Source organism: Triturus cristatus, chromosome 7, assembly GCF_964204655.1.
Source record: "Triturus cristatus chromosome 7, aTriCri1.1, whole genome shotgun sequence".
Taxonomy (NCBI): Eukaryota; Metazoa; Chordata; class Amphibia; order Caudata; family Salamandridae; genus Triturus; species Triturus cristatus.
In genome coordinates, this window is record NC_140590.1 from 356,760,220 (window position 1) to 357,748,880 (window position 988,661).

General features: G+C 44.8%; 2 protein-coding genes across 4 annotated transcripts; both read right to left on the reverse strand.

Moving 5' to 3' along the window:
* Positions 1-332,723: 332,723 nt before the first annotated feature.
* On the reverse strand, positions 332,724-974,539 carry LOC146809665 (sulfotransferase 2B1-like). Of its 3 annotated transcripts, none has more exons than XM_085616518.1 (7): positions 974,315-974,539; positions 734,657-734,799; positions 590,594-590,802; positions 546,190-546,316; positions 463,178-463,272; positions 422,442-422,622; positions 332,724-333,117 (listed from the first exon to the last, which is right to left on the reverse strand). In XM_085616518.1, the coding sequence occupies exons 2-7, from the start codon at positions 734,790-734,792 to the stop codon at positions 333,002-333,004; spliced, it is 864 nt and encodes a 287-aa protein (XP_085472644.1). In that variant the 5' UTR covers positions 734,793-734,799; positions 974,315-974,539; the 3' UTR covers positions 332,724-333,001. The 3 variants fall into 3 exon arrangements, with proteins under 3 accessions (XP_085472644.1, XP_085472642.1, XP_085472643.1); XM_085616516.1 differs by lacking the exon at positions 974,315-974,539 and adding an exon at positions 754,848-754,970; XM_085616517.1 differs by lacking the exon at positions 974,315-974,539 and adding an exon at positions 754,197-754,720.
* LOC146809666 (uncharacterized) lies at positions 875,267-881,082 on the reverse strand. The gene is made up of 2 exons (XM_085614367.1): positions 879,975-881,082; positions 875,267-879,542 (listed from the first exon to the last, which is right to left on the reverse strand). Exon 2 carries the CDS (start codon positions 878,297-878,299, stop codon positions 876,143-876,145), a length of 2,157 nt encoding a protein of 718 aa, XP_085470493.1. The 5' UTR covers positions 878,300-879,542; positions 879,975-881,082; the 3' UTR covers positions 875,267-876,142.
* Positions 974,540-988,661: the final 14,122 nt, after the last annotated feature.

The window sequence follows — 988,661 nt, forward strand, 5'->3', positions numbered from 1 at the left end:
ACAGAATCACAAACAAAGTAGGTCGCACACTGCTCGTCATACCAGCAAATAGCCCCCACACATTTTCCTACTCCCTGCTGACGAGAGGCAACTACCTCGAAACACGTGTCCAGGGATGGCACACGCCACGCATACTTGCATTCACACTCGAGCATAGGTGTATCCGCCGACGCTGACCTTCAGGGACCATTTTCATTGGGGGAACACGCCTGGTAGGTATAGCAGTGTGCGACCAATCTGGTTTAACTTTATATTCAGGCTCCCTTGAGCCGGTGGAGTCGACGGACTCATGGTTACGCACCTGCGCGCTACGAGAGGTACTAGACCTGATAACGATTTTAGCAGCTTACACAGCAACCCCACACATTTTCCTACTCCCTGCTGACGAGAGGCAACTACCTCGAAACACGTATCCAGGGATGGCACACGCCACGCATACTTGCATTCACACTCGAGCATAGGTGTATCCGCCGACGCTGACCTTCAGGGACCATTTTCATTGGGGGAACACGCCTGGTAGGTATAGCAGTGTGCGACCAATCTGGTTTAACTTTATATTCAGGCTCCCTTGAGCCGGTGGAGTCGACGGACTCATGGTTACGCACCTGCGCGCTACGAGAGGTACTAGACCTGATAACGATTTTAGCAGCTTACACAGCAACCCCACACATTTTCCTACTCCCTGCTGACGAGAGGCAACTACCTCGAAACATGTGTCCAGGGATGGCACACGCCACGCATACTTGCATTCACACTCGAGCATAGGTGTATCCGCCGACGCTGACCTTCAGGGACCATTTTCATTGGGGGAACACGCCTGGTAGGTATAGCAGTGTGCGACCAATCTGGTTTAACTTTATATTCAGGCTCCCTTGAGCCGGTGGAGTCGACGGACTCATGGTTACGCACCTGCGCGCTACGAGAGGTACTAGACCTGATAACGATTTTAGCAGCTTACACAGCAACCCCACACATTTTCCTACTCCCTGCTGACGAGAGGCAACTACCTCGAAACACGTGTCCAGGGATGGCACACGCCACGCATACTTGCATTCACACTCGAGCATAGGTGTATCCGCCGACGCTGACCTTCAGGGACCATTTTCATTGGGGGAACACGCCTGGTAGGTATAGCAGTGTGCGACCAATCTGGTTTAACTTTATATTCAGGCTCCCTTGAGCCGGTGGAGTCGACGGACTCATGGTTACGCACATGCGCGCTACGAGAGGTACTAGACCTGATAACGATTTTAGCAGCTTACACAGCAACCCCACACATTTTCCTACTCCCTGCTGACGAGAGGCAACTACCTCGAAACACGTGTCCAGGGATGGCACACGCCACGCATACTTGCATTCACACTCGAGCATAGGTGTATCCGCCGACGCTGACCTTCAGGGACCATTTTCATTGGGGGAACACGCCTGGTAGGTATAGCAGTGTGCGACCAATCTGGTTTAACTTTATATTCAGGCTCCCTTGAGCCGGTGGAGTCGACGGACTCATGGTTACGCACCTGCGCGCTACGAGAGGTACTAGACCTGATAACGATTTTAGCAGCTTACACAGCAACCCCACACATTTTCCTACTCCCTGCTGACGAGAGGCAACTACCTCGAAACACGTGTCCAGGGATGGCACACGCCACGCATACTTGCATTCACACTCGAGCATAGGTGTATCCGCCGACGCTGACCTTCAGGGACCATTTTCATTGGGGGAACACGCCTGGTAGGTATAGCAGTGTGCGACCAATCTGGTTTAACTTTATATTCAGGCTCCCTTGAGCCGGTGGAGTCGACGGACTCATGGTTATGCACCTGCGCGCTACGAGAGGTACTAGACCTGATAACGATTTTAGCAGCTTACACAGCAACCCCACACATTTTCCTACTCCCTGCTGACGAGAGGCAACTACCTCGAAACACGTGTCCAGGGATGGCACACGCCACGCATACTTGCATTCACACTCGAGCATAGGTGTATCCGCCGACGCTGACCTTCAGGGACCATTTTCATTGGGGGAACACGCCTGGTAGGTATAGCAGTGTGCGACCAATCTGGTTTAACTTTATATTCAGGCTCCCTTGAGCCGGTGGAGTCGACGGACTCATGGTTACGCACCTGCGCGCTACGAGAGGTACTAGACCTGATAACGATTTTAGCAGCTTACACAGCAACCCCACACATTTTCCTACTCCCTGCTGACGAGAGGCAACTACCTCGAAACACGTGTCCAGGGATGGCACACGCCACGCATACTTGCATTCACACTCGAGCATAGGTGTATCCGCCGACGCTGACCTTCAGGGACCATTTTCATTGGGGGAACACGCCTGGTAGGTATAGCAGTGTGCGACCAATCTGGTTTAACTTTATATTCAGGCTCCCTTGAGCCGGTGGAGTCGACGGACTCATGGTTACGCACCTGCGCGCTACGAGAGGTACTAGACCTGATAACGATTTTAGCAGCTTACACAGCAACCCCACACATTTTCCTACTCCCTGCTGACGAGAGGCAACTACCTCGAAACACGTGTCCAGGGATGGCACACGCCACGCATACTTGCATTCACACTCGAGCATAGGTGTATCCGCCGACGCTGACCTTCAGGGACCATTTTCATTGGGGGAACACGCCTGGTAGGTATAGCAGTGTGCGACCAATCTGGTTTAACTTTATATTCAGGCTCCCTTGAGCCGGTGGAGTCGACGGACTCATGGTTACGCACCTGCGCGCTACGAGAGGTACTAGACCTGATAACGATTTTAGCAGCTTACACAGCAACCCCACACATTTTCCTACTCCCTGCTGACGAGAGGCAACTACCTCGAAACACGTGTCCAGGGATGGCACACGCCACGCATACTTGCATTCACACTCGAGCATAGGTGTATCCGCCGACGCTGACCTTCAGGGACCATTTTCATTGGGGGAACACGCCTGGTAGGTATAGCAGTGTGCGACCAATCTGGTTTAACTTTATATTCAGGCTCCCTTGAGCCGGTGGAGTCGACGGACTCATGGTTACGCACCTGCACGCTACGAGAGGTACTAGACCTGATAACGATTTTAGCAGCTTACACAGCAACCCCACACATTTTCCTACTCCCTGCTGACGAGAGGCAACTACCTCGAAACACGTGTCCAGGGATGGCACACGCCACGCATACTTGCATTCACACTCGAGCATAGGTGTATCCGCCGACGCTGACCTTCAGGGACCATTTTCATTGGGGGAACACGCCTGGTAGGTATAGCAGTGTGCGACCAATCTGGTTGCACACAGAATCACAGTGTGATTCTAGACAAGCAACACTATCCCTAGCAGCTTACGAAAACTCATGCACTACTGTGCAAGGGGTAAGGAGACTACACACAATCTACATATTTCAGGACTGCACTTTTGTGTCAAACCCGGACTCATTTAATCAAAGCATAAGCAAAAACTGCCTTCTAATGCTACTAAAACTTGACAACAAGACAGGTTTTAAACAGTTATCGGTCAGCAAATACACGATGTTACCAAATACTTCTCTCACAGTGGTTCCCAAATGCACACAGACTCACAGTGTGATTCTAGACAACAACCACTATCCCTAGCAGTTTACCAAAACTCATTCACTAATGTGGAAGTGGTAAGGGAACTGCACACAATGTACATATTTCAGGACTGCACTTTTGTGTCAAAGCCTGACTCATTTCATCAACACATAAGCTAAGACTGGCTTATAATGCTACTAAAGCTTGACAACATGACAGATTTTATAAGAGTTATCTGTCAGCAAATACACGATGTTACCAAATGCTTCTCTCACAGTGGTTCCCAAATGCACACACACTCACAGTGTGATTCTAGACAAGCACCACTATCCCTAAGAGTTTACCAAAACGCATTCACTACAGTGGAAGTGGTAAGGAAACTGCACACAATCTACACATTTCAGGACTGCACTTTTGTGTCAAAGCGTGACTCATTTAATCAAGGCATAAGCAAAAACTGCCTTCTAATGCTACTAAAAGTTAACAACAAGACAGGTTTTAAAACAGTTATCTGTCAGCAAATACACAATGTTACCAAATACTTCTCTCACAGTGGTTCCAAAATGCACACAGACTCACAGTGTGATGCTAGACAAGCAACACTATCCCTAGCAGCTTACCAAAACTCATGCACTACTGTGCAAGGGGTAAGGAGACTACACACAATCTACATATTTCAGGACTGCACTTTTGTGTCAAACCCTGACTCATTTAATCAAAGCATAAGCAAAAACTGCCTTCTAATGCTACTAAAACTTGACAACAAGACAGGTTTTAAAACAGTTATCTGTCAGCAAATACACAATGTTACCAAATACTTCTCTCACAGTGGTTCCCAAATGCACACAGACTCACTGTGTGATTCTAGACAAACAACACTATCCCTTGCACTATACCAAAACACATTTCTTCATCTAGAAGAAGTACTACATTTTAGTGTAGAAACATAACTCATTTCACAAATTCATAAACAATGACTGGTTTCTAATTCTACCAAAATATAAAAACAGCACAGTTATCTGTCTACAAACACATGAAAAACACAAATGCTTATCACAGAATGGTTTCTACATGCACAGCAGGATAAATACATTAGTCTGATTAAAATGAAAATAGTCTACATACATCCCCTCACAATTAAATAACTCACCTTTTAAGTTGTTTTGTAGATTAAAAAGTATATCAGTCACACACCAGATATCATTCACACACCAAATTTTCTTATACAGAATCTCTGCACTGTGCACCTGTCAGCAGAACCAAAGAATGTCAAAGTTTCCATCTCATTTTCCACACATATACATGTAAACATCAAATCACATTTCAGCCCACATACATTCAAAAGCAAACACACATTTCTATTGGTTAAACAATTCAACCCTTTCCAAATGACATAAATTTGAACCCTTCCCCCAATCTGCCTTCTGCACACAATGTTGCTAATCAAGACAGCAAGTGTGCTTGACTTTTCAACATATCAGCTTATCATATATAATGTTCCTTACAATCAGTTTTTGTTAACCAATAAGAATCGTGCGTTTAAAAAACAGAAATATACACCCTACCTTTCAGTGTAGAAGATTGTCAAACAACCAATGATTTCTTGTCTTTTTTCAAAATTGCATCTTAGCCACCATTTTAGAAACATCTTACTTTCCAAACTGCCATTTCATTTACAGAGACCATCTGAGTGCATCCAGACCTCCTTTCAAAATGCTTAGAGTGTGGATTGTGGGACACAGCTATATTTTCTGGAGCCAAAGGTATGCAAAAAACAAAGGCATTCACAAAGACCTAGGTTTGCCAAATGTAGACATTAAATGCATTGGACAGAGAGGGTTAAAGTGGCACCAATTGATGCCATTGGTGAAATCCTACATGCATATCCAATACCCTGACCTCATAATAGTGCACTGTGGTGGCAATGACCTAGGCACTTTGACTGGGGTAGGTCTGGAAATGCTTATGAAGGACACCTTTGCAGAACTGACTTCACTTTTTCCCAAAACTGCCTTTGTGTATTCTAACATATGCCAAAGGCAGAAATGGAACTGGTCCGATCATTTCTGTCCACAAATTGAGAAAGCTAGGAAACATGTGAATAAATCTGTTTCTCCTTTTCTCCGAGAGTATAGAATGAGGTCCATTTACAATAACAATCTGCGCTTTCATATGCAAGAGATGTATAGGAGAGATGGAGTACACTTTACTGATGAAGGAAACAGAGTCTTCCTCAACAACTTTAGACTCTGTATAGGTACTTACTTATAAGTACCAAAAACTCTCAATGAACACAGCGGCTCTTTTTAGAGCCACTCAAGAACAAAACACTTAAGCTTGATCTTCATCTCCCAACAATTTCAAAAAAAAATTCCTTAGATCCGCGCACCCAAAGCGAGAGAATGCGTCAACCCAACGCGATAGGATGCGTGCACCGTGCGCGCATTCCGCTGTTTTTTTTTTTTAAGGGAGCCCAAGGGGGTCCTACTGGGACCCCCTAAGCACCTCTAGAGGGTCAGATTATTTCCACTCTGCCCCCTTTATATGTTTTACACACTTATTCCCCTTGCTTCTTCAGCCTCGCTTCTACCGAGGCAGAAAATGGCCGCCAACAGTTCCTGGTTTCGAATGTAGACAGACACTCGACAGCCAATTGGCATTCAGCGCGCGATCGGGAGGATGCGTGCTCGGTTCGGGGAGGGTGCACTTACGGTGCGGGTAGGGTCCACGGATCCTCCCCGGCCATAGATATATATATACTTTTAACTCAAATTTTCTCAGGAACTACTGAACGGATTCACACCATTTATGCAAAAGGCATGTGTCTGAACTGAGGACTACCTCTTTGCCAAATTTGGTGTAATTCCGTTCAGCGGTTCGGGCTGTAGCTGCGACAACAGATCCTATGGGAAATTGCATGGGGAAAACGCGTTTTGGGACCCCCTTTTTTCTCGGCACCCGCTTGACGAATCACCACGAAACTTTCAGGGTAAGAGCGGAGCGGAGCCGGCCAAAAGTTTAGAAAATTGCGTTAAGATTCGTCAACTGGCGCCAGACTTATTGGGAATAGAATGTTGCGGATTTCCTATGGAAAATAGGTCCTAACTATAACTATCTACTGGCGACTGCCAGTAGATAATATATATATATATATATATATATATATATATATATATATATATATATATATATATATATATATATATATATATATATATATATATATATATAGTGGGAGACAAAATCTCTTGAGAAATACAAAGAGGTGGGTGGAGTACCACGCGGGTTGAGGGTTTTAATTGCTCCTTCGTTTGAAAACTCCAACCCGTTAATGCTTAAAGAGTGGGCTATTAATAACCTTGAAGCATCGATGAATATGGTTTTGATACTCATAAAATACGCTGAGATTAATAGAGACAAAGTTCTTAAGTAGATTGACTCACTCAACCAGTTGTTGGCGGCACATGAACAACAGAATTTAATTCAAAAGAGCAGGAATGAAATTGATTCACGCCTCAAAAAACATGAAGAAACCATTAAAGCCCGGAAAATATTCAAGTTTGCTAGGGACAAAAAAGACTATGAATCTGGCAGAATTTTTACATCCGCAAGCAAGTTTGATACTGCGAAGAGGCAGGCAATGGGACCCAAAACACCGATAGTTCCAACAGGCAACTTGTGGGATCCTGAACTTTTTGACACAGAATTTAGTTTGGCAGCTAGTAGTACAGGATCGGAGGAAAGCGACCCTAGTAATGCATCTTCCACGATCCCAACAACCTTCACACCATCAGAGGAGCTTGGTTTTTTAGTGGAGGACCGCTGCCAAACATTGCGGCAAAGTACCCAGGTGAAGAGAGGCATCGAAGGAGGAATGAATGCAGAAAGCAAATACGAAAAATAATAACTAACTGCAAATCATCTAAATGCACCTGATAATACTATGATTAATCTTACTGACATCGCTCATACTGCTGCAGAAACATAGCTATTAGCGCTAGGATTATCTTTCTGTCCTCTTAATCAATTCAAATATGTCCAAACTAGAATTGATGTCTTCAAGTTTATCCGGAAATTGAAACTGCTTAAACATTTTAAATTGAGCAAAGCAACTATTATCGCTTCCAAGGTTACGGCATCTGAGAATCCGAGTATGGTATTACAAGTATCGGACATTTCCACTCTGAAAACCATGCATGCTCTGGCCGATAATTTAGAGGAAAAGGATTAAACTACACAAGAGGAGCTGTCTAATCTGGGTACCACTGGTAACCCACACCCTGCAAGTCCATTTCGCCCTGCCTCGACTTTTATCCCACTTATGCCAAAAGATTCCATTGACATCTTCAGCGACTGTGTTATCAATGATCTAAAAGCTCTTAATCGCAAAGTGTTGAAAACAATGGAACATCGCTCATATAGAGATAAACAATATTCAGCAATAATGCAGAAATTAAAGGAGGATGCTGATATAATCGTAAGAAAGGCAGATAAAAGGGGCAACGTAGTACTACGGCCTAAAAACCAATACCTAGAAGAGGCATATCGCCACCTTAAAGATGCCTCATGTTATAGAAGAGCTACTGCCAATGACATGAGGCAAGTGAAGGAATTGGTCCACAAAAAACCCGGTCAATGGAAAAGGGATGGCTTACTCAATAAAAATGAACACAGCTTCTTGAAAGTTGATTTTCCTATTACACCGGTTCTCTACTTTATTCCCAAAGTGCATAAACTAGTGGTACCTTCTCCTTGTAGACCCTTCATATGAGCCCAAAAAAGTTTGTTTGAAGCCATATCGAAGTATGTTGACTATTTTTTACACAAATTTTTTGAAGAACTACCATCCTTCATCCAAGGTACTGGGCATTTCTTATCCATCGTGCAATCCATTGTGTGGCAGGAGGACTATTTATTTATAGTCATGGATATAAGCTCACTCTGTACTAGCATAAGACACAATGATGGACGTAATGCAGTTACATTTTATCTGGAAAAAAGGAGCATTAATTTTTACCAACATAATGTAATGTTATTACGCATGATTTGAGCAATAATTATTTTATGCTCAATAATGAGTTCTTCCAGCAACTGCGTGGTATAGCTATGGGGGCTTGCTTCTCCCCCAGCTATGCGTGTTTGCACGTAGGCTGGTGGGAGGAGCATGTCCTCAGGCGCATCCACAGGAAGCTGTATGAAACGCATGTAATTCGGTGGTGGCAGTTCATAGATGATGTGTGCATCATCTGGAATGGGTCAGTTGAATCAGCTAATGAATTTGTGAAAAGTGTCAATGATAATACGCTCAATTTAGAGTTTATGGCCCAAATCAGTAACAGAGTTGTCCAATTTCTTGATGTTGAGCTGTATATAGATAACAACATAATACAAACCAAGCTCCACAGGAAGAGTACTGCGGACAACTCTATACTTCATGCTCAAAGTTCCCACCCTAAACATCTCATAAAAAGCATACCTTATGGAGAGTTTCTCCGCATAAGGCAAATTTGTAGTTCTGATGCAGACCTTGCTGTTTGCCAAACTGACTCCCTCCAAAGATTTTTAGCCGGCGGGTATAGAATCAATGACTTGAAAACAGCATTAGTTAAAGCTAACAACTTGAGCCGTGAGGAATATTTGGGAACTGTGACCAATAAAGCCATGTACAAATCCAGTCTCAGTACCACTAACATTTCCCACGATCAAGACCCTGTACGTTTAATAACCACCTTTAGCAGCCAAGACAGGGAGTTAAGAAAAGTAATCTATAAGAACTGGCCTATTGTTAAAATGGATCTAACTATGTCCCAATTAGTGCCTGACCTTCCTCAGATTACTTTTAGATGAGCGCCCTCCATCAGGGATGCGTTGGTTAGAACCAGCCCAGAGGTAACAATATCTAGTACCTGGCTGTCTAAACGTACTGGGTTCTTCAAGTGCAGCTCGTGTAGAGCATGTAAGTTTGGTACCAACACGTCCTAGTTAAACAATGCCTTTGAAACCACTCCTACTAAAATAAAAGGCATTTTTACTTGCAAGACAGATCACGCAGTATATATACTGGAATGTTCTTGCAAGTTAAAATATGTTGGTAGCACTAAGTTACAGGTATTGTCACGTATTTTACAACATCTACATGCTATCGTTAACTCAGACCCCAGCTATCCTGTAGCTCGCCATTTCAAATTAGTTCATCATAACAACTTGAAAGACTTGAGCTATTTTGTTATTGATGCGGTACCAAAATCCCAAAGAGGAGGCAATAGGGAAAAGAAACTAAGGCAATTGGAATCCCATTATATATTGCTACTCGATACTGAAATGCCCAACGGGCTCAATACAGGGGAGAATTTGCACAACTTTTTATGAGACTTTGGCTTTTTTCTCTGCTGTTTATGTACTTATGATTTTATGGGTGAATTTTAGTGTTGGCATTCTTTTAACCATTCTTTTAGCCAGCCCTTGCCTTGGTTTTAACCTGTTGGTTTTTACTTCATTTTTACGGGGTATATGTGCATGATTTTTAGACGGTTTTTAGTTGCTACATTTTTATCCATTCATTTGCACCATCTGACCCTTTCCTCTATATGAGGGTGGAACCATCTGAGAGAAGTCTTCTGTTTCTGAATTAATGCGGTTGGTTTAATATTCTTTACCTGCATATGCACTTGCACTTTATGTAATGGATATTCTGCCATTCGTAGTTTTTTGCTATGCTCATTTGCACCAGTACACTTCCACTTTATATGATGTTATGTGTCTTTAATCCCATTTCCGATTATCCCCTCCTTCTTTATGCAACATTTAATTTTGTGTAACTTATTTGTCATATATTTATTGCACGTGCATTTTATTACTATATGTTATTATTAGTACTGTTCATCGTATGCAATTTCTTTTATGATAAGTCTATATGCACAAGAAGCAGAAGGAGAAATTATATTGTCACCAATATTGATTCTTTGATGACAGGATATATTGAAATCGTGATTTAGACTGCATTCTATTAATTTGATGCATTAATAGCAATTGACATGAGGCGGCAGAGATCATCCATTCGCGGTGCTTGTTTATCGTTGAGAGGCAACAGCAGCATGTCCCCATGCCTTTGAACATATGCATCATCCAACAGGTGTAATTTTACGTAGTGATACAGGGGTTATACCGCTACGGTCTCCCTCTATCATTTTATTGTTTGTATTTTATTACCCAGGCCTGACTATGACTTTAATAGCGGCCTTGTGAAAGGCGTAAAAATCACTTTTGGGTTTTTCTTTTTAACATTTTTGCACTAGCACTTTATGGTATAGTTCACTACATCAGCCTATTGTTTATCGTAATTTGCATTACAGAATAGTATGGTTTTAGATCTGGGAGAAATCTTCAAATTATGTAATTTAACTGCATTTCACTTGTTTAGGTTCTATAAAAGAAATGAATATACAGCAATTTATATTGTATATCTTTTAGGAATTCTTACCCTGTTGCAAAAAGTATTCCTCCCGAACGTTGTAGTATGTTGTTCATTTCCATGGTATGCTGTAATAGGCTGATAGGGTACTGGGTTAATTGACGTCACTATATAGGCTGTAAATGCTCTTAGCGTGTCATTTGATCAAGGCCGTGGAAACACGTCCGAAATGCGTCATGCTGTTTTTCACACAATAAAAAGCACTTCATGAACTTACAAGCACGGTGTGGTCTGTAAGTGTTGCCTCTCATATTTGTGTATATTTGCTTTATTTATGGTCGTTTAAGCAGCTGGCCATTTGAGGTGGGCAACTCTCACTACTACTAAGTGACAGGTCCAGGCTGTGCATTCATGTATAACCTTGCTGCTTTATCTTATAAGTGCTGGTCTGGCTATCCGAGGAGTTGGAGTGGCGGGATTGTGGTGTTCCATATATATATATATATATATATATATATATATAAATATATATATATACATAGTTGGTCCCGTACGGTATTTTACCTTCATTTACATTGAAAGTGTCAATGCAATAGACATATTGTTGCAAGTAAACATGAGGCATGAGTCATGACAGCAGCATCTTTAAACAAAAATATTTAGGATACGAGCCATGACTTTATATTTTGACAGGGATTGTTTATTGTTTGTTGTTTATTATTGTTTTTATAATTAATGTAAAATGCACAAAAATGCCAAGCATTAATGTACCCAGTATGTCTTTCATGTTTTTTACGGCTAAAACCATGTGGTATGAGGACAATGAGGCACTGTCACTTTAAATAAGGCACTTCCCTTACTTGCCACTGTCATGTGATCAAGGCTCAAGCGAGCTGAAATGCGTAATGGCGATGTGTGATTTTAACCTCAGTGAGGACGGAGGCCTTTGCAGTCAACTGAGGGACCTCTTGTACACCTGCTCCAACTTGAACCTCCATCAATTGGTGGCTAGCCCCACCCATCAGAAGGAACACATTCTAGATCTGATCTTTGCCAATCCAGCTACAACAGAAGTATTTAATATAATGCCCCTGAATTGGACTGATCATTTTTTAATCCACCTGAGTATGGCGTTGCCTTATCAGAAGAATCTGCCTAGTCAGCAGAGCCTTTACAGGTTGGATAGAGAATGGGCCAAACTGGCAAAAGCTGACCCTCCAACTATATCTTTTGTTACCAGCTCTTTCTCTCCTAATAAGTCCGTGGAGGAAAATTATAGGTCTCTCACGGAACATATAACTAAGCAACTGGACCGCACTATTCCCATAAAGCCACTAAAGAAGACCAGCAAAAGATCAGCGCCATGGTATAACGAGAAGTTGCATCAACTTAGACTCTCTCGCAGACAAGCGGAGAGGAAATGGAGGAGAAACTACTCTGAGGAAGATAAAGAAGAACTAAGACAAATATAACTGGAATACAAAACCCTCATTCTGAGATCCAAGGCAGATTTCTATGCCAACTCTATCACTCAGGCTCCCAATGGGTCCAAAGCTCTTTTTAAGATCGTCCGTGACCTTTCTAACCCAGAGTGCATGAGCAATAGAGTAGCCCCTTCACAAACTCTATGTAATGAAATCGCCTCCTTTTTCCAGGAGAAAATTTCTAACATTGTAAATAATCTGCAGGTTAGTATCCAGGAGGGTCTTGAGGAAATAATTAGCCCGAATGACGGAGATCTACAAGCGACCGCTGTTTTGGATAGCTTTCAGCCACTTTCCCAGGAAGCTTTTGATAATCTGACGGAAAGTGTGTCGTCTGGCTCTCCCCTAGACCCTCTCCCCCACAGAATATGGAAGCGCTATGGCCGTGACACCTTTCCTTTGTTAAGGATGATCTGCAACCAGTCCCTGACGGCGGGATCTGTCCCAGACTGCTAGAAATTAGCAGTTGTTACCCCTCTGATAAAAAAACCGAATCTGGACCCTTCGGTGCCAGCTAACTTCAAGCCCATCTCTCTTTTGCCTTACCCTGTGAAAATACTTGAAAAAACTGTTAGCAAGACGCTGTCCCAGTTTCTGGAGGAGAATTTCTTGCTTGTTAGGGACCAGTTCGGATTCCGTCCTGGCCACGGAACCGAAACAGCTCTTACTACCATGCTGGACCACCTTCGTCTGCGAGCCGACAGCAGGAATGCCTTGATTTTAGTGCTTCTCGATATGTCGGCAGCTTTTGACACGGTGAGCCACCCGATCCTGTTGGAAAGGCTGAGGCAAATAGGAGTAAAAGGTAAAGTGCTGCAGTGGTTTCAATCCTACCTAGAAGGTAGGCAACAGGTAGTCACTATGGCACCCTTCTCCTCTTGCAGGTCCCAAGTTGCGCACGGGGTGCCGCAGGGATCTGCAATAAGCCCTATTCTCTTCAACATCTACCTGCGACCCCTGTTCCCGTTAATTAAATCTTTCGGCATCAGCTTGGTGAACTACGCTGACGACACGCAGTTGGCCTTCTCTTTAGAAGGGGATGAAGCACTCTCCATGGACCGTTTCCATCAATGCATGCGCCAGACTTCGGAGTGGCTAAGAAGGAACTCCCTTCAGTTTAACAGCGGTAAAACTGAGGTGGTCTTCTGCTCACCATTTAGGATTCTCAAACATCTGCCCTCCGAATTCGGCCTTGCACCGGAGGAAGTACCGATTACACCGGTCAGGAAGGTTCGCAATCTTGGGGTGATTATCGACGATGACCTCCAGATGGTATCTCAGGCCAGCAAGACCGCCAATGTCTGCTTTGCCCTGTTGCGGCTGCATCGTGGCATTCTACGTCTGCTCCCTAGGGAGTCACGAGCTACAGTGGTACGCAACACGGTATTAAGCAGGCTTGACTACTGCAATTCCCTATATCTGGGGGCCCCGCAGTATATCCTCCAAGGACTGCAGAGGATTCAGTCAGCGGCAGCCAAATTAGTGCTTGATAGGCGGCGCTGTGCCTCGGCTACCAAAGCACTGCGGGATCTGCACTGGCTTCCGATGAGGGAAAGGGTCTTCTTCAAGTCCCTCTGCATGACTTTCAGAGCAGTACACGGACTGGGACCTGTCCCCTTGCAGGATAAGTTTGTACGCCACTTACCAAGCAGGCAACTTCGCTCTTCAACAGCTGGTCTACTAGTGGTTACGAGATTCAAGCGCGCCAGGGTAGGAGGAAGAGCCTTCAGCATAGTAGCATCTGGCATGTGGAACAAGCTCCCTGCAAACTTGAGACATTGTAAATCCCTACTGGAATTTCGCAAGGGACTTAAGACCTGGCTATATCCTAATCCAAACCACAATGCTAGCGGCAGCCCTCTAGGGTGGCACTGGATTTAAAATAACTCAATGTAACCGTTTGTGGATATAATCTATTCACCATAAGTGTGCAATTTAGGTTGGCACCCGCTAGCACAATGCCGTTCCAGTAACTGGAGTATACATGTACATAAACAACACCAAATGCACCACTTAAACAATATAATTTAAGTAAGTTCAAATCCTTGAGATATTTTTCTTTCAAAAAAGTCTTCTTTATTATGCAGTGAGTATTTCAATTGTAAAAGATTTTTTTTTAAAACACAGCCAAAGCAGCCGACGCGTTTCGTCCACCTCTGGACTTCTTCAGGGCTGCAACAAATTTATACAAAAGCGCAATGTCAGTGTTCAACATAAAGACTAGGCACAAACACTTATAACATAACACAAAGGACATAATGAACATTAATAGACGCATATTTGGTGCCAAAAATACAATACAAACTTAAATACAATAGTATAATGTCCAGTTAACAATTTAAAAAAACAACATGTGATATTGCAAGGAGAAGTCATTAGTTCCTAGATTCACAGTTGCTAGTTGTAACAATCTTTTTGTGACAAATTGAATAGTAACTAGGCCGATTGGTGTATGAGCAAATTATATGAACACTCCTCTCAAAATGCCACATGAACTTGTCATAGAATACTCATTGAGCCGTAAGGAAAAGTAGAAAAAAGGGGGGGGCCAGGTAATGGGTGGTAAAACATCAGATTCAAAGAAGTAACAAAGCGAGAATGAACTCGAGAGAGCAAAAGTAGATAGGAAATATCACCTAGAGTGGACGTAATTAACGAGTCCAGGTCTAGGTCAAACTATTTTAGGGAGAAAAAGAATACATAGAGACACAATGACCGAAGGAAAAAAAAGGAAAAGATATACACACCAAGAAAACTTGTAGAGGAATAACTTCGTCTTAGGATTCCAACTTTCTCATTACAGCTCCCCCACTGTTTAGGTTGGCAGTATTACTGGGGGTAAAGGTCAGTATTTCGTCTTTTTCTTTTAGAAATACTGACCTTTACTCCCAGTAATACTGCCAACCTAAACAGTGGGGGAGCTGTAATAAGAAAGTTGGAATCCTAAGACGAAGTTATTCCTCTACAAGTTTTCTTGGTGTGTATATCTTTTCCTTTTTTTTCCTTCGGTCATTGTGTCTCTATGTATTCTTTTTCTCCCTAAAATAGTTTGACCTAGACCTGGACTTGTTAATTACGTCCACTCTAGGTGATATTTCCTATCTACTTTTGCTCTCTCGAGTTAATTCTCGCTTTGTTACTTCTTTGAATCTGGTGTTTTACCACCCATTACCTGGCCCCCCCCTTTTTTCTACTTTTCCTTACGTGTTCATATAATTTGCTCATACACCAATCGGCCTAGTTACTATTCAATTTGTCACAAAAAGATTGTTACAACTAGCAACTGTGAATCTAGGAACTAATGACTTCTCCTTGCAATATCACATGTTGTTTTTTTAAATTGTTAACTGGACATGATACTATTGTATTTAAGTTTGTATTGTATTTTTGGCACCAAATATGCGTCTATTAATGTTCATTATGTCCTTTGTGTTATGTTATAAGTGTTTGTGCCTAGTCTTTATGTTGAACACTGACATTGCGCTTTTGTATAAATTTGTTGCAGCCCTGAAGAAGTCCAGAGGTGGACGAAACGCGTCGGCTGCTTTGGCTGCGTTTTTAAAAAAAATCTTTTACAATTGAAATACTCACTGCATAATAAAGAAGACTTTTTTGAAAGAAAAATATCTCAAGGATTTGAACTTACTTGAATTATATTGTTTAAGTGGTGCATTTGATGTTGTTTTTGTACCTGGCTATATCCTACAGTTTAATCCAGGCTGGCCCCATGATCCTCCTCTGTCACCTTTTATCGCCGATCTTTAGTCATAAGCGCCAGGATGCCCGTAGGGCGACAGCCGCGCTATACAAGTTTCACATCAATCAATCAATCATAAACAATTTGCATTGATTTTGGGTCCGTGTCCGTCTTTGGGAAACCCCTGCTACGCAACGGAAGAAACCTGTGATGTAATTGACCGTTTTTCATCTCGCACAGTCATCCACGGACCCCCTCCTTGATTAGGTCAACGGCAACAGTGAGACTTCACTTCCGGGGTGACCAGGAAGCATTCTTGAGACGACGAGGATATCGACCGTCTGACCCCCTGTAACCCCAGAGAAGCCGAGAGATACCTGTGGGATTCTGTGGACATCGGGTAAGAGGACTCGGGGGGGAAAACGGAACCAGGCAGGTAGGCACAAACGGGGTAGCGCAGGGTGAGGAGGTGTGCTATATATAAGACAGCGTTGCAGTATTCAGGACCACAGAACGCTATCAGATATATTGCGACATTTTGAATAACTCTCCTCATGTTGGCCGACGTGGTAAGAGCACGGGAGGAGGCAGCTACGGAGATGTTCTCCGGCACCCTCTCCACAACAAGTCGAGCCAAGCAATCGAGTAAAGAGAACCCAAACGCTAACAATACTGTCAGAGATTTATTTTAAAAATTGGAAAAGAAAATGAGATCGAAACGCGTAATGGCGACGTGTGAGGAATAAACAATTTGCACTGACTTTGGGTCCGTGTCCGTCTTTGGGAAACCTCTGCTACGCAACGGAAGAAGCCTGTGAGATATATAGGCTGAACAAGCGGACCCGATCGTCGTCCTAGGTACCTCGGCCCTTACTTTCCCTGACAAATGGTCAAGAGGGAATTTTAACGTCGATCGGTTACCAGAGGCATAACTACCTCTTTACCCAAGTACTCTCAAACGGAGATACTGTGAGTACATTACCACTACACTCACAGCACACTTTAGGGTGTGTGCTGATATTTACACGTGGCCTACACCTTGTTTTTATGGCCATTCACCTTTTTCTGGTCCTGACGAAAGCCTCTAGAACCATCCAGAAGGCTGAAACTAGTTGACCTTATTTACAAGGGATATCAGGAAAATAATATTCCTAACTATATATCCCGCTTAACCTTTTAACATTAGTCCTGGGACCCTTCTAATAAAAGTTTTTTTCAATGGGCATTTCTCAGAGACTTTTTTAACCTATAGTCACATCTCACATAGCACGTCACTCTTTGCTCAATATCCTGCTCCGCTGTAATCCAGGCGTCGTAGCACAGCTGGATTGTACTAGGCAATCCAGTTGGGCCCCAATGATGAAGCATGCCACCTACAAGGTAGGTGGGTGAGGGGTTTTTTCCACAGCAGTTGTGCTCTCTCTTTTCAAGTTTTCCATAAGGTGATAGCAAAAAACGTTTGCTTTGAATCGTTAAAAACTTGTCCATTTTATTTTGCTAAAGTCATTGGGGAAGAGGACAAGCTTTTCTTTTTCCTCGCTCTCTTTTTGTTCCTATTTATTTATTTATATATATATATATTCACAGAAAAAACCATAGGTTTCAGGCACGTTATAGTTAGGAATTAGCATTTAAAAAACCTCCGAAATTCACTGAAAAAAACATAGGTTTCAGGGGTGTTATAGTTAACTGGACTTTTCACTTGTACAAAACCATTGAAATTCCCCTGTTATAGTTAGTTCAGCTAACTATAACTCGCGCGCCCGCAATGCACTGCTGATGACGTCACATATTACATCACTCATGACATGGTCAGTGACATCACTCATGACATCACTGATGACATCTCAAATGACATCACTGATGACATCACTGATGACATCATCCAGTGAATGTGTGTTTTTCTGAAAATTAAATATGTTTTATATATGTATATCTCAAGGTCGATGGAAGAATAAATGGGTATATAAGTGTCTAAATGGATGATTTGTTTTTGAAAAATTGATTGTGTAACTGACTGATTAAGTGTATCATAGTGAATATATGGCTTAGTGAGTAATGTTTAAATATGTAAATATCTGTATCAGTCTCTCACTTTGTGTATAAGTGGCTGCATGGGTTGGTGAGTAGCTACATGGGTGTCTATATAGGTTATTAGTTGGTTTTTTGAGTATCAGTCTGAGTGTCTGCATGGTTCGGTGGGGGGTATTACGTAGTGCATAGTTGCATGAATGAGTGACTCACTGTTTGTATGTGTTGAAGACAGCATGTGTGCAGGACTGTATGGGTGGATGAGTGTGTGTATGGGTGTGTTAGTGAGTGAATGACTGTCTCAATAGTGTCTTTATGAGTAACTACATATGTTTTAAACTAGTATATGTGACTATTGGTGTATATAAGTGAGTATATGTGAGAGTGAGAGATTGAAAGAGTTCCTGTATGAATAAGTACGTGTTTCTATAAGTGATTGTTTAAAAGACTAAGTATGTGTAAGTTTCTGTAGAAGTAAGTGTGGTGGTGTGTGTATAACTGTATATGCAAGTAAATGTATGTTTGATTCTTTATTAGCATGAGTGACTATGTGTGTGAGTAACTCTATGGATGAGTGTCATTGTGTAACAGGATGTATAGGTGTATGAGTACATATGATGAGTGAGTACATGTATGAGTGACTGTATAGGACTGTTGGTGAATGAGTGGATGTGTATGTGGATCTTAGAATTACTGAAGAGGTTGTTGTAACTGGTATTGGTATGTCCATTGTTTTGAAAATTGTAGTCTCTATTTTTGAATGTGTGTATCAAAGGTTATATTAGGGTGAGAGGAGGTCTGCCACTCTATCACAAGGATGATGTCATCAGTGATGTCATCAGTGATGTCATTTGAGATGTCATCAGTGATGTCATGAGTGATGTCATTGACCATGTCATGAGTGATGTAATATGTGACGTCATCGGCAGTGCATTGCGGGCGCACGAGTTATAGTTAGCTGAACTAACTATAACGGGGGAATTTCAATGGTTTTGTAGAAGTGAAAAGTCCAGCTAACTATAACACCCCTGAAACCTATGGTTTTTTCAGTGAATTTCTGAGGTTTTTTAAATGCTAATTCCTAACTATAACGTGCCTGAAACCTATGGTTTTTTCTGTGAATTTCAAAGGTTTTTTAAATGCTAATTTCTAACTATGCCTACAGAGATAGGACATGTGAAGAAAAAAGAAAAAATGCACAGAAAGAAACAAAAGAAGTGCAGAAAGAAGCAACAGAAGTCCTCAAAGACGAAGAAAAGTGCAGGAAGAAGGATAACGTGCAGAAAGAACAAAAAGAAGAGCAGAAAGAAGCCTTGTTGCAAAATCATCCTGTACCCTCAACTTTTTCAGACGGATACTGGTGGTAACTGAGTCTGACTAACCAGTCCTAGAGCCAGTGCTATGTTAAAAGACACTTAGAATACAGTGAAAACACCTACATACACTAGGGAACATTATGCGTTGGGGTCCCCCTGTGATTAGCATGACCTCCTCTGTAAGCCCCTAGTATATAATAGGGCAGGGGGATTAAAACTACCTCTTAAAACAGGCCACAGGGCGCTTTTGCACACGTTCACTCAGGCCCCGTCCCCTCCCTTCACCACTGTGTAAACACGCCCTGTGTCCGTTTTTAGTTGGGAGATTAAGTTCATTTGAATCCTGAGGGTCCCTAGGGTCCAACTAGCCCACTAGGTACCTCCAGTAAGTGCCACAGAGCTGCGTTGCAGAGAGGTGTAAAAAGTAGCACGGCCTCGACCACCTCTCTGCAATGCAGCTCAGTGACGCTTACTGGAAGCACTTGGTGGGCTAGTTAGCCCCCAGGGGCCCACAGTATTGAAGGGAAATTATATCCCCAATTTAAAACATGCCATAGTGCGTGTTTGCACACGTCCCCTCAGGCCCCGTCCCCTCCCTTCACCACTGTGTAAACGCACCCTGTGGCTGTTCTAAGTTAAGAGATTAAGTCCCCTTGAATCCTAAGGGTCCCTAGGCTCAAACTAGACCACTAGGTACCTCCAGTAAGCGCCACAGAGCTGCGTTGCAGAGAGGTGTAAAAAGGGGCTTGGCCTCAGAACACCTGTCTGCAGCGCAGCTCCCTGGCGCATACTGGAGATGCCTGTTGGGCTAGTTGGCCCTCAGGGACCCTCAGTATTGAAGAGGAATTAATTCCCCAACTTACAACTCGCCTGGGGGCGCGTTTGCAGAGTGCTGCAAGGAGGGGGCGTCACCTCCGGCACGATGCCAGTCTTTTAATTATTTTAATTTTTTAAGAAGGGGGGCTGTGTGGTTCCCCTTCTTATTCTAATTTATTGGCCCTGATGACCCCATCCCCCAGGGCCTGTCTCCTAATTATATTTTTTTGACCCCAATCCCCAGGTCCGGCCACTGTTTTTTATTATTAAAAAAATATATATATTTATAGACACACCTAGGACATGCTGGACAAACCGTACGTACCTATCACCATGACGATTTGCGTGATATTCATTAAAAGGCGACTATGCATACAATGAATCCACGTGGAATGTATTTACACCACTAGTGAAGCTCTGACATGTCTGATGCCCTACCGTGCCTAATCCCGGTAGACACCCTTGTCGTTTATTTATACAAACATGGGTAGCTATTGACGGGCACATTTAATACACATGCATACCAAGCCATTCAAAGGGGATTCGACAAAAATTCGACCAAAACTATGCAAGAAACCCCCCTCACGATTTATAAAACACACATCCACTGCCGGATGTGTAATACTTTTTATTTTACTCTCTGGAAAGGGGACGAACATCACTTGAGAGTCACAGCGCGCTCCTGGCAGAGCCCAGTGCTGTGTTACACCCACCATTGCCTGCTGAGTGCCACACACCTCTGTGTTGTATTCCACTAGCTAGTGCATATGCTATGACACTCTCTAGCCCATGTTCACTGTAACACCACCCCGTGAATATGTCATGCCACACTTGTCTTCGCACGAGTTATATTGCCCCATCTAACGTGCCTTCCTTGATGCCTATGTTATAACGCACAGTGCTATGCCATACATATTACAATCTGGGATCCATATCTTTGTCACAGTGCATATGCAACGTTACACTCCCCAGCACATATTTTATATTACAACTTTAGAGACTAGTTAGGTTACACAACACTGCCCTGTGCATATTACACTCCAAGGTGCATATCGCATAGCACGCGCTAGTGCCTGTGCTATCTCGCACTCTCCAATGAATCTGTCATTGCGCACAATGTATTGCATATTATATTTCACGCCCGGTTCATCTTATATCACACTTTTTGGTGCATAGTTTATACCATACACTATATCTAGTTTTCATTTTCAATCGTGCTCTCCGGACTATGTTCTATATAACACTGTGTTCACCTACCCTTTTCACGGGCATTACATTTTGCAAAAGGGGCTGGAGGGTCAGGGGGTGTTTCTGCCAAGTGAGCCCGGAGTCACAGTCACAAACGTCCTCTTCTTCCTGAATAAAAGTGAGATTATGCTGCATACTTGTTCATATTTTAAGTAGTTCACACAGACACAAGTTTTAAAAACAATAAAGTTCCTAATACCCGCCTTCTCTGAACAGTTAGCTTGCTGCCCCATCCCCCTCCTCCCTATCCTCTGTTGTGTGAATCCATGGCCTAGCCTCCTCCCTCCTGCCATGCATGGTCTGATGTGCTGCCACTGCCCTCAATTTAGTATGCTGTACCAGTCCACTCCTCCTGCCCTCCATTGCCCAATTCTATGTCCCATCATTGACCTCCTGCTTAAACTCTGTGCTTAGCTTGCTGCCCCTATTCTCCTTCCCCCTGCCCTCCAATGTCTTTGTGCATGCCCCTGCTCCATCCTTTTTGCCCACCATGTTCCATGGACCTGCCACTCCTATCTACTCTGAGTGTTCTGTTGAGCTGCCACTCCCCTCCCACCTGCCTAGCATTGTCAGATGACTGTAACCTGTCCCTGCCACCTCCACCCTGCCTGTCCACATGCCATGCCCCTATCCTCTTCCTCCTGTCCACATGCTCCATTGTACTGCCACACCCTTCTGCCCTCCCTGGTCTGTTGTGCTGCAACTGCTCCTCCTGCCTGCCCCGTGCGGTCTGTTGTGAGGCCCCTTCCCCTGAACTCTCTTGTCTGTGCCCAAGTCCTGACCCTCCCTTCTATCCTCCATGGTCCTTTGTGCATGCCCCTGCACCCTCCTTCTTGCCCATTATAGCCATTGTGCTGCCACTAACCCTCCCACTTGCCATGCATGGTCTTCTGTGCTGCCATGGCCCCTCCCACCTTCCCTGTGTGGTCAGTTAGCTGCCCCTGACCCCCTCCCACCTTCCGTCCATGGTCTGTGTGTATGCCATCACAGTCTCACTGTTGCTCTTCATGGTGTGTCTTGCTTCTAGTGCCCATCCTGCCTGACCTCCATGGCTATCTTGCTGCTCCTGCCCTGCCCCCTTGCCCCCAGCCCTCTGTTTACATGTGCAGACCCCTACTCCCTCCCTCCTGGCTTGTCTGTTCCATTGTAATGCCCCTGATCCGTCCCTCCTGCCCTTTATGGTCTGTTATGCTGCAGCTTTCTCTCCTGTCTGTCCATTATGGTCAGCTAGCTACCAATGCCTCTTGCCCCTCTGTTCTCTGTTGTCCATGTGCATGGTCCTGTCCCCCCCCTCTTGCTTTCTATGGATTGTTGTGCTGCACTCCCGTCCCGCATGCCCTGTGTGGTGTATTGTGCTGCTGCAAACCCTGATGCCTGCCCTGCAGGGTCAGTTTGGTGCACCTCTCCATGTCCCTCCTGTCCTCTGTTATCCAAGTCCATGTACCTACCCCATTTCCGCCCATGATCCAATGTACCATACTTGCGAACATTTTGAACTTGGTAAGAGGGAGATTTTGAAAAAAAACTGGGGTATTGATTTTCCCCTTTGAGTTACATTGAAAAAGAGGAGATTGTAGACAGGAGACAGATCAAATAAAGCCCATTTGAGCTTAAAAACATTGGAAGTTTCCTGGCTGAATCGGGTCTGTTGGCATGTATGGTTGTACTACCATTGCCTCTTCCTTCTGCCCACAATGGTCTATTACATTGCCACAGCCTCTCTTGCAAGTCCTGTATTGTTGGTTTGTTGCCCCTGCCCCCCTTTTCACTGCCCTCCATAGTCTGTTGTGCTGCCACGGCCCTTCCTGCCTGCTCAGTGTGGTTAAATTGTTGCCTTTGCACCCTCCTACCTGCCTTCAATTTTCAGAGTCCGTGCCCCTGGCCTCTGCCTCTCAACAGTATCCTAATGAACAACTAGATTGCTAACATTCTATATTTATTACAAAAGTGTGGAACGCCTGACGTCATCTTGATGTAATCAAAACTGTAATACCTAGAGCATTTCCTTTAGAAATTACATATATGAGAGGGTCTTATTGGCATCAAAATTATGGTTAGTGCTCTAAAAGACTAAAATAAGGACATATTTTCTGAGTTTTTAAATAGCGACAAAGCACTTTTAAATTATTTGTTATCTTTATGTTTTTTTATCCAGTTGACCACTTGATTAAATGTTGCACTTAGGGGAGAGGATGTGGTGTTACTTCCAGAACTGCAGACTTTGCAACTGGGGACCAGGTTGGAGTTTCTGCTTCAGCTCGACATTCTGTGATTCTGGTCAAATCACTTAGTCTCCCCATGTCTACAACCAAAATGAATTTGTTCTTGTGTGATGTAACCAATGCTCATGTAAAGCACTCCAATACCTGACAAGTCTGCACCATATAACACTGCAAAAACACAAAATAATAAGTGTTTTGCACACTTCTGTCATTGGGCTATATTTGGGCTACATCTGGGTGATTTTAGGCTACATTTGGGCTCTTTTGTCTCCGGTGGCCATTTTGGGAGATTTATTTGTTATGAAGTTTCCTAATTTCCTCATGTACTGCAGTCTCCTCAGTAGGAAATGCTTTCAGTTTTTTACTTTGATTCCATCATGAAGGTATTCAGATATGTCACACATTTGCCATAAATTCTGAATGTTAGCACTCTAGTTGCTCATTAGATCATTGTAGTAAAACTACTGTTCACCATGGAAGTCTGCTCCTGGTATTAAAAGTGCATGTTTCAGTCTGCATGTCAGAATTTTTTAATGAAATAGAAGAGGATTTGAGAAGTCACTCAAAATGTGCCCTCATTTGCTTTCTTCAGCATTAATCATCATTTCTATGGCAAAATTAACCCCCTCATTGTGTTCCTTTTTACAGTAAATGTTTTAAGTGTTACCAGTTTATTCCAATCAAGATGGCTTCAGGTGTGCCATACTTTTGTCATAATGAAGACAGTAAGCGCTCTAGTTGTTTTTAAGAACACTGTGGGACATTCTGTCATTGGGCTATACTTGGGCTACATCTGGGTGATATTTGGGCTACATTTAGGCTCTTTTGTCTCTGGTGGCCATCTTGGGAGAATTATTTGTTATGAAGTTTCCTAATTTCCTCATTTACTGCAGTCTCCTCAGTAGGAAATACTTTCAGTTTTTTACTTTGATTCCATCAAGAAGGCATTCAGATGTGTCACACATTTGCCATAAATTCAGAATGTTAGCACTCTTTTTGCTCAGGAGATCACTGTAGTAAAGCTACTGCTCACCAGGGAAAACTGCTGCTGGTATTGAAAGTGCATGTTTCAGTCTGCATGTCAGAATTGTTTAATGAAATAGAAGAGGGTTTGAGAAGTCACTCAAAATGTGCCCTAATTTTTCTTTCTGCAGCACTAATCATACTTTTTATGGAAAAATGAACCCCCACATTTTGTTCCTTTTTAAATTAAATGTTTTAAGAGTTACCACTTTAATCCAAGCAAGATGGCTTCAGGTGTGCCATACGTTTATCATAAGTAGGACTGTTAGCGCTCTAGTTGTTCTTTGGAACACTCTGGGAAGCTGCAGTAGAACACAAAGGAATCAACTGCCAGTCTCTGCCCTTGTTGGATGTACATGTTTTACTGAGAATGTCAGACTTCATTCTCACATGACTGAGAAAGATAATGTGAATTTACAGAAAATATGCTCTCAGTTTAGCTTATAGATCACCTTCCAAACCTCTGTGGGAAAAGCATGAGAAAATATTTTTCTCTGAATCATGATATCCCAGCAGAAGGCTTTTTCACATGGTGAAATCACCTTAGAACATACCACAATTCCTAAAATGAGTATGGTACCATCAACAAATGATTTATAATGTAACTAAAATCTTAACACCTTCTATTAACTGCTATGCTTTTTAATGAGGTGCTATCATGTATATTGGTCCCAAGATGGCTGCCAACACTTCTTGGATGAAGTGCTGACAGCCAATCAGATCTCAGGATGAGATGTGTGGTTAGGCTCTGCCCACATATATATATGATTTTACTTTTGATTTTATCGGGAACTACTGAACAGATTGACACCAGACCTGCAAAAGGCACTTCCCGGACCTGAGGACTACCTCTCTGCCAAATTTCAAGTAATTCTGTTCAGCCGTTCGGGCTGTACCTTGGACTAAAGTTCCCTAAAAATGCATGGGGAAAAGGTGTTTTGGGACCCCCCTTTTTTCTCGGCCCCCGCTTGACGAATCACCCCGAGACTTTCAGGGTAGGAGCGGAGCGGAGCGCCCCACCTATTTTGAAAATTTTGCGAGGATTCATCAACCGGCGCCAAAGTTATTCCAAATAGAATGTTGCGGATTTCCTATGGAAACACGGTCCTAACTATAACTATCTACTGGCGACCGCCAGTAGATAATATATATATATATATGTATTCACTGAAGAAACCATAGGTTTCAGGGACGTTATACTTAGAAATTAGTAGGCCTGGGCGGTAAATTCCGTTCCGCTCGCGGAATTTGCGGAATTTCGGTAATTTCGCGTTCCGCGGAGAGCGCAAAATTGCCCAAAATTCTGCTTTTCGCGAAATTTTTTCTTGTTCGCGTTCTCAAAATGCGTGTTCGCGAGATATTTCTCCCCGAGCACGCAAACAGCAACTGTGAACAGGAAAAAAGCATCGCGAACAAGCAATTCCGCGTGTTCGCGGAATTTCTGCATGTTCGCGGAGATTTTTTACCGTTTCGCGGAGATTTGCGTAACGCGATTACGCAAATTCCGCCCACCCCTAGAAATTAGCATTATAAAACCTTAGAAATTCACTGAAAAAACCATAGGCTTCAGGGACGTTATAGTTAGTTGGACATTTCCCTCGTACAAAACCAGAGAAATTCGGCCGTTATAGTTAGTAGAGCTAGCTATAACTCACACACCCACAATGCACTGCTGATGACGTCACATAATACATAACTCATGACATGGTCAGTGACATCACTGATGACATCTCAAATGACATCACTGATGACATCATCCAGTGACTGTGTAATTCTATAAAGGTTAAATATGTATTATATATATGCCAAGGAGTATTGAAGAATGAGTGGGTGTATAAGTGTCTGGGTGGAGGAATTAATAGGTGTGTGACTGACTGTATAAGTGAGTGATTAATTGTGTCTCACTGAATGCATGGGTTAGTGACTAAACTGTGTGAATGTCTGAATCAGTCTGTCTGTTGTTGTGTAAGCCGCTGCATGGGTTGGTGAGTAGCTACATGAGTGTCTATATGGGTTAATGATTGGTTGCATGAGTATCTGTATGGGTGCCTGAGTGTTTGTGTCAGTGGGTGGGGGGTGTGTGAGTTTGTGCATAGATGTGAGAGTCAGTAATTCACTGGGTGTATGGGTTCAATAGTCCATGTGGAAATAGCTATAATGGTGGGTGAGTGTGCGTATGGGTGTGTTGGTGAGTGAATGAATGTCTCAGTGGTATATGTGTGAGTAACTACATATTTATATGTGAGTGTTGGAGTATATAAATGACTATATGTGAGAGTGAGTGATTGTGAGAGTGGCTGTATGAATGAGTGTGTGCGTGTGTCAGTGATTGTATAAGAGAGTAAGTATATGTTAGTATTTGTATGAATAGGTGAGGTAGTAAATGTATAACTGTATAGTTGAGTAAATGGCAGTGTTATTGATTCTTTACATGACTGGCTAGGTGTGTGAATAACTCTATGGATGAGAGGCAGTGTGTAAGTGTCTGTATATGTGTATGAGTGCATATGATAGTACTGTAATGATGAGTGAGTGCATGTATGAGTGACTGTATGGGTGAATGAATGGATGTGTGTGTATACCTTGGAATCAGTCAGTGGGTATGTAGTAACTACTATTGGTTTTTCTATTGTTTCGTTATTGGTAGTCGGTATTTTACAGTGGGTGTATCAAAGCTTACATTAGGGTGTGAGGAGGTGCATAAAATTATCACGTGGATGATGTCATCAGTGATTTCATTTGAGATGTCATCAGTGATGTCATCAGTGATATCACTGAACATGTCATGAGTGATGTAATATTTGACGTCATCAGCAGTGCATTGCGGGGGCGCGAGTTATAGTTAGATCTACTAACTATAAAGGCTGAATTTCTCTGGTTTTGTACTAGTGAAATGTTCAACTAATTATAATGTCCCTTGTGAGAAGCTGGCATGGTATATGCTGTCCACTAATTAAAGTGGGCACCCTGTACTAGTCCAAACAACCCCTTATGGTGATAGGTTAAAGACAACCTTTATTGAAAGCTATCCTAGTGGTAGCTATGGAGAGCAGCCTTCAGGCTAAGTCTTGAAGGAATGTAAAGAAGCTTGTTTTACAAGTCTATAATCTCTTGAATGACCAAATGAAAGGACAACCACACCAGGTATATATTCAAGATATATGTATTTAAGATAAAACACATTCCTCTAGTCTCTTTATGAGGCTGGAGTTCGAAGTACTTAAGTTACAAGTCAGTATTCAACAGTAAAACACAAATACATGATTGGGCCCTAGGGGAGTACCAAACCATATACCAATAAAGTGGCATACGAACCACGACTGAACTAGACACAAGGCCTAGAGCCTTTAGAAGTGCTTGGGCCCCAAGGAACCACCCAAGGTAGTGACGTAGGGGACCCACGGGGATGCGTGCAGTGTTAGAACACAGGCGCGAATCGCCGTTAACGTCTATGGGGAAAGTAGCGGTTGGAAAATTATAAGTTAAGGACACTTAGAGGATGACTACAAGCAAACCCTTTTGGACTTAGAGGTGTCTAGGGCCAACACCCACGGGAGCACTGGAGTACTTGTGTTACCTCACCCGGGGAAGCCGGGTGCATAGGTGTCTTTTGGTGTTGGGCCGCAGCGTCGTTTTCAATGGAAGCTGGCAAAGAAGTGCTGCTACCGTGAAGAGGAGAAGTGTCCAAAGAGATACAAGCCTGGATCGAGGATGGAAGGAACCTGAAAGCAAAGGGGACACAGTCTGGGTCACTTACCAGTGACCAGGGGCACGATAGTCCAATGCCCACAGATGTCGGGTGTTTCAGGTGAGTTGATGGGTGTCTTGACTCTTCAGCCACGAGGTCCAGGAGGTGTCGACGACAACCAGGATCTGGATTTGAGCTGTCCCATGAAGTCTGTCGAGTGCTGCAGTGTCGGCGACCAGATTGGACCCAACAAGCCTTGGCAACGGCAAGTCAAGTGGAAATAGAAAAAAGACGTTGGTGCAGACCAGCATGGTCTGGGGGACTCACCCAGTGAGGGTAAGTCAGGGCACGTCTGTAGCAATCAGGAAAGCCCAAGCAGAAAAGGAGTTGTCTTTGTGGGGACCCACTAGCCAACGGGCTAGCGATCGCAAAGGAGCTTTGAGCAGTCGCACTGGAAACTGGCCCACGGGTCACTCGTGGAGAGGAGGCCAGAGTTCTTCGGTGCAGTCGGTACACAATGCTGGGGCTACTTGGAGCCCAAAGTATAACTTCGAGGAAGACCAGGAAGATGATGTACTGGCTAAAGATCATGGTGTCCAGGGGTCACGGTTCCACTTCACCCACGATAGCCACGGCCTCAGCGTTGCTGTGGACTCAGGGTGACCTCGGGGAAGTCTGGAAATCCACCTCTGGTGATGCAAAGACTTTGGCGTCTGGCGGGAGCTTCAGAGTTGCAGACAGGACAGTTGCTTCTTTGGTGCTTGCCAAGCAGGGGAGTCATTCCTTGACCCCAAGGGAGATTTCTTCAGTCTTCTAGTCGAAATAGAAAGTCGAAGGTCCAGGATATATGTTGCAGAGTTTTGTCCAGGGTAATCTAAAGTCTCAAGGACTGGGTTCCTATACTTATACTAAGATAAGGGGTTGGAAATACTCTGGGGACCCACCTATGGGAGGGTTTAGAAAGAGGGGTGGTTACACCCATTTCCTTTGTCCAGTTTCATGCCAGAAAGGGGCAGGTAGCCCCTGAAACCGGTTTGAACTGGACTATGCACAGGGACACCAAGTGTGCCCCCAGTGCAGGACTTCAAAGCACCAGAGAGTGCTCCCGCCCAGCCCCAATACACATCTGGCTGTCTGAGGAGGTGGTTACACCTCCCTGTGACAGGTAACCTATTGTCCAGGCCTCCCCTGCTGGAGTTTCGGTCAGCAGCAGGAGGCCAGACTCGGGTCTGTGGCAGTGGCATCCATTTTGTGTTAACAGGGCTCTAAAACGTCTTTACCGGTAAGACCAGTGTGTACATGTCTCTCCCTCTAGAAGGGTGGAATGTTACCCCCGTTGCCAGAACTGGCGGGGCATAGTATTCCAAAGTGTTTGACACCAAACACGACATGTTTCCGTGCAGCCAGTCCAAAGTTAGCATTTACCTTAAGGTTATAATGCACTTAAGAGTATATGGTCAGGCTGCACCACAAACAGCATCAGAGGAGGTACTCCGAATGCTGCAGAGGGGCTCCGCTCATGCAGGGGCACCCTCTCACATAAAAACCAGGCACTCTGCCTTCAGGATTATTAAGGCCTGCTATAGGAGTGACTTATTGGTTTTATATGTGTGTGCAATGGAAGTGATATAGGTAGCCTATACCACAGTAAGGGGTGCATGCACCACCTTACCCAGACTGCAGTAGCAGACCTGTGGTGTCATATTTTGGAGTGCTTCCCAGGGGTGGCATAATATATGCTGCAGCCCCTGGTAGGCCTATGAGGTACCTATGCCCTGGGTACATAGTATACCATATACTAGGGACTTATACGGCACTCCGGAATCCAATTAGAGATGTACTTAATGTACATGGAAACCATTTTAGAGAGGAAGCAGCTAGGCTGGGGTCCTGATTAGCAGGGCCACAGCCTGACTAAGTTCGAAAAACTGTGAAACACCAGCAAAAAGTGGGGGTATCCATGTGAATAAGAGCCTACTCTCCTACACAAACCCCCCCCCCAAACGCAGGGACATTAAACTAACCTTGACCAGTTGAGTCTTCATGTTCTAAGTGGAAATACCTAGAGAATCCATCTGCATTGGCATGGTTACTCTCAGGTCTATGTTCCACTGTAAAGTCCATCCCTTGTAGGGAAATGGACCACCTAACCAGTTTTGGGTTTTCACCCCTCATTTGGTTTAGCCATAAGAGGGGCTTATGGTCTGTATGAACAAGGAAGTGAGTACCAAACAAGTATGGCCTCAACTTCTTCAGAGCCCAAACCACAGCAAAGGCCTCCCTCTCAATGGCTGACCAACGTTTCTCTCTAGAGGTCAGCCTTCTGCTTATGAAAGCTACTGGCTGATCCTGACCTTCATCGTTCAATTGTGACAGTGCAGCCCCTACCCCCAATTCAGATGCATCTGTTTGGACAATGAACTTCTTGGAGTAATCAGGACTCTGTAGAATGGGAGCAGTGCACATGGCCTGCTTCAGGTCATCAAATGCCTTTTGACAGCAAGCTGTCCACTGAACCTTTTTGGACATTTTCTTAGAAGTTAAGTAATTCAGGGGTGTCACTATTGATTCATACCCCTTGACAAATCTCCTATAGCACCCAGTCAGGCCTAAGAAGACTCTAACCTGAGTCTGGGTGGTTGGAGCAACTCAGTCCATGATGGTCTGGATTTTGCTCTGCAGTGGTTGAACCTGGCCTCCACCTACAAGTGGCCCAGATACACAACCTGACTCTGCCCTATCTGGCACTTGGTGGCCTTGATAGTGAGGCCTGCCTTTTGCAGAGCCTCCAGAACATTCCTTAGGTGGACCAGGTGATCCTCCCAGGTGGAGCCAAAGACAGCAATATCATCTAGATAAGCTGCATTGTAGACTTCCAGACTTGTGAGAACTGTATTCACCAACATTTGGAAAGTGGCAGGTGTATTCTTCAAACCAAAGGGCATCACCACAAATTGGTAATGCCCACTTGCGGTTGAAAATGCTGTTTATGGCTTTGCATCATCAGCTAGTCTGATCTGCCAGTAGCCAGCTGTCAAGTGAAATGTGCTAAGGTACTTGGCTGAGGCCAAAGTATCTACAAGCTCATCTGCCCTTGGAATTGGATGGGCACCAGTCCTAGTGACTGCATTGAGACCCCTGTAGTCCACACAAAACCTCACCTCTCTTTTCCTACCACTGGTGTGAGGTTTTGGCACAAGGACCACTGGACTAGCCCATGGGCTATCTGAGGGTTCAATAACTCCCAAATCCAACATTTTCTGGACTTCTGTCCTGATACAGTCCCTGACATGGTCAGGTTGCCTATAAATCTTTTTTTAAATAGGCAGGCTGTCCCCAGTGCCCACTTAATGAGTGCACCAGGTAGTCTGACTTGGAGTCAGAGAAAACATGTTTATAAATTATTGAGCACCTGTCTGCAATCAGTTTGCTGCTGGGCAGTGAGGCTGCATGCCAAGGCCACACCATCAACTGACCCATCATCAGGGTTCTGTGAGAGGAGGTCAGGAGTGGGTCACTCTCATCCTCCTGTCCCTCATCAGTAGCCATGAGCAAGCCCAAGTCAGCCCTGTCTACATATGGCTTTAGCCTGTTGACATGGAAAACCCTGTGGGGACTCGTGGGAGTTCCTAGGTCTACTAAGTAGGTAACCTCTCCCTTCTGTTCAACAATAGTGTGGTGTCCACTCCACTTGTCTTGGAGAGCTGCTGGGGCCACAGGCTCCAACACCCACACTTTCTGTCAGTACAGCCTTTTGGTCATTCCAGGCTTTTTGCAGTTCCTGGCTAGCCTCAAGGTTTTTAGTTGCCTTTTTCATGTACTCAGCCATCCTGGAGTGGAGACAAGTACGTAGTCCACTGTGTCTTGCTTTGGGGGCTTGAGAGGTAACTCCCATCCTGCCTTCACCAAACACAATGGACCCTTGACAGGGTGACCAAACAAAAGAAAAGAGGCTGTAGCCAACCCCTTTTTGTGGCACCTTCCTGTATGCAAACAAAAGGCAGGGCAAGAGAATGTCCCATCTTCGCCTGAACTTTTCTGGGAGCTCTTTAATCATGCCCTTTAAGGTTTTGTTGAACCTTTCAACCAAACCATTGCATTGTGGTTGATAGGGAGTGGTGAATTTGTAAGTCACTCCACACTCCTTCCACGTTGCCCCTAAATAACCAGACATAACGTTTGTATCTCTGTCTGATACTACCTCCTTAGGAAAACCCACTCTTGAGAAAATTCCCAACAGGGCTCTTACCACCACAGGTGCTGTAGTGGTCCTAAGGGGAATAGCTTCTGGGTACCTGGTAGCATGATCCACTATCACCAGGATATATCTGTGCCCAGCTGCTGTTTGGGGATCCATGGGACCAACAATGTCAATCCCCACCCTTTCAAAGGGCACCCTCACCACAGGTAGTGGTGTCAGGGGGGACTTTGTAGTGCCACCTGCTTTGCCACTGGCTTGGCAGATTACACAGGAGTGACAAAACTCCTTTGTGTCTTCAGACATGTGGGGCCTGTGAAAGTGAGGGACATGTCTGTCCCAAGTCTTGTTCTGGCCCAGGTGTCCTGCTTAAGGAATATCATGGGCTAAGGTCAATAGGAAGCCCCTGAACTTCAGAGGTATAACCAACCTCCTGGTGGCACTAGGCTTGGGGTCTCTACACTCTGAATACAGGAGTCCATCATCCCAATACACCTTATGGGGACAACTAGCACTCCCAGCAGCCTCAGAAGCAGCTTGCTGTCTGAGGGGTTTAAGAGAGGGGCAGCTATGCTGCTCCTGGCTCAGATCTGCCCTGGAAGGGCCCCTGTCCCCAAGAACTCAACCTGATCAGGCTCAAGCTCCTTTGGGACAGTTCCTTCTTCAGGACTGTGGTCATCTCCCTCAAGAGACAGATCCTCCTTCTGAGTCGGGGGGAAGGCTCTGCCTTAACCCTTCTGCTCCTCCTCTTGGATGGCACTTGGTCCATTGTTCCAGAATCCAAGGCCTGTTCAGTTTTAGACATTTTGGCCTGTGACCTGATCACAGCAAACACATCTGCAGGGATGCCCATCATTTCTGCCTGAGTCCTGAGCTCTACTTCTGCCCAAGCTGAAGTCTCTAGATCATTGTCAAGCAAGCATTCGACTGGTAGGTTTGCACTCACCACAACCTTCTTAAGGCCAGTTACCCCTCCCCTGGAGAAGTTACCAACTGCCAGAGAATGGTCTGTTCTGACATTGCTAGCATTGGCCACTTGGTACATTTCACCAAGTATAATCTGCCCAGGATCCACAAGATCTTTTGTCACCATAGTAACACTTGCTCCTGTGTTCCTGAATGCCAAAGCCTGTACTCCATTGATTAATGGCTGTTGCCTGTACTTGCCCAAGTTACTGGGACTCACAGAGGGGGTCATATCCATGCCCCCATCACAGACAAGAACAGCCTGAGTGGTTTCTCTGACTAGGCCAGAGCCCAACTCAGTACCCAGGGTCAACCCTACTAAACCCTTGGCTTGTGTACTCCCACCACCAATTGTAACTGCACTAGAGGGAGCAGGTGCCTTAGGGGCATTGGTGGGGACTGGAGTATACTCTTTGGACTTGGTGCAATCACTGGTCCAGTGTGTCTTTTGCTTACAGACTTTGTACCATGGTTTCTTATGGCCTTTCCCTTTGTTAGACTGTGAATCCCCACCTGAAGAAGATTTTTGGGGCCCTTGTGAAGACTTCTGGTCTTTACCCTTCTCCCCACCCTTGTCAGAGTTCTTAGAATCTTGCTTCTTAGGGTCACCACCTTGGTTCTGTACCTTCTGCCTCACCCTGGTTCTGACCCATTTGTCTGCCTTCTTTCCCAATTCTAGGGGAGAGGTCAGATCAGAGTCTACCAGGTACTGGTGCAACAGCTGATTTTGACAGTTATTAAGAATCTGCTCCCTCGTTTTCAGATTGTACAATCCTGTGAAGTCACACACCTTACTGCCCAAGAACCAACCTTCCAGAGCCTTAGCAGAACAGTCAAGAAAGTCCTTTTGGGTATCCGTGAACTGTAACCTGTATTGTTCAGTGGTTAGGCCAAACCCATCTATCATTGCACTTTTCAAGACCTGGTAATCATCAGCATCCTCTTCTCTTACAGTGAGGAGCTTATCTCTACCTTTGTCTGTAAAGGAGAGCCATAAGATTGCTGCCCAATGCCCTTGGGGGACCCACTGTACTTTACAGGCCCTCTCCAAGGCAGTTATCCATTTGTGGATGTCATCCCCACTCTGGTAGGGAGGGACAATCTCACTTAGGTTTCTATGGTCATAAGACCTCTCCCTATCTCTAGGGAAGTTGCTGCCACCAAGGGACTCTAGTCCCTCCTTTTTTTCTAGCTCTGTAGAGCTCTAGGGCTTCCTTATCTAGGGCTATCTGCTGTTTTCTGAGGTGAAGCTGAGCTTGCTCATACTTCAGCAGTCTCTCTCTTCTCTCCTGAGAGGTTTCCCTCCCTCTGTGAGAAGAAATAGAGGTCCCTACAGATGAGGTAGATTGGACAGACTCCCTTGAGAGAGATCTATCCCAAGTTCTAACCCTACTTTCAACTCTTCCTGGACGGACAAAGAGGGGAGCATTGTGCTCCTCCTCATCCAGTGGAGCTGGGTTGTCCAGATCCTGATCATGTCATCAGTCTGGTCAGCAGCAGAGGTTGGGCCAGGGGGAGGTCCACCCCTAGGTCCAACCTCAACTGCTGCCCCACCCACTCTGCCTACCCCTTCAGGCCCACTAGGCCCTGAGAGATCATCCAGCCCGAGTATCTCCAAGAGATGCTGAGTGGTTGGGCTTTTGCCTGTCTTCAGCTTCCTAATAGAACATAAGGCACTAAGATGAGCAAAGGTGAGATCCTCATACTTATAGGGGAGAAGCCCACTGGCTTCTGGCAGGGACCCACTGGTTCCTGGCTGATTAGACATTACTAGTGTGGTGTGGTGTATTGCACTACCTACACTAGTGTGGCCTACTAAACTCTCTTGAGTTGTAGAAAGGGTGTGCTAAGCGCTTGACACACAACTCTAAGGGGCATATTTACAAGCTGGCGATAAAAAATTATCGCCGCTTTTGCGGCCGTTTTCGTTATCATCAAGCCCCACGCTATGAAGCATAGCATCAGGAAAAGTAGCGATAACCCCTGTTACGCAGAGAATTCCAATAGAAGTCCATGTTGACACCATAACATGGGCTTCTATGGGAATTCTCAAGGGCATATTATCAAGCCGCGATCCCCGGGGGACCACCACCTCCCCGGGGCTTTAATACTGATGGGATTGGGGCCACATGGCCCCCCTCCTGGAGCCCTCTATTGCAATAGGGACTGCCACCCCCCAGGAATGGCAGTTTGCAATGGCAGGGCTGGAGCACGGCTCCTTCCTTATCATTGCAAACTTCTGCTTTGCTTCATGGAAGCGAGAGCAGAAAACCTGCTCACGCTTCTTTGAAGCAAAGCAGTATTGCTTTTGGACAAGGGGAGCTGTATGTTAGCCTGCATGTTAGCAGCTCCCCTTGTCCAAAAGCAGTGCCGGCTCCCGCAGGAGGCGGGGAGCCATCTGGGAACACAGGGGCATTAATGCTCCCCCGCGGTCCTCAATGTTGAGGGCCTGGCCCGGGGGATGGGGTCACCAGGGCCAGAATTGGCCCAAGGGAGGGAGGGCCATGCAGTCCCCCTCCCGGGAGTTTTTTTTAAACAATACCAGGTCCCAGGGGATGCGGCCCCCTTCCTGTTCTGTTTGTATAAAAAAAGAAAAAAAATGCTCAGATCCTGGGGGATGGGGTCCCCAGGGCCCAAAAATAATTGAGGGAAGGGGGGGGGGGCACACAGACCCCCTTCCAAAAAAGCAAATTAAAAGAAAGTCGGCATCTCGCCAGAGGCCCCACCCCCTCCCTACACCACTGTGCAAACGTGCCCCCTGGTGCATTTTGAATTGGGGGTTTAAGTCCCATTCAATCATAAGGGTCCTTAGGGGCTAACTAGACCACCAGTTACCTCCTGTAATCCCCACACAGTGGGATTGCTGAGAGATTGTCTGAGGCCACTCCCCTTTAGACACCACTATGCAAACGCACCTCTTGGCGCACTGCTGGTGGGTGATGAGGTCTTCTTCTGTCCTGATGACCTCAGGACTGAAGTGGACTTCATCCCCCGAGCAGCAGTGCCCCAGGAGGCGCGTTTGCAGAATGGTGTAAAAAGGGGAATGGCCTCGGACCACTTTCAGCAATCCAGCTGTGTGGGGATTACTGGAGGTACCTGGTGGGCTAGTTGGCCCCCAGGGACCCTCAGGAGGCAAGAGGACTTCATCCCCCAACAAAGAGCGCGTTTGCAGAGTGGTGGACCTCCTATCAGCAATCCCACTATCTGGGGCATACTGGAGGTATCAGTTAGGCTAATTGGCCCCTATGGACCCCCAGCAGTGAAGTGGACTTTAATCACCATCCAAGAGCATGCCAGGGAGCGCGTTTGCAGTGTGGTAGGGAAAGGGGGCATGGCCTGATCTGAGAAATTAGCAATGCTGCTGTGTGGGACTTACTGGAGGCAATAGGAGGGCTACTTGGCCCTCAAGGTTGTCCTTGGGGGCCAACTACCCCTCCTGTTACCTCCACTAAGTCCCACACAGTCGGATTGCTAAGAGGTCTTTGGAGGCCACCCCCCCCCATTTCTTCACCACTCTGTAAACGCGCCTCCTGGCACAGTATTGGTTGGGGGATGAAGTCCACTTTACTCCTGAGGGACTTTGGGAACAAGAAGCCCTCCTGGTAAGTCAAGTCTTACAGAGTGGAATTCCTGAGCGCAGGTTGGAGGCCCAGCCCCCTTTCTCCACCACTCTGCAAATGTGACTGCCAGTTAAAGAAGCATTTGTAATTTAATCGGTCTCGCATTTGCAACAGTTAGAGCTATTGACGTTGTAAATGTAAAAGTTTTTTACTAATGTTTTTTGGAGTGGAGTGGATGTACGTTGTGTGTAGTGGAATTATGTGGTATGGTGTTCAGTGAAATTATGTGGATAGAAAGTATGTGGTATTTACTGTATAGGAATTATGTAGAGTGGGATTATGTATTATGGAGAGTAATTATGTGGTATGGTAGCCTGTGTTGTGTAGTGGTAATCTCAGGTTTAGTTTTCCTTGTTTCCATAGAAGCAAAACTATGAAATCAATGAGACAAAAAAAGAAGGAATCACTGAGGAGCAATTCTGGACCTAGTCAGAGGTATGTGCAGTGTTACAATACGGCGGATGGATTGACAGATGCGTCAGAAATTCTGACGTCTCAGTTGGGGCAAAAGCACGATGCAACTCCAGCAATGCATTTTGTGGCCTATTCCCACTACACTGCGTTACTCCTTACGCCTGCTTCAAGCAGGCATAATGTTTTGACGCAGCGGCGTCCTAAAAGTGACGCAGTGAAATCTTGTAGATTACTTATTGCTAAATGTGGGTGTTAAATTGGTACTAATGGTGTGCAAGCCACTCTTGCTTCTTTCTGCCCCTCTCTTGCCTCTTTCTGCATTTCTGTTGCTTCTTTCTGCACCTTCCTTTCTTTTTCTGCACCTCTCTTGCCTCTTTCTGCATATCTCTTCAATTTTATGCACCTCTTTTGCCTCTTTCTGCACCTCACTTGCTTCTTTGTGCACTCATCTTGCCTCTTTCTGCACCTCTCTTCCCTCTTTCTGCACCCCTCTTCCTCTTTCTGCACCCCTCCTGCTTCTTTCTGCACCTTTGTTCCTTATTTCTGCACTTCTTTTGTTTCTTTCTGCACCTCTCTTGCTTCTTTCTGCAACCCTCTTGCCTCTTTCTCCACCCCCTTTCCCCCTTTCTGCATGTCTGTTGCTTATTTCTGCACTTCTCTTGCCTCTTTCTCCACCCCACGTCCCTCTTTTAGCATCTCTGTTGCTTCTTTCTGCACTTATCTTGCGTCTTTCTCTACCTCTCTTGCTTCTTTTTGCACTCCTTGTGCCTCTTTATGCACTCCTCTTCTCTTTCTGCACTCCTCTTGCCTCTTTCTGCACCTCTGTTCCTTCTTTCTGCACTTCTTTTGTTACTTTCTGCACCTCTCTTGCTTTTTCTGCACCCCTCTTGTCTCTTTCTCCACCCTCTTCCCTCTTACTGCACCTCTGCTGCTTCTTTCTGCACCTCTCTTGCTTCTTTATGCACCTCTCGTGCCTCTTTCACATCCTCTTCCTGCACCCCTCTTGTCTCTTTCTATTCCTGTGTTCCTTCTTTTTGCATTTCTTTTGTTTCTTTCTGCACCTCCCACTTCTTTCTGCACCCCTTTTGCCTCTTGTGGCACCCATCTTCCCTCTTTCTGCACCCCTCTTGCCTCTTTATGCTTCTCTGTTCCTTCTTTCTGGATTTCTTTTGTTTCTTTCCGCAGCTCTCTTGCTTCTTTCTGCACCCCCTGGCCTCTTTCTCAACCCCTCATTCTTCACCCCTGTTGCCTCTTTCTGTACCTCTATTCCTTCATTCTGCACTTCTTTTGTTTGTTTTTCAACATCTCTTGCTTCTTTCTGCACCGCTCGTGCCTCTTTCTGCACCCCTTCTTTCTTTTGCACCCCTCTTGCCTCTTTATGAACTTCTGTTGCATCTTTCTGCACTGCTCTTGCTTCTTTCTGCTCCTCTCTTGCTTCTTTCTGCACCACTTGTGCTTCTTTCTGCAGCCCTATTCCCTCTTTCTGCACCCCTCTTGCCTCTTTCTGCACCCCTGTTCCTCCTTTCTGCTCTTCTTTTATTTATGTCTGCACCTCTCTTGCTTCTTTCTGCATCCCTCTCACCACTTTCTCCACCCCTGTTCCCCCTTTTAGCATCTCTGTTGCTTCTTTCTGCACTTCTCCTGCCTCTTTTTCCACTCATCATCCCTCTTTATGCACCCCTGTTGCTTCTTTCTGCACCTCTCTTGCTTCTTTCTGCACCTCTGTCCCTTCTTTCTGCAACCCTTGTGCTTCTTTCTGCACCCCTTTTCCCTATTTCTACACCTCTGTTCCTTCTTTATACACTTCTTTTGTTTCTTTCTGCAATGCTTGTGCTTCTCTCTGTATCCCTCCTGCCTCTTTCTACACCCCACTTCTCCCTTTTGGCACCTCTGTTGCTTCTTTCTGCACTTCTCTTGCTTCTTTCTGTACTTCTGTTGCTTCTTTCTGCACTCCTCTTGCCTCTTTCTGTACTCATCTTCCCTCTTTCTGTACCTCTCTTACCTGTTTCTACAACTCTCTGGCCTCTTTTTGCCGTTCTCTCGTCTGCCTTTGCACCTCTCTTGGTTCTTTCTGTACCGCTCTTGCCTCTTTCTGCATTTCTCTTGCCTCTTTCTGTACTTCTCTTGCCTCTTTCTGTTCCTCTCCTGCCTCTCTCTGCACTTGTATTGCCTCTTTCTGCACTTCTTTTTTGCGCCTTTCTTGTTTATTTCTGCAACTCTCTTGTCTGTTGTATCACTTATCTTGCCTGTTTCTGCTCTTCATTTGCCTGTTTCTGTAACTCTCTTGTCTCTTTTTGCACCTCTCTTGCCTCTTGTTGCACCTCTGTTGCTTCTTTCTGCACTTCTCTTGCCTCTTTCTGCACCCATCTTGCCTCTTTCTGCACCTCTGTGCTTATTTCTGCACTTCTCTTGATTCTTTCTGCACTTCTGTGGCTTCTTTCTGCACTCCTCATGCCTCTTTCTGCACCCTTCTTTCCTCTTTCTGCACCTCTTTTGCCTCTTTCTACACCACCGTTCCCTTTTTCTGTAACTCTCCTGCCTCTTTCTTCAGTTCTCTTGTTTCCTTCTGTACCTCTCTTGTCTCTTTCTGTACCCCTTCCCTCTTTCTGCACATCTCTTCCCTCTTTCTGTACTTCTCTTCCCTCTTTCTGCACTTCTCTTCTCTTTTTCTGCACTTTTCTTGTTTTTTCTGCAACTCTCTTGTCTGTTTTATCACTTCTCTTGCTTCTTTCTGCACCTCTGTTGCATCTTTCAGCACATCTCTTGCCTCTTTCTGCACTTCTTTTGACTGTTTCTTCAACTCTCTTGTCTCTTTCATCACCTCTCTTGCTTCTTTCTGCACCTCTGTTGCTTCTTTCTCCCCCCCTCTTGCCTCTTTCTGCACCCCTCTTCCCTCTTTCTGCACCTCTGTTCCCTTTTTCTGCACCTCTCTTTTCTGTAACTCTCTTGCCTCGTTCTGCAGTTCTCTTATCTCTTTCTGCCCCTCTGTTGCTTCTTTATGTACTTCTCTTTCCTCTATCTGCATTTCTCATGCCTCTTTCTGCACCTCTCTTGCCTCTTTCTGCAGTTCTCTCATCTTCTTCTGCACCTCTCTTGCCTATTTTTTGCACGTCTGTTACTTCTTTCTACAACCGTCTTGCCTCTTTCTGTACCCCTTTCCTCTTTCTGCACATCTCTTCCCTCTTTCTGTACTACTCTTCTCTCTTTCTGCATCCCTCTTGCCTCTGTCTACATCTCACTTGCCTCTTTTTGTACCTCTCCTGCCTCTTTCTGCACCCGTCTTGCCCCTTTCTGTACTTCTCTTCCTTTTTTCTGTGCCTTTCTTGTTTCTTTCTGCAACTCTCTTGTCTATTTTATCACTTCTCTTGCTTCTTTCTGCACCACTGTTGCTTCTTTCAGCAGTTGTCTTGCCTCTTTCTGCCCTTCTTTTGCCTGTTTCTGCAACTCTCTTGTCTCTTACATCACTTCTCTTGCTTCTTTCTACAGCTCTGTTGCTTCTTTCTGCACACCTCTTGAATCTTTATGTACCCCTCTTGCTTCTTTTTGTACCCCTCTTGCCCCTTTCTGCACCCCTCTTCCCTCTTTCTGCACCTCTCTTGCCTATTTTTGCACCTCTGTTGCTTCTTTCTACACTTCTCTTGCCTCTTTCTGCCTCCCTCTTGCCTCTTTCTGTATCTCTGTTGCTTCTCTCTGCTCTTCTCTTGATTCTTTCTGCACTTTTGTTGCTTCTTTCTGCACTCCTCTTGCCTCTTTGTGCATCCTTCTTCCCTCTTTCTGCACCTCTCTTGCCTCTTTCTGCACCCCATTCCCTTTTTCTGTACCTCTTTTTCTTGTTTCTGCAACTCTTTTGCCTATTTCTGCAGTATTCTTGTCTCCTTCTGCACCTCTGTTGCTTCTATCTGTACCTCTCTTGCCTCTTTCTGCACTTCTCTTGCCTCTTTTTACACTTCTCTTGCCTCTTTTTACACTTCTGCCTTTTTCTGTACCTCACTTACCTCTTTCTGCTCCTCTCTTGCCTCTTTCTGCACTTCTCTTGCCTCTTTCTACACTTCTCTTGCCTCTTGCTACACTTCTCTTGCCTCTTTCTGCACATTTATTACTCTTTCTGCACCCCTCTTATTTTTTTCTGCAATTCCCTTGCTTTTTTCTGTACTTCTCTCACCTGTTTATATATTCAAATGGGAAGTGCAAGCTGTCAAGGTTAAAGGTCTGCGTGCTCTCGTGACTGAGGTATATGTCTACTTGTACATGTATTGTCACATGTGTTATGCATCTCAAGATAGTAGCTTAAAAAGTGGGTAGCTTCTCTTATAGGTGGTCAAATCTTCTTAGTTCTGCTCTGTAATTCGGTTGCACAGGGAGACATGTCTTATGTATATATATGTGTAATAGAGCCCCTAAAATATACTATTGAATACCCATTTGCCCTGTATTTTGAGCAGAAAGAAATGCATACACCTTTTTCACACATATTTACAGAGTGTGCTGTTTGAAACAGAGGTATTCAAGTGTTAGTATGTTTATTTTCATTTAACATGTCACTAGGTAAAAGCACAGACATGCATGCATACCTTAACAAACTTGGTCAGACTTACAGCAATGATATGCTTAGGATTGCCGTTTTATATTTGGTAGGCCTAACATTCTGTGGAGTCGATTAATAATGAACCTTCAAAAGAAAAGTGAGGTTTAAAACATCTTCAGAGAAGGATTAGTGATTTGGGTACTTTGTATGAGTCTGTTGTATGGTACAGTCAAAGTAGGCCTCTTTCTGTACCTGTGTTGGTTCATCCTGCACATCTTGTACTTCTTCCTTCACCTTTCTTCCTCTTTCTTGACTTCTGTTGCCTCTTTCTGCATTTCTCGGGCTTCTTTATGTGCCTTTCTTCATTTTCTGCACATGTCCTACCTATGTAGGTAAATTTAGAAATTATCATTTAAAAAACCATAGAAATTCACTGAAAAAAACATGTTTCAGAGACGTTATAGTTAGAAATTAGCATTTAAAAACCATAGAAATCCACTGAAAAAACCACAGGTTTCAGGGACGTTATAGTCAGTTGGGCATTTCACTTGTACAAAACCAGAGAAATTTGGCTGTTATAGTTAGTTGAGCTAACTATAACTCGCGCCCCCGCAATGCACTGCTGATGACATCACATATTACATCACTGATGTCAGTGACATCACTCATGACATCTCAAATGACATCACTGATGACATCATCCACTTGATAATCTGATGCACCACCTCACAGCCTAATATAACCTTTGACACACCCTCTCTAATATACAGACTACCATTCTCAAAAACATAGACGCATCAATTCCAGTTACTACATACCCACTCACTGATTACTAGGTCTACACACACATCCACTTCCTCATCCATACAGTCACTCATACATACAGTCACTCATCAATACAGCCATTATCATAATATACACTCATACACCCATACAGACACTCACACACCACCACTCATAGTGTTACTCGCACAGCTAGTCAGTCATGCAAAGAATCAATCACACTCCCATTTACTCACTTACACAGTTATACACACATCACCTCACTTATTTATACAGATACTAACACATACCTACTCTCTTATACAATCACTGACACAAGCACACACTCATCCATACAGCCACGCTCACAATCACTCACTCTCACAAATAATAAATTAATACTCCAACACTAACATATACTGCCTTTCACATATGTATTTACTCACACATGTACCACTGAGACAACCATTCACTCACTAACACAGCCATACACACACTCACCCACCCATACAGCCCCTCACAGACACACTTCACTAGGAGGTATGTTTGAGTGCACTTCTCACTTTGCATGATTTTGCATTCACAAAGTGTATTCTGCATGCCCATGTGTGAAGTTTTTTTAGGGGATTTATAATTTCGAGTGGATGACTACACTGCAATTTGCATAGCACCATTTTGATTACCCTGAGGACGTGAATATGCTTTCACTCCCCCCTGTTTTAATCTATATATATTATTCGTCCCCTCATGCTGTGCTTTGTCTTTTCAGATACTATTTTTCGTCCGTGGGAACTGTAAGTATGGTAAAATCACTGCACCACAGCACACCATAGCATGTGTCCTGCAATGCACTCACTTAGTCACTTTCTTTGGTCCTGAAGAAAGCTCCAGCACCTCTTGTTGAGGCTGAAACATGTCAACCAGGTAAGGGGGATAAAGAAGATCAATCATATCTTTGCAATTATCCCCTCTCCCTTTTTAACTGTGCCCTAGAACTCAAGAATGAATGTCCCCATTGAGCATCTCGGAGGTACTTTTATAACCACACCCTGAGCACTCCCTCCTCACTTAAACAAAGCCAAAAAACCCGCTCTGTTGAAATTCAGGTGTCACAGCATAGCTGGGTTGCACTTGGCAGCCGGGCTGGGAATCCAATGATGAAGCATGCAACCAACTAGGTTGGTGGGTGAGGGTTCTTCATAAAAACCCTAAGGTTTTTCCCATTCCAGTGTATGACATAGCGTTATCCTAACATTTGGATCCCCTACAGGGTCCATCCACTTTGTTGTTTACTAGCCCCTAGGGGGACAGGTCCTGGGTGCATGCGACCATCAATATTCTAAAGTAATGGGGGTATTCGAGGAACCCCTCTTGTCCCAGGGACTGCCACCTCCCTCGCCTTATTTATAAGTAATGGGGGGTCCTATAGACTCCCACGGAGACCGCTGCATTCCTGGGGATATTTATCAAATTACTGGAGGAAGGCCCGTACAGCCTCCGTCGCAGCCCAGGAGGCTGCTACTTCCCTGGGGCTCATAAAAAAAGAATGCATGTAGCTTCGTGTACCCCCCATTCCCCGTGGACCTCCACCTCGCAGGGCTGTTTAATTTTATAATCGGGGACCACATGGATCCCCACTACCCAGGGTCAAATTACATTTTTAAAATGGGAACGGGGTTCTCAATCCCAACCCCCAGGCCGTTCCTGACCCTGAGGACCGCCACCTCCCTGGGGCAGGCCCTAATAAAAAAGAGAGGGAGGCCGCATGGTTCCCCTCCTGGATGGCCCTGAGGACCACCACCCCCCAGGGACAGCTCCTGCTATGTCCCAGGGTGTTCGGAGAAGAATTGGTGTGTGAACGGTTGTATTGGAGAGTGAGTGTCTATGTGAATGACTGAATGCATGAGTGAGCAGATATGAGAGTGCTTGTATGGATGTGTGAATGGGTATGTAAGTGGTTGTGTGGGGGTGTGAATGAATATGTGAGTGCTTGTCTTTGTGAGTAAGTGGCTGTGTTGAGAAGCTGTATGGGTTTGGGAGTGGGTGTGTGAGTGGCTGCATAGGTAAATAAGTCTGTGTGTGAGTAGCTGTATGGGTGAGTGTATGGCATGTGAGTGGCTGTTTGGGTGAGTGACTGGTTGCCTGAGTGGCTATAAGGGGGAGAGGAGTTGGCCTAATGACTAGGGCGGTCGACCTTGAATCTAGGGAACTGGGTTTGATTCTCGGCAATGGCGCTGAACATCCTGTGATTCTCGGCAAATCACTTAATCTCCCCATGCCTAACAAAAATTAATATGTCCTCACGTAACACAACGGGTGCTATGTAAAGCGCTCTGACCGATAACTTTGGGTCAAGCTTGCGCTATATAAAACTCTGTGAAAAAAGGCGAGTGAATGGTCGTGTGAGTGGCTGTATGAGTGGGTGAGTGGATGTGTAAGTAGCTCTATGGAGTGAGTGGGTGTGTGAGTACTGGTATGGGTCTGTGAATGGATATGTGAGTAGTTTGTTTATCAGTATGTGAGTGAGAATATGAGAGGATGTAAGGGGGTTTGAATGGGTGTGTGAATGGTTCTGTAGATGATGGGATAAGTGATGTCATTTGAGGTGTCATCAGTGATGTCATCTGTGATGTCACTGACCATGTCATAAGTGATGTAATATGTGAGGTCATAAACAGTGCATTGTAAGGGCATGAGTTGTAGTTAGCTCAGGTGACTATAACTGCTGAATTTCTCTGGTGTTGTACAAGTGAAATGTCAACCTAACTATAACGTCCCTGTGACCTTTGTTATTTTCGGTGCGCTTCTAAGATTTTTTTCTGTTTATTTCCTAACTATAATGTCTCTTTAACCTTTGTTTTTTCATTGAATTCCTGAGATTTTTTTAATGTTAATTCCTAACTATAATGTCATATCCAACTCTTTAACCCCTTCAGTGCCACGCCCTTTCCCCCTCCTGTGCCGGGCGTTGCACTAGTGGGTGGGGTTCATGACGAGATAGTCTCGTCATGGGCACAGCGCAACCGTGCTCCATGACGAGACTATCTCGTCATGGGCACTGAAGAGGTTAATACATTCTTTTCTATTTACCAGAGCCGATGCAACCTCTATTTACTATTCATTTCCAAAAACTACCTACTTTTTTCACCTGCATGTTCCCTGCACCCAATTTAATGTGTAGTTTTTTCCAAACCACCAGCACACATGTATTTTCAATAACTTTCATAGTACCCACTGTGATATTCAGCTACAGACCTGTCCTGTGTGTTACTCCCCCTTCCTACAAAATGCTTAGGCTGTGACTTGTGGGCCACAGCTATGTCTATTGGGCTGCTGAGGGTGCAAGAAAGAGAAGTATTAACTCAGGAGTAGCGGTGTTTGGCCCCCACTGCCCACTATTAGCTGATTTCCACAAGCCGCTGATGAGCCTCGGTCCGCCAAGGAATGGATGTCACATTTTCATCATCAGTGATAGCATCGTGTTCCAGAGATATGGGGAGAGTAACAGCTTCACGGGATTCAATAACAGTCACACGTAAGCTCCAAATCAATGGCAGCATGTCTTGGGCCACCTCAGATTCCGTACAGGCTGTAAATCATCTGAGATGGATCCTGTACTGTCTCTCAAATGGCAAAAACTGCCCTGGCCAGCCTAAGCAACAACATGCTGAACCAAGCGAGGTACGGTTGACAGCACCCCAGCCTTCACGGCACAGACAGGCACAGTACATGTTGGACACTGTCCGCAGGAGCCTTCAGCGACTTGGGCATGGCAGGTTTCTTAGCTTCAACGCATTGTGCGATTCAAGCCTCGTTATCAGTCCGTCAGTGCCAAGAGAAAGTGCAGCTCAGCAGTCAGCATGTGAGATGGGTGTAAAACCAATAATGGATACTGGGGAAAATTATTCATTTCTGAAAAATGCATAAAATTATGTATTCAGCAAGGAGTCATTTGTGTAGATCCTTCAAGGTTTTCCTTTTGAAACTAACAGTTAAAATGAAAAAAGTTTGAAGTTGAGTTGAAAAGAAATAGCCATTTGTGCCTACATTTTCACCTGTAGCTTCTTCTAACTATTGCAGATTTTTTAAAGCAATATACTGTTGCATCCGTGTGACCCTTCTGGTTGCAGGGATATATCAGGCTTGTATGCTTACTAAGAACCCGAGATACCCAAAGCCAATAACTGAGCTGCACCTTGGAATGATTTTTCATTGTATACCGGGTATACAGCATTTATTTTGATATAATATAAAGAGTGAAAAATAGGTATCAAGGAAATCTATATATTTCCAAAATGGGAACAAGACAGTGGGTTTAGAAGCAGTGGTTATTGACACATCTCTGAATTTGGAGGTAGACATACTAGCATGTGAATTAGGGAGCGTTTTTCAAAATGCCTTCTTTTTTACACACTGTCTAACATTTGGAAGGCAGAAATGCATAGAAAGCAACAGGTAATAACAATTGTTCTACTATTCTGTGTTTCCCTAAGTCACCTTTCTTGTGTGGGTAGGCCTCATACTTATGACAAGAAATGGGTCAAAATGCAACATGCACACATCACATTTTTTGACTGAAAACTGACCCTTTTTTTGCGATGTGCCTAGTTGTGGATTTTGAGCTCTAGTTCAGCCAGAACCTAGAGAAACCTAGAACTCCTGTACATTTTTTAAAACTATAAACAATGGGGAATCCAGGATGAAGTGTCTTTTGTGGCTCTCACCAGGTTCTGTACCCAGAATCACTTGCAAACTATTTTTTTTAAACATTTTCCTCACATTTCTGTGATGGAAAGCTCTCGATTCTGTGGGAAGCCCCAAACTTCCACCCACCCATAATTTCCAAAAGTCTCCCAATAAAAATGGTACCACACTTGTGTGGGTAGACCTAGTGCCCACGACCTGAAATGGCCCAAACCGCAATTTGAATGCATCACATATTTCCACAGAAAACTGACCCTTTTTCCAAGTGCCTAGCTGTGGCATTTGGGCCCTAGCTCAGCCAGCACCTAGGGAAATCTAGCAAACCTGTACATTGTTTAAAACTAGATACTCAGGGGAATCCAGGATGGGGTGACTTTTGGGACTCCCACAAGGTTCTCTTACCGATAATGCCTTGAAAATCTCAAACTTTGTAAAAAAAAACCTTTCCTTATGCTCTGTGATGGTAAATTCAGGTATCTGTGGGGAGCCACAAACTTTCAATCACCCAGCATTCCCTCAAGTCTCCAGATAAAAAAGGTACCTCACTTGCATGGATAGGTCTAGTCCCTGTGACAGGAAATGGCCCAAACCGCAACATGGACACATAATTTTTCCAGTGAAAATTGACTCTTTTTTAACGATGTGCATACCTGTGGATTTTTTACCCTAGCTCAGCCAGCACATAGGGAAACCTAGAAAACCTGTGAATTTGTTAAAACTAGAAACTTAAGGGAATCTAGGATGTGGTGACTTGCGTGGCTCTCACCAGGTCCTGTTACCCAGTATCCCTTGCAAACCTCAAACTTTGTAAAGCAAAACACATTTCTGTGATGGAAAATTCTGGAATCTGTGGGAAACCGCAAAATTCCACTCACCCAGCATTCTGTCAAGTCTCCCAATAAAAATGGTATCTCACTTGTGTGGGTAGGTCTAGTGCCCACAACAAGGAAGGCCCCACAACTACTGTGGAGACTTCAAAATTAAGCATCACAAGTATCCATGCTTTTGCACGGGAGTCACCTGCGCTTTAGATCCTGGCTTTGACGGCCATCTGGAAACGTAACAACCCAGACATTTCTGAAAACTAGATACCCGGAGTAGTTCAGGGAGGTGTGGCTTGCATGGATACCCCAACATTCTCTTAAACAGAATCCCCTGTAAACCTCAAATGTTGCTAAAACAAAACATTTTCCTCATATTTCTGTGTGAGAAAGTTTGGGATCACTGGGCCAACACAAATTTCCTACCACCCACCATTTTCCCAGGTCTCCTGATAAAAATGGTACCTCACTTGTATGGGTGGGCCAAGTGCCTGTGACAGGGAGGGCCCAAATATTGTGAAGTCATAAATACTTTCTATCAGAAAACAACCTAGTTTTGAAAGGGGGGGGCGCCTGCAATTTTGTGCCCGGGCTCAGCGGCCATCTACAGGAACTCACCAAACCCAGGCATTTCTGAAAACCAGTTCTCCACGGGGAGTCCAGGGAGGTGTGACCCAAGAATCCCCTGCAAATCTCAAATTTTGCTAAAAATAGCTTTTTCATTGGGAGACCTAGGGGAATGCTGGGTGGTAGGAAATTTGTATGGGCTTGGTGATCCCACAACTTTCCCACACAGAAATGTGAGGAAAATGTGATTTTTTTAAAGCAATATTTGGGGTTTGCAGGGGATTGTGGGTAAGAAAACCTTGGGGGATCTACGCAAGTAACAGCTCCCTGGACTCCCCTGGCTGTCTAGTTTTTAGAACTGTCTGGGTTTGGTAGGTTTTCCTAGATGGCCGCTGAATCCAGGACCCAAAAATCCGACGAACCCCTTGCAAAACCAGGTCATTTTCTGATTGATCATTTTTGATGCCTCTACAATGCAATTTGGGTGTTTCCCTGTAGCGGGCCTGTGGCCCACCCACACAAGTGAGGTAGCATTTTTATCGGGAGACCTGGGGGAATGCTGGATGGTAGGAAATTTGTGTGGGCCCATTGATTTCACAACTTTCCCAGTTGAGGGATCCACATAAGCTACACATTCCTAGACTTCCCTGGCTGTTTCGTTTTTAGAAATGTCTGGGTTTGGTAGGTTTCCCTAGATGGCTGCCAAGCCTGGAACCAAAAACGCCTGTGCCCCTTCACAATAACAGGTTGTTTTGTGACAGATTGGGGCACCTGCGTTTTTGGTCCTGGCAGCCATCAAAAGAAACCTATTAAACTCAGAAATTTCAGAAAACTAGACACCTCGGGGAGTCCAGAGATGTGTGGCTTTCATGGATCTCCCAAAGTTTTCTTATTCAGAATCCCCTACAAACCTCAAATTTAGCTAAAAAGTCAAATTTTCCTCACATTTCTGTGTGCCAAGGGTGTGAGATCAACACACCGGCACAAATTTCCACCGCTCCCTCAGTTTCCCAACAAAAATGATGCCTCACTTGTGTGAGTGTCCAAAGCAGTCAGCCTAATAACTTATAAAAACTGACCTTTTGGAACCACTTTGGTTCCCCCTCAGTTTTTTATTTTATATGTTTTTAGGTTCTCTGCTTCAGACACCAACACAGGCGACGTATCATTCTTATCAGGAGACCAAGAAAGGGTGGTGGAAAATTTGTGACGGTGCGGTGATCCCACAACCTTTTCCCACAGAAATGTAAGGAAAATGTGACATTTTAGTTAAATTTAAGGTTTGCAGAGAATTCTGGTTAATAAAATGCTGGAGGATTCACACAAGCCACACTGCCAAACAAGCGCCATCAATGCACACCACCAGCCACATGCCATCCATGTTCACTGCCATACATGCACATCCTCAGCCAATCAACAGTCTATGCACACCGATAGCCAAGCAATGGTTCACTCACACCTCCAGACATGTGCCATCCAAGCAGACAGCTAGCTAAGCGACAATCCATGCACACTGCCAGCCAAGCGCTAGTCCACACACACTGCCAGCAAAGCGCAAGTCCACGCCCACACCACCAGCAAAATGCAGGTTCACACACAGCAAGCCAAACGCCAGTACACACAGACCATCAGCCGAACTGCAGTTCACACACACACAGAAACCTTTCCTAGTGTTTAGTGTGTTTCTAAATATAGCTGATATTCCCCCAAGGTGGGGGTGAATTTCACTCATCTGCCCGAAACGGGGGGCAGAAGCAGCCAAAATGTTGCAGCACAATGAAATGGAGAGCATCCCTTGCCTAAGGGGCTGCTCCCTGGCATGCCCATAAGCATATCTCTGGTGCCTACTGGGTTTCTGCCCCCAGAGTGGGGGTTGCCCCCATCTGTCCCCAGAGGGGGTAGAAAGACTGGGGCAAATTCTATGGGGAGGGGGCATTGGCATGTCCCATTATGGGCAGCACACACACTTTTTTATTTAAAAAAATCCCTGATGTCTATTGGGCTTTCTGTCCCCCCCCCCCCAGGCAGATCAGGGGTAATGCCCTCCATGTGTTCCCTCAAGCTGGGCAAATAGACTGTCCTTTTTTTGTTTGGGGCTTGGGGCATTGGCATGCCCATTGTGGGAAGCCCCCACCCCTACATACTCAAACAAAACATCCCTGGTGCCTAGTGGGCTTTCTGCCCCCCTATCTTCCCCCCTGGGGAGAGAAAGACTTCTGTTTTTATAATTGTAGGTAGGGGCATGGCCCTGCCATTGTGGGCAGCCACATACCTCATTTATAATAAGAATGAATTCCCTGGTGCCTAGTGGGCTTTCTGCCCCTCCTGGGGCAGATCGGTGGTAATAACCCTCATCTACCTTCAGGAGGGCCAGACAGGCTGTACCTTTTGTTTTGGGGGTGGGGGCATTGGCATCCCTATTGTGGGCGGCCCCCACCACTCAACTATTTAAAAAAACAAGAATGCCTAGTGGTCTTTCTGCCCCCCCGGGTGCAGATCGGAGGCTATTTCTCCCATCTGCACCTGGGGGCAGAATTACTGTACCAATTTTAGGGCACCAAAATGCCCATTTAGGGCAGCTTCCACCCCTAAGGGTTCTTTAACAAAAATGAATCCCTGTGTCTAGTGTGCTTGCTGCCCACCCCCCCCCCCCCCGGGCTACTGCCCCCATCTGCCTGCCAGGAGGGGCAGAAAGACTGAATATTGCCAAATTATTATGTGGGGAACAAAGGCCCTTGTCCAAGGGGCTGTTCTCCCCTCCCCGGTGTCTAGTGCTGGATACCTGCCATGGGGTTGCCCTCCTGTGGTGATTGATCCCCAAGCAAGGATCCACTAAGGAAGATTCTCCCCTTTCCAATGATACCTCTCCCATGTGTTTCGGTGTCTGGGGGCCTAGATAGCCCCATGAGCACTGAAACAGTGAAACTGAAACTAAGTTTCAGTTTCAATTTAATTACGTCAGCACGCCATGCTCGAAATCATATTTAAATTAAAAAAGAAATAAATACTTACGGAGGTTGGGGAAGCTCTTCCCCACCTCTCGATGTAAAAAAAAAAAATAAAGGAATTCCCTCTGCTGTTTACAGCAGAGGGATTAGGTGGTGTGACTAGAATGTAACGGTCACTTCCTTGGTAATCCTGGGAGAAGTTTGCGTAGCCGTGCTACGCAGAACCCCGCAAAGCAGTAAAAAAACTCTACCGCACTACACCGAGTTCCGCAAGCGGGCGGAGTTGCTTGTCCCACCCGTTCGCATGACGTTTCTGCCAATGAGGATTGTGTGTTTGGGGGGAAATACTGCACCATGTGGTCACGCATGGGCATGGCCATATTGTTTTCTTCTCTGCTATGGTGCTGAGGCATACTTTTCAATCCTGCCTAAATCGTTTCACTCCTTTCTTCCCAAAACCTTTTTTCTGATCTTTTTTATTTCTTATCTTCCCCTCGGTCTTCTTAAGTGTATATTTTGCATTATTTTTTTACTTTTTTGGGTGATTTTTAGTGAGTTTTGTACTTTTCTCCATGAATTGCTTTTTTTTTTACTTCCTTTCTTCTTCTCCCTTAATATTTAAAACATTTCTGCATTTTTGTCCCGCCCCCCAAGCATCATGGCAGAAAGCTGTGCCAAAAATGCAGCAAAGAAGAGCTGCCTTCCTTGTTGAAGGCGGTGCCCGGAAGGGTTGTAGCCCCGGGCCTTCTTTTCAGAGGTGGAGGTGGCAATGCTTCTTTTGTGCTGGAGATAAACAACAGGAGGATACCCATAAACCCACTTGAGACCTGGGTAGATAATATGTACTATTATATGGAACCACCAAAAGTAATTTGTATATATTGACAATTGTTTTTTCCTGTGCCTTTTTAGCGCTGAATATATGTTTTTTCACTTGTCACTTGGGCGGCTCACTTAACTTTTCACGAGCACTAAGGTGCACAAGTCTGTATGTGTTACATGTACATTCAATGTAACTAATTGTTGTCATATTGTCCTTTCTTATTCTTGTCATCTCCGCTAAATACAGACTAGTTTTTGCATTGAATACCTATAACTATTAAAGCCTCCTTGTTTCCTCCTTTGTGCAACTCTTATGTGCATGCGTTCTTGAAAATTGTTCTCTATTAATACCTGTTGAGGTATTGTTGTTTGCTAAACAGGTTTTTTTTCTGCCGCACCACCTCCCCTCCACCCTGGCAGCAGGTGGCAGGCCCGAGTCTGGGTACGGGCTCTCGGTGCACCAGCAGTGGGCGAGGGTGCTCCAGGCATCCTGGATGGAGTGCAGGACCTGCTAGGGGGTTGAGATTGTGGGGCTTGGTGAGTAACTAGTTATTATTATTATTATTATTATAATTATTATTATTATTACTGTTGTGTGTTTTACGTTATTGGTAATATTTTTTCCCAAATAGCAAGCCTGCTGCTCACATGCAGGTAAGTTACATTTACAAATCTTATGTTATGTGATCGTTATTCTAGACAGGTGCTTGGTGCTACCCGATTGTACTTATTTGCAACTTTTAAGCTCACTTCGGGTGAATATGTAAGAAGTTAAGTTAAGTAATGCAGACTAGAGCGAGACTCCTTTCCTTTGTCCTGTCACTACTAAGATAGTGGTAGTTAGTAATTTAGCAGTGCGCATCCTCTCGCTTCAGTTTGTAGAAACTTTTTAGGTCGAGCCTAGAGTCAGCGCGCAAGCGCTGCCCTAGGGAAGATCTGGGGTAGTTCAGTATGGGAGAGCAGCCCCGCCCACCTCTCCGCCCATATTTTTAATTTGCTTGTGCCTTTGTCCTTCTTTAATGCTGGCTTCTGATTCCTTCATAGGCTTTTAGTCCCTCCTTAGTGACGTCAATATGGTCATTTGATTCCTCCCATGGCTATCGGCCCCTTTACTTTGTTCTCATGCGGTAAGCACTATATTCCTTTTTTGGGTTTGTCCTACTTGAGGCAGGACGATGTGCTTTGTTTGCTTTCATTGCGCTTTCACTTTCGGGACAATCTCGACCACTGTAGAAGCATAGTGTTTTGTAAGGCTGGGCGGAAATTGCGTAATCGCGTTACGCAAATATTCGCGAAAACGTTAAATATCTCAGCAAACACGCGGAAATATCGCGAAGACGCAGAAGTTTTTGTCCCGCCTGTTCGTGATGTTTTTTGCGTGATCGCGTTGGAAATGTGTCGCCAACTTGCCCATGCGGTCGCTAATGGGCGCAGCCATCTTGTTTTCACTTGTCCCGCCCGCTTGTGATGCTATTTCCTGTTCCGGGTCGCGCAATGCATGCTCGTGCCCATTCGCGATAGGTATTTCCTGTTCAGGAACGCGTATTACGTTTTTGCGACAATATTTGCGTGCTCGGGGGAAAATATCTCATGAACTTGCCCATGCAGTCGCAGTGAGCGCGGCCATCTTGTTTTTCACTTTATGCTATGGTTCTGGGGCCTGCTTTTCAATCCTCCCTCTATCTTTTCAATCCTTTCTTTCTGAAAACTTTTTTTTGATCTTTTTTATTTATTATTTCTCTCTCTATTTTCCTGATTCTATATTTTTTGTTTTTGTCTACTTTTTGTGTGTTTTTAACTACTTTTTCACTCTTTTTCTATTACCTGCTTTTTTCATTTCTTTTACTTACCTTATTAATTTTTACATTTTCTTTTCCGCCCCCCCCCGCCTAACCCAGAACCATGGCAAAGGGCCACAGGGCGCATCGCGGAAGGCGGCTCCCACAAGGAGTGCAGGCATGGACCTTATTTGGGGAGGTCGACTTGGCCGCACTGGTTTTCTTTTTGCAGCGCCACCTCCCCTTAACCCTGGCAGCAGTCGGCAGGCCTGTGTCCGGGTACGGGCTCCGGGAGCGTCAGCAGCGGTGGGGAAAGGTGCGCCGGGCAGTGTTTCACTGCTCTGGTGTTCGGCGCAGCCAGAACCAGCTGACGCACCGGTGGTCCAATATCTTGGACCAGGAGCAGGACCTGCTGGACCTGCTAGGATTGGAGGTCCCGGGTCTTGGTGAGTAGCTATTTAATTATTACTACTTTGTGTCTGTTCTTCTGCTCTGTGTTATATATTGCGAATATATTTTTTTTCCGACCAGCTAGAATGCTGCTGCTTACATTACAGGTAATTTACGTTTAAAAGTCATGACCCTGGTGCTCTGCGCTACTAATCTTGTTATTTGCAACTTTGCGTTTGCGCTAGTTTTGTGAGATTATGTAAGAGTTTATTTTAGAAAACTTAAGTTAGGTAATGCTAGAGTGACTCTACTCCTTCCTTTGCCCTGTCACTAAGAGATAGGGGTGGATTGATACTTAGGTTTAGTTACTTATTATAAGTTTGTAATTTTTTTGTGGTATGCGACGCGTGACGCCCCCTCTGTTATGTCATGTGCTGCTGAGTGCTGCTAGTGCTTACCCCAGTCCTTAGTAGAACCTTTTGTAGTTTGTTCAGTGAGTGGTAATAGGCTTAGCACTAGCAGAACAGCAGCATCAACCAACCAACAATTTGGTGTATGCAAAAATGCAGGCATATCTCCTCTATTTATGCATTTTTGAGGACTAAAAGAAGTGGAAATGCTTACTTAATGTACAATTGGCACGCCTGGAATAGGTGGGCTAGGTCAGGTGGTACGTACTACTTAGGCTTAGTTAGTATTCTGGAATCATAATGGAACACTTGATTAGTGTAGATAAATAATAACTAGTCGGTCCGCAAATCCCCAGATACTACTTGTCGACCAGATTAGATAGGTCAATTTTATTGCAATTGTTGTTTACACAAATGTTTTTTTGACAGTCTTATAAAAATATTATATTTGTTTCGCACCAATCATCAATGTTTGTCTCTTTCTTTCTTATATCTTTCATGATCAGCACCCAGGGGCAAGAAGACGGGGACAGAGTCGGCGGGAGCAGTTCCAGTCGGACAGGAGGACGAGAACGAGGGATCTTCTGCTGGCCCCAGTAAGTCTTCCTGTTTTTAATATTCATAATTCTTATTCACCAACTTTTACTGCACCGTATTTTTTTCTTGAACTATTGTTTCAGTGTCCTAATGCTATTTTTTACCAACAATTATCCTTTGATCTAGACTATCTGTTTCTAAATTCTTGTTATCCCTGCCTCTAACTGCCTCTGCTATGACTCTCTGTACTTCTACTATTAGTCTGTCTGTAGCTAAGCATGCCCAGTTGGCCACTCTTTATTTAAAAGGTTTTAAATAAAACTCAGATTCACTAGTAGCTCTAGCCATTGAGTCCAGTCCTTTGGGTTGTCCTTTTGTACTCCTTCTATTCTTCTTAATCTTTGAGGCTTTATTAATCTTGATGTTTTTCGACAATTCCCACCAACATAATGCCCAACCAGATTTTACTATTTTGATAGGATAGGACATACTACTACTGTTGTAGGGATTTTCCACATACAGAACTTTGCACAAGAAAATAGGATGTTGGTAATGGGAGGTTGGACCTTCCTCACACCTCAATCAGAACAGAACCCACCACAATCCCCTGCCCGACTAGTTATAATAGTGTTTCATTACTATTAGCTCTCCGACCCCCCCAAGATGCTCAATGAGTAGACAACCCAGAACATAACACTCCCGACCTCTCAGTCTGCACACCCTTCCTTTCGCTCGCTCACTTGAGTAAGTCCATCCACACCAAATACCACCGAGTCTATGTAAGTTCAAACTTTTTATTTGCTACTGACAAGCTCTATATGTTGTTCTATAATGCAGCACCAACAGCAAAATGCATAAGATTAAAACTATAAACATTGTTACACTTAGTTACACTTACAACAACTACAAGTCCATAGAACGAAGAAAAGAAAATGCGAAATCATGATAACTGAACAGTGGTGGAAGCACCACCATCCCCTTTGTAGGAATATAGTTTATACAAAATTATAAATGAAGATCTCTGAGCGAATTCTGTGGACCCCTCACCTTAGAAGAAGCTAGTACTGGTTACATCATAAGCTCTGCAAAGCTCTGGTTCGTAGAAGGGAATCTTCCGTCTGAAAAATGGTGCACGTTAGTATATTGCAAGCATTTCTCAGTCATGCCGAAAAGTGTAGCATTTTGGATAAGGAATATGGACTAACACCAGAACTCCATAACAAAGTGCCTTGTTTTGTTTGACCTTGTATGCAGCGCTTAGACAGTAGCAGCATGAGCTCATGTGGGCTCAAAGGTGTCACTCCTTATACAACAAGCTGCGAGGTAACGACACATGTGCAAAAATAAAAGACACAAAGGTAAAATGGTAGCATGGCTCAGGCTAACTAAGCAAAGACTAGAATGACTCTAGGGACCCTAGGGACCATATAACTACTAGTGTCTACTCTACTACTACCTGATTTGTACTAGTGATGTATGTTGTATATGTATGTATTACTAATAACTCATTTTTCAATCTTGCTAGTGAAAAATAGGGGGAGGTGGATATGACACCTAAATAAAAGAGTAATGTTTTTTCAAGGCGCACTACCAACCACCAGTGCCGGGGCCAGCAGCGAAGGCGACGTGGCTGCTGATGGAGGAGAGGATGCGACAGTTGCAGGAGGAGCTGCAGGGGGTGAGCAAGCAACAGTGGCGGGCGGTGTTAAGTTAGATTCCTAATCCTTACTTATTGACATTACACTCACTGCAAGGATGTACTGTATAGTACTGTACAGTTGAGACTTACTAAGTAAGAAGTTGTTGTGAACGGTTGAAGACACCCTTTACTTAGCATTAGTAAAAGCATTATTGGCGGGAGTGTTGAGTAACCAATGGTCTCTTCTATCTGATTTCAACTCAGCTGTGAAAGTTTTGTGGAGAAGACTAAAAGTCAGATCAGATGACCTTGATGGATGGGTTGAACAAAAAGGGAAAGAAGCGTGGAAGGAAGAAGGATGGGCGAGATTTAATATTTATGACTGGCAGAGAAGGATTTGCGCGATGCATGCAGCATGCATAGGTGGCTGATAGCAATGAGATGCATGGTTGGTTGAATGCCTGAAACTCCCACAAATGTTAATGTCCAAGAAAGTGGGAGGATAGATACATACCACAAATGTTATGTACTGTGCTTTCTATAGCTACCGTGACACTATGTGTAGGAATAATTTGTCTTACTGCTTTGCTAAGAGTATATATTACAATAGTCTTGTTTTTTCTTCTTCATATATAGCTACTCCTTCCAAGGGGAAACCTGACCGGAAGGAGTTGGCAGTCAAGGCCCGGCGCTGAAAGCTGGAGGCCATACAGACTGAATATCATTGGCTGGTGGTTCTGGAAGAGGAGGAGGAGGAGGCTGCAGCAGCTGCAGCCTCCTCCAATGCCCCGGGCCCCAGCCACGGCCCTCCAGTGGTACGGCGCCACCGTCTGACAGCCGCCCACCACCGCCCCTCCATCAATGCTGCCCCCCCTGTGGATGCAACTGCCGTGCATTGACGGGCTGTGTTGCCTGCCTGGAGGAGCAAGTTTGTGTCCTCCTGAGTCAAGCCCCCCGAACCTAGACCCTGTTTATTGCCCCTTTTTTAATTATTCTTTGGGTGGGTGGGAATCGGGTGTTGAGTTTTCTCTTTTGGACAATTGGACATTTTCTTTACGGACATTGGTTGGGGTTGGGAGAGGGGTGGGTCAGGTGTTGTGGGATTTTTTTACATAGTTTATTTTTGTTAGGGTATTAAATAATATATTTCTACTTTACATACGATGTTGTTAATGTTTTCTGGGTGGGGTTACTGTTTTACATCACACTGTATCCTTCCTTCCTTGCTGGTGCAGGGCCGCCCACAGCCAGTGTTTGATTTTAATAATTGAATGACTTTGTAAGACAGAAACAGATAGATGCGGCACCCCTCACTGAGTGACTTGCCCTACGAGTACTGTCAGTCTCTTCTACTCTAGGCACTCTGCAACTGGACTTAAAGGGGTGTGTGAAATTGAATTACTGAAAACATGTCCATTATTAATTATGCCTCCCCCAAACTTCTCTTACCTTTGCTTGATGTTTAACTTAGGCACAGCGATGGCTGCATGGTGATGATGTTTTTTTTTCCTAACATGCCATGGTTGTGGTGGTGGTAGTAGTAGTAGTAGACACTGGCAGCAGAATTTGCAAAAAAGAAAATGAGACAGTCAGTAGCCTGAGAGAGGCTCTTTGAGGTGTATTAGAATGAAGTACAGTACAGAACTTACTGCCCAACAATAATATGCAAAAATACAACAAAACATAATGGTGGTGGGGATAGCCTAGTTGTACACAGGGTTATAAACTCTAGTTGTGTCAAGTCACTTGACTAGGCCTACAGTACACTGGACACAAGCATAACTGTTAGTGCTCTGTAGGAGGATGACAACAAATGAAATCCATTAATCCAATCAATGCCGGCAATTAATGCCGATGTATTAGGTTCCATTGGTAAAAAGATTACCTCACAAATATACTGCTCATGGGTGGGCAAGCAGAAGAAGATCCCCGCCCTGCCTTGAAATTGAAGTACTGTTGCTCTTGCCACATCTGCCCCAGCAAGCGTGTGATAAATTATTGGTGTACATTTAATGTAGTCATACCTCAATAAGTCACACAGCCCGGGGGAAGAGGGTTAGGGTTTGTTGAATGGTTGGGAAGGGGGGTTTGGGAAAAGGTTTGAGAAAGAAAAACAGAACGCATGGACAAACTTCAAATGACGGAATCTTTGTAGACTACCATATCCATATCAATATGTTAAGGGAGAAAAAGGAAATGCATGCATGATGATGATAAGGAGACCCGGATTACATACAGTTTGTGTTCAGTGTTACCAGGCTTACTTTTAGCAAAGGAAATTTTAAAATATCTGTAGGGATGAATTATAGACAGAGAGCAAACCTAATGATAATAATAGTAATAACAACAAGAACACACTGTTGTAAAGATTGTAGACAAAAAAATGAATCAAATTATTTAAAAGATGATGAAAGTTGATACTGTTACTGTGTTATCCTGGTCAAATGGGGAGTTGAATCTCGGCATTCCTCTTGGTCCTCCCTTCCATGGATGCTCCGTCCATCAATCTTGGGTGACGCCACTATCTGCCTGGCAGATGTAGATTCATTGGTAAGGTAGGTGTGCATTGTGTTCCCAAGTATAGCACAGGGCAAGGCCCGGCCTGTAATTGTAGATGCAAAAACAAAAGGGATATTGAGAAACCAAGTTGAAAATAATGCACAAGTTATGGTGTAGTGCAACAAGAACACTTTCCGAGGCGGCATGGATGCATCATCTCTACTCTAGTCTGTTTCCAGCATTAACCTACAACACTAACAGGACAGAGCAGGCCCACGGTGACGGCACCCTTTGCACATCCGCAATTTAGCGTACATTTTTTGAAAGAGTTGGACAAAGCACATATCCAGCAACATAGCATTTTACAATTTAGGTGACTAAATCAATGCACCGCAGTCATACCACCGCTACACTTGACTCCACCGCTACACAGCCATTTAGGTCTGCTGTGGTTGTTGTTTACTTGTTTACCTTTTATGCCACTCATGAAATGCCCTGACTTATTCCATCAATCTTCTCCGATCCGTGTACTGAGTGACTGTGAAGATACTATGTCACTGTGGTTATCATGATGGTGTTGTTCAACTCAGTCTGCAGTGTACCGAGTGAGTCCCCTTCCTATATTCAAAATGCAATGTATCGGCCTGCAGTAGAAGTACTACTCCCTCCCTTGATTCATGTATTGTGTGATTCGGTGGTATAAAGTGCTGATTCATTTTGATCATTGTTAACCCCTCCACGTTTTTGAGCGAGAGACTGGTCCTTCTTACTGTTACAATGGAACCAGCAGCACTGAAAACACGTTCCGAAGAGACACTTGCGACAGGGCAAGCCAGATAGTTTATCACCAGCCTGCTGAGCAGTGGCCATTGGCCCATTTTCCCATACCAATACCGCAATGGGTTTTGATCAATGTACACCTCTGTTGGGTCGTCCAGATAGGCCTGGACCATCCGCTCAAAGTTCAGGGGTGCTAAAAAAAATCGGGCCCTTTTCTCGTTTCATCAGCACTGGATTTACCAATGCCTTGCTGTAAATACCAATCCTGTAACGATTTTACTGGGCCTGAAGATCCAGTTCTTGCTGTTGTCGATAGTGTTGGTGAGCATTCTGAGCCAAACGCACTGCCCGCAGGCTCCGAAGTTGAACTTGACGCCGGATGCCCTGCTGCAGTACTTGTTGTGGGTTTATCTAGCGGGCTTTTAATTAGCAGCCGTTCATTTTTCAACTTACTCGCTGACTCAGCTATCCAAGTTTTGTACCGGGCAACATCCATTTCAGAAAAAGGAATTAATGTATTCAGTGCCCATTTTGTCCGTGGATCCAGAATTGTGGTACAATTGTAATGTTTTTGTGACAAAATCTTATTTTGCACCCTTCTATTGTGAGCTAAGCAACGGGCTAAGCTCTCCAACAACTCATATGCTTCTTTTTTTCTCTACATTTTGTATGCTTCAGACACCTCCTTCAGTTGATGCTCTAGCATTTGCAACAATGGGATAGCTTGGCCCATAGTACAGTCCTCCTTGTTGACTTCACGTGTGAAGACCTCAAAAGGAAGAAGCATCTCAGTCAGGCATTTAACTAGGCACCAGGTTTCTTAGGAATCAGTGAGTGGGTATGTAGTAACTGGTATTGGTGTGTCAATGGTTTCAAATATGGTACTCTGTATTTTACAGTGAGTGATGAAAGGTTATCCTAGTGTATGATGAGGTGTATCAGATTGTCATGTGGATGATGTCATCAGTTATGTCATTTGAGATGTCATCAGTGATGTCAACAGAGATGTCACAGACCATGTCATGAATGACGCAATATGTGACATCATCAGCAGTGCATTGCGGGCGCGCGGGTTATAGTTAGCAGAACTAACTATAACAGAGGAATTTCTATGGTTTTGTACAAGTGAAATGGCCAGCTAACTATAACACCCCTGAAACCTATGGTTTTTTCTGTGAATTTCTAAGGTTTTTTAAATGATAATTTCTACCAATAACGTCTCTGAAACCAATGGTTTTTTCAGTGAATATATATATATATACACATTTGAATGTTGTTCATTTGACATCTGGGAAAGCCTTTCTGTTCGAGAGCATTACATAAATAAAACCACAAGCCTTATTCGGAAAACAGTCTTTGATGTGCTTCATTTTATCCAGGTGGTGATGTGTTGTGTTTATTGCTTAGTCTTGTTTGAGCCTCCGTGTGGTATTCTCTATTATCCGGGAGTGCAAATAAATACACTCATACAGTGACAAAAAAACCAACCAATTTGGTGTATGCCTGTGTCCATCTATGCATTTATGGTTCAAGTCTTTTTATTGCTGTTTCCAATCTAAAACAAAAACTAATGCCAACAAGCGACCATGCACAATTCTGGGCTACGCAGAACCTGGCAATGAAATGAATCAACCAGACTAGAGTGGGCCAGGTTGAAGTTTGCACCAGGTGATGGGTTTCATTTTTGATTGTTGCCATTGTGATGTGTGACTGTCTGTGTGCACATTCAGTTTCCGATGGCTATAACAGGCATTGTGATGTGTGAGTGTCTGTGCACACATTCAGTTTCCCGTGGCTATGATCATATGAGGGGATTTCTTTGACTATTTACTTTGTGATGTGTGAGTGTCTGTGTGCACATCCAAGTTATTGATCTGATGTATTTAGTGTATATATCTTTCTGATTTATTTCAGGATGTCCAGCATAATTAGCTTGTATTTCATTCCAGTAATATCTGTTTGTGTTTAATTTAATTATAATCTGCTTGTGTTTCATTTCATATTATTATCGATGCATTTAACAGATGCATTTGCCAAGTGTGTTATTATTGCTTGCATATATATATATATATATGTATATATATATATATATATACATATATATATATATATATATATATCTCGCTCCAAGGGTTTCCTCTCTCCCGTCCGGGAAGAAGATAGCAGCACTCACGGGTTAGGTTGGTTTACCAGCTTTTATTTAGCGCTATTTGTAAATATTGTAAATATTGTATATAACTTTATTAACAAATAAGTGTGAATACGATATATGTATATTGAAAGATGGCGCCCACAGTAACTCTGTGGCAAATAGTCCTTCCTTGCTTTCTACTGCCCGTAATGGACCATGTGATGCATTTTTTGTATATAAAATGGCGCCGCGCTGTATCTGTCATACAACACACTGACGAAGGGAAGACCCGAAACGCGTTTGTGAAGTGCTAAATAAAAGCTGGTAAACCAACCTTACCCGTGAGTGCTGCTATCTTCTTCCCGGACGGGAGAGAGGAAAACCTTGGAGCGAGATATTATACACGGGGCACCACCGTGTGAGCAGCACCCGCCAGCGAGTGATCCGTTTTCGAAAGGTGCATGGGAGCAAGCATATATATATATATATATAAATATATATATATATATATATATATCAACACAACACCTCCGAGTTAGGAGCCACCGACCCTGCAGGGCGGCCTCTGAAGGCAGGCACGGAGACGCCCGTCAATTAACATGAAGCACAGAGAGAGAGGCCCGTTTCTGGAGATAAGTGCCTTTATTTCAGGAAATGCAGCACCATGCTTTCTCAGTCCAACATGTTTCGGGGTTAGCCTTGATCACGGAGAGAAAGCTCAAACAACAGTGAAATCTGCGAGCATTATTATAGGTAATTAATTAATTAACATTTCACTTGCCTTTCCCGATGCATGTTGGATGATGTAGGACTATGAGTCACGTGACACCGATTCACCTATAATAATGCTCGCAGATTTCACTGTTGTTTGAGCTTTCTCTCCGTGATCAAGGCTAACCCCGAAACATGTTGGACTGAGAAAGCATGTTGCTGCATTTCCTGAAATAAAGGCACTTATCTCCAGAAACGGGCCTCTCTCTCTGTGCTTCATATATATATATATATATATATATATATATATATATATATATATATATATCTACTGGCGGTCGCCAGTAGATAGTTATAGTTACCACCTAGTTTCCATAGGAAATCTCAAAATTCTATTTTGAATAACTTTGGCGCAGGTTGACGAATCCTCACGAAATTTTTAAAACTAATTGGGCGCTCCATTCAGCTCCTACCCTGAAAGTCTCGGGGTGATTCGTCAAGCGGGCGCCGAGAAAAAGGGGGGTCCCAAAATGCGTATTCCCCATGCATTTTTCCATAGGACCTTTAGACGCAGCTACAGCCCGAACGGCTGAACAGAATTACGTGGAATTTGGCAGAGAGGTAGCCATAAGGTCAAGGAAGTGCCTTTTGCAGGTCAGGTGTAAATCTGTTCAGTATTTCCTGAGAAAATAGCATTTAAAAGCATATCAATATCTATACGCGCGCACCGTGCGCGTACTGTGCGCGCAACCTGCCGTGCGTGAGCGCAATTCTGATTGGTTGTTAGATGTCGGTAAACATTCGAATCGGTCGAAACCAGGAAGTGTCGGCCGCCATTTTGTCTCTCGCAGTCTGAGGGGGTGAAAAACAAAGGTGGAGAACGTGAAAAGGGGGCAGAGTGGACAGTTCCTGACCCCCTAGCCTTGGTCAGGGGGTCACAGAAGGACCCCCAAGGAAAAAAAAAACAAATATTTTTTTTTTCTCAAAATCGCGAGGTGCGCGCACTTTGCGCACACTGCGAACTGTGGGCACCCGGTGCGCGAAGGTGTAAAACCTGAAAAAAAACAAAAAACCATAACTTAGCATTTAAAAAAACGTACAAATTCACTGAAAAAACCATAGGTTTCACACACGTTATAGTTACGAATTAGCATTTAAAAAACCTTGCAAATTCACTTAAAAAACCATAGGTTTCACACATGTTATAGTTAGCTGGACATTTCACTCATAAAAAACCAATGAAATTCCTCCGTTATAGTCACTGCAGGCAACTATAACTCACGCGACCGCAATCCTCTGCTGATGACGTCAGATATTACATCACTGATTAAATATGTGTCTTTCTGAAAAATAAATATTTGTAATATATGTATAGCTAAAGATTAATGGAAGAAAACATGGGTAAATAGGTGTCTAAATACAGTGATGTAATACCTGACGTCATCAGCAGAGGATTGCGGTCGCGTGAGTTATAGTTGCCTGCAGTAACTATAACGGGGGAATTTCATTGTTTTTTTACGAGTGACATGTCCAGCTAACTATAACATGTGTGAAACCTATGGTTTTTTAAGTGAATATATATATATACATTCACTGAAAAAACCATGGGTTTCACACACGTTCTAGTTAGGAATTAGCATTTAAAAAACCTTAGAAATTCAATGAAAAAACCAAAGGTTTCACACATGTTATAGTTAGCTGGACATTTCACTCGTAAAAAACCAATGAAATTCCCCCGTTATAGTTAGTTCAGCTAACTATAACTCGCGCGCCCGCAATGCACTACTGATGACGTCACATATTACATCACTCATGACATGGTCAGTGACATCACTCATGACATCACTGATGACATCTCAAATGACATCACTGATGACATCATCCAGTGAATGTGTGTTTTTCTGAAAATTAAATATGTTTTATATATGTATATCTCAAGGTTCATGGAAGAATAAATGAGTATATAAGTGTCTAAATTGATGATTTGTTTCTGAAAAATTGATTGTATAACTGACTGATTAAGTGTATCTTTTTGAATACATGGCTTAGTGAGTAATGTTTAAATGTGTAAATACCTGTATCAGTCTCTCACTTTGTATATAAGTGGCTGCATGGGTTGGTGAGTAGCTACATGAGTGTCTATATAGGTTAATAGTTGGTTTTTTGAGTATCAGTATGAGTGTCTGAGTGTCTTCATGGTGCGGTGGGGGGTATTACGTAGTGCATAGATGCATAAATGAGTGACTCACTGTTTGTATGTGTTGAAGACAGCATGTGTGCAGGACTGTATGGGTGGATGAGTGTGTGCATGGGTGTGTTAGTGAGTGAATGACTGTCTCAATAGTGTCTTCATAAGTAACTACATATGTTTTAAACTAGTATATGTGACTATTGTTGTTTATAAGTGAGTATATGTGAGAGTGAGAGATTGGAAGAGTTCCTGTATGAATAAGTATGTGTTTCTATAAGTGATTGTTAAAAAGACTAAGTATGTGTAAGTTTCTGTTAAAGTAAGTGTGCTGGTGTGTGTATAACTGTATATGCAAGTAAATGGATGTTTGTTTCTTTATTAGCATGAGTGACTATGTGTGTGAGTAACTCTATGGATGAGTGGGATTGTGTTACAGGATGTTTAGGTGTATGAGTACATATGATGTGTGAGTACATGTATGAGTGACTGTATAGGATTGTTGGTGGATGAGTGGATGTGTATGTGGATCTTAGAATTACTGAATAGGTTGTTGTAACTGTTATTGGTATGTCCATTGTTTTGAAAATTTTAGTGTCTATTTTTGAATGTTTGTATCAAAGGTTATATTAGGGTGAGAGGAGGTCTACCACTCTGTCACAAGGATAATGTCATCAGTGATGTCATTTGAGATGTCATCAGTGATGTCATGAGTGATGTCACTGACCATGTCATGAGTGATGTAATATGTGACGTCATCAGTAGTGCATTGCGGGCGCGCGAGTTATAGTTAGCTGAACTAACTATAACGGGGGAATTTCATTGGTTTTTTACGAGTGAAATGTCCAGCTAACTATAACATGTGTGAAACCTTTGGTTTTTTCATTGAATTTCTAAGGTTTTTTAAATGCTAATTCCTAACTATAACGTGTGTGAAACCCATGGTTTTTTCAGTGAATTTGCAAGGTTATTTAAATGCTAATTCCTAACTATAACGTGTGTGAAACCCATGGTTTTTTCAGTGAATTTGCAAGGTTTTTTAAATGCTAATTTTTTTTTTTTTCTTCTATTTTTTTTTACATATTTTTATTTTAATTTTCTATCCTTTTTTAAAGACTATGGTTAAATTTTTAAAATTCTATAATATGTTTTTTTTAATATATTTTATAAAATAAACATGTAAAATTTATTAGCAATACATTTTTCCCTTTTTTTTTTATTTTTTTTTTAGTACGCGTACCGTAAGCTTACGGTAAGCGTACGGTTTACGCAACGTCCGTAATTTATCTACGCTGTTTGCGTATAGTTACGCAATTTGCGTAGCCGTGCGTCCTCCGCGTGGGACGCGTACGCGTGTACGCTACACGCGCACGTTACGCGGAAGTGTCGGGGAGTGACTGTTAAGCGCATGCGCGCAAGCGCGTGTCTTTTTTACGCGCATGCGTACTTTTGCCGTAAGCGCACCGTAAGCGTACCGTAAGCGTACGGTAGGTCATGTGATCATGAAACACAACTTTTGATTGGTTGAAACTACTTTCAGTTCTAGAACTCTCCTACACCACACCCAATCCCCTCATTTCTGCTTGTGATCCCTTAGGAGAAGGAGCTGGGTTGTCTTTGTGATACGATGGCAGAACAGCAGAGCTCTTCTGAGAGTGAGGGTAGCAGCACTACCTTGAGGCAGAGAGCGAGGAAACAAAAGACCTCTTACGTATGGGATTATTTTACTTTTCCAGAAGGCCAGCAAAAGGTAAATGCACCCTTAGTGACTTGCAAGCTGTGTAAGCGTGTACTTTCAAGAGGTAATCCTGACAGGAAGTATTCCTTTGGGAATCACACCATGATGAGACACCTTAAGGATGTACACAGAAGGACACATGCTCGACTTACTGAAGGTAACCCTTCAGTAAATCAACCAACCACATCCACAGCAGCTCAGCCTGGACCATCATCTGCAGAGCCGAGTCCTTCTTCTGCAGGTCAGGTGAGCCCTTCATCTGTGGGGGGAGCATCTCCTTTTTCTGGTCCTCTGGAAATTAACCCTCGGTTTGCGAGGGTTGAAGTACGGTGCGCCCATTGTCACGATCTAATTACTTATAGGGAGACCAGTGTTTCCCTAGTGAACAGTAAAATAGATCAGCACACTTGTCGTACCGTCTAATATTCCCAATCTTTCTTTCCTCTGTCCCTGCATGAACACAACGGCTCTTTTAAGAGCCAACCTTACCTTTCATCTATTTTTTATATATTTTTTAAAAAACTTTTTTTATTTTTTTTTACCGTACGCGTAATATATATTTTTTTTTTTTAAAAACACTAAAAATCAATTATCACATTACAAGGTCCTTGAGAGACTACAATTAAAAACTGCAAATGTGATTGTAGAGAAGTGGAAAAAAGGGACCATGACATTTTTGACTTACGATAGCCACTCAAAAAAAGATTTATTCATTTAATTTATTTTTAATTGCTTTTAAAATGGTTATAGTTTTCGAAAATTTTCTATCTCAATCTGAAAAAAAAGAAAAAAGTATTAACATTTAATAAAACATTTAATAATACAGTACACATATTTACGTATTTTTCAAAAAATATTTTTGCCTTTTTTTTGCTGTTTTCAGAAAATATTGCATTTCACTATAAATTGTGAAAGCAATTGCATTCATCATTTAACAGCAGGCAAAAAAAAATTAACAATCTCAAAGATTGTTTTTAAAAAAGCCCAGAATCTCTTTTTTCATAAACATAACTTTAAAGAAATGCATAATATTCTAAAAAAATATCATCTAATATCTATACTTATTTCTTTAAAATACCGTCTGATATTTTTGTTTCAGAAGTATAATCACAATAATATATGTCAAATAACTCCACAATACATCTGGTTCCATTTCCTTTAGGCCAAATAGTAATTTTAAAATTCTTTTTTTGTTTAATTTCCAATGGTAATCCAATAAAAAACAAAAGTTTAAATTGTACAGATGTCACCGTTTCTCTGTAACATTTTGGTTTCCGAAAGATTAATTAATAATTAAATAAGTCCACAATAGAATTGTTTACTTTTCCGCATGGCCAAATAGTAATTTTAAAAATCTTTTTTGAAAAAATTTCCAATGGCAATCCAATAACATTCCAAAATTTAAATTGTGCAGATGTTACCGATTTTTTCTAAATTTTTGGTTTTCCAAAATTTCCTTAAAAAATGGAAAAATTCCACATTACAATTGGTTACCTTTCCATTAGGCCAAATGATAATTTGTTAAATCTTTTTATTTGTAAATTCCAAATGGTAATCCAATAAAATGGTAAAATTGTTTTCTCCAGATGTTGTCAAATCTCTCTAAAATTTAGGTTTCAGGAAGATTAGATAGGAATTTGCTAAATCAAAAGGCAAACGTTGCTTAAAAATCAATTGGGAATCATTACACAGTGTCCAGCCTTTTTCACATTTAAGATAAACTGTGTAATGACCAGAAGTTACAGTAGGTCCATCATGGAAAATTATTGCAACTGTTACAAAAGTTTTTCCTGAAATTGATAATTGCTGTCCTGTAAACTTCTTTATTAAAGTATCCAATTTTGAACCATCAGCTCTACATCGTTGCATCATTAAAGTTACATACTGTCTGTATTCCTTTAAAATTAATGTTGAAAACATGTCAGATTTACACTCACTGCATTGCATGCTATGATTAGCATCTTTAACTAATTTAGCAAAAGTGACTGTTTTACTCTCTGGCAATGTTAAATAAATAAACCTTTCAGAATCAACATTAGAGCCACATATATTATAACAGTTTTCACAACTATGTTCCCATTTATAAGAGAGACCAAACATATTTTGTATTTGTACCCCTTCCTCTTCCAGTACCTGAAGAAAATACATCAAGAATTCCTGTGCATTTTGCTGTACATTTTGAGAAAACTGTGTTCGTCCTGAACATACATCTAAAAGTTTTCTAATTTCAGTAGCACTTTCTATTTGAGTTTTATCATTACTCAGCTTTTCAAAAAGGAGACTCAGCACAGTACAGAATCTTTTTCCCTGATTTACTATTATCTGCTCTTGCAAACTTTCCAGATAAAATGCAACATTCAGCACTACATTAGCGTAGCAGTTGACACCAGAGCTATTTTCAAAATGACATCCTACAACCTGTTCTTCATTTTCCTTATTCTTTTTGCTTGCAATTACATCACTCCTCTTTTTTTTCCTCCTCTCTACATCTTCATTACAGATATTCTCATTTCTCCTTTTACGAGAAACTACACGTTTCTCCAACACAGGATACTGACCTAAATGAGGAGCATAGCTTCTTCTTAATCTATTATACTCCTTTACACAGTTTGTATCAGCACTAACTTTTGAATCATCAAAGTCTATCATGAATAAACCTGATAATGTTTTCACTCGTGACAAAGCAACATATGCCATACCTTCTTTGAACACAGTTGAACCAATGTTCACAAATGCACAATCTACAGTCAATCCTTGAGACTTGTGAATAGTTACAGCATATGCTAGAGAAAACGGAAACTGCTTCCTACGTACATATAAGTCTTTCACAAGCATGAAACGAACTGTACAACGACAAATATCTTTAACTTCTTTTATCTGATCAAATTTTATTTTTAAACATTCAATTCCATCTTTTTTCTGATAATTAATAAAACCCACAACTCTTCCCATAGCTCCATTAACTAAACCTTTTTCAACATCCAAATTTCTCCTTAAAAATACTCTACAGTTCATGCAAACATATAGATTTTTTCTAATCCAGCTGTTTTGGAAATCTTCTTCTCTAGTGAATCCAATTTATTTTTCAGTGTGCCTGTTAATGTGACAGTAATTCTTCCATCCTCAATTTTGTCCACTGCTTCCAATTTCCTGATATCTTCCTTTTCCAATTTCAAAAGCTCCTCATTGAATATTGAGCACTCACATAGAGTTGGCATTAAGCAGATGACACTTTTGTTTTCTGCAATGTTCTTGTATATCTTCTCTGCAACTATTTCTTCCTTTGGAAATAAATTATGTAGCAGCCGAGTCTGTAATGCTTTTTTGCCAGCTTCTGTGAGTAGTCCAATCCTGATATCTTTCAGAATACTTCCATATTCTTCATCGTTTGCTTGCCTCATATTAGTTGTAAGTTCCTTGTACTCAAAGAAGGACCAAATATTTGCATTACCGATGCTTCCCAATGACTTCTTCGTGTCTTCATGTGTCACAGTATTAAACACTGGTTGTCCTTTAACTGGAGTAAGTTGCAAAAGATCTCCAAAAACTATGACGTGTTTTCCTCCAAATAACACGTCATAGTCTGACTTCAGAATTTGCTGCATTCTTAAATGCACAAAGGCAAGCATTAAGTTCGATACCATGCTCACCTCATCAATAATGAGAACTTGCATCTTCTTCAATACTCTTGAAACTTCCAAGCATGCTTCTCCAGTTAGCTTGTTGTATTGTATTTTGTTCTCATGCTCCACTGGTAACATTAGCAAACGATGTAAAGTGATTCCTTTTATGTTATATGCTGCTAACCCAGTTGGAGCAGTAACCACACAAGACAAAGTAGAATCCGTTTTTTGCTGTAGGTAGCTTCTGATGACTTTTATAAGGAAACTTTTTCCAGTTCCAGCTTGTCCGCTTACATACATCCTGATTGGATGAAATGATGTGCATGAGCACTCTTTTTTTTCATGTAGAAATCCGTGATCAATTTTGTTTCTGATCTCTTCATAAATTTGTTGCTGCTCTTGATTCAGTTGTCTTTCCAAATTTTGTAAGTCTATAAATTCTTCTTGAGCTTGATTCATAGCTGTTTCCACTTCATTCATGGCTATTGATGCTTCATTTTCAACAAATGGTTGTCCTAGGGGATCTTGACTGAGTGTTCCTGAACTTTGGCTGTCCTGAGAACTGTCTCTAGCTATTTCTGCTGCAATTGTAGTTTCCTGTTCAATTTCTTCATTTAACATTTGCAGATAAGTTGTGAATGTTCTGCATTGTATGCTGTCTTTGCAAGCATTAAATGAATCTTCATAGCTTTGAAATTCTCCCAGTAGTTCATCCTCTGTACGCCATGGTTTAAACAGCTGTAAAAGAGCCAAGTAGTAAAATTCCTTTTTGTCAGTAGTGTCGCAACTCAGCTTCCGGTGATTTATCAAACTTCCTTTTGTTTGCTTCACCAAACATCCTTCCTCACCAATAACTTTATATTTTCCATTGTTGATGTCTTCTGCGGCTTTCCGTGAATAAATGTAGTTCTGCAGCACTTCATAGAGACACATGTTCTCCAGATGATGACTTCTCTTTGGGTAATATGTATCCAACATGTTTGATTTCAAAATATCTGTACTTTCTGGGTCATTCTCGGCCAAATATTCAATTTCTCCAACAGATTTCAGTACCCGATTTCTCATTGCTGCAAGGCCTAAACTTGCCCAAATTATTCTTCTTGATTTCGAGTAGAGATTTGCAGAAGATAACCTATCTGAACATTCGTAGATCCAATTTCTCGATGCGATAACATCTTCAAACTGAAACTGTACAGCTTCTTACTGACAGTTTTCTCGTGAGAAATCTCTTCCCACATTTCCTTCAATACTGTTTTTTCTGATTTCGTAATGTAAGACGTTACATATCGAGCAACAGCAATGGAATTGTCAGCTACATACTGTATATCCATGTTAGCGTTCCACATGGATAAAATCACTGGGTTGTAGTCATTTATATTTTTTGATTCTTCTTTTCTTTTAAGGTTGTAGGTATTCTTAGGTGATTTTCTTGTGATAGTATGTCTCACAGCTGACATAAAACTGTTAACTCTTCCTTTTGAAAGAACAGGTCTAGGAAATCCAAATCGACATTTAGTGTAGTATTTATCTTTGCTCTTGTATTTCCGTCAACAGTATTTTCCACACCGATGACTTTGGAAACGTAAAACTTGCTCCTTTAACTTTTTCTCTTCTGTGCTTTTTGGTATAGCGCATGTTGCATATTCTTCAATGTAAGATAACACTGCTTCATCAGTATCTGTTCCAAACTTTGGGGCATCCTTGATCCACAACAGCATATGAATATGAGGAGCACCTCTTGCCTGGTACTCTTTTCTCCAAAAGAAATCCACTACTTCTCCTAGAGGTGGATTTTTTTTATTGCAGATGAAGGACATCATAGCCTCAAATCTATGATTGAAATATCTGCAAACATTAACCGGATCCAATGAGCACAGTTCTCCTGCTGTTTTGTATTCGATGTTTTTAATGTTTGAATTTGCCTCTCGTAGAAAATCCAGTAAATCATCCCAAGCGTACTCAGCACAGCTTAGGGTAAGGAACCATGTTGGTGTTCCTAAATTCCGTAACATGCATTTTAATTCACCATGGCGTCGGTACCAATATTCATTTGTCCCACGCTGACAAGCCATCAGATTGATCAGTTGTGTTTCCAAATGATCATCTCGGTGCTGCACTTTCTCCATAAAATCCTTAGCAGACACATTTTGTAAATGTACTCCACTTTTTAAAATGTGATTTACTGCATAAGACAGTGCAGACAAGTCGCTTTCAAATAAAAGATGGAACAAATAAGGAATACTTTGTCGAAATCTGGGATCTTCAGCATATAGTCTTGTAGTCCGATACTCAGAAGCTGGAATCTGTTCCGGACGTTCATCGTATCGTCCTCCTTTTCCTTTAGGAAACAGCTGGGGAAAACATCGAGCTTCCAAGCTCTCCTCCCATACACTCACGGGAGTTCCTTTTGCTTTCTTCATCTGAAATAGATCAATATTGTCTCCCATAACTTCTTTTGAATGAAGAGGATGTATGCTAAAATGTTCATAAATTTCTTCTTCCTTTGACTTGTCCACTTTTTCAATTTGTCCAGTTGGTGTTTCTGTGTCTTCTTGTAAATCTTCTTCTTCTTCTTCTTCTATATAAATTGATTCATACCATTTGTTATTCCTTTTCAAATACAAATTTGCTCTTTGTACTTTCCGTACATCTACCAGCTCCTGCCAAATCTTCTTATTCTTTGTAGGTACACCATTAACCAGAATAATTAATGGTTCAGTTTCCAAAGTATCCGCATCAATAGTTTCCATATTTTTTTTCAAATCCAAGGGCAAATACACCACTCTACCTTTTAAACCTCTCAGTAAATCTGAAGGAGGTAATTTACCAGTTTTGGGCTCCATACGTACTATGGTCTGGAACGGATGAACACATTGAATGAGTATAGACTCATATGTATTTAATTCAGAAAGTTCAGCAGGAATAGCATCCAATTCTAAATTATTATGTACAGCTCTGGTCGGCATTCTATTTTCCTCTAACTTGTTGTAACAGTATTTACAAATACGCTGAACTTCACCCAATTCAAAACAATTTTCAAGAAATATATAGGTGGCAAAATCCTTCCACTTATAATTATCTTCATTTTCACTCTTTCTGTAGAGATCAACATACCTGGTTTGTTTTCTATAATGAGTTCTGCGGCAACAAATACAAGTTATATTTGGTCTTTCATTAGAGATTATTGCAAATTTTGTTATGTGATCATTAAATGTCTTACTTACAGAGGGTTCTACATTTTCTTCCACTTCTTCCTCATTTACTGTGTCCTTCTCTGCACTGTTTTGTTCAGGACCAAAGTAACAAAACTGAATTTCATCAACAACCTTCTCTACATCTGATACCGTTCCACGGAACAGAGCCCTATTCAATTCATCTAACTTTATTGCTGGACTTTTAGCAAAATACAACCGTCTCACAAACTTTCTCATTTCAGTATGATGAACAGCCAGCATCCTAAAATGATGGAAAACACTATTACACACTTTTCTAGATAGACAAGCCAGAGAATGACCCTGCAAACCAGTATTCTCTCTCACTCTGCATGGATCTAGACTTTGAAGCACCTTAATCTTCTGTTTCACACTTTTTTTGCTATATTCTCTTAGAAACTCACGAAATTTATCAATAGATTCCTGACGCACAGTGCAAATACTACTACAATTCCAAGTGTACACTGGGGCTTTAGGACGTCTCCCCATAGCCTCATCCGCCATCACTTGTACCTCATCTCTTGGAACCATTATCTCCTTCTCCATTATGCAACCATTTTTCACTTCATAAGCACGACCTCTGGTGTCAACTGCATGCAGCAAACTATTACTTTGAAAATAGCTCTCTTTATTAAAAAAAGGTTCACTACTTGAACTATGCATCCATTTTCCTAAAACCACTTTACAAAAGTTTGTTCTGTTCACTACTCTTTTCCTTTTGCTATGTGATTTCAGTACATTAACCATTTTGTCTAATGTACGCATCCTATTCAAAATTAAAATAAATAGTTTCCTTTTTAATGCTAATGCCTTTGCTGCAATGGCTTCAATTTCTTTTTTTCTCTTATAAAACTTTGCCTTTTGCTTATATTTCTTCACATCCTTTATCAAATTGGACATAACTCTCCTCTGAAACATTTTTCTACGTATCTCTTTAAACGCTGTTTTTCTGTTTAAGTTTATCTTTTGAGTTGCAGAAGGTATATTTGCATTAACTAAATTCTCAATTTTTTCCTGTCCTTTTCGATTCAAATCATTCTTTCCAGTACAGACATTTTGTACATTTTTCCTTTTTTTGAATATGTTCCTTAGAAAATCTTTTTTTTGCTTACCAGAAGATTTTTTCTTCTTCCCAACATGAGCATCTTCAACTAACTTAGGTCCTCCAGTTGTCTTCAAATATAGGTTTTTTTTCTGCTCTTTTTTTGCTCTGGATTTTGTAGGCATCTTAAATTTTGTTCACTGCTCTTCAGCAATACCTGAAAAAAACTAAAAAAAAAATCCTTTATTTTATTTAAATATATTACTACATTTGTTTTCACATTAGTCACAAAACGAAATTTCTTTGCCAATTTGAAAGCACACTTACTACTCTTTTTTTTGGCAAGTGATAAACACTTTTACAGACTGACACATTATGAATCCTCTTTTCAGATTTTTTACAAAGCACATGTCCAAACTGCTTTTTCAGACCAGCATCATTTCTAACCTGGGTGTCTGCCTACACTCCAGCAAGGGCAACCAGCCTTAGTGATGCTGAATGTATTTGCATTACTGACTGAAACCTCAAACCCCACTCGCTTGTGAATACTGTGCATGATTCCACATGGTAAGCAGCTACCTGTGTGCTAAGAGTCTGCTTCTGCACCAAAAAATGGCTCCCCCTTTCCATCTAATGCAACTGTGAAATCTCCAGAGCAATACGCAATAAATCTCTGCCTGTAATTCCTATTTGCACACAGAGTCATGTTTTCACATTAGTCACAAAACGAAATTTCTTTGCCAATTTGAAAGCACACTTACTGCTCTTTTTTTTGGCAAATGATAAACACTTTTACAGACTGACACATTATGAATCCACTTTTCAGATTTTTTACAAAGCACATGTCCAAACTGCTTTTTCAGACCAGCATCATTTGTAACCTGGGTGTCTGCCTACACTCCAGCAAGGGCAACCAGCCTTAGTGATGCTGAATGTATTTGCATTACTGACTGAAACCTCAAACCCCACTCGCTTGTGAATACTGTGCATGATTCCACATGGTAAGCAGCTACCTGTGTGCTAAGAGTCTGCATCTGCACCAAAAAATGTCTCCCCCTTTCCATCTAATGCAACTGTGAAATCACCAGAGCAATACGCAATAAATCTCTGCCTGTAATTCCTATTTGCACACAGAGTCATGTTTTCACATTAGTCACAAAACGAAATTTCTTTGCCAATTTGAAAGCACACTTACTGCTCTTTTTTTTGGTAAGTGATAAACACTTTTACAGACTGACACATTATGAATCCACTTTTCAGATTTTTTACAAAGCACATGTCCAAACTGCTTTTTCAGACCAGCATCATTTGTAACCTGGGTGTCTGCCTACACTCCAGCAAGGGCAACCAGCCTTAGTGATGCTGAATGTATTTGCATTACTGACTGAAACCTCAAACCCCACTCACTTGTGAATACTGTGCATGATTCCACATGGTAAGCAGCTATCTGTGTGCTAAGAGTCTGCATCTGCACCAAAAAATGTCTCCCCCTTTCCATCTAATGCAACTGTGAAATCACCAGAGCAATACGCAATAAATCTATGCCTGTAATTCCTATTTGCACACAGAGTCATGTTTTCACATTAGTCACAAAACGAAATTTCTTTGCCAATTTGAAAGCACACTTACTGCTCTTTTTTTTGGCAAGTGATAAACACTTTTACAGACTGACACATTATGAATCCACTTTTCAGATTTTTTACAAAGCACATGTCCAAACTGCTTTTTCAGACCAGCATCATTTGTAACCTGGGTGTCTGCCTACACTCCAGCAAGGGCAACCAGCCTTAGTGATGCTGAATGTATTTGCATTACTGACTGAAACCTCAAACCCCACTCGCTTGTGAATACTGTGCATGATTCCACATGGTAAGCAGCTACCTGTGTGCTAAGAGTCTGCTTCTGCACCAAAAAATGTCTCCCGCTTTCCATCTAATGCAACTGTGAAATCACCAGAGCAATACGCAATAAATCTCTGCCTGTAATTCCTATTTGCACACAGAGTCATGTTTTCACATTAGTCACAAAACGAAATTTCTTTGCCAATTTGAAAGCACACTTACTGCTCTTTTTTTTGGCAAGTGATAAACACTTTTACAGACTGACACATTATGAATCCACTTTTCAGATTTTTTACAAAGCACATGTCCAAACTGCTTTTTCAGACCAGCATCATTTGTAACCTGGGTGTCTGCCTACACTCCAGCAAGGGCAACCAGCCTTAGTGATGCTGAATGTATTTGCATTACTGACTGAAACCTCAAACCCCACTCGCTTGTGAATACTGTGCATGATTCCACATGGTAAGCAGCTACCTGTGTGCTAAGAGTCTGCATCTGCACCAAAAAATGTCTCCCCCTTTCCATCTAATGCAACTGTGAAATCACCAGAGCAATACGCAATAAATCTCTGCCTGTAATTCCTATTTGCACACAGAGTCATGTTTTCACATTAGTCACAAAACGAAATTTCTTTGCCAATTTGAAAGCACACTTACTGCTCTTTTTTTTGGTAAGTGATAAACACTTTTACAGACTGACACATTATGAATCCACTTTTCAGATTTTTTACAAAGCACATGTCCAAACTGCTTTTTCAGACCAGCATCATTTGTAACCTGGGTGTCTGCCTACACTCCAGCAAGGGCAACAAGCCTTAGTGATGCTGAATGTATTTGCATTACTGACTGAAACCTCAAACCCCACTCACTTGTGAATACTGTGCATGATTCCACATGGTAAGCAGCTATCTGTGTGCTAAGAGTCTGCATCTGCACCAAAAAATGTCTCCCCCTTTCCATCTAATGCAACTGTGAAATCACCAGAGCAATACGCAATAAATCTATGCCTGTAATTCCTATTTGCACACAGAGTCATGTTTTCACATTAGTCACAAAACGAAATTTCTTTGCCAATTTGAAAGCACACTTACTGCTCTTTTTTTTGGCAAGTGATAAACACTTTTACAGACTGACACATTATGAATCCACTTTTCAGATTTTTTACAAAGCACATGTCCAAACTGCTTTTTCAGACCAGTATCATTTGTAACCTGGGTGTCTGCCTACACTCCAGCAAGGGCAACCAGCCTTAGTGATGCTGAATGTATTTGCATTACTGACTGAAACCTCAAACACCACTCGCTTGTGAATACTGTGCATGATTCCACATGGTAAGCAGCTACCTGTGTGCTAAGAGTCTGCTTCTGCACCAAAAAATGTCTCCCCCTTTCCATCTAATGCAACTGTGAAAGCACCAGAGCAATACGCAATAAATCTCTGCCTGTAATTCCTTTTTGCACACAGAGTCATGTTTTCACATTAGTCACAAAACGAAATTTCTTTGCCAATTTGAAAGCACACTTACTGCTCTTTTTTTTGGCAAGTGATAAACACTTTTACAGACTGACACATTATGAATCCACTTTTCAGATTTTTTACAAAGCACATGTCCAAACTGCTTTTTCAGACCAGCATCATTTGTAACCTGGGTGTCTGCCTACACTCCAGCAAGGGCAACCAGCCTTAGTGATGCTGAATGTATTTGCATTACTGACTGAAACCTCAAACCCTACTCGCTTGTGAATACTGTGCATTATTCCACATGGTAAGCAGCTACCTGTGTGCTAAGAGTCTGCATCTGCACCAAAAAATGTCTCCCCCTTTCCATCTAATGCAACTGTGAAATCACCAGAGAAATACGCAATAAATCTCTGCCTGTAATTCCTATTTGCACACAGAGTCATGTTTTCACATTAGTCACAAAACGAAATTTCTTTGCCAATTTGAAAGCATACTTACTGCTCTTTTTTTTGGCAAGTGATAAACACTTTTACAGACTGACACATTATGAATCCACTTTTCAGATTTTTTACAAAGCACATGTCCAAACTGCTTTTTCAGACCAGCATCATTTGTAACCTGGGTGTCTGCCTACACTCCAGCAAGGGCAACCAGCCTTAGTGATGCTGAATGTATTTGCATTACTGACTGAAACCTCAAACCCCACTCGCTTGTGAATACTGTGCATGATTCCACATGGTAAGCAGCTACCTGTGTGCTAAGAGTCTGCATCTGCACCAAAAAATGTCTCCCCCTTTCCATCTAATGCAACTGTGAAATCACCAGAGCAATACGCAATAAATCTCTGCCTGTAATTCCTATTTGCACACAGAGTCATGTTTTCACATTAGTCACAAAACGAAATTTCTTTGCCAATTTGAAAGCACACTTACTGGGTTTTTTTTTGGCAAGTGATAAACACTTTTACAGACTGACACATTATGAATCCACTTTTCAGATTTTTTACAAAGCACATGTCCAAACTGCTTTTTCAGACCAGCATCATTTGTAACCTGGGTGTCTGCCTACACTCCAGCAAGGGCAACCAGCCTTAGTGATGCTGAATGTATTTGCATTACTGACTGAAACCTCAAACCCCACTCGCTTGTGAATACTGTGCATGATTCCACATGGTAAGCAGCTACCTGTGTGCTAAGAGTCTGCATCTGCACCAAAAAATGTCTCCCCCTTTCCATCTAATGCAACTGTGAAATCACCAGAGCAATACGCAATAAATCTCTGCCTGTAATTCCTATTTGCACACAGAGTCATGTTTTCACATTAGTCACAAAACGAAATTTCTTTGCCAATTTGAAAGCACACTTACTGGTTTTTTTTTGGGTAAGTGATAAACACTTTTACAGACTGACACATTATGAATCCACTTTTCAGATTTTTTACAAAGCACATGTCCAAACTGCTTTTTCAGACCAGCATCATTTGTAACCTGGGTGTCTGCCTACACTCCAGCAAGGGCAACCAGCCTTAGTGATGCTGAATGTATTTGCATTACTGACTGAAACCTCAAACCCCACTCGCTTGTGAATACTGTGCATGATTCCACATGGTAAGCAGCTATCTGTGTGCTAAGAGTCTGCATCTGCACCAAAAAATGTCTCCCCCTTTCCATCTAATGCAACTGTGAAATCACCAGAGCAATACGCAATAAATCTATGCCTGTAATTCCTATTTGCACACAGAGTCATGTTTTCACATTAGTCACAAAACGAAATTTCTTTGCCAATTTGAAAGCACACTTACTGCTCTTTTTTTGGCAAGTGATAAACACTTTTACAGACTGACACATTATGAATCCACTTTTCAGATTTTTTACAAAGCACATGTCCAAACTGCTTTTTCAGACCAGCATCATTTGTAACCTGGGTGTCTGCCTACACTCCAGCAAGGGCAACCAGCCTTAGTGATGCTGAATGTATTTGCATTACTGACTGAAACCTCAAACCCCACTCGCTTGTGAATACTGTGCATGATTCCACATGGTAAGCAGCTACCTGTGGGCTAAGAGTCTGCTTCTGCACCAAAAAATGTCTCCCCCTTTCCATCTAATGCAACTGTGAAATCACCAGAGCAATACGCAATAAATCTCTGCCTGTAATTCCTTTTTGCACACAGAGTCATGTTTTCACATTAGTCACAAAACGAAATTTCTTTGCCAATTTGAAAGCACACTTACTGCTCCTTTTTTTTGGCAAGTGATAAACACTTTTACAGACTGACACATTATGAATCCACTTTTCAGATTTTTTACAAAGCACATGTCCAAACTGCTTTTTCAGACCAGCATCATTTGTAACCTGGGTGTCTGCCTACACTCCAGCAAGGGCAACCAGCCTTAGTGATGCTGAATGTATTTGCATTACTGACTGAAACCTCAAACCCCACTCGCTTGTGAATACTGTGCATGATTCCACATGGTAAGCAGCTACCTGTGTGCTAAGAGTCTGCTTCTGCACCAAAAAATGTCTCCCCCTTTCCATCTAATGCAACTGTGAAATCACCAGAGAAATACGCAATAAATCTCTGCCTGTAATTCCTATTTGCACACAGAGTCATGTTTTCACATTAGTCACAAAACGAAATTTCTTTGCCAATTTGAAAGCACACTTACTGCTCTTTTTTTTGGCAAGTGATAAACACTTTTACAGACTGACACATTATGAATCCACTTTTCAGATTTTTTACAAAGCACATGTCCAAACTGCTTTTTCAGACCAGCATCATTTGTAACCTGGGTGTCTGCCTACACTCCAGCAAGGGCAACCAGCCTTAGTGATGCTGAATGTATTTGCATTACTGAGTCCAACCTCAAACCCTTAAACTATTCTTTTATTATACCAGTACACCTTAATTTATTGTGAAAACATAGTCCATATTATTTTACATGTTCCTCACATTTAAATTTCTCCCAAAACAGAAAATAATAAACACAACTTTAACAAAAAGAATTGCATTTCTATTATTCATTTCTTAATTTACCATATACATCCCCTCTCAGACTCTAAACTCACCTTTAAAATTAGTTAGTTGTGAAAGAAATGTGGCACTCAAACAGCAGATTATCAGAGCCAGGATCTCTGTTCTCTACACCTCTCTCCTCTCAGCAGAACCAGATAATGGCAAACTTTCCCTCTCTTTTTCCACACATATACATGTTAGTTTCAAATCTCAGTGCTTGCCCCTTTTTTTCAAATGTAATCACACATTTCTATTGGTTGAAAACCCAACCCTTTTCCAAAAGTACCCTTCCCCCAACTTGACTTCTGCCTAGTACCCTTCCCCCAACTTGACTTCTGCCTGCTACCAAAGCAACAGCTCATGGAACACTGCTGTGTGGAGTCAGGTCAGAAGTTCGCCAAACAATGTTTCAATTCCAAAGAGCAAGAGTGCTTGACTTTTCAAACCTAACAGCAAATCCATAGTACTGTTCTTTGGTAACACATTTTTCTGTACCAATACAAAACATGCTTCTATTAATTTACACATACAGCCTAGTTTTTATTCTAGAATGGCATGAAACAGCCAATCAGTTCTTTTTTTTTTTTGAAAAAAATATGTATGCCTCCATTTCCAAACTGTCTTTCTTTTCATATTGCCATTCTACTGAAAGACACCTCCTGAGTGCATCCAGTTCTCCTTTGAAGATGTTCACAGTGTGGATTGTAGGGCACAGCTATGTCTTCTGGAGTGAAAAGTATGCAGAGAAAACAGATATGGTGAGAGACCTTGCTTTGCCAAATGTAGACATTAAATGGATTGGTCAGAGAGGGTTAAAGTGGCACCAATTGATGCCATTGGTGAAATCCTTCATGCACATCCACACCCTGACCTCATAATAGTGCACTGTGGTGGCAATGACCTAGGCACTTTGACTGGGGTAGGTCTGGAAATGCTTATGAAGGAGACCTTTGCACAACTGTTTTCACTTTTCCCTAAAACTGCCTTTGTGTTTTCTAACATATGCCAAAGGCAAAAATGGAACTGGTCCAATCATTTCTGTCCGCAGATTGACAAAGCAAGAAAGCACGTCAACAAATCTGTTTCTGCTTTCCTCCGTGACTATGGTATGGGTTCCATTTACCACAACAACTTGCGTTATGACATGCAAGACATTTATAGAGGAGATGGTGTACACTTCAATGATGAAGGGAACAGAGTCTTCCTCTTGAACCTTAGACTCAGCATCGGTACTTACTTGTAGGTACCACTAAAAAATCACTTAATAAACACAACGGCTCTTTTTAGAGCCTCCTAATATCTAAACACTTAAATCTGATTTTCATTTCTTTTTGTATTTTTTTTTTCTAACGTACACTTACCGTACACGTACCCCGTGATTTTTTTTAAAATCAATAAATGTTTTCTTTGTACTTTTCTGTCCTTCTTTGACCCCCTTACAAATGTTAGGGGGTCTGTAACTCTCCTCCTTGCCCCCTTTTCTTGTTATCACTCTTTTTTTTCTGAGTGAAACACACGAAATGGCGGCCGCCGCTTCCTGGTTTCGACCGATTCGAATGTTTACTAAGATCTAAGAGCCAATCAGAATCACGCTCGCGCACGCCACCGTACGCGTACGGTAAGCGTACCGTAAGCGCACCGTAAGCTGGCTCAGATATATATATTGATTTAAAGGCTATTTTCTCAGAATCTACTGAACAGATTTACACCAAACCTACAAAAGGCACTTCCTTGACCTGAGGACTACCTCTCTGCCAAATTTCTAGTAATTCTGTTCAGCCGTTCGGGCTGTAGCTGTGTCTAAAGGTCCTACGGAAAAATGCATGGGAAAACGTGTTTTGGGACCCCCCTTTTATCTCAGCCCCCGCTTGACGAATCCCCCCGAGACTTTCAGGGAAGGAGCGGAGCGTAGCGCCCCACCTATTTTGAAAAATTCGCGAGGATTCGTCGACCGGCGCCAAAGTTATTCAAAATAGAATTTTGCGGATTTCCTATGGAAACGTGGTCCTAACTATAACTACCTACTGGCGACCGCCAGTAGGTAATATATATATGTATATAACCGCCAGTAGGTAATATATATATGTATATATATATATTCACTGAAAAAAACATAGGTTTCACACACGTTATAGTTAGGAATTAGCATTTAAAAAACCTTGCAAATTCACTGAAAAAACCATAGGTTTCACACACGTTATAGTTAGCTGGATATTTCACTCATACAAAACCAATGAAATTCCCCCGTTATAGTTAGTTCAGCTAACTATAACTTGAGCGCCCGCAATCCACTGCTGTTGACGTCACATATTACATCACTCATGACATGGTCAGTGACATCACTCATGACATCACTCATGACATCTCAAATGACATCACTCAGGACATCACTGATGACATCATCCATTGAGTATGTGTTTGTGAACAATTTTAATATGTTTAATATATAAAGGGAAAGGCCTGTTGAAGAATAAGTGGGTGTACAAGTGTGTAAATGGATGTTTTTCTGTGGTGCGTAACTAACTCTATAAGTGAGTCATTAAATGTATCCTACTGCAGTCTACTGACTAAACTGTGTAAATGTCTGTTTGTGTCTGTATGTTGGTGTATAAGTGGCTGCATGGTTTTGTAAATAGCTATATGAGTGTCTATATGGGTTATTGATTAGTTGTCTGAGTATCTGTATGGGTTCATGAGTGTTTGTGTGGGTAGGGTGTGTGTGACTCTATGCATAGATGTGTGAGTGGGTGATTCTATGGGTGCATGGTTTTAAGAGTGCATCTGTGATGGACTGTATGTTTGAGTGAGTGTATGTATGGGTGTGTTAGGGATTGAATGAATATCTCAGTGGTACATTTGTGAGTAACTACATATGTGAAAGGCAGTATATATGCGTGTAAGAGTATATAAGTGGGTAGATGTGAGAGTGTGTGATTGTGACAGTGACTGTATGGATGATTGTGTGCTTGTATCAATGATTCTATAAGAGTGTAAGAATGTGTTACTATTTTTATGAGAAAGTGAACTTGAGTGTGTTTAACTGTATAGGTGAGTAAATTGGACTGTGTTTAATTACTTGTACGACTGACTAGGTGTGTCAGTACCTCAATGGATGATTGGCGGTTGGTGAGTGTCTATATACGTGTATAAATGCATATGATAGTCTTGTATGGAGTGACTGTAAATATGAGTGACTGTACAGGTGAATGAGTGGAGGTGTATGTAGACCTAACAGTTAATAAGTGGGTATGTAGTTATTGGTATTGGAGTATGTATGGTTTTGAGAATAGAACTCTGTAATTTTGAGTCGGTGTATCAAAGGTTATATTAGGGTGTGAGAAGATGCACTAATTTATCACATGGATGATGTCATGAGTGATGTAATTTGAGATGTCATCAGTGATGTCATGAGTGATGTCACTGACCATGTCATGAGTGATGTAATATGTGACGTCATCAGCAGTGGATTGTGGGCGCGCAAATCATAGTTAGCTCTACTAACTATAACAGGGGAATTTCATTGGTTTTGTACGAGTGAAATGTCCAGCTAACTATAACGTGTGTGAAACCTATGGTTTTTTCAGTGAATTTGCAAGGTTTTTTAAATGCTAATTCCTAACTATACCGTGTGTGAAACCTATGGTTTTTTCAGTGAATTTGCAAGGTTTTTTAAATGCTAATTCCTAACTATAATGTGTGTGAAACCTATGGTTTTTTCAGTGAATTTCAAAGGTTTTTTAAATGCTAATTTATGAATGTATTATTATATTATTTATTTATTTATTTTACAATATGCTACCTATGTATATAATTATAGATTTACTGTATCCTGCAATATGGAATGGCTCACCTTTTAAAAAAAAAATGTTTAGATATAGTTGAACAGCATAGTTAATATCTTCTACAAACCTCTAAACATTGTTTTTTTTTTTTAAGGATTTTTGACCGCGCGCGCACCGTACGCTTACAGTGCGCACACGGTATGGTACGCGTACGTGGCTTGCATGCGTACGTGCTCTGTGTGCGCATGCGTACGTGATTTACGTACGCATGCGTACTTCGTGCGTGATGCGTACACGCGTGCTCCTTACGCGCATGCGCACGTGCTCTGTACACGCATGCTCCTTACACGCATGCGCGCGTGCTCCGTACGCGCATGCGCCTTTCTTACGTACGCGCATGGGTGCTTGTACGGTGCGCGCACCATAAGCACACGGTGCGCGCACGGTAAGTCATGTGATCAAGAATCAACACTTTCCAACACCACACCCATTCCCCTCATTATCACTTCTGATTCCCTGGGAGAAGGAGCTGAGCAGATTTTCTAGTACTTCAGTACTTCAGAATGGCAGAGCAGCAGTCATCTTCTGGGAGTGAGCAGGAGAGCCTTGTGAGACAGAGACAGAGGAAACAGAAAGATTATTTTATCTGGCAATATTTTACATTTCCACAGGGGCAGAAGAAAGTGAATGCTCCCAAAGTCACCTGCACTCTTTGTAATCGTGTCTTATCTAGAGGAGATCCTAATAAGAAGTACTCTTTTAGTATCTTCACTATGATCATGCACGTTAGAGATGTACATCCTGTGGCTTATGCTCGAGCTGCTAGAGAAAACCCTCCAGCGGTACAAAAGGGGGTGGTGATGGATGGAGCATCAGAACCAATCAAACACTCACACCCAGTCAACAGATCCGGGTTTGATCCATCACCGTTCTTTAGCCCACTCTGCCACCCCAGTTCAGACATGGCCATATGGAAATCAGTCTGACCCTGTGCCTCATGGGAACAGTCCAGCCCGAACTGCCAAGCCATGCCTTCCCTGGACCGGAAACAAGCTTCCTAGGACCGGTTTCTGGCATTTCAGCCGTCTTCAGCCAGGCTTGCTTGAATCCAGTGGCAAAGTGAGCAAGGGACTCACGTCTGAGCATACCCTGCCAACTTATGGCAAACAAAGCGGTACAAAAGGGGGTGGTGATGGATGGAGCATCAGAACCAATCAAACACTCACACCCAGTCAACAGATCCGGGTTTGATCCATCACCATTCTTTAGCCCACTCTGCCACCCCAGTTCAGTCATGGCCATATGCAAATCAGTCTGACCCTGTGCCTCAAGGGAACAGTCCAGCCCGAACTGCCAAGCCATGCCTTCCCTGGACCGGAAACAAGCTTCCTAGGACCGGTTTCTGGCATTTCAGCCGTCTTCAGCCAGGCTTGCTTGAATCCAGTGGCAAAGTGAGCAAGGGACTCACGTCTGAGCATACCCTGCCAACTTGGAAAACCCTCCAGCAGCTCAGCCGAGCATATCCGCAGCAGCTCAACTGAGCACATCATCGGCAGCTCAGCAGAGCACTTCATCTGCGGTGGCAGCTTCACCTTCTTTGGTACCTCTGGATATACACCCTCTGTTTGAGAGGGTGCATATGCGGTGTAACTTGTGTCATGCTCTTATCTGTTAGGCGGACACCAGCATTCCGCTAATTGAGAGGAAGATACAGCAACACACGTGTGACACCCTATAAATTTTGCCATGTCTCTTTTTTCCTCTGTCCCTCTATTAACACAACAGCTCTTTTTAGAGCCACCTAACCTCTAAACACTTTTTTTTTTTAAATTCTATTTTTATTGTTTTTTTTCCCTCCGTGCGTACACCGAGTTACGATTTCTCTTAAACCTGGAGATGTGTCTAGTTCTTTGAGTGTTGCGTGGGAACACCCACAACAACACCCATGGAACGCCCCTTCAACGCACAGTGCTGCGTGTGAAGTGGCTGTATTTATGTGGAAAGGAAAAGTCACGCAGGGTGGGTTTTCCTCTCCTTGGAAATATGGAGGAGCTCCCTGCGCCAGCAGTACGTTATGAAAAGTGACATAGTGGTGGCGCAGGGGCCTTGTTAATTTTCCCCAGAGATGTTAAGCAAATTAAGGGTAAGACAGACAAAGGGAGAGAGACAGGAACAGAGACAGAGAGCAAGGAACTGAGAAGGAGTAAGGCAGTTAGAATGACTGAGACACATGGAGACAGGGAGAGATACATGGTTGAAAAAGTAGTGATGGAGGCAGTAAACCTAGGGGAGTAGTATAGAAGGAGTGAGGGAGTTACGAAAGAGCAGTAAAGGAAGAAGAGAGAGAGAAGGGGAATGAGAAAAGCAGAGTGAGGAGAAGTGAAGAAAAGGAAGCATGAAAGTGAAGGGGTGAGAAATACAGATATTTCAAACTTACCTGACCAACAAAATAACTTAATTAGAAATAAATGTTTTTTTTTAATTGCTAGAAAAAAGGATTACATTTTCTAAATTTTCTTTCTCGATCTGAAAAAAAAGAAAAAAAGTAGTAATATTTAACAATACATTTTAGAATACAGTACATATATTTTAATATTTAACAAAGTAATTTTTTGCCCTTTCTTTGCTGTTTTCAGAATATATTGAATTTCACTGCAAATTGTGAAATCAATTGCATTCATCACTTAACAGCGGGCAAAAAAACTTAACAATCTGAAAGATTGTTTAAAAAAACCCTGAATGTCTACTCATTAAAACATACCTTGATAGAAATGTAACATATATATTAAAAATATCATTTAAGAACAATAACTATTTGCAATAAATAACGTCTGTAAATTTGGTTGCTTAAGCTCATACACCAAAATAATATCTGTCAAAGAAGTCCACAATAGAAACAGTTACCTTTCCATGAGGCCAAATGGTAATTTTAAAATTCTTTTTTGGTGAAATATCCAATGGTAATCCTATAAAATCGAGAAAAATTAAGTAGGAATTTGTTAATTCTGCAGGCAAACGTTGCTTGAAAATCAATTGTGAATCATTACACAGTGTCCAGCCTTTTTCACATTTTAGATAAACTGTGTAATGACCAGAAGTTATAGAAGGTCCATCATGGAAAATTATTGCAACTGCAACAAAAGTTTTTCCAGATATTGATAATTGATGTCCTGTAAACTTCTTTATTAAAGTGTCCAATTTTGTTCCATCAGCTCTACAACGTTGCTTCATTAAAATTACATACTGTCCATATTTATTTGAAAATAACGTTGATAAAATTTCTGATTTACATTGAGAACATTCCATGTTGTGATTTGCATCTTTAACTAATTTACTAAAAGTAACTGATTTACTCTCTGGTAATGTTAAATATATGAACCTTTCAGAATCAACATTAGAGCTGCGTGTGTTCAAACAGTTTTCACAACTATGTTCCCATTTATAAGAGAGACCAAACATATTTCTATTTCTACCCCTTCATCTTCCAGTACCATAAGCATATACATTAAGAATTCCTGTGCATCTTGCTGGACATTTTGAGTAAACTGTGTACATCCTGAACATACATCTAAAAGATTTCTAACATCAGAAGCACTTTCTATTTTAGTTTTATCATTACTCAGCTTCTCATAAAGAAAACTCAGCAGAGAACAGAATCTTTTTTCATGATTTAGTATTATCTGCTCTTGCAAACTTTCAAGATAAAATACAACATTCAGCACTACATTAGCGTAGCAGTTGACACCAGAGCTATTTTCAAAATGACAACCAACAACCTCTTCAACATTGTTCTTTTTCTTTTTGCTTGCAATCACATCACTCTCCTTTTGATTTCTCTTCTGTACATCCTCACTACAGATATTCTCAATTCTCCTTTTCCGACAAACAACACATTTTTCAAACACAGGATACTGACCTAAATGAGGAGCATAGCTTCTTCTTAATCTATTATATTCCTTTACACAGTTTGCATCAGCACTAACTTTTGACCCATCAAAGTCTATCATGAATAAACCAGATATTTTTTTCACGCGTGACAAAGCAACATATGCCATACCTTCTTTAAACACACTACATCCAATGTTTACAAAAGCACTATCTACAGTTAATCCTTGAGATTTGTGAATAGTTGCAGCATATGCTAGAGAAAACGGAAACTGCTTCCTACGTACATATAAGTCTTTCACAAGCAAGAAACTAACTGAACAACGACGAATGTCTTTACCTCTTCAATCTGATCAAATTTTATTTTTAAAAATTCAATTCCATCTTTTTTCTGGTAATTACCAAACCCACAACTTTACCCATATCTCCATTCACTAAACCTTTTTCTACATCCAAATTACGTCTTAGAATTACTCGACAGTTCATACATACATAAAGATTCTTTTCTAAACCAGCTGTTTTCGATATGTTTTTCTCTAGAGAATCCAATTTAGTTGTCAATTTGCTTGTCAATATAATAGTTGTTCCTTCATGTTGTATTTTATCCACAGCTTCCAGTTTTATAATCTCTTCATTTTCCAATTTCAAAAGTTCTTGATTGAATATAGAGCATTCATGTAGTGTTGGCATTAAGCAGATTACAGTATTTTTTCCAGCAATTTTCTTGTATATTTTCTCTGGAACTATTTGTTCTGTTGGAAACAAATTACATAGCAATTAACTCTATAAAGCTTTTCTTCCATGTTCTGTGAGTAGTCCAATTCTGATATCTTTGAGAATACTTGCATAATCATCATCATTTGCTTGCCGCATATTGGTAATGAGTTCATTGTACTGAAAGTATGTCCAAATATTCACATTACCTATACTTCCTAACAACTTTTTTGTGTCTTCATGTGTAAGAGTATGAAATACTGGTTGTCCTTTAACTGGTGTGAGCTGCAGTAGATCCCCAAAAACTATAACATGTTTTCCTCCAAATAGTACGTCATAGTTTGTCTTTAGAATTTGCTGCATTCTTAAATGCACAAAGGCAAGCATTAAGTTTGATACCATGCTTACCTCATCAATAATTAGAACTTTCATTTTTTTCAATACTCTTGAAACTTCAAAACATGCTTCCCCTGTTAGCTTGTGGTATTGTATTTTGTTCTCATGCTCTACTGGTAACAGTTGGAGCAGTAACCACACAAGACAAAGTTGAATCAGTTTTTTTCTGTAGGTAGCTTCTAATTACTTTAATCAAGAAACTTTTTCCAGTTCCAGCTTGTCCACTCACATACATTCTGATTGGTTCAAATGATGTGCATGAGCACTCTTTATTTTCATGTAGTAATCCATGATCAATTTGTTTTGTGACTTCCTCATAAATTTGTTGTTGTTCATCATTCAGTTGCTGTTCCAAATTTGGTAAGTTTATTAAATCTTCCTGAGCTTGATTCATTGCTGTTTCCACTTCAGTCATGGCTAATGCAGCTTCATTTTCTATGATTGGTTGTCCTAGGGGATCTTGACTGAGTGTCTCAAAACTTTGACTGTCTTGAGAACTGTCTCTAGCTACTTCAGCTGCAATTGTTGCTTCTTGTTCAATTTCTTCATTTAACATTTGTACATAAGTTGTGAAAGTACTGCATTCTATGGTATCTTTGCATGCATTAAAGGAATCTTCATAGCTTTGAAAATGTCCAAGTAATTCATCCTCTGAGCGCCATGGTTTAAACAACTGTAAAAGTGCTAAGTGGTTAAATTCCTTCTTGTCAGTAGTGTCGCAACTCAGCTTAATCAAACTTCCTTTTGTTTGTTTTACCAAACATCCTTCCTCACCAATGACTATATATTTTCCATTGTTGATGTCTTCTGTAGCATTCTGTTTATAAATGTAGTTCTGCAGCACTTCATAGAGACACATGTTCTCAAGATGATGACTTCTCTTTGGGTAATATGTGTCCAACATGTTTGTTCTTAAAATGTCTGTACTTTCAGGTTCGTACTCTGCTAAAAATTCAATTTCTCGAATAGATTTCAGTACCCGATTTCGCATTCCTGCAAGGCCTAAACTTACCCAAATTATTCTTCTGGATTTGCAGTACAGACTTGCAGATGATAACCTATCTGAGCATTCATAGGATCAAATTTCTCGATGCGATAACATCTTTAAACTGAAACTGTATAGCTTTTTACTGCCAGTCTTCTTGTGAGAAATCTCTTCCCACATTTCTTTCAATTCCGTTTTCACAGATTTAGTGATGTAAGATGTGACATACCGAGCAACAGCAATAGAATTGTCAGCTACATACTGAATATCCATGTTAGCATTCCACATGGATAAAATGACTGGGTTGTAGTCATTTATATATTTTGACTCTTCTTTTCTTCTTAGGTTGTAGGTATTCTTAGGCGATTTTCCTGTAATAGTATGTCGCACAGCTGACATAAAACTGTTTACTCTTCCTTTTGAAAGAACAGGTCGTGGAAATCCAAATCGACATTTTGTGTAGAATTTATCTTTACTCTTGTACTTTCGTCGACAGTATTTTCCGCACCGATGACTTTGGAAACGTAAAACTTGCTCTTTTAAGTTTATTTCTTCTGTGCTTTTAGGGATAGCACATGTTGCATATCCTTCAATTAAATATAAAACTGCATCATCAGAATCTGTTCCAAATTTTGGGGCATCCTTGATCCACAACAGCATATGAATATGAGGAGCACCTCTTGCTTAGTACTCTTTTCTCCAAAAGAAATCCACAACTTCTCCAAGAGGTGAATTTTTTTTATTGCAGATGAAGGACATCATAGCCTCAAATCTATGATTGAAATATCTGCAAACATTAACCGGATCCAATGAGCACAATTCTCCTGCTGTCTTGTATTGGATGTTTTCAATATTTGAATTTGCCTCTCGAAGAAAATCCAGTAAATCATCCCAAGCGTACTCTGCACAGCTTAGGGTAAGGAACCATGTAGGAGTTCCTAAATTCCGTAACATACATTTCAATTCTCCATGGCGTCGGTACCAATATTCATTAGTCCCACGCTGACAAGCCATTAGATTAATCAATTGAGATTCCAAATGATCATCTCGCTGTTGCACTTTGTTCAGAAAATCCTTTGCAGACACATTATGTAGATGTACTCCAGTTTTCAAAATGTGATTTACTGCATAAGATAGTGCTGATAAGTCACTTTCAAATAAAAGATGGAACAAATAAGGAATACTTTGACGAAATCTTGGATCTTCTGCATATAATCTTGTAGTCCGATACTCAGAAGCAGGAATCTGTACTGGACGTTCATCATATCGTCCACCTTTTCCTGTAGGAAACAGCTGGGAAAAACAACGAGCTTCCAAGCTCTCCTCCCATACACTCACAGGAGTTCCTTTTGCTTTTTTCATCTGGAAGAGATCAATAGTGTTTCCCATAACTTCTTTAGAATGAAGAGGATGTATGCTGAAATGTTCATAAATTTCTTCTTCTTTTGACTTATCCACATTTTCAATTTGCCCAGTTGGTATTCCTGTGTCTGCTAGTAAATCTTCTTCATCTTCATCTATATAAATTGATTCATACCATTTATTATTTATTTTCAAATATAAATTTGCTCTTTGTACTTTTCGTACATCCACCAGCTCCTGCCAAATTTTCTTATTCTTTGTAGGTACACCATTAACCAGAATAACTAATGGTTCAGTTTCCAAACTATCTGCATCTATTGTTTCAATATTTTTTTCAAATCTAATGGCAAATAGACAACTCTTCCTTTTAAACCTCTTTGTAAATCTGAAGGAGGTAATTTGCCTGTTTTGGGCTCCATACGAACTATAGTCTGAAACGGATGGACACATTGAATGAGTATAGACTCATACGTATTTAAATCACTAAGTTCTGCAGGAATATCAACCAATTCTAAATTATTATGTACAGCTCTAGCAGGCATTTTATTTTCTTCTATCTTGTTATAACAGTATTTACAAATACGCTGATCTTCACCCAAATCAAAACAATTTTCCAGAAATAAATATGTAGCAATATCCTTCCACTTAGAATTATTTTCTTTTTCACTTTTTTTATAGACATCAACATTCCTTGTTTGATTTTTATAATGGCTTCTCCGGCAACAAATACAAGTAATATTTGGTCTTTCATTAGAGATGATAGTGAATTTTGTCATTTGATCTTCAAATGTTTTACTAACAGTGGGTTCTACATTCTCTTCCACATTTTCTTCAATAACTGTGTCATTTCCTGCACTTTCTTGCTCTGGACCAAAGTAACAAAACTCAATATCCTCACAAACCTTCTTCACATCTGTTACAGATCCACGGAACAGAGCACTATTCAACTCATGTAACTTTAGTGCTGGACTTTTAGCAAAACACAATCTTCTCACAAACTTTCTCATTTCAGTATGATGAACTGCCAGCATCCTAAAATGGTGAAAAACACTTTGACACACTTTCCTAGAAAGACAAGCCAGAGAATGTCCTTGCAAACCAGTATTCTCTCTCACTCTGCATGGATCTAGTCTTTGAAGCACCTTAATCTTCTGTTTAACACTTTTTTTTACTATATTCTCTTAGAAAGTCACGAAATTTATCAATAGATTCCTGTCGTACAGTACAAATACTACTACAATTCCAAGTGTACACTGGGGCTTTAGGATGTCTCCCCATAACCCCATCAGCTAACACTTCTTCCTCATTTCTTGGAACCATTTTCTCCTTTTCCATTACACAACCATCCTTAACTTCATATGCTCGACCACTGGTGTCAACTGCATGCAGCAAACTATTACTTTGAAGATAACTCTCTTCATTAAAAAATGGTTCAATACTTGAACTATGCTTCCATTCTCCTAAGAATACTTTACAAAAGTTTTTTTTTTCACTTCTCTTTTTCTTTTGCTTTTTGACTTCATTACATTCAGTAATTTATCTCATGTACGGATCCTGTTCAAAATTAAAATGAATAGTTTCCTTTTTAATTCCAAAGCCTTTGCAACAATTGATTCAATATGTTTCTTTTTCTTATAAAATTTGGCTTTCTTCTTATATTTTTTCACATCCTTTAGCAAATTGAACATCACTCTTCTCTGAAACATTTTTCTACTAATGTTTTTTAAATGTATTTTTCTTTTTAAGTCATTCTTTCTTACTTCTGATTGTACATTAGCATTTCGTATATTCTAACGATTGTCTTGTTGCTTTCTACTTGAAACACTATTTCCAGTGGATATATTTTTTACATTTTTTCTTTGCTTGAGGATATTTAAAAAAAAATCCTTAGTCTGCTTACCAGAAGGCTTTTTCTTTTTTCCAACATGAGGTTCTTCAACTAATTTTTGTTGTCCAGTTGTCTTCAAATATAGATGTTGTTGCTGTTCTTTTCTCTTTCTTGATTTTATAGGCATCTTTAATTTATTTCAGTCTTGTTCAGCAATACCTGAAAGAAACTAAAAAAAAAAATACCTTTATGTATTTTATATATATTAATATATTTTTATGAGCTTTTCAAAACCTATCATATGAGCTATCCCTTTCCTACGAATGCAAGTCTTACACAATAAAAGCTACACAAATTAAATCTCTGACAACAATTCCTTTGTGCACACAGACTCATGGTGTGATTCTAGGCAAAAAATGATTTTTGATTGGCAATTTCAAAGCACATTTACCACTGTGGTTTTGCAAGTGATAATTACTATAACAGCCTGACACATTTTCCTTATAGTTTAGAGAGGCAGAAAAGAGCACATTTCCTAACAGCTACTTGAGACCATGAGCATGTGGAACCTGGGTGAGGGATTAGACTAGAGCAAAGGAAATGAGCCTTGGTGATGTTGAATGTGTTAGCGTTACACACTGCTATCTGAAATACCACACAGTGCTGAATAGTAAGCATGGGAGTGCAGGAGAAGCTGCTGCCTGTGTGTTAAGAGTGTGTTTCTGGAGACTGTGTATTGTCAGGTGCAAGAGAGATCTGCATGGACGCTTGCACAACTGCATGAAGACTGCAGAGATGTATGTAACAGTACATGTGGGGTAAGGGTTAATTGGAGTTTTGAACATGTAGGATCTACCTCACCCATTACAGGAGTGTAAGGAAAATCTACCCTGTTGTTTGCAAATGTGTTAGCCTTTGCCTCTCATTTGTGAGATATTGATTTGTGCTGAATGCTAGCCATCACAGTTCAAGAAAACAAGCTGCCCCTTTCCTACGAATGCAAGTCTTACAGAACCAGAGCAACACGAATTAAAACTCTGACAACAATTCCTGTGAGCACACAGACTCATTGTGTAATTCTAGGCAGAAAACAATATTTGATTGGCAATTTCAAAGCACATTTACTACTGTGGTAGAGCAAGTGATAATTATTGTAACAGCCTGACACATTGTCCTTATAGTTTAGAGAGGCAGAAAAGAGCACATGTCCTAACAGCTACTTGAGAGCATGAGCATGTGGAACCTGGGTGAGTGATTAGACTAGAGCAAAGGAAATGAGCCTTGGTGATGTTGAATGTGGTAGCGTTACACAGTACTATCTAAAATACCACACAGTGCTGAATAGTAAGCATGGGAGTGCAGGAGAAGCAGCTGCCTGTGTGTTAAGAGCGTCCTTCTGGAGAATGTGTATTGTCAGGTGCAAGAGAGATCTGCATCGACGCTTGCACAACTGCATGAAGACTGCACAGATGTATGTAAGAGTACGTGTGGTAAGGGTTTATTGGAGTTTTGAACATATAGGATCTACCTCACCCATGGCAGGAGTGGAAGGAAAATCTACCCTGTTGTTTTCAAATGTGTTAGCATTTGCCTCTCATTTATGAGATATTGATTTGTGCTGAATGCTAGCCATCACAGTTCAAGAAAACAAGCTGCCCCTTTCCTACGAATGCAAGTCTTACAGAACCCGAGCAACACAAATTAAATCTCTGACAACAATTCCTGTGTGCCCACAGACTCATGGTGTGATTCTAGGCAGAAAACGATTTTTGATTGGCAATTTCAAAGCACATTTACTACTGTGGTAGAGCAAGTGATAATTACTGTAACAGCCTGACACATTTTCCTTATTGTTTAGAGAGGCAGAAAACAGCATATGTCGTAACAGCTACTTGAGAGCATGAGCATGTGGAACCTGGGTGAGTGATTAGACTAGAGCAAAGGAAATGAGCCTTGGTGATGTTGAATGTGGTAGCGTTACACACTACTATCTAAAATACCACACAGTGCTGGATAGTAAGCATGGGAGTGCAGGAGAAGCAGCTGCCTGTGTGTTAAGAGCATCCTTCTGGAGACTGTGTATTGTCAGGTGCAAGAGAGATCTGCATAGACGCTTGAACAACTGCATTAAGACTGCACAGATGTATGTAAGAGTTCATGTGTGGTAAGGGTTAATTGGAGTTTTGAACATATAGGATCTACCTCACCCATGGCAGGAGTGGAAGGAAAATCTACCCTGTTGTTTTCAAATGTTTTAGCATTTTCCTCTCATTTCTGAGATATTGATTTGTGCTGAATGCTAGCCATCACAGTTCAAGAAAACAAGCTGCCCCTTTCCTGCGAATGCAAGTCTTACAGAACCAGACCAACACAAATTAAATCTCTGACAACAATTCCAGTGTGCACACAGACTCATGGTGTGATTCTAGGCAGAAAACGATTTTTGATTGGCAATTTCAAAGCACATTTACCACTGTGGTTTTGCAAGTGATAATTACTGTAACAGCCTGACACATTTTCCTTATAGTTTAGAGAGGCAGAAAAGAGCACATGTCCTAACAGCTACTTGAGAGCATGAGCATGTGGAACCTGGGTGAGTGATTAGACTAGAGCAAAGGAAATGAGCCTTGGTGATGTTGAATGTGGTAGCGTTACACACTACTATCTGAAATACCACACAGTGCTGAATACTTAGCATGGGGGTGCAGGAGAAGCAACTGCCTGTGTGCTAAGAGCGTGCTTCTGGAGACTGTGTATTGCCAGGTGCAAGAGAGATCTGCATGGACGCTTGCACAACTGCATGAAGACTGCACAGATGTATGTAAGAGTACATGTGTGGTAGGGGTTAATTGGAGTTTTGAACATATAGGATCTACCTTACCCATGGCAGGAGTGGAAGGAAAATCTACCCTGTTGTTTTCAAATGTGTTAGCATTTGCCTTTCATTTGTGAGATATTGATTTGTGCTGAATGCTAGCCATCACAGTTCAAGAAAACAAGCTGCCCCTTTCCTGTGAATACAAGTCTTACAGAACCAGACCAACACGAATTAAATCTCTGACAACAATTCCTGTGTGCACAGAGACTCATGGTGTGATTCTAGGCAGAAAACGATTTTTGATTGGCAATTTCAAAGCACATTTACCACTGTGGTTTTACAAGTGATAATTACAGTAACAGCCTGACACATTTTCCTTATAGTTTAGAGAGGCAGAAAAGAGCACATGTCCTAACAGCTGCTTGAGAGCATGAGCATGTGGAACCTGGGTGAGTGATTAGACTAGAGCAAAGGAAATGAGCCTTGTTGATGTTGAATGTGGTAGCGTTACACACTACTATCTGAAATACCACACAGTGCTGAATACTTAGCATGGGAGTGCATGAGAAGCTACTGCCTGCGTGATAAGAGCGTGCTTCTGGAGAGTGTGTATTGTCAGGTGCAAGAGAGATCTGCATGGACGCTTGCACAACTGCATGAAGACTGCAGAGATGTATGTAAGAGTGCATGTGTGATACGTTTTAATTGCAGTTTGTAACACATAGGAATTACCTCACCCATTGCAGGAGTGGAAGGAAAATCTACCCTGTTGTTTGCAAATGTGTAAGCATTTCCCTCTCATTTGTGAAATATTGATTTGTGCTGAATGCTAGCCATCACACTTCAACAAAACAAGCTGCCCCTTTCCTACGAATGCAAGTCTTACAGAACCAGACCACCACGAATTAAATCTCTGACAAAAATTCCTTTGTGCACACAGACTCATGGTGTGATTCTAGGCAGAAAACAATATTCCTGGGTGATACCAGTACACCTATACTTATGGTGAAGACATACTCCATAATATCTGACAAGTTCAAGGCAGTTAAATATCTTCCAAAACATAAAATGTAATACACAACTTTAAAACAAGAATCTCATTTCTATTTTTTATATCATAATGCACCTCAGACATCCCCTCTCAAATTCATAACTCACCTTTAAAAGTAGTTAGTTGAGGAAGAAATGTGGCACTCACACAGCAGATTATCAGAGCCAGAATCTCTGAACTGTACACCTCTCAGCAGAACCAGTAAATGGCAATGTTTTCCTCTCTTTTTTCACACATATACATGTTAACTTCAAATCACAGTGCTTCCCACATTTTGTCAAATGGAAACACACATTGCTATTGGTTGCAAATTCCAACCCTTTCCAAATGGTCCCTACCCCCCACATGACTTCTGCCTCCTACAATAGCAACAGGTCATGGAACACTGGTGTAAGCAGAGAGGTCAGAAGTTCAGCACACAATCTTTCTAATCCAAAGAGCAAGAGTGCTTGACTTTTCAAACCTAACAGCATATCCAAAGTAATCTTCTGTGGGAACACATTTTTCTGAACCAATACAAAACATGCTTTTAAAAATTTAAACATACAGCCTAGTTTTTAGTGTAGAATGGTCTGAAACAGCCATTGAGCTCTTTTTATTTAAAAAAAGTATGTAAGCCTCCATTTTACAACTATCTTTCTTTTCATATTGCCATTCTACTGAAAGACACCTTCTGAGTGCATCCAGATCTCCTTGAAAGATGTTCACAGTGTGGATTGTAGGTCATAGCTATGTCTTCTGCAGTGAAAAGTATGCAGAAAAAATAGGTATTTTGAAAGACCTTGCTTTGCCAAATGTAGACATTAAATGGATTGGTCAGAGAGGGTTAAAGTGGCACCAATTAATGCCTTTGGTGAAATCCTTTCTATATCTCCCACAGCCTGACCTTATAATTGTGCACTGTGGTGGAAATGACCTAGGCACTTTAACTGGGGTAGGTCTGGAAATGCTTGTTAAGGACACCTTTGTGCAATTGATGTCACTTTTTCCACAAACTACCTTTGTATATTCTAATATATGCCAAAGGCAAAAGTGGAACTGGTCCAACCAATGTTGTACGCAGATTGACAAAGCAAGAAAGCACGTCAATAAGTCTGTTTCTGCTTTCCTCAGAGACTATGGTATGGGTTCTATATACCACAACAACTTGCGTTACAACATGCAAGGCATTTATAGAGGAGACGGTGTTCATTTCACAGATGAAGGCAACAGAGTCTTCCTCTTGAACTTTAGACTCTGCATCGGTACTTACTTGTAGGTACAAAAAAACACTCAATCAATCACGGAAATTTATAGAGCGCACTACCTACCCGTAGGGTCTCGAGGCGCTTGGGGGGGGGGGGTGCCGCTACTGCTTGAACAGCCAGGTCTTGAGCTTCTTCCTGAAGGAGAGGTGGTCTTGGGTCAGGCGCAGGTCGGCCGGGAGGGAGTTCCAGGTCTTGGCGGCCAGGTAGGAGAAGGACCTTCCTCCAGCAGTGGTTCTGCGGATGCGTGGGACGGTGGCGAGGGCGTGGCTGGCGGAACGGAGGTGGCGTTTGGGAGCGTAGAAGTTGATTCGGTTGTTGAGGTAGCTCGGGCCTTGGTCGTGGAGAGCTTTGTGTGCGTGGGTAAGGAGGCGGAAGGTGATTCTCTTGTTGATCGGGAGCCAGTGCAGGTCTCTTAGGTGTCCGGAGATGTGGCTGTGACGTGGGATGTCGAGGATGAGTCTGGCTGAGGCGTTCTGGATGCGCTGAAGTCTCTTCTGGATCTTGCCGGTGGTTCCGGCGTAGAGTGCGTTGCCGTAGTCCAGTCGGCTGGTGACGAGGGCCTGGGTGATGGTCTTCCTGGTCTCCGTGGGGATCCACCAGAAGATCTTCCGAAGCAGGCGCAGGATGTTGAAGCACGATGAGGAGACGGCGTTGACTTGCCTGGTCATGGAGAGGGAGGAGTCCAGGATGAAACCCAGGTTGCGTGCGTGGTCTGTCGGTTTGGGTGCGGTGCCCAGGGCGGGGGGCCACCAGGAGTCGTCCCAGGCGGAGGGCGAGGAGCCCAGGATGAGGACCTCCGTCTTATCTGAGTTCAGCTTCAGGCGGCTCGTCGTCATCCACTCGGCTACCTCTCTCATCCCTTCGTGCAGGTTGGCTCTGGCGGCGGCGGGGTCGTCGTTGGTCAGGGAGAGGATCAGCTGGGTGTCGTCGGCGTAGGAGATTATGTTGAGGTTGTGTTGGCGTGCGATGGCCACGAGAGGGCTCATGTAGACGTTGAAGAGAGTCGGGCTCAGTGAGGATCCCTGAGGGACACCGCAGATGACTTCGGTGGCCTCTGACTTGTACGGTGGTAGGCGGACTCTTTGTGTTCTTCCGTCGAGAAAGGAGACGATCCATTCCAGCGCCTTCTCCTGGATTCCGACGTTGCTGAGGCGCTGAACTAGGGTGCGGTGGCAGACCGTGTCGAAAGCCGCGGAGAGGTCTAGGAGGATGAGGGCCGCTGTTTCCCCGTTGTCCATCAGGGCTCGGATGTCGTCAGTGGCGGCGATGAGGGCGGTCTCGGTGCTGTGGTTGGCACGGAATCCGGACTGCGATGGGTCGAGGGATCCATTCGTCTCGAGGAAGGCGGCCAGCTGTTTGTTGGCGGTTTTCTCGATGACTTTGGCTGGAAACGGTAGTAGAGAGATGGGGCGGTAGTTCTTGAGTTCGGTGGGGTCTGCTGTAGGTTTCTTGAGTAGAGCGCTGAGTTCGGCGTGCTTCCAGCTCTCGGGGAAGGTGGCGGTGTCGAATGAGGTGTTGATGATGTCCCGCAGGTGGGGAGCGATGACAGCGTCGGCTTTGTTGAAGACGTGGTGAGGGCAGGGGTCGGTCGGAGATCCGGAGTGGACTGAGTTCATCGTGTGGACGGTGTCTTCGGTGTTGACCGGGGTCCAGGCGCGGAGGGTGGTGGTGGGTGGCGTTGCTGCGGTCGTGGCGTGGGTCGGATGGGTGCTGAAGCTGTTGTGTATGTCCGCGATCTTGTTGTGGAAGTAGGAGGCGAGGGAGTCGCAGAGGTCTTGTGAAGGGGTGATGTCGTTGCTTCCGGCGTTGGGGTTGGAGAGCTCTTTCACGATGTTGAAGAGTTCCTTGCAGTTGTGCGCGTTGTTGTCCAGTCGGTTCTTGAAAGCCGTCTTCTTGGCGATGCGGATCAGTTGGTGGTGTTTCCGGGTGGCAAGCCTGAGGGTGGTCCTGTTGTCCGGCGTGGGTTCCCTTCTCCAGGCTTTCTCGAGGGCGCGGCAGTTCTTCTTGGAGCTCTTGAGTTCGTCGGTGAACCAAGGGGCTCTCTTGCTGCCGGGTCTGCTGGGCGGGGTTCTCAGTGGGGCGAGTTCGTCCGCGCAGTCGCTGATCCACTTCGTGAGGTTGTCGGCGGCCTGGCTGGGGTTCGCTGAGCTGGCCGGAGGGTGCTGGCTCAGGGAGGCGGCGAGCTGGTCGGCTGTGATCTTGTTCCAGCTTCTTCGGGCAGCCTGTTGCTGGTGGTGGTGGATCGTCGTTCTTCTGAAGGTGAAGTGGATGCATCTGTGATCCGTCCAGTGGAGTTCTGTGGCGTGGCTGAAGGCGATGTCTTTGCTGGATGAGAAGATGGCGTCGAGTGTGTGTCCGGCGAGGTGGGTGGGGGTGGACACCAGCTGCTTGAGTCCAAGGTTGGCGAGGTTGTCGAGCAGGGTGCTGGTGTTGCAGTCGTTGTTGTTCTCCAGGTGGAAGTTGAAGTCCCCCAGGAGGATGTAGTCGGCGGAGGGGAGGGCGTGCGGGCTGACGAAGTCGGCGATGTCCTCGCTGAATTGAGTGCGTGGTCCCGGAGGTCGGTAGATCAGGGTGCCTCTGAGGGTGGTCTTCGGGTCGGTGTGGATCTGGAAGTGCAGGTGTTCGGCGGAGGGTGGGGAGTTGTCGGTGCTGGTCGTGATGCGGATGGTGTTCTTGTGGATGATGGCGATGCCTCCTCCCCCCTGGTTGGCGTTGCGATCCTTCCGGGTGATCTTGTATCCTTCTGGGATGGCGATGTCGGGCGTTGAGGAGGCGTTCATCCAGGTCTCCGTGATGAAGGCGACGTCGGGGGCTGTGGTGTCGATGAGGTTCCAGAGTTCGATGGCGTGTCTGTGGACGGAGCGGGTGTTGAGCAGGATGCACTTGAGGTGGTTGCTGCTGGTGTTCGGCATGGCAGGTGCTGGTGTCGGGCAGGTCCGGATGCAGGTGAACTTGCAGGCGTGGCAGCTGAAGGGCCCGTGGGTGTGCTTCGGAGTAGCTCGGTAGCATCCCTGGGTTCCGCCGTTGTTGAGTGCGATGAGGGTGGCGGCGTTGTACGTCAGGTGGGTCGGTCGGGGTCCTCGAGGGCCAGGGGTCCTGGCACTGGGCGCGGTCCAGGCGTGGACGGGCGTAGACGGGCTTGCCTTTGGCGCGCCTTCGGCGCACAATCGGCGCGCCCTCTGCACGTGACCGCTGCGCGTTCGCACGGTCGCCATATATGGCGAAGTGCGCGGGTGGGCGGGGCAGCTGGGAGGCGGGAGCGGGGAGGGATACAGAAGGCAAAAAGGGGCGGGGCTTAGCGGCGGTGGCGGGAAGTGGGGAGCGGGGAGGGAACAGAGGGACGGAATATGACAATGCTGGCAATTAAGGAAAAAAGAAGAAGAAATCACACAAAATAATGCAAACAGAACTGAATAGGGTAGACAGACGACAGCAGGGCACAGGAGCAACCACGGACCTCGAGGCTCGAGGGAGGGGGCGTGGTCAAGCGGCAGCAGCCGGGCAGCGAGGCACAAGCGGAAGGGGCACACGCAGCAGCTGGTGGCCGTGCGGCGCGGGGGTGTCCCACAAGTAGGTCACACTCACCTGCGTCGCACGGTCGCCATATATGGCCAAGTGCGCGGGTGGGCGGGGCAGCTGGGAGGCGGGAGCGGGGAGGGATACAGAAGGCAAAAAGGGGCGGGGCTTAGCGGCGGTGGCGGGAAGCGGGGAGCGGGGAGGGAACAGAGGGACGGAATATGACAATGCTGGCAATTAAGGAAAAAAGAAGAAATCACACAGAATAATGCAAACAGAACTGAATAGGGTAGACAGACGACAGCAGGGCACAGGAGCAACCACGGACCTCGAGGCTCGAGGGAGGGGGCGTGGTCAAGCGGCAGCAGCCGGGCAGCGAGGCACAAGCGGAAGGGGCACACGCAGCAGCTGGTGGCCGTGCGGCGCGGGGGTGTCCCACAAGTAGGTCACACTCACCTGCGTCGCACGGTCGCCATATATGGCCAAGTGCGCGGGTGGGCGGGGCAGCTGGGAGGCGGGAGCGGGGAGGGATACAGAAGGCAAAAAGGGGCGGGGCTTAGCGGCGGTGGCGGGAAGCGGGGAGCGGGGAGGGAACAGAGGGACGGAATATGACAATGCTGGCAATTAAGGAAAAAAGAAGAAATCACACAGAATAATGCAAACAGAACTGAATAGGGTAGACAGACGACAGCAGGGCACAGGAGCAACCACGGACCTCGAGGCTCGAGGGAGGGGGCGTGGTCAAGCGGCAGCAGCCGGGCAGCGAGGCACAAGCGGAAGGGGCACACGCAGCAGCTGGTGGCCGTGCGGCGCGGGGGTGTCCCACAAGTAGGTCACAACGGCTCTTTTTAGAGCCAACCAACATCTAAACACTTAAACTTGATTTTTAATTCTATTTTTTGATGTTTTTTTTGCCGCAATGCGCGCACCGTACGCGCACCGAGCGCGCACCCCGCGATATTATACATTTTTTTTAGACCTAAGGGGTCTTTCATGGTCCCCCTGAGAAGGCCTAGGGGGTCAGGGACTCTCTACCCTGCCCCCTTTTCACGTTCTCCACTTGTGTTTTTAGCTCTCTTCTACCTCTAAAGCTCAAAATGGCGGCTGAGGGTGCACGCACCGTGCGCGCACCCCGCGATTTTTCGAAATTTTTTTTAAAAAAATTTCACCATTCGGGGTCCTTCAGGGACCCCCTGACAAAGGCTAGGGGGTCAGGAACTCTCTACCCTGACCCCTTTTCACGTTCGCCACCTCTCTTTTTCACTCTCGCACCCAAAACAAACAAAGTGGCGGCCGACACTTCTTGATTTCGACCGATTAGAACGTTGACTGACATGTAACCACCAATCAGAATTACGCTCGCGCACGTTAGGGTGCGCGCACGGTGCGCGGCTATAGATATTTATGTTCTTTAACTGCAATTTTCTCAGGAACTACTGAACAGATTGACTCCATATATGCAAAAGGCCCTTCCCTGACCTGAGGACTAACTCTCTGCCAAATTTCAAGTAATTATGTTCAGCCGTTCGGGCTGTACCTTCGACTAAAGGTCCTATGGAAAAATGCATGGGGAAAATGCGTTTTGGGACCCCCCTTTTTTCTCGGCCCCCGCTTGACGAATCACCCCAAGACTTTCAGGGTAGGAGCTGAGCAGAGCGCCCCATTAGTTTTGAAAATTTCTCAAGGATTCGTCAACCAGCGCCAAAGTTATTCAAAATAGAATTTTCAGATTTCCTATGGAAACACGGTGCTAACTATAACTATCTACTGGCGACCGCCAGTAGATAATATATATATATATACATTCAGTGAAAAAACCATAGGTTTCACACACGTTATAGTTAGGAATTAGCATTTAAAAAACCTTAGAAATTCAGTGAAAAAACCATAGGTTTCACACATGTTATAGTTAGCTGGACATTTTACTCATAAAAAACCAATGAAATTCCCCCGTTATAGTTAGTTCAGCTAACTATAACTCGCGCGCCCGCAATGCACTGCTGATGACGTCACATATTACATCACTCATGACATGGTCAGTGACATCACTCATGACATCACTGATGACATCTCAAATGACATCACTGATGACCTCACTGATGACATCATCCAGTGAATGTGTGTTTTTCTGAAAATTAAATATGTTTTATATATGTATATCTCAAGGTCGATGGAAGAATAAATGGGTATATTACTGTCTAAATGGATGATTTCTTTTTGAAAAATTGATTGTGTAACTGACTGATTAAGTGTATCATAGTGAATACATGGCTTAGTGAGTAATGTTTAAATATATAAATATCTGTATCAGTCTCTCACTTTGTGTATAAGTGGCTGCATGGGTTGGAGAGTAGCTACATGGGTGTCTATATAGGTTATTAGTTGGTTTTTTGAGTATCAGTATGAGTGTCTGCATGGTTCGGTGGGGGGTATGACGTAGTGCATAGGTGCATGAATGAGTGACTCACTGTTTGTATGTGTTGAACAGAGCATGTGTGCAGGACTGCATGGGTGGATGAGTGTGTGTATGGGTGTGTTAGTGAGTGAATGGCTGTCTCAATAGTGTCTTTATGAGTAACTACATATGTTTAAAACTAGTATATGTGACTATTGGTTTATATATGTGAGTATATGTGAGAGTGAGAGATTGAAAGAGTTCCTGTATGAATAAGTATGTATTTCTATAAGTAATTGTTTAAAAGACTAAGTATGTGTAAGTTTCCGTAGAAGTAAGTGTGGTGGTGTGTGTATAACTGTATATGCAAGTAAATGTATGTTTGATTCTTTATTAGCATGAGTGACTATGTGTGTGAGTAGCTCTATGGATGAGTGGCATTGTGTAACAGGATGTATAGGTGTATGAGTACATATGATAAGTGAGTACATGTATGAGTGACTGTATTGGACTGTTGGTGAATGAGTGGATGTGTATGTGGATCTTAGAATTACTGAAGAGGTTGTTGTAACTGTTATTGGTATGTCCATTGTTTTGTAAATTTTAGTCTCTATTTTTGAATGTGTGTATCAAAGGTTTTATTAGGGGAAGAGGAGGTCTGCCACTCTATCACAAGGATGATGTCATCAGTGAGGTCATCAGTGATGTCATTTGAGATGTCATCAGTGATGTCATGAGTGATGTCACTGACCATGTCATGAGTGATGTAATATGTGACGTCATCAGCAGTGCATTGCGGGCGCGCGAGTTATAGTTAGCTAAACTAACTATAACGGGGGAATTTCATTGGTTTTTTACGAGTAAAATGTCCAGCTAACTATAACATGTGTGAAACCTATGGTTTTTTCACTGAATTTCTAAGGTTTTTTAAATGCTAATTCCTAACTATAACGTGTGTGAAACCTATGGTTTTTTCACTGAATTTCTAAGGTTTTTTAAATGCTAATTCCTAACTATAACGTGTGTGAAACCCATGGTTTTTTCAGTGAATTTGCAAGGTTTTTTAAATGCTAATTCCTAACTATAACGTGTGTGAAACCCATGGTTTTTTCAGTGAATTTGCAAGGTTTTTTAAATGCTAATTTTTTTTTTTCTTCTATTTTTTCTAACATATTTTTACTTTAATTTTCTTACCTTTTATAAAGACTATGATTACATTTTTAAAATTCTTTAATATGTTTTTTTTTTATATATTTTTTAAAATAAACATGTAAAATTTATTTGCAGTACTTTTTTTCTATTTTTTTTTTATTTTTTTTAGTACGCGTACCGTAAGCTCATGGTAAGCGTACGGTTTACGCAACGTCCGTAATTTTTCTACGCTGTTTGCGTATAGTTACGCAATTTGCGTAGCCGCGCGTACTCCGCGTGGGACGCGTACGCGTGTACGCTACACGCGCACGTTACGCGGAAGTGCCGGGAGTGACTGTTATGCGCATGCGCGCAAGCGCGTGTCTTTTTTACGCGCATGCGCACTTTTGCCGTAAGCGTACCGTAAGCGTACCGTAAGCGTACGGTAGGTCATGTGATCATGAAACACAACTTTTGATTGGTTGAAACTACTTTCAGTTCTAGAACTCTCCTACACCACACCCATTCCCCTCATTTCTGCTTGTGATCCCTTGGGAGAAGGAGCTGGTTTGTCTTTGGGATACGATGGCAGAACAGCAGAGCTCTTCTGAGAGTGAGGCTAGCACTAGCAGCACTGTCTTGAGGCAGAGATCGAGGAAACAAAAGCCCTCTTATGTATGGGATTATTTTACTTTTCCTGAAGGCCAGCAAAAGGTAAATGCACCCTTAGTGACTTGTAAGCTGTGTAAGCGTGTACTTTCTAGAGGTAATCCTAACAGGAAGTATTCCTTTGGGAATCACACCATGAAGAGACACCTCCAGGATGTACACAGAAGGACACATGGTCATCTTTTTGGAGGTAACTCTTCAGAAAGACAAGCCAGTACATCCACAGCAGCTCAGCCTGAACCATCATCTGCAGGGCTGACTCCTTCTTCTGCAGGTCAGGTGAGCCCTTCATCTGTGGGGGGAGAATCTCCTTTTGCTGGCCCTCTGGAAATCAACCCTCGATTTCGGAAGGTTGATATTCGATGCACATTTTGTCAAGATCTAATTTGCTATAGGGAGACCAGTGTTTCCCTAGTGAACAACAAAATAGATCAGCACATTTGTCGCTTTGAATAATTTTCCCATGCTTCCTTTCCTCTGTCCCTGCATGAACACAACGGTTCTTTTAAGAGCCAACCTTATCTTTCATCTTTTTTTTACATATGTTTTTAAAAACTTTTTTTTTTTTTTTTTACCGTACGCGTACGGTGCGCGTACTTTTTTTTTTTTTTTTTTTAAAAACACTAAAAATCAATAAACACATTACAAGGTCCTTGAGAGACTACAATTATTATTATTGACTTACCATACTCACTCAAAAAAATATTTATTCATTTGTTTTTTTTAAAAATAGCTTTAAAAATGGTTCTAGTTTTCGAAAATTTTCTATATGAATCTGAAAAAAAAGAAAAAAGTATTAATATTTTTAAAACATTTTATAATACAGTACACATATTTACATTTTTTTCCCAAAAATATTTTTGCCTTATTTTTGCTGTTTTCAGAATATATTGCATTTCACTATAAATTGTGAAAGCAATTGCATTCATCATTTTACAGCGGGCAAAAAAAAAGAACAATCACAAAGATTGTAATAAAAAAGCCCAGAATCTCTTTTTACTTAAACTTAACATTATAGAAATGCATAATATTCTAAAAAAATATCATCTAATACCAATGCTTATTTCTTTAAAATACCGTCTGATATGTTTGTTTCAGAAGTATAATCACAATATTATATCTCAAATAACTCCAAAATACATCTGATTTCATTTCCTTTAGACCAAATAGTAATTTTAAATTTTTTTTGGGAATAAATTTCCAACGGTAATCCAATAAAATTCTAAAGTTTAATTTGTCCAGATCTCACCACAGCAAGGGCAACCAGCCTTAGTGATGCTGAATGTATTTGCATTACAGACTGTAACCTGAAAACCCCACTCGCTTGTAAATACTGTGCATGATTATACATGGCAAGCACATGGGTGTGTGCTAAGAGTCTGCTTCTTCCCCCAAAAATTCGCTCCCCCTTTCCATCTAATGCAACTGTGAAATCACCAGAGCAATACGCAATAAATCTCTGCCTATAATTCCTCTCTGCACACAGAGTCATGTTTTCACATTAGTCCCAAAACGAAATTTCTTTGCCAATTTGAAAGCACACTTACTGCTCTTTTTTTTTTCGGGGCAAGTGAAAATCACTTTTACAGACTGACACATTATGAAACCACTTTTTTTGATTTATTTAAATGCACATGTCCAAACTGTTTTTTCAGACCACCACCATGTGTATTCTCGGTGACTGCCTACACTCCAGCAAGGGCAACCAGCCTTAGTGATGCTGAATGTATTTGCATTACAGACTGAAACCTGAAAACCCCACTCGCTTGTAAATACTGTGCATGATTATACATGGCAAGCACATGGGTGTGTGCTAAGAGTCTGCCTCTTCCCCCAAAAATTCGCTCCCCCTTTCCATCTAATGCAACTGTGAAATCACCAGAGCAATACGCAATAAATCTCTGCGCACATGGGTGTGTGCTAAGAGTCTGCTTCTTCCCCCAAAAATTCGCTCCCCCTTTCCATCTAATGCAACTGTGAAATCACCAGAGCAATACGCAATAAATCTCTGTTTTTTCAGACCACCACCATGTGTATTCTCGGTGACTGCCTACACTCCAGCAAGGGCAACCAGCCTTAGTGATGCTGAATGTATTTGCATTACAGACTGAAACCTGAAAACCCCACTCGCTTGTAAATACTGTGCATGATTATACATGGCAAGCACATGGGTGTGTGCTAAGAGTCTGCCTCTTCCCCCAAAAATTTGCTCCCCCTTTCCATCTAATGCAACTGTGAAATCACCAGAGCAATACGCAATAAATCTCTGCGCACATGGGTGTGTGCTAAGAGTCTGCTTCTTCCCCCAAAAATTCGCTCCCCCTTTCCATCTAATGCAACTGTGAAATCACCAGAGCAATACGCAATAAATCTCTGTTTTTTCAGACCACCACCATGTGTATTCTCGGTGACTGCCTACACTCCAGCAAGGGCAACCAGCCTTAGTGATGCTGAATGTATTTGCATTACAGACTGAAACCTGAAAACCCCACTCGCTTGTAAATACTGTGCATGATTATACATGGCAAGCACATGGGTGTGTGCTAAGAGTCTGCTTCTTCCCCCAAAAATTCGCTCCCCCTTTCCATCTAATGCAACTGTGAAATCACCAGAGCAATACGCAATAAATCTCTGCCTATAATTCCTCTCTGCACACAGAGTCATGTTTTCACATTAGTCCCAAAACGAAATTTCTTTGCCAATTTGAAAGCACATTTACTGCTCTTTTTTTTTTCGGGGCAAGTGAAAATCACTTTTACAGACTGACACATTATGAAACCACTTTTTTTGATTTATTTAAATGCACATGTCCAAACTATTTTTTCAGACCACCACCATGTGTATTCTCGGTGACTGCCTACACTCCAGCAAGGGCAACCAGCCTTAGTGATGCTGAATGTATTTGCATTACAGACTGAAACCTGAAAACCCCACTCGCTTGTAAATACTGTGCATGATTATACATGGCAAGCACATGGGTGTGTGCTAAGAGTCTGCTTCTTCCCCCAAAAATTCGCTCCCCCTTTCCATCTAATGCAACTGTGAAATCACCAGAGCAATACGCAATTAATCTCTGCCTATAATTCCTCTCTGCACACAGAGTCATGTTTTCACATTAGTCCCAAAACGAAATTTCTTTGCCAATTTGAAAGCACACTCACTGCTCTTTTTTTTTCGGGGCAAGTGAAAATCACTTTTACAGACTGACACATTATGAAACCACTTTTTTTGATTTATTTAAATGCACATGTCCAAACTGTTTTTTCAGACCACCACCATGTGTATTCTCGGTGACTGCCTACACTCCAGCAAGGGCAACCAGCCTTAGTGATGCTGAATGTATTTGCATTACAGACTGTAACCTGAAAACCCCACTCGCTTGTAAATACTGTGCATGATTATACATGGCAAGCACATGGGTGTGTGCTAAGAGTCTGCTTCTTCCCCCAAAAATTCGCTCCCCCTTTCCATCTAATGCAACTGTGAAATCACCAGAGCAATACGCAATAAATCTCTGCCTATAATTCCTCTCTGCACACAGAGTCATGTTTTCACATTAGTCCCAAAACGAAATTTCTTTGCCAATTTGAAAGCACACTTACTGCTCTTTTTTTTTTGGGCAAGTGAAAATCACTTTTACAGACTGACACATTATGAAACCACTTTTTTCGATTTTCTTAAATGCACATGTCCAAACTTCTTTTTCAGACCACCTCCATGTGTAACCTGGGTGGCTGCCTACACTCCAGCAAGGGCAACCAGCCTTAGTGATGCTGAATGTATTTGCATTACTGAGTCCAACCTCAAACCCTTAAACTATTCTTTTTTTTTCCAGTACACCTTAATTTATTGTGAAAACATACTCCATATTATTTTACATGTTCCTCACATTTAAATTTCTCCCAAAACAGAAAATGATAAACGCAACTACAACAAAAACAATTTCCATTTCTATTATTCATTTCTTAAGTTACCACATACATCCCCTCTCAAACTGTAAACTCACCTTTAAAATTAGTTAGTTGTGAAAGAAATGTGACACTCAAACAGCAGATTATCAGAGCCAGGATCTCTGTTGTGTTCACCTCTCTCCTCTCAGCAGAACCAGATAATGGCAAACTTTCCCTCTATTTTTCCACACATATACATGTAAGTTTCAAATCTCAGTGCTTCCCCCTTTTTTTCAAATGTAATCACACATTTCTATTGGTTGAAAACCAACCCTTTTCCAAAAGTACCCTTCCCCCAACTTGACTTCTGCCTAGTACCCTTCCCCCAACTTGACTTCTGCCTGCTACCATAGCAACAGCTCATGGAACACTGCTGTGTTGAGTTAGGTCAGAAGTTCGCCAAACAATGTTTCAATTCCACAGAGCAAGAGTGCTTGACTTTTCAAACCTAACAGCAAATCCATAGTACTGTTCTTTGGTTACACATTTTTTTGTACCAATACAAAACATGCTTCTATTAATTTACACATACAGCCTAGTTTTTATTCTAGAATGGTATGAAACAGCCAATCAGTTCTTTTTGTTTTGAAAAAAATATGTATGCCTCCATTTCCAAACTGTCTTTCTTTTCATATTGCCATTCTACTGAAAGACACCTCCTGAGTGCATCCAGATCTCCTTTGAAGATGTTCACAGTGTGGATTGTAGGGCACAGCTATGTCTTCTGGAGTGAAAAGTTTGCAGAGAAAACAGATATGGTGAGAGACCTTGCTTTGCCAAATGTAGACATTAAATGGATTGGTCAGAGAGGGTTAAAGTGGCACCAATTGATGCCATTGGTGAAATCCTTCATGCAAATCCAACACCCTGACCTCATAATAGTGCACTGTGGTGGCAATGACCTAGGCACTTTGACTGGGGTAGGTCTGGAAATGCTTATGAAGGACACCTTTGCACAACTGTTTTCACTTTTCCCTAAAACTGCCTTTGTGTTTTCCAACATATGCCAAAGGCAAAAATGGAACTGGTCCAATCATTTCTGTCCACAGATTGACAAAGCAAGAAAGCACGTCAACAAATCTGTTTCTGCTTTCCTCCGTGACTATGGTATGGGTGCCATTTACCACAACAACTTGCGTTATGACATGCAAGACATTTATAGAGGAGATGGTGTGCACTTCAATGATGAAGGGAACAGAGTCTTCCTCTTGAACCTTAGACTCTGCATCGGTACTTACTTGTAGGTACCACTAAAAAAAATGACTTCATAAACACAACAGCTCTTTTTAGAGCTCCCTAATATCTAAACTCTTAATTCTGCATTTCATTTTTTTTTTTTTTTTTTTTTTTACCGTACGCTTACCGTAAGCTTACCGTACGCGTACCCCGTGATTTTTTTAAAAATCAATAAATGTTTTTTTTGTACTTTTCTGTCCTTCTTTTACCCCCTTACAAATGTTAGGGGGTCTGTAACTCTCCTCATTGCCCCCTTTTCTTGTTTTCACTCTTTTTTTTCAGAGTGAAATACACAAAATGGCGGCCGCCGCTTCCTGGTTTCGGCCGATTCGAATGTTTACTAAGATCTAAGAGCCAATCAGAATCGCGCTCGCGCACGCCACCGTACGCTTACGGTAAGCGTACGGTAAGCGTACCGTAAGCGGGCTCAGATATATATATTGATTTAAAGGCTATTTTCTCAGAATCTACTGAACAGATTTACACCAAACCTACAAAAGGCACTTCCTTGACCTAGGGACTACCTCTCTGCCAAATTTCAAGTAATTCTGTTCAGCCGTTCGGGCTGTAGCTCGTTCTAAAGGTCCTATGGAAAAATGCATGGGAAAAACGCGTTTTGGGACCCCCCTTTTATCTCAGCCCCCGCTTGACGGATCCCCCCGAGACTTTCAGGGTAGGAGCGGAGCGTAGCGCCCCACCTATTTTGAGAAATTCGCGAGGATTCATCGACCGGCGCCAAAGTTATTCAAAATAGAATGTTGCGGATTTCCTATGGAAAAGGGGTCCTAACTATAACTACCTACTGGCGACCGCCAGTAGGTAATACATGTATATATATATGTGTGTATATATATATATATATAACCTACTGGCGGTTGCCAGTAGGTAGTTATGGTTAGGACCTAGTATCTATAGGAAGTCTGCAACATTCTATTTGGAATAACTTTGGCGCCGGTTGACGAATCTTCGTGAAATTTTCAAAAACTGGTGGGGCGCTCCGGTCCGCTCCTATCCTGAAAGTCTCGGGGTGATTTGACAAGCGGGGGCCGAGAAAAAAGGGGGACCCAAAACGTGTTTTCCCCATGCAATTTCCATAGGAACCTTTAATCGCAGCTACAGCCCGAACTGCTGAACGGAATTACACCAAATTTGGCAAAGAGGTAGCCCTTGGTTCACACTCGTGCCTTTTGGTGAAATGGTGTAAATCCGTTCAGTAGTTCCTGAGAAAATGAAAAGTACAATCACATATATATCTATGGCCTCGGAGGGTCCGCGTACCCTCCCGATCATGAGCTGTATGCTAATTGGCTGTCAACACTCTAAACCAGGAAGAGTTGGCAGCCATCTTGTGCCTCTGTAGAACCGAGGCACGAGAAACCTAAGAAAAATACGTGAACAACGCAAAAAGGGGGCAGGGTAGAAACACCCTGACCCCCTAGGCCTGCTCAGGGGGTCCGACGAGGACCCCCAAGGCCCAAAAAATATATGTTTTTTTTTTTTTTAATCGCGGGATGCTCTTAGGATCTGCGCATCCCGCTGTCAAAAAAAAAAAAAAAACATGCACGGTCTCCCGCGCTTTGTTGCAAATTAGCCCCGGGGGGGCCAAATCCTGGGGGCAATACTGTTAGCTGTTTCATAGAGTGTGACAAAACACTCTCATTTTTCGCAGACCGTCTTTGGGCACTTCCATGTGCCTGTTACACGGTTGTGTGGCGCTGTGTGAAGCTGGCGGGACTCCGGGTGCGAGAGAAGTATGGGTCGTTGCATCATCACTGTTAGAACCGGCGGTCTCTAGTTGGCAGAGGTATACACTTCTGACAAATAGGGACCCACCTTCTCTAGTCAGGGCAAGGGGATTACACACTCAGATAACCCCTGCTCACCCCCTTGGTAGCTTGGCAAAGCAGACAGGCTTATCTCAGAGGCAGTGTGTTAAGCATTTATGACCACATACAGTAATAAAGTGAATACACTACAAATGGACACAACACAGGAGTTATTATAAAAATAGTATTTTTATATAAGGCTTAGCACAAGACCAAATAACGACAAAAATATACCACAATCTTAATAAATACTCTTTGGAAGGAAAAATAGTAGTTCAGGTAAAGTTTCTTCTTAGGAAATAGTTATTTAGCAACAAAAGTAAGCATTCTTCTGAAAACACAGTTCTTGGCAACAATGTGACCCCCACAGGAGTCACACGACGTCGAGTTTACGATATATAGGTTCGGCGTCGACCGCGAGGAGCGCTACGTCGAGCCTGGAGTTGCAACAGACCCCACAAACACAGTACCTTTTGGAATGAAGAAAACGATGATCCACGGTGTCGAGGGGTCGGCGTCGAAGGGTCGGCGTCGATCGTGCCTCGGATTCGGGCGATCCGCAGCGGCGTCGAGAGGTGTCGGGCCGGAGCAGCGCTCACGGCGTCGAGAAGGGCGTCGCGTCGATGCGATCAGCAGCGGCGTCGAGACGGGGTCGCTTGGAGCTGGAGCCGAACTCACTACTCACTGGCGTCGATACCGGCGTCAAGACGGGGTCACTTGGAGCTGGAGCCGAACTCACTACTAACTGGCGTCGCTACTGGCGTCGATCGGGCCCAGCGGCCGGCGGCGAAGGCTCGGAACACTGGAGCCGTTACTCACGATGTCGAGCTGGATTCGGCGGCGGCGGCGACGTCGAGACTGCAGATTTCCCCTGTGCACTGGAAATAACACTTTCCAGCAACCAGCAATTCAGTAGATGGTGAAGTCCTTTGGCCCTGTGACTTCAACAGGAGGCTGGCACTCTTCCAGCCCTTGGAGATTTTCTTGCAAGCTTGAGAGTACACACCAAGTTCCTCTCTCCTTGTCCCTTGGCAAAAATAAAGAAGCAGCTTCAGGTTCCCCCCAGCAACACCACACTGGCAGAAGGGGGAGGCAAGTCCTTGGATCAGCAGGCTTCTTGTCCTTGGTAGAGGTTTCCTTGTCAGAAGTGATCTGAGTTCTTGGTTCAGGGGTCCTTCTTTTATACCCGTTTTCTGCTTTGTTCCCTTTGTCCAAGCAGGGAAATTCCCCCATCCCAGGTTTGTTGTGGGTGTTGCCAGGCAGAGGCACCTGGCTTATTCACTGAGCAGGGCAGGGTCATCAGCCGCCCAGCAGGAGGCGGAGCCAGTATTGTCACTGGCAGGAGCAGGGCTATCAGTCGCCCGGCAGGAGGTAGAGCCAGCATTGTGTCAGGCAGGGCAGGCTATCAGGGACTACTCTTCCCCCACTCTAAGTGTAAATGCCTCATTCACCCCACACTGACTCATTCAGACCCCTGGAGCCACCCAGCCCCTGACATGCACACCAAACCAGCAGAGACCGGTGGATAGTTGGACAAGAAAATAGCCACTTTCTAAAAGGGCTATTTTCAAACACAGAATTTAAAAACCATCCATCCTAAAGGATGTGTTATTAAATACTTGAGTTCAGGGATACTAAACTCGACCTGCTACCATGCTCCCTGAGTCAGATAGATCATAATGGAGTTAATAATCAGTCTGCCCATTCTGGCCTATGGGAGGCAGGTAGCCCTTCAATAGTGAAAAACGAAAATGGCTGTAATTCACTATTAGGTCATGCCACACACATCAGGGCATGACCTACCTTTTACCAACAATGCACCCAGCCCTAGGGCCTACCATAGAGGTGTCTGAAATGTGGCAAACTGAAGGTTTAGGGACTGGCAAGTAGGTTTCCTTGCCAAGTCGACATGGCAGTCATTGACTGCACACAGGCTCTGCGATGGCAGGCCTGGGACACATTTTACAAGCTGCTTCTGTGGGTGGCACAACCAGTGCTGCAAGCCCACCAGCAGCAGTTAACTTACAAGCCCTTGGCACCCGCAGTGCACTAGACTAGGGTCTGAACAGTAAGTCAACCAAGCCAATCATGGTGACACCAATCAATGTAACAATTTAACGTAGGGAGCATTTGCACTGTGGCACTGATCAGCAGTGGCACAGTGCCCAAAGCAATATTCCAGCAAAAACATCGTAAACAGAGGAGGCCAACAGAAAAAAATGGAGGAGAGACTCACGCCAATGATGCCAGGTCTAACACGTGTCCCCTCCAGCTGAAATGTGGGGAGAACAACCCTTCACCCAGGGAGTCCTCATGACTAAGGCGGAAACATCTGGACAGACCATCAGCATTGGCGTGATCTGTACCAGGGCGGTGTTCCACCGTAAAGTCCATCCCCTGTAGGGAAATGGACCACCTCAACAGCTTTGGGTTTTCACCCCTCATCTGCATTAACCATCTGAGGGGTCTGTGATCGGTCTGAACCCGGAAGTGAGTCCCAAACAGGTAGGGTTTTAGCTTGTTCAGCGCCCAGACCACAGCAAATGCCTCACACTCTATTGCACTCCACCTCTGTTCCCTGGGAAGTAACCTCCGGCTGATGAAGGCTACAGGTAAGTCTCGGCCCTCCTCATTTATCTGTGCTAGAACAGCCCCCACACCATGCTCAGAAGCGTCCGTCTGGACAATGAACTCTTTGGAAAAGTTGGGCGCCTGGAGGACCGGTGCTGTACACATTGCAGTTTTCAGGGTGTCAAAGGCTTTCTGACAGGCGTCAGTCCAGATCACAAGTCTTGACTGCTTCCTGGAAGTCAGCGAGGTCAAGGGGTGCACAATGTTGCCATACCCCTTGACAAACCTCCTGTAGTAACCCGTGAGACCCAAGAAGGCTCTCACCTGAGTCTGGGTTTTGGGCGGTTCCCAAGCCAGGATGGTATCTATCTTGGGTTGCAGGGGGGCCACCTTGCCGCTCCCTACTTGGTGCCCCAAGTACACCACTGAACCCTGCCCAATCTGGCACTTACTGGCCTTGATTGTGAGGCCTGCTCTGCGCAGGGCCAACAACACTTCCTGGAGGTGGCGCAAGTGTTCCTCCCAGCTGGCGCTGAACACTGCTATGTCGTCCAGGTAGGCGGCGCTGAAATCCTCCAGTCCAGCCAATACCTGGTTGACCAACCTCTGGAATGTGGCAGGGGCATTCTTCATCCCAAAGGCAATAACCCGGAACTGGTAGTGCCCATCTGGTGTGGAGAATGCAGACCTCTCTTTCGCCCCATCGGTCAAGGCGATCTGCCAGTACCCAGACGTTAGATCAAATGTACTAAGGTACCGGGCAGCCCCCAACCGATCTATGAGCTCATCAGCTCTGGGGATGGGGTGCGCGTCAGTCTTGGTGACCGAATTGAGTCCTCGGTAATCCACACAGAACCGAAGTTCTGGTGAAGCACCAGGCGCTGCAGCCTTTGGGACCAAGACCACTGGGCTGGCCCAAGGACTGCTAGAGGACTCAACCACCCCTAGGGCAAACATCTTGGAGACCTCCTCCTTGATGTATGCTCTGACCTTGTCAGTCACCCTGTAGGCCTTGTGCCTCACAGGAGTGCTGTCCCCGGTGTCCACATCGTGGACACACCACTGAGTGACACCAGGTATTAAGGAGAACAGATCAGGGAATTGTCCCAGCAGATGGCGACAATCTTGCTGCTGCTCAGGGGTCAGTGTGTCAGAGAGGACAACACCATCCACTGACCCATCTTGCTCTTTTGCACACAGGAGGTCAGGAAGACGCTCAGTCTCCTCCTCCAATCCAGCATCTGTGGCTAGGAGCATGCCCACTTCGGACCTTTCTAAGTGGGGCTTTAACCGGTTGACATGCAGGACCCTCAAGGGGTTCCTGGGAGACTTCAAGTCCACCAAGTAGGTGACATCGCTCTTTTTCTCCACAACCTCAAATGGTCCAGTCCACCTGTCCTTGAGCGCACAAGGTTCTACAGGGGCCATGACCCAAACTTTCTGACCAGGTTGAAGCTCAACCAGAGTGGCATTCTGGTCGTACCACCGCTTCATCTCTTCCTGGCTGGCCTCCAGATTTGCCTGAGCAAGATCTCTGAAGCGCCGAGTCTGGTTCCTAAAGGCCAGCATGTAACTGTATACATCCTGGGGAGGTTTCCTGGGAGATTGCTCCCAGCCTTCTTTGACCAGACTCAAAGGCCCTCTTACCGGGTGTCCATACAAAAGCTCAAAGGGACTGAACCCAAGAGACTTTTGTGGCACCTCACGGTAAGCAAACAGCAGGCATGGTAAGAAGGACGTCCCATTTACGCCACATTGGTTCTTCAAGACCCATAATCATGCCTTTTAGGGTTCAGTTGAATCTCTCAACCAGCCCATTACCTTGAGGGTGGTAAGGAGTGGTAAACTTGTAGGTTACCCCACACTCCTTCCACAGAGACTTCATATAATTAGAAATTAAGTTGGTGCCCCGGTCTGACACCACCTCTCTGGGGAACCCCATGCGGGAGAAAACACCCATCAGTGCCCGTCCCACCACGGTGGACGTCACTTTGCGGAAAGGAATGGCTTCCGGATATCGGGTGGCATGGTCCACCAAGACCAGGATAAACCTGTTGCCCATGGCTGTCTTGGGGTCCAGTGGCCCCACAATGTCAATCCCCACTCGCTCAAAGGGGGTACTGACTACGGGAAAAGGTTGGAGGGGAGCCTTCTGCTTCCGCCCACTTTTCCCACTTGCCTGGCAAGTTTGGCAGGTCCTACAATGGATGTCTGAATCCCTTCTCATCTGGTGCCAATAAAAATGGGTGACAAGCCTGTCATAGGTCTTGTCCTGCCCCAGATGTCCAGCTAATGGAACGTCATGAGCCAACCCCAGTAGGAAGGCTCTGAAGCGCTGGGGTACCACCAGCACACGGGCTGACCCAGGCTCAGCAGCCTTAGGCTCGCTATACAGGAGGTCGTTCTCCCAGTAAATCCAATGTGATCCTGACTGATCACTTGTCATTTGGGCTGAGGCCTGCTGCCTCATACCCACAAGAGAAGGGCACACTTTCTGTTCAGCACAAAATTCCTCCCTGGAGGGACCACCATCCTGCTGCCAATGGGTCAGCTCGGGCAGGTCTCCCAGTTCAGCCACTTGTTCCCCTGTAGGGTCCAGGGCATTCCCCTCAGGGTCTGCTCCCTCCTGGACCGTGGGAACGATGGGAGATGGTTTCCCGCACCCCCTGCCTCTTCTCTTCGTGGTTGGGTCCTGGGCCATTCTTTCAGGCTCCAGGACCCCATCAACACCCTTACTAGCTGACATGGACCGGGTGGTCGGACACACCCACTCCGGCAGACCCAACATTTCCAGATGCGCTTTTCGCTCCACCTTAGCCCAAGGGGAGCCCTCCAAATCATTGCCCAGGAGACAATCAACAGGCATGGCGGGCCTCACAGCAACCTGAAGAGTACCTGAGACCCCCCCCACTCAAAAGGAATTGAGCTACCTCACACTTACTCTGTGAGTTGTCAGCAGCTACAACGGGGTAGAATGCATGAGGGACCGCCTGCTCTCTGGACACCAAGTGACACTTGACAGCTGTCACACTTGCTCCGGTGTCTCTGAGAGCTTCCACCCTATGGCCAATAATGGTCACCCACTGCCTATATTTCTTAGTGTTATTAGGCAAAGGGGTTGGAGGGACCATTTCCACGTCTCCTAAAGAGACCAGGGACATTTCTGCGGGACCCCACCCACCGGGGGCACCCATTTCGCTCCCTCACAAGGCTACATTCGCCACCTGACGGGGGTGCACGCGGTGGTGTATTCGAATCCTTCATGGGACACTGGGGATCATAATAACGGTGTCCCACCTGCTTACAAACGTAGCAGGTCATCGGGCCCCTGGGAACAGGTTTACCTTCTGGGACCTCTGGCTTCTTTACAGGGGGAGGCTGGGAACCCTTCCCTTGGTTCCCTTGGGGATTACTTTGGGGCCCTTTCAGAAACTCCCTCTGTTTACCCCTGTCCCCCCCACTCTTCTGCTGGGGCCCCTGCCCACCTTTGGCTGAGTCTCCCTCTGTACCCTTGTGGACCCTGGTACTGACCCAGCGGTCCGCCTCCTCAGCAAGTTTTCTAGGGTTAGATATCTTGCTATCAATAAGGTGCTGGCGTAGCTCTGGAAAACAGTTATTAGACAAATGCTCCCATGCAAACAAATCATAAAGAGCATTTATAACTATCCACCTTGCTACCCTTTACCCAACCATCCATGGCTCTGCAAAAAAAGGACACATATTCAACCCACGTAGTACCAGGCAACTTCTTACATTCTCTAAAGGCTTGTCAGTACTTTTCTGGAGTTAAGCCATACCTTAACAGTAAAGCATATTTCATATGAGTATAAGACATCCTTTCCTCAGCAGGCATGTCCAACAAGGTATCCCTCCCTTCATTGACAAAGCGACCCCACAACCCCGCTCCCCAATCTTTTTCAGGGACCCGGTGGGCCAACAATGCTAACTCATATGCTTTGAACCATTGACCAATATCCTCATTTCTAATGTAATCTATTATCACATCTTTGGGAAAATAAAACCTACTTTCTGCAGGCACAGATGGAGTGCTGCCACCAGAGGGATTCAACTCTAAACTCTTAGTTTTAAGCTCCATCTCCCTCAACATCTTCTCACGTTCAAACGCAAATTTCTCTCTTTCAAAATCTAATCTTTTGCTCTCCATTTCAGCTTCTCTCTTGCTTCTTGCATTGTCTAACCCCAACTGCCCTCCTAATTTAAGTTTTGCCATCTCTAACTTGTACTCCCTCTCCTTCTCCCTGTCTTCCAACTCTTCAGGAGAAAGGCTTTTAGAGGAAACACTGCTGCCGAGAGATGCCACGTGCCCATCCATGGCCTCTTCCTCTTCCTCTTCTGGTACCAGAGGGATTTCTGGCCTCTAACCAGGCCTTCAGCGCTTTACGGAAGTCCTCTCTCACTCTGAGACCTGTGGTAGGAACTTTAAACTGCTTGCAAAATTGCTCTAGCTCCTTTTTCTTGTAATTATTTATCAATTTTTTATCAAATTCCTCCACAACAATAACAGCAGGGGTAGCAGCTCCGGCATCCTCCATGGTCAAAACTGCCAGTGTTTAAAAAATAAGCTCCAGGAAAGCGGAGAACAAAAATAGAAGATCCTACCAAAACAGATTGTGGCTGTGCTATGGTCTGCTTTCACTATGTAGCGTACACTAATCACTGCACATGAGTCATAAATGCAAAGTTCAATCCTCACCGCTGACCACCAATGTTAGAACCGGCGGTCTCTAGTTGGCAGAGGTATACACTTCTGACAAATAGGGACCCACCTTCTCTAGTCAGGGCAAGGGGATTACACACTCAGATAAACCCTGCTCACCCCCTTGGTAGCTTGGCAAAGCAGACAGGCTTATCTCAGAGGCAGTGTGTTAAGCATTTATGACCACATACAGTAATAAAGTGAATACACTACAAATGGACACAACACAGGAGTTATTATAAAAATAGTATTTTTATATAAGGCTTACCACAAGACCAAATAACTACAAAAATATACCACAATCTTACTAAATACTCTTTGGAAGGAAAAATAATAGTTCAGGTAAAGTTTCTTCTTAGGAAATAGTTCTTTAGCAACAAAAGTAAGTATTCTTCTGAAAACACAGTTCTTGGCAACAATGTGACCCCCACAGGAGTCACACAACGTCGAGTTTACGATATTCCCAAGGTTCGGCGTTGCAACAGACCCCACAAACACAGTACCTTTGGAATGAAGAAAGCGATGATCCACGGCGTCGAGGGGTCGGCGTCGAAGGGTCGGCGTCGATCGTGCCTCGGATTCGGGGCGATCCGCAGCGGCGTTGAGAGGTGTCGGGCCGGAGCAGCGCTCACGGCGTCGAGAAGGGCATCGCGTCGATGCGATCAGCAGCGGCGTCGAGACGGGGTCGCTTGGAGCTGGAGCCAAACTCACTACTCACTGGCGTCGATACCGGCGTCAAGACGGGGTCACTTGGGGCTTGAGCCGAACTCACTACTCACTGGCGTCGCTACTGGCGTCGATCGGGCCCGGCAGCCGGCGTCGAAGGCTCGGAACACTGGAGCCGTTACTCACGATGTCGAGCTGGATTCGGCGGCGTCGGCGACGTCGAGACTGCAGATTTCCCCTGTGCACTGGAAATAACACTTTCCAGCAACCAGCAATTCAGTAGAGGGTGAAGTCCTTTGGCCCTGTGACTTCAACAGGAGGCTGGCACTCTTCCAGCCCTTGAAGATTTTATTGCAAGCTTGAGAGTACACACCAAGTTCCTCTCTCCTTGTCCCTTGGCAAAAATAAAGAAGCAGCTTCAGGTTCCCCCCAGCAACAGCACACTGGCAGAAGGGGGAGGCAATTCCTTGGATCAGCAGGCTTCTTGTCCTTGTTAGAGGTTTCCTTGTCAGAAGTGATCTGAGTTCTTGGTTCAGGGGTCCTTCTTTTATACCCCTTTTCTGCTTTGTTCCCTTTGTCCAAGCAGGGAAATTCCCCCCATCCCAGGTTTGTTGTGGGTGTTGCCAGGCAGAGGCACCTGGCCTATTCACTGAGCAGGGCATGGTCATCAGCCGCCCACCAGGAGGCGGAGCTAGTATTGTCACTGACAGGAGCAGGGCTATCAGTCGCCCGGCAGGAGGTGGAGCCAGCATTGTGTCAGGCAGGGCAGGCTATCAGGGACTACTCTTCCCCCACTCTAAGTGTAAATGCCTCATTCACCCCACACTGACTCATTCAGACCTCTGGAGCCACCCAGCCCCTGACACACACACCAAACCAGCAGAGACCGGTGGATAGTTGGACAAGAAAATAGCCACTTTCTAAAAGGGCTATTTTCAAACACAGAATTTAAAAACCATCCATCCTAAAGGATGTGTTATTAAATTCTGAGTTCAGGGATACTAAACTCGACCTGCTACCATGCTCCCTGAGTCAGATAGATCATAATGGAGTTAATAATCAGTCTGCCCATTCTGGCCTATGGGAGGCAGTTAGCCCTTCAATAGTGAAAAACGAAAATGGCTGTAATTCACTATTAGGTCATGCCACACACATCAGGGCATGACCTACCTTTTACCAACAATGCACCCAGCCCTAGGGCCTACCATAGAGGTGTCTGAAATGTGGCAAAGTGAAGGTTTAGGGACTGGCAAGTAGGTTTCCTTGCCAAGTCGACATGGCAGTCAGGGACTGCACACAGGCTCTGCGATGGCAGGCCTGGGACACATTTTACAAGCTGCTTCTGTGGGTGGCACAACCAGTGCTGCAAGCCCACCAGCAGCAGTTAACTTACATGCCCTTGGCACCCGCAGTGCACTAGACTAGGGTCTGAACAGTAAGTCAACCAATCCAATCATGGTGACACCAATCAATGTAACAATTTAACGTAGGGAGGACTTGCACTGTGGCACTGATCAGCAGTGGCACAGTGCCCAAAGCAATATTCCAGCAAAAACATCATAAACAGAGGCGGCCAACAGAAACAAGCATTTGCAATGCAAACGGTCTCGCCTTTGGGACCTTATATGTATTTAGCTATGCAGCACATTAGCCTACTGCTCACTTCTCATAAGTGGAGGAGTTACGGCATGATGTCATGCCAGGTGAGTGTTGTGGGGGAAGGGAAATCCTTGCTTCTTACATCTCCCATGTGTCTGCTTTTTAAAACACAAAACTCCGAGCGCTGATGCGAGTGACGGCGCCCTATTGAATAGCGCATACTTCAAATTGCCACTTCACTTTTTGAAACTCAGAAGCAGCAACATTGTTGTGGTGTCACCGGGGCTTTACTAGCCATAGTTGCTGCTTGATTATCTTGTGCAGCTAACAACCATTGACAAAGCCAATAGTCCTGACTTGTTGTAGGTATGATGTTACTTGTTGTATCATATGTCTGGATGCAATGACAGAAACAGCAAAATACAAGTCAGGTGGCACACTATGCTAAGCACATATTTTTAGCTTATGTGTTTTAAGCCATGCCCTTAATTACATTGTCCACGCCCCTTTGATAGTCGGTGCACCCTGCACCCTGCTCAGCAGCGTGTGACAGCTCACCAACTCCCCTCCCCCAGATCACAGATCAAAGCGCCTCGATGCCAGAAGGCCTTGGTGCCACGGGAGCCAGGATGTCAAAGGACCAAGCCATGGACCACCGGGGGGGCGGGGGGGGGGGTAGGGGCAAGCAGCAAGCAACAGTCAAAGTGCTCAGGAGAAAAATCAGAGTTCAGCATTCATCACTCACTCGGCCCTCGTGTCGCACCCGCATTACCGTCAACATGTCATGCATGCAAACATCACCCATCGTGTATTGAAGTCGAACAATTCCGATTGTATTTCATTTTCTAGACAATAATGTTGCAAAGTTAACCAGGTGTGTCTGTTGAAGGCAGGTTATGTGTAGGTCATGTCTGCCCAGGAATGACTTAATTCGAGAAAGGTGGTGGAATGCACACCGCATTCCATGATTATTAATGTTTTGTGAAAGTTCAATATTTCTGATTTTTGCGGCGTGCTACCCTTAAATGCGTTCCGTCCGTGCGCACAGGTTTGTAACATGAGTAGTAGAGCCTCACCCAGGACTGACAGCACCCTGTGTCTCTTTACGTATGTTCCCAGGTCACGGACATTCCAATCGACGACGTTACACCTATCCATGTTCCTGTAGTGTTTGTACTACCCTTCTAAGCATGTGTGACTTACAAACAGCAAGCCATGTCACAGTCTAACAAACTTTTATACCTTTAAAAAAACACAACTTTATAAGCTTCGAGAGTAAAACAAGAGCATTACATGTAATAGGCAACAACTAATCATTGGCAGCATTGACACACATGGCAGGTCCGTGGGTGATAAGGTGCGGCATGAGGGACAGTCTCTTGTCTGAAAGTCATAGTCCTTAGCTTTTCCCTCTCTCTCTGCGTGGAATTGCCTGTGCAGCACTCCACAAAATGCCCTGGGCATAGCAAACCATAATTTGTAGAGCAAGTGCCTTTACCCATGCACCAGTCAGAACTAACTTCCTGAGCACATAGTAGGCTCAGCTCTGAATTCCGACAGTGCGAACTGATTGGATTTGTTCTACTAGGGTTCGGAAGGACAGCTGTTCGAGGTTCTTGTAGACGGATTGGGATTGACAAAGATAGGTGTTGCAGAACTTACCTGCCGGGACAAAAAGTTGATCACTGTAGGAGTAGTGTTCGTTTCAGTACATGGAGAGACAGGGGAATGGTAGGCAGCCTTGATGAACACTGAGAGTTGCCAGTGATCCTTTGAAAATGAGTGTAACGAGAGCTAATGGTGAAGTTCCTGACAAGTGTAACTCTCCGTCAATATACCGAGGGTGTTTTGCGCTATAAATGTTAAACTATACTGGATAAAACCACTAGATGGCAGGCATGTGCTAAGCAAATCAATATACAGTGAGTTAAAGCTGCAAAAGAATATTTACGTAACATGTTTCAGAATTAGAAGTCAAAAACAGATTCACCAAAACAACGGACACGAGGCATAATAGAAACAAAAATAAGTCAAAGAATTTCTATCCGTTCTCTATGCTGCAAATCAAGTGAAATATGGTAGTTTCAAAACCCCGTCCAGGCGGCGAGCACTCCCTCCCCACTCCCCCATGTTTGTTGCCATCGCTGCGCGCTTTTCCCTTAATTAGCACTTGACCACTTTTTGGTGCCTAAAAAGGTCGCAGTTTTATTTTCACAACAAACATTTTGTTTAACAGGAAATCTTCATGTTTCAAATTTCAACACTCATGGTCTTATTATAGTCCTTCAATGACCATGTTTCATTTTTATCCATTGTTCATCATTTTCTATTCGCATTCTGGACCCAGCCGCCTCAATTGCCTGGGAGAGGAGAGAGGGGCCCCAATCCCTGTGTTTCGATTCACGGGTCTAGGCTTCAACTTGCTACCGATTTGGAGGGTGTCCCTTTCTGGGCATGCCCGGGCTGCAAGTGCCGTCCCGCTCGCCCTGTATCCTTTCAGGGGCCCTCCCTTCTCCCAGCGGTCTCTGCCGTTTGGCATCCCAAGGACCTTACTTGAGCATCTACTCTATTTTCCTGCGGCGGGGTCCTCGTCATTTTCTCCGTCTGTACCCCTGCCGTAAGGCATCCCCGGGGTACTGCGGGAGTGTCATCTTTGTTCTTTGTCTGGCGGCACGCCGCCCAATGGCTCCCCCAGTGCCCCTGACGTGAGTCATGACAAGGACACCCTGCGAGCCTTTCATCTATCTCCTAGTAATTTTGTTCTCTACTAGGTTCCTCGTGTCAGCTCCGCTACCCTTCCTCCCTACGGCTGCGACGCCCGTATCCTTCGGTGTGGGTGGGTGGGCTTCTCTTCTTGTTTTGCGGGGTGGGAAATTCGAAATGTGGCTTCCCGGGCCGTTGGCCCTTCTTAACCCCCCCCTTGCCTATCCTTCTCGCCCCCTGATTGGGGGGGGGGAGCTTCCGTTGTTTTCGGGCCTATCCCTGCCCTCCCCGGCCTAGCCGGGTCTTTTGATTGCGGGGGGCGTGGCGTGGGGGGGTCCCGCCGCCGGCCGGCGTTTTACCCGGGCCTCGATCGGGTCCGGCTTTGCCTTCCCCGGCCCGGGTCCTAACCCCGTCCAGGCGGCGAGCACTCCCTCCCCACTCCCCCATGTTTGTTGCCATCGCTGCGCGCTTTTCCCTTAATTAGCACTTGACCACTTTTTGGTGCCTAAAAAGGTCGCAGTTTTATTTTCACAACAAACATTTTGTTTAACAGGAAATCTTCATGTTTCAAATTTCAACACTCATGGTCTTATTATAGTCCTTCAATGACCATGTTTCATTTTTATCCATTGTTCATCATTTTCTATTCGCATTCTGGACCCAGCCGCCTCAATTGCCTGGGAGAGGAGAGAGGGGCCCCAATCCCTGTGTTTCGATTCACGGGTCTAGGCTTCAACTTGCTACCGATTTGGAGGGTGTCCCTTTCTGGGCATGCCCGGGCTGCAAGTGCCGTCCCGCTCGCCCTGTATCCTTTCAGGGGCCCTCCCTTCTCCCAGCGGTCTCTGCCGTTTGGCATCCCAAGGACCTTACTTGAGCATCTACTCTATTTTCCTGCGGCGGGGTCCTCGTCATTTTCTCCGTCTGTACCCCTGCCGTAAGGCATCCCCGGGGTACTGCGGGAGTGTCATCTTTGTTCTTTGTCTGGCGGCACGCCGCCCAATGGCTCCCCCAGTGCCCCTGACGTGAGTCATGACAAGGACACCCTGCGAGCCTTTCATCTATCTCCTAGTAATTTTGTTCTCTACTAGGTTCCTCGTGTCAGCTCCGCCACGCTCCCTACGGTTTTTCGATCGGAGGGAGCTCCCCCCTTAGCTCGACCTAGCCTCGCGACCTCCTTGCCCCCTCCTAGTTCGAATATGCCCACGATGTTCCGCGTGAACTTGTCTAATCCTATCCCCGAGTGGTGTACCCCCTCCTCCAGGTGTTACCGCAACTACCAGTTTTCAGCCGATGCTGCCTGACGTCTACCCCGGGGCCTTGCATGCTTTGGCCCTGGTGTTGTGTAGCTCTCTTCTGGATTTTTCTATGCCGTCTAGCTTCACCTTCTCCCCTATGCTCGGTGTGTGGAGCAGGTATACTGGACTAGCTTTTCGCAATTGCCACCCGGGGAATTGGATTACCCGTTTTTTGCCACCAGGCTGGTTGATTGGTGGTGTGCGCCTCAGCGCCAATTGAAGGAACATGTCGTTGTGCCGTTGACCGCAAGCAGATGGTCATGCCTCTCGCGGGCAGGGCTTCCCTGCCTCAATTCGCAGAAATCCCTCACTATGCAGACTAATTGTTTCCTTGCTCGCTGGGGCCGCACCTGTATTCTGTCACCAAGCACGTCCCTACTACCCTTCCGCCCCTAGGAAGGACGTATCCCCCACTCCCCGTCCGTTTACGCGGCATTTGGAGCTGTATGGTCAACTTTTGCTCCCTTTACCACCTCCGCCCTGCTTTTCTCCCTAATTCAGTCGTGTGTTCCTTAGGTTGGCCATTTTGCTCCTGGGTGCCCTCTGGTTTGTTCTAGCTACGGAAGGTCTCTCAAGAGCCAAACCTCCCCCCGGGTACACCATGTAAGTATGTTTATCGCTGATGGTTTGGTAATTTAAACCGGCGGTACAGGTTGTTTCTTTTCTGAATGGTATTTTGTCAGGTACTGGGACTTGTGAGGTAGTTGGGTCATTTGTCCTGCTGTGTCAAACCAGCCTCGAATTTGTTGTCAAGCTTCACAACCAGGTGCTTTAACGCTGACCTTGTTAAGCGAGCCAACCGTTGAACCCCGCTATTTATCTGCTGGCGGTGGATGGATTGGATTGGCCTTGCCCCTCCGGTGGGGCCCAACAGGGTGGGCACCTTGCGGCATAGTGCCGCCATACAGACTCTTGATTCTGGGCGCTAGCCTGTCACAGCAAGACCCAGTCTTTAGTTTTCAATCCCCATGCACGGAGCCACTAGACTTGCCTCTGCTTGGGAATGTTTGTCCCCAATGTACCCAAATTAGTTTCACAGGCGTGTCCCCGGCTGAGGCTCGGCTGAAGCAGGTTATTCACCGCCCCGGCTCTGGTTGCCTCCTCATAAACATTGTGTAAGCGGTTTCTATGGTTATCCAAGTTACGGGCCCTCCGCTCCTGACTGCGTCACCCTCTGTTTGTGACACATGCTTGCCTCCCCGTGCGCCCGTGCGTGGTGCCCACCCCTCCTCACTTTAGCTTGCTGGGCTAACTGCGCAGCGGGTTAATATGCCTGCTGCCATGCGCGTTTCCCCGTACCTTACAGACTGTGTATGATGTAAACGGATCCGCAGATTACTGCTTTCGAAAGATACATCCTTTCGTTACTTGCGATTTAACCTTAAAAGTCCGCATGTGGCATAGCGAGCTATCAATTTTCCTCCCAGAACTGCATGACCCCCGCCATCTTCACCTTATTATAGCAAACCCTTAATGTTGCAACAGGGTTTATTTTGGCTATAGCTCGATTCTTACCTTTAAAGAAAAGCTCCCGCCTATGCTGTTTCTTTTCCGCCTCTGCGTGCGTGCTTCTCCACCCTGAGCCCTCTTGAACTATACTGCCTACCGGTCTGAATGACCTGTGACTTCTACCCTTTCCGTCCCTTGGCCTATGTGTCCTTTCCTATACGCGGATTTGCTCCTATGCTTGATAGCCTTTGACAAAGCATTCCTGACCGCTATTCGTAACTGCTATACCACCGCTATACCACCGGGTGCTGGCACCCTAAAGGCAGTTACCCGGCCTCACATAATTGACAAGAGAAATCGTGTGATTAATTCTCTTCTTGGCGAGAGAACAGTGCTTTGTAAAGCCGGGATTTGACTTAGGTGAAGGTAGTGCAGAGGGCTAATATGCCTGCTGCAAAGCACGTGTACCAAGTAGATTGCCGACCGCATATGATGTAAACCGATCAGCGGACTGCTGTGTTCAAACGAGACATCTTTTGTTACTTGGACTTTATAACTTAAAGTCCCACTATAGAATAGTGAGCTATTAACTCTCATCCCGGAACTGCATACATACCGCAACCTATAGATTATTGGCGTTACCTTGGCTAGAACCCTAACTTGTGTAAATAGGAGTGCGGGTGCCCAAGGCTCGGCTCAGAAGCCTGGAGTTGGTGCAATTGAAGGCCGGAGCACCAAATACAGCGGCTGTGCAGTATTGAATCCACCTCTTGCGTCTTTTTAATCCATCACCAGCCATGCCCTGCTCCTTTATCACACTGTTGCAGTTTCCTGCTTCCTTCCTTTTTACGTTTTTCAGTCTTTCTCTTTCCGTTTTGTGTGTTTTTCCCTCTCTAGGTTTTGTAAATGCCCCAAAAACGAGTGCAGGTGGCCGAAACTGGCAACCGCCGGCTCAACTTAAGCACTGGTTTGATGGATGTTGCAAGATCAGCTAGACCCAGTGGGTGTCCAACATAGTTCCAGAAGGGCTGGATCTCTTCAACATTTTGTTGTTGTCCACATAAAAGAAATTTGCATACAGCAAATGTAATCGGAAATCATTTACATGGCCAGTAGATTTGCTGAAAATCTGCAGTAGGCCAGGCACTTCTGAACTTACAGGCCAGGGTGACTTCAGGGGACAGAATAACTCTTACTCAACGGGCCCTATATTCGTTTTCGTGGGAATCGGCTAAAGAGGGCTTTCTTTACCGCATTCTATATTTTACAAGCCTGACTGGGAGTAGTCGGAGTTAGTCATACAAGTTCACTTCTTTTCAACGCCCAAATCGTGAATGTGTGGAACTCAAGGAAAGGCCACCAAAGGAATGAAAAAGGATACCCCGAACCGGAATCTTTTCAATGTGGATGTCAATGATTCAAGCCTGTGTAAACACGAGGCTCCCATGGTATGTGTGATGGGTTTTCAAGGCCGGCGTATTTATCATGTCTTGAGTTACACAAATTGTCTCTGGCTGCTTCTAGTTTGAGTGTACCCTGTTCCACAGTACAGTTTCAGCACCTGCCATATATTCTGTCAGTTTCTTCGTGTGATCTCCGTTTGAACCCTCTTTGTCAAAAAGTATAAATTGTGTGTTCTGTTCGTGCCCATGTTGGAGGCTACGCTCACGGGGTGCACGGGGTCTCACCCTGCCCCCCACTTCTGTGATTCACTGGCTAGTTTTCTTTTGTTAACAAACATTTTCAGCCTTCACGATCGGCACCTCCTTTCTGAGACGCTGAACCCCAACAGTGAACGTCGAAGGCGCTAAACTCAGCAGACGTTTGCAGCTACGCATGTCACGAGGCTCACGCCAGACCCTCTTCATGCTAAATACAGGCCATCTGGATCTTTGGACTGTGTTTGCTTCCTGATAGAAATGAACGTGTAAGTAGTGCCCTTGGCGGCGTTCAATATCAGATTCGGTGAGTTTTTTCTTGGTAGAGAATACATTCATAACGGAATATGGATTTCCTAAAACGGTACGCTTTCGTGTTACCGGCGCTGCTCTTTAGATGTGCGCTCGTGTGGCACACGAGAAAATCTTTGCCTGGCTGCTCCCCCACCGTTTGAACCCCCGTGTACCTTTCGTTTTGCATTGATCCGCTAGGCTTGACTTGAGCTGATATGCCTTGCTACTGATGCGATACACTGAACTCCGCACTTAAACTCTCGGCGCTCAAAAGGTCACGAATAACAAGAAGCTAGAGGTAGACCCATTTGCATAGCGGGGCGCCTTCCCCTCCCGGAAACAAATTCTTGCGGGGCTTCTCCGGTTTTCAAGAACCAGGAAGAAATGCTGCGTTCAATTAAACTTCATCAGGGGCCGCGATGCAGGACGGGAAGATCATTAACGCTGGCTCGCGATGAGGACAAGCCCGCGGAAAGGCACCGCGCGCTTGTTGGCCACCTCTGATCACACCAGTAATTTAACCCTTTCTTCCCAAATAGACTCGGCCGTACCCCTGCTTCGCGCAGCCCCGCTCCTTACCTTTTCTTTTTAATCTTGCTTCCGGGCTCGCTAAGGGGGCACTGCCGCCCGCACCCCTCTTTCTCCGTTCGGGGGCACCGCCGCCCGCACCGACCCCCGCGTGGTTCGTGTACGCCAGTCGCCTGCTCACAATCTGCTCCTGTTGCTCCGGGCACCGCCGTATTAGCTCCAAGTGCCCTTGAGCCTGAGTCGATCAAAAGGCGCGAAATGCCGTGTAGCGTCCTTGCATCCCCTTCCCCGGTCCGGTCCGTCAGCTTCCCCGGCTTTCCTTTCTGCCTCTTCAGCTTGGATCATCCCGTCGCCTGGAGCCTGTCGCCTGCAGGGGCCTTTGTCCGACCGGTCTCTTCTCTTCTCTTCTCTTCTTGTTTTGCGGGGTGGGAAATTCGAAATGTGGCTTCCCGGGCCGTTGGCCCTTCTTAACCCCCCCCTTGCCTATCCTTCTCGCCCCCTGATTGGGGGGGGGGGAGCTTCCGTTGTTTTCGGGCCTATCCCTGCCCTCCCCGGCCTAGCCGGGTCTTTTGATTGCGGGGGGCGTGGCGTGGGGGGGTCCCGCCGCCGGCCGGCGTTTTACCCGGGCCTCGATCGGGTCCGGCTTTGCCTTCCCCGGCCCGGGTCCTTAACTGGCCTTCAGGGCTGAAACATTTTAACTGTGCATTACAATATTACGCTCACTCGCTTGGCTCGATGAACAAAAAAAAAAAGCAAGCCACACAAAACCCTGCCCTTTTCCTACATAGAAAAAACAGAACACAGGCAACAGGTGATGCACGCGCTCGACCTATCTGTGCTTAGCAAACTCCTCTCCTTGTCCCGCAACCGTGATGTGAATTGACAGTGTCGGTCTGCTTCAGACAGCGGATCTTGTCGCTTGAGACTGCGTGGTGGAACATCCTCCCGCCACCCCTATGGATCTGTTCACATTTGTGAGTTGACGCCCCGCAGTTTTGGCATAAGGCAGCGTCACAAGACGCTCCAGCGCAGCATGGAGGTTTATGATACACGTGTGAGAAGTGGAAAGCAATCATGGCGGTAGTGGTAGGGTTGTGATTTTAAGGCACTTAGCATGAGCCCGAGACGTCGCAATAAGCACCATGTAAAAGCTAAACTGCATGGGGCTGAAATGACACTACACACTGCCATTGTCCAATGGCAAATCAGTACCGTTTTTTCCAATTGACTGTGGGAGGCAGAGACAGCACAAGCAGCGGCCGGGAAAATGCTCATTATCTTCTCCCAGCATTGTCCCGGCCGCTGCTTGCGCTGTCTCTGCCTCCCACAGTCAATTGGAAAAAACAGCACTGATTTGCCACGCATGCGTACGATGTAAGGCATCGCGCGCATGTGAAACAAAGAGTGCAATTTGGGCCACCAATCAGAAAATAAACAAGCACTGAAAATGCATCGGGACTCGTATTTACGCGAGCCCTGTTGCTTTGGAAACAGAAGTGCGGGCATTAAAGAAGGCACGAATGGGAGGGGGTGGGGGGGTGGTTGTGGTGAAAAAAATTACGGACTGCGGGAGGGAACGTTTAGAGGCAGGGGAACAAAACGGTTTCTACAGTAAAGGGGCTGATAGCCTCGGAAGAATAATAATGACGACATGGCCGTCAGGAGGCGGGACTACGAAGCTAAAAACCAATCAGAATGCTCAATTTATAATGGGAGCCAATGAAACTTATAGATGGAAAGTGGGCGGAGCTTCTCCCAGCTATAGTGTATACTGCATGCCTCGCAAAGCGATGGCAGCGCTTTTGCGCTGCATCACTAGGCGAGACCTAAAAAATAGAGGAGAGACTCACGCCAATGATGCCAGGTCTAACAATCACCACCAAAACCCTTTTATTGTTAGCAATAGTCGTGTTTTTCTTATTGGTTATTTCGGGGGCCAGGGCTGCAGAGAAGGACCGGGTCAGGCGGGCACAGCGCACTTTATCTCTTTCCACTACTCTTTTAAACCCGCTTTTCCTCCTCTGACATGTTCTCAGTTCACTGACACGGGAGCGAATGTACAAATAAAGAGTCAGGCGCGAAGGAAGTGCCAGGCAGTCAAGTTGCAATATAGTGTATTCGCAGCTCTGAATGTAGATCCCCTCATATATTTATTTGACACACTCATCGATTAAAAACATTTTGTGCATTCTTTTTGTATATATATATCTTGATAGAGAAAGCACTAAAAAAAAAATACAAAATATAACAAGGGAAATACTGCCCCCTCTCTCCAACCCTCCACTCCCCCCCCCTCGAAAAACACACACAAACACAGCACTGTGCATAATTTTGCTGCTTCACATGAGCCCTGTTGTTGGTCTCAGACCTTCTCACTCGCCCATTTGGAGCACGTTGCACGCTGTGTGTTGTGTGAAGCTAAAGGAATCCTAGTTTTGTAATTTCGTGCAGCCCGGAGGAGGGAGTATGCTCTCAATGGGGCTCCAGGCTGTGCTCCCCTGTGCAGTGCTCCTCTGTGCGGTGCTCCTCCGTACAGTGCTCACTGGTGCAGTCTATTACAGTGTAGAGGGTCTGTACTCTCATGGGGTTCTGAGCTGTGCTCCCCTGTGCAGTCTGTTAAAGGTGGTGGGGCCCTGCTCTCAGGGGGCTCTGGGTTGTGTTCCCTGTGCAGCCTGTTAAAGGTGGAGGGGCGCTGCTCTCACAGGGCTCTGGGCTGTGCTACCCTGTGCAGACGGTTACAGTGTGGAGGGACCGTGCTCTCGGGAGGCTCTGGGCTGTGCTCTCGTGTGCAGTGCTCCCCTGTGCAGTGCTCACAGGCACAGTCTATTACAGTGTGGAAGGACCGTGCTCTCACGGGGCTCTGTGCTGTGCTCTCATGTGCAGCTTGTTACAGAGTGGAGGGGCTGTCCTCTCGGGAGGCTCTAGGCTGTGCTCCTGTGTGCAGTGCTCCCCTGTTCAGCCTGTTACAGGGTGGAGGGACCCTGGCACACACGGGGCTGCCAACAGTACTCCTCTCTGCAGCACAGATATGATTCATGAAACTCAAACAGCCACTCGTGATTTAAGTCGTGAAGACAAAAAGAAAGAAAATTAACTTTTGTTTCTGAGTCATGCCAAAGTCATAGGTCATGAGTTGACCCCCAGTGCTCTATGTGCACAGACTGTATGTCTCAGTTGTGTGAGTGGCTCTCACATGGACATGTACTCATCCCTTCCAATATAACGAAGATTCGAAAATGATATAATAATAACCAACTCTCTGGATGAGCACTAAGGGGGGTGCGCAGAGATTATGGGCTGGTTTGTAAGGTGCAAAAAATGTACCGTTCCTTGAAAGTAAAATAGAGGTGCAGGCAGTATTTGCGTACCATCAAATGGAGGCACTGGCTAGCTACAGTTATTTAAGATATTTTGGGGCTTATTTACAAGCCTCTTGCACCACTTTTGCCTCATTTTTAACATGGGATAAATGACGCAAAAGTGGTGCAAGGGGCTTGTAAATAAGCTCCTTTGTTTGTTAAGGGATGCGAGGGTGAAGTAGTTCTAAGACTGCCATGGGAAAGGAAACACAAGACAAATAAAACTGTCAGGGGGTATTACATGCATGTAGTATATTATATGCTGCGGCATTTCTGCCGTTTCTATACACTTTGGGTAATAGTTTTACTATTTGCCAATTGAAATTTGTTCTCATTGAACCGAATTATGAAGGATAAAAGGGCACGACAGCCTTGCGGGATACGAAATCGTGACCTGCCGTCCAACCATATCTAAACAGCAACGTTTAGTTTACTGAGCCATCGTGTAGAGACCCCGAGGGGCAGGAGACAATGTTCAGTTGATTCGAGGTTTGTACAGACAAGGCACCTTTCCCGACTAGACTGTGACATTTAGTTGAAAATATTCAATTTAGTTTATGGCATCGCCAGGAACTGCTGCAAATCTCCCCTGTAGGCGCACGGCACTTTGGGACAGGTCCTGTGTATTGAAGCCGTGGACAGCGTGCATTAAGTGCAAACACGGCTGTTACCGCACAACGGCGGCAATGCTTAAAAATAAACTCAATGTCACAGTAAAACAAGCGTGAGTGTGGAAGCAAAAAAGGCATGTCATTTCTAAAAACCCGATATGGTTTGCAATTACCAGAGAGCATTTATAATATGCTTAAAAAATAAGAAAAGACACGATTATTACTTGCATCCACCATCGGATAAAATGAAAGTGGGAAGAAGATATTTTACACAAAAACTCCAAAGTTTCAGCATGTTTTCCGCTCAATCTAAGTCAAATCGCATGCAGCTTTCAGTCAGGGGCCCTTGTTGAATTACTGTTCCAGCCTGCCGAAAGGTCTCTGGTGAGGAATTCTTTGGCCAAAGAAGAGTCCGATATTTCCAAGAAAACTTCAGATGCCAACATTGCATGTCGGGACATCTGTCTGTCAAGCCTCTCCTTACAGTTTTTAATCTCTACTCCGAACATACTCCTAGGAAAAATACTTTGCATTTTCCCATATTCATAGAGTTGTGTGTGTTCCTTTTTAGGTCTCGCGAGCCAAAGGCTCGAAGAGACATTTTATATGTGGGTTTTTCAAAGTGCTACCCAGTCTTTTGGCTGGCCTAAACCTTGAGTGCACGAGATCACATGCACGTGCACAGCTGCTCCTCTGCTCATTGCATTCCCCCCTCCCTTCTCACCCAGCCCTTTGATGCTCTGCTCGATTACTTTCCCTTTCGCCGCTTTGACCCTTGCATTCCCCCCTCCCTTCTCACCCAGCCTTTTGATGCTCTGCTCGCATCTCCCTCCTCCCTGGGCGTGAAGGGAGACAGAGCCATCCTGCTTGATTGCCGTGTCTGTGATCACTTTAATGAAATGCAGCGCTCGCTCCCCTGCTTTCACTAGGCCCGTTTGGCTTCCTCGCGTGTAGATTTTACAGTGTACACCTACATAACTCGCATTTTGTTTTTTATTTATCTTTCTTTATGTTAAGGCTTTGTGTTTTGTTTATTGGTGTATTCTTCTGCTGTTCTCAAAATATAGCGCAAACTCGACTTAAAGGTATTGGAGCGCTTTACATGAGCCTCAGTTCACATGCATTGTGAGATTAAGTGATTTGCCCAGGATCACAGGCTCTTGAACCAACGCCAAGACTGGAACCTCCCAGCCGTTTGATGCTCTGCTCCATTGCTTTCAGATAGGCGCTTCGCCTCCTCGTTAGGGATAACAAGAGCTATAAAAATCCAATTACAATAATATTTTGAAAGGATGCATGCTGGCAGACTTCAACAGATGAAGCACACCGCAGGGAAGGAGAGCATGTTTAAGTCAAGGTTGTTTTCTGGAATAATGCAAAACATCTTAAATATTTTGCGAGGGGGGCAAACATACGTGCGGATACATGTAGAACAGTGTACACCTACATAACTCGCATTTTGTTTTTTATTTATCTTTCTTTATGTTAAGGCTTTGTGTTTTGCTTATTGTTGTATTCTTCTGCTGTTCTCAAAATATAGCGCAAACTCGACTTAAAGGTATTGGAGCGCTTTACATGAGCCTCAGTTCACATGCATTGTGAGATTAAGTGATTTGCCCAGGATCACAGGCTCTTGAACCAACGCCAAGACTGGAACCTGCTTTCCCAGTTCCATAGTCGCAAAGCAGCCTGGACCGTAATACTACATCCTGGGTAGAGGATGGGAAGGAGGGGGAGAGACAGAAGCCACACGAAAGCTCGGCTCGCTATGAGCTCGAGGTTCCAACAGCACCTCCAGCTGAGCCAGGCTCGAGCTTTCAGTGACTTGCCCGCCTCGAGTTGCTAAGCACCGGTGCCCAAAGGTGTGGCTCCCTCACCAAAGCACAAGTCTGTCTTTTTCTAATACCCTTTGGGTAGGGGCCAGTAGGGCATTTCTCTTGCTCGCGTGAATATCACTCTTGCCACTGATTTCTGATCTGGTGGCCAGTGAGTGAATACGTTGTACAGAGCGCTTTTGGATGTGAGTGTTATAGAATAACTGCTGATTTAGACCCCACTTCTTGTTTGTTTATGGAGCAGAGAGGGTGGGAGGACCTTAGTTTGGCAGCAGAAGTACAACACTAGAGCATGTTCACAAAAGTGGGCTAGTAGTGTCCTATTCATTAAAGTGAATTAAATGGGTTGACTTATTAACCAGGGCTAGTTTGCATAGCGTTCTATTAGATAAAGTGTAGCATAATCGTAAAAAAACACTCAGATTTCTGAAAATTCCTTTTCTACACCCTGCAACAACTTCCTACAAACGCCCACTCCGTTATGGATGCTCTGCATCCGCCCTACACCATCACTACTTGCACTGCATTTGTAAGGCATTTATTAACCAAGTCTCGCTGTTTGGAAGAAGGCCTCCTTGAGGCAGACTGAGATGCAAGATTGTGGCGCCCTAACCCCAGCCTGAAACTGGTCTGTTGCTTATTAGGTCTGGCTGAGACAGCGAAAGCTGTCTCTTTGACACATTTTGTAAGTGGATTTTTGAAAGCACTTCCCCTGGCATAGAGCTACAGTGCACGAGGCGTGCACGCGCGCGAAGCAGCCATATGGCTTTACGTCGCTCTCCCTGCCTCTTTGACCCTTGCATTCCCCCCTCCCTTCTCACCCAGCCCTTTGATGTTTGGATAAAATAATGATTAAGCTACTTTGCAGGCACTGATGTTAAGCACAACGCTATGTTAAACTGCGGTTACTTCACGGATTGGAGACAACTTTATGTAATGGGCTAATGCTTTCTGTGAGAATATTAAGGAAGAGTGACCACGGAACTGTTCATTGCCTACATCAGATTTGGGTGCATCTGACTAAAGCAGGTGAGGTTACTTTAATATGGGGGCTGGGTTATGTTACATTTGCAAGCCACTTAAGAGTCCACTCTCTGACCAAGACAGTTCCTCTCGCCATCCTTCTGTAGTATTCTGTGCTGAAAGATAACATTTCACAAGTCTGAAAATGCACATTTGAAGCAAGATTTTAACAGGTATCTCCTATGATATAATCAATATTCATCAATCATTTACAAAGCTCAATACACAGCTACTAAACAAGCTGTAACTACTTGTTAGGATTTGATTCGTGCGGAACAGACTACAAAAAAAATATGTATTATTCTTTTGGGAAAGAAAGAGCACCATTTGGATTATACGGCCATAAACCAAATTGTCTGTCCATTCTGAAATCAAATGAGCCATAATTATCCAACTCAAAGATGTCCTTTTATCAACTTCATTTGGGTTGACAGTCAGCATTTAAACTTACGAACTACAGGTTACACACAGATCTCCGCCATTGATGTTCAGCTCACTGAGCCCGCTATTTTAACAACTTCTTGGTCAAAGCAGAAACACTATGAATAACATTCATTGGTTGCATCTGGTGAGAAACAAACAATCCTCTGCAACAGTGCAGGGTGAGAAAATAAAGTTGACCTCACAAAGTATGCATTACCTTCACATACCTTGAAAAAAAACACTAATAAGCGCCGACAAACTTTACATAAATGGCACCTTAATTTCATTTATTCATTAAAACAAATTCCACAACTAAAAAACTAGCATCAGCTACCTAGCAACACCTTCTTAAAGCTTGAAGAGGTAGGTTGTTTATATCATCGGGGGGTCCACATATATGAAAAGATATTACCTGCTGTCACATGCAAACCTATTAAGCTGCAGCAATCTGAAAACTGTGGCAGCAATTTTACTAATTTAGATCCACCGATTGAGAGGCCTCCATACCCAGAGTGAATGACAAAAGGTGACTATCGCAAGGATACATTACTCTTGCATAAAAGCTGTAACCGTATAAAATACACTAAAAGTATATGGGATAACTTATTCCTAAGAATGACTATGAAACGATCAGAGAAGCGAAAACCCCTCTGCAACTCTTCAAACACTTAAATAAATTAAGCCCAGAGCTGCCATCACAGTACCACAAGCACCAAAAACATTTCAAGGGCAAGGTAAGCAAAAAACAGTCTTTGCACAAAAAATAAGCACTCCAACAATGCCTTGACACTGTGCGAAAGCTCTACTCACCTTGAATTCTAGTCAGATCACTATGTATTTTCAGACGCTGTTCCTTTAGCTATATCAAAATACACCTGCAGCAAGAACAGCTCCAGCATACTCTGTTTATAAGCACACTGAACCCGTATTTTGTAAAAAGTTCTTGCACGCCCTCAAACCATTGCACAGAAAAATATCAGCACAACAGCGGGAGGGGAAAAGGAGCCTCCTTAGTTTCAGCCTGCTGAAAAAACACGAGTAAGAGAAAGGAGTCACCACAAGCCAGCTAAGAGAGAGACTACGCTTAATAGCCTGAACTGATCAATGTTGATCTTGGTCAAAAGGAATTGGCTGCCTGGGAAATGGAGGAAAATCCAAACAACTTATAGTCAAAATACCTAATTTATCTAGGAGGAACAGAGATAAAGAGATGAGAATACATCCTAATGGGCTCTGCAACAGGATACAGAAGTCGGTATCTCCTCACCCTCCACCTCCGTCTCTCCTCACCCTCCACCTCCGTCTCTCCTCACCCTCCACCTCCGTCTCTCCTCACCCTCCAACTCTGTTTCTCCTCACCCTCCACCTCACCCTCCACATGTCTCTCCTCACCCTCCACCTCACCCTCCACATGTCTCTCCTCACCCTCCACGTCTCTCCTCACCCTCCACGTGTCTCTCCTCACCCTCCACACGTGTCTCTCCTCACCCTCCACGTGTCTCTCCTCACCCTCCACACGTCTCTCCTCACCCTCCACATGTCTCTCCTCACCCTCCACACGTGTCTCTCCTCACCCTCCACACGTGTCTCTCCTCATCCTCCACACGTGTCTCTCCTCACCCTCCACACGTGTCTCTCCTCACCCTCCACACGTGTCTCTGCTCACCCTCCACAAGTGTCTCTGCTCAGCCTCCACACGTCTCTCCTCACCCTCCACATGTCTCTCCTCACCCTCCACACGTCTCTCCTCACCCTCCACACGTCTCTCCTCACCCTCCACACGTCTCTCCTCACCCTCCACACATCTCTCCTTACCCTCCACACGTCTCCCCTCACCCTCCACACGTCTCTCTCCTCACCCTCCACACGTGTCTCTCCTCACCCTCTGTGTCTCTCCTCACCCTCCACATGTCTCTCCTCACCCTCCACGTGTTTCTCCTCACCCTACACGTGTCTCTCCTCACCCTCCACGTGTCTCTTCTCACCCTCCATGTCTCTCCTCACCATCCACGTGTCTCTCCTCACCTTCCACGTGTCTCTCCTCACCCTCCACGTGTCTCTCCTCACCCTCCACGTGTCTCTCCTCACCCTCCACGTGTCTCTCCTCACCCTCCACGTATCTCTCCTCACCTTCCACACGTCTCTCCTCACCCTCCACACGTGTCTCTCCTCACCCTCCACACGGGTCTCTCCTCACCCTCCACACGGGTCTCTCCTCACCCTCCACACGTGTCTCTACTCACCCTCCACACGGGTCTCTCCTCACCCTCCACACGTGTCTCTCCTCACCCTTCACACGTGTCTCTCTTCACCCTCCACACGTGTCTCTCTTCACCCTCCACACGTGTCTCTCTTCACCCTCCACACGTGTCTCCTCACGTGTCTCCTCCTCACCCTCCACATGTGTCTCCTCCTCACCCTCCACATGTGTCTCCTCCTCACGCTCCACATGTGTCTCTCCTCACCCTCCACACGTGTCTCTCCTCACCCTCCACACGTGTCTCTCCTCACCCTCCACACGTATCTCTCCTCACCCTACACGTGTCCCTCCTCACCCTCCACCTCACCCTCCACGTGTCTCTCCTCACCCTCCACGTCTCTCCTCACCCTCCACGTGTCTCTCCTCACCCTCCACACGTGTCTCTCCTCACCCTCCACGTGTCTCTCCTCACCCTCCACACGTCTCTCCTCACCCTCCACACGTCTCTCCTCACCCTCCACACGTGTCTCTCCTCACCCTCCACACGTGTCTCTCCTCACCCTCCACACGTGTCTCTCCTCACCCTCCACACGTGTCTCTCCTCACCCTCCACACGTGTCTCTGCTCACCCTCCACAAGTGTCTCTGCTCACCCTCCACACGTCTCTCCTCACCCTCCACACGTCTCTCCTCACCCTCCACACGTCTCTCCTCACCCTCCACACGTCTCTCCTCACCCTCCACACGTCTCTCCTCACCCTCCACACATCTCTCCTTACCCTCCACACGTCTCCCCTCACCCTCCACACGTCTCTCTCCTCACCCTCCACACGTGTCTCTCCTCACCCTCTGTGTCTCTCCTCACCCTCCACATGTCTCTCCTCACCCTCCACGTGTTTCTCCTCACCCTACACGTGTCTCTCCTCACCCTCCACGTGTCTCTTCTCACCCTCCATGTCTCTCCTCACCATCCACGTGTCTCTCCTCACCTTCCACGTGTCTCTCCTCACCCTCCACGTGTCTCTCCTCGACCTCCACGTGTCTCTCCTCACCCTCCACGTGTCTCTCCTCACCCTCCACGTATCTCTCCTCACCTTCCACACGTCTCTCCTCACCCTCCACACGTGTCTCTCCTCACCCTCCACACGGGTCTCTCCTCACCCTCCACACGTGTCTCTACTCACCCTCCACACGGGTCTCTCCTCACCCTCCACACGTGTCTCTCCTCACCCTTCACACGTGTCTCTCTTCACCCTCCACACGTGTCTCTCTTCACCCTCAACACGTGTCTCTCTTCACCCTCCACACGTGTCTCCTCACGTGTCTCCTCCTCACCCTCCACATGTGTCTCCTCCTCACCCTCCACATGTGTCTCCTCCTCACGCTCCACATGTGTCTCTCCTCACCCTCCACACGGGTCTCTCCTCACCCTCCACACGTGTCTCTACTCACCCTCCACACGGGTCTCTCCTCACCCTCCACACGTGTCTCTCCTCACCCTTCACACGTGTCTCTCTTCACCCTCCACACGTGTCTCTCTTCACCCTCCACACGTGTCTCCTCACGTGTCTCCTCCTCACCCTCCATGTGTCTCCTCCTCACCCTCCACATGTGTCTCCTCCTCACGCTCCACATGTGTCTCTCCTCACCCTCCACACGTGTCTCTCCTCACCCTCCACACGTGTCTCTCCTCACCCTCCACACGTATCTCTCCTCACCCTACACGTGTCCCTCCTCACCCTCCACCTCACCCTCCACGTGTCTCTCCTCACCCTCCACGTCTCTCCTCACCCTCCACGTGTCTCTCCTCACCCTCCACACGTGTCTCTCCTCACCCTCCACGTGTCTCTCCTCACCCTCCACACGTCTCTCCTCACCCTCCACACGTCTCTCCTCACCCTCCACACGTGTCTCTCCTCACCCTCCACACGTGTCTCTCCTCACCCTCCACACGTGTCTCTCCTCACCCTCCACACGTGTCTCTCCTCACCCTCCACACGTGTCTCTGCTCACCCTCCACAAGTGTCTCTGCTCACCCTCCACACGTCTCTCCTCACCCTCCACACGTCTCTCCTCACCCTCCACACGTCTCTCCTCACCCTCCACACGTCTCTCCTCACCCTCCACACGTCTCTCCTCACCCTCCACACATCTCTCCTTACCCTCCACACGTCTCCCCTCACCCTCCACACGTCTCTCTCCTCACCCTCCACACGTGTCTCTCCTCACCCTCTGTGTCTCTCCTCACCCTCCACATGTCTCTCCTCACCCTCCACGTGTTTCTCCTCACCCTACACGTGTCTCTCCTCACCCTCCACGTGTCTCTTCTCACCCTCCATGTCTCTCCTCACCATCCACGTGTCTCTCCTCACCTTCCACGTGTCTCTCCTCACCCTCCACGTGTCTCTCCTCGACCTCCACGTGTCTCTCCTCACCCTCCACGTGTCTCTCCTCACCCTCCACGTATCTCTCCTCACCTTCCACACGTCTCTCCTCACCCTCCACACGTGTCTCTCCTCACCCTCCACACGGGTCTCTCCTCACCCTCCACACGTGTCTCTACTCACCCTCCACACGGGTCTCTCCTCACCCTCCACACGTGTCTCTCCTCACCCTTCACACGTGTCTCTTTTCACCCTCCACACGTGTCTCTCTTCACCCTCAACACGTGTCTCTCTTCACCCTCCACACGTGTCTCCTCACGTGTCTCCTCCTCACCCTCCACATGTGTCTCCTCCTCACCCTCCACATGTGTCTCCTCCTCACGCTCCACATGTGTCTCTCCTCACCCTCCACACGTGTCTCTCCTCACCCTCCACACGTGTCTCTCCTCACCCTCCACACGTATCTCTCCTCACCCTACACGTGTCCCTCCTCACCCTCCACGTGTCCCTCCTCACCCTCCACGTGTCTCTCCTCACCCTCCACGTGTCTCTCCTCACCCTCCACGTGTCTCTGCTGAATGCCGCACACTGCTGAATGCCGCAAACTGCTGCACGCCGCACACTGCTGCATGCCGCACACTGCTGCATGCCGCACACTGCTACACGAAACATTGCTGCACGCCACACACTGCTGCACGGCACACACTGATGCAACCGGCACACTGCTGCATGCCACACACTGCTGCACACTGCTGCATTACTCACTGCTGCATGCTGCACGACACTGCTGCACGCAGCACACTGCTGCACGCAGCACACTGCTGCACGCCGCACACTGCTGCACGCCGCTGCACGCCACAGTGCTGCATGCCTCACACTGCTACACGAAACACTGCTGCACGCCGCACACTGCTGCACGCTGCTGCACGTCACAGTGCTGCATGCCTCACACTGCTACACGAAACACTGCTGCACGCCGCACACTGCTGCACGCCGCACACTGCTGCACTCCACACACTGCTTTTATGCGAGTTTATGCTACTGACATTGTAAATGACAATGCCTTTTATTTGTTTTAAAACCAAAACATAAATAAAAGGCATTGTAATTTTACAATGCCAATAGCTCAAACTCTTAGAAATGCGAGACCTATTGCATTGCAAATGCTTGTTAGACTTTAGCCTTATAGCGTGAACTTGACCCGAAGGTGTTGGAGCGCCTTACCTGAGCACCAGTTACTTTACCAAAGCCCCCTTCATTTTTTTTCTTTTAGGCAGGGGGTATTAAGTGGTTTGCCCAGAATCACAAGCTGTTGAGTAGATGGCGAGACTCGAACCTGATTCCCCAGTTCGGAAGTCGGCGGCTCTGGCCCTGACTTCACATGCTGTTGTGAATGCACTGCCTGCTTGTCATTGTCACAGGCACACAGAAAGCACTATACTGGGGAATCAGGTTCGAGTCTCGGCATCTACTCAACAGCTTGTGATTCTGGGCAAACCACTTAATACCCCCTGCCTAAAAGAAAAAAAATGAAGGGGGCTTTGGTAAAGTAACTGGTGCTCAGGTAAGGCGCTCCAACACCTTCGGGTCAAGTTCAATAAGGCTAAAGTCTAAAAAGGAACACACACAACTCTATGAATATGGGAAAATGCAAAGTATTTTTCCTAGGAGTATGTTCGGAGTAGAGATTAAAAACTGTAAGGAGAGGCTTGACAGACAGATGTCCCGACATGCAATGTTGGCATCTGAAGTTTTCTTGGAAATATCGGACTCTTCTTTGGCCAAAGAATTCCTCACCAGAGACCTTTCGGCAGGCTGGACCAGTAATTCAACAAGGGCCCCTGACTGAAAGCTGCATGCGATTTGACTTAGATTGAGCGGAAAACATGCTGAAACTTTGGAGTTTTTGTGTAAAATATCTTCTTCCCACTTTCATTTTATCCGATGGTGGATGCAAGTAATAATCGTGTCTTTTCTTATTTTTTAAGCATATTATAAATGCTCTCTGGTAATTGCAAACCATATCGCGTTTTAGAAATGACATGCCTTTTTTGCTTCCACACTCATGCTTGTTTTACTGTGACATTGAGTTTATTTTTAGGCATTGCCGCCGTGTTTGCACTTAATGCACGCTGTCCAGGGCTTGAATACACAGGACCTGTCCCAAAGTGCCGTGCGCCTACAGGGGAGATTTGCAGCAGTTCCTGGCGATGCCATAAACTAAATTGAATATTTTCAACTAAATGTCACAGTCTAGTCGGGAAAGGTGCCTTGTCTGTACAAACCTCGAATCAACTGAACGTTGTCTCCTGCCCCTCGGGGTCTCTACACGATGGCTCAGTGAACTAAACGTTGCTGTTTAGGTGTGGTTGGACGGCAGGTCACGATTTCGTATCCCGTAAGGCTGTCGTGCCCTTTTATCCTTCATAATTCGGTTCAATGAGAACAAATTTCAATTGGCAAATAGTAAAACTATTACCCAAAGTGTATAGAAACGGCAGAAATGCCGCAGCATATAATATACTACATGCATGTAATACCCCCTGACAGTTTTATTTGTCTTGTGTTTCCTTTCCCATGGCAGTCTTAGAACTACTTCACCCTCGCATCCCTTAACAAACAAAGGAGCTTATTTACAAGCCCCTTGCACCACTTTTGCGTCATTTATCCCATGTTAAAAATGAGGCAAAAGTGGTGCAAGAGGCTTGTAAATAAGCCCCAAAATATCTTAAATAACTGTAGCTAGCCAGTGCCTCCATTTGATGGTACGCAAATACTGCCTGCACCTCTATTTTACTTTCAAGGAACGGTACATTTTTTGCACCTTACAAACCAGCCCATAATCTCTGCGCACCCCCCTTAGTGCTCATCCAGAGAGTTGGTTATTATTATATCATTTTCGAATCTTCGTTATATTGGAAGGGATGAGTACATGTCCATGTGAGAGCCACTCACACAACTGAGACATACAGTCTGTGCACATAGAGCACTGGGGGTTAACTCATGACCTATGACTTTGGCATGACTCAGAAACAAAAGTTAATTTTCTTTCTTTTTGTCTTCACGACTTAAATCACGAGTGGCTGTTTGAGTTTCATGAATCATATCTGTGCTGCAGAGAGGAGTACTGTTGGCAGCCCCGTGTGTGCCAGGGTCCCTCCACCCTGTAACAGGCTGAACAGGGGAGCACTGCACACAGGAGCACAGCCTAGAGCCTCCCGAGAGGACAGCCCCTCCACTCTGTAACAAGCTGCACATGGGAGCACAGCACAGAGCCCCGTGAGAGCACGGTCCCTCCACACTGTAATAGACTGTGCCTGTGAGCACTGCACAGGGGAGCACTGCACACGAGAGCACAGCCCAGAGCCTCCCGAGAGCATGGTCCCTCCACACTGTAACCGTCTGCACAGGGTAGCACAGCCCAGAGCCCTGTGAGAGCAGCGCCCCTCCACCTTTAACAGGCTGTACAGGGAACACAACCCAGAGCCCCCTGAGAGCAGGGCCCCACCACCTTTAACAGACTGCACAGGGGAGCACAGCTCAGAACCCCATGAGAGTACAGACCCTCTACACTGTAATAGACTGCACCAGTGAGCACTGCACGGAGGAGCACCGCACAGAGGAGCACTGCACAGGGGAGCACAGCCTGGAGCCCCATTGAGAGCATACTCCCTCCAACCTGTAGACCGCACAGGGGAGCACAGCCCAGAGCCCTGTGACAGCACGGACCCTGCACACTGTAACAGACTGCACCAGTGAGCACTGCACAGAGGAGCACTGCACAGGGGAGCCCAACCTCGAGCCCTGTGAGAGCACGGCCCCTCCATTCTGTACCAGTCTGCAGAGGGGAGCATAGCCCAGAGCCCTGTGAGAGCACAGTCCCTCCACCCTGTAACAGACTGCACCAATGAGCACTGCACAGCGCCCCGAGAGAGCATGATGCCTGCAACCTGTAACAGACTGCAGAGCCCCCTGAGAGCACGGACCCTCCACACTGTACCAGACTGGGTCCCTAGGGGCAAAATAGCCCACTAGGTACGTCCAGTAAGTGCCATTGCAGAGAGGTGTAAAAAGGGGCACGGCCTGCACTACCTCTCTGCAACGCAGCGCACTGGCTAACTAGCCCACCAGGTGCTTTCAGTAAGCGCCACTGCGCTACGTTGCAGAGAGGTGGACTTGGCCGTGCCCCTTTTTACACCTCTCTGCAACGCAGCTCTGTGGCGCTTAAGGGAGGTACCTAGTGGGCTTGTTGGACCCTAGGGACCCTCAGGATTCAAGGGGACTAAGTCTCCCAACTTAAAACGGCCACAAAGCGCGTTTGCACAGTGGTGAAGGGAGGGGATGGGGCCTGAGGTGACGTGTTCAAACATGCCCTGTGGTGCGTTTTAAGATGGGGAAATAATTCACCTTCAATCCTGTGGGCCCCTGGGGGCCAACTAGTCCACCAGATGCTTCCAGTAAGCGCCACTGCGCTGCGTTGCAGAGAGGTGGTCCAGGCTGTGCCACTTTTTACACCTCTCTGCAACGCAGCTCTGTGGCGCTAACTGGAGATACCTGGTGAGCTAGTTGGACCCAAAGGGCACTCAGGATTGAAGCAGACATTATCCCCCCCATCACCAGTGTGCAAACGCGCCCTGTGGCGCATTTTAAGAGGTAGTTTTAATCCCCCTGTCCTATTATGTGCTATGGGGCTCACAGAGGAGGTCATTCTAATCACAGTGGTACCCCAACGCATAGTGTTCCCTAGTTTATGTAGCTGTTTTAACTGTATTCTAAGTGTCTTTTAGCATAGACTGGTTAGTCAGAGTCAGTTACCACCAGAACCCATCTGAAAAAATAGTAAAAACTGCACCAAAACCCAATCACATATAAATTCACCCAGACACTCTCCTTACAGTACTCTAATCATTTAGTCAGTACCCAGGTACTCATGCACTGAGCCAGGCCTTAGCACATGGACTGCTTCAAACACCTATCCACTATGCATGCAGTCCTCTAACCACCTACACACTTGTCTTTCACACCTTCAATTCCCCAGTCAGTATCCATACACTCCAGCAAACACCCTGTCACTCCCCTTGCACTCCTCCCATGACCCATTCAGCACCATGTCCTAATCCATTCACTGCCCGAAAACCCAAACACTTATAAATTCACCCAGGCACTCTCCTTGCAGTACTCTAATCATTCAGTCGGTACCCAAGTACTCATCCAGTGACCCTGACAAAAAACTAAATTTCAGTTTCAATATTTTAAAAACATTTTTATTTCCATTTATATTAAAAATATATATTTTGTAATTTAAAAAATAAAATATGTAAAAATAGACAGTTAAAAAACTGTAAAAAATCAAAATACAAATAACTACTATTACATTTAAAAATTATCATTTTAACCTTTGAAATTTACTGAAAAAACCATAGGTTTCAGACATGTTATAGTTAGGAATTAGCATTTAAAAAACCATAGAAATTCACTGAAAAAAACCATAGGTTTCAGGGCTGTTATAGTTAGCTGGACATTTCACTCGTACAAAACCATTCAAATTCCTCTGTTATAATTAGTTCTGCTAACTATAACTCGCACGCCCGCAATGCACTGCTGATGATGTCACATATTGCATCATTCATGACATGGTCAGTGACATCACTGATGACATCACTGATGAAATCTCAAATGACATCACTGATGACATCATCCACTTGACAATCAAATACACCTCATCATACACTAGTATAACCTTTCATCACTCACTGTAAAATACAGAGTACCATATTTGAATCCATTGACCCACCAATACAAGTTTCTAAAAACCCACTCAGTGATTCCTAGATCTACACACACATCTAACCACTTACCTATAGATTCACTCATGCATGCTGTCAATGATCAATAGAACACTATCAAATATACATATACACCTATATCAACATTACACACCAGCACACATCCTATTCACTTATGCAGTCATCCTACTCATTTATGCAAACAATGGATCATACTTACATTTAGTCAGCTACACATTTATACAAACGCCACTTCATTTATTCATAACTCATGCTTAGTGTGTTATAAAATCACTATTCCAAGTATACAGTTATCCATACAGTCACTCATAAAATCTCTGAGTCTTATGTTTACTTATTTATATACAACAATTGTCACATATACTGCCTTTTATTTTTCTAGTTTGTTGGACATGTCCCATTGAGAGATATATTTGCTCATCACCACACCCATAAAGATATTCACTCACCCAAACAACTGTTATAACATGCAGTCTTAACCTCATATACCTATTGAATCAACTATTCACACATCTTTGGGCAGTCACACCCCCCCACCAAACCACACACACATTCACTCTCCCATAAAAATACTCAGTTAACTAATATAAACTTACACATAGCTAGTAACCAACTGGTGCAGCAGTTTACACAACAACTGACAAAGTGATACAGATATTCAAACAGTTTAGTCACTATTCAATATATTTAGTGAGACACTATAAATTATTCAAGTAAACAGTCAATCACACTGCTACTAAATCCTCCATCCATATATTTATATACCCACTCATTCTTCAATGCAGATTGCTATATATATAATACATATTTAAATAACGAACCAAACCACATTCACTGGATGATGTCATCAGTGATGTCATTTGAGATGTCATCAGTGATGTCATCAGTGATGTCACTGACCATGTCATGAATTATGTAATATGTGACATCATCAGCAGTGGATTCCAGGCGCGCAAACTTCTCTGTTTTATAGGGGACTAAGAGACAAACTTAAAGACATTCTGTCGCAGATAGTGGATCCTCCAGAGGATTGCTCAGCGTTCATGGACCTAGTAGTAAAGTTAGACCATCGTTTGATGGAAAGGAAAGGCGAAAAAACCAGAGGAGAATATCCTCGTCTTTTCTTTTCCCGCAGTGAAAACAAAGAGCCCAAAGATTCCAGAGAACCGATGCAAATCGGAAGTGTAAGAGGCACCTTATCCACAGAAGAACGAGAGAAAAGAAGAAAACAGAACTTATGCCTCTACTGTGGCAAAGGAGGGCACTTTGCTAAGGAATGCCCGGTCAAACCCAAGATTAACTTAAAAAATCCTAACTAGCTGACTTGGGGAATTTAGAGGTCGCTCCTCCAAGTCCGTCTTTGTTACAGATCTCTCATGCTTCAGCTAATGCCTTGCCTCCGGTGCCCAGACATTTTTCCATTACTGTTGTCCTTATTCTGCCCTCCCAACATAGAAAATCCATGTCTATTTTAATAGATTCGGGGGCTAAAGGAAACTTTTTAGATATAGCTGTAGCCAAGGCACTTGGTTTGGAGTTCATTCCCAAAAACCAACCTGAAAGAGTAAGAGCGGTAGATGGGACTAAGTTGTCCTCTGGTTTGATAACATACCACACACCTAATCTTATTATGTTATGTGACAATGGGCATTCCGAGGTTATTTCGTTCGACCTCATTGATACTCCTACTTTCGGAGCTATTCTTGGTGTACCCTGGCTGCAACTACACAACCGGAATATAGATTGGGTTTCCCGAATGGTAACACTGAGGTCCTCCTATTGTATTGTGCACTGCTATCAGGAAACAACCCTATGGCAAGCCCCTTTGTGTTGTGCCCTCTCTAAGGCTGATTCCCCGAGCTTGCCCTCTGAATATCTTGAATTCGCTGGTGTCTTCGATGAGGTAAAAGCTGTAGCGCTTCCCCTGCACAGGGCCTACGATTGCAGGATCGATTTGATTCCTGGTGCGCATCTGCCGGTCAGCAGAATATATGCGTTAACAGAACCAGACACCAAGTATCTCTATGAGTACTTACAAGACATGTTAAAGAAAGGTTTTATCCGTCATTCTACCCCCGTGTCCTCTCCTATTTTCTTCATTCCCAAGAGGGAAGGAGGATTAAGAGCTTGCCTGGACTACCGAGCCCTGAACAAAGTGACAGTGAAAAACAAATACCCTCTTCCACTCATCTCCAACCTTTTGGATCAGGTGCGTAAGGCCAAGATCTTTACTAAGCGAGGGGCTTATCATTTGATCCGAGTTCGGGAAGGAGATGAGTGGAAGACGGCTTTCCGCACTAAGTTCGGATTATATGAATACTGTGTAATGCCGTTTGGCATATGCAATGCCCCTGCGGCCTTTCAGTTCTTCGTGAATGAGATACTACGAGAGTACTTGGACATCTTTGTCATCGTCTATAAAGACGATATACTCATCTATTCTCAAACAGAACATGAACACGTGGAGCATGTACGACTGATATTACAAAGATTGCAAGACAATAATTTGTTTGCTAAATTGGACAAGTGTCTCTTTCATGCCCAGAAAGTGGATTTCTTGGGGTTTGTTATCTCTTCTGATGGAATCCATATGGATCCTACCAAGGTGTCTGCTATAACTAAGTGGGAGAGCCCTAGAACCGTGCAAGAGGTGCAATCCTTCCTAGGATTCGCTAATTTCTACAGAAGGTTTATACATCACTTCTCTGAGCTCGTTACTCGCATAACAAGATTATTAAAAAAAGGAGTGGTGTTTGAATGGGACTCTGCGGCAGAAACCGCTTTCCGCGACCTAAAAAATAGATTCACTACAGCGCCCATCATAAGACACGCAGACGAGACTCAACCGTATTATGTAGAAGCCGATGCCTCACAATATGCAGTAGGGGGAGTACTGTCTCAGCGGGACATAAAGTCAGGTACCCTCCATCCAGTAGCCTACTTTTTGAAAACCCTGTCCCCTGCGGAACAGAATTACACGATAGGTGAACGAGAACTCTTGGCCATAAAAATGGCATTCCAAGAATGGTGCCATTATTTACTGGGATCTCCTCACACCATCACTATCTATTCTGACCATCGTAATCTACAGTTCTTTCGGTCTGCCAGAGCCCTTACCCCCAGACAGATGAGATGGGTTTCCTTTTTGAGCGAATCTGATTTCGTGATTACCTTCCGTCCAGGAGCAAAACAAGGAAAAGCAGATGCCCTGTCACGATTGGAGAGTGAACTCAGGTATATAGCAGAGACTCCTGTGCCTATTATTACAGAGAATAAGATCATAGCCCTGGGAGATCGCCCCCTGGTACGTTGTAAATTGGGGGATTAAGTCCCCTTGAATCCTAAGGGACCCTGGGGGCCAACTAGCCCACCAGGTTCCTCCAGTAAGTACCACATATATATATATATATAACTCGTGGGGCTCTCCGGTCAGCTCCTATCCTGAATGTCTCGGGGTGATTCGGCAAGCGGGAGCTGAGAAAAAAGGAGGGTCCCAAAACATGTTTTCTCCATGTTATTTTCCATAGGAAACTTTAGACATCTGCAGACCCTTCCGACCACGAGCTTTATTCTAATTGGCTGTCAACACTCCAAACCAGGAAGTGTTGGCAGCCATCTTGTGACTCTTTAGAAGCGAGTCACAAGAAAAGAGAAAAAGAAACGTGAAAAAAAAGGGGGCCAGGGTAGAAACACCCTGACCCGCTAGGCCTGCTCAGAGGACCCACAAGGACCCACAGGGCCAAAAAAAAGCATATTTTTTTTAAAGAAATCGGCGAGATTCGCACACCCAGCGCGAATTTTGGCCCAAAAAAAAAAACGAAGAGCGGGCTCCCGCGCTTCGTTATTATTTAGCCCCCGGTTGGGCGAAGTCCCGGGGGCAGTGGAAAAATGTGTGGGGGGGCCCGATCCCCCCACACTGCCCCGGGGACCGACACCCCCTGGGGCTAATTTGTAAATGTGTGGGGGGCCTCCAAGGACCCCCAAACCCCAGGAACCGCCACCCTCGGGGCTTTCATTAATTATTTGCAGGGGGGCACACAGCCCCCCCGCAGCCCCGGGGACCACCACCCCGGGGCTTTTTTTGTTATTAACATAAACCTGTGCCGCCCCCACACGCCCCAGGGACTGCCACCTCCCCGGGGCACTAAATGCAAATTTGGGGGTCTGTTACGGACCCCCGAGCCCCGGGGACCACCACCTCCCCGGGGCTTTGTAATTGAAGGGAGGCAGGCCGCACTGCCCCCCTCCTGGAGCCAGTGATGGCCCTTGGGACCACCACCCCTTGGGCCGGCTCCTGCAGTGTTCCAGGGTGCCCACCCCCGGGACACTGCTGCTTGCAATGACAGGCCGCGAGCCGTGCGGCTCTCGCCCTGTCATTGCAAACTCTGCTTTGGATTTTGGAAGCGAGAGCAGGTTTCCTTCCAAAATCCAAAGCTGATTGCTTTTCCACACGGGGAGCTGCATGTTAGCAGCGCACCATGTGGGAAAGCAATGCCGGCTCCCACAGGAGGCAGGCAGCCGGCAGGGACTGTGGGGGCATTGAGGCTCCCCCCACGGTCCCCAACCTGTCCCAGGGGATGGGGTCCCTGGGACTTAATCCCCCAACTTAAAACGGGCCAGGAGGCACGTTTGCACAGTGGTGCAGGGAGGGGGCGTGGCCTGATGTGACAAGTGTGCAAACACACCCTGTTGTGCGTTTTAAGTTGGGGAATTAAGTCCCCTTGAATCCTGAGGGTCCGTGGGGGCCAACTAGCCCACCAGGTACGTCCAGAGTTGCATTGCAGGGAGTTGTAGAAAGGGGCGTGGCCTCAGACCACCTCTCAGCAACATAGCTCTGTGGCACTTACTGGAGGTACATGGTGGGCTAGTTGGCCCCCAGGGAGCCTCAGGTTTCAAGGGGAATTAATTCCCCAAATTAAAACCCGCCAGGGGGCGCGTTTGCACAGTGGTGAAGGGAGGGTGCGGGGCCTGGTGTGACATGTGTGTACTTATGCAATCCCTCCACCAAAACCCAAGAACTTATAAATTCACCATGCACTCTCCTTGCAGCACTCTAATCATCCAGTCACTACCCATGCACTCATGCAATGACCCATGCACTAACTCATGTACTGCTACAATACCCTGAGCACTACCCATGCAATCCAACCATTGCCCTGTCACTACCCATGCACTCCTCCAATCACCCAGCCAGCATCATGTACTGATCCAATCACTCCGCCAAAACCCCAGCACTTCTAAATTCACCATGCAGTCTCCTTGCAGCACAGTCACTACCCATGTACTCATGTAATGACCCAGGCTCTAACTCATGGCAAATACAGAGGAGGTTATGCTCATTACAGGGGTACCCCAATGCAGAGTGCACCCTAGTGTATGTAGGTGTGTTCACTGTATTCTAAGTGTCTTTTAGCATAGCACTGGCTTCAGTCCTGGGTAGTCAGAGCCAGTTACCACCACTACACGTCAATAAAAAGTTGGGGGCACAGGAGGACTTTCTGCTCCTCTGTTGGTTCTTTCTCCACATCTCTTGCTTCTTCCTGCACTTTTCTTCATCTTTCTGGACTTCTGTTGTCTCTTTTTGCATTTGTCTTGCTTCTTGCTGCACTTTTCTTCCTCTTTCTTCACATGTCCTACCTTTGTAGGCATAGTTAGAAATTAGCATTTAAAAAACCATTGAAATTCACTGAAAAAACCATAGGTTTCAGACACATTATAGTTAGAAATTAACATTTAAAAAACCATTGAAATTCACTGAAAAACCATAGGTTTCAGGCACGTTATAGTTAGAAATTAGCATTTAAAAAACCTAAGAAATTCACAGAAAAACCATAGGTTTCAGGGACGTTATAGTTAGTTGGACATTTTACTCTTACAAAACCATAGAAATTCCCCCATTATAGTGAGTTGAACTAACTATAATTCGCGCCCCCGCCATGCACTGCTGATGACGTCACATATTACATCATTCATGACATAGTCAGTGACATCACTGATGACATCACTGATGACATCTCAAATGACATCACTGATGACATCATCCATGTGAAAATCTGATCCACCTCCTCACAGTGTAATATAACCTTTGATACACCTACTGTACCAGTTACTACATACACACTCACTGATTCCTAAGTCTACATACACATCCACTCATTCACCTATAAAATCACTCATAGATGTAGTCACTCATCAATACAACACTATCATAAGCACTCATACATGTATACAGACACTCACACACCACCACTCAGCGAGACTAACTCACACACCTAGTCAGTCATGCAAAAAATCAATCACACTTCCATTTACTGACCTATACAGTTATACACACACCACATCAGTTATTCAAACAGAAACAAATCTATACTTACTCTTTTCTACAATCACTGATACAAGTACACACTCATCCATGCAGGGACTCTCAAAATCACTGATTCTCTTGTATAGTCATTTATATACTTCAACTTTCACATATACAGTTTTTTATATATGCAGTTACTTGGACATGTAACATTAGGACATCGATTCTCTCACCAACACACCATACACACACTCACACTCATACAGTTGTTTCCACATGCACTCTTGAACCCATACACACAGTGAATCAACCACTCAAACATCTATGCACAGTCTCACACAACTCTCACCCACTCACACACACACACCCAGGCACCCATACTGATACTCAGACAAGCAATCAATAACCCATCTATATCCTCATTTAGTTACTCACCAACCCATGCAACCGTTAAAACACCAACTATCAAACTAAACGGTGTGAATGTCTGTATCAGTCACTAACCCATGCAGTCAGTAAGACACATGTAATCACTCACTTAAACAGTCAGTCGCGCACCTACTAAATCATCCATTCAGACACTTATACACCCAGTCATTCCTCAATACACCTTGTCATATATATAATACATATTTAAACTTTATAGAAACACACATTCACTGGATGATGTCATCAGTGATGTCATCAGTGATGTCACAGACCATGTTATGAATGATGTAATATGTGACGTCATCAGCAGTGCATGGCGGGGGCGTGAGTTATAGTTAGTTCAACTAAATATAACAGGGGAATTTCTATGGTCTTGTACGAGTGAAATGTCCAACTAACTATAACGTCCCTGAAACCTATGTTTTTTTCTGTGAAAATATATATATATATATATATATATATATATATATGTATGTATGTATGTATGTATGTATATATATATTCACTGAAAAAACCATAGGTTTCAGAGACGTTATAGTTAGAAATTAGCATTTTAAAAACCTTAGAAATTCACAGAAAAAAACATAGGTTTCAGGGGTGTTATAGTTAGCTGGACATTTCACTCGTACAAAACCATAGAAATTCCTCCGTTATAATTAGTTCTGCTAACTATAACTCGGGCGCCCGCAATGCACTGCTGATGATGTCACATATTACATCATTCATTGCCATGCATGGTCTTCTATGCTGCCACGGCCCCTCCCACCTTCCCTATGTGGTCAGCTAGCTGCACCTGACCCCCTCCCACCTTCCCTCCATGGTCTGTTTGTATGCCATCATAGTCTCACTGTTGCTCTCCATGGTGTGTCTTGCTTCTAGTGCCCATCCTGCCTGACCTCCATGGTCATCTTGCTGCTCCTGTCCTGCCCCCTTGCCCCCAGCCTTCTGTTTCCATGTGTAGACAGCAGTTCCCTCCCTCCTGGCTTGTCTGTTCCATTGTGATGCCCCTGATCCATCCCTCCTACCATTTATGGTCTGTTATGCTGCAGCTTTCTCTCCTGTCTGTCCATTATGGTCAGGTAGCTGCCATTGTCTCTTACCCCTCTGTTCTCTGTTGTCCATGTGCATGGTTCTGTCCCCTCCCTATTGCTTTCTATGGATTTTTGTGCTGCACTCATGTCCCACATGCCCTGTGTGGTGTATTGTGGTGCTGCAAACCCTTATGCCTGCCCTGTAGGGTCCGTTTGGTGCACCTCTCCATGTCCCTCCTGTCCTCTGTTATCCGAGTCCATGTCCCTACCCCAATTCCTCCTGCCTTTCATGATCCAATGTACCATACTTGCGAACATTTTGAACTTGGTAAGAGGGAGATTTTGAAAAAAAACTGGGGTATTTTTCCCCTTTGAGTTACATTGAAAAAGAGGAGATTGTAGACAGGAGACAGATCAAATAAAGCCCGTTTGAGCCTAAACACATTGGACGTTTCCTGGCTGAATCGGGTCTGTTGGCATGTATGGTTGTACTACCACTGCCTCTTCCTTCTGTCCACAATGGTCTATTATATTGCCACAGCCTCTCTTGCCAGTCCTGTATTTGTTGCCCCTGCCCCCCTTTGCACTGCCCTCCATAGTATGTTGTGCTGCCACTGCCCTTCCTGCCTGCCCAGTGTGGTCAAATTGTTGCCTCTGCACCCTCCTACCTGCCTTCAATTTTCAGAGTCCGTGCCCCTGGTCTCTGCCTCGCAACAGTATCCTAATGAACAAATAGATTGCTAACATTCTATATTTATTACAAAAGTGTGGAAGGCCTGACGTCATCTTGATGTAATGAAAACTGTAATACCTAGAGCATTTCCTTTATAAATTACATATATGAGAGGGTCTGATTCGTTTTCAAATATTGACAAAGCACTTTTAAATTATTTGTTATCTTTATGTTTTTTTATCCAGTTGACCACTTGATTAAATGTTGCACTTAGGGGAGAGGATGTGGTGTTACTTCCAGAGCTGCAGACTTTGCAACTGGGGAACCAGGTTGGAGTTTCTGCTTCAGCTCGACATTCTGTGATTCTGGGCAAACCACTTAATCTCCCCATGTCTACAAGCAAAATGAATTTGTTCTTGTGTGATGTAACCAATGCTCATGTAAAGCACTCCAATACCTGACAAGTCTGCACTATATAAAACTGCAACAACACAAAAAAAAATATCTGTGCTGCATTTGGGCTCTTTTGTCTCTGGTGGCCATCTTGGGAGATTTATTTGTTATGAAGTTTCCTAATTTCCTCATTTACGGCAGTCTCCTCAGTAGAAGATTCTTTCAGTTTTTTACTTTGATTCCATCAAGAAGGTATTCAGACATGTCACGCATTTGCCATAAATTCTGAATGTTAGCACTCTAGTTGCTCATTAGGATTTGAGAAGTCACTCAAAATGTGCCCTAATTTTTCTTTCTTCAGCACTAATCATATTTTGTATGGCAAAATGAACCCCCTCATTGTGTTCCTTTTTAAATTAAATGTTTTAAGTGTTACCAGTTTATTCCAATCAAGATGGCTTCAGGTGTGCCATACTTTTGTCATAAGTAAGACAGTAAGCGCTCTAGTTGTTCTTAAGAACACTCTGGGACATTCTGCCATTGGGCTATACTTGGGCTACATCTGGGTGATATTTGTGCTACATTTGGGCTCTTTTGTCTCTGGTGGCCATCTTGGCAGACTTATTTGTTATGAAGTTTCCTAATTTCCTCATTTACTGCAGTCTACTCAGCAGGAAATATTTTCAGTTTTTTACTTTGGTTCCATCAAGAAGGCATTCAGATGTGTCACACCTTTACCATAATTTCAGAATGTTAGCACTCTAGTTGCTCATTAGATCACTGTAGTAAAGCTAGTGCTCACCAGGGATAGCCCTACTTTTTCTTTATGCAGCACGAATCATACTTTCTATGGCAAAATCAACCCCCTCATTTTGTTCCGTTTTAAATTAAATGTTTTAAGAGTTACCACTTTATTCAGATCAAGATGGCAAGCTGCAGTAGAACACAAAGGAATCAACTGTCAGTCTCTGCCCTTGTTGGATGTACATGTTTTACTGAGAATGTCAGACTTCATTCTCACATGACTGAGAAAGATAATGTGAATTTACAGAAAATATGCTCTCAGTTTAGCTTATAGATCACCTTCCAAACCTCTGTGGGAAAAGCATGAGAAAATAGTTTTCTCTCAAACATGCTTCATGATATCCCAGCAGAAGGCTTTTCACATGGTAAAATCACCTTAGAACACACCACAATTCCTAAAATTAGTATGGTACCATCAACAAATGATTTACAATGTAACTAAAGTCTTAAAACCTTCTATTAACTGCAATGCTTTTTAATGAGGAGCTATCATGTATAGTGGTTCCAAGATGGCTGCCAACACTTCTTGGATGAAGTGCTGACAGCCAATCAGATCTCACGATGAGATGTGTGGTTAGGCTCCACCCAGATATATATGTGATTTTTCTTTTGATTTTCTCAGGAACTACTGAACGGCTTTACACCATTTAACCAAAAGGCACGAGTGTGAACCAAGGGCTACCTCTCTGCCAAATTTGGTGTAATTCCGTTCAGCAGTTCGGGCTGTGATGAAAGGTTCCTATGGAAAATTGCATGGGGAAAACAGGTTTTGGGACCCCTTTTTTCTCGGCCCCCGCTTGACAAATCACCACAAGACTTTCAGGATAGGAACGGACCGGAGCTCCCCATCAGTTTTGAAAATGTTGCGAAGATTCGTCAACTGGTGACAGTTATTCCAAACAGAATGTTGCGGATTTCCTATGGATAATAGGTCCGAACTATAACTACCTACTGGTGACCGTCAGTAGGTGATATATATATATATATTTGAATGTTGTTCATTTGACATCTGGACATCTGGGAAAGCCTTTCTGTTAGAGAGCATTGCATAAATAAAACCCCAAGCCTTATTCGGAAAAAAATCTTTGATGTGCTTCATTTTCTAAAGTGAAATCCCTTTCCAGGTGGTGTTTTGTTGGGTTTAATGCTTAGTCATGTTTGAGCCTCCATGTGGGAGAGTGGTATTCTCTATTATCTGGGAGTGCAAAGCAATACACTCGTATAGGGACAAGCAACCAACCAATTTGGTGTATGAATGTGTCCATCTATGCATTTATGGTTCAATTCTTTTTATTGCTGTTTCCAATCAAAAACCAAAACTAATGCCAACAAGCGACCTGGCACAATTCTGGGCTACGCAGAGCATGGCAATGAAAGAATGCAAGCTGGTATCCTATGGGCAAACAAAACTCTCAACGTGCCCACCCCTCACCCTTCCTCCATTTAACTCTGTTCTAGCATTGGAAAATGTTGTAGTGTCGCTGTGCACCATTACTACTTTGAGGATGTTGGCGCCCCCGCCTCCGGTAGACGGAGTAGGCGCAGATAACTGGGGCTCCTTAAGGTCACAGAACTCTTGCGTCAAAAAGGTCAGAAAGGGAAGCCATAACTCACAAACGTCCATGCCTTTTCCGGAAAAGAGATATTTTTTCCATTCCCAGGATGTGCCATAAACGGGTTAACCAGCCTGTGTGTGTGGGAATTTGATGGGTTCCCCAATGTGTAAGGATGTTTTGCATGGCAGTACCCAAAGCTATGCCCTACCCTCGATTTTAGTGGATAGGCCAATGGTGCTGGTACTCCCAACAAAATGTGTGCAAGAAATCTAAGTAGTTGGGTCTCGAGGTGTTTGTCAATTTCGTCCAATACTTGGGTCCAGTAGAGTTGAATTTGGGGACATTCCCACAAAAGATGTACCAGTGTACCTCGCTCACCCCAGTTTCTCCGACAATCCGTGCTCACTGATGGGTTAAACTTATGCACTCTCTCTGGTGTACAGTACCAGTAGGTTGCTACTTTTGTGAGCGTGTCTGTTAGGGCCACGTTACTGGCAGTGTGACGCGCTCTGTGACAGATACCTTCCCACTCTTTATTGCTTAGGGATCTCCCTATGTCTTTTTCCCATATGCCCCGCCCTGCGTTGTACATGTGCATGTTCTGTGTGTTCAGCAACTTGTATAAGTCTGAGATCAGTCCCCTGTCTGAGGTCTTTGACAGGAGCCATTTCTCATACAGAGTGAAATGACGTTGTGCAGCGTCTCTGTTTTGTGGCTGCATTACCCAATGTCTAAGCAGTAGGTACCTTAAAAGTTCTGTTTCTGGGATGCCATAGTCTGCTTTGATCTGTTGAAACCAATATACCCCTTCAACATTAAAAAAGTGACCCATGGAGCGGTGCCACAGCATGAACTTTGTCTCATCCACTCCTGGCGTAAAATCCAGATTGACGAATAATGGGGTCATAGGTGACGGAAACGTCGTAAGATTGTGTTTAATGTTGGCCTGATCCCATGTCGTCATTGTTGTCCGTGTGATGTCGGACAAATAAAGATTCCGTGGTCTATGTGACTTCTTTAAAAAGGGGATTTTCATCAGTGAAGTACCTGCTACGGCCCTGTCTTGGAATAACCAGTGCTTTTCTGATTCAGTATGGTTCCGTTCCACTAAATGCCTTAACTGTGCTGCTTGGTAATACAGCTGGATGTCGGGAATACGTAGCCCACACTCGCCAGGTGGGAAAAAGCTGAGGTTCTTTTTCATCCTAGGTTTGCTGCGCTGCCATATGAATTGCATGATCTCTGTTTGTAGTTTGGGAATCGTGTCTGGTGGCAGATGTAGTGGAACAAATATAGAATTTTGGGGAGGATCATCATCTTAATACCTGCTACTCTGCCCAGCCAAGAGATCAGTTGATGTTTCCATCTATGCATATCAGCACAAACTTGATTGAGTAAATTATTGTATTTGATGGTGGCAGTGGTGGGTGTGGATGCTGCTAATTGAATTTCCAGGTAAGGAATTTTCCAGTGTGACCTTTGGAATGGATGTTGTTCCTTGAGGCATTCCACCAGTTGAGGCGGTAGAGAGAGGTTGAGAGCTACAGATTTCCCTACACCGACTTTGAATGCAGATTCCCTGCCGAAATATTCTAGTTCTGTGAAGAAGGCCCCCAGCGTTGTGTCAGATTCGTTAAGGGTCACTAAGACATCATCCGCATAGAGACTTATATGTTTATCCTCCCAAAACGGGACTCCAAGCATCTGTAGAGGTGTCCGTACTCTATGCGCCAGCGGCTCCATGTAGAGTGCAAATATCAGGGGTGACAGAGGACAACCCTGTCTTGTGCCTCGGGCTATCTGGAGTGGGGCTGACCTATGACCATTGACTCTCACAGTTGCTGTGGTAAGGCGGTAACGGTTTAAGATTTGAGTGAGAAATCGTTCCCCGATTCCAAAATGGGACAGGACTTGTTCGAGGTAGGGCCAGTGTACTCTGTTAAATGCTTTTTCAGCATCTATTGCCATCTTCATGTAGTTGCCTGGGAATCTGGAAGCCATGTCTACCAAATGTAAGACCGTCCTGGTATTGTCACTGGTCTGTCTCTGGGGGATAAAGCCAGCCTGATCGGGGCCGACCAGGTCTGGAATATATTGGCTCAGTCTGTGTGCCAATATACCTGTAAATAGCTTTAAGTCTATATTGAGCAGTGAGATGGGCCATAACGAGCTACAGTGCGTTTTATCTTTCCCAGGTTTGGGTTATAACAGCCTCAAGCATAGAGGCTGTGATCGCGCCTGGTTTAGAGAAGGAAAAGCCTGGTCAATAGAGGAGCGACCTCTGGACAAAAGGTTTTGTAAAAAGCTGCTGTAAAGCCATCCGGGCCTGGTGATTTGGGCAGCTTTAACTGGGATATCTCAGAAATCACTTCCTCAATGCAGATTTTTCCTCCAAGACTGCGGTTTGGTCTGAAATCAATTTAAGTGTTTGCACATCTTGGAGGTATCTAGTGCTTTCTGTGTCATCTAGCTTTTGCCCCACATAAAGCTGCTTGTAAAATTATTGGAATGTCTCCACTATCGTAGTGTCATCTGTCACTGGGTATCCCTCTCGATTGATTATCATTTGGATGCCTTGCTGCTGCTGGCTCTCACGGAGCTTATGTGCCAAGCGCCGACCACATTTGTCTCCCCCCACATAGAAGGAGTGGCACAGCCGGAGGGCTGCGTGCTCCACCCTGTCCAAATCTAATGCAGCTAATTGTACACGTAATGCAGAGAGTTGACGCCCCGCCCAGGGAGCCCCAGTCCTCTGATGTATGCATTCTAGTTACCTGACCTGTAGGGATAAGCTCTCTCTTTTCTCCCTCCTAAATTTATTGTCTGCAGCCGATATCGCTATAAATTCGCCTCGTACCACCATTTTAAGTGCTCCCCACAAGGTTGATGTGTTGGTTCCTGTGGTATCATTGTGTTCAAAGTAGTCTTCCAGTGTATGTGTAATTTGTTCCACTACCTCTTTGCGCTGTAGTAGTGTGTCTCTCAGTCGCCATTGTCTGCAGGGGTGGGTCTGGGGCGGGAGCGACACCATTGTCACCACCACCGCGTTGTCTGAAAGTGTAGTGGTTAGCATTTCGGTGTTTGCTGCCAAAGTTTATATTTCTCTAGTGCCCAGCAGGTAATCCAGTCTAGCATACATTTTGTGGGTGTTAGAGTAGTAGGAGTATTCCTTTGCTTGGGGGTGAGACACCCTCCAAAGATCAATCAGACCTAGCTCCCTCAGCCTAGCATGCCCCTGCTTGGACAATGCACCCACTTGCCCTTGTCATTGTGCTTATCTGTCTGTATTGTTATTAAATACTAAATTAAGGTCTCCCCACAATAGTATGTTATGTTCATCCGTGGCAAAGACCTCTGATAGTGTGGTGTGCAGGAAACCCTCCTGATCCTCATTCAGAGCATAAATCGTTCCCACTATTATTCCCTGGCCTCCGACTGTATTGCAGTAAGTGAGCAGTCTGCGTTTGATCTCCGCCTCCTTCTGTACCACCCTTCCCTGGAAGGGCCAAGATACCAAGATAGCCACCCCACCATTTTGGTTGAGCTAGAAGAGAGCAGCTGGATGGGGAACGCCCTTGCTTTAAGCCTGAAACAATCCCAGGTTAAAAAGTGAGTTTCTTGTAACAGGCAGATATCTGCCTTCGTCTGGTCCAGATATGATACAATTGTGTAGCGCTTGAATTGGGCTATTGAGTCCCCTCATGTTACAAGAGAGAATTTTATGATTAGAGGATTGCATTCTTGGTGTGTAAATGTACCATTAGCCTGAACCTTCTTCTACCTAATAATTCCAGCTGGACTGCAACCTTGTCTCTTGTGAGCTCAAGTGCATGTGTAATGTGCTTTGTAGTTAAGTTGCATGGTGAATGGAGGTCGCCGAAATTATCCCCATAAGAAAGAAATAACAGGGAAGAAGAACAAGAAAAGAGTCCCGTTATAACATATACTAAGTTACCCAACATGAAGCTCGAAGTCAGTCCTGTGATCATTCGTGGTCAATCGGGGAAGAATATGGGGTCCATGTTATGGCCAAGTTCTCGCCGCTCCCCCGTCACCCACTAAGAAAAACTCCATGAGGTGGCCCCCACTGGATGTGTTTAGTTGTTCTCAGCTTTCGCCAGCACGGATGGGATGGATTCCGGGACTTCTTGCTGTCCGTTCATGATTTCAGCTAGATCTGGTTTGTTCGGACTCCGAGAGCGACCCTGTCTCTGCCAATACGATCGCTGCTGCCAGAGCCTACCCTCCCATTGGAAGATAAGTCTAAAGGGGTGACCCCAAGAATACGCAATGTTCTGATTTCGCAAGTAAGCAGTCACTGGGCAAAAGTCTCTTCGCTTTTGCAATGTTAACAAGGACAGGTCTTGAAACAGTGTAGGAGTTTGGTTTCGGAATGAAATGGGATGCATTGCCCTTGCTTTGCGTAATATTTCTTTCTTGGTTTGGAAATCGTGCACACAGACCAGAATGTCTGCCGGAGGGGCTTCTTCAGAGCGGGGAACCCCCAATCTGTGTGCTCTGTCCAATTTGAGGGCAGTGTCTTTAGGATTGCTGAGTATGTGGTTAAAGAGGTCCCTTATGTAGCAAAGGAGATCACTGCCTGTGCCTTCAATGCCACTCCTCCGATCTGGACGTTGTTCCTTCGGGAACGATTCTCAAGATCCTCCAAATGTGATTGTAAATCTATGTGTTGTACGTGAAGACGGAGAATCTCCTGTCGCATGGCCTCTGTCTCTTCCTCCTGGTTGTCCTCTTTGTTTTCAAATTCTGCTACTCTGTCTTCAAGCGCGTCAGTGTCTCTTCTGATCTCGTTAATTTCTAATGTAAGCCTTGTAAGGTCCTTCTTTTTTTTTTTTTTTTTTGGGAAAACCTTTATTACAGTTTCAGAGACATACAAATATGGGCCTACAACCAACAGGCCGGCCGCTAACGCACAGTGTAAACCTAGGCACAGCTTTACATTCACATCGATGAAGCAACAAAAGAGCTACTGGGGTGCTAATCAACTCCGCCGGCCGCAGCCGTAGTCCATAAACAAGCAAAGAAAGGTTTCTTATTTTGAAAAAACGAAAAACATCACACACACAAGGCAGAGGGGGTTAATGGCAATAACATGTGCTCCCCGCATCGAAGGAGTAAACAAACCCAAGGAGACAGAGGGGGGGGCAGGCAGAAGAAACCAAACTCGCATGTCGCAGGAGCATATAGGAATGTGCGGGCTAGGGAGACAGAGCAGCATCCATCTCACGCGTCTGGGGCGGGGCGCAAATACCTCCACGATAGGAGTTCCAGGGACCCCACACCTTAATCCACTTCCCAGGCTTGCCTCTCGCCACATACACCGTTTTCTCTCTGAACATACACCAGTCCATGTGTTCCTTCCACGCTGAGACCGTTGGTGGCCTCTGGGAGACCCACAGTTGTGCAATGTCACGCTTCGCTACCATATAGCCCAGAGTCACCCACTGCGTCTGCATCACATTGTAATCAGTCGGCTCCCAGACATTCAGCAAACATCTCCGTGCCTCCGGCAACAAGGCAACATGCTTGACTTCGTCTAACACCGCATGCACTCTACACCAAAACCGAGTCACTTCCGGACATTCCCACAGGATATGGAGGAAAGTCCCCAGTAGTCCACAGCCTCGCTTACACAGACCATCCACCGAGTACCCCATACGCATCAAACCAGGCCCCGTGACGTACACTCTGTGAAGTATCTTAAGCTGGACGAAACGCAAACGGGCCGGGATAGCCACCTCTTTCGGGGAGGCCACCGCTGACACCCAATCCTCGTCGTCAAGTTCCAAGCCGTCGGCAGTCCATGTCTCTCGCAATGAGGTCAGCAAACCCATTCGATCATTGATAAGCTTCTTATAAATCAGCGAAATGGTGCTATCCGGCACATAGCCATCCAATACTCTGTCTTCCAACGGGGAATACTCTGGAATAGCCGCTACGTCCGGGAACACGGAACACAAGGCATGGTGAACCTGAGCATACCGAAAGTATTCACTATCGTTCAACTGATATTCAGTTTTCAGCATGTCGAACGTCTTAAATTTCCCTTTCGTCCAGAGATCCCCTACCTTGCTGATACCAATCATATCCCATTTCTCAAAGCCTTTCGTAGTACACAGATAACCCAAACGCTGGGAAGCGTACAATGGCGTTGCCCGAGTCAAGCGATCCCTCCACCACATCGCCGCATTTGCTGCATGCCACACCTGCACCGCGACCCGCGTCGGGCCAGTCAACCGCGCATCAAGGGACCCCGAGTATAGTGCTCGATTATAATCCCCGCCTGGCAATAACAATTTGTCCATCTCAAAAGCCGGGTTCAAAGCAGGCCCATACATCCCGTGATTGATAGCAGCCAACTGGGAGGCCCAATAATATCGTTTAATGTCAGGGAGAGCGACCCCCCCATCATACCACGGTAGGGTTAGTTTAGCGAGAGCAATCCGCGGCCGCCCATCCCAGAACAATCGACGCTGAAGACACTCCACCTCCCGAAAATAGCGGGCCGGCACTACGTCCATAGTGTTCTGCAGGGCGTACAAAAAGCGCGGCAGCGACATCATTTTGAACAACGCCGCCCGGCCGAGCGGCGAGAGCGGCAGCCGCCGCCAACCCGCCACATCCGCCCTGAGGCGCTGAAGGGGGGGGGAGAAGATTCCGTTCATACCGGGCCACCGGGTCCAGGGTTATAAAGATTCCCAGATACGTGAACCCCGACTGCGCAACCTGGATAGGGCACCCCCGCGGAAGGGGGGGGCCTCCCCGGAGAGAACGTACACACAAGACTTAGCCCAGTTAATGACCAATCCGGAGTTGCGACCAAAGGAGCTCAACACATCCACCAATACAATAAGCGATTTGCGCGGAGATGCAAGATACAAGAGGATATCGTCCGCATATAGGGAGACATGATCCTCGTATTCCGGCGTCCATCGAAGGCCACGCATCGAGGGGTGCCACCGCAGCCACTCCGCAAGGGGCTCCAAACAAAGCGCAAAGAGAAGAGGCGACAGCGGACATCCCTGTCGGGTGCCCCTACCCAAAACAAAGGGAGCCGACACCCGTCCGTTGACCACCACCTGTGCCAGTGGGTTATCATAAAGCAATTTCACCCAACCGATAAACCCCGGGCCAAACCCAAACTTCGCCAATGCTGCCCAAATATACGGCCATTCCAAGGTGTCAAACGCCATGGTAGCGTCCAGGGATGCCAAAATGGCCGGCTCACGGATGAATTGCGCTCTAGCGAGGACGCCATGCAGTCGCCGCAGGTTCAAAGCGGTATTGCGATGGGGTATAAAATCGGATTGATCTTGATGAATCAGGTCGCCCACAACCCGGATCAGGCGATTGGCCAGTACCTTGGCAAGGATTTTGGGCTCCGCGTTTAACAAAGAGATAGGCCTGTAAGAAGTACACCGATCCCGCGGCTTCCCTTCCTTATGGATAACAACAATAGTAGCAAGACGTTGGTCAGGGGGAGGGAACCCGCCGCCTGAGCCTCAAGGAACATGTCCCGGAGATACGGCGCAATCTTATCTGGGCGCAACTTATATAATTTGATGGGAAGGCCATTAGGACCCATGGCCTTACCAGAGGCAATAGAGCGAATGGCCAAAGCAATCTCATCCGGCGACGGGGCCGCATCCATCAATAATTTATCTTCATCAGATAGAGATGGCAGAGCAATGTCTCGAAGCAGTAGTCGAGAGTCTTCCTCCGATCGCTCTGAGACCGGAGAGTAAACCCCGTGAAAATACTCCGCAAAGCAATCAACAATATCGCCGGGGTCCGTCACACGCACACCATCCACCCTCTCAACATCCGGCACCACTCGACTCGCTCTCTCCCTCTTATCCAACCAGGCAATCAACTTCCCGGCCTTATCACCCATATCGTACAAACGCCTCAGTTGCTCCCTGCTCATACTCCTAGCAGATTCGGTAACCAGCGCCTTGTAGTCGGCCTGTTTAAGCGCCAACACATGCAGTCTGTCATCCGTAACACCTTGCTCCAAATCAATCTCCAACTCGGTGATCTCATTTTCTAGCCGAACAACCTCCTGCGCCTCGCATTTTTTGGTATGGGAAATGAGAGACAGAGCCTGGCCCCGGAGCACCGTCTTAAAGGCCTCCCAAAGGGAGATGGCGGAAGACACCGACCCCACGTTGTCATTAAAATAGTGTTCCAGGGACTTAACCAGGTCTGCATGGATCGTGGGGTTTCGTAGGTACCAGGGGTTGATCGGCGCCACCCTCCCCTCCGCCCCCAAGGCGATATCTAGGTGTAGCAAAAGAGGGGAGTGATCAGATATACCGCGTGCCAAGTGTCGCACTTCCCCGATCATCCCAGCTTGGGCCGCAGGCACTAGCATATAGTCAAGCCTCGAAAGACTACCGTGGGCCCCAGAGTGGAAGGTATATTGCGCCTGTCCAGGGTGTTTCAACCGCCAGCAGTCCATCAGTCCCAGGGTATCCAGAAAGCCCCCCAGCCAGTTCTGGGCCCGAGGGAGGTCCCTAGGGGGGTGTCGATCCTCAACTCCGGAAACCACCGCGTTAAAATCCCCCCCCCAAGACTAAAACCCCCCCCCGGAAGCCCAAGTAGCAGGCGCCCCAAATCAGCAAAGGTGGCCGTCTGCAGGCCCGGCGGCACGTAAACCGTGACCAGCGAAATCAGCTTACCCTCCCACCTCCCCACCAGCGCAGTGTACCGCCCTCTGTCATCATGGAGCACCTCATCCACCACCAACGGGAGAGAGGTCCTGACTAAAATGCCCACTCCCCTCGAGCCAGAGGTGAAACAAGAATGGGCCAGAAGGCGATATCCACGTCTGTTCATGGCATGGAAAGAGTTCCCTATGAGGTGCGTTTCCTGCAGAAACACAATGTCAGGCGAAATACGTTTCAAGAACTGCAGGACTACCCCCCGCTTTATCCTGTCCCCCAGTCCGTTCACATTCCATGAAAGAAGTCTCAACCCCTTACCCCCCATCCCTCCCAGCACAAACTATCCCCCTCCCAGAGAGCACAATCATAATAGCACAACAAAAAACATTACCCCGCCTTGTGAAACAAACAAACAAACCCCAACCCCACCCCATCAACCCCAACAGAACTCCCCCCACCCTGCACCCCTGCGTGAGCCCGAACAGCCCCCCCCAACATGCAGTGTGCCTGTCGCCCCAATATGAAACTCACTACAGAAAGGACAAAAAAAAAAACCCTGAAGGAGGAAAGGGCCCCAGCAAGCCCCCCGCAACCTCCAAATACCACGGGGCAAAGAGTTACAAACTGGAGTCCAGTGCAGCCACAGGTGCAAAACGTTACCAGTCCAGTCCATCGACAGGATCACAGTTCCATTCCTACTCCGTCAAACCCTCTCCGCTCTCCGCCATCCGACCTTCCCGACCTCGACTCCTGGGTAGGGCGTCCAGCCACTCTCCCACCGCCTCCGGCCGGTCGAAGAAGTGTGAGCGACCATCTAACTCGACCCGCAGCTTAGCCGGGAATAGCATTGCATACTTCAACTCCATGTCTCTCAAGCGCCGTTTGATGGCCGAGAATCCCATCCGTTGCTTTTGAACCGCTTGCGTGAAGTCTGGGTAAAAGCTAACATTAGAGTTCTCAAATTTTACTGGCCCAGTCACCCTCGATGCCTGAAGGATAGCGTCTCTATCCCGAAAATTAAAAAGTCGGGCAATGATAGGCCGCGGGGGGGCACCCACCTTCGGCGCACCCCCTGGAATCCAGTGGGCCCGTTCCACGGCGAAGAACTTGCTCAGCCCTTTAGGTGCTAGATGAGTCACCACTAGATCCTCCACAAAAAGATCCACAGCAGACTCCTCCGATCGTTCGGGCACCCCGATAATACGGACGTTATTCCGCCTGGCCCTGCTTTCGGAGTCCTCAAGGCGACGATCAGTCAGGTCACTGGCGAGCTGCAACCTCCGCACCGTCGTCTGCAAAGCGGCCACATCTACCGTTAGGCTCGACGCCGCTTGAGTCAATGAGTCGACCCGGTCATTAGTTTTGGACAGGTCCGCTCTGACCAAAGTGACATCAATCAACACAGAGTCCAATTTATTAGCCAAGGTATCAAATTGCTGGTTCACAGTCGCCTTCATCTCCTCAATGGCCCCCATGACATCCAGCAGAGTCAATTCGGATGATGCGCCCGAGGCCTCCTTGGGCGGCTCAGGCGATTTACGTGATCCACTAGGGGATCCCTTTGGCTGCGCATAGCGGTCCATATTGTTGGCCTGGGAATAGGCTCCCCTCCGGGTAGACTTGGGTTTCAGCTTATCGCCGTCCACTCTCGTCGTCATCGTCGGCGACCACCAAGGTCAGCACCCTCCAGCACCCGGAGGAAGGCCAGGAGATCAGGGCCACCAACTGAAATAGGCCCGTTTACAGTTCAAGAATCAGGCTATGCACTCCGTCCTCGGCGCTGCTCACCCAATGTCCCGACGTCAGTTTCCGCAGATCAACACGAAACCGAAAGTGAAAGCACGGGGTCCGGGGCTGGCCCAGCCTGGCATGCCGCTGTTGTTCACTTCGCACCCGGACACTTCACCAACTCGAGTTCGGGACCAAGGCCGAAGAAGGCCGCAAACTTCAGATTGCCACAAAACCGGTTCCCGGAGTCCAATTTCGATTTGGAAAACGAGTGGCACCTTAGCGCAAAATCATAAACAGAAGCCCATCGAGAAAACCAGGATTATGACAGGATAGACGTGGGAGGTTGCGGAGGCCCTCGGGAGCCACAAGCCTACGCGGCCATCTTGGTTGCGCGCTAGGCCTGTAAGGTCCTTCTTGACTGTTTGGAGATCCTCCGTCAGTGACAGAAAAAGGGACTCCAGAAACGCTCGGGTCAATGGCTCCTCCAATGCATTAGTCACTGATATGTGCAGCGCTTCTCCAAGGGATGCAGCGAGCGCAAGGTAAATAGTTTTATGTATTTATTTACTTACCTTACTCCATGCCTTCGTATGTCCGACTCCACTATCACCCCACCCTGCCCCTTCCCCGCCTCACCGCACCACAGCAGTCCCTCTGCGAGCCGCCACTGGTAAAAGTAAGTATTAATTTAACAGAGCATGGCCATGATAGGAAAAGAAATAATTGTGTGGTACGGCTGCCACACCTGCAGACAGTTGCAAAGTTTAATGCAATACGAGTATGTCGGTCTAGGGCACAAGCTGAACTGGCAAGCCTACAATAATTTAGCTACACAAGAGAAAAGAAGAATACATGCATACTCCAAAGTGCTTAATGCTTAGAACTGTAAGCACATCAAAATCGAATAGGCCAAGGAATCAAGGATACCAGAAAATGCTATGTACTGCTAGTGCTACTGTGCAATAATATCATTTTATATGTTACTGTTTTGCAAAGAGTATTGGTTAAAATTTGTCTTTTTTCTATCTTGATATAGCTACTCCTGCCAATCCACCATCATCCGGCAGGAGAGAGCAGCCAGGACATATCAAAGGAAGCTGGAGGCCATCAGTGCCGAATATCAGCAGCTGGTGGCAGAGGAGGAGGCAGCAGCTGCAGCCTCCAATGTCTGGGCCCCAACCAGGCACTATGGCCTCCAATTGTACGACGCTGTGGTCAGGCAGCAGGCTGCCACCATTCATCAACATGGCTTCTCCCCCTATAGACTCTATAGAACCTTTCAGCGCCGCATGCTCCTGAGGATGGTACAAATGGAAGCCAGGATAGAGGAGCGGTTTGACAGGCTGAAGAGGAAGCTCCTAGTCTGCCACTAGTTCTCTCTTGCCCCTTTTTTAATCTTTTATTTGAGGGGTGAGACTAGTTGTGGAGAGGGTGGAAATGTGGGAGTTGGGGAAATCTTCGTGTTTTTGGCATTTTTATTTATGGACATTTGTTTAGACAATTATTTGGTCTTTCTTTACTTTGGACATTGGTTGGGGATAGGGAGAGGGGTGGGACAGGTGTTGTGGGCTTTCTAGTTTATTTGTTTGGAAAATACATTTTTATGGTTGTACATATGATCATATCTTTTTGGGGGGATTACTCATTTCCTGTGCCGCGCAGGACTGCAACCAGTTTTCAAAATGTGCTGATAGTGTAACACACCAACAGAAGTTATGCAGTACCCTGACTTGTCCTACTGCTCTCTCCTCCTAGTCTCTGCAGTCTGCAACTATATTAACCCCTAAGGACTCAGAGGGGATGGGGGTGTGTAGGTTTTCCTAGAGTATAGATAATTATAGCTCTACAATCCCCCACAGTTCTTCTCTTACCTGTGATTAGGGGAAGCAATGCCTGCATGGTTTTCCAAGCAGCCATAGTCGGCGCTGAAACTGGCTGGTGCGCTGCACAGACTGGAGCACCATCCCCAGTGCCACTGACGCTTCCGCAGGGGGTATCTGCTACCAGGACTGTCAGCATGGACGGAAATTTGCTCTGGTCAAAAAATTTTGTGCTGCCACCTCCCCCTTTCCAGAGATTGCTCGGGGCTGGACACATGGGCGGCGGTGCCGCCCTCAAGGAAGCAGTTCCTCTGCCATCGTGCTGTGTGGGGCAGAAGAAAAGAAGGAAAAGGAAGGAAAAGGAAAGAAGAAATAAGGAAGTAAGTGGAAGTAATGAACAAAATACAAAAAGTCATGAAAAACATGAAAAAAGTTGCCAAAAACATAAAATGCTTGCACATGAAGACATACACTAATATATCCAAAACAAAAATAAGGAGTAGATAAGTTTTAAAGGAGTAGTATTTCAGAGATTAAGACAAGATTAAACACCATAACAGAGAGCATAAAAACAAGATGGCTGTGCCAATGCAAACCGCATGGTGTAGTTTGCATGAGATTTAGAACGAAGGAACGTACTTGAGAACGATGGGGCCATCCACACACGATTTGGAGCACTATGACCCACTTTGTGTTCCTATCTCAACGCGGACGGGTCCCCCAGCAACCTCCACCTGCTGGCAGAACTCAGTGAAGTGCGTGAAGTTTTCTTGCGATTCCATGGTGTTCCGCATAGCAAAAGTCTGCGGACTATGCCCAGGCTGAGAGGAGTGCCATTATTTTTTTCTTTCTGTCTCTCACAGCCGGGGTGTTTCTAGCTCTGTTGGACAGAAAACAAACCAATAATACTGTCTATTCTAGAATGACGACTATGATGGCTTTACTCCAGCAGCATGTTCTCTGTTGAGTGATCGGATGTAGCCTTTCATCTACAGAGCTAGTGGGGCCTGAATGGATGGAAAGCTGACAACCCTTCTTTCTCTAAGTGAGGAGGACGGACCATCAGTTTGGCTATAAGGTCACTCCTCCACAAAGCGTCTACCATACTCTAAATCAGGCCTTTATTTTTTACATTTCCTATTTTGCATCTAAACCATTTCAAATAAGGGATTAAGGGATTATTATCCTTCCAAAATATATTTTTCAACAGTTTCCATTTATCAAATGCATTACTTATTATTGAAAATAGCCCTCTCTGAAGAGTCACTCCGAACTTTTTCCCTTCCTCCTCTTCTTTTTCTGACCTCATTTTGTTGACTTTAGGACTCTGAGCAATTTACCAATGCTAACAAGTGCTAAAGTGCACGCATTCTCTCCACTAAACATGGTAATATTGATTTATTCCCAATTGGCATATTTAATTCACTTATAAGTCCCTAGTAAAGTGCACTACCTGTGCCTAGGACCTGTACACTAAATGCTACTAGTGGACCTGCAGCACTGATTGCACCACCCACACAAGTAGCCCTTTAACAGGTCTCAGGCCTGCCACTGCAAGGTCTTCATTTGCAGCTTTACTACCCCTTCAACTTGCCATTTAAACCCCCCTGACAAGTCTTAAGCTCTCCTTTTATTATATATGCCACTCCATAAATAGGCCCTATGTAGCCCAAAGGGCAGAGTACTGTGTAATCAAAAGACAGCACAAGTACTTTTAACTTTTGCATGTTCTGCTAGTGAAAAACACAATTGATTTGTTTTTCACTACTATGAGGCCTACCCCTCTCATAGGGTAACATTGGGATTACTTATTACAACTAATATGTAATTCCTGATTGAGAAGGGGTAGATCTGTCATGTTTGGTATCTTTGGAATGGTAATTATAAATCCTCTTTACTGATAAAGTCCAATTTGTAATTTCCCTTTTAAAAATGCCCCTTTTAGAAAGATGGCATTTTTCTGCTCTTAACCCTTTGTGCCTACAGCCCATCGCCAATAGACGTCTGGGATAGGTGACAGCTGGACTTTGAGCATTCCCTCCTGACAGCCACACACAATGGAAGATTAGGTGTGACTGAGTGGCCATCCAAATCTTGATGGGTCATCCTGGGCAGGGCGGGAGGAGCTGACAGTTATACCTGAATAGGCTGTGTACTATTCCCACACAAAGGGCTGCATAACCCCCTGGAGTGAGTCTGGAGCCAGAGCTTGAAGGGAGGACCTTTGTTGACTTTAAAGCCCTTCTCTGAAACTTTGTTCACTTTAAAGCCCTTCTCTGAAACCACTCCCACTTCAAAGGTTCAACTGGGTGTAGAAATTGAACTTGTGGCCCTACCACATCAGTACACTACTGGACCTATGAAGAACCCTACCAGGAGGAAGGACTGCTGTGCTTCTACAAGACCTCTGCTCTGGAAGAACTGATTTTCTGCTCTGCTGTGGTGCCCTGCTGCCTGCTACCCTCTGCCCTGCTGAGGAAGGACTTGACCCATCTCACTTGAACCCAAAGTGACTCCAAGGGCATAATGGCTTGCCCTCTGTTCTAAGTCTCAGGGACATCAAAGACTTTTCATCAACCTGCAACAGCACCTAGATGTTGCTTGCTGCAAATCCTCCCCTGCCAAGTGGTGCCAATAAAGTCCTGGGCCCTTGGAAGTGGGTATAAAGTTCTGCAACTTCAAAGACGTCACGATGGCCAGAACTGGCACATCTCCCTTGACACCAGCACATCAATGCTGCTGCACGGACCTTGCATTGCCGAATGTGCGGCGCATCTTCTCAAATTTCCGATGCATCTCCAACCTTGTGTTGCTCGGTGTTGAGGCATCGCCTTTAATCCAGCAGTTCAATGACGATGTATTTCTTTGTTGCTTCCCCATCTCTTCTCCATGACCTACGAATCTTTAATGTTGTGCAGGTCAGAACTAACGCATCGCCGCCATCATAAGGTTCGACAACAACGCATCAACCATTCTGTTCCCCACATCATCTTTAACATCAATGGATCCAAGCTACTGTTTCAGCAGGCCAAAGCTGGTCCCTGCATCGGACCACACTCCTTTGTGGTCATCCTGAACGTTTGGATTTGACCAGGTCTAGCATGACCATATAGTCCTGGTTGGCACTATTTGCTTCTAAATGTTACAAAACAGTTTATTCTTTAAAAATTCATATCTCGACTTCAACTTATTGCATTTTTGTCAATTTGATCTTGTTTTGTTCACAAAACTATAATCTATTTTTCTAACCTGTTGTGGAGTGTTTTAGTGGTGTTTTCACTGTGTTACTGTTTGACATGTTCAACAAATAGTTTACACTTGCCTCGTAATAAGTTAAGCAAAACCAAAGGGGATGATGGACGGAGAGTTGAACATTGCAAGCACTCAACCCCAGTCAACTGATCTGGGTTTAATCAATCATCATTCTTTAGCTCACTCCGCCACCCCAGTTCTGACATGGCCATATGCAAATCAGTTTGACCCTGTACCTCATGGAAACAGTCCAGCCCGAACTGCCAAGCCATGTCTTCCCTGGACCGGAAACAAGCATCCTGGGACCGGTTTCTGGCTAATCAGCCGTCATTAGCCAGGTTAGCTTGAATCCAGTGGCAAAGTGAGCAAGGGACCCACGTCTGGGCATACCCTGCCAACTTAGGGCGAACAAAGCAAAACCAAAGGGGATGATGGACGGAGTGTTGAACATTGCATCCGTCATCATGCTTTAGCTCACTCCGCCACCCCAGTTCAGACAAAGCCATATGCAAACTAGTCTGACCCTGGGCCAGGATGCTTTTTTCCGGCTCAGAGAAGACATGGCTTGGCACAGGGTCAGACTGATTTGCATATGGCCATGTCTGAACTGGGGTGTCAGAGTGAGCTAAAGAATGATGATGGATTAAACCCAGATCAGTTGACTGGGGTGAGTGCTTGCAATGTTCAACACTCAGTCCATATTGTTTATGAGCAATGTGAGTCAAATAATAATAGACAAAGGAGTATAGTTTCTCACTCATGTTTTAAATTATGTGGATCTAAAGCACAGCTATGCCTCAAACACACTATTGCACGGTAATTGCAAATTCAATTATAGAGAATCAATAGCAAACCTATCCACAGTAGGGTTTTTATCCACTCCCTTGGAGAGACGTGGGCCTCCTTTGAGGAGGCACGTTTTTGAACTAGTTGCCCATGTATTACACCCATCACTGAGTGTCAAAATGTGGTACATCACCAGTTTGCTAAAATTTGGCCTTGGTGCTTGGTGTAATGTGGTGCGACAGAGATAGTCGGATATCTCTGGATGGCAAGTGAGTGGATAGACAGGGAGAGGACATGATGGCAGCTCAGAGAATGGCAATGCTGATTTATAAGACATTTCTGAATTGTAATGAGTGGAGATGTGGGAGAGATAGGTTGTGCCAGTATTTCATTGCAAAGGTTTCTCAGTATGTGCTTGATGGGTGAAGGTAAGGACCAGAGAATGAACAGTTTGGTAGAAGAAAGCTTACCTGAAGGAATCGGACGGAGTCTTCTGAACCTAGGTGTTACATGGCTGTAGGTCGCACAAGCGGTCACACGTAGATGGTTTCGTTCCTTGCTGGGTGCCCAACTGCAACGGTTCAAAGGACGTTTCAGAAATGGGGTACATTAGATAACATACTTTGACCAAGGCCTTTCTGGAAACTTTGGCACAGCAAATAGAATAAGGGGTTGCAGGGAGAAGGATGGTGGTAGTGGTGGGGGGATTTGGTTAGTAGACTGATGGCAGCGCCATTGTGGTAGACTGATGGCAGCACCATTGTGGTGGGATGAGGAGGTCGTTTTTAGGATCTGATTACCTTACACGGAGATCAGAAACATAAAAATGAAGGTTTTTTGGTTTTGTAGTCCTGTTTCAGGCCCCTTCTTGTGAGCTCTTGGTCATCAGGAATGTGGGTGGAAAGATGAAATCATGGACTCCTAAGAGTAAGTTGGGTATGCCAGGGAGTGAGCACCTGGATGGTGGGTGGAGTTTGAAATGAGGATGCTTTACTCAGGTTGGTGATAGCCATTTTTCCTGTTTTCTTCCCTTTATTTGGGTCCGAGTCACATGGTTCTAGTAGCCAATCAGGACCATTTCAGGAGCACATATGTGTTCTGGGAGTGCAGCAATAGCGGCTTTTGCTAAATACCTACAGCAGACTTAGTCCTGGAGGAGCTGTCTATCTAGTGTGAGGATGCAGTGTACCATCACTGAAGACCAGGGCCTTTAATGTCAAGCTAAAGATTACACTTACACATTAAATTACAGACCTCCTTACTCTCTGCACATTACATAATGTGGTAGAGTGAAACATAGTTACTCTGTAACAGTACTCAGTTGTGTTGTTTTCCGAGTCAGTTTTCCATTGAGTAACTGAGCATTTACTCTGGTTACTGATACTTCTTTCTCACTGAGAATGGGTGGATTTTTTAGAAGAAAGGCGTAAAATACATATAACTTTTCCAAATGTTAATCTGAAAGTCTAAGTTCTCTCAAACAAAAATGGACAACTTGAGAGTACAAACAAATATATGGATTGTGTCGTGGACATTCCATTCTTTCCCCAATAAAAATACGAATACAAGGAGAAATGTCTTGTATTGGTGTTCTGTTTTCTCCACTTTTCCCCCCGAAAAATCTAAAGAATTGTCGAATATGCATGGGAATTTAAAAGTTCCCACAAGGATCCCCATCCCAGTAAACGAGAGATAACTAGTTATAAGGATAGAAAGCTAAAGGCATGCCTAAGAATCGGGTGGAAGACTCAATGCTGACATATTTTACATCTGCTTTTATATGACAAAGTATCTTGATGTTTTAAAATTTAGGCTACTTAATTTAACACTTTGGGACAGATTTTCAAATTTCTCATGCAACGCAGCATCTGCAAAGGCTATGCTGCATGAGAAGGAGAGAGCAGGAGGGCGTCAAATTTACAGAAACATGGCACTCTCCTCCCAATCCTTAGCACCAGCTCTGAAATTAGCTACCATGCGCCAAGGAGATACTGCCCCTTTGTCTGTCCCCAATCAGAATATAGGCATTTGGAACAGAACTATGCTCTCACTTAATGTAGTGTACTAGTCAGCTATGATACCAGCAGTCATTAAACACCCTCTTTCTAAATTCTGTCTTCCGATTGCCAAATCCTAATTCTATGCTATGTTTGCGACGTATTTACAAGATGTCGCTACATGGCGTTAGGATCAGCGGCTTGGAAAATTGTGGCTAGCTTCAAGACGATAGAAAAGTTCACGTTAGAGTTAAAAAAGTGACAGCCTGCCAAATAGCGGCAAAACAATTCTCATTAGTCAGCCCAACGTCACTTTTCAGCCTCTTGAGGCAAAAAGAGCTTACAAATACACCTCTACAGAAGAAGATATAAAATTACAACACCACAATGCTGTGGAGATACTATGACCTGAAGGTAGAGGCAGGCCACGTGAGGCCAGAGCCTGTGGGCCGCAGCGGTAGACATTGAGGCGGCAGTAAACATTGAGGTATCGCCGATCACCCTTAACTTGTGGAGAAGTCTGGCAGGTCGCATGGAGACACATTGCTGACCTCTGTGAGAAGACTGCCTGGTGCCCCTTGGAGCTGTGATCGGTAGAGGCACTCCTGCTCACTGACGTGGGGAGGTCTGCATTGCATAACACGCACCACCACTACACCGGGGTGCATAGAGGAGATTGCCAATGGTGGCCAGCGTTTCAGCCAAAGGAGGTGGTGCTGGCCGGATGCTGTGGATGGTAAGGCCCCTGAGCTGCACCAAAATTGTGTGGCGAGAGAGCCGCAACCTCACGCCTATGGTGTTGCATCACCTGCATTGGGAGTTACCCCAGTGGATTTGGCGACGACTGATGTACCCAAGTTTATAAAATCCGGCCTGGCATAGGCTCCTGCTGGCTGACTCACAGATTCAGAGAGAGCGTGGCGGGTTGAGCCCCAGTGTCAATGTCCAGGTGAAAAGAACGTGGGACGGGGAGCGTAGGAGGTCCAGGCGTTGTGTCAGGCCCAGGCCTAGTACCTGTGGATAGGGATCACCGTGTCCTGAGCAATCCCTGCCCAGCATTGGACCCACATCACAGAGGACACCGCACAAGGGTGGGGTAATCCACTAACTGGCTCAAGTTGCTGATATTATTTGGAAAAAAGGGGACCCCTACTTAATTAATAGACTTGCTACATATAAGGAAAAGAGCTATGTAGGTAAGTAGTTATAGCAAGTAGATGAATGAGAAGTAGAACAAATACTAGGTGTACAGTAAAAAAGTAACCATTCTCAACAAACAAAAAGAGGGAAAGACTTTTTTTCTTCCACACACAGATATTAGATGGAAAAGTATATAAAATATTTATTTTTCATTTTTTATCTTACATTGAGAACTCTTGGAATATTGACTGTTCTTTTTTTGCATATAATTCATCATTAAGCCTTTATACAGACAGTGTAAGCATATAAGATTGATAGGGACTATACGACAGATAAAAAGCATTAGACAATCATATTAACAGATTTAAACATATAGTGTTGATAGAAGCAATGCGGTAGATGGAGAACTACGCGTGTTTCGGCTATGCAGCCTTCGTCTGGAAACCGTCTATTGCTTAAAGCTGTGCAGAATATATAAACAACATACAATGTGATGGTTACAATTATATGAATATAATACAAATACACCTAGATTTGGAAATTTATCGTCTTTTTACATTTTTATCTTAAGAAACACATATATATATACACATACAAGTTGTACATAGATGACGACCAGTACTGAATGCTACATTTTAACATGGAAAAACATAGAAAGAAAGAAAGAAAGAAAGAAAGAAAGAAAGAAAGAAAGAAAGAAAGAAGGGAGAAAAATCATCATAGTATATAGTGATATATAACTTATTTCTTTCATTTTCTACATTGTTTTCTCTCATATATATAGGTATAGCTGTCAACTGCTACTAAATAGACAGAAATAGAGTTGCACTACAAAAATCGATACGTAAGTATGTACAATATTTACATCCTATATTATTCAATTTTTACACTTTATTACATTGTATACAATTTCATTTGATACATGATATTGGAACAGAAACGATATAATAAAATTAAATAAAAATAGTGTTGATAGAATAAAGAGTATTGACAAACAAAGTTTAGGATATATCTAAAGTAGAATAGAGTAGTGAGAATAATTGTGGAGAGCAAAAACCTGATGGGATAAGCAGCAAGGAAAAGTAAAATATAGAAGACGTGTAAAGGCAGTGACCATAATGAGATACAAAGCAACACACCAGGGAAAGAGATCCTTAAACTATTGGCCATAATGTAGAGTTTATAATGAAAGGCCAAAGGGAAAAGAGAAAATGGTCACAAAATACTCAATTAGATGAGCACATGTCTATACCTGTACATTATAGTACTACTCACTTGCTCTATATAGGTATAAAAATCCTAGAGCCGGAGAAGTCACAGATGGAGTTTCAAATCTTAATTGCTCCAAGATGTAAGTTGTGCAAGTCAAGTGTATAGAGGACTTCCTACATGAACAATCGATAAACACATGAGAAAAAATGGTGAAGAAAAATGAATGATTAGAATAAAGTGGTATATACAGCAGAGAGAAAAGGACATAAACGGTAATATGTACTTACTAGTTGGTGGTTACATGTTAATGATTCGTATAAGTCTGTCAGAAAACCTGGGTCTGTCTTTATTTTATCTATGTCGCTTATTTTGTCGACCTTTCGGGATGAGATGCCAAAAGTGGGTAATGCTGGGTGCTATATAGGATGGGAGGGATAAAGAGATACAACCAGGACCGTCTAGTTCACGGGTACTCATAGTACGGCCCGCGGGCCGCTGGCGGCCCGCCCTTCATCGGCGGCCCGCGGACCCTTGTAGCATACACATTCATACAGTATGCAAATTCCTGAAGATGGCCGCAGGCGCATACGTAGTGAATACGTATTCAATACGTATTCACAACGTTTGCTCATGCGACCATCTTCTCTGATTGGCCTGGGCCGCTGAGACGTGACGTGACGTCACGCACGGCACCCGGCGCGAAGCAAAAGCCCTTTAAAAGTCAGCTGTGACTAGCGCTTTTACAGCTGACTTTTAAAGGACCTTTGAAGAAGCTTCCAGTGTCCGTGTCCGTGTCCGTGTCCACGTCGACGTCGACCTCGCAGCCCCAGCCCCGGGGAGGATCTTCATTGCAGCCGGAAAAACTCCCGATATCAGTCAAGCTGCAGGTAAGTGTAAATGTAATGGTTGTAACCGCTTCTGTTTTGCCGGGTGCTGGCTGCGTCCTCTATCTCTCTCCTCCTGCGGCTGTGTAGTTTGTTGATGGAAGCCAAAGGCGCCCTGTAAACATGCATGACAAATTAACTATGGCATAGTTAAGCAAGGAAAACATGAAACATAGTTAAAGGAGAAAATGTGATAGCCCATTACAGGGAGTGCATTAAAATGATTAGTCATTATCCTCATCCCCAGCACAAGGAACAATCTCTACTGAAAGCACCCATCCCAACCTTTCCCCCTCAGAGGTGGACAGAGTGGGTAGTGCGACGCATATCAACCCGCCTGCGGTGGATTTAACAGCCTTGGGAAATCAAACCAATTCCATATCCTGACCCAGGGCCGGCTTTAGGGCTGTGCGCCCGGTGCCACCGCACCGGGTGCTGGCTTCCTGGGGGCGCCGTGTTTTTAAGTTTATTGTGCTTTTGAAGCACCTGCTGCAGCGTTTCTTTCCGCAGCCAATTACCAGGCCTCTCATAACTCGTGTGATTAATTATCTTCCTGGAGAGAGATCAGCATTTTGTATCTTGAGGTTTTGACTTTTCGGTGAAGTTAGTGCACAGGGTTAACATGCCTGCTGCAAAGAACGTGTATCAAGTAGAGTACAGAGTGCGTATGATGTCAACAGATCAGCAGATTACTGCTTTTAAGGGAAACATCCTTTTCTTACTTGCAATTTATAACTTAAAGTCCTAATATAGAACAGCGAGCTATTAACTTTCATCCCAGAACGGCATACACTTTGCAAATTATTAGAACATTGATTAATGTTGCAAAAAGGGTTAATTTTGCTAGAAATCGATTCTTATTATTACAGAAAACTCCCAACTATGCTGTTTCTTTTTCGACTCTGCGTGTGTGCTTCTCCACACCAAGAACTCTTAAACTATGCTGCCTACCAGTATGGATGACATGTGACTCCTACACTTTCAGTCCTTTGGCTTAAGTAACATTTCCTATACACTGATTTACACACGTATGATTGATTGTCTCTGTAATGTGTGTGTGAGATGCAAAGTGCTCGGACACCCTACACTGGTATGAGTGGTGCTATATAACTAATTCAATGCATCTGAGAGAGTGTGGTTATGGTGACTTGGTCACTGTTAAAGGGTGCTGGTGAGAGAATCCGTGTTGGTGGTGGTCATTGGGGGGGGCGTCAACAAACATTGCCGCACAGGGCGCCACCAGCACTAAAGCCGGCCCTGTTTGGGAAGGCAGGACATTGAGAGCTTTGCAGAAGACTCCGATGCTGATCAAAACAGGAACTCGCATATGAGAAATGGAAGTGGTCTCACAGACATTACTTGCAGTAATATTAGTGCGCTGCTGCTATGTTACAATATTGAAAACACTTGGTACCCGATTACAGAAAACTAATCGGTGACATGAAATGTAAAATAAGTTCGAAGTGTTTGTCTTTAACATATATATTTTTGGGACTCTGAAGCCTGTGCTGCACTGGGCATGTGCTGAATATCCGGTTACTGCAAATTGCCATGCAATCCCACTTAAGATTGCTATTGTCTGCTAATAAAAAAACATTATAAACATGTGCTCCATGTAGTTACATCTGCTTTGGAAATACAGCATTGTCTAGTAATGTTTGAAACGGCAGTGATTTCCCCCCCCCCCTATAGCCCCGCCCCATTGACCCCAACCCCACTGACCCCGCCCCCACCAGTGCGGCCCTCGGCCAGAAACCACACTGTAAATTTGGCCCCCGAGAGAAAGTTTGTGAGTACCCATGGTCTAGTTAGATCGTATGGTTACAAAATGTTACCAGATAAAAAACCAATATTATTGCATCTTCATTAACTTACACAAGAAATGGCACCTGATGGGTCCTGGTATAGGTAGAGAGTCCGTAATGGATAGCGACGTAATGGTCCTAAGGTGGTGGTTTGAAAGAAAGAGGGTAATACAGATATTACCACCTGGACATGAAGATCAAGTCGATATATGTGTATGGACAAGTTAATAAAGTATAGTATACAGTGGGCAGTATCTCGAGATCCTCCCACAATATAACTATATAAACATACCTTATTCTCTTATTAGGTGATTGTAAGGATGGCTCCGAAGGATGTGAAAAGGGTGCTTCACTCAAAGGAAGTGCCCGTGAATACGTCCTATATATATGTCTAGGCTGATTCGCGTGCCAAACCGGGTTCAATTAGAGTAATGAATAACATACGACAAACGGTGAAAAAAGTAACAGCAACAAAGAGCGGACACAGATCACCTTGGTAAACGAGTCAAAGCGCACGCCCATAGGTGAAGCAGAGGCCCCCATTTAATAGTATCCAAAGTATACGTAACTGGAAAACTATCTGTGCGTTCATGTAGTTCAAGGGAAATCATACCAAGCTATAGTAAAGAAACTATCGGTATTGGATAATTCGGGTAGAAACAAAGTAACCATGATACATGGAAATAAAACTAAATATAGAGTACCGACATACAATTATCCCGTATACGGAACGCAAATAGCCAAATATGGCAGTTATTTCGGCTGTGAGTAGAACAAATAGATGGCAATCTATGCAGTTGGAAATGTAAGTCCATAAAATGAAAGGATGAAAGTAAAATAAAGATGGCGCCTATCCAAGGTAAACCGATCAAGCGATTGCAGGCTGGTCATAAATGACGGACTATAAAATCAAGTCCGTGTTACGAAAATAACAGTTTCTTAAATATATCCATTAAAGGAGCCACACATTGATTTAATGAGGCTCAGTGGACATTAGGTAAGTGAAGTAAATTAAAATAAAATTAAGTAAAAATATTAAAGAAGAATATTAGTTCCAGAGGTATCTACAATGGACAAACCCAAGTGTGTAAAGTCTTGTTCAATGTGGATGCTAGCCATTTCAGGAGATTATCAAAGGGGAATGTGTAGATTATAATTTGCTCTATATAAGTGGCTCATTATATTGAAAAATGCCTACAGGGCAGTATATATATCCGGACATCTGATTTATATGATAGCCTGATCCCAGGGTATCTCCAAATTCAATCCTGTTTTGACTGTATCTAGATAAAATATCAAGAATACTTTACGCTTTTTTCTTATTTTTTCTGAACTGCATCCTTCCTTGTTAACTATTTTTTCCAGAATATACCAATGGATATCATCTGCAGTGTGATTGTTTTCTAAGAAATGTAAAACCACAGGGGAGGTTGTTTTTTTATTTCTGATTGCGGATCTATGTTCGGTAAGTCTGGTGTTAAGAGATCTGGACGTCTCGCCCACATAGCCTTTGTTGCAAGGACATATTAGTAAATAGATAATGTTTTTGGTCTTACAATTACTAATCCCTTTGGCCACAATTATTCGGTCATTAAACAGGAGTTCTTTAGTTTCAATTGCCAATGGGCAAACTATGCATGTTCCACATTTATAGTTACCCTGAATAGGTAACACTTCTCTGTATTGGCTTTTTCTTTATAGGCATGCGAGATCTAACAATGAGATCTTTGAGATTTTTATTTTTGCGATAGGCGAACATGGGTTTTTCAACAGCGTGAGCCTTAGCTTTATTGACATTGAGTAAATGCCAATTAGAGCAAATGATTTGGCGAATCTGCTCATTCAGTAACGAATGACGTGTAACAAAAACTAGGTTTGCTTCTTTTTTTTGGTTGTTACCCTGTAGCAAGTGCTGGCGATCATAAAACCCGGCACGTTTGTATGATTCTCGTATGAGTCTATGAGGGTAGCCTCTGTCAAGAAATTTATTTTTCATGTCAATCGATTTCAGATCATAGTCCTCCAATTTAGTACAGTTACGCCGTAGGCGCAAGAACTGACCAAACGGAATACTACTTTTTTGTTTCGTTGGATGAAAACTTTGATAGTGCAACAACGTGTTGCGGGCAGTGGGTTTTACAAACAAATCCACAAACAGCTGGCCACATTCATGCTTGATTAGGATGTCCAAAAACTCGATGTGGGTATTACTTATATGGGATGTAAATTTTAGGTTTGGATCACAGAGATTTAACCAAGTGATGAATTCACTCAGGGTGTCTTCATTATCATCCCATATAAAAACAATATCATCTATATAACGGGACCAGTGTAATATAGATTCGAAAAACGGAGCTACTTCATTGAAAATGCATCGTTCTTCGAAGTAGGCCATATAGATGTTTGCTATTGTAGGTGCGCAAGAAGCCCCCATGCTTACTCCTTTCATTTGTTTGTATAATTCCCCTTGAAATTCAAATATGTTCTCATAAAGAATGATTTTAAGGCCATTGATGACAAACTCTGTGTTGCAATCGATGTCATAAAGATCAATAAACCATTTAACTGCTACAATAGCTCCATCACATGGTATGTTAGAATACAAATTTTCCACATCCAATGTGACAAGCCATTGTCTGTTGCAGTTAAATGGAGTGCCCTCCATAAGATTGATTATCTGACGAGTATCTAAAACATATCCAGGGATTTTATGTATAGATGGTCGTAGCATTAAGTCCAAATACTTAGAGATAGGCTCAGTAATAGATCCAATACTTAGAGATAGGCTCAGTAATAGATCCAATAGTGGTAACAATTGGTTGAAAGGGGGGGATCTACCTCATTTTTATGTACCTTAGGGGTACCATAAAGGCTGGCTAATCTAGGGTTATCTATATTCAAATAGTTGAACTCCTTTTCGCAAATGTGACCGTGTTGTAGGGCTTTAGAAGTTAGTTTATAGATTTTGTTTTTTATCATCTGGTTAGGGTTTCTAGTTATTTTAGTATAAAACCTACTATCCATCAGAATGTCCTCAATTTTGTTAGTGTATTTAGCTGTATCTAATAAAGCTATCCCTCCTCCCTTGTCACAACTTTTAATCGTGATCTCAGGAGAGTTTTTGAAGTTGTTAAGGGCTTCATATTCTTCAACAGAGATATTGAAAGGAGTTTTTGGAACATATTTAGTAGCTGTAGTAAGTTTGTTAAATACTACTTGCTCAAAAATCTTCACCTCCGGGGCAATTTGTTCTAGAGTGGGGGTGAATGTAGATTTCGTGCTAAACCTGACCGATTTATATCAGGGACTACACCTTCTATGTCAGAAAAGAACCATTTAAGACGAATTTTTCGAAAAAAAGACATCAAGTCATTGAATAGCTCAAATTTGTTAAGGCCCGAATGAGGCACAAAAGATAGTCCTTTAGAGAGGAGAGAATAAGATGCTTGGCTAAGAATGCAGGTACTCAAATTGAAGATTGGAATTTCTTTCATTGTCTCCAGTACCGAGCGTTACGGGTTTCTAAGTATTGGTTCTGATTTGCTGGTTGATGGCCGCGAAATGGTGTCTGGTATTGTGTACGAGGTTGGTACTGTTGTTGGGGTTGATATTGTTGTTGTGGTTGATAATGTTGTTGATAATGCGGTTGATATTGAGGGTGCCAATTCCCTCTGCTCTGATTGCGTTTCCCTAAAAAAGGACGATAACTGTGATTAAATCTTGGGGTGTACCTATTTCCTCTATAATCAGATGGTGGTGTTGTTCCATCACTATCGGAATCTGTTGTGTCAGAGAAGGTAGTGACTTTTTTATTGAATGATCTATATGGTTGTTGGTAGAGATTGGGATCTGATCTATATGGTTGTTGGTAGAGATTAGGATCTGATCCAGAGAGGTCAGATTGGGAATAATACCCATCTGCAAGATACGGATAGATGTATTCCTTGTTTAAGTTTCTTATGTCTTTTTTAAGCTTATCTGTTTTGCGCTTCATAAGATAATCATTGTAGGATCTTAATTCATTATCCAGTTCCTCAAGTTTCTTTTTCGCATCTTCAATAGCCGTAGTAGATTTTATTTTGTTCTCTAGATCTGATATCTCATTAAGTAACTGTAAAAGTATTTCCTTAGCCGTCTCGACTATCAACATCATGAGATCCCTCGAACAACGGTTGGCAATGAGGGACCATTTTTCCCAAAACTCTTTAATTTGGACAAACAAGCCTGGGATGTTCTTAACCTGTAACCCAGTTGGAATGATTCCAGCCCATAAGTATTCCAACATAAAGTGGCCATGAAGTTCTATCCTTTTAGTTTTCTTTTTAAGTGTTAACAACTTCTGGAGGTCTTCATTATGATTGATGTTGGGCACAGTTCTATTATCAAAATTCATAGCAGCTCCTACCATAGATACAAAGTCATCATCAGAGAACCTGAAGGTTTTCAGATTAGACAATATTGGTTTGAAAGTGGCAAGATCAACCTATAATATAGAGACACGCAAATGGAACGGGATATAGAGACTACCAAAAAGAAAAAATACTCGTGTAAAAAGAAGAATAGGGTAATTTTTAACAAATAAATCTAAGAGCTAGAAACAGCAAAGAAATATAATGTGACATATATCCCAAACACAAGTGTGCAATACACCTAGCTATATTAGGTCACGTAAAACAATGCACTAGGATTATTTATATATATATGTTGCTGTTGGTGGCAGCGGGTGCCATAGGCACCCGGGTCGGTTCAGGCCCAGGCCCTTGGGCATGCAGCTTGATACGCAGTTACTCACTGGGACACTGGGGAACATGGAATCTGGTCGCCACTGTTAGATCTGAGGAGGCGACCTTGTGGTGCTGCCTTCTCTTGCCCACTATTAGTGTGGTCTTGGGTATTTGGGGGAGTTCCATTGGGCCGCCCGAATGAAGATTACTGGCTACACCTACTTTAAGGAGAGGGGCCGGCTGGCAACACTGCACTGCACCGCATGTCATACATAGTGCCTGGGCACCTGGCACAAAAATGGGCCGCCTGCACATGGGGGCGGTGTTGACACCTGACCGCTCCTCTGTGTCGGTGGAGTGAGCATCTCGGGGTTCCTGGCCACCAGGGCAGCTGACAGAGGACACCCTGGACTCCAAACTAGATTCTGCACTCGCCGCTGTGGAGAAATTAGCTACCTCAATTGAACAAACATGCAATTCCCTTGAGTGCTGCATCAACAAAATACCAGTTGACTTCACCCTTGAGGAAGCTGACTGACAAGGTACTTGATATTGAGCAACAATTGGCCGAAGTTGACCCTATTTCCCGGACTGCAGCATCGGAGGTACAGCAGCTAATGTCATGTGTGAAGTCACTAGAAAGAAGAGCAGAGGATGAGGAGGGCCACTCCTGGTGAAACAACATGCGGGTGATGGGTCTGCCTGTGGGAGCATAAGGAGCTTATGCAGTGGCATATAGTGAGACATGGTTGCGAGACCTACTGCCAGCAGGTGCACTCTCCCAATTCCTTGTTTTGGAGTGGGCCCATCGAGTGCCAGCGAGCCGTCCACCACCAGGGACAGGTCCTAGACCCTTTCTCTTCTGCCTCCTACAGGAATCGTGATGCTGTCCTGAGGGAGATATGCAAGCTGGGGGAGGTGAAAGTAGATAACGCCACAGTACTTTTCTTCCCTGACTACACCACAGGGGGTCATTTCAAGTGATTAGGCGAAGTCTCCAGGAGTTGGGCACCAAATATTCACTCCTCTTCCTGCAAAGGCTGCGAGTGGTCTCAGATGGTAACCCACGATTATTTGACATATCTACTGGTCACCAGGTGCTGCAGACAGAGAGCGAAGGGTCTGCTCAACAAGTTGTCATTGTCAGAGCCAGACGCAGTGGGTGGAACAGAAGGAGAAGGCATCCCCCACCACAACTACAAGCCACCCCCAATCTGGAGCCGGTTATAAAAGACGATGCGCAATCGCATTCAGAGACAGTTTCCAGAGACTTCCCCTGAATACTACCCCAGCAACGATGGCTCCACTGCGACATGGTCATACGGTGCAGAGTCTGGATGCTCCTGGATGTGACTCCTCAGACGACGGATGACCTAATTTAAGGTTGACTGATTGTGTGTCTCTCCTTCTTTCACGGTTCCGGACGGCTAAGAAAAGTCTCTGGCTTTCTGCAGTTCTCGGTCTCCAGCTTCCTGTTGCTGATGTTCTGGTCCACCCAGGTCAACAATTATAGAGATCAGGTCCAGTCGTCACCCAAAGGGAATAGAGCAGTTGTTCAGGTGAATGAACCATGACAGGGGTGGTGGTGGAGGTCTTCTTAGTGCTCCTAGCTACAATGGCAGGAGGTCCATGGTGTTGTTGACCTTGCCAAAAAGATGAATTGTGGGAGTTTTTCTATCTAGTAACCACAGAATGACACACCAAGAAAGCAAGCAAGCTCATTCACCTCTGCACTCCAAGAATCCAAATGCTCCTGCCGACGACTCGACAAGAAATGGAGGAACAAATCCCCCAAAACACGCACCACCTACAGAGCAGCCACCACAGCACATCACCAACTCAGCAAATCCACAAAAAAGAACTTCCTCCTAGACAGAGTCCTCACCAACGTCCACAACTCCATGGATCTCTTCTCCATCATCAAGGAATTCGCCAACCCCCACAGCGAAACAACAGACGTTCCACCCTCCCAAGACCTCTGCAACCGACTCAGCACATTTTATCACCCCAAGTCCTCTGCAGCACTCCATCTTCCACCCCAGCGATGCCACCCAACAGACCCTGCTCACCTGGACCCCACTCACGACAGAAGACACCTTAAAGACCATGAAGAGCATCCACTCTGGAGCACCCTCAGACCCCTGTCCACTCCACAACTTCCACACAGCCACCAGGGCCATTGCAGCCAAACCACGCCAGATGATCAACTGCTCCCTCAAAACCGCCACATTCCCCGATGCCTAGAAACACGCTGAAGTCAACCCCCTCTTGAAGCAGCCCTCTGCAGACCTAACGGATCTCAAGAATGTCAGGCCTATCTCCATGCTTCCATTTTCAGCCAAAGTCATTGAAAAGGCCGTCAACACCCAGCTAGCAAAAATCATCAAAGCCAACAACGTTCTAGACACCTACCAATCTGGATTCCACAGTAACCACAGCACTGAGACGGCCCTACTCACCACCACCAACAACATCCGAACCTTAAAACAAAAATCCAATTGGTCGCACACTGCTCGTCCTACCAGCGTGTTACCCCAAAGCATTGTGGTCCATGAAGTAAGCATCAGCGAGTGCGCCTCTGCCAGAGTCTTAAGCAAAAATCAATGTCGCGTTGGCCATCCCTGGACACGTGTTTCGAGGTTGTTACCTCTCATCAGCAGGGAATAGGCATGTGTGTTGGGTTGCTGCGTAGGCTGCCAAAAAAAGTTCTCAGGTCCGGTACCACTCGTGGCACGCAGGTGCGTAACCATGAGCTCGTCAGCCCCACCAGTTCAAGGGAGCCTGATTATAAACAAAAATCCAATTGGTCGCACACTGCTCGTCCTACCAGCGTGTTACCCCAAAGCATTGTGGTCCATGAAGTAAGCATCAGCGAGTGCGCCTCTGCCAGAGTCTTAAGCAAAAATCAATGTCGCGTTGGCCATCCCTGGACACGTGTTTCGAGGTTATTACCTCTCATCAGCAGGGAATAGGCATGTGTGTCGGGTTGCTGCGTTGGCTGCCAAAAAAATGTTCTCATGTCCGGTACCACTCGTGGCACACAGGTGCGTAACCATGAGCTCATCAGCCCCACCGGCTCAAGGGAGCCTGAATATAAAACTCTGGCAGAGGCGCACTCGCTGATGCTTACTTCATGGACCACAATGCTTTGGGGTAACACGCTGATAGGACGAGCAGTGTGCAACCAATTGGATTTTTGTTTATATTCAGGCTCCCTTGAGCCGGTGGGGCTGACGAGCTCATGGTTATGCACCTGCTTGCCACGAGTGGTACCGGACCTGAAAACATTTTTTTGGCAGCCTACACAGCAACCCGACACACATGCCTATTCCCTGCTGATGAGAGGTAACAACCTCGAAACACGTGTCCAGGGATGGCCAACGCGACATTGATTTTTGCTTAAGACTCTGGCAGAGGCGCACTCGCTGATGCTTACTTCATGGACCACAATGCTTTGGGGTAACACGCTGGTAGGACGAGCGGTGTGCGACTAATTGGATTTTTTTTTTTTCTTTTAACATCCGAACCTTCATTTATCAGGGCCAAACAGCAGCCCTGTTCTTCCTGGTACTCTCAGCGGCTTTTAACACCATCTCCCACAGCACACTAGTCACCAGACTACACAACGCCGGCATCCGCAGAAAGGCCCTAGACTGGATATGCTCCTTTCTCACAGGCAGAACCCATCAAGTGTGACTACCGCCCTTCCTCTCGGAACCAACAGAGACCAGATGTGGAATGCCCCTGGGATCCTCCCTCAGGCCCACCCTCTTTAACATCTACATGGCCCCCCTCGCAACCATCGTCAGAAACCATGGGCTCAACATCGTCTCCTATGCCAATGACACCCAGCCCATCCTCTCTCTCACGAAAGAAGCCATCATCACCAAGCACAATTTCCAAAAAGGGATGAATGCCGTCGCCACCTGGATGAAAAAGATCTGCCTAAAGCTCAACTCCAAGAAGACAGAAATCCTTGTTCTTGGCTCTACCCCCTCTGTCTGGGACAACACCTTGTGGCTGCTGCTCTCGGAAGCCCCCCCCGACAAACCACGCACGAAACCTCAGCATCATATTAAACTCACCACTCACGATGAACCACCAGATCAACTCTGTATCCTCGGCCTGCTTCAACACACTCTGAATACTCTGAAAAACATTCAGATGGATCTCACCTGAATCCAGAAAAACAGTCCCACATGCCTTTATCTGCAGCAGACTGAACCTCGGCAACGATCTCTGTGTCAGAATCAACAAGAAACTACTTCACAAGCTCCAGACCTTCCAGAATGCCGCAGCCAGACTGATCCTGAAAATACCCCACCACGACCACATCACCCAACACCTCAGTGATCTCCACTGACTCCCCATCGAAAGAAGAATAACTTTCAGGCTCCTCCCTCATGCCTACAAGACACTCCACAACATCGGACCAGCATACCTAAACGACTGCCTCTCCTTCCATGCACCCAAGAGACACCTCCAATAAGCTGACCTCTCTCTGGCCACCATCCTGCGTATCTACAAGACCAGAACAGGAGGAAAGTCCTTCTCCTACCTCATAGCCAAGGCCTGGAATGACCTCCCCCTCCACCTCCGGCAAAGCCCCACACTGCCCCAGTTCAGGAAGGACCTATAGACCTGGCTCTTCGAATGATCCCAGCACTCAATGGAGCGGCACCTCCCCCCCCCCCCCCCCAGTGCCTTAAGACACTAAAGGAGTGTAGCTGCACTTTACAAACCCCTGATTGATTGATTGATTGATTGATGGTGGCACTTTTGCACCATTGTAACGTCAGTTTTTTGTGTTCCAGTGGCGCAATGTGCCACATCATATTTACAAGGTCACATAATGGCACTTTACGTGGCTTTTCATGGCCTTGTAAATATGTGCCCTTTCATGCATCCATGGGTGTTGCTGTGGGCGTTCCTACGCAAAACCCATGGAATGTTATGAATTCGCAGATTTATGAGAAACTGTAAACCTGGGACTGCGCCTGAATCTAACACTACCCCAAGGGTGGCTTTTGAGAGGCGCGACGAGGATACATGTTTTCATTTCTCCTCTTCGTTTCCTTTTTCTATGTGTGCAGCATTCTTCAGCATGCATAGAGAGAGGAAATTGCCTGCATTGATTGATTTTGTGCAGGAAGGTGTGCCTTACTGCACAACCTTAATCTGCTCTGCAATGCAGGCTCCCTTGCACAATAGCGCACGGGTGCCTGCGTTGGTGCATGACAGCCATTGTGCGCCAATGTAGGGGAAAAAGACAGGAATGCACCTTATCTTATTGTAGCACTGTCCAGCACCAAAACCTCTTAAATGAGACCCCAAGTGTGTCTGCACTATTTTTAAACGTACAAGGATATCCTTGTAAATATTGTGTTGTGTGTTTTGTGGGAGTTTCTACGCAGAAACACCTACCTTGCTTTTCATTTATGGTTCGTCTCGCTAACAGAGGTGAGGCTGTGAAAAATTCACGTTAATGCTGAAAAAATGTCGCTAACTGGATTTGGCAGCAACTTGTAGATATGGTGATTTAAAAAAAAAGCCGCTGTAAAGTCGAAAATGTATGCTACAGTGGCGTTAAATCCTTGTAAACATGCCCCTCAGTGTTATCATACGGAAGATGAAAGAGCAAAGTATCTTTTGTGTGGTTGGCTGGGACCACAGTACCCTATGTGGCCAATGTGGGAGTGAAAGCAGTCGGTTAGAAGTTGGCATCTGGCCCTGTTAGCGGTTTTAACATTCAGACTTAAAAACTTTCTGAAGATTGAAAATAATGAGTAGGCTTTATCTGTAGGTGGTGCTCCACATGGTCATATATGCTGTGCAAGTGGTCCCGAGGTAGCTCAAACTTTCCTCTTAATTCCTGATTCAGAAGAGGATTGTCCATCTCTCAAAGATTTCTAGTGAGGCACTGAAACTAGATATTTTTTGTGGAATCTGTAACTGAAAAATATGGACTGCAGCCCGAGGAGTCAGTCCTGATGAAATAAGGAATTTCCTTCAAAATAGCACAGCTACAAAAACTTGCCATATTTTTCCAGAGAGGCTTGACAGGTTGCCAATGGTCCTACAGAGGAAGATATTCAACAAATTCAAAAATGTCCACAAGTTATGGTAGGGTGTAGATGTGGAATTTATAAAAATACAAAATTTCACGGAGCCAAACACCATAGCCTTCACTGTCGTTCTGATGGCTTTCTTCTTCCAATTCACTTGAAAACAGGTAATATCCCTCCGTTTCACACTGCGGCATTTACATACCAAAGTCCACTCTAGCAAGCCAAATTCTATTTCATTACATTCAAAACATGAACCATGCATTGGCTCACTTTTGATTTATAAAATAAAGGCAGATGTGAACCTTAGCCCTGCTGACTCAAGTGAAGGTTTTAGTTCATGGGAATAGTTTAAAGTCCTGCCCTACAACGTACCAGCTGCCATGATAAGGTCCTTGACCAGTTAAATCATGTACAGTGCGGTGAGCTTCGCCTTTTACCTTTGGCCACATACTGTGCTCATCACCTTCTGATCCTGGGGCCAATGAGCTCAAAATTTTGCAATGTTCAGAACATTCTGGACTTGTGGCTTGAGCTGTATCCAAGCTCTGCATTTAGCAACAGTTCTCAGAGATGTTGTCCACAGCCACTAGGCTCTGGGTGATTGACCTTGACTTGCATCATCACGTCCTAACCTTTGCACACATTCCCACACAGCACACTGGGTCCAAACTTTGATTATGCCCAGAATCCGTTTTTTAAATGTCTGTTTATTGATTTTTAAACGAAAGACAAACACTTCACCCTCGATAGTACCAAGCGTTCTAAAACATTTTGCTGATATGCGTGTCTTAATCATTTACAGAAAAATTAAATTACAGATTTGCCGTGGAATATGCAAATATACAATTGTTGTCTCATCTCTTTTGCGGTTTTCGCAGGTAGTTTTTAGCTATACTGTGCTTTTTTCATCTCTCTCAGGCTGTCACATAGCAGGTGCTTTTGTTTCGGTATCGGTCTATTGGTGCTCTCTTATAATAGAGCCTATATATCTTTGTGTCTGTTTTTGGGGAGCAATCACTTCCAGTACGTCTAAAGCTGTTCACTGCAATTTACTACATTATGTAGCCACCCATCTCTAGTAGGCATGTATCGCTGGACATACCCTGGTGAGCTGCAGGAGGGTTGTTGAGGGCTCCCCACATCTCAGAGCTGGCTATTGATCTAAGGTCTATTTTATGTAATTTCTGTGGAGTGTGATATAAACTGTGTAAAAACAGTATAGTTAATTAGATGGAGCTTATAGTTTGGAGACAGTTCCCCTTTCTGTGCACAGCAATATGCCATTCTGTAACCATGATTAGTCCCTGTAGTTCTGCCTCCCATGTCTTCTTGGATACAGGTTGGCTGGCTGGGGCGTCATCTTGTCTTATTTATGTAGGTGATACTCAGCGACGGCCCGTATAGGGCGTGTTACCGGGGCGGTTACGAAAAAAATAAAGAAAGCTAATTTTGTTGTGGGCGCTGCATCGCATTTTTTTTTTCGTAACTTACCTGCAATCGGCCGTATGCCGCATTTTGCAACCCCCCACCCTGCCCCTCCTCTGCCCCACGTCACCGCCCCGGTAACACGCCCTATACGGGCCGTCGCTGGTGATACCAGTTTTTTGCAGGGTTTTATTATGAGGATGCTCTCTAACGTGTGAAATGTTGGTGATGGAGCTGGGAAGTTACTGTTTCCTTTTCAGCATCCTTCAGTGAGTTTATAATTTAGGAATAAATTTCGAGTGGGCAAAAAATTCCACTCCGCAGACAGATTTCACGGAGTTTTGCCCTTTCGTGCGGAGAAACCCTGCAGAGTGACGCAGACCAGAGTTCTTTCTCTCGAGTGGCTCTCCAAAGGTAAGGTGGTGAGCAGTTGTGAGAAAAAATAAAGCGCTAGACCTCCTCCTGGCGAGATTGCTCATTGTGGGCAGTGGCGGCAGGTCATGATCGCTCGCATTGAGAAGTCTGCCACTCGCATTGAGGAAGCTGCAGCTCGTGTAGAATGTCTACTCGAGTGGCAGAAAACAGCAAAACACTCTGGCACAATGAGTAAGGCCTTTCGTGCTGATTTTGGAGTGCGGGACAAACTCCTGGCACTAAAAATCAGTGCGAGCAACATCACTTAATAGACTCTGTCACGGGCGGACCTCTGCGGAGCTCTTGGAGTTTTTCTGCCACTTGACCAAGGGACATATCACCAACACCCGGCGATAATTATCACTCAGCGCTCTTAGCGTGAGGATAATTATCGCCGGGTAACGTGGATTTTTATCGCTAAGATAGCGTGCTATTAGCAACGCTTATCTCCTCAGTGATAAAAATCCTCACGCTAATTGCGTAACGTGAGATTATCGCTGGAAACCCAGCGATAATCTCACGCAATGTGGCGTTAGCTAGTTGATAGGGACTCACAAACTTAGCCATGATATCCACCTTCCATAGGATATCATGGCTAAGTCAGTCCTGATGCAGGCGTAAGGAAAGTAGCGATAACAGGGGTTATCGCTACTTTTCTTGCCGCTATGCTTCATAGAGTGGGGCTTGATGATAGGAGAAATGTCGCTTAGCAAATTTCTCCTGTCATGTCAGGTCAGGAACGCCCACTTTGCATCTCATTAGAGATGCAAAGCTGGGCGTTAAGAATTTGTGCGCTAATGCAAGGTTTCACGCGTTGCCAATTAGGCGATAGAATTATCGCTGCTTTTCGGACGAAAACGGCCGCAAAAGCGGCGATAATTTTCTATCGCCGCCTTGTAAATATGCCCCCAAGGTCTGTGGAGTGAAGCTCCATGCACTCCGCCCAGGCTTAGAATAAACAGATTCTTCAGGTAGTTCGTACATCACCCGGCTAGAAATCCACATGGCAGTTCAAGCTGAGCAATCACAGTGGTGTAGACACTTGTTGGTCACATGGAGCGGTATACACGGATCAGAGTGCATAGGTATACTAAGAGGATTTATCACTGATAACTTTGCTAGATATAAAAAAAATGTCAGGCCCACAGTCTACAACTGGCTGTATCTATGTCAATTATCGGGTGTTTGTCTGCTGAGTAGATTAAAGTATTTAAGATCATTGCTGCTAGGCTATCTGATTCTGACTCTACATAGGGTTAATACGGGGTAAGGAATTGCCAAAAATGTATACAGTGGCCTGTGCACTCAGATAATACAGCTCAAAATTGGGTGCTGATAGTCCACATTTTTTGTAGATTATCGCCAATATTTACCATTTTAGTGGGGGTTGTTTCCCTGCCCATGGCAGTCGAACTATGGAGAAGAGTAGAGTAGAGTAGAGTAGAGTAGAGTAGAGTAGAGTCCAGTAGAGTCCAGTAGAGTAGAGTAGAGTAGAGTAGAGTAGAGTAGAGTAGAGTAGAGTCCAGTAGAGTAGAGTAGAGTAGAGTAGAGTAGAGTAGAGTAGAGTAGAGTAGAGTAGAGAAGAGTTATAATATTGAAAAGGTATAGACAGTTTGGCCCTATCACAATCTTCGCACACGCCAATCAGCTAGCCAGCGTTATCAATTTATCTGTTATTCTGTTTTTGTTATGGCATTTCCCTAATGTCCTTAAAGTTTCTTCTCACTTGTATGCCTAAAGATTTAATCAAAGGGTGCATTCGTCAGGATGGTGTGAAATAACCATACACGTTTTAAGAGCAAAAGGCCACTTTATTGGGATTGGTAAGCTGACTATGTGAAATATATTTACTAACAGTACTAAAAAACCTCATCAATTCAGTAATGTTTGCTTCACACTCCACCCAAACATCGCTTCCCTGCATTTCACCTGCCATGCCTACCCTGCAAGGCCCCAAAACCCTTCCGAATTGTCTTGAGCTCCTTCCTCTTCTTCCACTTTTCCTAAAGCGACAACTAATACAATAGTCTGCCTACCTACTCCAACAGAACTAGCACCCCCTAGAATTTGCAAAACACAGAAAACCAATTACTGGCATGGGTGGGTGGGGACAAAAGACTAGCAGCCTACCTCCAGGACCACATGGACTAACTGGGGATGCCCCTAATGTGACAAGAGACCCTAAGGGCCTGATTACGATGTCGGTTGGAAAGGCATTCGGCATTCAGATTTTCCTAAACTGTGTCGATGCCCATCGTAATTGATCGGTCAGAAACATTTCCGACTGACTGATTATGATGGAAAGGTAGCGGTTTGGTCATTCCGGATTGGTTCCGACAGGCATCGGTCGAAGCAGAATCGTACAGCTCTTCAGACTGCGTTTCCGACTGATGTATTTCGATGTCGGATTCAGAGAGCTTTTCTGACTCAGACCGTTCATCATGAAAAGGCTGTCGGAAACTGACTTTGGGGGCCCCTAGCAGGCCCCTTTTCATCCTGAGGCCTCAGGTTGGGGGCCGTGGGGGTATCCATGGCCCACCTTGTAGAACCAGGCAGTGTAACAGGCACCATGGTGTGCCTGCCCAGGGTGCAAGGTTTTCCGAAATGACCCTTTTTTTCAATGAGAGCCTGTGTTGTCATTCGGAACACAGGCTTCCGATTAAAGTCAATGGGAGACTTTCCGAACGGTGCTCGGAACCATGATATTCGGTCGTTCAGAACCTCCAAATGTGAGTCGTCAGAACAGATTCCGACATGGAGTAGGGAGATTTAGTTTCTGACCGACATCGTAATCAGGCCCTAACTGTCACTAAAACCACGCCCCAACCGAAACCAAACTATAGAAAATCCTGGCGGCCTGAAATGCACCACACACCCGAAGTAATCCGGGGGTGGACACCCTCTGGATGCCACCACTGGAACCTGCATTAAGCAGGATGGTGTGAAATAACCAGACCAGTTTTGAGAGCAAAAGGCCATTTTATTAGGACAGTTAAAATATATTTACAAATATTACTAAAAAACCTTACTAATACAATAACGTTTTTTGGCCCCTTCACCCTTAAACCTCGCCCTACCAATAAACAGTCCCCCGTCCATCATCCAAACATTCATTCCTCGCCATCCCCATTCTTACCATTTGCTGTCCTTCATACTCAACCCAACCATTGCTCCCCTATATTCTTTCTGCCGTGCCTACCCTGCAATGCCCCCGATCCTCTGTCCTGTCTTGAGCTCCTCCCTTCCTGCCACCAGGAAAAAACCCTGGCATCTTTTCTGTCCCCCTATCTTTGTTCTCAGTTTGATTCACAGGTACAGGCTGCACTAATGAACAAGGCTTTCACCATAACAGCCGCAAAATCTTCATGAACTTTAAATATAACTCAGCTGTCGCCATAAAAGCCTTAGCACCACCCTGATTTTGCTAGCATTCTCGCTAAAGTATCCTTCACTTCTTGCAAATAAAGCTCATTCCCCATAAAGGTAAGTTGCACCCCATTCTGCCTAAAGAATTCAACATCCTTTTTCTTGATATCTGTGTGGTGAATGCAACCCAGTCCACTAGCTTTACAAAAACTGTGCATTTCTTTGTTTACTTTCCTTCTCGCCTTTTCTGTAGCTAAATATTTAACCACTCTGTGGCAGTCTCTCCTAGGGAAGAAAGAGGTCCAAATAACCTGAGTGCCTGTCCAATACCTTTTTATCAAATCAAGATCCTTTTTCATCTCATTCAGTATGCCCAAACATGCTTGCTGCACTAAATTATTTTCTCTCAAATGAATAAGTAGAACATCTGGACAATTTCGAACTGAGACTAAATTTGATAAACTAGGCATCACCTGACCCCATTTCTTACCCCCACCAACCCCACCAATCAATATGAATATCAACAAAATGAAAATCGAAGTCCCGTCCCCAAGGTCCCTTCTCTGCATGCTTCGCAGCCCACTTAATGAAGGAGTGCCCAATTATCCAAATGGGGAACGCCACCACCACTGATCCAGCAACACAACCTGTAATGGAAAAAGAAAATTAGCCCCGGAATCTCAAAGTGTATCCAGCTTTTTGATGTAACTTTCACAATAGTCTGATTAATACCTGCCCAGTTTCCTAACCTCACGCATTGAGAAACCCAGCCTAGCTCCTTCCAATGCAGCTCCAATCCTGAAAGAATGGGCCCCAAACTGTAAAAGATGTTCCCCCAAATTCTGAAGAGCATTTCTCATTACAGCCAAAACTTGACCTGCTGTTAACTCCATGTTGCCTAAGTGCCTGAAAATAAATGTTTCTTGTGCCCAATCTACCAACTGTAAATCCTGCCAAGCGTGCACCTGACATACTAACCCTCCAGCCCTGTAGAAAAGAATGGTAGCCCCTTTCCCAATTTGGTCTGTTTATGAATGTGTTAAGAAAATCCTCACTGACTGACCAGAACATGTCACCTGTTAAATTCTTAGTCCTCTATAGTTATTTGATCTTAAAAGTTGAGAAATTCGGAAAGATCAAAAAACAACCAAGACATACACAGTTTAAATAAATTCATCCCGAACTCAGAATAACAACATGTACTCAAACCTTTAACTAGCAATGTACCTTTTTTCATAGTGACTGGCTCTCTCTTGTACTGCTGCCTCTTCATTTCTTTTGCCCAGCTAGCTAATATCCTCCAACCCATCTCACCTGCGGAGGGCTCCTATCCCCAAAAGAGTTTGCCATAAAAACAAATAGTAATCGCGGACACCTTCTAATCAATATTCTTCAGAATGAACTTCATTACATCTTCATGCCTATCTATAAGACCTGTTGTGTCATTATTTCTGCAAATCGCACCACCTCTTAGAAATTCAGACCTGGAGACCTGTAGGTATTTATTGTGCTTACTGCAATGTTTTTTTAGGTCGAGCGTAAGCAGCGCGCATACGCTGTCGCAAGACCTAAAGTAAACACTGTAAAGAGGGTAAATCCGCCTGCAGCTTGCCATTGGTACAGATCTCCGTTACTTAGCTTTCCTGGCTCCTTAATGGTTAGTGCTGCCGATATGTCATTTCCGGTTTTTGCAGTGCAGCACTTACCAACTACAGTTTACTAGTGCTGTAGCTGGTTATGTCTTCCTTTAGGGGAGTCCTGCTGCTTGCCATTTGCTAAATGTTGCCATAGCTCCTGTTTGCTGGCTTTTTAGTGGCTGAAACTGACTTCTATGTAGTCCGGAAGCAGCGGCCACTATGGGAGCTTGGGGGGCGGACGAGCACAGCGAGGTCCGCTCCCTGGGCAGATTGGGAGGGGGGAGGAGGGGGCGTGGCCGAAGCGGCCATTTTGTAAGTTTTGGGCTACATTTGGGAATAGCCCAAATGTAGCCCAATTTTCGTAAAGATAGCCCAATGGTATATAGGGCAGTTACGCGCTTTCCCAGCCACCATTTTAGGTTTGGTGACCTGGTGGCTGGGAGCGCTAGCAGTAGAGTTTAAAATTTTTTGTCAGGTTTGTTAGAGTAGTTGGTTAATAATGGCAGCTGGCGGCGACTATCGGGTGTTGGAGGCGATTCGCCTGCTAAGCAAGGCGGGGAGGATGGATCTCCTGATACCGGAGGCGCCGTTGGCGGTATCGACGCGCCCCGTGAGGCGCGCATCTGCTGGAGTGGCGGCCGCCGTCGCGGCATGTTCGCCCCCGGAAGAGCGGTGAGTGGCAGGGGCGGCGCGTATGCAAGGAGCGCCGCCCCGGGATTCGCGGGTGTGGGCCCGACTGGGGCGTCGCTGGTGCGGGGGCGGGGTCGAGCGCCCCGGCGGGGGAGCGCGTCTGGGGCTCTCCCGCCACGGGCAAAGTCTGTATCTGTAGGCCGCTCCCGGACACGGGGAGCGGCCGTAACTAGAGCGGCAGAGGGGGCAGGGCCGCTCTTCTGACAGGGGAGCGGCCCTGGAGGTGCCGGTCGGTGGGAGGGAGCGGAGTGGGGGAGGATTCATGGCGAAGGGCAGGAGAGAACGAGCCGGTCGGCAATATCCCGGGGCAGCTCAGAGCAGAGGAGCGCTGCCCCGTTCGTGTTGGATCAGGGGGAGGGTTTGGGGGGGGGGCGGTGCAGGGGCAGATGGCAGCGGCAGCAGTGAACGGCGCAGGGCGGAGGAGCACGGCCCCGTCCCTGGTGAGACTGGGAGAGGGTGGGGGGGGCAGGGGACAGCCGCGACAGGCCGGGGAGGACGGCAAGGCGGGGGGGGGCGCGGATGGGCTCTCAGGTGGGGCGGGCGGGAGACGGGGATCGCGCGCATGGGGACGGCCCTGGCCCCAGAGGGGGTTTGCGTCTGTATAGCAAAGTGGCTGGCAGAGAGGCTTGCCCAGGTGTGGGGGAGGCGAGTGGGGGAGCACATGGCGTGGGGGGGTTCGACCGGGAGGGCAGGGGCACGGGGTTGACGGCATACGTCGGGGGGAGGAGCAGGCAGACGACGGGGGGGTGGGGGGTGCAGCAGGGGGGGAATCCCCGGTGCTGTTCGAGTCGGAGGGAAGCGAGCGGGATTGGGAAGGCTTGGACAATTTTGAGTCCTGGGTGGAGGGTTTAGGGGGGGCGTCCGGGGTGGGGAGGAAGGCGACGGGGTGGTGGGGTGTTCGGAGTGGGGTGGGGCGGGGAGAGGGGGCGACAGAGGGGCAGGGGTACGGGGGTTGGACGGGGGACGCGGAGGGAGCTGGGCCGAGCGAGCAAGGGGTGGGGGGGTCGGGGGCGTGGGAGGGGAGTGACGGGGAGGAAGGGGACAGTGCGGGGGGGAGGCAGTGGATCTGAGCATGGTGGGGAAGGCGTGGGTAGCGGGTAAGTGGGGGACCGGTAAGCGGGGATGGGATGGTAGGCGGAAAGGAGGTAGGCCCAGCACACCAGACCATTCCTTTTCTTTGCAGGCGGGGAACGACAGCTGGACCGGCGCGGGGTGCCGGAATTGGTAGGGCTGGGAGCGGCTCGACGGCACCAAGGAGAAGGGAGGGTGGAGCCTTGGGCGGCGTATCCAGTACCAGCGGGGGATCACGGCGCGGCTGGCATAAGTAGGCCCGGTACGGGCTCGCCAGCCCCAACACCCACGGGGTCACAGCGCCCCGGGGGACAGCGGCAAAAGAGCAATGCAACGGAGGATGTTGGTTTACTGAACAGGCAGTTGGCGCCTCCAGCGGGGAGTGCTGGGGGTGTAGGACAGGAGGAGCTAGACTACGAGGAGGAGAGCATGGAAGAGGGGGAGTTGCGTGATGTTGACGACAGGGCGGGGGGGCCGAGTAATGCTGTGACTAGTCTTTTGCAGGTGTCACAACGCCAGGCGCGGCCCACGGGTCGGACATCGAGGTGGGAGACTGATTCGGCCCTCAGGACAGGACGCCAGGAGCGGCGAACAGAGACACTGGCGCCAGGTAATAAACATTTGCTCAGGCGCCCAGTGATGGTATCCAGAGGAGTGGGTGAGCCTGTTGGGGAGGGGGGATTGGGGGGAGGTTGAGAAGGGGAGCGTATGTGGTGGATGTGTCTGTGGGCACGGACGGTGCAGGTAAGGGGGACGAAGGGAAGAGCGACACGGGGGTGACGGACAAGAAGGGGAAAGGCGACGGCAAGACAGGGGAGGGGGAGACGAAGTTGGAAAGTAAGGAGCTCAAGATAAAGCGGTTGCCGTATATGGGGGTCACAAAGCCCTTGGGGGCGCATCTGATGGTGACTACTAAAGAGAGGATCTGGAAAGGGGAATATGTGGAGATGCTCAAACTTCTGCACAGGGAGGTCAGGGCGAAGGAGGGCTCGAAAGAAGAGGAGTTTGAGTTGGCAAAGAGGCCTAAGGTGCCTTTGACGATCGAAAATTGGACGGCGGCTTTTCTCATTTACGCTAGTGTGTATTGTGAGAAATTCCCAGAGAGGTCGGTGGCCATGTTTAAATATATGGACATAATTCGGAAGGCACAATTTACAGGGGATGGATTTGCATGGGCACAGTACGACGAAGAGTTCAGGGCGCGCATGGCGTGGGATATGGAGGCAAAGTGGGGAGAGCTGGACACGGATCTGTGGCTGCACACGATGGGGCTCGCGGGGTCGGGGAAGACCATTTTTACGGCCAGCGGGCTACCGCTCGTGTACCAGCCCTTTCGAGGGGGTCCCACCCGAGGGGGGGTGGGAGGAGCGGGCAGAGGTTCGACAGGAGAGAAAGGTGCGTGCTGGGACTATAATAAAGGAACGTGCACGCGGGAATATTGCCGTTTTCGGCACGAATGCTCAGGCTGCGGAAAGCGACATGCATTGGTCAAGTGCTGGGGGTCCCAGGGACAGTGGCCAGGGGGTCAGCAGTGGCAGTCAGGCGCCTTTAAGGCTGGGGGACAGCAGCAGTCACAACAGACGGGAGGTGGGAGGGGGGCTAAGGGGCCTGGGCCAAAGGGCTCATACTCCGGTTAAGGTGGAGGTTTTGTTGGGGGCTCTGGGGGGGTATCCGGACAGGACAGCGGCGGAGCGACTACGGTTGGGATTTCTGGACGGGTTCAGGCTGGGGTATGAGGGTCCAAGGGGACGTAGATGGGCAGAGAACTTGAGATCGGCACGGGAGCACCCACAGGTGGTGCAATCGAAACTTGATAAGGAGGTACAGGAGGGCCGCATAATTTGATTGTGTCACCCATTGGAGTGGTGCCCAAAAAGGAGCAGGGTCAGTTTCGCCTGATACAGCATCTGTCATGGCCGGAAGGTGGGTCGGTCAATGACTTTATTGAGGAAAGTGCGGCCACTGTATCTTACTCCTCTGTTGACGTGGCTATGTCACTGGTGGTGACCGCGGGCGCAACAGCGCAGATGGCAAAGTTCGACATAAAGTCAGCTTTCCGGCTGCTGCCAGTTCACCCAGATGACTGGGATCTGTTAGGCATACAATTCGGCGGCCACTGGTACGTGGACAAAGCATTGCCGATGGGCTGCTCCATGTCTTGCGCACTTTTTGAATGTTTCAGCACGTTCCTACAATGGTTGTTTATGGAACGGACGGGTCACCAAGGCGTGACGCATTACTTGGATGACTTCTTTTTTGTCTGCACCTCGGGATCCGCGGACTGCCAAAAGGCTCTGGACAGCTTCCAAGAGATCACGAGGGACATGGGCGTGCCGCTGGCCCCAGAGAAAACACAAGGGCCTAGCACGGCACTAGCTTTCCTAGGCATTGAACTGGATTCCATTTTGATGGAAGCGCGCCTTCTGGCGGATAAGAAACAAAACATGTTGGAGCTGCTGGCAAGTGTGTTGGCATGACAAAAAGTGACGGTCAGGGACATACAAATGTTGCTGGGACATCTCAATTTCGCCTGTAGGGTGGTCAGAGTAGGGCGGATGTTCTGTAGGAGACTGGGGAGAGCATTGGAGGGGCAGAGGCCCCCGCACCACCATGTGCGGCTGTCCGCCGGGGTGAGGGAAGACTTGCGGATGTGGCAGTTTTTCCTGCAGCAGTTTAACGGGGTGCCGTTGATGAAAGAGGTGGACATGGTGTGGGACGTGCAGATTTTCTCAGATGCTGCGGGGAGCAAGGGTTTTGGGCTGTACTGGCAGGGGAGATGGTGCGCAGAACCCTGGCCCTCAGACTGGTTGGTGGGCGGCAGGAGTATTGCCTTCTTGGAATTCTTTCCCTTGGTAGTGGCGGTCACATTGTGGGGAGCTTTGTTGGCCCACAAGAGGGTCACGTTCAGGATTGACAACATGGCTGTGGTGCAGGTGGTCAACAGGCAGTCGGCAAGGGACGAGCAGGTGCTCAAGTTGTTGAGGGTTTTTGTGCTGGGGTGCTTGAGACATGATATGGCGTTTCGCGCGGTGCATGTGCCAGGTGTGGACAATGACATTGCAGATGCTTTGTCTCGTTCGCAGTGGGGGAGATTCCGTGGGCTCGCCAAGGACGCGGACGTTAATCCAGACAGAATGCCGCACCAACTATGGGAAGTAGGCAACACAGGATGCTACAATTGGTTTTAGGCTCATTAGCACAGTCTACACGGTTGGCATACCGGGCGGCATGGGAGGATTTTGTCCGTTCAGGGGCGAGGTGGCGGGCTTCCGGGGCGGCCAGACAGGAGGATGTGGTGCAGTTCATATTGGATTTGGTGGAAAGAGGCCTGACGAAGGTGACAATTGGGGGCAAGTTAGCGGGGATCGGTTTTGTCGGGAAGCTGTTGTGGGGCTACGCCCCCTCCGCAGGGGAACTAGGGGCACGGATTCTGGAAGGGTGGGCGCGGGAATGTGGGAGCACGGCTCGGGTGAGGAAACCACTATCCTGGGAGCTCTTGGAGGGGGTGATGGGGGCTCTGCCGGGGGTTTGTCTGGCCGACGGGGAGGCCATGCTTTTTTCCACAATCATGTCTTGGATGTTTTTCGGGGCCTTTCGGGTGTCGGAATTGTTGGTCTCCAAAGGGAATCGGGGTCTGGCCTGGGGCGAGGTCTCTTTCGGGGCGGAGGTGGTTAGTATTTGGCTCAGTAAGGCTAAAACGGACCAAAAGAGCCGGGGGAAGTGGGTTGCTTTGAAGAAGGGGAGCTCGCCATCGGTTTGTCCGTTTCGGTGGGGTTTGCGGTGGAAGGCATGCTCGGGGGGGCGGGGGGACTTGGTCTTTTTACATCGGCAGGGGTGCGGCGTTAAGGCTTCACAGTTACTGGCCGTGCTGCGTAAGGCGCTGAGGAGACTGGGGGTAGAGGAGAAGGGTTTTGGAACTCATTCCTTCCGAATTGGGGCGGCGTCTGAGGCTCATGCGAGGGGTTGGGAGAGTGGGGACATCATGCACTTGGGTAGGTGGTCATCGAATTGTTATCAGCGGTATGTGCGCAGCGAAACTGGGGGTGGGTTGCTGTAAAAATAAAGAGAGAGGAAGGGTTTTAACGGGTGTTTTCCTGGTTTTCATTCTTGTTTTTCTTTTCAGGTTCGGTTATGGGACCCCTCGCCAGGGAGATGGCCATTTGGATTGTTGGGCACTCGTTTGTGAGGCGGGCGCAGGTTCAGGCCCAGGAGAGTTACTTTGGAGAGAGCCTGGGGTTCAATAAAGATTTATTCTCTGTGGCATGGCGGGGAAGGGGTGGCATGTGATGGATGGAATTGATAACAGTATTGAACGGGATTTTGAGGGGGGGGGCGGTGCCCGGATGTGTTGGTTTTGCATTTGGGGGAGAATGACATGGTCAGAGAGACAGGTTTGGCGCTGATGCGGGCGATGAAAAAGGATTTGGTCTTGATCAAGGAAAGATGGGCAGGGTGTTCCATTGTATGGACTGAATTTGTTCCGCGGAGGAGTTGGAGGGGGGCTGTAAACCCTAGGGCGGTGGACAAAGCGAGGAGGAAGCTCAATACGGAGATGGTGCGGTTTTGTCGGCAGGTAGGGGTAGGACGGGTGGCTCATAAGGACCTCCGGTATGATGCGCGGGAGCTCTTTCGGGATGATGGGGTACACTTGTCCCGGATGGGGATGGATCTTTATTTGTTGGAGCTGAGGAAGGTCCTGGCGCGGTTGCTAGGGGTTTACCGGCGTTAAGTCTAGCAGGCGGTTCCGCAGGGTTTTGGGGGAGGGGGGCCAGACAAAAGAGAGGAAGGGGCGTATCCGCCGACACTTCCCCCTTCTGTCTGGGTGGCGGGGTGGTTGACAGTTGGCCGGGATTGGCTAGAGTTTGTTGTTATAGGTTTGGTAGTTTGGGTCCAGGAACAGGGAAAGGGTAACCAGTTTGGATAAGTTTAGATTAGAGGTTGGATAGTTACAGTTGCACAGGAGGCAGGTAGGGGTTACGGTCAGGGGAGTTTGGGAGTTGGAAAGGTTACATGGTGTAGGACTGGGTTATATGTTGGTTATGGAATGTTATGTTGTATTTTGGGGGATGGGGGAACTGATGTGGGGATCGTAGGGGTGGGGGGAAAGACCAAGGGGTCAGGAAGTTATTGTATAGCGAGGCGTTAGTTTTGTAAGGCAGTGGTATGGTGTCGGCTTGCCCCTCCTCCCCCCTTAATCTCCCAAACTACAGTTTTCGCTTTTGTTCGCACTCTTTCTTTGTCTCGCACACGTCTGCCTGAAGTAAATATGGCATTGCTTCAAGGCGCATGCGCAAGGCTGCAGCAGGAGCCGGTGTGCGCGAGGTGCAGCTGTGAGTGTCGGCAAACCATACTGAAGAGTGTTGATGGAAGTATGTTGCCTTGAACACGTTTCAGGAGAACAAAAACACCTGCGCCGTGCGGCCCAGTCCACTACGTAGGCAGTAAATTGTCCTTTGTCTATTGGTTGTCGGAAGTCGTCCTGCCCCTCTGTCTTTACTGCTACTGTTGCCAGGGAATACCGTTGCTAGGATAGCGGCGTCTCTGGTTGACAAGATGGCGGAAGGAATCTGGTTGCACTGTCCGAAAAGTCAGAGGTGAACAGCCGTGCCTCCCCTTAGTGTAAAGAGACACTGGAGCCGCAGCTGATTCCAGGGGATGGCATGGGCAAGCTGTGCAACGACAGTCCATGAGCTAAGTGTTCAGGGTTTGTCCTTCATGTCCTACTTGCGCCACAGCCGGGGAGTGAATACCGGGCACCGTGCTTCTAGATTCCCTGCCCGCAAAGCACCATGCACGCACTGCGCAGAGCCAGTTCGTACTCGTATCCTTTACTAGTACTTCATCTAACCCCCCCTCACCCCGCCCCCACCATCGGCAATTCGCTCGCAACATGCCTCAAAAACACACTTCACATATAAGCTGCTGTTGGGTATTTGGGGAGACTGTGTAGTAATCTTGTGGCTGTTAATTGGATTGGTGCTTAAAATCGCTAATATTTTTGAAGTGCATTTGCATTTATGACACCTTCATTAGGTTAGTGGTGGAAAAGTTAGCATCCCAAGGGAATGGCCCCGCAAAATACAATGAATAGCGGCATCAACTTGTGGCTCTTCACAAACAGTTTTCCGGTAGTCTTCAGCCAGCTCTGAGATCAACTCCTGCTGAGGTGACAGTGATTTCCTTTCCAGGATGGACAGAGGTAGGACACTCCACATATTTCATGGGATATTGAAAATATTATTTTCTCAAGGTTGTGAAGAAAAAGAATTATGTTTTTGTACATTTTCACATAATTAATTCGTGCGGAATTGCTCCCACTGGAAAATATGCATGAGTACATTTTGTAAAGTAGGAGTATCCTGGCAAACTAAGACTATGATAGATTTCCAGAACTACTCATGGCTTTTTTGTGATTCCGAGAAAAGACAGCACGTACTCCAAGTGCGGAGGGAATAAGCTGACCACAGGCGAATGTGAACCTGTGCTCTCAAAATGACAGCATTCTATTTAAGAAGCATTTCCTTTCCCAGTCCTACCCGCAACACAGAATATTCCCAACATGTTGAGGAGGGAAAGCAAAGATTACATGTATCCGAATGACTGATGTTATTTTCTATAAGATCTTTCCTTGGGAAACTGAAGTATAGTTTCAATTCAAGCCATGCGGCCATGAAACACTGTAACAGTGCACTGTTTGCTTCACATTTGAAATTAAATGCATAGTTCCCTATTTGCTCTGAAGCTGATTTATTTCCCCTTTATGTAAATAATTTGCTGCTTTACACAGTGCGAACCAGACCCACCAGGGCAGAGTAGAGCTTCACATAAACACCAAATAACCTACATTCATGAAGGAATAGAAAAAACATATACATAGTGCACAGTAAAATTGATAATTATACAGGGTAGTGTTTGATCGAATTCGGCATTAGGTACTTAAGAGCTTTGTACTAACAGGAGAGACAATGGAATGATAACTTGGGATCTCAGCCGCCCTTTAATATATGACATAAGTACCAGTTAAGAAGAACTTTTGAGATTGCCTCAAAGCATTTCATCCCTTTAGCGCTTGATTTGCACCAGATCCCAGTTGAATGAATGAAAATGAAAGAAAATATTTTATTGCGCGATTACTTAAAACCATTGCAAATTTCCAACTAATACAAGCAACCGTGTCTGATGTAAAGCACATTAAAATTTACTGTTCCATGCACTGTTTTCCTAGGCACATACAACACTGCTGAAGAAGGTGTACCACCGTACAACTTATAGCACGAAAGAAGCCGGGTGCATAACGGATGAGCTCCTCCTTTGTTTTTTTTTGTTTTTTAGATTGTTTTCTCTTCGTTTGCAGTTAAGCGTGACATGATTAATGTCACCAGAGAAACTCATACGCCCAGTGTAGAGTATTCTCATTTTCCCGCCTGATCCGGGTCAACTAAAGATAATGGACCCATTCCAAAATGATGTATTGATGGTACCTGCGTATACAGTGAATTAAGCGATTGGCTGTTAAGATTTACTAACAGCTGTACCAAAGGTGTGTCTGATCCTGCGCTTGCATACTAGAACAAGAAAGGGGGCAATGGTTTAGTTGGGAAGAAGTGGGGGAGCTCCGATCATGCATTCATACAATACCAATAGCAAAGCAAATGGCTTTAACTTAATCAAATGCGAGACCTATTGCATTTTCAATGCTTGTTCCTGCTAGTGATTCCCCATGGTGCCCGCTTCATCTGCTTTGGCGATCGGACGCTGATCTGACTGCCATCGGCTATCGTGTGTCACTAACAGCTGTAAAGAGGGAAGTGCAAAGCAGCAGTATCATTCAAAAGCACTTTTGCCTGCGCTCCAGTGTACGACTAATTGTTCTTTCTTTATGTGGCCTCAATGTGTAGGTGTCTCGTGTGCGGCGAGGACCTCCTACCCAACGTGCATTGTGTCTTTTCATACCTTCATTCATCCATGCATCCTTGCACCGCTCAGGAACTTCTTCTCACACATCTATCCTTTTCTGGGGGTGGCCAGAGGCAAAGCCCAGACAGGTAAGATTTGTAATTGTACATCTCAAAATCATACCACATCAGGTGCCACCAACCAAAAATACAATAAAGTTGACTTCGAGGGGGCATTCAGTGCACTTGAACCCGGGAATCCGAGCCTGCGTTGCAAAAACATTTCCTATTTAAGACAGAATAAGAAAAAAGTGAAAGAATGCGGCAGAGGCCTCCCAGAACAACCCTCTTCCTGCGCATTCTTAATGTTGTAACAGCGAGAACAAGAAGAGCCTTTTTACATCCCTAATACGGGATTCAGTTCCTGCGGGTAATTGCCAGTACACGGAAGAGGATGCCTAGGAGAGGCTGAAGACAGAGTTCAATCACAGGCTTCAGGAATTCCAACCTATATTCAATTATTCATCCATACATTGTCTGGTTATTTCTTACATAAATGCTTTGCTCGGCCCAAATAGACATTGCAAGACTGTCTGCTGAGATAAGAGTCGAGTAGTAGAAAATAGATATTTTGTCTTTTACTAAAATGTGCATCAGCCAAAACAAGGGAACACTTTCAAAGGTCCCTTACTGTTTCTCTTTTTTTGTGTGAACACTCCCCCTTTGGTGCTGATGAAACAGGGCTTTCCTCGCTCAGAGCATTGAGTAATAACTACGAGAGAACAAATTTCAGAGACTTGTTGAATCATGAAGGCGAAAATAAGGTGGGGGAGGAAGCTGGGCAGGAGACAGATGGGGGGGGCTATGCAGAACTCAGGAGTAAACAGTGGGGGCAAGAATATGGGGTATCAGTGCATCACTAAAGACCCATCGAGCTGGAAAGCAACACTGTCCTATTCTCTGTGCCCTATTGTAAGCCCTAAATGGTGCTCGCTTCATCTGCTTTGGCGATCGGACGCTGATACGACTGCAATCGGCTATGGCGTGCCACTAACAGCTGTAAAGAGGGAAGTGGAAAGCAGCAGTATCATTCAAAAGCACTCTTGCATGCGCTCCAGTGTACGACTGACTAATTGTTCTTTCTGTATGTGGCGCTGGCATATTTGTCCTCAGTTACAGCCTTCCTCAAACACACATTGATGTTATTTTCATTTTAGTCAGTGACTGTGTATGCAGCAGTATTAAAATCATAGTGCTGAAGGGTCTCCCGCCCACCAAGGTGAACATACATGTTAAATGTATTGTCCTGCCTCGTCCGCGTGTAGAGCAACTCTGTGATAAGCGTTGCTTTCCCATGGTGCACTGGGGTTACCATTCCACTAATGTGACCGGACTGGCACAGTCAGCTGTGCCTGGTGCCGGACTCGCAGTGCCCAGAGGCCGGCAGTTGCCAGTTGCTAACTCAAGGTGAGACTTGTGTACCCGTTTTTCACTACACTTTGTATGGCCCCTCTACCGCTGCTTGTATGTTAGATGCAGGAATTAATTATTTGGGGGGGTCGCTATACAACATAAAATGGCAGATTGGCATCTGTGAATAATGGGGGTGCAATTCATCTCGCGATTCTAAGGGACGTCATTGGCAGCACAAGCTTCACTCTCAGCCACCAGATGTCACGCAGAAGCTGTTGGTGAATAACATCCCGTTCTTCCCAGTTCTCCTGCTATAATTCTATATTTGACAACCCTCCCTGGCTCCCACTGTACTGCGCCACACAGTCTGCACATTGTCTTTTCTTTTCCCTCTTCATAGTTTTTCATGTCTTGTGTCGTCAGTCCCTCCTTCCCCCCCAACATTCCCACCACCTCCTTTCTACTCTTTATTGCTGTTTTTTACCATCTCCTGTTCTACTTTCTCTTTCGTCTTTCTTGTTTACTTACAGCTGCCGTCCAAAATGTGCAGGTCTTCCTTCCCAGTAACATTAAAGGCATGCAGCAGGGTGCAGCAGGGTTCTTTTACAATTTCCTGCTCGTTTTCACATCAGTGCTCCTGTGGAAATTTGATTACCATTTGTATTTAAGACACATGTTCTAGTTTCAGGGGATCTCATTAAATAGAAAGCTTCCCATTCAACGGGAATCTTAAGCTTTGGGGCACAAATAGGTTAGTTAACGTCTGTTCACAATCACTACACTCTCCGTGCTCTTTCTCCACACTCCCTAACACCTTTCTGGTTCTGAACACAGTAAAACGTTAAGTATTTGCGTCACATCAGTGAAAAATTTAGAAGTCACATCAGCCATAGTGCCAATATCGGAAACACTCACCACCCAACCCTTCCACAGCAATCTCAGAGAAATAACCAGACAAGACACCTTTTGTCTGGAAGAAATATTGCTGCAGGTTTATTAGCATTACAACTATGGCAAGATTTCGTGGGTTAGCTTACGGGCGACCCCAAGGCAGGCAGCCCCTCGCCGCCTGCCACCTGATGAGCCAAATTACACCGGGGCCTTGGCCAACGGTGTTTGACATTTTTGGGAGAGGGAAGACACCTCCCACCAGTGGGCCAACAGCCCACCCCGTTTGCTCATGCCCCCTAGAGGGGCGGAGCCTGCCAGGCAACCCCCGGTTGCTCAGGTCAACAACCGCCCATGCGCGCCGTCGCTCCTCTCGGGTCCAACCAGAGGACCTCCCTGTGGATATTTGGCCTTTGCACCCTTGTTGTGCTCCTGCAAAGGGTACGCATATGTCCCTTACGGCCTCTGGATCGCCCTGTAACTCCGCCTGCAACACAAAAGAATACATTAGATAAAACCCGCCACCCACACACTGCTGTTACGCAGTGTATGAGGTAGGGTGGGAAACGGCGTGAGGGTCATGGAAAAGAGGGCACCCGGTGGGCAGGGGAAGGTATAAATACCTCGCCCATCAGCCCCCTCTCCCCGGAAGTGACGCGACACCTACTGGACCCTAGAGGGTCCCAAAGACTGGGCGGCTGCTTCCTGTGCCTTCTTGTGGCACTATGGCGGCCGCCCTCTTATCTGGTCTCCTGCGTGGACCCCGGGCAGCCGGCATAGTGCCAATATCGGCAACACTCACCACCCAACCCTTCCACAGCAATCTCAGAGAAATAACCAGACAAGACACCTTTTGTGTGGAAGAAATATTGCTGCAGGTTTATTAGCATTACAACTATACCAAGATTGGTGGGTTAGCTTATGGGCGTTCCCAAGACAGGCAGCCCCTCGCCGCCTGCCACCTGATGAGCCAAATTACACCGGAGCCTTGCCCAACAGTGGTTTTTGCCATATTTGGGGGAGGGAAGACACCTCCCACCAGTGGGCCAACAGCCCACCCCGTTTGCTCATGCCCCCTAGAGGGGCGGAGCCTGCCAGGCAACCCTCGGATGCTCAGGTCAACAACCGCCTGTGGGACTAACGGGGCGCTGTCGCTCCTCCAGGGTCCAACCAGAGGACCTCCCTGTGGATATTTGGCCTTTGCCCCCTTGTTGTGCTCCTGCATAGGGTACCCATATGTCCCTTAGAGCCTCTGGATCGTCCTGTAACTCCGCCACAGATCTGGGTGTGGCCACCGTCACCCCAGAGCCCCCCACCATATCCCTTACTTACACCCTGCTGACCCTAAGGCCTCCTCCACGTCAAGTAAGAACAGGTCCATGCCAACTCTGGACAAGTGTACCCCATCATTCTCCCAACACCCTGTGACCTTACTGTGCCGTAACCCATGACGGATGAAGCCAAAACCCCTTTTCCCGGTGAATATCCTCATGGCGCTGTTGACCTTCCTGCGAGAGACCTCCATGGCTTATTTTGATCGCGCCCCCGTCACACCAGCCAGGGTGTTATCTCAGACCTAGAACAACAAAAGGGCCCGTGGGTCTAAGGAGATCTACCTAACGATGAAACCTAGAAAACAGTTTGCATACCCCAGTAGAGGATCCTATCTACAAGGACCAAGTCCCATCACCCACCGAGGTGGCATGCCTCATCATCTGGGACCTCCCGTTAACCACACCTGGTGTGGTTAAAGAGCTACTACTCCTTTAGTCTTGAAACTCCCTTGGACCCTCCACCCATTTTGTATTTATTGTTATCTCAGACCACCAGATCTCACAGGGCCCAAGCTGACTGCTCAACTTGCACATGGTGACAGTCATTTCATGGAGTAGTGCCCTCCTACCCACAGATGCCAGATCGTTCCCTCCCAGGTGTATCACCAATACATTCGGAGGGGGAATCCCCCCCCCAGTCTCTGTTGCAGCTTCTCCAGTAAGCAGTTCCAGCGCATGCCTGTGTATCCTAGCCAAACAATGTCTGTGGCTGTGAGACCATGTCTCCATTTCCTGCTCTCAGCCCACTGTGCCAATTGCAACACGCCCGAATGTCCAATCACCCAAACCATAGTCCCTGGTAATTAAAGAAATGAAAGTTCGCAAGGTTTTATTGACTTAAATCACATTTACAAATACAATGTACATATTGCACTTCACTGCACGCCACCGGCATTATGTGCTGCAAAATTCTTCTGTTTGTCCATCAATTGTTCACCCAAATTGTATTGCCTCGCTGACTTGTCTACAAACAAGTAACCTTATAAATCACCCTGCACACCACCGGCAACAATAGCCGCAAATTGTTCATGCTGTTCCACGCTCGTCACTGTCAACCCCTTCCCTGGTCTCCAGCCCCAAAACAGGTCTCCAGGGACGGATGTATTTTTTGTATCACTGGGACTCCCAACGCCCCACTTGCTTAATGCGTTCAGCTGACAGTCCTGCCCTAAATGCTGTGGTGGCTGCCCCTATGCGGAATGGATGGCTGCAGAAACGTTTACCCTGTACATTATTTCCTGACCACGATAAATGTGCCTGCATGATGCTATGTACTTGGAACTTGATGAGGGGGGGTACTGTCTTCATGTATCAATAGATAACCTTCAGTTTCTGGGTGGAGCGCTAGGTAGGCAGACACCAGGCGCACTGGTCAGTATCTGTCGATCTCAAGCTGATGCAGCACAATGGCCCTCCCCTCCCCGGCTTGGTCCGTCTTTGACCTCCTTAACCATATTGTGAGGGCATCTCCGGCCAGGCTGGCATCCTGCCTGCTCAATGCAACACCAGATATGTCTTGCTTGGACCTCGCAACCAACTCACCTACTCTTAGGGCACAAAAAATGCAAAGCTGAAAGTGGCTGAGAACAATGCTGCTTCAAACTGAGAATTTGTGGCCCTATGCACACAGTCTAGCATCCCCTGTAGTGTTTCAAAATCAATCGGGGACCTAGTGTCTGGCAGTCGTGGTTCGCACCTGGCCCATCCTTTAAGCGCTGCCCTGATTAAGAAAGATTTTGTTGGATCCTCCTGCCCCAGTAGTCTTGCATGGTGGCTTATCGCTGAGAAATGGCTCACTATCCAAGGATGGCTCTTCCCTTCGTCCCTGGCCCAAATGACAAACTTATGCACCCTGCACTGTAGAGATGCTTTCCCTACGTCCAAGGCTCCTGTTACTGTACAAAACTTTGCCACACACGCACGGTAGCGCTTACTGGTCCTTGGCGCCAGGGACAGCTCGCCCAGTCCCCTCAGTCGCCATTCAACTTCAGCAGGAACCAGAGGTGAGGCGGGAAAGGTGTCATGTTCTCTCTCTCTCTCAGCCACGCCTCCCGGAACCGGCTCCACTGAAAACGAGAGAGAGCATCAGCTGCAACGTTCTGCACCCCTTGGATGTGTCGCACCCTGCATTCTACATTGTTGATTAGGCAAACTCGTACCAGCTCCCTCATAAAACACAAAAGTAGGGGATAAGTCGCCGACTGCGAATTGGTGACCTGGACCACAGCCATGTTGTCTGACCAGAAAATAACCCTTCTTGCTGAAAGTACTGCCAGCCAAAGATGCAGAGTTAATACTATAGTGAACAATTCCAGGGCTGTAATGCGGGTCGTGATTCTCTTTTTGTGCCAAGCATTGGGCCATTTCTGTGTGCAACACTCCCTGTCTAGGATCACCCCAAAACCTTCTCTACCCGACGTGTCTGTATAAAGCGCAAGTTCAGTGCTCTCAGCCCAGGGTGCCCTCCATATAACTGAGCCGTTGAAACTTTCCAGAAAAGTAGCCCACATGGCAAGGTCCTCCTTCATACCTTTACTTCACTTCACAATGTGGTGTTTCTTCTTTACCTTAGCCGTCGCCCTGGCTAGCCTACGTGCAAACACCCTCCCGGCTGGTATATCCCTGGCTGCAAAGTTGAGTTTCCCCAGCAAGCTTTGAATGCAACCCAGGGATGCCTTGTCGTGACCTGATAAAGACTTAATCTGGTTCGCTAAGTCCTGGACTTTGTCAAGTGACAGCCTGGACTCTCCTTTGATGGTGTCAAGTACAATCCCTAGGAAAGTTAGTACCTGGGCCGGACCCTCGGTTTTTCCTGGTGCGAGTGGAACACCCAGGTGACGAGCCAACTCTTCAAAGTTTTCCAGGGCCTCCCTGCAATCCTGAGTGCCCTCTCCTCCTATGAAAAGGAAGTCATCGAGGTAGTGCGTAACGCCTACCACCCGTAGCTTTCTTGCAGGGCCCACTGGAGGTAAGTGCTGAACGCTTCAAAATAGGCACAGGATACTGCGCAACCCATGGGCATGCATCTGTAGTAAAAGTATCTGTCATCCAGCCTGAAACCTAGCAGGTGTTGGCTGCTCGGGTGGACTGGCAGCAAGCGAAACGCCAATTCGATTTTTGCTTTTGCCAACCAAGCCCCTTGCCCACCCTCCTGACTAAGTCCACTGCTACATCCAGCATACAATACGTGACAGAGCAAGATCCCTCCTCCAGCCCATGGTTGACAGATTCTCCCTCAGGGTAGGACAAATGTTGGATGAGTCTGAAAGACCCTGGCTCCTTCTTAGGCACCACCCCCAGAAGAGAAACAACAACATTGTCCAACGGTGGCCCCTGAAAAGGTCCCGCCACCCTGCCCATAGCCCTCTCCTTTTCCACCTTAGCTCTGACTACTGCTGGATGTTCCCTTGCTGACTTAAGATTGTCTGCCTCCCGACTCCCCAGCGTGCCCACATAGGGAATCCGGGACATTCGCTGAAGCCTAGCAGCAGTAGCAGGCCGTCCTGCTTATTGGGGTACCGTCTAAGGAGAGGGATGATGTTGGCCAGGCTGACTGGTGAAGGACCCTTGACTACCTGCCTGGAAACTGGGGTGGAATCCCAAGGGAGGGGGGTACTGCTGAAGAAGACAGGAAAGACAAAAGGGTGCTGTTACTGGGAGAGGGGCGGCTTGTGACATGGTGTTGGGTTGTGCCTAGGTCCTCAACTATCCTGCTTGCCCTTTGTGGCAGGCAATTTCTCCTGTTGAGAGTGACACTTGACTGCAGGGTGTGATCCACCACAAGAGCTGCATGCATGCTGAAATTTGCACGTTTTGCCCCAAGAGCATGACCATTTGTTGAACAATCGGCATGTCCCTGGGGAAAACCTCCAAAAACCACCTCTCTGGCCACCCCTTCTGAACACCCCCCCTCCCCCAGAATGTTGTCTGTTTAAAACCATGCGATTCCCACCGAAAAGAACCTTTACCGGTCCCCCGCTCTGCCTCTGCCTTGCCTTGAGTCTCAGTGGATTGGTGTGCACGGGAACCCATGTTGTCTAGCCATAGCTGGACCTCCTTCTGGTCCCACGACATTTCAGGACACATGGACATCTTTCTGAACTCTCTGCCGTAATTCAACCATCCACTTCCACCCCACTTCATTGCCTCCTTGTGGATTTACCTTCCATACTGCAGGAGCCCCTGCGCTACCTCAGGTTGTTTCTCTATGATGAATGCCGACAGAATCGAGAAAGCCTCAAGCCAATTTTCTATGCTCTTCTCAAGCCAGATCTGAAATTTTACCTTTTTGTCCTCTTCCTTTACCCCCGCTTTCCTGGCGTCTATGCCATCCTGGCCAAGTAATAACAGGGAGAAAATGTCTATCAGTTCGCGCCTCCAAATGGCTTCCTTGGCCGGCTGTGGCACCTGCCATGCCAGGGAGCAATGGCCAGAGAGCAGTGGCGCTGCTGTAACTAACTATGCGAGGGTGGGAGGCTTGCACAACTGCTGTGGAGTTACCAATGCGGGCACGGGACTAGAAAGAGACCCTGCAGCGAGGTCGCTCGTTCCAGACAGAGGAGTACCAATAACGGCGCTAGTGGGCGGTGCCGGCCCCCCCTTGCGGCCAGAGTGTCCATGCCTGTGCTAGCTGTCTTCGTGATAGGTTGGCTGACTGTAGCAGGAGCACATACTTCTCCCCCAATGCCCTAGCAGGATTAGGAGTAACTTGGTTAGTCTCCCCTGTTAAAACCAGGGGCACAATAGCAGGGACCGCTAGAGGTGCTTGGAGGCCGCAACACTGGTTACCCCAGGCCGCCGCAGCCACCCGCGCCCCTCCTGTATCCAAGCCTGGCTTGGCCCCCACCTGGGGTTAGCTGGGCCAGGATGACCTGCTCTGAACTCTGCCATGCAGTCCCTCATCCTGTCCAAGATCTTACCCAGGTCTTCCTGGGTGGCGAAATTCGCTGCGGCCGGCACGCTGTCCGGGGAGATGGACGGACCCCTGGGCGGGGAAGTGATCGGATGCGAACCGGTGTCTCTAGTCGCAGGCGGAGCCCTGGTCTTGGGTGGTGGCAGATCCACCGGGAAGTCCTTAGTCGTAGGCTTGCGTGCTCACTTGGGCCTAGAAGAACCAGACTCCAGAATGCGCAATTGCTCGGGGATAGGGGCGTCGATGACAATCCCTGAATCTTCCGGGTCCCTTGCATTCAAGTGAGCCGTGGCCCTTGCCAAACCTTTGGTCTTGACCAACAAGATAAATGCTGCCCACTGAGCCTCCTGGGATGTTTCGGGCAAGGAGTCTTCGACCTGGGACATCTGCGTTAATAGTGGGGGAGAACTCTGGCCTTCCATGCTGCCTCGCTGGCCCGACCGGCACACAATCTGAGGAGACAAGATAGGAGTCAGCAAAACCACCCTTGCATTCCCCTTGTTCTCCGTAGGTCCTACAAGACCTGGTTCACCTGCAGATCATTTCCCTTCCCCTATTAATACTCACATGATTTGAATAGTCTGGAGGGGGCGCTAGGTGGCGCACGAACAAGATGGCCGCATTTTAGTGAGGCTCCTGCAGCTCGGCTCAGTCATCCGCTAATTTCTCCTGACTAACCGATACTGATCCTGCCAAACTCCCGCTACAAGGAGTTAATAACCTTTACCATCCTTGCTGTGATCCTGGGCTGCGTGAGGTGAGCGGCGCCGGAGTTCTACTTTTGGCGAGGTGCTGCCGCGGTGCTGGCTATTTCCCCTGGAGCCGCGACTGGGCGTGTGCCACTGGGAGAGGTCGTGTGCCCACGAGGCGTGCAGGCCCCTGTCTGGGGAGGGCGGCGCCGGGAGACGTATCCTTGGCGAGGAGGTGAGGCTGCGGCGATCGGGCCCCTGCTGGGAGCTGCATCTGGAGGCGCTGCCCGCAACTGCCCCCTGACGTGTCAAGTGGCTGCCCTCGATTTGATGTGTGGGGGCTTCTGCTGGTGTCCGGTGGCTTGGGGGTCTGTCAGCCCGACACTGCGCGGTGGCGATCTGACTGCGGCACTGGAGGCATCGCGGAGACAGCGGATGTAGCTGCCCCGGCCCCCGGGGGGGTGAGCGCAATGCTCGCTCTGGCTGTGAGTGACACAGGGGGAGCACGCACTTGGAGGACGGAGATTGGGGCTGTCGCGCCCTGGCGTCGGCCGGCACTGGGGTGCCGCGGCAGTCCACAGCGGTGGTTCTTGGGCTTCACGTGGAGCGCTGAAGGCTGTGGTGTGTGCGGTGCCTCGACGGTGGCCACGCTGCGGGCGCTGCCGGACGGACTTACCTGCAGTTGAAGGGAGCGGTGCCTTTGCACGCCGTGCACTGAAACCGCGGACTTGGGCGTTCGCCCTGCTGGCCCATGAAGTGATCAGGCCACTTACTGCATCCCCCTGGCATCGTTGAAGATCGTTGCTGTCGATGGTTCGCTGGCTGAAGTGCGCCGCGGGCCCCTGCGAGGAGTCCATCGTTGGCCTGGAGCGGCCCGCCGCCGCTGAGCAGAGAGGAAGCACAATTCTCTTTGGCACTGAGGGGTCCGCGAGGGATACTTCTGGTGTGGCCCTCCCTGGGCTTTGATTGGTTGGTGCTGGGGCCTGAGTTTGGTGACGGCGCTCTGTGGATCGATGAGCGGTTCGCTGGATTGGCGGAACTGGGGGATATGAAGGTGCTGGCACTGCAGTTGCCCTAAAGCAGAGCTCCTTGTGGCCACACGCTAGTTGGCCCTAACTGTGGGTCGAAGATTGCTGCGGCCTGGCTGTGGTCTGCGGGCGAGGCGGAGGCCCCCCCTCTGAAATCGGAAAGTGAGGAGTGTGGACTGGGAGGTCGTGAGGGAACCTGTGAACTCTTGCCGCTGGGGCCTCCTTGTCGACTGTGAGAGGTGAGCGGAGAGGGGTGTGGCGGAGCCTTCCCGGCCTGAGGACTCTTGGCCTGCGGACGAGTGGCATCTCGAGTAGGGTTTGGAACGCTGGTCCGCCGCTATGGGTAAGCCTAGGCCCAGGAACACTGACACGGGCCGGGAATCCGAGGAGGCGGCGACAGACTTGTCGCAGGTGGCTGCCGGAGACACTATACAGCGACAGCTCCAAGAAATCCTGGCAGCCATTACAGACACTAAAGCTACCCTTCACCAGGACATTACCACGGTGGCTGTTGGGTTGGGCCTACTGCATGAGGAACATAAGAAGTTGGCGGGGAGAGTCAAAGAAGCTGAAACCAGCATAGCGGAACTGATCCCGGCTAGCAAAGATACAGCCCACCAGCTGAACGCTCTCACGGTGAGAGTAAACACCTTGGAACGCAGAGCGGACGATGCGGAAGGTAGAAATCGGAGGAACAACGTCCAAGTAGTGGGGCTCCCGGAAGGAGTGGAGGGAGCTGACACGGTGGCATATTTAGAGACATGGCTTAAAACTGTGGTAGCTCCGGAGGGTCTCTCTGTTTTCTATACACTGGAGCGGGCCCATAGGGTCCCGGCTAGGCCGCTTGAGCCGGGCAGGCCGCCGAGACCGGTGATTGCTCGCCTCCTCCATTACCGGGACCGGGATCTACTATTGCAAAGGACGAGAACGATTGGCCCCTTTATCGTGGATAACAGTAGAGTTACGCTGTTCCCGAACTATACCCTGGAGGTCCAACGACGGAGGGCTTCTTACTTGGAGGTAAAAAAGGCGCTGAGGAAGGAGAACTTGCATTATTCCCTCTTGTTCCCAGCGTGGCTATGAGTTACTTTTGAGGGTGCATCCCATTTCTTTGATTCTCCTGCGGAGGCCTGGGAGTGGCTGGAAAGGTATACAGCCGGGCGGGCGGCCACGGACTGACGCGAGAGGTTGGCGCCCCGGGGTCGATTGACCGGCGGGATTGGACCGCAGCGGCTGCGGCGGGGGTCCCAGACGAGGCCCTCCACTGTGCAGACAGGGCTGGAGAGGGCGGCTGCCCTACGGGCGGTGGAGTCTGTGTCGGGGTCTGCTAGTCCACCTCTGTTGGTTGGAGAGGGGATCTGCTGAGGACTCTGTGGAGAGTGGAACGGACAATTCTACGGGTAGCAGCACGAAACTTCCGGTGGTTACGCCCCAAAGTGTGGATGAGATAATCTGACCCCATGGTGGGGAGGTTGGAATCTATTGGGGGCTTCACTGCAGGGAGATGATTGGGTGCACGATGTGAATGCAATGGGAAGGTAGTCTGTTTATCTGTGGTTGGTGACACATGATTGGGTTGCGGAGCCGGCCCCGGGTCAGCTGTGTTCACCCTTGCCACCGAAGTAGTCAGAGGACTTTGCTTTATTGTTAAGTTGGTACTTTGTTTGGATGGGTACTAGTTTTAAGGTAACTGTCCTTGGGAGGGGGATTGGGATTTGGGGAACGTTCACTGGGGTTTCTGGCATGACAATTGTGATTTATTGATGAGGAGATGGAAGTATCATGCACCATGGGGGCACTGAGTGATTTGAAGAGTATAACGTGGAATGTCAGGGGACTGCACACCATGAGCCGCCGACATAACGTCCACGCCTACCTTGTGCGGAGGGGGATACAAGTAGCGTTCCTCCAGGAGACTCACATTACGGGGTCAGAGGGTCTGGTGCTGCGGCGCAGGTGGAGGGGTCAGGTTTACCATACCTCGTACGCCGCATTTGCGCGAGGAGTATTGGTGTGGATTAGAGCTGGGGTCCCCTTTCAACTGGTGCATCAGATTGTGGATCCAGAAGGGCGGTATGTACTAGTGCAAGGTAGATTGAATGGGAGAGATGTCACACTGGGCAGTATTTATGCCCCCAATACTGAGCAGCAGGCCTTTTTTACTTTACTGTCCCGTAAGTTGTCATCCTACCTATCTGGCCCAATCATGCTTGGGGGTGACTTTAACTCAGTGACGGACACCACTCTTGACAGGTCCCATCCGCCGCTCCTGACAGCGCCGTCTGCTGCGGCTGCCAGGGCTCAAGGGGCATGGCAACTGAATTGGGGGTTGTTGGATACTTGGAGGGAGCAGCACCCAGGTGAGAGGGACTATTCCTTTTTGTCTTCACTTCATGAGTTACACGTTAGATTAGACGCCATTCTCTGCTCCCCTGATATACACACGGTGGTTCAGCACAGTGAATATTTGACCAGAACAATCTCGGATCATAACCCCCTGCTGCTGAGGCTTTGCTGGTTCCCCCAGCGCTCAGAGATCCCGTTATGGCGTTTAAACCCGGAGCTGCTGGAGGACTCGGTATTCCGAGAGGTGATAAGTGAGGGGGTGACCCAATACTTTCAAGAGAACACAGGCTCAGCCTCCTCGTTGGCTGTGGAGTGGGACGCTTTTAAAGTGGTGGTGAGGGGCCTATGTATTGCTCATAAGATTGGTGTGCTTAGAGTTCTCCTTCAGGACATAGATACGGCAGACCAGCGATTGCGTGTGTTAGAGCGTGCTCGCCCAGAGCGTCTGGAGGGACAGGGAGACGAGTTGGCGGCCCGGGAAGCAGTCGCGGTGGGGGTCAAAAAGCTACGGTGTTACGATTACAAGCAGTATTTGCTACGGGCCCATGCGGAGCGCGATAAGGCAGGAGAATTGTTGGCATGGCTTGCGAGTCCACTGAAACAGGCGGCCCCCATATTGGCGATAAGCGACCCAGAGGGGCATACGTGTTGCACCCAGCAGGGTATTAATCGTCTCTTTGCCAGCTACTACGAGGGGCTATATGCTAGTAGGGTGGACTTGGATGGGGATCGACTGGTGGGATTCTTGGCTGGGGGAGACTTGCCGGCCCTTCCCAAAGCGGCAGCAGATGAGCTGGGTCAAGACATCACTCTGGGGGAAGTACGAGGTGCAATCAAACATATGGCGTGAAAGAAGACTCCAGGGGTGGATGGGCTACCGATTGAATTTTATGCATCATACGTGGAGTTGTTGGCTCCTAGGCTGGTGACCCTCTACAACGAGTCGCGGAGGGTGGGCCAGCTTCCGGCCATGATGCGTGAGACGCTTATAATTCCACTATTGATGTCAGGGAAGCCTCCCACTGACATGACCTCCTACCGTCCGCTATCCATGCTCAATACCGACTATAAGATCCTGAGTCGGATACTGGCCTCGCGCCTCCTGCCGTATATGACTCGACTGGTCCATGTAGATCAGGCAGGGTTTATACCCAAACGCAATACAGCTGGTAATGTTCGGCGCCTGCTCCGGGTGTTGGAGGCCGATACGTATGCATCGCGCACCGCTGCTGTGTTCTCGGTTGACATAGAAAAGGCCTTTGACAGTTTGGAGTGGCCTTATTTGTTCCAGGTCTTGCGTACCTTTGGGCTGGGGGAACGCTTTGTGGCTTGGAGGGCTCTGCTGTACAGAGACTCCACGGCTAGAACTAAGTCAGGAGGTCTGATATCGCCCCCCTGTGCGGTGGGTAGCGGGACGTGCCAGGGGTGCCCCTTATCCCCGCTGTTGTTTGCGTTGGCCATAGAGCCACTGGCGGCCCAGGCCCGAACGGGAAGATGGTTTAGGGGGCTCCAGGTGCACGATGATACCCATTACATAGCCCTTTACACGGATGATCTCCTTCTGTTTTTGGCCGATACCCAGGGGGAGTTGATAGGAGCTAAGCGACTGCTTCAATACATTGAAGAATTGGCGGGACTGAAAGTTAATTGGTCAAAATCATGTCTTTTCCCCACTTCCAAGATAGCTGAGGGTCCTCGATATACGGAGGAGGTACAGTGGGAATACACCTGTATAACATACTTGGGGACACGTATTTACCATGACCGCAAAGATCTGGTGGAGGGTAATATTGGCAGAGCTGTGAGAGGTCTTTGGGCAGTATGGACTTTTGGCAGTCGCTGCCACTGTCCCTGATGGGGAGGGTAGCGCTTCTCAAGATGGTGGCACTCCCCAGGTTGCTGTACTACTTTCGGACGCTCCCTGTTTGGATCCCTGCGTCGACATTTAAGAAACTCCAACAGATGATAACGGGGTTTCTCTGGGTTGCTGGCAGACATAGGGTAGCTTTGCATGCGTTGATGCGACCGCGAGGGGAGGGAGGGTTAGCAGTTCCGGACTTGGAAACCTATTATTTAGCCGCTCAGCTCCAGTGGTTGACCCAGGCGGTGGCTCGAGAGTTCAGAGGGATGGGGGCTGGGGTGGGGGGGGGGCGGATTCCTGCCTACCTGCTCTCTAGGATTATTTTACAACAACCGATGCGCCTTGGGGGTATCTCTAGCGAGGTGCAGACCTTGCGGTTGTGCTGGAATAGGAGTCAGCAGAGGGCGCGGATCACCTGCCCGTACGGGCCGGAGATCCCACTGTTAATGTGTCAGCAGTTGCCCCATGGGGGCAACTGGTTGGCGCTTGAGGGGTGGTGTGATTTGGGTTTGACGGCAGTGGGACATCTGTACGAAGACAATGTTTTGTTGCCTTACGAGTCCATTCGTGAGCGATTTGATCTCCCTCGCGGGGACTATCTCCTGCATGCGGGCTTGGTGTCGGCTATACAACGACAGTGGAAGGGAGGGAGGGTTATCTGAGCCTAAGACATCCATGGCTTATCAGTATGTGGTGCTGGCGGCTGGAACCATTAAAGCTGTTGCTTGTTTATACCGACGGATGACTTGTGAAAAACTGGCCCCCCTTATAAGGCTGAAGCAGCGGTGGGAGGAGGATATTGAAGGGTAAATACCTGATAAAATATGGGCTGAATTGCTTGAACGTCCCTGAAAATGCTCTAGGAATGCTCGTTTCCAACAGATCCAATTTTTTAATTTGCACAGGGCTTATCTTACTCCAGTTAGAATCCAATGCTATTTTCACACACTCGCGGCGCCTTGCCTCCGGTGTCACGAAGAGGGGGCGGACTTCCGCCATATGTTGTGGAGCTGTCCTCGGATCGGGGCTAACTGGCGGGAGGTGTGGATGTTGCTTTGCGATGTTACGGAAAGGGAGATTGAGTTTGGTATAGGTCCGTGCTTGTTACACTGGTTTCCCCACACCTCGAAGACAAAAATAACTAGTAAATGTATGGATCTGGGGCTGGTACTGGCCAAGCGGGAAATTACTGCTAATTGGAAGGCGCAGCATGGGCCGAGGTTACAGAAGTGGAGGGCGGAATTCATTCGGTGGGCGGGGTGCGAATCAGTTCTCCGGCTGCAGGCGGCTACCCGAGCTCATAGTGATAGGGCAATGGACTCAGCCCGAGCCTGGGGAGCTTTGACAGAATTACTGAAACCCACAGACTCTCATACTGATGTAGGCTCGGGAATGAGTGAAACGCAAAATCCGCCTTCCCCTGGGTCTGGTTAGAAAAGAGTTGGGAGGGTAGGCGTTATCCCAGTTAGGTTGTTAGCGGTCCTGTGTTAGGAAAGTCCAGGGTGTAGCTCGTAGTGGTAGGAGCTGCTATTCTGAGTAAAGAACTGAATGCCTTGGTATTTATTCAACCAATAAGTCATGCCGGGGGAGTTGTGGGGGAGGGGGAGGAGGGAGGGAGGAGGGGTGTTAGTATGGTAGAGATGTTAGGTTTGCTGCTCCTTTTCTTGATTACGAAATGGAGCTTCTGCATGTCTGTACTGTTCTTCATGATGCCATCTTTTACCTTGATAAGGAAGCATGAGGGTGCAACTGGTGGGTGGTACACTGCAAGGACTTGCGGTACATGTGGGTAGTACTGCCTGCGCGCCATCGGATAACAATGGATGCGTGTGCGCAAGGATTATTGTATGTCAGGATTATTTTCCATGAATGGAGGCTTCTGATCGGATTGTTACTGAGTGCTATACGTAGTTGCTTAATACACATATTTGGAAATGTATCCTGTTAATGAAACCTTGAAATGCCAATAAAAATATGTTTAGAAAAAAATGATTTGAATAGTCTGGTGGACCTTATTCCGTGTGCCCCTAATCCAGATTCCGTGTGTGCTCTGCGTGCAGAGATGAAGAGAAGCAAGTTAACATACGCCCCTGGGTTAAAACCGGAGTCATCCCCCCCCCAGTGACCTGTCCCCTTTCAGTAGTCGACCCCACTACTTTGACAAGTCTGCCTGCCTGTCTCCCCCTTCATTATCACCCTATCCATACCTGTCCTTGATCTCTGTCAACGCTTCACTGCGTAGTGACTCTATCTCGCTCCGACCATATCTAAAATTATAATCAAAACATTAAAACACTCTCTGCCTTGTCGTGCCCCGCTCCTTGCGACCCAGTCCGGTTTTCAATTGGCACCCCCTGTCCCAGTTCCTGATCCCTGACCTGTCCAGGCCGTGACGTTTGGCGCCGTGCTTGTCGCTCTCTTGAAGTGCTGAAATGCAAACCAACAGGAATTAACATGCCCCCCATACCTATTCGTTAGACTGAACTTTGGCACTTTCCCTTTCCGCAGTTGTAAATAACTGTACCCCTTAACCCCTGTCCATGCATAGGAGTAAAACTAAAAAAAAAATATTTTTTTATTTTTTATTGTGGTCTTCATACTTGCTGCCCCTTGCCGGATGTCCTATGAGTCGCTGCGTTTGGCCTGTCCTGCACATTGCCTCATGACGTAACGTTTTATTTAGTGTTTACTGTGTCTGCCAATGTTTCAGGATTATACCTCTACTTATACTTTATACGCTTTTGGAACATGCACACCATGGCACTTGTATCTATCGTACCGTAAAGTAACCTTAGCTACCTCTTGTAATTGTAACTGCCCATTTCTCAAAGTTGCCTCATGTAACGAACATTTGCTTATGGAAACATGCTCATATGAAATTTACTCCTAACTGATCAGTGCTGTTCCTACAGTGGGCGCTCTGACACCTATGGTAGAGTCCTCGCGACAAAGCGAATACAAAAGAGAATAATGGGCACCTGTGCTTTTAAAGTTTAGAAGGAGCGCCTTCTTCCTTTTTTCTCTCACTTCCCCTTACATCCGATAACGAGGTGTGTGCATGCGCGCAAGCCGCCGCGTAGCACGAACCCGCGGGGCAGCCTCGACAGTGAGCGAGACCCCCGCTGGGGCGCTGACACTCCAGCACTCCCGGCAGCCATGGAAACAGCCGGCCCGAAGTCACCGCTGTGAACTGCCAGCAGTCATGGACCGGAAATGCACCCGTGCTGGATGCGGGCCTAACACAGCCCCTGATGCCCGTAAGCGCTGGCATCCCGTTGACGCAGTGCCCGTTTAAGCTGGATTGCCTGTGAGTAGAGGGCAGCGCTCCCCTAAAGGGGGGACGAGGGTGGAAGAGAGGTGGGGAGGGGTGCCGGGGCGGGCCCTTCGCCCCCTAAGCCCTGCACGCCCCCTGGGCCCGAAGCCAACAAATGCATGGACGTCCGACCCAGGACAGTGCAAACCTGGTCGGGCGCCCGCCCCGGCACCCGGGACCCACCAAGCCCTACCCCAGTACCCGCACATGACGGTTGGCCCGCGCTGTATAATCGCGCTTCTCAGCCCCCTCCCCCCACATGTGCCCTGCCTCGCGGGATGTCCAGGGCAAGGTCAACCTTCCTACAGGACCTCCCCTGTCATGCAACACATGGGGGGCTGGGAGCTCACGCTGCGGGGAACCGAGGAATTAAGATGCACGACCGGCCCCATGACCCCTTGGCTAGAGCCCCGGAGGGGCCCCGGGCCGCAACGAGGCCTCGGCCCTGCCGCAAACCCCCCCTTCCGACGCGGGAAGGGCCGTAGCACCGTTCCCACCTCTACCATAGAACCTGGGCGACAGACCCCCGATCAACCCCGCACCCCCCCCCGGAGTACCCCCACGTCCCGCACACCAAGCCCCGCTGACCCTCCCCATCGCCCCCATGCAGCGTCCGCCTTCTAACTAGAAAAGAACACACACAATACCCGCGCGGGGGGGGGGGGCCGGCAATGCTGCCCAAGGTACCAAACCAACCTCGTGATTTCAGCAGCAGCAAAGCAGCAGGCGTCCAAACGGTATCATGGTCGTGGAAAAGAGGGCACCCGGTGGCCAGGGTAAGGTAGAAATACCCTGCCCCCACCCCCTCTCCCCGGAAGTGACGTGACACCTACTGGACCCTAGAGGGTCCCAAAGACTGGGCGGCTGCTTCCTGTGCCTTCTTGTGGCACTAAGACGGATGCCCTCTTATCGGGTCTCCTGCATGGACCCCGGGCAGCCGGCAATCACAGCACTCTAAATAAAAATAGCTGCTAAGTATATAACCACGTTTCAATGAATATATTTGCAACAGCAACACCCCCTTCTTTTTCCTCTCCCTTTCCCTCTATTCTCCACCCTTCCTCTAGCTCTTTCCCTGACTTATACAACAGCGCTGTGGTATATGACGATGTTTAAAGGAACACGTGTGTCATAGTGACACCTCCTTCTTTCTCCTCTCCCTGTCCCTCTATTCTCTACAGTTCCTCACTCTATTCTCCACCTTTCCTCTCTCTCTTTCCCTGCCTTCTGGAATGGCGCTGTGGGATAGATGGAGAAATTAAGGAGCAGTCTGGAAGTACAAGACTGAAAGGGGGGCCACAGAGACACCAAAATCTACTTTCTACCAAGTTATAGTCACAAATATACCTTTAAGGCTCTCTCAGATCTTGCAGGCATGCCTGGTGCCTCCTTTTTAAAAGCCCAAAGCAAAATTAAATTTTGTCGGTTTAGTGCTCCCTCTTTCCTGGCAACTGGGGAATTTGCGTCTTGCATTTGCAACATGGTAGGCCACTGTTGGTTGCCCGATAGTGCTTGCCTAGTTTCAGTAGTCAGTATAACACCAGCCGTGCCAAAGCCTGCTCTGTTATTTACATTCCAATATGTACTCTGTAAGAAATGCCAGTATTACTTTGCAGCTGTGCATTCGAATCAGTCTGGCTGTTGTTTTAGTTCATAATATGTATTTAGCTTATAACGCTTTCTCATTTGTTAAAGGTAGAGATGTTGACGTTAAAAATACCAATGGCAATGCCGCTTTGCCAATTACTCCACTGCAAAATAAAAAATACAAAACATTGTAATTTTAAACGCAAACAGCTCTAACTTTTACAAATGCGAGACCTATTGCATTGCAAATGCTTGTTCTATTAGGTTCATGATCCTCAGCTTGCTAAATTCCAAACCTCTTGCAGTACTTGTGTCTTCTGCAAAGCAGCCCCGGCCACCAAATCACAGAGTCTGTGCTACTAAAAACAAGACAAAGCGTCTGAAACATTATTGTTTGCACCTGGCACATGGTAGGCTCCAAAAGTGATGTTATGCATCAGACATACCAACATAAACCTGTGAAGCAACTTCAGAAAACGCTTCTCTTTTGCTTTTTGAACATTTCCAAATCTACCACTGTCTTATTAAGTACATGAAAAGTCACTCTTTTGTGTTCCAACTCACTGACCCCAGACTGCAATGACCACAATTAATGGGAAGAATTCAAAGAAGACAATACTCCTACCTTCAATTTTCCATTGTGTTGGCCAATTCTCTGCACACCCTCTACCATCCCAAAATATGCCAAAGCCTTCACAACCTTAAGCATCTGAGTAAATCTTTACCGTTCAGTGAAAATCCTCATCCAATTACCAAATTAATTGATACCACATAGAAACGTCAGCCATACTTGAAAATATGCTCTTAGTTCAGCAGTAATCCTTACCCTGTGATGCGGCACAGCAAAACCGATCTACGGCAAAAGGCTCTACCAGTTCGCACTCCATTGCATGCAAAGTTAAGATGTCCTAACAACTGCTTTAATTGTCTCAACTGCATTTTGTTGGTAGATACTGCATGTTCCAATAAACACGCAGGCTCATGCACTTTCTGGATTGGTGATCTTTCCTCCATTTGAACTGTATCCAATTTAATGCCCAAAAACACTAAAGAAGTACTGGGGCCTTAGTTTTTTTCTGGTGCTAATGGAACACCCAAATCTTTCCCCTATCCTCTGGGAAGACTGCAGCGCATTCCCACATTTGCGTCACTCCGGGTGGCACAAACAGTGCTGCAAGCCCTAGAGACCCCTTTACCAACCATGCCCAGAGTACCACTGATGCCATATAGTAGGGACTTATAACAGGGTAAAGTCTTTGTCAATTGGGTTTTCCAATTTACAAATATCAGTTTTAGGGGGAGAGCATTAACACTGGAGCCTGGTTAGCAGGCTTCAGTGCACTGTCAGAGTCGAAAACCATAATCTAGTAGTCGAAATGGGGGCAAAATGTTAGGGGACATCTGCAAAAAGTCTGGTTTTCTTACAATGTCTATCCAAATTACCATTCAATATACAATTGAAATAGCACACCCATGCCATCAGGGTGTTTGCACACCCGAGCAGTAGCTCTAGATTTAAGATGGCAATGTCGCTATCATCCAACATCCTTGTGGAGAATGCATTGTCCCTCTAAATCCACCTCGGAGTATGTAGGCTTAAAGGGAATGCCAGGTGACATCCACACTGTCACCCCCTTAGCATATACTGAATATGTGGAAGAACAGAGCTCAGCATGACACTTATTTGTAAAGTTTCACTTCCTGTGAGCCGATTTTCTTGCTGCTGCACTTCTTCTCCAAAGGCCTTGCCGCACTAGTGGCAAGAAAACTACTGGCAATAGGCCTGCCATTTCAAACTGCAGGAACAGTGTAAACTGCTGCATTTCAGCTTTGTTCTTCACCATGTGAGGCAAAGTTAATGCACTGCTTTTAATATATGGGTCACCTCTAAGGAAAGCCGCCTGAGCCCAGGAGGGCTAATATTAAATGTGTGAGCATATATGAAATGTGTGGGTAGGTACATGTCACTTAAACGTGAAATGGCCTGAATAAAGAGGGGTTTGGCAAAACAGGAACAGCTTGTTTAATTGAACATAATGGCCGGGAGAACAGTTACAGGCTCAGTATCTCAATTTACATTCGGTCTGTGGACTTCTTTTAAACAGTTCTTCATGGGTAATAAAAGGTTTCCAGTAATCCATATATGGTAAGGAATGTAAGTTGCTGCCTTTAGAGTCATAAATTAATTGTCTAATTGAAAATACAGGTGGGCCTCGACCTTGCGTGGAAACAATGTTGCCAGTGGCATACGTGTCCAGATGTGCGGCATGGGAGCATATGATCACTGTATGTGATGTGTCCTGATTTTGCTATATGTTCCTAACTCATGTGGCATCTGCCTATATGGTGTTTTAGAAGCGCATGTACCCCCTCCTGCCATGTATGCTGTATTGAGCCCATTATCCCTTGACCATTGTTATGTCGCTGTGTCTATCTGTGGGATTGATCTAAGGTTTCCTGTTCGTGCATTTATCCCCACTTGTGACCTATCAAACAGTGACCTGAGAGCCAAGGTCTCAGAGCTTGCCTGACTAGTATTTGCTAGACTGGCCTGATGTGAAGTTCCCAACAGGTGATGTCGTTAATAAATACACGATTTCGTTTGCATAAATGAATGCATTGTTTTCCATATTAGCATCAACATTTTCCATATTCACACAAGTGCAAGCTTATATGTCCCTATAGTGGCCTTTTTCATTCAAGTGCACTATAAGTGATAGGCGGACATAGGATAACGTGGGCTGGCAAATGAGAAAACCCGAGGTTGCTAGCTCCATTATGTTACCACCTAAATATGTGATGCTTGGTATCAAACAGCATGCCTCTCACCCTTGACACAAATCTTGTGTCAAGGGCAATGTGGCATGCACCCAGGTGGCTACCTTAGAGGTTGCACACCATCCGTGTCCCAGCTTCTCAGTGCTCTAGCTTGCAGCCCATGCTCACTGCTTCCGAGACAGGATTCTGACCTCCTGCCAGGCAGTGTGAACACTCCCCGGAACCAGGAACAAAGGCCTGAGTAGGGAGGAGGTCACACCTCCTCCCTCTCAGAATGGCTAGTGAAGTGGTGCATCCAGATGGTGAGCTTCAAAGGCTACACCGGCTCTTATATGCATCCAGGCTCTCTCCCAAAGTAGTAAACAGAACAGCATGAACAGGCAGACAGGGACCCCTGTGAGAGTCAGAAGCAACCTCAGACTCCCTCGGACTCGTGGAACTAGTCGCCTGCAAACTGCAGGTAAATCAACACTCCGGATCTGAAGAATCACTGCCAATCAGGCCCTCCAAGGGATCACCCCTTGGTCCAGTGCATTTTATGAACTGTCTTCCTTCCTTCCAAGTAGTTTCAGGCAGCTACCATGTTCCCTGGGACCACCGAACGTCGAAGTAACTATCGGCTGTGCCTACTGCTGCCAAAGGTTATTGGTTGCCAGTCTGGCAACTAACCCCTTCACTTAACACTGCACCTAGAGGGCACTTTGCAAAACATTCATCCAATGTCAGCAGCATTGTAGTTGTCGACATTTTGCACCCTGTTTCCCGCAGCACCCTTGGATCTGACCGTTTGGTCTGAAGAGTTGGCAGTGCAGAATAGATGTTTTGATCTGCATATATCAGGTGAGTTTGTTTTGGTTCTTTGTGGACATGGTACCATTTTGGTTTGTATTTGGTATGGTCTAAGGACTGTCTTTGGGACAAAAGCAATTGCAACTGTTTTTCTAGGTATAGAATAGTAAATTTGTTTTCTTTTGAAAATGGCTAGTTTTAGTAAATTGTTTGCCTTGTGCGTCGTTGTTGCTCTACTGATGCTCGATTGGAAGAAAGTCAGCATGCGCCTCCAGAAGGCTCCCCAAATTTTGATATGTATGTGAATCATGGTCTTAGCCCTAATATGCTTAGTACATTATGGCACAAATATACGAGGGACAATGCCGAATTGCAGTGGCCCCTGACGGGCACTTTCGATGAACAGAAGATTGAGTTTCTACAAGAACAGTTGTTTAAGAAATGAAGTAGGCAGCCTACGTTTGATTCCTTAGGAACGTGGCAAAAAGCAACTAAGTAGAGACAAATGAAAGCAGAGAAAAAGGGCCCGGAAAAGGAGAATGCAGGAGAAGGGTATTGAATGTGAAGACAGAAGGTTTCTATTACATAATGACAAATCATATGTGGCTCAGGAAAAAGATGATACTTTTGTGGAAGAATTGTTGGATGCCCGACCCCCGACTCAATATGCCACGCAGAGAATATATTCTACTGTTCGGGTGCCCTCACAGCCGCCCGTTACAGTTGCGTCTACTGTCTCTGTCACTTTGTCCACTGTTGGTACGTCAATAGCTGTGGCTTCGGCTCCTCCTCCTCCTCTGTCTTCTATTTCTTTTCCGTCTGGCAACTGTGACTGTTAGTACTCCTGCTGCACCTATTGTTTCAGCATCCCTTTCACCAACTCTTTCCCCCGCGGCACAACCACCAGCAACAATAGTGCCTGTTACTACTGTTGCTTCTTCCACTGTGGTTTTTCATCCTCCAACATTAGTAAGAAGTGGGACGCCGGTGAGTGGATTTGAGGATAGGGATTGGCCGAAGTATAGGAAATGCATGGGACTGTTAGTGAGGTCTGATGTGGGAGATGAAGAGAAACAGGTAATAGCCAATCAGGCTGCACAGTGGGTCCGTAATCCTATTTACAGTGTGGAGGATGTTTGGGCGACTATGAAAGATTTTTAGCCTTTTCTACAGCAGCATGCCTTTAAACACATGTCAGCTACTTTGATTGGTCTTTGGCAACAGTACTTTGGAGCAGAGGCGCCTCAAATTTTATTTGACTTTAGAGACCGAGTGTATATTATTGAATTGGGGCAGAACAAGCCTTTGCTAATGTTACCACAATCATAGCTTACAGGGGGAGACTGCATGAGAAAAACCTCAAGTCGTATCTCAGTTTCTGATGAGAGAGGTTCATCCTATATATCACCCAGAGATACCAGAGTTAACGGATGGGCGAGGTAATATGAATTGAGCTGCAGTAGCAGCCCGGTTTCAAGAACAATGGGTTTATACTCCATGGAAAAGAAGTGAGGTTTTATCCCTTGAAACTCATTTGCCTGACCCTAGAAAGAATCCTACTGCTTATTATAAAGAGTTGACAGAAGGTGCTTCTTCTACGGTAATGACTCTTGCTGACATTGAAATGTTTTTTGGTCTTCTTGTTTTGGTTTGATATTTGGAGGCAGGTCCATACTCAAGATCATGTTCCGGAGTTGGGTGGTACTTGGGATCAAATTAAGGCATGGGACCAGGAAAGAAAGCCAGGTGATAAGCTTCGGGCAGAGTTACTTGCTTCGTCAGGCCACATCATTACATATATGCATTCTCTTATTCCACGAGAAAGGGGGACTGGGATAAATTATCGGTTTGTCGACAGAAGAAAGATGAGAGTGTGTCCAATTTTGTCCCTCGATTTGAAGGTACATTTTTACATTATAGTGGACAGGATTTGTACGTCGAGAGAGGTGTTCGGTTGTTCGTCAATAGATCCGTTTCTAACCTGCTTTCTGCGATTGCGACTCAATTGCAAGTTTCTGAGAGTACCTGGTCCACCTCCTCTCCCTCTGTTATTTTAAATATGGCGCAATACTATGAGCATAGGGATAATGAGGAAAAGAAGAGGACAGAGAAGAGGCATAAGGATTTAAAGACAAAGGTGTTGTTACAGCAGGCTTTTAGAGGGAATGGGAGAGGACGTGGTGGTCCTGCTCAACAGTTTCCACGCACTACTAGGCAGCCAACAACTACACCTTTGAGTCTGAATCAGTGTGTGTACTGTAAAGAGGAGGGACATTGGCGTAGCGAGTGTCCTGTGCTTTTGTAGACGGTAGCAGCCCCTAGCGGACAAGGTTCTCATGGTCGGGTTTGTGGAGCTGGTGGGCCTAATAGGGCACAGAGTACTGCAGCCTCACAGGGTGGTTCTGATAATAATTATTGTGATGACCCTTGAGATGAACGGTACTATCATGATGATTATGATATGGATAAAATACCAGAAATGTCCTATCGCTAGGACAGCCAGGGACAGAGTGGGGGACCAGTTCCGATACCTGTAGACCAGCGTAGTCCTTATGTAACAGCAGAATTGCAAGGTTTAACAAAGGTGTTTTTGGTTGACACAGGTGAGAAAAAAAGTTTTGTTTCTTGAAATATGGTAAACACAAGGAGATGATGGACGGAGTGCTGAAACTTTTCAAACACTCACCCCCAGTCACAGATCTGGGTTGAATCCATCATCATACTTTAGCCACTTTTGCCACCCCACTTCAGACACAGCTATATACAAATCAGCCTTGACTCTGTGCCTCATGGGAACAGTCCAGCCCGAACTGCCAAGCCATGTCTTCCCTGGACCAGAAACAAGCATCCTGCGACCGGGTATAGACTAACAGCCCTCAACAGACAGACTATCTTGAATCCAGTGGCAAAGTGAGCAATGGACCCACGTCTGGGCATACCCTGCCAACTTACAGCGAACAAAGCAAACACAAGGAGATGATAGATGGAGAGCTGAAACTTTTCAAACATTCACCCCCAGTCACATATCTGGGTTGAATCCATCATCATTCTTTAGCTCACTTTGCCACCCCAATTCAGATACAGCTATATAAAAATCAGTCTTGACCCTGTGCCTCAAGGGAACAATCCAACCCGAACTGCCAAGCCATGTCTTGCATCATGTGGAAAAGTGAGCAAGGGACTCACGTCTGAGCATATTGTGCCAACTCAGGGCAAACAAAGCAAACACAAGGAGATGATGGACGAAGTGCTGAAACTTTTCAAACATTCACCCCCAGTCACAGATTTGGGTTGAATCCATCATCATTATTTTGCTCACTTTGCTACCCCAGTTCAGACACAGCTATATAAAAATCAGTCTTGACCCTGTGCCTCATGGGAACAGTCCAGCCCGAACTGCCAAGCCATGTCTTCCCTGGACCAGAAAAAAGCATTCTGGGACCGGTTTCATGCTAACAGCCCTCATCAGCCAGACTAGCTTGAATCCAGTGCCAAGGTGAGCAAGGGACCCACGTCTGAGCATATTGTGCGAACTTAGGGCAAACAAAGCAAACACAAGGAGATGATGGACGGAGTGCTGAAACTTCTCAAACACTCACCCCCAGTCACAGATTTGTGTTGAATCCATCATCATTCTTTAGCTCACTTTGCCACCCAAGTTCAGACACAGCTATAAACAAATCAGTCTTGACCCTGTGCCTCATGGGAACAATCCAGCCCGAACTGCCAAGCCATGTCTTGAATCCAGTGGCAAAGTGAACAAGGGACCCACGTCTGAGCATATTGTGCGAACTTCGGGCAAACAAAGCAAACACAAGGAGATGATGGACGGAGTGCTGAAACTTCTCAAACACTCACCCCCAGTCACAGATTTGGGTTGAATCCATCATTATTCTTTAGCTCACTTTGGCACACCAGTTCAGACACAGCTAAATACGAATCAGTCTTGACCCTGTGCCACATGGGTACAGTCCAGCCCAAACTGCCAAGTCATGTCTTCCCTGGACCAGAAACAAGCATCCTGGGACCAGTTATGGATTAACAGCCCTCAACAGCCAGACTAGCTTGAATCCAGTGGCAAAGTGAGCAAGAAACCCACGTCTGGGCATACCCTGCCAACTTAGGGCGAACAAAGCAAACACAAGGCGATGATGGACAGAGTGCTGAAACTTTTCAAACAATCACCCCCAGTGACAGATCGGGATTGAATCCATCGTCACTCTTTAGCTCACTTTGCCACCCCAGTTCAGACACAGCTATATACAAATCAGTCTTGACCCTGTGCCTCATGGGAACAGACCAGCCCGAACAGCCAAGCCATGTCTTCCCTGGACCAGAAACAAGCCCTAGGACCGGTTTCTGTCTAACAGCCCTCAACAGCCAGACTATCTTGAATCCAGTGGCAAAGTGAGCAAGGGACCCACGTCTGGGCATACCCTGCCAACTTAAGACGAACAAAGCAAACACACGGAGATGATGGATGGAGTGCTGAAACTTTTCAAACACTCACCCCCAGACACAGATCTGGGTTGAATCCATCATCATTTTTAGCTCACTTTGCCATCCCAGTTCAAACACAGATATATACAAATCAGTCTTGACCCTGTGCCTCAAGGGAACAGTCCAGCCCGAACTGCCAAGCCATGTCTTCCCTGGACCAGAAACAAGCATCCTGGGACCGGATTCAGTCTTACAGCCCTCATCAGCCAGACTAGCTTGAATCCAGTGGCAAACTGAGCAAGGGACCCATGTCTGGGCATACCCTGCCAACTTAAGGGTGAACAAAGCAAACACAAGGAGATGATGGACGGAGTGTTGAAGCTTTCCAAACACTCACCCCCAGGCACAGAACTGAGTTGAATCCATCATTAGTCTTTAGCTCACTTTGCCACCCCAGTTCAAACACAGCTATATACAAATCAGTCTCGACCCTGTGCCTTATGGGAACAGTCCATCCCGAACTGCAAAACCATGTCTTCCCTGGACCAGAAACAAGCATCCTGGGACTGGTTGCGGGCTGACAGCCCTCATCAGCCAGACTAGCTTGAATCCAGTGGCAAAGTGAGCAAGGGCCTCACGTCTGGGCATACACTGCCAAATTAGGGCGAACAAAGCAAACACAAGGAGATGATGAACGTAGTGCTGAAACTGTTCAAGCACTCACCCCCAGTAAGAGATTTGGGTTGCATCCATCATCATTCTTTAGCTCACTTTGCCACCCCAGTTCAGACACAGCTATATACAAATCAGTCTTGACCCTATGCCTCATGCGAACAGTCCAGCCCGAATTTCCAAGGCATTTCTTCCCTGGACAAGAAACAAGCATCCTGGGAGCGGTTTCTGGCTAACAGCCCTCATCAGCCAGAGTAGCTTGAATCCAGTGGCAAAGTGAGCAAGGGACCCATGTCTGGGCATACCCTGCCAATTTACGGCAAACAAAGCAAACACAAGTGATAATGGATGGAGTGCTGAAACTTTTCAAACAATCATCCCCAGTGACATATCTGGGTTGAATCCATCATCACTCTTTAGCTCACTTTGGCACCCCATTTCAGACACAGCTATTTACAAATGAGTCTTGACCCTGTGCCTCATGGGAACAGTCCGGCCCGAACTGCCAAGCCATGTCTTCCCTGGACCAGAAACAAGCCCTGGGACCGGTTTCTGTTTAACAGCCCACATCAGTCAGACTATCTTGAATCCAGTGGCAAAGTGAGCAAGGTACTCACGTCTGGGCATACCCTGCCATATTACGGCAAACAAAGCAAAGACAAGGCATTGATAGATGGAGTGCTGAAACTTTTCAAACACTCACCCACAGTGACAGATCAGGGTTGAATCCATCATCACTCTTTAGCTCACTTTGCCACCCCAGTTTAGTCACAGCTATATACAAATAAGTCTTGTCCCTGTGCCTCATGGGAACAGACCAGCCCGAACTGCCAAGCCATGTCTTCCCTGGACCAGAAACAAGCCCTGGGACCAGTTTCTGTCTAACAGCCCACATCAGTCAGACTATCTTGAATCCAGAGTGCTGAAGCCTAGCAAACACCCCCCCCCCCCAGTTACAGATCTGAGTTGAATCCATCATTATGCTTTAGCTCACTTTGCCGCCCCAGTTTCGACACAGGTATATACAGATCTGTCTTGACCCTGTGCCTCATGGGAAGAGCCCAGTCCGAACTGCCAAGCCTGGTCTTCACTGGACCAGAAACAAGCATGCTGGGACCGGTTTCAGGCTAACAGCCCTCATCAGCCAGACTAGCTTGAATCCAGTGGCAAAGTGAGCAAGGAACACACGTCTGGGCATAGTCTGCCAACATCGGGCAAACAAAGCAAACACAAGGAGATGATGGACGGAGTGCTGAAGCTTTTCAAACACTCACCCCCAGTCACAGATCTGAGTTAAATCCATCATCATTCTTTAGCTCAATTTGCCGCCCCAGTTCGGACACAGCTATATACAAATCAGTATTGAACCTGTGCTTCATGGGAAGAGTTCAGTCCGTATTGCCAAGCCATGTCTTTCCTGGACAAGAAACAATCATCCTGGGACTGGTTTCGGGCGAACAGCCGTCATCAGCTGGACTATCTTGAACCCAGTGGCAAAGTGAGCAAGGGACCCACGTCTGGGCATACCCTACCAACTTATGGCAAACAAAGCAAACCCAAGGCATTGATGGACGGAGTGCTGAAACTTTTCAAACACTCTCCCACAGGGACAGATCGGGGATGAATCTATCATCACTCTTTAGCTCACTTTGCCACCCCAGTTTAGTCACAGCTATATACAAATCAGTCTTGACCCTGTGCCTCATGGGAACAGACCATCCCGAACTGCCAAGCCATGTCTTCCCTGGACCAGAAACAAGCCCTGGGACCGGTTTCTGTCAAACATCCCACATCAGTCAGACTATCTTGAATCCAGTGGCAAAGTGAGCAAGGTACCCACGTCTGGGCATACCCTGCCAACATAGGGCGAACAAAGCAAACACAAGGAGATGATGGATGGAGTGCTGACATTTTTCAAACACTCACCCCCAGTCACAGATCTAGGTTGAATCCATCATCATTTTTTAGCTCACTTTTCCACGCCATTTCGGACACAGTTATATATAAATCAGTCTTGACCCTGTGCCTCATGGGAACAGTCCAGCCCGAACTGCCAAGCCATGTTTTCCCTGGACCTGAAACAAGCATTCTGGGACTGGTTTCAGGCAAACAGCCCTCATCAGCCAGACTAGCTGGAATTCAGTGGCAAAGTGGGCAAGGAACCCACGTTTGGGATTACACTGCCAACGTAGGGAAAACAAAGCAAACACAAGGAGATGATGAACGGAGTGCTGAATCTGTTCAAACACTCACCCTCAGTCAATGATTTGGGTTGAATCCATCATCATTCTTTAGCTCACTTTGCCACCCCGGACCAGACACATTTATATACAAATCAGTCTTGACCCTGTGCCTCATAGGAAGAGTCCAGCCCGAACTGGCAAGCCATGTCTTCCCTGGACCAGAAACAAGCATCCTGGGACCGGTTTCGGGCTAACAGCCCTCATCAGCCAGACTAGCTTGAATCCAGTAGCAAAGTCAGCAAAAGAACCACGTCTGGGCATACCCTGTCAATATAGGGCGAACACAGCAAACACAAGGAGATGATGGATGGAGTGCTGAAACTTTTCAAACACTCATCCCCAGTCACAGATCTGTGTTGAATCTATCATCATTCTTTAGCTCACTTTGCCACCCCAGTTCATACACAGATATATACAAATCAGACTTCACCCTGTGCCTCATGGGAACAGTCCAGCCCGAACTGCCAAGCCTTGTCTTCCCTGGACCATAAACAAGCATCCTGGGACCGGTATCGGGCTAACAGCCCTCATCAGCCAGACTAGCTTGAATCCAGTGGCAAAGTGAGCAAGGGGCACACGTCTGGGCATATTCTGCCAACTTAGGGAGAACAGAGCAAACACAAGGAGATGATGGATGGAGTGCTGAAACTTTTCAAACACTCACCCCCAGTCACAGATCTGGGTTGAATCTATCATCAGTCTTTAGCTCACTTTGCCACCCCAGTTCCCACACAGCTATACACAAATCAGTCTTCACCCTGTGCCTCATGGGAACAGTCCAGCCCGAACTGCCAAGCCATGTCTTCTCTGAACCAGAAAAAAAGCATCCTGGGACTGGTTTCGGGCTAACAGCCCTCATCAGCTAGACTAGCTTGAATCCAGTGGCAAAGTGAGCAAGGGACCCATGTCTGGGCATACACTGCCAACGTATGGCGAACAAAGCAAACACAAGGAGATGATGGACGGAGTGCTGAAACTGTTCAAACACTCACCCCCAGTCATGGATTCGGGTTGGATCCATCATCGATCTTTATCTCACTTTGACACCCCGGTTCATACACATCTATATACAAATCAGTCTTTACCCTGTGCCTCATGGGAAGAGTCACGCCCGAACTGCCAAGCAATGTCTTCCCTGGACCAGAAACAAGCCCTGGGACCAGCTTCTGTCTAACAGCTGTCATCAGCCATACTAGCTTGAATCCAGTGGCAAAGTGAGCAAGGGACCCACATCTGGGCATACCCTGCCAACACATAGTGAACAAAGCAAACACAAGGAGATGATGGATGGAGTGTTGAAACTTTTCAAACACTCACCCCAAGTCCCAGATCTGGGTTGAATCCATCATCATTCTTTAGCTCACTTTGCCACCCCAGTTCAGACACAGCTATATACAAATCAGTCTTGACCCTGTTCCTCATGGGAACAGACCAGCCTGAACTGCCAAGCCATGTCTTCCCTGGACCAGAAACATGTATCCTGGTACCGGTTTCGGGTTAACAGCCCCCATCAGCCAGACTAGCTTGAATCCAGTGGCAAATTGAGCAAGGGACCCATGTCTGGGGATACACTGCCAACGTAGGGCGAAAAAAGAAAACAAAGGAGATGATGGACAGAGTGCTGAAACTTTTCAAATACTCATCTCCAGTCACAGATCTAGGTTGAATCTATCATCATTCTTTAGCTCACTTTGCCACCCCAGTTCATACACAGCTATATACAAATCAGTCTTGACCCTGTGCCTCATGGGAACAGTCCAGCCGGAACTGCCAAGCTGTGTTTTCCCTGGACCTGAAACAAGCATTTTGGGACCGGTTTCAGGCTAACAGCCCTCATCAGCCAGACTAGCTTGAATCCAGTGGCAATGTGAGCAAGGGACCCAAGTCTAAGCATATTCTGCCAATTTAAGGCAAGGAAAGCAAACACAAGGAGATGATGGATGGAGTGCTGGAACTTTTCAATCACTGACCCCCAGTCACAGATCTGAGTTGAATCCATCCTCATTCTTTAGCTCACTTTGCCACCCTAGTTCAGACATAGCTAAATGCAAAACAGTATTGACCCTGTGCCTCATGGGAAAAGTCCAGCCCGAACAGCCAAGCCATGTCTTTCCTGCACCAGAAGCAAACATCCTGGGACTGGTTTCGGGCTAACAGCTCTCATCAGCCAGACTAGCTTGAATCCAGTGGCAAAGTGAGCAAGGGACCCACGTCTGGGCATACACTGCCAACGTAGGGCGAACAAAGCAAACACAAGGAGATGATGGACGGAGTGCTGAAACTGTTCAAACACTAACACCCAGTCATAGTTTTGGGTTGAATCCATCATCATTCTTTAGCTCACTTTGCCACCCCGGTTCAGACACATCTATATACAAATCAGCCTTGACCCTGTGCCTCATGAGAAGAGTTCAGCTCGAATTGCCAAGCCATGTCTTCCCTGGACCAAAAACAAGCCCTGGGACCGGCTTCTGTCTAACAGCCGTCATCAGCAAAACACACAAGATGATGGACAGAATGTTGCACATTGGCAAAACATTCACCCCAAGTTACAGATCTTGGTTTAATCCATCGTTATTTTGCCCACCACGCCACCCCAGTTCAGAGCAGACATGGCCATATGCAAATCAGTCTTGACTCTGTGCCTCATGGGAACAGTCCAGCCCGAACTGCCAAGCCATGTCTTCCCTAGAGCAGAAACAAGCATCCTGGGACCGGTTACAGGCAAACAGCCCTCATCAGCCAGACTAGCTTGAATCCAGTGGCAAAGTGAGCAAGAGTACCACGTCTGGGCATACCCTGCAAATTTAGGGTGAACAAAGCAAACACAAGGAGATGATGGATGGATTGCTGAATCTTTTCAAACACGCACCCCCAGTCACAGCTCTGTGTTGAATCCATCATCATTCTTTAGCTCAATTTTCTACCCCAATTCAGACACAGCTATACACAAATCAGTCTTCTTGACCCTGTGCCTCATGGGAACAGTCCAGCCTGAACTGCCAAGCCATGTCTTCCCTGGACCAGAAACAAGCATCCTGGGACCGGATTCGGGCTAACAGCCCTCATCAGCCAGACTAGCTTGAATCCAGTGGCATACTGAGCAAGGGACCCATTTCTGGACATACTCTGCCTACTTAGGGCGAACAAAGCACACATAAGGAGATGATGGACGGAGTGTTGAAGCTTTCCCAACATTCACCCCCAGGCACAGACCTGAGTTGAGGTAGATTTATTTCCATCAGAGAAGACAGCTTATACAACCACACAAGACAGTCCCCAACCGCCCATGAAATACAACCCATCATGGAACCTAGAACCCTGGTAGAGCAATAACACTCTAAACTAAAGCGTGACCACAGATAGTATGAACACTACAAATCCATCATAATTCTTTAGCTCACTTTGCAACCCCAGTTCAGACACAGCTGTAAACAAACCAGTCACTCTTGACCCTGTGACTTAGGGGAACAGTCCAGCCCGAACTGCCACGCCTTGTCTTCCCTGGACAATAAACAAGCATCCTGGGACCGGTTTCGGGCTAACAGCCCTCATCAGCCAGACTATCTTGAATCCAGTGGCAAAGTGAGCAAGGGACCCACGGCTGGGCATACCCTACCAACTTAAGGCAAAAATGCAAACAAAAGGCAATGATGGACGGAGTGCTGAAACTTTTCAAACACTCACCCCCAGTGACAGATCGGGGTAGAATCTATCATCATTCTTTAGCTCACTTTGCAACCCCAGTTCATACACATATATATACAAATCAGTCTTGACTCTGTGCCTCATGGGAACAGTCCAGCCAGAACTGCCAAGCCATGTCTTCCGTGGACCAGAAACAAGCCCTAGGACCGGTTTCTGTCTAACAGCCCACATCAGCCTGACTCGCTTGAATCCAGTGGCAAATTGAGCAATGTACCCACGTCTGGGCATACCCTGCCAACATAGGGCGAACAAAGCAAACACAAGGAGATGATGGATGGAGTGCTGAAACTTTTCAAACACTCACCTCCAGTCACAGATCTGGGTTGAATCTATCATCATTCTTTAGCTCACTTTGCCACCCCAATTCATACACAGCTATATACAAATCAGTCTTGACTCTGTGCCTCATGGGAACAGTCCAACCCGAACTGCCAAGCCATGTCTTCCCTGGACCAGAAACAAGCATCCTGGGAACGGTTATGGACTAACAGCCCTCAACAGCTGGACTATCTTGAATCCAGTGGCAAAGTGAGCAAGGGACCCGCGTCTGGGCATACCCTGCCAACTTAGGGCAAACAAACGGAGATGATGGATGGAGTGCTGAAACTTTTCAAACACTCACCCCCAATCACAGATCTGAGTTGAATCCATCATCATTCTTTAGCTCACTTTGCCACCCCAGTTCAGTCACAGCTATATACAAATTAGTCTTGACCCTGTGCCTCATGGGAAGATTCCAGTCTGAACCGCCAAGCCATGTCTTCCTTGGACACGAAACAAGCATCCTGGGACCGGTTTCGGGCTAACAGCCATCATCAGCCAGACTATCTTGAATCCAGTGGCAAAGTGAGCAAGGGACCCACGGCTGGGCATACCCTACCAACTTAAGGCAAAAAATGCAAACACAAGGCAAAGATGGACGGAGTGCTGAAACTTTTCAAACACTCACCCCCAGTGACAGATCGGGGTAGTATCTATCATCATTCTTTAGCTCACTTTGCCACCCCAGTTCATACACAGCTATATACAAATCAGTCTTGACTCTGTGCCTCATGGGAACAGTCCATCTCGAACTGCCAAGCCATGTCTTCCGTGGACCAGAAACAAGCCCTAGGACTGGTTTCTGTCTAACAGCCCACATCAGCCAGACTAGCTTGAATCCAGTGGCAAAGTGAGCACGTCTGGGCATACCCTGCCAACACAGGGCGAACAAAGCAAACAGAAGGAGATGATGGTTGGAGTGCTGAAACTTTTCAAACACTCACCCCCAGTCACAGATGTGGGTTGAATCCATCATCATTCTTTAGCTCACTTTGGCACCCCAGTTCAGACACAGCTGTATAAAAATCAGGCTTAACCCTGTGCCTCATGGGAACAATCCAGCCCGAACTGCCAAGCCATGTCTTGAATCCAGTGGCAAAGTGAGCAAGGGACCCACGTCTGAGCATATTGTGCCAACTTAGGGCAAACAAAGCAAACATAAGGAGATGATGGACTTAGTGTTGAAGCTTTCCAAACACTCACCACCAGGCACAGACCGGAGTTGAATCCATCATCATTCTTTAGCTCACTTTGCCACCCCAGTTCAGACACAGCTGTGAACAATTCAGTCTCGACCCTGTGCCTTATGGGAACAGTCCAGTCCGAACTGCCAAGCCATGTCTTCCCTGGACCAGAAACTAGCATCCTGGGACTGATTTCAGGCAAACAGCCCTCATCAGCCAAACTAGCTTGAATTCAGTGGCAAAGTGGGCAAGGGACCCATGTCTGGGATTACACTGCCAACGTAGGGCAAACAAAGCAAACACAAGGAGATGATGAACTGAATGCTGAATCTGTTCAAACACTCCCCCTCAGTCAATGATTTGGGTTGAATCCATCATCATTTTTTAGCTCACTTTGCCACCACGGTTCAGACACAGCTATATACAAATCAGTCTTGACCCTGTGCCTCATGGGAAGAGTCCAGCCCGAACTGCCAAGCCATGTCTTCCCTGGACCAGAAACAAGCATCCTGGGACCGGTTTCCGGCTAACAGCCCTTATCAGCCAGACTAGCTTGAATGCAGTAGCAAAGTCAGAAAAAGACCCACGTCTGGGCATACCATGTCAATATAGGGTGAACAAAGCAAACACAAGGAGATGATGGATGGAGTGCTGAAACTTTTCAAACACTCACCCCCAGTCACAGATCTGGGTTGAATCTATCATCATTCTTTAGCTCACTTTGCCACCCCAGTTCATACACAGCTATACACAAATCAGTCTTCACCCTGTGCCTCATGGGAACAGTCCAGCCCGAACTGCCACGCCTTGTCTTCCCTGGACCAGAAACAAGCATCCTGGGACGGTATCGGGCTAACAGCCCTCATCAACCAGACTAGCTTGAATCCAGTGGCAAAGCGAGCACGGGGCACACGTCTGGGCATTTTCTGCCAATTTAGGGCAAACAAAGCAAACACAAGGCGATGATGGACGGAGTACTGAAACTGTTCAAACACTCACCCCAGTCATATATTTGGGTTGAATCCATCATCATTCTTTAGCTCACTTTGCCACCCCGGTTTAGACACATCTATATACAAATCAGTCTTGACCCTGTGCCTCATGGGAAGAGTCCAGCCTGAACTGCCAATCCATGTCTTCCCGGACCAGAAACAAGCCCTGGGACCGGCTTTTGTCTAACAGCCGTTATCAGCAAAACACACAAAATGATGAACAGAATGTATCACATTCTCAAAACATTCCCCCCCAGTCACAGATCTGGTTTTAATCCATCGTTATTTTGTCCATCACGCCACCCCAGTTCAGACATGGCCATATGTAAATCAGTCTTGGCCCTGTGCCTCATGGGAACAGTCCAGCCCGAACTGCCAAGCCATCTCTTCCCTGGACCGGAATCAAGCATCCGAGGACCGTTTTCGGGGTTTCACCCCTCTTCAGCCAGAATAGTTTGACTCCAGTGGCGTAGTGAGCACGGGACCCACATCTGGGCATACCCTTCCCACATAGGGCGATGAGCAAAACACACAAGATGATGGACAGAATATTGTACATTGGCAAATCATTCACCCCCAGTCACAGATATTGGTTTTAATCCATCGTTATTTTACCCATCACTCCACCCCAGTTCAGACATGGCCATATGCAAATCAGTCTTGACCCTGTGCCTCATGGGAAGAGTCCAGCCCGAATTGCCAAGCCATGTCTTCCCTGGACCGGAATCAAGCATCCTAGGGCCGGTTTCGGGGTGTCACCCCTCTTCAGCCTGGATAGCTTGACTCCAGAGGCGTAGTGAGCACGGGACCCACGTCTGGGCATACCCTTTCCACACAGGGCGAACAGCAAAACACACAAGATGATGGACAGAATGTTGCACATTGGCAAAACATTCACCCCCAGTTACAAATCTGGGTTTAATCCATCATTATTTTGCCCACCACGCCACCCCAGTTCAGACATGGCCATATGCAAATCAGTCTTGACCCTGTGCCTCATTGGAACAGTCCATCCCGAACTGCCAAGCCATGTCTTCCCAGGACCAGAATCAAGCATCCTAGGACCGGTTTCGGGGTTTCACCCTTCTTCAGCCAGAATAGCTTGACTCCAGTGGCATAGTGAGCACGGGACCCACGTCTGGGCATACCCTTCCCACATAGGGCAAACAGCATTACACACAAGATGATGGACAGAATGTTGCACATTGGCAAAACATTCACTCCCAGTCACAGATCTGGGTTCAATCCAACGTTATTTTGCCCACCACGCCACCCTAGTTCAGACATGGCCATATGGAAATCAGTCTTGACCCTATGCCTCATGGGAACTTTCCAGCTCGGACTGCCAAACCATGTCTTCCCTGGACCAGAATCAAGCATCCTAGGGCCGGTTTCGGGGTTTCACCCCTCTTCAGCCAGGATAGCTTGACTCTAGTGGCGTAGTGAGCACGGGACCCACGTTTGGGTTTACCCTTCCCACATAGGGCGAACAGCAAAACACACAAGATGATGGACAGAATGTTGCACATTGGCAAAACATTCACCCCCAGTCACAGATCTGGGTTTAATCCATCGTTATTTTGCCCACCACGCCACCCCAGTTCAGACATGGCCATATGCAAATCAGTCTTGACCCTGTGCCTCATGGGAAGAGTCCAGCCCGAATTGCCAAGCCATGTCTTCCCTGGACCGGAATCAAGCATCCTAGGGCCGGTTTCGGGGTGTCACCCCTCTTCAGCCTGGATAGCTTGACTCCAGAGGCGTAGTGAGCACGGGACCCACGTCTGGGCATACCCTTTCCACACAGGGCGAACAGCAAAACACACAAGATGATGGACAGAATGTTGCACATTGGCAAAACATTCACCCCCAGTTACAAATCTGGGTTTAATCCATCATTATTTTGCCCACCACGCCACCCCAGTTCAGACATGGCCATATGCAAATCAGTCTTGACCCTGTGCCTCATTGGAACAGTCCATCCCGAACTGCCAAGCCATGTCTTCCCAGGACCAGAATCAAGCATCCTAGGACCGGTTTCGGGGTTTCACCCTTCTTCAGCCAGAATAGCTTGACTCCAGTGGCATAGTGAGCACGGGACCCACGTCTGGGCATACCCTTCCCACATAGGGCAAACAGCATTACACACAAGATGATGGACAGAATGTTGCACATTGGCAAAACATTCACTCCCAGTCACAGATCTGGGTTCAATCCAACGTTATTTTGCCCACCACGCCACCCTAGTTCAGACATGGCCATATGGAAATCAGTCTTGACCCTATGCCTCATGGGAACTTTCCAGCTCGGACTGCCAAACCATGTCTTCCCTGGACCAGAATCAAGCATCCTAGGGCCGGTTTCGGGGTTTCACCCCTCTTCAGCCAGGATAGCTTGACTCTAGTGGCGTAGTGAGCACGGGACCCACGTTTGGGTTTACCCTTCCCACATAGGGCGAACAGCAAAACACACAAGATGATGGACAGAATGTTGCACATTGGCAAAACATTCACCCCCAGTCACAGATCTGGATTTAATCCATCGTTATTTTGACCACCACGCCACCCCAGTTCAGACATGGCCATATGCAATCAGTCTTGACCCTGTGCCTCATGGGAACAGTCCAGCCCGAACTGCCAAGCTATGTCTTCCCTCGACTGGAATCAAGCATCCTAGGACTGGTTTCGGGGTTTTACCCCTCTTCAGCCAGGTTAGCTTGACTGCAGGGGCGTACTGAGCACGGGACCGACGTCTGGGCATACCCTTCCCACATAGAGCAAACAGCAAAACACACCAGATGATGGACAGAATGTTGCACATTGGCAAAACATTACCCCCAGTCACAAATCTGGGTTTAATCCATCGTTATTTTGCCCACACGCCGCCCCAATTCAGACATGGCCATATGCAAATCAGTCTTGACCCTGTGCCTCATTGGAACAGTCCATCCCGAACTGCCAAGCCATGTCTTCCCTGGACCGGAATCAAGCATCCTAGAACCAGTTTCGGGGTTTCACCCCTCTTCAGCCAGAATAGCTTGACTCCAGTGGCGTAGTGAGCACGGGACCCACGTCTGGGAATACCCTTCCCATATAGGGCGAACAGCAAAACACACAAGATGATGGACAGACTGTTGCACATTGGCAAAACATTCACTCCCAGTCACAGATCTGGGTTCAATCCAACGTTATTTTGCCCACCACGCCACCCCAGTTCAGACATGGCCATATGCAAATCAATCGTGACCCTATCCCTCATGGGAACTTTCCAGCCCGGACTGCCAAGCCATGTCTTCCCTGGACCGGAATCAAGCATCCTAGGACCGGTTTCGGTGTTTCACCCCTCTTCAGCCAGGATAGCTTGACTCCATTGGCGTAGTGAGCACGGGACCCACGTTTGGGCTTACCCTTCCCACATAGGGAGAACAGCAAAACACACAAGATGATGAACAGAATGTTTCACATTGGCAAAACATTCACCCCCAGTCACAAATCTGGGTTTAATCCATCGTTATGTTGCCCACCACGCCACCCCAGTTCAGACATGGCCAACAGCCGTCATCAGCCATACTAGCTTGAATGCAGTGGCAAAGTGAACAAGGGACCCACATCTGGGCATACCCTGCCAACATAGAGCAACAAAGCAAACACAAGGAGATGATGGATGGAGTGGTGAAACTTTTCAAACACTCACCCCCAGTCACAGATCTGGGTTGAATCCATCATCATTCTTTAGTTCACTTTGCCACCCCAGTTCAGACACAGCTATATACAAATCAGTCTTGACCCTCTGCCGCATGGGAACAGTCCGGCCCGAACTGCTAAGTCTTGTCTTCCCTGGACCAGAAACAAGCATCCTGGGACTGGTATCGGGATAACAGCCCCCATCAGCCAGACTAGCTTGGATCCAGTGGCAAAGTGAGCAAGGGACCTACGTCTGGGCATATTCTGCCAACTTAGGGCAAACAAAGCAAACACAAGGAGGTGATGGACGGAGTGCTGAAGCTTTTCAAACACTCACCCCCAGTCACAGATCTGAGTTGAATCCATCATCATTATTTAGCTCACTTTGCCACCCCAGTTCAGACACAACTATATACAAATCAGTCTTGACCCTGCCTCATGGGAAGAGTCCAGTCTGAACTGCCAAGCCATTTCTTCCCTGGACAAGAAACAAGCATCCTCCTGAGACCGGTTTCGGGCTAACAGCCGTCATCAGCCAGACTATCTTGAATCCATTGGCAAAGTGAGCAAGGGACCCACGTCTGGGCATACCCTACGAACTTACTGCAAACAAAGCAAACACAAGGCGATGATGGACTGAGTGCTGAGGAAGTGGATCTTTTCTTGCCTCACCCAGGTATGCTCACAACAAGGAAGACCAGCAGTCGGAGGTAACTGTAACATAAAAAGAATTATTGCGGTCAAGCGGGTACACCACCTCACAGCTCCATGTGGCTATGAGAGAAGTGGACAACTGACACAGTCACAGGTGGCATTATATATGGTTGTGCTGGATAAAGCGTAGGTGGGAGTAAGTACGAAAGATTAGCAACTGCCAAAGATGATTAATGATCCCAAGACAGTATCATGTACTGGTCAGGACCAGTTCCTCTGCAGATGTGTATACGTTGCATGCATAACACAAATATAAGTGTTACTCACTAAATTCCATCAATCATCAGTAATTCCATTGTCAACAGAAATACAGCAGAACTGTATATACTTGTGCCAGAAATATAAACATAGACACGCCTGTGTTTACAGAGTCAGGCGCTCACTTCATTAATCATCTAGATATGGAACAAAAGGTCGCATCTCTTTTGTCAACAATAATTTGTTACCAACAGCAGCCTTTTGTTAGCTGTAATACATTTGATATCAGTTAGTAGGAAAGTTAAACAAATGAGTCATTGACCTTTTGTCAATGCCCCCTGCTCTACTTGCATGCTATCAAGTAAAGAACAAACATATCCTCTGGGGTCATTTGATATATCAACATTTCCTTGTGCAGATGGAACGGCACATTATATGTGTTGAGGTGGCAGGCTCGAAGAGGCTAACACAAAAATGGTGACTGAAAAATACAAAATGAAGGAGCTTTCGTCCATTCATAAAAACTGTATTTCCACAATCGACCATTTGGATGAAAGATCCAACATTTAGTTGCATCTTTAGTGCACATGTTCATAAATAGGCCGGCTGTTACTATAGTCGAATCAAGCATCCTAGGACTGATTTTGGGGTTTCAACCCTCTTCAGCCAGAATAGCTTGACTCCAGTGGCGTAGTGAGCATGGGACCCACATCTGGGCATACCCTTCCCACATAGGGCAAACAGCAAAACACACAAGATGATGGACAGAATGTTGCACATTGGCAAAACATTCACCCCCAGTCACAGATCTGGGTTTAATCCATCGTTATTTTGCCCACCACGCCACCCCAGTTCAGACATGGCCATATGCAAATCAGTCTTGACCCTGTGCCTCATTGGAACAGTCCATCCCGAACTGCCAAGCCATGTCTTCCCAGGACCAGAATCAAGCATCCTAGGACCGGTTTCGGGGTTTCATCCTTCTTCAGCCAGGATAGCTTGACTCCAGTGGCGTAGTGAGCACGGGAGCCACGTCTGGGCATACCCTTCTCACATAGGGCTAACAGCAAATTACACTAGATGATGGACAGAATGTTGCACATTGGCAAAACATTCACCCCCAGTCACAGATCTGGGTTTAATCCATTGTTATTTTGCCCACCACGCCACCCCAGTTCAGACATGGCCATATGCAAATCAGTCTTGACCCTGTGCCTAATGGGAACAGTCCAGCCCGAACTGCCAAGCCATGTCTTCCCTGTACCCGAATCAAGCATCCTAGGAACGGTTTCAGGGTTTAACCCCTCTTCAGCCAGGATAGCTTGACTCCAGTGGCGTAGTGAGCACGGGAGCCATGTCTTGGCATACCCTTCCCACATAGGGCGAACAGCAAAAAACACATGATGATGGACAGAATTTTGCACATTGGCAAAACATTCACCCCCAGTCACAGATCTGGGGTTAATCCATTGTTATTTTGCCCACCACGCCACCCCAGTTCAGACATGGCCAACAGCCGTCATCAGCCATACTAGCTTAAATCCAGTGGCAAAGTGCACAAGGGACCCACATCTGGGCATACCCTGCCAACATATAGCGAACAAAGCAAACACAAGGAGATGATGGATGGAGTGCTGAAACTTTTCAAAGATTCACCCCCAGTCACAGATCTGGGTTGAATCCATCATCATTATTTAGCTTACTTTGCCACCCCATTTCAGACACAGCTATATACAAATCAGTCTTGACCCTGTGCCTCATGGGAACAGTCCGGCCCGAACTGCCAAGCCTTGTCTTCCCTGGACCAGAAACAAGGATCCTGGGACCAGTTTTGGGATAACAGCCCCCATCAGCCAGACTAGTTTGAGTCCAGTGGCAAAGTGAGCAAGGGACCTACGTCTGGGCATGTTCTGCCAACTTAGGGCAAACAAAGCAAACACAAGGAGGTGATGGACGGAGTGCTGAAGCTTTTCAAACACTCACCGGTCCTAGGATGCTTGCTTTCAGTCCAGGAAGGGCCTGGCCTGGCAGTTCGGGCTGGAGTGTTCCTATTGGGTGCAGGGTCAAGACTGATTTGCATATGGCTGGGTCCAAACTGGAATGGCATGGTGAGCAAAAAAACTATGGATTTAGGCCGAGATCTCTGTACTGTGGTGAATGTATGACATGGGTCTGCATTCTGTCCATCATTTGTTCTTTTTGCATTTGTCACCCCGAGTGGGATGGGTATGCCCAGACGTGGGTTCCGTACCCTCCATGCCACTGGAGTCAAGCTATCCTGGCTGATGAGGGCTGAAATCCTGAAACCGGTGATAGGATGCTTGTTTCCAGTCCAAGGAGGACCTGGTGTGGCAGTTCATGCTGGACTGTTACCATTGGGTGCAGGGTCAAGACTGATTTGCATATCGCAGGGTCCAAACTGGTATGGCAAGGTGAGCAAAACAATGATTTATTTAGGCCCAGATCAATGTACTGGGGTGAACTTATGACATTGTTAAGCATTCTGTCAATCAATTGTTCTTTTTGCATTTGTCACCCCGAGTGGGATGGGTTTGCCCAGATTTGGGGCCCATGCTCTCCATGCCACTGGAGTCAAGCTAGCCTGGCTGATGAGGGTTGAAAGCCCGAAACCGGTCCTAGGATGCTTGTTTCCAGTTCAGGGAGGACCTGGCCTGGCAGTTCGGGCTGGACAATTCTCATTGGGCGCAGGGTCAAGACTGGTTTGGATATGGCTGGGTCCAAAACTGGAATGGCATGGTGAGCAAACAAACGATGGATTTAGGCCCTGATCTTTGTCATGGGGTCAATGTATGACATTGTTCTGCATTCTGTCCATCAATTGTTCTTTTTGCTCTCAAAATGTGGCCCCTGGGGCAGCTCTGTCTGGCCATAATAATGTGTTGGTTGGTTTCTCTGGTGGACTGGTTGTAAACCCAATTTCAAAACCTCTTGCATTGACTATTTATCCTTTTACTGTGGATTTGCCATTCTTGCTGATATCTAATCATGGTGAAAATGTATTGGGTTTGGATTTGTTAAAATGATTGCATGCTACAATCTATTGCTCTCCGGCAGGTGTCTATATGACAATGGGTCCAGATGTAGCATGTGCTAAGCAGTGTTTGTCCAAAGATGCACCCCTTCCTGTCGAGTCTAAAGATGTGCCACCCTCTCTCTGGGCGACAGGCAACACAAATGTGAGATTGTTGCAGATATCACCGGTTTCGATACAGGTTAAAGATGGTGCTATTTTGCCTCATATTCCTCAATATAAAATACCGCAGGCAGGGGAGCAAGCTTTATTACAAATTAAACAGGATTTGATTAGGAAGGTAGTGACTGAGGAGGCAACTCCTAATATTAGCAATAGCCCTATTCTTCCATTTCTTAAAAGGGCGCCCTCAGGTTCTTCTGATGACCATGAAGATGTTTATAATTTTGTGATTGATTTGCGTGAAGTTAATAAAATAGTGGTCCCTCAGTTTCCAGTGGTTCCTGACATTACTACTCTTTTGACAATGATTCCTTCTACTGCAAATTTTTCTCTGTCATTGACTTGAAAAAAACATTATTCAGTGTTCCTATTCATCCAGGTAGCAGGCATTTGTTTGGTTTTACCCTAGCTAGTAGGAGCTTTAGATTCTGTCGAGCTCCTCAGGGATATACAGAAAGTCTGAGTATTTATAGTCAAGCGTTAAAGAGCAATTGAATGCCCTTTCGCTTCCTGCATGTAATTTACTAGTGTAGTATGTTGATGACTTGCTCATCGCTTCTGACACAGATCAACGTTGCAAAGACAGTATGGTTAATTTGCTGTTGCATGTGGTCCAACATGGCCATAAGGTGTCTCTTTCTAAATTTCAATATTGTCCACAGGAGGTCACCTATCTCGGTCACCTACTGTCGAAGGAGGGTAGGAGATTGACCCTGGTGCGCATCAGTACCATTGTTGAAATGTCGGTTCCACGAACTCAGAAAGATGAGCACGCTTTTTTATATATGTCACTTCCTACTGCAGGCAGTGGATACCTAGTTACTCGCTAGTAATCAAACCCTTGCTTACTCTAACACTAAAAGTCGTGCATGAGCCCCAGCCTTGGACGCCTGAATGTCAGCAGTCTTTTGAGCAATTGAAAACTGCACTTTGTTTGGCTCCAGTACTTGGCACCCCAGACTACACTAAACCATTTGTGTTGTACGTCCATGAGATGGCTGGTTGGGCGCTTTCTGTTCTAACACAAAAACTTGGAGATAAGCAACGGCATGGTGTCCATTTCTTTGCTGTCCTTGACCCTGTCACAAGAGCCCTCCCAAGCTGTATAAGAGTGGTTGCGGCTACAGCCATATCTATTAGACAATCGGCTGGACTCGTGCTTGATACTGACCTCACAGTTATGGTACCCCATACTATGGATACACTTTTGAATAAGACCAAGACACAGCTCCTCACCAGTACACATCTGTCAGGTTATGAATTGATGTTGTTTGCAAAACATATTACGATTAAAAGATGTGCCTCTCTGAACCCAGCCAACTTTACTGCCCCTCCCTTCTGAGAGTGATGAGATTGATAAAGATGACTGTATCTTCCGGATGGAAGAAGAGACGAAAGGACAGGTAGACTTGACTGATGTTCTCTTATCTGACCCACAAGGGGAACTATATGTAGATGGCTCTTATTTTAAATCACCAGATGGCACTACAACTGCTGCGTATGCTGTCACTACGCTGCATACAGTAGTTGAGACATCACACATTCCCCATCAGTCGGCCCAAGCTGCCGAGCTTGTTGCCCTAATCCTAAACTTGCAAATTAAGTGAGAGACTGGATGTCAATATTTATACTGACAGCCAATATGCCTTCGGAGTTGCGCATAATTTTGGCTGACTCTGGGCTGAGAGAGGGTTTCTTCCTTCCCATGGCATCAAAATCCAGCACGGGCACCTCATATTGGGGCTTCTGTCTGCTTTGACGCGCCATAAGAAGTTGGCTATAGTGAAGTGTAGTGCCCACCGGAAAGTTGCTGATGATGTAGGCAGGGGAAATGCTTTTGCAGATCAGATAGCTAAGGAAACGACCCAGACCAAAATGAAAAGAATGTTTGTAGCAGGTCCTGCTAGATGGGGGCCTGAGGTTACTATGTTCGAAGACACACTTGAGAATGTGAAGAAGATCCAAAGCGAGGCCACAATAGAAGAGTTAGCAGTGTGGCAAGAAAGTAAAGCACAATTGAATGATGAGAGATGTTAGATTGACTAGTCAGGGAAGCAGCGATGGATGTTGCCAGATGCATATGTTCTCCCTGCAGTTACAATGGCCCACGGCCCAGCCCACATTAGTGCTAAAGTTACTTGCAAGTTGTTGGATCCTGTATGGCAGAATGATAACATTTAAAAGGCTGCTGTACATTTAGTGAAGTATTGTATGGTGTGCATGATGCACAATCCAGGAAAATGTACTCCTACCCCACCTGGCAAGTTTGCTCCACTCACTTTCCCTTTTGAAGTCCTTCAGATGGGCTCTATAGAAATAGAGCGGTGCAATAATCTGAAATATGTTTTAGTGGTTGTTTGTGCTTTCAGTAGATGGGTTGCAGCTTATCCTACTAAAGACAATACAGCTGTTACGACTGCAAAGGTACTCCTGGTGGATTTCTTTCCTTGTATTGGCTTGCCCCGTTTGATTTGGAGTGATAACGGAAGTCATTTCAATGCCAAGGTCATTCAGTTAATTTGTGGTGGTTTGCACATAAAACAGAAGTTTCATGTTGCAGACCACCAGCAGTCAGCAGGTTTGGTTGAGAAGTACAATGGTACTCTCAAACTGAAAATGGCAAAGAGGGGTTACAGTGGCCAGTTGCTTTACCATTAGCACTTTTGTCAACAAGAACTGCAGCACATTCTAGGACAGGATAGTCACCGTATGAGGTCGTGTTTGAACGCCCGGCAAATGTCTGGGGCGTCCCGCGTCCTCAACGGTTCTCTGATATCAAGGACCCTTTGTTGATTGATTACCTGGGCCAGTTAACTGAAAGTTTGCTTTCAATTCACCAACAGGTCAGTGAGTCCCTGTCAGCTACACCAGAGGGGCCTGTACACGACATTCGGCCAGGCGATTTCATCCTCATTCGTCATTTTCAGAGGAAGAAGAGTTTGGAGCCACACTGGAAGGGGCCACTCCAGGTTTTGCTGGCAACCCGCACTGCCATTAATGTTTCCGGATGTAAGAACTGGGTTCATGCTTCCCATTGTAGGAGGGTGCCCCTGCCATTACCCTATGATCAGTGGGTCAAGGAGGGGGTAGCTGACCAGGAATGTGAGCAGATTCTTTGCTTTGTTCCATTCAGCGACGCTGTCCTCACATGGACGCAAAGTGACAAGGAGAATGATGACATCCTGAACGAGTCTGTCCCACCAGGGATAAGAGCTATTCAGGAACCCCTTTTCACTGATCCATCTGTGCCTGGAGTCTTTGGTGGTACCGCTATGGCCAGGGGTGTAAGGGCTAGCAAATATTTTGTCTGGAAGCTGCAGATACTGTCTAATTTAACATAACCACCCAATTGGAAAGTATGCGAATATATTCTGAGCAAACTAGATATGTAATTGATTTCATCCTAGCTAAAAGTGGTGGTGTGTGCGTGGTAGTAGGAGACCAGTGTATAGTTAGAATCACTGATATGGAAAAGAATGTTACCCAACACATATTATATATTTTGAAAAATTTTAAAGGAATGGAGAGCGGAAATTGGAGTTGGACCCTCTTTGGCGGATGGGGTTGGATCCTTGAAATGGTGATCTATTTTGTTGTGATTCTGATTGCTTGCTGTGTTTTGGTGCAGTGTCTCCTCTTATGTTGCTCTTCCTACTCCCTGCTTCTCGCCCTTAAGAGAATATCAATCCATGATACCAATGCAATAATTATGATTAAAAAGGAAGTGAACGATCTCATGCAGATCGCTTACGGTATTTTTAAGACTTATTCCCTCCTTACTGTTTCTCTCCCTGAAGTTGAAGACATGGTATGCTCCTAAATCAATTTACTATGTGTTATTGAATAATATGTCTTTTGTTATCATATATAATTGCTTAGCTCATGCTTAAAGAAGGGTCTGGTAAAAAAAAACATTATGCTTTCGTATTGTTTTTATGTAAGTTAGAATTCGCTGCACCATTTTCTGTCCCGGCTAAATCTTGTATCATGATTGAAACTAATTCTCTTCATTTCCAAGAAACAGCCCTCCCTAGGTTATGTTTCTTCGGAGCTGAGTTCTGCCACTCTAATGAATGCCCTGTTCTTATTAGCGCATACCTTTCCTTTAAATGTAAGCCCTTTCCCACTTGTTTAGTGGCGGGCATAGGCAGGATGACCTTGACTGATGGATAATGTGTGCCCAGCTGCAGAACTGAAACTTACACCTTTGTAATTTACTGTCCAGCTGCGTTTTTCTGGAAAGTTCCATGGTGGGCATATTTTCATTGATCCGCAAATGTACATAATGCATTGTTATGCTTGCTGAAGGCAGACTCTTTCTGCAGCATTCTTAGCGACTGGACAGACAGGGCTTTACTCTGAGCGAACTTAGAATAAACTGTTATTGGTTTGTATTCTCTACTGTCTGACCGACTCTTCATTTCGTAGAAGGCAGAGAGGTGGTCGTGAGTGACCTGAGTGACCCAAATCAGGCCACTTCCTTCATCTGCACCTGGCTTACCTGGTGAAGGTAACCTGCTTCCCAGTGCATCCACAAGTGAGATAGTTCTACAACCTTCTTCGGGGTTCTCTGGGAAGGGTACTTCTTCTGCAAAACAGCAACCGTGACTTACCCAATGACTTCCATTGCGCACTCAGCTGTGTTTCCACTCTGCACACAGCCTCCATGGGGTTCCTTCGCACTTACCTTGGGTGGTTCCTTGTGTCCCCTGCTCCTCTGGGTCTTCTGGTTCAAGTCCTGTCCTTCTTTGTAGTTAGCATTCCACTTTCTTAGTATATGGTTTGGTCTCTGTTAGAAATGGGATTTCTGGTTGGCTGAGGCTTGCGCCAAAGCCAGGCAGAAACCACCACTCTAGTCAGGGCTGGGGAGTTACACGCCAAAGATAACCCCTGCTCACCCCCTTGGTAGCTTGGCACGAGCAGACAGGCTTATCCCGGAGGCGATGTGTAAAGCGTTTGCGCGCGCACCCAGCAACAACACCCAAGGCCCACCACAAAGGAAACTCCACACAAGGTATTCTATAAAAATAGCCTTTGTATTATACACAACACATTAGATAAAAACACACACTCTACAATGTGCCAACAGGCATGGGCAGAATTTACAAGGGATCATATATACAGGGGACAGGGCCACATGGACCACTGTCAGGAATTAGCACTTAGAACATAGCACAAATCACCAATAGTAAATGTAGAACATAACACAAAGTAACTGTAGAGCACAACCAGTAACTACTGGCGCACTAATGACCTCAGCGTCATCACACTAGCATCAGGTGTAAAACCTATCCTGCATCTATCACAGGGGCATAAATACATTATGCACATTCTCAGTAGTCTAACGCATTAGACCTAACCACCTAAGTATAACTACTCTAGGGGCGTACATAACACAGGGAAGTACATTCTCCCTACCATCAACCTGAAAAGGTAAAACAACCTCCTAGGCAGAACTAACCACATTTAGAGGTATGAAATACAGGGAGCGCAAAATATACTATACACAGTACATTTCCTAACCCCATAAGCATGAACACAAGGTGCGCAAAACATACTACACCGTACATTTCCTAGCACCAAAATCACATTATAGTCCAGGTCGCACCAGAACCTAAACGTAGCAGCTGCCCACTACTTGCTGGGCAGCTGGGGACAGGGCAGGGCCTAAACGATGCAGCTGGCACTAAGTGCTGCGCAGCTGGGGAAGGCAAATAGGAGGCATGGGCTCTCACTAGCCCCTGAATCATTATCCACAACGTTGGAGTCACCTAGGCTCGGAAATAACATGTCCCCAAGTCCCCCTTCGTTGGAGCCTCAGGGCTCTTGAACAATAATGCCCCCTTCGTTGGAGCCTGTGGGGCTCTAAAACAAATATGCCCCCAAAGCGAGGGAGCGCACTCGCGCTCGGAACCACCTGTGCCCCGCAACATTGGAGCCTTACAGACTCGAGAAACAATCGTGCCCTCAAGGGGGCGGGGGGGCGCCTAAACACAACATGCCCATGTGGGAGCCTCTCTGGCTCTAGAGATAACATGCGCCACGAACTAGTGGCCCGCTACGGCGGCGCCACTGGCAAAACTGGCCCCCTCTGGGGCTCTAGGCATAATGATGCCCAGGTCGTTGGAGCGGCCCGCTGCACACACGGGGCCGCTCTGACTCGGTGCCTCCCACCAACACCAAGCCTGCTCCCTTGGGGGAGCGCGAGCACTGTGCCGCCCTGTCCCCTGCCCAGCCCTTACTCACCGGGCTCCGGCGCAGGGGACTCCACTTCTTGCAGGCGGCAGCACTTCTCCGGCGGCGCGGGGCTTCCCTTGCAGATGGGAGCCTCGCGCTGTTCTCCGATTTCACCCGGGCCCGCAACTCTCGCGCTGCTTCCGCTCCAGCCACTGGCCCCGCCCCCATCACAGGCAGTCTTGCCTGACTTCCGGGCGGCCGCGGTTGGCAGCGGCGGCGATTTCCTCGCTTCGAATGAGGGGTAGGCTCCCTCGAGCGTGACAATAACTGCAGCAGCGGGGTGGGCACCCGTGTGGGATGCCAGTAAGCGGGGTGGGCACCCGTAGTATGTAGAACATGAGACGAAGACGCAGGGTGGGCACCTGCATATATTTAACAACATAAAGCGGAGTAGGCTCCCGCTATTAACGACCAAATAAGCGGGGTGGGCACCCGCGAAAGCACGCCACATGGGGAGAATCCCTAAGCTGGGGATTCCCTCTCTCCTGCTCTCAGCAGCGCGACGCTGCACAGCCCCAGCTCCTCTCTCCGGGGGAATTAAGTTAAAGCGCTCCTAGTGCGCAGAAAAGGCTGCATGAAGTCTTTGGCCAAGTTACAGGGGAGAAAACGGTCCCAGATGTCCATAAAGAAATGGAGCAGCAAAGCTCCCAGCAAAGAAAAAGTCCTCCAGTATCCAGGGCATCCAGGGGCTGGGCAGGGCCCAGGGAGGCAAGCCTTCCCCTGGGCCCCAGCAGCAGCACGCCCCTGGTAGATTCAAGTGCAGAACAAGAACATCTTGTAAGGGGACACAGCCCCTTTTTATACACCAAATCCCTTTGTTCTGGGTTCAGGGTGAGGGGGAAAACCAGTCGCAGCTGGTTGGGGAGCACCCTTGATGTGCTCAGCCCCTCACTCTATTCACTGGCAGGGCTAGGGTTGTCAGTCGCACCACAGGGGGTGCAGCCAGCATTGTGTGTGGAAAACCCTGTCCTATTCAGGACCCAGGTGTACTCCTCCCACCCATCTAGCTGCTGATCTCCCCATTCACCACTGGGTGACTCATCCTGACTCTGGGGAATCCCTAGCCCGTCACATGACATGACCAGCCAATCACGCGACAGACACACTGCACACAGAAGTGCCCACCTCTAGAAGTGGCACTTCCATACTAGGTACATGCACGCCGCACACATACATCGCGCAGCATTCACTCCCACGAGTCCGCACATACCAAACTCGGGCCTGCACACCCCACGCATCAGGAACTACTAGGGACACATACATTCCCCATGCATTCCTATGGGAGGGCAGGCCTATCTCACCACATGCACTCAGAATGCGCACGCACTTTCCTCTGGGACACAGGGAAAGTGCGCAGAAACCAAATATCACCAGTAAAAAGCAAAAAAAGTTCAGGGGTGAACCTGCCAGAAGGGCCAAGTCCAACACAACCCCCTTCCAGCCAAAACGCAGGGCAGCCCAATCACCACCGTGATGGACTTCCCTGCTTGGGGCGATAGAACACGGACGCAGGCCCGCACTGCAGGGACACTCTCCGGTTCTACGCCATTCTCAATCAACATGGTTCCATCTGAAAAAAAACAACCGAAAAGAACTCAGGCCCAACTAGGCTACCCCACTGGTACTACCTAGTTGTCCATGGCCAGGACCAGGCCCTAGGCCACCCAGATACCACTGGTCCTTGCCAAACCCAGAGTGGGGGGTAGTAACCCCTGGCATACAAGCCATTCTCCACTCTCCCTCTCAGTGTAGTTCCCAACTACCACTGATCCTTCAACCTAGGGTCCGCACCCTCAGGCTGACCAGAGGTCACGGGCAAGAATGCCCCACCCTACTTCTACTTCTGGGGTTCCGCACCCTCCCAGGGAAGCACCCACCAGAACACAACTCTCCCACCAGTTCAGGACCTCTCTCCACCAACTGGTCTACCACCTGGGATCCAAGTTCACCGGCTGCACCGGGGTCAGAGGCGAGGCCGCCCTCCCTCTGCACCCCCTTCCAGAGTTCCGCACCGTCCCAACTGGAGTGGTACCCCTAGAAGGCAAACCGGCCAGGACACTGACTACAGTCGTCCTTACGTCCAGATCCGGAAACACCGGCTACTGGCTCCCCAACCGAGGGACGTACCCTTTGGTCAGATGCCTGGCGGACCAGGACTTCCTAAGGGTGACACATACCTAGCGTGTCGTGTGACAGTCTGCCTGGCGCAGAGCTCACGACCTCCTGTCCCTCTGACAGTGCGTGAAGATGCCCCAGCAACCTGGCGCAGAGCTCACGACCTCCTGTCCCTCTGACAGTGCGTGAAGATGCCCCAGCAACCTGGCGCAGAGCTCACGACCTCCTGTCCCTCCGACAGTGCGTGAAGATGCCCCAGGACAGAAGTGGCATCACCATGGTCACTCATTGGTGGCTCAGCCCATCCGGCTGGCCCCCTGACCCACTGGTTCCCACTGGGGACCTCTCCCCCTCTCACCCCTCACAACTGTACCCCACCTGCTATCAGGGGGGTATCACCTCACAATTGCCCGGAGAACCAGGACTTCCTGGGAGTACATATACCCTCCCGAGGGTGACACATACCTAGCGTGTCGTGTGACAGTCTGCCTGGCGCAGAGCTCACGACCTCCTGTCCCTCTGACAGTGCGTGAAGATGCCCCAGGACAGAAGTGGCAACACCACGGTCACTCAGTGGCGACTCAGTCCTCCTGGCTGGTCCCTGACCTACTGGTTCCCACTGGGGAATCCCTCCCCCTCTCACCCCTCACTCTGGACTTCTGCACCCTCCCAACTGGAGCGGTACCGCCAGACACCAGGACTACTGGAGCTCTGATTACAGACACTCCACGTCCTCTAAACACTGGGAGATCCTCCTCAAATGACCTATTGGTACAGCCTAGGCCCCCGACCTGATGTTCCCTAAAGAAACAATCCAGGCCCTGACACTGGGTTTCGGGCACCTGGAGACACGCAGTCCCACCCACTCCTTCTCCGCAGAGACAGGACGTGAGCCCCTACACCGAGACCTAGCTGGGCTACTCTGGACCTCTTCCACCACGCTGGGCTGGAAGACACCTCAGCCACTACTTTTGGAATCACTCCCCAATGCAAGCTCCCTATCCCAGAGAACTCACACCCAATCAACCAGCAAGCTCCTTATTTCAGAGAACTCACACCATTCATCCACACTCACACCCCCCAGACTAGTAAGACAGTTTCTACCGCCCCTGATTTCTCAACCTGACCACCACGTGACACAGGTACTATTACTCTGGGAATTGGGAATGGGACATTCACATTCATCCAGCGCATTACACATTCATCCCCAAACCCCTCCCAAGACTGGTAAGACAGTTTCTACCGCCCCTGATTCCTCAACCTGACCACCACGTGACACAGGTACCAACTCTGGGCGCAGGGCGGGGGACAAATGTACAGGACACTATTACGCTGCCACCACTGGATCCCACCCTCTGGTGAATCCAGAAACACAATGCACTAAGGGGGATGATCTACCCTCCCGAGCTAGGGACACCTAACTCACAGTGCACAAAAACACATTTCCAAAGAAATGACAATTAAAAACAATTTTAAAACAATAATCCCTATACCATGTGATTTATCTAAATGCAGAGTTTTGTAGTGCGGCCAGTTGCCGCTGCGGTACAGCGCAAACGCAATACCAATTCCCACCGCTGATCACCAATGTTAGAAATGGGATTTCTGGTTGGCTGAGGCTTGCGCCAAAGCCAGGCAGAAACCACCACTCTAGTCAGGGCTGGGGAGTTACACGCCAAAGATAACCCCTGCTCACCCCCTTGGTAGCTTGGCACGAGCAGACAGGCTTATCCCGGAGGCGATGTGTAAAGCGTTTGCGCGCGCACCCAGCAACAACACCCAAGGCCCACCACAAAGGAAACTCCACACAAGGTATTCTATAAAAATAGCCTTTGTATTATACACAACACATTAGATAAAAACACACACTCTACAATGTGCCAACAGGCACGGGCAGAATTTACAAGGGATCATATATACAGGGGACAGGGCCACATGGACCACTGTCAGGAATTAGCACTTAGAACATAGCACAAATCACCAATAGTAAATGTAGAACATAACACAAAGTAACTGTAGAGCACAACCAGTAACTACTGGCGCACTAATGACCTCAGCGTCATCACACTAGCATCAGGTGTAAAACCTATCCTGCATCTATCACAGGGGCATAAATACATTATGCACATTCTCAGTAGTCTAACGCATTAGACCTAACCACCTAAGTATAACTACTCTAGGGGCGTACATAACACAGGGAAGTACATTCTCCCTACCATCAACCTGAAAAGGTAAAACAACCTCCTAGGCAGAACTAACCACATTTAGAGGTATGAAATACAGGGAGCGCAAAATATACTATACACAGTACATTTCCTAACCCCATAAGCATGAACACAAGGTGCGCAAAACATACTACACCGTACATTTCCTAGCACCAAAATCACATTATAGTCCAGGTCGCACCAGAACCTAAACGTAGCAGCTGCCCACTACTTGCTGGGCAGCTGGGGACAGGGCAGGGCCTAAACGATGCAGCTGGCACTAAGTGCTGCGCAGCTGGGGAAGGCAAATAGGAGGCATGGGCTCTCACTAGCCCCTGAATCATTATCCACAACGTTGGAGCCACCTAGGCTCGGAAATAACATGTCCCCAAGTCCCCCTTCGTTGGAGCCTCAGGGCTCTTGAACAATAATGCCCCCTTCGTTGGAGCCTGTGGGGCTCTAAAACAAATATGCCCCCAAAGCGAGGGAGCGCACTCGCGCTCGGAACCACCTGTGCCCCGCAACATTGGAGCCTTACAGACTCGAGAAACAATCGTGCCCTCAAGGGGGCGGGGGGGCGCCTAAACACAACATGCCCATGTGGGAGCCTCTCTGGCTCTAGAGATAACATGCGCCACGAACTAGTGGCCCGCTACGGCGGCGCCACTGGCAAAACTGGCCCCCTCTGGGGCTCTAGGCATAATGATGCCCAGGTCGTTGGAGCGGCCCGCTGCACACACGGGGCCGCTCTGACTCGGTGCCTCCCACCAACACCAAGCCTGCTCCCTTGGGGGAGCGCGAGCACTGTGCCGCCCTGTCCCCTGCCCAGCCCTTACTCACCGGGCTCCGGCGCAGGGGACTCCACTTCTTGCAGGCGGCAGCACTTCTCCGGCGGCGCGGGGCTTCCCTTGCAGATGGGAGCCTCGCGCTGTTCTCCGATTTCACCCGGGCCCGCAACTCTCGCGCTGCTTCCGCTCCAGCCACTGGCCCCGCCCCCATCACAGGCAGTCTTGCCTGACTTCCGGGCGGCCGCGGTTGGCAGCGGCGGCGATTTCCTCGCTTCGAATGAGGGGTAGGCTCCCTCGAGCGTGACAATAACTGCAGCAGCGGGGTGGGCACCCGTGTGGGATGCCAGTAAGCGGGGTGGGCACCCGTAGTATGTAGAACATGAGACGAAGACGCAGGGTGGGCACCTGCATATATTTAACAACATAAAGCGGAGTAGGCTCCCGCTATTAACGACCAAATAAGCGGGGTGGGCACCCGCGAAAGCACGCCACATGGGGAGAATCCCTAAGCTGGGGATTCCCTCTCTCCTGCTCTCAGCAGCGCGACGCTGCACAGCCCCAGCTCCTCTCTCCGGGGGAATTAAGTTAAAGCGCTCCTAGTGCGCAGAAAAGGCTGCATGAAGTCTTTGGCCAAGTTACAGGGGAGAAAACGGTCCCAGATGTCCATAAAGAAATGGAGCAGCAAAGCTCCCAGCAAAGAAAAAGTCCTCCAGTATCCAGGGCATCCAGGGGCTGGGCAGGGCCCAGGGAGGCAAGCCTTCCCCTGGGCCCCAGCAGCAGCACGCCCCTGGTAGATTCAAGTGCAGAACAAGAACATCTTGTAAGGGGACACAGCCCCTTTTTATACACCAAATCCCTTTGTTCTGGGTTCAGGGTGAGGGGGAAAACCAGTCGCAGCTGGTTGGGGAGCACCCTTGATGTGCTCAGCCCCTCACTCTATTCACTGGCAGGGCTAGGGTTGTCAGTCGCACCACAGGGGGTGCAGCCAGCATTGTGTGTGGAAAACCCTGTCCTATTCAGGACCCAGGTGTACTCCTCCCACCCATCTAGCTGCTGATCTCCCCATTCACCACTGGGTGACTCATCCTGACTCTGGAGAATCCCTAGCCCGTCACATGACATGACCAGCCAATCACGCGACAGACACACTGCACACAGAAGTGCCCACCTCTAGAAGTGGCACTTCCATACTAGGTACATGCACGCCGCACACATACATCGCGCAGCATTCACTCCCACGAGTCCGCACATACCAAACTCGGGCCTGCACACCCCACGCATCAGGAACTACTAGGGACACATACATTCCCCATGCATTCCTATGGGAGGGCAGGCCTATCTCACCACATGCACTCAGAATGCGCACGCACTTTCCTCTGGGACACAGGGAAAGTGCGCAGAAACCAAATATCACCAGTAAAAAGCAAAAAAAGTTCAGGGGTGAACCTGCCAGAAGGGCCAAGTCCAACAGTCTCTCTCTGGAGACCACTGTATTTTATGCTCCTTACCTGATTACAATTGAAGTATTCTTGTGTATTGTGTTGATATCTCCAGGTAGGAGACACACCAATGTGTTAGTGAGGGTTGGGTAATAAATGGAAGCATTTTTTATATAAACACTGTGTGGTTCTCTTTCATTTGACTTCCACTATTGTTTAAATCGGGGAAAACAAGCTGCTTAACACTCCTTGAAGATAAGCCTGAAGGCTGCTCTCCACAGCTACCACTTTTAGAGCTTTCTATTGTTATCAAAGGTCACTAAAATCACCACAAGGGCTGCCTAGATTAGTGCAAGGTGCAACACTTAAATAAGTGTGCACTATATACTAAGCCAGCCTTCAACAGGTGGATTCCTTCCCATGTTGAAAGAGGAGAGGTACCTAAACCGGTTTTTATCAGACCATTGGTATAGTTTGAAGGAGAGGTCACACACTGAGGGCTCATTGCATGATTCTTTTCACTGGGTCCAATAGCTGAGACAGAGTGTATGGAAGACTTACAGGTTCAGATAGCCTCCTATTTGGACCTTAATTGGGCATCCAACTAGGGGCAATGAGTGGGAAGTTTTAAAGGCTGTGTTGCAAGTGCTGTGTTTCGGAAAAGTCTGTCTGGTGAAACTTCAACTCCAAAGAAAATTAGCACAGTAGGATTCCCACTTGGCTACTCTGCAGAGGGTGAAGTACAAAAATAGGAAGCTTGGTGCAGAGTTTTTAGAAGCCCGTAGATCCCTAAATGAGACATGGGACAGGCTTGATAGACTGATGTAGAGGTAATATCTGCAACATCTATATGGGGAATGGGTTAAACCCAGAAAATTATTAGCTCAGATTTTAAAACGAGACATGGAGGTCCCATCAATCACTCTTCTCAATTGCCCTGGTGGCATGCTGGCCAAGACACAGGCCACAATCAATTGCACATTTCAGGAGCACCTACAGTGCACATATCAAGCTGTGGAAAGGGACTCACCAGACTCTGTGATGACCTTCATGTCATGTGTCCTGCTCCCAGAGGTGCCCGAGATATATCATGAGGGGCTAGAAGCAGAAATTACCCCAGAAGGATTATGGGCGGTCTTGGGGCACTGACCCAAACAAGGCAACAGGGGTGACGGCTTTCTGCTGGAGTTCTAACAACATTTTTCCTCTCTGCTATCTGAAAAATTGCGAGTGGTGTTTCAAAAGGCCAGAGCCCTGGCAATCATATGCATGCTGCTAAAGTCAGACAGGGATCCTTTGGACCCTTCCTCCCATATGCCACTGACTCGGATTAATGCAGATAGCAAATTCCTGTACAAAATTTAGGCAGCCCACTTCAGATCGGTGGTGGGCCAGATGGTACATGAAGACCAGTTTGGCGTTATACCTGGCAGCAATACAGCCATGAAATTGCGGCAGCTGACATTTATGCTGCAATCTGCGCATGGATGGAATATGGAGCTGTCTCTTGTGGCCGTTGATATAGGTGGTATACCGTAATGACATGTTGGGCCCTTTTGAATAGCATTTAATCCCCTTTTACTCAATTTACCTCAGTGACCATTACCAAATTTTTCGTATGTCTTCCGATGGATCTTGTTCTGTGCTGAAAGGGACTAGAATACTTAGGGGATGAACAATTGTCATATGAGGGCTTGAAAAAAGAAAAAGATGATTGTTACACCACATATATTTCAGTGTTTCCCAGTAAGTTGCGCTAGCAGATTAGTGAATCTTATGCCCAATCAAAAGTTAGCCATGCCTCTTAGTTATGTAAGAAAATGTCGCAGCGTCGACGTTTCGGTCTCACTCTTGAAGAACAATCACAGAGACCATCCTCAGGACCGAAGTTGCACCATGAATCTATTAAAATATATACATACATTCTATTAATATACTTGAGTTCACAAGTTTGTAGTGAATATACACCAAAGGAAAACAGGTGTGATCTGTTCCAACCACCTATAGTGTGGTTGTTATTGTAAATTGGAAGTGGTAACAGGACAAGTTTGTATGAATTAAGTTCATTGCCTGGCCAAACATGTGGTGGGCTCTGTTTTGTATGTAAGAAATGTCATGAACTACTGCTAGTAAGATTGTAAAGAAGACAGTAGTTTTATGTTGCCGTACATGAAATGTAAAGTGTATTGTTTCACTACTTCAGAAATTGAAAATACAAATTTATTTTTGGTAAAAAAACTTTGAATGAACTTGGGTCATTTTTTGTATTATTGCACTGTATGAGTTTTCCCCTTCTTCTTTTTTTGCTTGAGTTTAAGGAAATTAAGATCACTTTGTGACTTCCCAATTAACTAATTAATTGTTACTAAACAAATCCTCAAGGTACCTATTGTATTTAATTGATCTACCCAATTCCTTGGGGAATAGTGGGTTGCCCTATTGTGATTACCAATCAAAAGTTAATCACAGAAATAATGAGACAGAATCAGCAAATTAATTTATCATAACCATTTATCTATACCTCAATAATGATTATGGGCAAAAACTGATTTTAACAGATCAGATTTAATAGCAATTCAATTAGTTTGTCAAATCCAAGCAATAAAGAAGCTATTTACTTCATCTGAGGTAGAATAATTCTAACTAAACAGCTACAAGTTCGGTCGTTTCTCATACAAACCCAATTATGATGGCTCAGAAATTTCCGAAATGCCACTCCCAGTCTCTAGACAGGTTGTCTGCCCCTGTCTGTACAGCAGCGTCAAAGCCACAGATGGATGTTGGAAGCCCTTCAGCCGAAAGGTTCCACTACACGAGCATACCAGCCAGTAACTAGCACAGGATTAATGTCTCAGTTCACTTAGTTCTGGGTGTCCAGTTCGTCAGCATAAGGAAGAGAGAGAGAGAGACCCCGAGCCCCTCATTGATTAGGTAATTATACTCCATAGAGTCCTGGTTTACACCCCTTGACCTCAGCATTTTCTCAAACCACTCTGTCCCATTGGTTGAAATTATGTGGTGGGTAAAACTATACAAATCCAAAAGTATTAAGTAATCCATTTCTCACATTTCCCTTAAGATCAACGTACTTCAATTGTATGATGAGTTAGGACATAGGTGGATCCATGTCCTCATCCAGCCGCGGACAGTGAAGATAACAGGTGTGGGGCCGGGTGGGGGGGATTTCAAGGGATGATGCTGAGGGAAATTTAAATAAATAATTAATTTCCCCCTGGCATCGTCCCATGAATACCCCCCACCCGGCCCCACCACCCCAAAGCTGTTACTTATATGTTCTTCAGCTGTCCACATTCCTTGTCAGTCTCTACCCAGACATATACTCTAAGAAGTAATGAATTTTGTTGCATGTCTAGTCACGTAAACTACAAATAGGAAAATAATCTATTGACTGTTAGAACACAAATGGAAACTTTACGAAAGATTTCCATAGGTTTCAGACTGTTTAGTTCCCAGTAAGCTCTACTAGCAGATTAATGAATCTTATACCAAATCAAAAGTTAATCACAGAAATAATGAGATTGAATGAGCAGAGTAATTTATCATAACAATTTATCTATATCTCAATAATTATGCAATGCAAAAACTGATTTTAAGCAGATCAGATTTATTAGCAATTCCATTAGTTTGTTGAATCCAAGCAATAAAGGGGCTATCTTCCTCAGCAAAGGAAGATTAAGTCTAGATAAACATCTACAAGAAAGTTCAGTTGTTTCTCATACAAACTCAAATATTGATGGCCTAGAAATTTCCAAAATGCCAGTTCCAGTCTTTAGACAGTTTTTCTGTCCCTCTCTGTACTGCAGCGTCAATGCCACAGATGGTTGTCGGATACCCTTCAGCCGAAAGGTTCCACTATGCGAGCGTACCAGCCGGTAACCAGTGCAGCATTAATGCCTCAGTTCACTTAGTTCTGGGTGCCCAATTCGTCAGTCTCTGTATCACCAAATGGGTAGCACAAGAGAGAGGGAGAGAGAGCCCGAGCTCCCTCACTGATTAGGAAATTATACTCCATAGATTCTAGGTTTACACCCCTTGACATCACCATTTTGTTGAACCACTCTGTCCCATTGGTTGTTCTCGATAGGATGATATAATGTGGTAGGTAAAAGTATACAAATCTGGAAGAATTAAGTAAATCCATTTCTTACATTTCCCTTACAATCACTGTAATTCAATTGTATGAAGAGTTATGACATTTTAGGAAGTAGGCAGATCAATGTCCTCATCCATTGCCAGTCCTTTCCCAGACATATGCTCTAAGAAGTATTGCATTTTGTCGCAAGTCTAAACAAGTAAGCTGCAAATAAGAAAATAATCTATTTACTGTTAGAACACAGGTGGAAACTTTATGAAAGAGTCCCATAGGCTTCAAACTGATCAGTTCATGAGTTTTAGTGCTAGAAAGGAAACCAAGCTTGAGGCCTCTATGAAAATGCAGCTTATACATGATGGAATTAAGCTAAAATATGAATGTCACATGATTCAAAGTACACTAGTTTCACCCATTAAGCAATAGATGTTGTCTACATATGAATCTACCATTACTTTATGTCAGTATAAATTACTAATACAACTTTAACATTTCACTATTATTTTCGCACTTAGTTATATAAGTTCTTTAGTGTGTTGCAATTGAATATTTTTCTTTGGAGGTTGTTGTAATGCACATTTGAAATAAAATCCTTTACGAAAAGCAGGTCATATCTCAGCTAGGTACATCATCTACTTATCTCATTATTGTCAATGCTCATATTACACGTTTTCTAATGCCAAGGTACAGTTTTCTACTACACGGTTTGTATTATATCAGTATAGGATTTTTCTATGTCTTTTCTGAATCGGACTTTGTGTGTGTAGTTTTCTCTTAGTATATGAACCTGTCACACATTTGTCATTGTCGTGGTTTATGTCATAATCATGTTTCAGGGCAAAATTGAAAGGGACAGATGCACAATAACATCTACAATCTATCATAGACAAGGCCTTTGATGCTCTAGATTGATTCTATCTACTCGAAGTCCTTAGGCATATGGGCTTAATAACAGTCTTTTGTTCTTGGGTGCAGCTGTCATGTATGTACCTGTGGGCCAGGGTCAGGAGTGGGGGTCTCATCTCAGAAGATTGAGGGTGGAGAGAGCCACTAGTCAAGGCTGTTAGCTCTCCCTACTGCTCTTCACCATTGCCCTAGAGCTTACACTCCGATGTGTGCCTGAGGGTCGGTAGATACGAATGGGGGACACCGCTCATGTAATCACCCTTAATGCAGACGATGCTTTGTTTTAACTAAACCATTCGAAGAAGGTCGTATCTGAATTATTGTCACACTTAGATGAGTTTGCTGCGGTGGTGGGACTGAAGGGTAACAAGAACAAGACCATCATTTTCCCAGGGGTACTGTGGCAAGGCATCCCAAGGAACACTTACTTGATCTTGGCCTGCAATGGTAAGTGGACAGCTACAGATATTTAGGAGTATGGGTGACAGGGACGACTGAGAAGCAATATGACTACAACCTGGGAAGGATAATTGCTACGTATCCACGATGATGAGGGTAGCCATTGCAAAGAGGATCTTTCTTCCTAGATCCCTCTAAACCTTGCAGAACTCACTATGCCCGCTGCCCTAAGAGATGCTTAAAATATCAAATTGCTTGCTAGTTTCACTAGTGTGAGGGAGACAAAAAGTATCTTATGCAGGATCAGGAATACAGGCGGCTGGGCCTTCCTGACACAGGCCTATACTGCTAACTGGCACACCTACGGCATGCAGAGAAGAGGGCCTCAGAGACAGACAACTGGGATACACAGCTGCCCCAGGGAAGGTGCACAGATATAAACTAGATGGCATTATGGATGAGGGGATCCAGGGATGAGGGTGAGTGCCTACACTTGGTGCGTCATACCACCCATGTGTGGGAATGGGTAGTAGTGAGGATCCTACGGTGACCCCCCTTCTTCAGGGATCTGGAGGTCTGGGTGTTAAAACCTTTTCTGAGGCATTAGGAGGAGCATGTTGTAAGGATGACATGCAGGATTTTGTGAAGGTAGGTTTATTAGACGTAAACCCCAACACTAACAACAGCTGACCTGGCAGGGTGACAACTGCCTAGCCTCAAAGTTTCTAACTGATACTTTGGAATGTGGGGAATGGGGTGATGAGAGATGGCAATGGGAAAAGGGAAGAGGGATTGTGTCACAAAGTCCCTGGCTATGACTATATTACATCATCACAACACATCTTCCTCTTATACAATAAAAAAAAATAAGTAAAATAAAACACAAGACTGGATGCATATCAGTGGAGAGAGAGAAAATAAGCATGTGCTCAATAATAAAACTTATCAAAACTGATGAAATCATTAAATTTCTATGGTTTGTTGATAGGCCTTCCAAATCTGCCAGTGGCACCATGGTTACCCAATAAGCGTCCTTTTTCTGATAATTTTCATGGCTGAGATCAGTCCTGTGATTAGAACACACTCCAGAAGAAGATGAACGGCATTCAACAACAGTGCTACAGCTGTTCTCAATATTTCTAGAGTTATCCTGTGCCTTATTAAAAGTATTTTCAGTATCATCAAAGTATAACCATAAATCACTTTTGTTACACATTTTACATCCGGATTCACCATCCTGGGTTTGCTCACTTGCACTTTTGGCTAGTTTACTCATGTGCCAGATTTTTCCATCACTTAATTCCACAGCATTGCAGTAAAGTTTGCAACTTTTAGGAGGCGATGAAAATCTGCTCTCACCTTTTCTGACTTTTGTTTCAGACCGAGCTTTTACCATATCTCCACATTTGACATGCATACTTTTCATGCCATATTTATAGTCAAACCAATCTTTGTAATAATCTTAAGCCAATTTAACCTTTTTCCTCAAACAATCAGGTGACCAATCGATGTGTTTGGACACAGGCATCCAACTCACATATTTACTCATGGCCTGTCTACCCCACATCAAAATGAACTGACTTTTGCTTGTGACTTAACTTGGAGTGATTCTGTAATTCTAGATAAGTTTAAAAATGTCTTCTTCCTTCAACTTGCTGTTTCTTGAGAGTTGAATACAGCCTTTGAGCACTCTATTAAAGCACTCGTCAAGGCCATTATCTTCAGGGTGATGAAGTGAGGTAGTATTGTGTGTGATACAATTTCTGCTTAAAAATGACTTGAAGGAAGCAGATGTAAATTGTGTGCCATTGTCAGTTAGGATACACGTGGGTAATCCTTCACTAATAAATACTTTGTCCAAAAAAGAGATCACACTGGCCCAATCTGCATTCTGTACTAGCTTCATTTCAGGCCATTTGGAGAGATGGTCCACAAGAACTAAAATGTATTTATGGGTGCCATCATGACCTTCCACATGCCCAACTATATCTAGACCAACTCTTTCCCAATACATACTGGGACATTCATTGGGACACAAAGGTGCTTTAAATGTTTTCAAGCTTTTGTTAGAGTCACTACAAGTGACACACTTTCTAACTAATATTTTGATTTGTTTGTTAAGACCTGGCCACCAGTAATTACTTTTAACACTTTGTTTGGTTTTTTAAATCCTCAGATGTCTCACATGACATAAATTGAGTAACCGTTTCCTTAATCTGGTGGGAGGAATTATTTTTCCTGATCTAAAGAGTAGCCCATTTTTCACATTTAGTTCATTTCTGACCTTCCAGAAAATCCTTTCTTCCAATATCGGATCACATTTGTTGGGCGATTTTTTACAAATGAATTCATGTACTTGTTGTAAACATTTGTCCTTGCTCATGTGATCATTTCACTCAGAAAGAGCAATAGCTTACAATCCTTCATTGAATAGTAATGCCACTGTGTCATCCTCATCCAGATATTTGTCACTTCCCTTTTCAGGAGGCAATGGCAGTCTGCTAAGAAAATCTGCAACATGATTCTTAACTCCTGCAAAGTATTCAACAATATAAGTGTAGTCAAGAGGTTTTAAAGACATTTTACTTATTCTTGGGGATGCATTTTCCAAACCAGTAGTGGACAAAATCTTCGTAAGTGGTTTATGATCAGAGCATGGAAGTATTTTGAACTCCCAAATGTATAATCGGAAATGGTTTAAGTCCATGCGCAAGCTAATGTTTTGCGCTCAATTACCGAATATTTTTCTTCACTTATGAGAGAAGGAGACGCGAAAGCAACAACCCACTTGTTATTCACATTGTCAGGTTGCGACAGGACTGCCCCTAAGCCCTTGTTTCTTGCATCAGTGGTTACAATGATTTTAGCAGTAGGGTCAAAACCTTTAAGAAAGGGAGCATTGCTAATCTCTTGTTTTATATTCTCAAAAGATTGCTGGCATGACGATGATCATTCAAATTCCGCTTTGTTTTTGAGGAGTTGAAAAATGTAATATGTTTTTTCTGGAAAATTGCAAATGAATTTCGAGTAATATTCAGTTAAACCCAAAAAGGCCCTGACATCATCCTTGCAAGTGGGACATGGTGCTTTGACTATAGCATCAACTAAACCCTGTTTGGGTTTGACAGCATCTTTGCTGATGCTGTGACCCAAATAAACAACTTCATTTTGAGCAAATTAACATTAGTTGAGTTGTATGGTCAAACCTTTCATTCTTAGTATATCCAAGACCTACTTAAGCTGGGTGTTGTGTTCTAACTTATCACCACCCATGACTAGGATGTCATCCTGGAAAAGGTTTACACCAACAACTCCATCAAACATATCAGACATTAATAGTCAATAATAATCAATAGTGTCAATAGTGTCACCAGTGTAACTTTTTGCAATCTCATTAGATTTATCTAGATGAATACCAATGTTCTCTATGAAATTCTGTTTCCAGATATCCTCACAGACTATGGTAAAGTGTGACCCAGAATCAGAAAATACATTGAGTAGAACACCACCCATGTTTACTTCACACTTGAGTTCTTTTAACCTTTGAGTCCACTGATGTCTCTGAGTTCACTTCAGTGCCCCCACCCCGAAACATGCTGTACCGCATTATCTCCCCTGGTATTTCTCTTTCTACATACTTATGCAAAATGCCCCATCAAACCCAACAATGCACATTTCTGATATTTAACAGGGCATTTACTATGGTTAGCAACATGCTCAGTAGAGCCGCAAAGATAACATTTTCTTGCGTTTTGAAAATCACTACCAGGCTTCCCAATATTGTTGTTTTCCTCACATACATGTTTCCTCTGTGAAACTTCATTTGCACTTAGATTCTTGTTACCATTTTTTTATACTTGCTCACATTAGATTTGCAGATGAGACTTATTTCATTAGACTCATCCAAAACAGCTTTGGCACATCTCCCATTGAGTTCCGCTTTTTTTACTAGTGCAACTACTTATTTCAGAGGAGATTCACCATTCACACATAGCTTAGCATGGATATTTGGATTGCTTGTGTGCATTATAATCTGATCCTGTATGAATTACTTTTGTAGGTTACCAAATCTGCACGTTAATGCTAACGCCTTTAATGCAGATACATATTCATCAACAATTTAATTATTTTCTTGTTTGTGTTAAAAAAACTCAAATCTGTTGACAGCTACGCAAACTATTGGTGAGAAGTGTGCATCAAGATCTTCTAAGGCCTGCATGAAGACATAATCACCTTCAAGTGTTTTTTTTTTCAATTTGATTTTATGTTTTAAGATCACCTGGATCTAAATAATGTAATAATACCCTCTTTTTCTTTTCAGGTGTAAAGTCTTCATCATCAGAAGTGTCAAAATAATTACAGAAGTATTCTTTCCATTCCCTCCATGGCATGCAAGGTTCACATTTAAAAGGAAGGAAGGAAGGGTTGGGGATTAGATACATTAATTTAATTCAGCGCACACATGGCGGATATAAACACGTAAGTTACTAATATCTGCAAGGCTAAAATATGTAAATTACGTACCAAGGCGCCAGGCAAATGTAGTTCACAGTATGACACAAAACACTTAACACTTGAAAGTAACTCTTAATATAGGTAAGTTGTGAAAATATATTTTGAAGCAGATATCTTCCAAACCGTGACTGTAAAGTACATGCAGGTACTATCCTCAGGTCTCATGGAATCCTCGCACAGAATTTGAGTTGTACCTCACAATCTCAACATGTATGTTTTTGTGGGCACTTCGCTGTTGCACACTGTAGTTGCACAATTCCCTGAGATGCTGCACGTCAGTTTCTACGATGGTCGAACCGGAAGTAAATCAAACTGAGCCTGCAACTTGTATTTTAGTCTTTACTGATGAACGTGAACGCTGGTAGAAAAACACAGTACACCTAAGATTGCCACCATGCATACGTCAGATTTCTTTGCAAGGTTCGGCACGGACTTCAGACTCGGCATGACATTGCTCCGCCCATTGAACGATAACGCACGTCTCACTGCGTCATCATTCTTTCAGTGACTTCACTGCATGCACTTCGGTGCTCCTGCTCCCTCAGCCACCTTAACACTCCAGCACAAACACGACACCAGAACAGTGAAATCGAACTGCCGTCACCAAACACAGGGCTGAACAACTGGCAGCAAGCACACCGTGGCAGCAACCACAGAGAATGTCACACGAAAATCCTCACCACACTGCTGCTCGCTTCAAAATTCTGCGAATTCGGCCGGAAACAGTTCCTCCAAGCAGTCCTTCAAGAGGTTGTCACAGAACGTCATGTGGGGTTTATCCGCTCATCGCCACTTGTAAGGATGACACAATATTAGGGCATGTCTAATCAATTGTAGATCCCTCCCAAAACACACGGAAGATCTCAGGCTTACACTTCAATCAAATGCTCGTGTTTCCTGCTGAAACGTGGCTAAGAGAAAGCTCTAACCCTGATATCATGCTGGCCATTCCAGAAGGCTATAGAATAACTACAGTTAATCGGACAGGCAATAGAGTGGGGGGCGGGCTTGCTGTGATCCTGAAAGACGACTGGGAGATCTCACATAAAAGGATTGAATGGACGGGATTAATTGAAGCAATGACCTTTAGTATTAAAATCTCCTCCACCTTCGCTGTGACAAGATTGTTGATCTACAGACTCCCGACTCTGTGTCCACTGAGCTGTTGGAGCTTTGCGACCTGTTCGCAGATCTCTCACTGAGACATGCTAACTTTATAGTTCAGGCGACTTTAATGTCCATATGGATAATGACAGCTGTCTTCAGCCTCCCAGCTGGCCGATACCCTGAAAGGATTAAACCTTACTCAAAAGGTTGCCTTACCCACCCATAAATTTATTTATTTATTTATTGCAGATTTATAATGCGCATGGCTGCCTCAGCAACGAGGCGTCCCAGCGCAGTACAAGGACCAGAGACGAGAACCAAGGCAAATCGAGGCAATTAAATAGTAGAAGTGGGAAAAAGCCAAGTCTTCTAGGCCCTACGAAACGGCAGATGGTTAGAAATAGTTCTGATAGGGGTCGGGAGTGAGTTCCATAATTTTGCCGCCAGCTAGCGGAATGAGCGCCCCCCGCCCTAGCCCTCCACACTCGAGGGGTGCAGACCATAGCTAGGTTAGCGAAACGCAGCGGGCGCTTGGGTGTGTAAACCTCCAACAGCTGGAGAAGGGCTGGCGGGGCCTGTTTAGACAAGATCTTATGTGAGATGCACAGTGCTTTAAATTGTATCCGTTTGTCCACTGGCAACCAGTGGAGTTTGGGGAGAACCTGTGCAACTGAACAATGCTTGGGTAATGAGACCAGAATCCGCGCTGCTGCATTCTGGACCCTCTGGAGGCGCTTTACGCTGGCTCTTGTTGCTCCCAAGTATAGGCAATTGCCGTAGTCCAGTCTGGAGAGGACAGATGCCTGGACGATAGTCTGGCGCACCGAAGGAGGGAAAAACCCGAGCAAAGGCTTTAGACCCCGTAGGAGTCCGAAATAGACCCCTGCAACCGTTTTTGTTTGTTTCTCAAAAGTTAGTCCCTGATCAAACCATACCCCAAGATTTTTTACGGTTTCCTTAGGAAGTGGGGCAGGTTTTAGACGATCCGGCCAATATAGGTCTGACCACAGCTCCCTATCCTTTCCAAATAGAAGGATCTCTGATTTGCCAGAATTAAGCTGAAGGCAGTTAATTGCCATCCAATCAGAGATAGCTAAGAGATCATCCTTAAAATTATCTAAACTGGAGGTACATTTCCTAGAGAAGGATATCACTAATTGGGTGTCGTCTGCATATGACACCAGCGACAGCCCCCTCTCTTTCGCCAGCACTGCCAGAGGGCTGACATATAGATTGAATAGTAGAGGGCTCAAGATGGAGCCCTGTGGAACCCCCTGGTGTAGTGCAAACTCCTGTGAGGAAAAGGGGGGTGCCAGGACCTGGAAAGATCTTTCAGATAAAAATGATTTAATCAAGGCCAGGGCTAAGTCCCTGATCCCGATATCCTGTAGACGCTTAAGAAGTATATTATGGGACACCGTATCGAAGGCGGCACTTAGGTCCAAGAGGACCAAGGCCGCTGAGTCCCCAATGTCAAGACTGCTCTTGATGGTTTCCGACACAGCTAGAAGGGCGGATTCAGTGCTATGTCTGGGCCGGAAGCCGTGTTGAGTGGAATCAAATATGGCATGTTGCTCGACAAAGTTGGCCAGAATGAAATTCACATGAGCCTCCACAACTTTGGCCAGAAAAGGCAATTGGGAGATAGGTCGATAGTTGGCCGGATTGGCAGCATCCAAAGAAGGTTTTTTTAACAAGGGGACGACCTTTGCATGTTTCCATGCCCGAGGGACTGACGCCGACCGCAGCGACAGATTAGCCAGATCCAGGCCCACGGCTGATATGGAGGAATAGAGCTGGTGAAAATGGGTAGGGGTTACTGGATCGGCCGGGGAGCCTGATTTGATTTTTAAACATAGTGCCTCAAACGCCAGAGGGGAGGAAGTGTCACCAAACTACGACCCTCCATGTCAGCTTCTCCCCGCAAGCCATCTTCCTCCGGCAGGGGAGCTGCCTTAAGTAGAGCCAGGTAAATCAGTTCCACCTTTTCAACAAAATACTGGGCTAGCTCATCGCATTGACGGTTAGAGGAGACAGGCGAAGCCCCCATAGCACCTGTACTCTTCATGTCCCCCAACAAAGAGAAAATAGTCTTGGCAGGGTTGGAGCTACCCAGAATTTTGCTGGCCACAAAATCCGCCTGCGCTCTTTGAATACCCTTATGGCATTGCTTAAGGGCCATTCGATATTCAAGTTTTGCTGTTTCATCATAAGAGCGTCTCCAAGCACGCTCCAGTCGCTTACAGCCCTTCTTCGCTAGGGAAAGAGTGTCATCAAACCATGGATTAGAAGGCCCGCGACCTTTCCTACTCCATCTGGCTGGAATACAATTATCCAAGCCGCCCATCAGCCAGTCGTGGTAACACTGGTTAGCCACGTCAACATCTGAGGATAACTGAGGTAAATGGCCAGATAGCCAGGCGGAGAGAACCTCAGGATCAAGCCGATACCAAGGGCGTTTAAAAACCTTAGTAGGGCAGATAGGGTCAGTCCTAATCTGCAATTGTAAAGAGAAGGGGACCAGGAAGTGGTCAGTCCAGGCCTGCGGGATTGGAGTACACATTTGCATCTGAGGAAGGTTGGAAAAAACAGGGTCCAGCAAGTGGCCTGCTACGTGCGTACCTCTGAGCACATGCTGCCTCAGCTGGAAAGCTTCTAAATCTGCCAAAAAACCACCGATCTCCGCTCCCTCTTCATTTTCAAAATGGAGGTTAAGATCGCCCAGGATAGTGAAATTTGCTGCCCTGCTAGCGAAATGTCCCATTTTATTTAAAAGATCTTCCCTAAAGCTGGTGGCCGGCCCGGGAGGCCTATATATCAGAAGACCCGTCAATGTAAAGTTGTGAGCCATATGTTGGATCTTGTTTTTACCAATGTCCCTACCCTAACAGTGGAAGACCCTATTCCTCTTACATGGTCAAACAGCCTAAAACCGTTGAACCTCATTAGTTCCAGTTGCAATAATCCAGCAAGATCGAAATACGAAGATAGAAGAAACTGGAGGAAAGACTCCCCTGAGTCTATGGGTCCAGCACTATTAAATACTCCCATGCTGCTCACAGGTGAACCCAGTTGTGATGCCTCCACCTTCAACCGTTGGGTTACCACAGCCCTTGACAGAATAGCCCCTATCAAAACCACGAAACTGGCTAGAAATAAACCTTCCGCCCCTTGGTTCACAACTCAACTTCGCTTGGAGAAAAGCCTCTGTAAGAAGCTTGAGCGGGCCTTGCGGAAAACTTACAGCTCAGAGACTAAGAGTGCTTACAGAGCAGCACTAAAAAGATTCCCTAGGCTAAAGCGCAACACTATCAGGGTCTTCGTTGCTGACCAAATTACATCCTCTGATAACTCTGCTAAAGAGGTTTTCAAGATTGTTCAGGGCTTCATCAAAACAAGGGCCTTGAAAAACACCATAGCACCTTCAGCCACCCTGTGTGAAGATCTTTCTATCTTCTTCCAGGAGAAAGTTCAGGCAATTTACTCTGCGTTCACTCCAATAGGGTCTTCAGCCTTGCCTCCACCTAGCCTCCACCACCCAGGCGCATGGTCTGAATTTCGCCCGTTTGGCTCTGAAGCGTCCCTCACAGAACTGAATAAAGTCAAATCTGGATCTCCGATTGACCCTTGTCCAGCTAGGTTTTTTAAACTACTGGCGCTGTTACTCAATCCCCCACTAAACCAGATTTGAAATTAATCTCTGAATTCAGGCCTCTACCCATCCATCTGGAAAACGGCCTTGGTCCAGCCAATCCTCAAGAAAGGCGATGCAGACCCGGCAGAACTTAAAAACTTTAGGCCTATCTCCCTTCTGCCAGCACCGGCCAAGATTCTTGAGAAGGAATTGCAGAGACACTTATGCTTGAATCCAACAACCTGCTCCATGTCCAGGCTTGGTGGCAAATCATTCATCCTTAAAACTGCCTCTCTCTGAAACTCCATGCCAGAGCACATAAGAAACGCCAAATCAGAACTTCTAGTCAGGAAAACTCTGAAGACCTGGCTTTTTCGCCTACCTTAGATCTATCCCTACCATCTGATACCACTCTGCACCCGCTGTTAGTGCCGGGACACCTCCGTCGAAGGTAGCCGTGCGCTCTACAAGTTGCAATAATAATAATAATAATAACACTTTGCAATGTGAGGAATGGGGTGATGAGAGATGCCAATGGGAAAGGGGACGAGGGATTGCATGACAATAGTCTCTGGCTATGGCTATATTACATCATCACAACACATGTCTGCTGCACAGTGGAAAATGGGGGGCTGCCTACTGTTTGGCGACCAGTATCCTGAGGAGCATTTAATTTCTTTTCAGGAGGCCAAAGGGACGTTCTCAGTGTGGGAGAGTCAATAATAAAATCAGAAAAACTTGCAAGGACATCTAGATAGATTTACCAGATGTCATCACCCCGCACCACCACTCCTACCAACTTGAGACCCTTCAAATTATACTTAACATAGCTGAGGGTGGAAATTTGAAATGCCTGATATATAAGGCCCTCAAGTCTGACAGGTCTAGGAAGGAGCTGGCAGGTAGAGCCACATGGAGCTCCGACCTGGAGAAATAGCCCATGGATAGCGGATAAAGAACGACATTTCATTGGTCAAGGGGATATCTAGAAGCATGAGATTCAAATTTGTGCATTTAGTTTATATACAGTTTACCTACCTTACCCCAATTAAACTGAGTAGAATATGCATTGGGCACACAGCAACCTGCCCAAGATGTGACTGGGAGGTGGTGAACTTCCTTCAACACTGCTTACTGGTATCATTAAACAGCCAAAACACGGTGAGGTACTATACACATTTCTACACCTGGTATTGCTATTTGCAAAATGGCACATAGCATTGAATGGCTGGGTTCCAGTACCTCGAAGACAACACTGAGCGAAGAACACATTGAAATGGACGCTGGCAGAGGTAATTCTTAATCTATTTTCAGGTAGGGATGAAAAGTACAAGAGAACCTGGACACATGGGGAGAAATACTGCTTTCGAGGAGAGGAACAGGGAGAGGGATGTACCACCAACCCCATCACAAAATGGAAAGAAGGATGAATTGATATGTACAAACAGGGGGGGGGGTCTGGGTCCAGGGATGGAGAAGCACTCATGGGCAGAAGCATTGTAATATCCACGAGCAATGGAAGGAATATTTATGGCTTTAGACAACATGACTGTAGATGGGGGTGCGAGATTTAATATAATGACGGGAGAGAAACGGAGCAACTTTTCCTCTTCTACAGACTGTTTGTTTAGCAGGCTCCCCATTGTATCCCTAGGAGGCTGTGATCATTGCCTTAGTTCTAAAATGGTGACGAGAAAGACACGATGAATAAGGACCATGTAAGTTCTCTTCGAGAACCCCACAGTACAAACATGGATTCCTTTTTAGGTCTCAGCTAGTCAGCGCATGCGATGTCTCGTGGACATTTTTGCCCATATTTTTGATTGGATTCAGTCATAATTCCAGCATTGTGATTGGTGTTTGGCTTGTTAGCCCCACCTCCTGACATCTATGTCATAATTTTTCTTTCTCCCTCCGAGGCTATCAGCCCCATTACTGGAACACTGTTTGCTGCCCTGTGTCCCCCCACCGCCCCCTCCCGCAGTTTGCAGTTTTTTTGCCCCCCCTCACTCCCCCTACTCCTGTTTGTGCCTTCTTAAGCGTGGAAGCTCCCAATTGTAATGCAATACATCTCGCGTAAATGCGAGTCGTATTGCATTGCAAATACTTGTTTGAAAATAGTGCACAGTCACAAGCACGCCCACCTCGGGAAAACGAAAGCGCAAAGACCGGAAGACAGGCGTCTAGCACCTGAGTGTGTGCAGGGCTCCCGTGCACCGAGGAGAGCCCCGCCAATTGCTCCAATGCCGGAGAGGGGGATCGGAGCCTCGCGGGCTCCATGTTGCTGATCGCCGCCTGCCCCCAGTTCCCTCCGCAACACAGCCCGGTGAATAGGAGAATATATGTCGTTACTACGCATTCCGTTGCAACGCATGCCTTTACCACACATGCGTTACAACGGAATGTGTTTTCCAAGCTTTGCCGTTACCTCGATTTTACCTTTACTCCGCTTTTTCTTTTTTGGGGGGGGAGACCCCCCCAAGCCCCCTTTCTTCTTTTTTTTTCCTTTTTCCGCAGGTCTCCTCCGACACTGAAAACGGACTGATGCTTTTTTTCAGATTAGGATGACGTTGTTCCGTGATGACGTTGCTTGCGTGGTGAAGATGGTTGTTGAAGAATTACGCGTTGTGAAGACGTTTACGAGGTAAGTGTATCGTTGTAAACGTAATGCGTAGAAAATGCTTCGTGGTAAAGGCTGTTTCCCGAATAGGACTGGTCGGTGCGCTAGAAACGTCACAGCTTCTCGGGGCTTCTGTAACTCAAGTGACACAACCCGGTGCATCACAGAGCACCGCAGCACCCCTCTGTTTAAAGCAGCACCCCTCAGCCCCATAGCGTCTCTCGTGGGCAGGGGCGCCTTTCTCTTCAGCCCTGAACACCGAGTCTTCTGTTCGACAAAAGTTAACATTTAAAGTGACAATAGCAGCAGGTTGAATTTAAAATAATTAAAATGGTGCGTTTGGTGACAGAGCACAGCTGAGGTTACACACGAGCAGCAGCTAAACGCGCATGTAATGTGTTCAATTGAAAGCGCGAGACCAACTGCGAACAAGGATTGTCCCTGAAGCAGAGGTGCGTGTAAACACTGTAAAAATAGACAGGCTAAGTACCTTGAATCTAGTACTTCTTTCATGCAGTTTTTAGGGCTGTGCTCGTTTTTTTTTCAGGCGGTGCGTTTGCTTGCCAATATGTAAACATTCTTCCCAGGTGCTCTAGTCATCAGAATTTTAACCTGCTGCTATTGTCTCTTTGAATTTGAATCTGTCTGTGTTTTAAACTTACTTAAATACCAAACAAATAGTTCTTATTTTAATATAGTGGTTAGATTTAGATATATATTAATAGAATTCATATGCTAATGCATTTGTTTTACCTCACGAATCTCGAGCTCTAACACCTGCCAGAATAATATGGAAAGTGTATTTCAACAGGACTCACAAGCCTTCTGGTGAAAAGGTCATCTTCGGGGTTTAGAGCAGACAAAGGCTTATGACACTACTGGCACAAAAGATGTTTCCACTGCGAAGTCTTCAAAATTACTTTAACCCCTTCGCTGCTAGGCCTTTTCCCCCCCTGTGCTGAGCCTTTTTTTGGCTATTTGAGGTAGTTCGCGCTTAGGCCCCTGTACCTTTTTGACCACAAAAGGAATCCACGCCACATTTACGTCCTTTTATTCCAACATCATAGGGATTCTAAAGGTACCCTGGATTTGTAGATTCCCCTGGAGGGGACCCAGAAATTAGCCAAAATACAGCAACATTTTGGTTTTTTTTGGAAAAATTGGAAAAAAGTGCTGCAAATGAAAGCATCTGGGTTTTTCCTTGCATATTGTATCAAAAAGGGTTTTTGGGGCTGAAATCAGCATTTTCCCAGCTATTAGGGAATGACAGACTTTTGTCAGAAAACCAACATTTTTTACACAGTTTTGGCATTTTTCTGGGACATAGACTATTTTTGCTATTTTTTGTGCTTTCAACCTCCTTCCAGTTAATGGTAGAAATGGGTATGAAAGCAATAATGGATCCTTGAAAGCCATACATTTTTGACAGGTAGTCAAAATTCTGAATTCAGCAAGGGGTCATTTGCATAGATCCTTCAAGCTTTCTTCATAGAAACTAACAGTTAAATATAGGAACAATTGAAAATTAGTTGAAAAAAACAGCCTTTTGTGTCAACGTTTTCACCTGTAACTTCTTCTAATTAAGAGAACTATTTTAAAGCAATATACTGTTACATACGCGGGACCTTACTGGTTGTGGGGATATATAGGACTTGTAGGTTCACCAAGAACCCAACGAACTCAGAGCCAAAACCTGAGCAGCGACTTGCAATTGTTTTTTATTATGTAACAGGTATTTAGCAATTATTCCTGGAAAATGTATACATGAAAAAAAATCGGTATTAAAGACACCTATGTATTTCTGAAATAGGAACAAAATATACAGTTTACAAACAGTAGATATTTCCACATTTCCGAAATTGGGAACACTCATACTAGCCTGAGAATTATCGGTATTTTTCTAAATGACTTCTTTTTTACACATTGTCTTTCATTTGGAAGGCAGAAATGAATGGAAAGTCAATAGGTAATAACAATTGCTTTACAAATCTGAATTACCCTAAGTCTCCCAATAAAAATGGTACCTCACTTGTGTGGGTTGGCAAAGTGCCCACGACAGGAAACGGCTCAAAACGCAACGTGAACACACCACATTTTCACAATGAAAAAATACCCTTTTTTTGCAAAGTGCCTAGCTGTAGTTTTTGAACCCCAGCTTTGCCGGCACCTAGGGAAGCCTAGCAAAGCTATACATTTTTTAAAAATAGACACCCAGGGGAATCCAGGATGGGGTGACTTGACTGACTCTCACCAGATTCTGTTACCCAGAATCCCTTGCAAACCTAACAAAATGTAAAACAAAACACATTTTCCTCACATTTCTGTGTCGAATGTTCTGGAATCTGCGTGTATCCACAAATTTCCACCCACCCCACGTTCCCCAAAGTATTCCAAGAAAAATGGTGCTTCACTTGTGTGGGTAGGCCTAGTGTCTGCGATAGGAAATGGCACAAAACGCAAAGTGAACACACCTCAATTTCACAGTGAAAAATGACCCTTGTTTGGCAAAGTGCCTAGCTGTAGTTTTTTAACCCTAGCTCTGCCGGCACCTAGGGAAACCTAGCAAACCTATATATTTTTGAAAACTAGACACACAGGAGACTCCAGGATGGGGTGACTTGACTGCCTCTCACCAAGGTTCTGTTACCCAGAGTCCCTTGCAAACCAAAAGATTGTAAAAAAACCCAAATTTTCCTCAAATTTCAGTGGTGGAAAGTTCTGGAATCTGCGTGGATCCACAAACTTCCACCCACCCCGCGTTCCCCAAAGTCTTTCGAGAAAAATTGTACCTCACTTGTGTAGGTAGGCCTAGTGCCCGCGACAGGAATCGTCGCGAAACGCAATGTGGACACACCACAATTTCACAGTGAAAAATGACCCTTTTTTGGCAAACTGTCTAGGTGTGGTGTTTGAACCCTAGCTCTGCCGGCACCTAGGTAAACCTAGCAACACTATACCACTCACTTGCCAGAAGCAGCTACACTCACCACTACCTACTCTGCACAGACACAGTAAGGATCAAGAATATCCCACTTAAAAAGAAAAAGGAAATTACACATAAGACAATGCAAAACACATCACAAAGAATTTTTATGCTCAGAACACTAACAAATATGCTGCCATTATGACAACACTTACAAAACAAATCATTCATGCATGACAATAATACTCATTTGGAGTAAACACAACAAAAATGTTTTTCTTACCAAATAAATGCAATTAAGCAAAACTGAAGAACAACCGCTGCTGAAACCACAAATAAGAATCGAAAGCTTAACACTAGAATGAAAAGGAAAAAAAAATATTACAATCACATATGCAAATAATGCACCAGTCTACACACAATCCACCAACCAAGCTATGGGGTAGGTGGGCCTAACAGTATAAATACAATATTCACCCCCATAAAAGGTGAGCAACCCTTGCCAAGGAGGCCACTCCCCAACACAAAAATTTAAAAAACCCTGGTGGCTAGTGGCTTCTGCCCCCCTTGGGGGCAAATGGGCAAAAAAAACATACTGCTGATCTGCCACCCAAAGAAGACAGAAGTGGCCCCAATCATTCTCACATAAAGGAGAGCGACCCTGGCCCAAAGGGCCACTCCCCAACACAACAAAAAAAACAATCCCTGGCCTAGTGGCCATATAAAAAACAAATCCGCCGATCGCCCCCCCCCCCCAACAGCCAAATTAATGCTCCCCAAAGGGGAGCGACCCTTGCCCAAGGGGCAACTCCCCACAAATTAATCCCTGGTGGTCTAGTGGGCCACTAAATAAACAATGGTGAGATCTACCCCCCTGGGGGGGGGAACTGACAGCCAAAAAACATGCCCCCAAGGGGGAGCGACCCTTGCCCAAGGGGCCACTCCCCACAAATTAATCCCTGGTGGTCTAGTAGGCCTCTAAATAAATAAATATGGCAAGATCTCCACCCCCCCCAGGGGCAGACAGACAAAAACAATGCCCCCAAGGGAGCGACCCTTGCCCAAGGGGCCACTCCCCATAAATGTGTCCCTGGTGGTCTAGTGGGCCACTTTCATTTAAAAATAATGGCTTAATCTGCCTCCTGGGTGGCTGACATGGCCAAAACATATTGCCCCCAAATAGGGGAGTGACCCTTGCCTAAGGGGCCGCTCCCAAAAACACAAAAAGGACATTAAAAATAAAAAAATCCCTGGTGGCCCAGTGGGCACCTACACATAAATATAACTTTTTTTTTTAAAGGCGATTTGCCCCCTCAAGGGGGGCAGACCAAAGTAAAAACATTGCTCCCCCAAGGGGAGCAACCCTTGCCCAAGAGGCTACTCCCCAAAACAAAATGGCCATTTACAAAAACAAACACAAACTTGTGGCCTAGTGGGCACATATAAACAACACTTTATATATTAATTAAAATCAATCTGCCCCCCTCAAGAGGGGCAGAAGAAAGAAAATACATTTTCCCCCAAGGGAAGCGACCCTTGCCCAAGGCGCCGCTCCCCAAAACTAAATTTGCCAATTACATAAAAAAAAATCCCTGGTGGCCCAGTGGGCACCTATCCATAAAAAAAAAAAAAACTGCCACCAATCTGTCCCCCCCTAAAGGTGGCAGAACAAAGTCCAAACATTGCTCCCCCAAGGGGAGCGAACCCTTGCCCAAGGGGCCGCTCTCCAAAACAAAATGGCCCTTTAAAAAACAAAAAAACGGGCATTCCTGCTGCACGATCGCAACCCAGGAGCGATCGTGCAGCAGGAATGCTTTTTTAAAAGACATTGGAGGAAAGGAAAACCCTTCATTTCGTCCGATGCCTTTTAAAAAGTACCCCCCACCCGCCCGGAGGAGAAACTCACCTCCTGCTTCCAGCACGTTCGGAATCCCTCAATGAGGCGCGCTGACGTCATTGATGACGTGGAAGGCGGGAAGGCAGGGGAAGGGCTTTCCCTGCTAATCCCCGGTGGGGGCACAAAGATCGGCGGCCCACGGGAGGAGCACCAGCCAGGCCAGACCAGGCCAGGAGCCATCCTGAGCACACGCCCACCGTGGCTCAGGATGGCTCCAGGCCATCCCGAGCATGGAAGGGGTTAAACATGACCATCTACAAAGGATACGAGAAGAAACCGTACTGTAGTGCGTAAGTACAGCGGGTGCCAAATGAGAGGTGTGGCAGAAATATGCAGAGAACAACTGGTTCAGTCAGACTCTTAAAGTAAACACGCAGAGTGCTGTTGTGAAACGGCCTGCAATGTCATTTAGTGTGGTGGTAGTTTCTGCCGGAGCTTGGAAGCGCATGTGTTGTATCTTGTCCTCATTTATTTTGTAGGAGATAATAGCATTTGTCTTGGCTGGTGTAGTGTTTAATTGCAGCACTTTTGAGTGACCATGAACGCGCACAGCACTGCCTGGTTTGGTCGGGTGTGCCAGTCAACAACTGCTCTCGGTTATTTCTCATTCACAGTTTCATAACACATTGTGGTGTTTATCAAACGATGCAGTAATTGCGACACACCACCACTTCTTATGAATGGTATGTAATTTTTTTCCAGAAATGATCATGCAAAGATAAAAAGGGAATCGGGAACACCTGAATAGCACAGGCATGGCCATTGGTGCAACAGGTGCAGCGGCTCCCGGGCCACAAAGTCCTAAGGGGCCCATTGAGCACTTAATAGATTTGTCACTTGTTCCTAAATTAAAATAAGTTTAAACTCTATCAAGACTCAAGCACCTGGTCGGCAGGTATAGTAAACTGTAGACCAACTTCTACATTAAGTTCTGGCCCCATCTTTTGTAAGCTCCTCATATGAGTTATGCCTTGACTGGCAGTGCCCTCTCTAAAAGCTTCAACCTCTCCATCACATCACACCTGGAATCCAGGGCCCTACGTGGAACTGAGCCATAACCACTCGCAACCTCTTAAGGGATGAACGGATTGGACCGTGCTTTTTGAACCTCACGCGGACTAATGTATGTTCACAAATAAACATACATGCCTATGTAATCATATACATATTTATAGATACTTACGCATGCATGAATAATAATAAAATTTTAATTTTCCTTGCAGCCAGCATAGTGGAAGGGAAATAGTTTTTCGGTTTATATTTTTACATTCAAACTAACCTATAACACTTGGGTCTAACAACCTTCCCATTTTCTCTCAAATCCATGGTCCACTGAGATGTTTTTTCGGCCCACCATTAAAAAGTGGTTCTGATGGGTTTCAGCCTGCCATATGATGAACACCTCACTTATCTAATATCTAAACCCTTATATAACCCAGCCTGTCAAGGCAAGGTTACTGTGAACTACAGTAATAAAAGTCTATGCTATACTAGGCCTTTTATTAACCTTTTTAAAAGCCCTCTTCAGTCCTCAGGATACAGGCTGGTTCTACCCAGACATGTCCAGATTATTCTTACATAAGGGGTGGAAAAGGCACAGCTGTGCTTTTATTTGTTTATGAAATAGGCTTGTGCCTACAATGAAAAGCACACCATGGTCCATGTTAATGAACAGTAAATGTTTCAGCCCCAAGGCTAATGTGCTGCATAGCTAAATACATATTGTTGTGTGCAGATTTAGATTCTGTATATAGGTTTCCCGATTTATGCTCTTATAGGTACAATTCACATTACCCTTATTTGGACATAGAAATCCGGCCCTTATTTAGACATTGGCCGTACAAACCAAATACAGGCATGGCCACCTACATCCGTCCATCCACGTCACAACGAATTCTTGGAAAACCAGATCCTTAAGCCTTTAGGAATTTCCCTCAGCTTGAATATTGATTTCTCAAAGATCTCATTAAGTATGCATGAACATCTATTCCTTAGGGGTTCATTCATGACGTTTCTCTGCCAGACTTTTACGTCAATACTGGTGTTCCTAGACATCTTCAAGGTATAAATATACCAGCACTTGCCCTGGCAAATTGCGGTTCCCGGAGAATTCGACCCAACCCAGACTACGCGGTTTGCCACGGCAAGTTCAGAAGGGGATAACATTCCAGCCTGATGCACTGACCTGACGCTGCCATCCTCTTCGCAGAGAATCCAACTCCAGTGATCTCTGACTTTCCTTGCGGGGGTTAGACTATCAAGTCCAGAAAAGAGATTCCAACCTCTCTCATTCTAAGGTATGGAGCTGCCTAGAACTTAGAGAAACTTTTGGCAACTCTTGGCTAAACTAAAATATAGCTAGCTATCCTTTAGAAATGGCACCTACTTCAAACCTCGTACTGCACTTAGGTTAGGTACACTGGGGTAGAACAATTTAGAAGCATCAGATGAGTATCACACTTTAGCATTATGTTATTTATGTATGTATTTTGATTAATATGTGTCTTAGCTACAAACCATGCTCTTGCAGTATTATTTTATCTTACTGCTAACTTCGTACATATTGTACTTCGCAGTCTGGCTTACGATTGTAGCAATTCATATCTCTTGCATGAGAAATAAGACTGTTCAATAAACCCTTTATTTAAATGCCTGTCTCTACATTTCTGTGCAACTCTGTAGAAACGAAGCATGCACGATTGACTGAGTGAAACTGTTATCTATTGTTTCCACGATTCTGAGACTGTTCCGATTCTAAAGGGAAACAAAGTTGTCATGTTTATGTGGTGGTCAGAGACTAATCCCTTCTTGTATATTTGAGAAGTTTCTAGTGACCTCTGAGTTAGCTGGCACACACAAGTAATTAAGTTTAATATACTAGATAGAGACATACTAACCTTAGTCCTATGTCAAATCTATAGTGTATATTAATCCAATGCGCAGAGCCTATCAGGGACATAGGAACTACACTACATGGCGCCAACGGTTTGGTAAGGCACTAATTTAACGCTAGATACTGAAGTAACTCAGTCGTGCTTTTCTCAGAGACCCTCTACTCATAAAACTCCATAAGACATCTGAAGTGGGTAGGGATAATATCCACCATAGCTGAGTAGGACGAAAGTCCTATGGATTAGCTGTTTGGTTTTTTCAACGTTGAAGGATACAGTGTTCCAAAATATTGTGCACCTTATCTTTGCTTCCTTGAAACTTGCTCTGCATTTTTCATTTCAACATGTCCGAAAACGGCACAAACACCATGACCGGTGGGGCTGTAGCCGGCCAAGTCGCAGCAGCTTTTAATCATACAGGTTTTCAAGAAACCAAAGAAGATGCTATAATCATCCCACCAAATGTAAGGAGAGCCATCACCCTAAAACTTATAAAACATGGCCTAACACCAAGAGGTGGTAGAGCAGTTTTTGAGATAGAAGCACATGCATCTCACCAGACTCATGGATAGTATTCCCAGAATCAAATCCAATAACACTCTTGTTTCACTTCTACAAAGTAGATGAACCACCTGAGCAATATATTCCTTTCGTGGATATTGAAATTCCATTCATATACCAGGAGCATGAGCTCTGGTTTAAAGGCGCCCTAAAACATTACAATCACATTACCAGGCTCGGTCCACTAGGTAGACCAGGAGCAACATGGCCGATTTAAGCCGGCTACACACCTCATCCTGACATTGAAGAAATGTCAGATGTGGATCTACTAGCTCAACTCAAGGAGCGAATCAAAATTTATAGACAATTGGTTCAATATGTCATGCGAACTTTCACAGTCCACCCACCGTTAACCATTCAAAATCCAGCCCCTCATCAGGGGAATACACTAAAAATCACTCCACAGACTTTACACACAGTCATGGAAAAAATGCCCACAAAACGTGACCAAATTCCATTCTAGATAGCTCCAAAAATTACTCAAAATTGAAGCAGTATTTCCTAATACTAGCCCTTATGAGAAACACAGAATTCTAACAATCTGTTTACCAATGGGGATCACACCACATCTGGATGACTGCACCTCTTGGGGCATGCTGCAATCTACACAAAAACACATGGTGTTCCGTCCATGGCGGTAATACCAGATGTCCTGAAGCAGATTCAAAACTAATACAGGGCAGAGCCTGCTCAGAATTTAGGTATGAAGTTACTTAAATATCTCAACCAGGTCTCAACAATAATATTATCTAATATTAAAGGAGAAGCAGCATCAGTGGCGATCCGCCAGAAACTAAGGGAATTTGATGTAACAGGACAACCGCAAGAACTATCCAGAAAAATTGACAAATCATATGAAGAATTAGGCCGACAGTTTGGGGGGGAACGAGTAAAACCACAACTGTCTGAAAGTCCTGATGAGGTCTTTCCTAAAAACACTCCTACCTTTTCTAAAAAGAAGTGGGAAAATAGCAAACAGAATTCCAAAGAGAAGCGTTCTCATTCCCAAGGCATGTCTCCTCCACAGAAGGAGCCCTCTGAAAGGAGGTACTATCCCAGAAATAGGGATAATTTGAGAAAACCTGAAAGATATCAAGATAATGATACACGTTCCTCTTGTACCTTTCAGATATCATCACAGACATCCGAAAGAAGAGGACGGTCAGAAAACAAGGAAGAATGCGTGAAGTCCAAAGACGATCAACAAGTTCAGAAAAATAAAGCAAAACCTCAATTCTCCAAGAAAAAGGTAGCAGGTCTGAAGATCAGACATGCCGAGAATACTTAGAACCCAACTCAGGAACGGAGAGTGGGCCCAGACCATGCTGGACAGTGCAGCAGAAGTTACAATAGCTCGCCAGAACCTGAAGGGACTTTTGAAGATAGTGGACTTGAATGAAGACATCCAAGTTAAGACTGTAGACACCAGAGTTAATTCTCCACATAGGTTATATGAAATAACACTCCGGATGAAGGGAGACTGTGAGAAGTTGGCCTGGTATATGCTGTTCACTAGTTAAAGTGACCACCTTGTACCATGCCAAGCGACCCTTATGGTGTGGTTGTAAGTCAAACTTTTCGGACCAGCTGCCCTAGTGGTAGCGTAGGCTAAGCAGTCTTTCAGGCTAAACTCGTTTTGGCATGTAAAGTAAGCTGTTTTACCATATGTAACCCCCCTTTACACCAATGAAAGGACACCACACAGATATATATTCAAAATATATATGTATTTATTACTCAAAGTATCCCGTAGACTCTTTATGAGCACAGGAGCACAAATCGTTAAACAAGAAAGTATTACAATATACAGAAGTTGCACTTTATATGGATAGGCCCTGGTGGCCGATCAAACCATATACTAAAATAGTGGTATAAGTACCACGAATAGGAAAGGGAAAAGGCCTAGGGCCTCTAGAATCGCTGGGCCTACAAGGAGCTAACTTCAGTTAGTGACCAGGAGGTCCACGGGTCGCGTGTGCAGTGAGGAAAGTTACACGCGGGCTCCCATAGGTTTTCAATGGGTGCGTAAAAGTTCAAAAGTTACTGCTAGAAGGGTCTTCTGGATGGACTACGAACTTAAGACTTAAAACACAGACACTAGAGATGTTTCTCTACACTTGGGCACCGGGGTCCCAGCTTTACCTCACCCACAGGAAGCGGGTGCATTGGTCTCGAAGTGCGTCGGGTTTCGTCTATCTGTTCAATGGAGCCTGATGACAAAGATGCTGCAGGCGGCCGGTCCAGAAGAGATGCGGTGGATCCAAGGGTGGATCGGAGCTGTAGAAGACCTGAAAACAGAGGGGAAAATGTTCACAGTCACTAGCCAGTGACCGGCGTGGCACCAGGTAGGTACCAGGCGATGTCGGGTGCAAACAGGTGATGAGGTGTAGCTTGTCTCCGCCGCCACGTGGTCCCTGAAGGTCGACGACATCCAGGAGTCGGTTCACAAGCTGTCCTACGCAGGCTCTCGCTGTCGGCGGTGTCGGCGACTCAAAGGAAGCAAACAAGCCTTGGCAAAAGCAGGAGTCGTAGGAATTGAAGAAAGCTGATTACTCTGACCAGCAAGGTCAGAGGGGCTGCTCCTTTGGAGGGAAGCAGGGGCCAGTCTGGAGCAACCAGACCAGCATCGTAGTTTTCAAAGTAGGTCGCCAAGATGGCCACTAGCCAACGGGCCAGGGTCCGGTTAGGCGCGTCGAGATGCAAAGTGCAGAGGGGCCCCACGCAGATCGTGGAGATGCTGGAGGGCTCACCTTTGGTGCAGATGCTGCTCGGATGTTGGGCTTCTCAGGTCCCAAAGCACAACTTGGAGGGAGCCTCTATTGTCGCGCTTGCAGCTTGTCGTGGGTCTTTCGAGAGGGCTGGCTTCATGTGTCTCGGTGCCTCCACGGGTTCCTTCTTCGCAGGGACTGTGGATCGGGCGGTGAGAGGTCTGGAGGTCCAGGTCTTGTGAGGCTCTGGGCTCGGGCTCTGGCAGGAGGCGGCGGCAAAGCAGACGTCGAGTAGCTGGTTGGTGCTTGCGTTAGCAAGATGGTCACTCCCTGACCATAGGGGAGATTTCCTTCAGTCCTCTGTGCAGCAGAACGTCGAAGTTCCCGTCTTCTTCTTTGTAGTAAGTTGATTCCAGGATGTCTGAAGTCTTAGGACACAGCTCCTACCTTTAAGCGGATTCTAGGGACCGGACTACCTGCTAGGTCCCTCCCAAAGGGTGGGACCAGGAAGGGGGGTGGTTACACCCCCAATCCTTTGTCCAGCTCGCCCCAGGTCCGGGGCTGGTGTGCCGCAGGACCGGTTTGAACTGGCATATGCACCGAGGCTCCTTGTGAGCCTCAGGCATGTCTGATTCTATTCAGCCCTACCTGACCAATACACAAAATCCTGTCTGGGGTGGTGCTCGCACCTCCCCTGGCAGGAAACCCTTTGTCCACGTCTCCCAAGATGGAAGGACTCCCAGCAGCAGGAGGGCAGACTTGTGTCTGTGGTGGCAGCATCCATTTTGTGGAGCTGAGGCTATGTCTGATTTTACCCGGGTTTCAGGTGCTGTACATGTCGTGTCCCTCTAGAAGGGTGGAATGCTAACCCCGTCGCCAGAATTGGCGAGGGGTTAGTATTCCAATTCGTATGACACCTTACTCGAAATGTTTTGGTAAAGCCAAACCAAAGTTAGCATTTAACCGCGAGGTTCATAATGCACTTAAGAGTATATGGTATGACGATACCTGGAAACGGTAGAAGGAAGTTGTTCCGACCACTGCAGACAGGCTCAGCTCATGCCAGAGCACCATCTCACATGGAACCAAGCACTCTGCCTTTAGGATTGTTAAGGCCTGCCATAGGAGTGACTTATAGGTTAACATGTGTCCCATTTAAGGTTAGGTATAGGTATACTACACCTAAGTAAGAGGTGGTTACACCAACTTACCCCAGCTGAGTGATCAGCCAGTTGTGTCAAATTGTTAGGCCAGGCCAGGGGTGGCATAATACATGCTTCAGCCCCTGGTAGGCCTTAGATACACCAATGCCCTGGGTACCTAGTGTACACTGGTACAGGGGGCTCACAGGGTGATCTAGTTCCAATTGGTTATGCACCTAGAGTGCATAGTGTCAATTTAGTAGAGAGAACAGCAGGCTGGGGGTCTGATTAGCAGGCCCACAGCCTCAATATGTCAAAAACCAGTGTAGCAAAAAGCAAAAATTTGGGGTGACCATAGGATAGCAGACCCTACTCTCCTACACAACCCCCCCCCAAACGCAGGGACATTAAACTAGCCTTGACCAGTCTCGTCTTCATGTCCTAAGTGGAAGTACCTGGAGAGACCATCTGCATTCCCATGGTCTGTACCTGGCCGGTGCTCCACTGTAAAGTCCGTCCCCTGTAGGGAAATGGACCACCTAAGCAGTTTGGGGTTTTCACCCTTCATCTGATTTAGCCATAAGAGGGGCTTATGGTCGGTCTGAATCTTGAAGTGAGTGCCAAACAAGTATGGCCTCAGCTTCTTCAGGGCCCACACCACAGCAAAGGCCTCCCTCTCAATAGCTGACCAATTCTTCTCTCTGGGGGTCAACCTTCTGCTAATAAAAGCAATGGGTTGGTCTTGACCATCTACATTAAGTTGTGACAGCACAGCTCCCACACCCTACTCAGAAGCATCTGTTTGGACAATAAACTCTTTGGAGTAGTCAGGACTTTTCAGGATAGGTGCAGAGCACATGGCCTTCTTCAGGTCTTCAAATGCCTTTTGACAGCTTACTGTCCACTGAACCTTTTTGGGCATCTTCTTGGATGTCAGATCCTTAAGAGGAGTCACAATGGACCCATAGTTCTTAAAAAACTTCCTGTAGTACCCAGTCAAGCCCAAGAAAGCTCGAACTTGAGTCTGGGTGGTTGGAGGAGACCAGTCCTTGATGGATTGTATCTTACTCTCCAGTGGTTGAACTTGGCCTCCACCTACAAGGTGGCCCAAGTACACAACCTTACTCTGCCCTATCTGGCACTTAGTAGCCTTGATAGTGAGGCCTGCCTTTTGCCGAGCCTCAAGTACCTTCTTCAGGTGGATCAGGTGATCCTCCCAGGTGGAGCTAAAGACAGCAATCTCATCAAGATATGCTGCACAAAAGTCATCCAACCCAGTAAGGACTTGATTCACCAACCTTTTTAAGGTGGCAGGTGCATTCTTCAGACCAAAGGGCATCACCAAAAATTGATAATGCCCACCTGGGGTTGAGAATGCTGTTTTGGCCTTTGACTCCTCAGCTAACCTGATTTGCCAATAGCCAGCTGTCAAATCAAATGTGCTCAAAAACTTAGCAGAAGCCAGTTTATCTATGAGCTCATCTGACCTTGGAATAGGATGTGCATCTGTCCTAGTGACAGCATTGAGTCCTCTGTAATCCACACAGAACCTCATCTCTCTCTTGCCATCTTTGGTGTGAGGTTTGGGGACCAGAACCACTGGGCTAGCCCAGGGGCTCTCTGAGGGTTCAATGACACCCAGTTCCAGCATTTTGTGTACCTCAGCCTTTATACAGTCCCTGACATGGTCAGGTTGTCTGTAAAGTTTGTTCTTTACAGGAAGACTGTCACCAGTGTCCACCACATGGGTACACCAGTCAGTTTGACTAGGTATCAGTAAGAACATATGCTGAAATGATTGTAGAACCTGTCTACATTCAATCTGCTGATGATCAGTGAGGTTGCCTCCAAGGGTCACTCCTTCAACTGAACCATCTTCAGGGTTCTGAGACAACAGGTCTGGGAGAGGGTCACTCTCTTCCTCCTGTCCCTCATCTGTAGCCATGAGCAAGCTCATGTCTGCCCTGTCAACATATGCTTTTAACCTGTTAACATGGAGTACCCTGTGGGGACTCCTGGGAGTGCCTAGGTCCACCAAGTAGGTAACCTCTCCCTTCTTTTCCAGGATTGTATGGGGTCCAGACCATTTGTCTTGGAGTGCTGCGGGGGCCACTGGCTCCAACACCCATACCTTCTGTCCTGGCTGAAACTCAACCAAGACAGCCTTTTGGTCATGCCAAGCTTTCTGTAAGGCCTGGCTTGCCTCAAGGTTTTTGGATGCCTTCTCCATGTACTCAGCCATCCTGGGGCGGAGACCAAGTACATAGTCCACTATGTCTTGTTTAGGCTTTTTGAGAGGTAACTCCCATCCTTCCCTCACTAAACACAGTGGGCCTCTTACAGGGTGCCCAAACAACAATTCAAAGGGGCTGTAGCCAACTCCTTTTTGTGGGACCTCTCTGTAAGCAAACAGAAGGCAGGGTAGAAGGATGTCCCATCTTCGCCTGAGCTTTTCAGGTAATCCTTTCATCATACCCTTTAGGGTCTTGTTGAATCTCTCAACAAGCCCATTGCATTGTGGGTGATAAGGAGTGGTGAACTTGTAGTTGACACCACATTCCTTCCACATAGCTGTCAAGTATCCTGACATGAAGTTGGTACCTCTGTCAGAAACCACCTCCTTAGGAAACCCCACTCTGGAGAATACTCCCAGTAGGGCCCTGGCCACAACAGGAGCTGTTGTGGTCCTAAGGGGAATTGCCTCTGGATACCTGGTGGCATGATCCACTACCACCAGTATAAATCTGTGCCCAGATGCAGTGGGGGGATCCATGGGACCCACTATATCTATTCCCACTCTTTCAAAGGGGACCCCCACCACAGGTAGTGGTATTAGGGGGGCCTTTGTTGTGCCACCTGATTTGCCACTGGCTTGGCAGGTCACACAGGAGCGACAAAACTCCTTGGTATCTTCATTCATGTGAGGCCAGTGAAAGTGAGGGACACGCCTGTCCCAAGTCTTGTTCTGGCCTAAGTGTCCTGCTAGAGGAATATCATGGGCCAAGGTAAGAAGGAAGCCCCTAAATTGCAGAGGTATAACCAACCTCCTGGTTGCACCAGGTTTTGGGTCTCTAGCCTCTGAATAAAGGAGCCCATCATCCCAATACACTTTATGGGTACCTTGAGCATTCCCAGCAGCCTCAGCAGCAGCCAGCTGTCTGAGGGGTTCAAGAGATGGACAGGATAACTGAGCCTGCCCCAAGTCAGCCCTGGAAGGTCCCCCTGTCCCCAGAAACTCAACCTGGTCAGGTTCAAGCTCTTCAGGAACAGTTCCTTCAGGTTTCTCAAGATCATCTTCCTGGGAAGGCTGATCATCACTTGGAGGCAGGGGGGAAGGCACAGCCTTAACCCTCCTGTTCTTCTTCTTGGTAGGTGCTTGGTCCATTGTTCCAGGATCCGAGACCTGAGGTTCAGTAAGGCACTTTTTGGCCTGTGACCTGGTCACAGCAAGGACATGTGGTGATATACCTAACATCTCTGCATGTGTCCTGTACTCCACTTCTGACCATAGAGAACTCTCTAGGTCATTGCCCAACAAACATTCTACTGGGAGGTCTGCACTAACCACAACCCTTTTGAGGCCAGTTACCCCTCCCCATGAGAAGTTAACAACAGCCACACTATGTGAAGTAGTGGTATTGCTGGCATTGGTCACCAGGTAATTCTCACCTGGTATGTACTGTCCAGGATCCACAAAGCCTGGTGTCACCATAGTGACACTGGCACATGTGTCCCTGTAGGCTTGAGCCACTTTTTCATTTATTAAAGGAGTCTGTCTGTACTTGCCCAGGTTACTGGGGCTCACAGTCAGGGACAAATCCATGTCCCCATCACAGATCAAGACTGCCTGTGTCAGGGTTCTGTCTAAGTCAGAATCTCCTTCAGTTCCCATAGTGATTCCCACTACACCCTTTGTCTGGGGACCAACACTGCTAACAGTAGTACTGGGAGCAGGTGCCTTAGGGGCAACAGTGTTGGGGGCTCCAACCTTCTTACAATCACTAGTCCAGTGAGTTGTATTCTTGCAAGATTTGCACCAGGGTTTCTTTGGACCTTCTCTCTTCTTCCCTTTAGGTTGTTGGGACCCACCCTCGTCAGTACTAGTTTGGGGCCCTGTTGAAGACTTCTGGTCTTTGGATTTCTGATCTCCACCCTTTTGGTCTGTTTTCTTCTGATCACCCCCTTGGCCCTGGTTCTGGTTCTTTTGTTTAACCCTGGTTCTGACCCATTTGTCTGCCTTCTTTCCCAATTCTTGGGGAGAGGTCAGATCTGAGTCAACCAAGTGTTGATGCAGTTGCTGGTTTTGACAGTTATTTAAAATCTGTTCTCTCATCATCAAATTGTACAATCCTGTATAATCAGACACCTTACTTCCCAGCAACCAACCCTCCAAAGCCTTAGTGGCACATTCAATATATTCAGACCAGTCCTGAGTCTGTGTCTTCTGGGTATCTCTGAACATTAACCTGTACTGTTCAGTGGTTAAGCCTAACCCATCAACTAGGACACTCTTCAGGGCTCTGTAGTTTCTGACATCCTCCTGTCTAACAGTGAGGAGTCTATCTCTGCCTCTTCCTTCAAAGGAGAGCCATAGGATTGCTGCCCACTGGTCTTCAGGAACCTGCTGCACTTTGCAGGCTCTCTCAAGAGCAGTCATCCACTTGTGGATGTCATCCCCACTTTTGTAGGGGGGCACAACCTTGGACATGTTCCTATTGTCAAAGACCCTATCTTTGTCCCTAGGGACATTGCTGCCACCAGTGGGTATAGACCCACCCTCTCTAGGTTGTCTAGCCTTGTTCAGTTTTTCTTCCATCAGGGCTACTTCTAGCTCCTGTCTCCTGATCCTCAGCTGAGCTTCCTTCATTCTGGCCTCATGCTCCCTCCTCTGAGGGCTGGTCATCCTTCTTCTGGAGTGACTTTGAGTGCCTCTAGAGGCATGAGAAGCATTAGAGTCACCTGAGTGATTCCTCTTTCTCCCAAACCCCTGGTTAAGTCCACTGGGGAGATCCAATGGGGGGACCCCATTGTCTTTCCCAAATAGCCTTAAGTTAGCTGGGCCAAGTATAACACTTGGCACTGGGCTAGTTCTCCCTTCATCCCCACTACCATCAGTATCAGTACCCTTATCACTTTCATCCTCTGTAGTGTGATTCTCATCTAAGGGGTGACTATTGGAAAGGGGTACTTCAGTAGCATCTTCAGAAGGGGGGCCTCCTGTTCCAGTCCCTGAGGGGCCTAACTGGGAGGCTTTCTTGAGAGCTCTCTGATCTTCATCAGCTTGTAAGAGTTCTCTGAGTTCAGCAGAGGTAGGGTTCCTGGGCTGTTTAAGGCCCCTGATATTTGCCAACTGCCTGAGCTCATTTTGGTTTAGGGTAGCAAAGATGGATGGTGCCCTCTGGGCGTCACTCTCGACAGAGATGGGTACATTGGACCCCTCTGCCCCAGCCATTGCTCTTAAGTGTGGGTGGATGTGTTGCAACTACCTACACTTGGGTTTTCCTACTAAACCTATCTAGTAGTTGTAGTCAGGGTGTGCTACTCCCTTTGCTCTACAACAACTAAGTTCAGTAGAACTTAAGTATATAACTAATCTTGTTTTATATGTACCTACAGGTACCTATGTGATCTTTCAATTGGTAACAAAGAGATTACAACGGTAAAACACAGCAAGCTCAAATCCCAACCGCTGCTCACCAATGTGAGAAGTTGGCCTGGTATATGCTGTTCACTAGTTAAAGTGACCACCTTGTACCATGCCAAGCGACCCTTATGGTGTGGTTGTAAGTCAACCTTTTCGGACCAGCTGCCCTAGTGGTAGTGTAGGCTAAGCAGTCTTTCAGGCTAAACTCGTTTTGGCATGTAAAGCAAGCTGTTTTACCATATGTAACCCCCCTTTATACCAATGAAAGGACACCACACAGATATATATTCAAAATATATATGTATTTATTACTCAAAGTATCCCCTAGACTCTTTATGAGCACAGGAGCACAAATCGTTAAACAAGAAAGTATTACAATATACAGAAGTTGCACTTTATATGGATAGGCCCTGGTGGCCGATCAAACCATATACTAAAATTGTGGTATAAGTACCACGAATAGGAAAGGGAAAAGGCCTAGGGCCTCTAGAATCGCTGGGCCTACAAGGAGCTAACTTCAGTTAGTGACCAGGAGGTCCACGGGTCGCGTGTGCAGTGAGGAAAGTTACACGCGGGCTCCCATAGGTTTTCAACGGGTGCGTAAAAGTTCAAAAGTTACTGCTAGAAGGGTCTTCTGGATGGACTACGAACTTAGGACTTAAAACACAGACACTAGAGATGTTTCTCTACACTTGGGCACCAGGGTGCCAGCTTTACCTCACCCACAGGAAGCGGGTGCATAGGTCTCGAAGTGCGTCGGGTTTCGTCTATCTGTTCAATGGAGCCTGATGACAAAGATGCTGCAGGCGGCCGGTCCAGAAGAGATGCGGTGGATCCAACGGTGGATCGGAGCTGTAGAAGACCAGAAAGCAGAGAGGACAATGTTCACAGTCACTAGCCAGTGACCGGCGTGGCACCAGGTAGGTACCAGGCGATGTCGGGTGCAAACAGGTGATGAGGTGTAGCTTGTCTCCGCCGCCACGTGGTCCCTGAAGGTCGACGACGTCCAGGAGTCAGTTTACGAGCTGTCCCACGCAGGCTCTCGCTGTTGGCGGTGTCGGCGACTCAAAGGAAGCAAACAAGCCTTGGCAAAAGCAGGAGTCGTAGGAATTGAAGAAAGCTGATTACTCTGACCGCAAGGTCAGAGGGGCTGCTCCTTTGGAGGGAAGCAGGGGCCAGTCTGGAGCAACCAGACCAGCATCGTAGTTTTCAAAGTAGGTCGCCAAGATGGCCACTAGCCAACGGGCCAGGGTCCGGTTAGGCGCGTTGAGATGCAAAGTGCAGAGGGGCCCCATGCAGATCGTGGAGATGCTGGAGGGCTCACCTTTGGTGCAGATGCTGTTCGCATGTTGGGCTTCTCAGGTCCCAAAGCACAACTTGGAGGGAGCCTCTGTTGTCGCGCTTGCAGCTTGTCGTGGGTCTTTCAAGAGTGCTGGCTCCACGTGTCTCGGTGCCTCCACGGGTTCCTTCTTCGCAGGGACTGTGGATCGGGCGGTGAGAGGTCTGGAGGTCCAGGTCTTGTTGGGCTCTGGGCTTGGGCTCCGGCAGGAGGCAGCGGCAAAGCAGACGTCGAGTAGCTGGTTGGTGCTTGTGTTAGCAAGATGGTCACTCCCTGACCTGTGCAGCAGAGCGTCAAAGTTCCCGTCTTCTTCTTTGTAGTAAGTTGATTCCAGGATGTCTGAAGTCTTAGGACACAGCTCCTACCTTTAAGCGGATTCTAGGGGCCGGACTACCTGCTAGGTCCCTCCCTAAGGGTGGGACCAGGAAGGGGGGTGGTTACACCCCCAATCCTTTGTCCAGCTCGCCCCAGGTCCGGGGCTGGTGTGCCCCAGGCCCGGTTTGAACTGGCATATGCACCGAGGCTCCTTGTGAGCCTCAGGCATGTCTGATTCTATTCAGCCCTACCTGACCAATACACAAAATCCTGTCTGGGGTGGTGCTCGCACCTCCCCTGGCAGGAAACCCTTAGTCCATGTCTCCCAAGCTGGAAGGACTCCCAGCAGCAGGAGGGCAGACTTGTGTCTGTGGTGGCAGCATCCATTTTGTGGAGCTGAGGCTATGTCTGATTTTACCCGGGTTTCAGGTGCTGTACATGTCGTGTCCCTCTAGAAGGGTGGAATGCTAACCCCGTCGCCAGAATTGGCGAGGGGTTAGTATTCCAATTCGTATGACACCTTACTCGACATGTTTTGCTAAAGCCAAACCAAAGTTAGCATTTAACCGCGAGGTTCATAATGCACTTAAGAGTATATGGTATGACGATACCTGGAAACGGTAGAAGGAAGTTGTTCTGACCACTGCAGACAGGCTCAGCCATGCCAGGGCACCATCTCACATGGAACCAAGCACTCTGCCTTTAGGATTGTTAAGGCCTGCCATAGGAGTGACTTATAGGTTAACATGTGTCCCATTTAAGGTTAGGTATAGGTATACTACACCTAAGTAAGAGGTGGTTACACCAACTTACCCCAGCTGAGTGATCAGCCAGTTGTGTCAAATTGTTAGGCCAGGCCAGGGGTGGCATAATACATGCTTCAGCCCCTGGTAGGCCTTAGATACACCAATGCCCTGGGTACCTAGTGTACACTGGTACAGGGGGCTCACAGGGTGATCTAGTTCCAATTGGTTATGCACCTAGAGTGCATAGTGTCAATTTAGTAGAGAGAACAGCAGGCTGGGGGTCTGATTAGCAGGCCCACAGCCTCAATATGTCAAAAACCAGTGAAGCAAAAAGCAAAAATTTGGGGTGACCATAGGATAGCAGACCCTACTCTCCTACAGAGACATACCAAGAAAAGTGAGAGCACTCTTTTGGGATCATCTTTCAAAGGGTTACGATATACTTCTAGCAGAAAAGGACTGGCCACCAGAGTTTGGCAGGGAGTACCCACATGGCAAATACATCATTATGCCTGCCTTCTCCAACCATATTCCAATTCATTTAAAATATACATTAGCCAGGAAATGGGCAGTAGCCCAAGCCCCAGCACTGTATAAAAATCATGTAGGATGGGATGAGGACACACCTTACGATAAAATCCAGTTAAAAAATCAACCGACTGCACAAAGGCTGTACCCAGTGAAGCAAGAAGCTAAAAAACAGGTCAGGGAGATTTTAGATCAACTTGAATATCAGGGGGTGATTGAAACATGCACCTCATCAATGAACAATCCTTTGTTTCCTATCTCCAAACCAGACAATACATATTGTCTAGTTTTGGATTACAGACATTTACATTCTTGTTGCAAAACATTTGCAGTGCAAAATGCACACTGTACAGCATTAATGAATAACATTGTGCATAAAAAATATAAAACCACATTAGACATTTCAAATGGTTTCTTTTGTCAAAATATTGCACCAGAAAGCAGATATTTGACCGCTTTCTCAATAATGGGGACCCAGCGTCAATTTGGTCGACTGCTCCAGGGATTTAAAAACAGCCCGGGTTATTCTCAGCAAGGGTAACAGAGTTATTACAAACTTATGATGACGAGGCATTGTCATATGTCGATGATATATATCTGACAGACGATGACCTGGATAGGCACTTGAACAGGGTGAGCACCATAATATTGGGCTTCGCCTCAGAGGGTTACAAATTCTACTTTAAGAAGTCAAGAATTGCCCACCTCAACGTCCTTTTCCTAGGATATGAACTATCAAGTGAAGGCAAAAGCCTGGCAGCCAACTTTTTAGAAAAGTGTGCGCTGCTCCAACCGCCAAAAATGCTGAAAAATTTACAGTTGATTCTAGGTTTCCTGAATTTTGGAAGAACTTACATTTTAACTTACGCAGAAAGGGTTAAACCTCTCTACAAATTAACAAAACCTGATTTTAAAATCACACATTGGATACAAAAACACACAGAAATGTTGTGTTCACTCCAAACAGACACGTTAGCAATGAAACACTTGCAAACACGCGTAAATGTACACAACTTAGTGATCCGAATAATTTCGGGTCAACGCTGATTCACCTACTTAACTTTTAACGAAGGTGAAAAAGTACAAATTGCATACAAATCCCACTTGTATACACAAGCAGAAATGAAATTCACTTCTACAGAAAAAATTCTGACAGCAGTTCAAACCGCTGTAGCAAAAGAAAGAGCCCTAGCACAGGGTAAACGCATTATGGTTGTGACTCCTGGTCCAGCCCTAGAGGCAGTTACAAAGGCTAGCATTCCAAATGCAAAAGCTTTACAGATGGATACAATGGGTTAATTATCTTGCTGCAACTGATGTTGAATATGTTTTTGATCCATATTTAAAAACACAAGCATTCCTGCAATATGAACACGAATGTCCTCTGCCTACTGAAATTCTCCCTCTTGAGCAGTACGAATATATAATTTATACTGATGGATTTGCACAGCTCGCCACAGGGAGTAAACAAGCTTACCGTGCAGCGTGTGCTATCGTTAAAAGTTGCATGCGAGATGGTAAATACAGACCAATGGTCAGAAAAACCCAATCTCTAGCAGCTTGTACAGCTCAGTGAGCTGAACTACAAGCATTTAAGATGGCACTTGAAAACATGGATCGCGAATTCCCCACACTCATAGAGTGTGATTTTTTTATTGTGTTCAATCTTACAATGAATATTTACAGAATTGGATTCAACATGGTTTCAAAGTTGCAAAAGGTGGCACAATCAAGCACAAATTGCTGTGGGAACAAGTAGTTCAGTTGTGAAACGGACTACAGAACACTCACGTGATACACACGCTGAGTCATCGACGTGATGGTGTTCACGTTGAAGGAATTTCATTGGCTGATGAAGCCGCGAAAGGGGCTGTGCAAACGGCTTCCGTAGCTGCAATCACTAGTTAAAAAAAAAAAAAATAGACAGCGAAAAAATGCTGGCTGTCAATGCATCAAGCAAAGGCAGCGGTGCGGCATTATCTAAAATGTTTCCACTCAAATACTCATATTATAATTGATGCGAACAATGTTCCGTTTGCTCGAATCCCTGGAGTGGGGGATAGAGTAATTCCAAACATGGAACATAGACTAGGGCTAATCCTAGCAGCACATGAAGGGCTCGCCTCTGCCCATGCAGGTGTTTCAGCCACAATAGCATTATTAAAACAAAGGTACTGGTGGCCCGGCATTAGGAAACGGACTACAAATTATGATTTGGACTGTGTGATATGCCAGAAGATAAAAGTCTCTACTGTGAAACATCCTGCACAGATGCCCCTGTTAATTTCAGATAAACCATTAGCTTGTCTTTACCTGGACCACTGCGGTCCCTTACAAAGGGATGGGAACTATAAATATATCATGGTCGCAGTGGATTCGTGCTCTAGGTTCCTATGGATGTAGCCTCAGCGCTCGGCTGATGCGCGAACTGTTATAAAAGATTTGCAAGTCTTTATCGGCACATACGCAATAGGCACGCTACATTCTGACCAGGGTCCTGCGTTTAGCTCTAGGGCTTAAAAAGAAGCCTTGGCCAGTTTGGGCGTAGCATTGCGGTATTCTTCTCTGTTTCATCCTGAGGGAAATTCTGTTGTAGAAAGAAAAAAAACGGGACACTATAACAGCTAGGGTATTAGGTTCGGGTGATTGGTGGGTCAAACATTTATATGGGGTCCAGCGCGCACTTAACAACTTGCCAAGAAGTTCTCTAGGGGCTGTCACTCCATATGAGGTCCTGTTTGGGACTAGAATGTTGGTTCCAGACTTAGATATGAAAGGTACAGTGGTGGAAAACAAACAGTTTAATATCAAAGATTGTTTGGCTGTTTTACAGGACTTAAATGATTTAAGAACACAACAAAGCAATGTGGTCCTGAAGCCAACCACCACTGAGAAAAATACGGTCGTCCCAGCATGGTCTGTCTGGATCCCAAAGCTTGGGGATCTAGTCAGAGAAAAGAATGCGGACAAGAAGGAATATGGGCCTTCATACAGACAACCAGTACCTGTCCTAGCAATCCCTGGATCAAGAACAGTACTTTTGCCACCCCTTGCTGGTAAAAAGGAGAAAAGATTTGTGTCCATCAACCTGATAAAACCACACTATGTGGCCAATACTGAACAGTATGCCAAGTGGACTCCGCCAATGTGGCAGACGCACTCCTCTAGCTACAATCCAAGAGGTTCAAACTGAAAGACTCATCACCGTTGAAGATTCGACAGTAAGAAATAGAGGACTAAGCAACAATGCTATGGACCTTGTACCTTTTGAGACCCAAATAACAGTTCGTCCTGATACGTGTGTCTACAACGATGTAACAAGTGATCAACTGGTTCCAGTGAATTCAACAAATCCTGATGCAATTCCAACCATTGACAGAACTGCTTCTGGCTATTTCATGAACTTTGATACGTTTTCTGAGGATCCCAGCAAACCTGCTGAAATGACGCCAGTACAAAGAACTTTCAAAGAACATGCAACAGACTTTTTTCAACTACTGAAAAAGACTTATCTAGTTTCACCATGGATTGAACTATGGATTGTTTTGGGAATATTCTTCTTTCTGCTTTGGTTAGCTCTGGTATTCACTCTGGGTATGCTGATTAATGGAAGATATATTCAAATGGACACAGCAAATTAAAAAGTTAACTTACTTCTCCAGCCACACAAATCATCCCATCGTGAAGCAAGAGTGAAGCAGTGAACATCACAGCGATTCCTTTACCAGATGGTATAGTTTGGGACAAAACCGAATATGACATTTTTGGTCAGTCAGAGCTTTTGACGATTTCACATTAATATAAAATTCCATTAAGTGACTTTATTACCTCCAGTATCTTTTCTGATGATTGGGACTTCGAGATTGTTAATAATATGATGTCTGATCTAGAGATGTCAACTGTATTTACTAATAATGAATATTTACAAGGTTCATCAGACTTGTTATAACCAATATGGTCATCATTTCTTGCATAAATCTGCAACACATTAAAATGTATTTATGTATAATCAATGGGAACATTGTTCTACGCCACCAAAGGGTAGCTCGAAAACATTTGCAAAGAAATTTCCATATTTTACAGGGTTTAATATCTCAAATGCAGAGGCATTTTACTTTAAGAATGTCAATAAGACAGGAATGAAAAGTATGTTAACGAATACCAAACAGATTTATTCTGCAGCCTTTATTGCCCAACTGTCTAGACAGGGTTACGACTTTTGGACAGACAACATTGAGACGAAAACTGTCTGGGGTACTAAAAATTGGCAAGTACAGGGAATAGAATCTTTGTTTAGAGCCTGTATTATACCTGAACAAATTATGTTTTTGAACGACACTGTTCAACAAACATAGACATGAACACTCCATCTATACCTGCACCATCTATACCTGCACCTACAAGTGAAAGCACTACACTGGGGGAGGTCGACGTACATAATATTTTGCATCACAACAGATCAGATCCTGAATGGAAAAAATGGTTGCTCTGGCCCCTAGACACAAACAACTGTCAAGATAGATTCCTGAATAAAACACAAGGTTTTACCTTTCATAGGCCAGACCCACATTATGTCCAAAGACAGCATCCGGGGGTAGTAACAACTTACAGTGTAGGGAAACTTTGCCTTGATTGGCTACAGAGAGCTACACTAGAGGATGTAAAACAACACTTTACTTTACTTCAAGAAGGCGCAGACCTTAGGGAATTCTTGCTAGGAACAAGAAAACCACGTCAAAAACATTTCATATATGCCGGTATCTAGGCGCTTAAAATGAAGAATGGAAGGTCACCCAAGCAGAGACTGCAGAACGAATACGAGATACGACAAATTGATCGTATTAATTTAGAGAACTCTTTCTCTGTAGTAGACAATGGGTTAACAACTCTGTCGTCCAGGATATATTCTTTGGACAGCATTGTTTCCTCTGTCATAGACATCATGGAAGAAGACTTGGTCATGTTGCAACATAGTCAGTCACAGCTACGTTCTATCATGATATTAGGCTGGACACTTCAAAACCTGCATTCTGGCTATGAGCCTTGGTGTTTAATCAATACTACGGCACTCTTTGAAGAATTCAATCTCACTGATAAACAGATCAAAATGGCACAAAGGGGAGCAGAGTATACGGTGCTGAGCATTGAAAAACTGGAGAAATTACCATTCACAGTGGCAGAAAAACCAGCTACTGAGTGGATCAGACAGGCAATATTACTCTGCCTGTTACGACTTTCCATGTTCAGTATTGCCTAAAAAATATACCAGCAGGCAAATATGAAAGGTTAGGTAAAGAATACATCAAGAAATCCTGGGATTTACCTTACACACACAGATGTTGGAGTGGGGGACATGAAGTGTTTCTTAGCGGTGAAAACTGTGAACACGCACTAAGCGGCTCTCTCCTTTGTCAGGGTATTAACTTACACGGGGCCTGTGACGGTTCCACTACAAACTTATCCTGCCACCTGCATGGTTCACCGGCAGCAGTGATTAATCCAATCTTTGGTCAACTTTCAAATGAGAGTTACATTATGTAGAATGCTCACAGCTGCTGTGGCATGCTGCCAGGTATCCCATATCTATTAACGGTTACATCTAGGGTCACTTGCTGTATGCAAGTCTTGTTTCCCCAAATAGACATAGTCAGGGAGTCGCCTTTATGGCCGCCACTGAATATCTCTTCTATACAAATTGATACTCTAAGCAGAATGAAAGCCATTCTTTTGCAAAAAAAACGTGCCTTTGACCTCTTCCAAAGAAACCTATGATCTCCAAGTCGCAAGGACTTCTGCCGAGATACATACCCTTTTGTATACAAACTGCCCTGTGCATTTCTCAGAAATGTTAGGTCGTATCTTAAACATGTCTGATACGAGCGGTATTGTACATATATTTAAGAATGTGTGTGCAGGATTGTTAGCACCTTTTCAAGCAGTCCTAGTAATTTTTCCAAACTTCGTGCACTCTGTGATTGGTCGGACTGCTGCTCCTTTTTGCCCTCGTTGCAGGGATACTATTTTTGCTCCTACTGCTACGATATGGCAAGCCAAATCACCAGCGTCACCCAGTTCATCATGGAAAGAACTCTATTGGAGATGAAGTGTCGTGAGAGCATCGTCCAAATTCTAGGTTTACCTCGTCTACGAGAATTAAACACCACTTGGTTCCTGTCCTTCAGACCAATTTGGCAAGATTGCATCTTACCTGTTCTACGCTTCCTGCTATGCGGTGAAGAATGCATGCTGGACATTTGTCTGACACTGCCATCAGTCATGCCTACAGATATCGATACTCTGCTGGACCCGACAACAGCCCATGCTATGTGTTGTCCCCAGCGGCTACCAATCTTGATGGCGGCATTCATTGAGATCTCACAGACGCACCATGCTACTGCTGAGGTACGAGAAGAGACACCCGGCGCGCAGGTAACATCCAATCCGGACATTGCTGATGCTTCCCATGCTGAAGGCGATAGTTCACATCTATGTGCTGTTGATCTTCTACACAAGGTATTCCAACTCTTACCCACAACGGTAGACGACTTGTTGTCTACAAGTTTAGAAAATGTTATGTTTTCTCCATCCCCACACACTGACTTTTGATTCAGGTACACAGTGTTCCGGAGAGACTCTGAATTTGGCCTTCATTCTTTTTCAAACTTAATACTGACTTTGGAACTTTTTCTATGATTATATTTTTTTTCCCGTCCCAAAAGTGTATTTTTCATTTTTTGGCACAGTAATCTGCTTATAGTAGAACTATTCATAGAGAACAGAATTCTTTGATAACACTTCCAGGGACAGTATGCCACCTTGTCATGAATAACAATTTGACGTATGTAACCTGATATGAAATGGTTTCAGCCCTTATTCTTCTGTATTTATGAGCCATTTCATCACATGTATATATTTTGGTTCATTCATTTGGCATTCCAATGTGATCCTACGCTTAGAATGGAACATTGCCTTTAATATGTACAACACTTTATACATAGCAATGGTTTTGTAATTTATTTTTAGAACATATGTTTTAGATATGTTTTTAGCTTATTTTAGCAAACCCATGCAATACTCTGTTTTAAGATATGTTTAGAACGTTTAGGATTTAGTAACGTCGTTCATACGAAACTGAAGTGAGTGTTGTGTGCAGATTTAGATTCTGTATATAGGCTTCCCGATTTATGCTCTTATATAGGTACAATTCACATTACCCTTATTTGGACATAGAAATGCCCTTATTTAGACATTGTCCGTACAAACCAAATACAGCATGGCCACCTACATCCGTCCATCCACGTCACAACGAACTCTTGGAAAACCAGACCCTTAAGCCTTTAGGAATTTCCTTCAGCTTGAATATTGATTTCTCCAAGAACGCATTAAGTATGCATGAACATCTATTCCTTAGGGGTTCATTCATGACGTTCCTCTGCCCAACTTTTACGTCAATACTGGCATTCCTAGACACCTTCAAGGTATAAATATACCAGCACTTGCCCTGGCAAATTGCGGTTCCTGGAGGATTCGATCCAACCCAGACTACGCGGTTCGCCACGGCAAGTTCGGAAGGAGATCGTGTTCCAGCCTGATGCACTGACCTGACGCTGCCATTCTCTTCACAGAGAATCCAGCTCCAGTGCTCTCTGACCTCCCTTGTGAGGGGTTAGACTATCGAGTCCAGAAAAGAGATTCCAACCTCTCTCATTCTAAGGTATGGAGCTGACTAGAACTTAGAGAAACTTTTGGCAACTCTTGGCTAAAGTAAAATATAGCTAGCTATACTTTAGAAACGGTACCTACTTCAAACCTTGTACTGCACTTATGTTAGGTACACTGGGGTAGAACAATTTAGAAGCATCAGATGAGTATCACATTTTAGCATTATGTTATTTATGTATGTATTTTGATTAATATATGTCATAGCTACAAACCATGCTATTGCAGTATTATTTTATCTTACTGCTAACCTCGTACATATTGTACTTCGCAGTCTGTCTTACGATTGTAGCAATTTACATCTCTTGCATGAGAAATAAGACTGTTCAATAAACCCTTTTATTGAAACGCCCGTCTCTCCATTTCTGTGCAACTCTGTAGAAACGAAGCATGCACGATTGACTGCGTGAAACTGTCATCTATTGTTTCCAGGATTCTGAGACTGTTCCGATTCTAAAGGGAAACAAAGTTGTCATGTTTATGCGGTTGTCAGAGACTAATCCCTTCTTGTATATTCGAGAAGTTTCTAGTGACCTCTGAGTTAGCTGGCACACACAAGTAACTAAGTTTAATAAACTCGATAGAGACAAACTGACCTTAGTCCTATGTAAAATCTATAGTGTATATTATTCCAATGCGCAGAGCCTATCAGGGATATAGGAACTACACTACAATATAAGGTCCCAAAGGTGAAACCGATTGCATCGCAAATGCTTGTTGGCTAGAGCAGAAGAGATGGTTACTAAGTCGATTGATCTGGTAGAGTGACGGTTATCCCTTTAGCTCTGCGAACGTCAGGACATCCCAGGCTTATACCCCCCCTCCCCACCACCAAGTTTGTAAGATTTCTGAGGGTCTCATCTGAGGCTGGTTCCGAGACTCTTTTGGAGGGCCTGGACTATTGATGGGTGAGATCAGGTTCTAATAGCCTCATTTCATCACCAGTGAGTAAAGAAAGACCCCCAACCAAAAAGAAACATCAGTCTAAATGGGTCTACAGCACAAGTAAGAAAGGGGCAAAGTGCCCCGATAATGATGCTTTAGCCCAAGCCTTTCATTAGGTCACTGGGAACACTACTAATGACAGTATCAAACCTATTTGGGCCCATCTATTGGAGCAATTCAAGGTGAGATCATTTAACTCAGTATGGCTGCTCCAAATGAAAAGTTGAGCTGGATTTAGTTAAACTGCATAAAGCCAAGCCTGGGCTGACAAGTACAGTGCCAACTATATTTTGTAATGATACTACTGATAATGCAGATACCTGTCCATGAGATAGGCAGATTCTGTTCCCTGGCCCCATTATTGCTATTCCCACTGTACCCTGAGAGGGAGATCTCAAAATCCTACCAATGTGTAAAGCTACATGAGACAAATTAACACGGTCTGCAGAAGGCCCACATGCCGGTACGGAGAAAGAAGGACCAGGCACTGATTTGAATAAGGAGATTCATTCACGCCTAAATCTCCCCCCAGAGTGCTGCCCAGTTATTGCCGTATTGACAAATGTTCCATTGCTGTTGTCATTAGCTGAAGAGTCCACGGTTCAACTTAAGAACAAGTTCTGTTTTTGGCTTAGCCAGAACTCTGACTTTCACCCCCAAAAATATAAAGAATCTTTTTCTTTAGGAGAATTGTCTGGATTGGCTCTTTGGATAAGCAGCTTAAAGGTGATTGTATTGTCCATATACATCTAGCCAATGGCTCAATTACTACTGCAAAAGCAGCCAACAGCCCCAAGGGATGCCTCTGCCCAGATGGAATTCATGTGAAGTTGCTCTGTACCGCCCTCAATGTTCCATGGGTCTCAAATGCTGGCTTCATGCAGGAGTGCATCCTGATTGCGAAAGTTAAGCAGTCTACCCTTGGGGGTGCCCAGGGCCCCAGTCGCCCTTGGGGACTCTGTGAGCTTGTTCAACAGTGAACCATTTGGAAGCATTGCCCTTCAGCACTATAGAGGATAACCATTCCTAAAAGGACAGATCCTTGCTGGGCCCTCCACCTTTGCCTGGATGGCGACCACACAGATATTATTTTTCATGACTGTATGTCAGCCTTATTTAATTTCTCTGCCAAAGTGGCCCCTGTGCCCGCCAGTGTCCTCATTCTGTTTGCATGCTCACTGGCCGTGTGATCCACCTGGGTGAGGGAATACTCTGTTTCCATCACCCTGTCCTTCATTTTCCCACGGTCAGTCCTTAGGAGATGGACATCCTGGGCCACCACATCTCTCTTCAGTTGCAGGGCAGTTTTGGTGTCTGTGATGGTTGCTTCTGGCATGGGATCTCCCTCCGCATCCCAGCCCTGGACCAATGTTTCTGTGGAAGAAGATTTGGCAGGTTTTGGTCACATAATGTTTGCTGCACTGCTCCACCAGCTGATCAATCCCAGGTGCCTATCTAAAGTAGGATAGGAAGCAGACCCTAAAGTAAGTGGCACCAATTGCCTGCAGCCGCAGTGAGAGGCTGCCTCCAGTCAGCGTTGCGTCCATCCCTGAGGTTGAGCACACTCCAGTGTGTTCCATCAACCCACAGTTGTGGTCTTGGCATTCCTTCCTGTGGCCAAGTCCACTAGCAAAACCCCAGGCATGAGCACCTATTCGCGGGGAGCTATGTCCTCATTGGGAAGCGTTAAGTACATCCACTTTCATGCCCATGTTTTTAGGATCTTGCCCCAGGATGACAGATGACTTATGGTGCATTAATAGAGGGACTCTGCAGGCCTTCTTTTGGTCTCTCTCACTGCCCCAGGCCACACTTCTCTTCTCAGCACCGCCATTGTGCATTCTCCACGAGGCTTCTACCATCGGTTGAATCAGTGTGCTCAATATCCCCCTGATCCCTTCTCAGTCCTAAAGTCTCCATACAGGTGGGTATATTTCAAGCCCCAGCTGGTTCACGCTCTGCACCCTCCACAGCACGGGGCCCACCAGGTCCCTGCCGCACATCTCCTGCTCCTCCCCGGCCTCACTCCACCCACCACTCGCTGCGGGGCTCTTCAGGCCGTTTTCAATGCTGCCCTGGTTTCACACCATCTGCGGTCATACCCAGCAGCTCAGCCTCTCACCAGGGTGGGTTGGTTCTGCCATCTTGTTTCCCTCAGGTTGGCTCAGCTATCTCAATTTTCAGCAGATACTTGCTGCAGGGAGTGGTGCCGGTGGTCACCAGTGTCATTCTGGTTGTCCCCTGTTCTGAGGGCAGTGGCTGTATGTTTTGTGCTCCTGTGGGGTGCACAATGAATGCGGCCGTGTACTCAGGAAGCCGTAACTCAGGTTTCAGGTAGCTGACTCCATGTCACCGGGCATCCAATTTTTGCTGTCTCAGTGGATGGCTGTGTTGTCAATTTTAATCTTGAGCATTCGTTTCAATGCTTTTCTGTCTATAAGACATTTGTTCCTTCTCTACAGCATAGCTCTTTTAACATGTTAATCATAGGTAGCTGTCTTAAATCCTTGCATAGAGGACGTAGGAAGACTACTTGTTGCAGGTTTCTTCTGGACAGCTTTTGTTTATTTTTTAGGCTTTTTCCCCTAAACCCTCTGCCCTACCTTCTTCTTGCATCCTTTCCTTCCCCAATCAGAATGCTCTTCACATCTTCAAGCACCTGTTGGGACCATGATCCTTTTCCTGTTGTCCTTTTCTTCCCTTAAGGGACCACTCTTCATGTGCTCCCAGCAGTTTCTATATATACGCAGCTCACACTACCTGTCTCCAAACCATCTGGTTGCTCCTGTCATGGGTGCCTGGTAAGTAAATTGTGTGTGTCATTAATGCAGAGGCTTTGCTGAACTGAATGATTGTTTAATGAATGACAGTTCAGTGTAGCTGTGCACAAGCTGATGGCAGCCTTTCTATGCTGTAACAGAAATGAGTGCTCTGGAGTTTAGTGTGCTTTTCCCTTCCCACCTCTAATAAGGTCTTGTGACAGCACCACCAAATTAGAGTAAACACAGAGTTGCAGTCATGCTGAGGCACAGAGGCGAAGTCACATTGCTTTCCTTGATGGCTTTAGCGGGAATAGATAGTGGTAACATTTATACATATGTACACAGTGAGAATGCTGTACACAGTGAGAATGCTGTACATAGACACCGATAGAGATATTCATACACATGTGGACACAGAGACACATGCATACTATTGTGTTTGCTTATAATTTCATTTTTGATACTGCATCCTTTTCAAAATTTGCTTTATGGCACCTGTTGTGAATATTGAGATACCAATTTCCACTTCCAATTATTGTTTACTTTAAGTTGGCATTATATAGTATCATTAGAAATAGACTCAGGTGTGATTACAATTTCTTGGAGATTGGAATACAATGCAGTTTGAGAGTGTCTGTGGTAGGCAGATTAAAGCTTATCTAAGGAATCTCTTTCAACTGCATCATCCATTTGAACACAAAGTGACCCCACTGCATTTCCCATCATCCATCTGCATTAGAAGTAATATAATTGGATTTGTCATCATTCATCTGCATAGGAAGTGGCATCACTGGTTCTTACCCAAAATTGTCTTTAAAAAAAGCAAGAGAAATTGACTTTTCATCTTCCATCCCCAAAGGAATTGACACTGTTGCATTTGCCATCATCCATCTGCACAGAAAGTGGCATCACTGGATTTCCCATCATCCATTTGCACAGGAAGTAACAACACTGTTTTCCCACCAAATCCAACTTTTCAAAAAGAAGTCAAGCAAAAGTTCTTCATTTCCCATTGTTCATATACACAGGGAGTGACATCACTGCATTTCCCATTATCCATATGCACAGGAAGTGACATCACCGCACTTCCTATCAGCACAGTAAGTGACATCACAAGTTTTCTGCCAAATCCATCCTCCAAAAAAAAAAAGAAGCCAAACAAGAGGACTTATGTCCCCTCATCCTCCGGCATAGGAAGTCACACCTCTGCATTTCTTATCATCCATCTAAACAGGAATTAAAACTACTTACAGCTTTCTCCCTACTTCTGTCAACTTTTCTACACATCCCATTGCCCTGGCGTAACCAGTGGAGGGCAGACACAGACAAGGACATTGCTTATTTGTACCCTTTAGGGCTAGGAAGGGCCTTGCGCCAGAACTCCTGTTCCACAGCAATATTACAAGGTAAGATTCAATCATGTGCCTTCCCCAGTACCCCACACTGTCAACCATCACAATAACACCCAGATATACTACCCAGAAACCTAAATAGCATTTACGAAACATATTGATCAAAGTCCATACACATCCAACTAACTTCCAAATACCCTCAAACTACAGAACACATTCCAACTCATGTTTATTGAAGCTCACTCTTCAGTACTCCACACACAAGCCATCATAGACTTCATCACCTATCACGAGCTTTGCATCCTATACATCACAGAAACATGGTTCACCCCCACTTCTAAGCATATTCTAGACATCCTACTTCAAACAGGCTGCAGTATCCGTAGTGTGCACTGTGCACATAAGAAGGAAGGAGGTCTTTCTGTCATCCCCAAGTCCTCCTGCACCACAGGCAAACATGTAACATACAATTCTATAGAGTTGCTAACATGTCATTTCCAACTCATTACAACTCAGACTGCCACCTTTTATCTCATGTACAGACCTCCCAGGTAAAACAAGGACTGCATTGATAAATTCTTGGATCTTCTCACCACCGTGCTCACCCAACATGCCCACACCACCTTTAGGGTAAAGTCAACATTCCAGACAACATAAATACAAAAACAAGAGCCACCCTCTTCAACCTCATTGATACACTGAATGTGGTACAGCTTGTCACACAACCAACACACTGCAAAGGCCACATCCTTGATCTTGCCTACTCAATATCAGCACCAATACAATACAAATTATTCATACCCTGGACTGGACTGACAAGTTTTTCCAGCCTATCTCCCTGCTCGGCATCCTATCAACAAACTAGGGTCAACACAAAAAAAGAGGACCAAAGCTACAGATGCATCAAATAATTCTCAAAAGACAAACTGATGTTTTACTCATTTCTTACTCTACCAACTCCATGTCCAATGTCAACACCCTTTTTAACAACTTCAAGATTTTTTTGGAAAGCAATGTGTACAACCAGGCCATAATTACAACACACAAGTGCAAGCCTAAAACCTTCAGCACCTTGGTACTCCACAGACCTTGCTGACAACAAACTATCCATCCACACAGAAGATAAAAACAATTAAGAAAAACGGAACTCCCGATAAATTCTTTATACGGAAATTCCTCCATGCAACATTCAGACAGCTCATCACATCGACCAAAGCAAAGTCCTATACTAACACCATAACAATAGAAGCAGACTGCTACCCAAGACAATCAAACACTGCATCACCAGAATCCACCTAATTTTCACTTCACAGATAAGTGCAATGTCATCGACCTCTTCTGTAGTTAAAAAAAAAACAGATCTGACAGCACATCAATGACACAAAGCTTGCTTGATCTCATAGACATACCCCTTCCCACAGAATCCAGCAATAGTTTGCATTCAAAGTGATATTCATACCAGATCTCACTGACATAATCAACTCCTTCAAGGCTACTTGTTTGAAGATGATGTCTTACCATCATCAAAGCTCTCTCTAGGGATGTTCTGGTACTCCTTCTTACCATTGTCAGCGCTCTCTCACACAAGGCAACTTCCCAGAAGCTCTCAAAACAGGCCAGATCTCTCACTCCTAAAGAAACTTATACTAGACCCTGAGACCCTTGCCAACTACCTGCCCATCACTCACCTACTATTCATCAGCCAGATCATTGAAAAAGCAGCCTATGTTCAATGTCAAGATCACATCAAGGCTAACTATCTCCTGCACGACTACCAGTTTGCTTCAGATCGGACTGAAGCATGGAGACTTCTACCCTACACATCACAGATAATGCCACCTCGACAATAAATGAGAATTACCTTGCCTTCTAATATCACTGGACCTCTCAGCAGCCATCAACACATTCCACCATCCCAACCTCTTATATAACCTGGAGTCTCAAATATGTTCGACTGGCAATGTCCTTGACTGGTTCTCCGCCTACATTACTAACTGACACCAGTTAGTTCACATGGACATTTCCACATCTCAAAAAATTCCTTTCACCTGTGGAGTCCCCCAGGATTACATACTGTCTCCTGTCATCTTCAACCTTTTCATGGAGCTGCTTGGTGCTCTACTCACAGATAACAGTACCAAGATTCACAAATATGTCGATAATACAGAACTCTGCTTGGAAGGATCTTCTGCTTCAGAAATTCAGCACCTCAAACACTGCCTGGATATCCTTTACCTATCTGAAGTTCAAATCAACCAAGTCAGAAATCTTGTTATCTGTCAGGAACGTCAAAAAGATACAGTACAAAACAGGCTCAATGACAGGAACCTTGTTAGCTTCAAGCCCCACCTCTCCCCATATACCAAGTCACTGCAGCCTGGACACCAATCTCTCCCTTAAGGAACACAGTGCCAAAAATCATAGTTGGCCAGGTCTACCACACTCTTTAAAAAGAAAGTTAAACTGTGTCTTCCAGAAACTGACTTCAGAACTGGTGTTCAAGGCCATTTAATATAATATTTGGATGGGGGTAATGCCCAACTCCAGGGCCTTCCTGAGTTCACACTGACATTCCTGGGGCATCCTAGATGCTGCAGCATGTCTCATTCGAGGCCTGATGATCACATCACCTCCATTCTGATCGTTTACCATTGGCTCCCCTTGTCAGTCCACACCCTTTTCAAAACCAGCCATATCATTATCAAAGCCATCACAACCGGCACTGCCAAGTAATTTTCAGACAATCTCACCATCTCTGGTGGTTTCCGGCATACCCACAACCATGACACTACTAGACTGCAGACTAAGAAGTTTAAACCAGAAAAACAAGATAGCAGGCCTTTTGAATCTATGTTTTCAGGATCACAATAACACACCCTTATCCATCAGGAGTGCTGCAAGGCTGCTCAAATTTCTGAAAGTGTTGAAAACTCAGGGGCATTTATGAGGATTTAACGCCGCAGTAGTGTACATTTTTTGATGTTATTGCAGCTTTTTTTTATCGCAATGTTTACACGTTGCTGCAAAGTCCAGTTAGTGCCATTTTTTCAGCATTAACATGAATTTTTCACAGCGGCTCTTCGGTTAGCATGACCTACCAAAAATTAGATGCAAGGTAGTTTTCCTTGTACGTCGCTGAAAAACAAAAACTGTCGCTAAGTCCCATTAGAGGCAGTTTTTAAGGTCAGAAATTAGCTGGTCTCAGAAATGGTGCAAACACACTTGAGGCCTCATTTAAGAGATTTTGGAGCAGGATATTGCAAAACAAATGGGCAGAAATGTGCCCTCTCAATAAGAATGGGTGCATTCCTGTCCTGAAATTTTGCACAAAATCAATCATGTGCTGCACACATAGAAAAAGGAGAAAAAGAGGAGAAAAGAAAACATTTATCTTTGGCGTGCCTCCCAAACGCCACCCTTTGGATGGTGTTAAGATTATGACACATTCCCAGGTTTATGGTTTCTTGTAAATCTGGAAATGCTTCAAATTCCGTGCGTTTTACGTGCGAATGCCTACAGCAACATCCATGGAATGCCCCTTCCATGCAGTTCTATGCGACAAATGGGTACATATTTACAAGGCCAGGAAAAGCCACGTAAAGTGGCTTTATGTTAGGCTTGAGCGCTAAATTCCGTTCCGCTCATGGAATTTGCGGAATTTGTGTAATTTCGTGTTCCGCGGAGAACGCGGAATTGCCCAAAATTCTGCGTTCCGCGGCTTCACACAATTTTTTGCTTGTTCGCGTTCTCAAAAATCGTGTTCGCAAGATATTTCCCCCCGAGCCCGCAAACAGCATTCGCGGACAGGAAAAAAGCATGGCAAACAAGCAATTCAGCGTGTTCGTGGAATTTCTGCGTGCTCACAGAGATTTTTTACCATTTCGCCGAGCTTTGCGTAGCGCGACTACGCAAATTCCGCCCACCCTTACTTTACGTGGCCTTGTAAATATGCTGCGGCACAAAGCACCACCGGAACGTAAAAAAGTGATGTTACAGCTGTGCGATAGTGCCGCTAGTGCCTAATAAATGAGGCCCTTGGATAAAAGAAGAACTCCCAAAATTCATCCTTGGCAAGGTCAACACCACCATGGACCTCCTGCCATTGCACCCAGGAGCACGAAGGAGACCACCACCACCACACCTGTCATGCGTCACTCACCTGAACAACTGCTCCGTTCCCTTTGAATGATGACTGGACCTTATCCCCTCTAAGTGCTGACCTTGGTAGACCAGAATGCCAGCAACAGGAAGCTGGAGACTGGGAACCGCAGAAAGCCAGAGACTCTCCGTAGCCATCTGGAACCATGGAAGAAGGATAGACACACAACCAGTTAACCTTAAATTAGGTCATCTGCTATCTGAGGACTCACATCTGGGGGTTTCTGGACTGTGACCCAGATCGCCATGTTGCAGTGGAACCTTCGTCAGTTGGGGAGCATCCAGGGTAAGTGTTGGGATCCTGTGTCTGAATGTAATCGCCTATCGTCGCCTCCACATGCAGCACATTCTGCCTCTCTTGTATAAGCTGCTCCATATTGGGGGTGGCTTGTAGTTGTGGTGGGGGATACCTGCTCCTCCTACGCCTCCCACTATGACTGGCTCAGCGAATAACAGATTGTTGCACAGACCCTTCACTCTCTGTCCGCAGCACCTGGTGACCAGTAGATTCCAGCCAGGCCCAGACTTGTTCAGCAATGTATAAGAATCTTGTGTTACCATCTGATACCACTCGTAGCCTTGATGGGAAGAGGAGGGAGAATTTGATGCCCAACTCTCGGAGGCATCGCTTAACCACTAGAAACGCCCCTTCTGCCTCTGCAGCCCTGTAGCGTAGTCAGGGAAGAATAGTACTGTGATGTTATCCCCTTTCACCTCCCCAGCTTGCGTACCGCCCTCAGGACAGCATCACAATCCCTGTAGGAGGTGGAAGAAAAAGGGTCTAGGATATGTCCCCATCAGAAGAGGGCTTGCCGACCCTCGATGGGTCCACTCCACAACAAAGAGTGGGGAGAGTGTACCTGCTGGCAGTAGGTCACACAACCATGTTTCAGTATATGCCATGGCATCAGCTCCTTCTGCTCCCTCGGGCTGACCTGCCACCTGCATGTTGTTCGGCCGGGAGTAGCTCTCCCCATTCTCCGCTCTTCTTTGTAGTGACTTCACATGTACCATTAGCTGCTGTACTGCCAATGCTGCGGTCCGGGTAATAGTGTGGCCAGTTCTTGCTCAATGTCATATACCTTGTCAGTCAGCTTGCGATGATCTGTGCGCTCCATGGTGAAGTCGACTGTGATTTTGTTAATGGGGCCCTCAAGGGAAGTGACCGTTTGTTTGAGGAATGTACCTATTTCCTTCACAGCCATGAGTACAGAGTCTAGTTTGGAATCCAGGGTGTCCGCTGTCACAAGCCCCGGCAGACAGCAGCCCCCAGCAGCTCAGTCCACCGACATGGAGAAGCGGCCAGGTGTCTACAACTCTCCTCTGTCCAGGTGGCCCATCGTTGCGCCAAACACCGTGTATGACATGCAGTGCAGTGCAGTGTGGCCAGCTGGCCTCTCTCCTCCATTCAGGTGTAGCCAGGAATCTTCGTATGGGTGGCATCTATGGAAATCCCCCATACACCCAAGAGTGCACTAACAGGGGATAAGGAAAGGAAGTAGCATGCGGTTGCATCCTCTGATCTAACAGTGGTGACGAGATTCCCGTGTTCCCCAGTGCCCAAGCTAGTAATGGCATATCAAGCTCATGCTCAAGGTCCTGGGCCCCAACCCACACCTGTGCCCCTGGCAACCACCGCCAACAACGGCCGATAGCAGTGACTAGAGCCAGTAAGTGGAGTCCTCCACCAGTCTTGTGCAGTGTCAGCGGTGATATGGGTCTGCCGCATCGCACTGATTGCTCAGGGCATGGAGTGCACCACTCACAGGCACTAGGCTTGGGCCTGACATGATCCCCAGCCCTCCTCTGCTCCACCTTCTTCTCACCTGGACATCGACACCGGGGCTCAATATGCTGTGCTTTCTCTGGATATGTGACTCAGCCAGCAGGAGCCTTAGCCAGGCTGGATTTCACAAGTCTCCAGATGCAGGTGATTTAGCAAAGCCCTTTCAGATGCAAAGTCGCAGCTTTCCCACCACAAGTTCGGTGCAGCTCAGCGGCCTCACCCTCCACAGCGTCTGTGCAGCACCACCTCCTCCGGCCTATGAGGCAGAGAGGCGCGGCCCACCATTGGCAATCTCCTTCGTGCACCACAGTGTAGTGGGGGCGCTTGTTATGCAATGCAGGAGAGCCTCTACTTGTTACAGCTCCAAGGGTTACCAGGTGGTAATCTCAAACAGGTCAGCAATGTGTCTTTATGCGACCTGCCAGACTTCGCCAATAGGTAAGGGTGATCGCCGATGCCTCAAAGTCTACTGATGCGGCCCACAGGCACGGGCCCAATGTGGCCCGCCTCCACTGTCAGACCACAATAACTCGACAGCACCGGCGCCTGCCATTCCGGGTCTGAGACGCAGGCCCAGCGAGGCTTCCGGGACTGTCCTCAGTTTCAGGCATCAGTCGCCATGGTGTTGCAAGGATGGTGCAATGAAAAGTTTGCATCACTGTTTTTCCCCAGCAATCCGCCACTTTTCATAAATGAGGCCCTGATTCTACATTTCCTCTTCCCCTGGGACTCTGGCCGATCATCGTGGCTGTTGGGGAGTTTGAGGGGGGTTGTTGACCTGTGCTGAACTTGGTCCTCGCTGCTCCATTCTTCATTCCGGTGTATTTGTAAGCTTTGTTTGCCTCTAGGAGGCTGAAAAGCGACTTTGGGCTGACTAACATGAATTTGTATGCTGCTAATTGTTCGGCCAGCACTTTTTTTTTTAACACTAACGTGTATTTTTCTATCACCTTGATGCTTGTGTTAGCGACAATTTTCCAGCCGCTAGCTGATCCTAATGTCAGGTAGAGATGTCTTGTAAATACTTTGTAAACATACCGCTAGGATTTGGCGATCAGCAGCTGTAAAAAGATTACTGCTAAGCAACATCGAAACTGCTTAGCAGCAATTCTTGTAAATATGGCCCTCAGTCCTTAAAAAAAACTCAGCACAATGCTTTATTGTCCACAACTCTTCTCCTCTTTCTTGTTGACTTTGTGATTGTCTTTGACCATGTTCAGATCACCACTAGCTTTTGGCTAGGGTATGCTATAGAAATGCCACCTGCATACATTCAAGCATACAAACATACATTCTGTGTGATAGTGGGAGGCTGGGTCTATCAGACCTGTCTGATGGATTTTAGTGTGATCTTTTAGACCAAACTCATCGAAATATGGTCTTTGTTCACATACATTTTCTGCTAAAATTCATGATCATAAAATAAGATTGTTTATTGGTTTAATGCCAGTCCCAGAAAACAGGGTTGTTAAAAGGGAATACTGACCTGAACACAGAGAAAAAGTGTTGTATGTGATTTCTAGAATATTTAAATTCAAGAGTATGGTTTATCTATGGTTCATCATTTTTTTCACTTGACTAGATATTCATTAGCATTAGAAAATGTGTATATGGAATGAATAGACCAAATAGTTGTATTGGCATGAGTTATATGGACTGAACTCGAGTACTTCACCAACCAGGATAAAAGAAGAAATATTAATTGGCGGTACCGGTATGGATTCTTAAGCCGCATTCAAAGACCGCTCAGTGTGAGAGTTAGATGTGCTCTTCTTTTTCACACAAAGTGACCTACATATACTGTAAAAAAAGAGTGATGTTCGCAGCATGTAAGACCTTGATATATATTTAAGGAGTGCCCTGTCGGCCCCTTGCCTCTTTTCCCAGAAGCTAATCTGTTTCGGATTCTTATGGAACAGAAAATAACCCAGGCAATAGCAAGTTATTTTTTTTCTTTTTATTCCACCAATATATATATTGGGCCTTTTTCAGCCTCAACCTTGAAGGGCAAAATGCTAACCCTAGAAATGAGAGCTCTACCCCCCCAGGTGCCATTCAAGGACATAGACAAAAGGCATATGAGGGACAGCATTGTCCTACTTGTTGCCAACTAAGGTATTGCTTCAGAAGCCAACAAAAAAGTATATTTCAATCTACGGATAGCAATTGACTCAACTCCTGAGCATCTGTCATAGGTTTGGATCATAGGAAAGATGTTTATTACATACATATCTGAAATAATATGGTGTGGATAGTGGCTCTAATTTGATGCCTTCAAAGATCGATCACTAAGTATTCTCACATAAAAATTATCAGCCTTCTACTTCACAAGCAGAGTTTTCCATAAGCAAGCATTGGAAAAGCCAATAGGTTGCGACTATGGAAAATCCATTGGCTTTGTCAATGTTTTTTTTATTTTTTACATGTGAGAGCGTCTGTTTCGGTGTGTGCTGTAGCTGTACCTAGTTGGATGTTTTAAACTCATTGGTGGCTTGCAACAGTGTTTATGGAATGATTAGGAACAGTGGTTGGCAGTTGTTTTATGGCAATAGAAGACAAGGGTTGTCTTGAGCGTACCCATGTCATGTAGATAGGGGTATTTGGAGACCTATAGAGAGGTCTGGACCCCAGATGCCACAAATATAAGTGGGCGGCAGGTTTCCCAGTATTGCGGACATAATCCTGCCCCAAGGAATGCAGTGGGTAAGGTCGGCGGCTCCTTCCTGGAGAACAATATTACCATGTCTGAGGTGCAGTATGTTCCGAGCATTGACTGAAGCTTTAGAGCCGGTATGGGCAGTGCAGAACCGTATGCAGTTGATGGAGCAGGATTTCGCAAAAGAAACCTGCTAAATTGAACACCCCTATAATATGTACTAACAGTGAGAAGTGTTACAATGATTAATGTGCACAATGCACTACACGTGGAAAGTATGCTTTGCAAAATGCATGAACTAACCAGAATTAATACGTAAATAACCGGAAATGTAATAATCTTGTGTTTAGAATGAATTAAGAAGGTTTGCATGGCAAGGCCGCATGTGTATTTAGCAAAAAGCATGGCGTGTGTTGCTTTAAACTAATAAATAATGCCGCATTTCTGCTTAAACTATGCTAGGCTAACCGTTAACATGAAGTAGTGTTAAGGTGGGTGCTATAACAGTGAAAATGCATTATCACATAATTAATAAATGTTTGTTTTCCATTCTTTTAGTGATGGACGAGTCCTCCATCTTTTTAATTTCGCTTAACAGAGGGTGGGTGGAATCAGGAGCAAGCAGGAACCATGTGACCACAATGACTGAACTGCTGTGCAAGCTGAAAAAGCGTGACATGGTGAAGGACAGAACATTGAGAAGCAGCCAACGCCAGTGTCATCATGGGAAAGGAACCTGTAGTTGTTGAATTTCTTAAATTGTTCAATAAATTGTTACATGTGTACTCATGAGAGAGAAGAGGTATTGATGACTGTGAAAAAATGATTAGAACAATGGTGTAGTCAAAAGTAGATTAATTCACAGTGGGGTGACATCCCACCCCTAAGATTCAACCAATCCCTTGGCTTGAAAATGTGAACTTAGAAACTATTGTCGGACGGACATGTATTTTTAGGGTATAAGAATAGATGCTTTAGGGGTGTGGTTTTAGTCGCTTTGGCTGAAGGTGTCCGAGTGAGGGATGCGTTCGTCGGGTTGCTGAGAGGGCCAGCTGTTCCTGTCCTGACTTTGAAATCTTTGATTCCCTGGCTCTTGGTTTGGGGGTCCCCTACTGCTGCCTAGGCCTAAGTGGTGGTTTTCCCTTTACAAATCTTTTGGGTTTGTATTTGATTTAACTTAGCATTGCAGAAATAAGGTTGCGGTTGTATTTCTTGTCTCTAAAACCTTTTGTCTCTTTATCTATCCCCTCTGAATTGTTGGTTTAAATCGATAAAGTTTACTTGCATCTAATATCTCTTCATCTATTCACTCTTTGCAACATATATTTAAAATTATAGTTCCGTAATTGCTATGAATACATTGTTGTTCTCTCTCTCTCATGAGGTTTCCAGTATTTCAATTATGAAAGTGATCGCTATGAGCATTTATTATTACTAGATAAAATTATTAAATCTCACCGAGTTTGTGGTTATTTTAGCAAGCTTTTTTATGATTAATGTTTTCTTTAGAATTTCCATTACCATCAACTCTTCAACTAATTGGTCCATCGACCAAGTAGATGAAAAGTCGATTATTATTTGTTCAAAAACACAAAAGTATGGGATGTGTAAATGTTGTGCCTGATTAACAAGGGTAGATTGAAGTAAAGTTAACAAACTTGACCCCAATGCATCAGGAATTTGGGTGAATGTGTATGGGCCAAAGCATGAGATGTTATTGAATATTTATCCCAGATCAATTTCTGGGGTTCGCGCTGGATCACAGTAATGCACCTTCCGTGTTTGCACGTTTATTGGTGCATACAGTGAAGCCATGGAAAGGGTTTGCAAGTAAAAGCACACGTCCTTCCTGACCCCGCCCGAGATGTGAAAAGTGCATGAAAAGAATCATGTCACATCATCTGCAAGTATTGAATACATTTACAATACAATATATTTAGTACTTTTATTTTTTCTAAAAAGTTGGCCTTATGTTCCGCCAAATGAAGCTAGATAGGGTAATATTTGGTTAGCATGGTTCTCTGTGTACCATTTACACTACCAGTGCTCCTGGTCTGGTGGCAGTACTGCTGTAAATGACTGCATCGGATTTCAGACCTTAACTCGAATGCCGTCTTGTGGGTAAAAACATCTTTACACCATAGTTTCAGAGACCAGGTGAGTAAGTAAATCTTTATTGCTTGATTAATAAAACCGTTGCAATATAATACATGATAAAACACCTATATGCAAAAACACATAAAATCGAACCATCGTCATAATTTCATAACAGTAGATTCAGTTAAATCCCATTTAGAATTATATGTACTTATGTTGAGTCAAAAGAAAGTAGCATCTAAGGTGCAGTACGGCCATTAATGTCCATTTTGAGTTGAAGCGCAAATACTTATTTGTGCGGTCTAAGACAGTGCAATGAGAAACAGTAAAATGCAGGAATCAGTTTATAAAATCTGGTTTTATAAAACTTAATGAAAGAATGGTATAATATGTCGAGGGCGAGCACAGTCCAGAGTGGTCCCTAAGAAGTCAGAGGTTGTGCGATTTGAAATTAAGGTGCAAATGCTTTCTCCTTTGCAAATTAGAAATTAGACATGATTGCTGGCAAATTAGGATATTGTGGAAGATTTAAGGATGTGAATGCACATTAGAAGAACAGGAGCAGTAATATCATCTCAAACAGTTGCCACCTCCTCACCATCAGCTAAATCCTTAACAGTTGCGGCTGCTACATGGAAACAGCAGTGAAGGGTGGAGGGGAAAAGAGGGGTGGGGATCATTTAAAAAATAAAACACTTACATCCCGTCCTGCCGGCCGGGTGGCTGCCGCTGCCTCTCCTGCGTCCTCTTCCTCGCTTCTTGGGAGAAACAGGAAGCAGGAAGTACCAGGGCTCCAACACTCCCTGCAGCCAATAACAACGCTGAAATGCAGCTTTGTGATTGTTCTGAGTGCCATGACACGGAGCTTGCCAGAGGCTGGAGGGGTGGGCATGTTCTCCAGGCAGGCTGTAATGCAGCCTGCATGGAGAACAGGGTAAGTGCGCATGACAGTTTTGGGTGGCCTGAGAAGGCCAGCCAAACAGTCATTGCGCACTTAGGAGTGTTCTACCACTCCTCCCCTGCTCTGCAGCCCTGCCCCGCCCCGCCCCGCGCCCTCACACAAGCTGCCGCAGCAGGAGGATAAAATAAAATGATAGTAACATTACGTTATTATCATTTTATTTTTTCCTTTCTTTTGCTGCTTTATGGCTTAGCAGAGGAGCTGCTACTGATCCTTAATCACAGACTTCTTATCAAATCTCTGTAGGAACGTAACCATTATGCAGTTCAGACCAATGTCCGTTGGATCAAACCAGGCCAACACCATCCCCCCACATGACCTTATACCCCAATCACTCCACTTCCTGCACAAGCGCTCACGTCGGTCCCCCATGCCGGAATGGCACAGGCATAAGACGTGAATACTGTTCTTTGACTCTTATATGCATAACCAACAAACATCATACACTGGCCTCTTTCTCCATGGGAGAAGATGTCTTAATAGGAGTAATAGTCCCAGCCTGTACATCAGGAAGTGCACCTTGGCCCGGTTGCTTCACGTTTAGCTTAGGTAGCCCTGTGGTTTTAGCCTGGTGTAATTTTGAAGTGTCATCCATCCATGACTGCGCTTAGACAGTTTCTCTCAGCAAGCTACTTCTCGAAGTACATGAAGACTATTCTTCTCAAAGCAACTCATTAGCCATTCCTCGCCAATACCTCAAAATGTTGGTAATGGTATTGTGAACATCACATGCTTGCAAAGTGGTGGAAAAACTCAATCCAAGAGAACTGTTTCTGCAATGACAAAGTGAAGGCTCTGAGCCGCCTATCCAGCCAGGGGTGTTGCTTCATGGGTGTGTTTGAGGTGTAACAGCCTCCGATAAATGCATTTTTGGCTTTGTAATTGGATTGAGGGCACTGAGTCAGGTCTGCTATCTCTATGTCAGCTTTTCTCATTGTGATCTGGGAATAAAACAAAACAAGGGTCTTTGATGCGAAGGGGAGGAAGAGAGAAACTTCGATACCCACCCTGTGGCTGAATGTCAAAACCAGGCCTGGCATTCGGGCTAAACTTCCACATTGGGGAAGGGTCAAGACTGACCTGCATATGGCTGGATCCAAACTGTGGTAGCTTGGCGTGCAAAAGGCCTGCCTTATTACAAAAACATTATATACTATAGCACTTATAATGAGTCCAACACATTCTAAATCATCAGTGCTAAGGTAATGGTTTTGACTGAAATGACCAAGCTTCTTGGATCTTTTCAACTTAACAGATTTAAATATTCATATCTCTAGTTCACAATTAGAATTTGAACATAGTTGTGTCAATTTTCTTACAAAGCTTCGAGACTTTTAAAAGTTGTATCATTTTTCTAGTGTTGTATATCTACTTTTTGACACTTTTAGTAGAGCTAAATACTTTACACATTATTTAGACACCATGGGCATAATCGAAGGCTTTTTTTGCGAACTTTGTGTCAGATTTGACACGTTTGTGTCCTTAATACTTGTAGATGATTTACATCTTCCCCAATTAATACACTAGTACCTTCCTGCACTAATGACCACCAAAACCAACATTTTACGTGGGGAAGCATTTTATGAAATATTAAATTTCATAGTATAGGCTTATTCCAGATACCAATGCAAAGAACTGTACAAAAATCAAACATAGTAATCCAACACAGTCCAAAAATGCCAATTGTATTTAAAAATAAATGTTTTTAATGATTTGAGAAATATTTCTTCTGTACGAATATGATATAATAAATGTCCAATGGATAATGCAGTTCTGTGTTCCAAGAGAATTTTAAACAAACCTGTTTGGAAATCACAGATTATTTCACCTGTGCATCACATATTACCACACGTGTAATATGCATACACTGACAACAACTCCATTCAAACTTTCTGTTGTGAGATTCTACTGCAGTGGTACAATGACATCACATTTCTATCAGCCGTTCACTTTTTTTTAAATCAATTCATTTCCCACAATTGCTTAATATCACAGTCTTTCATTTTTTCTTGATAGACTGTGTCAAAATACTCGCTTTGTGCCACAGTGAAAAAGTTCTTCCAATCTCCAATGATGCCTGCAAAACACGAAAAAGACATGCAGGTAATTAGTATGATGTAAAACATCTACATAGGACATCACCATCACTGATGGCGTTTTAGTTTAAACAGGACAAAATGTGACTTCTCCAATTAGCAGTGGCTGGTCACGAAAATATCAGTGATTGCCTAGCCAGAGTCAAACACAAGGCTGAGGCTAGACTTGAAGAAGTGGGGAACGCAGTCATTTGATTCATTAGCCTGGTTTTGTCCTTGGTGTCCCTATATTTTGAAGTAACTCTGCAGTCTTGAATGCATTTTAACAGCTTTCATACAGTGTTAGGGGCCACATTTCAAAGCATACTTGCAAGTCCCGATCTCCACAGGGATGCCACTTTTAACGACATTCCTGTGGCAATAGGGGCTTTGCCTTATTCACCAGGTGACGTTAAGCCACTTAACGTGGTTTAACACCGCCTTGTAAATAAGGCACCTTTTCATGCTGTACTTAGTGTTAAAGGGGTGGGCAAAAAGTGTTGCAGTGGGTCTTTAACCACAATAGCCATTGATTTTGACGCTGTCTCATAGTTACCTGGGTAGCGTAAATATGGGGCAGCTCCAAAATTAAGACTAGGGAAAACCTGGTCTTAACAAGGCGAAACGAGGAGAAATGCTTTATTTCTCCTCATTTTTGCGGTTTCTATGTGTGCTGCATTGTGCGGCACACATTGAAACAGCAAAATGCCATGAATGATTATTTGTGTGCTGGAAGGTGTCCCTTCCTGCATATAAAACAATCATTAAAATAATGACGGTTTGCAACTTCTCTGTGCCGCACACTGCAGCACACATAGGAGTTACAAATCACCATTTGTGGTTGTTTATATGCAGGAAAGGATACTTTCCTGCACATAAACAATCATTCCCCCAACTCAGGCACCCTCACGCTAAGGTACAAGGGTGCCTGCATTGGCGCTAGGCAGCCTAATTTAGCGCCAGTGCTAGGGGAAATGGAGAAGTGCACCATATCATATCTTTGTAAATATGGTACAATCGTGCATTTTCAGAATGGCGGAGCGTGGTGTTAGCAAGTTTAGCTTAATGCTACGCTCAGTCATTCTGTTGTACACATGCCCCTTAATCTTAACAAGGTAAAGCAACCTTTAGGGGAACGTAGCCCAACAGGGTGTGCTGGCCCAGCCTACAGAAAAGCCTTGTTTTGGTTATCAGGATTTTACTGTCTATTCATTGATCAGCGTGAACACAAACACAAATACTCTAGCCATGGCCTTCTCGGGCCATAATATGCCCCAATCATTCTATTTAATGGTACTTCATCCACCAGCCCAGACAAAAGAATAGAAACATATTTTGCACCTTGGTACAAGTCTGTCACAATCTCTACTTCATGATAGTTTAGATCAAGAATTTACTCTGGCAGTGGTATGCACTTTGGCAGTTAAGTGGTTACATATAAAAGTGACTATAACACATTGTTGGTGGAAAACGAATAAGGCAATAACATTAAAACATTGTGACTATCTCAGCAATTATATAAAAACATTACGAAGTAAGGGCTATCATAGCCAGAGGCCAGAGAGAAGTTAGGAGATATCTGCTGAAATTGCTCCCTGGCCAGTAGGGGTAGGCTGTAGGGGCAGTCTTGAATGCAGGAAAGAAAAAACTTGATCAGAGTTCCCTGGGAATAGAAATCCATTGTGAAAGGCCCTATTAAACTTTAACACTCAAGTCCCAAAAATGCCTTACTTGCTCTCTATAAAACATTTTTTTTAAGTAGTATTTTTTCTTTTAGTTTTTGTAGCTTTATGGCAAAAGAAATGTAATTATAAACAATCAAATGCAATGCAATAGGTCTCGCCTTTGCGAGAGTTAGAGCATTTGGCATTGTAAATGGCAATGCCTTGTATCTATTTTTTTTGGTTTGGAATGGAGTAGATGTACGTGGTTTGGAGAGGAAGTAGCATTGTTAGTTCTGAAAATGTGTGGGGTGGAATTGTGTGGTGTGTAGTGTATTTGTGTCGTGGAATTATGTGCCACGGTGAATAAATATGGGTGAGAGCTGCACAGAAATGATAGAAAGGAAGATAAAGAGGGACTGTCAGTTTGTGCACAAAGTGGTGAATAAACTCTAGATAGAGTAGGAGAAAGAGTGAGTCAGAGAGAAAGAAGGGGAGAGCCGACCACAGGCGCATAAATAGGGAGCCACTGTGTGTGCAGATGAGACCTTAAGAAAAGAGAGTACATTTGAGAGGTAGAAATGTTGAAAAGGAATGGGAGATAAATTGTGCTTGAAGACCTGAACTGAACTAATATGAGAGTCCCGGAAGAGTGCATGAGAGAGGGAGAGAGAGTTGTGAGAGAGTATGCGAGAGAGAGCGATGAGAAGAGGGGCACCCAGAGGGTGAGGGGAGGCAAAAGGTAGATTTTTGCACCGTGCAAGGTGGTACAGGAAGGTAGCATGTGTGAGCAGGTAGTATCGAGAGGAGACAGGGAGAGATGAGAGGGGCAGTGGGTGTGTGGGGAAGAGATGACAGGGTTGGTGGAAGTGCAAGTTAGAGATGTATTGTTTTTTAATTGTTTGTTGTGGAAATGTATGGTGTGGGATTGCGTGGTGTGAAGTTGTTTAGTGGAAATATGTGGTACAGTGTGCTTCGGAGCTATGTGAATAGTAATTAAATGGTATTACCTGTAGTGGAATTATGTAGAGTGTGATTTTGTGTTATGGTCTTAATTATGTGGAAATGTATTCTGTAGTGGCATTTTGGAGAGTTGAATTATGAGGTGTGCTTTTGTGGCATGATGTGGGAATTTGTGGATTGTATTGGAGGTGTGTCATGTGTTGTGGAAGTGTTTTGTGTAGTTGAAATATGTAGTTTTGAGTAGAATTATTTTGTGTGTATTTGAAATGTGTGGAGTTTAATTGTGTGACATGTAACTGTGTTGCATTGAGTGAAATTATGCTAACTGGAAATATTTATCATGGTGTGGAGTGCATTTATGTGGATTGCTAGTATGATGTATAGAGCGCACTTATGTGGGGTGTTTTTATGTTGTATTGAGTTGAGACGAGCAACAGCAGCAGCCACCTGAAATGTATCCTGCTCAACACCCGCTCCATCCACAGACACGCCATCGAGCTCTGGAACCTGCTCGACACAACCTCACCAGACGTCGCCTTCCTCACGGAAACCTGGATGAACGCCTCTTCAGCGCCCGACATCGCCACCGCCATCCCAGACGGCTACAAGATCATCCGGAGGGACCGCGTCAACCAGACTGGAGGAGGCATCGCCATCGTCCACAGGAACACCATCCGCATCACGACCAACACCGACGACACCCTCGCAACCGCCGAGCACCTGCACTTTCAGGTCCACATCAACCCCAAGACCACCCTCAGAGGCACCCTCATCTACAGACCCCCGGGACCACGCGCACAATTCAGTGAAGACATCGCCAACTTCATCAGCCCGCACGCCCTCCCCTCCGCTGACTACATCCTCCTCGGGGACCTCAACTTCCACCTGGAGAACAACAACGACCGCAACACCACCACCCTGCTGGACAACCTCGCAAACCTGGGACTCAAGCAGCTGGTCACCACCCCCACCCACTACGCCGGACACACACTCGACCCCGTCTTCTCATCCAGCAAGGACGTCGCCTTCAGCCACGCCACCGGACTCCACTGGACGGACCACAGCTGCGTCCACTTCAGCTTCAGAAGGACCACGGTCCACCACCACCAGCAACAGGCCGCACACAGAAGCTGGAACAAGATCACAGCCGAGCAGCTTGCGACCTCCCTGAGCATGAACCCTCCCACCAGCGCAACGAACCCAAGCCAGGCGGCCATCAACCTCGCGAAGTGGATCAGCAACTGCTCAGACGACCTCGCCCCTCTGAAGACCCCGCCGAGCAGACCCGCTAGCAAGAAAGCCCCATGGTTCACCAACGAACTCAAGAGCTTCAAGAAGAACTGCCGAGCCCTCGAGAGAACATGGCGCAGAGACCCAACACCGGACAACATGACTGCCCTCAAGCTCGCCACCCGAAAACACCACCAACTCATCCACACCACCAAGAAAACCGCATTCAAGGAATGACTGGACAACAACGCACACAACAGCAAGGAACTCTTCACCATCGTCAAAGAGCTCTCCAACCCCAACGCCGGAAACAACGACATCACCCCTTCGCAAGACCTCTGCAACTCCCTCGCCTCCTACTTCCACAACAAGATCGCTGATATACACAACAGCTTCAGCACTCAACAGATGCACGCCACGACCGAAACACCGCCCCCCACCACCACCCTCCGTGCCTGGACCCCGATCAGCACCGAAGACACCGTCTGCACGATGAACTCCATCCACTCCGGATCCCCTACCGACCCCTGCCCTCACCACGTCTTCAACAAGGCCGACGCTGTCATCGCACCCCACCTGCGGGACATCATCAACTCCTCCTTCGACACCACCACCTTCCCAGAGAGCTGGAAGCACGCCGAACTCACAGCTCTACTAAAGAAGCCATCAGCCGACCCCTCCGACCTCAAGAACTACCGCCCCATCTCTCTGCTCCAGTTTCCTGCAAAGGTCATCGAGAAGACCGTCAACAAACAGCTGGCCACCTTCCTCGAGACCAACGGATCCCTCGACCTCTCGCAGTCTGGCTTCCGGGCCAACCACAGCACCGAGACCGCCCTGATCGCAGCCACCGATGACATCCGAGCACTGCTTGACAATGGTGAAACAGCAGCCCTCATCCTCCTAGACCTCTCCGCGGCCTTCGACACTGTCTGCCACCGTATACTAGTGCAGCGTCTCAGCAACGTCGGAATACAGGAGAAGGCACTGGAGTGGATCACCTCCTTCCTCGCAGGAAGGACACAGAGTACGCCTCCCCCCGTTCAGATCTGAAGCCACCGAAGTCATCTGCGGTGTTCCTCAAGGCTCCTCGCTCAGTCCTACCCTCTTCAACATCTACATGAGCCCTCTCGCAGACATCGCACGCCAGCACAACCTCAACATCATCTCCTACGCCGACGACACCCAGCTGATTCTCTCCCTCACCAACGACCCCGCCACCGCCAGAGCCAACCTTCACGAAGGGATGAAAGAGGTAGCCGAATGGATGAGGAACAGCCGCCTGAAACTGAACTCGGACAAGACGGAAGTCCTCATCCTGGGATCCTCACCCACCACCTGGGACGACTCGTGGTGGCCCCCCGCCCTAGGCAGCGCACCCAAACCAACAGACCACGCACGCAACCTGGGCTTCATCCTGGACTCCTCCCTCTCCATGACCAGACAAGTCAACGCCGTCTCCTCATCGTGCTTCAACATCCTGCGCATGCTACGTAAGATCTTCCGGTGGATCCCCACCGAGACCAGGAAGACGGTCACCCAGGCCCTCGTCACCAGCCGTCTGGACTACGGCAACGCCCTCTACGCCGGAACCACCGCCAAACTCCAGAAGAGACTCCAGCAGATCCAGAACGCCTCAGTACGACTCATCCTGGACATCCCCCATCGCGGCCACATCTCCGGACACCTGAGAGACCTGCACTGGCTCCCGGTCAACAAGAGGATCACCTTCCGACTCCTCACCCACGCACACAAAGCCCTACACAACCAAGGCCCAGGATACCTCAAGAGCCGCCTCAACTTCTATGCACCCAATCGCCAGCTTCGATCGTCCGGCCACGCCCTTGCCGCCGTCCCCCGCATCCGAAGAGCCACCACAGGGGGACGGTCCTTCTCCTACCTCGCCGCCAAGACATGGAACTCCCTCCCGACCCACCTCCGCCTGACCCAGGACCACCTCGCCTTCAGGAAGCAGCTCAAGACCTGGCTGTTCGAGCAGTAGCGGACCCCCCCCTCCCCTAGCGCCTTGAGACCCTCTGGGTGAGTAGTGCGCTATATAAATGCTTGATTGATTGATTGATTGATTGAGTGTAAATATGTGGGGTTTAATTATATTGCACTGAATGTTATTCTGTGGAGTGTAACTATGATGTATGGTGCTGAGGTGTTGGTGCTCAGATGGTGCTGAGTGCGGCTGTGTTGGTGCTGTGGTGATACTGCACTTATGCAGATGTGGTGCTGCGCTGATGCTGAAGTGGTGCTGTGTTGGTGCTGAGTTGCTGCTGAGGTGGGACTGTGCTGGTACTGAGGTAGAGCTGCACTGGTGATGGTCGTGCAATGATGAGGAAGTGGTGCTGTCCTGAAGCTGAGATGATGCTGTGCTGATGTTGAGGTGGTGCTGCATTGGTGCTGAGGTAGTGCTGCCTTGGTGCTGAGGTGGTGTTCCACTAGTGTAGGCGGTGCACTGTGGAAGAGGTGGTGCTGTGCTGATGCTGACATGGTGCTGTGCTGATGCTGAGGTAGTGCTGAAGTGGTGCTGTTGTGATGCTGAGGTGGTGCTGAGTGGTGCTGCAGTGGTGCTGAGTTGCTGCTGAGGTTGGACTGTGCTGGTGCTGAGGTGGGGCTACACTGGTGGCGATGCACTGATGAGAAGTTGGTGCTATGCTGATGCTGAGATGGTGCTGTGCTGATGCTGAGCTGGTGCTGATTGATACTAAAAGTGGTGATGAGTAATGCTGTGGTGGTGCTGTGTAATGCTGAGGTGTTGGTGCTCAGGTGACCTGGTACTATTAGGAGGTAAATGCATGGAGGGAGTACAGTACACAGTAAAGGAAAACAGCATACTGGGAAAGACTCTCAACAGTGAAAAGACACCTCTCAGGATAGGAACATGCGAATTGAGTCGGTACAGGGAAGTGGAAGATAATAGTCAGAAAGGGAGGATAGTGGAAGAGAAAGGGGATGTTGGGGAAGTGGATGTGCAGTGCATGAGGAAGTGAATGTGAGACGTATGATGATATGTGCCACAGGGCATCGAAATGATGACTTTGTTCAGTCCAGCAGTCATTTGCCGCATGAAGCTGAATATGTGCCTATACTAAAATACAGTGATACAGAAAACTACAGAGTGGCCATGCACAAGGTATGGGAGAGGAGTTAGCCTAACGGCTAGGGCGGTCAACCTCGATTCTGGGGACCGGGTTTGAGTCTCGACAATGACGCTGAACATCCTGTGATTCTGGGCAAATCACTTAATCCCCCCGTGCAAAAAAAAAATTAATGTTTCCTCATGTAACGCAACTGGTGCAATGTACAGCGTTCTGATACCCGACACCGGGTCAAGTTCGCGCATTATTAAACCTTGTTAAAAAAATAAAGGTATTAAACACAAACATCACTCAAGAGCAAGAGGTTTTAAGGCATTGGATTACAAATGCATATCTTCAGGAGATTACAAGAGAACCTAAAAAAAATAAATGCCAATGAGCTCCACAATCAGCGCATCTTAAACAGTTACACATGTAAGCCATTACGAAAACAAACCCAGGCCAGTCCCATAATCGGCATGTCTTAAACATTTACAGACTTCAGAAAGAACAAAAATAAGCACAGGACAGTCACACAATCAGCATATCTTAAGCATTTGCAGACACATGAAAGTGTCAGGATCTGATCCCCTGCGCCTACCACACTGATTGCTTTTCTCATACAACCCCCACCAAACTACATCTCCCAGAAGCCCATGGTGGGAGGGGCTTTGGTGTATTTCAGACGGCTTCGCGCACCAGGCGTCATGCGTAATGCTGGGATTTGGCTACAGCTACTGTGCTCCATTTCACTGCAGGATTTTGTGTGTTCTTTTGCAAGGATCGGATCTCAGCGCTCCGCGGCTTCGTGTGGATTTATAAGGCAAGCTGCTACCAGGGTTTGTTAAGACTTACGGTCTGAATCATCGTGACCGGAGTCTGCTTGAACTGCCGAGTACTGCCGAGGATGCCGCTGGAGGAATTCACGGCGCTTCATTGCCGGCATTGTTTTTGTTTCCCGCTTCAGGTAAGCGGTGGGATTCTCCAATGGCTGTTGGAGCCTGTTGCTACTTGGGTTCGAGTGGCACTGATCCTGGGAAGTTTGGATGCCAGGTTATCCTGGAAACGTGATGGTATTAATCTAGGGAAGGTACTTACAGAGTTCAGATAAGGAGTGTATGGTACCCGCCGCGGATGTTGGGCGACAGGTCGAATCTGCTCGTTGATGTGGAGCCGAATCTGACATTTATTCATTCTTCCCAACCCGGTGAATAACTTGGGGAATTTGTGCAGTATGTCTTGATCACCACTGACCCGGTATAAGATCTCAACCAGCCGAAGTCTCTCTGCCGTTGGTAAGCTGAGAAGGCAGTCAGCTTCCGGGCCATCGATCACATGTATTACAGCAGACACAGACTTGTTCTGATGTCGAAGAGTGGTTAGAAACTTCCCTAGACATGGGAGCGGTTTCTTTGACATCCAGGTGAAGACCCGGACGTACGCCGGGCACAATGGCGGTGGTGACTTCATCTTTTTGTACTCCGTTACCGGGATGTAATTCAGTGATGCCCCACTGTCCAGGACAAACTGGGTGTCATGGTTGCCCACACTAATGTTCAGTCTCGGGTATGTCTTCAATTGATCCGGATCGGCGACCATGCTGGCATATTCAACCGTGTAGTCAGATTCACACGACCCTGAGCGAGAGTCCGGGGATGGTGACCTTCCCGCCCAGCGAGATCTCCTCGACTCCCGGCTGGAATGTGATGAACTGGAGGACGATTTCGGCCGATCTTGCACGGCTTGTCGCCTGGTGTCCGAGCGAGTTGTCCTCATCGTTTCAATCTTTCTCTCCCTGCGATATTCGCCACAGGTCGCCTCAAAGTGATTGGTCCGTCCACACTTCCTACATTGCTGTCCCATAGCCGGACACGCTTCTCTGTGCGGGAAATCATACCCACACCTGTAACATTTCCTTCCCCCATCTTGTTTCTTGTCTTTTCTCCTTGATCCGTGTCTCCTGCGCTCGGTGTACCTCTGGCGAGAGGATGGCCTAGCAGGGTACCGACGCTCCTTCGAGTGTCTGCGTCTGTGACTGTCTTGCACCCGGCATACCTGTTCACGTCTTTCGGGGCGCCCGGCCTCCATGCTTTTGGCTTGCTCCTCCGCTTGGTCGTACACTCGAGTCATCTCTTCTATTTCCTCTAGGTTGTGACTTTTCCTCAACAGCCTCCTTCTCAGTGTCTCAGACTGACACCCATCAATTATCTGCGACCTGATGGCATCATCTGTTGAAAACGCATCAAACTCGCAATATCTGGATAATCGACGCAGTCGGGTTATGAACAAACTCATCACTTCATCTTTCCCTTGATGAGCTTGATGAAAGGCATACCTTTCGTAGTCCACATTTCTTTTGGGCAGAAACGTCCTGTTTAGCGCCTCGCGCACTTTATATTAAGTTCCGGTGTCCGCGCGAGGCAGTTCTTTGATGATCTTGCTAATTTCTTTGCCAACCAGATTGCGCAGTGCAATCATTTTGTCCTCATCCTTGGTCGCCTTCGACCCTTTGATGTAATCCTCAAAGTCTTCCAGCCACTCTTGCCATCTGGGGCCCATACTCTCCCCGACCGTTAACGGTAGCGGCTCTGGTGGGCGCAGGTGCGACACACTCGTCATGATCGGCGTGGCCTCGACTCTTTGCGGCGAGTTGTGACGTGACATCCTGGCAGCACGTGTCAAACTCGTCCAGTCCTTCTACGTCTGTTTTTTTGGCAGATGTGTTTATACTTCTTGTTCGCTGTGACAGATTCTTGACCGCCCTCCTGACAGAATATTCTTTCTCTTGGCTTGTCAAGTGCTTGTTTGAATTCTGGCCTGACTTAAAGATGGCCGCCCTTTTGATTCTATGGAGATGTCCCACCAATGACTGCCTGACTCCAAGATGGCCGCCACACAGGGTTTCTCACTCCCACGAGGTCTTGCCTGCCACTCTCAGCCAGCTCGCCAGCCAATTTGCCAGTGCTCCTGCAGTCACAGCACCTTTCTAGTGCCTCACATGCACTTCTGGATTCGTCACCTGGCACAACGAGCTCAGGGTGAGCACCCGTCGTTCTTTTTCCGCGCGCGTGCCGTTTCTCACGCATCGGGCGTGAGACTATCAATTAGCGCGTAGCAGCGCTCATTTAGCCACATGATTTACCACTCCGGGGCATCCGCCAGTCACCTTGGGAGCTGTCAGCATCTGTCGGGGTGGGCTCCCGCTCCTTCTCTCCCGTTCACTGGTGGCACTGGAACTAGCGCGACTCAGCGCTCGACAATGGGCACGTTTTTTTTTCTTTTATCGGCCGCACCAAGGGACAGGGGCACGTCTTCTTCAGATTTGAGGGGCGCTGGGCTGGAGCATCCCACCCTCGTCGCCAGCTGTAACGTCTAGGCGCATTAACGACAGACGCGGTTTCTTAGTGGGCACTCTCTTTATTAACTTGCTTCTTACCCCGTCCGTGTCCCTACTCTATCTGCCCTCTTCCTGTGGCCGCTCCTCCTCTTCCCTCGCCCTCCTAGCTCCGCCCACACCAGCTACTATACCGCTCACCCACTACAAGGAGTGACTGACTTTTCATCTGTTATCTCTTATTATTGTTACCTGATGAAATATACAAGGAGACACTTTGTTTTGTTTACTTCCTGCCCTTTTGAGGAGTCTGGACTGTTATAGAACTGGTGAAGGTCAGTAATTTACTTGATTTTATTTGCTAAGGATTATCGGATCCACAAGAACCTGATTTGTTGTATTTCTTTTGAGGGGATTCTAATTGCAATGGTATGTATGAGTAGGGGAGGGGAATTAAGGGAAGTTATGGAGGAATGAAAGGAGAGTAACCTGTATGCTTTGTATTGTAGGGTGTATCCTCATCCAGTACGAGAAGTATCGTTCATGGAAAGAGAGGCGATAGTGGCATACCGAGGCTGGTGGAACTTGTGTTACAGGTACTAGTCCCATTAGTGAGACCTTATTGAGAGTAGCTAGTAATGTAGGCATGTATTAATGTGTCTTTTGTTTACAGGTTTCCCATTCCCAGCTGTCCCCACCCTAATTCCTTTCCCTCACTTGATCGCCTCATTACTCTGTACAGTATGTCGTAGAGTTGGGGATATCGAGAAGTGGACCCTTTTCAGCATCGCCCGGATTTCGAGGAGTTCCAGTAATGTTGACAGAAAGCATGAAAATAAATGCAGGCCAGCAGCCTATTAATAAGCAAAGTTAAATATGACACACTGGATAAAGTACAGGCAGACACCTGACAATGATCAATAAAAATATATGCTATGTTATGATGGAAGCACTCCCACTCTGAAAATTGTTCCAGCAACACTAGTTGCAGAGGTAATCTTGCCATGCTTTCATTGTCTGTCATATCTTGGTTGCACTGATTGGATGTATCTTGCTGTATGACTCCTATGCCCTACATCTCAACCTCCTTTTGTATTCCAAAATGGTGACTGCTTGTTTTGCACTGCAGAGAGTCACCAATTCTTTCAAAGGGCCCACTGATGCATGTTTTGAAGTACAGTGGAGGCTGCATTCAATGCCTCCAGCTGCAAGACTGCCTAAGGGAAAGCAGTAGAAAAAGAAAATGTCTGGACAAAAGCCTGACAGCACATGGACCTCTCACCGAAGTCAGCAGCGGAGTCAAGAAGGGAGCCAGACACCATCCGGCACTCGGGTCTGTCCCACCACGTTTCCGGAGGAGCGTAGCTCTCTGAGGTACGTGCTTGCTTCAGAGGCATATTCCGGAGGGGTTCTGAAGATGTTAGCACATTTCAGATTGAGAAGGGAGGGATTTGAGAGCTCCACAGCATAGAGAGTGTGCAGCTACCCGCGTAGAGTCAGTGTATTGGTAAAGACCAGTGGCGTAAAACAATCACATGCAGCGACACTGGTGACGGAAAACTGGGTGATATATAAACCTCCCTCCACTCCTGATTCCCTCATTAGTCTTAAAAAGGGACAGACCGCTCACAGAATCCTCTCTACTTTTTCCCTGAGGAACCTCCTGAACGTGGATACTAGGAAGTCCCAAGCCCGACAACCCCCGGATACAGAGGAATGTTAATGAGACCACACCTCTATACCCTTACAGTTAATAAACCTGTGTTAAAGAGAATTAAGCGCCTTGTACCTAGATGACAACAAAGGCTCAGTGGCATCCAAGAGGATTCTCCGGGCACCGGCAAAGGCTACGATCAGGGGTCAGCTCATGCATGATGCTGCTCTTCATAATAAATGTAGGGTGGCCCAACAGGCCACCTGGGGGGTGGATATCTGGTACCTGACCCTGCAAATCACTGACCATCCTCTGGATTCCACTCGCCGATGGCTGGAAAAGGCAAAAATTAAGCTGAATGACCTCTTCACCTCCAGGGCAGAATATGTGGTCCACAAACTATCACCATTTCAGCGATCAGCGACCAGGCACTATGTTACACATCCCCAGAGGATAGCTCATTCGCAGAGTACTACAGACGCCTCTATGTCCCAGAGGTGCCCACCAACGAGCAGCGCTTTGCACAATTCTTTGGGTCGGGCGTCTCCCGCAGCTGAATGAGCAAGGGCAAGCCCTCCTTTTGGGGTGATAACAAAGGAGGAGATTGGGCAGATGAACTCTGCTGCACCATATAGCAAAGACCCCAAGGAGGACAGCTTCCTGGAGGACTTTTATAAATGGACATCCGCTGAAGTGGTAGAATCTCTTGAAGCAGTGTTCGAAGAGCCGGGGGAGCATGGCGGCCTGGGGCTGCTCTCCGATAAAGCCCTCATAACGTACCAGTGCTCTCAAAACCAGGCAAGAATCCACTCTCCTGTGATAGCTACCACCCAACTCACTTCTCAACGGCAATATTAAGATCCTGACTAATGTCCTTGTGGCCCGGCTCAGGAAGACTCTTCCCCATTGATACATCCCACACAGGTTGGCTTTGTCTGAGGGCAGACCTCCCGTAATCACTTGAGGACCCTGGCACATGCCCTCTGGCTGGCCAAGGATCTGCTGGTTGAGTTGGTGACTCAATCTTTGTATGCTGTGAAAGCATTCAATTGCATTAAATGGGGCTACTACCTCTTTGCAACCCTTCATAAATTTGGCTTGGACTTCATCTCCAAGGACCGCTGGCTCTATGATGATCCAATTGCACAGGTGAACTGTGGAGGCTACTTCCTTCCCGATCTGACAGGGAAGCACCAAGGGGACCCACTTTCTCTCTTTTTTTCTGCTCAGTCTGGAACCCCTCACACCAGCTGCTCATCAGTCCATGGAGATAGTGGGCATTCCCACACCTGGGGGTCTGTCCTTGACCCTCCTCTACATGGACGACTTCCTGCTGACACTTTGGGTTCTTCTTGGCCTCCTCATCCTCGTGGAAAGGTAAATGCAAATCATAGGTTACAAAATCAATTGGGGCAAGAGCAAGACGCTAACAGGTCCACTATGTCGGCCACCGTTCAGGACTACAACTTCTGCTGGATGGCTTCTGCATAGTCTCCTTTCGGTTGATCCTTGTCTGTACATGGATGTACCCCTCTGGCAGAATGACACCACTCGAATTGCTGGTGTTCCCCTCAACTGGCCAATTTGGTGGCAGGCAGGAATCCTGATGCTATCACAGCTCCTGAACAACAGCACTTTAAAGTAATTTGTGGCCCTACAAGTAAAATTCCATCTCCCCAACCCAATCCTTGGGGTACCTCTAATTCCACCACTGCCTTTGCATTTGAAATCCCACCCTTCCCAATTCACCTACTTGAGAGTATGGGGACATTTCTGCAGTGATGTTGGGCTTCTACAACCTTCTCATATGGCATAGGTATTCATTGTCCCAATTGCTGTGCCTATGATTCTCCTAGCAGGTGAAGCTGCAGGTTAAGTACAAGGAGGAGGACTGGCTGGCGCTCCTTGACGGTGTAGACAAAGGAGTACCTATTCAGGATGGTGCAGGACTGATACTTGACACCCTTCAAATGGGTCTAATACACCATTTCCGCTGCTGGCATTGTGCTCAGGCAGGCTCTGACACTACATCCTGTATGTCCCAGGATTACTGGCAGAGGTGGAAACACCCCTGAGCACAACTCTGCCTCCTTTTTCCCCACTGCCTGGGCAGACAGTGCTCATGCATTCCCTCACAAGTGCGTCTCCTTGACGCATCATGTACTCTGGGTCTTTGTCACTCGTTTGACATCGGTGAAGCTCCATCTTCTTCGGCATTGGCACTCCCCTTATGTCCTCTCCCAGGCAGAATGGCTCACGATCATGTTTCCAACAGCATCCTATAAAAAGATCATTTACTCTCTTGCAGACAAGCTTGAGGTCTATCAGCAGATGTGGGCCCTTTTTTTGGCAGACGACCCCTGATGGGACCGTGCTCTGCTCTGATCACCCCATCCCGCCCTTGGACTCATCAGTGTCCCCCCATTTTTTTGGTGCACCCCTTCCTGAGCCCCCCCTTTCGTTACCCCTCTTCCCCTGTTTTCCACTGGTGCCTGTTATTTCTTTTTAGATTTCCTTTCTCTCTTTTAGTATCCATCGCTATGCACTGTTGCAGTCTACCCCCATCCCCACCAACTCACCAATTCCCCCTCATTACCCTTCAATGGCTCTGGCTCTTGTTTACCCCTCTTTAACTTGTCTCTATTCTTACCTTTTCTGTTGTGATGGCTTTTTGGGTCATTGATTTAGAGAGGGTCTCCCACTGCCTCCCCCACCCTGAGGCTTTACTTTCCCTGTGGAATATGTTGTTTACTACTGCTGATATTGTTGCTCGATAGAGTCAGAATTATGTACCCTCTGCTTTCCTTCTCTCTTTGTATCTACTTCGAAAAAGAAAATAAAGATTACAATAAAAAAAGAAAAATTGGGCCCACACGGGGTACACATAGGAGTCATTATCAGCAACAAAGGCACGCCATATCAGTAAGCCTGAGCAAAATTTTAAATATGCCAGAGAAAAGGAGTAATGTCAATAATTGTGCATGTCTTTGGGATGCAAAATGATACGATTATGCCAGCTTGAGCAATTAAGAGTAATTTTGGGCAAAAATCCTACCATGGAGCAAAGGAACAATGAAAGAGAGAACAAGCGGCTGCTGGCTACTGCTGTTCATGTCCTGTAGCATTTAGTGTTATTTTCGTCTTGCAAAATGCATCCTCTGGTGCATTTTGGATGGCAGGATTCATTCTGCATTAAGAATATAGTGCTAAAAACTAGACTGTGCTTCTCATGTAATTAAGCATAATTCTGAGTATATTTGCAGCAATGACGAGTAATCACGCAAGAAAGAATCATGCCAGTTACTCTCATCCCTACATATCATTATTATTAGGAAAAAGGTAGTAGGAGGTAAAGTCAGTCAAACAACGGCCCGGTTGAGCAAAGGGGAGAAAAAACCGGATGGGTGAGCAAACTATTAACCAGGTTGTGTATGACAGTGTCTGGAAACAAAGAAAATGCATAGGCCTTTGCAGACTATTATATAGAACTATAGCAAGCTATTGAAACAAGGGAGAAACAGATATAATTTATTTTCCTGACAGCTTAATAATGCTGAAAATGTCAGTATTGGAGAGTGCTGTCCTTGAGAGTAACGCAACACCGAAGGAGGTGACAGTAGAGCAGATAAAGTTCAAAGTCCTAATAGTTTCCATGCACAGCATTTCATGCGGCTATCAACACAGGTTGGCCCCCACATACTTATTATGTTTAAACTGACAAAAACTATTGGAGAACTAACAGGTGACCTCAAGCATGCCATCAAAATATGAAAAAGGCACATGCAATTTATGAAACACCAGCACTTTATTGATAGTTCAAAATTTCCGAGAACCGACTAGATCTTGGGAGATATATAAGTGAGAGGTCTGAACACTTTAGAAAATATGACGTTAGACACAAATAATGAAACATTAGCACCTTAAATTAAAATTGCTTGCTGCTTATCATAAATTATATGGAGTACTATTTCAGTATTTCCAAGGACATAATATTGTTTTATAACATTGGTCTATAACACAATTTATAAAATTGTAATCCTTTGAATACTCATGAATTTTATAGAGTTTGATAAACTGTAATTTGCACAGACAACCTGATGCACTGTACATAGATTGCAGTTCATAAAGGTTGTTCACTTTGCACTTTAATATTTCTCGGATCCTGAACAGCATAGAGGTTTATTTAGAGTGTAATTTGCAGTTGCACTTTAACCACTCTTTAATACAGGATGGCAAGACGGCGGCTGGTCAGCCGGCCGAGTGAGCTGGTGCTCCTCTTGATAACCCCTCCCGTGATCTCTGTATATCGGAGAATGGTTTAATATGGTGGATATGCGATTAATGGAGCCTGAGAAATTTGCGCAGATGTGACCGGGATGATTTGGAGGCTGGTGTTTTTGCTGCAGAAGGACCCATTGTGGTTGCATCAAGCGACTCGACCAGGACGCTATTGCGTGGCTGCACTTTTCAATTACCGCTGGTGCTCGAGTGGTGGAATGGCGCCGAAGCAAGCGCCAAAGAACGCCAGGACCCACGGAACTACGGCAGTTTCCAGCAGCCTGGCAAAAGAGGGGAAAGACATATCACTGGGAAGCAGTGGCCAAACCGACCCGAATTCAAAAATAGCACTAAATCGGGGAAAACAGACTGTACCCGCCATCTTTAAACTCCAGACTGACAAAACTGAGAAATCTCTGATGGAAGGGGAGGAAGTAAAGGGAAATGAAAATATAGCTGTACCCATTACCGGTGTGCCTGCAGCAGCAGCTTCTAGCCCAGGTATGATTTCACCACTTATCGTGACTGTTGAAAAAATGTCAGAGGATATATCCGGGCAGCCAGCTGTCATGTCGGGTCTTGTGGATAGTTCAGGCATTGCAAAAACTGCACCAATACAAAGAAAAGAAATTGAAGGGGTCAAATCCAGTGTGAAGGATTTTTTTACCCAGCAGTGGCATTATGGGTCCTGTAGTTTCCTCAAAGACTATGCAGGGAGATGGCGAACTGGAGGTTAATGGGGCTTACTACAGAATGACTGTTCCGATCGATCTAATCTTCAAGAGGGGCATCAAGCTGATTTTGGTAAAGAAATGGAAGCCTTGGATAAGTTCTATTCATTATCAGACCCCTCTTCATCTTCTGTGGATGAAAATCTGAGCAGAGAGTGGGCAGACTATGATACCGATAGTGCCGGTTGGCCATCTGGTAGGGGAAGTCAGGAAGATATGACCTCGTCCAAGACAGGAACTGTTCGGAGACCCAAGGAATAAAGAAAGTATGAAGATCTTGCTTCCAGCAAGGCACAGGGGTTTGCAGGACCCATGGTTTGGTACTACTCTTTTTCAGCTCTGGTTGGTAACACGCTACTGACTGAAGTAGGGGAAGTTGTGCCTACTGCAAGCTCAGCCCAAGATCCTACTAAGGAAGTAACGGTGGATATGATAGACCAGACTATTGTGGTTCATCGTGCTGAGACAAGGCTGGAAAGTGCTCGAACCCAGGGGGCTTGCCATAAGCTACAGAATTCAATCAGGAGGGTAGCCAAGGCATTTTCAGATATCGCAGCCAGGGTTGGTGAGGCAGAGGGGTGAATTTCCATGCTTGAAGACGATCTGGCTATGTAAAAATGGCTCACAGAGGCACTTAAAACTCAGAAGGACGAGGCAATTTGGAAACTTTCTGATTTAGAGAACCGGATCAGACGGAACAACCTTCGGATTCTGGGAATCCCAGAGGGGGTAGAAGGTGCGGATGGTGGAGCGGGTTATGCAAAAAAATTTGTATACCCACTCCATTTTTGCATGATATTTTATTAATTAGATTAATTAATTATAATCGAACTAACGGATTGGAGTGATGTGGAAAATATTTACCAACCTTACTAATATATGAATTACACGTGGGATCTGCATGGCCTAATTAATTACGTGAACTAAATTTCGTACGCAAACTAATGATATACAATTAGAATATTGCATGATATATGTCGCTTTTGTGATGTAATTGTGATTCGTGCTTTATTTAGTAAGTATAAACCGCATTGAGTGTTGCTTTTGCTAGATAAATACACACACATATGGGTATTAGCGAGGGAATAACATTTAATTAGTCATTTCTATGTATTCATTACGTTTCTGTGTTTCTTTGCTTAAGTTGTCCATTTTGGCCTATCGAAAGATGGCTGCCTTTGGTGCCTAACCCAACTGCCAACGCTGAACAAGGCTTGGGTGAAGTGCGCCTGCACGAAGATGACCAACAATGGCCTCGTCCTGACCCCAGGCAAGCTGTACTTATCAAGGTCGCCCTGGGAATAGTTGCATCACTACAGACAAAAAACTTTCATTAAAAAACCGGAACCAGCAAGTATGATGACACCATGGACTAAACCTTATGAGAACTTTGTAGGACGATCCCTGACCAGCCAATCAGAACAGTTTAAAACTCATTTTTGTTACATTTTGTTATTGAAATTATTATAAAAACCCATAGAACAGAGAGGTTCTAAGTTGCTCCTTCGATTTCCTGATGATATGCTGACGGAGAGGACGGTGACACTGCAGGACAGCTGTTAGCCTGAATCTTTGACGAACTGAATTATTGCCCAAACATCTGATGAACTGAACCTGATAAAATTGATGGGCATAGATTTGCGAGACTGACAGATTTGACATAGAGGACGACTTTAGCCAGAATAGGTAAATATGAATGGCAACTTGATCAAATGAACAATTTAATTTGCAATATTAATATAAATTTGAATTTGAACAACTACAGAAATGAGTTGAGTTGTTTATTCATTGAAATGTATTAATGAAAAGGTTAATTAGAGAATTAGAAAATCACTTAAATCTACAACTAACTGATCCGTCCCGTTTATGAGAGGAATACCAAAGGTGAAATTCAGGGCCTAATGAGTATTAGAAGGTTGTGTAGATTTGTTGCTCATTAGGGTAGAAGTGGTATTTCTCCCTCATTTCCAGCGCTTGGAAGGATAATCGCCTCTCGCACGGACTGATGGTGAGTGAATGTTGGTGTCATGGGCCCCACCAGCGAATGTATGGATAGTGTGTGTATGTGAGATCTTTGGTCCGTGACAGTAGGGAGGGATTTTGCACTCCACGCTGGAGCACGGACAATCGCCAGTTTGTTATAGAACTGCTCACAGAGGCTTTTCCAGAGTTAAAACAATGGGGCTGGAAAGTTGAACTGCAACGAGCCCACCGGTTTCCTTTTAAAATCAGACAGCAAACTGGACAGTCTAATGTACAACCTCAGGCTATTTTGATCTCCCTAAATAATTTTCTAGCTTGAGAAGCTCTATCTGATTTGGCCAGTCCAAATAGAAAGAGAGTGGGGAAGGGATTTGAGTTTTTCGTAAGGCCAGATTTTGTCAGGCGACAGTGGAGCGAAGGTGGCAACTTCACCAACTGATCTCTTTGTTTCAAGCAAAAGGGGCACATGCGTTTTTGCTTAACCCAGCAAAGTTAAAAGTGTTGTACCAGGGTCAGACAAAATTTTTTGTCTCTGAAGTTCAGGTAAAAGAATTGTTGTATTCAATTTAACGGCTCAAATAGGTAGCTGTATAGTAATCTTGAATCCTATAGCTCCTATGTTTAGGCTGTGCCCTTAGGGATTGATGCAATCTGATTTAGGCTATGAGATAGTTTCTGGCTCTGCAATGAGTCTGAGTTGATTCTTAAATATGCTTCTCCATTTAAAGGGAGGGGGGACTTCCAGTGGGGCCTCCAGTTCCTCATCACAAGGGACCTATGGTCCCTTTGCCGTGTGAAGTGGGTGGGGGGGGGGGGGTTGGCTGGGGTGGAGAGGGTGGGGGTGGATGGCAGAGGAAGGGTGGTGAAGGGTTGTTGGGGGGTTAAAAGAAAAAAAATTCCACAGTATCATGTTTTTCTATTAAAAGGTTCTTTTTTGATTATGGATGCGGTTCATTTCAAATGCTGATATTGATGTTTTATCCATGGCCAATTTAGGTCTGCGAATTTGCTCCTTTAATGTATGTGGGCTCAATAATTATAATAAAAGGAAGAGAGTTCAAGTTGAACTTAGGGCTATCAAGCCCAATATAGTTTGTCTGCAGGAGACTCATCTTCCTTGGGTGAAGCGGCAGAATTTGACAGACTTAGGGTATACCATATTGGCAGCATCTAAGCAATCTAACATGGTTAGAGGGGTTGCGATTTTGGCTAGACCCACGGTGGTGACAACAGGACGCCAGTCTGTAGACAATCAGGGTCGCTGGGCTATTTTGGTGTGTCTAGTGGGGGATGCAAGATTTACCTTATGTACAGTTTACGGCTCCAATCTGGACGAAGCTATGGTTCTGGAATATCTGAACGGTGAACTAGCACTATGGCCGACGCCATTATTTTTATGTGGGGATTTGAATATTAATTTGTCCGGCAATATGCTACAATCAGGGATCCAGGATTATAAGGGCAGAAAGCCCAAAGTTTTCAAAGCACTAAGTCACCTGCTTATTGACCATGGGCTAGTAGATGTGTGGGCCACACTATATACTCAAGATCCAGGATTCACCTTTTTTTCTTCGCCCCATAATAAGTTGGTACGCTTAGCTTATTTTTTTACATCCCTAGTGTTGGCTTCTGATTCTACAATACAAGTTAATCCTAGGTTTACGTCTGATCATGCTCCAGTGGCAATCAGTATTCCTAAACTGGCGACCCTTAAGTCCTCTAAGGCTTTTACCTTTGATAGGAAGCTCCTATTGGATCCTTCATTTGTTAATCACATGAAGGGCTGGATAAAAGATTATTTTCAAATAAATAGACAGTCAGCTTCGTGTGATATGGTCTGGGATGCGTTTAAAGCCTGTTTTAGAGGTGAAGTGCTGAGTTATGGGCTTTTTTTACAAAAACAGGCAAAGCTTGCCATTTTGGAATTATATAACCAACTTAAAATAGCAGAAGAAAGGTTGTCTTGCGGCATAGCGGCCGGTAATGATTTAACTGATGTGTTAGACAACCTGGTGTGATGTAAATCTAATATAAATCGAATATGTTCTCAAGAAATTGCATGTAAATATCAGATCTATAAGAAACAATGCTATGAATATGGGGAAGCTATGGGCGGGTGTCTTGCCCACAAGATTAGAGTAAGAGAAGCCCAGCAGAGAATAAAAGCTATTAAAAATAGTGGGGGCGTAACGGTGCATGACCCACAAGAGATTCTGAAGGTTTTTCATGCCTTCTATTCAGTTCTGTATACAGGGCAAGGCCCTGTTGATCTTCCCCTGGATTTAGGATTCCCCCCCTACCATGGAAACAGCTGGGATGTGAGGATACTGAGATCTTAGATAGTCCTTTTACTGGTGAGGAGTTGGAACAAGCCCTGAGCACCATGGCAGGTGGTAAGGCCGCTGGTCCGGATAAACTTCCTATGGAAGTGTATAAAGTTTTTTTCAGCACCTTAAGGAAGACATGCTGGTCACGTTTCAGGCAGCTCGTTTGGGGGTCGCCCCTTGAACCTGGCAGGAGGCTAATATAATAATTTTTAAGAAGAAGGACAAGCCCGCTGATCTTCCCGGGTCATACCGCCCAATTTCGCAGGTTAACTGAGATGGCAAGCTCTATGTGAAGATGCTTGCTAATAGGCTGGCGAAGGTCGTGTCCCCCCTGGTTTCGATACATCAAAACGGCTTTATTCCAGGTCGGGGGACGGTTAATCATATCAACCGAGTTGTGACTCTTCTCGAAATCGCGCAGGTCGAGTCTAGGACTCTGGGACTTGTCCTGCTCGATGCCGAGAAGGCGTTTCATCGTGTGGCCTGGAACTTTCTATGGGGGGTTTTACAACGCATGGGATTTGGTCAAGGGTTTATCCGGGCCCTGAAGGTTCTGTATCAGCCTCCTACAGCCAAGATTTGTAGAATGGGGTGCAGCTCTAAGGATATCTCGATATCCAGAGGTACGCGACAGGGGTGCCCGTGCTCCCCGCTCCTGTTCGCGTTATAATTAACCCTTTTATAAATATGCTAGAGTTAAGTCACCATATTCTACCTTTCATGGTGCATCACAAGCATTTCTCTGTCTTGGCTTATGCTGATGACATTGCGGTGTTAACAGCTGACCCGTATACAGCTTTGCATGAAATTGAATATCGAGCGGGGGAATTTGGAGCTATGTCAGGCTATAAACTAAATACAACTAAAACCCAAATTATCTGCCCAGACCGCACTCGGGTCAGTGATGATAGAGTAGTCGAGGAAGCTACCTATTTGGGCATCAAAATTAGACCTTGCCTAAAGGAATTAGTTCAGGTGAACTGGGACCTTATTTTGGGCAAGACTAAAGCAGCATTGGACAGGTGGGAGAGCCTGCACCTCTCCCTAGTCGGGAGATCTAATCTTTTGAAAATGGCGGTTTTGCCCACTGTGATGTATTTTTTTAGAGCAGTGCCCCTAAGTATACCTAAACCTCAGATTCAACACCTTCAATCACTCTGCGCTAGGTATCTCTGGGCTCCAGGGAAACCTCGGAGAGCAGCTCGATTTATGACTATTCCTTTGGACAGGGGTGGTTGGGCACTACCAGACTTCTTTTTCTATCATATAGCCTGTTTGTTGGCCAATATGCATATGTTATTGTCTGGGGAAGAAATTAGCAACCCGGCAGAGGCAATTTCCATTTATCAGATGGTTCTTGGCCCTGCAACATATAATTCTCTTTTCAAAAGGCTTGATGGTAGCTATTATAAAAGGACTCGTTTTAAAGTTCTGGGGGCTGCTTATGGGGTATGGAACATCGTCAGAAAACTTTTTCATATCCCTAGGGTGTCTTTTTATACACCAATGTCGGCGGATCTAATATTGCCCTCTATATTTTGGGATCACATTGTCTTGGAATGGAGATTGAAAAGTATCATACGACTGGGAATTTTTTTTTTCATCAGATGGGGTGTGTGTTCCCTTTTCTAATCTAAGGGATAAATATAAAATACCGACTACACAGTTCTTTAAGTTCTTACAGATCCGTAATAGTCTAAGTAAGCATGCCCCAGCTTTAACCCCTTATAGAATAGTCAATGCTATCAGCCGTAAGGAAAGGATAGGGTCCATGTATCAAATACTGCTAGCAAGCAGGGCTGATGACCTTGATAAAGTTAATCTTAGGTGGAGAGATGCTTTGGGAGTCAATATAGTTTCTGTTGAAAGTTCGATTAAAATTGCTCGGAAAGTTTGTCTTGCTGCGTCACTGAGGGCGCAGCATTATAAAACGGTTTTCAATCTCTACCGCACTCCATCCTTAATGATGAAATGGGGTGGTGCTGGGAATAGTTTAAATGATGGGAAATGTTTTCGCTGCAGGACAGACAATGCTGATATTTTGCATATTTTTTTTATGTCCTAAGTTATGCCAGTTTTTGGATCATATTGAAAGATTTTTGTCATTAGTTACTGGAAATTTCGGTATTTCATTTTTATTGCGACAGCAGTAGCACGACTTTGTATAGCTGCTTCTTGGCTGCAGGCTGAGGCACCTCCTTTCGAAATGTGGCGAAATTAATATCTTTAATTTAGAAGTTAGTTTATACTCTGTTAAAAGACCCAGTAGGCGGAAATGTGGTCTTACCATTTGGAAATCCATGATCGATCTCATTGTGGGGTAGTATCTCTTGTGTGTTTATCTTTTTTACTACTGTGGTTTCAATAAATATTTTTTTTTTTTAAAAACACTCTTTAATATTCTTTTTTGTCTTTTTCTGTCTCCCTTCATGATCTCCATACGTTCCACCTCTACAATTGTATAGTTGTAAAAGTTTATAATGTTATACTTTCATTACACCAAAGAAATTGATTTCAATTTTTCTATTCCCTCTTTGTCTAAATACATAGTAATGTACATGTTTAAATACTTATATACTTATGTAGTCTGTCTCTACAGACAGGAGAGGTTCTTCCATGCTAGATTTATTATAAATATTTAAATATTTAAATACAGACACGCGCACTGCAACAAAATAATCTTTTCAAAAGCAGTGTTTCACTATAATAATGAACTAAATCGAATTGCCGGCTTTCTGTATGATCTTTGAAATTAACTTATTCAAACAATATGTTGATTTAATGTACTTTACATGAATTGTGACTGATTGTTTGGTAAGACAAACTGTATGTGTGGTCTAGTCACGACCAAAATAGTACACACAAATGATGGACTATGGTCTGATACACTTTAAAGGACAAGCTACCCACTAAAACTGTATGGTCCTGTGGAAGGCAATCGCTGAAACGCGTAAACTGTTCCCCTTTAATTTCACTGGTGAATGAAAAATAAATAAATCCTGTGAAAAACGTACCCCCGAGCGCCGTCCAGAAGAAAAAGTCAAGAAAGTGATGGGATTGTGAAGAGCAAATATATGTAACTTTAAATTGTTAAGCAGGACCAAAAAAATGTTACCATGTGATCAAGACTCCTGACGAGTTGAAACGCGTTATGGCGGCATCAATAAACACCTAAAGGAATGCACTTAACTTGTGGTCTGTGTCCGTATGCGGCATGGCGAGAGCGAGGAGCGAGGAGCTTGCTGAAAAAGTGATATATGAGCCGGGAGGTTCCAAGCGGCTCTACACAGACCCCCACTGCTTTTGAAGTTGACACCAAAAAGGGAACCAAATCTGGAGCCATTGGCAGAAGGAGTTAATCAAATCCGGGAGGATTAGGAGTGTTGGACCCCCCCAGCATTAACACGAATCGCCGCAGCCAAAGCAGGAGCCGGGAGCAACTGAGTTGGAAAACCCGGATGCAACCGACGAACTGCCAGGTAGGCGTGTATGTTAAACAAGGCGTGGGGGACAGCGGTGTGCAAGCGTTAAAGGTCTCGAAGCAAATAAGACTGAATAACACGGTAATATTGAATTAAAACACAAAATGATGTCGGGAAATACTTTACGGGACCGTGAAGCGGCAGCACTTGAAATGTTTAATGACTTGCCCTCTATGAACTCAGCAACATCAAATAGGAAAAACGAAACCAACAAAGTTAATTATACACTGAAGGATACGTTCAAACAGCTTGAAAAGCACATGCGCCAAGAACAAAGCAAATGGTGCAAGTCCAAGTCTTTGCAAAGATATATCGATGTAGGAAGAATACCCCGAGGGTTAAGAATATTTATAGCTCCTAGCTATGAAAACCCAAATCCCCAGATGATGCAGGAGTGGGCAAGTTGTAATTTGGAGTCATCAAAAAATCTTGTACTCATACTAATTAAATATGCGGAAATAGACCGTGCCTCACTATTGGAAGCAATTGACAAGCTTAATGAAGAGATTGATAGCACTGAGCAGTCAGAGGAAAATCAAAATGAAATCGAGAAATTACGTAAGGAGATGATAATGCATTTAAAAAAAGAGGAGGATTAAATAAAGGACAGAAAAGCGTACAAATTTTTGCGTAACAAAAATAAATACGAATTGGGCCAAATCTTTACGCTCTCCAAAAAATATGACTCAATGAGGCGGTCCAAATTAAATGCGACAGATGGTCCAAAAACGAATATGGGGCAACACAATAAACAACCACTACAAACATCGAATTCTGCCTTAAGTTCAGATCCGGATAGTGGGTCTGATTCAGAATTGAGGACCTGGTGATGAAATTATTTTTTTATGTGTAGAGAGAAGACAAACATTGCGCCCAAGGAACCAAACAAACAAAGTCCCAACTGCCGAAACTACAAACGTAGGCAGAGGCGCAAAGCAAGACTCAAGCACATTAAATCCCAGGAAACAAGCCAGAGGAAGATGGAGACAACAACAACAAAAATGAATACGTAGTTGAATAAAACTATCATCAACCTGTCAACGATAAATTTAACTAAAGCGGAAGAGCAGATATTGAGTTTAGGCCTATCATACTGCCCGGAAAGTAACTTCAACTACTCCCGAACCAGGATGGACGTATATCGTTGCATCAGAAAGCTTAAGCTTAAAAAATATCATATGCAATTGGCCAAAAATACTAAGCAAAATAAATCTGAGACAGATGAAGAAAACCAAGAGACGCCTTTATTAACCGTCCTAAATGAATTATGGAGGGAGGGAAATTTAACAAACAGTCAGGACACTGTGAGCAATGAAACGGTTGGTGAGATTCCTACAACGATAACCTCCAAAGAACCAACAATCCCATCACCGTTTAGGGCCAAGTCAACATTTACTCCAGTAAGTCCGAGGGACTCGATTGATGTGTTCAGTGAGCATTTGATCGCTGAAATTAAACAACTGAATCATACGGTACAAAGTACAAAAGATAAATATAATAAACGCAATCTGGGATACTATTCACTTGTCCGTAAATTGGAAAAAGAAGCATCAATAGTAATTAGAAACTCTGACAAAGGGGGTAATATTGTAATATGGGACAGAAAAGAATACATAAAGGAAGCCCTGTCACAATTAAATGACCCAGCATGCTACACAAGACGAAATGGAACAGACTTAAAGGAAGTGTATAAAATATACAACGCAAAACTATCATCTTGGAAAATGAAGGGTTTAATAACTAATGATGAACATAAATTCCTTAAAAATGATTACCCCACTACACCATCGATATACTTTTTACCCAAAATTCACAAAGACGCCAAGAAACCACCTGGGAGACCTATTATCTCAGCTCGGGGAGGTCTTTTGGAGCATACGTCCCAATATGTGGATTTCTATTTGCAACATCATGTGCAAGCATGAGGTCATATGTACGGGATACCAGTGACTTTTTATACAAATTGCAAGGTGTTGAGTGACAAAATGATTACTTGTTAATGGCGTTAGATGTTACATCACTGTACACTAGTATCAAACACACTGATGGCATCAGAGCGTTACAGTATTATTTAACAACTGAATTGGGTGAATTGACTGATCACAGCAAGATGGTGATTGAGATGGTTGAATATTGCTTGACAAACAACATATTTATGTTTAATAATTTACATTATCAACAAACAATGGGCGTGGCGATGGGAGCCAGCTTCTCCACCAGCTATGCGTGTTTACACATGGGCTGGTGGGAGGAGCCGGTTCTCTCCAAGAACTATGGGATGATTGTTGAAAACAATAGAATACTCTGGCTACGCTTTATTGACGATTTATTTGTTGTTTGGAAGGGCACAGAGATTGAAGCACAAACATTTGTTGAATCCATCAATGTTAATTCAATCAATTTACACTTTACAGCCACTATAAGCAGAATGACAGTCAATTTGTTAGACACTAAGGTATACATAGAGAACAACCAAATTGAGACAAAACTTTACCGCAAGGAAACTGCTGGTAACGCAACTCTACACTCCAGCAGTGCTCACCCGAGGCATCTTATAAATAGCATCCCTTATGAGGAAATGCTTAGACCAAGACAGGTTAACAGTAATCAAACGACATTGAAAAAAGCACAGGAGGAATCAAAAGCTAGATTTCTAGCACGAGGTTACTCATTAAAAACTATAGAAGGGGCGATATCAAAATCTATGATTCCAGAAAAACTGGTACTTATCAAGCCTAAATCTGATACAAATGGAAATAATCTCCAGCAAGCAAACAGAACTCCAACTAATGAAATTAAAATGGAGGAGTTCCGTATAATTCTGGAATATAGCAAACAACACAAAGAATTGCGTAATATCATCAAACGCAATTGGCCATTAGTTTTGAGTGACCCTGTACTAGGACATACTCTGTCACACAAAATATCTATTACACATAAAAGGGCACCCTCAATGAGAGATGTACTGATGAAAACAAATCCTGAACTGATAGAAAACTACGGTTAGTTAAAGACTCACAAAGGCTTCTTTAGGTGCAAAACATGCAAAGCATGCCAATTGGGTATCAATAAAACCTCATATTTGACACCATTTAGTCCTGAAGAAATCAAGATAACCAAACTACTTATGTGCAAAACAGAGTATGTTGTTTATGTCCTGGTATGTCCATGTGGGCTACAATATATAGGAAGCACAAAGCTACAGGCCCACAAACGAATATTACAACACACCAGGGCTATAACTAATCAAGACAACACATACCCTGTTGCAAGGCACTTCAGGGAATACCATCAGTCCAAGAGCCAGGATCTAAAATACTATTTGATAGACTCAGTACCCCCAAGTAGGCGAGGTGGTAACCGAGAAGCTAAATTACGAAGGTTGAAAACAAGATATATTCTTGAAATGGACTCTAAGACACCGGGAGGCTTGAATAACACTGAGGATATGTATACCTGTCTGTAAAGTTCTACACATACTGTTTAACATATTGCAACTCAAACAATAACACACAAATCTCTTTTATACTTTATATTTTATATAGTATTGGTATAATCTATGGTACGTTTGTAAAATATTTATATATATTTATTTATCTATTTATGTATATTTAATGTTTGATATCTGGAGCGTACATGACCCATTCTATATAAATATATAGGTTCAAGCTGTAATGGATATATTTATATTTACAGAATTTGATATACCTCTGTGATAAAGGGGAGATGTAATCTGAGGAGGAATTAACCTGTAGAAAAATAAAATAAAAAAGATAGAGAAAATCTGTGGTAAAAACAAAATGATAAAAAAATGGGTATGCACCGCAGAAAATAAGGAGAAGATAAAGTAAAAAAATATAGTTATAATGAAAACATAAAATTATAACTATAATAACTCCAATAAGACAAAGAAAATTAGAAGTGAGGGCAAGTGATGATTTAAACTAAGTGAGAGGAGGGAAGGGAAGAAAAGGAGAATAGAAAGAAAATAAGAAAGGAATAAGGAAATAATTTTAACAAAAAAGCCCCCTTCTCTCTCTCTCTCTCTTTTTGTATATTTTTTAGCACTTTAGCACTTTCACACTTAGCACTTTAAAAAGCATTATTTTGCACACAAGGACATATGATATAATATATATCTATCAGAATTGTCTGTTTAATATAAGGGTTTATTCAGGATTTGGAAGGAAAGAAACTGTGGCATAGTATAATTTTTTTTTTTTTTTAAATGAAATTGTATCTTATGGAATGTCTTCTTCATGCATTATATATTGGCATGCTGCATTTAAGCATTAACTTGGTTATCAACAAAGGGAACATTCAAATGCCTTACTTTTGAAGCAGGACTATTCACCATAATTGATGTTTAGACAAAAGAAATTATTATGTCGATATCCAATGGTGATGACCATAAGAAATGACTTCACACAGTAACATTATGAGTATCTATACTTTAATACTTATAGAAATTTGTGAAAACAAAATGTTATGGAAATTTTTCCTCTTTTCCTGTTTTTATGTAAATATTTGTTCAAATGCATCTATGTACTCCCAAAGTGACAACTATATTTCAGCATTTAAGCTATGACAAAATTGGTTGTAGGGTACTTGTATTTACATATGTATTTTTTCCATGTCCTTGATCATGTGCTAAGTTTTAACCAATCACGCTGCACTATATCACTTTAAATTGTTAAGCAGGACCAAAAAAATGTTACCATGTGATCAAGACTCCTGGCGAGTTGAATTGCGTTATGGCGGCATCAATAAACACCTAAAGTAATGCACTTAACTTCTGGTCTGTGTCCGTATGCGGCAAGGCGAGAGCGAGGAGCTTGTGGAAAAAGTGATATATATATATATATATATATATATATATATATATATATATATATATAATTGGCAATAGTGAATAGGTAGTTATAGGACCAAAAGTTTACATAGGAAAAGCGTTATTTGTTTTGCCAATAACTTTGCCACTGCTTGACGAATCTTCACAACATTTTCAAAAACTTCTCCTGTTTGGTTCAGCTGTTCTGTTGAAAGTTTCAGGATGATCCATGAAGCTGGGTCAAAGAAAAAAGGGGGGTCCCAAAACGTGTTTTCCCCATGTTGTGTCTGCAGGGATTTTTCATTTTGTGAACATGAATACATCATGCACAGCTGAACAAAATGACACCAAATTTGGCAGAAAGCTAGATGTCGGTCCAGAAAGAGTGCTTTTTTAACACTGGTGTAAATCCGTTGAGTATTTTCAGAGATATTTAAGTTAAAAAAAAAAAGAAATTTGAAAGCCCAAAATCCTATTGAAATTTGATTGGCTGCCAACACTTCGACCCGGAAGTGTAGGCAGCCATCTTGGCACTCGGCTCGAAGCTAAGTCCCACAAAAAATGTCAAACATAAAAGAAAAGGGAGCAGGCACCCCACAGGGCCAAAAAAAGCAGTTTAAAAAAAAAAGAATTTGGCAGAATTCTTGGATCCCTCCTACATAAAAAGAAAATTATAAAGCTCTTGCTTCCTTTCTAATCAGCCCCGGGTGCGCCAGGTCCTGGGTGCATTGCAATCAAGGTTGGGGGTGCATACCCCCCCAGGGCTTATTGATGCCCCAGAGACCACCACCTCCAGAGGGCTTAGTGAATAAAAAATGTGGGGGAGGCCTATATGACCTCCCTGCTGCCACGGGGACCAACACTTCCACAGGGCTTGGTTATTTATTTAACAATGGGAATCCTGGGGATCGCCAACCCTAGGGCTTTCATTTTAAGTAACGTGAGGGACCCACGCGACCACCCCACAGCCCTGGGGACCGCCACATCCAAGTGTACTTTTCTAAAATGTAATAAAAGGAAGGTACATGACCCCCAGCAGCCCTATGGACCACCACACCCACAGGGCATAATTCAAGAAGGGAAGGGTCCCTTGTGGCCCCACTCCTGGAGCCATAGATGGATCTGGAGACTTCCACCCCCAGGGCCGTCTCCTGCTATGTGCTGGGGCTTAGTAGTTTGATATGGCTTAGAGAGAGTTTTACCACTCACGGCAAGCAATAGCAAAATGTGCTCTGCTTTGAGCAAGCGAGAGCATTATGCTATCACTTGCTCAAAGCTTAGCACAATTGCTTTGATACAAGGGGAGCTGCATGTTAGCAGCTCCCTCTTTGTTAAAGCAATATAGCTCATGCAGGAGGAGGGGAGGCGGCGGGACTGCAGGGGCTTCAGCTTCCTCCCACGGCCCCTGTGGAGAGTGGGTGCTCTGGAGGCACCCAATTTGAATGACCAGGCCCCAGGAGATGGGGCCACCAGGGCCAAATTCGGCCCAAGAGGGGGACTGCGCAGCCCTCCTCCCCCATCTGTACATGTCCGGGGATGGGGTCTCCAAGGCCACAATCAGCCTGAAGTCGGAGTCGCATGATCCCCTCCCCTAAAAGAAATAAATAAATAAAGGCCAGCCATGGGGGTGGGGTCCCAGTGGCTGAAATCGGCCCTGGGAGGGGTACTGTGTTGCTCCACATCAATATTACTATTAGACTGGGCCCTGGGAATAGGATCCCCAGGGCTGAAATCAGCTCGGGGTGCGGGGTTTACAGGCAAGTTGTAGTTAGTCTGACATTTCACTCGTACAAAACCGAAGAAATTCAGCCGTCATAGTTAGCTGAGCTAACTATAACTTGCGCCCCCGCAAGTCACTGCTTATGACCTCACATATTACATCACTCATGACATGGTCAGTGACATCACTGATGACCTGACTGATAACATTTCAAGGATTTCATACTCTTCGTTAAACAAGGCGTTTTATCCAGATAGAATAGTGTAATGAGCTGGCAACTTTAGCAGCCCTGAAGAAGTCATATGTGTTACGACATTCGACGAAACACTTGTTGGCTGTTTTATTTGAATGTACCATTGCATCAAGCTGTGTCTTGGAATTACTGAATTTTGGACGTTGGATACCTTACTAAAGAATTGGAAATTCGACTAATACACAAGGACTTTCTCATTTATATTGGATTTAAACATCACTCTATTGTGTGCTTGAGTTAGACCCTTTAATTCACACGATCTTTCCCAGCCACATGAAAATGAATTCTGACATTCTCAGTACATCATGTGTTCCCATCAGGAGCAGCCTGTCAGTTGATTTCCCTCCCAGGGTGTTCTAAAGAACAGTTAGAGCACTTACAGTCTTACTTATGATAAAAGTATGGCACACCTGAAGCCATCTTGATAGAATCAAACTGGCAAAATATAAATTATTTAATTTTGAAAAGAACAAAATGAGGGGGGTCAGTATGTTATAGAAATTATGGTTATTCCTGTATAAATAAAAATTATGACAAATTTTAAGTGAATTCTCAAATGTTTTCCTCTTCTATTTCATTAAAACATTCGGACATGCAGACTGAAACATGCACTTTCAACACAGGCAGCAGACTGTTAGTTAACTCCCTGGTGATCAGCAGTTTTACTGAAGTGTTCTAATGAGCAAGTAGAGTGCTAACATTCTGGATTTATGCCAAAAGTGTGGTATATCTGGATGCCATCTTGATGAAATCGAAGTTGAAAACTGGTAGCATTTTCTACTGAGGATACTTCAAAAGATGTGGAAATTAGGGAGTTGCATACCAAATAAGTTTTTCAAGATGACCACTAGAGAAAAAGAGCTCAAATATAGAACAAATATCACCCAAATGTAGCCCAAGTATAGCCTAATGGCAGAAGTGTGCAAATTAAAAAAAAATTGCAGGCATAGTAGTGCTTTACATGAGCACTAGTTACATTACACATGGACACATTCATTTTGGTTTTAGACATGGAGGGCAAAAGTGAGACTATAATGGCATACACACAGACAACAGAGGGAAGGTGGGAGGGAGCCAGGGGCAGCACATAAGATCATGCATGGCAAGCAGGAGGGTTAGTGGCTGCACAATAGCCATAGTGGGCAAGAGGGAGGGGCATGCACAAAGGACCATGGAGTACAGAAGGGAATGGTATGGGCTTGACACAGACAAAAGAGGGCAGGGGAAGGGGCTGCACAGCAGACCACGCAGGGCAGACAGGAAGAGCAGTTGCATCACAACATAGCATTGGGGGCAGAAAGGACTGGCAGCAAAATGGACCATGGAGGGCAGGAGGGAGGTGAGGGGAGCATGGAACTTGGACAGGCAGGGTGAATGTGACAGGGACAGGTGGCAGCCGTCTGATCATGCAAGGCCGGTGGGAGGGACAGTGGCAGCTCAACCGATCACTCAGAGTAGATAGGAGGATGGCAGGTCCATGTCCAGTGGGAGGAGGTAGCAAAGGTCTCTGGAACACAGGAGCACAGCTGGGTCATCGTTACTGGGGTGGACTTGCCAGGTGCAGAGCAATTAGGTCAGCTGAGCTCCATGCATTGAGCTATCCTTTCAGTCAGGAGCACAAAACTTGGAGATGTGATTTTGGGACAGCTGGGCCACTCACGACGTGGGCCTCAGAGGTCTCAATGTCCCTTGAAGGGTGCTTGCTTCTGGGGTAGTTGGAGTCTGGAATAGACTCTTTGTCTTGCTGTTCGCTGAAGGGTACGATGCAGCTCCAGTAGGTCCTGGAGCCTCCAAACTTGGTGATGAGACAGATCGGACCCTCTGGAGCTGATGTACCTCTTTTGGTGTGGGTACTGTGTCAAAGTCATTGAGGAGCAGCATGTCAACAAAGTGGACTTAGTGAGATCGGTGCCAGCAGGGTGCAGGGGAGTGATATTTTCACTCCAAGGGACGTTCTTGGTGATTTCTTGAAGGCTGGAGGAGCTTTGGGGTTCTTGGAGTCTTTGCAGGTTCAGGACGAGAATGCACAGCAACACCTGTTGAGTCCAAGAGTCATCAGGCAAGGTTTTGCACCACTTCTGTGCAGCAGGGGTGCAGCACTCAGACAGCAGTTCTTTTTTGTGTGTCTTCTTCTTGTCTATTGAATCTAGGTTCAAGGACCAGGTATGCCACCTAAATACTAAATGTATGGGTGTTACAGTTGTAGACAGGTAGTAGCCCATTGGCTACCTACCTTTAGGGTATCTACACCCTCTAAGTGACTACTTTCAGTGGGAAGAGGCCCTACTCTAGCCCTGATAGGTTGGTTTTCCACCTTCCCAAAATGGTGGATTTTCAGGAGAGGGGTTCACACCACATGCCACAACTTAGGGGGGGTGCTGGCTGAATGGGGACACTCCTCCTCATCGAACATTTTAACACCTGTTCTCCCACCAAATGTGGAGCAAGATAGGGGGTTTGGCATGCTTCACTATCTGGGGAACACTGGGCTTAACTTCAAAGACAGCATCCCCTTTGAAGTTTCCCACTCTGGTAGATCATTCCATCCTGGAGGAGGTGTGAAGCACCTCGGCCCAGAGCAGGCTTTGTTTCTGGCCTTTGACAGTTTAGGCTCTCATCCCATGATGTCAGAAACATGTCTGGTGGTGGCAGGCTGGCTATGACTAGTCAGCGACTACACCAGTGCTTGGTAGGTTTTCAGGGGACCCTCTAAAGGGTCACTTGTGTGCATTTATTAATGAATTCCACACTGGCATCAGTGAGGATTTATTAAGACAAGATGTTTGGTACCAAATATCTTAGGGTACAGTGAAGGCATGATGTTGCTAGGAAACAAGTAATGGCCAGTATCCAGCCCATGTACTCTTCTTAGCTTCCCTGTGCACTTACAATAACCAAGAGCGGCTTAGATATTGCAGGGTCCTATCTGCTCACACAGATATGTCCACACATGTGATATGGTGCACCCTACCTTAGGGCTGTAAGGCTTCCAGTAGGGGTGACTTACCTATATCTCATGCAGTGTATGAGGGCATGGCACACAGGGATGTGCACCATGTTGACTCTTCAGTTTTCTTTGCACCAAGACACGCAGCCTGAAATGGCAGTGTGCATGGTCTTGGTGAGGGGTCTCTGGGGCGGCACAATTCATGCTGCAGCTCCAATGGACTCTCTTCAGTACCGATGCCCTAGGTACCAAAGGTACCATTTACTAAAGACTTACAAGGGTTGCTGAAGTTGTGCCAAGTATAGTACAGTTTTTGGGAAAGAGCTCCGGCACTGGGAACCTGGTTGACAGGAGCCCAGGCCACTTATAGTTTGAAATCACATCAGGCATTAAGCAAAAAGTGGGGGCTAACCATGACAAATGAGGAACTTTTCTACATGACTCCCCCCCCCCCACCCCCCCCCCCCCCCCACAAAAGAGAATTAAACTAACCTTTCTCAAGGGAGTCTTGATTGTATATTTAAAAGAACCTGGAAAGGCCATCTGCATTGGATTGGTCAGTCCCAGGTCTGTGTTCCAATGTAAAGTCCATTCCCTGTAGGGATGTGGACCACCTTATCAATTTGAAGTTTTCTACTTTCATCTATATGAGCCATCTGAGAGGTCTGTGGTCAGTTTGGGCAAAGGAAATGAGTGCCAAAAAGGTATGGTTTCAGCTTCTTCATGGTCCAAACTGCAGCAAAGGCTTCCCTCTCAATGGCATTCCAATGCTGCTCTCTAGGGAGAAGACTCCTGCTTATGTAAGCAAAGGGTTGGTCATTGCCATCATCATTGGTCTAGAATAGGACTGCTCCTATCTGACTTTCAGAGGCATCTGTCTGCACTATGAACTGCTTTGTTTAATCTGGAGCTTTTAGAATAGGTGCTGAGCACATTGCTTCTTTCAGAGTGTGAAAAGACTTTTGACTCCTCACTGTCCAGTTAAACTTTTTGGCATTTTCTTGGAGTTCATTTCTATGAGGGGAGTCAAACCTAGAAATGCCCTCACTTGAGTCTGGAGCTTCCCAATCCAGAACGGTCTGGATTTTGAGCTATTGGTGCTGAACTTAGCCTCCACCCACAAGGTAGCCCAAGCATACAACCTTGCCCTGCCCTTTCTGGCACTTGTTTGCCTTGACAGTGAGGCCTACACTCTGCAGAGCCTTAAGGAGGACCTTCCCCAGGTGGATCTGGTGATTCTGGTGGAGCTAGAGAGAGCAATATCAAACAGATAGGTGGCACTAAATGACTTCAAACCAGCAAGGACGTTATTCACCATCCTCTGGAAGGTGGCGTGGCATTCTTTAATCCAAAGTGCATCACAGTAAGTGGAAAGTGCCCCATCTGGCTTTGAGAATGCCGACTTCTCTTTTGCTCCAGGTACAGTCCTATCTGCCAGAACCCTGATGTGAGATCAAAAGACTCAGACACTTGGCAGTTCTCAACCGGTTAGTTAATTCATCAGCCATAGGAATTGAATGTGCATCCGTTTTTGTTACTACATGGAGGACCCTATAGTCCACACAAAACCTTATTTATGTATTTCTACCCAGGGGAAAAAGGCTTGGGGATTAAAACAACTGGGCTGGCCTAGGCTAGGGGCTCTCCGATGGTTCAATGACACCCAATTTCAGCATCTTGCTTACTTCAGCCTTGATGCTCTCCTTGATTTGGTCAGACAGCCTGTAGATTTTGTTTTTGACAGGCAGGCTGTCACCGGTGTCCATGTCATGAGTACACCATTTAGTCAGACCAGGGGTTATGGGGAAGAGCCTAGCAAACAGATTTAGGACTTGCCTGCAATCAGCCTGCAGTTGGTCATTGAGGGTGTCTGACAAGACCACTCCCTCAACTGATCCATCTTGGGTTGTGAGAGAGGAGGTCAGGGCGAGGTTCACTCTTTGCTTCCTGATCCTCATCAGTGACCATGAGCATGGTCATGTCAGTCATTTAATCAGGAACGGCCCGTGCAGGTAAGAGCGGTGGGATGGTGAGTTGGGTGGGTGATAGTTAACTGACGACAAGGTAAAGTTAAATAAAAAAAGAAAACCACTTACCTTGTCCTAGCCGCATTGCTGATGCAGCAAGCTCAAGGTAAGTGGTATCCTTTTTTTAATTTAACTTTACCTCATCTTCATCAGTTGACTCTCCCCTCGCACCCCTGCTCCTAATTGCATGGGCCGCTTCTGCCTTTCTTTCTAGAGTTTTAGGGGATTTAGATGTATGAAGTGCTTATTTTGAGCTTGTGTTTTCTGGTGCTCCGCACCAGCACTTAATCATCAACAGCAGTGCTTTTCATGAGCGCCAGTTAAGGACACATCCATTTATGGTAGGCAGAGGGGTATTACGTGATTTTGGTTAGATGTTGACCTGACGCCAAGACTCAAACCTAGTTCTCCTGCTCTGAAGTCTGCAGCTCTGACTGTTATGCCATATCTTCTTTCCTCTTTCAAGGTTAGTAGTGGGTTCTGTCTTAGGTTGCCCTAACGGGAGAAATGGGCTGGTGAAAGCTGCTTCTTGATGAGATCCCCGACACTAATAGATCAATCACTGCATATATGTCCCTCTTGGGGTTCCTACATGTACCAAGGTGCACAAAATAGGTGACCTTCCTTTTTCTTTCAGGGATAGGGAAAGGCCCAGTCTATTTGCCCCGAAGGGCTCTAGGAGACACAGGCTACAAAACTCTCACCTTCCGCCCTGGTTGAAACGCCACCATTGCAAACTTTTGGTCAAACCAGAGCTTCTGGAGCTCTTGGTTGGCCTCAAGATTTTTGTTGGCTTCATGTACTCAGCCATCCTGGAACAAAGGCCAAGCTCATAATCCACAATATCCTGCTTAGGTTTTTGAGAGGTCTCTGTCATCCTTCCTTCACAAGAGAGTGATTCCCTTACATGGTGTCCAGACAGAAGCGCAAAGGGGGGAAAGCCTACTCCCTTCTGTGGCACCTCTTGGTAAGCAAAAAGCAGGCATGGTAGTAAGACATTCAATCTCCTTCTTAGTTTTTCAGGCAGTACACCAATCATACCTTTTAGGGTCTTGTTAAACCTTTTCAACAAGCCCATTTCTGCAGATAGTATGGTGTAGTGAAGTGAACCTATAGGTCACTCCACATGTATTTTAAGTATGCAGACATAAAGTTTGTAGCTCTGTCTGATATTACCTCCTAAGGAAACTCAACCCTAGTAAAAATACCAAGGAGAGCTTTAGCCACTGCAGGCGCAGGGGTTGTCCTCAGGGGAATTGCCTCAGGATAACTAGTGGCAGTTCAACTACCACTAGTATAAATCATTTTCCTGATGCTATTTGAAGGTCAAGGAAGCCAACAATGTCAATCCAAACCCTCTCAAAGGGTACCGAACCACTGAAAGTGGAATTAGGGGGGTCTTTAGGTAGCTACCCGACTTGTCACTGGCTTCACTGGTGGCATAGGAGTTTCAAAACTCCTTCACTTACTGAGACTTCCCGGCCATTGGAAGTGGTTCCCTTACCTACTCTACATTTTGTTCTAGCTAGGATGCCCAGTTAGGGGAATGTCATGGGTCAATGTTAGGAAAAACTCTCTAAGCTGATAAGGCACTAGCACTCTCCTAGTGGCACCAGGTTTGGGATCTCTGGCCTCAATATATGGGAGTCCTTCCTCTCAATACGTCCTGTGGGAACCACTAACATTTCCCTTTTCCTGATCAGCAGCTTGCTGCCTCAGGCTTTTAAGAATGGGATAGGTTCTCTGCCCCTTGCACAGATCTTCCCTGGAGGGTCCTCCTGAGCCCAAGAACTCAGCCGCCAAAGGGTCCTGGGTCTCAGCTCCTACTGGGGCTGACAAGTTTTTCTCCCTGCGGAGAAGAGACTTGATCTGGTGTCTGAATAGAAACTGGCTTCCCAGACTTCTTGCCCTTTCTCTTGAAATGTTAGTCCATAATTTTAGACTCCAACACTGCTTTTTCTCCCAAGGTTCTACAATGTGCTCTGGTATTCACACACACCTATTCAGGTATTCCCAGCATTTCTGCACTGATTTTTCTTTTGTACCTCAGCCCATGCTGAGCACTCCAAACCATTGCCAAGCAGACACTGTGTAGGGATAGCAGAAGATACCACTTTGAGGTCACTAACACCTCCCCAATCTAAGGCCAGTGGATGCACCTTAGCCTGTTTGTAAGCTTTGAGGACGACATAGGTCTCTTCAAGCAGATATTCATATGAGGATGCTAGTTATTCAGTCACCATGGTGATACTGACACCAGTCTCTCTCAGGGCTTCCGCCCTAATCCCACTGATATTTGGCTCTTGTCTGAATCGCTGTAGGAATACAAATTATGTTTTTGTATTGTTTTACGTAAGTTAGCATTCGCTGGGCCATTTTGTGAACTGCGCCATTTTGTATCATAATCAAAACTAGTTATTTGCCATTTTGGAGAAACAACCTTCTCTAGGTTATGTTTCTTCAGAGAGAGTTCTGCCGCACTAATGAATGCACTGTTCTATTAGCACATACCTTTCTTGTAGATGTAAGTCTTCTCCCACTTGGCGGGCACAGGCGGAATGGCCTTGACTGGTAGATAATGTATTGTATTGTAATTGCATTTATATAGCGCTTACTAGCCCTGACGAGGCGTCAAAGCGCTTTTTTGGCAAGTAGCGCGCTACTCCGAACACAAGAATGATTAGTGTTTTGAGTGGTGGATAGGTTAGTTAGTTATTTGGATTCAGAAGGATAGAAGAGGGAAAAAAGTTTGCATTTATATAGCACCTGTCACCCCTGATAGGGTGAAGAAGCGCTTTTTTTGGAGAGTAGCACGCTACTCTGGAGCCCATAAAGGATTAGAGGTAAATTAGTATAGTGAAATATGAAAGCAATTTTAGTTGCGGATATTAGGCAGTTATTTGGATTGAGAAGGATAGTGGAGGGATAGTAGAGGGGAAAAGGGTTGCATTTATATAGTGCTTGCTCCCCCAAAGAGGTGTTAAAAGCCCTTTTTTTGGCGAGTAGCATGCTACTCGGAACCCATAAAGATTTAGTGGTGAATCAGTATAGTGACATATTAAATTTGATAAGTGGACATGTTAGTCAGTTATTTCGATTAAAAAGGATAGTGGAGGGATAGAAGGATGAAGGATTTAAAGTTATTTATTTTTGGGACGTCAGAGTAGTAGTGGGAGGCTTGGGATGATTAAAAAGGGATGTGGAGGGGAAGGGTAAGAGGGAAGAGTTTAGAAAGGCTTGTTTTGGTGGATCAGTATAGTAAAAAGAGGTGTCAGATGGTGCAAGGAGGGGTAGAGTTGGGAAGTGTCTAGAAAGGGCTATTTTGGGGTCATAGTAGTTGTATGGGGTTTGAGATGAATGAGAGAGTGGATGTCGAGGATATATTGATAGAGGGATAGGTTGATAAATAGGGTAGCGCATTGGATATAGCTGAATTAGAAGAAATTAATAAGTATATTGATCCATAAGTACATGGAAAGTTTATAGATGCATAAAGGAAGTAAGTAGATGTAGATTAAAGATATTGACAGAGGTATAGGGTAAGAAATAGGGTAGTGCATTGAATATGCTTTTTTGGGGGGGGAGGAAAGTAATAAATACATAGATCCAACTACATGGAAGGTATATAGATGCATAAAGGAAGTAAGTATGAGTAGATTAAAGATGCATTCGATAAACTCTGGTTTTCAAGTGTTTTACTTAAAAATGTATTTATTTATTAATTTTTTTTTTAAAACATAGTTATTCGACATGATTATACAAAGCAACACACATATATAGCTACCTAACTATAGCACAAATAAATGCTTATATACAGAGGGATATGCTGTGTATTTCTGTTTGCATATGCTGCTTACGTGGGGAAGAGCCAATTCTTGAGTAGTTTTCTGAAGATAAGGTGGTTGTCGGTGAATCTTATGTTGGAGGTAAAGAGTTCCATATTTTGGCTGCTTGAACAGAGAAGGATCTGCCACCCATGTGATTTTTTCTTGTATTTTGGGATTTTGAGGAGAGGTGCCACTCCGGGTCCGGGTTTTACCGGTGCTCAGCTTCACTATCCCTTTTGAGACACTCGTCAATTTATTCATTCCATTTAATGTCCTTAATATACATAGAGTAAAGGGACGGTATATCAAACGTTTGGGAATTAGAACTTTGTTTACTCTCCTCATCCTCTGCTATACACTCTACAGAGTGTTTAAACAACTTGATTAACATACAGATGTCTAGCTAGTAACGTTGGTGTAGTGCCACTGGGCCCATTTATAAACCGTGCTATGGGAGGGTTTATGTTTTACCCCCCAATTTGCATGTTTGAATACTTTTTGCTGATAAGCGTTCCGGCAGACACCTGTTAAAATTAATCCTGTGTATGGGTATAGTGGCGCTACTAGGAATGGTGGGGGTTTCTGTTTAATTTCATACGGTTAGCCGGGGGCGGGGTTGGGGAGGTGGGTATGTTAGTGATTAAAACACAGACTTTAGTAACGTGCAGATGTCTAGCTACTAAAGGTGATGTAGTACCACTGGGACCATTTATAAAGCGCCGTATGGCATGGTATACGTTTTACCCGCAGATTCGCATGTTTTAATACGTTTTACTGATGAGCGTTTCGGGAGACATCTGTTGAAATTAAGTCCCGGTATTGCTATAGTGGGCTCTACCAGGTTTGATTTCGTAAGGTTAAGCCAGGATGGGGATGTGGGTGGCGTAGTGGCACTGGGCCCATTTCTGAATGGCTATAGTGGCGCTTCCAGGTTTGCTGGGGCTCTTTGTTTATTGTGTAAAGTTAAGCAAGGGAGGGTGTGGAGGTGGTGTAGTGGTACTGGGACTATTTATAAACCGCCTTATGGTATGGTTTATGTTTTACTTGCAAAATTGCAGGTTTCAATACCTTTTGCTGATGAGCGTGCAGACAGACACTGTTGAAATTAAGTCTATGTATGGCTATAGTGGCGCTATCAGGAGTGCTGGGGCTCGTTGGTTGATTTCGTAAGGTTAAGCAAGGGCAGGGGTGGGGGTGGGAGAGGTGGGTATGTTGCTGATTATAACACGGACATTTGTAACATGCACATGTGTAGCTAGTAAGGGTGATGTAGTGCCACTGGGTCCATTTATAAAGTGCTCTTTGGCATGGTATATGTTTTATCCGGAAATTTGCATGTTTTAATACCTTTTGTTGCTGAGCGTTCCGTCAGACACTGGGAAAAAAATCTGGGGGTGCTCTAAAAGGGGCGGGGAAAACCTGTTAAATGGGTGTGGGTTATGCAAGTAGGGGCGTGGTCTAAATCAAGATAACTAGCATTGTATGCTTAAGAAAATCCCCTCCAATTATCCGACGTTCGGAAAACACACTCTTTAAAGGATTTCCCTTCCTCTTACAACGTGGCTCACCTAGCATGATGTCTCCACTTCTCAGTAGTGAGCAAAATGAGCATGCGAATATCATTTTCCATGCTCTCACTGCAGTCCAATAAAAAAAAAAAAGAAAATTGACTACCTTTGCGAGGGCAGAAAATAGAGCCAGATAGAGACTCGTTTCGAGGCCTCCTGAAAATAACTGCCGGTGCTCAGACCCGGCCCACTTAAAGCCCTGAATAAATCCATCCTAAGCACTGCGCCAGCCAACCATCTTTCAATTCATCCATACATTCCTACCTACATACATACATACATCTCTCCCTACACTTATCCTAAGCATCTTTCAGCCCACTCGTCTTTGGTAAGCACTGTGCCATTCATCCAGTAATACGCCCATATATCCATACATACATCTGTCCCAGAACCAATCCAAGCATCTATCAGCCCACCCGTCTATCCTAAGTACTGGTCCATGCATCCATTCATCCTTCCATCCATTCATACATCCATCCATCCAGCTATCCATTCATCCATCTGGCCATCCATCCACTCGCACTTTATTCAACTATTCGTCCTTATTTCTGTGCACCCTCCGCCCTGGTCCTAAATAGCACATATTATACTCATCCACCCAGCCTCTTAAGGGGCCGAAAAGGCTGGCGATAAGCATTGACAGGCAGATGTTTCTGATAAAGAACAAGAAAGCTTTGAGTTGCTCTTTGTGTACCTTAGTTCACCACCCTTCTCTGGTGGTGTTTTAAACAAAGGTTGATCCAGCGAAAGAAATGTAAAGCAGCTTTTCAGTGTAGGACATTAATTTAGAAACATAACGTTTTGTCCATTTCTAAATAGGAACACTGCTTTAAACTGGCCGTGACTGACAGATACTGAATACCTGTAGTTCTTACATTTGAGAGAGTATACCAGACAGCTAATTTGGGGTGGTGAGAACCTGCACTTCTATATTTCCGTGTGAAGCACAGTATAGGAATACGAAGGCAATTCTAAAGCTACTATCTTCGAATTTAAGAAGGGGTGTGAGAACAAAGGGGAATATAATCAAGAACGGCGTTAAAATTATTGCCGCAGGAAACTGCTGCTAATGCGGCGATAATGGGCTTGATGATATGCCCTTGGGAATTCCCATAGCAGCCCAGGTTCTGGTGTGAACCTGGGCTTCTATGGGAATTCACAAGGGCATATTATCAAGCTCATTATTGTAATTTTAGCGGCAGTTTCCTGCCGCTAAAGCGGCGATAATTTTAACGCCGTTCTTGATAATATGCCCCTAAGTGAGCCAGGCAAAGCGTGTGTTTTCGTTGCACTAAAACAAGACACTGTGAAAGGCGCAACCAGAACAAAATTTCAGGGGAGGCTAATTCTTTCAGCAATAGGCAGAGTGGAGATGTAGGGGCCCTAAAAAGGGGTGAAAAAGAACAGAGCCTCATTTACAAACAAATGGTCTTTTGAAGACCTGTGAAGTACTCAGGTGCGGCTCTGTGTGGGCGCCTGGGAAGCTGTCTCAGGGAGTTCGGGGCAATGGGCGTTGCCCGCCTGGTGGTCTCTCTGCTAATCACGCCACGATGATGTTGCTCCTGCGCTGCAAAAACAGAAGGGAAATCCTGAGAGAAAATGGCTCTCTTTAAAGGATTTCTTTTCTCCTACAATGCGACTCCTCTGGCATGATGTCTCCACTTCTCAGTAGTGAACAACGTGCATGCTCTCACTGTCTCACTGCAGCCCAATAAAAAAAAAAAAAGCAACGAACTACCTTTGTGAGGCCCGAAAATAGAGCCCCATAGAGATCCGTTTCGAGGCCCCCCAAAAATAAACTGCCGGTGCTCAGACCCTCACAGACGCTTGAAGCTTTGGGTGTAGTGTTATGTTTGCTAAGTTGTAGATAAAATTGTTAGGCTAATAATGGTAATTTTACTGTGTGCTGTTTGTTTGATAGTATCATCCTAAGTACATAGATTACAATTTAAAAAAAATACTATCTATAAAGTTTGTCTGCGGTAGGTTGCAGAGGCAGTGCTGTGGTGTGCGGCGGAGATGTGAAAAGTAGGAGGTAGTGCAGTTACATATAAATTGTAAAGGTGTATGTAAATAATTAAATAAATACTTGCTGTATGTTCTATGGCACTACCCGTCATCCTACTGTTCCCCTGCCCTGCTCCATCACGTTGCAGCACTGCCTCTGGAAGCCGTCAGTAGAACTTATGTAATTGTATGTTATTATTTTAATATATTGAACGGATGTAAAAAATAACTGAATCTATTTTTTTTTTCAGAAAATTATTTTGTTTGGATTAAAATTTGAAAATGCCTAGAAGAACTGAAAAAAAAGGAAATTGAAAAAAAAATATATTTAAACAAAAGAAAAGATTTTCAATTAGAAAAAAAAGAGAGTACTACACAAACAGTTTCTTCTGGTAAAAGCACTAGAACATTTCTGAAAAAATATTACGAACATTTAATGAAAATAACATCACACATAGGAAAAAGAAGAATTTTTCAAGTAAGGAGAAGCAGACTTCAATTTCAAATACCAGGAAAAGAAAACATGATAAAGAAACAGTATCTGTTACCCGGAGACAAAAACAATTTCAAGAAATTCGTCAGAGACTTTTTCGAACTAGAGTGATTCAGTATTTAATGAAAACATGCTGCAAATATTAAAAGAAAGTGCTGCAATTCAATTGGGAGAATGTCTGCATTGTCAGCATTCCGTCCATCATTTGTTTGTTGTAACGCTTTTCGCCCTAAGTGGGATGGGTATTCCCAGACGTGGGACCCGTGCTCACTACGCCACTGGAGTCAAGCTATCCTGGCTGATGACGGCTGATAGCCAGAAACCGGTCCTAGGATGCTTGATTCCGGTCCAGGGAAGACATGGCTTGGCAGTTCGGGCTGGACTGTTCCCATGAGGCACAGGGTCAAGACTGATTTGCATATGGCCATGTCTAAACTGGGGTGGCGTAGTGGGCAAAAGAACGATGGATTTAACCCAGAAAAAAAAAAAAAAAGGGAGAATGTCTGCATTGTCAGCATTCCGTCCATCATTTGTTTGTTGTAACGCAATTCAAACAGAAGCAGCATATTAAAAGTATAGTGGATACTGCAAAGTGTTGGATAAAATAATGAAAGTGTTTAAAGTAGAAGAAAAAGCCTTGTGAACAGAACCAACTTTTGCAAAATCTTTAGTGGACATTGGAAACATACTTCTTCTAGTGAGCCTTTTTTTAACCCCTTCGCTGCGGCGCGAATTCCGCCGCAGCGCTGGGGGCGTTTGGGGGGTTTGCGGCACCGCTATGCTCATGACGAAACCACGCCGTCATGAGTCACGGGCGAGCTGTGCTCATGATGGCGTATTTCCGTCATGACTCCACCTACTTGCGCTAATCGCCCGCACAGGCGGGGAATTAGCCCCGCGTGGGTGGAGCGTCCGCAAACGGCCGCAGCAGGACGGAACCACTCCGTCATGAGCACACGGCGCCCGTGGCTCATGGCGGAGTGGTTCCGTCAAGGGCATGCAAGGGGTTAATGAGGAAAGTTACTTCCAGGAAAATAGTTTACCATTTGCAGTTGATACTGGAGGTCGTTGCTACGAAGTTCAAGATGGTTGTCCCTTCCAAAAGAGGAATTGGTTGGTAAAAGTGCCGAAGAGTTAATAGCTGAAGAAGTGCAAGGGAAACGTACACAAGCTCCTGTGTATAAGTGGGGTTGTAGCAGTATTTGTAGTATTCAACAGGAATCTATTGATATAATGCAAAATTTGCTACGAGAATACACACAGAAAAGTATTAAACAGAAGATTAAGTTGTTACAAGGACTAGATCCATGTAATGTAAGAAAATATACTGAGAAGCATGGGCATTCTCTGGCTTTCAAGAAAAGTGTGTAAAAGTGTTTTTCATCACTTGAGGATATTAGCAGTAGACCATTCTGAAATGCGGAAGTTTGTAAGGAAACTGTACTATGTAAAAAGTCCTGCATTATGTTTCAGTGAACTGAAAACAGTCTTTTACATGGTTCTTTATCAGATGTTCAAAAAAAGTGTGATGATATTGAAATGCAATATTTTGGTTCAGAAGAGCAGTCCACAGAAAGTGAAAGTTTGACAATTACAGATGTTGAAGGAGATGGGAAAGTGATTAGCACTGATCAGTTTGAAGAAGAAATTGGAAAGTTTAATGTAGTGTGCTCTGAAATACCAAACTAGGTTTGTGTTTGTTGTCGACGTACTCATTATAAAAGTCAAAGTAGGAATGTTGATTTGTATTTGAAAAGTGAAAAGGAGAACAATAGTAAGTGGGAAGAATTTGCAGCTTACTTGTTGGTGGAAGGTCGATTTGAGTTAGGTAGTGATCAACGTATATGTAAATATTGTTACAACAAATTAGAAGAGAACAAAATGCCTGCTAGAGCAGTACATAGTAACTTAGAATTAGTAGCTATTCCAGAGGAACTGGCAGAATTGAATTCATATGAGTTGGTTCTAATTCAATCTGTTCATCCTTTTCGAACTATAATTCGGATGGAGTCTAAAACAAGCAAACTGCCACCAACAGACTTGCAAAAAGGGCTGAAAGAAAGAGTGGTGTACTTACCTTTGGATTTTAAGAAAAATATTGAAACTATTGCTGGAGAGAAAGAGGAAAATGAGGCAGTAGTCATTCTAGTAAATGGTGTACCAACAAAGAGTCGGAAAATATGGCAAGAATTTGTGGATGTTAATAAAGTTGAAAAGGCTACTTTATATCTTATAGAGAACAATATTTATTACAAAACTGTAAATGTGGATGAACAGGTGATAAGTTTAGAAGATGAATCTGAAATTTCAAGTCAAGGACTGAAGAGATTTATGAACATTACACAATATGTCCTTTGCATTCAAAAGAAGTAATAGGAAGCAGCATTGAGTTATTTCAAATGAAAAAAGCACAGGGAACTCCAATGAGTGTATGGGAGAAAAGCTTGGAAGCTCGTTTTCCACAGCTGTTTCCTACTGGAGAAGTTGGACGATATGATGACCAACCTGTACAGATTACAGCTTCAGAATATCAGTCAACAAGATTATATTCTGAAGATCCTAGATTTCAACAGTGCATTCCATACATATTTCACCTTTTGTTTGAAAGTGATCTATCTTCTCTGTCATATGCAGTGAACCACATGCTTAAGACTGGAGTTTATCAATCACTTCTTTCTGCGAAAGATTTTGTGGAGAAAGTTCAAGAAACAGATGAAAATTTAGAAGCACAGTTAATCAATTTGATGGCATGTCAACGTGGAACAAATGAGTATTGGTATCATCGTCATGGAGAACTCAAGTGTATGTTACGGAACTTAGGTACACCAACATGGTTTGTCACACTTAGCTGTGCAGAGTATGAACGGGAAGATTTGCTTGAGTTTCTAAGAGAAGTGAATTCCAATATAAAAAATGTTGAAATAAAGACTCCTGGTGAACTGTGTTCATTGGATCCTGTAAATGTGTGCAGATATTTTAATCATAGGTTTCAAGCTATGATGTCTATTATCTGCAATAAAAAGAATCCACCTCTTGGAGAAGTTACCGATTTCTTTTGGAGAAAGGAGTACCTCATATACATATGCTACTATGGATTAAGGATGCACCTAAACTGAACTGATTCTGATGAAACAGTATTATCTTTCATCGAACAGTATGTGACGTGTGAGATTCCAAGAGAAGAAGGAGATAGAAGCTTGAGACAGCAAGTTTTACATTTCCAAACTCACCGTTGTGAAAACAACTGCAGAAGAAAATACAAGTCTAAAGGAAAATTTTACACCAAATGACGGTTTGGTTTTCCACATCCAGTCATTTGTAAAGGAAGAGTAAATTCTTTTTTTTCTTCTTTAAGGCACACAATAACTCGGAAATCTCCAAAGAATACCTAGAAATTAAAAAGAACAGAAGTGTCAAAGTATATCAATGACTACAATCCAGTCATTTTAAAAATGTGGAATGCGATAACTCAATTGCTGTTGCATGTTATGTTACATCGTACATAACAAAATCAGAAAAAACAGAGATGAAACAAATGTGGGAAGAAATTGCACATGAGAAAAGCCTTAGCAAAAAATTACACAGCTTTACTTTGAAAATGCTTTCCCACCAAGAAATTGGATCCTATGAATGTTCAGACCACTTGTGCTCTTCAACTTTATATTCAAAGTCACGAGGAATCATTTGGGTAAGTTTAGGTCTTGCCTGCTCACGGAATAGAGTGTTGAAATCATTAGAAGAAATTGAATACTGAGCAGCAAATGAACCAGACAGTACAGACATTCTTAAAACTAATATGTTGGACATGTACTATCCGAAAAGGAGTCGACATCTGGAACAGCTATGTCTGTATGAAGTACTTCAACATTACAGCTTCAAAAGAAATGTTAAACAGAATTTAAAAGAAGGAAAATCTGCAGTAGTTGGATGTCATGGTTGTTTAGTAAAACATGTAAAGGGTAATCTTATAAACCACAAGAAACTCAGTTGTGAAACTCCAGATAAGTGAGAATTTTACTATTTAGCACTTCTCCAACTCCTTAAACCATGGCGTAGTAAAAGTGAATTACTTGGAGACTTTGACTGCTACGAAGATTATTTTAATGCATTTAAGGATAGCATTGCATGTCCAATTTTCCCTACATATTTACAAATGTTGAATGATGAAGTTGAACAGGAAAAAGTATTACAGCTGAAATAGCTAATGAAAGTTCTCAAGATAGTCAAAGTAGTGGTCAATGTAGTCAAGATCCTCTTGGACAACCAATACTGGAAAATGAAGCAGCGATTGCTATGCATGAAGTCGAAATTGCAATGCAACAAGCACACAAGGAGAATATAACATTGGAAAAGTTAGAAGAACAACTAAATGTTGAACGGAAAGAAATATATGTACAAGTGAGAGAACAGATAGAACATGGTTTGTTGCATGAAAAAAAGAATGTGTGTGTTCCTCTTTTAAACCTCTTCTGATGTACATCAGTAGTCAAGCTGGGACAGGTAAAAGTTTTTTAATTAAAGTTTTAACCAGTTATCTTCAAAAAACTACTGGTTCACATTTATGTTCTGTGGTAACAGCTCCAACTGGATTAGCTGCACACAATGTTAAAGGAGTTACTTTGCATAGATTACTGATGTTACCAGTTGAGCATGATAATAAATTACAATATCAGAAGTTGTCTGGAGAAGCTTCTCAGGAAGTGTCAAGATTGCTGAAGAAAATGAAACTATTAATTATTGATGAGGTGAGCATGGTCTCAAACTTAATGCTTGATTTTGTACACTTAAGATTGCAACAGGTATTAAAAACAGATTACGATGTTCCTTTTGGAGGAAAACATTTAATTGTATTTAGAGATCTACTACAACTAACCCCTGTAAAAGGTGAACCAGAGTTTAAAACTCTTCTACATGAAGACACAAAGAAATCTTAGGGAAGTATTGGAAATGTGAATCTGTGGTTATATTTTCAATATAAAGAACTCACTCAGAATATGCGACAAGCAAGAGATAAAGATTATGCAAATATTCTAAAAGATGTAAGAATTGGTGTTATAAGCAAACATGATAAACAAGCCTTTCAAAGTCGTCTACTAAAGAACTTGTTTACAAATGAAAACACACCAGCAGAAGTAATGTACAAGAAAATGAAAGAAAAAAAGTCTATAGTTTGCTTAATGCCTACAGTGGAAGAGTGTTATACATTTAATAGAGAGCTTATGAAATTGGAAAATTAAGAAATAGTTCACATTGAAGCTATTGATAAAATTAAGCATCAAGGAATAACAATTCTTCTTTCAGAAAAACTACAGGCTAATTTGGATTCTTTGGAAAAGTCTTTATCAAATACTGCTGGCTTAGAAAAAAATGTAGATGTATGTTTAAACTGTCGGGTAATTTTGAGGCGTTATCTGAATGTAGAAGAAGGTTTAGTGAATGGAGCAATGGGGAAAGTTCTTGATTTTGTGAAATATCAAAATAGAAATGGAATTGAATTCTTGAAATTTAAATTTGATCAGATTAGAGAGGTAAGACAGATTGCGCATTCTGCTGCAAGAGGGAATGGTACATGTTGCATTATCTCAAGTTAGAACGTTATCTGATTTGTATTTAATTGATTTTGATGAGAACAAGGTTAGTGCTGATGTTAATTGTGTAAGAGAATATAATCGTTTGAGAAGGCTTTATGCTCCATGTTTAGGTGAATATCCTATTTATGAGAAACATGTTGTGTGTTCAAAACGGAAACATGGTGAAGAATCAACTATGGTTGAAAAGCAGAAACAAAATGAAGAGAAAAGAAAAGATGTAAAGAAGCAGAAAATACAAACAAGTGATGATGTTGTTGGATACCAATTAGAAAATGCTTCTGGTGTCAACTGCTATGGTAATGTTATTCTAAACATTATATTTTATCTTGAAGATGTTTATGGTGAAATTATGGAAAGTCAGGAAAAAAGATTATGTTTGACACTTTATAATTTATTTCAAGAATTGAGAACTGATAGAAGTAAGATCCATTCTGCTTCTGGTATTCGCCAACTGTTAAATACATGTACTGGATATTTAGCGTTCAGTGCTAATATACAACAAGATGCACAAGAATTTCTGATGGTTATGCTTGGAGTACTAGAAGATGAAGGAATTCAGATTGATAGTTTATTTGGACTTAGTTACAAATGGGAACATAAATGTGAACAGTGTTCATTAACTTCAAGCAATATAGTTGGCAGAGAACGATTTCTATATTTAACAATACCTGATTGCAAATCTGAACCATTTTACAAATTAGTAAAAAAAGCTGTTCTCATTGTAAATCAACAATGCTATCTACATTATGCCTAAAAAGATATGGAAATATTTGATTATAATGCTGCAATGCTGTAGACCAAATGGAAAAAAAGTGGAAACCAAAATGCATTTTTTTGTTCCTAGTCAAGTATCTATTTCTGAAAGAACTTTTGCAACAGTTGCTATTGTTTTCCTTACTGGAAGTACTACCACAAGTGGACATTATACAGTTTATTTAAAGTGTAATAATGGTTGGAGTCACTGCAACAATACACACTTGGAAATGAAACAGAGATTGTTTCAGATATATCAAGTATGAGTTGGGTAATTCATAAGGCAAAGATTTTAGATACATCATTCGGCCTAGTGGGAAGGTGTCAACATACTTTAAGGAATTCATACTGGATGATTTCAAAGCGAAATTTTTGATACATTATTTGGCGTATTGGAAAATGTAAACAGAAACTACAAAGTAAAGGTAAGATTTGAAGATTGGAAATAGTATTGGATGTGTTATTTGTGTTGATTTTGTATTATATTTGCGAGAATTAGGGATTTTTTTTTTTAACAATCTAGTTGATTGGTTTATTTGCCTGCTGTTTATGATGAAACTACACTGACATCACTGTGAATAGTAAAGTTAAGTAGAAGCTGATGACAGCAAAAAAAGGGAGAAAAATTGTTTTCTGAATGCTAAATTATTTTGTATTATTTAAAAACTCACTGTAATTTGCAAAATATAATACATTACATAGCTGTTTTGCAGTTTATTTTATGAAGTAGAAAAGTTAGAAAAAACAGTACTAATGACAAATAGCAGAATAGTAGTTTGATATTTAAAAACCTGTCAAATTCCCTGAAAACCATAGGTTTTACAGACGCTAGAGTTAGAAATTTGCATTTAAAAAACCGTAGAGATTCACGGAAAAAAACCATAGGTTTCAGGGACATTATAGTTAGAAATTAGCATTTAAAAAACCTTAGAAATTCACTGAAAAAAACATAGGTTTCAGGGACGTTATAGTTACTTGGAAATTTGACTCATATAAAACCAGAGAAATTCACCAGTAATAGTTAGTTGAGCTAACTATAACTCGTGCGCCCGCAATGCACTGGTGATGATTTCACATATTACATCACTCATGACATGGTCAGTGACATCACACATGACATCACTGATGACATCTCAAACTACATCACTGATGACATCATCCACGTGATAGTCTGACACACCTTCCTCATACTCTAATATAACCTTTGATACACGTACTCTAAAATACAAACTACCATTATCGAAACCATAGACACACCAATACCAGATACTAGATACCCATCCACTGATTTCTATCTATATATTGTGAGCTAGACATACACTCATACAGTCACTCATACATACTTTTACTCATCATTACATCAGTATAATATCCACTCATACACCTATACATACATTCACACAGTGCTACTGATGCATAGAGTTACTCACACATCTACTCAGTCATGCCAAAAATCAATCACACACCCATGTACTCACCTATGCAGATATATACACACCACCTAACTTATTTATACACACACCACCTCCCTTATTTATATAGATACTAACACATACTTATTCTCTTATACAATCACTAATACAAGTACACATTCAGGTATGTGGACACTCTTGCAATCCCTCTCTCTCACGTATAGTCAATTATACACCCCAACAACCACATATACTGTCTAAAAACATATATAGGTCCTCACATATATACAACTGAGACATAAATTCACTAATCAACACACCTGTACACACAGTCAGCTACACATACAGCCCTTCCGAGATGTACTTTTGAATCTATGCAACCAGTAATTCAGACATGTATGCACAGTCAGACACCCCCACCCACCCACATAGACACTCTCACACCATACAGATACTCATACAATCAATCAATAACCCATATAGACACTGATGTAGCTACTCACCAACCCATGCACCTGCTTACACACCAACTGAGAGACTAATATAGACATTCACACAGTTTAGTCACTAACACATGTATTCAGTAACATACGTTCAATCAGTGACTTATACAGTCAGTCATGCATCTACTAAATAATCCATTCAGGCGCTTCTACATCCACTCATTCTTCAATAGACCTTGGCATAGATATATATGAAAAATATTTAAACTATACAGAAACACACATTCACTGGATGATGTCATCAGTGATGTCATTTGAGATTTCATCAGTGATGTTACTGACCATGTCATGAGTGATGTAATATGTGACGTCATCACCAGTGCATTGCGGGCGCGTGAGTTATAGTTAGCTCAACTAAGTAAAACGGGCGAATTTCTCTGGTTTTATATGAGTCAAATGTCCAAGTATATACACACACGTTAGAAATGGGATTTCTGGTTGGCAGAGGTATGCAATCTTGTTCAGGGTAAATCACAACACACCCTAAATTATCCTGTGCTCACCCTCTTGGCACAGACAGTCAAGCTTAATTTAAGAGACAATGGGGCATATCAGCAACACCCGGCGATAATTATAGCTCAGCGCTCTTAGCGTGAGGATAATTATCGCCGGGTAACGTGGATTTTTATCGCTGAGATAGTGTGCTATTAGCAACGCTTATCTCCTCAGCGATAAAAATCCTCAAGCTAACTGCCTAACGTGAGATTATCGCTGGAAACCCAGCGCTAATCTCAAGTAGTGTGGCGTTAGTTTGCTGATAGGGACTCACAAACTTAGCCATGATATCCACCTTCCATAGAATATCATGGCTAAGTCAGTCCTGAAGCAGGCGTAAGAAAAGTAGCGATAACAGGGGTTATCGCTACTTTTCTTGCCGCTATGCTTCATAGCGTGGGGCTTGATGATAGGAGAAATGTTGCTTAGCGACATTTCTCCTATCATGTTAGGTCAGGAACGCCCACTTTGCATCTCATTAGAGATGCAAAGCTGGGCGTTAGGAATCCCCACGCTAAAGCAAGGTTTCACGCGTTAGCGTGACCTTACTGATTGGGCGATAAAATTATCGCCGCTTTTCGGCCGAAAACGGCCGCAAAAGTGGCGATAATTTTTTATCGCCAACTTGTAAATATGCCCCAATTTGTCAAGTGTTTGTGCAACACTCCAAACAGTAACACAGTAAAAACACAACAAAAATAATCTATAATGGGTTAGGAAAATAGAGAATGTTTTTATAAATAAAACAAGACCAAAAAAATAAAAATCCAACAAGTAGAAGTTGATATATGAATTTTTAAAGAATAAATATAAAATAGCGATTAAAAGCAATAAGCGTTTAAATAGGATTTCTGGGCAAAACCAAAGGTTCAGGATGACCGTGATAGAATGCGGGTTGGATAATGGACCCACTTAGGACAACTGAACAACAATACTTAGATTTGGGCTTGCGTCGACATAGAAGAAGATGCGAGGTGCATCTGTGTCAAGTTGTGCAGTGGGCAAGATGGGCCCAATTCACAGAACTAACTTAAGACAAATCCTAAACTTACTACCATTTTGGTATTCACAGAAGGCACTTACTCATTTTGGTATTCACAGAAGGCACTTACTCATTTCGGTATTCACAGAAGTTAGGAGTCCTAACTTTAGGACTCCTAAATGCCTTCTGTGAATACCGAAAGTCTTAAAATTAGGATTTTTCTCAATTTAGTAGTAGTAAAGTTAGGACTCCTAACTTTAGGACTCCTATGTGCCTTCTGTGAATACTGAAAGCGTTAAAATTAGGATTTTTCTCAGTTTAGTAGTAGTATAGTTAGGACTCCTAACTTTAGGACTCCTAAATGCCTTCTGTGAATACCGAAAGTCTTAAAATAAGGATTTTTCTCAATTTAGTAGTAGTAAAGTTAGGACTCCTAACTTTAGGACTCCTAAATGCCTTCTGTGAATACCGAAAGCCTTAAAATTAGGATTTTTCTCAGTTTAGTAGTAGTAAATTTAGGAGTCCTAACTTTAGGACTCCTAAACTGAGAAACATCCTAATTTTAAGACTTTCGGTATTCACAGAAGGCATTTAGGAGTCCTAAAATTAGGACTCCTAACTTCTGTGAATACCGAAGTGAGTAAGTGTCTTCTGTGAATACCAAAATGAGTAAGTTCCTTCTGTGAATACCAAAATGGTAGTAAGTTTAGGATTTGTCTTAAGTTAGTTCTGTGAATCGGGCCCGATGTGTTGAGGGTATTCCAGGCAATGGAAGTGATGCACCAGTTCAGAGTGTGAGGCACTAATTCCAAAGGCGATGCAAGACTATGTGTTTGTACTTGTATAGCGCACTGCCACCCCCAAGGGGGTATCCTGGCACTTTTACTCATACCGCTGTGGAACCCTTCCTGGCCTTTCCCTGTGAAATGTCCACTCCTGGGCACCCCCATGGTGAAGCCAGGCATCCCAGTGCTGCTGGGGCCGTTGTGGAGATTAAGCAAGCTATTGCCCAGAGTTGCAGCGTGGGACCCATGATTAGAATAGGCACCGAGGCGAGAATTATCAGGTCCGAGGAAATTGAATCCAAGACCCGTCGAGGCGGGGGATTGAACTCTGGTCCCAGGCCAGAACTCTGCATCAGGGTCTGCCGCTCTAACCATTGAGCCACACTTCTCCACTATGGTTCCCGTAGCAAACAATGTGTAGATTTTGAAGGCGATGCGCTGGTATCAAATGCAATGTGCTGGCTCCGTTTCAAAGTACCTTGTGGAGGAGGCCTGTAGGAGGTGGATGAGCAGGTGCTGGACCGGTGGAGCAGTGAAGCCAGGCCTGGCCAGGAGTAGCGACGAGCCACCAGGCCGAGCAGACGGGAGGCAAAAAGTACCACTGGCCTGACTACCCAAGAGGCAAAGAGGCGACACCCCCCAAACTGAGAGGCAAGACGCGGGGATACGCAGATGCAGGGACAAGTGAATTGGCAGCAGCGTTGCGCCCAGATGGAAGCCACTGGATTGAGGATCGGACCTTGGCCCAACCCCTTGGAATTATCCAGCAGTCAAGAGCAAGTGGCAAAGCCGTGAGCAGTGAGGGACTAGGATAGGAGGTCGTGAGCCGCCATTAGAGGCGGTTGCTGAGAGTGGAGCCCGGCGACCTGTGGAGGCGGCCCGTCTAGGCCCGGGTGTGGCTTGTGGGTGCACCGTGTGGTTCCCCGCTCAACCACTAGCTTTGGCCCAGCATCCCGGTGGAATCTTCACCACCCCTCCGCTGCCGGCCCGCACCCACTATCGGTGATCAAGCCTCACCGCTGCGCAGATAGGCGCAAAGGCACAAGAGAACGCTGACTCAAGGGAGCTTCGACGAGGTGAGCCCCTGCCTGAGTTTGGGGAGTCCACTTTCTGGGTCTGAAGTGGGTGCAGCAATATACCACTCAGAGTGGTGGCACAAATGGGCCAAGCATTAAAGAAGAAGACAGGGCTGCTTGATAGGCCGACTTGGTACCGCCCAGCCGGAAGGTGACTGGCAACACTGGGAGCACTTTCACCTGCACCCCAATGAGAACGCAGTAGAGGTGGCCCTCTCTTGAACCCAGCAGGGCTAGTGCTTGCCCAAACACTGCCCAACACTAACTGATGTCGCCCTAGACCACTCTGGGGTACCGAGCTTTCCCGGGGGCTGATAGTTGTGACTCCGGACATCCAGAGAAGTGCGATCAGCTTGCCGCACCCCAGATCCCCTTAGAGGCCACCCTGGGAGACGGCCCAAACTCCTACCTCTGCTGGAACGCTTAGCCTTGTGAACCGCTGTGACTCCCGCCTCTGTAGAGAGCACATCAACCTACCCACAGCAAGACTATGACCTCTACCCGGGGGAAGAAAGGTAAGACATTGAAGGAACTATTTGCACGGCCCCAGGGTGGAACTGTGATGGATCATCCTTTCCCGAGTAAGCCCGCCCAAACGCAGGTGGACAGTGCCAAGGAGGAACCAGTGACACAAGCCTTCCTTGAGTCCCTCTTCACGACTCTCCTCGAGGACCTGCAAATATTTAAGCGCGACCTCACATCAGAAATTAAAGACATCAGAAGAGATGTGGATGAAATAGGGGAGCATGCCGCTACACTGGAAGACAAGGGGGACAATAGGGACAGTGAAATGATGGCCCTACAGCAAGAAGTCACCTGCATCCATGAACAACAGGTGGACCTGCAAGAGCACCTCGAAGATCTAGACAACTGCTCCCGCAGACATAACATCCGGATTAGAGGAGTGAGAACCGATGAGGAGGCCGGGGACATCTTCGCCTACATGAAAAACCTCTTCAATCATATTCTAGGCAGCCCACCTGGCATGGACCTTAAAATAGACAAGAGCACATAGAGTGGGCCCACCCTGCTCCGATAAATCCCCGCCTGCAGATATACTGGTCTGTGTACAGGATTTTCCCACGAAAGAGTAGATTCTCCCTAAGGCCAGATCAATGCACCCGGTCACTTTCAGGGATCAAACCCCAACCCTATACCAAGATCTTGCCATGCTCACTCTACAGAAACATAAAACCTTTTGACCCATCACTATGCACCTACGTCAGCGCGACATCTCATACTCCTGGCGCCATCCGTTTTGACTTATCGCAAAGATGGCATGCTTCACCAACTACGCTCCCTCTCTGAGGCCAACCAGCTTCTAGGTGTTGTCCCGGACGAAGACGATGGGAGTCGCAGTCCTACCCCTGGTGCCGGGTACTCGCAAACGAGATGGATGCAGCAGGGGCGCAGAAGCCGACTGAAACGGCCCAACCTGACAGAGATCATGAAGGGACAGCTGGCAGTCGAGAGGCCTTCCCAGAGGCGCTGGCAAAGACACAAACTTCGTTCGCAGACCATGAGACATCTGTTTTTTTCCCTTTCATTGCATTTGGGCAGGCGGCGGGTGGGATAGGGGAACAAACTTGGCCACACTATGGACCCCGTACAGACTCTTTACCGGTGCCCTTGGGTGACTGACTGTATCCTGAACTCTCATTCTCTATTTCATAAGTTTGCTGTGTTAGTTGGGATCCCCCGTTCACTGCTCCCCGGTGCACAAGGGCTTTGCAACATAGTGCAAAGCCCACTTGGCACTCACGTGCTGGTCCGAACACACAGACCCAGGCCTAGGTTCCTGCACACACTATCTGGTCCTAGACCTTTAGATGCCCCTCACTAATCTCAAGATTCGCACGCTCAATGTGAGGGGTCTTAACAACCCCATCAAGTGCAGGGCCATCCTCTCATACATGCAGAGTACCATAGCTGACACATGCCTGTTACAAGGGACACACATGCTCTCACAAGACTGTCATCAACCTAAATCCCCTATGTTTCCCACACAAGTTTTTTCGGCCAGTTCTTCTAAGACAGCGGGGTTGGCGATCTTAGTCTCCAAGGCCTTCCAGGGGAAGGTAGCACGGAAGGTGGTGGAAATCAGGGGAAGGCTACTGACTTATCAGTTCACAATTGGGGGCACACACTGGTTATTGGGTCTCGAAATGCACCAAATGTGGGCCAGGATTGGTTTCTCCATGAGGCTCTGAAAGATACTCCTGGGAGGTGATCTTAACTTAGTATTTAATAATCCCTGGACTGGTTGGCACAATGGTTTGGCCAAAAAGACATGTTTTCTGCAGCCGGGTTGACCAGACTGAAGGAACTAGGCCTGGTGGACTTTTGGAGTTGTCGCCACTCCCACCTTAGAGAATACTCCTATTACTCGAACATTCATAAAACCTGCGCCAGACTCGACTACCTGCTAGGCTCTGAGGCTCTCTGTGAGCTCACATCAGATGTTGAAATCTTAGTGGCATCGCTGTTGGATCACGCTCCCGTAGGGCCACATTAAACCTTCCACCCACTCAACGGCCCATGCGACAGTGGCGTCTTCGAGACACCCTTTTGCAACGCTCCGCCATGGTCGAGCAAGTACAGCGCACTATTGATGACTATCTCTCACACAATGACAATCTCGACACACTCCTGTCAACACGAAGTGAAGCACTCAAAGCTGTAGTTAGGGGTGAGCTGATAGCCAACTCGACGGCAGATAATGCGGAACGTAGATGAAAGAGAGATGACCTCACGCAAAAAACAAGGGAATTAGAACAAATGCACCAGTGGACAGGGGCACCTAAAATATGGCACCAATTGACTGCAGCTCGGGCACAATTAACGGCCCTAGACCAAGACAGAGAGGACTATGCAGTGCTGCACCTGCGCCACTCGTTCTGCGTTGGGGGGATAGATGTGGGCGTCAGTTAGCTCACAAACTAGGCGAGGCCTGACAGTTGCAGGTGGTACAAGAGATACGAGATCCAACAGGGAGACTAGTCAAAGAGGAGGCAGCTATAGCTGAGACCTTCCGGGACATTTACACCCAACTATACACAGGGCCGAGGTTGGAGGAAGCAGTCAGGGATGCTTACCTAACAGAGGCACACTTCCCCACACTAACCCTAGAACACTCAGAGCAATTAGAGGGAGACATATGAGTAGAAGAAGTCATAGCGGCCATCTTAAGACTTAAATTAGCCAAATCCCCTGGACTGGACGGCTACACTGCGGCCTTTTATAAACAATTCTGTCCTACACTGGCACCACTATTAACCAGGCTCTTTAATACCTTTGCGTCCCCAGGGTCGATCCCCAAGTCTATGCTTGAGGCCACAATATTGGTTATTCCCAAGCCCGGGAAAGATAAAACTAGCTGTGGTGCATACTGCCTCATTTTTCTCCTGAACATAGTCCTAAAATTATACACCAGGATCTTGGCGCATAGATTAGCTATCCACATGCCAGGACTAATCGATCCCGAACAAGCAGGATTTATCCCCCACAGGCAGACTAGCGACAATACTAAGACGGTCTTATATCTTATTGAGAAGGTGTCACGGTTCCCAGGAGACTTTATGGTCCTCACCATCGATGCAGAAAAGGCCTTTGATAGGGTCCACAGGTTTACTTGGAGCAGGTGATGACCCGCGTCAGCCTGGGTGAGAAAATGAGGACACAAATCTTAAACTGCTACCACTCCCCTACGGCGTCAGAGTTAACGGACATACCTCAACACCATTCCCCATAGGCAGCGGTGTTCCCTGTCAACCCTGCTCTTTGCACTGTACATGGAGCCTATGGCCAAGAGAGTCAGGGAGCACCCAAAAATCACCGTAATTCATTTGGGGCAGGGGGCGTACACACCATAAGCTTATGCGTGGACGATGTGCTGGTCACCCTATCGGACCCAGCTGTAGCTCTGTGGGCTTTTCTGACGGAGCTTGACTCCTTCGCGAAGGCCTCAGGGTTCAAAGTCAATATTGAGAAATCACTTGCTCGCAACCTCTCACTGTCACCAAACATGCAGGCATGCCCCCAGAACCAACACCCAATATAGTGGAATGGGGAGACGGTCCCATATCTGGGAATTCAATTGGCGCCTACTTTACAAACCACGGCGGCAGTCAACTACGCCAAATTACACTCTCAAATCCGCTCGGACCTGCAGCGGTGGAAGCATTACCCTATTTCATGGCTAGGAAGGATAGCGGCCATTAAAAGGACCATTCTACCAAAGATCTTATACCTATTTCAGACATTTCCTCTATGACCCTCAGTAGGATGGTTAAACCGAGTACAGTCAGAGGTCTCCCTCTTTATATGGCAGGGTCGTAAATCACGAATGAAGAAACTCATTAGCACCCTCCCACCATAAGGCGGACTAGGGATCCCTGACATCCAACTCTATTACAAAGCCACGCAGTTACGACACCTAGTAGAATGGAACCGCACTGAGTCAGAGAAGCACCGGTTATTCCAGGACCGAGCAGTGGCGGGCACATCACTCAGGAAGGTCCACTTCCTGAAGAAACCGCATAGACCTCCTAATTTATACACCTTCCACATTACACAAACCACACTAACAATGTGGGATCAGACCAACACGAGACATGAGCTGACTAGCTTTCCCTCTCCTCTCACCCCACTTTTCGATAACCCAGAATTAAGTCCAGGGCTGGGTGAGATTGCCTTCACACACTGGCGTGCTACAGAATGCCGCGCCTTGGGACACCTATTTGATAAACGGGGAGTGATCTCTTTCCCACAGGTTAGATCTGTCTATGTAATTCCTGAGTCAGAAAGGCTGCACTATCTGCAACTTAAACACTGGGCATTACACCCTGACCATAGGCCTCAGGCACAGAGATACCTTACCCATTATGAACGTTGGCTAGATAAGAAACTAATCTCAGACTACTATAAGATGCAGCTTACGCGATATACACACACATATAATACAAGCCGCATATGCTGGGAGAAGGATCTAGGACGAGAACTTAGTCATAATGAGTGGGAGGGTGTATATTATAGGGTGCAGCACACGGCCAGTAACATGAGCCTAACCAAAACACTAACCAAAATAGCCACCTATTGGTACTACACCCCAGAGCGCATTCACCGAGTCGCCCCACACAAAGCCCGGACTGCTGGAGAAGGAGCGGGAAAACCGGAACATTGGTCCACCTTCTGTGGAAATGTGAGCATATACAACAGTATTGGTCTCAGATTCTAGACGAAGTTGACAAACACCTTGATACTGAGCTACCAAGATTCCTAGCATACACTCTTCTGGGAGTACCAAATCCCCTAACATACCCCCTCAAGTCCAGAAGAGGATGCCAGATAGCGATCGCTTTAGGAACAGCCACTCAAAAACATTTTGACCCACTGGAAAACTCTTCAAATTCCCACTCACACGGGTTGGCTCCAGCACCTGTAGCATGTATTGGTGATGGAGAAGATAACCCTTACACTGGCAGAGAAAGGCTCGACCTTTGGAGACCTATGGCAACCATTCTTAACCATACTTGGTCAGAAGTTCTGAGAACTCACATGCCCCACGTATCTAAATCTCTTACGCCTTACCGCATCCGCCACTGCCACTCAGCAGGACATGAAGCAACAGTGAAACGCTTTCAGCCCAAACATGACTCTTGACTTGCAGTGAACGGGAGAGGAGAGGAGGGTGGAGGGAGGGGGGGTGAGACTCAATTTCTGTTGTTTTTACATTACTTGTTGAACCTTTTGGTAAGTCAACTGCCTGGGCTCTGCGTAGCTCACAATTTGAGACCTCTTGCAAAGCAAACTGACCTGCCAGTTGTTAAATCAATAAAAAAAGATTTAAACCTAAAATATGGACCTCTGCCAGCACCCTGATGTCAAATCAAAGGTACTAAGGAACTTGGCAGGCCCTAGCTGGTCAAAAAGCTAAACAGCTTAGATGATGGGGTGTGTCTCAGTCCTGGTGACTCAGTTGAGTCCTCTGTAGTCTACGCAGACAGAGTTCTGGTGCCTGGTGGTGCACCCTTAGGTACCAATATCACACGATTGGACCAGAGACTATTAGAGGGCTCAATCACCCCGAATGCTCATATTTTGGAGACTTCCTCTCACCCTGTCTGAGAACCTGCAAATTGTGTTCTTTGCTGGGGGCTGTCCCCAGTGTTAATATCATGGATGCACAGATGAGTAGGTCCAAGGGTGAATAAGAACAGTAAGGTAAACTATCCCAGCAACTGGTAAAAGTCCCCCTGCTTTTCTGGGGTCAGAGTGGGAGAGAGGGTGACACCCCCCTCTGACTCATCATGTTCCCGCGGAGAGAACAGGACAGAGAGAGGTTTACTCTCCTCTTCTACTCCCTCATCTGTCACAAGTGTTATGCTTTTGCTTAGCGAGATCAAGGGGTCTGAAGATCCACCAAGTAGGTGTTCTCCCCCTTTTGCTCCTTGACTTTGCATGTGCCAGTCCAGCTGTCCTGAAGAGCCCTTGGCTCCATTGGTGCCATCACCCACACTTTCTGACCAGCCTGAAACTCCACCAGAGTGCCCTTCTGGTCATACCAGAGTTTCATAACTTCTTGGCTGGCCTCTAAATTGCCTTTAGCCTTCTTCCAGAAGCAATGAATCTGATTGCAGAAGGCCAACATGTAGCTGACCATATCCTGGGGGATGTCTTAGGAGTTCAAAGGGGCTGAGCCCTAATCCTTTCTGTGGAACCTGTGGGCATTGCAATAATAAGTCACACTTATGCCTCATGTGCTCAGGCAGGCCGATAATTACGCCCTTCAAAGTCTTGCTGAAACTCTCAACAAGACCATTGGTTTGGGGTGATAGGGTGTAGTGAACACGTAAGGCAAACCACACACATTCCACATGGATTTCATGTACGCAGACATGAAGTTAGTGTCTCTGTCAAACATTACCTCCTTGGGGAACCAAACACGAGTAAAGATTCCCATCAGAGCTCTAGCCACCCTGGGTGCAATTACTGACCTCAAAAGGATGGCCTCTGGGTATCGGGTGGCATGGTCCACCAACACTAGGACAAACCTGTTGCCTATGGCTGTTTTGAGGTCTAAGGGTCCAATGACGTCAATGCCCACTCTTTCAAAGAGGTTAATGCGATCAGGAGAGCTTTGTGTTTTTTTCCTGATTTCCCACTGGGCTGACAGGACCTTCAGAATGCATCTAAGGCTGTCTTCATTTGGGTTAATAAAAGAGGGAGACAAGTCTGGCAAAGGTCTTGTCTTGCCTAAATTTTCTGCAAGGGGTATATCATGAGCCAAACCAAGTAGGAAGGTCCGGTAAAACTGGGGACAACCAGCACATTGGCTGCCCTAATACCAGGTACACTGGGCTTGCTATAACTGAGATTGTTCTCTCTGTATATTAGATGATCCTCAGAGACTTCACCTGTTGTATGGGCTGAGGCCTGGTGCCTCAATTCCTCAAGAGTGGGACACTCTTTTTGTGCTTCGCAGAATTCCTCCCAGGTGGGACCACCCACAACCTGCCAGCTGGTAGGTGAACTAAGGCAGCAATGTCTTTCTCAGTGCGTTCTCCTCCACAAGGACATCATCAACTTCCAAAGCCCGAGCTTTCCCCATGCCCCTTACCCCTCTCCTTGGCAGCTGTATGGGCCATTGTTCTAGGCTCCAGACATTCCTGACTTCCTTTACAGGCAGCCCTGGCTTGTGTGTTCATACAGACCCACTCAGGCAATCCTATCATCTTCAAGTGAGACCTGAGCTCTACCTCTCTCCAGGTAGCTTGCTCCAGGTCATGTACTCCTGTTACCTCTAGTCACGCTACCTTTCTCCACCACTCTGCAAACGCACCTCCTGGTGCACTGCTGGTTGGGGGACAAAGTCCTCTTGGATACTGTTACCTACTGTAAGTCCCACACAATCTGATTTTGAGAGGACTTTGGAGGCAACACCCCCTTTCTCCACCACTCTGCAAAATAGCTTCCTGGTGCATTGCTGGTTAGAGGATGAAGTTGCCTTGGCTGCTGAGGATTTTTGGGGGCCACCTACCACCTTCTGTTACCTCCAGTAAGTCCCACAAAGCGGGATTGCTGAGAGGGTGTCCAAGGTCACACCCCATTTCTCCACCACTCTGGAAATGTGCCTCCTGGCACACTGCTGGTTGGAGGATGAAGTCCCCTTGGATGCTAAGGGGCCTTATGGGCCAGGAACCCCTATTGATAAACTCCAGTAAGTACCAGACAGCAGGATTGCTGAGAGCTTGTCGGAGGCCCCGCACCCTTTCTCCACCACTCTGCAAACACAACGACTAGTAAAAAAAAAATAGAAATTCACAGAAAAAACAAAGGTTACAGGAACGTTTTAGTGAAGACCTGGTATTTACAAAGCCTTAGAAATTCACTGGAAAAAACAAAAGGTTCCAGGGACTTTATAGTTAGAAAATGGACTTTAAAAAAACCTTAGAAATTCACTGAAAAAAGCAAAGGTTACAGGGACATTATAGTTAGGCTCGGTTTCAAGAGGTGCATTTGTAGAGTGGTGGGAAAATGGGGCATGGCCTCCGAAGTCCACTCATAAATCCAGCGGTTTTGGACTTACTGGAGGTAACAGGAGGGATTGTTGGCCCCCAGGGACCCTCAGCACTTAAGGGGACTTAATCCTCCAACTAGTAGTGCACCAGAAGACGCATTTGCAGTGTGGTTGAAAAAAGGGGTGTGGCCTCTGGCCACCTCTCAGCAATCCCACTGTTTGGTATTTACTGGAGGTAAGAGGGGGGGTTTCTGGCCCTCAAAAACCCTCAGCACCCAAGAGGACTTCATCTCCAATCAACAGAGCACCAGGAGGCACATTTGCAGAGTGGTGAAGAAAGGGGGTGGGGCCTCCGGCAACTTGCCAGTCTTTTTTTATTTGTTATTTATTTAGGGAGGGGTGCTGCGTGGCCCCCTTTCCCTGGGCCAATTTTGGCCCCAGGCACCCCTCATTGCCGGGCCTATTTCTTAAATAATTATTTATAAACAAAAATGGAGGGGGGCCAAGCGGCGCCCCTCATGGGACAATTTTGGCTCCGGGGACACCATCCCCTGGGGCCCAGCTTCTTTTTTGTAATTTAATAAATAAATAAATATTGGGAGGGGGGCTGCGTAGCACCCATCCTGGGCTAATTTTGGCCCCAGGGACCCCATCACCCCGGGCCTGGCCTCACTTGTGTATGCCCTGGTCCCACCCAGGGCACCTAGTCTGTTGGGGATTGCTGGGGGACCCTCAAACCCCCCCTGTCCCTGCCCGGCCCCACCTCCTGTGGGGGCCATCATTGCTTTAACAGAGATGGAGCTGCTGAAAATGCAGCTCCCTCTCTGTAAAAGTCATAGCAAATAGCTATGTGTTGAGGTTGGGCACCTTGGGATGTAGCAGAATCTGGCCCAGGAGTGTGACGATCCCGTGGGCCATCTATGGCTCCAGGAAGGAAGCGATGTGGCCCCCTCTTTGTTTGATTCAGCCCCGGGGCCCCCCCGGGGCTGTGGAGGGCAATGCATCCGCCCCTTTTAAATTTACAAAAGACGGGGAGGTGTCAGTAGTCAGTAATTAGGCTGTGGGGGTGTCTACGTGCCCCCCCGGCATTATTTTAAATTTAATCCCCAGGTAGGTGGCAGCCCCAGGGCAGCATATGGGTCCGCGCGCCACCCGCATTCTCGAAAAATAAAGCCCCAGGGAAGTGGCAGTCACTATGCCTGGGTGGATCCAAGAGGCCTCCCATTTATAAAATAAAAGTCTTGGGGCACTGGGGGAGGCCATACAGGCCTCCCCCACATTTGTTTAAAAAGATGTCCCAGGGACACCCTGTCACCCCCAGGAGGCCTAGGGTGTCAGGGTATTTCTACGCTGTCCCCTTTTCTTTTTCAAATTTATTTTCTTTGACTCGGTGCAACATAGTCACAAGATGGATGCCAACACTTCCTGGTTCGAGGTGCTGGAAGCCAATCAGATCTCAGCATGAGATCGGGAGGGGTCATGGATCCTCTGTGTGCCAGTAGCGGCCTGTGTAGGGAGTGCCGTGGGGCGGGTGGGGTAGGGGCAAGCTGGGGGTAGTAAACTCTGGCTCACGGCCAACCGGAGTAATGTAAATAAATAAATAAATAAAACGAATATCACGTGCGCTGAAACACATTTGAAACACAATCAAAACATTCTCCCCCAGTCAAGAGATCTGGGTTAAATCCATCATTCTTTTGCTCACCATGCCACCCCAGTTTAAGTGTCTGGTTGCAACGGGAAGTGCATTCTCTGAGGTTTAAAGGTCTGCATGGTCTTGTGAGTTAGGTATGTCTCTACTTGCACAAGTATTCTCATACATGTCATGATTTGAAGATGATAAATGTATAAAAGACAGGTGTGAGTCTATTTGTATGTGTCTTTTATATATGATGGCACTAGCAAAAGGTACAGACATATGCATGCTTTCAGGAATATGGTGAGACTTACAACAGAGACATGCAAAGGGTTACTGGTGTTGGGTAGGCCCAACACCTTGAGTAGTCACAGAATAGTGAAGCTGAAGCACAAAAGTGAAGTTTAAGACATGTTGGCAGTGGGATAAGTGATTAGGCACTTTAAATGAGTCTATGGAAAGGCACAATTGAAATATGCCATATACTTTTAGGTGTCTGCTTGAAATGGGAAGTGCATTCTTTGAGGTTTTAAGGTCTGCATGGTCTTGTGACTGAGTTATGTCTCTACTTTCACATGTATTCTCATATGTCTTATGCATTTGAAGATGATAGATGTATAAAAGATAGGTGTATATCTATTTGTATGTTTCTTTTATATATGATGGCACTAGCAAAAGGTACAGACACATGCATGGTTTTAGGAATATGGTGAGACTTACAACAGAGACATGTGAAGAGTTGCTGGTTTGTACTTGGCTAGGCCCAACACCGTGAGTAGTAGTAGAATGGTGAAGCTGCAGCACAAAAGTGAGGTTTAAGACAAGTTGGCAGAGGGATTAGTGATTTGGCTACTTTGTATACGTCTCTGGAAAGGTATACTTGAAATATGGCGCATCATTTTCGGTGTCTGCGTGATGTGAGAAGTTACTCTGTGAAGTTTTAAGGTCTGCATGGTCTAGTGAGTTAGGTATGTCTCTACTTGCACATGTATTCTCATACAGGTCATGAAGATGCTTTACATATGAAACGCAGGTATACGACTAATTGTATGTTTCATTTCTCTATGATAATACTAGGAAAAGGTACAGACACGTGCATGCATGCTTTCAGGAATTTGATGAGACTTACAACAGAGACATGCAAAGGGTTGCGGGTTTACATTTGGCTCGGTTCAACACTCTAAGTAGTTGCAGACTGCTGAACCTGCAGCTCAAAAGGGAGGTTTAAAACATGTTGGTAGAGGGTTTATTGATTAGGCTACTTTGTATGAGTCTGTAAATAGGTACACTTGAAATACGTTCCAATATTCTTGGTGTTTGCTTGAAATGGGAAAGCAGTCTGTGAAGTTTTAAGGTCTGCATGGTCTTGTGACTGAGGTATTTCTGTACTTGCACATGTATTCTTATACACGTTATGCATCTGCAGATGCTAGATGTATAAAGCACAGGTATATGTCTATTTGTTTATTTCTTTTACATATGATGCCACTAGGGAAAGGTGCAGAGACATGCATGCATGCTTTCAGGAATATGGTAAGACTTACAACAGAGACATTTAGAGGGGATGCTGCTTTATATTTGGGTAGGCCCAACACCTTGAGTAGTATTAGAATGGTGAAGCTGTAGCACAAAAGTGAGGTTTAGGACATGTTCGCAGAGGGATTAGTGATTATGCTACTTTGTATACATCACTGGATAGGTACACTTGAAATATGCCACATTATTTTTGGTGTCTGCTTGAAATGGGAAGTGCATTCTGTGAAGTTGTAATAACTGCATGGTCTTGTGATTGAGCCATGTCTCTACTTGTACATGTATTTTCATACATGTCATGCATTTGGAGGTGCTTTACAGATAATACACAGTTATACATCTATTTGTGTGTTTCTTTTATATATAATGCCACTAGGAAAAGGTGCAGACACAAGCATACATGCTTTCAGGAATACAGTGAGACTTACAAAAACACATGCAAAGGGTTGCTGGTTTACATTTGGCTAGGTTCAACACTCTATGTAGTTGCAGACTGGTGAACCTGCAGCTCAAAAGTGAGGTTTAAGACATGTTGGTAGAGGGATTATTGATTAGGCTACTTTTATGAGACTGTAAATAGGTACACTTGAACGACGTTGCAAAATTGTTGGTGTTTGCTTGAAATGGGAGAGCAGTCTGTGAAATTCTAAGGTGTGCATGGTCTTGTGACTAGGGTATTTCTCCACCTGCACATGTATTCTTATGCGTGTTATGCATCTGAAGATGCTGTATGTATAAAGCACAGGTATACGTCTATTTGTATGTTTCTTTTACCTATGATGCCACTTGGAAAAGGTGCAGAGACATGCATGCATGCTTTCAGGAATATGGTGAGACAACAGAGATAGGTGAAGGGTTGGTGCTTTATATTTGGGTAGGCCCAACACCTTGAGTAGTATAAGAATGGTGAAGCTGCAGCACAGGTTTAAGACATGTTAGCAGAGGGATTAGTGATTATGCTATTTTGTATGAGTCTCTGGAAAGGTACACTTGAAATACATTGCATAACTTTAGGAGTCTGCTTGAAATGGGAAGTGCAGTCTGTGAAGTTTTAAGGTCTGTATGGTCTTGTGACTAAGGTATGTCTCTACCTGCACATGTATACTCACACGGCTTATGCATATGAAGATGCTTAATGTATAAAGCACAGGTATACGTCTATTTGCAGGTTTCTTTTATATATGATGGCACCAGCAAAAGGTACAGACACATGCATGCATGCTTTCAGGAATATGGTGAGACTTACAACCAAGACATGTGAAGGGCTGCAGTAAGACATATTGGCAGAGGGATTAGTGATAAGGCTACTTTGTATGAGTCTGTGGAAAGATACACTTGAAATAAACCACATCATTTGCGGTGTCTGCTTGAAATGGGAAGTGCAGTCTGTGAGGTTTTAAGGTCTGCATAGTCTTCCGACTGAGGTATGTCTCTACTTGCACATGTATTCTCACAAGTGTTGTGCATCTGAAGATGACCCTTGCAAAAGGTACAGACACCTGCACGTATGCTTTTAGGAATATGGTGAGACTTAGAACAGTGACATTTGCAATGTAATTGAAAGTATTTATTTATTGTTATGAATATTAATATATAATTATTTCAAAAGTATACAATTATTTAACAAACTCATGAAAAATCTTTGTTTTTCAGATATTTACATTATTGGTAAAAAATAATTTAGAATGGGAAAAAAGATCAGAAGAGAAGACAAGAAAAAAACAGTACTATTTAAAGGAAAAAGAGAAGAGGACATTCGATGAAGTGCAAAATGTTACACTAAAGAAAAAGAGTGCAGGTAAGAGAAATAAAGAATTTGTTAAAAGACTTTTACAGAATGTGAAGTAATTTGAAAATATTGAAAAGAAAGAGAAAAGTTCAACAAGAAATCAGAAGGAAAGGAAAATAGAGCTGATGAAAGAAAATAATGTTATGGGAAAATAATGCAAGTTGAAAGAACGCTCTGAAAGAACATAAAGACATAAGGAAAGGAATGAATGGAAGTAGAGTACTACAAAATGTATTCAAAGTTTGTAAAAACTATAGAAGAAGATCAGCAACTTATAAGAAAAAGCAACAGACTGAAAGTGTAGTAGATAAAGCTTTCAAAATAAAAATAAATTATTTATATTAATGTTGAAGATAATCAAAACATTGGAAAAAATAATGTTGTTTATGAAGGAGCAAAGCACAAGAAAAAAGACTGGCTAATAGAAGTGATTTTTGAAAATATTTCAGCATCCTTATAGTACTGAGTCTTTCTTTAATGAAGAAAGCTATTTTCAACAAAACACATTAGTTAATGCACTTGATACTAGTGGTCGATGCTATGAGATAAAAGATGCTGGTCCAATTCCAAAAGAAAGGATGGTTCCCAGGAGTATGGAAGAAGTAATAGCTGAAGAAGTTCAAGGGAGGCATACTCAAGCTCCGGTATATATTTGGCATTGTAATAGTATTTGCAATATTCAACTGGAATCTATTGACATATTGCGAATAGTTTTACTAAGATTTGCCCAAAAAAGTCTTCAACAGAAGATTAAGATGTTACAAGGATTAGAGCCATGTAAAGTAAGAAAATATACTAACTTGCAGGGTCACTCTCTGGCTTGTCTTTCAAGAAAAGTGTGTCAAAGTACTTTCCATCATTTAAAAATGTTAGCAGTACACCACTCAGATATGCAGAAGTTAGTAAAGAGACTCTACTATGTAAAAAGTCCTGTATTATCTTTAAGTGAAAAGAACACACCTCTTTTGCACGGTTCAATATCAGATGTGAAAAAAGTTTGTGATGGTATGCGGTTTTGTTTTTTGGTTCACAAGAGGAGTGTAGGTGTTGACATAGAGGTGGAAGATATTAGTATTGGCAAGTTTGCAGGAGAAATTTCAAAGTTAAAGACAGTTTCATCTGAAAAACCAAACTATGTTTGTATTTGTTGTCGACATACTCACTATAGAAGTCAAACTAGGAATCTTGATTTATATTTAATAAGTGAAAATAAAAACAATGATAAATGGCAGCAATTTGGTGGGTAATTGTTGGTAGAAGGTCGGTTTGAGTTAGCTACTGATCAACGTATTTATAAATATTGTTACAACAAATTAGAAGAGAACACAATGCCAGCTAGAGCAGTACATAATAACTTAGAGTTGGTAGGTAGAGCTTCAGAACTGGCAGATTCGAATGCATATGTGTCCATTCTTATTCAATCTGTGCACCCATTTCAAGCTATATGTCGTATGGAGCCTAAAGGTAAGCTGCCTCCAACAGATCTACAAAGATGTCTGAAAGGAAGAGTTGTGTACTTTAAGAATAATATTGAAACTGTTGGTATAGACAGGGAGGAAAATGACCCAGTAGTTATTCTAGTTAATGGTGTACAAACAAAAAGTTGAAAAATATGGCAAGAGTTTGTAGATGAAGGAAACATTATATCTGGTACAGAATAATATTTATTATAAGAATGTAAATGTCGATGAAACAGAAATTTCAAGTGGTCTAATAGAAAAAGTGGACAAGTCTAGGACTGAAGAGATCTATGAACATTACACTATACATCCTCTATATTCAAAAGGAATGATAGGAAACAGTATTTATTTATTTCAAATGAAGGAAGCAAAGGGAACTCCTATAAGTGTATGGGAAAAAAGAATAGAAGCTTGTTGTTTTCCTCAGCTTTTCCCTATTGGAAAAGGTGGACAATTTGATGAGCGAACTGTACAGATTCCAGCTTCAGAATATCGCTCAGCAAGATCGTATTCTGAAGATCCAAGATTTCGATAGTGAATTCCATATATATTTCCTCTTTTGTTTGAAAGTGATTTGTCTGCACTTTCATATGCAGTGAACTACATATTAAAAACAGGAGTTAATCTTCAACATGTTTCTGCAAAATAATTCATGGACAAAGTTCAACAGAGAGCTGCAAATTTAGAATCGCAGATAATTAATGTGATGGCATGTCAACGTGGTATCAATAAATATTGGTTTTGTTGTCACGTTGAACTTGAATGTATGTTAAGAAACTTGGGTACCCCTACATGGTTTGGAACGCTTAGCTGTTCTGAATATGCGTGGGACGATTTACTTGAATTTCTACAAGAAACAAATTCAAATGTAAAAAATATTGAATTTGAGACACCTGGAGAACTCTGTTCTTTGGATCTTGTAAATGTCTGCAGGTATTTTAACCATATGTTTCAAAGTATGATGTTATTTATCTGCAATAAAGGTATTCCTCCTCCTGGAGAAGTTACTTATTTCTTTTGGTGAAAAGAGTACCAAGCCAGAGGTGCTCCTCATATACACATGCTATTAAGGATCAAGGATTCTCTAACATTTGGAATTGATAATGATGAAAGTGATTTGTCTTTCTTCGAACAGTATGTTACCTGTGCCATTCCAAGAGAAGGAGTAAAAAACAGCTTGAGACAACAAGATTTACGGTTTCAAAGAAATCAATGTGGAAAATACTGTTGATGAAAATACAAGTCTAAAGGGACATTTTATGCAAAATGTCGTTTTAGATTCCCACGCCCATTAATTTCTAAAGGAAGAGTGAATAGTTTTATGTCATCAGTAAGGCATACAATAACTCGGAAATCTCCAAAGAATACATACAACTTAAAAATAACCAAAGATTCAAAGTATATTAATGACTATGAACCATTTATTTTGAAAATGTGCAATGCAAACATGGATATTCAATGTGTTGCGGATCATTCAATTGCTGTTGCTTGCTATGTTACATCATATATAACAAAATCTGAAAAGACAGTGATGAAATAAATGTGGGAAGAAATTTCACAAGAGAAGAGTCTTAGCAAGAAATTGTACAGCTTTAGCTTGAAAATGCTTTCCCATCAAGAGATTGGATCCTTTGAATGATCAGATGGCTTAAGCTCTGCCAGTTTATATTCAAAGTCAAGAGGAACCCTTTGGGTAAGTTTAGGTCTTGCCTCCACTAGAAATAGAGTATTGAAAAGATTACAAGAAATCAAACACTTAGCACAGAATGAACCAGGAAGTACAGATATTGTTAAAACTAATATGTTGGATACATACTATCCCAAAAGGAGTCCACATCTGGAAAACCTATGTCTGTATGAAATACTTCAACTTTACAGCTTTGAAAGAAATGTTACAGAAAAATATAAAAGAAGAAAAATATGAGCAATTGGATGTGGTGGATGTTTGGTAAAACATGCCTAACAAAATCATATTAACCACAGAAAACTCAGCTGCGAAAGTCCAGATAAGAGTGAATTTCTCTATTTAGCACTTCTGCAACAATACAAGCGTTGCCGTAGTGAAACGGAATTACTTGGAGATTTAGACTGCTATGAAGATTCTTTTAATGCATGTAAAGATAGCATTCAGTGCACAATATTCCCTACATATCTACAAATGTCAAATGAAGAGATTGAACAAGAAAGTACTATTGCAGCTGAAATAACTAGGGACAGTTCTCAAGACAGTCAACGTTCTGCTCCACTAAGTCAAGATCCACTGGGACAACCATTTATCGAAAATGAAGCAGCAATAGACATGAATGAGGTAGAAACTGCAAAGCAACAAACACAACACAATATTATTCTGTTGGAAAAGTTAGAACAACTAAATATTGAACAGAAAGAAATATATCTACAAGTGTAAGAACAGTCACAACATGGTTTTCTACAGGAAAAAAAAGAATGCCAATGTTCATCATTTAAATCTATTCCGATGTACATCCGTGGTCAAGCTGGAACAGGAAAAAGTTTCTTAATTAATGTTTTGACCAGATATCTGCACAAAACTACAGAATCACATTTATCTTGTGTTGTAACAGCTCCAACTGGATTAGGAGCACGCTACATTAAAGAGATCACTTTACTTTGATTACTTATGCTACCTGTTCAACATACTAATAAATTGGAATATCAGAAGCTATCTGGAGTAGCTTGTTAAAAAGTCTCAAGAGCACTGAAAAAAATGAAACTTTTATTCATTGATAAGGTGAGAAGGGTCTCAAACTTGATGCTTGCCTTTGTAGATTTAAGAATGTAACAGATTTTAAAAACAGATAACAATGTTCTGTTTGGAGGAAAACATTTCATTGTATTCAGAGATCTACTGCAACTTGCTCCTGTAAAAGGACAACCTGTTTTTAAAACACTTATCACTAGGAAACCTTTGGGATGTATTGGAAATGTAAACATTTGGTTACATTTTGTATATAAAGAACTTATTAAGAATATGCAACAAGCAAGTGATGACGATTATAGAAATATTCTTCAAGATATAAGAATTGGTGTGTTGACAAAACATGGTAAACAAGCTTTAGAAAGTTGGCTACTAAGGAACTTGCTTACAACTGGAAACACATTGGCTGAAATAATGTACAATAAGCTTGGAGAAAAGAAGTCTTTAGTTTGCCTAATGCCTACACTGCAAGAGTGTTCTACATTTAATCAAGAACTTTTGAAATTGGAAAAACAGCAAATAGTGGAAATTTAAACTATTGATAAAATAGGGAGTGTCTATTCTTTTCACAAAGAAACTACAGGCTAAATTGGCATTCTTTGGAAAAGTCTCTATCTAAAACTGCAGTCTTAGAAAAGACTTTACATGTGTGTATAAACTGTCGAGTAATTATACGGCATAATTTGAATGTAGAAGAAGGTTTAGTAAATGGAGCAATGGGAGAAGTTGTTGATTTTGTAAAATTTCAGAACAGAGATGGAATAGATTATTTGATTATGAAATCTGTTTATTGGCATTTCGTTAATATAGACGTAGCATAAATCATAAATGGAACATCTCACAGGCAATGAGTCAGTTACTCGGAGGAGTCCCCGCCAATTGTGAATGCGGTGAACCACAGGATCAATCGCCACCCCCATGTGTGGAGCAAGTTAAGCTGATAGGTGTCAGGACCACCGCCCACATTTAAACAGATTCATAGAACAACAAAAGGAAACAGGCTAAACAACAGAAGCCCAGCATAACAGCAGCAGCAGGTTCGGTCTGCAACCACGTGACCCCCAAGATACCTCCCCCAGTCCACCCCCCCCAACCCGGCCCCCACCTCTCGTTACATACAGTTCCATTAAAGGCAATTGTCATTGTCCGCACATCTGCCCGGCTCAGCGAGGACCTCCCCACCAGTCCCCAAAGCAGGTCCCCCAGTCTCGCCTCCGTTCCCCTCCTCCTCAGGGGGTGTCTCCACAGTACGTGCCCCACAGAGTCCCAGGGCATCCCCATCCAGCTGCATCAGGGCCTGTAAGTGTACGTCCCACTGATTCGCTATGGGTGTGCGTCTGAGGCCTAACGTTTCTTCCCGCAAGAGAGCTGTACCCTCCGCCCCCGCCCACACCAGCAGGGAACTCCGCCACACCTGCGCACGGGGGGGGCTCAGCCGCCTTCCAGCGCTTAGTGATTAACCGCTTCGCCACAATCAGACCCAGGTCGAGGAAGCGACAGGCAACCTTCGTGGGGGGAGTTCTATGAAACAGGTGTAACAAACAGGCCGGCCATTCCCGCCGCGCCAGCGGGCCGGCACAAGTACTTAACGCGCCATGCACCGTCCGCCAATATGAGTCTAGCGCTGGACAGCTCCATAACATGTGCACCAGTCCAGCATCCAGAGCCTTGCAGCGTGGGCATTCAGCGTACGCACAGTGGAAATAGCGGTTGATGGAGTCGGGAGTGAGATATGCTCTGTGCAGTATAAAATACTGAATTTGGCGAAACCGCAAGTTCCTGGGAACCCCCGTGGGTCCCCGTAGCGTATCTCTCCACTCCGTGTCGGTCATGGGGCGGTCCAGATCTGCTTCCCATTTACCCCGCAAAGGAGACAGGTCCGTCGCCACTTGCGTGCGCAGGGAGGCCGTGAACCAACGAATCATGTGACTGGCCCGTCCCATGACATGGAGGTACTGCATCATGAGGTGTTGTGCCGGCTCCTCCTGAAGAGCACCCCACCGGTTTGTCAGCATCGCGATTAGGGAGCGGTGACGGAGGAACTGACCGGCTGGTAACCCCGTCTCCTCCGCTAGTTGAGCGAACGGGATAAGCGCACCATCGCGGTAGAGGTCCCCTAGCGTGCAGATGTCTGCCGCGTGCCATTCCGCAAGCTCCGTCGAGCGCAGTATCCCTCGACCACTAGGCGAACCCTCAATTGGCATGGCGGGAGCGTATGGGGTATGCGACTGGGTCAAGTAGAGGGCACGCCGATAGCACTTGTAGGCCACTGCCACAAGAAGGGGGCCCGGCTTGACCATTCTGGCCGTCGGGTGGAACGATGCTATAATATCCGCCAGGGGGAGTGGCGGCTCCGTGGACGCCGTGTCATCTCTCTCCCTGTCGGCCAACCACCTGGCCACCCATTGCAGCTGCGCTGCTAGGTAATAGTGCGCAAAGTATGGCATCGCGAGTCCCCCCTGACCCGTGGGGAGGTACAACTTAGAGAGCGCCACTCTGTGGCGTGCATTGCCTCATACAAAATCCCGGAGGGAGCGCTCCAAGGTGGCGAAGAAGGACGCCGGAATGTAGGCCGGCAGATTAGCAAAGTAGTAGAGGAGTCTGGGCAGGGCCACCATTTTGACCAGTGCAATGCGGCCTGTGACCGCAAGAGGGAGGGTGCCCCAGAAACGCATCTGGGCCCTGACCGCCGTTACCGCCCTGCCCAAGTTACCCTCCACCAAGTCAGCTGGCCGCCTATACACCTGGATGCCCAGGTAACGGAAGGTGTCTGGCTGCCACCTGACAGGTACACCCCCTAGGTGAAACCGGGGATCCAGAGCATCAGCACAGAACGGGTAAAGGCACGATTTGGCCGCATTCACCCTTAACCCGGAAAGCGCTGCAAAGTCCGTGAGAACCCGCTCAAGGTCCCCTGAAATGTTCGCCACATCCCGTACGAAGATCAAAAGGTCATCCGCGTATAAGGAGACCTGGTGGGTGGTATCGCCCATTGGAATGCCATCCGTCAACACCCTCCGCAGGGTGGCCGCTAAGGGCTCTATGGCAAGCGCAAAAAGGAGGGGCGAGAGGGGGCACCCCTGCCTGGTACCTCGGCCAACCGAGATGGCCTCGGAAATGTATGGGCCAGTTCTCACCCGGACCACGGGATTCTTGTAGAGGAGCGCCGCCATTTGTAGGAACCCGAGGCCTAGTCCATAGTGCGATAATGCCGCCACCAGATACCCCCACTCTAGGCAATCGAAGGCTTTTTCTAGGTCTAACACTAGACAGCCCGCCCGCGGCCAATGCTGTGAGCCGTGTGTGGCAACACGGAAGAACTGGCGGAGATTAAGCGAAGTGCTGCGCTTCGGCACGAACCCATTCTGGTCCATGTGCACTAGTACAGGCACAGTGGGGGGCCAGCCGCTCCGCTAGGACCTTGGCCAGGATTTTGTAATCGGGGTTGAGGAGGGCAAGGGGGCGATAGGACCCTAGATTAGTAGGATCACGCCCCGGCTTAGCTAAAGAGATCAGGTAGGCCTCCCTCATGGAGGTGGGCAGGGTATCCTCCTCAAGGGCCGTGAGATATAACGCGTGCAGTCTGGGCACCAGAGATTCCCGATAGGCCTTGTAGTATTCTGCCGGGAGACCATCCGGCCCAGGTGCCTTGCCAGAAGCCAGTGAGGCCACCCCTTCCCCTATCTCCTCCAGAGTGAGGGGACCCTCTAACGTTTCCTGGTGGGCATCCGGAATCGTGGGGAGGCCGGCGGCCCCCAGAAACAGATCGAGATCCTGTGCCTGCCGACGCCCCACTGAGGTGTACAGGTCTTTGTAGTGTGCCGTGAGTATCTGATGGATCTCCCGCTGCGTGTGCACCAGCGTCCCGTCCGATCCACGAATGGAGGCTATTGGCGCATAGCCCGATTCCTGCCTGATCAACCAGGCCAGCAACCGCCCCGCCCTATCCGACGTGGCGTGGACCCGTGCCGAATGGGCAGCATAGTTATGGCAACGCAGCCTCTCCAACAGCTCAGCATGGCGTGCCCTGAGCCGAGCCAGCCTGATCGAGTAACGCCCTCCACCCTCGCCATGGCGTTCGCGTGCCATTAGCCGGGTTTCCAGAGCGGTGAGTAGTAACGTAAGCTGCTTACGGATATTCCCCGTCGCCCCCAGGCAGTGTCCCCGCATGGTCGATTTGTGCGCGTCCCACTCTGTCAACGTGCTCCCCGCCGTACCCTCATTGAGGTCAAAGAACTGTTCGACCGCTGTGCCGAGCGAAGCCCGAAACTCCACGTCCTCAAGAGCGGCCGGTTGCAAACGCCATGTGGGAATGGGGGGTCTCCCCGGGTCCCAGCAAAGACGCAGCCTAAGAGGATTGTGGTCAGAGTGGGTCTGGCCCAGGTAGTCCGCCTGGATTATCAAAGGGTTCAGTGACGGAGAGCTCACCACCCTGTCGAGGCGGACGTGAAGGTCATGCACCGCCGAATAATATGAATAGAGCCGGTCAGTTGGATGTAAGGTGCGCCAAACGTCATGAAGGGCCCACCGCGACAGCCAATCAGTAAGGTTCCTCGCATTCGAGACTGCCTGTGTGCTATGGAGTGGCGGGTAGGATCTGTCAAGGCTCGTGGCCAGCACTGCGTTAAAGTCCCCACCCAGCAACCAGGGAAGACCCACATACGGGGTCAAGGCCACCGAGAGGTGGTCAAGGAACGACGGCTGTTCAACGTTCGGGGCATAGATGGATCCTAGGAGCACAGAGTGTCCGTTGAGCCTCCCCCGCACCAAGGTGTATCGGCCAGTAGGGTCAAGCACTACTTCGGACCATGTGAAGGGTGTGCCCGCCCGTACCCAAACCAACGTACCCCGAGCATGCGCAGAATATGTGGTCCCAAAAAGCTGCCCCCTCCACCGAGCGCGCAGCCTGTCCAACTCTGGCCGTGTCATGTGTGTCTCTTGGAGAAGGGCCACCCCTATCCTGTGCCTCTGCAGGTAGGCAAAAACAGAGTAGCGGCGGGCCGGTGTGTGCATGCCTCTAATGTTCCATGTGACTATTGCAGTGTCAGCCATCGGTGCAGAGTGCGGACAACACTAGGCCCACAGGCCGAAGTGGGCCAGCCGGGGGAAGGAGGGGAGACCAGGAGCACTGTTACCCAGACCGTCTGCTGCAAGAACATGATGTGTGAGAGAACTGCAGAACACTGCAGAATGCAAAGAGGCAAAAGTAAAGAGAAAATTAACAAAAGGAACTCCATAACCGCAAGGGCGAACCCCAGAACGGGCATTCGTCCAAACATGTAAGGCTCAATCGCCTGTGAACTACCAGGTCAAAGATGTGTTAGTGAGGGGCTAAAGAGCAATACCGTTGGTCCTGGCCTGCAAGAGCCCCATGTCACCCCTGTCAGAGCCTCGTGTGCCTATAGGGCTGCCAATCACTCAACCACTCCCCAGTGGAGTGTGTGTGGAAATCGCCACCACCCCGCTCCCCTGTGACCAGAACATGCACGGACCCTCAACCCCGGCTCGTGTGTAAGGGGACCCGCACAGCCCCTCTAGCCCCCGTGACCCCCGCAGCACCCCAACCTGCACAGTCATGGAAGCATACAGAGCCACAAAACCACAATCCAGGAGGCAACAGAGGCAGAAAGCCCCCCTCCCCCAAGAGTAGTCCGCAGCAGCCCACCCACCACCTCGGGGTACCTGCATTGGACACAGTGCAATCAAACAAGAGTTCACCCCAGAAGGTCGGCTGTCTGGGGGGTCACCTCTGGCAACACCTGGTCTTCCGGAATCATGATGGATGGGGAGGAGGACAGGTCAGTCTCAGTGTCACTGTGGATGCGAGCCGCCACGTCCCCCTGGCTGCTCACGGACTCCAGAGTGGCCACCGCTTCAAGAGCCTCCAGCCGCTCCACACGCATCCTCTCCGGACTCGGGGCCGCCGGGGGACTCGGCCCCACCCCACCACGTTGGTCCCTCTGCCTCCGTCGTCTCAGCCTTTTCTCCCTACGCACCACGGGCCCCGGGTCCGCGGGCCGAGGGCCACCGTGTTGGCCCATTTCCTCCAGCCAGTCCCAGACATCAGACGGGGCGTCGAAAAAGCGTGTCTCATCGTTCGTGACCACCCTGAGGCGCGAGGGGAACAGCAGCGAGTATTGGATGTGCAGTTCACGGAGCCGGCGTTTCACCTCCAGGTAATTGCTCCTCCGCTTCTGAACGGTCGCAGTGTAGTCCGGGAACAGCATCACTGTGCCACCCCCTATCATCAGGGTTCCCAATTTCCTTGTTTCCCGTAGGATCACGTCCCGGTCCCGGTAGTTGAGGAGGCGAAACAGGAAAGGACGTGGCCGTGCTCCAGGGACAGGTCTCCGCATCGGTACTCTGTGCGCCTGCTCCACCACGAAATGTGGGGAGAGCACTCCTGGGGTCAGGATGTCCCGCAATCAACCTTCAACAAACTGCTCTGGTCGTCGCCCTTCCTCGCCCTCCACCAGGCCCACAACTCGTATGTTCTGGCACCGAGAGCGGCACTCCGCATCCTCCGCACGGTTCTCGAGAGTGTTAACGCGGTCTATCAGGTCCTGCAAGGTGGCAGAGTGATTGCACTATCGGTTGCACGTCCTGAAGCGCCTGACTGTGACCGGCAACGGTGTCCGCCAGCTTGCGATGGTCGGCGTGGAGCAAGGTGAAGTCAACCGTGACTTTGTCAATCCGGGACTCCAGGGAGGTTCGAGTTTGTTCCAGCGTATTACCCAGTCGGTCGACCGCTGCCAACATGGCGTCCATTTTGGCTTCCACAGTCGATGCAGGCGGCGCCACAGTCCCAGCAGAGCGCCCCGGCGCCGCGTCAGGGCCCTCCGCCCTCATCCTGGCCTCGGCCCGCTTGTTCCGAAGCCGCCCCATGGCCAGTTGCTGCGCCGATGGCATTCAGAGGGCTCAGTGGTGCACGAGGCCGACCGGGGCTCCAGGCACCTCCAGACGCCGATATCAAAGGGGCCCAGTCCCACTGTCACGAGTCGGGCCAACGCCAGGGGTGTCAGGGCGCAGGGCAGCGCCACCGGCGGGGGAGGCGCGCCGCGAGCCGTGGGCAACCGATAATCAAGGTCCACCAGGCCGCACTCCGCCGAGTCCGCAACAGCCACCCCAACGCGTCCAGCAGCAGAAAAGCGGTCAGCTCCCCAGGCACCTCACTCTGATCCCGGCCGATCAGTGCAGTTTGTAGGGCCACAGCACGCCCGCCAGGGTTGCCTCCGCCACCACAACAGTCCTCTTCGCCCCCAAGGGGCAGAAGCCAAGCGCTCACCAGGTGCCCGTCCACAGCCTCACAGCCAGAGGGGGGTCTGCCACACCAGGTCACTCACCGGGCTCCCGGGCGCCGCAGGCTCCATGTCCACCCCCATCACCTCCAGCCGTCATGGCCGCCACCGTCGTCCACCGCAGCAGGCTCCTGCAGGCTCGGTGTGCTGGAACAGGCAGGGTAACGACGTAGCCGATCGCCAGTCACCCTGTGTACCGTCGCTGCAGGGGAGTCCCTCGCGAGTCCCCAGTCCTCCCGCTGACGGTCTGCACCTCGCCGCGCGGCCCAGCCGCCTCGTGGCAAGCCGCGGTGTAGGGTCATTCCCGCGGCCGGACGCCGCCTGCAGTGCTCCCCGCACCGCTCGCCAGGCAGGTCCCCAAGTGTGCGGCACGCAGTCAGAGGCCGCCCCCGCCTTCACTTCGGGCCCCACAGGAACGCCGGGGCCTCACGGGCAGGAGCAGGCAGCTTCGGCAGCCCCGTGGCACATCCCGGGCAGGAGAATTGGAGGAGAACGGCTCCGTTGCTCGGGAGCTTCACTCGGGCACAGCCATCTTGGCCGCGCGCCCTCTAGCGCCCCCCATGGAATAGAATATTTGATTATACCATTTGATCAGATTAAAGAGGTAAGACAGATTGGGCGTGGTGTTGTACTTTTTTGCTTGGAAACGATTTGTATATTCTGAGAAAACAGTTTCCACTGTCTTTAGCATATGCAGTAACTATTCATAAATCTCAAGGTTTAAGTATAGACAGTGCTTTTGTAAGTATTGGAAGTATAGTGCTCAAAGAGGGAATGGCATACGTTGCATTGTCTCGAGTAAGAACATTGTCTGATTTGTATTTAATAGATTTTGATGAGAAAAAGGTTAGTGCTGATGCAAATTGTTTAAGAGAGTATAATTGTTGAAGAAGACTCTATGCTCCTGATTTAAGTGAGAAACGTGCAGTGTGTCCAAAACGGTAACATGTCAAAGATGAAATTGAGGTTCAAAAAAAGAAAACATAGCAGGAGAAATTTGAAGGTGTAAAGAAAAAAAATAGAAACTGTTGATGAGATTGTAGGATACCAGTTGGGAAATAATTCAGGTATCAACTGTTGTGCTTTTGTGATTCTGAACGTTGTATTTTATCTACAAGATCTTCATCATGATGTCATGAGAAAACATGATAAAAGATTCTGTTCTTTACTACAACATGTATTTGAACAGTTAGTTAACTGCATACTGTTTCTGGTGTTCCATATCTTTTGGATATATCTACCGGTTCTTTGACATTTACTCTCAATAAACAACAAGATGCACTATAATTTTCAATGCTTATGCTTGGAGTTTTAGAAGATGAAGGAATGCACATTGAAACTTTTTTAGATACAAATTGGATCATAAATATGAAGACGGTTCAAACAGAGCGAATCATATACTTGACAATACCAGACTGCAAATCAGTACCTTTTAACAAATTGACAAAAACAGGATATGAGATGTTCACATTTTAGATCAGAGATGTTTTCTTCATTACATATAGAAAGATTCTGAAAATATCTCATTTTAATGCTACAGCGTTGTAGAGCAAATGGAAAAAAATTGGAAACTATTTTTTTTTTTTTTAATGCAAGTCAAATATCTATTTTAGGAAGAACATTTATAGCGGTGGCTATTATTCTCCATGATGAACCTATGTAGAAAAGTAGGATATGCTTATTATGTTTACCCCCACCTTTTCCTTGATGTTACACTGTTTTTGACTAGTCTGACTGAAATCCTGCTAATCAGGACCCCAGTCTATCTGCTTTCTCCCTAGAATGTTATGTCATGTACTTAGGTACACTCCAGATTGGAAACTGGGGTATCCTTATCAGTCCCTAGTATATGGTACACATGTACCAAGGGCATAGGTACTACAGAGGCCTCCCATAGGCTGAAGCATGTATTATGCCACCCATGAGAGGCCATGCAAAATGGAACTACAGGCCTACCAATGCAGCCTGTGTAAGATGGTGCAAGCGCCACTTACTTTAGATATAGGTTTACTATATCTGTAGATCACTACACTTAAAACCTATAAGTCACCCCAATAGCAGACCTTGACAATCATTAAGGCAGGTGCTGGGTTTTAAGTGTGAGGGTGCCCCTGCATGAGCAGAGCACCCCTGCAGCCTTCGGAGACCATTCTCCCGGGTTGTCGGTGACACAGCCAGACATATAGGTAGAGGTGCATTATATGCTCGCGTAAAATGCTAGATCGAAAACAGCTGCAACAAACCATGTCGTGTTGGGTATCAAACACCTTGGAATCATACTTCCATACCGGTAACCGGTGTGGGCGGTATGATTACACCCTTCTGAAATGAGCTTCATAGGGTCACCAGCCTTCTCAACCCGGACCAAACAAAATGGTTGCTGCTGACCAGAGACACATTTCTGCCCTCCTGCTGCTGAGCCAAGCTTGAGCAGTGGAAGGCAGCACAATAGGCATCCTGTCACAGGGAGGTGGCGACCTCCCAGACAGGAGTTAGTGTATTGGAACTGGGTGGGGGCACTTCGAAAGTGCCTGAAAGTCTGCATGAGGGGCACATTTTGTGTCCCTGTGAATAGTCCACTTCAAACCAGTCCTGGGAGTCGTTGGCTCCTGCTCTGGTGCGAAACTGGACAAAGGACATGGGAGTAACCTCTCCAATATCTTGACCCTCCCCTGAATCTGTCCAACCCTCTCCTGTGGGTACAAAGGGGCTTACCTGGCTGTAGGACCCTAGATTCGAAGTGGACAAGATTAAGACACCACTGACCATCGACCGTCTGTACACTACCCATGCACTTATCCATTCTTTGAAGCACAAGTCTTGCACTAATAGGAAGACATTATCATTACCCTTGTATTGTTTCTTTCACACAGACACTACCCATTGAGTCATCCAATCACCTATGCAGTACCCTTGTACTCATGCAATCACTCAGGCACTACACACACAGTTATCCAATCACCCAGGCTCTATTTTTGCATTGAACCATTCACTCAGGAAATACCCATGCACTCATCTATTAACTCACACACTACCCTTGCACTCATGCAATTACCCAGGCACTGCCCATGCACTTATCCAATTACCAAGGCAATACCATTGCATCCATCGTTCCACTCTGGCAATACCCATACACTCATCCAATCACCCAGGCACTACACCTGCACTCATGCAATCATCCAGGCCCTATCCATGCACTCAGGCACTACTGTTACTATCATGCATTTCCCTCAAACACTACCTATGCACTCATCCATTCACCTAGGCACTCCACATGCACTCATCTAGTCACTCAGGCAGTAACCATGCAGTCATCAAATCACCCAGGCACTACTTCTCCGGTTATGCACTCACCCAGACACTACCCATGTACTTATCCAATCTCTGAAGCACAAGTCTTGCACTAATAGGAAGATAGTCATTACCCTTGAATTAATTCTTTCACACAGGCACCACTCATCGAGTCATCCAATCACTCAGGCAGTACCTCTGCACTCATGCAATCACTCAGGCACTACCCACACAATTATCCAATCACTCAGGCACTATCTTTGCATTCAACCATTTACTCAGGCAGTACCCATGAACTAATCCTTTCACTCACACACTGCACCCTGCACTCATGCTCACAACCAGGCACTACCCATGCACTCATCCAATTACCCAGGCAGTACCCTTGCAACCATCCTTCTACTCAGGCAGTACCCATACACTCATCCAATCACCCACTTGGGTTGTATAAATCCATTCACTCACACACTGCCCATGGACTCATCCATTCACTAAAGTACTACCCAAACACTTATGCAAATGCACTATTCTTGCACTCAACCATTCACTCGAACACTAACCATACACTCATCAATTCTTCCAGGCAGTTCCTATGCACTCATTCAATGACCCAGGGATTACCCTTGCACTTATCCTTTCACTCAGGCACTACCCATGCACAGATCCAATCTACCAGGCAGTACCCCTGCAGTCATGCAATCCTTCACGCACTACTCTTGCGCTCAACTATTCACTCAGGCACTAACCATGCACTCATCGATTCTCTCAGGCACTACCCATGCACTCATACAATGACCCAGACATTACCCTTGCACTCACCTTTCACTCAGACACTACCCATACACTCATCCAATCACCCAGGCACTATCTCTGCTCTCAGGCAATTACCCAGGCACTACCTGTGCTCCTAAGCAATCACTCAAGCACTATTCTTGAATTCAACCATTGACTCAGAAACTACCCATGCACTCATCCATTCTCTCAGGCACTACCCATGCACTCATCCAATGACCTAGCCACTAACCATGAACTCATCCATTCACTGAGGCACTACCTATGCACTCATGCAATAACCCGGGCAGTACCCCTGCACTCATGCAATTACTCAGGCACTATGCACGCAGTCATCCAATCACCTAGGCACTATTTTTGCATTCAACCATTTACTCAGGCAGTACCCATGCGCTCATCCATTCACTCACACACTACCCCTGCATTCATGCAATCACCCAGGCACTACCCATCCACTCATGCAATCACTTAGGTACTACCCATGCAGTTAGGCAATCACTCAGCCACTACCTTTCACTCAACCATTCACTCAGGCGCTACCCATGCACCCATCCATTCCCTCAGACACTACCCATGCACTCTTCAAATGGCACAGGCTTTACTCTTGCAGTCATCCTTTTACTCATGCAGTACCCATGCACTCCTCCAATCACCCACGCAGTACCCCTGCACTCATGCAATCTCCCAAAGACTATCGATGCTCTCATGCAATCACTCAGGCACTACTGTTGAGCTCCTCCATTCCCTCAAACACTACCCATGTACTTATTCACTCATTGAGATACTACTTATACACACTTCTAACATTAATCATTCACACATTCATACAAGCAATCACTTTCATTACGTACAATTTTCTTTTTTTTTTTACCAGTGTTGGTGATTCCATTAGAACCTTTTTTTATAGAACAATTTTATATTTATTTTTGTATTTTCTGATTTGGTTTTGGGGTGTTTTTAAAAAAAATTAAACAAAAAATAAAAGTAAAAGAGTCCAACTGTGCTGTTTCTGATTAACATATAAAACAAAGCAACAACAAAAAAAATAATAACATTTGTGACCTTAGAGGAGCATCTTGATGGCATCAATAGACATATCTCCCACGCACAACGCTGAAAGGCAGTGGCGGCAGTGGATGGCAGCATCCACCAACTCCGGAACTATCAGGGGTTGTGGAGTGGTCAAAACAACCCCTGCAGATGTTGATGGTTGTTGTCCATCATTGTTGGCTGCTTCCTCCTGTCTTCAACGCTTCACCTCACGTGCCAGGTGAATAGGATGGATGGTCTCTAGATGTTTCTTCATAGAAGAAGTACCACAAGAGTACTTCTTCTCTGAGCCTCTTGACAGATCTTAGTAACAGATAGTGCATATCACCTTTCCTGCGTTAACTTTTTTTTTGCCTTCCGACTCAGTTAAGAGGACCCATACCACACACTCTTTCCTCTTTCTCACTGGCTCCTGCACCTCCTCCATCTCCTCCTCGTGGTTCTCAGGAAATTCTGATGTTATTTTCAATTTACAAAAATGAAAAACACCAAAAAAAAAACATTCTCAGAGCCTACAAAATAGGCAGTGTTCAAACAGACACACCCGAAAAAGACACACCCGAAAAGAAAGAACTGTAAGTGGTCTTGTTTCCACCCACCAAGAGAATGAAAAGCTGTTAAACCAATGAAAAGCTTTCTTTCGATGTCACATGGAGTCGAGTAGGTGTTGCACACCCTGCGTGTATCCGACGCAGGATGTGCGCAATGTCATCTAAAACTGTAAATTACTATCAGGATATTGTGTTTCAAAGAATTTCAATGAAAACAGATATTTAAATTAGCAACATTCATATTTCTTACTTTTGGAAACTACGCCGTAGTCATGTCCCCTACGGGAATCCGGAACTACGTAAAAATATTGCGAAAGAATACTAATAGTAATTTATAGCATTGATTTACAAGCCGCTCTGTTTAAAAAATATATTATTTGAGTGTAAGTATATATTTAAGGATTACATTTGTGTTACGGGTTCGTGCACCCAACGCAGAGATCCACGTCCCAGACGCGATACCATTGCATTCACAAACATTTGTTAAAAACATTTGAAAACAGTTTTATAACACCTTTAATACTGTTTTTACGTACTCAGTAATAAACCTCTATGTTAGAATCATATATTAATTTGTTCTAAATGTGTTTTTAAAGTGACATTCGTATAATGGATTTAACATTTTTTCTTTTCAATTGAATATTCTATTATATAATAGCACACTATACAAGATTACAAACAATAAAACAGTGTTAATTTAAACAGATAACACTATAAATCTTTCATCGGCTGTGTTATATATTTTAAAAAAGATTATAATTATTTTAAAACATAATAATAAATACCTAAAAAACAGAAAAATAAAAAATAGTTACTATCATCTTTTCATAAATAAAATGATCTACAAAAACGTAGAAATTTATTGAAAAAACATACGTTTCAGAGACATTATAGTTAGGAATTAGCATTTAAAAAACTTTAGCAATTCAGTGAAAAAAACACAGTTCTCAGAGGCATTATAGTAAGGCCGACATTTCACTGATACAAAACCAGACAAATTCAGCCGTTATAGTTAGCTGAGCTAACTATAACTCGCGCCCCCGCAATGCACTACTGATGACGTCACACATTACATCACTCATGGCATAGTCAGTGACATCACTGATGACATCTCAAATGACATCACTGATGACATCATCCACTTAATATCTGATGCCCATCCTCACACCCTTATATAACCTTTCATACACCCACTCTTAAATACAGACTACCATTGTTGAAACCATGCACACACCAATACCAGTTAGTACATAGCCACTCATTGATTTATATGTCTACACACACATCCACTCACTCATGCATACAGTCACTCATACATGCATTCACTCATCAATACAGCCACTGATATATGCACTCATACACCCATACACCACCACTCGCCCATAGAGTTACTCACACACCTAGTCGGTCACCCATAGAATAAATCACACTGCCATTTACTCACCTATACAGTTATACACACACCATCTAACTTATTCATACAGATACTAACACATACTTACTCTCTTCTAGAAACACTGACACAAGCACACACTCATCCATAAACCAACTCTCACAATCACTCACTCTCACATATAGTCACTTATATACTCCAACACGCACATATACTTCCATTCACATATGTAGTTATTCACACATATACCACTGAGACATCCATTCAGTCACCAAAACAGCCATTTGCACACTCACTCACCCATACAGCCTCTCACAGATGCACTCATGAACCCATACACCTTGGGATTCACCCACTCATACATCCTTGCAGGGAGTCACACAACCGTCACCCACCCACACAGGCACTGACACAGGTACTCAGACAACTAATCAAATACCCATATAGACACTCATGTACCTACTTGCCAACTCATGCAGCCACTTACACACCAGCTGACAAATAGACATTCACACAGATTAGTCATTCACTAAGACATGTTTAATCACTCACGTATACAGTCAGTCATGCACCCACTCATCCATTCAGACACTCATACACCAATTCATTCTTCAATTAACTGTGGTGTATGTGTCAATATGTATAATATTCTTAAACTTTTTAGAAACACTCACACTCATAGGATGATGTCATCAGTGATTTCACTGCCCTTGTCATGAGTGATGTAATATATGACGTCATCAGCAGTGCATTGCTGGAGCGCACGTTATAGTTAGCTCAGCTAACTATAACAGATGAATTTGTCTGGTTTTGTACAAGTGGAATGTCAGCCTAACTATAATGTCCCTGAAACCTGTGGCTATTAACTCCCGTCACACCACCTTCAACATCAAAACTCCAGTAAATCCTGGGCCAGCTGGAAAACGGCACAGTCTGGTGTGGATATCTCAAGTATGTTTTATTTTCGTTTTTCTGCCTAGTGCATTGTACTAACAAAACAAGCGCTTACAATATTCGTTCGGAGCCTTCAACTAATATATATATCTATATAAAGGCAATGTTCATGTCTACCTTTCAAAAGGAATGGTGACCAGAAATTACTCTTTGTCACTAAACTTGTTACTAAATTTGAAAATGAATGGTAAGTGGTTATTGCATAGGGTGGGGTTGTAATCAGCACCCCATCAGTACAAATAAAACTTACGGAAGGCGGAGGATTTTAGTATTCAAAATTGTGTGTACACACTCACACAGACAATGTAAATATAATAAAAAATAAGAGTTGTAATCTCCATCTAACCTTTGCGATAGAAAGAGCTTTTTGTTTGATCCATGAAAGAGCTTGGTAAGAGACTGTAATTGGACATTGTGTTTTCTTTCATGGCTTTGAAGGAGGAATTTTCCACTACTGAATCGATGGCTGTGTCATCCAGATCTCTTCCCAAGAATTTGCAGATCTGAACCACGCTCCCCCTCAGATCCTAAGAAATGAAAAAGAATGACACAGTAAGCAAAAGTAAAATAAAATATTACAATTAACACAAGGAACGTATTAAGTAACACTGATGCATATTTGTTGCTACAATCCCCAATCCATGCCTAATAAATCATGCTCTGTCACTTCTAAAAAGTAATCATAACTAATCACGCTGCATTGATGAATATAATAAATAATGGTAATGCACATCAAAATATGTCCTATAATCCATAAATGCATTGCAATGATATCTTATTCACCTACTATATGGCCTTCCGTTAACAGATTCTGAACATAGGGTAGAGAGTTCAAAGCTACATGCAGCCCACACTCCACCTGCTGGTACCTGCTGGATAAAAACTTTCAAATGAAGCAGACCTCAGACTAGAGATAGACAGCTGCATTATAATGGACTGTATCAATAACAACATTATACTTATGCAATATATCACTAAGCATTACATTTAGTACACAGCACCACTACAGCACAAAGCAACAATGATCATTGTTAAAGGAAGAAAAGAAATTGCTTCATGAGCATGATACATTGAGGCCTGTATTCGGAAATTATGAGCATCCCACTCTGTAACGCTTACATTGGAAGCACATGAATATATTAGGTGCAATGGGGTAGCGGAATGAACATGACAATTAGGCGGTAAGTGAGAAATGTAGTTTTACTTGGGATGCAGTAAAGGTGGGAAGAACTGCACTGTTTGCACAAGATGACTGCTGTTACAAGCAATCAAATAGTAACCTTATATTCTTGCCATCTGAATTAGTCTTGCTCAAAACAAAATACAGGCATAAAAGAATGGCATTTTAAACTATTGTAGGTATAGTATATTGCTGTATACCCAGCTATCTGTCCTTGTTTTCCATTTTGTTAAATGCAAACGCATTTTGGTGACAGAGCAGGGGATTATGACACCAGCTTGGAGACACTAGATGAACTGTCTCCTCTCCTTTCATTACCTTGATGTATGGAATATTACTTTGAAGTTGCTGTATCCTTCTCCTTCTCTTCAACCTCATTAATAGTTTTTTCCCTCTATCTGGTGGTGGTGACTGATGTATGCCTATGAGAGGCCCAGTCAGAGACCATGAATAGTAAAAGAAGTTAGAGTGCCCAACTCCAGGTTCATCAGAGTGCACAGCCATTGAGGAGATGAAGGCAGTAGCCACGATTCTGAGTAGAGGCAATAAATATCATGGAAATTTTGATGCACTCACCAAGATGGTGGTAAAAAACAATTTAGTTTCTAGTTTGACTGAAGAAAGGAGAGATGCAGTTGTCAGGGGTCAGCTGGAGATGTCCATAGAAAACGGTCTGCAGATGAAGATTATGAGGAGATTTGGTTGTGCCTTTCATCAATGACCCCCTATCGAGTTTGTGTTCAGTCCATGTGCAGTTAAAACAAATTTGCAACACTGGTTTACAAAATCTGATTTCAAACTTTCAAAAACAAGACAAGCATCCTGTGGGCTGTAACGGTTATGTAGAGTGCCCATGTTCTCACCATTAAATATACCTTTCTATGTCTCGAATTACCAAGACATCTAGATATGATTCAAAAGAACAGCTATGCTTCATCTGAGTGCAATGAATTTCAAGGCAAGAGTTGGACATATTGGGTTAATATTAAACTCTCCTTTGAATACATTGGGGTCTGTGATTAACAAACTTGTTGGGCAATTGCTTCTGCTATTTTAGGTCTGAATTATAAAGTGCTGTTCTAAGATAGGCAAGACATGGAATGTTTTGTCCCTGAAACTGCACAGATCTCAGCCACATGATTCTGGAAGACTGTTTGCTTATTATTTTGCAGACTGATGTACAACAACAGGGGTTTTAGGTCAACTGACCGCTCTACTGGGCAAACGTCTGGTTCCATCCCTAACATTTACTGGAGTAACTGGACCTAAAGTTACTTTCTTGGAAAGAGCTTACAACCAATTGGAAGGGTTGAGGAAAAGACGCCGACTCCTTGTGCTGATATTCAGTCCGTTGCTGAATGTCATGTTTAGCACATGATTAATGATCACTATCTTGTGAACTTACTTCCTACCTATCTCGTGTCATTTCTGAGATTCTGCTAAGCGCGGGGACACACCATTGGTGTAACCAGGTGCTCTACAAATGCTGCTGATGATGATGAACTTGCTGGTGTTTCTTGCTTGTAGTCATCTGGAGTGGTGTTGGACGAGCTGCATGATAATTTGGTGGTTGCAGAATTCCAGACTTCAGTGCTGGGCAAAGTATGTCAAACTAGGGTTTCTTCATGTGCCTAACCAACACTATGAGTTTCAGGAAAGGGATATGGACAAGCCTTATAAGCTGCCCTTGCCCAAGACGGTGGTCTTGTCAGATAATTATATCTGAGGATTCCAATCCAAGATGAAGTACAGTCTTTTCCTGTGATGTGAGTTCCTGTATGAATTCTATGTAAGGGGCATTCACAAGGGAAAGATGTGTTACAACTCGTTTGTTACATTGTCATTTGTCACAATCCTCGCTTGGCGATATCAACTTCTCCAATGGCTGGGAAATGTGGTACTTGCTATAAACATCTGTATTAATCTTCACAGTCAATCAAGATATGCATGTTTGTCAGAGACTTTTTTCCCTTTTTGATTTTTTACCTCCTAACTGGGATCTGCTAAGGAGACACTTGATACATTTTGTGTGTACAAATATGTGCAGGATAGAAGAGGCCTCTTAAAGGAGACACCCTTGCCTAGGGAAAACAAAATGGAAACTCACAGACCTACTCAACTTCCAGTTATTGACACCTAAGAGCAGAAGACTCTGAAAAATGTATTTTCAGCAGTCTGTTTAGGTCTACCATTTTTATGGCTGCATAATTCAGCAACATATTTAATACTGAAAGAGCATTAGCCTTTTATACCTTAAGAGGATTAAAAACTGAAAGGTTGGCAAACATCTTTGGAAAATGTTATTAAAAACCCTGCATTTTGGGTGAGGATTTTACAATTTGTGGCTACCTCGGGAGCCTAGGTGTTCTAACCAATCTATATTTTGACGAAATAATATAATGAACAAAAAATTACAAAGGCAGAATCCTTTATTACAAAACTAGAATGAAGTGCATATATCTTTCCTAAAAACATAACCTTAGTTTTGTTTATGTTTATTATTGAGCATGTTGTATCACAGTAGTCTGAGAAACCTTCAGTCAATGCAAACTAGACTCAGTTCATGTAAGCAGAAATTGCACCATCATCAAAAAAGGGTATCAGGGAAGGTCATCTACCTACTTGTGAATGATTTGCATCCAATGCAATTACAACTGATGGAAGATCATTTATGAACACAATGCCAACATAGTATGCATGAACATGCAGCCCTGCTGCATGCCAGATGAAACAGGGATGGTGTCTAAGTTCCCCTCTGTATTCAAAACAGAATTGGGCATAGTTGTTAGTTATCTGTGTGTAATTGTGTGAACAGCTCCAGCAGTGGTTCATCCACTCTACCAGTGAAGTTCATACTACAAGAGGTTATGGCCAATAGGCTTTAACACACCCTTAAATCTATGAACAGGAGTAGGCCAACCCTCCTCATATTCACGTATTTTTCAGTTAAGAGAATGAACCACAATCCATGAGTTCCCTTTCTCTTGTCTAAATCCTGCCTGACTAAGCTTAAACAATAAGTATCAAGCTAGTGTTGCAAACTAGCCAATTGAATTTTCCAAATATCATGTAAAAATCTAGCATATATAATATATTTGAAATCAGTTGAGAGCTACTTGGAAGGGTTTGATCACCCTTTTTAAAGATGGATACAGTTGTAGTCATCTTCAAACTACGGGGCATCTTTCCAGTGGTTAGTGTGCAATCAAATATAACAACTAAGATTAGGATTCATCAAGTAGAGCATTTGGAATACAATCTATTACACATGAACAAATGTAAAAGGCACACTCAAGGTACATGAATGAACTGTAACAGAAGTGCACTGTGTTGCATGACACACTGTCATAATATAATTTTCAGTATACAGAAGAAACATAAAACAGGCTTCACTAATAACTATGTCAGGGTTATGGATATAGTTTTTCATGTGCAATGCAAATGGAGATCAAGGTAATTTTTATTGTTCGTTAACAGCTACCATCATATACTTCCAGGACTTAAGAAAGCTTCTTTTTGTTGAAAATATTAGAACCCAACACAGACTTAGGCCATCTCTTCCCCGCCCAGTAATCTCTGAACCAGGGCAACATAATTTGTTAGAAGATAACAAGGAGCACCTTGTGAAATGGGAGACAGAAATAAGGAGCAGAAACAATAAAGGTCATTGAGCCACCATATTACTTGAGGATAGAAGGAAGACACCATCTAGGTGATTTAATTTGAGGGCTTTAAACTTTTGAAAGAGCTTTAAACTTTTGAAAGAGTGAACAATGGGTAAAGAGTTGTAGAACCTCGCAAAATGTTTTTCACTACCCTGGCCATTTGTAGCGGACATTGGATAGGAAACCTCTTTGCTGTAGCAAGACCCCTGCTACTCTCTCTAAGATAAGTAGGAAGCTACATCAAGGATCATATCAAATAATAAATAATTGTTTAAATGGATACATGCATTTGATCTGGTCAAGGTTATTGCTTCATAACTCAACTCTCATCCAGAGAAGGCAGTGTTGAAAATAATAGCCGTTCCCTCCTTTCCCTTAGGAAAAAAAAGTTGTGTGGTTATTCATAAAGGGGTTCAAGTTCTCCTCCCTGAGAGCAGAGACAAAGGATAGGTCAAAACTCTCTTAGGTACAGCAGAGCCTTGTCCCATTCCAACACTCTGGCTCTGCTCTCTGGTTCCAACTCTGTCTGCGACCAAAATAATATTTGCTGAGAAAAGAAATAAGGGACAGTTCAACCCCTCTAAGGGTATGCCTAGGCCACACACCCTATCTTGGTTTATCTAACCTCTATATAAAGAATAGTATGTCTTTGCTGAAAATCTGGGCCACTCCTCCTATTTCCTACAGGATGGTTGCCAAGGTCTCTTGTGCTGATTGGTTCAATTTCCCCCTTGTAGGTGGTCCATATTCTATTGAGAGGTTCAAGCCATACCTCCATTAAAAGTGACCTGGCTACAGTTCTGCATTGGTTGCAGTCTGGACCAGGCACATTTGAGGTAAGTAGGCTTATTCACTGGTGAAATTAGTAAAATGAAATCTGAGTCACTGAAATATAATATAATAGTTATGTTTACTTCTTTGCAAGAAGGGGTACCTTATTTCAGAAAGTAACCAAAAGAGAGATTCAAGAATCACATGTAAAACTCGAAATTGGAAGAAAACGTGCAGAAAGTTGGCTAACTGATTTAAAGAAAATTAAACTGTGTCCTCTTTTGCAAACATATCAAAAATGTTATGAGAAGGGAAAGATGCAAGAACTTTGAGTCATTTCATGTTATAGGTAATATATATATATATATATATATATATATATATATATATATATATACACAGAGTGACATAGATCCTGAAAATAAAAACACGCTGAGATGAATTGTGTGGCCATGGCATCGTTCTTGTGAAAAACGCCGTAACGATATTGTTGGAATTTTGGGAGTCGCTGTCCCGCCGTGACCCGCCATTGCAAGTGGCTCGGGTCTCTGCAGCGAAACAAGAGAGGTGGATATATATATATATATATATTATCTACTGGCGGTCGCCAGTAGATAGTTATAGTTAGGACCCTGTTTCCATAGGAAATCCGCAACATTCTATTTGGAATAACTTTTGCGCCGGTCGACGAATCCTCGCGAAATTTTCAAAACTAATGGGGCGCTACGCTCCGCTCCTACCCTGAAAGTCTCGGGGGGATTCGTCAAGCGGGGGCTGAGAAAAAAGGGGGGTCCCAAAACACGTTTTCCCCATGCATTTTTCCATAGGACCTTTAGACACAGCTACAGCCCGAACGGCTGAACAGAGTTACTTGAAATTTGGCAGAGAGGTAGTCTACAGGTCAAGGAAGTGCCTTTTGTAGGTCTGGTGTAAATCTGTTCAGTAGTTCCTGAGAAAATAGCATTTAAATCTATATATATATCTGTGGCAGCTTACCGTACGCGTACGGTGCCGTGCGCGAGCGCGATTCTGATTGGCTGTTAGATCTTAGTAAACATTCGAATCGGTCGAAACCAGGAAGTGTCGGCCGCCATTTTCTCTCTCGCACTCTGAGGGGGGGAGGAAAAACAAAGTTGGATAACATGAAAAGGGGCAGGCTAGACAGCTCCTAACCACCTAGCCTTGGTTAGAGTGTCCCAAAAGAACCCCCAATGCCAAAAATTCCAATTTTTTTTTTTCGAAAAAACGCCGATTATGCGTCCGGTAAAAAAAAAAAAAATATTCACCTATCCACCCCCCCGTGTGCAAAAGTTGGCCGCAGGGCACCTTTTGTGCACGGTATATCCTACAATTAAACATTTAATAGATAACCTTTCACAACGAAGCGCATAATATGTCCTCCGTGTGCGGACGGTGCGCGAAGCGCAGCGTGCGTACATGGCCCATCCAGCGTAACATGCACGGCACTAACTGCGTAAAGTGGGCACGCGGTGCACGAAGCGCACCGCGTGCTCACTGTGCGCGCACGGAACGAACTGCGTGAAGTGGGCGCGCACGCTACGAACGGCGTAAAGTAACTTAGCATTTAAAAAAACGTACAAATTCACTGAAAAAACATAGGTTTCACACACGTTATAGTTAGGAATTAGCATTTAAAAAACCTTGCAAATTCACTGAAAAAACCATAGGTTTCACACATGTTATAGTTAGCTGGACATTTCACTCGTAAAAAACCATTGAAATTCCCCCGTTATAGTTAGTGCAGGCAACTATAACTCACGCGACCGCAATCCTCTGCTGATGACATATGTGTCTTTATGAAAAAAAAATATTTGCAATATATGTATAGCTAAAATTTAATGGAAGAAGACATGGGCAAATAAGTGTCTAAATACAGTATTAGCATCAGCAGAGGATTGCGGTCGCGTGAGTTATATTTACCTGCACTAACTATAACGGGGGAATTTCAATGGTTTTTTACGAGTGAAATGTCCAGCTAACTATAACATGTGTGAAACCTATGGTTTTTTCAGTGAATATATATATATATATATATATATATATATATATATATATATATATATATATATATATATATATATTCACTGAAAAAACCATAGGTTTCACACACGTTATAGTTAGGAATTAGCATTTAAAAAACCTTAGAAATTCAGTGAAAAAACCATAGGTTTCACACATGTTATAGTTAGCTGGACATTTTACTCGTAAAAAACCAATGAAATTGCCCCGTTATAGTTAGTTCAGCTAACTATAACTCACGCGCCCGCAATGCACTGCTGATGACGTCACATATTACATCACTCATGACATGGTCAGTGACATCACTCATGACATCACTGATGACATCTCAAATGACATCACTGATGACCTCACTGATGACATCATCCAGTGAATGTGTGTTTTTCTGAAAATTAAATATGTTTTATATATGTATATCTCAAGGTCGATGGAAGAATAAATGGGTATATAAGTGTCTAAATGGATGATTTGTTTTTAAAAAATTGATTGTGTAACTGACTGATTAAGTGTATCTCTCACTTTGTGTATAAGTGGCTGCATGGGTTGGTGAGTAGCTACATGGGTGTCTATATAGGTTAGTAGTTGTTTTTTTGAGTATCAGTCTGAGTGTCTGTATGGTTCGGTGGGGGGTATTACGTAGTGCATAGGTGCATGAATGAGTGACTCACTGTTTGTATGTGTTGAAGACAGCATGTGTGCAGGACTGTATGGGTGGATGAGTGTGTGTATGGGTGTGTTAGTGAGTGAATGACTGTCCCAATAGTGTCTTCAGGAGTAACTACATATGTTTTAAACTAGTATATGTGACTATTGGTGTATATATGTGAGTATATGTGAGAGGGACAGATTGAAAGAGTTCCTGTATGAATAAGTATGTGTTTCTATAAGTGATTGTTTAAAAGACTAAGTATGTGTAAGTTTCCGTAGAAGTAAGTGTGGTGGTGTGTGTATAACTGTATATGCAGGTGAATGTATGTTTGATTCTTTATTAGCATGAGTGACTATGTGTGTGAGTAACTCTATGGATGAGTGGCATTATGTAACAGGATGTATAGGTGTATGAGTACATATGATGAGTGAGTACATGTATGAGTGACTGTATAGGACTGTTGGTGAATGAGTGGATGTGTATGTGGATCTTAGAATTACTGAAGAGGTTGTTGTAACTGGTATTGGTATGTCCATTGTTTTGAAAATTTTAGTCTCTATTTTTGAATGTGTGTATCAAAGCTTATATTAAGGTGAGAGGAGGTCTGCCACTCTATCACAAGGATGATGTCATCAGTGAGGTCATCAGTGATGTCATTTGAGATGTCATCAGTGATGTCATGAGTGATGTCACTGACCATGTCATGAGTGATGTAATATGTGACGTCATCAGCAGTGCATTGCGGGCGCGTGAGTTATAGTTAGCTGAACTAACTATAACGGGGCAATTTCATTGGTTTTTTACGAGTAAAATGTCCAGCTAACTATAACATGTGTGAAACCTATGGTTTTTTCACTGAATTTCTAAGGTTTTTTAAATGCTAATTCCTAACTATAACGTGTGTGAAACCTATGGTTTTTTCAGTGAATTTCTAAGGTTTTTTAAATGCTAATTCCTAACTATAACGTGTGTGAAACCCATGGTTTTTTCAGTGAATTTGCAAGGTTTTTTAAATGCTAATTCCTAACTATAACGTGTGTGTAACCCATGGTTTTTTCAGTGAATTTGCAAGGTTTTTTAAATGCTAATTTTTTTTTTATTCTTCATTTTTTTCAAACATATTTTTAATTTAATTTTCTTTCATTTTATAAAGACTATGCTTAAATTTTTAAAATCCTTAAATATTTTTTTTTAATATATTTTTTAAAATAAACATGTAAAATTTATTACCAGATTTTTTTTTTTTTTTTTTTTTTTTTTTTTAGTACGCGTACCGTAAGCTCACGGTAAGCGTACGGTTTACGCAACGTCCGTAATCTATCTACGCTGCTTGCGTATAGTTACGCAATTTGCGTAGCCGCGCGTACTGCGCGTGGGACGCGTGCGCGCTTACGCCACACGCGCACGTTACGCGGAAGTGCCGGGGAGTGACTGTTATGCGCATGCGCGGAAGCGCGTGTCTTTTTTACGCGCACGCGTACTTTTTGCCGTAAGCGTACCGTAAGCGTACCGTAAGCGTACGGTAGGTCATGTGATCATGAAACACAACTTTTGATTGGTTGAAACTACTTTCAGTTCTAGAACTCTCCTACACCACACCCATTCATCTCATTTCTGCTTGTGATCCCTTGGGAGAAGGAGCTGGTTTGTCTTTGGGATACGATGGCAGAACAGCAGAGCTCTTCTGAGAGTGAGCCTAGCACCAGCAGCACTGTCTTGAGGCAGAGATCGAGGAAACAAAAGCCTTCTTATGTTTGGGATTATTTTACTTTTCCAGAAGGCCAGCAAAAGGTGAATGCACCCTTAGTTACTTGCTGTCTGTGTAAGCGTGTACTTTCTAGAGGTAATCCTAACAGGAAGTATTCCTTTGGGAATCACACCATGAAGAGGCACCTCCAGGATGTACACGGAAGGACACATGGTCATCTTTTTGGAGGTAACTCTTCAGAAAGACGAGCCAGTACATCCACAGCAGCTCAGCCTGGACCATCATCTGCAGGGCTGACTCCTTCTTCTGCAGGTCAGGTGAGCCCTTCATCTGTGGGGGGAGAATCTCCTTTTGCTGGCCCTCTGGAAATGAACCTTCGATTTCCGAAGGTTGATATTCATTGCACATTTTGTAAAGGTCTAATTTGTCATAGGGAGACCAGTGTTTCCCTAGTGAACAACAAAATAGATCAGCACATTTGTAGCTTTGAATGATTTTCCCATGCTTCCTTTCCTCTGTCCCTGCATGAACACAACGGTTCTTTTAAGAGCCAACCTTATCTTTCATCTTTTTTTTACATATGTTTTTTAAAACCTTTTTTTTTTTTTTTTTACCGTACGCGTACGGTGCGCGTACCTTTTTTTTATTTTTTAAAAAAAACACTAAAAATCAATTATCACATTACAAGGTCCTTGAGAGACTACAATTATTATTATTGACTTACCATACTCACTCAAAAAAATATTTATTCATTTGTTTTTTTAAAAAATAGTTTTAAAAATGGTTGTAGTTTTCGAAAATTTTCTATATCGATCTGAAAAAAAAGAAAAAAGTATTAATATTTTTTTAACAATTTATAATACAGTATACATATTTACATTTTTTTCCAAAAAATATTTTTGCCTTATTTTTGCTGTTTTCAGAATATATTGCATTTCACTATAAATTGTGAAAGCAATTGCATTCATCATTTTACAGCGGGCAAAAAAAAATAACAATCTCAAAGATTGTATTAAAAAAGCCCAGAATCTCTTCTCACTTAAACTTATCATTACAGAAATGCATATTATTCTAAAAAAATATCATCTAAAAACAATACTTATTTCTTTAAAATACCGTCTGATATGTTTGTTTCAGAAGTATAATCACAATATTATATCTCAAATAACTCCAAAATACATCTGATTTCATTTCCTTTAGGCCAAATAGTATTTTTTTTTTTTTTTTTGGAATAAATTTCCAAGGGAAATCCATTAAAATTCTAAAGTTTAATCTGTCCAGATCTCACCGATTCTCTGTAACATTTTGGTTCACGAAAATTTTTTGAATAATTTATTTAGTCCACAATAGAATTGCTGATTGACAAAGCAAGAAAGCACGTCAACAAATCTGTTTCTGCTTTCCTCCGTGACTATGGTATGGGTGCCATTTACCACAACAACTTGCGTTATGACATGCAAGACATTTATAGAGGAGATGGTGTGCACTTCAATGATGAAGGGAACAGAGTCTTCCTCTTGAACCTTAGACTCTGCATCGGTACTTACTTGTAGGTACCACTAAAAAAATGACTTCATAAACACAACAGCTCTTTTTAGAGCTCCCTAATTTCTAAACTCTTAAATCTGCTTTTCATTTATCTATTTTTATTTTTTTACCGTACGCTTACCGTAAGCTTACCGTACGCGTACCCCGTGATTTTTTTTAAAATCAATAAATGTTTTTTTTGTACTTTTCTGTCCTTCTTTGACCCCCTTACAAATGTTAGGGGGTCTGTAACTCTCCTCATTGCCCCCTTTCCTTGTTTTCACTCTTTTTTTTCAGAGTGAAATACACAAAATGGCGGCCGCCGCTTCCTGGTTTCGGCCGATTCGAATGTTTACTAAGATCTAACAGCCAATCAGAATCGCGCTCGCGCACGCCGCCGTACGCTTACCGTAAGCGTACGGTAAGCGTACCGTAAGCGGGCTCAGATATATATATTGATTTAAAGGATATTTTCTCAGAATCTACTGAACAGATTTACACCAAACCTACAAAAGGCACTTCCTTGACCTAGGGACTACCTCTCTGCCAAATTTTGAGTAATTCTGTTCAGCCGTTCGGGCTGTAGCTCGTTCTAAAGGTCCTATGGAAAAATGCATGGGAAAAACGCGTTTTGGGACCCCCCTTTTATCTCAGCCCCCGCTTGACGGATCCCCCCGAGACTTTCAGGGTAGGAGCGGAGCGTAGCGCCCCACCTATTTTGAGAAATTCACGAGGATTCGTCGACCGGCGCCAAAGTTATTCAAAATAGAATGTTGAGGTTTTCCTATGGAAACGTGGTCCTAACTATAACTACCTACTGGCGACCGCCAGTAGGTAATATATATATATTCCTCACTCCTATCTCCCGTAGGTTCTCCGTATTTCACAAAAAAGGCACGAACTCCACTTGATTTGAGCTATTTTTTCATTTATTCTCGCCGTGCATAGCCACCATGACGCGTTTCAGACAGCCAGGGTCCTTGATCACATGACATATCCTGGTTCTCTTCCACTATTTAAAGTGCCAAGTGCTCATTTTTGTACATAATAAAACTGGAGAACAGACTATTCATTTGTTTTCCTCATTTACACATTTGAGAAACCTCTATTATGGAAAAACGGTCTCATTTCAGAGAAACAATATTCATTTTTATAACTGTATAAATACATTGTATATTTAGCATTGTTTACATTAATTTACATTATTGTGGTTATTATGGTCGCAATACACATTTTGATTGCCATTATTGATTTTTGATTAATCAAACCATAGTAAATCATCCTCACCCTTGTGCAATATACGCATGTAGGTTCTTCAAAAATAACTGTATAAATACATTATTTTTCATTTGAATGAAATACCCTTAAAATATGATCAAATCCTGGTCTCATATGGATTTCTGTCCAAAATACACATTCGCCTGTAAACAATGTAAGGTTTTGTTCTCCATAGACCTATTTATAATGTGCAAATGTTAGCAAAGAAAGTGCTTTTAATGTGCCGAAAAGTGCTAATTTTCATTTCCATTCACCTGTGCAAAATTACAATATAATTTCATTTTTGTGTTGCCACATGAGCCCATGTTTTACAACTACAAACAAGAAGATAAAAACCAATTGCTTATATCGATGGGGGGGGGGGGGACTTTTCTTAAACTAAGATTAAAATTGATTGATTGCTGAACTTTCTGGTTTTATGCTTTTTGATTGCACATCTATTGACTTCAGTTTCTACTGTTTTTAGCTTTCATAACTGCGATTATAACCACGTATATAAATCTTCTGTTGTGTTCAACCCATGCGGGACCTTGCTATCTAGTTCCAGGATATACCTGGTTTCTAGTCGACGGAGCATAGCCTCCCTATCTCCTCCTCTCCTTGGTGGCGGGATGCTATCAATTACAAAGTACTTTAAATGGTCCAGGTTATTAGCGTGGACCTCTTCAAAGTGACGGGGCACCGGATAATTCATATCTTTGTTAGTGATGGCCTGTATGTGCTGGAGTATCCTCTTGTGGACCTGCAGCTTCGTGCTTCCCACATACCACAGTCCACAAGAGCACTCCAGCACATATACTGCAAACTCCGTTTTACATGTCAACAATTTATTGATGACCGTAATTTTATCCTTGAATATTGTATTATATGAGTTCTTACTTTCACCCCATTTGCAAGCCCTGCATGTTGAGCAACGGACAAATCCTTTTCTATTGGACAGCCAATTAATGCCCTTGGTCAATTCGGGGCTACTGCTGACCATGTAATCCCCTGTGCTTGGCGCTTTCCTGTATGTTACTAAGGGATTTGCAGGCATTTTCTTGCCAATTACTGGATCATTCTGCACCAAATGCCAGTTAGTTTTAACAATTTTCCTCAGGCTGTCCCTTTGTTTACTGTATGTTAGGATTAATCGTGGGCTGGTTTCAGTGGTTAGGTCCTTTGCCCTTTTACTTTTACTGTTGGAAGGTTTAAAAAGTAGGTCCTCTCGTTGTTTGGATAGAGTTTGACTTATTGCCTTCTCTATTTTATTTTCCTTATATCCCCTAGCTAAGAAACGATTCTTGCATTCATTTTGAGCTTTGGTTAGATCTGACTCCTTACTACATATTCTTCGAATTCTTAGCATCTCCCCGTAAGGGATGCTAAAAATCGTGGGCTTGGGGTGAAAGCTGCTTGAGTGCAGAATTGTGTTACCTGATGTGGGTTTACGATGTAAACGTGTTTCCAGCTTGTTATTTGATACACATATATATATATTTTCACTGAAAAATCCATAGGCTTTAGGGAAAGCTATAGTTAGTTGGAAATTTCACTCGTACAAAATCAGAGAAATTACCCTGTTATAGTTAGTTCACCTAACTAAAACTCGCGCCCCCACAATGCACTGCTGATGACGTCACATATTACATCACTCATGACATGGTCAGTGACATCACTGATAACATCACTCATGACATCTCAAATGACATCCCTGATGGCATCATCCCGTGACTGTGTGTTTCTGTAAGTTTAAATAAGTTTAATATATATTGGGAAAGACACAATGAAATGGCTAGCAATAATAAGGAACTCAGGAAACACCTCAACGAGTTCAGATCTCAGTCAGGGCCAGTTGAGCAAAGAAGAAAGTGCATTCCTTAACATTGAGACTCCAGTCCTCCCTATCCTCTACTTTCTGCCGAAAGTGCACAAAAACGTGAACCCCATTCCTGGTCGACCCATCATCTCGGCCAGAAAAAGCATCTGTGAAAATATTTCCAAGTATGTGGATTTTTTTCTCCAAGATCTTGTATCCAGCCAGACAACCTACCTCAGAGACACCAGTGATTTCTTGCTGAAAGTAAAAGACATTCCATGGCACGAGGACTATTTGCTAATTTCCATGGACATTACATCGCTGTATACCAGCATTCGTCACCATGATGGTCCAGCTGCATGCAAATATTTCTTGGGTAAAAGACCCATCAATTGTCACCAATACAACAAACTCATTTTGTTTCCAATTGACTGGTGATTCACACATAATTGTTTCATGTTCAATAGGAAGGTATACCAGCAACTAAGGGGCGTGGCCATGGGAGCCTGCTTCTCGCCCAGCTACGCATGTTTACATGTTGGCTGGTGGAAGGAGCGGGTTCTCATGGTCAAGCACCAGACAGCTTTCAATAACAACATTGTGTCTTGGCTGTGTTACATAGACAACGTCTTTTTGATTTGGCGAGGTGATGTTAACAGTGCTAGAATTTGCATTAGTGAGATTAATGACAATGTTCTTAATTTGGAATTCAATGCAACATTAGTGCCACCTCTACAGAATTCTTGGATGTCAATCTGTACATCGTCAATGGCGCTTTGCATTCCAAGCTTCACCGGAAGCTTACCGCAGGAAACTCCACACTGCACGCCTCCAGCTTTCACCCTAGGCACCTCATAACCAGCATTCCCTATGGGGAGATGTTACAATTGGCCAGAATTTGCAGTACCCATGAAGATCTCCTTGCGTGCCAGGGGGAAGCAGCCAAAATATTTAAGGCACGCGGTTACTCAGCAGCTGTCATACGTAAAGTCATTGTCAGAGCCAATGCCATCCCTAGGGAGGAATTGTTAGTGGTCCCATCCACCCCTGAGGTCACCAGTGCGGTCAACATACTAAGTGAGCCAAATAGCCTAGTCACCCCGAGATTGATTATAACGCACAACACTGAGGAAAGAGCTATCAGAGCAGTAATCAACAAGCATTGGGGTATCATTAAATCAGACCCCGCACTAGGACTTGTAGTAGCCCACAAACCTGACATCACATACAGAAGAGCCATGAGGGATGCACTAGTCAGAAACAGTCCGGAGATCGCCACGTCACAGAATTGACTAGCATACCGAAAGGGTTTTGTTAAATGCTAGAGTTGCAGGGCATGCAGGTTTGGTAAACACCTCATGAAGGTAGACTCAGCCTTTAGACATGCGCCACTTACCATCAGACATAGACTCACGTGCAGAACGGAATTTGCGGTGTACATGCTCGAATGTATCTGCGGGCTGCGTTACATCGGGAGCACTAAATTGCAAGTGCACCTGCGAATTCTCCAGCACCTCAGAGCGATAGTCAACAATGACCCAGCCTACCCCGTAGCCAGGCATATTAAGGAGATGCATAATAACAATCTAGAGCACCTCCGTTATTCAGTCATTGATTGCATCCCCCCATTTAGACGGGGTGGCAACAGGGAGAAGCTTTTGAGGCAATTGGAGAGTAGATATATTCTGCAATTTGACACCAAGGCGCCCGCTGGTCTCAACACCACGGAGGATCTGCACCATTTCCTGTACCATAGCATTGCATTCACACCCTTAATGATCATACCATCGCATTGTAACTGTATATTAATGTTATCACTTGTATATATTTCACTGTTTATATCAGGCTCTACCTGTGCACTCTCAGTATTCACATAGAGTTGGGTTTCCTGTCATCAGGCTATGTGCAACCACAAAGAGAATACCCAGTATTCATACTGTCATTTTGGTTGTCTATAGTCGGTTTTTAAGCTTAGGCACTACAGGCTTGTAACCAATGCTGCGGCAGGAATGGCAACACATGTATTTAGACCATGTTTGCGTATGATTATGAATTAGAATGTCACTTTTTCACAATACGCTATTCTATACACCCATTGCTTCATTGCAAGGGATACTTTGAACAAGCACTGGCAGACTCTAGAATATTTCCTGCGCTTTCACACAATTTTTATTAGTACATTCTATGCATTTTTATGTCACTCAAATGCTCTTGAGGAGTTACAAACACCACACATATATTTTGGCCTATATGCGCACTCACGCCTTCCTCAATATGTATAAACACACCTATGTGCACATTTCACCCTCACTCACACTTTCAACTTTTGTTGTATTAAGTAGCAGCTTTGTTTTGCATTTATGCAGTTATTTAGTTTGTTTGCATCTTTACTGTACCGGGGCTAGACGCCCACATCTTATCACTAGCCTTTGTTCACATGCAGCGGTTTCACTTTGTGCTTCATGAGACGCGCCGAGAGCAGGGAGTTACGGACACACACACTGTTGTGCTAGGTCTTGTGTTTCTAATTGTGAGCAATCAGTTACACTAACATGATTGCTTACGAGGGGCATTCTTTCAGTTTTAATGTGTACTTACACGATCAGTTGGCTGCATCTGGGGACGCCATATGCTCTTGTGCCACACATGTGCTTTACTGCGTCTTGCCCACAGTCACACGCTGCAAAACTACTCAGTCATTGCAATGAACATAGTAAAAACACTGCCACTCACACATATATATAAATACCACTCATTCACCAGTACAGCGCTATGTGATCAAGGCAGCATGTCTGGCGGCCGAAACACGTCATTTGGACACTTGATTCTTGAATAAATAATCATTTAACTCTCAACTTGTTGTACTGTGCTCTTGAGGCAGAAGCCGGGAGCGAGACGTGTTGTTCTCATTCTGTTTTTAACCTCACTTGTATGCACTCGAGCGTTTTTGGCAAACCCTTAGCTGCCTCAGCTGCAAGCACTTCTTGCCGCCATTCTGGCGATCCCGAAGGCCACGCCCCTTTCTCAGAGGCCACGCCCCCCGCCGAGCCCACATATAGACGCTGACTACTAGCGCTTCTCATTGTTGTACTGTGCTCTTGAGGCGGAAGCCGGGAGCAAGACGTGTTGTTCTCATTCTGTTTTTAACCTCACTTGTATGCACTCGAGCGTTTTTGGCAAACCCTTACCTGCAAGCACTTCTTGCCGCCATTCCGGCGATCCCGGAGGCCACGCCCCTTTCTCAGAGGCCACGCCCCCGCCGAGCCCACATATAGACGCTGACTACTAGCGCTTCTCATTGTTGTACTGTGCTCTTGAGGCGGCAGCCGGGAGCGGTACGTGTTGTTCTCATTCTGTTTTTAACCTCGCTTTTATGCACTCGAGCGTTTTTGGCAAACCCTTACCTGCCTCAGCTGCAAGCACTTCTTGCCGCCATTCCGGCAATCCCGGAGGCCATGCCCCTTTCTCAGAGGCCACGCCCCCCGCCGAGCCCACATATAGACGCTGACTACTAGCGCTTCTCATTGTTGTACTGTGCTCTTGAGGCGGAAGCCGGGAGCAAGACTTGTTGTTCTCATTCTGTTTTTAACCTCACTTGTATGCACTCAAGCGTTTTTGGCAAACCCTTACCTGCCTCAGCTGCAAGCACTTCTTGCCGCCATTCCGGCGATCCCGGAGGCCACGCCCCTTTCTCAGAGGCCACGCCCCCCGCCGAGCCCACATATAGACGCTGACTACTAGCGCTTCTCATTGTTGTACTGTGCTCTTGAGGCGGAAGCCGGGAGCGAGACGTGTTGTTCTCCTTCTGTTTTTAACCTCGCTTGTATGCACTTGAGCGTTTTTGGCAAACCCCTACCTGCCTCAGCTGCAAGCACTTCTTGCCGCCATTCCGGCGATCCCGGAGGCCACGCCCCTTTCTCAGAGGCCACGCCACCCCACCTCCGCCCCACCCACCCATAAAGTATGTGCATCTTCCGGACGCGCAGCGGACGAGCGCAGCGGGTGCGCTGTCTGCGTGCCGAAGGTGCGCCAAAGGTAAGCCCGTCTGCGCCTGTCCGTGGCCGGCCGGGCCTAGGGGCTCCCCACCATGCCCAGTTTGCTCATTACTCGTCTGCGCAACTCCACAACCTTCAAGGATCGTGGCCTTTGGACGATTCTGTGATTTTGCACATCGGCAGATTGGGATTGATGGCCTTGTGCCCTCTCCCTTCACTACCCTCCCTTCCCCCCCCCTCCGATCCAGCTCCCGTCCCCCTTGTCCCTACTATGCCTACCACCCTATCCATCTATTATCTTAACACCAGGTCAGCAGTTAAGCACTGTCACGAACTCTTTGTCTTACTAGACTTGCACAAACCAGATCTCTTATTTCTTACAGAGACTTGGTTTTGTGACAACTCCCTTCCTTGTCTGTTAGCTGCCCTTCCTGTCGCATACTTCGCCTTGCGCGCTGACGGACCTCCCGGAAAACCGGGAGGCGGCGTTGCTCTGATCGCCCGTAGAGAACTCTCCTTTCAGTCTTTAACCTTTTCCTCTATTGGATCGTCAGATTTTTTAGTTGCCCGCTCACCATCTTTCAGGGTCTCACTTACCTGCGTGCTTCTGTATCGTCCCCCCCAACCCTCTCAACTCTTCCTCCCGGGTTTCCAAGATCTAGTGGCCACCCTTGCGGTCAAAAACTCTTCCATTTTGATTCTTGGAGACTTCAACTTTTGGCCCTCCGACCCTGCAGAATGTTCGACCTCTAAAGAATTCTCGGACACTCTCTGCTCTCTTAACTTTGTCTCCCATGTTCACTCCCCTACCCACACTAAGGGCCATATCCTTGATCAGATTTGGTCTCTTAATTGTCCCATAACTTCTCTGTCCATTTCCTCCTGCACCTGGTCCGATCACTTCTTGATATTCTTCTCTCTACATCTTAGCCCAGTCACCAAGCACTCTCCCCCCAAAAACATCTGGGCGCGCTCTTGGAGCCAGCTGGATGTGGCCGCTCTCTCCGCCACACTCCTCGCATCCAGTCCGGATCTACACGGCCTGTCATCTCTCGCACAAGCCGACTCTATCAACTCTTGGCTCTTGTCAGGCTGCGACTCTGTCGCCCCCCTCAGGCGGGTGTCCTCCAGACGTCCGAACGACGCGAACCGTTGGTTCAATGAGGAACTTAAAGCCCTTAAGCTCACTGTGCGCCATGCCGAGCGGGCCTGGAGGCGAGACTATTGCCCTAATCTCAAAACCCAGTATACCTCCCTCCTGTCCCAATACAAAAAATCTATTCTGGCTACAAAGACTGCCTACTTCTCTTCAAAAATTCTGGCTGCCGAAAATCAGACTAGAGAAATTTTCTCCGTGGTTCACGACCTTGCCTATTCAGATAGAGCCACCCTTAAACCCTTTCCCTCCCAGGATTTATGTGACTCTCTTAACACTTATTTCCTGGACAAAATCTCAAACATCAAAGTAAACATCCCTCCTCCCTCCCCTTCCTTTGTTGACCCCAGTGTCCGTCAGTCGGGGCACGCCTCTATTCCTTCCCTCTTTTGACAGAGGAGGCTTTCCTCTTCCTCCTCCCTATGGTCAAATCAGGCTCACCCCTGGACCCCTGCCCTGCCCACATCCTTAGGCACATCTTCTCTGTTTGTGTGCAGCCCCCTCTCAATCTTGTCAACAGTTCACTGTCCCAGGGCATTGTTACTCAATCCTTAAAAACGGCCATCATTGTTCCTATCCTTAAAAAACCGGGCGCCGACCCTTCCGCTCTTGCAAATTACCGTCCCATCTCATTATTACCCTTTCTGGGGAAGGTACTGGAGCGTCACATTACTAGAACGCTCAGCACCTTTGTGGAGGAGAACGGGATATTAGCCTCCCACCAGGCTGGATTCCACCCCGCACATTCCACGGAGTCCGTGGTGCTATCGGTCCTTGACAACCTCAGAGAGGGTATGGACACCAGCCACCCCCATGCCTTGGTCCTCCTCGACCTCTCCGCCGCTTTTGACACGGTTGATTATTCCATCCTTCTCTCTCGTGTCGGAGCGGCGGGGATTGGAGGTTCAGCCTTGGTCTGGCTGTCTTCCTTCCTGAGGGACCGCACCCAGGCAGTACGCTTGGGCGACTTCTCAGCGGACTTCCAGAAGGTGCAATGCGGGGTCCCCCAGGGCTCCTCCCTCTCCCCCCTCTTATTTAACTTGTACATTTGTCCCTTGATTTTTGCCCTCCAGCAAATGGAGGTCTCCGTCTACAACTATACGGATGACCTGCAGCTTATTTTTACCCTGTCCCCATCCCCAGAGTCTAAGGTGAAGTTCCAGTCTGTTATGATTTTTATCCGGGACTGGATGAATTACAACCACCTGAAGCTAAATCCGGACAAAACCGAGCTGGTTTTGACAGGTGGTGGCCCCCCTCACTAGGTTCCCCCCCCACTTCCTTCTTCCTCGGTGAGAACTCTTGGGATTAAGGTGAACGACCAACTCACCTTGCACTCCCAGGTTAGCTGTGTGGTGTCCTTCTCCTTTTTCTCACTTCGCACCATCCGTAAAGTCTCACGCTTTTTTTCCTTTTCTGCCCTTAAACTTATTGTTCTGGCGATGGTAATCTCCCGCATAGACTATGGCAACGCTCTATATTGTGGCATGCCTGCCTACAGTATGCGACGTTTACAGCTGGTCCAAAACCAGGCCGCCCGCCTGGTCTACAATCTGGCCAAATTCCACCATGCTAAGCCCCTTCTTAAGTCCTTGCATTGGCTCCCTATTCAAGAGCGAGTCCAGTTCAAGATGGGATGAATCATCTTTCAGGCCCAAGTCGGCGCAGCTCCGGCTTTTATTTCCTCTGAAATCAAAGCCTACGCCCCTGTTAGGGAATTACATTCATCCTCCCAACACCTACTGACAGTCCCCCCCTTTCGGCGCAAAAAGTGGGGGGGCACGAAATTTTCCACACTTGCCCCTGCCTTTTGGAACTCTCTCCCCGTCCACCTTAGATCTTTCACTCAATATTCTCATTTCCGAAAGGCGCTCAAAACTTTCCTTTTCTCAAACATTTTCCCACTTTAATTATCATACTCTCCCCCTCCTCCCGGATCCCTTTATCTTCCCGGGCCCAGTACCTCAAAGCGCCATGAAACCGCCAGGTGTACGTGCGCTCTACAAATGTTTTAAACTCAAACTCAATCTTTGCCATTGGAGTCTGTTTCCTGGTGTTGCGCCTTTCTTTGGATGGTGGTACCCCTGGGATCCTGCTGTGGAATATATCTATATATATATATATAATCTACTGGCGGTCGCCAGTAGATAGTTATAGTTAGGACCGTGTTTCCATAGGAAATCCGCAACATTCTATTTGGAATAACTTTGGCGCCGGTTGACGAATCCTCGCGAAATTTTCAAAATAGGTGGGGCGCTCCGCTCCTACCCTGAAAGTCTTGGGGTGATTCGTCAAGCGGGGGCCGAGAAAAAAGGGGGGTCCCAAAACGCATTTTCCCCATGCATTTTTCCATAGGACCTTTAGTCGAAGGTACAGCCCGAACGGCTGAACAGAATTACTTGAAATTTGGCAGAGAGGTAGTCCTCAGGTCAGGGAAGTGCCTTTTGCAGGTCTGGTGACAATCTGTTTAGTAGTTCCTGAGAAAATAGCATTTAAAAGCATATAAATATCTATAAGCGCGCACCGTGCGCGCACCGTGCGCGCACCGTGTGAGCACCCTAACGTGCGCAAGTGTAATTCTGATTGGTGGTTACATGTTAGTCAACGTTCGAATCGGTCGAAATCAGGAAGTGTCGGCCGCCATTTTGTTTGTTTTCAGTGCGAGAGTGAAAAAGGAAGGTGGCGATCGTGAAAAGGGGGCAGGGTAGAGAGTTCCTGACCCCCTAGCCTTTGTCAGGGGGTCCCTGAAGGACCCCGAAGGCAGAAAAAAAAATGTTTTTTTTTTTTTTTTTTTTAAATCGCAGGGGTGTGCGCACCATGCGCGCACGGTGAAAAACCAAAAAAAAAAAAAAAAGATTTTTTAATACGTAGTTTCTTGTAAAATAAATATATAAAAAAAATAATAATAATACATAAATAAATTAGCATTTAAAAAACCGTACAAATTCACTGAAAAAACCATAGGTTTCACACACGTTATAGTTAGGAATTAGCATTAAAAAAACCTTGCAAATTCACTTAAAAAACCATAGGTTTCACACATGTTATAGTTAGGTGGATATTTCACTCGTAAAAAACCAATAAAATTCCCCCGTTATAGTTAGTTCAGATAACTATAACTCGCGCAACCGCCACTCTATCACAAGGATGATGTCATCAGTGATGTCATGAGTGATGCCACTGACCATGTCATGAGTGATGTAATATGTGACGTCATGAGCAGTGGATTGCGGGCGCGCGAGTTATAGTTATCTGAACTAACTATAACGGGGGAATTTCATTTGTTTTTTACGAGTGAAATATCCACCTAACTATAACATGTGTGAAACCTATGGTCTTTTAAGTGAATATATATATATATATATATATATATATATATATATATATATATATATATATATATATATATATATATATATATATATATGTTATATATATGATGCTCAAAGTGTTCCCACAAGTTTAGCATGCACTCCAACAGCAGGAAATCCACGCAGGTCCTTCAAGTCACAGGCTGTAGCCGACGCGTTTCGGAAGATTCCTTTATCTTTATCCGCACTTCAAGTCCCAGAAGACCTTGGCACAGTGCTTATACAAGCTTACCGATTGGCCAATCAGCTGGCGAATAAGGGATAAAAGGTGCGGTTTGAAAAACGCTGTGTATCCTGTGAACCAGCCTAGAGAAAGGAATCTTCCGAAACGCGTCGGCTACAGCCTGTTACTTGAAGGACCTGCGTGGATTTCCTGCTGTTGGAGTGCATGCTAAACTTGTGGGAACACTTTGAGCATCATATATATATATATATATATATATCTCCACTCCACTTCTCCCTAGTGCTTCCTTGCACAAATAGGAACACAGACACTTCAATAAGCTGATGCCAGAATTAATATTTATTTTTATGCTGTGAACAAACGGTGCTGCCTCAGACGCGTTTCGGACACTGGGCTGTGTCCTTGATCACTTAACAAACGGGAAGCTAGGACAAAAATTTAAAGGCACAGACATGACGCTACCTAATAACGTCGATCGGCATTAAGCTGGACATAGACAAAATACTAAATGGAAGTTATTCGTCCCACTGAAACCACAGATTGTAATGACAAAAATAGTGTGTTAAAAAGCTTTGCAGAGCTGATCTAAAATACAGAGACGGCTACGTATATCTTCGCCGTCTTAATTGGTATTTGTTTGTACTGTCGTTTGTAAATAAACAGCTTGCACACAGAGCTAATATAACCTGCTCTATTCTCTAATGTCCACTTGTATTCATCAGAATTTTTTTTTTAAACTGATAAACATATGAAATACAGGGCAGAATACAAATTTCATCCTATAAACATGACATATTACAAATGGATGTTTAAAAAAAGGTAAATACTTATGTGCAAAGAGCGCTTGTGTGCTAAGAACGCAAGTAATGTGCAAATTCACCATTGAACACGTTGAAGCGGTTCAAATACCTAGTTATGTGAAAAACATCACTATACATTTGTGAAAATACAGCTATATTATAGTGCAAATAGAGAAATGCAAAATGAGATGTTATAACAGGTTCAAATACCAACTTATGTGCAAAACATCGCTACACAAATGTGCAAATGCAGCTATATTGATGTACGAATAGGTTGAAACAGGCACTCTATGTAAGGATGACCAGTACCTATATCCATATTTATGCAAAGCTAAGCATATTTTCAATGTTCACATATTGTTCTATTGATTTTATTTGATGATATTATGGCCAGAGGGTGGTTGTCATACAGCCAGAACAACACTTATCGAAGCACTGAATGTGCCTATAGTGTGCAACAGTGCAATAATAGTGCATAAGTGCTCAGAAAAAGGAGTTTAAAAAGTTGCTAACTTGTGCTACAAACAGGATATATGGCGGCCATACTCCCTATAGAAAAAAATTAATTTAACATAGGAGTATCCATAGGTTCGGCCTCAATAATCTAAGGTGGTAAATCAAAAATCATACTTTGGATAAATCCTTATACTATCTACACCTAGATAACAGACTGTCATAAAAAAAAAACTACGGTCAACCAGATGGCTAGAGGTCATGAAATATCAAATTATGCGAGTGAAACGAGATTCCTCTATCCATATAATATTTCATGATCAATAAAGGGCAAAGAATGAGGAAAAAAAAAGAAAAAGAGAAAAAAAGAAGAAAAAGAGAAAAAAACACTACAGAAAAAAACACTACAGAAAAAATGCAGAAACAGAGCGAGAACACTATCCAGAAAATCAGCTTGGAAAATCTACAAATGGATCTCCTGGAGAAAAATACCTCCATAGCTGTTATAAAAATGCTTCCTAGAGTGGGATCTACAGATGCCACATAGGCTGAAATGGTTTGAATAATAGTCCACACCTATAAAAAGTTGTATAGGTCTTCACCTATGTTGAGACCCGTTGGGGACTTACTGTCAAGCTCCACTATATAGCGTGACTCTAGCTGACGCAGTGCTTTCTCCCTATTACCACCCCTCTTGCATGGTGCCAAGGCATCAATAACAAAATACTGTAAACAGTTCAAATTGTTATTCTGTACGGCTTTAACATGCTGGGCCACTAGGTAGGCCTGGTCAGAGTTCACTATCGCTCTGAGATGTTGAAGGATCTGCACATGCACCTATAGTTTAGTGCTGCCTACATAGCATAGATTACAACTGCATTTGAGGACGTAGACAGCAAACTCCGTTCTACAGGTGTAGTGGGCCTTCTGAGCGATAGGTTCATCTGAAAAAGGTGTCAAGTAAGTGGCAGTATTGGTGCCAAACTTACAGGCTCGGCATGAGCTGCACCTAAAGAATCCCTTACGGGGTGACAGCCAGCTTGCTGTTACATTGGTTTCTGGGCTATTTTGCACTAGCTCGCTGCGTACGCACGTCTAAAGGTTACTGTTGAAGTGGTGGGAACAACCTCTTAAGGTAAGATCAGTGAGAACAATTGGCCATTCTCTCTTGATGATATTTTTAATGCGTTTAGCTTGCCTGCTGTAACCTGTGACTAGCCTAATTTCTAAATTTTCACCAGCCTCCTTATCACATAGATAATCATCTTCTTGCTGAAAATTCCTATTGGGATCTAGAAGAGCTGTACGATTGATGGCATTTGCTTTCCTCATGGCCATTTCTAGCCTGCCTGATGTATAACCTCTGGCTTTCAATCTCTTCTTAGCCTCCAAGTGGTGATATTGTCTGGCTTCTAGAGTGCTACATGCTCCGTGTATGCGAATGAACTCGCCATAGGGGATACTAGCTATAGTGTGTGGTGCATGAAAACTCACTGCATGTAACACCATGTTACCCGATGTAGGCTTTCTGTACAAACCGGTTTCAGTCCTACTATCTGCTATTCGTACTTGAATGTCAAGAAAATTTGTGACAACACAGTCAATATTAGCAGTAAAATGTAGGTTTAACACATTATCATTGATGTTATCAACAAATTGGTTAGCTTGCTCGTCTGTTCTTCGCCATACAATGAACACATCGTCTATGTATCGCCAGAATTTGACAATATGTTTAGACAATACAGTGGCATGCTGTACCTTGAGGACATGCTCCTCCCACCAGCCAACGTGGAGCCCCGCGTAGCTAGGGGAGAAGCATGCCCCCATAACAACTCCTCTTAGTTGCTGAAAGACCGCGTTATCAAACATAAAAACATTGTTGTGGGGACACCAATGAATCATTCTAATCAACATTTGACTATGGCGGTACATTTCAATAGGTCTCATGCCCAAATAAAATTCCACTGCTCTCATTCCATCAGGGTGGGCAATGCTCGTGTACACTACAAAGCTGATATGTCCATTGTTAAAAAATGATATTCTTTAGACCATTCACAGTTATTAAGTTGATGCAAAAAATCTGTAGTGTCTTTAATGTATGCCGGAAAACTCGTGACAAATTCCTGGAGATAAAAGTCAATATATTTAGATGTATTCTCGAAGGCACTATTAATGGATGACACAATAGGTCTCCCCGGAACAGGTATTTCCTTTTTATGTATCTTTGGTATGAAATAGATGTTTGGTAAGGTTGGAAAATCTTTGTTGAGAAACAAATTTGTCTCTAGAGATGAGACCTTCCCTTCTCCATTCGTTTAGTTCATCCTTATAGTTTTTTTGAATCGTATTTACCGATGCCATGTTGATTTTCTTGTAGCAAACCTCATTGTTGAGGTGGCAATATGCCTCTTTAATGTATTCTTTCTTATCCCAGAGCACAATATTCCCACCTTTATCCGATTTATTGATTACAATGGTGTTATATATATATATATATATATATATATATTCACTGAAAAAACCATAGGCTTTAGGGAAAGCTATAGTTAGTTGGACATTTCACTCGTACAAAACCAGAGAAATTCCCCTGTTATAGATAGTTCAGCTAACTATAACTCACGCCCCTGAAATGCACTACTGATGACATCACATATTACATCACTCATGACATGGTCAGTGACATCACTGATAACATCACTGATGACATCACTGATGACATCTCAAATGACATCACTGATGGCATCATCCAGTGACTGTGTGTTTCTGTAAGTTTAAATATGTTTAATATATATTGGAAAAGGTGTATTGAAGAATAAGTGGGTGTATACATGTCTGAATGGATGATTTAGTAGGTGCGTGACTGACTCTATAAGTGAGTGATTAAACGTATCTTACTGAATGCATGAGTTAGTGACTAAACTGTGTGAATGTCCGTATCCATCTGACTGTTGGTGTGTAAGCGGCTGCATGGGTTTGTGAATAGCTGCATGAGTGTCTATATGGGTTATTGATTGGTTTCCTGAGTATATGTATGGGTGCCTGAGCGTTTGTGTGCGGGGGTGTGTGTGACTGTGCGAGTGGGTAATTCACTGGGTGCATGGTTTAAAGAGTGCATCTGTGATGGACTGTATGGGTGGGTGAATGTGTGTATGGGTGTGTTAGTGAGTGAATGTATATCTCAGTGGTACATGTGTGAGTAACTACATAGGTGAAAGGCAGTATATATGTGTGTTGGAGTATATAAATGGCTATAAATGAGAGTGTGTGATTGTGAGAGTGGCTGTATGGGTGAGTGTGTGCTTGCATCAGTGATTGTATAAGAGCGTAAGAATGTGCTAGTATTAGTATGAGTAAGTGAGCTTGTGTGTGTATGACTTTATAGGAGAGTAAATGGCAGTGTGATTAATTGTTTGCATGACTGACTAGGTGTGTGAGTACCTCTATGGATGAGTGGCGGTGTGTGAGTGTCTCTATAGGTGTATGAGTGCATATGATAGTCCTGTACTGAGTGACCATAAATATGAGTGACTGTACGGATGAGTGAGTGGATGTGTGTGTAAACCTAAGAATCAGTGAGTGGATATGTAGTTATTGGTTTTGGAGTGTCTATGGTTTTGAGAATGGCAGTCTGTAATTTAGAGTGGGTGTATCAAAGGTTGTATTAGGGGTTGAGAAGATGCATCAAATTATCACATGGATGATGTCATCAGTGATATCATCAGATATGTCATTTGAGATGTTATCAGTGATGTCACTGACCATGTCATGAGTGATGTAATATGTGACGTCATCAGCAGTGCATTGCGGGGGCGAGAGTTATAGTTAGCAGAAAGAGGCCTTGTTGCAAAATCATCCTTTGCCCACAACTTTTTCAGACGGGTACTGGGGGTAACTGACTCTGACTAACCAGGACCGGAGCCAGTACTATGCTAAAAGACACTTAGAATACAGTGAAAACACCTACATACACTAGGCAACACTATGCGTTGGGGTACCCATGTGATTGGCATGACCTCCTCTGTAATGCCCTAGTACATAATAGGGCAGGGGGATTAAAATTACCTCTAAATCAGAGGTACAAATATATGCTACTTTAACTAGTAGTCACGTTTGCAGAGTGGTAGAGAAAGGGGGCCATGGCCTCCAAAGACATTTTAGCAATCCCACTGAGTGAGACTTACTGGAGGTAACAAGAGGGGTAGTTGGCCACCAAGGACATCCTTGGGGGCGAACTTCCCAAACTATTACCTCCAGTCAGTCCCACATAGCAGCATTGGTAAGTACTCGTACCCGGCCATGCCCACTTTGCCCACCAAACGCGCTGCCTGGCACGCTCTTGGTTGGGGATTGAAGTCCCCTTCACTGCTGAGGGTCCTTTAGGGGCCAACTAGCCTACCTTTTACCTCCAGTAAGCCCCATGCAGTGGGATTGGTGAGAGGTAGACAAAGGCCATGCCCCCTTTTTCCACCACTCTGCAAACTTGCCCCCTAGTGTGTTGTAAGTTGTCCCCCAACATACAACGTGCTAGGGGGCGGTCCCTGGGGTCCAAGTAGCCCACTAGGTACCTCCAGTAAGTGCCATAGAGCTGCATTGCAGAGATGTCTAAAAAGGGGCATGGCTTGGACCACCTCTCTGCAACGCAATGCAGTGGCGCTTACTGGAGGTACATGGTGGGCTCATTGGCCACCAGGGACCCTCAGGATTGAAGAGGAATTAATTCCCCACCTTAAAACGCGCCACAGGGCATGTTTGCACACAGGTCAGCTCAGGCCCCACCCCTTCCCTTCACCACTGTGCAAACGCACCCCATGGTGTATTTTAAGTTAGGGGATTAAGTCCCCTTTAATCCTGAGGGTATGCTGGGGTCCAACTAGCCCACCAGGTACCTCCAGTAAGCGCCACAGAGCTGCGTTGCATAGAGGTGTAAAAAGGGGCGTGACCTGGACCACCTCTCTGCAACGCAGTGCAATGGCGCTTACTGGAGGTACCTGGTGGGCTAGTTGGCCCCCAAGGACCCTCAGGATTTAAGAGGAATTAATTCCCCTACTTAAAACGTGCCACAGGGCATGTTTACACACATCTCACCTCAGGCCCCGCCCCCTCCCTTCACCACTGTGCACAAAGGCACCCTGTGGCGCATTTTAAGTTGGGGGATTAAGTCCCCTTGAATCCTGAGGGTCCCTGGGGTCCAACTAGCCCACCAGGTACCTCCAGTAAGCGCCACAGTGCTGGGTTGCAGAGAGGTGTAAAAAGGAGCGTATCCTCAGACCACCTCTCTGCAACGCAGCCCTGCGGCGCATACTGGAGGTACCTGCGTGGCCCCCCTCCTCAGGCCAATTATGGCCATGGGAACCGCATCCCCTGGGGCCGGCCTGCCTTTAAAAACAAAAAATTGTACGGTAGGGGGGCCGCGTGGCCCCCTTCCCGGGCCACTTCTGGCCCCGGGGACCCCATCCCACTGGCCGGCCTTATACGTTGGGGACCATGGGGGGACCCCAATTCCCCAAGGTCCCACCGGCTCCCCGCCACCTGTTGGAGCTAGCATTGCTTTCCGATAAGGGGAGCTGCTGACATGCAGCTCCCCTTATAGAAAAGCAATTCTGCTTTGCTTCATTGAAGTGAGAGCAGATTTCCCTGCTCTCGCTTCAAAGAAGCAAAGCAGTTTGCAATGACAGGGGGAGCTGCGTGGCTCCCGCCCTGTCATTGCAAACAGCAGTGTCCCCAGTGGGCACCCCAGGACACCGCAGGAGCCGGCCCTGGGGGGTGGTGGTCCCCAGGGCCATCACAGGCTCCAGAAGGGGTGCCACACAGCCCCCCTCCCATCACATGAACAGCCCCAGGGGAGGTGGCAGTCCCTGGGGCATGTGGGAGGCTCGAGCCCCCACACAGGTTCTTTAAAAACCAAAAAATCCCCGGGGGTGGCGGTCCCCGGGGCTGCAGGGGCCATGTGCCCCCGCTCATATTTAAAAAGCCCCAGGGTGGCGCTCCCTGGGGCTTGGGGGGCCGTGTGCCCCCAACCCACATAAAAAAACCCAGCCCCGGGGGTTGGCGGTCCCCGGGGCTGTGGGGGGTCGTGAGCCCCCCACAAATATTTAAGGAAAGCCCCGGGGGATGGTGGTCCCCGAGGCTGCGGGGGTCTCCCTGGGCCCCCGCAATTACAATTTTGCATGCCCCCGGGGCTTGGCCCACCCGGGGGCTAAATAATAACGAAGCGCGGGAGCCCACGCTTCATTTTTTTTTTTTGGGCCAAAATATGCGCTGGGTGCGCGAATTTCGCCGATTTAAAAAAAAAAATGCTTTTTTGGGCCCTGAGCAGGCCTAGGGGATCAAGGTGTTTCTACCCAGCCAACTTTTCTTTTTTTTCACCTTTGTTTCCCCTGTTGGTAGAACTGAGTCACAAGATGGCTGCCAACACTTCCTGGTTTGGAGTGTTGACAGCCAATTAGAATAAATCTCATGGTCGGGAGGGTGCACAGATCCACCGTGCCTCTAGATATCAAAACTTTTATTTTTAGATTTTCTCTGCAAATACTGAATGGATTTACACCAGGCAAGGGCGCTTTCTGAACCACGCACTACCTTTTTGCCAAATTTGGTGTAATTCCATTCAGCAGTTCGAGCTGTAGCCATGTCTAAAGTTTCCTATGGGAAATTGATTTTCCGACCTCTTTTGGTGAAAATAGCACCAAAAAAGTACAAAATGCCAATTCGGGATATCTGGTTGCGCCAAACCAGGATAAAGTCACAAGTTCAGGAACGACACCTGGTGGCCCCACGTCCTCGGAAGCCCCTCTACCCACACAGACAACGCTCGCAACCTGGGAATCATCCTGGACTCAAAGCTCAAAATGGACCGCCAGATCAACTCCGTCTCGTCCTCCTGCTTCCACACCCTCCGCCTCCTAGGTAAGACCTTCAAATGGATCCCCCTCGAACACAGAAAGACCATCACTAACGCCCTGGTCACCAGCAAGGTCGACTAAGGCAACGCACTCTATGCCGGAATAAACAAAAACCTCAACCGTAAGTTACAGAACATCCAAAACGCCACCGCAAGACTGGTCCTCAACCTACCAAGACACTGCCACATCTCCCAGCACCTGTGCACACTCCACTGGCTCCCCATCGAAGCTAGTCACCTTCAAGATGCTAACCCATGCTCACAAGGCCCTCCACGACACCGGACCATCATACCTGAACAGCCGTCTCAAATTCCATGCACCCCAAAGGACCCTACGATTAGCCCATCTCTCCTATGCTGTGGTCCCCCGCACCAGAAAGACCAGATCGGGAGGCCGCTCCTTCTCCCTCTGTGTGGCCAGAGCGTGGAATGACCTTCCGCTACACCTCAGACAGACAACATCGCTCCCCATCTTCGCAAGAAACCTCAAAACCTGGCTTTTTGTCAGACCCCCTGCTTGATGGACTGGAACCTGTGACCCCCCCCCAGCGCCTTGAGACCCTTACGGGTGAGTAGTCGCACTTAACAACCACCTGATTGATTGATTGACCATGATGGAGTGCGGGCTGGCTACAGGGACCCAGTTAGGCTAGCTGAACAGAGTACCTTAAATCCTGGTTGCAAATCGTTGCTTGGATCTACACTGAAGATGCGTCGCACAGCTGAAGCTATGCATCAGTTCTGAGATGCGGTGAGGCTGCGGTGTAAGGTCCTTTTGAGTCATCGTAGAGGATGCAAACAACAGGGCTTGTGCTGTGAAGTCGGTCGTCGGGGATGCATCAGTTCCAAGGAGCAGCAAGGCTGCAATGCAGAGTCAGGCGTCACTGTTGAGGGTGCCATTGAGGAGCGGTGGGAGGACCTGGGCTGTGGATGTGCTGTGGATGTGCTGTGCCGTCAGAGCAATGCATCAGTTCTGAGGACTAGAGGAGTGGCACGAGTCTTTGCAACAAGTCGAATCCGCGCAGCAGCAATGCATCAATTCTGCTCAGTGATGTGCCGGTGAGCCAAGGAGATGCATCGGTTCTGCTGGGGGATGCACCGGCAAGCAGATTAGGCCCACTTCCAAAGGTCCAGGACTAGGGTGCCACCACTTGACAGGGTAGACTCACAGATTGCAGAGTCCAGGTGCAAGTGCAAGGTTGTTGGAAGCCGGTTATGTCCCTGAGGCTTCAGGTCAGGAAGCAAGCTGTTAGAAATGGGATTTCTGGATTGGCTAGGGCTTGTGCCAAAGCCAGGCAGAAACCACCACTCTAAGTCAGGGCTGGGGAATTACACGCCAAAGATAACCCCTGCTCACCCCCTTGGTAGCTTGGCACGAGCAGCCAGGCTTATCCCGGAGGCAATGTGTAAAGTGTTTGCACACGCACACAGCAACAACACCCAAGGCCCACCACAAAAGAAACTCCACACAAGGTTATATATAAAAATAGCCTTTGTATTATGCCAAAACATATTAGATAATATTCACACAATTTACACTGTGCCAACTGGCACTGGGCAGAATTTACAGGGGACTATTTACACAAGACAGGGCCACGTGGACCACTGTCAGAATTAGCACACATTACTAATTGTAGATGTAAAACATATATCAACTGTAACACAAATTATCACTGTAGAGCACAACCAGTAACTACTGGTAAAAGGTAAGTACACCCTACGCAATCCTAAACACCTTAGGCATATATCACGCAGGGAGCCATGAACTCACTGGCACAACCTATACTAGGAAAAACCATCTCCTATGCATAGACCCAGTTAGAAATAAAAATAAGCATAAAGGCAATGCACAATAAATGTAGAACAAATCAGAAATGTAGCGCACAACCAGTAATTACCGACGCAATAATGACTCCAGCATTATCACCTTAGGCCTAAACACATTAGGAGGCATCAATACATTATGCACAAGCACCATCATAAACACGGGATGCCATAAACTCCTAAGCATAAATCACATTAGACCTGAATCATATTTAGCCAAAACCACAGTAGCATGAACACACTATGTAATAAAACGCTGCATCATAGAAACACTAATTAGGTGCATACATCACCTTAGCGTAATTTGCTGAACTGACCCCCAGGCCACCTGGCCTCTTACTGGGGCTCAAGTGCGCTATGACCCAAAAATGTCAGGGCATAAGCGGGGGCCTTCTTCTGGCCTCTGGGACAGCGGAAAGCAATGTGCCCCCAGCGCAGGGGGGGGCGAGGGAGTGTATCTCACTCCGTTCTCGTGTGGTCCAAAACGACTGCCCCACGTTGCAGCTGGCCGCTCTCTCTCGCGGTGCAGCTGTGGGCAAAGCAAGCACGGGCGCTACGGTGCCTCCAGGGAGCACCAACTTGGCAAAGGGGTGGAAAACAAATGCCCCCAACGTTGGAGTCCCGCTCGGGGGACTCGTGAGGCCTAAAACAAAATGTGCCCCAAATCACGTTGGAGCCTCTCGGGGGCTCTGAAATAGTGAAAACGCTGCGCGTAGCAGAGGAGTGACCCGCGGGGATGCCCGCACTCACTGGCTGCTTGGGAGGCGGCGTCTCCTCTCTGCGGCGTCACCTGTCTGCGGCGGTAGGGGAAGCTCTCTCCCCTCGGCTTCCTCCCGGCCCCTCACAGTAGCGGGCCGGACTCTGCCACAGGCAGGGCTCTCTCCTAGCACGGGAGCCCCGCGGCCTCACACGCTGCTTCCTTTTTACTCGTTCACTTCTCTCCCGCATACGTCCCAGCGTGGGGTAGGCTCCCGCCTGGGTCTTCCTCTGCCGACACTACTCTTCTGGCCCCGCCGGTAATTGGGCGGGGTTTTCTTCACTTCCGGGTCGATGCGAGCAGCGCGCCGGCCCTGAAGGTTTCGGCGCCTGTAATACAATGCAATTTTAAAATGCGGGGTGGGCTCCCGCAAAGAGCACACTGCGGGGTGGGTCCCTGCCCTAAAGGCACAGATGCGGGGTGGGCTCCCGCTCGGTTTTTAAGTATCCGGTAATCCAAAAGTGGGGGAATCCCTACAACGTACAGCTTCGTGCTGCAGGCCCCCAGCAGTCCTCCTGGGGCAGAAACAAAGCGCTTCTCAGTACCAGGGTCAAGTGCTTCGCCAGAAAGAGAAAAGCGCTTCCAGGCGCTGCGACCCCAAAGTCCAGGGAAAGTCGGTTAGGATGCAGGGGGGCAAAGGCTGGGCCCAGGGGCCAGCTCACAGGGCCCTCCAGCATGGAGGCAGTCCCCAGTGGCGGTCTCTCCTGGCACCCAGCAGCAGCAGGCCCCCCTCCAGTTAGGATCAGCAGAGCAGAACCCTTTACATGGGGTCACAGCCCCTTTTTATACACATAATCCTTTGTCTCAGGCTGCAGGGTTAAGGAAAACCAGATGCAACTGGTTTTGGAGCACTCTGTTGTGCTCAGCCCCTCTCCCCATTCACTGGACAGGCTAGGGACATCAGTCGCACCACAGGGGGCGGAGCCAGCATTGTGTAGGGAAAACCCAGCCCTATTCAGGTCCCAGGTGTACTCCTCCCTACCATCAGCATGCAGATCTCTCCACCCACCACCGGGGCAGACCCATCCTGACTCCTGGAGCCAGGCACACCAGCCAATCACCAGTCAGACAGTCACTTCACATGTATTCCACAGATGTGCCAGCTTCTAGAAGTGGCACTTCTGCACTAGACACACTAACGCCGCACACATCATCGCGCAGCATTCAATCTCACGAGTTCACACATACCAAACTCGACCCTGCACTCCCCACGCATCAGGAACTACCATGGACACACACATACCCCATGTATTCCTATGGGAGGGCAGGTCAGTCTCACGAAATGTAACACAGAGCGCACGCACTTTACACAGGGACACCGTGCTAAAGTGCCTAGGGGTCTAAAACAACTACCATCAGGTCACATTAAAAGGCAAAAAGTTTTAGGGGTGAACCTGCTAGAAGGGCCAAGTCCAACACAAGCCAACTAGCCTTTGGAAATACTCTGGATTCTGGGTTCAAGAGATTCAGGCCCAGTGCTTCTCACAAATGCAAGAGAGCAGCAGGCAGTAGGTCAGCACCGCAAAGTAGGAGTCCAGCAGAGTGCCGTCCAGCAGAGTGACAGTCCCTCAGCAGCACAGCAGTCCTTCTTTCTTGCAGAGTATTCACAGGTCCTGAAGTGTACTGAAGTGGTGGTGTCTGAGGTCCTACTTTTGTACACAGTTGTGCTTTTGAAGTGGGAAGAAGCTTCTAGAGGTATGTCTTTAAAGTGTACAGATTCCTTGTCTTCCCTGCCCTAGTCCCAGACTAACTACAGGGGGGTATGCAGCCCTTTGTGTGGAGACAGGACACAGCCTATTCAGGTGTGAGGTTGGGCCCAGCTCCTCCTTTCCATCCTGTCAGTGATGGCCATTTCAGTAACACCCAAGCTCCCTCTGAGTGCAGCTGTCTAGGAGAAATCCACAAAGCCCAACAGCTAACTACACCCAGTCATGTGACCAGAGACAGTCTACAGGCACCAAACTTCTAGGGAAATAAACTGCTAACTTTATAAAAGTGGCATTTTCAGAACAGTAATTTAAAATCTGACTTCACTATAAATTAGGATTTTAGATTAGGATTCTGCAGACACCAAACTTGAGCCAGTCATCACTTCCCATTTGGAAGTTACACTTATAAAATGTAATAAGGTAATCCCCATGTTATCCTATGGTAGAGATAGGCCTTACAGGAGTGAAAAACAAATGTGAGAGTTAAAGCACATGTCAAACATTTTAAATACATGGCACCCTGCCATCTGAGCCATCCTGGGCCTACTTGTGGCTTATAGGGTGGCTACGTGTGGCAATAGGGTGGCTTAATGTTTTAAAAAGAAGGTTCGGGCCTAACAAAAGGTTTATTTTTAAATGGCAGTTTAAAAAGCACACACAAACTTTACAGAGGCAGGCCTGAGACATGCTTAAATTGCTACAAAAGAAGGCGGCATAATCCGTGCAGGAGGCCGCTAGAAGCATTTAATTTACAGGCCCTGGTTACATATAGTACGTATAAGTAAATTGAATATGCCATTGGATATCAGCCAATATTACCATGTTGAGAGGAGAAAGTGCATGCACTTAAGCACTTGTTAGCAGTGGCAAAGTGAACAGAGTCCTAAGACCAGCAGAAAAGGAATTAAGCAAAACATAGGAGGAGGAAGGCACAATGTTTGGGGATGACTCTGCAGAAAGGGCCAGGTCCAACATGACTCCCCTCCAGTCTAAAGCCAGGGGAGACTTATCAATATCCTGATGGACTACCCTGCTTTGGCGATAGAACATGGACAATGGCCCTGTACTGCAGGGGTACTTGTCAGTTCTACTCCCCTCTGAACTCAGTTTAACCCATTTGTCTGTACTCTCCTGAGTCGCTGAACTGACCCATAGGGAACCCTTCTCTTCACCTATGGACCCCATCCAGGCAGCTCTTAACCTTAAATTGTTCACAGATTCATCATAGTAGTCAGACAGTACCACTATGGTCCACAAAGTGATGTGGCCCATTCTACCTTTTGGATCAGACTTCTGTCCCCAACCTGAAGAATACTTTGCCCACAAGGAAAGCAACCAACCAATCCCACTAACAGCTGTCGGGAGTCAGGCCCCAATCCATCCACTGACAGATAAAGGAGTTCCCAATGGACTCCTGAGATTTCTTAGACCTATGAAGGTGTCTCAAAATGGGGTGCAGTAGCCCTAGGTGTTTTGCACCCTACTTCATCTCTACCACCAGTTCAGGGGTGGTATTCTGAGACTACTCAGTCCAGGTCATGCACCCTGTGGCTGAACAGGGGATGGGGGGGGAGTCCACCCTCATCTAGGCCCTCCATCTCCATTCCCGTACCCTCCGCATTGGAATGGTACCTCCCGAAAACTGAACTATCAGTGTGCCCTGGGTAGCCACCCTTCTTAGTTCTCCTGACAACTTATTCCCCAAAATGCAGTCCATGGGCATCAGGGGATTAATGTTGACCCTCCTCTAGGTCACCTCCCCACACCACTCCAGGAATACATAAGTCCTGAACATAGGCCTACAGTACCTTACACATCTAGGCGGTGTACTGCTGTGCAGAAAATAGCTTTTTCACTACCATGGTCTGGTTATCCCCATGTCCCTAAGAGCAGTGGCAGGGATCTCGTTGACTTTCACCTGGTGCTAGTGATGACTGCCACTCTCAGGGATATGAAGCTGACCCTCTTGGTCTATCACCCATCCAAGGGAGATCAAAACATAGTCTATGACCTGCCTTTTAGGACTACTTACCCCTAAGGTCACATTGGCCAACTCTGTAGAGGTCCAACCAGTGGGGGGTTACTTTAGGCTGACAGGGTCCCCCTGCTTATGTCCTACCTGGGAGCACTCAAAGCAGTGGGGTTGGAATGGGGTGTTCTGGGCCACCACCCATTAGAACCATCCGCTGTTTCTCAGATGGGACCTGGGAACCCTTTCCTCCCCCTTACTCTGGGACTTGTCCAGGTCATCTTTAACCTTCCCCTCACTCTGCTTAGGTTTACCTGAACCACCCTTCTTGGGGTCACTCCCAGGTACCTTCTTTGGCACTCTGGTACCGACCAAGAGGGTTGCCTCCTCGGCAAGCTTCCTGGGGTCAGTCAGCTTGCTGTCAACTAGGTGCTGGCACAGCTCTGTAAAACAGGGACTGAGCATGTACTCCCTCAACATCTCATTTTATAACCCATTGCAATCATTAACACTCCTACCTCACACCCAGCCACTCAGTTCCATGCTGGAGTAGTCTTCAAAATCCACCCATGACTTTTAGGGGAGCTTCTGACTGTCTCTGAACCGTTGGTGGTCATTTTTGTGGGTCAGCCCAAACTTAGCAATCAAGATCGCTTTCGTGAGGGAGTACCTGGTTTGGTCCCCAACCTTTAATATAAGAAGTGTGTCCCATCTCACTATAGGCATAGGTTTCCACAAACCACCACTGTAATGCTCTTCTGGGATCTTGTGAACTCTCAGGGCTACCTCGTTGGCAGAAAACCATTTGTAGATATTTATTTATTTAGAGAATTTATAGAGCGTGCAGCTAACCAAAAGGGTCTCCCGGCGCTAGAGCAAAACAGCCACAGGGTGCATAAGCCCAAAGCGAATCCATTAGCCCATTAGGAGCAGTTGGAGAGCAACGTCTTCAAATTCTTACAGAACAAGAGTAGAGAGTGATAGTTCCTAAGAGGTAAAGGAAGGGAGTTCCAGAGTTTTGGGCCCAAGTATGCAAAGGAGTGACGCTTCATGTGGGCCGAGTGAAACCTGGGCATGGTGCATAGGACAAGGTTTGCTGATCTCAGCGGCTGGGTGGGGACATAAGGTAATACCAGACCTTGGATATATGTAGGGGCGAGGCCATGCCTAGCTCGGAACATGTAACACTAGGCTTTAAATTGAATACGTTCAATGACCATGAGCCAGTGAAGCTTATGGAGCAAGGGAGAGACAGAAGTATGTCTAGGCAGTTGAAAGAGAAGGCAGGCAGTAGCATTTTGGATGATCGGAAAGTGGCGGATCACTGATTTATCTGCGCTCAGGCATAGGACATTTCCATAGTCCAATCTGGACGTTATCAAGGCCTGTAAAACTGTGCTTTGGGTATTCAGAGGAATCAGTCGGAGAACTTTCTTGAGCCATTTGAGAGTGAAAAAACTAGAGGCTGTGAGTTTTGAGATCTGCTGCTTAAGTGAAAGTTCTTATCAATAATAAAGCCAAGATTCTTGACTTTATCAACCAGTATAGGTAAGAGTACCAGGGAGGTCGGCCAGTGTTTAACTCCCCAGAGTTCGGGATTTTTGCACAGAATCATGAATTCAGTTTTTTTGCCATTAAGCTTTAAGGCATTTCTGTTCATCCACCGGGTCACATTAGTCAGGCCTTGCCTAAGTGGGGACAAATCTAAGTTCTGTGCATTAGAAAGTGAGAAAATAATCTGAGAGTCATTAGCATAGGAAAACAGAGACCAGACTCCTCAATCACGTCCATCAGAGGGCAGACGTAAATGTTAAAAAGCAGGGGACTCAAAATGGAGCCCTTCGGAACCCCTGAGGGCAGCGAGAAGGTCTTGGATGTGTTATTGGTTGATGAGACCTGAAAAGTAGTATCTTTCAAGAACGAGGACATCCATCTTAGTACCAAGTCCACAATGCTTAGCACCTCCAATCTGTCCAGTAAAATAGAATGTAGAACTGTGTCAAAAGCCACACTTAAATCCAAAAGGATAAGTGTGGCTGTCCCACCAACGTCCAGTTCTTGCCGAAGGAGATCAGTGACTCCCAGTCAGGTAGATTCCGTACTTTGGCCTGCCCTAAAGCTGGACAGAGATGGATGGAGCATATTGCAGGAAGTAATGAAGGAGGCGAGAAAAGTGTTGATATGCTTTTCAGGAATCTAAGAAAAGGCAGGGAGGAGAGAGATAGGCCGAAAATTGGCCCAACAAAGGGGGTCAAGACCATCCTTCTTGAGCAGAGGATGTACTACAGCATGCTTCAAATTCTGGGGGATATGGCCCATACTCAGAGAGGAGTTGAGAAGATCAAGAATTATTGTAAGGGCTGCATCGTCAAACAATCTACGTTTAGACAGAGTAAGGGGGTCTAGCAGAGAGCCAGACTAAATGGTGTCTAATAATGTATGCAACGATGCTAGATCCAACGGGAGCCAGGCTTTGTTTTCCAAGGATTCTTCAGGCTTGTCTTTGGGCTTGTAAGCAAGAGAATTTAAGGCTGAAAAGTCAAGTGCAATCTTATTGTCAGTTTAAATGGGCTGTTAATTCTTTGCCTGAATCTGTTTCAACCTCCATTGCTAGAGTGATTTCCTCTCTGCCTAGGATTGGAGGCCAGGCTGATTTTTCCCAACCAAAAAACCTTATATGTATTAGTTTAAATTGTCTGTTCCATAGTGAAATTTTACCTTGATTACCATTCCTGTTTATAAGCAGGACATGCTGTAGCATTGCAATGCATGCTGACTATGTGTTCGTACATTTCACTGCTATTCTAATCAACATGTTTGCTCTCAACGCCACGACCTTCCACTCCACACAATTCAACTCACCATGTTTTCATTCCACAAAATTCGAAAATAAACCACATAATTCAAGGTAACAGCAAAATGACACAACACACCACATTCATCAAATCTACACCACAGAATTCCACATCATGCCACAAAATTCATCAGCCTACCACATAACTAAACTCTACGAAATATTACTCCACAACACAAAATACAAAACCATATAATTACTCTCCATCACACACAATCACACTCCACATAATTCCTGAACACTCAATACCACATTACTATCCACATAATTCCACTGCACACCATGCCAAATAATCCCATCACATAAATCCATTCTACATGCACAATTCCAGAACTAACAATTCTAATCATTCATAATTCCACTCAACACCACGCCCATTCATTCCACTCCAAACCAAAACACATGGGTAAAAAACATTGCCATTTACAACGACAATAGCTTTAACTCTCACAAATGCGAGACCTATTGCAATACAAATGCTTGTTGCTTTTACCTTTGAGAGCTCCTCATAGGTGATGATGAAGAAGTTGTTTTGGTCCTTCATCTTCATCCATCCTTTAACATGATCAAACCAGCTACCATAAGGAACTGAAAGAGAAAAAGGGATATAACTAGTTCTGATATTTGAACAGGTGTAGAGTTAAAATATCTGATCAAGCTGTGGATTATAAAGGAGTTTTGGAGTTCAGCTGGATATGCAAATGATAATGTTAATTTTGTCACTTGCTCTACTATTTCGCAGAAGTTAGATTTTCCTCACCACTTTGTACATAAAGCAGTGTAACCCATCAGACTTTATCTGACTATCAGGTGAATGCATATACATATGATCCATTGCTTGGGATTCAGAAGGTGAATCTTTCATTGACGTTCACACTTTCAATTAGAATGAAGGGACAATAATTAAAGTGCAAAATGTTTATCTTCTCTTCCATCATAAAATGACAACTAATATATTGTCTGGATGTGCTATCTCCTGTGTGAGAACAGCAGATTACTTCTTGGAGAGTAAACATTCATTCTTGGATACATTTTCGAACAAGTGTTGCCAATACCAATAGGTCTAGCTTATAAATAAAAGAGCCTTCTGTGTCACTGATGAGTGTAACCACTAAATAAGTCATCATACATGCACTCCGTAACTCATTGTTGTACTCATGCATCCATTCATCCATCCACTTACTCATTTGTGCATTCAATTAATTTCAATTAATTCAGCTTTATTCGGTGTATACAGAAGTCACCATAAAAGCACAAAAATCACAATTCATACAATATAAAAATGATGAGACAAAAATGTCATTAATAATTTTCCTTCATAAAATACAAATACTTGGTATAGGATGGAATATAAATAATATTTTATGGGCTATAATTCTCTCTACAAAATAGTCTTATGAAAGTTTATATTTACACAGCTAAATCCTGTCATCATCGGTCTCATATAATAAGGCTTCCGGATAAGTATAGTCTTTTCTTTTCAAATTGCACTTTGTACATATCTAGTAACAGAATTAATAATTTTTGCATTTCCCAGATTACAAATATGTTGGAAAGCATGTTTATAATTAAAAAGTCTATTAGATAAAAATAAAGGCTTTAAAAACAATTTCCGAAGGTCTGTATAAAAATTACAAAATAGGATAAAGTGCATGGTTGATTGTGCAGATCTTCCATCACATGGGCAGTTAGGTAAATTGATATTACATTTTTCCGTTTTAGGGAAGGCTACTAAAAAGTGTAAAGTATCCATCCTCAACCTTGTTAGGTAGAATCTTTGCTGGATATTTGTCACCAATACAAGGTATAAGGGTAAGCCAACCGTAACCACCCGTTCATGGTAGGAGACAACACTTTTTTTTAGAATTAGCAGCCATATCTCTATCGTTTTCCACAAGTTCGGAATATCTAGCCCTCAGGTCTCTTTTACTAATCTCTTGGATGGTCGATGGATTCTTTTTGTCAAAGTCAATATTACAATAGGATAATAATTTGGAAATGTGCTCCAACCATGGGATATTCATATTAAAATTGAGTGTCAGACAGTCCACTATTATATCTTTCGTAAAATGTAGTTTCATCCTTAGACCATATCCCTCGCCACAAGAGCAGGGCAGCCAGATTTATTATATCGGTTAGGTATGGGACCATTAATTCCTTATGTACTATGTACTTAGCTTTAGCTTGAGGGACCACTAATATTCTTTTAAGAAATTTGTTTTCTTGTGTTTGCAAAGTAGCAATAGGTGCTCTCCCCCAGATCGCAGACCCATAGCAGACCCCGGTAATGCACTTACTCCAGTACAAGGTTAAAATCTCTCGTATGGGCTTATTTCCTAATATTGTGGCAAATCTAAAAATACTTTCCGTCACTCTTAAAAAAGTCATGCTATTCAGTTTGATGTTCATATTCCAACAGCCAGTTTTGCAAAAAAGCATTCCTAAATATGAGAAGGTGGAGACTCTATTTATAACAACCACACCAGCCTGATGTCTGATCTTAGGTCTGTTTTTCCCCCATGTCATCACAAAAGTTTTTTTTTTTAATTTAACTGTAAACTTTTGTCGGTGATAAATGACACAAAGTTTTCAATCAAAAGTTGCAGCCCATTTGCTGTCCTAGAGATTAGGACAGCGTCATCCGCATATAAGAGGACTGGCGTAGGGCGTGTACCAATTTTTGGGGCATCTGCTGGTAGTGATTGTAAAAAGGAGTCTAGACTATTACTATATAGAGAGAATAAAAAAGGCGCTAAAATGCAACCCTGTCTTATGCCTAGTGCAACTCTAAAGGCTGATGTGCATTCTCCTCTTTTACCAAAACGTACCCTAGAAGTTAAAAAATTATAGATCTGTGACAGGTATTTGATCATTTCTAGGGGTGCTCCTTGCCCCTTTAGTGTTTGCCATAGTGTTTGATGATTAACTAGGTCAAAAGCACTAGTTAGGTCTACAAAGCATATATGTAAGGCCCCTTCCTTTACTAGGGTATACTTCCCTATTAGTAAATCTAAATTCCGCCATTGTTCCACCGTTCCAATACCTCTTCTAAATCCATACTGGGCATCCGATAAGATGTTACCCTCAGTTGCCCAGTTTCCAAGCCTTTCTAATAAAATACGGCCCTTTAAAGGAGGAGTCAAGAAGAGATATTGGACGGTAGCAGTTTGCCATTCCCCTGTCCCCCTTTTTGAATATGGGTACAATAATGCTCTAGTCTCTACCCAGGTTGCCAGTAAAGCGCCTTTCAATGTTGCATTAAAAACATTCAATAAAATAGGTATCTAGAGAGTCATGTTAAACTTGAACATGTCGATTGGCACACCATCTGCGCCAAATGCTTTCCCATTTGCGCTTTTTTCCAATGCAGTTTTAATCTCATCTGGGGTTATTGGAGCCATTCCGACCGATTCTATAGTTATGAATTTATCTACAATGGCATTAATGTTTTTAATAGCACCTGGATTAAAAATATGCTCAAAGTGGGATACCCAAGCTTCCGGTGGAATAACACTATGAATTTTTACTACACTATTCTCGTTGAAAAAGGGTTGGTTTACGACTTTCCAGAATAGTTCTTGATCATTTGTGGTTCCAGCTTGGGTTAGTTTTTCCCATGCCCCCTCACGTATTTTCCGTTCTTTTAGGGAACTGTACGGATCCTTGTATTTATCTCTTGGTTTTTGTTTTAACGCCAATTTTAAGTCCCTATTTAATTTTGAACATAGATGGTTAAACCATGTGGGATTTATATTACCCGTTTTCTTTTTTCTTTTAGTTGTAAGGTCCCTGGCAAAACAGGTGGTGATATTGCAAAAGGCATTAACAGTTGCCGGGACAGTGGAAGAGACTTCAAGGAAAGTATCAATATCACCTTGCTATTTCCTTATAAACTGTTCCATAAAAATTGTAGGATTCACTCCTGTCCATTTAATGGAGACTCCATTGTTACCATGAGTGGTAATTCCTTCAACTAGTTGTTTTCCTTTTATTCTAGAGGGAAAATCAAGCCTAATCGTGACAGTTAGTGGGTTATGGTCACTAAAGAGGCTATTTTCAATGTAAGAGGAAATCACCTGGTTACTACAGTTGAAGGATATAATAAAATGTTCTATATTAGAGGATGATCTACTTCCTACAAATGAAGGTACAGAATATTTTCCATCCAAGCCTGTTGGTTCTATAACAAATAAATCATACTTATGCATAATTAAATGTCTCACCATACCCATCATGTACAAAGTGTGGAATCCTATCCCCGAGAACATCATACTATCCACAGGGTTCACCCATCTCATGAGCACACTTAATGCAATTAAAATCACCCGCCCAGATAAGATTATAATCCCTTTGACACCCTTAAAAAATGTATCCAAATCGTTTTCCAGTGATGTCATTACATTACACTTTGATTTATCAAAAATATTATTGTAAAATTTTATTATGACAAAAGCCTGACTTTCTAGCGAGCGAAGTTCCAAGCATTGGTAATATTCGGACAAAACAAAAGTTTTTCTTAGAGTTAGAAGTGACGTGACCGCAATCAGAATAGCAAGACCACCTTTAGCTTTTCCCATACTTGACGGCCTAGCATTAGTGCTGATCGTTTGGAAGCCATTTATTAAAAAGGGCTCAGTGCACCATGTCTCTTGGATTAGGATGATTGTATAACCATCTAACATTTTTAACCAATCCTTGTCCTTAAGTTTACTTTTAACGCCCGCTATATGCCAGGTCATAAATTTGAAAGTTTCGCCAATAGATAACAAAAGCCCACCGCTCTCCTGTTCAGCCCTCAGTGGATGTCTAGTAGCATGGGTTTGCAATTTAACCATATCTTCTTGTGTGCCCGGGGTCACTTGATTTTCTTGTTCAATATTAATGATCGAATTAGCTACATTAAAAACGCCTTTGCTAGCCAGCATTTGATCTGCTTCGCCTGTCCCCTCCAATTGTATAGTTATATGCATGTCAGGAGACCAAAGGTTAACATATTCGCTCAAGTTCAGACTCCGATAGTCACCCCTTATCCATCTAAGTCAATCTACTTCACTGCATCTACGGAGTGGGGAAAATCTGTTGTACAGAGGGAAATTTAACATTGGTTGGTAACTCTGTTTGATAGGGTGTTTATTTGGAATGGGTTTATAAAAGAAGCCAAGTGAGACTGCCATGATGCAATCGTTTGTAGTTAGTGACCATTGTAATTATCCACAAAATGATGTAGTAAGGCAAGTCAAATTCCACTTTATTCGATTAATTAAAATCATAAAAGCATTCTACAATAAATATCAAGAGTTCATCTAAAACAGTATTAAACAATTGATAAATTTAAAAAGCAGATTAAAAAGGCAATAATTGCATAAAATACATTAAAAGAAGCACTTGAGTGCGCAGAATATATGGATCCAAGTTTCTATTGTTCTTCCAATCTTAGCCTTACTCTCTTGCATCTCACAGATGCGGCTAAAAAACTAGCAGTGCAGTACATAATTAGTGGAGAGGACAACATCTGTAAATATAACAATGCAGGCTTATACTGGATAAAACCCAGGTCCTTCAAAATAGATTTTAAATATCTAGTGCGAGGTTCATGATAGAAGGAACAAAAAAACAAAAAGTGGGCATTATCCTGTACAGAGAAACCATCACATTTGCATGGGGACGATTCCTCAAGCTTGCACCAGTCATTCTCATCCCACAGCACCGTATAAGTTTGATTAAACCGAAATTTGGATAAAAGCCATCTATGAAAAGGGTTGGTTACCGTTATTAAATAAGGAGCCAGCACACAAGATGGAGATATCAGAACATGAGCCCTCACAGAGGGTTTACATAAATCGTGGGCTTCGCGCTCGGCCATGCGAATTCTCAGAAAATTTGTTTTCACCCACGGCAGGTCAGCTCTACACAGGGCTTCAGGTCTACTAAATATTTCAGGGCGTCCAAAAAGCGCTGTCATAGTTTCAATATAAGACAGCCACTGAATATCCCTCCTGTGATCAAGTTGGAGACAATCTTTGATGATCCGATGATTAAGGCTAAGGTTTGGGTTAAGCCAAAGCTTTATCCACATCAATAGTGGAGCTAGATTTATTATGTCTAGGATGTAACCCATTCCTAACTCTAGGTGTACTGAGTAGGTAGCCGTTGACTGGGGTAAACCCAGCAGTGAGCGAAAAAATTTATTTTCCTCAATCTGGATATCTTTAGAATTAACGTAACCCCAGACAGCTGCACCATATCTAGCAATTGCAATTGTCTTGGCTTTATAAACGGCCATAATAGCCTCCATAGGTTTCCCCCCCAATCTCTTAGCAAAACCCAGAATTGCAGCATATGAACTTCGTACCGCATTCATTTTAGATGTTAGCTGCGGTGTCCAGGTTCCCCTCTGGTCAAAAATCACACCCAAATAGGTAAAGACTTTGACACTAGTAATCACCTCTCCATCACAAAAGAAAGTTTTTTCTTTACGCATACCACATCCTACTGACATGGTATGTGATTTGCTTTTGTTGATCACCAGGTCGAGACTAGTCATAAAATTGCCAAAGGCATCAAGTAGCTTTTGTAAGGCAACTGGGGTCCTAGCTATAAGTACCGCGTCATCGACATAGAGGAGTACCGGAATTGGTGCACCCCCCATGCTCGGGAACTCCTTTGTGGCAGACGTTAGGTAGCCCTCCAACGAGTTCACGTAAAGCGTGAACAACATTGGCGCCAGGATGCATCCCTGGCGGACCCCTCTAGTGGATCTAAAACTCTCGGTGCACTTTCCGTCGGTGGTCATTCTAATCCGGGCCCTCAGATCTTTGTGAAGCTCCGCCAGAAAGTGTACCAAGGAACTGTCGAGGCCCATCTCCAGCAACATTGCCCACAACTTAGATCTATTAACAAGATCAAAGGCTGTGGACAGGTCCATAAAACCAAGGAATAAGCTGCCCCCTTTTGCTCTGGTATATTTGCAGAGTATAAGGTGGAGGTTGAGGCATTGGTCCTCGGTACTCCTCCCTGACCTAAAGCCAAATTGTGCCTCGGACAAGATGTTATTCCCCTTAGCCCATGTAGAAATCCTCGCCAGGACAACCTTGCCTAAAATTTTTACCGAGGAGTCCAGAAGCGATATTGGTCTATAGCATTTTGGGTCTCCTCTCTGCCCTTTTTTGAAAATTGGGACGATTGTAGCTAGAGACCAGGACTGAGGGAAACCCACTATTGCGGCGGCGTTGAAAACTCTGGTTAAAATGTTTGCCCAAAACAGTGGATTTGCCCTAAACATGTCCGCTGGCACTCCATCAGGGCCCGGGGCCTTGCGACCTGCTGTCTCCTCTATGGCTCTAAATACCTCGGTGGTTTCAAAACTCACAGGCTCCATGGTGCTCTCATTTACGGGGATTATAAAAGGGTCCGGCTCCCTGTGACTGTCATAAATTTTTTCGAAATGGCATAGCCAATCGTCCTCTGAGATATTTAATTCCTGTACTGAGTTTTGAGCGCCTGTAAGTAATGGGGAATTTATTATTGTCCAAAACTCAGCGCTATTTTTTAGAGTGGCTTTATCTCTTAAGTCCTCCCAAGCTTTGCTTTTTAATTCATTTTTACGCAGAGTAGTGGCCGTGTTGTAATCCTTTCTTAAATGCGCCACAAGCTCCTTATCCCTTGGGCGAGTGTTAAGGGCTTTTTTAAGGCGGTTATGAGCTTTACTGCAATTTTTATCAAACCAGCCTTTAGCCGGCTGTTGTTTAGCCCCCTGCCCTTTGGCTAAGAGACTGCTAGACACAAACCGGCAAATATCTTCAAAGGAAGATATGATATCATTGTGCCCAGCTGATGGAGTGGCACACACTAATAACTCTTCCGCGACTGAGTTGGATAAAGTTGTAAAAAAAAATTCCGGTACAACCGTCTCCCATTTAAGTCTTCTCCCCTGATCCTTTTCCTTTACAGGCAATATAGTTCGATGGAGAACAACAGATTTTGACAAGAAGGCACTATTTGTTAACACCAGTCCAACAGGATTATGATCACTCATGGGCATAGCAATTGCATTATATGAAATCACATGATTAAGAAAGTATCTCGAGACAAAGATAAAATCAATTATCGAGTCGCTAGCCCTTCCCGTGTAGGTGGCAACCCGTGTACTATTATCATAAAATTCAGGTTCAAATAGCTCATTTTCCTGCAGTACATGTTCAAGTGCTCGACCCTTCAGTGAGTGTTCTAAATGAGGGGGTGACACACTGTCTGGCCCCTCCGATTCCGCCATAACACATTTTGAACACAAATGAACATTAAAATCACCCATTAAAATGAATCGATTCAGAGTGGAATGCTTGTCTCCGTAGAGAATTAAAAAATCAGATAACCAATTAAAATGCAAGGATTCAGGGTTGCTGTTAGGAGCACTATAACAGTTAATCAACAGTAGTTTACCACCATCCTCTAAAGTTAACTCCAGAATAATAAAGTTATTGGAAGCGCAGTCTATCATGATCAATTTGCCTTTTAAATTCACCGAAACCAGCATCATAAGACCTCCTTTGTTCCGTCCGGCAGGGGAAGGCAAAGCAGGGACAAAGAAGGATGTGAAGCCATCTATCCAGTAATCACACTCCAAGTCCCAAGTCTCTTGCAAGGCGATAACATCATAACGCTTTACAAAGTTTTCCCAATTGGGGTCTCCCTTCTTAGCCCGCAACCCAGCAATGTTCCAAGATAACAGCCTAACCGTGTCCCCGTTGTCACTAATAATCTCTGGTGAACTGTTCTTAACCGCCTCAGAAGAAGGTACATGGACCACTGGTGTTGGGTCCGCTGCGGCGGCGTCCTCTGTACCCTCTCCCTCACCCCGTCAATCACAGAGGTCGAGGCCTGAGAGCACATTAAACCTGTTATATGTTGTAATGGGTGGACCAAATGTACTAGAGTTATCACAGCCCTGCAACGAACTTTCATGCGCCCAACTGGGCCCCACCGGGGTAAATGGATTTGATCTTGGTCTTGGCAAGGAGGGAAAATTGGCCTGGTTGTAGAAGTACCCAAGTGGACGCACTCGGATGCTGTTACTGTCCTCCAACAGGAATGCTGCCCTTAGGAGGACTGTGGCCACATGTTGTGGGTATTTAAAGTTCACCACCACGCAATCCCCTCTACATGATTTCCTTGATGGGCCAATCCAATTCACTCTCCTCGTCGTAATAATATCTCCAGCATGTTTGGAAGGGAAACCACATTTAACACCTAACCAGGCCACCACTTTGTTTTTGAGAGAATCGTGCGCTTCCTCTTGCGACTCATTAATACCTGCGCATAACAACGGAACATTTGCAAGTACGATGACATAAGGGGCACAATCCGGGGGCAAATTAATAGAATTGACGCGTCTACTTTGTGCAACGTTAGTGTTATATAAGGGGCCAGGTCTCTGCAATCCCCTAGCCTGATCAGCATTCAAAACTGCTGGTGGGGGGCAGATGGCTGGGGGAACAGGAGAGTTAATTACCGGGCAACTAACCGGAGGGATCGAAGAAGGAGGGTTGGGGGCTTTTGTAGCACTATCTCCCGTCACTTCAGGACATACCAAACTAATTTGAGGGGGTAAAGGATTCACCTGAGAAAGTTTGACCAGCTGTTGGTCCAATAGACCTCCTAGTCTTTTAAGCTCCGCATTTGCGGTGTCCAATTTGACTGTAAGACAGTCAATGGAAGCCTTAAGTTTTAGGTCAACAGCCGCCTCAATACGTTTAATTAGTACATCAAACTGCTCTGGGCTCAGTGTAATACTGGGTTCCTTTATAATCTCTGCATTAGGTTTAGATTTGGGGGAGATGTAACTATCCGGCCGGTGATTTTCCCCTCTTCTCCTGTGGACGGTCTTACCCCCCCTCTTGCTTTGCTGCCTTCTGCATGATCTAAAGGGTCTCTTTCCCCTGATTTCTTCCAATATTTCTGCCTCACCCTCAGAGTCAGGGCATAACGTATCATTCATTGTAGAGACCATTAATACAGTGTCAGGCTCCTGGTGGATGGAAGCTACTGTATTACTTATTGACTCAGTAGCGTTTTGTTCAACTAGCGTACAGTCCAAGTTTCTTTCGCCATCTTGGAAATCCTCCAGTGTAGCAGCTCTAGCTGGGGAGGGGACGTAATCTAGAGCGTCTGCTTTACCCAAAGAGGCCCTTCTATCCTCGTTGATTTTGGTCACCCTCTTCACAAGAAAATTATTCATGGAACCAGCCCCCGTGACCACCTTGTTTTTCTTAGGGCCTGACATAATAGGATGTGGGCCGAAATTGAATGTCGGCTATAACTTAGTCCAGTTTGCAACCAATGTACACTAACGCTGAACAACTACACAGCAACACTCATGGAGCAAGAATGTATGTGTGACAGACAACAGCAGTACCTGATGTGGGGCCGATATCCTGGAATCCAATGTCAGGGGGATGGCCCAGCCCTGCCTCCTCCTGCCCCGGATGGCCACAGACGGTCCGCCCTTTGCCCGGGCTTAGCCCGGCGCCCGCCCGCGTGCGTCCCGCGACGCGGAGGGAGCAGCAGACTTTTAAGCGCCTCCGGGCGCGTGGTAGGCGTCACGAACCGCTTGGGCACCTGGGAGCGGTAGTTCCCCCTCTGTGGGGCCGCGAGATGAAGTGGCGGTGAGAGGAGCCCAGGCAAACAGCGGTAAGGCTACAGATAAGGAGGGGAGGGCACCAACAGCTTCACGGTATTCCCTCGCACACAGTTCTGGCTTCCCGCTCCACCGAGGGAGCAGCAGACTTTTAAGCGCCTCCGGGCGCGTGGTAGGCGTCACGAACCGCTTGGGCACCTGGGAGCGGTAGTTCCCCCTCTGTGGGGCCGCGAGATGAAGTGGCGGCGAGAGGAGCCCAGGCAAACAGCGGTAAGGCTACAGATAAGGAGGGGAGGGCACCAACAGCTTCACGCTATTCCCTTGCACACAGTTCTGGCTTCCCGCTCCACCGAGGGAGCAGCAGACTTTTAAGCGCCTCCGGGCGCGTGGTAGGCGTCACGAACCGCTTGGGCACCTGGGAGCGGTAGTTCCCCCTCTGTGGGGCCGCGAGATGAAGTGGCGGCGAGAGGAGCCCAGGCAAACAGCGGTAAGGCTACAGATAAGGAGGGGAGGGCACCAACAGCTTCACGGTATTCCCTCGCACACAGTTCTGTAGTAAGTTGCCCACTAACTTGCGGTTTCGAAAATTAACCACTACACACTCTCAATCACATGATTTTCTAGAATCACCCACACTGTCAACATAGCATGATTATTTCTTGGTAGAGGATATGTGCCCCAACAGCACTATTTGCAAACCAGTGAACTACTTGATTTTTTAAAGAATCATACGTTTCTCTCTGGTTCGTATTTGGCTTTGGAACATTTTTTAGAACAATGACGTATGGTGTGGCCTGGGGCGGGAGATTAAACAATACTGGACAATTAAGTTCATCCTCACCAGGTAATGCTCTTCTAGATGGGGGCGGGGTATTGGATTCCCTTGCAGAATCAGGTTTATCATGGGTTTTAGCTTCTCTATCTGATCTCTGGCCTAAGTCTGGTTGCACTATAATTTCTTTGTTTAAATTTGGCATATTTATTTTGAGTAACTCTCTGTGTGCAGGCTTATCTATAATGGTTACACATTCCCCTTCCTCTGTATCTTTGCTAAATAAATTTCGATCTAATCCCTTAGGGCCAGATATATTGTTTTTATTTGGTGGTTGGTTGTTAAGAACCAGATCTGTTAGAAAGGCCACGTCTTTCTGTAGTGATTTGATTTGCGTCATAAGACGTCTTTCGATGTTATCTAGTTTACAGTGGATTTTTTAAAATAACTTTTCATGATCACATTCCTCCTGGCTGTCCTTTGTACAATCATCCCTTTTAAAAACAGTTTTAGCCCCACTTTTATTCTTAGATTTGGGTTTTATCATAGGGATGTGAGTGGGCTTAATTGCCAGCCCTTCAACCTGCACTTCCACTGGGAGGATGGTGACAATTGCCGGTTGATTCTTTTTCTTTTTAGCCGGGGGGGGATATTGGTGATGTAGCTTTAGTCAATAAAGAAATCTCCAGTGGTGAGGTAATCACACAGGGATTAAGTTGTCCATTTGATAGTCCATAAGAGTGTTCAGAGTCAGGATCATTACTTTTACTACAGCCTTTCTCCTTAGGCTTTTCACCCTTCTCATGCGCACTTGCTCGTGGTCCAACCTCACCCTCTAATGCATTGTCCCTTATCACGGCATTAAGAGCAGTTTTAGTAGCCGCCAACTGTTCCTCAACTTGTACGATTTCCCTTTCAATAATGCCCACTGCACTTTTTAAATAGTTTGTTATCGGGGCAGTATTAGGAGGTACTTTTCCTCCTTGCGCTGGTAATTTCCTTTTGCCCATGTTTGATGATGGTAGCGGTGGTTAAGTAACAAAAAAAACTCCTTACCGTCGTGTTCAATCGCACAGGCACGGGGGCTGACCCTGCCCTGCCACGTCCTGATACGGACAGGTGCAGACGGGCCCGCCCCTGGCCCGGGCACGCCCGCGCACGTCCCGCACTGCGTGAGCCCTGCCCGGAATTTAAAGCGCCACCGGCGCTGGCAGTGACGAGCTGAAGACGTGCCTCCTGGGCGCTCCATGTTGCAGCTTGGGGATTGTGGTTTTGCTTCACCAAGCTGATCCCTCGGTGGTAACAGCAGTGGCTACTCGGACTCCGGTATGGGCACAGGTAAAAATGGCAAAGTTGCAAGCAAAGGACACATGGCTTCCATGCTGCGTGAGCCCTGCCCTTAATTTAAAGTGCCACCAGTGCTGGCGGTGATGAGCTAGTGACACGCCTCCTGGGCGCTCCGGGTTGCAGCTTGGGGATTGTGGTTTTGCTTCCCAAGCTGATCGGTAGTAACAGCAGTGGCTACTTGGACTCCGGTACGGGCACAGGTAAAAACAGCAAAGTTGCAAGCAAAGGACACAGGACACATGTGCATTCATCCTCTGGCACATCACAATAAAAAACACACAACCCAATAACAAATGGGAGATACATTAGAAAAATACAGGTAGATTAAAAAACCTGCTGCCATCTAAACATTGTGGGTGTCTGTCTTGCAGTGGTACTGTACATAGTCTAATGCGGTCATAAAGCTTCAGCAGGGAAGCCATGCTTAGAACCAACGTAATGGCCTTCTTGGAATTGTGAAATACATTTCCACTATGGACAACAGCATTCCATAACAGTCACCTAGTGAAGAGGAAGTGTTTGTGTTGGATACTGTGCAGTACAAATTAAATGAGTGGTAAGCAATCCACTTGTTAATACTGCCTGGGGAGCTGTAGTTTCTGCTTAACACAAAACAAAATTAAAAGAGGAGAAGCAAAGAAATACTAGGTGAACTATGAAAGAAGAACAGTGTCATGGATGAAAGCACAGTGTAAATAATACTCAAACAGACCAATGGCAGACGAGAGCTATCCCAAAGGCCCTGTGTGAGTATTTATCTTATGCATATATCTGTCTATCTGTCTATCTGTCTATCTATCTATCTATCTATCTATCTATCTATCTGTCTGTCTGTCTGTCTGTCTGTCTGTCTATCTATCTATCTATCTGTCTGTCTGTCTGTCTGTCTGTCTGTCTATCTGTCTATCTATCTATCTGTCTGTCTGTCTGTCTGTCTGTCTGTCTGTCTGTCTGTCTGTCTGTCTATCTATCTATATAGATAGTTATAGATAGAGAGTATTTGTGCATATAAAAGATAGATAGATAGATAGATAGATAGATAGATAGATAGATAGATAGATAGATAGATAGATAGATAGATAGATAGATAGATAGATAGATAGATAGATAGATAGATAGACATATGATGAGTGCATTATTTAATTATGTTTTCTATTACAAGATCCTGGTAGACATCTAAGCCTATCAGGACTTTTGAACAGAGCAAATCTTTTACCTTTAGGTTTCATCAAATGGGGTAAAGCCACACCAAAATTCTTCCGTACAAAGTTATTCTGTGAGATTCTGCACGCTTTAACATAGTGAAAAAACAATCGACCCTTAAATACATCAGGCCTTCTTTTTTTGTCGTTTTATGATAAACAGATCAGAACAATGGCATCAGAAATATATACTACTAGCAAACCAATCAGGTCCTTAGCTGTTGCCATTACCTTGTCGCTATAGCCAACTCGGGTCTACTGAATTGAGCTTCAGCTTTCCCAAAAGGGAACCATCTGGCATACAGTCGTAAGGTAGAAAAGTATGCAAAATTACAGTTGTCAAAGCAAAAAAATATATTCTTGTAAGAGTGTCCAACAACTTTTCTTCCAGTGGAAATCTTCTATACTCATGGTTTGTAAAAGGGAGTAACCAGCACCAAAACCAATGCATTCTATGGTAATCTATGAGATTGCATGTAACAAAATACCGATGTGTAGGCTTTATAGAGTATCAACAATCCACCGGTTAATTCCTATAGGCTTTGGCATATGTTTTTCAAAGTCAATATGTCAGGCCTACTTCCTCTATACTAACTTTTAATTAGAAATAATCAGGTCTATAATATTTAACATCGGTTTGTCATGATAACCAGCATAAACCTACTGTATGACATGAGCTTTCCCACAAGGTAACCATTCGGTATTCTGCATTAAAATTACAAAAATGCACAGAATTACAGTGGTAAAAAAAACAATCCTAATACAGCCAAATAAGGATTACCATAGTGCAAATCTGTTTATCTCCATGGTTTGTCAGGTGGGTCAGCAACACCATAAACGTTTTCTCACTACTGTAGCCTGATCGATTATGTGTAACTAAATACTTGGCTACAGGCTTTAGCACAGTGTAATGACAATCACCCTTGAATGCCTTTTAGAACATGCTTTCACAATAAATAAATCAGGCCTACTTGCTTTGTCGTGCCATTTCATTATATGCACATCACACCCTAGGAATCTGACATAACTTTTCCCTGAAAACTAATATGGCCTATATACTTTATCATTGGCTTGACACTATAAATAACACAGGCCTACTAAAGTATGTATACATTGGAAATCATCATGCATACAGCTGTAACATTACAAACGTACTACATTAATTGCCCACAAATATACAATTCTTCTTAAGAGGGTAAAAAATGTTCTAACAAGAATCATCACAGGGAAAATCTTCAATTTCCAGGAATTGTCAGTGTGGGTGATCAACACAAAAACCCTTGCCTACTACAAGTATCTGTGATATTATATTGAACAAAATACGTTTCTATAGACTGTATCACAATACAAAAGCAACCCACTGTTAAAGACATTCTGGGTTTAACATATTCTTTTCATAATAAATAAGCTAGTCCTACTGCCATTGTCATAACCTTTCATACTATGATATCCGACCTTTTACATCAGGCCTATAGCTTAACAAGATAACCAGTTCAGAGTTACTGATCTGAGCATAAGCTTTTCCACAAAGAAATCATGAGGCACACAGTCATAAAATTAAAAGGTATACAAATTATAGTTGACTAAACAAAATACTATCTCTCCTTGAAGGGTCAAACAAGGATTCTCACAGAGCAGATTTTCCATATCCACGGTTTGTAATAGAGGGTAACCAACATTAAAACCCTTGCCTAATTTATGCCATTTAATTGAAAAAAGAGTAATAACAATCCAAACTTAAATACAATTATGTTAACATTTGTGTTCCACAATTAATACGTCAGGCTTACTGCCTTTATTCCTAACTTTTCCTAACAAATAGATCAGGCCTCTATAACCAGCGCAGGCCTGTTGTATTGACCATACCTTTGTCACAAGCCAAAAAGTGCAACGCAAGCAGTCTTTTCAGTGGAAGCATACAACTACAGCCTAATCAAATCATGTACTCAGGAAAACCCAACATGAGGGCGGAGCCTAAGCCCCTTGTTGAGTAGTGTTGACAGCTCTTCTTTTGTTGATCACATGAGGTAAAATGAGAGTGGTATTGTCAAACCAGACCTAAAAATGACCCAGATCACAATTTTGTAATACAAACATCATGTGCACCATGAACGGAAAGTTCAAAAGAAGTGCTGAAGCTATGTTGTCCCAATCATAGAAAAAAATAGACTTGTTTGCTTGCAGAACATAAAAAGTGAACCATCTAATGACCTTGTCTTTCTATTCCGTTTGTAGGCGACCCTCCCCCTTCATGGTTCATGCTATTATGTGATATATATATATATATATATATACACATATACATATACATATATATACATATATATATATTTTTTCACTGAAAACACCATAGGTTTCCGGCACGTTATAGTTAGAAATTAGCAATTAAAGAACCTTGGAAATTCACTGGAAAAAAACATAGGTTTCAGGGACATTATAGTAAGTTGGACATTTCGCTCATACAAAACCTTAGAAATCCCCCCGTTATAGTTAGTTGAGCTAACTATAACTCGTGCCCCCGCAATGCACTGCTGATGACGTCACATATTACATCATTCATGACATGGTCAGTGACATCACAGATGACATCTCAAATGACATCACTGATGACATCACTGATGACATCATCCAGTGACTATGTGTTTCTATAAAATGTAAATATGTTTTATATATATCTGCCAAGGTGTATTGAAGAATGAATGGGTGAATAAGAGTCAGGATGGATGATTTAGTAGGTGTGTGACTGACTGTATAAGTGAGTGATTAATTTTGTCTTACTGAATGCATGTGTTAGTGACTAATTCAGACATTTACACACCTTAGTTTGTAAGTTGGTGTGTCCTGTCATGTCATGAATTATGTAATATGTCACGTCATCAGCAGTGCATTGCGGGGGCGTGAGTTATAGTTAGCTCAACTAACCATAACGGGGGAATTTCTATGGTTTTGTATGAGTGAAATGTCCAACTAACTATAACGTCCCTGAAACCAATGGTTTGTTCAGTGAATTTCTAAGGTTTTTTAAATGCAAATTTCTAACTATAACGTGCCTGAAACCTGTAGTTTTTTCAGTGAATTTCAATGGCTTTTAAATGCTAATTTCTAACTATAACGTGCCTGAAACCTATGGTTTTTTCAGTGCATTTCAAAAGTTTTTTAAATGCTAATTTCGAATTATAATGGTCATTAAACCTATCTTTTTTTCTGTGTTTTTAAATTATCATCCCATTCTCAACCTGGTCAAAACTGCAAATCTCACCACTTTTACATCAATACCTTCCGCCCAAAAAATCGCCACAAATGAGAGCCACAACTAAAGCTAATGATATGCAAAGTAGACGTTCCAGTGGAAAAAAAACTAAAACACCACTTCCCCATATTTTCAATGACCAGCCAAATCTGCAATGCGATCCAAAAAGCAGGCAATAATCAGAGTTAGCAATAAGAAATTAACATCAGCCTTTATCTGCTGTAAGGAGGTCGACTATCTACAGCGTGAATTGGACCCAACTCACAGCCACATCTAAAGACCAACACGTGATACAGCTACTGATCATGCAGCTCTGACACCCAACAAGGCCACAACACCCACCGCCACCACCACCACCAGGACCTCCCCCGGACAAACCCCCCTACTACCACAAAGGCAGCGCAAAACAGGACAACGGACCTTTCCAAAACACCATGGCCTCTCAGCCGCACAACAGCTGAATGTTGGGAGATGTGAGAACCAAGCATGTGTGAAGGAGGCAAGTCACCCTTCAATAATAATGCACACAATACCAAGTGTAGCAGTGATGTGCTGGACAGACCTCACTATGCAAAGCACAAACCTCTCCATGTGGACATATACTACTGATACTTGTAGTGTTGTGCACAGTGGACGCAACCATGTTACCTCAGGCAATGGGGAAGATTTCAGTCATGTAGCTGTGTTGTTCCCCCCTCGAAGCGTAAGCGGAGTGGGCTGGTCTAATGTACGGCACTCCAAAGTAGGAGTATGAATAAATAGGCTGATTCTCTGGGCATGGTTCACTTGTGGGAAGGCCAAAGCATCTGCCAGAGCGGCGGCCTTTACCCTGCCATGTGGCTGCCGCCATGACCGCGGGCCTCCTCAACACAGGCCCCCTGCAAACCCAGCGGCACAGCACCGCAGACTTATTTCTGTACAGACTACTGCCTTCGATCTACACTGCAGACAGCAGGGCTCACAATTCAGATGGGGTGGCGATTGCAGATGACGCAGTCCAGTAGGCAAAGACACATTGCTCCAAGTGCGGCCCCTCGCAGACCACGCATCAGCACAGGCTGCGCACACGCTGAGCGCCAAAGGTACTACTAACTCAGTGCAACCATAAGTCATCGCAAGAAAGAGTGAACAGTCCTATGTCAGCAGTGAGGCATACTATCACTTGAAAATCGAATTGAGACAGAATTCAATAGACAAAAGACATTGGTCCGAGTACGGCCCCCCCGGACCACGGATCATTGCAGGGTGCGTACACGCTGAGCGCCAAAGGTACTACTAACTCAGTGCACCATACGTCATCGCAAAGAAGAGTGAACAGTTTTATGTCAGCAGTGAGGCATACTATCACTCGAAAATCACCCAAAAATACTTAAAAATATAAAAACAACAAAAGAATCGAAGTACATTAATGATTACAATCCAGTAAATTTGAAGATGTGGAATGCAAATATGGAAATATGTTGCAGATAACTCAATTGCTGTTCCTCGCATACTATCCAAATAGAAGTCCATAGCTGGAAAACATATGTTTATATGAAATACTGCAACATTATAGTTTTAGAAAAAATGTTACAGAAAAAATAAATGAAGAGAAATATGCTGTAATTGGATCTGATGGATGTTTCGTAAAGAATGCCAAAGGAAATCTGATTAATCCCAGGAAATTAAGCTGTGATACTCCAGATAAGAGAGAGTTTTTCTATTTAGCTCTTCTGCAACTCTTCAAACCTTGGCGGACTGAAATGGAATTACTTGGAGATTTTGACTGCTATGAAGATTCTTTCAATGCATGGAAAGACATTGCTACCAGTGCGGCCCGCGCGGACCACGCATCATCGCAGGGTGTGCACACTCTGCTTCAGGTGCCACTAACTCACTGCACCACAAGTCATCGCCACGTGGACTTATTAAGGCAGAATTCAGTAGGCAAAATACATTTCTCCCAGTGCAGCCCGCTCGGACGACGCATCATTGCATGGTGCACACATGCTGAGTGCTTCAGGTGCCACTATTTCAGTGCACCACAGGTCAACGCCACGTGGCCATATTGAGGCAGAATTCAATAGACAAAAGACATTGGTGCAAGTGCGCCCCCCCAGACCACGCATCATCGCAGGGTACTTCTAACTCACTGCACCACAAGTCATCACCACGTGGCCCTATTGAGGCAAAATTCAATGCAAGCCGCAACACATGGTGCCACTTACCCTGTTCAACACAAGCCGGCGATACCTGGAGCCACTAACCCAGTTCAACACAAGCCGTGACACGTGGTGCCACTAACCCTGTTCAACACAAGCCGTGACACGTGGTGCCACTAACCCTGTTCAACACAAGCTAATGCCACATGTGGAACTGTGTCCTGAGTCCTGAATGGCATTGACCCCAAGTCCGTTGCAGCGACCACAGCACCATACTCCCTTGGATCAGTTAGGTATATTTCCATATGCAAGGCCGGCGACAAGTGGTGCCACTAACCCTGTACAACACAAGGCACAACACGTGGTGCCACTAACCCTGTTCAACACAAGCCAATACCACATGTGAAACTGTGTCCTGAGTCCTGAATGGCAGTGACCCCAAGTCCGTGGCAGCAACCACAGCACCATACTCCCTTTGATCAGTGACGCATGTTTCCATATGCAAGGCAGGCGACACGTGGTGCCACTAACCCTGTTCGAAACAAGCCGGCGACACGTGGGGCCACTAACCCTGTTTAACACAAGCCAATCCCACATGTGGAACTGTGTCCTGAGTCCTGAATGGCAGTGACCCCAACTTCGTGGTAGCGACCACAGCACCAGACTACCTTGAGTTTTATTTGTTGTAGTGTTCTTTAAATAAAATGTTTTATATGTAAACCTATACATGACTAAGATTCTTGTTTGTCCAACCGCACAGGCACACTTCCAGGCCCAAGAAGGTTGTTGGTGTATGTTGAAAATGAGGGAAGAGGGTGCGTTACCTACTGATGTGGAGAGAGGCAGCGTGAACGGGGTATCTCTTACAGAAAGAACTACGATATGTTTTCAGAAATGCCTCGGACAGATGCCAGCTGACGGACTGAATCACGAAATGGTTTTTCAATGCTTATATAGTGTTTAGTTATGAACAGTTCATACCCAGGCTCGCAGAGGGACAACTGCGGCCCCTCCGCTCGACTCACAGACGCAGTACTACGAGCCGTCTGCTCCCAAAGGAACAGCAGAGTAGTAGCTCGCAGAGGTACAGGCACAGTGGCGTACTAGCTCGCAAAGGTAGAGAGCCGCGAGCCGACGGACTGGCTTCTAACGCTATAGCTGCAAAGTGGTTATGTTGGGCAGAGGGAGAGGGAAAGTGTTATCTCGCAGAAACAGAGGTCCGGTATATTAAATTGCCCTCGAGACCTTTCTTTTTTATATTTTCACTCTATGCAAGAAAGCGCGCTTTCTGGACCAAGACCTTTCTCCCTGCCAAATTTGGCGTAATTCCATTCAGCAGTTTGGCCTGTAGCCTTGTCTAAAGTTTCCTATAGAAAATCCATTGAGAAAACACGTTTTCACGCCCCCCCACATAGCTACCTGTCGCAGGCGTACTCGCTGTTGGTGTGCGGGTCAGTGGTCTAGTTGTCAACATGTCACGGCCACTCCCTGAGGGCAGGTTTGCACACACACCACACCCATCATGCACATGCGTCACAGGCCATGTGACCACGCAAATATAAACAATCGACAATGTCACATCCTTTATTGCTGATGTGACTGGATGGCGGATGCTCCACGGGTCTCAATTATAAAGAGTCCATGAAAAGTTGTGCAGAGGGTTAGTCGCACCCTGAGCTGTATGGCCATCAGGGGCCTACTACCACGTGCACAGACTTGAGTTTACAGGGTTAGTGCCACCCGAAGCTGATGTGGCCGTCAGGGGCCTACCACCACGTGGTGCGGACTTGAGTTGCGCAGGGTTAGTGCCACCCGAAGCTGATGTGGCCGTCGGGGGCCTACCACCACGTGGCGTGGACTTGAGTTGCACAGGGTTAGTCGCGCCCTAAGTTATTTGGCTGTCAGCGGCCTACCACCATGTGGCGCTGACTTGCATTGCACAGGGTTAGCGGCACCAAAAGCTGATGTGGTCTCTGCCATCGATGACTCAGGACTCAGCGACATGTGTGAGATCGACCGGGCTGCGGAGAAGCTGTTGTGGTCTCCGCCTTTCATTACTCAGGACTCATCGACATCTGTGAGATCTGCCGGGCTGCGGAGCTTTGAAGGGCATGTGGAGTGCCCACTGGTAGACACTCCGGTGGCAGCAGGTAATTATTTGGTCATGGATGCGCAGGGGTGGGGGTAGGGGTGGCAGTGGCAGTGTCTCTCTCTCTCTCTCTCTCTCTCTCTCTCTCTCTTCCCTCTCTCTTCACTCTCTCTTCACTCTCACTCTCACTCTCACTCTCTTCCTTCCTTTCCTTCTCTTTCTGTGTCCCACTCCTTTGATATGCGCATTACACACGTCCTTATTTTGTGCTTTATTTTCCAGGCTATGTCGTCGACATTCATGGTCCCGACAGGAGTCTTCCACCTTGTTGTTTTGTGTTCAATTTGTTAAATTTAGTTTATCCTTTATATATACATTTACAAAAAAATTAAGTTTGAAAAAAAAAACAACTCAATAACGTTTTTGGTTGTTACTTAAGTGCTGTGTGACTCCTTCTCGTTCTTATTACTGTTATTTTGTGGTGTCCACCATGGTGTTAAATTTTGGGGCAGTTATCATGGCAATACTGGTGATGTCTGCAGTTTGCACCAGCTTCTGAATAGTGTGTTAGATTTATCTCAACTTTAGTTGCATTAAAGTGCTGATATTGACATGCAGAGTAGGTGTTCCCGTGCAAAAACACACGAGGTGCACCTTTGCGATTTATTCTAAATACTAAAATCCTGTATTGAATTGCACTGTGGTAGTGGGTACACTTACAGTGTACACACAAAATCAATGAAGAAATGTCATTGTATTTATATTGGTTAGGAATAGTGGGTCAGGTGCTGGATCTTGACGGGAATCTTAGGCCTGGGCGTAGTTCGCGAAGTATCACTTCGCGAAGCTACGCAAAGTGAAGTTCGCACTACGCGAGCTACGCGTAGCACTTCGCGAACTGCGTAGTACCTTGTTCGCACTGTGCCAGATGTCGTTTTCAATGATTGCACAGTGCAGACAAGCAACCGGCACTGTGCAATCATTGAAAATGGCATCTTGCACAGTGCGAGCTGTAGTTTTCTGCTGCTCGAGTAGATTTTTACTCGAGCTTCAGCTTTCTCAACGCCAACTGGTAGTTTCTCATCGCGAGCGGTCGCGAGCATACGCGACCACTCGCAATGAGAAACCTGACCTCCTCGCGTTGGGAATCTCACCGGGAGGTTTATTTTCCATGCTCGCGATCGCCAACTTGAAGTTGCTGATCGCGAACAAGGAAAAAGTCTCGCCGGGATGTCATTTTGCTTGCTCGCGGTCGCCAACTTGAAGTTGAGGACCGCAAGCAAGCAAAAAATGACCGCAGCACTACGCAACACTACGCTACGCGTGTTCGCACTGTGCAACGTGCAGTTCGCGTAGTGCGAAGTAGCGCGAACTTCGCAAACTACGCGAGCGTAGCGTAGTGCTTTGCCCAGGCTTAGACGGGATACACTGCCCAGTTGGTTTATTTTCAGTACATGAAAAAAACCACATCACAACTTTCACAACAACTGCGATGCGAAACAAATTCCGGCAATAAGCTGCGTTAGCACCAGGGATTTTACACCTGCTTTCTACTGGTGTTAAGCAGGACAACTACCTGCAGCATGAAAGGGAACACAGCCAAGAGCCACACCAAAACACCCACAGGTGCCATAGAGGCAATGAGCATGATACATGGATACCCATGAGGTCCACAACACTCATCGCAACAACCCCAGGACTGCCAACCCCCCCCGAACCCACATCTGAGCAAGTGTGTCCGTGTGGTCATTGTGTTAGCAAGATAGGCGCGGGCCCTGCAACATCATAGTGTCAGCAGACGTTACCATGTCACCTCAGCATTGGCAGTGAGCCTGGACATGTAGCTACGCACGCATCCTCCTGCATGCACAAGCAGCATGTACTGGTCCGGCGTACACAAGTCAGCGCAGGGGTCTACCTATCCAGCAAGGGGAACGGGGTGTCTCGGACATGCCCGTGTTCAAGAAGTGCGGTAAGTGTGTCACTGTGTTCTGGTGTGGCCTCCACAAGGGCTGCAGCAGTCGATGTTGTAAAGTGGCATGCACCACCTCCAAACTGCAGTGTCACGGTGTTATTGGAATGCCGCAGGACATGTGCGAATAGGTATTACAATGGTGTGCCGTAGGAGTGCACGGGATACAATAGTGCACCGTACAAAAGTGTGGGGGCTCATGGGAGGGAGGAGCAGCTGATTGGCAACGTAACACACAGCGAACCCGCCCATGTGCCACATGCTGATGATGACCAGGGTTGCAGACATCCCACAATACCCACGACCGGCCTTTGTACACATCCTGTATGAATGAAGCTGGAGAAGTTACTGTAGGGATGAAAGATTCTTTGTCTGAGCTATCTTGCGCTAGCACATCTGCTGCTCCGAGAAGGAACTTGCAAGTGGCCAGCCCCCCCCGATAGATACGATAATATCTGCATCCGTCTCCCACACTACGCACTGCCTGATTTGAGAACAAAGAGTACACATCCCACACTCAAAATTCCTTCGTCGTAGTTTGCGTGCATGAAATGGCCTTCACACGTACTCCCACCACAACCCTGCCCTGCACCCATTGCACACAGACCTGGCTCATTGCACCAAGCTGTGCCATTTCATCCACAAGACTGGCACACGGCAAGCCAGTGCAGCTGCAAGCAGAGCCACTGACGCAATGGCAGAGCATCCCGTCCCGAGCACATGGTCGATTCCATTCATGTCCACCTATACTTTGCACGTCTACTGCATGTCCTGGGTGCACTGCCTTTGGTAGTGCTGCGGATCACTTACCGGCTGAGCTTCCGCATTGTGGATGTCACCTGAGTTCAACCTGTATTGCAATGTCGCATGTGCCTATCCGAGTGGTGCATGAATGTGTGCCTCTCCAATGAGTGGGTAGCTGACATGGATTACGACTGCTGTGTGCGCCCCCTGTTGGCCCACAACCAGGATTGTCATGGTGATGCCTGTTTATGGCATGCATGGATGTTTGGCATGCATGTTGGGAACTGGGCCTGGGAGATTGCACATGTCGTAGTATGCAGTGCGCAAATTGATCCACTTCCCGATTCTGCTTTGGTGCACATTGGGTACAGTGGTTGGAGTCAGCACATCTGTCCTGGTCAGCTGGTGGATTACGTCGACGACATGTCAAATGTTGTGGCCAACCATCACTCATTAGATAGTGGCTTACGCAGCTGCACTCGCGTTCATGGACGAGTGACAAGGTACCTGCAACCACGACTCGATGTGCTACATTGCACGTTGTACATCTGGTCACATGTCCCAAAACAACAGTGGACATGGCTGCGTTGGCGTCAAATCATGTCCGAGGCGCGGACAACCAACACTGCTTGACACTGACGTGTGTTGGTGATGGACCACCCCGAGGTGAACTTGTGCGTTTTCCTACGGTCCTTATTCAGGAATTTCTCTGCATATCGTGGCACTACTCTTGGCTGTACTGACACACACTTTTTTTATAAAGTTTCCACATTTTAACTTGTCTCCAAATGTGTTGTGTCTTCATTTGTATGCCAATGTGTGTGTGACGGACTCTCTGGCATCCTGCCATACGTGAATTGCTACCTCATCCAGACTGTGGGTTTGTACTTATACATTCTCATGTGCCTGTTTCATACTGACACTTTTGGACGCTTATCCACCACAGGCGAGTGCATTTGTGTCCTGTGTTTGATTGTGCGAATGTTTGTGTTTGGACAAAATTGTATTGGATGTTGGTGTACTCTGCTTGCTATGTGTGTGTTCTGAATTGTGTGTGAGATGTCCATTCAAATGAGCTTTTGTTCACCCTTCTACCTTTCAGGCAGTGTGGTTTTCACTTCTATGCTTGTTCAGTGGTGTGATGTTGGCAGGTTGTGTGACTTGTGCTCCTTGTTGGTGTGTTTCATTTTGGCCATGGTTTGTCTATAGTTGTGCTGTACTTAATTGTGCATCTGTGCCATTGTGCCCATCTCCCCCTGTCCCCCCCACTCCCTTCTTCTTCCTCTTCCTGGTGCTGTTGTGTCTGTAATTTCGTTGCTCCACACATAAATACATGTAATGAACAAATTAGATTAGTTCCTTCATTCTTTTAGGTTTCAAAACTTCTCTCTTATTTTTTTTTTATTTTCCATATAAACAGTTTTTTAAATATTCAAGGACACATAGAAGTCAGAAGTACAACGTATTCTATTAACACGCTTTCTAGAACATTCTACAACACGTGCAGGTTAAAAGTTCATACATTTTTTGAATCCTAACAATAATTTTTTGCAACATTTTCTCGAACATTTAACGGCATGTGCAGGTTAAAAGTTCACTATTTTTTTAAGTTTGAACAGTGCCTTCCAACTGCAAGTAGCAGGTGTGGTTGAGTTGAGCAAATTTTATCCTATGATATGTACTCCACATTTAAACTGCTTTTTCTTAACCAATCACAAAGATGCTTTTCCACAAAATGAATGTGCACCCTACTTTTAAAAAACAATGCCATTCAGGTATCGTTTTGTATGGCAAAAAAAAGTAGATCCCCATCTTTAAACACATCTCTTATTCTACGAACGGACTGCATGAGCTACAGACATCTATCCATTCCACCCAGAAATACCTTCAAAATACTAGTGTGGCTCGTAGGACATAGCTATGTTTTCTGGTGCAAGAGATATGCAGAACAGAGACGTATTGACGTAGACCTAGGTTTACAAAATGTGGACATTAAATGGTTTGGACAGAGAGGATTGAAGTTGCACCAATTGCTGCCTTTGGTTAAAACCTGTTTGCATCTCCAACACCCTGACCTCATGATTGTGCACTGTGGTGGAAACGACCTAGGCACATTGACTGGGGTAGGTTTGAAAATGCTAATGAAGGACACCTTTCGACAATTGATGTTGCTTTTGCCTCAAACTGTCTTTGTATATTCCAATATATGCCAAAGACAGAAGTAGAAATGGTCAAACCAATTTTGTCCTCAGATTGAAAAATCTAGGAAGAATGTCAACAAAGCTGTGTCTGCATACCTCAGAGACCATAGAATGGTGAGAGCTACGGACTGTGCTGGCTCGCAGAGGGAGAGCTCCGGTCTAACTCGCAAAGGGACACCAACGGACCAACGGCCCTGCTAGAAAAACACACCTATCACCTAATGGACTGACTCGCACATGTACAGCTAGGGACACGACGGCTTGCAGACGCACATCTGCAAGGCGATGGACTACTACTGTTTTATGCTTTAGGGTAGTACAGTGGTGTGTGGGTAGTGTAGGGGGTTGTGCTGGGGGTAGTATTTTAGGGTTTAGGGTAGTGCAGAGGTGTTTGGGTAGGGGGTCGTGCTGGGGGTCGATTCAGGGTTTAGGGTAGTGCACTGGTGTTTGGGTAGTGTAAGGGAATGTGCTGGGGTAGTGTTTTAGAGTTTACAACAGTGCAGTGGTGTTTGGGTAGTCTTTGGGTAGTGTAGAGGGTCTTGCCGACAGACTGACTCACAGAGCTCCGATCCGACGGAGGGACGGGCTTCTAAAGGCATACCCGCGACCTGGTGATATGAGGAGAGGCAGCGTGAAAGGCATATCTCACACAGACACAGATGCCAGTGTTTCCTCGCACAGGTAAAACTGCGGACCCGATGGCTTCTACACGGAGAGATGCAAGCTGACGGAGTAAATCACAAAATGGCTGCTAACACTTCCTGGTTTCAACCATTCACAGCCAATAAGCCGCAAGCCGGTGCTTTTAACCCCTCAGCCAATCACAGGTCAGAATTCTCAAATTTCGATATCTGTAAAATTTTATATTTCTCAAAAACTACTGAACGGATTTACACCATTTAAACAAAAGTGTGCTTTCTGGACCATCACCTTTTGGCGTAATTCTGTTCAGAGCTTTCACCTGTAGTCTTCTGTAAAGTTTTGCATGGAAATTCCATGGAGAAAACACGTTTTAGGACCCTCTTTTTTTCAGCCCCTCCTACACCATTCACCCCCAAACTTTCAATATAGTTGCTAATCCAAAAAAGAGATTGGTCAAACGATGCCAAAGTTACAAGCACATAGAAGACTCCAGGAGGGGGCCATGCACCCCCCTCCCAACATAAGTGAAGCCCCGGGGCTGCGCGGACCTCAGCGGACCCCCACAACCCCTGCTATTATTTTTTAAGAAATACCCCCGCAACCTAGCCCACCCAAGGGCCTCATTAAAATAAAAAGCGAGAACCCGTAACGCCAGCGTGAATTTTTGCCGATTTTTTGATTTTAAAAAAATATATTTTTGGTGCCCTGGGGGTCCTCCTGGGACCCCCTGAGCAGACCTAGTGGGTCAGGGTTTTTCTACCCTGCCCCCTTCTCTTGTTTTATACCTTTGTTTCTCTGTTTTCGGGTGACTCGCTTCTACCGAGCCACAAGATGGCTGCCAAAACGTCCTCGTTTAGAGTGCTAGCAGCCAATCACAGTGAAGCTCGCCCACACGACTTAGGCTCTGCCCAGATATCAAAACTTTTATTTTTCTAATGTCTCAGCAACTACTGAACGGATTTACACCAATTTTAAAAAGGTCGCTTTCTGACCCAAGCACTACCTTTCTGAAAAATTTGGAGTGATTCCGTTCAGTAGTTTCGGCTGTAGCCCTGCACAAAGTTTCCAATTGGAAATTGAATTTTTGACTCTTATTTTTTGAATTTCTCAAAAACTACTGAACGGATTTACACCATTTTAAAAAAAGGTCGCTTTCTGAACCAAGCTCTACCTCTCAGCCAAATGTGGGATGATTCCGTTCAGCAGTTCAAGCTGTAGCTCATTACAAAATTTCCGATGGAAATTAACATGGATAAAATGACTTTTGGGACTTCCCTTTTTTCTCAGCCCCCGCTTGACGAATCACACCCAAACTTTCAGGATAGGAGCTGACCTAGATAGACTTTTGTTTAGGAGAATTTCAGGGAGATTCGTCAAACGACGCCAAAGTTATTAGCAAATTGATAAATGCTTTTCCTATGGAAACTATGTTCTAACTATACCTACTGGCGACCTGTAACAGTGAATTGCAAAGATGTTTTTCACCAAGGAATTCTGAGTGACATCAAGCAGAGAGTGAGAGTCATGGTTAAGTTGTCTATTGTTGGACTTGACCCACTCTGCAGGATCACACCCAACCTGTTTGCCCACATCTCTCATATTTTTGCTAAATTCGTTTTTGCTGGCCTTACCACTGCAAAAGATTGCTAGAGTACTTGTGCACCCCCGACAAAACATGGTAACATTGTCTTCCACTTGATTGGCATATTTAATTTAGATATATGTCCCTAGTAAAGTTATATACCCTATGCTCAGGGTCTGTACAAAGGTTTGCCTGTATGGGTCATCACTGGCTGGATGGGGGCAGAGCTGGGTACATCCCTACTTATAATAGAAAAGGCTGTGCCCTGCTTCACACAAATGCCTTGTTACTCCTTCACTGTTAATGTAGACAACGATGGCAGGGGATGTAGGAAACTTCAAGTACTTCAAATAGGATTATCTAGAAACGTTTAGTTCAAAGAAGCCACCAGGTTTAAAAAGAGAACCATCAGTTCACTTTCTAGACCTGTCGATGAATTTCCAGAGGATGGCCTGCTGCTGTGGCCTGCTACGTACTTTAGAAGCCTGCTTTGCTGTACTTGGAAGGACAGCTTTGCTGCCTGAAGCCTGCCTCAAACTCTCACAGGCTTGCCCAGCTGTTTGAGCCCTATTTCACTTATTGAACCAAGGACTATCAGAGTGACTCCAGGGGCTAGTTGGCTGACCTCTTGATCAGTACCACAGGGGCAGAAAAGGCTCAAACCATCTTGAACCCACACCTGGACTAGCCGCAGCCCGTGCAGGTTAGAGCAGTGGGGGGGGGGGCAATTCGAAAGACTGCCATGAGGGAAAATTAAATGAATAGTTAATTTTCCCTCGTCATCTGCCGAAACCCCCTTCACTCCTCTTACCTCCACAGGTCAAGGCTGAACAGGACCCATCTTGAGTGAGCCCTAACCCCCCAAGTGGTGCCCCTCCGGTCCTGAACCCTAGGGAGCTGGCCAGATAGCCAAAATCTAAAACTTGGAACTTAAAAATGTTTTGCTTAAAACTGCTCTAAGAACTGTGAGAAAACCGGGACCAACCTGTTTGTCTATCCACCCAATCGGTGCATTACCAGTTGGCCTCACTTCGTAGCAACCTGCACTACAGTTCTTCTTTGCAGAAAATCCTGTTCAGTGGTCCTTCGCCAAAGGGTATTTAGTCTTGGGGAACTCTTGTTAGCTACAGCCTCATCCTGCTGGAGATTTTTGACTTTCAAAAAAGAGAACGTGGAAATCTTCACTGTGACTTAGTCCCGCGGCTCCCCAATGACAACACCTTCTCCTTGGACACTGCCTGCCCCACTAAACTTCTACCTTCTCAGAAACTATTTGTTCAAATTTCTTCTAAGTAAAAGGTAAGCGCCGACTGGGCCCAGTCCACTTTTTGTATCCAAATCGTGCTCCATCACAGTCTGCCCTATCTTCCGACTTTGACTCGGTCTTGCATGACTAGATGTCCGTGGTTGGCACTTTGATCATTTAGGTGCTAGTTTTTACCTAAAACTTTAAAAATGCATAACTCCGGTTCTAGTGATTCGAATTTTGACACTTTAGTGTCAAATAATTTAATAAAATTCACTTAATGTTTCTAAATTGGTGTGGGATTTTTTTTATTGTGTTGTGCATTCACTTTATTACTGTTTCTGTGCTGCATACATGCTTTACACATTGCCTCTAAGTTAGTCTGACTGCTTTTGTTCCAAACTACCAGAGGGTTAGCACAGGATAATTTAATGACTTTAGTGGTTCGTCCTGACAGGAACTGTGAATGTTGCTTGAGCAGGGTTAACACTCTACTTAACCAATAACCAATTTCTCACATTGATGTGGTTACTCAGAACCCCGAGGTGAAAAACATCCCCATAATTCACTTTTTAACCTATAGTTTTATGGTAGGCACGATACCAAACATCACTTGACTATGCTTTCAACTCCAATGCAGGGGGAGAAGAATAATACGGGAGCATAACATGGTCTCTCTGTGTCTACATTTTAATAAAGAGAAAAAATAAAAAAGAATTATTAGCATTGCAACACCCACACCAATTTCTGTGCCTTCCCTTTCCAATCCTTCAGAAGATGTGCTCCCTGTGTTCTCGCAATGCTTTGACAGGCTATTAGAAAGCCCAGTCAGAACATCCTGGTATTCCTTTATGTAATAGCAACAGTGGGTAGCAAGATCTGCTATTCACTTTTTCTATATGATAGAAATGATGTAGCACAATTAAAAATAAAATCACAAAACAGGACACATTTACTAATTAAAGACACGAAGAGCTAAAAGCACAATTTGCACATGTTAGACATGGTGACACATAAAAATGAGGCAAGTGTAGTAGCAGCACCGTAAAAGCGCGCTTTCAAATAAGATGAACAAAACATGCATACAAGGCAATACTAATACATATAAATGAGTTACACTCATAAGAGTTCTTGTAAAAATGTTGTTTATTTATGTTTACTGTTGCATTTAAAATGACCTAGGTTTTTAATGCTTTCTGTTGAGAATGAACGATTTAGAAAAGTTGGTGCAAAACACATAAAAACATGTATGATCTTGAAATTCGACATAGTAATACTAGAGCTTTTTATAGTTTATAAAAAATGTCAAACAAAATTTGAAATGTGAATTTAGAAAACTATACACTTATATGAATGTTCAGACACTTGTGGTAGTAGGGTATTTCTAGCGATTTTTTATTTTGAATTGATTTAATTACATTATATTTGATGTTGGTTTAGAGCTCACGTCATTCAAATGTGTGATACTAACTTAAAGGCTTTTCAAAAATGTTTGTTTCTATTACTGATCTTTTCTAAGGGTGGGCGTAGTGCTACTTCGCGAAGCTACGCAAAGTGAAGTTCGCACTCCGCGAGCTACGCGTAGCACTTCGCGAACTGCGTAGTAACATGTTCGCACTGTGCAAGATGTTGTTTTCAATGATTGCACAGTGCGGACAAGCAACCGGCACTGTGCAATCATTGAAAATGGCATCTTGCACAGTGCGAGCTGTAGTTTTCTGCTGCTCGAGTAGATTTTTACTTGAGCGGCAGCTTTCTCAACGCGAACTGGTAGTTTCTCATCGCGAGCGGTCGCGAGCATACGCGACCCCTCACAAAGAGAAACCTGACCTCCTCGCGTTGGGAATCTCGCCGGGAGGTTTATTTTCCATGCTCGCGATCGCCAACTTGATGTTGCTGATCGCGAACAAGGAAAAAGTCTCGCCGGGATGTCATTTTGCTTGCTCGCGGTCGCCAACTTGACGTTGAGGACCACGAGCAAGCAAAAAATGACCGCAGCACTACGCAACACTACGCTACGCGTGTTCGCACTGTGCTACGTGCAGTTCGCGTAGTGTGAAGTAGCGCGAACTTCGCAAACTACGTGAGCGTAGCGTAGTGCTTCGGCCAGGCTTAATCTTTTCCCTGATTTAATACAAGGGTTCATTTTCCTCTAGTGAAATATTGCTTTATTTGTCTGTAAACGTGTACACCCCGACATTTCTGAATATTTCTTCAGCGATCACAGTGAAACATTCCTGTGGGAATAGAATTTCGGCCATTGCTATAGATTTTTACTTTGTATCTCTTTTTACCAATATTAGCCCTATATGGATTCTCAACCTTCTCACTGTTGCAAGTGTTGTAGGTGAAATTATGTGAATTTGAGCACACAACAGCCTTCCGATGGTGGTGTGATGCCACATCACTGGAAATAGCTAAAGACTTTATAAAAGAAGAAACCTCAAAGGAGGGGCAACATCATTTTGATTTTTCTACTCTGAGACCTGGATGCTATGCTGATTGATTTTTGACACTTTTCACTTACTTTTGGACTGCCTTGCTAATGCTACAGGCAGTAGCTGATGGACTAAACTTTCTTTGCCGAATCATTCCTATTTTTCACTTTTTATTTTTTTTGCTTTAGGCTATTAGAATCACCCTAAATGAACTTTAAATATGAACCCTTTCCCCATCTTCATAGTATTTGAGCTGTTAGATAAACTATCCTTCTGCCTTAATGGTGGTGGGACTCTGTAACTTTGTAAAAGATTCTGATAATAATCATCTGAAAAAGCCTGCTTAAATGTTTGGCACTGCAATGCAAACTGTGATATTCTTAACTGAACTTCTCAAGAAATGGATTGTGGCAATACACTTTAAATACTTAATACAATACCCACATTAATCAAATATCTGTCTGAGTCTTTTATTGAGTCCTATTGCTTCTCCCATTCATACTGTTGTTTACTAATGTTACTAATGACTGAATGTGTCGTAGGGAGAATCAGCAAGTTCTGGCACAACAAAGTATTACTTCTTTTGTTCTGCGATGCTGTTGCCTAACCTTTGGCCTTCATAATCCTAACTCGACTTAACTTCTTCAGGAGGTTGGGTCTTCCTGTTGCTATCTTTTGTTTCTACAGCATGGTTTTAAGAGAGATGTACCTAAATCTGAACTTGTATCTGTGAGTTGGCTGTTAATTAATGGTCCTCATTGGACAAATAACGTGGTGTTTGGTTACTCTAATTTCCACCCGTCCTATTGGCTCAGAAAGATTCATCAGAGGATCATTGCGTCTGTGGTAAATGAAATTGCTGCCGACTGTCTAATTGAAAGAGCCCAGTACGGTGAGAGTAGTTATTCATGCTAAAGGCTCGCTATGAGAACCATGCATGACATTACAATAAACAATAAAGTTAATGCCCATTTTTATGGAGGACCCAACTCTTCACTAGATACATATGTTTCAAGTAAATGTATGTCTGACCATAATTGTAGTCTGTCATCACATTTTGTCACAAAGCAGCTATGAACTCTACATTAGCGTGTGAGGTACTGTGAAATAGCATAAATAAAACACTCGTTTTTGTGGGTTTGCAAAACTCTAAAGATATTTTTCAAAATTTAATCTTGGCTGCTCTAAGGAGAGGAATGAGCCACTCCTTGCGAATTCTTGCATTTGTCAGGTAAATAAAAATAGAAAATACAACTGTCGACTCAGGGCCGGACTGGCCATAGCAGGTAACGGGCGTTTCCCCAGTTGGCTGCCACGGTGGGGGCCGGTTTTGGGCCCCTGGGGGGCTGTTTTTCTTACCGGGGGCTGGCAATATTGGCCCCCTGTAACAAAATCGTCCGAAACCGACCCTGCCAAATAGCTCGGCCGAAACCCCCCTCCCCCCATGGGGGCCGGCCCAGCAGTTTGTCAGGTTCCCAGTCCGGCCCTGTGTCGACTACATGGTGGCAAAGAAAGCACGAGAACGACAGAAAATAGAATGTTCTGCACTTTTTGCCCTATTCCCAGATTCCCCTCATCTACGCCTCGAGATACTGGGACAGGAATTGAATTTTCTGACCAGTATCTCTCCGCCTGATAACTAGGATTATTAAATAAAGCTGCCAGAATGGGAAATAATCTGATGGATTTGGAATTACCCATTCCTTTTGCACAGGATTTCCCTGATTCTGGGGACATTAACTTGATATTTACCACCTCGGGTTGGAATGAGGCGAAGCTGCAGGCTCTTTGGGGAGCACTCTGTCTTCTCCATGATGCCCGAGGGTGCAGGGATGGGCTTGGGCCCGGCATCCCCGTCGTGGTTTTTCTGTGGTAAAACACACACCAGGAAAAATTGGTCGAATGTTTCCAGATCTGTAAGTTCCAGGTCTGAAAAACTGGACCATCAGAGTAGATAGGATCGTTGGCCTGCATGTGGATGCCACTCTGGGTAAATCATAATGGGGCCCTTTGAAGTAAATGATGGCACAGAGAGAATTCTATGGCATACGTTTGATGTAGACAAGCTCACAAAGGACTCATCTGCCCAGTTATTGTTGGGGAATAGAAATTGCTTTACCAGAAATTTACTTTCACGCTCGACTAACTACTGGCCTCTGTACTACGAACATTTTTAATTGGCCGCCATACTTACAGCAGTGATAACATTTCATTGAAACCAAAGAGCAGGAAGGCCAATAAAAGTGAAAAACGGATGCACATAGAAGGTTCAGGGTACGCCATCCATCCATCATGAGTTCAAAGAGATCTTGCCCATCTATGCCATGAGCAGGGAGGTTCACAGCATAGGCCGGTATAATAATGTTTTAACAACGGCCATGTTTCGTGGTCGACAATGACCATGATCCAGATATATTGGAAGTGATGCAGCTCAATGGTCGAGATCTAGGCTCCGATTATGATCTGTGGAAACTGGCAAAAAAACACCGCATAACTCCAGGAATTACAAGATAAACTAATCGAAATGAGGTAGTAACCATGCAGACCCAGATTCAGCGAGAAGAGTCTTGTACAAAAGTAACTGGTCCGCAGAAGTAATGTACGAAGCAGGAAGTGAGAGAGATGTGGTAAATCACTGAATCATTTTGCTTTACCGAGGAGAAATGTGACATATTCCCTTGGACCTTTGCCTGATGGGTAAGTGGAGTTCACCGAATAGGCTCACACTGCAGTCCAGCAAGTTCCATGTGCGATTTTACTGGCCAGATTTACTAGACAGTATATTCTGGTCTGGTATTCCCCGACCTGGAAAATCTGCTTGTGGGAACACGATACCAATTATAATTGTACGGATGGAATTCCAGAAAGTAATTGGGAATTGTACACTGCACAAGTCATTAATGAGGACCCTAGTAACCATTTCAGAAATACACGTCATAAGGTTATCAATTTAGAAACATTTACATGACCTCAGGCCTCTGTGTCACATAGCACTGCTTCCAAAGCACGAGACAGAATCTTAAGCCTGGGAAAGGTTGATCTGCAGCAAACTGCAAGGAGAATGTATTTAGTCATACACTGTAACAAAGAGTGATTGTACATTTGGTAATTTGATTAGTCCATCTATTATCGGTACATATTCTTACTCACAGGAAAGTGAAATTCTGTGACCCTTTCAAATTTTCAAAATCCAGTGGTATATGTGGACGAACGAATTTGTTCGAGCTTCGCTTCATTTACTCGGTTTAGCTTTTTTTTTATTGTTATGACTATTTTTGTCTGTAGATCTATTGAGCTGGTGAGTAAGTCCCATCTGAGTCGTAGATACACTTACAGCACCGTTGACAGGCAGGAGATTGGTCGACATTTGAGACCAACTGCAAAACCAATGGAAAGACAGACAGAAGACTGTTAGATAGATTTGCTTATTTGTTTGTATTTATTTGTTAAGCAAAACCAAACACCCGCAGAGTACCTTTCTGCTGAGGAGTTCATGTGGTCCACAACCTGGGAATCTGAACCTCTCAAAGGAAGCAACTAAACATCAAGAGCTAGATTGACCACATGTTTTGTGTTGCCCTTGCACCACGCAAGAGGACGTAGGGTGACACAAAACCTAGAAAGAGCTCTCCCAAGCCCCACAAGCTCACCTCAAGGGGCCCTGCGTGGATAGGTAAATCTGGAGTAACGCAAGGCAGCACAAGTCACTCCCCAGGCGACGTGTAACAAGGAGAAACACGTTTATTTCTCCTCGTTTTAACTATTTCTGCATTTGCTGCATGCTGCAGCACACATAGAAAGAGGGAGGTTTCCCTTCCTACACCAAAACAATCTTGTGTGCAATGCCACCCTGGTGCTAGGGTGCCTACGTTGACTCTAGGAAGCAGATATTGCGCCAGTGCAAGGAGAGGATAGTAATGCATTATATAATATTAAATATGGCGCATTCCTGCCCTTTTCCTGTCATGCACTAAAGTGCTTCAAGGTGTCTTGCTGAGCTGCTCTGCTCTGTGTGACAGCAGTAAATAGCAAACTTTTTAAAAGCTTTCTAAACTTTAGCTATGATGTCTCCTCTCACAATTTCAGAGCGAGACTGTTCCTAAACCTATGCAAAGCCATCAAAAACGATCTCCCACCTAGTGTGACTTGTCAATATGTAGCACCATTACATAATAGGTCTTCTCTCATCTCAGGCTGTCTTAGACAGTAAAACGAAAATGTTTTAGTTAAAAGACTGTGGGCCAAATTCATCTAGGGATTGCGTTCCATGGTCCTGCATTGATTGGTAAATCCAGAGTAATGCTGCCATGGATTACTCTGCCGTCAGAAGGTGTTCCGTGGTTGCAGTGTGGGTCTTACCATGCATCCTCCCAGATTTACCAACGCTGGTACACCTGGGAATGTGTCAAAATGCCACGTCTTCCCAGGAGAGGCGCAGCAAGCAGAAATATCTTTATTTCATCTGGAGTGCTTCTCTGCATCCTCATCACACCGTACGCATGAGGAGAGGGGAGACTTGGGATTTCAGAGTAATGAAATTATCTTTCACTGTGGAAGAACCAGCTTCGTCCTCCGTGATCCTGGCTGTAGTGCTGCGCAGATCCTGGTGCAAAGAGGCAACGTCGCCACGCACCTCACAGGTCTGGGCTTCCACGGCTGCCTGGGAGGGCTGGATGACTTAGAGGATCGTGGCCTGATCTCCCTATGATGAAGAGGACTTCTCAGTGCCACCACCCCTGGGTTGGCCAGCACCAGGACTGGTGATGTTCTGGAAGGCTGATGGGAAGGTGGGTTTGTCCTTGCACATGGTGGCGTGGTGGATGTGGCAGCACAACACTCCCGTGAAGAGGGCCCGGGCCCGCATACCACACAACTGTGGCAGAACGCGCAGCTGCGCCTTGGGGCAACAGGTTATCCGACAGGGAGGAAGGTAAGTAGATTCCATAGGGCCCCTGCCAGAATGAGGCAGGACCAGAGGGACAACATACGGCATGCCTGTCCACTGTAACTGGGCTCAACCCTCTCCTCTAGGGGACTCACAAGTCACACTGCCAGAAGGATGCAAAGCACAGTTCCGAAGGATTGGAATAAGAGGAGGGCCTGGAGGCAGGGTAGGGGCAGCATGGCCTGCTGTGGTGAGAGGAGAGGCATGCAGAATCCTGGATGATGAGGGATCGGCTTTTGGGCTACAGATCTCTCAGGGGCGACTGGCCAGAAAATCTCTGCCCCCGATGTCCAGGCACAAGAGAGGCTAGTCCATGGACTCAGGAAGGGAGAAGATAGACAGCCAAGCAGCAGCCTCCAGTGTCCAAGGAAGCGTGGAAAGCCCGGGCTCCAATTCGCCCCCATGGCCTGGTACCAACCACAGAATGCCAGTGCGCTTCATACAGACTATAGAGATTTGCAGCATTGGGGGCCATGTTCAGACCCCGGAACGACCCGCAGCAATTATGGCACTCACCGTCTCAGCGGGAGTTGAGGACACAGGCCATAGGGGACGGGTGCCACATGCGACGGGACAAGTCCCTGAGGGACGGCAGATATCTTGACTGGGGAGCCACCCAGAGGGTCCTAGAAGAACTTCACCAGGGGGGTTAGGGTGGCCCCAAATGCTGCAAAACAGAGTCACCACTCAGCAGGTGCCAGCCGGCCCCCCAGAGACCTAGGGCTCCAGTCATCAGCTATGCCCCAGGAGCCAGCGGGGAAGGCCCGCAGGCCAAATCATTCCACGTGCCCGGGCCACAAGGGAGAGCAGGCGGTGCAGACAAGCTGCCTGTGTAGGCAGCTGTGGGGCTGCAGGAGACAGCATCGCTACAGGACTCACCGCAGAGGGTTAGGCCAAGCTCCTCAGATGGTCAGTCAATGCCCTCGGTGCAGCCACGCGGGGCCCGCTATATTGAAGGAAGACAGGTGGTTTGCACTGTCGCCAGTAATAGAGGTAGCAGGGTTGCTTGTTTGGCTGCTTCAAGGGAAACCGGTCCAGTGCATGCAGCTGAGTGAGGTTCCTAATGGAATGCGGGTAGCAGTGGATGACTGAGGGGTCTGGAGCACACTTAGAGTGCGACCAACAACTTGATGCACCAAGCCCCTACTACTTTTAAAGTTGCCTTTCTATTCTGTTAACTTGCCAATTGGTAACATGGCACCTCAGTTTTATTTAGCTATAGCCCAAGATAATTATAAACTGTTTGATAGCGGAGCTTTGATTTACCAATTAACTGTATCCCCCAGGACGTTGGGTTCCCCTAAATATCATTTTCATTTTTAGAGCTCTTCGGGCCACATTTACAAGGAACTGACACATCTGCATAGATGTGTCAGTTTCCTTGCGCCAGCGCCAAATGTCCTTGCAACACCATGGATGTGCTGTATTTACAATACAGTGCTCCATGGCGCAAGGATTAACAGATGCATCAGAAATTCTGACGCATTTGTTGGCACAAAAGTGACGCATTGCTAGAGTTGCTCTTGAAAGTGACAATTCCAACACTGTGCTACAACAGATAGGTGAGTCCCATTCTAAAAGCCCTACGTCATTCCTTACACTTGGTCTTAGCAGGCATAGAGATTTTGACGCAGTGAAGGCGTAGAGTGACACAGTGAAATGTTGTAAATTTCACTGCGTAAGTTCTACATGGCTTTTTGGTTGGAACGCCCACCCTGCATACATTATACCTGATGCAGGTATAATGTGGCGCAGGGCTTCACAGCGTGACGCATCTCCCTAGATGCCTCACGTTGTAAATGGGCTGCAAAGTGGCACATTGTTTATGCTCTGCTGCGTCACGAAAAGTGACGCAACAGTAGCGCAAACGTTTCACAACAGGCTTGTAAATCTGCCCCTTTGTATGCATCTTGTTGATTTGATTTTAATCTTCGGGGCACAGATTTACATGCACTTTGTGTCAGGTTTGCATTATTTTTTTAACGTAAGCCTGTTGCAAAATGTTGTGGTGGGATTTGCAATCAACCATAAATTGCGATTTGCACTGGATTGTAACTCAACTAACTGTGCAATCAAATCTTATATATCTTGAGGTCCATAAATGCTTCACTGATCTCGTTGTACACGACGCCACTTATGTAGATCCCTGCAGATTTTTCCTATGTAGAGAATGCCCGCTAAAGCCCTGTTAGTTGTCTCTTTCAATGTGAATGCACTGACCCACTATCTAAAAAGTAAAAAGGCTCTTTATTATACTTAAATCAACAAAACCTGACGTAGTCCTATTCCAGTAGTAAAATAAACCCATCTGTCTGATGATGCTGGGTTTGGAAAGTTATCCATATGTGTACAGCAAGGTAAGCTATTGGAACATAGGAAAAAGCGATGGCTAGTCTGATGCACAAGGTATTGCCGGCACACATATTGTGCACTTGGGCATCTGGGGATGGTTGCTGTCTGTTCACAAAGTTGAAATTACATGACACAACACTGTGAATTATTTCAATATACCCTCCAATAGGAGAAAAAATTGAATTATCTGCATCTAACATAATACATACTTCACAATAATCTACACACGGGTGGGCAGTGTCTGGAAGTTAGTAAATGACCCAATTCTGGGTCGTTCAGGTATACCTGACATTTTCAATGTCGAAATAGGCTTGTACTTAACAACATGATGGGTGACTGTATTTTAACAGAACCCTGCACACTACTGCACCCAAGAGGAAAGAGACTAGACCTTCAATTTGTGTGCGATATGTGTTAGGAAAAAAATAGATTTCTTTCTGATGTCCATAGGACTTATTAGAAGAACTCTACACCATTGATAATTCCCAGCCTGGTACCATACCATGATCTAATATAGGGGTGTGCAAAATTTGCATAATATACATTTGCTTAATTGCGCAAATGTTTGTACTAAAAAATAGTGCAACTACCAAAAACACTGAACAACAGTTGCCTGCATTCTGTTGGTCCAGTGTGTTTATAGTAAATTTTTTCAGCGAATGGCGTGTTCGTGGTACATTTTCCAGAGAAAAGTGCTTAATTTCATGAAGTGGTGTAATGGTGCAATTTCAGGAATTTTGAGTAATAAACCTACTGCAAAGTTCTCTAAATTAAACCAGCTATACTCAGGCCTAATCTTATAGAGTAATATCTCAATTTCCCACCACAAGGTCAATGGTGTAATGAATGTAGCAATGTACAAATGTCCACAGGAGAAGGAAAAGCTGTGTTTCCTCTTATGGACATAAATATAAAATAATGATGGAAAAGTTACATCAGTTATTTTATGGACAGCTTGTAAGACTTATCTTAGACGTGACAAGAAGAGATGTAGTGATAACTAATCTCCAGGCCAACAGTGAAGAAGATAGAATGAAGAGGCCAATGCAGCAACCTTAAATAGAATAGAAAAGAATACATAGAATATAACGTCTTTCCCACACAACCAACACTGAAAGTGCTTACCACTACGATATACTCTGCTGAAGCTGAAACAACCCTATTCAGGTTAAAGCTAAGGCACTATGAAAGGGGATTTACCAAGATATGGCACATTCCTGTCCTCTACTTGTGCTGGTGCACTCAGTGCAGCCTAGCGCCAATGCAGGCACCCTTACGCTATGGTGCGAGGCTGCCTGTTACAGGAATTAATGTTTTTGTGAGGAAGGGTCACCTTCCTGCACAAAAGCAATCCTTAGAGGCATTTTCTGAGCATGCTGTAGAATGCAACACACTTAGAAATTGGAAACAACAAGGAGAAATAAAGATATTTCTCCTCGTCGCACCTCTCTTGGGAAGGTGTTCAAATCTGACGCATCCCACAGGGGTGAAGGAGACACTAAATTTCTGGGGGGGCAAGGACAACCTTTTGGATTTTCCAGTGACCCTATACAAATCACCCACTGTCTCAGAGCAGTACGCTCCATTAAATAAATACAATTGTATAGTTTTGTTGTGAAACATTGAAAAAAGGCAGGCATGTAGTTACAGTTTGCAAGTATGCTTTAATTGTTATTTGCATTCACTAAGTATTTAGACCAAATGTAAAAAAAAACAGGTTTTTAAATTTTACATCTTCTTGCACCAAGCAAACAAAGGAGGGACAAAAAAAGAAAGAATAAACGGAATGCTCTTCACAACATTCTTAAATCTCAAAATGCAATTGGACTAATAATATTAGAGTGTATTGGAGACAGGCTGCAGGCACACAGTGCTCTAAAAGCAGAGAGATGTCCACTTTTTAACAGTGACATATCCAAAATAGTAATATGAAATCCAGCCTTACCAGTGCAGAGCATTTATCATTAGGATTCCAAAGACATACAATATGACACAGCTACTCCTTTTTATTAATCTATGAGAGGAGTAGGACCCACAGTAGTGAAAAACAAATGCAGGTGTTTTTCACTATGAGGACATTCGAAACTTAAACATACATGTCCTATCTTTTGGTTACATAGCACCCTGCCCTATGGTCTACCTAGGGCCCACGTTCAGGGTGACATATGTGTATTAAAAGGGAAAGTGTATTAAAAGGGAAGTTTAAGGCTTGACAATGGGGTTTAAATGCCAAATCAGCATAGCAGTAAAACTGCACACACAGGTTCTGCAGTAGCAGGCCTGACACATGTTTAAAAGGCTTCTTGTGTGGGTGGCACAATCAGTGCTGCAGGCCATGTCTGAACTGGGGTGGTGTGGTGAGCAAAATAACGATGGATTAAACCCAGATCTGTGACTGGGGGTGAGTGTTTTGCCATTGTGCAACATTCCGTCCATCATCTTGTGTGTTTTGCTGTTCACCCTATGTGGGAAGGGTATGCCCAGACGTGGGTCCCGTGCTCACTACGCCACTGGAGTCAAGCTATCCTGGCTGATGACGGCTGATAGCCAGAAACCGGTCCTAGGATGCTTGATTCCGGTCCAGGGAAGACATGGCTTGGCAGTTCGGGCTGGACTGTTCCCATGAGGCGCAGGGTCAAGACTGATTTGCATATGGCCATGTCTGAACTGGGGTGGTGTGGTGAGCAAAATAACGATGGATTAAACCCAGATCTGTGACTGGGGGTGACTGTTTTGCCATTGTGCAACATTCCGTCCATCATCTTGTGTGTTTTGCTGTTCACCCTATGTGGGAAGGGTATGCCCAGACGTGGGTCCCGTGCTCACTACGCCACTGGAGTCAAGCTATCCTGGCTGATGACGGCTGATAGCCAGAAACCGGTCCTAGGATGCTTGATTCCGGTCCAGGGAAGACATGGCTTGGCAGTTTGGGCTGGACTGTTCCCATGAGGCGCAGGGTCAAGACTGATTTGCATATGGCCATGTCTGAACTGGGGTGGTGTGGTGAGCAAAATAACGATGGATTAAACCCAGATCTGTGACTGGGGGTGAGTGTTTTGCCATTGTGCAACATTCCGTCCATCATCTTGTGTGTTTTGCTGTTCACCCTATGTGGGAAGGGTATGCCCAGACGTTGGTCCCGTGCTCACTACACCACTGGAGTCAAGCTATCCTGGCTGATGACGGCTGATAGCCAGAAACCGGTCCTAGGATGCTTGATTCCGGTCCAGGGAAGACATGGCTTGGCAGTTCGGGCTGGACTGTTCCCATGAGGCGCAGGGTCAAGACTGATTTGCATATGGCCATGTCTGAACTGGGGTGGTGTGGTGAGCAAAATAACGATGGATTAAACCCAGATCTGTGACTGGGGGTGACTGTTTTGCCATTGTGCAACATTCGGTCCATCATCTTGTGTGTTTTGCTGTTCACCCTATGTAGGAAGGGTATGCCCAGACGTGGGTCCCGTGCTCACTACGCCACTGGAGTCAAGCTATCCTGGCTAATGACGGCTGATAGCCAGAAACCGGTCCTAGGATGCTTGATTCCGGTCCAGGGAAGACATGGCTTGGCAGTTCGGGCTGGACTGTTCCCATGAGGTGCAGGGTCAAGACTGATTTGCATATGGCCATGTCTGAACTGGGGTGGTGTGGTGAGAAAAATAACGATGGATTAAACCCAGATCTGTGACTGGGGGTGACTGTTTTGCCATTGTGCAACATTCCGTCCATCATCTTGTGTGTTTTGCTGTTCACCCTATGTGGCAAGGGTATGCCCAGACGTGGGTCCCGTGCTCACTACGCCACTGGAGTCAAGCTATCCTGGCTGATGACGGCTGATAGCCAGAAACCGGTCCTCGGATGCTTGATTCCGGTCCAGGGAAGACATGGCTTGGCAGTTCGGGCTGGACTGTTCCCATGAGGCACAGGGTCAAGACTGATTTGCATATGGCCATGTCTGAACTGGGGTAGTGTGGTGAGCAAAATAACGATGGATTAAACCCAGATCTGTGACTGGGGGTGAGTGTTTTGCCATTGTGCAACATTCCGTCCATCATCTTGTGTGTTTTTCAGGCCCACAAGTAGCATTTAATTTACAGGCCCTGGTAATATGGTATACCACTGTACAAGGTACTTACAAGTGCATTAAATATGCCAATTGTGTATACACCAATGTTACCATGTTCAGGGGAGACACACATGCACTTTAGCATGGTTCAGCAGTGGTAAAGTGCTCAGAGTCCTAAGGCCAACAAAAAGAATCAGCACAAAGTGGAGGTAAGCAGGCAAAAAGGTTGGGGGAAGACCACCCTAAGGCTTGCAGTTCTAATAGTATGATATAGGATTTTGTGTGTCTATTTGACTATTGAAGTCAGTAGGATCCCTTTTGGAAGCCCCTGGTTTAGCGGTGCACAAGCAGGAGAGAGAGAATAGGTTCTCAAACACTGGAAGTTTATTGCCTGTATTCCTGTTGCTGTATAAACTATGAGAAACTTTATTGCAGATGGATGATAGGAGTGTAGAGTGCACTCAAACTGCATTCTATGGCGCACAAATATATGAAGCCCTATGTGATGAATTTGCAATAAGAGTTAGCCTTGTGTGGGATGCTCGCAAAAATGAGATGTACAGTGTTTGAGTGAAAGAGAAATGCTTACCAATGTAAAAAAGCCACAAAACCACAATGCTAGCGGTAGCCCTCTAGAGCAGCACCGGATTTAAGATCACTCAATATGAATGTTGGTGATACAGTCCATTCACCCTAAGTGTGCAAATTCGGTTGACACCCGCCAGCACAATGTCGTTCCAGTGACTGGAAAATACATGTACAAAAACAAAACCAAATGCACCACTCAAACAATGTAAATTAAATCAAGTCCGAGTTCTTAAGTTGTTTTTCGTTTTCTCAAAGGACTCTTCTTTATTTTACAGAAAGTTTTACAATTAAAAAATAATTTTCCAAAACAGCCAGAACAGCCGACGCGTTTCGTCCACCACTGGACTTCTTCAGGGCTGCAACAGATGTGTACAAAAGTGCATTGTAAATATTTAGCAAAAGGACAAGACACAAACAAATACAACATAATAATACTAAAAGTTCCATATATATGAAACCCACACAAACACAATTTTGTCTTGTTCCAACTGAAGCAATTTAGACACAATTTATAAATTTCCAGGAAGAAACAATAATTCATATGATCGAATATGCCACATCAATCAATATAAGTCTAACTATTTAAGTATTGCCTATGGTCAATAGGTCTTTCAACCAAGTGTTAGAGCACTCCTCTTGAAATGTTCCAACCAGAGCCTAATTAGGCTATTTCTAACCAAAGACAGGAAAAGGGTGACCAAGGGAATGGGAAAGCAAAAATATCAGAAAAGACCTCTAATATAAGGCAAAATGTAAAACCAAGGTTTAAGTAACAAATGAAATAGGGGGGGAAGGGGGGGGGGGGGGGGGTTGAAGAAAAAACGATAACACAAATAACGCCCTAGTGACTCGAGAAAAAAGGGGAGAAAAAAGAGAAGAAAGATGTATACACACCAAAGATAAATGAAGGATAAATGATGTCTTCACGTCCTATTTATCATATTTCGGTTCCCTCACAGTTTCAGGTATCCAGAGTATCACAGTTAGAAATGCATGTTTCTAAAGAGACAAAGATAATATAGAACGTCCATGATTGTATCAAGGACCTAATTGAAGAAACAAAGAACAAGTCCAAAGTGATAGTGAATAAGGTAATACTCACTTTGTGTCCAGTAGACAGCTAAGAAATCAGTGTGGCTAGGTATTAAATTGAACAACCCAAATCAGGTTTTGGCAAAAGTAAAGATGGTCTGTATCAGAACTTCATTCAAACTGTAGGGCAGCTATAATGTGGTAGAGATACCTATAGCGGGAGACAAAATATATATGTCCAAATATAACCATAATACTAATCATAAAAATTAGAAAATAAGCTAATGTTGCCAAATGAAAAGGTCTGCAAGGTAAAAATAACCTAATATTATAAGGTGATTACTCATCCACCAGCCAAAGGGTGACAATGGAAAGAAATTTTAAAAAAACTGCTATGGTGATCAACCCAGCTATAGTGAGTGTCCACACCAAAAAGCAGTCCCAGGTAAAAAGTGATAGCAATTGAATTAAAACCGATCTAATGCGCAGGTGCGGCACAAAATCCTGTATGGATACTAGATGTGAAAACTCATAACATTTTAAATTCTAAATACACGCTCAGTCGTGTCTACAGAAAAATAATTGAATAATTGACTATAAAAGACAAGGCAAATGTCCTAATGCCATTTAGTCAAAAGTGCAGGACTCACAACCTCTAAAGCACGGTGCTTAATACTGTACAAGCACTTACCCGAGTCCGTATCTCCAAAGAAGGGGTCAAAATCCACCCGTCCTATCGAGCAGCCGCCGGACCTCCAACAAGAAAGTCCCGTATTTATAGTCTGTTTAACAGGGTGAAAGTGATCACACCTGATTTTGAGGAGCGCTAAGAAGTAGTATGAAAAGACGAAGGACTCGATAATCACCGATACTATAGCCGCCATCTTTAAATGGTCTAAAAAACCCGTAAGGGCAATGTGTTGAATACATTAAGTTGCCCCTCCTTGACACATAAGTCCCAACAGATGAAGTCATTTAAGGCCGAAGAAGGGCCATAAAAGCGTGCTTCATATTGCCAATAAAAAGTAGCCTGTATCCAAAACGTACTAATGAACAGACATAAGAAACGCCATTAACGCAGCGTATAAAGCGTCATAATTAAGTGGCGAAAGACGCGTATATAAGTGGCGGATAGGTCTAAAATGCGGTGAGTGAGACGACCTATCCCTACATAACTGCTACTATAAAATGAAAATGAAAGCGAACTCTCGCAATTCCGTGACCAAGGGACTCGATAATCTACAGGTGCTAAGGCCGCCATCTTAGAATGGTAAAGGGGCCCTATGAGGTGCTGCAGTGTATAAGAGGAGTGGTTCCTCCTCAATGATAAGATCCTAATTGGCACGATCCTATACGGACGATAAAAGATTCCATGATACCGTGCTTTGAAATGCTAATTTTGGAGTGGCCATTAATGGGGCGAATATAATTGCCCACATAGGGTGGCAAGGGACTTATGTACAGAACGGGAGGGTCTAAAATGAAACGTGTTAGAAGACCCAACCCTCCATAACCAATGTTGTAAACTGAGAACAATTTCAATATAACGTCACTCTATTAAGTGGGCAATAAGTGTGAACGCCATATTTTACAGAGAAAAATAATCATCGTGGCGTATGAGTACTGTCTGGTAAATTCCCAGACCATAATTATATCTAGTGTAAACTACATAGTGCACCAACCTGTAGGTGCCATCCTAAGGAGATGTAATAGACCATGTATATAAGGCAAACAGATCAATGATGGTAATGGGGAAGAAGAGTTTTCTTCAAAACGATACAAGCAATGCCCTTAGAAATTAATGCAGGCCTAGAATAATGGGCCCTCGTGATCGATAGGCGAAAAAACGATGTCAAAGATAAAACAGAGTCAAAGGGGGTTCATCCATAAGGGGAATTATCAGTATAAAGGTAAAAAACTCCCATAGAAGCAAATTGAACCAGGTCATATAACATGTTGAAAGGGGTGCTCATTAAGAACTTGATGTAGATTCATATTTTTGAATAGACATACAGTTATGGAAATCATATGAAATCATTCTCATCTTACACTTGTAAGGACAGGAAGTATTCCTAACGTAATACTAGCCTTACATATATCCTTAAATTTCTAAACCGGCTAGTGTAGGTGTAGTCACAGAATAGCTAAAACTGAAAGGGAAGCCTGAGGGATTTAAAGAAAATAGTGCATCTCTGATTCACTATTGTGACCCATTTCCACACAACGGAGCCTACATATCCAGCTGGCCTCATTCCTTCTTAAAGTTAATTCCCTGTTTCCTCCTCGGGGCGACACTGGTATATGGTCTATTCCAAAGAACCAAAGTTCATTGGACTTGTGTTGCTTTTCCCGAAAATGGGATGTTAAAGGATATCTGGAGTCTCCGTTGTTTACTGCCCTAAGATGTTCTTGTATCCTGACCCTGAGTTCCCTTTTGGTGCTACCCACATATATTATGTTACATGGGCATCCCAGGATATATGTAACAAACGTGGTTCTGCATGTCATGATATGTCTGATCGTATGTATCCTTTCGGTGTTAAATTGGAAGGTACGCGTTCTATTTTTCCCAATCTTACAGACACAACATTTGGTACATGTGTAGAAACCCCCTTGGCCCTCCCTCATCCAGTTGGAATTTTTCGGCGATTTGATCAGGCTAGGACAGAGCATGTTTCTCAAGCTTTGGCCACGTCTGTAGGTAACTTTGGGGTTTTGTGTAATTGTATCCTTAAGGCCTGGAACTTCCTCAAGGAGTCTCCAGTGTTTGCGCAGGATGTTGTAAATCCTGCTACTGTCCCTATTATACCCTGTAACCAGGGCAACGGGCAAGTGATCCCCTTTCTTTCTACGTGGAGCTCTTTCTTCAAGTGTGCTTTCTCGTTTAATGTTCAGTGCCCTCCTCTCCGTTTTGTTCATAAGGGTGACAGGGTAACCCCTAGCTAAGAATCTCTTCTTGGTTTCTGTTATGTGGTGAACAAATGAGTCATGAGTGCTGCAGATCCTTCTCATTCTCACCATCTCACCGAAAGGGATGTTCTTTACTACGTGTCGGGGATGGGCGCTTTCATAGTGTAACACACTATTACAGGCAGTATTTTTTCGGTGGACCGTGCTATGGATCACATTGTTATGCACAAAGAATTGGATATCAAGGAAAACAATTTTCTCCTTGTTCCAATTTAGGGTAAACTTTACATTATATGGGTTGTCATTGAGATAGTTGTGATAGTCCAGGAGGTCGGGGACAGGTCCATTCCAAATGATAATCACATCGTCGATGTACCTGCCCCAGAACAATACATGCTCAGTCCATGTTGTGGAGTGTCTACCCCAGGCATGCACCCGCTCATACCAACCCATGAAAAGGCCGGCATAAGCGGGCGCAAACCTCGATCCCATGGCCGTACCCTGTATCGTTGTCGTGAAGAAAGTAATTTTTAGACAGAATTATATCTGTCATCTCCATGAGCATGTCATTGTGAGCCAGGTGATCAGCCGTCCTCTGTCCCAGATAAAATTCTAAGGCTCTGACACCAAACTCCTTTTTGATGCAGGTATAGAGACTGGTTACGTCTAAGGTTACAAAAACCATGGAGTCCAGCCATTCCAATCCCTCAAATTTGGAGAGAATATCTTTGCTGTCTTTAACATACGCGGGTAGCTTCTGCACCAAAGGTTGCAGAAAGCCATCCACGTATTCAGACAACCTTTCCGTCGGTGAGTTAATTCCAGAGATTATCGGTCGCCCTGGTGGGAAGGGACCACCTTTCTGGACCTTTGGTAGGACATAAATACATGGGAATGTGGGCTCCATGACTGACAAATATCTGTGTTCTTTTTCGTCTAACAGACCTATTTCACGCCATTCAAAGAGTCTGCTATTGATGTAATTACATAGCTGTTTGATAGGGTTGACAGTCAATCTCATGTAACAGGTAGTATCCGAAAGTTGTCTCTCAATTTCACCCATATAGTCGGTTTTTTCCATGATGACTACATTGCCCCCTTTGTCGGCCTCCCGAATGACTAATGTGGGGTTTGCTCTTAATTCCTTGAGTGCCTGACTCTCGGCCAAAGATAGATTGAATGTCGTCATGTTATGTTTAGTATGTGAGGCCTTCAGGTTGTGTAAATCGTGGCATACCCTCTCATGAAAGATGTCAATATTGGGATGTGTCCCTGTTGGTATGAATTTGGATTTATCTTTAAGGTTACTGTTCACATTTAGGTCCTCCATCAAATCTAATTCAATACGTAAATCCTCTGTATCTATTTCTGTCTCAAATTGAATTGAGAGCATTGCTTTGAGGGCGGTAAATTCTGAAACCGTCTGTTCAACATGGGTTTGTTCAGAATTAGTTTCCACACAAGGAGGCAAGGCATTTGCAAAATGATCTTTTAATTTCAGACGACGTACAAATTTATACATATCAACAAAAATGTCAACATCTTTACCCATTTGTGTCGGGCAAAACCCAAGGCCCTTACTAAGTACAGAAATGTCACTGTCAGTAAGCTCTTTTTTAGATAGATTGACTATTTTCAATTCGTCCGTCAGGTTTATCTCAGATTCCCCTATTTCCTGATTCCTCCCCTCCTTGATCAGGTTGTCCTTTCTGGGATTTCGTTTGTTGTGGTTTTGCTTGTGGCGCTGTTCCTGCCATCTCCTACCCCCCCGTCTTGTCTTGCGTCCTTTCCCAGAGTTCTTCCCCCTACTCGGACTTTTTCCATTTCTAATAAAAAAGAAGAAGGCTGGATGTTCTCAGCTAGTTTGGGGGTTGGCATCTCTGGGGTTATGGAGCTAATAGAGGATGAGACTGATGACACACTGCCCGTCAGTGATGACCCCAGGGTATCCTCACGTTGTCTTTTTCCTTCCCCTGGCACCTTGATGTTATCATACTTTCGGGCAAATGTGTACACCTACACATGTACCAAATGTTGTGTCTGTAAGATTGGGAAAAATAGAACGCGTACCTTCCAATTTAACACCGAAAGGATACATACGATCAGACATATCATAACATGCAGAACCACGTTTGTTACATATATCCTGGGATGCCCATGTAACATAATATATGTGGGTAGCACCAAAAGGGAACTCAGGGTCACGATACAAGAACATCTTAGGGCAGTAAACAACGGAGACTCCAGATATCCTTTAACATCCCATTTTCGGGAAAAGCAACACAAGTCCAATGAACTTTGGTTCTTTGGAATAGACCATATACCAGTGTCGCCCCGAGGAGGAAACAGGGAATTAACTTTAAGAAGGAATGAGGCCAGCTGGATATGTAGGCTCCGTTGTGTGGAAATGGGTCACAATAGTGAATCAGAGATGCACTATTTTCTTTAAATCCCTCAGGCTTCCCTTTCAGTTTTAGCTATTCTGTGACTACACCTACACTAGCCGGTTTAGAAATATAAGGATATATGTAAGGCTAGTATTACGTTAGGAATACTTCCTGTCCTTACAAGTGTAAGATGAGAATGATTTCATATGATTTCCATAACTGTATGTCTATTCAAAAATATGAATCTACATCAAGTTCTTAATGAGCACCCCTTTCAATATGTTATATGACCTGGTTCAATTTGCTTCTATGGGAGTTTTTTACCTTTATACTGATAATTCCCCTTATGGATGAACCCCCTTTGACTCTGTTTTATCTTTGACACCGTTTTTTCGCCTATCGATCACGGGGGCCCATTATTCTAGGCCTGCATTAATTTCAAAGGGCATTGCTTGTATCGTTTTGAAGAAAACTCTTCTTCCCCATTACCATCATTGATCTGTTTGCCTTATATACATGGTCTATTACATCTCCTTAGGATGGCACCTACAGGTTGGTGCACTATGTAGTTTACACTAGATATAATTATGGTCTGGGAATTTACCAGACAGTACTCATATGCCACGATGATTATTTTTCTCTGTAAAATATGGTGTTCACACTTATTGCCCACTTAATAGAGTGACGTTATATTGAAATTGTTCTCAGTTTACAACATTGGTTATGGAGGGTTGGGTCTTCTAACACGTTTCATTTTAGACCCTCCCGTTCTGTACATAAGTCCCTGGCCACCCTATGTGGGCAATTATATTCGCCCCATTAATGGCCACTCCAAAATTAGCATTTCAAAGCACGGTATCATGGAATCTTTTATCGTCCGTATAGGATCGTACCAATTAGGATCTTATCATTGAGGAGGAACCACTCCTCTTATACACTGCAGCACCTCATAGGGCCCCTTTACCATTCTAAGATGGGGGCCTTAGCACCTGTAGATTATCGAGTCCCTTGGTCACGGAAATGCGCGAGTTCGCCTTCATTTTCATTTTATAGTAGCAGTTATGTAGGGATAGGTCGTCTCACTCACCGCATTTTAGACCTATCCGCCACTTATATACGCGTCTTTCGCCACTTAATTATGACGCTTTATACGCTGCCTTAATGGCGTTTCTTATGTCTGTTCATTAGTACGTTTTGGATACAGGCTACTTTTTATTGGCAATATGAAGCACGCTTTTATGGCCCTTCTTCGGCCTTAAATGACTTCATCTGTTGGGACTTATGTGTCAAGGAGGGGCAACTAAATGTATTCAACATATTGCCCTTACGGGTTTTTTAGACCATTTAAAGATGGCGGCTATAGTATCGGTGATTATCGAGTCCTTCGTCTTTTCATACTACTTCTTAGCGCTCCTCAAAATCAGGTGTGATCACTTTCACCCTGTTAAACAGACTATAAATACGGGACTTTCTTGTTGGAGGTCCGGCGGCTGCTCGATAGGACGGGTGGATTTTGACCCCTTCTTTGGAGATACGGACTCGGGTAAGTGCTTGTACAGTATTAAGCACCGTGCTTTAGAGGTTGTGAGTCCTGCACTTTTGACTAAATGGCATTAGGACATTTGCCTTGTCTTTTATAGTCAATTATTCAATTATTTTTCTGTAGACACGACTGAGCGTGTATTTAGAATTTAAAATGTTATGAGTTTTCACATCTAGTATCCATACAGGATTTTGTGCCGCATCTACGCATTAGATCGGTTTTAATTCAATTGCTATCACTTGTTACCTGGGACTGCTTTTTGGTGTGGACACTCACTATAGCTGGGTTGATCACCATAGCAGTTTTTTAAAAATTTCTTTCCATTGTCACCCTTTGGCTGGTGGATGAGTAATCACCTTATAATATTAGGTTATTTTTACCTTGCAGACCTTTTCATTTGGCAACATTAGCTTATTTTCTAATTTTTATGATTAGTAGGTTATATTTGGACATATATATTTTGTCTCCCGCTATAGGTATCTCTACCACATTATAGCTGCCCTACAGTTTGAATGAAGTTCTGATACAGACCATCTTTACTTTTGCCAAAACCTGATTTGGGTTGTTCAATTTAATACCTAGCCACACCGATTTCTTAGCTGTCTACTGGACACAAAGTGAGTATTACCTTATTCACTATCACTTTGGACTTGTTCTTTGTTTCTTCAATTAGGTCCTTGATACAATCATGGACGTTATATATTATCTTTGTCTCTTTAGAAACATGCATTTCTAACTGTGATACTCTGGATACCTGAAACTGTGAGGGAACCGAAATATGATAAATAGGACGTGAAGACATCATTTATCCTTCATTTATCTTTGGTGTGTATACATCTTTCTTCTCTTTTTTCTCCCCTTTTTTCTCGAGTCACTAGGGCGTTATTTGTGTTATCGTTTTTTCTTCAACCCTCCCCCCCCTCCCCCTATTTCATTTGTTACTTAAACCTTGGTTTTACATTTTGCCTTACATTAGAGGTATTTTCTGATATTTTTGCTTTCCCATTCCCTTGGTCACCCTTTTCCTGTCTTTGGTTAGAAATAGCCTAATTAGGCTCTGGTTGGAACATTTCGAGAGGAGTGCTCTAACACTTGGTTGAAAGATCTATTGACCATAGGCAATACTTAAATAGTTAGACTTATATTGATTGATGTGGCATATTCGATCATATGAATTATTGTTTCTTCCTGGAAATTTATAAATTGTGTCTAAATTGCTTCAGTTGGAACATGACAAAATTGTGTTTGTGTGGGTTTCATATATATGGAACTTTTAGTATTATTATGTTGTATCTGTTTGTGTCTTGTCCTTTTGCTAAATATTTACAATGCACTTTTGTACACATCTGTTGCAGCCCTGAAGAAGTCCAGTGGTGGACGAAATGCGTCGGCTGTTCTGGCTGTTTTGGAAAATTATTTTTTAATTGTAAAACTTTCTGTAAAATAAAGAAGAATCCTTTGAGAAAACGAAAAACAACTTAAGAACTCGGACTTGATTTAATTTACATTGTTTGAGTGGTGCATTTGGTTTTGTTTTTGTACAATGTAAAAAAGCCTGCTGCACCAGAGACATATAAGATGCTCACAGATGATGGGTATAATAAGTAACCCCGGGCGTAGTACTCCGCTTCGCACACGGAGTGTACGTAGCGCTGCCTGCTTCTCAGTTTTCGAAGTAGGCGTAGCAGGCAGTGCTACGCACACGCCAGGGCGAAGCAGAGCTGCCTGCCGCCCGCCACCCGCCTCCCACCCACCCTCCTTTTAAAATAATGTAAACTAAAATAGAAAAATTAAATATAATGCCTTACCTGCAGCGCGGCGTCCCGGGGCACCCTCTTCCTCGTTGCCGAAAACTTCTTTTCACAAATGCGCATGCGCAGATGCCCCCGCATGCGCATTTCTCGCAAGAAATGTGCATGCACGGGCATCCGCGTGTGCGCATTTGTGAATAGAAGTTGTCAACGAGGAAGAGGGAGCCCCGGGGACGCCACGCTGCAGGTAAGATATTATATTAAATTTTTTTATCATAGTTTCCATTATTTTAAAAGGAGGGCAGGCGTGTAGTGGGGCTACGTGGAGCACGCAAGTGTGCGTAGATTTGGGCACACTATGCGCTGCTCCACGTAGCCCCACTACGCCCACTACGCCCAGGGTTGATAATGAGATATGTAGAATGAGGTGTGTGGGCAAAGCTCAGATATGAGGCACTAGTGATTAACATCAGAAACATAGTGTTTCCATGAAGTGGTCACTAAAGCCCTTCTCAAATTCAAACATTGTGATGGCTCTAGAGGATCTCCACCACACGTGTCCATCAGACAGAAAGAAATTATTACAGCATTAGCAGTAGATATGGATATTATTATCTGATCTGCAGACAAAGGTGGCAATATTGTGCTCATGAGCAGACAGATGTATGTCACAGAGGCATTGAAACAACTGAACGACCCCAGGTTTTATTCCAAAGGCAACACCACGATCTACAATGACAGCATTACATTTACGTGGAAGAAGCTTACAGAATGGCAGCAACACGGCATCATCATGTGGGAAGAATACTTTTTCCTCAAGAAGGACTATACCAAATTCCCCATTCTGTTTCTTTTTCCCAAGATACATAAAGATCCCGTAGTGCCACCTGGTAGACCAATTGTTTCCTCAAAGGGCAGTGTCTTTGAGAACATTTCCAAATATATCAATCATTTTCTAAGAGAATATGTTACAACTCTTCTCTCACATGTCAAAGACACCAAAGATTTTCTTTCCAAATTGGAGGGCACGTCATGGGATGGTGACTCCATCCTCATCACCCTTGATGTAAACTCATTGTACACCATAATAGAGCACAATCAAGAGATGAGAGCATGTTCTCACTTCCTGAATAACAAACACATAAGTTACTTGGAACATACTGACATGCTTTTAGAGATGATGAATCTATGTCTCCATAATAATATCTTTATGTGTAATGGTGTTCTCTACAAGCAAATACTGGGGACTGCCAGGGGCGCATGTTTTGCACCCAGTTTTGCCAAACTGTTTCTGGGATTGTGGGAGGAAGAAATTCACAATGATGACAATTTGAATCCTGACTTTGAGAAGGTAGCCCTGTGGCTGCTTTATATTGATGATTTGTTCATCTTATGGAAAGGAAGTGAGGCGCAAGCAACCAAATTAATTGAGGAATTGAATATTAATCCTTACAACATAACTCTCATGCACAACATGAGTAGGGAGTTGATTGAGTTCCTTGATGTCAGGGTTGAAGTCAGTCAAGGCGTGTTACAAACCAGTTTATTTAGCAAAACCACAGCAGGCAACAGCCTACTCCATGCCCTCACAGCCATCCAGACACTCTGAAGTGGAGTATTCCATATGGTGAGCTTCTCTAGGCAAGAAGAAACTGCAGTACTGATGAAGCTTACTACACCGAACGAGATACCATGATCTCGAGTTTCAGAACGCGTGGCTATCCTGAATGGGTTCTTGACCGTGCCTTGTCTAAAATAATTACGGTCAGTAGATCCCAAACACTCATGGTACAGAACAGGGACTCTGAGATCACTGACACGAGGGTCATTCTTACTTACAACAGAAATTCACAATAGATACACAAAATCTTTGCCCAAAGCTGGGATATCCTTAAGAGTAATCCAACAATAGGACACACCCTACATGACAGACCCAGGCTCACTTATAGCAGCACAGTGATGTCTCCAAGACTACAAATAAGGGGAACATAATCTCGAAGGCTTTTTTCCCTGGGCCACTGTAAAGCCAGCCGCCATAGCCACATGAGAAAAGAGGTCAACGCACCAGGCACCAAGAAGATGAAAAGCATCACACAATTCTTGACATGCAGCTCCAATTGTGTCATTTATGTGCTTTAATGTCTGTGCAAATTGAGGTACATCGGTAGGACGACATTCATGGATTAAAAAAGAGTGTTAGAAAATTTTCAGGCCATCAACAACAAGGACCCACATTATCCCATAGGCAGGCACTTCCAAGATTTCCATCTTTCAAACAGTTCCCTCCTGAGTTTCTTTGCCATAGAACAGGTACATATGGGCCCTAGAGGTGGAAATAGGGTGCTCAAACTTTGCAAACGTGAATCCAAATGGATATTAGAGCTAGAGAGCAAATTCCCTGTGAATCACAATTTGGATGAAGAACTAGCCCCTCATTTGTAGGATGATTAACACGTGCATACAGTTACTATGATGTTGCTTCTGTCCGTCTTCCTCCTTCCTTGCTGTTCCATGTATAGTTTGTTTTAACCTGCAGTATGTGTTCTGCTGCAAGTTTCATTTTAATCTTACATACTTCTTTTATATATATTACCTACTGGCGGTCGCCAGTAGGTAGTTATAGTTAGGACCCTGTTTCCATAGGAAATCCGCAACATTCTATTTGGAATAACTTTGGCGCCGGTCGACGAATCCTCGCGAAATTTTCAAAATAGGTGGGGCGCTCCGCTCCGCTCCTACCCTGAAAGTCTCGGGGGGATTCGTCAAGCGGGGGCTGAGAAAAAAGGGGGGTCCCAAAACGCGTTTTCCCCATGCATTTTTCCATAGGACCTTTAGACACAGCTACAGCCTGAACGGCTGAACAGAGTTACTTGAGATTTGGCAGAGAGGTAGCCACAAGTTCAAGGAAGTGCCTTTTGCAGGTCTGGTGTACATCTGTTCAGTATTTCCTGAGAAAATAGCATTTAAAAGCATATATATATGTGGGCGGAGCCTAGCCACACATCTCATCCTGAGATCTGATTGGCTGTCAGCACTTCATCCAAGAAGTGTTGGCAGCCATCTTGGGACCAATATACATGATAGCACCTCATTAAAAAGCATTGCAGTTAATAGAAGGTTTTAAGACTTTAGTTACATTATAAATCATTTGTTGATGGTACCATACTCATTTTAGGAATTGTGGTATGTTCTAAGGTGATTTCACCATGTGAAAAAGCCTTCTGCTGGGATATCATGATTGAGAGAAAAATATTTTCTCATGCTTTTACCACAGAGGTTTGGAAGGTGATCTATAAGCTAAACTGAGAGCTTATTTTCTGTAAATTCACATTATCTTTCTCAGTCATGTGAGAATGAAGTCTGACATTCTCAGTAAAACATGTACATCCAACAAGGGCAGAGACTGTCAGTTGATTCCTTTGTGTTCTACTGCAGCTTCCCAGAGTGTTCCAAAGAACTACTAGAGCGCTAACCGTCCTACCTATGATAAACGTATGGCACACCTGAAGCCATCTTGCTTGGATTAAAGTGGTAACTCTTAAAACATTTAATTTAAAAAGGAACAAAATGAGGGGGTTCATGTTTCCATAAAAAGTATGATTAGTGCTGCAGAAAGAGAAATTAGGGCACATTTTGAGTGACTTCTCAAATCCTCTTCTATTTCATTAAAAAAATCTGACATGCAGACTGAAACATGCACTTTCAATACCAGCAGCAGTTTTCCCTGGTGAGCAGTAGCTTTACTACAGTGATCTAATGAGCAAAAAGAGTGCTAACATTCTATGGCAAATGTGTGACACATCTGAATGCCTTCTTGATGGAATCAAAGTAAAAAACTGAAAGTATTTCCTACTGAGGAGACTGCAGTAAATGAGGAAATTAGGAAACTTCATAACAAATAAGTCTCCCAAGATGGCCACCAGAGACAAAAGAGCCCAAATGTAGCCCAAATATCACCCAGATGTAGCCCAAGTATAGCCCAATGACAGAATGTCCAAGAATGTTCTTAAAAACAACTAGAGCGCTTACTGTCTTCATTATGACAAAAGTATGGCACACCTGAAGCCATCTTGATTGGAATAAACTGGTAACACTTAAAACATTTAATTTAAAAAGGAACACAATGATGGGGTTCATTTTGCCATAGAAATTATGATTAATGCTGAAGAAAGACAATGAGGGCACATTTTGAGTGACTTCTCAAATCCTCTTCTATTTCATTAAAAAATTCTGACATGCAGACTGAAACATGCACTTTTAATACCAGGAGCAGACTTCCATGGTGTACAGTAGTTTTACTACAGTGATCTAATGAGCAACTAGAGTGCTAACATTCAGAATGTATGGCAAATGTGTGACATATCTGAATACCTTCATGATGGAATCAAAGTAAAAAACTGAAAGCATTTCCTACTGAGGAGACTGCAGTACATGAGGAAATTAGGAAACTTCATAAGAAATAAATCTCCCAAGATGGCCACCGGAGACAAAAGAGCCCAAATGTAGCCCAAAATCACCCAGATATAGCCCAAATATAGCCCAATGACAGAAGTGTGCAAAACACTTATTATTTTGTGTTTTTGCAGTGTTATATAGTGCAGACTTGTCAGGTATTGGAGTGCTTTACATGAGCATTGGTTACATCACACAAGAACACATTCATTTTGGTTGTAGACATGGGGAGACTAAGTGATTTGACCAGAATCACAGAATGTCGAGCTGAAGCAGAAACTTCAACCTGGTTCCCCAGTTGCAAAGTCTGCAGTTCTGGAAGTAACACCACATCCTCTCCCCTAAGTGCAACATTTAATCAAGTGGTCAACTGGATAAAAAAACATAAAGATAACAAATAATTTAAAAGTGCTTTGTCGCTATTTGAAAACTCAGAAAATATGTCCTTATTTTAGTCTTTTAGAGCACTAACCATAATTTTGATGCCAATAAGACCCTCTCATATATGTAATTTCTAAAGGAAAGGCTCTAGGTATTACAGTTTTGATTACATCAAGATGATGTCAGGCGTTCCACACTTTTGTAATAAATATAGAATGTTAGCAATCTAGTTGTTCATTAGGATACTGTTGAGAGGCAGAGGCCAGGGGCACGGACTCTGAAAATTGAAGGCAGGTAGGAGGGTGCAAAGGCAACAATTTACCCACACTGAGCAGGCAGGAAGGGCCATGGAAGCACAACAGACTATGGAGGGCAGTGGAAAGGGGGGCAGGGGCAACAAACCAACAATACAGGACTTGCAAGAGAGGCTGTTGGAGGGAAGATCTATTACGGGTCAAGGAAGCTAGGGGCGGTCCCCAGAGCCCCAGGAGCCACCACAGAACTGAGCAGGAGAGTGAGTCAGGGACAAAAGGGGCACCTTAATTTGAGCCGGGGTGCCTAGGAACGCTTGCTCCAAAAATGAAGAAAACAGACATATGAGACATGGAATTGGAGGCAGAATACAATGGCAGTTTAATGAGAAGATGCAACTTCAAAGAAACCGCAGAATAGAAACATAAAGTACAAAATACAGAATCCAGATAATCATACAGCTGTCATGATATTCTCTGTATCTCAATTAATGTACTGACAGAGAGAGAGAGAAAACACATCTATAAATGCATCATGAGAAACAAGTTACACCAAGGAAAATGTTACCTAGGAACACTCACGTTTACTCTTAGAGCAAGCATTCCTGCAATTACAATACAAAATCTTTTAAATGCAAAAGTAAAGAGAACAATGGTTAAACATAACATGACATTTCATATAGGTAAAATAGAATAAGATACTTCAAGCAAAGCAGAGCAAGACATTTTAAGCAAAGGAAGACAAGAGCTCCCAGCTCTTGGGGAAAACCTGCACAGCCTGTTAACCTACATACAGACGGCGAGGTAGTCCGTCGATATCTGTGGGTGCTCCCTTTTTATATCATTTTGTGGGCTCCTTTGCACGCTACATCTACCTACGTATGCTACCCAAAAGCTTCGTCTGCAGATTTTACCAGACATTTCGTCATTTACCCACTTAATGCTGACAATGGACTGGGTGAAAAGGTCAGTCTCTCAGGCCAATCGTTTATCGTAAGTTCCATAGAGCAAGCAGAAAATAATGGTTATTGTACGGGAATTCAATATATTCATGTATAAAATCTCCTCAGTTCTCCTAACTTGACGCTCTGCGGTTGCCACTTCCTTAAAAGCGGGAAACCTGCCCAGGAAGCAAGTACCAGTCCAGGATGCAGCCTACTGTACGTCGACAGCTTCAGGGGGATGTTGAACTTTGATACCGAGCACGGAGCACTCGGGTAGGGTGGGGGCTACTAGTTTAGAGCAGAAGGCCTCGCAGACCTGCCTTCAGACTGCTATACACTAAAATTGCAGAGCTATGGTCAATTTAACAAAGAGGCCTACATATTGAACAGAAGGGCCTACACAGGGGTTTTATGCTGGCTGAGTGGTAAGGATGTCTCAGGATAATTATATAGCAACACAGGACCCGCTGGTCAATTTAATACGGCCTACAAATGCGGCTGGCAGGGCAAGGACAAGGGTCTCATACTTCAGGTGTGGACAGAACGGGCCAGGGGCCCCCTGTGATACAAAATCTACCCTCCTTCAAGGCTGTGGCAATGTAATAGACCATTGTGGGCAGAAGGAAGAGGGAATGGTAGTACAACCATACATGCCAACAGACCCGATTCAGCCAGGAAACGTCCAATGTTTTTAAGCTCAAATGGGCTTTATTTGATCTGTCTCCTGTCTACAATATCCTCTTTTTCAATGTAACTCAAAGGGGAAAATCAATACCCCAGTTTTTTTCAAAATCTCCCTCTTACCAAGTTCAAAATGTTCGCAAGTATGGTACATTTGATCATGGAAGGAAATGGGATAGGGACATGGACTTGGATAACAGAGGACAGGATGGACATGGAGAGGTGCACCAAACTGACCCTGCAGGGCAGGCATCAGGGTTTGCAGCAGCACAATACACCACACAGGGCATGCAGGACGGGAGTGCAGCACAACAATCCATAGAAAGCAAGAGGGAGGGGACAGGACCATGCACATGGACAACAGAGAACAGAGGGGCAAGAGGCAATGGTAGCTAGCTGACCATAATGGACAGACAGGAGAGAAAGCTGCAGCATAACAGACCATAAAGGGCAGGAGGGACGGATCAGGGGCATTACAATGGAACAGACAAGCCAGGAGGGAGGGAGTAGGGGTCTGCTCATGTAAACAGAGGGCTGGGGGCAAGGGGGCAGGGCAGGAGCAGCAAGATAGCCATGGAGGTCAGGCAGGATGGGCACTAGAAGCAAGACACACCATGAAGAGTAACAGTGAGACTGTGATGGCATACACACAGACCATGGAGGGAAGGTGGGAGGGGGTCAGGGGCAGCTAACTGACCACACAGGGAAGGTGGGAGGGGCCATGGCAGCACAGAAGACCATGCATGGCAAGCAGGAGGGTTAGTGGCAGCACAATGGCTATGATGGGCAAGAAGGAGGGTGCAGGGGCATGCACAAAGGACGATGGAGGATAGAAGGGAGGGTCAGGACCTGTGCACAGACAAGAAAGATCAGGGGAAGGGGCCTCACAACAGACCACACGGGGCAGGCAGGAGGAGCAGTTGCAGCACAACAGACCAGGGAGGGCAGAAGGGTGTGGCAGTACAATGGACCAAGTAGGAGAGGAGGAAGAGGATAGGGGCATGGCATGTGGACAGGCAGGGTGGAGGTGGCAGGGACAGGTTACAGTCATCTGACAATGCTAGGCAGGTGAGAGGGGAGTGGCAGCTCAACAGAACACTAAGAGTAGATAGGAGTGGCAGGTCCATGGGACATGGTGGGCAAAAAGGATGGAGCAGGGGCATGCACAAAGACATCGGAGGGCAGGGGGAAGGAGCATAGGGGCAGCAAGCTAAGCACAGAGTTTAAGCAGGAGGTCAATGATGGGGCATAGAATTTGGCAATGGAGGGCAGGAGGAGTGGACTGGTACATCATACTAAATTGAGGGCAGTGGCAGCACATCAGACCATGCATGGCAGGAGGGAGGAGGCTAGTCCATGGATTCACACAACAGAGGATAGGGAGGAGGGGGATGGGGCAGCAAGCTAACTGTTCAGAGAAGGCGGGTATTAGGAACGTTATTGTTTTTAAAACATTGTGTCTGTGCGAACTACTTAAAATATGAACAAGTATGCAGCATAATCTCACTTTTATTCAGGAAGAAGAGGACGTTTGTGACTGTGACTCCGGGCTCACTTTGCAGAAACACCCCCTGACCCTCCACCCCCTATCGCAAAATGTAATGCCCGTGAAAAGGGTAGGTGAACACAGTGTTATATAGAACATAGTCCTGAGAGCACGATTGAAAATGAAAACTAGATATAGTGTATGGTATAAACTATGCACCAAAAAGTGTGATATAAGATGAACCAGGCGTGAAATATAATATGCAATACATTGTGCGCAATGACAGATTCATTGGAGAGCGCGAGATAGCACAGGCACTAGCGCGTGCTGTGCGATATGCGCCTTGGAGTGTAATATGCACAGGGCAGTGTTGTGTAACCTAACTAGTCTCTAAAGTTGTAATATAAAATATGTGCTGGGGAGTGTAATGTTGCATATTCACTGTGACAAAGATATGGATCCCAGATTGTAATATGTATGGCATAGCACTGTGCGTTATAACATAGGCATCGAGGAAGGCACGTTAGATGGGGCAATATAACCCGTGCGAAGACAAGTGTGGCATGACATATTCACGGGGTGGTGTTACAGTGCACATGGGCTAGAGAGTGTCATAACATATGCACTAGCTAGTGGAATACAACACAGAGGTGTGTGGCACTCGGCAGGCAATGGTTGGTGTAACACAGCATTGGGCTCTGTCAGGAGCACGCTGTGACTCTCAAGTGATGTTCGTCCCCTTTCCAGAGAGTAAAATAAAAAGTATTACACATCCGGCAGTGGATGTGTGTTTTATTAACCGTGAGGGGGGTTTCTTGCATAGTTTTGGTCGAATTTTTGTCGAATCCCCTTTGAATGGCTTGGTGTGCATGTGTATTAAATGTGCCCGTCAATAGCTTCCCATGTTTGTATAAATAAACGACAAGGGTGTCTACCGAGATTAGGCACGGTAGGGCATCAGACATGTCAGAGCTTCACTAGTGGTGTAAATACATTCCACGTGGATTCATTGCATGCATAGTCGCCTTTTAATGAATATCACGCAAATCGTCATGGTGATAGGTACGTACGGTTTCTCCAGCATGTCCTAGGTGTGTCTATAAATATATATTTTTTTAAAATAATAAAAAACAGTGGCCAGCCCTGGGGATTGGGGTCAAAAAAATATAATTAGGAGACAGGCCCTGGGGGATGGGGTCATCAGGGCCAATAAATTAGAATAAGAAGGGGAACCACACAGCCCCCCTTCTTAAAAAATTGAAATAAATAAAAGACTGGCATCGTGCCGGAGGCCATGCCCCCTCCGTGCAGCACTCTGCAAACGCGCCCCCAACAGGCATCACCAGTATGCGTCAGGGAGCTGCGCTGCAGACAGGTGTTCTGAGGCCAAGCCCCTTTTTCCACCTCTCTGCAATGCAGCTCTGTGGCGCTTACTGGAGGTACCTAGTGGTCTAGTGTGACCCTAGGGACCCTTAGGATTCAAGGGGACTTAATCTCTCAACTTCGAACAGCCACAGGGCGCGTTTACACAGTGGTGAAGGGAGGGGACGGGGCCTAAGGTGACGTGTGCAAACATGCACTATGGCACGTTTTAAATTGGGGATATAATTTCCCTTCAATACTGAGGGCCCCTGGGGGCTAACTAGCCCACCAAGTGCTTCCAGTAAGTGCCACTGAGCTGCATTGCAGAGAGGTGGTCCAGGCCGTGCCACTTTTTACACCTCTCTGCAACGCAGCTCTGTGGCACTTACTGGAGGTACCTAGTGGGCTAGTTGGACCCTAGGGACCCTCAGGATTCAAATGAACTTAATCTCCCAACTAAAAACGGACACAGGGTGTGTTTACACAGTGGTGAAGGGAGGGGACGGGACCTGAGTTAACGTGTGCAAAAACGCCCTGTGGCCTGTTTTAAGAGGTAGTTTTAATCCCCATGCCCTATTATATACTAGGGGCTTACAGAGGAGGTCAGGCTAATCACAGGGGGACCCCAACACATAATGTTCCCTAGTGTATGTAGGTGTTTTCACTGTATTCTAAGTGTCTTTTAACAGAGCACTGGCTCTAGGACTGGTTAGTCAGACTCAGTTACCACCAGTATCCATCTGAAAAAGTTGAGGGTACAGGATGATTTTGCAACAAGGCTTCTTTCTGATCTTCTTTTTGTTCTTTCTGCACGTTATCCTTCTTCCTGCACTTATCTTCGTATTTGAGGACTCCTGTTGCTTCTTTCTGCACTTCTTTTGTTTCTTTCTGTGCATTTTTTCTTCTTTCTTCACATGTCCTATCTCTGTAGGCATAGTTAGAAATTAGCATTTAAAAAACCTTTGAAATTCACAGAAAAAACCATAGGTTTCAGGCACGTTATAGTTAGGAATTAGCATTTAAAAAACCTCAGAAATTCACTGAAAAAACCATAGGTTTCAGGGGTGTTATAGTTAGCTGGACTTTTCACTTGTACAAAACCATTGAAATTCCCCCGTTATAGTTAGTTCAGCTAACTATAACTCGCGCGCCCGCAATGCACTGCTGATGACGTCACATATTACATCACTCATGACATGGTCAGTGACATCACTCATGACATCACTGATGACATCTCAAATGACATCACTGATGACATCACTGATGGCATCATCCTTGTGATAGAGTGGCAGACCTCCTCTCACCCTAATATAACCTTTGATACACACATTCAAAAATAGAGATTAAAATTTTCAAAATAATGGACATACCAATACCAGTTACAACAACCTCTTCGGTAATTCTAAGATCCACATACACATCCACTCATTCACCAACAGTCCTATACAGTCACTCATACATGTACTCACTCATCATATGTACTCATACACTTATACATCCTGTTACACAATGCCACTCATCCATAGAGTTACTCACACACAGTCACTCATGCTAATAAAGAATCAAACATACATTTACTTGCATATACAGTTATACACACACCACCACACTTACTTCTACGGAAACTTACACATACTTAGTCTTTTAAACAATCACTTATAGAAACACATACTTATTCATACAGGAACTCTTTCAATATCTCACTCTAACATATACTCACTTATATACACCAATAGTTACAAATACTAGTTTAAAACATATGTAGTTGCTCATAAAGACACTATTGAGACAGTCTATCACTCACTAACACACCCATACACACACATCCACCCATACAGTCCTGCACCCATGCTGTGTTCAACACATACAAACAGTGAGTCACTCATTCATGCACCTATGCACTACGTAATACCCCCCACCGAACCATGCAGACCCTCAGACTGATACTCAAAAAACCAACTAATAACCTATATAGACACCCATGTAGCTACTCACCAACCCATGCAGCCACTTATACACAAAGTGAGAGACTGATACAGATATTTACATATTTAAACATTACTCACTAAGCCATGTATTCACTATGATACACTTAATCAGTCAGTTACACAATCAATTTTTCAAAAACAAATCATCCATTTAGACACTTATATACCCATTTATTCTTCCATCGACCTTGAGATATACATATATAAAACATATTTAATTTTCAGAAAAACACACATTCACTGGATGATGTCATCAGTGATGTCATCAGTGATGTCATTTGAGATGTCATCAGTGTTGTCATGAGTGATGTCACTGACCATGTCATGAGTGATGTAATATGTGACGTCATCAGCAGTGCATTGCGGGCGCGCGAGTTATAGTTAGCTGAACTAACTATAACGGGGGAATTTCAATGGTTTTGTACAAGTGAAAAGTCCAGCTAACTATAACACCCCTGAAACCTATGGTTTTTTCAGTGAATATATATATATATATATATATATTTTTTTTTTTTTTCTTGCAGGAGGAAAGGAAGGGGCCCTCTGCATCCTGACTGACACTTTCACTGGGGCACCCTCCCCCTTTCTATCCTGGTTACGATGTGCACATCGTCAAGATAATTGATTTTTTCACGCTAATTAAAATTTTACATTTTCACTATATATTGTTGTAATGCTGGTAGCGCATATCGGGACACTTGACTATGGAACAGTGTTTTTTTACTTTTGTATTGTGCCACTTGGCGATTGGATTGCGTTCCAGCACGACACACTCTGTGTGTTTTAATAGGCCACTAGGCACCTATATATTGCCACTACGCTCAGGCTACAGCATGTTTAGGCACGTATTGTTTTGACACATGTTGTTGCCCAGCCTATGCCTTATTGGGGCTCATGCGGATTTCCACATCCCTACATTGTTGTCACATGACAGTTATTAGTATACACATGCTCCTTTACTTGTTTGCAGCCGTGTTACACTAGGTGCATCATGTGTGTTGTTAGACACTTGTCTCTTTATATTCTGCAGCGTTTTGACATTCCTAGATGGCCGCTACATCTGTGGTTCTTCACATGACTTGAGGCATTTTCATTTGGGGCTCATGAGGATTTCCGCATTCTCAACATGTTGTCACGTGACAGATACAAGTTTACACATGCTCCTTCGCTTATCCTGTTGTCATTTGCAACACTGTGTTTCACAATATGTTTGTGGTATATTTTCAGCCATTTGCCTAGTCTAATCCTGTAACATCTGATGTTCCAAGATGGCCGCCAGATTTGTGGTTGTTCACTTTACTTATGAAATTTGTGTCCATCATCTATACTGCCACGCTATAATGTATATTCGCAATAAAAGGACCATCTAATGTCAGAGGGCAAGAAAAACTTTCTACACAGTTTGCTCAGTATAACATTTTATGAAAAAATAAATAAATAAATAAATAGACAATAGGTACTCTTCTTTCAGTCAAAAGTAGTACTGTTTGTGCATTGTGTCCCCAAGTGAAGAAATGGAACCAATAAGTGAATATACAAAGTGAATTATTATGTACACGGTTCCCATCAGTTGTGAAAAACAACCATTCTTATACAGTATTTTTTACAGCTTCAGTACACAATGATACGGGCTAGGTAATGGTCTGTTCTTTTTACTTGTCGACGGCGGTTCGACCCTTCTATCAATGCGGGTCTCCTCAGGACTAACAATGTAGGGACATCTGGATGAAGAGAGTGCTGCCTCTGTGACAGTGAAGTGAAAGGTGAAGGTAAAAACTCACGTGAGGACCCGGCCGTGTTCTCAAAGTGAGGTCAGGACGGCACCTCAGGATGTTAGATTGCCGGTAAGCTCTTCATTAAGTTCACTACAGCCATAGCGTTCTGTTTGGCAGCGTGGTGCTGATTACAGTGACGGTGCACTGTAGGGTATTGTTGTTCTTGTCTGGATAAATCAATTTCATAGGCAGCAGCGTGTGTCAGCTGCAGTGAGGCCTCCCAAGTAATGCACCCGGAGCCTACTTGGGAGGCCTCACTGCAGCTGACTGTGTAGAAAGTTTTTCTTGCCCTCTGACATTAGATGGTCCTTTTATTGCGAATGTGCACAGATATTTCAAATATTAGTTCTATTTATCCACAGGAACCTTTGATTTCTTATATATAAATATTACCCTGGTTCCGTCGTGAGTAGGGTTCCCCTGTTACTTCCTTATGCTACAATGTATTGCATCCTCCAGTTTGTGTGTGATGAAGACAGCTGCGTTGCTGTCAAAACGCGTAACGACTGGTGATTAAACCAGCACTGAGCAAACATCTCCTGAGTGTGCGCTTTGCTCAATTTCTTGTGTGTGGTAATATGTCCGGTCAGTTCCAGGGCCAGGATCCTGGAAGGAACGTTGTGTGGGTATAGCAGGAGGGATTTTGGAAACGACCATGGGGGGAAATTAATTATTTATTAAATTTTCCCTTGTGGTCGTCTTTCGACTGCAAGCTGGAATGCATAGAAATGCATACATCAATGAAAAGGAAAATGAAGCCAGCCAAGAGCAAATAATATGGAGGCTAAAATACACTTCATATGTGCCTCTTGGTAGCCACTTTCTAGGAGTCTAGCAGTACCTGAAGCTAAATTAGATTGAAAGATGTGATCAGGATCACACTGCGTTATGTGGAGGTGAAGGAGCCAGAATCAGAATACAAGGTTTCACCCTCAAACTGGCTGCAGTGAAGAGCCTTGTCTTTTCCACTAATTTAACACAGCATTATTTAGACATAAACAGCAACGAGTAAGGAAAACTCTCAGCAGTGTCAATGGATATGACTTCCGATGTCTTGGGAGTGAGCAACTAAAATCTGAGTTTGCCTGAGGAGGAGCTGTCACAGAACAAAAGTATTGTTTTTAAACAAACATATCTCCATTAAACTGTGCAGATAACTATACGCCTACACAAACAAAAAGCAATGAAGAACAGCACAAAAGGTTAACCGACATTGGCAAATGTGAACTTTACAGTATCACTGTGGAGAATGAGAAAATGTGTGCAATACAGTGTCACTAGGCAGACGTGCATTCATGTAGGATTTTAGAAACATAGCACATATATGCTATGGTGGGGTACTATGTTTAGACTGTGTTCAAAGTGTAAATAATGTTTTAACAATGTGGCTTGTATTTTATTATGGTTTTGTGCTAACCATCATCTCATCATCAAATACTTTTTTTTTATCACAAAAATCACACAAGCAAGAAAAGCAATATACAAAATGTTGTATAAGCTTTATTTTGACAACTACTGTCATAAAAGCTATAAAAACATTTTATAAAAGAAATACAAAATAAACATATAATACAGCAACATGGTAAAAGGTGTTGTACACATGTGACCCATAGAGATACACTGTTGCACCTTCTATGAGAGGTGCAGTTGCCAAGATCTACTAGTTAAAAGTTAATATGCAATTCATTAATAAGAACATGCGTAAAATACAATGAAGGAAGTGGGAAGGGAACAGCATGACAATCCATCATGATAAAAGCCTTATTAAGGGCTCAGTTTGCAACCCCCAAACATGCCTAATTAGAATAGTCCAAGCCCTCCTTAAGATGACAACGGGGAGAATTAGGATATTAAGTGCATGTGCATAAAATGTAGTTTTGATACATAACTTGGCGGCCTTAGAACCCTGTGACAGTTTCATCTCAGCTTCATTCAATAGGTTGCTGAGCCACTCCTGACAATATACAAAATACAATATACAGCAGTGGTTAAGAACAGTACAAAGTCAAAAATCAATAAAAATAGCCCCGAATTTGGACATGCAAAAATTTAGTAAACTATGTATTCCACTTAGCCCGCAGATTTTTAAAGTAAGGGCAGAAGAATAGCAAGTGGACTATTGACTCTAAACAAACATTGCATGCAGGACATTGATCATCTGCAGAGGCATTGGTACAACTTGTTACAGAACACATAAGTTGGCAAAGTTTTGAAACGGTATTAAATAAATAATTTCCGTGGCAACGGTGGTACAATTTCATCAATGGTTTCCTTGTAAAAAGTGGCACATTTGAAAATTAGTAAAATCTTGGGTCAGGGTACCCATGATAGTATCCCAGTATATCTTTCTGATCCTACATTTTTGGATGAAGCCCTGTTTTGTCTGGGTGGACCAGTATTCCTCCATCCCGAGACTCTTCAATAGATCCTTTAAACAACTAAACCATGGGATAGAGTTGACCTGGGATCGCTTTAAGAGATCTATCGTCTCTGCTCTATATGGAGTGAGCTCATTTTCCGACCACAGGTGGTGCCAAAACATTAAATGCTTATAGCCCATCTTGTGCAATAACGTTTTTTGATCCAGATCTAAAAACAAGGGTGCCAAGGGACTGCTAATGGGAAGGTTTAACATTGACTGGATTAACCTGTTTTCTAACAAGGTGAGGGAGTTTGTATTTCCACTGCCACACAATACAGCCCCAGAAAGGGTTCCCCCCAGTACTTTGGTATTATACATTTCTAACGCTGGGGCCACTTTCCTGGACATGGTTACTTTGTGTATCAATTTGTGATGCCCAACTTAAGTTTGAGGTTGGGTGAATACCCAAGTAATCAAATGCAAAAACTTGCGCGAGGGGGCTATCTCGTACATACATTTGCCTGCTGGGTGGCTTGGAGCTCCCCTTCAAGAAGATCATGTATTTAGTTTTTGCCTCATTTAGTACCAAGCTGTGCTCCTTACAAAATTTGATAAAATTATTCAACAATTGTTGCAAACCAAGGGGGGGGTTTAGAAATTATTAGAGTATCATCCGCAAAGAGTAGAGCTGGTACTGTTAGTCCCCCCACCTTTGAGGCATCACATCCATCCATACCTAGATAATCAATCACACCATTAATAAAAAGAGAGAATAGTGTGGGTGCTGGGACGCACCCTTGTCTCACTCCACAGTTGACAGGGAATTGCTCAGTGAGCTGGTTGTTAAACCCCCCTCTAACTTTTTAAGAGTTCCGCCGGATTAAAATTTTGAATAAATTGCGTGGCAACCCTAATTCGGCAAACACTCTTCACAGCTTTGCTCGCGGTACCAAATCAAATGCTGTACATAGGTCCACAAATGCGACATATAGTTTGCCCCCTCTAATACTAGCCTCCCTGCAGTAGATACACAGGAATGAGAAAACCTGATCCAATGTGCTAAAGTTTACACGAAAGCCTGCTTGAAGATCGCTCAGGATATGGTGCTCAGAGATCCATTCCTGTACTCGTTGCAACACCTGTTTGCAGAAACCTTTCTGCAGTGAGTCAATTAGGCTTATAGGCCTATAGCTGGCCTGATTAGCTATATTACCCTTCTTAAAAATTGGGATAATCTCTGCTATGTTCCATGACTGAGGAGTATCCATACCTGATGTATTGGCATTTGTAATCATGTTAATGTACCCAGACCGTTAAATCCTCTCTATACAAATCATTTGGGATTCAATCAGGGCTGGGGGCTCTGGCTGCAATACTAGAGCAAATTGCCACCTGAATTTCTTCCATGGAGAACACCAAGTCCTCCGCAACTTCATCCTGGTTTCCCCCCCAATCTCCTAGAGCCTTAGTTTCGTGCTAACTTGAGCAATCATGAACCCTAATAGCAAAGACAATGTAATGTGCTGCCAGTGACATCTATTATATCTAATCTAAAGTAAAGGTCTGTCACTGCTGTCACCTCCTGTGACAGACAGACTTGTGTGGAATATTCTGAGGAATGTTAAAGAGTAGCAAGGTTCGATAAGGATTTGGAACAGTTATCTGGTGGAGTGGGATCTCATTTTACGAGTATACATTAGGGCCCGTGGTCATGAAGTTATGTAACTGGTGGAAAGAGATGTCTCCATCCAACAATACCTAGACAACAACCTAATCTACATTAAAACGACTTCACTACTGGAAATACAAGTTCTGTACTTGTAAACATTCACAACATTAAAAGAACTTCTTTATTCTAAATCCACAAAACAATTATTCATCCTGCTCTTCTCCAAGGACAAAAAGTGATTCAACCCTGACCGGCTGATTACATATTATTATTGTTAAAGATTTGTAAAGTGCAACAGCTATTCAATAGAGTGTCCTGGCGCTAAGTAGCAAGTCTGGTCCCCAAATAACTGAGGTACTAAAAGGCAGAACCAAACAGCCAGGTATTAAGAAGTCTCTTACATGTCAGAATGTACCTAGAAGCAGGGAGCTAAACTGGGAGGGTATTTCACTTCCTGACAGCCAGATAAGACAAGGAGCTTCTGCTCCACTTTTTATCATCTGAAATGAGTACTATCAGTAAGCAACTGTCTTTTTTTTGTTGATTTAATCTCGGTTAGGCGCCTTGACGCCCATTGGGCTAAGTCGCGCGTTACAAGTCTAATTTCATTTCATTTCATTTCATGAGGGATTACTACCAGCAAGGAGTTGGATGCCTGAAGAGACCTAGCTGGTTGGTAAGTTGTGAATCTGTTGACAAATACTTATGGCCTTTCTGGTAAAAAGCTCTGTGTGCCAGAACCAATCCTTTGAATCTCACACATTCTTTTATAAGCAACCAGTGCAGTTCCTTTAGGCCTGGCTGAATGAGGGTTCTCTTGGGAAAGTGTAGTAGAATCTTGGCAAAAGCATCCTGCACCAGCTTTAATCTCTTGAAGATAGACAGTTAGGCCCCAGTGCAAGAGAGTTAGCATAATCCAGGCTTGACGTGATCAAGGCCTGGATCACTGTTTTCTACTGTGGGACAGGGAGGAGTAAAAGCAACTTTCACACTTTTAGTTGGTCAAAACAGGTGCCTAAGACCGCCTCTTCCTGGGGGGAGGTTGAAAGAAGCTCTAGAATCAAATTGTATCCCCAGATTGCACTCCACCATGGTAAGGAAAGATGATGGTAGGCATCCTTGAGCCAATGGTCACTGCCCAGCTGGGCGGTGAGCCCCAAAGTGCAGAATTTCTGTCTTATTAGTATTACAATGGAGGCCACTATCGTGCAACTGCTGAAAAACACACGATTAGCAGGTATGGAAGTTTTGCAGTGCAATAGGTGGATTTCTGTCAAGAGTGAGAAGCAGCTGTGTATCATCTGCATAAGATATTGTCTGTAATCCAAAGGATTCAATTAGGGGTGCCAAAGGGATCATATACACATTGAAACCAATGTGAAGCTTACTGCAGACCTCTGAGGGACCCTATAAACCTATGTTTTAGGATCAGAGGCAAACAGGACCATCAAGACCAACTGTGGCCTGCCTTCCAGAGATCTCCCAACGTAGCCTTCTCATTCACCAGACCTATGGATGCTTCCTGACTTATCCTGAACATTTACTGGTCCCAGCACATTTACGAATGGGAGATTCCGTCTCGATCTAAGTCACTGTCATAAAAATTAATGTAACCTGGTCCTGATGATGGCCTGAACATTCCTACAGGTCAAAACGCCGTCGACTTCTACTATGAAAATAATGGCGCTATTTCTCCGAAGATATCCATCTTGAATTCTCCTGCATATATTAACATTTATTGTTTGGGTATTCTTACAATGTAAACTCTGTCACCTACAGTTTTTTGTTGCACCCCTTCTTGTCACTGTACATACTCCTCACGTCACTGGCGTCGTTCACCATTTCACATACACATGTGCACAGTATCCCACGGGTTACATGTAATTTAATGTAACGCAGTGCTGTTTTCATACATGTTTAAATATATGAAGCTATCTATATGAAAATATATGCCGAAACTTAATTTACGTTGTCACATTGAATTTTTTGTCTTCCTGTTCCCTTGTGCTCCTAGCAATTAATCGTGCTAGCAAAAATGTGACCATTAACTTACACCCTTAGAGAAATTGTTGTACGTTACAACCCTACAACCCAGCAGTAGGGCACAAGACCCTACAACACAGCACTAGGATACACAACCCTACAAACACAGCACTAGAGTACACGACCCTATAACACAGCACACCCTATAACACAGCACTAGGGTACACAACCCTATAATGCACACATTATTTTTTGCATACCTGACAAGACCATACATCTTAGGCAAAGCATACTAGGGTAGATGACCCTATGACAGAGTACACAACTCTTCAATCATTCAGAATAACGCATGCCACACATCTTACAAGACAAGAGTTAAAACCTCTAGACACCCACACAAACACACATATTGCACAAACGCAGCAAATTAAAGATAACATTAACAACTCATCATGCAATATCAGCATGCAGTACATATAAAACAAAAATAGACCAGCATTTAACACCCTCTCAAGCAGAAAAGTGAACTTGGCCTAAATACCAATGGACTCGATTGAAAAGAAAATCAGGATTGAATTAAACAAACCCCATCTTGGCAGAAATCACATATGGCATAAAAGAAAAAAATAAGTGGCCGCTTATTCATAATGGAAAGTAAATCGGCCTAGTTAAAAACAGCGTGCGCAGTCCGTGGCCCCCTTCGCTCATGGCTGCACTCCAGGCTTGGGCCTTTCCAAATGGAGCACTGAATCCTCAACCGGTAAAGGGGCACGCGCTCCTAATGACATGCTTCCACTTAAAGTTGATGACTCCTAGCTCTCAGAGGTTCGATCATTACCTGCAATGGCAAGCGTTGCTTGGTCTCCGGTGCATTACGCAAACAAAATTACAGGATGCACATGATAGTAACTTCTACCTTCATTCAATGTGGCACCTCCGGTTCATGCTGCAAGCAGCAAACACAGCGTGATCATAACAGCACACATCCAAGATGTATTACTCCACAGAAAACCTGTACACAACAGGACACATTTCATGCCAATCCCTTTAAAGTTGCCATTTCAAGCCAGCAACACTGCCTGATCCTTTAAAAAAACATAGCTGATGGCCTTTTAATACATGTGCTGCCAAAATTAAGATCACAGTAGGAAGCTCAGAGATCGAATGACCAGACTAGTTCAACTTAGTATCTGACCACACGATCTGTTACAACTAGTATGCTGGCATGAGACAATGCCCCGGACTGCAGGCTGACAGATCCTTCATAACATAAACGCTGCCAGTGGAAACGCATATCATACAAAATGCTGTCTCCATTACCATTAATGAGATAAGCCCATTGTTGTATACCTAATTGGGTCATGTTCTGTATTACGCTCAATCCAATTGGCGGACACATCCTACGTCATTTGGAATTCTGTATAGGTATTTAACACACGTCACTGTGGGGGACGGGCATTCTTCTCCCCTCTGGCTTTTGACCGACATCCTGTCATTTCCAGCTGTTAGAGACTTTCGTAATAATAATAAATACATTGATATTTATTCATCGTGTATAGTGTATTATTTCTGCACCATTACACATCAAATGGCGACGAGTTCGGGATCTTGAAGTTTATGAAAGGTCTACATCATCTGACGTTCCTGGCCGGGGAAATTCATGGATGTCAACTGATAATTATTTTCAGGCAAGTTACGAAGTAATCTATTCGTGTTTCATTTGATTGGTTCGTAATTTTTGTCTATTCTCCTTCTTCGTGGTGTTTAGCTACCGGCAAGGATTTAAAAAGAAATAAAAAGGTTATTGGCATAACAGAAGTTTGCTGAAGTCTTCTTTAAGGCAAGTTCCTACGTATTTCTATTCTGCTTGCAAATCGTCAAGTGCTTAAGTTTGGGCATTTTGTCATTTATGTTCAGGCAATGCATTCGTGAGGTATCGTGAATTTGAAGTCATAACGGACTTTAACCGTCACATTCAACTGTCTGATTCATTTGTTTGCATCTGTCGGTTTCCACGTCAGCGTCAGCTGCGAGAGCAAGTAAGGCGACGTATCTAGTGCGTGCTTGCGTAACGCGCTACGTGACTCCATTTTGTTTACTTTGTGCACGTAATTGCTTTTTGAGCCATTGTTATCAAGGATTGATGCAAGATGGAAGGCGTTTACGAAGGTTAATTTCAGATGCACGTTTTAAGACAGTAAATGCTTCGCATTTAAATAAGCAAACACATTTGACATTTAAAACTGAGTGTATCATTTAACAGTAAAATTAAACTGGTCATTAGTTATTAAAAAAAAAAAAAAAAAAAACATTTTTTTTTTCTTTTCTTTCTTCTTCAAGATTTAGTTGAAAGTTTGCTAAACCTACTACTTGGTTGCAATTGATTGATGGGAAGAAGTACGAGCCAGAAAGGAAGAAAGCTATTATGTTTGGATTGTTAGGTGCAGCTGGTCAGGATACTTTCGACAGTTTACCCGAATATGAGGCACAACCTGGTCAGTTTATTCCCCTTGATGAATACCAGGAAGCAATCAAAAGATTAGAGAAGCAGTTTGGTGAAGAACCAAATATAATGATTGGCAGACATCGTTTTGCCATGCGCAAACAGTTAGAAAATGAAACTATAGAAGAATACATAGCATGTCCAAGGGTCTTGGCAACAAAATGTGATTTTAATGAAATGGTTGATATGTATATTCGAGAACAATTCGTTTTTTATTGTTTTGAAAAGAAAATTCAAGAGAGACGCTTAGCGTGCAAGAACCCAACGTTAGAGGAAACAATTGATATTGGTAAGGGCATCGAAAGATCTCTTGAAAGTTCTGAAGAACTGGCAACGGAAAGTAATTCTAAGTCTAGTGTTTATTATCTTCAAGAAAACAAGAAAGTTGTAAATGTTAATGAGAAAAGAAGTAAGCTGATTAAAAATTCAGAAACTAACGCGATTGTCTGTTTTAGGTGTGGTTCAAGAAATCACAAGGCAGATTACACAGGATGCCCTGCTCAAGGAAAGAAATGCACAAAATGCTTTAAGCTAGGGCATTTTGCAGGTGTGTGTAAAAATTTCAGGGCACAAAAATATACTAAAGTTAAAGTCAATACTGTAGAAGATTTCGATGAAGACATGTGCTCAAATATTGTACTAACTTTGGGTGATCAATGCGATGCTGTTAAAGGTCCACTAGGTATTGCACATATTGGTGTAGTGGAGTTGAATATTATGGCAGATTCTGGATCGCCAATTACGATTGTATCTGACCAAAAGTCTGAAAAATTTTGGCCGCACGTAGATCTTCTTGCTTCTGATGTCAACCCCAAGGCATTTGGGGACTTCGACATCAATATGTTAGGTTATTTTCAGGATAATTTAAACATCAAAGGAAGATCTATCTCTACAAAGGTTTATGTTGCAGATCGTGGCAGAAATATAGTAGGATGGAGGGATTTGGCACGTTTGGGAATTATTTTAAAGCCAGGTACCGAGGACCCTATTGTTTTGGATGATTCTGTTGTGTTCTCAATTTCTTCTTCTGGTCCAGTATCTTCTGTAGATAACGTTGAAACGGTGTTGAACAAGTATGTGTCTTTGTTTGAAGACAGAATTGGATGCGTTAAAGGGTTTGAACACAACATCAAACTCAAGAGTGGTGCAATTCCAATAAAACATAAGGTAAGGTCAATTCCTTTATCGGTTAAATCAGATCTGCAAAATGTTCTTAACAAGTTAGTTAATGAAGAGGTGATCGAACAAACTGATTCTGCAGAGTGGGTTTCTGCTATGTTTTAATTTTTTTTAAAAATGGAGAGGTGCATCTATGTGCCGATTTGAGATCATTGAATAAAAATATTTTAGTTGATTGTTATCCTTTACCAAAAATCCAAGAGATTTTAGCAGCAACTAATGGTTCAAAGTATTTTTCCCTCATTGACCTCAAATCGGCATATCACCAGGTCAAATTGTCTGAAGAATCTAAAGATTATACGACATTCATCACTCCATTAGGAGCATACAGGTTTAGAAGACTTCCATTTGGATTGGCTTCATCGTCAAGTGTTTTTCAGAAACTTATGGAATGTATTTTGTATAAATGGTGTACAGAAATTCCAAGATGATATCCTTATTCACGCCAGTACCATTGGTGAGCATAACAAAATTCTAGACACTGTTTTGGACAGACTAAATGAAAGAGGTATGACCGTTTCAATAAAAAATGTAAGTTTTTAAAAACTGAAATAGAGTATTTAGGCCACATTATTAGTGGTGAGGGAATTAAACCTAAACTCAATTTAGTAAAAGCTATAACAGATGCTCCTGTACCAAATGATAAAGAATCCTTAAGATCCTTTTTGGGTCTCAGCGAATACTATTCACGTTTTATTGAAAATTACTCAGATGTTGTCGAACCCTTGCGTATATTATTACGCAAAGGAGAAACGTTTTTGTGGTCTAAAATTCAAGATGAAGCGTTTGCTAACATCAAAAATGCCATAGTCACTGCTCCTTCATTAAAACCATATGATCCTGAAGGTATCAACATTGTTACAGTTGACGCAAGTTCAGTTGGCATAGGCGCGGTGTTAACTCAGAAGGTAAAAGGTAATGTACACACGATTGCCTTCATTTCTAGACGCTTGCAAGAAGCAGAAATCCATTACAGTACAATAGAAAGGGAGGCACTAGCATGTGTATGGGCTGTAGAAAAGCTAAAAATGTACTTATGTGGAAAACAATTTGAGTTAATTACTGATCATAAACCATTAACATTCTTAATGGATGGTTATGGCAGAGGTAATGGAAACTTATCAGAAAGATTAGTTAGATTATTAGCAAAGCTGCAAGAGTACAATTTTTCAATACAACATATTTCAGGCAAATGCAATGTAAGAGCTGACTTCTTGTCACGATTACCTTTGAATATTTCTGAACCCAGAGTTGATGAAAACACAGAATTGGTTGTGTCTTTTGTAAATGATTTCAACCAATCAGTACAAGTTTGTGATGAAGCAGAATGGTTGAGTTTGTTAGACATTGATCCAGTGCTAGTTAGAGTTAAGGAACATATAGTGAGCAATTGGCCTCCAATTAGAAATCTGTCAGCTGATCTCAAAACTTATTTTCAGGTTGCTAATGAACTATGTATTGATAATGGTTTTATCTCAAGGGGGGATTTATTAGTTCCTCCGACAACGATAAGAAGAAATTTAATAGATCTTGCACACAAAAGCCATTTGGGATCAACTATGACTAAAAAATTGTTAAAGGGCCATTATTGGTGGCCAGGCTTAGACGCTGATGTTAACATGTTTGTAGACAGTTGTGTGATTTGTCTTAATTCTGACAAACATTGGAAGCCATGTGTACAAGAAATGCAGTTAGTTCAAATTCCGAATTCTTCATGGGTCAAATTAGCAATTGATTTTGCAGGACCATTCAATGTTTTAGAACATGATTCTAAATTTTTGATTGTTTTAAGTGATTATTACAGTAAGTGGATCTATTTCAAATTTGTCTCAATCATCGACTCAAATTGTGTGTTTAAATTTTTGGAGTCTTGTTTTGCAGTAGAAGGTTTACCAAAAATATTAGTATTGGATAATGGTAAACAAATAGTCTCAGAAAAGATGGTAACATTTTTGAAGCAAAATAATATCTTGCAAGAAAAAACGCCCTTTTATTCGCCTAAATCGAATGGACAAGTGGAAAGGGTAAACCGTTTCTTAAAAGAAAGCATTCAATTAGCACTGGCAGCCAGTTATCCAATAAACAAATTTACTCAAGAAAGAGTAAATACATACAACAATACAATAAACAGTGTAACTGGATATTCTCCATTTTTCCTCATGAGGGGTAGACATTGTATCTCATCAATTTCACCTAAGTTCACAATTATAAGAGAAAGAAGTTTGAAAATGGTTGAAGTGCAGGATTCCCAGCTTAAAGTTAAAGAAAGTATTCTTGAACATCAATTAAAGTCAAAGGAGTACCATGATAAGATTCATAGAGCAAAAATAAAGGACATCCAAATTGGCGACTGGGTGTTAGTCAAGAAACCTTTTGTAAAATTTAAAGGAGAATCAAAATACTATGAGCCTCAAGAAGTGATGGATGTATCAAATAGGTCAGTTCGTTTGCAAAAATTAGGATGGAGGCATAAATCCGACGTCATTAAACTCAAAGACAACCAGAAAGACTTGATACTTAAAGAAGGTGGAGTAAGTGCGGACATTGAACAAAGCAACATATGGTATAAGTTTGGTGAAAAGGATAATGAGATATTTGGATCTGTTATACATTTGAAAAAAGAGGAGCAAAACTCTGGTCCATTCAGAGTTAATGTAAATACTAGTCCACTAGCACATCATGGTTCTGAAGAGATGTTTGAGGGCAATAGTCAAAACGTAACCCAAGATGAGATCCATGGGGCAAGCATCCCAAATGTTAATGATACAAGTTGTAGTAATAAATCAAAGAGTGAGGCTTTGTTTCATAAAAAAAATAAGAGCACATGCACCACATCTGGAAGAGTATCTCGTTTTCCAAACTTGTATAAAGATTATATTGTATATTGATGTACATGTTAATGTAATGGAGGGTTAGGTACCAGTTAGTTGTAAAGAAACATTGTGGTTTGTACTTTGCATTTTAATGTTAAACTTAGATAGAAAGGGAGATGTTGTATACCTAATTGGGTCATGTTCTGTATTACGCTCAATCCAATTGGCGGACACATCCTACGTCATTTCAAATTCTGTATAGGTATTTAACACACGTCACTGTGGGGGACGGGCATTCTTCTCCCCTCTGGCTTTTGACTGACATCCTGTCATTTCCAGCTGTTAGAGGCTTTCGTAATAATAATAAATAATAAATACATTGATATTTATTCATCGTGTATAGTGTATTATTTCCGCACCATTACACATCACCCATATAAAATAACAGATTCACGTCCTGGCAGTGGGCTGCCCCCATGTTGTAATGGAGGGAAGTCTAGTAGCCATATTGTAGAAGATGGTCTATTAAGATTACAGGTAAAAATCTAAGTATAGAAAATGGTATTAAGTATCCCCCACCAGAAGCAGCATCCTTGCTGCTAGGTCCACACACTCCAACTGACACTCTCAACCTCACCAGACACTCAAGCATTCCATTACATCACCAAGCACTCCAGCATTCCACTACATTACATTCATACTAGCTGAGCAGCAGAGAACAGGTAACTAAGGGAAAGGATGCATAGTAACAACTCAAGTCACAACACAGACCAAGCAGCCTTAAGGTAAAACAACGGCTAAGTAGGCATGCGTAACATACAGCATGTGCAGTATAGTCAGTTCTCTGTCTCAGCAACTCCTACCTTGTGCTAAGTATTTCTGTAAGCTGATGAGTGTTGCTCCAGTCATCCAATTATAAAGTAGGTCTACTCATAACTATCAGCAGTGAGTTCTGTGGGAAGTCTCCATTTGGGTGCTCTAGAGCCTGCTTGGGAATTGTCTTGCTCTCCATGACTGTGCCTCATCCTCGCTCCTCCTCAAGAGCAAAGTGCCAGGGTCCAGGCAGGGACTCACAAAAATAGATGCAAATGTTTGTTGATGGTGTGTTAAAGTGAATAGGGTCATGGTTGTACGTGATTTCATTAAAAAAAAAAATCATAAAATACCATTACTTAGAAACCATTTAATCTAAACCCTAAAAAATCCTCCACAAAATAAACACCACCCATCCATGACCCCTAAAAACCCCTCACCACCCCAAAAGTCTACCCATCTCTGGACCCTAAAAACCCTTCTATGTCTAAACTGCACCCATCCTTGAATCCTTAAAACCCTCAATACCCCTATACTCCACCGTTCCTGAGCCCTCATAAAAGCTTTACCCCCCCCCCCAAACTCTGTCCATCCATGAACCCTAAACAACCCTTCCTTTGGCTAAACTCCACCCATTCCTTGAAATTGACTTTCCTTTAAATTGGTTTTGCATGATTTGATTCCGTCCAATGTGGTTTCTCAATTTTCTTTTTTCCATTAATTCACATACATCAGGTGAAGATCAGTCAGGACTCCCCACCAATTAGGACCAAGTGACTCTGCTCTGGCTGCACCAATGATAGTTACACCACTGGGTGGCATAATCTCTGTTGTCTGTGGATGACCTAAAACTACAGTGTAACTGATAAAAACTTAGGAAACTAGGAAAGTTAGTTAAACAGTCCCACACGGATATTAATATTGCATGTTTAATATTAAACATGGAAAAACAATATGGGAAAAGGGAAAAGTGAAACATACACATAGTATTATTGCCTAGGAAAATATGAAAGGGCAGCAGCTCATCAAAAAATGATGGGCCAGATGTATCAAGATAGCATTTTGCGATTCCCTAATTGCGAATCAATCGCAAGGTTGCATTGTATTAAAGTGTATAGTACACCTTTGCAATTCCTATGGGGTCACAAATGACCTACCTCATGAATATTAATAAGGTAGGTCGCAATTTGCGACCCCCTAGGAATCGCAAAAATCACAGGGATGGTGGCCTACAGAGATCAGCAGACCACCATGTCCGTGATTGCTTTTTAAATAAAGCAATCTTTTTTTTTGTGGTAAACCAGCCAGTGTTCCTTAAAGGAAAACTAGATGCTTTACAAAAAGAAAAATTAAACGTTTTCTTTTCATTTTTTAAGAGCAGGCAGTGGTCCATGGGACCCTTGCCTGCTCTTAAAAATGGTTTTACAAACATTCACAAAGTGGAAGCGGTCCCTTGTGGACCCCTTCCCATTTGGAATTGGTTACCACCTACTTGAAGTAGGTGGTAAAATACGTATGTTTTGCAACTGCTATTGCAGTCACAAACCATTCATACATACCGATGCTTTTCGGTATTAGGAAGGGACGCCCTAAACATGCCCCTTTGTGCCCATTTGCGTTTGCAAATGGACAGATTCTGCCAATCTGCCCGTTTGCGAATGCAAAAAGCCTTGATACATCTCGCCCTATAAGATTTAGAAAGCAATACAACTAAAGAGGTCTGTAAACGTTCATAACACAATGCAAATTATAAATCAAGCTCCTTATCAACTCTTGTTTCTTGTTCTAGCCTAAAAAATCCAGACCACCCTAAAACTGTATTAGACCAAATAGGACTACTGCTTGTCTGTTGATTAATTGCATTTCAAATACAGGCCCTAGATTATAATTTCCAAGAGCATCAACGGGATGGTCAGTTACACCGCCTACAGGTTCATAAATATAAGCCATCAATATATAATATTAATATCAATGACAATATCAAATAAGAATGTCAAAATACAACAATGTACAGAAGATGTTGCAATGTGAATTTAGGAATAGTTCAAAAAAAAGGAGGGAACAAGAACTTAAACATCAAGAAAACTAAACAACAGAAAATACACAGAAACCTCATGCACATGTATATATAGCAGAAAATATAATCTTATTTTTTGTATTGGAAAATAAAATAATTCCTTTTGAAACTCCTTGTTGGCCAGGAATGGAGAATAAATGCTTATACATAGTACAGTAATAAACAATACTCCTCTGTGTAAGCAATAGCTCCCCATTAACAAGGAGGAAAGAGAATCAATTCACAGCCAAAATGGGCAGCTTCCTTAAAAAATACATGGTTCACTGCATGAATATAGAAACAGGTTAATCAGATGAATGCAGTACGAGCCATACAGAGTCGGAGATCTTCTCACACCTGATTATGTTGGAAGCAGATATTAGAACGGAATAGGTCTCATCCAACGGAAATTATCAAACCAATTTCAACATTGCAGTACTAGGCACACATTGGGATCACAACCCAGCAGATAGGACCACAGACAACATGGACATTTACCAAAAAAAACCACACATATTAGTGAAGAAGAAACTGAAAAGTAAGACCATGACACCTGCATTCCCACACAACAGTAAGGGCTCTGTTACAAATCTAGCGTTCCATGGATCGCAAGATTCATGGGGGCACGGCGGGGGCGATCTTCCAACCACCCTATTACAATTAGGGCATTCGGACCGCCATTGCCTGCTACAGCTGCTAGGGAACTGCTGTTCCTTGGCAGTGTTGCGGTGGTCAGGAGGCTGCAATATGCTTTGCGGGACCACCGCAGTCCCACCAAGCATATTTCAAATTTCCTCTCCACCAATGTTTTTCATGGCAGTTCGTCTGTCATGAAAACCATGGCAGAAAGGACTCCTAGGGGCCGTACAGGGCCCCCTTATGCCTGTATGCCCTGGGATTCATGCAAGGGGGCACAACATTAATATAGTGACATAAATGCAAGCCCAAGATAACACTACTTTTTCATTCACTCACCATTCCCTTTTAAGAAGATCTCCAAGTATTCCTCAAAGGTTCCTGAGTCCTGGTAAAGGCTTAGTACTCTGGAGAAATGAAACAAAGAAACCATAACATCTTTTGGGTTCCGAAGTGTGTAGATTATCTAGGATAGAAAATATAGATGGAAGCAGCAGATTATTAGAAGAGCAACATTCAATCAGTTGTCAAAATTACACATTCATTTTGAAATTTTTGAAATTGGAGTAACCAAATATTAAATGCAATACTAATACAATATAATAAATATAAAAGTCCCACATGCTTCTTTATCCGATAACTCTTGGACCAGAAAAATAAGCCTTTGGCAACATTATTTTCACATCATTAATAAAGCTACATATGCTCAGTTTAAGCGGCAACACAACAGCAAACACACAGAAATATATGCCTGGTATGGATTCCTGAAAGAAGCACTCGTAAGCTAAAGCTGGACGAATATAATTCAACCCATTGCATAATGCTCATATTCTGGACTAATGTCTTTCACTTCAACAAATTGGATTGACAGAGGTGCCCTGAAAAACGGCAATAACTGATCAAGTTGTTAGAAAAAAATCAATCTATTTGTGGCAAAACCAAATCAATTATCATACAAAATCTAAATGATTGTTGTGACAAATATATTGATGAATCAAAAATGAGATAATTTGTTAAAAACAAGGGATTTGTAATTTGATGAGAAAAGTGATTAAGTAAAAATAAACCCAACAGAAAATTCACTATTTTACACAGCAGTGAAGTATATTTTCAGATCCCAATCAAATTTGTAATTAGCATAAAAATATTTCCCTAATATAAAATGCAGCAAATAATTCTTCAAAATAACTTAATTGATTGAATCAAGATATGACTAAGTACAAAATAACAATGATGGGATTTTAAAAACATTGGAGAATGTTTAAGACATTGTTAAACATGAAGACCTTTTCGGGGCTTATAGCTTTTTTCCATGACAGAATTGTTTTAATTGTTGCTTCCCGCATGCCCTTTGGCTGTAGGAAAAAGCAGCAATTTGATTTTGTTAAATATAGCCATCATTCCCAATAAGTAATTAATATTAGTTTTGTGACAATGTCTTTACATTACAATTGATAATCTTCCCTTCTTTGGTGTTGTTCTTTTAACAGTTTTATCTTCTTTGTGTAACAGATGTAATATTCACATTCGCAAACCAGCGATGTACAATTTGCATGCTGAGTGGTTTGAGAATGAAACTGCAATTTGTGATGCATCCCATGTCCTAATTAGTCACATCGCAAACGGTTGATTCGCAAGGGGTTGCAAAATGACCTGACTAATGAATATTAATTAGACAGGTCACAATTTGTGACCCACTATAGTTGGCTGACAATGCAGTCATGGGAGTCTCCAAGATACAGCAGACCTCTGACCCTGCATTTACTAACCAAAATGGGAAATATTTTTAAAAGCAGCTTTTTTCAATTAAAAGCACAGGTGCTACTTTTTAAAAAAAAGACTGTTTGGTATGACATCGGGGAAAGCAGACAGTGGTCTTTTTTTCCCATATGCATGGCAGTTTGGGTAAGTTTTAGGATGTGTGTTTAGAGCTTATCTGCTTGTACCAAGTAACCAAAGATGAGCAATGGTATCCTCAGAGAATCAGTTCACCTTTTGTGACCGATTGTTTGGGGCTAAAAAGAGGAGTTGACTCTCTTTCCAACTACATAAAATCTGATACCTTGCAAATCTTAACTGTCTTCTGAGCTCTCAGAACCACTTTGCCCTCTTGTGTTTCTTGCTGCTGTTGTTAAACTAGCAAGTTGACAACACTATGTATGAAGGTGCCCAAGTTTTAGTAGGTTTTGCTTGGGGCACAAATTATAACTGTAAATTATACCTCTAACGTTTTAATTGAAAGATTTGTGTAGTTTAAGTTGGTTTTGTATTGAAATAATAAATTACGTTTTCTTACTATAACTAATTTTAAATCTCAGATTTTTCATTAAATGTGCATTTCGTTTTGTAAAATGAATTGTTTCTAATCAAAAAAAGTTGTTTATTATGGGATTTATTCTTCAATACGGCTTTTTTGGTACCGCTGTACTTTCAAGGAAGGTCAAAGTTCATTATGAGCATCAGCGTCACTTGCAGGCTTGCTTTGCCTTCACTTGTTCTTCCTCAAAAAGTACTGGGGTACCTCTATAAATATTTAAAATGATATTAACACCAGAGAAATATTTTTATTTAAAATATGGATTCAGGGTTTCATGACTAGTTATGTTTTTTAATGGTATATGACTTAGCATTGCAGCTGTAGTTTGTGTTTGTAAACTCCACAGGTACCACAATAGTATCAAGATAGTATTGCAGTAATTTTGCTGTTGTAGACCAGCATTTGATTGGCATAGAACTTTGTCAATTGTAGGAAACAGCAAGTGTAAACCTGTAGCCCCATTCAATTTACTAACTTTAAAGGAGAAGGTTGCGTTCTTTGACTGAGGAAATATAATTCGCTCTGAAGCCACCTTTGAACTTTTGGAGAATTGCAATGGCTGAAGAAGATGCTCCTGTGCTATTGCAAAAGGCAGAAGCAGAGGTGGAGCGAAGAAAGAAATGAAAGAAATTCATTGTATAGGAGTTTTTTAAATGCCACCTTGAGGGAAAAAGGTGAATTCAAAACTTGTTACCTGCGACAAATAACAATAAAGTTATTTCCCATGGGAACATACTTCTTGGGTACCACGGGAATGAGAAAACAAGTGCAGGCAATTTATTCCACCAGATTGGCACATGCAGAATGAAGGTGTCAGAAGGAGATATCTGAGGGTGAAGCAAGATCATCATCAGTGATCATGTCTATGGCTACTCCAACACCTTTGACTCCTTCTGCCTCGTCAGCATCTCCCCCACCACCTGCTGCATCTGTCCCTTCAGTAGTACCTTCTAATTCTTCTGCTCCATCAGCACTACCACTAACACCGGGTGCATCGGTCCCGCCACCGATACCTGCTCCTGGAATTATGGTGCCAATACATCTTTTGAGGCAGAATTGGGAAATTAAAGAGCAATATGGCAGTACAGCTGTCTACTCTACTTTCATTGGTACAGGAGAGAGAAATACGACCATCCATCATGAACTTGTTACGGCTCACCATTGTCCCCTCGAACAGCCTTAGTTTTTTTATTTTTGTCCTACTGTTTCTAATTGAGACTATTGTTTTGGTTGGTTATTTTGACCTTGTAAAAAGAAAAGTTACAGTAAAAAAAACGAAAAAAAAGTTATTTTCAGAACTAACCAAATATCTCAAAAGATAAAGAGCTGCTACCAATGTTAACCATATCTTTTCAGGTATCAGAAATACTAAATTATAAATACTACAGAGATAAATGGTAAATGTAAAGTAACTTAAACATGTACCTTTTGGTCAATTCATAGTAGATGGTAAATTAATAATATACTGCTTCAGTGAAATTTGGTTGTATTTCATAAACATAACACAAAGTCAAACCATCATTGCTTTTTTTATGTGTTTTCAGAAAAAAACTGCCATATGCAATTATGTCATTATTTAGAACATTTACAGTTCAAGATGATCATTTGATAGCAGTTTTCATGAACATTTAATTATTTAAGGACTCTACCAGGTTCTTGGCATGTATCAGCATTTAAGTTTAAGTATTTCAGTTTGTTTTTATGTTTCACAAGTAGTAAGAGTAGACGATGTAAGGAAGTTCATTTGATGTTACTTATGTAGGAGCAACAGCGACAGAAGATAAATTAGAGCTAGTATATTTATGCACATAAACAGTAATTGCTTGTTCACTTACATATTGTAATGTAGATACGTAAGTAGTACATTCACATATTCCATTTTCATGTTGAAAAGCACGAGCTACAGATTCTTTTCTGTATTTTAAAAAATTTCTAATTGTTCCCTATTTAATTGACATACTAAGTTATCTAAATTGTTTTCCTTTTTGACTTGGTCCTCTGCATTTAGAGGTTTTACGACAATGCATGCCTTTACCACACATACCTTTACCACGCAGACTTTGCCATGCATATACCTTTACCACAAATGTACATTGGATTACATCATGCCCTTGGCATCCTCATAGCAGAACTCATACTTCTGAAGTCCTATCTCTGCCTCCATCTTTAAGAACGTCACAGCCCAGAGGGTCTGAGAACATTAACAGCTTGGACTGACAGTCTGTCAGATTCCATTCGGTAGTCCAAAGAGTGAAAAGGGACTACTGGGCCCTAATCACGATGGCTGAGGTCATTTGACACTGGTGATCTGGGGTCTGTCCAATTATGCCACTGCAAACTAGGCCAAGTTTAACCCTTTGCACACTGGACTCTCAAAGTAGTGAGGGGGAGAAGTCAAGGGTATTTCAGGGAGGGTATGTGGGGGGGAGAGCTAAAAACACCACAGTTAATGAAGAGACACAGTAATTTAATGAAACACAAAATAGGCAATGGGAGGGTTGCTTGAAATAAATCAAAATAGCGGCAATCGCTTGGAGTGCATTCCACCATTGTTGTTTTGCTCACCATGCCACCTCACCTCCTATTGTCTTTTGTTTGTTTGATGTAATGCGCTAAGTGGCCAGGAGTATATCCATGACATGTGTCCCTTTCTTTTTATGCCACTTGAAACAAGTTGAAGTGGATCAATCAGGCAGACACCAGCTTTGGGTTGCTTGTATTTCAGTTTAGAAAGGACCTGGTTTGGTAGTTCTGGCTTGACTGTTCCCATTGGAGCATGAGCAATACTGATTTGCGTATGGCTCTGTTTAATCTGAGGTGGCAAGGTGTGCAAAAGGACAATAGGTTGGAGTGCTACCCCAAGTGATGCCAGTGGATAGGCAGTGCAAGCATTCCTCCCACCACCTTTTGTGTGTTTGATGTAACACAGTAAGTGGCCAAAGGTATGACCAGATGTGGTGCCCATCCTCACTCTGCTACCGGAGCCAAGTTAAAACTGACTGAAGAGGCCCAATCAGGCTGGAACCAGTCTTGGGTTGCTTGTTTTCTGGTTCACAGAGGATCTGCCTTGCCTGTTTGGGCTGGACTATTTCTATCGGAGCAGTATTTGGTTTTGATGTGGCTGGAGCTAATCTGAGATAGAATGGTGGTCAAAAGAACGATGTGTTGGAATGCCAGTAGTTAGACTTCTTGCAAGCATTCCTCCCATCACCTTTTGTGTGGTTGACAATAACTAATGTCCATGCTAGTGCCTTTTCTTTTGTAAAAGCAAATACTTTAATCAAAGAGCAGAACTAAATGCAACACAGTTCAATTAAATGTATCCCTGGTCACGATCTCGGTAAGCATTTCACCTCCTTTTTCCATTATGCTCTGCCACCTGGATGACCATATCAACTGCAGGCCCTAGTATACTGTGACAGAAAAATGAATTGGGCACAGATGCAGAATATGTCACTCTGACTCTACAGGTTTCAATGTAAAACTCAGTTCAATGGTTCTTACCCCAAGCTTAGTTTGGAAAGAAATTCTCAAGTCCTGGCACATGATATTCTTGGTGCACATCTCAGTCCTTTGCTTCGGCTACAATTGAAGCCTTGCAATACCTGCTGGATGATCTCACAGATCAGGGATCTAATGGGTACAGCACGTGCCTTTGTCCTTATAGCAGCTCCTCCTCTGCTACAGCATCATTGGAAGAATTCCCCATGCTGGGTCCAGATGTCACCGATCACCTTTTTTGACAGTTGTTGATTTCCCAGCCGAGTGGCCTCCAGCATGTAAAAAGGATCCCATGAGGTTTACGGTTGGCAATCAAGCCCATGCTACATCGTTTACAACATAACACTAATTTCATGGAAAAGTGGTGTTAAATCCTTAATAAATGCTCATTGGATGTAATACTTCTTATAGTGGAAGAGCTGGCTAAAACCATAGAGGAATTGAATGAAGAAATTGCAAGTATTTGAGCAGATCTGTCAAGCAGAATGCCGGAGGATGAGTGAAAACAGTTTTTAGAAGATTTAAACATCAAATTAGACGAATGTAAATGTAAATGTAAATGTACAGGAATTTATATAGCGCAAATCACCAAGCAGTCTCTAAGCGCTTGCTTAGGGAACCCGTCCTGGTATTCCCCTGTGAGATAACCCGGCAGGGCATCCGCAAGGTGAAAGCCAGGCATCCCGCCGCGAGGGGCCGTTGTGGAGATTAAGCAAGCTATTGCCCAGAGTCGCAGAGTGTGAACCCATGAATCGAGTATGCACTGGAGCGAGAATTATCGAGTCCATGGACGAATATGCAAAAGAACAACAAGAGACCAAGTTGCCAAAATGTAAACGTGACACGATTGATTATAAGTTAAATGAGACATACACCTGGGCAGAGGTATACGCTCAGCGTCAATTCACACACAGGACAAACACATCTTTGGAAGAAAGTATAGTAATCGATAGAGATATCGACACAGCCAGAATTCCAGTGAAACGTACACAACTGATTAAAAGTGAAGGAACGACGGAAAAAGCAGGGTCCTCAGGACAACAGGTTTCTTTTTTGTCCCAGGCACCGTTTTTGGGTCAACCACCAGATGTGAGCACAGTAAAAGAAAGCAAAAAACAAGGCAAGGACTAAGAAAGGGACAAGGACAAAGAGAAGGAAAGGGGGAAGAAAAGACTGAGGAGTCAGACCAAACCGTCATATTCAATATATCTTCCCATTCATTGACACCAAAGGAAATTACCTTTTTAAATAAAGGGATTTCTTTTGTCCCCACATATTCAGGTTCTTCATTCGAAAATGAAATTGCATTATACAAATTCATGAGGATACTCAAACTCAGGCATTTCTTTGATAACATCATTCTACCACAAGACCACGCAGAAGAAAGGAAAAGCTTCGAAGCCACAATGTCCTATAAGACTTTGGACATGTTTGAATTATTAGTGGACAAAGATTTGAAGAAATTGAATTATAAAAGGAAGAGAACTTCACCGAATAATTTCAATCAAGCAGAGAAAAACATTCTAGCACAATTGGCAAAAAGGCAAGAAATCACTTTTCAAAAGGCAGACAGAGTAGGAGCCCTTGTTCTGATGGATACTGATTTCTATGAGAGGAAAGTAGGGGAACATGTTAGAGACACCAACACATACATGCTCCTCGATAAGGATCTGACAATGGAGATTTCTAGTTTGTGGAAAAAATCATTGATAAAGCTCTAGACATGGAGTGGGTTAATGAGAACACAGCCAAATATTTGGTCACGCAGTTTCCACGCAGACCTAAACTTTCTATGTTATCAAAGGTTCACAAAACGTTTTTTTGACCTGCCATTCCGACCGATTGTGTTGGGGTGTGGATCATTATTTGAACCTGCCGGCAGATTTATTGATTTCTTTCTACAACCTTTTGTGCAATCATGGCACACTTACATACAAGACACTTCGGACTTCATCATGAAATTAGAGAACTTAACTCTGTTGCCCATAGATAGTTGTATACTATGTACGATAGACATAGTTGCCTTATATACACCCATTGCACATTCTGAAGGAGTTGAGGCTATAGAGTGGTCCCTACTGCGACAAGATTCAATTAGCACAAACAAGATATTCCTGCTTGAACTCGCACCCTTTTGCCTCCACCACAGTTACTTTGTATGGGCAAGTGAATTCTATTTACAACTCAGTGGAACTTCCATGGGGTTTGCAGGAGCCCCATCGTATGCCAATACAATTATGGCTAAATTTGAGGAAGAACATATATTTGAACAATCAGACTGGACGGATCACTTGGGTTTCTTCTGCAGGTACATAGACAAAATGTTTTTAATTTGGACTGGCACAGAGGCTAAACTTAACTAAACATCACCCACCTGAATTCACGGAACCCTAGGATTCAATTCACCTACACAATGAGCAAAACAGCGGTTTCATTCTTAGACATCTGGTTTGTAATTAGCGAACAAGGTTTACATGCCAGCCTGTATCAAAAACCTACAGATAGGAACAGTGCATTGCTTTACCAAAGCTTTCATCCACCAACGTTGCTGAAGAATCTTCCATACTCACAATTTTTGCGAATAAAACGTTTAGTTTCAGAACACACGCAATGTGTTACGACCATTCATTATATTAAGATGAAATACGTAAATCGTGGTTATCCTTGTGAACTATTGGAGGTTCAAGCAATGAAAGCACTAACACAAGAAAGGAGGGATTTACTTAAGAAAAAAAAAAATAGACACAGATTGTGTCATTTTTGTTTCCACGTTTTCAACCAATTCTCAAAAAATACGCAAAATCATTTGTAAGAGATGGGAGCTTCTACAACAAGAGCTGGATTTTCGAGGTATTTTTGCATCTAAACCTCCATTTGCTTACACTAGATCCAGGAACATTAAGGAGCTTCTTATCACGAAAACAGATTTTAACAAGAAGAAAGATGTAGGAATGCGAAAATATTTAAATTGCACACATTGTAATAATGTGATGACTGGTAACACAATTTCCCATCCACATACAGGCAAATGTGTGAAACTATTCTACAAAGGAGATTGCAGCACCAATAACGTAATTAATGCATTCAAGTGCCCATGTGGTATGTTGTATATAGGGCAGACAGAACGGAAACTGAAGACTCGAATCACGGAACACAAAAGCAGAATGCGCAATAAGAGTACTATCTCGTGTCTAGCGACACATTGGATTGAGAATCACCACTCAGTAGCACAGATTAAATTTCATATCACTGAAAAAGTATTGGAGAGCCCAAGTTTGGATATTAACAAATGCCTACTGCAAAGAGAAACATTTTGGATTAAACGTCTAGGCTCACTGAAACCACAAGGGCTTAATGACAGATTAGAAATGAGTTGCTTTCTTTAACACACAACACAAATGACAGATTAGAAAAGAGTTATTTTCTTTAACACACATTCACTTTAGCGACCATGTGATTTAGGTATGAATGTTTATTACAATGTCACAGTAAACTCATGATTATTGTATTTCTGTTCATAAGAAAGATGCATTAGACCTATGATATTAATGTTATGAACATTGATTTATTTGATTACTTTTTGATTCCTTTACCCTTTGCTTTATGTCTCTTTATCTCCTTTTTATATTTATTTTTGAGGACTGTTGGTCAACACCGAGATCGTTAGCATTTTAGAATTCTCATTGTGGCACATAGGTATTCTCCCCGTGGACTGTTCTAAGATGGCTGTTACGCTAGTCTCTTAGAAGTACTAGATTTCATAGTCGCTCTGTGTGATCTTAACACCCTGAGTTTTTACAGCCTGGTTTTAGTAGAAGAATGCCACAAAAGAGAGCCATTCATTTAATGTTTACAAGCGGTTATTTTGCTAAATGTGTCAGTTTTTCAGCGAGAATGATGTAGGGATGTACCCCGGCCGCATGATCAGGTTTTGTCCAGTGACTGAGTGTTGGCGGTATTGTGAATGACGTCGTGATGTTTGCGTTCACGTGATCCGATTCAGTTTATCAGGCACCCGCTTCGATTGTGGTTCATTTCCATTAAACGCATGTCACTCACGGTTGTTCCTTTTATCTCTTAGGGGCACCGTGATGTGTAAAGGAGAAGTGTAGAGGGTATGAGATCTCTTGGATGTTTGTATATACCGTATGGTACCAATTCAGGGGTGTTGATTCATGGCTTGAAATGCTTTAAATTTCAGATAAATGCCGTCAGAGGAAGCACCTTGTTACTCAGTATTTATACCGAAAGGCATGAGTTATTGATGTTCTGAATGTGCTGCTATAAGACAGTTGACATATTCAAATGTTCTCATAGCGTGATCCGGACAGTTGAGGTTCCACGTGTTGTATCTATTTTACGAGATTTGCAGTCAGTACAGTCTCTTTTAATGAGTTCCTTTTCCTTCTTTTCTTCTTTTTTCTTTTCTTTATCTTATTTTTTTAAAATTACCTTCTGTGTTTTTAAATTGGTTCACCTTTTTCACGTGGAATGTATATATCATATCATATCATATCAACCTAGGCTAAATAGCCACGTTTTCACCGCTTTCCTAAATAATGGCTCTGAGTCAATATGTCGTATGTTATTTGGCAAGGAGTTCCAAAGCTTGGACGCCTTGACCAAGAAAGATCTGCCACCCATCCAGGCTTTCCTAAACCGTGGAGTACACAGTAGGTTTTGTGTGTTCGATCTCAGCAGTCGATTCTGCTTGTAGCTGTACAGGCATTGTTTCAGGTAACTCGGGCATTTACCATAGATTGACAGGAATGCAAATGTCAAAGCTTTGAATTTGATTCTTCTAGCCACTGGCAGCCAGTTAAGCTCCTTGATGTGCGGAGAGATATGATGACAGAATGGTACACGTCTAATCAATCTCGCAGCCGCAGTCTGCACCATCTGTGATCTTCTGATCAAGTAAGCCGGGAGACTTACATAGAGGCCATTCGCATAGTCCAGTCTAGCTGTCACAGTGGCATGTTCTATGACTCGGCGGCAGTCCTCTGGCAACAAATGGAGGAACTTCCGCAGGCTTCTCAATTTGCTAAAACAGAATGCTGTTACTTCCCGGATTTGGACGGAGAAAGAGAGATCAGTCTCCCACTTAACCCCCAAATGTTTAGCCATAATTACTGGGCCAGGGTGGGAACCCATTTCCAGCAGCCACCACAGGTCCGCTGATGGCGGAGGGTTTTTTCTAAAGAACAACACTTACGTTTTCTCGGCATTGAGTTTCAACTTATTATTATTCATCCAAAGGGAAGTATCTTTCAGACAGCCCTTACAGCTCTTAAAGGCGTCCTACGATTGCTCTTTAAATGAGAACACTAACTGGGTGTCGTCGGCGTATTATATCACCTTCACACCCCAATTGGCAATGAGAGAGAACAATGGGGCCAAGTATATGTTGAAAAGAAGTGGGCTTAGTGCCGACCCCTGGGGAACTCCACACCATATCTGCTTGGGTTACAACCTCTGTGGTTGTAGGATGATTTGTTGAGTACGTTTGGTAAGAAACGATTTCAGCCAAGCCAGAATTGCCACCCCGCAAGCCGATATTCTGGAGTCTTTGCACCAATCTTTAGTGGTCGACCGCGTTGAATGCCGCGGATAGATCCAGGAGCACCAGCATTGCTGAAGCCCCTAAGTCCACGACATTCTTACAGATTCTGCCACCTCTAAGAGAGCAGTCTCAGTGCTAAAACCTGGTCTGAAACCAGATTGAGTTTTGTGTAGAATACCATGTTTCTCAATAAAATTGGTCGGTTGTCGCTGCACTGGTTTTTCCAGCATTTTTGCAGGAGCTGGAAGCAATGAGATGGGACAGTAGTTGCTCAGATTTCCTGGCTTTCCAATAGGTGTTTTCCTCAGGGGGAGGACAATGGCATGTTTCCACATATCAGGGAAAATACCCAGACGCAAGAGATGTATTCCAAATGTGGATCAACACTTTGATGAGCGAGTGAGCCAACGCGATCCATAATTTAGGGGAGCAAGGGTCCTCCGGTGAGCTCGACTTGCAGCCCAGGATCTGAGACAGTCCTTCCTGCTGTGTAATCGGGAGGAGTTGCGTAAACGAGTACTCTGGCTTACTACTCTCCTTCACACCAGTTTTATCCGTCTCAACTATTGCTGTAAACGAGATGTGAATTTTCCGAATGTTGTTATCGAAAAAGTCAGTGATACTCTCACAAAGCGAGAAGGAGGACTATACTTCAATCTCCAATTCCTTCGGCTTGAGAAAAGAGTTCACGACCTTAAATATTTCTTTACTTGAATTCTCTGCCTCCTTAATGCTCCTCGCCACGTAATCTCTCCTAGCCTCTTTCATCAATTTATGGAGCTCTCAGAGCTTTCTTGTATGCAGCATTAGCTGTAAAGCAGTAATCCGCCCTCCACTGGCGTTCCAAGTGTTTACATCTGCTTTTATTAATCCCGAGAGTCTCTGAGAACGATGTGGCTGAGGGAGATTGTCTCCGCATGTTAGTGACTTTCGCCGGAGCAGTAGCTTCTATGGCAGTAGAAATCCAATTATGAAGCACTATTGCAGAGCACTCCTTTTCAATGGCAGCCCAGTTCTGTTCTCTAGGAAGCAGCCTGTGGGTGATAAAGCCCACTAGATGCACTCTATCCTTGTCATCATGTTGAGCAAGCACAGGTCCAACTCCGTCATCTGGGGAATTAGTATGTACAATGAAGGGCTGGCACAGGCAGGTGCCTGTATCACAGGTGCATTACATAGTGCTGACTTGAGGTCCTCAAAAGCATCCTGATTTTGGCAGTACAAATCACTTTCTAAAGCTGCTTCTTGGATGTCATGGCTGTCGAGAGTGCGACCATGGTTGTGAAATTGGCCAAAGAGATCCTCTAGTGTCTACAGAATTCTAAGATGGTTCTCACTAAAGTCTAAGTGGTAAGAACATCCTACTTTAACACAGATTGGATTTTGGAATCCAAGGTGTTGATCTTCCTGTTGCCCGACTAATGTCTAGGATAGACTATAGAGAACTGCACCATCTAGCACTTGTCTGCTTCAATGCTTGGTTTTGGCCCCTGTATCCTATTATAGGTGTATCACATGGTCCTCAAAGTGAATTGCTAATGATGGCAATGTTGCCAACTCTTCAACCCCTGCGAGAATTTGGCAGAAAGTAGCAGGAGTATTCTTAACGCCTAGGGTGCTATGGACAGAATGGTTCTGTCCTCAGCCAGGGTGCTTGTGTGTTGAGGTCCCGTCCTAGCACCTACCCACGGAGGAAGCGCTGATGCTCCAAGTATGGGCCGCCGCATTTGACCTCCCCACCTGGGATGGCAGCAGAAGCTCTTCCGCTGCCACTCCCACCTATGTGATCTGATGGCGTCAGCACGCTCATAGCGCGCTGACGTCATTAAGTGCAGCCAGGGACACGCTGGAAGCCATCTGCTACCAGCACATCCAAAGAAAGGATGTACATTTGGTAAGTCCTTCTCAGGGGTCGGTTGGGGGTGTTTACATGTTTTCAGAAGCAGGTGGAATGTTTTTTTCTCCTCCGTCTCCTTAGAGTGGATTCCTGTTCAAAATCAGGTGTTAGGCTGCAATTGTGGAGCCACTGGACCACACCAGAGTTTGTTTTTGAACTATTGCTAGATGAGTGACTGCTGAGGCAAAGGTTGTTCCCCTGGGGGCATTTTTCACCCTTAAGGGGCTGATTCGGCCATTTTTAGGCTGATCTGTCCCACTTGGAGGGGTTGAAACCCACCAGACTGTGGAAATATGGATTTTTCTGATCAGTTATGTCCCCTATGTTGGACCCCAACGGTTTCATGTATGAATCACAAATACATGTATGTTCCCTCCAGTTCCAGTTATGAAGACGCAAACACATGTGCGTCCACCGTCAACATGTCCTCTGTCAGATCCGCCATGAATAGGCCGGATATTCCATTCCTAAGTATGAAAGGCCACCGGTTTTATATGGTTCACTTATGCCATTTTTACAGTCCAGGCAAGTAGGCCCTGATTCTGTCATCGAACTCTTCTTGCCTTCTGCCTCTGAAAGCTCCAGTCTGAGCCTGCATCTGTGAACATGAACTTTGTCTCATTCTCTGCGCGGCTCACGAAGCCTGCTGCTTGCCAAAAACTGTATTTCACCTCCGAAATTATCTGCTCCGTTCCCTGCCCGATGCATTCCTGTCTAGCAGTTTAAGTAAACATTCTTCCAACTACCGAGCAAAGGCTCGGCTTCTCTGTCTTTATGAAAGTAATTCATAGCCCTATTTGCTATGGAAGATTTCCGCCCTCGCATACAGTGTAGACACTTAGACGCTTGTACACGCACTAATGGTCAGTATAGTCAGTATAGAATAAGATTCTACTCGAAGAAACCTCTCTCTCGGATAACATAGTTCTCTAAACATGGGATGTTAGATATGATTTGGGATTAGGTTGACTTGACCCTCCAGACTTCTGTCGCCACATGTAGAGCTAAATGTCAAGTCCCCTTCACCCCCTAGTTGCACGTCAATTACACGTCATGCTGCTGCGCGCGCATTCCTGTCAAGTATTTTTGCTGACATTGCGAAATTCTTTCATAGAACCACCCTCTTATGACATCACATCTGATGACGTTCTTTAAATCACTCCCAGTTACGCCTATTTTTGCTACGCACGAACATATTATCACCACTATCAATTGTTACGCCTCTTGTATTTGCTTCACTGTAATGCCTAATGTATAAAAGTAATTGATTGTCAATAATGTATGTACTTCACTTCCTGAACCTTCGTGGTGATGGAACTTGGAGCAACCGATTATAATCGACCATTGGAATAAAGCCCATTCCGAACCTCTAATACCACGGATTCTGCCGCTTATTTACTGAGCTATTTTATTATGTTTCTGTATCAAATTAAGTCCCGGTAATTAAATTATTTACCACATGAATGGCGCCCGAACAGGGACACTTTCTCATCTCACGCGCCGGCGGTGAGTTGCAGGCCCGGTCTCCTGCCACAGCTGGACGGACAATAACGCGTACCAGCAGGATTTCCTGTATCTCCCTCCGGTCAAGCGGGGGCGACTGAGGCTGCGATCAACACCCAGACGAGGCGGTGAGAAGTGCGAAGTATCCCGACCAGAGCCTAGCTGAGAGAGCAAGATCCGAGGTATACAGAGGCCCACCAGTTTCCGAAGTCCCAAGTCGAGTCCAGTCTCCGCAGTGTTCGAGTCGAGTCCAGTCCGGTTCAAGTTCAGTTCAGTTTCCGAGGCCTTCCGTTTCCGAGCTACCCGGTGAGTACCATTACTGGGGAGGCATTCTGACGTGCACATAGGTTGTGCCGGTCAAGACGGGTTTGGGTACACAAATCCGGTCTGCACTGTTTTAGCAGTGTATCTGTACTGTTTAGCAGTATATCTAGTATATCAAGTATATAATTCAGAATGATTAAGTTAATGTCGAGTATTATGTTTAGTGATTAAGTTTTCCTTAGATCGTCATCATTATTGATTGTTCAGGTAAATGTTAAATGTTAAATGTTTTAAGTACGTTCTGCATATTGTGGTGTGAAGGACTGTTCATTATCGTGTTTACTGTATTAAGTTTGTTTAGAATCAAGTATCAGATCAGTTTTCAATATGCCGCTCTTTTCAAAATTAAGACAGATCACAACAAGAAAAGGGGTACTCGAAGAAGCCGTTCCTATTCCCCCTAGGGACACTCCAGGGTACTTCATGTATCATAAACATGGCTTAGACGCTATATTATTTCTTGATTTATGGGTAGACTACACCAAGGAATTACCAGAAAGTCAGAGGTGGCCCACAGCGGGGACCTGGGATGCAGAGTGCATCATGAAAGTAGAGGAAGAGTTATGGAAAAGGAAAGTCAGACAGTCACAGAAAGACGCCGTTGAGTTATGGCGTAAAGAATCTCATAGACGTACAGAAAAAGCCCTCCGACAGGAAGAGAGAAATAGAGAGAATTCAAATAAAGTTCGAGAAAATCTATTAATTGAAGAAGGTATCCGAGTGAAATCAGAACAAGTAGACAGAGAAAGAAATACCCTTATGAATGGTATGTATCCCCTTCTGGCCGAAGGATTACCTAAGGCTACTCCAGAGATACCAAAAGACTTGCCAACCCCATTATTTCCAATAAAGGTATATCCTAAGGGGCATCCTAGAACCGCAGAAGATGTTTTTCTTTCCTCATATTTAGATGACGCAGCTCCCGAGTATGCTAATTCCGCCCCACATAGACCGCCTGCCAGGGAGGTTCAACGCCAAGATCCAGTACCCGTATCTCTACAGCAACAAATTCCGGCAAGCACATCTGTTTCTGCATCTGTTCCTACAGCTACTTCTATAGCTGTGTCCACACCTATAGTTGCTGTGTCGCGTTCAACGAATCCTTTCACGCCCGATACCCCAGACGGGGCTACGGGAGGTACTAGCAACATTTTTTCTACGCCACCCAGAATAAATAAACTTACCTTTCAAGAGTCAGCACATTCACGTACCCCCAAACTCATAAATGCCCGTACGCTTAAGGAACTTCTTGTAGATTGTAGATATGACCCTGTGCCCGGCAAAGAGGACGAAATGATCATGGCATCATTACGTATCAGACGAGCCGCAGTGTATTTAGGGAAGTTACCAGGAATGACTGCGCATCTAGATAATATATACCATTTTGTCCAAACAGGGCGAGATTCTGAATGTATTAACAGAGCTATGGAATACCAGAAAGTGGAGATACAGGGGGAACTGTTACGTTTCCTCATAAATTGTGTGATCAGAAATCAAGACCGACCGGGGGTAGACCCGGAAGCAATGCAAATTCTTACTAGATGGAGCCAGAATATATCAGAAGGTAGACATGATAAGCAAAATTGTATAGTAGCCATGTGCCGAAAGATCCGTAAAGAAATAGAACGTTCACATGAAGAGAGATTAGCGGTAGACCAGTCCGAACAAAACGAGGAAGAAGGATCAGGACTGTCCACAGGACAGTCAGACACCATAGCCTATGTAGGTAGAGGAAGATCTCGTAATAGTAATAGATGTCTTATTGACCCGATACGTCCGATATGTCCAGATAATAACAGGAATTTCCAAACACCTATAATTAATATAAGGTCTAACGAGCATTCATTCCAAGCAGCTGACAAATTACTCCGAGAACGAAGGGGTTATCATTTTCTCGATTCTATGGATGAACAAGAATTAGCCAGGTCAGCTGTCCATTGGGTTGACAGTCCCGGAAAGTATAGTGACGATACAGTAGCACGCACATTTTTGAATCTCACCCCAGATGAACAGCGTTTAGCTGGGATTTATATGATTCAACAACTCCTTATACTATATCAGAGTCAGCATTCGGACCCTGGTCCCTTACCTGACATATTGACTGAATTGCTCATGAATAGATGGAGAGGTTCAGGTACTAAATTAATTAAAGAAATTCTAGAATCAAGAAAGCAGTATATTCTTTTTGTATGTTCAGAACATGTCTCATTGCCCATCAAGGAAAGAACCACGTATTACATGGATAGACAGAATCCCTTACGAGAAGTGCACCCAATAAAAGGCGAGGACAATGAGTTTAAACGCGTATTTGTATATACGCCCATATCGAAAATAGAATTGTTAGAAATGAAGAAAGTGGTACCCAGTCATGACAAAGATCCAGCGGGTTTTCACCGAGAAATTAAAGACATGTTACTCATGGGAGAGTATACCTATCCCGACATTATGACAATATTAAAGGTATTAATGCCTGCTGGCATTTATGAGAAACTCAGGGAAAAAGAGTGGGAGGTAGGAGACCAAAAGATAGAATGGTCAGTATTAGAAGCAGAAGAAAAGGCCCGAACTGCAGGAGCAGGACTTGGGGATAAAACTAAAGCACTACCAGGTTTATTAGTACAGGTACTGCCACGTTTATTAACTACGAAAAAGGAAGACTGGGGTACAATTTCAGCCTGTAAACAGAAGCAAGATGAAGACACTAGCGATTACTATGCCCGATTTGAAAAATGTTTTGGTATAAATAGTGGCATAAAAGCAAGTAGCGAATCATACCCACATCTGTTTGTAACAAAATTAGTAGAAAATGCCCTGCCTCAAGTGAAGAACAGAGTATTAAAATTCGAGAGTACCTGGCAAGGTAACACCCCATCACAAATGTTACAAATGTTACAGTACCATCACAATAGAATTAGAGAGGAACAAGAACATGAACATAGACGTATGAAAGACACGAAAATGAAAATGCTAGTTTCCCAGACAGTTCCAGCTGAAGGACATAAAAAGGGTACGACACATTCCAGTGATCCAACAGGACCTGTAAAAGGGACATGCAATTATTGTAAAAAGCCAGGTCATTACGTACACGATTGTCCAGTTTTGAAACATAATATCGCCATAGGTAATACAAAAGAAAGACCACGGCCACCTAGACAGGATCAGAATGAACAAGGAGCCCCGCAGCATGCACAGTCCATGCCAGCTCCACCACAGTCTATACAGTTTGTGCCAGCTGCACCAGCGCTGCCCGTTGCTGCCACACAAACCACGACACGACAACTGTACCAGACCGCACAGTACGACTATCCTGATTACCAGCGATACGCATGAACCAGCCTAGAGAGGGAAGTTGACATACCCCTTATCGAGATCCCTGTAGATCAAGAAGGACCTTATGTACATAGTGAATTATTAGGCCAAGACAGAAATTTTTTACTCGAAACAGGGGCAAGTCGAACAACCATAAAACGTAGTGAAGTTCCAGGGGCACCCCTCTCAGGCTCTCAGAATATTTCCCTTGGTTTTTCAGGAAAACCTATTGTTAATGAAGTGTCACAGCCTCTTCCACTTACGATAGGACCTTTGACCCGAACTACAGATTTATTGCTTACTAAATCATGTCCAGAAAACTTGTTAGGAATAAAAACACTGAAAGCTCTAGGAGCTATAATATGTTGCTCTCCGGAAGGAGTAAGATTGTTTTTACGTGATTTTAAAGGTCACTATGTGTCTAGAGACATGGATCCCCGACTGCAGACTTTACCTACACATCTATGGGCACAAGGCCCTACGGATGTTGGTTGCATGAATATTACACCATATCGAGTCACACTAAAGGCAGGAGTGGTACTACCACGAATGCGACAATACAAGTTACCACCAGGTGCTGTAGTGGCTTTACTACAAATCATTGACGAGCTCATTGCCCAAGGAGTGGTTGTGGAAATAGACTCCAATGTATGTAATTCACCGATAATTCCGATTCTTAAACGAACAGATCCAAAGGCCCCGCCAGTATATCGACTGGTTATTGATCTGCGCGAATTAAACAAATGCATTTTGCCACAATTCCCTGTGGTCCCAGATATCTCGTCATTACTGACAGCTATTGATTCCGAAGCAACATTCTTTACTGTAATTGATCTCAAGAATGCCTTTTTCAGCGTCCCAATAGATCCGGAAAGCCAATATTTGTTCGGATTTAGTTTAAATGGACGTAGCTTTAAATTCTCACGCGCACCTCAAGGATTTACAGAAAGCCCCAGCATCTATAGCCAAGCACTGAAACGAGAACTCGACAGTATCCACATGCCAGTTAACACTGCTCTGCTTCAATATGTCGATGATCTGCTGATCACCGCGAGAAGCGAACCCGAATGTGAGAAAGCATCACTGACAGTTTTACAATTTCTAGCCGAAAAGGGGCACAAGGTGTCCCCTTCTAAGCTGCAATTCTGTGTCCAGCGAGTTGTTTATCTTGGACACTCGCTGTCCAAGGAGGGAAGGCAGCTTACACCTGACCGCATTCAGTTAATAGCTAACATGCCAATACCCAAGACACAAAAGGAGGTACGGGCTTTCATAGGCCTCACTTCATATTGTAGGCAGTGGATCCCTCAGTATGCATTTCTAGCAAAACCACTAATTCAGTTGACAACACAGGAGGCAGCCACATCGACTGTTCTCCCTTGGACTCAGGAACATACACAAGCTTTTGAAAGCTTAAAGAAAGCTTTATGTAAAGCACCTGTTTTAGCAACGCCATGTTACAATAAACAGTTTACACTCTTTGTTACAGAACGCGAAGGTACTGCCTTGTCAGTACTCACACAGGAACAAGCAGGAGCACACAAACCATGTGCTTATTTTTCTAGTACATTAGATCCCGTAGCTCAGGCTTTGCCTGCGTGTCTGAAATCAGTGGCAGCGACAGCTTTAGCAATCAGACAAAGCGATGCCATAGTGTTAGGACATCCATTGACAGTTCAAAGTACCACATGCAGTAGAGGTTCTTGTGAATAGAACACAAACACAACACTTAACTATTGCGCGACTCACTGGGTACGAACTGACATTGTTTCAGCCACATATAGAAATCAGACGTTGTAACACATTGAATCCTGCCACACTTTTACCTGTGATTGGAACAGACCCACTAGCACATGACTGTATTGAAGTTATTACAATAACGACGAAACCTAGACAAGACTTAACCGATATCCCATTGTCAGACCCAGACCTGACGTTGTATGTAGATGGTTCATGTATGAGAACTAGTACAGGAGAGTTAGTGGCCGCTTACGCAGTCACAACAGATACTGAAGTCATTGAAACTAATCGCATAAATACCTTGTCAGCTCAAGCCGCAGAGCTCATCGCTCTGACACAGGCCTGTATTCAAGCCACAAATAAAAAAGTCAACATATACACTGATTCACGTTATGCATTCGGAGTGGTACATGACTTCGGCGTGCTGTGGCGAGAGAGAGGTTATTTAACTTCCCACGGTGCCCACATTCAGCACGGACCCCTTATCCATGCCTTATTAGATGCAATACATCTACCCACTGCAATATCAATTATGAAATGTAAGGCTCATACGAAAGTTACTGATGTCATTTCTCAAGGCAATGATCTAGCCGACAGAACAGCTAAACAGACCGCTCAAACTCAAACATCCGACATGACAAAGACAATAGTTCCGACGCTGACACATTGTATGACAGTTAAAGATCCTACTCTTGACGTAATTGACATACAGACACATGCTACACCAGATGAAATAAAGAAATGGACCGAATTAGGAGGGATCCAAACGTACCAAGGATGGATGATGAAGGAAAAGTCTGTGTGGTTCCTTCCTGATTCAATGGTCCAAGTTATAATTAACACTATACATAGTCCAGCACATCTAGGAGAAAAAGCTATGCTAGACAGCATTCAACACATTTGGTTCAATAAACATTTGCGAGCAGCAGCCAGACAAAAAGTTCGTACCTGTATGATCTGTTGCCAGTTCAACCCAGGAAAAAGCGTTCCCGTAGAACAGGGTGGATTTCATCCTCCTGATCACCCTTTTGAAGTCCTCCAGATGGATTATATCCAGATGGAACGATGTCGAGGATTCAAATATGTTCTCGTAGTTGTTTGTGCTCTTTCCCGTTGGACGGAGGCATACCCGGTTTCAGATTACACTGCCCCGACTACTGCCAAACAGTTGGTTCGAGAATTCTTCCCACGATACGGTTTACCACGTGTTGTTCACTCAGATAACGGCCAGCCGTTCTCATCCGAATTAATGAAACATGTTTCACTTTTGTTAGGCTATCAGTGGAAGTTCCACTGTGTCCGACACCCCGAGGCAGCAGGTCTCGTAGAAAGACATAATCAGATACTGAAAATCAGATTGTCCAAAATATGCAGAGAGAAAGGTGTCGACTGGGTAGTAGCGTTACCCGTTGCACTCTTTTACATGAGAATGGTAGCACACTCTCGAACAGGGCTATCCCCGTATGAAGTGATCTTCGGCAGACCACCAAATATGTGGGGGACGCCTATACCACGCAAAATAACTGATATTGACTGTAATATGCTGACAGATTACTTGGCTTCCTTGATGTCTGCACTACAATCTTGTCGTTCACAGGTAGCTGCAGCTTTTCCTGACAACACTGAGGTGAAACCCCATGACGTAGTTCCGGGAGACTTGGTCCTCGTGAGGAACTTTGATCGAAAGACTCAGCTGGAACCTAGGTGGAAGTCGCCCCAGTTGGTGTTGCTCACCACAAGGACAGCCGTGAAGATCGAGGGCAGGAAAGGCTGGATTCATTCAAGTCATATCAAGAAATTTCATGGACCACAATCAGAAGTGAATACCACACCTTGTGTGACTTCACCCATTGACTCAAAACTTCCTTTTGTTGAAAAAAGTAATTTCGAACATTATAAACTAAAGCTTAGGTCCAATCAGTCTAGCAATTTGATTGTTTAAGTCCTCTCCAAGGTGAAGCGGTTGAATTGTCTCTGACATGTATCCCTTGGACCTGAGTGGAGAAAACACCCGAAGAATGTTGAAACGACAGGCGTACTGTAAATCACTGCGTAGTCATTGCATAGTGACATTATTAATCTTGTTTTTCTTAAGTCTTTTAATAATTACTGCAAGTATATTGCTGCACATATATTATCCTATTTCTAGACATGTTTATAATGTTACTGCTGAACATTCTTTTAGTGAATTACCTCCGCTTGAGTTGTCTTATAGATTTGCGCTGCGCAATAACACGTTTATCAGTATGTTACATCATTCCCATCAGGTTAGCAAGGCTACAAATTGTTGGATATGTGGCCGACTCCCTCCCTATCAGAATTATAAAGGAATTCTACCTCTCTTTCCATACCCGTTCACACACAACGGCTCCTGTGGAGCATGGTTTAGTTTAATTAATTCTCTAGATTCGAATTCTGCAGTTTACCAAGATAACTGGGTATGGGGAAATTTGAACCTAGTTTTGCTTAAGGTCTGCTACCCTAACAAGGAGGGACTTCCCCAGAGAACAGGAACGGATCTAGAAAATGAAGTGTATGGATTAGGTAATTTTACACTTAATCTTATGATCCTAAATGTCGAGTCCGAAGCTACTCCAATCTTGCCCGCCATGTCCGTATTCCCAGTAAAAGGGGAATTATGTATAAGAAAGAATGGTTCCATACATATGGGCCATAGTAGATGCACCACTGTGGTAGAATTTAGTGATCAAGGCAAGTCTACATTTAGAGCTTCTTGCCATTCCTCTTTCATATGTGGTCAGACGGCATATGTACGTTTGCCTCTAGATTGGGATGGTACTTGCTATATTGGATTCCTTTTGCCACCTGTTTTTCTAGCTCCTCCTGATTATCACAGAAACACTCATTTAGTAAATACTAGAGTAAGGAGAGATCTCCCGATAGTCGATTACACTGAAACAGCATGGGAAAAATACACAGATTTCAATAAAGGTCTCTTTCCCTATATAGGTACCGTTACTAATAGTAAACTGATACGTAGATTAACTAGAACCCTTGAAGCAGTAGTGAATGAAACTATTTCCGCCTTAGGCAATTTAACAGAAGAGCAGTCTGCTATGCGGATTGTTGTGCTTCAAAATCGTCTTGTCCTTGACGTCATCTTGGCCGATAGGGGCGGAGCTTGTAGGGTCATCGGATCAAGCTGTTGCATTTTCATACCAGAAAATTCGCCATCTGTATATAAAGCCATAACTCGCCTTCATAAGATTGTAAGCCAGATACACCAGAACCCAGGCACCTGGACTTGGTCCGGTTGGTTTTGGAGTGTATTATCTACCTTTGGATGGAAGGTCCTATCTTTCCTAGGTATTGGCCTTCTCATACTATTCAGTTGCTGTCTATGTCTACAATGTGGACCAGCGATCTGTGGTCTGTGTGCCACATCGTGTATTCCACCACCAAGATTTCATTCGTCACGGAAGAAGAAAGAAGAACAAATGATGTTATATGAACAGATCAATGGATTAATGAAGATTGATATCTCTTAACGGGCAAGTAGGGGACAAGGAGGGAATGTGGAAATATGGATTTTTCTGATCAGTTATGTCCCCTATCTTGGACCCCAACGGTTTCATGTATGAATCACAAATACATGTATGTTCCCTCCAGTTCCAGTTATGAAGACGCAAACACATGTGCGTCCACCGTCAACATGTCCTCTGTCAGATCCGCCATGAATAGGCCGGATATTCCATTCCTACGTATGAAAGGCCATCGGTTTTATATGGTTCACTTATGCCATTTTTACAGTCCAGGCAAGTAGGCCCTGATTCTGTCATCGAACTCTTCTTGCCTTCTGCCTCTGAAAGCTCCAGTCTGAGCCTGCATCTGTGACCATGAACTTTGTCTCATTCTCTGCGCGGCTCACGAAGCCTGCTGCTTGCCAAAAACTGTATTTCACCTCCGAAATTATCTGCTCCGTTCCCTGCCCGATGCATTCCTGTCTAGCAGTTTAAGTAAACATTCTTCCAACTACCGAGCAAAGGCTCGGCTTCTCTGTCTTTATGAAAGTAATTCATAGCCCTATTTGCTATGGAAGATTTCCGCCCTCGCATACAGTGTAGACACTTAGACGCTTGTACACGCACTAATGGTCAGTATAGTCAGTATAGAATAAGATTCTACTCGAAGAAACCTCTCTCGGATAACATAGTTCTCTAAACATGGGATGTTAGATATGATTTGGGATTAGGTTGACTTGACCCTCCAGACTTCTGTCGCCACATGTAGAGCTAAATGTCAAGTCCCCTTCACCCCCTAGTTGCACGTCAATTACACGTCATGCTGCTGCGCGCGCATTCCTGTCAAGTATTTTTGCTGACATTGCGAAATTCTTTCATAGAACCACCCTCTTATGACATCACATCTGATGACGTTCTTTAAATCACTCCCAGTTACGCCTATTTTTGCTACGCACGAACATATTATCACCACTATCAATTGTTACGCCTCTTGTATTTGCTTCACTGTAATGCCTTTTGTATAAAAGTAATTGATTGTCAATAATGTATGTACTTCACTTCCTGAACCTTCGTGGTGATGGAACTTGGAGCAACCGATTATAATCGACCATTGGAATAAAGCCCATTCCGAACCTCTAATACCACGGATTCTGCCTCTTATTTACTGAGCTATTTTATTATGTTTCTGTATCAAATTAAGTCCCGGTAATTAAATTATTTACCACAAGACAATAGGGATATAATGATTATAGGGAGATACCCCTTGGACAATGGTCGCTCCCCTTAGGGGACATTTATGATAATGATTATAGGGAGAGACTCCTTGGACAATGATAGCTCCCCTTAGGGGAACATTATTTTTAGGAAGTCCGCCCTAAGCGCAGATCAGCCCTTTTTAGGCCCCTCTGCTATCTGGGGAGTGTGGAAGCCCACTAGACACCATGAATTCTTTTTGTATTTCAGGGAGTGGGCCCTTGGGTATGGGTCATGTTTTGGTCTTTTACGTATGCGTGTTATTTGATTTATAGAGCGCAGCTTATTACCCTTAAGGGTATCCATGTGCTGTCCATGGGCACGGAGAGATTACGTGATTTGCCCAGAATCACATGATGTTGCACTGATGCCAAGACTGGAACTCAGATCCCCAGCTCCTGAGTAGCCAGTTCTGGCTGCTGCGCCTCTTTATGAATAGACCTGGGGTAATGATAGGTGGTAGGAAATTTGTGACGGGTAGGTGATCCCTCAACTGTGATTTTTTTTTAGCTAAATTTGAAGTTAGCAGGAGATTCTGGGTAAGAAAACGTTGGGAGATCTACACAATTCTCACCTGCGTGGACTCCCCGGGTGTCTAGTTTCCAGAAATGTCTGGGTTTGGTAGGTTCCCCAAGGTGGCAAACGAGCTTGGGACCAAAAATGTAGGTTACCCCTTGCAAAACCAGGTCGTCTTGTGATAGTTTAAAAGTCTACATAATATGTTTCGCCCATTTCCTATCGTAGGCACTAGGCCTACCCACACAAGTGAGGTACCATTTTTTTCAGGAGACTTAGGGAAAGCTGGGTGAATGGAAGTTTGTGGCTCCTCACAGATTCCAGAACTTTCCATTACAGAAATGCAAGGAAAATGTGTTTTTGTAGACAGATTTTGAGGTTTGCAAGGGATTCTGGGTAATAGAACCGGTGAAGCCACACAAGTTACCCTATCCTGGAATTCCCTGGGTGTCTAGTTTTTTAAAATGTATAGTTTTGCTACGTTTCCTTTGATGCCGGCTGAGCTATAGCCCAAAATCTGCAGCTAGGCACATTACAAAAAAAGGGTCAGTAATCAGTGGAAAAATGTGGTGTTTATGTTGTGTTTTGGCCCGTTTCTTGTTGCGGGCACTAGGCTTACCCACACAAGTGAGGTACCATTTTTTATCAGGAGACCTAGCGGATTACAGAATTGTAGAAGAAGTGTTATTAACAAGTGTCTTTCGCTTCATTTGTGCCTTCCAAATGTAAGACAGTGTGTAAAAAAAAAAAGTCATTTTGAAAAGTTCCTTCTAATTCAAATGATAGTTTAGGAACCCACAAACTAAGATCTGCTTCTAAACTCCATATCTTGTTCCAATTTTGAAAATATATAGGGTTCCCGGATATCTTTTTTTCACTTTTTATTATTTTACCAAATAAATTGCTGGTACACAATGAAAAATAATTTCAGGATGCAGCTCACTTATTGACTTTGTGTACCTCGGATAATTGGTGAACCTAGAAGCCCTATATATCCTCGCAACCAGAGGGGTCTAGCAGACGTAACAGTATATTGCTTTAAAAATATGCCATAGTTAGAAGAAGCCACATGTGAAAATGAAGGTACCTTAGTCCAAATCGAGACCCTTGCTTCTAAGTCAGGGAAAGGAAGGACACCTTTTCAGATAGCCCCATCTCACCCCCTGGGTAGCACGGCACAAGCAGCCAGGCTTATCTCCAAAGCAAATGTGTAAAGTATTTGCAACCACGCTTTCAGTAACCCAATGATAACACCACAAATAGACTCCACACAAGTTTAATAAAAAAACAATTATATGTTTATAAAATAAAAAGATGTAGAAACAGTCCCTCTCTGCTCTTTACTTCAGCAGAAATGAAGGTACGCACCTCTCGCCTCCGAAGAAAATGACAAAATCCCACAACAACAAGGAGTGGGTGAAGCAGGTGGTTTAATTCCCCAAGAATGATCGGTAAATCACAGGACCAGTGTCCTCCATGACGCGTTTCGCTCCACGCAGGGAGCTTGATCACAATAAAAAGATATACAATGAGACCACAAGATAAAAATCCAACATATGCGTATATGTAATATTTCATCTGGCCGGTTATTAGGCCAGCAAGCTCTTGTAGGTTCTTGCAGTATTAATGAGCAATTCTAGATGATCCAATGCAGTCCTAGTGCAATGCTAGGCAGTTCGTAATGCAAGAATCAGGCACTTCGTAATGTAAAAATAATGCAATGGGTAATGCAACAATCCGTAAGTTCATAATACAAAAATGCAATTCGTAATGCAACAATCAGGCAGTTTGTAATGCCAAAATAATGCAATTCATAATGCAACAATCAGGCAGTTCGTTATGCAAAAATAATGCAATGGGTAATGCAACAATCAGGCAGTTCGTAATGCCAACAATAATGTACTCCGGCACCGATCACGGTGCTCTGGACGGTCTCTATGCCACTCGTACTGACTCGCGGTCAGCTACTGCCAAAATATGCCCCTAACACGGGGATGGTGGAAAACAAAGTGCAGCTCCACACTCCGGCCCCCATACTGCCACTCCTCTGCAAGTACGGGCCGCGATAAGAGCTTGAGTGGAGGCTCGCGCTGCGAGAATGGGAAAGGTAGAGAGCGTTTCAAGCGGTGACACACCTGGGTGGGTGCGACCTCGCTCTCCTCTCCACTTGGGCCTCCGATGTGACTTCGGTGATTTTGGGCAGTGGAACTCTGCCCTCCCCCTCACCCCAGACAGGGATGGTTGAAGGTCCCTCCTTGGCAATGGCAGGCTCGGGCCAGCGACACAGCTCCTCTGGGGATGTCGGGCCGGGCCGATGGCAATGACGAAGGTCTCAGGCTGCAACAGGGCACACGCACAGAGCGTCGCTGAGACTCACTTGAGCTCCGGGTGTGCACGGTCATAGGGCAATCCTCACGAAGGTCTCAGGCTGCACAAAACACACGCACACGTCACTGAGACTCACTTGGACTCCAGGTGCTCATGATCACAGGGCAATTCTTACGAGGGTCTCAGGCTGCAAAGAGCACATGCACACAGCATCGCTGAGACACACCTGGAAACTACTGTGTTCCTGAGTTACCACAACAGGGAGCCAGCTCTCCTCGGGCCCTTGGGGATAAGTTATTTAAGGACACAGCACACAGCAAAGTCCTTTCAAGCAGGGGGACACAGCACACTGCAAAGTCCCTTTAGCCTCCCCTTGGTTAAATCAGCAAACTGCAGGTCAGCCCCAAAACACACAGCAAGGGTCAGCCCTTTCCTTCAGTCTCTTCAGCTGTTTCTTCCTTGGCAGAGGTTCCTCTTGACCACAAAGTAGTTTCAAACCTTTACAGTCTTGAACAGTTCCATTCCAACGTTCAGAGGTTTCAGCTGTCCTATTTATACCCCTAAATGTCTTTGAAGTCTTTGTGTTCAGGGGGGCACTGACTCCTGTCCAAACCAGTTCTGGGTGTCTCCCTGCAAGTGACACATTCTTCCTTTGATAGTGGGGGTCTGGATCCTCACTCACCAGGAGATGGAGCCATTGTTTTATGGCAGCAGCCCAGGCCTCTTCACCTACAGGGGCTACTCCTCCCCCCTACACTCCAGATGCAGGTCAGCCTGTTGAAGTTTCACCTCCTCCCCTGGGTCAAGACATTTCCCAGATCCTATCGCTTTCAAATCCAGACAGTCAATCCACAACCAGGCAGAGAGACACAGAAATGTTAGAACACAAAAACCCAGCCACTTCTAAAAGAGTGGTTTCTAAACACACAATACAAAAACCACCTTCACAAAAAGATGTGTTATTAAATTGTGAGTTCAGGCACACTAAATTTCACATCTTCATCTTAAGCCTATGGTAAGATAGGCTGGAAACATATTACACAACCTCCCCATTCTGTCCTATGGGCAAGATGGCCTTTCAAAAGTGAAAAACGAAATGGAGAGTATTTCACTGTCAGGACATGGTACACACCTCAGTACATGTCCTTCCTTTCACATACACTGCACCCTGCCCAGAGGGTTGCTTGGGCCTACCATAGGGGTGTCTGATGTGCATAAAAAGTGAAGAGTAAGGCCTGGAAAGTGGGTGCACTTGTCAGGAAAACAGGGCACTTTAACAAACTGTGCACAGGCACTGCAGTGGCAGGCCTGAGTTCTCTCTTTAGGGCTACTTGTGTGGATGGCACATTTAGTGCTGCAGGCCCACTAGTAGCATTTGCATTACTAGCTCTGGCACACGTAGTGCACTTTACTAGTGACTTAACTAGTAAGGCAAACATGCCAATCATGGACAACCAATTACCATTACACTTTATACAGGGAGCACCTGCACTTTGACTCTGATCAGCAGTGGCAAAGTGCCCAAAGCATCTATGTTGGCAACGCCATGTCAGAAAAAAGGTCTAGGGGGAAGGCAAAAAGTTTAGGGAACTTTAGCCAAAAAGGGCCAAGTCCAACACTTTCTATAGGAAAACCTTGAAGGATCTACATAGAAAACCCTTGCTGAATTCAGAACTCTGTCTACTTTTTCAGAAATGTATAGCTTACTAGGGTTCACTATTGGTTTCACACCCATTTCTACCACTAACCTGAAGGAGGTTGAAAGCATAAAAAATAGGAAAAATGGGCTATGACCCAGTAAAATGCCAAAACTGTGTGAAACAATTTGGCTTTCGGACAAAATTCTGCTTGTTCCTGAAAGCTGTGAAGAATGCAATTTTAGCACCACAAACCCTTTGTTGGTACCATTTACGTGGGGTAAAACTGATGCTTTCTTCTCCCTTTTCTCCTAAAAAAACAAAATGTTGCTGTATTTTGCCTAATTTCTTTGTCTCCTCCACGGAATTCCACAAACCATGGGATGTTGGAAGAAAAGGACATGCATTTGGCGTGGATATCTTATGTGATTAAAATAATGGGGGCCTAAGCGCAAACAACCCCAAATAGCCAAACTAAAGGGTAGTACTGTCGTTGAGGGAGGCCTAGCAAGGTTTAAACCCAAAAAGCATGACCCTAACTGGGACAATCCCTCTGGCATACAGAATGTAGTCTTGCCCTTGTCACTCAGTGCTATTGCGATCTGGCAATAGCCACGGGTAAGTACCAATGTACTCAAGTAGTGAGCAGCACCCAGCTGATGCACTAAATCGTCAGCTCTGGGAGTTGGATGACAAATGATCTTGGTTAGGTCATTGCAGATTTGAAGGTCCACACAAAAGCTCAAGTCTATGGATCCTTGCTTTGGGACCAATACGAATTGACTATCCAAAGGCCTGTGAGAACGCTCAATCACCTCCAAGTCCATAATTTTGACAACCTGTGCCTCAATGCATGCCTGCACAGCCTGATTTTCTGTACACCTTGCTGTTCCTCAGGCAAGCTTTCTCCTGTGTCTATGTCATGTATACAGACAGGTGTCAATCTAGAGTTAATAAAACTAGATGGTATGAAATATGGCCTGCAGCAGTTTAGAATGAACACTCTCTTTAATTTCCTTGCAGCATCTGTGTCTACTAAGTAATATACCTCAGAAGCTCTCTATACCACATTTTATGGCCCTGACCCACACCACGTATCCTTCAAAGCTCCTGGACAAATGATGTTCAGTGCCAACACCTTCTGACCCTCCCGGTATCCAGTCAGCATTCCTTTCTGGTCATACCACTCATTCATCAGTTTCTGGCTTGACTGAAGGATTTCTTTGTCTGACTCCTGTATTTCACCATAAGCTTCCTGAGGCCATTTCCATAGTCCAATATATGACTTTTTATAAGCACGTTTATTTATTTTAAAAAAATGTAAGCATGAATACAGCAGAAACTTGAAGAGCAATGAGGTGTGCAGTCACATGTTTTACACAGCTGGTGTTCTGCTCATGTATAACAACTCTTAGAGAGAATGAATATGCAACATAGGATCTCTGCCCACTCGTAAATTGTGCAGGGGCGGAAGGCCTGGGACTGGAGGACTGATAGAGACAAGAGGAGTAGTAGGAACCAGGTTCAATTCCACCACATCCTTTTGAGGTTACTCTGAAGTTCTTTCCCACCTGTCTCTGACTATGGTGAGTGGGACACACACTGGGTGCTTCAACAGGAGTTCAAAGGAACTGAAACCACCTCCTTTCTGTGAATTTCTCAGTAGGCAAATATGAGACATCGAAAGAGGATCTCATTCCCGCTGAAGTTTTCTGGCAGAGTTTCAATCCTGCTCTAAATGGTCTTATTAATTCTTTTTATCAGCCCATTGGTTTGGGGACATATATGCTGTGGAGAAGTGGTATGTCCTGCCAGCTTGCTATCAATTCTCTCTCATATACGAGCACGATTTTTCCTATCAGGCATCACTGCCTTGGCAGTTCCAACCTTTGAAATGGTGCCAATAGCTAATATCTTTGCGGTTGTGCTCTTCTAACCACATGGGGCTTCTGTTGCAATATTGTGATGCACAGCAGCACATCAAGCCTTCCTGCTGCGCTGCTGTGTGTCAAAGTAAAATGGCAGGAATGTGCTGTATATACAAGATACAGTGCATTACTGTCCATCTACCCTGCACCAGCGCTCAAACAGCAGCCGTGCTCCAGTGCAGACGTTGCTCATTGCTCAGTGCTTATGCTCATTGTGCACTGGCATGTGTCATTTTATAATGGTACCTGCACTGAGGGGATGATTGTTTTTGTGCTGAAAGGGACACCTTCCTGCACAAAAACAATCATTGAAGACATTTTCCACTTTCTACGCGCGCTGCAGAAGGAAGCATGCAAAGAGAGAGGAGAAAACATTGTTGTCTCTCCTTACACTTCCATTGGGGAGGTGTAGGATTCTGATGCAGTCCCAGGTTTACAAAATGTAAATCTGGGAATGCGTCAATTTCCATGGATGTTGCGTGGTAACACCCACAGCAACACGCATGAAACGCCCCTTTAACGCAGAGTTATGCGTGAAAGGGAAAAATATTTACATGGTCATGACAAGTCATGCAGTGTGACTGTACATGGTCTTACAAATATGGAGATGCCCATTGTGCTACCGGTGCATCAATATAAGTGGCGCACTGATGGCGCAATGGGCTTGTAAATAATCCCCATGATACCTGGTAGCATGATACACCACAACCATGGCATACTTTGATCCTCATGCTGGGGGGGATATGGGCAGGGAGGACCATAAATGTCCTTCCACACCAAACCTCTGTGTATCTGTGTCTCCGCATTTCCCTGTCCACTAGAACAAATTGTCCAACTCATCCTGGGTGTTTTTTATGACTAAGTTTCCAGCTAAATGCACGTTGTGAGCCAGTGAGAACAAGAAATATGTGTGAAGTAGGTGAACCACTATTATCTTGCTAGCTAGTGGCTCATGATTCATGGATTCACAGTAAATCCAACCAAAATTCTGCCTTCTGATCACTCGCTGACCTGTTCCTTGGCTTCTTTCCACAGTCTTCCGGTATCTACTAAACCCTACAGCTCTTGCAAGTGACCCAGACTCCAACGCCTCAGCATTTTGTTTCTCTATTCTACCAAAACTCAGGCAAATGAGTATGCCATCCCAACTGGCTACCAACCCAGCGTCCTTGGTAGCATGAAGCTACCAAGTCTGTGTCATTGGTAGCGTGGGGAATCTCTTCAAGTTTTAGATACATTTGAGATACGTACACCCAACCATAGTCCTATAAGCACCTTTATCCCTCAGTGCAGGAACTTTTCTTTTATTGATACTAAGGGCCATATTTACAAAGAAATGATCCAGCACGGTGCTGCAAACAATTAGCTGAGCCATGCTGCATCACGTTGGACCGACCCTCCAGAAGAGGGGGAGGGCTTGCTCTTATCTATCATAGTAGCCTTGAGCCCTCTTTCTCTACAGCCTCTAATAATGCATGTGAAGCGTTATCCATCAGTGCCCGCCTCTCTCCCCAGAATACAATTTAAACCGATGTTAATTTATAGTCCTCCAGGGCCTACAGGCACGTTTTTGGACTCGCTCAGCGCTCTGTTGGAAGAAGGGTTATGCGCAAATTCCTTCACGATTATGGGAGATTTTAATTTTTACCTGGAAGATGCCTTAGACACGGATAACAAAAGACTTATGGATCTTATGGGAGGAGGAGGGCTAGACCAAAGGGTTGTTGGCCCGTCACATATAGCTGGGCATACACTTGATGGTATTTTTTCCAACAATTCCAGCCTGGATATAGTGGAAACTCTACCCCTTCCGTGGTCAGATCATTCAGCTATCATTTTCTCGCTCTCCTAGCTGCCTCAGAACCCAGCTATTCGCAAGCCTAGGGAAAAGATTTTTGTCCGGGCATGGAAAAATATAGATGGTGCTGAGATGGGTAATTTCCTGACATTGAATATTCCCAGCTTTCGAGCAAATGTAGATAAGGCAGAGGAGATGTACTCAAGGTGGATTGAGAGCACGTATGACAAATTTGCGCTGTAAGATTTTTCACTTGCAGGCGAGCCCAGCCCTCGGCACCTTGGTTCTCCGACTCACTGCAAAAGCACAAAACAGAAAAGTATAAAGAAAGCCTCACCATATATAAGAAACTGATATCAGAGGCAAAAAGAGCTTATTTCTTTGAGCAGATACAGAAGGACAACTCTTCCTCCAGAGAACTGTTCAGGACCATCTCAAAGCTAACTATCCCTACTAAACCCAGCTCTAATAGCAGCCCGGCATTGTGCAAATCACTAGCCTCCTTCTTTAGGAATAAGGTGGAAGGGATCTTTTCCTCCTTTTTCAGTGCCCAAGGGGAGGTGGGGGTAGCAGCAAACAGCCTTGTCGCGACAAATGCGCATGCGCAGGCGGCCGCGCATGCGCATTTGTGAGGAAGAAGTCGGTAGAGAAGGAAGAGGGAGCCCCGGGACGCCGCAGCTCAGGTAAGTTATTTAATTTACTTAAACCTTGTTTTTTAAAAGTTTAGGATCATTGTTAATGTATTTTAAAAGCGGGCGAGAGGGAGGCGGGTGGCGGGCAACTCGCTCCGCCGTGGCTGTGCGTTGCCCACATGCCCTACGCCTACTTTGCGGATCGCGAAGTAGGCAAAGCTACGCACACTCCGCGGCCGGAGTGTAGCACTGCGCCCAGGGTTAGTCAGCAGCCTTCGACACAGTCCACCATGGGTTGCTGATGGACCGGTTGTCGAGGGTGGGGGTGGATGGCTCGGCCTGGAGCCTCCTGAAATCCTTTTTGGTCGACAGAATACAAACATTTGACCTGGGGTTGGACAAATCTAAACCTTTTACCCTCCCTTGCGGGGTGCCGCAGGGGTCCTCACTGAGTCCAACGCTTTTTAATATCTATGTCAGCCCATTGGTGGCCTTGATAAGATCTTTTGGTCTGCAACTTACATCCTATGCAGATGACACACAAATTGTGTTATCCATACAATGAGGGTCCCAAGTGGATATGGCAGCGAGATGCCATGATTGTCTGAAAAACGTTGCTGGCTGGATGGCCTCCAACTGCCTTAATGTCAAGAATTCCTGTCATGCGAGGGGAGGAAAACGGTAACCAGCGAAAACGGACTACATCTCCCAGGATGCTTAGCGGTTGAGAGGTTATGTAAACAGGAGAGCTGTTACATAACTCAAGGAAAACACGCCCTTATGTAAACAGGAGAGCTGTTACATAACTCAAGGAAAACACGCCCTTATGTAAACAGGAGAGCTGTTACATAACTCAAGGAAAACACGCCCTATAAAGGGAGGAACCGGGAGGTACAACGCTGTCGGATATTGTGTTTACACCGACGTACCTGCTTAGTGAAGAGCAGTGTTCCGGAGTGGTGCTCCAGTAAGGCAAGAACGGAGGTAGGTCGAGTCGTTACTCCCTGGGCCGTGTCTTGCCCCATCGTCACCTGTGAAGGACCCGGAAGCTCTACCGGATAACCATTGAGCTTCGCTTTTTGACTCGGCTGAGTCAAAGCGCAGGGGCGCTTTTGCTGGTTGGAGTCGTAACTCCCAGCCCGACCAGAGATACAGGGACTGCCAGCTGTAACGCACACCAGGAGGTGTTTGCCGCGTTACAGACTCGGAAGTCCACGGGATCGATCGAGCGGCTGCTCTCGGTTCAGTCTTCTTTGCTTGTGATTGGGGTATCGGTGACGCATCACCAGGAGGTGACTCCGCGTCCCGGTGCAGTCTGAGGAAGAGGTTGAGCGGCTGCTCCCTTCAGGTAGAGACCCCGGCTGGGTGTTTCCCTGACTCCTCGATTCTCCCCAACACTCTTCGTGCCCCTCACAGCCTACCGATTGGCATTGTCGGCCATTTCATTTCTGCCCTCTGTTGGCATACGCCGGGATCGGCGTATATGCAGAGGACGGTTAGGACCATCCATGCTGTGGGCTGGTAACGTACTTAGCCTGGAGGATTCCAGTGACTATAACCTTTGTTTATTCCTTGTATTATTTTTGCCTTCATTAAAATAACTAAACCTTCACAAGTGGTTGCGTTCTCATTATCGTGTCTGTTAAACGATCCTGAGACGTTCAGGGCGTTACAAAATATCCGACCTTAATAACACTAACTGTCTCCCGGTCGATAACAGACGTGGCAACACTTGATGATGTGCTGGCTGCTTTAGCGACCGTGCAAATTGAATTGGCTGCCTCCAGGCAAGAAACAGCCGATGTAAAAGCCAGACTGGATGCTATCCAATTGGACCCGCTCACGCCCAGCACCTCCCTCACGAACCAGACCCCTGAGGTAGTAGTGGAAATGCCAGTAGCCGTCCCCTTGGCAACACCAGAGAGGTACAGTGGGGATCCTAACACAGTGCAGGTATTCCTCACACAAGTGGCGCTACATTTATCGTGCAAACCAAGGGCGTTCCCCACGAGTCAGGCTCGTGTGGCTTTCCTTATATCCTATTTGGCTGGAAACGCGGCACAATGGGCCGTACCTCTGGTGAGCAGGGACGACCCCATCTTATGTGATTGGGGTGCTTTTCGCGAGGAATTCCTGAAGGTCTTCGACAGAAGGGCTGACTCGTACACGGCGGACCGTGAAATGCTTGAGTTGAGACAGGGATCCAACGACCTGGTGCAGTATCTCAACGCGTTCCGAAGGCTGGTTGCGGAAACCAAGTGGCCTGTTGCTAAACAGACGGCGCTCTTCCATCACGGGCTGTGCGATGAGCTCAAGGACGCCGTGGCTCATATTGACCCACAACCCAAGACATGTGAGGGCCTTATCAACCTGGTATTACGGCTGGAACATAGGCTAAGTGAAAGAAAGGGGGATCATGGGAGAAAAGGAAAATCCCTTCCATCCTATGTGACAGTGGGAAGTCCTGAAACTGCCACCGCATCCAAGGGAGAACCCATGGACATCGGCGCAATACGAGCGAGCCTCACAGCCACGGAGAAAGAGTCACGCCGTAAACAAGGATTGTGCCTGAATTGTGGCAAAAAAGGCCACTACGTACGTGAATGCCCTGCCAAACCGAAGACGTCACGTTATCGGGCCAACCGGTCGGTAACAGCCGTGGTGGACGTACCGGCGGAAAACTAGAGGACTCCCAGACCAAAGAAGGGGCATCTCGGAGTCACTCATCCATCCCTTCACTTTCCAACTCGGTCACTAAGGGACAACGACACCTGTTTCTCACGGTGCACGTGGGAGTGCATGACCAGTGGATACCCGTTGTGGCCATGGTGGATTCAGGGGCCACTGGCATGTTTATGGACCACAACGAGGCATGCAGGCTAGGGCTAGTGCTTCTTCCCAAAGCTGTACCCGAAGACGTCTATGCTGTAGACGGAAGGCGATTGGTGACGGGGCCCATCGGGCAGCACACGGGGGTCCTTCCGATGAGATGTGGGAGGAACCATTTGGAACAAATCGATTTTAACATCATCCGAGCGCCCCAATATGGCGTCATATTGGGATTGCCGTGGCTACAGAAACACAACCCCTCTGTGGATTGGCCAACACATCGCATCGAACGGACGTCACCGTATTGCATCCTGCATTGTGGAATAAGAACGGAATCCCTGGACGCAGATGAGAGCGGGAGTCAGACGGTGGCTACAGCGGCAGAAAAAGATGTGGCTCTCCCCCAGGCTTATCACAGTTTTGAGGATGTATTTGATGAGGTGAAGGCGGAAGTGCTACCACCACATAGACAGTTTGACTGCCAGATCGACCTGGTGCCAGGGGCCAGCGTTCCCAGCGGCAGGCTGTATGCCCTGACGGAGCCTGAAAACGTGCATCTCCGGGGGTACCTGGATAAACTCCTCAAGCTAGGATTCATCCGCCCGTCCAAGTCTCCGGCCGCCTCGCCACTCTTCTTCATCCCGAAGGCTAATGGGGAGCTGAGAGCCTGTGTGGACTTTAGGGCATTGAATGCGATAACCGTAAAGAATCGGTACCCCTTGCCTCTCATCAGTGTACTTCTGGAACAGGTCAAGAAAGGTCGTATCTACACCAAGTTGGATTTGAAAGGGGCATACCATCTGGTGCGCATGAGGGACGGAGACGAGTGGAAGACCGCCTTTAAGACCAGGTTCGGCCTTTTTGAGTACCTCGTCATGCCGTTCGGTCTGTGCAACGCCCCGGCAGCCTTTCAGTACTTTTTGAATGAGGTATTCAGAGAGGAGTTGGATATCTACGTGGTCGTATATATCGACGACATCCTCATCTATTCGTCCAGTGTGGAGGAGCACGTACACCACGTCAAAGCTGTGCTCCAAAAGCTGAGGGAAAACATGCTGTTTTGTAAACTCAGCAAGTGTGACTTCCACGTCACATCCGTGGAATTCCTCGGAGTGATGCTGAGTCCAGAGGGACAGGAGATGGCAGAACGAAAGATCAAGGCGGTGAAAGAATGGCCGGTGCCCCAAAGCGTGAAGGACGTCCAAAGTTTTATTGGCTTCGCCAACTTTTACAGGCGGTTTATAGATGGATTTTCAGGATTGGTGGCCCCAATCACACAGCTACTGAGGAAGTCCAAGGAGTTTGTCTGGTCCCCTGAAGCGAACACAGCCTTTGAGGCCCTGAAAAGCGCCTTTGGTAAGGCGCCGGTGTTGGCTCACCCCGATCCGGATCTCCCCTACGTGGTGGAAGCGGACGCATCGGATGTGGCGTTGGGGGCTATCTTGTCCCAACGCAACCACGACACAGGGGTGCTTCATCCCGTTGCGTACATGTCCCGCAAACTCAACGACGCCGAACACAACTACCATATTGCGGAGAAGGAGCTTCTCGCAATCAAGGACGCCTTCACCGAATGGAGGCATTGGTTGATGGGGGCAAGACATGTGGTATCGGTGTACACGGACCATCGGAACCTACAGTTCATGACGGCCACAAGACACCTTTCTCCCAGACAGCTGCGGTGGATGATCTTCTTTGCGGGGTTCAACTTCCGCATCACATATCGGCCGGGGACGGAAAACCGGAAGGCGGACGCCCTGTCCCGTCAATCTGCAGTTAAGGAACCATTGCCTGCGACCGAGCATTCCATCATTTCCCCGAGGATGGTATTGGGGGTTATCCAACCGGATACTTTCCTGAGGGGAATAAAGAGAAGGATCAGGTCATTCGCATGGCGGAGGTGGCTCCTCAGTCACAGAGAATGGCAGCTGAAGGACGGGATACCCCTGAAGGGCAGGTGCCTATTGATACCCACGCCTAGGCTAAGGAAACAAGCATTCATCTGGTGCCATGACTCTCCATGCGCAGGTCATTTGGGCTTTGAAAAAACGGTGGCTAGCATGGGACGGCATTTCTGGTGGCCAACCATGAGAGTGGATGTCAGGAGGTGGGGACAGGAGTGTCCTACGTGTGCTACCATGAAGGCCGACCATGGCCGAACCCAAGGGCTCTTACATCCACTTCCGACCCCGGATAGACCATGGGATAGCATATCACTGGACTTCGTGGTGGGCCTACCGGTAGACCAGGGGATGACGGCAATACTGGTGGTGGTGGATTACTTGACGAAAATGGGGCACTTCATCCCCTGCAAGAGAGTCCCTACGGCCGGGGAATTGGCGTCACTACTCCTAAAGAATGTGGTACGACTGCATGGATTACCTGGGGTGATCGTGTCGGACCGGGGATCGCAGTTTACTGCGCAATTCTGGAAGACTTGGTGCACTGCGCTGCATGTTAAGACCGCCCTGTCCACCAGCTACCACCCTCAAACGGACGGCCAAACCGAGCGCCTGAACCAAACGCTCAAACAGTATCTGCGATGTTTTGTGGACCAGGGCAGGGAAGAATGGGTCGACTTGCTATGGGTTGCAGAGATAGCCTATAACAACGCCACTCACAGCTCCACACAGTCATCTCCGTTCTATAGCAACTATGGCCAACATCCCAGGTTCTTGCCATTTCTACATCCGTTCAGAGAGGACAGGATTCCCGCCACAGCGGACAGGGTGGCACACATAAAAGACACGTTGATGCGCTCAAGGGCTGTCCTAATAGAGGCCAAGAGAAGATACAAGGCTGCGGCAGACAGGAAGAGAAGGCCGGGCCACTGTACCGCACTGGAGACTACGTCTGGATATCCACAAGAAACATGAGGTTTCGAAAGAACAGTGTGTTCCATCCCAAGTACATGGGCCCCTATCGAATTACCAAGTGTATGGGTCCCGTGAACGTGAAGGTGTGCTTGCCCCAGTCATTGCGGATACACCCTGTCTTTCATGTATCATTGCTCAAACCAGCACCCTCCAAGCCGTCTGGGACACCTAGGCGGTATGCGTGGAGTCGGAGGTGGAGTATGAAGTGTCGGGCATACGGGCGTCCAAATGGCGCAGGGGGAAGCTGTGGTACCTGGTTGCGTGGAAAGGCTATGGCTTGGAGGAGCAGTCATGGGAACCGGCTGAAGGGGTTCATGCTCCGCGCTTGGTCTCCTTGTTCCATCGGCGTTTTCCTGCCAGCGCTGGACCCGTGGGGAGCCGCTGAGAGGGAGGATGTACTGTCAAGAATTCCTGTCATGCGAGGGGAGGAAAACGGTAACCAGCGAAAACGGACTACATCTCCCAGGATGCTTAGCGGTTGAGAGGTTATGTAAACAGGAGAGCTGTTACATAACTCAAGGAAAACACGCCCTATAAAGGGAGGAACCGGGAGGTACAACGCTGTCGGATATTGTGTTTACACCGACGTACCTGCTTAGTGAAGAGCAGTGTTCCGGAGTGGTGCTCCAGTAAGGCAAGAACGGAGGTAGGTCGAGTCGTTACTCCCTGGGCCGTGTCTTGCCCCATCGTCACCTGTGAAGAACCCGGAAGCTCTACCGGATAACCATTGAGCTTCGCTTTTTGACTCGGCTGAGTCAAAGCGCAGGGGCGCTTTTGCTGGTTGGAGTCGTAACTCCCAGCCCGACCAGAGATACAGGGACTGCCAGCTGTAACGCACACCAGGAGGTGTTTGCCGCGTTACAGACTCGGAAGTCCACGGGATCGATCGAGCGGCTGCTCTCGGTTCAGTCTTCTTTGCTTGTGATTGGGGTATCGGTGACGCATCACCAGGAGGTGACTCCGCGTCCCGGTGCAGTCTGAGGAAGAGGTTGAGCGGCTGCTCCCTTCAGGTAGAGACCCCGGCTGGGTGTTTCCCTGACTCCTCGATTCTCCCCAACACTCTTCGTGCCCCTCACAGCCTACCGATTGGCATTGTCGGCCATTTCATTTCTGCCCTCTGTTGGCATACGCCGGGATCGGCGTATATGCAGAGGACGGTTAGGACCATCCGTGCTGTGGGCTGGTAACGTACTTAGCCTGGAGGATTCCAGTGACTATAACCTTTGTTTATTCCTTGTATTATTTTTGCCTTCATTAAAATAACTAAACCTTCACAAGTGGTTGCGTTCTCATTATCGTGTCTGTTAAACGATCCTGAGACGTTCAGGGCGTTACACTTAAACTGAATGCGGAATAGACCGAGGTCATCATATTTGGGAACAACCCCAACATCTGGACCCCTGATATGTGGCCTGAGGCCTTGGGAAAGCTTCCAGTCCCCACTGGGAAGGCAAAAAATCTCGGTGTTATCATGGACCAAAATCTTGACTTCGGGGATCAGTTTAGTGGAGTGGTTTCGACTTGCTTCCATATCCTTAGGATATTAAGAAAAATTGAATTTTTTCTTCCAGCCGATGGCTTCAGGACAGCTATCTCAGCCCTCAATTTGTCGTGCTTGGACTAGTGTAATAGTCTGTACCTGAATTTGAAAAAAAGACACAAGTACAGATAGCAGTTGGAACAAAACGCGGCGGCGAGACTTCTGACTGGGATCCCTAGGTTTGCCTCTGTACGAGAGGGTCTCCGGCAACTACACTGGCTGCCTGTAACAAGATGTGTACTATTTAAAGCCCTGTGCACTGTCTTCAAAGCTCTGATGGGCAGTGGCCCAGAGTTTTTGAGTAGGTGTTTTGAGTGGTACGTGCCTGGGAGAACGCTCCGCTCTGCCGAAGGCAGACTAGTTGTGGTGCCACGAATAATAAAGGCCAGTTGGGGAGGTAACAGCTTCTCCTACAGTGCAGCAAAAGCCTGGAATAGCCTGTCGGCGCATCTCAGGAATGCCTCGGAGCTCCTCTCTTTCAGAAAGGAGCTTAAGACCTGGTTATTCAGGGATTAGATCCTCGTATGTTCTTTCGGGAGTCAGTATGTATCGCCAGGACGCCCTTATGGTATAAGTGTGCTTTATAAGCTCCTAATAATAATAATAATAACAATAATTTAAAAAGCACATGGATGCACCGTATTCACAAGAATACTGCGCACCCCTGTGTTTTCCCTTGTGCTGGTGGGTGCTAAAAAAAAGATTCCTAGTACCAACACAGACACACTTGCATCATGGTGCAAAGGTGTCTGTGTTGCAGGGATGATTGTTTCTGTGCAGGAAGGGCTTCCTGCACATAAACAATCATTAAAGGCAATTTGCTCTTTCTATGTGTGCGGTAGAATGCAGCACACATTGAACGAGCAAAAACAAGGAGAAATGAAACAATTTCTCCTAGTTACACCAATCTAACGCCTGCTTTTTAGTGGCATTAGTTTTTGGCGCCGCCTCAGATTTACAGATCCTTGTAAATCTGGGACAGCATCAAAATGCAATGGATGTTGCGGTGGAGCAGCCACAGTAGCACCCATTGCCGCCCTCTTTCAGGCAGATATCTGTGTGACAGGGTACGATTTTTACAAAGTGTCGTTAAGCCACGCAACGGGGATTAATACCGCTTTGAAAATATGGAGCAGGGCCTTGCGCCACCAGAGCATCCTAAAAAATGATGCTCCTGTGGCACTATGCCCTTGTAACTGTGGCCCTAAATTCTAAAGCAAACTCCATAGGATGGATGCGCACAAGAAAATCTAGTTCACTCTGCCAAGAGTCCCTTGCTACTAGGTTGAGCACAATAGGACACTCTTGGGTCCCTCCCATCATCAATATTCAACACTCTAGCACTGATGGGTGCATCTGGTACAGGGTCTTTCAGCAGACAGTCCCATTTGCAGGGCTGTTTGGTGTGGCACCTATGTTAAGTAATCCCTTTGGACTTAGTTGAACCTTCCTGTTCTCCCTATTCAGTGTGTTCCTGATTTGAAATTCAATTTCCTTTTTCGCCTGTGTCTTCCATTTGACCCTTGGGAATTGCCATGGCTCTTACTTTTCAGTTTGGGACCAGTCTGTTCAAAGTTCGTCTCTTGCTTTGTTTTAAAGCCATGCTGCTCAGACCTTTGTTAACCCTGTTAGCTAGCCACTTTTCAGCTAACAATGCAAAGGTCTCTAGATCCTTGTCTATCATGTTGGACATTTATGGCCTAAGTGGGTTAGTTCACTTCTCCTTTAGTTGCTCTACCACCATTAACAATTTTAGGGCATGAAAATCCTTGGCCATATATCTCAGTCACTCATTCCAATTAAGCAACACACCATGGATCCAAATTTATGACACAATGCTGCCATCTGCTCTCTTGCTTTCTTTGAATCTCCGAAGGTACTGAATTGTCTTTAGTCAAAACTGTCTGATTAAAGCTTCCATCAATCACTCATAGTTCATTTGATCACCAACAGCCATTCCCCCAATGTCCTCTGTTAATATTATGGGCAAGTGACCCATAACAGTGGCTTCCATAGACACATTATAAAAAGCCTGCGCTCTACAAGCTATATCAAAAACTCACAATCCATTCCAAACTATTCCGGCCTACCACAAATATATTCACAAGCTAAAGTCTTATGAAACCTTTTGCAGGTACACCTGCAAAGTGGGAGGTGGAATCGCCTTCCCAGATGTAGCTATCTCTGTTGCTATCCTGAGTTGTCCTTTTCTAAGGCTATACTTTCTTGTCTATTTCCTCCTGTTGTATCTGCCTTCTTTCCTTTTGTCCCTGAGGACCTAATCACAATGTTGTCTTGTCAATCTCATGGGCCTCTCCTGTTCCTCAGACTTAGCTTTCTTGAAAGTTCAGCATATCAGGCAGCTTGACCCACCTAAGGGAATTAATCTTAAGAGTTGATGACACTGGTACCTTTAGAATTGGTACAAGTTATGGGGAATATTTCAGGGAAACACTGAAAGTAAATGTGAGGACATACTTGTGGTGTGACTGGAGAAAGCCTATGCTAAGGTACCTACAAGAGCTTCACTCTGCAGAATTCCCTCCCTTGGTCCAATCTTCCCCAGACTCTTTCACAGTTTCTTAATTGTGGCAGAGTTTCTCTTAATGAATTTAATAAAACCAACAAAGATCTCCCTATCTATCCTATGACCTAAGGACAGGGTGTGAAGGTTTACTCCCTTCAAAATTGTATTTTCATTGGTATTGTGCTGATAATTCTCTGCTCAGGCTGAACTTTTTGCTATATTAAAGCCAGTTGGCACAGGAGCTTGTAGATTCCACACCAATTGCCCCCAGACCTTATTCAAGAGGGGATGTTTGCACAGAGCAGACAGAAGCTAGCGGCAAGGTGGTTAAGGTCGTTTCCGACTGGTGTCTGGGAGTCCGTACTACTACGGCTATAAAATCTGAGCCAAGAAGAAGAGGCTGCTTAAATTTTGAAATGCTTTTTCTGGTAGATATTCTACCTAACCACATATCCTCACCTTGTGAATATGCCCTGGGTGGCAGACAGGATCTGGAACAACTAAAAAACAGTACCACTGCTCATCAGTAGCTTGCACTGTGTGGTTCTGCGCCGACTTTGGTCCACACTGGAAATGATGGTGGAAGCTGTATATAAGCATCACACATGCCAGTTAGTTTCTTTTGCAGAGTTGTCTATACCGTAGGACAGAGTCCATCATACAGCGCAAGTATTACCTGACAATATGTGGCCACCAAAAAAGTGCTTTCAGGATACTACTGAGAAAGGGGCTTATGCTCCACTCACATATGTGTACCTGAGCAGAGAATTTGATTGGGGCGTATTTGAGTGTTTCTACTAAAAAGACTGCTTGTATTGCACTTTTTTGGCTTGTGGCAAAGATTATCCTTGATACAACAGGATAGAGTTGGTTATGGTGGCATGCCGATGATGATGATGATAATTTGTAGAGTGCATGGCTGCTTCTTATGAAATCTCCCAGCACTGGCTAAATATCTGATCTATTTATTATAAAATGTAATGAGAAAATGTGAATTGTCATCTAAAAGTGCAAGACAGTATAACCACATCATTTATGCATACACTGGAGCATAATTCTGTTTAGCAATGGCTCGCAGAATAACACATTTTTTGAATTAATAAATATGTACTACAGTGGATGTGTGTGACCAAGACCATAATTTATACATCAATTAAGTTGATATTCATGGGAATTTCTGGTTCTAAAGATTCAAACACATACTACTGATTTTTGACCACTAATTGTTAGACAGCGTTGTACCTTGGCTTTGGAATTGAAGAAGGACTTTGCAAACAGCTGGCGGGGAAGGTGGGAGCAGATTGCTCGAGGTGGCTCAACATCCTTCATTTGCTCTTGGCCTTCTACTGTTTCATACCAAGGAGATCGCAGCCAGTTTGGGACAGTTCGGGCCCAGGTTGGATCCCCTTTGTTCCGGATAAGGCTCAAGATTTCCAGGATCCAGTTGGTACCTGTGGGAAACCGGATTCCATTTATTTTACCAATAAACTACACCCTGTACTGTACATTAATCTTGGGTGAATAATTTGTTAAGATACTTCTAACTGGAAAGTTCTGCAAGGAATTCAGAGTAATAGGAGGATTTTTGCATGCTACTCAGAAAGCCAAAGTCACAACATAGGTTATGAAAAGATCTACAACTTTATCAAAATCTTTTAACTTTGAAGTAAATCTTGGAAATAAAATGGTGTGCTTACACCCGTAACTCTATCTCAAGCAATGCAAAGTTTATTGTATAGATTATTTAAAACCATGACAATATAAAACATAAAAAAAGACATAATAAACAAAATGACAAAGAAAATGATAATTCCTTGCAAGACCCTGTAAGATGACTAACGCATAGTACCCAAGAAGATTCAAAATATACAAGCAGTTTTAGTTAAGTTTCGGCTAATTTAACTATTTGCAGTCTGTTATAATTGATCCAATTTGAGTTTTTTTTTTATAAAAGTGATAAAATACCTTACCAAGTCCATCTCAGACAGTGCAAAATGACCAAACTCTACAATATCTAATGTCCATGGTACAAAAACTGGGAGTTATGGATTCACGATCATCTCAATGCTTTGTTGTGAGTTTGTAAAGGAGTCCTGCACCGCTTTAAAGAATTTACCTATTCTTGCCAATTCGAGGGGCACCATGGTGCTAAAAATCCCGTTCATTGACTGATTGCATGTCCTTTTACCATTAGATAACAAGAGTGGCTTTAATAAAGATCGCCGGGAGTCCAGCAACGTCGGGCAGCTACAAAGTAAATGTAAAAAAGTTTTCGATTTATAGCCACAAAGCCTACACTTAACTATCTTGGAAAGCTGTGGCCAGTTGGGGTTAAAGTCTTTAATGTGTAATGCCAGCATCCTTGCTGCACAGATTTGGGTCCGGCAAACTTTCCCTATTGCACTATTGAGGTAAGGTTGTGCCTGGAGTCCAACTTGGCTGTCATTGTTATGTGATACTGCCAGGGCTCTTAATGGCGGTGTAGACTTAATGTCGTGCAAGTCCATGGTCTTTGAGAGTAATTTGGTTTGTTTTTTCATTATACTTTTTACTGCAGTGTGCGTGATTGAAGGGGTATTTAGAACGGTCAGGTCAATTTGTAGATATGTAGAGTTGCTGCTGCCGTCGTTAGATACATGGACCACGGGTTGTTTGTATGCTTGAATATATCTTGCAGAATACATTTTAAGGTACCTGGCAACGCCATTATGCATCTATGGAAGTACTTTAAAAAAGACCCCATACTAGACCATGCGATGCCCACCAGGACAAATGCAAGTCTCACCAGATGTCCCCTGATTTACTGGGGCAGTTTGAACACTCTTATATAAGTTTTTAGGTGTAGTTTTTCAATAGTTTTGGTGAGTTAAGCCGGAAAGGCCTCCCTGCCAAAGGTAAATGCAGAGGGTAGTACCGCCTTAAGCACTTTCCTAATTGGGGCTGAGGAGGGTCTTTCAAGGGCTATATGTAATTGGCAAAGTCTAGTAATTATTAATGCTGCCTTATCCTTTAAGTGGCGCTTGTTTATTGTTGATGCGCCATTCGCAGAGAACCAAGTGTCCAGATAATTCTAAGATTTAGCTCCTGAGATTTTTAGGGGACCTAGAGACCAGTGACTGCTTGTTTGTTTTAGCGTCCTTCCAAAAGAGAACACCTTAGTTTTGGATTCATTTACTATCATCTTGTTTACACTATTGCATGAATGGAGTGAGTTTAGTGCTCTCTGGAGTCCTATTTTTGAATTATCAAGCAGGACAATGTCATCCGCATATTGCAATATTGTGATCTTAGTGTTGCCTATTTTGGGGGGGATTAAGTTGGCGTTGTCAAGCGAGGACACACCCATGCTTTTGCCCTTGATTGGTGTTAAACTTTCTAATTAGCGCAGTATCTGATAGCTTGACCCTCACCGAAGTTGATGTATATAATGGCGTTAAGAAGACCATTAGGAATACCCCACGCCGGGAGTTTTCTCCATAAAATGCCTCTGTCCACCAGATCAGATGAGTAGTCCATGAAACATGCGTAGAGAGCTGTTGACTTCTGTCTTTTTCCCTGGTGGACAAGATAGGATAGGGTGATTATATCATCCAGTGTGGAGGAATTGGGTTTGAAACCGGCTTGACAAAAAGGAATTATTGCATTAGTTGTTGCCCAAGCCTCTAGCTCGTTTAAAAGCGCAGCTGCATAGATCTTGGCCTCAATGTCCAGTAAAGGTATCAGGCGGTATTTGGTGGGGTTTTGTCGGTCGCCCTTTTTAAAAATTGGATACAATATAGAGCCTTTCCAGCTGTCTGGCACTTGATGGGGTTTGGCACAGATTTTGAACAGTGAGGAGAGCATTGTGGGCCATAGTGCCAAATCTTCTTTATACAGAAGGGCTGGGAGGCCATTTGGGCCGGGTGCACCTGCAGATCCTGTTTTGCTTAGTGCTTTTTGAATACTGTTGGACTTAAATGTGGAGCCACGGCCTATTGAGTCATCAGCAATGTCTGAGTGTTCGAGTGGAAAGGCTCCTGGTAGATCAACCACGTTAAGCTTTTTTTACATGCAAAGACCACGTGGCTTCAGTGATGGAGTTTCTTCTTATTTCTTCCTTGCTTTATTTTGAATGTGCTTCCATAGGTCTGCCTGAATATGCTTGCCCATAATTTAGTATATTTAATGCCAGTCTTTTTCCCTCTGGTGTTTTTTTTCTTGCCATATCAGTTGTTTATGTTGTTTTCTGGCGTCTTGGATTTCCAATGTTAATTCTGCTTTGGCTTGTTCGTTCCGGGTTTTCTTGCATGCCGTCATCAACTTTCAAATGTGCTGTGAGCTAGACAGAATGGCTTGATTTTTATTGGGGAATTTTAACCAGTGTCGCCGAGGGCCTGCAGGGGGTTCAGTGTTTCATGAATGTCCCTTGTTATGAGAGCCCAGTGAGTCAGTAAAAATTCACCGCTTTGTGCCTGCAGAGACTGACCAGTATTGACTTTCCATGATGCTAAATTCAGTAAATTGTCAGAGCGCCAATTGATTCTTCAGGTTAGGTGTACTGTTTTGTTGTTGCAAGAGGTGCCCAAAACCATATGGCCTTTGCGTTTGGGTAGATTAACATTAAAAATTGTGAAATGAGGCAGATGGTCCCTATCGTTTGAGGGGTGTACTTTAAAGCTCATAAGGTTATTCATGATTTTACCCATGGCAAATACATAGTCGATGGTGCTTATCCCCCTGAAGGTTTTCAGGAACCGAGTTGATGGTTCAAAGATATTAGCTAAAGTCTGTGCGATAGTAGACCATGTTTTCTTAAAATATTATTTAATTGAGCACTTAAGGGATTTAGAGATGGAAAAACAGTGTTAAATGATCCTAACTGTCTCAGATTAAAGTTGCCACAAATTATTATCTCATGATTAACCCGATCACAAAGGATTTGATCCAAGTTGTCACTCAGCTCGCTCAGTCTTGTTGCTCGTGCTGAGCCAAAGCTGTTGAAGTATACGTTAATCAGGAGGATCTTAATTCGGGGCGTCGATGTCTTGATGCTCGCCAAGACGAGTGCTTGAAGCATCTCATCTTGAGTTGGAATTAATTGTGTTTTTATTTTTAGGTTCAAATTGAAGTATATTGATAGGCCTCCGTAGGGCCTCCGAAAGATATTTTTTTCTTAGCTGCATGGTGGACACCTTGGAAGCCAGCTAATGCCCATGTTTCTTGGAAACAAAGAACATCGGATGCCATTAGGAGTGTGTTTGCTGTGTTCAAGCTTAAAAGTCTTGCGAGTACAGCCACGTTCCATGACAGAAGAGATATGAGTAGTTGTGGCTCTGGAGGGCACTTCACACTAATCGGAATAGACTGGGGCTTCGCTGGGCAAGAAATGGGGCACCCGTTTCCAGTCAGGTTGATGTTCTCTCCCAATTTGTCCTGTTGCTATTTTCCTAATCATACCCCTTGTTGAGTAAGTGCAGGATATGTTTATGTTATCTGTCTGTAGTTGACGGAGTGAGAGCCCTGTCCTCCTTAATATACTGTAGGGGTGGACTTTTGGGTTGGGTGAATCGACTAGCTTTCTTAAGGCAGCTGGGTATTTTGGCGAATGTATTTTTAAAATTCGTATACTCCATTCCTCGAGGACGGCCTTACAGTCTAATAAATCTTCTGCCAGTGAAGTTGTTTTTAGTGTTATGAATGTGGCTTCCCTTCCGTTGCGACATTCTGGGATGATTTTAAATCCCACGCTCAATATGTCCTCCGACGTTATCTTTGACTAAATAGGAGTGGCCTGAAGTAATATTAGTATGTTAGAGTGGTTCAAAACATCGTGCCTCCCTTCCGAGGGGTAGTGTGGAATGAGGGCCAGTTTAGTCGGTCGATCCTCACCTGAATTTTTTTTAATATGTCCTTCATTGTAGGGGTTGACTGGGGGGGTGATCGTTTGTATCTGGTCTGATTAAGTCACGCCCTGGTAGACATCTCTGTGGGTCTGCACTTTCTGACGCAGATGAAAAGACTTCTTGCCGAGCTAAAGTCACCACCCATCCTGAAAGTTGCTGTGCCCTTCGCAAGTGGATGGTACACTCTAAGTGTCGAGATATAGAGCTTTGGTCAGGAGTGGGACCTAGGTATTTTCCTAGGTGAAAGATAGGCTACTTTGATGAAGCGGCAGCTGTCCAGCTTCTGAGTCTTTTGACATATTGCCATTGTTACTGGGCAGATGTGCCTTCTGCTCTTGCGTAATTAAAGGTTGAGACCCCAGCAGATGTATTCCTGATGTGATGGGTTGAGTTGCTGAGCTTTGTACCATGATAGAGTCTGTATTTGATTTAAATAGTGTTGAAGGCAATACCAGAGTTGCCTGGGGTAATGAGGCAGTTGGTTGAGCAGGACGTAGAACATTTTTTGTGCTTTCACGGCCTTTGAACAGTGGATATACATTAGTCAAATTTATAGTCTACTTTTGTTGCCTGGGATGGAAGCCGATTTGAGAGATGTTCTCTCACTGCTTTGTTTCTTGCCTTTTTGATAGAGCTACTGGCCATTTGTTATCATTAGTTTAATTTTTTGTGTTTTGGAGCGTTGGAAACTTTTTATCCTTCGACTCTAGGCCCAGTTCGCGCACTGTAGGGGCAACCCCCTGATTGCAATTACCTTCCAAGGCACATGATGGGGATTTTTCAAGATCTAACGTTGGTGGCATCACATCCAGCTCTGAGGTTTCCCTGTCGGCTATATCCAATAGGGTGGTCGCTTTTCCCACCTGATGGTCAGATTCTTTTTCTGTTGGTTTTTGGTCGGGCCTGCTGAAGCTGCTGCTTAATTGATGCTGTAAGGCCAGTTTTATGTCTGTTAACATTAGATTAAAAGCATCTGGCAAAGTGCATAATTTCTCCGCTATCAGGTGACAGGAGCATGATGTGCAAGGTGTTTCTTTGCCTTCTTTGCCTTCAGCATTGTTTAGTCCTTCTTGCAAGGAGCTGACTTTTTCCTCGATCTTTAGTATTGAGATGACCAGGGTTTAAATAAAATCAAGTTGCAATTCCAGCTTATCGGACTGAAATGTAAAGGCCTTTACTGTGTTGGCTAAGGTTGCATTTATGGAAGCCAATAGGGAGTCTTGATTGATTGTATTTGTGACCTTTTTGGAGACAGATAATATTAGGCTTTCCATAAGACTCTGGCTTAACATGGAACTCTGGGCCGCTGGAAAATGGAGCTCATGCTGCTCGGGTGCTTGCCCAGTCTCTGAATAATTCATTGGGTCTTTGGCCATAGTACGAGACGGAGCCCTGGACTAGTCTTGACCAGTATGAGGTCCCCTTTGGCTGTCTGTAAAGATATCATGGACTAGTAGGTCGGTTGGTCAGAGGCTATGGCCTGCTATGCCCTGATGACCTATGCCTCCTGCTCCTCTTGCATCCCCATGGCTATGAATCTGTACAGCCGTAATTATACAGTTTGATCTGAAGTTCAATGGTGCCCTCCTCGGGTTAGCCTTGAGGGTTGAAAGGGAAGAGCCCTTTTAGACTCCTTAGTCTTTATCCATCTTGCTTTTTGTTAAATCAATATCTACCAACATACTGTCCGGGGGGCTTCCAGAGGATATATCAATTACTGAGCTGTTTATTAGATGTGGTTGCACCTGGGTGTTTTTACTGTTCGATCTGGGGGGCGGCGTTATGAGTGATATTATATCCTCCATGGAGGCAGTTGTAGCTACTGGGCCTCTGTTGGGTTCTTTTTCCTTTGGTATGTATGAGGCATCAAAATGGACTGGCTGAGTAGATTGTTTTGAGAAAAAATCCATTGTTGTGGTTTTTTTCCTTTCTGGGGGCTTCCATTATTAATATAACTGGCCCTTTTGCTGTCCATGTTGGTCCTTCCTATAGATGTATATGAGGGTTTTGGTATTGATGGAGTTTCACGGTCTGCATCTTTGATGGGCTTGGGAGCTACCAGTGACTCCAAAAACGACTGGTTTGGGTGATTAAGGCCAAGGTTGCGCACTGCACCTAAGGAGAGGGAAGTGCAAGGTTTGTTGTGAGTTATCTTCTGCACTTCAGTTACTTTGGATGTTTTTTGTCTGGAGCTATATATCTTGGATTTTTGAGCCTTCCATTTTTCAAAGGCATTGGCTCGCCACTGGTGAAATGCTCTGAGAGATTATTTCCATCCTTAGAGGAAAGGATAAGCCTTCCTGGTTGTTTCCTGGTTAGGACCCTTGGCTGCTCTGTGGAGATAGCGACTTCTCAGAATAATCTGGGCCTCAGGCGAGGACATTTGAGCAGCCTAATTTGGCCTGAATTGACCCTGTTTAATCTACCGCTGCGTGGCTGTGCTCCCTCCAACGGTCCTCAGTAATTTCCCAAACAGCAGTTTTCCAGGGCAGGAAAGAACGAGGGTCAGTCCTGGTTATAGCTCAGTGGAGAGAGGAGAGCTGTGTGAACTGTATGGCTGTGCCGCTGCACCCACTGAGACTCCTGTGCTCCTCTCGGCTCCTCTCTCCTCCCACCTCTGGACCTTCTCTGAGCCAGGCTGTGGGGCCTAGCTGTTAGAGGGAGGGAGGGGGGTACTCTGTCAATGTATCACACCACGCCGACTCACTCAAACCGTCCCCGCCCTTCCCCCATTTCCACCGAGTCGGGCGGTTGGGTGGTCAGTTGGTCGGTCAATCGGGTGGGTGGGTGGAGCTGGGGCTCTAGCGGATGGCCCCCCAGCAATTGCCTTGGGAAAAAGGGGGTGGTGATGGACAGAGTTTCTGAATGATGCAGAATACTCTTACCAAGTCAAGAGATCATGGTTTTAATCAATCACCGTTTTTTAGCTCACTGCACCATCCCAGCTCAGAACCTGGCTACATGCAAATTAGTCTGTACCTGTCCCAGTGCATGATGGGAACAGGGCAAACCAAACTACCAAGCCAATTCTTATACTGGGAAGGAAACAAGCTTCCGGGGACCGGTTTCTGGCATCACAGCCTTCGTCGGCCCGGCTTGCCTGAATCCTGATGGTGCAATGAGCAAGGGACTCACGTCTGAGTATACCCTCCCACACTGAGTGTGGATAAAATCGATTTGGGAAAAAGGGGGTGGTGATGGACAGAGTTTCTGAATGATGCAGAATACTCTTACCAAGTCAAGAGATCATGGTTTTAATCAATCACCGTTTTTTAGCTCACTGCACCATCCCAGCTCAGAACCTGGCTACATGCAAATTAGTCTGTACCTGTCCCAGTGCATGATGGGAACAGGGCAAACCAAACTACCAAGCCAATTCTTATACTGGGAAGGAAACAAGCTTCCGGGGACCGGTTTCTGGCATCACAGCCTTCGTCGGCCCGGCTTGCCTGAATCCTGATGGTGCAATGAGCAAGGGACTCACGTCTGAGTATACCCTCCCACACTGAGTGTGGATAAAATCGATATGGGAAAAAGGGGGTGGTGATGGACAGAGTTTCTGAATGATGCAGAATACTCTTACCAAGTCAAGAGATCATGGTTTTAATCAATCACCGTTTTTTAGCTCACTGCACCATCCCAGCTCAGAACCTGGCTACATGCAAATTAGTCTGTGCCTGTCCCAGTGCATGATGGGAACAGGGCAAACCAAACTACCAAGCCAATTCTTATACTGGGAAGGAAACAAGCTTCCGGGGACCGGTTTCTGGCATCACAGCCTTCGTCGGCCCGGCTTGCCTGAATCCTGATGGTGCAATGAGCAAGGGACTCACGTCTGAGTATACCCTCCCACACTGAGTGTGGATAAAATCGATTTGGGAAAAAGGGGGTGGTGATGGACAGAGTTTCTGAATGATGCAGAATACTCTTACCAAGTCAAGAGATCATGGTTTTAATCAATCACCGTTTTTTAGCTCACTGCACCATCCCAGCTCAGAACCTGGCTACATGCAAATTAGTCTGTACCTGTCCCAGTGCATGATGGGAACAGGGCAAACCAAACTACCAAGCCAATTCTTATACTGGGAAGGAAACAAGCTTCCGGGGACCGGTTTCTGGCATCACAGCCTTCGTCGGCCCGGCTTGCCTGAATCCTGATGGTGCAATGAGCAAGGGACTCACGTCTGAGTATACCCTCCCACACTGAGTGTGGATAAAATCGATTTGGGAAAAAGGGGGTGGTGATGGACAGAGTTTCTGAATGATGCGGAATACTCTTACCAAGTCAAGAGATCATGGTTTTAATCAATCACCGTTTTTTAGCTCACTGCACCATCCCAGCTCAGAACCTGGCTACATGCAAATTAGTCTGTACCTGTCCCAGTGCATGATGGGAACAGGGCAAACCAAACTACCAAGCCAATTCTTATACTGGGAAGGAAACAAGCTTCCGGGGACCGGTTTCTGGCATCACAGCCTTCGTCGGCCCGGCTTGCCTGAATCCTGATGGTGCAATGAGCAAGGGACTCACGTCTGAGTATACCCTCCCACACTGAGTGTGGATAAAATCGATTTGGGAAAAAGGGGGTGGTGATGGACAGAGTTTCTGAATGATGCAGAATACTCTTACCAAGTCAAGAGATCATGGTTTTAATCAATCACCGTTTTTTAGCTCACTGCACCATCCCAGCTCAGAACCTGGCTACATGCAAATTAGTCTGTACCTGTCCCAGTGCATGATGGGAACAGGGCAAACCAAACTACCAAGCCAATTCTTATACTGGGAAGGAAACAAGCTTCCGGGGACCGGTTTCTGGCATCACAGCCTTCGTCGGCCCGGCTTGCCTGAATCCTGATGGTGCAATGAGCAAGGGACTCACGTCTGAGTATACCCTCCCACACTGAGTGTGGATAAAATCGATTTGGGAAAAAGGGGGTGGTGATGGACAGAGTTTCTGAATGATGCAGAATACTCTTACCAAGTCAAGAGATCATGGTTTTAATCAATCACCGTTTTTTAGCTCACTGCACCATCCCAGCTCAGAACCTGGCTACATGCAAATTAGTCTGTACCTGTCCCAGTGCATGATGGGAACAGGGCAAACCAAACTACCAAACCAATTCTTATACTGGGAAGGAAACAAGCTTCCGGGGACCGGTTTCTGGCATCACAGCCTTCGTCGGCCCGGCTTGCCTGAATCCTGATGGTGCAATGAGCAAGGGACTCACATCTGAGTATACCCTCCCACACTGAGTGTAGATAAAATCGATTTGGGAAAAAGGGGGTGGTGATGGACAGAGTTTCTGAATGATGCAGAATACTCTTACCAAGTCAAGAGATCATGGTTTTAATCAATCACCGTTTTTTAGCTCACTGCACCATCCCAGCTCAGAACCTGGCTACATGCAAATTAGTCTGTACCTGTCCCAGTGCATGATGGGAACAGGGCAAACCAAACTACCAAGCCAATTCTTATACTGGGAAGGAAACAAGCTTCCGGGGACCGGTTTCTGGCATCACAGCCTTCGTCGGCCCGGCTTGCCTGAATCCTGATGGTGCAATGAGCAAGGGACTCACGTCTGAGTATACCCTCCCACACTGAGTGTGGATAAAATCGATTTGGGAAAAAGGGGGTGGTGATGGACAGAGTTTCTGAATGATGCAGAATACTCTTACCAAGTCAAGAGATCATGGTTTTAATCAATCACCGTTTTTTAGCTCACTGCACCATCCCAGCTCAGAACCTGGCTACATGCAAATTAGTCTGTACCTGTCCCAGTGCATGATGGGAACAGGGCAAACCAAACTACCAAGCCAATTCTTATACTGGGAAGGAAACAAGCTTCCGGGGACCGGTTTCTGGCATCACAGCCTTCGTCGGCCCAGCTTGCCTGAATCCTGATGGTGCAATGAGCAAGGGACTCACGTCTGAGTATACCCTCCCACACTTGCCCCCAATGATTACCTCATTTATTCTTGGCTGTGCTGCGGCTGCCGGGTCCTCCGTTATAGTCCGTTAGTCCAGCATTGCTTATTGCCGCTGATAGCCGGTGTCAGGGTCAAGACCGAGGCCACAGGACTGCAGGGCTGTGGAAAAGCCTGCTTAACACTCAATACGCTCAGCCTGCTCAAGCTGCTCAAGTGCGCCTTTTGCGCGACCTTTCCAGCCTCAGCACGCGATGTTCCCAGCCGGAGAGTTCTTTCCCCCGCCGCTGCTCAACAGCTCGCTTGCACGCTTGCACCCTTGCTCACTTGCTCCTCCTCCTGCGTTCCGTACTGACCTGTAACTCTACATAATCACAGAAGAGAGATAGTGGGTGGAAGGCCGGGTGAAGGTGAGATGTAATGGAAAGTGGGGCTGGAGGTCTGATCTGCAGTTAGTAAAGAGGGAGCGAGCACAAGCAGTATGGGAAAAAATGAAAAGAATAGTCTTGTGGAGAACACATCAATAAGGGCAAATACACATAGCACAGGCAGCCAATTAGGAAGAGTAGGGCTGTGTGAAATATTCTGTGATGCTCACGAATTCTCACAACTTTGCACTGCACAAATTATATATGTGACACACCAGTGCTGTAGAGGACTGGATGAAGCAAAAATGTCTTGCTGGAGATAGAATCAAGCAGAAAATGTGTTATTAGAAACATTTTCTTCACAAACCAGTCCCTTTGCCAGTGACTTAATTAACTTTTAAATTAAAGTTATGCCCTCACATTTAATGTTCACTCGTGCTACCCCATTATGCTTAGTATTAACGGTTTATACAATTGCAGGAACAAAAATACAATGTTTCACACATCCTTAGTAAGAAAAGTACATTTGTTTTTGCACTTCATATTTATAACAGTATTATGACGGTTACATATACTTCTTATCCTTCAAACAATGTATGTGGAGGATGGATACCTTGTGCACTGGTTGTGTGGTTATAAAACTTTGTGTGATATTGTTTGCGTCTTACTTTCTTAGTTACTGCTTATGCACTTTTGTCATCTTTAAGATCATTGGGACTATGATTCATAATTGTTGCACACAAAGGACCACAATCAAACAGGTGAGTGAGCATGTGATATTCTCCGTATCGGTTACTTTTTGGCTGTCCTTGATAGGTTTGACACTCTTTGTGAAATTTTGTTTTCCTTTATACTTTAGAACGATTATAGCTTTTGTTGACATTAAGGAATGTGATATTATGATTATTACAATTTTTACTATATGGTTTGTATTAGGTTTTATCATGATGTGTTGTGTATATGGTGATAATGTATCATGTAATATTGGGTAGATCATTTGTAATTTAATAAGTCTCTTTATTTTTAACCTCGGGTAAGTCGGGGGCAATACACTATCGCAACAAAACATGTCTTGGCTAAAAGGATTTTAATCATGATAATTGGACAAATAAAAGCTCAGAGTGTGATTGGAATGAATGAATGAATGAATGAAATAAATTTATAATGCGCAACTAAAACCCGAAGGCATCAAGGCGCCTACCAAACAGATCAAAACCAGAAAACAAAACACCACTACAAGTATGACTTTACAAAAAGATGGGTTTTCAAGGCAGCTCTGAAAAGCTGTAAAGTGGGAAGAGACCTAAGTTCGAGTGGGAGATCATTCCACCACTTAGGTGCCAGAAAGGAAAAGGCTTTGCCTCCCCATCTCACTTTCCGGATACGGGGAACCAGTAGGAGAAGTTTATTAGAGGAACGCAAGTTCCTGGAGGGGCTATAATGGGACAGAATAGCACCCACACCAGAAGAGCTACCCCTAGCCAGAGCCCTATAGGTCATACACATGGTCTTAAAGAGTATGCGATCCTCTATAGGCAGCCAGTGTAACAATTTTCTGGCAGAGGTAGCCGAGGCATACCTAGGCAAATCAAGGACAAACCTAGCTGCTGCGTTCTGGGCTACTTGCAAGCGCTGCAGCAGACTTCTATTAAGTCCCGCATAAAGCGCATTGCAGTAGTCCAGCTGAGAACCGATAAGAGCAACAGCCACTTGTTTCCTTGCCTGTTGTGAGAGATAGTGTCTGATATTTCTCAATCTGTATATAATGCCCCAGCAGGTAGAGACCGTTCTATTAACTTGTTGACACATGTTAAGGGTAGGGTCGATCAGAACGCCTAGATTTTTGGCCGACGAGGTGGGGTCAGGGCACATTCCCAATGAATCAGGCCACCAATCATGTGACCAGACCTCTTCTTTTCCGCCAAACACCATCACCTCCGTCTTCTCCCCATTCAGTTTCAGTGAGTTGTGAATCATCCATTGTCCTACAGCCTCCATACAAGATCTAAAGTTGGAGGCAGTTGACATAACTGACTGGGAGAGAGAGACGAGGATCTGTGTGTCATCTGCATAGGAGACTACCTCCATCCCAAAAGATCTTATAAGTCTGGAAGCATGAAGATCATATTAAAATATGGACTATTGATATAGATACACAGGACTGTTTCGATTTCTGTGCTCAAGAGTGGCTTTTCTGATCTAAGCCAGTTTGGCTTGTTTGAGGTTGTCAGGTGGCCAGCCCTCTTTTAGGAGCACCATAAAATATATAAAGTCATTAGCAAAGTTCCTCGTCCTTATTGAGACCAGTCTTTACTGAGTTTATTCGCATTATGCTTAGGTTTTCTAATTAATGAAAAGTGATTTAATTGGAGGACGAAATGTCCAATGAGGAATCAGATAAAATGTACGTAAAAATATAGAGGTGCATTGTGCATTGCAGAAAAGGGATTATCACGGACAAAATGCTATATTATCTGAAGCTTTCCAACTCATGGGGAATGACAAACAATACTGAATAAACCCCATATGGATACAGCATAACAAATAACTCTCCCTGCCCACATCATCACTAAAAATATTTAGGGCTTCATTAAGATGCCGTACGGAAAGCATTCCGACCAACTCCTTGTTGGAATACACTCTGACCGACTCGGGTTCCGGGCGTCCGACTATGATGATTCCGAACACCGTTTTGTCGGACTACCATTGATTTTATTGGGAGCATGTGTTCCGACTGACAACACAGACTCAAATGCAAAAATGGAGTGGTTTCAGAAAACCTTGCACCCTGTGGAGGGCACCCCATGGTGCCTGCCACACTGCATGTTTGCACAAAGGGGTCCCATGGGCCCCAACCGGAGGCCGGAGTGAAGGGGGGCCTGCTACGGGCCCCCAAAGTCGGTTTCTGACAGCCGATCCCAGACAAACCAATTCAGAAAGGCTGCCTGAATCCCAAATCGTAATACGTCGGTCAGAAATACGCTCCATAGACCTGAAAAATTTGGCTCTGACCGACTTGGTTTCTCCAAATGCCGATCAGAACAGAGTCAGAAGGGCCGCATGGTTAAATTGCATCCTAATCAGTCTGTAGGAAATGTTTCTGAGTCGGTCGGAAAGATAGGTTATGACACGGATTCAGACAAACCGAATGCCGTTCAGAGCCTTTCTGACCGACATCATAATGAGGCCCTTAGTTTCATGGAGATAGTTGTTTTTATCAGGATAAAAGTTTTAACAGATGGCTTTAGCAATTCAAGGGAATCACTTTGTAGTTAAGCCTGGGCAAAGCACTACGCTACGCTCGCGTACTTTGCGAAGTTTGCGCTACTTCGCACTACGCAAATTGCACATGGCACAGTGCAAACACGCATAGCGCAGCGTAGCATAGTGCAGCGGTCATTTTTTGTTTGCTCGTGGTTCTCATTAAGTTGGCGACCGCAAGCGAGCAAAATGACATCCCGTGAGACTTTTTCCTCGTTCGCGATCAGCAACATCAAGTTGCCGATTTCGAGCGTGGAAAATAAACCTCCCGGCAAGATTCTCAACGTGGGGACGTCAGGTTTCTCATTGCGAGTGGTCGCGTATGCTCGCGGCCGCTCGTGATAAGAAACTACCAGTCCGCGTTGAGAAAGCTGCCGCTCGAGTAGAAATCTACTCGAGCGGCAGAAAACGACCGCTTGCACTGTGCAAGATGCTGTTTACGATGCTTGCACAGTGCGGACAAGCATTCGGCACAATGCAAGCATCGCAAACAGCATTTTGCACAGTGTACTACGCAGTTTGCGTAACTCGCGTAGTGCGAAGTGCACTTCGCGTAGCTACGCGTAGCGCTACTTCACAAACTATGCCCAGGTTTATTTTAGTCTCCTATGATTACCTAAATCAGTCTTAACCCAGACCTTATTCTTTTTTGTTAAAACTCTTGAATGATCGACAATATCGGTCCAGGTCAATGCATAATAATTTAACATAGCTTAGCCACCCATATTTGCTACAATGCTCCAAGGATAAAATATCTTTATTATTAAATCTCTTTAACAAAGTACAAGATTTGAATGAAATAGAGATCCACCAGAAAAGTTGGGAAAGCAGAACTATGTCTTCCAGATAAGGTAGGGCAAGTTCTTCAGGGGTCAAAGAATGTGCACAAGTGAGGATAGCCTGTTAGCAAAGATAAAGGATGAGAACAGAATCACTTCTCATCAACTTGCAAAGGACAAGGATCAACATACCCCAAAACTGCTGTTTCATAACAAGGTGCAGAAACAAACCTACTGATATATAGAGAAATTATGTGCAGAAGTGTTATACATACAGGAGAATGGACAAAGGACTCCCATCTGGAACAAAGATGTTGAAACAACAACCTGCACTACAAACAACACCTAAATAGTAAAAATGCTGTATCTCCTTGAGGGAATGACCCTTAATAGCAAAATTACTAGTTTCAGTATGTGTGGGACCCACATTAATTACAAGAGACTTTGATCAGTTGGTACAATGGTGTCGACCATCCATAAAAGACTCACATCAATCAAGAGGTTCATTCTGCTGTCCTAGCCATTAAAATGCCATCGCCTGCAGGGAGTAATGTGGGAATTATTCTGTTTCCCACTACAGGGACATCCTTACTACCACCTACCAACAATCCAGAATTCTGAAAGGTATCCACATGATCAAACAGAAAATACAATTACTAAAATTGTTATTACCAAAATTATTATTGTAGAAATGTAATATCAAAATATGAAACCTTTTACAGCATGTTAAAATCAGAATCTGATTATTGAGAGAATGACAGATAAATGACTCACTTGACATTGAAGTGTAGTTGCTACCCAAGCCAAGAGACCCCCTTTTGCTCTCCCTGAGACAGGGAAAACAGCAGGCACAACATAATTAACATAACCATTAAGGGCATGCACTGCAGTAGACCAAGTCTTTTTAAGAAAAATAGTAAACAATTTAATAAGGTCTTGCCAGGTACGAGTTGCTATCTTTGATGGTACACCTAGAAATTTCCATGAAAGTATGTTTAAAGTTCCTTTATCAAAGGGAAATAAATCAACCGATGTATCCACAGATTCATGGGTGTGCAAAACTGCCTTATGGGCAAACACGTCTTTGGACAATTCTTAGGGCCAGATGTATGACCATGTCATTTAGCGACTCGCAAATTGCACTCATTTGCAAGTCGCAATTTGCGAGCTGCTAAATGCTATGCACAACAGTGTCCGAGACACTGTTAGCGATTCCTAAAGGGGTCGCAATTGCATGCCTCATGCATATTAATGAGGCACTCGCATTTGCAACCCCATCAGCAGACCTCCATGTCTGGGACTGCTTTTGAAAAAAGCTGGGTTATTTTCCTAAATGCAGCCCATTTTCCTTAAAGCAAAACAGGATGCATTTAAAAAAAGAAAAATTAAATGTTTTTGTTTAATTTTTCAAGGGCAGGTAGTGGTCCCTGGGACCACTGCCTGCCCCTAAAAAATATTTTCCCCTACATTTGCAAAGGGGGTCACCTGGGGACCCCTTCCCATTTGCAAGGGCTTTACCATTGTCTTGAAGCGGGTGGTAAATTGCGAGTGTTTTGCGACAGCAATTGCGGTCACAAAACATTCTTACATAGGCCTCTGACTCACTATTAGGAAGGGAGGCTCTTGGAACGCCCCTTCCCAATAGCAACTTGCAATTCCAATTTAGCAACTCGCAAAAAAATTGTGACTCGCTAAATAGGGATTGTACATTGTCCTATTAGATTTTGCATGCACAAAAGGGTCGCAAACCCATTTGCGCATGCAAAATAGGGTCGTACATCAGGCCCTAAATCTTGATTATTCAAAAAAAAGCATCAATGAGTGCTCATTACAAAAAACATTTGAGATAATAAGAGATAGAAGCAACTGAAGGAAAAGAGTCAAACAAATATAATGAAGAACCCATGTGTAGATGGCAAAGTCATTTATTAACATCAACAGATTCCAAAGCAGTAAATTAACTATGGACATGTCTTTTAAATGATTAAGCATTGTTGGCAAAATCTACTCCAGGCAAAGTTTTCAACTGGTATAAGTGCACGTCTTCCCTATGTCGCATGGAACTAGTAGAGCAGCCACTGGGAAGTATAGTATCAAGTAGTTGGTAAGTAATCTTAGCTTCTCGGGCATCCTAGTCAGTAGAGGGTTACATATCATGGTGCTCCACAAATGCAAACCCACTAATACTTGACCTGGAATATGAGTTTCAACAGCTGGCAGGTCTCAGACTCTCTGGGGGAATGCTGCATGTGAAGTGGGCCATAGTACTTAACTACAATTATATCTTACAGATGTTACGGATTGTGGTCCCTTGACTGATGCTTCAGTGGTTAGAAACATTAATATTAATAGTGCTTTATAATGTACCACTGCAGTTTCTATGCACAGTAAACAACAGACAGATACAATACAGTTCTCTCAAAAATGTTCATTTAGAAATGAGTGCCAAATGGTAAATTTTTAAGTACGTTACATTTCTATTCTAGAAAGTATTAATAAAAAAATATGCAAGAGGAGAAACCCAAAGTAGACCTCGCAAAAGCCATGAGCCTTTTTATAACATTTTCAAATACTCCTAGGGGAGCAATGGTTTAATAAATTAATGGGGAGTGATCATAATGTTTATGCTGTCAATTATGTTTCTATATTACAAAACACAAGAGCAACCCATTTATCCCTGTGAACTGGATATTAGCTGCATAGCCTGCAACAATTGTTCACAAGGAACTCATTCAAAGGATAATTAGATTTGAGCAGATGTATATTTGTGCTGCGATTATAAGATGGGGGAATAAGAGTAGAGTATCCAAGTAAATTAGGTACGTACAATTGCATTCAATATCCCCAAATTCAAAAACTTAGGTAGCCCTCAAAGTTAACTTATTTTACTGACTTCTGCTGAAATGAGTAACATATTTATTCATTACAAAAGGATTTTCTACATATTTGTGACGTCTGTTTCCCCGGTGCAGTGACCATAAACGACTTGTTATTCAAACTAGGTGACTTATTTACAGAGGTTTTTGGAAGAAAAGGATGTCTATTAGTTTCTGATTAAAGTTCCAGATCAAGGACCAGATTATTTTTCTTGTACTTTGAGACTATCCATGTATGGTGTTATACTATACATGGGTAGTCTCATACTATACTATATACTTATACTATACATATACTTATATTATACATGGATAGTCTCAAAGTACTAGAAAACAAATCTGGTCCTATATATGAAAAAATCCTTTTTGTATTGTATATAGATTTGGTGTGCAACCAAGAGGTTCGGAAGCAAAACATAGGATTGTGGAGGGCTGTTTAACTGGTGATGGGTGTTTGTCAGCCAGTCACATAAATGTTATGGAAAAACGGTGAAGACACTTTGGGGAATATTTACCAGCCCTCTTAATGTGGCCTAATGCTGTCTTGTAAATAAGACACCCTTTCACGCTGTGTTTAGCATGCAAAGGAAGCTCAATGGGTGTTGCGGTGGGCGTTCCACCGCAACAGCCATTGACTTTGACGCTACCTCCTATTTACAAGGGCAGGGAAAACGAATAGTTTCTTACCTGTCGGTGTAGTTTTGCAGCTTGAAGATCTTTCTGGATTCACTATGCTGTGCATTATTCCGCGATCTTGTGGTTGGGTCCAGATTCGTAGTCTTTTCTTTGTTTTTTTTTTTTTTGTAGCCCAGGTGGGCGGCGACGACTCACCATTTGGTGCACCTCCCGTGACGTCGTCGTGCTTCCTGCGGAAGTCCCACCTTTGGGGCGCCATCTTCGGGTTCTTTTTTCCTTTCCTTTTTTTTTTTTTTTTTTTTTTAACCCTAGGCGATTGATTAATCCTTCTTGTCCATTTTTCTGTAAGTTTTCATTTCTTTTGATCTTTTCCATTTTACCCCCTCTTCCTCCAGCCTCATCTTCCTGGCGGAGGTGGGTGGATTCACTAGTGAATCCAGAAAGATCTTCAAGCTGCAAAACTACACCGACAGGTAAGAAACTATTCGTTTTGCAGCGTGAATCTTTCTGGATTCACTATGCTGTGCATAGACTTTGTAGCGGTTTTCCTAATTTTGTGGCGGCTGGGTGGTAGATTAGCGTTGGTCGTTGAAAATGTGTTGAAGCACCTTCTGTCCAACCTGTGCTTCCTTGTTCATCTGAATGTCCACGCAGTAGTGTTTCGTGAACGTGTGCACAGATGCCCAAGTTGCCGCAAGACATATGTCCTGGATGGGCGTGTTCGCCAGGAAGGCAACGGTGGCCCCCTTCTTCCTTGTGGAGTGAGCCTGAGGCCCCTCCGCTAGCTCCTGTCCCGCCTGTTTGTGGCAGAATTGAATAGTGAGGGCAATCCACCTAGCGATGGTGCCCTTAGTCACTGGCCTACCCATGAAGCTAGTAGCAAAGGACACAAACAGCTGCTTCGACTTCCTGAGTTCCTTGGTTCTCTCAATGTAGTGCATCACCACTCTTCTTGCGTCGAGGGTGTGCAGGGCCTTTTCTGCGTTTGAAGTTGGGTTTTGGAAGAAACTTGGTATCTGAATACTCTGATTCATGTGGAACGCCAACACCACCTTGGGCATGAAGTGTGGGTCCGTCCTCGGGACTACTCTGTCCTTGTGAATCTGAATGTAGGGTTCCTGTAGCGTTAGTGCTTGAAGCTCGCTCACCCTGCGTAGTGAGGTTATGGCCACTAGAAAGGCCGTTTTCATCGTCAACATTTGCAGTGTGGCCTTGTGAATGGGTTCAAACGGTGCCTTCATGAGCTCCGTCAGAACCACATTTAGATTCCATGCCGGCGGCGGCAACCTTTTCGGGGGGGCCATTCTTTTGGCTCCTTCCATGAATCTCTTCACCACCTGCGAGGTGAAGAAACTTCCACCCTTTTCACCTCTGGTGTAGGCAACGATCGCCGCTAGGTGTACCCTTAGGGAGCTCGAGCAGAGGTTACTCTTTAGAAGGTGTGTGAGGTATCTCAGTACTGTTGAGTCTCTTGTCATTCTGTTTTGCAGGCCCTTTTTTCTGCACCACACAGTGAATCTCTTCCATTTTGTGCTGTAGCATTTTCGTGTAGTTGGTTTCCTTGCCCCCGTAGCACTCGCATAGTGCTCGGAGGCAATCTTAGGTGTGCGAACTCTAGGTCTTCAGGAGCCATGCCGCCAGGTTGAGGGTCTCTGGCTCTGGATGCAGGACCTCTCCGTTTTGCATTGAGAGCAGGTCCTTCCTCCTCTCGAACCTGTATGGATTGCCTTGTGCCATTTCTTGAATTTGTGAGAACCATGTCTGCCTTGCCCACTGCGGAGCCACTAGGATCAGAGTCATGTTGCTGGTTCTGCACTTGTCGAGCACTCTGTGCAACAGGGGTATCGGTGGAAAGGCGTACGCAAATTTCCTCGACCAGCTTATCCATAGGGCATTTCCCTGGGATTGCTGATCTGGTTGCCTGGACGCGAAGCTTTGGCATTTTGCATTTTGGCGTGTTGCAAATAGGTCTATTGTGGGAGTTCCCCATCTCCGGAAAAGCTTCTCTGTTTCCTGGCCATTGAGCTCCCACTCGTGCGATGCCGAGGTCTGCCTGCTTAGCCAGTCTGCCTCTACATTGTCCTTCCCCGGTAGGTGAATTGCCAGTAGATCTATCCTGAGAGGTATGGCCCATCTCCAAATCTCCTGAGCTAGAGAGGAGAGAGGGAACGACTGTGTTCCCCCTTGTTTGTTGATGTAGAACATTGCCGTGGTGTTGTCTGTTTGAACCAACTCCCTCTGGTTGTACAGGTGCCTCTGGAATGCCTTCAGGGCTAGCAGGATTGTTTTCAACTCGAGGTAATTGATATGGCGAACCGCATCTGCTGGAGCCCACAGACCCCTCACTCTGAGGTTGTCCATGTGCGCTCCCCATCCCTTTTGCGATGCGTCCGTGGTAATGGTCATTGTTGGGATTGGTGGTGTCAGGCTTCTCCCTGCTGTCATGTTGTCTCTGTTCCACCAAGTTATCTCCTCCTGCACTGCATGCGTAACAACCACTAGATCCTCCCAACTTCCGTTTGCTTGTGACCATTGCTGTTGTAGCCATTCCTGGAATGGTCTCATGTGCAGGCGTACATTCGGCACCAGCTGGATACACGACGCCATCATCCCCATCATCTTGCTCACTGACCTCACTGTCAGAGCTCGCCCCTTCTGGTAGAGCCGCGTCTCCTTCAGTAGGGCATCTGTCCTCCTGTCGCTGGGCACCACTGTACTGTTCAGGGAGTTGATTTTTGCCCCCAGGAAAATCTTCACCTGCTCCGGTTCCAGCGATGACTTCCCCCAGTGAATCGAGAACCCCAGATTCGTGAGAGTGTCTGTTACGCGTTTTGCGTTCCTCTCGCACTTCCCGCGTGAGTTTGCCTTGACCAGCCAGTCGTCTAAGTAGGGGTAGACGTGTATCCCCTTCCTTCGTAGGTGGGCCGCGACCGCCGACAGGCATTTTGTAAAAACCCTTGGCGCCGATTTTAATCCGAAGGCCAGGGTTGTGAACTGGTAGTGTTCCTGGTCGATGTTGAACCTTAGAAGGCCCTTGTGTCTTCTGTTTATTGGGATGTGCAGGTAGGCATCCTTGAGGTCCACGGTGACCATGAAGTCTCCGTCTCTTATTTGTGGCAGTACCTCCTGCAGCGAAGTCATTTTGAACCTTTGCGTTCTGATGAACCTGTTTAGGTACCGTAGGTCCACGATGGGTCTGAGGTTTCCGTCTACTTTCGGGATCACGAAGTAGTTTGAGTAGACCCCCTTGTTGCGTTCTCTGAACGGCACTGCCTCTATGGCTCTTTTTTCTAGAAGTTTCCGTGTTTCTTCTCTGAGTAGGGCCAGTTCCTGAGCCGATCTCTGTCTTCCCCTTGGTTTCCTGTTTGGAGGTCTTTTCTCCAAACCTACGCAGTATCCGTACTGCATGATGTTCAGTATCCACTTGTCTGTGGTTATACGCCGCCACTCCTGAAGGTAGAACCTCAGTCTTCCGCCTACTGGTGTTGTATGCACGTAGGCTTTTGATTCTTCTCTCCCCCCTGATGTTACTGTTTTGCGCCTCACCCTTGGGGGCATGTCGAGGGTAGGCGTCCTCTTGCGTGCTGAGTCACTTTGATGAGGGCTGGTCACCCCCTCTCCTCCTCTGGCCACGTCCGTTCCCTCTCCTGCGAAAGGACTGGCCCCGAGGTTGGTACTGCCAGTTTTGCTTTTGTTGACCTTGTTGTCCGTGACTTTCACCCTGCTGACCCTGCTGGAACGTCTGGTGCTACGCCCCCTGTTGGCTTCCTCCCCTACCATAGGGTCTCCTCGAGGGATTGCCTCGCCTCATTCCCCTCAGCTGTAGGGCCCCCATGGACCTCGCCGTTTCGTTTTCTTTTTTCAGCTGGGTGAGTTTTTCGTCTACTGTTGCTCTGAACAGTGTCTCTCCGTTGAAGGGGGTGCCAAGGATGTTGTTCTGCACCTCCGGTTTGAATCCTGAGATTCTTAGCCATGCATGCCTTCTCTCGGTGACCCCTATGGCCATTAGTCTTGCTGAAGTCTCTGCCCCGTCCAACGCCGTCTTTATACAGGAGTTGGCGATGTTTTTGCCTTCGTCTACCAGGTGCGAGGCTCTCTGGCGGTATTCTTCGGGGAGGTGTTTTACTAGCTTCCCCATCTCGTCCCAGTGCTGGTACTGGTGCCTATTGAGGAGTGCATTGGAATTCGCCATGCGCCAGTGCATTGCGGCGTTCCTCTCGACTTTTCTTCCTGTGAGGTCTATCCTCCTGCTCTTTTTATCAGGTGGTGGGCCCGAAGTTGCTGGTACGTTGGCCCTTCTCCTGGCCGTGGAAGCTATGAGGGAGTCGGCGGTCACGCTACCTTTGATGTAAGGGGGGTCCAGGGAAGAGTGCTTATACTTCTTCTCAGTCCTGGGCGTGATCGAACGACAGGTCGCTGGTTCCTTGAAGGCTTCTCTCCCCTGATTCATCACACTTTGTAGCATGGGGAGGAATTGGCTCCTCGTCTGGATGGGGAGCAGGGTATCGAGGAGAAAATCGGCTTTCGGCTTCTCTTCGTCGAACTTGACGCCGAAGGCTGTCGCTGCGCTCCTGACTACCATATTGTACACCCGATGTCGTCGAGTGGCGAAGGCCTCGAAGGGTACGTGTCCACGGGCTCCTCCGGGTTTTCGGTGTCGAGATCCTGCCATTCGATGTCGTGGCTGGTAGATGGTGCCGAGCCGTAGAACGACTGCTGGTCTTCTTCCTCGGCTTCGCCGTCATAATAGGTCTCGTCTTCCTCTTCGAGATCCCTCGTCAGCCCCTCGGTGTCGAATTCATCCTCGACCTCGATGACGTCCGTCGATGGAACCGTTGGAATCTTGAATTCCTTCATCCTGGCGTCGAACTCCTTCTTCCTTTGAAGGATGTTCTCCATTTCGGCCTCGAGCCGCCTCTTCTTTTTCTCCATCTCGGAGATGCTTTCGGCGTCGACCGCGGGTCTTTTCGACGAAACTTGCGTCGACGTCGACCGTTCTTTCAGTGTCGATCGTCCCGTTTCCTGGGTTGTCTTCGACGACCCTTGCTTTTCGGCGTCTTTCGGCACCAGGGAGTCCTTTTCGAAGGATCCGCTCGGCCTCTTGTCCATGCTTCCCCCTTTGGTCGTCGAAGTTTTTGGCGCCAGGGTTGCCTTCGTGGACTTTGACTCTGATTTTCTCGAGGCACCCTCGTGTTTTCGAGGTATTTTCTGTTTTGCGCTCGACGAATCTCTTACCTCGTCTTCTTTTTTCTTGTCGGTCTCTACGACCGTGAAGTTTTCGGCTGCCTCGGCGACGTTGTCCTCATCGTCCGTGGAGAGGCCCAGATCGTAGAGCGACGGGGCCTTACGCTTGCCATCCATGCTGGCGTTGGCTCTTCTCTGCCGATCTCTCACCCGGAGCGTCTTCGGCGCGAAGGCTGAGCAGGCGTTGCAGTCCTCACTCTGGTGTTCGACCGGTAGGCAGAGGTTGCAGACCGGATGCTGGTCCTTCTGCGCAAACTTGTGGTGGCAGTTTGGGCAGAACTTGAATGGCGTCTTGTCCATTGCGCTCAGGGCCTCTGAGTGCGCATTCTCCAAGGTCATCGAAGAAAAAGGCGCAGAACCTCCTTTCTTCGCGCTCCTGATGAAATCTCTTCCTTTCCTGTGATATCTTCGTAGTATTTATCGACGAAACTCGCTTTTCTTTCTTCTTCCTTCGATTGTAATTCTGGAGCTTCCTGATGACGATCCAGACCCAATGGCGGAAAAAAGAATCTGAAGATGGCGCCCCAAAGGTGGGACTTCCGCAGGAAGCACGACGACGTCACGGGAGGTGCACCAAATTGTGGGTCGTCGCTGCCCACCTGGGCTACAAAAAAAACAAAAAAAAAATAAAACAAAGAAAAGACTACGAATCCGGACCCAACCACAAGATCGCGGAATAATGCACAGCATTGTGAATCCAGAAAGATTCACGCTGCAAAACCTGGTCTTAAACAGGCGAAACGAGGAGAAATGCTTTATTTCTCCTCGGTTTTGCTGTTTCCATGTCTGCTGCCCTGTACAGCAAACTAGAAACTGCAAATTGCTTATTATTGTTTATGTGCAGGAACGTGCCCCTTCCTGCACATAAAGAATCATTAAAAAAAATGCAATTTTGTAATCTCTATGTGCGCTGCATTAAGCAGCACACATAGAAGTTACAAAACGGCATTTCAAGATTGTTTATATGCGGAAGGGATTCCTTCCTGCACATAAACAATCCTTCCCCTCAACACAGGAACCCTTGCACTAGGGTGGAAGTGTGCCTGCTTTGGTGCTAGTCAGCTAAAGTTTGCTCCTGCGCAGAGGAAACGCAGGGCTGCACCATATTCTTGTAAATATGGTGCAGCCCTGCATTTCTAAGGTGACGAAGCATGTCGTTAGCCTTCTTGGCTTAATGACACGATTTGCACACTTTATTGTAAATATACCCCTTTGCGTATTACTGTACGACCTTGACTCACATTTGCAGTCACTGTGGAATGATCCAGACTCATTCAGGATTATAATTTCATCCAACTTTCTCTAGGAACCCATCGGACCTTACTTCCTGGAATTTTGGAAACTCCTGTCCCATTTTAGTGCCTTGACCATGTTTTCTCCCTGTTTGTGAGACCAGTTGGTACATGCCTAAAACGCCATTGACACCAAAAGCATTAGGATGAATCACCATTAACTGTAGAATTTAGAAAAGTATGTGACAGAACTACTCATTGAAACCATCATATTAGTCTACAATTGTTATTAGACCAATGATGTTTTTCTTGCATATACACACTTTGACATTCTTTTATCACTCAGTGTGTGATCACTAGAGCACTGAACACAAATTCATTCTTATCATTGATCATATTGACATAAATAAAATACGCTAAGTTATATTTTTTGACGCTGTCTATTTTTCCCGGAACTCGTTGAATGCATAATTTGTGACTCATTGTTTGTTTATGATTATTTGAAAAAGTGAGACCTCTGTTAGCCATTGTACTTCTGTCATATGCTGGAAAGGAAACAATTCAACCTGCAGGCTCACCTTTTTAAACAGACAGTGGAGAGTACCAGAGGTTTGCTAACGATGGGAACATAACTTCTTGTTGCCAGGCAGCTCAGAGCACAGGCTGCAGAGGTGAAATGTGTTCAGGAGCACATTATGTCACCGCTGTATTAGTAAAAACACTATGAACACTGCCAATAAATCTTTAATAAACCACTTTTACCAGTGCTGCTATACTGTTTGTGAACAGTGCCACCATTTCTCTGCAAGGCTGCTAATCATTTATTAAGCGTTACTAACACTATTCAAGAGAGCTTCTGTATTTTGTGTGTAAATAAGGATAACTTCTGAGGAGGTCTGTCATACATCACAACACTGTTTCCTAAACAACAGCAGGATCTATACTCCCAGATAAGTGCTTACTATTCTTCTGCTTTAAATGATAAGTGCTGCCTGAACTGAGCAGAAGCAACCACATTTCATGTCAGTGTCTGTTTTAGCGATCTTGGTTGTGCTGAGAGATTGACTAGTTTAATACCATGTACAATTACCATTTAATTTGTCTTGAGAGATCACTGAGAAGTAGGAGAATTTTTATATACTAAAGGAGGTTGAGGGTGAGCCAGACTCTGCAAGAATGATTGGTGAGTGAGATATTTGCATACATTTAGTACTTTGCTGTTAATTTAGATTTCATATTCACAAGAAGAAGCGTAGGGAGATATTTGTCAAGCACAATATATGTCATTCTATTTGGCACTTGGCACTTTGGACTGTTGTATGATTATACTCTGTATCTAAATTTTTATGCTAAACTGTATTGTTGTAATTATTTTATCAACTTACCTATTTATGTGCTGCATCCCTTGGTTTTAACAAAAAACTGTTATTGTTTTTAATGTACTCCTATGGCTTTGTGCCTAATAAAGATTGATTGATCTTGATTGTACTTTTTAGTGGGCATCATAGTCTTTCTTGTGCTGATGAATGTATCCCGTCTCTGGTGCCCCAGTGTTTGTGGTTCGGTCTTCAAGACTTCACCCCCATGTCCACAAGTCATGTTCAATCTCAAAAAAGAGAGTTTCCCAGGGACCAGAAAGGACTGGGTGTCAGATATTTATCAAAAAAGATTCCTTTCTGTGTATTACTCTTTTAGTTGGTGACCATGAGGCCTACACATTTAGATCAATAACCTTTGATTTTTGACTGTGACACTGGACAAATATTATTACTCCAGACTAGAATATACTTTTTGTTACTCTCAAAATTTATTTTTCATAGGAAAACACTTATATTCAATAAAATCATATTTTAAAATTGCATTCAATATATACTCTGATTGGGTGCTCTGGTACAATCTTAAATATGCTATCTAACAATTCCGTATTACAGTATCTGTCTCAGAGTCACACACAGTTCAAATCATGTACTTTCAAAATTGCAAATTAAATACTACACAAATACATTTCATATACTTTAAAAAGTCCCACTGTCGACGCGTTTCGGTGCATAGGTTACAATAGTAGCACCTTCCTCAGGATGGACGAAAATTTAAAACCAAAGTTTTGTTCTTCTTTTTTAAGTGTAGGGGTTGAAGTCCTTCTGTGGGTGTTCAGGACGACTTTATCACCTCTCAACTTTTGTGATTTTAGACCACTTGCATCATAGTCAGTGGAGTCATAGAATTTTTTTAAAAGTCACGTTGACACATGTTCAATGGTGTCTTAAAGCAGGTACGTCTTTCGATATGCACCGCCTGTATTCAGTTGTTTAGCTGTGCCAATAGTTGTACCAGAGCACCCAATCAGAGTATATATTGAATGCAATTTTAAAATATGATTTTATTGAATATAAGTGTTTTCATATGAAAAATAAATTTTGAGAGTAACAAAAAGTATATTCTAGTCTGGAGTAATAATATTTGTCCAGTGTCACAGTCAAAAATCAAAGGTTATTGATCTAAATGTGTAGGCCTCATGGTCACCAACTAAAAGAGTAATACACAGAAAGGAATCTTTTTTGATAAATAAAAAACACAAGTCATGTTCGTCAGTTTCTTTTTTGAGGTTCAGAAATGTTTATCAAATATATTTCACCATACATAAACACAAACCAAAAAATAACACAGGATTATAAAGAATAAATACAATGCAATGATAAGGAAATATAAAACATCAGTTTGCATCCAAATATGACATTATAACAATAATTGTCAAGGAACAAAGAATAAAAAAACAGGAAGGGCTACATTGAAGGTGTACGGGCAAATGAGGACTATAATACTTATTTTAAATTGAGGAACAAGCAGTATTATTATTATTATTAAGGAGTTTTATAACGCGCCTGGTTACCCTTGGGCATCCCCGCGCTCATCCAGAGAGAGACGCCATGACACGAAAACACCGGAGTTAAGCAGGAAACAGGTGAGTTTTTAACAGCTTGCGGAAGCGTAAGAAACTTGTTTCCGAGCGCAAGTAAAGAGGAAGGGAGTTCCACAAGATGGCCACATTGATGGAAAATCTTCTGCCCCCAGTTCTTACCTTCCTTACCCTCATGACCTGCAGCAGATGTTGATGGTCTGAACGGAGGGAACGGGAGGCCTTATAGGGTTGAACCATATCCCGTAGGATAGGTGGGCCTTTCCCCTGCAGGATTTTATGGGCCATACAAAGCGCCTTGAATTTCACCCTCTCCCTAACGGGGAGCCAGTGCAGCGCCTTCAGCGCAGGTCGGGCAGACTGACGCCTGGGAAGGTCCATCAGGAGCCTAGCGGCCGCATTCTGCACTTGCTGCAGTTTATTTAGGGTGGACTCTGGAGCCCCCAGAAACAACGCGTTACTGAAGTCCAGCCGAGAGATGATAAGCCCCTGAATGAGTAACCTCCTGGAGGCCACTGGGAGGAGAGGTAAGATCTTCCGGGCTGATCGGAGCAGACCAAAGCACACGCCTGCGGTCTTTTTAGCGTGTGTCTTAAAGGCAAGGTCCTACTCCAACCACACCCCCAAGCTCTTGATCTCCTGTTTGGGGGTGGGAGCCGCTCCCAGGCAGCTAGGCCAGCTGCTCGGAGATAAGGAGGGAGGGGAATTCCCCAGCATCATCAGTTCTGTTTTGGAGCCGTTAAGCTTGAGTGCTGAGCTACACATCCACGTGAAGATCTTATCCAAACACGTGTGCAGCCGGTCGGGATGGTAAGCCGACTGGGGAAGACCTACCACCAGCTGAGTATCATCAGCATAGCTGATAATCTTGATACCCAGGGGCAGTATCACACTCTCCAGGGGGGCCATATAAATGTTAAATAGAGTAGGGCTCAGCGATGAGCCCTGTGGCACACCACACTGGAGAGGGACCGATGATGATTTCTTGTGGCCTTCCCACACCTCAAACGTCCGGCCAACCAAAAAGGACACAAACCACTTCAGGGCCATCTCAGAGACCCCCACCCCCGACAGTCGTTGGAGAAGCACTTGATGGTCTACGGTGTCAAATGCCGCACTGAGGTCCAGGAGGATCACTGCCACCGATCCCCCTGAATCCAAAATGCTCCTGGCATTCTCCACGACTGCCAGCAGGGCAGTATCGGTCCCCTGACCGGGGCGAAAGCCCGTTTGGGAGTCACCCAGAAGGGAGTTGGACTCCAGGAAGCCCGAGAGGCGACGATTCACCAACTTCTCCGCTACGTTGCTAAGGCCGGGGAGCAGGGAAATAGGCCTGAAGCTGGCAAGGTCAGCGGGGTCCAAGTTAGGCTTCTTCAAGAGAGCCTTGACAACCGCTCCCTTCCAACTCGGGGGCACCACTCCTTGCGTAAAAGATACATTTATCAAGTCCGTCACTGGGCCACCGATGGTAGGGGCTACCTGCTTAAGATATTTCATTGGTGAAGGGTCTTTAGGGGAACCACTTTTCATGGTCATCAAGACTGTGAGAACTTCTTCCACAGTAACAGGTCCGAAAGAAACCAGCTCCGCTGTCCGCACCCTGGGCTGAGACTCTGGGTTACCACCAGAGGGAGTCTCCTCGGCTAGCCGAGGGAGAGATGCCAAGATGTTGTCTATTTTGGTTTTAAAGAAGGAGGCAAGTTCGGAGCATTTCTCACAGGGGTCATCGTGAATGACTTGAGGTTCGGGAGTTTTAAGAAGTTCTTTGATAACCCTAAACGATTCTTTTGAGGAGTTGGCTGCAGAGCCTATTCTCTCCTCAAAGAACACAGATTTAGCTACCCGAATAGCAGATTTGTAGGTACTAAGAGCCGCCCGATTTTCTCTCCGGCTCATTTCGCTCCAATCTTTCCTCCAAGTCCGTTCCAACCTCTTGCAACCCTTCCTCAAAGTTCTCAATTCCAATGTGTACCAGGGCGCCGATCCCACTCTCTTACCCCTGGTGAGTTGTTTCTTCTTGGGGAGGAGAGCATCAAGCGAGTTGGTGAGCCAGATGTTTAACTTCTCATCGGCAACTAATGGATTGTTCCCAAGGGGAGGCCGGGACGCCTCCAGATGTACCGCCCAGGTTTCCACTGGGAGCCTGGACCAGGCTCTTTCCACGGTGTATACCATGGGGGCCGATGTAACTGGGACATCAAACTGCCACTGGGCAGGCACCATAAAATGATCTGTCCAAGGCAGGGCCAGTGCTGGAAAAGCTTTAAGGCAAACAGAGTTTGAGAATATAGGATCCAACAAGTGGCCCTTCCCATGTGTAGCACCCGAATTAGCCAAGTTGATCCCAAAGGCTTTGAGATCGCCTTGCAGATCTACTCCCAGGGAGTTGGAAGGGTCATCGAAGTGGATGTTAAGATCACCCAAAGCTATAAAGTTACCAGTGGACGAGGCTAGGAGCGCAGCTGCTTCTTAGAAGGAATTAAGAAAATTTCCCAAGGACCCGGGTGGACGGTAAATCAAAAAACCCGTCAAAGACGCAGTGGGTGACAGGCGAAGAGAGAACTGACAGCTCTCGCAGTCGCTCATCCCTCCGTCCTGCACCTTACAAACTAGCGAGTCCCTATAGAGGATGGCAATTCCTCCTCCCCTCCCCACAGGCCTATCCAAATGTGTAATAAGAAAACCAGAAGGAAGAGCTCTAACCATGTCTGGGCCCGAGCAGGAGGAAATCCAGGTCTCTGTTAAAAATAACACATCCAGCTTATGGTCCAAAATAAGGGAATTAATTTCTGTGGCGTGACTGGGTAAAGACCGACAATTCAACAAAGCTATAGAAAGCACCGATTTATCAAGGGTCATACCCCGACCCCTAGTACATGTCCCGTAAGGCAGGAACGGTAGTCCACCCTCGTGGGCATATCTACATGTGGAGGGTTTCGAGGACCGCCAAGACATAAGTTCCTCCCTCCTATACCCAATACGAGTGTAACGCGGTTCCAAAGGGGCGGGCATAGAGACCAGCCCTGAGCCCGTCTGGGCCCGGACGGGCACAGACGGGCACAGACGGGCTAAACTCTGGCGTAACTCCGGCGTAACTCCGGCGTAACTCCGGCGTAACTCCGGCGTAACTCCGGCGTAACTCCGGCGTAACTCCGGCGTAACTCCGGCGTAACTCCGGCGTCCCCGCTGCGCGTGGCCGTTGCGCGTAAGCATGGCTACCTAAGTAGTCTCCAAACGAAATGGAGAGAGGACTTGCTGGCGCGCTGGGACCCACTCACCCAAAATGGCCGCCGCGAGTCAGGGGCGAAGGACCTGCAAAACGCGGTGATATACCAAAATTACAGTGCAGGTGTGATGGCAGAGGTGGGGGTATGCGAGGCCAGGCAGGTAAGACCAGGAAATAACTCTAAAACAATTTTCAAATCAAATACAAAACGGGTAGTTAAAAACAGAAGCTGCCACAAAACAAGCGCTGCATGGATAGCGCTCGCGCTGTAATATATGATTCCAAACTAGACACATGTTAGAACTGGGAGAAGATGATTTAGTACTAGTATGTAAAAATGAGGGGTGTCCACGTCTTAACAAAAATAATCCATTCCCACCATGCCTTGACAGAAAGCAACTTAGCATCTTTCTAAATGGAAGTTAAAGATTTTAGGGTGATAGAAATAAGGAAGTCCAAAAGGTTTGCAATCTGTAGGAGATAATACAGGTTTAAGGAGAAAAGACTGAAAAAGTGATAACGGTGTTTTGATTTTAGGAATCCAAGAAATAATGTTCCATACATCAGACCAAAATTGAGAAATAACAGGACATTTGCATTATGAATGTTGTAAATCTCCAGTCATGGTATTACAATGCCAAGAAATCGGGCTATCTAAGCGTTTAGCTTTAAATAATTTATATGGAGTTCAAAAGCATTGGTATAGTAAATAAATATTAGTTTCTATAAGGGTAGTCGGGAGATGGCCAGTAGTGTTAGACTTCCAGATATGCTTCCATGCTATACTTGGAAAAGGTGGACATTTATGTATGATGACCATTTCTGAGTAAAATGTATAAAGGAGGGTTTAAAGCTTTTTATATACTTTAGAGGCTACAGGTCTTGCATGACTAAATATGTTAATACAAAACTCCATATTAGAAAGTTGGGTCATAGATAATATTTGAGGATACACATTAAGAATGGTATTACATAGTAACGTATATTTAGGCAATGCAGACAAAGGTAATTTATATTTTGCTTTACTATCTTCAAAAGTATAAAACATATCTCCATGACATATATCAGCAACAAAGAAAAAACCAGCAACAATCCAAAAATTCCCAAAAGAAATATATTTATGGTACTGGAGCATAACTATACATAATATTTAGGATAACAGGTAAGGAAACAAGAGGATCATTAACATATAATAACACATCATCAGCATATGCAGAAACCTTAATAGAAATATTAAGCAACACAAGTATATTTGTATATTTGTCGCTAATGCGGAGGGAACTCAAAAGGGTTCTATGGCAATAAGAAATAGCAAAGGGGAAAGTGGACAATCTTGATGCGTGCCTCTATATAAACGGAATGGTGATGAAGAAGCTGAGGGCACCAAATACAATGCTTTAATCATGTTAAAAAATGTTGGCACAGACTGAAAAACTTCCAATGTAGTGAATAGATATTGCCAGTTTACTTTATCAAATGCCTACTCCACATCTAACGCCAATACTACAACTAGACGATTTACATCTTTAGCAAGAGATAGGGCCAGGCAAACCAAGTGAATACTATGGGCAGGCAACCTACCCTTCATAAAGTCTGTCTGGTCAGTGAATAATTGAAGGGAGAATGGGTGATAATCTAAAATTTTGGCATATACTTTACAATCCTGATTAATTAGGGATAAGGGACGATAGTTCGAAAACATAGTAGGATGCTTTTTTGGCTTAGGGAGGACAAAGATTGTGGCTTCATTAAAAGAGCCACCCATCAACGTTTTGTGTTGAATCTCCGTAAATAAGGAAAGTAGAATAGGAGATAGTTGGTCTTGAAAACATTTGTAAAATTCAGCCAGAATACCATCTGGACCAGGTGTTTTTTTGGAGTTTAATGCTCTAATAGCCGTGATTATTTCTTGAATATTAATAGGTTTTTCTAAAGCAAGTCTATCAGTGTCAGAAATTTGAGGTAATTGACAAGTATTAAGGAAATCAACCTCTTTCAAAATGTCTTCAGTATTTGTCATTAATGTACCGTTACTTATTTTGATGATAGGGATTTGAATTTTCACGCTTAATGTGTATGTAGTTAGCTAACAGTCAGCCAGATTTGTTTGAGTTAAAATGAAGATTTACATTTTCTTTTGAGAGAAGTAATCCTGATCTTTTACTAAGCATACAATTGTATTCATATCTATAGTTCTGAAGTTGGCACTGGTATTGTGGATCTCGAGATGAAATAAAGAGTCTCTCCAAAGTTGCTTTGTGTTTTTCTAATTTGGAAAGGTGACCATAAAATGATTTATTTTAAAGAGCCATAATAGAGATTGTAACTCCTGGAATATAGGCCTTAAAGGCATCACTGTGAACAATTTTAGAGGTATCACAGGAATTATTATGCAAAAAATACTCACTAAGGGCCGAGGCAAGTTTTTTAGAATTAGTTGAATTAAGAACTATATCAGTTCATTCTCCTTCTTTGATGGGGAATCTGAGGACATGATCAGAAATTATAATAGGGTGAACGAACCGATTCATTAATCATATGGCATAGGTTTCGTGAAGTCAATAGATAATCAATCTTAGAAAAGGAGGAATGAGCATTAGAATAAAAAGTAAATTCTTTATAAGTAGGATATTCTACTCTCCAGAAATCAACCAACTTAGTAATAGAGAACAATAATTTCAAAATATGTTTGTGAACCTTGACTTGAGCATAAACAAACCTACCACCTGAGTCATGGTGGTGAGACATCAGCTGTATTTGTGCTTTACGGGGGAAAATATAGCTACACCATTTTTACGTTTTGCAGCATGAGATGAAACCATACTTCCCATCCATCCCTTAGACAAAGTAGCCAACATTTTATCATCCACATGCATTTCTTGTAAGAAACAAATATCGACGATAAACTTCTTGAAGTATTCTAAAACTTTACGTTGTGTAACAGGATGCCTCAGTCCCTTTACATTCAAAGAAACAACAACTAATGTATGTGGTGTGGCCATAACAAGTTGTAAGAGAGAGAAGATAGATAGAGAGAAGTAAGAGTGGCCCATATAAAAAAGACAAAACAAGACGGACTACATATATAGAAATCAACTTTCAGGACCTCATATCAAGTAAAGCAGTAGAGATGGAGGTATAAAGCAAGAGTAGCCACCTTCTGCTATAATAAACAAAGTAACATCTGTTAAGAGGAAAACACATTAGCCGGCAGATCCGGAAGGTTGAGAGTCCATGAGAAAAGGGCTGTGCTGGTCCAGAAACTGTATTAAATCTGAAGGTGAGGAGAAAGATATGGCGACATCATTCTTCCATAACAGAAGGATCGAAGAGGCCATATTTGTATCCAGCTTCACGGAGACACGGTCTCAGATCAGAAAACAGACGTCTGATTTGAACGGTCTCTTTTGCAAAGTCTTGATTTATAAACACTTTGTTTCCTTTGATGAAAATAGAAGTGATCTCACGTGCAGCTTTCCTTGTAAGAAGTAGGTGGTGATGCTTTAGAACTTTAAATATGATTTGTTGTGGTATAACCTGATGGGGTTTCCAAATAGAGGGTATTCTATGAGCTTTATCAATTTTAAACCGGTACGAAATTTTGATGTTTAAAAGCTTGGGTAATACATTTTCTAAGAAAAGACAACAACTTTGTCCCTCATCTCCTTCAGGAACATTAAATATGTGTAAGTTGTATTGCCTATTTCTGTTTGCCAAATCTAGTAATGAGCGTTGAAGAGAAGCAACCTGGGGATAAGTGGAGCCATATTTGTAACAGCTCTAGAATTGTCACGAATCTTAATCTCGTCTGCAACCTTGACAGATAGGGAGGCAATGTCTCTCTGAATATTTTTAATATCTGAGCATATGGTGTCAGTATTTGTATGAATAGCTTAAATTTCCTCAAATATTTTTGATAATGAGGTATCTTGTGAGTCTATAGCTCTAGACTTCGTAGAAGGTGGAGAAACAGCTTGCTTTCTCTTATTTGAGTGGCTAGATATCAATTTGGATTCCACGTTGTAATACAGAGAGACATATAATAGTAATTAGTGAATTGAATGGTGAAATATTTAACAATAGACCAAATTTGAGATATTTATGGCTATTATAACAGCTATCGACATAAAGTGAGGAAATTACAACTAATGAGCAACAATCTTCTTGGTTACCTCAGGCGTTGTCTCCAGCCGGGAGCAGTCAAGAATGATACGAGGGAAGTCTTCCAAAAATGACTCCGAGAGGTCTGGAAGTTTGCTCTTGGAATATTAACGGCTTACAGACAAAACTTTCAGACCCAGATTTCACAGGATTCCTGCAAACCTTTGATATCCTAATGTTCCAGGAAACATGGGCGCAGATGTCTATCCCACTCATTGGCTACTAGGAATACACAAAATTAGCTGAAAGAAAGAGTGTCTATGGAAGGGCAAAAGGGGGCCTGGCAATTTATATAAATACTAACATAATTATTGAAATGGTGGAAGTGTATGTGGACGACCCAAATATGCTGGTAATAAATCTGGAAGGTCAGGATAATAACTTCAAAGAATCAACCATCATCGCAAATCGGTACATCAATCCAAAGCAGAAAGCGACATCTTCCAGGAGAGTAGCAGCTCATCTATCCCAGTTAAAAGACAGCCCCAACAAGGCCTTTTTTAATTTTCTTTCGGAAGAACATAGTGACGCAGTGGGCCACCTCCCAGAGCAAGCAATGCCATCAATCTTACAGAGGGACAACTCAGGTGAAGAACTCATAAAAGCCTGTGAACTATTGGGCCTGCTGGTACTAAATGGCCGAAAACCATCTGATATTCCACCTGGATGGCAAAGGGTTTGTGGTGACACGGTCTCCATTATAGACTCGTTTCAATGCCCCTTTACCATCAGGTTTGCGATTATAGGATATGCCATTGTGTGAAAAGCGATCATAACCCTCAGGTCATGAATGTGAATACATCCCTGCGCAAACTTGAGGCTTTTCGTTCATTGGCGGGAGAAACACACTCAGAAAATTTGAAATGCCTGAAGTGGAGCCCTGGCTCCATTAAATCATTAGTGCAGGATGGGGTCACAAGTCTGCAGGACCTAGCCCAATGTGAGCTCAATTCAATAGCGACTTGGGAGACCTTCACCAATAATATGACTAAAACCCAAAGTGAGATGAGTCACAAAAAGGGAACTCGACTTGATCATGGCAAATCGTTAATTCTGCCTGTTCAAATTCGGAACATGAGAAAAGAAACAGGCAGACTCTTTCGGCAATCATGCAAACATCCAGAAGACCTGGACCTTCTACAACAGCTCCGTAATGAATGACGGCTGCTAACAAAAAGAGATCTGGAAGTACAAACAAGTAAAGAGGAAACACTATGGGCACAGTTACAACACACCTCCAAAATTCACAACTCGAAAAGATTTTGGTATACAATTAATAGGAACGAGAAATGCCCTGCAGCTGCAAACAATGCCAAAATTAGTGCGATAGACTGGGTATATTATTTAAAGTCACACTTCAAGAGCGATTTGACTCATTCCGCTAGTACATTCTGCCCTAATAAAACCACTGTGGTACAGAGGAAAATTTCAGCAGCCGAAGTAGAGATTGTCATCAAAAAGTCCCGGGCCGACTGTGCTTCCAGCCCAAATGGTCTACCACAGGCTTTATTCAAACATCTTTCCCAAAAATGGGCTGTTTTCCTAGCATCAATGTTCAATTTCATTTTGGAAAACAATGTTATTCCTGATAGCTGGAGGGGCTCCATCCTTCATCCTATTTTTAAAAAAGAATTGGCTTGTTCACCTAGCAACTTTAGGCTAATAGCACTGATGGATGTTGAGTTAAAATATTTTTCAACGTTAATACTCCATGAACACGGAATCTTGGTCGCATGGCAATGGAAGAATTCCCCTAAATCAAACTGGCTTCCAAAGGGGCCAAGGTACTTCAACCAATCTTATGGCCCAGAGTCTAATCAGGAACAGAGCGAAAGCAACCAGGACACCCCTTTACATGTGCTTTGTTGACTTTAAAGCAGCTTTTGATGGTGTCCCTCGGGACAAATTATGGGCTAAGCTTCAGCGATGGGGCATCCCATTGAGCATCCTACAAGCAATCAGGCTAGTATATTCCGACACCTGGGTCAAAATCAAAATCAGAGATGGCTCTTGCGTATCAAGGAAGGTCCACACATCCTTAGGAGTATAACAGGGCTGTGTCCTAGCCCCCTTCCTTTTTTAATTATTTTTGGCAGATCTTTCCACTGAGCTTGATGAACAGATGGCCCACGCTCCGTTTGTGGGAGGTCAACAAATGTCACATATCCTCTATGCAGATGACTTGGAGTTGTTCAGCAACAGGCAAATAGGACTCTAAAGGCTGCTCAACACTCTGGGAGCTTATACTGAAAAGAAGGACCTGGAAATACATTTTTCAAAAACAAGTGTGATGGTGTGCAATCGTCCCTTGAAGATCAATCGAAAATGGTTTATTAACGGAAACAAAATTGAAGAGGTCAAACGCTATGTATACCTAGGAGTGAAAATAGACGCAAATTCCTCCTTTGTTTCCCAGAAGAAGGTGATTAGGGTGAAAGCGCAGGCCCTTAATTATGGCTTCTCGTCACTGGCCAGATCTATTAAAGGTCACGATCTAAAGCCCATGGGATTAGTTCTGAAAGCCAAACTGATGCTAACCCTTGCATACCGAATGGAGATTATGTTGGGCGATGACGCTCATTTGTTAGAAAAACTGATGATCAGAGCCTATAAACAAATCTTTAGGCTCCCCAAGTCGGCTTCTCCGGCTAGAATTTCTGCTTACAAAACAGACACTCGCTAGGCCAGCGGCGTTTGTAAAGCTTTGTTTCAACTTGCGAGCAGCAGCGGAAAACACTCTGGCAAGTCTAGTCTGGATTTAAATTAACTTGCAAAGGGGCAACTGTTCTTACAAGACATTTTTAGAAAACAGTATTACGACACTTGATCGGGGTGACCTTTGGGATTCTAATATCTCTTGGCAATTATTTCGGAAGCTTGTAAATAAATCTACAAAACTGCAAAGTTGGATAGCAGAAAAACAAACCCTGTCAAAACGTCGCCACGGGTGGCTGGTGTTGAAATCGTATTCCACTCTAAGAGAATCAGCCCTGCTAGCTGCACCTTACCACCGGAAGATCAAACAGTCGTTTTTGGCCCTAAGATTTGGAGAAATACCCACGCTAGACCTCATGCCAAAATGTAGGATGTTCAGTCAAAGTGAAGACCAGTCCTGCCGTCTATGCCACCAGGGGCCTGAATCTCTGCTTCACATTGTCTGTGTTTGTCCTGCCTTGATGGTTCAACGAAGAGTTCTATTGAGGTGGGAGTTCCTTGAACAGGGAATTAGGTCCTGCAGGCATGCACTGGTGGAGTCCGTGGACCCAAACAACACCATGCTGAACATTAGACCCAGTTATTGATCTGTTTGAAGAAAATGATCAGCTAATTGGATATGCGATGTGTAATCTGGAGGGGTCCCTTAATGTAATTCTAAATTGTAATAACTCGGAAACCTCTAATGTTAACCTAGCACGCACAGAAACTGTGAAGGACGGGCTGCTAGGGACTGAAAAGAGCAGTTTCCTATCCCGTTAGACTCAGATAACTACTTTATTTATTTCTGTATTTTTATTGATGCGAATTCATGCATAATTGCTTTTATAGTGGGTCTCACAGTCCATCTGGCACCGTATTCATAATTCCCTTATTCCACATTATAGGCATTCTAACTACATATATGAATTACTTAAGGGACATTTTAGTTATCTGTGTGGGAAGCTTGCCTTTTTAGACATCAGGGTAGTGATCGATTCCTGTTTAGTCACTTTTTATCTAACATAGATTAGTGTGCGGTATCCCGACTAAAATCTCTAGGAAGGAAAGTTGAAGAAAGTAAAGGGTATGTAGCGTGAAGAGTCGAGGTTGTGCTAGCTGTAGGACATACCCGCCTTTTATCTATTTTACTTTTTATTTGTTAAGTATTTTTTAACTGTGTGATTCTGTTTATGGTTTTAATTGACTAATAAACTAATATTAAACTACAGCAAAAAGAGTTTATTGAAGAAGGAAAAATCCCCTTTGAAGTTAATAAGTAAGGGATTCAGGAGGCCAGGTTGAACAAAATCCTTTTAAGGGGGTGGCAGGCTTCACAAAAGGGAAGGTGTTGAGGGAGAAATGCCTGCCTCCACTTCACCTCACATAGAGCCCAGCAGATGAACAAAGCCTCAGCCGAGGAGATTGGAAAAGAGCCTAACGCGCTTTGCATACCCTCAGGAATTGCCTCAAAAACGCTCCTGCAGCTTGTCCCTGGCAAAGAAAAGGTCTGCCACTGCAAACCGCTCATCAAAAGCTCCTCTATTGGCTGAAAATACTCATCAATTAAGCCGGTGAGCACGGAGCTGAAATAGTGACGCTGTCTCTCATGTTTCTCAGTTTCTGCATGCTATTGTCATTATGTTTCAGTTTTTGACTTTCATTGTTCTTGTGTGCCATTGTCCCCATGACCCTGCATCAGACTCCTATTGCAGTGCACCCTAATGACATTATCCCAACCAACCTGTGATGGCACCTCTTTGTTTCCCTGTGTTCCTGTTTTAATGGCTGTGTATCTGGGTCTCTTTTTCAGTGTCCTATGATACATGTCTTTTAGACATCAGCTTTGCAATAGTTACGAGGGGCGCACTCCCATGTCTAAGTTATCTATTTCAACCTAAAGCTCTCGGAAAATAAACTGATTGTGGCATGCTATGCAGGCCTAGGGAACTGCCTGTCTCCCTGCCATGTAAACCTCTAAACAAATTCAGCAACATTTTGACCTGAAATCGCCTGAATGCACTGCCGTTGTTATTAATATTCAATATTTGAATTTTTAGTACACCACATAAACAAAATGAATCAAGAATTTTATGCTCATGTGTGTATGTTATATTTCTGATTATAACATCACCAAGATTGTTTTTTTTTTTACATTTCAACAACCAGATTACAAAGCTGAACCAATGTAATTTACATGTCAGATATATTCAACATAACTATGATTTCACAATAGATTCATGGTTCATTGTTCAACTGTCAGTCCTTTCATTGACTGTTGTTGCTCGCCCTATGCATTTTGGGACCTAATGTCCCTTCTTCAGTGGCCAATAGAGAACAAGAAAAACCAAATGTCAGTTGTGTTTTTTTAAATCCAATTTTTTAGTCAAAGCTCCTCAATGTTGGCCTCCCAGGACACTGTCAAGCGTCGCCAGTCACATGAGCTGCAGAGCATGGCGGGAGCGCCCAAAGCAGCTTTCCTGAATTGAATTAAAGATGCCATTTTTCTGCCTATGGAATATTGTGGATGGATTTTGGTCGCTTGTGGATACTTCACGGTATATTGGAGCTCACTGGGCTGGATCGGAGCTGTGCTGGACTGCTGTTCAATGGCGGAGACTTGCCTTACTCCTTCTCTCCACTAGACGTTCAATAGCAGTGAGTGATCAATATTTTAGAGGCCCTGGGAGCAGAACTGTTTTTGCATTATCAACACTGAAAGGAGCTCTTGCTGAATGTAAACTCTGCGTAATCCCTCTGAAAGACTTTGGGCTTAGGCTTCTCCCCCCTTTTGGGGGGGGGGGGGGGGGAGTGTAAAAGGTCTATTGAGGCTACGGAAGCGGCCCATGCAAGCAATGGGTGTGGTTTGTGGCCGTTAAATTTACTTACTGAAGCTGATTGGCAGGGGGCAATCGGATAATAAAACACATTTCTAGGGACTTTACACGTTAACCTCGCTTTGCTAAGGCCTCTGCAAAATCGCAAGCCTCATAAGGAACAAGAGAACATGGCTGTTGCTACTCCGCTCTCTCCACTACTGGATCCTTTTATAGACTCGGGCCCAGATCATACTGTGGGAGAGAAGTCAACTACACCACAGGGGGTTATAGAGGATAAAGAGGCAGCTCCACACTTGTCAGCTTCTAAGCTGTTCACTTCAATTTCGGAATCTGCAGTTACAGCGACGGAGGCCGGAACATCGATGGAGGCAGGGGTGAAGAAGGACATGCATAAAAAGCAGGGGGTAATGAAACCACAGATATACCCTCTTTTTTCGGTAACTGGATTGGAAGATCCCCATAAGGATATAACTCCCCACATTGCTGCTCAGAAGCTGGACCAGAGCAAGGATAACTTTACACCTGGGGTATCGGATGGTATTATGAACTCAATCTCTATGAACTTTGCCTCGTCTATATCGACTCTCAAAGTAAGAGAGCTACAACAAGGGAAGATAAATAAGACATGCGTTTGCTGAGATCAATAAAGTTTTTTTGAAAAAAGTTATTTTGAGATTTGCATTGTTTTTTCGTTAACAACCGGTACTCTAGATCCATTTAGCGCTCGTTTTGCCCCCGCTCTCTGTACCTCGGGAGGAGATAAAAGGTGGAATGAGTCTTTTGTGAGATTATCCAGAACTCGCATGTGTCAGTGGGAATTCTTTGGTATAGTCTTGTTGGTATTCAACTTGTTTTGTGTTGTATGGTTTTAATAGGTAGTAAATGACCCATAGTACTCTTGTTGCCTTCAGATTCTGAGCTTCTTGGGAGGGACAGGTAGAACTCCTCTTTTATAACATGTGGGTTAATTCTGTCATTTCATTCAACCCATTTTCAATGGTTCCTAGAAACATGATTGTTTTGGCTTCACATTTTGATAGTAAGGCGTCCGTATTTTTGCCTTGGATGTGGCGAAGGACAGTCCATTTTAAATCCTTTGGGCCAGGATTCTTTTCTATGTAGTGAGAAACCATGGGGGCATTGAGTGTTTTGCATTTGATTCTGGAGCGGTGTTGGGAAATGCGATTTTTTATGGATTGTGTGGTTTTTCCAATATAGGCCAGTGGACAAGGGCAAACAACGCAATATATGACGTTGTGGGTATTGCAATTCGTGAAGTCATCATGGTTTATGTATTATGATCCATACACAAATTTGGTTCCTGCTATAGTGCTATCGCATGACACACAGGTTCCACATTTTCTATGACCTTTGATGGGTGGTAGAGATAACATGGATCTCAATGTTGTTTCTGGTTGTTTAATAGTTGTGTTGGCTCGTGCAAGTTTCTCTCGGATGCTTGTGTTCTTTTTCAATGCAAATATTGGGCTTTGTCTGAAAGGTGGTATGCTTTTAATTGTATTCCAATTTTTGCGGATGATTTTTTGCACCTCTGTTGTGTGTCCTGAGAAAGTAGTGACACATACCAACGGTGTACTTTTCTTCTCTGTCTTTGGAGTAAGGAGGGAATCTCGTGGAGTGTACCATGCTCGTTTCAAGGCCTTCCTAAGGAGTTTTTTCGGAAAATTTCTCTTTGCCAATTTTTCAAGTAGTTCTGTCGCATTTGTAAAATAATTTTCTTTCTTTGAACAGTTCCGCCTTATCCGCAAGAACTGGCTGAATGGTAAATTTTCGCGCAGATTGCGTTGATGGAAACTTGAAAAATGTAAAAATGTGTTTCTGTCCGTTTTTTTGGTGTAAAGTGTGGTGTATATGTGACCTTCTTCATGTTTAATTAAGAGGTCCAGAAAGTTCATTTCCACATTACTGTAATTCACTGTAAATTGAATGTTCGGATTCCTGTTGTTAAGCCAATCAACAAAAGTTCTAAGTTGTTGTTCGTCGCCTCTCCACAGGAGGAACACATCGTCGATGTAACGACGCCAAATTTTGATGTGTCCGTCATAGGGGTTGTTGTTATATATCCATTTTTCCTCGTAAAGAGCTATAAACATGATGGCCATTTCTGGTGCAAATGGACAACCCATCGCTGTACCCATGACTTGTAGAAATTGTGTTTCATTAAAGGTGAAGAAATTGTATTTTAGGCAAATTTCTGCCAGCTATATTAAAAAGGTAGTTGGTACTTTATGTGGACGCATGCGATTGTCCAGAAAAGAAGACGACAATAATCTACAACTGGTAGTATGTAAGTTTCCCCAACAAAAGTTTGTATAAAAATTAAAAACAAAAATACATTTAATTTAAAGTACATATTAATAAGGAGGCACACCATTACCCTTACAGGAGAAAGATGTCCATTTGGAACCATACATGAGCTCTGATGAAGACCTTTTGAACAAAACACAGGTCCACTATAACACAGGTCGAAACGCGTCGGCTAGCAGAGAACGAGACACACTTGGGATAGCAATTAGACATCTTCGTCCCCAGGAGAGCGAAAACAATCCATCTAGTTAATGCTCTGTATAACTAACTTTGAATACTGTTCTTTGACCCTGAATAGGACCAAAAAAGTAATTAACGTAGAGGCAATAATAAGTTTGAATCCCTGCGTTTGAAAAAAAAGGGATATCTGAGTACTGTAGTGTTATAATTCCCTTACTTGTTGAAAGTATTTTTTGTCTATATTTGTAGATTTGTTATTAAGTCAATGTGCAAAATGTAAAGTAGTTTTCAATGTTTGTATAAAGTGTTGTCAATGTTTTATGTAAAGGACATGTATTTGGCACAATGAAGAAGTGTTCTTTTCGTTTCAAAGAATCAAATATTTGTATAAAAGAAATATGGCTCGCAGTCAATAAATAGGCTCGCTGAGACAAGTAAAAAGCGTGATCGATGGTGTCAGAGGTATTTGCTTAAAAAAAAGATGTTATAATAGGTGGCGATTTCAATCTTATTCAAATTTAGCAAATGATACAACTTGCCAGACAAAGCAACAGAACAAACCTAAATCTATAAGGGGTTTAAAAAGTTTAATTCAGGATTTCGCTCTCATAGATACCTAGCGGACTTAGAATGATGCCTCACGTGAAAATACATGTTACTCAAAACGCTATGGTACAGCATCTCGCATATATTATTTTTTGACATTATATAGGTTTGTGTGCGAGGGGGCAAGCATTGTAAATAACGTATTTTCAGACCATACGTTGGTTGACTTAATTGCTCCATTGGATCCATTTGGGACCCTTGGTACCAGATGGAGCTTCAATAAGGCATTCTTATCAGAAGATTGCTTGGTTGAACAGGTGAAGTGCAACCTGGAGGAATTTTTAAAACACAATGTTGATTCTGCATCAGACTTTGTGGTTTGGGAAGCAATGAAAGCCTTTTTTAGGGGGCCAGTGATTGCATTTGCTGCCACCATTAGACAGAAGGAGAAACTGCAACAGGAAACTTTGAGCAAAGCAGTAGATAAAGCCATAGTGAAATATTCATCCTTTTGGTCTGAAAGTTCATTGAAATTATTGAAAGAAGCAAAGCAGAACCTGCGGGAATTCTTTTTTGTGAGGGAAACTTTGAATCATGCTGCATACCTTCAGCAAACATATTAAGAAAGTGAATTTGTGGGTCGGTTTTTGGCCTGGTCCACAAAATCTAGAAATAATTCCAAATATATTGAAAGAATAAAAGATCTCATGCTGAATATTAAAACTCTCCCCTCAAAAGAAGCACATATTTTTTTTAGAAGCATTATATTAAAATATATACTGCGTGATAGGAAGATCAAGAAGACAATCAAATAGTGACTGGCAGACATAGAGGTTCCAACTCTAACAGAAGCCCAGGAAGACCTAATCAAAGCCCCTATTACTTTACTGGAAGTACAGAAAACTATTAAATCTCTTCCTAATGGCAAGGCTTGTGGTAAAGAAGGTTTGCCGGCCGAGTTTTATAAAACATTTTCTCCACAATTAGTACCTTTTTTTGTTTGTTTATTTAATCAGATTTTGCAAGGGGGTAGTGGTCTAAGCTCCTTCTCCGAATCAATTGTAGTCAGTTATAAACAAAAGGAAAAGCCGGAACTCGATCCGAACTCGTATATTCCCATTAGCCTCCTTAACACCGACTATAAATTGTTTGCCGAAATTATGGCTAAGTGGGTCTCAGCTGCAGCACAACTATTATTCATCATGATCAGAATGGCTTTCTTCCAGGGAGATTGATAACCTCAAACACCAACTTTTTAATACAAGCTTTAGATTATTTTTTAGCAGAGAAAATTAAAGCCACTGCTATTATGTTAGATGCTGAGAAAGCATTTGATTTGGTGGAGTGGGATGTACTTTTTGTGATACTTCATAAATTTGCTTTTCCAGCTGGTTTCCTATTGATTTTACAAACACTATACCCCGGGGCTAAGGCTACTCTAATGATTAATAGTATTTTAGCAGAAGATATAAATATTAGTCGTGGCACTCAACTGGGTTGCCCGATGTCACCCACATTGTTTGCATTATTTATCGAACCTTCTGCATGTGCTCCTCGGTCTGATCAATCTATCAAGCCACCTATGAGCGAGGCACCTAAACTAAAGCTATATGCGGACAATATGGTTTTATATTTAAAGGCAGATTAAAAAAATAACATTCAACGTGCCATTAATAGGATCTCGGAGTTTACGGTTAAAGTGGGCTAAAAAATTATTCAAACAAAATCTGAAGCGCCAATTTTTAATAGCTCCCCAATGATACTACCATGTTTTATGCATATGCCTTTTTTAGCCTCAGACCCGATTAGTTATCTCGGAATTAAGGTACAGCAAATTATAATGATTCATGTGCGCTAAACTATGTTTCCTTATTAGTTTAAGTTCGAGCATCGCTTGAGTGCTGGGACAACCTTCCTTTTACAATTATCGCCCGCAAATCACTCATAAAAATGAATTTATTACAGCTGTTTCTATTTGCCTTTTCAAATGTCCCAATTAAGCCAACAAAGGCTTTTTTTTTTTTTTAAACTAGAAGGTGAAATCCAGTCTTTCATATGGAACTCAAAGCGACCCGGGGCTAAGTTGCTAACACTTTTATTACCTCAGGAAGAGGGAGGATTAGCCCTTCGCTTCCTAAGAACTTACTATCAAGCCACGCTTATAAGTTGGCTGACTACAGCCTTAAAAAACATAGCTGTTGGAGATAATTATTTACACATTATGTTGAAAACAGCAAAAATAGATCCGGCATCTTTTTTTACAATCCCAAGACTACTGAAAAGGTACACGCTATAAGATGCCTCAAATTGTAGTAGATTACACCATTTGTATTTGGCAAGCACATCAGATCCGATATTACCACCCTCAGATGAAATTCGGGGCTTGCGTTAGTTTAGGTCTGAGCTTAGGGCACTCCATATCAACACGCTTGGCAAATAATGGATTTCGAACGCTAGGTGATTTCTTTTCATAATAAGGGTTTTATTTCTTGACAAACACTCACTGGTCAACATAGATCACTGAGCCCATTACGTCTTTATAGTTATACCAAAATTAAACATATTTGCTCAGGCAATATGATACAACCGATCGCTATGTTAGAGAAAAAAGGTGCAAGCCTTTTTCATTGTTCGGCTTGCGTTGCAATGACATGCGTTGTAATGACATGCGTTGTAATGGCTGCGTTGTAGTGGCATGCGATGTAAAGGATGTTGCGTTGTAATGACTGCGTTGTAAAGGTAGTGCGTTGTAATGACTGCATTGTAAAGGTTGTTTCCCATCTGCAAGTTACCAGCCAAATTGCCAAACAAAGTGTACAAGCACATTATGACAGAAATCACAGTGTTTCCTCAATCTGCGAGAAACTAAACATGATTAAACATGCAATTCCAGCAGTCATAACTCCCAAATATGTGCACAGTATTCCATGCAAGTTACATTCGTGTAGGGGGTATTACTGTCTCTGACAAAATCACTGTTTCTCTCAATCTGCGAGAAACAAAATATGATTAATGTAACAATTGCAGCAACCAACACCTGCAGTTGCCCGCAGTTGCGTGCACAATGTTCTAAACAAAGCCTTTTTCATTGTTCGGCTTAGGGGAGTCGGTAGTTGGTACAGACTTCTCCATCAACATGCAGGATACGAAGTAATATTGAAGCACATTACCAGCATTAGCATTATTACAGGTTGCAGTGTTACAAAGGTATATTGGCAGTACTATAATTGTTTTAGTAAAAAAGCAATTCTAGCGGCCAATTTTAAGTGAATGAGCTTCTATTGTAAGTGGATTTACCATACTGATGATCCCGCTTGCTTTAGATGGAGATCTCAGACCGGTGACTGGGTTCTTATGATATTTGCCTGCATTCAATTATCATATTTTTGAACAGGGATTTTTTGTGAAATATGTAGATGGGTGGAAAGTGATTACACCGGACCCGATGGCAGTCCTTTTTGCCGTCCCATCAACTGTTTTGTAATCTGGCCACCGAATTGAATCAGCTCTGTTTTATTGCATCTTTGGTAGCTAAATCATTAGTTTTGGCAAATTGGAAGTCTACTAAATTACCAACTATGAACCAATGGTATAATAAGATGGATAAAGTGTATCATTATAAGTTGTATGCAAAAAGGGTGGGTGCCAGCAAGCGGTTTAACAAAATTTGGTCAGGTTGGCAGATGACTCAGAGTAAGGAAACTAGGAGTTAACTATTGCGGTTTATATTATTTTAACAATTTAATAGCTTTTGTTTTTTAGCATGGTTAATGAGATATATTCGGACATTTTAGAAATTAAGATACAATATCATGAATTAATGGGGTGATGTGTTACTGCAATCTTTTAATTACATTGTGTTAGGAGTAATTTGTATAAATTGGTAATATGAATTATGTATTTAGAGATGAAATTGATGATGCTGTTACATCTCATTTTTTCCAATAAAAAAGTTAATTAAAATAAAGTATGTTTCTTTTCAAAACCAAAAATGTCCAACAACCTTGCTGTCTATTTCTCATGCAAGGTGAATCAGATCTGTTTATGTGAACCTGGAATATTAAACATTAAACAAAGTGTAAACACCGTTGCATGCCCTTAGTGTCACCCTTCGTGCAACACCTTCCTAACTTATAACCCTTAGGAACATACAGTGTGTGGTAGCCAACTACTCACACCATAGAACGAGACTGTTCAAAAATGGTCTCCTGTGAAATACACCAAATCTAATATCCGTGTGTGCTAATGCCATCACAAGTATCAGTGTTAGCCTATCTGCAAGGGTTGCATAACATTACAACGCAAACATTTACAATGCATGCCTTTAAAAAGCAACTTTTACATCGCAACATCCATTACAACACATAATTTTACAACGCATGCCATCACAGTGCATTTTTAGAAACTACATTTACAACGCATTCCATTACAATGCATACCATTACAACGCATATTACTTTTAGGGTATGTGTTGGATAGTGTAGGGGTAAAAATTACTATGCCCACTCCAGTGAGTGCAACAGTAGGGTAAGTGTTGGATAGTGTAGGGTTAAAAATTACTATTCCCCCATTACTTACCTCATAATGCGTTGCAATGGCATGCTTTGTAGTGACATGCGTTGTAATGACATGCGTTGTAGTAACATGCGTTGTAATGGCATGCTGCGTTGTAATGACTGCATTGTAAAGGTAGTGCGTTGTAATGACTGTATTGTAAAGGTTGTTTCCCATCTGCAAGTTACCAGCCAAACTGCCAAACAAAGTGTACAAGCACATTATGACAGAAATCTGCGTTTCCTCAATCTGCGAGAAACTAAACATGATTAAACATACAATTCCAGCAGTCATAACTCCCAAATATGTGCACAGTATTCCATGCAAGTTACATTTGTGTAGGGGGTATTACTGTCTCTGACAAAATCACTGTTTCTCTCAATCTGCGAGAAACAAAATATGATTAATGTAACAATTGCAGCAACCAACACCCGCAGTTGCGTGCACTATGTTCTAAACAAAATACCTTCATGTAAGGAAGTCACTGTCGATAATCTCACCATCGCATAACCGTAATGTTCAGAAACGCCGTATTCCCATACCGACTAGATCAACTCGTATGTCATGCCGGGCTGCAAGCAACTTCAACCAACATAAACAACAGACTCCTTAAGAATCAAGCCCACATATCAAGAGACAGAAGTGTCCATCCTGGAGTTATCAATGAAACAACCCATATTTACAGTTGTTGGACTTGGCCCTTTTTGCAGGGTCGTCCCAAAACTTTTTGCCTTCCTCCTGTATTTTTTCTGACCTGCTGTTAAAGTGCATGTGCTCTCTATGGAAAACTTAGTAAGATTGGTCAACACCTGTTTGGAATATTTAATTTACCTATCATTCCCTTGTACAGTGGTATCTCATATACCCAAAGTCAGTAAATTAAATGCTACTGGTGGTGTTCCAGCTCTACTTGCGCCACCCACCAAAGTAGCCTTTAAAACCTGTCTCAGGCCTCTGCCACTGCAGGGTCCTGAGCGCGCAGTTACTGTCGCTGTGACATGGCACATAAAGTGGATACCACATATCCAACTCCCTTTTACTACATATCAGTCACCCCTAAGGTAGCCTGAGCTAGCCCTATGGGCAGGGTACGGTGTAGGTAAAATGTAAATGTAAATGTTGTAGACTTGTAAAGCGCACAGCTGCCCCAGCAACGGGGCGTCCCAGCGCTGTAGACCGCAGGGGAACCCGTTCTGGCTATCCCTGTGAGATGGTCCCTTTCTGGGTATCTCCAAGGTGAAACCAGGCATCCCCGGCGTCTGTAGGGGGCCGTTGTAGAGATGAGGCAAGCTTAATGCCCAGAGTTGCCGAGTGTGTTCCTGGTTAGAGTAGGTACCGAGGCGAGAATTATCGAGTCCGTTTTGACCCTGGTCCACGACCCTGCCGCGTCAGGAATTGAACCCTGGTCCCTGGCCGATTCTCTGCTTACGGGTCTGCCGCCTCTAACCAGTGAGCCACACCTCTCCAAACCTCTAAAAGGTAGGACATGTACTTTAACTGTGTGGCATGTCCTGGTAGTGAAAAACAGCCAATTTGGTTTCTCACTGCTGTGAGGCTGCCCTCTCATAGGGATGCATTGGTGATTCCCTGATAAGGGCTTCAGTGGTAATTCCTGACATGAGAAGGGTAGCGTGATCAAGTTTGTTATATTTGGAATAGTGGTAATAAAGGCTGAGTACAGGTGTTGGCAGATTTATTATTGCTATTTTAGAAATGCCACCTTTAGATGTAGGTATTTCTGTGTGCTATGTGTCTTTGTGCCTGCCTGATGTGTATTGACCGTCTGGTCCTGACTGACAGGGGGAGAGGGGATGTGCATTCCCTCCAGCCAGTCCCTCAGGGTATTGAGGGTTGTTCTGCTCTGCCTGGGTCACTGAGCACTAGACTGAATAGGCCTGGTCTGAATTTGGAGTGGTGGGAGGAGTAGCACCTGAATAAGGGTGTCCCTGCCTTCCAGAATGATGGCTCCGCCCCCCTGTGGTGTGTCTGGAGCCACGGCTTACACTTTGAATGGGGAGTGTTGTGAACTGTAATTATTTTTTTAAGTGCCCCAGAACTTACAGCACGTGGTGAGCGCTTTTTGCTGTTGCTCCTGGGTGAGCGCAGCTAGTGATCCTGCCGCCCACGGGTTGCTAGAGAAGAATGCTTTACCTTGCCATGCAGCTCGTGCTGTCCCTCACTCACTGCGTGGCTGGACAACATGAGGGGGAGAGCTGAGGGATCAAAGTGCTCTCCCTTCCGCCTTCTTTCATTGTCACTGCAGCTGGGGCTCAGCTGCATGGCCCCAGGCTTCCACCCAAAGCAGGAAGTAGTGAGGAAATCCTGGTGTCGGAAGTCCTTGACTGTGAGCTGTTATACCTCGGGTACAGCGGGGCAGGGCCAAGCAAGCAGAGCTGATGGAGACGTCGCTCTGTACTCGGCCAGGCGTTTCACCCGAAGCAGAGAAGAGTGGCTGCACTGCGTGGTTGTGGGCAGCTGCAGATCCATTAGTCAGGGCAAAGGTCCCTGGACCCAACAGAGGCTTTGCTGGTGCTGGAGGAGTAGAGCTGAACAAAGTGGGCCTCCCCCAATAAGATGCCTGTGTGAAGCCGACTGGTCAGTGGAGAGCGTATTTGCCCTCACTGCCGGCCGCTGCTGAGACGTATCGAGCAAGGTCTCCTCACCAGCACAGGTAGCGCCTGATTCTTTGCAGCAGTTGTTGCTCCGTACACCCACCATTGCGGGAGTTACCTTTGCGTGGGACCCAGTGATGTCTCCCCGCCCTCGGGGGCTTTTTCGTGAGGGTAATATGGCATTGCTTTTGCTAAGGGCACGGCCGGCACCATTAGCCTGAGTCTTCATTCTTGGAAATGGCATTGCAGGGCGAGCCCAGGATGGGGCCCGAGTACATTACTGCATTCCCTATTGTAGGCGGACAGGTAGCCCATAAGCCTACGGAGGGGGCGAGACAGTGACAGCCTTTTCTGCACACTATGGGTTTTTCACTGATGTGGTGATCTGTGATGAGAAGACTACTATTGTCAGGAGGCTTCTATTGAGGATCTGCATATGTCTAATGGGGGCATGATGTATTTATGATATATATGCCCTACTGCAAGTGTGTACTAAGGAGCACTGATCATTATATGCATATAATGCTATGCTAAGTGCTGGTATTATATTTATGCCTAATGATTTTTGCTAAGTGCAATCGTACCAGTATCACTACCAATACCAATTTATGGTATTATGAGGGTGGCCCAATTGGACTAGTGATTTATGTAATCCCTATAAAGTCATGCCAAGTGCCTAGTGGCACAGTGTTTATGTGATTGTATTCTAACGTGTTTTTATGGATAATATAAAAGTCTATATTTATATAACCTTGTGTGGAGTGACCTTTGCGGTGTACCTGGTGTGTCGCTGCTCTGTGAGAGTGTTGCGCAAATGCTTTACACATTACCTAGCGGAAAGGCCTGACTGCTCATGCCAAGCTACCAAGGGGGTGAGTAAAGGTTATATTCAGGGTCTAACTTCCTTGCCCTGACTAGAGTGGTGTTATCTGCCTGGCTTAGGTGTACACCATAGCCAACCAGAAACCCCATTTCTAACAACGGTGTTCTGTGTAAACTTCCTTCACGTGGAGGATGTTGCTACTGATAATCTTGTCAGATTTTATTGTCAAGATTCAGCGGCAGCCACTTTAAAGCTGTGAAAAGAATGCGAAACGAACGAAACTCCACATTTGTAACTGTTAAACTTGGCATCTTTTAACGTGTTTCCCCAGTCGTTTTGCTTTCTGACCTCCGATTTTGACTCTGTTTTTGCTGGTTTAGTGTCTCTGTGCAATTTCTCACTGCTGTTCAATGTTAAAGTGCAAGTGATCTTGCTATAAATTTTGTTATATATTGGTGATTCCATGATTGGCCTATTTTAATTACTGGTGAGGCCCTAGTAGTAAAAGGCACTGAGAGTGCCAGGGCTGGTAAATCAAATGCTACTAGTGGGCTTGCACAACTGGTTGTGTCACCCACAGAAGTAGCCCTGAAAAGATAACTCAGACCTGCCACCACAGAGTCTGTGCACAGTTTGTAACTGCCATGTTGACCTGGCAAGTACACCCAATTGCCAGGCCCCAACCTTCCTTTTTTATATGTGTCAGTAATCTCTAAAATAGGCCCATGGTACCCCTGTGGGCAATGTGCTGTGTTTGTTAGAGGTAGAACATGTACTGATGTGTGTGACATGTCCTGGTGGTGAATTACTGTGTATTTTGTTTTTCACCATTGCAAGGCTGCCTGTTCCCATAGGACAGAATGGGGAGTTTGTTTATACCATCTTATAAACATAACTTCTCCGGGTACAAGGTAGAAAAATAACATTTAGTATGTCTGGACTCAGAATATTAAAATGCATCTTATAGCGAAGATGATTTTAATATTCTTTGTTTGAAAATACCACTTTTAGAAAGTAGGTATTTTCTTGTTTAGCCATCCTGTGTGCCTCTGCTGGGGTTGTGGATTGGCTGTCTGGATTTGGGATGACAGGGGCTGGATAGGGGCAGTGGCTCCAGAGAGCCTGATGGGTCAGGGCTGGGCTGCATAGACCTGGGCTGCATTTAGAGTAGTGGTAGGAGATTTCCTTGCACCTGAATGGGCCTGGTCTGCCGTGTACAATGCCACCTCCTGCTAGAAAGCTGCACCGGTGAGGACAGAACTAGTTTGGGATGGGTACAGACACTCTCTGCCTTCAGAGAACAAAGGATTTGGTAGTATAGATATTGGGAACCAGACCCCAGGACTTTAGAACTCTTTTGGACCAAGAAGACTGCCAAGAAGAAGAGCTGGAGAGGGTTTGAGGAGGAACTACCACTTTGCTGTGTGCTTTGCTGTGTTGGCCTGCAGTGGCTGCTTCTGCCTTGGGCAGTGAAAGGACTGGACTGAACTTTCTGCAATCTCTTTTTGTGAGTTTCTCCAAGGGCTTGAGGCAGAGCTTACCCCTGTTCAAGAAGTCGCAGGAACAGCAAAGACTTCATGTTCTTCTGCCTTCAGCACTGGGGACTGGGTGCTTTGTGCTGCAAGAGAAGAAAAAGCAACCCGACGCCATCTACAATGCCGCTGTCGACTCCTTATCCGCAGGGTACCTCAGAGGGCACCGCCACAACGCCGCTCCCCAACCCTGGTCTCACCGGCTATGCCACCTGACACCACCACCGAGCCGCTGCTTGCACTGCTACCTGTTGGCACTGCACTCCGCACCGCCTCGCTTAATGCTGTCGCCCTAGTATCCCCGATGACGCCGCTCCATGCCGGCATCGACGCCACTGCTTGTACCATGGTTCGAGGGCACTGCTCGTAGATGATGCACCATCCTCATCCTGCACCACAGCCTTGGCCTACCGATATCGGTGCCATCGACTCCAGTTGGTCAGCCAACGACAGCGCTTCAGCAACCACGACGCTGCTGCTGCTTGCACAGTGACCTGCCAGCACCATAATGAGCACTGCATCACTTCACACCGCAGCCCTGGTCTCACGGACATCCTTGGATGACTGTCACCAAGCCCCTGCTGCACCGCGCCCTGAGAAAAACTACAGTGGTTCCATTGGAGTGGGAAAAATTACTTAATATCAGTATTCATCCTGAAAATTGGTTGCTTAATAAATAACATAATTAGCAATTATATCAATAGAAAATTAGCATATCAGTTAAATAGGGTTGGAACACTAGATTAAATTAAACAGCACTTACAAGTAGATGCTTGCAAAAAGTATTGTATTAAATAAATTGAAGCTTTCATGGGTATTTAAAATTAATTACAAGGCTGTCAAAGCAGAATTAACAGAATTGCACTGATATGAGGTATGGTGACATTCAGTGCTCAGTGATGGTGGTGAAGTGCATATATACATATATACAGAGTGAAAAATGAGGGAAATAGGAAAAGGTCAGAAAACAAGGGCAACACAATTTCTCCGGTGGCTAGAGCATTTGCTTAGTGATTTAGACCAGGAGATTTGCTGTAGCTGAACCAGATAATAGCGTCAACGTTTCGACCCAGACAGAGCTCAGTAAAGTTGTTATAAACGGTCTTCGTCAGGACAAGGGGCAGCGACAGCCTGAAAGCAAGAGGGGGAACATTACAAATGGGTTGCAACCTAGAGAAAATCAGGGAGAAGGTGGTGGATTCGCTATTTACTCACCCAACATGGGGATGGGCTCCCTTAGGTATCCCTCGCAGATTAGAGGTGGCCAGAAGATCTATTATTAGATCAAACTATTGAAACCCATGGTTTGGGGGTTAAAAAGAGCAATGAATGACATTCAGGCAACAAGTCTTACCTGCAATCTTCAGGAAGGCTCAAGGTATTCAATATATAGGCTACTACTTGAAGGTCAACCGTTTAATGCCAACACCCAACTTATGGTGACCCTAGATGTGTCCTCTCTTTATACGAGCATACCACAAGGGAAGGCACTTGAGGTGATCAAGGAAACCTTGGAAAGACGTCCCAAGCCACATTTGATACCGACAGGATTTCTTGTATAACTCCTGGACATAGCGGTGACCAGGAACTTTTTCGTGTTCAAGACCAATACTACTACCAGTGCAATGGAGTCACATTGGGAGCTGTGTTTGCTCCAAGCCTGGCTAATCTTTTATGGACTCCTACGAGGATGAATACCTATATAACTGCAAAAAACCCTTCACAGACCATATTGAAGTATGAAAGCGTGATATAGACGACGTGATTATGATTTGGACAGGCACGGAAACTGACCTGATTGACTTCAGGGACTGGCTCACCAGTAGATCCAATAATATCCTGTTTACTATGTCCCACAGTAATGAAACCATCAACTTCCTGGACCTTGCCATCATGGTGGAAGAGGGTGTACTCTTTACTGATCTCAACAGGAAACCAACAGAACGAAACACTTTACTGAAATATGATTCGCACCATCCTAGAAGTCTAAGGGACAACTTCATGTATAGGCAATTTCTCAGATTGAGGTGAAATTGCACCAGGAGTGTCGACTTTTTCAGGGAAACCGAGACCCTCATTAACCGCCTAAGGGATAGAGGATACACAATGGGACTGCTCAAGCTAGCTAAAAAATGTGACTGTACTGTCCCAGTGATCTTCTCCTCCAAGTGAAACCAAAAACTACAGGACAAAAAAATATTGTTTGTTTGACAACTTCCAACTCAAAGAACAACGAGATCAAAAAGATAGTGAAGAAGTATTGGAATTTGGTCTCCAGCGAACTCGACACGAAAAAAGACCCCATCTTCGCTTTCAAGAAAGGCAAACATGTCAAGGATGCTGTAGTCAAGGCTTATCTGGAACCACCTAAGCCACCGGACATCAGGAGTCAGCTAGGCCTCTCACCCTTGATAGGACACCACAAGTGTGGTCATTGCAAGGCTTGTTCACAAACCGTGGAAGGCCATCCTTCACCCACAGGAACAGAACATACAATCTTCCTGTGTAGACCAACTGCAACACCACATACATTGTATATGCTATCAAGTGTCCTTGCGATATGCTATATATAGGACAGACCACACAGAAAATTAAGGCTAGAGTTCTGCAACATATGTGTAGGATCAAGTGTAAAGTACAGGGGACCCCACTAGTTGAGCACTGTAACAACCTGAACCACACACCAGGGAGTCTAAGATGGTAGGTGGTAGAAAAGATATGTGTGCCTCTAAGAGGGGCCTCACTCACTGCATCCCTTAACTTTAAGGAATGCAAGTGGATTCACTCTCTGGACCCTGTTGTCAATGGTCTCAACGAATTGGAGGAGACATCAAGACAAATGGGCCAACTATGAGTGTAACTGCCCCTTTCTTGCCTAGCAACTCTCTGTAACTCGCTGGACCAGAGGTCCCATCTGTAAACCATCATGGAACACCTCCGCTTGCCATTATTTATTTGTTTAAACTTTGAATTGTCCTGTTGGTCTCAATAACACTGTAAATATGATATGTCAACACATTTTCATGTCTGTCTTGGTTTATTCATATTTCATGTGTAAATATGCATATTATATGTCAACACATTTGCATGTCTGTCCCCGTTTATTCATGTCCCAATTTGTTTTGGGTATCGTTGAACTGATGGTCCCTTATTTATACACTGATAGTTGTCTAAGTGTCTGTGCATGTTGATGCATTTAATAAACTATTGAGTCATTATTTGACACTTTGATACTAGCAACTGTGGATAGTTACCGCTTGACTAATCTGCTTGTGTGTTTACTCAACAATGTCTCTGTATCAATTTGTATGGTTGTTCAAGCTGTTTGCACTTAAGTTCTTTCAACTCAAGGAATCCACCTGATGCTGATACGCCCGATCACCATCTTTTATTGTGTTCCAAGGCAGTAATTTGCACATCTTGCTTTTCTCGTATTCCGATTCTTTCCGGTTACTGAAGTGTTAATTCCCCACCCAAGGTCCCGAGGAGTGTCTTCGCAGTCTAGTTCACACTCAATTTATTTAATAGCGTTCATGCATTGTTTGAACGGATGGCTTTTTCGACAGCACTTTACATCGCTGTGGCCATATCTTCATTTTATTTGGCCTCACAAGTACGACATTGCATGAGACACATGCTTATGCCCATTTTCGAAAGAATACCTGTTAGAAGGTGGTTCTGACCATCTGAGCCGACCAGATTTTTCGCTTTTTGAACACCTATTTGTTGAGCTTTTACTGTGGGAGAGCCTCATAAGTTGGGGCTCACCCACAGTGAACTCATGATGAAAAGGGACTGTATGTGTATTTTACCGGTGTACCACTGGCGCAAGTAGGCCGCTGCGCTGCAGCCAGAGTAAGGGGCAATGGGCTGGTTACATGCAGACATGCGCAGGGGAGATTCCTGGCGTGTGCAGCCCAAGAGAAGCTACAAAGTGTATGGTGTGGCACTACGTATACAGAGCTGGGTGATAACATGGAATAGCCTTTATACAATGGGAAGAAACATGTAGGGAAAGTCAGTGTGCTTTACTGTTTTCACTGAAAGACCACATCAGTATTACCCTATGCGGTTGGGGACCAGTTATGACATTTTCACTTTCCTAGGGCCTACAAATTCCAGAAACGCACTAAAGTCCACTGTAACTTAGGTGAGAAGAAGTATTCTGCAGAGTCCAAAGTCATATTTGTACTGCTTTTGGGTCATCCAGAAATGTCATATTTTTCAGAGTCAGCTCATAACCAGAGTCTGGCTGGGGCTGACCCTGCCAGGCTGGTTTAATGAACTTCCTCCCCAAGCTGCAGCATCAGATGCCTAGCCCATAACGACAAGCATTCCAAGGGCGAAGGCCTCCACTCGAAGAAGAGAAGATGGGTGGCGCTACAGGTTAATCCATCAGCAACTGTCACCTGGTGCCATGCACCAAGCTGCTCTGGAGAGAAGGCAGCGAGGGGGGAAGGGGCTTTCAGAGACCATGTGGCATGAGTCCCCTGGACAACGCCATTTTGAACTAACCCAGAGGCCTGGGCAGGAAGGAGGGAGCAGGGGCAGAGAAGTGATGTGTCGCTGTTTTATAGGGCAAACAGACTTCCTGCCCACCCCCTCCCGATTCTTTAAAAAGAGTTTGCACAGGAAGAGGAGCTCTCTCTGGGGTGTGGTCTGTGGAGGATGACTGTTGCTGGAGCCTGGCACCATGGGCAGCTTAAAGGAAGAACCTCCAGACTGGCCCAGGACCCTGACTTGCACCACAAGGGGAGACCAGGACAAGTGACCAGAAGCCTGGGCTCTGCGCAAGGAGAAGAGAAGCCCAGGAAGAGAGCCAGGCAAAAGGCTGGTGCAGGGAGCCAGTGAAGATCGCTCCCTGCTGCATTCACCCTCCTGGAGATCAATAGGGTGAAGGAACGTGCTCCCAGTGGCTGGGGAGTGCCACCAGGAGCAAGAAGAGGCCAAGATCTGGAAGATCAGTCCCCTGGGGGCTGAGATATGCCCCACCGAAGGTAGGCGACCTTTGGCCGACCAATGATGAAGCGCATGGGGCTCTGCCGCCGGTCCAAACAATGCCCCCGGGGTGGGTCAGGTCCCGGGGGCTGCCCCCAGAAGAAAATAAGTCAGGGAGCGCCATCGCGCTCCCCGTGAAAACTGCCCTCGTGGGGTGCCAGGAGCCCACCCTGGCCCCTACCGAAACTGGAGACAGGGGAGCGCCGTTGCGTCCCCCTGTGAAGACGAACGTTGGGGTGCACAGTGGCGCTCCCTGTGAAGGGGCCCAACCGGGGTGCCTGGAGCCCACCCTGGCCCCTGGCATCAATGGAGGGTGGGGAGCGCCATCGCGCCCCCTGCAACGAAGTCTCGGAGGCCTGGGAGCCCAACTCCTGGCCCCCACGCCAAGAAGCAAAGCCAGGGAGCGCCGTCACGCTCCCCGTGAAGATGTCCATGTGGGGGCCCGGGACCCCATCCCCAGGTCCCGAAGTGAAGGTGAGGTGGAGGGAGTGCCGTCGCACTCCCCTGCAGTAGCGGTAAGGCGGGGGAGTGCCGTCACACTCCCCCAAAGACCCGCTGGAGCACAGAAGTGGCCTCGTGTCTGCCCGCCAGAGCAGGCAGACCAGAACAGGGAAGCCGGCTCCCGCGGCCACACGCGAGGGTGCTGGCCCAACGGGGAGCTAGTGGGAGCCACCAGGAGTGGGCTTCCCGAGTGGCTCTCCAGTGAGCCTGGCAATGCGGTGTGCTTGAGTGGGAACGGGCCCCCGTGGAAGAAAAGAAGAAGGAGCGGCCGGGGGTGGGCTCCCCAAGCCACTAATCAACTCACCTGAAAAGAAGGGTCTATGGGTGGGACCAGGCCCCCAGTAAGAATCCAAAGTGCACAGCAACCCATCGCGACTCTCCCCGGAGCAGCGGGAGAGCTGCTGCCATATTATGCGCGGGTAAGGAAAAACGTGCCTCATAATGGCTTGCAGGCCCGGACCGGCCTGCAGGAAAAAACGGTTGGCTCTCTGCTTGTGGTGGCCCCCGGAGGACGGGGTCACCGCTCAGCGCATACAAAGGTGCTGCAGGAGCTACGCAGTCTCCCCCAGCACTAAGCGAAAGTCCCACCCTAAGTCTCTGGGGACATGCAAAGAATAACCCCTCAAGGAGAGAGGGTACTGGTTGGAACAAACTCCGGAAGGGAGACCAGCTAGTGACCCAGGGGACTGGCTGTAGACCTATCCCAGAACACCGCATCGGTGCGGAGGCACTGTACCCTTGTTCAGAGAAGTGGTAAGCATAGTGTTGTATGACCAAGGGCAAAGTTGGGCCTAGTTAGGCTGATTCCATTTAGACTGTGAGTGACCTCGAAGTATCTAACCTAGAGCCCGGAGGGTTCTTAGGGTAGTCTGGGATCCCTGTCATGGGTGGAGGTCTCATGGATGGGAGGAGTAGGTGCACTGAGCAAATAACTGGTGAGTAAGGGGGGTCTGGCCAGAACCCCTCATAACTAGTTATCACTGACTACAGGAAGAGTACCGATGGCTACTTCTTCCCTGTAGGAATCAGCTGGGCGTAGCTTGTGTTAGAAGGTGGTTCTGACAATCTGAGCCGCCCGGATTTTTTGCTTTTTGGACTCCTATTTGTTGAGCTTTTACTGTGGGAGAGCCTCATATGTTGGGACTCACCCACAGTGAACTCATGATAAAAGGAACTGCATGTCTATTTTACCGGTGTCCCCCTGGCAGGTGTACCTATTTTTAATGTTTGTTGAGATGATGAGATGGGTCACCACTGGGATGGTGCCAGTTGGTAGGGCCATCGCTCCAGGTTGTGTCAAAACACTGCATTAGGGGGCAAGAAGATGTGCATACATGGGAGTGGTGGTACTAGACCCCACCTCCTCTGTGGGAGGGGTGGAGATGTTATGCAATGTCACAAAGTAATTCCAACAGCTTATGTATAATTGTAAATTGGTGCATAGTATTAAGTACTGTGTGTGTTTAATAAATGTACTCTTACTTTTATAAAGCAAAGTACAGACTGGACAATCAGTTATTGAGTGTTATTTCTGCGCGCCTTACTAGCCCACACCACCTCCATTGAGTAAGCCTTAGACTGCTCTGCAACGTCACCCTCTGAGAGTCAAGTGCTACAATAGGGTGTTTGGTTCCCAGTGAAGGACAAATGTGACGTGTTATTTGTGCAGGCCTCACAGATACTGCCTCATTTTCCAACAATACTCAATAGCCAATTTTATTTTTGCTGCAAATGTCTTTCCTTTTCTGCTGAGAAACCACACTCTAACACACCAGATGGTTTCGCATTTCCTGCTAACTAGCCACACTGTGCATCTTATGTGGGCGGTTTCCATAGACACAGAGGACACGGAGAACACGTCATTGGTTCATTTCGCAATCCCCAGTGACACTACGAGCAGTATCCAGCTGCTCCTACCATCCACGCACGCTGTGTGCGTACGTGCCATAAACTCAGCTTCTCCCAGAAAGGCTTATTACCATGGCCCTTGCAGTCACTTTCAAGACTGCTGAGCAATGTACGGACACAGGTAAGCGGCCGCTAATGGAACCGCTTTTGGTCCCGATCTTTTTGTGCTGACATTAAACTAATCACTGTCCGTGCTTCACTTTAGAATTTGAACTGTGACCGATCCCTTCTCAAAACGTTGTTACTTCGCCCTCATGGATGAATCATGTTTGTGCTACTCCATCAATCATAATAGGTAAGCCTACCATTGTGGATAGTTTGCCTTTCACTGCTTTGTTCAATCCTTGACCCCATTGTGACTTTCCACTCACTTTTAATCACAGGATCTCTATAGCCTTTACTGAATACCTTGAACCTTCTGGACACTAGCTTATATATTGAATATCTTGAGCCTTCCTGACGATTGCAGGTAAGACTCGTTGCCTGAATGTCATACATTGCCATACATTGCTCTTTTAACCCCCAAACCATGGGTTTTAATAGTTTTATCTAATTAATAGATCTTCTGGCCGCCTTCATTCTGCGAGGGACGCCTGAGGGAGCCCTCGCAGGGAGCCCACCCCCATGCTGGGTGAGTAAATGGCAAATCCACCACCTTCTCCCTGATTTTCTCTAGGTTGGAATCCATTTGTACTTTTTCCCCCTCTTGCTTTCAGGCTGTCACTGCCCCTTGTCCTGAAGAAGACCCTTTATGACAACTTCACTGAGCTCTGTCTGGGTCAAAACGGTGACGCTATTATCTGTTTCAGCTTCAGCACCAGTGTACCGGGGGAGGGGTGCTGTTCTTATTTTTGGTTTGGAATTTTTGTTAGAAAATAAACAGATAATCACGAGTTTTTTATTTTTACACTTTTGGATTGTTTGCCCATGTAACTGATCTGTAATTCTTATTACCTTCTTTATTATTTTCCTTTCCTATTTTATAGGCAATCCAATAGCTGTGATTTATGTATACCTGCATTTATCTGGCCACCACTTAGTTGGTGGAAAGTTACTGTGTTAAGGAAGGTATGTTTGTCCTTCCTGGCTGTAAGATGATATATGCAGTGTACTATGTATAATAGCGATGTAAAAACTCAAAACTATGCTTCAAAACAAAAATCTGGTTCAACTTCAGCAAATCTCCTGGTCTAAATCCTAATTCTCTCATTTTTTCACTCTGTATATATGCACTTCACCACCATCACTGAGCATTGAATGTCACAATACCTCTTGTAACTGCAATTCTGTTTGTTCTGCTTTGACAGCCTTGTAAATAATTGTAAATACCCATGCAAGCCTCAATTTATTTAATACAATACTTTTTGCAAGTATCTACTTGTGAGTGCTGTTTAATTTAATCTAGTGTTTCAACCCTATTTAACTGATGTGCTAATTTTCATTTGATACAATTGCTACTTATTTGTTATATACTAAGCAACCAATTTTACTGATGAATACTGATATTAAGTAACTACGGAACCACTGTGGTTTTCTTATCCATACCCAGGTTCCGAGGAACACAGGGTCACCCCATTGTAGTTATACTGCACCGCGACCTGAGGGCACCACACGCCGCACCGCTGCACTTCACACTGCAGCACCAGGCGCCTGACGGTGCTCCTGACTTCAACCACGAGAAGTTCAATCTGCAAAGCGTGTGACTTCAAGGGCCTGAAGACTCCTGCACTGACCTCCAGAACTGACGCCTATGGACGCCTTGCTTTCAGAGCTCAACGAAAGGTCGCAGACGCCCTGCATTTCTAAAGGTACTGTTTTGTGGGTCTTTCCGACACCGTATCTGGCCCGCGACGCAGCGGTCAGCCAGAACTATTTAGGAGTTCTTGTTCATGACGCTGTGATAGCCCCAGATGGAGCTATTGACTTAAAGGAACTTTATTTAAACTTTATTTTGAGGACTAAAGATTTTTAAGTACTGTATTATGGATTTTGATCGTTTTTGGTCTTGTCTTCAGTATGTAAAAATACTGAATATTTTTCTAAACTCGTGTTGTGTCCTTTTGTAGTGCTTACACTGTATTACTGTTGGTTATGTGCAAATGCTTTACACGCTGCCTCTAAGATAAGCCTGACTGCTCGTGCCAAGCTACCAAGGGGGTGAGCAGGGGTTATTTTAGGTGTGTAACTCCGTTATCCTGACTAGAAGGAAGGGTCCCTACTTGGACATGGTGCAAACTATTGCCAACTATTTCTAACAGTAACCATGTATTAGAAAGCCAGCCTGTTCAATCATGGAATGTTTCGGTTGTAAAATATGATCGAAAACAACTTGAATACTCTACAGTCATTCATATCAGACCGAGTTTTAAGTCATGTTGTGTCATCATGGCAGGTCTAATATACATCCATGATTCTTCAGAATACCAAAAAATATAAATGAACTTAATGGCATGTTAAACAATGCATATACATATCCACCGTGTAGTGTGAGCCATGACACAAAGTTTGTGAATGATCAAAAACCTATACATAACACATGAATGTTTTCCCAACTACACTACCCTTACAAAATTCTCAAAGGTGGGAGGGAATTTAATAAGGTCTTTGAAAATATTAGGTGTGTGTGTGCGTGTGTGTTTGTGTAACTATCCTTGTGGGGACTTGAGTATGATAACACATTCATGCTGTGGGGACCTGAACCCAAGTCCCTACAAGGTAAAGTCTTCTAAATGATTAGAAATTACTTCAAAAACATCTGTGCCAATTTTTACAACTTTTTTTTTTAAATTGCCTTATGGGGACCTGTGTTTCACCATGTGTGTTTATTTGTTTGCCCAGCTCTGCCCCTGTAGACAGGAGGTGGTACTGCAGCCTTAAACACACTTAGTATATTCAACACACTTCAGCAATTAGATCCTATCTAGCAACACAGAGGATAGAGATTTTAAAGAACCATACTCCTCAGAACACAGATTACCTTAATACAATGACCTTTTGAATCGTATGCAACTTTTTCCCAAAGTTTGTAAACCACACAAATAGAAGCATGTGGGTCATATTACATTATTAATTATATTCAGATAGTTACATTAACATGTATTTGCTGCTCAAAAATGTTGCTCAATCTAAGGTGCTGATTATTTCATTCTGTGACGTGAAATGAGAAGCAGTCTAAAATGTGATCAAAGCATATTGTCATTTGTAGTTGTAAAAGAATTCCAAAGCTGAAAGAGTTTTTCTTTTCTTTTGTGACAGTATAGTTTGAAAAAGTGCTATCTATTTCAGGAACACATAAAAGGATCTTTCTAATCTCATTAAAGTTTCATAAGAATATCCAAGAATTAATTCCAATTGGGTTCCTATACATGCAGTTAAAATCGTCAAACACACCACCCTCCTGGTCCATTTTCATGAATGAAGTAAAACCAGTCAGAGAAGTTAAAAACACTGTTGGAGGACAAGGTCAAATGCATGTGAAAGCTTAGGAGCTGCTCCCTCAAGGTGCCCTAATTGCTCCTTCAAAATAAATAGTCTGCCATTCCCTCCTCCCACGGCCTCAGGTTAAAGGGAACTCCATCTTCTTTAACTGTATGGAGACGCTTAACTCCTTAACTCCCTTAAGCTCTTCAGCCGTGTCCTGCTTCTGAAGGAATAACTAGAGAATCAACCCAGTGGGTATTTCTCTGCATTCACATGTTATAAAGTAAGCTATTGGGAAGTTATCTGCACGCATGTTCTCTTAGGGGAGTCCGTAAAACAAAAGTAGCTGCATACTAATTTAGCTCATTATTTTTGTATTTATGTTTCAGTATTATGGAGCGCAAACTTGACCAGAAGGTAAATAGAGTGCTTTACATGAGCAACAGTTACATTACAGATAGACACATTTGTTTTAGAGGCAGGGGGAGATGAAGTGATTTGCCCAGAATGTTGAACAGTTGCAGAGACTCGCACTGGATTCTACAGATCCAAAGTCAGCAGTTTTGGCCATAACAACAATTTATCTCACCATTAGATTATTCATTTTGTTGTATTAGCAGAATAAAATCAATAGGTGATATGATAAATGGTCAATGCAGACGAGGAATATTTTTGCAACTTGTGCTATTGTATATTGCATATAACAAGGCAAATCAAAGTTTGAAAACTTCTAACCTTCACTGATATACCTGAAAGGCCACGCCATATCTGTTCCAGTGACATAAGCCCTTAGGGAACCCACACAATACAAGGTGTACATTTTTGTAAAATAAGGCAATAACAACAGTTAGGGAAGATTTACAAACATTCTACGCTGAGTTAGCGCCACAAAAGTGATGCTAACCAGTGCAAAATGTTTTATTATCTACATTCCAGCTCAAAACTTGTTTTGTGCTGGAAAGCACCCTCTAAGTAGAGCAAAGTAGCACAAAGCACTGCCTTATGTTATTATGCACCGAGTGGGCGTTCCATGGGTGGTTCATGGGCGTTCCTGTACAACCACTTATGCCTTTTGATGCAAACCATATTTACGAAGATTTGTAAACATGGTTTTGCACCAAAAGTTAATGCCCTTCAAAGGAGGCACTAACAGGAGAAATGCTTCAATTTCTCCATGCTTTTTTGACTTTGCATGCATACAAAGTGGGAAAAGCTAAGCATCGTGCCTAGCATAGTATTTTGAACAAGTAGGACACCCTTCCTGCACAAAACCTACACTAGACTCACACTCACACACCCTACCGCTACAATGCTATGGGGTGTGCATGGCGCACAGCAGCTGAAATCAGCACCAGCGCAAGGGAAAGGGGAGGAGAGTGCCATATCTCTGAAGATATGGCGCTCTCCTGCTCCCTCCCTGACGCACAACGCAGCGGAGCCTCGCGGGGGCTGCGCTGTGTTGCACGTTTTTTTGGTAAATCTCCCCCCAGTGACATATTCGTTTCAGAAAGAAAATATGAGAACCAGATTCCTCTCTCAGCATACATCTCTAATCTGCTGCTAAACTCTTGGGACAATGACTTGTATAGGGCCTAAACTAAGTAGCAAGTTGGAAACTTGCAAAGCACATGATAATGCTCTGCTTATCCTTGCGCCCGGAGCAGTAGTTTCTTGGGTTGCTTTCACACTTTATGTGCCTGTGTCCATCTATACTAGGCTTTCCTACCCTTCACTTTCAGCAGTAAGCATAGACATAAATGTAATGACACTGGCAAAAATGATAAAAGTCCTGTATGTTGTACTTTGCACTTTTATCACAGTACACCATTTCTCATAGTTTTGCCAATATAAAACTGGTTTATGCAGAAAATGTCTTGCTGCAAGGCAGTCTAATATCTGAGGCTTCAGAAGAGGTGAAAGAGTAGGGAAAAAAGGTCTCAGCAAACACAAACAAGTAGATCACATCCCTAAAGGAGGTGATGTTAAGCAAAAAAATGAGAGGACCAAATTCAGAACCTTGGTGGACACCAGCTGGTCATTGCAGAGGGGGGGGGGGGAAGAGAGGATTTGATGGATTGCCAGTCCACAGAGACAGACCAGCCAAATAGGTAGGAGAACCAGTTCAATGTCGAGCCCATGATGCTAGGGAGTTAGGATGTCAAGTAAGGTAGGTGGTTAATGGTGTCAAGTGTGGCAGATAGTCCAGGACTATGATGGCAGTAGGCTGATTTTATGAAGTTAGATATGTAAATGAGGGAAATTACAGTGTAGGCCTCGGAATTCCATTTGGAAAACATGGAGCAGGTTGTAAGAATTGATGGTATTTGAAGACGAGACATTAGATTTTTGGGAAAAGGAGGGCAGTAGACACATTGGATGGGGAGGCAGGATTTGCTGTTTTTTGTAAGGGCATCTCCAATAAAGTTTTAAAGTAGGAGGGGTAAGTACCAGATAGGAAAGATTGAGGAATATGGATGTCAGGATACCAGACAGAATCGTACTGTAGAAGTTCGAGCAGGACGTTTTAGGTTTGTGGATTACAAGGGTAAAAAGCTCAAAGCATTACTAAATTTGAGTATCGGAAAAGGGTCCAGAGGTTTGTACAGGCAAAGTCACCAAGTGTGCAAAGAGGAGAAGTTAGTAGTGGGGCTAGGATTTATCTGAAGGTGATTTTTGATGAGAAACTGGTTCCAAAGTCTGGTGCGGAGAGTAAAGATGCAGACATAGCTGTTCTAGGAGGAGCAAGAATATCATTGAGTGTGTGTGCCTGTCTGATTTCAGAAGGAGACAGATTTAGTATTGTTAAGCATTCTAAATAGCTTGTCTGCTGTTTCTTAGTATGTATGTAGGTTTTGATTAGTCGTGTTCATCTGCCATCTAATCCACAGTGGATTTTGCATTTCGACTGTGCTAAATAAGTGATGCAACCCCAAAACAATATCTTAGTAAATATGGGCCTGGATACTGTGAAAAAATGAATCTCTGAGATGAGCGTGTGTTGATGAGGCAGTCATTGATTAATGACTGCAAAGAAAAATATTTTCACCCCTAAATGAGGGACGCTGGAAGGCAATGGATGAAGGGCTTCTTTGGTTGAATGATAAGCCAATCAATTTAAAGAATATAAGGTTTAGAAGACTTTCAAGCCCGGTTCTGCATTTCATATTTGGTTTGTGAATAAAAATCACTGGTTCCAAAAGTAAGACGTGCTATTGCATGCAAAAATAGACTGTCATAGCTAAAACGTACCACCGTTGCTGTTCCCAGTTAGGTTTTTCATTAATCTTAAAAATGAAACCCTATAAATGAGGGTGTTTAAAATTCTAACCCATCCCTTTCCACGCAGGATAGGGAGTCTACACCCTCTCAGTTTTCATGAATTAATAAACTGAAACACAGTTAATGGACTTATTTGTCCAGAACCTTCGGTCACACATATTGCACATATGAACTAATTCATTAATTTCACTACCGGTTTACAATTAAAAGCAAGAGCCCATAAACCGAAATGTAGCCTTACTGATGTTTGAAACACACATACACACATACATACATACACACTCTCATATATATATATATATATATATATATATATATATATATTCACTGAAAAAACCATAGGTTTCACACATGTTATAGTTAGCGGAAATTTTACTGATAAAAAACCAATGAAATTCCCCCGTTATAGTTAGTGCAGGCAACTATAACTCACGCGACCGCAATCCTCTGCTGATGCTAATACTGTATTTAGACACTTATTTGCCCATGTCTTCTTCCATACATTTTTAGCTATACATATATTACAAATATTTTTTTTTCATAATGACACATATGTCATCAGCAGAAGATTGCGGTCGCGTGAGTTATAGTTGCCTGCACTAACTATAACGGGGGAATTTCATTGGTTTTTTATCAGTAAAATTTCCGCTAACTATAACATGTGTGAAACCTATGGTTTTTTCAGTGAATTTGCAAGGTTTTTTAAATGCTAATTCCTAACTATAACGTGTGTGAAACCTATGGTTTTTTCAGTGAATTTGTACGGTTTTTTAAATGCTAAGTTACTTTACGCCATTCGTGGCGTGCGCGCCCACTTAACGCAGTTCGTTCCGTGCGCGCACGGTGCGCTTCGCGCACCGTGCGCGCACAGTGAGCACGCGGTGCGCTTCGCGCACCGCGCGCCCACTTTACGCAGTTAGTGGCGTGCACGCACGGTGGGCACGCGGTGCGCTACGCGCACCGCGTGCCCACGTTACGCTAGATGGGCCATGTACTTACTTGTAAGTACCAAAAAACAAACAATAAACACAAGGGCTCTTTTTAGAGCCACCTTATATCTAAACACTTAAATGCGTTTTTTTTTAAATTTGTTTTATTAAGTTTTTTTCCGGGTGCGCGCTGGGTGCGCGCACTCGGCGATATTTTTTAACAAAATATTAATCTTTTTTTTTGCCCTACAAGGTCCTACTTTGACCCCCTTACAATGCCTACTGGGTCTATTTCTACCCACTCTGCCCCCTTTTCAAGTTCTCCCCCTTTGTTTATCACCCCCTCTTTATGCGATAGACAAAATGGCGGCCGCCGCTTCCTGATTTCCACCGATTCGAATGTTTACTAAGATCTAACAACCAATCAGAATTGCGCTCGCGCACGGCGAGGTGCGCGCACCCAGCGCGCACGGAGCGCGCTTAGATATATATATATTGATTTAAAGGCTATTTTCTCAGAATCTACTGAACAGATTTACACCAAACCTACAAAAGGCACTTCCTTGACCTGGGGACTACCTCTCTGCCAAATTTCAAGTAACTCTGTTCAGCCGTTCGGGCTGTAGCCCTGTCTAAAGGTCCTATGGAAAAATGCATGGGGAAAATGCGTTTTGGGACCCCCCTTTTTTCTCAGCCCCCGCTTGACGAATCCCCCCGAGACTTTCAGGGTAGGAGCGGAGCGTAGCGCCCCACCTATTTTGAAAAATTCGCGAGGATTCGTCGACCGGCGCCAAAGTTATTCAAAATAGAATGTTGAGGTTTTCCTATGGAAAAGGGGTCCTAACTATAACTACCTACTGGTGACCGCCAGTAGGTAATATATATATATATTACCTACTGGCGGTCGCCAGTAGGTAGTTATAGTTAGGACCACGTTTCCATAGGAAATCCGCAACATTCTATTTTGAATAACTTTGGCGCCGGTCGACGAATCCTCGCAAATTTTTCAAAATAGGTGGGGCGCTCCGCTCCGCTCCTACCCTGAAAGTCTCGGGGGGATTCGTCAAGCGGGGGCTGAGATAAAAGGGGGGTCCCAAAACACGTTTTTCCCATGCATTTTTCCATAGGACCTTTAGACAGGGCTACAGCCCGAACGGCTGAACAGAATTACTAGAAATTTGGCAGAGAGGTAGTCCTCAGGTCAAGGAAGTGCCTTTTGTAGGTTTGGTGTAAATCTGTTCAGTAGATTCTGAGAAAATAGCCTTTAAATCAATATATATATCTGAGCCAGCTTACGGTGCGCTTACGGTACGCTTACCGTACGCGTACGGTGGCGTGCGCGAGCGCGATTGTGATTGGCTCTTAGATCTTAGTAAACATTCGAATCGGCCGAAACCAGGAAGCGGCGGCCGCCATTTTCTCTCTCGCACTGAGAGAGATGATTAACAAACAAAGCACAAAAACATTTAAAGGGGCTGTTTTGACAGCTCCCACACACATAGCCATGTAGAGGGAGTCCCCAAAGATCCCCCAAGGCCAAAAACGGAATTTTTATTTTTTCGCTAATTTCGCCGATTACGCTTACCGTACGCGTACGTTAAAAATATATAAAAAAAAAAAGAATTATCCACACTAACCCCACCCCGTGTGCAATTGGTGACCGGGTCACCAATTGGGCATGGCTTATCACACAAGTAAAAAACGAAAATATTAAAAAATAAAATATTTTAAAAAAAAATTATCCACACTCTCTCCACCCCGTGTGCAAATGGTGCCCGAAGGGCACCATTTGTGCATGGCTTATAACTACTGCGAAAAATGAAAATATTACCTTTAAAAACGAAGTGCATCATATGTCCTCCATGTGCGCACGGTGCGCGAAGCGCATCGTGCGTACATGGCCCATCTAGCGTAATGTGGGCACGCGGTGCGCGTAGCGCACCGCGTGCCCACCGCGCGTGCACGGCACTAACTGCGTAAAGTGGGCGCGCACGCCACGAATGGCGTAAAGTAACTTAGCATTCAAAAAACCGTACAAATTCACTGAAAAAACCATAGGTTTCACACACGTTATAGTTAGGAATTAGCATTTAAAAAACCTTGCAAATTCACTGAAAAAACCATAGGTTTCACACATGTTATAGTTAGCGGAAATTTTACTGATAAAAAACCAATGAAATTCCCCCGTTATAGTTAGTGCAGGCAACTATAACTCACGCAACCGCAATCTTCTGCTGATGACATATGTGTCTTTATGAAAAAAAAATATTTGTAATATATGTATAGCTAAAAATGTATGGAAGAAGACATGGGTAAATAAGTGTCTAAATACAGTATTAGCATCAGCAGAGGATTGCGGTCGCGTGAGTTATAGTTGCCTGCACTAACTATAACGGGGGAATATATATATATATAGACTTAAAAAACCATAGGTTTCACACACGTTATAGTTAGCTGGACATTTCACTCGTAAAAAACCATTGAAATTCCCCCGTTATAGTTAATTCAGTTAACTATAACTCGCGCGCCCGCAATCCACTACTCATGACGTCACATATTACATCACTCATGACATGGTCAGTGGCATCACTCATGACATCACTGATGACATCATCCTTGGTGGCGGTCGCGTGAGTTATAGTTATCTGAATTAACTATAACGGGGGAATTTCAATGGTTTTTTACGAGTGAAATGTCCAGCTAACTAGAACATGTGTGAAACCTATGGTTTTTTAAGTGAATTCGCCAGGTTTTTTAAATGCTAATTCCTAACTATAACGTGTGTGGAACCTATGGTTTTTTTAAGTGAATATATATATATATATATATATGCTAGAACTGGCGAATTTCTGTGTTTGTTTTTTTAGTTTAAGACTTTAATGTTGTCACTGAGAAATTCACCTAAAAAACTAAGGATAAAACAAAAAAATAAACGCAGAAATTCACCAGTTCTAGTTAGCAGCGCTAGCTATTACTTTCACCCCCGCCATGCATTGCCTATAACCTCACATATGATATCACTCATGACATGTTCTATGACATCATGGAGAGCAGAGATCAAGAATAATATTACAGCAAGGTTTCGTCATTTTGGAGTGTATTTCAAATGGTGTACTCATAACAAAATTACAACCAAGTAGGTGCCGAAACCAACACCCCGAACAGAGCATCGACCACTGTGTATTTTGGTATTGTTTGGTGTAAAACTTAAGTCGGTTGCTGGTGTTTTGATTTAATTCAAGAGCAAAACTTGCAATGTGCATGTGTTTTTAATATGTTGCCACTGGGGTGCTTTGTTTATTTATTTATTATTATTATTGTTTGAGGGTCGATGCTCTATTTAGGGCAAAGCAGGTGTATTACGGGTGGTGTTAAAACTGAGGGTCATGAGTCTCGGACTTCGCATCACCTCACTAGAACCAACACCTCTCAGCTGATGCAAACGACTTCCCCTGTCCTGGACTCGGCACGTCGCCTCCTTGCGACGCAACCCCACACCTCTCCCATGGTAGCCAGTGAACCGGCCTCAACCTCAGAACCAACGGCTCATCGCCATGGCGTCGTACATCGTCCAAAGACTTTGTTGCAATTATACTGTTGTCTGGGGGGTCCGTGCACCTCTCAGTCGGTTCTGTACTTTGAATTATTGCCTGTCATGAAGTCATAACAGCCCCAGGTGGAGCTATTTGTTTGCTACAAGTTCTATTTTCGGAATAACCGTTCGAAGGTCGTATTTTACTACCTGCATGTTGGATGAGTTGTCGTTTTGATCTTAATTGGTTTAGAAAGATACCTTATTTTCCTAAACTGGTGTGGTATCGATCTGTGGTGTTTTCACTGTATTAGTGTGGGTTTTGAGTACAAACACTTTACACATTGCCTTTGTGATAAGCCTGTCTGCTCATACCAAGCTACCAGGGAGGTGAGCAGGGGTTATCTAGAGTGTGTAGCGCCCTTACCCTGACTAGAAGTATACCTCTGTCAACTAGAAACCCCCAGTTCGAACAGGTGGTGGGTGACAATGCCTATTAATGCCTATTAATTGTCACCTGCCATTGAAAGGCTGGCAGGGATGGACCTTGAGCAGGGGCAGTTCGTTAGTGCAGAGAAATGGAAAACGTGCATTTTTTTCCGTTGTGGCGGGTGCTGCAGCCACAATGGAAAACATGGCACTTGTGGCCACCGTGGCTACGGACGCATTGTAATGCCATATGTGGGACCGCCACCTTATAGGCGGGTGAGCCCCATCCCAGGGACGTACAGAAGTCCATCCCCCATCGTAATCAGGCCATAGTCTCTGAATACCAGAAGGAACTGCTTCAGACAAGTGAAGAGATCAGTTGAGGCTCATAGGTCTGCCCAAAAGACCCAGATTTTTGTTTAATAGAAATGGTATGTTTCACCACTTTTTTCACTTTTGATTTTTCATTTAAATCAGTTTGATGAGGAAATTTCAAAGTACTTACATGACGTAAAGTACACTAGTCTGTAGAATGCAAAGAATTTCGTTTATTTTTATTTGTATTGTCACGTCGAAAATGACGAAGTATTGATATTGCGAAAATACTTTCAGTGGTCATGTTACAAAGACTCCTTGGAGTGGAAACGCGTTCTCCTTGTCTGAAATAAATGGATTACCGAACCGCAGTTACCGGAGTGGCTGCTTTCTTCTTTCCTTGAGCACGGAAACCTGAATAGCAAAGGTTAAAGAGAATTTATTTGTAAGGTTGTAGGTAAGGTACTTAGGGCCTGATTACGAGTGCGGTGGTCATAACAATGCCATGCTGGCAGAGGTCCGTCCACCGCATTAAGACTTTAAAAATAGCTGTAGCAGATGACCACCAGCTGCGCTGGGGAACAGTCATTCCCTGGCAGTGGCAGAGCTGTGCCACAATGTAACATGCTCACCAAGACTGTCGCAGTCATATTATGAGTTCCCGCACTGCCAGCCATTTCATGGCAGGTGCCTCCATGCTCCCTCACCATGGGGATACATTCAGGGGGGGCACAACATGTCCCCCCTGTCTATATTCTCCCAAAGTTCCAGCATGGCATGAATGTCACCGTCCATGCCGTGCTGGAAATTTTTTGAAGTTCCCATTGCCGTACCTGTTTTCCAGGCACCGCCATGGGGAAGGTAAAGGGCCGCCCGCCGTACACAAGTTCAACAAGTCCTTGCGTGGGATTGGTGGTGCTGCATCAGCCGAGAGCCAGCGCAGCTCTGCAAAACTCATATTCGGCCCCTAAGATTTTAACCTTCATTAAAAACATTAGAAGTTTGCACAGAAAAATAAAAGATTATATTGGAGTTACATGCATCGTTAGTAATAATATGAAAACGTTTTTTAAAAAGCACTAAATTCCACCAGTTATACGTAACTGACCAAAGTAACTTGAACCCCCATAAATTTCTGACATCAGTGATTTCAATAATGATGTGATTAAACATGTCATGAGTACATTTATATATGAGGCCATGCGCACTGCTTCCTGAGAATGTAAGTTATACTAGGGTCAGGTAATTGTAACTGGTGAATTTTATTATGTATTTGGTTTTTAAATGTTAGTTTTTATATTATCACAAGGTCTATATATAACATCACTTCAAACTTTGTTTTTGTTTTAATGTTAGTTAAAATCTTAGTACCTTACCTATGTGTAACTCCACTTTAACCTTTGTTTCTGTCAATGAATTTCCAGTGTTTGTTTTGCATAATGTAAGATCGTATTACTATAGCCAAGTACTCTTTAGCTGTGTGTGGTGGAGTGAAGGGCTCAGGAAATGGCGTGTGTCCACACTCTGCACACAACCCACATGGGCAGCCAACCTCACCTGCTTAGCCTTTGGGTGTGCACAATGGGGGTTTATTTTTTTACTAACTCAAAATGGTGGGCGTAACATTTCAGTTGATTTTGTAGTTTGTCATCAAATTACAAAAACACACCAAGATATAACTAACTTTTGAACCTTAATGTCACAAAAATAGCTGAACAGATTTACACCAGAGCACAAAAAGTATGCTAAAGATCTAAAGTTCTGCCAAATTTGTTGACCCATTTCTTTCTGTATTGCCATCTAAAAATCCTATGGGAAGTTGCATGGGAAAAACATGTTTTAGGACTTCCCTTAGCCCTCGCTTGACAGATCACCCTGAAGCTTTCAAGGAAAGAGCTGAGGTGGATGAACTTTTTTTTGCATGTTTTGTGAGTGATCTTCAAAATGTGAAAAAATTATTTGCGAAAGGTGTGCTAGTATTTTTTTATTTAATCAGGTATTTATAGTGTAGTAGTTTGTTTGGGGTTTTTAGGTGGGAATGTAATTGGCTTATAAATATTTAAATTGAATGTTAATGAGTTTTTTGTTATAAAATAATTATTTGATGGATTATTAATTATGATTATTGTTTAATTGTTCTATTTTTATTTTTTAATTTCAACAGTATATTTTACTTTTATTGTTAGTAATATTAAGTTCGATTTTAGTAGCAAGTTGTTGGATTTGTAGGGTAAGAGCGTGGAAAGTTCGTAAAAAACTAAGTTTATTTAAATATAATATTGTCTTATTTTAATGAAACATTTAATTGAATAATTATTATTTAAATATGTTTCAATGTTGTTTAACTTTTGAAGAGTTTTACTTTTTGAGTGTTTTAATTTTTATATGTTTACTGTGTTACTTTTTTGTAGGGGAGTAGGGTAGAAAGATATTAAAGTCATAATATTTTGTTTATTATTTCTTTTATCTGTAAATTATTAATTTATAATTGATTATGTATTCTTGTACTGTTGTACTTTGTATTGTTATCATTGTGTTTTATTTGAATTAATAATTAATTTAATATTAAGTGTTTTGGAAATGTCAGTGGAATGATTTTTTGGTTTTACATTTTATTCATTATTTCATGTCAATTTAAAATAAATATTTGGTATTTACTTTATGTTTTTGCAATTTGGTTGAAATTCAGCAAGTAAATATTATTATAAGTAATATACATCTTCCATTTTATATTTTACAATTGTTATATATTTTTATCAAATAATAGAGTACTTATTTTTCTATGTACTATAATGTATTACTTTATATTAGGTATTGATATATTTTTAGTAAATAAGTAGGCCTTGCATTCTTATATGTATTCTTTTCAAAGTCTGCTGTTGTGTAGACCTGTGTGGGAAAAGTGAATCTAGCCACTCAGAAGTCCATCACCTTCCCTACTGTTGCTTATACTGCAATGGGAATATTTACTCTAACCCCCTCCAAAAACCAATCCTTTCCCTCCTGTTGGTGAGACTGAAGTGGGAATAGTAAATCTTAACTCCCAGAAGTCCAACACTTTACTTACTTTTGCTTAGAGTGTTTTTTAAATATTTTTAAAACTCGTTTATGTTTTTAATATTTTAGGTTTAGCAATGTTTATGGTATTTGTAAAGAATGCTTTTTAACTGTTTTTGTATATGCACTATATTAGTTCAAAATTTCTGCACACAGTATTTAAAATTATTTTTGGACATTTGTTAAATTACTAAAATGCTATGAATATTAGTTAAAATGGTTTTATTTCTAAATGTACTGTACAATATAAATAAATAAAACACATTTTAATATTGGTATTTTAATATCTAAATTAGGTTAAATATTTTTTTGGGGTTTTATATATATTTGTACATTTTGAAATTATTTTGCTGCTAATATAGAAAATTAAAATATTCTGAGTCACCTTTAAATAATAAACTACTATAAATGCATTACTTTAAAGTTGATTTTTTATTAAGAAATCTATATGTTACCTGTTTCTGGGTGATATTCTTGTCAAAGATTTTTTTGACACAATAATTTGGTTATTTTCATTACAAGTATAGATCACAATATTTTTGCCAACAATGGGCCCGATTCCGACCCCGGTTGGACCGGTATCATTTCAAAAAAAGGACCGGCCGTCAGGTAATCAGAGGTCCAGTCCACCAAATTAGGATCGGACTACCATGGAGGCAGTCGTGCTACATGAGCTAGAATTTTAACTATACACTTGTGGGTGAAAGGATGAACGATTGGTATGTTATTGAGTGAATATGTTGTTTTTAATGGTTGAGTATATAGGGGTATGATTTATTCATAAGAACAATGTAACATCTTGCATTTTTCTTTTAGACATATCAAGTTGATCTATTGATTGTTGAAACTTTATTATGAACAATTGATTAAAAAAATGTGTATGTACTTAAAAAAATGAGTAAAAAAACAAAAAAATAAAAATCATGTTATTTTTATAAAAATGGATGTATTTAATTAAAGATTTCTCCAGAACAATTGTTCTATTTTGAAAAAAATGGGGCCCAGCACATTTAGGGGCCTATTCCGATCCTGTATTTTATTCCCCCGTATGACTCTTATCTGTAAATTTTTACATACGGATCGTACGAGTCCCGTCCGACCCATGAAGTACGATTCGTATGTGAAAAATACATACGAATCCGCCCCATCCTTACGAATTAGAGTCTGGAAAAAGTGTACGACACGGACACAGACACTCTTACATACAATTTGTAAAAATAGAGTCCGAACGTACAAGTACGATCCGGACCGGCTTACCGAATGACGATTTGTAAGGAAAACGTCTCGTACACGGGGAATGACTTCCACATAAGCGATGGCAGTGTATGCACCGTACCTAGCAATAGCGGGGTACGCACCGTACCTAGCAATGGCGGGGTACGCACCACACATAAGCGATGCCGGTGTACGCACCGTACCTAGCAATGGCGGGGTACGCACCGTACCTAGCAATGGCAGGGTACGCACCGCACATAAGCGATGCCGGTGTATGCACCGTACCTAGCAATGGCGGGGTACGCACCGTACCTAGCAATGGCGGGGTACGCACCGCACATAAGCGATGGCGGTGTACGCACCGTACCTAGCAATGGCGGGGTACGCACCGTACCTAGCGATGGCGGGGTACGCACCGTACATAAGCGATGGCGGTGTACGCACCGTACCTAGCAATGGCGGGGTACGCACCACACATAATCGATGGCGGTGTACGCACCGTACCTAGCAATGGCGGGGTACGCACCGTACCTGTTGGACTTGGCCCTTTTCCCTGAATTTTTTCATTTTTTTATTTCTCCCAAGATGGCTGCCACAGACCCCTGCTACTGCAGAGTGGTCTTTCATAGTAGACAATGTTGCAACACCAGCCCGCCTTTTTTGTCCCATAGGTAGAGTGGGGAAGCTCCTGGAATGTGCTGGAACCTTCTAGAAGGGAGGTGTGGTTTTTACTTTTGCCGCCTTGGCTAGAGGTCACCTGACCTAGGGATACATAAGTGAGGGAGGGAACTTTTTGTAGTTAGTTGGCCAGTTGGGGTGAAGCAGAGCTGGAGAATCCACGCAGGAGTGTAGGCGGTAGGGCCTAGCCAGGGACTTATGCCTCTGAGAGTGACAGGGCTTAGGTACTGCCTCTTAATTCAGTGAGGGATCCTGTGAAACCGACTATTCTTGCCCAGCAGTAGGAGGATCCAGGGAACCTCTGCCCAGCCTGACTAGGAAGGACCTAGTCGCCAACTCATCCCCTACCCCCCAAGGAACAGAACCCCAAGAGCGCCAGTATCATCTGCGCCACAAAGACTGAATTTTGAAACTGCAGAAGTAACATCCTGAAACTTCATGCCAAGCTGAGTAGTGTAACTTCATGAAACGACTGATTGCCTGACTGCTGGGGATCGACCAGGTACTGGCGCTGTGTTTCCTGCGCTGCCAGACCTGACCTGTGACCCCCTGTGCAGATCTGCTGTCGAGCGCGGAGCTGGCCGAGCTCCCGCTTAATTTGTGACCCCCCCGGGTGCCAGGACCCGCAACGCGATCACCGCCGCGGCCCGTAGGCCTCAGGGAAGTGTCAGTGCCAAGTCGGAGCCTGCGGAGACACCCGGGGCCGTCGCAGCGTCAGAAGGAAGAGCGAGTGTCCGGGAGTGTCCCGCGCCGTTGCGCGCATCGGAAGGAGGACCCGGAGCGGAACCGAGCGACGAGATCAAGGCAACCCCCCGGGGGCTGGGAGGTAGCGCGGCCGTGTGGTGGCCTGAGACTCGCCCCCCCCCCCCTGCTCCCCGGGAGTCGTGGGAAGGCCCGGTGGGCCCCCTGCCAAGTGGGAACAACACCGCATGCAGAAACTGTGACTTTCCCCCCTCCGTGGGATTTCCCGCCGTAATTGTGAGTCTCTCCTCCGTGGGATTACCCTCTCCTGGGGACTGCCGTTCGCAGGACTCAACAGTGCTCAATGGGCTCTATGTCCCAGTAGCGCCGATCATTCCATTGTATTTAACAGTGCTCAATGCGTGCTATGTGGGAGTAGAGCTGATCGTCCAATTGCATTTACCAGTGCTCAATGCGTTCTATGTTAGAGTAGCGCTGATCGTTCAATTGTATTCAACAGTGCTCAATGCGTTCTATGTCTCAGTAGCGCTAATCATTCCTGTGTATTCACCAGTCCTCAAGGCGTTCTAAGTCTAAGGAGCGCTGACCCCATGTGTTGCATCCACAAGCGCTCCTTTCACCAGTGAAGGTCCCAAGTGCAAGGCGCTTACTGTACCCACAACGCTTATACTCAGAGTGCTAGGCAGGCATTATATGACCGCAAGTTATGCTCATGTGCCTTTGTTTCTTCGTAGACACCAGTAGCGCCACGTGTGCAGGCCCCGGCCCGCAGCACTAGGGAAGTTCATACTGCAGGGATTGCTGAGGTAACAGTACTGAGTTGCTGTAATGCACATGTTAAAGTGTACAGGTAATGAGAAACTGTAATGCAAATGTGAATGTGTATAAGCTAAGATACATTGCCCTCCAAGAGCACCGTGTGTGCTCCTTTGATTAGATAAAACCTGATTAATTTGCATTCACCTTATTGTGTGGCGTCCATTATTGTGTGCGTTTACTGCTTCAGAGGATGCGTGTGTTGTATGGTCGCTTAACACACAGGCCTTTGGGTGCCCAGCCGCTCGTGTCACGTTACCCCCTTAGGGCCTGGAGACCCCAGGTCTTATAGTACCGAACAATGGCGGGGTACGCACCGCACATAAGCGATGCCGGTGTACGCACCGTAACTAGCAATGGACCGCACATAAGCGATGCCGGTGTACGCACCGTACCTAGCAATGGCGGGGTATGCACCGTACATAAGCGATGGCGGTGTACGCACCGTACCTAGCAATGGCGGGGTACGCACTGTACATACACAACGCATGTGGGGGTGTGCCTGTACGACTCGTACCCCTGTACTGTACTGAAGTACGGACACTGTAAAACAGCACAAGGGGTGTCTATTCGACTCGCACAACACCACAAAACACGTCTACACTGCACAAAAAATGGAAAGGACTGACCTGGACACAACCAAACAGGCAAACAGAGGGTCAAACTCACAACCACCCTTTATAACACACCCACCAAAAATTCAAACTGAGCCACACCCACAAATTGACCAATAAAAAGGGCCCACACACACAAACCATGAGCCTTTGCAACAGACCCACTGCTGAGAGACACCACACACAAACAACTGCACCCATCCACCTTAACTTACACACCTTCACACAACCTCCTTCACACATACCCCCTCTTCACATTCAGACCCACACCGTCACATTCACACCCACACACCCACAACCATACACACCCTCACCCCACACCATGCCCAAAGACAAGAATCCAAAGTTCACAAGGGAGGAGCTGGAGATCCTTGTCAATGAAGTTATCAGAGTCGAGCCACAGCTGTTTGGAACATTGGTCAGACAGACCAGCATAGCTGAAAAATCATGCCTGTGGCAGAGGATCGTCGATAGTGTGAATGCTGTTGCACCCATCAGAAGGACAAGGAACGATTGCCAAACTAGATGGTACGATCTGCGTAGGGCTGTCAAGAGGAAAATGACTGAGGAGCATGCCCAGAGCAACATCACTGGAGGTGGGGCGCCCCGCAGACCAGTACATTACCATCCCTGGGAGGAGAAGGTGATGGGCACGCTTCCGCTGGTGGGAGTACACAAGACTCCAAGGACTTCCAGAGCCTGGTGAGTACATTAACAACTTACGTAACAGGGGGGTAATGCCATCCACACCCCAACTACACCAAATGCACGCAACTACCCCCAAGCCATCACCGGCCAGAACCACAGTCAAAAACAACGCGAATGCCAACAACATGTGTATGCCCCATTGAGAAAGCAAGGCCATGATATGTCTCATGCTACACGAAGCACCAACCCAAGCATGGATGTCCGGTATGCAGGGAGGGTGGGTGGCACAAAACGCTTGTTTGAAATCCAAATCAGACACAATTGCCCTCATCCCATATGGCCCAGCCACATACCCATGCACCATGCACAATGCACAGGGATTGGGAAAGTACTGACAAGATAGCACACACTTGGCCCTGGTGTAGGCAGCACAAGGCCTTCCTGTGACCAGTGCAAACACAAACACCAAGACAACAAGGTCCGATAGCTAGGACAGGAACTCACACTCACTGTCATGGCAGCATGCTCCATGGGGGGGACAGCTACATCACCTGGCAGCCCCAGTGCCAAATCACACTACACCCACCAGCAGGCCCTGTCACACACACCCCTTACACAAGCAAACACCATCAGGACAGGCAATGTATTCACCCACTGTCACAATGGACATGCAACACAACAACACCAATACATAGCCGAAGAAGCACCCAAGCCGCAATTCGACATGTCAAAGACTCAGGAGAACATATCAATCTGTCCCCCGCAACATACCCATACACAAGTGAACATTCAGGAGAATGCTAGGCACATACAACTACCTGGAGGAACATTGCCAACTTGAATGTGTATTAAACATGCATGTTGCATAAAACAGCATTAACATTGTTTGTCTCTCACACACAGGGCAACGTCAAGAACATCCCCCTAACAATGGGGGGGGAAGATTCACAGTCACAGGCTCGGGAGGAACCTGACCCCACCAGCAGCGACGCATCTCAACACTCCGCGGATGACACCGACCAACCTGGACCCTCTGGTGTCCAAGCCCCTGCAGCATCTGGTTCAGGGACATTTGTGCCAACCACCACCCCCATGACTGCCACATCCCAGGAGACCCCGTGGAGCCCTGCCCACACTGAACAACTGAGTCTGTCTGACCAGGAGGGACAAGGTGCAACGGGCACCCAGGAGGAGGCAGACAACACCGCCACTGCCATCCCTCAGGGGTCCCGTAGACCCGATGTGCCCACAACGGCAGCCCAGGCTCATGTGGGCAGGGGTGGTGGGAGTGGAGGATGGCGGAGGCGAGATCCTGACCAGCCAGCTGAAGGGACCGGTATGTCACACATACAGGACATCAAGGATGCATTCCGGCGGGACACCAGGGAGTTGAGCCAGGTAGCGGTGACCCTCACAGAGATCAAAACCCAGCAGGCCGAGCAACACGCCAGTCAACAACAACACCAAGGACGGATGGAGGCAAGACTGGCTGAGCTCCTGGCGGTGCAAAGGGACATTAGCTATTCACTCCGTTGGATCACTGACAACATGGGCAACCCTCCCTGTGCCACCAGGCGAAGACCAGCACCAGCCACAGGGGAGGAGGAGGATTCACCCGACGGAGCGTCCCATGCATCGTCAAGGCCTGCATATGAGGGTCCCGCGAGGAAGGTGGGTCGTCCACGGAAAAGACCATGAGAGGCAGCGGCCCATCCACATCTCCCATGTCACCTGGCCTGGCACCTGGCCTTCATAGGCGACAGCATCACCTCGTTGACTGACATCATCTGCCACATGGCCTTGCTGGTCACAGTCTGACCAATGCTGCCAAACACTGTGGGCTGGACTCTGATGACTTCAAATGCCAAGGATCCCATCTCCCCCTGTGAACTTTTGATTCTATGGTCCCTGCATTGCCCCTTTTTCTTTGCACAAATCACGCCCCAGAGCCAAAAATAAAAATTCTACTTTTTAAATTTTATGTTTCCGTCATTTAGCATGAGTCCACAACATATGTGTGGGGATATGTCAAAGTATGCCTGAGTGCGGAACTAACTCCAGCCATCCATACACTGGGATCTGAGTCTGGTCCAGGACACACATGCTTCACAATGTAACACCAAATACTGACATGGAGCACAATACTCACCCGTGATGGCCTCAAGCTGCTGATGTGGGGCTTGCAATACTGCTCAGACAGACCAATTTGGAAGAGTATCCTGAAGGTGTAGAGGTCATGGGTCATGTTGAGGTGCCCGGGGAGGGAGTCCCAGGTCTGTTTGGCGAGGTGGGACGGTGCCGCAGGTGAGGCAGCAGCAGGTGGAAGGGGTGAGAAATTACGCAAAAAGTAGCACACAAAGACAAGGAGGTCAGAAAGGCACAGTGCAACAGGTGTATGTAAAGGAAGGAGTGTCAGGTTACTCATGGGTCACTACGAGAAAATGTATGAACAATCACCAAAAATTAAGGCCACAGGATCACGCAACAGAATGCGGAGCTGTGCACAGGAGGCACACCATCATCAGGCGCTCACGTCCCGTTGTGGGGAGCAACCTGCACAAATACATACACAACCAGGTACTACATGCACAATAGAGATCCTTAGCCATGAGGCACTGCATGCATGTTGCCGAAGGACACATACACACAGATGCTCAATCTTTGACAATTATGCCATCGATGACGCATGCAAACTGGCAAGACAGCTGCAGTGACAGAGATGAGGCACTTTGGATTGTGCAGAACACCTTTATTCCACATACACACAAAGGGATATGCATCCATATGAACAGACTCACAGGTCAGTTGACAGAACATGTGGGACATACGCTGGACACCACCTTCACAACACGGATGATGTAAATCCCAATGAACTTGCACACAAGTTAAGGGGATGACCCAAACATATCCTGCTGCACACGGAGAGGATGCAATTCCCCATAGAGCCACTTGTTGTGAGGTCCCACACTATGTCCACCCGTAGCATCCGCAATGTTTCAGAGGCAAGGTTTACACACATTGATGCCTTCATCAAATGCCACACTCCACTACAGATGACTGTCAAGAAGGGTGACTATCATGTCATGGGAGTGTTGCTACATGTGATTTGGACCATGGTGAGAATACATGTATGCATGGTACCACAACATGCACAGGAGCAGGCCCACACATTACCAACCCGTACCACCAACAAATAGCCTTGCTGCAATCCTTACTCAAATTGACATTTCCACATGTCCGTGCATGGAACCCTGATTCAGCACACATTGAAATACTCATGAGGAATAGCAGGAGGACAACGATGACACGAGCAGACAACAGGCGCAAAACCCTGTGAATGACAGACACACAATAAATCACCTAAAACAATTATCGCCGCACACATAGACATTTACAAAACATGAACAATGTTGGACACATGTACAGTTGAAAGACAGTCTCTCCGCCAAACTGTGTGGCATGACATCATCACTCGAGTGACACATCAGAACACACATCAAAGTCAATTAGCATTCATTCAGTTGGACACACACATTGCAACACATGCCACTCAATGCTACAAGCTTCCACACCCATACTCAGTCACTCACCATCATGAGAAGAAGTTGCGTATGAGCTGACTCCGGATATCATCCTCCTCCTCCTCATCACTAGCCTCGTGACCAAGCCCATCATCCTCCACGGGTGGGTGTTCCTGCTCATATGGATCGAGGATGAGTGGCACTGCCTTGTCAACTGCCATGTTGTGCAGCATGCAGCACACGAGGAAAATTTTGCAGACCTTCTCCGGGGCACAAGGAAGGGACCCGCCTGTCTTGTCCAGGCACCGGAATCTGCTCTTCAGGAGTCCAAACGTCCTCTCAATCACGCGCCTGGTCTGCCCGTGTGCATTGTTGTATCGGTCATCTGCAGTTGTTCTTGGGTTGCGGAGAGGTGTCATCAGCCATGGCATGTTGGGATAGCCAGTGTCTCCCACATGGAAACATCATGTAAAGAAGTGGGTCAGGAGATGCCGTAAGAGACAAAGATACCGCAACACACAGGACAAAAAGACTATACCCACCAACAAGACATGCTGGTTCGTTGTGCACCCTCTGCATCATTTGTGGCACCCTGCTACGCCTCATGATGTAGGCATCGTGTGCTGATCCTGGAAAACGTGCACAGACATGGGAAATCAGCATGTTAGCACGACACACCACAAGGGCATTTATCGAGTGGTAATGTTTGCGGTTGCCTGTGGTGGTACCAAAGCTGCAGGTGTACCATCAATTGACCCAATTACATGGGGCATCCCTCCCAGGGCATAGAAATCACCCTTGACATCTCTCAACTCCTCTGGAGTGGGAAATTGGATGAATTCATCAAGGTGTCCCAACATGGCTGCTAAAACATCACACAAGACATGGCTGAACATGGTCTGTGACATCCCACCCACATCACCCATGGTCAATTGAAACGTACCTGTGGCAAAAAAATTTAAGGCTGCCATCACCTTCACCTTGGGGTCAGCGCAGTAGGATACCTGTATGGCGGTTGGAGGTCTGGTGCCAGCCTGTCTGTCAAGTCCTCAATCAACTGCTGAGTGAATCGGTACCGGCGGATGCAGGCACGTTCCCTCATGGTACCCAAGTCTGGCATTGGTCTTGGGACAGGTGGTGCCCTGCAAAACACTGTTTAGAAGAAGGAAGATTGTGAGTGGGGAAACATCAATGTCAATGAACCTAGCACATGCTACACTGCTAATACACATGAGGTAACTATGGAGTCGGGTGGGTGCAATACATACAGGACACATATGCCAGCTTGCTGCCACTCCTACAAAAACCAAGATACACCTGTTTATTGTCAAGTCTACATGACATGCCTTGAAATGAACTTGGGCCCAGTCTGAGTGAAAAGCCACAGTTATCACTGGGGTGACACACAACCACATAGCTGCATTGGAAGGATGTCATCTCATCCAGACAGCTGATTGCAAGGCACACGCACAGGTCACATGGAATGTCAAATGTACATATCAAACATATTGCGATGAAGGGGAACACATGACAACACAAACACATAGCCATTGAGACACCGAAGACATGTATGCCTGGGAAACACGATGTCTGATGCACACTGACACTACAGCCGTGGGAATCCACATGGGGCATGGTGTGAGTAGATGTGTTCCATGCCCATATCCACACAGACCCATGTTGGACGCACCAATAGCAGATGCCGTTGACGGAACACTGACATCAAGGTCATGTGAACACATGACACACATCTGACATAGTCACAAAGGGGCACGCTGATCGTGACGTGTCAGTTGATGGAGTGTCCCTGTCCCTGCCATCAGGAGACAGGTGCGGGTGTTGATGACTGTGCCATCCCACTGCTGCTGTGCATGACACAGTTGGACTACAGACACACATGTGGCAAATGTCAAGGTGATGTGTGCCACATATTGCACCATCACACATGACATGTGTCCACAGGTCATCACACATCAATTGTGCAACTAGATGAGATGACCCGTGCAATATCACTGGCTAACATACCTAGGGCCTGCACATGACAGTATGCAATAACAAGTACATGATGGACATCCGTGTGTGACTCGTAGCCCTCCATTCCTGTCGTGTGTACGCCTGTATTACCATTGTAAGCGTGTGAAATGTGTACCCGTATGTGTACGCAATAGTAGTACATGTACGGGTACGTGTACTACTAGTGTGATCCCCTTACGGGTACGCACTAGTTGTACATGTACGTGTACTAAGGTAGTACACCTACGTGTACTACCAGTGCGTACCCGTAAGGGGATCGCACTAGTAGTACACGTACCCGTACGTGTACAACCAGTGTCTACACGTACATGTACAATTAGTGCCTACACGTACATGTAGGCACTGGTAGTACATGTACGGCTACGTGTACTACCAGTGCCTACACGTATGTGTACAACTAGTGCCTACACGTACGTGTAGGCACTAGTAGTACACGTACCCATACGTGTACAACTAGTGCGTACACGTACGTGTAGGCACTAGTAGTACCTGTACCCGTACGTGTACAACTAGTGCCTACACATACATGTAGGCACTGGTAGTACACGTACGGGTACGTGTACTACCAGTGCCTACACGTACGTGTAGGCACTGGCAGTACACGTACGTGTAGGCACTAGTAGTACACGTACCCGTACGTGTACTACCAGTGCCTACACGTACGTGTACGCACTGGTAGTACACGTACGGGTACGTGTACTACCAGTGCCTACACATACGTGTACAACTAGTGCCTACACGTACGTGTAGGTACTAGTAGTACCCATACCCGTACGTGTACAACTAGTGCGTACACGTACGTGTATGCACTGGTAGTACACATACCCGTACGTGTACTACCAGTGCCTACACGTACGTGTACGCACTGGTAGTACATGTACGGGTACGTGTACTACCAGTGCCTACACGTACGTGTACAACTAGTGCCTACACGTACATGTAGGCACTAGTAGTACCTGTACCCGTACGTGTACAACTAGTGCGTACACGTACGTGTAGGCACTGGTAGTACACATACCCGTACGTGTACAACCAGTGCCTACACATACGTGTACGCACTGGTAGTACACATACGGTACATGTACTACCAGTGCCTACACGTACGTGTACAACTAGTGCCTACACGTACGTGTAGGCACTAGTAGTACCCGTACCCATATGTGTACAACTAATGCGTACACGTACTTGTAGGCACTGGTAGTACATGTACAGGTACGTGTACTACTAGTGCCTACACGTACGTGTACTACCAGTGCCTACACATATGTGTAGGCACTGGTAGTACACGTACCCGTACATGTACTACCAGTGCCTAGACGTACGTGTACGCACTAGTTGTACGCGTACGGGTACTACTAGTGCCTACACGTACGTGCAGGCACTAGTAGTACCCGTACCCGTACGTGTACAACTAGTGCGTACACGTACATGTACTACCAGTGCCTACACGTACATGTACAACTAGTGCGTACATGTATGTGTAGGCACTAGTAGTACCCGTACCCGTACGTGTACAACTAGTGCGTACACGTATGTGTAGGCACTGGTAGTACACATACGTGTAGACACTAGTAGTACACATACCCGTACATGTACTACCAGTGCCTACACGTATGTGTACAACTAGTGCCTACACGTATGTGTAGGCACTGGTAGTACACGTACCCATACGGGTACTACCAGTGCCTACACATACGTGTAGGCACTGGTAGTACCCGTATGGGTACGTGTACTACCAGTGCCTACACGTACGTGTAGGCACTAGTAGTCCCCGTACGGGTACGCGTACAACTAGTGCGTACACGTACGTGTAGGCACTAGTAGTACCCGTACCCATACGTGTACAACTAGTGCGTACACGTACGTGTAGGCACTGGTAGTACACGTACCCATACGGGTACTACCAGTGCCTACACGTATGTGTAGGCACTGGTAGTACCCGTATGGGTACGTGTACTACCAGTGCCTACACGTACGTGTACAACTAGTGCCTACACGTACGTGTAGGCACTAGTACTACCCATACCCGTACCCATACAACTAGTGTGTACACGTACGTGTAGGCACTGGTAGTTCATGTACCCATACGTGTACTACCAGTGCCTACACGTATATGTACGCACTGGTAGTACACGTACGGGTACGTGTACTACCAGTGCCTACATGTACGTGTACAACTAGTGCCTACATGTTCGTGTAGGCACTAGTAGTACCCATACCCATACAACTAGTGCGTACACGTACGTGTAGGCACTGGTAGTTCACGTACCCGTACGTGTACTACCAGTGCCTACACGTACGTGTACGGGTACGTGTACTACCAGTGCCTGCACATACGTGTACAACTAGTGCCTACATGTACGTGTAGGCACTAGTAGTACGCGTACCCGTATGTGTACAACTAGTGCGTACATGTACGTGTAGGCACTGGTAGTACACGTACGGGTATGTGTACTACTAGTGCCTACACGTACGTGTTCTACCAGTGCCTACACGTACGTGTACGCACTAGTTGTACACGTACGGGTACTACTAGTGCCTACACGTACGTGTCAAACGCACTGTGCAACTGGTGCCGTAGGGGTACGTGTGAAACGCACCGTACCTGTGTGTGGATTTCAAAATTACATAGGGGACACATAAGGGACAAGTATTAGGCCCTAAATGCATGCTGGTTGTCATGGATACCGAGTTTTCAGTTCAAATGTTTCCATCAGGTGTCCTGGAAAAGTCAGTTGGCCACAAAATACAATGTTGCAAAGTGGTTGTTGACTTGACATGATGCTCAAAATTTGAAAGATGCAAATGCTGTCACTGGTGTAAGTTTAAAGGGATTGGAGTAAAAGTAAGATGCAAATGATTCTGACCAATCACTATGTACTCCTCAAAATGAATGCCCCTCAGCAAGACAGATATAAGCCAGCCAGGACCCATGAGAGGGCACTTGCCTGCACAACCTTCCTGTCGACAAGATTGCTGCTGTCTCTGCTTCCCTGTACCATGTCTAATGCTGTGGAGAGGGCCCAGCCATTCACACTTGAGGAGAATGAGGCCTTGCTGGATGTCATCCTCCCAAAGTACACCAGCCTGTATGGGAGACCAGGGGAGCAGGTGAGTGCTGAGTCCACTACCTTTGCCTATGCACCGGTTGTGTGACTGTCAATATTGTGTCCAGGCGGGACTGACCTGCAATGTTGTTTAGAGTGTTTTCCAGGGGGGGTCATGCTTAAGGCTCTCATGCAGAGCATCATGTAGTTCCTGTGTGCACTCCTCATTTGCATAGTGCTTACAGTGACTTTCACTGCATAGTGCATGACACATTCAGCCTGGCAAATCCTTGGGGGCTTTTGTTCCTGTTGTCCTGAGGTGATTCAGTGGCCCCCCTGGTGTGAGAGGTGACTGTACCCACAGATGTGTATGAGTTGAGTGGACCTGTGGTGAGAGTGTCGAAATGCTGTGTACGACCTCATGGACATTGATGTGTGTGAATGTTTCTTGTCATGTGTCTGAGTGTCTATGTGAAGTGTTGCACCACAGCTGCATGTTTGAGGCTACATATCTACCCATCTGATGTGACAAGTGAGCCGTGCTTCGTGTCTGACTTGCAGAGCTAGCACCACACCTGTGACTCCCCACTGGCAAATGGCACATGTGCAGAGTGAGGGTTGTATATGCTGTTGTCAATGACAGGCCAGTGATCTCTGGCTGGGTGTGTCTGTCTAGTCTGCTGAGGGTGCGTCAGTGGAGTGGGACTAGTGACTGCATGGCACGTGCTGGCCATCAGCCTGCTGTTGCATGTGCTCCACATTGTGTGGCATGTTCATGGAGTGTGTTGCACCCCTCATGCCACCTGTAGACTTTTAATGCCATGTACTGCATTGGCGCTTGCACACAGGCCAATTTCATGTTGTGAATGAGGCTAGTCATGTCAGCATCCTATGCCCTGTTCAACATTTCAAAGATGTTCTAATGTGTGTCTCTGGGACATGGAGCAGGTGTATTGATGTTGTGTCACTTTGTCATCCTGACAGGTAACTGCCTACGAGAAGGGGGAGATCTGGACCAGCGTCGTCAGGGCCGTGAGGACTGTGGGGGGCATGATCGCCAGCTGGCCCAGGTCCGCAAGAGGTGGCAGGACATCCGGTGCTGGACCCGGCGGATCGCCCGGGTCCAGCTCACGCTATTGCCACCTCGCCCCCACGGCGGCCGCCAACACCTCACCACCCAGATGAAACAGGTCCTGGAGGTGGTCTTCCCTGAACTTGAGAGGCAGTTACAGGAGAGACTGCAGCAAGGAGGGGGTAGGTACATGGCTTTTTGTCGTGTTATGTGTTGCCAGCTTTAGGAGGTGCTATTTTGCATGAATACACTCACGGAGTTCATATGTACAGTGCATTTTCTGTTCCCAAATGTCACCTGGGGCTCTTTTTCATCCCTTCCTCTCCTTGACATGTGTCCCCTGGTGTGTGTGTAATCACATTTGCACATGGTCATCTAGGGTGCCAGTACATCTAAGTGCACATTGCTTTCTGCATCATGTGGGAGGGTGGTCTGTGACTTGTGTTGGTACCTTGCCTGTGCCATGACCTGTTCACTATGTTGGGGGTCCATAGTTGTTGTCACTGATGCTGATTCTCAACATAGGAGTGTGTGCTTTCAACTGGACACCCTTGCAGCATGCATGACCAATGTTGTGGCCTCAGACATGATGTGCATGAGTGTGAGATATGCATAGTGCCATGACGGTCGAACATGGTACAGTCAGTTCATTCCAGGACCATGGAGCAGTGTGCCCACTACAGTCCCCTGAGACACCCTGGACTCCTAATCATGTGTCATCCAACACTGTGCACATTCTCTGTGTGTTCTGCATAGGTCTGCCTCTGTGGCATTGTTTCCTGGCCTAGTTTGTATTTTGCTGATGTGTGCTACATGTGTCCACTCGACAGGGATACACCATTTTGCTTGTGCATACTCACACTGGGCAGTGCCTGTGTGTCTATTCACAACTCACAACAATCTGTTTGTCACAAATATGTGTAGCCAGCCCCACGAGGTGATGTGGTGTAAATGAAGGAATTTTTATAGCACAGTTGTTGTAACCCTGAATAAGAGGTGTCACTTCTTGATATGTATCAATCACATTGACTCAGGTATTGGTGGGGGGGTGCGGGAGAGGAATACATGTGCAACCCTGATTTTTCATTGCCACGTCTGACTTGTGTGTGAGAATTGCCTGGACTAAAATACACTGTGCTGTGCCCCTGTGATGCTGGCCAGTGCTTAATGTATGTGCTTTGCAGCCTGTGTCATTTTTTTACCAACAAGAATCCTGCTCATACATTTTTTGCACGTGTGTGGTTCTGATGCAACGCAGTTCTGACTTTGTGTGCTGACATCTGTATGTACATTCTGGCTTGCCATTAGGGTGTCCCCACAGTACAATTGGTCTTTTTTACCACCCAATTGCAGGCCCATTAGCTTATGCATTGTCCTGGGTGTGGACATGTGTGCCACTCCAGATGAAAGGCAGTAGGTCATATGTGTAGCCAACTGGGTAATCAGGTGACGGATGGCCTGGTGACAACTGACATGATTCAAGTTGTTACTCTTCATAAATTGTACCTTGGCACTCACAGCACTTGTCAACAGTTGTTCATGTTTAACATGTGGAAATTTGAAGATTTGTGTTAAGAACACTGATGTGCCTGCATGCAATATGTTGCACAAGGCAGTGCACACAAAAGTACATTGACACTGTAAATGAATAAGCTGGCACCTTTTCAAAGATGCCATTGTTCTAAATAAATGGTGTAGCAGATTCTCCATATACATGTTCCCACGGTGGTCTTGATTTTGTGAGACTCCTTAGTTGTCGGTGATACAAACTAACGAGTGCCAAGAAATCAAGACCTCCTTGGGCCCATGTATATGGACTTTCTGCAACACCATCTATTTCTAACAGTGGCTCCTCAGAAAATGTGCCAGCTTCTTCAATGACAGTGTCAATGTACTTTTGTGTGCACTGCCTTGTGCGACATATTGCATGCAGGCACATGAGTGTTCTTTTCACAAAATAGACAATTGGCACATTCCAAACATGTAGATTGGGTAAAGTATTGTGTGTCCCAAGGTACCAACACTTGTTCGTTTTGTGTTCCAAAGGACTTACAGGCCTCTGAGTGTGGTGACACCTTGAGTATTGAGGTGTGTTAGTTTACCTTGAGTGCACCACTACTGTTTCTTTCAGGGTAAACAAGAGGTGTCATGACTTCATTGTATTGCTGTGCTCACCGGTTCACAGACACTAGCTTCTCCGTGTATTTCTCATTCAAGTTGTGGCCTTTTGTGTATTTATTTTCCTGGTGTCCAAGTGGCATGGTGGGTCTACCAACTGGGCAGTACAGGGCTTACATATGTACGGAGTAATCTAGCTGTTACTCATGATGCATTGCCTGATATGCACTGTGACCAATTGTTCTTGTGCTCATGTGTCAGATGTATACAGGTGACTGATGCTTCTTTGTTTCTTCTCCTTGCCCACAGCATCATCATCCACAAGCGAGGGAGACACCTGCATGGACCTTGAGGAGGGACCCAGCGACAGTGCCACCAGTGCTGTGGAGTCAGCAGGAGCCAGTGGCATGGAAGGCGAGGGGAGTCAGTCAGAGGACCTGTCCGGAGGCGAGAGCATGTACGACACCGACGGGTCCCAGCATCCCACCATCTGAACCCGTCTCCTCCATTGCCATCTCCGCCCTCCCAGGTGCTCCCGTCCGTGCAGGGTCCCACCGTGTCTCCTTCGGACCAGGCACCGCAGCCCCTGCCCCTGTCACCCCTGCTGCCCTCCGTGAAGAGTCTGTGGACACACTGCGGCTGTTGCAGGTTGGTCAGTCATCGATGCTGCTTGTCCTCCATGAACACACTAGACTGCTGACACAGTTGGTGTCGTTCGTGGAGGGCATGTCATCAACGATGACTGATCAACGCAGGATTCTGCGGTCCATGGACTCTTCACTGACGGAAGCAGTGTCTCTCCTGCGGCGCTCCGTCCCCCCCTACCCCAGACCCATCCACACTGCCCTCTCCCATGCCTGACCAAAGCACACACAGACAGTCACAGGCACACACCCCAACAGACACATCCAGCACACCCCCAAGTAAGGCACAGCGCACACCTCCTGTCACACACACTCAGGGGGATGTAGTCACCCACAGGGTCTGGGGGCAAACGGCAGACACGCAGCCACAGTCAGAGTCCGCAGTCCCACTTCCTCCAAATCCACTCCCCTTAGCTCCCCTGCCACACTGTCACCCAAAGAGGACTTCTTGGCTAGTCTGTCCCTCAGCCCCACTGTGACACCACCCCGCAAGCGGCTGAGGAAGTCCCCGGGCAGGGGAGTTGAGTCCCCCCCATGTCCACCCCCTCCCCCAAGAGCGCTGCACCCCATCCCTCGGACACCCCCCCTTCGTTGTCCCTGCTGTTTCTTCCGGTGCAGGGGTTACTCTGGACGCCCTGGCAGCAGTGTGCAGCGAGCTGCTCACCACCACCTTTGGCGCTGCCCCACCCCCTGTGGTGGAGATGTCCAGTCCAGCACCCACCACACCTACCCAACCCACTCCTGTCCCTACGGTGCCTGGTACTCCCACTGATGATGCCCCCCCTGTCGACAACCCTTGAGGTGACTATGTGCAGGCAAGGTAGGGGTGGACACACTCACCTACGTCCACCCTTGGACTCAAACTATGGACTGGCCATTGGCCTTTGTAAATAGTGTGTTATTTATAAAAAAAAGAATTGTGTGGTGAATAAAGCATTTTAATTTAGTTTCAACACTATTGCATTTCAGGTACTTGATGTTGGGGATGAGGCCCATGAAGTGGGTGTTCTGATAATGTGTTAGGGTTCAAAGAGATGTTTTAGTATGATGGTCATGAGGTGGACCATGGTATCTGTGTGCCATCACAATGTCTGTGAAAATATTATTTGGTATTGTGTGTTCCTTTGGATTGGGAGACATTGTCCCAAGGAGTGTTCCTTCTTCTGTGCCACCTGATATGTTCCCTGCAAACAGTTGCACAATTGTTGTGCTGACCTGTGTCAACATATCCTTTGTTGGTGACGGATCCCTTCAACAATGGCCATGCCTTCTCACCGATGTCTCCTGCTGAATCATCTGTGCCATCCTTGCCAGTCACTGTACTTGTGTTTTGGGTATGTAGGAATGGCATCAGGGACCAATTGCCCCTTTTCAGCACTATCCATGTGTGTAATCACGGCCTAACACACAAATGGCACATGTAATGCAGGGTATTTGGGCACCTGACTCACAATTGTGGGCATTGTATCTAGTCGCAGTGAACCCTATTCCTTCCATGAGAGACAACATCTGGGTGGCTGGACCAGCACCTGGACATTCCTATCACTCCTGTGATGTGCGTGACAGTGTGTGTTCCCTTTGGCTAACTTATTTTAGTATGCATTTCCATGACTACACAGTCTGTTGGCATGAAATCAGGGTATGTATTGTGCGGCATCCGCCATGGGTGGGTATGCATGTGTTGTATGTCCTCACACCCACATGTGGTGTGTCATGCAGTGTGTGAAAGACATCCATCCTCCTGGGAGTGGGGCACTGCTGGTCCTCTGCACCCACCCCTCATATGTCTGTCCACTGCTGGTAGTGATAATCACACACCCCTCATATGTCTGTCCACTGCTGGGAGTCCTCTGCACCCACCCCTATGTCTGTCCACTGCTGGGAGTCATCTGCACCCACCCCTCATATTTCTGTCCACTGCTGGGAGTCCTCTGCACCCACCCCCCATGTGTCTGTCCACTGATGGTAGTGATATGCACCCACCCCTCATATGTCTGTCCACTGCTGGGAGTCCTCTGTACCCACCCCTCATATGTCTGTCCACTGCTGGGAGTCCTCTGCACCCACCCCTCATATGTCTGTCCACTGCTGGTAGTGATATGCACCCACCCCTCATATGTCTGTCCACTGCTGGGAGTCCTCTGCACCCACCCCTCATATGTCTGTCCACAGCTGGGAGTCCTCTGCACCCACCCCTCATATGTCTGTCCACTGATGGTAGTAATATGCACCCACCCCATATATGTCAGTCCACTGCTGTGAGTCCTCTGCACCCGCACCTCATATGTCTGTCCACTGCTGGGAGTCCTCTGCACCCACCCCTCATATGTCTGTCCACTGCTGGGAGTCCTCTGCACCCACCACTCATATGTCTGTCCACTGTTGATAGTGACATGCACCCACCCCTCATATGTCTGTCCACTGCTGGGAGTCTTCTGCACCCACCCCTCATATGTCTGTCCACTGCTGGGAGTCCTCTGCACCCACGACTCCTATATCTGTCCACTGCTGATAGTGATATGCACCCACCCCTCATATGTCTGTCCACTGCTGGGAGTCCTCTGCACCCACCCCTCATATGTCTGTCCAATGCTGTGAGTCCTCTGCACCCACACCTCATATGTCTGTCCACTGCTGGGAGTCCTCTACACCCACCCCTCATATGTCTGCCCACTGCTGGTAGTGAAATGCACCCACTCCTCATTTGTCTGTCCACTGCTGGTAGTGATATGCACCCACCCCTCATATCTCTGTCCACTGCTGGGAGTCCTCTGCACCCACCCTTCATATGTCTGTCCACTGCTGGGAGTCCTCTGCACCCACCCCTCATATGTCTGTCCACTGCTGGTAGTGATATGCACCCACCCCTCATATGTCTGTCCATTGCTGGTAGTGATATGCACCCACCCCTCATATGTCTGTCCACTGCTGGGAGTCCTCTGCACCCACCCCTCATATGTCTGTCCACTGCTGGTAGTGATATGCACCCACCCCTCATATGTCTGTCCACTGCTGGGAGTCCTCTGCACCCACCCCTCAAATGTCTGTCCACTGCTGGGAGTCCTCTGCACCCACCCCTCATATGTCTGTCCACTGCTGGGAGTCCTCTGCACCCACCCCTCATATGTCTGTCCACTGCTGGGAGTCCTCTGCACCCACCCCTCATATGTCTGGCCACTGCTGGTAGTCCTCTGCACCCACCCCTCATATGTCTGTCCACTGCTGGTAGTCCTCTGCACCCACCCCTCATATGTCTGTCCACTACTGGGAGTCCTCTGCACCCACCCCTCATATGTCTGTCCACTGCTGGTAGTGATATGCACCCACCCCTCATATGCCTGTCCACTGCTGGGAGTCCTCTGCACTCACCCCTCATATGCCTGTCCAGTGTTGGGAGTCCACTGCACCCACCCCTCATATGTCTGTCCACTGCTGGTAGTCCTCTGCACCCACACCTCATATGTCTGTCCACTGCTGGGAGTCCTCTGCACCCACCCCTCAAATGTCTGTCCACTGCTGGTAGTGATATGCACCCACCCCTCATATGTCTGTCCACTGCTGGTAGTCCTCTGCACCCACCCCTCATATGTCTGTCCACTGCTGGGAGTCCTCTGCACCCACCCCTCATATGTCTGTCCACTGCAGGTAGTGATATGCACCCACCCCTCATATGTCTGTCCACTGCTGGTAGTGATATGCACCCACCCCTCATATGTCTGTCCACTGCTGGGAGTGATATGCACCCACCCCTCTTATGTCTGTCCACTGCTGGGAGTCCTCTGCACCCACCCCCCATATGTCTGTCCACTGCTGGTAGTCCTCTGCACCCACCCCTCATATGTCTGTCCACTGCTGGGAGTCCTCTGCACCCACCCCCCATAAGTCTTTCCACTGCTGGGAGTCCTATGCACCCACCCACGCACCCCCTTGGAGCTGTACACTGCTGGCTAGGACCTACACACACAACAATATGAAGGTAACATGCTGGGCCAGTCCTCTATGCCCACATTCCTGGCATGTGTACGCCTCGTATCCTAAATTTCCTGCTGCCGTAAAGGGGTATGTGTGGTACGGACCGTACCCACGCATGTATGCGTGGGTACGGTCTGTACCCGAGTACTCATGGGGCCGTAGGGGTATGCACCGTACCCACGTATTCATGCGTGGGTACGGTCCGTACCACTGTTGTAATGGTGCCGTAGGGGTATGTGTGGTACGCACCGTACACACGCATTCATGCGTGGGTACGGTCCATACCTGAGTACTCATGGGGCCGTAGGGGTACGCACCGTACCCACGCATGTATGCGTGAGTACGGTCCGTACCTGAGTAGTCATGGGGCCATAGGGGTACGCACCATACCCACGTATTCATGCATGGGTCCGGTCCGTACCACTGTTGTAATGGTGCCGCAGGGGTACGTGTGGTACGCACCGTACCCACGCATTCATGCGTGGGTACGGTCCGTACCACTGTCGTCATGGTGCCATAGGGGAACGTGTGGTACGCACCGTACACGTCCACTTCCGTTGTTGCGGTACGCAGGGTTTGCTGGACATGCCCCCCAAGTGACCAGTCCCCGGTGGTAATGTATGGCCTCCATATTATAGGTTTGTGTTTGAGTATGGGGTATGTTTCCTGCCCCTCACCCCCACACTGGCCCCTGGGTATTGTTCTCACCTTCTGCGACGTATGCGTTGGGTGCGGTGCACCAGGTCGTAGGCCAAGAGGACCAGGATGACACGTAGGGCGGGGTTCATGGCTGTACGTCGCATACCGGGGCTCCGTTGCGTAGGGTTCTGCTTTCCCGGCAGTTTTTCGCTCCTGTAATGAAAGCGTGGTACGTAGTGACGTCGGTACGAATTGTACCGACGTCACTACTACATTGTATAGACGTCGCGTACAAGCAGTTCCGGATCAGAATCGCTGGTATTTTTTGCCTGTATGGTCTTTTTTACGATTCGTACAAAAAGGCTTTCTGTACGAATCATACTTCCCAGGTTGTAAGGAGAGTTTACCGGGTACGAGTCGTACGGGTAAAACGCTCCTTACAACCATTTTTACAGCCTTTTTACAGGATCGGAATCGTTCCCTTAGTAGGAGATAGGAAAGAAATATAGGTCAGATAGAGGTTCTGTATATGCTTTGTTCTGCTTTTTCCCCCTCCTCTAGGACCTCAAATTACATTAGGGCGGTACCTTTTCTCTATTTATTTTACTTACTCGGTTTTGACCGCAGGTTTCTTGTTAATCACATATTGTAAGCATTTGCTTCTCTTTGCTCATTGGGTATTTTGATGTTGGTTTTTATGCATCACTTTTGTTATGACTACCAGTAGAATCAATAGTAATTCTAAGCCACACTAATTTTTTCCTTGCTATAGCCTCATTCACATTTTGGATTTTCAATATAATTTCACAAACTTTGCAAAACTTAGTGCAGGTTTTTTCCATAACATCCAGCAGTTTGTCAATCTTATTTCTCTTGGCCTTACCTTTTTGCATGTTCTGACATCATCTCAAATTTAGAAAACTGCACAAACATTATGGAAAACTTAAAAACCTTCGGATTCTCGGATGAGGATTTTTCAACCTTGATAGGACAAATAGCAGGACCACAAGCTCCTGTTAGCACCATTAGCAATGATAATACAGAATGGAATACATTACTTAATCTCAAAAAGAAGCAGAAGAGAATGGCCTCACGTGCATTCTTCATGCTAGAATACTTGAAAGTAGGTGTCATCCCTTCAGGCTTGAGGGTGAGGAATATACCATCACTTTTCATAGAGGTCAGAAAATTCCTGGAGCGGTGGTCGCAAATTGCGAACCGCGGCTCCAGGGATTGGATGATCCTCATTGTGGAAACGGTGCGGAAAATGCTGGTAATCCTAGAACAAGAAATAAATGATTTAGATGTAAAACTTAAAACTAGTAATGCTTTGGATGAAGCTAAGAACAAACTAGCTACAATAAATCAAGAAATAATAGAATTTGATGAGTATCTTACAAAGAAAAAAACTGACAAATTAAAAAAAGACTGCAGGTGGTTCTCACAAGAAAAAATATATCCATATTTGGGTTCTAATTTCTATCAAGATGGTCATCAACCTTTGGAACATTACAACCCACAATTTAACAGAAGACAAAAAATTGTGACTTTCTCTGACACTAACTCTTCTGATTCAGATTTTGAAGGTCCAACAATAGGTGAGAGACAACCATATAATCAAAGAAATACGAGGGGCCAACAACATAACCATTACTCAGTGGCACCTTCGCCTTTTTTACCAAGGGGCAGAGGCAGAGGCAGGATGAAATTCCAGAGACAAGAACAGGATTATTATCCTCCGATGGAGCAACAACATCCACAACCTTATATGTGGACCCAAAATCATCAATATTGGAAACAATAAATAACAGAACTGAAGCACAAGACCTTATCCCCATCTACAATCTGTCTAGACACCAGCTCACTCGAGAAGAAACAAACTTATTAAGCAAGGGGCTCTCCTTTGTTCCCACTACTCAGCCTAATCTTTTTACACTACACAAGGATCTTTTTGCATTCTTTAGGAACATCAGACTAAACAAATTTATGTCATTAAGAGATCAATTAGAAGAGGACATCAATTACTTAGGCTGCAAACCTCTTTCTACCTTTACTCCCACCTTGGACATGGTTGGTCCAGAGGTAGAAATCTTTGAAAAATCGGTCCTTAAAGAGATCACCAGGATGACTAAATACATCCCTAAAGTAAATCCCAATCTGACCATCAATGAGAAAAAAGCATTACAAGATCTTCAAAAAAATCAATCCATTACTATTAAACCCTGTGATAAAGCAGGAGGTATAGTTTTAATGGACACAGACAGCTACACCAACAAAATAGAAAACATGCTCAAAAAAGTGCCAGAACATTACCAAAAAGCGAGAACAACAGCCTTGCATAGTTTAAAGACATTGATAGAAAAAACCACCTCAAAAGCTTTTGTAGATGGATACATCTGCCAAAAGGAGTTAGATTTCCTGAGCAAACCAAACACAGTAACACCAGTGTTATATGGTATACCGAAAACACATAAAAACATATCAGATCCACCTCTTAGACCGATTATATTGGCTATAAATTGCATCACAGAACCCCTTTCACAATATGTGGACGCCTTTTTATGTCCTCTTACCACCTCTTATGCCTCCTATATTAAAGATACAGGACATATGATAAACACTCTTGAGAACGAACCTTTCAATCAACAAACTCAATATATGGTAACTCTAGACATTGAGTCACTATATACTAACATACCCCAGGAGCTGGCCATAGAGTCAGTGGCAGCTCTTTTGGCCAGGATTCCTGGGGAGAGACCTGACCAGTTCATTTTGGAATGTTTGGATATAGTGTTACATCATAACTATTTTCAGTTTAATGACATCTTATACAAACAAATGAAAGGTACCAGCATGGGGGCTTCCTGTGCGCCGAGTGTGGCGAATATCTATATGGGAGAGCATGAGCAAAACATATTTTTAATGAGGTCGCACCCTATTACGAGAATATCACCTATTGGCACAGGTTCATTGATGATATTTTTTTTATATGGACTGGGTCTGAACAGGATTTACTTAACTTTGTAGCTTGGCTTAATCTGAGTGATGCTAATTTGAGATTTACATGTAATTATTCAAAGGACAAAGTAGAGTTTTTGGACATCTGGATTATGGCTAGGCAGGAACATCTCAAAGAAAGTCTTTATAGAAAACCTACAGCGAAAAACACTATCTTAGAGCATAGCAGCTATCATCTAGCTTGCCAAAGAGACTCAATCCCCTTTGGGGAATTTTTAAGGATAAGGAGAATTTGTACCGCCATGAAAGATTTCCAATACAATGCAGAACAACTTCAAATACGTCTCCTTCAGAGAGGTTACCCTAAAAGATTAGTCCGTCAATCTCTAAAGCGGGCAAAATATTATAACAGAGAATCACTGCTAAGAGGTAGAAATAAAAAACTTTCTGACACTATGGTATGTGTAGTGGACCATTCAAGTACAAACAGTAAGGTTAAACAAATCCTTGACAGGAATTGGAGAATACTTACAGTCTATGACCAAGACTTAAAGAAACCTATTGTTGCCTACAGAAGAAATTCCAATCTCTGAGACAAACTAGTTCATAGCAGGCCAAAACCCAAGACCCCTATGAGTCAAACAACCCTAGAAGGAATATCATTTTGCACAGGCAACTACAGTTGTGGGAATTGCCATGCTTGCCCATCAGCCATTACCACACAAAATTGGACATATGGAGGTAAGACAGGCAAATTAGCACAGATGACGAACTGTAGAACAACTAACATAGTGTACCTTATCCTGTGCCCATGTGGCCTAGGCTACATAGGGGAAACAGGACGCGGATTTCGCGTCAGGTTTTCTGAACACAAGTCAGCTATCAGAATGCAGAAGATGCAAGCACCAATGGTGAAACATTGTATAGAACATAGTCATTCAGAAAATCAACTTACCTGGTTGATACTGGAGCATGTATGAAAAATAAAAGGCAAGGAGGTAGAACAACCGAGAAAGATTAGAGAAACGTTCTGGATTTTCTCTCTTGATACAGTCCGTCAAGGACTCGATGAGGAAATAGTTTGGCTTATAACTTGAATCCGTTCTCCCCCACAATTTAGCACATTAAGAATTATCATTTATATGTTTTCACATACATATATGTCACATGTAAGGTACATTTTGGGGCATACCAAACACATTATCGCAAATCTATAGAAAATTGTTTCTTTCATTTTCTATTAGCCTTGGGGATCATTAATAGAATACCCAGTATTAACTTCTATCATTTCAGGTAGTATTGAAAATATGGCTTTAAATATAACCAATCTATGTAACATTGTATCTATTTCTGTCAATTAGATGGCTTTTAAATGACTGCCCTAGCAGTATATGCACCTTTACCTTGCTAATAACATATGCCCCACAAACTATACCTAATGGCAAGATATTCGATAGACCTTATCTTCAAATTAATCGAGCTGTCTCAAATCCCCTTATATTGGAATCACAGCCGAGCGAATATGAAAGTAAATAGCATAGTTTTGCATACTACAATATGGCGCCTATGTTTGGCAGTCGTAGTAGACCAATTTTCAGCAAACTTTTTCTCTTTCTACTCTCGCACGGAAGGGCATTTCCGGGAGACGCATTTACGTAGCCTGACCTCATGACTGACAACAGCGCGCCTTTTTAGGTCTCGCCTGAGACAGCGCTTTAGCGCTGCTCTCGCGAGAGCTTTTGTAAATGGGGGATCTGGAAGTGCAAACGAGTGCTTTCAGGCCTCCAAATACAGTGCATGTGCGCCGGGCGTGCGCACCATTTGGCAGCCTGCACACCGTTTGCTTTCACTTTGGCGGGCCGCACGGCCGCTTTGATGTTTGATCGCGATCACTGTCACACAGTGCATGTGCGCCAGGCACGCGCACCATTTGGCAGCCTGCGTGTACATTTCGCGGGCGCTTTGATGTTCTCAGTGAGCCGCGCGGCCACTGCGAACATCAAAGCGCACACGAAAGCTACACGCAATTTGCCACCCCCTCCCTTATCCCACTACCTGCTCGTCTTGTTTTCCTTCTCTTTAAACTGCCTGTTCTCAATCTGTGTCCCCTGGCGTGTTTCTTGACCTGTTTTCCATACTTTTTGCCCGTGAGTTTTCTTTCTTTGATGACTAGGGTGTATTCATAGTACCGCGTCCCAGTATTTATTTCGCACGCATCTTTTCGCTTCTTCTCTTCTTCTTTCCCCTTTCCTGACGTTGATTCCGTTTCTCACAATGTAGATCTAAGTTCAGAGTTCACCACACCTTGTGTGTTCGAATCTTTATCATGACGCATTTGTTTTTCATAAACAGATCCTCTCTCATTAAACGTGCAGTTCTTTTTCCAGTGCAGTAGTTACAATGCAAATTTGTTCCCCGTGCAAATTCACGGGCTTCACCTTAACATTTAAATGTCGGCTCCTGAGCACATTATGTAAACTTTGGTCAGTGTGCAAATTTAATTGTGTTTTTCATGATTGCTGTGACTCATGGTAGCGCTCTCCGTTTTCTTGGCTCTTTGAATTAAAATTAGTGTCATAATTCCTGAACAGTGGGAGAAATGACAAGAGTGGTGATTTGCATCGTAGTAAAAAGCACAATTGCTGTCTCGTAATTTTGTAAGTACAATGGGGTCAAATTAGAAAATTCATTCAAGGTGTGTGTTCCCGAGAGCATTAATCGGTCTTCACTCAGGGACCTTTACCGCTTTCAATGTTGGCATAGCATAGGGAACACCCCTATGCAACCAACTCCAGACTGCACAGCAGACAGAACATCGAGCCGACCTAGCACTGTACATTTCTGCCTCACGGCGCGCGATCGCAGTTTAGAGCAGCCAGAGCCTCCAGTCTCAGCACCTCGACAGGAGGGACTCCATCCTGCTCTAGCTTTTACCACAACTACAGTAGTCATACAGACACGTGGCAAAGGCCAAACTCAGCCGCCCATCAGACCCCCTCAACACTCAGGCCTTCTGGGGCTTTCAGACTCGCTCTATTCAGGGCTGGCTGTGGGTAGTCACAAACACAGTCCGCAGCACGACAACCCTCACCAGTTCTCGGCAGACCCAAAAACAGACTCCAAAGCAGTCCCAGAAGAGGGGCCCATCGCTCCAATCTCGTCTCTACCGGCCCTCACCGGAATCTCTCTGATCTACACCAGAGCCAGGGCCTGATGGCCCCTCTCAGCGCACCCCATGCTCTGACATCTACTCTGGCTCCCCATTGCATGGCCACCCGCCAAGCCCCCTACTCCAACTGCACACGCCGCTTCACACGCAACGGATGTGTGGCCCACCTTACGCCATGGCAGCTGCTCTATCATACCATTCGGACAAACTAGACGGCCAAGTGGACACCTTGGGATCTCTGGCGACTCTCATCCCGGACATTGATAACAAATTGGACAACTTGAATACCTTGATCAAACGCGCACGATCAGCGGCTGAACTGGCTGACCCTTCAACAAGCCAGTGGGGCACCTGTCTGTGTTCTCCGATTTTAAACAAGCTGCCCATCCTTCCGCAAGCCATGGAAACCAGGGTCTCAAGACCCATCAGCCGTCCCTCCGTTCTCAGCAAAAAAGCTTTCCTCCAAGTCGTCTCCCAGGGGAACGGACACGCCGCAAGGCTCTTTACAATGCCAGCCTGCACACTCTGGCCCCGACAATGGCTCAAATGCTGGATGCACCAGAGTCCAACAATCAGGGAGCGATGCTCACTTTCCTGCCCAGGAGCCATCTCCACAGCCGTCCACAGCTCTACAGTCGCCCCAGCAGCCTAACGGCAACTCCCAACAGTCTAGCGCCTGTAGCTCCCAACAGTCTGGCGCCTCTAGCTCCCAACAGTCTTGCGCCTCTAGCTCCCAACAGTCTTGCGCCTCTAGCTCCCAACAGTGTTGCGCCTCTAGCTCCCAACAGTCTAGCGCCTCTAGCTCCCAACAATCTAGCGCCTCTAGCTCCCAACAATCCAGCGCCTCGAGCTCCCAACAGTCCAGCGCCTCTAGCTCCCAACAGTCTAGCTTTTCTAGCTCCCAACAGTCTTATGTTGTTACGGTAGCGGGGGGGAAGCCTAACGCTGTGGTGTTCACATTAAAAGTTCTGTTCATCTCAGCCGCCACCGAGGTCGAGCCTGAAAGCTGCTTGTGTGAACCTATATTTTCTCTGAGCATTATGATCACTTAGCCACAAAGCAAGCCTTGGCTGCGGCGCCCTGCTTGCTCCTATCCCACGGCCCCCTCCCTCGTGTTGCATGCCGTCGCCCAACCTCCTCCTGTTTCGCAGCTTGACCCGTCACCCACGCCCCTCCCTCATCGCTGCTTACTTTGCACACGAGTGAGATGCACTAACAATCGAGCATAAACTTGAAACTTTGGACATGGACAGAGCGCCTTGCTTGGCTTTCTGGGAGTGCCGGCTGCCCTCGTGTCTTCTGAGATGCCAAGGGAAGTGCCATGGGTGGAACAAGCATTTGCAATGCAATCTGTCTCGCATTTATGCAGTTTGAGCTATTGGCATTGTACATGACAATGCCCTTTATTTATGTTTTGGTTTTCAAAACATAAATAAAAGGCATTGTCATATACAATGCCAATAGCTTAAACCCGCGTAAATGCGAGACCTATTGCATTGCAAATGCTTGTTAAAACAAGGCTCGTAGCAGACGCGTTTGAAAACTGGGGCACTCTGCCGGTCCTAATCTCACGGATTGTTTGGATATCGCCTTACCGAAGAACATCGGTGAGTGTAATTATAGAAAAAATTATTCCCTTGTAGAAAATAGATTTAATTATTCTGACTTTTAAGCCATAATTCGTACAGAGGCTTTCATATATTAAGAAGTGCAGATGTAAAGCCCAGCACACTACGAGTCTATATGAGACATAAAGGACAGTCTTTTATGCAGGCTATGTCAGTAATTTTCTCGTACACTTACCTTCCAGCTTTATTTAGCAGCACACAAATCGGGTTTATAAATTTCCTTATGTAACATTTTTGAATTCAGGCATATAGTCAGCCTTTTCTCTTTTTGTTTTAGGAAATCAGAGGCACTTTATAGTATTGAGAGGCCTATTCCTCAATAACTTGAACAAAACCTACTGGATACCTCATGCCAATTGAAAGCATGCCCGAGGGCAGTGCGCCCATGGTAAGAACATTATAAATAAGATATAACTCGACATGTATTTGAGCACATAAGAAATAGGTAGAGATAACAACCTAAGGTTGCTATTTCCATGTCTGCTTTACCTTTAGAACTAAGCGGCTATATCGTCTCATGTTTATCCATATATGGATATGAAATGAAGAAGTATTCATGATGTTTAAAACAATGGTCCACGCTTTGAACTAAACTACGCATAGAATAACTACAACGACTACCAGGTTTGAATAAAAATACAACATTCTTTTATTAAAATCACCTACCATGATAGTTTCACACAGGCTTTGGTTAATTTGGTGAATATGACACACAGATCTAGCAGGTGGTGGATACTAGTGGTTATAAAATATCACACTATAATGATGGCATAATACACTTTCTCTCTGTATATATAAAAACAATATACTATAAACATCTTTCACAAAACCATTACACTAATGGTTCACCTTCTTCACGTTATTAATGATTCCTTGTCGAAGAAAGCATCTGTCTTTTTACTAATCTTCAGCACTTTTGCATGACAAGAGATGCATTGTAAATAGCACTTTGAATACCCTATGAGCATGATTTATTAGTAAAACATATTCCCTTTGAATTAATTTAAACATGACTCATGCATGTTCTGGCCCCATAAAGCGCAGATAATTATCTTGCAAACTTTTTATATACAATAAATTCAATTTTTTCTCATGTTTATAGATAATTTACCGCCCTACTCTACATTATCTCTGTATAATTTCTGGTCCTGAAGAAGGTGGTTTAAATGTTTCCCTCTCCACCAAAACGTATGTCGACCATTGACATTAAGGAACCGTTTGATTGAAAAAAATCCAAAGTAAAATAAAGCAAACCAAAACTTCTAGAACAGACAACAAAGAAGAGAAATAGTGTTTGTATGAATTTGATAACGTTGGAAATTTTCAACACGTTTTCAATATAAAATTGTTTGTTGCAATATTTCATGTACGGTTCCTTTTCATGTGCTACATGAGCTAGAATTTTAACTATACACTTGTGGGTGATAGGATGAATGATTGGTATGTTATGGAGTGAATATGTTGTTTTTAATGGTTGAGTATATAGGGGTATGATTTATTCATAAGAACAATGTAAAATCTTGCATTTTTCTTTTAGACATATCAAGTTTATCTATTGATTCTTGAAACTTTATTATGAACAATTGATTAAAACATGTTTGTATGTACTTAGAAAATGAGTAAAAAAACTAAAAATAAAAATCATGTTATTTTTATAAAATGGATGTATTTAATTCAAGATTTCTCCAGAACAATTGTTCTATTTTGAAAAATAAGGGGCCCAGCATATTTAGTAGGAGATAGGAAAGAAATATAGGTCAGATAGAGGTTCTGTATATGCTTTGTTCTGCTTTTTCCCCCTCCTCTAGGACCTGAAATTACATTAGGGGGTATCTTTTCTCTATTAAAGGCAGTCGCAAAAATGCCTGTTTGCATTGAGGCTTGTGCTGCGGCCCGGAAAAAGGCCACAGCACAAGCCCCAATGCAAAAAAAGGCATGTTTTTAAGCATCCCTGCACCGTTAGCCGGGCACCGCATGATGCCTGCCACAAGGGGCATGGATGTTTGTGACCAGAGGTACCATTTTGCTCAGGAGACTTTGGGAAATGCGAGGTGTGTGGAATTTTGTGGATCCATGCAGATTCCAGAACTTTCCACCACAGAAATGTGAGGAAAATGTGTTTGTTTTTTTACAAAGTTTGCAAGGGATTCTGGGTAACAGAACCTGGTGAGAGCCAGACAAGTCACTCCATCTTGTATTCCCCTGGGTGTCTAGTTTTTGAAAATGTATAGGGTTTCTAGGTTTTCCTAGGTGCCGGCAGAGCTACGGTTCAAAATCTACAGCTAGGCACTTTGCAAAAACATGGTCCGTTTTTCACTGTGAAAATGTGGTGTGTCCACGTTGCGTTTTGGGCCGTTTCCTGTCACGGCCACTAGGCCTACCCACACAAGTGAGGTACCATTTTTCTCAGATGACTTCGGGGAATGCGGGGTGGGTGGACTTTTGTGGATCCACGCAGATTCCAGAACTTTCCACCACAGAAATGTGAGGAAATATATATATATATATTTTTTTTACAAAGTTTGAGGTTTGCAAGGGATTCTGGGTAACAGAACCTGGAGAGAGCCAGACAAGTCACCCCATCCTGGTTTCCCCTGGGTGTCTAGTTCAAAACAATGTAAGGTTTGCTAGGTTTTTCTATGTGCTGGCAGATCTAGGGTTCAAAATATACAGCTAGGCACTTTGCAAAAAAAGGGTCAGTTTTCACTGTAAAAATGAAGTGTGTCCACGTTGAGTTTTGAGCCGTTTCCTGTAACGGGCACTAGGCCTACCCACACAAGTGAGGTACCATTTCTATCGAGAGACTTAGAGTAACACAGAATTGTAGAGCAACTGTTATTCCCTATTGATTCATTTCTGCCTTCCAAATGAAAAACAATGTGTAAAAATTTCCTATAATTCTCATACTAGTATGGGGACTCACAGTCTCGGAAATGTGCAAATAGCTACTGTTTCTAAACTCTATATTTTGTTCCAATTTCAGAAATACATAGGTGTCTTTCATCCCGATATTTCACTATATATGTTTTTGCCAAATTAATTGCTATATACCGGGTACATAATAAAAAAACCTTTGCAAGACGCTGCTCAGTTATTGGCTCTGGGTGAATATAACTTGTTACTACATGAGTCATTACATCGCGTGGCATTACAACGCGGTTGTTAAAACGACCACGTTGTTAACACGCAATGCCATTACTACTCAAGTCATTCCATCGACTAGCAGTAGATGGCGAGCTGACATTAGAAATTTATAATTTACTATTCGAACTCCAGCCTACTCAACAGTAGGGAAGGTGTTGGTATAGTAAACTATACTACTTCTAATGTTAGCACTCCATCTACTGCAAGTCGATATAATGACTTGCGTAGCAATGAGATTGCGTGGTAACAGCGCGGTCGTTGTAACGACCACGTTGTAATGGCATCGTGGTGTAATCACCGTGATGTAAAGGTCGTTTCCCCTCTGGGTTCGTCGGGTTCTTGGTGAACCTACAATTCCTATATATACCCACACCCAGAAAGGTCCAGTGGATTTAACTGTATATTGCTTTCAAATATCTGTCATAATTAGAAGAAGTTACAGGTAAAAACATTGGCACAAATGGCTGTTTTATTTCAAATCGTAGTCAATTTTTCCTATTTCAACTGTATGTTTCTATAAAGAAACCTTGAAGGATCTACACAAATGACCCCTTGCCAAATGTAGAATTTTGTATACTTTTCTAAAATGTATAGCTTTCCAGGATCCATTATTGCTTTCTTACCCATTTCTACCATTAACTGGAAAGAGGTTGAAAGCACAAAAACAGCATTAAAAGGCTATGTCCCACTAAAATGCCAAAACTGTGTAAAAAAAAGTTGCTTTCCTGTCAAAAGTCTGTCAGTCCCTGAAAGCTGGGACAATTGTGATTTCAGCCCCACAAACTCTTTGTTGATACAACTTACAGGGAAAAACAGATGTTTTCATTTGCAGCACTTTTTTTCCCATTTCTCCCAAAAGCATAACAATATTCTGCTGTATTTTGGCAACTTTTTGGGTCCCCTCTAGGGGAATCCACAAACCCTGTATACCTTTAGATTTCCCTTGATGTTGGAAGAAAAGGACGTAAATTTGGCGTGGATACCTTATGTGGTCAAAAAATTACAGGGGCCCAAGTGCAAACTACCCCAAAATAGCCAATAAAGGCTTAGCACGGGGGAGAGACCTAGCAGCGAAGGGGTTAAGCCAGCCAGAAACTGAGAGCAAACGCAACAGTGAATAAATATTGGAGAGAACTCTTAGGCAGATGACATTCATAACGCATAGCAACATTTAAAAATAGGCTAGATACATGTGATCACCTCACTAGATTCAGATAACATGTAAAGCTGTATATTCATGAAACAAAAAGTAAAAAAAATGAGGGCAGCACTCATACACAATGAAAAAATACACCATGATCATAACACACTGTAATAGAAAACATATCCATATAAGTCATTCCAAAACAGTGCTGGGAAACAACTTTGAAAAATAGAAACCAGAACAAATAGTATGCTAAGCTAAAAGGCAGAAAAACGTTTTAGCTGCAAACACAGGATATGTGCTCCTTGTAACTTGACAAACGTAGAATGTTGTGGCAAGATGAACATAGGCACGAGCCTGACACAGCACACACTGAGCCTATTGCAGGACTTACATGTCACAGTTTCATAGAAAAAGAATATGCAAATATGTTTCTGTCTAACAGCCATAATCGCAGTACCTTAGAAGATGCAGGAATGCTATGGAATCACTACACATAGTATCCTCCTGTGTGTCACCAAGTTGCAGTCCCGTAACGCACTGAGAGGCCAATCCAATCCGGGGCTAAGATGCCACTCAACCTACGGAACACATTGCTTAAGGAGATCCTTAGGATTTGCTGCTGTCTAAACTCAAAAATGGCAGCATGCAGATATGACGCCTGCCGAGTGGCTCCAGGTGGGTGCGTGCTGGAGGGCGTACTTGGGCAGCTCGCATTGCTGCCTAGAAGTCCCTGCAGCACCTCCAAGTGACCCCATGGAAAATGTAAGGACACTGGTGGGGCTTCTCGGTATGGTACTTCAGTCTCAGGAAATGTATCTTAGATTCTGGATGTTTCTTTAGTTTATCCTCTTTTAGTTGAAGCTTCAGTAAAACCAGTTGAACACATAGGTTAGTCTTCAGATCGTCGCCAAAAATATGTAGTGATGAAGATCCAGTAGCCGAGGTATAGTTCAAGAAGGTTTATTTTGTCTTAGTTACAGGTTGGAATTTCATGTAGAGCAGCCCCACCAGGAGCAGCCTGCCTACGGCTCAGCCCATACTCCAACTGTCAAACTTTACATCACAGGTACCAAAACATTCATCATCACCACACCAACATTCCATGCAGCACATTCACACTGACTTAGCAGTTGGGTAGAAAGCAACAGGATAAATTTATATACAGGATACGACAGAATGCCAATACAGGCATCAATAGATCTTGGGAGAAAGGACGCAAAAGAACTCAACTTTCTCGGCAAACTAGAAAATCAGAGACTGAGTATTCCTCAATGTGTGTTTAATAGATGATATTCCTCCTGTGCAGTCATTCTTCTAATGGAACTCCTTAATAGATTAGCCTCCCTGTCCCTGTTAAGAAATGTCAGCTCTTTTAAAATGGCTGCAAGATCTGAGAGTGACCACCTGCCTCCGGAGTTAGAACTGGCCTTTGTTTTGAGAGAGAAGGCTCATTACATTCGATGCATTTATAAAGAGTAAAGTGGTCCATAACAACAATTGAACTACTGGCTCACAACACAGAACATCACCTACAAAAGAACAGGGAAAATGGCAACTCTGGAAAGGATAACAGGGAAGCTTTCACAGACAAACTTTGCCTAACAAAGTTCCTCAAGAGTGAAACCAACAATACTCCCCCAGCAGCTCACGAAGATCACAGCCACAATTGTCACAAGAGTGGAGCAATGAAAGAACTAAGGGGCACATACATCAAAGTTCCAATTTGCGATTACCAAATAATGATTATTAAGGAATCGCTTTTTGATAATTGCAAACGCCTATACATGTAGGAACCGCCAAAACATTTGCGATTCCTTAACTTTAGCTAATAGTGTTTCGGAAATTGCAATTCGTTATTAGCTAATCTGACTCCATTCATTCCTATGGGCCTAATGGCCTAATGGCCCATAGGAATTAATGGCACTGCATTCGCTAATTGCGATTACCGACTGGTAATTGCAAATAGCTTAAGCAAATCCAAGGGTGCCCGGGAGCCTAAGGACCCCTGAAGCAGCCCACAAAAAAAGGTAGGTGTGCACATGTAAAGCACACACATGCTCTACATGGAACTTAGAAAAAATATTTTTTGTGCATTTTTCAAAGCACACGTTTCCTAAATGCACAGTTTGCATTTAGGGAAGGCTACATGCAACGGAATTAGGGAATCGCAAATTGCGATTCCCTAAATGCATTTGCAATTTAGGTAATCGCAAAAAATTCTGATTACCTAAATTGCGAACAACAAAACCTACATGCATTGAAAAACGCCTTTTTCCATTCGCAAACAGGCCGAGGCCTGTTTGCGAATGGAAAAAGGAAAAAGGCTTCATGCATGTGCCCCATAAACACAAAGTTAATAAGGCTCTACGGGCTGTGCAGAAATTCCCAAGCAACGCAACTCCTATAGAGGATCTGAAGCATGCTAAAAAGGACTTAAAACAGGTGATATGGAGAGTAAAGAAATAAAACACAGAAGCCTTCTGGGCCAAATTAAGCAGGGACATTAAGCACCATAACTCCAATGCATTTTGTAGAACGGTGAATGCTTTAAGCAGCCCGCTAAAGCATCGCCTGGACTCAAATCTCTCAGTGGAATCTTGGGCTTTCTTCCTGAATGCTCACTTTAATGCTCAATCAAGTGCATTGGCTACACTGACAGTAGTAGGGGGCATCTCACCATAGGAAAATTGCTTCCCAATAGCCCTTGCCCTTAGTGCTCCATGAGCCGACGCCACTGCTATACAACGCCAGATAATGAAGGGTCGAATCACAGGAGCCCCAAGCCCAAACGGAATTCCACAGGTCATCTTCAAAACTGGCCTACCTAAAAGAGGAGAGCATTTGACCCCACTGTTTAATCAGTTTCTAGCACGTGCCACAATACCATCATCCTGGAACGAGTCCAACATATCACCAATATTTAAGGGTAGGTGCTAGAGAAGCCACAGAGAATTACCGACTAATAGCCCTCATAGACAATGAGGCAAAATACTATGCTGGCATTCTACTGGAGCACCTGCTGATTTAGGCAACCACTAACTTAATAATATCAATTAATCAAACTGGGTTCTCAAAAAGAACAGGGACACCAACAAATATCATGGCCCTGTCTCTATTGATCGACTCCTCAAAAGCCTCCACCCTTCCTCTTTATCTGGGTTACATCGACTACAAAGCCATCTTTGACTATTTAAATTAAAGTAGGCTCTGGATGAAATTTACCAAATGACACTGGTACTTTTAAGAGTAATAGAAAATCAGTATACAAACTCATGGGTAAGAATTAAACTGGGCAATGGAGCAAACTTATCAAGGACAATATTCACCACTCAGGCTTAAACAGGATTGTATCCTGGCTTGAACACTTTTCAACATGTTTTTGGCAGACTACCCTAAGCTCTGAACCTCGTTGATTCTCATGCTCCAAAGCGTGGCTCTATACTTTCATCTAACCTGTACGCTGATCACTTGGACGATGGTTGGCCTACAGCGTCTTCTAAATGCTACTCAAAAATATTCAAGCACGAATGGCCTGAAGATAAACATGAAGAAGACAAAAATCATGACAAATAGGAGAAGAGTTACACGAAAGGCTAAAAATGGTTTCTTGACTTAGTTAAGATTGATAAAACTTGTTTATGTAAATACCTTGGCCTGCTATTTGACAGAAACTGTACTTTCCATCGCAAGAAGGAGGAAATCAAAAGAAAATTGATAGCTCTGGCAATGGGGCAGTGGACCCTATTAAAAAATATAAAAGGCCCTTCTCACAGTCCCATCTTAGACATTGCCAGGATCAAGGTAGTTGCAACCTTGGCATACGGCAGTGAAGCCTTACGAGGCAGAGACTCAAACATTTTGGATACAGCCATTGTGAGGATATATAGGCAAGTGTTTCATCTCCCTAGCTACACATCACCAGCACAGATCAGGTTAGAGCTTGGTTTATATGGCAGGGATTAACAAACAGATTCCATTCACTGGCCAGACACTACATTCTAGCAGAAGTATGATCAGAAGCACCAAGCTATAAAAACTTTAAAAGAGTTGTAAAAAAAAATCTAAAATTGTATCATCCTTAAAAGAGAAATCAGCTTTGGAATAACACACCTGGATGCTCCTAATTAGCTACAAGTCTCTGAAGCAGCAGCAATATTTGGCAGAAACTGTTAACAGCAGGATAAAAGCCCAATACTAAAAACAGTAATTTTGGATTCTGCCTTTTAACACACATGCTACTCCCTAGTTAAGACGGGAAGTTAAAGGAGTTGCAGGCTGTGTGGCCACCCAAATGAAGACATAATTCATGGTATGTGCCTCTGTAAATGATCCTTTAGCCTTTGTCGTACGCTCGCTTCGTCCAATTTGGAACCAATTTGAGGTACATGCCTGCAGACAAGAAATACTGGTCTGCCACAACTTAGCTTTAACTCATTTCTCGGACTGTGAAATATCTCCAGGGGGTCAAAGGGGAACTAAAGAAGGCACTCAATCAGAAAAACTCCAAACCTTGAATCTTAATACCCCCGAAAAAGTCCTCTGTAGGCATGACCAGACCAAGCAATCAATAACACCTTTGCAGGATGCTTCGTGCAAATAGGCTGAAAGCCTGAACTTATAACTGGTGTGCATTCAAGCCACACTTTCCAACACGTTTAGCTGCCAATTGATGAGGCCATGATCAGCCCCTTACAACCCTCACTTTTTAAACCTGGGTGGAATTTCGAGACCAAGGCACCGCAAATACGTTTTCATTGAAAAGACTGCCTGAAAAATTGACCACATAGACAAAATCTCCATTCAAATTGTTATTTAATGTTTTAGTCTTTTGCAACAGAAACGGGACAACTGGTTGGGGCAAGTGCATCAAAACCCCCTCCAGGAGTGGGCAGAAAACAAGCGCCCAGATTAAGATCACCTAATCAGCTGATCAAGTTGCACTCTAGGAGGTCTAATCCTGCACTTTAACTTGCTCTCTCGCCCTTTCTCCATTTACTAACTAACCCTCCATCATCAGCACATTTGGGGGCTAACCGAGGCACTTCAACCCATTTAAAACATTGAAGGGTAAATAGTGCGAATCAAGCAGACCTGCCTTTACTAGGTAGGTCTTGAATCCCTAAAGGGGCATACCACCACAGAGCCTTATCCCCTTTCTGCATGCTGAACCTGCACTTTACACCTTATCTCACAAAACTGAGCATCTTACCCTAGTTTGTTTTAAAGCCACCAAGGGCTTGGAGTTACTGCTGACAATTAATACTTCTAACGTTATTTTAAATGTATGTTTTTATTAATAATAATTGTTTGACTGTATATGCAAAGGTTTTTATTAATCATGCATAATAAACCATCACATTCAACTTGCCTAAGCTCTCTGGATCTCTGGTATTGAATTGGAATTGAGATTGCTGATACTCTGCCCCACTCCCTGGCCTGCACCTCTACTCCTACAACAGGGTGTAAGCTAGCATTAAAGGTAGTTCCAGGGAAAGGTGTAAGGTATTTGAGAGATAGAGAGGCAGCTTGGTTCTGGTACATAGGGATCTTATAGTAGCAAAACAGTATAACATGCCATTATAAAGTATTTGTGTAGCACTATCAATCAATATGGTTACCATAGGTTAGTAGGAACAGTTGCACTAAAACACATGCAGTGTAATTAGATCCCACCATAGCATTCATACACACTGACATTCATTTGACACGGCATATTGAACCTAGGGCCATCAGTGAAAGGAAGGACAGGAAGCTAGGAAGAAGACATTTCACAGCAGAGTGGTGACTAACGGAAGAACAGGAGTGGAAAGTCAATACGATTAGGAAGGGGAAATTAGAAGTTTCTCTAGTGGAATACTTAGGGAACTGGTAAATACAAAGACAAAAATGGCTGGTGAACGATCTAGCATGAAAGCGTACAAACTGTGTAAGGCATTGAGTTAGAAGGCCCATCCCTTAACCTAGATGCCAGATCACACACCACCCTCTAACTCTGACGCCCCAGCTACCACCAGTTGGTGTGCCACAGACCCTTCCCTGCAGATAATTGCTTTGTTGCAGGGATGATTGTTTTTGTGCAGGAAGGGACACCTTCATGCACAAAAACAATCATTGATAGTGTTTTCCTTCTTCTATGTGTGCTGCATTCTGCAGCACACCCAAAAAGAGCAAAGAATGAGGAGAAATAAAGGTGTTTCCCCTCGTTGCACCACTTTAATGCCTCCCCATGGAAGGCATGAGAATCTGATGCACTCCCAGGTTTACGAAACCTCTTAAAGCTGGGTATGCATCAGAATCCATTGGTTTTGAATGGGAACACCCACAGCAACACCCACGGAACACCCTTTTCACGAAGAGAAATGGGTGAAGAGGGGCCATATTAACAAGGCCCTGAAAAGCCACGCAGGGTGGCTTTGTGTGACCTTGTTGATATGGCTCAGCAATCTGCGCCACCGGAGCATCAAGAAAAAAGGTGGTGCAGGGGCATTGTAAATATGCCCCTGAGTACTCAAAGAACAATGTGACTCAGGACAGAAGAGTTGCAGCGTCTGTCAAGAGAACCTCAGGGATCAGAAGACTCAGGACAGGAAACGCACCCCCTCAAATATGCTGGGCAAGTAATGGGAGTGGTTATTGGTTTAAGTGGCTAGGTTGCAGGACATCAGAGTTTGGATACCAGCATGTCACCCATCACATCTGTAATGTCCCCGCTCCTGGATACACACTCTAGTGACAAAGATGGCTCATTTCCTTCATAAGAATAGGCCTAGTTTGACCTGTCAAGAAGAGCACTACACCAAAGCAGTCATTCTATGTCTGTGATAGACGTGCTAACCTTAATCTTGCTTTATGAGCACAAATAGTTATTAAAACTAATGTAATGCCCAGTAGTCTTATACTACTATAGCTAAATACCAAAATTAATTAAGAAAAAGGATTTAAAGCCAGAATATAAATTGTTTGGGGGTTGCTCTGTGGTCAGGGTAAGGGAAGTAGAATTTTATGGAATGGAATTATGTGGGGAAGAGGGGATTTGTGTAGTCGAATTATGTGACATGGTGTGCAGTTGAATTATGTGAACAGTAATTATGTGGCATCGAGTGTACTGGAAATATGTGGAGTGGGATTGAACGTCATGGAGTGTAATTATGTGAAATGGTTTTCTGTGTTGTCGAGTGGTAGGTAGTGAAGTTTAATTATTGAATTATGTGGAGTGCTGTTGAATTTTGTGGCATGATGTGAAATTCTGTGTTGTGGTTTGGATGTATGTGGCGAGCTGTGCAATTGTGTTGTTGAGTTGAATTATGTGGTGTGGTGTTCAATTATGTGGGGTGGAATGGAAGTGCGTGGAGTTGAACTGTGTGGGATGGAACTGTGTGGTGTTGAGTGAAATTATACTGACTGGAATTATGTGTCATGGTGTGGAGTGTATTTATATGGATTGTTGCTATGTGGCATAGAGTGGTTTTATCTGGCGTGCATTTATGTGGTATTGAGAAGAGTGTAATTATATGGAGTTAAATCATGTTACATCGAGTGGTATTATGTGAAGTGTAATTATTGTTTGGTGTGAAATTGTGTGGTGTTGTGTGTGGCATAGCCAATAGTTCTCACCTTATGGACCTGTGTGTGAGTAAGGGTGTTATTTCAGTGTAGCAGTCTCTGGGGAGCTTCCAGATCCTCACAAAAATTAAGTTTTATACAGGAAAGCAACATTTAAAAAAGGAATGAAAAACACATTGTCGCACTGGCACAGGGTTGGATAGATACAGTAAATAGGCCTGGGTTTGAAAATAAAAGTGCACCCCATTAGCGAATTAGATAAGTGAAAAAAGAACCCACTGGTTGCAAATGGAGACAGTTTTGAACTTGGACAGACATGCTGTATAAGGCGTTTGTGAAGTGTGGATAACATTTTTTGAGCTTGCTGCAGGCATTATTTGCTTTTTAATCTGGGAAACCTAAAGTAAAGACCCCAGCAAACCATCCAACAGGCCACACAGGCAGGCAAAAATGCGGCCCCCACACTGACCGGTCAGGGCAGTTCTTTTGGCATGGCCTGATTGTACTTATGCCAGCCTGACTTAATAATAATGATAATAATGATAATTTGTATTTCTGCTAAAAGCAACAAAAAGAAAAAATACATACAGAATAAAAGACAAAGATGAAATTAGAACAAAAGCCATTGTATCAATGAATTAAATTGAGAAAGGAATCAATACAACCAGTACAATCATATTCAGTTAGGTTATCAGAAGTAAAACTATATGAAATCAATACCACGGATGCTATACCAAATACATTAAAATTAGGGGTGAGCGGAATTTGCGAAATCCACTTTCGCAAATTATCGCGAAAATGTTAAAAATGATCGCAAACACGCGTAAATATCGCGAAGATGCAGAAGTTTTTTCCCCGCATGTTCGCGAGATTTTCTGCACGGTTGCGGCTCGCCAACTTACCCATGTGGATGCTCGCGGGCGCGGCCATCTTGTTTTCAGTTGTCTCGTGGTGCATGATCGCGAGAAGAAAGACGTGATTGTGTGACGCATGACGTCACTGCGGGTGCGAACTGTCGCGAGACAGTGCAAATGGCTAAAAACAATACAACATCTCATGGAGAACGCGACCGGATCAAGAAAACTTGTCGGCGAACGCAGGGATTCAGGTAAGGCGATCGCGCGCGCGCTAGAATGTATTATTTTACAGCGCGAGCAAGAAACAAATTATCGCCAAGCTGCAGAATGCGGAAGTTTTGACATTTTCGCGCTTTCCGCGGAACGCGAAAATGTCAAATTATCGCAATTTCCGCTAACGGAACAAAATTTTAGCCCAGGCCTAATTAAAATAGAGAAAAATATACAGGTGTAGGCTTCCTTGTCTGGGGGAAAAAATATAATTGCTACCTTAGAATTCATGACAAACAGAGAGATCATAAAACAATGAATTGCCTTCAGTAAACATTTAATTAAACATACAACCAAAACTGACAGAATGTGCATACAAGCAACACAGGGTGTACAAATATTAGCTTTCTACCGCAGGACTATAAAGTGAAAAAAGCTGCCAATTAGGCATAGTTAGTTAGGGCACTCAGCCTCCAGGCAAACGGAAGCAGTGTTTGACAGGCACATCATTCTCTTGATCCTCATTGCATTCTGGATTGTAGAATCCGATGTAGGGAGAGAAGGTGGTTGCTGGACTGAGAGGACGTGACCGGTGTTGTGGCTCTGTGCTCAATAAAACTACTTATTCATTTCCCCTGCTTCAGCATCTTAAAAGTGGCGATGAGGATGGGATGTCACATACAGGTGTGGGCCGGCAGGAGGATTAGAAACAAGCAATGGAAATGCACTATGTCCCACATTTGATTGATTTTGAGCTTTTGGCGTTGTAAATGGCAATGGTTTTACCCCTGTGTTATGGAGTTTATGTATGTGGTGTGCAGTGGAATTATGTGGGTTGGATTGAAATTGTTAGTTGTGGAGCAGCATGAGGCACAAGGAAGGAGAGTGAGGAGAAGAGCAGCACGACGCACAAGGAAACAGAGTGAGGAGAAGAGCAGCATGAGGTACAACGAAGGAGAGTGAGGAGAAGAGCTGCATGAGGCACAAGGATGGAGAGTGAGGAGGATAGTAGAAGGAGGCACAAGGAAAGAGTGAGAAGAGCAGCATGAGGTATAAGGTATGAGAGGGAGGAGAAGAGCAGCATGCGGCACAAGGAAAGAGAGTGAGGAGAAGAGCAGCATGAGGCACAAGGAAGGAGAGTGAGGAGAAGAGCTGCATGAGGCACAAGGACGGAGAGTGAGGAAAAGAGCAGCAGGAGGCACAAGAAAGAAGAAGAGAAGCATGAGGCACAAGGAAGGATAGTGAGGAGGATAGTAGAAGGAGGCACAAGGAAAGAGTGAGAAGAGCAGCATGAGGTATAAGGTATGAGAGTGTGGATGAGAGCAGCATGAGGGACAAGGACCGACAGTGAGGAGGAGAGGAGCGTGAGGCACAAGGAAGGAGAGTGAGGAGAAGAGCAGTGTGAAGCACAAGGAAGGAGAGGGGTGAAGATCAGCATGAGGTACAAGGTTGGACAGTGAGGAGGAAAAGAGCAGCATGAAGCACAAAAAAGGAGAGCGATGAGAAGAGCAGCATGAGACAAAAGGACAGAGTGCGGATGTAAAGAACAGCATGATGCACAAGGAAAGAGAGTGAAGAGAAGAGCAGCGTGAGGCAAAAGGAAGGAGAGTGAGGGAAAATGAGAGGCAATGTACATATACTCCCGCAATGGACATCAGGTTAAAAGAATCTTCACCTTGAAACTCCCACAAAACACAAAATAGCATAAAATGTATAAGTAAGTAAAGCAACGAGCTGCACACGTATAATCAATAAAAAGCTCTATTTGTTCTCTTTATAAAAGTAGGAAAAAGAAAACATAATTCAACAGTCATAGAAGAAGGCAGCAGTTGTGAAGTAACACCACAACATGTGAGTAAGGTTGAGGTAAGTTATGATCATAGTTAGTTTGAAAGTGACTCCTCTCTCCGCCAGCTCTTCTCAATTGAAATTCCTTGAACATTGAACACCAAAGCCCCAACGCTCCCATGGCAACCCACAACTCTACCCCATCCTACGAACGGAGCACAGAACCCATACAATAATTATTAAACATTACAACATATCTTCCACCCTTCATACACAGAGTGAACACTCTTGAATAAGACTAATGCATGAAGAAAAACAAGGGAAAACATCAACAAAAATGATTAACAGTGGTAAATAATACCCTACAGAAACAGGATTCTACATGGGAACTCTATACAGGAAACAAAACAAATTCCAACACTACATAACATAATTCTGCAAATAAGCAGGAGCCCTTCTCTGCCTTTGAATCTTTAAACCACCCTGGTAAGCTGGGACCCCAGACATTTCCCCAGCTTCAGAACCCAAGGACTGGGCAGGATTGAATTCCACTGATTGGGCCACCTAAGCAGAATTAGGCTCCAATGACTGATTGTGTATGCTGTCTGCAACTTGAATAAAATCCTCCCTTGAAAACACATCATGGTTGGAGTCAGGCACCTGTGCAAGATCACCTCCAGATACTTGGTTTTGAATCAACCCTTTGCTCCCCAACCACACACTTTCATCCTCTTTTTCACAAAAGTCTTGACTATCTCTGCCAGACTGAAATTTCACCACCCTTCTCCAATTCCACCTCTCACCATTTGTGAGCACCACATGCCACCTAAATACTCTCTTGACCTTATAGACACCCTGAAACTTACTCAAACATCTGATAACATGCCCGTTTTACCTTTACCCAATCACCAGATTTAATGCTACATCTGTCCATCTGTCTTCCTCAGCACCAGATTCAGACCTGCCTTCTTCGCTAGAAACTCCATCCACCAAACTCTCAGTGTCACCTCTTAACAGTGCTATCATCCAAGATGGAACCAACTTATTACCAGGTGTTCTGCCTCTCATCAATCAAAACGGAGTAAACTTCACAGCTGCATTTTTTGTGGTGCGGTAGGCCCATACCAAATCAGCAACAGTACTCTCCACACTGAGTTTACTCACCACTTCCAACTGAATTGTCCCCTTGATCATTCAGTTGGCCATTTCCACAATACCATATGCCTGTGGGTTATACAGTGAAGTGTGAGAATGTTTGATACCAGATGCCTCCAAAAACATTCTCATGTCATGGGAAGTCAATTGAGTGCCATTATAAGGGATAATGCACTCCGGAAAACCTTCCTCCTTAAAATACTCACACAAAACTGCTATAGTAGCTGCAGTCATTATCTCACTCAAAGCTTACTATCAACCACCTTGAGTACACATCCAACAATACCAAAGCAAACCTCTGACCGTGTCTTAAGCCATCCACCGGACCAATGAAGTCAGCACACACAGTATGCCACACTCCGCACACCTGTCTTCCCAGTTCACTACATACTCAGCCATCCCAGGGCACCAAAACTCTGCTCTGAGAATTTTTTTTTTATAGTTTGTCTCAAATGTCCCTCATGAGCTATGTCAAACAAGTTTTTCCTGACTCCAATTGGTGGTATTACTCTCTCATTTTGCATTAAAGCCATGTCTGCCACCAAAGATAACTCATCCACCACTTTGCCATAAATGTTTAAGGCTTTGAGCAAGGTACTCTCCCATCTTCCTCCTTTCAGAATTAAACTAACAACACCACTTAGTACCTCATCATGAAGCATGGCCTCAAACCATTCCTCAGTATCCACAGCACCAGAAGACCAACACACCACATACTCTAAGCTGGCAACAGCACCCTCTCTCTCACTTCTCCTCACCTCTTCATCATCAACCAGTTCCCAATCCATAGACAATCGTGACAAGCAATCTACCTGTACACTTCTCCAACCAGGTATGTACTCCAATGCAAAATTAAATTCCTGGGAGCATGCCGCCAAGGAATGCAGAACCCTTACCAGCTCCACGTGGGGAAATAATTTTAATCAAGGGCTTGTGATCTGTTCTTAATTTAATCTGACTGCCCCTCACATAAGTTCTGAAATATTCCATTCTCCAAACAGCTGCTAAAGCTTCCCTCTCCATCACCGAATAATGATGTTCCGTATAGGTTAGTGAGCCAGAAGCAAAAGCTATGGTTTTCACAACATTACCAAGCATTTGGGAAAATATGGCCCCAACTCCATTAGCACTTGCACCCACAGTAATTACAGATTTCCGACATGTGTCAAAATGTGCCAAAATGTGAGACTCACAAATGTCTTTTTTATGTTTTTTAAAACTCAGTTTTTGAGGAGCTGCCCAACAGAAATTTACCCCCTGTCTCAACGTCATCTTACGAGCCTCTGTTTTAGACACAAGTTTTTACAAATTTGGAGTAATATTCAACTAAACCTAGAAAAGATCTTAACTGATCCTTGTCACAAGGTGTAGGAGCCATCTTAATTGCTGCTAAAAGAACTTTCTTAGATTTAACTCCATCCGCAGACAAAGTGTGTCCAAGATAACCCACTTCCTCAGCCAAGAAGACACACTTTCCCTCCCCAACATAAACCCTGCTTTGTAAATCCTGTCCAGAACCTGTCTCAATATGCAGATATGATTCTCCACTGTGTCACCATATATTAAAATTTCATCCTGAAAGAAAACAATATTACCAATACCTATGAAAACCTCTGTAAAACTCATTTGAAGACACTGGCAACGGAACAAAGACCAAAAGGAATCTGCATGGACTGGAACGACCCTCCATAGTTATAAAGGCTGTCAAAAGCTTGGATTCCTCAGGCAACTTAACTTGATGATAGGCTTGATGTAAATCTAATTTAGAAAAATATTTGACACCCTTGAGCAAGGAGCCCAGCTAGTTAATATTCGGAAGGGGAAAATAATCCGATAGCACATTTTGGTTTGATTTCTCAAGTCGACACAGACCCGGAGTTTACCATCCGCCTTGTGAGTGATCACAACCATAGAAATCCAACTAGAAGTTTAAACATGTCCTATCACCCCGCTGTCTAACATCTACTCTAGCATTTTTTGTACTTCTTCTCTAACCATTTTGGGCACTCTCCACACTTTGTGCTGTACTGGAACCACTCCTTGTTTCAATCGGATTTTGTGACCATATCCTTTTAACAAACCAATCTCTACCCTAAATATATTTTGTGCATTATGGAGCACATCTTCCAATGTTATTTCTCCAACAACTATGACATGGTTTGGAGCCCTCTGATTTATCACTATGTGTAGATCATACTGGTTTATCCACCCTAATATCGGTAGTCACTATTCAGCAACATACACTTTGCTTTTGATGTTCCATCCACCAAAACTAATGTCCACCACCATGTAGCACATGATGTCAATCTTCTCACCTTGATAACCACCTGGATTAATGTCTTTAAGAACTTATCCAACCCCTGGCCACTCAGACATAAACATTTTCTTTGGCACAATTGTATATAAAGAGCCTTAATCTACCATCAAATTAACCTTCCGCCCGTGTACTACAAACTCTGCTTTTGGTCTCACAATCCTCCCCATACTGTTGTCATTAACCTCCACACACTAAACCCTGCTACTAGATGTAGAAAACCCTCATCAGACACCAATGCCACCTTACCTCTTGATGGAGCTCTGCACATGTGAGCAAAATGTCCCTTGTGCCCACATTTGCGAACCTCTTTACCAATAGCAAAACAATTCTTCGCTTCAGAAGAGTGACTGTAACTACTGCATCTTCCACACCTCTTACCTTGAGTTTTAACAAAGGACTGTCCATTGTCTGCCTTGCTAATTCTTCCTGGCATTTGCATATATGCCACCTCATTGGAACTATTCTCTACAGCAGAATGATCTTTATTAAGCTTTTTGTCCAACTCCCTCATACAATATTCAGATTCCTCAACCATCGTGGCTATTTCTATAGCATCTTTTAATGAAGGATTATTAGCAGCCCAAAGTCTTTCCTGCATTTTCTGACTCCTGCACAATTAGCTGATCAGGGGTCATCTCGTCCATCATCGCAACAAATTGACATTTCACTGTTAATTCCCTTAATCTTCAAACAAAGTCATGATCAGACTCTCCCTCGTACTGAAGTTGAGTGTAACATTTATGGCGTCTCATAACCACATTCCTTCCGTTGGAAAACCTCAACACCAATTTCTTACATGTTTCACCATATACATCTAAAACTGGTTGACCCTCTTGCATGGGTAGGAAAGAGAAATACCTAAGAGTATTTTGTCCTTCCTTACCTAAATCATTCAGCAATAATGCTTTTTTTTTTACAATTGGCTCTGAAATCTTGCCCATCCAGTGCCTCTATATAATTATTGAATATTTCTAACCACTCCTCCCAATCAACAGGTGGCTCACCCGCCTGAGATAACAAGCATTTGCAATGCAATCTGTCTCAATAGTAACACAAATAAATCCTTGGGTATAGACTTACAAAACTAAGTACGTAGAGTCCCACACAGCTCCCTTGTGGGAGATATCCCTTTCAGGACCAATACCCTCACCCACCAAAGGTGGCATTCTTCATCATCTGAGTACCTCCTCTTAATGGGAAAACCTAGTCCCATTAAGGGCTACAACCTCTTCTCGGAGAAGAGGGAGCTCAGGGATGTTTTGAATTAACCTACCCTATGGAGGAAACACTAAATCCCACAGATGAGAGATGCTCCAAGAGAAATGGTGAGGACGCAGCTCAAAATAAATGTAACTGGTGAGGTAGTGGAACAAAAGATTTCTTTAATGGCTTGCTCCTACTGACAGGATTAAAAAGACAAGTGCAAAAAGCAGTATGGATTTGAACTGCTCGGTGTTCAACAAAGAGGTCTACAAGTTTCAGCCCTAGTTAATCCAAGAGGAATCAGGGTTTTCGTCAGGACCTAAAGAGGATTGCTGCTACCAGTGACAAAGATAGTGTGTATAAATAGTGATGATATCAAACCAGTTATCATTTCTATTTCGATTTTCTGAATTTACTGGTTGAGCGAGACAAAGAAAATGGGGAAAACAAACAGAAACCTTTATCAATCAGTCACTCTTACTGTGATTTTAGTTTGGTGAGGAAGGAATAGCAAACAATTTTCACCGTGAGGATTTGCCGTATGGGCAGTTTCTACTGATCAGAAGGAATTGCTCCACCAAAGAAAAGTACACTGAACATGCAAAGAACTTCTCATTGTATTGTATTGTATTGGAATTTGTAAAGCGCAGGAATCACCTCCGAAGGGGTATCTCTGCGCTGTAGAAGCAGGTAAGTCAGATAAACAAGAGCAGACAGGTTTAAGCTCTGAACAGTGCTGTTTTCAGGAGTTTCCTGAAGCAGAGTAATTTGAAGCATTTGTGTAGTTCCTCGAGCAGGGTATTCCACAATTTTGAGGCTAGATGGACAACGGTTTTGCCTCCGGTTCTAAACCTCTTAAACCGGGGAACCACCAGCAACCCTTTACCTTCCAATCTAAGATGACGATTCAGACAGTAGATTTTAAATTTATCTGACAGGTAGCTGGGGCTCGCACCATGTAACGCTGCGTCCTCACCATTTCTCTTGGAGCATCTCTCATCTGTGGGATCTAGTGTATCCTCCATAGGGTAGGTTCATTCAAAACATCCCTGAGCTCCCTCTCCTCAGAGAAGAGGTTGTAGCCCTTAGTGGGACTAGGTGTTCCAATTAAGAGAAGGTACCCAGATGATGAAGCATGCCACCTTTTTGTGTGAGGGTGTTCGTCCTGAAAGGGATTTCTCCCACAAGGGAGCTGTGTGAAACTCTAGTCTGTCACTCTACATACTTAGTTTTGTAAGTCTAGACCAAAGGATTTATTTTTGTTACTATTGTATTCTTTAGGGGAATCTTTTCCTTGCAGGTCTTTAAACATTTTCCCTCGGACCCTCCTCCCATTTTGTTTGTTATAGAATGCAATCAGTCTCGCCTTTGGGACCTTATATGTATTTAGCTATGCAGCACATCAGCCTGGGTGCTGAAATATCTACTGTTCTCTAACATGGAGGGAAAGAAAGCACCAAACTGAGTGACACTCCAGGTATAGGAACACAGGGAGAGAAATATTGCCTTCCAGCGGGAAACGGTATAGTCCAAAGCTCTGTTTTTAATAGAAAATCAGGGCCTTCGGTGGTCATATCACTGAAAATACAAGATTTAAAAAATATATTATTGTCTACGGGTACTCGTGGAAGACAAATTCTATGGACTGGAATCTAGAGAATGCTAAAGAGATTTTGGTATTTTACTGACCTCTGCTGGTCGTTTTCTACCAAGAAAGTTAAATAGAGGCAGTTGCCATAAAAATAAAAATAATAAAGTCCCTCAGCAGAAAGCAATTATGGTATATTACTGACCTCTGCTGGTCGTTTTCTATAAAGACAGTTAAATAGAGGAAGTTGAACAGAAAAAAGTCCCTAAGCGGAAGCAGACAAGTCCTAGGGCTGATCTCCAGAGCCCACAAAGTACATACACATATAAGTATATAATAAGTATATACCAGAGTAAATACAAGAGGGCTTGAATGCTCGACCTAAAAAAGGAGGTGGTGGTGCTTTGGACGCGGGATCTATTCTGAAATCACAAAAGGAGAAGAAACAAAAAAAAAAAATAAAGAGAAAACAATGTTCTATGTAAGAATTGCTGCAAAAGAAGATCAAAGAAACAAAATTAAATTGCAAACAAACCCTATAAATATATACATGCAAAAGAAGGCTTTCTTAATACAATCGACCCATTAATGTTTATTTATGATGGTTAAGTATTTCTTTCTTGTCCTTTTCCGCAATATCCTTTGTACTAATCTTCTCTCATATCCGGAGAGTTCCTGTTCAGCTAAGAAGATCGTGAAGCACCCAGGCAGTGACCTATACGGATAAGCAGCACGCTGCGTCTCGTCACTAAACACTCTAGCTTCCAAAACAGCTGACCTGACACTGCTGCTCTTAATCTTATTCTTCACGGACAATGCCGCATACGTGTGTGAGCTCTCTGCTTTTATCCTTAACTGACAATGCTGCATACGCGTGTGAGCTCCAAACACGGTGAAACACCCTGCGCCTTGACTGTTCTGGTTCCTGCACGTCTCCAACGCAGCTGATACGACACTGCTGCTTTATCCTTCGCTGGTAATGCTGCTCGCGGGCAAGTCTGAGGCACCTTGGTGCTTGACTGGGTTCTGCCCCATGCACTGGAATCACGCGCTAGCCTGACCAACGGCTGAAAAGCTGCTGAACTGCAGAACCGTAAACTGAACTAAAATGACGAACGTACACCTTCCAGCACTTGTTTGTTAAACACTCTGTCGTACATTGAGTTAGCGGACTAGTTCCACGGCGCCTGACGCAGTCTTTCTTCGCTGTTTGCCTGCCCTCCTGACGTCACGGCCAATCGCATTTCGAGGTCGGCCGTGACGTCAGCGGGGCGCGGCGGATCGGCAGACGGGAGCGCGAATTCTTCACGAGCGGTTGTCTTCCCGCTCGCTCCCCGTGGGCCATTGTTACCAGCGTACTTGCTTGTCTTTATAAATATATAATAAAGAGTTTATTACATAATCCCTACGTCTCGCCTCCCTCACTCTGCCACTACAAATGGCGACGAGGGTTAATTGATGCTGCTGTGCTGGCCCACGTGGGTAATCCGGTGCCTTGAGCCCCTCGTGCTCCCCATTGATGTGGTGCTGCCCCCTGCTGGTCCTCTTGCTGCCACGTGGGAAGTCTTGCGACGCTCGCTCCGTCCTGGTGCCGGCTGGAGTGCTGGATCTTGCTGTCTTCTATGGTCAGGTGGTGTGCCGTGGGGGTCATCCTTCCCTGTCCCACCCAGTGTTCTCCGGTGGGTGTGGGGCCCTACGTGCTGGTGCTTCCGCTGGCGTGGTCCAGGTCTGGTGCTGAAGATCCAGGTCGTGCTGCCTGCTGTGCCTGTCCGGTGGCTGTCCTCGTGGTCGTCGTCCTCCTGCTGAGTTCCCTGTCCTCCAGTGATGGCCCAGCCGATCAACATCTGCGTGCCTCCCCTGTTCCTTGATTCTCCTGGTAAGCCGTGCATGAAATGGAAGGGATGGCTACGTGCGTTTGAGAACCATATCGTTTCTATAGACGGCGTGGGATATAGCCCCGAGCGCAAGAAGGCGCTTTTGTTTGGACTGCTGGGGAAGGCCGGCCAGGAAGTTTTTGACAGTCTGCCGGTGTTCGTGGACCCTCCGGGGGCTTCCGCACCTCTGAATGTCTACCAAGAGGCGGTCAAGCGGCTCGAACTGCAGTATTCCGAGGAAGGTAACATCATGGTGGGGCGCCATAAGTTTGCTCTGCGGCGACAGGAGGAGGGAGAGACTATTGAGGAGTACATTGCCTGCTTACGCGTTTTGGCGCAAGACTGTGAATTTGGGGAGATGACTGACACTTACATCAGAGATCAGGTGGTGTTCTATTGCCACTCTAAGAAGGTGCAGGAGAGATTGCTTTCCTGTAGGAACCCTCCCCTGAAGGATGTGGTGGCCATTGCGAAGGCTGTTGAGCGCTCCATGGTATCGACCAGGGAGCTTGCATGCACGAGTCAGAGTTCGACGGTGTGCTACGTGCAGGACAAGAGCAAAAGCGTGTCACGGACTCCCGACAAAGCAGCAAATGATAGAGGTGGTGGCAGGAGGCCATTCGCCTGCTTTAGGTGTGGGGCGCGGGACCATTTGGCTGATAGTAAATCTTGCCCGGCCCTGACCAAGAGCTGCACGAAATGTAGGAAGGTGGGCCACTTTGCGGCCGTTTGCAAGACAAGGAAACCGGGAGGGAGTGTGAAAGTGAGCTCAGTGAGTGATAGTGATGCGGAGGCGAGTGCGGACATAGTGTTGTCCATTGATGCCGAGGACGGCAGGGTGAAAGGGCCTATTGGCTCAGTTATGATTGGTTCTGTTGAGCTGCAGTTTACGGCGGATTCTGGTTCCCCGATAACCCTGATATCCGACACCACGTTTGATGCGAAATGGCAGGGTGTGCGGTTGCGTGAGACTGATGTGAATCCCAAGGCATTTGGGGAACAGGATATTGTGATGAAGGGGTTTTTCTGCGACACACTCACCTTTCGAGGGCGCACAGTGATGACAAAGGTCTATGTGGCTGAGAAAGGGAGAAGCCTTGTGGGGTGGAAGGACCTGGCGAAGCTGGGGGTGATGCTAGTCCCGGGGGCCGACGATCCCATAGTTCTGCGTGATGACTGGGTCGGCTATATACAACCAAGTGCTGTGCATGGGGGATTGGCTGAGGTCATTGGTGAATTCGAGTCCGTTTTCAAGAATGAGGTGGGGCGTGTGAGAGGGTTTGTACACGCCATACAGCTGAAAGAAGGGGCAATGCCGATAAAGCATAAGGTCAGAACTGTCCCTCTCTCTGTCAGAGGGGAACTGAAGAAGGTTCTTGATAAACTGAAGCAGGATGGCGTGATAGAGGAGGCAGACGCGTCAGAATGGGTGTCCGCGATAGTGGTGTCCAAGAAGAAGAGGACAGGGGACATTCGTCTATGTGTGGACCTGCGGTCCTTGAACAAAAATATCTTAGTGAACTGCCATCCGCTGCCCAACATCCAAGAAATCCTATCGTCCACGTCAGGGTCCAAGTTCTTCACCCTGATAGACCTGAAGTCAGCGTACCACCAAGTGTGTCTCACGGAGGAGTCCAAAAAACTGACCACCTTCATTACCCCGTTCGGAGCGTACAGGTACGTTCGTCTTCCGTTCGGCCTTGCATCGGCGTCAGGTGTCTTCCAGAAATTGATGGACTTGCTTTTCTGCGACATGAAGGGCGTCGAAGCTTTCCAGGATGACATCCTGATCCACACGAAGGACGAGGAAGAACACCTGGAGCTGCTGGGCACGGTGCTAGGGATCCTGCGAGAGAAAGGGATGACGGTCTCCAAAGACAAATGCAAGTTCATGAAGGGCAGGATAGACTACCTGGGGCACGTTCTGACTCCGGATGGTATTGCGCCCAAGGAGGATCTGGTGAAGGCCATTCGAGATGCCCCATGCCCTGGAGATAAGGATGCCTTGCGGTCGTTCCTGGGGCTCAGCGAGTACTACGCAAAGTTCATGCAGGGGTACGCACTCACAGTGGAGCCTCTTCGGAAACTGCTGCGGAAGAACGAAAAGTACGTGTGGGCACAGGACCAACAAGCTGCGTTCGAAGCTGTGAAAATGGCCATTGTCGCGGCTCCAGTGTTACAGCCCTACAACAAGGATCACCGGAATGTCATCACCGTCGATGCCAGCGCCAAAGGGATCGGCGCAGTGTTCTGCCAATTACAAGGGAAGAAGGAGAGCACTATTGCGTTCATATCCCGTTCGTTGAGCGACGCGGAGAAACACTATAGCACCATCGAGCGGGAGACGCTCGCCTGCGTCTGGGCAGTGGAGAAATTAAAGAATTATTTGTGGGGCAAAGAATTCGAGCTAGTCACGGACCACAAACCATTGATTTATATGATGGACGGCGAAGGCCGCGGTAATGGGAAAGCCAGCTCGAGACTCCTGCGGTTGCTGTCCAAATTGCAGGAATACCACTTCACTATCAGACACATCAAGGGTGGCCTCAACAGCAGGGCGGACTGCCTATCGCGCCTGCCCATCACCGGCGAGGAAGAAGGTTCCCTGGACGACACGGAGTGTGTGGTGGCGTTGGTAGACGCAACGGTGATTTGCGAGGGGTCTATCTCTGAAGCAGAATGGCTGGCTGCCCAGGAACAGGACATGACCCTCCGAAGGGTAGTGGAACACATGACGACTCGTTGGCCTCCGGTCAGGAACTTGCACGGGGCACTCAGATGTTTCCAGCAGATTAGTGCGGAGCTTACGATCGAAGACGGCTTCCTGAAAAGACACGAGTTGTTTGTGCCCCCGGAAGGTCTGAGGGACAAGCTGATCAGGATTGCCCACAGGGGTCACCCGGGGAGCACGGCCACGAAAAATCTCCTCAAGCAGTACTACTGGTGGCCGGGGATGTGCAGCGACGTCTGCGGTTTCATTGACAGATGCGGGCCGTGTTTGAGAGCCGACAAACATTGGAAGACGTCAAAAGGGGAACTGCAGATGGTGGACATTCCTGTCGGCCCGTGGTGCAAGATTGCCATAGATTTCGCAGGCCCGTTTACCATACTGCCGGAGGACTGCAGGCATCTCATCGTCCTCACGGACTACTTCTCCAAATGGATCCACTACAAGTTCGTTAGGGAGGTCACTACGGACCGGGTGATCTCGGTACTGAAGAAAATCTTCGCGATGGAGGGGCAGCCGAAGATCATGGTTTCCGACAACGGTACCCAGTTGGTGTCCCGGCAGATGACGGATTTCCTGGCCAGGCTGGGAATCAAGCAGGAGAAGACCCCACTATACAGCCCAAAGAGCAATGGGCAGGTCGAGCGGATGAACAGGTTCCTCAAAGAAGGTATCCAACAGGCTGTTGCATCTCAAATGAACGTGAAGGCGTTTTTGGCCGAGAAGGTGCACACTTTCCATAACACGCCTAACGAAGTCACAGGACATACGCCGTTCTATTTGATGAGAGGGAGACGGTGCATGAGCGAGCTTACCCCCAAATTCAATAAGTGGTATGACATGAGGGATGGAACGGAGGATGTACAGGAAGAAGGGTTGAGAGTCAAGGAACGCATAGTGGCCAAGCAGGAGAGCAACAAACTGTATGCTGACGTGGTCAACAGAGCCAAACCAAAAGACATTGCGCAGGGAGATTGGGTACTGGTGAAGAAGCCCTACAAAGTGCTGAAAGGGGAATCCGTATTCCAAACCCCATTGCGAGTACACGATGCAACCAGAGGGGCAGTGTGTCTGGAAGGTGGCGGATGGCGTAGCAAGGATGACATAGTCAAGCTCAAAGCTGGACAAGAGGAAATCATTAGGAGGAGTGGTCGCATGCATGAATCCGAGAGCGATGATAGTGTGCTTGAGTGGCAAGACAGTGAGATCACCGGGGAAAGTTTGTGCGATGATGAGGTTGGGGGCAAATCCCCTGCACAAGGCTGGGCCGGAGGCAGAAGCGCACTTACGAGTGGGAGCACAGAGCATGGTACGGGAGGTGCTGAGAGGCAGATGGGCCCAGCCTCCAGACCAGGGAGGTATGGCAGTCACAGCACATGGAGCCCGGTCCAAAGCGGCACAAGTGTTGGTGGGGTGGCACAAAACCCGTATGTTACTCCTAGCAGGCCGGCACGGCATGTTAGGGCACCTAAGAGATTTGAGGACTTCGTTATGAGATGATAATATGTTTCACATGTTTTTTTGTTGGTAAGGGAGATGTCGTACATTGAGTTAGCGGACTAGTTCCGCGGCGCCTGACGCAGTCTTTCTTCGCTGTTTGCCTGCCCTCCTGACGTCACGGCCAATCGCATTTCGAGGTCGGCCGTGACGTCAGCGGGGCGCGGCGGATCGGCAGACGGGAGCGCGAATTCTTCACGAGCGGTTGTCTTCCCGCTCGCTCCCCGTGGGCCATTGTTACCAGCGTACTTGCTTGTCTTTATAAATATATAATAAAGAGTTTATTACATAATCCCTACGTCTCGCCTCCCTCACTCTGCCACTACACACTCAGAACGCAGTTTATTGCCGCGCCAAATGTCACAGTCATCAATCACACTTATTGCTGGGTCAGAAGTCTGAATTAAATGCCAGATATGTCTAATGAGTCAGCTCGATGCAGCTGCGCTCTGATGAAGATACACTAAGCGCCTTCAAAATGTCACTAAACACCGGAGAAGCGCCGTAACATTATCTCATTGTCTCATGCCACAAAACCCTTGTGCTTTATTTTTTTATTTCACAGAGTTTCATATAGCGCGCACTTGACCCGAATCGGGTATCAGAGCGCTTTACATATCTCCAATTGCATTACATTTTTGTTCGGCACAGGGAGATTAAGTGATTTGCCCCGAATCACAGGATGTTCAGCGTCATTACCGAGACTCGAACCCCGTTCCCCAGATTCGCTGTCGACCGCCCTAGCTTTCAGTCCAACTCCTCTCCCCTTGTGCTGGTAAGCGTCTCCGCCTTCGGTGACTGAATGTAGTTTTGGCTCACCACAATCCCTAGGTACCAATCGGATACGACCGCGGACTCTTGGCACAGCCCTGGCTTGTGACGCAGGACCTCGCCGAAGCTGCACCACAACTCCGACTTCACTCCAGCACTTGCCCTCCCCAGGAGTTCACTTAACAACCACTGCACCTGCCCTCCCCAGGAGTTCACGTAACAACCAGAACCACTGCACCGTAAACTGGCACACAACTCGCCGCCAAAATTATGTTAAGTAACACAAGTGAGTAAGGTTGAGGTAAGTTTTAATCACAGTAAGGTTGAAAGCTAGCTCGTCTCAACTGACATTCCACAAACATTGAACACCAAAGCCCCAACGCTCCCATGTCAACCCACAACACTGCTCCATTCCATGAACAGAGCAGAGAACCCATGCAATAAATATATATAAAACATTAGAACATAATAAGCCCCTCACCTTTCCGGTTTGTGTATTTAAATTACGGTCCATCTGTTTCTTTAAAAGAGAAATGTAGGACCACAAAACTAGTTGGCTACTGAAATTCTATCAGCAGCATAAGAAGCAAGTAAATAAAAACATTAGTCCTTAAACATAATGCACGAAGATGCCTTAACTTAAAACCAGGAATTAAATGCAAGTCACCCCTCATCCCCCAATTCTTGTACCTATGCAGCAATAAATCATGCTGCAAGAAGAGTTAAGGAAAAACAGCATGCCCTCTGAACTGCCAAAGGGAAAAAAAAATGCTTCTATTTTCTGGATGTGAGGAAAAAACCGACCCTCAACCACCATGCTTTTACAACAGAAGAAAACAAATGTGAGACTGTTTCACTTAAAGAAAACTGTTAAGGAAGAAAAAGGAGTGCGGGTAACAATTATACTCTAGTGTTAAAACAAAATTCAATATTTATAGTTCAATTTTTTCATAGGCTTACATTTGTAATCATTTTCCACTTTTCGAATTAAATATCCTGAGACAGGTCATTAAAACGAGAAGTCTGTGTCCCTTTCAGAATGAACAAGCATTTGCAATGCAATAGGTCAAGCATTAACGCGAGTTTGAGCATTTGGCATTGTAAATGACAGTGCCTTTTATTTATGTTTTGGGTTTTAAAGAATAAATTAAAGGCATTGTCAGTTACAATACTAATAGCTAAAACTCTCGAAAATGTGAAACCTTTTGCATTGAAATAAAGGGCCTTCTATGCTTGTTAGATTGTAAATATCAGCGGAAGAGACCGTCCAGCAACGTCTTCCAAGTAGTGATAAATAGTGCAGTGAAGTAGATGTGTAAGTGTTGTCAATTACAGTCTCAAAGTGTGAAGTGAGAGTTACATATGATCCGAGCTATAAACACTAAAAAACCGTTCTCAATTTCGCAATTTTCGCGAGCAGAACGGAAATTGTCGCCCACCCTTAGTCTGGACACGCCCACCCCTCTTTTTCCCCACCCCGTCAGGGGGCCCTGATCATCCCAAGGCATGAGGCTAGCAGCGCGGACTACAGACTTCCCTGAACCTTCCTGCACCCGCAAGGTTAGAGCCATCAAGGCGGTGAAGGATCGAACGCAAATATCTGTAGGGACAAATCTTGCTCCCTGCCGAAGACCACAGAGCCTCCTGACCTAGCTGTGGAGGATGACGGGGGCCTGCAGGCTTGCTTACAGCAACAATTGGCAGAGTTTTATACTTGCTTTTGCTTTCCTGGCCCCTGCTATTAGGATGTGCCCCCCAGCTGTGGACTCCACCCTGCATGGGGGCTACGCTCCATCAGATAATGGTCTCATGCCTCCTGTACCACTTGTCTTTCTGGGGGGGTTGGTTGTGGGGAGGCTTTCCTCTCTCTATCTGACCTGCTGTTTCAAACTTTCCATGTTGGGAATTAACCTTATTGTTGATTTTGTAGGTCTTACTCGTTCCTCTTTGGTGGAGGAATGTTGCATGTTTTAGGCTGTAGGTTCATGGTTGCTTGTTACATGATGCATGTTTTCTTCTGTTACTGGAGCCCAATCTGTTGCTAGGCATCATTGTTTATCATTGTATTTCCTTATTCATGGTGCTGCATGTTTTTTTCATTGTTCGATAAGCTATAGAAGCCCTGTGATGAGCACGTAGCACCAGACCCCTCACCCAATACCGGCATTTCCTAGTCTCCCCTGCTTGTTGGACCCCTCCACTGCTCCATGCACTGTGGTGGTGGGACCAAACCTCTTAGAGAGGACTGTTTTGGTGAAGCTTATCTCCTGGGGAGACCCTCTTGCCCTAGCTGCCACTGCAAGGATCCAGAGTCCTGGAGCCCACGTTATTCAATCTGTCCTGCCCACCAATCCAGGATCCTATGTCAGCTTCTCCCCAGCACACTGAGGGAGTCTTGTTTATCTCCCCCCTCCCATTCCTAATTCTCCCCACCCCTCACATTCCTCCAGGGCTACTCCCCATATTTTCCTCTCTGCTAGTCTTCCCAGCTTGGCCCGCCTTTGAGGTCTCTGGGAAATGGACAGGTTCTCAGGTCCAAAGACTAAATTAGTTTCCCCTTCACACCTTCTGCGCGTAGGGTACCCAGACAAGTTTTCTTTTCTTTTTCCTCTCCGGACCACTTCCCCTTCCTCCCATTTTTGCCTCCACCTTTTCCCAACATAAGACACTCACCGTTTCCGCAATCCTTTTGCCGTCACCCCTTTTTTCTCCCTGTCCGCCTCCCCTTCTTCTGTGTCTGCACCCAGGATGTCGGTACCTTTGACGGTTCTGTCTTGGAATGTCTGTGGCATCACCCACTATATCAAGAGGAAGAAGGTCCTAATTTATTGGAATTCAAAGAAGGCTGACATCACCCTTCTACAAGAGATACACCTAATGTGCACCAAGGATAACAAGCTCTGAAAGGATTGGATAGGGAAGGCGCTAAAAAGTAGTTTCTCCACACCATGCCCTGGAGATGTGCCTGTTCTGTTCAAATGCTGCATGGCCATCCTTCTGCGGCAGTCACTCCCTTACTCCTACCTCAAAATGAGGGCACCCTGAGGGCTGGTATGTCATTATCCACTTTAAAATCCTGGATTGAGTCATCTGTGTGGGCTCCTTTTACGCCCTTGGGGGCTCCCCTCTGAAACTTGGGGGGGCTAGAATGTGGCATTGGACCCAGTTTTTTGCCCACACACATCCCATTGACAGCACAGCCAATCGGATAGGGCCCTCATGCGCAACCTCTGAGACAATCATGCTGGACATCTGGCGCCTCCTCCATCTGGCGGACAAATCTTATACCCACCTATCCCCAGCACCGAATCTCTGCTGGAGTATATTTTACCCTTGCATGCTCTCATGCAAGTGGTGGCTGCTTCCTGCTTCCTGCATCCTGGAGGACTCACTCTTGGACTACTCTCCTACGTGACTTTCACTCAACTTTGACATGGTGCGCCTGATACTGAAACCTTGGAAGTTTAATACCTCCTTCTGCAGACCACAAGAGACTTCTGTAGTCCCACCTCGCTATTTACCTGGGCGATAATGAAGTCTCAGTGGAATCTGCACTGACTCTTTGGTCTGCGACAAAGGCTACCCTCAGGGGGCACTTATGTGGGACATGGCTCTCCACAACAGGGGTCAGATGAAGCAGTAGGTCTCTCTAGAGGACTCCACCTGTGATCTGACCCACTGCTAGTCAATCAGACCAATGGATTCCACACTCAGGAGCTTAGAAAAAGTGCAATTGGCCCTCAACAGCCTCTTCACCACTCTGGTAAAACACTCTCTCCACAAACTTCAGTATCGCCAATATAAACAGGGCAAAATGGTGGAATGGTTACTTGCGGCCAAGCTCCACCAACAGAAGGCTGCAGTGGCAGCCTTGGATATCAGAGACACATTGGGCCATCCAGTCACCCACCCCCAGGTGATCAGGAGCATCTTTGTGACCTTCTATGACCACCTCTTCACTCCATAGATATTAGCGGATGGGGCTCGGATTCAGAGCTTTTTGGACAGGGTTACCCGACTGGGGAGAAGGATTCCCTGTGGAATTTTATAAATGGCCGGATGAGTCCCTTACAGCGGCCTATTTAGAGGCCTGGTGTGAGAAGCTGGCTTGGTATATGGTGTACACGTATGTAAGTGGGCACCTTGCACAATTTCAGACAACCCTTATGGTGATTTTAGTAGTCCTAAACAACCTTAGAAAGCTCTCTAAGTGGTAGATGTGGAGAGCAGCCTGCAGGCTTAGTCCAGAAGGAGTGTAAAGCATCTTGTTTTACCAAAACATAATCATATAGGTATAGATTAAGTAAAAAAGAACCATGCAATGCATTTATAAAATATATGTTTATTATAAGACACTCACTAACACATACAGATATCGCCTAGCTGGTGATATAGACAATGCACACAATACTTTTCAATAGAAACAGGTAAGTAGCACAAAATACCCAGTGGTCACCAGGAGGAGACCAAACCATATACTAAAATAATGGTATGCGAACCATGACTCGAGTCAAGACTATACCCGGAAGATGTAGGAGTGCCGGGGACCCAAGGAACCACCTGAGGTAAGTAATTAGGAACCCCGCGGAGGCAGTGTGCAGAGTGGGAACAAGACCATGGGCTCAATACAAGTCAATGAGTAAGTCACGGTTACACTTTTTTAAAAGAAGGACCCTTCCCAGTGGACCCTGAAGAAACCCCGTGGAAGATAAAAGGTTGGAGGGCCACCCCACCCATGGATACCCTAGGAACCTGGATACTTACACCGGGGAATCCGGATACATAGATGTGAAGTGGCATTGGAAACCGCTGTCATCACAATGGAAGACTTTAGGAAGATACCACTGCTGGAAAAGGTGAAAGTGTCTGTGGAACCCAAAGGTGGATTCAGGATGAGAAGTACCTGCAAGCAGAGGGGACAGAGTCTTTGCCACTTAGAAGTGACCAGGAGGCCCAAAAGACGAATGCCACAGAAGTTGTGTTGCAGGAGAGTTAACGGTGACCTTAAAACTGCTGCTGTGCTGACCAGGTGATACTGTGGAAGACCAGGAGCCATTCACGAGCTGTCCCACGTCGGATGTCGGGAGTTGAGGGGTTGTTGTCCGTCAGAAGCACCAACAAGCCTTTGCAACTGCAACCAATGTGGAAAGTGAAGAAGGTACAGTATCAGGACCAGCAAGGTCCAGGTGACTTGCCGCAGGGCAGTCAGGGCAGGCAATTAGGAGACACCGTAAAAATCAAAGGAGACCCTCAGGAGGAACCACAGGCCAGAGGCTCTGGAGATGCAAGAGGACCTCAAGCAGCTCACCAAAGATGCAGGCCCAAAGTGCAAGTCACACAGTGAGGATGAAGATCTTGCTCACAGGAGATGCTTGAGATTGGGGCCACTTGGACACTGAAAATCTTGGTGGAAGGATGTCAACAAGCCTTTGCAACTGTTCGGTTCTTGCGGCTCTGACGAGCAGGCGACAAGATCAGGAGCAGCAGAAGTCTTTCCTGTTCCATCCTTGGTGCCCAGAGCAAAGTCCAGCGAATTTCAGAGTGCCTAGATGGTCAAAGAAGAAGTGGTGTCTTGAAATGAATCTTGCCCCACAAAAAATCTAAGGACCCACCCTCGGGTAAGCCTGAGGGGCAGAGGTTGGACAATAGGGAGGACACTCCCATGTCCTTTGTCCAGTTTCACACCAGAAGATACACAATTGATGGATGGAATGCAGAACAAATCAAAAAATTCACCCCCAGTCAACAGATCTGGGTTAAATCCATCATTCTTTTGCTCACCATGCCACCCCAGTTTAGACCTGGCCATATGCAAATCAGTCTTCACCCTGTGCTCATGGGAACAGTCCAGCCCGAACTGTCAAGCCAGGTCCTCCCTGGACCAGAAACAAGCATCCTAGGACTAGTTTTGGGGTTTCACCCATCATCAGCCAGGATAGATTGATTCCAGTGGCACAGTGAGCGCGGGACCACCGTCTGGGCATACCTGGCGCACTTAGGGCGAGAAAGCAAAAGACACACAATTGATGGATGGAATGCAGAACAAATCAAAACATTCACCCCCAGTCAAGAGATCTGGGTTAAATCCATCATTTTTTGCACACCATGCCACCCCAGTTTAGATCTAGCCATATACAAATCAGTCTTGACCCTATGCCTTATGGGAACAGTCCAGCCTGAACTGCCAAGCCATGTGCTCCCTGGACTGGAAACAAGCGTCTTAGGACCGGTTAGCTTGATTCCAGTGAGCCGGGGTCCCACATCTGGGCATACCTGGCGCACTTAGGGCGAGAAAGCAAAAGACACACAATTGATGGATGGAATGCAGAAGAAATCAAAACATTCACCCCCAATTTCGCACCAGAGCGGGAGCGAACGGCTCCCTGAGCTGTTTGAACTGGTCTATGCAAGGAGGGCACCAAATGTGCCCTTCAAGAAGACTTAGTGGCGCTGGCAAGCACTCCCACATGGCCCCATTGCACTAAATCCTGTCTGGGAGGTGGTCACACCTCCCTGTGACAGGATACCTATTGTTCTGCCTTCCCCTACTCAAGCTTGGCTCAGCAGCAGGAGGGCAGAATTGTGTTTCTAGCCAGCAGCAGCCATGTTGTGCTGTCCGGGTCTAGAAGACTGGTACCAGGAGCACCTAGGGCTTCCCGGAGGAACTTTACAGTGCATGGAATGATACCTGCCACACCGTTTATGATGTGGAGGTTTGATTCCAACTTGTTTGATACAAAATATTATAGGGTTTGTTACAGCCAGTTTAGAGATGGCCATCGCGTAATGAGTTATGGCCACTCTATGTATCATAATGGCTGATGCAGTTACAGCCCTGGAGAATGAACTCCGAAGGCTGTAGGGGTGCCCTGCTCGTGTAGGTTCACCCTCACACTTAGAACCGAGCACTCTGCCTTCAAGATTGAAAGGCCTGCTTTAGGTGTGACTTATATGTTTTAAGTGCAGTGACCTTAGATATTGAGAAACCTATATCTTTCATAAGTGGTGCTAGCTCACACAGGCTGCATTGGCAGGCCTGTAGTTACTGTTTGAGTGGTCCTTCATGGGTGGCATAATACATGCTTCAGCCCATGGGGGACCCCTGGTGTATCTATGGCCTGGGTACCTGAGATTCTGGCGAGTGTCTTAGCCACCTGCCTCAAGACCTGGGTGAGAGGACAGTGGTCTGTGTGCCCAGGTGGTTATGGGATGACTGGTCTGGGACAAAGCAGACCGGTGAGTGATGGCCCACAAAATGTTGGACACCATGAGGAAGACCGGAAATGACGGTAAATATAGTCATGTGTGAGGGGGCAGAAACACATATCAGAGTTCATTAGGATTGTTTATCATCCCCCGCAAAGAGCTGAGTGATACTAATATCAGAGACCATTACAGCATTCCAGTATAGGCTCATTATTCACTTTTCTCCAGGTGTATGTTCCAGTCTAATTCATTATGAATAGGTACTGTTTTGTTCTTTTTGAATGTTACTTCGTGAGGGGTCTTGGCTTTTCACATGAAATATTTCGTCCTGAACATGGTCTCATAGATTTACTTCAGAGAAAACCGAAACATTGACGTTCTAACTCATTTTCTTTACTTCTGTTAACCCATTTTCTTTTCTTCTTTTAAGATTTAATTTGGGAGATTTTGTTCCTATGAGTAGAGCAGTCTCCATACTATTTACTATTTGAAAACGTTAATGTGTATTGATAACCAGCTAAATCTAACCATGAAGGATTTTTCAGTTCTGTTAAGAATGTTTTTAAAGTAGCGTTTGTGTTGAAGCCCTAATGAAACTATCATTCTTTGTGTGAAATACAATGAATTAAGAAATACACCCGGTTGTTTTGATTGTTTCTTTTTTTTAAATAATACAGACTACTTTGTTCAGAATTGGTTTCTTGATGTCATGATTGGACATCTCACTAATAAATAGAGAATTCTATCTAAATACACTTCCAAATACATCCCTTGTATGCACCATTACCGGACAACTGTTCACCCAAGCACACCAGTGTATACTGGGTTGCCCTTTTCTATATAAATAATACAAGTAGGCTGCAGCACCCTATGTGCCACCGGCTAAATTACCACAGTAAAACTTGTTTTATGACTGCCAATGCAGCCTGTAGTGTAGTTCAAAAATGCTATTTTGACCTGGCAAACAAAAGTATTTGCCAGCAGCAAACCTTCCTTTTTAATACTTATAAATCACCCCTAGGGTAGTCTCTAAACACCTCTAGGGCAGAGTGCATGGTATTTGAAAAGTAGGACATGTGGGTTTACAAATTACATTTCCTACGAGTGAAAAAGTCATGAAGTCGTTTTTTCACTGCTATATGGCTATCTCTTCCATAGACTAACAATGAGTTACCATATTACACTTCATAAGTGGCAATTTCAGTTTGGAGCCAGATAGAGAAATATTGTTTCCACTCAAACACATTTCATTAAAAATCCTCTTTAATGCTAATGTTATATTTTGGGTTAGTATTTAAAAAATGGCCCTTTTAGAAAGTTTGCATTTTCCTGCTCAAACCACCATCTGTGCCTTCCTGCCAGTTTCCGGAGGTACATAACTGTAAATTGCTCTCCTGTTGTGGGTTGTGTAGCTCTCCTGTTGTGGGTTGTGTATTCTCTCCAGATATTAGGACAAAGAAGGCACAGGTGTGAGGGAAGAGGGTCTTCCAGAGAGAATGGCTAGGGAGAAGGTGTGCCCTGCCCTGATATCACTTCAAAGGGCCCTGGCTGCAGCATACACAAAAGTACCTGACACCAGGCCTGCCTTGCCTTTGTCACCCTAACAGTTTGAAGACAGGACCAGGAGAAGGGGGAGAACTGACCAGAACCAGTTTTGGGGGTAGGGCGGGGAATTTACCCAAACAAAGGCTGACACTAGGAATAACAGTGGCACCTTCAGAACCTCTCATCAGAACACTCCTGGACCTGTGGAAGATTCAGAAGGACTGTCCTGCTGTCTGGCAAAGGAAGACTGGGTCTGCTTGCATTGAACCAAGGCTTCCCAGAATGAATCAAAGTCTGATTAAAAAAATGAAAATAGTGCAGGTCCCTAAATGAGTACTAGTGAACCCCACCATGTAACCACCAGCTCAAATTAAGGGCCAGATTGATCAAGTAGTTGAGTTACCACTGCACACACAATTAGGCGCAAGGGTGATGCAACTACTAAGTTAGATTTATCAAACCACACAAGGTCACCTTGCGTGGCCGTGTGGCTTGATAAATCTAGAGTAACGCAGCTTAGTGATTTGCACTGCTCCAGGAAGGTGTTCCATGGGTGAAGCATGGGTGTTCCCATTCCTCCACCTATGGATTTACGTGCATTCTCAGATTTACCAGCACTGGTAAACGTGGGAATGAGTCAAAATAGTACGCCTCCTCAGGTGAAGAGGAACAAGGAGAAATGTCCTTATTTCTCCTTGCTACTTCTTTCTATCTATGCTGCATCTTGTAAAACACATAGAAAGAGGAAAATGGCTCAGAGTATTATTTTTCTGTAATAAGGTGTCCCTTATTACAACACAGGCCCCTTTGCACCATGGTGCAAGGGCTGCATTGGCGCTAGGCAGGACATTATGCGCCAGTGCAGATAAAGACAGGAATGCGGTGCATAATGTTAAATTCCTGCCCTTTCCCTATCTTGCAACGCAGTGCTGCAAGGTGACTTGAGGCGCTGTATGATTCTTTTATGTGTATATGCCATAAGTACTAGTAGTGTGCTCTCTGTTGTGACGCAGTTTCACTACTATGTAGCATGCAGTCATTATTTAGGTGCAGAATATCACCCCATCTATAGTACGGGCATCACCACAGCCAGTTGCAGTGAACAAGTAGCATACTGCAGTTTCTTTACTATAACGAGGCATGAAACATCATAGTGGCACAGTTTCTAAGTGTACAGCAATTGCAAAGAAGAGTCCTAACTAGTCAAAAATTTGCTCCAATCGTCACTGGCGAGAATTTGATTTTATTGTTGTGATTATCATGACTCAATGGTTAGTGGTTTAACTGCACCTTAGTGACAATTCAAGAGTGCATACATTTCTGCTGATGCCTTATGACCAACTCACTCTACAGTTCCTTACATCATGTAACATATTCACTAAAGACGAACATCAATATATTTCCTCTGTGCAAAATAGCAGTGCTTAATTTATAAAACAATAAGTGCCCGGGCTCTAGTCATCAGGCCACTTCCGCTTGCACAGCCCAGTGCTATTAATAAGTCACACTCCTACAAGTTCTTAATGTTTATTGAATTAATAAATAATAGCTGTTGTGCTCAACTCTGAATTTAAAAAACAGCGCCACATCTGGCAGACTGTCATAGGTACCGGTGCTGACAATTAAGTGCCAGTGCTGAACACCGGTAACCACCGGCTCAAATTACGCACTAGCAAATAGCCCTTCGCCCACAACCCATGAAACATGGGGGATGTTCTCCCCGAATTCTTGCTGTGGAATCGTTCCTGGCCTTGTTAAGTGTAAATATCCAACTGTATCCAAGGTGGGTAAGGCCATTGACAAATACTTGTGCATACTGAAAGACTCTGGTGCTTGCCACTCTACTATGGAAGCTTTTTTGTAAATGTGTAATTTTCGTTGACACATTATTTGTTATTACACTTCCCAATCAATTTCCCCCTGAGGGACTCTTTAAGCAGATCAAGCTGAGCGGAGCAGCCAGAGGTAAATTTTGCAGTGATGGAAATATAGGGGTTTGGTGAAATTTTGGGGTTCGACCCCAAATACCCACGATGGAATACCCATTTAGCCAGCGAATAAAATGTTTTACCACATAAAGTTTCACAATATTTACATTTGTAAAATAATTTTGTTGTGTAAATTCATGTTTTATGAAATATAAACTCGACATTGCATTGCTAATCATATAATTTACTTGTGTAATTTGAACATAATGTGCAAATGTCTTCCTTAATCATGCGTTGTGTGTCCTCCACTGGCTCCTACAGTACCTGATTTAGGATAGGTCACATTATAGACATCGTCATCGAGGATTTGAAACTCATTTTCTGCAAAGTTGAGGCTTTCGGGTGTATATGATGGTGGGCTAAAGTTGATTCCTTTGTACTTGAAGTACTCCAGAGACATTTTATAACTAGAATGAAAAGAAAGAGAGTTTAATGTCAGGTAACTCTGGATGTCCGAGCAAAACAAACTACCTTAAGGCATTTAGGCTTAACACACCACGTTAAAACTATTAACCTCCATATGGCAGTTGCTGTTTGGAAGATCTGCAATGATAGTGAAGATTAGCGAAGCCACTAAATATACATTTACAAACCAAAAAAGGTGGCTGGGGACACAAATGCACACACTGTACTATACACAGTGTCCCAACTAGTAGTGTCAAAATATCCGCAAGTGTCTGGTGCTCTAGGAGGAGGAAGAGCCACCAAGTCTTCCCCTGCTGGAAGAATTCCAAATAAAACAAATATTCTCAGAGAACTCCAATAAATCAAAGTTGAATTTGTGGCATCAATAGTCTGTTATTAATTTTCACATCTGGTTTTCAACTTCACCCTCACCAACATGTGTTTTCTCTTTGCTGTTGATGTTGTAGCAGACTTCCTTGGGGCTACATTTACAAATATTACAAGGTTTTAGGAAGGAGTCCCTAAGTACAATCGATTGCTGTACCATCAGTGACCCAAAACACCTTTTGCTCGAAACATTTGCGTGATCTGTTCGCATGTTATTCCGTATGTTTCATCCCTCAAATTACCAAAGGATACTGTTTTACAGCTAGCTAATGCCGGCCAATGCCATTTAATCAAAGTGAATTGTCTTGGTTAGTTGTTCTCGTCGTGATTGGCTAAGTGTTTCTGTCTACATGTGGCATCTAGCTTTGTTGTATTTTTGGGGAACTGGTGCCTCTGGCCAAACAGATTTTATTGGGGCCAATTTCCTCGTACCTGTTGTGGTGCAACTATCTATCCGTGGGATCGATCAGGGTTTGCCCTATGTGCACGTTTGTCTTTGGGCTCAGAGAAACCCCACCGGTGAATTGTCATTCGCTAAACGTGGGTTGTGGTCTCAGGGCCTGTCGGATCATGTATATCTGACTGGGGGTTGATGGGGAGGTCCCCTTGGGTGAATCCGACAGCAATGATAAGAGTTTGCTAGGACTACTGTGAATAATGTTGCAGCCATCGATACCATTTTTATCGACACCCTCAATATTGTACGTACAGTTGTCAGAGCGTACATTGCTATTGTCTTTAATGATTTTAGCTTTGGTATGCGAATCTCGATCTTGGCGTACATTGACATTGTTTCTACTAGTATCAACACTGTTATGTGTGCATGTATTATGACATACATTGACATTGTTTCTACCGGTATCAACACTGTTGCGCGGGTATAGGTTATGGCATTCATTGACATTGCGTTTATGGGTATTGACATTGTTATCCAGGCAGGTTATGGCATACGTTGACATTGCTTTTTTTGGTATCGTAATTGTTGGGCCTGCACACATCATTTAATACATCGACATTGTATTCACCAATCCTAATAAAAATATCAATATCAGAAAATTTGCATTGAATGACATATGGGCTATTCCTTACACCATCATGCATTGCCGAAGAAGTCACCAGGTCTGGTTGTTTTATACCTCAAAAAGCTGTGTTATTGAACAATGGGTTTATATATGGTTTGTGAGTGTGAGTGTGAAAATAGGAATATTTGTGAAGATGCAATATGCACCACAAGGCTGAAGGTAATGAAATGTCATCCCTTGGCTGTGTGTTTCCATGATAAAGGTTCAGTTTTAAATCATCATGGTTGAAAATTGAACTTTCACTCTTCTAAAGCCAATAAGCTCTTTGAAGTTGATTGATATGCTTACCTTTTATCTACAACACTATGGGCCATATGTAGGTAGCCTAACATTTACCACTTCATAAATACCGAATTTTACCGATTCGGTATTTATGAAGTGGTAAATGCTATGTAGGTAATCCATCGGTAATATTTACCGAATCGGAATGGGTCGGTAATTTAGAATCAGTATTTACCGATTCGGTAATGGTAACTGGCTTCCCATTGATTCCTATGGGCCAGGAGGCCCATAGGAATCAATGGGAAGCCAGTTACCATTACTGAATCGGTAAATACTCGGTAATGGGGGGAGCACAATCAAGGGTGGCAGGGTGTCACAGTGACACCCTGTTGCACCCCTGATTCCTGCATGTGTGCACATGTGGCACACATACATGCCCTAAGGGCATGTATGTCTGCCACATTGCACACTTCAAAGTGCAAAGAAATGCTTTTTTACAGCTAATCGTCATTTACCACCAACCTTTAGCTCTGTTGTTATGTTAGACAGGCTGGAAACTGGGACAGAGAGGGTGTAATGGTTGCCAAAAACCATTTTTTATGGGCGTGAAATTCTCAGGTAGACACACATCTAGGGTGGGCTACCAAGCTCCACAGACTGATGGAGGAGTCCTGACATTTGGAAGTGGGAGGAATGTTGCACTCTGGGATAGCCAGATGCCTCACATTGCAGGTAGAAAGGGATCAGGTAGTGCATTGTTGTGATTGCTGCATACCCAAGCACACTTTCTAGGCATAAATATGGCACCCGGACCTCACATCACATTTTCACTAAAGAGAGGACCTAAGGACTGTTCTTCTGGAATCTGGAACTGGTAAGCGAGGCTGCACAGACCCCTGGACTGCACCTGGTGATCCTTGGGCAAGCAAAGAGGACTGTGCTTGTGGTGCCTGGCTCATTAAAAGTCATCCCCAACCTCTGGGCAAAAGAGGTGAACTCCAAGAGTTATTTGGTTAGCTTCCTGTTTAAGCTACAGGGCCACAAAGGCTGAATTAGCCTGCATTGGCAAGTCAGTGGCCTCAATTGCTTAAATGCTGGCTGGGAGACCAAGATCCAATGTTCAAAGGTTGCATCTGAGTTCGCTGGACACAGTAGAGTCATCTGAGGGAAGTTTGGCCAGCCAAGACACCAGCCTCAACCAAAGGTAGCTGCTGCTTTCTCTGTGACAGTAGACCAGTTGCTGGACCTACAAGGACTTTAAGGGACAGCGATCCCTGTGGCCAAACTCACTCTACCAGGACCGTGGACTGAGGAGTAGCCCCAGGAAGCCCCCTGTTGACAGCACAGCATCCTCAGCATCTTCAGCATCCTGTATCCCTAACATCAGGACCACTCATTTGTAGTCTATGGCGGATCACCTAGAACTGGACTGGAGTCTGCTTTGGTGACAAGGTAACTGTCCTAAAACTAGAGGTGGGAAGTGAACTCCATTCCTCCAGTGGAGATTCCTTAATCTGCATTCCACTTGGAATGAGGAGGTCAGCAAAAACTCCACACTCCGCTGAGTAGCAGGTTTTATCACCACCAAATTGCCTGACAGCGAGATGAAGAAAATGGTGGCCAGCTGAATGAATTATAAAGACGTGAGTGCACCAGCAGCGACATCCAGCATTGAAGGGTGGGTAAAGAACCCATTAGTGGCAAAATCTAACAGCGAACAATCAGAGTTCAAGACAGTCACAGGGCAGCTAATACGATGAAAACAAGATGGATGTTTGGCGGGCCGCTTCAGACGAGTTTTTGTGGTGTGTTGATTCATATTGGGTCAGTTCATACTTGAGGATTATCTTCTGCCCCATTCTACCCTAATCAATGCATGGTGGCAGCCCACATTGGGCACATCATGCTGGGATCGGGTATTGATATGCCTCTACAGTTTCCACATGGTTTAAAGGTGGCAAAATGGCTTTATTCTTAACACATCTTTTGAAAAAATTAGCTGCCGACTGCCATCTGCTCCTGGGCACCCTTTTGTGGTGCCTGTATTTGTTGACGCTTGCTGGTGCCGATAGTGGTTTGGGTGATCAGAAGAAAAAGTGGATTTTAATCATTTTCATGATTTCCTCCATTTTTGAGGGGTTATTTTTGCGGACTGCCCAAGGCACCCCCAAAGTTGCATTGAGCAGGGCTAACTTTGATTTTCCTCACTCTGCGCCGAATTTTGTGCGCTTGCTCCACAGAATTTCACAGATCCAGTGGCCAAGCTGGTATGGGCCCTTGCATGTCTATTTACTCTTCTAGTCAAAAGAAACAAAATGGGCTGTAGAGAGGTACTTTTCAGCACGTGTAGTGGAGGTGGATACACCCTCCCAAAGTAAAGTTAGTAAACATAGGGATCCACCCTCAGATATATATGTACATCAAATCCTCCCAGATTAAGTATGTATTCCTACAGTGGTGGAAAGTACACACAGGTTGTTTAAATACCACTCACACACCAAAAGGGCCCTTGGTGTCATGCTTCATCATAGGGGTCTTCCCGCCCCTCTACGGGACGGTGCGTGCTACGACCTACGTCTACATGGGAGCACTGTTGTTGTGAGACAACTATGTGTCGTGTAGGGGTGTGAAAGGAAGGGTCAGGAGTGAATAGGAAGGTGAATTAAAAAATACCTGGCTCGTTGGTCAAAACTCTTTAATATACCTTAGAGCTGGTATTAATAAAATGTGGGGAAGGAGGTGTATATACCTCAATGAACTATGCCTCCTACATCTGCCGACATGTTTTGAAGCCCCCCTTAAGCTTCTTCTTCAGGCCTATAAGGATCCCTTCCTATACTCACAATTATAATAATGGTGCGTGATCTATTAATCCTGATGGTGATATATGTCAAGTGTAAAGAGTATGGTGCAAATGAGTTCACTGCACGCAGTCATGAAGCCTCAATAGGTCGTAGTAGTCGTTAACTTGACAATTGTGGGAATAAAGCGCCATGAGCCTTGAACGGGTGGGAGGGGTGCCTAATAGGTAATTACTCCTGGGACACTGCCCTGCCTCGTGTGGCCTCCCCGTTGACTCCGCTTTTTAATTCACTTTCCCATTCACTTCTGACCCTTCCTCTCACACCCCTACATGACACATAATTGTCTCACAACAACAGTGCTCCCATGTAGACGTAGGTTGTAGCACGCACCGTCCCGTAGAGGGGCGGGAAGACCCCTATGATGAAGCATGACACCAAGGGCCCTTTTGGTGTGTGAGGGGTATTTAAACAACCTGTGTGTACTTTCCACTACTGTAGGAATACATACATCTGGGAGGATTTAACGTACATATATATCTGAGGGTGGATCCCTATGTTTATTTACTCTTATAGCCAACTCTGTTACTCACTTGTTATATATTTGATCTGTTCATCAGGAGTTTAATTTGTCAGCGCAAGCAGGGTACGCAAGCAGAAGTGACGATGGCAACGTCTTGCACACAGCTTTTTGCTGAGAAATTGTTGGCCCACAACTGTCATTCCTGGATACCTAATGTGAAACATGTTGAGCCCTTATGTTCAAGGGCTCACTAGTAGGATTTTCTTGTAACTGTTAATGGTCGTGTTCCTCTTGTAAAAACGATTAAAATTACTACCTGTCTTCATGTCCGCTATGGAGCAGGAAAACCCTTCTGTGGAAAGTAATAGACACTCAGAAAGCGATCTACAGTTGGCGCATATATGTTGAAGATAAATAGTTCCTGGTTGTCTTTGATGATGTGCGACATAACCCTTCAGTCTTCTGTATCGTTTATATTCTGGATTACTTTAATACCTGCAGATCTGGCAAAGATATTGGTGACACCATACTTCTTATCGGAATCAGGGGAGCACTCCAGATGCGAGTAACAATTGTTTAAGAGATTTTGAGCGTTGTCCTGGTCTATTCAGGCCTCTTGAAACAGAAGGATGCCCCTTCCCAGTTTGTGACAGTATTCAATTAGTTTCCTTCTTTTGACTGGATGATTGAGGCCTTTTAAGTGAAGTGATAAGACCTTAAGAGTGGTATTAGACATGGTGCTTGTTGTTTGTAGAGTTTAGTTGCAATTGGGAGTGTCTGTCGAGCAACAGAGAGGTGTAGAAACACTAGTTAATGTGACAGTTCAAGGAGTGGGGGGACCTGGTCTTGTATACATGGGGTATTCCCGGGCAGTCAGAGATGCAGAGGGGTGAGGAGTAGGGTAACTCAGTGGCATAGATGTAGAAAAAGGAGAGCAAGGTAAATAAATAAGAATTCCAAAGGCAAGACATCTCATAGGACATGTAGGAAATGGTTGTTTGTGTTGTAGGAGTTGAGGGTGAATGTTGGCTACTGGTAAATATTCGCTTAGACAGTATCACTGTATTGAAACTGGAAAAGTGTTGTCGTAAATCTCAATGAGAGGGCTGATATGTCTAGTCCCATGTAGACATTCGGGGCCAGAAGTAATATTGGCTGAGTATATGAAGGGCGATGTATGTGAATGGGCAAATGCGTAGATGCAGCATGGAAAGGGTGAGTTGATAAGTGAGAACAGGTACATGTTGGTATGAGACTCTTGTGGTGATTGATATTGAGAAAGGGAATGTAGAAAAAGACAGCAAAGATGGCAAAGTCTCCTGAGGCAGTGTGGTACATTGTATGCTGATGTATGTTAATGTAGTTGAACAATGGTTTCCAACAGCAGTATCATGTATGTCATGAGTGCCTGGGAGTAAGCAAAGTCATGTCCTGCTCCGCGAGATTTGAGAGAGAATGACAAGATCATGGTTTCTCCAAGTCGGACATATGTACGCATGAGTGTGTATGGGAAGATGGGAAGGTTTGATGTGCAGACCTGTACGTTCAAAGTCTGGAAGACTCAGGGCTTTATAGCAGTAGACTGTAAGCTATTGGTTGTAAGTTTCTTATGTAAACGTACATATGGAAGCGTCAGTAAAATGAGATGTAAGCACTTTAATACTATCAGATATCCCAATAGTAATATAGACATCAGGAAAATCAGATAGTTCAGATACCTCATCTACAAAAACTAATATCAGAAATACATCAAGAGGGTGAAGAGAGAATATAGAGTCTGAGTTTTATCTAACTGAGAGAAAACTGCATCGGAACTGTCATCAAGTGATCCTGGCACAGGATGAGAGCTGATGGTGAATCAGGAGCACATATCTTGGTGTTGCTTGTTATGGATGTAAGATTAAAGTTCAGTGGGATCATCAAGAATTAAAGTGTTACCCATGTTGATGATTTGAATCTGTCTCGGCCAATGAAGGAGAAGCTGATGTTCAAAGCAGTGAGTGAGTTCTGCAGGGCTAAAAAGCCTTTCCTCATGAAAACAATCTCTTTAGTAGAGCCTTGGCCTATTCTGATCTTGTTGTCATGCTATATTAGTGTTTTGACATCCTCCTGTGTCATAGGATAGTTTCAGTGTGCTGGAATCTGAGTGGTCTGAAGATGAGCAGGCATGGGGTTCTTGTGGATCCATTGTTCTAAAAGGAGACACAAGAGCATGCCAGGTTTTCGGTCCGTACAGGTAGTCCAAGAATACTTAGATTTCCTCTTATATTCATATTTTCAAGGTCAGTAATGGTTCTGGAAAAGGGTGCTGATCTGTTTCACTGTGGCCTGGGTGATTTTTGTTGTATTTGCGGTTCTCCTCTTCAAGCACAGTTATTCTTCATTCGGCCTCACCAGTACATTTGTGTAGGGTTTGAGGTCATTTCACATGGCAGAGATCTTAGTTTGTAAGAAATTGGTGTTTGCTTTGTGCCAGTTCATGAAGGGAGGAGAGATTCCGAAGAATTAGGTCCATTTTCTCATAGATGTTTAAAGATTGTTATGGCTTGGGAGGCGATTCAATGACTGGAGGATCTTGTTTAGCCGGTTTGAAAGATGCTTTCTGTTCTTTGCTGTCTGTGGTCCTTTGCATCTCTGGTGTCCTTTTTGTCAGACATTGTGGGGAGCTATTAGACCCATTTGGGTTGATGCAACCTACATTCTGGAATTCTCAGTATGCGTCTTAATCTGTATACCCAAAGCGAGTCGGCTTATGATGAAATTAGGCAGAGCAGCAGTTCTGCTCACCACAAGTGACACAAAGAATGCACTGCCTGCTGAGGAGTAGCACGGTATGGAAAATAGGGTAGCGTATGTGTGATCTCAAGCAGTTGTTTCTGCAATGCAATGCCTCTCAGACCATAAATTACCATCGGTTGTGGAGCCGGGATCTGCACAGACTCCCTACCCAGGTTCAACCAATGAACTTCATCTTACTCTGGTGCAATTTTTCACAAAAGGTATGGATCCCCGTATTCAAATTTTTCAGTACAACCCAACTTGTTCAATAAATACTCTTACGCTGAAACTTTGTCTGATTCGTTATCTTTCTTATTGTTTTTTCAAAGATTCTGTATCATACTTTTGCAGGTACATATAAACGATTTACACACTTTACAGTAACAAATATGTGACATACTTCACTGTGACAATTACAAATAGTTAATAAAGATTCACGATTCAAACAACAGCTGATAGTATATGGCAACATAACTTACACATAAACAGTCCATAAACAGAGACGTCTTTTTACATTACACATATATGACATATATCTACAAGTGCTTTGTTCCTCTAGCTTATTGCAAATTAAACCAAATGCCTTATTGGGGTATCCTGTGTCCTACTCTTGTTTATTGCTCGGACCGAATACCTTTGCGTCCTCACACTTTTTTGTATACTAACATTCTAAGGTCCTGACAAGGTCAGAGCTTTGAATAAATAAGTTGTTATGGCGCCCTTAATCACGCTTTCTGCAGGGTGCCTCGTGTGCACCAGTTAATTGTTTGTATGGGCTCTTTTAGCATTTGGTATCTGACATGGTCAGCAGTACTGGCGACTGAGACGGGGGGCCTGTGGTGGACGTTGGCTGCAGTAAAACATAAGGGCACCGCTTTTACAATTTACGCTGCTGGAAGAGTGTGCATTGCTAATACAATTAAATAATTTTATAATCATACAGCTCTGCTCCAATTTGTGTCAGCGCAAGGCTTAATTTTCCTTGAAGGTTACATGGGTTAGGAGGGTAAAGAGGCCTGAGTCTTACTTCAGTCTTACTCCATGTATTCCAGCTATTCACATTAAGTCAGAATTGCTGTGGTAGGGTGCTGTGGATAGAGTTATAGAAGGTGTGCATGCATCATTTTACCATCCCCTTTGCCTGCACACTAACCTTTAGGAAGACGATTCAACTTTATTGTTATCCCTACATTCCGTCAGATGCCAAGATGCCAGCTTGTTTCAGTGTTCGAGACCAGAAGGCAAAGAGGCTGGCATTTGATGGGCCTACTTTGGTCTGGACTCTGTCTGTAATTTAGGGGATCCTGGATTTCAGGAACCTAGCGGCGCTTGGAGATTACAAAGTTGGCGGTCGTTTTCCCGGTACCCGCAGTGGTATTCTTTGTGGTAGCTTATAAATCATCAATCTTTTTTTATTCTTAATTCATTTTTATTAGCTGTTTTGTTCATGGCAGGATGTTATTTCACACCTCTACACCCACGCATAGGAGTATAGGTCAAATACACAATCTCTTATTGAGGAGAAGGCCGCTGAATCCCACTGCTTTATACTTTGCACTGGTCTGTAGTTGCAAGAGACTGGCTCAGTTGTTGTCCGGACTGCTGAATCGCTGAGTAGCTGTTCCTGCGTTGCTGCAACTCTCACTACCATCTGGGGGAGGGCTGGATAGCTTCTATAGCAAGATGGGGTTCCTTCAGTCAGATGTAGGTTTCTCATGAAATGCACCTTCTTGTTGGGGGGAGAGCGATGCACTCACTGAGATAGCTTTGCAACCAGGCATGGTGCTGCATGTAGTAGTGGATCCCACATGGGCACTGGAGATAGCAGGTGGTGAGCAACGAATATCTGGAGTGAGTTCTGCAGAGCAGCAGATGCGGCGGAAGGCAATCCCCCTGCCTTTAAATGTCTTTTACCATCAACGTGAATCATATTGGGGGACTAGTAATACAGCTCACAGCAGTGGAACATCCTCGTGGCACTGCAGGCACCATTTCCTTGTCATATAGCCACATGTGTAGTTTTGAGTTGGGTTTTAAACGTAGTATCTGTGAGGCTACAGGGGCTTTGGGGACAGCAGTGCACTCAGGGGTTCGTCTGTGGTACTATCTTGGCATTTTGGAAGGGGATGGCAGCGGATTTGAGGAGGACACTGAATGCAATCTCTTCTCAGATGCCGTAGCTTTAACTTCAAGCAGCAATCTTCTCTGGGCTCGAAGCCACACCCCCTAATTAGGACATGTACTTTAAAGGTTTACATGTCTTGGTAGTGAAAAACTCCCAAATTCTTATTTCATTATTGTGAGGCCTTTCCCTCTCCTAGAATAACATTGGGGATTCCTTATTACATTTAATAACCTCTAACTCCAAATTGAGAGGAGGTAGATTTGTCATCGGAATTGTTATGATAAATACTCTTTAAAGGCTGTCGGATTTATGGTTACACTTTTGAAAATTGCACTTTTAGAAAATTTCTATAACCAAAAAAGGGCAACCCAATACTCCCCCAGGGAACTGGGTAATCAGTACACAGAAAAAATGTTCCTGGAGAAATTATTTGGACAATACTTTTCAGTTTGCTGGTGTAACAAATCAATGAAATCAAATTAACTTTCTTTAATTTGGTATCACATTTAAATTCATAAATTAGCATGATACCTGCTAAAACTCATGTGACATAAAAACATGCAATTAAAAAAACTGCAACTATAGTAATGCTGGCTTAGCGTGTTTAAAATTGAACGGCAAAAGTAGAGGGCAAATATACTTCTGTCGCAAACTTGCCCACCTGGGGCCAATAAGGGTAATATGTAAAGTGTCTTGTGCAACACATATGTCATAAAAACAGGTCAGAGGATTTCCAATTACAGGCAATTCCTTAACATGTTCCTGTTAAAATCTAGGTCACTTTTGTGCCAGACAGAAAAACCATAATAGTATAGAACTTAATCTTATAAAATCCTCTATGTAACCAATCCTGAGCGCCTCATTAACAATCTCTGAAGGAACACTCTGGGGTAACTGTAATATCCTTGGAAGGATTTATTTTCAGCTGTTTGTATCAAGGAGAAGGGCCTGTACCCCCATGTGTCAGCCCCAAATGACATAGTGAGGGTGCGCTTAGCTTGATAAATTGATATTCAAAAGGACTGATAAACAAAATATCCCTATAAATGATGTTAGAGAGGAGGAACTGATGATGTTTCGGTCTCTAAAGGTTAGGCCTGAATGAGAAATGTCTCTACGCTCACGGAGTTTGCTGAGTTTTTCCCACTCTATGCTCCACGTAACCCACGGAGTTCAGAAAAAGTCTGCAGAGCTGAGTTTTTTCCTCGCTCACCGTTGTTAAGTTTGCGAGCACGAGCAAGGAAAATCTTACTCCAGACCACCTTCTGGTGAGATTTCTCCACGCGATCGTTCGTGGATGGTTGCTACTGCTCACGTTGAGAAACCTTCCATTCGCATTGAGGAAGCTGCCACTCAAGTAGAACATCTACTCCAGGCGCATAAAGAAGCAGCACTATTGCGCTACTCGTGGTGCCATTGGTGTAGTAAAATCTTTTACAGAGTGGAACAAACAACCAGCACTAAAAATCATCATGGACAGCACGGCATAATGCAATCAGCTACTTAAGTAACTCTGTGTATCGCGGAGGAGTTGTTTTGGTCACTTTGCGGGGTTTCACGCAGCTAAACTCGGTGAACTCTGCCCAGGCCTTTTTATGCCAAACAATCCCCAAGACCACCATCACAGAGATGCCCAGAATGGGACAAACATCTGAATGGCCTAATAACATAAAACAATAATAAATGCAAAGAAATAAACAAACAGTATGCGCAAGAACATCATGTACAATGCTTGCCCACAATGTGTCACCTCTATATCACCAGAAGGGATTACCACTCAAGAAACACACAAAATGTGCCACCTTTATGCCATCAAAATATGCCCAATTGAAAATGTACCAGAAATGACCACTTGATTAAAAACATACCCCATCAAAGCACCCTAAAAGTGTTCATTTGAAAACAGCACATTGGGCCTCACAATAACAAAGACCGAAAACATATAAACTATATGCCTAATAAACGCATGTTTCATTGTGTCACATAGATGATTCAAAATGTGTATAAAGCTGCATGGAGAATCTCACCCATAATACGACCATCAATCTGAAAAATATATCCAAATTATCAGAGCACACCATTTGATTAGTAGATGTTCCACTTTAAGACAAAACCAGATAAGAAGCGCTATCAAATTGTCTGGCAGTGTTGAGTAACTTGTAAAATACAAATCAGCACCTAATGTAAATAAAAATAATTTTAACCAAAGTGAATGTATACATCAATGCACCTAACAGACATTATATTATGTACTTTCAACTTGCAATTGTCCATGTTAGTAATGTCTGAATTACAGCAAGACCCGCAATCACCCAAGATCATTATGAAGATGCTATAAAATTGTTGTGAACGACTTTCGAAACTACCAACACAGGTCACATGGGACGCTGTAGTGGCAAAAAACATCACTAGGAATAAATCTTAAACATGATTCTTCAGATGTAACTGCACCACTCCAGGTTGGATAACAGCTAGAAAATAGCTTAGTGCAAACATGAAAAAAAAACATTTACAAAGTTCAACCTCAACAATATCTAACATAAGAATGGATACATCAACACACGACACATTTTACAGGGCCAAAAAATGCTAGAATTTCCCTAAGGTACACACGTCTTTACTATCCCAAAGTACAGAATGTCAAAAACATAAACAAAGGAATGGTTGTCATGTGTCTCTGTAAGGCCTAGTAGGAAAGAATGTCATTTCTACATGTACACGGTTCTTCCCTACAGTTGCCTTCACTTTTTATAATCGACTTTTGACACATATTTGCATCTGTGACTCTGGGTTAGTTCTTGGAAACACCGACTTTGCTTACACTAAGGAACTTAACCCCTTCTGTGCCACGCCCTTTCCCCCTCCTGTGCCGGGCGTTTTATTAGTGGGTGGGGTTCATGACGAGATAGTCTCGTCATGGGCACAGCGCGACCGTGCTCCATGACGAGACTATCTCGTCATGGGCACTGAAGAGGTTAACGAGAACACTATTATACTGCCTTGGCATTGTGTACAAGGCCCACATGTACAATTGTGCAACTGCTGTTATTTACGTCTATATTGCAGCTCAGCTATCTGCAGAATAGTAACATTGGCAGCCTGACTGACATCTGTGTGAGGGGTGTCCAGTTCATGATCAAGACAGGGTCCTACATTCTCCCCCACCAGGTAATGGGGTTGGATCATCAAGTAGGGGGTTCCTTGGCAGGACATACACATACACCCTAGCCACATAGGTTAGGGTTTGCATGATAGGAGTAAGCATAATTGTTATAGGGAGGAGCAGGGCACAGCCTCACACTTACACTGGAATAGGCTGTGTTCAGTCCCAACACACAGGGCGGCATACCCCCTGTAGTGAGTCTGGAGCCAGGGCAAGTAGGGAGGACCTCTGTGCACTGTGCACTTCAAAGACCCTTCTTTGAAGTCTCCCCCACTTCAAAGGCACCACTGTGTATAAGAACTGGACTTCAGATCCTACCACTTCAGTAAACTTCTTGACCTGCTGTCCTGCTGAAGGACTGCCACTCTGCTGGACTGCTGCTCTGGAAGAACTGATTTCTACCTGTGCTGACCTGCTGCGTGCTGCCCTCCTGGTCTAGGTGAAAAAAACTGGACCTGCATCACTTGACCCCCAGAACCCAGAGTGACTCTAAGTACTAGTTGGCTAGATCACTGATCTGAAGTCTCGGGACATAAAAAGCTTCCTGCACCTGAACCTGCCATCTGTAAGTCTGCCCTGCCAATTGGTGCCACCCCAGTCCTGGAGCCTTGGACGTGGGCCTAAGGTGCTTGCTTCAACCAAACCCACACATCTTCTCTTGAACTGGTGCTTTGGCGCCATTGTGTGGATCAGAACTGGTGAATCGCCTCTGTTGAATCTCTGAATAGACGCATCACCTTTCGAACCACCACTGCGCAATGCTGTTCCCAGCTTGAGGTTTTCGTATCTTCGTCGACGGCAGCCTTGAAGCAACGCTGAGAGCTCTGCATCGCAGCTCCTGTGATCATCAGAGCCGATGCGTCACCACTGCTTCACAGATCAGGAACAGCGCATTGCCACCACTGCGAAGATCAACACCTATGCATCACTTTGAGATCCTGCATTTTCCTCATCGACAGGATATTCAACGTCAATGCAACCCGGACTAAGGTACTTTTGCTCAGAGGGCCAAGCCTGTTCCCTGTAGCCTGCCCGCACACTATTGTGGTCAGCCTAAACTTTTGACTTTGTCAAAAGCTACCATGGTGCTGGAGGTACCTGGCATTCTCTGGTGATCGCAGAAGGTTCTAGATTTCAGAAGAGAATGCAAGAGATTAGGACAAAAGAGGAGAGAGGAGAGAGGGGGAGAGGCAGACCCTAGGATATTTTCACAGAATACATATAAATACTGTTAATACAGACGGTGCCACAGGAAGGCATCCTTAACTTCTCCCTTCACCAGGCTAGATGCATGGTAAGAGGGGTTAAATAATAAGAGTGGCAATCAGTCACTCAAGGGGAAATAAGGTGCAGAGGGAGAGAGTGGGTCATGAAACTAATTTGTCTAGAAGGAAAAGACCTAGACCTTGAACTTCAATTTGGCCAAGAGGCAAGGCAAAGCAAAAAAAGGAATTGGGAAAAGGCTGAAAGTGTCTAAGACTGAATGTTATTGGCATTGGCAATATGATTTAGCCATGGTGTACACCAGTGTGGCTGTTGTTCAGCATAGATAAAAGTTAGTGGCATAGACTGGGGTGATTTGGATTGTAGGAAGATTGTAGTGTGGCAGATTGTGGTAGGGTGGAGCAGGGTAGATCGGGGTAGAGTGGAGATGGGTAGATTGTGGAAGAGTGTAGTGGGGTAGATTGGGGCAAAGTGTAGTGGGGAAGAATTGGGTAGATTGTAGTGGGGTAGAGTAGGGAAGAGTGAAGTTGAGTATGGTGGGGTAGATTTGAGTTGAGTGGGGTCGAGTGGAGTAGAATAGGGTGGAGTGGGGTGGGGTGGGTTAGATTGGGGTAGATTGGATTGGGTGGGGTAGATTCGAGTGAGGGAGTCAGGTAGATCTGTGTGGTAGAGTGGAGTAGATTAGATTGGGGTAGATTGGGGTGGATTGAGTAGTTTGGGCTGGAGTGGGTAGATGGGGTGGAGTGGGTAGATTGGAATGGAGTGGGGCAGATTGGGGTAGGTTGGAGTGAGGTAGATTGGACTTACCAGAAAGATTTTTATTGAGTCAATACAATCTAGCCTGTTTCCTTCATGCTTCGCAGTCCTGGGAAGGGGTGATTCCTATCTTGGGACTATATCAGGCTCGCTCTATCACTCCATTTGAAGATAGCTGCTTGCAGTGGTGGCCAGATCAAAATAAAACCACTTAATTATCACTATATCCTACGTTTCTACTCTGTCGAACTCAACTGAACCAGGAAGCACTGCCAGGCTCCCTTGACCAATCACCACGCTGCAATGCAGCATTGTGATTGGGAAGCACCCATGTCCCCTTGACCAATCACAACGCTGCAATGCACCCAGGCTCCCCTGACCAATCAAGTCAAGTCAAATAAAACTTTACTCAGCCAATAATGACCATAAAAGTACAATGCAGCGTTGTGACTGGTCAGCACACTGTGGCTCGGTGCTCAGATGGGAACTAGGGGCCTGTGCATGTTCTCCATGCAGGCAGTAATGGAGCCTGCATGGAGAACATGCAAAGTGCACATGACAGTTTGGCCGGCCCAAGAGGGCCAGTCAAAGTGTCATTGCACATTTAGGAGTGGGCAAACCACTCCTCCGCTGCTATGATCTGAGAGCAGAGCAACCCCGCCTACACACCGCCTGCAAAGCAGATGTAAAAAATAAAATGATAATAACATGATGTTATTATCATTTTATTGTTCCTTAGTTACACTGCTTAAAAGCAGTGGGGCACAGTTCCTCTACCCTAGCGGAGGAGCCAGCGGCGTCACTATGGGAGTGTGGGGGGTGCGGACCGCACCGGGTGACACCCTCACATGGGGTGACACCCAGCAGGGTGCAGGGGGAGGGCGAAGGCAGTGCAGAGCGAGGTTGCCTGTCTCTGATCACCGAGTTGTGGGCCCATCTTTTGAGCTGTCTGGAGGCCTACGAAGACGACTTTCAGGCACAGCAGCTTTGTGTACAAGCTGAGGCCTCTCGCCTGCTAGCCCAGCAGTTCTTCTCTTACTGAAGACAGTGGCTGCAAGACGGGGTTCTCACTCTCTTTCCTCTCCTTTCTTTTATTTGCTCCCCTGTGAAATGGATCCAAAAAAGAAAATCACTTTTGCTGGAAAATCAATGTCCTATTTTTCTGACATTTAATTCCAAAGGGCAGCATCAGGAATAAAAGATAAAAAATATGCAAAATAAATAACTAAATAAAGTAAGACAGAGTGGTAGCAAACTGGCCAGATTGATTTTATTCACACCCAAACACATTAGCGCCACTTTTACAGAGTTTTCCAGTGAAGCGCTATTTTTGTTGTCTTGGCCTTGTTTTCCCAGGGCTTGGAACTAGTGCACCAATCCTGGAGGTACTGCAATGTGAGGATTGAAAAACAAAATTTGTTCTGCTGCTCTGCATCTAGGGATGTTGTCTTTTTTTACCATACTGCTTACGTTTTTTAAGGATATAAGCAATGGTCATTGAAATGGGTCCATTCAGGGCCCTGTTGTCATGTCCTTAACTTTTCAGGCAAAAGCACTCACTGATTCTGAACAGTGAGTGTAAAAGCGTTAAGGTAACCTGTTCCTGCTTACATTTCACATGGTTTGCAAAATTTTGCATTCCCTATGATTGCTTGCTTTTTCCAGGATGCTGTCACTTTTTACTTGTAGGCCACATATTGCTCTTGCCCAGTGCGTAATTTAAATTGAGCCGCATCCAGGTGTTTATAGCTGGCAACAATTGGGTTGTAGTTGAAGGCAGTCTGAGATTTTCTCAGTGGGGCAGTATGGTGTTCAGTGGGGGAGAGGATGTGGCACTATGGCCAGAGCTGCTGAATTTGGAACTGGGGAACCAGGTTCAGCCTTAATAACCAGTCCACCAGACCACTCTCCTGAGAGAGCACTATCTCATGCTAGACATTAGAAGGCTTCACAAGACATTAGAATCCCTGGTGTCGTAGCACCAGCAGGTGCACCCTGGCATGACAAGTGTAGGTTAACCTTCAAGGCTTGTCCACCACTATTCACACTGAAGTTCACCTCCAGTCTTGCGGGCAGGCCTATGAAGCAGCACACCCTAGAACAACAGTGACCCTGTCACTGAGATCACAGGACCCTTGAGAAGGGCCAGCTCTAGGGCGGTGCAACCGGTGTGACCGCACCAGGTGCTGACTTTAGGTGGAGGCATCATTTTTGCAAGTCTATTATGGTTTTAAAAGCGCTTGCCGTCTCCTTCCAGGCCTCCAGCAATTTTCGGTAACAATAAAAATGTCATGATGACTCTGGTGATTAATGTTCTTCCTAGAGAGAGATCGGAATTTTGTCTAATGGAAGATTTGACTCATGGAAAGGTAGCTCAGAGGGTTGATGTACCTGCTGCAGAGAACATGTACCATGCAGATCACAAAGTGCACATAATGTAAATAGGCCAGTGGGCTACTGCTTTTGTCAGAGAGATCCTTTTGTTACTTGCAGTTTATAAGTTAAAATCCTAACATAGAACAGTGAGCTATTAACTGTCATCTACTCCGCAGCAACAAAAGTAAAAATTTTTATTAACTTTTGATACATTTGAGCTACAAACAATTTATTAGTTGAAATGGACAGATCATGCTGCAGATCGTGCATGATGAGGCAAATATGGCAGAACCATTATTATTTAGAAAACATTTGCAAACTAGGATTTTTAGCCATTCATGTTTGAACTGCTGTTGTGGAAAGGGGAGAAGTGCTGATGACAGAAACTCCATGGCTTCGAGACAAATGGCTTGTGCTTTTTATCGTATTTGGGGACATTCTGTGATTAGAAGTACATCCCACTTTGTGAATACATTTTACTGTCAATAACTCATTATAACCGTAAATAATCATGTGTATCCATTGGTTGATAAAACTGGGCAGTGAAACCAAACAAATACAAAAAATTGGGATGTTTGCACATTCTGGCCACACCTCTGGCTCTGCCCACTGATCCAATCCTTGGGTTTTTCCCGCCCTCTGATTTTCCGCCCACAGTTCCCCTACTTTTTTCCCCCCACTTCGACCACTGATATATCGTGTTGCTGGATAGTGGGAACACCACACCAGTACAAAGTACCATACCTATGATATTATAAATTCCAATAAACTGTTGACTAGCAGGTAGCCCACTGTACAACCTGATTAAAGAGTCATTATCACACTGTTGTTAACAGGCACATTTTGTAAATATAGGACCTACATTTACAAACGTTACGGAGGATTCTGTATGGTCCCGTTATTTGCCAACTGTGTCCACTGGAGAACTCGGAGCAGAGGAGGTCCATGCAGTAAGTCATGAGGGGGTGGCACCATGAGTTACCCGCACCGGGTGACACCAACCCTAGTGACGCCACTGGGAGGAGCCCCCACTGGCTGCTTGTTTAACTGGTTTAAAATTTCTTAGGTTTTTCAATATGCAGTTTTTTCATTTTCCATTTTGATTTTTATCTCTTTCACTGCGTTGGTGTACGATGTGTTTGGATTGAATCTGCAGCTTTTAAGACAGTTATGTTTATGTAGGTTGATGTTGTCGTTAACTAAATAATATTTGCATTCTTCTTTAACCGATTGTTCATCCTCTTGGGTCCATTCAAATCACCTTTAGTGCATCACTGGATGACTGAATATGCACCCTCCCAACTGCGTTTACAATGTTTTCTTTTTAAACAATCTCTGAATCTGCTCTCGTAATTCCGAATAAAACTGCCTGCATTACAACATAGTATCACTGAATACACTCCCACCCCCATTACATTTTATAAAACTGTGTCAATTGTATCAAAGTATCACTAAAATAACACATTGCTATTCCACATAAAGCGGTATCAATTTCAACAGAATATCTTCAAATTAGTTCTCAAATCCGAATAAAACTGTGTCCTAATTGTAGTTGTATTTATATAGCGCGCCGCTAACTATTCCACGCGAGGTGTAGAAGCGCTTTTCAGCAAGTGGCATGCTTCTCCGAAACCCAAAGTGGTTAAATGGTGCGTTAGTATAGGGAAATATAATCTGTTAATTCGAGTGGGCACGTGTGGGTCTGTTAGTTGGATTGAATATTATAAGGGAGGGATAGAGGAGGGGAGAGTCCAGGAAGTGTTATTGGGTGGATTTATTAAAACACCAACTAAACTGCAACAGTGTATCACTGAACCTACTCGCGGGGTTTCCTGCCGTTTGATATTTATAAATCAGAAAAAAAAACACATACCCATGTGGGGTTGGGAGCACTTTCAAAGAGAACAGTACATTTTCTTCGCACAAAAATAGAAACAATATAACGATAAATCGGCTACTTACCCTACGGAGGGAAATGAAGTGGCGAGTCTGCTGCTATAACCGACGGTAAAATACGCAACACTCTTCCAACACCCCCTTGTCCTCTCCCCTTTTCCCACAAAGGAACAGCGAGCTCCTACCGGGAACAGCCAGCGCCTACCGGGAACAGCCAGCCACGCCCTGCGCGTTCTTGGCAGCTCATTGTCTAAAAACTCGCGCCAATAAAGTGCCTTATATAGTATGGACGCTTTGATGCAACTGCGCCCCTCAAATTATGGTTTTGTTGATTTACAGGATCTCCTGTGTGGAATCACTGCGTTTGTACTCGGTGTAGGTTAAATAACTACTCAAGGGCTTCCACGTCCCATCTTCTATCTCCCAGCACAAGAAATATCAGTTGTATTACTGTATCCGAAAGGATTCAATGGTTCTACCGTGAAATGGCGCAGGCTGAGTTGATCTGCATGGAGGCAGCCTGCCCTGGGGCGCAGGACTTTAGACCTGTAGATTACAGGCAGGTCGAAGCAACACACCCTCCACCTCCCTCAACAGCCCTACCGGAAACAGAACCCCTTTCCTGCAAGGTAAAGCAGATATTGCAGAAGAAAGATAACTGCCCTAATCTACATTACTTAGAGGCAGATATCAGTCCTGCAGGCTCAACAAACACACCTAAGCAGCAGAAAACCTGACCACCAAACGACCTCTCCAGCAGGAAGCGGTGCCTCACAAAGCTCCGAAGTGGGTGCGCACACCATGGTTTACGTGTATCCGAGGCTAAAGTTTATCTGCCCTTTCGCAATGCAGAGCTCGCAGGTTTCCAATACTCAGGTGGGAGTTTCACAACCATTCCACGTTTTTAGGTCTCGCTGAGCCCCAGCGCTTGCGCTGGCTCGGAGAAATATTTTATAGTTGGGATTTTTAGAGTGCTGCCTGTGGCCTAAAGCTTGAGTGCACGTGAGCGTGCACGCGCGCAGCCGCCAATCACTGCTGCGCGCGCACCACTCACGTGCTTGCAGTTGCCACACGCAGCGCTCCCGTCCAAGCGATCGCGATCACTTTCGCTTTGATCGCGATCGCTATTACTTTCATTTTCACGGCCGCGCGGCCGTTACTTTTACGGCCGCGCGGCCGAAGGCTTGTTTTGTTTTTCAAGTGTTTACAGCTACAGCCTATGATCAACTGCTTAACCTTTTGTGACTTTTGGAAATCGCCAGACAAGTAATTGTTCCTTGTGTTGTCTTTGTTTTTATTACACAGAATATGCCCACTCCCACACCCCATATTCAAAGACTTCACTTTGAGATGACTTATTCCGTTTTAGGAAAGCCTGTCCGGTGGTCTCCTATCTTCTCTCTATTCAGTGCTTGTTTGGCAGTGTTATAACTTAACTCGAGCGCTTTAGAAGAGAATTAATAACATTACATTCAGTTTTTTTTTTTAATTATTAGCCACAGGGCCATTACATGAGAAAGCCTGTTGATGATTGCTGCCCTGTCCTAACTGCTTGCCTTTACCCCACTTCCGTCTCTCATGATATGTTTCTTAAATGCGCTGCAGACACTGTGTGGTCCTGGGCACGTACTCGTACTTCCGTGAGTTTCGTAACAGCAGCTATGAATAAGTTTGTCTATTTTTCTCACTCGTGCTGCATGGATAAATACTTATAAGGTCCAAAAGGCGAGACCGATTGCATTGCAAATGCTTGTATTTATAGGAAATGTGTGCCCTAAAGCTACTCCCTGGTTATTTTAGAACGTTTACCCACGTTTTCATTAGAGTAAAGTCTGGAGATTATACATGGGCTGTTGATATTATAGTTGAAGGATCGCTTCTATTTTAGACCAATCTTTTTATACTGGAGACAACTCTAGATGAAAGCGACACAAGACTCAGTGGGGTTTTAAAAGGTGCCCTGGGAGCCATATTGGATTGTACAGTGGTTCTGTACATTCCTGCACCCCCCCCCCCCTCCCTCCCCCCGAAAGAAATACAGCACCGCGATGGTTTACTGCCACGACTAAATTATAAGCGTATTCTCAAAGCTTCACTTTTTACTAAGCGCCTTTGAACAATTTGCAATCAATATAATGTTGTGAAAGTGTAGACTGAAGGGATGAATATATATTAAACGATTACAATACTTTGCGACTTGCCCACTTTCTTAACATGTGTTTAAACCACTCCTTCATGCTCCAGTCACAGCAGATGTCTCCGGTCGCTCACTCCTAAATTCTTTCCTGCTTAATATGGCCATCCCATAATACACCGTGCGGACGGTGTGGTATGTGCCCGGCCGTCTTGTATTTCAATGAACGACAGCCTTGTTTCTATTGTCATGTTCCTAAGGTCGTCAAGTCTCCTTGTATACTGAGTAAGAAGAAGAGCACGCTATGGCTAGGTTGTGCTTCAGTGTTCTAATTCATTTAACAGTTACTACCACTGACGTGCCTGGTTGAGGTTTTGTACTTCTAAGCCTACTTTGTTTGGACGTTGCGTATTTCCTCACGTGTCTTGCACATTAGCTTGCTAGTGGGGTTGTAATGGCTGCGGGTACCGTGAGCACGAGTGGCGGTGTCGTGAAGAAGACCGTGGGGTACAGCACTGGCTCAAGACAGCTTATGGCTTTGCAACGGACAGGAACAACTTCCGCAGGTACTAGGGGAGGGGCAGCAGGGTCGGAGATCCGAAAGGACCAGCACAGCAGTATTTATTTATTTTTATTTAGTGCATTTTTATATTTTTAAATAGTCTGCAGCAAGGAACTTGGCAGCAAGGCCAAATGTGTTAGTCATACTTACCTACTTAGGTGGACCCGAACAGGCTGCATTTTACACATAAAACACCTGCTCTAGAGATATTTATGTGCCCAGCACTTTCCAGGATATAGTAACGTAGCACGACGGCCAGAGCTGTCGACTTTGGAACTAAGGAATCATGTTAGAGTCTAGTTGTCGGTTCAACATCACGTGATTCTGGGCAAATCACGTAATCTCCCCGTGCCTAACAAAAAAAAATGCTGCGTGCAATCTAGTTTCTTTATTCTGTAACACAGTTTATCATACATTTCTTTCCTTTCCACCATAATAAACCCTGTTTATCTTATCTCAGCCGCCCGCAATTCTGTTGTCACATCAGGCTTTCTGCATATGTTTGTTTTCAATGGCCTCATGTTTCTTTATTTACTTATATTTATTGCTTTATATTTCTCTCATTACCGGTGCCTGCCCAGCCGTCGTCCTCTGTCTAGACCAGCAAACGAAATACACCCGTTCCCGCTGCAACAGCATCAATGCAGCATGCCCCCCTTTCATACAGCCACCCCCACAATAAGGCGCAAATACGACCCTTGAACAGTCCAAAAATACCGCCAATTTAAGCAACAAATTAAATTCCTAATCTTAGCAGCAGCTTTTATATAATCTGTATTTATAAAACGTATATTCACCAGTGTGCATATTAGCCTAAATAAAACAGATTTCATATTACCCAACAGTAGTTATTGTATCGACCTCAGGAGGATAAAAGGCTCAGTCAACACGTTGGGATTTGAACCTGTGACCTTAAGGTCAAACATAGGCCCTACACTGGACGCATACCTCCCCTAAGCCACCAAACCCTGCTATTACTTGTGTCAAAAGGAGTACATTACGCTGTATTTGTTACAACAGTTCTGCATTTGCTAATATTTGCAACTCTTAAAACATAGGTTTGTGGTAAAAGTATCTAAACGGAGTTATGACTAATTGTCCCTGTGGAGTTATAAAAGGACCTCTATTTGCCACATGGGTATTGCAGCCTTAATGCAATCTTTCTCTTTATAATTGCATTAAGGGTGCAGTATCTTATAAAGCTAATAAAGGTGCCTTTACAACTCCACAAGAATACCTAGCAACAGCTTATGGCATTGCACCCTTTCATTGCTTGAGCCCTTTTCATTTATTACTTATGCTACTGGTAGTATATTGTTTAACAAAAAGAAAAAAAAAAAACACATTACCATTTGCAACACCAATTGCTCAAACATTCACCAATGCGAGACCTATTGCATTGAAAATGCTTGTTTTCTTTACCATTCTTCTACCTTCAGACTAAAAGTTTTAGCCCTGTTTAAGCAATTATAAATCGAGTACTTCAAATATGGCACAAGATAAGGAAAAAACCTGGACTGTATTAGTTACTCAACCGCCTGGAATCGGGAGCCTCTTAAAAAAAGATAGATAAGACTTTATGGCTGAATTGAGAAATGCTGTGTGACATCCCCGCCACTTGCCCCATGACTATAAGATGGATCGAAACGTCGACACCCCCATGATCAGCCTGGACCCCACACTCATCCCCTAACGTGCCACTCAAGAAATTTAATTCTATGTAATTTACAACTGTAACCAATTTCAGACTTTCTACTGCGAATCTGGCCAGGCTAGATAGGACGGTGATATACAACCAGTCCTATTGTTTTTAAAAACTATCAAGTTCCCTTTTTTATGTCACTACTTGAAAGCCTTTCTTCTTCACTCCTTTACACTTGAGCACCCTCCTCCAATGCACGTTCCCTCTGGATCAACCTCCAATAATTTAATTACAGTCGATTAAGCTTCTCAATTGTACACCAATTGCATAAGAATAAAATGCATGGTAAATTGGATTATGTTTTGTTGCACTTCTTTGGTTTAATCTTTGAATAATGTATTCAAAACTATGAGCAGTTTACACTGTGTTTAGGAATGCTCACGAAATTTGTTACTGAATGTACCAACCAGGAAATTGATTTATGTCTCTTCAAATGAAGGTCTAGGACCGCCATTTTGTTAAGGCCCGCACTTAAAGGAACTGCCTTCTGAGCCCATTACATCACGTTTTCCTCTCAGCCTCACTCTTCCTTTGAGTAGGTGGTGCCCCTGACAAATACACGACACGAACTTACCGGCAGTGAAGACAGCATCTTATGTGGAGGAGTATTAGAGTGCACTGTTGCGATACTAGTGGGTTGAGGTCTGTTATGCTGTTTGAGCGATGCTTTACTAGGTACTCTATCAACCCTGCAAGATATCTTCTTCTCCTGCTTTCCCAGATTAAACAGCACTGGGGCCTTTCTTGCTAAGTATATCGACTGTGTTCTTGGGGTATTATAACCATAGGCAGAGGACAGGTGAGGTGGGCATCTTGAATGAAGATAACTCTACATCTCGCTCCAACAATCTGCTATTGATGCACAGCACTCTGATGTGTCTCAGGTTCTTCTAATATAAAGTTGTGTCTTTAGTGACCTGTTGTGAAAAACGACTTTCAATAATTTGATTGAGGATTGCATGGCAATGTTCTGACTGGCTGTATAAACTGATGCACTATAATAATTTTACGGATTCCCCTTACTCCTTGAGATGGACTGCGATTATTGACCTTCCTGCATAATTCTACTTTGTCAACTTTTGCGTGGATACCTCAATATCAAATAAAGTGTCTAGGATGTTGACCTCTTCTGTGAGTGATTGCAGTATTCATGTCTATGGCTAAACATGTGCAAAACTACTGTACTCCAAGGAAGTTGTGAAACATCCACCTTCATACAAGTTGAATATAGAGAAGACCAATGCATCACCTTCTTCTCTGGTTAACATTGTGTCTTTCCTGAAAGAGTGAACTGATATTAAACTCTCTATAGGGGCAGTGGGCAAGACAGTGAACCAATCAGCACACAAAATACAGTCTTTGCAAGCTGATGTAACATTGTGCCAAGTAAGGTTAATGGTACTGGAGGACAGGATCGAAGAGGTTTAAAAAAAGATTGGATGCTCTCCCAGAATGGGAACCGAACATAAGGTCACTCCACAAAAAAGTCCCCGACCTCAAGGAACAAAGCAGGAGGGACAATATCAGCATCTCAGGAGTCTTAGGGCAATTGTACAAGAGTGATATCTAGCCTTTCTTCAAAGACTTCCAGCTGGCTTTGCTGAAAATCACTTTTAATCCGCAGATAAAATTCTAAAGGGGAAAAAGAGTGAAAACAACAGCTGATGCTTCCCATCTGAGACAATTAACGGTATCCTTCCTGCAGCTTGGGACCCATTGCATGTTTCTCTTTATGGATAACTCACAAGACACAAATGGAAAATAGAAATGATTCTCTTCACTCAGACTGAGACTGTACAAACTGGAAATACACTGTGGCTTATTTGACAAAGTAATGATAGCGATAACAAGTACTGGACATAGTATGGAAGAAGGTGACCTTGAGGATTAGGAGAAATTGCTTCACACAATGGACCCTGGAAACCTGATAGTCAGAAGTGGTGCTTCAGGACTGCAAGAGACCAACTAGAGAGATGATTTTGAGACCTGACGGCTAGATGATGAGAAAAGGTTAAGGCTGGTAAAAGTTACCTTTCCATGTTGAAAAGATACGCCGAAAAAACATTTGCAGCAACAAAAATCAGAGGCAAATTCAGTTTGCATCTCAAAGCTTACATTTTATACTCTCATGTCAAGGGGCTGTTTATAATATGGTTGTACATGTTGAGGGCCTGAGGCCTCACAATACCCCTGCTCATGCATCCTATGTATCCCCCCACCTAAAGACAGCTGGGCGATTTAAGTGAGATTAGTGTCACCTAAGTACATCAATAGCTATACCTCTGCTAGTAAACCTTGAGGTCGCTTAAACAGATTTGGTCTAACATCAATTTCTTGTCCCTAATCCTCTGGGCCTATACCCATTGGCAACAAACGCATATTGAACTATCTGCAATGAACGCTTGCTGCCACCCCTCCATTGCATACAATTCTCACATTTCTTTGTTATTTATGCCACCTGCTCCACTGAAAATTGATTCTCTTAATGTAAATGGTCTAACGAGCTTTGTCAAATGTACAAAAGTGTTCAAATCTGAAATTGCACTGCTCTGATATTGCCCTTATACAGGAAATACACCACACTGATCATTAATGTGACAAACTGAAAAGGGATTGGGTTGGTAAAGTGATTTATGTATGACCTACCACTCACGCACCCCATTAGAACAGAGGAAGAAAGGAGTTGCCATTCTTTATACACCGATCATTTCAATTTACATTCTAAGCACATGGATTGACACTGATGGGCAATAAGTTTTTGCAAAGATACAACTTCAAAATACAATTTTGATAGTTGGCCAAATCTATGCTCCAGTGGGTGATAAATAGGACTTTCTACTACATATATCTAGACTCCTCCACATATTTTGGGTAAAGAGTGGGGAGATTTTAATGCAGTTCTCTAACCGCTCCTTGATCAGTCATGTAGGCCGGACACTAGACCCAATAAGGACAGAGCACTCTTGCAAGTTGTATTGTCTAAACATGTGCTACAAGACCCATGGAGACTGATTCACCATAATGGCCGGGATTACATGTTTACTAACCCTGGGTGTAGTTCGCGAAGTAGCACGACGCGAAGCTACGCAAAGTGCACTTCGCACTACGCGAGCTACGCGTAGCACTTCGCGAACTGCGTAGTACCCTGTTCGCACTGAGCAAGATGTCGTTTTCAATCATTGCACAGTGCGGACAAGCAACCGGCACTGTGCAATCTTTGAAAACGGCATCTTGCACAGTGCGAGCTGTAGTTTTCTTCCGTTCGAGTAGATTTTTATTCGAGCTGCAGCTTTCTCAACGTGGACTGGTAGTTTCTCATCGCGAACGGTCGCGAGCATACGCGACCACTCGCAATGAGAAACCTGACCTCCTCGCGTTGAGAATCTCGCCGGGAGCTTTATTTACCGCGCTCCCGATCGCCAACTTGATGTTGCTGATCACGAACAAGGAAAAAGTCTCGCCGGGATGTCATTTTGCTTGCTCGCGGTCGCCAACTTGACATTGAGGACCGCGAGCAAGCAAAAAATGACCGCTGCACTACGCAACACTACGCTACGCGTGTTCGCACTGTGCTATGTGCAATTCGCGTAGTGCGAAGTAGTGCAAACTTCGCAAACTACGCGAGCGTAGCGTAGTGCTTTGCCCAGGCTTAATGTTTACATCTTGTGCCCATGCGTTAATTTTTTACTTACTTACAATAAACTTGCTGCGATGTTTAGACTCTATAAACATTCTCCCTTACTCGGTCACTAATCATGACTTGATTGATCTGAAATTAGATTTGGGTCTCACCCCTAGGCCCTCAGGACAATGGAGAATGAATGTGGCAACACACAGAGATCCTGAGGACTAGAAGCCCTTCTTCTCTTTTCTGAAACACCATATGTCAGTGAATGAAGGTTCATTGACTTTGATATTCACACTATGGGCGGTGGGCAAGGTGAGCATTTTGAGGGGCTTTTATGTGGAATACAGGCTTTTTCCAGGATATTTATTATCTGTGCTGTATATTCGAAAAATGTTGACGATCCTGGTCTGTTTTATCATCTAAATCTAGACCTGTTGGCCCGTCATTGAGTCACAATGGTGGTCACCTGGCCCTACTTAGGGAGGTGTGACTGTCACTTGGAGATGCCGCAATAGCAGATCCCCTGAAAGTACAAAGATCCCCGCCTACCTGGTATGATGTTTAAAATGCAGAGGAGGTCCTCGGCCAGGGGAATAGATGCCATGGCCTTTGCTGATCTGCGGATCAATGGGTCGACCTTTAGAGTGTGAATAATGTCAGAGATGTCCTCCATAACAAAGTAATCCTTTGACAATGCAAAATAGAGCTTTTCGTCTCTGACTGATAACTAGTGGCTGTCCTGTTTGTGGATATGTTAGTAGAGAACTGCTAATAAAAACATTATAGTCCTAAAAGAAAAATAATGTGTGTAGAGAAATTATGTTACTGACTCTGCTGAGAAGTGCAGGTACTGCCACATTAAAAGTATAGAATTCCTGCTTGGAAGTCCTTGATGTGCAGTATTTTACTTTTAACAGGACAACTGGTAATGTGCTTTCAAAAGATCATAGGAACTCTGCTAAGCACTGTTAACACCCCCCATTGTGCATCATTGTGCTTTATACCGAATCAGGAATTCGAAACGAGAGGCCAATGGAAACAATATAAGCATAGAATCCTTGACCCCGCCGTCTGATAGTGTCAACACCTAATATAAGAATATGTTTCTGTTATATCTGTGGCAATTAATGCCAGTATCATTTGAGGCACTTCCAAATGTTTTGTATGAACTGCAATAAAATATAAATTGCCCAAGATGTGACAATGTGGTCAAATGTTTTTTTGCACTCATAGTCTTAGATAAATATACACACAGAGGTGATGCATGGGATCAACTGGTTAGTGCCTTGGCTAATAATAAGGCACCACAGTTCTCGAAAGTTGTTGATGTACCTTTTTTCCCACCGAACTCTAGCGTGGGCATTGTGGTCAACTTCCTTGAACAAGTATTGGTTGATTATTATACCAATTTATATGCCTAGTATAATCCAGCTCCTTCTGAATCTCGTTCCGATTACAACCTGGCCGAACTTACCAAATCTCCTGTCTTAACTATCACAGCGGGGGAAGTCATTTCAGCAAGTAAAAGATGCCCCCTCCTAGCAAGGCCCCTGGGCCAGATGCGGTCCCAGTGGAACTTTTTAAAGACAAGCCTTCTCTCTGGGCCCCAATATTGGTGAGTGTATTCAAGAGTGCAATCAGTGCCACTCCGCCTACTTAATGGTGAAGGGTCACCATCATCCTGATCTATAAAAAGGGCGATAGAATTGACCCTCACTGATATTGCCCTGTATCTTTGATCGCTGCTATGGCAGAGTTCTTGGACGGTGTCCTTTTAGACCTCCTGGAATCCTGGGCTACTGAAAGTTCCATCTTGGCATCGATTCAGTATGGTTTCAGACAGTGCCTCGGAACAATAGACCAATGCCTGAATCTCCACCTGCTGGCTGTTAAGTAAGTGAGCCTCAGAGAGGGATATCTGTTCTTGGCATTTACGGACCTAAGCACAGCATTTAACAATGCTGTGAGGAGCAATCTGTGGGTAATGATGCTAAAAGGGAGGCTTGTCCAAAACGTGTTCATATTTTGTCGCAACTGAATTCAGATGTTGAATACAGGGTCAGGTACGGGCCAATTGGGAATGTAACCCTTATATAAAGATCAGGAAGGGTGTCGGGCAAGGGTGTGTCCTGGCACCTTTTTTTCTGTTTTTATATTATTGGCCAAGAGGATTTTTTGATTGAAGCTGCAGTAGATCTCTAGAGGGTTGGGACTCAACATCGTCCTGTTCTTATTATGCAGACAATTGCGCTCTCATGGCACAAACAGGGAGGGAACTTCAAAAAAGTTTAAACAGTTTTGTACATTTTATGACTGACTTAGGTCTTTCTACAAACAAATCCAAGTCGTATGCCATGGTATGCGGTCCTCCAAGAGGTAGGTTACCACCTTTTCACATAGTTGACACACTACTCAAATGCATTTCCACTTTTACCTACTTGGGGTTGCCCTTTGATAATAAATCCACTTGGGGCCATCTGAAGAAGTCTACGAGAGTTACTCAATAATAATAGCCAATGGCAATGCTATTCAAATTAGCATCCAAGCTCAGCTCCAGGCCTCTAGAGGCTGCTATTATGGTTTATAAAGTCAGGCCAGTATCTAATGTGTCATCTGGTGCTGCCATTAGGGGGCACGCTGGCTGTTTGCAACTGCAGATTAGCAAGAACAATATTTTCAGAAATTTGCTGTCATTGCCCAGTAGTGTACCTTCATACATAGCTCACAAAGAGGTAGGCCTCCGGTATCTGGAAGACATAGTGAGAATTGCTCCAATAGTGCTCTGCCTCTCAGTTTGGGCCAGGCCAAAAGCTGCACTGACACGGTCATTGCCGTCTGATTGCCTGGGGCTCACAGGGATGCACAAAAACAATTGTCTTATGCATGTCAAAAACGCCTTATTAGAAATCGAAGGATTTTAACTTCTTAAGAACCCGGACAGTGGTATTACCTGTGATGAAACAATTATTAGACAGACAAGACTGGAGGCTGAATCAAAAAAGGGAATTGGTGGCATCTTTCCTTCACTTATGCACCTCCCCTGACATTGATCTATACTTGCTAAGGGTGCCCAGACATCACAGATATCTCCTGATAAGGTTCATGCTTGGCCTGGCCTATTTTTCGGTGGTTTACCCCTCGAATGAGTTTAACACAAAAAACCTGGTACCTTGCCTTTGCAACTCAATCACTCCTCAATCTCAACTTCACATGCTGTTCCTTTGTGGCCTACAGCGGGATCAGCGATCTCACTTTTTAATTCCTCTCTTAAAGTCACTTAATTTTAAACAGTGTAAACCAGCCATGCTATATCTTCAATTGCTGCTAACTAATCAAGTCTGTTTCATGGTGTTACAATTATGTTGCTGCTGTGGGAAAAGCTAAAAAGAGGGTGGGCAAATAAATATATATTTATCAGGTTGTCTCTCGTGTTCCTTTTTACATTCTTATTGATTACATTTAAATACTTTTAAATTGCATTTTTTATTTAGGCTTGTCAGGGTACTAAGTATTTGAATCAATGATGATCTGATTCATGTGTTTTTGCTAATGATTGTATTTTGGGATTTTACATCAATTATATCTAATTGTACTTTTCAAATATATGTGTGCTTTGCTTTTATGGTTCAATCTAATCAAATAAAGCTCATATTGACTTGACACACACACACAAAATATATCTTCATACTTGTTCTTCTCATAAAGGGAGGCTAGTTGGTTATGTCAATGACGAGACTCCCATGTCTAATTCTTTGTTCCTTCTTTCTATACTTTCAGGTCATTTGTGTGTATTGAGCTGGACCTTTAAAATGCTTTTTAATCTATGTCTGATACTCCCAGAAAAAAGATACAATGTTCTGAGGCAAAGGGGAAATGCAGATTTATAGAAACAGATGAAAATAAAGAAAGGTGTAAAATTACAATAGCGGGGAAAACCCATTCCTTTCAGACAAATGAGGAGGTGCCATATCACCAGCACATTTTTTAGGTGTTCTATATGTATTGCAATATAATTGCCGTTCATTTAATTGATTGGTTTCACTCGAATCGCTGCCACCTTCCAAGGTCATTTGGGAGGGCCAACAACTAACAAGGGATGGCCTGGCCATCACAGGCCCCCTGAAGCTATGGTCCAATTTAGGGCTCTCTGGCTTTTACAGGAACTTTGTGGTCAACTATGGGATTATAGTCGCCCCCCATTGACTGCATTAACCTCCAAGAAGCAGCCCAGGAAATTGATCTGGACTGATGAGTGTCAAAGGTCATTTTAAGAACCTGAAGGAGGCATTGTGCAATGCTTGCATACTGAAAGCACCTGATTACAGTCAGCCTTTCAATGTGCAGATGGATGTTTCTGACAAAACGGTACGGGCACTGTTAGCTCAACTAGATGACAAGAGCAGAAAGCATCTGGTGGCCTTTATTAGTAAAATACTACTCAGGGAACATAACTGAGTGGACATTGAAACGGGCCTTGTCCATGTTTTGCTTGTACTTATTTAGTACCAGGTCTGAGGTGCAAATAGATCATAAGCCATTAAATTGGTTTACGGCTATGAAGAGGAGGAAGTCTCAAATAATTGAAGTGACCTATCTCTTTGCAAGGAGTACATTTTGCAGTGGAGCGCCATGCTGGATTGAGCTATGGGAATTCAAATGGAGTGTTCCAGTGGTTTTTCCAATCTGATGATCCAGTCTCTTTAGCTTAGCAGTTAGTTCAGGGTAGCCTGATCTGGGAGGTGAATCCATATTTGTTGGACTTGGCCCTTCTGGCAGGTTCACCCCTGAACTTTTTTGATTTTTACTGGTGACTTGGTGTGGTGATTTGTTTGGTTTTCTGCGCACTTTCCCTGTGTCCCAGGGTAAAGTGCGTGCGTGCTCTGAGTGCATGTGGTGAGATAGGCCTGCCCTCCCATAGGAATGCATGGGGAATGTATGTGTCCCTAGTAGTTCCTGATGCGTGGGGTGTGCAGGCCCGAGTTTGGTATGTGCGGACTCGTGGGAGTGAATGCTGCGCGATGATGTGTGCGGCGTGTATGTACCTAGTGTGGAAGTGCCACTTCTAGAAGTGGGCACTTCTGTGTGCAGTGTGTCTGTCGCGTGATTGGCTGGTCGTGTCATGTGACGGGCTAGGGATTCCCCAGTGTCAGGATGAGTCACCCAGTGGTGAATGGGGAGATCATCAGCTAGATGGGTGGGAGGAGTCCACCTGGGTCCTGAATAGGACAGGGTTTTCCAAACACAATGCTGGCCCCGCCCCCTGTGGTGCGACTGACGACCCTAGCCCTGCCAGTGAATAGAGTGAGGGGCTGAGCACATCAAGGGTGCTCCCCAACCAGCTGCGACTGGTTTTCCCCCTCACCCTGAACCCAGAACAAAGGGTTTGGCTGTATAAAAATGGGGCTGTGTCCCCACAGAAACTGTTCTCTGCCAGGATCTTACCTGAGGGGGGCTGCTGCTGCTGCTGGACCAGAGGACCGCCACCTGGATTACCTCCCTGCCTGGAGGCCCAGTGAGCTGGCTCTGGGTCCAGCCTTGCCCCCCACCCCTGCCCTGCTGCATGCAGGGAAGAACTTTGCTGGACTTCTGTATTCTCCCCTAAAGCACCTGGAAGTGCTTTTCTGTAACTTATAGCGCTAGCAGCGCTTTATTTGGGACCCCAGCGTCGAGGAACGCTGTACTTGGTGCTTTGCTGAAGCCTCCAGCGCCTGGAAGCGCTGGACTCGCCTTTAGCGCAGAGAGCGCTTTCACCTTTGCCCTTAGCGCCAGGAGCGCTTTGTTTCTGGTACCGAGTGCCCACCTCGATTTATTGTCTTCTCGAAATAGCGGGTGCCCACCCCGCTTAATTGAGTATTTCTATAGCGGGTGGCCACCCCGCTTATTGCCTCCTAGTTATCCTTTAATACGAAGGCGGGAGCCCACCCCGCACTTCGGAGAACGCCGAGAAAATCACCGCCGCAGCTGGGCTTCAGCCGGAAGTCAGGCAGCCTCGGAAGGGACGTGGGCGTGGCCAAGTACAGGAAGCGGACGGGAGCCTACCCCGCGCTCCTGCCACGAAGCGGAAGAAGCCAGCCGAGTCCAGCGGAGCTCCCCTGAGTGAGGAGAGCCCCACGCTGAAGGAACCCCCCGGAAGAAGCCGCGAAATCCGGTGAGTGGTGTCGGGGGTGTTCCTGAGTCCCAGAGGGGGACTCCAACGTAGCGCTACCGGTGAGTGGGGCTCAGCCACTGGCTGGTTGGGGGTGTGTCGGGGGCACGCTTCTCGGTGCCCGCCCCCCCCCCCTAGCGAAGTACGGGCCCGGCGAGCGCCGTGCTCGTCCCTCCTTCCCGCTGCCCCGCCTGACAGTGGGCAGCGGCAGCCCGTGTGGGAAGAGGCATCGTCTTAGAGTCCAAAGGGACTCTAACATACTGGAGCATTTGTTTGGCGGATAAGAGCGGCCCCGAAAGGCAGCGGGCCGCTCCAACGGTGGCCCCCTTGTTTGTTCAGAGCCCAGCGAGGCTCCAGCTGGGCACATTGTTTTGTAGAGTCCAGAAGGACTCCCACGCCGGGCATTGGTTGCTTTAGAGCATCAACGCTCCAACGTGACTGGGGCATTATTCTTGGGGAGCTTGCACGCTCCCACGGGTGGCATTGTTATGCCCAGAGCCTAGGTGGCTCCAGCCCCGCATAGTGTGTCTAGAGCTTGCGCTCCAACGTGTGACATATTTGTTGTAAAGGCGCCGTGGTACCCAGGCTCGTTTCCACAGCTGCCCAGCACTTAGTGGGCAGCTGCAACGTTTAGGTTGTGGCCTTCACGCATTGGTTTGCGCAGCCTGCGCAGGCGCACCCTGACTCTGCTGGACACAGGGCGTCCTTGCCCCTTTAAGGCCAGTTGGCCTAGGGACTGCCACAGTGTGGCTAATGTGAGTTTTGGCGCTATTGTTCCTTTCCTGCACCTGAATGTGTTTATGCGTCATGTGCTTTGTTTTACACCTCTAAATGTATTTTATGCATCCTGTGTTTATGTGCTTAGACCCCTACAGGTAGAGTGATACTTAGGTGGTTGTTTTCTCCCTAGTACAGGTGGTACTAGTAAGGTCCTAGTTCCCTGCGTGATATTCCTAAAGGTGGTTAGGGTTGCGTAGGTGGTACTTTCTGGTTACCAGTAGTTACTGGTTGTGTGCTATATGTTCTATTTTTAGTGCTACAGTGATTGTATGTGCTATGTTCTGAAATATTATTCCTACGTTGTAAGTGCTATTTCTACAAAGTGCTAATTCCTGACAGTGGTCCATGTGGCCCTGTCCCCTGTATATATAATCCCTTGTAAATTCTGCCCGTGCCTGTTGGCACATTGTAAAGTGTGTGTTTTTATCTAATGTGTTGTGTATAATACAAAGGTTATTTTTATATAATACCTTGTGTGGAGTTTCCTTTGTGGTGGGCCTTGGGTGTTGTTGCTGGGTGCGCGCGCAAACGCTTTACACATCGCCTCAGGGATAAGCCTGACTGCTCGTGCCAAGCTACCAAGGGGGTGAGCAGGGGTTATCTTTGTCGTGTAACTCCCCAGCCCTGACTAGAGTGGTGGTTTCTGTCTGGCTTTGGCGCAAGCCTCAGCCAACCAGAAATCCCATTTCTAACATTGGTGATCAGCGGTGGGATTTGGACTTGCGTTTGCGCTGTACCGCAGCGGCAACTGGCCGCACTACAAAACTCTGCATTTAGATAAATCACATGGTATAGGGATTATTGTTCTAAGATTGTTTTTAATTGTCATTTCCTTGGAAATGTGTTTTTGTGCACTGTGAGTTAGGTGTCCCTAGCTCGGGAGGGTAGATCATCCCCCTTAGTGCATTGTGTTTCTGGATTCACCAGAGGGTGGGATCCAGTGGTGGCAGCGTAATAGTGTCCAGTACATTTGTCCCCCGCCCTGCGCCCAGAGTTGGTACCTGTGTCACGTGGTGGTCAGGTTGAGGAATCAGGGGTGGTAGAAACTGCCTTACCAGTCCGAGGGGAGGGTTGTGTGTGGATGAGTGGTGAGTGGCACTAGGCAAGTGAGTGTGAGTTCTCTGGGTTAGAGAGCTTGCTGAATCTTTTTGTGAATTGTGTACTCCTGTTAAGCTCAGACCCCTAGGTTCCCTGTGTGATCTTTTCTCTAGAACGTCTGCCAGAATGGAGCCTGCTTTTGATCTCAGTGATCTAGTTTATTACAGTATGCAGGAGTTGGAAAGGTTCTGTAGAGAGAGAAACATAGGGGTGAGCGAGTCAGACACTGTGTACGAATTGAGGAACTACATGATTGGATGGCAAGCAGATGAATGGGAACGTGAGCGCAGTGAGGAAGAAAGGGCCCGGGCCTCACACCTGGAGGGTGGTGGGTCCGTGGGGAGCCCTGAAGATTTAGAAGAAGATGACAGTACCTGGGCTCCAGTAGAGAGTGAGGACCCCGTAGGTAGGGAGTCCCTTGCTGGGTCCAGCGTAGGAGATAGCGCCTCATCCCTTTCCTTGTCCCCTGAGTGTAGTGGTAGTTTTCTGGATTCCCCAGTGAGGGTGGAGTCCAGGGGGGGCAGCGATATAAAGTGCAGTACAGAGAGTCCCAGTCCCCCGAGTGTGGTACCTTGTTCCCGAGAGGAGGAATGTAGGTTGAAGTTCAGGGGCAGTAAGAAGCTGTCTCACCAGTCTTGGGAGGAGGCTGTGGAGGAATGTCATGATGCACTGGTGGACTGGTTGGTGTTTAACCCGGAGCAGGATTTGGATGGAGTACTAAATATGATTATCAAAGAGCAGATGCTCAGTAGTTGTTCTCCAGGGTTGCGCCAACACCTGTTGAGGTATAACTCTTTTTGTCCATTTGAACTTGCAGAGGAAGCAGACCGCTGGGAAAGGGCCAGAGGTTCTCTAGTGTCATTAGTGAGTGATTCCAACAATAGTGGGTCAGAGATCCTCCAGCCCAGCGTGGTGGAGGAGGCTCAGTGTAGCCCAGCTAGGTCCCAGGATAGCGAGGAGGGTGTAGGGGCTCACTGCCTGGCTCAGTGGAGCAGGAGTGAGGGGGTGACCGAGGGTCCCCAGACGCCCGAAACCCTGCCTCAGGACTTGGATGGTTTCATGAGGGAACACCAAGTTGGGGACCTAGGCTGTCCTGTTAGTCCACTTGAGGAAGATCTCTTAGTGAGTGGAGGACCTGGGGCACCTGTAACCAGGGCTCCTGTGGTTCTGGAGTCTGGCAGTACCGCTCCGGTAGGGAGGGTACAGGAGTCCAGCGTGAGTGATTGGGGGATGAGTTCCCCAGTGGAAGAGCCGGTGGGTCAGGGACTTCCCAGTTGGGCTAGGTTCCCGTGTAGTGACCAGGGTGACACCACTTCTGTTCTGGGGGATCTCCGCGCACTGTCAGGGGGACAGGGGACGGGAGATCAGCGCCAGACAGACAGTCGCTCGACATACGTGTCATTTGATAGCCTCAGGGGGATGGAGTGGAGATCCCCAGAAGTCCTGGAGTGCCAGGCAATTATTCCACCAAAGGTTCTAGGCCGGAGGTTGGAAGGCCAGGTTCGGGATCAGCCTGACCTGAAGGGTGGGACGTCTGTAATCAGCGTCCCGACCAGTTCTTCTTCCAGAGGTACCGCCCCAGTTGGTAGGGAGCAGGGTTCTGGAAGGGGGTGCAGAGGGTGGGAGAGCCCACCTCTGCCCCCGGTACAACCTGAGGGGTTAAACCCTGGGTTGGAATGGCGTTCTAGGTGTACCCCTCGCCAGAGGAGGAGGAACCCTAGGAGAAGAGGTAGGGGGAGGAGAGCCTTCCCTGAGACTCCTGGTCCGCCTGAGGGTGTAGACCCTAGGCTGGAGAACCAGTGGCAGTCTAGTCCTGTCTTTCAGAGAGGAAGAGTGGAGAATGGCCGCTATGTGCCAGGGGTTACTACCCCCCACTCTGTGGTTAGGCAAAGACCAGTGGCACCTGGGTGGCCTAGGGCCTGGTCTTGGCCGCGGACAACTTGGGAGTACCAGTGGGGTAGCCCAGTTGGTCCAGACAGTGGTGTTAGAAAGAATTCCATGAGTTTGCCGTGGCGTAGAACCGGAGGGTGTCCCTGCAGTTGCGGGCCCGCGTCCGTGTTCTATCGCCCCAAGCAGGGAAGTCCATCACGGTGGTGATTGGGCTGCCCTGCGTTTTGGCTGGAAGGGGGTTGTGTTGGACTTGGCCCTTCTGGCAGGTTCACCCCTGAACTTTTTTGATTTTTACTGGTGACTTGGTGTGGTGATTTGTTTGGTTTTCTGCGCACTTTCCCTGTGTCCCAGGGTAAAGTGCGTGCGTGCTCTGAGTGCATGTGGTGAGATAGGCCTGCCCTCCCATAGGAATGCATGGGGAATGTATGTGTCCCTAGTAGTTCCTGATGCGTGGGGTGTGCAGGCCCGAGTTTGGTATGTGCGGACTCGTGGGAGTGAATGCTGCGCGATGATGTGTGCGGCGTGTATGTACCTAGTGTGGAAGTGCCACTTCTAGAAGTGGGCACTTCTGTGTGCAGTGTGTCTGTCGCGTGATTGGCTGGTCGTGTCATGTGACGGGCTAGGGATTCCCCAGTGTCAGGATGAGTCACCCAGTGGTGAATGGGGAGATCATCAGCTAGATGGGTGGGAGGAGTCCACCTGGGTCCTGAATAGGACAGGGTTTTCCAAACACAATGCTGGCCCCGCCCCCTGTGGTGCGACTGACGACCCTAGCCCTGCCAGTGAATAGAGTGAGGGGCTGAGCACATCAAGGGTGCTCCCCAACCAGCTGCGACTGGTTTTCCCCCTCACCCTGAACCCAGAACAAAGGGTTTGGCTGTATAAAAATGGGGCTGTGTCCCCACAGAAACTGTTCTCTGCCAGGATCTTACCTGAGGGGGGCTGCTGCTGCTGCTGGACCAGAGGACCGCCACCTGGATTACCTCCCTGCCTGGAGGCCCAGTGAGCTGGCTCTGGGTCCAGCCTTGCCCCCCACCCCTGCCCTGCTGCATGCAGGGAAGAACTTTGCTGGACTTCTGTATTCTCCCCTAAAGCACCTGGAAGTGCTTTTCTGTAACTTATAGCGCTAGGAGCGCTTTATTTGGGACCCCAGCGTCGAGGAACGCTGTACTTGGTGCTTTGCTGAAGCCTCCAGCGCCTGGAAGCGCTGGACTCGCCTTTAGCGCAGAGAGCGCTTTCACCTTTGCCCTTAGCGCCAGGAGCGCTTTGTTTCTGGTACCGAGTGCCCACCTCGATTTATTGTCTTCTCGAAATAGCGGGTGCCCACCCCGCTTAATTGAGTATTTCTATAGCGGGTGGCCACCCCGCTTATTGCCTCCTAGTTATCCTTTAATACGAAGGCGGGAGCCCACCCCGCACTTCGGAGAACGCCGAGAAAATCACCGCCGCAGCTGGGCTTCAGCCGGAAGTCAGGCAGCCTCGGAAGGGACGTGGGCGTGGCCAAGTACAGGAAGCGGACGGGAGCCTACCCCGCGCTCCTGCCACGAAGCGGAAGAAGCCAGCCGAGTCCAGCGGAGCTCCCCTGAGTGAGGAGAGCCCCACGCTGAAGGAACCCCCCGGAAGAAGCCGCGAAATCCGGTGAGTGGTGTCGGGGGTGTTCCTGAGTCCCAGAGGGGGACTCCAACGTAGCGCTACCGGTGAGTGGGGCTCAGCCACTGGCTGGTTGGGGGTGTGTCGGGGGCACGCTTCTCGGTGCCCGCCCCCCCCCTAGCGAAGTACGGGCCCGGCGAGCGCCGTGCTCGTCCCTCCTTCCCGCTGCCCCGCCTGACAGTGGGCAGCGGCAGCCCGTGTGGGAAGAGGCATCGTCTTAGAGTCCAAAGGGACTCTAACATACTGGAGCATTTGTTTGGCGGATAAGAGCGGCCCCGAAAGGCAGCGGGCCGCTCCAACGGTGGCCCCCTTGTTTGTTCAGAGCCCAGCGAGGCTCCAGCTGGGCACATTGTTTTGTAGAGTCCAGAAGGACTCCCACGCCGGGCATTGGTTGCTTTAGAGCATCAACGCTCCAACGTGACTGGGGCATTATTCTTGGGGAGCTTGCACGCTCCCACGGGTGGCATTGTTATGCCCAGAGCCTAGGTGGCTCCAGCCCCGCATAGTGTGTCTAGAGCTTGCGCTCCAACGTGTGACATATTTGTTGTAAAGGCGCCGTGGTACCCAGGCTCGTTTCCACAGCTGCCCAGCACTTAGTGGGCAGCTGCAACGTTTAGGTTGTGGCCTTCACGCATTGGTTTGCGCAGCCTGCGCAGGCGCACCCTGACTCTGCTGGACACAGGGCGTCCTTGCCCCTTTAAGGCCAGTTGGCCTAGGGACTGCCACAGTGTGGCTAATGTGAGTTTTGGCGCTATTGTTCCTTTCCTGCACCTGAATGTGTTTATGCGTCATGTGCTTTGTTTTACACCTCTAAATGTATTTTATGCATCCTGTGTTTATGTGCTTAGACCCCTACAGGTAGAGTGATACTTAGGTGGTTGTTTTCTCCCTAGTACAGGTGGTACTAGTAAGGTCCTAGTTCCCTGCGTGATATTCCTAAAGGTGGTTAGGGTTGCGTAGGTGGTACTTTCTGGTTACCAGTAGTTACTGGTTGTGTGCTATATGTTCTATTTTTAGTGCTACAGTGATTGTATGTGCTATGTTCTGAAATATTATTCCTACGTTGTAAGTGCTATTTCTACAAAGTGCTAATTCCTGACAGTGGTCCATGTGGCCCTGTCCCCTGTATATATAATCCCTTGTAAATTCTGCCCGTGCCTGTTGGCACATTGTAAAGTGTGTGTTTTTATCTAATGTGTTGTGTATAATACAAAGGTTATTTTTATATAATACCTTGTGTGGAGTTTCCTTTGTGGTGGGCCTTGGGTGTTGTTGCTGGGTGCGCGCGCAAACGCTTTACACATCGCCTCAAGGATAAGCCTGACTGCTCGTGCCAAGCTACCAAGGGGGTGAGCAGGGGTTATCTTTGTCGTGTAACTCCCCAGCCCTGACTAGAGTGGTGGTTTCTGTCTGGCTTTGGCGCAAGCCTCAGCCAACCAGAAATCCCATTTCTAACAATATTCAGGGCATATTGGGCTTCAGGGAAGTGGGCTATCCGCATCCTCAAATAGTGGCACTGATCACTCCTCCAAGTGAGCACTAGCATTGGGAGTTCAGTCACATCCCATCCCGCCAGGCCACCTAGTGGAAACACAACTGATTTCTAGGGGTTGATTATCAGCCTGGACACTTTACTGAAGTCCTCCAACACAGTCAGAAGGTCCAAGGCGGCCTCTGCGGGCTGATGCACACATATCAGCTTGTTATCTGCATACAGGGACATGACATGCGTTCACCCTCCTACCACCAGGCCCCAACGCTCCATGTCTCTCCGGAGACAGATTGCGAGTAGCTCCATTGAGAGCGAAAATTGGACAGGGACAGGGAGCAACCCTCCCTTGTGCCCTGTTCAATGGTAATCAGGGCAGAGACCAACTTGCAGGTGCGCACTCTAACTATGGGCCTCTGGTACATGAGGTGCACCCATGCCACAAAATCCGGACCCAGTCCCATTCTAAGCAGAACTTGCCATAAATAATTCCATTGTAGGGTATCAAAGGCTTTTTCAATATCTAATAAGAAAACAGCGACTGGTGTCTTCAGGACTGCCACAGAATGCATTACATGCCCCAGCCTATGCAGATTCCATATGTGTGCCCCTGCCTGGCATAAACCCGCACTGGTCCTCATGCACCAGTTGAGTCACCACCCTGTTCAGCCTTGATGCCAGGACCTTAGCTAGGACTTTTGTGTCCACTCCTAACATGGAGAGGGGGCAATAAGAACTCAACAACGTTGGGTCTCTACCCGGTTTGAGCAGCATTACTATTTGAGCTACTCTCATAGTGCTGGGTAGTATCCCTGTCTGCCTAGCCTCATGCAGGGTCTCCAGCAGCCCCAGAAGCAGCTGGTCCGCGAAAACCCTGTAATATTCAACTGGGAATCCATCTGGCCCAGGGGCTTTGCCACCCTCCGTGTCCCATACAGACTCCCGGAGGTCCTCGAGGCCGATCTCCGTTCCTAGCATCTCACCATGCTCATCGGTGAGTTGCAGCAATGGTATTCCATCAAGGAACTGTGCTATGGCAACCTCTTTGGTAGGCTGGCCCCTACTGTATACATTTGCTAGATGTGCACGCAGCTGCAGATTTATGGCAGATTGGGTGTGTGTGAGGGACCCATCCGGTTGACTAATTGATATTATAGTATGGGGTGAACGCTCTCTCTTGAGAAGCCAGGCCAACAGCTTCCCAATTTTATCACCTTCTTTATGCAGGAGCTGTCGATATTCTTGCCTAACCAGACAGTCCAACCTGACCAATATTTCTCCCACTCGACGGTGAGCTCTCAGTGAGTCCCCCTCCACTGCATCTCTGCTGGGATTCACATTCTGCAAGTGTTCATGACATTCTCAGCAGCCACTAGGTCCGCCTCCAACTGATGTCTCATCCCACCCACCTTTGATAAGCACTCCCACCGCAACACCACTTTTAATGCATCCCACTCTGTGCCCCTGGAGTCTATAGACTCTTACTGTAGCCAATTACTGTTGAAGAAGTTGGCGATTGAGCTACTGAGCTCTCTGCAGCATGCTTTATCCTTCAATGCCCTTGGCTGTAGTCTCCAAAGCGGGACCGCAGGCCTGTGCCTCCCCACACCCCACTGTAATATTACTGGGGCATGATCCGACAGAAATCTCCCCAATATACGCACGCTTTCGGCATGCTCGGCCACATCCCCGGAGAGTAAAAAGCGGTCAAGGTGACTATATACCACGCGTGTCAGGGCAAAGCATGTGTATTCACGCTTTGTTGGATGTACCGTCCTCCACCAGCTCACATACCCCGGTCCCCGCATCACCCCCTGAAGGGCCTGCACCATGTTGGGTTTAGTGTGCAGTTTCGGGGGAGTCTCTTGACTGACCCCTCTAGCACGCAATTAAAATCACCGGCCCACAGGAGTGCTATGCCTGCAGGGGCTATTATGAGCTCTTCGAGGCCTAGGTAAAAAGTGCCATTGTCTATGTTGGGGCATATAAATTAAGAAGGCAGACCTCCGAGCGATCTAGCACACCATGTACCAATATGTATCTCCCCTGTATGTCTGCGGTGTAGCCCAACACCCGAAATGGAGTCTGTGGGGCCACCCAAATTGCCACCCTGAGTGTAGTTAGAGTATGTAGCATAGAACATCTGTCCCCTCCATTTCTTATAAAGCTTTTGGGCCTCATTATCAGTTAGGTGTGTCTCCTCTAGCATGGCTATGTGTGTCCATTGCCTGCGGAGATATGTTTGTGTCCTATACCTTTTAACAAATGTGCCAAGCCCACGTACATTCCAAGTAACAATATTAAAACCTGCCATGTCTAGGTTACGTGGTGAAGTTGGGACTATCAGGGTCTCCTCGCCAGAGCTGTTGTCGCATGAAAAACACATAGCTGAACTGTTCCCCCAACCCACCCAGTAAAATCATGATAAAACAACCGTACCTTCCCACTCTGATCCTAACATTGCAACACCTACTTTAAAGATCAAAATAGAACTTATCTAGCATTCAACCTACAAAATATACAATATACCAAAAATAAGCAAACCACAGCTTTTTACAATCAAACACACCACACTCACGTTATACCTAATCTTGCCCGGGCAGGAAGGGGGGATCCCGTCAGTGAACTCCTGTGTCACCACTGCAGCTGCACTCAAGCAATCATTTACCCTCACCAACACTCGTACTACAAGACTCAAATAACCAACATAAAAAGAAAAAAGAAAAAGAAAAAACAATGTCTATACAACATTCAAAATAGCTCGCCAATCGAGAAATAAGTAGACTGAAAAGGACAGTGTGGGAGGGACACGCGTGAGAGGGAGAAAGGATAATAGAACAAAGAGGTGGGGGGGCCTGCCCATCCCGGCTGTATAGCCAATCGACCAGGGTGCCAGAAACCAGTCCAGGCCCATGGTAAGTGTACTCTGCAAATGTCAAAAGGGACCATTGAGGAGCGTCGGATTAGCCCACAGTTCTGTCAGAGCACCACTGTCCGCCGACCTCCATAGGGCGCTGTGTGGCTGCAGTCAAGATTCTGGTGGCATCAATTCCATTCGACTTGTTTAGGTATTAGAGGTCTGAGGGGTTTCCTCCATGATGTCCCCGGTGCTAACCACAGAGTCAGCTGCCGTAACCACCTCCACAAGTGCCCTGGCTTCTTCACGTTCTGCCAGTAGGAGTGCCTGGCTTACATGATTCGCCTGCAGTGTAAATTCCTAGGGCAACTCAAACAATAAATGTCACAGTGAATGATATCAGTTCTAATGTAAGGAGAGACAAACAGACGTGTATATTCAAAAATACAAAAATAGTTATTTATTTATAATTATAGATTCAATATTTCATTAAAAACTAAAACAGACCACATACACACCACATCGACCTCACCGATCATACTCAACAATCATAATGTGTACAACACAAGTATACACAACATCTCAGAGACATAAGTCAAAACAATATTTGCAAAATTTGACATTTTTAAATTTCCATCATAGTACTCATTTGAACATTTTCTATAGGTGGGCCTTATATATAGGCACAAATGTGTACTGTGTTATAAAGTGGCTCCAGACCCCAGATGGTTTCTAAGCGCGTTTCGGCATAAAGAAGACCCTCTTCAGGAAAAGCCACAGCAGATACAAACACTGTCATCTAGTGCAGAGTCTATTTGTCTAGACATTTGACAAAGTAAACGATGATTTACATGACCTGATGTACATTTGATTAATCAATAAGCGCTGGGAAGGTGATTCTACAGTGATATTTGTTTGGGTGTCAATGGCCTGTCACTTGACAGCTTCCATTGTTATTGCTGCTCTAATATTCATAAAGGGTTTCAGGCGGTGTGTCTCGAGCCTCACTCCCCGTATGTTGGGAGGATGCAGCACGCGTAATAATTAAACACCGGTTGGATGCAATCAAAATTGCATGAGTCCCCTGGCCACCTTCGCTGCCTGAGCTATTGCGTTCCAGATCAAGGGAGCCATCTTGTTACACCGCTACTCTTTGGATGGAGCGGGAGGATTGCTTGTTTTGACCACTGTGCTTCCGCACCTTGCGCAGCGACCAGGGCTCCGCAGGCAGTCTCCCAGAGCCCCGGGAGGCTGGAATCCACTCATACCCTCTTACCTCCAACCAGTCCCAGGTTGCTTCAGGGGAAGTGAAGTAATGGGCTTTATCTTGGTGGATTATTCTGAGCTTAGCGGGGAATAGTAGCATATATTTTAAGCTCATTGCCCTGAGATTCTGCTTCACGCCACTAAAAGACATTCTAAGTTGTTGGACCATTCGTGTGTTATCGGGGAAGATACGGATTGTGCGATTCTCAAAGGCTGGATCGCCGCTGCACCGGGTCTCCCGGAGGATGTGATCTCGGTCCCTGTAGTTGAGGATCTTAACAATGATGGTGCGGGGCAGAGCCCCTACCTGGGGGGGGGTTCCAGCGCACGATGTGCCCTCTCAATCACAAAGCAGGAGGAGAAAGTGGCAGAGGGAAAAATTGTCCTAATCCATTTCTCCAGGAACAGCTCATGCTCCTGGCGCTCCGCCCCCTCCGGGAAGCCCACGAAGAGGAGGTCACATCTGCATGAGCACCCATCCGCGTCCTCAGGCCGGCGCTCCAGAGCGGCTGTTTTTCAGTCAAATCCATTAAGGCAGCCTCCAGGGCGGTGACCTCCATCTCCAGCGATGTCACCTTTTGATCAGTAGCTAGGGATCTTTCCGCAACAGCCCACAGGTCAAACTGAAGTAGGCCCACATCCAGCAAAACTGCATCGATCTTGACCTGGGCCAGCTGACTAGAGGACTCGATAGCAGCGAGAATCTGAGTGCCCGTGGGTTCGCCCGCGGGACCTGCCGCCGCTGGCGCTCCTGGAGGCTCCAAGCATGCTGCATTGCCCTGGGCCATGAACTGGTCCATTTTTATCTGTTGGACCCCTCTTTGGAGCCTGTCTTTACCCATGTTAGTCGCCCTCTGTGAATGTTCTGTGGGCCTGTCTCCGGTCATAGCAAGCCCAACTCCGATCTCCCCCTCACCTGGTCTATCACAGTCTACTCCTACCAGGGGGGATCTAACCGGCCTAATGTACGCAGCCTCGGATGTTCAGGGTCCCGGTGGAGTCCCAGGGGAGAGTCCAAGAGTGGGGGCAAGGCCCGGAGTCTGTATGAGCCAACCCGGGGGGAAGGGGTCTACTGTTCAGGCGCAGCTGTGCCACCGGGTTAACCACTCCTGATTGTTAGGAGCCAGTGTTGACGTGTCACTACGAGCGAGGCGATGCAAGGGCCCCCTCCTACTCCAAACTCCAATCTTGTGTGGTTATCGGTATGGCTGGCTCCCCGGTGCTCCTAAAACCAGTTCATGGAGCCCCGGGCTCCCAGGGTCACCCTCAGGGGCCACACGCTTAAGGCGCTCCACAGTATGTAGCTCTCAGGGTGCTATCATGGAAGTTCTGGGGGGTGGTAGCTACATGGCCCATGACCCCCACTAGGCCGCTTCCAGCCAGTCAGGTCAGATCCTCACCTCAGTGTCTCTACTCTTCGGTCCAGGCCGCTCCAGGCCTGGATGCTTCAGCAAAACTCTTTTCTTGGGCTCCACCGATCGTGGCCCGCCTGTTGCAGCAGCTACACACAGGGGGCCAAATTATGCCTCCCAGGTACCCCGGGGCACCATCTCAGCCACACAAGCCACTATTTTGGCACCAGGCGCAGCCGTGACCAGGCCCAAAGCCAGCACCGGCCGTCATCAGGCCCAGGCCCAACCGCACCAGCCCGTGTCTAGATCGGCGGTGCGCTGTCCCTGCAGTCACTGGCCCAGCTCTGCAGCCACAGCCAGCCGGCCGGCTCAGGCTGCATGATTTCTTTCTGTTGTTTTTTCCCCTTTTTTGTTTCCCAATGTTCCTTATTTCTGTTTTCTATCAAGCCACCTCAGGTTGCCCCGGAGCCCCCGATTGGGGGCCTCCACATCAGCAAGCCATCACAAACCCGGTCCCGTACTTTCAGAGTCATAGGCCCCATTGCCGAAGGTCCCCGCAGGCACCTGTCCAGGTGGTAGTCCGAACCAGGTTGGTCCAGGAATGTTGATAAGGCAGGATATGGGCACCCAGATGCCCGATGGCAGGATAAATGGAGGATAGTTGGCGGGTCCCTAATGGAGCTCTTCAGGAAGCATCCGCTGCGGCCGCTATCTTGGCCACCAAGGTTTCAATGTGGAGAGGATTTTTAGTATGGTAATTTCATCAACGGATTTGAATGAGCTCCATGAGGAATTAATTTTGAGCTAGACACTTCTGAAGATGGCGGTGGGCCGAGACAGGAGGGACTCTGGTTAACTCTGCTGAAGCAGAGACGTGGCTCTGCAAGAGATTGTGTTAATTATTTTACTGTAATATATTCAAACTGTTCTATGTAATAAATACTTGTTTTTCCATAAAACTACTGGACCTGATTAAATGGGGTTGCTAGAAGGTGCGTTGAGTTGTGTGTTTATGCCTACACTAACACTTTACCTCCCTCTCAATCGCCTTGGGCTGTTCGACCAACACTACCACTGGAAGTCAAATGCTTAAGTGGTAGCACTTGGCCCAGTTGTGCAGAGTTCATAGTAGGCTGGGCCCCAGGACAGCAGGAGTCAAAGGCCCCTACCACCACGTTGGTGCCCAGTAACCCTTGACTGACCTGTGGCCCTTTGAAACATGCTCCGCCATTATGTGAAATATGTGACATCATATAAATGAATGATGTATGTTAACTGCAACAGCCTTGACCTCACTAAAACATCTCTTTGGTTAACTAATATGTGCAGTGTAGTATTGTTAGTAAGTAACTCAAGTACCAGGGGCTTTTGTCATGTTCTTTCTATTTCATTGGTGTGTGTTTCGATAGTTCTATCATGCTTTTTGCTGTAGTGAGATTTTCAAATTGTGTACTGTGTATTGTTTAACTGTATATATCTATATATCTATCAAATTTGTTATATATATTACCCACTGCAGGTTGCCACTGAGTAGTTATAGTTAGGGGTGTGTTTTCATAGGAAATGCCTTTTTTGCATTCCTAATAACTTTGCCGCCATTTGACAAATCTCAATGAAACTTTTAAAAAAAACATGCTACATTTAGACTAGTTTGCGCATAACATGTTTCCTCATTCATTTTTCCATAGGAATATTAGACACAGCTACAGCCCAAACCACTGAACTGGTTTACACCAAATTTGGCAGAAAGTTAGATTGTTGTCCAGAAAGAGTGCTTTTTGTGATTTGGTGTAAATCTTGTCAGTAGTTTTTGAGCAAGTAATGCTCAAATACTTAGTGTATTTCATGCAGCAGGAGATCCGCGGAACCTACAGATCTCCTGCTGAGATCTGATTGACTGCCATCACCACTTCAACCAGGAAGTGGCAGCAGCCATCTTAAAATGCAAATTAAGACATGGGGCAAGTTAGGGATACCCTGACTTCCAAGGCCAAGTAACTCGTGCCTTCGCTATGCCCTGCTAATTACTCCACATATTACATCACACATTACATCTTCTATGACATCATTGAGAATATCACTGCAAAATTTGCAATGAAGTTATTGATGAGAAAATGGTGCATGGCGGGTTGCGAGTTATGGTTACCTTAGAGCACAACTTATAGTTACTTGAGACCACTATAACTGGTGAATTTCTTTGTTTTTTATAGTTGGAAACATTAAGATGCCACAGAACGTTTTACCCAACTATAATGTTACTTTAATCTTTTAGGATATATAGATATATATATATATATATATTACCTACTGGCGGTCGCCAGTAGGTAGTTATAGTTAGGACCACGTTTCCATAGGAAATCCGCAACATTCTATTTTGAATAACTTTGGCGCCGGTCGACGAATCCTTGCGAATTTTTCAAAATAGGTGGGGCGCTACGCTCCGCTCCTACCCTGAAAGTCTCGGGGGGATTCGTCAAGCGGGGGCTGAGATAAAAGGGGGGTCCCAAAACGCGTTTTTCCCATGCATTTTTCCATAGGAACGAACTGCGTTAAGTGGGCGCGCACTGTGGAAATATGGATTTTTCTGATCAGTTATGTCCCCTATCTTGGACCCCAACGGTTCCATGTATGAATCACAAGTACATGTATGTTCCCTCCAGTTCTAGTTATGAAGACGCAAACACATGTGCGTCCACCGCCAACATGTCCTTTGTCAGATCCGCCATGAATAGGCCGGATATTCCATTCTTAAATATGAAAGGCCACCGGCTTTATATGGTTCACTTATGCCATTTTACAGTCCAGGCAAGTAGGCCCTGATTCTGTCATCGAACTCTTCTTGCCTTCTGCCTCTGAAAGCTCCAGTCTGAGCCTGCAACCGTGACCATGAACTTTGCCTCATTCTCTGCGCGGCTCACGAAGCCTGACATCAGCTTGCTGCCTGCCAAGAACTGTATTTCACCTTCGAAATTATCTGCTCCGTTCCCTGCCCGATGCATTCCTGTCTAGTAGTTTAAGTAAACATTCTTCCAGCTACCGAGCAAAGGCTCGGCTTCTCTGTCCTCATGCAAGTAATTCATAGCCCTGTTACCATGGAAGGTTTCTGCCCCTTGCATCTCATATAGACACTTAGACACTTAGACGCTTGTGCACGCACACACAGTCAGTATAGAATAGATTTTGTCCAAGAGACTTCCCTTTGTGGATAACATAGTTCTTTAAACATGGGATGTTAGATATGATTTGGGATTAGGTTGACTTGACCCTCCAGACTTCTTGTCTCCACATGTAGAGCTAAATGTCAAGCCCCCTTCACCCCCTAGTTGCACGTCAATCACACGTCATGCTGCTGTGCACGCATCTATGCCAAGTATAATCTTATAGATCCACCTATATATGACATCATAACCAATTATGTTCCTTTTTACTCCTCATTACGCCCATTTTCGGTTACGCAGGTGAATCGTCATCTTCCTTATCAATTGTTACGCCTACCGCATTCGCTTCATTGTATTGTATGTTCTATAAAAGTCATTTCTTGTCAATCATGTATGTACTTCACTTCCTGAACCTTCGTGGTGACGGAACTTGGAGCAACCGATTATAATCGTTCATTGGAATAAAGCCCATTCCGAACCTCTAATACCACGGATTCTGCCTCTTATTTACTGAGCTGTTTTATTATGTTTCCGTACCAAATTAAGTCCCGGTAATTAAATTATTTACCACATGAATGGCGCCCGAACAGGGACACTTTCTCATCTCACGCGCCGGCGGTGAGTTGCAGGCCCGGTCTCCTGCCACAGCTGGACGGACAATAACGCGTACCAGCAGGATTTCCTGTATCTCCCTCCGGTCAAGCGGGGGCGACTGAGGCTGCGATCAACACCCAGACGAGGCGGTGAGAAGTGCGAAGTATCCCGACCAGAGCCTAGCTGAGAGAGCAAGATCCGAGGTATACAGAGGCCCACCAGTTTCCGAAGTCCCAAGTCGAGTCCAGTCTCCGCAGTGTTCGAGTCGAGTCCAGTCCGGTTCAAGTTCAGTCCAGTTTCCGAGGCCTTCCGTTTCCGAGCTACCCGGTGAGTACCATTACTGGGGAGGCTTTCTGACGTGCACATAGTTTGTGCCGGTCAAGACGGGTTTGGGTACACAAATCCGGTCTGCACTGTTTCAGCAGTGTATCTGTACTGTTTAGCAGTATATCAAGTATATAATTCAGTTAATGTCGAGTATTATGTTTAGTGATTTAAGTTTTCCTTAGATCATCATCATTATTGATTGTTCAGGTAAATGTTAAATGTTAAATGTTTTAAGTACGTTCTGCATATTGTGGTATGAATGACTGTTCATTATCGTGGTTACTGTATTAAGTTTTGTTTTAAATCAAGTATCAGATTAGTTCTCAATATGCCGCTCTTTTCAAAATTAAGACAGATCACAACAAGAAAAGGGGTACTCGAAGAAGCCGTTCCTATTCCTCCTAGGGACACTCCAGGGTACTTCATGTATCATAAACATGGCTTAGACGCTATATTATTTCTTGATTTATGGGTAGACTACACCAAGGAATTACCAGAAAGTCAGAGGTGGCCCGCAGCGGGGACCTGGGATGCAGAGTGCATCATGAAAGTCGAGGAAGAGTTATGGAAAAGGAAAGTCAGACAGTCACAGAAAGATGCCGTTGAGTTATGGCGTAAAGAATCTCATAGACGTACAGAAAAAGCACTCCGACAGGAAGAGAAGAATAAAGAGAGTTCAAATAAAGCTCGAGAAAATCTATTAATTGAGGAAGGTATCCGAGTGAAATCAGAACAAGTAGACAGACAAAGAAATGCCCTTATGAATGGTATGTATCCCCTTCTGGCCGAAGGATTACCTAAGGCTACTCCAGAGATACCGAAAGACTTGCCAACCCCATTATTTCCAATAAAGGTACATCCTAAGGGGCATCCTAGAACCGCAGAAGATGTTTTTCTTTCCTCATATTTAGATGACGCAGCTCCCGAGTATGCTAATTCCGCCCCACATAGACCTCCTGTCAGGGAGGTTCAACGCCAAGATCCGGTACCCGTATCTCTACAGCAACGAGTTCCGGCAAGCACATCTGTTTCTACATCTGTCCCTGCAGATACTTCTATAGCTGTGTCCACACCTATAGTTGCTGTATCGCGTTCAACGAATCCTTTCACGCCCGACACCCCAGATGGGGCTACGGGAGGTACTAGCAACACTTTTTCTACGCCACCCAGAATAAATAAACTTACTTTTCAAGAGTCAGGACATTCACGTACACCCAAACTCATAAATGCCCGCACGCTTAAGGAACTTCTTGTAGATTGTAGATATGACCCTGTGCCCGGCAAAGAGGACGAAATGACCCTGGCATCATTACGTATCAGACGAGCCGCGGTGTATCTAGGGAAGTTACCAGGAATGACTGCGCATCTAGATAATGTATATCATTTTGTTCAAACAGGGCGAGATTCTGAATGTATTAACAGAGCTATGGAATATCAGAAAGTGGAGATACAGGGGGAACTGTTACGTTTCCTCATAAATTGTGTGATCAGAAATCAAGACCGACCAGGGGTAGACCCGGAAGCAATGCAAATTCTTACCAGATGGAGTCAGAATATATCAGAAGGAAGACATGATAAGCAGAATTGTATAATAGCCATGTGCCGAAAGATCCGAAAAGAAATAGAACGCCTACACGAAGAAAGATTAGCGGTAGACCAGTTCGAACAAAGCGAGGAAGAAGGATCAGGACTGCCCACAGGACAGTCAGACACTATAGCCTATGTAGGTAGAGGAAGATCTTGTAATAGTAATAGATGTCTTATTGACCCGATACGTCCGATATGTCCAGACAATAACAGGAGTTTCCCAACACCCATAGTCCATATAAGGTCTAACGAGCATTCGTTCCAAGCAGCTGACAAATTACTCCGAGAACGAAGGGGTTATCATTTTCTCGATTCTATGGATGAACAAGAATTAGCCAGGTCAGCTGTCCATTGGGTTGACAGTCCCGGAAAATATAGTGATGATACAGTAGCACGCACATTTTTGAATCTCACCCCAGATGAACAGCGTTTAGCTGGGATTTATATGATTCAACAACTCCTTATACTATATCAGAGTCAGCATTCGGACCCTGGTCCCTTACCTGATATATTGACTGAATTACTCATGAATAGATGGAGAGGTTCAGGTACTAAATTAATTAAAGAAATACTAGAATCAAGAAAGCAATACATTCTTTTTGTATGTTCAGAACATGTTTCACTACCCATTAAGGAAAGAACCACGTATTATATGGACAGACAGAATCCTCTACGAGAAGTACACCCAATAAAGGGCGAGGACAATGAGTTTAAACGCGTATTTGTATACACGCCCATATCAAAAATAGAATTGTTAGAAATGAAGAAAGTGGTACCCAGTCATGACAAAGATCCAGCGGGTTTTCACCGAGAAATTAAAGACATGTTACTCATGGGAGAGTATACCTATCCCGACATTATGACAATATTAAAGGTATTAATGCCTGCTGGCATTTATGAGAAACTCAGGGAAAAAGAGTGGGAGGTAGGAGACCAAAAAATAGAATGGTCAGTATTAGAAGCAGAAGAAAAGGCCCGAACTGCAGGAGCAGGACTTGGGGATAAAACTAAAGCACTACCAGGGTTATTAGTACAGGTACTGCCACGTTTATTAACTATGAAAAAGGAAGATTGGGGTACAATTTCAGCCTGTAAACAGAAGCAAGATGAAGACACTAGTGATTACTATGCCCGATTTGAAAAATGTTTTGGTATAAATAGTGGCATAAAAGCAAGTAGCGAATCATACCCACATCTGTTTGTAACAAAATTAGTAGAAAATGCCCTGCCCCAAGTAAAGAATAGAGTATTAAAATTCGAGAGTACCTGGCAAGGTAACACTCCATCACAAATGTTACAAATGTTACAGTACCATCACAATAGAATTAGAGAGGAACAAGAACATGAACACAGACGCATGAAAGACACAAAAATGAAAATGCTAGTTTCTCAGACAGTTCCAGCTGAAGGACATAAAAAGGGTATGACACATTCCGGTGATTCAGCAGGACCTGTAAAAGGGACATGCAATTATTGTAAAAAGCCAGGTCATTACGTACACGATTGTCCAGTTTTGAAACATAATATCGCCATAGGTAATACAAAAGAAAGACCACGGCCACCTAGACAGGATCAGAATGAACAAGGAGCTCCGCAGCACGCACAGTCCATGCCAGCTCCACCACAGTCTGTACAGTTTGTGCCAGCTGCACCAGCACTGCCCGTTGCTGCCACACAAACCACGACACGACAACTGTACCAGACCGCACAGTACGACTATCCTGATTACCAACGATACGCATGAACCAGCCTAGAGAGGGAAGTTGACTTACCCCTTATCGAGATCCCTGTAGATCAAGAAGGACCTTATGTACATAGTGAATTGTTAGGCCAAGACAGAAAATTTTTACTCGATACAGGGGCAAGTCGAACGACCATAAAACGTAGTGAAGTTCCAGGGGCACCCCTCTCAGGCTCTCAGAATATCTCCCTTGGTTTTTCAGGAAAACCTATTGTTAATGAAGTGTCACAACCTCTTCCACTTACGATAGGACCTTTGACCCGAACTACCGATTTATTGCTTACTAAATCATGTCCAGAAAATCTGTTAGGAATAAAAACACTGAAAGCTCTAGGAGCCATAATATGTTGTTCTCCGGAAGGAGTAAGATTGTTTTTACGTGATTTTAAAGGTCACTATGTATCTAGAGACATGGATCCCCGACTGCAGACTTTACCTACACATCTATGGGCACAAGGCCCTACTGATGTTGGTTGCATGAATATTACACCATATCGAGTCACATTAAAGGCAGGAGTGGTACTACCACGAATGCGACAATACAAGTTACCCCCAGATGCTGTAGTGGCTTTGCTGCAAATCATTGACGAGCTCATTGCCCAAGGAGTGGTTGTGGAAACAGACTCCAATGTATGTAATTCACCAATAATTCCGATTCTTAAACGAACAGATCCAAAGGCCCTGCCAGTATATCGATTGGTTATTGATCTGCGCGAATTAAACAAGTGCATTGTGCCACAATTCCCTGTGGTCCCTGATATCTCGTCATTATTGACAGCCATTGATTCCGAAGCAACATTCTTTACTGTAATTGATCTTAAAAACGCCTTTTTCAGCGTCCCAATAGATCCGGAAAGCCAATATTTGTTCGGATTTAGTTTAAATGGACGTAGCTTTAAATTCTCACGCGCACCTCAAGGATTTACAGAAAGCCCCAGCATCTATAGCCAAGCACTGAAACGAGAACTTGACAGTATCCACATGCCAGTTAACACTGCCTTGCTTCAATATGTCGATGATCTGTTGATCACCGCTAGAAGCGAACCCGAATGTGAGAAAGCATCACTGACAGTTTTACAATTTCTAGCTGAAAAGGGACACAAGGTGTCCCCTTCTAAGCTGCAATTCTGTGTCCAGCGAGTTATTTATCTTGGACACTCGCTGTCCAAGGAGGGAAGGCAGCTTACACCCGACCGCATTCAGTTAATAGCTAACATGCAAATACCCAAGACACAAAAGGAGGTGCGGGCTTTCATAGGCCTCACTTCATACTGTAGACAGTGGATCCCTCAATATGCATTTCTAGCAAAATCGCTCATTCAGTTGACAACACAGGAGGCAGCCACATCGACTGTTCTCCCTTGGACTCAGGAACATACACAAGCTTTTGAAAGCCTAAAGAAAGCTTTATGTCAAGCACCTGTTTTAGCAACGCCATGTTACAGAAAACAGTTTACACTCTTTGTTACAGAGCGCGAAGGTACTGCCTTGTCAGTACTCACACAGGAACAAGCAGGAGCACACAAACCATGTGCTTATTTTTCTAGTACATTAGATCCAGTAGCTCAGGCTCTTCCTGCGTGCCTGAAATCAGTGGCAGCGACAGCTTTAGCAATACGACAAAGCGATGCCATAGTGTTAGGACATCCATTGACAGTTCAAGTACCACATGCGGTAGAGGTTCTTGTAAATAGAACGCAAACACAACACTTGACTATAGCGCGACTTACAGGGTATGAACTTACATTGTTCCAGCCACATATAGAAATCAGACGCTGTAACACATTGAATCCTGCCACACTTTTGCCAGTAATCGGAACAGACCCACTAGCCCATGACTGTATTGAAGTTATTACTATAACGACGAAACCCAGACAAGACTTAACCGATGTCCCATTGTCAGATCCAGACCTGACATTGTATGTAGATGGTTCATGTATGAGAACAAATACAGGAGAGTTAGTGGCTGCTTACGCAGTCACAACAGATACTGAAGTCATTGAAACAAATCATATAAATACTTTGTCAGCTCAAGCCGCAGAGCTCATCGCTCTGACACAAGCCTGTATTCAAGCCACAAGTAAAAAAGTCAACATATACACTGATTCACGTTATGCATTCGGAGTTGTACATGACTTCGGCGTGCTGTGGCGAGAGAGAGGTTATTTAACTTCCCACGGTGCCCACATTCAACACGGACCCCTCATTCATGCTTTATTAGATGCGATACATCTACCGACTGCAATATCAATTATGAAATGTAAAACAGACTGCTCAAACACAAACATCCGACATGACAAAGATAATAGTCCCGACGCCGACACATTGTATGACAGTTAAAGATCCTACTTTTGACGTAATTGACATCCAGACACATGCTACACCAGATGAAATAAAGAAATGGACCGAATTAGGAGGGATCCAAACGGATCAAGGATGGATTATGAAGGAAAAGTCTGTGTGGTTCCTTCCTGATTCAATGGTCCAAGTTATAATTAACACTATACATAGTCCAGCACATCTAGGAGAAAAAGCTATGCTAGATAGCATTCAACACATTTGGTTCAATAAACATTTACGAGCAGCAGCCAAACAAAAGGTCCGTACCTGTATGATCTGTTGCCAGTTCAACCCAGGAAAAAGCGTTCCCGTAGAACAGGGTGGATTTCATCCTCCTGATCACCCTTTTGAAGTCCTCCAGATGGATTATATCCAGATGGAACGATGTCGAGGATTCAAATACGTTCTCGTAGTTGTTTGTGCTCTTTCCCGTTGGACGGAGGCATACCCGGTTTCAGATTACACTGCCCCGACTACTGCCAAACAGTTGGTTCGAGAATTCTTACCACGATACGGTTTACCACGTGTTGTTCACTCAGATAATGGCCAGCCGTTCTCATCCGAATTAATGAAACATGTTTCACTTTTGTTAGGTTATCAGTGGACATTCCACTGTGTCCGACACCCTGAGGCAGCAGGTCTCGTAGAAAGACATAATCAGACCCTGAAAATTAGATTGTCCAAAATATGCAGGGAGAAAGGTGTCGACTGGGTAGTAGCACTACCAGTTGCACTCTTTTACACAAGAATGGTAGCACACTCTCGAACAGGGCTATCCCCGTATGAAGTGATCTTCGGCAGACCACCAAATATGTGGGGGACGCCTATGCCACGAAAAATAACTGATATTGACTGTAATATGCTGACAGATTGCTTAGCTTCCTTGATGTCTGCACTACAATCTTGTCGTTCACAGGTAGCTGCAACCTTTCCCGACAACACTGAGGTGAAACCCCTTGACGTAGTTCCGGGGGACCTCGTTCTTGTGAGGAATTTCGACCGAAAGACTCAGCTGGAGCCCAGGTGGAGATCACCCAAATTGGTTCTGCTCACCACAAGGACAGCCGTGAAGATCGAAGGCAGAAAAGGATGGGTGCATTCAAGTCATATCAAGAAATTTCATGGACTTCCTTCGGATGTGAATAGCCCCCCTCGTGTGTCTTCACCCATTGACTCAAAACTACCTTTGGCTGAGACCAACAGCAAGGAACTCTATAAACTAAAACTAAGGCCTAGACCGTCGGACGATTTGATTGTTTAAGTCCTCTCCAAGGTGAAGCGGTTGAATCTGTCTCCGACATGTATCCCTTAGACCTGAATCATGGAAAATCGCGAAAAATGTTGAAGCGACATGCGTATTGTAAATCATTGCGTAGCCATTGCATAATGACGTTATTAATTTTGTTTTTCTTGAGTCTTTTAATAATTACTGCAAGTATATTGTTGCACATATATTATCCTACTTCTAGACCTGTTTACAATGTTACTGCTGAACATTCTTTTAGTGAATTATCTCCGCTTGAGTTGTCTTATAGATTTGCGCTGCGCAATAACACTTTTATTAGTATGTTACATCACTCCCATCAGGTTAGCAATGCTACAAATTGTTGGATATGTGGCCGACTCCCTCCCTATCAGAATTATAAAGGAATTTTACCTCTCTTTCCATACCCGTTCACACACAACGGCTCCTGTGGAGCATGGTTTAGTTTAATTAATTCTCTAGATTCGAATTCTGCAGTTTATCAAGATAACTGGGTATGGGGAAATTTGAACTTAATTTTACTTAAGGTCTGCTACCCCAACAAGGAGGGACTTCCCCAGAGAACAGGAACTGATCTAGAAAACGAAGTGTATGGATTAGGTAATTTCACGCTTAATCTTATGATCCTAAATGTCGAATCCGAAACTACTCCAATTTTGCCCGCTATGTCAATATTTCCAGTAAAGGGTGAACTATGTGTAAGGAAAAATGGTTCCATACATATGGGCCATAGTAAATGCACGACTGTAGTAGAGTTTAGTGATCAAGGCAAGTCCACATTTAGAGCTTCCCGCCATTCTTATTACATATGTGGTCAGACGGCATATGTACGTTTGCCTCTAGACTGGGACGGTACTTGCTATATTGGATTCCTTTTGCCACCTGTTTTTTTAGCTCCTCCTGATTATCACAGAAATATTCATTTAGTAAATAGTAGAGTAAGGAGAGATCTCCCAATTGTCGATTACACTGAAACAGCATGGGAAAAATACACAGATTTCAATAAAGGTCTCTTTCCCTATATAGGTACTGTTACTAATAGTAAGCTGATACGTAGATTGACTAGAACCCTTGAAGCAGTAGTGAACGAAACTATTTCCGCCTTAGGCAATTTAACAGAAGAGCAGTCTGCTATGCGGATTGTTGTGCTTCAAAATCGTCTTGTCCTTGACGTCATCCTGGCTGATAGGGGCGGAGCTTGTAAGGTCATCGGATCAAGCTGTTGCATTTTCATACCAGAAAATTCGCCATCTGTATATAAGGCCATAACTCGCCTTCATAAGATTGTAAGCCAGATACACCAGAACCCAGGCACCTGGACTTGGTCCGGTTGGTTTTGGAGTATATTATCTACCTTTGGATGGAAGGTCCTATCTTTCCTAGGTATTGGCCTCCTCATACTATTCAGTTGCTGTCTATGTCTACAATGTGGACCAGCGATCTGTGGTCTGTGTGCCACATCGTGTATTCCACCACCAAGAATTCATTCGTCACGGAAGAAGAAAGAAGAACAAATGATGTTATATGAACAGATCAATGGATTGATGAAGATTGATATCTCTTAACGGGCAAGTAGGGGACAAGGAGGGAATGTGGAAATATGGATTTTTCTGATCAGTTATGTCCCCTATCTTGGACCCCAACGGTTCCATGTATGAATCACAAGTACATGTATGTTCCCTCCAGTTCTAGTTATGAAGACGCAAACACATGTGCGTCCACCGCCAACATGTCCTTTGTCAGATCCGCCATGAATAGGCCGGATATTCCATTCTTAAATATGAAAGGCCACCGGCTTTATATGGTTCACTTATGCCATTTTACAGTCCAGGCAAGTAGGCCCTGATTCTGTCATCGAACTCTTCTTGCCTTCTGCCTCTGAAAGCTCCAGTCTGAGCCTGCAACCGTGACCATGAACTTTGCCTCATTCTCTGCGCGGCTCACGAAGCCTGACATCAGCTTGCTGCCTGCCAAGAACTGTATTTCACCTTCGAAATTATCTGCTCCGTTCCCTGCCCGATGCATTCCTGTCTAGTAGTTTAAGTAAACATTCTTCCAGCTACCGAGCAAAGGCTCGGCTTCTCTGTCCTCATGCAAGTAATTCATAGCCCTGTTACCATGGAAGGTTTCTGCCCCTTGCATCTCATATAGACACTTAGACACTTAGACGCTTGTGCACGCACACACAGTCAGTATAGAATAGATTTTGTCCAAGAGACTTCCCTTTGTGGATAACATAGTTCTTTAAACATGGGATGTTAGATATGATTTGGGATTAGGTTGACTTGACCCTCCAGACTTCTTGTCTCCACATGTAGAGCTAAATGTCAAGCCCCCTTCACCCCCTAGTTGCACGTCAATCACACGTCATGCTGCTGTGCACGCATCTATGCCAAGTATAATCTTATAGATCCACCTATATATGACATCATAACCAATTATGTTCCTTTTTACTCCTCATTACGCCCATTTTCGGTTACGCAGGTGAATCGTCATCTTCCTTATCAATTGTTACGCCTACCGCATTCGCTTCATTGTATTGTATGTTCTATAAAAGTCATTTCTTGTCAATCATGTATGTACTTCACTTCCTGAACCTTCGTGGTGACGGAACTTGGAGCAACCGATTATAATCGTTCATTGGAATAAAGCCCATTCCGAACCTCTAATACCACGGATTCTGCCTCTTATTTACTGAGCTGTTTTATTATGTTTCCGTACCAAATTAAGTCCCGGTAATTAAATTATTTACCACAGCACGCCACGAATGGCGTAAAGTAACTTAGCATTTAAAAAACCGTACAAATTCACTGAAAAAACCATAGGTTTCACACACGTTATAGTTAGGAATTAGCATTTAAAAAACCTTGCAAATTCACTGAAAAAACCATAGGTTTCACACATGTTATAGTTAGCGGAAATTTTACTGATAAAAAACCAATGAAATTCCCCCGTTATAGTTAGTGCAGGAAACTATAACTCACGCGACCGCAATCTTCTGCTGATGACATATGTGTCTTTATGAAAAAAAAATATTTGTAATATATGTATAGCTAAAAATTTATGGAAGAAGACATGGGCAAATAAGTGTCTAAATACAGTATTAGCATCAGCAGAGGATTGCGGTCGCGTGAGTTATAGTTTCCTGCACTAACTATAACGGGGGAATTTCATTGGTTTTTTATCAGTAAAATTTCCGCTAACTATAACATGTGTGAAACCTATGGTTTTTTCAGTGAATATATATATATATATACACACGAACCAATGCCCACTCATCTCATTTCATTTCATAAAACTTTATTCGGTTTTACAATGTGAAAACCATAAAAGTCACAATGTATATACACATCCCATAAAAAAAAAGAAATACATTAAAATAATTTACAGTCCATAGCCATAAGAGATTACAAATAAAATATGGCAGGTACAATAAGTACGTTTCTGTGCTAAAAATAGGGAACACATAAGAGGTATACCTTAAAACTATGAGTACCTCCTCCACCTGAAATAACTAATATTCCAGGCAGGCCCTGGTTCTCACCAAGGATTTCAAATAGCCTACAATGAAGATTATACAAATACAAAAGTGCTGGGCGAACCTGGTTAAAATTAAGCCTCTTTAAGAGGGGGAGTAAAAAATGTCTCCGAGGTACTTCATAGAATTTACAGAGGAACATAAAGTGTAGCAGGTCCTGTGGAGACAAGTTGTCGCAACCACAGGGTGCTAACACCTGTCCTCTGCTGCACCCTTTCGGAATGGCAATTAAAAGATGAAAAAAATCGAGACGAAACCTGGACAGTAAAAACCGCTCATAGGTGGTCAATGTTCCCAAAAGGTATGGCTCAGCCAATGGATGGGTTTTTAGGGTCAGAAATTTACAGACACTTGGTTTACATAATTCCTTTTCATCTCTTTCTAGCTTCCTGGTGCAAATAAATGCTTTTTTGACCAGTTCCACCTCCTTTTTTGTTATAGTTGACGGTTTTGAGAAAAGATCAGGGCGCCCCAACTCCATAAGGCGACCTCTAACATACCGCAACCATGGAATTCTGGACATTTGTTCCAGGGTCATACAGTCTGTTAGGATCTGCTGGGTGAGCTTTAGCTCCTTGTTTGACCAGCACTTAAGCCAGAACACTAGGGGATGCAAGGCAATAATATCAGCTAAAAATGGGGCCCCCAGTTCTTCACGAGCTATTAGATAAGATAAACAGGTTGGCATTCCCAATAGGCGCTTTAAAAAGTTATTCTCTGCCACCTGCAGCGCGTCAGTTTTGGTATACCCCCAGACTTCACTACGGTAACATGTAGTTGACACTCCCTTAGCCTGATAGATTTTCAACAAGGCTGCAATTGGGCGCTTCCCCATCTTAGCAGCAAAGTTGAAAATGGCAGCAGTTATTCGGATAAGCTCCCCCTTTTTCCTTAGAATAAGGGGCCCCCACTTCAAGCGATCATCCAACAGGACCCCCAGGTATGAAAAAACAGATTTTGTGGGGACCTTCGTAGAACCTACGAAAAAGAATACTTTTTCGTGGGACGAGCCCCTACCTGCAAGACATAGGATTTTGCATTATGAATCGCTAAGTCACGGGACCCCATAAACTTCAAGAAAGCGTCTAGTAAAGATTGGAGTCCTCTAGCAGTTCTCGCTATCAGGACGGCGTCATCCGCATATAGGAGGACGGGAAGACCCCGGTGACCTACACGCGGGAAATCCGCCCCTGTGGCTACCAGGGCTCCTTCAAGATCATTGATGTATAGGTTAAACAGGAAGGGGGCAAGAATACAACCCTGCCTCACCCCTCTTTCAATATTAAATTCCTTTGAAACCCGTAGATCCTGTGCATATCTAATATTTGCCTTGGTATCCCTATGCAGATCCATTAGAAAGTCCACAATAGAGGCCTCCACCCCCATGGCCCTCATGGACTGCCACAATTTGACCCGGTTTACACAGTCAAACGCGGAAGATAGGTCCATGAAGGCCACGTAGATCGTACCTGGGCGGGCCAACGTGTACTTGCCAAGGATCAGGTAAAGGTTTAAACATTGGGCCACCGTCGACCACCCCGCACGAAACCCATATTGGGTGTCGGCAAGGATATTATGCTCCTCTGCCCATAAAGATAGTCTTTGCAATAGTACCCCTCCCACCACCTTAACTACAGAGTCAATGAGAGAGATAGGTCGATAGCAGTGCGTACTGTCCACTCAAAAGAAAAAGAATGAGCCCGACATATGCTGGCACACACACCAGGATTTATTCCACAAAAATTAAAGCAAAGTCCAGGAAACGCCAGGCAGACGCGTTTCAGCAATTGTGCTTTCTTCAGTGCCGGTTCCAGTTTCCAAACAGAGCCTCACACCTGGGAGCAAGTTAGAGATACCCTGACTGCCAAGGCCAGGTAACTCTTGCCTTCGCTATGCCCTGCTAATTACTCCACATATTACATCACACATGACATCTTCTATGACATCATTGAGAATATCACTGCAACACTTGCAATGAAGTTATTGATGAGAAAATGGTGCATGGCGGGTGTGCGAGTTATAGTTACCTTAGAGCACAACTTATAGTTACTTGAGACCACTATAACTGGTGAATTTCTTTGTTTTTTATAGCTTGAAACATTAAGATGCCACTGAACGTTTTACCCAACTATAATGTTACTTTAATCTTTGCTTTTTTAGGATATCTATCTATATATATATATATATATATATATGTATATATATACACACATCTATCTATCTATATATACACATATATATATATATAAATATATATATATATATATATATATATAATCTACTGGCGGTCGCCAGTAGATAGTTATAGTTAGGACCGTGTTTCCATAGGAAATCTGCAACATTCTATTTGGAATAACTTTGGCGCCGGTTGACGAATCCTCGCGAAATTTTCAAAATAGGTGGGGCGCTCCGCTCCGCTCCTACCCTGAAAGTCTCGGGGGGATTCGTCAAGCGGGGGCTGAGAAAAAAAGGGGGTCCCAAAACACGTTTTCCCCATGCAATTTTCCATAGGGACCTTTAGTCCAAGGTACAGCCCGAACGGCTGAACAGAATTACTTGAAATTTGGCAAAGAGGTAGTCCTCAGCTCAGGGATGTGCCTTTTGCATATATGGAGTCAATCTGTTCAGTAGTTCCTGAGAAAATCAAAAGTAAAATCATATATATATCTGGGCGGAGCCTAACCACACATCTCATCCTGAGATCTGATTGGCTGTCAGCACTTCATCCAAGAAGTGTTGGCAGCCATCTTGGGACCAATATACATGATAGCACCTCATTAAAAAGCATTGCAGTTAATAGAAGGTTTTAAGACTTTAGTTACATTATAAATCATTTGTTGATTGTACCATACTCATTTAAGGAATTGTGGTGTGTTCTAAGGTGATTTTACCATGTGAAAAAGCCTTCTGCTGTGATATCATGAACCATGTTTTAGAGAAAACTATTTTCTCATGCTTTTCCCACAGAGGTTTGGAAGGTGATCTATAAGCTAAACTGAGAGCATATTTTCTGTAAATTCACATTATCTTTCTCAGTCCTGTGAGAATGAAGTCTGACATTCTCAGTAAAACATGTACATCCAACAAGGGCGGAGACTGTCAGTTGATTCCTTTGTGTTCTACTGCAGCTTCCCAGAGTGTTCTAAAGACCAACTAGAGCGCTAACAGTCTTACTTATGACCAAAGTATGGCACACCTGAAGCCATCTTGATTAGAATAAAGTGGTAACACTTAAAACATTTAATTTACAAAGGAACAAAATGAGGGGGTTCATTTTGCCATATAAATTATGATTAGTGCTGCAGAAAGAAAAACACATTTTGACTTTTGAAATCTTCTTTTATTTCATATAAAAATTCTGACATGCAGACTGAAACATGCACTTTCAATACCAGCAGCAGATTTGCCTGGTGAGCAGTAGCTTTACTACAGTGATCTAATGAGCAACTAGAGTGCTAACATTCAGAATTTATGGAAAACGTGTGACACATCTGAATGCCTTCTTGATGGAATACAAGTAAAAAACTGAAAGCATTTCCTACTGAGGAGACTGCAGTAAATGAGGAAATTAGGAAACTTCATAACAAACAAATCTCCTAAAATGGCCACCAGAGACAAAAGAGCCCAAATGTAGCCCAAATATCACCCAAATGTAGCCCAAATGTAGCCCAATGACAGAAGTGTGCAAAACACTTATTTTTTGTGTATTTCCAGTTTTATATAGTGCAGACTTGTCAGGTATTGGAGTGCTTTACATGAGCATTGGCTACATCACACAAGATCAAATTCATTTTGGTTGTAGACATGGGGAGATTAAGTGATTTGACCAGAATCACAGAATGTTGTGCTGAAGCAGAAACTCCAACCTGGTTCCCCAGTTGCAAAGTCTGCAGCTCTGGAAGTAACACCACACCCTCTCCCCTTGGATGCAACATTTAATCAAGTGGTCAACTGGATAAAAAAACTAGGATTACAAATAATTTAAAAGTTCTTTGTCGCTATTTGAAAACTCAGAAAATATGTCCTCATTTTAGTTTTTTAGAGCACTAACCATAATTTTGATGCAAATAAGACTATCTCATATATGTAATTTCTAAAGGAAATGCTCTAGGCATTACAGTTTTGATTACATCAAGATGACGTCAGGCAGTCCACACTTTTGTAATAAATATAGAATGTTAGCAATCTAGTTGTTCATTGGGATACTGTTGAGAGGCAGAGGCCAGGGGCACGGACTCTGAAAATTGAAGGCAGGTAGGAGAGTGCAGAGGCAACAATTTGACCACACTAGGCAGGCAGGAAGGGCAGTGGCAGCACAACAGACTATGGAGGGCAGTGGAAAGGGGGGCAGGGGCTACAAACCAACAATACAGGACTGGCAAGAGAGGCTGTGGTGATGTAATAGACCATTGTGGGCAGAAGGAAGAGGCAGTGGTCATACAACCATAAATGCCAACAGACCCGTTTCAGCCAGGAAACGTCCAATGTTTTTAAGCTCAAATGGGCTTTACTTGATCTGGTTCCTGTCTACAATCTTCTCTTTTTCAATGTAACTCAAAGGGGAAAATCAATACCCCAGTTTTATTTCAAAATCTCCCTCTTACCAAGCTCAAAATGTTCGCAAGTATGGTACATTGGATCATGGAAGGAAATGGGGTAGGGACATGGACTTGGATAACAGAGGACAGGAGGGAGATGGAGAGGTGCACCAAACTGACCCTGCAGGGCAGGCATCAGGGTTTGTAGCAGCACAATACACCACACAGGGCATGCGGGACGGGAGTGCAGCACAACAATCCATAGAAAGCAATAGGGAGGGGACAGGACCATGCACATGGACAACAGACAACAGAGGGGAAAGAGGCAATGGTAGCTAGCTGACCATAATGGACAGACAGGAGAGAAAGCTGCAGCATAACAGACCATAAAGGGCAGGAAGGACGGATCAGGGGCATTACAATGGAACCGACAAGCCAGGAAGGAGGGAATAGGGGTCTGCACATGGAAACAGAGGGCTGGGGGCAAGGGGGCAAGGGGGCAGGGCAGGAGCAGCAAGATGACCATGGAGGTCAGGCAGGATGGGCACTAGAAACAAAACACACCATGGGGAGCAACAGTGAGACTGATGGCATACACACAGACCATGGAGGGAAGGTGGGAGGGGTCAGGGGCAGCTAGCTGACCACAAAGGGAAGGTGGGAGGGGCCATGGCTACACAGAAGACCATGCATGGCAAGTGGGAGGGTTAGTGGCAGCACAATGGCTATGATGGGCAAGAAGGAGGGTGCAGGGGCATGCACAAAGGACCATGGAGGATAGAAGGGAGGGTCAGGACCTGGGCACAGACAAGAGAGTTCAGGGGAAGGGGCCTCACAACAGACCGCACGGGGCAGGCAGGAGGAGCAGTTGCAGCACAACAGACCAGGGAGGGCAGAAGGGTGTGGCAGTAAAATAGACTGTTGGAAGGCGTTCCCCGGGGAGGCTGCGGAATGGGTTCCTGACCACCCTGAGGCCCACCTTTCCCAGAATTAGGCCGAGCAAGAGCAGGGAGGCCCTTCCTGGAAGGGTCTCGCACCTAGGATCGCACGCGCTGCGCTTACTCTCTCTTCGGATAGAGGGACACCACACAGTAGTTCGTTATAAGGCAATAAGCTTTTATCGGTAGTTGTCAGGGATCTTTATGATCCGGCAGGCAGGTGTAGAATTAATGCCACAAGCGGCAGCGATCTTGTGATGATGGGAAAAGGGGTAGCGGGACAGTCTTTCAGTCAGTGTCTCTGCGAGATATCCGGCGCACAGCTCTCAATCCTCGAGCTGAGGGGATGTTGCTTCTCTCGGCAATCTCTGCTGATTCTCTTGGAGGAGCGGGCCGCGAGTCACTCAGCAGGCACCGGAGGGTCGTAGTTCTGGGAGCCGCGACGTCGTCAGCAGGGCTCAGATGGATCAGCGTTCGGGGAGCCGCGACGGCGTCAGCAGGGCTCAGATGGTTCAGAATTCGAGGAGCCGCGACGGCGTCAGCAGGGCTCAGATGGTTCAGCGTTCGGGGAGCCGCGACGGCGTCAGCAGGGCTCAGATGGTTCAGAATTTGAGGAGCCGCGACGGCGTCAGCAGGGCTCAGGTGGTTTCAGAGTTCGGATAGCGTTTCTTCTGTTCGGTGAGCGATCGAGCCGCGACCAGGTCCGCAGGCTCTCGTCAGTCCAAGTCTTCTCTGCCCTCGTCCCTTCAGCACCCCTTGTTATACTCCCCCTCCTCTTTGAAGTCCGGAGTCCTCGCGGAGAGGGGTCTCGTGCCTGGGGGGCGATGTGTCGGGGTTTCCTGTCGCTCAGCCCCTTGATCTATTCAGATGTGTCCGGGAGGGACCCCAGACGCCCAGCAGGAGAGGCGCCCGCTCACCGGGGGCCTGGTGGCCGATCGAAACCTCCCTCGGGGAAGAGTCCAGAGGTGTGACAGAGTCGGCGCCTCTCGGTCTGGTTTGGGGGGGGTTTCGTTCTCCCTCGGCCGGGCATGCGTGTTGGGGATCTGGTCGGCCCTCGGGATGTTGGTCCACGGGAGCCGGAAGGCCGTGTCCACGAGGTTCGGCGTGGTTGTAGTGTACTTTGCTGGTCGGAAGGTCCCACGCCACAAGGCCGGTCTCACATGTGCCCCCCCCAGCTGAAAGGCGGGGAGAACTACCCATCCACTTGGGAGTTTTCCTCGCTGAAGCGGAAGAATCGGGACAGGCCGTCCGCGTTGGCGTGGTCAGTCCCGGGGCGATGTTCCACAGTGAAATCCATCCCCTGGAGAGAGATGGACCAGCGTAGCAGCTTGGGGTTTTCCCCTCGCATCTGCATCAACCACCGCAGGGGTCGATGATCTGTTTGCACTCGGAAGTGTGTTCCGAACAGGTAGGGCCGTAGCTTTTTGAGAGCCCAGACTACGGCGAACGTCTCACGTTCACTCGTGCTCCACCGCTGTTCCCGGGGCAGTAACCTTCGGCTGATGAAGGCTATGGGCTGATCTATGCCTTTGTCGTCGTATTGTGAGAGGACTGCCCCGAGGCCGTGTTCCGAGGCGTCCGTCTGGACCACAAACTCCTGGGCGTAGTCGGGTGCTTTGAGTACTGGAGCCGCGCACATTGCGGCCTTTAGGGTGTCGAACGCCTTCTGGCAGGCGGGAGTCCAGTGTATTTTCTTGGGGTGTTTTTTGGAGGTTAGTTCTGTGAGAGGGCCTGCGATGCTGCCATAGTTTTTAATGAACCTTCGGTAGTAGCCGGTGAGGCCCAGGAAGGCTCGGACTTCCGTTTGGGTTGTAGGGGGTTCCCAGGACAAGATGGCGTCGATCTTCGGCTGGAGGGGGGCGACCTGCCCACTCCCCACCTGGTGCCCCAGATAAGTTACGGAGCCGTGCCCAATTTGACATTTGCTAGCTTTGATGGTGAGGCCGGCCCGGCGTAGAGCCAGCAGGACTTGACGGAGGTGCTGGAGGTGCTCGGTCCATTGGGAGCTGAAGACCGCTATGTCGTCAAGGTATGCTGCGCTGAACCCCCCTAGTCCGGCCAGGACCCTGTTCACCAGCCGCTGGAAGGTGGCCGGGGCATTTTTCATTCCGAACGGCATCACCCTAAAGGCGGTAGTGCCCATCCGGGGTGGAGAAGGCGGAGCGCTCCTTGGCTCCCTCGGTGAGGGCAATCTGCCAGTACCCACTGGTCAGGTCGAAGGTGCTGAGGTAGCAGGCGGCCCCAAGGCGGTCAATGAGTTCGTCGGCACGGGGGATAGGGTGAGCGTCTGCTCGGGTGACCGCATTGAGGCCTCGGTAGTCCACGCAGAATCTCAGCTCGGGGGCAACACCCGGGGTAGTCGCCTTCGGAACCAGGACTACCGGGCTGGCCCAGGGGCTGTCGGAGGGTTCAATCACCCCAAGGTCTAACATCTTTGCCACCTCGGTCTGGATGCAGGTCCGGACCCGATCAGGGACCCGGTAGGCCCGATGTCTCACTGGCGGGCTGTCTCCGGTGTCCACGTCGTGGACACACCACCTGGTGACCCCGGGGGTCAGGGAGAAGAAATCCGCGAACTGCCCAAGTAGCTGGCGGCAGTCGTCGGTCTGTTGGGCTGTGAGGGCGGTCGACAGTCTCACTCCCTCCACCGATCCATCGGTTTCCTTCGCCCCCAGGGGGTCTGGGAGGGGCTCGGTGTCTTCTTCGGTCCCATCGTCGGTGGCCAGGAGTAGACTTAATTCGGTCCGCACAAAGTGGGGCTTGAGGCGGTTCACGTGGAGAACCCGGAGGGGGTTCCGCGGGGACTGCACATCGATGAGATAGGTGACTTGGCTCTTCCGCTCGATCACCTTGAAGGGTCCAGTCCATTTATCCTGGAGAGCGCAGGGTCTCACCGGGGCCATGACCCAGACTTGTTGGCCTGGCTGAAACTCGACCAGCGTAGCATTCTGGTCATACCAGCGCTTCATCTCTTCTTGACTGGCCTCGAGGTTTGCTTCTGCGAGTTCCCTGAATTTTCGGGTCTGGTTGCGGAGCGCCAGGATGTATCGGAACACGTCTGGAGGGGTCCCCCGGGGGGTTGCTTCCCACCCCTCCTTGACCAGGCTCAGGGGTCCTCGGACGGGGTGTCCATATAAAAGTTCGAATGGGCTGAACCCCAGGGATTTCTGGGGGACCTCCCGGTAGGCGAACAGGAGGCATGGGAGGAGGACGTCCCACCTCCGGCGTAGGGGTTCCTCGAGGCCCATGATCATCCCTTTCAGTGTCTTGTTAAAGCGCTCGACTAGGCCGTTTCCTTGGGGGTGGTACGGGGTGGTGAATTTGTACGATACTCCGCACTGCTGCCAGAGGGACTTCATATATCGGGAGATAAAGTTCGTCCCCCGGTCACTCACGACTTCGCGGGGGAACCCCATGCGGGAGAAGATCCCCATCAAGGCCCGGCCCACCACGGGGTCCGTTACGGTGCAGAGAGGGATGGCTTCGGGGTAACGGGTGGCATGGTCCACCAGGACGAGGATGAACCGGTGGCCCTGGGCGGTCTTAGGGTCCAGTGGTCCGACAATGTCGATTCCTACCCGCTCAAAAGGGGTACTGACGACGGGGAAGGGTTGGAGCGGAGCCTTGTGCTTGCCCCCACTCTTTCCGCTGGCCTGGCACGTGGGGCAGGACTTGCAGTGGGCCTCCAAATTTGCTCGCATCTTGGGCCAGTAGAAGTGGGTGACGAGTCGCTGGTATGTCTTATCTTGGCCTAAGTGTCCGGCCAGGGGTACATCATGGGCCAGGCCCAGGAGGAGACTTCGGAAGCGTAGGGGTACTACTAGTACTCGGGCCGATCCCAACTCGGCCGACTTCTGTTCACTGTACAGCAGTCCCTTCTCCCAGTATACCCAGTGGGTGCCAGTCTGGTTGCCTGCTGCTTGGGCCTCGGCCTGTTGTCGGGGTCCAATGAGGGAGGGGCAGGAAGAGTGTCCTTGGCAGAACTCTTCACGGGAGGGGCCCCCTTCGCAGGGCCACGGGGCCAGTTCTGGCAAGTCCCCGACTTTGGTCAGGGTTGCGGGGTCGGAAGGCCCGGATTCTTCGCCGGGAGCGGTTGGTTCGTCCAGAAGGGGGTCGTCGGCCTTTGGTGGTGTATCCTGGCTCTCAGGGATGGTGGCGGTGGTCAGGGGCATGGCCTCTCCCCCCTCGGAGGAAGGCGCCCGGAGAGTCATCGAGCGCGTGGTGGCGCATACCCACTCGGGTAGGCCCATCATCTCGAGGTGGGCCCTTCGTTCCACTTGTCCCCACGGGGAGTTCTCCAGGTCGTTGCCCAGGAGGCAGTCCACGGGCTGGGAGGTTCGGACCGCTACTTTTAACTTGCTGGTGACTCCCCCCCATTCGAAGGGGACTAGGGCCATCCGGCAGAGGCTTTCGGAATTGTCTGATGAGATGACGGAGCAAAAGGCGTCAGGCAGGATCTGATCCTCGGAAGCCCCTCCGTGTCCCGGAGCCCCTCGATGTGGTGACCGTTGACCGTCACCTGCTGTCGGTACTTCTTCGTGTTGGCGGGCAGGGGCGTGCCGGGGACCATCTCCCGGTCCCCTAGGGAGACCAAGGCCATGGCGGCTGGTTCCCATTCTTCGGAGTCTTCCATCTCTTCCCCCAGGGCTACAGAGGCCATCTGTCGAGCCGGCGGGGTTGTGGTGGTGGTTCGCTGGTACAGGGGACACTGAGGGTCACTGGCATAGTGTCCGGTCTGCTGGCAGCGAAAACATGTGATTCTCCCTCGGTGTCCTGGCCTCCCTGGGGGCCCGGTGCTGGCCGGAGGCGGAGCTGGAAAGGGCGGAGATTGTCCTCTGGGAGGGATGAGCAGGGATCCCCCCGGGAGCTCCCTTTGCCGGCCTTGGTTCCCTCCGCCCCTCTGGCGGGGGGGTCCCTGATTGTGGCGACCGTAGTCTCCCACGGGGCCCCGGGAGGTCCGGGTGTTCACCCACCGGTCAGCCTCGACGGCCAGTTTCCGAGGGTCTGTGAGTTTGCTGTCCAGGAGGTGCTGGCGCAGCTCTACGAAGCAATTAGCGGCCAAGTGTTCCCATGCGATCGGGTCGAACAGCTCCTCAAAGGTGGAGACCTTGCTGCCCTTGATCCATCCGTCCAAGGCCCGGCTGTAAAAGTTCACGTACTCCACCCATGTGGTACCGGGTATCTTTTTGCAGTCTCTAAACCGTTGCCGGTACATTTCAGGGGTGAGCCCATATCTGGCTACCAGGGCCTCTTTCATTTGACTGTAGGAGTTCATCACGGTGGAGGGCAGGTCCAGCAGGGTATCTCTCCCCTCGCTCAGGAACCGGCCCCACAGCCCAGCCCCCCAGTCTTTCTGCGGGACTCGGTGGGAGGTCATGGCGACTTCGTAGGCCTTGAACCATTGCTGAATATCGTCGTTTTTATGATATTCTTTCACCACATCCTTGGGGATGTGGACCTTCGGTTCCACGGTGGAGGAGATGGGTTGCGTTTCCGAGGGTCGGGTCTCCGCCCGCTTGGCCTTGAGCTCGATCTCCTTCAGGCTACGTTCGTGCTCTAGTTGGAGTTAATTTTCTTCGTGTTCTCTCTGTCGTTTCTTTTCCTCTAGTTCTCCGTGTAGGCGTAACTGTTCTACTGCCAGTTTTTTCTCAGCCAGTTTTATCTCTCCTTCGATTTTTAGCTTTGCTAGTTCCAGTTCGTGGTTGCGACTTCTTTCTCGGTCCGCTAGTTCCTCTGGGGATAGGCCCCCCTCGGGGGCGCCGTTCCTCCCCGGGCTGCTTCGTGGTTCGTTGGGGTGCTCTCCTTCTGCTTGTGACCGGGGAGTTTCTGCCTCGACCCAGGTTTTTAATGCCCCCTGGAAGTCCTCTTTCGTGCTTAATCCGGTGGTAGCGATTCCAAAGTCTTTGCAAAATTGTTTCAGTTCTCGGTGCGTATACGATTCTAACTGGTCTTTTTGAAATGCCGTGCTTGGGTTGGTGCCTGCGGCACCTAGGGAAGTTTCTCCTTCCGTTCTTCTTGGTGGTGCGTAAGCCGTCTACTGCACGATCTCCAGGTGTTGGCTCGGATCTCGTCGCCTGCCACCAAATGTTGGAAGGCGTTCCCCGGGGAGGCTGCGGAATGGGTTCCTGACCACCCTGAGGCCCACCTTTCCCAGAATTAGGCCGAGCAAGAGCAGGGAGGCCCTTCCTGGAAGGGTCTCGCACCTAGGATCGCACGCGCTGCGCTTACTCTCTCTTCGGATAGAGGGACACCACACAGTAGTTCGTTATAAGGCAATAAGCTTTTATCGGTAGTTGTCAGGGATCTTTATGATCCGGCAGGCAGGTGCAGAATTAATGCCACAAGCGGCAGCGATCTTGTGATGATGGGAAAAGGGGTAGCGGGACAGTCTTTCAGTCAGTGTCTCTGCGAGATATCCGGCGCACAGCTCTCAATCCACGAGCTGAGGGGATGTTGCTTCTCTCGGCAATCTCTGCCGATTCTCTTGGAGGAGCGGGCCGCGAGTCACTCAGCAGGCACCGGAGGGTCGTAGTTCAGGGAGCCGCGACGTCGTCAGCAGGGCTCAGATGGATCAGCGTTCGGGGAGCCGCGACGGCGTCAGCAGGGCTCAGATGGTTCAGAATTTGAGGAGCCGCGACGGCGTCAGCAGGGCTCAGATGGTTCAGCGTTCGGGGAGCCGCGATGGCGTCAGCAGGGCTCAGATGGTTCAGAATTCGAGGAGCCGCGACGGCGTCAGCAGGGCTCAGGTGGTTTCAGAGTTCGGATAGCGTTTCTTCTGTTCGGTGAGCGATCGAGCCGCGACCAGGTCCGCAGGCTCTCGTCAGTCCAGGTCTTCTCTGCCCTCGTCTCTTCAGCACCCCTTGTTATACTCCCCCTCCTCTTTGAAGTCCGTAGTCCTCGCGGAGAGGGGTCTCATGCCTGGGGGGCGATGTGTCGGGGTTTCCTGTCGCTCAGCCCCTTGATCTATTCAGATGTGTCCGGGAGGGACCCCAGACGCCCAGCAGGAGAGGCGCCCGCTCACCGGGGGCCTGGTGGCCGATCGAAACCTCCCTCGGGGAAGAGTCCAGAGGTGTGACAGAGTCGGCGCCTCTCGGTCTGGTTTGGGGGGGGGGGGTTCGTTCTCCCTCGGCCGGGCATGCGTGTTGGGTATCTGGTCGGCCCTCGGATGTTGGTCCACGGGAGCCGGAAGGCCGTGTCCACGAGGTTCGGCGTGGTTGTAGTTTACTTTGCTGGTCGGGAGGGCCCACGCCACGAGGCCGGTCTCACATAGACCATGAAGGACAGGAGGAAGGGGATAGGGGCATGGCATGTGGAGGTGGCAGGGACAGGTTACAGTCATCTGACAATGCTAGGCAGGTGGGAGGGGAGTGGCAGCTCAACAGAACACTCAGAGTAGATAGGAGTGGCAGGTCCATGGTGGTCAAAAAGGATGGAGCAGGGGCATGCACAAAGACATCGGAGGGCAGGGGGAAGGAGAATAGGGGCAGCAAGCTAAGCACAGAGGCTAAGCAGGAGGTCAATGATTGCCCATAGAATTGGGCAATGGAGGGCAGGAGGAGTGGACTGGTACATCATGCTAAATGGAGGGCAGTGGCAGCACATCAGACCATGCATGGCAGGAGGGAGGAGGCTAGTCCATGGATTCAGACAACAGAGGATAGGGAGGAGGTGGATGGGGCAGCAAGCTAACTGTTCATAGAAGGTGGGTATTAGGAACTTTATTGTTTTTAAAATGTGTGTCTGTGCGAACTACTTAAAATATGAACAAGTATGCAGCATAATCTCACTTTTATTCAGGAAGAAGAGAACGTTTGGGACTGTGACTCCGGGCTCACTTGGCAGAAACATCCCCTGACCTTCCACCCCCCATCGCAAAATGTAATGCCCGTGAAAAGGGTAGGTGGACGCAGTGTTATATAGAACATAGTCCTGAGAGCACGATTGAAAATAAAAACTAGATATAGTATATGGTATAAACTATGCACCAAAAAGTGTGATATAAGATGAACCGGGGAGTGAAATATAATATGCAATACATTGTGCGCAATGACAGATTCATTGGAGAGCGCGAGATAGCACAGGCACTAGCGCTTGCTATGTGATATGCGCCTTGGAGTGTAATATGCACAGGGCAGTGTTGTGTAACCTAACTAGTCTCTAAAGTTGTAATATAAAATATGTGCTGGGTAGTGTAACATTGCATATGCACTGTGACAAAGATATGGATCCCAGATTGTAATAAGTATGACATAGCGCTGTGCTTTATAACATAGGCCTCGAGGAAGGCACGTTAGAGGGTGCAATATAACCAGTGCGAAGGCAAGTGTGGCATGACATATTCATGGGGTGGTGTTACAGTAAACATGGGCTAGAGAGTGTCTTAGCATAAGCACTAGATGGTGGAATACAACACAGAGGTGTGTGGCACTCGGCAGGCAATGGTGGGTGTAACACAGCATTGGGCTCAGCCAGGAGCACGCTGTGACTCTCAAGTGAGGTTTGTCTCCTTTCCAGAGAGTAAAATAAAAAGTATTACACATCCGGCGGTGGATGTGTGTTTTATTAACCGTGAGGGGGTTTCTTGCATAGTTGGGTCGAATTTTTGTCGAATCCCCTTTGAATGGTTTGGTGTGCATGTGTATTAAATGTTCCCGTGAATAGCTAGCCATGTTTGTATAAATAAATGACAAGGGTGTCTACTTGGAGAGTACCCACCAGCAGGGGCACCGGGATTAGGCACGGTAGGGTGTCAGACATGTCAGAGCTTCACTAGCGGTGTGAATACATTCTATGTGGATTCATTGTATGCATAGTCGCCTTTTTAATGAATATCACGCAAATCGTCATGGTGATAGGTACATACGGTTTGTCCAGCAACACAGCCCACCTCCTAAAGAATAAAAAAAAAAAAAAAAAAGAAGGCCATGACCCGGGGGTTGGGGTCCCCGGGGCCGATTAAGGCCTTGGGAGGGCCAAATTAATTTTTTTCAACAAAAAAAATTAGGGTGCAGGCCCTGAGGGATGGGGTCCCCAGGGCTAATAAAATTAGAAAAAAAAGGGGGCCACACAGCCCTCCTTCTTAAAAATAAATAAATGAAAGACCGGCATCGCACCGGAGGCCATGCCCCCTCCTTGCAGCACTCTGCAAACGCGCCCCCTGGCCAGTTGTAAGTTGAGGAATTAATTCCCCTTCAATACTGAGGGTCCCTGAGGGCCAACTAGCCCAACAGGTATCTCCAGTATGTGCCAGGGAGCTGCGTTGCAGACAGGTGTTCTGAGGCCACGCCACTTTTTACACCTCCATGCAACGCAGCTCTGTGGCGCTTACTGGAGGTACCTAGTGGGCTAGTTTGACCCTAGGCACCCTTAGGATTCAAGGGGACTTAATCTCTCAACTCAGAACGGCCACAGGGCGCGTTTACACAGTGGTGAAGGGAGGGGACGGGGCCTGAGGTGACGTGTGCAAACACGCCCTGTGGCGCGTTTTTAAGTTGGAGAAATAATTCCCTTTCAATCCTGAGGGACCCTGGGGTCCAACTAGCCCACCAGGTGCTTCCAGTAAGCACCACTGCTCTGCGTTGCAGAGAGGTGGTGCAGGCCGTGCCACTTTTTACACCTCTCTGCAACGCAGCTCTGTGGCGCTTACTGGAGGTACCTAGTGGTCTAGTTGGACCCTAGGGACCCTCAGGATTCAAGGGGACTTAATCTCCCAACTTAAAATGGCTACAGGGTGTGTTTACACAGTGGGGAAGGGAGGGGACTGGGCATGAGGTGACGTGTTCAAACACACCCTGTGGTGCGTTTTAAGAGGTAGTTTTAATCCCCTGCCCTATTATACACTAGGGGCTTACAGAGGAGGTCATGCTAATCACAGGGGGACCCCAACGCATAGTGTGCCCTAGTGTATGTAGGTGTTTTCACTGTATTCTGAGTGTCTTTTCACATAGCACTGGCTCTAGGACTGCTGAGGCAGACTCAGTTACCACCAGTATCAGTCTGAAAAAGTTGAGGGTACAGGATGATTTTGCAACAAGGCTTCTTTCTGCTCTTCTGTTTGTTCTTTCTGCAGGTTATATTTCTTCCTGAACTTTTCTTCGTCTTTGAGGACTTCTCTTACTTCTTTCTGCATTTGTTTTTTTTCAACCTGTGCGTTTTTCCTTCTTTCTTCACATGTCCCATCTCTGTAGGCATAGTCAGAAATGGTTAGAAATTAGCATTTCAATAGGTTTCAGGCACGTTATAGCTAGGAATTAGCATTTAAAAAACCTTAGAAATTCACTGAAAAAACCATAGGTTTCAGGGGCGATATAGTTAGCTGGACTTTTCACTCGTACAAATCCATAGAAATTCCCCCGTTATAGTTAGTTCAGCTAACTATAACTCGCGCGCCCGCAATGCACTGCTGATGACGTCACATATTACATCACTCATGACATGGTCAGTGACATCACTCATGACATCACTGATGACATCATCCTTGTGATAGAGTGGCAGACCTCCTCTCCCCCTAATATAACCTTTCATACACACATTCAAAAATAGAAATTAAAATTTTCAAAACAATGTACATACCAATACCAGTTACAACAACCTATTCAGTAATTGTAAGATCCACATACACATCCACTCATTCACCAACAGTCCTATACAGTCACTCATACATGCACTCACTCATCATATGTATTCATACACCTATACATTCTTTTTACACAACGCCACTCATCCATAAAGTTACTCAAACACATAGTCACTCATGCTAATAAAGAATCAAACATCCGTTTACCTGCATATTCAGTTATACACACACCACCACACTTACTTCTACAGAAACTTACACATACTTAGTCTTTTAAACCATCACTTATAGAAACACATACTTATTCATACAGGAACTCTTTCAATCTCTCACTCTCACATATACTCACTTATATACACCAATAGTCACATATACTAGTTTAAAACATGTGTAGTTACTCATAGAGACACTATTGAGACAGTCATTCACTCACTAACACACCCATGCACACACTCATCCACCCATACAGTCCTGCACACATGCTGTCTTCAACACATACAAACAGTGAGTCACTCATTCATGCACCTATGCACTACGTAATACCCCCACCGAAGCATACAGACATCAGACACTCATACTGATACTCAAAAAATCAACTAATAACCTATATAGACACTCATGTAGCTACTCACCAACCCATGTAGCCATTTATACACAAAGTGAGAGACTGATACAGATATTTACATATTTAAATATTACTCACTAAGATACACTTAATCAGTCAGTAATACAATCAATTTTTCAAAAACAAATCATCCATTTAGACATTTATATACCCATTTATTCTTCCATCGACCTTGAGATATACATATATAAAACATATATAATTTTCAGAAAAACACAAATTCACTGGATGATGTCATCAGTGATGTCATGAGTGATTTCACTGACCATGTCATGAGTGATGTAATATGTGACGTCATCAGCAGTGCATTGCGGGCGCGCGAGTTATAGTTAGCTGAACTAACTATAATGGGGGAATTTCTATGGTTTTGTACGAGTGAAAAGTCCAGCTAACTATATCGCCCCTGAAACCTATGGTTTTTTCAGTGAATATATATATATATATATATATATATCTATGTATGTATATATCCCCAGTAGGTAGTTATAGTTAGGACCTACTTACCATAGGAAATCTGCAACATTCTATTCCCAATAACTTTGGCGCCGGTTGACTAATCTTCGCCAAATTTTCAAAACTCGTGGGGCGCTATGGTCCGCTCCTATCCTGAAAGTTTCACGGCGATTTGTCAAGTGGGGGTGAGAAAAAAGGGAGGTCCCAAAGCGTGTTTTCCCCAAGCAATTTCCCATAGGAATCTTTAGCCTCAGCTACAGCCCAAACTGCTAAACGGAATTACACCAAATTTGGCAAAGAGGTAGCCCTTGGTTCAGAAAGGTGCCTTTTTGTTAAATGGTGTAAATCTGTTCAGTAGTTGCTGAGAAATTCAAAAGTAAAAACATATATATATATATATATATATATATATATATATATATATATATTACCTACTGGCGGTCGCCAGTAGGTAGTTATAGTTAGGACCACGTTTCCATAGGAAATCCGCAACATTCTATTTTGAATAACTTTGGCGCCGGTCGACGAATCCTCGCGAATTTTTCAAAATAGGTGGGGCGCTACGCTCCGCTCCTACCCTGAAAGTCTCGGGGGGATTCGTCAAGCGGGGGCTGAGCTAAAAGGGGGGTCCCAAAACGCGTTTTTCCCATGCATTTTTCCATAGGACCTTTAGACAGGGCTACAGCCCGAACGGCTGAACAGAATTACTAGAAATTTGGCAGAGAGGTAGTCCTCAGGTCAAGGAAGTGCCTTTTGTAGGTTTGGTGTAAATCTGTTCAGTAGATTCTGAGAAAATAGCCTTTAAATCAATATATATATCTGAGCCAGCTTACGGTGCACTTACGGTACGCTTACCGTACGCGTACGGTGGCGTGCGCGAGCACGATTCTGATTGGCTCTTAGATCTAAGTAAACATTCGAATCGGCCGAAACCAGGAAGCGGCGGCCGCCATTTTCTCTCTCGCACTGAGAGTGATTTTTAAAATATAAAGCCCAAAAACATGTAAAGGGGCTGTTTAGACAGCTCCCACACACATAGCCATGTTGAGGGAGTCCCCAAAGATCCCCCAAGGCCAAAAACTGAATTTTTATTTTTTCGGTAATTTCGCCGATTACGCTTACCGTACGCGTACGGTAAAAAATTTTCCAAAAATTATCCACACTCTCTCCACCCCGTGTGCGTCGGGCACCATTTCTGCATGGCTTATTTCTAATGAGATAAACTAAAATATTTTTAAAAAAAATAATAAAAAACAAAATTATCCACACTCTCTCCACCCCGTGTGCAAATGGTGCCCGAAGGGCACCATTTGTGCATGGCTTATAAAATTTACGAAAAATTAAAATATTACCTTTCAAATCGAAGTGCATCATATGTCCTCCATGTGCGCACGGTGCGCGAAGCGCATCGTGCGTACATGGCCCATCTAGCGTAACGTGGGCACGCGGTGCGCGTAGCACGGAACGAACTGCGTTAAGTGGGCGCGCACGCCACGAATGGCGTAAAGTAACTTAGCATTTAAAAAAACGTACAAATTCACTGAAAAAACCATAGGTTTCACACACGTTATAGTTAGGAATTAGCATTTAAAAAACCTTGCAAATTCACTGAAAAAACCATAGGTTTCACACATGTTATAGTTAGCGGAAATTTTACTGATAAAAAACCAATGAAATTCCCCCGTTATAGTTAGTGCAGGCAACTATAACTCACGCGACCGCAATCTTCTGCTGATGACATATGTGTCTTTATGAAAAAAAAATATTTGTAATATATGTATAGCTAAAAATGTATGGAAGAAGACATGGGCAAATAAGTGTCTAAATACAGTATTAGCATCAGCAGAAGATTGCGGTCGCGTGAGTTATAGTTGCCTGCACTAACTATAACGGGGGAATTTCATTGGTTTTTTATCAGTAAAATTTCCGCTAACTATAACATGTGTGAAACCTATGGTTTTTTCAGTGAATTTGTATATATATATATATATATATATATTCTTCTCCGTTTGCCTCGTGTATTGGGGATGTCATTTGAGATGTCATCAGTGATGTCACTGACCATGTCATTTATAATGTAATATGTGACGTCATCAGCAGTGCATTGCGGGGGCGCGAGTTCTGGTTAGCTGAACTAACTATAGGGGTGGAATTTCTCTGGTTTTGTATGAGTGAAATGTCCAGCTAACTATAACGTCCCTGAAACCTATGGTTTTTTCAGTGAATATATATATATATATATATATATATATCTAGGGCCGCGGATCCTCCAGAGCACGAGCTTTATGCTAATTGCCATTGGCTGTCAACACATCAGACCAGGACATGTTGGCAGCAATCTTGTGACTCGGTAGAACCTAGGCACAAGAAAGCAGTAAAACAAACCACGCAAAACACGCAAAGGGGCGGGGTAGAAACACCCTAACCCCCTAGGCCTGCTCTGGGGGTCCCACAAGGACCCCCAATGCCCCCAATTCTTTTTTTTAATCCCGGGATGCGTGTAGGATACGTGCATTCAGCTACCGAAAAAAACCATGAAGCGTGGGCTCCCGCGCTTTGTTGTTAATTAGCCCCCGGGGGGCCAAGTCCCGGGGGCAATATAATATAGTAATGGGGGCCCAGAGGGGCACCCCAGCCCCAGGGACTGCCACCCCTGTGGCTTTTCTGAAATATGTGGGGGGGCTATAAGCCTCCCCAGCCCCGTGGACTACCAACCCCCGGGGCTTAAAAAAAACATTGCTTCTATAGCGCTTAAGCTCGGAAGGCGCACAGTCACTCTGTTGGTGATCTGTATTGCTTCTAGAGGCATGTATGGGGGAACCGCCTTACTGTTCACTTAATCATTCATCCTGTCACCAGGTTCAGGATATGTTGTGAGTAACGTAACCTTAGTGTTACCATACCATGAGGCGCACGGCTTACTGTAAGCGTGTCAATGTTCTTAGCCACTGGGAAGGGGGTACAGGGTTGCACTAGGATGTTAAAGTCCCCACATTTCCAACCCAGAGGGAGTTACCCGGCTTCTTAGAGAAACCTGTCTAGACAGGCAGGGGACAGAGCCATGCGAGAGCGCGATCTGCCCAGGAGCACCCATGTTGAATCAGGAGTCCAGAGTGCACATGCAGATATGGCTGGGAGCCTGGGACTCGGAAGCTTTCCATGCGCGATGCCCGAGAGACTTAATGAAACTTATATTGACTTAAGGGAAGAAAAGTGCCAGACGAGAGGAGGGTGGTGGTGGTGGAGCGGGGATTGGGGGCGGGGGGGCAAGGGGGAGCAGTGGAGAGAGGGGCAGGCACTGCATGGCATCTCAGCGCCCTCCTTCGTTGGTATTGACGTGAAACATCAGAAGATAACCCTCCCTCTGCCAACCTCCTGCAATGTGGTGTGTGTGTGTGTGTGGGGGGGTGGGGGAGTGATTGCGAGATGCGTGCCAGCGCAGGCCTTTAAACAGAAGTAATGTCCCGGGTATCTCAGCGCCGTCAGAACAGAAGCAACAATTACCAACCTCAAGTGTTCTCATTCCATTGACCTGAGAAGGATGAAAGGCAGAGTCTGCATTGAACCATTCAGGTTACAAATGACTACCGTAGGCACGCACACTGCCCTTGAACTATAGTTCCTAAAACTCCTTAGTGGATGCCTGAGGGGCCTGGGAGCTCATAGCGCCTACCAGCACTCCGTTTGGTATTTTCAGTGCGCTTTGTTCCATGAGCCTACCTAGAGCAAATGAGAACAAGTCTTTCGGTCCAGAATACGGCTCGTTGTGAACTCCCCACCGCCACCCCACCCCCCCACGCACAATAATACCTCCGTAAACATTCTTGGCAGCCGAAAGTCGGTTCTGATGCCAGAAACAGTTTCATTTCTAACAGACAGGCTCAGTTTCAGAGTTAGTGCTGTGAAACCATTACTATAGACATTTCACTTGTGCTTGTAAGTTAAAGGCAAAATTAAAACTGGTGGTTCTTGATTACCATTACTCCAAACCGATCACAAATACTATCTCAGAATCGGAAGGCTGTGACTCGAGGGTCTGCTGCGAGCCAAACAGATAACTTGCAGGTTGTACAAGATCACAGCAGCGGGGGCTTAGCCCACCACGCAATTTTACACATGCTGAGGTTTATTTAAAGTCCATTGCCCCGAACTTTCGCTCTGTTGTCTTTTCAGCTGCACATTTCACAAGTCCAAGTTCTTAACTGCAACTGTGACGCTGATTCTGTTTCCAATGCAATCCCCCAAGCACCCCCCCACACTCAGGGGTGGCCCATTGAGTCCTGTTTATTGCTATGTTTCATAATTCAAACGATAGCCTGGGGGCATCCCTTGCACTAGGCCCATGACACACTGGGTACCTACTGCTGCTCATAATTTAGGGTGCAAACCACCGTTTGCGCGAGAACATGATTATATTCTCGGAGCACATCTTAAATGTTTGCTCCTAGGATTTGCTGCTAGAAAACTTGTCTCGAATCGCGGGAGTAAACTGAGCCATATGTCAATTTTTCACGTCCTGCATTAGACGAAATAGAGCCCCAATGGTGCGCAATTCTCACTTTCTAGAAGCAATAAGTGTAAACTGTCTCAAATGTTGCACATTGTAATGTAAATGCAGGCTTTATTGCAAATTAATGGGTTCGCAATCTCTACCCAATTCTTTCTGCATAGTAGTTGGGACCAGGCCCGAGGTCAGTATTTGCCAACACGCTACTTGCACCCTGCCTGTGCCCACCTGCGGTCAGGTTAACTTTTGCAGGCACACAGCACATGGAACTGTACACCCCTGGGCGTGCATGGCATCCTGGTGTACTCACGACGAAAGGCAATTTGCACATGTGGGAATAACATGTGCCATTGCGCATGGGCACAGGCAACCGACACGGGGGCTTGAGCCTGGCACACAATTAAAAGCTGAGCATCCCAAGAGGTATAGTTTGTGCCCTGTTTTGAATGTTAATAGAATACACATATTTTCTGCACAGTCCCCTGAAGGATTCTATGCTATAAATAGTTTTTAAATCAATGAGTGGCATTCGAACTGGCAGCATTAGGCAGTCTGGGTTCCACGCCTTCCTCGCATAAACCATCTCGAACCTTCCTCTCCTGTCGGGCATAGTGCTTAGACCTCATCCTTGCAATGTACAGTGCTTTGTTGCAGCACAACTTGGCGAGTAAATACATTTTTACAAGCAGTGTGTGGGGACGGACAGTCCCGCCAAAGAACTCTGAGAGTTAATCAGGGTGAACATTGACCCCAAATAAAAAGAGGTTTCTGGCATGACTCAGAACATCTGTGTAATATGTTTGTATCTCAGTGGGGGTCAGGGTGACGTATGTCATTCCTCATTCATGTAGCTAACTCCACAGCCTCAATTCTGGTTCGAGGCCTGACATATTGCGCATTTTGCAGCATCCCCGGTTGGAAGGCTCGTGGCCCCCAGGCCATGTTCGAGAGCACAGGGAAGTGCGTGGTGATCAAACTGTACGAGTTACCAGTATGAACACTCCTGGCACTGGGCCGTGGTGGGAGAGACCGAGAAGCATTTGTTCTTCGTAATATTGCTGTAATATCTAAGCCAAGGATGCATCTCAGTGAGTTGAGCAACAAAAGGAAGTGTACGTATTTGTATGCGTGTTTGCGTGTGTAAGTGTGCGTGTGTGTATGCGTGTATGTATGTGTATGTGTGTGTGTATGTATGTGTACATGTATGTGTGCATGTATGTATATGTGAGTGTGTGTATGTATGTATGTGTACGCGCATGTGTGTGTGTATGTGTGCATGTGTATGTGTACGTGTGTGTGTGTGTACGTGTGTGTATGTGCGTGTGTATGTGTGTGCGTGTGTATATGTGTACGTGTGTGTACGTGTGTGTATGTGTGTGTGTATGTGCATGTGCATCTTTCTCTGTTGATCAAAGGTCCCCATCTCTGCAGGGACCCCTTTGCCTTTCATCCTTCTTCGTTTGGTGCCATCCTCCCTCTGACACATCATTGCAGTACCTGCTGCCTGTGTGTGACTCAGGTCCCTGCCACAGACCCTAGAGACTGAAGACAAACAGCAGCAGTCAGTGTTGTGATGCTGAGCAGTCTCTCTGGCAGCGCGGTCCCAGCATGCCACCCTGGGTGCCAGCGACACTCCTTCTGCTGCACTGGCTGTCCGGGAAGGCAAGAGTCTCCTTCAAAGCACTGATAATTGCACACTCAGCCTTTTAAAAGATCGGCCCAAGTTACCTTCTTAACAGGACGACCCCCCTCCCTGCCCCCCCTACACCTCCCCTAATAAGTCCTACGCTCCCAGTCGGCCCATTTACTATCCATTCCATTCACAAATAGAAATAAAGCGCAGTTCTGCTGCTCGGCTAGGCAGCTAAACTCTGGAAGGAGCTTCCTTCCTCCCACAGATACATTCCGGATAACAAATTATTCCACAAACATTTGAAAAGCCGCCTGTTTAAGGGATAAGATTCCTCCTACCCTCTCCTCTGGCTCTGCCTAGTGCCGGGACACACTCGTAGTATCCAGGCACTCTACAAATCCTTTAATTCATTTATTCATTCAATCTTTGTGGCGCTACACAAATGGTTATTACTGGGGTACATACTTCAGGGAGGGAGGCACTACTTGGTTTCAGCTCACTGAGGGTGTGGACTGGCCTTATTTTACAAGCCACTGCCCAGCTTCAGATGTCTGTCTCAGGAAGAGACGTTTTAAGGCAAAGTGGGCCCTGGCCCAGGGTGGGGCCCCAGTCTTGAGGGGTGGGGAAGGGGGGGGGGCTGCTCAAGCCTGATCTGTTCTGCAGAGTCCTGCCCTTACGACCTTGAATAATTCATATAGTTTTAAGTATGAATTTCCATTCATTTATTTTTCATGTGGATGGTGTATGGGAGTCTATTACAGTAATTTTGCAGAGATTTTGTTTACTTTTTCAACACCATGCAACATCTGATTCTTTTCATTTAGATAAAACAGGACCTCACATATGAGAAAAGTGGGGAGGGGGTCACAATGATTATTTGCAATAACATTAGCGCATTGATGATATATTATACAATTGAAGACTCATCACTTTCCCTGAATATAAGTTGTAAACACATTTAGAGTTTGGTCCAGAGCTCCTTTGCACTGCCAGTGACCTAGCCAGAGGGAGCATGAAAGAGCTGAAATTGGATCATAAAGTCAAAGCTGTTCCGAACAGGGGCCCTCAAAATATTTTGGGCCAGGGCCCCAGAAATCCTTAAAATGTCCCTGTTTGCACGAGAATTATAACTTTCTCAAAGCTTTTACATGTGAGTGTATTTTGATGGACCTATGCCTCATAAAAGTGCAGTCACTCGTGGAAAAGCCAGGCAAGGTACTTGTGAACCAAATACCCACCAATGACTGGGGGAAAGCGGGTTGCAAATTCTTGCAAAGCTTTTGTACCAGTGTAATCTGCCATTCCTTCTTGTCGTCTTAAGAAGTCACCAGCGAGGAAAAGCGATGCAAGGTATGAGTTCACATGCAAAATGCGTGTGAATTGTCGGTACAACACATTGTCACAGTATTCACAAGAAACAGATATTCAATCAATCAATCAATCAATCAGTGACACTTGTAAAGCGCGCTACATACCCGTAGGGTCTCAAGGCGCTGGGGGGGGGGGGAGGGGGGTGCCGCTACTGCTCGAACAGCCAGGTCTTCAGCTTCTTCCTGAAGGAGAGGTGGTCTTGGGTCAGGCGCAGGTCGGTAGGGAGGGAGTTCCAGGTCTTGGCGGCCAGGTAGGAGAAGGACCTTCCTCCTGTAGTCGCTCTTCGGATGCGGGGGACGGCGGCGAGGGCGTGGTTGGCTGAACGGAGGTGGCGTTTGGGAGCGTGGAAGTTGACTCGGCTGTTGAGGTAGCTCGGGCCTTGGTCGTGTAGGGCTTTGTGTGCGTGGGTGAGGAGGCGGAAGGTGATTCTTTTGTTGACGGGGAGCCAGTGAAGGTCTCTCAGATGTCCGGAGATGTGGCTGGTTCGTGGGATGTCGAGGATGAGTCTGGCTGAGGCGTTCTGGATCCGCTGGAGTCTCTTCTGGAGCTTGGCGGTGGTACCGGCGTAGAGGGCGTTGCCGTAGTCCAGTCGGCTGGTGACGAGGGCCTGGGTGACGGTCTTCCTGGTCTCGGTGGGGATCCACCAGAAGATCTTCCGTAGCATGCGTAGGATGTTGAAGCACGCCGAGGAGACGTTGTTGACTTGCCTGGTCATGGAGAGGGAGGAGTCCAGGAGGAAGCCCAGGTTGCGTGCATGGTCTGTCGGTTTGGGTGCGGTGCCCAGGGCGGGAGGCCACCAGGAGTCGTCCCAGGCGGAGGGTGAGGAGCCCAGGATAAGGACCTCCGTCTTGTCCGAGTTCAGTTTCAGGCGGCTGGTCGTCATCCACTCGGCTACCTCTTTCATCCCTTCGTGCAGGTTGGATCTGGCGGCGGCGGGGTCGTTGGTCAGGGAGAGGATCAGTTGGGTGTCGTCGGCGTAGGAGATTATGCTGAGGTTGTGTTTGCGTACGATGGCCGCGAGGGGGCTCATGTAGACGTTGAAGAGGGTGGGGCTCAGAGATGATCCTTGAGGGACGCCGCAGGTGACTTCGGAGGCCTCTGACTTGTACGGTGGTAGGCGGACTCTCTGTGTTCTTCCGTCGAGGAAGGAGATGATCCAGTCCAGCGCCTTGTCCTGGATTCCGATGTTGCTGAGGCGCCGTACTAGGGTGCGGTGGCAGACCGTGTCGAATGCCGCAGAGAGGTCTAGGAGGATGAGGGCCGCTGTTTCTCCATTGTCCATCAGGGCTCGGATGTCATCGGTGGCGGAGATGAGGGCGGTCTCGGTGCTGTGATTGGCTCGGAAGCCGGACTGTGAGGGGTCGAGGGATCCGTTTGTCTCGAGAAAGGCGGCCATCTGCTTGTTGACGGTCTTCTCGATGACTTTGGCTGGAAACGGGAGGAGCGAGATGGGGCGGTAATTCTTGAGGTCGGTGGGGTCCGCTGTAGGTTTCTTTAGTAGGGCGCTGAGTTCGGCGTGCTTCCAGCTCTCAGGGAAGATGGTGGTGTCGAAGGAAGTGTTGATGATGTCTCGCAGGTGGGGTGCGATGACAGCGTCGGCCTTGTTGAAGACGTGGTGAGGGCAGGGGTCGGTCGGTGATCCGGAGTGGATGGAGTTCATCGTGCGGATGGTGTCTTCGGTGCTGATCGGGGTCCAGGCATGGAGGGTGGTGGTGGGGGGTGGTTGTTCGGTCATGGTGTGCGTTGGTTGGTTGTTGAAGCTGTTATGTATGTCCGCGATCTTGTTGTGGAAGTATGAAGCGAGGGAGTTGCAGAGGTCTTGCGATGGGGTGATGTCGTTGTTTCCTGCGCTGGGGTTGGAAAGCTCTTTCACGATGTTGAAGAGTTCCTTGCAGTTGTGTGCGTTATTGTCCAACCGGTCTTTGAATGCTGTTTTCTTGGCGGCGCGGATCAGCTGGTGGTGTTTCCGGGTGGCAAGTTTGAAGGAGGTCCTGTTGTCTGGTGTCGGTTCCCTTCTCCAGACTTTCTCGAGGGCTCGGCAGTTCTTCTTGGAGCTCTTGAGTTCGTCGGTGAACCATGGGGCCTTCTTGCTGCCGGGTCTGCTAGGCGGGGTCCTCAGTGGGGCGAGTTCGTCCACGCAGTTGCTGATCCACTTCGTGAGGTTGTCGGCGGCTTGGCTGGGGTTCGCTGAGCTGGCAGGAGGGTGCTGGTTCAGGGAGGTGGCGAGCTGGTCTGCTGTGATCTTGTTCCAGCTTCTGCGGGCTGCCTGTTGCTGGTGTTGGTGGGTCGTCGTTCTCTTGAAGGTGAAGTGGACGCAGCTGTGGTCCGTCCATTGAAGCTCTGTGGCGTGGCTGAAGTCTATGTCTGTGCTGGATGAGAAGACTGCGTCGAGTGTGTGTCCGGCGAGGTGGGTGGGGGTGGACACCAGTTGCTTGAGTCCCAGGTTGGCGAGGTTGTCGAGCAGGGTGCTGGTGTTGCGGTCGTTGTTGTTCTCCAGATGGAAGTTGAGGTCTCCCAGGAGGATGTAGTCGGCGGAGGGGAGGGCATGCGGGCTGACGAAGTCGGCGATGTCCTCGCTGAATTGTGTGCGTGGTCCAGGGGGTCGGTAGATCAGGGTGCCTCTGAGGGTGATGTTCGGGTTGGTGTGGATCTGGAAATGCAGGTGTTCGGCGCTGGTCTGGGTGTTGTCGGTGCTGGTCGTGAGACGGATGGTGTTCCTGTGGATGATGGCGATGCCTCCTCCCATCTGGTTGGCGTTTCGGTCCCTCCGGACGACCTTGTAGCCCTCTGGGATAGCGATGGCGATGTCGGGAGCTGAAGAGGCGTTCATCCAGGTCTCCGTGAGGAAGGCGACGTCAGGGGCTGTGGCGTCTAGAAGGTTCCAGAGTTCGAAGGCGTGTCTGTGGACGGAGCGGGTGTTGAGCAGGATGCACTTGAGGTGGGTGCTGCTGGTGTTCGACTTGGTGGGTGCTGGTGCGAGGCTGGTCCGGATGCAGGTGAACTTGCAGGCGTGGCAGCTGAAAGGTCCGTGGGTACGTCGTGGAGTGGCTTGATGGCATTCTGGGAGTCGGCTGGTGTTGAGAGCGGTGAGGGTGGCGGCGGAGTACGTCAGGCGGGTCGGTCGGGATCTTCGTTGGCCAGGGGTCCTGGCGCTGGGCGCGGTCCGGTCGCGGACGGGCGCAGACGGGCTTACCTTTGGCGCGCCTTCGGCGCACAATCGGCGCGCCCGCTGCGCGTGACCGCTGCGCGTTCGCACGGTCGCCATATAAGGCGAAGTGCGCGGGTGGGCGGGGCAGCTGGGAGGCGGGAGCGGGGAGGGAACAGAAAGGAAAAAGGGGCGTGGTCAGCGGTGGTGGCGGGAAGCGGGGAGCGGGGAGGGAAGGCGGAGGGCGGCGAGGTAGGCGGGCAGACAGGCAGGAGAACGCAAAGGGCTGAAACTGACTAGAAAAAAATACAGGCACAAAAGTCAGACAAAAGCTGCTAACACGGGAGGAAAATGCAGTTCAAACAAGCACAAATGCTAGACAAAACAAGCAAAAACAGACGCCAGCGGCGTCAGCCGGCAGCGAGGCACGCAGCGAGGCAGAGGGCAAGGCGAGGGGGCACACACAGCAGCTGGTGGCCGTGCGGCGCGGGGGTGTCCCACAAGTGGGTCACACTCACCTGCGTCGCACGGTCGCCATATAAGGCCAAGTGCGCGGGTGGGCGGGGCAGCTGGGAGGCGGGAGCGGGGAGGGAACAGAAAGGAAAAAGGGGCGTGGTCAGCGGTGGTGGCGGGAAGCGGGGAGCGGGGAGGGAAGGCGGAGGGCGGCGAGGTAGGCGGGCAGACAGGCAGGAGAACGCAAAGGGCTGAAACTGACTAGAAAAAAATACAGGCACAAAAGTCAGACAAAAGCTGCTAACACGGGAGGAAAATGCAGTTCAAACAAGCACAAATGCTAGACAAAACAAGCACAAAAGTCAGACAAAAGCTGCTAACACGGGAGGAAAATGCAGAAACTGACTAGAAAAAATACAGGCACAAAAGTCAGACAAAAGCTGCTAACACGGGAGGAAAATGCAGTTCAAACAAGCACAAATGCTAGACAAAACAAGCAAAAACAGATGCCAGCGGCGTCAGCCGGCAGCGAGGCAGGCAGCGAGGCAGAGGGCAAGGCGAGGGGGCACACACAGCAGCTGGTGGCCGTGCGGCGCGGGGGTGTCCCACAAGTGGGTCACACTCACCTGCGTCGCACGGTCGCCATATAAGGCCAAGTGCGCGGGTGGGCGGGGCAGCTGGGAGGCGGGAGCGGGGAGGGAACAGAAAGGAAAAAGGGGCGTGGTCAGCGGTGGTGGCGGGAAGCGGGGAGCGAAGGCGGAGGGCGGCGAGGTAGGCGGGCAGACAGGCAGGAGAACGCAAAGGGCTGAAACTGACTAGAAAAAAATACAGGCACAAAAGTCAGACAAAAGCTGCTAACACGGGAGGAAAATGCAGTTCAAACAAGCACAAATGCTAGACAAAACAAGCACAAAAGTCAGACAAAAGCTGCTAACACGGGAGGAAAATGCAGAAACTGACTAGAAAAAATACAGGCACAAAAGTCAGACAAAAGCTGCTAACACGGGAGGAAAATGCAGTTCAAACAAGCACAAATGCTAGACAAAACAAGCAAAAACAGACGCCAGCGGCGTCAGCCGGCAGCGAGGCACGCAGCGAGGCAGAGGGCAAGGCGAGGGGGCACACACAGCAGCTGGTGGCCGTGCGGCGCGGGGGTGTCCCACAAGTGGGTCACACTCACCTGCGTCGCACGGTCGCCATATAAGGCCAAGTGCGCGGGTGGGCGGGGCAGCTGGGAGGCGGGAGCGGGGAGGGAACAGAAAGGAAAAAGGGGCGTGGTCAGCGGTGGTGGCGGGAAGCGGGGAGCGGGGAGGGAAGGCGGAGGGCGGCGAGGTAGGCGGGCAGACAGGCAGGAGAACGCAAAGGGCTGAAACTGACTAGAAAAAAATACAGGCACAAAAGTCAGACAAAAGCTGCTAACACGGGAGGAAAATGCAGTTCAAACAAGCACAAATGCTAGACAAAACAAGCACAAAAGTCAGACAAAAGCTGCTAACACGGGAGGAAAATGCAGAAACTGACTAGAAAAAATACAGGCACAAAAGTCAGACAAAAGCTGCTAACACGGGAGGAAAATGCAGTTCAAACAAGCACAAATGCTAGACAAAACAAGCAAAAACAGATGCCAGCGGCGTCAGCCGGCAGCGAGGCAGGCAGCGAGGCAGAGGGCAAGGCGAGGGGGCACACACAGCAGCTGGTGGCCGTGCGGCGCGGGGGTGTCCCACAAGTGGGTCACACTCACCTGCGTCGCACGGTCGCCATATAAGGCCAAGTGCGCGGGTGGGCGGGGCAGCTGGGAGGCGGGAGCGGGGAGGGAACAGAAAGGAAAAAGGGGCGTGGTCAGCGGTGGTGGCGGGAAGCGGGGAGCGGGGAGGGAAGGCGGAGGGCGGCGAGGTAGGCGGGCAGACAGGCAGGAGAACGCAAAGGGCTGAAACTGACTAGAAAAAAAAAAACAGGCACAAAAGTCAGACAAAAGCTGCTAACACGGGAGGAAAATGCAGTTCAAACAAGCACAAATGCTAGACAAAACAAGCACAAAAGTCAGACAAAAGCTGCTAACACGGGAGGAAAATGCAGAAACTGACTAGAAAAAATACAGGCACAAAAGTCAGACAAAAGCTGCTAACACGGGAGGAAAATGCAGTTCAAACAAGCACAAATGCTAGACAAAACAAGCAAAAACAGACGCCAGCGGCGTCAGCCGGCAGCGAGGCAGGCAGCGAGGCAGAGGACAAGGCGAGGGGGCACACACAGCAGCTGGTGGCCGTGCGGCGCGGGGGTGTCCCACAAGTGGCATTAACCTGAGAGGAAAGTTACTTTCAGGCAAAAAAGCACAGGTGACCCAGAAACTCCGCAAACCAGAACAAGGCGAATAATACGGAACTGCACAAACCTTTGCTCGTGCTTCAAACCCCTATCCACTATTCATGCAGTCCTCTAACCACCTACAAACTTGTCTTTCACATCTTCAATTCCCCAGTCAGAATCCATACACTCCAGCAAACACACTGTCACTCCCCTTGCTCTCCTCCAGTGACCCATTCAGCACCATGTACTAATCCATTCACTGCGCCAAAACCCAACCACTTATAAATTCACCCAGGCACTCTCCTTGCAGGACTCTAATAATTCACTCAGTACCTAAGTACTCATCCAGTGACCCTGACAAAAAACAAAATTTCAGTTTCAATATTTTAAAAAACAGTTTTATTTCTATTTATATTAAAAATATATAATGTAATTTAAAAAATAAAATATGTAAAAATAAACAGTTAAAAAACTGTAGAAAATCAGTATCAAAAAAATACATATAACTATTATTACATTTAAAAATTATCATTAAAAAACCTTTGAAATTCACTGAAAAAAACATAGGTTTCAGATATGTTATAGTTAGGAATTAGCATTTAAAAAACCTTAGAAATTCACTGAAAAAGCCATAGGTTTCAGGGCTGTTATAGTTAGCTGGAAATTTCACTCGTACAAAACCACTGAAATTTCTCCGTTATAGTTAGTTCTGCTATAGCTATAGCTATCCACTGCTGATGATGTTACATATTACATCATTCATGACATGGTCAGTGACATCACTGATGACATCTCAAATGACATCACTGATGACATCACTGATGACATCACTGATGATATCATCCACGTGACATTCAGATACACCTCATCATGCACTAGTATAACCTTTCATCACTCACTGTAAAATACAGAGTACCATATTTGAATCTATTGACACACCAATACAAGTTTCTAAAAACCCACTCAGTGATTCCTAGATCTACACACACATCTAATAACTTACCTATAGATTCACTCATACATGCTGTCAATGATCAATAGAACACTATCAAATATACTTATACACCTATATCGACATTACACACAAGCACACATCCTATTCACTTATGCAGTCATCCTACTCACTTATGCAAAAAATGGATCATACTTACATTTAATCAGCTACACACATACAAACAGCACTTCATTTATTCATATAGATAGTAACTGATACTTAGTGTGTTATAAAATCACTATTACAAGTATACAGTTATCCATACTGTCACTCATACAATCACTGAGTCTTATGTATACTTATTTATATACAACAACTGTCACATACACTGCCTTTTATTTTTCTAGTTTGTTGGACATGTACCATTGAGAGATATATTTGCTCATCACCACGCCCATAAAGATATTCACTTACCCAAACAACTGTTATAACATGCAGTCTTAACCTCATATACCGACTGAATCAACTATTCACACATCTTTGGGCAGTCACACACCCCCCACCGAACCACACACACATTCACTCTCCCATACAAATACTCAGTTAACTAATCAATAACTAAAATAAACTTTCACGTAGCTAGGAACCAACTGGTGCAGCAGTTTAAACAACAACTGACAAAGTGATACAGATATTTACACAGTTTAGTTACTATCCAATATATTTAGTGAGAAACTATAAATTAGTCAAGTAAACAGTCAATCACACTGCTACTAAATCCTCCATCCAGATATTTATATATCCACTCATTCTTCAATGCAGATTGCTATCTATATAATACATATTTAAATAACGAACCAAACCACATTCACTGGATGATGTCATCAGTGAGGTCATAAATGATGTAATATGTGACATTATCAGCAGTGAATTGCGGGCATGTGAGTTATAGTTAACAGAACTAACAATAACGGAGGAATTTCAATGGTTTTGTACGAGTGAAATGTCCAGCTAACTATAACAGCCCTGTGAAAAGCCCTTCAGTGAATATTATATATGTATATATATATATATATATATGCTTGCTCCACTGCACCAATGAAAAACGGATCACTCACTGGCGGGTGCTGTTTACACACTGACGAAGGGAGAACCCGAAACGCGTCTGTGAAGCGCTAAGGCATTAAACTGGCCCTAAAAAACTGAAACCGCGAGTGCCGCTGCCTTTTTCTCCGGATGGGAGTAAGGGATCTTGTGAGCGAAATATGCCTTTCTCACAATATATATATATTCTTACAACCAATGGTATACAATCTTCCCTCATATATAAGCGATACGGGCAGCCTACTGAATAAGTTGGAGGATATGGAGTGGACCAGAGAGTCCTCCTTTGTGACCATGGATGTATGTTCACTCTATACATGCATACCCTTGGAAAAGGGATTACATGCGTTGGCAGATTCACTCTCACAAAGAGATGCCATGCATTTTGAACATACACAAATGCTACTCGACCTAACCCGCTTAATCCTTGAGAATAATGTCTTTTTACATCAGGGCAATTGGTATAGGCAAGCTGTGGGATTAGCTATGGGTTCAAAATGTTCACCCTCTTATGCCAATTTGTATATGGGACATTTTGAACAACACCATCTATGGAGAGCTGCAGATGCTGAACTTACAGAACATATTATTTATTGGGGTCGCTACATCGACGATATTTTTGTCATGTGGTCGGGTAGCAAACAGAGATTAATGAAATTACTTGAACATCTTAAATAATAATCTGTACAATTTGAGGTTCACGCATAAAGTGAGCAGGATAGAGATTTTTAGATGTGATCCTCTACATCCAAGAAAATAGGATCATGTCCAGAATTACACCGTGCAACTCTGTGTTGCACGCAAACAGTGCGCATCCCAGGTCACAAATCAATTCCATCCCCTGGGTGAAATGACTAGGACACGCAGGAACTGTAGTGATGATTCGGTATTCCTCACGGAGTTGAAGAGACTAGAGGGGCGCTTTACTAACAGAGGTAACTCACAAAGGATTTTAAAACACTCAGTGGGTACAATACAAAAGAAATCCAGGCAATCTCTTTTGACCAACAGAAAGAAATCCAATTCCATCAATGACCGTAAAATCTCGCTGATAACTAACTTTTAACACACATAGCCATCAAGTATATCAGACTCTTCAAAGACACTGGTATGTACTGAAACTTGATAAATCAGTGGAAAAATGTATTGCGAATAAACTGACGATTTGCCACAGAAGGGGAACAACACTAAGGGAGCTGCTCTGTCCGAGTTTTCTAACACCCACAAAAACAACTGCTTCTTGGCTGCCCACTAAACCCTCTGGCTTCTATAGGTGCATGCAATGTAACGTCTGCCAATTTGCAATGAACAAACTGACTGAATTTCAATATAATACCACAGCCAAACATAGGATAAGACAATTAAGGAATTGCAGCACAAACTACGTAGTTTACTGCATAGTGTGTTGCTGTGGACGGATTTATATAGGTAGCCCTTTATGGCCTCTCAAAGAAAGAATTCAAGAGCATGTAAGGGCAGTCCGTAATAATAATACCAGCTATCCCTTTGCTGTACATTTCAACGTGATGCACACTCCGGATGACATGAATGGTATCAGGTTTCATGGCATAGCACACATACAATGTAACCCAAGAGGGGGGAACAGACTTCTAGCCCTGAGAAGGACTGAAACGCAATGGATTCTCAAACTCTGGGCGGTAGAGAAAGGTCTGAATTTTGATGAGGAAATGCACGTATTTTTGTGTGATTGAGGTTTGAAATAACAATTCATAAATCTACAGATGCATTGTATCTATTCTGCTTGTTGCAGTGAAATAGGTTCTGGTACAACTTATAAACTTTGTACTGCTAGAGTGCACAACAATATGAAACCAGGTTTACTATCTAATTTTAGAAATGAAGAATCCAAATACCAATTTAAAATCTGCAACAAATATACTGAAATTTGTATAGTAATGGTCTCTGTTATTCAGTTTGTTTCTAACACCTAACAGGGTTCCTAATCTATCACTATTGCTGATTCCTTTTCTGTGGGCATACAATGTGGGTTTTATTTTCTTTTTCCTTTTTTTGTACCACTGTCTATACAGCGTTAACAATATTTTGAAATATGCACAGGGTAATTAGCTGGAATACCAATTTCTGGGTATGTTCCTTCGTAAAATATATACTATCGATCCGATTAGGATTTAGTTTCATGTTAGCTTTTAAGTGGCTTCTGCTTATCTCCCGACGAGACAACACTAGTCACTGTTGTTGCTTTTACTTAATATTTAGTTGTACAGCACAACTGGTATCCTTTACGAAATGGCTGCCCCGATATACATGTGCGATCTAACTGATTCTGATTGCCCGCAATAAACAGACTTATCGGGTTAGCCCGTGTTTCTTTATTGTTCCCCTTTTCCTGTTTTTTTTTCTCCGTTTATTTACACTTTAAGGATCAAGCGACAATTGGTTTGCGTTTAAATTCCCTATCCAATATGGCCTCCACCTTGTGTACAAGGATCATCAAACTGGGTTGGAGGTCTTGCTTATTCCCATGCTCGCCCAATAATCTATTGGTTTCCGCTTCCGGGTCTGTTGACGACTCAAATACACACACACTCTATGACGAATGCAGTGAGAAGACTAATGTCCGAGACGTAGGACAGCGTTTTCCGGCCGAGATAGTAATAATGGGGACTCGCTTTAATTGGCATGCCATGGGTGGGTGCAAACGTATTTAAAATATTGCTTTATAAACAATTAGGTCAACACATTTACTAGCACCAAACATTCCCTCATGTTATTGGAATGTGCTACCACTTTACAATGGCGTCAGGATGTTTTGGAAGTGTATAAGATTGATAGCGGAATTTATACACAATTTCATTTTGCCAAGACATGAATTCAACAATGACTCGGAAAAGACGCTGTGGTGCGTACCTTCAATGTACACCACTAGATAATGCATGTTTTCACGTATTAAGGATTAATTTGTGCCTGTGAAGTAACAGATGAATGGTTGGGTAAACAACAATTTTATTGTTTTAAAATGTTTTATGCTCAGGATTGCTTTCACTGCAAATAAATGTTAGAGAAGGTTATTGGGCAAAAGAAAAATGCTTCTTGTGTTTCTTGTGATTACCTCATTCCGACATGATGATAGGCAGCAGAATTTTTTGATTTATTCACCAGTCAGGCACATAATAGCATGTCTCTATTCTTTTATTTAGAGTAGCTGCAAGGGCTTATCACAGCCTACGTGATCTACTGCTAATGTTTTCAAATACCACATCCTGGAATCTTGAGCATTACTTCGAAAAAATGTAAGACCACATAAATAAATGTAGAATAGTCGTACCTCTCAGCCTCAGACAATGTGTACTCTGATATATTTACATGGTCCTCTTTTTTTGTAGGAATTGTTAGATTTCCATATTACTTATATGATGAATGGTCAACATAACTAGTTCTGCCACCAGTACAGGTCCTAGTATATCTGATTATGGGCATTCCCTAAGTAAGTATATAATATATTTATATACTTAACTTTAATATGGTGCTTCAGGACTTGTATCTAATGAACTTTTCTCTCAACATTGCAGTGTCTGATATATATGAACAAAATGAATCACCCATACAACAACATTTTCAACATATTAGGTTATTCCAGGATCACAAAGGTCTTTGAAAAAAGGTTTGGTGATATATTTTTTGTGCACTTCCTTCTTTTTTGTTCTATTCTGACACGTTGGGGACTTGGGATTTTTTAGTTTTTGCCTTCACAATATTATGACAAGCCAACCATTATCTGGGCACGTTTTCTTGATCTTCCTTTTTCTCTTAGGGTATTTTTTTCTCTCCCTTCCACGAAGTCCTTTGGGTCTTCTTTCTGAGTTCAACATTTATCAATTTAAAAATTAAATGGTTTGATACTGGTTTTTAACTAATGTCCCAACTATTGGGTTTAGAAAGATGGTACATTTATGTTCACATTATTGTCTTTACAGCCTTGAGGAAGTCACTGGATGCGACAAAACACATGTTGGCTGTCTCTGCTCATTGGGACTGATACATGTATTCCCTAATGGAAATATTCTGCTGTCTATACTAATTTTTGGATTTACCTTGAATGTATTTAGTCTCATCAATAATTAACATGATGTGGTTTTGGCTTACGTGTAAAATACAATTTTGTTATCCATTAAAATTTGCTAAGATGGTATTTGAAATTTGTGTATGAATCTATATCTCGTCTCTATCCTGTGAAAAAATAGAACTCTGTTGCATTGATGTTGAAACTGATTATGGTTAACAGGTCCAAATTGTGGAGCATTCTCCTGGATATTGGGGTTGATCCCCCTTTGGTTGGATTTTTGGCGGATCTCCATCGCGGCTTATCAGCCTCGGTGAGAGTTACCCAGGGGGGAAGGTGCACTAGTCGCTTCAAGTCAGAGAGGGGTGTGAGGCAGGGGTGCATACTGGCACCTCTCCTTTTCACACTTTATATAAATGCCCTGGACCCAGCCCTGGCCAACGCAGTGGTGGATGTACCTCGTGTAGGAGACACCAAGATCCCAGTTCTCCTATACGCGGATGACGCCGTGCTTCTGGCGCGTTCAGGGGTGGCCCTTGACAGACTATTGGCCTCTTTCGGTGACTTTATGACATCATTAGACCTGAAAATTAATACCCAAAATCACAGGTCATGATCACTGGCCAGGCCAGTAGGAAAAAGAAATCTAAATCCTTTTTTTGTTTAGGCCACGAGGTCAAAAGGGTCCCAATTTTTACCTATTTAGGGGTCATTTTCGACGAAAAAGGAACGTGGGGCCCTCAACATAAATTAAAAGGCAATTCAATGGCAAGATCTGCAGCAGCTATACTTGGCTTTGCCAAACGGTTGGGTACTCGCCCCCTGGAGGCCATTTTGAAAGTTTATAAAGCTAAAACTGTGGCAATAGCCACCTATGGCTCTGCCATATGGGGCTATTCGAATAATGACACCATTCAGAGGGTGGAAAACAAGTTTTTAAGATCCTTGCTGTCTGTTCCCCAGTCCACACCCACTTTTACAACACATTCAGAATTGGGTTTGGGGTTTGTTGTTGACTTAATCAAAGTGGCACCTGTTATATGTTGGTTAAAAACCTGGCTTAACCAAGACATCCTTTTAACCCATCTAATACTCAAGGATTGCCTCGCACTGGATAGAGCCCACACAATTCCATGGCTAGTATATGTCAAAAAGATGTTGAGTACAGGGGGCCGACCAGAGTTATTTAATTCCCCTGACCGTATCAACAAGAAGGACATCATGGGGATTAAGACCGCGCTATTGACACGATTAATGGCCGAGAGGGAGGACATTGAATTAAACAAGCCGGTAGTGAGAAGGAACTATGGGTTAATCACCGTTCCTGGTCTTGAACCCTACCTGGCATTTGTAACCAGCCCACTGCGCAGGTCTCTCCTGATCAAATTCCGTTTAAATTTGATACATTTTGTGCTAGGTTTTTATCCCACATGGGCTACCCCTGATAATGCTACCCCATGTGACTGTGATAATTTTTCTTGCCAAGACACACTACACTTTATTATGTTTTGTGAGCATTTTGCACAGATTAGGACAAAATATTTGTTACCTCTACTTAAAGGGGCTGGCTTTGCCCAGGTTCGGCCAGCGCTTCTGTTCTTGCAACTCCTGCCTAATGTTACTACTGCTTTTTATGTAGCAAACTTTTTAGTCGCAGCTGTTCGGATCAGTAAGAAGCGTGCCAGAGAGCGGCCTATTTTTAACACAATTGATGCGGTTGTGATGGACGGTGGCCCGTAGTTATGGAGTATTCCATCCCTGTTAGTCTTTTAGATGGAAATTTTATCCTTACACCTTATTTATTCTTTTTAACTTAGAATTGAACCCATGAAATATGTTCTCTTCACATTTTTAAATTTTGATTATGTTTTCCATTACCAGATTTGTAATTGATGTATTTTGGCCCTGTATTTTATGTATTGTGATTTTATGTTTGTTTTGTCTCTTTTTATGATCTTTTACTGATCGAATAAAAGTAATTGACTGACTGATTATGGTTAAATACCTATTGTTAGAAATTTTGGAGTGCCGGGATTCGTCTAATCATATTGCTTTACACGTGGACCCTTGAGTCTAAGTGTTTATTTTGCACCTATAGTAGTAGGGTGCTAGCAATCCTGAGTGGCACCACGACTTTTCTGATTAGGTGTTTTTGTACACTAATTTGCTTTTTCATCCTGTTACCCCTGTGCATTTTCAGATTTCTTTTGATGTGCGACTCGTTTATACACTGCTACCTGTTTCCATCCTAGAATTGGTTGCCCAGACTGAGCCACGTGCACTTTTCCTTCTACACTAAGGCCCAGGAATTTCATTGCAGTCCACATATACTCTATGATGTCACTAGAACTTCCTTGGTAATCCTGTGAGTTGATATCTTTCAGAAGAAGTTCCACTTCTGGCTAGGTATTCAGAAACATGTCTTTAGGAATGATGGCGTAGAGAGGACCTGAGTCAACCATTAAGTCAACCTCTTTTTTTTTCACTGTAAACTTTACTTTAGACCTGACCATCCAACCCGAATGCCTTTCTGGTGCATCTACACTCAGTATTTTCATAGTGTGCTGATCTTGCTCAGAATCAATAGCCAAATTCTATTGTAATATTGATGTCCACTTTAATATATTTTGAAGACAGCTTTATTATGAGACGTCCTTTCAAAATACAGCATCCTTAAAGCTGACATTCTAAGACAGCTTAAAGATACAAAATGTTCCTTGTCAAAGGTATCGTTTAGAGGAAATTGCATGTTCCTATATTCCTCCGTATGCATATCCCAATCCTTAAGATACCTAGATGTGGTTTTACCATATAGAACATGGGTAGATGTGCTAGAACTTTAGAGTCCTCAGTTCCTGTTTTAGCCTAGTTTACTATTAGTCACACCAAGAAAAAATGGAATGGTGTTTGTCAACTTATGAAACTTCATTCCCTGGGAGGGAGAACAGAAATGGCAAAATCACATCTGTTCAGTAACCGGATACCTCTTGCTCCCTTAAATTTGTGCTATCTCTGCTTACAACTTAGTGGGGTTTGTAGAGCTCCCATGGTGGCAGAGAAATCTGAAGCCCCAGACTTGATCAACAGCCTATTCTTGTCTAAAAACAAAAGTAGTACGTCAGTGGAAAAGAGTTGACTCACAATCACTGACCAATACCCTTCTTGGATACACCCAACCACTGGTATCTAGCGGTGATCTAGACCAAGACTATAAGAACATAACGCGGAATTTGAGTCTGGCAATAGATCAAATAGCACCTGAGAAATTACATAAAGTAAAAAGAGCAGAAAAGGGGGCCCCGTGGTTTACCTTAGCCTTGAGGGACCATAAAAAAAAGCTTCGTTCTCTGGAAAGGAATTGGAGGAGAACAAAGGATGGCACGGACAGGGAACAATATAAAACTCTCTTAATAGATACAAAAAGTTGATAATGGCTACAAAAGTAGCCTTTTATGAAACTCGTATCAACCAGGCTGAAAATATCCAGAAGGAAACATTTAACATTCTGACAGAGCTGAGCAAAAATTCAGAAACGTTGGAAACCACAATAAATGTGGACACGTTTCAATGCTTCTTCCTGGAGAAGGTGGAGACCATCCTCTTAGAGATCAAGAACGGCACTTTGAATGGCCCACCTGCACCACAGGAAGCTCAAACTCCCTTGGAAGTTTCTCTCTCAAGGTTTCCAGAAATAGATTATCAAAGCCTTGAACAGCTTATGAATAGAATTAAGTCTGGTTCCCCGGCGGACCCATGTCCCCCTAGGGTCTTCCATTTGGCGTGCCCCATTTTAGGAGATCACATTATCCCTCTCCTCAATAGCTCGTTGGAGACTGGCCTTCTACCATCAAGCTTTAAGGAAGCCCGAGTTAGACCACTTTTAAAAAAGCCTGGAGCCGATGCGACCATTCTGAAAAACTATAGACCAATCTCTCAACTGCCTTTCCTGTCCAAGGTTTTGGAGCAACATGTATTGAAGTCTCTTTCTTTATTCCTGGAGTCACATCATATACTCCAGGAGCGTCAGGCAGGCTTTCGTGCACATCACAGCACCGAGTTGGTAATGCTTGCGGTGCTAGATGAGCTCAGAGGTATGGCTGACAGTAAGAAACCAAGCGCCCTGATACTTTTAGATCTATCAGCAGCGTTTGATACTGTCAGCCACTCCCTGCTACTGGACAGACTGGCCTGTTTTGGGATAAAAGACTTGGCCTATAAACGGTTACAGTGTTTTTTGAAAGGAAGGACACAGAGGATCCAATTGGGGGATTGTGTTTCGGAGGTTGGAGTGCGGCGTTCCGCAGGGCTCTGCCCTCTCTCCATTACTATTTAATCTTTACTTGCAACCTCTGATCAACTCTTTAGCCAACATGGGTTGTCATGTGTTTAACTACGCCGATGACACCCAGTTACTATTAAGCATTGATAATACGGCGATAGCACAATCCAATGCCCAAAATATTCTCAGATACACGGTCAGCTGGATGACGGCAAATCTGTTAAAAATAAATCCAGATAAGACAGAGATATTGGTGGTATCGACCACAGCCTCACCTTGGTGTGATCTATATTGGCCCCAGGATTTGGGTCCTACGCCGACACCACGCAACAAAGTAAAAAGTCTTGGGATTAAGATTGACAATGAGCTGTCAATGGCCAGTCAGATCTCCGCTGTTGTAGGGACTTGTACGGGCATGATCAGACAGCTGCGCAAGCTTGTTCCTTTCTTTTCCTTTTCTATGCTTTGTACAGTTGTCTCTGCTACAATAATATAAAGGCTGGACTATGGGAACGCCCTTTATTTAGGCCTACCAAAGTCCCTGACCAACAGACTGCGGGTTGTGTTGAACGATGCTGCACGATTGATCTTTAGACTCCCTAGAAGAACTCAAGCCTCACCCTTATTGCACAAATTACATTGGCTTCCCATCGTGCAGAGAGTGGAGTTTAAGAGCCTCTGTACGGCTCACAAGGTGATTTATGGACAGGCTCCTGTATATATCAAGGAACGCTTGGAGCTTTACAGGCCTACACGAACTCTCAGATCTGGGAACGCTCAGTTGTTGGCTTGTCCTCGATATAGGCTGTCAACTAAAGGAAGCAGATCCTTCTCGGTGCTGGTCCCACAATTATGGAACAGACTACCGGAATCACTCCGGAGAGAAGGAAACCTTCTACTTTTTAGGAAGCAGTTGAAAACGCTCCTCTTTAAAGAGGCTTTTGGCCTATTAAAATAGTTTCTTGCAGGGTATCTTTCTCGCTTCTTAATCCTGAATTATAGTTGTTGGCTAGAGGTTCAAAGCGCCTAGAGACCTGTAGGTGAGTTGGCGCTATATAAACCGAAGGTAACATAACATAACAAGTTCTGCCCAAGGTTCCCACCCTTCCCTTAGATTCACCCAAACCATATCTCCTAGTACCCTGGACTCCCCTTTCCTATCTATTTCTTGTCCTTACCTTGTTTATCCCTTCCATAAGTGTAAGTATCAAAGTTGTTTTCACCTGCTAGTATTTGTGATCTGTGCTCTGTGACACTGCTGTTCATTGCACAGTGCATGTGCTCTGGTCCTAAAATGTTATTGGTAAAATTGCTTTCACTCAGATGATCTATTTAATTTTCCTGCATGGCCATAGTAGATAGCACAGAATTTGCATCAGTGGTATGGATGTTACATGACATAAGTGTATTTAAATCACCCACGTAGATGTCAAACATATAGCTGTCAGAAGCACTGCTATGTTCTGACTGGGCTGCAGTTTAAATGCACTAAATAACACATGGCAATAAAAGGTTCTTTTGCCATGTATGGAAACCTACTTCTCTATATCAACAAGTTGTCCACAAGGTGTACCTTGCATGTCTGCTTAGTATATAAAATAAAGGGCTTAGTATATAAAACAAAGTGGGTTTAAAAGCTATTTATACTATATTGAATAATTTTCCAATACAGATGTCTATGTGTGATTAAAATATTTAGTTTATATCTTTGCTTGGCAAAATGCTAGAAACGTAACTCAGTGGTATTTTTCCCCTTTACTTTTAAAAATCTGATTTAATGGAGAAATAAGATTGTGTTATATTTTTATTGGAAAAGTGACTTTAGAAAAATGAACTGGTCTCTCCGAGTAAGCACTGTCTTGAAACCAGTTCTTGTGCTCGTCACACCTCCAGAATTCACATTCCTGGCTTGAGTTGTGAACTCTACCTGCCAGAGGACAACAGCCTTTCCTCTCAGCTCAGGAGGGAAGATGTATTAAAAACAACTGACATCTTGACATGGATTAGCCATCTAGGTAGGACACAACAAAGGACAGCCTTAACACTTTCTTCTTTGAGTTGCTGATCCAAAATGGGACTGATAGTATCCACTTCCATTCATTCATAGAGCCCTCCCATTCTCATCGGCCCCAACAACAGCAGGATGCATAATCACTTTTGGCCATAACAGAGTGGAGGAGAGTTCATCTAAATAGATGTGTTACTAATAGCCTACCTGGAGCTGATGGGTTCAGCCATCTTAGATTTACAGTGAAGTAATAAGAGAGTGCTACAAACAGAGGTGGGCATAATGTGAAAAGTAGTCAAGATTAGGCAAGGTAAATTCCCCAATCATAGGTTAGTGCCTAGGATAAGACTGACATCTTACCACTACCTCCAGACATTCTTGGACCTGGGAAAACTACCCCTGCAGAAGACACTCTGCTGGAAGAAGACATACTCCTGACTTATGCTAAAGAACTGGACTCATGGCTCCTGTTGGAAGAAGAGGATTCAAACATTCATGACTTCCACTAGCACTCAGGTACTGGAACTGCTGTTCACAGGTCAAGTGACTGAATTCATGTTTGCCTGCTTGAAGTACTAAAAAAACAGAAGGACTCCTGACTCTAAGAGTGCCCCGTTGATCACAAAGGACTGGACTCTTCAAGAGCCTTGGTTGAAGAGATATATAGTTCTTAGAAAGCTGTTACAAGGACCTGGGAGTTGTAGGATTGGTCTGAAAGAACTTTTGGAGAGAATAACTTCAACACACACTCATTTAACAGAAAAATTCACCAAATGATCTGTCCTAGTTAACAAGAGGAACACTAGGCCATTCCTTGGGCGAAGTACACTACAGTGAAGCCTCTGTCCTACCGCTGGTGCACTTCGGGTTGTAGAGTGGAGGTTAAATCCAATCCCAGCAGTTGCTCCTTATAAAGGTGTTGTGAATCTAATGGCACAGTACCAAGACTGCCGAGATAACTCCAGTACATTGTGTTTAGATGAGACTGAAAACCTAATTTTTTTTAAATCTGTGATTACAAGAAATGTTTGGCTGAGGTCTCCTCTATATTCGCCAATTAAAGGAGCTTCTGAGACAAGCAACACCCACATTTATAGGAGTTATTAAAATCTTCTTGAATTGTGTCATATGATTACTTCTGGTACTTCAATAAGGTGAAGAGGAAAAGTGAAGATAAGACTAAGGGCCTGATTTAGATGTTGGCATACTGGTTACTCCATCACAACGGTGACGGGTATGCCATCCGTTGAAGTATAAATTGCATTATAGCCATTGGGATATATATTTCAGTGGACCAATACTGTTGTGACAGACTAAGCCATCCGCCAAAATCTAAATCGGGCCCTTAGTGTTCTTCAATTTTCTCTAAACCTGAAGATCCACATACCACTATTTCACACACCACAGTGACGTGAAAATTCACTTCTTGGGGCCCAATACAAATGCTGTCTCACTGCATAGCAGGCATTTCTGCATAATGCATCAGTAAGGCCTCGTAAAAGATGGTTACTGCAGGATAGATGATTAGGCTTTCGCATTACTAGACATTGTTATGCATGAAAATGAAAATACCCTTTAGGATGTGAATCAAAGGCATTAGGCATGACAAATAGTGCCAACTGTGATACACCTTTAGCAAGGTTTCTGCCTTTACAGTGAAGTGGGACCTTTACCGGTCCTAGAGAGCCCCCTGAGGAGGAGGAACCTAGAGTGGGATCAGTGAAAAGGGGCAGCACTGGCCAATGGAACCATAGCTTCCATAGATGAATGTGCAGGATATGATTAACTGATCACAATGCATTTCCAACCACATCACATAATTGTTGATAGACAAGTCTTTTGAACATTTGAGAAAAAACAAATTCAACAATCTGATGTGTATTTCTTCCATGCCAATTCTCAAAAGCAATGAATTACATTTAAATGTTCCTATTCTTGCCAACCCTACTGAATATGATTGGGTGTAAGGCTACTGCTTCTGAGGTACTACTACGCACTGCTGGATTATGGGGGGGTGGTGTGCGTGTGTATGTGTGTGTGTGTGTATGTATGTATGTATATATATATATATATATATATGTATATATGTGTGTGTGTGTGTATATATATATATATATATCTATATATATATATATATATTCACTTAAAAAACCATAGGTTTCACACATGTTATAGTTAGCTGGACATTTCACTCGTAAAAAATCAATGAAATTCCCCCGTTATAGTTAGTTCAGATAACTATAACTCGCGCGTCCGCAATCCACTGCTGATGACGTCACATATTACATCACTCATGACATGGTCAGTGGCATCACTCATGACATCACTGATGACATCATCCTTGTGATCGAGTGGCGGTCGCGCGAGTTATAGTTATCTGAACTAACTATAACGGGGGAATTTCATTGGTTTTTTACGAGTGAAATGTCCAGCTAACTATAACATGTGTGAAACCTATGGTTTTTTAAGTGAATTTGAAAGGTTTTTTAAATGCTAATTCCTAACTATAACGTGTGTGAAACCTATGGTTTTTTAAGTGAATTTGTAAGGTTTTTTAAATGCTAAGTTATGTATGTTTTATTATATTTTTGAAAAAAAATAATGTTTTTTTCACCCTTCGGGGTCCTTCAGGGACCCAGTCAGTCAGTCAAATACACTTTATTCGATTTGTTAAAATCATAAAAGACATAAAATTTACATACATACAACATAAAAACGAACAATCATGTATCTAAAAATAAATACAGTAAAAAGCATTTGTTAGTTAGTGCAGGACAGTTGATCATGTTAAAATCTACTTAAAAACATAATTGGTTAAAATAATGCATTAGGTGGGGCTTTCATTTTCTTAATCCTAATTGCCGCCACATAAAATCTGGCCACACAAAAGATGATGCGGTTGGAGCCCAAGAGCTGAAGATAAATTAATGCAGGCCTAACTTGAGTAAAGCCAGCCTCTCTCAGGATTGGTAACAGGTATTTTTTCCTTATATCCCTGTATGTCTCGCAAAACATAATGAAATGCATAGTGTCTTGCTGAGAAAATTTATCACATTTACAGGGGGGGCCCGCTTCTGGTTTCGCCCATGATGGATAACTACCCAGAGTAAAATGGATCAAATTAAACCTAAATTTAGTCAACAAGAACCTATGAAAGGGTTTAGTAACAATTATGAGATAAGGCTCTAGTGAGGGAGAAGTAGTTAACATAAAATGCGATCTAGCAGCTGGTTTCGCAAGTTCCTGCTCCTCACGAGCCAATCTGGCCGTGTCTAAGAATTGTGTCTTAATCCAGTTGACATCCTCCCTCCTGATACAAGATGGCGACTGGAAGAGTTCTATACGGCCCAACTGTTGAAAAGTTTTATTCAAATAAACCAGCCAGGGTATTTTATTAACCAGATCCATTGCCATAATGTCAGTCATAATGGCATGATTCAAGGTTAACTCTGAATTAAGCCATGTTTTTACCCAAAAGATCAATGGGGCCAGTTTCAACCTGTCTATGACATAGTCCAGACCCTCCTCCGAATGAATAGAAAAGGTCGGGCAAGATTTAGGGACAGACAAAAGGTATCTAATAAATCTATTCTCCACTCTTTGTATTTTCTCCACAGGTACATAACCCCACAGAGGTGATCCATAGGAGGCAATCGGGATACATTTGGTGTTGTAAACTTTTAGAAGAGCCTCCATAGGCCTGGTCCCAAGCCTCTTGGAGAATCCCATAAGGGCTGACGACGAACGGGCCATGGATATACTCTTGGCCTTAATTTGAGGGGCCCATGACCCCTTTTCGTCAAAAAGGACACCCAAATAGGGAAAGACAGCCACCCTGGATACCACCTCCCCTTTACAGAAAAAGGTTTTTACTTTTAACCTACGTCTATGCTGACCAACCACCATCGTGTGTGACTTTTTGGCGTTTATCTTCAAGTCTAGCTGGTCCAAAAAAAAAACAAATTGATCCAACAGTCTTTGAAGGCCCACGCCAGTATGAGCTAGTAATACTGCGTCGTCCGCGTATAGAAGAGCTGGAATTAAGCTCTCTCCTACACGCGGAACGTCAGCCCCCACTTCCACCAGATGTTGATGTAAAGAGGAGGGGGGCCAGGATGCAACCCTGGCGCACCCCCTTCTCTGACTTAAATCGTCTCGTACACCTCCCCTCCCTGGTGACCCTAACCGCAGCGAACAGCTCCTGATGAAGGGATGCCATGAAATGGACAAGTGTTTGGTCAACCCCAAACTCTAATAGGATTAGCCACAGCTTAGACCTGTTTACCAAATCGAACGCCGAGGAGAGGTCCATAAATGCCAAAAATAAAGACCCCTCCTTGGCCACCGTATACTTGGAAATGAGGAGGTGGAGATTCGAACATTGGTCCAAGGTGCCTCTTTTCTCTCTAAAACCATACTGAATGTTAGAGAGACCCCCATTGCTCTCTATGTTATCCCTTAACCTATGCAATAAGACTCTGCCCAGTATCTTAATCGCAGAGTCTAACAGGTAAATGGGTCTATAACACCCCGGGTCATCGTGCTGCCCCTTTTTAAAAATCGGCACACTAATTGAGGTAGCCCATGTAGAGGGGAGAATATTGCCATTTGCGGCACAGAAAACGTTAGTTAGTACTTTTGCCCAAAATTTTGGTAAATAGGTGTAGAGATCTGCTGGCACACCGCCAGGCCCGGGTGCTTTGTTTCTAGAGGGCTCCAAAATTGCTTTCTCCACTTCCTCACAGTTAAAAACAAGGGGAGCACACACAAGGACCAATGGTGGGTTATATTGTGTGTCAGTATCTGTGTTACCATAGACTTCTTGGAAATGGAGCAGCCATTTATCATCGCTAATTACACAGTCCATTACCATATTGTCTGATTCTGAGAAAAAGGGCTGGTTAATAATAGCCCAAAACTGGTTACTATCGCGCAATACATCTGTTTTGAGTAGTTTTTCCCATGCATCATTTTTAATAGCGTTTTTCCTGCTGCTAATGGTTAACTTGTATTCCTTCCTCAGTTTAGCAATAAGGGCCTTATCTCTCGGGGTAGATAGCAGTGCTTTTTTTAAAACCCTATGAGCTTTCGAGCAGTTTGAGTCAAACCATTTGTGTGGTTTGTCGCCTTGCTGACTAGAAGTTATCATCAGATCATTTGATATTTGGGCGCATAATTGCTCGAAAGCCCCCATAATTTCTGGCTTTGTGGCTTTTATATCCTGACAGATAACTATGTTGTCCTCAATTTTGGGAAGTAGAATTTCAATAAAATTTTCCGGGTCCACCTTTGCCCACTTGAGCCTTCTCCCTTGGTCCGTTGGTACTAGGGCAGTCTCCCCTCGGAGGGAGCGAGACCTATTGGCCATAAGTTCTCCCCAAGATAACTCAAGCAACAACGGATTATGGTCACTATAAGTAGAGACAATCACTTTATAGGTCACCGCCCTATGTAAAATGCCAGGAGTCAAGAAGATATAATCAATGACTGAGCCATGGTCAGACCCTTTATAGGTATTTGTGCGTAGCCCCCCTCAGTATTGATCAATTCCAGCATATTAAAATTGGCGAACAACTCTTCAAGGGCCTCCCCTGTTTTGGTATGCTCAAAATGGGGGGCCAATGAGCCTGACAGACCCTCATGCTCACCAAAGTGGCATAAATCGCAACAGGGGTGAATATTAAAATCACCCATTAAAATAAAATCGAAATTAGTGTGATTGTTTAGACTGAAGTTTAACAAGAATTTTTCCAATGAGACAATATGTTTGTTCCCATCTTCCCTTTCCCAAGAATTATAAAAATTAATTAATATTAATTTGTGGGTGGTAGAAACTACCCATTCCACAATTAAAAGGTTGGGTGAGCCCGACTCGATCATTTTTAATGACCCTCGTAATTTTAGTGTAAAAAGAAAAATGAGGCCACCTTTAGCTCTACCCGCACTACTGGGGGTTGCTGGAATAACAAAACTAGTATAGCCATCCAACCAAAAACTAGGGGATGGATCCCAAGACTCCTGTATGGCGATGATGTCGTATTTGGCGATAAAATCTAACCAGGCTGTGTCTGTCCTTTTTGCTCTAATACCAGCTACGTTCCAGCTGATAAGTTTACAGACTGCTAATGCATTGGTTTTAGAGGCCCCATGAGAAGCTGACAGTGTTATGGCTGACTGTCAGTCCAGTTCCTCTATGTCTGAAAGGGGAGAGAAGAGATTACTCAGAACCGGCCCAGGCCCCACTCCAGCTATAAGCACAGGCCACAGATGGGGTCTAGCAATAACATTTAGGCCCCCCTTTACATGATTTGGGCGACGATTCCTCCCTAGACATGTATCACCTGGCACTGTACTCCGGACCCATCCTTCATTTTTTAGCCTATATGGGATGTGGTGTGTTGAGGGTACTAGATGGTGTGTATCAGGAGGTGGGTAAAAGAAGCCCAAAGGGACTGGTCTCATAAGGCCAGAGTCTGAAATCACCGAACCATCCAAAAACAATCTATCAGCCAAATCAGGGCTGTCAAAATTGACTATGACACAGTCCCCATATGTGTGCTTAGTGGAGTTTCCGATCCAACCCACCCTTCTAGCCATAATTATCCTATCTGCGATGTTCAACCCTCCACTGGAGAACTCTGCACACCATTGTTTGGCCTTATATATTAGGTCAATGACGTGTTCTGATTCACCCAACTTAAGAGGGGCAACTCCTATGAATGTAGCAACTAGAGGAGCAGCCTCCGGGGGCAGGTTTATGTTCAGATGGCAGCCTTTTGCCCGTAAGCTAATAGGGGGACATTGTGGCAGTATATGACTGTCTAGAGAGCCTGGGGTAGAGTAGGCAGGATCTAAGCTGCTGGACGCTGAACAAGAGTCCCGAGTCCCAGGGTTATTTGAGACCACACCACTATTGGTCAACATCAGACTACCCTGGCTTACTGCGACATTAGCACTATTAACTAAGAGATCCCCAGACACATTATGAGGTTCCCGAGTCGGGACATGTTTATTGGCCAAAGGTTCTATAAGAGCACATTTCTTTAATAAGCTCGCTAAACAAGTGTTTAGTGTCTCCACAATGTCTTTTGCAATGCCCACCAACAAGGGTTCAATGCGGTCAGTGAACAAGCTCTCTAGGTGGTCACCAAGGTCATCCATTGGCACAGGAACAGTTTTTTGGGCCCCAGCTGCCTTCCTCCTCCTTTTTATAGTCAACCTGGTCTCAGGGATGGACACCTGAGCCTGTTGTAACAGGGTTGGTACAGAAGTATTATCAGTAAGGGGACCAATGGCCCCAGCCTCGCTGGGGTTATGATTCAAAACCATCACCTCCGTTTCCAAGGGGACGTGTTGTGCATGGGTAATGTCGCCATTAGCCAAGAGAGCTGATGGAATGGGAAGTGCTATGCCAAGCTCCTGTTCAGCATTTGCGATTTCCTTAGAGAGGGCCCCCACAGCTGATGAGAGATAAGAAATGATCGTGTCTGACTGTCTCGGTAATTTAGCCTTTTTACCTCCCTCCGGATTTGAAGCAATTTTGCGCTTACCCATGGTTAGTTGTTAGAGTCCAGGCCCAGCCCTGCCTCCTCCTGCCCCAGACGGCCCGCCCTCTGCCCGGGCTCAGCCCGGCGCTGCCCGCGCGCGTCCCGTGATGCAGGAGACGCTCCGAGTTCTTAAAGCGCCTCTGGGCGCGTTAGGAGCGTGAGTGGTGTGCGCCGCCCCCGGGACTGCTGGGCAGTGTAGTCCTGCCGGATCCTGCCATTCCCCTCACGGCGCTCTGGATGGTTCAAGGAGTAAGGAAGTGCTGCCGTTGCCCTCACGGCGTGCGCTGTTTTACAGACCCCCTCCTTCAGGAACCCCCTGACAAATGCTAAGGGGTCTGGAACGCTCTACTCTGCCCCCTTTTCACGTTCTCCACCTTTCTTTTTCCCTGTCACACACACAACACACAAAATGGCGGCCGACACTTCCTGATTTCGACCGATTCGAACGTTGACGGACATGTAACCACCAATCAGAATCACGCTCGCGCACGTTAAGGTGCGCGCATATAGATATTTATGTGCTTTTAACTGTAATTTTCTCAGGAACTACTGAACAGATTGACATCATATATGCAAAAGGCACATGCCTGACCTGAGGACTACCTCTTTGCCAAATTTCAAGTAATTCTGTTCAGCCGTTCGGGCTGTACCTTCGACTAAAGGTCCTATGGGAAAATGCATGGGGAAAACGCGTTTTGGGACCCCCCTTTTTTCTCAGCCCCCGCTTGACGAATCACCCCGAGACTTTCAGGGTAGGAGCTCAGCGGAGTGTCCCATTAGTTTTGAAAATCTCGCGAGGATTCGTCAACCGGCGCCAAAGTTATTCAAAATAGAATTTTGAGATTTCCTATGGAAACACGGTCCTAACTATAACTATCTACTGGCGACCGCCAGTAGATTTATATATATATATATATATATATATATATATATATATATATATATATATATATATATATATATATATCCAAACAAAACTCCTCCAAGCAGAAGAAGCAGAGGCCACACAGGGGAATCCTTCAGAAGCTCTTTATTGGACCATCAGGGCATAATGCATTTCGGCGTGGGGTGTGCCTTCATCAGACGCCCTTCTCATTGGTAGATCACCGACACCCTCCTTTTGAAAAACTGCGATCCTCCCCCTGGGTGGGGAAGTCAGCTGGCTCCTCCTAACAGATTGCTCACAGCTGCAGTCCGATGTCTGAAGACTGCAGCCCCCAGAATGCATCTTGGTGGTAAGTACCAGTGGCGGAGTCCGTGCTCAATGAGCGCTGAAATATCGGGCAAAAGGGAGGTTTTTAAGTTGTCAAAGGTGAGTCCAGGGTCCAACGGCTTCCTCGGGTCCCTATAACGCTCCAACCTCACCATCCAAATGTCAACAGGGCAGGGGCAATGGTAACAATGTGCCAAAGTCCTTCGTGCAGTCACGAACTGCAAGGCAGCCGCCCATGTGTAGTTTGGCTTTAGAGGCGGGCCTGAACCAATCCGTAATATATATATTATCTACTGGCGGTCGCCAGTAGATAGTAATAGTTAGGACCGTGTTTCCATAGGAAATCTGCAACATTCTATTTGGAATAACTTTGGCGCCGGTTGACGAATCCTCGCGAAAGTTTCAAAATAGGTGGGGCGCTCCGCTCCGCTCTTACCCTGAAAGTCTCGGGCGGATTCGTCAAGCGGGAACTGAGAAAAAAGGGGGGTCCCAAAACACGTTTTCCCCATGCAATTTTCCATAGGGACCTTTAGTCCTAGGTACTGCCCGAACGGCTGAACAGAATTACTTGAAATTTGGCAGAGAGGTAGTCCTCAGCTCAGGGAAGTGCCTTTTGCAGGTCTGGTGTTAATCTGTTCAGTAGTTCCTGAGAAAATCAAAAGTAAAATCATATATATATGTGGGCGGAGCCTAACCACTCATCTCATCCTGAGATCTGATTGGCTGTCAGCACTTCATCCAAGAAGTGTTGGCAGCCATCTTGGGACCAATATACATTATAGCACCTCATTAAAAAGCATTGCAGTTAATAGAAGGTTTTAAGACTTTAGTTACATTATAAATCATTTGTTGATGGTACCATACTCATTTTAGGAATTGTGGTATGTTCTAAGGTGATTTTACCATGTGAAAAAGCCTTCTGCTGGGCTATCATGATTGAGAGAAAAATAATTTCTCATGCTTTTCCCACAGAGGTTTGGAAGGTGATCTATAAGCTAAACTGAGTGCTTATTTTCTGTAAATTCACATTATCTTTCTCAGTCATGTGAGAATGAAGTCTGACATTCTCAGTAAAACATGTACATCCCACAAGGGCAGAGACTGTCAGTTGATTCCTTTGTGTTCTACTGCAGCTTCCCAGCGTGTTCCAAAGAACAACTAGAGCGCTAACAGTCCTACTTATGATAAACCTATGGCACACCTGAAGCCATCTTGCTTGGATTAAAGTGGTAACTCTTAAAACATTTAATTTAAAAAGGAACAAAATGAGGGGGTTAATTTTTCCATAACAAGTATGATTAGTGCTGCAGAAAGAAAAACTAGGGCACATTTTGACTTCTGAAATCCTCTTTTATTTCATTAAAAAATTCTGACATGCAGACTGAAACATGCACTTTCAATACCAGCAGCAGTTTTCCCTGGTGAGCAGTAGCTTTACTACAGTGATCTAATGAGCAAAAAGAGTGCTAACATTCTGAATTTATGGCAAATGTGTGACATCTGAATGCCTTCTTGATGGAATCAAAGTAAAAAACTGAAAGTATTTCCTACTGAGGAGACTGCAGTAAATGAGGAAATTAGGAAACTTCATAACAAATAAGTCTCCCAAGATGGCCACCAGAGACAAAAGAGCCCAAATATCACCCAGATGTAGCCCAAGTATAGCCCAATGACAGAATGTCCCAGAGTGTTCTTAAAAACAACTAGAGCGCTTACTGTCTTCATTATGACAAAAGTATGGCACACCTGAAGCCATCTTGATTGGAATAAACTGGTAACACTTAAAACATTTAATTTAAAAAGGAACACAATGAGGGGGTTCATTTTGCCATAGAAATTATAATTAATGCTGAAGAAAGAAAATGAGGGCACATTATGAGTGACTTCTCAAATCCTCTTCTATTTCATTAAAAAATTCTGACATGCAGACTGAAACATGCACTTTTAATACCAGTAGCAGAACTTCCATGGTGAACAGTAGTTTTACTACAGTGATCTAATGAGCAACTAGAGTGCTAACTTTCAGAATTTATGGCAAATGTGTGACAATCTGAATACCTTCATGATGGAATCAAAGTAAAAAACTGAAAGTATTTCCTACTGAGGAGACTGCAGTACATGAGGAAATTAGGAAACTTCATAACAAATAAATCTCCCAAGATGGCCACCGGAGACAAAAGAGCCCAAATGTAGCCCACAATCACCCAGATGTAGCCCAAATATAGCCCAATGACAAAGGTGTGCAAAACACTTATTATTTTGTGTTTTTGCAGTGTTATATAGTGCAGACTTATGAATGTCTGCATTGTCAGCATTCTGTCCATCAATTGTTTGTTGTAACGCTTTTCGCCCTAAGTGGGATGGGTATTCCCAGACGTGGGACCCGTGCTCACTACGCCACTGGAGTCAAGCTATCCTGGCTGATGACGGCTGATAGCCAGAAACCGGTCCTAGGATGCTTGATTCCTGTCCAGGGAAGACATGGCTTGGCAGTTCGGGCTGGACTGTTCCCATGAGGCACAGGGTCAAGACTGATTTGCATATGGCCATGTCTAAACTGGGGTGGCGTAGTGGGCAAAAGAACGATGGATTTAACCCAGATCTCTTGACTGGGGGAGAATGTCTGCATTGTCAGCATTCCGTCCATCAATTGTTTGTTGTAACGCTTTTTGCCCTAAGTGGGATGGGTATTCCCAGACGTGGGACCCGTGCTCACTACGCCACTGGAGTCAAGCTATCCTGGCTGATGACGGCTGATAGCCAGAAACCGGTCCTAGGATGCTTGATTCCTGTCCAGGGAAGACATGGCTTGGCAGTTCGGGCTGGACTGTTCCCATGAGGCACAGGGTCAAGACTGATTTGCATATGGCCATGTCTAAACTGCGGTGGCGTAGTGGGCAAAAGAACGATGGATTTAACCCAGATCTCTTGACTGGGGGAGAATGTCTGCATTGTCAGCATTCCGCCCATCAATTGTTTGTTGTAACGCTTTTCGCCCTAAGTGGGATGGGTATTCCCAGACGTGGGACCCGTGCTCACTACGCCACTGGAGTCAAGCTATCCTGGCTGATGACGGCTGATAGCCAGAAACCGGTCCTAGGATGCTTGATTCCTGTCCAGGGAAGACATGGCTTGGCAGTTCGGGCTGGACTGTTCCCATGAGGCACAGGGTCAAGACTGATTTGCATATGGCCATGTCTAAACTGGGGTGGCGTAGTGGGCAAAAGAACGATGGATTTAACCCAGATCTCTTGACTGGGGGAGAATGTCTGCATTGTCAGCATTCCGTCCATCAATTGTTTGTTGTAACGCTTTTCGCCCTAAGTGGGATGGGTATTCCCAGACGTGGGACCCGTGCTCACTACGCCACTGGAGTCAAGCTATCCTGGCTGATGACGGCTGATAGCCAGAAACCGGTCCTAGGATGCTTGATTCCTGTCCAGGGAAGACATGGCTTGGCAGTTCGGGCTGGACTGTTCCCATGAGGCACAGGGTCAAGACTGATTTGCATATGGCCATGTCTAAACTGGGGTGGCGTAGTGGGCAAAAGAACAATGGATTTAACCCAGATCTCTTGACTGGGGGAGAATGTCTGCATTGTCAGCATTCCGTCCATCAATGGTTTGTTGTAACGCTTTTTGCCCTAAGTGGGATGGGTATTCCCAGACGTGGGACCCGTGCTCACTACGCCACTGGAGTCAAGCTATCCTGGCTGATGAGGGCTGATAGCCAGAAACCGGTCCTAGGATGCTTGATTACTGTCCAGGGAAGACATGGCTTGGCAGTTCGGGCTGGACTGTTCCCATGAGGCACAGGGTCAAGACTGATTTGCATATGGCCATGTCTAAACTGGGGTGGCGTAGTGGTCAAAAGAACGATGGATTTAACCCAGATCTCTTGACTGGGGGAGAATGTCTGCATTGTCAGCATTCCGTCCATCAATTGTTTGTTGTAACGCTTTTCGCCGTAAGTGGGATGGGTATTCCCAGACGTGGGACCCGTGCTCACTACGCCACTGGAGTCAAGCTATCCTGGCTGATGACGGCTGATAGCCAGAAACCGGTCCTAGGATGCTTGATTCCTGTCCAGGGAAGACATGGCTTGGCAGTTCGGGCTGGACTGTTCCCATGAGGCACAGGGTCAAGACTGATTTGCATATGGCCATGTCTAAACTGGGGTGGCGTAGTGGGCAAAAGAACGATGGATTTAACCCAGATCTCTTGACTGGGGGAGAATGTCTGCATTGTCAGCATTCCGTCCATCAATTGTTTGTTGTAACGCTTTTTGCCCTAAGTGGGATGGGTATTCCCAGACGTGGGACCCGTGCTCACTACGCCACTGGAGTCAAGCTATCCTGGCTGATGACGGCTGATAGCCAGAAACCGGTCCTAGGATGCTTGATTCCTGTCCAGGGAAGACATGGCTTGGCAGTTCGGGCTGGACTGTTCCCATGAGGCACAGGGTCAAGACTGATTTGCATATGGCCATGTCTAAACTGGGGTGGCGTAGTGGGCAAAAGAACGATGGATTTAACCCAGATCTCTTGACTGGGGGAGAATGTCTGCATTGTCAGCATTCCGTCCATCAATTGTTTGTTGTAACGCTTTTCGCCCTAAGTGGGATGGGTATTCCCAGACGTGGGACCCGTGCTCACTACGCCACTGGAGTCAAGCTATCCTGGCTGATGACGGCTGATAGCCAGAAACCGGTCCTAGGATGCTTGATTCCTGTCCAGGGAAGACATGGCTTGGCAGTTCGGGCTGGACTGTTCCCATGAGGCACAGGGTCAAGACTGATTTGCATATGGCCATGTCTAAACTGGGGTGGCGTAGTGGCCAAGAGAACGATGGATTTAACCCAGATCTCTTGACTGGGGGAGAATGTCTGCATTGTCAGCATTCCGTCCATCAATTGTTTGTTGTAACGCTTTTCGCCCTAAGTGGGATGGGTATTCCCAGACGTGGGACCCGTGCTCACTACGCCACTGGAGTCAAGCTATCCTGGCTGATGACGGCTGATAGCCAGAAACCGGTCCTAGGATGCTTGATTCCTGTCCAGGGAAGACATGGCTTGGCAGTTCGGGCTGGACGGTTCCCATGAGGCACAGGGTCAAGACTGATTTGCATATGGCCATGTCTAAACTGGGGTGGCGTAGTGGGCAAAAGAACGATGGATTTAACCCAGATCTCTTGACTGGGGGAGAATGTCTGCATTGTCAGCATTCCGTCCATCAATTGTTTGTTGTAACGCTTTTCGCCCTAAGTGGGATGGGTATTCCCAGACGTGGGACCCGTGCTCACTACGCCACTGGAGTCAAGCTATCCTGGCTGATGACGGCTGATAGCCAGAAACCGGTCCTAGGATGCTTGATTCCTGTCCAGGGAAGACATGGCTTGGCAGTTCGGGCTGGACTGTTCCCATGAGGCACAGGGTCAAGACTGATTTGCATATGGCCATGTCTAAACTGGGGTGGCGTAGTGGGCAAAAGAACGATGGATTTAACCCAGATCTCTTGACTGGGGGAGAATGTCTGCATTGTCAGCATTCCGTCCATCAATTGTTTGTTGTAACGCTTTTCGCCCTAAGTGGGATGGGTATTCCCAGACGTGGGACCCGTGCTCACTACGCCACTGGAGTCAAGCTATCCTGGCTGATGAGGGCTGATAGCCAGAAACCGGTCCTAGGATGCTTGATTACTGTCCAGGGAAGACATGGCTTGGCAGTTCGGGCTGGACTGTTCCCATGAGGCACAGGGTCAAGACTGATTTGCATATGGCCATGTCTAAACTGGGGTGGCGTAGTGGGCAAAAGAACGATGGATTTAACCCAGATCTCTTGACTGGGGGAGAATGTCTGCATTGTCAGCATTCCGTCCATCAATTGTTTGTTGTAACGCTTTTCGCCGTAAGTGGGATGGGTATTCCCAGACGTGGGACCCGTGCTCACTACGCCACTGGAGTCAAGCTATCCTGGCTGATGACGGCTGATAGCCAGAAACCGGTCCTAGGATGCTTGATTCCTATCCAGGGAAGACATGGCTTGGCAGTTCGGGCTGGACTGTTCCCATGAGGCACAGGGTCAAGACTGATTTGCATATGGCCATGTCTAAACTGGGGTGGCGTAGTGGGCAAAAGAACGATGGATTTAACCCAGATCTCTTGACTGGGGGAGAATGTCTGCATTGTCAGCATTCCGTCCATCAATTGTTTGTTGTAACGCTTTTTGCCCTAAGTGGGATGGGTATTCCCAGACGTGGGACCCGTGCTCACTACGCCACTGGAGTCAAGCTATCCTGGCTGATGAGGGCTGATAGCCAGAAACCGGTCCTAGGATGCTTGATTACTGTCCAGGGAAGACATGGCTTGGCAGTTCGGGCTGGACTGTTCCCATGAGGCACAGGGTCAAGACTGATTTGCATATGGCCATGTCTAAACTGGGGTGGCGTAGTGGGCAAAAGAACGATGGATTTAACCCAGATCTCTTGACTGGGGGAGAATGTCTGCATTGTCAGCATTCCGTCCATCAATGGTTTGTTGTAACGCTTTTCGCCGTAAGTGGGATGGGTATTCCCAGACGTGGGACCCGTGCTCACTACGCCACTGGAGTCAAGCTATCCTGGCTGATGACGGCTGATAGCCAGAAACCGGTCCTAGGATGCTTGATTACTGTCCAGGGAAGACATGGCTTGGCAGTTCGGGCTGGACTGTTCCCATGAGGCACAGGGTCAAGACTGATTTGCATATGGCCATGTCTAAACTGGGGTGGCGTAGTGGGCAAAAGAACGATGGATTTAACCCAGATCTCTTGACTGGGGGAGAATGTCTGCATTGTCAGCATTCCGTCCATCAATTGTTTGTTGTAACGCTTTTCGCCCTAAGTGGGATGGGTATTCCCAGACGTGGGACCCGTGCTCACTACGCCACTGGAGTCAAGCTATCCTGGCTGATGACGGCTGATAGCCAGAAACCGGTCCTAGGATGCTTGATTCCTGTCCAGGGAAGACATGGCTTGGCAGTTCGGGCTGGACGGTTCCCATGAGGCACAGGGTCAAGACTGATTTGCATATGGCCATGTCTAAACTGGGGTGGCGTAGTGGGCAAAAGAACGATGGATTTAACCCAGATCTCTTGACTGGGGGAGAATGTCTGCATTGTCAGCATTCCGTCCATCAATTGTTTGTTGTAACGCTTTTCGCCCTAAGTGGGATGGGTATTCCCAGACGTGGGACCCGTGCTCACTACGCCACTGGAGTCAAGCTATCCTGGCTGATGACGGCTGATAGCCAGAAACCGGTCCTAGGATGCTTGATTCCTGTCCAGGGAAGACATGGCTTGGCAGTTCGGGCTGGACTGTTCCCATGAGGCACAGGGTCAAGACTGATTTGCATATGGCCATGTCTAAACTGGGGTGGCGTAGTGGGCAAAAGAACGATGGATTTAACCCAGATCTCTTGACTGGGGGAGAATGTCTGCATTGTCAGCATTCCGTCCATCAATTGTTTGTTGTAACGCTTTTCGCCCTAAGTGGGATGGGTATTCCCAGACGTGGGACCCGTGCTCACTATGCCACTGGAGTCAAGCTATCCTGGCTGATGACGGCTGATAGTCAGAAACCGGTCCTAGGATGCTTGATTCCTGTCCAGGGAAGACATGGCTTGGCAGTTCGGGCTGGACTGTTCCCATGAGGCACAGGGTCAAGACTGATTTGCATATGGCCATGTCTAAACTGGGGTGGCGTAGTGGGCAAAAGAACGATGGATTTAACCCAGATCTCTTGACTGGGGGAGAATGTCTGCATTGTCAGCATTCCGTCCATCAATTGTTTGTTGTAACGCTTTTCGCCCTAAGTGGGATGGGTATTCCCAGACGTGGGACCCGTGCTCACTACGCCACTGGAGTCAAGCTATCCTGGCTGATGACGGCTGATAGCCAGAAACCGGTCCTAGGATGCTTGATTCCTGTCCAGGGAAGACATGGCTTGGCAGTTCGGGCTGGACTGTTCCCATGAGGCACAGGGTCAAGACTGATTTGCATATGGCCATGTCTAAACTGGGGTGGCATAGTGGGCAAAAGAACGATGGATTTAACCCAGATCTCTTGACTGGGGGAGAATGTATGCATTGTCAGCATTCCGTCCATCAATTGTTTGTTGTAACGATATAGTGCAGACTTGTCAGGTATTGGAGTGCTTTACATGAGCATTGGTTACATCACACAAGAACAAATTCATTTTGGTTGTAGACATGGGGAGACTAAGTGATTTGACCAGAATCACAGAATGTCGAGCTGAAGCAGAAACTCCAACCTGGTTCCCCAGTTGCAAAGTCTGCAGTTCTGGAAGTAACACCACATCCTCTTCCCTAAGTGCAACATTTAATCAAGTGGTCAACTGGATAAAAAAACATAAAGATAACAAATAATTTAAAAGTGCTTTGTCGGTATTTGAAAACTCAGAAAATATGTCCTTATTTTAGTCTTTTAGAGCACTAACCATAATTTTGATGCCAATAAGACCCTCTCATATATGTAATTTCTAAAGGAAATGCTCTAGGTATTACAGTTTTGATTACATCAAGATAACGTCAGGCGTTCCACACTTTTGTAATAAATATAGAATGTTAGCAATCTAGGTGTTCTTTAGGATACTTTTGAGAGGCAGAGGCCAGGGGCACGGACTCTGATAATTGAAGGCTGGTAGGAGGGTGCAAAGGCAACAATTTAACCACACTGAGCAGGCAGGAAGGGCCGTGGCAGCACAACAGACTATGGAGGGCAGTGGAAAGGGGGGCAGGGGCAACAAACCAACAATACAGGACTTGCAAGAGAGGCTGTGGCAATGTAATAGACCATTGTGGGCAGAAGGAAGAGGCAATGGTAGTACAACCATACATGCCAACAGACCCGATTCAGCCAGGAAACGTCCAATGTTTTTAAGCTCAAATGGGCTTTATTTGATCTGTCTCCTGTCTACAATCTCCTCTTTTTCAATGTAACTCAAAGGGGAAATTCAATACCCCAGTTTTTTTTCAAAATCTCCCTCTTACCAAGTTCAAAATGTTCGCAAGTATGGTACATTGGATCATGGAAGGAAATGGGGTAGGGACATGGACTTGGATAACAGAGGACAGGAGGGAGATGGAGAGGTGCACCAAACTGACCCTGCAGGGCAGGCATCAGGGTTTGCAGCAGCACAATACACCACACAGGGCATGCGGGACGGGAGTGCAGCACAACAATCCATAGAAAGTAAGAGGGAGGGGACAGGACCATGCACATGGACAACAGAGAACAGAGGGGCAAGAGGCAATGGTAGCTAGCTGACCATAATGGACAGACAGGAGAGAAAGCTGCAGCATAACAGACCATAAAGGGCAGGAGGGACGGATCAGGGGCATTACAATGGAACAGACAAGCCAGGAGGGAGGGAGTAGGGGTCTGCACATGTAAACAGAGGGCTGGGGGCAAGGGGGCAGGGCAGGAGCAGCAAGATAGCCATGGAGGTCAGGCAGGATGGGCACTAGAAGCAAGACACACCATGAAGAGCAACAGTGAGACTGTGATGGCATACACACAGACCATGGAGGGAAGGTGGGAGGTGGTCAGGGGCAGCTAACTGACCACACAGGGAAGGTGGGAGGGGCCATGGCAGTACAGAAAACCATGCATGGCAAGTGGGAGGGTTAGTGGTAGCACAATGGCTATGATGGGCAAGAAGGAGGGTGCAGGGGCATGCACAAAGGACGATGTATGTGTCTTGTATGTGTCTTGTATGGAGGATAGAAGGGAGGGTCAGGACCTGTGCACAGACAAGAAAGTTCAGGGGAAGGGGCCTCACAACAGACCGCATGGGGCAGGCAGGAGGAGCAGTTGCAGCACAACAGACCAGGGAGGGCAGAAGGGTGTGGCAGTACAATGGACCATGTAGGACAGGAGGAAGAGGATAGGGGCATGGCATGTGGACAGGCAGGGTGAAGGTGGCAGGGACAGGTTACAGTCATCTGACAATGCTAGGCAGGTGGGAGGGGAGTGGCAGCTCAACAGAACACTCAGAGTAGATAGGAGTGGCAGGTCCATGGAACATGGTGGGCAAAAAGGACGGAGTAGGGGCATGCACAAAGACATCGGAGGGCAGGGGGAAGGAGAATAGGGGCAGCAAGCTAAGCACAGAGTTTAAGCTGGAGGTCAATGATGGGGCATAGAATTGGGCAATGGAGGGCAGGAGGAGGGGACTGGTACATCATACTAAATTGAGGGCAGTGGCAGCACATCAGACCATGCATGGCAGGAGGGAGGAGGCTAGTCCATGGATTCACACAACAGAGGATAGGGAGGAGGGGGATGGGGCAGCAAGCTAACTGTTCAGAGAAGGCGGGTATTAGGAACTTTATTGTTTTTAAAACGTGTGTCTGTGCGAACTACTTAAAATATGAACAAGTATGCAGCATAATCTCACTTTTATTCAGGAAGAAGAGGACGTTTGTGACTGTGACTCCGGGCTCACTTGGCAGAAACACCCCCTGACCCTCCACCCCCTATCGCAAAATGTAATGCCCGTGAAAAGGGTAGGTAAACACAGTGTTATATAGAACATAGTCCTGAGAGCACGATTGAAAATGAAAACTAGATATAGTGTATGGTATAAACTATGCACCAAAAAGTGTGATATAAGATGAACCGGGCGTGAAATATAATATGCAATACATTGTGCGCAATGACATTCATTGGAGAGCGCGAGATAGCACAGGCACTAGCGCGTGCTATGCAATGTGCGCCTTGGAGTGTAATATGCACAGGGCAGTGTTGTGTAACCTAACTAGTCTCTAAAGTTGTAATATAAAATATGTGCTGGGGAGTGTAACGTTGCATATACACTGTGACAAAAATATGGATACCAGATTGTAATATGTATGGCATAGCACTGTGCGTTATAACATAGGCATCGAGGAAGGCATGTTAGATGGGGCAATATAACCCGTGCGAAGACAAGTGTGGCATGACATATTCATGGGGTGGTGTTACAGTGCACATGGGCTAGAGAGTGTCATAGCATATGCACTAGCTGGTGGAATACAACACAGAGGTGTGTGACACTTGGTGGGCACTGGTGGGTGTAACACAGCATTGGGCTCATCCAGGAGTGCGCTGTGACTCTCAAGTGATGTTCGTCCCCTTTCCAGAGAGTAAAATAAAAAGTATTACACATCCGGCAGTGGATGTGTGTTTTATTAGCCGTGAGGGGGGTTTCTTTCTTACTTAGTTTTGGTCGAATTCTTGTCGAATCCCCTTTGAATGGCTTGGTGTGCATGTGTATTAAATGTGCCCGTCAATAGCTACCCATGTTTGTATAAATAAACGACAAGGGTGTCTACCGGGATTAGGCACGGTAGGGCATCAGACATGTCAGAGCTTCACTAGTGATGTAAATTCATTCCATGTGGATTCATTGTATGCATAGTCGCCTTTTAATGAATATCACTCAAATCGTCATGGTGATAGGTACGTACGGTTTGTCCAGCATGTCCTAGGTGTGTCTATAAATAAATATTTTTTAAAAATAATAAAAAACAGTGGCTGGCTCTGGGGATTGGAGTCTAAAAAATATAATTAGGAGACAGGCCCTGGGGGATGGGGTCATCAGGGCCAATAAATTAGAATAAGAAGGGGAACCACACAGCCCCCCTTCTTAAAAAATTAAAATAAATAAAAGACTGGCATAGTGCCGGAGGCCACGCCCCCTCCTTGCAGCACTCTGCAAAGGCGCCCCCTGGCGAGTTGTAAGTTGGGGAATTAATTCCTCTTCAATACTGAGGGTCCCTGAGGGCCAACTAGCCCAACAGGCATCTCCAGTATGCGCCAGGGAGCTGTGCTGCAGACAGGTGTTCTGAGGCCAAGCCCCTTTTTACACCTCTATGCAACGCAGCTTTGTGGCACTTACTTGAGGTACCTAGTGGGCTAGTTGGACCCTAGGGACCCTCAGGATTCAAATGAACTTAATCTCCCAACTAAAAACGGACACAGGGCGTGTTTACACAGTGGTGAAGGGAGGGGACGGGGCCTGAGTCAACGTGTGCAAAAACGCCCTGTGGCCTGTTTTAAGAGGTAGTTTTAATCCCCCTGCCCTATTATATACTAGGGGCTTACAGAGGAGGTCATGCTAATCACAGGGGGACCCCAACGCATAATGTTCCCTAGTGTATGTAGGTGTTTTCACTGTATTCTAAGTGTCTTTTAACATAGCACTGGCTCTAGGACTGGTTAGTCAGACTCAGTTACCACCAGTATCCGTCTGAAAAAGTTGAGGGTACAGGATGATTTTGCAACAAGGATTCTTTCTGCTCTTCTTTTTGTTCTTTCTGCACGTTATCCTTCTTCCTGCACTTTTCTTCGTCTTTGAGGACTTCTGTTGCTTCTTTCTTCACTTCTTTTTTTCTTTCTGTGCATTTTTTCTTCTTTCTTCACATGTCATATCTCTGTAGGCATAGTTAGAAATTAGCATTTAAAAAACCTTTGAAATTCACAGAAAAAACCATAGGTTTCAGGCACGTTATAGTTAGGAATTAGCATTTAAAAAACCTCAGAAATTCACTGAAAAAACCATAGGTTTCAGGGGTCTTATAGTTAGCTGGACTTTTCACTTGTACAAAACCATTGAAATTCCCCCGTTATAGTTAGTTCAGCTAACTATAACTCGCGCGCCCGCAATGCACTGCTGATGACGTCACATATTACATCACTCATGACATGGTCAGTGACATCACTCATGACATCACTGATGACATCTCAAATGACATCACTGATGACATCACTGATGACATCATCCTCGTGATAGAGTGGCAGACCTCCTCTCACCCTAATATAACCTTTGATACACACATTCAAAAATAGAGACTAAAATTTTCAAAACAATGGACATACCAATACCAGTTACAACAACCTCTTCAGTAATTCTAAGATCCACATACACATCCACTCATTCACCAACAGTCCTATACAGTCACTCATACATGTACTCACTCATCATATGTACTCATACACCTATACATCCTGTTACACAATGCCACTCATCCATAGATTTACTCACACACATAGTCACTCATGCTAATAAAGAATCAAACATACATTTACTTGCATATACAGTTATACACACACCACCACACTTACTTCTACGGAAACTTACACATACTTAGTCTTTTAAACAATCACTTATAGAAACACATACTTATTAATACAGGAACTCTTTCAATCTCTCACTCTCACATATACTCACTTATATACACCAATAGTCACATATACTAGTTTAAAACATATGTAGTTATTCATAAAGACACTATTGAGACAGTCATTCACTCACTAACACACCCATACACACACTCATCCACCCATACAGTCCTGCACACATGCTGTCTTCAACACATACAAACAGTGAGTCACTCATTCATGCACCTATGCACTACGTAATACCCCCCCACCGAACCATGCAGACACTCAGACTGATACTCAAAAAACAACCTAATATCCTATATAAACACCCATGTAGCTACTCACCAACCCATGCAGCCACTTATACACAAAGTGAGAGACTGATACAGATATTTACATATTTAAACATTACTCACCAAGCCATGTATTCACTATGATACACTTAATCAGTCAGTTACACAATCAATTTTTCAAAAACAAATCATCCATTTAGACACTTATATACCCATTTATTCTTCCATCGACCTTGAGATATACATATATAAAACATATTTAATTTTCAGAAAAACAGACATTCACTGGATGATGTCATCAGTGATGTCATCAGTGATGTCATTTGAGATGTCATCAGTGATGTCATGAGTGATGTCACTGACCATGTCATGAGTGATGTAATATGTGACGTCATCAGCAGTGCATTGCGGGCGCGCGAGTTATAGTTGGCTGAACCAACTATAACGGGGGAATTTCAATGGTTTTGTACAAGTGAAAAGTCCAGCTAACTATAAGACCCCTGAAACCTATGGTTTTTTCAGTGTATATATATATATATATATATATATATATATATATATATATATATATATATATATATATATATATATATATATATATATATATATATATATATATATATATATATATATATATATATATATATAGACAGTAAAAATCGCTTTAAACAACGTGGCTACCAAACTGTTGTCATTGACAATGCTATCAAGAGGTCCATGTCTTGGAGTAGGGAGGAAGCCATTAAGGATAAAAAAACTGACAAGAAATCCTATGACAAATCCAAGAAGGACAGCACGTACAATACCATTGATGGCAATACTGAAAGTGCAAATTTGAATGAGGAATTACGTTTGATCCTCCAATATAGCCAACAGCACAAAATATTGAATAGAATCATCCAGCAGAATTGGCCTTTGGCACGCAGTGACCCTGTGATTGGACCCCTGCTACCGCAGAGGGTGTCCATCACTTACAGTAGGGCACCCTCAACGAGAGACATACTAGTGAAAACAAGTCCTGAGGTGATTGACAACAGCAGCTGGATACAATCCGTTAAAGGATTTTTCAGATGCAAAACCTGCAAAGCATGCATTCAGGGAGTTAATACCAACATGTACAAAACTCCTTTTAGTGATCAAAACTGCACTATTTCTAAACTTTTAACGTGTAAGACCGAATATGCAGTTTATGTACTTTCATGCCCTTGCAATTTACGGTACATAGGTAGCACTAAATTACCTGTTTATAAATGTATCCTCCAACATTTAAGAGCCATTACAAATCAGGATAATACCTATCCTGTTGCACGACATTTTAGGGAACAGCATAAATCTGACAACTATTTTCTGAAATATTTTGTCATAGATGCTGTCCCACCCAGCAGGAGAGGAGGGGACCGAGAAAGTAAATTAAGAAAACTAGAAACTCGGTACATCTTACAACTAGATACTAAGCACCCTGCAGGTCTCAATGCCATGGAGGATCTGTACACATGTCTAATATAATACAGTATAATATGTTCTCATAATATTGGATGTTAATCAGACTAAACCTCATTGCTTAATAACAACCAGAAATCTTTTTAACATCATTTGACTTACAATTTGTCACACTGTCTTTTATCAACAGATCCTCAAATGTCTTACAATAACACGATATTTTACTATTTTATTGTAATTTTATAAGGCGTCTTTTAAGAATTTCACGCAATTCAATTTGTACTGTATTTATTTTTTGCAAACATGTTCTTAAAACTTGCACCTGTCCAGATTTGATATTAAACGGATGGGTTGATAGATATATTTTTAAGGCTACATTACCCTTTTATCTATTTATTGGCATTTTGCACAAATAATATGCACTGACACCTATGCACTTTACAGGTGCGTTTTGATCCAGTGTGAATAGGAGAGGATGAACCTGATATTAGATCATGGGATCCACCTAGCAGTAAATAAGACAGAGGATCTGACCAAACATTAGGATTACGATTCAAGACTTTCTTAACCTTAAATGACGAATATTATAACAACAATATAGGTCATTGTATTTAATCATCAGTTTTTAACGATAAATTGATCGCAAAGATAATAACCTGAAGCAATGTATGATCCCACCATATATTGAGATAAACAAAGAAGCAAATGAAATATCACTCCACAAAAACAGATCAAAAAATGCAATGAGGCAATAATGAATTTACATGAACCCACAAAATTCAACTGAATTGCTCCTCAAATTATGATATTCCGGTACATATATTAGGCTCTCTTTGCACATATATTGCACATAACACATTGCACTTTTACAAAAACAATTGCTTAATCTTTATTGTTTTTGCTTTTAATAATTGTACCACGATGAAAAAATTCACATACATAGATAGAGGGTTGGCACCGCATTTAATTAAGAGCAACAAGGTGGTATTTTACCGACATGTATGGCATATATACATATGTAATTCTGATTAATAGTGGAAACGATGATTTGACACACTAGAATAGTCGTACTATTTATGACCATGTATAATATACCTAACAATGAATGTGTAAAATATGCAACAACACAAAAGGCATTTCTAAAAGAGTTCAACTAATATAGAAATCTGTATTATGTAAACACAGCCGATCTTTTGTCTATCTCTATGCTGAAACCAGTACGTCATGTTCATCACGTGGTTACTTTCACACTCGTACTTTCACTTTAAATAAGAGCTATCTCTATGATGCCACTGTCATGTGATCAAGGCTCAGGCGAGCCGAAACGCGTAATGGCGACAGAGGAATAAAAGAGATAGTCTGCACAAAGTTCTGGGTCTGTGTCCATCCTTTGGGAGAGCCGCTCGTTGGAATTCAGCAGAGGAATACTCGTGATATATATCTATATATATATATATATATATATATATATATATAAATATATATATATGATCAAAATCTTATATTCCGTGTCAATTCCAAGAATAAGAGGACAGCACACCAGGAAACCGCACAAAACTTTATTGTGCGCTAGCTTTAGAAGGACGACGCGTTTCGGAGTTTGCCTTTGTCAAGTTACTTCCTGCATGCCAATCGACCATAGAAATACACGTGCATGGTTCATTAACATGGAAAAAATACTTCAAAATTGCACTGCATAGCGAATGCTATGTAAACTGAATTCTAACACATTCATAGTTGTGATACTTTAAATGATAAGGTGAATGCAGTTGCACAAACCAAAAATTGCAATTTACTAAAAGAGGCATGCTATTTAGATGATATTTGTGTTAAATAATCATGATGTTGAGGGAATTGTTAAAAAACAAAGTTGCAATTGATACATACACAGGCAGTTGCTGCACATTATGTACATCATAATTATGCATTACTCTGCGCAATTGCGCCGTTCAGAATGCGAACAATTAATTCAATGTAGGCTAAAATAGCCATGTAAGCAATCTGAAATACTTCAAAATTGCGCTACATAGCGAACGCTATGTAAACTGAATACTAACACATTCATTGTTGTGATACTTCAAATGATAAGGTGAATGCAATTGCACAAACCAAAAATTGCAAATAATAAAAGGAAGCATGCTATTTAGATGAGTATTTCGTCCTCATGTTAAATAAACATAATATTAAGGGAATTGTTAAGAAACAATAAAGTTGGAATTGATATATACATTGGTGGTAGCTACCCATTATATACACCATAATTACACATTACTGTGCGCAATTGCGCCATTCAGAATGTAGACACTTAATTCCATGTGGGCTGAAATAGCCATGTACGCAATCTAAAATATCATCCATTGCACTTATAATCGCAAGGACCCTAAGATTATAATATTATTTTATTTTGCAATGGACTGGTGATATAGACAGTAGCTCCTAATATTATCCAAAATTTCCAATTAGTTAATTACTGGACTATCCCTTTGTTAATCTAATTGTATGACTGGCAAAATTCGGAAGTATCCATTGCTAAGAGCTAGGTATGAGGGAGTGGTGGGATAGTGTTGTATGTAATGAAGATATGTGAAAGAGGAAGGGTATTGGGGAGTAACTGGGATGAAAAGTAGGAAACCCAGGAGGGTTCCAATAGGAGCATCCACAATTGTGGTAAACGCTCATGTGATATCCCAATTGGAAAATATTATGTCATCCTCAGTACACCTACATCCCTATCTTATTAAAAGTGAATATAAAAAAGAAGAATGAAAGTAAATTTGGAAATAAAATAAAATCCCAACCGTGGATTGGGAGTGATCATATTACTTTAGAGACCATATTGTAGTGATCATGTTACTCTTGAGACCATAATATTGTTAACTACAAGCCTATGTGAGTTGCAAGTTCCTCCCCACTATTGAGTCCTTTAGGTATTTTGCAATCCAGATCTATAATAAATCTGGACTCCAGTACTCTTAGGTGTTTCTCTCGATCCCCTCCTCGAATGTGTTTTGGAATTCTTTCTGCTCCGAAAAATCGCAAACTACTATTGTCACTGTTGTGGAATTCAGAATAGTGACGTGCTACTGGGTAGTTGTGATCACAGTTCGCAATGGCACGTAGATGCTGCAGAATTCTTAATTTGAGTGGTAATTTGGTACTGCCTACATACCGGAGGCCACAAGGGCACTCAAGTATGTAGACAGTAAAATCACTGTTACAGTTGATCAGGTGTTTTATTGGACGTCTTTGTTTGGTACCTATAGTGTATTCTTTGCAGTTTACGCCATTGCGATCTGCCTTGCATATTCCACATGTGGTGTAGCCATTAGGCATTGTCAGCCACTGTGGTTGGGTCACCTCTTCACGGTAGCTATGGACCAATTTGTCCGTTAGTGACCTAGCCTTTCTGTATGTTATTTGTGGTGTGGTTCCTATAGATTCACCAATAATGGGGTCTGCTATTAGTAAATTCCAGTGTTTTCTCATTATTTTATTAAGTGTCCATGCTCCCCTGCTGAATTCTGTTATCATTCTTGGCGTATTGACCCGGTTACTGTCATTATTGCTTCTCTTAATGGTGCTACTAGAGGGCTTAAAGAGTGTGTCATGTTGTTTTAAATCCTTGACTTTATTTTGGGCTCTCTCTAGGGTTTCCTCTTTGTATCCTCTTGTTCTAAAACGTGTGAGCATAGTCTGTTGTTCTTTTGCGAAGTCATTATCCGTGCTACAAGCACGGCGGGCTCTTAGTAATTCCCCATAGGGTATACTTCGTTTTAAGGGGACTGGATGATGACTCGCCGCGTGCAACAATGTGTTGCCAGCGGTCTGTTTCCGGAAAAGGCGTGTTGTGATTTTCTTTTCTTTGATTTCAACTGCAATATCCAAGAATTCGCAGTAGGTTGGACTGATTTTGTGGGTAAATTGCAAGTTCAGATCATTGATACTCAATCGGTCAATGAATTCATTAGCTAGATTTAGTGGGCCATTCCAGATAAGGAACAGATCATCTATATACCTGATCCATACTAGTATATGATCGGTATAAGTTTGTAACTCATCTGTCCACACTATCTGTTCTTCCCACCAACCCAGGAAAAGGTTTGCTAGGCTGGGGGCAAAACAAGTACCCATCGCGGTACCAGACCGCTGACGATACACTGACTTCTCAAAGAGAAAGATGTTATTCTGAAGACAGAATAACATCATGGTCTCTAACATTTTGTTGTGCTCCCAGAGATCTATGTGTCTACTTTTTAGAAAGTACATGAATGCTGCCACCCCTTTCCGTTGATCAATGCATGTATATAGTGAGCATACGTCTAGACTGATCATAGTGTAACCATCCTCCCATTGTATGTCGTGGAGTCTGCGCAAAAAATCTGAACTATCTTTGCAACACGGTTGGGATTTTATTTTATTTCCAAATTTACTTTCATTCTTTTTTATATTCACTTTTAATAAGATAGGGATGTAGGTGTACTGAGGATGACATAATATTTCCCAATTGGGATATCACATGAGCGTTTACCACAATTGTGGATGCTCCTATTGGAACCCTCCTGGGTTTCCTATTTTTCATCCCAGTTACTCCCCAATACCCTTCCTCTTTCACATATCTTCATTACGTACATCACTATCCCACCACTCCCTCATACCTAGCTCTTAGCAATGGATACTTCCGAATTTTGCCAGTCATACAATTAGAATAACAAAGGGATAGTCCAGTAATTAACTAATTGGAAATTTTGGATAATATTAGGAGCTACTGTCTATATCACCAGTCCATTGCAAAATAAAATAATATGATAATCTTAGGGTCCTTGCGATTATAAGTGCATTGGATGATATTTTAGATTGCGTACATGGCTATTTCAGCCCACATGGAATTAATTGTCTACATTCTGAATGGCGCAATTGCGCACAGTAATGTGTAATTATGGTGTATATAATGGGTAGCTACCACCAATGTATATATCAATTCCAACTTTATTGTTTCTTAACAATTCCCTTAATATTATGTTTATTTAACATGAGGACGAAATACTCATCTAAATAGCATGCTTCCTTTTATTATTTGCAATTTTTGGTTTGTGCAATTGCATTCACCTTATCATTTGAAGTATCACAACAATGAATGTGTTAGTATTCAGTTTACATAGCGTTCGCTATGTGGCACAATTTTGAAGTATTTCAGATTGCTTACATGGCTATTTTAGCCTACATTGAATTAATTGTTCGCATTCTGAACGGCGCAATTGCGCAGAGTAATGTATAATTATGATGTACATAATGTGCAGCAACTGCCTGTGTATGTATCAATTGCAACTTTATTGTTTTTTAACAATTCCCTCAACATCATGATTATTTAACACAAATACTCATCTAAATAGCATGCCTCTTTTAGTAAATTGCAATTTTTGGTTTGTGCAACTGCATTCACCTTATCATTTAAAGTATCACAACTATGAATGTGTTAGAATTCAGTTTACATAGCGTTCGCTATGCAGTGCAATTTTGAAGTATTTTTTCCATGTTAATGAACCATGCATGTGTATTTCTATGGTCGATTGGCATGCAGGAAGTAACTTGACAAAGTCAAACGCCGAAACGCGTCGTCCTTCTAAAGCTAGCGCACAATAAAGTTTTGTGCGGTTTCCTGGTGTGCTGTCCTCTTATTCTTGGAATTGACACGGAATATATGATTTCGATCGTATCACAGTGGCTGCTGCTGCCACTGACAGCACCAACTTCGCAGGCCTGGGGGCTGCTCTTGCAGCAAGCTGACGGATATATATATACATATCTATATATCTATATGTATATATTCAGTGAAAAAACCATGGGTTTCACACACGTTATAGTTAGGAATTAGCATTTAAAAAACCTTGCAAATTCAGTGAAAAAACCATAGGTTTCACACACGTTATAGTTAGCGGACATTTTACTCATAAAAAACCAATGAAATTCCCCCGTTATAGTTAGTTAAGCTAACTATAACTCGCGCACCCGCAATCCACTGCTGATAACGTAACATATTACATCACTCATGACATGGTCAGTGACATCACTCATGACATCACTGATGACATCTCAAATGACATCACTGATGACATCATCCAGTGAATGTGTGTTTTTCTGAAAATTACATATGTTTTATATATGTATATCTCAAGGTCGATGGAAGAATAAATGGGTATATAAGTGTCTAAAAGGATGATTTGTTTTTGAAAAATTGATTGTGTAACTGACTGATTAAGTGTATCTTAGTGAATACATGGCTTAGTGAGTAATGTTTAAATATGTAATTATCTGTATCAGTCTCTCACTTTGTGTATAAGTGTCTGCATGGGTTGGTGAGTAGCTACATGGGTGTTTATATAGGATATTAGGTTGTTTTTTGAGTATCAGTCTGAGTGTCTGCATGGTTCGGTGGGGGGTATTACGTAGTGCATAGGTGCATGAATGATTGACTCTCTGGTTGTATGTGTTGAAGACAGCATGTGTGCATGTCTGTATGGTTGGATGAGTGTGTGTGTATGGGTGTGTTAGTGAGTGAATGACTGTCTCAATAGTGTCTTTATGAGTTACTAAATATGTTTTAAAGAAGTATATTTGACTATTGGTGTATATAAGTGAGTATATGTGAGAGTGAGAGATTGAAACAGTTCCTGTATGAATAAGTATGTGTTTTTATAAGTGATTATTGAAAAGAGTAAGTATGTGTAAGTTTCCGTAGAAGTAAGTGTGGTGGTGTGTGTATAACTGTATATGCAAGTAAATGTATGTTTGATTCTTTATTAGCATGAGTGACTATGTGTGTGAGTAACTCTATGGATGAGTGGCATTGTGTAACAGGATGTATAGGTGTATTAGTACATATGATGTGTGAGTACACGTATGAGTGACTGTACAGGACTGTTGGTGAATGAGTGGATGTGTATGTGGATCTTAGAATTACTGAAGAGGTTGTTGTAACTGGTATTGGTATGTCCATTTTTTTGAAAATTTCAGTCTCTATTTTTGAATGTTTGTATCAAAGGTTATATTAGGGTGAGAGGAGGTCTACCACTCTGTCACAAGGATGATGTCATCAGTGATGTCATTTGAGATGTCATCAGTGATGTCATGAGTGATGTCACTGACCATGTCATGAGTGATGTAATATGTTACGTCATCAGCAGTGGATTGCGGGTGCGTGAGTTATAGTTAGCTTAACTAACTATAACGGGGGAATTTCATTGGTTTTTTATGAGTAAAATGTCCGCTAACTATAACGTGTGTGAAACCTATGGTTTTTTCACTGAATTTGCAAGGTTTTTTAAATGCTAATTCCTAACTATAACGTGTGTGAAACCCATGGTTTTTTCACTGAATTTGCAAGGTTTTTTTAAATGCTAATTCCTAACTATAACGTGTGTAAAACCCATGGTTTTTTCAGTGAATTTGTATGGTTTTTTAAATGCTAATTCTTACCTATAACATGTGTGATTCCCATGGTTTTTTCATTGTTTTTGTATGGTTTTTTTTAATACAAATTCTTATATTAAACGTGTTTTTTTTTTTTTATTTGCAAGCATTTTTTCTTTTTTTTTTTTTACTTTATATTCTCTTAAAACACTATGCTTAATTTTTAAAAATTCTGCAATATATTATTTTTTCTCATTTTTTTTTTTTACCAAACAGGTAAGATATATTAGTATAACATAGTGATCTTTTTTTTTCCTTTTTTTTTTTTTTTTGTTTTTTTTACGTGCGCGTACGGTAAGCTTACGGTAAGCGTACGGTTTGCGTAATGTTCGTAATATTTCTACTCTTTTTGCGTATGGTTACGCAATTTACGTAGCCGTGCGTACTGCGTACGTGGCGCGTAAGCGTGTACGCTACACGCGCACGTTACGCGGAAGTGTTGGGGCGTGTCTGTTATGCGCATGCGCGCGAGCACGTTTCTTTTTTACGCGCATGCGTACTTTTACCGTAAGCGCTCCGTAAGCGTACCGTAAGCATAACGTACGCGTACGGTGGGTCATGTGATCAAGAAACAAAACTTTTGATTGGTTCAAAGTAGTTTCAGTTCTAGAACTCTCCTACACCACACCCATTCCCCTCATTTCTGCTTGTGATCCCTTAGGAGAAGGAGCTGAGTTGTCTTTGGGATACGATGGCAGACCAGCACTCCTCTGCTGAGAGTGAGGCTAGCAGCACCACCATCAGGCAGAGAAAGAGGAAACAGAAGAGCTCTTTTATATGGGAGTATTTTACTTTTCCTGAGGGCGAGAAAAAAGTCAATGCTGCTTTGGTGACTTGTAAGCTGTGCCAGCGTGTACTTTCAAGAGGTAATCCTAACAAGAAGTATTCCTTCGGGAATCACACTATGTTACGACACCTTGAGGATGTACACCCTAGGACACATGCACGACATACTAGAGGAAACCCTTCAGTAAGTCGAGCAAGCACATCCACAGCAGCTCAGCCGAGTCCATCTTCGGAAGCTCAGCTGAGCCCTTCATCTGTGGGGGCAGATTCACCTTTTTCTGGTCCTGTGGAAACTAACCATCGGTTTGCGAGGGTTACAATGCGGTGCTCATTTTGCCATGGTCTAATTGTTCATAGGGAGACCAGTCTTCCCCTCATTAACAACAAAATAGACCAGCACATTTGTCCTACCAGCTAATGTTCCCATTCTTCCTTTCCTCTGTCCCTGCATGAACACAACGGCTCTTTTAAGAGCCAACCTTACCTCTCAACTTTTTTTAATTTTTTCTTAAAAACTTTTTTTTTTCTTTTTTACCGTACGCGTACAGTAAGCGTATTTTTTTTTTTTTTTTTAAAAAACACTAAAAAACAATTACCACATTACAAGGTCCTTGAGGGATTAATAACTAAATACTGAAAATCTGTTTGAGGAAAAGTGGAAGAAAGGGACCATCTAATTTCTGACTTACCTGACTCACCCAACAATTTAATTTTTAATTAAAATTTAATTGAAATTACTTGTAAAAATGGTTTTTTTTTCGAAAATTTTCTTTCACAATCTGAAAAAAAAGAAAAAAGTATTAATATTTAATAAATCATTATATAATACAGTACACGTATTTACATATTTTCCAAAAACAATTTTTTGCCATTTTTTTGCTGTTTTCAGAATATATTGCATCTCACTATAAATCGTGAAAGCAATTGCATTCATCACTTAACAGCGGGCAAAAAAAAAATAACAATCTCAAAGATTGTTTTAAAAAAGCCCAGAATCTCTTCTCACTTAAACATAACATTATAGAAATGCAAAATATTCAAAAAAAATATCATCTAATAACAATAACTATTTCTTTAAAATACCGTCTGACAATTTTGTTACAGAAGCATAATCACAAAAATAATATATCTCAAATAACTCCACAATACATCTGGTTACATTTCCTTTAGGCCAAATGGTAATTTTAAAATTCTTTTTTGATTAAATTTCCAATGGTAATCTTATAAAATTCCAAAATTTAAATTGTACAGATGTTACCGATTCTCTCTAAAATGTTGGTTTCCGAAAGATTAATTAGTAATTAAATAAGTCCACAATACAATTGGTTACCTTTCCTTATGGCCAAATGGTAATTTTAAAAATCTTTTTTGATTAAATTTCCAATGGTAATCCACTAAAATTCCAAAATTTAAATTGTACAGATGTTACCGATTCTCTCCAAATTTTTGGTTTCTGAAAGATTCATTGGGAATTAAATAAGTCCACAATACAATTGGTTACCTTTCCTTTAGGCCAAATGGTAATTTGAAAAATCTTTTTATTTGAAAATTCCAATGGTAATCCAATAAAATGGTAAAATTGTTTTGTACAGATCTTGCCAATTCTCTCTAAAATTTAGGTTTCAGAAAGATTAGATAGGAATTTGCTAAATCAAAAGGCAAACGTTGCTTGAAAATCAATTGGGAATCATTACACAGTGTCCAGCCTTTTTCACATTTAAGATAAACTGTGTAATGTACAGAAGTTACAGTAGGTCCTTCATGGAAAATTATTGCAACTGTTACAAAAGTTTTTCCTGAAATTGATAATTGCTGTCCTATAAACTTCTTTATTAAAGTATCCAATTTTGAACCATCAGCTCTACATCGTTGCATCATTAAAATTACATACTGTCCATAGTCCTTTAAAATTAACGTTGAAAACATGTCAGATTTACACTCACCGCATTCCATGCTATGATTAGCATCTTTAACTAATTTAGCAAAAGTGACTGTTTTACTGTCTGGCAATGTTAAATAAATAAACCTTTCAGAATCAACATTAGAGCCACATGTATTGAAACAGTTTTCACAACTATGTTCCCATTTAGAAGAGACACCAAACATATTTACAATTTGTACCCCTTCTTCTTCCAGTACCTGAAGAAAATACATCAAGAATTCCTGTGCGTCTTGCTGTACATTTTGAGAAAACTGTGTTCGTCCTGAACATACATCTAAAAGTTTTCTAATTTCAGTAGCACTTTCTATTTGAGTTTTATCATTACTCCGCTTTTGAAAAAGGAGACTCAACTCAGAACAGAATCTTTTTCTCTGATTTACTATTATCTGCTCTTGCAAACTTTCCAGATAAAATGCAACATTCAGCACTACATTAGCGTAGCAGTTGACACCAGAGCTATTTTCAAAATGACAACCTACAACCTCTTCAACATTTTCCTTTTTCTTTTTGCTTGCAATTACATCACTCCTCTTTTTTTTTCTCCTCTCTACATCCTCATTACAGATATTCTCAATTCTCCTTTTTCGAGAAACTACACGTTTCTCCAACACAGGATACTGACCTAAATGAGGAGCATAGGTCTTCTTAATCTATTATACTCCTTTACACAGTTTGTATCAGCACTAACTTTTGAATCATCAAAGTCTATCATGAATAAACCAGATAATGTTTTCACTCGTGACAAAGCTACATAAGCCATACCTTCTTTGAACACAGTTGAACCAATGTTTACAAATGCACAATCTACAGTCAATCCTTGAGACTTGTGAATAGTTACAGCATATGCTAGAGAAAACGGAAACTGTTTCCTACGTACATATAAGTCTTTCACAAGCATGAAACGAACTGTACAACGACAAATGTCTACAACTTCTTCTATCTGATCAAATTTTATTTTTAAACATTCAATTCCATCTTTTTTCTGATGATTAACCCCTTCGATGCTGCGCAGATTCCGCCGCTGTGCTGACGGAATCTTGCGCGGGCGTGGTCATGACGGAATGGTTCCGTCATGAGCACAGCTCAACCGTGGGTCATGACGGAACCATTCCGTCATGAGCACCGAAGGGGTTAATAAAACCCACAACTCTTCCCATAGCTCCATTTACTAAACCTTTTTCAACATCCAAATTTCTCCTTAAAAATACTCTACAGTTCATGCAAACATATAGATTTTTTTCTAATCCAGCAGTTTTTGAAATGTTCTTCTCTAGTGAATCCAATTTATTTTTCAGTTTGCCTGTAATGTAATAGTAATTCTTTCATGCTGAATTTTGTCCACTGCTTCCAATTTCCTAATCTCTTCCTTTTCCAATTTCAAAAGCTCCTCATTGAATATTGAGCATTCACGTAGAGTTGGCATTAAGCAGATGACACTTTTCTTTTCTGCAATGTTCTTGTATATCTTCTCTGCAACTATTTCTTCCTTTGGAAATAAATTATGTAGCAACCCACTCTGTAATGCTTTCGTGCCAGCTTCAGTGAGTAGTCCAATTCTGATATCTTTCAGAATACTTCCATATTCTTCATCGTTTGCTTGCCTCATATTAGTAGTAAGTTCCTTGTACTCAAAGAAGGACCAAATATTTGCATTACCAATGCTTCCCAATGACTTCTTTGTGTCTTCATGTGTCACAGTATTAAACACTGGTTGTCCTTTAACTGGAGTAAGCTGTAGAAGATCCCCAAAAACTATGAAATGTTTTCCACCAAATAACACGTCATAGTCTGTCCTTAGAATTTGCTGCATTCTTAAATGCACAAAGGCAAGCATTAAGTTTGATACCATGCTCACCTCATCAATAATGAGAACTTGCATCTTCTTCAATACTCTTGAAACTTCCAAGCATGCTTCTCCAGTTAGCTTGTGGTATTGTATTTTGTTCTCATGCTCCACTGGTAACATTAGCAAACGATGTAAGGTGATTCCTTTTATGTTATATGCTGCTAACCCAGTTGGAGCAGTAACCACACAAGACAAAGTTGAATCCGTTTTTTGCTGTAGGTAGCTTCTGATGACTTTTATTAAGAAACTTTTTCCAGTTCCAGCTTGTCCGCTTACATACATCCTGATTGGTTGAAATGATGTGCATGAGCACTCTTTTTTTTCATGTAGTAATCCGTGATCAATTTTGTTTCTGATCTCTTCATAAATTTGTTGCTGCTCTTCATTCAGTTGTCTTTCCAAATTTGGTAAGTCTATAAATTCTTCTTGAGCTTGATTCATAGCCGTTTCCACTTCAGTCATAGCTATTGCAGCTTCATTTTCAACGATTGGTTGTCCTAGGGGATCTTGACTTAGTGTTCCTGAACTTTGGCTGTCTTGAGAACTGTCTCTAGCTACTTCAGCTGCAATTGTAGTTTCCTGTTCAATTTCTTCATTTAACATTTGCACATAATTTGTGAAAGTACTGCATTCTATGCTGTCTTTGCAAGCATTAAAGGAATCTTCATAGCTTTGAAATTCTCCCAGTAGTTCGTCCTCTGTACGCCATGGTTTAAACAGCTGTAAAAGAGCCAAGTAGTAAAATTCCTTTTTGTCAGTAGTGTCGCAACTCAGCTTCCTGTGATTTATCAAACTTCCTTTTGTTTGCTTCACCAAACATCCTTCCTCACCAATGACTTTATATTTTCCATTGTTGATGTCTTCTGTGGCTTTCCGTGAATAAATGTAGTTCTGCAGCACTTCATAGAGACACATGTTCTCTAGATGAAGACTTCTCTTGGGATAATATGTGTCCAACATGTTTGATTTCAAAATATCTGTACTTTCTGGGTCATTCTCGGCCAAATATTCAATTTCTCCAACAGATTTCAGTACCCGATTTCTCATTGCTGCAAGCCTAAACTTGCCCAAATTATTCTTCGTGATTTCGAGTAGAGACTTGCAGAAGATAACCTATCTGAACATTCGTAGGATCCAATTTCTCGATGCGATAACATCTTTAAACTGAAACTGTACAGCTTCTTACTGACAGTCTTCTCGTGAGAAATCTCTTCCCACATTTCTTTCAATTCAGTTTTTTCTGATTTAGTAATGTAAGACGTTACATATCGAGCAACAGCAATGGAATGGTCAGCTACATACTGTATATCCATGTTAGCATTCCACATGGATAAAATGACTGGGTTGTAGTCATTTATATTTTTTGATTCTTCTTTTCTTTTAAGGTTGTAGGTATTCTTAGGTGATTTTCTTGTAATAGTATGTCTCACAGATGACATAAAACTGTTTACTCTTCCATTTGAAAGAACAGGTCTAGGAAATCCAAATCGACATTTAGTGTAGTATTTATCTTTGCTCTTGTATTTCCGTCGACAGTATTTTCCACACCGATGACTTTGGAAACGTAAAACTTGCTCCTTTAACTTTTTCTCTTCTGTGCTTTTTGGTATAGCACATGTTGCATATTCTTCAATGAAAGATAACACTGCTTCATCAGTATCTGTTCCTAACTTTGGGGCATCCTTGATCCACAACAGCATATGAATATGAGGAGCACCTCTTGCCTGGTACTCTTTTCTCCAAAAGAAATCCACTAATTCTCCAAGAGGTGGATTTTTTTTATTGCAAATGAAGGACATCATAGCCTCAAATCTATGATTGAAATATCTGCAAACATTAACCGGATCCAATGAGCACAGTTCTCCTGCTGTCTTGTATTCGATGTTTTTAATGTTTGAATTTGCCTCTCGTAGAAAATCCAGTAAATCATCCCAAGCGTACTCGGCACAGCTTAGGGTAAGGAACCATGTTGGAGTTCCTAAATTCCGTAACATGCATTTTAATTCACCATGGCGTCGGTACCAATATTCATTTGTCCCACGCTGACAAGCCATCAGATTGATCAGTTGGGTTTCCAAATGATCATCTCGGTGCTGCACTTTCTCCATAAAATCCTTAGCAGACACATTTTGTAAATGTACTCCACTTTTTAAAATGTGATTTACTGCATAAGATAATGCAGACAAGTCGCTTTCAAATAAAAGATGGAACAAATAAGGAATACTTTGACGAAATCTTGGATCTTTTGCATATAGTCTTGTAGTTCAATACTCAGAAGCTGGAATCTGTTCTGGACGTTCATCGTATCGTCCTCCTTTTCCTGTAGGAAACAGCTGGGGAAAACATCGAGCTTCCAAGCTCTCCTCCCATACACTCACAGGAGTTCCTTTTGCTTTCTTCATCTGAAACAGATCAATATTGTCTCCCATAACTTCTTTTGAATGAAGAAGATGTTTGCTAAAATGTTCATAAATTTCTTCTTCCTTTGACTTGTCCACTTTTTCAATTTGTCCAGTTGGTGTTTCTGTGTCTTCTTGTAAATCTTCTTCTTCTTCTTCTTCTATATAAATTGATTCATACCATTTGTTATTCCTTTTCAAATACAAATTTGCTCTTTGTAATTTCCGTACATCTACCAGCTCCTGCCAAATCTTCTTATTCTTTGTAGGTACACCATTAACCAGAATAACTAATGGTTCAGTTTCCAAAGTATCTGCATCAATAGTTTCCATATTTTTTTTCAAATCCAAGGGCAAATACACCACTCTACCTTTTAAACCTCTCAGTAAATCTGAAGGAGGTAATTTACCAGTTTTGGGCTCCATACGTACTATGGTCTGGAACGGATGAACACATTGAATAAGTATAGACTCATATGTATTTAATTCAGAAAGTTCGGCAGGAATAGCATCCAATTCTAAATTATTATGTACAGCTCTGGTCGGCATTCTATTTTCTTCTAACTTGTTGTAACAGTATTTACAAATACGCTGATCTTCACCCAATTCAAAACAATTTTCAAGAAATATATATGTGGCAAAATCCTTCCACTTATAATTATCTTCATTTTCACTTTTTCTGTAGAGATCAACATTCCTGGTTTGTTTTCTATAATGAGTTCTGCGGCAACAAATACAAGTAATATTTGGTCTTTCATTAGAGATTATTGCAAATTTTGTTATGTGATCATTAAATTTCTTACTCACAGAGGGTTCTACATTCTCTTCCACTTCTTCCTCATTTACTGTGTCCTTTTCTGCACTTTCTTGTTCTGGACCAAAGTAACAAAACTGAATTTCATCAGTAACCTTCTCTACATCTGATACCGATCCACGGAACAGAGCCCTATTCAATTCATCTAACTTTATTGCTGGACTTTTAGCAAAATACAATCGTCTCACAAACTTTCTCATTTCAGTATGATGAACAGCCAGCATCCTAAAATGATGAAAAACACTTTTACACACTTTTCTAGATAGACAAGCCAGAGAATGTCCCTGCAAACCAGTATTCTCTCTCACTCTGCATGGATCTAGACTTTGAAGCACCTTAATCTTCTGTTTAACACTTTTTTTACTATTTTCTTTTAGAAACTCACGAAATTTATCAATAGATTCCTGACGCACAGTGCAAATACTATTACAATTCCAAGTGTACACTGGGGCTTTAGGACGTCTCCCCATAGCCTCATCCGCCATCACTTGTTCCTCATCTCTTGGAACCATTTTCTCCTTCTCCATTATACAACCATTTTTCACTTCATAAGCACGACCTCTGGTGTCAACTGCATGCAGCAAACTATTACTTTGAAAATAACTCTCTTCATTAAAAAAAGGTTCACTACTTGAACTATGCATCCATTCTCCTAAAAACACTTTACAAAAGTTTGTTCTTTTCACTAGTCTTTTCCTTTTGCTTTGTGATTTCAGTACATTGACCATTTTATCTAATGTACGCATCCTGTTCAAAATTAAAATGAATAGTTTCCTTTTTAATTCTAAAGCCTTTGCTGCAATGGCTTCAATTTCTTTTTTTCTCTTATAAAATTTAGCTTTTTTCTTATATTTGTTCACATCCTTTATCAAATTGGACATAACTCTTCTCTGAAACATTTTTCTACGAATCTCTTTAAACGCTGTTTTTCTTTTTAAGTTAATCTTTATTGTTTCTGAAGGTATATTTGCATTAACTAAATGCTCAATTTTTTCCTGTTGTTTTCCATTTAAAACATTCTTTCCAGTACAGACATTTTGTACATTTTTCCTTTTTTTGAAGATATTGTTTAAAAAATCTTTTGTCTGCTTACCAGAAGACTTTCTCTTTTTCCCAACATGAGCATCTCCAACTAACTTAGGTCCTCCAGTTGTCTTCAAATATAGATTTTTTTTGTGGTTTTTCCTTAGTCTGGATTTTGTAGGCATCTTAAATTTTGTTCACTGCTCTTCAGCAATATCTGAAAAAAACTAAAAAAAAAATCCTTTATTTTATTTAAATATATTACTACATTTTTTATGATCTTTTCAAATCTTAAAATACTATGTACCCCTTTCCTACAAGTGAAAATCACAATAACACCATCACAAATTAAATATCTAAAAACAATTCCTGTGTGCACACAGAGTCATGGTTTGATATTAGTCAGAAAACGAAATTTGTTTGCCAATTGGAAAGCACACTTACTACTCTTTTTTTGGCAAGTGATAAGTACTTTTACAGTCTGACACATTTTCAATCCACTTTTCAGATTCTGAAAACAGCACATGTCCAAACAGCTTTTTGAGACCAGCAACATGTGTAACCTGGGTGACTGACTACACTCCAGCAAGGGCAACCAGCCTTAGTGATGCTGAATGTATTTGCATTACTGACTGCAACCTCAAACCCCACTCGGTTGTGAATACTATGCATGATTCTACAGGATAAGCAGCTGGGTGTGTGCTAAGAGTCTGCTTCTGCAGAAAAAAATAGCTCCCCCTTTCCTACTAATGCAAATGTAAAATTACCAGAGTAATACGCAATAAATCTCTGTCTATAATTCCTCTTTGCACACAGAGTCATGGTTTGAAATTAGGCAGAAAACGAAATTTCTTTGCCAATTGGAAAGCACACTTACTACTCTTTTTTTGGCAAGTGATAAGTACTTTTACAGTCTGACACATTTTGAATCCACTTTTCAGATTCTGAAAACAGCACATGTCCAAACAGCTTTTTGAGACCAGCAACATGTGTAACCTGGGTGACTGACTACACTCCAGCAAGGGCAACCAGCCTTAGTGATGCTGAATGTATTTGCATTACTGACTGCAACCTCAAACCCCACTCGGTTGTGAATACTATGCATGATTCTACAGGATAAGCAGCTAGGTGTGTGCTAAGAGTCTGCTTCTGCAGAAAAAATAGCTCCCCCTTTCCTACTAATGCAAATGTAAAATTACCAGAGTAATACGCAATAAATCTCTGTCTATAATTCCTCTTTGCACAAAGAGTCATGGTTTGAAATTAGGCAGAAAACGAAATTTCTTTGCCAATTGGAAAGCACACTTACTACTCTTTTTTTGGCAAGTGATAAGTACTTTTACAGTCTGACACATTTTGAATCCACTTTTCAGATTCTGAAAACAGCACATGTCCAAACAGCTTTTTGAGACCAGCAACATGTGTAACCTGGGTGACTGACTACACTCCAGCAAGGGCAACCAGCCTTAGTGATGCTGAATGTATTTGCATTACTGACTGCAACCTCAAACCCCACCCGGTTGTGAATACTATGCATGATTCTACAGGATAAGCAGCTGGGTGTGTGCTAAGAGTCTGCTTCTGCAGAAAAAATAGCTCCCCCTTTCCTACTAATGCAAATGTAAAATTACCAGAGTAATACGCAATACATCTCTGTCTATAATTCCTCTTTGCACACAGAGTCATGGTTTGAAATTAGGCAGAAAACGAAATTTCTTTGCCAATTTGAAAGCACACTTACTACTCTTTTTTTGGCAAGTGATAAGTACTTTTACAGTCTGACACATTTTGAATCCACTTTACAGATTCTGAAAACAGCACATGTCCAAACAGCTTTTTGAGACCAGCAACATGTGTAACCTGGGTGACTGACTACACTCCAGCAAGGGCAACCAGCCTTAGTGATGCTGAATGTATTTGCATTACTGACTGCAACCTCAAACCCTAAAAGTATTCCTCATTTATACCAGTACACCTTAATTTATGGTGAAAACATAGTCCATATTATTTTACATGTTCCTTACATTTAAATTTCTCCCAAAACACAAAATGATAAACACAACTTCAACAAAAGGAATTCCAATTCTATTATTCATTTCTTAATTTACCATATACATCCCCTCTCAAACTCATAACTCACCTTTCAAATTAGTTAGTTGTGAAAGAAATGTGGCACTCAAACAGCAGATTATCAGAGCCAGGATCTCTGTTCTGTACACCTCTCTCCTCTCAGCAGAACCAGATAATGGCAATGTTTCCCTCTCTTTTTCCACACATATACATGTTAGTTTCAAATCTCAGTGCTTCCCCCTTTTTTTCAAATGTAATCACACATTTATATTGGTTGAAAACCAACCCTTTTCCAAAAGTACCCTTCCCCCAACTTGACTTCTGCCTAGTACCCTTCCCCCAACTTGACTTCTGCCTGCTACCATAGCAACAGCTCATGGAACACTGCTGTGTGGAGTTAGGTCAGAAGTTCACCACACAATGTTTCATTTCCAAAGAGCAAGAGTGCTTGACTTTTCAAACCTAACAGCAAATCCATAGTACTGTTCTTTGGTAACACATTTTTCTGTACCAATACAAAACATGCTTCTATAAATTGACACATACAGCCTAGTTTTTAGTGTAGAATGGTACGAAACAGCCAATGAGTTCTTTTTATTTTAAAAAAATATGTATGCCTCCATTTCCAAAATGTGTTTCATTTCTTTTTCCCATTCTACTGAAATACACCTCCTGAGTGCATCCAGATCTCCTTTGAAGATGTTCACAGTGTGGATTGTAGGGCACAGCTATGTCTTCTGGAGTAAAAAGTATGCAGAGAAAACAGGTATGGTGAGAGACCTTGCTTTGCCAAATGTAGACATTAAATGGATTGGTCAGAGAGGGTTAAAGTGGCACCAATTGATGCCATTGGTGAAATCCTTCATGCAAATCCAACACCCTGACCTCATAATAGTGCACTGTGGTGGCAATGACCTAGGCACTTTGACTGGGGTAGGTCTGGAAATGCTTATGAAGGAGACCTTTGCACAACTGTTTTCACTTTTCCCTAAAACTGCCTTTGCGTATTCTAACATATGCCAAAGGCAAAAATGGAACTGGTCCAATCATTTTTGTCCGCAGATTGACAAAGCAAGAAAGCACGTCAACAAATCTGTTTCTGCTTTCCTCCGAGACTATGGTATGGGTTCCATTTATCACAACAACTTGCGTTACGACATGCAAGACATTTATAGAGGAGATGGTGTACACTTCACTGATGAAGGGAACAGAGTCTTCCTCTTGAACCTTAGACTCTGCATCGGTACTTACTTGTAGGTACCACTAAAAAATCACTTCATAAACACAACGGCTCTTTTTAGAGCCCCCTAATATCTAAACACTTAAATCTGAATTTTATTTCTTTTTTTCTTTTTTTTCTACCGTACGCGTACGGTAAGCTTACCGTACGCGTACCCGCGATTTTTGATTAAAATTAATAAATGTTTTTTTTGTACTTTTCTGTCCTCCTTTGACCCCCTTTCAAATGTTAGGGGGTCTGTAACTCTCTTCCTTGCCCCCTTTTCAAGTTATCTCCCTTTTTTTTCTGTGTGAAACACACGAAATGGCGGCCGACACTTCCTGATTTCGTCTGATTCGAATGTTTACAGTCATGTGACAACCAATCAGATTTGAGCTCGCGCACGGCACCGTACGCGTACGGTAAGCTTACCGTAAGCGCACGGTAAGCGCACGGTAAGCTGCCACAGATATATATATTGATTTAAATGCTATTTTCTCAGGAACTACTGAACAGATTTACACCAGACCTATAAAAGGCACTTCCTTGACCTGTAGACTATCTCTCTGCCAAATTTCAAGTAACTCTGTTCAGCCGTTCGGGCTGTAGCTGTCTCTAAAGGTCCTATGGAAAATTGCATGGGGAGAACGCGTTTTGGGACCCCCCTTTTTTCTCAGCCCCCGCTTGACGAATCCCCCCCGAGACTTTCAGGGTAGGAGCGGAGCGTAGCGCCCCATTAGTTTTGAAAATTTCGCGAGGATTCGTCGACCGGCGCCAAAGTTATTCAAAATAGAATGTTGCGGTTTTCCTATGGAAACAGGGTCCTAACTATAACTACCTACTGGCGACCGCCAGTAGGTAATACATATATATATATATATATATCAGAAACACTCCTCCGCTGTTTGAGCGCTTCGCTGTGCAGAAAGAAAGGAGCATGGACCGCATTTCAGTGCATACAATTTGATTTATTTACTCAAGTTATGCCAGCCATGACGCGTTTCAACTCCATAGAGCCTTGATCACATGACACGCCATGAAGTCATCTGATTATTTAAATACATTTTTTTCAGTGCTTTCTTTCTCTCCTTTCGCTCAGTGTTAAAGTGACAGTGCATTAATTATCAAACCATGTAGCTTGTTTGGGGTTTGCATCTTTCTGTTACATATTGGTCAAATACCGGATACATTGTTTGAGGAACTTTTTCACGAAACATGTATGAATACATATAGATATTGGTATCTTGTTTTTTATGAACAACAGTGTTATTGATTTTTGTAAACTGCTTAAATAGTCCTTATAAATACATAAATAAATATGTATAAATAACATTTTTAGCATATGTGAATAATTATAAAAACCATATATTCAGTTTTCATAAAAATAGATAAAGGGAAGATAAAAAGTGGTGATCCACATTTTAAAATATCGTTCTGATTATATATATATATATATATATATATATATATATATATATATATTCACTGAAAAAACAATAGGTTTCAGACATGTTATAGTTAGGAATTAGCATTTAAAAAACCTTAGAAATTCACTGGAAAAAAAACATAGGTTTCAGGGCTGTTATAGTTAGCTGGACATTTCACTCGTACAAAACCATTGAAATTCCTCCGTTATAGTTAGTTCTGCTAACTAGAACTTGCGCGCCCGCAATCCACTGCTGATTATGTCACATATTACATCATTCATGACATGGTCAGTGACATCAATGATGACATCTCAAATGACATCACTGATGACATCATCCAGTGAATGTGGTTTGGTTCGTTATTTAAATATGTATTATATAGCTAGCAATCTGCATTGAAGAATGAGTGGATATATAAATATCTGGATGGGGGATTTAGTAGCAGTGTGATTGACTGTTTACGTGACTAATTTATAGTGTCTCACTAAATATATTGGATAGTGACTAAACTGTGTGAATATCTGTATCACTTTGTCAGTTGTTGTGTAAACTGCTGCACCAGTTGGTTACTAGCTATGTGAAAGTCTATATTAGTTATTGATTAGTTAACTGAGTATTCGTATGGGAGAGTGAATGTGTGTGACTGCCCAAAGATGTGTGAATAGTTGATTCAGTAGGTATATGAGGTTAAGACTGCATGTTATAACAGTTGTTTGGGTGAGTGAATATCTTTATGGGTGTGGTGATGAGCAAATATATCTCTCAATGGTACATGTCCAACAAACTAGAAAAATAAAAGGCAGTGTAAGTGACAGTTGTATATAAATAAGTATACATAAGACTCAGTGATTGTATGAGTGACTGTATGGATAACTGTATACTTGTAATAGTGATTTTATAACACACTAAGTATGAGTTACTATCTATATGAATAAATGAAGTGGTGTTTGTATAAGTGTGTAGCTGACTAAATGGAAGTATGATCCATTGTTTGCATAAGTGAGTAGGATGACTGCATAAGTGAATAGTATGTGTGCTGGTGTGTAATGTCGATATAAGTGTTTAAGTATATTTGATAGTGTTCTATTGATCATTGACAGCATGTATGAGTGAATCTATAGGTAAGTGATTAGATGTGTGTGTAGATCTAGGAATCACTGAGTGGGTTTTTAGAAACTTGTATTGGTGTGTCAATGGATTCAAATATGGTACTCTGTATTTTACAGTGAGTGATGAAAGGTTATACTAGTGTATGATGAGGTGTATCTGATTGTCACTTGGATGAGGTCATCAGTGATGTCATCAGTGATATCATGGGAGGGGGGAGCCCAAGCGGGAAGGGTAACTTTTCCTATGCATAAATAGTCGAACTGTTGTATGTAACACTCTCCGGTGGGGTGCTGGGGCACCTGAGGGAATTGTATTGGTTGTTGGTACGAAAATAATAAAAAATGTTTAAACAAAAAAAAAATCAGTGATATCATTTGAGCTGTCATCAGTGATGTCACTGACCATGTCATGAATGATGTAATATGTGACATTATCAGCAGTGGATTGCAGGCGTGCGAGTTATAGTTAGCAGAACTAACTATAACGGAGGAATTTCAATGGTTTTGTATGAGTGAAATGTCCAGCTAACTATAACACCCCTTTTTTTCAGTGAATTTCTAAGGTTTTTTAAATGCTAATTCCTAACTATAACATGTCTGAAACCTATGATTTTTCAGTGAATTTCAAACGTTTTTTAAATGATCATTTTTAAATGTAATATTAGTTACATGTATTTTTTTGATACTTTTTGTTTACTGTTTATTTTTACATATTTTATTTTTTAAATTACATTATATATTTTTAATTTAAATGGAAATAAAAATGTTTTTTAAAATATTGAAACTGAAATTTTGTTTTTTGTCAGGGTCACTGGATGTGTACTTGGGTACTGACTGAATGATTAGAGTACTGCAAGGAGAGTGCTTGGGTGAATTTATAAGTGGTTGTGTTTTGGTCCAGTGAATGGATTAGTACATGGTACTGAATGGGTCACTAGAGGAGTGCAAGGGGAGTGACAGGGTGTTTCCTGGAAGTGTATGGATACTGACTGGGGAATTGAAGGTGTGAAAGACAAGTGTGTAGGTGGTTAGAGGACTGCATGCATAGTACATAGGCGTTTGAAGCAGTCCATGTGCTAAGGCCTGGCTCACTGCATGAGTACTTGGGTACTGACTGAATGATTAGAGTACTGTAAGGAGAGTGCGTGGGTGAATTTAGAAGTGGTTGGGTTTTGGCGCAGTGAATGGATTAGTACATGGTGCTGAATGGGTCACTGGAGGAGTACAAGGGGAGTGACAGGGTGTTTACTGGAATGTATGTATACTGACTGGGGAATTGAAGGTGTGAAAGACAAGTGTGTAGGTGGTTAGAGGACTGCATGCATAGTGGATACGCGTTTGAAGCAGTCTATGTGCTCAGGCCTGGCTCACAGCATAAGTACTTGGGAACTGACTGAATTATTGGAGTACTGCAAGGAGATTGCCTGGGTGAATTTATAAGTGGTTGGGTTTTGGCGCAGTGAATGGATTAGTACATGGTGCTGAAAGGGTCACTAGAGGAGTGCAAGGGGAGTGACAGGGTGTTTGCTGGAAGTGTATGGATACTGACTGGGGAATTGAAGGTGTGAAAGACAAGTTTGTAGGTGGTTAGAGGACTGCATGCATAGTGGATAGGGGTTTGAAGCACGAGCAAAGGTTTGTGCAGTTCCGGATTATTCGCCTTGTTGTGGATTGCGGAGTTTCTGGGTCACCTGTGCTTTTATGCTCGAAAGTAACTTTCCTCTCAGGTTAATGCAAGTGAATATCTGTTTCTTGCGAATACTGTGACAATGTGTTGTACCGACAACTCACATGCATTTTGCATGTGAACTCATACCTTGCATCGCTTTTCCTCGCCGGTGACTTCTTAAGACGACAGAAAGGAATGGCAGATTACACTGGTACAAAAGCTTTGCAAGAATTTGACAACCCGCTTTCCCCCAGTCATTGCTGGGTATTTAGTTCACAAGTACCTTGCCTGGCTTTTCCATGAGTGACTGCACTTTTATGAGGCATAGGTCCATTACACTCACATGTAAAAGCTTTGCGAAAGTTATAATTCTCGTGCAAACAGGGACATTTTAAGGATTTCTGGGGCCATGGCCCAAAATATTTTGAGGGCCCCTGTTCGGAACAGCTTTGAATTTATGATCCAATTTCAGCTCTTTTATGCCCCCTGTGGCTAGGTCACTGGCAGTGCAAAGGAACTCTAGACCAAACTCTAAATGTGTTTACAACTTATATTCAGGGATAGTGATGAGTTTTCAATTGTATAACACATAATCAGTGCGCTAATGTTATTGCAAATAATCTATGTGACCCCTTCCCCACTTTTCTCATATGTGAGGCCCTGTTTTGATCTAAATGAGAAGAATCAGATGTTGCATGGTGTTGAAAAAGAAAAAAAAAATCTCTGCAAAATTACTGTAATAGACTCCCATACACCATCGACGTGAAAAATAAATGAATGGAAATTCGTACTTAAAACGATATGAAGCATTCAAGGTTATCAGGGCAGGACTCTTCAGAACGGAGCAGGCTCGAGCAGCCCCCCTTCCCCGCCCCTCAAGACTGGGGCCCCGCCATGGGCCAGGGCCCACTTTGCCTTAAAACTTCTCGGCCAGAGACAGACATCTGAAGCTGGGCAGCGGGTTGTAAAATAAGGCCAGTCCACACCCTCAGTGAGCTGAAACCAAGTAGTGCCTCCCTCCCTGAAGTACGTACCCCAGTAATAACCATTTGTGTAGCGCCCCAAAGATTGAATGAATAAATGAATGAAAGGATTTGTAGAGTGCCTGGATACTACGAGTGTGTCCCGGCACTAGGCAGAGCTAGAGAAGAGGATAGGCGGAATCTTATCCCTTAAACAGGCGGCTTTTCAAATGTTTGTGGAATAGTTTGTTATCCGGAATGTATCTGTGGGGGGAGGGAAGCTCTTTCCAGAGTTTAGCTGCCAACGCCGAGCTGCAGAATCTCCCTTTCTATCTATTTGTGAATGGAATGGATAGTAAATGGGCCGACTGGGAACGTAGGGCTCATTAGGGGAGGTGTAGGGGGGCCAGGGAGGTGGTTCGTCCTGTTCAGAAGGTAACTTGGGCCGATCTTTTAAAAAAACTGAGTGTGCAATTGTCAGTGCTTTAAAGGAGACTCTTGCCTTCCCGGACAGCCAGTGCAGCAGAAGGAGTGTCGCTGGCACCCAGGGTGGCAAGCTGGGACCATGCTGCCAGAGAGACTGCTTAGCATCACAACACTGACTGCTGCTGCGTGTCTTCAGTCTCTAGGGTCTGTGGTAGGGACCTGAGTCACACACAAACAGCAGGTACTGCAATGACTTGTCAGAGGGAGGATGAAACCAAACGAAGAAGGTTGAAAGGCAGAGGGGGCCCTGCAGAGATGGGGACCATTGATCTACAGAGAAAGATGCACACGCACATAAACACATGTACACATAGATACACACACGCACATATATACACACACACATGCACACAAGCACACATACACATGCACGCACAGACACACGTACACATACACACGTACACATACATGCACACGCGCACATACACACATACACCTGCACATACACACACATACACATACACACAAGCACACATACACACGCACAGACATACACATACTCACACACACATGCACATACATACACGTACACACACACACACACATGCACACATACACACGCACATACATACACACACGCACACATACACATGCACATATACACACATACACACACACACACACGCACACATACACACACGCACACACGCACACATACACACACGCACACACGCACACATACACACACAAACATGCATACAAATACATACACTTCCTTTGGTTGCTCAACACACTGAGATGCAGCCTTGGCTTAGATATTAGAGCAATATTACGAAGAACAAATGCTTCTCGGTCTCTCCCACCACGGCCCAGTGCCAGGAGTGTTCATACTGGTAACTCGTATGGTTTGACCCCCGCGCACTTCCCCGTGCTCTCGAACATGGCCTGGGGGCCACAAGCCTGCCAACCAGGGATGCTGCAAAACGTGCAATATGTCAGGCCTCAAACCGGAATTGAGGCTGTGGAGTTAGCCACGTGAATTAGGAATGACATATGTCACCCTGACCCCCACTGAGATACAAAAATATTACACAGATGTTCTGAGTCATTCCAGAAACCTCTTTTTATTTGGGGTCAAATTTCACCCTGATTAACTCTCAGTGTTCTTTGGCTGGACTGTCCGTCCCCACACGCTGCTTGTAAAAATATGTTCGCTCGCCAAGTTGTGCAGCAACAGAGCGCTGTACATTGCAAGGATGAGGTCTAAGCGCTATGCCCGACAGGAGAGGAAGGTTCGAGATGGTTTATGCGAGGAAGGCGTGGAACCCAGACTGCCTAATGCTGCCAGTTCGAATGCCACTGATTGATTTAAAAACTATTTATAGCATAGAATCCTTCAGGGGACTGTGCTGAAAATATGTGTATTCTATTAACATTCAAAACAGGGTACAAACTATACCTCTTGGGACGCTCAGCTTTTAATTGTGTGCCAGGCGCAAACTCCCATGTCGGTTGCCTGTGCCCATGTGCAATGGCACGTGTTATTCCCACATGTGCAAATTGCCTTTCGTCATGAGTACACTAGGATGCCATGCACGCCCAGGGCTGTACAGTTCCATGTGCTGTGTGTCTTTAAAAGTTAACCTAACCGCAAGAGGGCACAGGAAGGGTGCAAGTAGCGCGTTGGCAAATACTGACCTCGGGCCTGGTCCGAACTACTATTCAGAAAGAATTGGGTAGAGATTGCGAACCCATTAATTTGCGATAAAGCCCGCATTTACATTACAATGTGCAACATTTAAGACAGATTACACTTATTGCTTCTAGAAAGTGAGAATTGCGCACCATTGGGGCTCTATTTCATCTAATGCAGGGTGCAAAAAAATGACATTTCGCCCAGTTTACTCCCGCGATTCGAGACAGGTTTTCTAGCAGCAAATCCTAGGAGCAACATTTAAGATGTGCTCGGAGAATATAACCATGTCCTCGTGCAAACGGTGGTTTGCACCCTAAATTGTGAGCAGCAGTAGGTACCCAGTGTGTCATGGGACTACTGCAAGGGATGCCCCCTGGCTGCCGTTTGAATTATAAAACATAGCAATAAACAGGGCTCAATGGGCCACCCCGGAGTGTGGGGGCGGGGGGGGGGGTTTAGGGGATTGCATTGGAAACAGAATCAGTGTCACAGTTGCAATTAAGAACTTGGACCTGAGAAATGTGCAGCTGAAAAGACACCAGTGCGGGAGTTTGGGGCAGTGGACTTTAAATAAACCTCAGCATGTGTAAAATAGCGAGGTGGGCTAAGCCCCCGCTGCTGTGATCTTGTACAACCTGCAAGTTATCGATTTGGCTCGCAGCAGACCCACGAGTCACAGCCTTCCGATTCTGAGATAGTATTTGTGATTGGTTTGGATTAATGGTAATCAAGAACAACCAGTATTTATAGCGCCTTTAACTTACAAGCACAAGTGAAATGTCTATAGTAATGGTTTCACCGCACTAACTCTGAAACTGAGCCTGTATGTTAGAAATGAAACAGGGTCAAGACTGATTTGCATATGGCTGGGTGCAAACTGGAATGGCATGGTGAGCAAAAAAACGATCGATTTAGGCCCAGATCTCTGTACTGGAGTGAATGTATGACATTGTTCTGCATTCTGTCCATCAATAGTTCTTTTTGCAGAAATGAAACTGTTCCTGGCATCAGAACCGACTATCGGCTACCAAGAATGTTTACGGGGGTATTGTTGTGTGTGGGGGGGTGGGGTGGCAGTGGGGAGTTCACAACGAGCCGTACTCCGGACCAAAAGACTTGTTCTCATTTGCTCTAGGTAGGTCCGTGGAACAAAGCGCACTGAAAATACCAAAAGGAGTGCTGGTAGGCGCTATGAGCTCCGAGGTCCCTCAGGCATCCACTAAGGAGTTTTAGGAACTATAGTTCAAGGGCAGTGCGCGCACCTATGGTAGTCATTTGTAACCTGAATGGTTCAAAGCAGACTCTGCCTTTCATCCTTCTCAGGTCAATGGAATGAGAACACTTGAGGTTGGTAATTGTTGCTTCTGTTCTGACGGCTCTGAGAAACCCGGGACATTATTTCTGTTTAAAGGCAGGTGCTGGCACACATCTCGCAATCACCCTCCCTCACACACACACACCACAATGCAGGAGGTGGGCAGAGGGAGGGTTATCTTCTGATGTCGCACGTCAGTAACAAGGAAGGAGGGTGCTGAGATGCCATGCAGTGCCTGCCCCTTTCTCCACTGCTCCCCCTTGCCCCCCGGCCCCCACCCCCGCTCCACCACCACCACCCTTCTCTCGCCTGGCACTTTTCTTCCCTTATGTCCATATAAGCGTCATTAAGTCTCTCGAGCGTCGCGCATGGAAAGCTTCCGAGTCCCAGGCTCCCAGCCATATCTGCATGCGCACTCTGGACTCCTGATTTAACATGTGTGCTCCTGGGCAGATCACGTGGTTGCATGGCTCGGTCCCCCGCCTGTCTAGACCGGTCTCTCTAAGAAGCGGGGTAACACCCTCTGGGTTGGAAATGTGGGGACTTTAACATTCTAGTGTAACCCTGTGCCCCCTTCCCAGTGGCTAAGAACATTGACACGCTTACAGAAAGCAGCGCGCCTCATGGTATGGTAACACTAAGGTTATGTTAAAGTCACGACATATCCTGAACCTAGTGACAGGATGAATGATTAAGTGAACAGTAAGGCGGTTCCCCATGCATGCCTCTTGAAGTAATACAGATCGCCAACAGAGTGACTGTGCGCCTTCTCGCTTAAGCGCTATAGAAGCAATGTTTTTTTAGCCCTGGGGGGTGGCGGTCCCCGGGGCTGGGGGGGCTGAGAGCCCCCCCATATATTTCAGAAAAGCCCTGGGGGTTGGCGATCCACAGGGCTAGGGGGCCCCTCTGGGCCCCCCTATCACATCACCCCCGGGACTTGGTCCCCCCGGGGGCTAATTAAAAACGAAGCGCGGGAGCCCGCGCTTTGGTTTTTTTGTCAGCAGCTGGATGCGCGGATGCTACACGCATCCCGCGATTTAAAAAAAATAAAAATAGTTTTTGCCTTGGGGGTCCTTGTGGGACCCCCTGAGCAGGCCCAGGGGGTCAGGGTGTTTCTACCCAGCCCCCTTTGCGTGTTTATCGTGGTTTGTTTTACTGCTTTCTTGTGACTCGAGGCACAAGATAGCTGCCAACACTTTCTGGTTTTAAGTTTTGACAGCCAATTAGCATAAAGCTCGTGCTCGGGAGGATCCGCGTCCCTAGATATATATGTATTTAGGTTTGAATTTCTCAGCAGCCACTGAACGGATTTACACCATTTAACAAAAAGGCACCTTTCTGAACCAAGGGCTACCTCTTTGCCAATTTTGGTGTAATTCCGTTCAGCAGTTCGGACTGTAGCTGCGGCTAAAGTTTCCTATGGGAAATTGCATGGGGAAAACATGTTTTGGGACCCCCTTTTTTCACAGCCCCCGCTTGATGAATCACTGTTAAACTTTTAGGATAGGAGCGGACCGGAGTGCCCCATGAGTTTTAAAAATTTTGCGAAGATTCATCAACCGGTGTCAAAGTTATTGGGAATAGAATGTTGCGGATTTCCTATGGAAAATAGGTCCTAACTATAACTACCTACTGGTGACTGCCAGTAGGTAATAAATATAAATATATAGACTCGGATCGAAGTGGAATGACGGAAGGAAATGCCATAAACATCCTGGGGCCCTTGTCTCTAGCAGAAGAAATGGATTTTATCAGGGAACAGAGGAAAATGTCCTTACGAACGAGAAATCCAAGTAAGCAAAACGTAAGATCAGAAATCGGCGAAGGCGCGAAAGGCGCAAATGCAATAAATCCAAAAGGCAGAGGGCAGCAGAGGAGAAAGAAAAATTGGCAATGACCCCTGAAATTCTTGATCAAACCATAGTAAATCTCACTGACATTCAACTCAATTTAGCTGAAAAACAACTATTAGCTCTGGGATTAAGCTATTGTCCTTGAAGCAATTTCAATTATGTTGAAACGAGGATTGATGTTTATAAATTTATACGTAAACTCAAATTATCCAAATTCTATACCATCAAAAATCATGGTAAAACGGTCTCAGAAAAAAACTTCGAGAGTGACTCAACCAGTATTAACTGTTGAAGAACTTCCAGCACTATCGATGCTACATTCTTTACTCAATGAATCTACAAATAGAATGGACTATACCTTGAACACACAAGAGGTCGCTGACACTGAAGGTATCAATTTAGCGGCCTCTGGCAACAGTCCTTTCAGGGCTCCATCTACATTTGTTCCTATTCTGCCCTGCGATGCGCTTGATATTTTCCACGAGCGCATCACTGACGAACTTAAAAAACTGTATGTCAAAACCAGAAAAACCAAGTTGAATGCTAAATCTAGAAAAAATCATGATTACTTCCCACTTATGGACAAATTGAAATCTAATTCCTCGGTTGTTATTAACAACGCCGATAAAGGAGGCAATATCGTCTTGTGGGGCACAGAACAATATAGGAAGGAAGCATATAGACACATCAATGACCCAGAGTGCTATGAACTCTCTAATGCTGCAATTGTCAGGAAGGTTAAGAAAGACTATAGAGAAGACCTTAACGTTTGGAAATGGGAGGGCTTGATTACCAAAGATGAATTGAACTTTTTACACAAAGAATTTCCTGTCCTGCCTACCTTTTATCTTATCCCAAAAATACATAAGCAAGTCGATCCAGTACCGGGTCGTCCAATCATTTCAGCTAAAGACAGTATTTTTGAGAATACTTCACGCTATGTGGACCATTACTTACAGGAACATGTTGTGTGTCTACCTACCTATATTAGAGACACAAAGGATTTTCTGTCTAAATTGAATTCCATTCGATGGTCCAGGGAATATATGTTGATGACTTTGGACATTACGTCACTATACACTAGTATTAGACATCACGATGGATTGTCTGCAGTTGATCATTTTTTAAAGAAATGCTGTATTTCGATGTATAGACATAATGAAATCCTACACAAAATGATACACTGGTGTCTATTCAATAATATGTTTATGTTTGATGGGCAGATATACAGACAGAGACAAGGTGTGGCGATGGGGGCATGCTTCTCTCACAGCTACGGATGTTTACATGTGGGCTGGTGGGAGGAGCATGTCCTCAGGGGTTCCCACAGAGATTTGTTTGAAAGACATGTTGTATCAATGTGGATACATATTGATGATATATTTATAGTATGGAACGGTACATCTGAACAGGCTGAAGACTTCATAGGGGTGATTAATTGCAACAACTTAAACTTGAATTTCACCTCTCATATAGACCCTGTGACAGTGAATTTTTTAGATCTCACTGTATATATTCATAATGATGTAATAGAGACATGTCTATACAGAAAATCAACTGCAGGTAATACCTTGCTTCACGCAACTAGCTTTCATCCTCACCATACCATATCTAGTCTCCCCTATGGGGAATTTTTGAGAATCCGTAGAGCCTGTAGTAATTAAGAGAAATTATTAATAGCCCAAGAAGCAGCCAGAGTCAGGTTTCTACAAAGAGGGTATCAAGCTAACTAGATAAGGCGTTAAGTAAGGCCAACAGTATAGACAGACAAACGTTGTTACTGACTAAATCTGGTCCTGATATCAACAATATAGGTTCACTAAGTCTAAGTTCCGGTAACAATAGTGCCGTTAATCTGGAAAAAAATACCTGTAGATTTGTTTCCACTTACAGTAGACAGGCTAATGTAATTCGAACCATCATCAAGTCACAATGGCCCATAGTCTTAACTGACTCGGTGCTTTCTCAAACATTGCCATTACAGCCGAATTTCACCTACCGCAAGGCACATTCCATGCGGAGTGATTTAGTTAAAACTAGTCCTGAATCAGACACTAAAAACACATGGTTATCCCCCAAAAAGGGTTTCTTCAAGTGCAGTACATGCAGGGCGTGTAAATTTGGTATTAACACCAAATCTTACTGTACCCCATTCTCTGATCTCTCAACCAATATCAGAGGGCACTACACATGTCGTACGGACTTTGCTGTATATATTTTACAATGTGTGTGTGGATTACGCTACGTGGGTAGCACCAAGCTACAGGTGTATGTACGTATTTTACAGCACTTACGTGCTATAGTAAATTCTGATCCCTCATACCCTGTGGCTCGTCATATAAAATTGGAACATGACAACAAACTGAATGTTCTCCAATATTTTGTCATAGACAACGTCCCAGCGAACAAACGTGGGGGTAGCCGTGAAAAACAATTTAGGCAATTGGAAACAAAATACATAATAGAATTAGACTCTAAGGCCCCGAGGGGTCTGAATTTATGTGAAGATCTAGATCATTTCCTGTAAATGTTCCCAATTATAACAGAATCCACTGGTCTGAGTAACTTCCTATTTTAGGATTAAACCATTGTGGTGGTCTGTTTCTCAATGTAGATCAGCGTTGTTTTGCCTCTCTATTGAGTTTTGATATAATATATAAATGTAATGAGATTTATTCTTTTGGATGAGAGTGCTGAAGATATGTCTGCCTTCACTTAGATAAAGAATCTTTTTAGATATATTTTTTTCTTTTTTACTATTTAATCATATATTATACACAAAACACTGTTAAGCACTATAGGGTTTCTCAACATAATCTATTGCCTATAGAGTAGGTTTGATAGGCTCTAATAGACGATGCAATGTCCATATGATTCTCCAATATGTATATGATTTTTCAATCTGTGGTTTAATAGATAATAAGTGACAGAATATGTTGTAGGCGAAGTATTTGTACTATGAATCAAATATTGTTTTCGATATATTGAGAGCATTGAAAGCCTAATTCAATGACACAATATATCATGTTCCATACTTTGTTTATTAAATACTTGTAAATGCAAAGAGCATCTATATAGAGGGATTTTCCACGGTCTATTCCAGTGACTATATGACGTTTTAGCGTTAAGTATGTTCCAACAAACAGCGTAATAGAAATGGTATCAAACTAATGCTTGCTTTTTCTGTTCATCTTGGCATTGTGCCTACAATGATAAAATAACTGTAGTTATACATCTACATCTATTTAAACTCGCTAAAGATATCAATGAAATATGTATATTTGGATGGTTGACTAATTTGCTCAGGTATTTTTACTATGTCTATTGTTGAGCCACGAGATACTAGCCAATAACGATGAATGTTGAGTGCCCGCTTGTAAATAAATACGTCACTCTTTTGCGACACGCTCATGTGAGCAAGGCCACTCAGTTGGCCGAAACGCGTCTTCCCGATTTTTGCACCAAGCTGATGAACTAAATAAAAAAGCTACTGCGGCTGCAGTTTCAACTAAAGAAGAAGGTGTCCGTCTCTCTTTTCCGGTGCCGGAAAGCACCTTAGAGTGGTATTTGAATATATATATATATATATATATATATATATATATATATATATATATATATATATATATATATATATTCACTGAAAAAACCATAGGTTTCACACACGTTATAGTTAGGAATTAGCATTTAAAAAACCTTGCAAATTCACTGAAAAAACCATAGGTTTCACACATGTTATAGTTAGCTGGACATTTTACTGATAAAAAACCAATGAAATTCCCCCGTTATAGTTAGTGCAGGCAACTATAACTCACGCGACCGCAATCCTCTGCTGATGCTAATACTGTATTTAGACACTTATTTGCCCATGTCTTCTTCCATTAAATTTTAGCTATACATATATTACAAATATTTTTTTTTCATAAAGACACATATGTCATCAGCAGAGGATTGCGGTCGCGTGAGTTATAGTTGCCTGCACTAACTATAACGGGGGAATTTCATTGGTTTTTTATCAGTAAAATGTCCAGCTAACTATAACATGTGTGAAACCTATGGTTTTTTCAGGGAATTTGCAAGGTTTTTTAAATGCTAATTCCTAACTATAACATGTGTGAAACCTATGGTTTTTTCAGTGAATTTGTATGGTTTTTTAAATGCTAAGTTACTTTACGCCATTCGTGGCGTGCGCGCCCACTTAACGCAGTTCGTTCCGAATTAGCATTTAAAATACCTTAGAAATTCACTGAAAAAACCATAGGTTTCAGGGGCGTTATAGTTAGCTGGACTTTTCACTCGTACAAAACCATTGAAATGTTCCCGTTATAGTTAGTTGAGCTAACAATAACTTGCGCGCCTGCAATGCACTGCTGATGACGTCACATATTACATCATTCATGGCATGGTCAGTGACATCACTCATGACATCATCCAGTGAATGTGTGTTTTTCTGAAAATTAAATATGTTTTATATATGTATATCTCAAGGTCGATGGAAGAATAAATGGGCATATAAGTGTCTAGATGAATTTTTTTTTAATTGATTGTATAACTGACTGATTAAGCTTATCTTTGTGAATACATGGCTTAGTGAGTAATGTTTAAATATGTAAATATCTGTATCAGTCTCTTACTTGGTGTAAGTGGCTGCATGGGTTGGTGAGTAGCTACAGGAGTGTCTATATAGGTTATTAGTTGGTTTTTTGAGTATCAGTATGAGTGTCTGAGTGTCTGTATGGTTCAGTGGGGGTATTAAGTAGTGCATAGATGCATGAATGAGTGACTCACTGTTTGTATGCGTTGAAGACAGCATGTGTGCAGGACTGGATGGGTGGATGAGTGTGTGTATGGGTGTGTTAGTGAGTGAATGACTGTCTCAATAGTGTCTTTATGAGTAACAACATATGTTTTAAACTAGTATATGTGACTATTGGTGTATACAAGTGAGTATATGTGAGAGTGAGAGATTGGAAGAGTTACTGTATGAATAAGTATGTGTTTCTATCAGTGTTTGTTTAAAAGACTAAGTATGTGTAAGTTTCTGTAGAAGTAATTGTGGTGGTGTGTGTATAACTGTATATGCAAGTAAATGGATGTTTGATTCTTTATTAGCATGAGTGACTATGTGTGTGTAAACTATATATATGAGTAACTCTATGGATGAGTGGTGTTGTGGAACAGGATGTATGGGTGTATGAGTACATATGATGAGTGAGTACATGTATGAGTGACTGTATAGGACTGTTGGTGAATGAGCGGATGTGTATGTGGACCTTAGAATTACTGAACAGGTTGTTGTAACTGGTATTGGTATGTCCATTGTTTTTAAAGTTTTAGTTTCTATTTTTGAATGTGTGGATCTAAGGTTATATTAGGGTGAGAGGAGGTCTGCCACTCTATCACAAGGATGATGTCATCACTGATGTCATTTGAGATGTTATCAGTGATGTCATGAGTGATGTCACAGACCATGTCATGAGTGATGTAATATGTGACGTCATCAGAAGTGCATTGCGGGCGCTAGAGCTATAGTTAGCTGAACTAACTATATAGGGGGAATTTCAATTGTTTTGTATGAGTGAAATGTCCAGCTAACTATAATGCCCCTGAAACCTATGGTTTTTTCAGTGAATGTCAAAGGTTTTTTAAATGCTAATTTCTAAGTATGCCTACAGAGATAGGACATGTGAAGAAAGAAGAAAAAACGCACAGAAAGAAAAAAAAAGAAATGCAGAAAGAAGCAACAGAAGTCCTCAAAGACGAAGAAAAGTGCAGGAAGAAGGATAATGTGCAGAAAGAACAAACAGAAGAGCAGAAAGAAGCCTTGTTGCAAAATCATCCTGTACCCTCAACTTTTTCATACGGATACTGGTGGTAACTGAGTCTGACTAATCAGTTCTAGAGCCAGTGCTATGTTAAAAGACACTTAGAATACAGTGAAAACACATACATACACTAGGGAACACTATGTGTTGGGGTCCCCCTGTGATTAGCATGACCTCCTCTGTAAGCCCCTAGTATATAATAGGGCAGGGGGATTAAAACTACCTCTTAAAACGTGCCACAGGGCGTGTTTGCACACGTCACCTCAGGCCCCGTCCCCTCACTTCCCCACTGTGTAAACACGCCCTGTGGCTGTTTTAAGTTGGGAGATTAAGTCCCCTTGAATCCTGAGGGTCCCTAGGGTCCAACTAGACCACTAGGTACCTCCAGTAAGCGCCACAGAGCTACGTTGCAGCAAGATGTAAAAAGGGGCACGGCCTGGACTACCTCTCTGCAACACAGCTCAGTGGCGCTTACTGGAAGCACCTGGTGGGCTAGTTAGCCCCCAGGGGCCATCAGGATTGATGGGGAATATATTTCCCCAACTTAAAACGCGCCATAGGGCGTTTTTGCACACGGCACCTCAAGCGCAGTCCCCTCCCTTTCCCACTGTGTAAACACGCCCTGTGGCCATTTTTTAAGTTGGGAGATTAAGTCCCCTTGAATCCTGAGGGTCCCTAGGGGCAAAATAGCCAACTAGGTACGTCCAGTAAGCGCCATTGCAGAGAGGTGTAAAAAGGGGCACGGCCTGCACCACCTCTCTGCAACGCAGAGCAGTGGCGCTTACTGGAAGCACCTGGTGGGCTAGTTGGCCCCCAGGGTCCCTCAGCATTGAAAGGGAATTATTTCCCCAACTTAAAACGCGCCACAGGGCGTGTTTGCACACGTCACCTCAGGCCCCGTCCCCTCCCTTCACCACTGTGTAAACGCGCCCTGTGGCCATTCTAAGTTGAGAGATTAAGTCCCCTTCAATCCTAAGAGTCCCTAGGGTCAAACTAGCCCACTAGGTACCTCCAGTAAGCGCCACAGAGCTGCATTGCATAGAGGTGTAAAAAGGGCGTGGTCTCAGAACACCTGTCTGCAACGCAGCTCCCTGGCGCATACTGGAGATACCTGTTGGGCTAGTTGGCCCTCAGGGACCCTCAGTATTGAAGGGGAATTAATTCCCCAATTTACAACTGTCCAGGGGGCGCGTTTGCAGAGTGCTGCAAGGAGGGGACGTGGCCTCCAGCGCGATGCCGGTCTTTTATTTTTTTTAATTTTTTTTAAGGTGGAGGGCTGTGTGGCCCCCCTTCTTTTTCTAATTTACTGGCCCTGGGGACCCCATCCCCCAGGGCCTGCACCCTAATTTTTTTTGTTGAAAAAATGTGGCCCTTCCAAGGCCTTAATCGGCCCTGGGGACACCAACCCCCGGGTCACGGCCTTTTAAAAAAAACAAATTCTTTATGAGGGGGCTGCGTTGCCCCCCTCCTCAGGCCTCTTATGGCCCCGGGGACCCCATCCCACGGGGGCCGGCCTTTGTTTTTTATTATTTTAAAAAAATATATATTTATAGAAACACCTAGGACATACTGGACAAACCGTATGTACCCATCACCATGACGATTTGTGTGATATTCATTAAAAGGTGACTATGCATAGAATGAATCCACATGGAATGTATTTACACTGCTAGTGAAGCTCTGACGTGTCTGACGCCCTACCGTGCCTAATCTCGGCACCCCCGCCGGTGAGTACTCTCCAAGTAGACACCCTTGTCGTTTATTTATACAAACATGGGTAGCTATTGATGGGCACATTTAATATACACGCTGTTAGACCTGGCACCTTGGCGTGAGTCTCCCTTCCACTTTTTGTTGCTGTGCCTCATGTGCTTTGCTGGTGTTAGCTGCTCAGAGCCCTGTGCCACTGCCAACCAGTGCCACAGTGCAAGTGCTCCCTATTTAAAATGTATATGTTGGTTGGATTCCATGATTGGCTTATTTGGTTTACTGTCAGACCCCAGTAAAGTGCACCAGGAGTGCCAGGGCTTGTAAATACAAATGCTGCTGGTGGGCTTGCAGCACTGGTTGTGCCACCCACAGAAGCAGCCTGGTAAAATGTATCTAAGGTCTGCCATTGCAGAACCTGCGTGCAGTCTGGTACTGTCATGCTGACTGGGCAAGTGCACACACTTGCCAGTCCCTAAACCTTCCCTTAACTTCATATTAGTCACCCCTATGGTAGGCCCAAGGGCAGGGTGCATTGTAAGCATAAGGTAGGACAAGCCCTGATGTGTGTGGCATGTCCTAATAGTGAATTACTGCCATTTTCGTTTTTCACTATTGTAAGGCTACCTGTTCTCCATAGGCCAGAATGGGCTGTTAGAATTGTTACATCCTATGATCCTAACAGACCCAGGGAACATGGTAGAAATTCGCGGTTTGGTATGCCTGAACTCAGAATAATAAAATACATCTTTTATTAAAGTTTATTTTAATATTCTGTGTTTGCAAATACTACTTTTAGAAAGTTGGTATTTGCTAGCCTGACCATTTCAGCCCGCCTCGGCTATGATGTGTATCTGTCTGTCTGGTTGTGTGAGTGACAGGGCTGGGGAAACCCAGAGGGGCAGGGCTAGGTAGCCTGGTAGTGAATAGGAAGATTGGCAGTCAGATGGGTGGGAGGAGTACACCTGGGCTCTGAATAGGGTTGTGCTCTGCTACCCCAGTGCTGGCTCCACCTCCTGCGGAGCGGCTGATGTCTCTGCCCTGAACCCTGAATAGAAAGGCAGAGTCATGTCAACAGAGTGCTGAAGAACTGGTTTGGACTGGGCAAAGGCCCCTCTACCCCAGAGGAACAAAGGAATTAGGGGTATAAGTATTGGGACCCTGCTCCCAAGAAATTAGATCCTGCTGAAACAAGAAGAACCTCTGCCAGAGGAGAAGGAACTGGGAAAGCTGTAGGAGGAGTAACTGTCCCTGACCTGGGGGATTGGCATGCAGTGGTTGCCTTGCTGCTGAAGAAGAGAGGAGAAAGACTACTAAAGACTTTGCTTCAACTTGTGCTTTAAAAAGATCTCCAAGGGCTTGAACTGAGCTTGCACCCTGAACGAAGTCCCAGGACCAGTGGACTCCACCCCCAGCTCCCCAGAGTCTTTTGGAAGTGCCTACTGCTGTTGTTGGGCCTTCTGAGGGACTGTGTGTCACAAGGAGCTGGAAGCGCGACGCAAGGAAGAGAAGCGTGCCGCAGTCGGAGCTGTTGCCGTCGCATCTCGCATCGAGCGGAAGCGTCTCGCATCATTCCGGAAGTGTCTTGCAATGCCGAAGAAGCGTGTCGCCATCACAGCCATCGTAGCTGTCGCATTGCACCGCATCGAGAGAAGAGTCTCGCATTGAGGAGGAAGCGTGTCGCAATCGCAGCCATCGTAGTTGTCGCATTGCACCACATTCAGAAAAGCGCCTCGCATCCACGGAGAAGCGTGCCGCCGTCGAAGCCGCTGTCGTCGCATCTCGCAGAAGGGGTATCGCCGCTGCAGCATCGCATCGAGCGGAAGCGTCTCGCAATGTCGGAGAAGAGTGCCGCTGCGAAGACCGCTGTCGTCGCATCTCGTTAAGGGTGACGCCGCTGTAGCTGATGCATCGAGTCGAGTCTTCTCGCAACATCGGAGAAGTGTAACGCATCTGGAAGATCCCGTCTTTATTTCTTTTGCACCAAGAACTTTAACGCATCTGCATCGCTGCAACACTTTTGTTGCCCTGCGTGTCGCATCTAAGGTACATTGACTTAAAGTGTCGCATTTAAGAACTTAAGAGAAACTAAGCAATCTTCTACCAACTAAGCAAGCGTATTGTGTATTTTTAATCGTTTAATGGTCTTGTGATAATCCTATATAAAGGATCCTTATTTTTAATATAAATACCTGTGTGGTGTCCATTTGTAGTGTTGTCACTTGGTTACTGTATGTGTTCACAAATGCTTAACCTATAACGCTATGAGATAAGCCTTGTCTGCTCGCGCCAAGCTACCGAGAGGGTGAGCAGGGGTTGTTTTAGTAGTGTAACCCCTTACCCTGACTAGAGGAAAGGTTCCCTGCTTGTCACAAGTACCTACCTGTGCCAACCAGAGAACCTGGATTCTAACACACGCACACCAAGCCATTCAAAGGGGATTCAACAAAAATTCAACCAAACTATGCAAGAAACCCCCGTCACCATTAATAAAACACACATCCACCGCCAGATGTGTAATACTTTTTATTTTACTCTCTGGAAAGGAGATGAACCTCACTTGAGAGTCACAGCGTGCTCCTGGCTGAGCCCAATGCTGTGTTACACCCACCAGTGCCCGCCGAGTGCCTCACACCTCTGTGTTGTATTCCACCAGCTAGTACATATGCTATGACACTCTCTAGCCCATGTGCACTGTAACACCACCCCGTGAATATGTCATGCCACACTTGCCTTCGCACGGGTTATATTGCCCCATCTAACGTGCCTTCCTCGATGCCTATGTTATAACGCACAGCGCTATGCCATACATATTACAATCTGGGATCCATATCTTTGTCACAGTGCATATGCAACGTTACACTCCCCAGCACATATTTTATATTACAACTTTAGAGACTAGTTAGGTTACACAACACTGCCCTGTGCATATTACACTCCAAGGCGCATATCGCATAGCACGCACTAGTGCCTGTGCTATCTCGCACTCTCCAATGAATCTGTCATTGCGCACAATGTATTGCATATTATATTTCACGCCCTGGTTCATCTTATATCACACTTTTTGGTGCATAGTTTATACCATATACTATATCTAGTTTTCATTTTCAATCGTGCTCTCAGGACTATGCTCTATATAACACTGCGTCCACCTACCCTTTTCACGGGCATTACATTTTGCGATGGGGGTGGAGGGTCAGGGGGTGTTTCTGCCAACTGAGCCCGGAGTCACAGTCACAAACGTCCTCTTCTTCCTGAATAAAAGTGAGATTATGCTGCATACTTGTTCATATTTTAAGTAGTTAGCACAGACACACATTTTAAAAACAATAAAGTTCCTAATATCCACCTTCTCTGAACAGCTAGCTTGCTGCCCCATCCACCTCCTCCCTAGCCTCTGTTGTCTGAATACATGGACTAGCCTCCTCCCTCCTGCCATGCATGGTCTGATGTGCTGCCACTGCCCTCCATTTAGCATTATGTACCAGTCCACTCCTCCTGCCCTCCATTGCCCAATTCTATGGCCCAACATTAACCTCCTGCTTAGCCTCTGTGCTTAGCTTGCTGCCCCTATTCTCCTTCCCCCTGCCCTCCGATGTCTTTATGCATGCCCCTGCTCCATCCTTTTTGCCCACCATGTTCCATGGACCTGCCACTCCTATCTACTTTGAGTGTTCTGTTGAGCTGCCACTCCCCTCCCACCTGCCTAGCATTGTCGGATGACTGTAACCTGTCCCTGCCACCTCCACCCTGCCTGTCCACATGCCATGCCCCTATCCCCTTCCTCCTGTCCTCCATGGTCCATTTTACTGCCACACCCTTCTGCCCTCCCTGGTCTGTTGTGCTGCAACTGCTCCTCCTGCCTGCCTTTCGCGGTATGTTGTGAGGCCCCTTCCCCTGAACTCTCTTGTCTGTGCCCAGGTCCTGACCCTCCCTTCTATCTTCCATGGTCCATTGTGCATGCCCTTGCACCCTCCTTCTTGCCCATCATAGCCATTGTGCTGCCACTAACCCTCCCGCTTGCCATGCATGGTCTTCTGTGCTGCCATGGCCCCTCCCACCTTCCCTGTGTTGTCAGCTAGCTGCCCCTTACCCCCTCCCACCTTCCCTCCATGGTCTGTGTGTATGCCGCCATAGTCTCATTGTTGCTCTCCATGGTGTGTCTTGTTTCTAGTGCCCATCCTGCCTGACCTCCATGGTCATCTTGCTGCTCCTGCCCTGCCCCCTTGCCCCCAGCCCTCTGTTTCCATGTGCAGGCCCCCATTTCCTCCCTCCTGGCTTGTCTGTTCCATTGTAATGCCCCTGATACGTCCCTCCTGCCCTTTATGGTCTGTTATGCTGCAGCTTTCTCTACTGTCTGTCCATTATGGTCGGCTAGCTACCATTGCCTCTTTCCCCTTTGTTCTCTGTTGTCCATGTGCATGGTCCTGTCCCGTCCCTATTGCTTTCTATGGATTGTTGTGCTGCACTTCCATCCCGCATGCGCTGTGTGGTGTATTGTGCTGCTGCAAACCCAGATGCCTGCCCTGTAGGGTCAGTTTGGTGCACCTCTCCATGTCCCTCCTGTCCTCTGCTATCCGAGTCCATGTCCGTACCCCAATTCCTCCTGCCTACCATGATCCAATGTACCATACTTGCGAACATTTGGAACTTGGTAAGAGGGAGATTTTGAAAAAAAAACTGGGGTATTGATTTTTCCCTTTGAGTTACATTGAAAAAGAGGAGATTGTAGACAGGAGACAGATTAAATAAAGCCCATTTGAGCTTAAAAACATTGGACGTTTCCTGGCTGAAACGGGTCTGTTGGCATGTATGGTTGTACTACCACTGCCTCTTCCTTCTGCCCATAATGGTCTATTATATTGCCACAGCCTCTCTTGCCAGTCCTGTATTGTTGGTTTGTTGCCCCTGCCCCCCTTTCCACTGCCCTCCATAGTCTGTTGTGCTGCCACTGCCCTTCCTGCCTGCCCAGTGTGGTCAAATTGTTGCCTCTGCTCTCTCCTACCTGCCTTCAATTTTCAGAGTCCGTGCCCCTGGCCTCTGCCTCTCAACAGTATCCCAATGAACAACTAGATTGCTAACATTCTATATTTATTACAAAAGTGTGGAATGCCTGACGTCATCTTGATGTAATCAAAACTGTAATACCTAGAGTATTTCCTTTAGAAATGTCATATATGAGAGGGTCTTATTTGCATCAAAATCATGGTTAGTGCTCTAAAAAACTAAAATGAGGACATAGTTTCTGAGTTTTCAAATAGCAACAAAGAACTTTTAAATTATTTGTAATCTTTGTTTTTTTTATCCAGCTGACCACTTGGTTAAATGTTGCACCTAGGGGAGAGGATGTGGTGTTACTTCCAGAGCTGCAGACTTTGCAACTGGGGAACCAGGTTGGAGTTTCTGCTTCAGCTCAACATTCTGTGATTCTGGTCAAATCACTTAATCTCACCAGGTCTACACCAAAATGAATTTGATCTTTTGTGATGTAACCAATGCCCATGTAAAGCACTCCAATACCTGACAAGTCTGCACTATATAAAACTGCAAATACACAAAAAATAAGTGTTTTGCACACTTCTGTCATTGGGCTACATGTGGGCTACATCTGGGTGATATTTGTGCTGCATTTGGGCTATTTTGTCTCTGGTGGCCATCTTGGGAGATTTATTTGTTATGAAGTTTCCTAATTTCCTCATTTAGTGTAGTCTCCTCAGTAGGAAATGCTTTCAGTTTTTTACTTTGATTCCATCAAGAAGGTATTCAGATATGTCACACATTTGCCATAAATTCTGAATGTTAACACTCTAGTTGCTCATTAGATCACTGTAGTAAATCTACTGCTCACCACAGAAGTCTGCTGCTGGTATTCAAAGTGCATGTTTCAGTCTGCATGTCAGAATTTGTTAATAAAATAGAAGAGGATTTGAGAAGTCACTCAAAATGTGCCCCCATTTTCTTTCTTCAGCACTAATCATAATTTCTATGGCATTACCCCCTCATTGTGTTCCTTTTTAAATTAAATGTTTTAAGTGTTACCAGTTTATTCCAATCAAGATGGCTTCAGGTGTGCCATACTTTTGTCTAGGACATTCTGTCATTGGGCTATACTTGGGCTACATCTGGGTGACATTTGGGCTCTTTTGTCTCTGGTGGCCATTTTGGGAGACTTTTTTGTTATGATGTTTCCTAATTTCCTCATTTACTACAGTCTCCTCAGTAGGAAATACTTTCAGTTTTTTACTTTGATTCCATCAAGAAGGCATTCAGATGTGTCACAAATTTGCCATAAATTCAGAATGTTAGCACTCTAGTTGCTTATTAGATCACTGTAGTAAAACTACTGCTCACCAGGGAAGTCTGCTGCTGGTATTCAAAGTGCATGTTTCAGTCTGCATGTCAGAATTTTTTTATGAAATAGAAGAGGATTTGAGAAGTCACTCAAAATGTGCCCTAATTTTTCTTTCTGCAGCACTAATCGTACTTTCTATGGCAAAATGAACCCCCTCATTTTGTTCCTTTCTAAATTAAATGTTTTAAGAGTTATCACTTTATTTCAACCAAGATGGCTTCAGGTGTGTCATACGTTTTTCATAAGTAGGACTGTTAGCGCTCTAGTTGTTCTTTAGAACACTCTGGGAAGCTGCAGTAGAACACAAAGGAATCAACTGCCCTTGTTGGATGTACATGTTTTAATGAGAATGTCAAACTTCATTATCACATGACTGAGAAAGATAATGTGAATTTACAGAAAATATGCTCTCAGTTTAGCTTATAGATCACCTTCCAAACCTCTGTGGGAAAAGCATGAGAAAATAGTTTTCTCTCAAACATGATTCATGATATCACAGCAGAAGGCTTTTTCACATGGTAAAATCACCTTAGAACACACCACAATTCCTAAAATGAGTATGGTACCACCAACAAATGATTTATAATCAATCAATCTGCGGCCTTGAGCACTCTGCCCTCAATACACTCCTCACCTCTCTATCTAGAGGTTTTCTTAACCAGTGTTTTATGAACTTGGCAACATGCTCATGCGGCCACCAGTCCGCACTTCTTGGATGTCTTATTTCGAATGGATTGAACATTTCCCCTCCTAAAGGGTCTTTAATAACGACTTTTGAAGTTGAAGGAGGATTATCCTTAATATCGTCGTTTAGATCATCCTCATGAGCACATATTCATCATTGTACTTATTGTCTCCTTTTTCAACTCGGTCATCCACATCCATATTAAATTATTCATCTGAAATGTCTTTTGTGCCACTATGGACACCTCTATCTTGCGTACCGCCAAGGGTACCACTCTTTCTCATGGTGTGTAAACCATCTTTTCCATCCTTATTCATGTGCTTAGTCTTTTTAACCTTTTTATAACCTTTTTTCTCTTTTTATAACCTTTTTTTTGGTGATCCGATCATGACCAAAAAACTTAATCTGATTTATTTTCTTTCCTCTACCTATCCATCACAATTTGAATAACCTCCCTCATTGAATTCTTCACCTCAGTTTGTAACAATCTTCTGATGTTCTCCTCACTAACTCTCCCTTCAACCAGACTTACATTCTTTGCAACACTAATCTTCTGAGTCCATCTTCTAAATACCTAAAATCCTCCTACTGCTACTCTTAAATCAACTCTCCAAATAAGCATCAGCTGTTTTCAAATCTCCTCCGATAATCTCTCCTTTGTTCGTTTTTTTTTTTTATTCAACTCCTCGCGTACAAAAAACTACACATTTCCTATTCTTTTAATTGGTCTTTGCCCAATCCAATATGGCTGCCCATTTCTCGCGAGATCTCGGCAACCAATTGCCTTTCGTAATACTTTCCAGGCTCTAAATTGCTCCGTTCTCTTATAACTGAAAAACAAAGCCGCGCCCTTCCTTGCGCCAGCCTGCAATCGTCTGCCCTTCTTGACCAAACGCCTCCACTGTAACGGTACCGTTACACGCGCAAGATAAACCGCGCGTGCTTCTTCGCGCAAATCTGCAATCGACTGCTCCTCGTGAACCAACGCCTCACTACAAAGGTACTGTTTCACGCACAAGCCAATTAACTTCACGCGCCAACCTCTTAATCTTTTAAGCTCCGTTTATCTTGCGCTCGCAATCTTCTAAACGCGATAATCTTTCCTCTCTGGGACACACTATTTCTATTGGAAACTCCTCATAAAAAGACCTCCTAAACAGCAAACTTAAGCTTTTTCTTTCCTCTCCTTATTTACTTATTTCATACCTTTACCAAATACAATCAAATATACACCACTTGCTTCTCAAGCATTCCGCTTCTGAAAATTAGAAGCTAACAATCTTCTCTTCTTTCATACACACACAACCAATATTATCCTTTTTAGTTCTTAATAAAAAGTCAACTTATCTGTTCAGGAGCAGCATTTAAAAGAGGCTACAGAGTTGCTCGAGGATTCATGGGCTCCAGGGACTAGGAGAAGATATAAGGGAATTTGGAGAATTTGGATGGGTTGGTGCTTGGAGAGATGTTTGGATCCCGTGGAGGCTCCTGTTGTAGAGCTTGTGAATTTTCTTGTGGAACATTTTAATAGAGGTTTGAGTTATAGGAGCATAAATTGTTATAGGTCGGCAATTTCGGCAGGCCATGCTATGGTAGGGGGTAGGTCTATTGGTAGTAATATTTTGGTTGGCAGAGTGTTGAAGAGTATAAGATTGAGGAGACCTCCCCGGGCACGTTATGATGTTTTGTGGGATGTTAATTTGGTTTTAAGGTTATTCTGTGATTGGCCATCAAATAAATATTTGAGTAACAAGAATATTTCTATTAAATTAGCAACTTTGTTGTGTTTGATCTCATGCAGGAGAGTTTCTGAGGTGAAATGTTTAGTGTTAAATAATAGACATTTTGTTCCAGATGATGTATATTTTGAAATTTTTAAAAGAACCAAGACGATGTCGACGTCTGTGTTCTATCCAAAGTATGAGGATTGTAAAAAATTATGTGTGGTGGATTGTTTAAGAGAGTATGAGTGTAGAGTCACGGAATGGAGAAGAGATGAGGAATATCAATTGTTGATTTCTATTGTTAGTCCTTTTAGGGCAGTTAGTACTGCTACGATTTCAAGATGGGTGAGATGTGTTATGAGTTTGGCAGGTGTTGATATTGGAAGATTCAATGCACATTAAATTAGAGGTGCTATGGCGAGTAAGTCTTGTATGTTTGGTGCAAGTTTGGAGAGTATCATGAAAGCAGCAGATTGGTCAAATGCGGATACATTTGCAAGACATTATTTTAGGCCTGTAGAGCATATGTCAAATGTTGTTTTAGGAAGCTTTCAACATGCATAATGTTAGCCTCCTGTCTTGTAATGAAATGACGATTCTCAGATTAACATGAAAAGAGAATCAGGATATCATTAAAGATAAGGAGGCTAACATTATCCCTCCCCCCTCACCCATTAAAGAGGAAGGGATGGTTTTATGTTTTTTTTTTTTTTTTTAAAGGAAAGAAAATAATGAGTTAAAATGAGATTGGAATATTTAATGTATTAATACATTTTAAGATAAAAAAAAGGCATAAAATGTTAAATGTAATATTTTCTAATATATGAGTATTTGTTTATTTTCAGATTAATGTTCAATTGGGTAGACTGAATTCAAGATTTAATGTTAATGAAGTTAAGAAGAGGAAGAGGATTCCTTTCCAAAGGGTTGCATTTAAAAGAGGATGAACATTCTGTGCAGGAGGCATTTATTGGACTATGTGTGGTTCTAATTCTGGATTGTTTTGTTCTTTGTGTTCTTTAAAGGAGCTGCTTAGGAGTGGCATTAAAAGAATGAATGCATAATGTTAGCCTCCTGTCTTGTAATGAAATCAACTCACAGTTTCTGCCCTTGTTGGATGTACATGTTTTACTCAGTATGTCAGACTTCATGCTCACATGACTGAGAAAGATAATGTGAATTTATAGAAAATATGCTCTCAGTTTAGCTTATAGATCACCTTCCAAACCTCTGTGGGAAAAGCATGAGAAAATAGTTTTCTCTCAAACATGATTCATGATATCACAGCAGAAGGCTTTTTCACATGGTAAAATCACCCTAGAACACACCACAATTCATAAAATGAGTATGGTACTGCTGGAGCGGGTTTTATTTTAAAACTTTGGTATACCCTCTCCATTTTGCATGTTTCTATTAATAAGAATAATTAACTAATCGTAATTGTATTAATTGTATTGCTGTGGAATTTAATCAACTTTACTAATAAGAATACACGTGGGAATTGCATTTGCATGACCTAACTAATACATAAACTAAATTATGTATGCATATTGATCATAGATAATTAGAATTTTGCATGAATATATGTTGCTTTCGTGATGTATTCGTGATTTGTGCTTTATAAATGTGAATAGAATCTGCATTAAGTGTTGCTTCTGCTAGATAAATACACACACATATGGGTATTAGTAAGGGGATAACATTTTATTAGTCATTTCCATGCATTAATTACGTTTTTGTGTTTCTTTGCTTAAGTTGACCATTTGGAGTGGCCACAAAATGGCTGACATCCCTATTTGACGAGTTGACTCCATTGTGAAAGTCTCTGGGTGAAGTGCGCATGCGTCACCATCAGCAGCAGTGGCCTCTACGCGACCCTAACTCAACTGTGCCATTCAAGGACGCTCTGGGCTACCAGCCAGCTGCCCTGAAAGAAACAATAAAAGATACTTTTCCGAAGAAATTATGAACTATATCTAAAGACACATTTTGCGTATGGGAAAGCTGTTGAACCATTTTAACGGACCAATCAGAAGCATTCAAAAATTTTACTCGTTACTTTTGGAATGTAATTTTACTATAAAATATCATAGAATAGAGAGGTTAGAAGCGAGACACTTCAGAAGATTTTCGGCTTCCTGACGTTATGTTGACAGAGAGGACGGTGACACTGCAGGACAGCTGTTTCCAAAGACTCTGACAGTTTGAACTGATGACCAAGATTTTGACTTAGAGGACGACTTTTAGCCAGGATAGGTAAATATGATGGTCTACTGCTTGATTAAACAAATGATTCGATTTTCAATAATTTAGATAAAGTTTTAAGATTTATTACAAGAACTGTGTTGGGTCGTTATTATGAAAAGTGTATTTATGTAAATAAATTATAGATTTCGTTATCACTTCAACCAGCGGCTAGCTGATTCATGGCCTATCCATGGGAGGAGTACTAAAAGGTGAAGCTTAGGCCTTAATAAATAGAGAAAGGTAGGGAAATCTATTTTCATTAGGGATAAGTGGGTACTTCCTTTCATTACAGCGAATGGAACAATCACCTCCTTGGAAACAGGTTAATAGAGGATGAATGTTGGTGTTATGGGCCCCACCAGCGAATGTGATTGAGTGTGTCTGTGCGATCTATGATCTGTGATGAAGGCAGGGATTTTGCATTCCGCGCTGCAACAGTTTTCCTGGTAGCAGAGATATGGTTAGCTACTGTTTTGGTTTAGTGATCATTGCTTGTAAATAGCTTATTGATTATTGATTGGTATTGATTTATGTACTAACACTATATGTTGAGCTACGTTGAGTTATATGTTGTTAGCACGGCTTCTGGGATGTAGGAAGTCGGAAGTTCGTAACAGTTCCGTAGCAGAGCAGAGGTAAGCACTGCTCTCGGGAAAGATTGAATTGTGGTTGCCCGTAGGTACACGGGAGAAAGTGTGACAAGTGAAGTTGCACGGCGCATTGTCTGGGTTCGATTTGGCAGCATCGTCGTGTGTTGCCATTAGAAATATTCTCTGTGTGAGAGAAGTGTGTATGATAGCGAAGGTTACCTGTGAAATTTTGGTCTTTATGTACCAGGAAACCAAATGGCATACCGATAACGCTCATCACTGAAAAGGTAGCAGGTGTTCTCTGAGCTTGTTAGAAGGACAAAGTAGAGGGAAGCGCTGCTTTGTTAACGAATGTCATAATTCTGTAGTAGGGCAGAGGTAAGCGCTGCTCTCGGAAAAGACAAAAGTCTGTGTGAATGGTCTACATTTTTCCCTGTATGACAGTGTGTGTATGGAAAAAGCATTCCGATTAATGGCGAAACTCTAGTGTTATTTCTCAGGAGCATTGGGTCTCTAATTAGGGGTCTTAATTCTAGAGAAGCGATTAGTTGATGCTTGTTAGAAGGGTAAGGTAGAGGGATGTGCTACTTGATCAACGGAAGTAACGATTCCGTAGTAGGGCAGAGGTAAGCGCTGCTCTGGGGAAAGACGGAATTCTCGTGAGAAAGGTCTATTGCTATTCTTTGATTAGCGAAGTGGACAATGGAGATGTTTTAGTGTTGTTACTAATAGAATTGTAAAAGTTGCAATAAAAGTTCACGGAGCAGACTTGTAAAGGAGGGGTAGACAGGAGTAGAGCTGCCGCAGCGGCTGCTGACGTCAAAATGACCGCGCTGGGATTGGACAGTCGGTCAGAAGTGTAAAACGCCCCGGATTGGTGCATTAGTGTAAAGCCGCGCTAGGATTGGAGAAGTACAGGGTGACGTAAACGCTCCCCATTGGTGCGTTAGAGTAAGTCGCGCTGGGATTAGAGGACTGTGACAGTGACGTAGACGCTCTTGATTGGTGCGTTCGTGTGAAGTCGCGCTGTGAGTGGACAGAATAGCGGTACAGTTGTAAAAGACTAGCGACACACAGAAACCAAGAAAATGTATTACCAGCCACCAGATAGGGAAAAGAAGTCCTGGTTTGGTAAAGTTAAGAAGTGGTTTAAAAAAGATAAACAGGTCAAAACTAGGGAAGGACAGTTACTTCCTCCACCGAAAACTCTCGCATCTTTAATGATTGCGAAATATGGATATCATACCTGGATTTGGTTAGATAATTGGGTAAAATATACCAAGGACGATGGAGTCCTAGCATTTCCAGAACATGGTTTCTTTAATTTGGCCGTTTTAAGGAATCTAAGGGAGAAGATGATGTATTTAGAACCAAGACCTAGACCGACGCAGTTTGAAGCATTGACTGAGTGGGAAGACGAAATGCATGAGCGAGAAAAGCAAAGAAATGGTAGAAGTTACAGATATCTGTTTGGCAGGTCATATGGACATGAAACACATGATGATCGAATGAAAAGATGGCGGAATGCAAGTATGACTGAGGGTATGTTTCCTGTAAGAGCGGTAGGAGAGAATGAAGGAAGAAAATGTGTGGAAAAAAAGAATAATGTGGAATCAAGAGGTTACAGAGCAAATCAATCAGATGATGATGTGTTGGATGATATGTTTTATGAAAATCCACCACCGTACCGACCAGAACCAGAAATGTTGGCACCGAATGCCCCAATGAGAGAAACATTACGAATTAGCAAGACTGAGACTATGTCACCAGATTTAGAAAAGAGAAACTCCATTAGAGAAGTAGAAAAGAAGTCGGAGAATAGATTAAATAGTGAAAATTCAGCGGAATTGGCCAAAACTACTCTAGAATTAACAGAGAAAATAAGAGAATTAACTAAGAATCTAGAAGCTGTAACAGTTCCAGTGACCATAGGTCCAGTAATGCCCATTTTTGAGAAGCAAAAGGGTAGCGAACATTGCTTGACGGTACCATACCGGAACCATTATTTGGTTGAGAGTTCAGAACGGAGTCAAATTGAGAATCCATGGGGACCGACAATAAATATGTTTGAACCAAATGTTTCAAATAATCCATTTATAAATCAGAATGATGCTGAAAAGAGTAGAACGACAGTAGAAACTTTGCTGGAATCCCAGAGAAATCCAGAACAGGGTAGCATAGAAAACCCGGTAGGACCTTCTGTGGAAGAGCTAAGTGAATGGTTAAGAGGGTTACAGACACAAGATAAAGAATCCCAGTCAATAGATGTGGCAAAATTACGGATGGTATTTGAAGAATTAATTGTAGGGACTATTCCAGAAGAAATATTGAAAATTTATCAGGATGAGGAGCTGTTATTCCTATGCAAAAGTGTGACATGGAGAGCGAAAAATTTGCATGAAAGACTAGGAGAAGTTGCGAATTAAATGGGTATAGATATTGATAAGGTAAAAGCCTTACAGAAACCCTATCAAGTTGATTTTACTGAAAAAGACATTGAAAATCTGAACACCACAGGACAGATAGGTCAGATTAAGGACATAATCATTTTATTGAGAAAATGGGGAGACGTGGATAAATGGAGAAGTAAATGGTATAGAAAACGTAATGATGTCTCAGAAAAGACAGTTTCGGCATTCCCTGTTAGAGAGAAAGAAAAGACAGTAACTTAATACCCCATGAGGGAGATTCCAGGAGGAGGATATGTACATGTCCCATGGACAAGACAGGACATATTGTCATTTACGAATGATATCCCTCGACTACGCGAAAAGCCCGTCGAGTGGTACCGGCAGGTAGACAGATTTGTAAAATTGTCGAAAGTACTATGGATAGATTTGAATAGTCTATTTGACATAATAGTACCGGCAGATTTGTGGACAGAGTGCAAGTTGATGATCAACTGGCCAAATCAAGAGTACCCTAGGGATCCTAAGACAGGAGCTCCGGACCCTGAGGTAATGAAGAAGTATGAACAGGTTATGGTATTTTTGAAAAACAAAGTGCCCCCTAAAGAGACAGATTGGGTAAAAATTGATCGAACACATCAGGAAGGAAAAGAGTCAGTACATGTATACTATGAGAGGCTAATTCAAGCTTTTAAGCAGTTCAGTGGAGATGAGAACCTGAGTGATAAAGATTTGAGTCATTTCGCATACAGATTTGTATATGGTTTAGGCCCAGGTGACATGATAAAACAACATACGGTTGATTGGCAGAATAAGAAAATAAATGAAGTATTGAGACATGCTAAATATTTCAGTGACGAAACTGAGGCCAAACAGCGAAAATAAAAAGAAAAGGCAATGTGGGCACAAGTAAAGGTAGCTGAAAGGCAGGAAGCTCAGTTGGTCGAACAAGCTAATAACCCAGGAACTAGACCGAGATTTGGCCCAGGAAAAGGGAAAGGTAATATAGAAGAAGCTAAAAAGAAGTTCCCATGCCATAATTGCGGTAGGTTAGGGCATTGGAAATCCGAGTGTAAATTTCCTCCAAGTACTAATAATGAAAATGCATCATTGAATCCGCAGGTGCAGAATGAGGTGAGTGGTCAACTGCAGCAACAGCAGCAGGTGGTTACCTCACAGAATCAGGTGCCAAAACCACCTTTTCCGCAGAGCAGAAACACTCAGAAGTATAGTAATGAATCGGGATTCTACAATGAAGAACAGGTAAATAAACCGCCACACGCTTGCGCTGTTTCACAGTATTGGCTGCAACGCGATGAGAGCGACTCAGAGGAAAGCTATTGACGGTGCCGAAGGGAGGAAGAAGAGTGCGTACTTGGCGCAACTCTAGAAGTAGACCAGACAGGACCATTTGTAGATGGGAAGGTTAATGATGAAAATATTACTTTCCTAGTGGACACTGGCGCTACTCGATCAACTGTTAGATCAGCTGATGTTAAGAATCTTCCTCTTTCGGATGAAACAATCCAAGTAGTTGGTGTGTCCAACAGACAGATAAAGATATCTCTGACACAACCAGTGAAAGTAAGTATAGGGAAATTTTCAGAGATGCACCGCTTTGTAGTGTGCGACACCAGTCCAGTGAATTTATTAGGTAGGGACCTGTTGTGCAAAATGAATTGCACTATATTCTGTACTCCAGATGGAATAGCATTTGAAACACCAGATGAGGATGTATTGTATAAAATGACCATAGCTAACAGAGAAAATGAGGTTACTGAGACTTATGCAATATTCAACCTTGATGAATTACCAAAAGAACTGAGAAACTCTGTAAAAGCAGAGGTTTGGGATTTCACTGGAGAAGATGTAGGGTTAATGAGAAACGTAGATCCAGTCAAAATAACTGTAAAAGAATTAGTAACGTATCCAAATGTTCCACAGTACAGATTGACACCTGAGATAATTGAAGGAGTAACTCCAATAATTGAGAAAATGATCAAGCAAGGAATTCTAAGAGAAATAATGAGTAGTCCATGTAATTCACCCATAATGGGACTGAAAAAGCCTAATGGGAAATTCAGAATAGTGCAAGACCTGAGAAAAGTGAATAAAATTGTTGTGTCATGCTGTCCCATTGTGCCAAACCCATCAGTAATTCTGTATCAGATTCCCCATGATGCGGAGTGGTATACAGTAATTGATTTATGCCATGCTTTCTTTTCTATCCCATTGCATCAGGACAGTCAGCAAATTTTTGCATTTCGTTTTGGAGAGCGGATTTTGGCATGGTGCCGAATCCCACAGGGGTATACAGAAAGCCCCTCAATATTCAATCAATTGTTGAAGAAATCTTTGGAAAGTCTGCAAATGCCTGAAAGTTCAGTACTAGTGCAATATATCGATGACCTTTTGGTGGCGTCGAAAACACATGAAGCTTGCGAGGTAGACACAATAGCACTACTGAATCATTTGGCAGACGGATGATTGAAAGTGTCACCAGCAAAATTGCAGTATTGTAAGAAGGAAGTACAGTATTTGGGACACAAAATCGAGAAAGGACTGAGAAAAATAACAATAGACAGAATCAGAATTATAAAAGGAATGAGAGCCCCCATGACCCAAAGAGAGGGGGAGAATGTTTCTGGGAATGGTGGGGTATTGCCGTTAGTGGATAAGTAATTTTTCTCTGATCGCAAAACCTTTGGTACGTTTGACCAGAAGTGATGTAAAAGATCCCCTTGAATTGAACAAGGAAGAATTGGCAGCATTCAAACGATTGAAAGAGGGTTTGTGTGAAGCAGCAGCACTAGGCATGCCTGATTATGAGAAAGAGTTTGAGTTGTATTGCAGTGAGGGAAATGGATGTGCACTCTCTGTGTTGATTCATAAACATGGAAGGTTGAGGAGACCAATTGCATATTTTTCATCTATGCTTGACCCAGTAGCTGCAGCTTTACCTGGGTGTCTGAAGGCAGTGGCTGCAACATGTCGAAGTTTGGAGCAGAGTGAAGGTATTGTGATGGGATATCTGTTAAAAGTGTTTGTACCTCATGACGTGGCGATTCTCTTGACAAGGAGTCGTACTCAGTATATGACACATAGTCGGCTGACTAAGTATGAAAAAGTCATATTAGGTGCAACAAATGTGAGCCTTGCGAGAGGTTTGAATGTGAATCCTGCAACTTTGTTACCTGATGCTGAAAACGTGGAAGTGAGAGATGAAGTAGATCATGATTGTTTGGACGTGCTTGAGTATTGCACAAAGCCACGACCAGATATAAAAGATGTACCTTTGCCAGAAAGTGATTTTGTGTTGTTCGTTGATGGGTCATGTTTGAGAACAGATGAAGGAGTGCTAAGCGCAGCATATGCAGTATGCACGGTTGCAGCAGTGATGGAAGCATCTTATTTGAAAGGAGTGAGGTCAGCCCAAGTAGCTGAACTTGTTGCGTTGACCAGAGCTTGCAAAATTGGGAAAAGTGTGAGAGTGACTGTGATAACTGACAGCCAGTATGGCTTCGGGGTTGTCCATGATTTTGGCCAGCTTTGGCTACAAAGAGGTTTCCTGACCTCAAGTGGAACCCCTATTAAGAATGCTGAAGTGGTTAGAAAGTTGCTTGAGGCGATACAGCTGCCTAGACAATTGGCTGTGGTGAAATGTGCTGCCCATAGTCAAGGTAGTGATTACATCACTACCGGAAACAGGTATGCGAACGATATGGCACAGTATTGTGCACAAAATCAAAATGTGGTCAATCGGGCCAAGGAAAGAGAAATGTCTTCTTGCTCAGTAATGTTTACTAACGTTGTGGGAACTTGGGAAGAAGTGAGACAATTACAGGAAGAGTCAGGAGATGAGAAAATGAAACAGTGGATAAAAGCAGGGTGTGCACCAAGAGAAAAGGACCGTGTGTGGGTTTATCGAGATGGAAGACCAGTGATGCCCGATAGCATGATGTCTACCATGGCACGGATGTATCATGGCCAGGGACACATAGGGAGAGACGCCATGATCAGGTCCTTTAAGCAGACCTGGTACAACCCCAAGTTTAGACTTGTAGCAGAAAGTCTATGTCAGAGATGCCTAATATGTCAGCAATACAATCCAGGGAGAAAGACAGACGTGAGTCTAGGAACCATAGGCCGAGAAGGAGGGCCTTTTATCAGAATGCAGGTTGACTTCATTGAAATGCCTCCATGTAACAGACTGAGGTATGTTCTGGTTATAGTCTGCCTATTTTCCAGGTGGGTGGAAGCATTCCCAACAAGACGAAATGATGGGATGACAGTGGCTAAGCTACTTTTGAGAGAATTCATCCCCAGGTTTGGTTTTCCAATGACTCTTGAATCAGACAGAGGAGGACATTTTCATAACGAAATTGTAAAATTGATTAGTGAAGCATTGAATGTACAACAGAAAATACATTCTGCCTACCGACCAGAGGCTTCTGGTGTGGTTGAACAGATGAATGGTACAATCAAAAACAGGATTGGGAAAATGTGTTTAGCCACTGGTATGAAATGGCCTGATGTCTTGCCTCTAGTATTAATGACAATTCAAGCACTACCAGACAGAACCACAGTGTTAAGTCCTCATGAAATAGTCATGGGACGAGCGATGAGGCATGTGTTCATTCCAGTCAACAAGCTGATGACAATAACTGATGACATGGTTTTGGAATACTGTAAAGGCCTGGCTGACGCAGTTCATTCTGTGTTTCATCAGGTTGGAGCGGATGCCACCACTCTTGAAAGGAAGTCAGCCCATGATCTGAGCCCAGGAGACTGGGTAAGGATAAAAGTCCACAGAAGAAGAAATTGTTTGGTTCCAAGGTGGGGAAAACCAAGACAAGTCATTCTGACCACAACAACAGCTGTGAAGTGTGCTGGAGTGAAAAACTGGATCCATGCCAGCCATACTTTGAGGATACCAAATCCAGTTGACAGCAAAGGAAAAGAGTACTATGACAAATCAGAGTCAAGTACTGAATCAGATAACGAAGAGCCAAAAACACAAGAAAATCCTGAAACGGGGGAAAAAGAACCTGATCTAATATTAGTCCCCAGAAGTATCTCTCTGAGAAGACGATTGCAGATTTCTGATAACAGTTTAGATTCTGAAGACGAACAAGGGAGACAAGGTCCCAGAAGAGAACACAGAAAGAAAAAAGGAAAAGACAGCGAAGAAGCAGTAAAAGAAATTCGAGAGGAGGAAGTTTCAGATGAAAGACCAAGAGAAATTCCACCTGAAATAATAGATCAAAGTGGAGAAGGGACAGGTACAGAGAGAGAGGGACAGACTGCGGAAGACCCCCGTGGAGGTGTAGGGAACTGCAACATCCAGCTAGGTGAAGGGACAAGTAGCCAGCAGGAAGATTGCGTGTCGGAGACCCGAAGAGGGACAGAAATAGGAAAAGCAAAACAAGTAGTGGAAAAATAAGTTGTTGAAAAGAAAAAGCAAGTTGAAATAGAATCTGAAGAGAGTGAAAATGAAATACCAGAAGGTCGACTTCTAAGAAAAAGGGCTTGGAGAGAAGAAAAGAATAGTAAACAAGGTAAACAGAAAAGAGTTAAAAAGGACAAAGTGTGGCCAAACAAATTAAAGAGATTGAGATATCGGCTGACACAAGTGAAATCACCAAGGGCAGATCAGGTGAATGAAGTGACAAGCCAAGAAAAATCGAAAGAAGAGACGAATCAAGATAAGGAAGACGGAAAAAGAACAAGGAAATCTAACCAGAAGTATAAGTCACTGGAATGGATGTACGTGGGTCTGCCTGAAAAAGAAGAAGAGGCAGACAGTCAAGGAAATCCAGAGGAGGGTGTACTGAAAGTGGTTGAAGAGGAAGAAGAAGCAGGAATCCTGAGAGTTATCTTATCCGACATCGGTGAATAAGAAACGGAAGATCAGGAAATTCTGTACTTGGATGAACAGAAAGAAGTGAAAAACGATGAAATGCCAAACTGAGAAAATCTAGAAAACCTCTGATGAAGGAATAACAATTGAGTCAAACGATAGATACTGGTAGAACCAAGTAGGGCCTTAGAGCCTAAGGTTAGAAAACTAGTTGTGAAGTAAAAGAGGCTAAGTCAAAAGACACAGTCTAAATTTACAAAGATGGCTAACATAGATAGTAGCAAAAGTAGATGTACATTCATGAAGAGATGGTGTAAAATGTATTGTTGTTGTACAGGATTATTAATGCTTCTATGGAGCATACTTGCTCTTTTAATTTATTTTAAGGTTACTATAGATACACTAGAAGGACACACTGAAAACATTACTAACATAAAGAAGATTCAAAAGGTAGTTCCGACTAAAATAGATAATAATTATTTACATAAAGATAGGTCTATTAATGATTTTTCAAATAATGTGTTTTCAAAGTTATTGTATGAATATGTAAAGACTATGGACGTAAGGGACTGCTACGTATGCATGCAGTTACCTGCATCTGTGTCAGAGGGAGTGACATATCATCACCTTCCAGCAACGTATGGAATAGCATGTAGAGTGATAGCCAGTTTATTTTACGAGACAGGTAAATTAGAATATTATTTTTCAGATGTAGATAACATTTTTGCACAAGTGCCTGGTAATAACAAACTAAACAAAGTAAGACGTGCTAAGGTATTAGGTGAATTTTTCTTAGAAACTAAGGAGCTAACAGAGTATATATTTAAAAATAATTTGACTTGCAGTTTGAAGAAAGAAGAAAAGACATTACTAGACATGGTCGAGGAAAGGAGATTGAAAATGCAAAGAAAGGCATCTGAAGAAAAAGGGGAGAAAACAGTCTGGGATGTAGAAATGGAAAAATATATGAAGGGAGAGTCTAATCCAACTTTGGCTTTAGATTGGCCTCAGAAAGGGAAACTGTGTATAAGAAGGAATCAAACGGCGTATGACAATCATTTTCTAGGGAATAGCGAGTGCCATGATACATACCGAATCATAGGTGGATGGGGATTTAAAGGTGGAAGAGATCCAGTTTTCCCTGGACTTTATTTTATCTGTGGGAACAAGGCATATTATAGGCATTGGTATGGCACATGTGACGTAGGCCTGGTTTTTCCAAAAATCTTTCACATGGACAGAGGTAAAGATGGTGTACATAGTTTAGGTAATCATTTAGTACGTAGTAAAAGAGAATCTTGGGCAGAAATTGTAGGTGACATTTTTGGAGCATTGATACCAGCAGTGGGAATATCTCTGAATGCGAACAATATTAGAAGATTATCAACAGTAGTGGATCGCTTGTCAACAAGCACCGCTGGAGGATTCTTCTTGGTTAATACTGAAATGGTTGCCATGCGTGCTATGGTAATGCAAAATTGACTTGCCCTTGATATATTATTGGCAAAAGAGGGTGGAGTCTGTGTAATGCTGAAAGTTCAACATTATTCCCTTTACATTCCAGATGAAAGCAAAGATCTGAAAGTTTACATTAAAAATATTACTGAATTGCATGACGAAATAGTACCACTGGAGGTTGAAGGTGTTTGGGAAAAGATTGGGAAGAAAATAGCTGCTATTAAAAACTTCTTAGTAAAAATAGGTAGTACATTTATAGGTAAGATATTATTTCCATTAACATGTGTAAGTTTTTGTGCTATCAATATTAAGATTAGGTTGCATGTGCTGTAAAAACAAGAAAACAAAGAATAAAATAAAAAGAGAAAAACTAAAAAGAAAAGAAAAGGATCCAGATAGAGATTTAGAAGAGATAACTTTAGAAGAATGGAAAGAATGTATGTATAAAAAGGCAAAAAGAGATGAAGAGGAAACTGAATTATGAAGAAGAGCAAGAATGCATTTCAATTATCCGTAAAAGGGTGAATAAATTAGTGTTGTTGTGGTGATAAAATCACCGAAGGGGGGATTGCTGGAGCGGGTTTTATTTGAAAATTTTGTATACCCTCTCCATTTTGCATGTTTCTAATAATAAGAACAATTAACTAATCGTAATTGTATTAATTGGATTGCTATGGAATTTAATCAACTTTACTAATAAGAATACACGTGGGAATTGCATTTGCATGACCTAACTAATACGTAAACTAAATTATGTATGCATATTGATCATAGATAATTAGAATTTTGCATGAATATATGTTGCTTTCGTGATGTATTCGTGATTTGTGCTTTATAAATGTGAATATAATCCGCATTAAGTGTTGCTTCTGCTAGATAAATACACACACATATAGGTATTAGTAAGGGGATAACATTTTATTAGTCATTTCCATGCATTAATTACGTTTTTGTGTTTCTTTGCTTAAGTTGACCATTTGGAGTGGCCACAAAATGGCTGACATCCCTATTTGACGAGTTGACTCCATTGTGAAAGTCTCTGGGTGAAGTGCGCATGCGTAACCATCAGCAGCAGTGGCCTCTATGCGACCCTAACTCAACAGTGCCATTCAAGGACGCTCTGGGCTACCAGCCAGCTGCCCTGAAAGAAACAATAAAATAAACTTTTCCGAAGAAATTATGAACTATATCTAAAGACACATTTTGCATATGGGAAAGCTGTTGAACCATTTTAACGGACCAATCAGAAGCATTCAAAAATATTACTCGTTACTTTTGGAATGTAATTTTACTATAAAATACCATAGAATAGATATGTTAGAAGTGAGACCCTTCAGAAGATTTTCGATTTCCGGACGTTATGCTGACGAAGAGGACAGTGACACTGCAGGACAGCTGTTTCCAAAGACTCTGACAGTTTGAATTGATGACCAAGATTTTGACTTAGAGGACGACTTTTATCCAGAATAGGTAAATATGATGGTCTAGTGCTTGATTAAACAAATGATTCGATTTTCAATAATTTAGATAAAGTTTTAAGATTTATTACAAGAACTGTGTTGGGTCGTTATTATGAAAAGTGTATTTATGTAAATAAATTATAGATTTCGTTATCACTTAAACCAGCGGCTAGCTGATTCATGGCCTATCCATGGGAGGAGTACTAAAAGGTGAAGCTTAGGCCTTAATAAATAGAGAATGGTAGGGAAATCTATTGTTCATTAGGGATAAGTGGGTACTTCCTTTCATTACAGCGAATGGAACAATCACCTCCTTGGAAACAGGCTAATAGAGGATGAATGTTGGTGTTATGGGCCCCACCAGCGAATGTAGTGATTGAGTGTGTCTGTGCGATCTATGATCTGTGACGAAGGGAGGGATTTTGCATTCCGCGCTGCAACAGTACCACCAACAAATGATTTATAATGTAACTAAAGTATTAAAACCTTCTATTAACCGCAATGCTTTTTAATGAGGTGCTATCATGTATATTGGTCTCAAGATGGCTGCCAACACTTCTTGGATGAAGTGCTGACAGCCAATCAGATCTCACGATGAGATGTGTGGTTAGGCTCCGCCCAGATATATCTATCTTTTTAACTCTAATTTTCTCAGGAACTACTGAACGGATTTACACCATTTAAGCAAAAGGCACGAGTCTGAACTGAGGACTACCTCTTTGCCAAATTTGGTGTAATTCCGTTCAGCAGTTCGGGCTGTAGCTGCGTCAACAGTTCCTATGGGAAAATGCATGGGGAAAACGCGTTTTGGGACCCCCCTTTTTTCTCGGCCCCCGCTTGACGAATCACCGTGAAATTTTCAGGATAGGAGCGGACCGGTGATGGCCAAAAGTATGTTGCGGATTTCCTATGGAAAATAGGTCCTAACTATATCTACCTACTGGCGACTGCCAGTAGGTTGGTTATATGTATATATATATATATATATATATATATATATATATATATATATATATATATATATATATATATATATATATATACCTACTGGCAGTCGCCAGTAGGTAGTTATAGTTAGGACCCTGTTTCCATAGGAAATCCGCAACATTCTATTTGGAATAACTTTGGCGCCGGTCGACGAATCCTCGCGAAATTTTCAAAATAGGTGGGGCGCTATGCTCCGCTCCTACCCTGAAAGTCTCGGGGGGATTCGTCACGCAGGGGCCGAGAAAAAAGGGAGGGCCCAAAACGCGTTTTCCCCATGCATTTTTCCATAGGACCTTTAGACACAGCTACAGCCCGAACGGCTGAACAGAATTACTTGAAATTTGGCAGAGAGGTAGCCATAAGGTCAAGGAAGTGCCTTTTGCAGGTCTGGTGTAAATCTGTTCAGTATTTCCTGAGAAAATAGCATTTAAAAGCATATATATATGTGGGCGGAGCCTAACCACACATCTCATCCTGAGATCTGATTGGCTGTCAGCACTTCATCCAAGAAGTGTTGGCAGCCATCTTGGGACCAATATACATGATAGCACCTCATTAAAAAGCATTGCAGTTAATAGAAGGTTTTAAGACTTTAGTTACATTATAAATCATTTGTTGATGGTACCATACTCATTTTAGGAATTGTGGTATGTTCTAAGGTGATTTCACCATGTGAAAAAGCCTTCTGCTGGGATATCATGATTGAGAGAAAAATATTTTCTCATGCTTTTCCCACAGAGGTTTGGAAGGTGATCTATAAGCTAAACTGAGAGCTTATTTTCTGTAAATTCACATTATCTTTCTCAGTCATGTGAGAATGAAGTCTGACATTCTCAGTAAAACATGTACATCCAACAAGGGCAGAGACTGTCAGTTGATTCCTTTGTATTCTACTGCAGCTTCCCAGAGTTTTCTAAAGAACAACTAGAGCGCTAACAGTCCTACTTATGACAAATGTATGGCACACCTGAAGCCATCTTGCTTGGATTAAAGTGGTAACTCTTAAAACATTTAATTTAAAAAGGAACAAAATGAGAGGGTTCATTTTTCCATAAAAAGTATGATTAGTGCTGCAGAAAGAAAAATTAGGGCACATTTTGAGTGACTTCTCAAATCCTCTTCTATTTCATTAAAAAATTCTGACATGCAGACTGAAACATGCACTTTCAATACCAGCAGCAGTTTTCCCTGGTGAGCAGTAGCTTTACTACAGTGATCTAATGAGCAAAAAGAGTGCTAACATTCTGAATTTATGGCAAATGTGTGACACATCTGAATGCCTTCTTGATGGAATCAAAGTAAAAAAACTGAAAGTATTTCCTACTGAGGAGACTGCAGTAAATAAGGAAATTAGGAAACTTCATAACAAATAAGTCTCCCAAGATGGCCACCAGAGACAAAAGAGCCCAAATGTAGCCCAAATATCACCCAGATGTAGCCCAAGTATAGCCCAATGACAGAATGTCCCAGAATGTTCTTAAAAACAACTAGAGCGCTTACTGTCTTCATTATGACAAAAGTATGGCACACCTGAAGCCATCTTGATTGGAATAAACTGGTAACACTTAAAACATTTAATTTAAAAAGGAACACAATGAGGAGGTTCATTTTGCCATAGAAATTATGATTAATGCTGAAAAAAGAAAATGAGGGCACATTTTGAGTGACTTCTCAAATCCTCTTCTATTTCATTAAAAAATTCTGACATGCAGACTGAAACATGCACTTTTAATACCAGGAGCAGACTTCCATGGTGCAGTAGTTTTACTACAGTGATCTAATGAGCAACTAGAGTGCTAACATTCAGAATTTATGGCAAATGTGTGACATATCTGAATACCTTCATGATGGAATCAAAGTAAAAAACTGAAAGCAGGAGGAGGAGCTTAGCGCGCATCCAAGAGGGTCGCGTGAGCACAGGGCTCCCCGGACCCTTGCTGCTCCTCGGAATTTATCCTGAGAATATCCTGATGTGGTTTATGGAATCTGGCAGATGAAGACCGGCTGAGCACGTATCTCTTTTCAGAACTCGAATCGGACCTGGGAATCCTGAGCTGTTGTTGTTCGAACTTTTGGGACCCACCCGACGGAGGTGCCCGGGGCGAAGGTGAACCGTGGAGCCGTGTCGTAATTGAACAACAGCGGCTGCAGTGCGGTGCCAGTGGCCGCTCTACCACTTTCGGTTTCACTTTCGGACTTCAGGGGGCTGGCCTGCGAACGCACTTGATGTGGCGGGGTGTTTCCTTGGCCTCTGCACGAGGCCTTGTCTCCACCTGCCACTAGTGTGCCCATCGCCTTGGGTCCCCCCGCACCGCTCTCTTGTGGTCCCTGGTGAGGCGCTGGTCTGCGGTGCCGGTGCCCCTACGACTCTTGATCGGCGGTCCCCTTCGGTATCCGTGACCACATGGGGGGCAAGGGGGGCCCCGAGGGGCGTAAGACTAAGGCCTCCCTCCGCGGGGGACCGGTCCAGGCCAACAACATGGACCGCTACACTCAGGGCAGAGGGTCCCCTGGAGCGACCGGCCCCCCCGCGGATGCCGCCGGCGGTGGCACGACCGTCTCTCCGGAGCTTTCCCTGCAGGACATCATGGGCGCCATTGATGGCATCAGGGAAACCATCGCCACGCAATACGAGGCCCTGGCCCGTAAAATCGACACGGTGGCAATCGATGTCACCTTAATTCGGGCAGACCTCTCCAAAACTAACGAGAGGGTTCAGGCTCTCGATGCGCGGACCTCCACCCTTGGTGCGGATGTGTCGGACCTGCAGGCCGCGCTGGGTGACATTAAGGCGGTCAACGATCAGATGGCTCGGCGGCTGGAGGACTTCGAGGGACGGGCCCGACGCAACAACATCCGTGTCATAGGCGTACCGGAGTCCTCCGACAACCGCCCGGTTGACCTCCTGGTCGAGGAACTCATCCTCCAACAGTTGGCCCCTGCAGGCCTAAGCAAGTTCTTTGCCGTGGAGCGGGCCAATCGAGTCCCGGGCGGTCGGCCGCGGCCGGGGGCCCCCCCGAGGCCTATCGTGGCCAAACTGTTCCACTATAGAGACCGAGATGCGATTCTGCAGGCCTCACGGGTCCACGGCCCGGTTCGTCATGAGAACTCATCCATTAACTTTTATCCGGACTTTACCCAACTTGTCCAGAAACAGCGGATGGGATTCCAGGGGGTGAAGCGTCGTCTCCGTGAACTGGGCCTAAAGTACTCTATGCTCTACCCTGCAAAACTCCGAGTGGAACATGAGGATCGGACTGCCTTTTTTGACTCTCCTGTGGCCGTGAGTGACTGGCTGGACTCGCTGCCGGACAGAGGTGGCCGTCCCGGGCCCTCTGCAGGCGCCGAAGGTGACGGGTCCCCTTTGGAGTGACTTTTGGTCCTTGATTCTGCCATTTTGCACTGTTCAGCTGGGTTTTACTTCTTTTGTTCATTTTGTCTCGCTAGGACCTGTGTGGGGGGCGGGCGGGGACGGGTCCCTTTCCTCCTCCGGGGTCTTTTCGTAGAATGGGGTTAGGAGGGCGACAGGCACACTGCAAGTTGGGGGGGTTTTCTGGCCCGCAGGGGTGCAGGGTGGGGGGAGTTGGATTTGGGGGGGGTTGGGGGGAGGGAGGGGTTGTTTTGCTGTGTGTTTTTCGTTTGCAGGGCGAGGTACTGATTTTTGTCCAGATTCGGGAACTGTGCTACTGAATGGGGGGCCTTTGATCTATTGGAGGGGATGGGGGGGACGGGTTGAGGCTGATGTCATGGAACGTCAATGGGTTGGGGGACCGTATCAAACGGGGTGCAGTACTGCAGTATTTGCGCCGTCTGACTCCTGATGTGGTGTTTATCCAGGAGACGCATCTGGTTGGTAATGTTTGTCATGCAATGAACAGGGGGGGATACCGCCTCGTGGCCCATTCTGGTTTCACAACTGGTTCCAGGGGGGTGGGCATTCTCCTGCGATCCTCACTTCCGTTGGATATCACTAGGGTAATCTCGGATGACAGAGGGCGCTATGTGTGTCTGACTGGGAGGTGGGAGGGGCAGCCCCTTTCCTTGGTCTCAGTTTACGTCCCCCCGGGCCTCCAGAACTCCACCTTTGCGGACTTGGGTCGAACGCTGCTTGAACTTCCGGATAGTCTTTTGCTTATGGGCGGGGACTTTAATTCGGTGGTTTCGGGTGACCTGGATCGTCACCCACCCAGGGCCCTCCACGCTGCCCAGGCATGGCTTGGTGGACTGCTGGAGACCTTCGGTCTGGTAGATAGTTGGAGATTAATGCATCCGACCCAATGTCAGTACACCTTTCACTCTGGGGCGCATGGGAGTCTTTCTAGGTTAGACTATTTCCTTATGCCCGCGGCACAGACTGGTCGGATACGAGAGATTAGGCACCTGGCGCGGGGTATCTCCGATCATTCCCCGCTGTGGTTGCTCTTTGACACCGAGTCGCGGTCTGCAGGGCGGATCGCTCCCATCAACCCGTGGTACCTGCGAGACCCTACGACTCGCGACAGTCTGGTTAAGGCAATGGACCAATACTTCCTTGAAAACGAGGGGTCGGTGTCGTCCACAAGGTCCCTGTGGGAAGCCTTTAAAACCGTAATCCGCGGACACGCCCTCTCCCAGATAGTGGTAGCTAAGAAGCATAAGAGTGAGGCAGTGGTGAAGCTGGAGACTGACATCTCGGGGCTGGAGTCGGCCTTGGAGACGGGTGTCACTCCGGACGGGCTCCATGCCCTCAGCCTGAAACAGTTTGAATACAGGTCTCTTGTCACTGACGCTGCCAAAACGATGTATAGGGAGCAGCAGGGTCGATTGTATGATGCCGGGGACAAGGCGGGAAAGTTGATTGCGTGGCTGGATAAGAAGGAGAGAGTGAATCGTGTGGTCCCGGAGCTGCGTGTCTCGGATGGAGTGTGTCTGACTGAGCCTGGCGAGATTGTGGAATGTTTTGCTGACCACCTCCGGGCCGTGTACTCCCCGGTGACTGATAGGGACGAGGAAGACTCTTGCCTTCTGCTGAGGGATATTGCTTTGCCCTGCCTGTCCGTCGAAGACCGTGAGCAGCTGGACGCCCCCTTGTCTGTAGATGAAATTGCATCTGCGATTCGGTCCCTTCGTTCGGGCAAGGCGATGGGTCCCAACGGTCTGCCTATTGAATTATATAAGTTGCGCCCGGATAAACTCGCGCCCTTCCTCCGTCGTATGTTTCAGGAGTCCCTTGAGGCAGGCTCCCTTCCTGACGACCAGCGTCTGGCTACGATAGTCGTGATCCCCAAGGACGGTAAGCCACGAGACCGCTGTGCCTCCTATAGGCCTATTTCACTGCTAAACGCAGAGCCTAAAATCCTGGCCAAAGTCCTTGCCAATCGTTTGTTGAGCGTCATCTGCGATCTGATTCATCCTGACCAATGCGGCTTCATCCCTCACCGTAACACCGCTCTTAACTTGCGGCGTCTTCACGGCGCCCTCGCCAGGGCGGCGTACCTCTCCGAACCGGCCGTGCTGGTTTCTTTAGACGCCACGATGGCCTTTGACACCATCGAGTGGCCATTCCTCTGGGCTGTCTTGACCAAATTCGGCTTTGGGGAAGGATTTCTTGGCTGGGTGAAGCTTCTTTACACGGGACCCATGGCTCAGGTGGTGGTTAATGGTCGGGTCTCTCGGCCCTTCGCTCTCGGTAGGGGTACGAGGCAGGGGTGCCCGTTGTCCCCTCTGCTCTTTGCTCTTGCCCTGGAGCCGCTCGCTGCTTGGCTCCGCTGGGAGCCCTCGCTCAGAGGGATCCGGTGGGCCCCGGGCTTCGAGGATCGGGTCTCGTTGTATGCAGACGAGATTCTCCTGTATCTCACCTCGCCGCGGCAGTCGCTTAATGTTCTCTTTGATGTTCTGACTTCCTTTGGGAGAAATTCGGGTCTAACGATCAACTGGTCTAAATCCTGTGTCTATCCTATCTCCGGCGACCCTCCTCTCTTGCCGCCTCGGCTTCCGATCCAATTATCTCTGTCCGGCTTTAAATACCTGGGAATATACGTCTCGATGGACCCGGTGGCTCGCTATGAGCAGAATCTCCTGCTTCCACTTCGGCGTTTGAGGGAGGACACGGCTCGGTGGTGTAAGCTGCCCTTGTCCCCGCTGGGTCGGGCAGCGCTGTTTAAAATGATGTCCCTTCCCAGATTCCTCTATGCACTTCAGAACTCCTTCGATGTCATTCCTGTGTCCTACTTTCGGGAGGTGGAGAGCCTGCAGAGGAGACTGGTGTGGGACGGACGGGCTCGTATCGCTCTGGCAAAGCTTACTCTCCCCTGGTATGACGGGGGCATCGCGCTTCCCGACATTCGCAGGTATTATTGGGCCTCACAGCTATCGGCCATTAACCATGCCACGTATGCGCCTGGCTTGAATCCGGCGTATGAGATGGATAAATTCCTGCTTCCCGGCGGAAATTATAACAGGGCACTTTACTCCAGCTCGGCTGGACGGACCCTTACGGGCCCTACTAAGATTGCGGTACGGATCTGGAGGGCGGCCAATGTAGCCATGGGCTGGAGTGAGCGATTAACATGTGCTACTCCCCTGTTTGCCTCCGACCGACTGGGAAGCCTCTGGACAACGAAGGGGTTTGAACGTTGGGACACGATTGGTATTAGTAGAGTGGGAGACTTATGGATTAAGGGTGCGGTTAAAACATTTGCGGCGCTCCAGAGCGAATACGAACTTACGGAAAGGGAGTTCTTTCGCTACGCCCAGGTTCGGCATGCCCTGCTCTCTGTTTTTGGGGAGGGGACCAAGATCCCGGCTTCTTCGCCCCTCGAGGACCGCATACTCGATGGTCATGTCCCCGACAGTACTATCTCTTTAATTTATAAAAAACTTATCAATAATCGGGCTGACCTCTTGGTGCGCCTCCGGGAGGCGTGGACGGGGGATGGGGTGGAACTGGACGACGAGGACTGGCAGTCCGCACTGTCGTCCCCCAAGGAAGTGGCCATTCCAGCCCGTCTCCGCCTGGTCCAGCTTAAGATTCTCCACCGGGTGTATGTGACGGGTCCCTGTTTGGTCTCGATGGGATTTTCTGAAGACGGGCTCTGTAAGCGGGGATGTGGGCTCAGTGCCACCTTTCTCCATATCCTTTGGGAGTGCCGCGAGGTGGCTGAATACTGGCGCCGGGTTCATGTGGTCATGGGACAAGTCACCGGGGTTGCGCTGTTGCCAGAGGTGCGTCGCTGTGTCCTGAATGTGTGGGAGCCCAATGATTATAACGCGGCTCAGACTCGGTGGGCGGCCCTGGGGAACATGATTGCCAAGAGAGATATAGCGCAGCTATGGGGTTCCCAGCGGCCTCCCACCGTGTCCGTATGGAAGGAGAACATGGACTGGTGCATGTTCAGGGAGAAGACTGTGTATGTGGCTCGTGGTAAACCGGGGGCATGGGGTAGAATCTGGGGGCAATGGAACACATATCGTGGGGGTATCTGTACTCCCCCCCTAGTGGACACCGATATTGCTTTGTCCCCCTGACCCTTGATGGTTCCTTGCGACTTTTGGAATAACCGAATATAGACGTTCCTCTCCCGTGACCCCCCCCCCCGACCTATCAGTACTCCTTCCTCTTGATAGCTATTTGAAGGTCTGAAGTAGAGTCCCCCGGAGGTAGCCTGACCCACACTTTTTGTCCTTATGCCTCGCCTTTTGTTTTTATTTGTTATTTATGTTAAACCTATGTATCCTGCTTCCCTAGGACTATCCGGAGCCGTGTACGGGACTGGGCCCCGGGAGTCGACTACTGCCTTAAGAACTGTATGATCCTTTCTGAATCTAGCGGCCGGCCCTGGTGGTTGTAGGCCCATGCTTGTAATTGATTTATTGTTCAATAAAATTTTCAAAAAAAAAAAAAAAAAAACTGAAAGCATTTCCTACTGAGGAGACTGCAGTACATGAGGAAATTAGGAAACTTCATAACAAATAAATCTCCCAAGATGGCCACCGGAGACAAAAGAGCCCAAATGTAGCCCAAAATCACCCAGATGTAGCCCAAATATAGCCCAATGACAGAAGTGTGCAAAACACTTATTATTTTGTGTTTTTGCAGTGTTATATAGTGCAGACTTGTCAGGTATTGGAGTGCTTTACATGAGCATTGGTTACATCACACAAGAACAAATTCATTTTGGTTGTAGACATGGGGAGACTAAGTGATTTGACCAGAATCACAGAATGTCGAGCTGAAGCAGAAACTTCAACCTGGTTCCCCAGTTGCAAAGTCTGCAGTTCTGGAAGTAACACCACATCCTCTCCCCTAAGTGCAACATTTAATCAAGTGGTCAACTGGATAAAAATACATAAAGATAACAAATAATTTAAAAGTGCTTTGTCGCTATTTGAAAACTCAGAAAATATGTCCTTATTTTAGTCTTTTAGAGCACTAACCATAATTTTGATGCCAATAAGACCCTCTCATATATGTAATTTCTAAAGGAAATGCTCTAGGTATTACAGTTTTGATTACATCAAGATGATGTCAGGCGTTCCACACATTTGTAATAAATATAGAATGTTAGCAATCTAGTTGTTCATTAGGATACTGTTGAGAGGCAGAGGCCAGGGGCACGGACTCTGAAAATTGAAGGCAGGTAGGAGGGTGCAAAGGCAACAATTTAACCACACTGAGCAGGCAGGAAGGGCCGTGGAAGCACAACAGACTATGGAGGGCAGTGGAAAGGGGGGCAGGGGCAACAAACCAACAATACAGGACTTGCAAGAGAGGCTGTTGGAGGGAAGATCTATTACGGGTCAAGGAAGCTAGGGGCGGTCCCCAGATCCCCGGGAGCCACCACAGAACTGAGCAGGAGAGTGAGTCAGGGACAAAAGGGGCACCTTAATTTGAGCCGGGGTGCCTAGGAACGCTTGCTCCAAAAATGAAGAAAACAGACATATGAGACATGGAATTGGAGGCAGAATACAATGGCAGTTTAATGAGAAGATGCAACTTCAAAGAAACCGCAGAATAGAGACAAAGTACAAAATACAGAATCCAGATAATCATACAGCTGTCATAATATTCTCTGTATCTCAATTAATGTACTGACAGAGAGAGAGAGAAAACACATCTATAAATGCATCATGAGAAACAAGTTACACCAAGGAAAATGTTACCTAGGAACACTCACGTTTACTCTTAGAGCAAGCATTCCTGCAATTACAATACAAAATCTTTTAAATGCAAAAGTAAAGAGAACAATGGTTAAACATAACATGACATTTCATATAGGTAAAATAGAATAAGATACTTCAAGCAAAGCAGAGCAAGACATTTTAAGCAAAGGAAGACCAGAGCTCCCAGCTCTTGGGGAAAACCTGCACTGCCTGTTAACCTACATACAGACGGCGAGGTAGTCCGTCGATATCTGTGGGTGCTCCCTTTTTATATCATTTTGTGGGCTCCTTTGCACGCTACATCTACCTACGTATGCTACCCAAAAGCTTTGTCTGCAGATTTTACCAGACATTTCGTCATTTACCCACTTAATGCTGACAATGGACTGGGTGAAAAGGTCAGTCTCTCAGGCCAATCGCTTATCGTAAGTTCCATAGAGCAAGCAGAAAATAATGGGTATTGTACGGGAATTCAATATATTCATGTATAAAATCTCCTCAGTTCTCCTAACTTGACGCTCTGCGGTTGCCACTTCCTTAAAAGCGGGAAACCTGCCCAGGAAGCAAGTACCAGTCCAGGATGCAGCCTACTGTATGTCGACAGCTTCAGGGGGATGTTGAACTTTGATACCGAGAACGGAGCACTCGGGTAGGGTGGGGGCTACTAGTTTGGATCAGAAGGCCTCGCAGACCTGCCTTCAGACTGCTATACACTAAAATTGCAGAGCTATGGTCAATTTAACAAAGAGGCCTACATATTGAACAGAAGGGCCTACACAGGGGTTTTATGCTGGCTGAGTGGTAAGGATGTCTCAGGATAATTATATAGCAACACAGGACCCGCTGGTCAATTTAATACGGCCTACAAATGCAGCTGGCAGGGCAAGGACAAGGGTCTCATACTTCAGGTGTGGACAGAACGGGCCAGGGGCCCCCTGTGATACAAAATCTACCCTCCTTCAAGGCTGTGGCAATGTAATAGACCATTGTGGGCAGAAGGAAGAGGCAATGGTAGTACAACCATACATGCCAACAGACCCGATTCAGCCAGGAAACGTCCAATGTTTTTAAGCTCAAATGGGCTTTATTTGATCTGTCTCCTGTCTACAATATCCTCTTTTTCAATGTAACTCAAAGGGGAAAATCAATACCCCAGTTTTTTTTCAAAATCTCCCTCTTACCAAGTTCAAAATGTTCGCAATTATGGTACCTTGGATCATGGAAGGAAATGGGATAGGGACATGGACTTGGATAACAGAGGACAGGAGGGACATGGAGAGGTGCACCAAACAGACCCTGCAGGGCAGGCATCAGGGTTTGCAGCAGCACAATACACCACACAGGGCATGCAGGACGGGAGTGCAGCACAACAATCCATAGAAAGCAAGAGGGAGGGGACAGGACCATGCACATGGACAACAGAGAACAGAGGGGCAAGAGGCAATGGTAGCTAGCTGCCCATAATGGACAGACAGGAGAGAAAGCTGCAGCATAACAGACCATAAAGGGCAGGAGGGACGGATCAGGGGCATTACAATGGAACAGACAAGCCAGGAGGGAGGGAGTAGGGCTGGGGGCAAGGGGGCAGGAGCAGCAAGATAGCCATGGAGGTCAGGCAGGATGGGCACTAGAAGCAAGACACACCATGAAGAGCAACAGTGAGACTGTGATGGCATACACACAGACCATGGAGGGAAGGTGGGAGGGGGTCAGGGGCAGCTAACTGACCACACAGGGAAGGTGGGAGGGGCCATGGCAGCACAGAAGACCATGCATGCCAAGTGGGAGGGTTAGTGGCAGCACAATGGCTATGATGGGCAAGAAGGAGGGTGGAGGGGCATGCACAAAGGACGATGGAGGATAGAAGGGAGGGTCAGGACCTGTGCACAGACAAGAAAGTTCAGGGGAAGGGACCTCACAACAGACCACACGGGGCAGGCAGGAGGAGCAGTTGCAGCACAACAGACCGGGGAGGGCAGAAGGGTGTGGCAGTACAATGGACCATGTAGGACAGGAGGAAGAGGATCGGGGCATGGCATGTGGACAGGCAGGGTGGAGGTGGCAGGGACAGGTTACAGTCATCTGACAATGCTAGGCAGGTGGGAGGGGAGTGGCAGCTCAACAGAACACTCAGAGTAGATAGGAGTGGCAGGTCCATGGGACATGGTGGGCAAAAAGGATGGAGCAGGGGCATGCACAAAGACATCGGAGGGCAGGGGGAAGTAGAATAGGGGCAGCAAGCTAAGCACAGAGTTTAAGCAGGAGGTCAATGATGGGGCATAGAATTGGGCAATGGAGGGCAGGAGGAGTGGACTGGTACATCATACTAAATTGAGGGCAGTGGCAGCACATCAGACCATGCATGGCAGGAGGGAGGAGGCTAGTCCATGGATTCACACAACAGAGGATAGGGAGGAAGGGGATGGGGCATCAAGCTAACTGTTCAGAGAAGGCGGGTATTAGGAACTTTATTGTTTTTAAAACATTGTGTCTGTGCGAACTACTTAAAATATGAACAAGTATGCAGCATAATCTCACTTTTATTCAGGAAGAAGAGGACGTTTGTGACTGTGACTCCGGGCTCACTTGGCAGAAACACCCCCTGACCCTCCACCCCCTATCGCAAAATGTAATGCCCGTGAAACGGGTAGGTGAACACAGTGTTATATAGAACATAGTCCTGAGAGCACGATTGAAAATGAAAACTAGATATAGTGTATGGTATAAACTATGCACCAAAAAGTGTGATATAAGATGAACCGGGCGTGAAATATAATATGCAATACATTGTGCGCAATGACAGATTCATTGGAGAGCGCGAGATAGCACAGGCACTAGCGCGTGCTATGCGATATGCGCCTTGGAGTGTAATATGCACAGGGCAGTGTTGTGTAACCTAACTAGTCTCTAAAGTTGTAATATAAAATATGTGCTGGGGAGTGTAACGTTGCATATGCACTGTGACAAAGATATGGATCCCAGATTGTAATATGTATGGCATAGCACTGTGCGTTATAACATAGGCATCGAGAAAGGCACGTTAGATGGGGCAATATAACCCGTGCGAAGACAAGTGTGGCATGACATATTCACGGGGTGGTGTTACAGTGCACATGGGCTAGAGAGTGTCATAGCATATGCACTAGCTAGTGGAATACAACACAGAGGTGTGTGGCACTCGGCAGGCAATGGTGGGTGTAACACAGCATTGGGCTCTGTCAGGAGCACGCTGTGACTCTCAAGTGATGTTCGTCCCCTTTCCAGAGAGTAAAATAAAAAGTATTACACATCCGGCAGTGGATGTGTGTTTTATTAACCGTGAGGGGGGTTTCTTGCATAGTTTTGGTCGAATTTTTGTCGAATCCCCTTTGAATGGCTTGGTGTGCATGTGTATTAAATGGGCCCGTCAATAGCTACCCATGTTTGTATAAATAAACGACAAGGGTGTCTACCAGGATTAGGCACGGTAGGGCATCAGACATGTCAGAGCTTCACTAGTGGTATAAATACATTCCACGTGGATTCATTGCATGCATAGTCGCCTTTTAATGAATATCACGCAAATCGTCATGGTGATAGGTACGTACGGTTTGTCCAGCATGTCCTAGGTGTGTCTATAAATATATATTTTTTAAAAATAATAAAAAACAGTGGCCGGCCCTGGGGATTGGGGTCAAAAAAATATAATTAGGAGACTGGCCCTGGGGGATGGGGTCATCAGGGCCAATAAATTAGAATAAGAAGGGGAACCAAACAGCCCCCCTTCTTAAAAAACTAAAATAAATAAAAGACTGGCATCGTGCCGGAGGCCATGCCCCCTCCGTGCAGCACTCTGCAAACGCGCCCCCAACAGGCATCTCCAGTATGCGCCAGGGAGCTGCGCTGCAGCTAGGTGTTCTGAGGCCAAGCCCCTTTTTACACCTCTCTGCAACGCAGCTCTGTGGCGCTTACTGGAGGTACCTAGTGGTCTAGTTTGACCCTAGGGACCCTTAGGATTCAAGGGGACTTAATCTCTCAACTTAGAACAGCCACAGGGCGCGTTTACACAGTGGTGAAGGGAGGGGACGGGGCCTGAGGTGACGTGTGCAAACACGCACTATGGCACGTTTTAAATTGGGGATATAATTTCCCTTCAATACTGAGGGCCCCTGGGGGCTAACTAGCCCACCAAGTTCTTCCAGTAAGCGCCACTGAGCTGCATTGCAGAGAGGTGGTCCAGGCCGTGCCACTTTTTACACCTCTCTGCAACGCAGCTCTGTGGCACTTACTGGAGGTACCTAGTGGGCTAGTTGGACCCTAGGGACCCTCAGGATTCAAATGAACTTAATCTCCCAACTAAAAATGGACACAGGGCGTGTTTACACAGTGGTGAATGGAGGGGACGGGGCCTGAGTTAACGTGTGCAAAAACGCCCTGTGGCCTGTTTTAAGAGGTAGTTTTAATCCCCATGCCCTATTATATACTAGGGGCTTACAGAGGAGGTCATGCTAATCACAGGGGGACCCCAACGCATAATGTTCCCTAGTGTATGTAGGTGTTTTCACTGTATTCTAAGTGTCTTTTAACATAGCACTGGCTCTAGGACTGGTTAGTCAGACTCAGTTACCACCAGTATCCGTCTGAAAAAGTTGAGGGTACAGGATGATTTTGCAACAAGGCTTCTTTCTGCTCTTCTTTTTGTTCTTTCTGCACGTTATCCTTCTTCCTGCACTTATCTTCGTATTTGAGGACTTCTGTTGCTTCTTTCTGCACTTCTTTTGTTTCTTTCTGTGCATTTTTTCTTCTTTCTTCACATGTCCTATCTCTGTAGGCATAGTTAGAAATTAGCATTTAAAAAACCTTTGAAATTCACAGAAAAAACCATAGGTTTCAGGCACGTTATAGTTAGGAATTAGCATTTAAAAAACCTCAGAAATTCACTGAAAAAACCATAGGTTTCAGGGGTGTTATAGTTAGCTGGACTTTTCACTTGTACAAAACCATTGAAATTCCCCCGTTATAGTTAGTTCAGCTAACTATAACTCGCGCGCCCGCAATGCACTGCTGATGACGTCACATATTACATCACTCATGACATGGTCAGTGACATCACTCATGACATCACTCTTGACATCTCAAATGACATCACTCATGACATCATCCTTGTGATAGTGGCAGACCTCCTCTCACCCTAATATAACCTTTGATACACACATTCAAAAATAGAGACTAAAATTTTCAAAACAATGGACATACCAATACCAGTTACAACAACCTCTTCAGTAATTCTAAGATCCACATACACATCCACTCATTCACCAACAGTCCTATACAGTCACTCATACATGTACTCACTCATCATATGTACTCATACACCTATACATCCTGTTACACAATGCCACTCATCCATAGAGTTACTCACACACATAGTCACTCATGCTAATAAAGAATCAAACATACATTTACTTGCATATACAGTTATACACACACCACCATACTTACTTCTACGGAAACTTACACATACTTAGTCTTTTAAACAATCACTTATAGAAACACATACTTATTCATACAGGAACTCTTTCAATCTCTCACTCTCACATATACTCACATATATACACCAATAGTCACATATACTAGTTTAAAACATATGTAGTTACTCATAAAGACACTATTGAGACAGTCATTCACTCACTAACACACCCATACACACACTCATCCACCCATACAGTCCTGCACACATGCTGTGTTCAACCCATACAAACAGTGAGTCACTCATTCATGCACCTATGCACTACGTAATACCCCCCACCGAACCATGCAGACACTCAGACTGATACTCAAAAAACCAACTAATAACCTATATAGACACCCATGTAGCTACTCACCAACCCATGCAGCCACTTATACACAAAGTGAGAGACTGATACAGATATTTACATATTTAAACATTACTCACTAAGCCATGTATTCACTATGATACACTTAATCAGTCAGTTACACAATCAATTTTTCAAAAACAAATCATCCATTTAGACACTTATATACCCATTTATTCTTCCATCGACCTTGAGATATACATATATAAAACATATTTAATTTTCAGAAAAACACACATTCACTGGATGATGTCATCAGTGATGTCATCAGTGATGTCATTTGAGATGTCATCAGTGATGTCATGAGTGATGTCACTGACCATGTCATGAGTGATGTAATATGTGACGTCATCAGCAGTGCATTGCGGGCGCGCGAGTTATAGTTAGCTGAACTAACTATAACGGGGGAATTTCAATGGTTTTGTACAAGTGAAAAGTCCAGCTAACTATAACACCCCTGAAACCTATGGTTTTTTAAGTGAATATATACACATATATAAAATATACATATATATACATATATAAAATATACATATATAAAATATATATATATCTAAAATATATTACTATCTACTGGCGGTCGCCAGTAGATAGTTATTGTTAGGACCGTGTTTCCATAGGAAATCCGCAACATTCTATTTGGAATAACTTTGGCGCCGGTCGACGAATCCTTGCGAAATTTTCAAAACTAATGGGGCGCTACGCTCCGCTCCTACCCTGAAAGTCTCGGGGGGATTCGTCAAGCGGGGGCTGAGAAAAAGGGGGGTCCCAAAACGCGTTTTCCCCATGCATTTTCCCATAGGACCTTTAGTCCGAGCTACAGCCCGAACGGCTGAACAGAATTACTTGAAATTTGGCAGAGAGGTAGTCCTCAGGTCAAGGATGTGCCTTTTGTAGGTCTGGTGTAAATCTGTTCAGTAGGTCCTGAGAAAATAGCATTTAAATCAATATATATATCTGTAAGCGCGCTCCGTGCGCTTACCGTAAGCTTACCGTACGCGTACGGTGCCGTGCGCGAGCTCAATTCTGATTGGTGGTTACACGACTGTAAACATTCGAATCGGTCGAAATCAGGAAGTGTTGGCCGCCATTTTCTGTCTCTCGCACTGAGAAACAAAGGTGGGGAACGTGAAAAGGGGGCAACGAAGAGAGTTGCAGACCCCCTAGTGTTTGTCTGGGGGTCCACGAAGGACCCAAAAGTACGGAAAATACATTTAATAATTTTAAAAAATAAATCGCGGAGTGCGCATACGGTAAGCTTACCGTACGCGCACGGCAAAAAAAAAAAAAAAAAAAGTAACAATCACATTTATTAAATAAATTAAAGGACCCACAAGGGAGAAAAAAACAAATGTTACTGTGTAAAAAAAGGCGAGGCGCGCACGGCATGGACTGCGCAACGTGGGCGCTCGGTGCGCGAAGCGCACCAAGCGCCCACAGCGCGCGCACGGTGCGCGAAGCACACCGTGCGCGCAGGGTGTGCGCACAGTGAAAAACCAGAAAAAAAAAAAATAAATACATAACTTAGCATTTAAAAAAACGTACAAATTCACTGAAAAAACCATAGGTTTCACACACGTTATAGTTAGGAATTATCATTTACAAAACCTTGCAAATTCACTTAAAAAACCATAGGTTTCACACATGTTATAGTTAGCTGTACATTTCACTCGTAAAAAACCAATGAAATTCCACGTTATAGTTAGATCAGGTAACTATAACTTGCGCGACCGCAATCCACAATGTGTAATTTCAGATGTCATCATTGATGTCATGAGTGATGTCACTGACCATGTCATGAGTGATGTAATATGTGACGTCATCAGCAGTTTATTGTGGGCGCGCAAGTTATAGTTACCTGATCTAACTATAACGTGCAATTTCATTGGTTTTTTACGAGCGAAATGTACAGCTAACTATAACATGTGTGAAACCTATGGTTTTTTAAGTGAATATATATAATCTACCGGCGGTCGCCAGTAGATAGTTATAGTTAGGACCGTGTTTCCATAGGAAATCTGAAAATTCTATTTTGAATAACTTTGGCGCCGGTTGACGAATCCTCGCGAAATTTTCTAAACTAATGGGGTGCTCCGTTCAGCTCCTACCCTGAAAGTCTCGGGGTGATTCGTCAAGCAGGGGCCGAGAAAAAAGGGGGGTCCCAAAACACGTTTTAATCATGCATTTTCCCGTAGGGCCTTTAGTCGAAGGTACAGCACGAACGGCTGAACAGAATTACTTGAAATTAGGCAGAGAGGTAGTCCTCAAGTCAGGGAAGTGCCTTTTGCATGTATGGAGTCAATCTGTTCAGTATTTCCTGAGAAAATTGCAGTTAAAATCACATACATATCTATAGCCGTGCATCGTGCGTGCACCGTGCGCGCACCCTAACATGCGCGAGCGTAATTCTGATTGGTGGTTACATGTCAGCCAACATTCGAATCGGTCGAAATCAGGAAGTGTTGGCCACCATTTTGTTTGTTGTGGGTGCGAGAGTGAAAAATAGAGGTGGCGAACGTGAAAAGGGGGCAGGGTAGAGAGTTCCTGACCCCCTAGCCTTGGTCAGGGGGTCCCTAAAGGACCCCGAAGGGTTAAAAAACATTTTATTTTTTATTTTTTAAAAATTGCGGGGTGTGCGCACTGTGCGCGCATGGTGAAAATCTTTAAAAAAAACAAAAACATAACTTTGCATTTAAAAAAACGTACAAATTCACTGAAAAAACAATGGGTTTCACACACGTTATAGTTAGGAATTAGCATTTAAAAAACCTTGCAAATTCACTTAAAAAACCATAGGTTTCACACATATAGTTAGGTGGACATTTCACTCGTAAAAAACCAATGAAATTCCACCGTTATAGTTAGTTCTGATAACTATAACTCGCGCGACTGCCACTCTATCACAAGGATGATGTCATGAGTGATGCCACTGACCATGTCATGAGTGATGTAATATGTGAGGTCATGAGCACTGGATTGCGGGCGTGCCACGTATATATATATATATATATATATATATATATATTCACTGAAAAAACCATAGGTTTCAGGGGCGTTATAGTTAGCTTGTCTTTTCACTCGTACAAAACCATTGAAATTCCCCTGTTATAGTTAGTTCAGCTAACTATAACTCGCGCACCTGCAATGCACTGCTGATGACGTCACATATTACATCACTCATGACATGGTCAGTGACATCACTGATGACATCACTGATGACATCTCAAATGACATCACTGATGACATCATCCAGTGAATGTGTGTTCTTCTGAAAATTACATACGTTTTATATATGTATATCTCAAGGTCGATGGAAGAATAAATGAGTATATAAGTGTCTAAATGGATGATTTGTTTTTGAAAAATTGATTGTATAACTGACTGATTAAGTGTATCTTAGTGAATACATGGCTTAGTGAGTAATGTTTAAATGTGTAAATATCTGTATCAGTCTCTCACTTTGTGTATAAGTGGCTGCATGGGTTGGTGAGTAGCTACATGAGTGTCTATATAGGTTATTAGTTGGTTTTTTGAGTATCAGTATGAGTGTCTGAGTGTCTGCATGGTTCGGTGGGGGGTATTACGTAGTGCATAGATGCATGAATGAGTGACTCACTGTTTGTATGCGTTGAAGACAGCATGTGTGCAGGACTGTATGGGTGAATGAGTGTGTGCATGGGTGTGTTAGTGAGTGATAGACTGTCTCAATAGTGTCTTTATGAGTAACTACATAGGTTTTAAACTAGTATATGTGACTATTGGTGTATATAAGTGAGTATATGTGAGAGTGAGAGATTGAAAGAGTTCCTGTATGAATAAGTATGTGTTTCTATAAGTGATTGTTTAAAAGACTAAGTATGTGTAAGTTTCTGTAGAAGTAAGTGTGGTGGTGTGTGTATAACTGTATATGTAAGTAAATGGATGTTTGATTCTTTATTAGCATGAGTGACTATGTGTGTGAGTAACTCTATGGATGAGTGGTGTTGTGTAACAGGATGTATAGGTGTGTGAGTACATATGATGAGTGAGTACATGTATGAGTGACTGTATAGGACTGTTGGTGAATGAGTGGATGTGTATTTGGATCTTAGAATTACTGAATAGGTTTTTGTAACTGGTATTGGTATGTCCATTGTTTTGAAAATGTTAGTCTCTGTTTTTGAATGTGTGTATCAAAGGTTATATTAGGGGAAGAGGAGGTCTGCCGCTCTATCCCAAGGATGATGTCATCAGTGATGTCATTAGTGATGTAATTTGAGATGTCATCAGTGATGTCATGAGTGATGTCACTGACCATGACATGAGTGATGTAATATGTGACGTCGAGTTAGCTGAACTAACTGTAACGGGGGAATTTCAATGGTTTTGTACGAGTGAAAAGTCCAGCTAACTATAACCTATGGTTTTTTCAGTGAATTACTAAGGTTTTTTAAATGCTAATTCCTAACTATAACGTGCCTGAAACCTATGGTTTTTTCAGTGAATTTCAAAGGTTTTTTAAATGCTAATTTCTAACTATGCCTACAGAGATAGGACATGTGAAGAAAGAAGAAAAAACGCACAGAAAGAAAAAAAAAACTGCAGAAAGAAGCAACAGAAGTCATCAAAGACGAAGAAAAGTGCAGGAAGAAGGATAACGTGCAGAAAGAACAAACAGAAGAGCAGAAAGAAGCCTTGTTGCAAAATCATCCTCTACCCTCAACTTTTTCAGACGGATACTGGTGGTAACTGAGTCTGACTCACCAGTCCTGGAGCCAGTGCTATGTTAAAAGACACTCAGAATACAGTGAAAACAGCTACATACACTGGGGAACACAATGCGTTGGGGTCCCCCTGTGATCAGCATGACCTCCTCTGTAAGCTCTTAGTATATAATAGGGCAGGGGATTAAAACTACCTCTTAAAACGCGCAACATGGCGTGTTTGCACACGTCACCTCAGGCCCCGTCCCATCACTTCCCCACTGTGTAAACACGCCCTGAGGCCATTTTAAGTTGGGAGATTAAGTCCCCTTGAATCCTGAGGGTCCCTAGGGTCCAACTAGACCACTAGGCACCTCCAGTAAGTGCCACAGAGCTGCGTTGCAGAGAGATGTAAAAAGGGGCATGGCCTGGACCACCTCTCTGCAACGCAGCAGAGTGGTGCTTACTGGAAGCACCTGGTGGGCTAGTTGGCCCCCAGGGTCCCTCAGGATTGAAGGGGAATTATTTCCCCAACTTAAAACGCGCACAGGGCTTGTTTGCACACGTTAACTCAGGCCCCGTCCCCTCCCTTCACCACTGTGTAAATACGCCGTGTGGCCGTTTTTAGTTGGGAGATTAAGTTCATTTGAATCCTGAGGGTCCCTAGGGTCCAACTAGCCCACTAGGTACCTCCAGTATGCGCCACAGAGCTGCGTTGCAGAGAGGTGTAAAAAGTGGCACGGCCTGGACCACCTCTCTGCAACGCAGCTCAGTGGCGCTTACTGGAAGCACCTGGTGGGCTAGTTAGCCCCCAGGGGCCCTCAGGATTGAAGGGGAATTATTTCCCCAACTTAAAACACGCCACAGGGCTTGTTTGCACACGTCACCTCAGGCCCCGTCCCCTCCCTTCACCACTGTGTAAAAACGCCCTGTGGCCGTTTTTAGTTGGGAGATTAAGTTAATGTGAATCCTGAGGGTCCCTAGGGGCAAAATAGCCCACTAGGTACGTCCAGTAAGCGCCATTGCAGAGAGGTGTAAAAAGGGGCACGGCTTGCACCACCTCTCTGCAACGCAGAGCAGTGGCACTTACTGGAAGCACCTGGTGGGCTAGTTGGCCCCCAGGGTCCCTCAGGATTGAAAGGGAATTATTTCCCCAACTTAAAAAGCGCCACAGGGCGTGTTTGCACACGTCACCTCAGGCCCCGTCCCCTCCCTTCACCACTGTGTAAACGCGCCCTGTGGCCGTTCTAAGTTGAGAAATTAAGTCCCCTTGAATCCTAAGGGTCCCTAGGGTCAAACTATCCCACTAGGTACCTCCAGTAAGCGCCACAGAGCTGCTCCCTGGCGCACACTGGAGATACCTGTTGGGCTAGTTGGCCCTCAGGGACCCTCAGTATTGAAGGGGAATTAATTCCCCAACTTACAACTGGCCAGGGGGCGCGTTTGCAGATGCCGGTCTGTTATTTATTTTATTTTTTTAAGAAAGAGGGCTGTTTGGCCCCCCTTCTTTTTCTAATTTACTGGCCCTGGGGACCCCATCCCCCAGGGCCTGCACTCTAATTGTTTTTGTTGAAAAAAATTAATTTGGCCCTCCCAAGGCCTTAATCGGCCCCGGGGACCCCAACCCCCGGGTCATGGCCTTTTTTTAATTTAAATTCTTTAGGAGGGGGCTGCGTTGCCCCCCTCCTCAGGCCACTTATGGCTCCGGGGACCCCATCCCCCGGGGCCGGCCTTTGTTTTTTATTATTTTAAAAATATATATATTTATAGAAACACCTAGGACATGCTGGACAAACCGTATGTACCTATCACCATGACGATTTGCGTGATATTCATTAAAATGCATAGAATGAATCCACATGGAATGTATTTACACCGCTAGTAAAGCTCTGACGTGTCCGACGCCCTACCGTGCCTAATCCCGGCGCCCCCGCCGGTGGGTACTCTCCAAGTAGACACCCTTGTCGTTTATTAATACAAACATAAGTAGCTATTGACGGGCACATTTAATATACACGCACACCAAGCCATTCAAAGGGGATTCGACAAAAATTCAGCCAAACTATGCAAGAACCCCCCTCACGGTTAACAAAACACACATCCACCGCCGGATGTGTAATACTTTTTATTTTACTCTCTGGAAAGAAGACGAACCTCACTTGAGAGTCACAGCGTGCTCCTGGCTGAGCCCAATGCTGTGTTACACCCACCAGTGCCCGCCGATTGCCTCACACCTCTGTGTTGTATTCCACCAGCTGATGCGTATGCTATGACACTCTCTAGCCCATGTGTACTGTAACACCACCCTGTGAATATGTCATACCACACTTGCCTTCGCACGGGTTATATTGCCCCATCTAACGTGCCTTCCTCGATGTGTATGTTATAACGCACAGCGCTATGCCATACATATTACAATCTGGGATCCATATCTTTGTCACAGTGCATATGCAACGTTACACTCCCCAGCACATATTTTATATTACAACTTTAGAGACTAGTTGTGTTACACAACACTGCCCTGTGCATATTACACTCCAAGGCGCATATCGCATAGCACGCGCTAGTGCCTGTGCTATCTCGCGCTCTCCAATGAATCTGTCATTGCGCACAATGTATTGCATATTATATTTCACGCCCCGGTTCATCTTATATCACACTTTTTAGTGCATAGTTTATACCATATACTACATCTAGTTTTCATTTTCAATCGTGCTCTCAGGACTATGTTCTATATAACACTGCGTCCACCTACCCTTTTCACGGGCATTACATTTTGCGATGGGGGTGAAGGGTCAGGGGGTGTTTCTGCCAAGTGAGCCCGGGGTCACAGTCACAAACGTCCTCTTCTTCCTGAATAAAAGTGTGATTATGCTGCATACTTGTTCATATTTTAAGTAGTTCGCACAGACACACATTTTAAAAACAATAAAGTTCCAAATACCCACCTTTTCTGAACAGTTAGCTTTCTGCCCCATCTACCTCCTCCCTATCCTCTGTTGTCTGAATCCATGGACTAGCCTCCTCCCTCCTGCCATGCATGGGGTGATGTGCTGCCACTGCCCTCCATTTAGCATGATGTACCAGTCCACTCCTCCTGCCCTCCATTGCCCTGCCCAATTCTTTGGCCCATCATTGACCTCCTGCTCAGCCTCTGTGCTTAGCTTGCTGCCCCTATTCTCCTTCCCCCTGCCCTCCGATGTCTTTGTGCATGCCCCTGCTCCATCCTTTTTGCCCACTATGTTCCATGGACCTGCCACTCCTATCTACTCTGAGTGTTCTGTTGAGCTGCCACTCCCCTCCCACCTGCCTAGCATTGTCAGATGACTGTAACCTGTCCCTGCCACTTCCACCCTGCCTGTCCACATGCCATGCCCCTAGCCCCTTCCTTCTGTCCTCCATGGTCCATTTTACTACCACACCCTTCTGCCCTCCCTGATCTGTTGTGCTGCAACTGCTCCTCCTGCCTGCCCCATGCGGTCTGCTGTGAGGCCCCTTCCCCTGAACTCTCTTGTCTGTGCCCAGGTCCTGACCCTCCCTTCTATCCTCCATGGTCCTTTGTGCATGCCCCTGCACCCTCCTTCTTGCCCATCATAGCCATTGTGCTGCCACTAACCCTCCTGCTTGCCATGCATGGTCTTCTGTGCTGCCATGGCCCCTCCCACCTTCCCTGTGTGGTCAGCTAGCTGCCCCTGACCCCCTCCCAACTTCCCTCCATGGTCTGTGTGTATGCCACCATAGTCTCATTGTTGCTCTCCATGGTGTGTCTTGTTTCTAGTGCCCATCCTGCCTGACCTCCAGGGTCATCTTGCTGCTCCTGCCCTGCCACCTTGCCCCCAGCCCTGTTCCATTGTAATACCCCTGATCCGTCCCTCCTGCCCTTTATGGTCTGTTATGCTGCAGCTTTCTCTCCTATCTGTCCATTATGGTCAGCTAGCTACCATTGCCTCTTTCCCATCTGTTCTCTGTTGTCCATGTACATGGGCCTGTCCCCTCCCTATTGCTTTCTATGGATTGTTGTGCTGCTCTCCCGTCCCACATGCGCTGTGTGGTGTATAGTGCTGCTGCAAACCCTGATGCCTGCCCTGTAGGGTCAGTTTGGTGCACCTCTCCATGTCCCTCCTGTCCTCTGTTATCCGAGTCCATGTCCCTACCCCAATTCCTCCTGCCTACCATGATTCAATGTACCATACTTGCGAACATTTTGAACTTGGTAAGAGGGACATTTTGAAAAGAAACTGGGGTATTGATTTTCCCCTTTGAGTTACATTGAAAAAGAGGAGATTGTAGACAGGAGACAGATCAAATAAAGCCCATTTGAGCTTAAACACCTTGGACGTTTCCTGGCTGAAACGGGTCTGTTGGCATGTATGGTTGTACTACCACTGCCTCTTCCTTCTGCCCACAATGGTCTATTATATTGCTACAGCCTCTCTGGCCAGTCCTGTATTGTTGGTTTGTTGCCCCTGCCCCCCTTTCCACTGCCCTCCATAGTCTGTTGTGCTGCCACTGCTCTTCCTGCCTGCCCAGTGTGGTCAAATTGTTGCCTCTGAACCCTCCTACCTGCCTTCAATTTTCAGAGTCTGTGCCCCTGGCCTCTGCCTCTCAACAGTATCCTAATGAACAACTAGATTGCTAACATTCTATATTTATTACAAAAGTGTGGCACGCCTGACGTCATCTTGATGTAATCAAAACTGCAAAACCTAGAGTATTTCCTTTAGAAATTACATATATGAGAGGCTCTTATTTGCATCAAAATTATGGTTAGTGCTCAAAAAAATAAAATGAGGACATATTTTCTGAGTTTTCAAATAGCGACAAAGAACTTTTAAATTATTTGTAATCTTTGTTTTTTTATCCAGTTGACCACTTGATGAAATGTTGCACCTTGGCGAGAGGATGTGGTGTTACTTCCAGAGCTGCAGACTTTGCAACTGGGGAACCAGGTTGGAGTTTCTGCTTCAGCTCAACATTCTGTGATTGTGGTCAAATCACTTAATCTCCCCATGTCTACAACCAAAATGAATTTGTTCTTGTGTGATGTAACCAATGCTCATGTAAAGCATTCCAGTACCTGACAAGTGTGCACTATATAAAACTGGAAATACACAAAAAATAAGTGTTTGCACACTTCTGTCATTGGGCTACATCTGGGTGATATTTGTGCTGCATTTAGGCTCTTTTATGTCTGGTGGCCATCTTGGGAGATTTATTTGTTATGAAGTCTCCTAATTTCCTCATTTACTGCAGTCTCCTCAGTAGGAAATGCTTTCAGTTTTTTACTTTGATTCCATCAAGAAGGTACTCAGATATGTCACACATTTGCCATAAAGTCTGCTGCTAGTATTAAAATGGCATGTTTCAGTCTGCATATCAGAAGTGTTTTAATGAAATAGAAGAGGATTTGAGAAGTCACTCAAAATGTGCCCTAATTTTTCTTTCTTCAGCACTAATCATAATTTCTATGACAAAATGAACCCCATAATGTTGCTCCTTTTTAAATTAAATGTTTTAAGTGTTACCAGTTTATTCTAATCAAGATGGCTTCAGGTGTGCCATACTTTTGTCATAAGTAAGACAGTAAGCGCTCTAGTTGTTCTTAAGAACACTATGGGACATTCTGTCATTAGGCTATACTTGGGCTACATCTGGGTGATATTTGGGCTACATTTGGGCTCTTTTGTCTCTGGTGGCCATCTTGGGAGATTTATTGGTTATGAAGTTTCCTAATTTCCTCATTTACTGCAGTCTCCTCAGTGGGAATACTTTCAGTTTTTTATTTTGGTTCCATCAAGAAGGCATTCAGATGTGTCACACATTTGCCATAAATTCTGAATGTTAGCCCTCTAGTTGCTCATTAGATCGCTGTAGTAAAACTACTGCTCACCAGGGAAGTCTGCTGCTGGTATTCAAAGTGCATGTTTCAGTCTGCATGTCAGAATTTGTTTATGAAATAGAAGAGGATTTGAGAAGTCAAAATGTGCCCTAATTTTTCTTTCTGCAGAACTAATCATAATTTCTATGGCAAAATGAACCCCCTCATTTTGTTCCTTTGTAAATTAAATGTTTTAAGAATTACCACTTCATTCCAACCAAGATGGCTTCAGGTGTGCCATACGTTTGTCATAAGTAGGACTGTTAGCGCTCTAGTTGTTCTTTAAAACACTCTGGGAAGCTGCAGTAGAACACAAAGGAATCAACTGACAGTCTCTGCCCTTGTAGGATGTACATGTTTTACTGAGAATGTCAGACTTCATTCTCACATGACTGAGAAAGATAATGTGAATTTACAGAAAATATTCTCTCAGTTAGCTTATAGATCACCTTCCAAACCTCTGTCGGAAAAGCATGAGAAAATAGTTCTCTCAAACATGATTCATGATATCACAGCAGAAGGCTTTTTCACATGGTAAAATCACCTTAGAACACACCACAATTCCTAAAATGAGTATGGTTCCATCAACAAATGATTTATAATGTAACTAAAGTCTTAAAACCTTCTATTAACTGCAATGCTTTTTAATGAGGTGCTATCATGTATATTGGTCCCAAGATGGCTGCCAACACTTCTTGGATGAAGTGCTGACAGCCAATCAGATCTCACGATGAGATGTGTGGTTAGGCTCCGCCCAGATATATATGTGATTTTACTTTTGAATTTCTCGGGAACTACTGAACGGATTTACACCATTTGAGCAAAAGGCACATGCCTGACCTGAGGACTACCTCTTTGCCAAATTTCAAGTAATTCTGTTCGGCCGTTCGGGCTGTACCTTCGACTAAAGGTCCTATGGGAAAATGCGTTTTGGGACCCCCCTTTTTTCTCAGCCCACGCTTGACGAATCACCCCGAGACTTTCAGGGTAGGAGCTGAGCGGAGCGCCCCATTAGTTTTAAAAATTTCACGAAGATAAGTCAACTGGTGCCAAAGTTATTCAAAATAGAATTTTCAGATTTCCTATGGGAACTCGGTTTTGAGACAGATGGTGTTGGCGTTCTAAAAAGGGCAACCCTCTCTCTGTGTGTATTGAATTTGCGGCGCGCCTCGTCGCAGGAACGCCCCACCCCCTCTACAGCGGACCAGCGGCACTTGGAGTTCCTGGTGTCAGCAGAAGTCGGTAAATCCAATATTTCATGGCGCACTATGGACAGCAACTTGTGTGTCTCTCCGCCACGACCCACATGGGGACTACAGTTTTTAATTTCACCTTCCCGCTGGCATTCACTTTGAGTCAGTTAAAGGACTACCATACCCAGAAAGTCAAGCTTTGAGCACGTAGTCCCAAGGGGGCGGGGCATATGGTATTTAAGTCCACATGGCTATCGGGACTGTTGCAATTAGCCAGTGAACAAGGGCATGGAGCCCGAAATGCACATGGCGCTTTGGGGGAGTTATTACACAACTGCAGCCTGAAATAAATGCAAGGAGTTACTTACCGATGGTGTTGGCGTTCTAAAAAGGGCAACCCTCTCTCTGTGTGTATTGAATTTGCGGCGCGCGCATCGTCGCAGGAACGCCCCGCCGCCTATACAGCGTACCAGCGGCACTTGGAGTTCCTGGTGTCAGCAGAAGTCGGTAAATCCACTATTTCATGGAGCACTATGGACAGCAACTTGTGTGTCTCTCCCCCACGACCCACATGGGGACTACAGTTTCTAATTTCACCTTCTCGCTGGCATTCACTTTGAGTCAGTTAAAGGACTACCATACCCAGAAAGTCAAGCATTGAGCACGAAGTCCCAAGGGGGCGGGGCATATGGTATTTAAGTCCACATGGCTATCGGGACTGTTGCAATTAGCCAGTGAACAAGGGCATGGAGCCCGAAATGCATATGGCGCTTTGGGGGAGTTATTACACAACTGCAGCCTGAAATAAATGCAAGGAGTTACTTACCGATGGTGTTGGCGTTCTAAAAAGGGCAACCCTCTCTCTGTATCTATATATATATAAATATATATATATATTTATATCAACGAATCCGCAGCGTCTCTGCTTCGTTTGCTACACACGGACACGGACCACAAAGTTGATGCCAATTCCTTTATTTCATAGATGCCACCATAACGCGTTTCAACTCATTCGAGTCTTGATCACATGGTGTTGTTTTTTTGCAGGCATTGCATTTTTAAAGTGATATAGTGCTCTGTAATAGGTTCTTTCATTGCACATGATCATAGACATAGTAAAAACATTCCCAGTAAACAGTGTTTACATATTAGTTTTTTAAAACAACATATTCTTGCGCAGGAATAAAAGTGCGTAAATGCAAAATTTCATTGACAATTATATTCGCAGTTAGATAAAATCAAAATAGATATATATTATCTTATTTTTCTCGTTAAACTGATCACTAGCATAAATGCGGGAGGTTATGACATTTTTTTAACTTAAATGACACTGTTGTGCATCAATGTTTACATGCATAAATGCAATATGTTTTAAGTGTCTTTACTAATACCTTCATTATATAGGTCAAATATTTAAATTTAGCCAAAATTCGGCGTAGTACTCGGATTCTATATAAGTGCATGTTACTTAAATTCAATGTTAATGAATCTTGAAAAGAAAACAATTCTTATCCTCCATATTTTGTCTGCTGTATTTTAATGAAACTGTGATTTTTTTTTATATATAATTCATGTTGTATTAGTGCAGATCTTATATTTCTTAACATATTTCGCCCAAGAAAATAGAAATTCTTATATTCATTGTTCGTTATGAATAAATAAAGTTTCAGTTGTTCGCTTTAAATGCGAAAAAAAGAACAAAACACTATTGATTCATAATGCATTGTTAATCATCCTTGCCCCTGTGAGCATATTATGGGCTGATAATAGAGTATCGGGAATGTATGTCTAATACATATATTGTGCAAAATGGTGCTAATTCTGTGCAAAATGCAAGTGCTGAAATTAAAGATAAAAATAAAAGTATATATAATAGTAATAAAACTAATGTTTTTACTGTTTCTTTTAGCCGATGCATATGTTTTAATTGTTAAGACATATTTCATAATATGTTATTAATTCGAGCTTCCCCAGGACATCAATAGCTTAATCTATATATTTCCAAAGATTTTCAGAAAGTTGGGGTAAAAGGTTTATATGGTTCAAAAAATATTTTAAGTAGTTTTTTCTAGGGGATCTTTTTGAGAGAAGCATACATCTCTAATATGTTGTGCAAAATAAATGCCTTGATATATAAATATATATGTATATAAATATATAAAAACATATAAAAGAGATATATCTACCCATTAAAAGTTTGTTGGCTAAAACTTTAAATATTTATTAAAACAGTTCTTAAAGTAAGTTGCTGATATCAAGATGCATGCCAGTTTTTGTATACAAATATTAAATGCAAGTGTATAAATCTTCCGTAGCATTCAGACCACCTGGGGTCTTTGTGTCTAATTCCAATATATATTGTGTTTCCAATCTTCTCAGCTTTGCTTCCCTATTGCCTCCACGTCTGCTTGGAGGTACTGAGTCAATTAGAAAGAATTTTAAGACCTGACTATTGGAATTGTGATGCTCACGAAAGTGTCTCGCTGCAGGATATGTATTGTCGTGGTTGTTGATAGCTCTAATGTGCTGTAAAATCCGTTTGTGAGCTTGTAGTTTGGTACTGCCAATATATTGTAACTCACAAGGACATATTAGAACATATATAACATATTCTGTCTTGCATGTGAGAAATGTTTTTATTTTAATTTCCTCCTTATTGAATGGTGTGGTATATGACTTTTTGTTTACTCCCAACTGGCAAGCTTTGCAAGTTTTGCATTTAAAGAAACCATTATATGTTTTTAGCCACCCGCAAGTTTCAATGACCTCAGGAGTAGTTGATACTAATTGGTCCCTCATTGATGTAGCTCTTTTAAACGTAATGGATACCTTTCTAGGTAGTGACTGACCTAAAATTGGGTCGCTTAGTGCTAGAGGCCAATTGCTCTTAATGATGTTACACAATTCTTTATGTTGTTTGTTGTAGTCAATAATGATTCTAAATTCATTTTTAGTATTGTCATCTTTATGATTTACTGATGATGACGGTTGATCTTTTAATTTAGGTTTGATTAAATCAAATCTATCCATGTTCATGGATTTGTCAGTGGCCCCTTCAATTGTCTTGCGTGAATAACCGCTAGCCAGGAATCTATTCTTTGCTTGGTCTTGTGCATATTTGAGGGTACTTTCATTACTGTTTATTCTCCTGAGTCTAAGCATTTCCCCATAGGGGATACTGTTAATCAGATGCCGGGGATGCACACTTGAGCTATGTAGTGTGGAGTTTCCTGCTGTCTTTTTACGATATAATTTAGTTTGAATTTTCTTTTTATCAATATAGATGTTGGTGTCAAGAAAGTTAACAGATATGTTATTGATAGTGCCTGTAAAATGTAAATTTAAGTTGTTGACGTTGATCTGGTTTAAGAAATTTTGTGCCTCCTGTTCCGTGCCCTTCCATATAATAAAAAGGTCGTCAATGAAGCGTAACCAGATAATAATGTTATTTTTCATGATTACATTGAATTCTTTTGCTAGAACCAACTCCTCCCATCGCCCCATATGCAGGCAGGCATAGCTAGGGGAGAAGCTGGCTCCCATAGCTACTCCCATTGTTTGCTGAAAGTGCAAGTTGTTAAACAAAAACATTATTTGTCAGGCAGAATTCAACCATATCTATTAGCATATTGCTATGCTCTGTTAATTCCGATGAATCAGATCCTAAATAATATCCGAGGGCTTCTAGACCATCGTTGTGTTTGATACTCGTGTAGAGTGATGTGACATCCAGTGCCATCATCATATAATCCTCCTGCCACACAACATCTTTTAGTTTATATAAAAAGTCACTTGTGTCCCTTACATATGAGGTTAGACCTTGCGCATGGCTCTGTAAATAAAAGTCCACATATTGTGAGGTATGCTCCAGCAGGCTTCCCCGGGCCGATATGATTGGCCTGCCAGGTGGTTTGTTTTTGTCCTTATGTATTTTAGGAATAAAGTACATAGATGGTGTGATAGGAAAGTCATTTTTCAGGAAATTATATTCATCTTTAGTTATTAAATTTTTGGCTTTCCAAGATGATAGTTTTGCATAGTAAAGTTTATGTATTTTTATTAGTTCTGCTCTGTTTACTCTTTTATAGCATTCAGTGTTGTTAAGTTGTGACAGGGCTTCTTTTAGGTATTCAGTCTTTTTCCAAATAACAATATTGCCCCCCTTGTCCGCATTTCTGATGACTATGGAGGAATCGTTTTTGAGTCTTGATATAAGTGTATGGTACTCCATTGATTTCTTGTTGTATTTGTTCTTCTCATTTTGCACCTTATGATGTAACTTTTTGATCGCCCCAATTATATGTTCATTAAAAACATCGATCGAATCTCTTGGATTGATTGGGGTGAATGTAGATTTGGCTTTAAATGGTGATGGAATTGCTGCTCTCTTCATTCTGGTGCTTTCCTTTTCTAGCCTTGAGTTTACATCGTGGTCAATTTGTGTATTGTTCTCAGACCATAGACTATTCAAAGTGTCTAGTAATGATAATTCATGGTTGATTGTTTTATACACTGTATTTGCCTCGTCCCCAATAGCTGCATTCTCTATATTGTCATTGTGTCTTGTTTTTCATGTGGTTTCATTTTCTTTATTTTGCATCTGGAAATGTTTTTTGAGTTTTAACTTTCTTATGCATTTGTAAACGTCCATTCTAGTTCTTGAATAATTGAAATTACTTTCTGGACAGAAAGATAAACCCAGGCTTAGGATCTGTTCTTCCGCTTTGGATAAGTCGATATTTGCCAAATTAATAATGGTTTGACTTGTTCCATTATCGGTTGTTACTTCCGCATCCATCTCCCTCTGCCTTGTCTCCTGGCATTTGATGGTGCGGAGTCTCGCTTTGCGCCTCTGCCTGCGTTTAAAGTTTCTGGATTTCCGATTTGTTGAACTCTTGGGCGTAATGTTTGCCGTCTGTCCATGCATAAAAAATTAATCTCATCACCTGGTTCAGGTACTGGTTCTGAAGCATTTGCTGTTTTATTTCTTAACTCAGAGTCCGAACCGCTGTCAATTGCAGAGCTTAGATCCGAGTTAGATGTATGCACTCCTTGTTTGTCGCTTGCTGGTATTTCTTTTCGTTGATCATCTCTTGTGTGTGCTTTGGTGCGTCGTATTGCATCATATTTTCTTGAAAAAGTAAAGATCTGCCCCAATTCATAATCATTTTTGTCTCTCAAAAACTTGTAGGCCTTTCGTTCCTTTATTTTATCTTCCTCCTTTTTGAGGCGTGTTGTCATTTCTTTACGTAATCTTTCCATTTGTATTTGATTTGTCTCTGTTTTCTCGCAATTTCCAATCTCCTCATTTAATTTATCTATTTGTTCTAATAGAGTGGCCCGATCTATTTCAGCATATTTAATTAAGATCAGAACTAAATTCCTGGATGATTCTAGGTTACATTGTGCCCATTCCTGCATCATTTTTGGGTTTGGATTTTCATAGCTGGGAGCTATGAAAATTCTTAATCCACGAGGTATGCGTCCTGCATCAATATATCCTTGTAAAGATTTAGTTTCCCACCATTTACTTTGTTCCTGGCGCATGTATTTCTCCAACTGTTTGAACTTATCCTTTAATGTATTGTTACTTTTGTTGCTGCTCTCATTGTTTGTCTGTGGTAACAATTTCGTTACAACTGCATCGCTGAACATTTCCGAAGCTGCTGCTTCTCTGTCTCTTAACGTGTCTCCAGACATCATAATTACTAAGGGTGGGCGTAGTTCGCGAAGTAGCACTTCGCGAAGCTACGCAAAGTGAAGTTCGCACTACGCGAGCTACGCGTAGCACTTCGCGAACTGCGTAGTAACATGTTCGCACTGTGCAAGATGTTGTTTTCAATGATTGCACAGTGCGGATAAGCAACCGGCACTGTGCAATCATTGAAAATGGCATCTTGCACAGTGCGAGCTGTAGTTTTCTGCTGCTCGAGTAGATTTTTACTCGAGCGGCAGCTTTCTCAACGCGAACTGGTAGTTTCTCATCGCGAGCGGTCGCGAGCATACGCGACCCCTCGCAATGAGAAACCTGACCTCCTCGCGTTGGGAATCTCGCCGGGAGGTTTATTTTCCATGCTCGCGATCGCGAACAAGGAAAAAGTCTCGCCAGGATGTCATTTTGCTTGCTCGCGGTCGCCAACTTGACGTTGAGGACCGCGAGCAAGCAAAAAATGACCGCAGCACTACGCAACACTACGCTACGCGTGTTCGCACTGTGCTACGTGCAGTTCGCGTAGTGCGAAGTAGCGCGAACTTCGCAAACTACGCGAGCGTAGCGTAGTGCTTCGCCCAGGCCTAATAATTACGAAAATTATCACGCGCGTTTCAAGGTTTTAAGCCCATTTTGCTTGTTAATCCTTGTATGCGTGTATGGCAGAACCGCTAACCCCTTAAGTACGTTATCACTCGCCTACCTTGCTTTGTGTTTCTCAGCTCCACCGCGTCCTCCGACCCAGTTTTTACCGATTTTCACTCAGCATATGGCGTGGCTGTGTTTCCACGTAGAAGGGGGGTCCGGCACTCCTAGTCCCACCGGACTTCTCGATTTCCTTTTTATATATACACATACATGCTGTGGACTGATTTATATAGGTAGCACTTTACGGCCGCTCAAAGAAAGGATTCAAGAGCATGTAAGGGCAGTCCATAATAATAATTCCAGCTATCCCTTTGCGGTACATTTCAACGGGAGGCACACTCCGGATGACATGAATGGTATCAGGTTTCATGGCATAGCACACATATAATGTAACCCAAGAGGGGGTAACAGACTTCTCGCCCCGAGAAGGACTGAAACGCAATGGATTCTCAAACTACAGGAGGTAGAGAAAGGTCTGAATTTTGATAAGGAAATGCACGTATTTTTGTTTGATTGATGTTTGAAATAACAATTCATAAATCTACAGATGCATTGTATCTGTTCTGCTTGTTGCTGTGAAATAGGTTCTGGTACAACTTATAAACTTTATACTGCTCGGGTGCACAACGATTTGAAACCGGGTTTACCTACTAATTTCAGAACTGAAGAATCCAAATACCAATTTGAAATATGCAATAAATATACTGAAATGTGTATAGTAATGGTCTCTGTTATTCAATTTGTTTCTGACACCTAACAGGGTTCCTAATCTATCACTCTTGCGGATTCCTTTTCTGTGGGCATACAATGTGGGTTTTATTTTCTTTTTCCTTTTTTTTGTAACACTGTCTCTACAGCGTTAACAATATTTTCAAATATGAACAGGGTAATGAGCTGGAATACCAATTTCTGGGTATGTTCCATCGTAAAATATATACGATCAATCCGATTAGGATTTAGGGTCTTATTAGCTTTTAAGTGGCTTCTGCTCATCTCCCGACGAGACAACACTAGTCACCGTTGTCGCTTTTACTTAATACTTAGTTGTACAGCACAATTGGTATCCTTTACAAAATGGCTGCCCCATATACACGTGCGATCTAACTGATTCTGATTGCCCGAAACAAACAGACTTATCGGGTTAGCCCGTGTTTCTTTATTGTTCCCCTTTTCCTGATTTTTATTTACCGTTTAATTACATTTTAAGAATCACGCGACAATTGGTTTGCGTTTAAATTCCCTATCCAATATGGCCTCGACCTTGTGTACAAGGATCATCAAACTAGGTTGGAGGTCTTGCTTATTCCCATGTTCGCCCAATAATCTATTGGTTTCCGCTTCTGGGTCCGTTGACGACTCAAATACACACGCACTCTACGTCGAATGGTGGCTGCGGTGAGAAGACTAATGTCCGAGACGTAGAACGGCCTTTTCCGACCGAGATAGTAATAATGGGGACTCGCTTTAATTGGCATGCCATTGGCGTGTGCAAACGTATTTAAAATATTGCTTTATAAACGATTAGGTCAACAAATTTACTAGCACCAAACATTCCCTCATGTTATTTGAATGTGCTACCATTTTCTTGAGTGTTCTCTCATTTACAATGGCATCAGGATATTAGTCACTGTTTTGGAAGTGTATAAGATTGATAGCGGAATTTACACACAATTACATTTTGCTGGGACATAAATTCAACAATGACTCGGAAAAGAAGCTGTGGTGCGTACCTTCAATGTACACCACTAGATAATTGATGTTATCACATACTTAGGATTAATTTCCGCTTGTGAAGTAACGAATAGATAGTTGGGTAAACAACAATTTTATTGTTTTAAAATGTTTTATGCTCAGGAATGCTTTCACTGCAAATAAATGTTAGAGAAGGTTATTGGCAAAAAGAAAAATGCTCCTTGCGTTTCTTGTGATTACCTTATTCCGACATGGTGAAATGGCCAGCACAATTTTTTGATTTATTCACCAGTCATGCACATAACAGCATGTCTCTATTCTTTTATTTATAGTAGCTGCAAGGGCTTATCACAGCCCACGTGATCTACCACATCCTGGAATATTGAGCATTACTTCGAATAATGTAAGACCAAATCAATAAATGTAGAATAGTCGTACCTCTCAGCCTGAGACAATGTGTACTCTGATATATTTACATGGTCCTCTTTTTTTGTAGGACTTGTTAGATACACACATTACTCATATGATGAATGGTCAACATAACTAGTTCTGCGACCAGTACAGGCCCTAATATAACGGATTATGGGCATTCCCTAAGTAAGTATATAATATATTTATATACTTAATTTTAATATGGTGCTTCAGGACTTGTATCTAATGAAAATTTCTCTCAACATTGCAGTGTCTGATATATATGAACAAAATGAATCACCCATACAACAAGATTTTCAACATATTAGGTTATTCCAGGATCACAAAGTTCTTTGAAAAAAAAGTTTGGTTATATTTTTTTTCTGGACTTGCACTTCCTTCTTTTTTGTTATATTCTGACACGTTGGGGACTTGGGATTTTTTAGTTTTTGCCTTCACACTATTATGACAAGTCAACCATTATCTGGGCACGTTTTCTTGATCTTCCTTTTTCTCTTAGGGTATTTCTTTCTCTCCTTTCCACGGAGTCCTTTGGGTCTTCTTTCTGAGTTCAAGATTTATCAATTTAAAAATGAAATGGTTTGATACTGGTTTTTAACTAATGTCCCAACTATTGGGTTTAGAAAGATGGTACATTTATGTTTACATTATTGTCTTTACAGCCTTGAGGAAGTAATTGCTCATTAGGACTTATACATGTAGCGAAAGTGATGGGGGTTGTGATGCGGATCGGCTGAGGAAGCGGCCGTGCCCACTCCCCCCCGCCTTCCCCTGATGTCAGAAGCCAGCAGCAGCGAGGATCGGGCAAGGAGGTGCTAACGATGGCCGGACGTTTAGAAGCTGATGAAGCCGTGATTTGAAGCATCTGAAGTATTGAAGTGTTCTTTACCCAGCGCTTTTGGAAGATGGCTCCTGTTTGATCCTGCATACGGCAGGCTACTTTTTCGCAAGAAAGAGGAAGGGGAGGCAGAAAGGGGAAAGGAGATTTAAAAAGAAAGGAAATAAAAGAAAAAATAGACGAATACTTTCTGCTGGCTTTGCGTGGCGTGGTGAGCTTGCCAGGTGGAAATGCACCTCTTAAAACAAAATTTCCGGCTTAATCTTCGTGGCTGCCTGCAGTGGCCCTCTGGATAAATGGATTTTCTACAGGGACTCCAGGGTTCTCTCCAAAAAGGTGGTAAGTGAAATCTTTTCCTTGCCCATTGTGGTTGAGGGTCGCTGTGAAGGTCCCCATTTTTTTTTTTTTTTGGCATTTTGTGGTTGGCGGAGGACTTTGTAAGTGAGACACTATGAGCAAACCTATTAAAGGAGCAAAGGGGAATACTCAGAGTCTCTGACTTTAGGTCAAAAAGTTAAAAACGTGCTGTCCAGGCTATGGCGCGGTCTAACCACGCAGCTGCTTTTAGGAAAGATCTTCCTCGTCCACTAGATTCTGTTGAGATGTCGGATGCTGATGTAGCTAACCACGACCATCTTGAGGTAGCACTGGCAGACTCAGACTCCTCCACCAGTCCTAGTGAGATGGTTTCATTAAGGGCAGACTCACCAATCTCCGCTGCCACAGCCAAAGAGACTTTAACTCCTGGAGGGGAAGTGAGGGAATGTTTAGAGACTAGAAAGTACCCTATCTTCTTTAAAACTAAACAGAGTGGGCCCTTAACTGGAGTAGAGCCAGAGCAGGAGCAGGAGATGGAAGGCAATAACCTTTTAATAGCTGGAAATCTTTCTGACTCAGGCCCAGAAACATTAAGCTTAAAGTCGAGCAATCACCCTTCCGTTTTTTCCCCTCCCTCGTCCGGTTTATCAAGTCCATCAATTGGGGGGGGGGGCCCATACTGCATTCTATGCCGGCGGACTCAGAAGCCTCTTTGCCAACTTTACTAGAGGTGCCTGCTCTGACCAATCAAGAGGGTCTCCAGACTGATGACAGGCCCAATTTAAATCAGATCGTTCCTCGGTTAAGGAGCGACTCTTTCTATATGCAATGGGATGCAAAGAGCCTCCTCAATCTGATTCTGGAAGAAATTTGCGATATGAAAACTTCTCAATTGGCTGAGATCGCCGCAATTAATGCTCGCTTGACAAAGATAGAGGAAACTGTGGCTCAGATCCCGACACGGCTCTTAGAAGCTGAAACTAGGATATCCGATTTGGAAGATCAAATGTCATCCTTGAATCTTAAAGTCGCCACTTTCCAGTCTCAGAGATCTGCGTTGGATCTTAAATTGGAGGAGTTAGAGAACTATTCAAGACGCTCAAATCTCCGAATTTTGGGTATTCCGGAGGGCATAGAGGGACAGCAGACATTACATTGGATCGATTCCTTCTTAAAGAAAAATGTCCTCCCAGAATTTAATGGGGATCTCACAATAATGAGAGCGCATCGGGTTCCAGCACACCTCCCCCCAATGCCAAGTTTCCACGGACAATTTTGGTTAATTTTGGAGACTTTAGGGTCAAGGAACAGATTTTGTCAAGAGCTATTAAACAAAGACAGTTTTCTTCGGCAGAGGTGCCATTATGTTGAATTTTTTCAGATATGTCGGATTCTGCAGCAAAAAGGAGAAAGGAATTTGTTAAAATGCTACATTTGTTTAAGGCACAAGGGGCGCAAGCAATGATAGCCCAGCAGAGCAAGCTGAAGGTGCTAGTCAAAGACAAATTTCATATTTTCTGCAATGTTTCAGAGACACAGGAATTATTGCATCGGATTTCGATGGATAAATCTTAATGGTTATGTAATGAGTTAGAAAACTCTCCTTTTTCTTTCTTTCTTTAGAGTTTACTTATGGTGTATTCTATGATTTAATTTTTTTGTTTATAGAGATGCTCATTGCAGGTAAAAATTGTTAAATCACTGTTGGTGTTATTTTGGAAAGGGGAGGTGGGGGAAGGGGTGGGGTCAATCAGCTGCACTAGGCACCAAGTCATTGTGCCTGTAGAAAAGTGGGTGGGGGGACAGGTTGTTGGACTCTGAGCAAGGGCGGCCATCTGCTCGGGCATCAATGGGTCAAGGGAGGAGACATGGGGGGATAGGGAGCATTGGGGGAAAAATGAAAAACATATGTTAGATTTTTATACATCCGTTTGTCATTACTTAGAAAGGCAGAAGGGAGGAAAAGGGGGGGCAGTCATGTTGCTGGTCGTTAGGTGTACACTGAGTATTAAACTGGGAACTCTATTATTATTAATATATTTTTTTTAATGTAAATGGCAAGATGGGAACATGATAAATGGGAGATAAGGAAGTTTTAAAAGTGGTTTCCTTTAATGTAAATGGCCTAAATAATAAGAGAAAAATGAGAGCCATCGAAACGTAGATTAAGACGGAGAACCCGTCAGTTATCCTGTTACAGGAGACCCATATACCAGCGGGGAAAATAGCCGACTTTTCAATGTTTAAATCGTGTGTGGCTTATAGGGGCTTTTCTTCATCCTCTGTAGCCCACAGGGGAACAGCCTTAATAAAAAATTCCAGGCTGAGGTAGTCAATTCAGCGAGCGATCAAAGTGGTAGGTGGTGTTGGGTCACCTGTAATTCAGGTAATAGATTATTGACCCTTGCCAGTTTATACTCCCCGGTAGAGGATAATCCCACTCCATATGAGGAATTCTTTCAATCCATAATTCAGGTTTCAGGGGACATAATAGTGGGAGGGGATTTTAATCTGTTGAGGAATCTGAAATTAGACTTTTCATCTAAGGCAAAAAAACAATTAAAGCAAAAATCCTTTAAAGTGGTTCAAAGTTACAGCTCAATCTTGGATATAGTTGATCCTTGGCGGGTGGCATTCCCCACTAAAACTTCTTATACCTGTTATTTAGGGAGATTTCATACTTTTTCACGTATTGATTGTTTTTTGGTTTTTAACTCTCAAAAAACTCTGCAGAACGTGCTTTCGGATCTCGCACTGATAGTTTTAGAATTGGAATTGGGTGAATGTAAGAAAGTTACCAAAAAAATGGCAGTTGAATCGACAATATTTAGTAGAGGAAAACTGGGTAACTAGTATCAAAGCCGAGATTAGTAAGTTCTTTGAGCGTAATTTTGGCTCAGCCCCATTAGATGTTGTTTGGGATTCATTTAAAGCATTTTTTCGAGGTCTTGCCATAGCTAAAGACGCAGGGAATTCAAGGGCCAGGAAGGAAGAAAAACATTTATTGGAGCAAAAAGTACAAAGATCCCTTGATAGATTCCTCTCTAGTCCTTCTGTGGCCAACCGTCAACAGCTCGATCAGGCTAAACGGGACCTGGCTAATAATTACTATACTAAGAGTGATTTCTTATTTCAGCAGACCAGGCAAAAAATTTAAGGAGATTTTTGGCATGGCAGGCAAGAGAGCGGGCTGCTAAGAATCAAATACTCGCACTGAAATGCCCCATTTCGGGTTCTCAATTGGAGGATATAGATGCTGTTGGAAATATCATGGTTCAACATTATGAGACGATATATGGCCAACTTCACTCCATCGATAGGTCATCTTTGGGGGAGTTCCTTCAAGCAAATGAATTACCTGCATTAACAGAATTAGATAAAAGGAGTATGGCAAGACCATTTACAAAAGAAGAGTTAGGGGAAGTTATTAAAAACCTTCCAACTGGGAAAGCCTGTGGGCTGATGGCCTTCCAGCTGAGTTTTTTAAGACGTTTATGAGTGAAATTGAGGATTTTTTTCTTTTATTGGCAAATTCAATTCTTGAAGGAGGATCTATACCTCTCTCTTTCAGAAAAAGGAATGTAGTCAGTTTCCTAAAAAAAGGTAAAAATAGCAAAGACCCTAATTCATATCGCGCGATAACGCTTTTAAATTCCGACTACATATTAATTACCAAACTTTTAGCCAATCATTTTAATGGGATAGCTTCACATTTAATACATTCTGATCAGAATGGTTTTATTGCTGGGATGCAGCTCGGAACCAATACACATTTTTTAATGGAAGCACTACACTATTTTGAGACCCGGTAGATTCCAGCATTAGTATTATTTTTAGATGCCGAAAAGGCATTCAATTTGGTTATCTGGGAAACTTTATTTTGCATTTTATCGAAATTTGGCATATCCTCTAAAATTACTGGGTTGATTGAGAAGCTATATATGAATGCAGAGGCCAATATTATTATCAATGGCGCTCAGGTGGGCCAAGTAAAAGTTAAAAGGGGAACCCGGCAGGGATGCCCGCTTTCCCCCGTGTTGTTCGCTTTTTTTATTGAGCCTCTCGCGATTGCAATTCGGAACAACGGAGACATTCGTCCTCCACTTTTAAATATGAGCAAAATAAATTATACGCAGATGACATTATGCTCATTTTAAAACCAGAAGAGGAAGTGCAGGTTAGAGCTTTCCAGATCTTTGATCTTTATGAGTCATTCAGCAGTTATAAAATTAATAAAAAGATAATTTTATGTGGCTGTGCATCTAGGGTTGTGCATCCAGATATTTTCTTGTGCCTTAACTCTAACCCCAAGAGATATCTGGGGATCTATTTTTCGCCATTTATTTCAGAATTATAGGAGTTGAATTTTGTTCCATTGTTACGAAAAATCCAGGATTTAATTGCACGCTGGAGCTCTCTCCCTTTAACCATTCTTGGTCGGGTTGCCTTGATCAAAATGTTGGTGCTTCTACTGTTTAATTTTCTTTTTTCAACAATTCCTTGTGTGCTAGTTAATTCTTTCTTTTTGAAAATAGAGTCATTGTTTACATCATTCCTTTGGGACAAAAAAATCCCTCGTATTGCACTTAGCACTTTATATGAAAAGTTGGAAGATGGTGGCATTGCCCTCCCCAATCTGAAGGAATATTATTTTGTGTATTTTGCACAATATATGTCGAGATTTAAGCAGGGTTTACAGTCGGATCTTTTTATCAACTTCTTTATAAATTTAATGTGTAAGGAAAATCAGATTCACTGTCCATTATCAATATTTAGATCTCTGAAATTAGTCAGATGTAAGTGTGTGGACTGTTTTTTTCACAAGCGTCAGGCATTTTTAGACGGTATTCTATTCCTATAATCAATGCCATAACCCCATTAGCAGATCTTTTTATTTCAGTAGGCATTAGAGATTCGCTTTTATCTATACAAAACTGGACAAAGGCTGGGTTTCATAAACTTTGTGATTTTCTTCGGAATGATAGATGGTTGACTGTAAGGGAGATGTCGCAATTAGTTCCCGGCAACTTCCTTCTTCTTGGTTCTTATAATATTATCATAAAAATTTTTAGCAAGCTAGATCTCCCTCAGATTATTGGTCAGAAACAGCTAGTATTAGACCTGCTGGAAGAGAGGTTAGTTAAAAAGCCGGGGGATTGGATAAAATGCCTAGCCGTAATCAAAGGAGCACACTTGGCGGATAAGGCCGCAACAAAATGGGGTAAACATGAGGACTTGGAAATCTCAGTTAACACATGGACTACAATTAATAAACTTAATTTCAGTGCAGTTAGAGCGGCCAACTGGAGGAGGATGCTATATTTTAGCAAGTGGTTACTATATAGAACCCCTTGTTTTGTAGCTAAAGTCTATCCCAATCAATCGGGATATTGTTTTCGGTGTCATACTCACCCTGCTGCCAATTGTACCCACATAATATTACATTGCCCCAGGATCCAGAAGTTTTGAAACAATATTTTTTAATATCTGGCAACCGAAGGCTCAATGTCTATTGGATTTAATGATCGACTAATAGTTTGGGGCTATGATTCAGATCTAGGGCTTCCCATGAAGGTGATTAAATTGTTATATATTTGTATGGCAGTTACTCGATCACTCCTTCTTCAAAGATGGCGGACTGATTTAATACCAACTAAGATCAATTGGGTTTGGAAAATGAGACAGGTTAAAAGAAGTGAACGAATTTATGCTTCACGGATAGGAGGACTGAAGCAATTTGAGAAGATCTGGCAATGGTATTTTGATTCTGATTCTTAAGTCAGTATTTTATTGTTTGTATTTTTTTGGGGATATTTTATGATCTATTAATGTCACCCTTTTTTTTTACCCCTTTGGATGTCATGGACTGTAAAGGATGTATATTTGTATTTAATGCAATTTGATATTGGTTTTCAATAAAAATAAAAAGGACTTATACATGTATTCCCTAATGGAAATGTTCTGCTATCTATACTCATTTTGGGATTTACCTTGAATGTATTTAGTCTCATCAAGAATTGACATGATGTGGTTTTTGGCTTACCTGTAAAAAACAATTATGTTCTACATTAAAATTTGCTAAAATGGTATTTGAAATTTGTGCATGAATCTATCTCTGGTCCCTATCCTGTGAAAAAATAGAACTCTTTTGCATTGATGTTGAAACTGATTATGGTTAAATACCCATTGTTATAAATTTTGGAGTGCAGGAATTCGTCTAATCAAAATTTGAGGATGGGTCAAAAAATACGATTTGAATATAATAATTAACCAAAGAGCGCCTGATCAGGTGATGGTGATTTCAGATTCTGCTCTAGATGGAGTGCTCAATCACTTTCAATCTGTCTTTCAAAATAAACTGGCCACTATAAAGAATTGCATGCATGCAATTGTTTTAGAAAGGGAGAGGTGCCTGTGAGACTCCGAGATAGGTGAATACCCTTCCTGATAAGAGATGAAGCAAAGTCAATGCTAGAACAAATTGTCTTGGATGATGTAATTGAGCCGGTGGAAAGTAGAAGTGGAGGATACTAGATATGTCATTGCTTATACGGTATGCAAAGAGGGTGAGAAGCGGTTGAGAGCTGTGATCAACGAAAGTAGCCAACCTCAGCATATTAATGATTCAGGTTTACCTTGAGTTAAAATCTGTGTGAATTTCATTGATCTTTTTCAATTCCTTCCTGATAACATGCCATGTGTAGTTGTACAGCACACGTTCCCCCTAGGTTGTCTTGGGACAGAATAACAGATGTTTATTGTTACCCAACTCAATGGCACTCATTTTGTTGACCTCAGAAGGATGAAAGGCTTTGTAGACCCACCAGAAATGGAACATGCGGCCATCGGGTCAAATACAGGCCCCTACAGAGAAAGCTGATACACAGCGCTTTGCGGTTGTAAATATTGACGTTCATTCCACGTGGCTGGAGGCAATTTTCATGAATAGAATCACCACCTTTAACACCATTAAAATTCTGAAGGATGTTGTCACTTGTGGAAGAGTACTGCTATACATCGCCATAGTTTTGGAACAAATGAAAGATTTATTTGGTAAAATGTAATCAAGCACATAACTTCATTGCATAATGTCCAATCCAATGGGCAGGTGGAAAGGGTGAACAGGTTAGTGAAGGGAACCCTAGAGAAGGCCATCAAGAGTGGTTTCCATTTTGAAGAGGCTAACAGAGATATGGTGTGGGTATTTCGCACCACAATGACCAAACTAGGGTAAAAGGTGATGGAGTTAAAATTAGGTCTGGGAGTATATCACCTGGTCTATCAAAATTTAAAGGACCTTACAAAGAAGAAAATGCCGATAGAGTTGGAGAATAGTCAAAGATGGAATGTTAGAAGGGTGGTTCCATATATCAGAGGAAGGATGACTGTAGTGGGGTACATGAAGGATGTAATGGGTTTATGTTGATGTCTGATGAAGAAATGTTAGACTTGGACAGACAAGAAGAGGGAAGCGAAGTCGGCTTCAGGGGATACCCAATTGCTCAGCCAACATTCCATGAGCAGGAGTGGAAGAGTAGAAGGTTTGACATGTGCCCTACACACATTCAGTAGAGCACCCATGTGGCTGAGTGATTTTGTGTCTTAAGAGGCTCTATCCTAAAGTTACTTTTAAAGCTGGTGTTCTTATTTCTTTGTATGTTTTCTTTGTTCCAATGTGTTTATTTTAATTCCTAAGAAATGATTATGCCTTATGCGAAGAGACATGAACGATTGTTATTTTTTTTAAATATTTCCATCTTCCAAGTATGTTTATTCTTAATAAATGTTTATACCCAATGCTAATCAGTATTCATATGGCAATCTTGTTTCATATAGTTTCCTTGTTATTGAGAAAGGGAGATGTGTTGTAGCTTTAAGCTGAATTTCACCTTAAAGAATGTTGTATTTCAATCTCAGAGGTTGGAAGTCAGTTAAAAACCAGCTGGCCTTTGGTAAGCACGTCTAAAGTCTGTCTCATAATAAAACTGACTTCAAAACATAGACCAGTGAGCAGGGTTATTACAACAGAAAACATCACAAATCTTAAAAGCAAATTAGAGCAGTCCAAAAGGCAAATTGCAACTGGTTCATTTCAGGCACTCATAATCTAGCATACACCACAAAGCAGTATCAAGAACCTTAGGACTGCAGTCTTGTAAAATACCAAACAAAAGCTAAATTACCAGATTAGCCAGATGAAGAACCAAATTAGATCCTACTCTCTACTCTGCAACAGTATACTACACCTACCTCTCAGGGTTATGGGGGAGTAGTGCCCTAGCAGGTGTACAGGGAGGCACAAAGGCAGGTGGTAAGTACAGGAGAGGCAGCTCAGCTGGATGTGATGCAGACAGATGTAACATAGTGGATGAGCACAAGCAGGTGAAGGGAAAGCAAAAGTTAGCATAGGGGGTAGTAGCAAAACGAGTTTGAGGACACTATGAGAAGAGGTCACTACAACATCACATCTTCTGCAGTCTGTCAAAGTGAATGCGTGCCTGACTTTAATATTACTAATGACAACTTTAGACAGGTAAGGGAATAAAGGGCTAGAATCTATGAACAGAAACTAGGAATTTGAACGAAAGTACAGTCCACAATTTAAGATGAGGAGAATGAGGATGTGCTTACCAGGTTCGGGCTCACTGTCCAGTTTTCGGAAACATAACCAGACAATTCCCAAGATTAGACACAATCCCCAAAAGTTTTAGGAAGGACTACAGACCATCAGTGAAGGTTCCAGTCCTAAATTGGACGATATTAACTAGGGGTTGGCGTAACTGGCATAATTCTCTCTAGTATAATTACTAAACATTGCAGCAATATTACTTGTAATTATGTGTAATTACATGAGAAGCATAATCCAGCATTTAGTGCTATTTTCTTATTTCAAAATGGACCCTCGTGCTCAAAATGGGCCATGGAAGCATTTTTCTATAAAAAATAGCACTAAATGCTACAGGACATGAACAGCAGTAACCAGCTGTTGTTCCTGAGCTCCTGCGGTAGGAGTTTTGCCTCAAATTTCTCTTAATTACTCAACTGGGTGTAATCACGTTAAGTTAGGAAATTCTACATAACAAGAGTAATGGGTAATTACTGAAATGAGTCCGATTACTCCAGCGGAATTCAAATTTCACCCACGCCTTATATTATCCAGTCACTGATGGTTGTAATGAGCACAGATGTTAGAGACTGACTGATAAAGAACGTATAATGGCTGCTGTAGACTCCCAGAAAACAAAAAAAGGAAGCATCTGTTAGTGAATTAGACCCGGTGAAAGGCACAATTGACTGACATTCAAGCAATAGAATTCTTCTGAAATGGATTATGCAGCCATGGGGCTGCTGTTCTTCAGGTAATGCTTCCTAAGATACAGGAGCAGTTGCACAAATGGTGGAGGTTGGCAAATAAAGGCGTCAGAATTAGTTGTGGTACATGATCATTGCTCAGCATTGTTAAAGGGGGGGAATAACAAATCAACAGAAATGAATGCCCCTCCAGATATTATCTTCCTGATAGGAGGCAGCAGGATATGCAGTGGAATGGAGCAGGGAATTGGTGAAAGAATTGGTCAAGGAAGCAAACGGGGTAGGTATCCCACCAAAGAACTCTGCTTGTTTCAGCTGCGGCCATTTAAGCCACTGGATGTAAGACTGTCAAAACCTCCACTAGGGATCACATACACAACAACACGAACATCCTAAATTGTCAGCTCCTCCTCCTTGCCTACAGCAATTCCCAACCTAGTAGGATAACCCAAAAGAAGTTGACTGCATCATGCACATCTTAAAGCCAATATATCTAAAGGGGTCTTAGAACCAGTCTGTTATAAACGGTAGGCCCACTCCCTTTCTTATTGACCGGGTTTCTTCCCTTGACATCTCCAGTGTTTCCATCCTTACTAAATATACACTTATAGCATGTTGTTGTGCTGAACTACCTCAAGCAATGATCCGATGCCTCAGCAGCTTCCAGTCTGAGGTTAAAAAATCTCTGCCAAGACAAATGGTTCAGACAGTAATAAGACGATCAACACCTTGAGAAGATGTTGCGTAAAGTAAGCTACATACTATTCTCAAATCAGCTCTGTTCACTTGAGACACAATTGTGCCTATAATGTAACTAACTCTTACCCAGCACTACTGACCCTTTGGAAGCAGAAGCATAATACATTGTATGTCAAACTCTCAGTGGGGCCCTTTATAAGAAAGGCTATGCTGTAGGAAAAATATAGATGGTCACTATGAGGTAGGAAAAGAAGGACCAGCCCGATTAGTTTCACCTCACAAAGCCTGTGATGTGAAAGTTGCACCCTCTGCAAGAGTAAAAAAAAAAAAAACAATACGGAATGCATCAAAAAGACTTTGTAGGTAGCAAAATATCAGATTGGCTCATAATGTCAATTGTTGAATTGCTTCAGATTGGAAGAAAAGTGTGTGGTTAAGCAGTGCTACTGATTCTTTGCAATTCATAAACCAGCATCAATGGTTGGTGACTTCTGCAGCAGTTGTAAAGCATTAAAAGGTTACGGAGAGCGCACTTATCAGCTGACAACCATAAACAAAACGGGAAGCGGCCCCTGGGGGCTAGCATCTGCTGTGTAAATGACAGCTATTGGAATTAGCTAGGTGGGGCCCACAGGGCACACAGTATTCTATTTGTGAATTTGAACAAAGAGACAGTGTTTATTTTTTCCCTTGCAAATCTCCATCTCCACATTTGCAGTTGATTCTCATGAATTCATAGAAAGAACCCCACCTCATTTTGATTAGGAAGCATTTTTCTGAATCTTTCTGACCAAACTCTGCGCATTAGCGATTGACACTTCAAGCACAGTGTAAAGAATTTGCCACCATATTTGATCTGTCCTAGCCAATTAAACATTTGACCTAAGTTTTCTGGGAACAGCAGGAAAAAGTAGTAAGTAGGCAGACTCGTTGCAATAGAAAACCCTGTAAAACTGAAAATGTGTGTATTTATTTCCGATTCGGTCGTTTGCCTTTAGCACCATGTCTCATGCAATGAAACACAGATCATTGTCAGTACTGACTACAATACTGGGAATATCCATGGTGCAAGGGTGCCTGCACCGGTGCATGGCAGCAGTTTGTGCGCCAGTGCAGGGGGGAAGCACAGAGATGCAACATATTGTTGTAAATGTGTCTCATCCCTGTGCCACGAACCTAACGCAGCACGGCGCAGCAAAATGACTTGCAGAACCGCACTGCGTTAGTTTCTTGTAAATCTGCCCTACAAGTGAACAGAGAAGCTATGTCGAGTCTATGTGCTGGACACACATGATTACGAGTTCCCCATCTACATGATGGCTTCACTGTAACCCCAGATGTTTGGTACCAAATATCTTGCATTAATAAACCCCCACTGATGCCAGTCATCGATTTATTAATATATGAACCCAGAGGTCACCTTCGATGAGTCACCAGAAAACCTTCCACTACTAGTGTGTTGATTGACTGGTCTTGACCAGCCTTCCACCACAGACATGTTTCTGTCCCCCTGGAGGTGAGAGTCACTTGCTTCCAGGGGTCAGGAACAAAGCCTGCTCTGGGTGGAGGTGTTTACACCTCCCCCGAAGGGCATCTGCATACCAAGGCGAGAAGCTTTAAAGGTTTCCATCACCTTTGTTATGCAACACATGTCTCCCCAGAAAGTGGAGATGCTCACCCTGCCCTGGCCCCACTCTTGGTGTCAAGAGAAGCTGGAAAACTAGTAAGTTAGGAGGTGTGTCCAACGCCAGGCTAGTACAATCCCTAATGTGGGCTACCTGATGTGGACACCACCTTTCAAATTCCACCATCTTGTTTTGGTGGAATTAGATCCTATAGGGACAGGAATATGCTTACTTCCCACAGGAGGTGGTCATATAGAGGGTGTAACTGCATGAATGGGGACCCCCTCGAAGAGTTATACTTTCAGGCCAGGGAGAAGAGGGGAAAGGAAACCAAGAAACACTGAAAATACTCCCTTGTGGCCTATCCATTCATTATATTAAGAGACTTAATATCTGCTGGGCCACAAAATACAATGAATCACAACAGTGACACTCAACGATATAATCCTCATTTCTTTTATATTATTTCATTTCTTCATATATTTTATGAAATTTCATGTTGTTACTTCTTTTTTAATTTCATGTTTTTTTACACAAAAAAGACTTTATTGTCCATCTCAGGAGACAAAATCCATTCTGCAATTACAACAAATATATATAATACACATTTACATACATAAATTCACTTAAAGAAGAAAGCAACCCCTGGACACACTCACATAAATACTTCCGTATCACCAAACCATTCAAACACATCCACACTCACACAATCTTCATACAACTGCATCTGAACAAGGGGGAGGTTATAAATGACAGAGAACCTCCACGACCAGATTGAATTCTATGCTCAAAGCACAGGGCTGAACACAGGGTCTTCGCGCGTTTCGGTGGTATATGTAGAGTAGTTGGACCACCTTCATCAGGACCTATCCAGATACCCATAAAAAGATCCAGTAGCCAGGGGACAAGAGTAAAACAATTTATGATTCAGGACCAATGGCATCTATCCATATGTTCCAATTGGCAGTCAGAGTGCCTTCCTGTTTTTCTAATAAGATACCGGCGCTCTTATCCAAAACGATGTCTCTTGTTCGAGATGTGGTATTCACTTCACTATGTTTATTCATAGATACCCATGTGTGGTAAAAGCAAATAGTTCATAAGGATGTATTAGATAGAATCCGGAGCGTTTCTCTCGTTATTGCTCATAGCCCATCAAGCCAGGTCTTAAGTTTATAACTTTTCAGCTTATGTCGGTATTGTGCACAACAAACGTGCTTGCCATTATAGTAAATTCAATCTTCCTTCACAGGACGCCCCACGTTTCATAATCCAGTGCGTATAGAGTGTGTAGACACCTTAAAGGCAGGCAGTCATTGGCTACTACCTGTCACTCCCCTTAACATCCCTAAATTGACTATATAGGTTGAACCCCCAGAGTCCAAGAGCATAGATTTGACGGATCCAGAGAAGAAAGATGAATAAAAGTCACTGCCCAGCTCAGGACTGAAGAAGAGCTGTGAACTTTTGGCATATAACCCTGTCTGCTCGCAACTCTCTCGACAATCGCGACAGAGTGCCTCGTCCTGTAGCTGGAGAACTACCACAAACACAGGTAGCCTGCCAGCCCTTTGAAAATTACCAACAATCTCCCTTGGGGTAGAGGAGCTACTCCCCTGCAGTCTGCCGGCACAGAAGAGCAGAGTCTGGGCCACTGTCTTGCAGTCCCCAAGCACAACCAAAGCCACAGCCAACTGAGAAGAGGCAACATGCTCTGAAGGATCAGACCTGTCTCTCCACCAAGTGGAAAGACACCAGGACCAACCAGAGCTGTGTAGCACCACTCCTTGGGGTACTGGACACCCGGCACCAAACACCAACAGTGGGAGTCCATTCTGGATTCTCACTGCACCACAACCGAGCAGCTGTCAAGAAACAACAGCATCACTGAGACTCACATCGCGAGTGGCCCAGATGTCCTGCTTTTTCCCCCTCAAGCGACCACACTTCAACCACAAGGACCTCCTTTGTGCACTGAGCCCAGCCGACCTACCTACTCTGCACTGAGCCACCCAGCCCAGGCACCGATGAACTGACTTTGCTCCCAGGACCCTTGTGACCTGAGCCACCCTTTGGGAGCTCCTAGATTTTTACCCAAGTCCCCCTTTGCATCCTGTTTCTAGGTGCCCCACCCCCTTCACCATAGAGTGCACAGCTACCATCCTAACCAGCACCTTTCCCCGGGCAGGTAATGAGAATTTTCTGGTGGTACTTTGGACCTAGGCCCACTACGACCCTAAGTCCTGAAGACACCCCCAGAAACCAACTGTAAATATATGTATGCATACTTGTCTTTTTCCCCATAGAAAATGCATTGTGTGTAAAGACGCATTGTCTCAAAAACATTTACTTACCTGCTAAGATCAATATTTTGGAAAGTACTTACTTGACAACAAAGATTGTGGTATCAAAATTCATATAAAAAGTACGACATATTATTCTAAATTGGTCTTGGACTTATCGTCAAGTGAGTGTATCATATATTGCCTATCTGTGTGTCAAAAATGCTTAACACTACTCACCCACACTACCGCAAAAGAGAGCATTTGTATTATCCGTTTTACCTCTGTGAACCAATAGGGTTCGTCTGTAGACCCTACACAGTGTACTTCTTTTAGTGCGCTATATAAAGAAACAACTCCCTACACTGGCTATTCAGTATTCAATAACTAAATCTTTTTTTCTTTGTCTTCTACTACGCACCCAATTCCTCATCGTCAAGGTGCCTTTAAGGCTAACAGTTGCACATTACAAGTCTCTTTTCGTTAATTGCAACCAGCCTTTTATCACGTGTGTCCGATAGATACGTTTTTTTTCTTTTTATGCAGTTTGTTATTTCTAATATATCCTTTTAAATGTGAAAAGCCAAACCGCGCGGTAATTGTAACACTGGTTATTTACAATTTTAAACTGCAAATGTACTTTGTGAATCTTTACATAAAAACAAGCTAATACGAACTACATAACTTTAAGCGGTGAGGTACAGGTTTTTTTTTGCATCAAGAAGAAAATGTCAAAACCAATTATCCCCCCACCGCCCCCAAAAAAAAGTAAATAAACCGAGTGTCGTGTAAGCCATGTCCCAGGTGCAGCACACAATCTTATTACGCACGCCTCGCCGTACTCACAGACTTCCGCGCGTATACAGCAAGAAAAACGCCCTGAATGGATCAATGGCGGTTCTTCTTTCTTCAACTTTACCAGGGGCAGCTGTTTCCTTCAACTAGTAATGTAGACTTGAAAAAAAAACTTCAACCTGTACACAAATCCTTCAGCCCGCGCAGAAGCCAGACATCTCCTCTCCTGCCGAACTTTCTATATCCTTGTTCTTTCTGTGTTCTGTTTCCCACTTCACTGGAGCCCCATAGTTCACGCCCACTTGCCTCATGATTGGCCTGGTGGAGAGATATTCTAATTTTTCTGCGCAGGTAGACATCTCCTGACAGGACTGATAGAGGTTCAGGGGGCTTGCCACATTTAAAATCCTCCTAAAGTAGTACAAACACTATATTTATCAGTAATGTACCTTTCCCTTGTTTAAGATCCGTGTTTATATTTTGAGATTCTTTCCATCTTACAATATAATACTTACATTATAATAAGGCCTTGTTCACAAACGCACTTTCTCGATTTCGCCAACAATACTGGTCCACAAGACTGCGGCATTCCTACTGTCACGTCCTCTGCTGCTCTGCAAGCCTTGAGCAGGGGGCCGTGTGCCCGCTGCACTGAAAGGCATACAACGACCGACAGCCCTTGGGAAGTATTTTTACTCAATGCTTACCGAGGTCCCACTCTGCACGTTTGTAGCTGTGAATATTGTTCCCAGATCCGCAAGGTATAACTGTCCAGTCACGTGCGCACATTTAGCAAACCTGTGTGCAGTCTGCTGGTGATGCAGTATTTAGTTTCAACAACGGGACCAACTCAATTAAGAAACTTAGCAAAAGTTATTTGAAGGGAAAATGCCAGGCAGGAAACATGATGCCCTGGCTAACTTGGCAGTACATGCAAGACCCAGGAAGACCCAGGCCCGTAGCCAGAAGCATATTTTTAGCCCTCAGCTATGACCAAATATTAAAGCTGTGCTGTCTAGGTGGATTCTTTCCCAAATAGTGGTTGCACTACTTGATTATTTGCCCCCGCAATATCATGAATCAAAGAATATCGAGGCCAGAATATTGAAAGCTAAGTACATTTAGGGAAGTATAGCTATACTATTCTTACCTTCACATCTACAGACCTGAAAATAAAATAGTTTAAAAGGAATCCCGGTTTCCATTCTCTCTTTCATTACAATACTCTTTAATGGGAGTGTTGTATTCTTCTTGGTCTCACCCATCCTTTCTCTCCCCTCTCTCTTCTCTTCTCTTGGGCTCTTCCTTAGAACGTTCAGATAGAGGCTGTTTTAGAATGTAGTGAGCCTGTCAGACTGCGTTCTGAGGAACTGGCAACTGGAGGTGTCATCTTCTACACTGAATAAAAGTGATTAAACTTACCGCTCCGGCGTCTTCACTTGCTTCATTTTGGCGACGATCGTGGGAGCTGTGACAGCGGCAGCACTGCACCTCCACCCTGTTGAACTACGTCTTGCCAGTCCCAGAAGATCCTCTGGTTGAATCTTCTTTGTGGAAGTTTGCTTTCACATGCTATGACTTTACAGTCCTGGTGTTACTAACGCATGAGGCAGGAGTGAGTTGTTTTATTTTTCCCCAGCTCCGGAGTTCGAACGTCCAGACGACTAGTCCATCTTCATGTGACGGTTGAGAGCTTGCTTCCTTACTTCACCCCTCAGCGATGACGTTGTGGCGATATCGCGCAGGCTTTCACTTCAACCGATTCTGCTTGCTCGCCCAACGCCACCGTGGTGCTGCTTTGCCTTGTGGCGGCACTTTCTGCGCACCATTTTCCCAGAGCTCATTACAACGCAGCACTTTCAGATCTGCCATCAGCCTCAATTCGTCATCTCGTTCCAGGACGGCGTGTGCCATGGTATCGGAGCTTCAGGTTGGAATGTGTTTTGCTCTTCTTTCACTCTGGTGCCTCCCGTCTGCTTCCTGAGTGCTCCCGGTCTCCTGACCGCCCCTGGGGTCTCTGCTGCTGACCGCGGCACCCACAGGGGGCCACTAGAGCGGTCAGCGCTCTAGTATCGCCTGGGCACCTTATACTCCTTCCCGCCCCCTTTGGGGGCAGGGACTACGGTTGGAGTCCCCCCCACTTCCTGCCCGGTCGTGACGCGAGGGGCGTCACTTCCGGGGTGTCGTGGTCTTGGGGGAGGCTATATAGCCCTCCCCCACCATGTTGGCGACCTCTTTGTCGCCATGCACGCCAAATCGAAGGTCCTGCTGCCTGTCTTGTCCCGTGTACCTGTAAGTCGCTACGGGGAGTGCCGCTCGTGACCCCCCCACCCCGGCCCTGTCCCTGGGCAGTACCAGGTTGTACGGGGCCCTATGGCATCGCCTGCCATGGGTGGGGGGGCACGAGCACCGTGGTGTTCCGCCCGCTTGCAGCCCCTCGCGCTTCCAGTCCGGCGGGGTCCACGCGCCCCCACAGGCATACGCTAGTGGGGTACCGGGGTACGCCTGTGGGTGAGGGGGCGGTCGATCCCTGTTGTGGCCTTGGGGGGTGCCACTTTGTCCCTGACCCGGGTCCGGTGTCACGCTGCCCCCGCAGGCTATGCGCCCGTGCCCTCCGCTGCGGGAGAGGAGAGCTGCTAGTTGCAGGGGTAAACAGTGTCCGCGCGCCGGCTTTTCCTTGGTGCAGGCGGGACGCAGACTGTTTCCCTTTGGGGAGGTGGGGTGTGGGGGTCGTTGTTCAGATCAGGCAACCCCCCTCCCCCCCTGACCTGTGCACAAGTGGGCACACGTCGACCGATGGTGTTTTCCGCCTTCGGGGGCGTGTGGCCCATGCGGTACCGGACAATCTGAGCTATTTTGGGCCCTGAGGGGAAGAAAGAGACGCTCGTCCATGCAGCTGGGCCTGCTGATCACGGCCGCCGCCATGTCGTGAGCACCAGTGCCGAGGGAACTAGTGCAGCACTGGTGGAAACTGGAAAATTTCTGACTGTGAAGAAGTGTTCAAACCGGAGAGGAGTCTTCTGACGGACTTTCCTCCGAGATAGCATCATAATTTGACGGAGGAAGTTCCGCCAGTGGTTTCTTCGGCGAGCCTCCATTTCTTTCACAAGGTGTCCTGGGTTTGCACAATTTTTGCATTTTCTCACCGTATCTCCCCCTGCCCAGAAAAAGCGTAGGTAACGCCCGGGTGGGCTGCGCAGTGCACTGCGCACAGGACTGCCCGGCCGCTGCCCGCGTGGTGGACTACCGGCCGGGGGGGTGGGGCTACAACATCCTAGGCGTGACGGGCGGGTCCAACGGGGAAAGCGTCTGACTCTCGGCCCCCACCCTTCGCAGCACTGTTAGATTCCCTGGTCCCTACCATGCCTCTGCCACTCCGGCAGCAGGGAGGGCATGGCATTTCCTTCAGGGTTGGTAAACTCCCTAACCGCTTCACAGTGCCCCAGGTCACATTACCAGCCCAGCTCGCGCCGCTCACACCCAGCGTGCGGGCCCGGGTTGGTCGCACGTGGTGCCCTGCCCAACCCCGGAATCGTGGCCCCTGTGAGCACATCTGAGCGCGGAGACAAGGGGTGGGCGGGCTCTGCGGTGCAACACCGGGGCATGTGCAGAGGGGTCCGCCACTCTCGCTGCCTGGGCGGGCCCGTGACAATGAGCCGGCAATGTCCTTGCGCTTGCCCCACATTGCCTGAATGTGTTATGTTAATACGGTGCTAGTGTAAAGCGCTCCAACACCGTCGGGTAGAGCCTGCGCTATATAAACATGCAAAAATTAGCTAAGTGAAAGCAACCAGCACCATGATAACAGGGCCCCTTGCCTTGCAGACCCCGGGGCAGGGGGGCCCTTGTGCTGACTGGGTATGGCCCTCCCTGGTGAGCACAGTGCTGCCTGGGCCCAAGGGTCAACAGGATACCATCGCCCCCCCGTGCAGTCCCGTTTGTACCCCCTCCTGTGATTCTGCCTGCAGCCCAGGGAACAGTCCAGCGGCGATTCCTGCAGCTAACATGCCTTTCCCGCCTATCTTGTTTTTCAGCTGCTGTGGCACTCCAGGTCCTGAGAAATAGTGCCGGAGTGCACGTTCGGATTCAAGGTCAAGGTAACCAATTGGGGCGGCCAGAAAACAGCTGGCCCTTGGGGTGCCATGGCTTGCCGCGTAGGGTGCTGCTGGCCTCCCACCGCCCTTGGCACAGGGTAGTGGTCACTGGTCCACGTTGGTAGTTTAGGGCAGCACCTTCCCCCGCAGCGCCTCACATTTGGTTTTGTCTCCCACAAGCAGGTCTTCGCGAGACGAGCAGCTCTGTCGACGCCGGTTTCCAAAAGGGGACATTCGCACGCAGCAGATACGGGCACTGGGGAGGGTCACCTCACAAGCCCTAGGGACATCACTTGCAGCCTGTGAGCAGGGATTTCCTCTGCCCGGCCCCATCGAGGGGGGGGCAGAGCTGGGCCATCGCTGTGCCCGTGTGGGTGTGGGTCTCAGGGGTGGGGCAAGGAGGTCTGGGAGCACCGGCTAACCTCTCCTTCATCTCCACTCACAGTGCCTCCGAAGCCCGTCCACCTGGCCCGACGTTCCCTCCTTGTTTTCCTGGTCGTAAGTAAGTACCGAGCCACGGGGGGCCAGAGTGTGTCCCCTGGGCCAGGACCTGGGCTACTTGTGTCTGCGGGTGTGGCTTCCTGGGCTTAACGCTTTTTTCCTTATCCTTCCAGATTGGGAGGCACCCGCAGGAGAATCGATGGATGGTCAGGGATCCCCATCGCTTTTTTCGATGAGGTCCCAAGTCGAGGAGACCCAGACTGGCATCTCTGAAGATGCGTGGATCGCAGCTTTCCTAGAACTGGCCAAGACCAAGGGATTGGCTTTTGCCACCGAACTTTTGAAAGCCAACAATCCCGAGGACTCAGGAATCGCCAGCGAGGTCACGGTCGCAGAACACGAGCCCAATGAGAAGGCAGGCCCCTCCAGGTCTAAGAGGATCTGCAGACCTACGGTCAGAGACTTCCCGGCCGAGCAGCTGCCAGCGTAGAGCTGGGCTTTGGCCCCCACCTCGGGCACCACCCCCCTCCCTGCACCCCCCACCCTGGCTCCTGGACCAGTTCCCACCCCGGCCAGCTGCCCGCCCTCTGTGGCTTATGCCACATCGGATGATCTTGGTAAGCTCTCAGACACTCTGCGGAGCTTTATGTCTGAGGTTAGAGCAGCCCTAGCCTTGGTCAGCCCGTCCAGTGTGGTTGGGATTGCTGTTACCCCTCCCTGCCGGGGCACCAGCGGTCTCTGCCTTCACGCAAGTCTGGGGTGGGGCGGGCAGCCTGCCTTGCGTATCCCCTGCTCAGGTTGGGGGTCCGGCCCTGGCGAGCCCCTCTTCCTTGGGAGGACTGCCTCCAGCGGGAGTGGCCCTCCTGCCGACAGCGACCCCCACCCTGGTCCCGCCCATGGTGGCAACCGCACCCACCACACCCACAGAGGTCTCCACATCCACGAAACCAGCAGTACTACCCCCAGCAGTAGTGCCCAAGCCCCGAGTCACCATGGAAACGTTGCTATCTGGTCGCTGCTGTTTGGGGTGGGAAGTTCCCCTTGCAGCTAAAGAAGGCATATGGAGGAGAGAGTTTATTGCTATTTTCACCCTCCTTATGCATGGGGCCGAGGGGGTCGACACTAGGAAAATGGGGGGCAAAGATGACGACAAGAAAGTGCGTTTCCAGTCCTGGCCCGAAAAGAACTTTGGCACGTGGGGGCAAGCCTTCGCCATCCTGGCGGCTGTGATCATGGAAAAATTTCCATGGCTTTTCCAATACGCCAGCATTATCACTAAAGAGGCAGAGACAAGTGGGGGGATGGGCTGGTAATGCTACGACTGCGATTTTAGAAAGAAGATGGCCATGTGCCCTGAACTAGAGTGGGACCAATCAGAGGTGAGGCTTTGGGTCATGCACATGGGAAAGCGCACAGTTGAAGGGACAGCAAAGCCTAGCACTTCCAATAGTGACAAGCCCAAGGACACGAAGCAGGAAGCGAAGGGCCAGTCTAAAAGTCCTTTCGAGGGGGTCGTGGTGGGGGCTGGAAGCAGGGCAAACGATGAATGTCCAATGGGACCTGCAGGCTATTCAACGCGGGCTCCTGCTCTTGGAGGAAAGCATGCAGGTTCGCACACAACTGCAGCAAGTGTGGAGCCTCCCACCCTACCTCCTCCTGTTCCAAGCAAGACAGCTCGGCTCAGCTCCCGGCCAGACAGGACAAGTAATCCCTGCCCTTCCCATGTCTCCAACCCACCATCCTGCTCCCATTTTCCTCCTTCCAGCAATGCAGGCCGCCCTGTGCTTCCCGGGGGTGGTTTGGCTCTTCTCCCTCCGGCTAAGGGTCCCTCCCCCATCAGTATCGTCAACCTCCTTCCCCTGATCAGTGGGTACCCCAACACCAAAGATGGCTCGCTCCTCGTGGAGGGCTTTGTGGAAGGATTTAGAATTCCGTACCTAGGCCTCCTAGTGAGCAGGGACGCGGAGAACCTCATATCGGCTAGGGACCACCCTGAGATCGTGCTGGCCAAAATAAAGAAGGAAGCGGCCCTGGGGTGGGTTGTGGGTCCCTTCAACCTACCACCTCTTCCGCACTTTGTAATCTCCCCGCTGGGGGTCATGCCCAAGAAAGAGCTCGGGTCCTTTAGGCTGATCCAGCACCTATCGCATCCAGAAGAGGACTCTGTGAATTCCTGGTTGGAGGAGGAGAGGTGTTTTGTGTCCTACTGCTCCCTGGACATGGCGGTGGACATGGTCAGGAGGGCGGCGAAGGGAGCCTGGTTGGCAAAGTCAGACATTGAATCGGCTTTCCGACTGCTGCCGGTCCACCCTGATGGCCAACACCTCCTGGGTTTCAAGTGGCAGGGAAACGTTTTCTATGACAAGTGCATGCCCATGGGCTGCTCAGTGTCTTGTGCATACTTCGAGGCGTTCAGCTCGTTCCTTCAAGGGTGCTAATGAGTAAGTTCGGGGTTGAGAGAGTGACCCACTACCTTGATGACTTCCTGTTTATCGGGGGGGCTGACATGCAGGAGTGCATGAGAGCCCTGCAGTGCTTTCAAGACTTGTCCAAACACCTGGGGGTACCGTTAGCACCTGGCAAGACTGAGGGTCTGGCGAAAGTACTGACTTTTTTAGGCATCGAGTTGGACACGGTCAAGGGCGAGTCCAGACTCCCTGCGGACAAGGTACAGGCACTGCGTCAGGACATTCAGGCATTGCTGGGGAAAGACAAAGCCACTCTGGGAGACATCCAATGCCTCTTGGGCAAACTAAACTTTGCAGCAAGGGTTATCCCTGTTGGGAGGGTGTTTGCTTGGAGACTTGCAAGGGCCACATCAAATGTTAAAAAGAAGCACCACTGGGTCCGACTGGGGACAGATTTGAAGCATGACCTCGCCATGTGGGGTGACTTCCTCTCGTAGTTCAATGGGACGGTGATCTGGCGGGAACCCTGGGTGGACAGTCAGGAGCTATGCCCATTCACGGATGCTTCGGGTAGGGACGGCTTTGGGGCAATTCTGGGCGAGGACTGGTGTGCTCAGGAGTGGCCCAATGCCTGGTGCAGGCGCAACATCACTGCGAACAACACTGTACTTAAGCTCTTCCCCATCGTCATTGCATTACACCTTTGGCCGGATACCCTGTCAGACAGAAAGGTCCTATTCTGGTCTGACAACATGGCGGTAGTCCAGGCCATCAATGGGCAGACAGCCAAGTGCTAGTTGGTCATCTGCCTGCTTAGGGAACTGGTTAGCGCTGTAATGTGGAATGCAGGGCTAGACACATTGAGGGGGTAAAGAATGTGGCAGCTGATGCTCTTTCTCGTTTTCAGTGGCTCCGCTTCAGGGAGGCCTGGCCGCGGGCGAGAGCACAGATGACCCCCTTCCCGGCGCACCTCTGGAGGATCCTGCAGTGGACCAATGACTGAGAACTATGGGGGAGAGAGCACTGGCTCCAGGTACTAGGAAGAGCTATGGGGCACACCTGGCCACCTTCAGATCTGTGTCTCACACCTTGGGTATTTCTTTTGCACCAATTGAGGGTAGAGTACGTGCATTTGTGGTGTGGGCCAGGGAGCATGGGAAGAGCCACTTCTGGGTGTGCAGCCACCTGGCGGCCGTGAGCCACGACACCAAGCTGTCTGGAGGGGTAGACCCAACCAAATCTTTTGCCATAAGGGCAGCTCTCAAGGGGTGGGCTAGGGACGAGCCCAGAGCCCCAGATAATAGGGCCCCTATCGATTTCAACATCCTCATGGGCATGGCTGGTGTTCTGGATGGGGTCACCAACTTCAAGTATGAGGCTACCCTCTTTGCAGCTGCTTTCTGTTTGGCTTTCTTTGGCGCCTTCCGGATTAGTGAGCTGGTGGCTAAGTCTAAGACCGACAGTTCGGGGGATGCCTTAGGCATCCTAGATGTGTCCCTCACTGATTCCCTGTCCATCCGCCTCCGGAGATCCAAGACTGACCAGGCTGGACAGGGTGTTGACGTGGTCCTCAGGCCTCTCGGGGACCCTAGGTTTTGCCCGGTCCACTGGGTCAGGGAATATCTGGTGTGCCGCCCCCCTGCCCCAGGCTATCTACTGATGCATGTGGACCAGGGCCCCCTGACCAGGTATCAAATGGAAAGAATCATCAGGGCTAGTTTGTCCAGGGCAGGCTTGGCTCAGCCAGATAAGAGATACTCCAGCCATTCATTCAGGATCGGGGCTGCTATGGCTGCTTTTAAGGCAGGTTTGGAGCCCGGGAGTGTGAAGAAGGTGGGACGGTGGGAGTCGGATTGCTTCAAACGATACGTTCGCCCATGATGTACCTTATCATTTATTGCTTGCAGTGTATTGCAGTGGTTATTGTCTTATTTTGCATGTTTTGACAAGTTATTAAATGATTAGAGTGTAAACCGTGTCTCTTGTTTTACTAGGGCGACAGGTATGGGTGATCGGGCATTCATGTATCTCCAGGGTGGATCAGTGGGCGTCGCACCGGAACTGGATGCAGCACTTCCCACAGACACAGTTTGAGTGGATGGGTTTCCCTGGCATGAGATGGAGCTGGCTCAGGAACAAATTGGAGCTGAGACTGGCAGGGCGGGGGGCTCCACCCAAAATTGTAGTGATTCACCTGGGTGGGAGTGACCTCATTGCCTTGTGTAGAAGGCCTCTCCTGCAGCCTAGGCGAGATCTGCAAGCGCGTAGAGCAGTGCGATGTTCTCTGGTCAGAGATGATTCCACGCAGAACTTGGCGAGGGGCCAAATCAGGCGAGGCGGTTGAGCATTCCCGGAAACGACTCAATGGGGCAATGCGCAAGTTCACTGACCAGAGGGGCCTGGGTTTCATCAGACACGAGATGATCAAAGAGAACGTGAAGGGTTACTTTGATGACGATGGAGTTCACTTATCGCCAGTAGGCATGGACCTTTTCCTTTTAGACCTAAGTGAGGTGCTAGAGATGAGAGGTTGCAGGTAGACTATAGCTGTGGTGGGGGCCCTGGCGATGACGGGGGCCACCTCCAGAGCTGTGGTGGAGTTACAGGGTGATCTGGAAGCAGGCCGGTACCAAGGGTACCTCTGCGCAGCACCATAGGGGGTGCCAGAGCCAAATCCGAGGAGCCTCATGGGCGGGTCCTGGAAGCCGAGTCGGCACCCCGCTAGTCCTTCAGGCGATTGTAGGCCTGAACAACTGGGGGTTTGCTATGCGACGCTCCGCCCTGGAAGGGGCATGAGTAAGAAGTTACCAACGGTCACGTGATCCTGTAAGAGAATCACTTGTAGGGCAGCAAAGGCGGGGTTCGCCCCAGTGCTCCCCTTGGATCGCCCGTAAGATAACTCACCTATTACATAACGGTGTATGTAATAAACCTGCAGCAATTGTACCCAATCAATCAGCCTGTGTTGTGTGTTGCTCTCCTGCCCTTCGACCTGCGCCTCAGCCCATCCGTGTCCGCTCCGAGGGAGTTCTGCATCATACCATGCAATCTGCCTTTCAGCACTGTGGTCTGCTTCCTGTTTAGACTCCTTCAGCTTGCGCTGTAACTGGTTTTGTGGCTGTGTGCACTTCAGGAGATCCAGGGCAGGGGAGTTCCCTCTCTGGACATGCCTCCTACGGTCCTTTTTGTCAAGGTTCGTTTGAGCGTTCTGAGGCCTCGTCACGCTCTCCTCAGGACCCGTCCACGGCTCTCCTCTCCACGTTTTGCAGCGAAATTAAGTAATTGGTGTGGTGCCTCCTGTGGTTCCTGTCAGGAACTGTTTGCTAGGAAGTGACTCTCCTGTCAAGCGTAATAGAGAGAGGACTCGGTATTCTTTTACTGTTTTTGCAGTTTTGCTATGCATTCACCTAAGTATACAGCAGGTTTCCATTACAGGTTTACACCTAATTTGTAATGAGTGTATTATTGTGCTGAGTATCCCTTTAACCTCTTAAGGTTCTTTGCCTGGGTGCAAACTTTATTTGTGCTTTTGGGGCATTTATTGCATTTCTTTTCAGTTTTCGTCCAGCATTTCACTCACAATGACAGCAGCAAGCATGAGTCAGCCCCTCCTTTCCTCAGTGATTCAGGTGCACCAGATATATCGTGGCGAAGGTGGCTTGGCATTTTCAAATCCTATCTTATAGCCATAGGGGGTGTGAATTTCCCATCAGTAAGGAAACAACACATCTTACTCCACAACTTGGGTATTCAAGGAAGGAAAGTGTATGAGGACATAACAGGAAGGGAAGATGAAGATGAGTTAGTGGGAGAAGAAGCTGGGCAAGATGTTTATGATTACACATTAAGAAAATTGGACGCACACTTCAGGGAAAAGATCAACATAGTCTTAGAGAGACATACGTTTTTCAAAAGAGCCCAAGGCAAAGATGAGAGAGTAACAGTGTATGTAGCTGTTTTAAGGGGAATGTCAGCTACCTGTGATTTCGGCACTCTTACGGATTCCCTTATAAGGGATCAGATTGTCAGATGCACTAATGATCAAAGAATACCAGAAACCCTGATTTAATAGAAGCCATCAGCATTGCTAAAGGCATAGATTATACTGCATTATGCATCAGGGAGGTGAAAAAGGTGTCAATGGGGGGCATTCTGGTAGGGGAAGAAGCTGTATGCAAGATCAGTGACATTAAGAAAGAGGTTCAGCGCAACAAGCAGGAAGATGTTCGCTGCTACAGTTGTGGTAACCATAACCATCTGGCCAATAATTTGAGGTGTCCTGTGAGAAATGTGGTATGCAGGAAATGTAATAAAAGGGGACATTTCTCCAAGGTGTGTAAAATACCTAGGGAAAAAGTACACTTCTTAAATGGTCCGGAACCTGATGCGGATCAAGCTAAAGACTTTGTGTTTCAGATTAAGCAGGTGGAAGGGGAAGAACCAGTACAGTATCCCACTTGTGAGATATCACTTGAAGGTGTTAGCGTCCAGGTGTTTGCTGACTCATGCTCACTGTATACACTGATTGAAGAGAAACTATTTGAGAAAATGTTTAACACACATAACCTTAAAGTGGAGGCTGCAGATGTACATCCTGGAGGGTATAACAGTGAACCCATTCCTTTAGTGGGCATGGTAAGAATGAGAATAAGCTTCAAGGGAAGACACACGGTAGGGAAAGTATACATCACAAAGAAAGGCTCTAGCTTATTGGGGTGGAAACACCAAAAGGAACTTGGAATCACACTAGATCCCAACAACATAGATCAAGTGCTACTAGTTGAGCCACCTGAAGTAGGAAGCAACATCACCAACAAATTCCCTGAGGTGTTCACAGAGGAGTTGGGAAGGTTGAAAAATTACGTGCACAAGAATGTCCTCAAAGAGGGAGCTGTTCCAGTTGTTAACAGGACCAGATCGATTCCCCTCTTAATGAGAAAATCTTTAAAAGCTGAATTTCAGAAACTGGTACAAGGAGTAATAAAAGAAATTGAAAGCTCAGAGTGGTTGGCACCCATTGTCCTCGCCACCAGGGACAATGGAAAGAACATTTGTTTGTGTGTAGACTTAAGGGACCTCAATGCCAACATCTGAGTGGGCAGACATCCCTTACACAGGATACACGAGATGTTGAGCACCATACAGGGCGCAAAGTACTTCAGTGTTCTGGACTTAGCATCGGCCTACCCCCAGGTCACTTTGCATCCAGACTCTCAAATGTTGACTGCATTCACCACCCCATTAGGCAACTTTAAATTCTTGCGTATGCCATTTGGTCTAGTTTCAGCTGCTGCTGCATTCCAGAGGATAATGCAGCACATTTTGAAGGAGTGTGGAAAGACTTTGTGCGTCCAAGACGATGTACTGATCTATGGGTCCAGTGAAAGTGAACACAATTACAATCTCTGAAAAGTCTTGAGCAAATTGAAGGAAACATGCTTTACTACCAAGGAAAGCAAGTGTAAGTTGGGAGTCACCTCTATAGACTACTTATGTCACACCATTTCAGAGGAAGGGATAAAACCAAAAGCCGTTTAGTGGAAGCAATACGTAGAGCCCCCAAACCTGCATCCAAAGAGGAAATTAAGTCTTTCTTGGTTCTGGCTGAGTATATGTCAAAGTACATAAAGAACTTCTCGGTCCTCATTCAACCACTCAGGAACTTACTTAAGAAAGGGTCGGAGTTTGAATGGGAGAGAGAGCATGATTCTGCATTTGAGGGGATAAAGAGTTTGATTGCCAATGCTCCCCACATTGGTAATTTCAGTGTTGAAAGGGACACAGTTCTTACAACCAATGCCAGCAACGAGGGTATTGGAGCCACACTGTTGCAAAGTATTGATAACCATGAGAGAATTGTTGCGTTTGCATCCAGGACTCTCACTGGGGCGGAGGCTAATTACTCCACAGTGGAGAAGGAGGCACTGGCGTGCTACTGGGTCATCACCCACTTCAAATTCTACTTATGGGGCTTGCCATTCGAGCTAAGGACAGATCATAAACCCTTGCTTTCCCTATTTTCGAAAAAAGAAATGGAAAACACCACACCCCATATAGCCAAGTGGGTCCCTGGTATCCAGACTTTCAATTTCAGAATATCATATGTACCAGGATGCAGGAACAGTATGGCAGATTACTTGTCTAGGTCCCCAGTGTCCAAGGAGGTTGAGGGTGAGACTCTGGAAGATGCTGTTATGGAAGTTAGAGTTCCAGCTTTCATACAAAGTCAGTGGGTATCCTATATTGAACAAGATGATGAGCTCAAAGCTGTCAAAGGGTTTATTATCAATGTATGGCCACACATATGCAGGGATCTACCAGATTAACTACAGTCCTTCTGGAATGTGAGGGATGAGTTATCTATAGAAGGGAAAATGCTATTGAAAGCAGGCAAAATTGTTCCACCTGAAGGCCTTAGGGAACAGATATTGGATTTAAACCCATGAGAGGCATTTGGGGAAGAGTCTCTGCAAAGCTAGACACAGAGCTGATTACTGGTTTCCCCTTATGGATCAATGCATGGAAGAAAAGGTCAGGGACTGTCGGGCATGCAGCCTTGGTGACAAAACCAAATGTACCAGGCGTTCCCCCCTCCTTTCCATAGAAGTACCTACTGTTCCATGGAATAAATTTGAGTTGGACATTGCTGGATCCCTACAGGCCATGGGTTCCCAGAATAAGTACCTCATTGTCCTTATAGACTATTTTTCACACTGGATATCTCACAGATGTGTTAGTACCATCAATAACAAGAGTCTCACTGATTTCTTATCTCCAGGGAGGGAATCCCGAACACTCTCATCACCGAAAATGGTGTCCAATTTGTGTCAGAGGAAATGAGAGACTTTCTAATAGATCTTTCCATCTCACATGTGAGCACACCTTTGTATTGCCCCAAGGCCAACGGCAGAGTTGAAAGGGCTAACAGAATGTTAAAAGAGTCCATTCAGTTGGCGCTGGCCTCAGGGAAAACTGTAGAGAGCATGGCGAGAGACATGTTTTGGTCGTACCACACTACCCCTAATGCTACCACAGGTTTGTCTCCATTTAAAATGTTGATGGGGAGAAAAGCAGGATCCAAACTCTCCCCGGGTTGGTTGTTCAAGAATAAAAAGATCACCTTTGACCCAGAGGAAGTTGGGGAAAGGGTGGTGAGGCAACAAAAGGTCTACAAAGACACTTATGACAAAAAGTGGGGTACCAGAAGCAAGGTTTGGAGAACAGGGCAGTGGGTCCTGGTAAAGAAACCCCAAATAGTGATCAGCAAAGGGGACAAATTCTACGATCCAGAAAAGATAAAATTGGTCAAAAACAATGTTGTGGTTCTAGAAAATGTAAAATGTGGAGCATGGACAGGCTCTCTGAATGCCCCATGAATTTGATTCCTACGGAAAAGGGGGATGTGGAAAGGGTTGGGACCAAGTTTTGTTCAGGTCTGGAAAATAAGAGGTGCAG

Coding starts and splice junctions, on each gene's coding strand:
- LOC146809665 (XM_085616516.1), bottom strand. CDS start 754,933: ATGGTGTGCGCACCCACTTCGGAGCTTTGTGAGGCACCGCTTCCTGCT. Junction 734,800..754,847: donor TCAGGTTTTCTGCTGCTTAG/GTGTGTTTGTTG, acceptor TTTTCATTCTAG/TTATAAAATGTCTCTGGAGT. Junction 422,623..463,177: donor CCTATGAGGAGCTCTCAAAG/GTAAAAGCAACA, acceptor TTCATTTCTTAG/GATCTGAGGGGGAGCGTGGT.
- LOC146809666 (XM_085614367.1), bottom strand. CDS start 878,299: ATGCCTACAAAATCCAGACTAAGGAAAAACCACAAAAAAAATCTATAT.